Raw genomic sequence first — 1,153,433 nt, forward strand, 5'->3', positions numbered from 1 at the left:
GGTGCTGGGCCTTCTGGGACTACTTGTAGTATGTCAGTAAAGCTGTGGTCTCCTATGTAATTTCTGAAGGACAAGGTTTAAAAATTTCTTTCCTTCTAATGTATTGATTATTTCTATAGAAATCATAGTTATGAATGCTAGCAGATTTGAAAAATGTTGAAACATTGTATGCAAAACGATAGACAGGAAAAGTCAACATATTTGAGACTGAACTAGATAGAGGTTTGGTTTGGGGATTTCTCCTCTCCTACTTAATGCAGTATTTGTATCCTAGATCACTTTGATTTCTGCAACTTTAATGTGCTGCTCTAGTTGTAAGAGGTAGGTCTTACTCCATGGAAATTGTGCCCCTCCCTGGGTAAGATGATGTAATGTTAGTTATGACTCAGCCATGCAGAAAATTGTCTGCAGAAACAGGCAGTAGAAATCCTGTGATACCCTGTTAAACTTAACATTTTTAGTAGCAAACTAAAAGGGGGTTCAGGTTAGGTGTTTTCTGTGGCTTGCGGTTACATTAAAATGTCCACGTGCCTGGCAGACGACTTCAGGAGACTGGTTAATGGAATATCCATTCTTCCAAATGCATATACCAGATTGTCGGGTCTTTTTTCAACTGCTTATGCCTGTGGTGCTTCGGAGAACACTCATTAGCGGATGTCCAGTCATGCAACCACTTGTGAGGAAGATGTTACTATCAGCAACAGTCGACCCTGCAGGTGTGTCATCCCACATGTGACCAGGGATCACGTACCTGGAGGGAACAGAATGACATATGATATAAGGGAACTGTTAAATAGCTAAGTATGTGCTTGAAGATCTGATGTCAAACGAAAACTAAGATCAATGAATAGCATAAATTTCACTTGCTGTGTAGGATAACAAAATGACATGGGTGGTGATCGCTTCTAAAAGACTGGTTCTCCAAGGGTGTGTAAAAGTCGGCAATGGATAACTCTGAGTCTTGGCTTCCAGTACAGGCTGGCTTCCCTGGTTATTGTAACACACCCAGTTTCGTCTGTTTCGCTACCTCCTGTAAGGATAACTCTTAAACTTCCACTATGAAAATGGAAATGCTGAGCTACACATGGGAAGGAATTGACTTACTAGCTCTTGTGTTCTTGAGTGGTGGCTCATCTGTTTAAGCCAAGGAAATACGGATCCACATCTGGCATCCTAATTTCATGTTATTTATTTTTTAATTAATTACTTTAATAATCAGTGGGAAAGTCCTCAGGGGTGAAAGCTTTCATTTTGGAGTGATCTGAAATACCTTTGTGAAATACCTTTGTATATCTTTTTTTTTTTTTTTTTTTTTTAATTAAGTCATTTGGCTTAGAAACCCCCATTTTACAAGAAGTTAGTGTTTGTAATTGATTTTTTTTCTCTGGCAATGCAGAGAAAGATTGAGGTGAAACTAGTTTTTGTTGAGCATGCTAAATGCAAAAACTAAAACCCCATGGTCCAAGTTTGCTGCAGTAGCTAAAGTATCTGCGCAGGCACGCAGATGTGGTATCTTATTAAATCTTCTGAATCTCAAAATGGACTTGAATCTCTCATTGTGTTTAATGAGGGATACATACATTATTTGAATAAATTAGTACACATTATTACTTTTAGGCAGCTAATGTCTTACTAATGTTTAGTGTTGCCAGTTCAGTTTTTCTGATGGGTTAAGGAAAAATTACTGTCCAGAAAAAACAATGCCTTAGGCAGTGATTAGCAGTAATAAAACTACTTTTTTAGACTTTTTTTAAAAAGAAAACCTTTTTCTTAATTCAAGGGGTAGGATTTAAAAACACTTTCAAATGGCATGCACTACTTCTTCATTGCTAATTGCACTGAAGAATTAGATTTATGTTTAAGAATATACTCTTGTTTCTTTGTTGGAATGTCCTGTTCATGTACATTCTTACTTCCTTAAGAACCTGACTGACCATATTGCTTTATTTGTCATCCACTTAGTTTTAACAGAGGAAAGAGAACTGTGGTAACATGTTTGGTTGTTTTTTTACGACGAGGAGTCTGCATAATGCTACATGCAAACAGAGAACTAGGGTTGTTTTCAGAAGACCTTCTGTAATTTTTGTACAGGGTAGCCTAGTCTGTAACTTCCCAGAAGCAAAAAACAAGGCTTACCAAATCTCAATTGGTGCGAAGTATTAGGACCTGAAAGTGTTAACAAGCTTTCAAAGCTTTCATTCAGGAGCCTTATCAATTACAGTACAAAAGCAGCTCAGAAACTTTTGTATCTTTTATTAAGACTGTGAATCTGTTTGAGTTGTTGTTGTCTTCAGTTGCCTGCTAGGCTCTTAAGTAATATCAAATACCCTGGGGTATTACATCACAGCACAGTGTGGAAGTGGCTGGTGTCTTAACTTCACTGTAAAAAGGAGGAAACCAATTAAGAGAATGTTTGTGACTCTCCGAATGTAGCCAAAGCTGGCTCTTTTGCCGCTTCTCGCTCTCTTCCCTTATTTGTTGGAATCAAATTACTTGTGGATCAGAAGAAATAGCTCCTCTAATCCAGCAGACACAGAGTACGCTAAGCTGTGCCTGAGTTCTGTTCCCAGCTCTTCACTAGCTTATGGTATGAATAAGAGCAATTCATGCTGAAGTTTTTTCTTGCTTTATAACCATTAGGGTCAGTGGTAAAAAATTTAGCAACTATATGGGTCAGGTCAAATCAATTTTTTTCTTTAGACTGACCTTATAGTAGGAAAAACCAGCCTCTACATCCTTGCCAGTTCCTAAACCTTCCCTTATGTGAACCTCCTGTGGAGTACCTCTGCAGCTCTACAAACAGCTGAAATTGTCTTCTTGTTTGTACCCTCCAAGTACTGCTGTACAAAGGAGAGACACCCAAAACGTCTTGATCCAGCACCAGTTCTGTCGGATATACAGTGGAGTATATTCAGGTGCAGTATAACTGACTCTAATTCGGAGTTGGTCTGGTAGTGCTGCTAAACTGCAAACAATTGTGACACATTGTGCATGGTACAAGCTGCGTGCACTGTAACAATAAAGACAATTTCCAAATTCTCTGAGAATATAGGGTGTGTAGGAAAGGATATGCATTGCCATATTTAAACATCTTAAATGTGCTTGAGTATTGTAGAAAATTTCCAACCTGAGAAATTTCGTTTGGTACAGGAAATTAAGCTTTTTGTTAAATACTTTTCCTCATGCTAGCTAAGCATAAGCTTTGCATGCTTTTTCACTTTCTGTAGTAGAAGGGAGGGTCTGTCTAAAACACCAGTACAATGGTCTTTTATTTGTCATTTCCATAATAAAACTTGTTATTAATCTAACAGGTGTGGATTTTCTTCAAAATGCTTTTTGCAGTTAATGGGAAACAGAGCTGTAACTGAAGTGGTTCAAATTAATTCTGTAGTAATATGAATTTTTCAGCTGATGAGGATTCTGAAGTACAGAGAAGAATGTATGGAGAGGCCTTTGAAAAGCTAGCATCTGATGCTGCTTGCATGTTACAGGCTTGTAGAAGCTCTAACCTATTGGTACCTTTCACGGAGTCTGTGACATGAGCAAGTGTAAACTAGTCACTTAAACCAGGACTGGCTATTTCCACTGTAGCATGAATGTAATTCCAGATAGTTACGTTCTCTTCTCAAGTCTGACACATGCAGGAGGAGTCCTCTGCACATCCTCCAAAGTGTACTGTATGTGACAGTTTAGTAAGTGTCTTTGCTTGCAGTGCCCAAGCACTGTGTTTCACTGATTCGCTTTCCTTTCGGTTCTTCCTGGTAAGGAGCCGAAACCTTGGCTGTCCTTCAGAGTTCTAGAGTTACTGTTGCACAGAGGTGCTGCAGCACTGTTTCCCCACATTCTCCCTGCCAGGAAAGCTGCAGGTTAATGGAGCTGTTTGGAAAATAAGATTAATTGTTTTCTTTTTTCACCATGTTATTTCTTAACTTTATGCTCAAAAGCATAAAATGGTACTCCCTCTGTTCTTATACCACTTATTTTCTTTGCACTTGTTATGGATGCTTTACTTTTTAGTGCTGCAGTTCATGGGGGGCGGGGGGAGCATAATTCCATTCTGAGCGCATCTAAATGGCTTTTTAAGGAACATACCGCAGAATTAATGCCAATTGCCATCAGAGTCAAATTACTGTGGGACTATTTTCTAGCTGCCAGCAAACACCTAATAGGTTACTATGTTAACATCTATAAAACCTGCTTCTGCACTAATTCTTGGTGACAGGGTTAGGAAATTCAGTCCACTCTCCTATAGGAAGCCATATGCTTCTAGATGTATGAGGTTTGTTTTTTAAAAGTCAGCTGTTGTATGTTCATTGTGTCCTCTTGATGGTCAAAGAGCACAGCTAACCTGCAGAGTGGTGTTGACGAGCAGGTGAGTAGATGGTTTGTGAGCTTGAGTGACAAATTATACCATATAGCCGCCTGTGCTCTGAAGATATCTGATAGTAACACAAAAGTCAATATTCTGACTGTAAATTGTTACCTTTAGTTCTGTGACTCCTTCAGGCTTGCTTATATTTTTATTTTTGACAGCACTTTGTTTCTGTCTTTGAGATCTGTGTCCTGTACTTGATGTTTTTGGCAAAGAAGAGGAGGCATTTGTAGAAGCTTCTGTTTGCGGAATGTTGTTCACAGAAGGGAGGTGGTTAACTTGTTGAAATCTAGGAATTAGGTGCCCAAAATCTTTCTTTTGAAAAACGTAGTCATTATTTTAAGGTTTAATTGAATAACTTAGTTCAACTTGGTTCAGAACAGATCCTGTTAGATCATATTGCTCAAGGCCTTGTCAGTCAAAGTTTGAATATCTTCAAGGGTGGAGATTCCACCACCTCTCTGGACAACCTGTCATAATATTTGGTCATATTTATGGTTAAAAGAAAGAAAGAAAAAAAAAAGTCCTTATACGTAACTAGAACTTCTGACATTCCAACTTGTCTGTTGCCTCTCATCATTTCACTGTAGACCCCCAGGAAGTCTGGCTCCATCTTCTCTAGGCAGCTATGCACAGCAGTAAGATCTGCTGGTCTTCCCTTCTCCAGGCTGAAGAAACCCAGCAATCTCAACCTTGTCTTGTGCATCATGTCCTCCAGCCCCTTAATCATGCTGATGGCTTCCACTGGAGTCCCTTCAGTATATCTGTGTCTCTCCTATATGGTGAAGCCCAAACTTGGACATGAAACTCAAGACGTCATCTCAGGTTGTTAAAATTCATATTAAGAGATGGTAATTGGCAATGTGCTGGTGGTATTTGTGAAAATATGAGTACCTCTGGTTCACAGATGCTTCTCTGAATGAACTTCTGTTTATCACAGAGCAAAATGTAGCCAAGGTTTACTGAATTCCCAGGATGGTTATAATTTAAGCTTTTGATTAACTCTCGAAGTCTAGGTTTTTCGTTTAGGGCTTGGCTGGTATAGTTGCTCACATATATTCAAGGTAGGAAGCTGAGGCAATTTGCATCAGCCTCATGATTTCACTTTGTTAATCCTTTAATCACTTCCCTGGTTGTAGCTACACTCCTTCAGGGTTTTTTTTAGCTGTTAGGTTTTTAGTTTGCTTCTTTTTTTTTGGTTTTGTTTATGAACTTAATGCTGATATACAGTTTTTAGCAGCAAAGTAAAGTTAACTTGATTGATTTAGTCACCTATGATACTCTCCTCCTCCTTCCCTGCTGCTGAAGCAAGAACTTCATTGCATGTATTAGTAATTTTTGCTGTGTTTCACTGGTTGGTTACTTAGGAGACTGAGAGTAGAAACACTGCATTGTCAAGATACTGGTTTTTGCTGTGCCTGTGAAAGCAGTAAGTGGTAGAAGCATAAAATTTAGAATGTGAGGAGAAGTTAGTGCATTGTCTCTGTACATCTGTCTAAACAGATGCCATGCTATCTCTGGTTTTATCTGGAAACTTCTGTCTTGTTCCTGTGTACTTGACAGACAGACGTGTTTCTGAAACCGGTTCTCAAACACTTTACCTGTTCTTCACTGTAGGCAGACACAGCGGCTCCTGGCTCTCAACCTGACAATGGTTGTCCCTTCAGGCAGTAGTTGACTGCCATTTTGAAATAGTTTAAGAAAGCTGGCACTGTTAAAGTTGATTGAGGAGTACTAAGATTGTGATTACTTCTTAAATTTGTTTTTTTACTAAATACCAGCTCTTGTGTAGCTCCTTATTTTTCTTGAAATCTCACAGAAGATTGGCATTGCCTCTTCTAATGGCAGGTAATAAGTCATACTGCTGCTGAGACTAAGAGTAAGTTCTTAATTTTTTTTAATCAGATTTAATACAGATCAAAGGAGGCAGAGAGCAGTTGTGGGTTGAGTTTTTTTTCTGAATGTTACCCCTTGATTATGCAAGTAACAAAATAGTAAACAAGTAACAAAAAAGTTAACAAAAGGAATCTGACTTCTAATTGATAAGATTCTCCTAGTAAAGAGTAGGCTTACATTGCTAAAATGGTATTTTTGCTAATAAAATGCTTTTATTAGCATCGTATGCAATAATGAACACCTAATAGATGCATAGTCTGCTTCAGGAGGTTTCAGATCTGCTCAGAGGGCAAGCTGCTGAAGACAAATGGTTCCTACTTCTGTTTCCTATCAAGGAGAAAAAGTGTTACATCATGGTTGGACTCGATGATCCAGTGGGTCCTTTCCAACCTAGTGATTCTATGATTCTATGATGGGGGGCGGGGGCGTTAGTAGTATTTCTTCGTAGACCAAGGCTGTAGAGTCTTAAGAGAGCTCAAACGTTCTGATTCACAGTACAGCCACAAAAGCTATCACTTAGATCTACCTGTCTGTCAGAAATTTGCATCAAACTGAATTGGTTTAAATTTTGTACTATCTCAAGTTTCTAAGGTGTTCTGTTTCTTCAAAGAATAATGATCGATGCACTTGCACTATTCTATTTTGTTTTGAGTCCCCAATATTCAAGAAATAAATTAATGAGGTGGTGCAAAAAAAAAAAAAAAAAGCTTTGATCCTTAGCAGAGACTGTTTTGTGTGTTCATGTCCATTGTAAGGCCTCAACAAATCAAATACATTAGTCGCAATTATTTTTATTAAGTGTCTCATTGGCTGCTGCCTTTCCTGTGAGGTTTCTCAGAGTTAGTTATTAAACTGAAGAGGTATTGTCTGTGCTTCAGAATTTGTTTCCTTCAGTGTTGTGTGTGTTAACCATACTTGGGTAAAAACTTGTAGTGATTGGCATGAAGGACTTCAAAAGTATTTTGAATGTAATGATAGTTCCCGATGTGAAGCATATTTGCTTTACTTGCCATAAACACTAATTGGAAACCAAAGTGATAGAAGGAACACATTAGTAAAGGGCATGATCATCTAAGTTGCGGAGGGTAGATCTGCAAGGAGAGCTACATGTGTGAACTGTGTGTAAAAGTGTGAAACAAGATGCTGCTCATTGCCTCTGTTTCTGTCATTTTTTATTTTTTCCTTTCAGACTGGGTGCGTTGTCCGTAAGTACCGTATTTTCCCTCTAGGCACCTCATAGGTGTTTCAGCACACACACAACTTCTTACTGACTTAGTTCTAGATCACAGCGTACATGCCAGCATGAAGGTGATTTTTCAGGGTGTCCTACTTCTTCCATGTTTTCCTCCCCCTGCCCATATGTGGGACTGCTATTGTTCTCTTTTCTAAATAAATACATTTAGCCTGGTTTAGTAGTATTTTTTTCCATAAGCTAAAAGTTCTTGCTATTCTTTCTGTTATGCAGGATTCCCTTTTCTCCATTAGTGCTTTAGTTCTTTTTGCAGTTACGTTCTTGTTACTTGGGCCTCATTTCCTCCATTTTTTCCCTTTCTAGATCTTCAGCAGATTGACTACAGCAAAACTGCTGATCAAGTGTACCTTTTTCCTGCTCTTATCAGAATGGGTGTCACTGTGCATTTCACATCTCACACTGTTACATGACCTCCACAGTTGAGTTCTTCCCTGCCCCTTGAAGGTCTTCTGTCCCAAATTTAGAATTTCTGCCGTGCTGAGGCTCATTGTTCACACCTCATCTCCTCCAGCCAGCTTTCTCTTCTCACCTTTTTCAGACTTCTGCTGCTTTGTTTATGTAGGCAGCCAATTAGATGGGAAGAGATAATAACTGGGTCTGAGAACAGGCAGCATGCTTGTTTCCTTCCTCAGCAGATATTTACCAGAGACATCTCCAGGGTCACAGCAGGCACTGGCATCTGACACATTTTCTTGTAGTCCTGTCCTGGTAAGCAAATGAGTAGATAGAAATGTGTAGGTAACTTGAAAGAAGAGGCTTTGCTTCTGGCTGGAGTAGGAGGCTGACAGCAGAACAGTCCTTTAGATTTTCCCTCAAGAGGGCTGGAGGTCACCCATGAGGCAGCAGTTGCAGAACCCTGATCCCGAGCTCTGGGTCGATTGTAATCAGAAGCAGCATAAGGAGCCTGTCTCAAAACAGCCCGAGTTTGGGAAGGGGTTGTCTAAAAATATTGTACCTCTTAAAAATTCAAATATTGTCATTTTCCTTCAACAATTCAGATAGATGTCAATAAAGTTTCTACTGTCCCTGAGTGGTTTGGTTAAACCCTTTGTAGCGTGTGTGCGCCAGTCTGTTCAGCGTGGTTAGTTGCATGTGTTGTTTTATAGCCCAAGTAACTTTGCTAACTGTGATGCTGAGGCAGAAAACACGTGCATGGAAAATCACACGCTGGCTTTTTACAGGAATGATAGGTGTCTTGAAGTTGTCCAACACAGGTGGCCTTCTTCAATAGCTTTGTCATCAAAACAGAAGTCTGTAAAAACTGGCTAAACCAAAGTGTGGGGCAGTTCCTGTGCTGATTGGTCAGTGGGTTCCACATGATGAAGTACATGTGGCTCTTCCCACAAAGTGTGTACCTGGAAGTACTGATCTGACTCAATGTTTTGAATGTCTGTCTTAGTACACCTGATACTTTACATCTGTAAATCTTTAAAATGCTGTTTTGGCTGTGCAGATATGACAAGGCAGCGAGTCAACATTGTAACAGTACCAGGTTTGTGTCTCCTGCCACAAAGGAACTGGTGCTGCTGTGGGAGCAGTGCTCTCTGGGTTGCAGTTGATGTGTTTTGATGCACCAGGAAAGCCGAATCTTAAGATCTGATAGACTCTAATTTTATTGCTTGTTCTAACACAGTGCTTCAGCTGCATGTCTGTATTAATTATATTATCCATCACATCTTTCTTATTTTTTATTCCCTCCTCTTCTTCTCACCTTCGTCCTTTATAAAGTGAATAGCTACCTGACTAGTGTGAAAGTGCGATGAAGGGGTTCATTCCTGGTACTGACATGGTACTGAAATGCTTCAAATAATCTGAAGTTATTTGATAGTCTTCTAAAAGAAATGCTGACTTGAGTACCAGTGCTTTTATAAGCTGAAGGTTTTTTTTTAATGAAGCCTGGAAGCAGGTTAAAGACAAAAGTAACTCTTATGTGCAGGTAGTCAAGTATCTCCAGCTTCTTTTCCATAATGTATTGTAGATGTTAGGGTTAGGTTGATGTAAGAGGAGTTTGGACAAGAGTGTGTAATGTGGACAAGAAGCCCGTTAGAGGTTACTACACTCAGAGAAACCACATTTGGCTTAGGAAGTCCTGGAGCCTTGGTGGAGACTAATGAAGGCATAATATTTTCTTGCTTTCTTCATGTATTTTTCTATTGGCATCCGTATTTGAGCAGTGTTACAGGTAGATAAGTAGACAGCAGAGTCTTGTCAGCCAGTAAAATCCCTCCTGTGTTCTTGTAATGTCTTGGAGAAAGATAGTGGCATGCTGCTTACATCATGAAAATATTAGGCCATCGTCAGTTAGTGTGAGATGTCAGACAAGGTTTTCAGGCTGTGCTTAAGGGCAGACGTGATGTTTCTTTCATGTTTTCCATTAATTTAAAAAAGAGAGTTCTTATGTCATCTTCATCCCTATGCCATATGCTACAGATGGATGCCCAGTGAATTTTAGTTCAGCTAATACTCCTGTGTGTAATTTATCTTCAAAACTAAAAATAATGTCATAACTATGTCGAGTAGCTTTTGATACTGCATGAAAACAAAAGGCCTGCCTTGTTAGCTCTAAGCAGAACTGATACTGCTTAAATTAGCTAATTTTTATGTATTCTTTTGGATTCTGCCATTGTGAAGCTTGATTCTTTTGTGCAAGGGCAATATCTTTTGGTTTCTCCAATAATTCTGGAGTTTTTACTCTGTGCATCTTAATTCCTGGTAGTTAAAAAACAAGTACTTTGTTCTCAATACTTGAAACTGTATATTATCTGCTCGTTTACAACTATTTTTTTTCTAGAATATGGTGGTTTTAGTCTTCAGACTCATTTGTCCAGGGGAAATGTCTTAAATATGAAATTGAGCTATTAATGCAATGCTGAATGCATTTATGAAGTTCCCAGGCAGTAACATGTACTGAGACCGAGCATTTAATAAAGGGAAATATGCTCAGTACTATAAGCAACAAGGCAAAACTGAGGCATTGATTTTAATGATGAATTTGGGAATAATCTTGTGGCCCACACAAGTCATTTACCAAAGGTGCAAGCACATGCTTTTAAAAGGGTAGCTTTAGGCTTCAAGTGTCAGGAAAGGACTAGTCAAGTCTTCACGGGTTGGCTTCCTGTATTGAACTGAAGTTCTCACCACAGTGTGACAAACTGAAACATGTCTGCTTGCAGTAATAAGCAGAAGGATTTTTTTTTCTTTTTTAGAGGGTTGTGTGTTGCTTTTTTGTTACACAGAATTACTACTTGTTACACTTCCTCCACACTCCTGAGTATGATAACTCCTACCTTTCAGACTTTATCTTGCAGAACCACGGGAACAAATCCTTAGAGACCTTCCTCAAAATTGGCTCAAAAGGCATTGTGCTTTATCTTGCCACCTGTTGACACACTCCTGCTCAGGCAAAAATGTGTGAGAATGAGGAAAGTGAATCCCTTACCAGTTTAATATTTAAAATAGGCCAGGATTGAAGTTTGCCAGTACAATAATAAGGCTGTGTGCATATGCGGCCTCTGTTATATCTTTGGAGACATAGCCTTTTCTCTAGTGCATACTTGTTGGGGGTGGGGAAATGTACCCAATTTATAAGATTTCTTATCTGTGGTATGTGTGAGTATAGCTGACATCTCTTGAGTTGGAATGTGCTGTCTGTCCCAGTCCAGAGTGCCAGAAAGCTGTTATTTTGATCATAATCACAATTGCAGATGTGAAGTGTTGAAGCCTGATCATTTAATGGCCAGCATATTAGAGTTTATATTCAAATTTAGTACCTGTGTGGTGAGGGGTTTTTAAAAAGGGTAATATTTTCCGTTAAGTCTTTCTGGAAAGACTGTGTGTGACCTTGCTATGAAAAGTATTAGAAGCACTTGTACAAGCTGTTACAGGTCTTGGCTGAGAAGTGCTCTAAGATGTGCTGCTGCATCTGCCTAACAGACTGCAATGCTGTGGTTTGTTTCACAGCAGTTAGGTTCTTGCTGTCAAATTAAAACCTCTGACGATTCCAGTTGAGTAGTTGTGGGGTCTGGGGAGCAGGCAGGAGTGTTTTGGTTTTGTTTAAAAAGCTGTTTAAACCATGTTCTGATTGAGGCACTGTAATTAACTGCCATGGAGTTATAGTTAATGCATATTAGTATATAAAAAATGGATGGGAATTTGGCATGATAGGAGGTATGTTGTGAACATGTAGCTATAATACACCTGTGCCATATGGACCCTGGTTGTCTGGGTGTTGTGTGCATTGCAGTGGTGTGGATCCCCTAACAAACTTAGTAATTACAGATCAGCTTATTGGTCTTGTCTTGGACCCAGAGTTAGCACTGAAGTTAGCACTGCTATCACCCATAAGCAGATGTGTTAGCAGAAAACAAAGTGTTAGATTGTTCGTGCTTTTTGTTATGCCTAACATCTTATGTTAGCTTCTCTAACAGAACTGTGAAAGGTCAGCTGTTTTAATGGTCTCGTCTGTATGGCTTTCTGTAGCCACAGTATCTCCATGCAGACTGGCTTTCTCAGCCACCCTCTGGGATAAATCAGTGTACTCTGAATGTTCAGGCCAACTTTAAAGGAGTGTTTTGTGCTTACTTATGCCAGTAAAAGAAAATATGTCTTGAAATAGAGGCTGATATAAACGGGAGAAACTGAATATATAGTACTAGATAAATAACAGAGGAGAGATCTCCTTTCAGTTATTTCTCATGCGAGCTTTTAAATGTTAATCTGCTTTCAGGTTTTGATGTTGCTGTTTAAGAAGTATTTGGCATACATAAAATTCTTCCAAAGATATGTGGCCTACCAGTCCTACGTGTTTTTTGTGTAGAATAGAGCCTTTCATCCCAATATGAACAAGCTACCAGTGCCATCTCAGAGTCGGAGTTCTTTGCATAGGCTGTTCTCTATGAATAGCTTTCAAAGGCATTTTCTTAGTCTGTCATTCTTCTAAACTCAACATGGGTTTAAAACTTCTTGTAGCTACAAGGCTTACGCACTGTCCAAGCTGCTGTTGCCCTTCTAGTATCAGTTTGATTAGGAAGACTTTCTCAATCAGTAGTCATTCCTCTTCCCTGTCTGCTGGTGCAATTCACCCGTTGCAATTAGCTGTTTGCAAACAAATTTACCTCATTTGTGACCAAAGCAAAGTGCAAGTCTGAATGTTTGGTTGCTGCTGAGGGGGTGAGCAGAGCTGTGCTTTTTAACTGAACGTCCCTCTATGCAGACGATGAATAATTCCCGTTTCTAAAATCACTAGCAATGTTCTGCTCTGACCAATTTATGGAGGGTACAGAAAGAGAGCAACTCCCTATGGTGCCACAAGGGTAGGCACAGACTGACACAGCTGACTTAATTGGAAGCTTATTCTCAGTAGCTGGGAACCTTCATTTGTCATTGGAGTCAGAGTTTCATGACACTGATGAAAAATGTCATAGCTGTGAATCTTGAAGCTCTCTAATGGCGAGAACAGAGCATGTAAGTAGTTACAGAGAGCTGAAGAGCATCAGCCATTTACCTTACAGCCTTCTGCTTTGTTCCACCTGCACCGGGGTAGAGACGGCTCTGAACCCTTCTTGCGTAGTGATGTGCTGCCAGAGGGGCGCTTTAGGCACAAGGCAGCTCGGGAGCCCATTTGGCTGGCTCTGTAAAAATACTTAAGCTGCCGATATGCTTGTATTGTTCCTTTGTTGCTAAAGTATTGTCTCTCCCATCGTTCAGGTGGGAAGCAAAGACACACAGTATTTTTCAGTGTCTTCCTGTATGGATGTAAAATGAATCCATATGCCCACCCTTGCAGTTCCGGGAATATCTAATATTAAAAGTGATTGAATAAATATCTTCCATTATGCTGAAACTAATAAAGTCTGCTAACAGGATTTTATCTCATGAGTGCATGGGCTGTTTAATCTTGTCTGATTTTGGTTTCCATCATCTGGACTTGTTCATTACCCTGTCTGCTGAGACAGAAATGAGAGAGTGCTGCCATACTATGTAACTTCATTTTAAGGGTTACACAAAAGGTTGAGGCTACCAAGCTAAATATGCGTGATTTATATAAACAAATAAGCAGTACTTTAAACAAAATGAAAAAACAACCAAACTTGTTCACTCTTCCTGCTTTTTCTGTGGATTAGTTTTCTGTAGCTTTCTGTCAGTTGTCCTGTTAAGCAGAGCAGGTACCACAATGCGGTGGTTACAGCCTGCCGTGTTCAGGGTGTACCTGTCCCAGGAGTACTTCGTGTTACACAAAGACACTCAGCCTGCAGGGTGCTATCCAGAATAAAGTACTGTAAAGCAGCTGTCATTCTGTGGGTTGGAACTGAATTAGATCGTCCCTTTCTGTGGCGTTGTTGGAAATAGGAGCCAAAAGCAGTGAAGCAAAATGGAAATGTCAGTCATATAATTTATGGGGGGGAATTCACCCAAAAATTCTTACTAAAATCTCTTCTAGAAAATTGTTTGCTATATAGCCTTAGCGAAGTATATGTAACAGCTGGTGATTTAATTTTGAGTATTCAAAAGCATTTATCCACTTTTTCTGGTTTTTAAATAGGTGGCTTTTCTTTGAAAGTCTGATATTTTTAAGCACTTGATATCAAGAAGTTTGACAAGCTTGTACCTTAATTTGACTAAATGTGTTGGAGCTAGTGATCTTTTTTCGTTTGCCTTTTTTTCTTTTCATCATAATAAAACTCTTGCTAAATTACATGACTGCCTCAGCTGGGAGCTTGGTATGTTAATTTAATAAGCAGTTGGAATAATCTAGAAAAACCTGGTCTTAACTATCAGCCCACAGGGAGGATTTGGTGGAGTGACTTCAGAGCGCTAGCTTTGCTTTGGAAGATGTAGGGAGCACCTGTTAGGGCAGCACACAAAGTCAAATTGAGTGATCATTTTCAGTGATACTCAGGTGGCTGTCAGATTGTCACCTGTCTGGAAATGCAAGAATCCAGGTTCACCTTGCAGTTTCTTGCTGGCAATGGCAGTATGGCATTCCAGTTAATGGGAGGTAGGTTAATGAGGCTTATTTATTGCCTATGTAGGTAAGATATTTGGCAGCTGATAATTAAAATCCTTTTATTTATATTCTGTGGATGCAGATTTTCTTCCATTTGTATACCTTCTGCCCAGACTCTTTGGATTACCTTTTTATTTTTACTTTTTTTTTTGCCAGGGTGCTGTATAATGGCTTGTAGACAACCCTTCCTGTCATACAAGACTCGCCTGCTAAATTAGCACAGATGCCTTCTCCCCATCAAATCACAGCATGCAGCGTTCCTTTTTGTCCCTAGGATTTTGATCCAGAACATGTTCTCCTTAGCCAAATATGCTGTGAAGGTGAAGAAAGTAGGCAAGAAGTAAATCTGTCTTGACTTTGAAATAGATTGTAGTATAACTGGATTGTTGTTTCAGCATGCTGTAAAACAATGCGTGTTTAAAACACTGTGCTCTTTGTTTCTCCTTTAGTCTCTGTTGGAAAAGTTCTTGATCCCTAATGCTTCGCAAGCAGAAAGTAAAGTTTTCTATTTGAAAATGAAAGGAGACTACTACCGTTATTTGGCCGAAGTCGCTGCTGGAGATGACAAAAAAGGTATTGTATGTCAGCTTGTGATTAAATATTGTCACATATGTGTGGGTCATGAACAAACTCGAATAATTCTGATTTGGATGTAAATTTCTGTAGTAATAAGCTTCCTGTTTTCTGAAGAGAGATCATAGGTCACTGTCTTTCAGATTAGTTATGAAAGTTTCTGTGTGCCTCTGCAGTTTGAAGCAGGGAACGGATGTTTAGGTGTGAAGTCTTGAAATCAAATCCAATTTATGCTTGCATGCATCTGGTTATCACCAAGTACAGATTTGTGCATCTTCTGCCTGACTGAGAATTGATTTTTTTTACCTCGTTGGAGGGGGACAAGGTCTTGTAGATTTTTGAAGTCTTATTTGTGCTGTTTCTCCAGCCTCGCTACAGGATACAGAAAGTCTGCGTAGGTTCAGTGAGCAAAGAGATTAGAAACCACCTGGAGAAGAAAGAATTAATGAAACTAATCTTACTGTTGGAAAAGCTCTATAACCATGGTAGTTTAATGTCCAGGTGTTTTTTGTTTCTTGTATCTTCATGTAAGCAGCTTGTCATAATTGCAGGTAAGTTCCTTCACCTAAATTTAGTTAGAAAGGTTAATATAGGGCACTTACATGGCTTAACTGCTCTAGTTGAAGAGAGACTAACAACATGCTGACTCCACGCAGAGTCTGCTTCAGTTCAGAAGGACACAAGTTTAGGTACAACTTGTTGCAAATAGTCCTGGTAGTAGTGTGGCCTGGAAAGCAGTCTGGTAACTTCTGCTAGCCCTGAGCTGTTTCCTTGCAGCTCAGCTTAGTCTGTGCTCAGTCTGCAGAAATACAGGATGCTTGGGAGTGTGCAGGAAATCTGAATGCATGGACTTGGGACCCTTGGATTTTTGGAAAACTATTCAGGTGTGCAGCTGGTGCTTAGCACCACTGCCCTTTTGTAGGACTTCATGAGGTTCCTTGTGGTGCTGCTGAATGTGTGGCGCCCACATGGCCTTGTGCTACTCTCAAGACGGTAAGTTCTCCCAGTATGATATGGAAAGATGTCTGTGTGACTTCACAAAACTAGGTTGAGTTTGGTATAGACAGACTTGGGATAATTTCAAGGGGATAGATGCATCTGCTTTAGCTTTGTGGCTTCTGTGTTATATCCACATTACGTAGGACAGCCAGGTTTCCCTGAGATGATGGATGATAGATTTGCGTAAAGATACTGAAACTTAGTGTAACAGGGCTTGGTTTGACTTTGGATGCTTGCTGCTTGCAAACTGACACACTCATGGTGGCTGCAGAGTTGCATGTGTAACCAGCACTTCAGCTCTGTGCAGAGAGAATTACATTTTCCTTTTTGTAATCTGTATTCACACGCATAGAAGGTACAGTATTTTGAGTTCTAAAGTTTCTTTTTCTATTGAGGATTAAGTTGCAGGCTCTGAAATTAGATTGTGAAAAATCTTTATTTAAAGAGGTTTTGAAGTTTCTTTTGTTTAATCTTCTGGCTGGGCAGTTTTTAGCGGGTTTCCAGATGAAGAAAATCTTATAAAAGCCCATGTAGCTCATAGCTGCTGCAGCTCCCGAACTTAAGATTACACACACACACGCCCCACCAGGTGTTCCATCTCACAGGCTTTTCCTCTCTGCTGTCTGTGACCTTGGAGAAGAGTAGCTGATAATTATTGTTTAGGAAATAATGGCCGTTTAGTTGGACTGTATTCTTTCAACCTCTTGCAGTAAATACAGCAACAGTGTAGAGCTCCCAGCTCTAGGAATTGGATTTTTATCTTCCTAAACCAGATTGTTTTATTGACTGGAGTTTTCCTAACGGCAGTCTAGTGGACAGGAATGTCAAGCAGGTACCTCACCCTACTGTTTTAGCCTTGAACTTTGGAACTGCACAACACTTCCTAAAGAATTCAAGGCTAAAAGTCTTGCTGCTTCTTTTTTACTGCGTAGCTGGTTTAAAAATGAACAGAATACATCTAATTTTGCCCCAAGTTTCCCAAAACACCACTCAAAAGGTAATTGTATTTTCTCAAATAAGGAGAAAATACATGCTTTTCTTTTTGAAGTTGTTTATGGTAAAGAAAAGTTTTTAAAAGGTAAAATGCTTAGCTTCATTCCTTGAAGTTACGTGGTTTTCATTCTTGTTTTGCCTTCCATAAACTGTGCCATTTTCTAAGGCTTTTCCTTTATGAGAAGAGTAAAATACTGCTCAGTATTTCTGAATTTAACTTAAAGTAAACCCAGTTCTTCTCAGCTGTAATGTACTAACTTCTGGTCACTTTTAAAGGTATTAGGGCCGTTGTCCGATCTTTCTGCAGCACCGCATTATTGTAATGAGCATAGAGAGGACAAAGTGTTGAATAATTGTGCAGTGAGTGTCCTTCCTCTTCCATGTTGAAGAGAACAATATGATGCTTTAATTTTTGTGAATGCATAAAGGTAAACAAATGGTGATTGCATAAGACATCCCAAATATTGGTATTCAGTTATTCTCACACTTTGAGTACTTCTGACTTAAATACTGGTGTATTTCTGAGCACTTAGCCTAAAATCCCTTTTATTTTTAGATACACGTGACTGGCACTGTTGCAGTGATCGTGCTGGATACATTTCTGGTTTGATCTGGTTTGGAATCCTTCTGCATCTGAATTGAATAACTTCTTGCCCACCTTTTTCTCCGATGCTGTTAACAGTCTTGGAGAGTGCAGGAACAATGGTTCCTTTGTGCTTAATGTCCAGCACCTCTCCTGCCTCCTACAGTCGTCAGGGGCATAGTCCAGCTTGTGGGCTGCTTTAGGCCGTGATCTCTGACCTGTCCACTCATGAGTTCAAGTGTGTACAGTGAGAATGGAAACTGTTGAGCTCTACAGTCTTATTATACACATTATAGTTGTTTTTTTCCACCAAGCATTTATAACTGGTGCAGTTGAAACAATTAGGAGAATGGCAGAAGATTGATCTCCTAAAAAAAGTCTGATTGTTAATTTTTCTCCCTTACTTCAAAGTTAATAGGTATTAGAACATTTAATTTGGGTAAAAATGCTTTCCATATCTGCATTGGAAATGGAACTATGTTGGAAGATTTTAAAAATATGCGTGTAATTCAGACTGAGGTGTGCCACTCTATCTTTGCCAAGCAATTGGAATGGGAGTTCATAGGTGACTGTTACTGAAAAGATCATCAAAAGGTCATCAGTGTTTTCTGTGACTAAAATGTGGATCTGCAATGCTCTGCTTTGTTTAAAGACATTGAAATTGTGGTACTATGTCAAACCTGTGTGTAGTTAAAACTTTAATGTTGTACCTTTTCATGTAGGTGGTGGGTTTTGTATTCCTTAAATACTACAAAACTACCACAAACATGTAAATACAAGTAGTCACAGGGTGGCAGGGAAAGCCTCAAACCCAGGATGTGGTCAGTGACAACTTCCTTTTTTTGAATAATTGTAAAATGTAATTTAGTCAAACGTTCATAAAATAATGACTTGTTAGGTAGAGTGGTTTTTCACTGGCATTCACTCTTAACATACTTTGTTCATGCAAGTGTGAGCAGTTGCAATTGTATGTCTGAATGCAGTACGTGAATTACTTACATGCAGTTTTTGTGTGTGTGTTTTCTCCCAAAGGGATAGTGGAGCAATCACAGCAAGCATATCAAGAAGCTTTTGAAATCAGTAAAAAGGAGATGCAGCCAACACATCCTATCAGATTAGGTCTGGCTCTAAACTTCTCCGTGTTCTATTATGAGATTCTTAATTCCCCGGAGAAAGCATGTTCCCTTGCAAAAACGGTAAGTCTTGGAGGGTGAAAAATTCAATTTATATTACTCTCATAACCTTTTGTCGCATGGCCAATGGAGTTGTTTGTTTTTATATCACTAGGCTTTTGATGAAGCAATTGCTGAACTTGATACATTAAGTGAAGAGTCATACAAAGACAGCACGCTAATAATGCAGTTACTGAGAGACAACTTGACAGTGAGTATCATTACAGCTTGCATATTGTCTTTGTGGCACTCAGAGTTGTCTTCTCCATTCTTAGCTGTGGAGCTGTGTCTGTCTTTTTCTTACAGACGAGTTTACAGTACACTCTGTTTCTGAGATACATCTTTTCCTCTTGCTTAGTTTTTTTTGTCTGCATGTGAATTAATGTGACTTTCTGACATGAGAAGTTGACCAAATTTTTCAGGTCTTTTATTCAAGAAATTGAGCTTGAAGTGACGCAATTTGGACGGGGACTGGCAAAGCTATTACCTTTTGTTAAACAGCGTTTGAGAATGCAGCCGGGGCTGCCTCTTCAAAACTTATGTCAGATTTCATATAGCTTATTCTGCGTGATTGCATGTGCAAGGAATGGATCTTACATGAAAACTACAAACGAAATGATCAGGTCCATTTAAGGATCTGTTTGGAGATTTTTTGTTTGGCTTTAATTTTGGTAAATCTAAAATTGTAATCAGTGCTGTTTCCATGGCAGTCATGAAACAAGTGTCTTAATTCCTTTTTTTCCTTGGACTCTTAGCTGTCTGTGGCTTAAGTTATGGATCAAGATTGTGTTCCTATGTCAGAGTAATGAAAAATCTTTATCTTCCGGGGCGGGGGGGGGGGGGGTTAACCTACTTTGAACTTTAAAACTGGCAAAGATAAACATCTAAAGCAGTGAAACAGCAAATGTAAGTAAACAGGCAATGGTGTAATTAATGGCATAGTTCATTCCTCAGGCTTCATGGGGGGGAAGGGAGAGCTGCCAACCAGAACTGAAAAAAATAAGTACCACCTCTTGTCACCCTTGTTCATGTTCTGTGACTCTGATATCAGAGACATTTGGAAAATAGCTGGGCTTCTTCTAATATAGCTAGAAATAAAGCTGTACAGTTGCATAAAATTGGAGTTGCCATATTTTCTGCCTTTGTTTCTTAACACTTTATTCTTATTCCCCTGTCTTGGAACCTTTTCCACTAGAATGGCAACTTAACCATTGAAAAAACTACTTGTGATTGTTCCAACTGTTGCTTACAAAACAAATGGAAGAGATTTCTCAATGTCTGTATTGGAGACAGATCCAGGGTTGGCATTGCTCTCAATGTCTGTGTGTGCTGTCCCCTTGAGTGGGGTTGCTCAAGAGCTGTCCTCTGAATAAGTGGTATTGACATGGAGAATAGAAGCTGGCTTTAATTGCCTGCTTCCCGGTAAAAATAATGTAAAGCTTGTCACAGCAGTTGGAAAGCAAATTGTTTCATTCACGAGTGGAAGTTGGACTGAGCTACCGTAGTGTGTGAATTACAGTAGTAGGCCTGATAATTGATGTGAGCTTTTCATTATAAGGAAGAAAGCTGTAGACAGCTGCACGATTCCATATTCTTGAATGGATGTTATGTCTTGCCTTAAATGCTTAGCGTGACCTGCATGAGTGCATCAATTCTGTGGTTTTTCCTTAACTTCTTGAGGTAGAAAATACATTTTGATATTTGTGTGACTGATAGAGACTGCAGTGAATTTCATAAAATTAAAAGAGGTCTGTTTTGCTGGTTTTGCAGGTCTGTAAGAAAGGCTTTTGACAGTGATTCAACATGTTGACCAGTTACTCCAGTACAGGAGCAGTTTTCTCAGTTGTTGATTGTTTTTACATTGGGTCTTATATGGCTGAAGAAGAGTCTGCATTCATTCTCAGGCAAAGAAGTGTTCAGAGGGTGGTTGAGTATACTAAGTCAAAACCTATTTTGCTGGAATTGCTAGATAACTCCTTCTCTGCTTTAGTGTGAAATTGTTTTTTCTTTAAAAAACCAAACAAAAAAAGAGGGCATCTCTTCCCATTAAGGGTTTTCTTTCCCAGCAGCTTTGTTAAACTGCGTATTTGTAGCCCTCCTTTCATAGCAGTCAAGCTATTTTTTTTTTTAATGAATACAGGTACGCATATGTACATACCTGTAGATACCCCAGACGTAAGGGTTTAGGATAGAAGCCTCTGAAGTTCTAATAAAACTGTTCTTTATAACTCTTCCTCCTAAGAACAGCACTGAGGCGGGGAATAACATAGTATCCTGATAATTCAGTACAGAATATAAAGCCTGAAGGGTGTGCTCTTGTCTCCAGTAGATAAACTTGTTGCTTAGCGCTTTCAGCAAAGAACATGTAGTGCTGATATCCCATATTATGTTCAGAGCAAGAGCAAGGCTGCTAGCCTTGCGGAGGTTTCTCTGTTGTTTTGTACTCCTGGAAAGGATAAAATGTTTCTGATGATGGATGCTTTTATTTTTTTTAGCATCTTGTGGGGCCTTAATGTAAGTAGAAAGTAGGCTGTAGACAGAGAATTAGTTGTTCTTTGGTTTCACCACCTTAGGCTATAGAGCATGAAGGATTCAATTAATGCTGCTCTAACTCCATAAAGCAAGAGGTTACAAGTCATACTGGGCTGGTAATAGTTTGGAAGCAGCCAGTGTGGCAAAATACTTGGTTCACAAAATAATTTCTTTGCCCTGGGTGTTGCTCTGGAACTGATGCTTACTTTCTTTAGTTGGTACTTAATCTTGATACATGGCCTTTAAGTACGATTTTATGGTGCTGATAAACTAAGATTTTGTACATGCTGTGAGTTCAGTCTGATTTTCTTTGCTCAGCCCTCCAAGTTTGGAAGCTCTTGTGTTCCAGAAGTTGCTGAAGTAGGGCACATCTGACTGAGTAGAGCCAAGGGACAGAGTTCAGTGAAATGGTTTGGGTTTTAAAAAAAAAAACCAAACGAAACAACACAACATTAGATGCCTGTTCTAAAGAGAAGGTAGCATTAACTACAGTGTTGGACACGGAGAGAGAACTTTACTGAAGCTCTTCCTTCAGAAAGATGTGTAAAAGCCCACTTGAGGAGAAGGGACAAATCTGCAGGAAACAGAGTATTCTTAGTCTCTGATTCTCCTGTGTCTGTTCTGCAGGTCTGATTCTTTCCTGCTTGTAGCCTGGTAGATATGAGACTTTGGCTTTGATGGTTGATGAACTTCCTCTTTAAATGCAGTGTAGGGTTGGGTCACCCAAGACTAGATTTTGAGTTATGTCACGTGTGGAAGAAATAGCAATCTGAGGTTTTTCCGCCTTCTTAACAGAGAAATATACTAATGCTAACGGGTGCTTTTTCCCCTGGTGCTGTGTAGGATCTCTTGCAGAATTATTATTTAAGACATAGGCTTTCTGTCTAATAATTCCTTATTAAATATTAGTCATAAATGTTAATAGCTTACATATTCTACTCATTTTTCTTTCCCAAACAGTTGTGGACATCGGATACCCAAGGAGATGAAGCTGAAGCAGGAGAAGGAGGGGAGAATTAACCAGCCTTCCAACTTCCATCTGCCTCATTCTGAAATTTACACAGTAGACCATTTGTCATCCATGCTGTCCCACAAATAGTTTTTGTTTACGATTTGACAGGTTTATGTTACTTCTATTTGGATTTCTATATTTCCCATGTGGTTTTGTTTAATATTAGGGGAATAGAGCCAGTTAACATTTGGGGAACTTACCTGTTTTCATCTGAGGTGGCCAATATTGGGTTGTGAAATTTTTATACCAGTTTTACATGTTTGGCATAGTACTTTTGGTACATTGTGGCTTCCCACAAGGCCAGTGTTAAAACAGCTCCTATGTCAGGCAAAGATGACTGCTTGCATATTGGTCTGTCATGATGGAAAAAAAGGAATAATCAGTTGCAGCCACAGGTGTAGTTAGCGTGAATATTCAAGCTGGAGCACACATGGCTGTGAACAAATTGATGTCCCATAGATATTGCATGTCAAGTCAACATGTGAAATCTGTGGAACATACCAGTCAAGTGTACATCTTTGATTGCAGCTGAAGTGTTCCTTAAGGCAGTTTGATAACCCAATCAACTTTCTCTAGAGAAAGACAGAGAAACGGTTCACATTCCATTATTTGTAAAGTTACCTGCTGTTGCTTTCATTATTTTTGCTACACATTTTATTTGTATTTAAATGGTTTAAGCAACCTAAGAACAAATGTACAAGTAAAGATGCAGTAAAAAATGAATTGCTTGATATCCATAATGACACTGTGTATCGAGCACAGCAGTAAAACAAAAACCCATGTATTTAACTTTTTTAGGTTTTTTGCTTTTGTGATTTTTTTTTTTTGATACTTGCCTAACATGCATGTGCTGTAAAAATAGTTAACAGGGAAATAACTTGAGATGATGGCTAGCTTTGTTTAATGTCTTATGAAATTTTCATGAACAATCCAAGCATAACTGTTCAGAACATGTGTATTAAGTTGATGTAAGTGGAATAAAAGTTTTATGAATGGACTTTTCAACTACCTTTGGTGTAGATTTCATGTGATCTCTCTCTCCCCATGCCATTTAGAGTAAGGGTAGTATTACACACAAATTCAGTGTTCAAGTATTTTTGTTATGGAAAAATCTTTAATGCATGCTTAGGCTTTTAGTTCATTCCAGGGTAATTAACACCAAGTGCTTCATGTCTGATTTTAAGATTGCTTTAATTAATTTACAACTTTAAGATGCCTACATCTTTCTGACTGTCCTGCTGGTACTCTGAAGATACCTTAGCAAACTTGCAGTCCCTAGACTTGGGGCAAAAGACATGTGAATGTCTTTAAGAGGTAACCTTTGGAGTAGGTCTACTTATATGGAAACCCACAGCTTCTGCTGTTGGCTCTTTCAAGGAGCTGACCAGGACCCTCCCTGAAGTTCTGAGGGTTCAGACACTTCAGCTCAGTTTGTGGAAAGGCTACCCAGAGTCATGATGCTTTTTCTTTCCTTGTCGCCAGTGAGGTCTGTGCTGATGGGATTCATGGAATAACTATGGCATTTGTAGGTATTTAGTTTGAAACTGAAATAATGATGGCCAGGTTGGATGGGGCCTTGGGCAGCCTGACCTAGCGGGAGGTGTCCCTGCCCGTGGCAGGGGGGTTGGAACTGGATGATCTTTAGGGTCCCTTCCAACCCAAACCCTTCTGTGATTCTATGGGGAGACAGACTAATTTTCAAACAGTATCACATCTTTGTCAAGGCAGATTCTTGGAAAATAATTGAACTGTTTTAAAATATTTTTGTTGTGTTTGTGTAGTCCGATGTCAGAGAAGCTTGAGTGGCCTTTTGCTTGATTGAGCTGCACCTGTGAGCCCAGAGTAAGTGTTTTCTAGTTGTAGATACCTTTTTTTTTTTGGGTGGAAGGTTACCTTGGTGTCACCAAGTTAATCTGATACCTGGAAGAGTAAGATGAACCAAGTCACTGAACATGAACTCCATTGCCTTCCTCCTTTGGACATTGGACTTAAAACAAGTTAGAAGTCTGACTGTTTATAAGTTCAGTATAGGCTTTGTCTTGTATTTAAAACAAAAAACGAAAGATAAATCTGATGCGATGCTCCATTTTTAGAAGCAGCTGAGCTTTTTGTCCCAGAATTTAAGGATTGAAACTGGTATAAAATGTGGGTAGGTTAATCTTAAAATTTAAAAACAGTTAGGGATACTCTCATCATTCCTAGAGTTGAAAGATAATGATCTGTTATAATAGATAATAAGAACTACAGTCTGACTAAGAATAGGAAGAAAGGAAGAATATGTAGGGCAAAGTTAATGGGCTTTTTATGGGAAAACTTAATCTATCCCTCAATTACCACTGAAAAAAAGTAACAATGACTTCTTTAATATATGAAAGCACTTGTCAGAAGGAAAAAGCAGTAATCAAATACATTTGCAAAACAATGGGCTACATTCCAGTCTGGAAGTAGGCAAGTTGGCAGACCATGACTAAAACATTCCTTTGGGGGGGGAATATTGGATCCACTTTTAGAAAAGAAAGAACAGAGCTCACTCCATAGCCAATGTGAGTTCTGTCTTCTTAGGCAACATCTTCATTAAATCCTTTCTGCTTCCCTTACTGAAAGGATTTGACTTTCAATGCACACTGTAAACTGCTTTACTCTAAACATTAAAATTCTAAGCTGTATGAAATGGGATCTGAATATTATTTTTTTTTTAAAAAAAAAAAACAACAACCACCAAACAAACCTTTATCCAACTGTTAAAGTTTGAAGAGTGAATGGAGTTCTGTAAAGTTACTCCATATACCTGGAGAAATCAAGGTATTACTGAAAATTAAAAAGCACGTAATCAAATGAGGACTAGTGGAAATATTTTGTGCTTAAAGACACAAGAGTATCTGTACCTAGAAGGTCATTTGATTTTTTTTGTGCCATTTGTTTATTTTAAGAAAGCCTCTTATTTCAGTATTTAAGCTGTTTCTTTAAAATATCAGAAAAGGTTTGGCCCTGAGTCATCTTTTCCCCTGTTCCTCTGCTGGAGTGATCTACAATCCCAAAGATCGGCCTCCTCTTCTTACAAGCTTATTTTCACATATTTTCAGTCTTGGTTCTGACATTTGAAGACCCTCCTGACCCGTGGCAGTGTTGCTTCATGCAGTGCCTGTCCCATTCTGCTATATTTTCTCCTGCTTTGCTGAGCAGAGAAGGCTCAGGAGGGCCTCGAGTTCTGTGAGCTGGAAATCCTGGGAGTAGCGCCACACACTTGAGTTACAGCCTAACGCTGTCTGCAGGCAGTCGCATAGTGCTCGCCAACAACGGGCACAGGTTGAACAGGCAAAAAAGTGGAAGAGTTTGGGGGTGTTTGGACTGAACTGCCTGTTGCACTGAGGGCAGCCCAGCATCCACCTGCAGCCTTTTGTTCTGGAAAGAGAAGGGAAGACTTCCAGAATGGTAAAATGGGCATGTGGAGACTGTGAGGAGGCAAGTGCAAGGCGCTGCAGAAGCTGTCTCTGACAGCCCACTTAGTGCCTGTGTTTTATTTGCCTTGCCTTTTGCTTCGGGTCCTTCTGGAAGGCAGGTCCCTGCTTGTCCTACACCTGTTGGTGAGCACCGTGTGGCTGGCAGCGTGTGATGGGGTGTTCTTCCTTATTTCCAGTAACTCGCCTTGGCATGATCCTGGCAGGCTGATCTTTCCAGATTCTGAATGGAGGAGGGAAGCAAGGACAATGCTATGGATGAGAAAACGTATTAGAAGTCAAGATTTAGCCTCTATTCCCAACTCTTTTCATGGTAAGTAGCTTTGTTTTCTTCCAAGGTGCAGTTAAAAATTGTTGGCAGGTAGAGAATCCCAGCCTTCCTGAAAGCGGTTACTCAGTCCACTCTCAAAGAGCGGGAATTGCTTCCTACTGATATGGTGTACAGGCGCCTCAAAACTCCTGTGAGGAACCTGTTGGAAGAGAACTATTCCCAACAATCGCTGCAGCCTTTGAGCTGCAGTCAAGGCCCTGGCATTAATCTTGTCGCTGTAACTGAAAATAATTTTTTGCTTACCCCACACTTAAAAAACAGCATTACCCATTGTGATGAATAAGGCACAAGCGTGCTTTTCCACTCTTGAGATTACAAATTACACAGTAAAGGATGCTGGATTTGTTTACTCTTCTGTTTTAATGTAACAAAAATCATTCACTTTAAGGATTTTTCTCCTTTTTTTTCTATTCTCTTGTACTCTGGTCTAAACAAAATTAATTCATTTTAAACCTGCCAAGTGCTAATTGCCATAACAACTGCCTGCTGCTTAAAAAAATGCAGAAACATTCATGACAACTCCAATACAAATCCAGAAAATCAAGCTTGATTCTATGTTTGTTACATTGTGCCCCACTGTCCCTGTCCCCAAGCTCTGCTCCTGACAGAGTGACAGGGAAGTGCTCCAAAGGCTTCCTATCCTGTGTAATCCTGTTTCCAGCTGAAAGCAGAAAGGCTGAGGCTGCTCTCCTGGCTTGATCTTGGGGTGAGAGATGCTCCTCGGCTGGTCTGATTTTACTGGGGTCAGGACTTAGTGTTGTCATTACTCAGTTGAGTTGTGGGTCAAGTTATTTTCTCCCCTCTCCTCAGCAAAGCTGATGTGGAGCTTCTGTAGATGCAAAGTCCAGCAGCCCTTAAATGAGGGTGTGAAGCAGAATGAACTGTTTTAGAAGTGGAGATTTGCCTTGGAGATGAGAGGGGACACTAGGGGTATTGGTCATCTGGCTGGTGCAGGAAGGCTCTGGGATGGGGGGAGGTTGTAGCTGTACATCCCATCCCTCATCACCATTTAGATGAAAGATGCTGGTTTTCCAGTGGGCTGACAGTTTTCAGTAGTGAGATATGTATGGGGTAGAGCCAAGTCAATCATATTATGTACCAAATTGCTTTTCTAGAACTAGAGAGAAAATGGCAATTTCAGAGTCTCTTCCTATGCAAAATACAGCAACAATTATGGCTTGGAAGTAGAAGTTTCTAAGGGCTTCAGATGTTCACTCTGCAAGCCATGCAGTTTTGCTTGGCCACTTGAGAACCCACATTTTTGGAACACCCAAGGTTCCTGCAGTGAGCAGGGCAGTTTTAGACATGTTTGGAGAACTTTATGGTAGAGCTGTTCTGCAGAAAACTGGGTTTTTAAGTAAAGTTGTGGGTTTTTTTAATGCAGCTGCTTAGATGGATGCTTAGCCCTACCAGCAAAACCTCCAGACATCACCAGATTGAAGTGGCTGAAAGTAGCCTTGAAGGAAGCTGAAACATACTGGACCCAGAAATTCAGCTGGTGGGTGCAGATCTGGAATGCTGTGATTCCTTGCAGACCCATTACTTTATGAGATGCCTTACCGGGAGGAAGGGAAGAGGGCAAAAAGAAAAGTTTTCAAGGATGGAAATTCAAATATATAGTATCCTGGACTACATCTTTGGAGCTTGTCTTTAAAAGGGCTTGGAAAACAGTTGAAGATACTAAGTGCTTTTGACCGTAGGCCACCTTTCTTTTGGTTGTGTTTTTTTTTTCCTTAGGGTGGGTGTGGTTTCTGTTTTCTTTCTCGGTAGAGATGTGCTTCCCTGAAGCAACTTAGCAAATGCTTTCTGTTGACCAGCCATTTCTTGCCTGACAGGAAACATTGGTTTTGGTGGGAGGAATTACTCCCTCGCTGCCTCTGCCTGCTCCATCTTCTTTCTTCTCCTTGCCTTTAATTCCAGGCCATCATATAAGCTGTGCTGTAGTGCTTTAAAGCTGGAGCATTTCATCAGGGATCTACATATTTGTGGCGAGCTGTGTGGTATCTGCATCCTGGAAGCATTTATTTGCTGTGCCGCTGTTGCTGCCGTTCAGAGCGCAATCTAAACATCCTGCCTTCATGGACGGCCGTCCCAGGGAGGCTGGCAAGCGTGCAGGGACCCCAAGTGACTTGTAGGACAGACATAACAGCTTGTCAAGACGTGTGAATATGCAAAGAAAGCCAAGTCCCAAGCTGCTGAATTTTTTAGTATCCTTAAAGAGGAAAGAATTATTTAAATATAAATCCTTAACTTAGTAAAATATCCTTGTTCATAGATGAATGTCAAATTTAATTCCATTGAGTTATTTCTTTGCATAAAAATTTGATCATTTTATTCCTTTACTTTCCAACAGTAACACTTAGAAATGTTCTCGTCTGGACTGATGCGTTCTGCTGCCGTGTGGCCACGCACCGAGCCGAGAGGGAGACTGATCCCCAACCTTGTCCCACAAAGCCTGGTGCTTGTCCATTGCACTGAGCATTTTTAAGAGGCTCATTATAGTTTAACCTTCTGGGACAGGGGAGTTAAGCTGTTTTGCTGGTAATGCTAAGCCATTTAGCATCAGCATATTTAATTCCAACTCCTACTGCCAAAAGGAACTGGAGAACCCTTCTAGGTCAGTGAGGTTGTCGCTTCACTGCCAGCAAGTGTCATTTCAGGAACGAGAGAATTTTTCTGACCAAAGAGGATGTGCCGTTGCCTCTGTTGGTTGCTTAATGCATCCTGGGGTGACCAGAGGTGACAGGCTGTAGGCTTTGTAGAGAAAACACTAAACTTCAGTAAAACATCTGTCCATGTATTTTGAGACCTGACAGTGTTTCTGTACTCGGTTTCACAATTCTGTTCAAAGTAGAGAAAGGTTAACTCTTTAATGCTTATTGCTGAGATTTCACCCCGGCCAGATGATATCAGGCATTTCAGTGTGAATCCAGGCCATGTGCTCATCCTGCCATGTGTCCACGAGCAGTGGCCATGAAGGGGTCGCCAGCTCTTATACTACAGTGAGAAATTACCCAGTTACTGAAGCAAAATTCTTGCCTTTCCATAGCAGGGAACCAGCAGTGTAAGTCTATTGCCTGAAGCAGGTAACATACCAGGACAGACCAAGAGAGTTGGGGTTGTTCAGCCTGGAGAAGAGAAGCCTTCCAGGAGACCTCATAGCCACATTCCAGTAGCTGAAGGGGCTACAAGAAAGCTGGGGAGGAGCTGCTTACAAAGACTTGTAGTGATAGGACGAGGGGCAATGGGTATGAACTGGAGAGGGGCAGATTTAGACTAGACACAAGGAATTTCTTCACTATGAGAGTGGTGAGGCACTGGCACAGGTTGTCCAGGGAAGGTGTGGATGCCCCATCCTTGGAGGTGTTCAAGGCCAGGTTGGATGGGGCCTTGGGCAGCCTGATCTGGTGGAAGGTGTCCCTGCCCATGGCAGAGGGTTGGAACTGGATGGGCTTTAAGGTCCCTTCCAACCCAGACTATTCTATGATTAGCAATGAGTGTTTTCCTCCAAGATGAAGGTCGATTGTCAGTCTGCAATTCTGGCATAGCTTGGACTTCAGTCTGACCTGCCAAGGTGCAGGGATGGAGTTTGCTTCCTGCTGCCTATCAGTAGTATTGAAGAAATCTAACTTTTGCTTAGCAAATTTTGTGCACTATCCATCTTTCCACGGTCTATTTTGTCAGGCTTGAAATTTATGGTGTACCAAACCCCAGACAAAACAGAAGGTTGCACAGCTGGGGTTGTAGAAATAGCTCACTCTTAAACACTGGGGAAGATCAGTCTGTGGTGTTTTGTATGCTAGAAGATAAATTATTATTTTATAAAGAATGCAAACAGACCCTTTGAGGTAAGCAAAGAAAATGCTAATAATGAGACTAAAACGAAAGGAAGTCAGAAGAAGTGCTGAGAGAGATAGGGAAGTGAGGCAGCAAGAACCTAACCTCAAAGAACATGGAGATGACCCAACCCAACTTCCGAGCCGGCCCTCTGAGTGTTACAGTGGGGACGATGACGGCAGCACATTCGGTGGGACCCTGAACGTGGTGCAGGGCTGCGGACACTGCAGAAATGAGAGTTTTTAGGTGGAATGTGACATAGAAAAATGGTCTGGACTTTTGAAAAACTGGATCAGGTTCATTCAGTGTGACCTTCAGAGAGAAGCAGAGCTGCACTTGGATCTTGTTTTCTTTTTTCCCCTACTGTTTATAAATGAAGAATTTATCTGTTAAGTGTACATCCAGCTTAAGTTACTTACAAAAGTGTGATGGGATTTTTATCAAAACTTGGCTTTGGTTGTACTGCTGTCCCCAGTAGGAATTCAGGTCATAATTAAGGTCGTAGGGGAGCCTGAAAAATGACATCATCGTCAGAGTGAAGACACCAAACACTGCACAGATAAAGGCTTCAAAGGAAGTGCCTAATTCATTTTGATTTTTCTTAACTAAAAAAGCCTGCCAGCGCCTGAGGAGTCCTGGGGCGCCTCATCACAGACTCAGCCATCCCTCCTTTGCCATTACTGCTGGAGGTCACAAGGATTATCCTGAGGGGCTGGTCAGCAAAGGGAGTTTTTGCTTCAGTGACTGTTACAGTGACACAACACACACCGGAAATAATTCCTCCCTGCTCTTGCATCTGCCACATATACAGAGCCCAAGTGAATACACTTGCAGAGTAAAATCAAACAGACTTGACATTCCCAGTCACAGTGTGTGCAAGCCAAGGACAATCCCCACCTCCCATCATGCAGGAAGTCACCCACCTGCCTTCCTCCCACTGACTGAGTCCTGGCTGCGCAGCCGTGGCGCATCCCTGCCTTCCATAGCTCCTACTGTCGAGAGACAAACTGCCTGAGGAAGCCCTGGGGCTTCCCGGGGGTGCTGAGCAGATTGGGAGGGAGGCGTGGAATTAGGCTAGCAGAAAATGAAGGGATTGATGGATTTTCAAGGAGGGGAAGGAAATAACTCTGGTGTTTGGGCTACGGTGGAGAGTCTCTCTATGGTGGGATAAACAGAGTAATAATGGGGAAACAATCTCAAAAGAAGTTAAATATTTTGGTAGTACTTCATGTTCCAAACCCATGGACATGTAAAGGATGGATCCAAGATGCCTTCTGGTCAAAATGGACCTAATTAGGGATATCACCTGAAAGTCAGGTGAAAGGCTAAAATCGATGCCTAAGTGGACATTTGGTGATGGCAGAAAGTGTATGTGGGAGGGAGGAGGGTGGCTTTCAGTGGACACAGTCATGGGTGTGATGAGTTTGCAGCCTCAGCAGATTGTGCCTCATGCCCCTGAAGAACCCTGGAGATTCATGAGTCACCTTCGCCTTTATCCTACTAATACCTTGGGATTGATAACAAAGCGAAGTGAAAAAGAAATTGCTGAGCTGGTTTCAGCCAAGAAATTTTCCTAAGAAGAAACTTCAGTCAGACTAAAAAAAAATTAATTTTTCTGTCTCTGAATTTTGAGATTTTTCTTTTTCCCCTGTCAAACGGATGAAACAAGATGGCCAATTGCTGAATCATTCGCTTTGTTCTGGTAATACTGTATGCATGGTATTTTGTCACAAAATTAAGAGGAATAACCTTCTTCCCCAAAGAAGTGGGAGAACTCCATGTCTCTCCATGCCACACCTGATTTTCTAGCTGTGCTGCTTTCCTGTCTCTGTGGGCATCTGGACTAAGCTATAAGCGTGTTCAGCAACTGTTGCTGATCAATAGCAATGGGCTGCATCCCCATCTGTGATTTGTTTCTCTGAAACAATGAACAAATGAGCTTCAGAGTTGAAGCCATGAAGATCTCCCCGCAGGCTGATACATGAATGCCTCAGTCTTTTTGCAGATTAGTCAACACATTATGGTCATTTAAGCTTTGGAACATGAAAATTCCATCTGAGGCTGAGGTATGAATGACAAGTCAGCCAGTGAAATGGAGAGCCACTTCTCAGCCATCGGGAGAGCATGTGTTTATGGGCACCATCATCATCAGTGATGCAGTATTCCAAAATGATTCCCTCCAAATTCAGTTTGTTTGAACCTGGGAAGATGATGTGATGGACCTCCATCACCTGCCTGTCAGCTCCTCCTCCACTTGAGAAGGCAGTGGGAGTGACAAACCTCAAGGAGCCTCATGGATTCACTGCAGGTTTCCAGTGCTGAGTGGTGATGACCAAGTTCATCCATCAAAGGCAAACCAAACAGGCCAGCTCTTTCTCTGCTCCAGTCATGCCGTCTGTCATTGCTGCTCTCCAGGTTTTGAGGTACGATCATAGAAAATTACATTTTCTGGGAAGGATAATGAGGAAGCTTAAACTCTCCTGTGTCCCCAAAAGCTGCCCCTAAAGGTCACAGCTGAGACATTGGCAGAGAAATTCAAAGTATCTGCCTGTTTTGCTCCTGCTCCTACTCCCTGGCTAAAGAATGGATTTCAGTCTGCAGGGCTGCCAGGTTTGACTTAAACTCTTATAAGAGATGTTTTAATTGAGATGTTTAACTAAAATATTTATTATTCAAACAAAAAACTTCAAGATGTAATTTGAACCTTATAGAAAATCACAAATATATCAGAGGAAATGTAAACTGGATTTGGAGCACACTTCACACCACGTACTGAGCAAAAGCTACATCACTCTTTCCCTAATGAGGTTCCCAGGACAGATTGAAGAATCAACTAAACATCTTTCAAAACAAAATAGGATGTCCAAGAGGGATGAGCCAGATTACCTTTCTTGATTCAAGAAATGTCTCCTACACTCTGATGATACATTTTTCTTTTAGCTGTTGACCCTATAGAACAGACTGTAATACTGTATTTTCTGATAGTAGATCCTCTTTAATTATGTCTGTTCTTTCATGTAGCATGTGCTGAGGTTTCAGTTGTGTCATAGACTTTAACTCCTTGTGCTAAGACCATACACAGCTGAAGATAAAACTCAATTGTAAAAGAACAGATCGAGAAGCTATCAGATAACTCCAGTGCAATTTCAGTGGTGTGTAAAAAGTAAAATCCACCTTTCAAAAAATGAAAATGCTGCTCACGTTGTTGATGGAAAACCAAATATTTCTGTAGTTATTTAAAAGCTACTGCTGAGAGTATCTGACACCCACCTTCAGCTGCCTCTCTGATGAGGAGCCTGAGGATGGTGTGGAGAAGTCTGGCTGTTCTGTAGTTGAGGAAGGAGCACTAAGAGTTTGTTCATTCTCAGAATTACCAGAGGGGAGAGGGAGTTGTCTTCAGAGATGTTTGTGCAGTTGGTAATGGTGGCAAATGCTGAGCTGGGCTCTACAGAGCCATACGAAACACATGCCCTGCAGGGGAGCTTACGCTCTCAGCTGTTGTTCAGTACATCTGCAGGATTCCTCCAGAGGCTGGTGCAATGCTGGAGCTCACATCTCTGTCCGTGACAGCCTGGCAGCTCCATCTGCTTTGTAACCTCAGCTGAGAATTATCCAGTGACCAAGGTACGAAGGCCTTGGTGCCTGCAAGTGCTGTTGGCACTCAACACTGAAACTCCATTTTCTGTAGTAAATTATGAACTTGAGCTCTCTTAGCAGAGCAGCAACATGTATGTTTTCTGTCTAGAGATGCCTGTAATCTTCCTTTTCACCTAGCTTGTAGGACAGCATCATTGTCTCAGGACAGCAAGCATCTGATGTGCCAGGTCACGTGGTAGGAGAAAGATGTCAGGCTCCCCAAATCCAACAGCCCATCCAGCTTAATGGAGCATTTTTGAGCATGAAGACCCCTGGACAGTATTCCAAGCCATAGAAGAGGGCAAGGTGCTGGACTATAAAGCATCTAATGCTTGGACTTGGTGCTGTAGATGGAGGAGGCAGAGCAGGAGTGGCCCCTCCACCTGCTTTCCACCTGCTTCCAGGAGCAAGCTTCAACATACAGGGTGGTAGTAATCCCTGTGGCCCCCTCTAAAGCCAGCAGAAAATAAAGGGAGCATCGGCAAGGGTGACTAACCCTCTCTGTAACAAAGAGAGGGTGAACTGGATCTCTTGGAGATGCCCCCCTTTTCTGGGCAACCGAGCCCCAGTTTTTGACGGCTGAACTCAGAGGAGCCTCCGTGTTCTGGCTCATGCTCACTCTGTTTCCCGTGTGCAGCCCTGTCCTCTGCCTTTTCCCCCCACATCAGCGCCAGGCTATGTTTGTTTAAGAGTCCGTGTCCACGGGAGCAGGTGGTTCTAGCAGTGCTTCTGGACCCATGTGCATGAGCAGCTCCCTGAAAGGGCACTCTAAGTGGCTGGAGATGACAATTTGAGGAGCAGGGAGATTCCTAACTCCAGGGATTTTATAACTGGTTCCATCACTGCTGAGCAGCAGGGAAAGCAGAAGGCAGCTCTTGCAATACCTTCCAGGTTTCTTTTGCTTCTGTGTTTATGCGGCTGGGGCAGGAGGGCATCGGAGTGGGGCAGCCACCCCTCAGCAGGGCTGGTGCCTCTCCATGGGCCTCACCTGCGGTGACCCCCATGCCTGCAGGCACCCCAGGGCCTCAAAAGCTGTTTCTTGCTAAAGTCATAACCTCTGAATAAACAGAGGAGCTGTGCGGATAATAAACCATTGATGTTTCAAGCTGTCATATTCATGAAGGAGAACACTAAAGCACAGTGACATGCAAAGCTGTTGAGAGTAAGTACTTGAGCAGAAAAAGCATTCAGGAAACCTGAAAATGAGACCTGGGCAGGTTTGTCTTGTCATTAGTTCATCATGTCGATGGTGTCTGCACAGAGTGGTGCATATCAGGACACCGACCTCACCTTCGCGGCAAAGTGAGGGATAAGAGCTGTAGTCTTCACATGCAGCCGCTCATCAGAGCGGGTCTCTCTCCGGTTTTGGAGGCTTGTCCTTGCTGCTCTGCTGCACCTCGAACCCAGTGGGGAATTAACCATTTCTAAAATCAGCTGGGGTCTTGCTGCTGCCTTTCAGAGAAACCGGATTGGAAGCTCAGCAAGGCAGAAAGTATGTGTTGCAACTAAAAAGCATCATGGCAAAAGTTGTAGTTTACATTGGAGGGAAAGGTTTACAGTTCTGCCGTGCTTCTTTCCCAGGAGGTCTGGGCTATCCTAAGCATCTCTTTGGGTGCTTTTTCACAATCAGAAAACTGATGCAGCTGAAAACGAATCTTTATTTTTCAGCTGGATGGGGTCCCTGATGGCAAGTGCACAAAGATGCCAGTGTCAACGCCAAGAGAGTACAGGATCACAGCAGCTTAGGAAACTGCAGCCTGTGCATAGAGCTTGAGCCTGCAGACATACAAGAGCTGGATGCAATACCCAGCTTTTCCATCCCGTGGAGCAAAGGTGTGTTTTTTGCAAGCATACGTGATCTGAACTAGGCTGATTCCCCATGAGACGTTCCTGCATGAGAGGTTGTGCAGTGAGGAATCCTGCCTTCCACACGTTCTGCTCCCGTGTAAGAAAGAAATTGTCACTGAGCCTAAAAATGTTTACATTTTTTTTCTGTACCTGAAAAGAAACTGGGTTAGGCAGTAAAAAAGCACATTGCTTTGTCCTTTTTTCCCTCCTAAGGAGAGAGGAAGGTGAACTTTCTGTTTGTAGACAATACATGTAAAGCGTTCTCATCAGTGAGTTTCTAATGTGTGTTGTGTTGTTACTTGGTGGTGAATGATGTGCTGATGAGATCTCTTAACAGTTGCAGCAAGATTATGGGTTTAGTCGCACAGTGCTGTAACCATGACGAGCTGGGGATAGAATCCAGGGGACGTTTCTATCTGGGGAGACACTGGTAAATTGTATCAGACTAAGTTTAGACCCTAAATGCTGGGCACAGCATTTCCCAGTGGATTTTCCAGGGGGAAACTCTCCATCGCACATGGTCAAGATCCAGGATGACTGAATTCAATTTCGCAATTTCTAGCATTAGCTGTCTCCTAGTAGCTCAGTTGGAGGAGAGAGGACAGGGCAAGGGAGAGTGGGGAGTCAATTCCATTTCCATTGCCCCATGATGTTTTTTTCTGAGACCACTTCACCCACCGCAACCCCAGTGCAGAGCCAGACTTCAGCACCTTTTCCAGAAGAAACATGGGATCGTTCCTGCTTACCCTGATCACTCCACAAAGCTTGTGGTGTTGCCCGCAGCCACCTGCAAGTGTTGGCGCTTGTCAAGACAAACCATGGTACCTGGAGAGAAGAAAGTAGTATCTGGAGGTTTTTAATATTCCAAATTCTTGAAGTACATGTGCGGTAAGACACAAAAAAAAAAGTATAATTCATTTTGCATTTGATTCAGTCATTTGATTTCCTGAATCAAGAAGACTGGCGACAACTGCTGAGCCAGTGTAAGTACAGCAAAATACAATGGCCTCACTCACCTGAGACCAAAAGGCAGTCTGAGAAACAGCCTTTAGAAACATGGTGCTGGAGAGGAAGGTACAGTCTAGACATTGCTTTTCATTCTTTGAAAACACAATTGGGTCCAGAGGAGGGCTACAAGGATGATCAGAGGGCTGCAGCACCTCTCAAATGAGGACAGGCTGAGAGAGTTGGGCTTCTTTTAGCCTGGAGAAAAGAAGACTCCGAGGAGATCTTACAGCGACCTTCCAGTACCTGAAAGGGCTACAAGAAAGCTGGGGAGAGGCTGTTCACAAAGGCTTGTAGTGACAGGACGAGGGGGAATGGGTATAAACTGGAGAGGGGCAGATTTAGATTAGACATAAGGAAGAATTTCTTCACCATGAGAGCAGTGAGGCACTGGCACAGGTTGCCCAGGTAAGTTGTGGCTGCCCCATCCCTGGAGGTGTTCAAGGCCAGGTTGGATGGGGCCTTGGGCAGCCTGGTCTGGTGGAAGGTGTCCCTGCCCATGGCAGGGGGGTTGGAACTGGATGATCTTTAAAGTCCCTTCCAACCCAAACTGTTCTATGATGCTATGATAAAGCAACTTCATCATTTGATGTCCTGATTGCAGCTGCTTGGAAGATGCCATGCTAAGCCACTGCAGCTTTGTGCAAAAGTGCTTTAAGGATCCCAGTTGCAACCAGAATGAGGAGAAGCCACATCTCCTGGACAGCTGTTTGCTGTGAATGACCCGGCTCCTGCAGCCTCTCCTCTCTTCTCAACCACTGTGAGCCACCAGAGCCTCTCCAAGACACTGGTGAAGGGATGCTCAACATGCTGGGGCTGTGGCAGAGGCCTGGGGAGGCTGCTGGGATGTGTGAGCGCCACAGTAGTTGTTGTCCTGGGCTGAGGTGTGCTGCACTGGACACGCTTAGATTGGAAATTAAATCCAAAGTGCCTTGTGGGTGTTAGCAATAATTTACACTGCTAAAAAAGAGATCATGAGATCATGTGAAGTTGTCTTTTGAGCAGGCTTAAAACTACACTGCTTGGGATGTGATGAATACCACTCACAAAGATCCAGGCGACCACCCAGGAGTAAATACGATTAAGATCATTTATTGCTTTTGTATTCTAAGAAAGCTTTCAGGTTCATCAAGCGAGCAGCTTCCATTCCTTTTATCCTGAAATGGATACACCTACAAGAGCTCGCTGCATGTCGCTTTGACAAAATACATTTTCTGAGCCTTACCCACATGAAAAAAATCCAGATTATCATAAACATTTCTATTCACATGAAAAGCATTTTTATTTTGCAAGCATTTCTTTGTTATTTCTCACTTAGACTTGGCTGCTAAATCACAGCTGCTGAGAGGGGATCCAGCTTTGCTGCTCAGCCTTTCCACCTACTGCTGCTGAACCAGTGAGGTTTCCATTCCTGCATGGGGACCTCAGGTCTGCTGTTGGTGGCCCATGGACACTCACACACCCAAGACAACCCCTGGGTCATCCAAGCTCAGAGCTTCATCACCAGGAAGGTCAGGGAGTGCTGTGGCTCTGATGTCCCGCCATTGCTCTGCTCCGGTTTGCCCATGCATGTGGGGAGATCTTCCCTCCTGCTCCACCATAAGCACTGATGAACTGGGGGTGAGAGGTGGCCACTGAGGTCTCGGCAGAGAACCAGGAGGAAAGCAAGAGCAGGCAGCACCCAGCTCCTGCTGAAACATGAGCTGGCCTGGTGGCACACAGCCTCCTGCGTCTACTGGGCATCGACCATTGATGCACCCCAGCAGAAGGTGCATGAGAGGCTTTGTTCATGATGGCAGGCGATGCCAGAGTGAATGGGCCCTGGGGAAGAGGATATCTTGGTGCCAAGCACTATGCTGCTGGGACAGGGCCAACTGATGCCTGCAGAAATAGAGACCAGAAGTTCCTTTTCGAGGAGCTTGCTCAGGCTCTGGGAAGGAGGACCTCACACGGCTGCTGAGGCCTCACCTGCAGAGCAGAGCTGTGGTGAAATGGATGTGGCCACGGTGCACAGGTACGGCCGCTGCTGCGAGCCCAGCCTGGCCGTGTGGCTGCACCGAGGCTGGGGATTAGCAACCAGGACTTTTCTCATTCTGCCAGAGGCTTACTTGTTCGCAGCTACACCTCGGAGAAGACACTGTGGTCTCATGAGATGTTATATAGATCAGTTACTAATTCCTCCAGTGACTGGAATACCAGGCAGCCTCCAGAAGGCTCAGCTAAAGAAGCAAACCTGGCAGGGGTGAGGACAAGCTGCAGGGTGCAGGCAGTGATGGATGATAAGCTGAGAACAGGGCTTCCACCTGCCCAGAGCTTGTCAGCAGAAGGAAAAATTAACCCATTCAGTGTGTTTTAAGCAGAGCTGTGAGCCCACAGGGCACCAGGCAGCCAGCTTAATGCCAAGCTGCTCCCTGCACCGATGCAACACTCTCCTCCCTCGTGCCCAGTGAGCTTGGCTCTTGCTGCAGTCACCACCTAACCTCTTTGGTCTTTCAGATCCGAGCAAGGTAGGCAAGGCTGCAACCCGCCTGGGCAGAGGCAATGCCATCTTCTGCTCCTGGGGAAGAACAACTCCATAGTCTGGGGCTAGAGGGCTGAGTAGCACAGGGCTGCTCACAGCAGTCTTCTGCACTCCTCCGTTCCCTTTCTTAAATAATTTGTTTAGAACATGCTAGCTTTGTGGCTGCTGCTGCTCAACAGTTTGCATATTGCTGTGCACCCTGTGGCACCAGGCTGCCACCGGCGAGCATGGGCCATCAGCATGGTCGGCACTCGGAGCTGGCAGTGCCTATGTGTGAGAAGGCAGCCAGGCTGGGTGCATCAGGGACACGGGATGGTGAGGCATTGGCAGCCCACAGAAGATGAGCCAAAGGCTCCTGGACAGCTGTGCCTCACTGCCAGGGGCCACATCCACTCATACCTGGACCCCTGTGCTGTCCTCTTCCCTGCAGGGTCTGAGCGTGGTCTGGGTAAGAGGACGGGCCGCTTTTTTGCCAGAGGTCACACAGCCCTGTGACAGCCTGCCAAGGGCTCTCCTGGGTGTCCACGGCGTCAGAGACTGGCTAATAACTAAGTAATTGTACAAGGTAATTACAGGGTTACTTTTGCCCTCTAAAATAGAGTGCTACCTCATAATTACAAATAAAGAGAATGGCAATCCTAATTATTAGGGTTTAATTAGGCTGACAGAGGCACACACAGCACTGCAAGGACTGTTCTCGTGACCTGCTCTCACACCTCACGACACCACTCCCAGGGAAGCTCAGGGCAAAGTCTCCCGCTGAAAACAGAAGGTGAGAAGTTCATCGCCACATAAACATCTCCAACTGCTATGCAGATCTGAGGAACAAGAGGAACTTGCCCTTGAGCATCCTTCAGACCTGGAGGCCTGCTGCACTCCCACCCACAGGCTGCTGCTGACACTCGATCCTCAGCCACCTTAGCCGCTCGTGCACTGCAATTTTAACATAAGAACAATAAAATACACCGTGTTTCATCTGTTCACATTCTCATGGAAGATAATCATAGCCTGGTATTTCTTCATGCTTATAATAGCGCAGAAAGCATGCTGTGGTGTTCTTCCCATCTCTCTCTGAGCAGTCTCACCCTTGGTGTGCTGGGGAAGCCACGTTGGCCACCTCAGGCCACCTCCGCCAAGGTGGCTTCTGCTGGATATAGGAGGTCATAAAGGTATCATTGAGTAGCTCTAAGTCTTGCTTCTGCTACTGATGAAGTGACAAAATATCGTGTTAAAAACTCCAGCCCTGGAACCAAAAAAAGGGTGACCATTGGGCTCTTGGAGGCTGCTCAGTTTGGGCAGACAGTGGATTTGCCCACATTCCTTAGTGAGTCTCTGGAGAAGTGTGCATGGGTCCCATTCACCCACACAGCCAGCGCTTCCCAGCAGCAACGCCATCGATTTCAACCAGACAAAACACACCAGAGCTCTCTGCTGAATAAAACCGCGTCTCCAGCCCTTCATCAATCGCAAAGCAGATCCGATGCCTCTCAACAGATGGGGTCAGACCCGCAGAGGCAACGTGGATTTCCAGGAGCTGAGTCCCAGGGTTTTGCACTGCAGCCCAGCACCTCTGGGGTTTGCATTGCTGCATTGGAAACAACCAAGCAAACCTGGGGCTGCTGCAGTGCTGCCTTTGCCACTGTGCAGACCCAATTGCTGAAAACCAGGAAATGAGGAATTAAAGCAGTGAAGTGCTAATGTCTGAGAAACAGAGAGCACTGAGATAAGGTACATTCCAAAAGCAGGTCTGCAAGCCAGCTCCCTGTGGGGTGACTGTGCCTCACTGACCATGTCCCACTGCCCAGCTCTGCCCTCAGCCCTGCTTCCTCCCTGTGCCTTTCTGCCCCAGAGCACTCCCTGCCCAGACCCAGTGCTCTCACAGTTATTTCCTACTGAAAAACAGCTGGGAACAGATTTACCCCATCCACCTGAGACAGTGATTGAGGAGCACTGTGGCCTGAAGCACTCCAGCCCAATACTCAGGGAGCAGGGTTATGTTACCTGAGCCAGCTTTTCTCTTCCTCCTGGTTAATCAGTGCTAACTGATTGACTAGGGCTTAGCCCCGCTCAGACAAAGAGAGGCAACACCACTCAGTCTTGATAGAGCACATGTAACTTATTTGCTTTCAGAAAGCCGCTTAGCATTCTTTCAAAAGCAGCCAGTGATACTCCCCAGCACAACAAGAAATCATTGTTCAAGTGAGACAGAAGGCGGCCACCTGCCTACTCTGACACCTCTGCCCAGAGCAGGACTGACAGTGACAGTGCTCAAGTGCTGCATGGGTGTGATGGCCACGTGTCATCGAGAGCCTTGAACCTTCCCCAACCTCATGCTGCACCAAGACCTCTCAGTGTATTTAGCACGTACCACCCAAGACAGCATTATCCATCGTCCTTCCCTTGCAGAGCACGAGGGAGCACAGAAGTGATGTAGGGACCTAGTGTCTCTACCAGGGGCTAAAGGGGTGTTGGGGAGGATGGTAGATGCCCAGCTACCCCAGGGAATGCAGCAGGGAGGCAGCCAGAGGCACCCACCTGCTGCCGAGGAAGGAAGAAGTGGGTTTTGTCAGTGGCAGAAGGGGAAATCCAGGCAGAGGGCTGCTTCGTCAGTGCCTGAGCCTCGCAGGGGCCACGTCATCTTACTGAAAAAGGAGCTCATGTGCTGGGAAAGCTAAAAATTGACTGGGGGTTATTTAGTCACTGTTCGCACGCTGGTAACAGGATGAAGGATGTGAACACGGGGGCCCACATGCACCCACAGTGCGGTACCCACGGACAGGCTGTCTCTGCTCCCGCCTCGTTCCCAGCAGCGCAGTACAGGGGACGTGCAGCTGGCAGCCCTCAAAAGTCAGCTCCAATCCTGCCACCATGCTCCCCTCGCCTGCCACAGCAGCAGCAATGCTGGCCTCTCCTCTGCTGTGCACGCAGCCCAGCTCCGGCTCAGGGGCACAGCCACCGTGAGTGCCGCAGGCAGCTGGCAGGGAGAGGGGCCATGCCTGGGGGATGTCCTCCAGGACATACCTGGAGACCACACCTGGGGGATGAACCACTGAGCTGGTGGCTGAGACTTTTTAATTCAGTTATTCCCATCCAACTCGGAATGACATTGCACATCCCTCCAGGGCACAGCGTGGTTTAGAGGTGAGGCTGTCCTTAAACGCCATGTTTTTGCATATTTGAATTCAGAAAGAAGACCACTCCCTGCCCTGGGTGACAAGAAAGGGGATGGCAGGACCCCAAGAGTCTTCAGCCCCTCTGAGCAGAGGGGCAGTGCTGCCAGGAAAAGAAAGTGAATTAAAAGGTGTGGCAGCACCCTACCTTGCCCATGAGGGTTGCAGGACACAACCACATGGGGGCTAACAACAGGAGGCCAGCGGGTCTGGACAACCTTCCCAGTCCTGCTCTCTCTTACTTTCATTTTAAAACCTCTGAAGGGTACGAAGCAGCAGGGAGGAAGTCAGAGAAGTGGTAAAGGCTGTGATCAGAGCTCTGTTTGCCACTGATTCATTGCTCGTGGAACGGGGATGGCAATTAATGACAATTAATTAATTAGCTCCTAAAGTGGAGCACGAAGGAGAGTGCAAGGAAGAAGTAATCAGCTTTTTCACATAACAGAAGCCATTCCAGATGCTATGGTCACCTATGTGGTATGAGACACCACAGGACAAAAAAATTGGGAGAGAGAACTTTCTTAAACTCCGTTTTAAGTCACATACTCCAAATGTGAGCTTCCAGCCCATGCAGCAAAGGGGGGACGAGCTGCCCAGGTCTGCAGGAAGGATTCTGCAGCTGCCAGGAGAAAGGACCTCTTGGGATGTAGACTTGCAACCAGCAGCTTGAATTCAGCTTGTCAAATAAACATGGGTTAGATTAACGCTAAAGGAGTAGCTCTAGAGGTGAAATGAGAGAGATCTCCAAATCCACACAGCTTGAACTTTGGGAGGATCTGAGCCTATCCTCACATGTTCAGTCCTGAAATGTAGTGGAAGTGGAGACCAGCACATTCTGGACATGAATCAGATGTTTCCAGAAATATGTGATTTTCGAGATACTGGCTTCTGGTTCAAGCCCACCTGTAATTTATAGTTCTGCTTTTCAAATCAGAAGGCAGTGATTTTGGGCAGAGTATGGGACTGGAACAGCTTCAGGCTCAGCAACAGACCTTGCATGAACGTAAGCATGTTTCCAGTGACCTCATTTTTTGGAAGGGCTGCCGTCTCTCCTTGTCCTCAGTGTACGGTCCTCTTCTGAATATCCGTTGGCTCCTCTGTTTGCATCTCTGTTCTTGAGAGAGAATCCAAAGCACCAGTTAGGTCATAGACCACCTGCAAGAACGTACTGCTGCGGCAAAGCTCATGAAACTGCAAGGAGTGTGAATTATCTATGAAGCTCTTGAGTTAACCTTCTGTAAATGGTGTCATAGGGCTATAACTCTCCATTCAGCTTTCCAGGCAGCCTCCTGCAGACAGGCTCTTGTTCCCTTCTGGTTTGTTACTGGATTTTAGAGAAACATTTTGATTCTTGTTGTTGGCAGAGAAACTAATGGCTAGACAAGTGTACCTAGCGGGCTCTGTCACACAGTGCACTGAGTGCTCCAGCCTCAGCCCAGCAAAGAGACAATGCACCCCGTATAATGCACATAAAGATTCCCGCAGAAGTCAGCGCAAGGGGCCAGCACCATCAGGCCACTGGCAACCCATGAGGGAGGAGATATCAAGTGATGGTGATTGGATGGGGCCTTGAGCAGTCTGATCTAATGGGAGGTGTCCCTGCCCATGGCAGGGAGGTTGGGACTGGATGATCTTCAGGCCTCTTCTAACCCAAACCATTCTATGATTCTATGATTCTATGATTTTATGATTCTATGATTCTATGATTCTGTGAACGCTGCCATAGCTGGATATGGTTCTTCAGAGCAGTGGTGAGTCATGGTCCATGCGGTCGTACACCTCTGGTTTACAACACTGGTTTCCACTGCAAATATTTTAAGTTGCTCCAGTATGTGCCTCACCCTCCTTATTTACAGGAATTACTGAGGCATTTTGTGGAAAAAAAAAAAAAGCTCCCTATCGAAACAAGGAAACAATGACAAAGCAGGAGATATCAGTGGTAAAAAAAAATACAGCTTGCCTAGCAAACAGCTATTTTATTATCTCATCAACATGGCACAGGCAGGAGAAATTATAAATAGCGGCAGTGGTAATTCCTGGGAGTTGCATCTTGGCACCACTGCCTCTGGCCACCTCTTTCTGGCTCCTGCTCACAGTGACGTACAAGGGCAGGGATAGCAGCAACACGGAAAATCCCTGCCAGCTCTCTGACTCCACGCTCCGGCGGGACAGGCTCTGAGCCGAGGGTTCATGGGGGATGCAGGCGTAGCAACAACACTCAATCCCAGTTGAAACAGCAGCAGAGAACAAGGTTCTTTTGTTCAGAAACGCAGATTTTCTTGATGCAACTAGCTGAAAGCACATGGGGAAGAGCTGGGAGATGGAGAAGATAATTGTTTTTAACTGGTTGTTGTATAACGCAGTCTTGGCTATGATAATCCCTGTTCATAGCAGGGAGAAAGGCTTTGTGTCCTTACTACAATATTGGACTACAGAAAGATGGGAGGAGAGCCAGGAAAGCTTCTCTGGGCTGGCTCTCATAACAAAGCTGGGAATAGGGGGGTGTCTTTTATTCATTCCTATTGGGAAAGCTTCATTAAGACTGTAACCATGTTCATGATGAAGGAAACAGCCTGTGCACCATTCCTTCGCTTGCATGTCTTTTCAGAGAATTTGGAGACAGGGATTTATAGGAGCACTTCATTGCAAGACCCTCGCAAAACAGGATGGACACAGAATCCCAGACCCACTCAGTTATTCCAAAGTGGTTGCAGCAGTCTCATTGCTTTCTTTTGGGTTTCAGACCAACACAATTCACTGGCATCATGTGCAGCAGATCAGTCCCAATTGACAGTTCAGCTCATGGACAGTAACTCAGGAGCTTTGGTAATCTGAAACGTCTTATCTTGTTCAGGGTCACGCCAAGTTCAGCAGATGGATAGGAACTTGCTAACTTAATTTGATTGATTACTTCAAATTCTGTGCCTCTAGCCTAAGGTCTGAACTTGCCAAGATTCTCCTGGCTCCAAAATGAAGGCAAACTTCCCTGCCCACCACCTATGCGAAGGTCATCTGCACAGGGCATAACGAACTTATCTTGTTGACCAAGTAAAAAATGCTGAGCACATGTCCTCCAGGCCACTACAGCCATGGGCGTATGGAGCGGAGGGCTCCAACAGTGTCATAGAATCATAGAATCACTAGGTTGGAAGAGACCCACTGGGTCATCAAGTCCAACCATTCCTAACACTCCCTAAACCATGTCCCTCAGCACCTCGTCCACCCGTCCCTTAAACACCTCCAGGGAATGTGACTCAACCACCTCCCTGGGCAGCCTATTCCAGGGCCAATGACCCTTTACGTGAAAAATTTTTTCCTGATGTCAAGCCTAAACCTCCCCTGGCGGAGCTTGAGGCCATTCCCCCTTGTTCTGTCCTCTGTCACTTGGGAGAAGAGGCCAGCTCCCTCCTCTCCACAACCTCCTTTCAGGTAGTTGTAGAGAGCAATAAGGTCTCCCCTCAGCCTCCTCTTCTCCAGGCTAAACAACCCCAGCTATCCCAGCCACTCCTCATAAGACTTGTTCTCCAGCCCCCTCACCAGCTTCATCGCTCTTCTCTGGACACACTCCAGAGCCTCAACATCCTTCTTGTGGTGAGGGGCCCAGAACTGAACACAGTACTCAAGGTGCGGTCCCACCAGTGCCGAGTACAGAGAGAGAATAACCTCCCTGGACCTGCTGGTCACGCCATTTCTGATACAAGCCAAGATGCCATTGGCCTTCTTGGCCACCTGGGCACATTGCTGGCTCATGTTCAGTTGGCTGTCAACCAACACCCCCAGGTCCTTCTCCTCCGGGCAGCTTTCTAGCCAGACTTCTCCTAATCTGTAGTTGTTATGCCCCAAGTGCAGGACCTGGCATTTGGCCTTGTTAAACCTCATCCCATTGGTCTCAGCCCATTGGTCCAGCCTGTTCAGGTCCCTTTGCAGAGCCTCCCTACCCGCGATCAGATCCACGCTTCCATCCAGCTTAGTTTCATCTGCAAACTTGCTGAGGGTGCACTCAATGCCTTCATCCAGGTCATTAATAGAGACATTGAACAGAGCTGGACCCAGTACCGAGCCCTGAGGAATCCCACTTGTAACTGGCCTCCAGCTGCAGTTAACTCCATTGACCACCACTCTCTGGGCCCGGCCATCCAACCAGTTTTCAACCCAGGAGAATGTGCGCCCATCCAGGCCAGAGGCAGGCAGTTTCTGAAGCAGAATGCTGTGAGAAACTGTGTCAAAGGCTCTACTGAAGTCCAAGAAGACTACATCCACAGCCTTTCTCCCATCCAGTAGTCGAGTCACTTTGTCATAGAAGGCGATCAGGTTAGTTTGGCAAGACCCGCCTTTCATGAACCTGTGTTGACTGGGCCTGATCACTTGGTTCTCTTGCATGTGCTTCATGATAGCACTCAAGATCACCTGTTCCATGACTTTTCCCAGCACTGAGGTCAGACTGACAGGCCTGTAGTTCCCTGGATCCTCCCTGCAACCCTTCTTGTAGATGGGCACAACATTAGCCAGCCTCCAGTCCAGTGGAACTTCCCCAGTCAGCCAGGACTGCTGTAAGATGATGGAAAGGGGTTTGGAAAGCACATCCGCCAGCTCCTTTAATACTCTTGGGTGGATCCCATCCAGCCCCATAGACTTGTGGGTGTCTAGCTGGGCAAGCAAGTCTCTAACCACCTCTTCTTGGATCATGGGAGCCTCATTCTGCTCTTCTAACTCCTGGGTTTGTACACAGGGGGAACAACTTCCCTTACTATTAAAGATTGAAGCAAGGAAGGCATGAAGTACCTCAGCCTTGTCTTCATCCCTTGTCACTGTTGTTCCTTCTGAATCTAATAGGGACTGAATATTCTCCCTAGTCCTCCTTTTCTTGCTAATGTATTCGTAGAAATATTTTTTATTATCTTTCACAGACTTAGCCATTTTGATTTCTAGTTGGGCCTTGGCCCTCCTGATTTTTTCCCTGCACGATCTCACTTCCTCCCTGTAGTCTACCCAAGACACCCGTCCCTTCTTCCAAAGCTCATAGACATTCCTCTTCTTTTTGATATCTCTCAAGATCTCCCTACTCAACCAAGCTGTTTTTTTCCCCCACTGGCTCCCTTTCCGGAATATGGGGATGGTTTGCTCCTGAGCTGCTAGGATTTCATTTTTGAAGAGCACTCAGCCCTCGTGGGCTCCCTTGCCCTTAAGGACTGTCTCACACGGGACTTTGCTAACCAGCCTTCTGAACAGTCCAAAGTCTGCCCTCTGGAAGTTTAATGCAACTGTTTTGCTAATCCCCTTCTTTATCCCGCCTAGAACTGAAAACCCTATCATCTCATGATCGCTCTGTCCCAGGCATTCTCCAACCATCACATCCCCCACACGGCCTTCTCTGTTCACGAACAGCAGGTCCAGGAGGGCACCCTCCCTTGTTGGCTCACTCACCAGTTGTATGAGGAAGTTGTCTTCCACACACTCCAGGAACCTCCTAGACTGTTTCCTTTCTGCTGTATTGTACTTCCAGCAGATATCAGGAAGATTGAAGTCTCCCACAAAGAGTCCCACCCACTTGCAGCAGAGCCTGGCCATCACAGTGCTGACTGGCTGGCTGACATTCCAGAAAAGAAAGGGTAACTGGCCCCAAAATACTGGCACAGCGTATTCCTAACAGATGCCCTCACTGACACGTTAGTTGCAACACCTTCATCCTTGGTGCTGATGCATGGCACTCTCCATTTGGCAACGAGTGTGAGGAGGGAGCACGTGCTCCAGCTCCTTGATGGAACGTGGGATGTTCTGCAGCAAATCTAAGATCAAGCTCAGACTCCTCTGGTCCCATTTTGTCTTCAAAGCTGATTTCCTCAGGTTTTTTTTTTTTTATTTTCCTCAGCTTGAGAAAGAAATCACACAGGATCTCCACAACAACAACAGAAACTATCTGAAAAACAGACTGTGGCTCAAAACCACCGGCCTGGTAGCTGCTTGCAGGTGGAGAGCTGAAGCATGGGAAGCCACGTCAGGCTCTTGAGTGCTGGTGTTTCACATTCTGCAATGAGGTTCTCACCACAAACCTCTGTGCCAGTATGGTAGGTTGACTTTGGCTGGACAGCAGATGCCCACCAAGCCGCTCTATCACTCACCTCCTCAGCAGGTCAGGGGCAAGGGGGCAGAAAATAAGATGGAAAAAAACTTGTGTGTCAAGACAAAGGCAACTTAATAAAAGCAAAAGCAAAGACCTGTGTTGAAACAAAGGAAAACCAAAGATTTATTCTGTACGTCCCATCACCAGGCGATGTCTAGCTTCTTCCCAGGAGGCAAGGCTTCAGTATACATGGCAGTTTCTCCAGAAGACAAACATTTTAATAGCAAATGCCCCGCCTCCTCCTCCTTTCTCTTAGCTTTTATTGCTGAGCAGATTTCATATGGTATGGAATATTCCTCTGGTCAGGTTGGACCAGCTGTCCTGGCTGTGTAACCCCTCAAGATCTTGCCCATCCTCCAGTCTATGGGTGAGGGGGATGTTGGAGAGACAGCCTTGATGCTGTGGAGCACTGCTCAGCAGTAGCCGAACACTGGTGGGTTATCAACACCTTTCTAGGTACCAACACAAAGCACAGCGCCATGAGGGCTGCTGTGGGGAAAATCATCTCCATCCCAGCCAGACCAAATACAGCAGAGAGTGGGGCAGCCACTGAGGGGTTTCGAACAGCCTGAGCCAACAGCCCAGGGTCTGGCAGGAAGCTGAGTGAGAGACAATCCAATAATGAAATTGAAAAAAAGAAAAAGGTAACTTGGAGGATAGGAAATTCTTGGGTTGGGGCTTTTCTTCTGACCATTTTGCAAAGGGGAAAAGGGCAACGAAGAGAAGTGATCTGCATGTGCCTCTGGTGAGAGCAGGGCAAGGGGGGGAGGAGGAGGAAGGCTGCAGAGAAGTCCCCACTGGAGCAGGGCTGGCAGTGAACTGAATGGTGGTTTTCACCCACTGATGCTTTGCTCCCCACTGGCCCATCTCTTCTGGAGGCCCTTTGGCTGGCATCGCAGAGTTCCTGCAGGTTGCCTAGAGGTGCTCAGAGATGGCCCAAGATGGTGACCTGCCTGCAGCCTGTTGCCTTAGCAAGGAAGGACTCAGTATCTCTAGAAAATTTCCTTCCACAGTGTTTTCTTCCCCGTGTTACACCCAGGGGATGGCAGTGTGGAAGTGGGCACAGGGTGCACGGCTGTTCTGACTTGCTCTGTTTCGAGTAACATGAAACTCTTTCCTTCAGCGAAGGGAGTTGCACAACCGGTTGCCTATTCCTGACTTCTGCAGTTTCTCACCATACAACCCTTCTTTCTGATAAACCCAGCGATACATGCCAGGGCCTCTGTTCGCTCCCTGGCAGTGGGAATTAGTGGGTAAAACTTGGCTATGAAACCACCGGCTTCCATGGGGGCCCTGCAATAAGAACAAAGGTAGAAAGGGGATAGGCAGGAAAATTGAAGTGCTGAGATGGGTGACAGGTATAAATAATTGGACTTGGGGCACAGCATGGAGGTAAATCCCTTCCCAAGAAAACAAAATGCAGAAGAGGTGGCCTTTCATCAAGGTGCTCCAGCCCCAAATAGTCACTGTTTGGCTACAGTGGCACAAGGCTTCATCTGTCACAAAGAAGTGAAGGTGGGGCAAATGTGTACAATTTGACAGAAAATACGGAAAAGCAAAGCTAATTAGCAGCAGAGCTTCCTGTGGAGTAGTCTGTGCTGGGACACTTGTGCCTTACTGGGTTTGACCCTCCTGGAACAGAATACAAGATTGTTTTCACTCTGAAAATTGACAGGATTATTTAGAAAGTGAGAATGAAGCACTCCGGGAAGCCAGCCCTGTTTTTCAGCTCCACATTCCCATAGTCCAAGGGTAGCTGTGGAAGTAGAGCTGTTCTCTTTAGTTTCTGAGGAGACTCTTGTGACAATTTTCACCTGGATTTGGGGAGGTTTTGGATTATAATCTGGCAACATCCTGGCTGTGCCCTCGTGGAGAAACTGAGCTGTGTTAAATCTGAACTGCTCAGCCAAGTCTTATGTAGGTGGGGAGGGGAACTGTTTTTATGGAAAACAACTAAGCCAGCAATAACTTGGTTTTGAAGATCAGTAATCTCGGCGCAGTGGGTTTGTTATCCTCCTTTTCACTTCAGGAAGGCTGTGCTGCTGCCATGCAAAGCCACCTGCAGCACTAGGGAGCAGAGGGACTGCTGAACAAAACCCGGCATCAGCACCACGGGGAACTGCTGTCCAAATAGACACAGAGGAGTTAGAGCTCGCTCAGTCCTCCCTGTTCAGCTATCAGCTAGCATCAACACCCTCGGGCTTTGTACTTTGCTAACATGATATGGAAGGTGATTTTGGTCCACTGTGCCCACTGTTACTGCAGATCCTTTGGGATTCTGCCAACGCACCACGCTGACACCTGCTTATTCATGCCCACGCAGCATTCACCATAGGCAAAGAGCATGAAAACACCAGCAGCAGAGCTGGAAAGTGCAGTGGGATGAAACAGGCTTATTCTTATGGAGAAAAATACCTGGCACAAAAAAACTCTAGTAGAAACCAGTCTATATCCACGTGTAAACCAGATTCTTGTGACTATGAAATTGCCGCTGTTTCCCTTTGCATGTCTGCCTACTCAAATCAAAGTGCATATTCCCAAAGACTTTCACACTCAAGTCCTTGGAAGCACCCAAGCATCACTGCTTTCAGCACTGGGGCATCTGACCTGCGGAATACCACCACACCTTGCCAAGAGGCACAGCCCAGGCTGAGAGATGGGGACGATGGCAGCAGCAGGTTCCCACTAGGTGACGATCCGCACTGGGACAGCCATCCCTGTGCTGGACCTTCTCTCCAGTGCTGTGTATCCAGGTCCGGGTCACGTTTGGCAAAAGTGCTGTGTGCCTTTGTGCCACAGAGTTCATCGGTGTGGCTCAGTCTCTGGCACCCTGCAACAGCCAGAGCCTTTTGTCAATTCTCTGAGCTCTGGATTAATTTTTAGTCTGTATTTCACAAAGTCAAGAGACTTGTGTAATCCCAAGGCCTATCTGTCTGCTTTTTCCCAGTATACCCAGGTAACCTGGATCAAATTTAGCTGGTATGTTTCAAATATACTGGAGTTCCTATAAAGGTACTGACAATTGGTGGCTGAGCATGTCTCCTATCAGGGACCCTGTCCATGGAAAGGGAGGCTAAGCTCACCTGGTAGGAACCTGGTTTGATGGCAGGTGACATACATGCCACTCTGCACACACAGCAGCCACCCCTCAGCACGTGGGCACAGCTGAGGTAGCAATGCCACCATTTGCCTCTGGCCCAGCAGTGCCACCACTGGCAGCAAGATGCAGTGAGCTGGGCAGCTCACCAGAGATCAGGAGCCCAGTTTTATCTGTTCTACTGCTCAACAGCTTGCTTCCTTATGCTTTCAAAAAGCAGCAGCTTGCAGCGCATGAAAAGACAGTTCCTTTTCCTATGTTCATATGATATTTATTTGGATTGTTATTGCAATGACATTTTTACTAGCTCTTTCTATTTAATTTTCCTCTCTTTGGGTTTAACTGCACTTGTGCTGCTGCAGTTAAGAATCACTGGCCATTTAATGGTTCAACTTTCATTTGAAGCCACCACATTTGAGTATCGCTCATGCTTAGAACTTTGCCACATTCTCAGCGGCTGACAGGTAATGTCCTGTGCTTGTCCAGGGGCTCTGTCACTTGTACAGATGGAGCGAGTGCAGATGTAGGGTGGGGAAAGGCTGCGGAGGAGTGCAGCAGGGACCAGGTCAGATGAGTTTGCCCCAGAGCAGCTGCAGATGCTCCGCAGACCACGCAGGCCAAGCAAAGAGAGAATCACAGCTGTTTCTAAAGTCCTTGCTTTGAGCTAAGCCTGCTGTGCTGGGCTAGATGAAATCCCCCTCTCATCCAGTCCTGTTTTGCCTGTGTTATACGCAGCCCTGATGTCATGCTTTGCCCTCCCCTTCTCCTCCCAGCCCTCAGCACAGCGTGGAGCTGAGCCTGTGCTGCACATCACACCCATGGGCACCTAGTCCTGGCCAAGGCTAAATGAGGCTGACATCACTGACTTCTCTGTGTCAAGTCATAGAACCATAGAATGAATCATAAATGAATCATAGGATCATAAAATCATAAAATGGTTTGGTTTGGAAGGAACCTTAAAGATGACCCAGTTCTAACCCCCCTGTCATGGGCAGAGACACCTCCCACTGGATCAGGCTGCCCAAGGCCCTATCCAACCTGGCCTTGAACACCTCCAGCGATGGGGCATCTGCTACTTCTCTTGGCAACCTGTGTCAGTGCCTCACCACTATCATCATGAAGAATCTCTTCCAAATGTCTAGTCTAAATCTTCCCCCCCTCCAATTCAAAGGCATTCCCTCCTCATCCTATCACTCCATGTCTTCGTAAAAAAGTCCCCCCCAGCTTTCTTATTCGCTTCTTACAGGTACTGGAAGGTCGCTATATGGTCTCCTGGGAGCCTTCTCTTCTCCAGGCTGAACAACCCAAACCCTCTCAGTCTGTCTTAATAGCAGAGGTGCTCCAGCTCTCTGATCACCTTCTTAGCCCTCCTCCAGACCTGTTCCAACAGTTCCATGTCGTTCTTATGTTGAGAATTCCAGAACTGAACACAACACTTCAGGTAGGGTCTCACAAGAGCAGAGTAAAGGGGCAGAATCCCCTCCCTCGACCTGCTGGCCGCACTTCTTTTGATGCAGCCCAGGATACGGTTGGCCTTCTGGGCTCTGAGCGCACATTGCTGGCTCATGTTGAGCTTCACATCAATGAGCACTCCAAGTCCTTCTTGGACCAGCAAGGCTGGTCTCAATCACATCATTCCCCATCCCGTATTGAAACCACAGATTGCCCCGACCCAGGTGTAGGACCTTGCACTTGGCCTTATTGAACCTCATGAGATTCACACAGCCCCACTTTTCCAGCTTGTCCAGATCCCTCTGGATGACATCCCATCCTTCTGGTGTGATACCTGCACCACTTGGCTTGGTGTCATCTGCAGACTTACTGAGGATGTGCTCATTCTCACTGTCTGTAGCATCAATGAAGATACCAAACAGCACTGGTCCCAATATGGATCCCTAAGGGACACCACTTGTCACTTATCATCTGCATATGGCTCTCCATGTATATTCACTGAACACATAAGCTTGAGGGAGGAAGCCTTCACCAAGCATTCATCAAGATACTCTTGTGTGAGGTGGAGTGGGAACAAAACACCATCATGACTAAAATGGCCATAAACTAGGCAGGCACATGGAAGGTATGGATGGACACCAGACATACAGATGCTCAGAGCAGGGTGAACATTTCTAGAAAGCAGAAAAGCACCAATACATTCAGATTCCTCTAATCCACCAAGAACCAGCATCTGCCAGGGGCTCGAGTACTTTTGCTCTGGTCCTCAAGATTCAAGCAGTCTTAGTTCAACATACATGTGAAAATAACAGCCTGTTTGCTTCAGATCCCCAATGTGAAGGCAAGGCAGTGAATTATTGTCTTTCCTAGGAAGGACTGGAAATTTGTACAGGGTTAAATCATTAGATAATTTGTGCATTACCTGGCACTGTCACCTGCACTTCAGGGCTGCAGGTGCCTGGATCGGTTTGACTCCTGTACCAGGGCAAGCAGAGTCCTCCTCAGCTGGGAGGAGAATCTGTTGAGGGGCTAAGGATCATCCCCGTGGTCATCTCAGTGGGTAGGAGAGCTCCTGCTCCATTTCCAGCCCAGCTCTCCATATGGCCCCCTTGCACTGAACGAAGGGTCTGCTCACCCTCCTCCGGGTCATCGAAATCCTCTTCCCATCAGATCACTCCCCAGCCCCAGGGCCTGACAAAGCTCCTCTTGACAAATCTTCTCTCTCTTCAGTCCTTTTACCAACAGTCAGACCTTTTATCTCTCCTTCCCTTCCACTCTCCCCCTGTGAGGGGCAAAAGAGGGTGACCAAACTATTAGTGTTAATTATTTCTCCAGAATTGTGCTGCAAGGGACATAGTTTCACAGGAGGCCATAAGGCTCATTAACATTTTATCAGCACTGGAACAGTCTCCTTTTGTCCCGGGGCCACATACCCTGCTGCTTATCTTGTGTCAGCTCTGACTCTTCAAGCCGATTTAAGTCACTAAAACATCAAAAGTAGCTCATTGCAAAAAAAAATAAGAACAAACCAAAACACAAACAAACAAACAAAAAAAAACCCAAATAAACTGTAGAAAAAATAAAAACCAACCCACCCAACTCTACAACTGACCAGTCCTTAAGAAGGAAGTGGTCAGGACTGCATGGGCTGGAGAAAAGGAGAAAGCCAGGAGAACAAGGGAGGAAAGGAGCAGGAAAAGAGGAATGGTCCTTGTCTAAGTGGCAGCAAGTCACTGGGTGTGTTCAGCTGCCAGTGGAACCACAAACGGTCAGTCAGTGCCCTCTAAAGGATGTCCAGGCAGGGCCACGCTCCCAGTTTCTGAAAACACCAGGTTTGGCCATGTTGGGTCCCAACTGCAACCCAGAAAGCACTGAAAGCCACAAACACCACCTGAACTGAACAGTTATTATGATATATAATGATAGCAGTATCCTACTTTCCATGTCTTAAGGGTAAGAGCATTATTATAAGGGAGTTATTAATTGCCAGCCCTTTCAACTGAGAGAAAAACTCCATGGTGGCATCAGTGGGGAAGGGGGTCAGCTTTAGCCAGAAAGCCCATGTCATGCTCTGGGCAAGCTGTCTGGCTCCTTTCTCAAGAGAGGCCCACAGTTTGATAGTATTAATAAATTGAACTGTAATATCCTAAAATTAACTTAAAAGCAGTGTGCGACATGAAGCACTTGCTGATATAAACTCCTCATGGTGGATCCAAACAATCATGATGGTTTAACATCATAATAGCGGGCTTTATTTATGCATGTTCTGCCATCATGTGTCCAGACCAGGGTTTCATGGCACTTCATACAGCTGCTTTGGAGGTCTTGTTATCTATTCCTTCTTGCTCTCCACCTGCTCTTTCATCCTCAGTGTCACCAGCTTCCTTCAAACACAGAGCCTTTTGATCCTGTTTGCATCTTCTCTCTGGGCAGGTCTCTTCCTGTCCTCAGACCTCAAGCCTTGCGTGGGACTCCTCCAGAGGGTGTTTGCCCAGACCCTCCTGCAACTTACGCAGCAGTTTCAAGTTAACCTCCAAATGTGGGTGAGGCACAGAAATTGTCCTGGCAGTGGGAGAGAGGAGCCTGGAAAGTGGATCTGTGAGTCCTGAGGTGGGTGCAGCACTGTGGAGCCAACAAGCGTGGACAAAGGTAAGGAGTGAGAGTTGAACCAAGCCAGTTCAGATTCAATGGGAGTATGATCCTAATCTTGGGGATCCCATAAGGGCTTATCATCACCAGCCAACTCCTCATGCTGTGTGTGAGCTGTGTCTCCATGGCCCAGCACATGCATCCCTTGCCAGACATCCTTCCCATGCCACGTGGCTACCACAGACCCAAGCCCAGTGCAGCAGCACCAGACTGCGTGAGGCACTGTATGCACAGACTAGTCCAACACTGGCACTCTGCCTCTCCCTGGCTCAGTTTCATGCAGGTCTGTGAATCATATTCTGCTTCAGTTTCCTTTTGGTTTTCCTCTTTGTACTTCGTTTTCAAACAGTCCTTGCACTTCTCTTTGGCTCATCATGTGAACAGAGATAATTAGTTATGGGACGCCAAGGCCTACAGGGCTGTGCTACAGGGGCTCCAGGTTGACATTTCAGAGACAGCAGGGCTTCAGCACTGGGTTAGAAGATGCCAGTCTAGTGATTTAAACGTGGCAGGACTAAGATAAAATGGTTAAAGAGCTCAGACAGAGACTTCTGAGAAAAGTTTAGGGGAAAGCATCATCCACAGAGTAAGAAAGACAGAAATACGTCTCGTATACAGACAATCTCAAATCACTGTGAACAGCTAGAGGACTTTATATAGAGAAATTGGTCCAAGCAATTTTGTCCTTCTGTTTCTCATGGCAAACAAATGAACTGCAGCTGGTCCAGTGGAGGTTTCTGTCAGGCAACACACTCTTACGCTACTACCATCAGCCTTTTGCAAAGGGAATATACACACAAAATCCCCTCAACATAAAAGGATGGCACCCCATCAGGCACACAGTGTGCACATGGCAGAGCAACAGCAACTTGCCCTGGAACAGGGAGTGGCAGATGGCACATGCTGGCATAAGAACCACTGTCACATACACATGCTAATTTAGCAGTGCCCATCCAAAACAGACTACCTGTTCATGCCAGAGCTCCCTCCAGTCTAACCTGCTCATGGAGCCAGCACCACAAGACCAGTATGAACACTTTCTAAAGTACACCCTCCAAGAGAGACATGGCTTTGTCAAGGAAGGGGAAGAAGAAAGGGGAAATGGAAGGGGAAGGGAAGAATGTTCTGCACTTCCACTGGGCCTAAAATAAGAAGGAACAGGAAAAATGGGAACTTGAGTCAGACATTAGAAAAACAAATTCCAAGTTAAGGAGATCAAGGCTCCAGAATAGACTACCTCAGAGAGTACTGTATTGCCATCCTTGGAGAATTTCAGTGAAAAAGCCTGAAAAATCTTGGTCAGGATGATACACTGTTCTCACCCGGGGATTGAATGGACTAGGACACTAACCATGCTTCCTTCCTGTCTCTACACACACACACACTTCTACATCTTTAACAGTCTACAGTCTGTCATAATCTAGGTGTTTGCATGAAAACATGGCAATAACTGTTTCCCCAAGTATACAACACTGTGAGCATTTCAAGAACACTCAGAAACAGCAGCGTGATACTCAAATGTTTTTGCTCCAAATACTTTTTATTCTTAAAGAAGAAGAAATACTGTAGCTACTGATGAAAGGAGCAAACCTCAGACCTAAGCAATTCTGATTCTAGCCAGTAAAGGGCAGAAGAGAGGAAACAGTGATCTGGTTTTTTTCACACCTTAATTTGGTGGTTTCTAAGCTAGGAGGGTGGACTGTATCAGGCAGAGGAGGACAGGGAAAGAGCAGAGGATAGGGCTGAGGAGGTGGCTGTACTGGGGACAGGAATGGAGCAGCACAAAGCTCACTCTCAGGGAATGAACAAGGGCTGAAAGATGAGAACCAGCAGATCGGAGCAGCTGAACCATCCTGTGGGGCAGTTGGTGACAGCCAAGCATGGACTCTCCCTGCTCCTGCACTACACTGTTCTTCTCCTCCAAATAAAGCCTTCCCAGCGCAGCTTTGTGCTCCATCCCAGACCCTGAGCCAGAACCTCCTCTTTTGCCCATCCATCTTTCTAACCCTGACTGTACCACCCAAGGCTTAATACTTAACCAGTTCTTAGGGCAAGGAGGGGGAGACAAGAGTATATGCTTGCAGAGAGAGGAGGGCGAAAATGCTGCAATATTCCTGACCAACCTCAGCTCAGTATCTTTCCATTCCTCCAGGTGCACTTTGTGTCAGAGAAAACAATCCCACCACACAAACCTGTTGCTTTGTTTGCTTCAGGCACATCATAAAGTAATGAACTATTACCTTTCCCATAACATGACTGCCTGACAATCCTTTCCCTGTTTGTTGCCAAAATGACTTCTCCTCCACAAATTCAGTAAAGGAAACAGACGTACAGTTCTTTATATGAGTAAAGGATGCTTATCAAATAGCCTTCAAAATAAGAAAGCAAAACTGCTTTTGCCCACACTCAGGAAGATTCAAAATACAGAGCACTAAGGTCTTGATGTAGGGCTTTTCTTCCTTTGCTCTTTCTATTTTTTCTTAAAAAAATTACTCGGAATTTGTGATTGGCTCTGCTCAAAAGATTATCTAGCCTGAAAAGCCTATCTGGACAAAGCAGGCTACCAAAAGCAAACAGCTTTATCAGTGAGACACTCAGTTTAAAGAAACTGGCACTCCCCTTCAAAAGGTACATGATCTTCCTTATCTCTTTACACAGACCATCAAGGTTTTAGCTCTCTTAATGCACTTTCAGCACATGGTATTGCTCTGTAGCTAAACAGAACAGGAAAATGCTGAGATGTAAAAAAGATCATGCAGTTTCTGAACTTAGAAACACAGCATGTGTATTCTGAACAATAAAACTTTCTTTTTTAAATCTAGTATCAGCACTGTTAATTTAAAAAAACTTATCTGCAATATTGTCACTTTTCAGATACAATTTAAAAATGCTTCCTGGATTTGCATCATCTCCAACAGTTTAGTGCAATCCATCATGTATCAAAAAGTCATTAATGCCTAGGCAACAAAGAGGAAATTTATTGAAGTTTGAGCATATTTCAATAGCTTCCCTATTGCCATGATAGCTTAGAATAAAAAATATAATTGCATTCACAAATCATAATACCATCGGCACGAAAGCAAAACGTATCTGCTTAGTACTTTAAGTCACAAAAGGTGTTTATTTAACTTTGGTAGAACAGGCTTAGAAAACATGCATCCATGTAGCCTAAAACATTAATCAAGTCCTATGAGTGAAAAACACGGTGTAAACTTTGCTCTTTTTCCTATTAGGTAGTTCTACTAGGATTTAGCTGAAAGGAGGCAACGTGTCCACCAGGTAAGTCACCTTATCTGGATTGTGAAATACTTCAAAGACTTTCATTTAAAGAATTATAACCCCTCATTCAATTCATGTTTGGCTTAGATTCTCTGAAGCTGACGAAGGAAACAACTGAGTTACATCTTACAGCAAAACCTCAAGCCTGGCTGTTCAAAAAAAAAGCAGTTTCTGTTAACAGTACCAACTTCTAGGCCCAGCCATGTATATGTAACACCTGCAACGACAAGGCATATACTGGGTCAGGGCAATAAACCCAGCTGATGGGACGAATGTGCTACAGTAACTTTTACAAGCCACCATACAGAACTTGAGAGTACCAGATCTAAAATGGACCTTGGAGAGAGCCAAATGAGTATCGGGCAACACTCAACAAGTGCTCTCCTGCCAGGATCCCTTCCTGACCCTGAACCTCATTTGGGGCTCTGGACTGCTGGCAGAACCAAGCATGCAAGTATGTAAATTCTTTGTAAGATTAACCCTCAAGGACTAGCAGAATTTGCCAGCACCAGGATCTAAAGCTTAATGCAAATCTTGTATCTCAGCCACAAACCCAACTTTTCTTGTGGCTTAAAACACTGAGGTCACACCTTGAAAAATAAGTTTAATGTGTTTGTCATAGGAGGAGGAAGACAAATGAACGGGTTTGGGCACCATCAGCTAACTATACCTACCTGTGAAGGGTTTCTTTTATAAAGTATATCTGAATTTCCAGTTTAGCATTTTGTGACAGTATGAGGCTGTGGGGGCAGTAGACAGCAAAACTTTTACTGTTACATCCTTCCCTCAAGTCAAAGCAAAATAAGTTCAATCTATGGGAAAGACTCAAGAAGCATATTACTTTGCCAGAAGAAGACATACTAGGCATGTTTAGTTACAAAACTGCAGTGCTTTTGAACAATAATTTTAGCATTTCTTGATACCCATCTGCAACAGATTCATTTGACTCCCACCTGCTTTAACCAAACCAGCAGCAGTTTTGCTCAGGCTCCAGAGGAGATAAAGGCCTGTACCATAGCTGGGCCAAGAACTCCTCCAGGAAATCCACAAGCAGCAGACAGAGTCAACACCAATAAGCTATGGGAGTAAGGAGCCTTGTGCATACCTTTTCTGTGTGATCGTGAGCCAGCCACTTTTATCCTACAAATATAGAAGCCTAAGTGAGCCTTCTTTGAGTTTTCCATGCCAGGCAGTGTGGCTGCATGGCGATGAGCTCAGCGTTGGGATGCCTCTCAAAGGTGCTCCTCATAGTAATGAATAACATAGTAAATAACAGAGTGATTGCCAAACTATGTTAAGTTGCACTTTTATCTAAATACAGATTTTTCTAAAAAACTCATTTGCAACACCATCTAAGATTAAGAGTGCGCGTTTACCACCCCAACAGCATTTAGTGTTAAAAAACTGTACAGTCATACATTGTTAAGAGGTTAAAAGCAAGATCCCCAAAAAGTCTCTATTTGCTGAAACAACTTGCTATTTATCTTGATAATTGGGCCGGAGAGAAGAAATGCCCTACCATGCTCTGGGCTCCTTCTCACCATCATCAAGGAGTGCTTGACAGACTGACCTAACACACAAAAGAGCAAGAACATGCCTAAGCAAGAAGAAACACGTAAGAATATGCCCAGGTGCCAATGACAGAGAGGTGTGAAAGAAACATCTGTATGAAAAATGACAATCTGTGAAAAGGAGATGTGCTGAAGAACAGAATCAGGTAAGGAAGGGAGAGAGCACAAACAGAAACAGTACACAGTACATCCTAGGGAGGGCATTATGAACCAATATTTAAACTGTGATTTAAAAAATTTTTCCTACAAAAATCAGAGTTTAAATTTGAACAATCAATCCCCACTATAAGATGCTCTTGACTCAGGCTGTTTGCTTTACTCATCTGACAGAAGCAACCATTGTTATCAGGGCACAGGCAGAAGAGGACACGTCCATTTGACAGTGGCTTCAAATGCAAAAGTTAGTACCTCAGTTTAAAACATTGATGTGGGGAGGGGGTGAAACAAAGGTATCCTACTTCACCATGAAACACATGGGGAGATGCCAGTTCTGCCGTGGGTTTGGTGACCTCCAACAATAAGCACTAAAACTGCAGCAGCAGCTGAATGGAAGTGGAATCCTTCACACGTGACAGCAAAATTCCACAAGTGCTCCCTCCTACAGCTCTATTTAAACTGGAGATGGCAAATGCTGGTGAAAGAAAAAATGAAATTTAGACAATTATTTGTCTTTCTGTTCAAATAACATTAAAACACACACACATAAGAAAAACTACATGAAACAGCTGTTATCTCCATGACTCTACCATATCTAAGATCTGGTTCCTTGCCTTACATTTATAGTAATTTCTTTAGCAGGAATGAAGAACTTTGCATTTTATTCCATTCTTTCGTGAGAATGTAAAACATATTTAATTAGTTAGTAACAAAAAAACACAGACCTCTAAAAGATAGGAAAATATTATTCTTTTTTTTGTGAAAGGCCTCATTTTTTTTAGGACTGGAGGAGCTCGCTAAAAATAAGCCAGCCACGGGACTGTCTCTTCTCTCTGAAAAACTCTTTGTATAACACAAGTCACGATACTCAATTGACAGCCTTCTAATGGGACATTATTGCCTTCTATTACCGCCCCCCAAACTGCCCAGAATAACAGCAGATGCCCTACACACACATTAAAACTACACAAAGACGGTAAACTAATGCCTGATGCTATTCAATCTACAACCTGAACTATAATATTTTAACACAAAACACAACAACCAAACACATTAAGCTTGAGGAACAACCAGAACAGAACTCAAATGCTCTTTCCCTAAAACTAGCTTTGCCAGCCTATTGAGAATCTTCCTCCTGGAGATGCAACTTCAAGTGTTCCTCCAGTCTTTTGCTGCTTCTTGAGCAAAATTCTCAGTCCTGAAAAGGAGCAGTCTGGCCTGTACAGGTCGGGGGGCCGCTGAAGGCCCCTCCACTCGTGAGCCACCACTGATGCTCACAAAGCTTCTGAATAGTGGCATGACCCAACACCATGCCAACCTCAGTCAGATAAAACAACAAACTTCCAACAGAGCCTGGCAGCAGAAAGCTCTCACTGACATTGAGCAGTACGGCCATGGCCCCCAGGCCTGAACACAAACTCCTCAGCAGAGACACTGCACTGGGGAGCATGGTGGGCAACCGTGATACCAAAAACACTGGCAAATCAACTCTCTAAGATGTAATCTGGAGTTATAGAAAGTGAGTATGCTATCAGGCCTGGGCAACATGCAGGAGTGATCAATTTTGTGCCACAAGACAAAGGCTCATTACAGAATATATTTCCCACTTACATGCATAGTATAAATTTTCCCACAAATCTTATGCATATTCTGTTACTTTCCAAGGTCTAATTTTAATGTTATGAAACTTCACAACAGTCAAAGTTCTTGCTAATGTGGAGCTGGCTCCAGCTCTGCTTGACCTTGTCTTTAAGAACGATCAAAACTCCAAACAGAGATGATCACAGAAGAGACACGTGTTCAGCACAGAGCATACTGACCACAAGGCACTATCATCTTCGAGGAACAAACAATGTCTGGAAAACACTGTTTTAAAGAAAACACGCTATCAGAGGGACAGTCTAACTTTCAAAAACCACAACTGCTTAGACAAAACTTAACTGTTGAAAGAAGAAATAAATCATTAAGAATAATAAGAATCAAATATTGGCCAGCTTGCAGTAAGAAAGAATGTGATTGTAACAGGATTTCAGCTTGTTTACTAGTTGAAACAAGGACAGTCCCCCAGCAGGATTGAAGGACAGACCTGAACTCACTAAGAGGACACAATGAGGAAAGAGATAAGATAAAGAGCATCAGAAGATTCTGAAGACAGAAAGGAACTGTGATATACATTCAAGAGTGGATGATAATGAGTTCTATGTATGTTTAACCAATATTTCCAGAATACATAACCAGTGTTTCTCAGAATCTATATGAATATGTATACTTAACCAGTATAAAAGTCCTGCAACCAGCCTCAATGGTCACACACATTAGGTGAAATGATTCCCTGTGTGTCCAGCATCATATTATTTATTAAAGCAATACCTGCTTAATAATCAAATTGGTATTCATTATTGAGTTTGGTCTTTTCACGGCATCACTGTACTTTAGCTTAAATCAAAATATTCCACATATTGTATCAGAGTGATCTCTGTCAATTGTGTGCAACAAGAGCAGGTTACAGAACATATTTCCCCCTTTATGTGTATAAATTTTCCCAGAAATCTTATGCACATTCTCTTACTTTCTGAAGACTAATTTTATTGTTATTTTGAACTTCACAACAGTCAAAACTCTTGGTGGTTTGGAGCTTTGGGGTGAGCTCCACTTGACCTTGCATTTGAGATGGAGAAAGGCTGCAAACAGGTGATCACAGAGGAGACACCCGTTCAGCACAGACCACACTGAACATGAGGCATGATCATCTGGAGCGTGTCCAGAGAGGAGCAACGAAGCTGGTGACGGGACTGGAAAACAAGTCTTATGAGGAGCAGCTGAGGGAACTGGGATTGTTTAGCCCTGAGGAGGGGAGACCTTATCGCTCTCTACAACTACCTGAAAGGAGGTTGTAGAGAGGAGGGTGCTGGCCTCTTCTCCCAGGTGACAAGGGACTGGACAAAAGAGAATGGCCTCAAGCTGTGCCAGGGGAGGTTCAGACTGGATACCAGGAAAAAATTTTTCACAGAAAGGGTCATTGGGCACTGGAACAGCTGCTCAGGGAGGTGATTGAGTCACCACCCCCAGAGGTATTTAAAAGGCAGGTAGACGAGGTGCGCAGGAACATGGTTTAGCGGCAGACAGGAATGGTTGGACTCGATGATCCTATAGGTCTTTTCAAACCTGGTGATTCTATGGTCACCAAAGAATGCTTTGGTGGGAAAGCACCACCTGAAAGGAAACAAGCGATCAGGGGGACATTCCGTCTAACTTTTAACGACTACTTAGATGAAACTAAACTCTCCTTTGGGCTAAACCAACAGCGTTCCGCCGTCTACAACAGCGACCCCTTATCGCGCGCGGAGGCACGCGACTCCCCCGGCCCAGGAGCGCACGCGCACGTCAGCTTAACCGCCCGTCCGCCAGCCGTTAACCCGCTCAGCGCCCACGCGCTTCCCCCCGCCCTCCAGCCCACACGTGCCCTCGCGCAGAGGCGCACGCGCATTGGCGCCGACAGCCCCCCTGCCCCGGCACCGGTGACGGCGCGAGAGGAGCACGCGCCCTCCCTCCCCCGCCCTACGCGCATGCGCACCAGCCACAGCCTAGCCCTTACTCTACCCCTCTCGCCCAGTACGCATGCGCAATAGGCCCCGCCCGCCCTTACCCTACCTCCTCGCTGCCACTGCGCATGCTCAACAGCCACCACCCAGCCCTCTCCCCATCCCCTCCCGGCCACTGCGCATCCGCAACAGCCACCGCCCCTTACCCCTACCCCCTCGCTGCCACTGCGCATGCGCAACAGACCCCACCCATCGGTTCTCCCCTTCCTCCAGCCCGCGGCGCATGCGCAACAGCCACCGCCCCTCGCTTACCCCTACCCCTCCCGGCCGGGCGGCGGCGCTGAGCGCGGCACCCCCCGCCTCCCCCCCAGGTCTCGAGCGGCGGCGCGTGCGCGGTGCGCGCGGCCGGTGCGTGGCGCGCGGCGCGGTGGGGGCGGTGGGGGCGGGGCGGGTATATATAGAGCGCGGCCGGGGCGGCGGCCTCCCCCTTGTCCCCCGGCCGCCGTCGGAGCTGTGTGCGCAGTGCGTGTGCTCCGGACACCCGGACACGCCGGCCCGGCCCCGCCGCACCATTTATTACTAAAAAATATTAAAAAAAAGCAAAAAAAAAAATCCTAAAAAAAAAAGCCTTTTTAAAAAAAAAATAAAAAAAAATTTAATCCTCCCTTTCTTCCACCTTCCCGAGAACCTTCTGCAAACGGCCGGTTTGATATAAAATAACCCGGTGAAGCGAAGAACCCGGACCCGGCGCAGCCGAGTGGAGACCCCAAGACCCGCTGAGCAGCACTGAGGGATCGCGAGCGGCGAGACCGAGCGGCACCGAGGGAGCCCGAGCCCCGCCGAGCGCCGGTACCGAGCAGCCCCGCCGAGCCCCCTACGCGCCGGGCGACGGCCGCAGGATGAACCCCAGCGCGCCCAGCTACCCGATGGCGTCCCTGTACGTGGGGGACCTGCACCCCGACGTGACCGAGGCCATGCTCTACGAGAAGTTCAGCCCCGCCGGGCCCATCCTGTCCATCCGCGTCTGCCGGGACATGATCACCCGCCGCTCGCTCGGCTACGCCTACGTCAACTTCCAGCAGCCCGCGGACGGTGAGCGCCGCCATGTTCGCCTCGTGGCGGGGGGAGGGGAGCCCCGGGCGGCCCCGAACCGACAGCGGGGGCGGCCGGGCCGGGCGCGGCCGGGGCTGCGGCCCGAGAGAAACTTTGCGTGGAGTTGCGGCTGCGTTTGGGCTGAGTAGGGAAAAACAGCTGGTTCGTTCGGGTCCAGATCCCTCTGGGCCGTTCGGGTCTTGGGCCGTTGCGCTCAAGATCTTTTGGGGCCGTTCAGATAAAGATCCCGTTGAGTCAGAATCATAGAGTAGTTTGTGTTGGAGGAGACCTTAAAGATCATCTAGTTCCAACTTCCCTGCCATGGGCAGGGACACCTCCCACCAGATCAGGCTGCCCAAGGCCCCATCCAGCCTGGCCTTGACCATCTCCAAGGATGGGGCAGTCACGACTTCCCTGGGCAATCTCTGCCAGTGCCTCGTGTCGTTTGGATCTTGGGTCGTTCTGGCCAAGATCCCTTTGGACCGTTCGGATCTTGGGTCCTTCAGGTCCAGATCCCTTTGGGTCATTCGGGTCAAGATCCGTCTGGGCTGTTTGGATCTTGGGCCGTTCCGATCAAGATCCCTCTGGGCCGTTCGGGTCAAAACGCCTCTGGGTCTTTCGAGTCTTCGGGCCAGTAGCCCTTTGGGCCATTTAGATCCAGATCCCTCTGGGCCGTTCGGATCTTGGGCCATTCGGGTCAAGATCCAAATGGGACCGGTTCTATGTTTTTTGGAGTCCAGTTAAAACGATTTGGCCACGTAGAACGTACTTGATTCCAGGTACAGTTAAGTAAACAGCTTTCTATTGTAATGGTTTGATTTTTCGACCGCATGAAAGTGAGATATTTGAATTACAAACTTTTCAAGCAATTAGATTAACTGGCTTTCAAAATCAGCTTTAGAATGTAGCCATTATCAGATCAGACTTCGGTGTACCGATGGTATCTGTATGTAAGTAGTAAAAGTTACTGTCTCATCTTTTTAATGGGCAGATATTTTACCCGTTATCAGCTCTTGCTTCAGAGCGCTTTTAATTTTTTCAGCAGTTGTTTGGGAAGAGAAGATTTGAATGCTTGTTTTAACATATTCTGCCTTCATTCACTAAAAAACTTATGGTACAACTTACTCTTAAAGAAAAAGGGTTAGAGCAGTTCAGTTGAAGGTGATTCGGGTGCCTCTCCTCCTCAGTCATGACAGAATTCTGTGACGGCCACCCTTATCGTTTCATTAGTTGAGCAACCTGTTCAACACTAGCTTTTGTGACTTAGTTTGTAATTTGTCAAATGTGGGAACAAATACAGCTTGCTCACCTGAGCAGCGCTTCATTCAGTATGTGAGAACATGCCTCGTCTAGAAATGTGGCTTCTCCAGTTTGTGTTTCAGACTTTGGGAAGCAAACATTTTATTCTACACCTAGTCCAGTTCGGCTAAAAGTACTTCTTATCTGTATCGAACGTGGACCTGCACACATGTGGAAGTACTTGGTTAAAATATACTTTAATTTATTGTGTGATTGTAATTGTGCAGCAGTTTTAGAATTAGATGTTCTTGGCAAGTATCTAGAAAGCATTTGCTGGTGTTCTTTTCCATAGATCATTCTATACATTTTGAACCTTGAAGCAGGAGCTCTGAGGATGAGTGGTTATTCTTACAGCACTGCTGGTTTTATTTTAATTCCAAACAAGCCTTTCCTTGGTTTAGCCTAATTCTGAGCTGTGTCTCAGGCTGTGCTTATTAAACAGCTAGTAACAACTACCTCGGGTTTGGAAACATCTTTGAAGGTGCGTTTGACATTACCATCTGTCTGTAAATGAGGGATCTCAAAGCTCTTCTGGAAACTAATGAGACCTGATGACACATTTGTGAGGTATGCACGCGTTTCGTAGTTGTGACTTTTCCAAATTTGAGTCATAGTCAGGAGTAAAACCCAGTTTTGCAATCTTGCTTAATCACTAAACTAGAAATATTCTTGAGAAATCTGAAACTGTGCTTCTCCCTCCAGAGTTTTTGAATGGCTGTTTCCAGAGGTTTCTCATTCTATAACTATTGCTACATACATGTAGCAAAGTTTAGCATGAGGTGTACATTCCATGTGATTTTGAAATTGTTACTGGACTGTCCAGTTGCTCAGGACTAAAATGGGAACTGGTGACTCATTCAATAAAAGCTCCAGCAGAATCAGCACAAGTACGGCCTGGGTAGGTGTGTCCACTTGGTAACAAGTTAACTGCTGGATGAAATTGCCTCCTGCAAACTAGCACGCAGCCTTTTATGGCTGAAATGCAAGGAAAGTAAGCCAGTTTTTCTGGTTGTGAATTTTAATGAGCAGCTTGTGCCTGGTTGCAGATGCCTTCTAGTAGTGTTTTAAAATCTGTTGGGGAATGACAACAGTGTATTGGTTGTCAGTATAAGATTTGGGGTGAATCTTAAGATTTGGGGTGAATCTCAGAAACATTCAACACTTATGACATTTATGTGGAAAATATGACATAACTAATGTGTGCGTACTGTTCTTTAGCTATAAAGCCAGAGTATTGAAGTTCATGCTTCTAAACAAGAGATTGTGGTATTAATTTCTCATATTAACTTTTCACCCTGCAAAATTCATCTATTTTGCCCAATCTTAATTCAAACACTAATTCAGAAGAAAGTGTATTGTATGAATAAATAATGTTTTTATTGGAACAGGGAAATACAGTGAGGTGCAGAGACATATTTTATAATTTTGTAGTTACATCGACTTTATTGTCTAAACCTCTGAACCCTCCAATTTTCAGGATGTTTGCTATGAAACATTTCTGCAATTGGAGAAGAACATACAAGAAGAAAGAAAAGCAAAATCATGTTAATGATATTAATGATATTATTACTATTAATAATAATCATAATATGTCAAAAGTCAAAGTTCAGAAAACTCCTGATTTTGTGAAGATATTGTGTTAGTTTTCAATAAAATCCTTGGCAGAAATCTTTAAGTCTCTTGTGTTGCTACTCCACAGAACAGGTGAGGAGAACTGTTGAGAGTATCCATACTGTCCTTGTCATCTTGGAGAAACTACACATGTCTAAGATACGCACTATTAGTTCAGAGCAGTGGAGTTTATGAGGGCTAGCAGAGACCCACTTTGAGTCAGATATTTGGGAAACGTGTCCAGAACACCCGTTTTTGAAGAGTGTCAGGATTGTTCTAGAAGCAATTAGCGTGAATTAGAAAAGCCTCTCTTCTAGTAAAGGAAGCCCTGTTACTACTTCTGGAAATAATGAACTGTTTGTTGCTGGCACTTTTGCTGGTGCTGGCAGTAATAATTCTAATGACTTCCAGGGCAACACTTGAAGGGTTAGATTTTCTGTTGTGGCAAGTCTGAGACCCTCAGTTCCTTCTTTTTTTTTTTTTTCCTTTTTTTTTTAATAATGCAAAGCCCTCCAGTGCTGTTTGTTTCTCATTATCAGTATTGACGTTATTTTTTCTCTCCTGCTTAGTTTATGTTAAAAGTTTTTGAAAGCTCTGTCAACTTACTTAAAAGACTGGCAATACTTATTTTTTGTGACTTCAGCTTAATTCAGTTATTGGCTTGCTATTGTCATGTGAATGTGATAAGAGTATCAATAGATAATTTTTTACAAGAAAATTGCTGTTAGAAGTTAGCGAGACAAACATCTACAGATGTCTTTTAGAGAATATGATCTTCAAATTCACTTGTAATCTGAAAACGTGGCAAGAAGGGACACAAAAAATGGTATACTGGCTAAACAGAACCCAATCACAGGTTTTCTTTGGCCATGATAGTCAAGAACATAGCTAAAGATAAAAGCAGCTCTTAAAGAACAAAAACATAAAATATGTTTTTTTCACTAAGTAATTGGCCCTTGGCCCTCCAAAGAAAAGCAATTAACTGACATGAGACTGTTTTTAAACCAATTCGTCTTGTTAACAACAGTTACTCTCTTATACGCACATGGCAGTGAAATGAGTTAGTACCAATGAGTGACACATCAGCACCCATTTTTGGAGACTTTTTTTCAGTATTCTTCCAGATGTACAGGAACAACAACAGAAAGGAGCTAATGTAGGAGTTTGTAAAATATCTCAGCCATAATTGAGAGCTCCTGCACTTTCTTGCTTAAATACCTTGTTGACTTGAAACATCGCAGCCAGATCTTGATGCTTTGAAAGGACATATGAAAACTGATGTTACATTGGCTTACGTTACTTCATTTTGGTGTTTCGATGCTTGTTCCTCTGTTGAGCATGTATGTATATCATCAAAAGCTTTTATTGTGTATATATAATTTTAGATTTTCGGTATTAGTCCTAGTTTTAAATCTGTTTGAACTGTCCCTTGCCTGCAAGTCCATCACAGATCTCTTGTCACAAAAGAGCTATGTGGAACAGCTGCCTGAACTCAGGCTTCAGCTGTACCTAACAAGAAGATTTTGTCACTTTAGGGGTATTGGTGATTCAGAGCTTACATGTTAACATTTCCAAAAGGTTTCATTTAGGCACAAGCTGTACCCCAAAGGCATTTCCACTGGTATTACACACATCCACAGGTTGTGAGGGTGGCCAGCTGATTTTTACAAATGTTAAAACTTCTTCTCCTGTGGAATAGGTCGTAGTTGCCATCACTTGGTACGTTTTCTCCTGTCACCATACTGGCTTTTCATAGTGGGGCCCTGTCCTTCAGGCAACTGAGATTTCTACTGCTTGTTCAACTGACCTGTGCTCCTTCCTTTCTCTGAAGTGCAGCTTTTGCTGAGGAGTTTTGGCAATTTTTTGCTTGCCTAAAACAGAGTGGAGTTTATTTACACTTGAGGTTTGGGATTTGTGTCCTGGTGGTGGTGCTGGGCTAAAAGTAATTGAAATTTTTGAGGAATCGTACTTGAATTGCTGTTTGTGTGCTCATTAAGATAACTTTAGCATTTTCTATTAATTATTGTATTTTTCTAGCTGAACGAGCTTTGGATACCATGAACTTCGATGTCATCAAAGGAAAACCAGTGCGCATCATGTGGTCTCAGCGCGATCCATCTCTACGCAAAAGCGGTGTAGGAAACATCTTCATCAAAAACTTGGACAAATCAATTGATAACAAAGCTTTGTATGACACATTTTCTGCTTTTGGAAACATCCTGTCTTGTAAGGTTAGTGGGATATTGTTGTTGCCCTTAATGGTTTAATGCAACGCTGCCCCTGAATTTATGCTGGACATATTCCATGTGTGTTACAAGGTCTTTCTTTAATAGGTGGTATGTGATGAAAATGGATCCAAGGGTTATGGCTTTGTACACTTTGAGACACAAGAAGCTGCAGAAAGAGCTATTGAAAAAATGAATGGTATGCTGCTTAATGACCGCAAAGTGTAAGTACATAAAGACATAGCTGCGGCTCAACAGACTGAAATCTGTTTTACAGTGGAGAAATACTTAAAAATTCTAAACAGCTCTAATTTTAAAGAGGATTTAGAATTTTAGTTTTATTAATTCTATCTCCTGCCTATTCTAAAGGCGGAATAAGGTCAGAAAATGCTAATAATGGGCTGCAGGGGGAAGAAAACGTTGTATTGGTTGTCTTACAAGCCAATGCTATAATAAGGACTTGAACTTCTCTGGTTTTTTGATGTTACCAGAGACAAAATTCTATCCATTATGTGTTTTCAATAATGCCTTCTTTCTAAAAGGTGCTAAAAGGTGAGATGGGTAGATTACCCATTTTTTTTGGCTGAAACTTCAAGCTGTAGAGTTACTCAGTCCTGAATAGTGGTCATATTACACTAACAATTTTATATGGGCATCTGTTAAAGGGCATATCTAGGAAGTAGAAGTAGAAAGTAAAACTTAAAGAAGTATTTAAACACTACCACTGTTCTGTGCTGCAGGGAAAAAAGGGTATTTGGCTTCTTGGTTAGTGATACCTAGGCCCAAGGGGGAGGGTGGGCCAGGCGTGCCTCACAGCTTTGCCTAAAGGATCATCATGTTATTTGGTACAGAAGAACAGCTCTGTAAATACTTGAGAGGGTTTGGAAAAAGGATAGCAGAAATCAGCATCAGCTTACTGTCATGGATTATTTTGGCATGTAGAGATTGGTAGATCAAGCCACGTACAGGGAGAATATTCATTTTGAAGCTTATAGTTTTACTGCTTGTCCTGTGCTTGACTGGCACACTCTGGATGTTTTTACTGAGATTCCATCTTCACACAGCCTTTTAAATGAGTTTGAAAAGGTCAGCGTATAGTCATAAAAGCACATGTTTACATAAACTTTGGTAAAGTACATTATGGGAGTTAATTTTGCTTTGAATTTATATTTAGGCTAGGCTTTTAAAAGTGAATTAAAGTACTTCCCTCACTATCAAAATCTGCTGAACATACTGCACTAGGATTCTTACCATCCTTGGTTACTATAAGTGTTGTTAAAGTTCCAGAGAATGTTGAGTTACTATATGCTACTTTATTGGATTTGTCAGATTTGGATCTATAAAGTTGGATAGTCTAATAAAATTTGAGAGCAAAAGTCTACTACTCTCAGAAATCAATGTTAGCCTGTACTAGAGCAGTTCCTTAGGTCACAGTGCGTTGTGTTCAGCTTCTGTTCCTTCTCTGACAGCGTGTACTGACCTTAAGTATTCCCTGCCAATTCACAATGGTATTTGACTAAAGAGCAAGTTGAACTATTTATTTATCCATGCCTGTTTAAAAAAAAAAAAAAAAACAAGGGAAAAAACCCCAAGCAAAAGTCTTGCTTTGATATAGGCTGGAAAGGTGTGTAAGTGTGTGTGTGGGGGGGTGTTGGTTAAATATCCCTCGCTTACAAGCTGAATTGGAGAATGGTAATTGCTTTACAGCTGCCAAGTTTTCAGTATGGCAGAGGGATTATGCTGGTATTCAGAACTTCTATTTAGCCAGTTTACCTAGTTCTTTCCCATTGTCCAGCTCCTGTTGACAAAATCCCTTTAGAAGGGTGAATAGTCTAACCAGTGGCTCAAAAGCAATTTTATGATACTAATGCTGATAAGCACACTGACATAGCAAAAGACAGTGAATTTTTTTTTTCTGATGGAGTAAATATTTTATTTAAAGAATTTCATGCCTATAACGAACCATGAGACTGATTAAGAATAAAATACGCTGCCAGAGGATTACAAGTAAATTTTGAAACCTTGAAAGACATGCTTTAATCTGCACTATTCTGATCTCCTGCAACTAGATTTGTTGGAAGGTTTAAATCCCGCAAGGAACGTGAGGCAGAGCTCGGAGCCAGAGCAAAGGAATTCACTAATGTTTACATCAAGAATTTTGGAGAAGACATGGATGATGAGAGACTTAAGGAACTCTTTGGCAAGTTTGGTAATGTCTTAAACTTTAAGTTTATATATACACAAGTGAACTTCATCTTACTTCTGATATCTTATCTGTACAGTGCCTTTATAATAGAGGGAATCAGCTAGCTGCCTGACACTAAGAAAAAAAAGAGAGGCACTGAAATGTTTGGACTTAATTCCAATTTCAGATTCAAAGTGCAGCAATAAACCCGCAGAATTCTAAATACCCAGAATAGCATATATAATCCTGCCATCAGAATTGTTTCTAATAATCTGAAAATGTGCCTAAATAGTCTTTTGAATGGGCTTTGCAATTTTTTTAAGTTTCAAATAGAAGTATTTTCTGGTTTAGTAGAAACTGATGTTATGAATTCACTATGGGATACACGACAAATGAGTTTGCTATTGCTTTCATTGACCCGCAGACCTGCCTTTACTCAGGGTCTCTCTGCTTTCATTATTCAGTTGCATTGTGGTGATTGACCTAATAGGAAACTATAAGGAACTTTTCCATTGGGAATTTATTTGGTTCTGTCTTCATCCTCAGTAGTGCTTGAGGCACAATTATGGCAGGCACATGGTTATGATCTAGTAATGTGTGTGATTGTGTCACCATTGAAATATGTAATGACAAACTCCTTATTTCAGTGACAGATTCTTATCCTGGTTTATAGAGCATATCTATTTTCAGCTTGTTTTTTGTATTTTCTTCATGTGTTTGCTGTTCTCCAGTGGATACAGTGTAGAGCAAGATGGAACCTTGTATGTAGGATACTTTACAACAGCCCTAAGCAGAATTCACAGGAAATCTCTTTCCAGTATTGAAATATGTGGTTGAAACGGTAGTGAATTTAGCTGCTAATATCTGCCTTATTTGAGTCAGAGCTGCAGTTTTTCAAAGGTTTGGAACTGCTGAACTGAGTCGCCTTTCACTGGGGTAAATGGACAAGCACGTAGCAAACAGAATGGTCTCTTCAGCTTCATGTACCCGTTTCACAGGATGAAAGTGTTAATGCTTTCAAAATGTTGTAATTTTTTAATGCAAAAAATTATTCACTTTGAAGTGAAATTCCTACCCCTATTTGGCTTAAAATACAGTAGAAAAGAAATTTAGCATGGCAGATAAGCAATTTTATGTAATATGTGATGTTTACTAGATACTGTTATTGGTGAAAAAGGCTTTTGTAATGCAAGTAGAACAAACTGAATATTAAAATTTCTAAACAGGATCTTCAGAATATGCAGAGAATGCACTCTGTAAACAAAGCATAAGTATTTCATTCTCTTTTTAGGTCCTGCCCTGAGTGTGAAAGTTATGACCGATGAGAGTGGAAAATCCAAAGGCTTTGGCTTCGTTAGTTTTGAAAGACATGAAGATGCCCAAAAAGTAGGCTTTTGGACTTTTATTTTAGGAATTCAGTTACTGAGACACAAATACTGAGTGATGTGAAATCGTGTGACTTAGTAAGGGGTTTTAATTGGTAAAGGGCACTGCAAAACCAGGTGTGACTTAGCATAGTTTCTGTTGTATAGAATGCTTTCTGGTGAGCAAATACTAGTTGGTTTGAGGAGCCTATTAAGTTAAGATACTCTGAGACAGTTGGAACTAGTGTAGAAATGAGGAATCTTGAATAATTTAATAAGCTGTTGTAGTTGGTCTTAAAGATCTCCAGGGATTTGGACTCCTTCATGCTGGGCCACATACAGGCATAGTAAATTATTATATATCTGCAAAACCCAGATGAATCAGTGGATCCAGTTTGCTTGCACAAGACATTTGTGCAAGGTAGAAAGGGTTGTGTTTTTGAACTTCAGCGCTGCAGAGTCAGCAGGAGAGCTATTAGTTTTATGAAGCATGTTTGGCACAGCTGTAAGAAAATAGTCATAGAGCCCTATGATATGTTGCTTTTTACTTTAAGGAGTAACATTGGAGGAAGGGTGCTTTTAATTTGTGTGTATAACGTGCCCATACATGTCTATACACAGTGTGCTGTGTAATTTAATTCTGTGTCAGCTGGTTGCTTTGTGGCAGTTGACTGGTGGTAGGAACACAGATTCAGGAAAAAAACTGCACAGAACAAATCAGGGAAACAAATGAAGTTTGCTTTTCAAAAGGCATTTTAGTGATTTGTCGGTACTGCAAGTGTACAAACGAGATTAGAACAAATCCTGTCTGTCTTACATTGACATTGTTCAGTCTTGCATACATTCATCGATGAATTGTTTCTTGTGCAGTAGTCAGAATCATGTACATAACATAAAATTCTTATATCTCAGTTGATATGTTTTGAATGGGTTTGGTTATGAAGGGATGCAATAAACTGGTGACTTCTGGTTTTAAAATAATTGAACAAATCTGTGCCAGAGTTTTAACATCTTAACGGTTACTGTAAGTATCTGTAACTGAAAAGAGTATAAAGGGAAGGAAGTTCATATTTTCATATTTTTTAAGTATTTCCTTAATGAGGGGTTAAAATTTTTAAAGGCCATATATGCCAGCTGTAGCTTGACATACAGTTAAAATCTGGGAGATGCTACTGTTTCAGATGTTACTTCTAAAAACACTTGTCAGGTGCGTGAATTGGATATTTTCAGTTTAATTTGCTTTCTTTTCTCTACCTTTCAGCAACATAAGGCTGGAGAAATAGTTCTTTGTGTGACTTGTTTATTTTACATCTTTTTTCCAACTTCAGATCAGAATTTTTTTGCATCCTTTGTGACTTGTACTTGTACATCCTTTGTACAGAAGCACACTTGGCAATTTCCATTTTACTTTAAGGAGAAAAGTCTTAGGACATTTTGTTTCAGGTAGTGATATTTTAGATGGATTGGTTCTTTTTCTGGAATCCTTCTGTAACTTTTTATATTTGAATTATATATTTGTATGCTTGAAAAACACGAATACAAAACGCTGCTAACCTCTTGTGTATTAATGAAGGCTGTAGATGAGATGAATGGGAAAGAGCTCAATGGGAAACAAATCTATGTTGGACGGGCTCAGAAAAAGGTGGAAAGACAGACGGAGCTGAAGCGCAAGTTTGAGCAAATGAAGCAGGACAGGATCACCAGATACCAGGTTCAGTTTTACTTCAAGAGGACTTATTTTATTCTGTGACGTTTACATGGACCATTTGCTCTGAAAAATAACTTGATTTTCTCTTTAGGGTGTGAACCTTTATGTGAAAAATCTTGATGATGGGATTGATGATGAACGTCTTCGAAAAGAATTCTCCCCATTTGGTACAATCACTAGTGCAAAGGTAAAGTTTGTAGATTGTGCCCGTCCTTTGTCTGAAAACGAGTAGTGATCCTTCACTAAGAAGAGTGATTTATTTCACTTACAGATGTGACGAAGTCACTCATCACTGCGACTGTATACGTGGGCATCTGATTTTTTATTTTTGTACATCTCAGGCTAAACACAGAATGATCCTTTCTGGAAATAAACTGAGTACTGATGTTAATGTGAGAAAAATCACATTTTCAGTGCAATAATGTGCTCATTATTACTTCACTGAGATTTTCATCTGTATTCAGTAAACAATTGGCTCTTAATTAAGTAATTATATTCCCTTTTATAAATCAATTTGTAAAACATCTGTGCTCTCACTTCATGTAAGCTGAAAAAAGAAACTCGTCCGAGTTGACTGGGGACAGAAGCAATATTCTTTTGTTTTAAAACTAAATTTTATACTGACAGGTCATGATGGAAGGTGGCCGCAGCAAGGGATTTGGATTTGTGTGCTTTTCATCACCAGAAGAAGCCACCAAAGCTGTCACAGAAATGAATGGTAGAATTGTGGCTACTAAACCATTATATGTAGCTCTAGCGCAGCGTAAGGAAGAGCGCCAAGCTCATCTCACCAACCAGTATATGCAGAGAATGGCAAGTGTAAGAGCAGTACCTAATCCTGTTATCAACCCGTACCAGCCAGCACCTCCTTCAGGTTACTTCATGGCAGCTATCCCACAGGTACGTGTAGAGACGAGTAACTGAATGTTTTGTACTATGTGTAAAACCTGTTCAGATTTAACAGCAAAGATAACTATTAGTCCATAAATATAGCTAGCGTGCTCATAATTTCAGCATTCTAATTTGACAGCAGAAGGGTAGACTGTTCAGTGTGCCCTTCAAAGATAGTTACACAATGGTTTTGTATTTGACAGACTCAGAACCGTGCTGCATACTATCCTACTAATCAAATTGCTCAACTTGCTAGACCAAGTCCTCGTTGGACTGCTCAGGGTGCCAGACCTCATCGTAAGTCACTTCTTTACTCCTTCAGTAATAGTGGTAAACTCCATAGGCTTTGCCTTTGCACTTCAAAATACATTTTCACAGCATTATAGTATCTGTCTTCTCTTTGTCATGTTAGTGACATTGCTTCTGAACTCTTTTCACTCTTCAGTGTTTCAGCGTGTAATTTAATATATTTTCTCTAAACCCCAGCATTCCAAAACATGCCTGGTGCTATCCGCCCAGCAGCACCCAGACCACCATTTAGTACCATGAGACCCGCTTCTTCACAAGTCCCACGAGTCATGTCAACACAACGTGTTGGTGAGTCTCATTTATGCAAACTTTTAAGTATTAGACTTATTTTCTAATTTTGCTGATTCAGAATGATCTCTCAAAAGCATTCATAAGTTCAGTATCACATGTGGCAATGCTTCCTTCCTTTTCTGACTCTTACCACATGAGTAAGCTAGTATCATTGTGCCAATTGTAACAATAGGTTGTGTATAAAAATACTGAGATGGTGCAATTTTCTCTTATCATTTTGTAATAGAATACTCTGAGCCAGTATCACATATGCAGAATCTGCATATCACTGAGTGAACCAGAGTTAACTATATAGTGGAGTCTTAATTCTCTCAGAATGTATTGGGCAGTAGTGGTTTTTAGCTATCCACTACATGAAAGTATCTTTTTTTAGGGTGATTGTTAATGTAATGTGCTCAGGAAATCAGGTGTTCTTTGAGATTAGAACGAAATTACATTCATACTCAACCCGAGTTAATGTTTTCTCATAGCTCTTTGTTCAATAACATCAAAGAATAGCAATTCATTAGTGAAGTGGCTGTAAAGTAACATCCGGTAAACCGAGCTTTGAACCCTCAGATGTGACCAGTGATGTGACATTTGACAGTACTACTAAGATGACTCCCTTAACACCATACCTAAATTAGGTATTCAGTTTGGGCTGGTTTGCTGTTTTTAATTTACACAGTGTAGGCAAAGTTTAAAAAAAAGAATTATTCACATGTGGAGTTGTGTTATTTTTTCAGCTAATACATCAACACAGACAATGGGTCCACGTCCTGCAGCAGCAGCTACTGCAGCTACTCCTGCTGTACGCACAGTACCACAATACAAATACGCTGCAGGTGTTCGTAATCCTCAGCAGCATCTTAATACACAGCCGCAGGTTGCTATGCAGCAGGTATGGAACTGTAAGAACTGGTCTGCGCTTTTGCTGGTGTTTCTTGTAGAGGAAAGTGGTGGGGAGTGCTTGTGAGTGTTGTCGTTGTAATTCTAGCATTCAGGCTCTCCGTTATTGCAGCAGAGTTATAGCCTTAGGGTTTTAAGTAAATCAAATTCATCTGGGACAGGATGTAATGCTGTGTTACTTCGTATTTTCCAGTTGCTTGATACCTTAGCCTGAATTCTCCTTGTACTTGCTCCACAATGAGGGGTTGATACTAATCCCCAGCACCCGTCAGTTCTAGCCTGTGCTGTTTGATTAAACTGACTTGGTTGTAATTTCTTCCATGCTTCTGACAGTGTAGGCTTTGTTTATGCTGAGTTAGGGAACACGGGATATTTGAAGCTATACCTCATTATGAACTAGAATTTAATTCTGAAATGGTACTAAATTAATTTGCAGCCTGCTGTCCATGTGCAAGGCCAGGAACCCTTGACTGCTTCCATGTTGGCTTCTGCCCCTCCGCAAGAACAAAAGCAGATGTTAGGTATGTACAGGATACCTTTCTCTTTGCTTTATAGCAGGACAGTCAAAACACTCTTTTTGTCAACCTTAAAATACAGAATAGTGTTTTTAGCAGTAGAACAAGTTGTTTGTTTCTCTTCTGCCTTAAATCTAGGCTGTTTGTCAGATGAGATTTGTCACTGATTTAACTTTTCTCTCTCTAGGTGAACGTCTCTTCCCTCTCATTCAAAGCATGCACCCTACTCTGGCGGGTAAGATCACTGGTATGTTGTTGGAGATTGACAACTCTGAACTCCTCCACATGCTAGAGTCTCCTGAGTCTCTTCGTTCGAAGGTAGGCGGACTTTGCCGTACTCTGTTTTTATCAGTAGCTAAGTCTACACTGATTTAAGAGGTGGTTACGCTGGAGTAGCAGCAATGCAACAGCAGGGTGAGGAGTTAGAATATTGTCTTTCAGAGGGTGGCAGTGACATTAGCATTAACTGTAATGTTACCCTTTCTAACAGTGCAGGCATTATTCGTATCCATAATTTAATTTAAATTGTTGCTTTACCTTTAATGGACAGAAATTACTAGGCTTCCTTTTATTAATTTTTTCTTTCCCACTTAATAGGTTGATGAAGCTGTAGCCGTACTACAAGCCCACCAAGCTAAAGAGGCTGCTCAAAAGGCAGTTAATAACCCCACTGGGGTTCCAAGTGTTTAATAAGTAAGTTTTCTTAGCACTGTAATTATACAGGTTGACTGGGGCAATAGTTCTTAGTCTCTGCCCTTGGAAGCATCATGCTTCTAGGCTCTGTATTTGCAGGCACAGCAAGTAGCAGCGGTCATCACAGTTGTAAATAAAATGTTGTGCTCAAGCCTGTTGTCCAGTTCTGTAGCTTTTGGTAGCAAGTGCTACAGATGTTATCTTGCATATTTAGTGGGAATTAAAGCATTGTTTCTAACAAAATATTTAGCTGGAATTAGTTCTAGGGATGTGTGCAATAATGGGCAGTTCTGTTAAGCACTGCTATTCATCCTGTTGTCCTAGAGGAACTTGTGGAATTGAAGTAAACTTAAAATGATAACTTCAACTAGAAATGAAATAGCTTATTTACATTTTTATGTATTTGCCAAAATCTCAATAATACAGTAATTTAAAACCTAAACTGCATGTTGCCTTGACTTTCCATCTTGGTGAATTCAACTTAATGTCAACTGAAATATTGATTTTCTTTGTGGTGGCCTTCTCTGGGGTCAGTCTCTTAATTCTGCGTGGCAGGAAGAGGTAAAACGTGGGATCTTTTCAGTTTTGAAAGGGGAAGATGTTGTGAAGTTTTCGATGATAGAGCAACCTGTTCTCTATTCAGTCCAGTTAGGTTTTACCTTTCTATGAAGTTATTTTCCACGTTTATAGCTATCAGTTGAAGATGCCTGCATTAACATTTGATTACTTTAAGTTTTCTTTTTTCTTGGTCATTTCATTTCTGCAACTTCCGTTTTGGAGGCAGAATTTGAGTCATATTTTATCCATGCTTTCTTTATCCATATTTTGTTTTTTGCTAGTGACGCTTCCACAGTGGCGATAAATGAGTGCTGAATAACTTGTGTGTCCTAAACCAAGATCCCCAGACTTTCAGACCATTATTCCACATGCTCAATGATGTTTTAGTATTTGGAAATGGAAAATACTGCTAGTGTGGTTAATGTGCCTTTGTATTCTGGCCTTAAAAGCAGTCACATTAGTTACGGTAACGAGTTACTGTGGGTAGGCATTGGCCAAGGCCCTGCCATGCAGAGTTATAGTTAACTAGAATAAGTTTTGTCTATAAGTGCCACAGACTTTGGGTCCTGTGCTTCCCTGTCTCTAAAATGTGGGGGACAGCTGTGATACGCTGCTTGTAAACAGCTTTGGGGTGACTGGTGCTGTGGATGCCCAGAGCAGTTGCAGAAGGCCTGTCAGAAGACATAAAGGTGCTGCTTTATTTTTAAAACCTAATTAACAACACTGTTTTTTGTTTGCAGAAAGGTCCGGGACTACAATCTAGAACTTCGCTTCACCGAAGAAAAAAAAAATCTAAACATGGAAAAACTATTAAATATTGAGAAAAACATTGCAAAATATAAAACAAATAAAAAAAGGAAAGGAAACTTTGAAGCTTATGTACAGAGCAACGCCGGGGCTAGCAAAGCAAGTGCTAGTCCTAGATTACTTATTGATTTAAAATTTAAAAAAAAATAGTAAAATAAAAAATACAAATTAATGTTTTATAAACCCGGGGGAAAAGAATTTTCAGCACAGTACAAAAATTTAAAGCATTCCTTTCTTTAATTTTGTAATTCTTTACTGTGGAAAAGCTCAGAATATCACCACTGTTTTAGTTGACAGTGGGAATTGATAGCTGAGCAAAGAAACATAATTTGGATTATAAAATTCTTGGTTTAATAAAAATTCCTTAAACACTGATTTACTTGTGAGGGTTTCTTTTGTACAGTGCACACTTCTCATAGGGTTGTTGTTCCAAACACTGAGTTCTAATCCCACTCCACTACATGTTAGTAGTTTCTAGAGAAGATAAGCCTGTGGTTTAGCTGCTTGTTACAGTACGTGAAGGGCTACAGGAAAGCTGGTGAGGGACTGTTCACAAAGGCTTTTAGTGATAAGACAAGGGGCAATGGCTATAAACTGAAGAGGGGCAGAATGTGACATATGGAGGAATTTCTTCACCATCAGAGTGGTGAGGCACTGGCACAGGTTGCCCAGGGAAGCTGTGGCTGCCCCATTCTTGGGGTTGTTCAAGGCCAGGTTGTATGGGGCCTTGGGCAGCCTGACCTGGTGGGAGGTGTCCCTGCCCATGGCAGGGGGGTTGGAACTGGATGATTAAGATGCCTTCCAACCCTAACTATCCTTTGATTCTGTGTAAACTTACCTGTTAAATCAACAGAGCAGCTAGATCTGTATTTGAGCTTTAAATTCTGAAGTGTGATGTTTGAGCTCATGCCATTTAATTAGAAACAGGCCTCTACGTGCCCTACTTTGAGATGATCAGTGAGAAATGTTATGATAAAAGCCTGTGTTGGAATTGTGTAATGTACCAACACATGATCGCACTTGACCACCTGGTTGTGGTGTGTGCACTCATGGGCTTTGTGGAATGAACAATCTCTACATAGAATCATAGAATCGTTAAGATTGGAAAAGTCCTCCAAGATCCTAAGAGCTCAAGAGTCAGCCCAACATCACCAGGCCTACTAAACCATGTTGCAAAGTGCTACGTGTTTTTTTGAGCAGCTCTAGAAATGGACACTCCACCACTCCCCTGGGAAAGTCTCTATACTTGGGTCTCCAGCTGTATCTTTTAGGTGGCTCTTGAACCCTGAGATGGGGGTCAAGTGGTATGGATGTAGCTGAATGAGAAAGGATGGGCTGCAACAGGCAGCGCTGCAAAATTCCTGTGCTGTGAATGTATGAACACAGGGCACTCTGCAACAAAAAAAGGGGAGGTTTCAGGTGGTCATGGATTAAAAACTGAATGCAGAGTAACCAAAAGATCATGCTTTTTTACACAGCAAAAGCCCTTCTGTGCACGGGACTGCTTAATCCTCCGAGGTGGGTATTTCCCACCATGTGTGTTCCCTAATAAGGGAATGGCTACTCTTAGCTTTTGCTTTTTCTTCTGTTTGTAAGAGACCAATTGTTTTAATCTTAGCTTTGTTTGTGCTGAACAAACTCTTGTGAGAGGCACCTTTGAAAAATCTCAGCTAGCTCTTTGGTAACTAAATTATTGAATTATTGCTGAAAAAATAATACATTTAGAGTGCTTAAAATCAGCAGATTTGAAAACAAAGTGTTGTGAAATTGAATGCTGTTCCTTATTACTCAGTATTCACAACAAAGATCTTTTCAGGTGTAATGTGTCACAGAGCTCTGCATGCAGGGAGCTTATGCAAAACTTGGTGGGTTTTTAATCAAATTTGTGACTGGTGAAATAATTCTAGCAGTTTTATTGGCTCCAGGAATCCGCCTCTTCCTGCAGAAGGTGACCTTCCTGGTTCATCCTTGTATTTGGCTGTCATTTAAAGAATAGAATTTAAGAGGGGTGCCTCCTTAAAATAAATTGCTGCTGGATCTGAAACTGATCTGCTATACGTGACCACAAACAGTCCCCTCTTCACTCGGGGTGATCGGACCTTCAGGTCAGCCTGCGCGTTACGTGTTAAAAGGAGCCTCCAGACAAGTGACTGATGACAGCAAAAGGGAGAAAAGCCAACACTAGCCCACGAGCTGTTTAATTTACTACAGGGCCTTGACTGAGGTTGAGAGTTTTGCAGGATTAAAACTGTTAAAAGCGTAATCAACCTAAATGTTAAATGTGTAATCAAGAGAGAGAGAAACAAGCTTTTGATGCCGTACAAACTTTTGCTGTGTAAGAGTGGTCCATCTACGTGTGGGTTATATAGTTGTTGCCTTGCTTTTACCCCTTTCCTTTAGAGGGAGTACTTTCTTCCGCCTTGCAGAGTGCGAGAGGCATGACCCTCAGCCACTGCAATCCATTTGGCTTCAGCTGCTGTACTTAAAGGATTTGATTTCTATGGAATCACAGGAAGGGGTTAGTGAGTTCTTTCTGGAAAGCTCTCTGCAGTCTGTGTTGCCTGCGGGGAAATGCCAGTTGTTCTCTGGACCTGTGGTTTCAGTCTTAAAGCCTTTCAGTCTGTTCTCAGGAGTCCCACAAAAGACAATTGCAAGAGCGCCCTTACTTTTGCTCTTGCACAAAGACCTTCAGATTTTTTCTAAGTTAATTTGAGAAATAAGCCTAGCACAGAGAGGTGAAACTGTTCTGGCACAAATGAATCCTATTTAAAGTACCTCACTTTACTATAAAAGCTTTATGTTAATCTTGTACAGTTCTTGCGTTCAGTCCTGACCTGATGGAGGTAGACTGGGTTAGCCTTTCATTTGCGATCTTGCTGCAGTGTACGACTGCAATTAAGAATTCTTGAACTTGGATGTAAATCCTGCAAAGGAGGTGGTTTGGAGAAGCTTTGTGGGTGTGTGAGCACTGGCATCCGTACCAGCCTGAAATACCAGGCAGGAAACGTTTGTGATAGAAGGGAACAGTGAGGCAACGCTGTTGTGACGATCGTGACAGCTTAAGAAAACAAAACCCGGGGCTGGTTGGGTTTCTTTCTTCCCACTCTTGATTACACGGTAGTTCCCCACTGTGTACCACAGACACCTATTTAATCAGTGTCTTCTGTATTTCTTTTTATCTGAGAGATAGAGAACAATGTGTGAGTTAGTGCCTCTATCAATGTATCTTTAAAGTACTGCTGCAAAACAATGCACCGTACAGAAAAATCAATGTATTCAGTAGCAGAAGATCATTGTTCCCGTGGTTTAACAGGCAGCTGAAGTGGCAGTCACTTCCTGCTGCCACGCATCCAATCTAGCATGTGTCAGAGGCTTACACTGATCCTCTACCACCCTGCAGCCACCCAGAGCTAAGCTGATTGTGCTGGATCCTCTGGTATTTCATTCCTTCAGTCCTTCTCATCTTCCACTCTAACCACACCAAATGCCTCGGAGGTGAGCAGCAGCCAAAAGGCAGCTCCTGAAATGAATGGAGATTTGAATGGTACTGTATTCACGATCCACTTTCCCCGGCAGAACATGGTGTTGCAGGTAACTGGATCAAAGGTTTGGTAATCCGGATTGCAGGCATTCTCTTCACTGCTCTGCAGAAGTCTAGGAAAGAGGAGGCTGAGAGGAGACCTTATTGCTCTCTACAACTACCTGAAAGGAGATTGTAGTGAAGTGGGTGCAGGCTTCTTCTCCTAAATAACAGGTGATAGGTGAGAGGAGAGGCCTCAAGTTATACGAGGGGAGGTTTAGGTTGGATATCAGAAAAAATTTCTTTACCAAAAGAGGGGTCAAGCATTGGAACAGGCTGCCCAGGGAGTGGAGTCTTCTTCCCTGGAGGTGTTCAAAAAATGTGTAGACATGGCTCTTGAGGGTATGATTTAGTAGGCGTGGTGGTGTTGGGCTGACAGCTGGACTTGGTTTTAGAGGTCGTTTCCAACTTTAATGATTCTATGAAATTCAGATTCCACTGGGTCCTGGGCAAGGGCGGACAAGGTAGTGGAAATTGAGATGTTTCCGAGTCAGGCAATGTCATTACAGTTGCTGGTTTACACTACTTGGGTGTCTGCCTTTGAATGAATGATATCTTCAGTCCTTACACCTAAATGCATTTCCTTCTTGCGAGCATGCTTAATGGCTGCTATGGACAAGTCGATTTTGAAAGACTGCCACTCACCACTTTGGATTAGGATTCTTGGCAAAATGATTTTCTGAATTCTGCTTCTAATAGGCATATTTCTGCCTGGAATAACAGGGAAGAAAAAACAGCACAAAACAAAAGCCTCTCCCAAAACACCCAGGATGTGTGTTTATCTCTCAACAGGTCCAGGAGCTGTGCTCTGAACTGACATGCTGTGTCCAGAGGAGGGCTACCAAGGATGATCAGAGGGCTGGAGCACCTTCCATACCAGGACAGGCTGGGGTTGTTCAGTCTGGAGAAGAGAAGGCTCTGAAGAGACCTTATAGAGAACTTCCAGTGGCTGAAAGGGCTCCAAGAAAGCTGGGGAGGGATGGTTCACAAAGGCTTGTAGTGATAGGACGAGGAGCAATGGGTATAAACTGGAGAGGGGCATATTTAGACTAGACATAAGGAGAAATTTCTTCACTATGAGAGTGGTGAGGCACTGGCACAGGTTGCCCAGGGAAGTTGTGGCTGCCCCATCCCTGGAGGTGTTCAAGGCCAGGCTGGATGGGGCTTTGGGCAGCCTGGTCTGGTGGGAGGAGTCCCTGCCCATGGCAGGGGGGTTGGAACTGGATGAACTTTTAGGTCCCTACCAACCCAAACTATTCTATGATTCTATGCTAGAGAGCACCACAGTCTTGTCCTTGGGACCATAATTCACTAGGTGATCTTAGGACCTCCCTGTGCTCATTTGAAGATTTGAAACCTGAGGAATCCTGCTTCCACCAGCTGACAATTCGCATTTGGGATCCTGTGTCTTCTGAGGTGCGAGTTAGTGTCTCACTCACTGACTCCTGCCATTCACAGGTTTTTCCTTAGCTGACCAGACAGGAGAAGCACACAAAAAAACACCCAAGATATGATTCCTCATCAAGACAGGCAGAGTTTATGCCACACCAGCAGCCTAATTATTGTTGCTTAGGCAACTGTGAGTCCACCTCTGTGGAGGAAACCTTTTAGTCTCTCCTACCTTCTGCAGGATGTGGTCAATAATGATGGATAGTAGCTGTAACCAAACCAATCTGCAGCCAGCAGGGTTACAAACCATTAGGAAGTGGCGTTTGAAGTGAATACAAATTTGAAACAGATGTTTTCAGCTACACTAAGACCACAAGTTGTGCCGTGGTTGGAGCGCCCTTTGAAGGACTTGGGCAACAAAAAACAAAGAAAAGAATATTTTCAAGAAATTTCTCTTAGATGTCTCACTTGTATTTGGGTTGAATGTAATCATTAAGGAAAAAAGGAAATGGGCCTATTCTGTGGTAAGTAATAAGAGCAGTGTATCTATACCAAATAGTCTCCTACTTCCAACCTAACCTGCTAAAGATACATCCATCATCAAGCTATAGCTGTCCAGAGATACGTACTTTTTTATAGCTCTGAGCACTCTTTATTGTGTTCCATGTGATATCAGAGAAAACAAAAATGATGCCCTGGGCAGGCTAACCAGTGGTGTCGCATTGTAGTGAGTGGGACCTTGGGGTACACGTTGTCTAGGTTAAACTTGAAGTCAGCAGATGACATAAAACAGAGATTAGAACTCAAAAGCAGGCCCCAAACATATCGCATTGTCACATCTGTAAGTGGATGCTTGCTTAATCCCATCTCTTGCCACTGTTAAGGAAATTTGCTGTCAAAGGTAGCTCCGTTTCTCTCTGTTTTTCAGAGGGGAACCAGATTCAGACAGGTGAGGAGAGACCATCAACCTAGAATGACAGCAGAAGTAGAAAATTCCTGCTTATTGCCTGAAGCCATGTCCGTCTGCCTATAGCTCACGTTCTTCCATCAGGCTCAGCATGCATCCACTTTGCCTCCTACGTTCTAAGTGGAGATGTAGATTTGCAAAGTGGCTTGGAATGTGAATGAGGATGCACACAGGGGCCTTGCTCAGGAGGGGGAGGAAAGCTCTTCGGAGCGCCTCGAGGTGTGGGTGCCTCATCTTCCAGGTACAACAGGGTTCTTGTGATGCTGGGAGGTACAAAGTTGGCTCTGTAAGAGGGCGGCTGTGTGGGCACTCCATAAGTTGTCAGACTGGTTATATTTGGCTGCACAGATGAATGAAGAAAATCATCAAATATGAATTGCAATGTTATTTTACTTACTCTTCACCATTTTCTCAGAATACCCATTAATCCTGTTTCTTGAACAATATGTGCAAACCTAGTCCCACTGGCAGGGGTTTTGCCCAAGTCGGTTGGTGAGTCATTGCCTTCCTGAAATAGCATTCCTCCTCTGATGACAGGCCTTCCGGTGAGGACAGAGTGCTGTGCTTCCCCGATTTGCAGGGGAGGCGTTTCAGCTGCATTATTTCCCTGTTGATGAACTCATTTCATGTTTCCAGCAGTGCTTTTTATTTGAGGCTATGAGGACTTCTAGGGTGATTCCCAGGAGAAGGGCTGGCTCCCACAGTGCCTTTCCCTCAGGGGTACCTGAAATACACTAAAGGAAGCTGAGAAGTACAGCAGTGTATCGCACCTTTATCATCTGGTAATTAGCAACAAACAGAAGTCCCAGATCAGAGAGGACCTGCCATTTTAGCTATGTTTGACCTCCAGTGAGGCACTGTGTGAAAAAAAACTCTTTTTTTCTCATAAATCTGCTTTGCATCCCTTCCACCAGATGGTCCCCAGAGTTATAGAATGGTTTGAGTTGGAAGGGACCTTAAAGATCATCCAGTTCCAATCCCCTGCCATGGGCAGGGACACCTCCCACTGGATCAGGCTGCACAAAGCCCCACTCAGCCTGGCCGTGAACACCTCCAGGGATGGAGCATCCACAGCTTCCCTGGGCAATGGAGTGCCCAGACCATCATGGAATGGTTTGCGTTGGAAGGGGCCTTAAAGAGCAGCCAGTTCCAACTCCCCTGTGATGGGCAGGGACACGTCCCAATGCTCAGGCTGCCCTGGAGGAACCCAGCCTGGCTGCAGGGCTGTTCCCTCCCCAGTTCTTTGGGGGTCCCCTCACCTCTCACCTGCCCATCGGCTACAGGCTGCCCCACAGCTCCCTGACCGGGGACGCTCAAGTGCAGTTTCAAGGTGAGGTACTGAGGGAGGGAAGTGGGGAGGGAAGGAGAGAGGGAGGCAGGTGGGAGCAGGTGCATAGATGGGATGGAATAGGATGCGCCTGGTCTAACTCCTGTCCTCACACCTGGCCCTCCCGACATCCTTCAACTCCATCTCCCAGCGCTGCTGCTCGTGGGGCACCCCCGTTTGCAGGGTGACATCTGGCAGCGGCTGAGGCAAATCCCCAAAAGAAGCCAAGGGATGTGGCGGAAGGGCATGGTGAACTGGCTTAATGGGAAACACTGGCCAAGAGGCAGCAGCTGTGGGATCCCAGGTGCCTCTTGTCTTTGGCCGCTGGGAGAGAGATACAACAGCTTTGGGGGTCTTTAGTTCTGTGAGCAGCTCCACAGAGGTCCGTCTGGGCAAACTGCATGACCAGTTGCAGGATTTTTGGACAAGGCAGGGGTTAATTCAAGGTTGGACCCTTTGGCCCAAATTGCCCAAGCACATACCTCCGAGTGACCTTTTCCACACAATCAATTCCAAAACAGCTGGAACACAGGCACAGCACATTCCAAGGAACAGTGGCCGTCAGAGAATAATACACAGTCCCAGCTAATTTACATGGTTATTTCAGGGTGAATCTGCTTGTTTATGTGCCTGCTTTTGTTTTGTTTCTTGTCCGAGTTGCCTCTGTCCCCTTCCCCTCAACCCTTCCTCTGGCTTTCTTAGGAAGATAAATGACGTTATCTTTTCTGCGGAGGCAAAGCTGCCACCAGCTTTCTCTTTGCTAGCCTGTTCTTTCTGGCCTTTGAGAGTCCTTGGCTCCAAGTGAAACCTCTCCCAGCTCTTCTGTCAGCCTGGGTGCACGCAGTTATCCCTGCTGAGCAGCCCTAATTCACTTTGGCCACCCTATTTTAGGGCCATGTTTGATAAACACTTCTCGTGGTAGTGCTTAGGTAGATCCTCTTTCTTTTGGCAGCCTCTGTGCTGTGCTCTCCCTCGCATTGATGGGACCACTCTGGAGTAGTTTTTCAGCCAGGTAACCCCTGATGGAGATCGTTCCACCTCTTCCAACTGCACAAGCAGTTGTGAGCAGCACAGCTAAAAGGCAGCTGAGTCGGCAGCAGGACTGCCACGGGAAGCAGCGTTTTGTGCTCTTGTACCCCAGCTCTGCAGTTCCTTTTTCCTGCAAGAGTAATATTTTGCTTTGATTAATTGAGCAGTTTGGATAACATATCTGAACTAATAAACCAGCTTACATATTTGCTTGCTTTTTCTTTAAGGCTTACTCTTTCTTGCTCAAGAGGTTTTAACTTCAATTAATGCTCTCAGCAAAATCTCTCCCTTCTCTGCATCCTCTGTGACTGACAGTTTGCCTCTTGTTGGGCTTTACAGTTCATTAGCTGATTTTTATTTTTAATTCCTTCATTCCTCCTGTTGCTGGCTGCCATACTGGGTCTTGGAGCTCAGAACTACACTGCTGTCACTTAATTGTCTTCCCTATTTTTATGTGAGGTTGCTCGTCTATAATTATTATATACTTTTCTGCTTATTTTGCTTGAAATACTCAGTTAAGGTATAAAAATGCACACATACAAGAAATCTTAAACTCCAGAATACAGTAATTTCACCCTCCTGACCAGATCACATGCGGTGTCCACAAAGCCTCAGAGACGCAACAATTCTATGATCGATCCAGGATGTGAATTAGAAATGAGCTTTCTCCATGGACGAATTTCTGCATAATTATACTTGACAGTATTTCTTGGATGCTACTCAGGACAGTAGGTCTGCCTCTGGGCTTTGTTGGATGTGACATCGGACTAGTTGTGCCTCTCCTCTCCCTCAGGGTGGCAATCTCTAAACAACTGCTATTGCACCTCTACAAAGTCCTCTCATAACTTGTGATATGAAATCAGGACACAAAATTTTTGCTCCTGATGCTGTTCCTTACCTGCCCCTTTTCTCTTGTTATGCATTTTCCCATCACTTCACATTCTGAGAGTCCTTCAGTTGTTTGACACTCCCAAACTCCATTTCTCACTGTCTCCCAAAGCTGTTGTTCTCAAAAGGACTGTCTGAAAGGAGCAACTCTTTAGAAGTTGGTAGTGGGGAGCGCAGTCTAACAGAGCATGGGAGGTTTTGGATACGCTGTTGAATGAGGAGATGCAGATATACCAACTCTGAGCTACTTTTCCCTACCTCACAGTGTTTTGCCTCGAAATGGAATTCACAGCCTTAAGCTGAGTACCCGAGGCAAATGATATAGAGGGAGGCATGAACAGCCAAGAATGATATCCTAAAAGAGATCTTGCTTAGAAAGAGTTGTTTAGGCAGGTGTGGCAGAAGTGCCGAGGAGAGCAGTGCAGCTTTAGCTCTTCTCCTCCTGTGGAGATAGGTACTTCGCTCTGGATTGTCAGCAGGTGCCTCTCTTAGTCTGATGATTTACAGGGCTTTGTGTTGGCTGTGAGAGGGTTCAGAGATGGCTCTGCCTTCTCCCCCTTTTCCCCTTTTTTAGGAGCTAAAGTGCTCAATTATGGGAAATTCAGTTTTCATTCCCTCCTCTGTCTTGAGTATTTAGGTATTAAGTATTAGCAGCAGAAAGACAGCCTGAGGATCAGTCTCCCTTTGCTCAGGATGGAACACAGAATCATGTATTCATAGAATAGTTTGGGTTGGAAGGGATCTTAAAGATCGTCCAGTTCCAACCCTTGCCATGGGCAGGGACACCTCCCACTAGAGCAGGCTGCCTAGGGTCCCATCCAACCTGGCCTTGAACACCTCCAGGAATGGGGCATCCACAGCTTCCCTCGGCAACCTTACATGTCTGGCAGCATTCCTTGCTGTTTGCAGTTCCTGAACTAAGACTATGTGTAGCCGTTCTCTGCAAGTGACAGTGAACAGCTTCAGCAGGAGTGTCAGTGGCAGATAGAAGTGCATTTTAAGGATCTAATCTTTGACCCTAGATTTATACAAGGACAGCTAGGCAGTACTCTATAGTGTACTCACGTTCTCCTCTGACTTTAGTTCTGTGGGGACTGCACACTGATCTGCGGCTCCCCTAACCGAGCTCTGGGGATTTGCTTTGCTTGTGGAGAGGTAAGGATCTCTTGCAAGAATATGTGACAGGAGATTCTAGAGTGGGGCTAGAGATTACCTGGAAAGTGGTTTGTGCACTAAAAATGTTACTTGATTTCCTCACAGTTGAACAGTTGCTGAAGACTTAGGCTATCGTTGGTTTCCACCTCTGATGTTGTGGTGTTTGCGTTTGGATCTTCAATTTGGCAGATGCTTAGTGTGTCCCTCTCTAAAGAAATACCATAATAATGAACCTGTGTTCTGTTGTGTGACTGAAAGGAACAGATTATTTCCTGAAATTGTTGGAGTATTCACTGGTTTACTTCAAGGCAGGGAACAAGTAGAAAGTGTTCTCTGTAGGATTAAGAGTGAAATGCAACACTGATGGATTCTGGCCATGATGCCAGCCTCTACCAAGCCTGTTAGCAGCACCTGTGATTGGTATGAACAACTGTTGGGAAAACTGTTCTAAAAAATCAGTTAATCACAATAAAACACTTGGTAAAAAGGAATTAAGTACAGATTTATTTTTTTTTAAAAAAAACCTTCCTGTAGCCGGTCATGTACCAGAATAGTCTCATACATTTGATTGCTCAGACAGTTTCTGCATACGTCTGTTTTAGTTTTTACATGAAACACATTTAAGCATTTTTAACCTTAGAACGGTGGCTCCTAGGTTGTTGGGGTTGTTTTTTAATATTGAATCATGTAACTGAGAAGGAGATGCCCAGAGGCCTGTTCATTCTCTATGTAATCCATACATAATATCTTTATAGTTATAATTCTGCTCTATTTTTTCAGGTTAACAGTTTTGTTTCTGGCGCTCTGTCTGACTTTGGTATCTGCACACCTGTGATGGAGCATGGCCCTGGGTGAAATAGCTTGTCTAGATGGCATAGGCAGGACCTGACAACAAAAAAGCAGACCTATGGGATTAGACTAGGCAGGAGATGATTAATACTAGTCAACTACACTTTAAAACTGATGATATCTCCTGTTGAGGAGGAAAATATTTCTTGCAGAAACATGAAAAAAATCCAACACCAGCTATGATATGTGTCTTCGCTCCCCTTTTTGGAGAGATTAGCTCTTAGAGCTTTAAATAGTCATATTTTGGAAAGCTGCTCTGTCTCTTTTAGGTGGAAATCTTGGAGACAAAATAAGTACCTCTTCCACCAGGCTGGAACATAGAATCACAGAATCATAAGGTTGGAAAAGACCTTAGTGATCATCAACTCCAACCATTCCTGTCTACTACCAAGTCATGTCTTCAAGCACCTCGTCTACCTGCTTTTTAAACACTTCCAGGGATGATGATTCAAGCACCTCCCTGGGCAGCTGTTCCAGTGCTTGATAACCTTTTCTGTGAAGAATTTTTTCCTGATGTCCAATCTAAACTTCCCCTGATGCAGCTTGAGGCCATTCCCTCTTGTCCTATCATCTGTCACTTGGGAGAAGAAACCAACACCCACCTCTCTGCAACCTCCTTTTAGGTAGTTGTAGAGAGCAATAAGGTCTCCCCTCAGCCACAGACATTCTGTCTGGACTTCTATCACAGCTTTAAGCTTTCCTGCCACTTGCTTTTGAAGGTCTCTCTAGGATGGGGAACTGGAGGTGGAGCTGTGTCCAGCCTCTGTGCTGGGCTCTGGCCTTGGATGCAGGACAGACCCAAGCCACTGCTATGTGTCGTTGACGGGAGCTGCACACAGTGTCTGCAAAGCAGCTGCTTGGTCAGGCATGCAGAGAAGCCAAAAGATGAAAGTTCTCCCCTTGGACAGCTTGAGGAGCAGCTTGGCTCGGAAGTACCTGTCTGGTCAAGCAGGTCCAGTCAAGAAAAGGGCTTACCAGCCTTCCAGTACCTGAAAGGGGCTACAAGAAAGCTGGAGAGGGGCTATTTACAAAGGCTTGTAGTGATAGGACGAGGGGCAATGGCTATAAGCTGGAGAGGAGCAGATTTAGACTAGACGTAAGGAGGAATTTCTTCACTATGAGAGTGGTGAGACACTGGCACAGGTTGCCCAGGAAAGTTGTGGCTGCCCCATCCCTGGAGGTGTTCAAGGCCAGGTTGGATGGGGCCTTGGGCAGCCTGGTCTGGTGGGAGGTGTCCCTGCCCATGGCAGGGCAGTTGGGGCTGGATGATCTTTAAGGTCGCCTCCAACCCAAACTATTCTATGATTCTAAGAAAAAAACAGCAGTGCATGGGGCACCCTGGCTTGGGGCTCACGTGCGTGTCTTCCATGGAGCGGCTTTAGGCTGCAGAAGCAAACCCAAAGCCTCAGGAAAAACAAAATTGTCAGACCAGATTTTGGATAGGGGACCGATCTCTTACGGCAGCATTGGCCTGGCAGGGCAGCAGGAAGCTGGCCCCTGGCATCGCCAGCTGCAGTGTTGTTGTTGACTTGCATTTAAAGAATAGCCTAAGCTGTTTGGTTTGTGCAGACAAAGATTTGCTACTTTTGTTCTACTAGCATGAAATTTCATGCCGGTGGCTGATATTTTAGTGGACTTTCAACACTCTACACAAATACACACACAAATATGGGCATTTTTCTTCAATTCTTTGAGATGTGAAGATGTCCTATCAGTCCTATCATGTTACATCTTTGAGATGTGACGATGTCCTTCCTATCAGAAGTTTGTCTTTTCTGTAGCCCGAATCCTGAGGATACACTATTGCATCTCAAGAAGCTTCCAAAGCAGCCGGCACTGAAGTGAATTAGTTATTTTAATTAGTTACCATTTAAGTAAGCCAGAGTCCTGGTTTATGCAAACCGGTGATAACGGGCAACACAGCTTTGTGTAGGTGAGGCAAGTCCGGAAAGCAGAGGGAACAGAGAAGAGCTCCTTGTCGTCAAAGTGGCTCTGGCTTTCTGACTGGCAATTTTCATACAGCATCTCCTCAGTTTGCTTGCCTGTAGAGCAGAGATAATATTTTTCAGTCCCTTGGGGAAGATCACACATGTGATGGGCTTTGAAGTTAAAAAGCACTCCGTTACTGTGAGCTTTACATAAAACCAAAGCATGTAGTGTGATCTGACTCTTTTATGCTATCTCAAAGCGGTTCGCACATATCTAATAATCAAGAACTCAAACCCAGCAGTGTTTTGCCAAAGCAGAGAAAGCGGAGCTGTGAGAATATGCCTCAATCCTGGTTTTAGCCAACAAGCAGGAAAAAAGTATTGCTGATTCTTGCAGTAGTAAACATTTTTTTTTCTTCAAGCTTCAGCTGTTGGAGTCATGTGAAAGGCTTGGGCAGCTGAGGCCAGAGAGAAAATGTCATATTTCACAGGATTTGGTGGCACTAATTACTGAGTTGAAAAATCTAATTAGTAGCAATGTCTCAACATACTATAGGAGTCTCATTTTACTAGTCAGATGCCATATTGTTTTGATTTAGGTGAAGGAATGTTTCCAGGCAAGCTCACTGTGTTTTGCTCTGCTAAGTAATGTGCACATTGTGAAGGCAAACATAGCTTGTCCTGCTCTTGAGGGAATTTGCCCATAGCAGAGAATTTTTACACTTCCAAGTGACCAACTACTGCCCAAATCTATAGTGGAACTATCTTATGTTATCATGAGATAAAGCAATTGTGGTTCTTTAGTGCTTTCGGACCTGTTTGCTCTTACTAGACAGCTGGTATAGCTGGAAGAAGAATTGTGTTTCCTGAGAGAGTCTCTGGGCTGTTTGTTGTTTTTTTTCTTTGATAATATTAGATGATCTGATAAAAGATGCTACCTCTCATGAGCAAAACAATAAAAGCCTCTGAGGTCCCACAAGTCAAGGGCAGAGGTCACCAGCTCTTAAAAAGTCCTTCTACGGATATAGGTCAAATAAATACAGTATGGATATATTGGGAAAAGAAGACATCTGTAATCATATCCGTGAGGTGTGTAAGACCTAGCTGATATGATTAATATAGTGCTGCTTTTCTGACTCGGTGCAGGAATTCAGAAGTGTTAAGGCTCCGAAAAATGAGAAATTCATCAAAAGAGGTTGCTTTCTTGGGCTGTCTTCTGGTGGCTGCCAGGGAAAAGGCTTTCCCTCCACTATGGGCCCTGAGGGCCATCAGGGAGTTGTTGGATGGATATTCCTGTGCCCTTTGCAGGCCACCGTGTCTTGCTTTCAAAACAAGGGAGCATCAAAAGCTCCTTGCAAACAATGAATACTTCTTCACTGAGGTGGAGCTTTCTTTTGGATATTTTGCAACTGAGGCAGCTTTTTGGGAGTGCTGTGCCTGCTTTTCCTCCAAAGTTTTACCTTGCAATGACCAAGTTGGTGGCAGATGAGAGACGCTCTCAGCTGGAGCAGAACCTTCAGAATGCTAAGCTTGGCTATAGCAACCTGATCAGCTTTCATGCATAGGGCTTAAACCTTTGGCGATATGTCTACAGTTGTGACTGCCAAGTGCTTTACCTTCTACACTGAGCTGAGCAAATGTATACCTGAAATGCTGGGGCTAAGGCTGCAGCCCTGTCCACTCCATTGATTTACTGGCTCTATAACAGCAGTGTATCATATGTATCCTCTTATTTCTGAAGCCGTCAACTTTCTGTGGCCTTCACAAAATGTAAGGGTGCAGTTTCACACTAAACTTAACCCAACTTGTCCTTCTGGTGGCAATTTGTGTTCTGGCCATTCTCTGTTCTTCTGGATCAGTGAGCTGAGCCACACATCCCTGCTGCTTCACAGCTGCCAGAGCTGACACGGGGCCAGGTGTGGAACCCTTGATTGGTAAGTATAAAAGGGAGGCAGAAAAGACAGGCACTTGGATTGGTAGAAGTGTAATATGGAACTACTGGTAGATGTGTAATACAGAATTGGGCTCTGCATAAACCTTCTCCCTTCAAGAGTTTCTAAACAGACTTTTGAGAATTATAACAAGATAAGGGTTTAAAGAAAAATTAAATCTCAGGTGCAACATGTTACAGGTTACATGAACCAGGTCTGCAGGATCCCTAGAACGCATCTTGTTCTTTTCACATAAGCCAAGAAATAAAAAACCAAAAACAATAAAGCCATCTTAGCTACCTGAAGAGAGGGTGTGACAGGATGAGCTTAAAGAGGTTTATAGCCTCTGGCCTCAGATACTTTGTGCCAAGACTTACAAAACAGAAACACAAGATTAGTCTTTAAAATGTTACCTAGTGCTTTTCATTTTACTTGAGTATTCAAGGGTTCCTTTTAGAGTTACTAACCATGAGTGACGTGGCCAAGAACCTTACTGTAGCCTTACTTTGGGAGAACAGCAACACTGCATGTGTCTTGCACTGTTTGTGGCTTCGGTGATTTAACAACAGGCTAGTAAAGGCAGCTGTGCAGAAACCAAAGGATGAGTAAAGTAGCACTGACTGTTAAACCAACAGTCATGTTGTACTCATCTTGTTTTTAGACACTAGCCATGTTTTTCATCTTTCGGTTAAGTTTGGTTTCCTCTCTGCCCCCTTTTTTTTGTTTTTTCAGTTACTTTGAATTCAAATATTACCAATAGTGATGTCTTCATAGTTTTTTTCTGAAAGCTATAGTAGGTAAGTTTGGAATTTTTCAGCCAAACAGTTTGCTATATGAAAGAGTTGAAATGCTATCCTACCTCCTGAGTTCAAGGCTTCCTTTGCTGTCTTTCTTTCCTTGTTTTCTTAGCATATTGGTCTGTCTTGTAAAGCAGTGAGTTCCGATGACAGAGTGCTCTCTGTGAAGCCTGGGTGGCAATAGGAATAGTATTGCTATTGTTTTGTCCATGTACGAACTTGTTTCTCTCATGGAAAGAACTATTTGCTTTGTTTTTATATCCTGTGGCACATCTGATGGATCTTTTGCCTCTAAACAGTTCCCAGAAGAGTCTTTGTGAGAGCTCAATAGAAGGATTACACACATTCCTGGATTTTGCAACTGTAAATGCTTTTTGGTAGTGTCAGTGCTTTGGACTGATAAGTGTGTTGATGACTGCTGTGAAAATGTCACGTTCTCTTATTTTGCAGCTGTAGTGATGGGCAGAATCTGGCTTGTATTTGGGTTGTTGCAGCGTAGATGAGTTTGAAATCTATTTTAATATGTTCCATGATATACACAATCTTTCTTTGGCAGGGATGGGCAGTGGAGAGAGTAGGAGGATGGGCGACAAGAGAATAATCATCAGTTTTTAAGAGTATATATGCTACCTGCTATAACACTTTGTCATAAATGTAAAATCAGTCATGACTCCTGAAGGACTCTCAGGCGTGCTTACTCAGTTTTTCAAATGGTTGGAAGCTCTGCCTGTGCTACCTGGATGCAGACTGACTTCAACTAGACAGCTGATAAGTTCAGTTAGCATGGCATGGAGGCAAAAGAAATGAGCCCTACTTAGAAATAGGATATTTGTCTTCTACTTAGTCCTGGCCTACTGTAGCTCCATTTGCTTGGAGCCTGGGTAGCTCTTGCTTGTGTTCGACTACTGCAAGGTGCCATATGTGCCTTTATTTCACTTACCTCCTCTCCATCTGCTGTGGTTCTTATGAAGATAGCAGTGTGCTGGAGCCAGTGGGTGTGGTATGACTCCAACAGCATTTGCAGGGAGATGCTGTTGCTTTATTTTTCCAGGATGCTACTGGTGCTGCTGGAACAATCCTTGCAGAGAGGGGAGGTTTTGAAGAACCCAGTTTTGTGACTCGAGAGCTCTTCATTTACTCTGTGTGATTAAGGCTTGTAAGGGGAGTTCAGTAAGGTTGTAGAAAATAGTGTGAAGAACTGTTCCTAACAAATTCTAGAAATATACTTTGTAAATAAAAGGATACAGTTTATTTGCACATTCTTAAAGTCAGACCTACCGAGTGCTTAAGACAACGAATGAAAAGTGCCTTTCTGTTTAGAGGTTTCTTTTATGAGAAGCAGTCTCTTTTTAGTTCTGATCCAATGCCTGTTACACCCCCAAAGATAATTCCCAGTAATTACTGCTGAATCCTAATTAGACTGATAATAGGTCTGCTAAGGATAGTTAAATCCATCAGGAATGCCTGCAACTTGCCCTCAAACACTGCCAACTGACTTTCCAACAAAGTTCTGTCAGGGAATAAACCCTCAAAACGCATGTTTGCAATGTTTAAACGTGTCTTTTGGTATGCCCATATCGTGGATTATGTTGGAAATGGTGTTGTATATTCAGGTTTTTCTTTACTTTCGATGAAGAAGGGTGACTTGATAGCTACATGTGCAATACTCACTTGATTTACAGTTACATACATATGTGTGTGCTTTTTAATGCACGTGGTGACTGTAGTGCCAAGAGCAGTCAGTTATTTTGTAGAGTTCAAGGTAGGCAACAAACTATGCCTTCAATGTTAGTGCAGTATCGGTACATTCTAAAGACATAAAATTAACCCAAATTTCTGTTTCACAGTACAATGGATTTTCATACACGATGTTTAGGCTCCCTGCTTCGCAAAGACAGTAGTTCTGCAGCTTTTTTGTTGTTGTTGTTGTTTACAATTTAAACTTATAATTGTTGTGCTTACATGAATTACTGCTTCATAATACAAATAGCAGCAGTGCTTGATGTGTTCTTTCATTATGGTAAAGAACAAACTCCTGAGAGAGATCAAATAACTCTGAAAGACAGGAGTGCATCCACTGTCATTAGCTGTGCACAGTGCCTTTAATTGGTGTAACTGACAGCTAAGTAAGTATTCATTTTGGCTATTAAAGAATCTTACTCCACAAATTGGCTTTGTTGTGCGTGTTCCAGTATTTATTAGTGTACCGTGACTTGGGGGGGTGTTTCCTGGCAGAGTGACAAAATTTCTGTAACAGCATTGAAAGACATGAAGTTTGTCTCTAAAGCACCTCTGTGCTGTTCTTTCCTTCTCCATTGCTGAAGATGCGTAGGCAGCAATTAGAGTCCTACACATTGCTTAGGAGTGAAAACATAGTTGGGGTTTCAGCGTTACTGCTATGCAGTGTTAAAACCAGACATTACCCGAAACTTGCTCTCATTTGTGTTACATTGCAAGAGGGATGATTAATGAAAGATTCAAGAATCATTTCATCATTTAAATGATGAAATGATTCTTGAATCTTTCATTAATCATCATCATCATTTAAATGATGAAATGGCATGCTCTTTTTCTGTCAGTGCCATGGGCTGGCTTTGACTTGTCAAAAGTCAACTTTTTGACTTCTTACTTACTGAGCACAGATCTATCTGCAGGTAAAACCAGTGCAGCTTTCATGATAGAAACTTTCAGTTTTAATAGAATGAGAAGAGATGAAACCAGAGGTCAATGAGATTGCTTGACTAGTTTGGGCTTTTTCCTGAAAATTCTTCTGCTATTTTCACCTTCTCATCTATCTTTTACCGTGAGAGAGAATAGAGCTGCCCTCTCAGGCAGTCTGCTAGTGCTTGCTGCATTTCCTTGGCTTGTCTTAAAAACAGCAGTATTAAGCTCCTACCTAAAGATGTGTATGTGTCGCTGACTAAAATAGAAGATGCAAAAGACAAATCAAACTTGATTTCAGATCTTTTTGGTTCTTGTCCTGTGTTTTGCCTCTGAGTGAGGAGTGAAGGTGTGCAGAGAGCAGAAATCCTGGAGTGGGAACGCTGTGCAAGGCCCATGGCTTTACTGCAGCTGCCTGGCATTGTTCAATATGACTGATCCATATCTGCACTCAACTCCCACCTCTGTTCCTCTCTTGTGAGACCTCATCTGGAGTATCATGTCCAGTTCTGGAATCCTCAACATAAGAACGATATGGATCTGTTGGAATGGGTCCAGAGGAGGCCTACAAGGATGATCTGAGGGCTGGAGCACCTCCTGTACAAGGACAGGCTGAGAGAGTTGGGGTTGTTCAGCCTGGAGAAGAGAAGGCTCTTAGGAGACCTTATAGTGACCTTCCAGTGCCTGAAGGGGCTCCAAGAAAGCTGGGGAGGGACGGTTCACAAAGGCTTGTAGTGATAGGACAAGGGGCAATGAGTATAAGCTGGAGAGGGGCAGATTTAGACTAGACAAAAGGAAGAATTTCTTCAGCATGGCAGTGGCGAAGCAGTGGCACAGGTTGCCCAGGGAAGCTGTGTCTGCCCCATCCCTGGAGGTGTTCAAGGCCAGGCTGGATGGGGCCTTGGGCAGCTTCATCTAGTGGGAGGTGTCCCTACCCATGGCAGGGGGGTTGGAACTGGATGATCTTTGAGGTCTCTTCCAACTCAAACTGTTCTCTGATTCTCTGATTCTACTTGTACTCACTAACTGGATTATCGCTAATATTGATAAATACTCTTCCCTTTGTATTTGTATTAAACTTATGCTGGATTCTCTTGTCATGTTTTAGGACATGTCTGTAGTTGTGTTTCTCCACTTAACACTGTCCTCTTCTGCCTTATGACTGCACTGTTTCCTCCTTTTGTTTTTATGTAAGTAAATTTTTTTAGTTTCAACAATACTTTGCTGATAAGAGGATAAACACAGTGTTTATCATACTGAACAATGTGTGGAGTTTCTGGCATGGACAGTTCTGCCTTCTGGGGTAAAAGCATGCAATAAAGGGAGGATAAAAATCCCCAAATCCTGCAGGTTAAGACAATACTTAACTTTGTTTATTGTGGCATAGTCATATTAAAAGAACAATAATCAAACTTGGGAGATAAGTAAGTAGGGAATTTGTCCCCAAGACCACGAAATGAAATTGTGCCTATAGTTCAGTAGACTAAAATAAGAGAATTTAAAGCAATTTTTAAAAGAAGATCATGGAAACCACTGGTTTAAGTATTAAACAGTGATACTCAGTGTGACCATTCTAGATGGGACTGAGATTTTCTGTTCTCTAATACGTCCTTTCTTGTAGATCATCAAATTAATCTGCCTTCTAAAATGTTGCACAGTGTTCTTGGAGAACTCAAACAGCTTGGAAGTAGCTGAAAGTTTGGATCATCATTGTCAAGTGGTGAGATGGCAAGTAGGGTAGGGAGCTGCAAGGTGTCTCCCTTTCTGAATGGCAGAAGGGCAAAATGACCATTGTCTCCGACCCTGGGCTGCCACAGTGGACAAAGTGACCCAGCAGTACTTACTGCGGTGCGTGAGTCTTTGCACTCGCTTTCACCCCCAGCACTGCTGAGTCTTGGCAGCAAAATGGCCTTACAGTGACCTGCCTGCTCTTTGTTGAGAGTCAGTAACGAGTTACACGTCTTTATCTCATTCTGATGTTTGCAGCAGTTTGTTCCACATTTCACATACACTTCTATCACATGTGAAATGTGTCATATTGAAATGTGTGTGACAAAGGCATTTGTGAGTAAGTGTCTGCTCCTTCCCGTTCGAGGAAAGTAGTAAGGTACTCAGGTAAGCACAGGAGATCATTCCTGATGTAGGAGAGAGAGGGCCTTTTGTATCTCCAAGCAGCAAAGTAATGCTTATTTTAATTAAGAAGAATGACTAGACCTGTCTCCTGGATAAGAAGGATATTAGTTTGGGGATAAAGATTAAATCCATATGGATCCCAGCAGGACTTCAGACAGGGCATTGCCTAGAGAAGAGGTTCTGCTGTTCTTTAATACATGGAAACAGATGTGTAAGCATGCAGCTAGGTGAAATGTTGGGTGTCAGGAAAATCTGTGCAAACTCCGGTTAAATATGAAAGGTTGTTTTGGTTTGATTTTCCTCAAGACCATCTTTTTCCTACACATCGTTCTACAAACTTTTGTCAATGTGTTCGTAACTTTTAGATGACACGGAAAAAACCCACATTTTGTTTGCATTTGGTCTTACCTTGAAATAACTTAATTGAGCTAGATTTACTGGAAAATACGGTCTAACTCCAAAAAGTCACCAGTCTGAGCCAAGTTAGTTAACTGGAGTCACACATCTTAGCACGTTCTCCAGGGTTCCCAAATGGGGGTAATAGAGCAGCACTAATATCAGCCTTGCCACCTTACCCCTGCCGGCATCACAGGGCTTAGGAGACTCTCCTATGTACAGGCACTGTGGAGACTGCAGCAAGATAATGAGAATATATGAAAACTACGGGCTTCCAGGGAGTTTCCCATATATTCCACCAGGCCAGCAAAAGCGGATGCAAGAAATTAAAATTCAGTTTTTCATGCAGTATGGGCAGTTACAGCATTTTCCCTCTGCTATGAATCTCAACCTCTCCTTAATTAATAAAGATTCCAGAAGGACCACTGCTGCCCTCTGATCCAGGGCAGTCAGATGAAAGAGAAGTTCAGCGATGAGATTCTGCCACCTCATTCACTCAAACTAGTGCCTGTCCCCTTGAAACAAGTAAGCCTGACTTCTCACACACAGCAAGGCGCGGACTCCCTGAGTTTGAGCTCAGGAAAGTCTTTTAGGGAAATGTGAAGTCTTGATGTAAAACCAGTGGAGAATGCACGGTTTCTATGTGCTACCTTCCTGTTAGAAATGTGGGCTTTACTGTTAGCTTGACTGTGTCTGTCACCACCAGAGAGCCAAAGGATCTGGCTTCTGTACTTTAGTATTCCTCATTGCAATATAACCCCTTTATTATGTCTAGACATCAGAAAGTTTTCTGAGGTCACTTGCTGTGAGGCCTGTTTTAATAACCTAAATACTTTCAGGTTTCTTCTTCACATGGGTCTCCTCTCTGCAATGTTTTTGAACCTTGGGCACTGGCGCTGTGAGCAGTATTCCAGTAGCAGAGCTCTGGTGTATTACAGCCTCATAATTCTCACTGGAGATTTTCTTATTTATAGGTACAGGGATGCATTGTTTTCCTTTTGGCAAGGTTGTAGCTTTCACTAGTCATGTGCAGCTGTTTACCTGCCTCCTCTTTTCAGAGTTTCTACTTCCTGGGACAGTGAACGCCTCGTTCCTACAGACATTGAGACCTGTGACCTGTGCTCAGCTTAATATCAAAGTGACCCTTCTCTAATTCTGCAGTGTCTTCCCACTTGCTCTTCTGCATATGTTTGTTTGTCATCTGCAAGCTTTAACAGTAATTTTAGTAATTTATGCTTATTAAACAGTAATCCTAATTATTTATTTTACTGGATTAAATATGGAAATGGAGCGCAGCATCTTCAGAAGCAATATGGAAAGCAACAAAACAATGTTCTGCTTCTATCTAACAGGATACATTTCAGATCCAAACTCAGAGAGCCTTTTTGGATGTCTACCTTGCTGATGGCAGCAATATTAGACTCGATATCCAGACATCGGACACTGCAGAAGAATTTTAGAGGTAAAGGCCTTCTAGAATTGTGTTGAAATTTTCCATTTGTGAGCAGTGGGCAAAAATGAAGATAATTTCAGCCAGGAAAGGACAAAACTCTCTGTTTGGAGACATACAAGAATATCTGCATGTTTGGAGATTATTGTACCAGGGGCAAGGGGGGACATTGCTGATTTTGCAGATGAGCTTTTTTCATTCTTACAATTGTCCAAAATTTGTCTCTCCTTAACATTATACGCCCTCTGCTTCTAAGGCATTCATCTGTCAAGGTCAAGTTTCCTTCATATATAATAGAATTAGAAAATAGACACTGTTCCTTTTGAGGATGTGTTCTTAATTAACTCCCCCTTTGGTTTGGAATAGTGTGGGTGAAAGTGCTTGAACGCTGGAGTCAGAAATGACATTCTAGTCTTGGCATATGCCTTAGGTGGAGAACTGCTGTGAAAACTCTGTGAGCAACTGGTATGTCTTGTTTGTCTGCATGCTTCTCCCTTACTTTTTTTGTGTGCCTCGACACTTGCCATGAAGCTGTGGGGCTTCCTTTGCGGTGCTGGCACGGTTCTAGCGCTGTGGCTCGGGAATGTGGGTAACAGCTGGTGTAGTACATGCAGGAAACAACTGCTAGTTACATTTTTAAATCAGTAGCAACCAAATGTTGTTTACACAACTGGCTGGCTTGTGTTTGAAACTTTCAGCTGGAGTTCCCTTCTTAATCTGAGAGAGGAGCAGCACAGCAGCTCTGCATATTTTGTGTATTTGCACGTGCGTGCATGAGCACTGATATCAGTACACGATCGGGGATTATGTGATTGAGAGCTGCCCTGCAGAGAAGGACTTCGAGGTGCTGGTTGATGAGAAGCTCGACATGAGCCAGCAATGTGCGCTCACAGGCCAGAAAGTCAACTGTATCCTGGACTGCATCTAAGAAGCGTGGCCAGCAGGTCGAAGGAAAGGATTCTACTCCTCTGTTCCTCTCTTGTGAGACCTCATCTGGAGTATCATGTCCAGTCCTGGAATCCTCAACATAAGAATGATATAGATCTGTTGGAACTGGTCCAGAGGAGGCCTACAAGGATGATCTGAGGGCTGGAGCACCTCCTGTACAAGGACAGGCTGAGAGAGTTGGGGTTGTTCAGCCTGGAGAAGAGAAGGCTCTGAGGAGACCTTATAGTGACCTTCCAGCGCCTGAAGGGGCTACAAGAAAGTTGGGGAGGGACTGTTTACAAAGCCTTGTAGTGATAGGACAAGGGGCAATGAGTATAAGCTGGAGAGAGGCAGATTTAGACTAGACATAAGGAGTAATTCCTTCATGATGAGAGTGGTGAGGCACTGGCACAGGTTGCCCAGGGAAGTTGTGGCTGCCCCATCCCTGGAGGTGTTCAAGGCCAGGTTGGACGGGGCCTTGGGCAGCCCTCTAAAATCCTGGTGCTCAGGTAGCATAGACCAGCTTGTACTTTGATCCAAGAAATAAAATAAGTCAAAATCCTACTGAATCAGATATCTGTGTTTGACATTTCTGGGAAATGTCATCTGGTATGCTTAGTATTATGCTACTAAGGGATAAATAGTTGAAGCTCTTTGGCCAATTTCTTAAAGTAATTTATGGGCACTTCCTAGTACAGAGGCAGACAGAATGCTGCTAATAGTCACTGTTCTGCGTTGGTACTTCTGCATCTTTCCCATCATACCTGGTGTCTTAACTGAGCGTGAGACAAGTGATTTTAATCTCTGCTGCCCTCTCCAGTAGCAGCTCTGATATTAACAAGTATAAGGGAAATCCCAACCTACATTTAGCTTAATGTCTACTTTTTGCCATGCACAGAAACATGTCTGCTTTTAAATCCAGCTGATATAGCTGGAGAAAATCCTTCTGAACTGCAAAGATGAGTGAATTTATAATGCTGTCTCTGTGTCACAGAGCTGGAGGTGTTTGGGGATTGGCACCATTTGGAAGAAGACTGAAAAGTGGTACTTCCACCTTATGCTCAGACAAAGAAAGTCCACCTTCTCTGACCCAAGCATGACTCCTCTGTCAGGTCGCACAATCTGCCAGATGAGCTACGACAGGAGTGTTCTCAGGGGTGGAGAGTTCCTTATGGTTGTCACACCACGTTCCTGAGCAAACTCAGGAGATGACGGTCACTGCAGAATTTAGGAATGCTCTGATAGCACTGTGCTCTTCTAGGATACGGCTGCTTTAACTTATGCTTTGATTTTTCAGGACATAAACCTGAACGAGATAATTGCCCCAGCCTGATTCAGTGGTTTCTGTGCTTACCTCTGCCTGATTCCTGATTTTTCTGTCTCCACTATGCCACGTTGCAGCTGGTCCTGCAAATAATTTCTGTATTTACTGTTGGTTCTACTTCTGCCCTTTTTCAGAAAAAATGTCAAGGGGCCCCCGCAAGATCAAAACAATCCAAATCAAGCTAGATAGGATTTTTCCTCCTTATCCACTGTCAATAATGAAAGCTCAGCAGAGCTCAAGTCTGTTCTTTCCTTCACACAGAATTGTAGAACCCTGTAAATAAGACTGGCACTTGTAGTGAAGGGGCAGAACTTGTAGATAGTTCCTAGAAAAACAAGAGGACTCTATCAGCTTGGAAAATACACAAATCCTGTAAAGATGCATATTTGTGATGCTCCTGAGTAGTGTTGTTAGCTCAGAGCACACAGTGCTTGCTATACCACAGGATTTGAGGATTTAGTAGTAAAGATCTGGAATAATATGTAAGATGGCTTGTGTTAGAGGACACCTAAATGCATGGACAGTAGTCAACATTTTCTCTTTTATTGCAGTTTTATGTTCCTTTGAGATTTATGAAACTCCTCACAAATTCAAATGCTGCAATATGGGAATGGTTATATTTGCATTTAAATGGGCAGTTAAATGGGACGTAAGGGAAATTTTAAAACAATTAAGTGCCATTTAACAGGTATTGAACATTTCTTCCTTATTCGTGCTAATGACATCTAAATTTCTCACCTTTGTTTTTAAAGATTACATCAAGCAAGATGGAGCTGTCAAGAGAATAAAATACTTTAGCTTATTTTTCTTTCAAGATCATGATGCTGGAGGACTCTCTGCTAAGTTTTACAAAGCGCTTATCTTAGCCCTCCCTTGGAATGTTTTTGTTGGCAGCAGGGACTGAACCTGGACACTGAACAGAGCTTACCTGAGGCTGCTCAGGCTGATAGACCCATCCTGTCTGACAACTGCCTCCATGCCCTTGCCCCATGCAGCTTGAAATAGCAGTAGTGGGGACAAAGTATGGCAACAGATAGTGTCGTGCTTGGGTGAGACTTTCACACATGAATTTGGAGGCCATTCCAGTTTACCAAACATGTAACAACTTTACCACATGGGACCAGTTGGGTACATCTTAGAATCGTAGAATCATAGAATTGTTTGGGTTGCAAGGGGCCTTAAAGATCACCCAGTTCCAACCCCCCTGCCATGGGCAGGGACACCTCCCACTAGATCAGGCTGCCCAAGGCCCCATCCAGCTTGGCCTTGAACACCTTCCCTGGGAAACCTGTGCCAGTGCCTTGCCACCCTCATGATGAAGAAATTCCTCCTTGTATACAGTCTAAATCTGCCCCTCTCCAGTTTATACCCATTGCCCCTTGTCCTATCACTACAAACCTTTGTGAACAGTCCCTCCCCATCTTTCCTGTAGCCCCTTCACATACTGAAAGGTCACTATAAGATCTCAGAGCCTTCTCTTCTCCAGGCTGAACAACCCCAGTCTTCTGGGTAGACATTTAGTCAGGCAGCCATAACTACCTGAAACAATTCTGAATATGCAGATCATACACTGAGTTCAGCAATGGGACAGGAAGCTCTTTTGTTACATTTATAAACAATGCCTGTGACTTACTTTCCTTTATACCATGACAAGTTTCCTTAGCGGATAGAAACCTAAGTTTAACCACGATGGTTCTGAAGAATTTGTAAATCAGGGTTGTGAGTCTCTTTATGGTCATAAAATGCTAAGGGACATTTCTGTCCTCACCGGTCTGCTGATGCCCTCTTTCCCATGCGTGTGTGTGTGTGGATGAGGCACGATCCAGGCTGGGATGGGGACATACTCAGGATACATCAGGGAACTGAACATAATCTTTGCTGTTGACTGGAGTAAAGCTCAGCATTGCAGCCTCTGTGTGGCCTTGACAAGTCATTTAGCTTTTCAGTCTTTTCATTGCCATGAAGAAGTTATTGCTCTATTGAACCTTTTCAAGATGAAGGTCCAGTAGTAAACCCGGGCTTAATCAGTGGGGTAGGAACTTTACTGTTTGTCTTTCTTTTATCTATCATTCCCCTACGCTCTCTTTTCTGGCTGTGAAAGGTTTACCTGAGTACACAGAATCCATGGCAGTTCATATGCCTCAAACATATCCGGATATAACACATTTTATATACTCTTCTACTACAGATGAATAGAAAAGTTTTTCAATTAATTATGTTTTTCTGCATCTTTGATATTTGTCTGATTTAACCGCAGCTGGCAACTGAGCACCACAGATCCATTCGCTCAGTGAGCACAATGGGGGAGAGAAGCAGAAGAGAAAAAGTGAGAAAACTCATGGATTGAGATAAGAACAGTTTAACAATGGAAATAATAATTTAATAATAATAATAATAATAATAAATTGGAAAGAAAAGGAAAATCACAAAAAGTGATAAATAAAACTCAAGAAATACAAGTGATGCAAATGAAAAACTATTGCTCACCACCAAACGACTGATGCCCAGCCTGTCCTTGAGCAGTGGTCCTGCCCCATGCCACCCTTGGCTCCCCCAGTTTACATGCTGAGCACAAGGTCATTGGGATAGACTCCCCCTTTTGCCACTTGGGGTCAGCTGCCCTGGCTTTGCCCCCTTATGGTTTCTCGTGTACCCCAGCTTCCTTAGTGTCAGGGCAGTACGAGAAGCTGAAAAGGCCTTGACTTAGTGCAAGCACTGCTCAGCAAAAAACTAAAACATCAGTGTGTTATCAATATTATTCTCACCATAAATCCAAAACACAGCACTATACCAGCTGCTAGGAAGAAAATTCCAGCTGAAACCAGGGTACCTCACAAATATATCAAGTACAAATGTAACCCACAATTTACTGCCAAAAAATATTTAGATGCTCACGTGCTTAAAATCACACTTAAGTGTTATGCTGAATCGTGGTATTGGCTTAGAAATACACATTTCCAGGTTTGGACTTTTAGACATAACTTTTTAAAAGTGTGCAGGAGAGCAGTGACCTCTGAAGAGTGATGTGATTTTCTTGCTGTATGTTACAGTGCTTTTGTCTGGTGTTCTGCTCAAGAAAAGCATCAGTCCTGGAAGCTTGTATCCATGTGTCTTTTAAAAGCAGAAACATCCATACTGCTCAGCTGTGTCCTGAAAGAAGGATATTCTATAAGTGATAGCACTATATAAATTTAGACTTAGAGAAATGAGGAAGATGACTAACCTGTCTCTTTACTCCAGAATTTGTATTAAGTTATTTCCCTTCTCCAAAAGCATGTTGCTAACCACCACTAAGTGATGAAAGTAGCTGGGCTATTTCACTAGACTTCACCAAATGTCTCTGTGGTTTTTCTTTTCCCAGTGGTGAAAAAAGTGGCAGACTTTGAACTTCCTTATGTGAGTCTTCAGAGCATGAAAGACTTGCACTGTAAGCTTGGGATCAGAAAGTGGTGAGCAAGAAGCTTCAAAGGAACTACCAAGATGTGTGACAACTTCTATAAACAGAGAAAGAAATCCCTTGAGTAACTTACTTATGAAGTCTCTAAGCCTCAGCAGCTCAACTGTTTTTCTGTGATGCCAGTTTGTTACTGGAATCGACCAGTTTCTCTGTCCCTGCCTGTTTTCAGTTTTATCACTGTGGTATTCCTGCAGTGTCCTTTACTGCTATTTATTCTCTCTTTCTTTCAGAATCTGTAGAGAGGTACTTTGTGGCTCCCCGCCTCCTAATTTTTATACCTGCATAATGCAGTGACCACAAAAGGGAATTTACCTGCAAACAGTATAGAAGAAAACTTTGAGTTCTGAGTTGCAAGCTGCAAATCCAGGCAGAGACGGATTACTTTTCATCTAAAGTGCTCATCTCTACATATTAATACACAAAATACCCGAGGCCATAGTTTGAACATGTCTTTTGGTAAGTGGCCCATCTTAAGCAGCAGAGCGTTCTACCCCTTTCATTTGCTCAGATCTCAGGCACCCCCTTAGTTACGCTGGTAGAGCTGCGTGGGCAGACACGGTGAATTGGACCGACGAGCTAACCTGGCCTAAAAATAAGTTGCTGTTTGTTTTTTATTTGGTTTTGCTGGCCTATTTTTGGCCTGAGTCAGTCCCCAGGTCTTGTCTGCCCAGCAGCAAAGAGCTGTGCTCACTTGCGGGTAAGGATAAGCCCCAGGGACAAGGAGTCTGCTGCCAAAGTCTGGCTTGTCAAACAGTGCCCTGAGGGTGCAGTTGGGCAGTGGAGCTGAGCCGGTCTAATGGCTCGCTGCTGTGGTTGTGGCCTGGTCTACTTCTCCCTACGTTCAAAAATTTTAAAGAAAAAAAGGAATAGATTTCTGCAGGGTTAGTGGGTTGAACCGGCTGCACCAGCTGAATGTCAGATTCCGTTCCCAGAATGTGTCTGGGAGCAGAAGAGGAAGAACAGGCCATGCTTTTCGGTGGCAGTGAGCGAGTTTGCTTGGCTTGAAGGTACACAGAAGCCCGTTGTTTGCTTGTAACTGGTCTTGTTTAAATCTAGTAGGCTAGAGCTTGGCTTCTACAAACCTTTCTAGGTTTCCCTATATGTGCCCTTATAAACTAGAAAACCTAGCAGCCTAATGGAAGCGCCACATGGTTCTAAGCCATGACTCAGAGTAGATACTGCTCCATCTAGCACTCCTTCAAAGCACACTCGTAGGGAACAGCAGTCCTGGAGCTGTTTGCCGCAGGAGGCCTATTACCGGTGCAGTGTGAGCACTAGCACAGCTGTACCAGCCACAGAACCTGCACCACTCTGGGCTTACCATCACGCAGACTGATCCAAAGCTGCTCCTAAATAAAATGGCTCAAGCTAGAAGTTGCAGCGTGGCACTTGGATAACTGAATATTTAACTTGTTTTGCTGCTGTGCTGATCCGATCCTGCAGCAGTTGTTCCACAGTGGCTGGTACTGCTGCTAGCTAGCACAGGACCAGCTCTTGCAGCCCTGTGCTGCAGCGGCAGTGGGTGCTCCCAGTCTTACCAGGTGTTACGGAGGCAAACCCTGAACTGTTTGAGAAAAGGAGGAGGAAAGTTTCACTCCTAAATCATAACTGCTGTGTTTGGTGCCACCCAAATCAAAGTGGATCAACTTCACTTTAGTTTATTTCCCTTCCACTACAATGTATAAAGAATAAGTACACGCTTGAAGGGCACAACTCTTCACCTTTGGGTTTTCTTTTTTAATCTGGCAATTAATGGGATATTTCTGGGTTGTGCTCCCTTCATATTTAGCTGAAAAATCAAACCACTACATTTAGAAACATATCTTCATATTGAGTCATTTTTTCCCTTGGCATGGAAAAGGTATATGGATCCTTCTCTAGATACACTGCTGATGGATTGTAGAGCTTATGCAAGTAAAACTGAAAGGTCTTGGCAGGTAAAACTGAAATGTCTTTAGAATTTCAAAATTTAACTCTCCCACATTAATTTAATCTGTTATACAAATTCTTGAAACATTTGTAAATTGTTCTTATTTAACACCACTTTTTTGGGGCTTTTCTAATCCTGGTTTTAGCTATTGTTGATCATGTTTTTTTCCTTCAAACTCAAGTACTAGAGATTCTAACTCAGCTGTTTTGTGCGTGGGAAAAGCGTTGCACAAAAAGGACATATTTAGGCATCCATCCATTCTGTTTTCAAGTGTATGTATGTATTTGTATGTCCCTATACGTAGGCATTCTGACATGATATGAGAGCATTTGAATTCTGAACTATAGATGTGTCGAGCTGTACTAGCCTTGGAAACTGTTAATTCAGGAGGAAAGAACAGTGTAGAGTGAACTTGTCCTAAAATCAAAGGCCTTGTTTAAAAAAAAAAAAAAAAAGCTGTGTATGTGTGTTTCTGAGTGTTTCTGTGAAAGCAAATACATTTTTGCTGACCTTTTTGCTATTTTTAAAAATTCTTTTAAGGCAATCCAGGAAGTTAAGTGGAATTGGATTAAACCAACAGAAAGGCAGATGCAGGAACTTGAATTTCTATAAAAATTGTCAACAAAGCAAAGGTAAAATAGTATTTTAAAACAATACAAACAGATCAAAGCAGTGGGTCTTGAAGCAATGATACTAGAGGCTGCCACTTTAAAAATAAAGCATGATTTTGTGGAGTGGTTTGAGCTAGAGACCCAGGTCTCCTACCTCCTAGTCAGATACTGAGCCACTTAATAGAAAAGGAGGTTCCTATCTCTGCTAGTATTTTAAAATATCCCAACAGAATTACTTGGACCCTAAGGGTTGACAAGGAGTTTTTGACTGTGAATTCTACTCTTCTCTATTTGCTAAACTCAAGTGCAAAGGTTTGCCATCCACTTTAGGAAACTGGATGGAAATTCAGGCGCTGAGACTGCCGTTCTCAGTATTTCTTACTGGTTGGTTAGTTTTATCTCTTCCCAATATCATATCTGATAAGTATCCAAAAGATCCAGCTCATCATATCCAGTGGGGGAAAAAAATCAAGCTTCTAAGCTTGACTGTGAGTGTTATTCTCCAAAACAAGCACTGACATTGTGGTGAATCTGTGTCCTCCTAGGAGAAAGAGTATTACGAATCCAAAAGAGTTCCCTTGTAGCCCTTTTGCTATTTTTCCAGATCACTAGATTTCACTCGCCTTTACAGCAATTCACTTGAGTTCAGTCTTTTTGGTACAGTTCTTGGAACTGATATAAGAAACAAAATTCTATCGATATGTATGGCTTGATCCTTGCACTTGTGACTATTCAGTAGAAGGCTGCTCAGCTGACATCTATGTCGGCAATGATGAGATTAACTGCTACTAACCAACCCAAAGAGGTCAGCTTTAAAATCAACGGGTTAAGAAGTTGGCAAGTTACTGTTCTTGTAAGTATTTCACTAACTTTGTATCTGAATTTACTTTCTCTTCATGAGAAGTAAGGCTGTTGGGGAAGAGTAGGTCTTTATTAAATCCTGCCTATCTGCCCATATTCCTCTCCAAACCTATCCAGAAATGTATTCCTTTGGCAGCCTTTACAGCAGTAAACCATCTTAGCCTTTCTCTGCTATTTTTTCTCCCTTCCCTGGTATTCCATATCATACTTTACCTGCCCCTTTCCTTTCCTGTTGGAGATAGAGTTGGCAGAGAGTTTTGTGTGGGAGTAAAAGAACTGCTTTAGCCAGCTTTATGCTTGTAAAGACTCCCCCTTCTTACCTCCCACCTGCTCCCTCCCTCAAGAGAAGTGTTCTGGTACAGTGATCTGGTACAGATCTTCAGCTTTTTTGTTTATATACTATCTAAAATTAACCTGATTAACTAATTCTGATTTAACACAGAACACCTTAATGGTGCTTTTAGCTGTTTCTTCTGTTCATTTGTTGTTTGGGTTTGTTGGTTGTTTTTCAGGATGTTATAAAGGATGGTGAAGGCAACACTCTGGAGCTCAGACTTGAATACAACGATTCAGGCAGTTGGCAGTGGATAATTTTGTACACAAACAGGTCAGTTCTCCATCCTTTTAGGAAAGGATCAGAGTAAAATGTAATCTTACAGCCATAGGGGATCTTCAAAAGCGGTTAGTCCATCTCTACCAGAGTGCAGCAGCTGCGCTTTCAAGCAGGGTAGCCTAGGGATAGAGTTATCTGGGGAAAAGCATTTGAGTGTCTAGTATAAGAGGAAGAGGACTTTTTTTTTCCATTGAAGAGAAATGTCTGGAACTCGGCACAAACTCTGGAATGGAATGTGGAAAGGTGCCATTTATTTACTGGACTCAGTAAGTATCTAAAATCACTAATTGGTCAGACCAACAGAAGGTCAACAACTCCCATTTTCCACAATAAATCCTATTGTTCAAGTATAAATACATGCCATATTAACACAAGTTAATGGAGGATGTGATGTCATCGTGTGACATAATAAGTATTTTTTTACATATAAATCATTATTAAATTAGATTTTATAGAGTGTCATTACTTCCACTATTTCAGGGCAGCTCTTTAAAGAGAAAGGTATCACGGAATTCAAGTCATCAATCTGTGGTTATGCCTAGCAAATAATCTAGGCTCCGCAGCATCAATGACGGCACCAGTCTCAGTTTAGGTACGAAGTTTCTATAAAAGCTATCAAGCCTGCTATCCAAGTAAACTGCTTCTCTTGCTCCTGATACCCACCCCCTCCCCAGCAGCAGGCAGGATTTTTCAAGTACAATGTAAATGCTTAATTTCTCACACATGACTTCTGAATTCTGGAGTGATGATGCAGTTCACACAGCTATTTAGTAAGTGTTAATTTCCTGTCACGTTCAACTTTCATGAGCCATAAGGATTAAGATTTGTAGTTTCTTTGCTGTTGCAGAACAAAATAAAAAAACACCAAACAACTAGAATTGCATCCGTATTAATTCTCTTGTAAAATCTATTAGGGTCGTGCTTGATGTAGTGCCTTGTTAATTAGAAAACCTGTGTCCCACTTCCTCCAGAAGTATGAGGAAGAGTTAAATCATAGAATGGTTTGAGTTGGAAGGGACCCTAAAGATCATCTAGTTCCAATCCCCCTGCCATGGTCACCTCCCACTAGACCAGGCTGTTCAAGGCCCCATCCAACCTGGCCTTGAACACTTCCAAGAAATACCAGAAATGTGCTCTTGTGTGGAATAAACAAGGGTTTGATCCAAGAGTCCACTGTAGAAAATGGAAAGATTAGGTGCTCCGGAGCTTACTCAGAGATAGCTCCTCCTTCTATCACTGATCTTGTAGGATATTTTATCTCCAATTCAATCTCTCAGTGCTTGGCACCTTACCCAAGATGATTCCTTTTGGAGAGTAAGCAGTGAGATGCATCTCCGGGGTGCAATTTGGAGCTTACCTTGGGCTGCATCATTCCAAGGAGTAGTATATACCCATTGGACAGCATAAAGAACTAGGAACAACTCCACCCCTCTCTGAAGTGCCTCTGCTAGTTACCTAATATGTGGGATGAATGCATACTGCTTTGTTCATGTTAGCTGTGCAGAATGTGACCGTGAGCTGTTCTACAAAGAGTTGTGGCCATCTTGCACAACCAACGAGGCTTTGATTTTCAGCAGCGCTGAGTGCACATGAACTCCAGCTTGCTTCATTTGTTGAAGTGGTTTTGATGCTGATAGTGCCACAATTGATTAACCTTACTTAGCCTTTGGTGTAATTTGGCAGCCTTTAAGGTAGGAGCCACGGACAATGACAGAGAATAACTTGCCTCAAAAAAGCAGCCATAGAAATCCTTGTTCTCCACTCTGAGCAGTGTTGTGATGTTTAGTCATGCCGGGGCTGGGCTTTAAGCAACTGCAGGTAGTTTGGTGCACTGTAAGGGTGTTAAGCACAGAGTAAAATAAACTGAATCAGGGATGTAACAGTTCAGTAGTTAGAGAGCGTAATTTTCTAGTGGAGGAGGAATGGAAGAGTCAAGTACATCTTTTAATAGAAGAAATCAGAATGTTCTGTTGTTTACCCTCTTCAGGCCTTTTTGCTCAGTAGCTGCTTGAAGAAAATGACATCAGAACAGATGATGAAGACAGCCAAAGAAAGCCAAGAGATGGTGAGTGTGTGTGTATGTCGATATGTGAATTTGTACTTAAAAGCAACAAGCCTGACAGAGCCTACTGTATCATTCTTTCAAATGGGCTGAGAGAAGTCCCATTGAGGAAAAGGATCTTTCATACTCCAGCATTTCAGGACAGAATTAATTGGCTAAAAAGTACATCTTTGCTTAGTTTTACTGAAATATTATTCTGAATGTTAGAGATGGTTTATCATCATGGTTTTAATAATCTTGTTTGCATTCTCTCTCCTTGACTTTAATTTTGCAGCATATAATAAAGGATATCTGTGGCATAATATTTCAGTGTTCTGCTCTACCCTGTTGTATCCATTTCTGGCTTTTATTTTTTCACCACTTCACTTGCTTGCTCCATCTGCTGCAATGTTAGGCCTATTTGAGATCTGTGACATTCACACCGAGAAAATTTTTGTTTTTAAATAGAAGTGTTAATAAAATAAAAATCTGATTTGTAGCTATAATGCTTCTTTTGTGTAGGCCTTTAAGGATGAAAATAAGTCTTGAGACTTGTTATTTTTAAACATAATTTCCAGCATTAATAATGCCTTTGTTTAACTATGTGTTATCTAAAGACTTTGAATATCTGCTAACTGAAAACTTCTGAAGAGAAAAAGGAAAGGAATACATGTGATCTACTAGACCCGTGCTGATTACTGTGATCAGTGAGGCAATGAACAGTGTCCTATTTCATAGCTTTAAACTATAAGTAATGCAAAAGAAAAGACCGATTTTAATTTTGGAAAAGATTTAATCGCTTTCATTCTAAGTTTATTTGTACTGGAAGTACAGTAAACGTTTAATTTTGTAGATGAGCATTCATTACTTAAATATTCACCTGTTGATAGACCTCAGATAGCTTGGACTAAAACAGAATTATGAAAGAAGGGTAAATATGCCAGTTCATTTCCTACACTTTCTGTTGGTTTTAACTGAATGCTGATTTGCTCATCATCTTTTGTTACAGTACTTGGGGAAGCATTTAAGTTTATTCTAAGTTTAAATTTTTCAGTCTGTTTAGGAGAACAAGATGCCTGAATAGTAAGAAATCCAGCATCCAACAAAAGCAGGTTAGTGAGTGAGAAATTGTCTCCAAATTGTAAATACAGTGTGTCTTGCTTCCTAGTGGTGTTCAGCCCAGCCTGTTTTTCTGGTTAGGAAATCATAGAATGGTTTGTTTCGGAAAGGATCTTAAAAATCATCCAGTTCCACCACCCCTGCCACAGGAAGGGACACCTCCCACTGGATCAGGTTGCGCAAAGTCTCATCCAACCAGGCCTTGAACACATCCAGGGATGGGGCATCCACAGCTTCTCTGGGCAACTTGTTCCAGTGCTCCATCACCTTCAAACTAAAAAATTTCTTCCTAATATCTAATCTAAATCTCCCCTCTTTCATCTTAAAACCATTCCCTCTCGTCCTGTCGCTGCAATCCCTGATTAAAAAAAAAAAAACCTCTCCAACTTTCATGTAGCCCCTTTAAGTACTGGAAGATCACCCTGGAGTTTCCTCTTCTCCAGCAAGACTCCTAATAAATATAATGGGAACTTCTTTGGGTAGAAACAGGAGCTAAACTTGTATTTGGGGAAGAAGAAGAGAGCAAGACACATGTCCGAACAAAAATTTTATTTTAATTTGATGGGTTTAATGACAACTTGCTTCATTTTATTTGCTTATTGCACGTGTTTCTGAATGAGACATTGGAAGTTTACAGAAAGTTTACAGCTGCTGATGTAGCTTATAGACTTGGGATTGTTCATGCACTCATTTTTCCATGTAGTTTGGATTTGTACCCATTTGCAGAATCTGACATGTTACATATCTATACATATACGTTCCTATCATGCAAAAGATGTAATTCCAAGTTCACATAATAGAATCAGTATTCATAGCTAATAGTTCCTGAAGAGCTAACTGGCTAAAAGCTGTTGCTTTTCCCAGTCATTTGTTGAATATGAGATAATAAATAAATGGAAAGAGAATAACATAAAGCGAATTGAAATAAATACAATACAGTACATGATTGGCTACAGGGGAAATATTTCTAAAAGAGGAAACCGAAATTGAATCTGAATTCAGAAAAAAATAGTGCTCCCATATATTCAGAAAGAGGATAAAACCAATCACTAACTGCTCTTCACAAGCTAATCTATCAACTGATGTGGTGGCTGGGTTTTCTTGCCCCTTTCTTTGATGTGCTCTGTACTTGTCACTGCTGGAGACCAGACTGTCAGGTAGGTATGCCCTTCAGTATTCACAAATAACTTGCAAATTATAATAAGGGAGACAACATTTTCTGAACAGACTTGTATCTGTGATGGAGACTGAAGGATGCGGTTCGGTGGGTTCGCTGTGGTACGATTTTAACACGGATTAAATTGCGTGGCACTCTGCGCTTGATGCAGTTGTTCTGACTTGAACATACTGTAAAATACCCCCTCGACTGTTTGCCTTTGGAGCAGGAGGGACTGTGAATGCTCCCTCTGAATTTTTGTGAGGAAAGCAGTCTTGAACAGTGCAACATAAAACCACCGAGCTCATCAGCTGTGTCTTGCTGGTGCCGTGGCGGCTGCTGATATGAAACTGAACTAAGAAATTACAGTTGGTAATTAGAATGGAGTTGTTTATTAAAGCAAGTCAAGGCACGCTGTTGCACTGCCTCATTTTACACAGCAAGTTTAAACTGGTTTAGGTCCCCATGCACCAAGCTGGGCTATCGGACAGACAATTAATATAAAATCTTAAACCATGCTTAGCTCCCTTCTAAATGCTGTGACTGCAGAAGGCTCCAAGGACACCTTATAGTGACCTTCCAGTACCTGAAGGGGCTACAAGAAAGCTGGAGAAGGACGGTTCACAAAGGCTGGTAGTGACAGTTTGAGTTTGAACTCAAACTGTTCTATGATTCTATAATATCAAGTTCTTAAGGCTTCCCTTTCCTATTCCTCTATTTCTATTCGCAAGACATTTGAAAAATGTATTAAAAGTGTATCTTTGCACATTTGCATTTGAAAAAAGTGTAGCTTGAGTTAGATCTTTATAAATTTGCCATTAGTATCTCCAAGAGTCTTACAAGGCTTTGCTCTGATTTGGCAGACAGTTTAATTTTCTGCTGCCCAAAGACTCTGAAAACTTACACCAAATACTTTCTGCTAATTCATGAGAAGAGAAACTTATACTGATACTATTAGATTGGCATAACAGCCTGTACATTCTTGTTTGAATGGATAATCTATTGTGGCAGTAAGGTTTACTTCGAAAATCAAGAACAATCTTTTGAATTGAGATGGAAATTATTTAACTAGTATGCAATAAGTGGACTTTACCGATCGTGAGGCTGTGCTGTAAAATGTGCCTGCATCGAGGCAATTTTGCTGTAACGCCTTTTAGAAATCTTGAAAGGAGGTATGAAATAACTTCTACAGAGATAATCTAAGCAAAATTTGGTTCCAGTTTCCTAATGTCTTGTTGTTAGTTATTGCAGCATGGTTGCCATAGCTTTGGACACTTTTAATAAGGACACTTTTAATAAGGTTTTTCAGGACATTTATTTTATACATAGCTATCAAAATACCACGTTGCAAGAGGCAGAATTAAAATGTCTAGCTTAAATTTTCCTAGTACAAGAGAAAACTGGAGGTATGTGCAACGTAAGGGTATAGTTTGCCTGCTTACACCTTGGGTGCTTCGAGTTTGCCTGCGGGGTGCTGTGGTGTTAGAAAGTTTCAGACAGTACATGGTATCCTTTAGGAAAAGTAGAGTTAGAAGGTATAATTTATGCAGGTGTCATGATTAAAGTTAGGAATGTGTGATTAACAGTAGTCAATCTAATTCAGAAGGCCTGGTAGGCAGTTAAAGTACATGTCCTTGTGGCCACTATAATGCCAAATACCATCAGTCCCACTAGCACGTTTGGGACTGCAGTTCAGTTTGCACCACATTTAGTACATTGCAATAAAGCCTAAGAGCAGAAGCAACTGTTCTTTTATCCTGTTCCAGCAGAAAAAAAATATATCTGTTCTCTCTGAAATGCCAACATTTAGAGAATGACCACTGTGCCTCATCAGTATCATAGCTGATTTTCTAATTTACGTTTGCATCTGCCTACATTTATTGAAATGCATATATTCTTTTAACTGTTTATTTTTTTCACTGCAGGTGGTTTATTCAGATTTCATATCAAGAAAAAGATTTCTGGTTAGGCCAAATGAAGAGGACTGTGTATTTAAGAAAATAAGAGAAGAGGACCTGTGATAATTTTAGATGCTGTCTTTCAAAATGAATTGTCTGGGAACAATAAACCCATAGCTGAAACCTCAACTTATAAGGGGGGAAAAAAAAATCTTCAGTATAAGTCCTTGCCTTTGCAGTGTTCTCTACAGTATTTATATCTCCAGTGAACCAGTTCTAATGGATGCTGAGAATCTGGGGACTTCTTGCTTTTTTTTTTTTATCATCCAAGACTGCAATTGCTGGGGCAGAAAGGGGAGGGTAAATTAAAAAAAAAGGTGCCATGGATGTTAGAGGAGGAAAAAGCATTTAGATATCTGTTTATAACGTTTCTATGAGTATTGGTGTAATCAATGGGATGGCTGAGCAGGCTCTTGTCACCTTGACACGGTCTGGTAAAAAGCACATATTTCCTATGATCCTTCCCCTTAACAGGACTAGTCATCCTTTTCAAGCAGAATAGACTCTTGTGTTGTCCTTATTGACCTCTTGTGATGCCATCAGTGCTCACCGAGAAGCTGCCCCGCCTTGGAGAGGGAAGGTGTTAATGTGTTCTCTGCTGCAGCAGTGGGGAGGGCTCTTGGTTGCATGGATGTAATTCTGCTATCTGAGCTGGTTTATACTGGTGACACTGGGGTAAGCAAGTACCTGACATAGCTGGATGAAGGCAAAAATGCTATTAACTATATCACTAAATTATTTGCCACTGCAAGAAGAATAAAGTCTCTAACCACAATACTCCATAGCAGGCCTGAAGGATCTATTATTATTCTTTCTGCTGTCTCTGCTCTGAAAGGCAGGGAGATGTGAGGGCAAGAGAAAGGAAAATGTATAAAAGAAAAAAAAAAAAGCCCCACTTTAATATTTGGGGGGAAGTCAAACAACTTCAGCCCCTTGTCCTCGACTTTTGTTTTGCCCATTTCCTTGTACTCCCAGACCCTTGGCGCTGAAGTGACTCACGGTGCTGAAGAATGGCTGAGTTTCTAGTGCGCTGATTTTGTGGTGAGATGGGGTAGCAACCCACTGGTGTCAGAAATCAAGCTCCCTTGAGTGGCTGAGCTTTGACACCTTGGCAGCCTATCCTGTATTTAACACAAACAGCCAACCGTTAACACTTCAGGAGTTCTTATTTCTATAAATCGGAGGCCAAAGCATAGAATAATAGAACAGCTTGGGTTGGAAGAGACCTTAAAGATCACCCAGTTCCAACCCCCCAGGAACGGGCCGGGACACCTCCCACCAGATCAGGCTGCCCAAGGCTCCATCCAACCTGGCCTTGAACACCTCCAAGGACGGGGCAGCCACAGCTTCCCTGGGCAACCTGTGCCAGTGCCTCACCACTCTCATGGTGAAGAAAGTCCTCCTAATGTCTTAATATAAACCTTCCCCCTTCCAATTTAAATCCACATCCCCTCATCCTATCATTCCATGCCTTCATAATAAGCCCCTCCCCAACTTTCTTGTAGGTCCTTCAGGTACTGGAAGGTCACTATGGGATCTCCCCAGAGCCTTCTCCAGACTGAACAACTTCAATTCTCCCAGCCTGTCCTCATAGCAGAGGTGCTCCAGCCCTCTGATCATCCTCGTGGTCCTCCTCTGGACCTGTTCCAACTTAAAGCTGTTGCCCCTTCTCCTCCGGCTGCTGTTTTACAGGCCAGCGACCCCTTCGTACCTCCCTCTGTGCGCATTCCCGTGGGGAAGGGCTGCATCCCTGCCCTCATTCCCAACGCGGAGGGCCCCGCCCCCGCTGCCCACGGCCAGGGCTCTGTCCCGCCCCCGGCACTGCTCCCGCCCCCCCCCGCGGTGCAGCCTCCGCCCAGCAGGGGGCACGCGCGCCTCCCCTCCGCCCGAGCCCGGCCCCGCCGCGCGCTGCCCGCAGCCGAGCGCCAGGTACGCGGTTGGGGGGGGGGAAAGGGGCGCTGCCCGGGGCCGCGGGGCGGGGGCGTGAGGAACGGCGGCAGAGCCCGCCCCGAGGCCGGAGCGGCGGCAGCACGGGCCCGGCCGCTGGTGAGAGGGAGCGGCGGGCGCGAAGGCGGGGAGCGGGGGCGCGCGGCAGCGCGAAGGAGCGTGAGGCGGGAAGCGGGGTGGGAGGGGGCGATGTTGTGGGATACGCGGCAGCGCGAGGCGGGGGGGGGGCCTCGGGGGAGCGGGGCCGCGAGGGGGGGGCCTGGTGGGGCGCGGAGGCGGTGCTGGGGGCGGGGGGCGCGAGGGTGCGCGGCAGCGCGAGGCGGGGACGGGACGGCGAGGGGCGGGGGCGCGAGGGGGGGAGAAGGGGCGTGGAGGGGCGCGTGGCAGCGCGAGGAGGGGGGCGCGAGGCGAGGAAGGCGGAGAGGGGCGGGGCCGCTGCTGAGGGCGATGGGCCGGCCGGGGCGGGGGCGCAGCCGGTGCTGCCGGGGGATGCGAGGCGGCATCGCTCCCGCTCTGTGGAGGGACAGGGGGAGGTGGCGCCGAGTTCCCTCCCCGCAAGGGACACCCCCGGTGCCTTGGGATGCCCGCGGGGGGAGAAACTGCCGCAGCGTGTGCTGCTGGCAGACGGAGTTTATCTAACCCGCCTTTAGAACTTTGATGAAGTGGGAAATGGAGTAGCTGTGGGGTTTTCCTGGGCAGCGCTAAGTTTTGATGTGCTGCTGGAAAGGAGGCTGTTGTGGTGCGGAAAAAATAGGGGTAACCCCGAGCTGTAAGGAGGGAGGGGCAGTGAGCTCTGTTGAGCTGTAGTGGAAAGGAAATCCATCAAATCTGAGCGTAAAAGGTTATGAAGTTTCTTCTTGAGGGGCTGGGAGTGGGTGGTCTTTAAGGTCCTTTCCAACACAAACCATCCTATGATTCTACACTTCTTTCAAGAGTCTACAATTCTAAGATTCTGTGATGCTTTCAGTCTACAGTTCATGCAAGAATCTTTTCTATGATTCTTTCAAGATCCATCTTGAGACCAGTCTCAATAAATAATTAAGATCTTGGAATAACAATTAAAACTGGGACTAGTTCTGTTTAGTGTCTTTATCAGTCATATAGACAGTGAGATTCAGTGCACCCTCAGCAAGTCTGCAGATGACACCAAGGTGAGCGGTGCAGTTGTCACACCAGAAGGGCGAGATGTCATCCAGAGGGGCCTGGACAGGCTGGAGAAGTGGGGCTGTGTGAACCTCATGAGGTTCAACAAGGCCAAGTGCAAGGTCCTACACTTGGGTCGGGGCAATCCCCAATTTCGGTACGCAGTGAGAGATGATGTGATTGAGAGCAGCCCTGCAGAGAAGGACTTTGGGGTGCTCCTTGACGAGAAGCTCAGTATGAGAGGGCGGTCTACACTCGCAGCCCAGAAAGGCCAACTGTATCCTGGGCTGCATCAAAAGAATCGTGGCCAGGAGATCAGGAGGAGTGATTCTGCCCTTACAAGAGAGGAATCTCTTGAATTCCTCTCTTGTGAGACCCCCACCTGAGTATTGTGTTCAGTTCTGGAATCCTCAACATAAGAGGGATATGGAGCTGTTGGAACGGCTCCAGAGAAGGGCTACAGAGATGATCAGAGGGCTGGAGCACCTCCCATACGAGGGACAGGCTGAGAGAGTTGGGCTTGTTTCAGCCTGGAGAAGGCTCTGAGGAGATCTTATAGCAACTTTCCAGTAGGGGGCTACAAGAAAGCTGGGGAGGGACTGTTCACAAAGGCTTGTAGTGATAGGACGAGGGGGAATGGGTAGAAACTGGAGAGTTGCAGATTTAGGCTTGATATAAGGAAGAACTTCTTCACTGTGAGAGTGGTGAGGCACTGGCACAGGTTGCCCAGGGAAGGTGTGGATGCCCCATCCCTGGAGATGTTCAAGGCCAGGTTGGATGGGGCCTTGGGCAGCCTGATCTAGTGGGAGGTGTCCCTACCCATGGCAGGAGAGTTGGAACTGGACGATCTTTAAGATACCTTCCAACTCAAACTATTCTATGATTCTATGAAAACTTCACTGCTTCAGTTTGGTAGTGATGAAGATGTAGGAGGCATTGGCACTATGGAACAGGATTACGGTGTCACTGCGTGATCCTGAGAACTCAAGAATGAAATAAGTACAATAACAATTTAAAGAACAAGGGTTTGCAGTCACAGACTTGCAAGCACACAATTTACGGAAGAAATTATTTTCTGTTGAAAGCAACACAAAGCCAAAATATGTGTTAGGTAGTTAAAAGATACACAATTGTGGAAAAAACGAATGCCAACCAATGATGATTCAGAGAGAGAAGTTCCCGATATTCATAAACAAAACTCTAGAATACTTCGTGTAATGTTAATCATTCTCAGGTAAAATATAAAGTGGAAAAGATGCAGGAACACGTGCCTAGGACAGGTAGGAGAATTAAGAGTATGTTGAAGTAAGCATTGAGCTTTTTTAGTTTTGCAGAATAAAGGCCTTTCTATTGAGCCATTAAGGTAAACACTGTGAAGGGAATAAATTGAGCTAAAGAATGATGGATAATTTAACGTAGATCTTAAGATTAATGATATTTGAAAATTTCTAACCACCAGAGAGCACTGATGTTCAGGAGCAGCCTTCAAAAGGTCAAGGAAGAGCAGAAGCCGAAAACATTTTAGATGATATGTGACCGGTTTGTAGAAGCAATGCTTTTGCTTGCTGGATCAGGGGCCTAACTCAGTGTTATCTAGACCTGTGTTTATTCTGTCTGTAAAATAGATTATTAATGATAACCTGTTAAATATGCTTTTTAGAAAAAAATATTTTTAGTAGTGTTTGCGGTCTGAATAGTAGGATTTGCAACAATAGGAAAACAGCACCAGCTAATTGCTCTCTTTTTGTGTTGAAGAGAAGGTATTAGGGAGTAAGCAGAGATGAGTCAAAGGCTGAAGTGTAGTAAGAGCATCTGCTGACTTCTTCAGAGAAATGTTAGTTTGCCTTTGCAAGAGAGGACTATAAAAACAGTCGTGATCTGCACCAAGTGACAGGTTTCCTCTCAGCAGGTTTTGACATCCTTCGTTTAGAGTTGCCTCATCTGCAAGAGTGTGAGGGGTTCCAAGTGGTGCCTTACGCTGACTGTATTATCCCACCTCGTATTCTTGTGCAGTTAATTTCTGAATACATGCAGCATTGAAGTCCTCGTCTGCACCCCAGGACCTGAGATACCTGGTCATCCAAGGAGTGAATACTAGTGGCTCTTCTGCAGTTTTGGGTCTGCTGGAATTTTGAGAGCCGTTTCTCTTTTCTTTTCTTTAGAACAGTCTGTCACTTGGTTGCTTCTCACATGATTTCACTTGTGGGTGCTCCACTTCTAGATGGGTCAGTTAATAAGCACATAAGGGCATTGAGTTATACACATTAAGTGAAATACATGATCTGGGATGCATTTGACTTTTTGTACAGACTATTCACAGTGCATGGGTCTGTTCCACCAAATTTCAATCGTTAGTGTTTACTGAGATTCTGTCATCCCCTAAGTCAAAGCATAAATACAGAAATGTTCAGGTTTGTTGTGTTTTGCTTTACGATTTAAAGATAATACTTACTAAATATGGGGAGAAAAGTTTATCTTGTGCAGTACCTCACTGGAGCCATGTCTATATTTGGAGAACTCAGATTCTGTCTTTAGTTCGTGTATCTGCACCGGCATTTTTCCAAGTGGCGTTACTTTGTTTTACTCTATCAATAAAATTTCAATTGGCTAAGTGGAGCAGAGCTGCTTACACACCACTTTTGTCACTCAGAAAATTTCTCACATCCACATAATGCAGATACACCAGCTGAATTTTGTAACATAAACTTAAAGGAATAAATCTGCTTATGTTAACTGATGGGGTTATGTTCTCTAGAATGCCCGAGACCTCTTACAGCGTCAGATCAGCATAATGGATGAAGACAGAGAAAGGGCAGCAGCACACTTGAGAGAAGGCTTGTGGTGTATGGGTTTCCCATGGATGGTGTTGAATGCTTGTTTGTCTTTTTCACCTCAATGTTCTTTGTGTAGAGAAGAACAAAAGCTGTCCTTGCTGTACCTTAGTGTGTTAGGGATTGATTCTGCCTGATACATTTTTAGAGGTTTGCTATGTCTAATCCTTCTCAGCTTTTAGTGAAGTTTACTGAGTAGGATTGTAGGTGCAGGCAATGTGATTTATACAGACTGCTGGGATTTTCAGGAAGCATTAAAAAAACCCCACAAAGTTCCTTACTAGAGGCTTTTGAGGATACTGGGTGCTTATAGCATAAAGGAGATTTCTTACATGCAGAAATAGTTGAGTTGAAAAATTAAAAAAGGATAAATATAAAATGCCAGAAAAAAGGAAGAGGGTAGAAAAGTGGCACAGGAGCTTCAGAGTACATAAAGGTAACAAGATATCTTTGGTAGAATAATCCTAAACCATGTTTACATGGTGCTGAACTTATGACTGGTAGCCACCACTCAAGAAGTTCCCTGAAAAGCTCAGTTCCCAGAAAAAAGGCTGTTGGCAGCCAGAAAGTTAAGGAGGCGTGGTGACTTGCCTGCAGGAAGGCTACAGAGAAGAAGATGGCACGATATTGCTGCTCCAGCTTGATGCACCCACCTCTGGGTAGTGTTTGTAGTTCTGGCCTCTGCATCTGAAGGAAGACACGGCGGTTTAGAGGAGGGCTACCAAAAGGACCAAGGGGGTCGGCTTCCTTAGGAGGAAAGATTAGAATGCCAGGATCGCTCACGTTAGAGAGGAGATGACAGGGGCCATGATCAAGACTTATGAGATGAAGGCAGTGCATGAGGTGTGAGTTATTTGTCTGCTCTTGCAGGACTAGAATAGGTTGGATGCTAGGCTGTTGGGACGGTGCTTTCAGGTGGGTATAGGAAAGGACTTCAGTAGGGGTGATGGGAAGCTGTGGGGGCAGAGAGTGTGAGCAGGTTCAGGAATAAAACTCATGGATAAGCAGTCCATTGAGGGGCTGGTAAAAGGAGAAGTCAGGGAGGTCCCTGGTTTCACAGTAGAGACTGCTGGGGTGTGTTTGGGGAATGGGCTGCAGAAAGCAGCCAGGCTCATGTGCTTTCCCAAAGAAGGATCTCTGACTCCCGCTGTCGAAAGCAGAGTGCTGAGCAAGCTGGATCGATCAGATCCAGGACAGCAGTCACTGTGAACTTATAATTGACCTTTTCAGTGGAAGAATTGTACTTCTGCAGGGTTCAGTTCTAGATTCTGAACTGTTAGCATTTCCATGAACAGCCTAGAAAAGGCAGTGAGCAACCAAAGTGTTTGCCGATGGCATGGGTAGTAAAGATAAGGCCAGTTATGAAAAAGGTCCTGTAAAACTGAGTAACTGGATGATAGAGCATAATGGCACATCAATTCAGTGTAGGTGGAGTGATTCAGATAGCACAGAAAGTATCCTAACTTCCCATGTGAAATACTGGGCTCTCAGTAATGAGTGGTATTTTGTAGTTTAAGATGAATGGTTCCTTGAAAATGTAACCACAATGCTCAGCAGCAGTCAAAAAGATAAATTACTTAGTAAGTATCCTAAAGAACAAACCAAAGGGCCTTGTTATGCTACTGTGTTAATCTGTAGTTCACCTCAAACACCCTGTGTGGTATTGCTGTTCATTGCCTGGACACCAGCTTTCGTTTTCACTATGAAGTCTCTTAGCAGTTATTAAGTTGTCTAAAGGCAAAAGTTTTCCTGGTACACGTGAAGTCTTTTGTTTCTGGGCTGAGCAGGATCCATTCATGCAATTGGTAAACATCAGTTGAGCTACCTTACCCTCAGGTTCCCTAATTACAGTTTCAAATCTATTTCATGTTTTTCCAATCATCTTCCATTACATTTTTTGTCAATTCCAGCCTCTGCAGATCAGAAGCTTAAGAGTGATCTCCCTGATTCTCCTCAGACTTGCCAGTTGTCTTTGGAACCTGTAGACTGCTGATTTACGCCCTTCTGCTCTGTAAGACACATGGGTGGGCAGGCACTAATACTGCAGCTTTGCGTACAAGGAGAAATTTCTTGAGCCTAAGCATGGTGTGGTAACTATTCATGAAAAATAGCATATATATTTTTATATAAAAATTAGAAGTACAACCTTAATAGCTTTACGATTTCGCCTTACCATGTCACATAATGTGATCCATTATGATACAATTAAGTATTTAATTGGCAGGCTGATAGAGTTAGGCTTGCTTAGCCTAGAGAAGAGCAGGGTCTAGGAATATCTTGCAGCAGCTTTCCAGTATTTAAAGGGGGCCACACAGGAACAGCAGTTTGGATTTCACAGTTCTATTTTATCAGGTTTTATAAAATATTACTTTTAGGCTTTCCATCATTTTTTTCTCAGGAAAATAGAGAGCATGACAAAACCTAGACCAAGCGGTCTGAGTCCCTTTCCCGCCGGGTTTTTCAGCCCAGCTGGTGGCAGTGTTCCTCCAGGCACCGCTGTGGGACTATCCGCAGCCAGCAGAGCACTCCGTTTGCTCCATCACTGTTGCGTGCTTTTCCAGATGACAGCTTCAAGGTCTGCAGCACGTTTAAACACGAACATTTCATTAGGAGTGGAACGAATTTTCTCTGGTCTGTTGAAAAACAAACAAATAAACCAACGACAAAACAGTATGTAATGACCTTCAGTATTTTCTTGACCAACACACGTTAGCACCTTACATGCACCCAGCAGAAATGAGGAAGGAATTTGCATAAAGCTTTGTGAAGACGTTGGTGATTATGGCCGATGTAAGTGATTAAGTAACTTTCTACAAAAGCAGATGTGTTCAAACCAACCACAATGATCAGGAGAGGGCTGCATTTATTTAGTGATTCACCTGAACCGGTTGTGGAGAAGTAAGAAGAAACTTGTAAATTGCCTTTCTTCCTAAATGATTATTTTGCAGAAGATGAAAAATGAGCAAGGTTTAAAAATACTTAAATGCATATTCCATAGAAGTTAAGGGCACTGAAACCTGCAATGCAACTGAGTTACCAGTTAAGCCTAGTAAGGATAAAATGTTGTGAATCTCCTTGTCCATAAAAGTACTTTACAAGAATAGTCTCTTCCCTATTGTTCCCTTGCTTTGTGTAAATAAATACACAATACATGCACTGTATTATCTGTGGAAGAATTCTCCAACCCTTTGCTGGCATTTGAGAACTGTGTTTTTTATCTCGTAACATTGGCATACTGTACAATGATGAGCAAATCTCTGTTTCCGAATGCCATTGTCTGCTGATTCGTAAAAGATCAGAAGTAGTTCTGATTTTTTCATAAGTCACTTCGTAGCCTCTACATGCAGAGCACTGTCTGTGCAGTGCATGGTCCTGACATCAAGAGACTTTACCTGTGTCTCATCTCTGCAGAAGGGAGTGGGAATGACTGAGAACAAATGGCAGAATTGATGTTCTTGCGTTAGCACTAACTTGTGTGTCTGGCTAGAAACAGGAAAGAAGAGGTAGGTCTGATGTGACACCTTGAATCCAGGAACTGTTGAAAAAATAAATAAAGTTAGTAAGCAAGAATGCTGCACAATGCAGCTGTGTGTAAATCGGACATCGTGCTGTATGGAATCTGAGATGCTGCTTTAGCAGCAGATCCATATTAGTGGAGCAATAAAACTTTTCCAGTTGGACTACACAGATAAAGGTTTTTGATAGAAGATACAGAGCTCTCAGTGGATATATTATGTAGATAATGGGGTTCTTTCCTAAACAGAAATGGCAGCTGATCATATGATTTTCTACTAAATGTATCATTAATTCAGTTAAGTGACTTCTCGGTAACTTACATGTAATACAAGTATGCATGAAAACGTACAAGGAATTTCTCCCTCAGCCTACCTAGAAAGGGAAAGGGAATAATATTTTTGGCTTTACATTTCAGCATCTGCTCTGTGTTCACAGGATACACAAGCAAAGTAAAGTGGTTCTATTTTGTTTTTATAATTATTAAATTACACCTTCTAAAAAAATACTACCTTGTCTTTCCAAAGAGAGCTTGTGTTCACGTAGTGTTTCTAAGGGAGTGATCCTGTTTGACCAGGAAACTGCCTTCAGTGATCATGGACTTAAGAGTTTAAGCAAAGTAGTGGAATGTTTTTCATTCATTTAAAGGCAAGAGGAAGAGCTCTGCAAGCCGCTGTTGCTGAAGAACTCTCAAATGCGTTAACAGAAAGAGGAAGCTGTTTGCCAGGAGGGAGTTGGCAATGTAGATTTTACAAGTAACACAGGTGGTGTATTTTGCTGGCAGGCGGTGCAGGATGTTCCTTTTCCTTGCTTTTGTTTTAGTTTCCATTCCTTGCTGGCAGCGTTTTCTCTAGTGGCAGCCTGATTGATGCTTAGGTTCTAGATGACAAAGTGTGTATTATTTCTGGGAAGTCTCAGGTACTGAGCAATCTGATATTGCTCCATTGTCCTGGTGTATTGCTTTTAAAAAAGGGACATTTACTTCAGTTTTTCTGGATCTTCTTGGAAATAGTGTAGTTTTGCAGAACTGTTATATCCTATGTGGTAGTGATTGGGTGATTAATTATGACTTGCCATGTTCATTAGTATTTTTATAGAAGAGAGACCGGTCCCGTTGTTAAAGATAATGTTTCACGATCAAGCTGTTCTCTCCTTTTCCTGGAGCTATTTGGTAGCTATAGAACTTACTGAGAAGGAAGAGACAACAGCCTATATTTACTGTAAAATAAAAACTCTCCACGGTTAATTTGAGTTTAGGACTGGTTTAAGGAGGGACAGAATTTGCATCTGTCTCTAGGGTTTGAATTATTCATGATCACTGCTGACTTCTGAAGGTGTGGGCATATTATACAACAGATCAGCATGACCCTGACTTACTGTTGGCAGTACAGGGAGAGACAAATGACTTCCAGTACATGAAAATAAATTATTCTTACAGAATCACTTAATATCATAGAATCATAGAATAGTTAATATAAGCATTCATTTTGAAAACAGAACAGTTTGGTTAAATTTTCTTCCCCTGTACTATCACACATGTCATTGAAGAAATGGCTTACAGCATAATTTGTAAAATTACTAATAAAAAGACACTGTGCTCAGGCCATATATCCTTGTGGTTTAAATTTAAGGAAGATGTATTCCTATATTATGTCTTTCTAATGGGAATCCTTCTTGCTTGGGAGGACGTCTTTGAATTTACTTTTTTTTCACAAAACTAATTTTCTATCAAAGTACCAAGTTATTAACAGCAAAGCTTTTTTTTTGTCTTTTTAACAAAAGTATCATTTAAAAGATGAATTTTCAGTAGATAGCAATGCATTTTTAGAAACAGTCATTTACTGGTCCAAATTAGATTTATTTAACTCCAGCACTAGTAGTAATTTATAGAGATGTTCAGAACATTCATTTTGCAATACTTTTGTATCTGGTGACTGGTGCAGGTCCATTTGTCCTAGTTTGTGCCTGTGAAATTCATTCAGTGATTACTAGTAGGTGTACCAGCTTTTCGGCAGGCTCAGAGTTGTTCCCTGATTCACCTTTCAGAAGTGATTTAAAGAAAGTGGCTAATGCTTTGAAATTCTGTTTCTAAGCCCACTGCATTAAATATCCATTACAGCAATAAGCTTTTTGATACATATTATGGACAGAAATGTAATCACAGACTTTGTTCAAAAGCATTTTATTAGGTTGATCATTGTAATTCTCTTCTGAGTTTTTTTAGACAGGAAATTTTGAAATTGGGTTAAATTTAAGGCAAGACCTTATCATTTGAGGACTGGCATTTTAAAGCTGGTGTACAGTTCAGTTTTGTGTGTGGCTTATCTCCAGCATAGGTTAGGGAGCCATATGTGAAATAGAATTGTGTTTGTAGGAAAAAAACTTCTTAATCACAAAGATGAATCAAGCCAGATTGTCCAGATTTTTTGTGTGTGTGAATGCATTTGCCTAGCCCACAATCTTCAATCATCACAAAGAAGGATTTGTTGGAGTTCTTGTCTGTCTTACTGTGAAACATTAAAGTTTCACTTCATTCCTCTACACTTCAGTGATGAATTCTAAAATATTATAGTGATAATAAATTCTGAATCAGAATTACTTCCAGTTGCACTTTCTGATAATTATGAATCCTTGCACTTCCTTTCCTGAGAAGATAAGGCGGAGATGTTTTTTTCCTGGTTTTATTAGCTGATATTTCATCAGAGTTGTATGTGATGTGACAGGAAAATTCTGTAAGGCTTTTACCAGGCATACGTGTCTGCTGTGAAAATATAAATATTAGCTTCCACTTAGCAGAATATGCCATACTGTTTCTCAAACAGCATGTATCTCTTCCAGTATAATATTCTGCTGTTGATTTATGTTAGGTCTCATTTTATCAAACAGGTTTAAAGGCTCAAATATTATTTTACAAATAAACCAAAATCTTTTAATCAAGTACAATTAGGGTTTTGTGCTGTTGATATGCCATTACTATGGCTGATAATTGGAGATTTTTCAGTCATTTGTGATCTTGCTTTAGGGAAGATTTAGTGAGGAAAGTAAAGGTTACAGTCACGTTTTACAGAAACGGGACCCAAAATTTTTCTCAGCGAAGACTGGACTAGCAGAGCTGAAAAAGAATTCTCGTATTGTTTATGATTTGTGTGGGAAGTGGGCAAGAAAACTGAACTTGCTGTCAGCTGGTAATCCTAGCTTTGCAGCATGTAGGGGGTTTGTAACTTAGATGTTGGAAATAGGAGTAAGTATGTTTTCCTTTCTTATTGTGTAGGGTTATAAGAAAGCTGTTAGTGCCCTAAATGACACCAGCTGTGCATGAAATGTTTCACTGTACATCAGTGAACTGGCCTTTTGCTGTTGGAGATGGTAGTGGAAAAGGATGCTTGAGCCAGTGATAGACCATCGCGTACTTAAAAACATACTTGCAGCCTAGGGGAATGTACTCTGCTTAAAATCATTCCTTATACAGATACCAGGACACAGAAGTTATTCCTATCTCTTTCTCTTCTGCATCCAAGAAAGTAAAAAAGAGTTGTGCATTCCTGCGCTGGGACACTGGACAGTGTGGATACATGTAGCAGAATTTGTCCAGATAGGAAACAGCCTAGTGAAGTTTAAATATGATTTATTAACCTCAACAGCCCCAGATGCTACAGCTGTTAATCAGACCAGTGTGTAAACATTTTGAAATTACTTCTGTAGGTGCTTTGATCTTGAATTTGATCTAAAACATGGAGGAAGAGCTGTAAAATACAGACATCATAAACTCTCAAGAAAAGGAGAGGTTTTAAATCGAATTCTTTGGCTACTGGCCATGTTTCCATTCTCCCAGCTGAATGAGTGCACTGGTATGGAAGGATACCTTATATAGATGAGAACATTTAAATTTGCGTGTAGCAGTCGTAATAAGAGATTCAGACAGTTAATCAGAACTGGGCTACATCCTGGGCCCAAAATGCAAACTCTGGGCAAGTGAAATGTACTGTTTCAAGTGAAGTTTCAGTTCAGTTTCCATTCAAAACTTATCTAGTAAAACCACTTTTCCTTCCTGTCACTGAACTGTGTCATGCCTGTTTTGAGGTTCTTCTAAGGACTTTTACTGGTTTATATGATTTCTTTTTGGTTTTGCCTCTTCTCTGAGGCAGTGTAGAGCTTTGCTGTCCAATCCTCTAGGTATTTTCATTTCTCTTACCATTGCCTCATGCACTTTTTACCATCCTCATGCATACTTGCACTCTTTCTTTTCCTTATTGTTTTCAAGTAATCTTTTCTGTGTCCTCTGTGTCATCATACCCTCATTATTTGACTCATTCTTACAATACTGTTCTGCAAAACTGAAATCGCAGTTCATGAAATCATCCATTTCAAGAAATCCATGGTGCAACAACATCTGTCTTTCTCTTTTAGGTCCTCATACCAAAAAGGACTAAATCCTTTATTTAATATTAAGCCACTGAAACAACATTTGTGCTTCTCCACATTGGCCTCCTAGCCGAACCCACAGTAGCTCTGCATTTGATTTTACCATTGCCCTCCTCATACCTGTTTCCAGTTTTCACTTTCAGGTGGGTAATTCCGCATAATACACTCAATTTTCCATGGTCTGTATTGCGCTTCTTGTTTGTTCAGTAGTCTGTGCGTCTGTGGCACTGTAAAAATAATGTTCTGCAAAGGGTATTGAAAAAATATAGTTCTTGCAGAATGAAGGAATTAGTATTTATAGTCATCAAGCCTTTTCAGTGACTTTGTGCATCAAAGTTCAAATTCAGATGATGGAAATACCACTGGAGTAGCTTAGCCAGTAAGAATTGCAGTTAGCATCACTCTATCTGTTAACTGAATTGTTTATGGTTTCACAATTTATGAAAGGTGGTTCTTTTCCCTTACAGTTTCCCTTACAGTGTTTTGCCTTTTAATAGCAATACTACTACGTGTGATCTCTTACCAGGTGAAAGCTAATCGCCTGTCTTGCATTTGCAGCACTGATCCTACCAGTTTTCTGTAATAACAAAGCTTTGCTGCTATTTCCAGAGGTGCAAGGAAGGCTAAGAGGAGCTCTTTCCATATTACCAGAAGGGAGGGCAGCACACAAAGTTAGTATGTGTGACAGGAAGATTTCAGAATTGGTTTATAAGCTGGTTTGCATTTTTGTCTGGGAACCTGAGCAGTCTACTGAATATCTGCATTGTGCTTATTTGCCTGGTTTCACCATCATTTCTTTCCACGTTTACTTGCAGGTTTGTCCTCTGCTGCAGAGAGAATCAGAACAATGTCCTATGTTTTTGTAAACGACTCTTCCCAGACAAACGTGCCGCTGCTGCAAGCTTGCATCGATGGAGATTTTAACTATTCCAAACGACTGTTAGAGAGTGGTTTTGACCCAAATATTCGTGACAGCAGAGGCCGAACTGGCCTTCACCTTGCTGCAGCCAGAGGAAATGTAGACATCTGTCAACTCTTGCATAAATTTGGTGCTGACCTACTCGCCACTGATTACCAAGGTAACACAGCCCTTCACTTGTGTGGGCATGTGGACACCATCCAGTTCCTAGTTTCTAATGGACTTAAAATTGATATTTGGTAAGTCACATTTTTCCTTCTTTACTGCACATTGTTTACCTTATATTCTGTCGCCAGAGCCTTGTGCATAAATCTGCTATTGCTGAAATGCTATAATTGGTGCTATAATTCAACTCTTTTAAGATATCACTTAATAAAAACCAAAATAAGAAGGCGGGAGAACAATAAGAGGCCACTTCTACTAGTCTGTGCAGCAAGCAAAGCAAATTAAAATAGCAGCTGCTGGTGTGGGCTGCTGTATCTAATTCTGCCTTTCTGATGACATTGCTGTACTGGTTTGGCCAGACAGCCAGGTGTGGGTGGTTGGCACCAAAGAAAAAATCCCATTGACTACTTTAAAAGAATTTTCTGCACCAGAGTTCTATTGTTTTAATTGTTGCACTGTATAAGACAAAGAAAACACAGTATATGTGTGTGTTGGTTCATTCCCATACTCGTCTGGTAACAATGCTTCTTTTCAATGTTTTCCTCCTCTCTCAAAGTCTGTGACTCAGTGCTTCTTTTAAATATTGTATATTCTTTCCTTCTGGCTTCCAGCAGCTGTGAGATGCCAGTGCTCAGATGTAAGCTCTCAAGCTGCAAAATAACTGGCTGTTTCATTGCAGTAACTGAATTATTTCATTTGTGGAACTTCCTGCATATTCACAACAGCACTAACTTAAAAACCTTTGCATTTTTTAACCTGCCTTTTTCATCTGTCCCTCATTAATGTTTTCAACTCAGCAAAACTAGTTATTGGCAGGCCAGATTCTTTATGGGTTTTGGATTGGGGGTTATTTTCCTCATTTCAAACAGCTCTGGTGAAAATCCCTCATCTGAATGCAGCTCTGATCCTATTTGGTATTATTTTAATAGGAGCACAGAGGCCATCTGTATTTTATTTCATTTTTGCCTGGTGTCCTAATACCCTCATGGAAAAGGAACTATGAGGAACCAGATTGCGCAATTCCTTCTTAAAGTTAAGCATCATCTTGAACATTGCCATAAATCTACTGGGGTTTTTTTTGTGTTATAACACCCAGAGATTCCATTTAGGTTAGAATACTAGGAATTTTTATTTTATTTGAAGGAAAAAGAGTTGTGCAATTTCAAACCTAAATATATTGATTTTCTTCTATAGCTAATCCTTCTGTATCTGGTATAGATAGGAATTTCTTACTGTCTGATATGACAGAAAATTGTTCTGAGGACTGACTGAATTATAATAGTTTATGCTAGCTTGTTTTGTTACAAAATTTCTATATTAAAAGTTTCTTGTCTTCTCCTGTCCTTTTGTGACGTTATTTTAGCAATCACCAAGGTGCAACACCGCTCGTTCTTGCAAAACGAAGGGGTGTGAATAAAGATGTGATCAGACTGCTGGAATCTTTAGAGGAGCAAGAGGTGAAAGGATTTAACAGAGGAGCTCACTCAAAGCTGGAAACAATGCAGACTGCTGAAAGCGAAAGGTATTTACAAAACAAGATAATTACTAGGAGAAATAATGTTTATGGCTTTTAGATTTTTGTGATTGACTGGATTGTTTATTCCTCAAAACAGATAATGTAAAATTTGGCCTGGTATTATCAGACCAAATCAAAATAACTTTTTAAATTTTGAAAACAATCTCTTTAAACAAATCAAATGTAAGGAAAAAAAGAACTTTTTCTATTGAGATTTTCATTTTATGGTGGAAATTTTTAAAAAATAATTACTCTTTTTCCGTTACAGACTTCCAAAAATAAATATCCTACCAGTTATCACAAGCCAAAGGGAGAACAGGGTGAAGTGCAAAATGGCAATATCACAGGCTAACCTTTTGATAACATGAATTGTCTATCCAAAGAAGAGATAGCAGACTTTTCATCTATCTGAACACGAATAAAGGATTTTATACAGTGCCATATATGACATTTCTGTCACGAGTACCCCTGGAAAAGATGGGGAATAAAATAAGAATTTCATGGTGGCTAAAGAGGAGAACTGAAGATTTCAGGAAAATTGCTGACAATTTCAGGGAAAGTATTGTGTTAGAGGGAAGTTACAATGAATTCCCAAAGGTCTGGTTCTGGGACCGTGCTTATTTATAATTTGCTTAAATGATATGGGCATAGAAAGTAGTAGCACGTTAGTGGTATTAAGAGGCGAGATATAGGCAACCCAGAATGGGGTGGCATAGGCAAAAAACCTGGGATGACAAAGGGGAGGAAATTCTTAGGAATAAACTGTGATTCAGTAGCACAAAGTGCAACTTTATTCACCTGAAGCTTTATGTGGTAAAATGGAAGATCCTCAGTGGAAAAGGAGGAGAAAAGGAGAAAATACATGAGGAAAACTAGTATATATACAAGTAATATACGAGTGGAAAAGGAAGAGAATAGGAGAAAAGGCTTGATGTATTAGTTCCAGGGATTGATACTGCCCTGAAAAAGGCAGTGAAGTCCTACGACATGCAAAATGAGATATTTCCACCATATAAAGAAAATTATCAGTGCTGTTGTCAAAAGCAGCGGTATCTTCTGCTGTGTGGTACATTTTATAACGCTTTTTAGCCCCATTCAAAAAATTTCATTTATCCTTTAAGAAGCGTGGAGAAGGATTACTTCAGCGCTCAAGGGAACCGAGTGTCTCCTTGTGAAAGGAGGCAGCTAAAGCTTGTTTTAGCCTGGCAGAGCAAAGGCTGAGAAATATGTGTTTGCTGACAAGAAATACCAGTTTTGAACAACACTAAATAACTGCATAAGAAAAAAAAAAGTGATCACAGTACAGGAGCCAAAGGATGCAGATAAACCACAAATACATTTTGGATTGAAAATTGGGAGTAGGTTTTAGCAATGAGTTTCTAAGACTGTCACCTTGTAGGATGTAGAAGAGGCAGGAAGCCTTGCAGGTTTCAAAGGAGGCTGATCCTCTTGTGTAAATCATTGAATTGCTGGTAAACATGGCAGAACATAGGACTGAGAGTAATAACACAAGAGATCTTTCCAGGACTGTTTTGTTTTGCTTTTAATTTATATTGGAATAGGGTTGTCGGCGCTGTTTGGAATCCTTGCTCATAGACTGAATTTATTAAAATTTGTAATTTTTTATATTGTCTGGTGATGATCATGAACTGTGACTGCTGGAACATTATATCACAAAGGACAGGGAGCTTTGTCACATAGTTGTTGTTCAGTTTGTGTCAAAATGTACATGGCCTGTGCTGTAAATGAAGATTAAGCCCTGTAGATGAAGTTTTTATCTTAAGTTGAGTAAACAGGAAAGGTGAAACCAACAAAACTACAGAAATCATGCCAAGTAATCCCAGTGAGCAGACTGGAAGTTCTTTTTTAGACATCAGATGATCCTACTTATCAGGGAGACTCGTTTAAACCCGGAAAGAGACGATTTAATATTATTCTCAAAATTATGTGGTTAAAATTTATAAGGATTTGCCCATATTACCTTTCTGACTTAACTAAATTTTGTTGAAAGTTGCTTGTTCCACAGAAATGCATTTATGCTGGTTTTGTTTAAACGTAGGGTCCAACAACTCAGGCCCATTTAAATTCAGATTGTTTTATTTGACAGTGTTTCTTTAATGAACATAGCTTCCTTTCTGTTATTTGACCTTCATAAATGTTATATTGTTTGCTTTGGCAAGGAAGTCTGTGGCTCTCCTTGGGGAGAGGCACAGAGACACAAACAGTGCGCTACCCAGCTTGTTTGTGAACATGTTTAAAATGTCCGAAATACATTATTTTTAAAATAACAAATTACAGATGCCCACAGCAGCAAAAATAAAGTGAGCTTGTGTGCTGTTTGCTTTGTAAATAAATAATGTCTCTGTAGCAGCTGACTTTTCAGACCTCCACAGTTTCACTTCTCCCTCTTAGTATTATTTTCACATTTTAAAGACACTTAGATTAATGCCTTTTGTCGTCTCCCTGCCTGGCTCTCTTATATTATGTATGAACCTACAGAGAAATAATGATTGTTCTTTCTAAAAACAGTTTCCAACTTAAGTTTTCTGCTCCTTACTACATACAGTTGCTGCTGCTCTGGAAGCAGAGACCAAAACTAGATTCCCAAGGCAAATTTCTCTTCTCCTGCTTTGCCTTCCTCCCATTGAGGAGTGCCACTGTGCTGGCAGGAGACGGAGCTCGCTCTGTCCATCTCTCAGCACTGACAATCTGTCTACACAACCCAGCATGACTTGGGACTGTGCCCACAAGTGTGTCCAAATGTGAACTTCCACGTTGCGTGGGAAACAGAAGAGAACATCTGTCTGGGCAGTGTGGCACAAAGTCTTCTGGAGGATACGTTGCCATTTCCTAACCAGCTTTAAATTGTAATAAGAAAAAACATCTTTAATAACATTGATTTTAATTGGGTTGTAATATAAAATAGCAAAATGTTTTCTATGTACTCTACTTAATGAGCAAGCATGTGATCTTTTCACTTAAATTGCATTTCACTTTTATTTAACCTCTCTGTGGTTATGCATTAACTAGTTAGTTCTGTTCCACAGCAGTGGCTGTATTAAACCCTTTCTTTTGCTTGAGAAGCCATAATAAGTAGAGAAGATGACTAAATCCTGCAGCTATGGGCAAGCAAAAATAGCTTTGCAGCAAGGTAAATATTTAAAAAACAAAAAAAGACATGCTGTTTAATAGACAATTTCTGAAATTTAATGCACATGACGCTGCAATACTTGAGCAAGCTGTGGGAGTTTAGGCTAATTGTTCTTGAGTGGCTATACTTCCTAAGAAAAAATACCATGTGAACAGTGTGAAGTTTTTCCATCATGTAATCTTAGAAGCAGGATTCATAAATGACCTTTTTCTGATAGCAATCATTTGTCAATTTATTATTGTCACCAAGAACAATAGCATTTCTACAGTTAGCTTTGACTTGGAAATTAGTTTTCCCTGAAATGTTTTCTTTTATTATTGCTATAAGAGATATCTAGGACTATGGTAACCGAAAGCAATGAGAAGGGAGGAAAAAAATATTTTTTCTTTACTTACCTTCTGCAATTGACATCATCATGTACGTAGTTGGTTTCACCATTTCCTTCTGTGCTTGTCATAAGAACAGAAGAACCTGTGTGTGTAATTTCATTCGAGGAGCTATATGACTGTGCAGATGGCTAAAATTTTAAAGAAGTGAAATCAAATGATGAGAAAGTTTTCCTATTTGTGAGGTTTTTCATGCAGCAACAGAGAAAGTTTCCTATTAAAAACCAATAGTGAAACGAGCAAAATAGGGAGAATGATACAAAAAGCCATGCAGTATTTGAAACAATTTACCTTTTCTCTAAAGGTGATTCATTGTCAAGATGCCGGCCCCCTTATAATTTTATATGTTTCCCATTTAAAAGTTAGAGTTCTGGTCCCTAATTTATAGGCTGACAATCTCAGGGGCCTGATGGATCGGTAGTAAAGTGTTAAAACATTAAAGCAGTTGCCGAGCACCATATGGTAGCAAACATAGCAATGCCAGCTTGTCTTGACGATCAGGAAGTTTCTGAACTTCTTGTTACCCAGATTTGTTTTCTGTGATATTTTTATGCTGGAGAAGAGGCCTCTATAACAAAGATGTCAGGGAGAATAGTAAACATTACTGCAGAGTTCAGCCAGAGTCTAGATGATATTGGTTAAAGTTTCCATTTCATTCATCGGAGTTCATTTTTAAATCATAATTTGTTGTTTTATTTACAAGAGCTGTGCCCCTTGAGGTTTTAGCTTATCCTTAATTCAATTTTGCTAAGCCCTATTTAGTAGGAATTACAGGCACTGACTTTTGAAGCCTTCTAGATGGCAAGCGTGCAAACTCTGTGCAGTTGTATGGGTACAAATATCATTCTCTTTACACAGGTTGATAAAGCATCCTTTCAGCTAACTTATGTTTAGAGTTAGGAGTCTTTTCCTGACCTGCTTTGTCTGTCTTGATTTAGTGGAGGCAATGCTATAAATCTGCAGGTGGATTTAGTTTTTAATTTAGAATGTTTTGGTTGCTCTTAGTAGGATTACTGTCATACTTAAAGGTTCATTCTTTTGCTCTAATATATTTTTAACTTTAATCGTTTGTAGTGCGATGGAAAGCCATTCCCTACTTAATCCAAACCTACAGCAAGGTGAAGGAGTTCTTTCCAGTTTCCGCACAACATGGCAAGAGTTTGTGGAAGACCTGGGCTTCTGGAGGGTGCTGCTCCTCGTCATTGTTATTGCTCTTCTGTCGCTTGGAATAGCGTATTATGTTAGCGGGGTGCTGCCGTTTGTAGAAAACCAGCCTGAATTGGTGCACTGACGCAAATGCAAAGAAGGGCACCATGCTTTTCCCTGTTCTAATCTCGTTTTGAGCATCTTGGAATTAGTGTCTTGGTGCAGGCAGTGGCAGCTGTATATACTGTTTGCCTTTTGTACTTATTATTAACCCTTTTGAAAGAAGGAATAATTAATTTCAAGTAAAACACTAAATTCTAAAGCATTCCTAAGCTACCTCTGACTTGACCTGGAAGCAGGATATGAAGTCCTGACTGTTGATAAAATATTATGATTAGAAGAGGCCTATCATAATGAATATTAAATTCACAAGCATGAAAAATGTATCCCAGTACAGAACCAAATTTCTTTCCCCTATGAAGAGAGGTTGCAGTTTTTGTTTGTGCTTCAGTTGAAAGAAAATTATTCTTTTAAATGTTCTCTTCAAGAAATCTGAATAATATAATAATCATTCTGAGATATAGACAGTAACAAACTGAAACTTAGTAGTTCTTTTAGTGCCTCTCCATAGTTTCATAACTGCTTGTTTATAAAAGGAACGAGAAATAGTTCAAGTTTTATTATGTCTTTAACGTATAAATCACTCCTTTATTTATTAGGTTAATGTGGTGCTTATTCCCCAGATGAATTTGATGTTGTTAATACCTGCCTGTAGTAGATTTTGTAGAATGAAGCTGTTTGTTGTGCTTTGGAAGCAAAGCTGTTTCAGCCTTAGGCTGAAATTTTTGCCTTTTTATTTGAAATGTTACTAAGTAAACGTTTCTCTGTAGGGCTGGTTAGGAAGCGGTTTAAGTGTTCTGCTCCATAAATAACAGTTCTGTAAGGCCATTGTCTTTGTGAAGTATGTCATGAAGGATAACTTTTTCTTCCTCCCCCAAGGACCAGACTGTACCATAGAACTGTACCATTTTCATCTTTATATGAATTATTTTCTGGGCATGCAGAATAAAACTATTTAAATGTTAATATTTAGGAACATTGTATGAAATGAAATCTTGCTCCATTCTGTACTTTGCTGTAAAATCCTTTATTTGTAAATAACCTAGGGATATGAATCAGTTAAAATACTCTTTTATGAAGGTAGAAAAGCACTACGTAGTAAGTTGGAGGTTTTCAAGGAAAGCAGATTCTCTCTTCTCATGATTAGACGTCTGACTCCCTTTGTTGCCATTGCCTTGAAAATCCCAAACAAAATGAATTCTGCAGACCTAATGAACCAAATTTTTCTTTACTTAGCCACTCCTAAATTGTTGCTAAATAACATCAAACATTTATAACATTATAAATTACAGTAAGTAGTGATAGAAGGAAGTTTCATCTTTCTGTTCTGCCACGATGTATATTTTTTCTTTGTTTATGGGTTTGACTGAAGAGGGTGGTTGTCTTTTTTTGATGTGTGGCAGGGGCTTCACTGAGCTGGGGCCCATTCTGAACTGCATCTGAGTAATTGTTGTTCTCATTTCTTAAGTTAGAGGCTAGTGAAAGGATACTTTTCTAGCAGCTGTGATGGTGCATAAAGGGAAGCCTCTTAAAAAAAACAAAGCAAAACAAAAAAAACAGAGCATACTCCTCTCCTGAGTATTTCAGTTATTGTGTATCTGTTCATGAACAGAGAAACAGAAACTCATAGTATGCCTAAATTACATTTACTTCTCTAAATAAGTAAATTTCTGTTACTAGTACTCTGTATCTTGAATAATTATGTTGTCTTTCAGTATGTATTATCTGCATAATTTGTAATTGTATTCTCAGTATGGGCCACAAATAAATATATGTAGTAAATATGTTTTGTTTTATTATTACTTCAGGGCAGCAGTAGCGATGCTACTGCATTTTATTGAGGTTTCTTGTTTGTTGTGCATTGATAATAACTTCAGGGAAGTTGTGGATGCCCTCTCCTTGGAAGCATTCAAGGCCAGGTTGGATGGGGCCTTGAGCAGCCTGATCTGCTGGGAGGGGCATTGGAACTGGATGGTCTTCAAGGTCCCTCCCAACCTAAACCATTCTGTGATTCTGCAGTGAGCGTATCAGAAGTGAGGAGGTTCCTTTCCTGAGAAATGGAAACCATGCTGGTATAAATGTTCGTATAAATGAGATTTTTAGAACATCATTTCTTTAGATTTGCCTGTTTTATATTCAGTATTGTTACAATCGCATTTGCTATCTGTCTGTCTGTCTGTCTGTCTCTCCGATCAAGGATTTCAGGCCCCTCAAGATTTAAGGTTACCTATGAAAGGGTTGGAGACATAACCAAGACAACTAAGCTTGAGCCTGAAGCAGCATTTCCCGTGTTGTTGTGCAGGGGTAGGCATAAGCAGTTTAGGAACTGCGTATTGAAAAGGTTTGAAAAATTGTGTGTGCCTTCCAAATTAATACTTAATATCACTTTTTAAACCCAGAGAAACCTAAAGCACTGTTAAAAATTCACTGTGAAATGACTGCAACTCTTTGAAATAAGGACGTGATAAACAAACCCCTCTTTTAGTTATGTATGTATCTCTGTTATTGAAAAAGGACAGCTGCACCTTTCAATATATCTATAAACATTAACAACTTCCTTTTCAAAGGTTGATTTCTAAAGAACAAATTATCCTCCTGCACGCTAGATTTCAAGGAATACAATCTATCTTTCTACAGGAACAGTAAAATGACTTCAGCCTGCTTCCTTTTGAAGCTGTTGTTGTAGGGAGTTTTACTGTTCCAGGGTAATGACAAAGATCATTTTAGATTGTCTGTAGGTCATAAGATTTCTTTTACTTATTATTATAGTGCTGTCTAGATGCCTTGATCCAGGGGCTCCATTTTGCTTCAAATCCAGGACAGATTGTTGTCTCAAGCTGTTCTCAGACTAGTGAAATACAATGGAATAAGGAAGTGAGGGAGGAAGCAATCATGGAGGGATTAAGTGTGGGGGGTTTTCAGTGTCGTGAAACAACTTGGTGGACAAGAAGTGCAAGGTGAACTGGCAAGTAAGAAAGGTACACGTACACTACTGTGTAGTGGGCTGTCCTGTACTCACATTTGTTCCATGGCAAGATCACCCCTCTCTTACTTCATAGTAACTTGTTCATGTACCATTTTGTTTTTATCTTCAGGGGCTTCTGTTTTCACTCATATTGGTTTTTTGTTTATTAGAAGGGATGATTTGTTTTGTGACTGTCATGGGTAGGTGCTGTTTCTGGTTGCCGCACTACAAGTATTTCCTTACTGGATGTGATCTGGCACCATGAAAAGCTTCTGTGAGAGAAAGAACATGGTTTCACTCTGAAGTATTGAAACAGAAGATCTAGGCAGTTTCTGGGTCTGTAGCTGATCTGGAGTTTTATTTTTGCATGAGGCAACCAGTCTCTCTGGCTGCTTTTCATAGCTTAAATTCAAGTAAAAATAATCAACTCACCTGTGTATTGTAGATGGGCTAGTTAGCTACATAGCTCTTTTTCTAATAAAAATATTTTGGTCATAATGCATTAGAGAAATGCAAATTAAGGAATTTGTTCAGAAATTCAATAGCAACATTTTAAAGTAGTACTAGAAAGTACCAATTGCAAATGAAGACTCACCTGCAAACTCAAAAACAAAAAAAGGGTAATATTGTCTGTTGTCATACTCCGAATTTTCAGAAGTCTGGTATTTATTTAAACATTACCTGAAGTTGGCTTTTAACAGAACTGATTTCTTCCTCAGCTGGCACACAAGTTGACTTTTTTCTGAAGCCAGTTGTTTCTGAAATTGTTCCTGTCTCTAAAGCCAGATCTTTGTTAAATTGTCACTTCATTCATATTTGAATTGGTAATTAAAATAGGTCTTAAATTATGTGAGCATTAGGCCAGAATGCTTTTCCTTTACTCAGTGTTTTTTCCTTGCATTTCAACCTTAATCCTTCTAGACCAGTTACTTGGGATACACATCTTAAAATTTCCAAAGTGGTCCAAAATATTATGGAAGTTGTTATTGCCAGTTACTATACTTCTCACCCCTTGTTTTATGGCTTTCTAGAGGAATTCAGACATCATTTCAGTTCCATAACCTGCAGTTCTCTGTAAACTGCATAAGTACTAAAATAGTGTTGAATCACAAATCTCAAATTCCTATTAATAAATGAAATTAATTTCTGGTGACCGTGGAGATAATTCTGCACCTGCATTTGCAGGGTGGCACAAGGCATCTGCTATCTGAAACATATTTAAGTACTTCAGCTGAATTTTGCATAGCCCGGGCATCCTTTGTACTGCTCTTACAAATGCTTCCCTTTTAAAGTACACAGTATTAGGAAACAAATACAACTCATTGGTAGTTCTTTGCTCTTTATTGCCAGGAAGCAAAGTGTTCCCAGGGTCATGCTGCCAGAGAAATCTGAGATGAAAGCTAGAAGCTTCCAACTGACAGTATGCAAAGCAGAGCTAATGCTCTGATTTTGCAGCTGAAGCACACTGTGCAGAACCCTGAAAAATGTGTATCTGCTGTAGGTGTTTATAGTTTGTAATCAGTGTTGTAACTAAGCATTAAGCAACCAATATTTCCTAATTGTGTGATGAGACAAAACTATTGTTTTTCATTACTGCCGTGGGAATGGAAATTTACTGGAAATTGCCATAGCTAAAAATCAACAAATCGGAATTTCTACTGAAGTCAAAGTGTAAGCAAGTCACAACCATGACTTCAGGTGACACATTCTTTCCACTCATTTGTGATTTTAAAAACTACCTTGTGGATAAGGGAAAAAGAGGAGACATATGGAACAGAATTTGTTGTGTGACGTGTCTGGTTTGCAGAAGACAGGAGGGAAATGAGCAGAATGAGACAAGAGAGCAGCCAGGCAGGCAGAGCAGTGTGATACCTTCATGAATCACTGCTTAAAGGCCAGTCCCAATGCTTGGATGAAGTACAAGGAGTGACCAGTAATAGCGTGCTAGCAGGAGAAGGATTCCACTGGCTTGTGATTACACCATCTCACAGGGGTGGCCATGCAGCCCTGCAACCTGACCTGGCCCTTCTTGACTTTCAACGTCCAGAGTGCTGCTATTTCAGACAACTGCATGTTTGAATGTGTGCCTACATTAACAGCTGCTCATGTGGAAGCCAAACTGGTTCCTTCTGCACATAGGTTAGCAAAAGAAGTTTTTACCAAATGTGAACAGAAGCTCTTTGTAAAATATTTCTAGTGTATTAAATTATGTTTATCTGAATACTTGAAGGCAGGAGTCCAGATGAAGGATCGAGTATATGCAATAATACCTCACTTTCCTTTGCCAAAGAAAAAAGGAACACTAACATTCTCTTAATGCAAAGCAAGAAGAAATCATAGTAAATTTGTTTTCAGCTGTAGAATATGAATTACTTATTGAGCCAAATTCCTTCGTATGAGGAATTTTTCAAATAACATAATCTCTGGCAGGTAAGTTTTTTAGTAGAAAGGCTGACATAGCCTTGCAGTGGTGAGAAGGTAGTGATGTTGCAAGGTTGTGCTGGCTTAATGAAGTGTGCACATGGATATGAAACTAGTGCATAAATATAGTGGATTTTTTTTCTAGGATGTAAGAATTGAAATACCATATGCTCCTTCTCATTGCTGTTGTCTCATTGCAGGCTAAACATCTGCCTGGGTTTGTTTTGTTTCAGATATTTTGAGACAAAAAGTAAAGTACATAGACATCCACAGGCTTAAACTGGCAAGCACAGTTCCTGTAGTGGATATAAAGAATAACGTAGTACCCCCCTGAAAGTCACGACAGCCTGTACGCGGACAGCTGAATCCTGCCAGATGTGTTCATGACGGAACTGGTAGTTTTCCCATTTATGGTAGTGCTTTTAATCCTTGTGTTAGTCAATGAACGCCAGTGGTTAGCACAGGGCTTGAACTGAAGGCTATTTCCAAAATTGTCAGTTACAACAGAAGTCAAAGCTTTATTCTTTATTCCAAAGTTCAAGGAACTTTTTTTTTAATCTAATGTTTACTAGAACTACAGCCTGCAAATATGCGTAGATAATGAGTGTGTGTGTGTGTCCTTTCTCTGTGCACTTCTATGCCAAAGGGACATTTAGGAATAGCATCAAGGCCTTCAGTGAGATCAGTTTGAAATAAGCCTGATTTAAGGAATTTTGCTTTTGTCATTTGTCATTACATTGGTATTTATTATGCCACTAGCTCTGATTTTATTCATTGGACTGACTTAGTGACGTATTTTCTTGGTCTCAGTGATACAGTTGAGGATGTGTAGGTCACATTACGTACCTCGCAAAGGTGTGCTTCACCCACCAAGTGCCATTATTTTGATAGTAAGTGAATTCTTCAGTTTCAAATTGTTAGTTAATTCCTTTTGGTTTTTAGAGTTATGCTGTTTGCTTTGCAAAGTGAGCAACTTATTTGCTGGTATGGTACGGTTTGTTTAGTTAAGGACTTGGTTGTTTTGTCCACTTCTCATTTGAAATGCAGCAATGGTTAGTGGAGCCGTTGGCCTTGGCTTACTTTGATCCTCACGAAAGCCTCTGCAGATGGAGCAAACATTGTTGAGGATTAAAAGGCTTTCTGGCAATAAAGCTGGAGATTTGTCTGTTCCCTGCATTTTCAGGCTTTCCATGATCCTGGGAATTTCATATTGGACATTTAGAGGCTGCCAGAAAGACAATAGCTTTGTAGAAACTTTTAGCCTTTATATATGTTCTGAAAGGTGTACAGTTTTGAGAGCTCTTATCTTCCTCCAGGCAACAAGCTATACTTCAGTAGAGCAGTTATGAATACTTTATATGTGTTCTTAAGCCAAGAAAGCAATTTAACTGCAAGTCAGTTTTAAAATCTTAACTAATGCAAGGGTCCAAGGCCACGGACTTCATCCCCTGCTGGCAGCCAGGCACCTGCTACTTTATTCCCAATGTTTTTCCCTACCCCTGCCCTAGCACTGAATCGGGGAGCTGTGCCAGTTAGCCCTACCAGAAATACACTCTCACTCACTTCCCACTGCATTCTTCTAACTCTGCCCCTCCTGGTCGTTCCATCTCCTGCCCTCCACTCATGTCTCTGTCATGCTTCCCCTGGGCTTGAGATTTACCCCATTTCTTATGCACCAAGGATTCTGTTCATAAAACGTATTTCTTCCCCATAACTTCTTTTCTCTTTGTCATCTTCATCACTTACAGCACACTATCCCTCATCTTATTTGAGCTATCGTTCTTTACCAGTTATCTTTATTTGCCTAGCCTGGTCTGTGCTGAAAGCTCTTTATGGGATGGAAAATACTGCATTTTGAAGAGAGGGTTATCAGTTGGCTCCAATTCACCAGTTCACTGCTAGCAGTAGTAGTCATCTTTTTAATTTATACTTTCCTGTAATAAAGATATGAGGAGCTAACCTTGTTGTATGAACCTTGTTTTCAGTTTTACTTCCTTTTGCTAATGCTGTAGCTGATTCTTTTGGTACTTTCATTAAATCAAACTAAGTCATATATGGATTGCTTCAGCTTTCAATAGGAAATGTCCGAAATCTTACCAGTCAACAAGTCAAGCTTGGTTTGGGTCAGTGGATATGTGGATATTGTGAGGCTCTCTGGATAGTGGAACCGGATGGAGCCCAGTCTCTGCTCCATGGAACAGGGTACTGTAGCCTCTGGGCTCTTGTAGTCTACAGCAGCAGCACAGGTCAGAAGAACAATGTACAGAGCTGTCCCAGGTTTACCACTCTTCTTTTGGCTGTGGTTTCATAACAGGCTTTTGCTGGGCATGTAGAGGATGCTGAAGTAGCATGCACACCACTAGAAATACTACCTTTCCCTTGCAAGGCTTGGCATAGGGCAGACTTAGTCTGTTGAGGCTAACTCAGGTGTTAAAGAGATGACATCAATGTGGTTCCAAGTTACTGGCAAGTGTCAATGAGGTTAGAACCAGCTGCACATATGCTATGGTTTATGAGCATACTTCGGCTTTGTCAGCTGTGAGATGAGACAGATGAGACAACAAAGCACACCTGGTGCAATAGTGGGGAGGAGAGGAAGTGGAGTCAGTGTTGTGTAGTCTGTTATCTCTGCATAGCCAGTTAGCAAGCGGTTTGGAGGCCACAAACCGTATGTGAGAGCCACTGGTGCACAAGAGAGAGCACATTTGCTTTATAAAAAATATTTCATGCAAGTAACTTCCCCTGGTTTTAGGGTTTTTTTGTAGGCAAGCAAGAATTAGTATCTGAGGTCAGTGCACATGAACGAAGAATGCTGAAAGTAGTGGATTAAAAAGCATAAGGAGAAAGATTGAGAGAGATTAGCAGCTTCCTTAGAAACTGCAGGTGATTCACAGGAAAACTGGGCAGACACAGGTGCACTCCTGGCAAGAAGAACAGTTTTGGGAAAGTCTTTACATTCTAATTCTTCAGTTACAGATACCTAAGCATCATTTTACCAGACCTCTCAAAACGAGAAAAACACCCACTGTTTTGTAACAAGAAACGCAAGCAGAATTAGAGTTTTTCCTTTTGATTAAAACTGTGATAAGGTTTTTGTTGTGAATTTTCTTTGTAACATCATTTAAGACATTTCTGTGTGCTGGGACTCAGAAGGCTGTTTCTGAAATGATAATGCATTGCAGGAGTAGTACCTGGTTCTGACCTAACTACCTGCACAGTGAGTTTAGAATGCCAGGTTCTAGATGAAGTATCAGGATATGTCATTTCCCTGTTGAGTTTTTACATGTGGTATTGGATCAGCAGGTCTTTCAGCTGCTTGACTTTAACCAAAGCCAGGTTCAAATAGGGTCGTTCAGTTCTTCATTCTCTACTTTCTGGGTGGGTTTTTGTTGATACTTTGTCACTTGAACCTCAGTCTCTCCTTCTCTTTCAGTGCACGAAAAAGATTGTTGTAGGTACTTAAATTTTAATCTGCCAGCAATAGGTTGGGATTTATCCCATGACATAAATTGCATAAACGTAAATGAGCTGCAGTCAGAAGAGGATACATGGAGCAGGCAGTTTGCAGCTTGAACTGCTCTGTGCTTTAAGGCCTTTACAAGTTCTGTCTGATTATTTGAGGAGTTATGTCAGATTGGGCATCTCCCTTCTGTTTACCTATAAAAGGAAGTTAACTTTTTATGGAAGGAGACTCTTAATGGAATGGAAATGAATTCTTTATTCCCACTCCAGAGCCACATTCCAGATGGTCTGGTTACAGAACTGTCACATAATCGGAACTTCCTTTCATTATCTGACTTAAAAGGCATTTGAAATAGCAGGGTCGGTTCCATTTAATTTTCTTGGTGTTCTTAAAATATTTCATCTTTAAGAGGAGTAAATGAATATTTAAAGTCTTGATTTTCTTAAAATGGGTTACTTTTTTAAATGTTCCAGTACCTACAGATAGGTCCAACACTGAGGAGCAGACTTATGTAATGAAGAGCAGGAGCATAGAGATAGTCTTCCAGAAGCTGGAGAAACAGTACCACTGCTGGTTTCTTATGTTCTTGTGGGTGCCAGGATCTACGGGAAGGGAACAGTTCTGCCTTCTCTGAACTTTAAAGCTACATTGGGATTAATCTCCATAAGCTTCATTTGAAATCTCAGACACATTAGATTTTCTTTGTACTGGAAATCTCATGACAGAAGACTGTTCTGTCTGACTTTCAGTTTTGTTAAAAACACTGTGAGAACAATCTCCCTTTTTATTCTAGTGCTCCTGTTTCGGGCCAACTTTCTGGTGAGGTGTGACAAGGTGTGACAACTAAAACAGGAGTTGACTCACATTTTCTGAATGGCAGAAAGCATTTACTTTTTAGAATTAATGCTTACTTTATCTGTAACTTTCGTTCTTTTTGATTCCTCTAGTCACTTAAGAGTTTGCTGGAAATATGCATTCCATGGTGAGTCAGCATGGCCTGCTGGACTGAGCAGAAGACAGATTTGGGAGCTATAAATCCAAGCACTTACTTGCTGCCTGGCCTTAAAAAACTGACTTAACCTCTCCTTCCCCACCAGTAAAATCAGTTTAACTTGTCTGTGATGTTGTCATTAACATGCATAAGATGACTTTAAAAATAAATACTGGCACAGATATCCTGTAGTCTTTTTTACTCAAAACAATTTTATTAATTTTACCCAATATGTTCTAAGCATAATCTAATGATGAATACATACATTCCTTGATATGTCAATTATTAATCTCATAGTTGTTTCCTATTATTTCCAAAACACTCTTAGGCATGCATAAATTACAGACAAAAGCTCTGATCTTATATCATCACTCTCCAGCTGAGACTCCTCCACCAGTGTGAAGTCCTGTTGATTTCAGTGGCTGAGGGCAAGAGCAGTTGGTGGCCAGAGGTGATTTAGGTCCAGGATCATGGGCAAGTATGGAAGACCTGCCTGTTTTCACCTAGGCATTATGGAAATGGAAGAACACTAAAACACAGAAGCTGAGCCAGGTGTCTGCCATTTCCTAAGGTTTTTAAGGTACCCGTTCCCAGGGTCAGTGCCTCTGGCTGAGGTTCAGTGTAGGCAGAATATGAAAGACTGTCCAAGGCACTTCCCTTTCTTCTTTCTGGTGGATGTAGGAGTTCTCACATTTCCTTGTTGAGCCGTGAAAAGCCAGGCTCAATAATCAATGCCAATTTGATGATTAGGTAAGGTATCCTTTAATGCGACGTTGGCCATGCAGGGGATCGCTCCACCTAATGTGTGTGTGCCTTCTTGCACAATTCACAAAGGCTATATACAGTCAAAGCATACATATTCATCACTTTTCCTGGAATAGGTGTGTCTATAATAATCAGTTCCCAGAATTTATTTACAGAAGTTCCCTCCTTTTGGCGCACGCTCCCTGCCCTCTGGTCTTGCGCTGGGGGCTTCTGGAGGAAGGCTCGCAGTCTTTTCATGGTGAACTTTTCAACTCTCCTTCTTGCCCATGCTCTTAGACTCCTTGGGCACCTCTTCAAGGTTGCATCTGGTCCTAGCTGGTTCTTCTTTCTCTTATCATGGCACTAGTCCTTGTTATCTGGCTTAATTAGAAAAAGTCACATTCTTTCCCATTCTTTCTAACTGCACCCCTGTCAAAGGTCTTTATGTAAGTGTAAGTATCCAGGCACAGACTAGCTAAAAGTTATTATTCAAGTTAATCCTCTATTTTAGTTCTAAAATCACAAAAAATATACATAGTATTCAAATATATAATAGGTTAGTAACTTATAACAAATGGTCTCTTCCTTCAAGGGGATCACCTTTCATTCTGGAAACAAGTTTGGCAGCAAGAGGATGTTCGAGCTATAGAATCAGAGCTTTGGAAGGTCTTCAGTGACATTTCTCCATTCTTAGCACATCATTTAACAACAGCACTTGATGGCCGGGTTCTAAATCAATCACCCTGTCTCAGAAGTCAGGCCAGACGTTGCGTGTTTGTATGCAGGAAGCTAGAAGAGTACTTTCCAGCCATGTCTTGGACTGGCTGTGGAGATGCTTTGCTGACACTGCTCCAATCCCACAGTTATACTAACTTCCACAGGGTGAATATGAGTTTTTTAAAAGGGACTTCTTTCTTTTTCCTAGCATTTCCAAGTCTTGCCTGTTCTGCTCCTTGGGTTGCCACTCCAGGCATTCAGCCAGGATCACAACTTAAAAGTCATATTCAGCTTTTGTGCAGCCCTTGCCAGCACCTGGTCCTATGCAGCAGAGGTCAGAGCCAAACCCCTCACAGCAATGAGGAGGCATAAGTAGCTCGTTCTCTGAGCAGACAGGGGCTGGTGACCCAACATTTCTCCTGGTATCCAGAAGGAAGAGGTTCAGAAAAGAAAAGAACTAAAAGCAATAGAGAATCAACTAACAGCCGAGAGGGAGGAAGAGTAAGAGAAATTCATGGTCCTGGTGGCAGATAGTGCTTTATGAGGCTTTAGTTTGGCTGGAAAATTCCTCATTGCTTGCATCACCAGTGCGCACGGTGTTGGACTGTGGGAGTAAAATGTTAATGTTCCAGCTGCTGCATTGCAAAAAGCTGCTTAGAGATGTTGCCTTGATTTTGGTGGGGCTCTTGGTGTGACATGGCTAACATCCGAGATACGCATCCGTCATGGAAACAGGCTGAAGAGTGTTCTGAAGGCTACAAGAATATATCTTAGGCAGTCTTAGAGCTCCTGTGTAAGCTTCATCGTTTCTGCTTTCATTGTTCTTTTTTCTTTTGTGTTGTGCTTTCTAAAATGTCCTTTACTACAGATTTTATTGCACTGGGCTGGGCCAAGGTCAAGCGTGAGCAATCTGAACATCTCTCATTCGGTGTTAATGTCTTAGCCTATGTTGGCCACATTGACCACTAACAGATGTGTCACTTACATTGACTGTTAAATTTAAAAATAACAGTAATTCTAGATCTAAAAATATTTTTCTCCCTCTGTGGTGAAAGGTCCATCTTCCTTTAGAGCAACTGTATCCTTTGCATTCCCTTACTTGGCTGCTTGCTCATCTTTCATGTGGATAAACATAGAGTTTGAGGGAATTTCCCAGGTGGAAACTCCCTGTTCTTTGTGAGAACACTGCGTGGAGCGTTAACTATGTTCAACAGCCATTTCATTTTACTTTCAGTCCAGTACAGTTTTTATCAGCTTTGTTGCCTTTCTTGGGGGGGGGAAATGGTGAGAAAAGGAGTTGCTGACAATTTATTAGTTGTCCACTTTCCCCACTGTAAATCCAGAGTAACTTCACTGAAGCAATGCTATTGCTCCAGCTATTCTTCCTGGAATTGCCCATCTTTGATATCCTGAGGCTCAATGTACATAGAGGTATCTGGTAGACATTGGAAAGAGCAGGCAACTCTCCAACCATTCCGTTCAGGAAAGCATTTTTGGATATGTACGGCTCATCAGAGATGTTGTTATACCTTAGAGGTGCAACTAACTTAGAACAGGTAACTTATCGAGTGGATTTTGTCTTAGCAGTTCTGTGAATGTAAGTATCTGGTTATAATTTATGATAGACACCAAAAAAGGTGTCTATCATAAATTATAACTGATTGACAGTTACTCCGGGAATGGGGGAAGACGTGGGTGGACTGACTTACGTTGCTTAAATGCTGTCACTGGCAGACTACAAGCATCTTTAAAACCTCACAAAAAGTATAAATTCCTCTTCTAAAGACAAGACAAACTGTTTTCTATTCCCAAATACTGTTCAAGGAGTTGTTACAATTTGCAAACAAACAAATTTCTTTGCCATTACAAATCACCAGCTCAAGCAGATTTTAGTCCCCATGTCCCCTAGTCACCCTGCTGCACTGTCTGTGTTGAAGACATATCTGTTTTATTCTTTTGTTATTTTTTCAGGTTTTTTTTTAATGAACCAGCTCTAAGATGAGATGCTCGCCTGCTTCTGCGGGTCTTGATGATAGAGTTGATCCTTTGGTTGAACTTTACTGACAAGCAGGCTGAGGCTTCCAAAGCTCTTTTAAGTTTAGGTCCACTCAGCTTTCTGAAACACAAAAATAAGCTTAAGTTTTGGGAGGTTTACAGCTAAATGATCTTAACCTCTTCCTAAGCAATTTTAAGAAAAGTAGCTATTGTAAGTGCAAAGTGCAAATCTCTAGGGTGTTCTCTGTGTCCTTGCAGATGCAGGTACTAATGAGCTGGAATTCAGCAACGGTGCCTGTATTGGTAAAAAATACTTGTAAAACTAAGAGGTGGAAGATCATAGAATCATAGAATAATTTAGGTTGGAAGGGACCATGAAGGTCATCTAATTCAACCCTCTGCCATGGGCAGGGACACGTCCCATTAGCTCAGGCTGCCCAAGGCCCCATCTAACCTGGCCTTGAACACTTCCAAGGATGGGGCAGCCACAGCTTCCCTGGGCAACTTGTGCCAGTGCCTCACCACTCTCGTGATGAAGAAATTCCTCCTTATGTCTAGTATAAATCTGCCCCTCTCCAGTTTATACCCATTGCCCCCAGTCCTAACACTATAAGCCTTTGTTAACAGCACCTCCCCAGCTTTTTTGTAGTCCCTTCAGGTACTGGAAGGTCGCTCTCCTTGGAGCCTTCTCTTCTCCAGGTGGAACAATCCCAATTCTCTCAGCCTGTCCTCCTATGAGAGGTGCTGCAGCCCTCTTATCATCTTTGTGGCTCTCCTCTGGACCCGTTCCGTATTAGGTTCAGGAAAAATACAGGGCAAGTACAGAAAGAATGTAAACATGGGTGTGAATGGAATGGACTAAACCAGTGCAAGCCTAGCTGGTGAGTGCTGAGAAAGGACAACAAAAAAAAAGCAAGGAAAAAAAGAAAAAGGAATTTGAGCATGGAAAACCAGGGGCCAGTTTTAGCATACTAAAATTAAGCAAATATTAAGTAAACATATTTATTATTGATGGAATTACTCTGGATTTAAACATCTATTTCCCTGAAAGCTGTGTCTCGATTTAAGCACCATTTTCATGGTTCTCCATAGTCTTCTGTAATAGTTTTTGCCCTGAAGTAACCTCTTTCAATCAGTGTAACATGATTCACTTTTTTACAAAGGGTATCCATGTTCTTCATCCAGTGTTCCCTGATAAAGCCCACTGTTCCCCAACTGAGAGCAGGACCAGTTGGGGTTTGGCATGCCACGAACACCCTGTTCCTCCACAGCATGCAAACCCTGTTCCGAAATTCCTCAAGTATCAATCACCACAGTATCCTAGAGCTGAGACTGCAGATGGCAAGGCTTGATAATAGAAATGGCTGGATTATATCTTCAAGAAGTGCATCAGGAAATAAATTATTTCTGGAGAGACACCAGCTGATGTTACCGGACTTTGATCCATTGTCTGCAGGAGCAGCAAGACATCTTCTGTAGACAGCAGTGATCCTGACCAGACTTGCTACTTTGCATGCTAAACAGAAGGAAAAACACAGACCATTTGAGATGACCGTAGTATTCCTCATTCTCTGAGAAGCACGTGTGTACATCTTTATGCTGGAGGACAACTGTCATTTTCCACCCCAGAAATCTGTTTCCTGTCTATGGCATTAATTTGCAATCTACTTTGGGATTTCTTCTAAAGCATGCCATTTGCTCTTAATTATATTTTTATTTGGTTTTAATTTATATTTTTAAATATCACAAAAATATTTGCAGTACCATTAAATAATAACCATAATAAATTAAACAATAACCATACTATCCAGCCATCAGCATGTGTCTCGCTGTGAGAATGGTCCTCACAGAGGAAGAAGACAGTAAGCCATGGCTCTCTTGGGCCTCTCTGTCCCAATGTATATTGTAAACTCAATGACAAAAGCAACAAACGGTTTTCCACCCTAATACACACCCATCTGAACTTACAGCAAATCCAAATTTTACAAAGCTTTCGTTCTACAGAGGCTTTTATGAATAGATACTTTCCCATCATCTTTGAGTGCATTCCAGTAATGCCTTAAGCACTGTACCCAACATCTGTCCAGTGGGATTTGTTCCCTTACTGTTGCCATGTGTCCATGCTTTCCAACAAAAAAGTCTAGACTCTGCTTCCTGCTATTTTAGCTCAAACCTCCCTCCCTCAGATTAACACCCATCCTCTTCCAGATATCCAAAGCAACTTAGCAGGCTACTGAGTGGCTTCAGGAGTTCCAGTTGCTGTGTGGGAAGATACAGACTTTTTTTCTCAAAATAGCTCTTCTGTGAATTTGTGCGCTCTTTCCTTTTCCTGCCTCCTAAGACCTTGAATAGTTCCCTAATTTTGCTTGTTGGAAAGCTGTTGCTAATCTCTTTTCATTGCTTAAGCAGAAACAAAACAGAAACTTCAGTATATGTGACCATCTCAAAACCAGCACCTGCGATGAACCTGCAGTTCTGGGACAGCTCTTCTGACAGTGAGACCAAGTCCTGATGGGTAACGATAGCAGCGGAGGTGCATTAACTCCCCTGTGTTGGACCCATTCAGCAAGTAAACTTCTTCATGTGTATCTGCTATGACATGCAGGGCTTTCCACCACCCGGATGCCTACAGGTAGTCCCCTAACACAAAAACCTCTTCTTCAGAATTGGAAAATGTAACAAATATATTTCTGTCCAAATTTATTGTGTTCTTTTACACAAGGGCTGCAGCTCTCCAAGTGTCTTACAAACACCCCAAAATCTTCACTATGCCTCTGTAAGAAGGTGAGATATGGACTAGATAAGTAAGTGACAACAAAGTGGATGGAGGATTGGCTGAATTGCCTGACTCCAAAGGTTAGGATCAATAGTACAAAATCCATCTGGTGGCAGGTTACTCGTGGTTGTCTTTCTGAGACCAATACTGCAGCCAATGCTGTTCCATGCATTTATCAACTTGTGAAACGGACGATACCAAATTGCAGGGATATGGTTGATGTGCTAGAGAGCAGCACTGCTATTTAGAGGGACCCTGACAGTGGGAGGAATGAGCTGATGGGAGCCTTATGACAGTCATCAAAGGTAAATGCCAAGTCCAACATGTGGGATGGAATAACCTTTTGCAACAGTTCAGTATGGTCAACTGTCTAGAAAACAGTTTTTCAGAATTGGACCTGGGTGTTCTGGTGGACCTCAAGCTGAACCTGTGGCAGCAGTATGGCACTGTGGCAAAGGTTTTTGAGCTGCATTAGCAAGGGTATAGCCAGCAGGTCAAGAAAGGTCATTCTTCTCATTTATTCCACATTTGTGAAATCAGAGCTGGAGTATCTTGGCCATCTGGGGTTCCCCAGTTCAAGAAATTAATTGACAAAGTGGAGCAAGACCAGCGGAGGGTCACCAGCATGGTAGAGGACAGGAGCACATGATGTTTGAAGAGAGGCAATCAGAGGAGTCCAAAGGGAAATGGTTTTGCTCTCCACAGCTCAGTAATGGGAGTCAGACTCTTCAGTGTGGTGTGCGCTGGTAGGATGAAAGGCTATGGGCACCAACCACAGCAAGGGAAATTCATTCACATCATAGGAAGATAATTTTCACCTCAAAGGTGCTGCAGCACTAGTACAGGCTGCCCAGAGAAGCTGTTTCATTCCTATCCTAGCAGATGTTTGAAACTTGACTTGACAAGGTCCTGAGCCATCTGATCTCGACTGGAGTAATTTTGCATGGGATGAAAGACAATATGACTTTCCAAGCTGTGTTCCCAAGTTATGTTCCAACCTAAATGACCCCAATTCCAAGGGGAAGGGCTGCTGAGAGGAAGTTCAGCCCCATGAACAGCTATTGCTTTTGACGTGAAATCTACTGGTTGAGGGGCATGTGAAATGCTTTTCATGCCATTCCACAAAAACAACTGAGATTTTAGAATTTTCAAATTCTCTTAGTAGGTCAACACCAAGGCCTTTCTAGGTTTTGTCTGGTTTGGTTCATAAGAAAAGAGTAGCTATTTGTCTGGTAATCAAAGAGTAATTGAACCTGAGCCTGGAGTTCTTTTATCCAAAAAGAGTGCCCTGATCTTCAGGCCTGAAAGTGCTAGTTCCCCTCTGCTTTCCCTGGCACAGCATATACTTTATGAGGCAAAGTAGTTCCGAACAGTTAGAAATTTCCGATGAGGTCTCTATGGCCCCTGCAGTGCAGGACCACACAGCAACCTTAGAACAAGTAGTGGAGAAAAAGCTCGCTCACATTGCAACTGTTGTGTTTCTGAAATAGAAGGAAATTATGAAGACAGAGAAGTTGGCCGGTGTTTTGGGATTAACACCTCTGAAATGTGAAATATGTCCCCAGACAGATAATAATCATAAAAGGCAGAGCTTTGCTTTTGTGTCTCTGGCAGTAATGGTGTATTTGATCTGAGCAGGGACTTCCCGCAAGACTGAGACTTCAGGCTCACGTGGTCATGAGGCATCTTGTGACTGTGATGCTTTCATGTGTGGCAAGTGAGGCAGTGGTAACTAGTTTTGGAGCAGACTTTGTGAGCAAGATTAAAATGCTTTCAGTGATAAAGACTGTGGTGTCATCTTCCTTGCATCATTCGAACAGAGCAAAGAGATGTAAATCTGTCCCAAATATCATAAGAAAAATCTTTGTTGGCTGCTTTTTCACCACCTCTTTTGCCAGAGGAGGTTAGTTACAGCTGAGAAATGCTCACATCTGCATCATAGTGTCCTGGACCTAAGCCTGGGCCAACAGAGGGGAAAAACCTGACTGTCGTGATTCTTATTGCTTCTCCTTCAGCTGAATCCAGACTGCATGCAGATGAAAATCTGATATGTTATCATTCCATTTTAATCTTCCATTGCAGTCCTGAGCCCTTCAGGGTGGACGTTGCCTCTGCCTGGTGACCGGTGCCCTACCACAGCAGGTTCCTGGCCCCTGGGTGCTACTGTAACAAAGTAATATTTATCCCCAGCCATCCAGACGTGGGCACAGTCATACTGTGGATAATGATGACAGGAAAGTGAGAACTAGAAGTTACTTTCATGCTGTTGGGCATTTGGGAAAGCATGTGGAGCTGCAAAAGTGATGCTGCCACGCTGGTTTTTAGCTATCAGTTTGTCTTGAATAGTACAAAGGCTTTTTACACAGTTCCCAAATTGCTTGGTGAATACAGGGAAGGTTATGCTGAATGGATTTGATGGTCAAAAACTGACCATCCTGACTTGTGGCTGGCACTTGGGTGATGCTGAAGGAGGTTTAAAGTTGCCCTTTGCCCTCACAGGCACATTTGGGAGGAACCTAGGAGCACCTGGCTTCCCACAGCCACCCTGGAAATCCCAGGGAGTCTTTTTTTACACCATATTTGCTGCCTTGATTCTGGTTCTGCTCAAACATGGATCCTGGATCCTTGTTTTGACGCCTGCATCCCACTTCTCTCTCTGGTTCTTCAGGTCCTGCCCCAGCCATCCCAGTTGGCCTGTACCCCACACCGCATCCTCGCTGGGTGCAGAGGGGCAGGACCTCCCTGTTAGACTGCTAACAAAGCTTTTCTCAGAAAAAGCTTTACAACATCCAAAGCCAGGATGTAAATCCAGAGAAAAACATCACTTTCCTGAACAGGGCTACTGTGTTCGAATCAGGCAAGGAAGGTTTTTAAATAGCTCTAGCAAAGCCTGTTTACCAAGCCTGTGAACTCTCAGGCCATGAGAGGGAGCTTTAAAAATGCTCTTTACGTACAGGAAAGCCTTTTGTACTCAAGAATTCAACATGGCCATCCTGGCTGCACTGCCCGGCTCACCACGCTCCCACCCTCTGCCCCTCTGCTGCTTGCTGAAAGGGAAAGATGCCGGCAGCATGCGGCAACGCATCCGTCCGTTTTTGGAATGGTTCTTATCTCCTGTTTATCCTCTCAATGTACAGTGTGCCGGTGCAAAAGAAGCCTGCGCCACATCTGCCTGCCTCGGCTGGCAACAGAAAATGTACCACCCGGGGCATACAGAGGGGTGACCAAGTCAAAGGGTTTCATTTGCTTTACATCACCCCAAAGTTTTCTTTTCTTCTCTTGCTTTTAATGAATCTTTAGGTTTAGAAAGACATTGTGTGTGAGAGGCTATGCATGATTTCACAATGGGGGTGTTAGTTGTTAAGCTATTTGCCTTAATAAATAGTTTCATCTTGTGGTGATAAGACCAGTATTTCTGATGAGCCTGTGGCAACGGACCTAATAAGTCCGATAACCACAGGAAAATAACAAGAGTTTCTTACATCTTGGAGCCAGGGGACCAAGCTGCCACAGACCTTACGTTTAAACACTCAGCTGTGTTGCTGTGGTTGTTGCCATCGGGGCTGGTGTTATACACAATTATCCTCTCCTATAGCCTTGTTTCATGTCTCTGTAACCCTGGGATCTTCACTAGAGAAAAATAAAGGTGATACACTAGACTAGACTTAAGGAGGAATTTCCTCACCATGAGAGTGACGAGGCCCTGGCACAGGTTGCCCAGGGAAGCTGTGGTTGCCCCATCCCTGGAGGTGTTCAAGGCTGGGTTGGATGGGACCTTGGGCAGCCTGATCTGGTGGGAGATGTCCCTGCCCATGGCAGGAGGTTGGCACTGGGTGATCTTTAAGGTCCCTTCCAACCCAAACCATTCTATGATTCTATGATACTCTGAGGAGCAAGGCAGAGTTTAAGATATTTGAGTTTCTTATTTGTATTTCTAGATTATCCAGTGTTCAGCATTAGAGGAGATAGTCTTATTAAAGGTGTTTAACTTTCAAAGGTGCAAAATTTCTCACTTGCAGAACAACCCTGCTGTGTTCTTTTACTTTTTGTATCTGTAAGTAGATATTCCAATATAACAATTTTAGGGCTAGATGGACTGGTTCTTCTTCTCAAGCTTTTGGACAGAAATCTTCTTGAGCTTTTTAAAATATTCATGAGTGGATTATAACATTTTGATATGTGGTCTTGTTTTTGGAAGATGGGTTGGAACATTTTTATCTTTAAGTCTGTAATTTTCTTACTGTGCAAATATCCCTAGACGAGGAGGCAGATTTAATCTTTTAAAGAGATCTTCTCAGACTTATAACTGCCACAGGCTGTGTCCTATATAGGAACCCTTGGACAGTGTCTTGAAGTGTTTATCTGCAAACTTATCGCAACTGGAACATTTGATCAGTTCCAATACAGACAGCCTCTGCTCAGATGCTCCAGAATCCATGCAGTACAACTTGCTTCTCCTTTGTATGGAGCAATAAAGGCTAATAAGGATGAAGCTAACGCATCGGACTCCTTCAGCATACTATTGCTACTTTCTGACAAGTTGTTGGCTGAAATAAGGGACACTGCCGGCAGTTTCTGTTAATAAGAAAAAATTAACAACAAACATTTATATTTAATGTAATCCCTTTCATTTACAAAGCATGTGCTAAAGTCTGCTCCTCTTCAGGCAGATGAAATCAAATAGGCGTGACAGCATCTTGGAGCTGGGAACAAAGACATTATCTCTCAGCCAAAAGTCTGTGCTAGGGTGGGGGGATTTTCCTGCTATGAAGACTTCTGTTTGTCTGCACCTACTTGCTATCTTTTTTTTCTCTGCCGTGTCTGCATGTCTTTTACATTCGCATAAACCACCAGAGACAGCAAAGGAGCCATTCTGCCTTTGCTATGAGGAGCGATATTCATGTCTTAAGTGATTTTGTTCCAAAGGGAGCCAAAGCCTTTCTGTAACGATAGGAAGTGGCTATGTTCAGCCCTTGACGTTACTTGTCATTGTAGTAGCTCCGAACGTCTTAGGACACAGACAAAGAAAGGATTGTAAGTCTGAAACCAGCTATGCCTCAAAAACTCTACATAAATCTTTGGGTAATCAAGTTTCTCTTATAGGTCTGAGACAGAAGCTGCAGTTCTCATGGTACTGGTTAGGAACGATCACTTTAAGATCAGTTTACTTTGAATAAAATCATTTTAGTAGATTAAGATAATGGCATCTGTGGACCACAGAGAGTATTGGCAAGGGGAGAGGTGGTGTACTTGGGGGATACAGCGACAGGTAGGGAGCACCTGAGGATCGAGAAGGATTAGCTGGTGGAGCATGTCTGAAACAGTGCAGGATGATGTGAAGCAAATGTCTCTGCTGGTCTGATGATTTTTAGTAGCTAGTAACGGTGACTACTGTTTCCTAGGCTTATTTTTAGTAGCTAGTAGAGGTGACTACTGTTTCCTAGGCTTATTTTTAGTAGACCTTTCTCAAGAACAGACGGGTAGAGAGGGAGTAGTTGTTCTGTGAAAAATGTTCTTTCATGGGAAGCTGGCATATAGGTTTCCCTTGGAGCGGTCATCCTGCTGGTCAGTGGTCCTGGGCTCACTTCCTCAGCACATCACAGCTGGAGTCTTCCCTCCTCAAATTCTGCACCGGGGAAGGTAGTAATGAGAAATCCGTAATAGTCACTTGAATTTTACTTGTGATTTTAATATTTTTTTCTTGTCTTGTCTTGCCTGATAAACTTGTCCAGCCATCCCCAAGCCATCTTGAGTATCTTTTCTGACACATGAAAAGCACACTGCTGAATCTCTTCAGGTTGGTTTAGCTATGAGAGGGTGTGAGCGCAGTTATGTGTGGGCATGGTGTATGCATATGCTTATCAAAATCAGATAACACCAGAAAACTAATTACAACTTAACTGTCATTTCAATCTCTTCTGTGGAAGAGAAATTTTCATATGAATATTTCTTGCTTTAGAGGTGAAATCAGATCCTCATCCCGCACTTGCTGTGTTTGGAGTGTGTCCAAAGAACTCTTCTAAAAAGGCATTCCTACTGGAACATGTCACAGACTATTCTCGCTCCCAGCTCTGACCGGCTTCAGATGGGGAGCTGGAATGCAGACCTCCCAGTCACCCATATGGGAGTAGTGGCATTCGGGGGGCTCATGTTGCAACCTAGGGAAAATCAGATCTAAGGCAGGGGCAATACTGGATGAAAATGTCAGGGAGAAATAAGCAAATGTCCCCTGCTGTGTGTAGGGGACGCAGCAAATCCACAGCTCTACAAACCTGCATTTAACACTAGCCGGAGCTTAAATCAGTGCCATCATCAGCTGGGATTTACACATACATGCTTCTACTAAAAAGTTTTTATTGCTTTAAAAGGCAATATCCTGTGGTAGATTGGGCTGCCTAAAGAGCACAGTGAGAAGCAAGTCTAAAAGGAAGCATCTGAGCTGAGTAAGGTGAGAATTAGATCATGGAAAACTCTTCAGGCAGAGCATTAGATGCAGAGTCCTCTTCATTCATCTTTTGGTTACCACACCTCCCTTAGAATTCTGCCCTGCTCTAAGGAGAAAGAAGCATAAATCTATATATTCTGAGCTAGGGAGAATTTCATTTTATGTTGTTTCCCAGGTTTGTTTTAAACAAGCAGACGCACCCTCTCCCAGTAAATATTTCCTACTTCCTTTGGTGCCGTGTCAGATTAAACCTGGAATATCTTTTAGAGATCATCTGCAATCGGTTCTATTTTCACTGGGTAAATGTCATGAATATCAACACACTAAGTAGAACAGAGCGTGATAATAAAAATGTTGATCTCTGTGGCTGCTGAAAGAGTGATATTAAGTGAATCTTGCTGATATTCAATTTGCAAACTGAATTGCACCCATTTAGGGAGGAGAAAAAACAGCAACATTCATATTGATGAGAAATTCTGCCTTTAAAAACACTCCTTATTAATGATTCAAAACATACAGTTCCTGGGAGCTGTAAACAAGTTCAGTATTCTGTACATAATCCATAACCATTATCATATGTAGGGAACAAGAAGTTACAAACAGATGTTCCCTCTGCGTAACCTATTCATTTAATGCACATTTTACTTTCCAAGTTGTAGTTAGCAACTTTCTGTGGTGGGTGGATTGCATGGAAGGATGGAAAAGCAGGGATTAGTTTGCCTGCAAAGGAGCAACGTCTTCATGTTTGCTCTGGAGTCTTTTCCATCTTGCCTCGCAGTGGAAGAGTTATTCACCTTGGACTTGCTCTCGCTGCCCTGGAGGCCACTCAGCTTTATGTTTCCAGGCACCGTGAGGCACTACACGATGCCAAACTTGTTCTATTACCAGAGAGCTGCATCATTAAATGTGCTGTCTACACTGACCAGTAATGAAACTTGGCAACTCTTTATGTCCAGAGAAGGCAATTACCTTATCTGAGTTATAGGTGAGCTTTCAGGGAAAGTTATGCCAAAAGCTAAGGGTGGAGGAAGGGCTACTGCTTTAATTTCAAAGCTACTTCATGTTTTCTCAGGGCCTAGTTCCGACAGGTTTTGAGTATCTCCAAGTACGGAGATCCCACCACCTTTCTGAGCAACCTGTTCCACTGGTTAAATACTCCAGTGAAATTTTTTTCCATCTGTCCAGCCTGAATTTCTCTTGCAACTTGTAACCATGTCTACTATCCTTTTGCTCTGCATGTCCAAGAAGCATGTAGCTTAGTCTTTGCTCTGACTCCCCGTCAGGGAGATGTAGGCAGCAGTGAGACCCTTCTTCAGGCTTCTTTTCTCCAGGATTAAAAAAGTACAGTTTTCCCAGTCCCTCCTGCAATATGTGCTGCAGCATGGTGACCATCTTGGTGACCCTCTACTTGTCTCTCTCCAATTTGTCAATGTTTTTCTTTCACTAGGAGCCCCAAACTGGATATAATAGTCCAAATGCAGTCTCATGGGTACTAAACAGAGGGGATCCTTAGAAGGAAAAGTACTGTCATGAATTAAAAACCTGACCAGGCTGTGCTGAGCTCTTTGAGAAATCCATCACTGTAGTTAGCATATTGTTAACCCTATCTCTGAGCAAGCCAAGGGAAAGAAGACAGAGTCAGACTCTTCTCTGTGATATTTAGTGAAAGAATAAGAGACAATGGGCACAAACTTAAATACAGGAAATTCCATTCAAATGTAAGAAAAAAATGTCATACTGTGCAGGTGGTCCAACACTGGAACAGTTTGCCAAAGAGGCTGTGAAGCCTTCATTCTTGGAAATACTCAAAACCCAACTGAACATGGCCCTGAGCAACCTGCTGCAGCTGAGCCTCCTTTGAGCAGGGGTGGGTTGATGAGTGAGTCTCCAGAGGTGCCTTCCAACTTCAGCTACTCTGTGACTCCATAAACCGCTAAGTGAGATTAAAGAAGCTGTATGTTTAGGACAGGCTATAGGAGGAGGGAATTCCAGTTGCTCACATTTGGATTAATGCCTCATCCACATGAGATGCAGAGACATAACGAATGATTGTTTCCTAAAAAAAACTAGCCATAGAACCTACAAAAAGATACTATTCTGGATTTGGCATTGGGTGAACCTACTTCAGGAGGTGTTGATGGGAGAGCAGTTCCATGATAACCACAGGACAGTTAGGTCAGTGTTGCAGTGGGAAAGAAAAACCCAAGCATATTCAGCGCATGGATATTTGGTTGTAAGAGAGGTGTATCAAAAAGAGAGAAAAAGAAAAAAAAAAGAAAGAAAACCTTACAAAGAGCAGTCCAAAAATCAAGAAAGGAACAGACAGCCTAGATGCTGTTAAAAAAATACCATATTAAAATTTCAGGTAAAAGTTGTGCCTCAATTTGAAAAGAAAACAAAGTGGTGCTAAAAGGCCATTTCACGGCTCAATAGGAACACAGGTAATAAGTTAATGTTAAAAAATGGGAAGCTTGCCCAGATTAGAAGAGGAAAGCCTATAAAGTATGACAAGTCAACCATATACCAGAAATTAGAAAGGCTAAAAAAAAAAGTGAGAAGAGCCTTGATAGTAAAGAGTTTATACAGCAAAGGCAGGAAGCCAACTAGTGTGATGACAAATATGTAAAAGGGCACTCAGGGAAAACAAGGTAACAGCAGAAATGCTTGGTGAGTTTTACATACTAGTTTTCCCTCCTGAAGACATAAGAACCCAGCATATTCTTGATAGCAAATCATCAGGAGAGACAGACCAATCTGAATTGAATTTGCAGGGCATAGGACCAAGGAGATAAGCTGGAGGTCAATAAACCAGCAGGATCAGGCACCATTTACATGACAGTTCATGTGCGAAGCTGCAGAACTGCTGGCCAACGTGTGTAAACTGTCATTGCAAACAGCCTCTGATCTAGCAGAGGGCAGAGTGACCAGTACAGCTCTCAGTTAGAGGGGTCTTGGGGAACAACAGACCAGTGACTCTGACTTTCATCCTTCCTATGACAGCAGAGTTGTAAGACCACTGTACACACAGGGAAACCTGAAGCTGAAGGAAGCAGTCAACATGATTTCTAGAAGGGACATTGCTGTCTCACCAGTCTGCTGGAAGTCCATGAGAGTGGTAACAAGTACATAGATAAACTGGAGATAAGGTATTTGTATTTTCTGAAAGCTTTTTGTGGTTTCTCAACAAAGGGTATGAAGATACAAAGGTATTGTCATCTGGAGAAGAGGTCCTTTCATGATTTAGAAGCAGAAAAGAAAGGTTAGGTCTCAACAGAGACTTTTCGGGATGAAGAAAAAGCAGAAACAGAACACCTAGGGATCACTTTGGGTTCTGGTATTATTGAATATCTTTACCAGAGGCCTGGAGAAGGGTGTGTGTCATGGGATGCCTGGGTCTGCAGTCAATAGCAAGCTCATTTGTCTAATGAAATGCTGAGCTGTAGGTGAAGAACTCCAGGAGGACTTAACAAAACTGAGGAAGCAGGCAGAAATGTGCTGCACGAGCTTCACTGTACACAAAAGTAAGAGGCTGTCTTGGGTAGAAGAGTTTAAACCATGCTTACGCAGTGCTGAACTCCCAATTGGCAGCCGCCACTCCAGAAAAAGCTCTTGGAGTCACCATTGACAGTTCCCTGAAAAGCTCAGCTCAGCGTGCCGTGGCAGCCAGGAACATGGTGACTATCCTCAGGAAGGCTATTGAGAAGAAGACCAAGGCATCAGTTTGCTGCTCCAGCTGAATGCACTCGCACCTGGGGTAATGTGTATGGTTCTGGTCTTGGCATCTGAAGAAGGATGCAGCAGGTTAGAAAAGGACAACCAGCAGGAGCAAGGAGATCAGCTTCCTTAGGAAGAAAAACTGGAAAGCCAGGATTGCTCAGATTAGAGAGGAGATGGCAAGGGTGTGATCAAGACCTCTTTTGTGCTTTTGTGAACTTATCTTTTGAAAAATAGAGGTGGGTGTTAAATCTGGTCAGCTGGCAGTGAGAAAGTAACTGACTAAAAAGAAACGCAATTGTTTCCAGGAAGCCAACGTCTTTGTTGATGGTGTAGGTAGTCCCCCAGAGGAACATGTTGTCACAGGGACCAGAATTACTCTTGTGATCTCATCTCACCCTGTGCCCAGGAGGCTCTGCAGATGGCTAAGCAACCTCCTCTGTTCTGTGGCAAGTCAAGTTTTTGCTTTGTCACTCTTGAGCCAAGACCTGAACCAGTTCGTGGGTGTGGAGGAGAGCTGGAGCTTTTACTTGGGAAAAAGCAGAGGTCCTGGGATCAGCAACAGAGCTGAAGCATTTCCATTAGAGCCAGGCATTTGCTCCAGTCTTCTGGCCAACTTATTTTGAGTATCTTTTGCCACTTTGTGGTTTGCAGTTGTGTCCCAAAGGAAAAGAAATTGTATGCGTGCCCTTTATGCTCTTTATAGTGTATTAAAAAGGGGGAACCCTTTGTTTTTAGTTTCCTTTCAAACAGGATTTTATTGGTTGGCTTTGGATTTTTTTTTTGCCCTGTTTTGTTTTACTGGTTAATGTCATCGTTCATCTTTCCTGTTTTTGCTGTAGGATTTCTTAGATGGCTTACAGATGTGCACTGGAAATTCTCTCACTGGAATTAAAAGGCAGAATGTGGTATCTTGAACACAAATAATCTTCATTTGAAACTTGAGTGATGTTGCTCAGGAAAGCAGAAAGAGAAGAGATTTCACTACATCTTGCTGCTTTGGTTTCCCTTTTCCCTGGAATTTTAAAAAGCTGCCTCCCAATACTTGCACAAGACCCCAAATAGGGTTTTTTACAATAACATCACAGCTCAGCTGGCAACATTCCCCCAAACAAGTCTTTCCTCATCCCATACTTCTTCAGCCCTTTGCTAAATGCAGTGGAACTTTCTAATCAACAAAACATGTTTTTTTCTTTTGCATCCTCTTTTTCCCATTTAAAACAGCTCATTGCTCTGTTCAAGTATCTATTTATGCTCTTTACTGAAAAAAGCCAGGCTGATTTGTAGACACATTTGCCTAGTTCTCCCTACCAGCTGTTCTTCTCAAGACCCCCTTCAAGCCCGAGTTTCTCCACTCAAGCTTGTATTTGAGCTCCTAGATGTGACTCTGTCTCAGCTTTCCAGGTCTAAGCAGCATAGTTTCTGCCACACCTGCTCTACATACCGAGAAACTTTGGAGATACTGAACCTTTTAACTTTTTTTAATCTTCCTCTTTCACTCACTTTTTCCCCTTTTATAGGAAAGCAATGACTCTTGGGGTCAGCCCTATACCATCTGGCTCAGTAAAATAATATTCCCAACTATTTCTATGTGTGTAGCACGTAATATTTTCTTCATAATACAGGGTAAAAAACACTTGGCTGGAATGTGAACTATTCAGTGGACACGGTGGCAAACATTCCCATACCTGCTGTCCCACCGAGTGTTTAATCATGTTCTTGCGAGAAGCTGCATGACAATGCAGCAGAGAAAGGTGGGTGAGCATCAAGCTTATCAAGCATTTGGGGAAACTATATCACGTTATTTTCATTAGTTTCTGACCTTGGTGAGCTGGGATTGACTGAATGCTCTAAGGGAGTTCAAAATGAGAACGGCTGAATCACAGCAGACTCGCTGGAAAGATCGAAGGCAACGGCAAGCAGAAATCTGCGTGAGTCATCCTAAAGAAAGAAGCCAGAGAAAAGGGTGGGTGTGCTTTGTACTGAAGTACATAGTGCTTCTGAGAACATGAACTTCTCAGGAGCTTCTGCTTTCCTATGGTGCTCTAATTCCAAAGGGAATCTACTGGTTTCTATGAATTGCTCTGGATATGGATAGGCTCTGCTGGGAACACGAGGTACAGCCCTAGCTCTTACACCTAGTCTGTCCTCAGATCTGCCTCGTTTTCACTTGCTGCAGATCCATATACATGGGAAGGCATCACTCCAGAACAAAGGCCCAGGGCTGAGCAGGGACAAATCTGTACCCAGAGATATTATGGGACCATGGCTTCAGCTTCTTTCACTGCAATATCCCCAATATGCAGAGAAAAAGAGCTACTTTCCTTGGGCAGAGGCTGGAGCACAGCGCCTCTGGCAGTAGAGCTGTGCCTTGCCCTCGTGTTAGTGCTTTGCACAGCTGTCCTATCATGCTCTGTCTGACCAGTCATGCTCTGTCTGACCAGTCATGCTGTTCACCCTTCTACACCTCCCACACTTGCCACCGCATGCAGGAAAGAGGACTGTGAAGAACTAGTTGCCTTGACAGGGGGATGCATGGATTTTTTGGTATATTTTGTGCAGTTCAAGGGACTGGCAATGCCACAAAGGGTGTTGGTCTGAATCCTGTACATCAGCAGTGTCCCAGCATCCTCACGGTCTGACCGTAGCTGTATGTGTTTTGAAAAACTTGTGTCGTGTAGTTCATGGTAAACAGCTGCCTGGTAAATACAGCCACCGCCAAGCCTTTGCTTGAAATCCCAGAAGGCTGTCCCATCCTCTGCATATCCCATGGCTGTTTCTAGAAAAGTGTGTGGTACTCCCACCATCCTCAAACCCGCTGATCATGTCTGGTACAGAACGCTGTCCCTTCAACGTCCTGAGCTGCTGATGAGGCCACTCCCATAAGTCCTTCTGTCAGAATGCACTGAGTGAGACCAGAAAGTTTAAATCATCTGTCAGCTTGATACTTTGGCTCCTTTTGATCCCAGAAGGTAAGGGACAGCCCAAACAACTACCTGCCCTAGCAGTCTGCCACTACATGGGGACTGAGCAGCCGACTGCTTGCTCCCATTCTGCGTGGCACTGAGCACCAGGCAGTATGTTTGAGGGACCCCTTCACAGTGACCCTGAAAGCTTCCTCTGGCCAGGCTCCTTCAAAATTTTCCATTCATTATGTACAAGATGCCATGCTTCCACAGCATGGTCCAAGTGAGGATCTCAAAGGTTTTTACAGATGGAAACAAGCAGCATCTCAGGAGTGACCATCCAAACCAGGAAGCAGCCAAAGCCTCAGCTTGGAGATGAAGTAAGAGAGCTTTTTTCCTGGGGGTCCAAGGATGCCCCACTGTACCTACCATAAATGATGAGATATGCCCACCTACAGGAGGATGCAGAAAGAGCTGAAGGCAGTCAGCACACTGGCAGAATAGGCTCCCAGCCTGGCAGGGAGAAAACAAGAGCAAAAACTGGCCAAAGCCTCCCACAGGTTATACTCCCACAAAGGTGGCTGCAGACAAATCTCAGCACATGCAGATACTGTCCCTCCTCTGAAGGAGCAGCTAGCAGGAGCTCAGGGGGCAGAAACAGTCTGTCCCCATCCCACACCGCTGACTGCTCCCATAGCTCACCTCCCCTTGGCCTGGCTTTATTTTCTCTTTTGCTGCTCTTTCTGTTTGTCATAGGTAGAGTGCCAGAGCAACCATAAACCCTGTATTCTGTGTCCTCCTGTGGCTCCTCCGCATTCAGAGAAACTAAGTTAATCTATGTTTGCAAGAAGTATTCTAATTCCAAAATGTGAAACTATCATCTTGACGACTTCTTTCTGTGTCTAAACATGAAAATGTTATGAAAATGTTTTTTTCAGACTGGACCATGCTCTATTTCAAATCAAAGCCCCACAGTCAGACATTCCTGCACCCTACAACAGCGTTTTCTCAAGCCAGCTCTGACAAGGCTAAGTGGGCTGTAGCTGTCCAGGGGATGGGATGGAAAGGGCTTCTCCTTCTCATGCATTGTCCCCGTGTTTCTGAAAAGTGATGCACAGTGACAATCAGGGCTTTGGTGGTTCAGTACCTAAGAATCATAGAATAGTTTGGATTGGAAGGGACCTCAGAGATCATCCAGTTCCATCCCCACTGCCATGAGCAGGGACGTGTCCCACTAGATCAGGTTGCCCAAGGTCCCATCCAACCTGGCCTTGAACACCTACAGGGATGGACATCCACACCTTCCCTTGGCAACCTGTTCCAGTGTCTCACCATTCTCACAGTGAAGAAGTTCTTCCTTATATCAAGCCTAAATCTGCAACTCTCCAGTTTCTACCCATTCCCCCTCGTCCTATCAACAGAAGCCTTTATAAACAGTCCCTCCCCAGCTTTCTTGTAGCCCCTTCAGGCACTGGAAGGTTGCTATAAGATCTCCTCAGAGCCTTCTCTTCTCCAGGCTGAACAAGTGCGACTCTCTCAGCCTGTTCTAGTATGGGAGGTTCTCCAGCCCTCTGATCATCTTTGCGTCCCTCCTCTGGACCTGTTCCAATGGCTCCATATCCTTCTTACGTTGAGGATTCCAGAGCTGAACACAATACTCCAGATGAGGTCTCACAAGAGAGGAATAGAGGGGCAGAATCACCTTCCCCAACCTGCTGGCCACACTTCTTTTGATGCAGCCCAGGACATGGTAGGCCTTCTGGGCGGCAAGCGCACATTGCCGGCTCATGTCGAGCTTCTCATTGACCTGCACCCCCAAGTCCTTCTCTGCAGGGTTTGTCTCAATCACGTCATCTCCTATTGTGTACCGAAATCGAGGATTGCCCCGACCCTGGTGCAGGACCTTGCACTTGGCCTTGCTGAACCTCATGAGGTTCTCAGAGGCCCACTTCTCCAGCCTGTCCAGGTCCCTCTGGATGCATGTGTACAGCACTTCCAGGAAACTAGGGAGATGGGTAGTTGCCCTTTTTAACACTCTCTGATGTACAGTGAAAATATATATGATAAGATGTATGCACCAACGGCCTCCTTATAAACATTGGGTTTACCTGCATTTTGCCATCAATCTTCAATGGTAGAAAAATATCTCCTGGAAGCTTTCTTCATTTCTTCTATTTGTTCATAACAGTTTTTCTATATCTTGATGTAAAAATCTAGTGCCTGATGAGACATGAGAACTATTTGTCTGGCAGAAAGTTTCTCCTCATAATCTTATGGTATGAATACTTTTTGGGGTATTACGGCATGCATCATGCCAGACTAGTCCAGGCCATGTAACCAGGTGAACAAACAGAAGCATAATTACATATTCCTGCACCTTCTGTACATGTGAGGGTCCAATATTATGTAAAAGCACACAACTTTAATGCATAAATATGATAAATGCAAAACCAAAGGTTATTCTCTGTAGAGAGCAGTGACAAATGAAGTGATGTGTATGTATGTGTACATGTATACATAGTGCCTTCCTGTTCCCAAGTGTGGTGTTGCAAACTTGGAAAACTGAAAAGTAACAAGAAATTCTTAGATTTCCTTAAAAATTAAGAAACTTTTTTTAAGTCAATATATAGTAAATTCTCTGTCTTTCACTTTTTCAACCTTCAGGTTTTTGCTCTGGGATATATTATACTTTCAAACTTTAAAAAAAGCATTCTTGAAATTCCTATATAATCAAGACAGGGCTTGAAAAGACACCATTCGTCATGAGCCATACACTGAAGCTGTGAGAGCTGGCAGCAGTGACAGTATTACAATTAAGAATAACATTTTTTCCAGATAGGATAAACACCATTTGTCACTTCATAAGCCTTAGGATTGAAAATGGAACTACAACTATTACCTTTTCTCCTGCAGATGTAGATGGTGCTGCTTCATCTTCTGACATCGCAGATATTAGTAGACATCATTAAATGATATTAAAAGCCTCCTCTCTTTCTGTTCCATTCCCTTATTCCCCAATTTTGACATTGTTTTCCTGAGCATTGATGTAGAAGCCACCCAAGTGCTTTACTACTGATTGGCGCTATCACTCTAGATTGAAAATACGCTATATTAGAAAAGAAAGATCCTAAAAGGATGACAGAGAAGTGTGGGAATACTTGAAGTTCTTAGTATCTATACTGGAAAAATCTGGTATTTGTTATGGCAGTATGTTTCAGAACTGCAGGTCTGGGAGCTGTATGACAGAGGTAAACTTGCAGCTAAATTGGATGGCTGGGTATCTTTTTGTTATGATAGTAGTACCCTGTGTAGAAATGTCAATAAAGCTGTTAGCTATTCATTCCATATGTCAGTGAACAGGAGAGGGATGTGACCACATCCATGGGGGCAGCTGGCAGTGCTTGCTGCAGCACTGCAGAGCAGAAGGAACCTAGAAATGATCCCAGCTGGAATTTCCAGATATTCCCAATGCAATAATCTGGTGTACATCGCACAGCAAAGCTGTGGGAGTTCTGTATATTTTATGATTTTAAACATCTTTGACAACCCATCGGCCAAAAGAAGGCCACTAAATGAAGCATAGCTGCAGAGCACTGGATAGACCATGTTTTTTCTCAGCAAAGTTAAAAGGGGATTTCTAATGACCACAGACAAATAAGTAATGCCTCTTGCTGCTGAGATGGCATAACAAGGTGTCCCCTAAGGGACACAGAGGAAAACCAGCCAAACAATCAGCCAGCAGCACTCCCTGTAGTTCTCATGTCTCTCTGAAATCTCTCTCCTGCTGTCATGAGCTGGACCCTGAGCCTCAGGGGGAACTGCAGGCTCCCGGAGCCCATTTTACCTCCTCAGAGCTCTGCCTGCTGATGTGCTTTGCTCCTGTCTGGGCTTTGGGCACTGACAAGTCATAATCTTTCCAACTGTTTCTCTTTAATTTGTCCTGATTTTGATTTTCTTTTTCCCCCAGGCAGTGCCCTCCAAAGCGATGAGAGGCAGCCTGGGTGCAGGTGGCCAGGCCAAAAGCCTCTTCCTGTTGCAAAGCTAGAGAAAATGCACATTCCTTTACAGAGTCATCATGACAGATGCACAGATCCCTTCTGCACACTCCTGGAAAAAGGTGCTGCCCTTGTTTAAAGAGAGAGGCACTGCTGGGCTGCTTCCCCCTGCACTCCTGCAGGGACATTGTCCTTTCTAGACTCTAAGCTGGTGCCTGTGTTAGCCTGCACTTGATACTCCAGAAAACACTGCCTTTAGTTCCTGAGGAAACAACATCACAGAGCTACCACTAGAAACAAAGCAGCAACTTAGCGGGGGACAGAAATCATGTTCCACGTACAAGACAACAAGATGAAAATTTGCTAGAAACTGCTAAGTGAGATACCCCAAAAAACTAAAGTAAATGCTGAACCACCTCAGCTTAGCTTTGTGCATTACAATAGACTTTCCCCACAGCATCACACACACGTGATGTCTTCATCAAGGCACCGGCATACTGTGATGGGTGGCGAGACAAGTGCTGTGCCCAAGCTTCGCCCCACGGTTCAAGGCCTGATTCCCTGCTCCATGGGCAGCCCTAACGTCTCCCTCTGCTCCAATCTGAGAAACAGCATCCTGACGCAAGGACCACTGCTTTATCCCCCCTATACTATCCCAGTTCTGAGGAAAACGGACCAGCCAGAAAAACAGACCTTTCAGCCTCCTCTGTTCCCAAAATTATTTATAACCTTGAAACATTCTTTATAATCTTAAAACAGCTTGGGAACTTGGCATCTTTACTGTCTTTGATCCTATGACATTCCCTTTGGCTGCCTGCAGTTTCTAACCTAAGAAGGCTGGAAATTTCCTGACAGTGCCCCTCCCCATGCCTGCCTTGGGGCTGAACATCCCCACCGAGATGATTTGCAAAGTAAAGCCTTCCTGACCGGAGCTCGTTTTTCAGCCATTCTGCCTTGCCACACTACTTGGCCTCTCTGGGCTGTGGAAAGAGCACTCACATGCAGAAGTTTGTTTGTGATGTGCAAGCTCAGAAGCAGCAGAAAAAACATTGACCTGCATGTATCAAGTGTGCTACAAATGGATCAGCATGTGGGATCGAGAGGCATAGGTGCCTTTTGCATAAGAGAAGAAAAGAGCATTCCAAGTCTTTTGATGTGTCTTGGTGAGCAAGCAGAGACATCAACAAAGACAGAAAAAGATTTAGAAAAGCGTACTTGTAATAGCTGAACACAAAAGCATCCAAAAGTGACAATTTTGATGACTTTGGAGACGATTTGCTTTGTGTTGTGCCTGACTTACCTGTCACTTCACATAGTATGAAAACTTGAAAATAAGGCACAGTCAATATGTTCTGGAGAGGTAAATAGCTGCTTTGTTTCCCTGTGCTAGCATCCTGCCTCGGATGAACTTTCTCCATTCTCAAGATGGGGATGGTTTGGGTTGTATTATTCAGGGCACTTATGAGCAGGGAGAGAGACAGAGAGATGAGAACAATCCTCTCGTTTTACCTGAAACCTTTCTGCTTGCCCTCCTGCAGTGAAAAATCTCGACAGCCATTATTATCCACCTCTCACTGGCTTTGCTGTGACTGTGGTCCAGGAAGTCCTCAGCTGTTTAACCAACACAGTCGAGCAAAGCAGAAGCTGAAATGAAGGACTGTGACTAATTAAGATATTATCTTGTGAGCACACTCAGATGAAAGTCCCTGGGAAGAGAATACAAAAATCCTAAGTAGCTGTACAGTGGCTCTTTTCACCAGTCTTAAAGTACAGTGCCACATAATAACTCGCAGCTGTGCATATTTTGTCACCATCTAGCATCAGCTCGTGCATTATTTACATCCTTATTACTGGCAGTGGAGTTGGGCAGAGGTGACAGTAATATCTGTTACACCTGGCAGGAGACAAAGCATTTTGTATAGCTCACACTTGTTGCAGAGCATGGCCCCTTTGCTGGCAGAGAAAGGCCAGGAAGGAAGAGGTGGGAAAGAAATGGAGTTTGGAGAAACTGGAAGCCTTCAGAAATCAGAAAGGGGGAGCATGTTTTGGAGTGTAAGTAAGCGCTCAATGGATGGGAGAAAGAATCATAGAATCATTAATGTTGGAAAAGACCCCTAAGATCATCAACTCCAAATGTCAGCCCAATACCACCATGCCTACTAAGCCATGTCCTGAAGTGCCATGTCAAGAAGGAAGGAAGCAAGCAAGCAAGAAAGCAAGCTTAGATTGCCTCTACACAGTACTGCGATGAGTGGAAAGGCACAGGTGGCAAGTCTTGCGGGATTAACAACACATGAAGCAAATGCATGCTCGAAGTCCGCCTTAGTGCTGTCCTTTGATTGACACTTGATGACCTATGATTAAAGCAAGGGGTCAGGCAGGTTTCTTGGCCACCAGCCCAGGCAGGAAGCTCCGTCCTGCTCAGAGACCTCTAATAGGCACAAAGGGCCCACGCGTGCCCCTGAAAGAGGTGTTGAGCACACCACACCCTATGGTGCTTAGGCAGCCTCCTGCCATCAGGAGTTCCAGAACTGCTGTCACTCAGCCTGGTTGTGGACGTGGCTGGTGGCAGCTTTTGCATGGATGGTGGCCCATGGGGAAATGGATGAATGAATGCCACCAATTACACTCCTGCAGAGCACCACACAGCTGATGGCAGCTGAAAGTTTCCCCTCCTTCCCAGAGAGGTCAAGAACAAAACCATGAAGGTCTGCATTTTCTGTGCCTGAAACTCATTTTGGCTCCTGCAATGCTGTCCCGTGGGCAGTCTGGAAAAGATTATTTCAGCTGCCTTTAAACAGCCACTCCAAAGTCCTTGCTGGACAGCAGGGACACCCTTCCCACAGAGGCTGCCAGGCAGAATGGTTTGGGCTCTGCTGGCGCCTCATGGTTATCACCGAAAGGATATTCCAGGACTGCATCCAGCTGCAGGCAGAAACAGGCAGGAAGCAAACACACAACCTCCCACACACCATCTGCTCCAAAAACTGAAATCAAAACCCAAAGCAGCAGCCCTTCAGTCAGCAACACAGCTAAAACAAGTTCACTTGAAGCCAAATTCTCCATTTAAATTAGCAGACCTCCAAGTATTACTTCTCTGACACATTTGGTAGCACCATGCTGGATCACCACCCGCAAGAAGAAATAAACCTTTCTTCTGTCCTGAACGTTAAGTCAGAGGCCACTTTTCCATGAATCATGGATTAGTCTGTCCAATTGTGTCTGATCCATGTGGGTCATGAAACGGGAGTGCCACGTTGCAAAAGTCCTGTGTGCTGGCCTGGTCGGCAGTGCGAGGCTCACATCAGATCAAGTTCTTGTATACGTGGAAGGCTTAGACTGAAGTATGCTACCAGCTGCAGCTGCCTGAGGCAGCCAATACGCAAGGACAAGCAGAGCCTTTGTGGATGAAGGTCACAGAAAGAAAAAGGTCCAGGGCTGTGCCAAAGCACCCAGCCCATTTGGAGGACCTCTGATCAGTAGCCCCCAGGGAAGGCATAGCTGCCTGTGTAGGTAATTGCCAAGAGTTTTAGGGGGAAAACCCACAGCACAGCGTGACTCTTGATGTTGTCCAGATCAAAGCAACTTGGTGGTTTAGAAAATGTGTCATCAGAGGGAGGGGGGGAAAAAAATAATGGGAACCTCTTCCAAGACAGCCTAGCAGTAGCTAAGGGATGATATGTTTGGTATAGACATGCTGTGAGAGATTTGTATAACTCTGACTGGCCATCTGGCAAACTGCTTGTGGGTTTGAGGAAAGAGGGTACAGTGCAATCCGGACCAAAACTGAGCTCGTGTACAGAGGGTAGGTTTGTAGGTTACACCACATTGCAGCTAGCTCAGCTGGCTTCTCCCTTCCAGGGCATCTGGACAATTTTGCCCCTTCTGGTATCTTCTCTGGTGTCTTAATAGTGGTTTTGGAAAAATCTAAGGAGGCATAGCCTCAGCTTTCTGGGAGTTTCCCTTGCAAGGGAGACTTGCACAGAATGGCTGTTGCAAAGCTCTTTATATTCCAGCCCTTCCTCCCCAAGTTCTTCTGTACAGGGGTAAGATAAAGATGTACCTCAAACATTTGCTTCTTGGAGACAATCCCACACTTGAAACCTTCATCTGAGTCACCTGATTTGCCCTGGCTCCAACATGTAACTGATGTAAGCAGTAGGGCAACCCTGATGTGGGTGAATATGTTTGCTAGCACATTTTATCCATCCAATTGTCCTCAGATGCTTAGCGAGTCCCAGGAAGGCAGCACTGAAGCAAGGCAGCTCAGGCTTCATCTATAATTGCTTCCTGTGCAGCAAGCTGCAATCATATGAGAGCTACAGACATTAGGACTATTGCCCCACCAGAAACACAAACAGGAGGAGGGACCTTCCTGACATGATTTTAGTTCAAATAATCTCAGGATCCATGTGTGCTATGAGAATCAAAATTCATGGGCTATAAACCCTGAAGGCCTTGCTCAGTGTTTCTTCTGGAATTGAAAAGCATTTGTGGAAGCCAGTCAAAAGCATTACCCGGCAAAACGCTTTGAGACCAGGTGTCCTGCTGTCCCTCAGCAGGTGTGCAGCACCACTAAAGCCTGCCTTGCTTTACAAAGCACAGAAGAGAGAAGGATTCTCTGCCTTGAGGAATTTGGAGCCTAGAAGGTGTCACTATAAGGATGGGCAATCTTTTAGTCTTGTAGTGGATTAGTCTCCATTAATCTTCAGGTCTTTTGACACTTTGCCATTTTTTGAAACAAATAAGTATTTCCAGTGTTTCTGTGAATCCCTTTAGGAACCTGAGGTAACAGGTCACTCTTGAATGTCCACTGGTGAGACCTGACAGGTGCAATAGCAGGGCAGCTTCAAGGAGTTCATGCTCTGGAGTTCATAACCTGATGGCAGGCATTGATGGGGGCTACGTTGTTCAACCCTACCAGCACAATGGAGAGAGACCCGAGAAAGAACAGGCATATGATTTCTTGCATTAAAACAGATGATTAAGTGCTACATGGTGTAGCATTGTGTGTTTTCTGGCAGTGCCTGCTGAACCCAGTGAAGGCAGAGAGTCCTGTGGTGCTCAGCGCAGGCACTCAGCTCCCCCATCATTTCTTATAGAACATGGGTTCTGTAAGAGGTCACAAAGAAAGATATTTCTTCTGCTCAGTATTTATCATTAGGGCCGAGGCTTGTTCAAGGACTCCATGTCCTCCCCTCCCCAACAGGCTGAGGTCAAACGAGAACACGAATCTCAGTGATAAGGTTTTCAAAACATGCCAATTGAATGTCAGATATGATTAATAAGGAAGATAATAGCGATGTGATAGGTCATGGGGAGGGGACTGATAAAGCAGCTGTAAAAATGAATAATGCATTAAAGGAGGCAGCAGAGCCAAGCTGAAATGAAGAGGTTTACACTGCAGAGCAAAAGTCAGATCTGGGTGCTGGTGCAGGAAACTTTACTGTGAGCTCACCAGTCACTGTGAAAGGGCTTGGAATATCTGTAGGAAAGTCACCCTCTTACAACATCCAAATGGTCTGGGGATAACTTCAAGACACCTGGGATTTCATTGCATTGATGTGCTGCGTGGCATTCCCTGCTACACCAGTTTTCAGCCTGGACATCTACCTAGCTGAATTATCTCTGAGCGGTGGTGGGAGGTGTCCTTAAAGAGTTTAGTTCTTCAACACTGTCATGCAGCAGACCAGGGATACAGCAGGGAGAGGAAATCCGCACACAGTCACCATTTGCAGGATTACGAGGACAACTACATGGGCCACAGCCTCCCCAGTCTTATTAGCATCAGCTGCTGCTGTGTACATGCTCCAGGTCACCCAGGAACAGCCATACGGCTCCTGTCACTCGAATTACAGTTGTTTTCAACCCTACACATTTGCACAAGAAAAGGCTGGAGGCTGAGGTGGAGGAGGAAGGGAAAGGCTGCGCAAAGACTACTGCACTGCACTATCAAAGGGAATAGGTGAAGGGCAGGACGGGTTTTACAGCACCTTTTCAGCCATCCCAAAGCAACTTTCAGCAGAATTGAGAGGTGATGTAGTAGGGCTGAAAAGCAGATCACCTGTACCTCAGAAGAAAGCAAGGCAGAGAGACGAACTCTCGCTTTCCTGGCTCATGATGTCTTGCTTGCACTGCTTCTGAGACAGTGGCCCCATACGATGCTTCAAGCACACAGCAGGCCACCTCGCCCCAATCTCAGACTCATTTATTGCCTTGGGGTCCAGTTCATTGTTGGCAAAGAGTTGGAGAGAGCAGCCCCTGGCATCTCAGCCTGGCATACCCTTGGGCTCTTCGGGTACTGTGGCCATACATGGGTACTCCCTGCCTCAGGCACTTGCTTGGCATGCTCTGGCTCTCCCTTCCGAGCCTCACCGATGCCTTCCTCTTGCCCAGCACACCTGCATCCAGGACCTGTGGGTCTCCACTGAGCCACTGCCACCACTTTGGCTGAACTGAGGAAAAAGCAGTGGAAAACGCAAGTGCCTTGCACCCGTGAGAGGATGTTTCTATGTAAACTGTCAGTATACTGAGCTGTATTGACATACACCGCTGGCACAAACACTGGCAGCTCTGAACTACGCACGATGTAATTCCAGGCCAGCATAAGTTGATGTTGGGAGCTGGGGCCATGGCAAGGAAGCAGGTTTTTGGCCACCCACAGCAGATCTTTGGGTTAATCTTCTATGCCAACACAGATTCCATTTTAATTTAAAGCTCTGTCTTATCTTTCTGCCTTCCTGCTTTGTCCCAAACATGCCTTTACCTACTAGAGACTTACTGCCAGTGAATCAGATGTAAAAAATATTTTTCTTGCGCTGTCACAAAGTCCCATTCTGGGGCAACTGCATGTATGGAATTTTCCAGGTGGTTATGATAAGCAGCCCATGTGTAATGAAAAATAAACAATATGGCTTTTAGATGGTACTATAATTGCCCTGGATTATTTCCGCAACACCTGTACAGGCCCTTAATCAAAGCCTCTGACTGCCTCCAAGTGAAACAGGGGATTCAGTGCTATCAAGACAACCATATGCTGAGCTGAGCACTTAGAAAGCATCAGCAAACAATACTGGAGTTGTTGGGATATTTAAAAGTGTCTCAAGCAGCTGCAGCCAGCTAAAGTACATAAAAGGCAATAGCAATTAATTCACAGTGGTCCACACCAGCAAGATAACGCACACAAACTGGAGAAGCAGGAGCCTAAATGTCATGCTCCTGGCCTATTTCTGAAGCCCAAGTAACAGATTTCCAGTTACTTGTCAGACATAGTAGAAAAAAAATGTGTAATCGTTCACGGCAAGGGAGTCAGGTAACACTGCTATGAGGAGTCATTTTCTCTGATCCATACAAAAATGAAATAAAGTGCTCTGCTTCTGTGCAAGTATCGAAAAAGTCACCTGTTTCCCTTCTAGCATTTCTTTCATATACTTTAATTTTCAGGTTCACTTGAATTGTTTCTAATTGGTGCTAAATTACCTAAGTCCTTCTTGCCTGAAATTAATATTACAGATTCCTTGGTCCACTCCTGCCTGTTAAAGCCAACGGGGCTTTTGTTGATGGTTAGTAGGAGAATAGCCCTAGTGCGGACCCTGCTCATGAGATCCAGCATATAGACATTAGAAAGGTGGCCGAAGTGGCCAGGCTGGATTCTCACCATGCATCCACTTGTCAGAGCCCCCCTGAAATGTGCCTAGGGTTTTTGTGCATTCCTGACAAGCCTTTGAATGCTCTGATAGTTTCACACCCAAGCCTTAAATGTTAAGATAAGGAAAACAGGCTGTCCACATTGTTGCTTCCACAGCCAGGCCTGTCATCCTGCCTTTCCCTCTATCCCCTTCTGAAAATCTCAGTTGCTGGTTTCCTACAGTGGAGCCCTTCTTCACACCCTTCATAGTCTGCCCATACCAAGGACTCCATCCTCCCTTGTCTGCTCTGCCACACACCCAAGCCTCTCTGTCCCTTACATCTCCAACCACTCATACTGTCACCCTGCACACTCCTTCCCCAACAATCTTCTGCGCTTTCAGTCTTCCGCCTTCCCCATCACCTGGTGAGCATACAGCTGTGCTGCCAGCTCCACAGCCCACAGGAAATTCAGGAGAGGCAAGACGAGAGCAAGCCCTGCAACACCAAAGCCTACATCTCCCTCTCTTCGCATGTGATGTCATATGGGACTGAAGGGTACCAGAAAGGTGCAGGCATGGGGCACCATCCAGGCACAGTTCACGTCTCTTCTATACACTGCAAGGAGGAAAGATTTATGGAGCATTGTGGATAGTTTCCAGAAAGAGCTTCAGTGATCTTCTTCATCTGGCTTGGCACCTCAGGTAATCCTTAAAGGCTGGAGCTGAGGCAGTGTGCAGCAGCTTGAGGACTGCTCTGTGCGTGGGCATAAATTCAAAGGTCACAAGAAATGCAGAGGCTCTCACAGTCACGCACAAAGGCTGACTGTGCCAGCTGAGCTGGGAACAGCTTGCACAGAGCAGAGGCAAAGAGCCCGTGAGAAAAAAAAAATCAGCCCAAAGACTTGAGACAAATTTCTTACAAACCACACTTTTTCTGCAATGTTAACAAATTGTGCTCAAGAAATCCACCTCTTCTTTTAGAAAAATTCACCCTACTTGCTCCTTCTCTTGACAAATGTTTCCAAGCCCAAAGTGAGTGCAAACAGATGTGAGTATGTCAGAGGCCGTGAAAATCTGGAGAACCTTTACAGGAAATGGCAGCCCCAGATAAATACACCGAAGATTGACTTTGATTGACCAGGATTGGTGTCAAGGGAGATGACTTTCATGAAACATTCAGCCATTTCAGCGATTCCCCAGCTCACAGTATCCCTGATACCTTGCCACGGGCTGGCAGGTCCAATACTTCTCGCCTGTCTACCAATAAATCTCAGCTGCCACCCCCATGACGTAGCCCAGCACTTTAGCTTCAGCATTCTATAGTGCAATGACAACGTAATATCTAGGAGGAGCATGAAATTAAGTGTGGACTCAAACTAGGTCTCCCCAGGAGCGTTGCACAAGGTGCATTATTCATTTTCATATTTAATTCATTCCGAAATTCCATTTGTGGATCCCATGATGTGTGTTGACCCAGAGCAGCACTGAATCAAGGTTTCTCATCACAGGATGTGTGGGGACACACACCACAGGATGGAGAGAGCTCAAGGAGCCCTATTTTACTTCCTGAGTGTCTTGAACATAACTGTCGAGGCACACACCTGGATTCCCATGGATCAATGGCTTAGGCCTGTGAATTGGGGTTTAAGGTCTGCCTTGGTACTCTCTGGGCTCATCTATCAGATGGGCTGAGCACAAAACCGAAGTCTTCACGAGCTGAGCTTTGGAATTACAAGTATAATTTGGTGATGGATACTGGGGAAAATTAGATATATCCCAAACTTTGTCCCCCAAGGTTTTTAATTTTTCACCTTAATCTATCTCAAATCAAATCTACCTTACCTTAATCCTGCTCCATTTGCCATCAGTGATGGACATCACTCCCACCAAAGAGAGAAAGTCATGAACAGAAATGCGTGAGGCACTCCAAGGCTTTAGAGATGAGCAATGATAAGATGCAACGATAAAAAATGAGGAAACAACAATTTCTTCTTGGTAGCAGGGTTTGAACAGTGCAGTTACTAGGATGTAAATTCACATGTGAAATAGTCAGAGGAAAACCAATCTCACCTCTTTGCTCAATAAGTTAGTACTGCACACTTCATACACTGAATGAGGAAATGAAAAAGGAAAAAGCAGAATATATGATCAGGTAATCAGCAGTATGCAAAGGAGACTGAATTAAAGTAGCACACAACTCCCTAATCCTGGTCTTTCCTATTTTTGGCTGCTTGACTTCGCAGCATTAGTGTTCTTAAAGCACAGATTTCAGGTTATAAATTATTATTTATATCATAGGAATACCCTCATTTCCTCTCACCCCTAAAGACAAGATGCACCAGTACAGGCAGAGCATCTGATCCAGCCAGCTTATGATCTAAGGAGACTGGTATAGAAGGAAGAGGATGAAGGAGAAATAAAATGAGCTTAAATGCATATGGTTGTGTGTATGTATTTAGAATCATAGAATAGTTTGGATTGGAAGGGACCTTAAAGCCCACCCAGTTCCAATCCCCCTACCATGGGCAGGGACACATCCCACCAGGTCAGGTTGCCCAAGGCCCCATCCAACCTGGCCTTGAACACCTACAGGGATGGGGCATCCACACCTTTCCTGGGCAACGTGTGCCAGTGCCTCACCACTCTCATGGTGAAGAAATTCCTCCTCATGTGTAGTCTAAATCGGCCCCTCTCCAGTTTATACCCGTATATATGCACACACATACACTCTAAAAAGCATTTATATATACATACATATTACATATGTACTGATTTAAATGCTCAGCATTTTAAATACATATGTGTCTATGAGTACAGTATCTGTGGAATGATATAAATGTATATGTCTTGAGTACTTAGGAAGCAGTGCCTTTCCCTAGCTGCACTGTAACCTAGCTAACATACAGTAGCTGGTTTTCCTGCCAGCGGTGCAGCGTCAGTGACCTGAGAGACGTGTATCCAAGGCGAGACCTTCCAGATTTCTCCAGGGAGATGCTCCACACATAAAGTGAAGTGCAGTGATGACTGCAAAAGTGTATGTGAAAGGAATGGGCACATTTTCTGAAGGCTTCTAGGAACTTACTCTTCTAACTAGGTTTGGCTGAAAATGTTTTGAAGGATTTCAATGAGAAATTATTTGAAAATTTCTCCTGTTTACTTGTCTTTTGCAGGAATTGCCCATTCTCCTTGCTTAGTTTTTAATGAGGAAGAGTAAAACCTGATTTCTTAGTTTCCAAAATGATTGGTGTGTGCATTACAAGAAAATTAAGACTCAATGTATGCGTTTAACATCAGGAAACACTTTTTCACTGCGAGAGTGACTGAGCACTGGAGCAGTTTGCTTCCTTGGAGGTATTCAAAAGCTGCTAGACATGGTGCTAGGCAACTGTTTCTGGGTGGCCCTGCATGAGAGGGCTTGGACCAGATGATCTCCAGGGGTCCCTTCCCATCTCAACCATTCTGTGTTTCTGTGATTCTTTCTGCTTTGGCAAAATATCTAATTCTGATTATTTAGTTTTCTCAGTTACGTAATACCATTTACTCTCATCTGCAAATGCTTATTTTGCTTATTTGCTTAAGCAGTAGTCAGTATGTTTCTGTTCTTTTTGATTCATTAAACCTTGAATGTTTTCCAGTAGAAATACAGATTCATCTACCATGATACAAAACAGAATCACAGGAAGTTTAATTTTCTTACTCCTGGTGTACTGAATCTCCTGGTCCAGAGTTTGAGGAGCCCAGTAGGGCTTCAAACACCCTAGTCATGGAATGGTTATCGTTAATACCTATTTTCTTAGAAGGATTTTGAGCTCTATGAGGCATGTTTAAATAGTTACCAGTGACTAACATTTAGCATAAATGTGTATTGAGACGTGGCATTATTCCCATCCTCCTGGTTTTAATTGAGATGGTGTAAACAGCTGTGGGCTATTCTTGGGACACATGTATTTCCTTGTCAGCCTCGTATATGACAACCCTTGCTTCTAACCTCCAGTGTGGCTTCTTTCCAGAGTTTCATTGATTGATTTTTGAAGCTGAAAATTACCAATTTTAACCAACCTTACCAAAACCAACACAAGGGTTTTCAGGAGTGACAAACATCCCATGAAACCCACGCAAACACTCTTTTACTTTCTTTAAAGCCCATTTGTGCTGTGTACAGATGAACAAATCAAAGCGTCTGGTGACTAATCCCTCCCTTGAAGAAGACGACAGGTTTCATGTGAGCTGCTTGTACTTAGCAAACCTGCCTTTCTTCATACTCACCACTGTAAATAAAGGCTAATTTAACTGAAATCAGTGGTTATACCGGTGATAAACTGGGGTGTAGTAAGATCTGATTCAAACCCACAGGGGTGAATACACAGTTGCTGACACAAGCCAATGCCTCAGCTTTCAAGAACACCGGGGAAGCCTTGAAATTGTGTATTGCATCAGTACTGGCTGAAGACTGCTCTTTGAAATACCCCTTCTGATGCTGACCTGAAGGAGAAAGGAAAAAGTCACCTGTTTTCTTCATTCTGTTATTAGTTACCATTTCTCTACATGTTAATAGCACTAAAATTGCCCACCCTTCCCTCAGGACCTGCTGTGAAGGGATGAGTGAGAGAGGAATGACTTTTCATTGGAGGAAAATAATGGACAATCCAGGAGACAGCTCCTTCCAAACTGTGTGGGGAAAAGCAGGGAGCATATGGATTAGGAGAGGCAGTCACTCAAATGCCATGTGCTTCTGAGAGATCTCGTGAGTCCCTTTTTTTCATTCAACCCTATTTCACATCTGCATACAGTTGCTCCAGCCTTCACACAGACTCACATGAGCACAGTTGTCAATCAGTGTTCCAAATGCTCTAGCTCTCAGCCTGCAGTTGTCTGCTGTCACGCAGATTTTATATTAATCCCGGCTGCCTGGAACACATGGCTTAAAGTCTCATCTTGAACCCTTGCCTTAAGTCTGAAGTTAAATGTGGAGGGGTGTGTTTCCTATTTCTGATATAACCTACTTGAAACACACAAACTTGGCTCGGGAAATTTCTACTACTTTATAATCCTTGATAAAGGCACTTCCAAAATAAAAGCACCTGTGTGCGTTGCAGTGTTTGCTAGAGGCACAGTGGTAAATGGGTACTCTGTGTCCTTTCGTTTGGCATTAACATTGTAATGAATCATTGATAAAGCTAATAAAGTACCCAGTTTAATCTAATATTACAGCACAGGAGCTGCACCCAGTGCTTACAGCGCAGGAATATTCAAAAGTAATTAATTTTACACTACTAAAGCTACTTTCCAGGTTATGAAAGTTTGCCAAAGCAAGTAGTGAAAATGACCACTGTGGACTATGCAGAAGCTGAGTATTACACAGCTGGGCCAGACTCAGTGGCACTTTAACAAAAGAGGATATAATATACATCTGATGTATCCCAAGCAGCCCGTAAAAGAGCTATCAACACCTACGTATGAAACTGAGCTACAGAGGAGTGCATTTCAGACAGGCATCATTGCTTTCCAAATCTTCCATAGAGCATACTGGATGTCTACTTTATGAGCAGACTCCCTTCGTTTGCAAAGTAAGGATAGATAATATGAAAGTAATCATAGCCCTGAAGCCAGCCCCTTTGTTGGTATGTGCCATAATAGCTCTGAGATGAAGTCACACAGTCATGGGCCAGCTGAAGCTCTGATTCACTCACTCCCTGAGATGCCAAACTAAGCATTGTCTTTCAAATCAACCTATTTTTTACTTAAATCAGAATGTCAAACTCCATCTAACTATACATTTAAGTAGCATCCATAGACAGACAACTCTCAACAGGTATCATACCCTACTAAGGTGGAAAAATTTAGTCGCACTAATTTCTCTGATAGCAGGACCAAATTTAGCCCAAATTTATGCTGAGCTGTGGGTCATTACAGCCCAAGACAGCTCACAAAGGCACTTACTGCTTTTTCACTAGCAACAATGATGTGTTTTCTGCCTCTTCAGAAACTGTGGTGTGAACTGCAAGGTAAGAAGTTGTCAGGAAAGGAGAGGAGGAGACAAGACAGGCTAGAGCTGCATGACTGGCTTGAGCTTGTGAGGTCGCCAAGCCCAGTCTCCCACTACCTATAATTCCTTTCATAAGTGTTTCCAGCTTGGAGACTATCATCACATTACCCAACTGGCAGGCTCGCTTTCAGGGGTGATCAAGGAAACATCAGCTCAAGCCCCGAGCCAGCCTCTGAGGAAAACCATCCTTTCCTACCTAAATGCCCAGCATGTCACATCTCCAAAGGCAAATCAAACAGATGGACTTGAACAAGCAGGAAATTATTGGGCAAGAGACCTGAAGAGCAGAAAATGCTCCCCAAAGATGACAAGTCATCCCACAGCCTCAAATGAATAGGGACTTGCCTCCTGGTGGAGGCCTGTTAGGTCAGATGGCCAATATCCACTGCATGGAGCAACCAGAGCAGAGATGACTTTCTCCTCAGCGCCCTGCAAACTGCTTCACTTTGACTGCAGCTGTTCTGCAACAATTTGGTGATGTGAAAGGAGAGCAGTGAGTCCCCTGCCTGGGAGGAAAGCTTGCTTAATAGTTTCTTGCTTTCTCTCCTTGTCTATAATTTCTTTACCTCAAGATGAGAAGCTACAACAGCAGGTAGTGTTACTACTAAGCCTACTCACGTAGGGTTAGTTTGCCCTCTGCTATCATAACAAAAGAATGTATTTCACATTAAGTTGTGGTATGGCTACTCTTCTTCCTCAGGCTATCAGGACTAGGTCAAGTCAGACATGGTGGGACAGAGCTGGGCATCAGGTCCTAGCAAAGTCAACAGCCCCCCAAAACATGTACCAGGCTTCTGTGTCATGTTTAATAGCAAAATCAAGGCAGCAGGAGACCTCAGTGGAAAAAAACAGTCAAAAGGCAGATATAAAACATTAACAGCAATGGAACAACACTAGGAAACAAGAGTATTGTAGCCAACTGAAATAACACTGAGCATTGGAAAATTGGTATTAATCTAGGAGATACTCTGTCAGAGCTGAACAACAGGGCTTTGGCACAGTCCTGCCTGGTTTTGCCACCTCTTGGTTAGAGGTTTATAGTTGATCTTCTTTGCTGTATTTATTTTATGAACCTTGTCCAGCTAGGCCATGGGTAAGTTTTACCGAGGAAGTTCACTGCATTGATCAACAACGGGGTGAGTTTTGCCAAAAACAAAACGCCGCTAGCAGTATGTTGATTTTTTATAGTGATAGTTCATTCAGACTGTTATTTTGAGTGTTCTGCTGGGAAGCCTTTATCACCAGGACCAATTATTTAAACTGAGAAGATTCTTACAAGCACCCATCATGGCTTTTTAACAGAGAAAGTTTCTACACAGTCACCATTTTGTCTCTAAAGTTGCCATAAATTCCCATCAGTTACTTTCCTCATTTTGGAGATCTATAATGATAACAACAATAATAATAGATCATAAACAATTATGAGAGGTCCTAGCTAAGTCATTTCCATCCAGAAAGATAGGAACTGCTTTGACTGTTGTCTGTGCTGCTCACAATTCCCTTCATCAGTTGAATGTTGTTGAAGTCTCCTCTGTTCCTGTGCTCATTTTCTTACCATTTTGCCTCCCTTTCTTCAGCTTCTCTTTAGCTTCACATAGAGAAGATTAAAAGAGAAAAAAGAATAATGAAGAAAAAAGATCCAATTGCTTGAGACAATTTTTCTTCTTGATGAGAATGTCTGTCTCTTCAGAGAGACCAATTAACATACTCATCATCTCTCCGGACCTAATCTAAATATGAATAAAATATCAAACCCTTCCTAAAATTGTTCTTTGTTCTTCTTATGCACTGAAATTAACTTTTTGACATGATGCCAGGCAGAACTTCAATACAAAATACACAATTCTTCCCCCTTCACATTTGCATACCAAAATGCTGCCGCATGTGTCACTGGGCACTGCTACTGCAACAACAGACACTAAGTCCACCTCAAAAAGATCCCAGCGGTCATGTGTAACAACTCAGAGCTGTCCCCATGGTTCGGGGGGTTTTAGGTATCTAGGTTATGACGTATCATTTATGAACCTACAACAGACTGTTTCTTTGATCTAACCACACCTTTTTGTTGGTTCAAAGAAATGAGCTCCGTTGTAAGCACTGAACATCCCATAGAAAGATGAAGAAAATCTGGTATACAGGAACATTTGCAAGGTTCTTGCTCATTTCTGGCTAATTATGGTCATTTCCACATGTAATTACCTAAATTGCTCTTGCAATCAATGTAATTGTGCTAAGTTGTTTAAAAATCAGCCTCATTAGTTTTTTGCCTGGTAAAAATGCCCTGTTTTTCAAAACCTAAATTTTGATCTCATGATAGCTTGTCAACAGACCTTTAAAAGTAAATAGGTTTTCTTTTGTCTTCCTCCTCCCTTTTTTTTTTGTGTGCTAGTATGTTCCTTTACATTCATTACAGCTTAACTGTAGTCAGAAAATTGTCTAGAAACTCCTATAAAAGCTGTTATGTGTGTCTGCAAGTTATTGTACGATTCTCTTTCATTTTCAAAATGTAAATTCTCCAGTCTTTATGGTTGTGGAATTAAAAGAATATTTCAAAATGTGAATATTGTGTGTCTAGGTAATTCTACCCTGAGTCTGCAGTGAGCTGAAAAAATGAATAATCACACAGTACCTGAAAAGGGCTACAAGAAAGCTGGGGAGAGACTGTTTATAAAGGCTTACAGTGATAGGACAAGGAGCAATGGGTATAAACTGGAGAGGGGCAGGTTCAGACTAGACATTTCTTCACAATGAGAGTGGTGAGATGCTGAAACAGGTTGTCCAGGGAAATTGCAGCTGCTCCATCCCTGGAGGTGTTCAAGGCCAGGCTGGAAGGGGCGTTGGGCAGCCTGATCTGGCGGGAGGTGTCCCTGCCCATGGTAGATGATCTTCGAGATCCCTTTCAACCCAAACTATTCTATGATTCTATGAAAAAGCAGAGGTTTTTACTGACTCCTGCTAAGAGCACACAACCATGCTTTGGAAGAAGAAAGCAATATGCCAGAAGCATGCTCCCTCCCAGCAGTTTCGATTGCGTTCTTCCTAGGATATAATATACCACCTCTCCCTATCTGATCCCAGCACTTCTACCTGGCCATCCACCTTGGCTACTTTCATTTCCTTTCAAAAACGTTCCCACTCCCTACACAGTCATTTACAATGAGAAGCTATAATTGTAGCAGGGTGCCCTATGCATCCTTGACTGCAGCTAGCACTATTTCATAGGACTTGCTCATGCCATTAACAAGCATTTGGGTTGGCATCATAAGCATCTGCTACTCAGAACCAGTGAGAAGCAAGGCTTGTGCTCTGGGAAGTGAACAGCGCTGGAGTGAGATGGAAAATCAGTGCCACAGAACCACTGGAGATGAGGCTGGGGCTGGCCACTGCTCTGCTCCAGCAGCACATCAGAGACACATCGTCCCTTCAGCAGTGTGTTTAACCTCACTGGCACCTTCTGCAGTGGGAAAGCCAGCTCTGTGTCAGCCCAGTAGCCCTGGGTTACACCAGGAGGTGATAATTGTCAAACGGGTATTAGTAAGTACCATGCTGAGTGTGAACATACACTGATAGATCTCTGCAATCCTCTGAAGGATACTTTTACACATCGTGTTTTCCTTTGGAATAAAAGCTATTTGTTCATCAATAGTAGGTATTTGAGTCTTTCTTCTCTGTTTTAGTTTAGCCAAAATAAATGTATTGTAGCCCCAAGGACACGCCAGGATCAAGATTTCTTCTACAAGAAGGAAGTTGAGGCTCTGGAGCATGTCCAGAGAAGAGCAACGAAGCCAGTGAAGAGGCTGGAGAATAAGTCTTATAAGGAGCAGTTGAGGGAACTGGAGTTGTTTAGCCTTGAGAAGAGGAGGCTGAGGGGAGACCTTATTGCTCTCTACAACTACCTGAAAGGAGGTTGTAAAGAGGACGGAGCTGGGCTCTTCTCCCAAGTGACAGGGGACAGGACAAGGGGGAATGGCCTCAAGCTGCGTCAGGGGAGGTTCAGGTTGGACATCAGGAAAAAATTTTTCACAGAAAGGGTCATTGGGCACTGTAACAGCTGCCCAGGGAGGTGGTTGAGTTACCCTCCCTGGAGGTATTTAAAAGACAAGTAGACGAGTTGCGCAGGGACATGGTTTAGTGGCACATAGGAATGGTTGGACTCAATGATCCAAGAGGTCTTTTCCAACCTGGTGATTCTATGATTCTGTGAAATAAGACCTTGAATTTGTTGTGGGGCACTGACTGAGTAGCGTGAAAGGGCCTGTAGCATGAAACGGGTTCTCCTCAACCTCAGCACTCAGAGGTGAGCAGGGTGTCAGGAGTCTGAGCCCCAGACAGTCCCTCCGTGGGCTGCACACGGGGCCAAGCAGAGCCCCTTGACTCTCCAGCTTGTACGGGTGTGAGGGCAGGATCCGATCCATGTTATCTTCTGAAGAAAAGTGATGAGCCTAAGCACAGCTACAACTGATTTTTCTCTTATCTGAAGATCTGATATTTTCCATGCCTCCCTTTTGATTGCGAAGGAGGTTATGTTGGAGTCATCTGTAAAAGCTGCATTGTAAAATACTTCAGTCATGTTGTTTCAAGCAACCCAGTAAAAAAAATCCACTTCTTTAAATAAAGATACAAGTATTCTTGTGACATTTACATACAACTGCAATTTTCAAGGGAGCCAAACACTCATTACTACACAGGCTGTTCTTCAGAGGCCAAACTTGACCTTTAGTCAGAGAAAATTCCCATTTGGATAGGCTTATTCACACAGCCTACAGTTTTGTTTGAACTCTGCACTGACCGAGAAAATTTTAAACTAGACTGGAGAAGTAATTAGATTAAGAGTAGGACTATTAAAAAGTCCTGCATTGGCAGAGAAATGGCCCTGCCTGAGGAGCTAAGGATATTATCCTACATCTAATTTCTAGAGATCTAGATTTAAAGGAAAAGTCATTTTTAACAGTGTATTGCAACTGCAGGGAAGAAGGTGAGGGCAAAGAGTGGCCCCAAAGAAGTTAATTGAACTAGGACTTAAAAGGCCACTCAAATATCCAAATTTTTCATATGGTGGGTCACAGGTCAGCAAATAGATTGTCTTGAAAACTCCCTCTCTCCCCTGCTTTCAGGGTTGCAGAGATCATCTTTTGCCCAGTATACATTCACAGAATACCTCTGGGACAGCTATATTCACTATTTCTACAGAATACTGTTTTTCTCCTGTTTCTATTAGAAGCCAGCAGCTGTAAAAGATGAGGAGCCAGCAACATGTGATCAGACAAGACTGTGGGGACCACTGGGCAGCTCTTCATAGATCACAGCTGGAAAATTCTAGACAGATTTAAAAGAACCGGTCTCACTCTATGCACTGATACTGAGACACTATCTTTAGCTGTGCCAGGAAGGATATTTAGTAGACTATTATGTGGGTTGTTACCTTCTACCTTTTTTTTTTCTGAATGTTTCTATTAATAATCTAAAGGCAGGCACAAACAACAGGCAAATGAAAGTTCACAGCATGCAGTACTTCCAAAGCTACACTCAAGTCTTGGCCTTTCGGATAGGACCTTAGTAAGCACAATTATTCATTTGAAAAACAAGAATGGACAGGAAAAACCTACAAAACACCAAAGTAAAATAATCTCATTAAACTCAAAGGGACATAAGAGATGGCGAAGTGACCAAGCCGCAGAGAACTGGAGGTACACAGCAGGGCTGTTCTCCAGGAAACTCTGTCCAAGCCAGTTGGAATAGCTCCCCATATTTCCCAAAGGAAAGAAAATGCTATCAACACTCTCCTCCAAGTCTATTTGTGCATATGAAAGAAGGGAAGGAAAGGGTCTTCTTTCTATGCAGCTATATTGAAACTATCTTTCATCTACCTAGTTCTAGAGAATGGCAGTAGGATTACATCTATATCAAATTATCAGTTTTATTTATTGATCAAAAAATTGCCTATTGATACATTCTCATGTGAAGAGAACCTTGGATGAATAAACTTGGAAATGGAAAATGCCCAGAAGGTACATACAGTTACTTTTACTTCAGCAGCAGGAGCCCTAGTCAGTTTGAATGCCTAAAGATTTGCCTAACTCCAGCTAAAATATTATACATGCTTTTCTTGTTGCCCTGCTACTTCATTCCACACAGCAATTATTGTGAATATTTCTCTGACTGTTGGTGTAATATATTACTATAATTATTTATATAATTATATTATATAAATTATAATATTATAATTATAATTACTATAAGTATTTTATACTTATAGTAATATATACTATAATATATTACTATAAGTAATATAGTATATATTACTTATAGTAATATATACTATATATTACTATAAGTATTTTATTTTCTGCTAGTCTTAATTTCAGTTACAGGAAACAGAATATTTAGGTGTTATGGATTATCCTTATTGCAATTAAACTAGCTCAAGAAGTTTAATTGCTAAATTTGTTTAAGCTAAACTCTATTTGTGGCTTAGAACTTCTCTGCTTTCTACAAAACAGGGCATACTTTGGTGAAGTTCCATTTGCCCTTGATTTCCCCTTTTCTATAGATAATCTATTTTCTCTAAGCATTTTGCTTAAATTGATTTCTCAATGGAATGCAGCATTTTGTCATCTTCTTCAAAATTATGCAATACTACTGAGATGGCCAGAACTGGCAGTCTCACTGCTCTTGCTGTGCATGTATGTCTATGTCTAAAAGAGAGCACTAGATCTTGCAACAAAAATATATATTTGAATTACAGGTTTACTGGCATCATGTCTTCATACTGTGCTAAAATAATCTCCTGCAGTCTATATTCAGTGATTTTATTTATACATCCTGTATTTTGCTCAGCAGTAAGACAAAAAGAAAGCAGGCCTTCATGGGCATAGCATGTTAACACTCCTCTCTCTGAGCTCTCCGTAACTTGTCAGTATTGAGGGCGAGTCTTGGTTTTAGCGATATGTTTAGAATTATTCTTTTCTGACTTCTGTGTGGGGAACATGGCCTTGGACTCAGAAATACAATGAGGCTCAAGAGCAGATGTTCCAGAGCAGCATTGTCTCCTGTTTGTTTATCATTCACTTTCTCAAAGTCTCAGCTATAACCAAAGGGAATCACGGAAAACCGCTTACAGCAGTTTATTCACTGCTGAACAGCCCTAGCACTCCTCTCTGAGGCTGTTTTCAACACATGAGAGACAATGCCTGCAAGCTGTTGGGTCAGGGTACCCCTGTCAGCTGCATCCCACGCATGCAAACCCCTTCCTTATCTCCAAGCAGGAGGATCGAATGATCTTTTGGGGAACCCTACTTCCCTAAGTAAGCTTTATAGCTCAGCCTGGATCCTTCAGGAAAAAGGGACTCACAAAAGGTTAAAAATGACAGTTCAGTATGATGTGAAGACCTGTGATCTTGTACTTTCTCTTCTATTCATTCTAACCCTCCATTAGTCCTGACATGCTTTAATCCCTCGTGGGGAACTCTTAGTGCCTTTTACTTGTCTGTAGCATCCCTTACACATCTCTGGCACTGCATAAGCACTGAATCAAGGTTTATGTGCAATAAAGAGGAATAAAAGCTACCAAATGTCTAGCTCACATCTTTGCACAGAAAAAAACCCCCCAACATTTCAAAGAGCGCCCAGTGCTTCCCTCCAGTTGCCTGTTGTGATCTGGCTGACAGAATCTTCCAGCTGTGGGTAAATTGGTTTAAGGGTCTTAGAAATGGGATACAAGTTTATTTGCAAATTAAACTATGTAAGCTATCATCACTGACTAATTATAGCACTTTGCTTTTAAGTATGAGCATTTATTATATCAAATAATTCTGCAAGAATCACTATCTAGATTTTCAGTTGAGGAGGAAGGAAGAAAGAAACATTTGATATTTTTTTCTGACTAATCTGAGGGCAGAATTCATCTCACCTACCCTTAACTGTTGAAATGGTGAGCGTGAATCTAAGATCCTAATCTGTGCTTTCTCTACACTGGAAGAAGAAAGACAGACATAGCCAGAAGGGGATTCATACAGATTCTTCATAGACAACTAGTTGACATGAGGCTACAGGATGTCATGGGAAAACAGTATGCCTTGGATATATGATAAAATGTTTACATTAACCTATGACTTCAGTATCCAAATATAAACTTTAAGAATCTCCAGTCCTCAGAACAGTATAGTACATCCTCAATATCCTAACTCCAGGTGCTCAGGCTCCAAGTGTTATGTTTCACCGTGGTATGAAAAAAACCCACTATTTACAAACTCCGCCTTCATGCATTCCTATTTGTGAGCTGGAGATTTTTTCCATCTTTGTCAACAAAACTGAAATAAGCATCCATATCCCTCCCCCCCCCCCCCCCCCCCCCCCCCCCCCCGTGCCTTTGACAAGTACCTTAAACTCACTTTTGAGGTGGGGAGGTGTTTCACTGGTGTAAATTTCAACCTAGTAAAATGCTACCAGTGACACTGGATCCTAACTTCTAGTGGCACACAGAAAGAAATCACAAACTGGAAAGCTATCACATCAGAGCAGTGGGAAGCTGCAAGCAATGAAATGATTCAGTCCCAATAAATGTAAAATCCTACAAAAAGGAAAACAAAAAAAAATACAGAAAGGAAATAGAAAATAGCAGAGAATCCAAATATTTCATAAAAATAAGTTTAGTGTCATTTTGTCTTCTTCTAAGGCAGCGATGTTGTTTTTTAATGTAACCAAGCAATACGATTGTCACGAGGCAGGTGGGGAATCAGAAGCAGCAGTGCATCATGAGATCTTGGCTGTCAAGCTGTAATTCAGCACTATGAAAAGGATTTAAATTGATAGCATTGGAGTATCTGTCATTAAGACTAAAGTAATTACTCCATTGAGCCCTGTCTCTAGCGATGGGCAATATTAAAGGCTTCAGAGGAACAGCTTTACGATGAAGACTGAAGGCATGTGTGGAGGTGCAAATTCTTCCCTGGTCATTAGTTAGTAGATTGCATCATTTGCTTATTGTCTTCCTCAGCTCTGGAGTTACATTTTCTTATCATTCATAAACTCATCCAGACTTTTGTAAATGTCAGCTAAGGATCTGGGTGTAATAATGAATTCCAGCCATCAATAACATCAGATTCTATACTGCGGGGTCCAGATTTGAGACCTAAATAGGTAGGGAGCTGGCTTGACCTAAAGCTTGAAACACACACTCCTGGCACTGCAGAAAGACCTCCACATGAGCAGAGGTTTGTGTTGCCAGTTACTGTTCCAGGGAATAATTTCGTATCAAATCTCATAATTTTTGCTTTGTTCTACTTCAGCATTCCCTACTGAAGTAAAGAACAGAACAATCAAGCAGCAATGGCAAGACTAAGATCTCAAGATCTCAACCGACTCGGTTACTGTCAGCATTGATGCTGCAACAGCACGGAGAACTTAGCCTGGAAGGCTGGTAAGCCAGTTTCCTCCACTGCGCCCTGTGGTTGCACAGCCAATTTAATCCTAGCCCAGATACATCTATATACTGTGCTCTATAGGTAAACCCCACAACATCAGGGAGCCTGCTTACTGAGCACTACGACTGCCCTTTAGTTGCTTCAAATAGAGACCTGGACTATCTCAGTAGCTAAACTTTATTGCAACTTGAAACTAGCAAAAAAAATTGATCAAGTTTTGGTTTCAAGTGTCAGCTCTAACTTTTAGGGATAAATGTGGTGCAGAAACACCTTCCAGAAAGTGATAAGTAGCACTGCAGTCTCCAGAGAGGACTCAGTTCTGCAAGTCTTGTGGTAGACTGCATCTGCAGTGAGTACAAGATTAGGAATGGTATCTGAAGGAGAAAATGATCTCCCAAAAGGCAGGTGAAACCCTAACTCTTCCTGCTAATCATCCAGACTTTGTGACTAATTACCGTTGAGCGAGAGGAAATCTCTGTCCATGTATCTTGGCCAGAACTGAGTGCGGGAGGTGAAGCGGGGGAAGAGTGAGTGAAGTCTTAAGTGTCATGTGTTTAGCTGATCTAATGCAAAAATAGAAAGGAATCAAGGGGAAAGAAACCCTGTGAAGACAAGCCAAGGAATAAAAAAAAAGGAAGCAACACAAACATACACCGTACCTTCTGGAGAACTTGAGGCAGACAGTCCGCAGAGAAGCCAAATCCACTGATTCCTCCTTTGATTACTTCAGGACAGTAGGTAAATTCTAGCATGAAAGAAAGTAAGAGGCTAACTCAGGACATCTGGTTCTAGAAATTAACTACTGTGGCCTAAAATGCATATTAAATATATTTTAAATCAATTCAATTTTCTTTTTGAAAAGGACCAGCAAAGTGGGCACACCACCCAAGAGCTGTATCACCTCATTTGTAGCGAGGCAGAGATGAAGCTGGATAGAAGGCCAGCTCCTGGGGACCTTGCTGGTAAGCAGGGAGAAGATAACACATAACAGTATTTTCACCACTTTGCCATCAATGCAAGTGCACATACAGTTCCCTGTGTACAAACTGCACAATATGGGCTTTAGTCTTACGGTTTCGAGCGTGATAAAGAGACTGAACATGACAACACTGTGCAAGACGTGGTTCAGAGGATCATCCCAAAGCTGGTCCAGAAGGTCATTAGCATGAAAACTGTTATGGTTAAAGACCCACTGCCCATTCCCAATCATGCACAGCTGATCCTCTCCTAGACACCACAGTCCATAGCCAATCTGAGATATTCCCAGGAATGTTCCACCAACTATGTAGTTAAATGGCTAACGGATAGCAAAAACCCTAGGCCTTCTCAATGAACTCAGTGGAATTCACTTTTTGACTTTCATGGATCCAGAACCCATGTGTTCTTTCAATGAGTAAAGGTGGCTTGTTCATCCCTGTGCAGACAAGAAATTGGGCTGTCAAAGACTTCAAGAATGCAGAGGGGAGCTAGAAAATAGACAGAAGTACCTCAAATTCCAAAAAGGTTGGAAAAAGCAATTTAAAATTACCTTTTACCAATGAAGTAAGTTGTTTTTTAAATAAACTGAAAGAAGAAAGGACCCCCTACAATGCTCCTGTGGCCTTCTCACCCACCACAAGCCCTCTCAGTGTGCAGGGTGACTGCTACGGACCCAGGAGGAAGAAGCTTGTGGGATGTGCTCCCTTCTCTTTCCAGGCCTGGATCTTGCAGGAACTGCCCTTGAAGTCTCAACCCAAACAATTCATGGATCGTCTGCCAGTTCAGCTTCCTTCCTTACACATGTAGGAGAACAGATTCCCATCAGGGCTGGATCTGCAGCTGATGGTAATACTACTGCAGATGGCTCTGTTGCCACTTCTCTGCAATGATTTCCTTCAGGTCTCTACTGGAGCATGTGTCCTGAAGATACACATACCCTCAGGGTCAGCATTGCAACCTTGTGCATGGATGCTGGAGCTTGGCTCAACCCTTTGCATCTTGGGAGCACTACTTGGAACAGTCCTCCAAAGCAAACTGCCCAGGCATCTGGGAGAGTTGTCAGGAACCAAGGACTGGTCATAGACAATGCACATTTCTGTAAGCACCAGCTTAAACAGCAGGATGAAGAAGCTTGGTAGACAGAAGGCAATCTCTATCAAAGATTTGGGGCATTATATCAACAGTCTTCACTGATATTTGTCCTTCTCTGTAGCCTGGTCTGAGTGCTGACTAGTCTGAAAACCTTCGGATGCCTCAGATATTTCCCTTGTATGCAGAAGGGACATCTGAGACCAGCAGTCATCTTCCAGTCATGTTGCATGATGGCCAAACTAGGCACATTCTGATATGCTGCCTACCATGAATCAAAACTATTTAGAGCTCTCTGTCACAGATTTAACTATGTACCATTCCTGGGCAATCTCACAGCACTGTTGTCACTGCCTCTCTCTATGCAATGACTCTCCCAAAAGGGACCTGAACTCTTGGGAGCTGCTGTAAGGTTATTGGATGCTCCTGACCATGGGAAATTTCTGTTACTAAGTTGTGCCTGGAGTTAGCTACATGCAAGAAGGGAAGAGGTTCCTACCTCACTCCAGAGGTGGTCTGAGAGTCTTGCTCCTGGCTAACCTAAGGACAGAGAGACAGCAGACGAGACTTCTGGGCAAGAGGTAAAGGCCACAATTGCTGCTTCATCAGTGTCACGCTGAGAGCAATCACAGTAAACAGCAAACTGGCCAGAGATGTTGGCAGGGAGGCAGGCATGGTCACAAGCGCAATGCTCATGGCGAAACTGCCACCTTGGCAGTGGTGTCACTGCATAGAATCATAGAATCACTAGGTTGGAAAAGACCTCTTAGATCATCAAGTCCAACCATTCCTAGTATAGAGAAGAGTGGCTGTACACGGCATTCAGAATTCACTTGCAGGGGAGGACCAGACTGCTTCAGAGTGCCCTGCTCATGTCCTCTACCCTTGGGCAGTGGCTGGGGCTGCAGGATGTTTTATTAGAAGCAGGAATTGCCAGAAGACCTGGTAGAGCTGTGTTTGCAGCTCCCCACACAGAAAAAGCAATTCTCTCTCACCAATGGCCTAAATGCCCTGGGGAGGCCAGGAAGGATGACACAGTTGTGTAAAGCTCTCGCTGTGTCAGAGGTCCTCTGTCCTACTGCTGCTTGTCTGTTGGCTCTCACAGCCTTAGCCTTTGTATCAGAATCCAGATGCCTGCTAAGAAGGGTCTAAAGGCAATCACTCTTCATGGACTCACACCTTCGTCCTTTACCACCACCAACGTGACTGCATACGCCAACGCTCCTGCCAGAGCTCTGCTTGTGTGAGCTCCTATTGAAGTCAGGAATGGTCAAAGCCACATGGAGTCTCTCCATAAGGATGAGTTGCAGCCTCAGGGCACTGTCCTTGCCCAGGGATCCTACATTGGCCCCCTGGGGCCATCACCCCATGCCTCAGTGATGCCACAGCAGTGCCAGTCCCCAGCTCCCATGGTCCTGCCTTGACATGGGACCTACCAAGCCAGATCCACCTGTGGGCTCATGCCCCAGCCTGGCCTCAGCCTGGCCTCAGCAAGGTGCCCAGTGCCCAGGGCTGAGGCTGCCCCAGTGTGCCTTGACTGCCTGACTCAGGCTTGGGGTGGTGGGACGTTCAGGTCCTTGCTGACTGGTGCTGCCCTGATGCCACCAGGAACCCCTGACCTGTGCAGCTCTCTTACAAGTTGTTTTTATGGCCACTTGCAGTTCACTTGAGGCAAGTCAGCAGACATAGTGAACTGCTCCTGCAGAAAAAGGCTCTGCCTCTGCATACCCCACAGACATAGAGATAAAGGCTCCCTTTGGCCACTTGTCATCACGCACACGGCATATGTTTTTAAATGCCTGTGAGTGAATAATGATACTGAGGACATGTGGACAGACAAGGTCACAAGGCTTGCTGAGGCATCTTTGGAGGTCCCGTATCATCAGCAGCAGACTGGGGCCACAGAACACGCTGAACTGGGACCCCTATGGGCACCAAGCACCTCCCTCACCAGCCTCTCCCATCCAAGTCTATTCATGAGGAAACCTGTAGACATATTGCAGATGAGCCACCTCAGGAAGGATTATGCAGTAATGGACCAACTGGTGGACTAGGACTTTGGGGTGCTGTCAGTGTGAACACTGAAACACTCAAAGGAAAACTAAAGCCACTAAGATAGCAGCTCCTCAAGGAAGCGCTTTCTAGCTCTCCCAAAGATGGACCATACATGCTTCTTTAAGGACCCTCTGACTGATTTGAGACTAGCTTTAGAAAAAGTACAGGCTTTCCTGAGCAGGGCTATTTTCACCATGACTTTAGTCTTTTCACATCTAGTGATGTTGATGAAAAAGTTATTTAGAAAACCCTTAAGCACTTTTACCTTTATGCAATTCTACCCACCCAATCCACTGTTCTCACACTTAAAACAGCAAAAACACTCTTGCTCAAGATTTCCAGAAACAATTTCACCTTTGGGCACAGACTAAGCACATAACTTCTCAACCCAGCAAACCAGAAGTTTCAGGCTGTTCTCCAGTAACAGAGAAGGCAAGCCCAGGGGACTAGAATGGAAACAGGATTGTGCAACAGAAATGATGGCCTGCTGCTTTTCACAGTATAACTCTTACTTGATTTTCATTTCTTTTTCCTAACAAATTGAAGCCACGAAAGGATACCAAAAGTCACAGCAACTCACGTTTAAAAAGGGCTAGTGCCAAGAAAGACATAGGTATCGCTTGTGTACCTTGCAACGCCTCATGTTTAGACACCTGACTTCCAGAATAGTCTCCAGAACTTAAAAATCAAGTCCAGGAGAGGAGTTTTAGGTGTTCAAGAAATGTTAAGGTCATTAAAAAGTCTTTCGCAGACTTTTAGAGCCTTACAAGTTGAGTAACATCTGATATGTGTTTAGGAACAACTTTTTTGTTTCAGATTTCTCTAAATGCTTCTATTGCCTCTATTTGGGACTGGAAATAAACATATTTAATACTTTTAAACAGATTTTCTTTCTTGGGCTAGGCATGTTCTAGGGCCTGTAGTTCTAGATAGCCTAAATTTTCTACCTTTGCTTTTTCTCTATCGACTACTATAGCAACTGATTAGATCAGATGATGTAACTCTTAAGATATCTGAGATGTTTGAAACAGTGATGGAAGAATTAATATTTAATGATTTATGAAATGCAGATAACTTGGAAATTTCTCAGCCTGCACATAATTCACTGGTACCTTGCTGCTTTTTAATTTGTATCAGTGAGAAGCGGTTGCCTGTGCTCCTTTCATTTTATCTTCAGGTTAATGATGTCTTTTGAGAAAATACTAATCTGAATTTCTTCTACAGTATGCATTTTTTTAAACTACTGCATGCAACACAATTGATGACAATCAACCAGTGTATGACAAATGATGCTTCCACCAAGAATAAACAGAAACCTGACAGAATTCAACACCTATTCCTGTCCCATGCAAATTGTACCTTAGCTACACTAATACACAGTAAGATATTTATCAGTTGTATACTGATATTTATTAGTATCGTATATTTTTGCATGCCCAGTCTAAAGACATGTTTTGCTACCAACAAATACTGCGGGTATTTTAGCTCATCAAAGGCTTTTGTCCTTTCTTCTTCGGTTGCAAGTCAGAGTGCACCTCGGCATCGCATTTTCCCCAGTGGAAAAATTGATCTAAACAGTCTCTGCCTTCCCCATGCTACTCGCTCCTGCTGCCACATCAATCTTCTGCTATGCTTTTTGTGCACATGTAGCCATCTGGGGGGTAACACTGTAAGACAGACCAGTAAACTCAGGGATGCTAAAAATAAACTCACCAGGAAAAAAGAAAATTGGCAAGACAGTTGAGCTGGAAAATGTTGGAGAGTGGTGACTCCCCAAGCAAATGGTGTTCCTCAGCACAATATGAGAGACACAACAATGAACTGGAAACCAGATAATGGCTGAAGCAGCAGGAAACATAAAAATATCTACAAAAGAAAGAGTTTGGCTTTGCTAATTTTTTGTTCAAGATGGCAGTTGAATACACAGAAAAAGATTTCAGAGAGAGAGTCAGATGTAGGATCAGAGAAATGGAAACATTTACCCGTCATATTTGATACTCTTCCAACGTAAGTTTAAAGAAAAGACCATAGACACATGAAATTCTGGCCCAAGGCACTGGATTTCACAATACCCTTTCACATGAGATAGCAGTGTTTCACAAGTAACTGAAACTATGCTGAGGTCAGCAGTCCATCAAGCACAGATTATGAGAATATCCTAAATTAAGACACTGTTGGCCATGTCATACCCTTTCTCCATTACCTATCACTGAGAGAAAAAGCACTTTTTTTTCTCAGTCCTGTCTGCTCATTTATCATTATGTTGATATAATTTTTACCCTTCCACGTTTGACAATGTGTTGTGTGTGCTTAGAATATACCAGATGCTTTGCTTGGAGGGCAGTATTTTTGCATTCTGATATAATACTTTGTGCTTTTTTGCCAGCAGCTGAACTAAATAACCAGAATGTTTCAATCCTAGATATTCTCCAGAAAGTGTTTTGGAAAGACAGGCCTGTTTGTTTTCATAAATCTTGCATGCTTCACAAAATGCAGCACGCATGAGGTATTTCCTCTTTATCAAAGGGTTTGGGCAGTCCCTACTTTTCTTAAATACCTCATTGTCATCCTGCTCTATAACAATAAGTAAGCAAGCAAACCAACAAACATATCTTTCCTACAAATCAAAACAAACTACTGTCAGTTTTTGTGTACAGCTTGTGCCGAAAAGATTTTCTTTCCTTCCTGTGCTTTCTGTATGATGTTCATTGACTGCTGTGAATGCATCTGAGGAAAAGCACCTACTTGGCTGCAGGCTCTCTGCTGGCTGGAGGTCTGCTTTGTCCCTCATCAGCTTCAAGGAATCCGCTTGATCTCCACACAGAGCACTCAGTCTCCCAGTACAGAATTTTAGAACACCGTGCTCCGTCCCCCTCTTGTTCTCCAGCATCAGCCAAGAGACTTCAGAATATTTGGACTGATTTGCTGAATCCCTCTGGACGTTTAGAAAGTAACACATTACTGCACTGCTTTGCATTTTTGCTGCTGTTCTTTGTTCTCTTGGTGGCTGCTCATTTGAGTAAGTAAAATATTCCTGTTCCAGTCAAAAGTTGTTCAACTATCCTAGATCTTACACGCTATGCTATACCTTAATCTGTCTGTTCCCCTCTTCATTTTCTTTCTCTTATTCATCTCCACTCTTGACATTCTTTTTCTCCCCTCATTTCTTTGAACTTCAGCTCTTTAATTCCATTTCTCTGTACCAAATCTCATAAATAAGAAAGTGGCCAAGACCTTACCCTGCAAATAGTTATATGTAACATTTTTCTGCTTATCTTCTCCAACTGAGTCCAATGGCACTACTTGCCTGCCTTAAGTGACATGTAAATATTTGCAATACCAGAGCCTAAATAACTCACCTGCTGGCTTTCACAAGCAAGGAAGGAACTGTGGTGGTTTGTGCACAGCATACCAAAATTCCAGCATAATCTCATAGCTGTTACCATCATTTTCCATTTCCCCTCCCTTTTTGTTGTAATCGCCTATTCTGTCACTCCAGATTAAGTATCTCACCATGGAATGACTTGTATTTACTTTTAATTTGATGTGCTGGAAGCAGTCATAAAATCACAGAATCATAGAATCACAGAATCATAGAATCACAGAACAGTTTGGGTTGGAAGCGTCCTCAAAGATCATCCAGTTCCAACCCCCCTGCCATGGGCAGGGACACGTCCCACTGGATCAGGTTGACCAAGTCTCCATCCAACCTGGCCTTGAACACCTCCAGGGACGGGGCATCCACACCTTCCCAGAGTAACCTGTGCTAGTGCCTCACCACTCTCATAGTGAAGAAATTCGTCCTTAAATTAAATAATAGCCTATTCTGTCATTCCAGATTAAGTATCTCACCATGAAACAGGCTGCCCAGGGAGGTGGTGGAGTCACCATCGCTGAAAACGTTTAAAAGAGAGGTAGACAAGGTGCTCAGGGACATGGTTTAGTGACAGGTAGGAAGGGTTGGACTCAATGATCTAAGAGGTCTTTTCCAACCTGCTGATTCTATCATTCTATGAATAACTTGTATTCACTCTTAATTTGATGCGCTGGAAGCAGTCCAATTGATTTAAATGCACATAAATAAAGGTGAGTGTACCTACAACCCTTGAAGAGATCGTGCTCTGCAAATCCCATGGGAAAAGCATGGTACATTTTATCAATATTACAATATTTGCACGCTAGAGGCGGGTTGGGTCATTAGTAACTTATTCCAGAGTAAGCTTTTAGCTGAGTTTCACACCCGTCTTAAGGGCAGCACCACGAGTCATCCCTAAACAGAGGATGAACTCCAGTACCAGGGAACTCGGAGATGACAGGGGACAGCGCGAATGATTAACCGGACAGAAAGCAAGTCACAGCATTTTAAAGTAATGTAATATTAATAAATAACTCCGGAAACACGGCGGGGCGAGGGATTCGGGCCGGCCCAAGGCAGCGGTAACGGGGGCTTCAGCGAAGCGGGTTCTACCGCAAAGGGCGAGGAGAGGGCGTAAAGAAGGAAACGTCTGTATTTTGCAGCACGAAATCGGTGCTGCGCCGTCCCGGCGGCTGAATAGGCATCGAGCCGCCCTTCCGCAGCGCCGCGGCGGGTCCCGCTCCGCCTCGCGCTTTCACACCTCGATGGGAGCCCAGCGGCGAACGGCAGCCGCCCCGCAGGCGGAGCAGAGACCGGGGCGGGGAGGACAGAGCGTGGGGAGGGCAGAGACTGGCGGGCGGGCAGAGACGGGGCGGGGACAGCTTGGGGCGACACAGCCGGGGGGTCGCTCAGCGCCCGGGGTGGGGGTTCAGCCCTTGTGGGGGAGCGGAGTGGTTGAGGGGGGCGGTAGCACAGCCCAGGGAGGGTGGAGAGGCGGGGGGGGGGGAGGGGCAGCAGCTTGTGGGGACGCTCAGCGTCCTGGGGAGAGGCAGCGGGAGGTGGGGGGAGCTCAGCGCCCTGACGGGGTGAGCAGCAGAGGCGGAGGGGGCGGTGGCAGCGGGACAGGGGGAGCTCAGGGCTCTGGGTGGGCGGTGGCGGGGAGGGGGCGGCAGCGCCCTTGGGGAAACGGATGGGGGAGCGCTCCACGCATAGGGGGGCGACTGGGAGGGGCACCGCCCGGTAGGGGGCGGAGTGTTGGGTGGGGATGCAGCGGTGGCGGGGGGGGGGTGGGGGGGGAAAGCTTAGCGCTGAGCTTAGCGCCCTTGGGGTGGGGCAGAGCGGCTGAGGGGGCGGCAGCGCCCTACAGGGGGGCGGAGCGGCGGGGGGGCGGGGCAGAGCCCCAGAGGGGGCGGAGCGGCGGGGCAGCCCCGCCCCTGGGGAGCGCCCCACCCCTCCCTCCAGGGAACGCCCGCCCAACGTCCGCAGGCGGTGCGCGGGGGGCGTGGCCGCCGTGCGCGTGAGCTCAGCGCGCCGCTGCCAGCCCTCAGTCACACCGAGGCGTTTCCTCCGCGCGGGGCTGGGCCCGGGCGCCGCCGCCGCTCCTCCCTCCCCTCGGTCACTACGGCGGCTCCTCGCAGGTACCGATCGGGCTCCGGGGCGGGGGCCGCTCGCATTGCTGCGGGGTGAAGTCATCTATTGTCTCCGCGGGGCCCTTTTGAGGGGGGAGAGTTGTGCTCGTTCGCCCCGAGGGGTGCGGGGGGTGCTTTCCTTGCACGGGTGCTTCCTGCTGAGCTGGGAGTCTCCCACCTGGCAGCTGCTGCAGGGAAGGATTGTTTGTTACCCGTTTTCCTCGTCCTTCCCTGCCAGAGAGGTGGTGTCCGCCTGCCTCTCTCCGACAAGAAAAACCAGAGCCTCCCCAAAGTGGTGGGAGGCACTTCTTGCTGAGCAGAGAAACCCAAACGTGAAGCTTTTCTGCCCTTGTGGTCGCTTCTTGCCAACGCGCCCGTGTTTCCCTGCGCAGCGGCTCTTGTTTCTGTTCAAATGCTGTAGTTGGTCATAGAATCTAAGGAGAGTTTGGGTTGGAAGGGACCTTAAAGCCCATCTAGTGCCAACCCCCTTTGCCGTAGGCAGGGACACCTCCCCTGGGTCTGTGCTGCATCTCATTTGTCATCGAGGACGGCGTTATTTTGAAAAAGCGCTTTGGGAAATGGGTTTTTAGGGCTATAATTCTGCAGACAAAACTAACCACATAATCATTTTTAAAAATTCCGGCTTTTTCTGCAGAGGTTTGGAGATTATTTGTAATAATTCCCTTTTTTTGTCAGCCAAAGAACCTTATTCCGGTGTCTGATGAAATGTTTTTTTACCAAGTTAATTGGAAAAGGTTTGTGGTTTAATGTCCAGGTCAAACAACAGTAAATTCTGAATCGCCCATCTGACAGAACTCACTTGTATGATTAGAAAGGAGAGCTTTGTAATGTAATTAATCTGTTTCCGAAGTCTTACCATTATTTAAGTGTAAACATTTAACGCTTACTTAATGCTTTCAGAAAGCTGATATCAGGGATTGTTGTTTAGTTTTTTTTTTTAAGTTATGTGTGAACTAGGCGTGTTTGGTTCAGAAAATGAAAATGAAACTTTTGCTTTTGCATAATGGCAATAATGCTGCTCTTAAAAACGAGTTCAGTAAAAGGCTGACATGTACATAACTCTTCTATATACGTATTTCTTGAAGTATGCCAGGCTTTCAACTGTGTTTATACAATTTGGCTTTTGGAAAATGCTGATTTCTAGCTGTTGTGTTTATGTTGTCAGCTGTTCTTGAGCTTGAGGACATCAGATCATCGTTTCCTAAAAGAGGGAGTTGAAATGTGTATGTGTGGTTTTCTTTTCTTCCCTTCCCCTTAAATCTGCCAGACAAATGACACATTTTTTGCATAGAGCAATCATTGGATTTTGATTGATGATGCTAGCTGAGGCTCAGGGGAAAGGAAGATACTTGGACAGATATATTTGTTTACCTCCATACTGTGTACAAATCCTAGTCTTTCCATTAGTAAATGAATCATTAAAATTCCCTTGGCTGTGGGATTCGCAGTTAGCATTAATATATGCATTAGGAAAACTTGTTTCATGTCAATGTTATCATCCTGTGAAAGAACACAAACCCTTGAATTCTTTTGGTACTTGGGTAGAGCCTTTTGTGATGGAAAATGTGTACCCTTTCTTCTTCTGTTATTAATTAACAGCATTTAGCTACTACTCCTGGTGACAGCAACTTCAGTCTGAATCTGCTCAGAGTGTAGGTGATTTTCCTTAACCAGTCCAGTTTGGTTTTTTTCCTGTTTGCTTGGGCCTTTTTGATTCTCAGTCTTATTAAAGTATTCCTTACAAAGATTCCCTCTCCACATCCCTTCCCGGGCAAACAAAGTAGGGTGCCTAAATCTTCTCGCAGGACTTCTGAATCGTGGTTTGGAAGTGCTAAGAAACGTCTCTAAACTCTGAAGTATAACCGTACTGTTCTGCCCCACTGTCCTCTGATGGCCTTTGGCCAAGCTTTTGGTCTTTGTTATGGGGTCAGTTTTGTCTGGCCCATGGTCAGACATCCATAATTAGCTTTATGATTTGTTTTCTGAATTGTACATAAACACCACATACCAGTCTAGTAGAATGACTTTTAATACCTGACTAAACTGAGTTGATGGATACATGTCTTAGGCTCTACTCTCCTTAGCGTGATCTCTGGTTTGTAGCTGAGTTGTGAGTCAGTCCAATTCTTTCTTGAGTATTCACCCAAAAAGAGTGAACAGTGTTCATTTTAAAACTGGCTTATGTGTAAAGAAATTGTTTTCATTTTTTTCTGTTCTTGTGTTTGTCTTAGCTCTAAGTTTCCATTGTCCCTCGTGTGTGAACTGATGGAAGATGCGTAGCTGAATGAATCGGTGTACATTAGCAGCTTCAAGATACTGAGAATGGTGTTGGATCCTATATTGCTAAAAGCATCTGAATTGCATCTGGAGGTAGACTTCCACCAAGAAGGTAAAAAGTTACACTGAGTCTTAGAGAACTGATCAGTTTTAGTACTGTTGCAGTGTGCAAGGTTTTTTTTTCGTGTAGGAAGAATATGGAAGAGGCTGTATCAGTACCTAGGAAACAGTTGTGTGTTTTTTCTTAATGTTCATAGTTTTTCACAAGAGGAAACTTAGCTTTTTTTTTTTCCCCTTCCCAATTCTCTGAAGTGGAAGTTTTATCTGTGATTTAGTCTAAAGTTATTTCATTTCTAGTAGTTATCTTTTATATGTTCAGTGAAATAATCTTTAAGAAAAAAATGAATCGTTTTTGTTTTGTATGTAGATTAGTTTTCAGATATTGTGTGTTTTGCTTTAACTTAGAAAGAAATAGAAGTCCAAATAAACAATGGTGAGCTTGAACTAAAGAGTAGAATTTCAGTCGTTCCTCTTGAGTATTTATTTGAAGGTTACTTCAGAAGATTTCTTCAGGCACTCTATTTATTTTATTTCGTAGTGCCTTGCAAGAAGTTATTATGTAAGTAGGCATTTGGTCCATTGCTGATATTTATGGAGTAGCGGATTTCTTCCAGACTTCTGTAAACACTAGGTATCCCAGAGTTTTTGTAAGGTTATTTTTTATTTGATGAGAAGAGACTTTGCTCATCTCATCATAAGGCAATTTAGTCTTTCTTCAGTGATCTTTGTTTGTTTCATGTGCATTTCTGGGAGTTCTTGGTCACTGCAGAACTGTGTTTTGAGTTCTGGTCCTTCCCTGCCATGGGTTGCTTGTTTTTTCTTTTTTTCTGTTAGTGCAGGTACGGACTTGAGGAAACAAAACAAAGCAATGGAGATCTAAAGAGAACTGTAGATGTTGTGTGGGACTAGAGTATCACAGGCCTCTACTAGAAGTTTTCTTCCTGTTGTGAGCATGGCTTATACTAGCTTTAGAAGAGTGATGTTCTTCAAAGACAATAGAATTCAGAGAAGAAAGAAAAGCACCATAGCTGATTTGAGATGTCATTTGTGATACTACCCTTAGGCCTTTCCTCATTAAAGCAAGTGAGGAGCACCTGGACTGTCTGTTTTGCTTCCCTTCCATGGAAGTTCTGGCATACTTCTAAGAAAAAAAAATTAACCATGCCTTGAGATTTACCCATGGAACAAGAAGAAGTAGGAATATTTTCATTCTCGGCTACTTTTTTTTTTTGCGATGGAAATATTACTGTAGGCTTTCCCACTCTTAAACTGTGGATTGAAGTCAGTCACCTGCTGGATGGCTGTTAGTATCTTGTTGGACCGGTAGCCAGAACTCTGCAACTGTAGTTGCCGTTTACAGGATATATAGCTGTAGAAATTTTTTCTGAAGGACAAGTTTCCAACAGGTTCATTTCACATCTAGGTGTATTGCGCCAGTCTAGAAAAGTTGATGTGAGAGTGGATTTAACATAAAGGAACTTAGCAAAAGTCCTGATGAAATTATCTTAAATAAAAGTTGCATATACACAGGTGTTTCCTCAAGCATTAAAACTTCCTCTCTTTAGAGGCCAACATCCCTAATGATGCCTTCAGCAAGAGGTCTGAAGGGCATCTTGCAGAAATAAATGTTTGTACCAATTCAGTTTGGTGTAGTCACTTGTTTTTTGCTTCCTAAGTAGAGCACAACTCTATTAATGCAAGTATCCTGTTATTGTTCAGCACAAACTGTCATTGTGGGACTATGTCAGTTCTGTTCTGTTTCCATTTATAGTTGAGACGAATTACTGTTAAACATTTTTCCATAGGTCCTTTAGCTGTTCCCATAAGGCAGATTAGAGCTCTTGTTCTAAATTGGAGCCCCTGGCTGTCCACTTCAGTTGCTCCATTTAGTGAATGAAAAACTGCTTCAGGAAGAGGAGTAACTGGAGAAACTGTCTGCGCTCAGAATCGTATTGCTTTGTCCTTATTATGTTTCACTGATGCTGCTTATTCTCAAAAAAAGTGTCAGTTTTACATTTCTCAGTAAATGATCAAATTTTTCACGTAAAAGCAAACTCTGCCAGCTACATCAAGTTAACAGAGATCTAATTTTATGTGAAAATGTTTAATCTGTATGACAGTCCCAGATATACTGTTCACTGCACTGTGTAGGACTTCTGGTGAGACAAATTTACCTTGTGTTTGTTTTCAAGAAGTGGCTTGTGGGGAGTGTGAAGTGGTCCTGCACATCAGTGGATATACAGAACAGTGGAGGTTTAGGAGGGACTGAATGTTTTAGTTGAGGCATGAGGATTTTACAGTGCTGTCTAGCTAGTGTTTTGGATATGATGACATTGCAGCACTGGTGTTGCTGTGCCTTGTTTTTATTTTTAAATATTTATGTTAAATTGCATTGTTGACTGTCTGCTCTTAGACAAATAAGAGTCTTTCTCAGCACCATAATGATTGCATTCCAGAGGAAAAGACAGTTGGTGGTGCCATGCCTAAATGCGTCATTCATCCATTTCCTTTGCTGAAAGCACATGGTGCACGGGACAGTATATTTCAGTGAGACTGGGCAAGGGGAGGGTTATTTTGACAGATCTTCTGCAGTATCATCATTCAGAACTCAATCCTGTAAGAAATATTTACACGTTTTTCAGGAAACAAAAGAGTTTTATTCTGTCTGAATTAGATAGTTGATGAGTGCTTTGGGCTTCTTATGACCTGAAAATTGGGGTCCATATACTCAGCCCATATTCTTTGCTGAGGTTCTTCCTTGTTTCAAAATGTAATTGTACCTTGACAGTAGATATTTTACTAAGTATTAACTGAACATCATTATACACAGTATGAGTACTGTGTATAATGAATGAAGATACTGACAGAGGGGGGTTTGCAACATACTGTTTGGCTTTTCTCCTTCGTAACAGAATGCTTTATATAGGGAGCATCCAGTTGTCCCTCAAACATCTGATAGTGGAAGAACATTTGCATGGGAGTAAATAGTGGCTGTAGTGAGACCACCCAACAGCAAAGCTGAAGCCTGCTGAGAAACATTTCCTCCTGGTCAGCAGTTGGGAAGTGTCTTACTTTGGGTCTACCTTTTGTCTTTCCATAGTAAGCAGCCTAATATGTTGATCAGTGCAAAGACATGTGGCTGGAAGACAAAATGTGTTCAAGGCTAAAGACATTTTTAGAATGCGTAGTGGAAAAATAATTTTTATCAAAGATTCCTCCACTGTGTGTTCTGATGGAGTTGCTCTGATTTTGTGTTCCTTTACCTTAAGTAAAATATAAACAGGATAAAGCCTTTAAAATTAGAGGGGATTTTTTGCTGAGTTGAAGGCTTTGCTTCAGTTTCCTGAGAAGAGCAGTTAGCTTCTCGGTTTCATTTTACCTGTGAAGCTGTATCTGATACCTTTTGTTTGACTTTGCATTTTCAGAAAAAGGAGTCAAGCTTTCCTTTATATGACACTGCTAAAAATAGACTTTGGGAGACCAGGAGCCCTTTTGCTCAGAGTCAGAGATGAAGGTATCAAGCTTCTGGGTTCTTTTTAAGCAAAGGGATCTTTAGTGCTTATAGCCTGTGAAGCCAGGCTGTTGCTTCCTGAAGTGTAAGATTCTTCAGTCACTGCAAGTTTATCTGTGGGACAACATAGAGAAGAAACCTGCAAAGCTGTTTTGCCCATTGTTTATCTTAATTTCACGGTCTTAAGCCATCTCAATTTGGACAGAGCCATTTTTGTACCTGGTGACCAAAGGTATATTCTTCCTTAAGTTCCTACCTGACTAGTTACTCTTCTTTCTTCCCCTTCCTGTACCTGTTTGTTGTTGCCCCCCCTCCCCCCAGCATGTGGCAGTATGCTTTTGTTCAGACTTTGTCTGTGGTGGTGGTGTGTAGCTGCAGAAAAGTAGACTTTGCCTTCTGTGACCTGACACCAGGCAGAAATTCAGCCAGGGTAAGAATAGAAGAGAGCCCTGTAAGCTCAGCAGAGGAGTCCAGAGTCTTTCCATTATTAACAATTAAAGATGATTCCAGGATGAACTAGGTAATGGATTAACTAACTAATGAAAAGAGAACAAGGATAAACAAAGAAAGATCCTGCCTTGAAAGAATTCAGATTATTAGGATTACATGCTGCCTGCCTGTCTGGGAAAAGGAAGAGCAAGCTCCCCTGTTTTCAGTGTTAATTTAGTTAGTAGATAAGGTGTATTATGTGCCAAATAAACTTATCTTTTGCTGTTGAATTGAAGCTTTGCAAGGAGATGTTGTTTATTGGTGAATAGGTAAAGAGATGGAAGCATCTTATTTAGTCATGCGTAGCAGTGCTTCATCTTTTTCTCTAAAATAGTAAGCAGTGAAAACAGTTTTTTCTCACCTCCCACACCCTGCTCTAATCAAGGTAATATCCTGGCCGAATCTAGACCAAGAAGTGGGGCTTCAGTGAAATATGAAGATAGTGACATAGTTTTGTTTTCATTGTTGCTTTTGTGTATTTTGAGGTACGAAATATTGCAGTATTGGTTTTAGGGCTATATAATCACATACTTTTTCTTATCTCCAAGGTCATGCAATATTACCTATCTATTTCAAGGGTAACAATTTCTAAGTCACAGTTTCAACCTAAATTGTGTCCCATAAGCTGTGGCCATTTTTGCCTTGTATGCCTTTTAAAGCCATTGTATGGAAAGTGGAATTTGCACAATTAACGGAAAACTGCAGTAATGCTGCATTTGTGAGGCAGATTCTTTTAAACCTTCTGTACATGTGCTTTTGTACATCTCTGGTGGTTGAAAGTAAAAATAAAAAGAGTATGCATTTTGATATGCTTAGTGTTTCTCCTGAAATACATGAAAACACATCTAAGAATATGAAGAAGAATAGTTTTATTGTGCTAAAAGTCATTCAGTGAGAGAACAAAATAGAACTCTGAAAGGAGGGAGCTTCCAGTTGGCACTGCAGTGAAATATTCCACTTTATGGAAGCCCTGGTAGATGGATGCTTTTAACTGTAAAAAAGCAATGTAGGTACTGGAGCTTTCTGTAAAATGTGATCCTTCTGAATTTAGAGCTACTCACCTTTAAAGTTCAGCTCTCTGAAATGTATACTTTGTGCAGTTTTTCTGTGGTCTAGTAGCTGAGTGAGGGTAGGTTTGGAATATTTGGCAGTGATGATAAAGCCTGCTTTTAGTGATTAGATTCCCTTTAAAAAAAGGGAGGCTTTTAGATTTACCGTCATTATCACATGACTGTCAAGTCATCAAAGTAGTTGACTGCAGTGTATGGCTTTTAGTAACTATTGTCTAACTCAATATGTGCTTGTTGTAACTTCTGTAATGAGCCTCCTGCAAAACTAAATGAAGAATGGCTCAAGTTTAAATAGTGTGTAGAATGCAACAACTGTCTTTCTGTTGTAAAGATGTGAAGGCTGGCGGCCTTCAGGATGCTGTTCAACTTTGCTTCTCAGAAACCATGTTAATGAACACACTGGAAATACTAGAAACAGGGATGGCTTCTGCAGCAGTTACATAAATGCTAAGGAATGCCGGTATTAAGGTTGACAAAACAGCTGTAGTTTGATTATCTTTTGTGCCTACCTTCATTAAGTTACAGTCCTTGATGATGATACAGCTGTGGTTTTTTTGGTTTCTTTCTCTTCCCTGCAGAAGCATTCCTCAGAATACTATTGCAGAGTGTGCTGAGGTGTCTGTCTAGGTTCAGCAGCAGTAAAGCTCATCTCTAGGGCAATTGTTTCCTTTGAATAAGTTTGGAGATATAATGCAAATAAAGCAGAAAACAAAATATTTTCTTCTTGTCTCATGAGGCATCTGAATCCTGGCTATTGTGGTAGTTCTTGGTTTGGTGGAGGGGTTTGGGGGGATGTGTATACGTGGTGGATACTGCAGGTATCTTTAAACATACAATTTGAGACTTTATTGCTCTCTACAACTACCTGAAAGGAGGTTGTGGAGAGGAGGGAGCTGGCCTCTTCTCCTAAGTGACAGGGGACAGGACAAGGGGGAATGGCCTCAAACTCCGCCAGGGGAGGTTCAGGCTGGACATCAGGAAAAACAATTTCACGGAAGGGGTCATTGGGCACTGGAACAAGCTGCCCAGGGAGGTGGTTGAGTCACCTTCCCTGGAGGCGTTTGAGGGATGGGTGGATGAAGTGCTGAGGGGCATGGTTTAGGCATTGTTAGGAATGGTTGGACTCGATGATCCAGTGGGTCCTTTCCAACCTAGTGACTCAATGATTCTATGAATTTGGTGTATGACATAGTAGTCTGAAATAAATTAAGTTCTTGGGTATCTCATATCGTATGCCTAAAGTTGCTAAATAAATCTATCCTTAATAATATGCCCTGATATTTTTTTAATAGGGATAACAACCATGCTCCTTCAGTGGGATGGATATGTTATATGACTATTTCAGCAGTATTTGTCTAACATACTAGTTGTCTGCTGTGGCCTGTGAGGAACTAAGTTACTGCTTTCAGTGTAGCATTATATGCAGTATTTTGTTTTTTGGATGGGGGGTAGAATGTGAACCTGGCAAAAATTGTAAGGGAGGGGAAAGGGATAAAAGCCATGCAGTTAAGCTGTCATAATGTACTTCACCACTCATTTCCAAACTCCGGGGCTTAATTGTGTTTACTTGAAGTTATTTCTAATGTAGTTCGTGTGCTGTTTCCTAGCTGTTAAAAATAATAATTGCAGTCATATCAGCAGGTTTGGAAGCTACTCACTAAGCAGACTGCTGCTATTTGAGCTGGTGGCATCCAGTAATACTCTGTCATGCTTTATAGGGATCAACTCTAGACAGCATGATCCATGCACTTATGCAGAGGGTTTTATGGATGTCTGGACTGTGGAGGATGAGCGCTAGAGGAACGCATGCTTTGACAGTACAAGCTGCTTTTGCGGCTTTTGTCACCAGCAATCTACCTTTTACTTTCTGCATACTTAACAGTGTTTTATCCAAATCCTATTCATATTTAGTCAGTTATGATTTTTGTTAGGAAGATATCATAGCCAACCTAAATTCATATCCTTTTAAATACCTAATCTGATGTCTTTGTCTTCCTTTCCTGTCATTTGGAGATACTCCCTCTCTCTGTTCCCATTCAGCTACTCTTTGTAAGGTATTTTTCTTACCTTTGCCCTGTGCTTGTTAGCTAGTTTTCCTCTAGTGTTTGTGATCAGCCAGTCAGTTCTCCTGCCTTGCTGGGTTTTTAATGAGATATATTGTCTCCATTACTTGTGCTACAGTCCCCAGATTACTTCCCTGAACAACAACTGTTGGTCTTCTGCAATCCCAATTTTTTTCTTATGTTTTTCTCCATTCAGCCATCCTGTTACTTTTCAGGTGCGGATGTCAGTTGCCCTTTTGGCAGCCACCACTTCCACTGTTGTTAAAATTGCAGCGTGGTTTGGAGGTCATGGAGTCCAGCCCTTGCTCACAGCAAGGCTGTTCCTAGATCAGGTTGCTCAGGATTGTGTCTAAGCTAGTTTGGACTATATCCATTCTTGATTTCATCTACTGTTTCTCCCTGAACCCCCTTCTCTCAATGAGTATAATCTCGCCACCTCCATGTTTGGTGAGAGTGTCTTCTGCATTGGCGTTACTTAGTAGTGGGATCTTGGAGAGGATAAGTCACCTTCCTAGTTTTTTTTTTTTCTGGTACTTCGACATATTGTACACCTGGAAGTGTGAAAGGAAAATTGATTCGTTCCAGGCTGGGTTGAGTTCAGGAGAGATTTTAGCAAATAACGCAGTTTTCATCAAAGAGTGTATATCTTCTCTCATTCACAAAAACTTGAAAGCACAGATATATTCACACATTGCTAGAAGGCTGACAAAAATGTACATCCTAGATGCACAGGGCAGAATTCAAATTCCAGTTTGAGTGTGCTAGTGCTAAACCTTTCCAGAGGAAATACTGCAAATTCTGAATTCCTTTTCTAAGATAAATTTCTTCATTAAAGTGTTGGGATCTTTTGAGGTATGGAGATTTTATTTGTTATTGGCTTAAGTAGTTTGGTTGAAATCAGAGTGCTGAAGATCTTAGTATATGACTTCCAGTCCAGTTTGCTTAAAGATTCTAAGCTTTGGAAATAGGATGTTACAGTGAGAAGTGTCAAGCAGTCTTAATAATAGAGTTGCTAGCCTTTCTTTTTAATGAGAAATCATTGTCTTTTGAAATAAATGACTTAGCTGTAAAAATGAGATGAGTCACAATGCGTTTAACTTCTCATTACTTCAGTTTCTGTTTTCAATAGCATGGTTATATTTTTTTCAATTTGACTTAATCTGACTGCTTACATTCTCCTCCCCCATAACATCTGCTGTTTAACCATGAGGTGCTATATCCATCCCTGCTTTAAGCCTGCTGCTGCCTTTTGTAGGACTGCCATACTCTTTTACGTGCTGCTCGTATCTGGTCTATAGAGTGAGTTCTGGTAAATGTTTGCCTTTTAGGAGCAAGTCCCACAGAATAGTGTAGTAAGCTACTTTGGAAGCTTAGCTGCTATTGTAAGGACAACTCAGCAAATAGCCACAGTGGTTTAAAATGTTAAATCTGTTATCACCTCCTATTTCTAAATGCCCTCCCCTAGGAATTTACTAGCATGTAGCCATCAATATAATAAAATGAATGCCCCTGCTTCCATTCAGATCTTGACATGTACCTTAAATGTGTCTTACAGAAAGTTTAAACTGAACATCTGACCTCACTCTGAAGAGTGCAAGGTGGCCCTGTTCTGAATTTCTGCTGCAGGGTAGGTTAACCCACAACAGAGACAGCGTGGACAGCTACTGTAGTCCATCTAAGCCTTTTAAGCCTGTTCAGTAGGGACTTCATTTGTAGGACTCTCAAACTACATCGTGAAGCTCGCAGAGCATGATGCCCCTCTATACCCATGCCACTTGCTCTGGATGCTGGAAAAGATGCATTCCCTTTAGTATTCAGCGTTTTAAGATGCAGGGAAATAATGTTCTGTCTCTCTGTATTTCTGTAGAACTTGTCTCTGTTTCTCTCCACAGCGAGTTGCTTTGTGCGTTGCTAGAGGAAATTATATTAATATAAAAAAACTGTGCCAGAGTGCACATTAATGTAATTTGTTAAATGTCTCTTTCCTGTGGAAATACACATCTTAAAGTTATATATAGCTTAATTAGTCTTAAACAACTCCAGGTGTTACTGTAAATTAAGTGATACCTGATTTATAAAAAGCAAATTAAGTTTGAACTAAAGCTGAGGGCATGTTTAAAACAAAGGACATAGTATCTTATGGGATTCTGCAATATAGCTTAAAGCTTCTTTTTCCTTTTTTTAAAATTGTCGTGTCCCTAGGTAGTTTACCATTTAATTGTAGCGATGTCGAGGATTTTCTTCATATATTTACAACTTGAAGTGACATTGGTGTTTTCTTTGCACTGTGATCACTTATTTAATTTTGAGCTTACGGCCATGGAGCAGTGATTGCTAGTGCTGTGGAGTAATAAACTTTAGTTCCTTTCCTTTTGTGAAGTAGTAAGGAAAATATTAAAGTATATGTTCTAGCAAGTAACTTAAGGAAATGTTTGAAAGATCTCCTGTCCTTTTCAAGAAACTTAAATAGCTTTTCAATGAAATTATACACCTGCTTCCTCCAATGTATTTATGCAACTATTTTCTTTGGAACTGTAGGAGGAAATAAATGGTTTCAGATAAACAGTTAAGCTCCTGACTTCAAAGAACTTCCTTCAAAAGTGAAGTAAGTTCACTTTCCTTTCTCAAATGAATACAACCTAAACATACCTTAGCTTGTTGCATTTTTTTATTCATGTGTATAAATCTAAAGGGATTTTAGTCTTTGGTCTTTTATAGGAAAAGAATTATTGGTATAGGACACTCCAAATTAGTTTACATTAGGGACGTGGTTTAGTGGTGGACTTGGTAGTGTTAGGTTAAGGGTTGGACTTGATGTTCTTGAGGGTCTTTTCCAACCTAAGTAATTCTTTGTATTAGAATAAATACGATAAATCTTTTCTAACGCTATCTATTGCATGTCTTTATTATAGTGAGGTGAAAAGTTCTTGGACATGAGCTCCCTGGATGATAAGAGGCAACACAACTAACTTTCTGCAGTGATGCTGCAGGGCAGTGTCTTTTCTTCTTCAGTGACTCCTTAGCTGGAGTATCCCAAGAATGGATTAGATAGCATCTGTTGTCATGCTCTGCTTAGCTAGGACATTACTTAAGGAATATAATTAAAATATAATAGTTTTTACTGGCAGAGGCTGCTTCATTAGTATGCTTGCAGATATTTAATCTTGAAATAAGCTTATATGCGCATACAGATCAGATTCATAAGTATTGGACACCCATTTGTTTTCGTTGCTCTTATTGTAACTAGAGCATTGAATGCCTCTGAAATTCTTTCTTGTTTAAATTTCACTGGCAGTTCATTTCTTCTGCAAATCTAACCTGCAAGGACTCCTTTCTCCCATGCTCTAAGGATGCTGAGTGTGTGTACTCTTGCTGTGTTTGTGAGTGTATGCTTAGCATTTTCAAAACCTTGATTTTTTTTGTTTGCTCTGCTCTGTTGTCATAACTTTTTATTAAAGCGTGCTTTGATATTGTGCTCAGTACTACAGTGCTTTCAGCAATTTCCTGGAAATAATATCATTTCTAAGATTTCTATCAGTTCAACTCTACTTCACAGCACTTTTTTGTTAGGTTTGGAGAAACACTTTCCAAGTCTATGATTAGTGAAATATCTTATTCTTATTGACATGCCATACCTGGTGTGAATTATATACAAGTACCATGTTTTATATACCACATACTCTCCCTAGCTCAGTAATTGATCTGTCTTCGCCTTGCTTTTAATCAGGTTGTGTTATTAAATACTACAACATCAAAATCATTAAATTGCAGAGAAAAAAAGTCCTGTCATAGCTATATGAGAATGTGCTTTGTTTCATTAGAATAAAGTCACTGTAATTCCTTTTTTTTTAAGGAAGCTTTGCTTCACAAGCTTGCTTATTGGTTAGAATAGGTTAGCATGCTTACATCTTAATAAAGTACCAAATACTGGATGGAAAGCAGTGTATTTTGGGAAGGTGGTGGGTTTTTTTTGGAAGAAGATATTTGTTAGAAAGCTGAAATACTGAGGTGTATTTGTACGGATATAAAATTTTAACTTCAGGGTTATAAGTTTGGTTATATCAAACTTATCAACTCTATCGAACTTCTTCCAGATTTAAGGAAGCTTGCATTCCTCCCTAAAAATTGCACACTAATACACTTTTTAAAAGGCAGAACTTTGAATTACTGGAGCATCTGACACCCAAGGCGTTAGTTTAAAAATTTTCCGTCTCGCAAGTTATGGTTGCAAGCTAGTTTATAGCTAATGTATTTCCAAAACATTTAAAATAATGAGAAAAAAGTAAAATTTAGAGTAGACATAATTCTTTTCAATAATTGGGTTGCTATTATAGTATTAGATATTTGTCTTTGATTTTGATAAAAAGTGAGTGCTATTTTAGATGCTGTATATAATCAGAGGGGAACATGGAAATAGCAGTGCTGTAAATGAAAAGAAAGAGAATTTATCTCTGAGCCAAAGTGTGGTACCTGGTTTAACTATGCACACCACATCAGGTATCTAAAAATTTTTAGTAATATGCCGAGTTTTGGAATATTCCTGCTGTACACCTTGGTTTTTTGTAGCTGATACAGTGATTGACAAGAGGTTGTTTCCCCTCCCCCTTTAAACGAAAACCAAACCTACTCCTAGTCCCAGTCCGTTCCCCAGCCTGGGGAGGCACCTTTATTTCTGACCGCTGCAGGTGGCTAGGGACAACTTTGCAGCCTGGGATTAAATCACTGAAATAGATACCACTGTCAGCTGAAAGACACCCAGTGTGCTCCAAGGGGATTCTATCGCAAGTTTAATAATTCTTCACAAATGAGAAGAAAAACGTGCTGTCAGTTTGCTGTAAAATTTACTATTAAGACAAAAACTGTACCTGCTTAGGATGCAGTTTTGTTCGTTCCCTGCCTCCCTCCCTCCCCCCAATCAGTTTCCATTATGGGGAGGGAAAATACTTTGGTCCAAAGTTTAATTTGAAGTGATAAGTATGATATCTAGTTGGGGTTATAGCCTGGTTCTGTTGTTCTTCTCCATATGCAATTAGACAGCTCTCTCAATGTTCTGTGACATCCTGAGTCAATGCAATCTGTCTTTTGACTGCCATTTTAATTTTTGTGGAAAGACATTTTCTTGACTGATTGGCTTCTCTGTCTTTTTTTTTTCACATGGTAATTTTTTACTCCTCTTAAATACAAGATGAGACAGTCCAGAAGAAATGGTTCTTAAGGATGTCAGGGTTTTGGACTTGCATGGGAAGGTGATTTCAGAACTTGAGGTTAATTTTCGGTTGTGATCATTGTATCTTGTTTCTTAAAGTTCATTGAAGGAAGACTTATTGGAATGTAGTTGCAGTATGAATAGAGTATCTGTGAAACAGAGGCCCAGAGTTTTTCAACATAAAGCCTTTCATGTGGCAAAGCTGGAAGGAAAATGAAGGGTTCACTGTAATTTGGCACTGATGTTTATTTGTCAACCATCCTCTCTTCTCTTATCTTGGCTGCTGCTCCATCAAATTTTGGTTGACAGCTGGCTGAATATGAGCCAGCAGTGTGCCCAGGTGGCCCAGAAGGCCAATAGCATCTTGGCCTGTATCAGAAACAGCGTGGCCAGCAGGACCAGGGAAGTGACTATGCCCCAGTACTTTGCACTGGTGAGGCTGCACCTCGAACGCTGTGTTCAGTTTTGAGCCCCTCACTACAAGAAAGATGTCAAGGTCCTGAAGCGTGTCCAGAGAAGGACAACAAAGCTGGTGAAGGGACTGGAGAACAAATCTTATGAGGACCAGCTGACAGAACTGGGGTTGTGAAGCCTACAGAAAAGAATACCTTATCACTGTCTACAACTGCCTGAAAGGAGGTTGTAGGGAGGTGGGTGCTTGCCTCTTCTCCCAGGTGACAGGATGAGAAGGAATGGCCTCAAGTTGCACCATGGGAGGTTCGGATTAGACACCAGGAGGAATTTCTTCACCGAAAGGTTATCGGGGACTGGAACAGCTGCCCAGGGATCTGGTTGAGTCACCATCCCTGTGGGGGTATTTAAAAGGCCGGTAGATGAAGTACTTAGGAATGTGATTTAGTAGTGGACAGGTATGGTTGGACTTGATGATCTCAAAGGTCTTTTTCAGCCTAGCGATTCTATGGTTTTGTGATCAGTCAGTGCACTTGCATATCCCATTACTTAAATCCCATTTACTTAATAGCCAGCTGGAGATGTTATGCTTCCAAAAGACTAGAAGAGACCCGTGATATGCCATAATAAAGAAAAAGACCCGAATTTGTTCTCTTTTTCTGAACTATCCATATTTACTGTCTATTAACCCTGAGATTTTTTTTAATCGGTTTATTGAAGTTTCTGTCACTTTAAAAATGAATGAATATTATGTGAGACTAAAAAATTTCATGAAGTTTCTTCTCAAAGTTTACTACTTCATTCTGATTCATTTCCTGGTTTTCTGCTAATGCACTGGCAAAAGCAGAAACGAGGATTCTTCTACTGTTTGTAAATCTAGAAAATACCTACTTGATTGTGTTACAGGTGGCTGTATGTACCTGTAAATGGTGTAGAGATCTATACAGTATTTCCCTCTGTCAGTCTCTGGTTATGCACTTGCTTCCCCAGCTAATCCTACTGCTTCACATCTCTCCAGGTGGCAATTCTGTTCAGGTATGAGAAAGGTGAGGATGAGTTACAACTTCTGTTCTGATATCGTAGTGTGGGAACCTGCAAATATTCAGTAAGATTAGTAGCAAATGAAATACTGATTTTAAAGGAATATTTTTTTTGAGCTTTTTCATTAAGGTGCTAAGAACATTGCTTTCTTGGGGTTTCACAGCATTGAGAGACACTTGATATTTATGTGGGTGGCAATATAGGAAGTGGTAGAATATACTGACAGGGAGATAAACTTTTTAGATTTGAAAGCAGTCTGACATATTACGAGTTCATGTTTAGGGCATGGGTCCAGTAGGAGATTTTCACCCTTCGCCTGCACCACGGAGTCTTATGTGCTGTGGAAGTAGGGCCCTGTACTCGTGAAAGCCAGTACAACTTTCTTGTGTTCTGTGGGACTTTGAGAGTAGTCGGGAATGTCTGTGATAATTTAAGTCACTGTCTCTTCTCATGGTTACTGATATTGTGAAATGTATTAATATTGTAACATTTTAGTATATTCTTGTGAGATACATAATGTTTGAGTAAAATATAGATTGGCTTCTATACAATATATAGTAAAGGTACATCGAAAGGATATCTTACATAAAAGCTAAATCCTGTACCTTTCTAGCAGGTGCCTGGGAAAAGACAAGCATTTCCAACAGGGGATCTTTTCATGCTGTAATTCACAAATTTATGAATTAGGACACAGTTGGAAGTTTGCAGTTGCTTCTAGAAAACATAATCAAATGAAGTAATTGCTTAAATGTTTTTTTTTTTTTCCAATTAAATTGATGATTACAGTATTATAGTATTTAATCCTTTTTGAACTTCTATTTCAGAATTAGTTTCACAGTACAGCAGTCTTGGTCTCATATGTATTTATTTTTTGGTTAGGGAAGACTGCTTAACTTTGGGGAAGCAAAAGTAAGACCTTCAATCTTTTAGTTTCTTTTTATAATTTTCTGTGTGTAGATTAAGTATTATTAGGTGCTTAACTACAGAAAATTTAATGTAAAAGTATCAGCCTTTTTCTGTTACCGTTTATGAAGTTAGTACTGGAAACGTCAGTAAGTTCTACGGGATTGTTTTTGATCTTTTTTTTTATCAAGTATTTGCCTTTCCTTCTAGATATGCGGGTCCTTCAAGGATGAGAAAGGCGTACTTTCTCTTGAATGGCATTAAATACCTCCAGGCTACTATTACAGACCGTGCATTTTGCTGGGTGAATAAAAATTTAAGGGCTCTTCCTCCAGTGATATGGAGGATATTGTAATATAAAGTCAGCAGGGGATAAAAGAGAGAAACATAATCTTTTGGTACTGGCATAGTCTATGGATATTTGAGAGACTATGGGATATGTACAAGGGAGGAAAAATGATGCCGTTTCCGCTCCAAATGGTGGTGGGGTTTATAAATGTTTTTAAGGATAGCCATGGTGATGAGACTGGACTGGTGTGCTGCATAGAATACAGGCAGATGAGTGCAAGTTGTGAAGTTAATGTGGCATAATGCTTGGTAGCTCAGCTGGAGGAGGCTGACTGTTCATGCGGTCCCAGGCTAGCAGTGAGATAAGACACATTCTCCTCTGTCCGTCCTCGGGCTGCTCTGTGGATTGTCCGTGTGAGAGTTTGGCAAGTCACTCTGTCTGCCTCATCCTCCTATCTGTAAAATCTGTCCTTTCTCTTCATGCTTTGTTTTTAGAATTTACACTACGTACAGAAGGACGCACATATGCTAAGTGTATAATGTAGTGGAAATGGTCTTGGTAAGTATTCATTTTGACTGGGCCACTATCATTAAGTAAGCAACAAAGAATTCATCTTTTTAGGAGTGTATGGCTGCATATGTGTACAGTACTTGAAATGGACAGTATCTTCTGTAAACAGGATAATAGAAATTTCTATAAATAAGCTACTTCACATTATGAAAGCAGGCATTTGGGTTTTCTGTTATATTTCATTGAAAATGTAGTTGGTCTGAAACACTTACATTTTGTGGCTTAACTTGGATATTAAACCAACCCACCCCCCCAATATTGCTTCTGAGAAGGCAGAGGAAAGGTCTCTTATTGTTTAAAAACATAGTCCCTTGCAACTGCTCTGAGAAACTGCTCAGACACTGCTCTGAGTGTCTGTGTTTTTGAAGCAGAGGTGGTTGTGATGTGTTTTCTTTCCTTCGAGATGCCTTGCTTCATCTTTATTCTTCCCCGTGAAAACTTGCAAAGAACAGCAAACTTTTAGAAAAAGGTTTTGAGCATTTTCTTTAAAGACTCTTTGTTGTGGCAACTCAATTCCTGAATATTGCACATACAACCAGACTTTTTCAGCCATTTTAGCAATTGGCAAGATGCTTAAATTTTGTCTCTCAGCTGCCAGGCATCAAGTTAGTAATGAGACCCAAGTGAGATGGGGAAATGCTTCCTCTGCTCTTGGTTCTCTGCCAGGTCAAGAGGCTTAGGACAAAAAGATGCCTACTTCTCCAGTTCAGAGGAGGTTTAGGAAATGTGGTGGGTAGAGGCAACAGAGGAAGGAAAAGAGTAAAGCGTGTTCCTTGAGGAAGAGTAAGAAAAAAAGGTTGCATGCTAGAATAGAGGAATTAAGGGTAATGAAGGCTGAATCTACTGAAACATGTGCTTTTAAACTTTTTTAGCTCAAATCTCACTTCTTTTTATGATAGCTTTATCTATTTCCAATTGTTGTTCCTCTGCTGCCATACCTGTATATTTGTAGCTCTCAAACTTGAATATCTACAAAAGAAAATTATAAAAGGAAAGAAGGGACTGCTCACAGGTATTGTCCTTAACCTCTGCTAAATATTGGCCAGTACCTGGGCCAGACATCTGGGTTCGGTTCCTGCAGGGGGAGGATGGGGAGGTTAAATGACGCTTAGACCTGGATAGCCCTCTAAGCTACCACCCCATGTCTGCTGTTGCAGGAGCATGGATTTACATCACAGTTTCTTGTATTCGTCCACTGAGAGGTATTTCACAACCCCTAGTTTGAAAAGCACTGCAGCAGACCGTAGTCTCCTTGAGGGAAGGCATTCTTCTAGGTTTGTTTTCCTCTTTAGAAGCCCATGGGCTAATGTTAATCAAATCTGTTGTGAGTGTAGATGTTTCAAAGAGAAGCTAATTCTAGCAAATGCTTGCTAATTCTTCTCATTTGGTGCCTGCACGTTACTAAATTGTATGAAATTTGTGTAAGAGAACATTCTCATGCCCTAACAATAGAAAAATATGGTTGACATTTAAATAATTTTAGATAACTACATTATTTGGAGCATGCTGGCTTATGAAGTTAGGGTAGGAAACCCTAGAATGAATAGTCTCTGATAGCCTCATTTGTGGAGTGTTTGTGTGGTGTTGGGCAAGGCCCTTACAGAATAGTTTGGTGTTTGTTTTCCTCTGTGTCCATCTTTAGATGTTTGGATGCTGATCTGCAGGTACCTACTGCTGTCAATGGGAAACAACTTGGGTGGGAAACAACTGGCCCCACTTAATCTACACAACTGCCTACAGCACCCTGGCAGTTAGGTCTGTGTTGTGAAGAGGGGAAGTGATGTCCCCATGTCCCTGAAAGTGGTGGCAAGGATCAGCTGCTCTCATCCAGCCATCATGCCTGTTGAGGCATTTGCATTGCCTTACAGTGCATCAACTACACAATCAAGTGGATGGATCGAGGATGATGCATTTAGGTTTTATGGGCAGCTTGCATTCTAGTGTTCGTGATTTTTTGAGCAATGCTAAATATCCAGACAGTTCTTGGTGTAGCTTTGTGTGTTTCTGTTACCCATGGAGTGTTTGATAATGTTGTATGTCACAAGCAAATAACGTTATTTCTTAGGGCAAAGGCATTCTTGGGGACAGGGTAAGTGTAAGATGATGTCTCCTTTAACCATGTTAGCACTTGTGATGTGTGCCTTGCTAGGCAATTCCTGCCAGGTATGACATGGTTGTATTGGAGTTACATGGCAGAATTAAGTATACTCTGGGAAATACTTGATTCTACGTGAAAAAATGTCTAAATACAAAAACTTTATTGTCCTGGTTGCTAGAAAAAGACCTGGTAGCTCTGCTTTCTTGGTGTATCTTGATACTCTAGACAAATGTAAAAGGATTAGAAGAGGTGTCGTTATTAAGATGGAAAGTTAAAGTAGGATCCCTAGTTGTCCCAGATGCTGAAATACAGGTGGGATCCATGCTTGTGTATTAACTTCCTTCTTTGCTATCAAGCCAGTCTTAAGGAGGGCAGTATAAGATGTTATTGAAACAATTTTACAGCAGGCCAAGAGAGTACCTAAGGAAAAAAGGGCATCTTCTAAAAACCTGTGTTTTTTTTCCCTTACTGTCCTGAGAACAGTGTGTCACGTCTTCCTTCCCCTCCTCTCAGTAATTTCTATGGTACTGTGTTATTCGTGAGGTGAACAAACAGTATTGCATCAGTGTGCCTGTTGTAGAGACTTATGACTTCTCTGGTAGCTTATCTTTCACTTCGACCCATTTCATATTTCTTCCATCTTTCTTCTTTTCCTATTCCCCTTTCTGTCTCAACAGCACAGACCTCTTTAGGATTGCGTTTCCAGAGGTGACTCTGTGGCTGGACATTAAATAGAAAGAAGAATTTTACCCTGGCAGGGAAAGCTGTTCAGTTTTAACAAGTTGCTAGTTGTTTCTGGCACAAACTCCCTGCAGTTCCATTGAAAAGCCAAAAATATTGCTGAATCTGCTAGTGGGGAAGTGTCGGCTGGTATAAACTACTTCAGTTACATCAAAATTAAAATTTAAACCAAGTGGTATCTTCTTCAATGTAGCTGTTATCTTCCCAGTATAGAACAATGTCAGCCTGACCAGCAGTTATTTTAAAAAGGCTGCACTCAGCATACATTTCAATTTGAGTTAAGGCTTGGTAACGTAAGTAAATAATGGAAGTCAAGCTAGAATGATTCCTTTTCGGACATAGTGTTGTGACGTGAGAGTTGATTTGGCAGATTGTTGTCCTAGTTTATTTGCATTTATTATTCATATTTTTTACCTGCTTTGATGTTAAATATCCTTTCGAATATGCCTTGCCTTTTCTGCTTCCTCAAATTCCATTGCACAGTGCTCAGTTACACAACTGCAGTTTTCTTTTGCCGAGTGACAACAGTTCTACTCTTCTGAGGAGGATTCTTTAATAATACTGGCTAAAAGCTTTCAGCAGAGTACTTCTGTAGTTACACACAGCTCTTCTAAAAGAGTAAGAAATCATTTATGTTCCTCCAATGCAGTATTTGGTGGCTCTCAGTCAGTAGAATGATTTGGGTGCTGAGCAGTGGAATTGCAAAACAGAAAGGTCTGGAATAGGACAGAAAGGGAATTGTCATAAGTAACTTTATTGATAATGGCGATCTTAAGAGGTGGTTTTTTAAAATGCAGTGTTGAGTAATTGGTTAGAGAAGTGTTTATAAAATCTCCTTACTGAAAACACACTTAATATACCAGAAATGTAAAAAGTTTGCAATTTTTTGCAAAGTAAATAAAATTGTGGAAGTATCTATTGTTTTGTGTCACAGACTTGAAGCTTCAAAATAACTATAGGAATTTTTATGATTCAAGCAACTTATCTATATTAAAATGATCTGATTTAAATGTCATCTAGACTACTAGAACTTTTTTGACATTTCATATGCTTTATTTTTTGGGTAAAATTGTTAAATTTCAACATCACTAAAAAAGTTCGTCCTACAATGGAAACAGATGTGCAGCTGAGGTTTTTGCAGGGGACTTTCATTCCTCAATAACAGTGATTGGGCCTGTTTTATTCTGTGTTTTGGCACTGTTACAGCGTATGATTCATTTTTGTCTCATGCTAGCTGTAGCAAGGAAACCACACGCATATTGCAGTGTAACAAGGTTACAGAAGTACATTTCAAATAGAATACAAAACAGTCATCAAGGATATTTACTAATTCTGTGGAAGTTTTGTCCTGTGTTATAAAGCAGACTTGAGAAGAAAATAAATCTCTTGCACAGATGTTTCACCTTTGCTGTAGGCAGTTTGCCTGAAGAATGGAGCTGGTGATAATGCTCCATTCTTGAAACCTTTAATAGTCTTTAGGGTTTGTTTACCTTGGCTGTTTCCTCACCCCTCCACCCCCCCTGAGAAAACATACCACGTTTTTTGAATTTGTTTCAATAGCCAGAGGAAAGCTCTGGGGTTTGACCAGAGCCTGGGATTTATACCTGTGTGGTAATCCTTACAGCTGAGGGGAAGGAAGCTGTGACTGCTGGACCTTTCAAAGAGCAGCTGGCACAACGTCCAGTTATTTTGTATTGATCCAGTCTTGCAGGGAGATGGCAAACAAATACAGGTTTGTCCAGATCACAGTCCACTGAGCTGGAACGGCATCTCTTAGTAAACTACAGTTAACTCCAAGTAATGTTTGATAGTGTGACCGAGTTATCTGGAGGCAAACGTGGCCCTTTGTGAACATGGAACTCGAAGTTCTTTGGGGTTGGTTTTCCTTCAGATTTCAACATCACCTCTGGTTTGTCTGGTTTCTTTGTCACAGACTTTAACTCCCGGGAGCTGATTTTCATTCAAGGACCGAGTGTGTTGTCAGTGGCTGTGGAAGCTAAATGTTATCCTTGAACATTCATGTGCAGGCTGGTAAAATCTGTGTTTTATTTAAACCTGTTTCAGCTTCTGCTGTCCTCTCTGAAAGTTCTTGTGTTTTATGTGGCACTCGCTATATTTCAGGTGGAAGCTGACAGAAGTAAGGAGCTTTTTATCACAAATGTATATGGGTAACAGAGTGAGGTATGAAGACCAAAGTCCTTGTGCAGAGAGGTGACAGAGTGTCCTTTTGTATACAGGCTCCAGTTCGAGGGTGTGTGACGTGAGCTCTCGTTTATGAACATGCCTTTGTGTCTGTGTGTGGCTTATTGAGGGTGATTGTTACTTTTCTGAGTCAAAATTCAGAATTTTACTGGTATTGGACTACAGCAGAGGTGACCCGTGGTAGCTATAAAAAGCAGAGTGAATAGAGGAGGATTTTGAGTTAAATCTTGATCTTCATAGTATTGTTTGTTCCCCAGCTAGCCAGTGTGAGGTATTCTGCCACTATCGTGGACACCCTGTTTGGCAGTTTCAGGAATCCCTTAGCCGTAAGTGATCTGCAGAGTACACACACTGTTAGCTTTGGCTCCAGTTTCTGCTTTTAGAGTAATTGAAATGACTGTTTCTTACTTGAGGCATCTGTTTTGTTTTTGAAGATGGAGAAGACAAATGCACTGCTGTCTGCCCTTAACTGTGTCTGGGTCAGGCTGTGTGGCCTGAAGGGACAAGGTGTGCTAGCTGAGGGCTTGTTCTGCTTACCCGCAGGGGCATGTGGACAGGGCAGCAAGCAGCCTGTGCCTCTCCGCCTCACCTGCTCACTGCTCTGCTGGGTGCTTCAGCTGACTTCCAGCTCTTCTGGGCACTGGTTGATACAGAGAATTTACCTGAAGCCTGGAAAACGAGCCAATCACATGGAGAGATTGTGCCAGTACAGCCATAGTCTCAGACTATGAAAAATTGAATCTGTCCTAGCCCTGTCTGCATTTGTTTTCTGATTCGGGGATCCAGCCTCTGAGTTGCTTTGAGTTTCCCTCGTGCTATGGAACTGCTTCCAAAACATCTGTTGGCAGGCAAACTTTGATGTCAGCAAAGTTAGGGTGAGGTCTTGCATTGCGCACATTCACTTGCTTGAGTTGGTGTGGATAATGGCACACGGAATTGAAGGAGAGCTGGGTGGGGATCTTTGAATGGTGTTTGTAGCCTGCTACTCGGTATATGTGTTTTGTGGTTAGAAAATATACTTGACAAAATATGTATTGTCCCATTTTCTACAGACATTTCAGATTATTTTGTAAATATTTGTGCCTGATACTCTTGGCTTGCACGATATTGCTTTTAGCTCTTTAAACTGGGATTACAGTAGCAGTTCTTTGCTGGTGTTCCAAGTGAAGACATTTTTCAGAAGCAAAGTACATGTAGTGCTCAAGGAATTTTTTTTTCCAGTGTTAACACCAGGTTTAGATAAGCAAAAAGAAAAGAAATCAGTAATCACCTACAGCAGTTTGAAATTCATAATGGCTAACTTGCAAGTAGGAGAAAAGCAAGGACTTAAAGACGCTGTGAATTTATAATCTACTAGAGAAAATGGTATTTTATTTTTAAGATGAAAAGAGGAATGACTTTTGTTATTACTGATTAAACAAATGTCTTTGACTTGGAAATAAATATGAGAGGTTGTGTGTTACATTCAATTTAAGATACTTGTTTCATCTAAGACACATCTGGATGCATACAGCTTAGGAGAGCTATATTTAAGGCCATCAGAGCAGAACTGTGGGTGTCACTGTGACAGGATTCAAAGTCAAGCTGGAGGATTGCAGCCGATGTAAAAAATAAACAAGAAGGTTTTGTAGCATTTACAAATTACTTCCTCTGCTTCTTAAAGGAAAAACTCATCCTGACGTTTGAGGGCTGTATCTCAGGTTTAGGCTAACAGGTACTCTTGGCCTGAGGCGGCATCTTCTGTACTAATTCAGTCTCGCAAATGTACTGTTTCTGTGATCTGGGAGGTTTTTAAGTCTGACTCAGTGTTGTGTTTTTTAAAGAATTTTTACTAAAAAGGGTATAGTTGAAGGCATAAACCAGTGTTACTTTTAAAAAAACATGAAGTGTGGTTTTACCTCAGAACCTGAAATAACATGGTTTTGTTTGGAGACTCTGGTTAGAAAGTGTTTAGCTGTTCTAAATAGTGGAGAAAATAAGCACAGTAGCATTTCTAGGAATTGCATTATGCTTGCTTCATTTTTTTTTCTTTTGTGCCTGTAACTGTTTGAAATGGATGATGTGTCACAATCTGTCACATGAAGGGGCTTAAGTGGTGTTCCCATAATTGTGTAGCTGTTTAGGGGGGAAAAAAGTTAACATCCAGCAAAGTGTTCAAAGATGTGTTAGAAAGATGATGTGAGTTTGCACACGTAAATCTGAAAGGATGGAGGGGGGAGTGTTAGGAATAAGGACTTTGTCCTCCTCAAAAGCACGAGGGCAGGAGAGTTGCATTTCAGAAGTACTCTCTGCATTGCAAGGCCTGCCAGTGGAGATGTTCTTGCTAATTCAGAAGTCATGGAGTGAATGAAATAGTGCAAATACATCTTGACCCATGCTTATTTTTGTCCATTGGGGCAGTTGCTCACCGAGTGTGCCACCAATCACTGCAGCACTCCTCAGCTGGCAGAGGAAAAGTGCTGTAGGTCCCATGCATTTTTTTTCTGACTTTATATTCCGCTGTTAAATGTATGAAGTACAGCAGGGAACCTTTGAGTGTTTTTTTTCAAAATTTGATGCAAAGCATTCTGCCAATGCAGGATGTTGCAGCGTTGCCAAGGTTTCGTCAGCACCGCGTGACCAGGAGCGCTGCCTGATGCACAGGACTAAGGTCTCTGGCTAATGCACAGTGGTTTGCAGGGGGTCTGCCAAACTCCCTCATGTTGCTTCTTGCTTGGATGCCACTAAGGAGGCAATGAGGAATAAGAAAGTTTCACCAGAGTAAGTTTTTAAAAGCCACAAGTGGGTAGTTTTGCACTCTACTTTACTAGCCATGTGAAATAGTGGATTTTTTGCATACAGAAACTGCTTAGTCCCCAGTCTGTGTTACAGTTACACTGCATTGCTGTCAGTGAAGAATGGTTGGAAAAATGCACATCAACCTAGCTAAATCCTGCTGGTGTGCTGACAAAGCATATTTTTTGGCGTAGTATATGATGATGTTGTTGTAGGTGGAATAACTGTGCTGGCAAAGTAGCTCCTCTTGTTGGCATATACTGTATTTCCAGCAGAAGTCTAGCATCAGATGTACTTTTAATGACAAGCGTTCAGCTTTTTCTTGCTTTATGCTTTTTTTAACTAGTGTTTATTCTATTTATAATGCTAGTGGAGTCTGTCTGTAAAGGCTGCTAGATCATTCCTCTTCTCTTGCCCTGTCTGTGCTGAATGGGCTCTATCTTTTCAGCCTGGTCTTTTTTATTTATTTATTTTCAGTTGGACTAGAAGAATCCTTTCCACTAATTCTTTCTCCCAAAGGGTCAGTAAGATTGAACTTTTTACCTCATGTATTCATAAGCAAAGATATGTGTGTCCGGTGGCTGGTCCGTTTGTCTTTACCTTCCTTTTCTAATGTTCTGCTTTCATTCGCCGTTAGGTTCGGCTGTAAGATAAGTTTTGTGGTCCATTTCCTGACGCCAATGGTTTTTCTGGAGGCAGTGTTTCCTGTCTGGAAGCTAGAGGCAGTGTTCCTGGCAGGATGGAGTATTTTTGTTTCCCTGGCTAGACTTTTCCCTGTCTTTGTTTTTGTCTCTTTTTCTCTCAGTTTTTAGTTCTTTTTTTTTTTAATCTTGGTCTACATTTGAAATTGCACCAGTTTAACTAGAGCTGTTATGAACCAAAAAATGGACTTGGTGTTTTGAAATACATCCATGCATGATTTTTCAGTTAAGATACTGACAGAATAAATTCACAGGCCAGGCAACAGTAGAATCGGGCATTTTATACTTGGTTTTGCTTTAATCTTGCTTCTTGAGTGAAGGGGAGGGATTAGTTACACTGGTGTAATGTTGTACCTGACCCAAGGGCAGTTTCAGCAGTTACAGCATTAGTCATAACAGAGTTCAGAAAACCCTGTCATGGTTCTTGTCTCTATCCTGACTTGCTGCTGCTAGAGCAGACTGGCTTAGGTTATTCACTTAGTCACCCAAGTTTTTCAAAAGATCTCTATTGATTTGTATTTACCAAAACTCTTAGTTTCTCTATAAAGAGACTAGCATCAAACAAGCAGTGCACAGTAGCTATTTGGTTTCCTAGGGCTGAGATACTGTCAGTTTGTAGTGCCTTAGTAAGTTGTTTTGAGTTGTCACAGTAGCTTCCAGAAACTGTGACTGCTTTCTCATCCCATCTCCCGTATCATGGTTTAACACAGCTGGCAACTTCACACCATGCAGCCACTTGCTCACACCTGACCCCAGTGGGATGGGGAGAATGGGGAGGTAGAGCAAAACTCATGGGTTGAGATAAAGGCCATTTGATAGGACAGCAAATGAAGAGAGAATAATAGTAATGACGCTAATAATATATACAAAACAAGTAATGCACAATACAATCACTCACCACCCACAGAGACTGATACCCAACCCATTCCAGAGCAGTGATCCCCAAGCAGTGAACCCTGGTCCCCAGCCAGCTTCTCACTTACATATTGAGCACGACGTGTTACAGTATCAAATATCTCTTTAGCCAGCTTGGGTCGATTGCCTGGCTGTGCTCCCTTCCAGCTTCTTGTATACCTGCTCAGTAGGAGAGCATGGGAAGCTTAAAAAGTCCTTGATTTCTTAGCAACAACTAAACATATCCGTGTGTTATCAACATTGTTCTCATACTAACTCTAAAATACAGTGGCTGCAGGGATGAAAATTATCCCAGCTGAGCAGAAGCATTACCTAGCACATATTGCTTTGGTTGTTGCCATCAACATTATTCTCATACTAAATCTGAAACATGAGAGCTACTGGAAGGAAAATGAACTCTAACCCAGCTGAAACCAGGACGTCATTGTAAGGTACTGCAGCCTAACTCGATCTCACTGGAAGAATTCAAAACTCTTATTAACTTGCTCCCTTCCAGTTTACATTGTAAGCTTTATCCGGAGTATATCTGTATATCAATTTTGTTAAACCTGGTAAAGGAGCAACAGGGAATTAAAAAGTAATACAAGAATAATTTCTAGCATTTCTTATAGGCAAAGCTATATCAAGATGAGTTCCCCTCCCCTGCCCTGAAAATAGAGGGTAGATATGCCAGAGAAAAAGCTGCTGTCAGTCACCTGGTCAATAAGATCTTTCCTCAGTTCCAGACAGAAACCCCTGGCTCCTGCTGAATTTAAAAATCGGTAAGTGCAAGGAACTGAGATTTGCTACCTCTTATTTATCCCCCCCAGGCTGCTGTCTCTATGGTATGCTGTTCAAATTCTGTCCATATACTTTTTCTGGAACTCCCGCTTTTGGTTTTAGATCCCTCTACTACAATATTGGTACACCTTATATATTGGTACACTTGATTTGATTTGCTTTTATAGAAGGGCACATTTTAAGGCCTGCTTGAAAAAAAAAAAAAAAGCTTGTCAGTATTCAGTGTGTAGCCGTTACTGTGGGGGCAGAATTACAGACCTGAAATTACATCTGTGTGTTCTGGAAATTCGTGAGTCTTGGCTGGTTTCATGTTTGGGAAGTTTTTCTGTAGGAATGATCTCAGCATTCGGGAGTGTTGCAATGTTTTCCGCTTGCAGGATTGGTGACGCTACAGGAAACAAAGCTTTCTGATATAATTTCACTGGTGTATATATTTGCTCCAATTATTATGCAGTGTATACGTTACAATAAAAAGCAGCTGCAGTAAATTCTGAGGTATCATTCAGCAGTAGTTCTAAAGAGCAAAACCAAAGTAGAGAGTACTTTCTTTCAACTAAAATAAATACAGAGCTAAAAAACTGGGGAAATCGGTGTTGAGGTTATTTTGCTATCACTTTTGCCAGATAATTTAGTGTTTCATTTATGTTTTTGTTGAGACTGGATTGATGAAGTGTCTGGATCTGTTCATACAGAGTTGCATGCAGCATTCTGAGAAGACACAATTCAGAATTAAGTTCCTTAATTCTTTTTATATCTCCCTTACAGGAGATGAGAATTTTAAAAGCAGAATTTACAGTCTATTTTTAGGGATGGGAAAGATTTGGGGTTTATGGGACATTTTCATTTGTCTCAGGTCAAACAGTCAATCTTTTTGAATGATTTGTTCATAGAGGCTATCTTCTCAGCTAATGGTCAGAAAGAATGCTTAGTTTAAATGGAGTATTAATACAGTTAGATTAAAACTGTTTTAGGTGCGTAGGGAGCTTGTGCAGTTTTTAATCCCTTAGTGTTGCTTTCACTTTCTGGAACACTAGCTAGTTAGGTGTTTCAGGACATTGCTTCAATGTATCTATATAAGTAAATCTTCCCACAAAGAGGAAAGTATTTGACAAGCATTGCAGAAGAGAATACAAGGAGAATTGCTGTTACTTACACAAGAAAACAATTGTTCTAGCATGATGACTGTAATGATTGAAAGATTAAAATAGTTAGAAGTTCTGGTGATGTTTTGTTCTCCTTCCTTTTTTTTTTTTTTCCTCTCTTCAGCGTTTCCAAGGCTTTGGTTTGTGTTGACTGAGTTTGGTGTACATTTGCTTACAGCAGCCACAGTACATAGGATAAGCTTTTGACACAGCGAGCGAGTGCATGGTGGAACTAAGACTGCTCTGTTCAGTGAGATAAGGGGAAATTGATCCCGTTAGTCTCATTTGCAACAGATGTAGGCCTGAAGGTTCACAAATAGAAGGCATTTCTCTACTAAATTCTTAGCTTTGGTCAACGGTCGCACTGAATGTACCCAGATTTAATGCTGCTGGTTTGGAAAATTGATGTTTTTAGGATTTAAGGAAGGAATTTTTTAGCAAAAGTACAATGTGGGTCCTTCATAGTGCCAGCAGATCTCCATTTTGCTGTGGCGGACCTTGCCTATGAAAGTGCTGATCAAATCTTTTACTGAACATTTGATTCATAGAGGAAAACCTTGTTTCTCCTCTAAGCAGTTTTGTTTGGTTACAGTGTGTTCTTCTGGGGTTTGAAAGGATGATGACCAAAATAAGAAATCCAGCCACTCTTAGAGGAGGTGCTTTAAGGGCAGTCTCCTCTTTACAAGTATTGGCCGGTTTTGCTGCAGTTGGCAGTCAGTTGTCGAGAGGCTTTCAGAGCGAGTTGAGCAGCTTGCAAGACTTCCTTTTCTAATAGCAGCTGTCATGACCACATGATACAGGATGTATTGCATATACATTTCTAAGGAAGAAGTATAATTTTTTTTTTTATTAAGCTGCTGAAGATTTTTCTAGTTGTTGGGATTGGTTTGTCATGTGCTACATACCATTGTGAATTTTAAAACAGAACATTGTGTATCAGTTAACTTTTGGCAATTCTGCAGTGTGTATTCTGCAGGCTTCTGTGTATTTTAAATACTGTCAATCTTTTTATTTTAATGCCCAGTCAGTCTGACTGTCTGTCTCAGCCTTTGAGTCCAGGCGGGTTCATTGTCTGTTTACTTCATTGTTTTACAAACAATATTGTTTTGTTCTGTACGGGAAAATAGAATTTCCAGATAATTGACACAGGGCTTTAAGGAAAAATAAAGTGCAGTCAGAATAAACTGGGACATGGTAACAGTGCAGAATATTGATTTCCAAGAGATTAAAATATCTCTGCCTCACAAGTGCTTTTCTCTGAAATTCTTATATAATATCCACGAGTATCAGGGGGTTTATAACATAATTTAGAATACGGAGTAACAATCTGGACATAACATTGTTTAGAGAAACCGTACTGTTTTCCTTTAATATTTGTTGTTGAAAGATGCTTTACAAAGCATTCTTGTTCTTGCTTTAGTGAACATCCAAGCTGAAGTGGAGATTAACAGCTGAAAAGAAGGGCTGCATATGGTGAGGGAATTGTGCTAACCTTTTGTCTGCTTTTGGTAGCTAGTAATAGCCTTCTGTATAACTTTAACAAGGCATTACATACTGTCTCTAAACTGATCCTAATTATTAGAAGCCTGTCCTAAAGTAAACTTAGTCTGCGTTATAGAAACTTCCATATCATAGAATCGTAGAATGATTTGGCTTGGAAAGTACCTTAAAAGATCATCTGGTTCCAACCCCCTTTGCCATGGGCAGAGACACCTTCCACTAGATCAGGTCACTCAAAGCCTCATCTAGCCTGTCCTCTTGCTCATGGAAGATCCCTTGTTTCTCACTTGACACTGGTTCCATGGCCTCAGTGTGTCAAGCCAACTGTCCCAGAGGGTTTAATCCCTTTGGGGATATCCTTTAGGGATAAAAGCCCTACTCTGTTCTGCTTATCAATTCTGTGCTGATAACGGGCGTATCCCAGACCTTGTCAGCACCTTTCCCAGAGCCTGGTGCAAGCTCCAGTGTGAAATCACAGAGTGAGGGTTTGGAAAAACTTGTGTTTGATCAGTTGTGGATTTGGGAGTGCTGTTTATAAATAATGGCCTCTATGCAGGTATCAGTAGTCCATCGTAAACATAAAGAAGTGAGAACCTAATTAAGTAGATGATCAAGTAATTTTCACTCTGAAAAAGATTCCTTAATAATAGAAGCAACTCTGCTAACTTTGATAACAAATAGTCTTTATGCTTTAAGAGAAGTATTCACATATGTGGCTCTTCGAACAAAGCAGGACAGATAAGCAGATATCCTTCTCCAAAAGTCTCTGAAAGATAAAAGTTACTTTTTTCTTGGATAAATTTCATAAAATGTCAACTACCGTACTGGTGCCCTGTTTTCAAACGAGAAAAGCCATAACGAAGTAAAATTTACATGAGTGTATTTTTGAAGTAGTTTTACGCAACCCAGTCTGAGTTAAATCAATTATTTAAGTCACTTTGACTTTACATTTTTGCATCCTTGGCATACTATAACAAATCATTGTAAATGTTTGATAAAAAGTATCTTAGGTCTGGGTTTGTTTTAAAAGCTTGAGAAATCTTCTGATACATATTTAACTTTCTTTTATAGAATAACTTCTTTTGGTTTAATCCAAATAGTACAAACTCTTTAATTTCATATTTTATTAGAAATCAAAGTTAGAACACAACTCCCCCCCAAATTTAATTTCAATATCTACACAGTCTTCTAAACATTAAATGGAAAATGTCACTATTCTTAATCTTAGTTTTTGAGGAGAAATGGAATGAAGGAGTAGTCATAATTGCATTCTGTTAATCATAACTGAGCATTTCACATATGCTGCATTATGTTATTATTAAAGGATTTTATTTTTCAGCTTGGTGCATATAAAGGTTCTGCCAGAACCTTTGTGGTTTCAACATAATTTCCATTTGTTTACTTCCAAGTTGCAGAATGTTGGTTCTGCTTGTACTAAATAGTCTGTGATTAAACCAAATAACAGCTCCATCATGCTCTGGCACTGTGTGCATCGACGTGAGTGTGGTGGGGTTTTTTAATGGGACATAGTGCTACAGAAGCCCATAGCTGTTAAAATTAAGTCCTTTCAGGCTGTTCCTCACTCTGTTTTACTTTTAGTGATGCCAGATTTTTAGCTGAACCTGAGGCATGTGCAAAGCAAGGAGGAGTACATTCTTTTAGGAATCCTCAGACAAAAGCGTTGGGATATTTTTCCCCAATTTTAACTGTTGTGGAATGAATTGACATTTAAAGGCAAATGCCCATTGAGACAAGAAATTCGATTGTGGTTTAGAAATCCTCTGCATTGGTATTTAATTTGGTAGCTTAAGATTTTGTGTATTTCTATTTTACATCTTATTCCACTGTTTTACAATTCTTATACCATGGAGTTAAGAAAAAAGGAAAACATGGTTTTGATGCCTCTTTTGGCTGTGTAGAGATACCTCTATTAAAACATCATAGCTTAGAAATTCCAAGATACTGTGGGATACAGATGATTATTGGAAGAGAGGCAGAAATGTATTTTGGATCTCAAGGCACGTTGGTGATGGATAAACTTGGAGCTCTGGGCTCTTTTTGTTACATCTGTCTTTGAGCTGGAGCAGTACATCTCAGAAAGCAACTACAGAGCATAGATGTTGGGCATTACAGATGTCAAAGGAGGAAGCTGTTAATAATCAGTTTTAATCAAGAAATAACTAACACAAGGCCAGTGCTTGGTTAGATTGCCAGGAGGAGCAATCCTAGCAATGCCTAAAATGAAGAGGGCTCCTTTGCCACAGGAAGGGTCAAAATTTACCATATAAGAATATTTAAGGGGTTTGGTGAGGATGTATCTACATCTGTGTTTGTGTTTTTTCTCATTTTTACCACATGTTTAACCCTGCTTTCATTTTACAAATGAGTGTGAAGCTGCTTGTCCTGGTGGCATTCACCCCGCTATTTGTTGCTCCTGTACACCAGGTTGAACATGTAATGGAAGAGAAGGCAACATGTTGGGCTTGTGCATCTGTGTTTGGAGGACAGGTAGGAACACAGAGGAGTTGGTCTCCCGCAGCAGCTGGCTTACAGAAGTAGGGCTTTATTGCTCTCTTCTTGCTAAATTAGTAGGGTTATGCTCCCTAGTGCTTTTTCTAAAATTTTTGAAACTGGTAAGATGAGACAAGCAAAGGTTATCTTGGAGCACCATACTAGAAGGTATTTTTTACCCCAAACATCTCAAGTTGAAAACTTCTCCCTTTGCAAGATTATTCCGATTTCCTTTCTCTCCCACTCCACTATATGGTCAACAATACTATTTACTTAAAGCAGCATCATCAAAAAGAATGATAGAATGAAATTAACTGGATGTTAGTTAGGTTTCCCCAGCAAACAGGTTTTGGTGAATTACGTCTGTAAAGGTCATTTGTGCATTTGGAAATCTTCAGATGACGAGGTGTGTTTGTGCTGTGGCAGCTGGTGTTTTGTGGTAGTCTGTGGTGCAAGGAGAATGCAAAGCATGGCTGGAATTTGGATTTGTGGTAGACCTTTCGGTGTGGCGGGAAGCCAGAAAAATGGTTCTTCTGTAGTTAGAAAGTGCTTTTGAGGAAGTGCTGAGGACAGTGTGTGAACTTTGATTTTTAGAAGTTTTACTCCATGTGTGTTTTGTCTATGCCTTTGTTGCTTATATTAGCTTTGTCTGTATGTTGACGGAGTTTATACTGGTCACTGGGAGTAGTGCAGACCTTGCGGTGAATGTTGCCTCTTGAAATTAGATTGCTCATTACTATTACCATAATTGTGTGTCTCGAACCATTTCAAGTCCTGTAATTTCAGAGCTTCCTCTTTCACACAGTGATATTTCCTTCATGTGGGTTCGTTGTTACTGGAATAATACAGGCATTGTGTTCTTGGGCTGTACAGAATTAAGTATTTTTTCCTTCTTTTTGTCAGCAAAAAGTTGCAGATGCTGTCCAGTGCTCCAGATTGTGCTAATAAGACTTTTATGATTTCGTAAAGCTCTGGTCATTATTTGCATTCTAGCATTTGCGTTTTTTTCCTGAAATAAATCATCTGCTGAATCTTTTCACTTCATCGAAGTCATCTTTGAACGTCACTAAAGTGGCAATCCAAAATTACTATATAAGGAAGAGTATGGCTTTTAAAACCAGCTTTCTGCATGTAAATCTAGAGAGCATAATTGATTGTCTGAAATAACTGGCAACTTCTGTGTTCAAAAATCCTGACAAAGTTTAACCATTGTCTTTAGAAGAGCAATCTGCTATTTCTGAGAGACTGCTTATCAGATCCTATTATGCAAAGAGCCGTAGGACTTACTGGTCTTTCTTTAGAGCATGGGAGAATCTTTGTTTGTTTTAAAAAAAAAAAAAAGTACAACTGGTTCACCACCAGAGCTGCTATGTCTTGATTTTGTACAGCTGTTGGAACTGGCAAAAATGCTGTAATATGCATTCTTTCCTCTCCAGAGAAAGGGAGGAGGGGAAGGCCTCCTGTCATATGCTTGGCTGTATTACTCTGTTTACTTCCTAATTTTATATTTTCTTTTTTTATTAACAAAAGCTTCTTGCCTGAAGGGCTCTCCTGGTGTGGGTTGGTACTTTCTGTATCTGTGTGAACACACAAATGTTAGCGAGTATGTAGTTAGAAGGTTATTCTTGCATTTCTAGGCATATAAACTTAATATATCATCAACCATAGGCTATAGGATTTGTGTATCTGTATTTTATTTTACATATAATATACCAGCTGTGTATATCTAGGATATAACATCATGCCAAGATCTTAGAGAGAAGGATATTCCCTTCTATCGTTGTTGAGCAGGTTTTTTTTTAGTTTCACCTTTTTTCTTTCGGAAAGGGAATGTTTTAGTTCATTTAATGAGAAATAGCAGCTGTAAAACTATTAAATTTGTTTTGGGAACAGAAGCAGGTAAAGCATCCAAGATTCCTTTTTGATTGGATTTTAGGTTGAAAATGTTCCCTTAGGAGGGAGGGAAGAGTGTGTTCCGTTCTTGAAACATGCTTTATTTTAGACAGACACAGGGAATAAAATAGTAATTTATGGATAATGTTCCGCAGAGGTAAGATTTTCCTTGATTAGGAAAAGGAAAAGAAAAAAATAATCATAATTCAGCATTTAAAAAGACCGTAATCTAGTGACTTTTGAATTATTCCTTAAAAAAAACCTGGTGACCCAAAACATAGGATTTGGGGGGAACAAACCCAGGAGATATGAGGAGGGGAGGTGGTTAAGGTTTTTTTTAATTGTGCCTTTTTTCTTTAAAATTCTTACACTTGAGGAAGGTGGTAATCTTGTGGGGTGCTACTGTACTGAATGGTAGTATAACTTTAGTGTTGTCTCGGCTGCCTGCTAGTGCTAACATAATATCAAGCTACAGTCTCCTGAAGAGGGCCCAGCACCGTGCTTCCTGCATGCTTTGCGCTGGTGAGCTGAACAGCCCATGGGCTATTTCTGTGTTTCCTCTTTGGAGAGGGATTCCTGTTTCCTCTGCCGGTCCTCTGAAACTTCCTAGTCATGACCCAGTCATCTTGGTGATCCCCTCTGAGACACACGGCCTGCGGCTGTGTTCCAGCCGGTCTCCAGCTGGCGTACGATCTGCCTGGGCTCTGGCAAATAGACTTATTCAGCTCTGTCAGTGTTGGGGTTTTGCCTCCGTTCGTCTTCTCCATACCAAGATGTGTAAGTTAGAAATTATTGGTGACCCTCTGTGTTGCTTTGTTTCTGCCTTTTTGCCTTTTTTTAGTATCCAGTTTCTCTTTTATCATCTTATGATAAAATCGTGGAAACCTAGTGCACCCCTTTCTGGGCAAGCTGGGAAACGCTGAAGAAAGAAATGGTGCCAGCAGTAGTTGCATCCAGACATGCAACAATGATGTCTCTGCTGCTGCCTTACAAAAGCAATTTGCTGAGAGTTAGAAAAATTCCTCTTGTGCATTCAGACTTCTGAGAAGTGGGAATATTTGCATGTTTGGGGAAGTCAGTGGTTTTGGTTGGAGGTGGTCTACCACTTGTAGCAGTCCCCTCTGTTGGAGGAGAATAGGAAAACACCTTGCTTTCTCTGTCTTGTTGAAGCCAGTCAGTTAAGCAGAAGGAAGCCTTTGCTGTCATGTTGTACATAAGGAATAATTGAAGCTTGATATGTGATGGGAATCGGGTTTTTGGGCTGCTTTTTTAAAATAAAAATCAGTATGATGAAAAATTGAAGTGTCGTCACCTTAACTCTAGTCTTTGCTTGAATTGTAATGTGAAAGTTGAATGCCAAGGCAGTGTTTGCTGTCACTCACTCTGCAGCTCTGCTTCCTGAAATATTCAGGTGCCTTACATTATAAATATGCATCTGCATACTTCTCTGAGAACCCTCAGGCTTCGAGACTATCTTGGGTTGTTTAGCCGCGGCGACTCAATTTTGCTGGTAGTCTAAATGGATTCAAAAAACACACCCAAATATTTCATTTCTTTTAATTAAAATGTGACCTTATTGCATGTGTAGAAAATGTAAGGTAGAGAAAACAGGGAAGTTTACACTGCTGTAAGCCTGTTTTGGTGCTTTATAGGAGAACTTGTTACACATTCACTTGGTTGTGGCCTTGGGTTATGGTAATTTCTACACATGTGCACACGCACACCAGCTCCCTTAGGGAGCAGAGGAGTGAAGATGCCGTTCTCAGCACTGCTTGAGTGTACTGAAGATGTTCCTTAACTACAGAGAAATTTCAGGCTTTTTAAGACAAGAAGGATGTAAAGGGTAGAAAGAGCTGACAGTATGAAGTATTGGGTCAGATGGTGAAGATGGTAGTAATGTGAAGATGGTAGTAATATGAACAACAGGTCATTAGGGTGCTGTGATCTTTCAGAACCAAAAGTAATGGATATGATTCTAATCTTTTTTTTTATCTTTCCTCCTAAAATAGGGAATTCCTGTGAAGAATTTGCTAGAAGCGGATACGTCTAAAATTTCTGCGTGAAGACTCACAAACTGGATTACATGATACTATGCCATCCTCTGACTCTGTTTTGATTCTTAAAAATGATTAGGGTTGTATATGAAATTTAACCTATTTCTCATGAGTGACCTAGACATGAGTTTACATCGGCAAATGGGCTCTGATCGGGACCTCCAGTCTTCTGCTTCCTCTGTGAGTTTGCCATCAGTTAAAAAGGCACCAAAGAAAAGAAGAATTTCACTGGGCTCTCTTTTTCGGAGGAAAAAAGACACAAAGCGCAAGTCTAGGGATTTAAATGGCGGTGTTGATGGAATTGCAAGTATAGAAAGTATTCATTCAGAAATGTGTACAGACAAGAACTCTATTTTCTCCACATGTACCTCTTCTGATAACGGAACAACCTCTAGCAGCAAACCAAGTGGAGACTTCATGGAATGCCCCTTGTGCCTTTTGCGGCACTCCAAGGACAGGTTCCCTGAGATAATGACTTGTCACCACAGATCTTGTGTGGATTGCTTGCGTCAGTATCTCCGGATAGAAATCTCTGAGAGCAGAGTTAATATTAGCTGTCCAGAATGCTCAGAACGATTTAATCCTCATGATATTCGTTTGATATTAAATGATGACATCTTGATGGAAAAATACGAAGAGTTTATGCTTAGGCGATGGCTGGTTGCAGATCCTGATTGTAGGTGGTGTCCAGCTCCAGATTGTGGGTATGTATTTTTTCCCTTTATCTGCAAAACAGTGTCAGCATAAATTGATAATGTTCATAGCACTATGCTTTTTGAAAAGTTAATTGCTTTGATTTTAGATTTTATTATGTATTATGCTAATAGGTAGCAGGCAGAATTCTCTTAAAAAAAAAAAACAATAAAAACCAAAATCAAAACCAACCCAAACTACAGACGACCTTCCAAAATAAAACCCTTCCTCAAGTAGGAAATTTTTTTCTGCACAGAGGGAATTTCAGCAATGTCATGAAGCTTATTGGTAGGTGGTTGCTATGTGCCTACAGCAGGCAAAAAGACTTGGATATTACACTGCCTAGGCAACAGCGCAAAGCTCAAACTAAAGAGAATTGTAAATTCAGTGACTCTACACTTTTAACGTAGTCCATTTGTTAAAGCACAGTGGGTATTTTGGGTTTTTTAACTGTGAAAAACGACCAAAGGTTTTCTTTCAATAAAAAGACCTCTCCAGCTTTTCATCTTCTATCTTGTGGCTGGTTGAGATGCTACTTGTTGCCTGTCAACAGGATTCTGATGTGAGATAATAATTAGCTTGTTCCTGTTTATTATCTGAGGAACATAATGTTTTAACACTGCTTTAATACTTAAACGGTTCTGAAACCATTCTGAATTCTGACATGAGTAGGCTGAATGCTGCCGAGCAACTTGTCACACTTCTCTGCTGTCGGTGTCTCATAGTGCCATTCTTCAGCAAGCTGCTTCTTTTTAGACATGCTTTGAGCTATTATAATGTCTAAATGTTAAAGTCCTGACTGCAATCCGGATGTGCATTGCACACTAAAAACTTACAGAAGATGACGTCTCTGTTTCAAAGGCTCACAAAGGAGCAGTAATTAGAAGAAAAGGAAAAATGGTGACAGAGAGCAATTAAACTAAGACTGACTGTTAGGTAAACTATTCCAATATTAACATTCAGGTACAAATATTTAGAAGACTTTCAAATTTAAATTGCATGTTAAGAAACATATTTGAAATACAGTTTTGCTTTCATACTTTTAAATGAAACAGAATTTGCTAATGCAAGTCAGAAGCAGGGACTGGAAATGTGATGGTTTCTTACGTCTGAAGTGGGTGGCATTGCTGCAGTATAGTTTGAGTAAAGAAGGAAAAATGACTTGAGATGGGTTGGCTGCATGAACTTGTAACAAAGTCGTGTGGATAAAAAAACAGTACAGCTTGCTCTTCATATTTTGACATTGCAAAAGAAAACAACCACTAGAAGGCGATACTGGATAGGCGAAAGTGTGCTTTGCTCAATGTTTTTGTGTACTGGACGAAATTCTAACTGAAAGAAAGTAGAAGCATGTAAGAACTGCTAACCCATTTTCCATTAAACTGTGTTTCAGTGAGTCAGATACTTTTTTAGTTCTTCAGTAAGTAGACTAAGGCAAATTTAATGGACATTTTTCACCTTCCCTGTTTTTTGTACTTCAGTTTTCTCATCTGTTTTAGGAGAAACATCCTGTCCATCTTTAAATGGTCAGAAACTATAATGATAATTGCTGTGGATAATAGCATTATAAAAATAAAAAGTGTGTCTTCAGAGCAAAGTTTAAAGTTCTGTGCAGTCGTGTGGGACCACAGCAATGTGTTGGTTAGTATATCACAAATATTTAAATCATTGCTCCAGAACTGCCTACTGCATATTTCTTACTCTGAGGGTAGAATCCTGTGGAAAACACACTGTGTTGCCAGACAGCTAAATTGTGCCAAAGCTTTTGCGCAAGGGGAACAAACTAGGACTATGTGGGTGACCTTAACAGTACCTTTGACAACACAACTTTTTCCTGATGCGTTTCATGTGATAGGGAAATGGTTCACAGTGATAGATGGATTTTGTTTTCAATGCAGAAATAGTACAGCTTCACTGAATTCTCATTACTAATTTAAAATCAGATTAAATTGATAAACAGTGGGTTTTTTCCTACTTCCTGGGTCCCTGTGTTATTTAACAGAAGACTGTTTAACTTTGTGTTATAAACCATGAAGAATAATTAAGAAGTAAATACCTCTTTTTCAACTGTCTTTCACTCTTTTGGGGGAAAACTGGTCTGTTTCACCTGCTTTCTTGGGCTAAAACCAGAAATTTTATCTAGAGATGGCAAAACTTGGAACCAAAGAGGTCTTGAAACAAAGTTAACTACAATGCAAGTGTATTGCTATTTATCCTGTCCCAGTGAAGAACCTCTCGGAATCTTCCCAACAGGAGAACCTCTGCAGTAGCAGTGCGCTGGATGAGCTGCCCGTGAGCTGCGTGGTCTCTAGCGCTAAAGCAGTCTAATGGTTCATACTGTTAGCACCGTGGTCTTTATGATCCTGGGCTACTTCATCCTCAGCTTTTGTTGCAACTCCAAATGTATCCTGACTGTTGTTGTTACTTGGAATACTGTAAAAGCCTTTGGACCAGCTGCAGCCTTCGTGCAGTGACTTGGTAGGGTACACCAAATAGGCAAATAGGTGATCTTTCCCTAGGAGGAAAGAGAACGGATAAGGAAACCTCTTGGGCTTTCTTCCAGACTAATTTTTTCAGATTGTTTCTTCCTATGAGTTTTCTAATGTCATCTTAACAAGCCTCAGTGAATCAGTATTCCAAATGTGTTCTGTCTTTTCTTCTGCCTGAATTGTTTAATGGTTTTGCTCTGAGATTGCTTTGCTGACATTATTGGAAGAGAGTAGCTATTCCTACATTTTCTTATCTTTGTCAAGCAAAAAGCAGATTGGGCAGAAGAGTACAAGTCCTTCATTCGTCTCTTCTTCCCACTGTACACCCTTTCTTAAATGAATTGCTATTTCCCTCTGGTTTGGTTGTTTGTGGTTTTGGGGGGTGTTGCATGTTATTACCTTGAATTTGGTTGTTTATCCTTTCTGTCAGCCTAACAAGAACTTTTTGCATTCCTATCACCTGCAAAATTAATGCAAAATGTGGAAATTAAATCTGAAATCTTGTACAGTTTGATCTGGGCTCTGGTCTAAGAAGTTACTTTCTGAAGGTATCCCAATACATCAGTCCCGAATAGCGGGTACCTTCAGGGATGTGCCCTCTTCTTTATCAGCAATGGGAGGCAGGATATTAATTGATACTGTGGCCAACACGTTAGATTGTTTGATTTCACTTTAGTGAATCTTGGATGTATCCCTGTATGTTGAAAAAGCTTTTGAATCAGAGTCTCTGTGTGTACATAAAAAGCGATTATCTCTTCAATTTCAGTAAGTGGGAAAATGGTACTGATTAACTTGGCAACAGTCTGGAATAGTCTAGCAATTACTGAAACAAATGTTTACTTGAAAAACAGACAAGCATATATCTCCTTATTTGTAACTGCATCATGTGTACATTAAAGGTTGAAAACCTGTATTTGTTTGGAGAACTTCTTACGGGGAACCTCAAACATGCTCTTTTAAAACACTAATGAAAGATGTAAGATTTGCATTAACTTTATAGAGCTTCAGATCTAGGTCTTCTCAAAATAACCAAATTTTAAGATAAATATGAGAGTGGGAATAATTTTTCTGAAGTGTTATTAGTGAAATGATATTTTGAGTTAATGCAACTGTTATAAATAGGGCAGGGGTAAAAATAAACAATTTAGTCTTCTAAAATAAAATTGCCTTCTTTGAACAGCCACAAATTTAAGCCCCACTGCGTTTCTAAATCTGAAGTCTATTCAGGGGGACTGTTCCTGTAAATAAGACTGTACATCTGTTTTAAGTATTCATACCAGTGGAGCTGTTGCTATTTTCTATTTAAAAGAAAGCTATTGCATAAAATCATTGAAAAATTTACAGTGGGTAGGAAATAAGGCACATGTGCGTGTATATATTATGAACTATAATACACATAGTCTGTATTTTTATTGTGTGACTTTTAAACCTGGTGGCAGAATTGATCTGTGGCAACAACTTTTTCATTGTATAGAATTGTTCATGTAGTGTCTGATTACAATAGTGTAACAGAGTTTTGCAAGTCTCGCCCTTCTTGGAGCTTTTTGCTCTAGAGTATTGCCAGAGTAAAGACATTTATGGTTTGAAATGTATTTTTTAAGCTGTCAAACAAAACGAAATTGTCGTAGTAATTGAGAAACCGAAATCCTTATTTATAAATACTTGCTTTGCTCTTTTGACATTTTAAAATACAAAGAGTAAAACAAACATCTACTTAAAGTAGAGTGATGTTAATGATAAAAGGCAACTAGTAAAATCCTAACGTGTCATGCAATACCAAGTCAGATGCCTTGACAGTAATAGATTACAGGTCACTTCAGCCTTAAATACAGTACATTTTAGTACAGCATGAAGTAGTTAAGGTGGAATAGAGCACATTGTAATATTTCTGTACAGACTTAATCTAATGCAGTAGTGATAGAGTTGTAGAAGAAGATGGTGAGGAAAATGTGTTGACCACCTGGTGTCAGCTCCTGATGTCTGTTGCCTCTGTACCTGCTTCAGCTGCTCTTGCAGACATCTCTGCTTACGTGGGTAAGCTTATCCAGATGGGACTGGTTTTATTAATAAAATTCTCTTCCCTTCTTGTCATTCAAGATACGCTGTGATCGCTTTTGGATGTGCCAGCTGTCCCAAACTTACTTGTGGACGAGAAGGCTGTGGAACCGAGTTTTGCTACCACTGCAAGCAGATTTGGCATCCAAACCAGACGTGTGATGCTGCTCGCCAGGAAAGAGCTCAAAGCCTGCGCTTGAGAACAATTCGTTCTTCGTCTATTAGTTACAGCCAGGAATCTGGAGCAGCAGGTATTTACGATCAGGAGTCTATGTTCATAAAGTATATTTCTAGTACATTTGTATAGTTAACTTTAAAAAGGAAATAACTGAATAGCAGCATGGTGGGTGCTAGCTGCTTTGTCTTTCAGAAACACAATACAATTTTAAGTTTTAATTCAAATTTTAAATGCTGCAGTTTGAAGTACTCTGACTATAGCACCTGACTTAAATCTTAACAGGCTTGTCAGCATTTTAAATTCTTTCTTTGTAGCTGAAAAATGTGAGGTCGAAGGAACTTGCTGCAAAGCACTCTCTATGTTTGGCAGGCTGACTTCATCAGTTGTATCTCTTATGGACTGGGAACACTTATTTCCTCCACTGTAGATGAAATTTCACAGGGCTGATAATAATAAAAGCTGTTAAAAATAAAACTCAAACCCACTGGTTTCTGCTTTCAAGAGAGACCATTAGTCTGATGCCAGTTCTGATGTTTGGCATCTGTTGGTACTAATTTCTGTTTTTCAATAAAGTGCTCATTTGTCTTGACTACCAGAAAGCAAGGAGTTCCATCTTCTTAAAGTTAAACTTGTTTGTAACCCTAACAAAGCAAAACTATTCAGTGGTACTTTGTAGAACAGGAGCCCAGTTTTCTCTTGATAAGAACTAGCTCTGAATGTCACCACACTGATGTATTTGGCAGCTTTTGTGTTTGCCTGACTAAATTAGGTAGATATTTGGGGAAAAGTCTCTCTTGTACCTTAAATGTAGTTATAGACCTGTCATTCTCCAATCCAGCACTAGACTTGGGAGTCTCTGATCTGTTGTTTGTGCTGGCTCATTTTCACAAGGCACTCCATCTTGTCTTAAAACTGGCATCTTGCTCTAGTTTCAAATAAATTTAGAAATAAAGTTTAAATTAGTACACCAGCTCCTTTCTTGCCCTTTCAGTCCCTTCCAGCATGAGCAGCAGAAGCTCTGCCATACCCATGCTGCAAGAACTTCCTCAGTTTATTTACTGCCGGGTAGGTTTTGCATCCGTTCCCATGTGGGATGAGCTAGTGCCTCCTTTCAGCTGCTCAGTGTCCTTCTGCACTGGAGTTGGTAGAATTATTGTTTCTGCTGGTTCTGCACTAGAAGCTGCAGCTTATTTCTGCTGCTGTGAGTAAATAACTTGTCCCAAAGTGCAAATGATGACTAGTAATGTGAAGGAATGAAGATCACAGCTGTGGTTGTGTTAGTAAACAAGCATTTCACTGTTGCTCAGTGACCCCTTGGTTGTTAATGATAGCCCTAGTCACTTACCTGCTTTTTTCAATTTTTGACTTGGGGAAGAAGTCAAAATTTCTTTTTATTACGGTACTTTTTTTCTAGGGTGTAGGGTTGTAAAAAGAACTCCAGAGGAGGTTGGTGATACCAGAGAAATTCACTTAATGTGGAAGTCATGAAGAAACAACAAAGTGGAGGTGGAATATTCAAGTAAAAGATTCATGACAGCATGAAATGTAAAAGAAGACTGTATTTCAAGAGACTGTATTATCAGTCCTGTATCAATGTACATATTTAATGTCAGACTAATATATATTGCATTAAGCTTAGAAAATCCTTGAACAGAGTGTATGCATTAACTATTCAGTTACTTGAATGCGATCTACTATGTCTCGTTTTCATTAGGTTTTCTTGCTTCAAAGTACAAATACAAATAGCTATCAAGTCATTGCCAAATCAAGGTTTGTAGAGCAAACTTATAATAAAGTTCTTCCATTGTTTTCAGATAATGGTTCAGTCGTTTTTCCAAAACATATGTCTATATTTTGATTAAATCTGGTTGTCTAAAGAACTGATATGATCTTAATATTCATTTTTAAACAGCTGATGACATAAAGCCATGCCCACGCTGTGCTGCTTATATAATAAAAATGAATGATGGAAGCTGCAATCATATGACTTGTGCTGTCTGCGGCTGTGAATTCTGCTGGCTATGTATGAAAGAGATCTCAGATTTACATTATTTAAGGTACATTTAAGAAAAAAAAAAATCTATTTTTTTTCCTAACGTGTATAGAAGTAGATTCCTGGGTACTGCAAGTCTGGCTTTCTTCCTGTTGGAGTAGAGGATCACAATTGAAGTGTCCATATCTGAGCATTGAGTTAATTTACAATGCATGTATTTAAATTAGCACTTTTTAATAATTTTTTTTTAAATATTTTTCTAAGTTTCATGCGTGCAATGCTACTTAGTACAAAAAATGAAGTGTTTTAAATGAACATACCCACAGTTTTTACAGAGGTCTTAAAACTGCTGCATTGTCATCATAGTAAGCAGTACGAAAACTCTGATTATATGTTACCTGTGAACCACAAATTGGCATGTTATAGTATGCAATATGCTTCTCTTTATGTTGCAAAATAATGCTGTAGAGGCAAAAAAAAAATCTGAAGAAATTGTAACTGATTATATGGTATGCATAACATCTGTAACTTGAACCTATGAATGCTAATTTTGTAACTAGAGAAGAATTCAGTACTGTGTAGTTATGTTTTTATTTAAAATTTATTTACAGTTATTTTCTTTCTATCAGCCCATCAGGTTGCACGTTTTGGGGAAAGAAACCATGGAGCCGTAAGAAGAAAATACTGTGGCAACTAGGGACACTTGTTGGAGCTCCTGTAGGAATTGCCTTAATAGCTGGCATTGCTATTCCTGCTATGATTATTGGGATTCCCGTGTATGTGGGACGCAAGGTAAACGTGCTACAACTCTGAACTTGCTTCAAGTTTACCTTCTGCATTGTATAACTTGGGTAATACTGTGTTCAATTGGCAGTCTTCACCAGCCTTTCAAAAAGAAAACAAAGAAACCCAAACAACCCCCCAAAAAACAATCAAACCAAACCCTGAGTTGTTTAAGATACTTGTTTCAGTTGTATAGGAAGGAGAAGCAGTGTGTTTAAGAACGTAGATCCTCTTAAAATAGGCAGAGCAAAATGCCAAACAACTTCCAGTTTCTGCATTTTGCCATGGAATTTCTTGCATACTTTTTCAAAATTCCTTTTTTTTAATCTCTGGTTTCCCTTAGAATTGAACAGTATTTAGACTACACAAATGGCAAAAAGGAAATAATTCGTATTTTCCTTAGAAGCAGATAGTTACCAGTATTTTAGTATAAAATTCTGCTAGTATAGGTTTGTGCCTGCACACATTTAAGCATTTATACTCAGCAGCTTGTTAATCGCCTTGTGGAGCAGTATTCGGTGCAGGTAGCTAGACAGCATCTGTCTTCATTTTACTGTCTGTGGAAATAGACTAGAGATGATCATGTTAGTCAGAAGGCAGTTGATTTATTTCCTCTCAAAAATATAATAGCTTTTCATAGAAAGTAAAGGACAACTTGCAAGGAAAACAAAAGATAATTACACTCCTATTTATAGTTTAGAATAAAGTAGCAAGTTGTCCAAGTCTTTTGGAAACAGACTTTTTAAAGTGGTGGCTTCTTTCAGCAGATGCTAAGTGTTCAGTTACCTCTACTGGGTGGCATAAGCAGAAGATTTGTGTTTCTTTATCAGCATAGATTCTCACAGTGACTGGCACAGACACATAATTCTACACTTATTGGGTTGCAAGGGCAAGTTTCTCTCTCACAGGAGCACTTGCTGCTAGACAAAAACTCCAGGCATACAGCTTTTCCACTGTATTCTCTTTCATCTTTTTCTTTCAAGCAAGGACTGCTTTCTGCTACAGTTGAATTTTGCCTCTTCTATTCTGTTTTGTCTTAGTCTTTTGTGCAGTCATTGGAACCTTAAAAATTGTAAGAAGGAGAAAGCAGCAGTTACCTGTTTCAGATTGCTGTTTCATGTTCTGCTTTTCCTGTTGTATTTTGGTATAAGTCTCCACCACTGAGCTCTACAAGTATCAATGGTAAAATATCGGGTTACTCTGTGAGGACAGCCTCATGAGGATTTCCATTGTACAAAATCGATTTTTCTAACATTAATGTAAATTTTTTTCCTATGCTAAACATCTTCATCTGACATAAAGAATCATTTAGCTTTGCAATATCCTATTATGCATTTCATTTTTAAGTCTGCTTTCATTCTTATCTCTAAACAAATCTAGCACTTAGTTTCTTGACAAACTGGGAAGAAAACACACTGGTTGAGACCTGTGATTCTCGTCTTCTCTTCTGAATTTCCGTCCAGTTGTTCATACGGCCTTTTTTTGTCCAGTTTGAATATAGCAGCAAAGCTGACACACATGACTGCTGAGTTAAATGAAAGGGTGATCCTGTGCATGTAACTGCCAGTTATCTCTTTCTCAACAATATGCTGTTTTCATTTGGTGTGCTGTGAATCACGTATCCTTCCCCACCGTACTGGTAATTTAGGCAATTGGTCTCTTCCCAAGGGTAGTCTTGAATTCATTGCCTTTGTGCTGCATCTTAGTCATTTCAGGCCATTTTTTTTTTTCAGTTTCTCAGGACTAGTATGAGTTCTGGCATTCTCGCAACCTTGATAGATTGTATTGGCCTGAAACTCAACGCACACATTCTTCTTTCATCTTCCAGGTTAATAAAAACATTGAATACTCTTGGGTCCAGGGCCTATCTCTTGGAAAAAGTATAGGGTAAAGAGATTCAATTTGGGGAGTGAATAAACCTAATGATAACTCAGAGGTTTTCTGTTAGTTTTACATGAAGCTAATTGTAGGTTTCTCTAGTCTGGTTTTCAGTCTGGACCATCATAACTTGTTTGAGAGTCATACAATAAGAAGTCAAAATTTGTTCAAGTTGGTGTGTGACATCTGTTTCTCCCCATCCGCAAGGCTGGTTATCTTGTCACAGAGGAATATTAAAGTGACATGATTTCTACTTGAAAAAAAAAAATCAAAGTGGCCTTTATTTCCTGCATTTGCTTTGATATCTAAAAGTTCCCATTTTTCAGGAAATTCAAGTTCAGTTCGCTGGTCTTCAATTCCCCATCTTCTCGTGTTAAAAATGTTGCACATCTTTCCGTTTTTCCTATTTTTTTTTTCTGTCACCTATGAATTATACTTTCAAAAATTCTTATTAGTGGCTCTGAAATTGGGCCTGCTGAGGTATTTTTCAGATCAGCTCATGTTAAGTATGCTCTAACCTGCTGTTTTCATACAAGTCTTACTACTTTGTCACCAGTCACCTGGCTCCCAGTTGATCTTCAGTGACAACTGAAGGGAAGAAAATTGAAGAGGCCTCCAGTTTCATCTGCTGGCTGCCTTACCTTTTTGTTAAATAGCAAATTGATCCATTTTAGTCTTCCTCTTACTAGCACTGTACTTGTAATTTCTTATTGACTTTGATGTCCCTTGCTTTTTGTCTCCTCTGTTTTAACTTTTATGATTTTGTCCTGACGCTCTCATGCTGTTCCTTTATCCCCGCTCATAGTAATCTGACCTACTTTCTATTTTCTTAATGCTGCTGCTGCTTCGGTAAAGGAAGCTTCATTGTTCTTTTACAACATTCTGTCTGTTTTCTGCATTGGAAGAGTTTGTGCCTTTGCTTTGATAGTTTCCTTAAGGGAGTGCTAGTTCTCTCTTTTTATAGATACAAGTCTTGTAACCTACCAGTTTTCTGTGTTTATTGAAATCCCTCTTCTTCTGGCCCAGTATTTTGGTTTGGGTGTTCATTATTCTTTACTGGGTACTCTGAGGTCTCTTTCTTCATAATCATTCCTACCAGTGCAGCCTTCTATCTTGTTTTCAGTCAGCTTCTTCCTTGTAACCACTCCTTTGCATTTCTTTTTGTTCCTTTCCATTTAAGGAATCCAGTGGCCTTTATAGATTCCTTTGTTTTTCGTATGTCTTTTGTTTCGGTAGGTAAAATTGCTCATTACAGTAGAACACAGTGCCTGAGATGATCCTGCTAATTGCTCAGAGCCCCATGAAACCTGATCTTCCTGGGTTTGTAATTCTTACACACTGATGCTGTGAGAGTGTTCATATTCAATTTTTCCTTTAAATACATATGTTCTACCTTGAAGTGCTCCTTCACTCTATGTTGTTCTGTGTATGAAGTACCTCAGATCAATTAAATGCATTCTCTTTATACGAAGTGCAGTGTCTTTGCTGCCCTTTCCTTGCCTGTCTTGCCTGGACAAATACTTTAAATTTATTCCAAAATGAGAACTATCCTACCAGTTCTGTAATTGAAATTATAGTTTAGAAAGCACAGTGTTTAATAAAACTTCAAGCACTTTGTCATTCTTTCTGCAGTAGTGTATCGATACAAAAATACTGTGATTATCCTCTTAGCACTCCTTTTTGTTGCTCTTTAGATGCAGTGAGGATTAATTTAGTCTTATGACAGCCACTGAGATAACGACCTATTGTTCCTTTGTAATTACATCTCAGCCAAGAATGATGACAGATGAAGTGCATATCCCTGAAAAGCCGTGTTCCTAGAGAGAGTAAATGAAACACAAAGTGGGAAATCTCTGTAAAACGATTATCTTTGAAGGCCTTTCAGGTTCATGTGGAATAGCACGTAAGTTTGAGGCAGACACATTTCAGAGTTATTGCGGTCTTGAACCATCAGTAAGGGTTGTGCTTAGCAGATTCCTCGGCAGAGTAGCACAGCTAAGGCTCGGGTTTGCTGAAATATTTTCTGTCTCAACAGCTTGTCATGAGAGGGTGCCAAAGTGATGAAGTTCTCACTATCTTCCCTCCCAGGCTATGTTTGGTGAAGGCTGCCTATCTACCGGATTTTTATTGATCTGTTATGTCAACATTTCCATAGACTTAATGATCTGTGGAAGTTTCACTCTGTATTGTTCAGGAGAAGGATGGCTGAGAATAAGAAGTGTCAGTTTGATCAGATGTGGTAACTTTGATCTTGAAAATGGTCTACTTTTTCCAACCATGCAAGCTGGAGTAATAATTAAATATATAAACAAAAAAAGCTGTTCAATTATTTAGCTTTTCTAACTTGAAACTGAAGGTAAATGCATAGCTGTTGGATGGAAGGACTTCTAACTTTTAAGAATCTGCCTAAAATTAAGAAATGTGTAAATTTTCTTTTATTTGAGTTAAGGAATATATAGTGACATAGAATGCAGTCTCCCTGGAAGAGAGCAGGGTACAGATGCCCACCTATTATTTGTCAGTCATTGCATCCTTGCAGCAATGTATTATTGATCATGCTAATACTCTAAAAACCCTTTCTTATTCTCTCAGATTCACAATCGATATGAAGGCAAAGACATTTCAAAGCACAAGCGAAACTTGGCTATAGCAGGTGGTGTAACCTTATCTGTAATTGTTTCTCCAGTCGTAGCTGCAGTAACTGTAGGTAAGCAAATATTTCTATTTTGTATTTTGGTAACACCTTGCAACCACAACTTGGTAAGCACTCATGAATAAAACATCTGAGAAGTCCTGTAGTTCCCTTTAACAGGTGAAGGAACCAAGACAATGAGCAGTCTGATGTTATGCAATACGTAAGGAAATGCTGCATTAAAATGAAGAATTAGAAACGAATTTTTACCTTGCAAATCAAAATTTCCACAGTGACATACTTGGCTTCTAAAACTGAAGTATTTGAAGCTCTTTTAATGACTGAACAAGGAAAAACTTGTCACAGAGTCTATTCGTATTCAAATAACTTGATATCAGACTTCTCTGAACATAGGAGGAAACTACAGTCCATTACACTTAACGTGGTGGTAGTTGACAAATAATTTGTTATGCTCTGGGAATCAGTTTGAATTCTATCACTTTCTTTCTCATGGGGGTTGTTGAGGATAGCATTTGAAGAAAATCTGGCTGTACCTGACAAAATACTTGTCATTTTAGCATGTAATTTCAAATCACTGTAAACAAACCCTGTTTTTTTTTGAAAGAAGCCCACTTGCCCAGCTCTGCCGTGCTGCTCTGTGGCTGCAGCACAGGCGTCTCTGCAGCTGCCTAGGGAGCTGCCGTGGATAACTGATTCATGTTAAGACCCACTATGTAGTTTTAAGCTGGGTTAGTCCCCTGATCCGATTCACCACACAGTCATGTATGCAGTGTTCCCCCTTGTGCCAGAAGTAATGCTCAGAGAGGAATGAGTGGCCTCAGGAAGACAGGGCTGCTTTTAGCAAGTGATGGTTTCAATTGGCCAAGAAGCTGTGGCTTTAAACTACTTGTTAGGAATGATGAACCAAACCACCTCTGATGTCCATCTGCTTTGCATAGTTCTTATGTGGCTGTGGGGCTTGATCCCTGCTAAACAGGTAGCGGGAGACAGTCTCAAAGATGTATTTATAGGTCTGCTTCATCTCATTCTTTCAAGATGTATGTTATTCCTAACCAAAGATAAAACTTGGCTTTTTAGGGAAAGCAGTTGGAGTTTATTTTCTGGAGCTTTTGCTCTTGCCTTGTTGCTGTTGACACATGGCCTCCAGTCTCAGGGCGTTGTATGGCTTCTAAAATAATGACCTTGGGAATATGGATGTCTTCCTTGAATGCTGAGGAGTTTCTAGGGAAAGGGACCTCCTATAACTGAAACCCTTTTTTTAGGTTAGAGACAGAGGAGCCTTTGTATAGGCCTCTGTCCTAGCTTTTTTAGAACATACAGCCTGCCATTTTTCAGTCTACCATTTTTCTTTATCTCCCATGTACTCCCATCAGCAAAGCCATAGAATGGTTTAATTCATATGCCAAAGGTGTAACTTTGACAGACCACTAGAAGTTGTGGGGTGGATGTGTGTGTATATCTGTGTGTGCTTTAGCCCACAGTTCCTTTCACTGGTTTCCCTTAACTTCTGCCATCCCACTCCACAGAATTGTTTACTTCTAAGGAAAAAATCATATAATTAAAATTTTTAAATTGAATTGGGGTGATACAGTAAATACAGGAGAGCCCATAATAATGTTAAGTCCCATTAAATTGAAAGAGTCCTGTCTGACTTCAGTGGATATAAAATCAAGCCTCTTATTAAATTAGTAGCTGTACTAACAGTTTTAGTTGAATAACATTTGAAATATGGTATTTCTATATCTGCTATTTCTGCTTCTCAGGTGGAACATTATTACAGTCCCCAATGGAGCTTATATGAACCTTTAAAAGTATTTTCAGATGTTATGGACAAACTAGAAGTATTAATTCATCAAACCTTAGGCTTCTGTGCATACCAATGCTAATAGAGAACAGTCTGCCTGCTGAAAGTAATTTCCTGTTTCACCTCAGTGATTTACCAATATTTCTTAATTTTGCTCCCTCCTGATATTTTTCAAGTGTGAAACATTAATTGTGGAAAATGAAATCGCTTTTATGAAAGGCTCCAAAATTTAAGTCACATATAATGAAAGATTGTACTTTCCTCTGTAGGTATTGGTGTTCCTATTATGCTGGCTTACGTCTATGGAGTTGTTCCAATTTCCCTCTGCCGAAGTGGAGGTTGTGGTGTGTCAGCAGGCAATGGAAAAGGTGTCAGGATAGAATTTGATGATGAAAACGATATAAATGTTGGCGGAACAAATGCAGCTGTAGGTAAGACAATTGTTTCATTTTCTGTACATTTAGGTTTTGACTTACATTTATAGTTTCCAGAGTGCTTACTTGCAAGGGAGGTGCAGTTAGGCCTTAGGCCTCCTTCTGCTCGTTGCTGAAACACCAGGTCTCAGATGAGGATAGCTTCTCTGTGTACGTGTTCTGCTGTGTTGTAACATGGACATGAAAGCCTTTTTTGCCCATCTTAATCAAAGCCAGACTCGAGTAAAGTCTTCTTCATAGTGAGAAGTTTTAAGATAAAATTAGCGCTTTTTTTTCAGAGCACTGGTTTGTGGAAGCTTGCAGGCTTTTGTATTTTTCTTTATAGAAGGGGGATCTAAATGCTGATGTAATGCTATTTTTATTTTAATTGTGTGGCAGTATCTTTTGTGATAGGATCTTTCTGTTTTCCTTGACACTCTGTATTACCTGTCCTAACAATGGTTAAATTTTTGATATCTTAAATATTTCATGTCAGGCATAACCATTAGAGCAACTTCAAGAAAGGCATCTCGTCTCTTTGGGGTGTTGGTTTTGTTTGGTTTTTTGGTTTTTTTTGACAAAGTTGTCTATTTATTGCAGTATGTTCTATAAATTCTTTTTGTTGGCATAATTTCAAGAACTGTTTCCATGGTCAATTCTAGAAACTAAGTTCTGCTTCCATGACTGACGAGCCTTCCTTGTTTCTATCTAGATACCACTTCAGTAGCAGAGGCACGTCATAACCCTAGCATAGGCGAAGGGAGTGTTGGAGGACTGACTGGCAGCTTGAGTGCAAGCGGCAGCCACATGGACAGAATAGGAGCCATTCGAGACAACCTAAGTGAAACCGCGAGTACCATGGCCCTGGCTGGGGCCAGTATAACAGGGAGTCTCTCGGGAAGTGCAATGGTTAACTGCTTTAACAGGTAAGAGCTGTGCTTCCTGCGGTACAGAATCCTGCTCTGCCTATAAGTAGAGGAAGTGATATTACTAGATTATTTATTTTTTGAAATTAAAAAGAACTGCCTCTGGGTGGTAGAGGCATTTGATCTCTGACAAACTTGCTGATTTCCAAGAGATCCTGCCAGACCACAATCCTTAAAGAAGAGTTTGAATGCTTTTTTCAGAGTCACTGGGGCCTGAGATCTTGTTCTCCTGCTTCCCGGGAGAGCAGCCTCCACCCAGGCGTCAGAGGGAGGCACCTCATGTCCAGCACAGTCATGTTCTTCAGTGCATCTCACCCCAAAGTCAGAGCTGCTGATGTGTTCAGCAATCTACAAGTACTAAGCTGTGCCTTTGGAACACCTGGCTGGAGCGTGGAATCAGAATGGGCTTGGGCAGGAGGGGAGGCAGCTGGGCACCTGACCTTGCTGAGGTGGCAACTTCTTTTACGTGCTCAGTGCTTCCTGTGAATTGGGGCCTTACTGTCTCTTGCTTGTCCTGAAGAGAAAGGGCATGTCTAGAAAGGATCATTAACATCTAGGGTTCAGTGGAATTTGCTTTTTAAATCGGGTGCTCATTTTCTTGAGTAATTTTCAAGTCCAGGCTACATTAAATAAGGAGGGCAGAATAGCATCAAGAGTTTCCTTATGTGTTTTAAGCTGCTGAGGTATACCTAGTCTCTTTAAAGTAAGAGCTGAGAGTGGAAAGCAGAACAAAAAAACACTTCCAATTCACTGTCAGAACATAAACGTCATAAGGCATTGGGAAAAAAGCTTTTAATTTGCTTTCTGGTTTATGCACTCAGCTCAACTTAAGATTGCTCAAGTTTCTATTGTTCCTGCTGCGGTTGATAACAATACAGTATAAATCAGAGTACAAAACACAGTTCTCTGCCTGTTTTTTGATTAGCAATAAGCAGCTGGAGAAACAGGGGAACTACAATATCTTGAACTTAAGTACCCTTCTGATTGTTTTTACCATTTTTAGAGTACACTATGCTATCTGCAAAAGAGTTGCAGCTAAGCCTGGAAGTCATTCTTCTAAATCTCAGGGAGGGAAGAAGGCAAAACCTCTGGTTAACGTGCAAGACTTTGCTTTGTTGGGAAATTAATCTGGTTTTGATTTGGAGTGGTTTTATTTGTGAGGCTATTTTAATCAGAAAATAGTAATTTTTCACAGTGGGAAGAGAGAACCTGTTTCAGTAGGGTAAATATACACGTGTATATTTATAATGTACTGGAGTAACTAATAAACTCTGCTTACTACTGAGTTATGGAGAAATTCTACAAGGTGACACTAATTTTCAACTAGTGTGCTTTAACAGCAGCAAACACAACTCTTTGTTTCTCTCCAAGGCTGGAAGTACAAGCAGATGTGCAGAAAGAACGATACAGTCTGAGTGGAGAATCTGGCACAGTTAGCTTGGGAACAGTTAGTGATAATGCCAGTACCAAAGCAATGGCAGGATCCATTCTGAACTCCTACATCCCTTTGGACAGGTAAGAGAAATGTGGTACAATCAGATGAATAAGCTTTTCTTCTTAAAGGATATTCTGAGCTGCCTCAGCTGTTCTGCTTTGAAAATGCGAGTTTTGTTACAAATTGAACTGCATGTGACTGCTTCTGTTTGCCAAGGTTATTTCCAAAGAGGAGCAGCATCGCTCTAGCTCAGTAAAGCATTTCATCTTTTAGACTTTGCGGTTTTCTTTAGGCTGTTTATTTGGTTAAACACTTCATTTCTCTTAAACAAATTCAATTTCCCTAACTTTCTTTTGCTGTGCATCTTTAAAAGCAGTAAGAGTTTGTTTTCCTCTGTTAGCTGGCTTGTTTCAGATGACCACTAGACTAATGGATTCTTTTTTGTTCTAGGGAAGGCAACAGTATGGAAGTGCAAGTGGATATTGAATCAAAGCCAGCCAAATTCAGACACAACAGTGGAAGCAGTAGTGTCGATGACGGCAGTGCTGCGGGTCGTAGTAATGCCGGTTGCTCCTCCGCCTGTGTGCCAGAAAGTAAATCCAGTGCCACCAAGTGGTCCAAAGAAACAACAGCAGGAAAAAAATGTAAAGGTAAGCTGAGAAAGAAGAGTAGCATGAAGATAAATGAGACAAGAGAGGACATGGATGCTCAGCTGTTGGAACAACAAAGCACAAACTCCAGTGAATTTGACTCTCCCTCTCTTAGCGATAGTATTCCCTCTGTAGCAGATTCCCACTCCAGTCATTTTTCTGAGTTTAGTTGCTCAGATATGGAAAGTATGAAAACTTCCTGTAGCCACGGTTCCAACGACTATCATACTCGCTTTACCACAGTCAGTGTTCTCCCAGAGGTGGAAAATGATCGCTTGGAAAACTCTCCACAGCCGAGTGGAATGGCTGCGCCTGTTCCAACAGCCCCAAGCACTGATGTTCCACAGCTGAGTTACATTGCTGAGGAAAGCATTAATAGTGGATCTCCGACAGATGTAGATTTAGATGTTGGTGAAACACTGAAAGAAACAAACAACAACCATTCACAACATGCTGCAGAATTAAGCACTGCTATTCAGACTGAAATTTAAGCCTGTAAGTGCTGCAAAAATATATTTACCACTAAAGAACCCTGTCTGAAAGCTGGTTGAATTACATGTGACTTACATAAGTTTCGGGTGACCAGCAGAAGCAAGGTTTTGATACAACTCTGTTTTCTATATACTTGTCTGATAAGGCAAAATACTTCATATGGATCTTAGACCTGCGTGAAGGGACATGAAGGCTTTAACCAAGTGCATTACAGCAGTACAAAATACGTCCATGTTTTGTATTTTTGCCACAACTTTGCTTGAAACCATATACTTGGTGTATTTAGATAAAAATTGCTAAATTCTTAATATGTTAAATGCTGAAATGAATACGTCCTGCACTGTTCACTTGGAAAATATAGGGTTTGGGATAAATGGGTGTTAGCTGAGCATTAGTGACTTAAAACCATTCTTGTGTGAACTCTGTTTAAGGAAAGCAGAAGTTTTGCAGAGACCTATACAAACATATTTCAACCATGACTATTCGTAATGATAATTTTGTTTCATAACTGGGAGCACTGTATTTAGAATGCATGTAGAATGAACCTCATCTCTTCAGATGGATGTAGCCTGTGTCAGAACCGTTTGTGTGTGTGTACACTTTGAGCAAGGTTACGGCATTTTACATCATTTTGAAACAGAAGACATTGGTACTTAATGTAGAATGGAATGGAGACGTCACCTGTGAAGAACAGTGGGGTTACTTATTTATTCATGCAACAAACCATGCAGCAGATAAGGCTACTATATAGTGTATAAAAAGTGTAAAATAACAATCCAGTGATTTATAAGCATTGTAGAAAAATCAAATGCAGTCACCTTTCATTAGGGGGGGAAATGATGCCCCATCAATTCTTGGTGCCTTTGGAAAAGACTGGGTTTGAAGTGCCTGGTCGTTTGAGGATTTTACTGTAATGCTTTCCAGAATATCCTCTTTGGCCACCTTGGATCACTAAAGAAAATTCCGGTGAATAGAATGACTGTGGTAGATAAATGTTTAATAATAATGAAATATTAGCCTACCAAAGACTCACTCAGGCTTTAGTGGATGTGACGTCTCTTTGCAAGACATACATATCTTCAGTCCCAGAATCAAAGTGCAAAGATGGGTTCCAAATATGCTGGCTTTCTTCTTTTACTTTTGCATATGGAAGATGCACAGCTCAACACAAGCTGAAGTTGGCCAAAGCGCCTGCACTGTTAACATTTTTTTTGCTATGTAATTCACTAAAATGGGGAAAAAAATTGTGACTATCGGAATAACAGTTAACAATGTTCTGTCTTGTGTTTCATGTATTGCCATTATGGTGCTACTGGAAGTTTGGTTGGATAAAAAGAAAATGCCATGAGCTGCAGCCCTTCCATGACTTATCCTCACCAGTTTCAGTCATATGCTTATAACACTAGTGCCAGTTATGTTATTTGATAACGCTTGTTACAGTATTTGTATATTTGCAATTCAGTTTTGCTCAATAATATGCGTGTAAACTGCATATCTGAAATAAATGTCTAAGTACTGACTTCTAGTGGTTCTTTGTTTGTGTGCTGGTGGAGGAACCTCCTGTCTATGAGGCGCCGATGCTGTCACCACCTCCTGCCTTTAAACATTTCTGGTGTGCTTTGGAAGTTGAATGCTCTGATACTTGGACACACAAGATCTAAAGTGAGTTGCATTTTGTACAAGACTGCAGCCTGATTTCTTTTCATCTTACAGAAGAGCAAGCTGAGCTGTTTCTGCGGCAGGCAGGACGGTAAACGGTTTTCTGAGCGCATGTGGCTCTGACATAAGCGTATTGCTCTAAATGAAACTGTACTGTCTTGGCACAGGTGGACAGGCTACGGTCAGACTGAGCTAAACTCGGACTTTCTCCATCTCAAGTGATGCTTTTCTCCATTGGCACAGTCTGTACAAAGTTCATTCTGAAACGCTGCAGATTGGCCAGAGTTCCTGGGTAACAGCAGGTGGTTTTTGCTTGACTGAACAGCCACTTTGTCAGGCTCATTTTCTCACCTGCATCGTGACAGGCTCGGGAAGTAGGAAACTAAAACTCATTGAGATGTGTTACCAAAGTTCTAGCTGGCTCCACTTCATCCCAAACCCATATGTAAGCTATATTTATATCAGAGTGAATAACAAGAGGATAACTGTTAGGGTATAACAATTATACAATTGTTGCTATAATTATAGCATTATTTAATCATTTCCAATGGCAGATGCTCAAAGAGGCAGTAAGAAATGGGATGAGTGAAATCCTGTGTACCTGAGAAATGCTGGCAAGGCATATGGGTGGGTTTTGCCATGTTATCAGACACTCTAAATTGAATTGGAAGTAAATGCAAATGTATTTCACAGGGAGGTTGGTGTTGACGGTTTGTTTCTGTACTTTGTTCCTGATTGAACCCACTCCCCTAGTCTGAACACTTAATAAATATGTTGTTACTGATAAATGTATTGATTTCAGATCAGCATTAACAGAACAAAGCATTTGCTGTCATTGTAGGATGCTGGTTTGTGAATTTTGATATAATATTTCAGGCCTGCGTAGAAACGTCTTAGTCGTGAACTCAAGTGTTAACTGAGCCTTTAGGTAGAGGCTGGAGATTGAAGTGAAGCAAAATGTGACTGGTGAGCCAGTTGTGTTTCTGTTACTACAGACAATCTCATTGGCGGGTGTCCTTCAAGGCTGCCTGTTCCTAAACATCTGAGCAAGTTACGTTTCCGTGTGGTCTTATTTGTCCATCACCTTGACCCAGGCATTACTTACTCCCTGCTGTACAGCAGAGGTTAACCTCCCCCTTTGCATTTGGTTTGAGTTCAGTTTTGAATCCAGTGCCTCGTGCAATAGCAATAAATTATTGCTGATGTCTCAGGCTTTGAGAATGTGCTTTGGCTTTATCCGGTGCGCCTAGGAAATGACTAAAGCATGTCAGTTGGTAGCGATGCAATCTAATATAACGGGTAGCTGGAGAACCTCTTTCTGCGAGTTTAACCCTAACTTCATTTCTCAGTTTGGCTGTGCAGGAAACAGGAATTACAGTTTATTCTTGTAAGTAAACTTGTATCAAAAGATAGATGATTTCAGAGTGACTGAAAATAACACTGATAATTTTATATCCAACAGTAAGAGGTAACATTGGAGTAAAAGAAAGTTTTTCTGTTCACTTTTGGATAAGTTCTTAGCAGAAAACTCTTGCTGATTCATTTTGTAACTTTTTTGTTTGTCCAGAAGTAATATTTCACCTGTGAGGCAGTGTAAACAGCATGTAAGGCAGCCCTGAGTCTGTAAAATAGAAGACACACCACTTCCATGAATCCATGCGTATAGAAGGTGCTTCTCTTGCAGATCTACCACAGTAAGAATTCAATAACGCACAGTTTTCCTTTCACTGAAATGAACCACAGAACAGATCAAGTTTCCATCTGGTGTCCCGACATGGTGATTCTTTTTCAGAAACTTTCTTCATGCTTCCTGCCCAATTTGACATTTACATGAGATTGTGAATCTCAAGAGGAAATTAATTATATCGTCTGCTGTATCAGAGAATACCTGAGATGGTTACAACTTTAGGTAGAAACTGCCACAAAAGCTTTCCTCGCACTGTTTGCACAGGCTTTTTTTTATAGTGTGTCTGGTCTTGTACGCTGCCTCCTTGCACTGAATCACTGCCTAAAGCTTTTGCACAGAGCAGAAGATCACTTTCTACTGGCACGTCAACGTTTCTTTTACAGATTTGTCTCTCCCACGGTAACTTCAGTATGGAAATAGACATTAATTTTTAAATAGTTGCCTAGTTTGTAATGCCATTGCTCTCGGGGGCAAGAATGCTTTGTAAGGATGAACAGTGTTAGAAGATATTAACTGCCTTGGTGCCAGGACAAATGCAGAGCTGGAGCTTCAGCAGCACTGGGGGAGCCCGAAGGCAGTGGAACATCACAGCTGAGCAGCCCCGTCCTGCCCCTCTTCACTGTGTCCTGAGTGGCAAAGTGTCAGAGAGAGGGCACCGAGTTACAGACAAACAGACCTGGGAGCGATGCTCTTTGTAACGACCCTGGCCTCCTCGCCAGCTCTAAACCGGTGGGTTTGACCACACGCTCCATGGGAGCTGCAGCACAGGAGGAGGAGACAGTGCCTGAGAGCACAGCAGGGTAAGAGCATCTCAGCAGCCTGTGGGCTGCTACCTGGAATATGACTGAATAGCTGCACTGGGCTTCCCTTGACGTTTGGGTCTCGATCAGGCACTGGAGGGTACCGGTATCCATCTGGCACAAAATCCAGCCTCCTCAGTAACTGGAAGCTCAACCACAAAGGTGAGCCTGCTGTCACACCTTGCTGATGTCCAGGTAAGTGGGTATCCTTGAGACGTGACACCCTCGGCAGCTGCCTGCGTACCAGGTACCAGCAGAAATCATCTTGGTGGGCAAAGCCTTCACGCTGACACAACACAGCTCTCCTTTCACCAGATCTTGGTGAGCTGCCTTGCCAAAAGGACATTGCTGCTTACCATCACAACACTGAGGCCCTTGAAGTGTTTTTACGCACCAGACCAGTGCTGTAGCTGTTCATGTGGCTCAAACCACCCTTTCTTCACAGGCTCTCTGCGCTCGGGATGTTTCTCAACACACCATTCTGTGTGCTGGGCACTTTATCCCCCTGTAATCCCTCTGACTTACTTGCAGAAAGACTCTCATGTTGCTGAATTTATTTACAAGGGTGGCATTTAGCAAGCAGCAAGTGAGAAATAGCACAGGGCTGCAAGGAAATGACACCGTGCCCTGCACTGCCAGAGCAGGACGCTGCATCTCACACACCTGTGTCACACCCCGGTGGGGAGGTGAACGGTGCCACAGGGGCAGAGACCAAATAAAGGAGGAGTTACTTAAGGATAAGTGACATTTAGAACTCCTTGAGCTGGGGTTTGGTAGCCTGCGCTGAGCCGCCTGTCCTTTGTCCCTGGGGTGGCTGCAGCTCCTGAGCAGTGAGCGGAGGAGTCACACTGACTCAGGTCATAAATCTTGATTAGCGGCAGGGGAGGCTCGTTCGCTGCTCTTCCACAGTCTCTATTTGTTTATCATAATGAACAAGTCTAAATACTTCAGTTTGCCCAATTGCAGAAGGCCTGGCAGCCAGGAGGACCAGTCCTGCCTTTGTGCTGCTGGATTACAGAAAGCAGAGCAGGTTCTGATGAGTGGAAAGAGCTTCCAGGTGAAGAGTGAGGGCACGGGTGGTGTTTGGGTTTGCCACCTCCTGCTGCCTGTCCCACCGCACAGGAGGAGACAAGTAAGTGGTGGTGGGGGGTCAGCAGTAAAAGCTTTTGGGGCAGAGAAACAACCATGCTGTGCTGACCCCTGCTTCTCACAGCATTTGGATGCCAGTGACTGTCCAAAAATTCTTTGAAGGGTGCAAAATAACAAGAGTGCAGCCCTCTGCTCCCCAGCGCACTCTATTCCCGAGCCACCAGCCTTTTTTTCCCCTGGTTACAGAAACAAACTCGCTTTATCTCCACTTGTGGTCAAAAACAGGAGTCTATTCGTGAGCAAGTCAGTCGCTGCACACCTGGTTTTACTCTGCCTTTTGCTGTTGGGGTTGGGCAGCTCAGTGCCCCTCTGGGACCACATTTCACTCTCCTCTCCCATCACCTGAATAACTGATGTTCTCCTGACGCAGGTGTTTGCATTGGTGTTGGGTTTGGGTTGTTTGTGGGTTTGGGTTTCTTTGTTGTGGGGTGGTTGGTTTTATTTTTATGTGGATGTTAATGCCGAGAGGTGAGTGAGAAGCCCAAGGGAGCAATGCTGAGCCGTGCCTCGGGTCTCCCCATCACAAAGCCAGGTGCACCACTGAGATTCTCTTGCTCTCTTGTAAGGAGAAATTGCTGCATTCTTCAAAGGCTGTAAGTAACACTACCAAGAAAACAAAGCAGATTTTATCACACACACTGCCTTTATCCACTCTGTTGTTTCAGGTCTCTTGCGTTTCCACTGACGTCCCACAGAAAGCCACCGCTGCTGTGGTGAGGTAGACAGCCACGCTTTTATTTTTGCCTGGCAAAGCAGCTCAATTGCAACCAAGCAGGAGAGAGGATACTTATGGAGGGCAGAGGGAGACAAGTCTTAAAAGGAGCAACTAAGGGAAATGGGGTTGTTTAGCCTGGAGAAGAGGGGAAACCTTATTGCTCTCTGCAACTGCCTGAAAGGAGGACAGGACGAGAGGGAATGGCCTCAAGCTGCGCCAGGGGAAGTTTAGATTGGACATAAGGAAAAATTTCTTCACAGAGAGGGTTATTGGGCACTGGAACAGCTGCCCAGGGAGAGGGTTGAGTTACCACCTCTCAAGGTGTTTAAAAGGCAGGTCGATGAGGTGTGTGGGGACATCATGGAGTGGACAGGTATGGCTGGAGCTGATCATCTTTAAGGTATTTTCCAGCCTAATTATTCCATGAAAAGAACGTGATAAATAAATGCTGAGGGCAGAGAAGAGATGATCAGATTTAAATGACAGGAGTGTTTCAAAAGTGGGAGAGAAAAAAAGCCCAGGAGTGGCAGGGACCGCAAAGCAGCAATTCGAGTACTTCAGCTTCTCCTGCTGATCATGCGAGGTGTGGGCACCAAGAGGGTCGGGGAATGCAGAACTGATTCCGCAGTCTGTTCCATAGTGAGCGAGGCAGTGGCTGCTCATGCCAAGTGCCAGAGCTGAAAGGCAGTGGGATGCTGTGGCTGCCTCCAGCGTGCACAGCAGCCCAGGCCACGGTGCCTGGACAAGAACTTTTGGACAGGTCACCCTGTGTTTGCTGTTACACTGCTACTCTGTACTGTTGCAGACATTTCTCTCGCTGGCCTGGAAGAGGTTCTCCAGATTAAGCCGAGAGGGACACATTTAGGCAGCCCTTACCTGCCACCCAAGTCATCCTAGGAAATCAACAGCTAAAAGTATTCCCTTCCACACCCCTGAATGGGCTTTCAGTGGGCTCATGCCCCACAAAAGCATTAGGTTTGGTGGCGTTGGCTTGAGCTGCTCAGGCCAGATCAGCAGCATCGTCCCTAGCAAGTTGTTTGGTTTGATTTTTAAGTTGTGTGCCTTTGGGAATTGCTCTGCCTGTGAGCCAGCGTCCTTCCGACAGTCTGAACTGAGCAGCTGATCTCATAGCCAACCTCGGTGAAATCTGAACGAGGCAGGAATGTCACTAAAACAACAGCAAGTGCCGCCATCGGGGTGGCAGGGTTACCGATGGATGGTTCACTTGTCAGCTGCTTCTATTTCTTTTCTCCGCTTCATGGATTTTCCTTACAGCTGAGAGTTGCTGAATTTTTGTTAAGAAATATATATTTGACTTCATCTTTCAGCTACTAAAACAATGAATGTTCAGTTTCTTTTTTCTTCCCTTGGACTTAAAAAAAAAAACCAACATCAGTATTTCTTTAACTTTGGAAGCAGAGGACAAAAGTTCCCAGTTGAGCCAGGCGTAAGGACTGTCAGACAGACAGGATCTGCGGCTGACCTGAGGCTTAAAGAACAGATGTGGTGAAGTTTTAGTGCCAATAACTTCAGGGGCCGCTGCACACTTACTGCATCGACTACTGTTCAATGGCTTCTGCTTCCGCAGCTCACCCAGGAGTGAGGCACAGTGTGAGGTGCTGGAGGAAATTTGTCTGTGTCCCAGCGCAGGGCTGGCACCCACAAGCTGCTGGGAGCATCTGCCCAGCCCAGTGGCAGTTTCAGGTCTGCAGGACTTCAAGAGAAGCATCTTCTCCCTTCAGGATTATGGCCTGGAATGCTTAAAAAAAATGTAGCACCTGGTATGCAACAACAGCTGCGAAGGTACAGGAACATGGTTTGAGACCAGGGCCAAGTGCACCGCAGGGGCTGCGTGCCAAGGAGCATCGGGGTAGGGTTGGGGGGGCTGCGTATGCATCCAGTTACTCAACCAGCCAAACCGAAGGTCTGCCTTAAACTGAAAGGAGCAGGCTCAAGCGCAGGGAAACCAGAAACCCATTTGTTGCGGAGTAGAGCTGAGTTCATGCTTTCTAGCTAAAGCTGCCCTCTTCCTGCCAACTGAACAGTCACCCCCGCAGGCCGCTCTTTGCTTTAGAGCATGAGTGACTTCACAGCAAAGTGCTGATTTTTCAGATCTAGGGATGTTTGTTACTCAGACTCCTGCCAGCTGCATCTGACACACACGTACGCACGAAGCTCCGGCAGCAGCTGGTGATGGCTCCCGCATGCCAGCCAGGTAACTGGCTCACTCGCACACACTGTTGCAGTTCTTCATTCAGAACTTCTTACCAAAAGGTATTTTTAGCTTTCTGAGCTGCTGCTCACTGTAATTTTTAACTCAAACAGAGTTAACCTCTTCCATCCAACATTCAAGGTGGAAGGTACCATCAGAAAAGGCATCTTCCTGGACTACATTTATGCTTCTAGTTTAACTGCTACGATTGATTAAAACTGTCATAAAATTAGCTGTGATGCTCTAACTTACCCATGAAAAGCCATGTGGCTACTTCCTCGTGGATAAATGACTTGTCAAGAACACTCCTTTTGAAACACTGTCTTTTAAAGTTCTTCTGTGTTTTTAATAGTGTCTGATTGGCTCCTAAATTTACTAAATTATGTATTTATTATGATTTACTGCTGCAAAAATTCTGATTTTTATCTTCATTGTCAAAATGACAAATAAGACTGAGACGTACAACCTTTAGCAGTCAAGACTGCTTCTTAGAAGATACCTTCGGAACTTTCAATACTTGGGAGTTTGGGCAGCACGAAGAAAGATTTAACTTCATCAGAGCTCTTGTGATGTGGCTTTTGACATTGGCTATTACTCATCCACAGCTCAAGCCACTATGACTATTTTAAAATTACACAAGCTGTTATTTATGCTTTCTTTTAGCAAAAGTACTTTTTCTTTGTATTATTAATACAATCCTCCAACTTGTTACTTACTGTTATTAAAAACACTCCAAATGAAAATCGATCAAGTTTTCTCTACCCTGCCAGCAAGCTGCACACACACAATGAATCTCCTCTGAACATCTAAACCGCATTGGGAAAAATGAAAGGATTGAAAACACAAACACAGAAATCAGTGAATACGACTGCCTCGCCACCGTGACTGCAGAATGCAAGCGGCACTTTGTTGAGTAAGTACAGTGGGTGACGCACAGATCGGGTGCACGGCAGATCTCCCATCAACACAGGACTTCATAAGAAGAGGGCATTTAAAACTGAAAACCAGGAATTCAACACTTCATTCTTGGCATACTACTTTGAGACAAAAACTTAAAATCCACATGTCAGAATTACAAGCCTTAGAGCGCAGAACCCACAAAAAAAGAATTTGTAACTGTACTTGTCAAGAAAAAAACTTTTATTTTTAGTTAATGCACACCTGAGAAAGATGTTCATTAGAACAACATTCTTAACGATATTTCTGCAGTGCTAGTGAGTTTGACACACATTTATATCACGTGCAAAGAAGGCATTGGGGTATTTGAAAAATTTAAAAGCTTCATATTGAAAAATGGAGCCTTTACAGAATCAAATATAAAACATAATTACTGCCTGAGATTAAAAAAAAAAAACTTACTGGTCCACAAAATGGTTTTACTTTTAACTTTATGGATATGTCTGTAAACAGAAATAGCTGGTGTCTTAAATGATCGGATTACAAAACTCAGAGTTAAATATTTTTATTGCCAAGTGCAGCTGCTTGCTCTCCTGTTTAACCACTGTCACTTCAAAAGCTGCACAAACCAGTTCTTCCACCCACACAGAGAAAAATAATTCCCTATGCACTAAAAATTACTCACTTGTAATCGATTAAAAAAAATTACCCATTTATTTAACAATTATTTTGTTTCAATGTGTTCCATGCCAAGCTAACACTCTATTCATTCCCATTTGCTGCTAAGCTGTGTTGCACCAAAAATATTTAAATCTGTTCTGTATCGAGCAGGGACAGTGAAGAAACAGATGCCCTGGAGCAGTTTATCCGAAAAGTGTCAATACTTTCTGTAAACCCATTTTAGCAAAACTACTGCCAACTGACCTGTCTAACTTGAAGACACTTCTTTATCACAAAAACATATAACTGGTAAAACATATCAAGGGATGAATAAAAGTGTATCCACTCTCATACCAAAATATTTCACATTATATATATATAATGTAAAATATATGCTTTACCTATAATTAACAGTCTAAAAAATCCAAATAACATGAACTCAAAGACATGAATTAAATTCTAAAGATTAAAAATGTATACAGCTACAAGAGAAAAACAGCAGCAAGTTTTAAATGTGCATATGCTGTCAAAAGAAAACAGAATTCAAACAGTTCGGGTAAAGACCCACTTCAACCCATGCAGGTCTGCAGAGTTTGTACATCCATCTTATAAACATGAACCGTATGCATGCAACCAATAAATTTTAACTTCTTAAAGTTCATAAACCTTTCTAAGGCTCTTCAGATCTCCCGAAGAGTACTGATGATTCCGTTTTTCTGCAAGCAAGTCAAACAGTTGCTGAACATGTTCTTTCTCATTTTTGCTAAGAAGAGCCAGTACCACCTGAAAAAGATAGTTTTATCATTAGCATAGGATGATAGAAAATCATGGTATTTGACAGAGATAAAAGGATATCATGCCCCTATTACATAAGATATGAACATTTCTTTTAGGTTTCTGTTCAACTTAAGTACACATTTGATCTAGGTTCTTACCTTAAATCTTTCTGCTTTGCTCAAGTAGAAAAGGTGCTGATACACAAGGCCAGGATCTTTTCCAACTACATAATACTCCAACGACTGGATAAAAATCAAAAAGATTTCTCCTTCAAGTTTGTTACTTAGCAGCACTGGCAATTGTTTTGGATCAATCATTGTTAAAAGATCTGCACAAGCGGCTTTATCCTTATTGGCATTCACTGCATTTATAATCTGACCAAAGTCGTAAGCGTTATCTGGTTCAGAAAAACGCAGTTTCTCCAAGGTCTTCGGTGGCACACTCCCCTGAACTGCTTCCTTAGAAGTAACATGGTCAGCTGCAATATCTTCTGATGTAGAAAACTGCCTCTCTTCCCGTTCATCAGATTCAGTCACCTTCACAAAGGAAATGGCAACAAATCATTTTAATGGGGATAACCTGGAGCTTCATAAGCTGTATGCACAAATCCCCCATTAATGTCACTAAACTCAAGTTAGCACTTTACTCTTTATAAAAGAAAGGCACCTACGTTCCCTTATGTCCTGCCTCCCCCCAGAATAGCACCTCCCTAATTCATCTTCAAAGGTTTGTAGTCAAAAGTGTATTTTACATTTCCAATCACTGCTTGGCACTCCACTGTAGAAAGACAAATGAAGACCACTGGGAGAAAGCTAATGAGGTCTATATACATAAATTAAATGCAAAACTGAAGAAGAAAAGCAGAACTGAAGTTTAGTCACCAGATACCCATGTTTCATTTCACTGCTCTGCTTTCCGAATAGTACAGGTATGTGGCAGCTGTATTAGGTTGCTGTTTGCAGTCTCTCTGTAGAAGGAGGAAGCTCAGCACGCTCCAGCTGCCTGAATACCCACTTTCCCAGAGTTTGCATCCTGTACTGAGTTTCTAGCAACCAAATAATGAAAATTAACCATTAATTTTAGCTAAAATCCACTTCAAGCTATCAAGAGCTGTGGAATTAGTATAAACTGACTAAACTCTAACCAAACGTGGTCTCTTCAACAGATGCCAAGGTTTTTGGAAAGGCTGAAGATGCTGTACTGCAGTACAGTGTTGTGCTGTGAACTACCTTAGTCATTTCCAGAAAATACTGCATTGGGCTTACAGATATTTTGTTCTATTTTTTTCAACAGCCCTTAGTATCAAGAGAGAAATCTTGACCATCTTTTATATAATTACAGCTTTGTTAAAATGGAATAATAATGATAAATCCCACTTTCTAATCAGATTTTCCTTACTTTTCTTGGCAGTCTCTTTTCACAGAGCTACCCTGTACTACAGCAGATAAGACAGGGAAGGCTCACTAAGGGGAAGCTGTAATTAAGATAGCAAACATAAATGCTTCCTACCCCACCCCTGGAAAAACTACCATTGCCAGCAACAGCAGTCAGCTGGTCTCTGAACAATGCAGTCAGTTCCCAGCCTCCTCTTTAACACCTTCCAGGTCCCTTTGTTTGTCACAACTCAGAGCTTAACAAATACTATACCCGGCTTAGCTGGTTACATAAAATCGCATGAACTCGTGACTATACGAAGTGTTTCAAAAAACCAAGTTGTTTCCACATTAACAACTGCAGTTCCCGTTATGCCACCATTCTGAAATTACATTACCAGATTTTAGCATCACTGCACGGACTGGTAACAATATATTTTAACTACACATTTTAGAATGAAAAGGGAATAAAAAAGCCACATTCTACAAGGGCCAGCAAAGCTACAAATCCAAACCCATGACTGAAAAAATCCTTTCATTGCCTAATTCCACCCAGAACTCTGCAAGGTTAACATTTTGATCCAGGACATAATATTACGTTACGTGTTTCTTTTATAAGACCCTACAGATACCTTACCCATATTTTTGCTCTTTAAGGCAGGATTTCACTCTTCAGACCAGTAATGTCACTCCTAGCACAAGGACAGCCAGCACGCTTGATGACAACAAACCTTTGCCAGCACAGCCCGGACCTTCCCAAGTCTCACAAGCTTGAAAAGCAAAACTGCTATTTGACAGCTGTATGCCATAAAACAGGCATTCCAAAGTCTAAGCAGATTTTGTTTAGAAGGCGCATATCATCCTCATCTGTAGTGCCATCTGAATGTACTTTTTTCCCATTTCTGTTGTGGTTCTATACACACACTTCAAAGCAGTCCAAGTTTTATGACAGAACGTAGTGGACACTGAACACATCACATGCAAGAATCCTTCAACATGCCCTCAAAATAACATGAAAAATTATCATCCCACCCACAAAACAATGTAGAGCAAGAAGTGCTAAACAAAAGCTTTAGTAGTCTCTCTTCAAATATGGTTTCTGTACTGCCTGCTTTTAAAAATGAACAGCTGTACCTCCTGTATGGTTATTTTCTTCCTTTGCTTTTGTTGACTGCCAGCTACAGCACTGCTGTCAAGGTTAAGCAGCTGTGTTACCTCCTCCAGTTCCTTTCTCGCTTCAAGAACATCTGGATCTATTAGAAGTACTCTGTTGAAATCATCGATACTGGCTTGGTAATTCTGTAAGTAGATGGGAAAACAATTTTTTTCATAGCACATCGCTAGAAAAAATAAATTTGAATTATCAGACTGGTCTTCACAATTAAGAAAAAATGCTAGGATCTTGACATTAAGTAGACAAAAATAATCTAAATACAGACAGTGTAATTTCATTAGAGGGGAAAAAAGGAAACTGAAGATGAGCTTAAGTTAGTATTTCACAACTGAATATTTCATATTAAATGTGTAATGTGAAATCATTGATTTTGAGAAATACATTCCCTGTATCACAGAACAAGTTATTGAAGATTGCTGCTTTTAAGCATAATTGCTTGCCATGTAACACTTCCTCAGGATTAATGTAATGTGAGTCGATCAACAGTTTGCATTCTTACTTTGCCAATAAAAGAGGGATAAATTAGGCTTAGATTAAAAATACACCTAATCTTTCTGGGCTTCAATCCAACAGACCATCTCGTACAGTTTGATATATGAAATTTTTGGTAATACTTAGGAAAATTGGGATTACGTTACGAACTCTGGGACACACAGGATTGGAGGGACCAACACAGTGATACAGTGGCTTTACGGCACAGTTACTCAATAACGAGTCTTATCTGTTGTTTAATGTTTTCATTTCAAATTTTGACATTAGGAATTATGATTATTTTTTTTTTTAGGCTAAATTTTCTTGAAAGATGGAGTTAATAGCGTCAATTCTGTGGCAGACTGGAATACCACAGAGAAAAATCAAGACACCTTGAGGCTTGAGTATCAAAAATAAGGATGAAATGTATCAGTAAAAACTAGGAGACCATGCAGACAACAGAAGAATCACATAACTTCTTTGTGTGAGGGACCTAATATTTCTTCTGTTCCCAAGCAGTATCATAAGGTTACTCTAAGTCATTCATATCATCATGAAAGAAATCCTCATGGACCAGATGAGGTACTTCAGCATCTCAACTGTAATAAAAGCGTTAGTGTACAAGTCACTAATTTTATTTCCTACATGGAATATTTTGTTCAAGACTGATGACCAGGTGCAGAGACATTGCAATAAATCTATAAGTGAACTGAAATCTGCTTTATCATGAAAGAAGAACAAGAGAACTAGAATCATTTAGCCATATCAAATGCAGAAAGAGGGTAGATTGCTTTCATCAGAAAACAGCTACTAATTAAGCTGAATCATTCAAATTACTGATGCGAGGATTCACAACTACAAAGAAATGAGAGTCTGCAACTGACTTCTGAAAATGATCACAAGGGGCAGCAAACAATGAGCCCTTCTGGATTTAAAACTGCAGCTGCCAGACTTCTCAACAACAATGACACAAGATGGTTGTACCCAAAGCAAGAGACTGGACTATCCGCTCTAGGAGATGCGGTCTGGGGTCCTGTGTCCCATGCTGTAGGTGCAATTCATTGCACAAGCATCATTTTTTCCTGATCTTTCCTAACTATAGGCCAGTTCATCTATTAAAAAAACCCTCATTTACTACATTAAATTCCACTGCAGCTTTTATGGTTAAATATCTTGATATTTATACACAAGTAACACTTCCCAGCTTAATTAGGTCTTTGCCAAACTACATGCTTTTAGCTCTTAAACTTTTTACTTATAGTCATTTATCAACCACAAATCACTTCTGTTGCTTTCTCTGGTTTTACAAATTGCTCACAACCCTGGAATTAGCAATAGTGAAGGCAATAAATCCAACCACAACAAAACATTTTGGGAGTCCGCAGCTCAGACTGTTCTGAAGGAACTGATAAACAGTGTGTTCCAGCTTATGTCTTCAATAACACAAATATAGCATTTTTTTTCTAGGATATTAAAAAAAGCAGAAGTTATTTCTCCAATTTCTGAGATTCTTCACTAGTGTTTAATCCCCCTTTTTTGACTGGTAGAATCACTATACCCCTCTGCTCACATTTATACTGATTTTTAATCAACTTCAAAATTAGGTTACAGATTGTTAATACCAGGTAGCTTGGTACAGTTACAGAGAAGATTTTATACAAAATTAAGACTTTTCACCTTCTTTGAAAACTAATCAATGCAAACTTTCAATGTTTCATAGTGTCTCTAACAGAGGATCAAATTTATCAAAAACATCCCATGGTTCCTACAATTTGCATTTGGAATTACAGCATCAGGCGAGAAGAAGCTTGTAGACCACTAAGCACAAACAGGTTGTCTTCAGGTGATCTGTAAGCTGAGAGACAGTTGGGTCATTTTTGTTAAGGCATCAAATATAACAGAGGTCTGAAGTAAGCATTCATTTGATGGACATTGCTGGAGCTTGATGGACACTTGGGAGTGATCACCTCCACTTATAAAGAGCAACATGGAAGAAAGCACTTAAAACGCTTGTTTAAAGACACTTGTAAGATTTAATACACAGACAATGACAGCTGCCACCATGAGCCAACAGAAGTGAGAAGCTGACAAATCAATACGAGGTAAGAGCTGAAAGGGTAAGGGGTTGCTCTGAAAGAAATACAAAGGTTGGAGGCTAATTAACATCACTGAAAAAGGGGAGAGGGTAGACAAATGGAACCACATGGTTCACATAATGAAACACAATATTTGCAGTCACATTCACAATGGGTATGGGCAACATAATTCTGCATTGATGAAGATCAGGTAAAAGGATACTAAAAAAACTACATGTAAGATGAGCAGAGTACAGACACCACCACAGTGGAGATGGAAAGGATAAGGCTGAGTCCCCACGTTGCCCACAGAGTAAGAAAGCAGATTACTGACAAAGTTTTGTAACGTGTTTGGAGAAGGGAGAGAGAACAAAGATGATTAAAATGCTGGTTTAATTTGACAAGCACTTAAATATGAGCAGATGCCAAAAGATATAGCTTGATATTTTAGTTTGGACAAAGACAGACTTGGAGAGAACCCATTTGTCATCATCAGAGATACAGTAATAGACTGGGATATCCAGAAGAATATTAGAGCGTTATTACAGAGTTGAAACTTGTTTAGCCAATCTCCAGTTAGACCTCAGTTATTTCAATATTCTTGTATTTTTTCTCTCAAATTACTACAAGTCAATATGCAAGGGTTTCTGTTGCAAAAATATTTATATTTTATGTTTGCCTATTCCTCTACAAAGTAATATATCAGCATGCTTCGTATTCACACATCGACTGCAACTACTTGATTGCTTTTGAAGAGGATAAGCAAGTTTAGAAGTGCTTAAGAGTACCTGCCATGTTCTTTTTCCTCACCTGTAATCCTTTGTACGCTAGTGCTCTTCTATAAAAAGCTTTAATATTAGAATCTTCTATTTGAAGAACATGATCACAATCCTGCTTAGCCTCTTCATATTTATACAGTTTCAAGTAACAGAGAGCTCTAACACAGAAAAACAGAATACACTGCAATATAAGTAAATTCTACAGTGCTATACTGCCAACAGTATCTGACACAAAAGTGTCAACTACAATACTCTACACAATGCAGTCTCAATGTGTTATTTTTTAAAGTACATAAAACCCCGTACGTATTAATAACACCACTGGACGGATTTAGAGAGGGCCAGTTCCTCCAACAGAAGTCAAAATTCAAGTACAACTAATGCTTGAAGTCAGTCAGATATGTAAGTATTTTAAAAGCAAAGCCTATGTTAGTATAATACAATAGTACTGTAGTGGATATAGTATGGATTTTATACAGCCATACTTGTTAAAGAAGTGCCCTAGATTAAATAAGCAATACTGCTATCTGCACCTAATTATTACTTGCAAGTCTCCAAGTGCCGGCCTAATCAAATCCTTCTTAGTTTGTGAAAGCTGATAAGATTACAGCATAAAGAATTATGCTGCAGATTTGGGTCAACCATTAAAATAATGCTGTTGTATGACCGTGATCCTGCCTTTACTTTCTAAAAACGTACACTTTCTCTGAAAATTTACTCTTTGTATTTGAGTCACTGCTTCTGCAAGTTAGTTTTAAATTAAAATCATATCAGTCTTCTCAAAATGTTCTAAAATGCTTTGCTAGTTATAACTTCATTATTGCTTACTCTATTTATATAAAAATTTTAAGATGTAGATCAGTGACATTGATATTTGCTTCCCTTGGAAAATTATGCAGTTTAAAAAAAAAAAAATCTGTTATTAGAAACACTCATTAAGTGGGCAAAAAATATTTTTTACAACAGTGACTGAAGGGATGCAAAATCTTTATTTGCAGTGTGAAAATATAACTATTGTTAGCCTACGAAGTGGAGTTAGATTTTGGATCTTTACCTGTTAGTGTAGATCGCACATTCCTTCGTATTTAACTTCATGCATTCGCTGTATTTTTTTACAGCTTCTTCATATTTACCCTTTTTTACAAAATCATTCCCTTCATTTTTTAATGTCTTGAACTTCTCCTCGGCTTCCTCACCTACATCACAAAAGGATCACAGAGTTACATAAGACCATCGGTTCACTAGAGGTGGCTGAGCAATCTACCCAGACTAAAAATAAATGCCTGGCAACTGAAGTATCTTTATCCGTCTGCACGTTGCTGTTTCTGTCCCAGCTCTCCCCACCGCTCTAAGAAAGGCACAAACTACCACACCCACAGTTGGCACAACACATACCTGCGCACGAACCAGGATAATCATGGGAATGTAACAGGCAGGTCTGCACCTTGACCTCCTTCTGTCTACTGCTTCTGTGTGGTAGGAAAGGGACTACCTATTTCCACCAAGATATGAATTTTATTTACAACGGCGGGGAGTGAATCAGCAGGATTAAAGGCCTGCCAGATCTCCACCATCGCACCAAGGCCGTCATAATTCGATCTAATACTCCTCCTGCAAGTAACTATCTCTCACAATTACTATGTTAAACTAACAATGACAAACATCACATCCGTATGGGTTAGGGAAACATCAGTGATATTCTGTTAATAACTATTTATAAAAGATGCTTTGAGGAACCTGAAAACACCTAACTATACTGTTAATATTGTGTTCTTCCATAATTGTCTTTCTGTCTAAACGCCACATCATTTGTTGCATGTGCTTCTGGGTTAGACCACCATTTTTAGCTGTGTTTGCAGTGGAAAACCAATCCTGACAGCAGTTTCATGTCTCTGTTCTGAGCAAGCAATAATTGGTAGCGTAGCTCCAAGTAGATCATAATGGAAAAATCTACTTTGCTAAAGAGTCTCACCCCCTTCCCAAGCTTCAAGATTTAAACACTGTACATAAACAGGTAATTTCGACAAACTCAGCGAGTTCTTTTACAAAAGATGGTAGTCTCCTATGCCAGAAAATCACATGAGGACTTGGGGGAAAAATTTAGCAACTATGTGAAACCATAAGTGACATACTCAAGAAACACAACTGAATTATAATTCAAGTTGTAAGACACAAAAAACAATGGACAGTTGTTGCAAAAAGGTGTCAGCCAACAGCAAGGTTTAACTACTAAACATTACTGCTGGAGCGCTTCTGGCACCAGCTATTACTGTCAGGTCTCACTGATTTAGTACAGGTCCAAGAAGACAACCACAACCTCATCAGCCTTCGGTGAAGAAAATTGTTACACAGTCTTCATGTAGTATTCCTAAAAACAAGGCCTAAACAAAGCTCTCTCTATTTGAAATAGACCAAGATGTGTTTTGCATCCAAATGCGACATAGCACACTTCATGAAGACAGTGACAGCCAGTTTCATTCACTGCTAAACGTGATCACTGATGTCCTCAGGAGCTGCTCATCTACTTTCCACTACAATAATCTTCAAACTTTCTCTATTAACAAAGTTACACAAGGTTACAGAGATGCAGATCTACTACCTAAAAGGTTTAAATAGGTGGGTTATATATTGAAATAAAAATCCAATAAGTTGTACCCTTTAATTACAGAAAAAGCCTGAAGAACAATCAGTACAACGATAAGCTCTTTCAAGCTAAGCATTTATGTTTAATAGCTACAATTATGCAAGACGTCAGTTTTCTGCTTCATTTGAAAAAAAAACAAAAGCCAGAACCAAGTGCTGCCCAATCCTTAAGAGTGATGAATCAGTGATGTTATGCACTGAAAACAGCTGGAATGAAAAGAGTTGTCACTGGGCATTTTAAAAAGTAAAACTTGTATCAATTTAATTGAGATACATCAACATGCCTCATGTTTCTGTAGCATTACTGAAGTTTATTACACACTACTATTCAAATTGTATAGAAACCACAATATTATAAGTTTCTAAAACTGTGTCTTAATCTTGAGAAAAACATCCAATTCTCATAAATGCAGGTATTTGTAAGTTGTCTGTTGTTTTACATCAGGTACAAATAAATTCCATGCTACCTGAAAGATCATTTTGAAGTCATAAAGTCTGCGGTGCCCAACAGTGTGGGTTATTTGAGGATATGCATTATTGCAGTAATGCGTTATGCACAGATAACCCTAGCACTGCTATATATTTGGCCAGCAAGCCAGTTACACATTGCAGCCCCCCCCGTGTTAATCAAGGCGAGATTATATTCAGCACTACTTTTCTTTATATAGAAATAAATTCAAAGGGAAGCCAATTAAAAGTCAAGTAAAAAAATCATACAGCTAAGGTCTTTGCGAAAAGAATGTATAATGTCAATGAAAACTGAATCAGAAAGGTTCCTTCACCCTATTTACTGCAGGAGAAAACTGGAAACTGCAACCAATGGAAAAAGAATCAGGAGGAAGAAAGTGTCCTAAACGAGTTAAGCACACAGTGCTTATGTGTAAACAAGGCCAGAACTAACACCTTTGAAGACTGACTACTAAATGGCTGCTGTCAAAGTTCGACTCCATCACAAGACAAGAAAAAAAACAAATAAAAAGAAATCAGAAGTGTTCTCTCGCCCGTGTCACTCAGTACTGGGTACTGACAAGTCTGCCCTTGCTGTTCAAAGAGCTCAGTAATGCTTTATTGAACAATTAAAGGACAGCTATACATTACGCAGCTGATTATGTTCCTGAGGTTGTGTGTTTGTTTGGGTGGTGTTTTGAGGGGAGAAACTGTGTTAGAACCGTAGTAAGATGTCAGGAAAACCACTGATACCTGTGATGGGACTCAATATCCCATTGATGATTATTGCTGCTGTATTTTCTTTTATTTTATATAACTTCAGAAATTACCTGCTGCAAACAACATCACTTGGCTTAAAAATATTTATCATAGTTGTGGCTCCAGAAAGCACGTTAAACCAAATAATGTAAATGACCATCATTAATCCGGCTTTTCACAAAGGTCTCTGATCAATATTGTCTACAGCAATTTTTTTGATATTACTAAATCATATTCCATTTCTCAAATAATATTATTTTCTTTTCTGTATGCATGTTTGCATCAGCTATACGTACGATTCATCTGTAGCTGTTCTTCTCTGTTGATATCTGTACTTCTTGGCCTATTCTCTGAAGTAAAGTTTCCTCCATCCCACCTGTGTAGCTGAGCAGCAACCGGGACAACTGGAATTGGTGGCAGCTTCTCTCTCCAACTGGGACCATCCTGATCTATTAAAGTCTTCGTTATTCTGAAAGAAAAAAGTCCCACCAACATGACTTTTCAGATATTTAACTCACACTTTAATAACTTACATCCAAACTAAATAATGTAATGTTCCAATTTTTTAAAAAAAACAATTATCTGTAAAAGTAATTAAAAAAAAAAATATTGTCACAGCATTCAATGGTATCGCACGCATTTAAGATTCAGACTTTTTCCACTTTAGATGTATTTACGCCGGCATTTAGAGGACAAGAAGCTGACTTAGCACGATCTGTAAACACTTAAGTAAATGACTGATTTCGCAACTGAGCTCCAAATGATGCCTACCATGTGTAACAGAGAAATAGGGAAAAAATGGATGTTATTTATTTTGTTGGCTTTTCTCAGCTGTTTTGTAACAAGTGTAGATTACAATATCCTCAGACAAAGTGTGGTACCTAAAACTGCAATGACAAATGAAATCTTTTCCACAATTCCCTAAATAACCAGTGCAGGTCACAAAGCAGGTATTGAGTTGCATTTTACAGAGCAGTCAGAAATTCCACAATAAATCTTTATTTTTTACCCACTTAAAAACGCAACGAAAATATATAAAAATTGTTTAGCCTTTTTAAATGAACACATAGCTATATATAGGTCAATTATTACCATCCATGAGATGTGCAATCCAAAAAACCATTCAAATGGGAGTTTTCCATTGCTGTGATACATTTTGGAGAAAGAACTACATAGAGAAAATGAGTAAAGCCATACAAGATCTCATTGCCCCATTACAATTTTTGTAATTTTTTTTTAAAAAACTCAAACATTGCACAGTTACGAGAATAACAGTGAAATAAATGTCTTCTAACCTCAAAATAAGCTTAACAGTCAAGTTCAACTGGCGATAAGTTGGATACCTGCTTTAACAAAGGAGATTCTCAATGAAGTAGCAAAGCAAGTCACTTTGGTACTGTAGCCAGTAAACCTGAAATTGGTATACTAGGTGCATTTCCATCTAACTCAAGTGTAAAAAACATAAGATATGAATACACATAAAAAAAATTAAGAACCTTTAATATGACATGAAGAATGAGACAAACTGAGGATTAATTACCCAACCAAGTTTTCTTGCTTAGTTTTGTTCTTTTAAAATATTTGAATAATAGCTATACAACAACAAAAAAAGCCTCAGTACAATACTATGTCAAAAGTCCCAGAGGACTCAGAACCAAATTCTTTTCCCATTAGCGTCCAATAGGAAAACCAACAGGAGCAGCAGCACCTGTTGTAACCTTCTTTACTGTAAAACAGAAACTACTACAATACTTTAAAGACCAATACAGACTAAAAAGGCTCTATGCAGAGCTATGTAATGGGTGGCTTTATGTATTATATAATGCTGCATGAAACACACCATTTCTTATGTTTTTTAACTGCAAGTAAATTTCTTATACACAGAATATCACACTTTGCAATATTATGCAGTTGCTTTATTTGTTCTCTAAGTGAACAAGAATAATGTTTTTCTGTGCAGTAGCTGCATATGCCCTTCCAAAAGCTCTCCTCTACCTGCATCATTCCTAAGCAGGATTTTATAGGACATAATAACAAAGCAGCTTCTTCAAGTTCTGTTTTGCTTTAATTTTACTAAAACTTTATATTTTTAACAATAGTCTGAATTCAATTCTTAAGAAAAATGTGAAACACCATCATAAATTGAACAACCCTAAAATGTACTCAGGTTATTTTATTAGAGAACAAAACTGTACGGTTCATATTAAAAAGCCAATTCATTAGGTTTATGTATTGCCCATAAAAAGTAACAGAATAAGCCTACAGTAACCCACAGCCCCATTGACTTCCTGTTTATTTTTCTCCATTTATCATAAAGGACTTTAAATTTGGAGAAAAAAATGGATCTAATTTATCGAAATCAACAGAAAGAATCCTGCAGGATTTTGTGATCAATTGACTTCTTGTAATGTAATAATCTAAGCAGAGCCTTTTGCAAAAATGTGCCTTTTGCAAAAATATGCACACAGATTTTGCATATCTGTGTGCCATGGTTTATTTAAAAAGCACAGGTAACTCATTCCCCACTTCCCCCCTAACTTGACCCAGCAATACTGCAGTCTGGGGTTCATCACAAATTGATTTCTACCATATCATACCCATAGCGGACTTTGTAATAAAAGCTCCCAAGCTACCTAATGCAATTTGTTAACGAATATTAAAAGAGCCGAGACATCTGCAATGCAACTTCAACTCAGTAAATGGGAAAGCATAAACATATTGCTCCACCTTAGAGGTTCTGCATTTCTAAAAGTGAAAAGCAAATACTAAAACACTCACTCAAGAGGAAATTAAAATACACAAAGTAAGAAATTCATTGATGTTCACAAGCTAGGGAAATGCCACTGATTAAAAGCATGCTTGAAATGTATTTTCCTGTGACTTGGCACACACCATTAAAAGAAACAACATTCCTTCCAATTCATCTTCAAATCACCTCAGGATAACGAATAAAAACCACAATTCAACATCATCTAATCAAGATAATAAACTCTCAAGTAACTGTTTATACATATTTTCAGTTGACTTTTCATAAAAATATATACTTACACTCCTAATTACTTCCTTTTGATTGCAAAATAATCAGATAAAAGCTTTATATTAAAAATTCTACTTATTTTTTATATAAGAATGACTACAAATATCAGATTGAACACTCATTCAATTTTAAGAGTTTTGGAAAGCCTGCTTAGATAGGCACGTACAGAAAGACAAGCCTGAACATGATTTATCAAACCACCTCTCAGACACAAGTAGGATAATGAGTTTTTCCAGTCAGCTTCCTACAGCATCATCATCCAGTTTCCAGCAGGAACTTAAAAACAAAGAAATCCTCCAACAGCAAGTGGTTAAAAGCCCAAATTTCTAATATATTAAAAAAATTCAACTATATTTTGAGGTCATCGTTTAATTTAAAAGGCAGTAGAAGAACTACCATTTTTCATTCGAATTATTTTTTTAAAAGGTCTGTTACTGTGGAAGTCAAAATGAATACTTAGGTAAACAATTTCAGTTTAATTCATAAATGATAAAATATTAAAAAATAAATTCTAGTAAAGGCTCCATTATGTAGGAGGTCTATGTTTTAGAAACTAAGAATTTGCAAGCAAAAATTAATTACCAGCAGAAGAGAAGAAGGAAGAAGCAGCTGAAATAAGGTGATGGGTTGCCAGGGAGGAAAGAGTAATGAGCAGTGAAGCTAAAAACATAAGGAAGGCCTAGAGAGGAGAAAAGGAAGAGTGTTAAGGGAAAAAAGGAAATAAGCTTATTACTAAGCAAGTTACAAGTCAAGGAGAAATAGGAAAAGAGTATCTGCAGGTAAAATAAGCCAAAAAGATTAATAAGTAGTATAATAACCACATAGATAGCAGAGCAAGTAGTTATCTCACCAGTCCAAGTGCTCTATTACCCACATAAATACAGAAGATCAATAACAATTTGTTGTGTTATGAAAAATAAGACTTCAAAGAGAAGGAGATAAAGTGTGATGATCTCCTTTGGTGACCTCTGGTCAAATAAGCAGAATTTAGAGATACTATGGATTTTTTAATGAAGCAATAATGGATGCTCAGGGTTATGCCTTAAAAAGGAAAAAAAGGTACTGGTTTCCAATGTTTGTTAAAAGTCACATGCATGTGGGTTCCTGCTCAATGATTAGTGGCTGTTCTGCTTTCATAAATACATTTTTGCCCATCAAAAAACGAAAGAAAAAGGAAAGGCATATCCTATCCTTCACAGAATTAAGTACTTACTATATGTTAATGAGAACACAATTACAATAGTGTCCATACAGCTGATTTTACACTACTAAAACATAATTATAGAAATTGAGACATCTCCCTTGACAGCAAGAATTAATGCTGGAAGTATTAATATTAGGGTTAAAAATAATATTTTATTACAGTTTATAAACCTCTAAGATTTGTAGCCAACCCCTGTATAAAGCTACTAAGGTGTTTACACAACTGCAGCATACTGAAGGATTCACACTTAACACAAATCCCCAACTGCCACAGGAAGACTGCTAATACGAAAAAGAAACAGAAACGTCAGAGAAAAAGTATGGACCTTAAAGTATTACTTTACATGGTATCAAATACAAGTTGAAGCACCAATAAAAAAAGCCTTTAAAATATTTCATTTTTAAAACAGACCTACTGCTGGCAGAGGAAAAATTGTCAAGCAATGGGAAAATAACTAAATGAAACAATCAGTCCTCTAGCTGTAACAAGCCTGCCTCTGAGGGACACAAAACAGAGGGGGTGCATAAAAGAGACAATATTGAATTCTACTTTTCTATTTGGACAGATATCACAAAATTTGTAAGTGGAATTACCTATTAACACTATCATTTGCTGCTTGGATGCTGCTGTCTATTTGTAGAATGGTTTTATAATCAACATATGCCTGTCGATACCGCTCCATTGACTCATTTGCCATTGCTCGTCGTAGAAGAGGCTTAAGAGAAAATGGCTGAAGCTCCAGAGCTCTGCAGAAAACAAAGGAAAAAGGCAGGATTGAAACAGAGTAACTGAAATAATATTAATAAAACTATTTTATGATATAGAGAACTATGCTCTCTATAAAGAACAACTTTGTGATTCCAGAAGGGCCTTACAGTAAAATAACCAAGGAAAATGGGTTTATATTAATACCCTAAATGGCATGCAGTTATGCAGTTGTTAGTGCTTTTACTACAACTTACCTCACTTAAATCCCCACTTTCCATCTGGAAAACTTCTTTCATGACCAAGAAGACATTAATGCAATGCCAACTGTTTAAGAGCAAAAGCTATTTTTCTTAAGTCATGCCTAGACACACAGCGATTTCAAGTACATTGTGCTTTTGCCTACGTTGATTTTCAGTTCTTCTTTCTTACATGGAAGTACGCACATACATTTAGTAAGACATGAATATGCACCCATGTTTTTCAGATTTCAGGTTTTTGCCTGTGTTTTGTGTCTACTCTTCTGATTGCATGCCTAGTCACCACCAATTTCAAACCCCCAACACTGTGCAATAAGAACTCTTTCCAAAAAAACATGTGCTTTTCCAGCAATATGAAGAGCAAACCACAAAGTATTGAAGATCACCTTTTATATATCACTGATTCTTGCTAAAGAGAAAAAGATAAACTTCGAAATACTGAAATTATGATGAGGCTATCTAATTAGATTTCACGGAATCATAAAGTAATTCAGGCTGAGAGGTCCCTAATCCAACCTTCTCCTACCAGTAGGGTCAGCTCTGAGATCAGACAAGTATGCCTAGGGTCTAATTCAGTCAGGCCTTGAAAACCTCCAAGGGAACCTCTGCACATCTCTGTTACAATGACCTCCACCGTTCATGGGGAAAAGGTTTCTCCCAATAAACAGTCCGAATCTTGCATGGTTCTTTTGTCTTTTCCCCTCCACAATGCACTGCCAGAAGAGCCAGGATCCATCCTCTGGGTAATCTCCTCACAGGTACCAGCAGGCTGCGGTCAGGAGCCCTGGAAGCCATTCTTCTGAAGCTAAACAAACTCCACTCCCTCAGTCTCTGCTCTCCAGGCAAGTGCTTCAGCCTTCACAGCTACCTCAGTGACACTTCACAGAGCTCGCTCCAACTGATCACTATCTTTCTGGTACTGAGGAAGCTTAAAACCAACAGTTATCACAGATGTTGTCTAAGAAGTGCTGAGTACAAGGGGATAATCACTTCCCTCAACTTATTGGCTGTGCTCCCTTTTCTAAGCCCAGGAGGCTGTTTGGCCTTCTTTGCTTTGACTTGGCTTTGCACTATTACTCCTCCTAAGGCCAGAGGAACAATGATTTCTAGAATATACATTTCCAATTACCCTATCATAAATATTTCCAATATTCCATTTCTTTTCATGTTGCTAAAAGCATTTGAAAAATACAGCAATGCACAAACCTCTGCAAGAACACTTGACATTCTGTAACTTAGAAAAATATTTAAGCAATTTCAGGTTTCTCACACCAAGAATGAAGAAAAGCAACAACCCTAAATAAACTCAGGGGAAGACAACATTGCTTGAAGAAGAGCATAAGTGGGAACTGAAAACTACATTTCCAGAGTAGGGTGCAAAGATAATACAGGCAGGGACCAAACCACACCACAGTACTAAATAATGTATCATTACTGCACAGGAGCCCTTTTTACTCTGTAACAAGAATCAAAGGCACTTCAAATCAGAGTCTTGAGACAGAGAGAGATCCAGACATTTTTGATACACTTCTAAGCCCTAAATTGCTAAATCTAAATGAAAGATAAACGTTCAATACGGTTTTTGTATCACAAATTTTGTATTGCAAATGTAAGCACTACACCATCTTTTCCTTTGAAATCAAGTAACCTATTTGTAGATGATCCTTCATGCTGTGTTGCCTAAAGAAGGTTTAATCACAGAATAAGAGGGGTTGGAAAGGACCTCTGGAGACCATGAAGTCCAACTCCCGTGCTAAGGAGCAGGCTGCACGTGCTCCCGTGCTGGAGCAGGCTGCACAAGAACATGTTCAGGTGGGTTTTGAATATCTCCAAAGCAGGAGACTCCACAGCCCCTCTGGGCAGCCTGTTCCCCACATCACCCTCACAGCAAAGAAGTTTTTCCTGGTGTTTAGATGGAACTTCCTGTGTTCCAGTTTGTGCCCACTGCTTCTCATCCTGTCACCAGGCACCATTGAAAAGAGTCTGGCCCATCCTCCTGACACCCACCCTTCAGATATTTATAAGCAATAATACGCAGCATTGCCTAATTCATATGTGCTGGCAGTTTTGCAGCTCTGCTTCTCAGTCTCTAAATTTTCATTTCTACTTCCGTCATGTTTGCTAAGCACCATGGGTCCTTGTGCATCCAGAAAATATGCATGACATTAAAGACGCTATCATTAAGTAGTAAGAAAATAAAGCTTCCGGTCGGTGAAAATACAAAACCCAAATGCTTTGTATTATTGATTTCAGTTGAAGTCTTACACACTTCAGACCTCCTGAACAGAAAAATGTGATGGCTGTTAAGCATGTCATCTTGTTTTATCAGCAAGCTGCCTCTGGTCCTGCATCTGTTTTAATGAAATATTGCTAACAAGTCAATTTTTTTTTAGATTACATTTTCAGAAAACTTTTCTGTTGGTTAAAACACAGGCAGTAATCCAAATATTTATTTAATAGAAAGTTACATGCATATTTTATTTTTAGTTTTGGGGTTTTTAAACAGCTAGGTTGTGCTGTAAAAAACCCAACTGATTAGTTAATACAATTTCTAACTGTCTTGAGATTTTTAAATACTAAGCTTCGGTCTTACTAACCACATCTCTGAAAATATTAAAAAAATATGTAGAAATACAGTAATAATTTAACAGAAGGCAAATGAAGACATCAGATCCTCTCTAACCCGTGTATCCTTAAAAGCCACAATAAGCAGAAGGGATTTTAGCTCAACTCCTGAACAGCTGTAATCACTGTTTATAACTCTGCCAAGTATATGTTTAAATAAAACAAACAAAACCAACAAAACCAAACACAGAGAACACACACACTATACACATGTTTGAAAGCAATTTCCAACACTGTGACAAGAATCTGGCTTAACAAAGCTTTTACATATAAATTACTATAAAGCATTCCTGAAGTGAGGCTGCTATTATATTAAAAAATTTAACCCTGCTATGCACTTCTATGTACACAAGAAGCCTAAGAACTGCCCTTACACAGCAAGACAGTAAGTTAAGTTATTCCTTTCCTAGGTTCTATGTGATTGTTTACATAACAGATAAAAGGTATCTGCCATTTAGGCAGGGAATCAGACTTTATTGAAGATTGTTCTAAGACAAACTGCAATAACAATGTAACAGTTAAAACGTTTAATCATCATCAGGAATGTCGCTGCTCTACATGGGAGGCTGCAATTTACCTGTTACAATCCTGAATGCAGTCACTGCAGCTGCCTTCTTTGAGGTAACACGCCGCTCTGTTTGAGTACAAGATACTTAAATCAGCTGGACTTTGTTCTCCTAAAAGAAGTTAATAAAAATTAAACACCATTCCTGAAACAACATTCAAGAATTAAAGACCTGCATACTGTATGTTGCACTGCAGTGATGCAGCTTGCTGACAGTGCAAAGCTGTAAGGAGCTTTCCTTTACCATCTCACCTATGTAATTATTCAAACACATAAATAAAAGCAAACAGCTCTGCCCCAAGGAAGTCAAAAGATTATTTTGCTCATGTTCCTATATTTTGTACCACATGAATTATTCTCTACAGACAACGACAAAGAATTTACTGCACAGTAACTCCCGCCAAAAATCCAGAGGAAGGCGAGGCAAATTAATTTCTAGTTCCTTTAAATAATCTAAATGATAATCCTAGATTTAAGTATAAAGCGAGAGGTATCGCACTCACCCAGACTGATGACATATTCAATTGCTTCTGAGTATTTGAGCACAGCTTCTCCAAACTGTCCACTCTTAAATAACTCATTTCCTTCACTTTTTAGTTTTGCTGCAATGGGAGGAAGTGAACTGCCACTGTCAGCCGACTGAGACCCTGCTCCATGCGACTCGGAGATCTTCTCAGCTTCAGGGCTTTCACTTTTTTGCTCACTGTGTAAATAGCCATTAACTTCACCTTCATGGTCTGACAACTTCTTTTGTGGTTTCTTTTCTGATGTGCCTTTTTTTAACCTGCTCTCAGTGGATTCCTTCTGCTTCTGTGTCTCTCTGTCCTCTGCCTTACTGCCACCTCCCTTGCTGTGAAACTTTCTCTGTGCGTTCCCCATCACAGCCTTCTTGGTACCCGCCTCTCCTCTGACTGGAACAATTTCTAGGAGGAGGTTAATGAGCTGAGTTAGAGCTTGCATCATCAGAAGAAACTATCGTCCTGGCAAAGAGGGGTGTACAGCCAAAGAACGCATTACCAAATCTTTCAGGCATCTTAATGTTAGCAAGATTTATTTGCCTCAGAAAACACTTCCAAGAACACAGAAAAACGCCTATTTACAAGTAATTTGCAATTATGACTAAGAATGTATTACTATGAAATCTCATTTCTCCTTGCTGGGTACACTGTAACCCCCTGTTCTGCAGTGTCAGAATGGTACAGAATTCACCTTGTAATTAACTCTTCAAATACTGGCTGTTACAATACTGATACACTGATTTTCCATAGACAAATCAAAACACTTGCATGTCAAAATTAGAACAGACTGCTAACAAACCAGTAACATTCTACACCTCAAATATAACATAGACTGGGAGGAATAAAAGCTTATAAATCATTCTCAAAAAGGCTTCATTTAAACATGCCAAACAGCCTTTTATAGAGACTTCTGATCATTGAACTTTCACTATTATTTATTACTAATTTAATTAGGAAAACTCATATAATAATGGCCTCAAATATATATTCCTTAGTCACCTGAATTCTTAACAGATTATCACCACAGAATTCAAATACAGATTTCTTCAGAGTCTGAATCTTGACACTACCAAAAACACAGAGCCAACTGTGGTTTTGGTCCTATTAAGCTGCTGGGTTCTAGGCCCCCTCTTAACACGATGGGCTCATCTGTCCAACAGAAGTGTTCCATGCATTCATATGCTGAAGTGATAGTTCCAATTGACTCAAACTCAACTTCTAAGTTGATTGAATAGGGGTGAAATCTAGGTTGTTCCAAATTACAGAAAGGCTTTTTACTACATAAAATGTTATTGAGATGGAACTTAACAGGCAATTTTTTAAAACAACTAGATTCTCTAGTGCCTAACAGACAGGTCCAAGTGCATCCTTCCTTGCTGTGGTCTTTGTTTTAAAATACTATGTTTAAAAATAATTTTATACTCCACACCAGGAACAATAATATGGTAAATGTATTCTACCCATACAGACATTTTCGGAAAATTTCAAATAAATTTATTTATATTTGAGACTTCTATCCATCCATCCATCTATCACATTTTGCAGTGCCAAATATGCCATAAAGATTTAAAGTCTGTTTGGTAGAGAGGATGAGGATGAAAGACTCGCTAGGCAGATGAATGAAGACGGAAGTACTACATTAACAATTTCCTTGGACACAGTCTAAAACCACTTCTATGTTACATCCACCAAAACACAGAACAGTCTGTATGTATACTTTCTAGTAAAAAAAAAGAAAATAGGAAAAAAACAATTTTAAATGTCACAGTGAAGAGGATATAGGACAAGCTTTTAGGAAAAAAACTACATCAAAACACTACTGAAGAGCAGCAGCAACTGCTAGAGACAAAGAAAAGGCAAGAAAGTCAGATAATGTGTGATATAGATGTCAAATGTCATTTCCTCAACTACAGGAGAATATTTTTTGAAGATGAAGTGCACAGAACCAATCCTGGATCAAACAGGAAACATTTATAGCACTTGGAGAACCTATGAAAATAAGAATACTTATAATTAACTTGATTAGCTGTCAAGTTGTGTTAACTGCCTAAATATTTCTGGACTGAGTAAACACCATGCACAAAATTGTACATATATAATTTCTCAAATCTAAGACCAGACATATTATAAATTCCAAAGAAAAGATAAAGAAAGGTACTGAAAAGCATGGATAAGATTCTGAAGAAATGACAACATATACAAATTAGAAAGATTTTTAATTCATGTTAGTACTAAAATAATGACCTTAAAATAGAAAGAGAGTCATAAAACAAAAGCTACTGAATACAACAAAAGAAACAGTTTATTTTTTTTAGTTGATGACAACATCCTTCATTTAAAATTACATATTTATCTTCCAGAAGCATGGCTCAAAAATAGTGGTAGCTGAATGAAAAACAACATATCTAAGTTCAGTTCACAATAAATTTGCCTATTAATGAAGCCAAGAAACATTTTCAACTCTTTTACCCACTCTCAACTAGGTATATATGAAGGCAATCAGAATGGCCCAAGTCTCCACAGATTAATTTTTTCCAATTTTAAATGATTTTTCCTTTTGTGCCATACACAATTAGCAAGTATCTGTTTTGTATTACATGTCCTTGGTTTAGCTTATTGGGATTGGCCAATTGTGCTCATGCAAGACTTCATCAACAAGGCTTCTAACCATAAGGAGAACAGACACAGTCAATTATTCAAGGTTACAACGGCAAAGAAACTTTCTTTTACTGTAAAATTCAGGTCACAGAGATTACCAAAAATTAAAATAAATTTGGATAGGCATAAAGGCCAACTGAGCGAGGACACAGAGCAGTCAGTAAGCATTAACCAACAGATAACATCTCAATTATCTCAGAGCCCCAATAGTAGAGGAGAACAGAAAGCAATACCAGGAATACCAAAAAAATAACAGTAAGCACAAGTGATCGCTTGAGTAGGAAAGCGCTCTAATTGTCTCCTACCCAATATGCTCCTACCCACAACAAATCAGAAACTTCAAAGAGCATTTAAGCATGCCAAACAGCCTTTTCAAAGAGCAAATATAAGACCTTACACACTGTCCACTGTGAAAAATCATGAAACACACACATTGACGAATCATCTGTAACATCAAATAAAAGTCTGATGTTCCACAGGGAACAAGTAAAGAAAAAGTAGAAATATAAAGACTGCGAATCCAGTTTTATTTCATAGAAACATAGGATGGTTTGGGTCAGAAGGGACCTTAAAGCCCATCCAGTTCTAACCCCCCTGCCGTGGGCAAGGCCACCTTCCTCTGGATCAGGCTGCTCAAAGTCTCATCCAGCCTGGCCCTGAACACGTCCAGGGATGGGGCACCCATGACGTCTCTGTGGGTGGCAATCTGTGCCAATGCCAGTGCCTCACCACCCTCACAGTAGAAAATTTCTTCCTAATATCTAATCTAAATTTCCTCTTTTTCATCTTGAAACCACTATTCCTTGTCCTATCCCTGCACTCCCTGACAAAGAGTCCCTCCCTCAAGATGTTCAAGAGCAAAGAAACCATGATACATGGTCAAGACCAGCTGAGAACAAAATACACAGTTCATCAAGGATGCAGAGAGAGTTTTTTTATCTATTTTGCCCCTAACAACATTCCCCCAAAAAAGATGATCTAGTGAAAGGAGACAAAGTCACAAGGTAGTGGACTGATATAATGAGATGCTCCTCAGTCTAACAACAGTTCCAAATCACAGTACTGTCATGTTCAATGACAAAGACCTTAATTTGGTGCTATCAAGTGGAACATAGACTAGGAAAAAAACATTTTACTGTAACCAACTGCTGTGGCATCAAGTAAATTTAATATCACAGAGACAGTGAAAACAGAAGTCAGGTCAGAGATTTAACACAATAGAAAAAGGAGTGCTCTGGTGCTTCAATGCCAAGTGTCAGTGTATCAAACCAGCAGCAATCTCAAGCTGCACGAAACAGCAGGCCACATGCAAAAGCAAAAAGAGTACATATGTATTTTATATATATCCTGAATTGGGAATAAGGTCTTGTCCAGAAGAAGAATGTTCTCTTCACATCTAAACTGTAATAAATAAACAATGCACAAAGGAAACCCTGTCTAGGCAGCTTTTTCCACAGTCAACTTGCAAAACATAGCTTTGTCTGTGCTCGAAGCACATTTTTTTTACAGAAGTATCTTTAGAAAAAATGGGTTGAGAAATAATTTTATGGCTACTTTAGACTGCATTTGTTTAAATGCACTCTCCTTTTTATGAATAAATATTTACTATATTTCAGAACTGTCTACTACAATTTTTTTTTACATTATTATAATGGATCAAGTAAATACCACACGATTCAGCCATTTTTCATGAAATGAAATGGGCTATTTAAAATACATTTGTTTTATTTATCTTTAAACCATATTTTTCAGTTGAGATTATAACTTCTACAAACACATCAAAGTATCAGGCACTTTGTCAAGCGCATACATGATTTTTTCTTTTTTTTGTGCCTTAATACTAGTTCTTTCTGTGTCTAGGAATTCAGCAATTTTCTGTTTCTACTATACAAAAAGAATTTCTTTTTACTGGACCGACTGCGACTACATGACTAGATGTATAGAGCAGATGTTTGAAATGCTTAGTCTACTTATTGCTGTTAGATTCACAGGATGTGTTAGATTTATCCAAGAAGCGAACTGACTTTGTATTCATTTCCAGTTGTACTTTAAAACGGAGAGTAATCTTTGAAAATGCTTGCACCTAAACCTCATAAACACTTACGTATATCACATGAACACGTGACACTGACATCAGCTGATAATCTTCCCTATGTTCAAAAGCCTAACCTTTCATCAACAGAATAGGAGTCTTCCTCTGGAGCTAGAAGGCACTTAGTCATCTGAATGCTCCCAACGAAGAGCAACGCCAGATTACCTAATAATTACAGCTAGGGACATGATCCATTCCTTTCTCCCACAGTTTTAGCTGAGGAGACTTAGTGGATACCTACTGATCATGAAAAATGCACTTTCCTTAAATTTGTGTGCAAATAACGTGTTATTAAATCTAACACTTACAGTCCAATAGTCACAATTAAGCTGGAAAACTCACAGACAGATTTAACTTCAAGATAAAGAACACCACGGGTCACAGAAATCACAAAAGCCACAGCCGTCACACCAAGTTACCTTAAAGAGCCAAGAAAAAGGAGAAAGGGTGGAAATCAACCTGAGGGTGTTATTCTGTTGCAGGCTGGAGCCCAGACAGGCAGCTTGAATTTAAAAGCAATCTGCCAGTGTCCCTGTTTCTTCACCTCCTCCTGCCAAGTCATGTACTCTGATTATGCCAGTAGCTTCATCTCAGCAGTCTTACATTTAGTAACACAGTGATCCAAGAACAGAAGCTACACTTCATCTGCTTGTAAACTACATGCAGTAAAAGAATTATACAAAGTTTACCTCTCATATATACTTTCAGAGTACACAGATGATCTCTGACATTAAAAAAAGAAAGGATTGATAGTTTTCCAAACAAACAACAACAAAAAAATCACATTATATGTCACTGCAAAATTTTTACACCTGTTGATCCAAGCAAGGGAGACAAAATGAAGAAGAAAAATATGATGGTGAGAAGGCGAGAAAGCTGTGGAACAGAAGAGCTAAGGAACACAAAATGTTCTCTAATACTGGAAGAAATTCGTGACTGGGTCCACACCAAAGGAGAGGTATCAAATTACACAGGACACAGGGAAGTAAGTGATTTATCACAATATTTTCCATCTGTCTCTATTATACCCTTTCCAGAAATAATTCCAAAGATGTGTAATAAAACTGGATTTTAGATTTCACGCTCAGATCTACTTTAAGTAGTGAATGTGAACAGGCAAAATTCTGTGCAAACAAATATAGACAAATTGCGTGAATAAATATTGGAATATCAAAGGCAATGATTTTTTCTCAGCTTAAAATTAAATAGGGAGTAACAAAACATTACTTGTAACTCCACCGCTTCTTTTACGTTCTTGTGTATCTTCCTCTCTTTCTTCATCACCTTCTGAATCCCCTATTTCTTGAATAAGTATTCTTTTTCCTTTGCCTTGAGTCTCAGATACAGGCTTTAAACCTTTCAGTTTCCTTTCAATCTCTAGTAGATTTCTCTGCAATAAAGAAAAATGAGGAATACCAGAAGATATCATAGATACATAAATCGTAATTTATATACAGAAAATACACTCTGTTAAATAAACCACAGAAAATCCTGGGGAACTATTGAAATAAATGTTAACAATATAAAAACAGAGACAATAAATGTGAATTGTCCAAGAGTCAGTATCAAAGCCAAGATTAGCACTTAATGTCTCTTAGAAATTAAGAAGATAGCACACAAATAAGTACTTTTTCTTGAATGAACAGCTGAAGCAAAAACCCAAAATTATTTAAAAAGAAAAAAGTAGACTGCACCATTGTGATATCCTGCATAGTCTACTCAGAAGAGACGTGGAAAACAAGCTCTTTCCAGAACCTCCAAAAAAGCCTAAAATCTGTTTATTAAAATGGATACCTGATGGAGGAGTGTAACTGACAGAACTAGAACCAAAAGAGAAAATGTCTTAGCTGTTGAATAATGAAAAAGTTTGCTCATCTTCTAAGGCCTGCAAATTAGATCATCAAGCAGCCTTTCATTTTCTAAACATTTTTGATAACTCAGAAAAACCAAACCAACCTCCAACTGCACTTTACACTTCTAGAGCAGAGTAAGACACACCCAACACTATGACCTATTTTGAATTTAATTCTATGCTGTACAAGGAAGTGCCATTTCAGTACTCGCTTCCTCAAGAAAAAGATAAAACAAGGACAGGAACAAGTGAAGATTCACATGGACAAAGTACACTGAAGAATTCCTGATACTGACAAGCAATTTATCTTTATTTAGTGATTCTGCACATAAACATTCACTCTGCATGTGTTCCATACATTCATATTTATCTCAAAGCTTTTGAGGATCGTCCAAGCAAAGAGCAACTCAAAAAATGCCCTGCCAAGCACTCTGTCATCTCTGATATCTCAGCCAAGGCATAATAGCTGGCACAGATTAAGACTAAGTACAGACGTCTGCTTTCAGCTACAGCTTCAGCTTTGCTCATCAAAGCTACAAATGTATATGGCTCTCCAGAAGAGTGTACTCAAAATTAGTATCTTATGTCTGGTATTACAAGAAGTCTCAGCGCAGCTTGTTTGATAAGCTTTTCACAGAGACTGTTGTGGAGTTTGCCAACACAGACTCACCAGCCAAGCTATTTAGTGGTTCAGTTTTGGAGACAGAAAAAACCCAAAAGCTCTTTTAGAACTTTAGTCTAGCAAGACAAGTGTTTAAAAAGAAAGAAAGGGGGAAAGAAAAAGAAGGCAGCAAATTTCTTGGTTGAGGTGAATCTTGAGAATTATTCTGGACAGGAATCTAGTTCCAAGAACACCCTTAAAGGGATGAAAGCTCCGAGTGGTGAATTTGATATAACAGGCTTGGACCCTTCTCACTGGTGCAAGCAATAGCAGTTATTAAATAACTTCACAGAAAGAAGTAACAATCAGCAAGCTGCTAGTACCTCAAAATGTGCCAACAATAAGAGCTGAACAGAATTCAGGTGACGAGACAATTGCATAGCATCAAGAGGTCACACATAAAAAAAAAAATGGAAGCACAGCAGTATGATGGAATCCTAATTAACAGGCAAAGAGCAATTAAGTATCCCAACAACCTGGTACTTAAAATTTTCAGGGCACACGGAATCCAAATGCAAGAACTGGTTCTAACCCACAAAACACCCCTAAGAAGATACCAGTGAAATGATACAAACCAATCCTCTCCTAAACAGCAGAAGTAATAGCAGCACAAGGACCACATCCTGTGAGTTTCCAAATAAAGCATCTGGCTTTCTTAGATCCAAAATTGGCTAAGGAAGGTGCAGATTCATCAGAAGATATGAAAAGGTGTTTTATTCTAGCTTGGAGGTAAGAAATGAGGATTTACAACAGCACGTTGAAATTGATGACAGAACCCAGGTCCTCTCCTTTTGGGCTGACTGTACAACAGCAACAATAAAAGTTCAGCTTCTCTCTTGAATTTTTCTTGTGACTTGCATGTCAAACTTAAATACGTCTATCCTACTGGATCTTCTTGAGAGAAATTTCCAAATTACTTTGATTAGCTAAGACACTAAGACTATAAGTATGCTCAGCAGTAAGATTTAGACACCTAAACTACATTAACAGAGAAAGACTTAATTACCTACAAGTTCTCTCAGTTAAGTAGTGAACAGAAGACCTGGTCACATTCAGGAATCTAATTTCCACCACCAGGCACCTATGTGGTCTTGGAAAGCTGATTGTTGGCACAGTAGACTGTAGGTGTCCTGAAAACTCTATTCAAGCCAAATAATACAAACTGTACTCACTTTATGCCACAGCTGCATACTACCTCGTTCTAGTTATATTCAACTCATTTATCTTTACCTTAGCTATAGCGTTTTCTGGTTCAATGTGTAGTATTTCGCTCAGATCCTCTATAGCTGCCTGGTAATTCTGCAGCTGATTGTGCACACTGGCACGGCGCATCAGAGCTACAAAGAAACAAAGTGTCTTAACTATGTATTTAAACCATAAAGCAGATAAAAATATACTACTTTTCCTACACATACTAAGCGTAAAACAGTGTTTAAAATTCTGCATTTACCACATAATGATTCTATGTTAATAACTGCTCTCTTGCTCATTTTTAATGATGCCATTTCGCACGACACCTTTTGAGACAGCGATGATGAACTGTGAAGCATCTTTTAATATTTTTCCCATTTTTCCCTTTCTCCCACACATGTATAGAGAGTTACATTCAGGCCCTGGCCTTCAGAAAGGATTAAATCACTAGCTTTCATTGTTTTCATGTGTTTTTTCAGGCAATTAATACTTCAGTGTGGGTATTACAGAAACAATACACTGCATGAACGCAAAAGAGCTTATAGTCACCATGTCAAAAACAAGAGATGGTCTCATGCTGCCATGTAAAAACACCTGTTACAAATCAGCAGTACAAACTGCAGAAAACTTCCCTGATCCCCAAAATACTGTTAAAATTACTTTAGGAAGCTACTGTTTCCTTATCTGTACTTCGACCTGATCTACAGCTCAGTTAAGTCAACTGACAACATGAATGGGTATGTACCATTTTATTTGCTAGAAATAAAATAAGATGTAGAAGGGCAATGGGTATAAACTGGAGAGGGGCAGATTTAGGCTAGTCATTAGGAAGAATTTCTTCACTTTGAGAGCGGTGAGGCACAGGCACAGGTTGCCCAGGGAAGCTGTGGCTGCCCCATCCCTGGAGATGTTCGAGGCCAGGTTGGATGGGGCCCTGGGCAACCTCATCTAGTGGGAGATGTCCCTGCCCATGGTAAGAGGGGGTGGAACTAGATGATCTTCAAGATCCCTTCCAATCTAAACTATTCTATGATTCGATGTTCTACTTTACCTTTTATGTTGCCGGGTTCCATATCCAGTACCTTCTCACAATCCTGCAAAGCACTATCCCAGTCCTTAAGCTTGATTTCAGCTTGAGCTTTGTTATTATATGCAGCTGCAGTGGGTATTACAGATATACTCCTGAAAAAGGGAATATGGACCATGGTAGGCTTGTAGTTAGAAAATCCAAATGTAGGAAAACTTCGCTGTCAGAAGGTGAAAACAATATTAGAACAATATTAATACTGACATTCTAACCATATTGGTGGTTAGAAACTCCCTCCTGTGAGACCAGAGGCAACCATTCACCAACCACATTTACCATCTTCAGAGGTCTGTCGCTTGTCAGGGCTTAGATCTGAGATGTTGCAGGGAAGATGTCATAGCTCATGTGCCACAAACTATTACCTCTTCGTGCTACCCATATAGACTCAAATGGAGGTGCCAAATGAAACCTTTTGAGAGTATCAAACACAACTACAGAGTTCTGGAGGTTATGATGAAGGGGTCTGCAGAGGTGGGACACAACATATGGGCTTCTCTTTGGTCCTGCTTGTAAAAGGGAGATTCACGCAGCAGTGAGTGGATTGTCCAGGTCACGGTCTAGCTGTGTGACTGGTACTGCAGGCAGAGCTTCAGCTTCTATAACAGGATCATCTCTGAGGAATAAAGATAACCAGGATGCATATGACAAAACAGTATATGAGAATCTTTGCCAACACTCTTGCTAACCTAGCAAGAAGGACTCAATTCGGTGGGAAGAATGAGCAGTAGGGAAGTGCCAGCGGAAAAGCATACTAGAAGTAACTCATGCTCCTTCTGAAAACAGTGTGGCTGGAGAACAATCTCAAGTCTTTGTGCACAAATGCACAAAGCTTGGGAAAGAAAAAAGGATAAAAAAAACCACGTGCAGCCATGATCTCACTGGGATAACAGAGATATGGTGGTATTATCTGTGTGGCTGGAGTGCTGTGATGGAGGCACGCAGACTATTTAGGAAAAAATAAGAAGGTGAGGAGGAGATGCATTCCAGCCTAAGCAGTGATTAAATGTGTGAATGTCTGTCTTGGAACAGGCAAGAGACTGACACACCAGTCAAGAGAGCTGGTGGGTAAGAATCATACTGACATGATGACATCATGGTAAGCACCCCTTCAGACTGTCTGATGAAGAAGACCAAGCACAGGAAGTCTTCTTCAGTCAATTAAAGGAAGCCTCACAATTACAGGCTTTGGTTCCCATGGGGGACCTAAACCATCCTGGTATCTGCTGGAAGGGTAAAATGACAAGGCACAAATAAAATCTGAGATATTTATGGATCATATTGAAGTAAACTTCTAGACACAATCAACAAGCTGATGAGGGGGAATGCTCTGCTGGAACTGTTACTGAGAATCAAGAACTGGTTGTGAATGCAAAAACTGACAACAGCCTTAGCTGAAGTTACCATGAGATTGTATGTAGAGTTTAGGATTCTGGGAGAAAAAAGCAATACGAACACTAGAATTATAGCTCTGGACTTCAGATGGCAAGATTTTGGCCTGCTCAGGAATCTGCTTGGCAAGATTACAGGGAGAACGCCCCAAAGGCCAAAGAGTGCTTAAAGAACTGGTTTTTCTTCACGGACAGCTGTCTCAAAGCGTAAGAAGGATTCTATCCAATGTGCAGAAAGTCAAGCAAGCATAGAACACGAGATGAACAGAGAACTCTTTGACAGATGGCAGTGGTGATGGGCTACCCAAGAGGAGTACAGAGACACTGGCCAAGTGCAAGTGATGGAATTAAGAATAAGAAAGCAAAAGTTCAGCTGAAGCTGAAACTAGAAAAGGGATACGAGGAACAACAAAAAAAAGTTTTCATTTGTGTTTTTTTTTGTTGGTGGTGGTGGCTTCGGGGTTTGGAGTTTTATTAAAGGTCTAATAGCAGGACAACAAAGATTAAGGAAGCTGTAAGCTCACCAGTCAATGCAGCAGATGACCCAATGACAAAGGACACAGAAAAGTCTGAGGTACTCAGTGGCTTCATTGCCTCAGTCTTTATTGGTAAGGTTTGCCTTCAGGCTTCCCAGGTCCCTGAGTCTAAAGACAGATTCTGTACGAGTGAAGCAGCACCCATAATAGAGGAAGGTGAAGTTAACACTTAAGAAAACAGGATATACACAAGTTCCAGATGAGGTGTTCAGGAAGCCAGCCAATGTTACTAGAAGACTGTTCCATATCATCCTTGAAAATTCATGGTGAATGGGAGAGATTCCTGGGGACCGGCAAAGGCAAACGTCACATATATCTTCAAGAACGACAAAGTGGAAGACCTGGGAATCTACAGGCTGGTCAGTCTAACTTAAGTTCCCAGGAAGATTATGGAGCAAGTCTTCCTGAATTCCTGTCCAATCACATGAAGGATAAGAAGGTGGGTGGCAACAGGTAGCACAGATTCACCAAAGCAAGCCATGCCCAGACTAGCCTGATAGATTTCTTTGCTTAGTGGCTCAGTGAAGCTAGGAAGGAAGAACAGAGGACGTTACTTATCTTGCCTGCAGCAAGATCTCCTCATTGACATGATCTCCTATAGTACTCTTATAGCCAAATACGTAAAATATGGACTAAAGATGGAGGCAAAAGGGCAGACAGGAAACTAACTGGACTGCTGAGCCCAAGAATTGAGCCATTACAAGTGCAACCAGTAACCAGTTACTAGTGGACTCTCTTTCAGATCAATACTTTTTAAAATCTTTACTGATGAGTATAAGATGAAATAGAAAACACCTCCAGAAAGTTTGTCAATGATACAAAGCTGGCGGGGAACACTCAATAATCCACTGGACAGCAGATCTGCAGTCAAAGGGACCATAATGGGCCAGAGGAATGGGCTGGCAGACTTCTCAGGAAGTTCAAAAAACAGAAGCGCAAAATCCTGCTCCCAAAACAGCAACAGTATGGGCTGCATGGCAACTAGCTAGAAAGCAGTTTCACAGGAAAGCACCTGAGGGCTCTGGCAGAAAACAAATTGAACAGGAGTTAACTGGCTCTCAAGGCAAAGGCGGCATACTGCATGTTCAGCCCTATCAACAGGACCATAGCCAGGAGGCTGACAGAAGCAATTATTCCTATCTCTTCAGCACCTGTAAGACTACAGGTTAGAGTATTTGCATGGGGCAGTCCTGTGCACAAAAGGCACCAACAGACTGGAGCAAGTCAAGTACATCACCAGGATAGTTAAGCGGCTGAAACACATGGAATACTTACGAGCAGAGTCTGAGATAACTAGGTTTGTTCAGCCAAAAGCAAAGGCTCAGGGGAGGTCTTGTAGTTGTTTTCAACTACTTAATGGGAATGTATGGAGAAGACAGAGCCAAATCCTTCTCAGAAGTGCACACAAATAGGAAAAAAAGCAGCAGACATAAGCTACAAAAAGGGAACTTCTGATACGTTTTAGGAAAAAAAAAATTACTGCAAGGATAGTTAAACACTACAACAGACTGCCCAGAGAGGCTATGAAATCTCCATCCTTGGAGGTATTGCAAACTTAACTGAACAAAGCACTGAGTAACCTGATCTAGGTTGGCCCTACTTTGAGAGGCAGTTTGCACAATGCATAAAACATCATTCAGAGGTCACTTCCAACCTAAATTATTCTACGATTCTGCAATATAGCTGAAATGAGTCAGCTGAGTGATTTCATTTACAGTTATGTACAAAAATAGGCATGATCTATTTATTTTAAAATCATATCAGCACAACAGAATTATGTCAAAGCATGCCATCTGCAGAAGTTTTTAATCTCTTTAGAAATTAGAGGTTTGTTTCTTACAAAACAGAAAGCACCCTTTAAGTTCAACTTAGAACAGCAGGCCTCATTACAAGACAAACAGAATGAGTAACTATACCCTGATTATTTTTGAATAGAACTCTAATCTTTTTCCATTTTAGCCATATACAAATAACCTCTTCAGACAACTACCAATTCACTCCAAAATATGTTTTATTTAAATATTGCTAAATGTAAGACAATAGAAACCTTCAGATAGTATTAGGAAAGTGCCCAGTTAGAACAGTACGCAGTGCCAGTATCGTATATTTCAGAAGGTATACAATGCCCCATGGGGTTGAATGTTGAAAACCTCTCCATTAGGAAGGACTCTGCCCATCTTTACCACTTAATAGCTTATTTATGTCCTCAAAGCAGAGATTTTTACTTATTTTTATATTGAAGATTTGTATTTTATTTACTGTATATGAAATACAGCTATGGATGTTTTTTATATTCATACTGACATATTTTTATATTGAAGATTTGTATTTTATTTACTGTATATGAAATACAGCTATGGATGTTTTTTATATTCATACTGACATATTGAAAAAAACAAGGAAGACGTTAAGGCCGCAAGTCAAGAATAAAAAAAGTACAGATCAAAAGCCTCACTTGAAATAGCCCATGCTCTATGAATACGAAAACCTTTGTGCACATATATACATCAACAATCTCCAGGTAAATTTTCATAAACTGTTCTACAGTGACAGCATGAATGGTGCTTCCTAGACATAAATCTGCTCAATATTTACTGCTGCTGCACACAATTTATTCCTCTTCATTATATTCTCCATACTTGTCTGCACTGACTACAGATGCATTAACTTTCTCAGAAATTTTTTCCAAGGATATCCCACTATAATATCATAGTCCATGAATTATCTTAATGCTCCATCTCACAGTAGTGCCATAGCATTACCCTCAGTTTACACCAGTAATTCATACCCCGAATTCCCGCATGTTCTCAAATTTTAAGTGACAACTTTGACACTTGTAGAATTTGTATTTTTAAGTCATCATTTCAAACAACAGAGTTGAACACAAAATTGAGTTTCCCGTAGCATCAGTTTAAAATGTGAGCAGTGAGCTCTTTTGCAAGTCAGACCTCTAGTGTTTCAAGATGGGTAATATCCAAAGAAGAAACTACACTGGTCTTGTAAAAATCCTGGTTTGTATAAATGGCATCATCTTTGAACACTGCGAAAAAGTGACGGAAAAAAACATCCTAGTTCTCCCAAAGCAGCACTCAGATACCTTAGCTGAAACACTACCCTCCTCTTCCTGTCGTGCTCAATTCCACTCACCTTGAGCTTTCTACTTTTGAGACAAGTACAGCAGAGGTCCTGTAGCAACAATCACTATTTATATAAATAAAGCCAAAGTCTCAATGTAGTCTCCTGAGCCCTAAATAAGGCAAACAACCTTTAAAAACCTTTTTTTTAAAAAGAAAAAATCCTGTGTTTATATACGTGTTTTTTTCAGGACTGCTATTATTTACAATGTTATGATGAAGCTGCACACAATTTTTCGTTCTCCTAAAAAGTGGTTATTAAATCAAATTTACTTACTAACAGTTGAGACAATCCTAATGGTATGATTGATTAGAATTAATTTAGTTCCTCAAGACAGCGCTTATCCTTTTATTTTTGTTAAACTTGCCCTTGAATCTCAATGGTTTTGAAAAATCTGAAGAAGCTTGTGATGCCTGCAGACTGCATCCTATCACTCTTTATCCACTTCTCTGCCTGACAAATAAAAATTACTATCAGGATACAACAGTGCTTTAAGAATTCTTCTTGGCCTTTTGAAAATAACTTAACTGTCACTAGCTGCTTCAGTAAGAAGCTGCTTTAATTACATGGCTTTAAACATAATATCCACAAGTAACAGACATTAGAGAACACAATAGTATTTACTCACCGAGCATAATATGTCACTGCTTCCACATAATCGCCAGTCGCAAAGGCTTCGTTGCCCTTTTCTTTTTCACGAGTGGCAATAAAAATCTTGTCTTTCTTTGTCATGCCTAGAAAAAAATATTTATATATAACTAAGAACTTGCATAGACGTAATCAAAACAAGTTGTGAGCTAAAATGTCATAATCTGTGTATCATTTTGTAAAAGAATTCCTGTACTAATAGACAAATTTGTATTTTATTTTCTATAATAAGAAACTAAATTCTTCTGATAGACATGCAATTCAGAATGCAAGCTTAAAGCTGTTGGCTGACCTCTACCATTGGTTAATAAAAGCAGAAGTATGCTTCACTTCTTTACCTAGCGCTCTCAATCTAAACACAAAATATTTTACCTGATTATTAACACGAAGACTAGATTTTTCTCAACTATGGCTTCAAGCTAAGTTAAACTAACAACCTGTAGTGTCTCTAGCGACTGAAAAATAGAGACACTTCTAACTCTATAATATGCTTCTTCAGTCTGTATTCATGCTCTACAACACAATATTACAATTAAAGAAAAAAATCTGTATTTAAGACATTACCAGTTGTGTCTATTTTCTTCTCGATTACAGGTAGACTTGGCCTATTAAATCTTGCTTTTGAGTTATTTTCTTCACAGCCTTCATCAATTTTATAACACTCTTTTTCCACATCAAACCTTAAATTAATAAAAATAACAAATTCAATAACGCTGCATAGCAAGACTCCTTTACTACAGGAAAGGCATATTATATTTCCATTATAAACCAAAAGAAAAGAGAGATAAAGGATGTGTTCAATTATCCATGACTATTTAGGAAAAAGAAGTTTAAGTCTTCTGTCTTTTCCTTGTGTTCATTTTTGTGTGCGTATGCTGCTTCTGTTTACACATTACCTGTCCTCTTCCTCCTCCCTTCTTGTTAAAACCAAACAAGCCAAGCCAAGAAAAATTCCTGCCTCACCTCCTCCCCCACCCCCGCAAAAAAATGACAGGTAAAATTTAAGAAACAGTATCATCAAACGTCTGTCAAACACCTCTATTAACCTTTGCCAAAGTAGCTAAGAAACAGCTTCAAAGCTATTAATACGACAAACGTGAGAGATTTCAAAATAGTCTCAGATACTTCCAAGGCTGCTCTGATGCAGCTTATGAAAACAGTGTTTAGGAGTTTATATCAAATAAATATCATTGCCACAGCCCTATCAAACAAAAGAATGATAACCAATTCCTACCCTACCTAGAAATACTACACACTGCTTTTCTGTGTAGGACTTAATGAAAAATAGCCTTCACTTTCCACAATAATGCTGACAATATGAATAAATTCTATGTGAAATAGAGACACATTTTTGAAAATTTATCCAACTCAAAACCTTTTCAGGTAAGACTAATTGTTCTCCACTGTGATTCTGATCTTTTGCTAGCTTACTTTTACCTTGTTATTATAAGTGAACCACATTTCAAAGTAAGTGTTCTGAATATAAGAACTGAAAACATTTTTTTCAGAAATTGCCTAAATAGTTATTTGACGGTTTTGAAATTATGCTCAAGATGTTTTGAAAACACAATATGCTTCAAAACAGAAAATTTCCTTTCAACAACTTCTATTTCGGTATACTCGCATAATCCAAAAAAAATACATTATACAGAAAAATTCACAACCTGTAGTATTGTCAGCACGATAAAGCACTTAGATTGAGTACATAACAAAATCCCCCAATAATTACTTTAAAGGATACAATGAAAAGAATGATAAAAGAAAGAAATGCTGCAGAAGTTATTGTGATATTCTATTTAGTTTGTCCACAACTGAGCAGGGAGACCCCAGTTTCTGAAACATACATGCATGAAAATAAATGATATGAACAACTATTTGTAAGAGCCAGCACCTTATGCATACAAGGTTTTTATAGGGGCTTTGGGGTAGAATGAGACATTGAGAGTTTCATTACCCAAACCCCACAATCTCTTGCTTTAGCTCTTCATCTGCTACACTGGAAATCTGTGCCTCCTCACTCTTGATTCCACAGCATCATAATCCAGATTTCAAAGTGTTGCTCAATGCAGGAATAAGGATTCACCAGTTTTGTTCTAAATTTAGCATTGTAGCTTTAGATACACAGATCAAATTTATAAATCCACATTAAATAACCCTGGAAGTGCTTTTAAAAAAACTGATAAGTTAAGCTAATTTTAATTCCTTGCTTTTACATACCTCCACAGATTTTTACATCTTGGACATTGAAAGGAAAACAAAATCTGAAACAAAATCACTTTCTATTTACAATTTTGTTTTTCTGTATTTCTCACAGCTAGACGAAAAGTAGTCTAGCTTGTTCTCAGTTGTTAGCACCACAATGTATCATTTGCATTTTACCAGAATATTATGAAAGTCCTGTGTCTCACCAAAGTGTTGGAAATGCTGATCTTAACACTACGTTTCTGAAAAATACTTTAGAAAACAATCCCTGTGTTCCATTATTAAACGGATAAATAAAATCTAATAAAAAATTAAATACAAAAGATTTAACATACTTGTCCCATTCACTGTAATCCCTCGGTATGTTTTTCTTGTTTGTTTCTTTGTTTTGTAACTTTTTGTTCTGAAAGAGAAACGGGCAATTTTTTTAAGTGGAAATTCACAGCATTTTTTTGTTTGTTTCTGCAATGCATGTTCCTAGTAATTAACACTATTCATGACTAATCTCAGCATAGTTCTGAAAACTTAATTTGTCATGCTTTAAAGAAAATCTTTGTGTATTTCACACATTGTAATCCAAGGAGCTCTTAAATCTCACATTTTCTCTCCACTGTTTCAGATCCTGATTATTCTCCTTAATTAGTATCTTGTGCTGCCATCTCCCAAACCATCCTTTCAACACAGCAAGGTAGAACTCAGTCTTGTGAAAACCTAGCCTCATGATGAGGTGTCTGACATCAAGATTGAATCAGTAACCTCATTTTAGGCCTGCCATTCCTGAGAACGCACTGTGTAGATTTTGGTAGTCCTTGGAACCCTCACAATGAACTTACAAATGTTTAACTTCAAAATAGGACTTATTTTGGCTATTTCACACACTCCAGCCAGGCTAATTCCCAAGATTGGGAATTCTAGCACTCATTCCAGCTTTTAGAAAAGCTCCATTATTGAGGTTTGCATTACCTAAAATTAACCTTAGGACCTTCCTGCAACAATCAGTTCCTACTGCAGATTTGACTAACTTGTATCACAACCCACCTCTAACGCAACCTACTTCCCTAGCTGTCACCTTTGGCATCTACCTCTGTCATGAGGCTATATTCCTGGTATGTCCCTCCCTGCTTGTTTACTTCAACAATACTTAATAGCAAGGTGTGGTTCAAACAGGTATTCCACAGTAGAACAGCCAGTTCAAAATATTCCCGTCTACTCTGTCCTGGCTGTTCAGTCCTCCTCTTACCTTGCAATCCATCACTCACTGAGTTAGACCAAAGGAATCGTTTGCAGAGTTGCAGAGTTACAATTATCCATGTTCAAACAAACAATCTGACAGGGATTACATTGCAGTCCTTAAATATCTGTACTAATTCAACTGAGCATAGGATAAACTGAACCAAAGAACCTGCACCAAAGAACCAAGCAGCAACCTCTTACTCCAGCTTTACCAGTGGTGAGATTGTAATAAGGAAATACTTCTGCATTTGAATGTAAATGCCTCAACTTACATAACACAAATGTGAACCTTCCTTTAAACACTTCTGACTATAATGCTAAGCTATGTGAACTTTTATAGTATGTAACTACAGGATTACTCTTAATATTTCCAGTCTTTCAAGAAGCAAGGCAAAATGACAAATACATTTAGTGATCATCACATCTTTGGAGCAGTTAACTCCTAAATATAGTTTCCTAAACATGAGTTATTATGTATGCACTCTGGTGTACATTACAAAATTACTAATTTAATAAACATAAAATCTTTTTTTCAAGCCAGAATTCCTTAACTTAAATAAGCACAAAAATAGAGAAACACTCAGAAGGTATTTATACTAATGCAATTTTAATTTAGGGAGAGAACTACAGCATGTCCTTCTACGGAATAAGGCAGAAGTTGGGGCTCTAAGAAATAAGGCCCCAAGTTGGGGCTCCAGGCGAGTCAGGAATTTCTCAATTAGAAACATTTCAGAGCAACTCATCCCAGAGGTTTTGATGAAAAAATCTCTGCCTTTGTCATTTTTCTTGCCAGAGCTCAGAACACACAGATCCCACAGGGTTTAAAGCCTAGCGAAAAATTTATGGATCAAAGATCAAATTATGGACTGGCTTCAGTTCAAGTGACACAGAATTTGGCCTCGGTTCTCCACCGGGCTCTATGTGATGGCCTAAAACACTACTATTCTATGTCAGCTAACTAATATTCTTTTTCAGTTCAGAATATCCAAAATAATATGAAAGCTATACAGATACCATCACAGTGGATTTTTATAACACAAAACTTGGACTGTGTGCTGCATGGCCTGGACTGTAGCATGAGGACATATCTGAGGACAGAAATCTTTCTGGAGTAGTATCTCCAGAATATCTCCAGGAAACTGTTTGATATTGACAGACTTCAGTCTGCTTAAGCCCCATCAACAGAGTCTTCTACAAGTGAGTATCTTTAAGCAGATCCTTTAGTTCTGTCTTGGAAAAAGTGAGGCCACAAAAATAAGACCTAAGCAATGCGGAATAGTTAAGAACAGAAAAATTTAAGCTCTCTCTCCAGCCCCCTTTTACTTTACGGTATAAATGTAACCTCCTGGACAGTACGATAGAAAAACAAGTGTAAGACAGAAACTTCCATATTGTGTTAAAGAGGAAATATTGCATCAAGTCCACTCTTTTTCTATTAATTTTTGGAAAACCTTCCCCATGACTTCATCTCAATAAAAAGAAAACACCATGTGGAGTTATAAGCTATTAGTAGTGAATTGTAGTATCTACATTTAGTATCAGCAAGAAAATCTGGCTAGAGACTCACAGTACTTCCATTTACCAAATTGCACCCATTAGTGCAATCCACTGCCTTAGGGTCAATAACAATTTCCAGAATTGGGTTCACTGAAGATACGGAACTTTTTATGCATCAGATGAACACTCTCCAACCAAATAACAGCATAAAGTTATGGAAGGGTTTGTTGTTTTGCTGCTATCAGAGAGTAGAAATTTAATAGTAGAAATGTTAATACCAGATTATAAAATTATGTGATGCCAACGTAAAAAATCATTACAGTCCTACTGATTACCAAAGCATGTTTAAAAATGTTAAAGATTACACATAGCTTCATGAGCAAGAAATAAAAGAAATAAATCTGATTAGGTATGTTAATCAAACTTTTTTAAAAAATTCCTATTACAGGTATAAATTTAAAGTATACTGAAGAAACAGTTTCCTTTTCTTCAGTAGTGATCTATAAGTGATAACTGCACTGCTACATTAGAAAATGGAATACTCAATTTCAGGCCTCCCTTCTCTCTTCCAGAACAGGCTACAATTATTCCAGAGGCTATTTGCTTGGACAAAAGAACAGAAATCATACACCACAGGTAAGACATAAAGCTGTATCTAGTTTTCCTGGGTAATAATCTAAAGCTTGTATGGAGAATAAAAGTCATAAAAATTTGACCTGAAGACTGTTTACATGGTTTAAAGTAAAAGAAACAAAAATGAATAAACATTTTGGTTTTGAATGAAGAATACACTCTCTTTAGTAAAACTGCATATCCTACATTTCAAGCTACTTTCCACCATTTTACACTTATATTGTAATCTGAATTCACCCAGTCCACAGATAGTATTTACCATTTTCTAGTTTAGGAAACACTTATACGGGACATAAATCAAGAGTAAAGCTATAGCATCACTCTTCATCTCAGCAAAATAGGATAGTGAAAAGAAACACATACTGCAAACTGAGAGAGGACACATTAATTAAAAAAAAAAAACAACACAACCAGGAAAACACACCATAGTCTCAACACTGACCACTTAGGAAGCAGTACACTGGAATTCCCAACCTCTTTGTATACCACATAACAGAGAGAGTGCCTAATTTTTCCAAATGTCTCAGTCTGATGTCTGAGTACCAGCTGAATGTAAAAACTAGTTTCTGATGACACAGGAACACAGCTCAGGCATTTACTAATACAGAATTATTCCAATGAAATTTATCAAATTAACAAGAAATATCACATGATCTGTAAAGATCTTTTCATAACATTTCTCACTTCCAAACTTCTAAGAAGAAAAATCCCTCAGTAAGTTACAAGTGTCCCAGAATGCTAAAGAAAATAAGGGAATCAGCCATCCATAATAATATTGACAATTAAAAAGAATCCCACCCCTCATCTACTTTTCTGCCAACCCCTTCAAGAGCACTGTGTGTACTACTGGTAAGAAAAATTAGTCACAGGCAAAACAGATTTCAGGCAGATAAAGAAATGTGGGGGGAAAAACAACCATGAGGAAATTAATAACTAGGAAAAATGTCACTGTTTATTCTGTAGTTCTGAAGATTTCTTAAGTACGCTTTAGAGCTAAATTAGGAAGCATGCTTTATAGCTAGAATACCAACTCAAGGTATAAAACAAGGGGAAGCAAAGGCTACCTTCACACCAGTGCCACCCAATATAGAAGTGGCTACAGAGTGAAATGGTGCAGAGTTCAACATCCACACTGTATGTGTTTCAGGGTATTTATTTTCAATTAAACCTTGTCTGGTCTCACGTAACAAAAGCCTACTGGCAGCTGGAGAAAATCTGGCATAATTTCATCCAAAAGGAACCTAGTTCACATGCTTAAACACCACTTGGAAATGTGAATCAGAGAACAGAAAAGGGTGTTTAGGAGATTTGTTCTCAAAGCAAATTCTTAATCACAAGAAAAACATTATTACGAGACACATACTACTACTAAGGAGGTATTTTTGTTCAAGCATTGGTCTCTTGCAGGGGAACTGAAAGGTTTTCATTTTCTGGTTAAACAAGATAAATCTAGCAAGAAGGGCTCAATGACTAGAAGTTTGTACATATAAAACTTCATTATTTTAGAAAGATGCATAATTAACATCTGTTAAAAAAATGGAGATACCTGATTAGCAGGAAGACAGCTGCTTGAACAACGAATAGGAGGCAAGTTATCCTGTCTTTCACACAGCGTGTCTGTTCTCGGGAACTGTGGTTTCTTATCACCTTCGTTCATTTCTGTCAGCCAACTCTGAAAATAAATATCTGTACCTTAAGGCAGTAGAACAAATATATTTCATAGTCTACAATGACCTTAACAACTTTCCTTACAATGCACTGCTCTTAATGGGAAAAAGCAATTAAGACAAAACACAATTGTGGGTTTTTTGAATAAAAGTAATCTACAGAAATGATTCTGTACAGTTAAAATAGGCATGAAAGATTCAGTGACGTTAATTCAAGAAATAATAATAAAAAAATAATCATTTAATCATTTCCTCATTTAATCAAATAATTACATTCTACTTAGGCAGAACAGGACGACTGATACATCAAAGTGATTACATTGCTGACCATTATAAATTAGAGTTATACCGCACCATCAGTTCACCGTTAATTGCTTCCCATTCTTCAGCTGTGAAATCAGAAGCTGTGGCTGCAGGCTTATCTTTTCTCAGAGCTTTGCTCATTGGATCTAAATGCTCAATACGCTTTTCACAACACAACGTAAGTTCAGGGTAACATCCCTCCTCACCAGACCTTTAAAATGCAAAGATATAGAAGTTATAAAAAAAGAGCTACACTGCACTGCGTCCTCCATATTTCTCCCTATATGTATTCTCTGCGTAGTCACCACAGCAACTGCAGAGGACTATCTTCTTGTTGCAACTGAATTCTACAATCACCTAGTAACATTTTGATCAGAAAACTCCAGCAAAGTAACCTTCAACTACTTACCAATGCGCACATACAGTTCAAAAATCAAACCACTCATAAAGAAATGCTCTCATAATTTTCAGCAAAAGTTGAACAGGTTACAGCATCCGAAATCACCACAAAGAGTCAGGCAGGATGGCTTCAAGACAGAACCAAAATCCAGCTGCAGCATTTGAGAAAAACCTGGCATTGAGTTACTCAAACCTTTTGGATGGTTAAAACAGGACTTGGATTTCTAGCATTAACAAACAGACACATTATAAAGTCACAAAGAGATTCAAGACAAAAAGAGTATTTTGGTATGAGTTCTGTAGAATTTTACAGAACAGGAATATAATTAGTAATGAAGGTTAAGAAAATATCACGTTTACCTTAATACCCTGAGAATCTTTTCCAGGTGTTTAACATCTCTGCACTTTTCAATGAACTTGTAGTCCAGATGACTGATGGGTATTTGATATGTTTTAGTGGTTCCTTGGCCCAGCAAATATGGTACTGACTCATCATCCATAACTGAATATTAAAAGGAAGAAATTTAGAGATTCTGTAGGTACTTACTTATATTTTGAAGCAACACAAATTTAAGGAATAACCCCTCTTATGCTCCAAAGTACTACTCCATTATGTAAGCAGACCTATTGCCACAAAAGACAAATTTCAAATTTGAAGACCAGATCACACAAATGGTTCTTGACAGAGACTGACTGACAGCTGCATAGCTATATATTCTTTGGGAAAAAGAATATGCACAACTCCACTGCTTCTGCAAGGCAGAAAAGTGAGAAAGACTGCCTAAAGGAAAATTGCCAATTTTTACCTACTACATTCTCTATTTTATTTTAAACACAATATGGCATTACCTATTTTAAGCAAGTCTGGTGGTGATGAGGAGAAGATGGTGCAGGAACCTCTAATTTTTTCAGGAGAAAGATATTAACTAACTAAATTTATCTGGTGGAATGGTAACCTTTGCTTCTCTATAGACAAACCAATTGTTTGTCAGCCTCTGATTATATTACTGTTCTCACAGAAATATTTTCCAGTAAGCCTGTAACTAATGAAGCAAGGTGTTCAAACTGGACACTTCTTGTCTCCCTGTACCTTTGATCTGCTTATCTGCATCTTCTTCTATTTTCATTTCAGGCTCTGTGGTACAAAACTTCTTCCACCCCCACCCCCCGCCATGTTATATACTGCTTAAAGTGATTAGATATTTGTAATAAGTGTGATAAAGGCAGCTACCTAGTATGTGATCATAGATTCGTGTAATGGGTTGAACTTCATCCCGTTTCAACCCAGCTGCCATGGGCAGGGACACCTTCCACTGCATCAGGTTGTTCAAAGCCTTATCAAACCACAGTAAAAAACTTATTCCTAATATCTTATCTAAACGCCTCCTCTTTCATCTTAAAACCATTACTATTTGTTCTGTCACTGCACTCCTTGATAAAAAGCCCTCCACCAGCTTTCCTGTAACCCCCTTTAAGTAATGGAAGACTGCTATAAGGTCTCTCAGGAGCCTTCCCTTCTCTAGCATGAAGAACCACAACTTTCTCAGCCTGTCCACGCATGGGATGCTTTTCAGCCCTCTGGTCATCTTTGTGGCCCTCCTCTGGACTCGCTCTAACAAATCCATGTCCTTCCCACGCTGAGGGCTCCAGAACTGAATGCAGTACTTCAGGTGAGGTCTCATGAGAGCAGAGTAGAGGAGCAGAATCGCCTCCTGCTGGTCACGCTTCTTTTGACGCTGCCCAGGATACAGTTGGCTTTCTGGACTGTGAGTGGACACTGCCAGCTCACGTTGAGGTAACAGCTATGTACGGATACAAACCAAACTAAAATGTGTTCTAACATCTAACATAATTAATTAATTAAACACATTAATTTGTAGTTGCACAAAAACGTTTACGATTCAGTCTCACTTAATCACTGGTCATAAATCAGCACTGCACAGAGAATCACAGAATCATAGAATCACCAGGTTGGAAAGGACCCAATGGATCATCGAGTCCAACCATTCCTAACACTCCCTAAACCATGTCCCTAAGTACTTCATCCACCCGTTCCTTAAATGCCTCCAGGGAAGGCGACTCGACCACCTTCCCGGGCAGCCTGTTCCAGTACCCAATGACTCTTTCTGTCAGACGGGATTCTGCCCCAAGAATTTACAGTTTCAGGACAGGAAAAGAAATAACATGCACGAAGTTATGGATGATCACAGGAAACAACTAGACAGGAATAAAGAGCAAACGACACTCCTTCGCAAAACCGAAGTAAAAAGCAAGAGGCCCTGCTCACAAGACTGCAGTAAAGAGCAAGAGACGCTCCTCGCAAAAGTGAAACTTTCCAGCACTTCATAGAATCACAGAATGGCTTGGCTGGAGAAGATCTTTGAGATCATGAAGTCCAACCACACCTGCCCACCACTAAACATAGCCCTGAACACCTCATCTTTAAATGAGTCTTTAAAGACTCATTATCTTTAACCGCCCCCCCAGGCACGGCGACTCCATCACCTCCTGGGCAGCTGTTCCAGTCCCTGAGGAACCCCTTCGGCGATGGATTTGTTCCTGGTGCGCAGCCCGAGCCCGCGCTCCCGCTCCAGGCAGAAGCAGAGGCAGCAGCACCGCCCCCGCCCCCCGTTCTCCTCGCCCCGCCCCAGCCCTGCGCGTCCCCGGCAACTGTCGCCGGGCACGGGATGGCGGCGGCGCTGAAAGCGGCGGCGCTGAAAACGCCGGCGAATCACCGCGTTCAGACGCGTTTGGGGAATGAGAGAAAGCAAGCACCCCTCAGTCAGGCCTGGGCAACGCGAGGGAGAGCTGTCCGCCGATCGTCTGCGACCAGAGAAAGGCGGGGGACAGTATGGGGAGGGGCACGCAGGGATAGGACAGGGGGAGTGGCTTTCAATGGGAGAGGGGAGGGCACGGGTTGCCCAGAGAAGTTGTGGCTGCCCCATCCCAGGAGAAGTCCGAGGCCATGTTGGATGAGGCTTTGAGCAGCCTGATCCAATGGAAGGCATCCCTGCCTATGGCAGGGGGTGAAACTGGATCGGCTTTGAGGCCCCTTCAGACTCAAACCACTCTACGATTCTATGATTCAATATTTCCCACTTACATGCATCTGTATACGTTTTCGCAGAAATCTTATGCATGTTCTATTACTTTCCAAGGACTGATTTTATTGTTATTTTGAACTTCACAACGTAAAAACTCTGATTTGGAGCTTTGGGGACAGTTCTGCTTGACCTTAGCTTTAATGAAAACTCCAAACAGAGGTGATCACGAGACACCTGTTCAGAACAGAGCATACTGAACATAAGGCATTATCATCTTCAAGAAACAATGTCTGGAAAACACTGTTTTTAAGCAAGCATGCTGTCAGAGAGATATTCTGTCTAATTTCAAAAACCACAACTGCTTAGATTAAACTTAATTGTTCTTTCCCAAAACGTTCCACTTTGAAATATTCCATATATTGTATCAGAGTGATCTCCATCGATTGTGTGCAACGAGACAAGAACAAGTTACAGAATGTATTTCCCACTGTGTATGTATACATTTTCCCAGAAATCCTATGCAAATTCTATTACTTTCCAAGGACTCACTTTATTGTTATTTTGAACTTCACAACAGTCAAAACTCCTGGTGGTTTGTAGCTTTGGGGCGAGCTCTGCTTGACATTGCATTTGAGATGGAGAAAGGCTGCAAACAGGTGATCACAGAAGAGACACCTGTTCAGCACAGACCACACTGAACACGAGGCATGATCATCTCCAAAGAATGGACAGTGCCTGGGAAAGCACTGCCTGAAAGAAAACAGGTACATCCTTGATCAGAGGTACATCCTAACTTTCAAAAAATATAATTATTTAGATGAAACTTAACTCTATATTAGCTTAAATCAAAAACGTTCCACTTTTTGTAATAGTAACTACTTTCCATATGGGCGGGGCCACGCAGGCCCACCTGCTGCTATCTCGTGATTATGGCTATCTCACACAGAACTTACACAACAGCCATGTGCGGCCACTGAAAAACACATGCAGGAGTCCAAAGAACATTTAACAAAGTTAAAACGCAAATAAAGTTTAGATGGGAGTAACACTCAAAAAGAATACAACATCACTGAACTTAACTGCTCCATCCTCTGACTGGATAACTGCAGCTTTAGAAACCCTTTGTAGAAGACAGCATAGACAAACTTTAGTACAACAGAAAACTTTAATATTTCAATAATCTTAAAACACAAATATGAACATGCATTTGTACACAATGGATTCACAGAGCAAAGATATCAGAAAGATTAAACTGCAGCATAAAGTCACTGTATCTTCAGCACAAGTCACCGGGCGTCAAAAACCACCACTGGAATAGTGCAGTTAACGAAAAAAACATGTTGTGGTTGAAAAAAAGATCAAGGAGAAGAAAGGATGGGAGAGAACAAAAGAGAGACTGCCCAAATCTAAAGTCACAACTAACTGCATAGAAGCATGTGAAAAGTTGTCTTTAACTTCCCTTTTGTTAAAGGCTGACTAATATAATCCATTTACAGTGCATCACCCAGCAGACCATCACAGCTGATTATATTTTGCCTAGACAATTGAAAAAAGAGAGAAAGTGCCAGGAAAGAAAACAAGATCCCCAACCATACTGCAGAGACTTCCCTACAGCACTTTGCTCTATTGTATTCAGTTTTGGCCTCGAAGGATTCTTACATAATTACTCATATCTTCCATTCTGTTTACCTTACAGACCTTGTCTCCATACACAGCTTCCCAAATGCATTCAACTGCATGAGTAAAAGGATACATCTTTTTGTTCTCTTCTTGTACATTATTCTGTAGCCACATTCTCTGCATCTGATAGGATCTCTCGCCTTTATTTCATTTTCCGTATGACACTCTGATGTGATGGAGGAAGATAAAAGGAGTGGGTAAGCAAAACCAACATTGTTAATGCACAGATCACTTTCAAAAGTCGTAATAGTCAAATTCCTGTTTGTGGCAAACAAACAAACAGGAAAACTGTAGCAAATTCGTATCAAGAGCTGAATGATACCAAGATACTGTGAAAAAAAAAACACAAACCAGCAAACCTCACTTATAATAAGATCAAAGAGGATCTTGCTAAAAGTCATCAAATTGTTACTGCACAGAACACATTCCACTTTTGGTACTACTAGACTGTCTACTAACGACAACTTCAATTCAGCCCTCCAAAGCCCCAAGTTTATTTTCTTTAAATATAAAATATTTCAGAGATTCCTGAAGTGAGGACTCAAAATCACCAATTTTTAAGTTGTTGACTTGTCTATATGTAAGAGAAGATTTGACTACTGTACTTCAGCAAAAGCTGAGTGAGCATACAGCATTTTCAAAAAACCTCTCCGAGATGCACTGAATAGAAGGTCCACCATCAGCACCACAAGCAGACACTTTCAGAAGTTGTCCTCTGGAGACGGAGGACCTCACCACAGCCAAACAAGCTCTAGTCAATTACTTCCATATCACTATCCTTATGTACCACGTATACACAGTACTGTAAGTATGTTAACCGTTAAACATTAGAATCCACATTGCAACTATTTGTATTTATGTATTCTTCAGTAAAATAATTATGCATTTTTCATTATTAAAACATAATAATAATTAAACATAATAATTAAAACATCTCCAGTAACAAGTAAAAAAACCTAATCACTCATGTCTTTTCTTTACCTCCACAAATGTAAATCATTGGCTGCTGCTTTGGAGGCTGAACATCCTTCTGTGAATCCATGTTCTAAACAGAAAAAGAAAACATGCACACGATTTCTAAAAAATTATTATTCTGAGGCATACAGAATCATTTCAATATCTTAATTTAAAGTTAACAGAAGATGAAACATTTCCTTAAAAGTAAATACAAACAAATTCCATCTGTGTTTGACACACAGGATACTGGATAATTCTGGGTGGAAGAGACTTCATGAAGTCATCTAGTTCAACTTCTCAAAAGCAGAGTGACATCAGGTTTCTCAAAGCTTTACCAATCTGGTATAGAAAACCTTCAAAGATGGAGATGGCACAATATTTTCTCTTAAACAGGATTTTAAACATTAAAGCTCAATGAATAATATTTTCTTTCCTCCCTCCTGCCAATGATAAGAATTTAATTGCTGGCAACATAAATAATTACTTATAAAGTACTGTTGTTGCACGAGTGATATCATAAACAACATAAGCCTTGTTATATTTTTCCTCTCTGATATAACACTAGCTAATCTAATCTACCTTCTCCTATATCTAAAGGATTAAAAATGCTGGGAACAGACTATGGGTAGAAGAATAATAGGAATTTGATGCCCCCTCCCTGGAGGTGTCTAAGGCCAGGTTGGATGGGGCCTTGGGAAGCCTGATCTAGTGCGATGTCCCTTCCCATGGCAGGGGGGTTGGAACTAGATGATCTTTAAGGTCCCTTCCAACCTTAACTATACTATGATACTATGAATTTAAAAAAAAAAAAAAAACAACCAAAAGAAAACTAACAAAAAACCCTCAACATACCCAACCAAACAAAAACCAGTCAGGGGCCAGAGAGAATAAGTTGCACCCTGAAAATCCTAACACAGATAGGTATGATTCCCAAACTCCTCAAGAGTTTGATGACTGCTACTCTTCAAACACATCTTAAAGCCCATTAATGGTTTTGACTGTTCAGACTTATTTGGAGACAAGTATTCCTTCACAGTATCAGACTAAACAGTTACATATACTCCAGAAATGTTCTACCAAGCTTTAAGTAATCCTATTCTAACATGTAAATATGGTTGCAACCATAAATTATAAGGTGGTTGCAAGCAGTTTTTTCCACCAATGCAAGTCTTGGACTAGAACATGAATATCTCCTTGCAGTTTTTTCGAGGTTGCTGTTTTCTGTGTTGCTTTTCTGCCAGACATAGAAGACAACAATTCTTAACCCTTATGCCAATGAATAGCCTTCATGATGCTTCTTTATGAGTGTGATTCTCAAGATACTTTTGGTTAATATGACAGTAAGAACTATTTCCCATCATAACAGTTTGTTTCACTATAAATTCAACTAGGAAAACTAGGGTCTTGAAAACTGAAAGATAAGTTTAACAAAAACAGTCATCCTTTAAGAGAGTCTGATCAACACTTAACAAAACACCTTGTTGAAATCCTCATTATGCCACTCCCTTTGAGATACTGGAGATAATTCATTAAGGCCTAGGGCTTTCAAGTATAGTTTTGCTCTACTAAACCACAAGGCCACCTTAATCCACGCATTACGGATTCACAGTATGGTTGGGTTTGAAAGGGACCTCTGGAGACCATGTAGTCCAACTCCCCTGCTAAAGCAGGTTCACCTGGAGCAGGAACATACCCAGGCAGGTTCTGAATACCTCCCAGAGAAGGAGATTCCAGAACCCCTGGTCAGCTTTTTCCAATGCTCCTTCACCCTCTCTCACTCTCTGCCTTTTTGTGTCAGTTTATTATAGTAAGGTGTAAGCAGACATTCATAAGCACTTGAAAAGAGCTGCATCTTCTAAAACAGAGAGCTGAACCAAGGAGGATCACAATGACAGCTCAATACAGGAGATGATGATGCTCAGATAGCAAGGCAGCACTGCTGCTAGAGCCAGCGCTGGCCTACAGTTGTGTATTTCGCAGGAAGTGATACTATAAATGCTAGCAAATAAGTTCTCTAAGACTTATTTTTCAATTTTAGAAAGCAAGCAACCTTTATTCAGGCCTGGGCAACATGAGGGAGTGATCTCCATCCATCACATGCAATGAGACAAAAGCTAGTTGCAGAATGTATTTCCCACTTACATGCACAAGCTTGCCCAGAAATTTTAGGCACATTATATTACTTTCCAAGGTCTAACTTTAATGTTATTATGAACTTCACAACTAACTGTCAAACCCCTTGCTAATTTAGAGCTGACTCCAGCTCTGCTTGATGTTGCATTTGATATGGAGAAAGGCTGCAAACAGAGGTGATTACAGAAGAGACATCTGTTCAGCACAGACCGTACTGAACACGAGACATTATCATCTCCAAAGAATGGACAGTGCCTGGAAAAACATTGCTGGAAAAAAACCACACAATCAGAGGGACATTCTGTCTAACTTTCAAAAGCCACAACTACTTAGATGAAGCTTAAAACTACTTTAGCTTAAATCAAAAATATTCCACTTTCTGTAATAGTAACTACTTCTCATACCAGGAGGCGCCACGGTTTCGCTGGTTTTTGCACGCCCCCCAGCTGTGACCACTGCCAGCCTGGCAGACACAGAGGCAGCTATGGGCGCTGGGCTGCAGCCGTAAGCTACGGCGGAGACATGGAGAATCCACCATGACACCGGTGCCAAGAGGAGGCCACTCATGCCTACAAAATCCCTCTGCCGTGCCCCTCTGTACTACTGCTGCGTCGTGAAAATATGTGTTTCTGCAAACAAATTAAAATAACTTCTGGAATAATGGGTGTTGTCAATAGAATTTGTGTCTGGGCAAATTAAAAACTCTTGTCACCATTAACCAAGTGGCTCTTAGTGTGTCATTCTAAAAATATATCATATGAAGGAATTGAAAAAAAAAAAAAGCCAAGCAAAAAGCCAAACACTGGAATTAGAACTTAAATCACAGTACTTGTACATTTTAAGGTGTATTACAAATGTCTTTAAGCCTAGAATATAACTTCTTCTGATTACAAGTTCCTCAATAACACATTGTACACATAACACATCATCTAGATGTTTTCCTCAGTTATTTCTAAACACAAAGATATTCAAAGAATTTTGCTTAATAAGCAATGCTCTAGATTAATCTGTATTTCAAAGAAATAGAGTGCCATGTGTCATTAGTTACAAAGGAAATAGGTGAATAGCCGGAAGTATAAGGGCATGGGTGTTTTCAGAACACTTAACACACAAAAAATATGACTTTAGAAACAACTTGGTAAGTGACTTATGTAGAAGTGGAAACGTATATAATTTTGTAAGCCAAGGAAACGCTGTGATTTCTATTGCAGTTGTTCTCTAGACTCCTCTATTATCATACGCTCTTGAGGTATATAGCAACAGTCTGGAAAATGATCGATGGTCTATGAAATCATGTAAAAAAATCTTTAAAAGGCTTCCCCGCAGCCCCGGGGCCGCCCCACTTCGCCCCTCTTAGACGGGAGGGAACCCCACGAGGCCTCTCCCAGCGGCATGACCCCCGCGTCCAGCGGGAAGAGCCCGAAAGCCCCAAGGCGTCCCGACACCCACCTGCGCAAGGCACGCCGCCGTCCTCGCGGAACTGGATGATGACGTAACACCGGGAGCGACTGATGGGTAACCGCGGCGGCGGCTGATGACGCACCCAGTCGCGCTTGTCACGTGCCGGGCGGGGGAGGGGAGAGAGTCAATGCTCCCCCTGACTGGGTGCTGAGGCGGAGAAAGTAATAAATGCTTCTTTTGGGCAAAAAGCACCGCTCTTCCGGTGCCGTTCGCTCTCTGGATGAGTTCGCACGCGGATGGGTTTGCTAAGGCAGCTGAAACCGGCGCGAAGGCGTTCGGTGCCGTTCGGCCGAGCCCCTGAGCTGTTCTACCCCGAGGCTCTTACCGGTTTCAGAAGAGTTTTGCCCGAGATCCGCAGATGCACCCCCATTTTGGTAGCTTGTGGGCGGTGCTGTATGTGCTGGCCTTAATCCGGATTTACAGCTGCCACGCTGCAGGTTTAGATGCGAGGTGGAATTCGGAGCCGGGGCGGGAGCCGGCGGGCCTGGCGCTGCCGGGCGGCGGCGGCACCGAGGGGTTCGGAAGGGACTTGTCGCTTCCCAGCCCCGCCCCCACTCCCCCCGCGGCATCGGATGCTCAGTAACGTTTTGCACCATCGCCCCTCTCTGCATTACTCCTGGAAAAGCGTTTAACAAATACCGTGTTTCGTGAACACGGCGTGACTTCATCCTTCAGAACGTCCCCCTAAGGAAAGGTCTTTCTAAATACGGAATAAAAATTGTTTCTTAAAACACCCAAATGCATCGATACGGATGATTACCAGTTGTAATTAATTGATGTTCCTCTCATAACAAATCCCCTTCAGATGTGACCCACAGAGGAACTGAAATAAGCTCGAGGAATAAATCGTTGTGGGTTTCCTAATTTTATGTTTAAGTTAAACCTAATGACAATGCAATAACGATTTTAGACAGCTCATCTGCTTTCTCCATACCGCTGCGTGTGAATAAAGCTAAACACAACTTTTTGAGTGCCAGAATAAAGCTCATGCCAGAAAAACGGTATGGGTAAAGCAGAGCGATTCCTCTCGGTTCTGAGCGTCCCGGGCTGTTCCCACCCGTGCCCTGTCGCCGCCGCGGGTTGGGGGAAGCCTGAACCCCGGTAAATGTACGCGAAGTAATTACAAATAAAAACTAACTGGTGTTCTTTCTCCAGGCTCGATTCATGTTCTAAAATGCGTTTGCCCAACTATTTTCAAATCATTGCCCAAATTATTTTCAAAGGACTTACCAATAACGCCCTGAAAATGTTAAAGTTAATTCTGTGAAAATAAAACCTCCACTATTAAGAAAGAAATCCTGTAATTGCTTATTTTCGCCCTTTAACTGTTCTCTTGGTAAAATAAGATGTTTTACCGTATCTTAAAAGCTTCAGCCGTTTTTGACAAAGTCCCCCTCCTTAGAGAGGAGCGCTTTAACAGTGAAACCCCGGTAAGCGTTTTAACAGAGAAACACTATCCCTGGAGATGCTCCTTGGACTTAAGAGTAGCAGGAAGGGTCGGGACTGAGTGGAAGACCTCGGAAAGTGAAACAGCTCCTAGACAATTATTTGGGAAGTGCGTGGAGGGGCTTGTGGGGCGGTGAAGGGTACAGTCTAGATGGGAAGGAGGTGCTGTCGAAGCCGAGTGCAGTCTGATTGTGTTGCAAACCGTCTTACCTCATTTTGTTTGTTAGAAGCAGTGTTCTCAGGTTTTGGTATTGGTTTTGTTTGGTTTTAATTTTGTTTGGGTAGTGGTTTTTAATTTTGTTTTGGGTTTGTAAAGCTTTTTGTTAAATCATGCTTTTGGTGTGATGCTTCTGGATATTGAATTAAATGCTCCAACTAAAAATTGTTACATTTCTTGGGTATTTTTGATCCAAGTCACATAAGATTTGAGTGACAGAGACAGAACTTGCAGTTGCTGTGTCCTGCTTTAAGGAGCTAACCAGCTGCTAATTTCACAAAAAGGTAATTTGTTTTATAAATTAGCAAATACAACTATTTGAAAAATAATTTCTTCTGATTCATGTGACATCATAGAATCACAGAACAGTTTGTGTCAGAAGGAACCTTAAAGATCATCCCGTTTCAACCTGGCTGCCATGGGCAGTGACACCTTCCACTGGATCAGGGTGCTCAAAGCCTCATCCAGCCTGGCAACCTACGTCTCTAGGGATGGGGCATCTGTGACTTCTCGGCAATCTGTTCCAGTGCCCCATCACCTTCACAGTAAAAAATGTCTTCCTAATATCTAATCTAAATGTCCCCTCTTTAATCTTAAAACCATTACCCTTTGTTCTATCACTGCACTCCTTGATAAAAAGCCCCTCCTCAGCTTTCCTGTAGGCACTCTTTTAAGTACTGAAGGCTGCTATAAGGTCTCCCTAGAACCTTCTCTTCTCTAGGCTGATCAACCCCAACTCTCTCAGCCTGTCCTTGCATGGAAGGTTCTCCAGCCCTCTGATCATCTTCGTGGCCTTTCTGTGGACTCGCTCTAACAAATCCATGTCCTTCCCCATGTTGAGGAGTCCCAAACTGAATGCAAACAGGTCACATAACAGAAAACACTTTTGGAAAAGGTGTATTACATTTCTAATGATTTCTCCTTCTAAAAAGGAAGGAGGAGATATCCCAAGAGACTGTTTTTATCTGTAACTGTTACCTGGCAGTCACATAAAACAATATTCTTTGTCTAAAACTGTCACAGCTTCCCCAGGTTCTGGGTAGGTTACTTTTAGATATGAGTTTCCCCTGTGTGAGGCAGGAGGAGGAGCAGTGGCCAAAGGGAAAAGGCTGCAAACTTCCTAGACCTCACATATAGGAATTACACCACTTAATTATTTTTACTTTTTTTTTCTTTTTTTGAAAAGCCTGCATTTTGCTTCTTTAAATGCAAGTGTTGCCTTTAGAATCACACACGATGGTTTTATATCTCCTGTTCAGATCTGACGTTGTTCTTGTAGAGGGAGAAAACTGGAAGCGTAAAAGCTTTGGGGAACCGGCACCTGGCAGGGTTAAATGTACAGATTAGCAGCCTCAAGTTGCACTAGGAGATGTTCAGATTGGACATCAGGCTGATGGTCGGTCACAGCCAGCCAAGAGCTTGCACAGGTGGTGAGCCCCATCTGCACTGCAGCAAGAGGGTGCTAATCAATTCGTGTTAATTACACTTTACCTGGGAACAGAACAATCACTCAGTGTTTGCCATCCCCTTTATATCATGTGATTGGGTCCCCATCCCTGGAGGTATTTAAAGGCAGGTGGACGAAGCACCTGGGGACACAGGTTAGCAGTGGACAGCTATGGTTGGACTCTATCTCTAAGGTCTTTTCCAACCAAGCGATTCTACGTTTCACTGAAGGAGGACAAAGAGGCCGCTTCGCGGGCATCTCCCAATGCCCAATGGCTGATGGTTGGTCACAGCCAGCCAAGGTCTTGCACAGGTGGTGAGCTCTACCTGCACCACAGCACAAGGGTGCTAATCCATTAGAGTTAATTACACTTTACCCGGGAACAGAATGATCATATATGTTATATATAACCTTCATATCATGTGGTCAAGTCCCCATCCCTGGAGGTATTTCAAGACAGGTGGACGAAGCACTTGGGGATACGGTTTAGTAGTGGACAGGTGCAGTTGGACTATCATCGCCAAGGTCTTTTCCAACCAAGCCACTCTGTTTCACCGAAGAAGGACAAAGAGGCGGCAGCATGGGCATTTCCCACCCGTCCCGCAGCTGAGCCAAGGGCTTGCACAGGTGGTGAGCCCTACCTGCACCACAGTACAAGGGTGCTAATCAATTTCAATTAATTACGCTTTACCCAGGAACAGAACAATCCCGCAACATTTACCATCCCCTTTATATCATGTGGTCGAGTCCCCATCCGTAGAGGTACTCAAAGGCAAGTGGATGAAGCACTTGGGGACACGGTTTAGTAGTGGACAGGTACAGTTGGGCTCTGATCGCCAAAGTCTTTTCCAACCAAATGATTCCACGTTTCACTGAAGGAGGACAAAGAGGTGGCATTGTGGGCATCTCCCATTCACCCGATGGCTGATGGTTGGTCACAGCCAGCCAAGGGCTTGCACAGGTGGTGAGCCCTACCTGCACCGCAGCACAAGGGTGCTAATCAATTTGAGATGCTAATCAATTTGAGTTAATTACACTTTACCTGGGAACAGAACAATCATGTATGTCATATACAATCTTTCTATTATGTGGTTGAGTCCCCATCCCTGGAAGTACTTAAAGGCGGGTGAGCAAAGCACTTCAGGACATGGTTTAGAGTGGACAGGTACAGTTGGACTCATGTTTTTATAAGGTCTTTTCCAACTGAGTCTACATTTCACTGAAGGAGGACAAAGAGGTGGCATCGTGGACATCTGCCACCCATCCAACGTCTGATGGTCGGTTACCACCAGCCAAGGGCTTGCACAGGTGGTGAACCTGATCTGCACCCACAGCATGAGGGTGCTGATCAATTTGAGGTGCTAATCAATTTGAGTTAATTACACTTTACCTGGGAACAGAACAATCATATATATTATATTTAACCTTTCTGTCATGTGGTCGAGTCCCCATCTGTGATGGTACTTAAAGGCGGGTGGACGAAGAGCTCGGGGACACGGTTTAGCAGCGAAAAGGTACGGTTGGACTCTATCTCCAAGGTCTTTTCCAACCAAGTGGTCCTATGTTTCACCGAAGGAGGACACCGAAGGCAGCGGGGGCAGCTCCTGCGGCCGATGGAGTGGGGAGGGCCCCGAGCAGCCTCCGCGCTGCTCTAATTAACCCCGATGGTTCCCCCGGCGCTGCCGCGGGCGCCTCCCCCCGCGTGGGGATAAAACGGGCGGAGGGCGGCGGTCCCCGGCCATCCCCGCCTCTCCCGTGCGGCCCCGGGCGGCGGTTGGCGAGGGCGGGCGGTTCGAACGAGGCTGAAGCCAAGCGCCTCCTCGCTAAGGGCAACCGGCGGCCCCGCCGCGGGGGAAGCCGCGCTCTGACCGCGTCCTCGAGACCCCCCGTTTGCCTCGCGCCTCTCTCTTCCCGCCCTCCCTCACCTCAGGTTATCGATAGGGGCAAACAGGACTGTGAGTGCAGTACCTCTGCCTTGGAAGACCTCGAGTTGCTCCACAGGTGAGGGTAAGTGCCCTGTGTCTTACAGCCAAGCCTCCAAACTGCTATAGCTCCCTGCCCAGCCTCATCCTGCCCTGACCCCAGAAATTAAAGTATTTCTACTAAAGTTTTTATGTATTGTAGGCTCACCTGGAAAAAGCGTCTGAATGTGTAAAATAAACAGAACTTAAAAGTAGGGAGTTTTTACCTTTGTCAGTCTGAGCATGAAGAGAAGACCGATGAAGCCGGTGAAGGAGCTGAAGAACAAGGCTTATGAGGAGCATCTGAGGGGACTGGGGTTGTTGAGCCTTGAGGAGGCTGAGGGGAGACCTTATTGCTGTCTACAACTACCTGAAAGGAGGTTGTAGGGAGGTGTGTGCTGGCCCCTTCTCCCAAGTGACAGGTGATAGGACAAGTGGGAATGGCCTCAAGCTGTGCCAGGGGAGGTTCAGACTGGACATCAGGAAAAAACTTTTCACAGAACGCGTCCTTGGGCACTGGCAGAGGCTGCCCATGGAGGCAGTGGAGTCACCATCCCTGGAGGTATTTAAAAGGTAGATAGATGAGTTGCTCAGGGACATGGTTTAGTGGCAGATAGGAATGGTTGGACTCAGTGATCCCAGAGGTCTTTTCTAACTTGGCGATTCTATGAAGGTACTCCTTTCCGTATTAAAACCTGGAAAATTCTTAGTTCAACGTGATATATAAACTGGAAGATGTTCTTTAAAGTTATCCCCTTTAGAATACAGCTTTACAGATTTGAAGGGCTATTAAATCCCACAGAAATCCTCATGGATTGTTGCCAATGGGAAAGGCTATAAGTGTACAGCTGCTTGTAGGAACGACCATTTTCCTTTCAAAATGCAGCTGGACAGATAAAAGTGTGGATCAGTGTTACAGGAAGGTTTGCCAGGGGAGCTATAGGTTGGATATTAGGAGAAAGCCCTTCACCCAGGGGGAGATGGAGTGCTAGAATAGACTCCCCAGGGAAGCAGTCGTGGCAACCAAGCCTGACAATATTAAATAAGCATTTGGATGACATGCTCAGACACATGGTGTAAATTTTGGGGCTGCCCTATGCAGGGAAAAGAGCTGGACTCAATGATCCTTGTAGGTCCTTTCCAACTCGGGACATTCCATGATTCTGTGATTCCATGATTCCATCCTCAGTGCGGACCTCTCTGGAGGTGTCAATGAATCCTCTGGTTTTAGATATGGATGCTCAAAGAGCAGAGTCTTCTGGTAAAGTTGGTTTATTGCAAATAGGATATCTGTTGAAATAACAGAGGAAAAAGTTATTGTGTCACTAGAACTTTGTCTTTATCTGTTTTGTTAACAATGGTGAAGGGTGATAAATGAGGACAGAAGACACCTTTTTTGAGGTATAAATGTTCACTGTGTGAATAGCTTCAAAATGCTCAGGGAATTTCCACTAAAGGAGGGTGTGGCAGGTGGGACTGACAGTGGCTCCCAGGGTTTTGACATCTCTGTGATAGTTTACTTTGTCATGTTTGGTTATGAGTAAATGCCCATTTTATTGTGGATGGATTTATCTTTGGATGTGGATTTCCAGTGCTCAGAAACCCCTCCCCACAACCATCTTCACACTGGCATCCTTGCACACAGTAAAGATTTGTTACCCACTCAAACCTGCATCCATGCCCAGAACTGTCCCCGAGTGTGCTCTCTCGGGCTGTACAGATGATTTTCCATCCAGTGTTGTGCAAAACTCCAAGACTTGCATATTGGTATTGGGCACAGGTGTGACATCATTCTAGAATGTGTTGAAGTTACAGGCACCATTGCCTTCTAGTAACTGACACGTTTTCCTCTTTAGGACACTTTGTAAGGCTAAGCTTATCGGAAATTATTCTTGTCTAAATGTTTGAATTCTGTTCTTAATTTAGTTTGGGTCTCTGAATACGAAATGTTTTGTTCCATATGCTTGCTAGGAGGCTTGCAATTGACTTGTAGTTCTTAAATTGATCTACATTAATTACTGATATGGGAAACATAGAGAACACAAGAATACACACTCAGCGGATATGCATTTTATTAATTTCTCTGTAAGTGACTTGCTGTATGACCAGCCTTTTATTCACTGGATGTCTTTTTCAGATGTATAAACCAAGGATAATTGTACTTTCAGAAATTACTTCAAGACCCCCAATTGACAAGAGCTTGATGACATGCATCAAATGTAGTAAATGAAACCTTTCTCCTGATAAAAAAGGGAGTAATTACAAACATCAGATATTCATAGAAGGTTTTATTTGGCATCTCTTATAAGTAGCATCTCGTTCTATTATGAGCCCGTTGAGCAGGGATTTGCTGTAACTGTTTCAGTTGGTCTCAAAATCAATCTCGTAAGCTCGCAGGCTCCTCCTGCTGGTCACTGGCGTACTTGCAGCATATTTTTGGCTTCTACTTGTTATCATTATTCCTTTAACTCTGCTATTCTGATCTCCGCTACAGCTGCAAAAAATTTGTTTTTCTGTGATTTTTGCTTTATGTTGCCTGAAGCACAAGTTTCCTTAAATTATTTTGTACTGTAATATTTTAAATTTCCTCTCGGTTGTTCATAAGATTAGATAATTTCTCCCATGGAATGTCAGAGAAAGAAACTTCAATCATGAGTTTTCCTTTTGTTGTTTCTTCATCATATCTGAGCATTAAGTTTCTGAACCTGTGCACTTCTGTTAAATGTATAGTTAGTTTGACTCTGTTTAAGGAAAATAGTATTTTTACAGGTTAGTGCAGGTATGTGATTTTTGTGTGCGTGTGTGAATAATTGAGATTTTTAATAGGTATCTCAATACCATTCAAAAGTTAAATCTCTGCCTATCAGCGTTTTTGGTAGGAATATTTCCTGGCAGTGTTTGCTAATTAAATTACAGTTCACCAAAATTCAGCCTAGAACATGAAGCCTTTGTTCTTTTTGTAGATTATGCAAAGATAACACCCTATTGTCAATATAGGTCCCTTGAAGTTCTTCCTCCTTTTACAAAAAGAAGAGCTATGCTAATGTGGTCCTCGGCTCATAACATGAATAATCAACTGAAAAGCAGCAATGCATTACTACATAGACTTTTTGTACTCTTTTTGTGTCTTTTGGAAGATATTTTCTTGTTCATGACACAGTATTTTCAGCCTATTGCCTAAAATGTTGAAAAGCGATGCAGATTAAACACTAGACACTGCTTGCAGTTGGTCCTGCACTGTCAATGAATTATCCCTAGTTTGTGTAATAAAGCTATGCCCTAGTATTTGCTACTTGTGATGCCTTACATTTCACCTAACAAAACCAGAAGAAATGAGGAAAAAGCAATGAGGGAAAACAAACGTGGCAATAAGGTACTTGTAGTTGTAAATGGGAGAGGGAACGGGAGCTGGTGAGACTTCAGGATTTGTCTTCTTGGAATTATTTTCAGATACCTTTCTTTCCTGGAAGATTTCTCAGTTATGTGAATGTATTTTTTGTTTGTTTTAAATTTGATTTCATACTGATACTAGCATGATTCTATAGGCCTTTACGCCAAGTTCTCATGGTCTGCTCTTTAATATCCTGTTCCTTTTGAACTTCTCTATGTTGCCGTTTCCTCACAGTAGAAAACAAAACAATGCGCTTTCTTATATTGCATTGATCTCAAAGTGCCTTCAGTATGGATCAAAAAATGCTAATGAAATGACCCAAGAGCATCAAAGAGTGGTTTTCCCCACATGAACAGTTTTGTTTTGCACTGTTTGTATTTGGTGGTTTAGTCTTATGCCTTATGGCATACTATGCATTGCAATCACTCATTCTAACCATCTATTTGATTGTAATTTATCTTTGTGTTCATGTATAAGGACTGTTTCTACTAAGGCTAATGACAACACTTTCATCATGGCTGCTAGCTTGCTAGATTTACACAAGGCTTTCTCACTAATCAGAGAGTGCTTTGGTGACTACTTTTATTGTTTGTTTCAGAAATAACACTGGTATCTTCATTTAAGAAGTTAAAGTGTCAAGCACAAGATGTCGGACAGTCATTCAGTGATGTTCAATATTCTTAAAAGAGATAGATTAACATCTCCCAGCAGCAATTTGAAATACTCCAGTTCTAAAGATAAATGTTGCACTCCAGTATTTCTGGACAGCAGATGCAATGCTTCAGTAAAAGATCCTGATGTAGAGGACAAGGAAGCACTGAATGTAACAAGTTTATCATTGGTACAAGAGCATTCTGAGCACATTCGTCCAAATGCCATCTTTCCTGTGTCATCATCTATTGAACGTAAAATGAGTTCTATCTCCTTATCAGAAAGAAGAGAAGCAAATAGAAGCGCGGATTATTTTGAAACTCCTAAAGTGAGTCGAAAAGGCTCCTTCCTACGCAGGAGGCTCCTTTTATCTAAGACTGTTTCAGCTGTTACAACTACAGGATGCTCTGAAATACAAGCTGGTTGCTCAGGAAGCAGCGAGAAAAAATTTTTCTCTTGTGTTTTGACCTCCAAAGAAAAACTTGCACAAAGTGCTTTAGATTCTCCAAAAGATAAACGTTACAAACCTCTGACAACTAGCACCTCAAAAACTGAGGACTCTAATCCTGATTGCCCAAAACGAAGACTTTCCTTTTCACAACAAAGAACTTCCACGCTAGATGAGTCCAAATGTAAGGACACCTTATTGCTAGAACCAGAATGTTTATCTCCAATTCAGTGTAAGGATGTTATTGTTAGTAACGCTGATGAATTAAATGAAAGTGCCCTTATGACTGTTAGTGATGGGTCACTTAGGACTCCTACCTACAGTCTATTACCTGAGGCTGATAAGGGTGAGTTCCTGACTTCTATCAACAGGCTTGTAGAGAACTTAAGCTTTGAAATATGCGATGCAAACTATTCCTCTGTTAAGCTGGCAAGTTACCCAGATCATTCAGCGCCTGAGGACAGTGGATATAATTCACTTTATTTGGACAAATCGGGAGACTCATTGTCTGATCATGAGGGATCTTTCCAAGAGTTCTTCCAAAAATGTAAAGAAAAGTCCAACATACTGGATAGTAAAAGAAAGACAAGAAAACTTGAACGAGTTAGAAAGTTATCCACGCTTCGGGAACAGGGCTCACAGTCGGAGCCAGAAGATCACCGTGACAACTCTTCTACTTCAGAATGTCTGTTAACAGAAGACACACACTATGCCAGTGAAGACCATGCATTTTTAGAACGGTCTAGTAGAGACCTAGGTGTAAGTCATAGAGATCTATCGAGAACTCCAGCTCTCAAAATAGCCCATGAAACTTGCTTGCGAAAACGAAGATCAGACCAGAATCAAATATCGGGGATTATTGATGAAACAGAAATATCTGCATTAGAATATGTTCTTGCTGGACTTATTGGCAAGAAAATGGGCCTTGAAAAATTAGATATTTTAACAGAATTAAAATACAGAAATTTAAAACATGTTCTTGCTATAGTTTTAGATGCTTTGACAGTGGAAAGTCTGTGCAGGTAAGTGCTACTACTGTGTTGCGTATTGTGAAAATGTGTGTTTCTGCAAACAAAATAACTTCTGGAATAGTGGGTGTTGTCAATAGATTTTGTCTGGGCAAATTAAAAAGTCACCATTAACCAAGTGGTTCTTACTTTGTAGTTCTGAAAATATATTGTATGAAGGAATTAAAAAAAGCAAACAAAAGCAAAACATGGGAATTGGAATTTAAAATTAAATCACAGTACTTGTAAATTTTAAGGTGTATTACAAATTTCTTTAAGCCTAGAATATAATTTCTTCTGATTACGAGTTCCCCAATAATGCACAGTACTCATAACACATAATCTAGATGTTTTCCTCAGTTATTTCTAAGCAGAAAGAATTTTGCTTCATGAGTAATGTTCTAGATTAATCTGTAACCGATAGAATTTGTAACTTATTTCAAAGAAATAGTGCCATGTGTGCCATTAGTTACAAAGGAAATAGAATAGGTAGCAATAGAAGGGCATGGATGTTTTCAGAACACCTAACGCACAAAAATGTGAATTTAGAAACAACTTGGCTTTTGTGGAAGGGGAAACTTATGTAATTTTGTAAGCCAAAGAAAGGCTGTAATTTATATTGCAGTTTTTCTCTAGACTCTTCTATTATTACATACTCTTGAAGTATATAGCAGTAGTCTGGAAAATGATTGATAGTCTATGAAGTCATGCAGAAATCTTTAAAAGGTAGTCCTACCCTGACTTCCCTACCACTTGTTAAAAATGTGAAAATGGATAATTTTTCTCATTCATTTACCCAGTGTTTGGAAAGTAAGCAAAAACTGGCGTGAAATCATTGTACAAGATAAAAGTGCAGATAAGAGAAGAAAGTTATATATAAAACACCTGAAAGAAACAGCTGGGGTAAGGTTCATCTCGAAGGTAATAGTCTTTTCAAGTGTGGAAAAAAGACAGGTAAGAGGAAACGTCTTGTAAAGCTACGGAAAGGTAATTGATAGAGACAGTTCCAACATGAGTATGTGAAGAATTTTAACAGAAGATTGTAGTTTCTTTTATTGCTGTGTTCAGTCATGTGATACTTTTTTTTTTTTTCCCCTTCCCCTCTCCTTTTTTGGAATCCTGTAGGATCTCTTCCTCAACTGATTCTGGCTTTGGGTTTTAAATACTGTTCATGCCTTTCCACTGTGCTGGTCCTCACTTTCAATTTCACACTAGTCTGCAGTGCAGTAGGACCCACTCTAGATTAATTCCTGATTATTTTCAGGATTGCTTGTGGCTAAGCTTCTTCGTGTTGGACTTGTGAACATCAGAAGGACATCTAGAAGTTTTTTAAGGGGTCTCTAGAAAAGTAGACATATTAATAGCTGTATAATTTTTTTAGGTTATTCCATGTGTGTATGCATACACACTTCATTGTAACCTTGTTTTAATTGTAATGAAACTTATGTTTGCTATTGAGATGTGTCCTAATTTAGAAACACGAGGACTGGTAGAGAGTGATAAAAGACGGCTGGCTTTTTACCCTGCTTATGGGACTTTAATGGTTCCTGTCTCTTGTTCCCTTACTAAATATAAACATTAAATGATAAATACTTGTTCTATACACAATTTCATTTTCTAATGTGTTGTTGCAGAGGGAAAATAAAAAAAAAAAAGCAAAAAGCCAGCTCCAAGTGCCAAATGAAGTAAAACCCTGATTTGCTTTCTTTTGTGTGTTCCCCCCTCTCCCCTTTCTTTGTAATCATAAACTTTAACAGGAAAATTTTTTGAACACTGAAGATGCTGCTACAAGACTTAATGTTCTCAGATCTGCTCTAAGGCCTGTTCAAGCTCAAGCCAGAACTCCTGTAGTACAAACAACACCTTTATACACGGAACTTGCACTCAGGAGATGCAGTTCTGCTCCCCATTCAACTAGTAGACAGGAAGAATACATAAAAGTGGGTAACTAAGAACCTCTTCCTGTTTGTTTTTTAGTAAACTTTCATTTACAAGAACTAAGCAGCTCTTCTCTCCCTCCTCTTACTACAGGTTGCTAAAACTCTCTTCACTGATGAAGCTCTAAAACCCTGTCCAAGATGTCGGTATCCTGCTAAATATCAATTGGTAAAGAAATGGGGACTATGTAGCAGAGAGGCATGTGCGTTTGAATTCTGTATTTCATGTCTGCGTGCTTTCCATGGGTCAAAAGAATGTAACACTTCATCTGCAAAACGGAAGAACAAAAAAGATGCTCCTCCAGGAAGTGGCCAAAGCAAAAGAAATTTGAAAAGACTCTAAATTTCTAAGGCATTGAAGTCCATACATTTAATTCCTTCTCCCCTTCTCCTAAGTTCCTAATCTTATTCTTATTTTTCCTAAATATGCATTTTGAATGTCTCATTCAATGTGTTCTTGCTGACTTATTAAGATAACTTTGCATGTATATATCCTAATCAATTCAGTATATTTTTGTTTCAGAAAAAAAGTGAATATTTTAAAATATTTTGTCTTTTTTTTACCAGTTGTATAGTATCTAGGCACATACTAACTTGTTACATTTTTAAATAAAGTATCTTAAATGTAGTCTTCAATATCTAGCTTACAGTACCTCATAGATGTTTAAAAATGTGATTCTTGTCTTAATGGCGAATTAAAGAAAATTATTTTTTTTAAAAAATCTTTTAAATGGTATTTATTGTTCCCTTCAAATTACAGCACACACTCCCAGATAGTGACTTGTCTTCATACTTCTGCTTGAGTTACAGGATTATCTACTGATATTTTTTTACAACTCTTTTACAACTTTATACATTTTTTTCTACTGTTTTGAAATGTTTAAAACTTTTTTTTTCCCTTCTAAATCTGCCTCACAAAAATATTATCTTGAATCAAATGTCTCTTCAGTTAGGTCTGTTATGAATGTAACTATGCTCTGGTGTTTGGGTGAAGCGAGTTCTTTGCTGTAGTCTGCTTCTACACCAGAGGTGGGGGGGAGGAAGTAAGAAAGCCAGACTTCTCATCTATGGGTGATGCTCCTCTGACAGTGATTTTTCTGTTTTAATAACATTAGCTTTATGTCTTGACATAAGGGAGAAGTAACATAGTGATATACTTAGTGTGTGGGTGAAGGATAGCACATCTCATAGAATACAAGGTAAGTTATTGTTATCTAATAGCCTCTAACAGTTTGGGTGAAAGGAATAAAAATTCTTTCATGATATTTAATTGCATTATTAAAGGAAATTAAGTTTTTGGGTTAGAGTGGAAGTAGCTTTTTTGAGTAGCTTTTTTTTTTTTTCCTGTATATTCTATTTCTCAATTGGTCCCCATCAGATACCACAAAACTATTGGTCTGGACTTTAATGAAATAGCAAAGGAGAACATGGGTTCCTACTTTGGGGGCGAAAAAACTCTTACAAAATGCAAACCACAATAATCCCCACCCCAAAAAACCCAAACAAAAAACCTAAACAAAACCCATCAATCAAAAAAAAAAAAAAACCAACAAACTAAAACTCCCAAACCTGCAAACCAACACCTCCAACAACAACAGCAAAACAAACAGTCCATGAGTGTTGGGTAGACTAGGGAATCATGTCAGGCATCTCTTCTACTAGGCTGAATTAATTCTCAGACACCCAAGGTCAAGTACTAACCCTTCTAGTACAGAGAAGGATGCAGAACTGGTCCTTGGGTAAAAATGGCAATGATTAAGGGTTTCATAAAATAACCTGGCTGTAATTATTCTCCAGCTCAAGAATTTTCATTACAATTGACATCAGGCTCTTGGAAAGGGAGGAGGGTGAGAGTCTTTCACTTTGGAAGATGGGGATAAAGAGATTATTATTATGTGTGAGATATTATTTGGTTATTGGCTGCTGAAAACTTTAATTTTGCAATCTTTATTTCTCTTTAGACAGGCATGAACTGTAGTGGGAAGAGTAATATTGCCTACAAAGGATGCTCAGGGAATGCATTTAGATTTCTGAAAGCGAAGGTTTGAGACAAAGCTGTGTGTTTAAATTCTAGAGAAGAATTTTTAGAAGTAACCTTTTACTGCTGACAGATGTTGCTGCAGGAATTGTACTTCATAAATCTCTTTTTGGAGCAGCAACCATAAACCTCAAATGGCCCTTGGGAGGGAAATTGAAATTATTTGTCTCTGATCATTCTTTCCTTGGTGACAAGTATGGAAGAGCTTAGGCAAAAAAAGTTTTATAGATCTTTTGAATTGCTTATAGGATAGAGAATATTAGTGTATTCTATAACTAGCTAGCTAAAAATGATGAAAATCTTATTCATTAAACTAAGGGAGCTCATCAACATTTGTCAGATTATTTTCCTATTCCATATATTGGTTATTTATTAGTACCCATTAAGCTATTTAGGTTAATTTCAACATAGGAAGTTCCTTTTCTTTCTATTTTCACAGGCACGTGAAGAAATACAGGAGAGTTACATTAGAAAGGGACTCCTGGAATCTAGTGCAAATCTTACATTGACTCATCGAGCTCTGTCTTAAAGGTCATGAGACGGTATTGTACCCAGTTTTATGCTGGAGACCTATTCTGAATTGCTCTACTATTCAGTTAATCGGTTGCCTTTTTTTTCAGCTCTGCTATTAAAATAGCTAATCTATACATCTGTTCCTCCTCTTGGACTTTCCCCCCAAAAGATTCTGTAGTGGAAATAATCCCCTCACTCTTTATTTCATTGACAAAAAATCCTCTGAACTAAGTCTCATCTTTAGATACAACCTCTATTTCATGGATTGTCTTAAGAACTCTTCACTGTTTCCACTGGAATCTATTCTTTGAATTTGTGCAACCACTATTCCAGGTAAAACCAAATCAAGACCTTGATTTGTATTAGGACTTTCTTTTCTATACCAGAAATGCTTTGGCCAATACATACTAAGCTCAGCATATCTTTTACATGCTTTCTGCACGCTCACAGTTTAGTCACCAGGTGCAGTGCCTCCCATGTTGTTCTCTGACAAATTTTGAAAATATCCCAATGCTGATTTAACGTTTGTTGTGATTACATTATATTTTTTCGTAAGTGCAATTTTTTTTCACCAGTGAATCTTATAGGATTTTCTTGATACAAAACATATAGCAGGTTCTGTTATTGCCATATACCCCTATGAAATCTGACTGCTTCTTGTGAGTGATGTGTTTATTTTCAGTTAAACAAAAACCAAAAGTTTCTTCTACTTTCTGACTTCCTGCGCTCTGCTTAGTTGAAGTTCTCATTACAAAAAGACTTAACGCATTTTTGCCCTCTGTGCAGTATTAGAACCTGTCTAGACTTGTAGGAAGCCTAAATGCTAGTAAGGCCTTATTGAGCTGGGTGCCAATCTCCGACTTGGAGACTGGAGATCACGTGCTAAGAGCCCCTCCAGTTTTTCCTTTGTTCTAAAACTCATTCTGAAAGCAGTTTTGTGAGGGTTGCTGTGTGTTAATTCTGTAGGCTCTTTCAGTCTCTGGTAAATGGGATATGGAAACTTCCTGTATTTCTTTTTTTTTGGCTGTTTCTTTTCTGTCCTTGATCATGGTGAAAAACCTGTTTCTGTAAGCAGTTTAAACTTAGTCATTGTGCCATGATGAGAACCAGCTGAAGTGGTAGGAGGATAGTAGGATTAGGATTATTAGGATATTATAATATTAGGATAGTAGGATAGGTAGGATTTTCTTCTAGCAAAAGGAGGACAGCTAGCTTGGAAGCAAGGATACCCTAGAAAAACAGTAATGCTTGCTGGAAGCTATCATTTGGAGCTGCAAGATTATTGCAGAATTTGTTAGCAGTTGTGCAGTGCTCTTCCACTTTAGCAAAAATGTTAGTTAACATCCTAAAGTGCTGCTGTTGCCTGAATGGAGGACTCCTATCTTATGCTTACTGAGTGGGCACTAAACTTTTCCAAGTACTGAATTATGCGTAATAGGTTACTTCAGGCCTGAAGAACTCGTTTCCTAGAAATGCCTTGTTCTGTCAGGACACAGTAGCTCCATACTTAGCCTTTATGTAGACCACTGGGATACAAAATTAAGTTTTCCTCTGTCATGAACTCATCACGTTTTCATCATGCACACTTCATCAGATTAGATGCTACACAAATTGTGGCCACAGCAACATCTTTAGCCTTTTAAACAGAAATCTTGATTTTGTTGAGAAAATTCTCTGATCCTTGGAAAAACTTTGTACTAAAGAAGCACCCACACAAAATATTGGAATTTCAGTTTCCATTTTCCTTTTTCCTTTCCCTATTGTGTACTCTGTGGTGTACAAAAGCTATTCTTGGCATGCACTTAGGATCCAGTCTTGATGTTGGAAGTGTTTCTGCCAAGAAATTGTTCCGAGATTCTGTATCCCAAATGGGCACAGTAAGACGAAGCACAATTTTTTGTGAAGGACAAGATATGGGTTCTGGTTTCTGCTCCAAACAGAAATGCTCACTGGTGCACCACTGAAGTTCCTGTTCTGGACTTTTTCCTTGGTTTAACTAAATGTCAGAGTAGTCCAGGGAGAACGTCATAGAACACAGAATGGATAAGAAGAAAACAAACTAATTCTTGAAATGCTTTGCTCAAGTAACTAGCTTAAATGTGAAACTCTCTTAAGGTTTTAACTCTTTTCCTAACTGAAATAGTCCTCAATTTCAAATGCATATGTTCTGTTGATAAAAATATTTTAATCACAAGGGGGCACCAAAGATTTTTCTTAGAGAACAGAACTTTAGTTTTCTTGTTTTAAACCCTACACACTAACTTAATGTTACAAATGCAAAATGTTTTGAATAGCTTAAAGCAAGCGTGGCCATAATTCGTGCCCCCAGGAGCTGCATACCAAAATCTTCAAGAGAAGAGTGGCATCCTGGGAAGCAATTCAGATGGTATTAATTCTCCAGGGCCTCCTTTATAGGGTGAAGCTGTGCTGGGCACGCAGCCAGGTTCTACAAGCAAGATCACAGAATCATAGATTGGCCTAAACAGTGCCTGCTGGCTCAGTTCTTCTCTCAGCTGTGGACTTCGATTATCCAGCAGTCTCCATGCGTGCCTGGTGTTGGCTACAAAACGTAGCACTCTCATGTTGCGGTTGAAGTATTTGAGAAATGATAGTTTCAGAACTGCGTGTTCTGGAGTTTATTTCCTGACTACAGAAAGCTACAGTATTTTGATAATAAAATTCAATATAGTTTTACAAAGTATGGATAATCTACAAGTGCATCTTCAATCTGTCATGACTTTAAATGATCACAAGAAAAATATTGTTGTGTGCGTTTCATTCATACGCGATTGATGTTTTGATGGCTTTGGTTAAAAAGAACGAGAAAACTTTTTTTTTTTTTTTTAAACTTGGTAGTGGGAAGGAGATGAGTATTCCCACATAAGATAATTTAAACAGGATCACAATGGCCATATAGTTTTAGTCTCTTAAATTAAGACTGGGTAAGAATTTGGGAACTTAATCTATTCTTTAACTAGGTACCTCTGCAGTACAGGAGAGCGATAGGTAGGAAAGCAGAACACCCACAAAATAAGAAGGCTGTGATTCTGCATGCTTTTCTGAAGCATTATTGACATTTTAGGGAGCACCTTGTAGTTATGGATTCTTATACTGTTATTAACACTTGTATTGACACTGCTGTGTTCTGGAAGCTGCTGGATCAGTCTTCTGGTCTGCTTCGTTTTACAGCTACACAAGCAGCCACAGCAGTATAACACACAAAGGTGGGAACTGATGATCAGTAGGATGTGCTATCTCAAAGAGCACTGTTGCTATCCACAGGCTTAATGCATCAGTAATATCCTACACAGATAATTTAGCTTTTAGCTGGGAAATCCTAGATTTGGGGACTGTTGTTGACATCTGTTTGATTGTAACTGAGACTGGAAACATATGCATGCATTTAGTGTTTCTTGCTGGGTGTATGCCACCTACTGCCAGGAGATGATCTGGTTAAAACATGTTTGGCATTATTGACATATTTTATTCCTATCTGCTGAAGCTGCTTCTTTGTACACCTCTTGCATTGACCCCTTGGTTGGCTAGAACACCTGTTAAGCAAGATCAAGACCAGGCTTAAACCCAGCCACAAGTAACTCCAGAAAGAAAAATGTTGTGAAATTTTCTTGCACAACTAGAAGTAAGAAGTGGTGGTAAACTTGCAAAGCTTAAATTAGCACAGCCAAAATGTATTACAAAAAACATGACTTCAGTTTATCTACATGAAAAATAGACAATAGACAGTGACAATGCAAACTTTTGTACACAGTGCCAAAATTTCTGGTACATCCCCCTGATAGTGAAATCTGTGAGAAATAACTGTCATAATTTCTTCTCATCTGTATCTTGTGTTTAAGTTGAAAGCTATGCGTTGTTAACTGTAGTAGGGCTGCTAGCAATAAACTCTCTGTGCTTTGCTGTAAACTTATGCACCATGCCATTTTTTCTGTCTTGCTTGTGGTTTGATAACTGTGAGCCTAGTAGTTGTTTTCTGATTTTCATATTGTCTTCATGACTTTATTTCTAATCCTCTTCAAATTGCCACAAACTTGCTGAATAGTTTTTTCAATTAGTGTCTCTCTTAAGACACTAATACAAATTTTTTAAGGGATCAGAAGACTGCAGGTAGAATGTAGGTAGCTGGCATGTATGAGGTGGCAAGAATACAAATGTGTATCCCAGATTGCTAAGTGGTCCTTCCAAATTCTGTTTCACTTTCCAGGTGTGCCTCTGCATTCCCTTTATCTTTTCCAAGATTCATACTAAGCGACGGGAAATCAAACTTTAAAACCTTTGAGCTTGATAAAAAACCTTGTCCTGGTTGAATGGAAACCTTGGGCCACTGGTGACATGGGCAAGTCAAGGAACATTCTTCAGTGACTGTCCAAATAGAGACTTTTGTAGACTTGAAGGTCTTTGGACCTGCATTCCCTCAGACAGCCTTCTCCACTAGTAAAAGGTTACTAATGTTGGTAGACCAAAGCTATGTTGCATATCTTCTTTTAATATTTAGCCCTTACTGTTTTATTTTTAAGCACTTCCTTTTTTTCTCTTCACCTAGAATGTTTCAGGAATTTTTTTTTTCCTTTTGGTATTCTTTCAAGTGTTCCTATTCCCAATAACTGTTTCTTTGGGCATCTGCATTAACTTTTTTCCTGACGGACACAGAATTGCAATAAACTGTGCTGTGAATTAGAACTATCAGATTCAATAGACAGAGGCTGCACCACCACAACAGGCAGCTTCTGCCATTTTGCCAACAGAATAACTTAAGGCATTTAAGAGCCAGCTATCGGATGACCAGTTTGTACTTTCCTCTCAGGATTTGACTCCCATTTTGGCAGTTCTGCAGTCAATATTTGATTAGGTTTCCTAGCACCTGTTTTCAGTTTGAGATTGCTGCTTTAAGATGTAAAAGCCAAAATGTATTTGGCAAGTATCCAAAAAAGAAGAGTAGTTACATTTAACTAAAGTTGGATTTCTGTAAAAATGTTTAAGTATTTTAGATATTGCATGATTAAACGCTCACCTATATCAGAGATGGGGAGTTTCTATTGAATATTGATGGGAATTAGATCACAGCTGCCCTTGGAGATCACTCTAGATGCCTATCTGCATTTTTAAAATAGTGCTTGCTACTTTTTGAATGAGTAATTAATTACGGGGATGTTCATGACTTCACTGTGACCACTGCCAGGAATCAAACAGTTTAGCACCTGAAATCACAAGCGTGCATTTGTATTTAATAAAGAAACCAAGTTTATGTATTTACCTGAGCAATTCACAAGGAAGAGACTTGTTTACCCAGCAAGGTGGCAGAGCATGCACGCTTTTTTCTTTGTGTATGACGTCTCAGCAGTTTTGGTCTGATTTGCCTGGGTGATACTTTGAAACACTTTCCCTGGTAGATGTGTGGAAGCATAAATTTCTAAGTGTATAGGAAAAGGGCAATGAGATTAAAGTCTCAACTGAAAGTTCTCCTCGCCAAATAGCTCTTCAGTAATGAGCAGAGGGAAGAGATGCCAGGAGGGATGGAAGGAACCAATTTATGTTTTCCTCCCATTTGCCTTCCTGTGCCAGCTTTCTTCTAGATTACCATTTTCTCAAAATGTTAGTAATTTGAAACCTGCCTCTAGACTTTTTACTTTCTCTTGTCTAGAATTTTACTGGCAACACCTTTCTTAGAACTTATTCTCCATCCTGTCAAAGCATTCATCTTTTCTACAAGATCAGATGCTTTTTGGGCTCGATCATGGCTTTGGCTGTATTTATGAAACATTCTGTAGGTCTGCAGTTCTGTTAAGGTAAAAAAAAAATCATGAAATGAAAATAAGAGAAGAGCATGGAAAGAGAAAAATGCAGAAAAGGAGGAAAATGAACTTGATCTGCACATGTCAGCTTCATCAGCTGATGAACATTAAACTGGTAATATGAAATCAGACTGAAACACACACACAAAATGTCTTACCTAAATGTGTGTTGCTGACTAAGATAATGAGAAAGTGATAATGACTACTAGTAGATTCTCTGTGAGAGAGTATAGTGTGTATTTCCTGATGGGCTTAATCCAAAATGCAGTCTTTGAAGCACACAACAAAGAAAACAAAGACTTAAGACTTTGTACCAAAATATACCAGATGAGAGAAGGAAAGAAAAAGGACTTTTTTTTTTTTTCTTAATTGACACATTTCCAAACTTTAGTTTTAGTTTTATAAGCTGACTTGTGGCTTACATTTTAAAAAAGACGCATTTGTCATGTTTCTGTTGCTGTTTTTTCTTCAAAAAATTCAAGCAGCTAGGGAAGTCCAGGAGAACATTATACATCAAAGACTGTGTCTAAACCTACATGAGAAAGAAAAAAGGGGCAGGAGAAAAGAGTGGAATGGATGTTAGCTTAAACATTTGAAATATTGATTAGTCTGGTTATGAGACAATGCAATTTCATATACAATGCAATTCTACCTGCAAGAAAGGTTTCGCTATACATTTTATGGGCTATCTTGTTATGCCTATTTCTTTTACATATACTTTAGGTGTACCTCTGAAATATTTCATAATCACAATAGAACATGCCCTGATACATGGCATGCAGACTACTAAAGGGTAGTTAATAATTCATTGGAATAGTGGTCATGTTATTTAAATTGTCCATAACTCATTTAAGTCTGAATCTTCATATTTTGTTCTTTGCTTTGTTCGACGTGCTTCTTGTACATATCAAACTTTTGGCTGAAATTATTATCTGGGCTAGGATATTATTCAATTTATCACTTAGGTCTTTGAAAATACTGTTCTTCTTTAAGTGAAAAAATCCCCACAGAACAATCCACCCTAAAAGGCTAACCAGACAGCTAACAACATTCCACTAAGATCAGAAGAGGCATTATTCAGGCATTTAGTAATTAGAGTAGTAATTGTGGTGTTTGGGCAGGCACCCTCAGGAGTGGGAATGCACATCTGGAGTAGACAGTGCAAAATACCACGTATTTCTAGGAGATGAAGCCATTTTCTCTGTCTCTGATATTGAATTTGCTGCTTGATCATTTTTGACAGTCATCAGTTTCTGGACTTTAAGCCAGAGTCTTTGAGCACATGCATTTGTTCTGTTTTTACTTGATTATGGATTCCACCAAAGTCATGTATGCATTAAAATAAAACTCTCTTTCACAGCTCAAGAGCATGACTGGAGATACCATACTGATCTGTGAAAGGGGGCATAAATGGTAGAGTTTGCTGAGAATGGGAAGGTGTTGGTGCATTTTGGGCACTTCCTGAGCACAGCTGATGGATTAGACTTCTCAAAGGAGCCCTTCATGTAGCCATACGTGATACCTTGTACAACTGATCCCACTAGGATTTATGCTAAGCTACTGAAATCAATGCTGTTCTGAGAATACATAGCAGTAGAAACTTTAAGGAAACTTTCATGCCAAAAAACTTGAAGGTGCCTGCCTGAGCACTTTAGGCAGTTCTAAAGTCTCATACGCACTAGATAGAATGTTTACAGATCCCTGTTGTGGAACACATGGAGTCTGCTGAAAACCTTATACAGAAGCCTAAATTCCTTCTTTGTACACAGCTTTAGCTGACCATACCAGAAATGTGAATTTCTCTTATATCCTGGGACACCCCTTTGAGCCAAGGAGTCAAAAACTAACATTAGAATAATAGAATAATAGAATGGTTAGGGCTGGAAGGGAACTCCAGGTACTGGAAAGCCGATACAATGTCTCCCAGGAGCCTTCTCTTGTCCAGGCTGAACAAGCCCAACTCTCTCAGCCTGTCTTCGTATGGGAGGTGCTGCAGCCCTCTGATCATCTTTATAGCCTCCTCTGGACCCATTCCAACAGTTCCATATCCTTCTTATGTTGAGGATTCCAGAACTGGACACAGTACTCCAGATGATTTGCTCCATGATGTAAAAGCATTGGTCATTAGTCATCTGTTTTGAGATTATTTATTTTTTTAAGGCAAAATCTGACGTGGCTGGAGGGTTTTGGTAACATAGGAGAAGGTAGAATATCATTGTGGACCAAGAACTGCCTAGGCCACTTGAGAAAAGAGCTTTTAATTTCATTTCTTGCTGCAAATATCCTCAAATTCCTAGTTCACAGGCCTTTCTTTTGGTATACATAGATAGCAGTGTGCCTGATATCTGAATCTGCTTCAGGGAGACTGAGTTTGGATTGCATCAGCAGTAGAAGTGTTTCCTTACTGCTCAGCTCATCCCATGCATTGTTTGCGGTGCCATAGCAACCCTGCTTGCTGTCAGCCAGGCAACAGAGCCAGCCTGCCCTGCTGCAGATCGGCGTCCCCAGCCAGGCTCAGGAACTCTGCAGCTTCTATTTCTGATCTGCAGTCAAGGATTTCACCTTTGCAAATGAGGTCTTAAGCATGCAGGTGTGGGTGCCGGCCGTTATGTACATAAATCCAGGATGCGGTTGAAGAGGCTTACCACCGGTACGTAGCGCTTTCTAGGCAGAGTGATGGACTGACTCTGTGTCAGGTTGTCACATGAGGGTGTTTGACCCCAGGGTGATTGTCTCAGGTACAGAGATGGTGATACAAAAGAGGGAGATTTTGAACTGAATTTAAACTTGCCCAGCAAAATTCGCCAATCTGAAGAGAAAATTTTCCTCGAATGGCGTTGTAAAAGATAGAGTATTTTCCCAGAAAGGGTGAGATCTGGTTATCTGGGAACACCCACAATGACATTTTTTGGAATATTATCATATGATTTCTAATATTTGCTGTTCAAGGTTTCAAGAGTCTCATACAAATCTTTATTTTCATTAAAAACAGCAAGCTTCTCGTAATAATTTTTGCGGAGGAAAGCTGACAAGAAGTTAACTGATAGCTATGAGAAATAATCTAGTTAAATAATGCTTTAATTATATTTGAATCATTCTGGTAAAACTCAACCTTTTTATATATGGGTCAACATTACTGCATGTTCTTAGGGTTTATTTTGTTTCCTCAGGCTGAGTTATTTTATTTCAGAATATCCAGGAAGGTTGTCATGCCTCACTACTTTTTGTTTCTGTTCAGTAATCATAGTTGAACAAACTTGATTGGATTGTATTGCTTGGATAATGTATGATATTTCTTTTTTGTGTTTCAGAGCCTCCATGTATAACAGAAGAAGTGCTTGTAAGTATGCTTTATAAGGCCTGATCATTCATTTTGTGATGCAACTGTAGAGAAAAACAAAGAAAAAAACAGGTTTTGGAAACTGTTGTCTGGTTTCTCATTTCTTTGCTCTGTGTAAGTATGGAGTACTGAGTAATTCGTACAATTTTGTCTGACAAAAAAATACTTAGTTCAAAAATAATTGTTCAGCCTGGAGAAGAGAAGGCTCTGGGGAGACTTTATGACAGCCTTCCAGTACTTACAGGAGGCCCATAAGAGAGATGGGGACAGACTTTCTAGCAGGGCCAGGAGAAGGGGCAATTGCTTTAGAATAAAAGAGGATAGATTTAGACTAGATTCAAGGAAGGATTTTTTTTTAATTTTTTTTTTTTATATGATGAGGGTAGTGAAATGCTGCAACAGCTTGCCCAGAGAGGTGGTAGGTGTCCCATCCCTTGAAACATTCAGAGTCAGGTTGGACAGGTCTCTGAGCAACCTGATCTAGCTGAAGATGTCCCTGCTTACTGCAGGGGGGTTGGACTAGATGACCTTTAAGGGTCCGTTCCAAGCCCAAACTATTCTATGATTCTATGACTCCATATGTAACTATGTACATGAGGACATCTCTCAACTGCATATTTACATTGCATTAAACCTTGATTCTGCAGACTCGTTAATATGCCTAGGCTTGTCTGACTCCAGGTGAACTTCACATAAGGACATGAAGCTATTGGAATTCTATACAGGATCAGGGGTTTATACTAACTTTGACCTTTGATATTTCAAAATGTCAGTTATTACATATTTTTTCAAGAGCATTTTAGTGGGTGCTGCAATGTGAAATGCAAACTTTTCAAGATGGTGCCACTTTTACCCACGTTCAGCTTCTCCTCTGATGTCTAATAATATTTATGTGTTTCTGTACTTTTTCATGATGGCAGTAATACAGGAAACTATGAAACACTGAAGACAGAAAATCATTCTGTTTGTTTCCATAAAATATGTAAGAAATGGTTGCATACCCTTCAAAAAATCATTTAAAAAAGCCTTTCAATGTTTAAAGAGTGACAGAAATCAGGCGCAGTAGATTCCTATTAGTACAAAAATTACATGAACGCAAAACTGCAGTTTTGGACCAATATTTAGCACACCTGGACCTCCAGTTGCAATTGTAAGGCAGCTTTTTCTAGTCATAATTTGGACTATGGAACAGGAAGGATGGCATAGGAAGGAATGAAACAAAATGCTTCTTGACACAAAAATCTAAGCTATAGTGTCGTATATGCAACTCTATAGCCTAAAATGTGCAAATAAGAAAGTGCAACTATGCTTTCAAATGAAAATAAAACTGACTACAAAAAAAACTTCCAAAAACCAGAAGAAAGTATATTGTGTACAGATGCAGTAAGATCAGTAAGTAGTACAGCTTGTATTAATAAGATCATAAAAATTTTATTGATTAATCAGCCACTGTGTTTACATTTCGTGCTGTTATATGGGACTACAGAGAATAATAGCCTTGCCAAATTAAAAACATGTTACCTGCATATTCTTAAAGAGCTTATACATCAGCCAGTAATAAATGGTTTTGAATAAGTCCTTTGAAACAATAAAACATTTAAGGAGGTGTTATTATATCTAGCTGTCTTCAGATTAATCCTTATCGGTGTCAAATCTAATTGTACATTACCCAAACCAAACATGAAGCAGACTGTCACTTGCTTCTAATGACTTTTTTTGTTAATTGTGTTAACACTTGCTGAATTGAGTTTTCTGGATCTGACTGATTGCCTAATGACATTATCAAAAGGAATTTCTGTTGACTTTAAATGCTTTGGGTTAGACAATTTGGTAAATTCTCCTATTTAACCATTGCCCTAACATCTCTGGGTCCATGGTTGTTCAGCCGGGAGAAGAGAAGGCTTCAGGTAGACCTTAGAATGGCCTTCCAGTACTTAAAGGGAGCCCATAGGAAAGATGGACACAGACTTTTTAGCAAGGCCTGTTGTGACAGGACAAGGAGTAATGGTTTTAACCTAAAGGAGGCTAGATTTAGACTGGATATAAGGAAGAATTTTTTTACCATGAGAATGGTGAAACACTGGAACAGGTTGCTCAGGGAGGCAGTGGAGGCCCCATTCAAAGTCAGGTTGGATGGGGCTCTGAGCAACCTGATCCAGGTAAAGATGTCCCTACTTCTGCAGGGGGGTTGGACTAGATGACCCATAAATGTCCCTTCCTAGCCAAAGCAGTCTATGGTTCTATGGTACTGCAATTGCGTTGGCCTGTGAGCCAAATAAATCACGACCTCTGTAATGCAGAAAACCTTGCTTTCAGTCTTGTCAGCTTTTTCCAGGAATGAGCATGAGCTAACTTGTCTGTCCTTTATCAGTCATAGCAGCAACCACAAGTGCTAAGGAATGAATGTTGGCAGACTAACGCTGGACAAACACCACCAGGTCTTGCTCTGACTTGTCAGGCATAGAGGGGCCTTCCTGAGTTCTTGTTAAAGTAGATTAGCTCAAGGTTTCTTCCTTACCTAAGTAAAAGCTGCCTCTAGTGAGGTTAGACATTGTTTGGATCAAGGTGCTGCCTGTCTATATGTGATGCCACATACATTGTGCATAACCTCTAACACTATTCCTCACCAGCACATTTCAGTGCTATGAACGTAAAAGAGACAAAAGATTTGTGTCAGAAGGCCTTCGCTGATATCAGCAAATGCATTTAATTTAGGTGCATTCTCCTTACGTAGCGAGGCAGAAATAATAGAATATTCAAGAAACTGAAGCTATTAAAAACTGTCCAGAAGTCTTCATTGTGCTGAAAACAGATTCCTGAAGACCAATGGAATAATGTTCTACTTTTACCTTCTGCTGAATTGCAAGGGGAGTGGTGGTACTTAGTGCAGTAGAAGTAACATTGGAATCTGTACTTACTGATGTGTCAATATAAAGAGATTAATTCCTATTCTACAATTTTTGAGTCTTTTTAACAGGATTTAGAATGCAGGGGTCAGAAAGGGTACAAAAACACCTGCAGGTGCGGCTGTTGCTTCTGATGAAGTCAACGGAAAGCCTCCCAGTTTTGTCACATTCCAAGTATGGCGTATACTGCTTACTTGGTGAGCCAAATCATAGATCAGTGAACTCCCTTTTATTCCCCAAACATCCCCCAGAACATCCCCAAGCAGCAATGTGGGAGCAGAAGCAGGCTCTGTTGAACTTTTATACTCCCTCCTTCCCAGATGGAGATAGAAAGGTGTAATGTGGGGAATTTCTAGACTGTTAGCTTATGCACATTTTTTCAAAAGTAAACATGATGATCTCCAACATTTAAAAGCTGTTGGGTTTATTAAGGCTTTATCTGTAAATTTCTTGGCGAAGGATTTACCTTCATGTGTGTTTTCTTGAATTGCCAAGGACATTGGGGATGTGCAATGGCTGGAATCTAACACTGTATTTTCAAAAGTGGGAAACAACATTTTGCTAAAGTTTACATGTCATAGCTCATGGAAAAAACATTGTTTGAGGTAACAGTGCATTTGAACCCTGTTAGCACAGATTACTACAAGCCTTGTTTTGTGGTTTTGTGTCTCTGCAGGAAGAATGCTTAGCCACAGATGACATGTTTGTGGACTACTTTAATGAATTTTTGGGTCTTCCAGTAAGTATTTCTTCCAGAAATTTCTTGCAAAATACAAGAAGCACCTTACTAAGATTAGTAGTAAGGCAATAGAGGGTTGGGTTTGTTGTTTTTTCATTTTGACACTGGGAAATGAAATAGCTTTTACAATGTGTCTGTATTTTAATGGCAGCAACTCTCACTGTTCAATGTTATTATTTATCAGGAAAAATAACACAATATCTGGACTTCTGGAGACAGATTTTTCTCTTGCAAATTTATGCATTTAAATCACAGTGAACCAAAATAATATGAATAGGAAATGAAAAAGAGATACAAATACTTATTTTAAAAGCATAAGGAGTTCACTCTTATTCCAGTATTATGACATGCTGACAAATCAAATGTTTGTCTTTCACATTCTTCTGGCCATACACTTGGTGATTTATAACACTTCACCTTAGGAACCAACTCTGTTTCTCTTCATGGCTGCGAAGATCTCAAAGTTGGTTCTCCCTTCCTCTTCCCCTCTCACCTGCAGCTAGAAGGGTGTAGTCTTATCATACATTCTCTGTCCTGACGCAGTTGCAGTTAAACCACCATACTCAGTGCCCTATATTTAACCAGTTGTGCTATATTTTGCTGCTTTTCCCCATCAGCTATGCAGCTTCCCAACACTCTCATGGGATTGACGTGTACTGTCCTGCTTCCTCGACACAGCATTCTCACCCAACTTCATCTTCGTAGTCCAGGCCCTAATTGACTCCATTTTCTCTATCCACACAGCTCACACCTATACTCTCCTACAAGGTGCACAGACCTCTCCACAGTATCACTCATGGCTGATTTACCCCAGAGCCACCTCACAGCCTGTCCCGTCCTAAAGCACTGCAGCCCAGCAGGAGGTTTTATGGGAACATATACCCATTTCTGCACGTGCTTGTTAGGAGTCAGCACTAGCATTAGGAAGGGGCAGAATATTTCTTGATGCTCCTTAGACATAAGACTATGGTGCGGCTGCTATTGAAATAAATTCAGTTATGATTCAGGCTTACTGAGCTGAACTAAACAGAGATGTGCTCTAAACCACATCTCAGATTTGTGTAAAAGTACACATAATGGGAGTTGCAGAAACAGGGATGGTAGAATGCACTCCCCATGCCATTTTTTAATCTTAAAATAGAATCTTGAGGTATTAATATCAGTGTGGGTTTTGTGCACAACAGTGATACTGACTTCTCTCAGAACCTCAACATTATGTGCTTTTACCACACTGCAAGATTCCTAAGAATAATTTTTACAAAGATAGGGAGACTCAGATGGAAGAAAATGTGTGGTAAGAGGGTTGGTTTTTTTTTCCTCCAGTCTCCACACAACACACCCATCACCCCACCCCTTGCATCTGCTTTAGGATATCTGCCTAAATCCAAGCATAACTACGTAGCTTTTAAACCCAGGCCTCCTTCCATGTGCTGCTTATTTGGAAACTATGCTTCAAGTTTTCCCCAAATCACAGAGGATGGAGCGGGTAAGAAGTTAGCCTGCTTAGTCTCTGGGTCTCCTTGGACATGCATGGATTCCAGGATGTCTGTTACAGGCCAAAATTCTCCACAGCCTCAGAGGGCTCCTCGGCCTGCAGTCCTGGTGCAGCTCAGCAGCTCTGAATCACAGCAATTGTCCAGGCACTCCGGACTGCTCTGGAAACCCACAGAAAAGAGTTCACAGACACTCTTGAGTAAACACTGTTTAATGCTAGTAATCTTGGTAATTTCTAAAATCACACTAGCTCTCTCTTATATATTTATATACATATGTTTGTGAAAACAGATACTCTGCTAGCTATTTTTATCTGTAATGTTCTTATAATTGGTTTTATTTTCTCTTTGATCTTTTCCTGAGGATTTACCCTCTTCAGGATTAAGTTCCATTCATGCCTTGAGTTCTGTGGTTTGAATACCTTATATTCCCAATTTCCCACTCTTTCTCAGAAGGCTTCTACTAAAACACCACATTGAAATTTCCATTGCTTTATTCTTGTTGTGCTTATATGTTGTTGCCTGGGAACAGTATTACCCAGGTGTGCTAGTAGTTAGGCAACAAGTTAAACTGAAAATATTGTGTGACTTGATACAAGAAATCAGGGGTAGCATATGCTTATTTTAAGAGACTGCCTCTGCGTTGATTTGTAGTGCAGCACGAGTGCATGGAAAATGGTGTCACTGGGGACTTGTTATAGCAGCAGCAGATATTTTTTTTGCTTTGATTTACAGTATATCCTTCAAGTATCCTGTTTTTATAATAATATTCAGTACAGTCTGACATCAATATCTAGGTACATCAAAGATCTACATGCTGTAATGAAAGACAGTTTGTAAGGAAAATATTTCTGAAAGATAAAATAATACAGAAACCCCCCCCGAGGGCACTTGTTGCCAGTAGTAAAGTGATTTCACGGTAGCAGAAACCAATTACATGACATACACATGAGTTACACCTTCCTTAGTAACTAATCTAAAATGAAAGATTTAAGAGAAACCTTGGCCTAAATACATTTCCATTTCTTGCCGGTCAGGCATTGCTAGAATTTGAATCTTCGATCCATGTATTTAAAACATCCAAGAATATTTTTAGCCAAGAATGAAAACTTAGAAATCAGAAATCACCATCCAGCTTAGTGTTGGAAGCCTCACTAGGAAAGTGTCAATTTGTTCCTCCTGTGCTCTATAAGCTGCCTGTTACTTGTTCCCATCCAGGTCCATCCTGGGGCCTTACCCTTCATTCTCAAGTTACCAGTGATCTTGATGAAGGCATACTTATTTTTCTGACTTCAAAGTGTTGCACTAGAGATGAAAGAGCTAACTAAATGCACCTCAGTTGAAGCATGTTCAGGAGATGGCACTCTTGGTGGCAGGTCCTTGACTGTGGGTTTCCCTTCCAGCAGAAAGATATCAAGTCACCACAGTTTTATCAACTTCAGAATTGAAGACTGATAATTTTGGAAATTGTTTTCAGTATAAAAACTCTCCACTCATTTAAAAAAAAAAAAAAAAAAAGAAAATGAAGTAATTGCTTCATCCTTTTTGTCACATAAACCACGTTTTCCTTTCCTTACTTAGGAATGTAGAGGTGTATTTATAGTGCCACATAGAAATAAAAGGCAAAAATTGCTTGATATTCTTTTCATGCCAATAGAACTATTTTGGTGAATCATCTTGGAAGACAGATATGGTCAAGTATGCAGCCAACAGCTTTAACTTAAAAGTGACTCTGCTAAGTAGTTTGGGATCCAAGAATTGACGTAGGTGATGATTCTGAAAACAATTAAAGCACAGGTAACAAAATTTGGGCCAACTGGTCTTTCTGAAAACAGAATGGTCCTGAAAACTTAGTGTTTTTAAGAGTAAAAGCAGGTCTGATCAATGAGTAGCAGTTGGCCGAAAAGGAAGAACACAAAGAGCAATCCATTCTACTGCACAATTCAGGCCCTTCTCTGTTTTAAAGATGGTTGTGAGTAATTTAGTGCATCAAGGCATCAATCCAAGGCATCAATCTGTGTCCCTTAGTTTCTTCTTGTCTTCTGCAGGTGTGTGGAAGGAGGCAGCAGGTGCCAATACAACCTCCCTTAAAGAGAGAGCCTTTTACATCAGTAAGGCCCTACATACACGTTATGTTGAGTTTTACCCAACTGAAACTTGTTTACTATCTTTGACATTCAAGCAAGCAAAAAAAGCTTTTCTAATTTTCTTATTATTAATAGCAGGTTTACTCAGAATGTTATTCTCTCCTCTCTTAATTAGACTGTGGTGTGTGATTATGACTTGTGTCTTGCCAACAGAAGGGAAATCCTGGACTCGTTAATGTCAATGGGAAATTTGCCATTGACCATGTGCAGTGTGAATTTTCTAGGCACTTCTAGAGCTGCTCAGATTTTCTTCTGATCTGGACTTTCACTGACATTTATTTATGATACACACATACTCATCTTAAGGAAGTTTTGGCAAAGCTCCTGGATGAGGTCTCTTATTCATTCCCACCCCTTCAGGGCCTTAACCTAAGAGGCGGCCAAGCAGTAGTCGTTCTGTTTCTCTTGGGATCAAACTACGTTACTTGGGGTGGGATGTGGTGAGCATATTTACACATTTGTTAAGTGTATCTGAAGTTAAGAATATCTGAAAAACGTTAAGGCAGAGAACAGTAAGATTTATATGTCTGATATCCTGGCAACATGGTGATGGATGCTGTTTTGGTTTCTGTTTTGGGAGGAGTGAGAGAAATTTGCCTTCCTTTCAGTAAGCTTATAACTACTTTCCAGGATTATGTATTCTATTTATTCTTCAGCTGAATCCATATTCAATATGCAGTTGACAGCTAAGAAATCTCTTTGCTGTAAAAAATGTACATACAATTGTTTATTTAAGAGTGTGGCTGTACCACAGTGTTGTTTGCTTGGAGATGTTTTCTGAAGATGAGATGACTACGCTGAGTTCCATTGCTCATACTGGGTTCAAGGGGGGAATTGCTTCTGAGTGAAAGTTTGCAAATTCTGCAGATTTCTTATTTGTTGGTGTTCTCAGCATCTTGTTGATCCCCCAAACTGCTAAATTGATAATGTATGAATCACAAGCTTCAAGGCTCCTGCCAAATCTGATTTGTTTTTTCTTAACATCTTGAGGTATAATTTGGCTCTGGAGTTTTCTCCTGTCTTCAAAGGATCAAAAATTGGCTTAAAGTGAAGAGAGAACGTTGGGAAGAATGCACTGATACTCTTAGTCTTTCATTAGTGTATTTTACTTGTCTATAAAGAGCCAAAGGAGTTGCCAAATGTGGGGTAGGAAACACATTTCTTAGTATATTAAATCGACATGGATAATCTTTCCCCCTTCCTTTATAATGTAGGCTATCACCAACTCCTTAACATAGGCATCTTCACTGAAGGGATTCCTTGTTATTGAGGTGACCTAGAATATTAGTGGTGCCATAAACCTCTCTCATTATTGTCCTGTGAAACATTGTAGGATTTTACGGCACTTGGTTTGTGTGGGAAAGGTTTTAAGCTCTCTACAGGGTATTAAGCAGGGGTTTTTTTTTTGAGGCTTGTAATGTGTGGGAATGGTTAGACTGTGTGTTTTGCTCCAAAGTTTTTCACATACTGAGAAGGAAATGGATTGACTGATCTGGGAAAATGTTTCCTACAAGAAAACAGGTTCATATTTTGTGTTCCCTTTTGATTTTTGTCATAACATTATCACATTTGTTTTTGTGGCAGGGATGGGTTAAGATGGTCAGGACTTACCTCTTCTTTTATTAAGCTTATAAAAACATCTGATTTATCATTCTAGTTTTCTGAATTAAGCAAGTGACATACACTTCCCCAGAAAGGCTTAAACTGGTTTAAAATGCTTTTATAAAAAAATTTGATGAGAAGCTTTATCTGGTAAAATATGTGATTTGTACAGAATCATAGATCACTCACACTGGAAGGGGCTTTGAGCAGCTCCAAAGCGGGGTCAATGCTTGAGTGTTGACTCCAGGTTGCTTCGCACATTCTTTAGTTGGTCTTGAAAATCTCCAACAACTGGTTCTATTGGCATTCTGGACAGTCTGTTCCAATGCTAACTGACCCACAATTACATATTTTTTTAATATACAGTTGAAAACTCTACTGTTTCAGTGTATGTCCATGGTCCCTTGTCCTCCACCAGGCACCTCTATGAAAAGCCTGGCTCTATTTTCTTAGTAACCTCATTGCAAGTACTCTAAGACTGCTGTTAGGTGCTCCCAGGGCCGTCTCTTCTTCAGGGTAAACAAGCCTACATCTTGGCCTAAAACACAGAAGTCTGGACCAGAATCACGTTTTTCAGTCAAGTATGTTATGTGTGAGGTCTTAATCTTCTTATCCCATGCGTGTATGTTCTTTTGTTCCATTAATTTATTTGTCTTATAAATGTTTTGTAGTTAGACTCCCAGAACAGCAATATGCTTTACATTTTAAAAATTGTCACTAGCATCTGTTTCACTACATTAAAGTTGCCTTCTACTTTCTGTTCAATTAATTTGAATGTATACTGAAAAACATAGATCTAGAATAAGTTACAAAGGATTAAGGAGATGTGTGTGATAAACTAACCTTGTTTTTGCTTAGTTTTCAAGCTGAATAACATGGAATCAAAGTAATCTGGTCACATCTAGTCACATAATACTATATTATGGAATTCATATTTTCCTTGCTTTTTTTTTTCAAAAGCGAGAGCATTTCAAATCCTGAGAGATTGAAGCACCTTGTTTCTTAGTGTACTTTCTTCTGTTTCTTTTTTTAAAAACAAGAAAAAATAAATAAGGGAGAATACATTTGAAAATTATTAAGGTTGCACAGTTAGTCACTTAAAAGCCCCAAATTAGGTTTGAAAGTATATCAAATGTATACATATCAAACTGGGAGATCGTCTGGATGAAGTATAGGAAAATCTACTACACATAAAAGCCTCTTTAAAATGCTGTTCAGTACATCTGTAGAAAAAGCACTAAAACCTGCAGAGTACCCTGGAGAAAATCAATGGCAAAAGAGGCACAAGGTGTCAGAGAACAAAAACCAAGCATGATTTCAACTGGTGACTAAACAGACTAATGCAGTTCAATGCATAGCTCTGAACAGTGATAGTCTGATGTCATAGGCACTAATCATAAACTTAAAGCTCTCACATGCTACGTGCTTTGCCAGGCTGAGTCTCCACAGTGAGACATTATGGGATAAGTAGCGAATGTTGTAACCACATGTTGCAGCCACAAGGTGGGGGTTCAAACAGAGGCAACAAAATACCTGACACCAACATGGTTACTTTGGACTTCTACAGGTGTGAAGAAGAATAAAATTGGTCTGTAATTTATTTCTATATTATATGTAGCATGTATTCAGCATATGCAGTGTGTAGATTACTTACATCTATGTGTGTATATATGTGATATATGAAAACATTCAAGGAAATGAAAAATACAGTGCTTGAAAAATAAAATAATCTTATTAAGTGCAGGCAAATGACAACTGTACAAATATCAGGTGAGATCCTGTCTGGAGTGTAATCAAAAAGAGTTTTGTTATTGGGTCTGGATATGGCCAGGATTTTATTCATTGCTTAAATATAACATATCTTCTTGTCCTCCAGCTCATTGTGGAGATGCTCATATGCTCTGATTGTATATAAACTTATATTAATTCATAACTGCCTTGGATATTTCCCCCTTATTTCTGTAAAATTCATCCCTATTTTAGCACTTCATTTTAAATAAGAGAATTTGAAAGACAGAAGTGTGTTGCTCTTTTAGCCAGAGAAATGCCTATTACTCAAAAGATGAAACATGGCTCTGTTTTAATGTGTACATATGCAGTGGATTTTCTTGTGTTGACAAAAGTTACAATTACATGGCTGGAGTTAAGTTTGGTCTACCTCATGTATTATTCAATATCTGACTGAACTAGTGGTGTATAATAAAACTTATTACAGGCTGTAGGTTTAGATAGGTGTTTGACCAACAAGTAATAATATGATGAAAAGACTTTCCTACATATAGAAATCTCCAGATTCATGCTTCTTAAATAAATCTGACATTTAAAATGTCAGATTTATTGCTAATCTTTTCATGCCTTGATTGTCTGTGGTAATGAATGGGAGAGTAACGCTGGTCCTATAGATAAGTAGTCCCCTGCAGACCAGTAACTAAAGTCACTGTGAATTATATGTTCTAGAAATCTGTGTACTGCATCTATTATTTGCATATGGAAAGGAATGATCTGTGATCTAGAATGAGATAAATTCCTGATAATTAAGCATGGCTGAGACAAAAAATAGGAATGCATCAGAAAGCTATACAGTGAAGATACTAAGGAGCAAGAATGCAGAAAAAATACTGTTCTGAGTCCTGAATGTAAACCACAGAAGACAAGAGTAAGAAGCCTCATAATAGCAGCTTGCATTCTGTAGGATACTTCTATATTATAACAAGTAACTTTCTTAAATTAAAGGGCTCCCTTATTGTAATTTAATAAACTTTCCAAACTTCTTTTGTAGACTTTTGTCCAGCCAGTTAAGTTTAACTCTGACTTCGGGGTTTTCGAAATTGTTAATGATGCCCCACAGCGCCTGGAAAGCCAACTGAAAAAAATTCTACATGATCAGAAACCTCCAAACCCCATTTATGATGTTCTAAGGAAAGCAAAGAATGATGGGCAGCTCTCCAAAATGTGCAGTGCTTCTCCTGCCTTCAATATTGATCCAAATTACAACACTATGGTAAGCATCTTATAGCCCCTGAGTTTATATTTAGATCTTACTGTAGAGATACTGGCAGTAGTTATTGTTGTGTTTGGCTTAGTAGCTTGGGAAAAATGTTAATTTATGTTAGGAAAACATAATGATGGGCCAAATTATGCCCTGAAATGCACATGTGTCTACCAGACAAGTGAATGGAATTACACATGTACATCCTGTAGCACAGAATTTTGAAGATTCTGTAGGGAAGGATTTAGTTGTGTGGTCTGAATACTTTATAATATTAAAAGAAAAAATATTATGACAACATTTACTTTACTAGTGATCCCTGGAATGTGCAAATTGACTGAAACTAATGCATCTCAGTCTTTCCTTATTAATTAATTTCCTTGTGTGGCTATGAGCTCATCTGTGGTCTGGCAACACATAAGTCTCTCTTCCATTAATTCCCAAGGGATTTACATGGTTAGCTTCAATTGAAATGGCCAGAGAAAATAATCTTTGGCAACTAGAAAGCTAAATTAATGGAAAGATAGGGTGGATTTCAGAAAAAAAATTTTGTTTCAGGCCTGCTCAGATGCTATCAATTTTGGTATTCTTACCTGTTTATTTTCAGGGCATTCTTCAGCACCAAATTAGGCAGATTAAAATTGGGAATTGAACCACCATATGCACCTGAGAGACTACAGACTGTATAATTAGTTGTGAGAGTTTACCTTTAAACAACAGCTTTGAAAGAGAAAAGTATATTTCACTGGGATACTTGGTTTATTCTTTTCTCACTGGCTTTGCATTGGTGTGACTGATGTGACTTCATTTCATTCAAGGCCAGTCTAAGATCTTGCTACATTTTTATAGGCGGCTGCTCTAAATTGTGTCATAGCTGGAAAGCTGAGAGAAAAACAGGGAGTTGTAACAGACTGCTGCTTTGCTCAGTACATGCTTAATGATTTTCAGAAAAGAAAACAGTGTTGAGAGAGGTCAAAAGGCAATGATATTTAACAAAATTATAGTAATGTGAGACCTTGATTAGCTGCATCTAAGTGTACAAATGCTACAACCAGGACAAGGTTCGGAGGCATTCCTATCATGTTAAAAGATTATTTTCACAAATACTTTGCTTGAGAGAAGAAAAACAGATGAGCTATTCTCTGTTTCTTATTTCATAGTAGTATCATAGTATAGTTAGGGTTGGAAGGGGCCTTAAAGATCATCTAGTTCCAACTCCCTTGCCATGTGCAGGGACATCACACTAGATCAGGCTGCCCAAGGCCCCATCTAACCTGGCCGTGAACACCTCCTGGGATGGGGCGGCCACAACTGCCCTGGTGTTCTAGTGTCTCACCACTCTCATGGTGAAGAAATTCTTTCTAATGTCCAGTCTAAATCCGCCCCTCTCCAGTTTATACCCATTCCCCCTGGTTCTATCCCCACAAGCCTTTACAAATAGCCCCTCTCCAGCTTTCCTGTAGGCCTCCCTTCAGGTACTGGAAGGTCACTATAAGATCTCCCTTCCTCTCCCCTCCACTCCCCTACTCTCCCCCATCTCCCCTCCCCTCTCCCCACCTCCTCTCCTCTCCTCTCCTCTCCTCTCCTCTCCTCTCCTCTCCTCTCCTCTCCTCTCCTCTCCTCTCCTCTCCTCTCCTCTCCTCTCCTCTCCTCTCCTCTCCTCTCCTCTCCTCTCCTCTCCTCTCCTCTCCTCTCCTCTCCTCTCCTCTCCTCTCCTCTCCTCTCCTCCCCGCCCCTCTCCTCCCCTCCCCTCCCCTCCCCTCCCCTCCCCTCCCCTCCCCTCCCCTCCCCTCCCCCTTTCATTTGCTTTCTGAGGCAACTCACATCATTGTGGTTGTGGATGGCTTTTCTTGACAAATTACAAGCTATCACCTTGTCTTCAATATTGCATCCTTCATGTAGTTTGGAGCAACAGGGCTCTTGTATCATTTAAGAATACATTATTTTCTCTGGGCCATTTTCCATAGATGGGAAGCATTATGTCCTTTCGAGGAACAATATGCCTTGGTACACTTACTTCCTTGTTTTGGGAGAAAGGATAATGTTTCTTCTTTTTTTTGACTCCTGCTTTACTGGACAGGCACCATAGATGTCTCATCCCGTTCAATGTGGCATCTCTAGGTGGCTTGCAAAACACCATGCCAAAAATTGTTATTGCAACTACACAAGGTGAAAGACATCAGCTTCATTTATTGTACCACACTATGACTGAACCAGATGAAATCATCCCAGAACAACTGCATTGAGTTGCTCAGTTCAAATCAAATAGAATTTGATATTTCGGGCATTGGGCAATGCTGCCTCCTTTGCTTTGACAGCTTTCTTCACACTGACTGAAGAGATTGAAAGTTGCTCTGAATGTTACATTGCTACAGAAAGTCACCTTGAGTGACTATTACTGGCACATTACTAATGAAAATGAGCTATGATAAAAGAATCCTAGTAGGTCTTTCAGGCTATGGCCTGAATTTAAACACAGCTTGATTAAGAAATGCATCCTGTGATATTTTTCTTTGTATTTTACTTCCCTCTCAGACGGTTACAACCTCACAGAGAAGCAAAACTTCTCTGCATATGTGCATCCACACTTGCAATCCATTGATATGGAGGTATTTTCTTATCAATAGTCAAGACCAACTTGGTATAAAATATATTAAGAAAAAAATTGTCAGATATGGGTAGAATTGATCACAACTATGGAAAGAAACTGGCTGGCATCCCACATGCTTTATTTCAGAGAAACCCCAGTTCAGCAAAGCACTTAAGTATGTGTTTAACTTTAATCAAGAGAAGTTAAACACATGCTTAAACTTAAACACGTGCTAAAAGCTTTGCTGGATTGGGTCCCAGCAAAGCCTAAGGCTGACTGTGTAAGGAAGCTAACCAAGGTAACAAACACCATCAGATTAAACGTAGCATCTTTCTCTGGGGAAGGGGAAAGAGCAGAGGTTCTTTTGTTCTGATAGTATATATAATTTTGCATACCAGCCATGTACAGATGTGGGAGTGTTACGAATCACTCAGATAAAAAAATGGGTTGGGAGTCAGCAAATACATAAATACTAAATGTGAAAAGAAAGAGATGATCTTCTGTGTTTCAAAAAAACTGTCATTTACCAAAAGGAGGCATATACTATGTGGTTGGGAGCAATTTGTCTCCATCTCCACAAATTACATTATATGAGCCACAGCCAACATAAGCTTTCCATATTTTGAAATATTTTCTTCTCACTAAATGAAACCACTCACTTTCTGAGTAATTCAAATTTTTTTTATTCCCCTACGCATATATATGAGGCAGATATAACCCTTGTCCCTAATGGAATATTAGCTCATGGAAAGAAAATTTAAAATTTAAAGTGTAATCTACATGAACTGATAATTTGATAGAGCAAATAGCATCCATCCTTGCCCACACTTCACCTGTTTTTGTGGTCAAGTGGAGTTACTGCATTCTTCCAAATCATCAGTCACACATTCACTAGAAGGAAAAAAGCAGCTCAGATAAATAAAACAGGTCATCCCCTAAGAGTGGAAAATGTATGCTCTGTTAAAAAATGTGCTATGTGTCATTTCTAAGGGCAACAGCTATGGCTCTCTGTGGCCAACAGTCAGAGAGTTTGCTCTCTGTGTAAGACCCTAGGCATAGTTTTTTATTTAGCTGGCTCTGTTTAGCTCACTGCTCAACACCTCCCTTTCACCCCTAAACCTGTCTCTGGAGGCACCTCCCTATCTGCTTTGATGAGACACTAAGACTTGGAATGCCTGAGCAGAAATGTATTAGGGGCCTGATTCATAACGCACTTAGGTTTCCACTGCAAGGGTTACTGTGTGCAACGCAGCTGTGCAATGCTCCAGCATAAAAGCAGAAAGCTTATAACTGATTAGCTTTTTATTGCTGTGGGTTTGTTTTTAATACTCACAACTCTCCCATTTTGGGAGAATAATTTTAATTTAAGGATTCCTCATTCTTCAAATTCTTTAGGAAAAATGCAGTAGCGGTTATTCATAAAATGAGATAAAGTCAGAAAAACCAGCAGTTTCCTATTGCAGGAAAATTGTAAGCATCTAATATGCATTTGGAATTGTACAGTAAATACACGATTCAAACACACATTTTTTTCTGAAGAAAAACCACTCACGTTTTGTTAAAAAAATTGTACTCTCATAGATGAGATCAGATTTAGAGTTTTTTAGCTGTTAACAGGAAAATAAATAATTTCAATTGTCCTTGCACAATTAAGGCTCAACTGGATAACAAAGGTGGTGATCACGGTATATTTGTGTTCCTGAGACAATACTTCTGTAGGTGGGGATGGAGAGGTTAAGTTACATGGCAAACAATACAAGAAATGAAGAATAATGCAAATCTTTGGTGTGTCTTTTTTCATAGTGTCTTGACCGAGAGCAAGCAATTCAGTGGATTAAGAAAGAAAGGCTTCCAGCATTTCTAGAAAGCGACTGTTACTTTGAGTACAGGTAGTGCAATCTTGTATGCTGTCTCTCAGTTTTAAATATGCACATTTTTCTTTTCTGAATAATTAATCCACCAGTACCCTTGATATGTTTTCTCACACCTCTCATTCTATTTAATTTTAGTATTTAAGTAATTTAGATGAAGTAAAATCAGTGACTTTTTTCCTTCATCAATCTATAATTTTCCTGAATTACATAGTGTATGACACCATTACAGAGAGAGAGACAGAGTGAGGTTTACTGTTTTCTGAATCAATCTTCCACTGAGATATCATGTAGCAATATATGTCTTTCCAATCAACATGAATGTCATTTAAGGGGGAGATATGAATCCATGAAATCTATTTGGAAAAAAAAAACAGCCACTCCTTTTTATTTCAATTATGAGCTTTGTATCTTTGGGCCCATTGTCAGACCTCCTTTTGCACAGCTCTCTGTGGCATGCCGTGCCATAGTTGGATGAATGTTACACAGTTACACACTTGCTGCATTTTTCCAGATGTCCTTTTAGCAGATGTTCAGGGGGTTTACTGTTCTTTTTGGAAGAATCTGCCTCTGTGTTCCTTGAGATTGTGTCTAGATGCTGATAATTGCAGTGTGTTTTAGGGATCCTAAAAGGAGAGGCAGCCTGGCAATATTGTTCACAAAATTCATGTTTCCTGATTGTAATGACAGACTAGTTACTGGAGTAGAGAATTCTATATGAACATTTTCAAAATACTTTTTACTTCCAATATCCAGAAGGCTGTACTTAAGGGGAAAACTGCAAAGAATAAGCAAGTAGTGAAAGAGAGTGTTCCATTTCACCTTTAGCAGCAGCCTGCTTTACAGGTATCTGGGCTTTGTGAAACACTAAAAATTTGATCTTATGCTATAAAAAGTATTTCACTGATCAAGCAGATTTATCTAAGAAAATTACATAAAACTAACTAAGCATGTGCCTAATTCCCATTGCTATCATTGTTTTCAGTTGCTTTCTTGAATCAGGATCAAGGGAAGTTGAAATGCTAAAAGGGAAACCCGTGTTTAAAGATGAAGACATCACAACATTAGAATGAAATCCTATTTGCCCTCAAATGGGCATTCAGCTCATGGTCATAGGCTCAGGCATAGGCTGTTTCATCCCTTCACATGCACCTTGGTTGGTTTTATACTGCTTTCTAACTTAATAAGTTCTGTCACAGTTCTTGAGCACAGAATACCCTTATTATTGCCACGTGGTTCTAAGATTGCCATTTTCTGAGCATCATGATGTTCACACTAACATAAGGCAGCTCTGAAATGCTATTCAGTACTATGAAGTCCTCATAGAGCAGCCAGCTGAACATGGTAGTGCCAGCTGCCTTGCTAGTATCCGAAAGTTCAATTAATATGATCGCTGCTGTGGAATTGCTGCTGGAAGATTGTATCGGGACTAGGAAATGCAGTGTCAGGTAGTGATACAGGGCTTCTGCAATCTGGGAGAACGGTTCCATTTTAGCAATCAAAATGTTCAAGGATTTTGTGGCAGGGTTGGGACTGCATAGATACACATAAGAACATCCTGACAGAAATCAACTTTACTGGTAAAGCTTGAAAGTGCAAAGTAAGCCACCAGCTCTAAAGCTGGTTTATATATGTGACAGTAGGTGAGGGGTGAAATAATAAAACAGATCATGAAGTTCCTTATAGCAATCTGTGGTCATGGTTTTTATTGCCTATTCTAGGGGAAAACAAATTTTTTTCCTGACTAAAAGCTAAAATTAACTATTTACTTTTCTCAATATTTAATTTCAGGCTAGCTAAATTGATATCACAGGTAGAATGGAGTAAGACTGGCATAAATTTCATTATAGACAGTGACTACTACCCCTGGATAAAGAAAAGAGAACCAAGTTCTCCCCTATCTGAGGAGGATGACACTTCATCGACTATGAAGAAGTTCTACATATCGCTTGGCCAGGTAAACTAAAAACATGTAATGTGTGTAACATCAATGACGTTTGAATGAATTGGGTTAAATTATTGTAACTGAGGTCACAATCTAATTGGACAACTGGTTCTCTGAAGACCCTTTCTTTTCAAAGCTCTTTGTACTATAGAAGAAGGTTGATGGGTTGTAATACTGCTTAAACCAAACAGGAAACTATCGTTATAGAAATCTATACAAATTGACTGCATAAAATGACTACAGATTGTAAGCCGTCTGTTTTCAGAAACATTGCAATAAATAAAGAAATTTGGATTATTCTATCACATTTCTTTTCATAGGCTACAGTTTCTCAGATAAAGGATTGGTTTACATTAGCAAAACAAAGTGAATCCATTAAAACTACAGATGCATTTATACGTCCTGTAGCTTCCAGTCAAATTCAAGATATTCAGTGTTTGCTGGGGCAGCATGAAGGAGATGATTCATTAAGCGAAAAGGATGGACTTCTGGGTGAGTAACAGCTCAGCCATAGTGTTTATAACAGAAACTAGTGTTTATAGTCTAGGTGGAAAGAAAAGGCATTTCAAGGAACTGCTGCTAACTCCGCATATTACCTTCTGAGTACTGCATGATATCTTAAGCTTCAGATGTGGATTTCTTTCTTTCCATAGGCACAACATTAAATTAAAAGTTGAGCTGGTAGCTAAGTAATTTTGTGATAGTTGAAGACCTTAGAGATCATCATCCCCAACTGTACTTGTCTACTATTAAATTTGGTCCCCAAGCACCTCATCTACCTGTCTTTTAAACACCTCCAGGGAGGGTAACTCAACCACCTCCCTGGGCAGCTGTTACAGTGCCCAATAACCCTTTCTCTGAAGATTTTTCCTAATGTCCAATCTGAACTTCCCCTGACACAGCTTGACACCATTCCCTCTTGTCCTATCACTTGGGAGAAGAGACCAACACCCACCTCTTTGCAACCTCCTTTTAGGTGTTTGTAGAGAGCAATAAGGTCTCCCCTCAGCCTCCTCTTCTCCAGGCTAAACAACCCCAGTTCCCTCAGCTGCTCCTCATAAGACTTGTTCTCCAACCCCTTCATCAGTTTTGTTGCTCTTCTCTGGACATGCTCCAGGACCTTGATGTCTTTCTTGTAGTGAGGGGCCCAAAACTGAACACAGTATTCAAGGTGCGGCCTAACCAGTGCCGAGTACAGGGGGAATCACTCCCCTGGACCTGCTGGCCATGCTGTTTCTGACACAAGCCAAGATGCTGTTGGCCTTCTTGGCCACCTGAGCACACTGCTGGCTCATGTTGAGTCAGCAGCAGACCAACACCCCCAGGTTTTTCTCTGCCAGGCAGCTTTCTAGCCACCCTTCCCCAAGCCTGTAGCGCTGCACAAGGTTATTGCATCCCAAGGGCAGGACTCTACATTTGACTTTGTTGAACCTCATCACATTGGCCTCAGCCCATCACTCCAGGAATACCCCAGAAGGACTCGATTTGCTAAAACCTGGTAGAACTAGAAAAGATATTTGAGTGAGTTAAAGCCGTAAATTTCCTTCTCAGCAGACCGGGATCACAAGGCATACTTAATAGCATGGGGATGATGACGAGTCAAGGAAAACGAATTAAGCAGAGATTTTGTAGACCCAAAAAACAGGGCTGGTCACTGTTCTGAACTTGTTAGTTAAGAAATATCTGTCAATGAAAAGGAGCTATTTCTGGGTGGCAGACTGGACTGCAGGATTGTTAAATGTTTCCAGAGCCCCTGACATAATAATTTGTTTTGTCATCCTTCTATGTATGTCAAGATTTTACCCAGCTGACAGAGGTCTGTTTGATGTTTCAGTCTTTTACAATAACCAGTGTAAGAATTATAACTTACTAGCTTCCTCATGCCTAAACAAAAATCAGTCCTGCTACATACTGTGACTTTGATCAAACTATGACCAAAAGCTCAGGAAGAAACCAGGCCTTGCAGGACAACAAGGTAGTTTAACAAGTGCTGAGGATCTGGGATGCTCAGCTGAGTAAACAAGACAATGAGCTCCTGAGGGAGTTGTTCCTGAACTCTACTGCTCAGCTGGAATTCAACAGTGAATGACTTTCTGAGTCAGGGGTCTGAGTTGCTAGCCAGAAAGCAAGTGTAAGCACCTCTGCTATTTCCTGCTCTGTAGTATGACATGGTCAGATTGTTCTGCAGCAGGACAATATAAATGAGGTGCTGAGGGGCATGGTTTAAGGAGTGTTAGGAATAGTTGGACTCAATGATCCAGTGGGTCCTTTCCAACCTAGTGATTCTGTGATTCTATAAATATGTTGCCTTTTTTAACTTGGAAATGTTGATATGCAAGAGAACAGTTCTGAGTCAAAAGAGTGTTCAATGATCTTTTCTGATTTAATGCAGGACTAGGCTCCCATTCTAAGGAATGCGACCAACGAGGTTTCTTCTCCCCTTCAAGGACAACATCAGCAAAAGCTGACATTATTAGGGAGAGATCCAGGGAGGCTGAGGAGGATTCTTGTGTGGCCATTGCTGAACCTCCTCCCCACACTCAGTTAAGAGTTTATCTAGACCCAAAATGGGAGAGTGCAGCAAAAGAAGAAAAAGAACAGGAAAGCACAACTTTTCAGACACAGGAAGAATTCACAGCAGCTTATACTCAATTTGTAATGAAGGAACCCATCCCAGAACCGACCCACCAGCCACCTGCTGACATGGAGAGCAATGTGGATTTCCACAAACAGCCTGAGGTGTTTATACATGAATTAGCAAATAATGAATTTGCCTGTGGTACTGCAGAGTCACTCTTTTCCCAAAGTTCTTCTCCATTTACTGTCTTACAGCCCAAGGGAGATGTAGGAGAACGAGATACTGAAGAAGTAAGCTTAAGATCGAGTTCTGAAAGTGATGGGGCAGAGAGTAGGGCTGCCTGGTGTATCAGTCACAGGACTTACGACACTGGCAACAGACATGAATTTGAAAGATTCAAGAAGTTCATTAAAGGAACGCTTGGGGAAAGGTACTGGTGGTTCTGGATGGATATTGAAAGACTAAAGGCTCTTAAGGACACTACAAGACAACAAAGGTACTTCCCATTATTTAATAGTTATTCCCATTTTTTAAATACTTGTAATCCAGCTAGATCAATGCAGATTGTGAGATTTCAGACTAAATCATAATGATTGAATAGAACAGACACAATTAAGGTAATTGTGAGCATCCTGACAAGATGCTGAAGTTGATAAAACTCTTTTTGCAGAGTCATGTTTGCAAAGCTTACATGAAGTAAAAATCACCATAGCATTAAGACTTTGTTAGAAAGCAATTTGGCAAACCAATGGCAACAGAAATTAAAGAAAAGAATAGAAGAATTTAAATTCATAAGCAGGGCATTCAGTATGACAAAGTGCTTTAGTGAGAGGCTGTGCTGGATTCAGATTGTTTATTCTAAGGCAATCGAATTGTCTGTTCTAAGGTGCTGTACATTTTATCTTATACACAACCTGTCTCTAATTTGCAGAAAAATTGTTTTGGCTTCTGCCACTTGCAGAGGCAAAATGTTGCATGGAAGCAGTTTATGCAGTAGAACGAACTGTACTTGGTTCATATAGCATCTGATACGTGCTTATATGACTATTTTTATTGACCCAAGGCAACTCAGTAAGATGAAAAAACTCTATCTGCTGAGCAGTGGAGACTATTTCCTCAGTTCAGAAGTGTTACTCAGACTTGGGCTACTGCATGGAGATCGGTGGAATACAGACCATTTAAGACGGATTCAGCCTGAAGTAGTGAAACCTCTGCTTCTTTACTGGTATGAAAAAAAAGAACATGAACTAAGATTCTATTGTTTAGCATATTTCCCTTTTCTTTGATGGGCCTATGAGGCTTATTTCATCTCACTTATCCCATTGCAATTATGGGAAGCAATGTCATTGTAAGTACTAGCAGATGTGGCCTCTGAATTTTTAGTTGAGTCTAAACTACAGTGCAATCTGCTGAGAAGCCAGGTAGATCTACCCTTATTATTTTACTGCCAGAGCATCTGAACTACTTTGTGTATAGCTACCTTGGATACCATTCAACCAAACTTTAGGCTGCAGGGTAGAGAAACTCCTCCAGGCATAGGAGATTAATTCTGTCCTAGCCTACTCCCCATACTGCCCTTCTCAAATTTCTGAGGATGCTCTGTTTATGCACCTATGTGGCATCTGACCGTGATACTTCAACGTTTGTCATACAAAATGCCTTTTACTTATTGACAACCTAAGTGAGGATACAAACTCTAACCTGTTTCCAAAACATAAAGTAAATTTTGGAATGTCTTCTCCCCAGAGATGGGGGGTATTAACAAATTTCAGGACTAAACATAAAATAAATACCTACAACTGTGAACTTTGCTGTAGAACCTCGTGAGAGTTATGGCCTACATCCTGTGACCTACAGTCTTTCCCTGTTCTTTGCTGTAGGATGGATGGGGCATATTCTACTGCAAACGCATACAAAGGCACCTATGTAAAGGTGCAGAATTTGCAACCTGAATTTATTTACGTACAGCTTAGTTTTAGATTTGGAAGAGCACAATGTCTGAACATATCTTCAATACTAACTGATTTTTATTTCTAGGTGCATATAGCCCTGTATCTTGCTATAGCAAACACTACCACGGGGGGGAAGAAGCCAACTAGCTCAGTATTTCATATTTTGGGAAAATTTTTCTTATTACCTTTTTTTTCCCCTAGGGGTCCGAGATTTTGTGTCACTCATTCAACAGCAATAGAAAGTGCCAGTGCAAAACTGAAGCACTGGCACACATGCCAAGAGAGACCAAGGATGGACATTGATCCCTTTCCACAAATGGTATCATTGCTACCATTAACACCTAAGTCTTGCACACCTGGGATACCACCTTCTCTTCCTCAGGTAGGTAGGATCACAATGTTGAAAAATAAAGCCTTGTCGCATCAAAAATAATAATAAATCTCCTTGAATTCAATGGGACAAGAATATGGTGCTTGGTTGGTTGGAAGTCAAGATTTAGCAAGATTATCTCTTGCAGAAGGTTGTGTATAAAAATGCAGAAAAATATTGCTATACTTAATGCAACAGATTGCTATAAATTGAGTCAGATTATCTTCTTAGTTACATCCTGGCTATTTCGTAAGACTTTTGGATAGGTACTTTAGCTTGAAATTCTCAGAACTGCAAGACTGAGAATCTAGCAGGGCAGATTCTGTCCTTCAACCAGCCTCATCTTAATCCAGAGTAATTCTTACAACTTCACCGCAGTCATTCTGAATCTACCCCTCATACGTTACATGCTCATTTTCTATCACCACAGCTGTATAATCCAGCTACACATGATTTTGCTTTCTACTAAGGGCCGTGGGCCACACAACACAGATCTGACCTTTTCACAGCATGTAGCTTGCACATGGACAGTTCAGTTTTGACGCTATTTTTCTTTAAAAGCTTGAATTTGAGAGGTGACTGCAATAAAAGCTGCAGGTTTTCAACAACACAGTGGTAAGCCTCAGGACAGAAGGTGCTTGGAGAATGTGAATCGAGACTGTGGTTCAGGTGTTGAGAACTGGATGGGCTATGCCATAGATCTGTTCACACATACCTCTGTTACTTTGATTTGGATAGTTTTAGACTACAATTATATTTTTTAAAAAGCTAATTAATTGAGATAATGGAGGAAAAACACTGGGACAGATTTCCTGTTCTGAAGAAGCTGGATTCAGGAGCTAGACTCCTGCTGATCACAGGCAAAACGAGAGCCAAAAGCAGCTGCCTCTTACAGAGACCAGTTCTGGCTTCACAAGGTGTGCTAATGACTCAGGACTAGCTGTGGGTCAGGCAGACAGGATCCTAGCTCTACGGGTTTTTCAACCCCTATTGCTCAGTACTTGAAAAGAGCTATGACCTGACACCCATGAACCTCACAGAATCAGCTGATGGACCGTTCTTTGCTGCTGTTTTATTTTTTTCTCTAAGAAAGCTGGATCTCTCAATATTTCAGCTCTGCTGTGCTTGCAAGAGCTTAGAAAGAGCAGCAACTCTGGGTGAATTTCTGAGGACACTTTGAAAGCAACTCATATCTCCAAAAAGTCATAGCATGTTTTTGTTCAAAATGAATTAGTGATGGTGTAGCTGAATGCCCCATTTCTCTCTTGGTCTGGGTGATTGTATCTGCCTTACAGACCTGGCTTATAGAAAGGTAGTCAATGTCATCTTAGTAAAGATTCACAGAACATGTTCACATGTTCTTCACCTGACAACCTCTGTAATTCTATACATAGTGCACGTATCATATTTCTGCCTGTTAAAAATGCAATTTGTAAGTTATAGTGGTTATTAAGGTGTGCGGAAAAATCTTGTGAGATATTTGGAAAAGGGTTTTGCTTTGAAGTTTTACATATTGTGCTTGACAAGGCAAAATAGTTCTGAAAGTCCTTGAATGTATTTGAGCAGTTAATGGCAACATGTTAAGAAAACACAAAAGTGGGAACATAATTGGAATTGCCTAATTTTTACGTCTCTTAGAAAAGTAGAACAAGTTCACCAACAACTTTATTAAAACTATCTACACCAAATTTTTCCTTGAAGAGTTCATTAAGATTACCACCTTCCCTGCCATCATGCCAGAGGCGCCAGAGGGATGACACTTCCAGTGGTAAAAAGTGGTAAGTACGAAAGTCCCTTGTACACCTTTTTTCACATCAATATATCTCAAATATTTATGAAAGGCTTTTAGATCCTACTGTTTTCATGAATACTTTTCTTTAACATAATAATGTGCTTAGTGAAGCACAGTTATGGTACAGATTGTGTGCATGCAGAATTCCTTCCTGGCTGATTAGTTTCTCAATTATTTGTGCCACAACACAAGAGGTTTTATTTCTCCAAATACAGGTGTTTTACTCCCTCTTGTATAATCGCTGATATTCTCTACATACAATTCTATTATTTTAAACTGTCATAAGCACTTGCCCTTGAAGATATACTGTGTCAGTTATTTCCACAGGGCCATATGAAAAATTATTCCTCTACATTTTTTACACTTATTATAAATTTCAACACTATGTACTTTTCCCTCTGCTATTCCGTATGTCATTCTACCTCTCATAAGCCCCATCTTAGCTGTTTATTTTATAAGCAGCCCTAGTTTTTTCTTAAATAGGTACTAAAAATTTTGTTTGTTTATGGATTCAGGCCAAAGTCAGTGAGAGAAGACACAATTCATTGCTCAGCTTTGGATGACACCAAAGACTCAAAATACCAGGTTCATAGAAAGTACACCTATGCTGAGCTGCTCCAGGTAAATAGTGCTTGAAGATTTTAGTTGTCCTGAATCCTGGGTTATAACATTTTATTCTGTAGTATTGAAGGGGAAATAGTCAATGATGGGGAGAAATGGGTTTGTTTCTATGCCATATGCAGGGGTATAATTAGAATGTTAGCATTTTCTGCGTGGTATTTGTCACCTATTTGATAGCAAATCATGGCACACACGAAGGTTTATTTTCACTAGAAAACGTGGATCTTCTCCAAGGTGACAATGTGTTCAGTAGGTTATTATGGAAAACTCACTGGATAAACACTCCAATGGAATCGTTGCCTAGGGAAGTATAGCAGACTTTCAGTGAAAACTGAATCTGCCCTAGAAAGTAATTAAAATACTAAAATTCAGAAGAGGAAAATGCTTCACTTGTACAAGACCTCATTATTGCTTCTGTATTTCTTTGCTGAATTATTGCCTGCTAAGCAGGACCTCAATCCAACAAACTTCAGGAGAGATAGGCTGCACAGAAGAGTATTTTCTCAATGACAGTTAAAAAGCTGACAAATCAAACACATGAGATGACAAGATCTGGCAATTTAAAATATATCTGAAAGTTTACCCATTTGTGGAATCATCTTGTTTCTTGGAGCTATTGATACCTATGGCCTCACAACTTAACACCCCTCCCCCGTTATGAAATCTAGACCTGTTTACATATGCACAGAGTTTGCTGATCAATGAAGCATGATTGTTTTTCACATCAAAAGTATACATTGCTTATTGCTTCACTACAATCATTTTACTTCTTTGTTAATTTTGGCAGACGAAAAGGATAATCTTTGCAGTCAGGCAGTATTTGCAGTTAGAAAGTTACATTAAGGGATTGTTAACAACATGAACTACTCATCTTTTATACACCTTCATTATGCAGAGTTTCCCTCTAGCTGAGGGATGAAAAAACTATCCATTTACACTTACAGGGCTAGAATGGAACCTGCAGTCAGGACCCCACCATTTGCCATCACAAATATAATGCAGAGGGGAATGCATAGATCCATAGTTTAACTTCATACTGGGGAGTAGGTTCTTCCTGCTCTGCTTCAGAAGTCTGGCTTCCTCCTGCCCTTCTCCATCCCTGTTACTGTTTGGAAAGAAGCTGGTTGTCAGCCACCACACTCAGCTGCTCTCACCTCTGCTATTAGAGATGACAAGTCAGACAAGTTTCTCTTTTATGACCACCAGAAGCTAATTTAATAGTTTTTACTCTCCAATGGTTTCTGTGCGAGAATTGTGAAAATGGATGTATTCTTCCTCAAATGCTCCAGGATCTAGCCACAGTAAAGGGCATGGATGTCCTCTCTCCTAAAACACTCACCATTTCAATGGTGATGTAAGAGGTGTAACCCTAGGAGATGTAACTTTTGTTTCATGATAGGTAATCATTTTGAGGCTTGACCAAATAACCACCTGCTCACTTCCATTGGTTCAAAACACAGTAGTCTGAGCTGAGAGTATGGTTTAGTATCAATGGAATTCCCAGGATTCAGAGTGAAAGAGTTAATCGCAGAATTAAGGCCAGGTTTATTTTCCTGTTTCAAATATTGAGGAACCACCTAAGAGACACTATGATCATTTTGCTAATTTGCATGCCTTCAGTCCTCAGACTTATTTCATTGGATGTGAATAATTAGTGGGAAAATGGTATAGAGAGCTATGATCAGTTGCATATGTAGTAGAAAATGGAGTCTAGTTTCTTGGGATGAAGACACTGATTGAACACACTGCATGGCCCTTCATTGTACTGACATTGAAAATAATGAAAGCCTGTTATTCCTTGCTGTATAAATGTATTTTATTTGTCCAGGGGAAAAGTGCTGCTGGCAATGTTGTCTTAGGGGGAACAAGAATGGAAAGCTTGCTGCAATCTCTTTATTTGGAGAACAGAGCAGGCTACTACTTCACACACTTCTGTGAGAAGTCAGGGAACAAGGTATGAGCATTTTCCTATGCTGTGATAATTTAGTCCACAGCTGGCTGAATGCCAAGTTATAGAGGGCAGCCAGACCGAAAAAAAAATGGAGAAAGAAAGATTGATGACTGGATGAATTATTACTTGTGAGACTCCAGTCCCTCAACAGCAATAAACTGTTCATGTGTATATTCAAACTAATGACAGGTCTTAACCAAGCTGTCAGATCCTAACTGTCTCAAACCTATTGGAAATCTGATTGTACCATCAGAGGTAACAAAAAGACTAATCATTTTTAAAAACTAGTCTTTAACTTGGAAGAAAAAAATGAGATCTTAACCCACAAAAACATTTTTAAAAAAGACGGAAAGTACACTATGCTATTACTCATGATAATCTGCCTTTTTCTTATTTGTTGGGTTGGTGATGTCTAAAACCTCCGATATTTAAAACAATTCTTCTACTTCCACAAAGCTTCTTGGATTTTTGAGGCACATGAGACTATTTCTTCTCAGCCGTCAGCAGATCCATCACTCATTGCTGGCTGTAAATTGAGGACTGGTTGGAACAAGTTATGAATCTGTGTGTTTAGTGACTTTGTAGAAAAACAGAGTCTTTAGGGGAGTTTTGAATGCAACCAAGTTGGATATCTGTTTCACTGCTGGCATGGGTCAGAATCCAGCAGCAGTAGCTAGAAATGCCTTTGGTAAACAGAAGGCAAGAGCCAATGTTTCCAAAGCTGAATACCTTCAGCTAAAATTGTTAAATGTGTATAGATAGAAATCTAAATAAAAGTATCCAATTTTTCCACGGGAGATAGGCACCCATCCACATGTCCTCTAGCCTATGCAGGTGCCAGACTCCTTTGAAAATTATTTCTTCAAGGTTTTGTCCACAACTGTGAAGCCAATTTCACTCATATCCCAGGTCTGTCAGGCTACAGTTTGTGGAGCAAAGCTCTCCGCCTCTATCTTTTTGAAACACTTTCTTTATTGTCCAGTGATGGGGGTTTCAGGGCATTTTTAAGATCCATACCCAATAAGCACATGAATAGAAGACTTAGGGAAAGATCTAGATTCATTCTGAAAGATCTTCTGATGTTTGTTTGAATTTATGAAATGAGGCCAAGACTCCGTGCCTCAGAAATACATGTAATAAAAAAGTAATGACATTCCCAGTAATATATGTCACGTACACAATATTTAATTTGTTTGGTTATTGCTGCAAAATGCTATTTCACCATGACACAAATTCTGCATGTCCATTATCAGCGTTTTTTCTTTAGTGCTGGGTTTATGCCACTGAAATGTGGTTACTTTTCAAATGTTAACTACAATGTTAACAATTTTAATGGTCAATTATGCATAAGGGATACAATAAAAGATATAGTATCACAGTGAGGATGCCATTAAATACGTTGTCCTTAAAATGAGCTTGATTTATGATGACCCCAAGGAGCTAAATAATTGCTTGCACTGGAAAGTCAACCTTTTATAAAGCGGTGATATTTGAGTAGCAATAACTTACAATATTTTTCATCTCTAGTTGTGGAAGAACAGTGTGTACTTTTGGTTTGACCTCCAGGCTTATCATCAACTTTTCTACCAAGAAACTCTTCATCCTTTTAAAATACGCAAGCAAGCTGAAGTAAGTTGTAAACAATGTGTTTTCCCTTCAGAAATATATTTGTTCTTTCCCTTTACAAACACATTTGTTTAATGTAAAAACTGAAAAGAAGATAGAAAGTAGTAAATTTTCCAAATCTTGACAACTAACACCAAAGTAAATCTGGGTTGTGGACAATAAAAGAAGCTGTTTGGATTATTTCCACGGAATTTCTTGATTTAAATGTTAAACATGCATAGTTTGATTTCTAGGTTCTGCTGCCTGTTCCCAGTTTTATCTATTACACTCAGTTTACCTCATCTCCCCTTTGCTACTCTGTGTTTTATTTGGAATCTATCTGCTTAGCGTTAACATCAGAGATAATATTTTTTGCTAAATTATCTAATTGTGCTATATTTTTCCTTCCATCTCCTGTGTGGGTTAGAATTGGAGGTCTCACAATCCAGACCCCAGATAGTAACCTTAGTGATGAGACAGATCTTTCAGTTGTCAGTCTTGTTTTACTTTTTGTGATTCTCAGGGCATTATTAGGCTCTTTTTGCAGTCTTCACACCCCTCCATTTGATCTTTAGACCCTCATTTACTGTCATGCATAGCTGATATTTCCTATAAACAGGCATTCTTAATTGAGCATACTCTTTCAGTCAGGATATACACTGAAAGTGAACTGGGTCACCACACAGGTGCTGATAGCTGTCACTGGCAGCAGAATAGTTCGATACTGCCAGGGAAGGAGGCTGCAGTAGTGTGAAATCATTAGAAAGACTCCAAGCAGCTTTTTAGATCACTTTGTGAAACTTCAATCTGTTTTTCCTCTCTAAACCTCGTGTAGGAGTATATCCTATCCGCATATTTCAATATATGCTGTAATAGAGCACAGCTACTTCACACGTCGTTGGAACAATTATCTGTGGAGAGTAGTAGAGAATAATCTCTCCATATGGCTTAAGTTACTGAGCATCTGGACTTCCTTCAGGTTGTCTTCTTTTCCTACATGGAGGTTCTACTGAATGACAGAATTTTTCATACTTGTCTAGAATTCTCACTTGAATCAGTGCTAATTGTACAGATACTCGTAAGAAGAGGCCGAGGCACAGATTCCTCCCTCTCTTTTGTCACCTGAACTGCTAACCTGAACTGCTACCCTAGTTAGTTGTTTTGTCCTGGTGTATCTGCTTGCAGGGTGAGGCTGAGGGAAACTGATTGTACATCTAAGACCCATCAACTCCTGTATCTGCCTGTCGCTAGAGACCCTGCTCACAACAGGCATACAAGTTAAAAATATCTAGACTGTCTTCATTTTCCTATATGTTTTGTTGCAGGCCATATCTTAGGTTATGGTTTATAATGGTTTTCAATATGGTTTCATTTCACACGAGCTTACACTCCTTCTGCAGTGGTTGTGTGGCTGAAAATTTAGGCTCAAGTCTTTTCTACTTTTCTTATCTTGTTTCCAGTGCTGGCCTGGTGGTGACAGCAGAACATCGTACAATCAGTGGTACCAGGCAGTTGCAGAGAGCTACACACACATAACCATTAAAGTAAATACATTAAAACGAAATATGTGAAACTGTTCCATTAGCATAACTAACAGTTGAAATGTAACATAACAAATCAACACATGTGCTGCAACATTTGGTATCATTCTCAAGCTTGCCTTTTAAGGCTGTACAAAAATTATTCTTGTTTTCATTGGAACACAGTAAAGAGTCAAGCTGCATCCAATCTACAAGGTCTGCTTATAGAAGAGATGCCTTCCCAAATTCTGTGCTCACCTTTGGCACAATAAGATAGTAATTCCAAATACTCCTGAGGGAATGTGGATCAGATTCGCACAACACATCATCATAGATATTTTACTATTTATTACAGAAAGAGACATGCAGAGTATTTTGTATGTGTTCTGCCTGCTTCCTGTCAGAAACAAGAGCAAACCTGGATTGCAGTGTATCTGCTACTCATTGTTTCATTTGTTAGGCATTTTTATCTCAGCTTTATGATAGAGTGAGGAAATGCATTCCAAGGTGCATATTCATTCATCCAGAGAAAGAAGCTACAGTGAGAATGAAATCTGATGGATAAGAAAAATGATGAGTACCAGTAATCATCCGGGAACATATATGGTTATTCACTATAAACACACACGCAGAGGAATGTAAAATATGTCAGGAAAGAAAATCAATGAAGAAACATGTAGTGTAGTTTTCAATCAAAAAGTAGTTATTCAGAGTTAGAAAATTTAATACAGTTATGGGAAGTACAATACTGTGGACTTGCAGGGTCAGACACAACAACTATGCTCATGGAAAGTGATGAGGTGAGTTAAGGTAGTTTAGCCTTTCCACTTAAGATCAGCCAGTGTATTGTATTTTTCCATCATATGATTCTGTCAAGCAGCTGCATAAACCCCTCGTTTAGATCAGAGCAGTATCCATGCCTTCAGGCAGCAATACAAACCACTTGGACTTCAACCTCTTTAGTGTTTCAAGCTTCACTCTAGTCTTTCTGAGATTGCTTCCCAAGGTCTTTTTATCTGGAGATGAATTCACACCAGAACCCAAGACCTGCACAATCCCTGATTTGTAAAGTCATGAATGAGGCCAAAATCTTAATCTGAATTTCCTAAGTATTTTGTATCTTGAGATTTGTGCCATTATATGTAATTTCAAGATGCAAACTGACCAAACTTCCAGATAGGGTTTTGGGTTCAATCCACCACTTATTAAATATATTTATAGGAAGATAGCTGGCAGGCTGGAAAATTATTTCTGTTTTACAAAAGGAACAAAACATTGAATAAATGAAGTGTGATGGGCACTGGATGTTACATGCTTAAGATTTCTGCATGCATTTTATATCCTTTAAGTTAATTTAATGTAATCTTTTGCTGTTGATTCTTTAGGAGACTGGCCAATACAACACTATTTCATTTGGGTTCAGAAAACTACAAGAATTCTATGAAAAAAAGCCTGCAAATATTCTTTTATAAAGGACACAATGTATTTCTCCCTATATCTTGCTAACTTCGTTGCCCAGTGTTGAAAGCTGTGAATAGAGACGCATTTTTTGGGATGTCTAGAACTCTTTGCAGTTAGCTTTCCTGCAGTCCTTGCATACAAATCAATGCAGATCTACAGATGTGCCTGAACCCTCAGCAGGGAACACAATGGAAGCTCCTCATTTCTCCCCTATCTGCAAGTGTACACATTCACTTCATCACTTTGTGATGCCAAATCCCACAGCAGTGGATTCTTACAAGAATTTAAGCAAAAAGATGGCATCGGGCTAAATCGTCAGTCACAGTAAATCTACATTCTTCAAAAGTGAAGAGACCATCCTGATTACAGCACTGTCTGGTCCTTTGAGTCTGGAAAAGTGCACTCCTAGACTTAGTCTAACCATCTGTAGATTTCTCCTTCTTATATATTACCAGCCCTAACTATTTTTTCTGGAAAAAAAATCTCTTTACTGTGTTCTAGTTTTGCCTGTGAACTTATACAGGATTGGGGGCAGTTCTTACAGGTAGAGCAGCCTGCAAGCACAGCCCCTAATATATTACAGCAGTGTTTATGTGAGGAGATTCTCAATAGTTTTTGGCCAAATCTTCCTTAGTCCGGGCAATTTCTGACTCTGTAGGCTGGTATTTTTTATTGACTCTAGGGAAAATTAGCAAATATACGCAGCTTAAGCTGTTTCATACAAAATCACTGGGGAAAGGATAGTTCTGCCCAAGAAAGATGTGGAGTGTTTGTTCTGATTTTATTCTTGAAACTATGCTAAAAATGATCAGCCAGTGAAGGAACAAGGTTAAATGTGTGTTAAAATATTGAGGACCTATTTTGGACCCTTCTCACCAATTTACAGATCCCTTGTGTGTTGTTTTATGAGTCATAACAGGTGGAGCAAAGTAGCCCTAATGACAAAGAAAATAGTTAACCCCTTTTTAAAAAGTCTGTTTTTAAAGATAACAAATCTTTGTCATTGGACTGGTCCCTTCTAATTTGGCTATTTTATATATTAAATGTTTTGGACCAGACTAGAACATGATGTAACTGAAACTTTACTAGTGTTAAGGTTCATCGAAATAGCTTCTAACTTGTGAAATCACTATGAATCTAATTAATGCTTTCTCTGTTAAATTTAAATTTATTTGTAGATTTGCTGAGAAAGAACTAATTTAGGATAAATGTTGTATTGTTCTTCAGCAAGGATTCTTCCTGTTGTTGTCCTTATTCTTTGACCTTACCCCTAGGCCTGGGGGTATTTATTGCACTGATAACGCAGGCCACAATAGCCACAAACCATCTTTACTTTCAGTGATTAGATCTGTGAAGAAAGGGAGTGGAATCCTGCACGGACAGCAAATACTGTTCTACATACAGCAAGTTCTAATTGGAGGGTGGATCTCAGCCATTGTGGCCTTGTATTCCTCAGTGACCTGATATCAAGAGAGTCTATAGGACCTGTTTCAAATTGTTAATGTCCAAAATAATGGGGATGTAGTCTAGTACTATTGTTGTTCAAAAGAACGAGTCTAATAAATCAGAATTTTATTTAAAACAAACAGAAACAATTATTTAATGTTTTCCCATTATGCTTGAAGTCTAAACACAACGGTGCTTTATTGCTGCTTGAACAGAGAGCAAATGTGTTATTTGCTTTTCTGTGCTGCTTTGTACATCTGCTAGTTGCAGATGGATTTTAGCAACATAAGGAAAATGAAAATTATCAGGAACCTGCACTCTTCATTGTCAAAACTGTGCAATAATAAATAGCGAAGTTGGGCTTCTAAGTGACATCCTAGAGAGAAAGTCAGATTTATGCTACTAATCTGATCCCCTGGCCATATGTTTAAAAATTAGTTAGACTTTCACAATTTGAAGAAGAGAAAGCAATTATAAGCACATGAAATTTATTGTGGCAGCATTTTTTTTTTACTTGAGTTCCTAGCTGCAGTCAGAATCATGATGTATTAGAAAGAGATTAAGGTATATCTTCTTCCAAGATATTCCTGGAAGAAAGTGTTTTTCCCTGAGTTTTCGATATTCTTTTTCATAGCAATTTATGGAACATTTGAAAAACAAGAATTTGACTTGGGGGACTATTTGGAAAAAAACCCCTTTTCAATGAATAAAAAAATTACTTGATACTTCAGCAATGAGCTGCTAGTGAGAAGGAAACATTCTCCAGGTTCAGCTTTCTTCTGTTCACACATGTTAAATGGCAAACTCTATGCTTCATAAAAAAATCTCTTAATTTATCATTAATTTTAAATTTACAAATTCCCTTCTATTCAGAAGAAGATTCCTTCACGAATTGGTCCAGCACATATTCTGCAAAACAACAATGTGACCTCATGAAGGGGGCAGTTGCTGTAATGATTGTAGTTATTTTAATCTATCTAAGGATCAGTCCAATATATCCAAGCAAAAATTATATTAATCATTATTTTGTGATCTAACCGTTTTAACAAGTAGAAGTAAAAATGGCAGGGAGGTCAGTTATGGCAATAACTGAATTTTGGACAAAATAGTAATATTGGTTTAAAAAGGCAAATGTAATTAGATATATATTCAGAATATGCAACAGGGCAATGGAGGACAAATACCCATTTATACTTTCCTTCGATGGATTGTGACTGCCAGAATGGATGATGTTTTATTCTTCTGTTTTACTCTAGTTCCTTTTTGCAACTTACATTGCCCCATCTGCCAGTATGGACATTGGACTTCATCAGAGTAAAAAAACCATGATTTATCAGAATATTGACCCAGCTTTCGAGGATCTTTTTGACTCAGCAGAAGAACATATCCTCACTGTTCTGCTAGAAGCATGGATGAAGATGATGGAATTAGACAAATACACTTACGGAAAGGTAACTGATCTAGAATGACATGGTGAAAAATCGTTATCTTGGGGAAGAAAAACACAGAAGACTTCATATACAACACTGTTACTTTTATAGTCAGGAAGAGAAAAGGATTATGGGGTGTTTTGCTTGCCCTCTACTGTCTGTGCTGATGCATGTAATACCCTGAACTTGTTGTGGAAAGCAGACTTCACATCTGAAAGGAAGTTGCAGGCTTTATAGACCCCTTGATCTGTAAATTAGGGAGGAATGCATCTTGCTATGGCAAAATTTCTCTTTGCACTCAGGAAGTGTCATGTTCCTGCAATCTTGCTATTGATCAAAAGTAATTTTCTTATGATGGATCGCAAACAAGACTTCTATGTTTTCAGTGATGAGTACAAGACAAGCTGTGTTTCTAGAATGTCAGTACAGTGATGCTAGGTCCATATTAATTGTATCATGTATTTCCTGGTGTTTAGAATTAAAGTGCAGCTACTGCATAGCATAAGAGAAATGTGGTTTGGTGATTCAGCTGTATTTGCCCCAAACATTTTTTAGATAGCTTCTCTGCTGTGTTAGGGCTAATTGCCCCGCAGGCTTCCTGAAACAGGTGGCTCCCTGGTGTACTCAATTCTAATCGCAGAAAGCCTCTGAAGGCTTGAATTGAGCAGGCTCTTGCAGCTCAGAGGAGATGGCTGCAACCCTGACTCTGCTTTTGACAAATACTTACAAGAAACAGTGAAGGCAGTGGTGGATGCTGTAGCTCTCTGCTCTTTCTAAACTCAGTTATCAGCTGTAGGTCACGCTTCTAACTTTAACATCTTTAACATCTCTCTCCTGGATACGGAAAGACAAACTTACAATGGAGAATCAGGAATTGGAGGGCAGGAAGTTAATTGTTCCTGTTTTTCTTCACTGTGACCTTAGATGAAGCACCTGCTTTTTTAGAGGAAACATCATCACTTACTGCTGATAATTCTGTCAGCTTGTAATGAGAACATGCTTGCATTGCCTCCTGCTAAACCTTTTGAAATCCTTATGTGGATGTTTTGTACTGCAGTGTGTTTTTTACTATATCATACATGCACGTATGAACAACTAGGAGAAAAGATACGTAGAATCAAAGTTGAGAACGGTCTTCTAAGCCTATTAAGCTGTGGCCTGTATTTAAGAACATTTAAGAACAGAGTATAAGAACAGGAAAAAAACCATAGAGCAGTATTGCCAGGTTCAGAACTTTGCAGCTGAGAAGATTCATGAATAGAGGTCTTATCCATGTTTTTGTGTCTAATAATCTTTGATGAGTTTTGTCGTCCCCTATGGGTTTACATAAATATGTCTTGAATCATTTTATATCTTCAGTCTCGCTCTAGCAGCAGGTTCCATGGTTTAATCATGCAATGAGAAAAAAATGCTTATCTTTGTTTAGTTTGCAAAGCCCTCCCTCATAATTTCGTATGGTGCCCCAGTTTAGTATGTCACAAGGAATGCTGAACAATTGTTATTCTCAATGCTGTTATGCTTTTACAGGTTTCTGTTACATCTCACTTCCGTTGTGTCTCTCTGAAACTCAAGAATCCTAGATTATCTGACCTTTCCTCTTACAGAAGGCGTTCCATACCTTTGTTACACTTATTACTCCCATCCATATCTGTTATTTTATATTCTTTTGATGAGAGGCAGGCAGTATTCTAGATCTGGATGCACTAATGATTGTTCCATGGCAAAATCATGTTTTCTACTTTGCTTTTTGTTTATTTCCTAATTGTTCCTATGATTCTAATTGCCTTTTGATTCCTGGTGAACTTTGAGTGGATGTGCAGACTGTAAGCTAACAGCCATCTGCAATGATTCCAAGATCTCTTTACAGAGTAATAACAGCTAATGGAAAGCCCTAATTTGGAGCTCACTGGAATGACTTAATGTTTATTGTCATTGAATTCAGCTGCCCTTTTATCATCCAGATGCTAAAGTGTCCTAAAATCCTGCATCTCTTCACCGTCAATTTAATTTTTTGCTCTGTGGAATATGTTGCAAACTTTGTTGTCTCCTCACTCACCTCATTTTCCAGATAATTTCAGAATGTTTAAAAAAACATCCTTAGCGCAGGTCCCTGTGAGACTCCAACAGGAACTCCACCCCACTATGAAAAGTTATTTATTTCTTTATTTCTGATTTTCTACCTTTCAATTAATTCACAAGGGGACGTTCCCTCTCATCCTTTGATAAATTTATTTCCTAGAGAAACTCTGTAAGTTTGAACATTGAGAAAACTTACTAAAATGAAATATACTAATACAAACACATCTGCAAAATATCCTCTTCGCTTTTCAGCATATTTTCTAAGCTTTCAGATAAATTATTTTTTCTAAGATATTTCAGCTAAAATTATTTGTGACCTGCAGAACATTGTGTAATTGAATGGTGCTTTCATTAATATGAAATTTTATTTACCTTCCACCAGACTACTTTACATTTTTTTGTATATTTATATATTTGTGTATTTTGTATATGTATATTTTCTATGTGTATTATCAGTACTAGTTGTCTAGTATCTATTGTCAGTCCTCACTAAGTCAAGTCACTGACTGAGCCATGTATTATCATACATCACTTTTGTATAAAAAGGAGTCTCTGGATACAGTGTTTTAACTGCTTCTAGCAATGGAAGTATTCCTCCAAAGTAAGAATTGAAAATATAAACTTTTGCTTTAATTTGAGTTAATGCGTGTGTCGGTTTATGCCTCCGTGAAGTGAGAGAGAATCTATTGCCCTTTCAGTTTAGATGATGCTTTGCTTTGCAAGTATAGTTATGTGCAGACTTCTCACTTCCCTAATAACACAAACATCTTAATCAGAGCATGAAAAAACAGAAGTAAATCCTTGCATTTTTGAAGAGTTATAGTACACGGTCGTAAACTGCCCTGTTCTAGGAGGCACTACAGTCTCTTTGTACTAGGCGCAGACTGATGCTTAGGCACACTCCTTCCCAGCACAAAGACAAGGTCTGCTTTGTATTTTGTTCAGTCCCTGGCTCAACTCTTCCCCTTTGTTCCAGCATACAGCAGGATATATTTGGCCCATAATGAAACAAGATATTTTATCAAGGATTAGGTGAGTCCAAAATTGTTTATTTGGGACATGGTCAGTATGTATCTACATTTTTATCTTTAAACAAAACATGAAAACAGGAGAGTTCCTTTTTATCGTTGACTCTCACCCTGCCTCTATCTGCTTTCTGTTTAAACCGCATGAAAAATGTTCTGAATTATTTTCCTACTTACTTTTAAACTGCATCTTCTTTTGAAGGAAAGAATATCCAAAGGCACTTTCTAACAGGGGAGTAGAGTTACACTGAGCCTGAAGGCATTCAGATAACATGGTGATTAGTACGGTATTCACATTTAGACAAAAGCGTAATGAATATTAATCTAAAATCTCTGTTCTCTCTCTTGCACATCAACTCTTGTATAATAAGACCACAGCTTTCTAATCTTTGTAACCGGTGTGCTAATCAGTATAATGCATTGGCTCAATTTTGCTAAGTATCCTAAAACCTGCATTTGAATGGTTTAGGCAGCCGAGAGGGTCACCAAACTATTCCTTACACGGTTACTGGTTGTTTGCACATAACATGGAGAACTGCTTTAGTTGTATACACAAGGCTTCTACTTAAGAAACATCAATACTTCATGAATTCTAATAATGCAAAATTTATTATTTAAAGGTATTACCTAGTGTAAAACTGAAGAAGTGAACAAGACTGAAAGTCTGAAAGCTTTGACCTTCATTGTTCAGCTATTACAGCATATTTCTTGTCTTAGATTTCTGTTTCTGGGAATCTGAGGCACTCATCTTTTTTTGACATTTCCCACTGATGGTCACAGTTTTAAGACTTGTTTTTTGGCTTCTCTGTGACACTTTGAAATAAAATTTGCTGGTATTGGAAATCAGGTAAGTCTGGCACGATATACACAATATAATACATACACAATAGATTATGTACACAATAAAATTTAGCAATTTTTTTAAATACAAAGTTTTTCTTTTAAAGATATAGTTAGATTATTTAGTGGCGTTCTGTAGAAATCTACATGTGTTCCTATGTAGATCTGAAAATTTTGTTCTACCAGAGCTTTTAATTGAATTGTTTGTCACAAGGATGTGACTTCTAGTGTCTTCTAAACATCAGTCTCATTACTGGCAAATGTACTCTTTTTTATCTGCTGTTACTGGCAAGGTGCCCGTCCAGTTTTCCATCTTTCTATAATGTGTACTGTAGGGATGACATAAGATATTATTTTTATTAGGTGGAGTTGGTGGAAGAAACTCGACAGCTGGACTCCGTGTACTTTAGAAAGCTCCAGGCTTTGCATCGAGAGAGTGGTTCCAAGATGGATGAGGTAAGACAAGTACCTACTAACAAAAACAAACTTTTCTATCAGAGAGGGTTAACGCTTTGAGTATCAGCAATGAAAGACTGACCACATGCCAGTTTGGAGAAGAAAGTAGTCCAATTCCTACTATTCCTTTTGGGGAATGATTGACGCCCATGTATTAATTACAAACACAGGTCTTCTGTCAGCTACTCCAACATCAGACCACTGTGATTGTGGTCAATGAGACTGCGTCCACTAAAGTCTGTGGAATGTATACTGGGCCCTTAACCTTGGCTAAATATCTCAATTTCAAGTAAATTACAAGGTATATATTGGTTTGTTTGATTGTGGAAGCTGCACAAACTAGTATGTTTTAAGCAAACATAAAACTAAAACTAAAACTGATTAAGAGCTGGAGCCTAAATTTATTTCCTCAGCAATCAGAAAGCTGCTCTACAGAGACAAGAGTTATCTAGTGCAAGGATTCTTAGACACATGGGGATGAAAGAAGCAGTTATGCAAGTGAAATAATTTCTTCCCTCAGAGTACTGCTGCTGACACTGGTCTGCCATCGCGTCCTGATGCTCTCAAAGAAGATCAGAAACTGCATCAACTTCCCAAAGAACTGGCAGGTCCTAATCTATCTGACCTGATCCATGACAAAGAGAAGTTAGAACAGTTCTGGGCTTTTCTTAATGAGCATTCTGCTGGGTACGTTTTATTTTACCCGTTTTTAAATTCAGAAGGAATCTGCTGGGGATCTTGGTTCTCTAAATGTTCACAGATCTTAGTCTTTTTAAAAAATGTGTTTATGTATTTCTAAAATACACATGCATGTTGTTCAGACAACTGAATTGTCTTAATATTTTGAGGGTAAAAAATTCTTATGTCATAATATGTCTATATTGCATTTCTGCTTTCAGTTTATCCTTGGATTAGTAGCAGACCTGAGTACAGCAATTAGCCTATGAGCAAAAATTTCTCTTTTTTAGTACAGATTCAACTGAGTGCATTTAAAAAATTAAAGCTAGATGTTATAAAAACGTACAAACAGAAGACAGCCATGTTATTCCCAGTGTGAAAGCAACCACAGTTTTGTGTTTGCACTGATCTGAACAGAGTTACATACCAGCTCATAGCAGATACAGTTTATGCAGTTTTTGAAAGTGAGTCCATTTGCTTAAAAATGACAATCTAAACAGAAGTTATAGCAGAAGTAAATGTGAGTTTGTCACCTTTTTTCCTTTCTTTTTCCCAAGCCTCACATTAATCTCTATCCTGTTTTAGGGAAAGGCAAATGTACTTTTTAAGCAATTGCGAGCAAGTCCATAAAACGTCATTTCCTTTCTTTAATCTGGGTTCCCAGGAGCTGATGTTATGTACATTGCTGTCATTTCAGATTGGATATTGGTCAGTTTTTTCAAAAGTATTCAAAAATGGGCATCTAGTACAGGATTCCTCTGGCCAAGACTCAATGTCATTACTTCTTATCATCATATGTTCTCTTTGTAGTCAGAGAGAGAAATACGCACTTCTGGACATAATTCTTCTAATTCTGAAGGTAATATCTAAAACCAGCTTGAATGCATCATTCCTAAAGGTGACTGTTTCTCCTCACTAACTACAAAAAGACTGTAGATAATGAATTCAGACAGATTCTTATGCTGTGGGTACCTAAGTGGGTCAAGTGACTTGGAGTTAGTTGTATATACCAATGATCTCCAAACTTTTTTGATCATGCATCCACCAGTAAAAAGTTTTTGAGCATGCATCCTCAATATATGTATATTTACTTTTTAAAATAAATTATACACATACACTACTGAAATTCTAATATTTTCTTCCTGCACACCTCTGGGAGTGCACGCACCCCACTTTGGAGACCACCAGTCTAGAGTTCCTCTCTAACTGGGGAAATGGTAGGAACTGCCAGGGAACAGGTCATTGGCTAGAATGGGGTCCTGGAGAGGTACGCTGAATCATCTCTGGGACTTTCTGCCTTTCTATCAATCACAGACAAGTCCCACCTTACCTGAGAGAGCCAGGCAGAAGAATGTTTAATTTATGGAGAAATTTTCTTTTGTAAAAATTAATAACGAAGAAAAACATTTGAAAGTCTCACAACCTAGTGTTTTAGAGCTGGTTCCAGACCTAGCAACTCTGAAGTCCAGCTGGCATGCTACAGTAAATCTGCTTAATGGCACTACAAGCCGAAGGGATCCTAGAACTAATGCGGTCTGGAAAATTTCAGCAAAAAACAACAGACGTGTCATTTGTCGCTTCATCAAAATTTATGGTCCTGTTATTGCCCAATTGTAAGTGATCCAAGTTCCAGCAAGGACAGGCTGCCTAATACCTGGGCTGTAAGAAACTAAACAAAGTTCCATTAATTCATATTTTGTTAAATATGCATGATATGTTCACATAATTGCAGGAGATTTTCTGTTACTCTGAGTTAGTGGGTTACCACTTGTTAGACTTGCCAGATTAACTGACTACGCACATGTTCGTGATCCATTGAAAGGAAAAAGTAGAGTACGGTAGGATAAGCTGCCACTGCAAACGGTTTAACCTAACACACTTTAAGATTATATATTTTGCTTTTTAAATAAGATGGATATATTTGATCGGTTGTTGTGGGTAGATGCCAAGGAGTAACTCCATAAACCACAGTAACTTGGAATACTTGCATTGGGGTGAACTTATTGACATTGTGATGAACTAGCAAATGAAAGAATTTCGGTCTTAATAGAACTTAGGTCTGTAAGAGTCTCAAAAGACATTTGAAAGGGAGACATCTGTTCTTAAATCTGTTGGATGCTTTTGAAAGTTTTACTCATAGATTAATGAAAAAGCCAGGTTAACCAAATGGAAAAGTGAAACAGATTTTTCTGAATTTAATGTTTTGTATTTCCTGCTGCAAACACAGTGAATATCCTCATTAGAATGCTCACAAAACTTCAGCTAACAAGATACTATCCAAATATAGTAGTCATACAAATTAAACTGAAATTGTAGGTATGTCACTTAATCTGTCCTCTGGTTTAAGGAACAAAACCAATATATTTTCCATTAAAACATACTTAAATTGATAGTGTACACTCAAATGAATATGAACAATATATGTAAATCAAGAATTGCATATGGAAATTATTTGTCACTTTTTATAAATAATGAAATAAGTAGTAGAATCAGTAATTTATGAAAAGGCAGCCCACAAAAATCCCTGGAAGCAAAATTTGCCATAAATTGATTTTGTCTGCTTGACTCCAGACTGACTTAAGCTCTAGCACTGCACACGACCTAAGAAGTGGGTGATTTTGGGGCTGATATTCCCAGCTGTCATCCCTGCTCCTTTCTCAGATGATGTGATGAGGAGGCAGGACAGGGGTTGTTGATTCATCTCTTGGTGGCTCACAGCCTCAGTACTGCTTCAAATTCTCATCTGTTTCATTTTTCATTCTTTTTGTGAGCTCTGCACTATGGCTCTGGTTCACAGTCCCTGCTGAATTTAGCAGCAGCACATTGAGGAGGTTATGCCTTTCGGGGTACCCCAGAAGGGACCCTAAATGAGATCCCTAAGACATGTCTTTGATCTGTCTGTTCAACAAGTGCCATGGTCTCACCAGATGGTACTAGCAAAGAAAAAAATGACATAAAATTTCAGTCCAATTTGACCTGGTATTTAGGACTTGAACACTTTGGTGGCTTGTGGTTAAGCTAATAACTCCCTAGAACGTTGACGAAATTAACTCAATATTGAAATAACATTCTGTTTAAATTTGTTTGTAGCATGGATCTCATGTGCTGGCTAGATATTGAACAGTTCAGAAAGATGGATAAAGAAAAAAGGGAGGAAAAATATAAGGATATTAAAAATAAGTACTTAAACAAAAAATACTTCTTTGGACCCAACAGCCCAGCTACCAGAGAACAACAAGAACAGGTACCAGTTACAAAACTGTTCATAAAGAACAATCACACTGATTGTGAATGAGATTAAAGTCCACAAGCGGCTTTGCTCCAGTTTTTCCCAAGGTATCTCCTTGAATCTTACCGATATTTATGTCCAGAAAGCTGGTTCTGTTCTGGTTGTGGGGGGCCCTTCTTTCCTAGTCAGGCTCTTCCTCCCCCCGTCCTTACAGGACATCTCTCTTAAACCTTGTTCTGAGGCCACAGCCAGAGCATACACCACACAGCTCAGAAAAAGTGTAAAAATGGCTTTCAGGCAGTGACTTCTTCCAGCTTTCTATTTTAGTATGCCAGTAAAGCCACAGACAGCAAGTCTGAGCTGAGGTACTCCAATATATCTTGATACTTAGGAAATTTACTTGGCCAATCTAGGGTATTATTTGCCAGCGTCTGTATTCTATTATAGGTAGGGACGAATGTAATCTGTTCCCTTTTATGAAAAGTACATGTGAGCCTTGGGTAAGCACGCATTAAATGCTTTGCTTACAGTTAAGCTCATGCTTTGCTAAATTAAGGATGTAGAGAGATAAAGGACTTTTGGTATACACAGAAGTTTATGTCATGTGTTATTGTATTTGGATTACTTAGCTAACGCATTCAGGTGGAGGATGGGGACAAATCCTTCATGATCAACTTTCGGCAGTGGTTCTGCTAGAAATTCAGCAATGTGTCCAGAAGAGATTAGAAAAACAATGGCTGCCATTGTTCCTGGCAGATGAACACCGTGGGGCGGAAGGACAAGCAAAGGTAATTTTTTAACAACAGTAACACATCCAGGCATTGTTTTTCGTTTGGCTCGTGATTTACCATTGGGATAAAATGGTTCAGAGGAAAAGCAGCCCACAACTCATATTCAGTGTACATCAAAAGAGATGCTGTAGCGTGTACAGGTTGAAGCATTTAGCTTGATAATTGTGAAGGCAGTTCCTCTGAAGGCTTAGTCTGGCTGACAGTATTATTGTTAGATCCTAAGCCTGAAGGAGATGGTGTTAGCTCTGCTGCCAGCCAAGCTACCTGGGGAGTAAACTAATCTTTGCTGTAGTGCTGCATGCTCTGTGTGCCTTTTTGCACTAGCCATACACTTGCACATAGAAGAATTGCTGCTTTGTGTAAAGCATTTGCCCAAGGGGACAAGAACATCAGCAAACAAATGGGCTTCCCACTCTACTCTCTCTTTCTTTTTCTCTCTCTGTGTCTTACATTTTCCCATCTGCAGTTTCTGGAGCTGCAGTGCCTGTAGAAATGACTCCAGGACTTGTGAAATTCTGCTGAGTGTGAAGGTTAACTGCTACAAGCCTTATTTCAAATTGGTTACTTCAGAAAGTTGCCAGAAAACTGGAAATAAGGAGCCTTTCACTCCTGCTGGCTCATTAGAAACACTGGAGAACGGGCAGAGCTAACATCTGCCTTTTATGAGAGTGCTTCTGTGGTTGGGATCTGTGTAGGGAGATCATCCTGCTGGTGACAGATGCAAAAGGACTGTTTTTTTCCGCAGTTCCACAAAAGCTCTGAAGCACTAATTTCATAGTGGAAGGAAACTTGACAATTCCACCAAGCAGACACATAGGCAGGCTGCATTGATTGATAAAACTTGGTTTCAACGGTTTCTTTAACACCAAGAAGGTTGTCAGAAGTGCATACGAACTGGATCCTTTTCATTGATCCATAGCACTAAGCAATCTGAAAACTGTATGTTGTAATAAGGCAAATTGTAATTTTAATAATGATTATATTAAAGCAAAATTTCCTAACCTTCTGCCCTTTTTTTAGCTGAACTCTGTCTCCCTTACAAGCACTGGCACAAGACCATGTGATAAGGCTAAGTTGGCTCATACATCTTCTTGCACCTGCTGCACTGCGCTGGTAGGGAGAGTAGCTCATGCAGTTTGGAAAATGCTGTATTCAACTCTAATAAACAATTTACAGGAAATACATACTTCTAATGAGCATTTAGTCTTTTCCTAACTCCATTCATGTTTGACTGCTCTTTTCTCATTCTTACTGCAAATTCAGAGGATGAAAAGGTCCTTTGAAGAATGTTTTTTAGAAGAAATGAAACCAGATGACATTCTCCACTTGGCTTCATATTTCACAGTGACCAAACACTGTGGGCATGCTATGTAGTCCTTATTCAGAAAATCTGCCCTTGATTTGAGGTGTATTTTTGCTACAAAGAAGCTGGAGGATCAAGTCTATTTCTGATACAGCTGTCCAAAAGAACTAAAAACATCTTACAAAAAAAATTATAGCCCGAAACCTATTCTAAACATAAGTGGTCCCTTAGAACATTATAGGTTAGGTAAAACAGCATAAAATCAATGTTTAACTCCTGTTGCTTCTTGTCTTCTCTAACTCCATAGTCTTAATGAATAAATGCTCATTTATAGATGGCACCCAGTGTGGGCCCACCACAAGTTTCAGATACAAGATCCAAACGAAGATATATCAACTAATCTGTCACTGTGATACTAGTCATTAGAGGGCTGAACATCAAACATGAAGAGTTTAAAAGTACAATTATAATATTCTTTTCAACCATAGATAAAGGACTTAACTGAAGACCTTCCACACCAAAACCAGAAGTCAACTAGGAGATGGAAGGCAAGTGAAGTTCACTGTGTCTCTTCGGTCTGCAGTTTCACTGTCTTTTCTGTTTGGAGCTCGCACATCCTTCACAATTTCCCTGCTGACAGTGTGAGGCCCAAATGTAGTGCTCTCAAAAGCCAGCATGATTGTATTGGCTACAGTGCACTGATTACTCACATTGCTGGTGGATTTAGCTCCCTGCTGGATGTTCACGGTAAATTTCTCTCCCTTCCTGACTGGAGAAAGTCATACTTGAAAAAAACATGTCTCTTGTCTTGGGCTTTGGGGTACTCTTAACCCTCCTCAAACTGGTATTGTACCTTTAATTCACATCTATCTGTATTTTGCATGCAGTGGACTTATCGGGACAAGCTGTTCATTCCAGCATCTGGTAGTTTATTTATTATTGTGAGTGCATTACGTGCAGACACAAAAGAGAATGTGAAGTATGCAGTGGAGTGGGCAGGTTTAATCATATCTCACAGTATCTGTTTAATTTAGAATTGTATTTTAATCTTGCAGCACTGAGATAATATCAATTTTAAACATCTTAAACCTTTGTAATAATACATTTCATCAGATGTTTGCCAGTTTTTTCCTCTTGAAGAGCAGTGAACTCACTGTGATTTCCAACGTGCAAGTTGTGTACATTTATTCAGATGAACTTTTACTGTCTGTTGAAATCAAACTGGAGACCTGGTCACCAATTATCCATGCAAACCATTAGCTCAAAAGGGATCCAAAGTGCATGTGGGTTCTGTTAACTGAGTTTTCCCTTTGTCCATTTGTCAGGAAGATGGTTATTTTCCATGTTCTGCTTCAAGGCTGTTGACCCATGAAATAAGTAATGTTTGTATTTTAGTATAGGGGTGGGAACAATGTTTTGTTCTTCCCATCATGAATATAGCCCAGAAATATTTTTTCCAAAAAAGTTGCCTAAGTTCTGGTCACAGAGGCTAGAACACGTTTGGAGAACTGGAGGAGGGATGAGAAGATGCCACCTCACTAAGTTGAGCTGCCTTTATTTTAACTAAAGGACCCTTTGGACAATCGCCACCCACCCTCCCACAAGGGTAGGCTCTCATCCCTGCCAGGATCTGAGGAAGGACACTAAGCATAACCCCTGTTTTTAAGAGAAGCTGCAGACAGACTCTTAGCTCAGAATCAGGTTACATTTCCAGGACTGCCTGTAGCAAGTAAAAATGTTCCTGTCCCATGCTGGCCATCGAACAGCACTCCACTCCTCCAGGACTTCAAGAGTTTTATACCACTGTTAGAAGATAGTTTTCATTCATCTATCTGATAACAAAGAGGGGGTTGTTTGGCTAGCTTCTCAGTGACAGCACAAGAACTGTTTGTTCAGGAAGGCAGGCCAACCTGAACTTCATTTCAAACAAACTGCCCCTGCACAAAGCCATCTTTCTTTCTCCACCCTTTCCTGGCTGCCTACTGCTTTGTGCTTTGCAGCATAAGGATTTCTACAATGTCTCGCTGACTTTAAATTCTATTTCACTATTAGTAGCTTTATTCCACAGAGAGCAAACGCCTCGCTTCTGTTGGTGATCATGGCAACACATTTCAAAGCTCATTTTGTTAGTGAGATCCTTGTCAGAAACATTTTACAACTTGAAGCTATGTGGTTTGTCTGTTCCTTTCTCTTTGTTGTTTGTTTGCACAAAACTCAAACTGTTCTCTAGAAAAGTAGCCTGTTGCCATAATCAATAACAATAGCTGTTTCCATACTTTACAGTATGTAGTCATATGGTCTAAATCATTGTCAGTCATTTCCTCTCCCATCACGTCTTCCAAAAAATGTTGCCCAAACCAAACTGAAAAAAAAAGAAAGAAAAAAGAAGGAAAGAAAGAAGTGAAACCTTGCCACATTCTATCGTATCCATGTCATAAAGTCATGAACTACTGAAAGTTAGGGGCAGTGCAAAGATAAAAATCAGACAGTTTATGCTAACTAATGCCTTTTTTAGTGCTTTTTGAAATGAAGTTTATTTGATGCATTTATTTCTTCTTTTGACAGCATGTGGACAGTAAGTGGGTTCCTTCATCTAGTGAAATAATTGCTTTCCGCAAGGCACTGTTGAATCCAGTGACAGCAAATCAGTTTCAACGCTTTGTGTCACTGAAAGGAGACCTACTGGAGAACGGCGTGCTCTTTTGGCGAGAAGTGCAGAAGTATAAGGTACGGTGGTAAAATGGAGCAAGGCGAATATCATTCAATTTGTAAGCAAATGCATCAATTACCGTATATTAGGAGAATTTTAACAAGCAGATGCACGCCCCTTTAGGAAACTGCTGCTGTATGGGGTGAAACACAATGGGAAACCTCTGAAGTGAGCCTTCAAATCACACTGCAGCCTCCTAGTAGCACCCCAGTCTGAATGCAGGGGCACCACAGATCTTTCACTTGCTTTTTATTCCTTTTGCTTGTGTGATATTGCTGATGCAATAGTGCTACTGGAATGCAGAGCCTCTCTGGGCTCCTGAAAACAGACTGCATGTTTGCAGCAGGCAGGGAGCAAGAGATTAGCTAACATGCTCAAAAATTAGGAGATAAACACAGTTGATGCTGCAGTAGCACTGGGAGATCCTGCTGCAGGCACATGTGTATTTTTAATGTTTAGTTTTATGCATTTGAATTTGAGGATTGCTTTAGAAGTTGAAGCTCCTCTGTTTCAGAGGGGCAATCTCCTCTCCTCACAGAATCTCTGATCCCCAAGCAAGGAATCATCGGCTGAAATGCTCTCTGGGGATGCTTCTGTCTCTCTCTTGGTTGCAGAGTGACTAGCTTAGACTAGAAACTTGACACAAAGGCACCTGAAGTTCCATGTCATAAATACTTCTCAAAATATTTGATGTTTTTTCAGATTTGTGATTCTTTGTTGCTGTATTGTGGAGGACATGGAGACTTTCTACAAATTAATGTGGAGTGTAGTTTAGACTGTTTTCTTTGTGGATCTGCTGTCTGGAGAAAGCCTTCATTGTTTTATGTCCCACCCCCTCTCTTTCATTTATGTTAATTTTATTTGTCTTCTTATCAAGAAAAAGTACAATCCGACCATATTTCTACATGCACGTAATTTGTCATGGTTGGCAGTTGATGCTCTTTATAGAAGCAAAGGGCTGGAGTAATAGGAGTGTTGTGGGTCAGGCTGAACTGAAGGAATATTGCCAAAGACGTGGGCAGCACTTTGCACAGCACATACTTGTATTGTCTGAGCCCTATGATGCCATCAGCTTAGACAGAACTCCCTTTAGGAGTCAATGACTGTATCGCTCCTCGTACCCCACTGGGCTGGCGGCACATCTTGGGACAATCAAAAACCAAAATATTTTTTTTTAAGCATGAAGAAATATAACTCTGTGGATCGTTTCCATCTGTTTCCCTATGCTCATGTCTCACCCCTTTTTGTATCATATGGCCTGTTTGTCTTCCCTCTTACTATAGCTCTCTGCCTTTTCTTCTATGTTAGATGAGCAAAGGAAGCCATAATATATTCTTAGGATATATTGAACATGGCTTTGCATTGCCTTATTTTCTTCATTGTAGCTGTTATCATACTTTCTTTTCCTTCATAAAACTAAAAAGTATTCAGAATAAAACAAGCCAGCTCTTTCACATACCACATTTCTGGTTAAAAGCCCTGTTTTTAATTTCTTTGCAAAGTAAATATCCAGTCTCCTATACCAGAACTAAATGCACATTCTTCATTTAGAGAGCGCTCTTCCTGAAAATTCTCTGGGGTTCTCGTTGTGTCTTTAGTAGAAATATGTGATAATCTCCTAGAGTTGTAGAAATTTCTTGATGTTTATGGATAGATGGAAAGTTTGTGTTTCAAAGCATTTGAAGGGAGTTCTTTGAATTATTTTTCCTTCCTGTCAAAGTCTGATGGTAGCATTGTCACTGTGTGAAAACACTGTAATAACAGGTTTTACAAGAGCAACAGTATCACATTTAAAAAAGCAGAAAACCCCCAGTACTTCTTTGAAATTTCACCCTTTTAAGTTTAAGGTTGTTCTGTATTTTGTTCTGGTCAGTTATTTAAAACACTGAGGTTTGGGGAAACTTGGGGAACCACTCATTAAGAGAATCTTAATGAACGGGGAAGCTAGAAGATTTAATAAAGGGAAGATTGTACTGACAGCTGAAATTGTCCCCTCCTGTGCCAAAACTCCTTTTTATAATACCTTGTACCCTCTAAATAATTCCCCTTTTCGTGGTGTACTTAGAGCACGTCTTTTAGTTACCTTAACTATGCTAATTATAGCGGACTCATTGTGAAAATCCGTGTGTTTCACAACTGTGGGCATGTTTCTTTTTTCAGAAATGCCTCCTATTTGCCAGCAATGTACTTAGACTGAATGCAGGATAAAAATTATTGTGTTCTATTGGAACGTGCAGGCAGCCGTTATCACCTAAAAGCAATGACTGCTATATGTCTGCATTTGCAAACCAGAAGTCCCACTCATGTCTTAACTATGTACTTGAGCATGCATATTTGCTACAAGAATTTTGTCCTACACACTGAAGAAATCTATTATGTAATTATTTTTGTATGGCTAGTACTCTTTGATCACTGGGCCCCTGTAAGGGGTCTTGCATCTCTCTCTCCACTGACTGAAAATGCTATTTTTTGTCTTTCAGGACTTGTGCCATTCCCATTGTAATAATGCCACAGTCCAGAAAAAGATCACTGCTATTATCGACTGCTTTATTAATTCTGCTGTACCCCCAGCTTTGCAAATTGACATCCCACCTGAACAAGCAAAGAAGATTCTGGAGCACAGGAAAGAACTTGGTCCTTACATTTTCAGAGAAGCACAGGTAAGAAGCTGCAAGAATCTCTATAATAAATCTGGCTGGAGTCTGTGTGCCTGATTTAAAGACGTGTTTTTTTGCTTATGTGACAATGTATGTGACTCTATACATAAGCTTGAGCGTGAAGGAGAACACTACAGTCACGTATCTATAAAGACTGTATGGTGGAGATGACAGAGAGGCTTCAGATATGTACTGCTCAATAAACTGGACAACCTCTGACAGCTAGCTGATTCTGCAAACGTGTTAGCCAGGGCTGTCCTAGGAATTCTGGCAGTAGAAAAGAATTCCATCTATGTCTTTAATTGCTTGTTCTTTACCACTTGGTTAATGTCAGAGAAGTAATTCGTAGTTAGAAAGTCTGTAGATTTTGCAGTTATTAAAAAAAATGCAGATCCAAGTAAAGCACAAAGACAGCTTAACTTACTGGATGCCTTTCCCTTCTTCATTACAGAAAGTCTGTATTAAATAGCTGTAGACAACTTGTTTTCTGATCTTTGTACTAATCAGACAGAACAGCAATTTGCGACCCTTTACTATAGATTTACGATTTTCTTATTCCTCCATATTGTCTTCTCTGACTTATCTTCTAAACCCAAGAAAGCTAGCTCCTCTTCTTTTTCTATAAAGTTGCCACCAACACCTCTAAACAGCCACTGTGAGTCCATAAAGTGTTTGGATCACAGAAGACAAATGGTTTGTCAGAGAAAAGGGTTCATTGAGGTCCTAAGAGAATTAAAGTCTCATTTTAGCCTGTATATAACTCAGTGAACTCCAGAAATGTGGCACAAATCCAAGAGAAGAACTTGGCCAAAAAGCTGTGACTGGAACACGACAGTGACTCGCATGTCACTTTCAAGTCCATTGAGCCAGAAGCAGGGAGGTGCTGAGCACACTCGGCTCCTTTGAAGCCAAGTTTCTCAAAGAGAATTAAACATCTAAATAAACAGAAAAATGTGAGCCTTAGTACTTGCAGCAACAGAATTCGCTGAGCCCCTCTATTTGCTTTTCTAAAATTGTTTTTCTTATTCTAGTTCAAAAAAGACCTTGTGAGAGATTATATCATTTAAAAATTATCCAAGATTTGCTCATAGATCTGTAATGTGGTTTAAGAGCCTTTCCAGAGGCAAAAAAGTATTTCCTTTCTCTTAAGGAGAGAAGAAACCCCTCTCCCTAATGAACTGAATATTTGAAATACTTGAGCAGAACAGGGCTGCAAAAGAAATTCTTCTGGTGTATATTTTATCAGGAATACTTGTAAAAAATGATGAATGTTTTCACTAATGCAAACAATTGTTTAGGGAAATATAAAAAAAAAGAAAGTGCATTTTAACTGTGTTTTAGGAAGATTTCTCACCAGTTATAAACACATTGATGAAAAGCATGTGCCGAGCAAATCTGGACTGAAATGTCAGGACACAGTACGTGGGAGGAACAAGGCTGTGTATTCAAAAGAAACAGTTATTTCATTCCCGTGGTAAACTACATTTTATTTTACAGTAAACTGTTTTCTTAATATGGTCAAGATTGAATTTCTTTTCTTTCTGCATAGATGACTATTTTTGCTCTTCTGTTTAAATTTTGGCCAAAATTTTGTAAATTTCGAAGCAATTTGACTAGTGATGAAATTCTGCTTGCCTTGGAGAGAAAAAAGATGCGACAGAAGATAAGCAAAATGGCAGAGGTAAGGCTCACGAATTTACAGGTGATGGCTGATGAACTGCATAAAAACTCTTTCATGAGCAAACACATATTAATTCAAATCTCCCTCTTTTAGCCTGACCCAAACCTACTGAAATCTTTTTGTTAGAATTCAAGCTTTACATGTGATCGAGTCCTAGGGTGATTAGTTCTCAATCTTGTCAATGCATATGTGTATGTTTAACTTGAAGCAGATGAGTCAATGGAATACTTCTTTCATTAAGCAGAGGAGAAAAAATACTTCAGCCATCTTTATGCTGAGAGAAGAGTGAAAAAGAGGGATAAATTTAAAAAAAAAAATCTGTGTATGATCCCTGTGTACAATGGGTAGCTGCAGACCTGTTTGCACTTTCAGTAAGTACTGTCCTGTTTTAGAATTTATAGTCCTGGATCACTATTGATGGCAAAACTAAACCAAACCAAACCAGATTTTATATCTGTTTTACAGCAGGAGCATTTGAGAAGTCTGCACATTATTTAAAAATATATTTATATGTTAATTGCTTTGTATAGTCTTTGTCTTTTCCTGAATAGTTCTCAGCATTACAGTGAAATTGTCAGACTGTTCATGAGTTTCCAGACAGTTTCAGTGCATTAACAGATCCGTGAGCTCTATAGCAGAATGCTTGCTTGTAAAGTTGTTTTCCTTGGAGTTTTATTATAAAACTTAATGGATTTTTTTCATATTAATTATAGGCTTTGAAAAAGTTTATTTTTTATTAAATGTAATTGTTTGGCCAGCTTTGAGGAGACAACATTCTTTAAAGGGCAGGGAAATTACTGGACTTGCAAAGTATCACAAGTAGCACTAAAGACCTTTACATATTTTAAATGCCATCTACATACTGTGGTGAGACATTACTGATGATGAGAACCTCATGAATACCTGGACAGATAAAGACATATATATATGCCCATAAGAACACATACACATTATTATCCTCTTTTAGACCCATGAAAATGAGGACCAGTGAAGCGTTACTCAATGACCAATGTCAAGTGAAGTCTAAAACCTAAGAACTTGTGTTCCTTTCTCCAAAGCATGTTGCCTCCATACAGATATGTCTGGCAAGGCCATTGGCAATACTTACAGTGCAAGAATGCAATATTTCAAAGTAATGCACTTTTTTTCACAGACTTATTTTTTCCATCTGTTTGTTGCCTGTCTATAAGATTTCTGATTAAGATCAAGGAAGTAAAGAGCAAATCTTGGCCAGGAGGGCAAAACCCTAGCTTTTATGGAGAACAAATGGGAAAGGTGAATTACCCTTCTACACTTGGAAATAGGATAAGAAATTTTAGAAAGTGACAGGCAGAGAATGCAGCTCAGTAAAAAGTTTGCAGACCATTCTTCTCACAAAAAATTACCAATAAACCAGTTACCTTTTAAAATCTCTTGAAATAATAGGTGAAACAGAGAAGTTTTTGAACCCTTTCCCCTCTCTATTATAGTTTAAAGAATTTGCTGTTCCCTGTTCTCTTGCCTGAGATTCCTGTCCCCACAGTGACAACATAACTATTCAAATGATTCAGTGTCCCTGAAGGATACTGATAAGGTCCATCCAACATAAGCAATAGCATGTTCACTTGGCAACTTGCAGAAGGTGATGATTTCTTGGCATTTAAAATAATGTCTATCCTCCTCTGCCCCACCAGGCTCATGCTGAAGGAGATAAAAGCTCTGGCAATAGTTAGAAACAATACTTCTTTTCTTATATATATTCCACCCCAAATCAGTTGCTGGTTTTGGTTTATGTCAAATGGAACAATCAGTTCCTGTGGGAGGAATTTTATTTTCTCCCTTCTCACAAATTTGTCCCTGGGGTGCTCAGTCTACCTGGGCTTCCTTGACTTGCTGAATTGACTGGATATCAGTTAGACTTTTATGTAGTACAATAGAAAAAATGGGTAGACAAGGAGGCTTCCACTGGACAACAGTGTGTGACTTGGTATTATTTGACTCTTCTGCTATTTTTTTGTGTGTGCCTATTTGTTATTTATGGGGCATATCCTATTGAAATCTTTCTGGCAATAGTCTTGGTGCAGGTGAGGAATGCCTGGCAGTGAGGGATGCCATGCAAGCACTGTACAGTGCAGAGAACAGCTTTAACCTTAGTGTCCGGAAGGCAGGGATGGGCAGGTACAGAGTGAAGTAAGGTCAAACATTTGGCATAGTGTGACTGCTTCAGTACTGAGCTGAAATTGCTATTGCCTTGGGAGAGTACTGTCTGCTTTTCAGTTTTCAGATATTTGCCCTTAGCGTGGCACTGCTGTTTGGGTTTGTCTTTGGCCCATCTGTGGCTCCTTCGTTAACTGCAAGGTGCACATGCCACCTACTTTAAAAAAATATCATTAGTCACTTTTTGCAGACTGCCTTGGTGCCAGTACTTGTAACGTGTTGTATATGCAATTCTGTTTTACCGCCAAAACAGATTCTGGATTTCTTGCTTTCAAGTGTACAAAATTAACTTACACTGTAAATCTGCACTTCCTCTTTTGTGCCCTTAGCAGATAAAGGAAAAACCACAAGCACTAATTTTCCTTTTCCATGTTTCTCTCATCTCTCTTTAAGCTTCTTAGCAGTAAGCTTATTTGTTTGTAAGTGGTGTAATGTCATGGGATATGACATTGACATAATGTTACCCAATCTATTATGAGAAAGCATTATTAAAGACCTCATTTGATTCATCATTCTCATTGAGAAAGCTAGCAAAGATAAACTGTATTATATTAGTGTACATGTTATTATACATATACATATTAGTGTATATATTAGTGTATATACATATACATATTAGTGTATATACATATTAGTGTATGTGCTCTGGCATCCCTGTTCCATCAACTGAGAGTGCCACAGAAGTTAGTAAGCCTTCTGAGAGAAGATAAACACCAAACTGGCTGGGCAGTCCTACACCCAACAGTCACCCTTCTAGGTGATGCGTCCATAGGACAGTGGGGAATATGAAGACAAATAAAGCACCTTGGGAGCAAGGAAGTAGGATATCCTGACTGTCTTCCTATCTTCCAGGGGCCTTCTGAGTGACTTTGGGAAATCATTTGACTTCTCTTTTTTTCCCACAATTTCTCATTTGCAATGTGGGAGGTTTATATTACTTGCCTATTGGGAATGCTGTGGGGTTAATGATGTGAGGTTAAATATGAACATTGATTAATGTTCAAAAGAGTTTTGGGATCATAAGACAGAATGTGCATAGGTGCAGACAGAGAAAAACACTAGAACAACATGAAAATGACAAATAGTTAATCACCAGAGCAGTTAACCAAGGGTTACAATGTCTTGTCCTTCAGTGTAAAAGTTTTAAATGATATTGCCTGTTTTCCTAATGTGTACTGCCGTTCATTCACAGCTACTGGACCAAGCTGGAATTAATCATGAGAAATCCTATGTTCTATATTTATACCCAAGTACCACAAATTAGAGGACCACAATGGCCTCTCTGTCTTTAAAACAAGTTCTGCTGCAGACCTGCCCTCTCACTTAGCTATATTTTGGAGTAGATATTGAATCTGAAAGTAAGATAGTTGGCAGGAGTGTAAGGGGCAGAAAACTTCAATTAGGACAAAGAAATGCTTTAAGAAAGGACTATCTTCTAGTATTTTTTATTATGCCCAGCACAATGAATTATGAAACTGAACATTAAAAAACTCTACTGCATATGATACTGGCACATTTCTAATAACAATTTTTGCTTCTTTGGGCTTTGCTTTTTGCTTAGCTCAGTATCTGCTGTTTACATCTAATTATACATCCTTCCTGTCGGCAGAGTAAAGAAATGGGGACAAACCTCACCAGCCTGTCAAGCAGTGCTTTGGTAGATGAGACTGGTGTGAAGAGAGGGTCAGCACCATTTTCAGATGGATGGCAGGTGAGTAACAAACACGTTGCTACATGTATCATCATTCAAGAGACATAAATAGATCTTAAGAAAGCAATATCTTCCGATATTTCTTTATTATACACAATGTGATGACTTATGAAACTGGACATTAAAAAAATTACTGCATATGACACTATCTCATTTCCAATGTCAAATTTCTTTTCCTCAGGCTTTGCTTTTTACTTTAGCTCAGTAACTATTGTTTACATCTAATTATGCGTTCTTACTATTGGCAGGGTAAAAAAACAGGGACAAAACTCACCAGTCTGTCAGGCAGTGCTTTGGTAGATGAGAGTGGTGCGGAGAGAGGATCAGCATCATTTTCAGAAGGATATAGGCGTCAGGTGAATAACGAACACGTTGCTATCATCATTCAAGAGACAAAATTAGACCTTGGAAAAATGGGAAAGTGGAGTCTGATTTTGAATACTATTGTCATATGGTCCTTAAATAACTTCTAATTATTCTACAACTACTTTCAATTTTAAGATTTAGGTTCTGAGTAGTATTAATACCTCATGACATATAAAGCCATTTAGATGCCTAGATTTAAAATGAATCTTTATTTAAAGATAAATTGAAGAAAAGGAAGTGCCGCTCTAGAATAAGCTTTTAATTACTTGTGAAATTCATATCCTGAAAGAATTTAGGTTAGACTGTAGTCTTGTTCTGTTCATATGAAAAAAAATGAAACAGAACTCATATAGAAAATCTAGGTATTTCAATAAAAAATCTGACAGAAAATAGCTCTTGAGTACTTCTTTCAGAAAAACTCTCATGATGCATCAAACCTGTAGTGAAGAGACAACAGTCATTTTATTGGAGAAACAGGAAGAATTGATATGCCACCCTAGGCATATCAAGACATTGTTCATAGCTGAGTTGACACTGCCATAACATAAAGGGGAACCTGTGCAACCACACAATCACAGTTACGCCATGTGATCCACGAGTAAATCACACTCAGGCCACTGCTTACATTAACCACACAGTCTTATCTCTTAAATGGACCTTTTAAACTTTCCTCACACTTATTTAAAAAAAAGTGAGTTGGGTGAGCCAGTATATCCATATCATAAGCCTACACCCTCAAGAGGCAGGTAACTGCAGAAGGTGCAATGAGCTTTTATAGAGCAGTTTCTGCTCCAAGCCCCTTTCTGCTATAGGAAGATGCCAGAAATTGTTCCTTCTGAGTCATGAAATGACAAATTGGCCCAATTTTTTTCAGGCTGTAAGAAAAAAAGGCCAAATAAAGGTATAGTTCTCACACTGATTTGGGAGAGTTACCTAAAATTTACATGGAACTTAAGCTGTGTTTGTTTCAATGTAAAGAGCAACATTTGTTCCTCAGAAAAGGAAAGGATGACATCTCCAGCTCATCTGCTGCCAGTGGTAGTAGCATTCTGCTGAAGAAGTTGGGCAGAAAGAAATCTGATGCTGATAAGACTCAATAATTTCACAAGGGACACACTAGAAAGATGTGGCAGGGAGATAAAATCAAGTCCTTAATAGCACAAAAGGCTGAAATTTTGGAAGGAGAAAGATCTGCTGTATTTAGGTTTTGAATAGGAAAGGAGAGAGAATAGGACTTGGAGCACGGATGGAGAATAAATGAATGTAAACATATCTGTCAAACTTGCTTAAATTGCATTTCATGCAATTCATTTAATCATGGTGTTTTGAGATTGCTTATTTGCAATTACAACATTGTTTCCCCATTATTCCAGTATTGTCATGACAATATTTCTTTTCTTAATAATTGTGATTATTCAATAACAGAGGTACAAATATAAGCAAGTTATTTGGCTCACTGTTGAAATGGACAAGGAACTACCAGTGACACGGTCAGGAGGCTGATTGTTTTTAACGGTTCTTGCAGGCTTCCTGGTCCTATTCCAAATACATAGAAGCCTTGGAGCAGGAGAAAATACTTCTTAAAATGCAAGAAGATCTGGAGAAAAGCTCATCATCATTCCTCACAGGTTGTTAACCAAGCACTGTAGTTTAGGAGGACAAGGTTATAGCTTAAGTTAAATTGCCTCAGCATTTGAACTTTGTTTGCTCTCCTTTGGAGCTGCATACATAAACTGCTGCCTCTGCTATGCTGTCCACAGAAATGCTGCTCTTTGCACTATACTTGTGGCTGTTAAGTTTGGATGAAAAGAAAAGTGAAAGTTGCAGGGTATCAGCACTATCTTTACTGCAGAGCTTCTACTGCAGAGAGGAATATTGTCGTTTCTTCATTCTGCCCAGTGGCATGGCAATCCTATTTGGTTCATATACATATTTCACCTCCCTGGTTACGTGTAACAGGAGATATGAAACCTCTTCTCACCAGTCCATCAGCACGCTTTAAGGGGACATAAGAGGCATTGCTTCATCCATGTGTCAGCTGGGTATACCCTCTTAGGTCTTCTCTAAGGATGTTATGACCTGTTTGTTCATTAAATAATTCCATTTAACAGTAGGGCTAGCAATAGCACTACGTGATATTAAAATCATTCAGTTTCCTCTAATTTTCATTTTCTTTCTATACATAGGTTCTTCATCTACATCCTTCCTGAAGCCTGGAAACTCCAAAAAATGCACCAAGTCTCCAAAGAGTAGTGTGATTTTGGAGAAACGCTCAAATCGTCTCAAGAAACAGAAGGTGAGTACCAGACTGCCAACAAGTGTGCTTTGAAATTTGGATTCTTAAAAGCCAGTTTTCTTGCTGCCAGTGCTGATACTTGTTGGTAGCAAGTTATAGTTATCCTGTTTTAAATCATGTTTAACTGAATTTGTACAGTCTTGATGTGAAAGCAAGATTATTTTTCACTCCAACCATGGTTAATGGACCTAATGGTGACCAGATGCAATGATTTTTCAAAATGGTAGTCTCTGAAATGCAGTTATCTAAGCTTTCCAGTTAAAATAGTTTAAATAGGTGCATGAGATGATCAGAGGAAGCTCAGACTCTATGGAGTTACTGGCAAGGGCCTGACAGATCTAGCAACTAGTGATTGAGCGAGCAACTGGGTGGAAGACTGGCTGCTCGTGAGGGCCAACCCAACCACATCTTGTTTCTCTCTTTTTGATGCATTTATTGAAGAACTGTTCCGACTATTTCAACTGGCTGCAACACAGCAATGACATTCTGTTATCTTTTTCAGGCATATTAAAATCTCTCTCAGGAAGGGAATGCAGAAACATATAATGGAGGTGGGCAGGAGACACAAAAGTAACATACAAGCAAGGTTTGTCCTTCTGTTTCCAGAGCAAAGATGACAACTTGGAATATTATTAAGAACCATTAGACAATTGTCAAGGGTGGAAAATAAACATCTTCTACTGTATTCCATATCAATAACATTGTGATACTGACTCTTCTATTACTCACTTGTTTCACAGCACACCTTGAGGCTCAAATCAGAGTGAGATTCCACTGAAGTATGCATGGCACAATCAACTAGGTGGTCTTGATCCTAAAGATAATCAAACCAAATTCTTCAGTGCCTGATCTAATGAATAACTAAAACACTGCATTGAACTGACAGCCCTGAAACAGTGTGTCTTAGCACGCTATGCTCTCACTACTGCAATTTCTGTTCATTATGGATAACTCATGAGGTGTCTGAGCAATCAAAAATCAAACCCTGTTGTAGTTTGCTCCCAATCCAGTCTGATGCCTGGTCCAAGGTACACCTTCCGCCTCTTTTCTTAGCTTTTATCCACAAGAAAGGCTTAAAATCCACCAGGACACACACACGATTGAGAACTTAATGATTTCAAGAGTTTCAAAAGTAACTGAGGCAGAGTTGATGTGGGCACTAGGGCCAAAGCATTAATTGGGGAGTTAAAAGGGAACAAGGGCAGAACTAACTGCTAAGCAGGGCACAGGATGATGACAGACCTCTCCGCAATTTTCAGACCACTTTAAACACCAGTCCCCAGCCACAGAGTTATTGGCTTCATTCTTCTTTACATGTGTGTAACGCATGTAAGAGAAAAGCAGATCAGCAAGCTCCAGCTTGCTGAGTTCCTGAGGACTAGCTCTGAGTTAGCGGTGGGATTGTTTTTCACTACCACTCCTAACCTGGAGACAAGGACAATGAACCATGCAGCCCTGTCTCAGTTGTTAGAAGTAAAGGTTACTTACTTGGAGATCTTAGATCATACTGCTAAGGACCATTCATGAGCCCTTTCCTCCCGAGTGTAGAGTGGCAGCTAAGAACAACTCATGACACAATGCCCAAGAATTGTATGTGAGTTGCTTCAGACAGGCTGGTGGGGAAGAAAGACATTCAGTTTTATGGATATAGCTGCGCTGCTCACATAGCTGCCCTGCTCACATATCCTCACAGAAGGAATAAGGGAAATTATTGGTTCCATTCTCACTTTCCTCACACTTCAGAGACAGAGTTTGCTTCATGATTACCTTCATTCCTTCTGCATTTGGTTTGTTTGCTTGTGTGACACTATCCAAGAAAGACGACTTGAGTAGAAACCACAAGAGAATAAAAGGTAAAATTCTTGTCCTGGTTTTCCATAGTTTCCCATATTTCACGCAGTTAACGTTTAATGCTCAGTACATCTGAGGAGGATGGAATGCAGCATCTTGTAGTGAGCAGAGCACATGTGGTACTATATGGCCTACCACTCATTAATGTAAAAGGCAAAGAAGAATCACGAAATGCCATAAATACAGTGATACATGTCCATCTTAAAAAAACACGTGAAAGGCCATATTCTACTGCTGTGGTCAGTACAGTGTACAAAACCAAAAGCAAGAACGCGGCAGTCAGGTTCTGTTTTGTTGTATTCTGGCCTTCACAGCATTTTGAGACAGTTAAATAACATGTAGACAATGCTCATACTAGTAGTTTTGACTTGAATCATACTTGGATTACTTTTAAAATGAAAAATATTATTCATATATATGTCACAGATGATAAAGCTCCTTGGGAATATGTTCCAGCCTTGCCAAATTGTTAATGAAGATTTACCAGCCCTCCATGCAAAAACTACTGTCCAAGACAGTTACTATGATTAATGCCATACATGTCTATCAAACTTAAAAATAAGCAAAAAAAGTACTTCATGTACTTCAATGAGTGAATGGAATTTTAGTGGACAGACTGCCTAGTCTATCCACTCATGCTGTACAAACTGATGATAGCCTCCAACCAAGTTTGCAGTTCTGCCTCCGTGTCAACTGAAACACATATGCATACACACGCACATGCACTATCACTCATAGGCCATATCTGTAGTAGGCAACTGAGGAGGATCACATGTATTAGTAATGCTAGAAATACATGTCATATTGTTATGCCTATTTTATGTGTTAATTTGAAAGACATTTTCCTGCAGGAAAGATGGAGAGGTCCTCTTTGTCAGGGAGTGCAGGGATAGGACAAGGGGTAAAGTTTTTAAGCTGAAAGAGGGCAGATTTAGAATAGATACTATGAAGAAATTATTTACTGTGACAGTGGTGAGGCTCTGGAACAGGTTGCCCAGAGAAGCTGTGGATACCCTGTCCCTGGAGGTGTTCAAGGCCAGGTTGGATGAGGCTTTGAGAAACTCGATCCAGTAGAAAGTGTTCCTGTCCATGGCAGGGGGTTTGGAACTGAATGACCTTTAAGGTCCCTTCCAACCCGAACCATTCTATGATTCTGTGAAATGTTGAGCAGTTGGACAGGGAATATATTAAAAGACAGGAATGCTTTCATTTCTGGGTTACTGAATATAATCTGATGCGATGGCAGATACCCCATAACCGCTATTTTGTGACAAATCTGAAATGGAACAGTGGTTTTAGACTTGTCCCAAGGGACCAAGCAATGACTATTGCAGTTCCAGATGACAGCCTGAGAAATGAACAGGTACAGAGACTGACCAAATGTTATTGTGCTGAACAATGACTATATCACTTCAGAAATCTTGCATTGCTCTTGCCTTTTCATCTTGGTCTTGAGATCTATTATCTCTTAGGTTGCTGATCTACTGCCTCTGTGAGCTCAGCAGTTTTTAAGGGCTAGAAAAGTTTTACTCAACAACCCTAGCACCTCTCTCCTTAGATAACTAAAACTTTATTCCTTGTTTATTTTAATTACATATATATTGGGACTTTCAGAACTCTACAGCAGATCAACAGTTCTCTGTAGCGTTTGCTGCTACAGACAATAAAAACAATTCTGTTTTCAGAAACCTGCAAACTTAGAAACTCTTCTGGACGGATTTATGCTTTAGTGGCATTCAAAATACACAATCTAATCATATTCATTCAGACTTACTTTCATTGTTTACTTCCAAGTAATGCAACATATTGGAACTATTTTGGATTTTTTTAAATCCATCATTTAGATTCGTAAATATTTAAACTTAGATGCTATTACTGTGTATTTCACTTTTCTGTCATCAGACCTGGCATGTTTATTAAAACATTTTATAATCTTTGATGGTGCAGTCCTGAAGTTTCTCCTTCAAATACTTTTGATGTCAACACAAGCTGTGACTATGCACCTCAGGAAGGAGCATTATAAATTTTGTTTTGATTTCTTTCCTACTACTGCATGACACAAAGTATTGGACTATGAGATGAATTGCTGAAAATACGTAGTGCTGGATTATGTTTTCAAGGTCCACGCTTACAATAGTTACAAGGGGTCGTGGTGGTCACGAGGCCATTTAAATGCAAATGTTTTCTCATTTGTGTCTGTATAAAGCTGCTCTGTCATTGCCTCTGTGCTCCTCATGATCTCTTCTTAGTGGCTGTTTCTTGAAGTACTGTTAATGAAGAGTGGTCTTAGACTCTGGGCTGTGGATTCATTTGTCAGTTTCAAAGTGTGGAAATCTAGTCTTAACCACCAGGCATTGAGACCAGCAATGAAGAGAGGTGCTTTGCAGACACAGCAGTGGATCAGATGCAGCAGACCCAGTTTCTGTTATTGGTTCTGGTTTTATACAGTACCAGGTGGCCAAGGCCAAACGCGTTTGCGCCACATCTTCTACATCTTTTATACAAGAAGAATCACTGTGACTCACTTTGCAAAAAAGGGAAACTTTATTCATGAAGTCTATAGATAAAACTATCAATGAACTGGGTATTTTCCTAAATGTGAGACTTTCAGTTCCCCGGTTTTAAGAACACTGAAAAATGGCAGGTGTCCCTTCACCGCTCCTTCTGTGCCTTTACCCCTATACTGTATTACACACTTGGGGATATTTTCTATCCTCTACCTCTTGTAGGCTTGTGAAATGGCCAGTCTCAATCCCACCCAACACTATTGCTCTTGTCAAAACTATTGACTTTAGCATGTGTGTGTGTAAAAAGATCGAAAAGAGACCAGATATTTCAAAGTTCAGTCCCCAACTTGGAAAAGAAAATCCTTATGTTATTTATGTTTCTAATGTTAAATACTGGGCCAAACTGATCACTGTGTAGCTGTGCGTGGCCAATGGAGCTGCAGTAACCCAGCTTGAATTTGACTTCTTTAAACATTACATTCAACTGATGATTTTCATTACTGTCTTTTACAGAAATGGTTTTATTCAGTTACTGTGATTCATGTTTGAATACAGCTATATAGGGTTAACTGGTATTGTTTTGTAAGCTTATGGAACATTGCTGGGTTTAATGCACTCAGTAGTTGCTGTAAGAATGTTAGAGAAAGACAAGTTTGAACAAAAATTTTAGATCTGGATCTGTACTCACAGTTCAAACCTACCTCTAATGGCCTGATTTGGAGCATTCCCAGGATTTCAGAGTTATAATTGACATCTGTGTTTCTAACTCCTTCATGCATGATTGTTCGAATGTGCACTTTTGGAACAGGTCCATGTCTAATAGGCTAAATTGTAGTTCCCAAATCAGAAGCCACATGGTATTGCTATATAGGCTTTTTTTTAATTTCTCCTCTTATTACGTAGCCTTCAAATAGGATTCTGTCAGTCCAGCACATTGGATTAATACAAACCACCAAAGTCTACCTACCTGCTAATGAACTCACACATTTTGATTTCTAGCAGTGATTTAGTAAAGCATTTACACAATGGCCACGATGGATACTTCTTTGCCAAGTAATAATTTATCAGAGTGCTGGAGCAGATCAGAATTATGCAGGACCCACTAAAGCAAGGGCTGCCAAGGTATAGTTGAGATTCTCTTAATTTTAATACTCATTGAGCTGACCTAATTTATATGTCAAGCACAGGCTGCATTAACTTGGATTTTACTCTATTTCTCCATTAATTAACATATTTCACTTTCATGGTAACATATGTGGAAGCGTTGACAACAGTACTGCTTATTCCACATGTTAATTATGTATTTGTTCAGAGTATGCTGGTGAAATGTGTGCATGTCTCATGTTAAGTTTTCATTTCATGTCAAAGGAAAAGTGGAAACATAGTAAGAGGACTGTGCTTTTAATTTTAGATAATTTTTTCTTCTAAAACAATCTTGTACATGACTCCACTGTACCATATGCCTTTGAAAATCTTTTGTTGGCAAGTAGTTGAAAAAGAAAGTAATTCTCGCTTCTCAGAAAAGGATTTTTGAACAAAGCAAAGCAATTGTGTTGTTAATGAGAAAGTTAAATGAAACAAATGACAAAGCAAGCAAGAAAAAGGCACAGCATCACACTCAAGGAATGCACAGGCACTCAGTAGCTTATGCAATATTCCCCATCCGTCAAAGTCAGCAAATACAAAGATTTCATTGGGAATATTCATCTGTAATAGGCTGTGGTGCTTATGTCTGGGCAAAGGTAATGAACAAGCTTTTAGGATTCTTAGTAGTTTCCACCAGTGGGCAACTAAATGAGTTTCATGCCAGAAGCAAGACCCAGCTGCTCAGTATTGGTTTTGTGAAGCCCAGCCCCTGATTGGTTTGAATACCACTCATTCCAGAAAAAGGTATTTTGGGAATCAAATCTGTTGTGTCTCTAGGGCAACTTACACCTTTACAGTTTTGTATGTGTATATGTGTGTGCATGCAGGTATACCTGTTTATACAATCTATATTTCATGGGTTTGTGCGTGCCTGTGTGCATATCCATATACATACACACTATACACATATATGCATAAAATTATCTTGTTTGGTAAACATTACTGTCATAATCACATAGGGCTTAAGTCTGGTGTATATCATCTTCTTACTAATACACTATTCCAACCATTTTCTCCCGTGTATTTTTTTCCCCAAAATGAAGGTCTTTATGTTTTGTTGCAGTGTTTGGGTTTGTATTCACTTGCGCTTGAGAAGACAGAGCCACTACACTTGCTTTGTTGACGAATATGACTCTTCACAGAGGTCTGCACTGCTGCTGCAAAGAGAAAATAAATGCAATTTTGGGGAGGTTTTTTTTCCTCTAGAAAGCATATGCAAGAAAAAAAATTAACTTTCCCTCTGTTTTTTCTCCCAAACGAGAAAGTAATTAACAGCATGTGTTGGGCCATTCACTAAAGGCTACAATAAATGATTTATTATTTTCAAACTAATGAACTGAATGCTTGATCTAAAAAAGGAAAGTATGTACCACCATCTTAATCTTCCAGTTTATGACTTTACAGTTCAAAGATCATCTTAACTCGTGGCTGCCTGATCCTGAAATTTGCTGTATGTATTGAAACTTATTCTCTTAATTCACGTCTTCTGGCAGTAGCAGGCCTTTGGAAAGCTGTCCAGAGGATGATAACAGTGATCTTTTATTTATTTTTTTGAGTGAAATACCAGGAAAGCATGGCATTGTCACTGCAGCTCCACATAAAAGTATATTAAAACAACCCAAAGCAAAACAAAATCAAAACACAGAAATACATAGGCTTAGTTGTGCTTGCCAAGGTAATGTAGTGCTAATCACAGATTTGTATTCCGAGACAACAATTAAGGATTAGAAAGAAACTGTCCAGAGAGCTTTTGGAATCCTTCTTGTCATCAGAGGGGTTCTAAAAACAGATAAGACATGCACATCTGCCAGGAACGGCTACGTGTTTTGAGACCCATATTGAGGCAGGGGAGTGAGCAGATGAACTCAAGGGACTTATTTTCTCCGAATCCATATTCAGGTTTCTCTGAATGCAAAAGCTTAGCCTCTGCTAAGGAATCTTATGATAGTCAAGGGCCATGACACCTCATTTGCTCTGCACCCGAAACTCCCACTGAAGCCAATTATTAAATCTAATTTAACAAAGACCACAGCTTCTCTGGCTGTGCAATTGTTGGTAACCATCAACAAACTGATTCATCTACAATTGGGCCAAATGTTACAAAATCTGTTTCTGAGTTCTTGTTTGTACCCCCATCATAAGATTACACCAAAATTAAAGCATGCAGTACTTGAACTAACTTCAAAGGCTGAGCTTGCACTTCTAGCTAGTTCAGCCTTTTTATTGGTTCATGTTTTCCATTTGGCTTCAACATCCTGTTCCTTACTGATGCCCTTCTAGAATTTCATTTACAAATACTACATCCCTGGTTAGCAAGTCGTACTAATTAATACTGTGGTGGAGGCTATGGATTATCGTAATCTCATGCCTCCTGCTTGGAAAAACACTGCAATTTTCCCAGACGTTTACATGTAACGACATATTGAACATGGCCAAATTTGTCTTAGGAAAATGTATCCTGAACTCATTTAATCAAAATATATTTAACTAAGGTTGCTTACGCTGTTATCTATATCCAGTTTCGTTAATCATGAAGCTCAATGCAGTAGAAACCTGAGAGCCACAATTTCCTAATTAGATTATTTCAAGCAAAAGAGTGAAGTTTAAAACGGGCTGGTTTAAGTATACATATTTTTAAAAAGTTTATACCAGTAACAAGTTTGTTAAAAAAGCACGAACAGATGATTTGACTACTTTCTGGAAGCCTCACACTTTTGACTGTGCTTTGCCTTTCAAACCTGGGACCACAACTCGACATCAATATTAGTTCCACTGGGGATATTGTACTCACAGACTCCCTGACTGCTGTGACTTCAAGTGTTGCCAAAGTTATGATTGCAAAGAAATTCTATTATATTTGCAGTACCACAAATATCAAATAAAAGCTCTGGAGCCTTTACACAACATAGCAATCCTAAGTTGATAGGTTGTTCCTATACCAAAATAAACAAAAGTAAAGGCATTTTTTTTAGGAAGAGAGGATCTCTTTTATTAGACCAGGTGATGTAATTGGAAACAACAGACAAGCTTTCAGGCTCACAATGTGTTCACCAGGTCATAAGGAGGTCAAGAAACACATAATCATTGGGTTACTTGTTGTTTTAGTTTTGGTTCTGTGTTCATGAATTCTCTTTTCATAAATGGACACCACTTTGTTGACATGACTGCAATACGATGATACAAGTCACTACATATCTTAAAGAGAACCCCCTTCCTTCTAGACTGTCACTTCAGACCCAGAAAAGAGAATTTGCCAACATCTTGTAATACTCACCATGTCACCACCTCAACATGAATTGAAACAAACTAAAATGAGAGGTTTAGAAACCTACAAGAAAAGGTTTAAAATCTTGCCATAGGAAACAATTGCAAAAGTGGCACTTTACACATGACCTAGACCTGCCTTTTTTTTTTTTGTCAAAACAAGCTCCGTATTGTACTGAGTAAATAAAGGGCATAGATGTCTCCAGGTTAAATCCCGTAGCTACATTTTTAGGTGTCACTCCCCCAGGATGCAGCCCCTGAGCAAAGCTCTTTTCCTCTCTGCTCAGCTCACTCCTTGGAGAGATGCACTCTGAGCCGAGAGCTGCCCAGAGCAAGTCTGTTACACCTAACCAAGGAAAGGGCCAAATAGAGTGCCTTGTAGAGGGCGAGCCAAATCTTCTGTTTGAAAGAGGCTTTCCCACTCTGGAGCTGAACCCAGCCTAGGAATGCTTGTGGTCTACATCTGATGAACTGTTGTTTGCGGAGATGGAACTGTAGAGACTGAATTACATGTAACAATTCCATGTTGAGTGGTTAAACTGGAGATTGGTGTATTGGTCTGTAAAGTTGGTTTAACTCCATAGGTTCCTGTCTAGAAAAATAAGGATGAGGAACGAGAAAAACTTCACCAGAGGAAGGCACCTCTCAGCAAATAAGGAGAAGGGAAGGAATAGTATGAAAACCTTGTCTCTGATGACTTTATTTCCACTGCAGACAGGCCACATAACATTTGAAAACACAAAAGAATCCTGGCATCATTTTAATGGATTTGAGCAAGGAACAGGTCTGGAAGGAGGCATTTTGGTGGATATGTTCTTTTTTTCTAAGAAAACAGATGATAATATAGAACATTCCTGGTAATGAACAATGACTCAGACAAGTCTAAGTTAAAATTTTAGGTAAAAATGACAGATATATTGTGTATTACTTGGTTAAAAATCCAGTTTATCTAAACAAAGTTGCTGAAATAAGCAGTGTGTCTAGTTCAAATAGGCCCTCTGCACCTGGAGGACTTCAGAGTGAGAACAATTAATACAGAACCACGCTCCAGTTCAGGGAAAAAAAGATTACCACATTAATGTTAACGTCTGAGCTATGGAACTTGATGTGGTTTCCAGTTCTTTGGCCTGAATGCAAACATCAGCCATGTCTTGACCGCATGTTGGGAGCTTGGGAAATAGCTGATACTCTGTTTTTAACAATATAGCTCATAATGGTACCAAACAAAGGATCATTTGCATAAGTATATCATTATTTGGTATGTATAAAAATACAGAAATCCACCTCTTTACAAGTGGAACAAAACTTAAGAAATTGCTTTTTTTTTTGAGATTTTTCTATTTCAGAAGCATGCACAAAATCAACAAAGGCTTGTGAAATCCCCATCTGCTTTATTTGCTCTGATTTGAACTTCAGCTTTTTCTTTTTTCTCCTTTGTTTATAATGCCCTTTTGGAAGTACAAAAATATTTTTCTTCCTCCTACTAATTTTGACTTTTTCCATTTAGGAATCATTGATTCACCCACATTTTTTGTACAGCTGACACTCCAATTTTGTTCAACAACTTCTTGTGCCACAAAATCTTTGTTTGTTCCACAGCACCGTTGACTGATGTCAACAAAGCCCTGGTAAGAGAGTATTTGATGAGTTAACTTCTGGCACAGAAATGAGAGGAGGAGCACAAATGCATGCATTTTCATATGTGGCACATGGCATTGTTAACTTTTTTTTTCTTTTGTGATAGAGAGGTAGATGTTACAATAAACTGTTCAGTTTATTGAGCAGCTGGCTCAGGGGATTGCTGATGTGATCTTTTTCCAGTAGACTTTTGGTTCTAATTTGATCCAGATTATGATTATCTAAAGATTTTTTTTGTGGCATATGCAAAATCACTGGATTGTCACAGTCCTGTTCCTAGTCGGCTTCAGTCCACACCACAGCAGGTACGGTCCTAAGTATCACAGCTGGCAGCCTTAGTGGAAAAGACAAGGATTCACTGCACAAATTTTCTCTGAGTAAAGTCAGAGGTAAATTTTATTTTAAATTTCAATGGAGCATAACCAAGAAATGATTTAGTATTAATGCCTTCCTTCTCAAAAGACGATTCCTTTCAAGAACACCATGAAGAAGTGTCAGTTATTGTTGGCACTATAGTATTTAGAGAGGAAAAGAAGACTGCAAACTCTAGTTTGGTAACTGTGACATCTTTTGTGCAAATGGTCCTAATATTCATGTTCAAAAGACAACTGGACCAGGTGCCACAAACCCCATGGACTGGGTTGACTAGAAAGGAAATGACTGCTATTGTCTGTGTGCTGTATGCCTCAGTGTCTCTGAAGGTTTATTTGCTTTAATGTACATGGGTGCGTGGTGTCAACTTGGGTCCAGAACCACATGCAGTCTTGTAATCCATTCAGAAACCGAAATGATGGGAAACAACAATCTGCACTGACTTAACAGTTACCTCTGCCCTCCTTCCACAGCTCCTCCTCCAATTTTCCTTAACCTTTTTTTATCCCTTATTTGCACAGTCCAGAACTGCCCTTTATATGGAACAATAAGGAGTTGGCTGTATATTCCACAGTAATGATGTAAAAGAATAATAATAATTAGCACTTCATTTAGCATCTTAACTATAACACAAAGATTCCTAGCCAGCAGTATCTCAGGCACATGGGGAAACTGGTCACATAGAAAAGAATTTAACAACCTAGCCAGCCATGAAGTAAGCTATTGAAAACAGCAATGAAGATTTTGTTATTTGCAGATCATCCACCAAAATATTCTGTCCTACCAAGACTCGTATTTACAGGAAAATTCCTCATATATAATTTATAATGATAGTAGCCAGGAAACCTGCTATACTTTTATTCCAATCAATTCCATGTTCTGTTTTTCTTACATTGTGTAATACAAGGGCAAGTTGTGTGGAGCTTTTAAGGCCCCTTAGAAAACTCACCCTGACATTTCTTTCCCAATCTTACCGAATGACTGCATGAGCTCACCTCAGCACCAGCGTGGACCTTGTGGGCCTGGGTGTTTCTTTAGACCCTCATAATCAGGTTACAGATATATCTTGTCATTCTTTTGGCATGACATTATTAACATTTGGCTCTTTGTGTTAATCCACACAGAAAAACTCCTGGTCAGACATTCTCCATTTTGGTCCCGACTATTGTAACAAACTTATCAGTTTGCGGAACACTGTCTAAATTACACCTCTTCAGACTGATGCTACAAAGATCATTCTCCAAGCTTGTAGCCACTGCTGAATGATTTCTCTGCAATTTTCTAATGATGCTCTCCTCTTCTTTAATCCCATCAAAAGAAAAGCAACTTCTCTTCATTTTTAAGGGCCCATCTCTTCCGTCATTTGATGTCAAGTCCTGCTGCCTTTGGCAAGGGAGCATAAGGCTCGAATGAATACCTCGCTGCACAGGAGGGGCTTCAGTTTTTTCAAGGCAGGAATCTATAGCATTTAGTGTAAATCCCACAGAGATCCCCCAGGAATAAAACCAATGACAATACCATATGCAGGTGGCTATTAGCTGGAAACATATGTGCCTCATTTCCAAGAAAGGTATAAAAACTAGCCCAGGAACACCTAGAAAGGATTACAGATTGCTGTATTTGTTTCTAGGCTCGGCCAATCGTTCTTAGCAAACTCTGTAACGATTATTATTTCAGGTATTCTGGTGTTCAGGCTGTTTGGGTTTGACAGCTGCCCTGCAGGTCTGGAAAACTGACTGATGCATGTGGGAAGGGAGCTGGGAGTGGGTTTGTTGGGGAATTGGTGGGGCAGTGAGCACACAGCGGTGCAAGAGCTCTGGTCTGGTGTGAGGGCCACAAATGCTGCAAGGGCCGCAGCTACTGTGAGGGCTGCGGCTCCTGCAAGGGCTGTATAAAAATATTTTTCTTTGTCCTACTAATTTTAACTTTTTCCATTTAGGAATCATTGATTTGTCCTCATTTTTTTGTACAGCTGCCACTCCACAGTTTTGTTAAATAACTTCCTGTGCCACACAATTTTAGACTAGACGTAAGGGAGAATTTCTTCGCCACGTGAGTGGTGAGGCACTGGCACAGGTTGCTCAGGGAAGTTGTGGCTGCCCCACCCCCGGAGAAGTTCAAGGCCAGGCTGGATGGGGCTTTGGGCAACCTGATCTAGTGGGATGTGCCCATGGCAGGGGGCTGGAACTGGATGATCTTTAAGGTCCCTTCCAACCCACACTATTCTATGATATCTTTGTTTGTTGCACAGCACCACTGACTGATGTCAGCAAAGCCCTGCTGCAAAGGCTGCGGCTGCTGCAAAGGCTGCGGCCGCTGCTCCGCTGGGTGCAGCCCGAGTTACAGGCGGGCATTGAACCCGAGCTCCTGCGAGTGCCCCTGAAGCCCAACCCCGGCTGCACCCACACCGCTTGCCCTTCCCGCTCGCCCTTCACTCACACACCGCCTCGCCCGCACCCCACCCCGCTCGCGCGCACGGCGGTGTTTGTCCCTCGCCGCCCGCCGTAGCTGCCCGCGCGCAGGCGCGTGGCGGCGCCGCAGAGCAGCAGGGCGCAAGGACAGAGAGGGGCCGCGCCGAGGTGAGGCCGCGCCACATCCCCCATCTTCGCTCTGATCCCCCCGCTCCCCTCGCCCCGCCGCTCGCAGCCCCCGCTCCCTTCCCTTCCCTTCCTCCCTCTCCCTCCTCCCTCCGTTCCGCCGCGGGCCGGGCTCGCCTGTGACCTCTGCGCGTCCCTGAGGGCGGCGGGCCCTGCGCGGCGCTTCCCCCTCGGGGGGCGCGGGGCCTCGGGTAGCCCCGGGCTTCGGGGGCACCTAGGGGGGCGCTTCGTAGCGCCCGGGGGGCTTGGTAACATCTCGCCAAATGGGAAAAAAAATCCCGTGGTCATAGGATGGTTTGAGTTGGAAGGGACCTTAAGGGATCATCCAGTTCCACCCCCCTGCCGTGGGCAGGGACACCTCCCACCAGGCTGCTTAGAGCTCCATCCAACCTGGCCTTGAACACCTCCCTAGATGGGGCAGCCACAACTTCCCTGGGCAACCTGTGCCAGTGCCTCACTACTCTCATCGTGAAGAATTTGTTCCTAATGTCTACTCTAAATCTTCCCCTCTCCTGTTTGTACCATTTGCCCCTAGTCCTGTCATTGCATGTCCTTGTAAAAAGGCCCTTTTCAATTTACGCCCCCTTCAGGTACTGGGAAGTCGCTCTTAGGTCTCCCTGCATCTTCCTCTTCCCCAGGCTGAACAACGCCAGCTCTCTCAGCCTGTCAGTGCAATAGCGCTTGTAGTTACTTTAGGCAGACCGACCACAAACTAGATCAAGATGTGTGTGCTTAGAAATGGACAAAATGTGATCAGTGTCCTGAATTGATCACATTGATGTTCTGATGTGAACATTGGGACAGCAGGCCTGGAATGATGGATCCTGCAGGTAGGGTAGGAAGTAGCATCAACAGCAAAGGCCATTATGTCAGTACTTGTAATAGTATGAAAACTAACTGAGATTCATGTCATAAACCGGTTGTCCTTGAATGTTCTCCCTTAAATGCTCCCGTTGAGAAGTCAAATAGAGCGTTATTGCTTATGTTGTGGTTGTGATTGCAAAAAACACAAAGCACTATCTTTGTAGAGTAGAGTTACAGAAAATTGTTGAAGTAGAGCTTCTTGTCTCATAATTTTTATTTTTTCTTTCTTTCTTCTTAGGAAATCTAATCACCATGTCGTCTGCACTGTTGCCTAAGCCGCAAATGCGGCGCCTGTTGGCCAGGCGGATGAAATTTCACCTGTTTGGGGCATTTTTCGTATCTCTGGGATGTGCGGCATTATACAAGGTGAGTTCTGCAGTAATTCAATCATAAACTGGACTCATTAGAGTGTTCTGGGAATTGATAATATTTTTCTGTTGAGATTTGGTTGAGTTGTTCATCAGAAAGCTTTAGTAATGTATTTTTATAAGCAAGTTTCTAGAACATAAATAAATCTTCCTAATCTTCATTTGTAGAAGTTATACAAATAACCTGATTCTTTAAGCCATGTGATCAAGATCATGAAATTCATATGAACTTAATCTTGAGTCTCCTGGTCCTAGACTACTCAGTCTTTTGCACAATTCATGGACGTTAGATACGTCTCTTTCTTTCTGTCAGGGTATCTGAGGCTTTGGAGAGTTGACCAGGTGTTACTTTATTTCTAGACTGATTTCAGAAAACTTGCTTACGAGCAATTTGGGAAAACCCATCCTTCACACCGAAGATACCAGTGTGGGGAGGGCTGGTTCAGTCCTTTTATCCTTTCTTTTGAAGTAGCAAGTGGAAATGGGGCATTACATCTCTAGAAGAGTGCACTTACAGATTGCTGCTTGTTTTTCATGGTCCTTGAGAGCCTTCTGACAAAGCTAAGAGTGGTAGTTGTTCTTGAGTGCCTTACTAATTCTCGGATCCCACCTGCGAAGAAAGCAAGACAGTTTGGATTACTGTGGAAGAACTGGATCTTGGTTTTCCCATTGAACTCAGTCATGTACTGTTTGAGTTCTCGGGAAGCTATTGATAAAAGTGACTAGAAATTACGTTAGTTTCAGGTTGTTTATCACAAAAGTATCACAGCTGACTTAAACTTCTCAGAGATAAACATCTGTTGGAAACAATAAGCTTGTACAGTTATAGCTCAATATCTGTTAACAGGTAGGCAAGCTTCTTTGTGGTCAGACTTAGCATATAATTCTTTTAAATAGCCTGTGGTTTTATACCTTATGTGGCACCCCCACATGATCACACAAGTAAGGCAGCAGACCATATTTAGGACGAGTAACATGGATGTAAGTAGTGATCTGCTTTGTTACATATTAAATACCATTGGACACACCTGCCTTGGACTTCCCTTCACATTTTGGGGAGCTTCCTGAGCATGTCCGTGTGTTTCATGTGAATGAATATCCAGGGAGTCAAGATCATGTCTTCTTATGTCGGTGAGCTGTAAGATTGGCTTGGCAGTCTTATAAATTTACCAGGCTTCTGGAATTGACCTGCAGTGTAGCTCAAACGTAATACATTATTTTAGGATGCCATTTCATCTGCAGTTACAGTTCGGCAGCAGGTAATGACATGCTTTACATATCAAACTATTACCAGGGAGGACATTGGACACTTGAGTGTCCATATAGGTGAGTGTTTCTGGATCTTAAAAGTGTCATGTCCTATCTTGTAATGGACTTTGTTTTTAATGTTTCACTTAAGACATCTGCTTTCCTGATCAATGGTCAGGTAGCCTGAACTGTGGATTTGGACAAGAACAAAGTGATATTTTGCTGATTTCAGCGAAAGGCACTTTGCAAACTTTAATTTTCAATGCGTTACTTTCCAGTTTTTAGTTGCTGAGCCCAGAAAACGAGCTTATGCAGAGTTCTATAAAAACTATGATCCCATGAAGGACTTCGAAGCCATGAGGGCAGCTGGTGTGTTTGAGTCTGCACCACCCAAATGATGGTTACGCATTTACAGGTAATAAACTATTTGGTAAGTAGATTGTTTCAGCGAAACATTGTGATTCTGTTCAGAGGTTATTCTATTTTGATCAAATAGAAAGGTGCTCCCAAAGGAAAAGGATACATATGGCACTGGAGAGAACTGTGGGTAATAAAAACATGAAGAAATACCACAACTGGGGAGCGGGAAGTAAGGGCAGAGTAGGAAGCTTATGAATACCTTTTGGGTAACGTGTTTAGTTAACTTGTATGAGATAGGAGACTAGCAAAGAGTGATGCCAGGCCTTTCCCTCCTCACACAGCCACGTTCAGAACAGTTCTGTTTTCGCTTAGGAGACAAAAGTTTTGTATAAGGCTCCAAGACTTGACTGATATCAGTGTTATATTGATGTTGTCACATTTTGAACTGCTTTGCATAGGGCTGTCTGTAACTTCTACTTATGTACGTGTAGTGGTGCATGAGAAAACAGGGAGGCTGTTTCTTTCTCATAGCATGCATCTTAATGTAGGAAAGAGACAGCTTCCACACATCCTTTTGTATTTTAAAGTTGGTGAGAGGGGGAAGATAACTATGTTTCCCCTCATGACTACTTAAGCAATATAGTTAGTTATATGAATCGCAGTGGCACTCAGCTCCACGTACTAATATTCAGATGATTGCCATACTGCATTAAGCTTGAATAGAACTTTGTTCACGATGCTGTTTTCCAAGCACTTAACACTGCCTTTTGTTTGAAGACTACCAAACTTTGTTCTTTCTAACTTCTTGTCATGACACCAGGGTAAAAGAAGTCTTTATTTCAGCGTTGTTGTAGTTATTAATAAGCACACTCACTAAACTGCACAGGCTCACAATGTGACAACTCAATAAAGAATTCCTCCCCCTTCTTGATCCAGATTTCTTACGTTCAGTTCTCTGCTTCTCTTAACATGACTTCAAACTAATCCGGAATGATAGCTTTTTTATTCTTTTGGAATGTTTTCATATTGTGATCATTATGTGATAATCTGCGGCTCTAATTATCCTGGCCAGCTGGATTTTCTCAGCCTGTTTGCTTAAAGCAGCAAGATGGAATAAAACATTTGTACTTAACACTATTAATACTAAATTCTGTTGGGAGACAATCTACAACTATCTGGTTTCTGCGTAATACAATTGCATTAAAAAAAGCAGAGCCCCAGCTCTTTAAACAAATGTCAAAATTTAAAAAAAAAATAGATGGCGATCACTTTGGTTTTTATTTTTTTGTGAGGGGGGAAACTTCTTAATTTTAGCTATAACTGCCACAAATGTAAGTAATGAAATAATAAATTTACGTGGTTTTAATCTTGGTGATTTTGCCTCTGGTTCAGGCCTACGGCTGATATATGGGTACTTTTAGACAGTAGAATTGCATTCTTTAGTCAGGTGGCCTTCATCAGAGTATTCTGAAAGGCCATCTGGTGGTAAAACCATTTGAAGCAAACACTGTCAACAGGGATGCATATTGAATGCTTAATTGGAATCATGAGCAAGATTTTTTTCAGTGCAAATAGAGCTCCCCTCTCAGCTCATGTTCCCATTGGCAGCTTAAAAAAATGTTGCACATTGTGTGCACCTGTTAAATGTTTCCTAAATATTTCTTCCATTCCTTAACTACACCAGCTCAAAAGAAAAAGTGAAAGACAAATCCTAATATGTGATTTCATTTGAATTACTCATGCTTCTTATTCCTTCACCTCTTTATATAAGAACTGATACATTTCACTCCTTCATAGTAGAAAAAGGCTGTGGGTTTTGTGCTTGCACATTAAGTATAGAAGAAAGGTAAAACAATTCCAGTGTTTCAGATATTGTGAAAAGACTGAAAAGGACGAGTACACAGAACAGATGGAAGGCATTTTCATTTGCCTCAGTAGCTTAAATCTCAGCAGCGGAAGTTGGATGGAGGTTGAATTTGATGCCTTTTTGGTACAGTTACTTAAAGGGTTCAGTGGTCATGCATGCTCTACATCTCCCATTTTACTGGAATATATTCTGTATGTGGCAGTAAATACAGCGGTTTAACCTCATGTAATACTTCCTTTGGAATCAGTAGTTAGCCCCCAAATTGAGGAAAGGGTAGAGTAGGCAGGGAGGAGAATTCATGAGTTAAGGTGTTAGCTTGGAACTCTCTACTAGGTTTTTTACTGCTGGTCATGTAGGCCACTTGGTACTGAGGTGTGTATTTACACTGTTTTGTCTACTTGGCATGGACTTTGTGTGGTGATACTGATGATGGAAACCAATTGCAAGTTCAAATTCCCGGGGTATCCTAACTCTACAGTATGCTCAGTGATAGAATAAAGGGGCAAGCTAAGAGTTCAGTGCTAACCACTTGCATGATTTGTCATGGAGCACAGCTGGCCTTGGGTTGTGTTCAATAAAATGTTGAGGAGAAACAATTTGAATTTGGTTTTCTTCCTTTCTTGGTAGGTTGCCTATACCACTTGCTTCCTCTCTGGCTCCTATCTGAAAGCTGCATTCCTTTCTCTTTCAGGCCCTTAGCAAGATTGATTCAGTTATTAGTGCAGTGTGTACAGTGAATCTGATGTGCTGTGCAGTACTGTTTCAGCTCTTGATTTGTTCCATGTTTCACTTCTGCTTGCCACATGAAGGGTGTGTGAATTTTAAACCATCAGGAAATAACAGGGGGAATTCCTGTAGACTAAACCACTGCATAAACATTTTGCTCTATTGCTTTGCATTGGTACATGCTAATATATTTACTCATCGAGCATGATGTTTGTCCAACATAACTTTTTTTTAATCTTGCAGATCCCCTTCAGTCCAAGGAGACTTGATGACCGAACCTTATTTGTTCACTGAATTGTAAGGCGATATGCACTTCAGTGCACGGCACGCTTTGATGTAACTCAATAAATAAAATACCTGCGTCAGTTGCGCCTAGTTGTCTTCATTAATGACAAGATGCTTAAATGCTCAGATGCTGGGAAGAGTAGGAGTGTGCAAGAGGATAGTTGTTACAGGAAAAGAAAGGCTGGATTTCTGGGAGGGTTTGTGTTACCTCTGGCTTCACAAGGTGAACTGACCTTGACATGAAAGGATTTGGAGAGGAATTCTTGGAAGTATACTGGCCAACCTGCCTCCTTTTCTGCTGCCAGCACTGTATTGTCTTCCTTACAGCAGCAAATGGTTTACATCAAGACTTACGAACTGTTCTGATGCCCACTTTTACATAGGAGTCTTGGTTTCAGCTGGGATAAAACATGTTACTCTAATGGGAAAATCACTCGGACCTGCAGGTATGTTCACATGTATTTGATGTACAAGAGGAAAGGGGGTAAAAGCAGGCAAAGTCAGAAATACTTACTTGAGAATACTGCTCTAGACACGTGTAATCTCCTTAGTATCTGGAAGTAGTCAGATGAGCAGTTTTGATCTCTACTGTGTTCTGTGTAGTCAAGACCTGATGCTCTGTCTTCTGCCATGGTATCCATCACTTGGGACATGCTTTGTGCATTGCCTATTGCTGAGGTTGAAGATGGTCCTAGGGTTGTAGCTCTTGATTGCTGAGTGTGGGTTCTAGGGGAGGAGTCAAAGCTGATGGTGTGAAAGGAGGGAAGGCTTTGCGTGAAGAAGCATGACAAATTGAGCCATCTTGTATTTGAAGGTCTTCAGTTCAAATCCTGTTTAGAGTAACTTATTATTTTAACTGGATCATTAGCTACTTAATATTTAATAGGTACCTGTGAGCAACGTATAAACTAATTGAAAGCACGCAAGTTGATGTACTTGATCCAGACTAGTTACAGAACAATGTGGGGTTTTCTTTAAACTTTCCATACAGGAAGTGCTTCCTTTGAGCAAAGACAGAATTTGACGTTAGTGGTGAATGGGAAACCAGAGCTTAACGATAGCAAATGATACCCATTTATCTTCCCAATGTACAGTATAAACACTATGCCAGGAAGTACTTGCCAGTAGCATTTTCTGGGGCATGGCTGAGGGTTTAAATAGCCAGGGTCTGTAGTCACATTGACAGCCTCAGAGGCCAAGAAACTTGCTACTGCCAGGCTAATAGACCTGACTTCCCTTGCAGCTCTAGCCCCTGTATTCTTCCCAGTTAATTTACTTCTAAATTCCAAGTTTCTTCTAAACTGTTTGAGCCAAGGGCAGCTACTGTTGCAGTCTCTGTTCCTTCAGGTACCAGCGTGTGCTGATTTAAAGAAATGAGTTTTGTGACTGAAGATAAGACAGCTTCTTGACCATGTAGCAGAGGTCAGAGATGGCTCCGGCTAGATGTATTCAACAATGAAGAAAAGTGACTTCTAACTTTTATGTCTGCATTGAGAGTTTGTAATTGTTGTTTTCTGTATAATATTCTGGTTTCATGATGGATGCAAAGCAAGTGCTTCTTTTTTTTTTTTTTGCCTTTGCCAGCAAGGGTTCAGCTGAGCCCTTCTTACAGTTCGGAATAGGACTTAGCATACAAGACAGACCTGTGAGAGTTCGACTCTGATCAGCTGCCTGTTCTGGGGTCTAACGTGCTGCTTCCAGGAGATGCAGAGCTGAAAAGCATGCTTGTCTGCTGTGACACCATCCCAGCTGTTTGTAAAGGCTTTTGCTATATTTAGGTATGAAATAATACATAAAAAGAAATTGTTTGCCCTACATTACTTTGGGAAGGGTCTTGCCATGTATAAGCCTGACCATGCCTTCAAATTTTTTGGCTGACTTTACGCCTGAGTGTTTGAGGAATGATTGATTGTTCTGGAAGTAAACTAAAAAGGTGATAGATTAGAAGGTGTGAGCGCTCCAGGCCTAGAGAGCATTATGAGAGTAGGCATGTGTTAAGAGTACACATTGGAGTGCTTTAGCAGCTAAGTACAGGCAGCTGCTCTTTGGACAACTTTGTTTTCATAGTTCACGCAGCTCGTATGGAGGAGAGGCTGATTTATATGCTGTCTCCGCACATTCCCATACATGTGGTCAGAAGGGGGAGAAAGAACCTGCCTAATGCCGTAAAGATGCTAGCTTGATTCACTGAAGAAGAGTGTAATTTCAACAAGTGTTTACTCCAGGAGAATATAATTCAGGAAAAACACAAATGTATCTTAAACACTGACTGCAATCTACAACCTTTTAGAAATTAAACTGTGGCCATCCCTCATTTCTTACAGGTGAGTTTCCATCCTCTCAGCTGGTTTGCATACTACATAAATAATGAACAGATTAGTCTGACTGAAATGGTGACTACAGTGCTGTTTTGATTCAGTTGGTCACAAAAGCATAAAACTTTTCAGCACATGTGTTTTTGGCAGGCTAATGATCAGTTTTTACTTCCAAAGTGTTGTCACGATCTATTGCATTTTCTGGTACATGAGAAAGTCCAGTGACCAAGCGGAATCTAATGGGGTCTACACGAAGCTTCTATGTCTGTCCTGTCACTGTTCTACACAGTGACCTGTTTATTCCCGTGTAACTGAATGACCAAATAGCTCACAAAACCAAGTATTATAGGAATAGCTTTATTATCTTAAAACAATCTCATTATATTACAATTTTTCCACCAATATGCAAAATTAGAAGTATTAAACTATTTCCATAAAATATTCAGGAATGAAACACATGTTTGTATCTACATATACATTTTTTAAATAGTGTTATTTAAACAAGAACTAAGTTATTAAATCACTGTATGAAATGTTGATAATGGATGGGCTTATTTCACATTCAGGAAAGGACAATGCAGATCTCAGGCTTCTGTATTTTCAGTACACAAGAGAAACGGCTTTTAGAAAATCCTTCTAACGCAACAGAACTCATGAGAAAAACATTGCAGTTACTACATTCTTATTTACTGTGCAGTTGGTCATATCAGGTATGCATAGAAGTTATTGACTATAAAGCATATGGATCTACTCCAAACAATGATCAGATTTTGTTCCAGTTCTTGTTTCCAACGCTGACCATGTTCAGGAATCCCCAGACAAAATTCATGTCCGTAAGTACAGAGGAAGAGGAGAAAAGTAACACGCGTAGCTGAAAACCAAGTAAGCTTTTGTTTTTTTTAAATAAAGCTACCATAGCCAGATTTGGTTTATAAGGTAATCAGAATGTGCCCAGAGACAGTGCCTTCTTGTCTACTACAAACAGAAATGTCTGAAAAATAAGACACTTGCAAAGCTCGTCTGTCTTGATGTGTTTAACATCTTATTCATAAGCGTAGTGTGATGGCAGCATTGACAGCTGTAATCAGAGCCTGTGGGTCCCCAAAATCTCACTTTGCTTAAGCACAAACATTTGAAAGGTCATGTTCCTAAATATCCCTGGTTTTATCTGTTCAAAGATGATCTATAAGCTTAAAATGAACTAGGGTTTAAGTGAACACGTACTATGTAGTGGAGGCAGATCAGAAGTAAGCAAGACCCACCAAGGCTTTTCTTCGCACCTGCACATCTACGTTCCATTGAGCTCATGGATTTTTGGTAGATTTTAAGGAAACTTAAGCTCCATTTCTTGAATCTTTGAACTGCATGTTACTGGCTTCCAGCGAACAACCAGACAACGCACAATGTCATATATACATTGAAAGTCCTTCTGAAGATTTGATGGTGGATAAAATAAAGTCCCTGTTTACAGACAGTTTTAAAAATAAGTTCACGTTGTAGTTCATGTTTTGTTCTCCAAACCACACAAAGGCACTAGTTTACATTAAGGACTAATGTCCTGCAAGACTTCAGTCAAATAAAGGAAGCTATTTTAAGGTTAAAGTGGTGCTAAAACCCAGCTGTCACTAGTAACTTAAACCAGCCACACCGAGTTTTTCAGATTTAGTGGGGGAAAATGTTTTGCCTCAGGACGTGCATGTTGGGGGAGTGTGTGTGTGTGGGGAAACGCTCAGCCTTGAGCAAGTTTTTACAGCTGAGTTATAAACTTGGTTTATAACAGACACTGGCAGACCCTAAAATATGATATAGTAGGTATTGATACACATTTTGTGTGTGTGGCAAAAATGTCTGTATGCACGTAATTTTTCTTTATTCTCCAATTTTTGGTTATTGAAAAGAAAAAGGATTTTGGCTGAGCCGTCATCCAAAGCTGTTCCTTTTTGCTTTATTTGTTTGCTAGAACATGTTCCTTCCAGCACCAGTATTTTGGCTAGGGAGCAAGAATGTTGTCAAGATTAGAAAAGCTATTGGGCTTAACTTTGTTATCATCTCCTACCTCCTCAAAAATTATATGCATCTCTACTTGATGTAGGTTACTGCAGAGAAAACATTACTTTCGAAATGGTAAAGTTTGACTATACTCACCACAAATAATTATTAATGAAACCCTTTCCTCAAGGCTTTATTTTTCACCATGGTGAATTTGCTAATGAATACTTGGGCAAAATTTGGATCAACTACATACTGATATGTTTTCAGTATAGTTGGAAGGTGTTCAGTAGCCACAGGTTGCGGTGCTGGCACTGTTGTGGTGCTGGGCGGGAGGTGATAAGAGGTCTTTGTGATGTACTCCACAAGGCGGTTGTACTGTTGTTCTGATAGTCTCTCTCTAGCTCCATCTGCCTGAAATCAGAAAACACAAAGTAATTACTGAACTTAGTAGTAAGGACAATAATTTCTATGTTACTTTCTGTAGTTAAAAATCTTCCTCTCTGGGATCTTACAACAGTTCAAAGGATGTTTTAATCAACTGTGTTCTCCCGTAGTTCAGTGCTTGATGGATTAGTCCTCTCCTTTGCAGTTTTGCACACTTCTGAGAAGCTCTTACTCTACCATGGAAAATTTAAGCAGTATCTTTTGAGAATTTCAGGGATAGACTCTACACACCTTGCTCCAGAGTAGATCTTTATAATAGATCAGCTCTTTGTAGACAAGACAAGCACCTTTTAGAAAAATGCCAGTAGCTCCTGGCAGTGCTTCTCAGACAGCAATTCTCTCATGAAGTACAACTAAAGACAGCCCATAGCTATATCTGGGCAGTTAAGTTCAAGTCTTTAACTTACTTGACTTAAAACAAAGACTAGAAGCTACCTTCCATGTGAATGTTCTACGATGGGATATATCCACCTGCTTGTGGTCACCAAAAAAGCCATTCTAGGTCAGAGGACTCACACAATTACATTGTTTTCAACAAAAGGTTTTTACTAAAGATGGTTTGGGCACATCATTTCTTTCTCATGGGAGAAGAAATTAAGTTGTCTTAGTAAGCTGCCTTTTCCATCACCATGAGTTGGAAGGACTCCTCTGAAGAAATCCCTTTTTGCACACTGAAATGCATAGATGTTCAAGGCTCTGGCAAGAGGGATGCAAGTAACCTGCTTTCATTGGAAAAAACACAGTAAAACAAATACTGTCAATGGAAAGGCATCTACCACATGGTTCCAACCAGCTAAGGAATTAAATGGAAAGCCATGAGCAAACCTGGCTTTGGAAAATCAATCTGCTGTGCCGCTTTTCTGAAGAAGAAATTGAAGAGATGACTATGACCAGCTGGAGAAGGGAAAATACATGAGCCGGCATCAAGCTAATTGCAGTAAAGTATATTTCAGAAATACCACTATGGATGCTACAGTGCTATCCCTAGCAGAATCATTCAGAATAGAAGCTATTTCCAAAACAAAGCAATGAACAAAAAAAAGCAGAAGTTATCCTAGGGTTTTGATGCTTCCTTGTTTACACCTGGGAGAACTGCTGACCAGTTTCACTTTGGTAGGGTTTCAAATGTCTCTGTCTTTTGGATGTCACACTAAGATTCACAGAAAAAAGATCAGAAAGATTGCCGTCTTCTGACTGTCATTCAGGGAGTTTCACACACGCCTCACTAGATGTGCTGGTATTTTCAAACAGTGCCACTGGATTCAATTTAACATCTAGGATGTTAAATAACTTGTCACATCTCTGGGCCACAAGGCTCATTTCAAACAAACTCACTTATTTGAAGAATGAATTATTATGATTGATAGACAGTGACAGATGTCACATCCAAATCAAAACGGTCCCTTCAGGTTTTTTTTACTGTGCCTTTGGAAATGGATTTGCTGCTCAGCAAGTAGAATTCCTCCTGTTTTCAATCATTACCACAAAAATGCTAAAGAAAGCAGGCTCATGAACGAACTCAGAAGCTCAAGGTTGGAGCCTATGCCTAGAAACAGTGGAAATGATGAAAAGGGCAGAGGAGAGTGTGGTTCCCTTGAATGACCTTAAAAGGAAGGCAAAATCAGAAAACAGACTGCTGCAGCAGACACACGGCTAATGGTGGAGAAGGGTGTCTGAACCACATCTTCAGCCTGGTGGCACAGAACAAGTATTTCAGCAGTCAGTCCGCTTCACCAGTTGAAAGGAGAGAAACACACTGAAGAAGCACCTATATAAACTCTATTTTAAATTATGTGGCAAATCTTGCAGTAGGTGGCTCCACATTTTTTCCTGATTTCTGCTTCTAGGGTGGTAAGCCGGGGGAAGCCGGGTTACAGATCTCCCTCCCCAATGACCAAAAGACCCACGCCCTCAAAGGAGATGGAAATGGTGTTGGCATCCCACTCACCAACTCTCATGAACCCATTCTTCATTCAGCCTTAGGCTACATCCTACAGATAGAGCGTAATTATTCAGGAGGAAATGTTAACCGCACTTGGATGGTCTTCCAAAGTAACTAGGACCCTGCTTGGTTCCAGATGACTTCATCTGCAACTGTCTGCTTCTCCAGCCAGTTTCAGTTTAGCTTATATTGTCAGGACAACAACAGAAACTTGGAATTGCTGTTATTCTACATTGTTTTTCCTAAGTGGGACTCTACGTTGTCACGAAGTGCTTCAGCTCACTGCTTTGAACAGCTGTAACGTTAATAGCCCGATCATTCAATGAATCAAAACTTAAGTCAAGGATTGCTTAACACACCTGCTAGAGGATCTGAAAGATGTCCTGACCTTTCATGCTAGAAGGCCACACTTTTGGGCTAAGAACTCCAGATTTTTTTCTGAATTGCCTCTCATTGTGGCTTATAAAGAATAAGCCTACAGCAATTCTACCTCCCTGCGCAGTAGCTACGGCATCTTTGTTGCACAGACTGGATGTGAATGTTGTGCTGACCTTTGTGCACATGGACTGAGGAAGGAGGTCTGGTTCCTTAGGGTTTTTTTCACTGCCTTGAAAAATCCAGAGACTGGTTTTGATCTGCAGAGATGATAACACATAGCACTATCACGAAAAGCCTTTTGCAGATCACCGCAAAGAAATTCTGGAATATCTGAAATTCTGAGGCCTTTCATTTTTTCGCTGCTTTCTTGATTCTACAAGCTACACTAAGGGCAGCTGGAAGAGCAGGTCTTTTGAGTTTGATGTCTGTCTGGAAGCAAGCAGTGTCTCAGTTACTTTGGAAGATAATCCAGGTACAACTAATGCTTCCCTTTCAATAACAAAGTTCTCAGTGCCAGAAGAATCCATCCAGGCTATTCCTAGCCAGATGGATTAAGTTGTGTACTGTGGAGGCGAACAAGTCATCAGGCAAACCTATTGCTGAAGGAGTCAAACTATACTCTATAACATCTCTGGTGGTTACAGCTGTAGAATAACTCATGTTTCCTAATAGTTCCAAGAGGCTGAGGAGAAGGAAGGGGAGAAACTGTTTTGGGCTGAGCTGAAACAAAATTTTTGGCAATTATTTTTGTGAGCAATAAGAAAAATGGGTGGATTTTTATAATGTTGAAGTGAAATGTTTAAATTTGTTGTATTATTTCTAGGATCTTTGACTAAATTAATCAGAAAAACAGACAAAATTTACATTTGGTAACATCACCTCTATTTTGCTAAACTGATCATAATATTTTGGTTGACCTGACTGAGCATTTTCCAGCTAAAAATTCCGACATTTACTAATGTCATCATGTACTGAAGCGTTTGCACTTCAGCTGAGGACATCTTCGGTGCAAAAGATGGTCTGCCATTAATATTTGGGAGTTGGGTCTCTTTGGGTGTAGACCTGCAGCTTTGAGGCTGCTCCCAGCTTGCTGCTCCTAAGGTTCCTATTCCTAATGACATTCAAAGAGTTTTTATAGAAGCTCTTCTGGGGAGCAGAAGGGGAGGCCCTGGCTCCCTCTGCCACCAGTGCTGCACACAGCACCCGAAGCACCACAGAACTGGCATGCTCAGCTGCACAAAGGAATTACCAAGTATGAAGTTTGCCAATCCGCTAAGGCAAAACACTAGAATAAACAGTAATTATAAAATAACATTACATAACTCTAGGTAACTGCTAAAACTTTATGAAGCTTTTGGAATCTTTTATTGTTTAGCTTTCTTAGAATAAACAAATTTAAACCTCATGATTCTTCTCTGCCCTACTTTCAGCTGTTCCTCCTTACAGCACATTTCTTTACATTTTCACACAAGTTTCAGCGTCAGCTTTTACGCTCTGAAGGAACACTTATGCCAGCTCTGTTTTGTACAGCATCACTCAGCTTTTGCTGTCTTGCCTTCACTAACTTTGCTCCACCTGGGGCACAGGAACTCTTCACCACTTTTATCACACCATTTCATTGCATTTTGAAGAGCCTGTGTCGGTGCAAGAGGTTGGGTGCTGTGGCTGGGAGGCTCGAGGCTCACAGCTCCCGGCGTTGCTATGTCACTGGAGCAGGACTCCCGTATTTCTTCCCTGAACTTCAGAAAAACACACATATTTGGTCCAGTAGCTCCAAAGCAGGTAACATTTACTGTGTGTACGAGCACGAGTATGTGGGAACGCTGGACTCTGTGCATGCCACAGAGAGTCGTGCTATACATGTACAAGAGCCACTTGCCCAGAAGTCCTACACATTCCCAGCTGCAGCAGCTGTGGGGACTAGAACTGGGCGCTCTGTCCCTTGCCTTCCCTTCTCCCAGACAGGCAGCCCCTCTGCCTCATCACTCTCTTGCAGCAACCTTTGAGCAAGCAGTCTTTCCCCCAGAGCAGCAGTCTACTCCTCATCCCTTGGACAACCAGATACAAAGAGAAGAGCCATCACACTACAGCCTAGCAGAAACCAATCTGGGCTGGTGCTAAAGTTAGGGTTATGATGGGTTGAGTGCATCAAATGCTCTAGAGAGAATGAATTATCTTCCTCTTCCCTCCAGGACAGTAGCTCTGGACTGAGCAGGATAGTCTGGATTCAGTCTGATGTGTGCCTCCAGAAACCACACAGCATTCAGGGATAAAAAAGCTGAGCTTTGCCCACTTGCATCAAAATTTAAGTAATGCCTCATGTAGTTTGTGGTGAGAGAAGGCAAATTCAGTCAACTCAGTGAGACTGAGGTTAGTGGAAAGACAATAAATGTAAATAGAGAATTCAGCACTAAAAAAAGCTTTTACAAAAAACTCCAAGCACTGTCATGACACAGATGAAGTCCTTGGTGTGCTGGAATCCATGGCAAAACTCTTCCGTGACTTTAGTGGAGTCAGGATTTTATTGAAGTTGTTGAAGACCCCCCTGCTTTTTGGCACACCTCACACTTCATGGGGTTTTACACATATTCTTTTCTTACATTTGAAACGGAGAAATTTTTGGTACAGCAGTCTACGAACTACCTGACACACTTTTATATAAAAACAACAGCTGGGTCATGAGTGTTTGTTTTTGAAACAATCTCTCATATGATTCCACTTGAGAATTTAATACAATAAACATTGTTTCCCGAAAGTGTAAAAATATAACATTCTTCTACCATTAAAAGAAGATAATTCATCCAAAACCTCAGCATTCAAATAGCTTAGAGATCTTCCAATATGAAGATGAAGGATTTATGCTCTTACTGGCAGACACTTGGCGCATCCAATCTCAGCAAAAGCATGGATCCATTTAAAAAATAGCATTTGCAGAAGAAGGAAGATCTAAGGAAGTAAACACAGCTCACAGCCAAGTAAGACCATTGCATTGGAAGTGGCAAGATAAGAAACGTGCTGAAAGGAGCATGCATCAGCATCACTGAACTGTTAAAATGGAATTCATAGAAGAATAAAAGGAACTATTCTCACTGTGACTTTGTAGGTACAGGCAGCAATGCTGACTTGCCAAATATGCAGTCATAAGAACCTCTTCAGAAAAGAGCTGCTGCTTATCAAGAACCCAGATGTCCTCTACTTTTTCCCTCAGAAAATCACTGTCACAGATACAAAATGTCAAGATCAGTAAGAGGACAGAAGGGAGGAGGCACATCCCTTTCACCCAAAGGGCAGCACAGTCAAATAAGAGTGAGTGAAAACAGCAGGTCTCCAGGTTTGGCACTTAGACCTCCGGCCTCCTGACTCAAAGGTGAGTGTGCCCATTGCCAAAAGCATCATCATCAGCGTAACTTACAACTTTGAATGAAAATTGTACTCAAGTCTTTACCTCCAAATCAGAAGGCACCCTCTGTTGTTTTAGCTGCACCTTCAGGAGGTCTTTTTGTTGGTCATCTTCCAGACAATCAATTTCAGTCACGGGGAATGCCTGCTGCTGCGTGTCTTCACTGATGCTGACCACAAAGAGCACCTCTGAGGTGAGCAGCAAGCAGCCTTCATGCTGCTGCCCTGATCCACTCACAATCATGACGTCTAAGGCCATATGGACCTCCGGCCTTCCTAGAGATTGCAGCATTTTCCTGTGTTATCAAGGGGGCGAGGGAGGAGAGAGGAAAACAATGTAGAAGAAAAAAAGGAGACATAGTCAGTGTTAGTACTGGATTCTCCAGGACTTCTTTTGATCACTAATGTTTTTACTTAAGCCTGTAGCTATCACTTACAAATATACAATAAGCCAGGGAGTATATTCCAAATCTCCATTACTGAACAATATAAGATTTAAGATTTGGAGAATAAATGAGAAACTGTTACTTATCAAAACTCCTTAATCACTCACTGCAAAATTGGCCTAATAACTGTGCTCGGTCAGCCTACTTCCCACTCTAACAGAAAAATTACCCTGAGAGGTGGCTTACAAATTCAGTACAGAAAATAAAGCTATCTTCACTAACAGCTGTTTCTGGAGATGTGCAGTATTTTTCTTGGGCTTGGTGCAACGATAAATAAGTAAGAACTCACTGAATGCCATTAAATAAAGATCAGCTCTGTAGTTCCGAAGCTGGAAGCAGATCAGCAGCCCATCATTTGCAGATTGGGTTTCTATGCACTACCTTTGTGTTTAATGTTCCTAAACAAACTGCCATAACTCAGCCTTTCCTAGGGAAGCAGCCTGTTAACTTGACCACAGGCCAGAACCTATTAATAAACAATGTGGATGTAAAAATGAGCAAGTGTCTAAATAATTTTACCAGACATATTTGACGTGGCTGTTTGGAGCCTGCTCAACATGTTGATCATTTGGACGAGAGCGCTGCTTGGGAAGCTGAGAAAGTCCAGCTCCATGCAAAATACCTGCGGTAAGAGAATTTAAGTTTTTTACTGGTTGTTTTCTAAAAAACAGCTACATGTTGCAGTGATGTCATCTATTTAGAGCAGTTCATAAAACAGCGCAGATCCAAGATGATGTCACATCTTTGGAAGCTGTAGTCAAGATAATTCATTAACTACAATTACAATTACAATGCAAGAGTCCTGCACTTAACCCTGGTGATCTTGCATTAGCAAGAAACAAAAAACCTCCCACTGCATGTTCTAAAAATCAGCCATACACTTGCAACCAAGAGAAACACAATGCTCCTGAGAGCCATCACTTCAGAGCAGGATTGGACACATCACTTAGGATTTATGTAGAAAAAATCAAGACCATCGTTAACTTTCTTGCTTAATTTTTAAATACTTCCATATATGTGTCATGTTCGGTACAAATTAGAAGGCAAGTTTGCCTAGATACTGTATTTAAATGTTCAGTTACTTAAGCCAGCTGTTAAAAGACAGATTCGTATGCATTTATGAGCTCTCCTGGGGCATCTGGTTTCTTGTGAATTCTTCTAAGTGCCAGCACAGAATGGAGACTATAAGAAGCATTTAAACAGGTTTCTACATGGTCTATCCAAAGCTGAAGATGATGCAGTATGTATGCTTTCAGATGGCTTGTAAACTTTTAAAGATGAGGTATGGTCACTAGAAAGAACGAGTGGGTTGCAAAAAAATTCACAAATTAAGTAGTTTTAAAAGTTTTTACAAGACAGACAGGAAGGAGGTTAAGGAGCAAGCACTAGTGTTACACGGATCAGTGCAAAATTACTCTTTAAATAAACAAAGACATTTTCTTTTGTCTAATTAAGCATTCCACTGAAGCAAAAGGCATTTTTGCATAAGAGTGTCAATAACTTAGATTCCTTTTTACACAATGGATAATAATTTAAACAAAACATCAGTGCTGAAAAAAGCCCTTTAATTTTTAGCACACATGTTGATGGTAATACTTAAAAGCAGCATCCCAGTTGTAACAGTTGGCTTACCGAGGTTCTCAGCATTATGTGAGTGAAAATGTTATTTACAGATGGAGAAAGAGAGAACATGTGTTTATTTCTGTGTGGTCCCCCACCCCTCAGTCCTCCCCAAGAGGCACGGTCCCACTTCCAATCCAGTTGTGGGTAAGAGTTACTTGAACTTTTGTGTGTTTTCCTCTCACGCACTGTCAGCTATTATTGATATAGTTTTTATGTTTTTTCCTGGCTAACTCTTTTTGTCACATGCTCATGGAAAACATGATGTCTTGTATATCATATCTGCAACAAAAAGTGTCCCTCTACTGTTACAAGTTGCTTGATAAAGACTGCAGTGGAATTAAATCTGTCAGGAACAGTGCTGTGGGCACCATAACCAACACACAGCCAGCAACAGACAAATGATTCTGATTTTACCAATATGGGTTTTACACCTATGGGATGCATAAGTCAGGAAAGCAGTTATTATTTATACAAACGAGATAAAGTTAATTGAAAGAACTGTAAGATTTGTTTCATCATTTCTTTAAGTAGATTGCTTCAAGGGATGAGTTCTCAGTGTAATGGAAAGCATGGGAACAATACCCTAAACTTTAGCCCTAGGAGAACTACTTGTATTCTAATCAACACACCCCTAACATAAATATTGCTAGTGATTGAAGGCTTTAATCTTCAAGGTTTGCCTGGCGTAATTAGTGAAGCAAAATTATTGACACATTGCCCTTGTATCAACAGGTCTCCCTGCTCTTCTTCCCTGATGCCCCCCCTCCCCTGCGCCAGCCCCCCTGTAAATATCCACAAGACCAACAGCTCTGATTTATCAATACTGGAAATGAAGAAATCAGTGCATTTGGGTATTTTATTTTTATCTTTTACAGTTTTTGGATGCCTGGAAGCCTTTACATCAATCTGTAAAGATTCTCTCCACTGGCACTAAGTACTCAGTCTAGCTGGAAACCCCACCTTTGGTCGTTAAAAGGCTACCCTGTACCACAAAATGGGACTGTCTTCTCACAACTCTCCAGTTTAAAAGGAATGGTCCTACTACATGACTCACATCTTTCTCCCAGAACACAACTCCCTTTGTATAGAGATAGCACAACTCTTTCCTTGCCATAACAAAGCAAACTCAAAATAACGCTCTAATTGGACATAGTGTTGCTGTAATACTTTTATGTCAAAAACTCTTTTGTAAGCACATATGTTTCTGTAACTAGTTTTACTGTATTCCAAGAATTACTTCATACTTTCTGCATTCTGTGTGTCTGTGGCTGTACAACGCTGATCGGTAACACAAGAGAGAAGCACAACACGATAATTTTTACGAAAACGAGCACAACATTTATAACGATTCAGCGCTGGCATCTCTGAATCTTTCTCTAAGTCACAGACTCTAAGACATGGCTGGTTGTATCTGGAGAGCATTTTAAAATTTAAATGGAGATGTTGGAAATGGAGCAACTCACCGTAACCTGTCTGGGAGACGAGCTCGGCTGCCCCTCCAATGGGCTTTGTGAAGACGCCCATGATTCCTTTCCCCACACCCGAGATGACCCCTCTGGCTTTATGCCCGGCTGAAGCTTGGGCCTCAGATACTCGCTGAAAATTCTGCATCGGCTGATCCACAATCCCAGCGATTGCACCTGAAAAAGCAGAAGTCCCCAGTAATTAGTGAAGATTAATAGCCCAGAATAAGAGGAAATCTTACTACTGGACCTGAATGTCGCTTGGATTACAGACTGCACCCTAGTCTTCTTACACAGCTACTTAGCACGCAACTGATCAGCTAAATAATATCTCAGCTGTAGTTTCAGTTAAATCTCAACTTCCTTTTCTTAATGTATTTTACTTCTTTAAACATTCAGATCACTAATTCAACACTAATTCAACTACTTTCACTAAATGCTTTTGCTGAGCTAGTTTGATTTAGTTCATTCTGTGTGGCAATTCTGAAAATGCTGGGCTCAGAATAAAACCCACCTATTTCAGAAGACTTGAGCTGTTATGGAAATGAGATTTTCATGTAAGCCTGAGATTGACTTCATGAGAATAAAAACTGCCTGTATTCAATAGATCATTTTTATACCCTCTTCCACTGCCAGAAATGTTCATAAGCTAATGCAACTTATGATATATTACTAAGATTAGCAGAATTAGACTTTGAAACTTTTTGTTACTTTTTTGTGAAAACGATCATATTTTACTTTAATGTGCATGGGTCAAACTTTTACAAGCGACACAGTGACCTTCCCAGCTTTTAGTATCAACAGAGAACTCCAAGTTAAATCTTCCTAAATGTAAACAGGTATGTGAGGTGGTACATTTCTTTGATCTTGAGTTTACTCTAGCCACTTAACCACAGACATGTCTCTAGTTATTGTAATTTTGATAGATAAGCTATTTGGAAATCACTAAGAGTACAAGCATTGGACAAAGTGACATCAGTTTGAAAATGGTCTGCCTGATCTAAAGTTCTTTGCTCAGTGAAAAGCAAGTATGAAGGCTCCTCGGCTAGCTCTCGGTTTGCACCTTCAGCTGCAACTATCAGATAAAACAATTATTTAAGGAGTAGGATCAAGTGTCACCTTAGTAACCAGGCATTTTTACTGCAATTCGGATATCTTTGAAGATCATGCTTTCTCTGTGGAAGGAAATCCAGGCATAATTCCACAGATTCAGACAATCACAGCTGAGGTATTTGGCCCCACGTGCTTACTAGCGTGACATGCCCTAGTCAGCTAGCTGCTAACCAGTTTTTCAGATGGTTTTAGTTACCGTTACTGGATAAACAGAGAGAAGTTGCTGACTTTGAACAAGAACTAATATACTTGTACACTGGTATTCCGTCCAAAGAAAAGATGAGGATGAGATGCAGCACACATTTCCCCAGATCCTTGTCCCTGGGATACTATCTATCAGCAATTCAAGGAACTTGCAACCCCCATAAATGCCCTCCTCTCCTCTTAGAGAGATCGCTTCCGACTTCTATATGTGTACACTTTACTGAAAAATGTACAGTGTTTACCCAGAAAATGCTGGTCTATTTTTAATGCAATACACAGTTTTTATTGAGCTCAGTCACTGAAGCTGCGCACACAGCTGAACGTTCACCCTTTGTAAGACAAAGGTCATGAAGCTTTCCTAATGCCATGCCATGGAAATGATACAATTTTCAATAGAATTCTCTTTCATTAGTACTTACCAGCTGCTCCTGCTGCTGGACTAAAATAATATCCCAACACCGCATTACACAATTGGGATTATTCATCCAGTCTTTTCTTTTGTACAATTGTGATGCATTTGAAGGCAGAACACAATACTTGGTGTTCTGCTAAGTTACAGTATTATGTTACCCTGTGACCTTCTTCACCCTATCTATTGAGGTCATCCACAACAACTACACTTTCAGAACAGAAGTTATTGCCTTATTAAATGTAATCCACCTAAGTCCTAGCACTAGTAAATTATTTACTGCAATGCACTTGAGCAATGTTATAAGGTAATAATAAATAAGAGCCTATTCCAAAGGACCTGTGGAATGCTTCAGGCACTTCTCAGCTGGAATTGGGCCCAGAGGACAAGGAAACAGAATGGAAACTGCTGCGACTGTGTTATATAAGATTATTTATATAGTACCTCAAATAATATATAGCTTAATTAGCCGGTTGTTTAGTACTTCCACACTTTCTGTTATTCTGCCGTTTCATGCATGCTCTGAACTGGTCTGTGAAGCCATTGCCCTTTTGTACCTCAAATCCTTTTGCAAGTCCTGTGTTTCTACCTGCAAAAATTATAACCAATGATCTTCCTTCTCTGCTCAACTTTTCTAATCCCTTATCTCAAATTGCAGCTTACTGATATAACTCATTCAAGTGCTGCTGTCATGCCCACAAATCACATAACCAACTAAAACCTTACTCCCCTTATTAAGGAGTGGCTGGTCCTACCACCCCTTCATGGGGAAGCCAGATCTCTGCAGCTCGCTTCCTGTGTGCATCATGAGTGGGCAAAGGGTAAAAAACCAAAAAGTCAAAGGCTGAATAACCTCAAAACCCAACAGCAGTGAGATAACGGTGACACACCTGTGAGATTCACTGCATCTCCTCACATCAGAAACTGTGCCAAGCAGATGTCCCTTGGTATCCATGTGGCTTCTTTTTTTCTGACATAAAGTCAGTGCCAGGAGCATCATGCTGGATGGACTTACCACAGAATTCCTCCTCAGGCTTCAGCAGAGTATCAGAAAAGCAGAGCACAACGAACATGTAGTGGTCCCTCCTTTCTCACTCTCATTCTCACAGTCTAGAGACAGCTGTGGGGTCCTACAGCTACCCTAGCCCCTTCTTTGTAATGTCCCTTGCCCACTATTTTTTCTTTTTAAACAAAACCATTCTCCATTTTCCTTTCCTTACGCTAAGCATTCAATTTTATATGCATGTCCACATATGTACACACAGAGTATGTATGTATAAAGAAAACCTCAATAAAATTAAACACCAAAGCAACAAAACAAAAACATATTCTTCTATTACTGGACCAAAGAGGTTCCAGCAACACCATAACATCATAACATAAACATCAGCTCTGGTGCACTCTGGTTAATACATGTTGCTCAGTAACCATAAAAAAGATACTTTGATAACTACAAAATTCAGACACTTCAGAGCATATCACTGTATTACTTCAAGAAGAATTTGATTACGGGCAGCAACTGGTTTGTGCGCAGACTGACAATGTTTGGTGAACATAGGACAGCTTATGGAACTTAGCAAAGCTTTAGTTGCTTGTGACAAACTCTTTCAGACCAAGAAATAATTGAAAAAAAATCCCCCACCAGGAAGAACTGTCCATGCTTTGCCACGAGGCTGGAAGCCAGCCAAGCTGAAACCATTTTGCTGCCTTTTCCTTTCTCTGCTGTCTTTCAGGATTGCCACAAGTGTTTCACGCTGTAAATATGGCCGAAGTGTAGTCTCATCACAGCAAACATCACATAAAAATACAGCTAGAAGAAAAGAGCACCTCTTGGTGTGCATTAATATATTTGCAGAATTAGTGTGGAATAGCACACACTGCTGATAGATGTAGAGTGGCCCTGATTCATGATTGTTGCACAGCAAGAACAAAACCCATCACCCTTAATAACAAAAGCTTGAGCTTCTGAAATACAGATTTTATGTTCTCTAGCAGCACAGTCAAACTAACTGTTAGCATTACTATCAATTCACTTTTCCCAAAAGCAGGAAGGAGTAACTGAAATGCTGAGCACTTTTGCCATTGTGAAAAAAGGCTTTTCTAATAGTTCTCAGCTTTTTAGATGTTCATAAATGCTCAACTTCCCAACCTAATATGATATTTTTCAGTAGGACCAGCAGTAAAAAAACCAAAGTGTATAGTTTCAGTATTCTTTTTTTCTATGGCTATAAATTGTTATTTTAAGTTTGACCTTGTAATGCAAAATGCAAAAGATAGTTCCTTGGTGGGGAATGCTGATCATCTGAATATTCTAAATACAATTGCACTGCATGTTTTTCTAATCATATAAAAGAAGAAAGACACCTATCATAAACGTTCGCTTCTTTTCATGCACAAATGTTACTACAATGACCCAGAAGTCTCCCCCAAACTAGAAAAGAAGATGACAGCTGGCCAAAGATAACAATCCAATCAAACAACACCCTGACAGTGCTTGAGTCATTTAAAATGAGAGGACAAAGCACTTAAGAATGTACCACAGGGAACAACTTGCACTGAGGAGGAGGCAAGAGTACATGATTTTGGCCCTGATTCAGCAAAGCACTTAAGCACGTGCTTAAGTGCTTTGCTGAATCAGGGCCACCATGAGCCAGATTTTCAGAAAAATCAGAAATGTAACTCCTCTTTCTCCACAGATATCGCCATGTATTGGTGAACCGAGGGCTCTTACATGCCTGTGCCTGGGCACGAAATCTGCATTTGCAGTTCTTTAAGCTACTCGCATGAGTCAGATGGCTTTCACAAACATGAGAGTACTGTCACTGTCCCAGAAATCTTTTTCATGCTTCTCAATTTTACAATTAGAAAATCACAGAAATTACAGCTTCAGAGGGTCTCGTTCTCTGCATTCCCGTGCTCATCTGAACTTATCTTTGTGAAGTAACATAACATAGCAGCTCTGCTTTGTTATGTATGAAGAACCTGAAAGTGTTTTTACAGTAAAGATGTTCAAGTTTACTCTGAAGTTTACTCTGAGGTGCTGCCTCCCTTCAACTACAACCGTTTTTTTGGGAGGAAGCCATGATATTCTTTAATCTAATGATTTAAACTAAATGATCAGGACAGAAACAGCTTTCTGATGGGCTTGAGAAAATGTAGATTCAAGTCTATTATTAATTTAGGTCTTGGCACAATTAACATTAATGCTGCTGTATATATAGAAAAAATGTGCTTTTTCAAAATTAGACTCAAATAAAAAAAAATCATGCCTGATACAAATTCACCAGACTATTTCTGATTCCTCCCTTAGTGAGAGGTCCAATACTTGTTGAGTCCAGCTACACAGTAACCATAGTTATTTATCTGGGTGCTTTGTTGCCTCTGCCACTGAGAACGGATGTATTTAGCAGGGAGGAAACTCTAAATAATAACAGCAGGAGTAAGAACAAGATCCTAGCTTGCGGAGGAGCGTTGTTTAAATGTTAATATAAAGTTCTTAGTTTCTAACATGAAGTTTGATTTCTTAGGAAATCAGGGACACTGAAACTCTATCTCTTCTTTTTTTTTTAGTTTTGTTTTTAATTTGGGCATACTCCCGTGAACAACTGAAGCCTTGTGCACAGGGAAGTACAGGCACTGCATATTTGCGCAGGCATGTTACAATTTCCCAGCTTTCCTGAACAGCAGAAACTTTACCTTGCTACAGCCAAAGCTACCAAGTTTTGCTCTTTAGTTCAGGCTGTACAGCCATGCTTTGAAGGGCTCTGCTGTGTCGGTGAAGGGCATAGCCACCACATTATCCTGCTGTCTTATTAATAACTGAGACAAGGTCACCAAACCATTTCACCAGCACACATACACCAGGCTGAGACAGTGCTTCAAAAAGTATAATCTTTCATCCAGCTACTCAACCTGACTGCCCTTAGCCCAATAAAACAAGAAGAAAAAAAAAAACTTCTCTGAACTGCCTTTGATTTGCAACACCAGTAACAGCTTACTATTGGGATAGTAGCTACTAATATATGAAATTTCTCCTTTATGCACATTTCTCCCAGGACACTTGCTCGCTGGTTTACAGGCATTATCAAATGACAGTGCTTCACATCATCTAATGTTATTGCTTAAAATAATTTCCAGTAACTTAACCCACACTTGTAACATTTTTACCACTTCCTCTTTGGGGCTTTCAGGGTTGCGGTTGCAAATTTAGAAGTTGTGTACACTATTGAAGATTAGGAAAGAGGACAAATCCTTTCAAGCTTCAGCTCTTCTAACCTTTTGCACTGGACTGCTTTTGGTCACTTTGATCTCTAAGGGATTCATACTCTTTAATATGTACTGAGGAACTCTGCCAAACAATACAGTTCTGCATTCCTTTGCTGTGTGACAAGTAGAAACAACCAAGAAAATCCTGCCCCTTACTGCAAAACTTCTTGCAGAGATTTTTTTTTTTTCTCAGTACAGGTTAGTTTTCAAATTTTTAGGTATTATTTTGAAATGGCCAGAGTAATCTTCACTTCTAACCAAATCACTTGGTTCCTCGAGGAATAGAATTACACTGAATCAGGACGATCTGGGTCTCTTTCTTAAAGCAGAATTCCTCATCAAAGCTTTCTTAACATCTGCACTAAGTTCAAGTGGTTTTCAAACAAAACCAAGAATCACCGATATCTACAGTGCAGCAAAACCAAGCAGGTTTGGAAGGCATTCCTATAACTCACTGGAAAGTAAACATCAGCATGATGACATCTTTGTGCTGACTTAGTTACAAGTCTCCCTGGGCAGGTTTTTCTTTTGCAGAATTATACATACATCATGTACCAATGAAAATATTATTTCTCAAAGTGCAAACTCGTTCTAGATCTGCAATTATTTTATCAGAAAAAATCCACATACAAAAGTCACTAAACCTTGATGAAAAGAAATAGCACCTCATATACATACAGTAAAGCTATTTCACAAGAAAACACCAAAACAAACAGATTTTCCAGTTACGACTCACACGTAGAAAATGCTGGTGAGCAGATCAGAAAACAGTATTATCACTCAACTTGATATTTAATAGTACATTACCTAGAAGGCTAATGCCTAAACGAGAGAGCCCCTGTCTCAGTCCTTCTCCCAGGCTCTCTGGAAGCTGCCTTCTCCATTCTTCTTGTCTGTTGTAATGCTCCTCATCCAGTGACAGTCTATCCATATTCCGAGCAAGACTTGTAGCCAGATTGGTAATTGACGTCAGCGTACCTAAATACACAGAGATATACATTTGGGTCTGGATCAAAATGCTTTAATTTAAAACACGGAGATGTTCTCTGCCTCACTAAATAAAGAGCTTATGAGCAGAATAGCAAGTCAATCGAAAAGTCACCCATGTGTAGCATGCTTTACTATTTGTTAAGCATCACCACACCGCATCTATGGTCCATGTCACGCCTTTTACATTAGTCTGCACCAGGTTTGCCCAGCCAGTGGAAAAAACAACTCATCCAAACATCATTACCCAGTTCCCAAACTTCTGAAAGGCAAACCCAAATGGAGGAGGAGGTGATGGAAAGGTAAACAAATATTTACAGAAGAAGCCCAGGAAGAAGTGTCCTGAGAGAGCCCCGAGCAGCAGCGAGCGGCTGCGGCAGCCGTCGTCTCTCCCCGGCGCTGAAGCCACGCGATGGCACTGTTTATACAGACTTCGCAACACAAAAGCTGCTCCTGTTCTCAGCCCAGCCCTGCTGTCAAAACCTATCCACGTACTTACACAGTTATGACAACTGTATCTACCTTTTTTTTTTTTTTGAAAAAAGAAATAATAAATATGATGAGGCGACACAGTGTAGAATTTCTGATGCTTAGCAGAAGTACAGAACACTTTTAATATTTCTGCAGTTATCACATGAAATACTGGCTGAGCCAATCTCCATTTCCCACTGGGAGGTTTAAAATACTGAAGTTTCTGAAACATTCTTACACACTGCAGTTAAGTGGTGATCTGTTTAAAACATAAGATGTTATATATGAGCTTTGCTACCCTCCCAGCATTTTGCTGCAGCCTAGCAGGCCAAACAAAGCTGCAAGCAATATTGTTCAAAACTTTTAACACATCCTTTAGCAATGCATAACAACAAAGCAGTAGTTGGAGCAATGAAGTGAAAGATCTACCTTTGGAAATGTGTTTTACAAATGATGTTGTTCCTCTGGAAACTCCACTGACAAACGCTCCTGGGCCTCTAGTCAGCCCTTCGTAGGGGAGCCTAAAGAAATCAGCTATGCCATTCCCTATGCTTCTCACCAGACTAGCTGGGCTTCCGAGAATTTCCAACGATCCGACAACCCAGCCTGTATGGAGAAACAAGACACGTTACGGCTGCAAAAACTGCAGAAGCAGCAGTTGCGAAAAGGTTATTCCTTAATTCTCTTTTTCACACTAGAATTCATCACATTATGAACTTCCTTTGAGCAAAACACGGGAAATAACTCATCCACTATGAATTCAGAAATGGCAATCTTTCATACTTCGTAAATCAAAGAAATCCTTTTGGCAAACTCACAAATAGCTTTAGAATGACTTCCTTTCAGGAGCTTCCCGTATTTCTGCTAAAAGTGTGCAAGGGAGGCAGATGCTAGAGCCTCACAGCTATGGAGGAATGGGACTGCAGCTTCAGATTGCTGGTTGGTTTTAGATGCTATAAGGCAGCTCTATGACTTCACATCTTTATGTGATAGGATTGTGACAGGGAATTTACACTGATACAATGTACTGCTTTACCAGAGTGTGGAGGTCAATTGCTTGATGGAGTGTTAGGAAGGGGATGCAGATTTTTGACAAGTGCTTAAGAAGTTATTTTAAATCCAGTCCAACCTTTCTAAGCTGATCATTTTCTGTCAGAGCGCAGCGAAAGCCAGACAAATGTCTTTTTCTCAGTACAGTTGTGTAAACAGCAATGACATCTACATGCTGATTAGGTTACTCATAGGGGAGTATTCCTTATGCATATCCCAGGAGAGGCATCTGCAGATCTGGTTTCCTATATAAACGCAGGGCTGCCAGCAGCTTGCTGGATGGCCAAGTGCGCAGCAATCTGTTGCTGGAAAGCTGTTTGCAGGTCTTGTCTTTCTCAGGCTGGTTGGCAGCAGATTTATTAGGGAAATAGTGCTGCATAACTTTTTTTTCAGCAGACTAGAGAGAGCGATTCAGAAATGGCAATAAACAGTAAATGGGAACTGCCTGGTCTTTGAGCCCCAGTACCACGAATTTCAACTGGCACTGACAGAGCCACACAAGGTGCACAGGGACAGGAGATTGAAAGATAGACAAACTGCCCTCCTACTCTTCCACTGAGGGCCCTTGAGCTACACTGCCCTCCTTATTTCCATCTCATCCCTGCAAACTCCTGCTATCCAGATGCTTTTCTTGTTTTCTAGTAACCCCTCCCAGTCACTCCTGTGGAAGGCTGAATCATGAAAGTGAACAGAAGAGAAAATGTTACTCATATGAAATGAATTAATCTCATACTATCATTGTAAGCTCCTGGAAAATCTATTATTCTTGAATCTGTCCCACATTTCAGCCCTGGCAGGTTGAGAACTCCAGCTCATGTAGTATAAAAAGAGGGAACCACAGTGGACATAAGGGAGAGGGTGGGATTGACTATGAAAACAAATACCAAGTGCTACTGGCAGTGTGACAAGCAAAGCAGCAGCGAGCGCTGTGGCCCCATGGTGCCTGCCCTGGAGAGGAGCATGCCCCTCACAGTCCTTCCCTGCAGGGACCAGGGGAAGCCAACGCTCCAGGCTGGGCCTGTGACTGCCTCGCTGTAGTATTTTTGACAAATTATCCTTGCCACTGTGTGAAGTGATGAAAAGCTGGAAGGGTGGAGAGGCATGCATAGATGGAAGAGATGTTCTTTCTGCTTTTTTTGATCAATAATGTTGCAATAATTCTTTACAAACAGCCTTATTTTTTTTTTCCCCTAAATGTCCTTGCATTCCTTGCCCTGTGGTGGTGATCTGATGGCATAAGGTGATGGAAAGGGGCTACACAACACTATGGATTAATGCCTTAATGCACTGCAGACACCTCCAGGCTGGTACACGAGAGGATCCAACTTCACTCACCTTATTGGTCAGCCAGCCAGCGTGTTCATGAATGAAAATCAGATTAAAACCAGGAATGAAACCAGTTAACACACAGCTGAGTAGTAGCCTGGTATTCCAGGGATGGACTGTTGTAGTATGGCGCTGTCCTATAGGCTGTCAGTTTTAGGAAGCTCTGGAAGAAGCATACTCACCCTTGGAGAGCACATGGGAGGAAACTGCAACCTGCAGCAAGGGTGACCCTCCTTGGCCAATGCTCAGAACAAACTAACGTCTCCTTGCAGCCAGCATGGACCACCCAACCCAAGGAGGAAGGCATGACAGTAAATTGCGAATAGGAAAATGATGCCTCAGGAATAATCCCTCAATTCACAAGCTCTCTGTTGCATTTTACTTCCCAGACTTATAGTACCATGTCAGGTAACCGTTTCCCAAAGTATCCAAAGTAATTATATGCACTAATATGAAATAACTATGACTACATTAGCAGAGAGCAGCCACTGTATTTTCTTTATAGGCAACTACAGGGTTAGATCTGGCTGATACCAGTAATGCTTTTCAATAGAATTTTATTAACTTTTAAATAGAAGCCAACTTAATTAGAAAAGGATGGGAGATCTCCATTGCAGGTTTTACTAATTTGATACAAGCAATGCTAATCAGCTGATCTGAGCAGAGCTCTCCAGGCACAGTCATTGCTTATGAGACATGGATTCCGGCCACTACTTTGCAACATCTGAGGCAGCCTGATACACTCCTTTTAGTAGGCTTTAGGGCAAATCCTGCCTCCTCCCACAGGGCAGTAATGGTCTTGCACACAGCTAAGAGCAAAATGAAAATATATCCTGCTTGGAGCATAAGGCGTAACAGTATGGGAATGCTGTTTGTGCAGATGCTACAATGATTTATGCATGGGGAAGTGATGAGTAGAAGGGGGGTCAAATAACCCCTTGTTTTGCAGATTAATGTGGTTAAAAGGCACATAAGAGACCCAGAAGTGAAACTCACCTCACAGTGAGGAAAGGACTCAGGGTCTGCAGACCTTACAAAAGTTTTTGCTTTATTCTTCCCCCCTTTTTAAGTTTGTGCCACAAACTTTTCAAAATAATGCATCTTCTTCACTCAAGCAAACATTAATCAACGTGATTCACCATTTTAATCATGGTAACCCCTTTAAAAAAATAACTTTTAGTTTTAGTGCTTTGAGTGGGATTTAAGTAGTAAGCAAATATATGCTTCTATATTTTCCTGACGAGAAGTTCCACTGAAGCAAATCTTATTTCTTAATATTTAAACTTACTTGATTTCACCTACATCATGAGCACAGAGCAAGGGGTAGCCTGTGTGCTGCTGTACACTGTTAAGGGTAGCGTGGGAAGAAAGATGCAGACCAGGCTCAGGAATCCCTCACTAGCATATGTGCCTCACCTGGGATGTTGTGGATAAAAAGCCACCGTAACCCCAATTTCCTGCTGCAGTCTATTACAATTGGTATCACCACTCCTAGCCAGTTGTGGGGAGAAACATTCACACTGTGAACCATATTTGACCACAGTTACACTCTAAATTAGCAAGAAAATAGATGTCCTCTTTTGTATTCTGGGATTTGACTGTAAAACAAATCCAAACAAGTAGTAAAAAGAAAACTCTGCAAACTTTGTAAGTAAAGTAATGCAAGAAAACAATAAATTGGTGCACAAAGTTCTGGTGTATAGTTGCTATGATGAGCTATGCAAGTCAGGTACGTGCACAGTGAAAGACCAGATCAACAGTTCTCTATTTATAAATGCCTGAAATGCACGTGTACAACACAGACATCAGGTTGCAGCTATGCTTGTGGCACAAATGGATGCATCAGGATTTCAGAAAATCTGATCATTTTATTGCAGGAAAATAAATCTCATGTTTCAGTGTGGAGTACTTTACTTGTGTGTGATCCTGGAGGAGCTTCCTACTGTCTCGGGTACAAATTCCATTTCACAATAAGACACAGCACAGACGAAATTTCATTATTTCTAAATTAATATTTATGGGAAACAGAATGTACCTGCTAATCTAATAGACTAATTGCTCACTATTGATCCTTTATGGGAAAAAGTCAGTCACAAAATACTTCATAGTTCTTGGATCAAAGGACAACAAACATCTGTGTGCCAGTTTAGCATGAAGGCTGTATGAAGAAAGACAGATTCCTAATCATAAACTGCAGCCAAAAGGAGTTTTAACAACAAAACAGCATTCAGGGCTATAATTTACTTCTGAATGCAGAGCAATATGCTGAATAATTTGATTAAATGTAGTTTTGGGGAGGTTATGTGAAGAATGTGGCTAGATCCTGACTAGTGTTATAATATAAAATGACAAAACCTAAGCCAGCTAGAATACATTTTTATGCTGTGTTCAGGGTTTCGTAAAGCCTTCAGGTGGCTGGCTAACGTTTAGCACAACTTTACAAATCTTCACTGGTGTCTGTTCAGCCATTGTATTTCCTTTCTGTCACATGGCAGGACATGAAAAGTGTCTGAAAATATCATTATCAAACTGTGTTTGAGGAAAACAATAATCGTATGGCTAACATCTAGGTTATTCAGCTCGAGAGACAATCGCAAAATCCAGGTACCTAATAAAAATGTTACATGTTACAGAGAAGTACTGACCTGCTCTGAAAAGTGCTCCAGCAGCATAATGCATGGCCAAGGCATGGACAAGTTGTCTGGCAGTGGTGAAGATGGGTCCTCGCTCAAACACAGAGAAGGAGAGAGGGGTGTGGTCTGAGGCTATATACAGTTTCAATGATGCATGAATACTGACAAGGAGATTAATAGGTTGTATTGTTAATTTTCTCAACTTCACTGGCTTGACTAAAGCTCTTGCATGCTCTCTCACTTGTTCAGGCAGTTCAAGGGTACTATCTGAAATATTAGTGAATTGACAAGCGGTTTTGTTTTCTGGAAGGTACGTATCAAATAAAGTCTTAATGTAGTAAACAAAGGTGTCTTCCACATACAGCCGAGCTGGTTTGAGCTCAAAGCTGAGGTCATTCACATGAAACATGAAATTCTCTTCTTCAGAAAAAGCAATGCAGAGTTTTATAAAGCAGTTTTCCTTATAGCTTTCCAAATCTTTGTTACAAACGATGAAGTTGTTCACTCTGGTCCACTGCACAGTCTCATTTTTCTCTCCTTGGCACAGCAGGACTGCAAAATGGAAATTGGATTTGCTGTACAACTGATTGTCCAGTTGCAAGTCTTCACAATAGACTTGGAGACTATGAAATTGTGGGAGGCTTTCCATGGCATCCCGCTGGAACTCCTGCGACAGCGGTCTCAGGTAGCTGTTGGCTGGGGCCATGTGGAGGAAAACGTTGTCTGCTGTGAGACGCAGAAGTTCAGATGACACTTTGTGGTTTGTAATATCATCAAACGCAGCAAGGCTTAACTGACTGATGAACATTTTCAGTGACAGTGTCTGCTCTTGACTTCTAGACAGGAGGGAAAAGAAGTTTTGTTCCTTCACATATTTGGAGTTCACCTGGCATCCTACTTTCTCAAAAAGCTATCAGGAGAGTCGCTCTCCATAATACACAGGAAAGTCACTGTGCAAGTGCCATTAATGTTAATGGGATCTGGCAGCCTTAAACACCACTGTGGGTACCACCCAGGAGGTCTTCTAAGAAATGGGATATTACACACCTATACCGGGTTTCTCTTTCTGTCAGTCAACAGGGTAGTTTGGACAGGAACGTCTCTATATACACAGTAATTTCTCACTGGATTTGCAACAGATATTGAAGTATACAACAAGTACAATTTCATGATGTTTTCTGGGAGCCACTACTGAAGGTTACTATCGTGGATAATTAATTTCACATTACATCCAGTGAGTGCCCTACAACGAAGCCACCACAGCGTTTTTATATTGATGGCATTGAAAGCTTCCCCCCCTCCAGTGTTAACTGCCCATTGCCAAATTTAACTAGCAAGTGGGCTATTATGTACTGCTGATGACCAGTTTCTTGGGGATTAATACTTCATTACAGTGCAAGTAAAAACAATACAACAAATTCCACTCTAATTGTAACAGCATTGCTGGAGGCCAGGCATTCTGCATCTTGGAAATAGGTATTAATTGTAATTGCACTAGAATGGAGCTGAGGACCAGGTTGTGGTGTGTGTGGAAGTCTAAAGAAGAGCATTTCAATCAAGTACAGCGAATTACTGACTATAAGACTATTTCTACAGTCCCTGCATATCAAAACTGCTACCAATTTTAGTGAGAGTTTGTACAATTATGGATTATATGACCCAGCTAAATAAATTTTAAACTGATGAACACACTCAAAATTAATTATGATGGAAAATGTATTTTTTAATAATTTAATAATAATTTATAATAATTATTAATAATTTAATAATTCAGGACTTCTTTTTGCATCAGACATCAAACGTTTACCCAAAAGTGACATGACTTTTGATTTTAGATTGTCCTTCTTCAACTGTGATATACAAAGTATAAAATCTGGTCTAAACATATGCCACAGAGTATACAGCAGTATTAAACAAGATGAACAAATAAGCTGAAGTTCGTAAGCCAGTTAACGCTTAGAAAGCCGATTGACCCCTCAGTACTGTTAGGCAATGCTTTTTATCATCTTTTATGTGCTTTATGTACCTGTTGAGGTTGATCTCAATGGGTCCTGCTCTTCCTTCTGAGGCCAAGGTTATGACTATTGTTCCACACCGATGGGCAATATCCACATAAACATAGCCAAGACCAGTTAAGAACACAATCTAGTGGAGAGTTAGAAATATATGAAATGCCACCGAAATTTCTAGTTTTAACATCATAACTTGCATTAATGCCTTCTAGTTGAGATCTTTCACTTGAATCATGATACAGTGCAGGAAAAACAGAAACAGATTTCAATACTTTTCTAACAGCTCTGATACTTAAAAATACTTGTTGTACAGCAAGATGAAATCTGCATCTAATCTTTTACTTGTATAACTGAATTCATTTAAATAAGAAGCTTCTCCGTAAATAAGCAAAATAAATAAGAAATTTTAATTTGTGATTTTGGATTAAGGAGAAAGGCATATTTCTAGAGCTCAGTAAAATCCTACCTTCTCCTCCGGAAAAAGGTCCTAAATTAATGTTATGTTGCTATGCCCTAGCTCAGAGCTGGTTAGATGCATGGCTGTTAGGATGATGCAAAACACATGAAGGTTAAAAAAAATAAGTCACATTTCGGATTCATGAATAGTTGCTTAACAACTGAGCACATTTTCAAGTCATCTAAACTGGTTTAGTGAGAACACCTTCACAAGCAAGGTGGTGCCATATCTTACAGATGTACAAACTTTTATTCCAAACAAGTCGTCCTTAGGAATAAATATCTTATTTAAATAAATGGCATATTACAGCTTAATTCTGTAATATTTCCATCAAGCTTTGTGTTTTTCAAGAATATAAAAGATTAAGTCTTTATATGTTTGGAAAGCCCACAGCAGTACTTGTTAGAGCAACCGAGCTTCTGTTTTCTTCTAGGGCTACTATCAACACAACTGTTTACTAGACTGTAAAGACAGAAGCTATAATTTCAAGGAATGCAAACTCAAAGAATACCACATAGATAATGGGGTAGCACAGGTAAAACAAACAGTTGTTTGCCTTGAAGAATCTTTACAAGGAAAAGCACTTGGAAGTTCAGTAGGATCAGCACTTAAAGTGATTCTCATTGCACTATTTCTAATAACCTCTTAGAGATAAATAGATTTTGTTCATCAAATTATGTTTTATTCTTCTCAGAATTACACGTAAAGGAATTTCTAAGTTTGATATGTCCGTTTGAAATTTTTGCTTATCTGAAAAAGATTCACAGTCGTGCAAGATGGAATTGGAGAAAAAAGGACATCTACTGAATTTTCAATAAACCTCCATTATTCTAAAACACCCTAATCATTCTTAAAGAGCAATCATTTTAATCCCAATTTCAGAGTATTCTGATCATAAAGGCAATTATCAAAATTGTAGCTAGGTAAAAAAATTTTTTCTAACAGAATAAGAAGTACTTATCTGTGGCCAAGTAGAAAGAGTACAAATTAAGATCTTCTAAATTCCAGTTATTTCACAATCTGAACGAGTTGTATGTGAAGCTATTAGCATACTCCTTATTTCCTTATACTTATAGATGTCTATGATAAACACTGACTAAGAAACCCTGGGGAAATTTTCTACATGTAAATCCTAAAACTTCAATAACAGAAGGCTACACTTCTTATTCGAAGAGCTCTTCAAGTAGTCGATCCCCAAATGTTGTCTTAGCATCTAATTCCTTCTAGGAGCCAGATACTTATAAAGAACCTTGGTCTGGCATAACATTAATGACTGAAATTTGAAACCTTGCATTGCTTGACTGGCTTGCTGAATGAAACCGAACTACTTGCTATATAACATAACACTCAATAATCAAGAGCATTTTGTGATTGGTCCCCAGGGAAAACATCTGAAACCAATATTTCTTTCAAAGAGTCAAGCAGTTTATGTTGATTCCATGTAAACTAATGACTTCAAAGATGGAAAATATTCCCATCAAAAAGAATTACTCCACTCAAGGAAGTTTTCATTTACCCCAAAACAGGAGGAAAAAACAACAGAAGGAAAGGAAAGTGGGGGGTTTGTTTTGTTTTAGAAAGATATTCATAGCTTCTGTGAAGACACAGAGGGAGAATGACAGTGACGATTCTTGCAAGATGTAAAGATAAAAATCCTGTGTTAATTAAGTTATCAAACAGAAGGATTTTCCTGGATCCTGTGGGATTTCCAGGGCCAGATATTTTCAGGACTGATTTTTCCAGGGAATATGAGGTTGATTAAAAAAATCAGAGCTAGAAAGCCTGGATTTTTGATCTCACTATTTTTAAAAACAGCCAACGATGAAGGCAATCCATGTTCCTTTCTACAGGAAAGGACTTAAGAGGGAGTGCTCCCAAGACTTAAATAAAACTCCCCAAACCAACCTAACAGATATGCTTATTCCAGAGGAACAAGATACTGTGAACTAGGAAATAGTTTATAATGCTTTACTTGTGTTCCTTGATTGTTGATGTCCACAAAATCACTCCATTCATTTTCTAATCCATCGGATGATATCACTTTCAGAAGAATGCTGGGCAAAAAATCTTTTGTTTTACAATCTGGATAGCTGGAGACTTGATGGTAAAGTTCGTGATGAACTGAACATTCAGCTGGAATCTTTCTACAATAAACTTCAAACTTTGGTGTATCTGAAATTTTATTAAAAAAACAAGATTAGGTCTTTCTAAAACCCGTGTTAAATCAAAACTCACCTATGCTTACACAAACAAGGAATTTTGTCTGAAATATTACTAATAAACAAAACATTACATTTCTACAGGTTGGAATATGTGTTCGGGTTTTTTTCCTTTTCTTTTTTGTCATTAAGGTTTACATAAATAATGTTCCACTGATCATTACAATAATATATCGTAATTAGTATTTTGATAGTATGTTTTGTATTACATTTGTGCATCTGAGAAAATTTAAATGCTCCACAGGAATTGAACTAATGTTGACAAAACTCCACTGCCTACTAGTTTCCTACAGCAAGTTACCTTGACAGCTAGAACCCAAACTTGACAGCTGGAACCCAAGAGCTGTGTTCATTCATACTCTTGACCTCATGATTAGCTCCAAGAGCTTCCAGGCTGCAGTATCTTCCAGAGTCTCTCATTTTGAGACAGATTTTTATGAGGGCATCAAGTTCTTGTTATAACTAAAACACATACTGAATTGAATTCTGCATTGGCGATCTAGTATAACAATTTATGCTAGACAGGACACTGTTTCTAATTACTACTTACCTTTGAAATTCTCTTTTACAAGCAATGGAACGGAGCACCTGTTGTGTATAATTATACGAGGACTAGGATCTTCTGTAAGTGTTAGGTACGTCACACCAAGATGCTCTTGATAAGTCAGAGCTATAGCTCTAAAGAGAAGCAGATATATTTTTATAAATTTGGACAAATACAGTTCTCCACTGATAATTACATTTAAACAGAGGAACTCTTGGAAATAGCATGAAAAACAACATCACAGAAGAAATCACTTCATAGAGACTACTCATGAGTTAAATCGAGCATGTATGTTTGCAAGATGAGAGCCCAAGCCAGCAGAGATTTATATTAAATTAAAACCATGAGATTGTAGGCCCAAATTTTCAACATAAATCTTTAAAATTTTCCAGAAGAATTTGCACACATACTTCTCTGATATACATGAAAGATATTTTTAACAAATACATAAATCTGTAACTGACTGCTCTGCTGGAATGATCCACAATGCCATCGCCCTTTCAAATGTTAACATTAAGGATCATCGCTACATAAATTTTCAAAACGAAATTAATTGTGCTCTACTCATTAGCTGTATAAAATGTCTTCACACATAAACACAAATTCTTTTCTGCATGTGCAAATTTATTAGCTATTCCTAAAAATCTTCAGCTCATGGCGATTTTAAAAATCCAAGCAGTCTGAAAATTTCATTAGGAACATCAGAGCCTCTCTGCCTGTCTCAGAATTATAAGGAATCCTTTCCTGTTCTTCCTGTTTTTCAATTTTTTCAGTCTGAAGTCTGTGTGAGAAACTTTAGTATCCACGATACCTTTTAGACTCTGCAGAGGAACCGTATGAGGGTTTGAATGATACCAAGCACTTCAGGCAAGAGAAAGATCATACGTTTAGTAATATATACTGATGCAGCTTCTCCAATTTCAGCAGACTGTTTATTGTTTATACCAGTATAAGCATGAATAGCTTCAGATATCAAGTCTGGGAAGTGAAGTTAGGCATCTGACAAGTCATTGGACTGCTATTTTTGACTAGCTGCCTGCATATGTTCCTAAGGGGAATGCACATTGGATCTTTCAAACTTTAAAACTTGGAAATCTTTTCTTGTTGCAGCCTCAAAATAGCTTAATCTCTTTTCTGCTTTTCCTGTTTATGCTTATTATTCTTACTAAAATATATTTTTACCTTTTATAAACAAAACCTAGATTTTTGTATTTTATTATTTCACACTGTTCTCAAACTCCTGTTATCCACGAGTTAAAAAAGACAATGATCTCAAATATAAAGTTTTCATACTCTTTTTTTTTTTGTATGCATGTAAAAAAAAAAGCAGCCCACACATTATAAAAAATGTACAACTTGTACATGGCCATAACATTAAACCATTTATAATAAAAGCATCAAAACCATCAAAAGATAACAAATTTTAAATTAAAGTAAGACTTGCCTTTACATATGGGGGGCATGTGTTACTCTGACTTTTGCATTAATCTCTTAGGGTTCCTTACTAGCTGAGGTTTTATAGCAACAAGCGAAGTTCATTATTTATGAGTGTTCAGTGTACAGTACCTGGTACAAAATCCGCTTTCACTACGAACGCCTGTGGGCACTGCCACACTCTGTCTAGGAAACTCCTGTTTAATGACAGCTGGTAGGCTCCACAGCTCACAACTGCCAGCACAGCTGCCTGGACTGAAACTCAGCTGCAAGCGTTTTTCAGTAAGAGGTGTCCCTGAAGTGAAGGGACTGGTGTCTGACATCAGGTCCCAGCAGGGCACAGCACTCAGCGTCTTGCTGGATGGTGCCCCGGCTGGACTGACGCTGAACACTGTACTGTCTGGTGCATGGAAGTCCTGGAATGAAGAAAGATGGTAGTAGTATGACACTCTAAGAGGGAGTTTATTCATGTTGATCTTGCACAGAACAGTCTCAAGTAGCCAACTGACCACAACTAACTAAAAATTGCACTAGGACCACTGCATTAAAAGCTATTTGGCCAAATTCTGTCTTCAGGTATGTATGCTGTTAACAAGCACAGTTATGTACAGTCCATGCTCAGTTCCACAATATAACTCTACCAAAACCAAAAGTTACATCACTAACATAACTGTGAGAAGAAAATCCATTTATAGATATAAAACTAAGAATGGATTTTAGCCACAACATCATTCCAATTCCCTATCCCACAAGACTGCCTCAAAATTCACAATGCACAAATATAGATACTGACGTAAAGAAAATGAATACAGAAGTAAAACAATACATAAACAGGGAACTTTAAAAACTTGTTTATCTGCCAACTCCTCTAGCAAGTTTGACTGCAAATTCTTTCCACATATTTTACTATAACTGTAATCTTCAATAAATATGTATAAATGGTTTATTAAAATATATGGACCGTGCATACATTTTGGTTCCTGTATGCTAGTCCTTAACAATACTGTTCAATTATTAGAAAACTGATATTCACAATTTAATGCAGTTCACTGAAATACACAAACTTCAGGCAAGTCTCTAGCTCTGCAGCTTTGTTCAGACAACTGGAATCTTCCCAAAAGGATAACAAAAAGTTTTCAGCCTGCCAGGCCAATATACCTGTTTTACACGCAAACTCAGTAAAAATTCTGAGAACAATTTCAACAGCTACTATGGATTACATTGCCTATTTTACAGAAATGGCCATTAGTGCCTGAACAGATGGAGAACAGGCAGAACTAATTCTGCAACATTCAAGAATCTCCTGCTTTGCACAGATCTCTGATCACAATTACTGGACTTGAGTTTACCCAGGATTCTGTATTTTAAACTAAAATGATATCAAATGCTTAAACACTATTATGTCTAAAGATTGCTGCTCAAGCTCTGCCATATGCAGTTGAGACCATAGAACTTAAACATGCATGTACCGCCCACGACAAACAAACCCAGCATCCATAGCACTTTACCTCTTCTCCTGAGTGGGGTTTGGAAATGGAAAGCTGTGGTCTATAATAGATTTGATATGATGTATCATTGATTATTGTTGTTTTATCTTCTATCTGTAGAATTTGTATACCTTGTCGAACCATAGAAGAAATGCAGAACTGACACAACTGTAAGATAATAAAAATGATGATGAGGTCTCAAACAAAACCACAAAGGTATTGATATACAGTTACAGAATTGCCATTTTCTTTTTAACTGTGGAAATCCTGTCTGTATTAATGCTCTTTGTAACTGGAGCTACATCACATACTTTTGAAGTTGTATCTCTCAATGTTTTCCAAAGAAGAGTGAGAATTCATTAATTATTTTTCCAGGAGATACTGTATTCTCTTGATGAGTTAGGCAGAATAATTTTAAGAATCTAATTCTTCAAATAATACTTCATACATTCTTTATATTCCCATGTTTTACATGTATTAATGTAACTAGAGAGGAGCTTTTACACTGTGTACATTGTTTTCATTTGCTATATGACTTTGTTTTTAAATTATAAAGATATAAATTGTAAAAATTTTCTGCCAACCTTTTGATGACCTGGGAAGGCACCAAGTTTTACTTCTGCTTCAACAAAACCTTCTTCATCCAATGTTACTACTTCCCCGTTATCGGCATCCTTCCATTTTGGGGAGGTTACATTATGAGCCAGTTTAATTGCCACTGATTTGTGTACGGTATTAGTGTTTGCCCAGTATATTCCAACCTGAAAAGCTTCCTGCAAGGGAAAAATAACCGATTTTCTCTTGTTGACAATTTAATACACTTCTACTAGTGTTATATGTAGTTTCCAGTATGAAGTCAATCCCATTTCCTTGTCTTCTCCCTCTATTTTTTTCTGTGCAGTACAAGGACAGGTGAAAACACAATGCAGATATGGGACTGATCCTCACCGTGGAATCAAGATCAGAGTCTACACTGAGACATGATAATAATCTGATCTTTTGTTTATAACAAACATATGGGGGGGGAAGATGGCAAAATAAACAGGAAATATCGGATTATCCAGTCGCAATTCACAAGTTGCTGTGTCAAATTATTTTAATCCTTTCAAAAATAAAGAATATTGGGGTTGTATTAAAAAAAGTATGTGAATAGTCACGCTAATGTATTTGAGAAGATCTATTATACAAAGCTCTGAATCCAGGAAGATGTGCATCCTAAAGAATCTTAAAGAATCTTCCTCATATGTAGTTCACCCTATCTCATTATCAAAACTTTCTTGGCTACATACAAGCTATGAAACACCTCGACGTAAAGCACTCTCAAAACAAACATCCATTTCAGGCTGTCAGCTTCCCTACTGTGGTCAACACTTCCCAAGCAACAAGTCAGCACAGCAGGGGCCGAAGCCTATATTTGACCTTTGTAGCAGTTTACTTGGACTTCTACATTATGCTCACATTGTGGATTCATTGGCTGGACTGGGAGGAAGGAGAAAAGGCTGCTGAATCAGTTGGCAAGCAGATCTTCTTCCTACAGTGTCTCGGAGACAATTTTCAACTAAGCATCTTTAAAACATGCTCTTCAAACATTGCTATCTAGTACGTCACGCTGCTCACTCAGTGGCTCAGTGAATGTGGCAAATTTCTGCTGTTATTTCTGTTCCTCATCATATGAGTGACTGGAAAGTGGGAATCATCTGGAGAAATAACCATTCTTCAGAACTGGAATGTTTAGCAGAACTGTGCCTGTTAATGTGAATGGTAAAATTACCTTGAAGTTGGGAGGTATAATTACTTTCCCAGTAGGTACTTGAAGAACAATCTTCTCTCCTTCAAACAGCCAGAGATCCCACTTGGACTGATTGATAAGCAAAGCCCAGGGCAGGAGTTCTATCAGCAGAGTTTTAACACATGGTTTCCACACTGATAGCTTTACCCGCATTGGGCTATCCCACTGGGACAGTTGTTCACTGCTGTTCAAAAACAAATAAACAAAACCTTAAACTCAAAGGAGTAAGTAATTCAAGATTACAAATGATAAGCTGTCACTTTCAAAAATTCTCAAGGCTTTTCTAATTTTGAAATAGAAAAACAATCTCTTCTTACCACTCTGGAACATACTGAGAGACTGTCAGACAGATCTAGCTACATGTAGCCGATAAAGACATATTTCTAACTGCACAAGCTCAATCTAAATTTGGCCAATTAAATAAATGCCTTAATAGAACTATCACTATCCCTCAGAGCTAAATCTGTGACTTTTGTAGTCATAAAGTCACATTTTCTTTTTTTTCAACTCCTCCTACAACATCTCCCAATTTCTGTAATCAAACAAACAGCTACTGAATAAACAACAGACCCTAGAGCTGCAGTAAAGAAGGTGCATTCACAAAAAAGCACAGCTCAATTTTTTTTTAATCCTTGCTGATGCAATCTTCTTAGTGTAAGCAAGGAGAGCCCCAAGAATGAGCTCAATTTTTTCCCACCTGCAACAGATTCTGTGGCTTACATACATGATTCATGTAATTACTGAAAACATATTCAACATTGATCACATATAGTCTTCTTGAACATGATTTCAGTTTCTTTGAAAAGGCAATGCAACAACCATGAAGAAGGTTAAGCAAAAAATCACCTGTCTGATTCCTTCCTATTATACGGCCACGCAGGCTGAGGAGGATTAGCAGTGCCATAAAACTCGGACAGAATTTGGTTGACATTGACGTCTGGATGGGATTTAGTCGCTATCTGTTTAATTAGCGTAGTTGAGATAGGGACTGCACACTCTGATGGATCATCTTCCTCCCTGTCATTGGAAACACATTCAGTCACTTATGCAACAAGATCAAGCATTAGTAGCACTAACATCATCTTTAATGAAGCTTTCTGAGCATACTGTACAGTAGGAACAGTCTCAAGGTAATCATGGTTGAATAAAGTTATGTCTAAGAAGTTCCTGAGCATTAACAAGATTTTTATGCAAGAATTTTCTATGACTCTGTAATGACATTTGTGTCTGAGACTCTAGAAATCCTTCAGTACTCTCAAAAACATTTCAAGGTCCTTTAGGAATTTATTTTTCAAAACACAAAAACATGGATTGTGAAAGCAAACAAATGTCAATGTGCTTAGGATAGTTATACCAGATTTAATATTTCCTATCATATCATTTCAGGCCACGTATGCTTGTCCTGTTGTACCTCCTCTGCACATGCAAGTGTAAATTATTCCTTCTTTTCTACACAAATGAACCATTTTCAAGGAAAGCAAGTATTTTACCTGGCTTGAAATGTCAGGTGGTGTGTAAGATCAGGTTCTATATTTTGCAATGCTTTCTCCTGTCCTTTCCCTGGAATCACTTGTGTTTCATTCAATCCCAGACTCCTTTTCTCTAAATGTATGATAATTGGGTCTGGAAGATGGCTCCTTACAATGAAAAGAGGGCTGAAAACAATCTATAAAAACAAAAGAATATACCATTTTAAGGCTAATTTTATTCCAGCATTACAACTGTTAACACAAGCTATTAATAAATCTCTAAAGTGGGCCTTTCTGCCTTAATTTATTATATGACATGTAAGACTTGAAAATGTAGATTTCAGAGACATTAACTGTACTCACTAATCGTTGTTGCACATGAGAGTTGGGTTCTAAAGTCAAAATTGTGCACCACACAAATGTAATTGAACTCTTTGAAGATGGTACCTGTATGCAGAGAGATCAACAGCATTAGACTAAAATTATTTCAGGACGATAATGTTCATCATTTCATCATATCTAATAGAAGTCTAAACACAAATGCCTAGTTCTCTCAGGTATTTTTTAAGCTATATCCTGTATACATATTTCTAGACATACCTGAATGACAGTGCTGTGTTCTGTATGTTTAGAACTTAGACATACATCTCGAGACCAGTCTTCATCTCCTGTAGCTTTCACACTCAGCTCAGTGAGCTCATTGTTCTCTAGGATGTATGAAGGCAGTTTCTGCTTGGCTGCAAGGCAGTTGATGTGTTCTTTAACAACGGCTTCTCCATCCTGACTAATATAATGCTGAACCACTTTCAGTTCAATACTTTCGGAAAGGTAACTACAGACTGTCTGTCTTCCGCAGATTAGGATCTAAAATACACAAAAATATGCAGCTTATATATAAATAATAGTGAAAAAAGAAAGGTCAAAATTGAATTATAGAGTGAAAACCTGTACAAGAATAATCCCCCTATTTTAGGTTTTCCGAATCACTGCTGAAGGCAGTGAATGGTAAAACGTTATTTTTATTGGCCAAATGTGTGTGTAATTTCATAGAAACTTAGGCATTAAAACTCCTGAAATATTGCTAAGGCAGTATCTGGACTTCAAAGAAATATGTAACATATCTACTTCCTTTCCCACTGAACTAAGCAGTACTGCCCACGGCTGACATAGCTCTGGTTTGGATTTTAAGAATACTGTAACGGTCTCTGAATGCTGAGCGCTTTCTGAGCAGACACTGTCATGCACTTCAGAAGAAAGGTTTTTACTGACAACTCACATTCGCATCACAATTCAGAGATCCAGACCTTTCAATATGTTTGCTGTTTTAAAGCTTATAAATCCAGTAAATGGCTGTACCACATTTCTGTGCACCTACCTAAAAAGTGACCAAAATACACTCAGAGCTGTTGCTGCCCATCATATATGAATTATTTATCATAGAACATATTTATCTAAGCTCTACCGAGGAACAGCATTCCACGCGTATCACTGATACAACCATCTTCATTTGCTTTTCATTAATGAGGGTGCACACCATAGCTACAACTTACCAAGCAGTTCTTGGCTGATCAGCACTATTTCTGTTGAGCAACAGAAGGTGCTCTGCCACATGTTATGTCAACCGCATGCTCTGCCAACACAGGCAGAATGACTGCAGTGTTATTACACATCTTGTTACAAAGATAGTATGTGAAAAGTTACTTCACAGCAGCCCATTTTCAAATGTCAATTTGGTTATTACTCATTTCTCTTTTGACAATACAAAGGCCTGAATTACAATCCAGTATAGGATACGAACAGTTTCTTAAAAAAATACAAATTCTGCTTCTCAAGAGCTTAAAACATGCAAACAATTGTGTAACGTAGCACTGTCACAACTTATAAACCGTGTAAAGGGATGTTTACTGGAACATGTAAAATATGTGGTGCTAATTGAGCCTTTAAATGCTCAGATCAATACCAAAGTGAAGAAAAGAGTAAAAGATAAGAGTAAAAACTCCCTAAAATGCCCCTAGAAGACTGTTACACTTATTTTTTTCCAGATCCCAATAGAAGAAAAAACAATAAGGTGATTAATTCACAAATTGATAACAGTGAAATTATTCATGTTATTTCTTTCAAACTGGATCAAATACTTACTTGCTTTTGCACTCCACTGAGCTGTTGAACCTTGATAATAAGTGATGCTGTCCTGCCCTTGTACTGAATGGTACGAATAAAGGTCCCTGTATTGTCCACACTGAATGGTTCAGACCACCGCCAGTTTCCCCAGCCTTCAATACAGATGTGTAGCAGCTGGAAAGAAAGCAATTACTACTTCAATACATAACTGGGAAAAAAACCCCCAGCCTTGCAGTAGGATAAGAATTCCCATGGCAGAGAAATATTCTTGGTTTTAAAACCCAGTAACGCTAAGCACACCAGTTCTCTGAATGATCTACTCATTCTGCGATTCTGTGATTTCAGATACAAACAGAAGAATCATCAATAACATAAGATGTCTCTGCATCATACATTTCCATAAATTACCTGCTCTAATCATGTATTTAGGATGGTAAAAATCCAGTTAAAAGAAAAGAAAACGTTACGTAGACTAGAGAGCACAAAACAGGAAATAAGGGATATTCTTTACTGCCCTTGAAATTGTTCTAGAAATCCACCCTCTTTATTACTAGCAAGGTGATATGGAACAAGGTCCAGGTCAAACTTTTTTGCCTTCAGAATAAACCAGAAAATTACAAATACCCTTCCCTTCAAAATCAAAAAGAATGAGAATCTATTTCTAGGCATAATTGTATAGCTCGCACGTATGTTTTTTAAATGTACAACTTTGCATATTGCTGAGAGATGGGAAACATTTTATTTCTTACACAAATGTGGTGGCAAGTTCAAGCTTGACTGCATGAGAAGAAATTTAACTGCGTAATTATACTCCCTCTGTGATTTATCCCGGAAAAGGAGTGGCTTTTTTCCAGTTTAACTTAAATCACTTCCAGAGCAATATAGTCTTTCATCATCTGAAGAGCCTTTCATCCATTTACCCACCATACACACTTACCTCTATCCCATGGAGATTCTTTATGCCAGAGTAGTGAAAATTGGTACTGTTCCATGTAGGTCAATGAAGTTACATAAATTTACGCCAGCTGAAGATCTGGCTATTTAGCTCTGTATAGATCTTTTGTGGCTGTGCAAACTTAAGAATGTGAGTTATATATAAAGGATCAAAGCAGTAAGCATTCTGGGTAAAATTTATTCTTTGCAGAGGGCCTAAGCATCACTTAAGTCCTCCAAAACAGTTATATAAAGGCCTTGTGGGAATTCTCTCGAGGGTTGAATTTCACTCTTTTTTTGACATCTGTTATTAATTAATTTAAGTAATTGAGAACAGGATTGGGTCCAAAGTCCGATTATTTACATGAACAAAAATTGAAATTTCTAATTATGATGTTCTCCATGATTTGTTTCCAAAAAGATATACCGCTGGCCATAGATCTGGCCAGTCAGACTTAGTGAATGGCTGGATGTTGGGTTTTTTTTCATTGTTTTAAGAAACAACTGCAGCAACAACTTTCAAAGATATTATAGCTCAGTAGCCTGTTTGCAATTTGTGGTATCCTCAGCACAAGTTACACACAGAACAATAACATCCATTCAGTGTGTGGCTTTTGAATTTGCAAGAGTGATGATTGTCACATTCAGATTCAAATTAGTTTTTTGCTGGAAGCACAAAGGCTAATATGTGCCATAGGCATGCATCTGGATGTGCACATGCGTGGGCAGTTTTATATTCAAGAATAAGCGGAGGGAAGCTGTGCACTAGGACATTCAAACTCATAAACAAACACATCGCTTTGATTCTTAAGTATTAGTTATAGAAAAGGAAAAACAAAACAAAACAAAAAAACCCCAACTGCAGTGGCTGGAATCAGTTCAGTTTCTTACAGAGGCAACTGGGAATAAATCTCATCACATATGAAAACCAAGAGAAACAAGGAAATTGTTTACTTTGGAGAGACTGGTAGCTGGAAAAGACAGCCAAATAATGAGAAAAGGTACGAAGCGGTCAGTTTCAGCTAAAAGGCACACAAAATACAGTGTGCTCCAAAGACAGATGTCATATAAACGCCATAATTGATGATCAGCAATTGTATGCAGCTCCAAAGTTAGGATGTCTCCCACCCTGTATAAACAGCTTTGCTCACAAGTTGAGTGTTCCCAAGGAACAAGCTGTCAGCTTTCCCTGAGCAGGCATTCGCTCCCAAATGCTGCCTTACTAATTTTCTTTGTAGCATGATTAGTCTGCATTTAACCTCACAGTTCAGAAAGAAAAACAAAAAAAGAGCCATCATCATATACTGGCAATTTCTTCCTCTATAAACATAGTATACTGGTAAATGCTACATACAAAGGAAGAGCATTTGTAACTTATTTTAAAGATACCTAATATATGTGTATTAATGACATAACAACGTAAGAATTCGGTACTGTGTAAGTTTACTTTTGAGCCAAGGAACTGCATTCCATGAAAACGCAAGAGATCTCTGGGTGAATCAGTTATTTAGATGTGAGATTTCTGGAAAACATGGCTAGAAGTAATTAGCAAATGACACGAAGTGATATAGAGATATATGGCAGGAAGCAAAAATTGAAGTAATTTTAGAAAATTAAGTAATCAGGTGTTAACATTCTTTTAGCAGGAGACGTCATAATAGACAGTTTAGGTACTCAACAAGGCAGAGCTCAGTGTTCGAAAACTAATCTAATACTACTGATTCACGGTAATTGCCACATAATTCCCTTTCATTTATCAAGTTTTAAGTAAATTCTAAGTATATATTAGATACTGCTAGTAAAAAGTTCAACAAGTTGAGCTAAATATGGTATATGTATTAGGAGAAGTCATTGCAAAAGGGAACAAAAAATATTCAGGGGACTTCAAAGGCATTCTAACAAATACAATCCAGTGATAAGTGGCAATTTATAGCTTAGACAGAATTTAAAACAGACTGTCTACTGTATATGTGAAGATAGGCACTCATTTGTGTAACCATTTGATTTCTGCATTTTCTGTTAGGGAAACATATCAACAGATAACATAGAGTTTTTTGTTTTGATTAGACTTTGCTGGGGTTCGGATTTATGATTCAGAGTCATTATGGATTTCTACTTTGAGCGGGAAAGAAACTGCCTTCAGGGAGGCTAAGATGATGCGACTCCTCCTGGAGTGAAAAGCTAGAAAAGTGGTATTCTTTATCATGTCTCTTCACAGAATGTTTCTATGCGCTCCTCAAAATTTACTTAAGTTTTCAGCTTGATGTGTGAGTGAAGGATATGATCTGAGTAAAAAGAGCTAAGTGTCACATGACAAGGCATGAAGACTAAAAATGGAGCCTGTCCAGAAAAGGCAGCATTTTCCAGCTGTATAAGTAATTTAAAGCTTGTGCCCTCAAAATGCTTAGTGATACAAATTTGATTTCTGCTTTGTTTGTAGATTCACCAAAGTTAAATTGGTTTCACTGCAGTTAGATTATATCCATCCTCTAAAAGAAACTAGAAAATGCTTTTTGGGACAAATAAGGGTTATCGCTCAGAACTCTGAGAGTGGAAGGAATCAAGTAAGGACCTGGTTAATGGATCTGGTTAAACAGTTGGTTGTATTAAAAGACAAGAGATAGTAAAATAAAAGATGTGATGACACAGGAGCACAGAGGAAATGGAGACCTGGAGATGGGAGCTGAATTCTAAGACTTGAAGAGAAAGCAATTTTTAATTGAAAAATTAAAGGAGAAGGATGATCGGTGTTTTTTTGATTGCATTTTCAGGATATGAGGTGGCCCTGGACTAGGATTAGGACTTACAACAATACAACCAATTAGGATCTGGGAAGACAGTAAATGAAATGTTCATTCTGCACATTGTCAGCTGCCACCAAGACAATCTGAATTTCAGTTTGGCTTCATTTTCTCATTGGACCTGGAAGGTGTGACCAGTTTTACATCATTGTCCCTTGCAAGACAGAAAGCTGGTAGGGAGTATGGGAGAAACCATTTCCATCACCCCCATGCTAGCTGGTAGAAAAAAGGTCACATTTGACAGATATATTCTGACTCTCAGGGGTTCCCGGAGCTGTTGTGAGCCTCAGCACAACCTGCAAAGCAGACCTGAACCTCACAGGTACAGACTAGCTCTACATACTGTGGAAAAGAAGAGTCGTTTCCTTAAGGAACAGTAACCAAATTATGACGGTTCTTGTGACTCATGGATAATACCAATCCTTATTGGTCTCTGATATTATCTGGGCAGTCAATTACATTGTATATAATATAACCATTGATTTTGAACGCAGGACCCCAAAGGAAAGCAATAATACATTACTCACTATTTAAAAAGTGTAAAATAACATAACACACATTTCCCCCCCCAATGTTGTTATGCAAACGACCTGAGCAGGGATTATGTGAAGTCCAAAAGGTCGTGCAGAGAATCTGTAACATCCCTAAACAATAAAACAGGAAAATGTCCCACTAATAACTGATACATAAGTCACAATTTCTAAGTTTGAACCCACAGAGTACTGCCTGTAATCTTTAACTTCATATAACCCAATACTTGAAAGAATAGCAACTTGGAAATAAAAAACAATGAATTATCATCCTGCTGGAGACGCAACATAAATTAAAATTTGGCTTCAGTCTTTTTATGCAGGAGAACAAGGAGGAGTGCTTAAAGCTACTTCTAAGTCTACAACTATGTTTATGAAATTGTAGCAGAAGTTGCGCTCTGCAGGCACACTATTTAAAATAAGAGAAGTAAAACTCTAAATAGGTTCCAGTGAAGGTATTGCTAATATACTAACCACTACTAGCATCTATTCAAGAATTTGTAAGTGTATGTCCAGAAGAACAGAAAAACAAATTATATTTTACCTCAAATTCCCTATTAGTAGCAATACAGCGGCACATAGCTGTTCCAGACATTTTTAGCTACTTTGATAAGAAATAAATATTTTGTTTATAACTTGGCTACATTCTCATTAAAGTCATTGCCTGAATCAACACAGGAACTGACTTTTATCCACTACACCTACTGCTTCAAGTTAAGGACAGCAAAAAGTGAAAGTGGGCTGTTATTATAACCCTGGGACAAGAATGTGAAGAAAGGTTTGGGCGCTGCTACTTTAAATGCAGATTTCCCCTACGCAACACGGTTTTGCAAGGAAAGCATAATAATTAATTTAGATCCATTATTCTTTGCTTCTTTAGAGGATTAGCTGAAATTTGAGCACAAGGAAAATAATTTGTAATAACTATAATTTATAGAAGATTTTTTTCTGTTTATTTGCAAGCAAATAATCTCTGCAGAATACATCCAGGGGACACTCACACGAATAGCTGGTTTTCCCATTTGCTGTGTCCCTAGCGGGACCCTCCGACAGCCTACCGTTTTGCAAGGCAGAATTCCTTAACTCTGAGTAAATTGCTAGGAAGATCTGATCTCTCCTAACTTAAGAGTTTCACTCTATGTATCATATGCTCCACTTCTAAAAAACACAGCTGTCTTGGAGACAAACATGACTTTAGACATATCTGGGGCCCATCCCACAAAGCAACTTGAAGATCAAGATAAGGAGTGCAGACTGGATCCAATAATAATGTAGGAGCCAGTGCTGTCTGTAGAGCACAGGAGTGATGTAGCTTCTCTTCCCCTTTAATGATATCTAACAGACCTGTAACTTTCATTAAAATCTGCAAAAAGAACTTACAAGGTCTGGCAATTTTTGCTAGAATTGCTTAAAGCCTCACATTTCATCAGGTTTGGACTTACCCCAATGTTGAAACAGATTATATAGTTGGGGGTGTCTTATCCCCAAGGAAGGTCAAAATCTGAAGAAATCTGAGGAAAATATGGGGGATGGAGCAGAGTAGAAGAACAAGGATCAGACCTCAGACTTATTACTGAAATATTAGCCAAACTAGCGAGACTTGCAGGAATCAGAGTGCAAGTTAAAAGGGAAAGGTTAGGTTCCCTGAAATGTAGACTATCTGGGCTGGGAAAAAATGAAGGAAGGAAGGAAGGAGCTTTAAGTTAAGCCAAGCAGTTGGAGAGACACCATCAACAGCTGATAAATCCAAATCCTTAATGTGCTATAGCTGTTCTTGTAACATGAAAAAGCTCAACAATTTTTAATTATAGCCTATAGTGGCTTCATTAATACTACAATTAATTTTAAATGTAAATAAAGCATTATATAACTATCTGCTACTACAAAATTAATTTATTATATATATATTTAATTGTGTTAAATAATCCAAATGTGTAATTACTGCATCTCTTATTATGCTTAATTAGCAAAAGAAAAATGGAGAATTTTATCGATGTGAATGTAAAAGAAATACAATCCTTTTAAAACTATTTATTTTCATTTAACTGAACTGCCTTGCCATACTAAAAAAACATTTTGCAGAGGTTAAATAAAGTATTTCGTGGCAACCGCTGCTTCGTAGTGCCTGTGTAACAAGAAACATGAGCCAGCCAAAGTTGTGCAAGTTGGTTTTCTTTCCCAGTAAGAGAATGTGGTATCTAAGACCTTGTCCTAACTCATTTTATCCCCAAGAGTAAGTCAAGTAAGTCAAGTATGAACTAATGCCTGGAGGGAAGTCCCTGACTCCAGAAGTATGGATTATTTCACATTTATCTTACAATCTGCTCTCAGAGTTCGTAAAATTCACTAACTTGGCAAGTCGGGAATTATCATGAGAAATGAAATAATTTCATAACTATGAAGTCATCTAGCATTCCATGAATATGACACTTGGAAGGTTTGTCCCTGCTTGGGCATTATTCTGACCTTTCGGTAACAAGCTGTTAGATATTTTGCATGGAAACAATTAGAGAAGTGCCATACCATAAGAGGGACAACCTGATGTTTTAATTGAGTCGTCATTTACATTTCAAGGATTTGTATTAATAACCGAAAAAATTTGCACAACAACATTTTTAATACTATTTAAACAAACCTATATTGTATGATCTAAAACAAGAAAGGATTGTGCCATTTAGACTGTTCAGATAAACTGCCTTTCTGAAGCATGCTAAATTTACAGTGATTCATATTTAACATTAATCAAATAAAGAAAGCTTATAGACGGATGCCAAGATTCTCTAACCTTAGTAAAGAAAATTTACTTCTATCTCAACGTATATGGAAAGCCTTTCCCTTCCTATATTTTCAGTGAAATTATTGCAGTGCTACTTTTCTAAATTTCCCAGCAAGAAATGGCTATTGAAAAATGTTAAAAGAGCACGAATAGTTTCAATATTATTCCAAGGACTGGGACAAGGGAGGTATAGCCCTCCTTCTAGAAGAGAGCCTGCTGGCCAGCAATGTGGTTGAGTCAGGAGGAGTGAGCCGTTAGCTTCACCATCTCCTGGGACATAGGAATCCAACATGACACTCCTGACTGTTTATCAGCCCAATTCCTCAGAAACTGAACAGAACAGAACAGAATGGGGAAACCCTTTGACATCACCAACTTTCAGTTGAAGAATGAATATCTGAAAAACGAATCTGAACTTCCTACAGTCACCTCACCCACTCCCTAATGTGTGATTTGGGTTTCTGCTGCACTTTTCCACCTTTCCTCCTGCACTTCTATTTTTTTTTTTAATAAGAAACTTACATAGCAGCCATGAAAGTGGAATGCTTTGCACAGCTCAAATCTGTGACTGAAAGGACAAGCTAAAGATTGATGTTTCAATATTGAAGTTTGCCAGGTGTTGGATGGCCAGTGCCATATGTTGTGCTGGTGGTCTTTAGCAGCTCGGCTGCAACTGACTGAAAGTATCGGTAACAAGCTGCAATTTTAATCCATCCAGTTTTAACTCTGCTTGAGACAATCCTCATTTTCAAAACTCCAGTTTGCACCGTTATCAGAAAAACACTATTACTAGAAATACTCCATAATTAGACTACATCATTAGCAAAACTATCTAGGGCTATGTTTAAAAGGAGGATTCTCTTAACTGAACAATCTTATACAAGTAACCAGAAAATGGATAAGAAAAATCATGATAAGGAAAGACTTACTTAGTTCTAATCTTTTTTAGAATTGCTTTAAGCATTTCCTTTATTTCCCATCTTTTCATGAAAAGGTTGAAATGATTTTTTGGGTGGTTGCTACAAAAGCAAGTGATAGTTGCTTACGAAATGTGGTCACATTAAGCTAGCTTTCTACAAGCCCGGATGCTCTTTCTCCCTCAAGTAACCAGAGGGAGTTACTCAAGTGCCAGTACTGCTAGGATGAGTGCAGATCCTGCCTTGCAATCTCACACTTGCCCGACTGCACAGAGCACAGTCACCCATTCAGCTTGCTCGCCCATAGGCTGGGTCATCACAGGCGCTTTGCTTGTATGAGAAAACATATGTACCTTTGAAAATGTGACAAGGGATGTAAAGTACTCCGGTGACTTGAAGTCTCCAAAGGTCCCCCTTCTGTGCACTAGTGTACACTGTTTATAACAACTTCTCTGTCACTGGGGTGAGACGGTCCTTTATTAGCCTGCCTTCCTCTTAAATTACGCCTTGACTTAGTGTCAACTGGAACTGTTTACTCTGGCTGAATTTGCTCTGCACAGATTACTGCATTCATGTAAAATGCAGTAGTTTCACATATCCACCAACTGACACATGAACAAAAAACACAGTAAATTTGCCATCTCTGCTTCCCACTGAAACTTGAAGCTTGTCAGCAGTGAAAGTGGGCACAGCTTCTGTTTGGAATTACCATTCAAATTTCACCTTCTTTCTCACAGGCTAGGGATGGTATTTTCCAGGGCTCTAGAGGAGTTAGGAACCCCCATCCACTACGCTCTCCTAGGATCTGTAAAAACTTTATTAACTCTTCAGTGCAGGACTGCTGCTCAGCAAGTGGGGTGGCACAGGTCTCTCTTCCACTCAGGAGATGGGTATACATTAAAAAAAAGAGAAGAAATGGCTTTGCTGTCTCAAAAACTTTTTTTTTAGTTTTAAATTCTTGCTCTATTTTTAATCAAGATGAAAAGTCCATTTTCACCACCACTCAAGAAATCCAACAACGTGATTTCTTTGAAATATTTCCTGTTGATAATTTTTAAATATTTTATTTCAGTTTCAGTGTTTATTCTTTAAAAAAACCACCCAAGAAACAGAAACTGCATTATTTAAACTATAGAAGTGGGGTGTTTCTGACAATTTCAAATCTTTTCTAATGCAAGCACATGCTGAGTTGAGAGATTTGTCCAGTTTGACCCTGTTCTGCAAACAATTTCAGCAAACAGATGCTTCTGGTAAAAACAATTCATTAAAAAAATTCCCCAAACCTCTAATGTACATCACAGAAAACAGATACTGATCACTTAGTTATAAAAACCTGGCAAGCGATCTTCTTTTGCTTTTTTTCAGAAGCTTCAGTTTCCACAACCACCGAGTTTTACAGAAAGTGGTTGTGCACATCCAGTTCTGCCCTCGAGTAACTTCTAAACACTTCTGTCTTTCTTCACTCTTTGTTTACCTTTTCCTCTCTGATGCAGCCCTAGCATGTGGCTCCTGAAAGAACTGGAGCATCAGAGGCAGTTGAGACCATAGAGAAAACTGAATAAATTTATGAATAAATGCATAAATCCACCAGCCAGCTCTAGCTATTGCTGCATTCGAAGGGGTGTTTCTGACATACCTGTGAGGACTTGTGAGAGCGCCAGCTGTACTGGTGACTGTGGAGACTAGCCAGCAAAATATTTTCATCGGTATCCACCTGGCCAAACCGCAGTGTCTCTTGTGTGTCATTACAGATCACAAAATGGCTGAAGACCAACTCCTCTGCCTCTGGGCATTGGTTCTGAAAGGAAAGGGATATGAAAGCCAATAAGTATCAGATTAATTGTAAGACATTTGGCAGCTGTCTGCCCAGTGGCAACTGCTACAACACAGAAATGCTTCAAGATATCTTGCCATTAGCTTTGGTCTCATACCCTGCTCTCTGTAGAAACTTGACAAAATACATCTTAAGACTTAACATATTTTACTTGATGTTTCTGTAACACAAATCTTAAAGATTTAAAACTACAAGAAAAACTAGATAGAATTTCTAACTTCCATAAAAGAACTTCAACAAAATCAAATTCATTTGGAAATGACATGTTGCATAGGGCAGGTGGGACACTACAGGCTGATCAGAGAGGCATGAAGAGGTTTCTCCATGCTTGACAACTGATCTCTCAGGCCAATAAGCTGCACTTCCTCTTCCCCAGCTGCTGCTTCAGTCTGCAGCAGCAGAACTCTTCTTTCTCCTGATAAAACAACACTTAAAAAAATAACTAAAGAAAAAGTAGGAGACATGAGGAATTTTCACAGCTCCACGAAGCCAGTTTGAAAATGCATCATGCAATTTGACAGTCTAATATGAAAAATCAAAAAACTATCTCAGCTTTAAAAAGTATTTTAGATTTTAGAATATTACATCTCCTGCCTGCAGCATCCTTCCATCCTTCTCTTTCTGCTTTTCATCTGGCTGCTTGTCACTCTGTTGACACAATGAGATTATATGATAGTCATAAAAACTACCAGAGCTACAGGTCTTCAGCCCCTGAAGACATGAACTATAATTCCCTATATGGGAGAGGTCAAAGTATGACAATTTGATTCGGAGATCACCTCTCATATATTTCTGTCCTAGTCACTACTGGCCTGGCACCTTCCACTTACAAGAAACTATCTAGCAACCATAACAATTACTCCAAGAAAGAACATTTGGATACTCTTCACACAGTTTAGTGGGTGTAACACAAAGAACTCATCTTCTTGTGCTTTTTGTTACCTCTTCTTGACCCATGTCTCCTAGCACACACTTTTGACAATGCTTTATCGTTGGTTGGTTCCCTTCCCTCCACAATATAGCCCAGCTGCTCTTTTCTCATCCTTTTTCCCCATGACATTTTCTCTAACTTAAGGGACCTCCACGGTCTTTGAGAGCTGGTTCTGTTTCCCCTCCTCGCTCTCTCGGTGGACCTTTTAAAAACACATAATGAAGCTAGCACCTCCTCTGTCTATGATCATATAGGTCTCAAGTTCTTTGATAACAATGTGCCTGGAAGCCTGCAGAAATTCAGAGATCAAACAAGACAGAGAAAAGTATTTCCTCATAGATCCCTATGGATCCTTAGTTATCCATGAAAAACAGTTTGCAGCACATTGCTGAGTGATACATGTGGAACAGATTTTCTGAAAAGTGAAGTGTGCAAAGCATGTCCAATTTAGCATCCTTGAATGCATGTTCACTACTGTTATTAACTTCAGAAGAACCTAAGGTGCAGGTTGCAATTCCTTTTGTGACTGAATGCCAGAATGGTTGCCTGGGAGTGTTTGTGCAAAAAATTATTCGCTCTATGAGCATTTAAGCATGAGAATATTTAGATTAAGACTTCTCTCCAAATCTCATTAATTTTTCTGCAAAAGATCAGGTAACTTCTGTGGAACAGGAGTCGGGTGAGCATAACCAAAACCTCACATTTTCAAAGCAGTATAACTCATTACAGAACAATATGTATGTATTTCATTCAGTAGCAGATCTGGATATGCTGAAGGCTGATGCTTGCAGTGCCTCTTCAGAGTGCAGAGCTTAGTTTGGCATTTTCTAGTGGTGGATGTATGACTTTTTACTGTCAAGCTGCCATATCCACACATCTACCACAAATATATACATATAGTCCTGTTGCAGCTTTACAAAATGTTCTTTTTAAAAGGAAGGATTTACTATCCATAGAGCTCAGCATGTTGTTACAGTCAAACCTAGATATAACCCCAGGGGACTTTAAGAAAATTCTTTTCTCCAATACATTTTCTTGCTGATTATGCACAGACTGGAAGAATATCACCAGAAGATGATGAACTTTGTTCTTTTTACCTATTACTGTCAAACTAAGTCGACACAGACTGTAGCTTCTTGCATTTTCTGAAGGAAAAAGGGAATCTAGCAAGCTTCAATCATCTGTCTTGAGTTTTTGGCATGTGTAGAACTCCTAAATTCTACTGGGGAAATATTATCCCATCAGGGATTGTTAATAGACTTGTGCACATTTTGGTGCTGATGAATGACTGCCATCAGTCATTAGTCTTAAATGCTAGACTTGCTATTAGAATACACTGCTTTTAACAACAATGCTTCTCAGAATTAAGCAGAAGAAGTATTTAAGTTGTGTTTTAAAACAGTTCCAAAGTTTTAACTACAGAAGCACCAAAATTTGCATGATCAGGAGCTGCTCGATGCTGCCAGGCTTAAGAGAGAGCTACTGATTATTCAAGTCTTGATAATAACAACTGACTAAAGGATCATCAAGTAAGCTTGGGGATGCTTTAGCTCCATGTGGCAACTATGCACTGTACAGGGAAGATTCTATGCAACTCTTATTCTCCTTGTGGTAAATGTAGATTTCTTCTAGACAGGGTACTGCTCATGCTTCTCAGTCCCTGGGGAGCTGCAGCACCCATTTCAGGGAACTGAATTCCAAATTTACTGCAAAATTCTGAAAGCAGAAGCTTCTAGGGTATGCAGAAAGGGACCAAAAACCCCCAGAAACAATCAACAAAAGGATAGAGTGAGAAAATCTTGATTGAAAAAAGAGTGGTAGAGAAACCAGACATAATAAAAACAAACAGAAGTGGGCTATTTGTGTGGCAGTGATGCTGAAGAGCTGAATGATGACTGCAGGAGCTGAAAACATCTAAGTGTGGATTAGGAAAAAAATGCCCCCTCTGAATGAAATCAGCAAATCAAAAGAATGAGCAAAAGATCAACAGCGTGAATCAGATACAGATTAGGGTCAGTTCCTGGGGGACAATTTCCTGCCCCTCTTTAGATCATTTTTCAGCTGTTCTTTTCTCTCAGAGAGGCCTGGAAAGTGTTTCTTCTTTATTGGGCTTTCAAATATTTTGTGAATTCTATTCAGAGAGGTGAAAAACATCTCACATAATACTAGTCACTAGGCTTAGTGTCTCAGGACTTTCTGCTCATGTCTCAGCTCACACGTATTTCAAAGCATTTCTGGATTTGGGGAAAAAAAAGACACATAAAAGCCTAGGCCTCTTTATATGTACAAAGTTATTTTCTTTGTGCTTCACAAGCTACCAAAGAACTGCGCAAGCTTTCTCTCTCACACGCACATACACACATGTGCGCACACACACTCTCTCTCTGTCTAGTACTTAATAATGTTTTATGGACAGGAAGTCTTTAGCAATTTTCTTATCTCCCTCTAAGTTCCTCTAAGAGTAAAGAACACTTTCCTTCTGATTGTCTAAGCGTCACTCTTATCCTGACATTGTCAGCCGAAAAGTTAAATTGCATCTACATGCAAATTTTCTGTAACCTTTTCCTTTGTTCTTTGTCCTTATGGTAGAAGGATGGGGAAACTACTGTGATCAGAGATGTCATTCTGACTGATTCCAGATCATTAAGAAAACTTATGCAACTGCCAACAGAAAGGTTAAGCACCACACAGACCTCGAGGAAAAGAAGTTCTAATGGTTTAAAACAGGAGCTTTTATAACTTCGGAGGGGTTTTGGAAAACATTTGCAGTTCAAGACCACAAAGGAATAGCTTTTTTTTTCCCTAGGAATACTCAGTTAGTACCATACCAAGGGATCTGTTTTCTCAGCTGACCCTATGTCTCTGAGTATATATATATTGCATAGTACTAATGATCTAAAACAATTCGTAGAGGCTTAAATGCCAAAATGAAGGTGAAAACCCCCAAACATTCCCCCCTGTACATTCACGGGAGACATGCATATTCTATATCTCACTTGATACTCTGTGCGTTATTATTAAATAATAAAACTAAATTAATAACAATCTTGAAGTTTTCTGCCCAGTTATTTGATTATTAAAACCATTACTTCAGCTTTGCATTTAGTTGTGCATTAGCCTGTTAATGCTTGTATTTAAACAGGGATTTTAGATTATACAGTAAAATACATCAAAAGGGGAAACTGCTTTTAAAAAGTGTTAATCCTCCCAGATTTTCAGCATGTGACTTACAAGTATACAGCAAGTTGTATGCCTGGTGTTTTTTAGGCTTAAACTACTTTCAAAATGTTCATCGCTACTTATACAACAACAACAAAAAAATCAGTCCATATCTAGGAAACAAAGACACTGACAGAGGTTTCTGTTAATCCTGAACTCTTGACCTAAAGGTGCAGGGCCAAATTGTTTCATGCTTCATCTGTCTGTCCATTGCCTAAAACATCACTTGTTTCAGATATTAATCCAGTAAAAAATATGTGGAGAATTCAAACAACCTTTCCTGCTTATTAGATTCATGCTTCTAGTTGGCAGCATATATATTGTATTTTGTGTGAACAGGAAACACCAAACAAAGCTTATCACTGAGAAATTCATTCCTCCCCCATGCACTGCGTGCCACCTTCCCAATCTGGAGGTAAAACCACACACAAAACATCTTGGTAACAATTAATTTAATAAGCCATTTTGAACCCACTTGTGTATTAACTGTTCCCTAATTTCAAAGCGGTGCAAGTTTTTAATCTCGAATACTCAGGGCTAGATACCCACCACATCAGAACATGGTGGCAAGTACCCTTGACATGAGAGGAAACGAGAAAATTACAGCAACAATTACAGAAGTATATCCTCCTGTGGCTTATGTTAACATTGCCAAGTCCGTGTATAAATCAGTACCAACTATTCATAGAATGTACCTGTCAGCAATATACTATGCGACATATGGCTCTACTTACTCAAATATACAATTCCATTTTTTTCAACTGAGAATATTCCTTCAAGGCACAGAGTGGTCAGTCAGTCAGTCACTGTGATGTGGTTTAAAACATTTAAATATTTATGCACTATATTTTATTTATATGTATAGCTATGTCTGAAAGATCTTTTTTTTCTTCCACCCTAAGAGGAAACTGACCTTTCTGAAGGCCATTTTGCAGTAGTTGCCACACATGTCTTAGATGAGGGACTAGTACTAAGTCAGAAATATTTTGGGTTTAAACAGCCTACCAAGGACTCTCTTATACTTACTATGTTTGTTTTTTATTAAAAGCATTGTTCAAAATATGACAAAAACCAGAAATTGGAGCTACAAAGATTTTTGTTCACATTGATATTTGAGCCAGCTGTAAAGATTTAAATCACACTAGATCTTGTTTTATGAATGTCCTTTTGCAACAAGAAAACCATGGAATGCCCTTAAAAAAGATTTTTTTTATATAAAACAGATGTTTTATCCTTTTTGGGGGGCTTTGTTATTGTAGTGCCATGATAGGTAATTAATTCCCAGGCTCCACATAGGTCTTCAGGCAGATGAAGAGAATGATTTGATTTCAAGGCTATAGTGGAGTAAGGGAATTACAGGCCTTTGAGGGGTCATTGCAGAAGCAAGGTTCCTTATACTGGGACTAGCTTCAGCCGTTAATGTTGCCTGCACAGAATGTAACGTGAAACTAGTGTTGAACTTCAATAAGGATAGAAGTAGTAGCTGGAAATAATATACCATACCACTCAGACTGAACTGTGCTTACACGTCATGCATCACTCACGTTTTCGTAAATGAAAAGAATAGTATGCATTTTAAGACCAAGATTCTGATTATTCTGATATAAATCCATGCAGTTTCACTGAAACTCAACCAGTTCTGGCTACATTGACCTTTACACATAGCATTCTTTTTCTCCTAATTGTCATTGTTATTAGAGAATGAATGTTTGTTAGTAAAAACCACTTCTAGCATAAACTAAAGCTTTTACATCTTGGACTATTTTTAATGAATGCAATTGGTACTTTAATTTCCTATTAAATTAATCACAATAACTACATTTTTTCTCACTACTGTATTTGCATACCTGCTGCCAAGCCTGAATTGCTGTATTCAGAGAGTGAAGTGCATATTGACCAAAGTTGATGAAAATGGGGTCCACCATTATCGTGTAGTCCAAGAGGCTTCCTACTGCACTGCTGGAAATAGCAATCTGCCCCCAGATTTTGAACGGTTTTACAACACTCTGCATAGTCACATTTCGACACTCCAAAAGTTTACAGTCAGCTTGAGTTGAAAACTGGATCTCCTGGAACATCGACTCATCGCTCCACCGACGAAGATATAAATGAGGCTCGTCAAAGGAAATTATCATGTATTCGAGTTCAGATGGCATGTTTTTATCAGATAAAAATGGCTGAAGAAACTTTGGTGGTGCTGAAAAGTAAGAGAACAAACAAGACTAGGACATCACAACTGTCACATTCTGAATGTTTTTGCAAGTTCTGTTTTTACTATCTGTACATATGATGAAAACAAATAAAATTCATCAGAAACTCAACATTTCTGAAATCTGAAATTAATCCTGTTCACACTGTTTATTAGATGTAAAATAGAACTGCAATTAATAGCAGCTGCAAACATAAAATATCTGCAAATCAAAATCTTTCATGGTAAATACACCAGTCAACCAAACTGCTTTATCTACATGCTGCACAATACTTTGGATTGACACTTATTTGTAGCAGAGACCATATTTCTATGAGAATTTTTGCTCAAGTAGATTTATATGATATTCCACACATAGCACATTATGAATACAATAACAATTAGCAATATAACATTTACTGACATGACTGTGCATACCAAAAGGCTCCACAATGAAAGTTGCCTTTGCTGTGATTACAGAGTATTCAAGACCACAAACCCAACATCCTAGCTCATAATACCAGAAACTAAACAAATCAGTATCCCAAGACTAAAGCATGAGAAATATATAATAAAAAAAGATTTTATCGTGTTCACTTAAGTCTTAGTCCTGCAAAGAGCCAAGCACTGCGGCTGTAGACACTGCAAGGCACATACATCACGTGCGTACTCACATTAAGTATGCGAGTATTTCCATTGAAGTTGTTATTTATGTTGCTGGAACTACTCACATGCTTAAAATTAGCATGTGCTCAAGTGGTCTACAGATTTGGAACAAAAACATTCATCATTTTCCAGGATCAAGCCCTATTATTCTACAAAAGCATAATAGATACAATAAGTTTTGTGCTCTCTTAGTGTTTAACAAAGCACAATGAAGCCCCAAAACTTAAGGCCTTTAGGTGCTATAACAAAAGCAGCATCAGCGTAAACTTTGTCACTGTTGAAAAATGAAACAGCTGGGTTTGATTTTAATCTGATTTTTGCTTTTTCCAGTGTGTGTAATTTCAAAGATCGAGCATCTGGAATTGAGCGTAATAGCGAGGAAGATTATGTACTGATAGAGGTAGCCAATAGACAAGGAATTACTTGCTAGTCACTGTGTGTCAGTGTTGGTACGATTTGATAATGTATATATTATAATGCTTGCAGCAACACAAAAACTACTGATGCAGAAAGCTGGCCCTGTCAAAATTATCGAAGATATTTGCTCATCTTTCGTGGAAAGCATTCCTGGCATTTGAAAATCAGACAATAATCTCAAGATCTCTTGGAATGTACTTGCCATTAATGCAACAACAGAGAGCACTGAACAAAACCAGATGTATCTCCAAAAGTGATCATAATTGAAATAACAGTTAAATCTGCAGTTCTCAGAGCTCTTCCAAGGAATTCTTACTAAGGGAGTTGCAAAATCTTGAAATATTTTAATAGTACTGTTAATTCGGTGGAAAATTCAAAAGCTCAAATTCATTCACTAAGATGGCTCAGAACTGAAGTGGCACCTGCTGTCACTAATCAGACTACGAAAACCAGATAGCTTCTACAGTTACCCATTCCGGAAGGAGGAAGGGGACTGATCAGCCAGCCCCACCGCCTACCGTACGCGCTTTCTCAATGCACAGAAGTCATCAGTTTTACCCTGAAGTCTGTACCACCGGTGGCTGTTGGTGATCATTTATTTCAAGAATTCCTGTTTGAATGAAATGGGGACTACAGACAGCAAAACAGTGAGTAAGCATCATGCTTGAACTACACTTAGTCTACATAAAAGACTACATACCTGTGCCTAATTGATCAAGATGATGGCAGAGGTGGACTTCCAAATAAGTAAATTGTATCAACACACTCAGTGATGGCACAAACCAAGGAGTAAAACAGGAGTCCACTCTGGTACAGGCTGCCAATGCTGTAGGGGTTACTAGCTGATCACACGCACTTTGCGAGCCAGATTCACTTTCTGAGCTGTGGAAGGTAGATAGCAAAGCAGTAGTTAGGCACTTCGAGTAATAGTTGACCATGTGCAATGCTGGTTTTCTGAAAGAGCCAATATCATCATTTTCTTCAAACTGCTAGTGTCAGTGTAAGTGCTTTTTCCCAAGCAGAACATAGCAGACAAGACTGCAATCCAACAATGCTGTTATCACACAGCACTTTCAATTTACAAACTGAAACACGTGAATCACAGACAGTAAGTATATTTACAGGAAATAAAAAGAAAATATACCAGGCATCTTTAATTGTTGAGATAGCTAACCAGAGTACATTACCATTATTAAAGCTTCACATTAATCTGGTGAAGAGAATGATTTTTTTGTTTGTTTTATTTTGAGGAAACCAACTTACAACCATCAAACTACTTCTACCCACAAACTCTGTACTTGTAAGCTTTTTTTTTCCCCCCTTCTAATTCTACAATCATCATTTAAAAAGAATCTGAGTGCTATAAACTCAGACTGGAGCCTTTCATTAGCACTCATTACAACATATTAACTACACATTTAAAATGCCGCTCCACTGATTTTTTTTTTCATAGCCGTGCTCCTGATGCCATGAATTTCCAAGCATTATCTTTCAGTCTCTTGAGAGAAACTAACACTACATCACAATTCTATAGGTTGCTAAGACACCACTGAAGTACAAATAAACTTTCTAATACAAGCCAAATATATCCTCAGTGTTCTTTATTCTCACTCCCTTTGCAGTTTGGCACCAAAGAGTTTTAGTTTAAAAGCAGACTTGATTCAAGAAAGCTAAATCCATGTCCTCCATCCAATACTGCTTTTATTTTTAAAATAAAATTTAACGTAGTGTTAACTAAGTTCAACTTACTATCCTTAAATGAATAAATTCCCATTGACAGTTTAAAGATAAAACACGTTATATTCAAACTCGACTTTAAGTTTGAACACTGGCTTTCAAAGCAACATGTGTTTAATTGCAAAATTATGCACGAATATAGCAGGTACTCAAAATGCATAGAATTCCATGGATGGGTAAATCTAGCAGTATTATTTGCTGTTACAATAACTAGCTAGTATGGTATTTATTTATGGTGCTTAAATCCAACTTCAGACTTGTGGACATACACCAAAATACTTGTGTAGCAGTAAAACACAATTAAAATGAGCTAATTATCAAAGAACAAGATAGGATATCAAGAATGGATTAGGTTCGTGAAGGATGTAAGAGAGATCACTTAATCCTGCTTTCCTGAGCTGCTTTACCTCTTCAAATTGTCTGCTTACATTTAAAAATGGTGTTGTAGGCCTTTTGAGAACTGGCATGCCTGGAAATAAAATTCTTCTATGTGTTCACATGACAAAACATCTATAAGAGTAGAGTCAGAGAAATGGGATGCATTTCTTTGCTCTGCCATGGATATTCCCTAGGTTGTTGGAAAAAAGCATGGAAGCAAATCCAAGTACAACCAAAATTCATATGCTGATTTAAACTACTAAATACTTCTGAATCTGAGAAACTGGTTAGTGCTCTCAGAATTTTAAGACTATCTCTCCATATTTTAAGAATTTTTGGTCATTGCACTTTGGTTGGAAACAGAAGTTCGGGACATATGGAATGAAAACACAAAAAGGGTAGGGGGTGCACAGAAATGGCAACCAACTTATGAGGAACTCTAAAAAAAAATAATTACACCTTGATTTTCTGAATTAGGACTTAGTTCACACAAACAGCTATAACACTAACTGCACTAAAAGGTAAGATTATTTATTTCTGAAATTTGAGGTTTAGTCTGAAATTATAAGTTTATTTTCATCAGAAACCTCTTCCTTGGGTCACCTATGAGTGACTTGGCATTTTTATTTTCTTAGATATGTTTTCTTTTGAGATGGATATTTTCATAAAAATAAAACCCAAACCCCTTCAAATTCCTGTTTAGTCAAATTTTATATAAATGCTTTTTATTTATTGAGCATTTTACTATAACAGGACCTTTGTCATTTCTCACTCATAAACACAACAATCACAGGACAACATGACATGCTTGACGCAGGAGGAAATGTGGCAGAAGCTTCATAGCAGGGAAACAATTTAAAGCATTTTGCCATACTTTGCCCTGACTTTTCTGCCCCACAAGCAGCACAGCAAGCAGAGGTAGTATTCTGGAGCTTAAAATGTAGGAACAAAAAGATGCAAAATTGCGTTTTGCTTCCTCCTGGAGAAAACCCCACCACTGATATGATTCCCTAACAAACTTCAGAGTCCAACCACATAGTTAAAAAAATAACCAGAGGGAAACAGTAAATGAGGGTGGGACAATGTTACTCCCTGGGACAGAACTGGCCTTGCACCCCCTCCCCTCTTAGGTAGTGGAGGAGTGAGACAAGCATGACAATGTGGGCTAAACCATGTTTTAGAAAGGAAAGTCACTCTACAGAGAGAATATAATCTAAAAAGAAATACAATGACGATTCTTTCATCACTGTTTTCCTGTCTAACAAGGCTTTGTTCAAATGTTATTGTTTTATCTGTGAAGAGGTCCATCCAAATTTTACTCAGCCAGAAATCATACCCAGAATTACAGCCCCCATGTTATGAAAATAACAATACAGTAACAGTGTAAATCAGTTAAAGTACAAAACATACTAAAAGCAGCATCCAAATTACTACCATACTGCCTTAAAAAAAGAACACAATAAGGGATCATAATATTGAATGAACATTTTGTAAAGGGGGACTGTAGTCCTTACAATCACTACCATGATTTTAATTAAATCTCATTTAAACTTTTTGGCTAGATAGACTTCTGTCGCACACTTAACGGTACTTTCTTCTTTTACCTTGCACAGAGGACAGAAATCAAAGACATAGTCCTTCATGATGTGTTGTGCACAAATAGAAAATAAAACAGTATTAGCTGAAACCCCAGGAAATTTTCTGCTGTCTTGGTGAACAACAGTAGAACCATTAACATCACAAAGGTAGATCTGACTGTGAAATCAAAATCTGTGCATCAAATAAGTACAATATCAGAAAATCCCACATTCTCTTGGTTGCTACAAAAAACACAGTGTGGACTGTCCACAACTTTTCAGCTGTGTAGAAAAGGAACAACTAGCTTCTACTGCTTTGCACTTGGCACAAAGCAGTGAGGGATGGGTGTAGCAAAGCCAGAGGAAATTCTAAATAAAACTGACCTGAATTTAACACCAGATTTTATTTTAATCCTGTGAAATATCAGAGTTTTTTAAAATTAAAATACCTACATTTGAAGTCATCATATATTAGAAAGTATGACATTTTAACATCATGCAAAGCAGTTCAAGTTAAATACGTGGCAACTGGGAACAATGACTTAACAGTGACCTGCATTAATCTTATTATTTTAAGAGTAGAATATTTAAACCAAAACTGCCATTTGTGATGAGACCTCAACATGGGAAAATATCCACCGGGAAGAGGAAAGAGACCACTTAACTGATTTAACTTATGACTTAAACGCTGGTCTGAACCCTAATTGTTAAGAGGTCAAAATCCAGTACATCATCTATTCTGAATAAATCTAAAACAATTAGTAAGAAACATGATCATGATTCCTCACATTAATTTTTAAAAGGTAGCAACTCAAGGCTTATTTAAAGGCTGTTGAACTTGTTCCATGATTTGTATCTTAGGGCATTTTCAATTACTATTTCACGTTAGAATGCCAGTAATTATTAAAATACTGTTTACATTACACAGGAGATGCACAAACATCTTGTAACATAACCTGTTTAAACAAAGAGTAAGAAACCCTCCCACCCTCAGCAGGGAGGGACCTTAATGTCTCACCAACCAAACACAGCTTTAAATAAAAGTAACTTTCATTATAATCTGATAGTCCAGCAACGTGCAAATGCAACCTTTAAAAAGAATCTATTCTATGATAACTTCCTTTTAATCCCCTATTTAAAGGTCTTCCATAAAACAGTTATTTATGCCATATATGATTCCTTCCATAGATACTACACAGTAAACCCCGAAGGGAATATAAATTACTTAATTTTGACTTCAGATTTGGTCATTCATTGACTAAACAATCAAAAATGTTCATTCAAACCTTATTCATTCATTGAATAATGAATGGTCTACAAAACTCTTAAAAATAAACATCATATATATATATATACACACATATACTATGTCCTTAACCAGATAGCTCCTTGATTTTTATACTTCCTGATCAATCTCAGAAAGAGCTTGCATACCACAGGATTTGGATCATGACATCTCTGCATATTCTCATATTCATTATTCGTTGATATACTTCAGCCTGCCAGCTACTGCTCAACATATCAGCTGGATCCACATCTTCTCGCAAATCTTGTTGTTTTCCCGTCACACGAGCCACATAAATTTCATACTTTATAACTGATGTTAAGAGTCAGTAATAAAGTACCTAAGCAGAAGGGATCAGCTATCTGGTAATAATAATTAGCATATCATAGAGGTTACCACAAAAAAAAAACCCTGCAGAATATGAAGACAAAATAATATCATTGAGCAGCAGCTGCGTGCATATGGCAGCTGTTAGAGACTGACCTAAAACACAAGAAATTAAGTTTAAACTAAGCATTCTTATACTTTACAATTAATAGTGAATTAAACTTGCTAATCAATCATACAGTTACAGCATGTCAATGCTGCAATGTTGAATTATTATGAGTCTCCAGAAAAAAATGAGATTCAACTTTTATACAGTCTTTACATCTTGCTCTCATTTGCAGATACCCTCTGTGTTGAAGTTCCCTGGTCCAACACTCGGCACTGGTTTTAAGCACTGCTCTTTGTGGTTCTTCTCACAAGTCTAAGATCTCATGTTAAACACTTGCTTTAGGAATGAGACTAACATTGAAATTTAGTATGACATAGGTCAGTCTCTCTCAAAACCAAAAATGTTCGGGAATTTTTTTTCCAAGTAGAATCCAGAATACATTTTAGCATGCTCAGTCCCAGGAAAATACCCATACTGGTAGTGGTATGTCCATTTGATGAAGACAGACACACAGTTTCAGCAAAGTAACTGCCACCATGGGCTTCTTATGCTACCAGGCGTCTAGAAAGGTTGACCTCTGCAGGTCCACAGTATCTGTCATCACCTCCTAAGCAAGGTTTCCCTTTAACAGAACATAATCATTTAGGGCTTAACTGTTACTTTAAAACTATTATGTAGCTGTAACTACACATATTTTGGTGCTTGTGAACTGTCTCAAAACCTCCCAGTCAGTGACATGAGACTGACATGATTTGCTCTGTCTCCAAGAAAGAGACAGTGTGCCTCAAACACCATAGGTCAAACCTCATCACTGAGGAACAACCTCTCTTTCTCTACCTTTAAGTTTCTCTGAGAAGGATCGTTCCAGGCTGGTCAGGACTACTTCTTCCACACTAGTCCTTCCTGCAGTCACCCTTAAGAGAGCCATCAATACAGCCTTCTTTGAAGCTAGTGAATTTCTATCTGAAACTGTGGCTGAGGCAGGGAACATAATCTTTTCTCTTCTCTGATTGAAATCAGGTTTTCCTAATGTATCCCTTAGGTTTCTGGCTTCTGGTTGGAGTTCAGCCTGATGTACATGAATCTTTAACTTTCCAGCCTACTGTTGGTTCATGCAGATGTAAACTAGGCCTCTTAAAATGATAATAAATTCCTCAGGATGAGAGTATCAGGACTAGTGACTCCGCAGCCTCCATGCACATTCTAAGGAGCTAGCAGTTCATAACACCTTCCCTTGACTTCCCTCTTTCTCCTTGTTTATTGATCTCCAAACTTTTCAGTAGTGTGGCACGTGCTTTTTTCTGCCTTCTTTCCTTTCCTGCTACGCCTTTTCAGTGACCTGCTAATGCTTCAGTTTAATTCCTGTTTTTTCAGTTGTAGTTGCTGCTTTAGCTGTATGTGTACACACACAATCTGAAGGATACAGTGCTTCTAATATCACTGCTGTGGACAGAACAATTGTCTTTCTTGGACTCTTATGGTACCTCAAAAGCCATTAGGATATTTCTACTCCATTACAACTTGGCACCCTGATACCACTGAGCATGGTCACTATTAGGGAGCAGGCCTGCAGCCTCCCAGCTGGAAACTCATGAGTTTAGACCCTCTAGGCAAGTGGATTCATGTTGTGCTGTAAAATGTTTCTGATGTTAATCACAGTCTAAACTGGTTTTATATTTTTTCTTAATTATTTAACCCTAGACTAAATAATTACTACTCATTAGCTTATCAGAGCTCCCTGAACAAAACATTGCATATATTGATTAAACCTATTTCAGCAGAAAACAACAAGCATAATAACAGCGCCAAATGCCCTGATGAAAAAAAAATCTACTAAATTTCACTACTTCATTTTCAGTTCCCACTGAGTTCACATTTCTGTGGTGTTAAGCTGACCAGGAAGGCAATTTTGCCAAGGTCCCACATTCAGAGGAATTAACCTTGTCTAAAACACTTAACTTCTCAATGATGAAAATGCATTCTTTCACAATTAACATCAAGAAATCATTTTCTGACCTGATACTGTTAATGGAAACCAGATGTTAAATTTTATTCATTGATTTTGTTAGCTATGTTCATATTTCCTGATTTCTCTCAATTCTGTAGCTTCACGTAACATGTATATGGATGCTACACACTCATTCAAGCATGAGCTTATACACAGGCAGCAACAATCAGCAAACACCAATGATCCAATAAGGTCATTCTGGGTTTTCCACTTAAACTACAAAATGTTAAGAAGGTCTTGAAAGAAATTCCACTGCTGTTTGTGGAGAGAACTTGCACTCATTTCTTCTTACTCTACATAGTAAACAAAATTGAATGAATGCAAGAAGACTAAATATCTGTCATTGTACATTGTTCCCAGCTGTAAACATAATGAAAAATGGATCCCCAGAGTCTGAAAACACTGATTAAATTTTTTTTTTACTGTTAGCATAGTAAGCAAGCCGTGTGAATAATAACTGAATCCTCTTGAAGTAGTAAAGTTTTGCTTAATAAATTTAAGAGACTCAAGAGGCATTGACTTGCACTGAGGACTGAATAAAGGTGATGCATGGGGAGGGGTGCATGGAATAAGAATGTCTACTACTACACTATACAATGGATTGTGCTTCAGCTTTCTTTTGTTAATTAGATAATTTTACCGCCTTGTGCAGCTAAGACGTTTCAGGATATGGCTTGTTTGTCTTCACTTTTCAGTAATCCTTGTGGTCAGAAAATGGATGAATATGATGCTGTGAGGTTGCCTATAAATCTAAGAGAGAGCTCTTTTTATGCAGGCTGCATGACCGTGGGTGAATGTGAACTACAGTGTGAAGCTCATTTCAGACCAGCTACTCTTACCATGTATGAAAACAGTATCTTATTTCCTAAGTCTCTTGAAAAAGATCTCTCAAGAACGTAGCATTAGATTTCTGTTTTCCCCTCCTCCTTTCAAATTACCTTTGGTCATCCGCCACATTCTGATTGCTGTTTAGGACAATCCGCCACAGATCGGAGGCTATGAGCTCTTTCTGATCATTCACAAGGTTGACACTGGGCAGCTGTAGTTCACAGACTTTGCTTTCTGATAGACTGAATTCTCGGAATGCAACAAATGATTTCTGAAGCTCATCCCAGTACTCCAAACTGCAAGGAATCTGTGATAAAAGAGAGAAGGCATAATTACTTTATGCTTGATTCCAAATATAATGGGATTTGCTGCACATGCTGAAAGTATTAAACTACCTAAAATGAATAAAAGTAAGCTGTCATATAGAAAACCAGACTTGTAACTGTTACTCAGATTCTGTGCTGTTTTGACTTAAATTAAAATGCTGCAGTATAACACTTCCAACTTTCTTTTACTACACAAAGAAATCATGGCATCATAGAATGTTCGGGTTGAAGAGATCATGAAGGTCATCTAGTCCAATTCCTCTGCGGTGAGCAGGGACATCTTCAACTAGATCAGGTTGCCCAGAGGCCCATCCAACCTGACCTTGAATGTTTCCAGGGATGGGTCATCTACTACCTCATGGGTAAACTGCTCCAGTGTTTCACCACCCATGGTGTAAAAGAGTTCTTCCTAATACCTAGTCTAAACTTCTTCTCTTTTAGTTTAAAATCATTACCCCTTGTGCTACTGCTATAGGCTCTGTTAAAAAGTTTCCCCACATCTTTCTTATAAGCCCCCTTTAAGTATTGAAAGGCCGCAATAAGGTCTCCTTAGAGTCTTCTCCAAGATGAACAAACACACCTATTTCAACCCCTTTTCACAGGGGAAATAGATACTTATTCCATGCTACCCAAGAATAACAAGACAATAAGACAATTCCACTAATCATTATTTGTACTATGCGGCCAAAACATTGATCAGATATCATCACATCATGGTATCAAGGATGTTCTAATAATCATTAATTTTTTTTTTTTTGCTTGAACCAGCTCTATTAATTTTATTACATAACAATATATCAATTCATTAATCACCCATTTATTGCCATATTAAAATGATCAAAGATGCAGAGTAAAAATGATGATAGGCAACACAATGCTTTGTGGTGGGCCAACATACAAACAAAAATCCTGGGACAAATCATGAAGTACTTGTAATCACATGATCTTTTCTTTCATAGAATATTCTATTTAGACAACTGTGTGATTTTGAAAACCCGAACCCAATAAATCAATAAATACATAGTAGCTTCAGTTTAATCACATCCATAATTATAAGTCTGTAAATAACCCACTTAGATTATTTCTTGATGCATCACTGTAATGGAGAGAATAGTAGTAGAGACATTTCTAAAGAAAGTAAAAACCAAATTTTAACAAAATCATAGATAGGAGCGTGTCTTAGGTCTTTTTTTGTGTGTGTGTTTGCAACAGCATGAATGAGAATACAAATTTATAGAAACAAATACAAAATCAGTAAGATATGAAGATTTTAGAACTAAGATACAGAAATCCACAGTTATGACACTTTTACATGCTCATGAAATACTGAAAATCAAGCCGGCATAAAACAACCAGTAAAAAATGCACGTATACATACGTACATGCTCTTAGTAGTACCTTTTTTTATCCCTGTGTCTGTGTATAGGCATACATACATAAAGAACTAGGAAAAAAATAAGAATGTTGTAGTGATGCTAGGAAATCTAGGAATGGCTAGATAAAGCCCCATAAGTATTATTTCCTGTTACTCAGAAAGGAGTATAGTGCACATGGAGGTGACAGCAGGCTGATTAATTAACAGCAGTGAAGGTTAAGAAGGGAAATTCAGGGAGCTCAGTGGTTCAAGCAGTAGAGGGCAAGGGAACATAAATAATCACCAAAGAATTCTGGAAGAATTAACACGTGGAACCACAGAACCTCAAACAAGGACTTTTACTACATCTGTCAAGTCTCAATGATACCTGAAGACTGCAAAAAACAACTACAGTCACTAAAACATTTTTAGGCCAGGATGGGGGGGAAGTATCTGATAACTGTCAGCAAAACTCTGATGCCAATAATGTATATAACATAGAATGGCACAGCAATATCACTAAGGAGTGCTGATTTAATTTCAAAGACTAGACTCTAAGAAAAAGGGATCTATTTAACATCGAATAGCACATATCTTATATGTAAAGATAGAAACACATTTGTTTATAAACTGCATACTCAGCTGGAAATGGTGAAGATAGATAAATGTCTGTTGGGAAATTATGAGGCAGTATGATGACACCTGGAGAAAGCAAATGTGACCCTCAGAGTCATCAGGTGAGATATTTCAAAAAGAGAGGGAAAAATATTAATTGACTTGCATATGACACCAGCGGAGCCTCTTGTAGCATAAGGCATGTTTTTCTAATTATTCTTGTTAAATTTGTATTAATTCACACGGATCTGTGCAGAGCTGAGCATGAAGGAAAACAAAAGGAACATGATTGCTTAACACAGACACCTCAGAAGAGAAACAGTTAACAGAAAAAAGGTCTGTAGAAACTATGGGTCAAAACCGAGATGCTCTATGAATAAACCTAAACAGAAAAAGAAAGGGAGGTTCAAGGATAGTCTTGGTGCCCATGACAGCTGCTTTTAAAAGCTTGATTTGTTAATAAGATGGAGACAGTAATCAGCATGGCACCGATGGGAGGAGGCTGGACTCAACGACCCAGATAACATCTTTCTTGGTTCTGTGTTGCTAATTCTACAATGGTGCTGTGCACAACAGCAGTGGTGTGAAACACTGCATTATTGCACTTGTACCCATATCTCAAAGTCACAATACATTTATTCTTTTTGCTCTCAGTGTCACTATAGAGTTTTAGATTTTTTCAAAACTTCTCATAGTTGAATTATTTCAACCTTTAATGCCTGCGGACAAACACTCAAAACAGCAATACCTACCTTTCAATTACCAATATACACAAGGAATTGCCTATGTTAACTATGAACATCTGTAGATGGTGGTGCTTAGAGACATGGTAGATTTAGTGGTAGACTTGGTAGTGCCAGGCTAATGGTTGGACTTGATGATCTTAAGGGTCTTTTCCAACCTAAATGATTCCTATGAATAAATGAACAGCAACTTCCATCATCTGCTATCTTAGATACTACACTGTGGAGTCATTCATACTTACCTACTCTTTTTTAAACCCCCAGTCTCCTGGTAACAAAACATTTTATTTTATTTAAAGTATTGCAGTACTTAGCATATTTCCTGTAGCATAAGGTCTTAGAATTCTATACTTACAAAAGGATCTATATAATTTCTGATAAAAGGCTGCAGCCTTTCGCAGTGGCACAGGTACTTCTACACACAGCAGTATTTACTTTTGCATATTTTTAAATCTCAGTCCTTAAAATACTTTGAGATATCTCAGGAGTCTGATTTGATACATGTCTTGTGGAATAATAAGTCTTGTGCTTCCTATTACCTATCAACACCTAAGTTACCTTTTCTCATCAATGCTGTTGAATAACACGTTTGCAATGAAAGTCTTGTAAATTTATCCTACTATTTAGAATAATTATTTCTTTTAGGTTACATCTCCCAATAGTACTTTTTTTTTTTTTTTAATATGCAAGTCTCTGTAATGAGAATCTCACAAAACTGGATGGGAATGGCAAGCAGTGGGCATTTTAAATGAGACTAAGCAAGGTGATGAATTTTATTCCCACTAAGATTAATGAGCTGGAAGAACAAGCTAAAGAGCACAAAAAAGGAATTTCATACGTGGCACTACAGTATGAAAAATACAGAACTATCTGTAAGGCTAGAGGAAAGTAGTATAGAAAGATTGAAAATAAAGACTGAAAATGAAAGCGGAAGAGAACTTGAAAAAAAACCCAAACAGATTTCATACCTTTTTTTTTTTTTCAATTAGGTACTTTCAAATTTTTTTCAATTTAGAAACTTTGAGGAAAACGTTGGCAAAGTAAAATGATCAAAACAATTATTATGCCATAAAGAAGTAATAACTCTTCTTCAAGCTCTAGTATAACCTAACATAGCGTATTTTCCTTTTAGGATCTTCATGGTAACCTCTTAAATGAATTATGAAGAATTTGGAAAAGCACAGGAATGACCTCTGGACTCAGGACTATGAGTAGCCACAAAGAACATATCACCTAACAACTAAAGCAGGCTGAAAAGTATACTGGCAAGCATGTTGAAAAGATTATTCCTATTTATATGTCTCATGATTTTTTTTGCTGTGTTGTAATATGTCAAGTACTCTACCGAAGCAGCGTGTTTCAAGACTTCATCTGCACATTAGAAGGAAAAAGCCAATGATGCACTTTGTGTGATCACATATACAAAACACAGGTCATGTTTTGGGACTGTTAAAACTGTAAGCTTTTGAGTTTGAAGCTTGCAAAAGATTTAGTTGACTTAGAATCTTTGATTGCTACATATCTAGCTTTATTTGTTCTAAGGGGTTTATTACTAATGCCTGATCTGGATAAGTTTAAGGAAAGATAGTAGCTTTGGGCAATATTAGCTGCCAAAAATAATAGTTGAGAAAGCCTGGAAATGGGCTATAATACCAGAACTGAGTCATAGGCAGTGGGAATAAGCGAATTAGCTGCAACAAAAAATTCCCCATATGTAAAATTAAATATAGTGCTTTTACCTTAAAATATTTGAATAAAACCTAAGCTATAATTCAGTAATTGTTACCTCTTGGAAAATGTGACAGATAGTGCTGCCTCTATAAAACTAAACACTAACAAAGCATATCTAACCACAAACTTCTTTGCTAAACAACAAGTATGCTTCATCAGCAGACACTTCTCCAAGGCTTTTTGTCTTCTTTCCTAGCTCTCCAAGCAAGTTTTAATTGCAATGATTTTATTCTCCTGTAAAATGCAAATAGAACCATTACCGCACAGCCCTTGTCACTGACATGTGCATAAAACCATTATTTAACCATGGGGTCAGATTTAACCAAGAATCTCCAAGTTGTGTTTTGCAATAAAGCTATGGACTATGGCACAAAAACTTCTTTAGAAACATGATTAACACCAGTCAAATGCTTTTTTTTTTCAGCAGCATTAATGACAGAGATTACAAGCAGCACTGAACATCTACATGAAAACAGCCTAAACTCTAAGCACTTATAATAAAAACTGTTAATAAGATAAATATATTTAAAATAAAGCAGAGAATTTGAAGGTACCTCTTTTTTCTCTACTTCTGTGGAATACAGACATGGGGGACTTGAAAATTGTGTGGCACTGAATGTGATGAAGAATGGAAATGATGTATTAACAAATTCTGGTAGGAAGGAAAGCAGTTGCCCGCGAGTGACAGTTTCAGTCCAGCACCCTTAGAGTACAGGGCACAAAGAAATAACGCAGCTGAAACAGTTGTCTGGGGGCATAAATCTTTTGAATTAGGAGAGTGTGGATTCCTGTTCTCTGCGATCTCTCATTTTGCTCTATTTGAAGAAAAAAATCTTCATATATATTACACTAACACAGACATCACAAGAATCACCTCTGTGAACATATATCAGTTCTTTACAAATGGAGCCTGTCTCAATTTCAGCTGAGCTAAACCCAGTATCATATACATTTTCCCCCAAATGAAAACCCCAAACAGAAAGAAACTCGAAAAAACCCTTAAAAAGCTGTGTCCTTCAAATAATTTCCTGCATGCTGTTAAACTATCGGCAAGGCAGTATTAGAAAACAACATGAAGTATTCCCACCACCACCATGTGATAGAGCACGTTTTTTCTTGTTCATCATATATTGTGTCACACATTATCTGTTCTGGAATCACTTAATCCCTATTTGGAAAATAGTGGTCCAGACATGATACAGAATCCGTTAACTCTATATTAGACAATATTTTCATCCATGTGTTATTGTACACCCTATTAACCACATGGATACTCCTTATCCCCACTTAAAGTTTTGGTATAATAATAGCACACAATGAGAGAGAAAAACCTGTTGATCCATCTGTGTTTTAGAGAGGCTTTCTTGATCACAACTTGCTACCAGATTTTCCTGTGACCTGATGTTAACCTCCCCGCTTCAGACTACTTTGTTAATATGGACTTGAAAAGTCACTTATCACTGGGTACCGTTTCTCTATCTAAGCTCTTCAGCCGCGCAGAGGGCCAACACCAGTGCACTTCCAGAAGCCATCACGTTACCCTACATGATCATAGCTATTATTCGCTACACATATTGGCATAATGTCAAAAGGTGTCAGATGCAGGTATCATTGCCATTTAGGAAGAAACAATTAAAATACCTCAATTTCTTAGCTAATCCCATCTTTTTCACACATATCTATTTTGTCTCTTGGAAAAAGCTACAGTCATCTGCCTATTCATTTAAGGCTGCTGAAGTATTATTACTTAAATATTGGTGCAGATAATTTTTAAACTCAATGTAAAACCAGATATTTAACTATATACATACAGACTTCTTAGGCTGCACAATACATCTTGTCCAGCTGAGAAAAAAAAAGATAACAGAAGAAACTGCTTAATGTTGTTTTCAGTGATGCTTCCTTTTGATTCATGTTTTTGCTAGAAAATAAGCTTTTATGGAATAAATGTTCATTTCTTGAATCTCAGCCCCTCAGATGGTGGGCGCTTCCTCTTGGAAATTAAGTTATTCTTGTTCCAGAAACAACTACTGTACAAGAAAATGCACACAAAAGACAGGAAGCGTGTGTGTGTTTTATCTTCTCCGAGCGGGGCCACCTAAGCGAAGGAGAGGCAGAACACAACACAAACTAGCACTTTGTGTCAGACGCCAACCCATGCTGAGATTTTAACTCCAGCTTCCTGAGCATGAATAAACTGATTGCTCTGTAATAATGCTATTCTGTTATTAGGATATTTTACTGGTTTAGGGCCAACTGTCTTAAAAATACAATTCTCCCATTAGGTGGACAGAAGTCACAGTAGTAGGAAATAAAAAGCTTTATCCAGATTTTTATTAGGGAAAAATTCTTGGCAATAGCTGCCAAGAGCACTACTTTTAAATCTGATTTTGAAATATTATTTATACAAAAGAGGCAAAACCCCCAATACCCTGCAGAAAAATATATAATGTAGAAAATTTGCTCAAAAGAAAATTACTATTAAATGGAACAAAAACTTCTGATGTGACAAATATAATCGAAGCTGACCAGTGGAACAACATATTGGACAACTGTAGGATACTTCAACATCTACGTTCCTGATTATGTTCTCATGTGATTGACATTGTGAAACTGCTAGAAACCTAACTGCCTGTTGGATAACATTTTTCTAGCCTTCCTCATGGCTAAGATTGTATCATATCAGTGTGGAAAACAGCCTCTCCTGGCACAGCTACAGACCACCAATTTTCCCTTTTCATGAAGATCCAAATTAAAACAAAAAAAGATGTAGTGGTTTACAGTGAGGTACGAATTCAGCTTGCTATTAGTGGTACTAGGATTAGCAGTAGTATTAGTATTGAAAACATTCTAACTGTACAAAGTATTTGATTTGTTCAATCTCCTTAGTATTTTTATTCTGATTTTCTGTACTTTGAAATAATTTTGACATGTTACATACCTATATATTTTGGGCAGCAAATGTTATTCCACCATGGCACACTCAATTTTCAACACTCAGGAATAATTAAATACCACAACTGGAGAAGTTTTAAAAAATTATCCCATATAACCTCTTCACATAATTTGTTTTATGCCTCTTTGAACTTATTTTAACAAATTTTGTCCTAAAGCTAGAACATTTAAATTATAAATACTTGCTTTAAAATTAAATATGCAATATCTGCTTTGTTTATTTTTTCCCCCATTCAGTCTTTGGCTGAAAAATGAAAATAATTAGTATTTTGTTTACTGAGTAATAACACATTCCTCGGCTCTTTCAACGTCATTTAACAAATTAATTTATGGTCCTATCAGCATATTTATTTCATTTTATTTAAATTTACATCTGTACTGTGGTTTATAAAATAAATATTGAAAAGAGTTATAATAAAGACATGTGAAAGAAAAAGCGTGCCTTCTGAGAGAAAATGTCTTTTAAACGTATGTAATTGTCTTTTAGCTGACTTTGGAAAAAAAGCTTCTATACATCTTCAACTAATAGAAGCTATAAAAAACCCTTTGTAATATTGGAACCAGTTGAGAAACCACAAGTATTCAAATGCAGGAAATCATGATTTTATAACATTTTAATGTGATCTACTCTTGGGAAACAAAGTTAACCAAGCCCTATTTCTGTACAGGAAATATTCCACTGTACAGTTGTAATACATTGTGGTGAGGGGTACAGCTGCAAATTTTTCACCTGTAATGCCCCACTGGTATTGTGGGTTACTGAATTGCATCAAGATTGCCTTCCTGTCCGGAAAGCCCTCTAAGTACAAACAAGACTCTAAGCCCAGGTTTTATTTTCCCTTGGTATCAGAATATGGTAATTTAAGAGCCCTGAGAAATGCTTTTTAACCTTTTAGAAGAAATATGTAGCATTCTTTTATTAGAAGCATGTTCTTTGCCTTTTTAAAACAACATGTGACCAACTTATCTTATCAATTTATCAGGCTAGCAGGTTCAGAGCGAATGCAGGTGTGTATAGTAATGTAATCTGTCACAGATACCACCTTTTATTATTATGGAAAAATTATTCTAAACACACTAACAGCTTTTGTTAAGAAAGCTTGGAACAGCTCTATGCTATAACTGAGAAGATTTCTGCAAGACTTTTTAAACAAGAAAGTGTATGTACTTTTAAGTGTCAAACTAATTTTTTCCTATTAACTGTCATTCATCTTGAGACTGAGTTTATGTGAAGATCACTTGCTTTCCTAAAAGCCAAAGCAACAGTATTCCATTTAATTTATTAGGGTCTTAATTTATTGTTGCAAGTATTGAGAAATTTAAATAGATAGAAGATACTCCTTAGTCTCTGTTTCTGATAAAGGAACAACTTCCCACATTTTATCTAAGGCTTTTAATTTTCTAAGCTTCAGTATTTATTAATAATATCAGCACTATGCTGTTGAAATGTAGTCACCTCTGGGACTCAGGGTAGTAGTCTATTAATACATGAAGTACTGCATAATTTTTGGTACTGGGACTACTTTGACCACATATTCTGATCACAGTAACACACACCCAACTTGTACAAGAAGTGCCACAAGATCAGCACAGAGCAGGAAGGGCTTTGGTTTGCAAAGTTTCATAAATCAGAATTACAAAATCTGAAAAGTACAGAACAAAAAGCAAGTGTAAATCTGTCATTAAGATAATCTGATGGTTTCGTCAGTCCTCTGGCACCCGGTAGAATTTTCACTGGCTTAGTAACCCCATAGGGTAAATTTCAGTGTGATGCACAGGCAAATTATGCACAACTTCCATTAACATTCCCAACAAGTTACGCTTAACTCCCTGCAGACTGCACAGAAACTGTAGGCCAGACGATCCAGTCTCATCTCAATACAGTGAACACTAAGATCATACAGCAGTATAATTAAGATTATACACACAAAATACAGTAACAAAATAGTAAAGTCTGAGATAATCCAACTCTCAGGCAAGGAAGTACAAAGAATAAAGTTTAAAGCTGGAATTCCTAAAGAGAACGGGCTCTGTTTCAACATCTGCTTAAGACTCACTGTGTAACATGCAACTTCTTTAGCCCCTGCTTCCTTCCTTGCAGGAAAATTAAGAAAATACTTATTAGTAGAGTCTTAACTTTTGAAAATGTGCAAAACTCTGCCCAGCATCACAGAAATTGCTGACATCCAGATCTTCTGACGTGTAAGCGGCTCAGGCTATAAGCAAGCCTTCAGCCCTCCAAAACAGACCAGTTGTTTACATGATATTTTTTTTTTTTTGTACACAGGTATGGATGTAAACACTGCTTCTACTGACAGAAAAGCAATTTCCTACATTAGAATAAAGGGCATTTGTTACAGTTCTAATTATTGAGCAGATATATGCTCAATAATTATGCTGTATTGGTTCATTTCAAACTTGTTGCAACTCTACACACAGTAGAGAGATCATAAAACCACTATTTAGTCTATGTATAGTTGTATAACTAGTCCAGGCATTTTGAATGACAGAAAAAGATAGAATGAACAAGAAATCTAAGTTTTACAAAGCAGAATCCCAGACACAGCACCAAATTTGTCTTCTGAGCAATTCACAAGAGCTAGCTAAATTATTTCGCCATCCATCTGAAAAGTCTGATTACTTGAAGACAGTACTGAACTGCATGGTAGTAGATTAAAAATTTTGCAAACTGACAGGTTTATCGATAAGCAGAGTTGAACTGTATAGCTTATTATCTAATAACACTATGAAATTAAATCACTAACCTGTCGCACACAAATCATCTGGATTTCCAAAATAGTTGTTGCTTTGGGAATGTAAGAAATAAATCAAACATGAATAAAATTTGTGGTTTCACAAAAAGCTCTTTTCCCAGACTCTTAAATGCCCAGCAGAACACTGTAGCCTCAACAGGGAATGAAATGTAAAAAGGAAGCAGAGCCAGCCAAAAATGAGGTATTCTCTGTTAAAAGGCAAAATGAATGTCTTTGACATTGATCATAATTCTTTTCCTGTTGACTGCCATGTCAAATCTTTCCTGGAATAATAACTTACAGTAGGTCTAATGTCAGTCATTCTTAAGCTCATGCTTCCTTAAGCCACTGTATAAACAGCCACAAGGTGTTAGAAAATGACTGTTTATTGGCTGACAACGTTGAAAAGATCAGATTTCAGACTGCAGAATTTGAAAATGCTTTATTTAAACAGCATAAGCATGTAAGGCCATGCAGCAGACAATTTTTTGAATCCTCACCTTTTGATGTTGAAAGTATTTTATTTGGAAATGTTGTCCTAAAAGAGATTTCAATGTCTCGGCAAATGCTCTGAGTGAATTTCACCTAGGTGGTTTTATTTACCTAGTCTTTCCATATTAAATCTCAGTTAAGCCCTTGCAACCTCAGAATTACACTCACTGCCCTAATTTTCTCCAGCAGACCTTGAGATCGGGTTAATTTAATCATCACTTTTCTGAACTAGGAATAAGTGCTCTGTTTATTAGGATACTGTTCAAAGAAAAAAGGCCAAAAAAGGAGACCTCAGCACGCATTCACCTTTTCATCATCTGTTATAATGCTGACTACACTTGCATGCAAAAGGAATCCTGGCAGGTACACAAGGGAAACATCCTCAAATACAAAAACCTGTCAGGGTTATAGTTCAGTAGATATTTTATTTTAACCTCATATGGAGAATGAACAAATGCCATAGATTATCTTCCTTTTCTCTTATAAGCTTTAACAGCTTGTATCTCTCACTGGATAACAATCCAGAAGAAAGAATCTTAAGTCTATGTTGGTGATGCAGCTTATATAAATCACAGAGCTCAGAATCTGGAGCATTACACATTATACGATGACTTTTATTAGACAAACCTGGTTTTCTCCACCTTTAAATCCATGGCCACTTGTGTAAACACTCTTGTAACAATACATAGCTTTCTGTTTGAGATATGGGGCAGTGCCAGCGATATCTCTTCTTGGAAAGATAACTCCACAATGGAATGGCAAATGTTGAGCATCTCTGTAAAAAAATCACTAACTAAAATAGGCCTCCAGCTGTACAGGAAATCATGTGTATGTCCTGCTTGCCTGCTTACACAGAAAAGCAGAATACTTACTTGACAGCATACAAATTTCTTTCCCATCTTGGTGAGACCCTCCCAAACCTTGCTCTCCCCCCTGCCAATTCAAACCTGTCCATCTTGTTCTTGGTAAAGATAAATGATATAAAAATGTGGCCCAGCTGAAATCAGAAAAGTCAAACAACATAGGGTAATCACAAGGAAAGACAAATGTAAATCTGGGATTCTTAAGACTGCAGGAAGACATGGTAAGACTTTGGGAAACTGGAAGCATAGTGCAAGCACATTTTTAAGCCCCACAGCACAGATATCCAGCAGCACTTTCTTTGAGCTTAAATGCCTAAATGTAGCTATCTCCATATCACAACTGTAAAATTTGAAAGTCACTATTGAATTACTACTGGATTTCTTTTTCCTGCAACTTTCTCCTCCAAATTGTAAAAACATCACAGAATTGAAGAACGGACAGTGGTGTTATCTGCATAACCATAAACTACTGTCTGGAACTAGAAATCGCTCTTATTCCTTTCTTCCTAATGCCATATTTCCAAAGCAACCTGAACAATCAGGATGAAGGAATAGCCACAAATTATCTTTCAGATGTCCTTGCAATCCGCTCAAGCCAATGTTCTCATTGTCTAGGAGATGAGGAGAGATTATGAAGCCCTTCTTCTGCAGTTTATATTGTCTAGCACAGTTCTGTTCCTGAGTTGCTCATGTATCTTCTACAACTCTCATACGCCTGCAGCAGACATTTCAATGTCCCTTATAAAACATATTCTGCTTGAAGGCTATTACCATGCCTCAAAGTCCTCAGTGGAAGACATTTTATGGATAGATTCACAAGTCTGAGAATAATTACCACCAATAGATTTCAGCTTTAACTGCTACCTAACAAGAACATTATAGAGCAAATAAAAGCCCTGTTGCCCTATACCGATGAGGTGGTTGCCTTGTAGAACATAGTTTGCTGTTAGACTGGGAAACTGAGGCATACCTTAAATCTTTACATGTGAATATTTATTGAGACAATTCTATAATATAAACATCTGCACAATTTTTACTATAGAAATCATCTGCACAAGAGTGTCCTAAATATTACATTAACTGTCTTGGAGCAAGATCAGTAGGTTTTGTGCACTTATTTTCTTTAAGTACATAATAAAACAGGCTCCTAAAAGTTGCTCATCTACATAACTTCAACTACAAGACTTTCTATCACCCATAATCTACTTGAATGATTTATAAGCTTCACCTGTTGTAACTGAGAAAGTCTGAGACCATCCTTTTTGATGTAACAATATCAATCAATATTTTAAATTAATGGCATTGGTACTTCATCTTGCTTATTACCTTTTGAATTAATTTTCTGAAGTTTTTCAAAGTTTAGACTTTCCTCTCATCCTGAGGTGTGAAGACGACTCACACATCAACATTGGTCTAGCCTTTGCCCTTGCTAATTTGGGCAGTAGCGGATTACCCTGGTTTACATGACATTAGATGGAGTCAGCACTGGGATTAACTTCACTGTTATGAAGTGTGTGCTATTTTAAGTGAAGTTGTCAGTGGAATAGGCTTTTTCTTCTCCATGTATTTTTAAAATATTCTTAGCAGTACTCAAGATCAAAAGGGTATGCCTTTATCAACATTTGAGTTGCTGCCTGAAGGTCTTCTATAGATCCCCTTTATACAATGGGTACATTAGTGGTGGCTTAGAGCAGTATTTATCACATTACTTGCACAAGACACAACCTGTTTACTTTTTCTTCATACCAGATTATGAAATTCAACCTACAGAGACTTTCACTAAGATATTTAGCTGTATTTAGAGATTTCTCATCACCAACCAAAAAATCTTACAACTTGGAAAGGAGGCAGCCATTAAAAGAAATGAAGCAGAAGTTGACAAAAATACCTACCCATGATTAAAACAATATGCCAAAAGAAGTTTAACAAAGATAGAAAGTTAGATGAAATGTCCCAGTAAGTTACTCGAAAAGAAAGAATGTGCAACTGGCAAACTTTGAATTCAAGACAAACTACAGAAATGTACCTTTACCTGGATTTATGTGAATTAAAGGATTAAGGGACACGGGTAGTGCAGCTGGTGACATTATAGGTCCTCCTAGCATTTGAACGTATACACAATCCCAAGAAAGTTTTAAAAATATATTCTTAGTATACTTTGATATCATTATTGTCTTTAAATTTAGATCGTTCTTTCAAAAAAGCTGAAGCCTTTGGCTTGCAGATGTTCCTCTAATGTTTCATGTCAAGAAGTGAATAAAAGTGTTCCTTTGTCTTTATCATCTTTATATTTCTGAATTTCCCATACGCATTAAATACGCTGTATATTAAGAAAAAGGCATATATCCACACGGGGAAAAACTGCAGTTGATTAAAGGCCTCCTCATTAATTTAAATCAGAATGTAAAGATGAGTATTTGGTAAATGTAGTTTACCTAAAGAATTTGAAAACTGACTCTGTATCACTTATACCACCCACACATCTATGTTAGATTAATACAAAAATGCATACTGCCCATATTTAAAATGGCTGTGTATTTACATTGTGTGGAGCTGCTTGTGTAGGTGCATGGCCATTTCTAGAAAATGTGATAAATCACCGCCTTGAGGCCAGACAACAGTTACTGCCATGATTAACGGCTCACTATCAAAAAGTGGATTCTCTTGTAGGCATTTCTGCACTCCATGTGCCAAAGAGCACATAGATTGAACACATTGAATAGATTTCCTCTACTTTGTCTGATATCTTTCATCTCTTCCCTTCTAACTGAAAGCCCAAGGTATTAGTATACGACTTACTAAGAATTAATTAGTCATAAAATTGACAAACCATAAGAAGAGAGCATGCCACAGTAAGAAGCATCATAAGGGAAGCTGTATCGGGACAACCGACATCAAACTACTGATGGAAACAGATCTCTGTGGTCAATGTGTAAGATGAAATGCAAATCTGAAGAATTACCTGGAGACCAGTAGAATTTACAGAACCTGAGGAGTGGTAGCTAAGTGCTTATTGGTTTCAATTGTACTTCTGAAGCAATTGAAAGATAAATGAAAGAGGATTACGAGTATCTTCTATTCTCCAGACCGTAGCATGTAAGCAAAAAGCAGCAGAACGTGTTCTACTACAAGTTCAGCTGCATATGCCCACTTGAAGAAGAATCAATAATCCCCCTATACAGGGCTACATTATTACACAACTACATACCTTATGCTCATGATGTCTGTTATCTATACTGGGAACTTTATGTAACTATACCAAAACCTTGGTGTGCTGTGCTCTGAAAATACCACCCTGAATGAAGGCAAGTCACTGGCTTTCATAGCAATCTAATAGGGTCATCACGACAGCATACAATAACATGATTTTGATCTTTGATTCAAACCTCCTGTCAAGTGGAGCTATTTTTTTTTTTTCCCATTTCACTTGAATTTTCTTATAACTGAAAGGAGCTGACATTTGGCTGTCTAGTGGACAAAGAAATTGGCAGGACACTTACATGATCTCATTAACAGTATGTGCATGGTAATAACATTAAACTTTATCTGAGGAAGATTATCCTACTTATCCATAGCTCAAAGCATATTGGTGCATAATTCAATTCGTAAAAAAATTTTTAATGTTACAGCAATAATGAAATAGAATTCAACATTCCTGAACTAACAGGAAGAATTGGGAGATATTTATTTCCCTTGACTCACAACACCATTCTGATTAACAAGCAGATTGAAATTAAAAAAAAAAAATGACAGATCCAATTTGTAAAGCAAAAAGTAAACTGAGATTATAAAAAATAAAATTGAGCTAAATTCAAAATAGGTATGCAAGGAGTAAGTGAATTTATAAAGATGGATTACATTGGACAGGAGAGAATGTAACAAACTGATTGTGTATTTTAGAAAGCAAAAATTCTCAGAGTAAAGGATCAGTGTAATCGTGCTGTATGGTGGTTTTGGGGGGCACAGAGTCACACAGCTGCAGCACTCAGCCGTCCTTTGAAGGACAGTTCCATCATCTCACACAGTCAAACTGGATCGCCCACTTCAACCCTCTCAAAGCAAAACAAGAGAAAATAGATCCTTTCTCTCTACCCTGTGGCTCTTACTAGAAGCAGCACAGCCATCTGCCATCAGACATTGGAGAGGATGGTCAGATCAGTTTGGAGGTTTGAGTTCAATGATTCGAGTGAATCTTAGCAATTTCAGATCAGGTCTTTCGTCACATGTTTCCATTTCAAATAAAATGAAGTCTTTGAGTAAAGGCTAATAGATTAAATAATAGCAAACCAGAATAAAAAACTCTGCATGCTTGCAAAGCAGAACTGATAAATTTGGCTATAGCCCATTATGTCATGGAAAAACTTCAGAGGTAAGCGATTAAAATGTTTGCATAAGTAGTTTTAAAACTAAAGACGTGCTCAAGCTGTGGAATTTACCTCCCATTGACTTTAAAGGGCTTCTGACATTTGTTTTGAGTTCATTTTTAATAGGCTGAAGTTTGAAAACATTCACTTTATAGCATTGATGTTTCCATTTGTTAATAAAAGTAGAAAACTCTCATTACCCACCTGAAGTACATCTCCAAGGTCAGCTGTGCTAATATCTGGGTCTTCAGTGGTATTAAAAGGAACAGGGTTAATTCTCACAAGTGTGAGCACTCTGGGTTCTGGGTATCTCCACAACATCATTCCTGGACTATCTTCAGTTTCATTGTAAAATACAACTTCATAGGCACCAGGCAGTTTCTGTGCTTCTGTTAAATGAAAGAAAGTCATAATCTGTTATATAATTTCTAGAAAGAAACATGCTGGTTTATTAGACCAAAGTAATTAAAAATAAACCCCTCAGGATCAAAAGGAGAGAAAATAAAAATTTCTCTCACTTTTAAAAGATTATAGCTTAATGGAAAGAAATAAAGTAATTTTTTTTTTGTTCTAGTAGATGTCTTTTTAAGTGCTTTTCCAAAAAAAGCAACGTTATTCACTGTAAGATACAAGTAATTTTTAATAGGTTACTACTGCATTTAATTCATAATGGAAAAAAAGAAAAGAGCAATAACATTCTTCTTACCTGCATCTTGTATATACTGGAACAGGCCTGTTCTCAAATCATCCGAGGTATGCTCAGTTTTTGTGGCCTGATTCCTTTCCATAGAAAAACAAGTGGGGTTTGTATGCTCAGGTAAAAATGTCTCTGCACTGCCCCTTTTAGTAAGATACTGCCACAGAAGCTCCTGGAGAAGAACTAAACAGTTCAAATGCTCTTGACCCCAGAAAACCTTTTTTTTTAAAAAAACAAACAAACAAAACAAAACAAAAGACAAAACAATTACATACAAATATTTACTTATTTTTGAAGCATGACAACTCCCCAAAACAACAGGAACTTTACACGGCTTCCAGCCTGCTCTACTTATACCTTAACTGCTTGCAAGTATCCTTAATGTGAAAATAAAGAATAGGAACAACAAGAAATCTCTACAAAAATATTTGACAAATTTGTTCTTTTTACCATTCAAAGCAAAGCATTAATTCTTACCACTTAAAATTGATACTGAGGCTGCCTGGAAAAGCATAGAACTTACAAGTCGAACGCAAGACCTTGTAGCTGAGTGCAGTATGTAACATTAGGACTCGTCTCAGGTTTTGCAGTTTAAGATATGACAAAAAAGAACTTAAAACCTCAAAGTTTAAACGGGTCAAAGAGCATGTTGGTCCAAAAGCAGAATTCTCGAATGCATTAAAAACTCAGTAAGTGGCGCAGCAAAGAAGATGACTAGAAAGACATGACAGATTATTTCAAACACAAATATCAAGAATACACAGCATATGAATAGGATGTGCTGGAAGTTCTCAGAGTGAGGTTTAGAAGTTTAAAGTTTTCTGAAGTTTAAAACAGAAATTTAGAAAAATAGCTAAAAAAAACTGGCAAAGTCCAGAAGATTCACACACTTGATATCAAAATAAAAAACAAGTAGACATTCCTCTCCTTCAGCTTTGATAAGCAGTGATGCTTTTCTCAAATCAGACTGCTGTTCGAGAGGATCATGTTAATGGGGACAAGTCCTTTAGTCTTCATGTGCAGAAGTGGGCCCAGAAACAAAAGGGAGGGCAAAGAAGCAATTAATAAAGAAATAAGACCTAGAACCAGTACGGGATGAAATCAAAATCATCAGACAGTAACTTAAAAGTCCATGGTAAGCATAGGAGTAAAGTAAACAAGTCAGGTGTGCATTCAAAGAGTAGAACCTCCCTGGTGCAACTTGAGGCCATTTAATAAACTGAGATCCTCTTGAAACACAGGTACAGCGGTCCTGAGCTACTCTTGGGCTACCCAGGTCACCTCCCTAATTCAAGTGCATCTCTACTGTAGTCGGTTGAGCATGTCTGGGCTTAGAGTCCCACACTTGGTGTAGCACCACCTCAGAGGAGCTCAGTGTCACCTAAGCTGATCCCAGAGGCTTCCCCCCGACTTTTATTAATTTTACTTTTAAGTAGCTGGAACTCTAGAGCAAGGAACTCCTACGATAGTGTTCACAGGTGAGGCACCAATTTCACATAACCTCTCTAAGCTCTGCTGCAATACAAATTAACAGCGGTAGAAGATAAAGTCATGTGTAGAGCAGGTAAAATCACTAGCACTAAGTAAATTAACAGAATTACTAAAGCTTTTGTCAGCATTTTCAAATCTAGTCTGCCAGACCAAATACTTAATTATTTTCTGGAAAAGGTAATTATGCCAGTGTATATTTTAATAATACATGGCTTTCTCAGATCTATAGATATTTTTCTGGTTCTTGTCAAAACCCCCAAATTTTGGATAATCCCCTCCCAACTTCTTAAAAATATGTAGAGGTAGTCAGTCAAGTACCTGTGAATAACAAATAAAAAGCAACAGAGAAACAAACTGATTTTATTTATTGATTTAGATGTAATTCTTTAAAAAATTCAGATTATTCAATTAGCCCTATCCCACTCCTGTGGTTTTAAGAACTTCTAATGCTGATTCTGGGAAAAGACCTAATGACACGACTAAATGTCAAAATTTCCTTTTTGTGTTTTACAGGCTTGATTTATATATTTATTTTAAAACATTTGGTGTGTATAGATACCACAATAAAAATAATTAAAACAAGACATATCTTAAAGCCCACTTGTTTAAGCCCCACAGAATCTATTTCTCATTTCAAGAACTCCCATGCTTCTTGGACTAGTTTCAAGCCGTGGGCACTTCCAAAAAGCAAAGGATAGCATGGAAAGCTGAGTATTAATTGCTACAAACAACAGTTTATAATTACTCCCCTGAGAAACTGGTGTAAGTATAAAAAGAAAGGATATATATTTCTTAAAGCTACCCCTAGGCACGACAGACAAACACACATACATCAGAACAGGGTCCTAGATATTAAGTGCTAGTAATTTGAACCAGTAGTTTTGAGGGAACACACACATACAGCTACAACACAGCTGAAACGGTATTTTAAAAACCCCAACCAAACAAAACACTGCACACAATTTTTCAATCAACAGTTTCACATGAAAGAACAGATACTTATTTTAAAAGGTAAAATAAAAACCACCCAAAACAAACAAGCAAAAAGACCCCAACCCAATAAACTGCTGTACGTTGCAAAGCTTTACAGTCTTTCATGCAAATTATTTATCAAATCTCAATCCTCCAAAGCCAGTCCAGCTCAACAGCAGAACCATAAGTGACTTATACAGACCTGCAAGAGTCCTCCTCTCAAATCGATGTGTATTTTTGGAATAGACTGCTCTGGGCCAGGATCGCCACTGTGCTTACACCACTTGGCTTCCACATTAACAGAGCAGCAAAAAGGGCCCATCAGAGATCTGGCTCTTTCTTTGAGACTGGTTTTAAGTAGCAAATCTTTTATGTCAAGGACAAAACATGATCCATGGATTCCTAAAAAGAAAGAGAGACAATTAATCCCGCTAGTAGTTATTGTCCCAACATCTCTGTGCTTATTTCCTGAATTCACTTTACCATGAGCCTGGGAATCTCTGCCTGCAAGCAATTACTCACACAAGCAATCCCTCTGACGCTTCCATGGCAATACTTGTATGATAATTGATAACTGCTTTTCTCTTCAAGCAAGCGGATCACAGTTGGGCCACGAGACTTGTTAATTTTTTTTTTCTTAGCGTGCTCTTCTGACACTATTGAACATACTTTATACCACGCTGCAGTTATGAAGCAAATAGGTGTTGTGCACATTCCTTCCGAAGAACTATTTGCCAAAACATTATGGCTTTTTACATGTGTGAGTATTTTAAGTTCTATTCAAAAGTATATTAAGAACAAGAACAGCTCCTTCACTTGATTATATTTTAAACTGATAGGAAATGGCTATTTTGAATGATTCTCTCTGCTCTTGTTTGGGTTAGTTATTATAAAGCATTGTATTGCTAGACTTTGGAGCGCTTAGCAGAAGAATAAGGGTAATGTTTAATTCCAAAGAATTCAAAACAATTACTGTAACTCTAAATATATAACATGTGTATACCTAAAAAACCAGTTCAATCTAAACTTTTCACATCATAACCATTTGCACTTTACATAGCTTCATAAAAGAAAAGTGATAAAGGCAGGTTAGATTTATGACAGAACTTACATACTCTCATTAAAGACACAAAGACCTTTAGGAAAGAAACGCTATCTAGAAATGTCACGTCTCTTGTGAATTTAACTTACTGCAAATCACTGTTTAATAAAACAAACCATACTTAATATCTCTGTATTTCTCTTGTATATTTAGATGAAAACTACATCTGAGGATGCGTTAACTTTTTTCTCTTCTGGTGCTTGTACTTGGACTCAATACCAAATACTGAATGTCACCATATTTCATAATGCCCACGACTTACTTTTCTAATGAAATGGGATATTTATCAAAGACAAAAGATTAAAAAACACCTAAAGTTTACTTACAGGTGCTTCAAGGTACAGTTGCTCTTATATTTTCATACATTTGCTGGTAGAAAAACACCACAAAAATACAACTCGCTGTTTTGAATACATGCACTAAAACGTCTCCTACAAATCTCTTTTAGAATCCAGAAAGAAGTCTGTCTGCATCCAGGGATTTATGCTTTCATAATACCAAGAAATATTTTATACAATGGAAGGAAATACATTAATTTTCTTTCTTTCTTCTTTTTTTTTTTAATCAAGCATCCACTAGGAATGTAGTCAGTACAGTTCCCATAGCAATATTGGCACTGAACTGTATTTAAACCAAGCAGGAACCACAAACAAGAAGAATATCTCCCTTGAGCAGTTTGGAGTTAGTAAGAATGATCAAGGGCTCAAGTGAACCTTTATCCCATGCCAATCAACAGGTTTTTTGCCACCAACTGGGAAAGCAGTTTTAGCTCTGGGTTATTTAGGTTGGCTTTTGATCCTCTAGGTCTGGTCCCACGTGTAACAGGTTTACACGAAAGAAACGGTTCAGCCTTTTTTTGACACTGAACTTCAGTGATAATGAAAAAAAACTAACATCAACACACCCTTGACACCTCTCTTTCTGGTACTGGTACAGACTTGATTCTGTAAACCTTGGAATGAAGCAGCTTCACACAGAGTCTTAAATCAAGAAAAAGAGATGTTTTTACAGGAGGGGCTCACCCTCATCCCACTATGCTCAGTCTAATTATTTTAAGAGTCACTACAATATTAGGAAATTTGATTATTTTTGGAATTTTGAATTTAAAGAGGAGAAATTGTTGGTAACTACTGCACAATTCTGCAATATACAGAAATGTCCTGTTGTTTTATCGGAAAATGTGCCAAGTTGCAGAAACAACAAAAGGGAAAAATGAATGCCAGAATACAAGTGGTTTTATTTATGTTTTCTTTCACTGGGGTTACACTTGGAAGGTTTATGCTTTGCAGTCTTTTTCTGTTGTCATCTCAGCTCCACAAAGTACAAAGAAAACACATTCTTCAAAGGCTCAGAAAGAGAACTCAGCACGTATTACTGCTAGTTCAATATCAGCAGTGCCTTTCTCAAACACATAAGAACAGTGAGAAATGAACACACAAATAAGAACAAGGAAGTGTTGGTAAATTTTAGATAATAAATTATTACAAGACACATCCATGGATTGTGTCCTACAAACACTAGGAAAAACTCAGAGACTCAATGAGATATTTTTCTTTTCCTGCTGCGACCCATATTGCTCTTGTATAGGCAAGAATCATCCCTTCATCCTTCCTAGTAGTTTAATCTACATGCCCCTTTGGGGATGAAGTGTGACTCTTAGTATAAAAACCAATGCACTTTTAATTAAAAAAAAAAAAATACAGAGAGGATTCAGACAAACTTGCACACAGTGATGTCCTGAGGAAGCTTACACAAAACAAATGAAGATCAACAAGCATGCACAAACCCTAAAAAGCAACACTAAATAGATCTCTGGGCCTGAGAGAAGTTTCAGTTAGTCCAATTGCTACGGAAATCCTAAAAATATGATGTTAGAAAAGAAATAATCTCACATCCTAAGGAAAGGGAGTAAGGAAACATCAGTATGAACTAGAATGGAGCTTATTTTAAGATTGCTAAATGCCATGCTAACATTCAAAGCATATGCTCAGTTAGTGAAGTTGCTTTCCTATAATAAAGCAATCATCTGAGAAAGGTAAAGATGCAAAATAATTGTCTGTTTTTTTTTTCCCCTCACACCGTTTTCAGAAAGTCCTTTGCTCTTACAAATTTCTATTGTAGAATTCTAACTTCAGTTTAAACAGATTAAATCAAAGTCTCCATTTGAAGTGAACTTGAGATGGCACCACACAGAAGTAATATATCTTCATAAACGATTGTTGTGATATGTAGAAGTTAACTTGTTCTGTTTGGATTATTGCTCATGAACACCAACACACTTTTCAGTACGTGCAATAATTTACTTCTAGGAACAAATAGTTTCATGACTTTTAAAATACTCCTCCAAGAGACTAATAAATATGAAGCACTTGCTTTGGACAGCGTTTAAAACATGCTGCCAGCCCTCCATTGTCAGACTCCACCCAGAGCCACAACAGCACTGCAACATGCTGCCACGCCAACTGAGCAAAATACACAACTTACACCAGGCTTCTGCAGGTCATTGGAATGGTTCCCTTCATGATGACATATGCTCAAAAGGAATATCCAAGTATTTTTATACAATTAGAAATAACACAGGAGGTTTTTTAAAAAAGCTAGCACTTGCTTGGTAATTTCAAGAAATTAACCCACTTAAGAGTTAAAGATGGAGATCATTACAACAAAATAGCAAAGAAAAATTAATAAAAGACAACATTTGCTTTGATGTTCTAGCATCTTTCTTTTCTTAGGCCAGTAGAGATTTGATTTATGGTAACATTTACAAAGACATCTCATAGAATCTGAGTGCCCTAATACAGCTAATAAATACAGCTATATTAGGGTTTATATATAACTATAGTATAGTTATATTAGTGTTTATCAGTAATAGGAGGCTCCATTTTTGTTAAACTGCCCTGTATGCACAAAGACATTTGTATGTATAGAAAAATATAGCTAGCCCATTTTAACAGCTGCAACAAATACATTAAAACAAACCCTGCCTTACAGTAACAATCAGTTTGGGCAAAACTGGTATTAAAAATATTTTCCTGGTTCATAGAAAAGGGAGACAAGTTTTTGACATGAACTATGGACTTTCTGTTTTCAAAAGCATTTTAAAATACCAATATCTGAATCAATTCTAAGTGAAGCAGAAATGTAGTAGGTGGTTTTCTTTTTCCTTCTATCCCTATGTGCATTTGCTCTTCCTTAGATAGCTGCAAATCCTGTTTGGCTCACTGCACTGTCACCTAATACAACACAGAGCATGATTTTAATTGGCAAAATTCTATATGGGTAAAATGTTTTAAGAAAATGGAAACATGTGTATTATTATACATATAGCAAATGACACTGGATATAGTAGAGCTACCTTTTGAAAAGCCTCTTGGAAGCTAGCAGCTTTGCTACAAACCATAGTGCTAGGAAGAAAAAGAGTTTTTCTGATTTCAGAGAAGCTCAGAAACAGGACTGTGTCCCAGAGCCTGCGATGGTGGTTCAGACTAGGCAAGGCACACATGAGCAACACGGTCTGCGCTGGCTGCAGTAGCTTGCAGACTGCATTCCCACCCAGAGGATCACAGTGCACTCTGAAGGAAGAAGTCCAGGCTCTCCCACGGCGCCTCCATGCCTGGGCAGCAGAGATACTATCTGGTTGCTGAAGGTTAACTAAAGAGTGGTTTTCCTTCCTACCTTCTGCATTAATGTCCCACTTCACTAAGGTGATAATCTGTGCTATTTGCTTCTGAGCATTCACACTCTTCATATTTGCAGGTTCATTAGCTAGTTTAAAATTGCCAGAGATACTAAGACAGCTTTGAATACGTAAATATATTATTATATCTACTGACAGAACTATCTACATGTTTTTTTCTCTTAAGAAAACTTCAGATATCTCATGTACTGAGTAGTGATACTACAGTTGTAGTGCTCTGTTGACAGGTGTCTTCTACTAACAGCTTCTGAGAAGAAAGGGTATCAAAGCTATGAAAATAATTACAGGGGAAACATTGTAGTTAATTTAAGTGTCAGCCAATTTATTCAAGTCTGGAAACAGCAGTAGCAAACAAATGGTGAGATGTAGTAAAGGACAATTTTCCAGGAGAGATTTAGTTAACAATTCACTGACCACACTGGATTACTCATTAGTGTCAAGCTAAATCTTATGATAGTTCATTCTCCCCAAGAGAACAATATTCACACATTACCAATTAACTATTCTTTAGTGAAAGAGAATTTTTCAGCATTACATGGGGACACATGTGGGCTCTGTAAAAACATGAGATGTGTAACACACGGTAAACAGAAAGTAATGATCTTAAACAGGCCAAACCCTTGAATTCGTCACTAATAAATGTCCCCATGCATTCAGCAGTCCTGGCTGCTGGAAGCCTGTTTTCTTCAAATACTTCAAACACTAAAATGCAGGAACATTTATTATTTTAATCCATTACAGGCAGTGCTTGATTTAACTTTATTGGTTGTGGTGGTATAGTAGTTATAGTGGGGGTAAAGCTATGTTCTTTTACACATCATTTCAAAAGGGCTTAATTATATTTTATAGCTCAGGCCAGAAATCCTGCTTGTTTTGTGTCTAACAAGGTTCAAATGGAGTTCAGGTCAGTGATGAATCAGAAGAGAAGTCAAAGATGGTTATCTATTTGAAGTGAGCTCATCTCCTTTAAAGAATAACTGGGCAGGTACATCATGTACATTACACTACTGCATACTAAATGCTGAAAAATCGCAGTTCGCTTGTTGATTTGCTAATTTTGGATTTTGTGATGCCTGATCAGAGGGGACATATTAAAGTTAAGATATAAAGGGATTTTCAGTTTTGGTCAAGGGTGTCATTGGTATACAATAATTTAGAATATATTTTTAAAGCTCTATATTGCTTTATCTTATTCTAATTAAGTGGATAAAAATGCATAATGGAAAACAACAAAAATAGCATTCCCTGAGTCCAGCTGTCAAAACTAAGTACTATACTGACATGAGTAATACATTGTTCTTGAACCATAAGAATTTTATTTTCAAATACCATAAGTCTTCAGAAAAGTGACTAAACCACCTTATGTGATCTTTATAGATAGGCATAAAGAGTTTCTTCAATTTAAAAAAAAATTAGTCTATTTTCATATCTTAATTTTAGGAGGTTGGTTGAAAGCTTTGGTTTCTTTTCAAGAGATGAGATAGCTGGTACCTACAATTGTCACTGATTCATGAAATTGTAGATAGTAGTACGAAAAGATCAGATATTGAATGATTGCACAGCAAATTAAGCATTACAAAAGAGTGGATGCCACTCAAATGTATCCCTATACAGCTGCCACAAGGTTGAATTATAATTATACTTATGATTATAATTGTAGCTTTGGTGTTTGCTCCTCTGCTCTGTGCTTGGTTCACTGGATTTCGACTGCTTTAATAAACTAAATGGTACATGAACTACAGAGTACTTTTTCTTTAAAAATAAACCACCCTGAAAATCGTGCCTGGCAGCACCTGAGCTGTTTGAGCCTCTATAACCCAGTGAATTACGCCTGTGGAAGTGCAAGGCTTGACAGATATACCAAATCCACACAAACTGAAGAGGCATTGCTGCACTCATGGGATGTGGTTCCCCAAGATCAAGGCTATCCCAGGTCAGGGCTACTGTGTTCCAGTCTTCTCTCTTTGATCACTCCTACCTCTTACTTCTCTGAATTCTCTTTTGTGCCAGCATGGTCATTAAAGTGTACCTGTCCAGTGAGCCAGACGAAGATGATGATCTTGATGGAAACTTTTCTTTCCTCTTGGGATAGTTTCAGACAGACCAGAGCCCTGACTCAACTGAATGAACAGCTACCTGGGTAAAAGAGTCGGCACAAGGAAGAGTGCGGAAATGTGTGGCCACAGTAACCCATACTTCTTATGGAATCGTACATTTTGTTTGGGCGGCAGGCCGATGATCTCATCCCATTAAAAAAAAGTCTCACCCCATTCTTGTCTTAGAAAAAAGTACATCAACAATTTAAACAACTTAACAAACTATTCCTTAAAATTGGGCAATAATGCCCAGTCTCTGCATTCTGTACCTCACACTGCAAAATGTAGATTGAATTGGGAGGAAATGCATAGAAAAGGTAAATTGTACCAAAAAAAAAAAAACATTCAGCTTTCACTGTTATCTGTATTTCCTCATGAATGTAAATATTCTACAAAACTATCATGAAAATGCTGCATCACCTACTCCTGCCACATACAGCACTGGGATCCACATAACAAAAGAAATTTTAGTCTCAATAAAATCAGTAATTACTTTCACATTAAAAGCTGAAGAGATTACAAAAGAACCATATTTGTTCTGAATCAAATTTCATTTGGATTCTGCTTTTCAAAGTCAAGTCAACCATAAATGCAGCTTTACAAAATTAGTGCACACAGTCCTGAATCGACACCCTACAACTAACCTTCTTTTGGTCTTTTTTCTCCCATCCACCCCACCCTGATTTAATGGGTGAGTTCATCAGTAGCAACTCTGAACCCTGTTAAAAAGTACCAGTAGGGCCTCTGACCAGGATTAATAGTGGTACTCAGTCCTGGGATTAGGTGGTGTCTTGTTTCATGGATTTGAGGCCATCTGTTCTTCCTTCCTACATTTTACTCCTGCAGAACTATAAACGCACCTCCACCTCAGGGACTATAGAAAGGAATTAGAATTCTTCTGCTTTTCATTATCACAAGATTCAGTAACTCATTTCATTGTCAGGATAATCCCCTTTTACTCTTTCTTTTGCGCTTGCAGGGTATGCCAAACTGACAAATAAAATCCCAGATGTTAGAGACCTGATGAGGTCTCCCACCTTTCCTTGAGTGTTGGGTTTAAGCTACTTGGGACACGGTGTCAAATCTGACAGGACCCTGATGCCCACACCCTATATTCATTAAGGTTTGTTAGTGATTTGTATAGCTGTCTACAAGCTGCACTTCCACTTCAATCCTCAATGGCCATTTAAATATTTAGTTTGTCCTGTGGCTTTTACTGACAAAGAATTAATTTCCTATTGTTCAAGTGTTGGAAAGAGTTTATATTTCTTTCTAAAAGTAACAAAAGTCTTCTGGGTGTTGTAAATGGTTTGTTACTGCTGCATATTACTTTAGGTAGTCATATCTAATTTAATGTTTTATTTCCCCATAGACTAACTTGCATATCTGCAGCATCCAAAGGCTACGACAACGCCTTAGCAGAGTTTTCTCGAGAGAGTCGGTTAACTCCAAAATGAAGCTTGGTCTTTGCTCTACGCCAATTAATAGCTGCATTTAATTTTTATATTTCAGTAACGTATCTTAAGTATGTAATTTCTTTCAGGTTTAGTAAAAACACTTGCAATTATCATACGCTCAACTAGTGTTTATTTTTCCCCTTATTTATATGCTAAAGTAATCATCTCTGCATACAGGACGAAGGGCTGGGGAATTCTGTCCATGATCTTTGGAATATTTTATGTCCATAACACTCTCAGTTCAGACACTGAACAGCAAGACTTCCCTCCTGTGTCCAGCCAGAGCAAAATAAGACTCCACCGAGAGGCTACAGGCTTCTTGCTGTCTTTCACTCTGGGGAGAGTACAGTCCTCAACTCGTCTCATTTATCTGCTCTTTTGGCAGGTAGGTGGTGCTAATTTCAACACCAAACCTAAATTAACTGAAAGTCATATGTTTAGAATTGCATTCTATTTCCTAGTATTTATTAGCAAAAGTTATTTCAACTTTAATGGCATGTGGTCGTTCTGGAGTGAGCTACCGACTTCAAGCATGATATCAAACAGCCTCAAATCTGACCGCATAAACGCCACCCCACTTCAGACGACAAAAATCACTCAACCAAGGTTTTGTCAACAGTATAAACAAGCTGCCAAAAATGAGCTAAATGTTTGTTATTTGTTTGTATGAAATGTGTACAAGTTTTAGCTTGCAACTCTAAGCCACAAAATATAAAATGATGGCAAATAATTATTTTATTTAACATCAGTATGACTTAAACTCCTGCCCTCAACAGTGTCAGAAAAATTACAATGGTAGTCTCTTCTAAAGTAAAATTAATAATATTTTTTTTAAAAAGAGATTTTGTTTTGTTTTGTTGTTTTCCAATACACTGTGTCACATTCTACAACAGTATTACTTTACTAAAATCAAAATACTTGATTTCACCGTAACTACAGAAAAGAACATAAGTATTCTAACAGAAATAGTAACCATGTTGTTATAAGTAACTGTTGCATTAAAACATGAAAAACGTCCAAAAAATGAAGTCCCTTGACACACTAAAGGTTAGGGGTTGTGTAACAGTGCAGCAGGATATGTAGAAATGGAGGTGTTTTAATTTGATCCAACTGCAATGTGAGTGTTCAACACTTCCAATTTTTTTGTTAGAAGTGAAATAATTCAACTAATTAGCCCCTCTACTTTTCAAGGGCTACATAATTTTACTTGCATAAGAAATTAGGAAGAAAAATTAAAACAGAAGGGCTTTAACTTCCATAATTAAACTAGGAAAGTCTAGAAGGAAAGCTGATAATTAAAAGAAAGTTACATGGCAAGCTTCTTTCTTAATTTCAGCTAGAAAAAATCAAAGCATTACACGAGGTCACGCACTTTTGATTTCCCTCTATAAGGGAAGAAAAATGCCGACAATACATTCTTGCGAGGTTTTTCTGTTAAATAATTCCTAGCAAATAGGATTCTTTACAAATCAACTTCATCTCCTACATTAAAACTCATCTGGAAAAGGGGTCATTTACACTGTTTATAAAACACTGCCACGTAAAATGTGTAAAAAAACATATTTCACTAAAAATAGCTTGTGTAAGTAAGGGATTAGAGTAGTTTCTACTGCTATAATTGTTCCTTTGTAGTTTTTTCCATGATGCTTTTGAACAGTGTTTTTAACTATGTTTATTAAAGTCAGCACATCAAAAAGGATCAAAGAGAAAGCTAGTGAGAACCAAAGAAACCCCAAGCGTATTGTGTTGTCTCACTGGGGAGTTATGCAGATTCAAGTAAACAAGTGCAAATTGTTGAGGTTTTAATGAAAATTTTCTACAATTATTGTATCTGAAGTCATTCTATATAATAACATCTGTACAGCAGATGGCCATACTGTACAAAAGGCAAGCAATGCTCCTTTTTCTTCCTCTGTTTTAACAGTACATCTGAGATGACTACTCTTGTCATTGTACTTAGTTTGGTTCAGCAAATAATTCGTAAAATGCAGCTGCTGCAGATGGTCACAATAATTATTTGACTGTAAAATCAAAGACAGAGTGAAGTATTTGTGTATTAGTTTCATTCTATAAACCTCCCCCCCGACATTAACCCTGTTTAGCTCAAAAGTCATATCTATAAAACCTTTTGTATAAAGAAAAGCAGTCAGGAGTAACTGACATATTTAAATACTCCTTGCTCCCAAGACACAGCTACCACACTTTTTAAAATTGAGTTAGAGTGCATAATTTCTTTGCCATAATAAAACAAATCTAGTTAGTAACTGTGGTATTCTTCTAAAGTACTTTTAACACAAGATTATAAAACCAGTTCCACCCCACCGAGTAATTTATCTTCTTCCCCAAAATTATAATTTGCATTTTGGTGTCCATTAGCATGTTAATTTCCAATTGATAATTTGAAATAAATAACTAAACAATTTATTAAAGGAATTTTCAACACTTTCCATCAGTTTTGTGGAAGTGTATCTTTTGCATTTCTTGAAACTTAAAACCCAATTTATTGCACCATTACAATAAGATGCAAAACCTCATGCACATTTTTTTTTTTATTTTTAAAAAGCAGAGACAAGGCAACTTCAATTGGAAAAAATGTGAAGAGTCTGTTGATGTCTATTTATCATGAAAATTCTTCATATAGAATAACTTCCATTTTCATTAGATTCAGCATCAGTATTGCTTTACTTAACAATGCTTGTCAGACTATAAACATACTGAAGATTCATGTGTAGCTTGTGAAATGAAAAATAAAGATTGGCTTCTTCAGAGTGCCAGAAGAATTATTAATAACTTCATAGCAGAATGTTTTTTGAGGCTTAATGTGCAAGGCGAGGTATGTCCTCCTTCTGGGAGGATGAAAAACTCCAGGGTACAAGATATACACTGCTGAGTTGCCAAACTGCTTTATGGTACAGTGACAGAATGGGCTCGGCTTTGATACTGATATATCGAAGCCTGCTGCGGACAAAATACTGTACCATGGGATGGATAATGTATAAATGATAGAGAGGAAGTGATGAAAGCAGAGAGGATTATTACAGAGAAAGAAAACTAAAACTATTTAAAGGAAATCAGAAAGGCCTTTTGCTCCGTTGCAGTGCTTCCTATGCTACGGTTGTGATCTGACTGGAAAAAGCGTGGGAACACAGGCACTGTTCCTGCCTGTACTGCTATTTATTTATGGATAAATCAAGACTTTAAGGCACCAGCACTTTCACAGGCTTTCATGTCCTATGAATCTTGAGTTTTTCATTTTTAACTTTTAAAACACTGAAATTTGCTGGTCTGAGGAGAAATATTTCTGATGAAAGTGAAATAAATCACCACCTAGCTTGGCCTACAGCCTGCTCCTCTCAGCTATGGACCATTTTACCTCACAAACTGCTCTGCCAACTACCTACATCTGGCTCATCTCCACATCATGTAAATGTACCATCTTATTAATTTTATTAGAAGACTAATAAAACAATTTACAAAGACATTCAAAATGTCTTGATTTTAAATATGTCTCCGGTGTCCTGTTAATTGTACCCAAGGTGTAAAGTTTCCTCACGGCTCTGCATTAATGAGGCTGGAGCGCCTGTTTTCCCTGGGTGACTTCTACGTGTGCCCAGGAAGCATGTAAAAATGTAAAACTTCATAAGCCTGGAGGAGAATAATGGTATGACCCAATATTTACATAGCAGCATATGCCAGGGCTCTGAACAATTATTTTTATATATTTTTAAGCAGAAATACAGGGTACTAACAAGAAAATGTAGTTATAGAGTGAAAACTGACAAAATTTTGCCTTTTGAGGTATGTGTTGAATTATCAGAATAATAGAGGTTCTTGCAACCACTATTGCAGCCAGAATTCCATCAGTAATTTGTAATTACAGGCTAGGGGATATTAACTACAAAATTATGTACTCTTGGGTGCTGCCTCACTGAAAGGAAAAACCAGGTAATGAAGTCTATCAGGGATTTGCTATTTTCTGCTGTGGATTTATTATGTTAGCTGTAGGAGTTACTCTCAAGGTCCCATGCTTTAAAATGGTTACTAGACCACCACTTCAACAAATCAGTAGCACTTCCACTTCAAAAATTCTTACCTGCAGTTTTACGTCCACTTTTAATATTCAGGCTCCCACTGAGACTTGATAAAGAGAGAATCAAACAAGGTTTACTAGGATGCGGGATGGTTTCCATTGAAACAACGATTTGAACAGTGTGAATGGAAATTTTCTGGAAGCAGGAAAGGACTTGCCACAAGTTTTCCTGTACTGAAGTCTTTTGCACTGCATGTAGTGAATCCTTTGTACTGAGGTACTTGGTTATCGAAGTGACATCCTCATCTGAAACAGTGTCAGCTGATGGGGCAGGCTCCTTCTTGGGCTCATCACCAGTTGTAGTTATGATTTTCTTCAAAAACTGGTTTATTTGATCAAGTCTGACAAAACTGAGGTTTGCTTTCAAAGGTTTTGATATGTCCACATTTATGTCAGCTGTAGGAGAGAATTGGAGAAAGCAATATGAGAAGCTATAGTGCCATTCAAGCAATGTAAAAACATTAGGCAGTTAGCTGAGATAACGTTATTTCTTCCATGTTTCATTAAAAGAACTGAATCAATAGTAAAACACAATTAAACAATATTGTTTAGGAATAAATCCGAATGAAAACATCATTAAAAGTACTATAAGCAATCTTCACTGTATGCAGTTTTAAATGAAAGAACATTTCACGATGTCATCTTACTTCCTTGTTTCTTCCCAGAGATCACCACAGCTATCTGAGAGACACACGCTTTATTCGAGTGCGTAGGAGGGTAATACATTAGTCCTTTAGTGTAAGAATAAAAATATACTTCGCATTCTCTTGAGTTTTACATCCAGTAGAACTATTTGACTAAACTCCAAAGCCAACAGCGAACATTTTCAACACATTTAAATGAGTGAATAACATGTATTCACTCATTTGTTGTTTCCTACACAGCTAGCAGGCAGTATTCGTCAATGCATTTTCAAGATTAAAAGTGAAATAAAAAGCAATTATAAAAAACGGAGGTATGTTTATATTTCTTTGCTTTCCAGGGAGACTGGAATAACCTAATATCTTTTAAATGGTCTTTGTCTCCTTAGTAAAGGGTCTTGGTACTTCCGAGACTGCTCAAAGTCTCACAGAACTTCTAGAAATCACAATATGAACAACACTGACAACAGAGATACTTTTACTTGCTTAGATGCTGCAATTACCAAGACTATTCACAGATGGGAAGCAGGATTTTCTGACAGTTGAAACTTATTTCTGTGCTGCTATCTGCCTTTTTATCAGTCCATTACAATTCATTATAGAAATCCAGTTTTAAGTTAGTTTTAAAAATTTTTGATTTTAAATCCAGCTTTCACCCAGTAATGAAGACAGCTATCCTGGGCAGGGGGAAAAGTTTGCTTTTCACTTTGCTGTTTGATTCCCACTGTCCCACCCCCAAGGACCAAAAATAATTAAAATTCTGTGCATGTATCTAAACTAGATTAAATGTTCAGAGAAGACAGCACTACTTAGTATCAGGTTTCATTACAAACATATATGGGAAACACTGTTTGTTCAAGGTTTTACACAGATTAATGAGTATTTCACCAAAATTAGGACCTAGTTTAATGTTGTGCAAGATTATGGTCTATTCTTAATGCTGATGCAAACTGATGAGCTCAATTCTCCCACTCTTTAGCTAAATTACAAGTTTTACCACAATGGTTATGTGCTGCAGCAGAGCTTTGGAGCTGCTCTTAAGGATAGATTGTTTATACTGACTTCAGAGAGTCCCAGGCACATGGCAAAGCACTTTTCTGATCCTCAAAAATATCTGGAGGTTCTAAATCTCAGTTAGATGTTTTACTATCCAAATAGATAAGTCTCTGAATTTTTAACTAGCACTTTTTCTACAAAGATTCAAGAAACTTGTTAATGGCCGTGTAAGATTTGTTACTACAGAATTAAAAAAACCAAAACAATCTTGGAAGAAAGTATGTAGTACTCCACAAGCCGCAGCTAACTGAAATTTAAGACCTACTTTAATTTTAACTTAGCATTTTCAGAAAACCATTAATTAAACTTGTTGATCTTGTGTTAAAGCCTTCCACACTGAACTAGAAACTGTGGCAAAACACTAGCTAACACACGGGCCCAGTAGAAAGGCAAGTATCAAAGCTAGGAAGCTGGACATTAGAAAACAGCAAGATTTTTAGGCATCCAAATCCACATGTGAACAACTTGGAAGATTTTTCAAAATGCTTAAGTACTAATACTTCTAATTAAAACCAAGAGAAGAAAAATGTCATAACGTTTTTGAAAATCTCTCCACCCCCCTGGACACTGATAAATACCCCAAGATTTGCCTGTCTTTCTTTCATCGGTCCTCTCCTTCCTTTCAAGGGAGAAAGAAGACTTACAAAGAAACTAGAGACCCATGTGACATTACAATATTAATTTACTTATGATACTCAAAAGAAGTATTATTCTAATGAAATGGTTTTCTTAAAAAAAATATAAACCAACAAAAATCTAAAGAAACACATCAGCAGTGTTTTTAAAATGACTCAAGTTTGAAATCTGACTCACAGTTTGGATTTCTGAACCATTTACGCACTTTTAAAACAAGCCCCTTATCAAGTTATTTTTTTTTCCATTTATGATGGAGTAGTAAAGGAGTAAAATAGAATAGATGTTCTTGGCTTTGCCACATAATAAAATTTATAAATTAGTAAAGGGAGGAAAGGACCCCTATTGCTTGGTGTGACAGATTTCACATCAAACTGCTTTGTGAAAGGTGCATTTTGTTGTCAACACTTTCCTATGGTAGGAGAGCCCAGAAGAGGAAAAAAATAACCAAAAACCCTACAACCCCCAAATTGCTCAGACGTGTGTTGATAGAACAGGTGTCAAGCTAAAACCAGAGCGTAAACTGTTTGAGAAAGATTTAAAAGCAGATGAATATGAGAGCAATGGTTCTCCCTTGGGCTCCCCTGGGACAGGGAAAAGAAGACAGTGTTCTGGTGAAGCTCAGTAGTGGAACATGCATGGCACCTGTGGTCCTTGGCCTGCGTGTCAGCACTGCTGTTATTCACTAGTTTTCACAAGCACTGTGCTCATTCAAGAGAGCAATAAAAAAAAATGGACACGAGGGCACCAGAGAAATGCATATGACTTCCTATCTTCTGTTTGGAAATTGCACGTGCCACACATAAAAATGCTGCCATGATTGACAACATGACAAAGGTTTGTATTGAGTTATTATTAAGCAGTGAATCTGCCTCGACAGAAAGTGGCAGCCAGAAGCATAATTGCCGAAAATGAAACTCTGGAACTTTCACTGCAACTATTTTAACTATCTCATAATGACATAGGTTATTTTTGCAACTGGGGAAAGATTATGTAAGGAGATTCTTTGGCACTTTAAGTAAAACATTCAAAAAATAAAAACACAGTTGAGTAATCAACATGTTTTTAGTCTTTGCCCTGTTTTATACTTTATACTTAGCACTGTAAAAGAAACTTCTAAGAAAAACATGCTTAAGTGATGCATAGAAACAATGAAAACATGAAATATGGAGAGCTATTTATAGCAGCTGATGAAGATGGTTGTTCAGCAGCTTCTCCAGTCACTCAAATTGGGCTAAATACAGATCTTACAATGTAAAGGAAGAAAATTTCTAGGCTGCAAAATCCAAGGCTAACAGTCTTTTTAGATGATTTTAACACTTTGGGAAGCACTCTACCTAACACACTGCAAATTCTGTACCAGTAGGAAAACACAGGTTACTATAATTCAAACGATCCTTTGTCCAAAATCACATCAGAATTGGGATAGGGCAAAAAGTAGCTCAAAGCTACCTTTAACTCTTCAATTACATCAGTCTCTCCTTTGCCTGTGAGTGACTAGCTACCACAACTGAAACCCAATGCTTTCATTAGATTTAAGACATAAAAGCAGTAACTTTCTTTGCCAGGTTTTATGTATTTCCAGCCAATAAATACTAAAGAAATTACTGTGCAAACGAGATTGCATTCAAGTCAGTTATGTCTATTTATGTTTAAATTGGACTGACTTAGATCAAAGTAATATTTTTTTTTTACGGTGTAGCATTTGAGCATAAAATTTGAATTGTTCTTTCTCTCTCTGTTTCTTCTCTACATCTCTTTAGATTACCCAGTAATTCTATGTCTGTCAATTATTAGTTTCTAATTACCCTTCACAACTTTTTGAACAGCTACTAGGAAACAGAATGATGAAATAACTATTGAGTTAAAAGGAGATTAGATAAATATAAATAAATTACACTTATTATATGATCCCACCACACCAGGAGATGACTTAACAGCGAAAGGAAAAGAATCACGTTGCAATAATGAAATAAGAGAGGGAATTCAGGTCCCAGAGGCGATTCTACGGAGTTTATGTTAATGTACACCTTGTGGGGGACCAAAAATCAACTGGAATAGTTTCCTGAAAACTGTTTCCAGCTATTTTCTCATTTAAGAAGTTCCAACTTCACTTGACCCATTAGTCATCATATTACTTACATTTATTATGTATTTTGAAATCTATTACAAAAAAACCAATGGATTCAATATGGCCTGTTTGAACAAAATCATAACATCCATAAAAGAAAACCTATAAGCAGCACTCTGAAATTTCTGTCCGAAACAATTTTTTTCTTTGTCATTTTATTACTTGGAGCTTCAGATAAAAAATGTCAGGGTTATGAGTATTTTACCCTTGTTCTCCATAACATTCAGATTTGTACTGTAAAGACATCATTTTATTCTGCAAACTTGGGATAATGATATTACTCAAAAGGACTTTTTATTTGGTGGGCTAAGGATGAATAAGCAACACAAAAATAACACAGCTCCTAGCAAGCTGTTTTAGGTCAATCCCAGCTCTTGATGAAATCAGCAGGCTTATTCTAATAAATGCCGTAACTTAATGTACACCAGGTTACTATTTCTATGACTAATAAACTACCACAGGATACTCTAGCTATGAAAAATCAGAAAGTAAACTCTATGAAAATTATTTGTAAGCTTTTCATAGACCACGAGAAATGCTGAACTGAAAATAAGGCATGTTTGCAAAGAATTTATTCACTTTTCAAACCCCTCATTCTGCAGTGATCTTTTATTTCTCATAGCTAGTATAGAAAAGGCCCAGCCTTTCTCCCTCGGGTTGGACACGGGTCCTCACTCTCCTATACCCCAAGAAGGCTGCAAAACTTTTTATATATAGTACTGCAACAGAAGAACTGCTGTTTTGCCCTAAACTCTTAGGAGGATTGAAGTTTCCTAGTCCTAAACAGCACAGGAGTAGACAACATGCACGAAACATTTTACCAGCAGTACTATTCTCTCTCTGGGAGCCACCCATCCTCATGCAGAGGAAATCTGAGGAAGGTAAAGGTAATCTTGAACCCTGATTCTGATTTGGAGTCAGGGTGGCCCTTCAGTAACAGAGAAATGGCCGAATTGCAAAAATTTAATTTATAAAAATAGGAAAGAGAGAGACATGTAAAGAAATGACTGACTGTACTGTTCTCAATTGTCCGTGGTCAGGCATCAAAAGAGAGACAAATTAAAAGAAACTGAAAAGCAAGAAGAATCCAAATGAATTGTTTTTATCCTCTAATTCATCATTCCCAATTTGGATCAAGGGAAAACAAAGGAGAAACTTGAGACAAGGCTTCAGAGGCCATCTGCAGTCCATCTTGTATTCTGCTTCTGTGAGACAGATGCCAATTAGTCTGGAAGAGGCTGGTAGTCACTAAGTATTTCTACCTACTGCCATCTGTGTGCTACAGCCTCTCAGAAGCAGCTCTCCCTGGCTGATACGGCAAACTACAGCCTTCGAGGAGCTTAATCACTTGAGCCACGTGGGATGTTCCCCCAGCTATAACAACTCCAACTTCCACAACCTAGTATGTAATACGTGAAGGTGACACTAAGACATTAACAGCTCTAGCTACCCAATGCCCGTGTCTGAGATCTCGAACAAGGCTCAGAGTGATGTAATTCTATTATTTTTCTTAAACTGTCACAATGGTACCAAAATAAATTGTTGTAGGTCGAGAAGACCAAAGATACCATTAATAAAGGATGGAGGATCACTGCTACTCATAGGATACTGACTGAAAGGAATGAACTGTGCAACTACGAAATACATTATGTAAGTGGCAAGGCCAAAAACTGTAAAGTGGGCATTTGGAGGCACTACCACGAAAGGAAAATCCTACCCAAGGGAAACATTAACTCTCTCAACAGAGAGTCAGGGAAGTTGAAGCATAACACAGTGAGATGAAATGAATTGTTCCAGGTCATCGAGCAGGTTTGTGGAAAAGAAAAGAAACCATAAGTACTAACTCTCTATTATCTGCTTTGGCTGCTGAATAATACATCTATATTAAGAAATACATGAAGAAAGGAGAACTAAAAAAATAGAGGATTTCAGAAAATGGAGCAAATGTTAGAAATAAGCTCTAAAAAGAATGTCAGTACACTGAAAAAGACACCAAGAAAATATTTTCAAACTTATCCTTGTGGCTTCAACGTGCAGGCTTTACTTTCCATACTTAAAGAAACTAAATTTCATTTAACGTAAGTGTTGCAGACATTGCTTTTAGAAAGGTACTTTTAAAATTGTACACATTATGCAGTGATATTACAGACAATAGATGTGTCAAAACCAAAGCAATACCTACAGGCTGATACACCTGTTTGGAATATTTCTCCCTGCCCTCTTAATCAAATAAATATCATTTCATGACTACAGTGTCAATGCTTTAAAAACTTGTTTGTAAAAGAGCAAAGGGGAAAAAAAACTACTAGAAAGCTCAAAAGTTTTGCAAATGACCCAGAGTTAATTAGAAAAGTCTGCACCCTGGCTAGTTCCCCTTCTCACGTGTCAGCTCTCATTAAATCAAAAAATTCTCATTTCAAAGTTAACAAACACCATGGTTAACAAAACTGTTAAACTGGGATCAAGTGGGCACATTCCTAGGTTTATATATGATGTCATGCTAAGCAGCCCACAGCTGAACTTGCAAGTAGTATGAATGATTTTTCAATATATTAAGTATCTGATCTAATGCTAATTTTCTCTCTATGGGCTAACTGTGCTGGGAACAGGTGGCCCTGCTTTCAATTACGGAGGGCTAACATGCCAGTGTGAGGCCTGGATTAGTTCACCTTCTCACAGGGAATTTGCCTCGGTTGGGAATGGATTTATTATGGCTTCACACATGGAATGGAGCTCATGTCAGCTGAGGGCAGTGATACATCATATGATTCGAATTAACCTGCTGTGGACTGTTCCGCAGGGCTGATACTGTGTATTAAAATGACGACATTTTTAAAACAGCTTGAAAGAAACCAGGATTGCTGAAGTGCAGTGGTTCCAATTTGTTCCAACTAATCTATCACCTGCTGCAGATATTATTCTAGTGGGTTTCTGGTAGCTGCTATTTTCCAGGTTTCTCCAAACCACTGACCTTGCTAATGGGTACAAAGGTTGCCTTTGCATACAGGAAAAAGCTGGAAAGAGTGCCAGGCTGCAGTTTTGTTTGTTGATTTTTATGCATAACACTAGATCCACCACTGTGCCCTCCTGGAGTCCGAACTGTGCCAGGGAGGGACCAGCAGGAAAAAGCAATCCCTCCCCAGGTCCCCTGGTCCTCCCTTTACCTTTCAGTGGGACAGGGCCATTTCTGAGTTTGGCTGATAGTTTCTGCTGTAGAAATTGCTTTGAAAAAGCAGAAGTGGCAAAGACTGCAGTTGTTTCACACCTAGCCCAAGGTCTTCCCAAGAAACTGCTGAGGGAAGAGGACTTGGCATAAGCCACTGGGTATCTTGTGTGTGTATTTTAACGTGATTTGTATAAAGCTGTACTTAATAAACATGTTCTGTATCATTCACATGCAGAAAGAATACAACAAAAAGACAGCTTCTATAGCTTAAGAAAGCATAGTTGATTTGAAAAAAACCACAAAACCCAAAGAAGGGACTAGAAGATAAAGATAAGAAATTTTAAAAAAATAATAAAACAAGATGGTCATATTTGTTCTCACCTAATGAATAATATCTAATGCAGAAGTGACAAATAGTTCACTTACATGCATTAGACAACAATTAGATGTACAATCCAGCAAAAGACTGAATATAAAAGAGGGTCATGCAAACTGATGGAGATGGAATTTAAAAAATTTTAAATAATTAGTTACTGTAGAAAGAGAAAAACCAGTCTTTTAATACATTGTGGGGTTAAAGTTGAGGTCTGTTCCCACAAGCCTGATGATGAATACTTATTTCTCCTTGGATCCTATTACCTTAAATCTGGAAGAAATATCATTTTTTCCTTAGTTGCCAAAATGTACAAAATAATCAACTCATGTGGCAAGAAGTGCATTAATGTATCCTGTTATTCTCGTTTAATTAGTGGTTTCCAAGTTTAGCTACTTGCTGTAGTTTTTTGATCTCCAAGCTAATATGGACTGACAACCTGGTTTCCTGTGTGGTGAAACCATACGATTTTTCTATGGAACACTATCTACTTATCTACTTCAGCTGACAAACTGCTTACACAAGAAGTACCAGTTTTATCTAACACAGTGAACCACTTGCAGATTTCTTCTTTTAACTGCTTGCTTAGTAGTTTGCATCTTAAAGCAGAGGCATGCTTGTTGTATTTGAAATCTAACCTCAATACAACAATGTATTTTGTTAAAAAAAAAAAAAAAAAGAGATTAAAATTAAACTGCTGAACTTTGAACACTATAAAATCTCTACAGAGAAAACTGTAGAGTTTAACCCAACTACTACATCCAGATTTTTGTCTTCTCAAAGGTGCAGATCAGCCTTACCCAACAGGCAGTAATTACTACTGCATCCAATGCATTTGAATACCTTACTTACGGCAGTCACAAAATGTATATGCATAAATGTATATACATATGAAACCACACAGTATGTCAGTTAGTAGGAGCGTTATTTGCTAAATGATCACCAAAAACAAGTAGTTCTTTGAGGCCTGCATTATAAGCATATTCCAGCAGTGCATTTATTTATTAAATTTATTAATGTGATGTCCCCCATGACAAGTATCGTTTGGTGACCTTAGAAGAGCTCTTGGGAATTTTGCTGAGGTTCTTGTCCTCAATAAATAACTGCCAGCTTAGTTAGCATTTGGGTGGTGTAGACACTTTCTCCAGGCCTGCTGATAGCCAAAGCTACCTCACCTGGAAGAAGTTGTGGTTAGAGGACTTTCCCCCCCAGGAGCGTTAGTAACTTATTTTCCAGTAGCCTGCTGAGAAGCTGTCAAGCTTTCCATAATTCTTTGCATGTGCTGTTCTGACGCAATCACATGCGGAAAGCGCCTTCCATTAACTCATCCAACGAAACCTCCAGCTCCCAAAGAAGGCTTCTTGGTAAAGGTTAGTTTATTTGAAGAGGAGTCCCATTATGGCAACAGCTAAGGTTCTAAAAAATCTGCACAGGGAATGCAGAGCTCTTTTCTTATACTGCACCAACAAAACCTCTAATAAAATTCAGAGTAACTACTGTTAAGTCATGCGTAATGATAGTTCCAATTAGCAGCAGCAAAAGTCGATTAAAAAAATGCTTTTGGCTAAGAAGAGATCTTGAAGGAAATCTCTGAATTTTTATATGTTTTGTGAGACTGAACAGATTGAAGTTTATGATGTATTAATTTATGGTTTTCAGTTCCCCATTTAGCCAAATAGGATGGAAGGGGGAGATTTAACACTGACACAGGATCTGACTAAGTTGTTGAGAATGGGGTAGACAGACTACTTGTGAATATATACTTCGCAGGCTGGTACCAACTTCCATGTTTGCTATTTAGCCTGTTCTACTGACAAGAGAGCATCATGGAAACTTCTTCAGGTGTGGAATAATTAAATACAAAGGCTGCACCACGAAAACTACAGTGAGAACCTTGAAAAAAAGAGGAAATGCACAGATGAAGAGTCTGGGAATATTGGAATCTGCCGATGTGGGGAGAGAGGATGCAGAAAAATTGGGGTGGATGAGTGAGAGGGAAAGGATAAAGAAAGACCAAGCTGGCAGCATGACCCAAAGATTGAAGCCTCGAGAAAGAAAACATTTTCCTTTTGGCTTTCCAATGAAACTAAAAAATCCTGTCTCTTGATAAACTGCTTTCTCCAGCTATCTATAAAGGTCACTGATAGTAGGTGTCTCTTTCAGTCTTGTGCTGTCATGATTAGTAATGAAAATCTACTATTACTATCAATTAAGTCTTTACCTTCAAATGCGAGTAGAACATGCAGTATGTCTGAAGGCGTGCAGTCCTGTTAACAAAGCCAAATAGTGGATCAATATATAAAAAGCACCGTATTGTGATGTAGTTTTAAAATCTTCTCTTAAAATAACGCTTTTAAGGCAGCACGGAAATCAAAATGGGGCAATGAGGAGGGTGTTCAGCATACTTTATTCTTTCCTTGGGACTGCCTGCCTGCCTGCATGCAAAGAATGATTTTCAGTTAATTAACTGCAGTACTTAGAGTCAGTGGATAAGTATGTACGGTCTCATTCTGTGGTTGTTTGATTTGATATACTGATATGCAGAAGTGATATAACCTTAATTATATTCTAGATAGCAAATATAGTTGTAGATTAGTTAATTCACAAAATAGAGAATGGATGACATACTTCAATTTGTAGGTGTTTCTGACACCCTACGAGTGAAACTTCAAGTCACATTATTTTAAGTAAATACTGAAGAAATGTTCTTACTACAGACTTACATTCTTTGTTAGTTTGAAAGAACACAAATATCACTATTTTTTATATTTTACAGTATCAATACCTTAGATGATAGGAATTTGCAACTCCAGGTGTCCAGATTGCAAAGAACTCAAGACTTGGCAGCTTTTAAAAATCCCCAGAAACATTTTAAAAGTCATCTTTTATAAACATAACTGTAATAAAAATTTCAACAGCTAGAGCAGTAGATTTCATTTCATTGGAACTTTGCCAACTTCAGCTGTTCTTGAGAGTAAAATTTCTAAATTTACCTTGGGAAGAAATAAATGATTAGACCTAACCTATAACATGGTCCAGGACTGACCATTCCGCACTTTGATTTCGATTCAGGGTAATTGCCGAGGAAAATTTCACATTTATTAGCAAAGAAATACCAAATCTTTTCTGATGATCTAATGTGTGTGTCTATGTGTATGTATCTGCAAATAGATTACATTGGAAAATAGAGATTGAAAGTGCAATCCTTACCTGGTCCATTAAGGAACGTCTTTAATCTGCACAGTGATAAGAGGAGGTGGAAATACCACTTTTTGCATCTCCCTCTCCTGCTGACTGTCTGCAACCAAACTTTGCAATAATCCAGAGCTTCTGGTAGAGTCTTCCCAGGATCTACAGGTGTTAATGATCATAGTCATATAATGATATTCCAGGAATATATACATAACAAAAAGCTACATGCCAAAATTGATAAAAGTTTGAATGTTACATAGTAAATAATGTTCTCACTACTACTGTTATACATAGCATTTGTGCCTACAACAGATGCATGTGTACAACATGCATGCACACACAGGCAAAAGGGCAAAGCTGCAATTACACAAAATGTAGATAACCTGCAAAAGACACCAAGTAAAATACATGTTACCACAAGATGACTTTAAAAAATAGCACACAATTTTAGCTTCAATTATGATGAGACTTAAGCAGTCCTTACAAGAGAGATCTATGCTCAAAACCTACTTCGTTCTAGATTGTATTTTCATTGCATGGTAGAGAAAATAATAACGAAAAAAGAACTGATAAAAAGCCAAGAGACCAGACTACTACCAGATCTTAGGATTACAGCATAACAACAATGTGGTAACATCATTCTCTTTGGAGTTTCACTCAATCTAACTGGTAGCTATTCTTGCACACCACTTCGAATTGTATTCCATTGATCAGTCTATATAATTATTTTCCTCTAGTGCTATTCTTGTATTCTTTTCTGATATCACAGATAGCATAAAACAGTACTGATAAAAAGGCTTTAAATCTTTAGCAACTTACAACCTTTATTATAATAGTCCCTCATTCTGCCACTACAGGGCCTTACATTCTAAATAATCAATTATTCTTTATTACCAAGACTCCGATTGTGAATTATTGAATGCCTGCCTTACCTTAAATATTTAAGGAGAATTTTCCGCTGGGAGAGATGGTACTCTCTCCCATCTTCAGTCAATTAAAAACTGCTATATTGCTTTTATTTGAGTTTTACTGATGGATTCCTTTTCAAGAACAGTATTTACATATCCACTGAGTATAGTCAACATATGGTATTGTGGTATCACAGTCATATGTGGACTGGTATATAAAGCTAGCTTTGGAATTTGTATTTCTTGACCTTATCATGTGATTCATATAAAACTTGGCAGATATGAACCATTATGTGATTTCAAAGAACCTACTGAAACCAATTGATCATGACTTTAGATCTATGTGGAAAAGATCAAAAGTTAGCACATTCTTCTGTTTTTATTTGATCAATTTTCAGGCAATGACTCTACATCAGTATTTGTACTGCATGGCATATACATTACAGCCTATACATTTATAAAGTCAGCTCTCAACAGTTATTTAAAGAGCTGTCACTGCATACAAGAGATTTGTATATTTTCCATGTGAATTTCACTATTTTTATGGTTCTTAGCCCTTTCCTTTAATTATAGTAACCAGAATGGTGTGGCACACTCCCTTTTCTATACTGTCTGCTTTAGGGAATATCTTGTTTCCCATGTCTGAGCTTTGCCTACTATACAAGAAATAATAGCAAAAAAAAAATCTTCACCACCAAAGTAAATATCTTTTCTAAAACATAGTTTTGTAGTTGTTCTTAACAAGGATGTTATTTCTGACTTGGATCTATACCATAATATCTTGTTTTATGCTGATAGCTCATCATAAATAAGTACTATGCAAAAGTTTTTCAGAATATGTCATGTAAAGCATTGTAAAACTTACTCAACATTGTGCAATGAACATCATTGAATCAATTAAATTGATCTCAAAGTTATTATTCCTTCAGAAGTACTATTATAATCATGTACCAATGTGGAGTGAAATGTTGCAACATGCCATTATTTTGTCTCATTTCTGAAATATATCATCACATACTGTATAAAGCAACCTAGATCACCCATGGGCTTTTCAGAAAATCCAGTAAATTTAGTAAAACATATATTCTGGAGAATATATTTACAGGTATTCCTATTATCCTAAAATGTGGGCACGTTATAAAATACCTAATAGCAATTACAAAGTTGTAGCAGTTTAAAGATGACAATATCTCTGATGAAAAGAACTTACATAGCAGAAAATACTTAAATGACATAATACATTAACTATACAAACAGTGCCCTCAGGGCACTGAGAATTGCAGCACATAAGCACAGAATCAAAAAGAAAAAAGGAACCATGAGGCTCTCAGAAGATTATTTTGCTCTGTTGTGTCTCCGAGGAGTACAGCACTGTTACTTCTTCATTACCTGGGGCACTGCAGGACTGGGTTACATCAATACTGAGAAGGACTCCAGACTTACAGATTAGGAACACAACACAGATACTTCAATGCAAAAAATGAGTCTGAGTCCAGCAAAATATCTTGCTTTTAACCCAGCACTGGCCTTAGTGATTTCAAGCATTCTTTTCCTCCAATTCAAGTGAAATTGTTATTCTGAAACTGGAATAATGAAAATATTCTGAAACTGGAAGCAGGATAGTCGTACTGGCAGTTTTGCATCAGAGATAGTAATTCCAAAGGGCCATGCAAAGTGTTTCCAAGCCCATGGCATATGGTTAATTTGGAATCTACATCTACGTATGCTAGATATGGAGCAACAGGTCAGTTTTTACATAATAATAAGAAAGGTAAAATCCAGAGGTCTTAAAACTGACTATGCTGGCATATATCTCAAAAACTTGAAGGAAGTTTTCGATAGGAGCTATACAAGGTGTCTGGGTGGGACAAATTCTTTTATATCAAAAGTCAAAAGACTGAAATATGTGCATCTTGATTAGAACACCTTCTAAGGTAGAAAACAGTATATGCATTTTCAAAGGATCAAGGAAAAGGAAAGGAAAAAAAAAAACCCCACAAACCAGTATCAATCAATCACCAGAGAAGCAACTGAATGAAAAAGAGAAAATTTAGATTGAAAAGTGAGGTATTCCTGACGGGGAAAGCTGTTAGAGAAAGGATTCTTCTTCCTCAAGGAAATGATGGAAACATTCAGAATGTTTAAAAATACATTTGACAGAACACTACAAAATATACAATAGGGAACAATTATGCATCAGCAGGGAACCAGTCTGAATAATGTATTATAATAGGTCATTTCCATTTCCATTTTCTACGATTCTCCCAAAAATCAACACTTAAATTTGCAGTTATTTGTATAAAGAAAATGCTGGAGAAAACCCAAGGGATGCATACATAAGTAAGAGGAGAGGCTAGAATTACTCCACAGCAAGCCAAGAGAGAGAAAAGAAAGGCTTGAGAAGGAAAGAGTGGTGAAGACGGCCAGAAATTCTATCCTTAACACCATGCGAAAAATTTGTCTGTCACAGCAAAAGAAAACTGGAAAATGGTGAGACCACTATCATAGACTGACAATCAAGACTGTATTGTAAAATCTGTAAAACTGAGAAGTTGTGAGGCCTTCAGAAATACCTCACTCCCTCACTTTTTTTTAGAGAAAAATAATCTCTGACTATTTTTTAATCCAACCAAACACCCAAAGCCACTTTTTGGTCTTGGTAAGGTCCAAACCTCAGCTCTAAACTTCACAGTTCATGAATTACCTTCCTAAACTTAATTTGAATTTGCAAGCTTCTGATTTCACCTGCTATCCCCTCATTCTCATGTTAATGGCAGAGAACAACCTCCAGACTCCAAAGAGAAAGGGGAATGAAGGGAAAGGAAAGACACGGAGGGCAGGGCAGCTCAGCGGGAGGAGGCTGAGGAGGCTTTAGTGGGGGGCTCAGCGATCCACAGCACCCCAGCAGCCACCAGCCAGGGGACAGGGCTACCGAGCATCTGCGTGGGACCGCAACTTGGCCTGTGCAGCTGGAGCTCTACCCAAACCAAATGAGCTCTGAAACATGCTTGTATTTCAATGGATGAATCATATTTTGGTCTGCAGTCAATTGTAAAAGCCAGGAGGATGCTGCAATCATCTCTGCATTTCAAACTCTGAAGTGGAACGTTTGGTTCTGTTTTAAAAATGGTTTCCACTGGAATTTAAAGAACACAAGTGGGAAAACATTTCTACCAGCGCACTCACAAGTGCTGTGTCAGGAAGTTAAAAGATGAGAACTTGCAGTAACCCAAGGAATGTAGCCTGTCTTTATGGGTGGGGGCTGGATATCCTCCCCCCGGCATGGATGCAGATGTACTGGACAATAAATATACTCAGAGGGGAACAGGTGATGCTCCGTCAGAACTCCCTTAATGCTATGCTATGGCAGAGCCTTAAATCCTTTCTCTGCCTCGTAGCGAGCACAGGCTGACGGAGAGGCAGTGAATCAGACTTCCTGCCAGAGCCAGCCCGTGCTGCTCTCCATACAGCCTGGGCTTTCCATTAGATCAGAGGTTACATGTGGCCTTAGCTACTGCATCTGCTCTTCATGGACCCCCCGCCATCAAAGGCGTGGGTGCAAAAATGCAATAAAATAAAATAAAAATCAAGATTAATTCTGGATGGCCTCACAATGCCTGCTTTTTGCAAATGCTTCGTTGGTGGAAGCTGAAGAAACTCCATGAATAACAGATACTTCTTGAGAAATTCTCTCCCTTAAAACAACCAAAGACCATAACCTCCTCTTTGAAAGTAAACAAACAAACAAATAGAAAAAAGATTTTTCAAGAATGCCCAGAGCACAATGCTCAGGAAATGAGGCAATTTTGTATCTGGATTACATTACGTGAAACAAAGCAAATAAAGATTTAAAAAAATATTTATAAAAGGGGCTTATGAGATTACATTAAAAACAATTGCACCCACTTTTATTTAAGTGGAAATGGCCAATGCTCAGTTTGCAAAAACTAACGGTTAGCAGATGCCTTTTTGTTGAATGTAGGATGAGCACTGAATAAAAAAAGTCTGGTTTATGCTATCTTTCAGGATATTTATGCAAAATCTTACAAGTGAACTCAAGGAACAACTAGTCTTTTTAATGGTGCTTATTAAGCAGTTAATATTTATTCCATTAATATATTTAATTATACTTGGAATTTTCTATACCTGGCAGTAGCAGAATTGCAATGAGGCTGTGCAATTACAAAAATAATTTAAAACACAAAAGAAGCAGTTTAGCACAACCATAATAAAATTGAGCTAACATTTTAATAACCTAATAAGTCTCCTCCTCCTACAAACTGACTTGGAGAGAAGGACTAAGGAAATTGAAAGCACAACCATCAGGTCTTTAGCTCCAAGGCAGGCAAAGGCATACAATGACAGCGTCCTGACGGAAATGTGCTGCTACTAGCTGCTAATTAATATACTAATAATACTTAATTTTTTAAAAACTTTTTTTCCTCCTACTTTATTCTTAAGTTTTTATTTCTTTCATGTTTCAGAAAGTAAGCAAAAAATAACACGGCTACTGGCAGAGTAGCTAATTTTTTTGGGCGAAGTTTAGGGTTATGGCCCCTGTACAATACTCTCTTACAAACAGTGATAGCTTAAAGTGCAAAATCCTGAATTTTAAGCTCTATTAACTTGAAATCTTTCAAAAATAAGAACAAAACACTTTTCCCAAATAAAATGCACGTGGCTTCATAGCAGTATTAAAGATTTAATTTCTACACATGTTCAAAGCAGTACACCATCATAAGGCACTAAGCTTCATTTTGTCACCAGCCTTATTAAATATTACTCTCTTTAAAATTTACGCTAGTGTAGTTTTACAGGATAACTTCCCTACTTTATTCAAAGCATCATAAAAAAGGCTCTCATCAAATTATCGGTTAGAAGCAGTCTGAATTCTAGAGTATTCTTTGTTGACTTGCAGCTGAACAATGTATTTCTTAGAAACACAGTAATGGGAAGTGAGGGATGGAAAACATAACTCAGTCCTAAGTATTACCAGCTTTTCTTTACCCTAAAGTTTTTTTTTGAACTAACATCCATAAAAAATTAAGATATTCCTAATTTCACAATAGAATCCCTGCAGGATTTGAGAGTTGTTTCAGAATTGTAGATTTTTTCTTTTAAAAGCTATAAGAAATAGCACAGTATTTCATAAGATCTGAATCTGCTGCTGTTGAACTTGCAGTAGTCAAGTCTTCAGAATAACACAACAGAAATGATTCAAAACATTTTTTCTCCAAATGCTTTAATAAGTTCCTAGAATTTTCTTACACACCGTATATGGGGTGTGTGTATACATATACACACAAAGAACGATGATTTGAAATGGGAGAGTTTTTATTAGCATAGTTTGGATCTACTCTACATATTTCATATATAGCTTAGCTATGCAAGCTTAACCATCTTAGTATAAGCAATGAGAAACCGTCCCCAGAGGAGTATCAATAAAACTTTATAACAAACATGATCTACTTTTCTTTTTGCCCAGACAAATCTCAGTTTTTTAGGATGTGATGAAAATTTCTTGTGTTATGGGCCTCACCTTCTGAGCTACTGCTGTGCTGTTGCCTATCTTCTCCATGCGATGTAATGCACGTTTTCATTAGTCTTGCCTGCCTAAGGGGGAATATGCTCCATCTTAGCATCTAGTTAAAATCTATCTTATGTTTAGCTTGTGTCCCCTTCCCCATTCTGCCATAGCTAATGGAGAAATAGTTGCATTCATACATAGACACAAGCAGAGCAGTCTTCTAGAAAGTCTAACTGAACATATCCGTTAGCAACATTCACTGTAAATTAAATGGAATTTATGCCTTCTTCTCACCCTCCAGTCCTTGATATACAGAGAAATGCAGGAATACAGTGCATACCCTATGCCTACAGAGGCAGAGAAGCTAACATTAGTTTCAACTAAATTTTATATTGTTCTTCATTTGGATGATACATCTCTTTCAGCAAAAAGGCTCAACATCAAGAATTGGCATGATCGATGAAACTGATTGCTGCAGTGCAGAAAATGCAAAGCAAAGCAAAGTTGCTGATGCTGTAATTAGATGATATGCAATATACAGTGTGTGTATACACACACATATAACAGTTCATGGCTATTTTCCCTCAAATACATGTGCTAGAAATGAAATATAGAAATTTCCATAACTAACGTGTTACTGCAGTGGTATAACAACATTAATCCTGCATGATGCAATTACAAGCACAGCAGGTCTTCCTGAACAAGAGGCAATAAAAAGTTTATACTGACTGTTGTGCTGTGTGAATTACTGTGTGACTTGAAGTGTGGATTAGTTTTATTAACTTATTAATACATTTAGGATGGTGTTTTTAGGCACTAGAACTTTGGCATCCCGTTCTCAAACTGTTTTGAAAACAGCTCGAAGTCTTTGGAAGTGAGCACAGGATTCTGTGTGATACACGATTTAAGGTACTTACTACTGCCCACAAAGGCAGCAGCATAGGACCAGAACTTCTGCCTTCACATAATGTCTGACTTGTACCTCCATGCTCTTCTGCCTTCGTCTGACACCGATACAAAAAGCCAAACAAAAATGTAAGACCCACACAGGACCAGTCTTTGGTCCAGAAGAAATCTTTGGGTCTCACTAAACAACTGCTGGCGAAGGTGGACCTGTCAGGTTTTATGTTCATACTATCTTTATTAACAAAACGTCTTGCCACAGTTCTCTGCTCTCTAATCTACTTTCAATTTGTAGGCAGAAATTACTCCCATAGATACGAAGATGGTGAGAAACCTCTGAAGTTAATTGTAGGAGCAGAATGGAGAGAACTTTCCCCAGTTCACATGTAATGTGGTGGCAGCTTCTACAAGGACACACTTGACTGCCTCAGACATGAGAAATGAAGAAGTCCTATCGCACATTTCCATTACACTAAGTTAATGAAGTTGTGATCTTTAACTTCAAACTATGCCAACTTTCCCTCAACTTTGTTTTGTTAACTGATTTCTTGATTCTTTTGATATTAATTATTATGATGACCACCTTTCACATAGTAATGACCAAGTATACATGGAATCTGGAGTACCTCAAATTCAGCACAGCTGTTTTCTTCAAGACAGGACAGCAACAGCAGAGGAAGATGAAAATGAAAGAATGATAGAAGAAAACATGGCAGAGAACAAATCTTCTCCCTATTATAAATATATTCTTTCTAGCTGTCTAATCTTCCTCACTGTTTAATCCCTCTTAAAAGTTCCACTATAATTCAAATTTCTGAAAAAAATTAAGATCTATCAAACCTCAAATTTTTAGGTTTTTTTTTCATAAGCACAATATTTTAATGCCAATTTTCAAAACATAACATCTCATTTAGGAAAGTTCAGTACAGCTACACGAAAATCATACACTACTTTTCACAGCCAGTGTGCTCTATGAACTCTGGTGACAAAAAAAAACCCTAACAATATTTTTTACCTACAGTTCTCAATCAGTGAACAGTTTAAAACCCCACACTTTTCAACCTGAACGTTTAGCACATTTCTGCATACTAATTTAAACTTCTTCTGGCTAATATTCTGTAATGAAATATCTCATTAGATTCTTATATCCAGTAGTGGCTGTCAGACAAATGAATTACAATAATTTGATTTCCCTCCTCAGCAGTGCAAACAAAAAAGAAAAATAATTTTTCAGAATATATTCTTCTGAACAGTTATTCTGATATTTCATATTATAAACTTTGGATATAAAAAAAAAAGAAAACAAAAGCCATTCATTAAAAGAAGGAAATTCTTGTAAAACCGTATTACTTGGCTGAACGAAAACTTAAAATACATGACATCATTAGATGTCATGTGGAAGATGCCTATAATTTTCTTACAGTTTATCATCAAAACACCAGGTGCTTCTACAATGTTTACCTTTAAATTTTATCAGTAGGTTAGCATAGGAAAATATTGCGATACTCAGTCATTAAAAAATGCTTTTTATGAAATCAACTTGGCTTACAACTCTTACTTTCTTACAAAATATTGAGAAGTAGAGAGTAATGCAACAATCCTATAGCAATCCAGTCTGGCAAAGAGAAAAAACTATCGAGAAACAAGAAGAACTGGCTGCTAAAAGGTTAGATCATAATTAATTTCAAACTTTGTATACACTTAACTTGATTCAGCTGTGGGGTATAATCCTAAAAAGATGCATATTTATAATTTGATTTTTAAAGATGTCCTAGAAGTCTCTCTCAGCTGTTTTCCACCATTCCAGTAACTGTGAGAAGTGCAATTATTTTGGCAGTTATAACCAGGAATGAACGTTAATGCTCTTACCTGTACACTTGTAGTCAGGGGCTACTCCTTTAAGACCAGCATCGAACACTGATATCTCTACCTTTTGCTTTCTGTGGTGGCAGCTCAGCAGCACAGAGGGCTGTGATACAACAAGGTAGAGAAACGGCTGTAGCTCTATGTCTCCGGTTCCCCTGCGACCAGGCTGCCGAACAATAGTTATACCGAGGGCTTGTCGAGCAGATGATCTTGTGGAAGCATGAAGACTTTCTAGTGACAAAAGACCTGTTTTTCTTCCAGTAGACGGAGGAACATTACTGTTAAGAAGATCATCTGCTGTGACGGAAGAAATACATGGCTGGCTGGGCTTCTTAGTATCCTGGCTGCCACCTGAGCCCGCTTCTGGAAGGTTCAAGGAGCTTTTGCTTATTTTCTCACCGTCTTTCTGCTCTTGTACTGATTTTGATTTAGGTAAGGCAATGCACGAGTAAGTCATCAAGGAGATTCGACTTGCTGTAACAAAAATATCAAAGGGAATGAAATTGAGATTCTTCACGATGGAAGACTGGTGGGAAGGACGGGCAATACGATACTGGCTGGTACCACTGTGCTGCTCAATCTGAACGATTCTGATCTTAACACTGTCACTGCCAATTCCACTGTCCTGTGCCCCGCTGTAACGGGAAGAAGTCTCAACTGTTCCTCCATCACAAACATCCATTTTTTTCTGCTCTTGCTTGGAAACCTGCAAAGGAAAATATATGAACTTATTATATCCATATCCCAACTATTTCCATTTCAGTGGCAGCAAACAATCACTACATAAACATGATGTAAAAAAAAAGAGAATTAAAAAAAATATCTGCCAAGTTAACTTTAACACAGTAATCACTCATGAAAACACAGCAGGTGTCTGTTCCAATGAAATGATGACTCACAACAGACGACGTGCCAGAAGAACATGTGAAGGAAAAAAAAGTAGTAAGGATTTCTAGCCTTAAATTCAAACTGTTTCTTTAAACGCTAAAGAATCTACAAGAAATGTATGGCTTAATATAAAAACATATCTCTGTGAAATAATATACTGTAAATAAAAAGCCTAGTCAGAATTGTTTTCCAGTTTTGAGCACTGATGCTCAAAAAGTCCTCTTTGGCACTAAATTTTACCATGATTAGATGCAACAGAACGCAATATTAATCTACTGCAAAATCACAAAAAGACTAAATGGAAATTATAAGTTGAAATGTATAAATATTAGGTTGTAGAAACATTTTTTTTTCTTAAGAGCCATTGAAATGACAGCTGCCTTACATAAAACATCGAAGTTTTTTAAGGAAATGTCAGTATGAGTTCTTAGCTTATCAAGGCTACACACAGTCTTGACTGCGACATTCACAGGTCTTCACACGAGAAATCACTGCATATAAAAATATTTCAAAACAAAACCACACACTACTGATAAATAGTGAAAAGAACCTTTCTTCTATCTCAGGAAATGCAAGAGAAACAAAAAGTTGCAAGGCTGTGTCCAGAGACCACATAATACCAGGTCAAGACACAGAGATATGCAAGACAAGGAGGTGCTTCAGGAAGAAAACACTTCCAATATCGCTCATGAAACAAGCAGAAATACGACAAAGAGCTTCAGGATAAGGTGGGGAGCATTTGCTAAAATATTTGGGAAAAGAAAAAACCCTGCAGAAATTAAATATGATAAATATAATGCAGAGCCAACTCCTCTGATTCATACAGAGTTTAGAGCCATGCATTCACCCCGCATCCAAAGCATAACTAACACTGCCATCTATGCTGCTCAGAAGTATTGTTTCTGCTCTGCTTCACACAAGAACTAACATAAGAAATGCCTGAGTCTCAGTCAGATTCATGACCCATCCAGCCCAGCACACTGTTTGTGACAGCACTAGGAGGAGACTCTCCCTAGAGACCATGGGCCCTGGCCACCTGCTGCAGTCTTTCTCTCCTACTCCCCAAACATCCATAGCTGTTGCATTTGGGATGCTAGTGGAACACACCTGTGTAGTTGTTTAGTGGCCATTTATGGGCTTCTTGTCCATCAGTTTGTCCAGTTCCTTTTAAGACATGCTGAGAGTATCTGGCCTCCACAACTTTCTGGGGAAGCACTATTTTTTTTTTCTTTGGTTTAAACCAATCTCCTACTGGTGTCATTGCATTTCCCCAATCTTTTGTAGCACATGATTTGCCATTTAGGTCCACATTCAGCTTTATCACCGCTGCTATGACTTTGTAAACCTTGATGATAGCTCTCTTCAGCCTTCTCCTCTCCAGACAGGAAAAATCTCCAAGGTCTTTAGTCTCTCCTCACAAAGCAGCTCCTCCAGCACCTTTAATCTTTTTATCTTCCCTTCTCCACCTTTTGTAACTCCACTACACACTTCTTGAGGATACAATATTCAAGAAGTGCGATCATCATCGTTCTATACAGCAGTAAAGTGATGCCTTCTATCTTGTTCTTAGTTTCCATCCTGATGAGGTCCAATATTGTGTTGGATTTTTTTGGCTGCCACCACACACTGATTCAATGATTTCATTTCTTTGTTTAAGGACCTACTTTAATAGTTTATTTTTCTTCTCTACCCTAGTGAATCTTTGAAAAGGTAAATAAAAACTAGGGCAAACCATACCTTAACTTCCTCTTGAAAAATACAATCCCGAATTAAAAGTACTTCCCAAATTTATCAGCAACTTAACTACAGGAATGAAGGGCAGTGAATTACTGCATTTTTTCAGACTTTGGTTTTTATGCAGTAATATTAATTGATTCTACACATACTACAAAAATTGCGTGGTGAGAAGTTAAACAAAGGCATTTTTTTTAAAAGGTTCCTTTATGTTGTGTTTCAGGAAACAAAGGGAGCAACCCCCTCTTCTTTTCTTTAAAGGAATGAACATGCTAGACAGAAGTATTACAGAGGAAATCCTAAAACAGAACCATTAACTAGCTGAGATTTTCTTTGAAAGGGTTTTTGCCAGCTCTGGTTACAATCTTTTCAGATTCACTCATGTACATATTTTTCAAATAACCAATAAAATTCCTTGTGGCTGATTTCTATGGCAGACTCGTATCACTGACTTGTAAATGTGATACCACTTTTAATGCCGCGTTTGTAAAAATAACTAGAGACCATTTTAATTAATTACCGCATTGTGAGCCAAGAAATCTTGATTCCTCTTGATGTCCCAGCGAAGTTAGGCTATTCACACCTCAGCCTTTCTGTCAGGTAAACTATTAAGTGCTTTGCTCATATCCTGACTGATGGCACTTTTAGAAATGGTATAGGTGGTTTTATCACTCACATATTGAGGGCAGGCAGAAGACAGAAGGGATGGAGCTGTGAAACAATCTTGCCATATCATTTCATGGAAATGTTGCCTGAAATGAAGTAGAAGGCATCTGCTGGCAAACTCAGCAAATTTTAATTGCTCCACAGCCATCAGCTCAGTCTGATGAAAAATCTTTTTAGAATGCATTGGTCTATAGTGAATGATGCTCTTACAGGTACTACATAAAATTCTCTCATTCTTCTTTATGGAGCAGAAATTTCTAATAGCTACCTGACATTTAGGTTATGCTTGACTTGGCTAGAGAGATTGAAGATACACTGTCATCCACTAAATGATAAACTTCCAGGAAGAAAAGCATTGCACATATATGACTATGTAGAAGGACAAAGCACAGTACTTCTGGTTTCTGCACAGATCCTCTCTTATCACACCTAAGGAAATTTGACTTGAAGCTTAGTTCTTTTCTTCCTTATATTATTAAGAACTTAATAATACGCTGGTCTATGTAAGGCACTTCAAGGAAGGTAAGAAAGCAGCTCTGCATCCATCCCCATTCAGACTATAGTTTCTCTGTGAAGACTACTACATGGGTGCTAATTGGTCCCAACTGTTGAGTTTCCTATTATGCAGACATTTGACTACAGAAACTTTACTGAGATCTCAAATCAATTCAGGCAGGTCACCAAACAGCCATCAGATGGCAACTTCTGCTCAGTACTAAGCAGCATGGAATATGAACCAGTGCCCAAAAGGTGAAAGACACCATATCCTATTACAGCTTTCCATGCCACCCAGTTCCATAATGAAACTGACTTACGTATGCTCTTACCACATATATTATAAAGGTTGGAATGAGTGAGCAATGATTTGCAAGACAGCTTTATATAACACAACTGGATACAAAATAAAGGTGCAGAAGAACCACTGGAATGCCTTACATCTATTTCAACTCAGTAAGCATCAAGCTTTCCAATCAAGTTTCACAGTTAAGCCAAAAATACACCAAGTAATAAACTCGGAAACCATTTAGGTATTCCTCTAACAGGATGAGGATATGAGAGGGAACAACTCTCAGTATAACAACTCTAAAAAGTTCTTTGCTTTATTATAGAATAAATGGGCCAATACTTTAAAGATGTCAAGAACAGCAATATCAGCTTGCTGTTAGCAAATGAAATGGTAACGTCTATCATTGGGTTGTATTATATCAGTTCTCTTACTCTTTACATAACCCATTTAAAATGAACAATAAAAGTTTTCTTTAATTAGCTACTGGTGTGCATTAACATGATCATGATTAAACCATAAAAACCAACTGTACATTAGACTGGTCCCCTATCCCATGTGTTTTAAATTATTTTAGTTGAAAATGTACTTTGAGTCCCTTTTAAAAGATCGACCTTGTGCTTTCAGAGAATTAAATGCATATTACTGTAGTGGAGAAGATAATGTTTCAGACCTCCAGGCATATATTAAACACACTGGCAGCACATTAGACAAAATGCTTTACTTATTAGATACTTCCTATTCTAAACAGTGTCATCAAAGGCTAAAAACAAAATCCATAGAAAAGCTGCACAATGCTTCCACACAGAACCTGTGCCAAAATCCCTGTACTTTCCAACTAATGAGGAAAGGATGTGTACTCTTAACATATGAATGTAAGATTTTCCAAGCATTCACTTTAGGAAACAGGACTATTGATTCCACATGGCTTATGTTAAATGAATCTGTATTGGTAAAATAACCTTTAAGATATTTGGCATGATAACTGTAATTAAACAGTATTCAAAGAAATAAAACAAAAGGGAATTTGGTTCCACAATGGCTAATTAAAATAAAATGAAAAAACACAGCATGTCATCTATCAAGATAAATTGTTATTGTTTAAGAACTATTTAAATACTGTTAAAATATACTTTTAGATAAAATCTGAAAGGACTGGAAAAATATTTGTGGCTTAAAAATGGATAGTTTGGCAAAGAAAAAAGTATAGGACGCAGAAATTTTATGCTGAGATAATAGCTTTAAAGCTTTGAGCACAACCAGATGCTACTTAAATCAGAGGAATTCTACAGTTTCACTGTCAGAACGAGTTGCAATATGGAAAGGTTTTCAATAGCTAGAAAAAAACATGTCAAGATGATAGTTTACTTCTTAGATCACTTCAGTGCATTTTCTCGTTGTTTCACAGTTACATATCCTATCAATACAAGACACCATAGAAAAGGTGTTGAAAGCTAGAGTAGTAGCTAGGGAACTGTGGCTAATTCTTCCTTTTCATGTGTTGAGATGGGTAACTTTACTAGCTTAACTCCTTGAGTTCAGTAGGGCATATGACACATATCTATTTAGTGAAAGGGCATGGAAATAGCATGTCCTGTAGAACACACACAGAAAAGTAGATCAGAAAATCAAGGGTAAATAAATATATGTGCTTCTCAAAATTGGCAACCGGTCCCATCTGAGGTCACTGCAGTTTTAAACCAGGTAGCTCTTATTTTCCATTCCTGAAGAAAGTATTTAGATGGTAGAGACATGCCTTCAAAGTTTTCATTCCATAAAGAGAGGTGATAAAACTATCAAGGTAAACACACAATAATTAACACATTTAAAAAATGTTGGTTTACAATTAAAAACAATTAAAAACATTTTAAAATGTTGTTTTACAACAATTGGCAGCATTTTTTATTATATTTTCACTTTCTTAATCTCTCAAGAGTTTTCAACAATAACAAATACAAGCATGTGAAAATGTCACTATAAATATTTCTATCAGCTTTATTTTCTTTTACTGATACTTTACAGGATAATTCTTTAATTAATACAGTACCTGTAAGCAACTTCATCTTTGGAAGTGCAACTGCTGTTTACCAAAAGCATCTACATCTGCATAATTTTTCCAGCTTGTCATATTAATTATGCAAAATTCCCAGCCTTCTGCACAACCATTCCTTAACTCTGATCAAAACTCTTTAGCCAATCATGAGATCATTCTTCACATTACATAAATTATGGAAAGAGGTAAAAGTGTGAAACCACAGAACCAAAGTGCCAATCACATCTGCTCCATCACTGTAGCACGTGACCTTGTTTTATTTCTTTTGCTAAAAAGTCGCACTATTACCATGGAAATAAAAATTTTGCCTGCTCCACAAACTGAGCTACAGAAATGGAATATGTTCCCTTTTTTTTTTTGGGGGGGGGAGGATTAAACTGGAATTACAAAGAAAACATTTCATGCTATCCTCCTGGCTTTGTTCTAAGTGCTTCACCTATTCCATTAAGTGTTTCTAACAGTTTAGAAATTTATTACATGTACCATTGTTATCTAAAGAACCTTTTTTTTTTGTTAACCGAAGTTTACTACATTGTTCTACTAAACACTTCAACTAAACCAAATTTTTGTTTGTTTTGCATACGAGTTATATGATTGACTTTAATTCTGATCATTGTCAATATTATTTTGTAAATTGACATACTAATCTCACATGGACAGTATAACAAAAGACACTTATATTAGACTAGTATTAGCATATTAGACTGCTAAATTATGTCTTCCAGTCTAATAAAATTTCTCGTCTAAGTTTTCAATTAAAACAAGTCCTACAATTTTATCTAGATGGATTTGCCTCTATTTGTATCAACCCAACTGAAGAAAGACTTCTGCATAACATGAATCCAAAGCTGTACTCCGAAAAGGGAACTATTTAATCAACCCAAAACGAGACAACAAAAATATGAGAAATTTTTGTAATAGTTTATTTCATATAAAAGTCAAATGTATTTTTTTTCCCACTAAGGAATCTTCTTTTAACCAGAATTCACTGCAAAAAAAAGTACACTAATTTGAAATGTAATTATGTATATGAGCTCCCAGACTTACAGAAATACTCCTGACAGGGATTCACATGTAGCTTTCACAATACTGAAGGAATTACGTTCCAGTTGTAACATGGATCTATGTGAATGCTAAATCCTTTCTAACGCCAACAGAATTTTTTTTTAACCTTAATACAAACTATGTTTATTTGGCTATCCTACAAAAGGCAGTAAGAAACTTTTGCATTCAGTGGTTTTTTTTAAAGAAACACTTTCAATTTTAAAAGACCTGGCTAAAATCTGGCAGAGTACTTTGTTCAACAGTAAATTTCATTAATATATTTACTAAAATACAGCTTTGTTGTGTTCGTTTTCAAATTTAATTTCAGAATTTTAAGTTAATATCGTTGCTTTTATATGAAAAAGCCTGGATTAAAATAAACAAACATATTTACTTCAGAAAAGGAGAGGGTTTGTTTATTTTTACACCTTTTTCTTTTTTCTTAAAGCCAAGAAACAGTGTATATCCACGGGAGTCTGATCGCATACTTCACTTGGACACTTTTAAAAAGCAGTTGAAATTTCAGCTTGATTTTGCATGACATCACATTTCCATGCAGAAGGATACACTGAACTAAATGGTGGTTCAGTGTTGATATAATCTTGCAGAAAGCACCTTGGTCTCATCAAGCCAGCTGAACCTTTCAGGAGGCTGAATTTGTCATTCTCTGGTGTGCCTAAGTACATTGAGGAGGAAAAAAACCAACCCACAGCAAAAAGCATTCAAGGAATTAAAACTTTAAGTCTTAAGGCTGTGATTTCATATCAGAAAACTTGCTCTCAAACACTAGAGACAGACTAATTACCTAATTCAGCATCCAGTATGGCCATGTAAACAAGTTTGCCACTGGAACTGGTATGTCACAGCTTGCGGCAGGATTATTTTTAGTGGTGCTGCCACTGACCTGTCCTGGGAAATCACAGAGCTACTGGGTGGCACCTATCACAACACTGGGCTTAGGCACAAAATATCCCTGGGTCCTACACATTGATGTTTTCTCCACCAGGTGTTCAATCATGGATCAAAAATTTTCTCATGTGATGAGTATGTTTAAAGTAAGAATTCACTGAACATTTTTTAGATGCAAGAGTTTAAATAATTTAATAATAGTATGAAAATATCAGATGGTTCACTGTTATGACATCTGGCGATGAGAAACTTAACAGATATTTACTCCCATTGCAGTAAACTGGAATATTCTCCCATTGACTAATATTCAGTGTTCTGTAAAATAAATCAAAAGATGCAGAGGCAAATGCCAAACATCCTGGCAGTGATTCAAAGCAGGATTCAACAGAGCCCCAGAATGCAAATTTAGGCATCATTTTCAAGAATAGGATGAATGAATGTATGAACCATGAAAAGAGCCATTATTGTAAGACAGTAGTGTAACTTGGTACTTGACTTTCATAATACAGAATCTACCTGCAGCCTCTTAACTGAATAAGCATAGTTAAATGAACTACCCTTCAAATCAAACGCTACAGTCTCTTCCTTAATATATACTAGAGCCTTTATCTGTTTTGAACATCTTAAAGGCAATTAAATAACTAAATCCACAGCAGATTAGAAGACGTCATGTACAAATGTTGCCCAACTAAACAAATTTCTTTCTACATTATTTCCAGTAATGTAAGTCAGACTGAGTCAGACTATATGCCACAAGAAGAAAAATCCACAGTACAGGAATCTCCAGTGAGAAACGTCCAACTGCTAGCACACAATTGCTCACTGAAAAGTGTGCTGGGATGTCAAATGCCTCAGGTCTTAAAGCTTCCAGATGTCTGGAAAATTATCTTTTCAGCCTTGCTGCCTTTTTTTTTTTTTTTTTTTTTAGGTTGTTACATCTCACCTGTTTCAATCCAGAGAATCAAGTATCTACCCTAAGGTTTGACCAAATCCTGTTTCAATTTGTCCAGTGTATCTTATAAAGAGACTACATGAGGAAGCAAAGCACATGAAGTAGCATGTGAAATAAAGACTAGGAAATTAAGAATTCCAGAAGAGGAAAGGTCTGGGGGGGTGGGGCAGATCACAGGCCATCACAGAATATCCCTATTTTTAGCAAGTTGTTTGCCACAGCCTCGGTGTGCAATTACACACCAGACTGAATTTGTGTCTCCTCATTTGTCCTTCTATGATTGTGTAAAACAATACTTGAAGCATCCAAAAAATAAACCCAGAAAAAGCAAAAAAATCCAACAACAACCCCAAAAAATGAGAAAAAACATACTTGGTTTTTGGACTGCTCCCTTCCCTGCTCATTGCACTACTGCAAAGCAGAGAAGGAAAACAACAGACTGTGGCAGCCCAGTTTGGATTAGCTTAATGAGCCTCTAAATTGCATCCTAAATTGCACCCTCTGAACTCATTTAAAAATAATTAAAAACAAGACTTGTGGTATTGGAGCAGGAAGGACAGGTCAGTAACAGGACCTCTGAGAGCCCATCACAGGAGCAGATGACACATGGAGATGCATCTTCAGGCTTTTCTGACTGATCAAGTCTGGCAGCCTTCCAGTCACCTTAGTCTCTCAGTGCTAAGAGGCTGGTTCAAAGTACCCAGCACCTGGAACATGCTGAGATTTGATTTTATACCTTACTGGAAAATCAACGGAGAATTACTATCAAACAAATCCAGCAGCAGCCTGCCATTTTCAAAGCTTCTAACTGCAGCACTAAGATTTCATCTAACTGAAGTTGAAGACAATTAGAGGGCATAGATACAAAGATCAGTTTTCTTCTTAATGAAAATCACCTTTGGCCTTTATATGCTTCTACATGGGATTATTATGGCGTGTTATATTAAAGATGCAAAGAGAATGCGGATATTACTGAATATTATTTATATATACTTATTTTTAAAAAAATAAAAACAGTGCTTTTACAATTTTGGACCATGAAGTTCCTGCTGTTTCACTAACAATTGCTGGGGGTTTTCCTGCTTTTTTTCCTACTTGTTGAATGTCATTAAGATACTTTCTTAACTATTATTCTAAGTATAATTTTCTAAATTATGTGACTGCCGCAATGTCAATGCAGAAAATATTCACTAGAAATGCACACAGAACAAGTAGAATATGTCTGTGGTCCATACTTTCAAAATATTTCTGAGGTGTTGCCTTAAAGCTAGTGTTCCAAACAGCTTCTAATTCAGTTATACAGGCTGTGCAAGGTATTCCTTTCTGCACACCATTTAAAAACACACCAGTTTTCATTCTTCCTACGAAAAAAAACCCAACTTTGAAAAGCAAGCTCAGGATAGCCCATCTTCCAGAATCTCCAAACAGCCCAAATCAGACACGAACATACTGCCTTATATATTTAACAAATGGTAAATCGTGACATTTACAAATGTAATTTGAAGTATTCATCCTTTAGTGTACTGTTAAAGAATATTTTATCAAAACTAATCTTTGAGAGGGTATCTTAGCATTTTCTGTTTGTCTCTATGGCCTTTTTAAGATAACAAACCTGCAGCACATGCAGTGGTATGACAGAGCTATAGACTACTTTTAATCATATCTTTAATCGACATTAAAATAAAACATAGGGTGAAGCCTAAAATTAATGAATGGAACACACTCTCCCCCTCTCCCCAAACATAAGATGCAAATGTTCTGCCTGAATTATTAAATAAATACTAACAAGCTTTAACTGTTTGGAGTGATGATCATTGTTATGTACACATACATATAATCATATATACAGGTACACAGTACAAAAATCTGTTGTCTGTTTGTTTTTTGAAAATTAGTTTTCAGTTTTATAACACCTACTGAAAAAATTCCCACTCTGTCAGAATGCAGCACGTAAGAATCTAGGTGAACTTGCTACTGAACTCGGGTTCAGCTTGCTGAGAAACACATGAAGCCTTGTCCAAAACAGCCAGAATGCACAACTTAGCCAAGCTAACTTTCTGACTTTCATTATTTTGGTAGCTGGACCATACTGATCCTGGGCATAAATCCATTTGCTACGGTGGGCTTCATCATGGACAAAGACCAAATAAGGCACTCAACACAGACTAGCCTACTGAGACATTATTTTGGACAAACTGCAAGGATTTAATAGACACAATGGGTAAAACCTCCAGCTGTTCGATATGTAATAGACATTTATCTGGGGAAAATGCCTTACTGCCAGATAGAATGAATTTTACAAAAACCAGAGAGATTTTCAAGAGCATGAAGATCAATTAGGTGCCCATCTCCCACTGAAAAAATAAGAGATTGGCAGATTTATTTGTGATTCTGAATCTCTCCTACCCTCTACTATCCCTGTTTAGGATGGAAAAGAATCAGCAAAAGCAGCTAGTCTGTGTCAACAACATTTTGTAGACTTGATCACATATTCTAGTGGGAAAGCAAAAAAGACATACAAATGAATGCAAGAACACAGGTGAACAAACACAAACACATAGACCTAATTATCCCTGTAGCTATGTGAAAAAAACATGCCCGACTTCCTGAAATACTGTCTTATGTCACTGCTCTTCAGAGAATATTTCATGAAATCTGTAGGCAGGAGCTGTACTCAGTAAAACTAACGAAGTTTTATGGATTCTCTTTTTTAACCAAATTTACAATAATTTTAAATAGTTGTCACTGTTCATTTCTGAGAATACTCTACTGAGTCACTATTACTCCTGTGCTTTGATGGAGAAAGTTAAAATTAGTGGAAATCTTTACTTAGGAGGAGTCAAGAATGAAGCTTTCAGTCTTGATTCATGCAGTGAGTCACAGGCAATTTGGAGGGATGGTACAGACTCAGAGAAGTGAAAAGACTTGGAAATACTGCCTAGAAAACATGCACTGAGGAAAAAAGTTGCTAATATGCAAAATTATTAATCAAAACCATTAATTATCATATCACCGAAGCTGCATATTATGTATAAATAACCAAGAGCTTTACAATGTCTTCTCTCTTGATAGGTACTGGCGGTCAGTTCTTTGCAGAAGTAAGTGCGAGTAATTGAAATGGCTGCAACCTGAATTGATTCTGGGTAATGTTATTAATTGTCATGTGGCATGACTCATATCACCTGTCTTATCATAATCATAATCTATGATTTCAGTGTTTGATATAGCAACAAGTAACTCAATCAGACTGAAGACTAGCTGTAAAAATGGAAGTATTTGTCCTGCTTTTGAATCTACTTTATAACCATCAGAAAACTCCACAACCTAAGCCGTATAACTACTACCTCGGCTACCTAATGAGGACATCAACAGTATCAGATTTTATCATGCTTATTGAAGACACAGAACCTACGCATGTACTTTGTGAGCCTGCATTTAGGGTGACAATGCTACTAAACGCAGTTCACTGTAATATTTACTATATTGGCTTTTACAGTAGACGGCAGAATATATCAACACATTTAGAAACAATGAAATACAGCTAAGCTTTTTATATGTCATTCCAGTCTGAACATTGCGTTTCCAGGAAGAAACGCTACTACATTCTCTGCCCCATTCAATGAAAGTCCGCTGCAACATTCATAATGTTCAAGACAAGTGAAAAAATTAATATTACTGAGACAAGTCAACCTCCCTGCAAGCAGTGTATAGAAAAAAATTAGTAGTTGGGATTCAGAGGGGGCTCAGAAGCTCACATAATCCCAGAATGAATGTTGCTGATCAGGGTGTAGGATTTAATACAGAGAATTATTGTCTACTTTGGGAAACTCTCAACTGAAGTGTAAAGTTCAAAACTATACTCTTTCACTCAAAATATCTAGTTCAAATTCAGCTACCTCAAATTTTCATGGAGTGACTGTGGATGCAACTGTGTGCAATATTGCAGGGGATGAATGAAACTCATCCAAGCAATTTAAAGTATGTGAAAGAAACTGATTAGCTTTGAAGTGTAAAACTAAATTGTGCATTTCTACTAATTCCAGGTTAACGCACAACTGAAAGCATGTGTCATGAGAGTTTTTCACTGTGTGAAACCTCCGTGCATGCATAAACAACCAAGAACATGCATATGTCCTTTTGACTAACCTCCACGAATTTACCTATGGATTCTTTCTCTTAAGGCTTCCTATTTTACTGTACAAGAATTGTACCTAGGTTTCTACTGCAATTAATATGTTTCCTCATAGGAAGTTATCAAAAAGTACTGCACAGCCCTTTAAAAAGATACCTCCCTGCTGTTTTTGGCAACAAAATCAAATGATGAGACAAAGCCTCCTAACAACGGAAACGCAGTATGGCGATGACTCAAGTTACTGGCAAGGACTTTGTTTTGATAGTATCCTTGAACTAACCAAAATCACTTTATTTTCAGGAAAACATCCGACAAGTGGCTATGTGGGAATCCGAGTACTGGTAAAACTACCACAAAAAGGACTGCAAGGTATTATTCAGATATTCTATCTAAGGATTTTTATTGGCAATCCTCAAGACCAAGTTACACCTTTAGATGCCTTCTCCTGACACGAATCAAGCTACAAAGTTAACTCTGGTTATTAAAACTGCCAGAAAAGCCCAATGGTAAAAAACAGTCCAGAAGCAAAATTAATGTCATTTATATGTCATTTAGCCCTTCCACAAATCTTAAGTAATGCATTAAAAGTAAACTAGCACAGAAACCAATGTAATGTCCAGGCACAGTTAAAACAAAACAATACACACAGTCTGTTTGTCCAAAATAATACAATAGCCTTTTGGTCTTTATTTAACCTACTAACACATCGACACGTAAAAGAAAGAAGGCAACTTGCCTCAGAGGATTTGTGAAGCAGGAATCTTAAAGCAAAAAACTTATATCTAAGTTTAACAAAGATGAGGAAACACTTTATGCTTTACCCAGAAAGTCCTGACTAAATTCTTCTCAACTGAGATGAAAAAGCCATTTCAGATCCATCACAGTCAGAAAAATCTCTTCATGCAGCAGGATCATAATTTACTAGATTTCCAAGATCAGTTTCTCTTTGGCCTGTGACTTTCATTCAGGTGTGAATACTTCTGTATGAGGGTACAGCTTCAGCAGTCGCTAGAATATTGTCCCATTTATCTATAAAATAAGATTCTACTGTATTGCATGCAATTAGACTTCAGGAAACAAGATTAATTTTAACTACTGCACAATATATCAACTAATAGGCAACCACAAAGGAAAAAAATGAGGGCAATATTTTTCTACCTCAGGGAAAGATATCATTTGTTACACATAAAAATATTTTTATTTAATGTTATGTAGAATAATTCTTGTCATAAAAAGAACTCTCATGCAGCTTAAATCTAGTAAGTCTACTTGTTGCAGAGAATAAAATTAATCTGTATAGAACAATCTAGACTAAGAAAATTGAAGTTATACATTGCTTAAATTTTGCCCATCAATTCTGTGCACACGTATGTCTCAAAACAATGCTCACTTTTTAGCACATCTTTATGTTATTATGTATTTGGAAACATAGACATCAAATTAACTCATAGAGCAGTGCTTTCACATTTAAAGGTTTCAGATCTTTAACGTGAACAGAATAGGAAATGTATGTCACCTTACAACTAAACATGCACCATCTTACGAAGGTGCTGCAGAACAGATTTTCAGATTTAGATGAGACTGATGCCATTTTTTACTAAGGTCTATGCATATAGAATTCTGGTAACAGATAAGATTCTTTTTTTTATATACTTAAAACATTATAAAAATTATTAAACTATAATATGGTTGTAAAGGTATACAATCGTGGCTAAGCCTCAAGCAAATTCATTTGAGAGGAAACAGTAAATGCCATTTAACTCTGTCCCAATAAATTAACCTCGGACCCCTTGAATATCTTTGCAATTCATTTTATTTTATACACATAGGAAGGCTATTCTCTTTCATGTTTCATCTCACTACCAATAAAAAGAATATTTATCTCTAGTTGAACCACCCAATCCATAGAGGCATACAGAAGTGGCCAAACAGTGTCTGTGGCCAGCTACTAAATAACAGCTTTCCCTTCACTGGTAACTTCTGTTTTGGACTCCTCCAACAACCCTTTTTCCCAATTTTCACAAATAGATAAAAACAATTAACTGAGACTGACTATTCTTCTTTTGTAATGTATAGCGTTGACAGAATCATAGAATAGCTTGGTTTGGAAGGGACCTTAAAGATCATCTAGTTCCCACCCCCCTGCCATGGGCAGGGACCATCCACTGGATCTGGCTTGCTGTGAACGGCCCATCCAACCTGGCCTTGACCCTAGCAACAGGAGATGCTAGTCCCACTCCACCCTAAGTATGATTTGGGTTACTACTATATTGAAAAGTGCAACATTCTCTGTGGGGCTGCTTCTTAAACCAAAGTCATCATTTTTGCTTCCTTGATAAAATTAGTTCTAAAAAGTTTGTGAGAAGCTATGCCTCTCTCTCTCATTAGCACTGTAGTAAACCCTGATTAATTTGCTAATGCATTTGGCTTAGAACACAAAATATTACTGTTATTTGAGGAAGACTGACATACAAAGTCATCATATTGGCTTTATTTATTTCTAAAAATAGGTTAAAATGCAGCAAAACCACTATCTCTTATGAAGGAATGACAAAAAAAGGTGAGGATCCTTCTCACCAAGAAAACAAGGAAGTTCAAAATAAAAATCGCTCATGCTGTCTATAACTACAATTAACTCTTTACTAGATTCAACTATAATGTCTGCTTTTATTCCTCAGCTTTTACTTTAGGAAAAGCCATATTATTTTGCTTTAAAATGAAGAGAATTACAGAACCCATTTGTTTATAATTACTGTCAAGAATCAAGTTTTCTGCACTACCAAACAGGTGATGTTCCATACAAGGAAGAAACTTTAATCAGTGCTGTCTGAAGGTAATGTGGCCACAGCATCCAGCTCTACTGTATACAAGCATTAGACGACTCAAAGGAGATTAGTCAAGATCAAAGAATGCAGAACCTTCAGTCATATGTCGTCTGACCTAACATTCAAACTTTCTTCTCCTCATCAGACAATCAAGCATATCATCACTACGACACATTCAGTGTCCATAGTATGAGGAACTCCAAGCATGTGTTCTCTCACACTTCTGTTTAGGGTGAGTTTAAGCCACCATGTTGTCTTTATTCATTTGGTCCTACCTAAATTTCAACAACCAACTATATTTATGTATTTATGGCACAACTATAATAATTCTTACATAGTTTTCCAATTTTTCTAATCCTTTTTTTTTTTATTTGCAAAATGAATGAATATGATTTTCTCGCACACATTCTATAAAGCACAGTTTGAAGTTTTAGAACTATTCAATGACAATTTTTTTATTATCCCTTTAATGAATACTTCAGATTTGTACAATCATTAAAAGAGGAAGCTACATTTACTGATTATTCGTGCAGAAATGCATTCTGCTCATCCCAACTAATGAGACTGTTGCTAACAATTTTATTAAAAACTAAATATATTAACCAGCTGCAATAAATTTGAGGTTCTCCCATTATGTAGTGCTAACCCACCAGAAGGCTCTCAGAGCCCAGGATAATCAAAGATAAGGTATAACATAATGTGTGAACTGCTATTCCCTGAAACAAAACCTCAAAGCTTTAAAACATGGGGCAAAACTGAGCACATATAAAAGATATGATCAGTAATTTTGCAAACTACAAAAAAGGCAGAATTATCTGAGAAGTATTGTATTGGTTCACATTTGAATACCTACATTTTCTTGATATTACTGTTACCATGCACGAAGTTCACTCTACTTTTAGTCATCGCAACAAATTTTTCAATGCATAAGAAAAAAAAAAAGTTCTTTAAACCCCCAGGAAGCTATTTTCACACTTACCTTTTTTGTGTGCCAAGACTCTTATCCCAAATGGGATATCAAGATACACCTAAATTAGTCTAATGCGTATAAAATACGGAAACCAAGACTGTTTTAGCTCTCTAACACTGATTACCTTAGACTTGAAAAATCAAAAGACAGATAAACAGCTTCTTCAAAAGAAACTTGTAAATGAGGATTGCCAACTTCGCAAAGTTTCAACATACTAAAAATACTTCCAATTGCACGAGCTTTCCATAAGGATACGCATAAGGATACATAAGTTAACACATCTGTGCATACATCTGCCCTCTGTCACTTCACACTTTGGCTGTCTGGCTTCTTAAGTAGTATTATCTGGAACTTGTTTTACCAGTTCTCTGATTGTTATTATTTTTAAACAAAACACAAATGGAAACAAAGTTATGCCTGTTTTCAACAAAAAATATTGTACTATTCAATTTTTTTTTAATTCTCCACAGAAGTACCCATTGATAAACTTGACTAAGTTAAATTACATTGCTTGCTCTATTAAAGTACCATAAACAAGGAAGAATGCTATAAACTCCATTAGCTATCATTCCTTCAAATTTTATGTGTGATACAATTGTATAGCACTTTGTACATACCTCCTGCTGATCGTGTTCTTTATCTTACAATGAAGTTTGTAGCAACAAACAGAAGGCTGATGAGATCGCCATATAACCAGAAATAAAGTACAAGAGAACATAAGAAATGGTCCTACTGGGTCAGGTCAAAGGTCCTTCTAGACCCCTGCTCTCTGGCAGCATCCATAAGTGGATGTTCAGGGTAAAAGTATAAATAAAGCAAGTATAGAGAAATACTTCTTCAGAATACCCTTCCAGACTTCCTGAGCCTGCATACTACAGTGTATTAGAACTTATCAAAAATGCTTCTATAAGCCTAATTCTGCAGTGATAAAGAATGACTTACATCTTCTGCAGCTATTACTGCAATGTCTCTAATGTGACAATCTGTTACACAGTTTGATTCCACCAGGCTAGAAAGGAATCAGCTGCTACAGATGCATTATTGATGCCTTTGCCCTTTGGCGACCTCTCAGTTAACAATCAGTTTGCTATAATTAGTGCATTGCCTATTACTCACCGAAGCATTTGCTGATTTTGTTTGGGACATAGGAGCCGTACTGCCTCCAGCCTTCTGTATTGTTAAGATGATTACAAGTAACATTCTGCTCCCTATGAAATAACCAATCTTTACGTTTGTTAAGACTCCACAAAGTAATTTTTGTGGTAAAAGAACAAAATGTCAAAGTTGAAACAACTTTTGCTTCTCCCCTCCTCTCGCCCCCCCCCTCCCCTCATATTAATATCCTTTATTCAGGAAGCAGTGGGTTGTCTCTGCAATTTATCAGAATGTGGGGGTTTGCCTTATGGAACATGTCACATCTGGTGGTGGGGTTGACTCAAAGTGACTGGCCAAGAGCCAAGTCTAGAAGCAAAACATCACCTGGCAGGCTGACAAACACTGTTGAGGCCAGTGCTTGGGTAGCCTAGACAGAGTGCTCAAAAGTCAGTTACCTAAAAGCAGGTATTACAAAAGCACAAAACATTAGTTAGCAGGGTTGTGTCTTGAATTTTTGAAAGAAAACAAAAGATCTGCCCACACAAAGTTTCCCCCCTGCCTTTTTGCTCAACACTTCCCCAGGTAAATGACAGCTTGTGTGCATTGGCTATTGGCTCTAACTGCAAATTATGCTCGAAATATACACCAGTTGTGTATAAAAATTCCAACCAGACACTTCAGTCCCAGGTCATCCTTTGTGTGACCATTTTAACAGTACATCCGCGTCTGTCCTTCACCAGCTCAATTATTAAATGCAGCTTCTACTCAACTTTAACAACATTTTCTTCACGTGTTTGCAGGGAAAAAAGTAATTTTTGAAGCATTAAACTTGTGCAGTATCTATTGTATTTTAATGGGAACACTGAGGTACGATAACAGCAAATACACTGAAGAATTCTGGAAGCTTTGGTCATTGCTCAGACAGAAATAACAGAATGCCAAAGAGTGGCAGTGGAGGTCCGACTGGGACCCAAAACAGGAACAATTCTTTTGGTTTCTGCTTCCACTGTAAGCAAATATTTCCATCTTTGCAACAACTGATTATGGAGCGCTTCTTTCAACACCGCAATTAAAAGGCTGCGAATAAGAAAAGAATGATGGAAGGAAAAGATGATGAATTTAGCTACAAATTATTTCAAGAAATAGCTTATGCTGTTTTTTCTATTAGTATGTAAGCTACCTATCTGAATTTCATATTGTATGGGATAGGTACAGATATGTAGCCTATGTAACACATTTGGGCCAAGAGAAGTACAGGCTGAGAGAGTTGGGCTTGTTCAGCCTGGAGAACAGAAGGCTCTGAAGAGACCTTATAGTGACCTACGGATGCCTGAAGGGGCTACAAGAAAGCTGGGGAGGGACTGTTCACAAAGGCCTGTAGTGATAGGACGAGGGGGAACGGGTATAAACTGGAGAGGGGCAGGTTTAGGCTTGACATAAGGAAAAACTTCTTGACAATGAGTGTGGTGAGGCACTGGCACAGGCTGCTCAGGGAAGCTGTGGATGCCCCGTCACTGGAGGTGTTCAAGGTCAGGTTGGATGGAGCCTCAGGCAGCCGGATCTAGTGGGATGTGTCCCTGCCCATGGCAGGGGGGTTGAAACTGGATGATCTTTAAGGTCCCTTCCAAACCTAACTATTCTATGATTCTATAAAATAAATAAAACAGACTATGTAAACTGACAAATAGGGATGGAGAGGACAGAGAGAAACACACATGCAGGAGACAGAAAATGGGTGAAGGCTTCAGATTATATCCTTTGGAAAAAACTTCAGATGTTTAACTTGCCTTGAATTTTAAAAGCAAACATCTTGTGTTCAGTACCGTAACTGACTGCTCTCCTAAAGCCACAATCCTCACAGAAAATTTGCATTTGCAAGTATCTTTTAAACTCCACAGGGAAGACATAAAATAACTGCATTTTGCATCCATAGTTATCTCCATTGTAGATAGTTACTAGACAGGAACATTCTTTTGGGTAAATATAAACAAAATTTATTTAGAAAAAAATACTTCTCCAAAAGTCTAGCCTTGTGCCAAAGTTTATTGAGGAGCACTTTGTACAAAGAAATAGCCAGTAATGACCTCAATGGCCATATTTGATTGAGGAGTGTAAGATTTACAGACTTGCAGTAAGATATGTTTTCCACGCATACCTATGTGGACAGCAGCAGACCAAGAGGAGTGTGGGTTTGTATTTAATTTCTTTTTCAAAGAGGAGTTCTTGTATTTTTCACTTCTAGATGCTGGCATGACAAATAGAAGTTCTCTTGCCAAAAATCTCCAGGTGGTAAGTGATGGACACCAGGAAATGGATTTGCCAGACTAAGAAAAAAAACTCGTTGAGAACTCACCTGTTCTATCACTGGTCAGAAGTAAAACCAGTTATTGAAAAGGCTTTTACCAGAATATTAAAAATTCTTTTAATAATGAGGAAATATGGTCATTTTATTAACATTGCACCTATAATCTTAGGTGCATCACTGAACAAAATCAGGACAGTAACTGCACCAAACTCTTATATTTGTATTTCTGTTCCTAGCACTTCTGTTTCTGTTCTCCATGTGCAGGTATTATATCTTCTTCTTGCAAGAAGTTGGCATACATTAATTCTAAATAAGTGAATAATTATGAAAAGGCAGCAACATTCTTTGCCCCTCAGGTAATTTATCAAACACCACATATGCATCCATATTTTAAACCTGTCAAGCAGATCAAAGCAATACTCTTTGCAATAATAGACTATACTTCATGAAGAAGTCAGTACAATAGGTCTACTGTACATCAAAGATGAATTTATAATAGAATATAAAGCTAGGGCTTATAATAAGTAAAAACACAGCACTAGAGACCTGGCATGAGACTCTTTACAGAATAATAAAAACACTTAAAAGAAAAAAAAAGTTCTTCCCATAAATCATTTCTTCTTTATTATTTTTGTCTACACTGTTCTTTACAACATTGCCTTATAAACCACCAAATATAGTCCATTTGGAAATCACACCTTTAAAGTTTAAATGTGACGACTGTCTATATTTACGTAACCAAAGCATAAAACAGAGAAACCACAATGTATCTTGGTTTTGAGGCAGAAGACAATGATTTAATCCTTGTATTTACCAAGAACTTCCAGAGGAATCAAGCATCCTAACTCAGATTATATTAATGTTTATAGTTCCTCAACAATCTTGAGGATTTGATCTAGTCAAATATTTGAAGGAGTGAAGATTTTTTGCATCTTAAATGCTGGTGTTTTATTCAAAAATTTTTCCCATTCTTCTCCTTCAATACAGATTAAAAACATTTTTCCAGTGATAATCAAAGCCAGTATAATTCCAACATAGTTCTTCTTTATTCTTCCAGCATTAAAACATAATTAGTTCAAATATGGTTTCCAGATAAAAGTTAAAAGAGGTAACACAGACCGCCACCTGTTCTCTGGTACTTAGGCATTAACAGCAATTACTGAATTTTTTTCCGTCATAGGTTGTAATTTTTAAAAATGACAATGAGGTGCATTCTCTTAACTGGAAAAGAACTACTTATTGGAAAAGAATTTGAATGGCTATAGTGGATTCTCTATTACTGAATAATTTTATTATTTTCAGAAAAATTATTTATGGAACAATCGTTAAAAAATCACTCTAATTAAAAAATCTCTCAGCTAAAGATGAATTAATTGAAGGAAAACTTACAGTCTAATTCCAATTACAGTAATTGTCACTGACACCTTAATCAAAGACTCTATTAAAAAAAAAAACCCTAACTACAGGAAAGCTAGCATACCTGACAGCTTTGATTCCAGTATTAGACAACTTTCCAAAGGACATTCTCTTTATTTTCCCATATAACTTCTAATGCCATCTCTTTCAGCCTGAACACTAACTATCTCATTCAGGCTAATCATATGGCTTATTTGCCTGAAATTGCACCCTGATCTATTATCCAATTAATATTTTAGGTTTCATTTTGGCAACTTACCCATTTTCCTTAAAGTTTGTTAGATCATCTCAGTCATAAATCAGTAAAAATTCCAGTTGTTAGTTGTGCCTTAAACAGTGACTAAAATCAAACAAATCCGGTATCAATAACAAATCCTTCAAAGCCCATTTGATGCCTCCAACAAAAGCCATGTGCACTGATGATTAGATAATCCCTAAATGAAGTCAGACTCGACTCATTGTGATAGATGAAATAGTATCTTTCAATGTACCCATGCTTGGAAAAAACTAAGAGCAAGTGGATTGGCTTCAGTTATTGAATGAATTATCGATTATTTATTGAATAGGTAGGTGCCTGTTGTGATCTAATATCATCCTAACCTGCAATGCTAAACTGTTGGAAGGAAAAAGTTAAGAACAGCTCTTGGTACTTGGAAGATTACAGTAGGCTAAATTAAATAGAACACTAACAATCCTTATTAATCTGCTTATATAGCCATAATAAAATATTCCAGAAATTCAGCAGTCAAAACTTTAACTCTCCTAATTTCACCACTAGAGCAACTACAACTTACAGCTACGTTTTCATCTTATGTTCAAGGTACAAGTACAGAATTATATTTTTAATTGCAATGTTCCAATAAAAACTAACAAGCATCAGTATTAAGTCTTCTAGCCTTACTATTATAACTATATTTTTTTACATCAGTAGAATCAGAGATTAAGCCATCTAGTTGAATTCATGTTGAGAAGAAAAAATATCTCCTGAGAATACAAAGTCTTACTAACTGAATTATCGTAGTTTACTGGATTAAGGTACGTCTGTGGGTTTTGAGACCCATATACAGATCGTTCCCAATTATGAACATATTTAAAGGAAAACTCAGATGTACTATAAAAGATCTTATAAATCTGATTACTGAGAGAAGCTGGCAGCAAAAAGCCTGCTTTTATCTAAATACTTAGGAACAGAGATGGAGTTTTATTTCCTGCACTATTAAATATTGTTTGTAACCTTTCAATGCACTTCTAAAACTTTTCAGAGGTCTTTGCAAACAACATATGATAAGCTCACAAGTATCAAAATCAAAATGTTGTTCTCTAGCTTTGTCAGATGATCAGAGGGCTGGAGCACCTCCCATATGAAGACAGGCTGAGAGAGTTCGGCTTGTTTAGCCTAAAGAGAAGGCTATGGGGAGACCTTATAGCAGCCTTCCAGTACTTAAAGGGGGCTACAGCACAGCTGGGGAGGGGCTCTTTATCAGGGAGTGCAGTGATAGGATAAGGGGTAACGGTTTTAAACTGAAAGAGGGGATATTTAGATTAGATATTAGGAAGATATTTTTACTGTGAGGGTGGTGAGGCACTGGCACAGGTTGCCCAAAGAAGCAGTGGACACCTCATCCCTGGAGGTGTTCAAGACCAGGTAGGATGAGATTCTGAGCAACCTGATGCAGTGGAAGGTGTCCCTGCCCTTGGCAGGGGAGTTGTAACCAGATGATCTTTAGGGTCTATGATTCTATGACAACGCAGTGGTAAGAAAGAGCTGGGAGAGCTCTTCTCTCTTAAGCCTAAATAGCAAAATTATAAATTCAGCTCTCAAGACGGTCTTGAAGAATCAATTGCCTCATTTGATGGTACATAATAATGATTTTTATACATTGTGAAAACAGAGATGAAATTAAAAAGGAATCCAGAAGATCCTCTCTAGCAGATATCAAGTAGCATCCATGTCTTTGAAAGCAGGAAAAAATGATAGTCACTTACGCTAGGAAAGCTTTGCTGACTTTTTTTTTTTTTTCTGAAAAAATTATTTCAGGATATGACCTCTGCTCTATTTTCAGAGAGTCTTTAAAAAAACAAGGGCTACATTTTTTAGCTTTGTGAAGTCATTAGTAGGAACATAAAGTTTTTAGGCACAGAAAAACTTGTAATTTTCTGTTTGCATGCTTTTTAAGTGGAGAAAATTTGTTGATCCTGCTTTGCACTAAAGGTGCACCCTGATCATCTCAGTCATAAATCTGCAGGTCGCAGATTTATGCATTGGAAATATAGCAATGTACATTACTAGAATACCTACTTGGAATGATAATACTGCTAATTTCTCTTCCCATTTACTCCAAGAACCAGTGCACTTTATAAAGAGTAAGATAAACCTCAGATAATCTACACTATTAGCTTCTAGTCATGTTTTCAAACACTGTGAGAATATAGAAATATCTATTATTAAAGACAGGCACACTCTAAATTGCAGATATATTCTGACTCTCACAAAAGATTGTGAAGTACTTAGAACATGTACAAAGCATGTTCGATATGCTGCCTAGCACATATCACCAAGGATTAAAACAGCTAAGTAATACCCAGAGTGAGATCCAGACAGAAACTGTTGGAAGTATTCTGTGCTGAAAACTTACCCACTGTAATACGGATGATTTGTACCCATTTCCTAAGCCAACAAGAATACATGGAAAAGGCAATCATTGTGTTCTTCCCCTTCTCTTTAGAGAAGGAACATAACTGCTCACAGCCAGACATGTAATGACATTTCCAGAAATTATTTATTCCTATAAATAATGAATTGCACAAGTGCTTTTTTTTTTTCCTTGGACTGAATGCTAAGTGATTTATTGTCTTTCCAACCCTTGAACCTAAATTTTCTTTCTTAAATAATTTTATTCTTAATTTTATTTGAAACCCAGATTTAGACCTTCGTGCTGCCACAGGAGGCTGGGGGAGGAAAAGCACAAATACAAATTTCCGCTTTGTTTAAAACTTTAAAAAAACCCTCCACAATTGCTTCCCTGTCTCCAAAATTTATTAACACATCAAAACAGGCAGCTGCAAACTCTTGGTATTTCCACTCTTAATTACTTGTTTTAAACCCCATCCATACGTTTATCATAATCAACTATGGTTTATTATTATAATTTATAATCTGAAATTTTAGACTTAAAATTCACATATGTACATACCATAATCCTGGGTTAAAGGCAGGGATCAAAAAAAATCCATTCACTACAGTCATGGTATTTAAAAAAAATAAATTATTTGTATCCCATTAGATTACTGCTAGATTTTTACTACTAGCATATTTAGACAAAAATTAATTAGAAAGTTTTAAGATTCTTCAGTTTGACTAAGAAATAGAAATAACTTTGGTTTTAAATGCTATCTCCACTACTAAATGAACCCACACACTTGGAGAGCCCTACATTTCTCTATAAAACATTAATTACATTGACTGAACAGCAGGGATGAATGTGCATTCATGTAAAATCAACAGAAGAAAACAGTTCTATTTTCAGTGTGTGAAACACATGTGTAATATCCATGGTACCTAATGCAAAACTTCAAAAGAAGAAATGTTTTCCTTTCAGTGACTGGTGTCAAGCAGGTCATATCCCTTTATGGTACTAAACATCTGTTGGGCGTGAATTAATTTCAGTAGCATTGGTTTTCTTAATGAGCGATGTGCCAAAATTGTGATAGGATGTGGACAGCCACCTGCTTTCAATCTGTTGAAATCCAGACCTTTGGAAAAATTTCCATCTCCTTCCCCAATATATCCTCACACATTAAAAAAGACAAATGAAATAATATACTAGCACAAGAATTCAACTTATTACAATACAAGAAGCGCATATTCAGGTATGTCACAGTTCTGGCACTGTGTTTTTCTTCAAATATGATTAACTCGCTTGCATAAAAGATACTTCATTTTTTCACTCTAAAAATAAAGAACAAAATTAAAAAAAAAAAAAAAAAAGAGCCACATATGGCTGTTCAACTCAGCCATTAGAAGAATGCTTTCTTTCCAACAAAACAGGTTAAATACTTAAGAAAATGCTCTCTAGGTATGACCCCCAGTCAGGTAAAACAGAGAGAGGAGGTGCTAAGAAACTCAACAGTTTTCCAAAGTTTGTTCACAGCTGAGGCCTCAGGGACCAATGGATAAATGTATCAGCAGTAGGCTCTCTTCTCACAAGTAATTATATTATATACTTGTGAGAAGTGATTACAAGATAACTGTAATTGTGAGAAGCACTATTACAAGATAATTCTATTACAAGATAATATTACAAGATAATTCAATAGCTATTAATAATTTTTCACTGTCTATTCAGGGTAAAATAACTACATAAAGCATAGTATGTAAACCCTTTTTTTTAAGTTGCAGCTATATTTTCAGCTGACTGAGCTTAGCTGAAATTTTAAAATATTGGGGCTGAATATTTTAAATTGACTGATTTGGACACTGGCTTAAGAGCAAGACATGAAAAATCAGAACCTGATCAGACAACAAGCTCACTACAGATAAATGTGTGTCTGATTTCAAACCTGCTCCCAGTTTTGACACGTTTTCTCATCAGACTCGGAATTCTGTATACAGACAGTACGTTGTAAGATTGTGCCTTTAGGTAACTGAGAGAAAAGTCTGTTCTGCAAATAAGATTCCCACTATGGAGAAGCAACAGACTAATGAGAACAAGAGCTCAATTCAGTGTGTGTCTTGTCAGCTGAGTTTCTGTGGGATAAAGGTGGACCTCACCTAGATAAATAAACAATCAATTAGTCTAGACGAATGATCTAAGAATAAGAGTACAAGGCCAATTAAATGATTCATGGTCATCAGTGTACTCTCGCATGCTGGGACTGATCACATTCAATACATTCATAAATAGAAAAAGTAATCAAGAGCAGGGAGAAAAATTTTTCTAAGTGTGTTAACTTATTCAGGAACCAATTGTGAAAAATTGAAGATCCTATAATGCTGAATGACACAGCAATAAAATGGCACATTAAATGCAGTATACGTAAACGTAAAGTGAAGCAAGCAGGGAAAAAAACCCCATGAATGAATGTATAAACACGGCCTCCAATTCGACTATTGTCACCTAAATCCAAGTTCTGAAATAATTACACGCAATCCTATGAAAGGGTCAGGTTGAAGAAAAACGAAAAAGGGAAAAATATCAGTAGCAGACATATAACCTCTATTTTCTTCTGAAGAATTACAGGGAAGGGAGGTAGAACAACATGTGTGACTGTCTGTATCCTGAATACTGGGAGCAATTCTAGTCTGGTGGTCCAATTCAGGTCTGGACCATGCCTCACTTATTCTTTGAAATACTGGACACTGTAAAACTGCAAAAAAGCAAGAACAGGTTAACTAAAATAGCTAAGGGAATGGAATAGTTTTTAGGGAAAAATCCTAGTTGAAAAAAAAAGAAGGATTTTTCAACATGGAAGAAAAAAGTCACTGAAAACACAGTATGATCCAAGCACTTATGATATAATAGCCCAGAGATGGTGACTAAGAATTTTTTTCCCCCCCCAAGAACTTCATGGAAGATAAGTACAAAGACATTAAGATTATTAAGTCAAATTTTATTTAGCAATGGGTCTGAAATCTTTGTATTAATTCCTCTCTATATTCCATGCAATAAGCTCAAAATTATAAATATGTCACAGAAGGTATTTTGAAAATTTAGGGTATTTACATAAACAAAAAGACTAAGTTAGGAACTTATAATGGTGCTTTTGAGAATTAATGAAACAAACAACCCACCCGCTGAGAATATGCTACAAAAAGAATAAGTATGCTATCCCTTCCAAAAGGTGAAATAAGGAAAAACCCAACAGATTTGGACCAAGAACATATCTGCCAGTGAAATTAAGAAGCATCAAAGAAAAATCTTCGTATCTCTTCTTTACTATTGTCTTTTACTTTAAGAAAAGTTAAGAACATAAGCCTGCAGAAGTCATGATACTCTGAAGAATTTTTCTTCCTGTGTGAGAAACAGGACAAGTCTTCAGATCATTTCAGAAGACACAGAGCCATATTTATCTTTGCTTTTAATACTTGATTTCTAAAACAGCAACTCCGCACAATGAAAAAAATGGGCAACTGCATACAAATACCATGAGTGAGTCAGGTCAAGACTACTGGAAGTTAAGACACTTATGTGTGTATTTCTGGAACAAAGTAGACTGTAGGAGACCAAAAGAATCAGTGGAGTCATGAGATTGGAAGAAGGAAAGAATGTTATATTAGCTGTATGACTTAAGGGTGGGTTTCTTTCTGTGGGATACTGGGCAGAATACTTACGTAGATCAAAGAGCCTCCCCTTCTCTGGCTTGCTTAATGATGTGGTTCATCCCTGCCCCCTTAAAATATGTTTTTTATTTTGTTAAAAAGTGTAAGTATTTAACTTGCTTGAAAACACTGTTTTCAAAAATAGCCATGTGTTATTCTTTATACATGGTTGTTTTTAAATTAGACTTAATACGCTGATTACTTGGTATTAATGAATAATCCAAATGCTCAAGGCAGACTTAATACACTGAAGTTCTTCTTTATCTAATAAAGAGACTTACCTGCCTAATGATTTTTAGGCTTCAGGAAAAGCAATTCACTAAAGTGGCTTATTTTTTGAAATACAGGGCAGATAAATAGATAAATAGAATTTACTGAACTTAGAATCACATAAATTAAAAATTGATATGAGGCTGTTATGATCAGTTACAGATTATAACATTAGAACCAGTTCTACCATAAAGCAGGTAGCAGGTAGTCTTCTTCTGATATGAAAAATCAGTGAAATGACCCAAGCTCAACATTTTTTTGTTATGTACCTTGGCAGTATTCTACAACAAATAAAGAGTTTTCGTAACATCCAAACTTACATAATTAAAAATTAAAGGAAACATTATTCAAGTCCTTCTACATCCCTATAATTCTTTATACAGCTCTAGACAATTCTACTTCAGCCTTGATCTTTGCGCTTCTCAAATATTTGTGGCTTCACAGCTCTAAAATATTCATCTTGCAGCCAAAGTGTGTGCGTTTGACTCTTATGATCCACCCCCCTTCCCGCTCCATAAATCATACCCAGAATGCCCAAATATTTTGTTGTCTTTCTCTGTAATACTGGTTAGCTTCAAAGGGCTGCTTGCTGGAGAGCTGTCATCAGCCCACATAGTTGGCACCCTTGAGTGCTTACCTTGCTGGGGAAAGAATCAGCAAGGAGGCCTACAGAAAGAGTGCTAGAGAGAAGCAGAAAGAGACAAGCTTTATATACCCATAGTTTTAACTTGGACATTTACTGCAAGCAGTAGAAACTATCGGCTCTGAAAAACTGCAAAGCATTGCCACGTATAAAAAAAGATGAACACAGCTAAGTGGCAAAGCTAAGATGAACAAAGCAAAGTTCCTAACTGACATGCTTTTCTCTTCTTCAGAAGCCACAGAGCAGGTGTCTATCAGATTACCTGATTATCTTCCATGATAAAATCACTGGATCTGTGGACAAGGGTAGAGCAGTAGATGTTGTTTACCCCAGCTTTGTCAAGGCTTTTAACACTTCCACAACATTCTTGTATCCAAGTTTGGACATACACTGCAGGGTAGTGCTGCCATTCAGAGGAACATAAATAAAACAGAGGAATGGTTTCACAGAAACCTCATGAAGATGAAAGATAGGAACAAAGCCTTGGACCTTACGTGGAAAAATACTAAACCAATTACAGGCCGGAGGCCAGGTGCTACAGAGCAGCTTTGCAGAAAAAGAACCCAAGCACCCTGGTGGACAACAAACTGAACATGTGATAGCAGCATGTACCTGTAGCGTTGAAGGCTAAGCACTCACTGGGCAGCACTAACAACAGCATAGGCAGCACATCAGAGGTGAGATTATTTCCTTTTACTACATAATTGTGAATCCACATCTAGAGTACTGTGTCTAGCTTTGAGCTCAAAAACAGAAGAAAAAGACTAAACAACTTGAGTAGGCAGAGGATCATCAAGAGGATTAACAGGTTAAAGAACAGTATTTATAAAGAGAAGGTGAGAGCCAGGTTTGTTGAGGTGGAAGAAGAGAAAGCTAAGGACGGCGGTGGTATATCAAACTATTTCTAGCTATCTAATGCAGGGTTATGAAGAAGATGAAGTCAGACTGTTCTTGCAGATGTGTAGTGAAATGTTGAGAGGCCATGGTTAAAAGTTGTATCAAGCAAAATTCCGAATGGATATAAAGACAAACATTTGCCAGATCGAGCATAGTTAAGCACAGGATAATCACCCAGAGGGACAGTGCAACCTCCCTCCTTGGAGATAATGGTTTGACTAAATTACAGGATGAAAAACCTAATCTAGCTTTTGTTCTATTGAACAAAAGAATGGTCGCTAGAGGCCTCTACCAATCTAAATTACATTTTGACTTTTGCAATGAAATAATTAGCATACTCCATTAATGAAGTATGAATAGCCACGTGCAGGCTCCAGAATTTATTCACTGAGAAGAAAACAGCAGCATACAATGCGTATTATGTTTCTCTCCCCTGACTAAAGGAGAAACATAACGACAATAATGAATGTGCATATATTAGAGGGTGAAGTGGCTTCATGAGTGAAGCACATGAGACTACAGAACACTAAAGAAAGAACTGGACAAAAAGTAACCAGCTATGGGATTTTACATTTTCAGTATAGTGAATCAAAACATAGTTCTACAACTTAATAAAGAGAAGACAAACACCACCTATACCAGAAATATTCCCATTACTCATTACAATAATGCAAGGGAGATATCAATGAAGAACAAATAGGTATCTTGGGAGGCACTCAACAAAAATCTTTCTGAAATTATGTAGTAAATTGCTTTTAGTTTGTACAGCCCACATCAGTCACGCAGCACTTCTGCACAGAGCCAATTCGAAATTAAAATTCTTGGCACTCATTCTAATCTTCTGATTCTATCCATTCCACTGACAATGGGAAACCAGTGCTCCACAAATTATTTATTGATGATATTCTCATTTAAAATGTTCATCTCCAAAAGAGGCCCTGTGTCTTCAAAGTATCCAAGGAAAAGAAAGATACACTCTATTTCTTTTCTACATCACTCATATTTCATATGGTAATGAAACAACACCCTTTATTTCCTTCCATCCTTAGGAAAGGGATAAAGGAGCGGATGATGATGTGATGCCTGAATTAGCAGGATGCAAACAACTTCTAGGGCTTTGACAGGGTAAAGAGAGAGGAATATAAGTAGTCTGGCTGCTCTAGAGCATTCCCTGCTCCCACCCAGACTCACATGCATGCTGAGAAACTCAGTAAAGCAGGGAGTAAAGTTTCTTCAGCTTTCCCATTAGATAGATTATTGGAAAGGAAAGGAAGAGCTGGTTGTGTCTTGTTCTTTAACTCCCTCCATTACCCATTTGTATTTGTGAAGATTTCTCAATGAATTCAACAAAGATTCCAGTGGAATTAGTTCTTTGTCACATATTAACTTTCACTGTCTTTAAAAGAAGCTGTCAGCCTGACTATATTCCTGGTTCTGAAGATAAAAAAATAAATATTTTATCTTATGGTAAAGATTTCTGTTTCTTTTTTCCTAACTTTTTTTTTTGTATCAGACCAGAAGTTTAATAATTTAAACTTATAAGTCTGTCACAGGTCTGTCACTGACCTTTAATGCAAACTGAGCAATCAACTTCCTGAAATAAAGAATGACACATTCAAGAGATAGTTGCCAAACACTGTAAAATTTGAGGAAAAGGAGAGATTAACTATTCAGAAGGTGAAGGACCCTTCACATGATGTACCCATCATCATTCTTACTGAAAACGTATGAGAATATTCTGGCTTTAGTGAAGCACACAGAGTAGTAATGCAAACTCATAAGAAGATGCCAAAGCTTCAATAAAAGTTAAATTACACCAAATAACCTCAAAAACCTACTTTTTGAGGATTTCCTTCATTGTTTATATAAGATAATTCTTTTTGTACATAAGATATTCATAATCACCTAACGTAGTAATACTCCTGTTAAAACTACACAAGCAATTGTTAGAACAATATTAAATTGCATTTTAAAGCTCATCATATAAAAAATAATAATATATGCATTTCATTCATCTATATTTTTTCTAGACGGTGCAAACACCCAATCAGAGCTATGGTACTCTGAAAAAAAAATGCACAATCCAGGCAAAAATGTACCTCAGTGCTGCTACTGGAAGGTTCCACACCAAACATATTGGCTTGTATCAGCTGCTGAAGAAGTTGTACTTGAGCGACACTGAGGAAGAAATCCAGGTTTGTTGTTACATTCACCTCCAAAGAATGACCACACACCAGAATTTCCTGTGGAGAAATGAGGGAAAAATACTAGATGACAGCTCCTGGGGAAACAATTTGCATCTTCTATATAACCATATTGTGGGTCTCTGCTGTAGTCAATCCTTCAACATTGTATAAAGTTGTAACTAGGTCTTTTTAGGAGAAAGTGGGGTCTTGGACTTCTACACAAGGATGCAGCTTTTTCTTTGCTGTGCTCTCAACAGCATAACTATTAATACAAAATTTGCAAGAAAAGGATCTCGTGTGTGACATCATTTCTATCTCTTGGTCGTGTCCAACAGCGGCCTGTCAGATTTTGGTTTTTACTTCCTCATCATGACTACAACTCTCTTTCCTTCCAAGAAAAACATGTACTTTTTTTTTAAAAAACAAAACAAACAAAAAAAACCAACATAAACTCTGCTTGATTTATGATGAAATCATGTGTTGGAACTCACTGATAACGAACCTAATCAATTTCTCTTTGTCTGTAAACCATCATTAGTACCCTGGCAAGCTGGCTGGCTAGTTCATAGTTTTACTGCTTTTATTTAGCACCAAAAACCCCTTTACCACTGTTGACAAGCGATAGAGAGATGAAAAACGTAGAAGAGTTGTTTAATATGTAGAATTATTGCCCCTTCTCACAAGAAGGTTGCACAATGTTCAAGCTTTTCACAATATAATCAAAACCTCTGCTTTCCTCAGTGAATGTCACCAAAGGAATAGATAACAAGAAGATTGTATACAGAGAAAACACTAAAATGCTTGACCATAAGTATCAGTAAAGCTCAGAGACTTTTTATTATTATTCTTCAATAATTTCTATGCACCTTAGCCACCCTCTAAACTTTCCACTTTTTTCTATTAAATGATTTTCTATCTGCCCTTGTAAAGATACTTTACGCAACATACAGAGCTGTCAATTTTTTCTTTCTATACATGTTAGCTATTATTTTCCAACAACATACACCTATTGCATGTTGCAATATGCACCTAATACCCTCTATGCTCCTGTATGAGCTGTGCTCTTCCCAGGAGGCAGCTGTTATGAGAAATACACCTTTGAGCTGACAAAAACTGCCTGATATTTCCCCTACATAAAATGTTATAAGTTCTTGAGCTACAAATGAATACCAAAAAGGGGGCCAATATCTTTTGTGTGTAACATTCTTCACAGATTGATCATTAACAACCTAACCACAGAACAGTAAAAGGGCCCGTTAAATCTGGAATACCTTGAAGTACCCACAATAATGGTTGAGGAGCAGATGCTTTGTGGAAATTTGTGGGTTTGAAAATCTTGACTAAAAGAACTCAGCTCAACTTCCTTCTTTATATAGATAGAGATTGCATTTTCAGGCTTCTTTATGATAGTGAATACACTGTTAAGAGATGCTCTTCTTAACACTTATCCATCAAAATTCTTTTAAAAATATTGCTGGAAATCATTATAAAGGATCTCCATTTTCTGAATTGCAAATAGTCTCATCTGCCTTTGGACAGGCTGCCTTTTACGTCGAACGCTATACACAAATTCTTCATCCAGCGGAGAAGGAACGTTTCAGGTAGAGAATAGGATACTTTTGGAGATCTCTTTATTTGAAAACACTTGGACACTTAAAATGGTGGAACAGTAAAATATTAGGATTATCCACATGTCAAAAGTCATGCTAATTCTATTCACATTTTGTACTAACCTCTGGGTGTAAATTCTCTGTAGCATCAATTTTGGTAAAAATAATTGCCGGAGCTGCAGTTATTCGAACTGTGAAATCTGTTAAAATTGGAGTTAAAATTGCTCTCCTCTCCTGATGCCGCCTTATGCTAAGGAAAGAAAAAAAAAAAAAGAGAGGGGGAAAAAAAAAAGATTAAATCACATTGTAAATTGTCAAGGGGCAAAACCTCAAATTATTATTTACATCCAGAATGTAGCACAAAACTGCTTCAAATACCAGTTTGGCATTTGACCACTACGTCATTAAGCATTAAATATCATGCTAATTCCAATCCTAAAGGCAGAATTCTACCTTCATGTCACAGAAAATGTATGTCTAAATGTTTGGCTCTTCAAGCCATCCCCACATAGACAATTCTGACATTTGACATTGCTTCTTCTATAATTTAATGAACTATAAAAAAATCATTTGGACAAAAGACACAAAATTTATGATCAGTATTTCTCAAAGTTGTCAGATGCCTGCGTAATGTTTGAATTCATGCATGAAAACTCTGTCTTGAGAAACTTCTTCAAACAACATAACTGACACAAAAATCAAAGACATGAAAAATAAACTAGCAAATCTTATGAAACTCTAGGGCTTGCACCTTAGATTTATAATAACTAATGCCCAAGATGTCTCAAAATCCCTGAAAATGGAAGGATGTCAGTCTTCCTCCACTACTTCTGTCACTGGTTGCTTGTAGTTGGTACCTCTTCATCTAAATATCAGCGTTTGCTTGCCAAGAATATTTGTGCCATTAAACTTCATAATTACCTTCATTTTTCAGCTGGTTGTTCATTTTTTTTCCCTTTAACCAAACTAAGCCTAGAGGTGCAACCCTGTTACAGCTGGATCCCTAATAGCTTATGACAACGCATTCCAAATGGCCAGAATGTTCTGGTTCAGGTCAAATAAACTACTGCCACAAAATGCCATCTGAGAGCCTCTGATCAGGGAAAAAACCATAATCAGATCTTGATGGCGCTCAGCCCCTAAAAGAGAATACACTTCAAATTCCAGGGAGAACCCTTCCATCAAGATGTCTTTTGATAACTGTTTTTAGCTATCATCATTTATAGAAATGTTAAACACCTGCACTTCACCAAGGAGAACTCTAAAAATCATGAAAAAAATTATTGGACCAAGGTATAAAATATAAGAATATTACAAAATTTAAGAACATTACAAAATATAAGACCACAAACTGTGAAACAACACAAGTTGAAACTATACACTATATTATGCAACTATCTATCACAATACAGAAGAAAAGACTGAACTACCCTGCCATATAAAAGAGGAGAACGGGTCTATGGAAGACTGTCCAGATATACCTGCATGTTAGTCACCTTTAATCTTGCCATTTCCACGACTAAGTCAAGGCAGTTTGGACATCAGCATACACTGCACAAGTGAGCCAGACACATGAACTATGCAATTAAGAGAGCAAGTCATTACCATCAGCCAGAGCTATCCATGTTAATGTCATTAAACACCATGGCTATATGCCTGTCTAAGGAGAAATCTTAGGACTGGATGTGGAATACGTAATTAAATCTCTTGATTAAGAACACGTACTGATATACAAAGTTTAATGAAGGTAATAGTTCTGAAATGTATTCTGTTGAAAAGCACTCAATCTCAAGCGCTGATGTTTTATATGCCAAGAGATAGGCGAGAAAGAAATTAAGTAGATACCATAACTAGACCGTAACTCAGTCAAGTTTGAAAAGATTCAAAAAACAAGGAATACATTTCACTGCTTAGACTATTTTAATTTTAATTCTTCAAATTCTATTAACAATGTGCTTAAGCGTCCTCAAAACACATAGAAAAGCATGGCAATCTATGAGAAAATACAAGATGTCAGACACAGGTGGTCCTTACAGCTTTTACATTTATGACAACAGCATACAGAAGGTAACAGTGGGCACCACAGAGCACAGGGCTAGTATTTACTGAACACAACTCTAATAAACTTCTGCTTCAAATGACCTTTAGCAAACACCACTAGCAGGCTGCGTGCTACTGTAAGTAGTACACAGTACGCTTAAGAGCATGCAAGTGTGAAAAAACTACTATCTTACATTAAATGCTTTAACAATTTGGTCAGCTGTAGTTCTGCTGGTCTGTAACGACTATTTTTAAAGCAAGGTTAGTCTAATTAGATCCCCAAAGCAGAAAGCAGAGCTGCTAGCGTTTAGTGTGTATCTTCAACTGAGAAACTGGTCTTAGATTTTGCCAATTCTACAAATGCTTCTCTCTCTGCCATCACCTTAATTTTAAATTTAAAACAGATGGCTTTCTACTCAATTCCCATTTCTCTTTTACAATAGGATGAGAAAGAAATGCCTTTCTTTTTAAGAAAATGAAAACGCGAAGTAGTAGAACAATTCTATGAAAGAACACATAGCTATGCATTAGGAAACTTCCTCTTAAAGAGGCATAAAACTGCTAGTAAGTATGATTTCAATATTTGGAACAGACCTATAAAAGCAAGTTATTAGTTGAACCCAAATCCACAACCGGCTCTCTTCAATCATTGTTCAAATTGTTTTTTCAGCTCATGCATATTCCCATTTCTTAATTATCAAATGTCATTCTAGTAGATAGTCAATATGCTGCATCTTAAAGGACTACTTCTTGTAATAGAGATTGAAGACTGAGTTTTAACTTTTATTTTAAAATCCTTAAGTGGCATTCCTGTCCTGCTCTACTTGCTACTTTCAGCATTTCTAGCTGGTGAACTTGAAACTCAGCCAAATCAAGTATTAGCAAAATAATTCTAAGTACAAACAGAAGGCAAACAGAGCACAGTAAATAATGAAGGAAGAGGATATGAGAAAGAGCACAAAAGGAACAAAGAAACAAATTCTACTTTGAATTATTAAGTCTTCCACACTGCACCTAAGTGCACCGATAACTTAACACAGGTGTACACCACATGAGCTTATGAAAAAACTTGATTGTGAAGAGCGTAATGATGGCTCTATGTCTGCAGCACATTCATTCCATGGTTCATTTATGCATCTGTTATATATTTGTCTTGGAAAAAAAAAAGGAAAATCTAGTGCTTTTAGAGATGTTAAAGCAGTTGATCGTCTACACTTAAAAGTACAGCACATTTGAAAGTCCATATGCTACCGCAAAGCAAGAAGGAAACAAAGTATTTGTGATAAGGCCTGGAGCTGCCTTTTATTCAGTACTGAATTTGTGGTGTATCTGCACAATAACACGAACTCTGGTTATAGACCACAGATACACACTGCAAAAGCACAGGACAAAAATGGTCTCTGTTGTCAAAGGCTTACAGTTTAAGTATAAGAAAAAACACACCCGCAGATGGGGAAGTAAATGGAACAACTAACAGCACCACAGGTGATGTGGCAGGCTGAAAGCTGTCTTAAAATAGGAATGAAATCTTTTCATAGAACCATAGAATCACTAGGTTGGGAAAGGACCTACTGGATCATCAAGTCAAACCATTCCATAGAATCCCTAAACCATGCCCCTCAGCACCTCATCCACCCATCCTCTATACACCTCCAAGGAAGGTGACTCAACCACCTCCCTGGGCATCTTATTCCAGCGCCCAATGACCCTTTCCATGAAAATTTTTTTCCTGATGTCCAGCCCGAACCTCCCCTGGCAGAGCTTGAGGCCATTCCCCCTTGTCCTGTCCCGTGTCACTTGGGAGAAGAGGCCAGCTCCCTCCTCTCCACAACCTCCTTTCAGGTAGTTGTACAGAGCAATAAGGTCTCCGGAGCCTCAGCCTCCTCTTCTCCAGGCTAAACAACCCCAGCTATCCCAGCCGCTCCTCATAAGACTTGTTCTCCAGCCCCCTCACCAGCTTCCTTCGTTGCTCTTCTCTGGACACACTCCAGAGCCTCAACATCCTTCTTGTGGTGAGGGGCCCAGAACTGAACACAGTATTCAAGGTGCGGTCTCACCAGTGCTGAATACAGAGGGAGAATAACATCCCTGGACCTGCCGGTCACGCCGTTTCTGATACAAGCCAAGATGCCATTGGCCTTCTTGGCCACCTGGGCACACTGCTGGCTCATGTTCAGTCGGCTGTCAACCAACACCCCCAGGTCCTTCTCCTCTAGGCAGCTCTCCAGCCATTCTTCCCCCAGTCTGTAGCACTGCACAGGGTTGTTGTGCCCCATGTGCAGGATCCGGCAATTGGCCTTGTTAAACCTCATGCCATTGGTCTCAGCCCAGCGGTCCAGCATGTTCAGATCCCTTTGCAGAGTCTCCCTACCCTCCAGCAGATCCACACTTCCACCCAGCTTACTGTCATCCGCAAACTTTCTAAAGGTGCACTCAATGCCTTCATCCAGGTCATTGATAAAGACATTGAACAGAGCTGGATCCAGTACCGAGCCCTGAGGAACCCCACTTGTAACTGGCCTCCAGCTGGAGTTAACTCCATTTACCACCACTCTCTGGGCCCGGCCATCCAACCAGTTTTCCACCCAGGAGAGTGTGCACCCATCCAGGCCAGAGGCTGACAGTTTCTGAAGCAGAATGCTGTGAGAAACTGTGTCAAAGGCTTTACTGAAGTCCAAGAAGACTACATCCACAGCCTTTCCCTCATCCAGTAGTCGAGTCACTTTGTCATAGAAGGCGATCAGGTTAGTTTGGCAGGACCTGCCTTTCATGAACCCGTGTTGACTGGGCGTGATCACTTGGTTCTCTTGCATGTGCTTCATGATGGCACTCAAGATCACCTGTTCCATGACTTTCCCTGGCACTGAGGTCAGACTGACAGGCCTGTAGTTCCCTGGATCCTCCCTGCAATCCTTCTTGTATATGGGCACAATATTAGCCAGCTTCCAGTCTAGTGGAACTTCCCCAGTCAGCCAGGACCGCTGGAAGATGATGGAAAGAGGTTTGGAAAGGACACCCGCCAGCTCCTTCAATACTCTTGGGTGGATCCCATCCGGCCCCATAGACTTGTGGGTGTCTAGCTGGGCAAGCAAGTCTCTAACCGCCTCCTCTTGGATCATGGGAGCCTCATTCTGCTCCTCTAATTCCAGCATTTGTACACAGAGGGAACAACTCTCCTTCTTATTAAAGACTGAGGCAAAGAAGGCATTAAGTACTTGAACCTTGTCCTCATCCCCTGTCAGTGTTGTTCCTTCTGCATCCAATAGGGACTGAATATTCTCCCTAGTCCTCCTTTTCTTGTTAATGTATTCGTAGAAAGATTTTTTATTATCTTTCACAGACTTAGCCAGTTTGATTTCCAGTTGGGCCTTAGCCCTCCTGATTATTTTCCTGCATGATCTCACTCCCTCCCTGTAGTCCACCCAAGACGCCTTTCCCTTCTTCCAAAGCTCACAGACATTCCTCTCTTTGATCTCCCTACTCAACCAAGCTGTTTTTTTCCCCCGACGGCTCCCTTTTCAGAACATGGGGATGGTTTGCTCCTGAGCTGCTAGGATTTCATTTTTGAAGAGCACTCAGCCCTCGTGGGCTCCCTTGCCTTTGAGGACTGTCTCCCATGAGACTTTGCTAACCAGCCTTCTGAACAGTCCAAAGTCTGCCCTCTGGAAGTTTAATGTGACTGTTTTGCTAATCCCCTCCTTCATCTCACCTAGACCTAAAAACGCTATCATCTCATGATGGCTTTGTCCCAGGCATCCTCCAACCATCACATCCCCCACAAGGCCTTCTCTGTTCACAAACAGCAGGTCTAGGAGGGCACCTAGTCCCTTGTCTGCTCTCTCTCCAGTTGTGTGAGGAAGTTGTCTTCCACGCACTCCAGGAACCTCCTAGACTGCTTCATTTCTGCTGTATTGTACTTCCAGCAGATATCCAGAAGACTGAAATCTCCCATGAGGACAAGAGGTAGCCATCTAGGGACTATCCCCAACTGTTTATAGAAGAGGTCATCAGCTGCTTCTTCTTGGCTGGGTGGTCTATAACAGACTCCCATCACAATATCTGCCTTCATTTGGGCTCCTCTGATTTTAACCCACAGGCACTCAGTCCCTCCCTCACCGTAATTGAGCTCAAGGGTATCAAAGCACTCTCTAACATAGAGGGCTACACCACCTCCTCTCCTACCCTTCCTGTCCTGCCTGAAGAGTTTATACCCCCACCCCCATAGCTGCACTCCAGTTATAGGAGTCATCCCACCGTGTTTCCGTGATGGCAATGACATCGTAGTCTCCTTGCCCTACAACAGCTTCCAACTCCTCCTTACAGTTTCATCCTTACTGTCCCCAGGTGTAATCGCCCCCACTTGCTCCATGGTGATATATTGGTGGTCCTCCCCAGCACACCGTCTCTCAGTCACTGGAGTCCCACTTCCAGGCTCACTCCCGGCCAGCCTGGTCTTGTCCCCCTCCCCCTGGAGGAAGGATTTGGAAGAAGACATTGCAATAACTTCGTGAATGTTCACAGGAAATGCCTTCATAGCATATAGGTTAGCCTAGGAATGAGCAAGAAAGTGCTTCTTTGAAAACGAAATGCCGCAGCCCCGTAGCTGGTATGACGAGATCTGATGAGCACTGAGCGTAGATGTGTCAAAGCAAATGAAAAAAGACACATAAGAGGACAGGGATAGATATAAAAGTCTAGGAGTACCTGAAAGCAAATACATATCTACTGACTAATATGACAAAAAATGTTGCGGGAAGAAAAGAGGAAAAAAATGTTAAGAACGGAATTTTGTAATCAAAGCAACAACATTTCATTACATCAAATCATCAGTATTTGATTACAGCCACTCAGAAGCACGCTGAATTTACATGAGGAGTACGTGCTGCCAAAGAGATGATGTTGCACTAATCAAGGAGGTATGATGACATGAGACAGGATAAACTCTGAAAATGCACAAGGAGGACTACAATTTGGCTTCCTCATGTGGAAAAAAAATAATCGAAATAAACCAATATCCTGGCCTGTACAAGCCAAACATAACCTGGATGTGAAACTTGGCAATGTTTGCCTTATTCTTCATTATATTTTTTTCTTAATAATACCTTACTGCATCTAGAGTTTGAGCCATTATATACTTAAAAATTGCATAGTTCAGGGAGAAACACATTCAACACATGTATGACAAAAAGAGCTCATTTATGCCATCTAAGTTTATTATCTACAGATAAATGAATCCTCACAAAGAATTCTATGACTTGAAAAAATCAAAAACCCCCAAATGGCACAGGCTACATAAACCAAATAGTGTTCTTTAGCAGTGTGAAGCCCACAAAACCAAAGATGTCATGGGGGGGGACTTCAGCCACCCTGACATCTGCTGGAAAAGTAGCATGGCAAGCTGTAGGCAATCCAAGAGACTCCTAGAGTCCATTGAAGATAACTTTTTAACCCAGGTAATAGACACCCTTACCCAAGAGGATGCTATACTGGACCTGATGGTCACCAATACAAGTGAGCTCATCAGTGACATCAAGACTGGAGGTAGCTTGGGCAGCAGTGATCACCCACTGGTGGGGTTCAAGGTTCTAAGGGATATGGGAGGAGTATAGTCAGGACCCTAAATTTTAGGAAAGCAAACTTCCACCTCTTCAAGGAGTTAGTCAGTAGGACCCCCTGGGAAACGATCTTCAAAGACAAGGAAGCAAAAAAGAGCTGGCAAATATTTAAGGATGCTTCCCACAGAGCGCAAGAATGCCCAGTCTCCAGATGTAGGAAATCAGGCAGGGAAGGGAAGACACCAGCGTGGCTGAGTTGAGACCTGCTGGTCAAACTGAAGAGCAAGAGGGAATTGCACAGGCAGTGCAAGCAGGGACAGGGAACCTGGGAAGAGTATAGGGACGCTGCCGGTTGTGTAGCGATGGGGTCAGGAAGGCCAAAGCGCAGCCAGAGCTGAACTTGGCAAGGGATTCAAAGAATAACAAGAAGGGTTTCTACAGGTACGTCAACCAGAAAAGGAATGTTAAAAAAAGCATACCCTGCTCCCCGCCAATGAAAATGGTGACTTTGTATCAACCAATGAGAAGGCTCAGGTATTCAATATTTTTGCCTCAGTCTTCACTGGAAACTGCTCTCCTCACTCCTCCTGGATCAATGGACATCAAGATGGGGGTTAAGACCAGGGGGGTAAAGGCCCTCCTACTGTAGAGGAAGATCAGGTTCATGACCAACTGAGGAACCTGAACATATAAAGTCTATGGGACCTGATGAGATATATCCCAGAGTCCTGAAGGAATTGGCCGATGTGGTAACTAAGCCACTCTCCATGACATTTGAACAGTCATGGCAGTAAGGAGAAGTCCCTGGTGACTGGAAGAAGGGCAACCTTGTCTCTATTGAAAAGGTAGAAAAGATCACCCTGGGAATAACTGACCTGTCAGCCTCAGCTCTGTGCTTGGGAAGATCATGGAACAGATCCTCCTAGAGACATGCTAAAGCACACAGAGGATGGGGAACTGATTAGTGGCAGCCAGCTCAGCTTCACCAAGGGCAACTCCTGCCTGACCAGCCAATGAAATATTTTCATTGATGATGTAAACAGGGAGATCGAGTGCACCCTCAACAAGTTTGCAGATGACACAAAGCTGAGTGGTGCAGTTGTCACACCAGAAGGACGCAATGTCATCCAGAGGGACCTGGACAGGCTGGAGAAGTGGGCCAGTGAGAACCTCATGAGGTTCTACAAGGCCAAATGCAAGGTCCTACACCCGGGTTGGGGCAATCCACAGTTTCAATGCAGGATGGGAATGATATAATTGAGTGCAGCCTGGCAGAAAAGGACTTGGGAGTGCTGGTTGAAGAGAAGCTCGACATGAGCCGACAATGTGTGCTTGCAGCCCAGAAGGCCAACCGTATCCTGGGCTGCATTAGAAGAAGTGCTGTGAGCAGGCTGAGGGAGGTATTCTGCCCCTATTCCTTTCTTGTGAGATCCCACCTGGAGTATTGTGTCCAAACCTGCAGTCCCCAACGTAAGGAAGATATGTAACTGCAGGAACGGGTCCAGAGGAGGGCCACAAAGATCATCAGAGGGCTGAAGCACCTCACATATGAGGACAGGCTGAGAAAGCTGGAGAGAAGGCTCCAGGGAGACCTTCTATCTGCCTTCCAGTACCTTCCTGTAGGGGGCCTACAGGAAGGCTGGGGAGGGGCTTTTTACAAGGGCATGAAGTGATAGGATAAGGGGGGAATGGCTTTAAATTGGAGGGGGGAAGATTTAGACTAGACTTTAGGAAGAAATTATTTATGAAGGGGGTGGCGAGGCACTGTCACAGGTTGCCCAGGGAAGTTGTGGCTGCTTCATCCCTGGAGGTGTTCAAGGCCAGGCTGGATGGGGTCTCAAACAGTCTAGTGGGAGGTGTCCCTGCCCATGGCAGGGTGTTGGAACTGGATGATCTTTAAGGTCCCTTCCAACCCAAACCATTCTATGATTCTATGCTAACTTAGTACTCAGGAAAGATTTTTCTCTTGCACATTTCCCATCTAATTCTATAAACCCATTAATCCCCAATTCACAAACGTATTAGGATATCTAACTGCAAATGACATCATCATGCCTCAGACCTCTATCTCTCAAAGGCGAGAACGGGTTGCATCCCTCCAGATCTCTGAATTGCTGCAAAGACACATTGTGAGACGATGAATGAAATAGCATAGCAACATTTTGAGGACTATCTAATAACCAAAATTAGACTATGAACAAAAGTACACCATCTAGCTGTACAGAATGACTACTGTCATACAATTACGTCTCAGTAAAGCTTATTTTCATCTTACTAAGAATGCTATGCAATATTTCTTTCCTGTGGATTAATAAGTAAAACAGCATACCCCATCTTATTGAGTAACACTTTGTAAGGTGTGACTACAGGCATTACTTCGGGTACTATAAACATGGCAACTGAAATGCAGGATTGCATACAAATGTATTGCATTTTATTCCAAAATATTCACTAGGAATATCCCTACTTCCCTACACACGGACCTACTGATCACTTTTTTTCTGATCTTCCTTGTTAGAACCTGTCAAGATGCAATTCGACTTTCCAAAAAAGCACAAAAAATGTGCAGGAAACCTTTCTGAGGATCCTTGCAGAGCAAGAGTGGTATTTTGTTCAGTTTTGCACCACAGATCATTGGCTCCCTGACGTACTCAATGAGAGTTGCAGAGAGCTGTTCCAGATGGTGGCATGCCAAGGACAAAACTGTAATGCAGTATATTGCCACACTCAATTCATTACCACACAGAGAAGTAATGCTTTTAAGCTCAATTAATTTTTTTTTTTAAACAGAGTTTACTCAGGCTGCAGGAAGCAGAATTTGCTGCTGGGAGCTGTAGAAGGATTGCACGGGGATGGGGGCGAAGCCTCAAGAGAGGATATATTTCTTTATATCCTTCAGGGCTGTTGTTTTTTCCATTGAGAGGAGGGAGAGGGAGTAGGAGATCTGCAAGCTGAAAAAGCAGTTTTTAATCAAGAAAACTTCTTTTGGTTAAGTACTCCCAGTTCCCCACATGCTGTTTGGTAAAGGGAATAAATGTGGACAGGTTTCATTTGTACGTAACCTTATTAGAACTGTCTGACTGTTTCCGGTATTCTTTTTATATATTACACCATTAGGGAGCTCTTTGTAATATCTACAGTGAAGAACAAACATTTCATAATGGGAAGAATTATGATCCCTGATCCTCAGTACAGCACAGCATTTTGACATTTTCTTCTGAGAGTGGGCATGCTCCCTACCAGAGAGCACCAGTTCCCCCATTCTTCTAGGGGTGACCTGGAGAGGCACTGGAGGCACCACAGCAGCACTTCATGATAGCCCCATTGAAGAGTTTTACACTAAACACCCTGAAATATTCAACAGTCTCAAAGCTTGCTTTCCAAACTACAATTTAGAAGTTTTTTAAAAAAATCAAACCTATGAGATATTAAACTCCAGAATACTGAACTCTAGAAAAGTAGTGGGAAAATTAGAAGGATTTGCTTTCTGTGTAAAGATTGTTAAAGCACGTAAATGATAAATTATGTCAAAAACTTTCAAATATTTGTATGATATCCATAGTTCTCATATTTAGTGATTTGGTTTTCATGCAATTCTTAAAACAAGATCAAATTTCAATCCAATTCAACGAATTAGAATCTATTTCTGAATTTTTACTTCTATTGAATTCCTTTAAAAAAATACAGTAATACTTTTAGAAATGGGAATGGGAAATGTTTGGTATCTATGCTGATGTGTTCTGTAAAGTGACAGTATTAAATACTTGCACATAGGTTGGATTCTATACTGCACCACAGAGTACGTAAGAATTAAAAATGAGGGAAATGGATCTCAAAAAAGAATCTTAAAACCCAGTGAACCTAATAATCCAGAACACTGGGCTGTAAACACTAAGTAAAAACAAATAGAAGCATATTAAAACCAAACAAAGTAATGAACCCTAAAATAACTCAGTAAAAATAATTCATTATGTCCCAGGTTAAACACGTCTAAGAAACGTAAAGAAATAAAAAAGAAAACGGTATCACAAACAGGTCAAAGAATAAGCTTCTGTGGTTGTTGCAGGAAATCTTAAGATAAACTTCACCCTGAAAACACTAAGCATGATTTTAACATATTTCTCCTGGAATATGTCTGTTTGCCCACACCTCCATTTGTTTATTTTCATTTAAAAGTCCTTTATAACTAATTCATGCAAAACTAATCTGATTTTTATGAAAAGCAAGCATAGTTTTATGGTTCCTAAGATGAAATCGCTATCTGAACTGAAGGATTAGTTCCTAAAAGTGATATAGAAAAATGGGCAGAATCATAAGGAAAGACAAAAATATGTTAAAATCCACTAAATGACTTCTGCAAGCTTGCTCCTAGTCACCAGACCTTATTGTTGTCAGTTTGAAAAGAGAACTCTGACTGATACAGTCTATAAAAATTTAGTTTTAAATGACCTGTATGGATTTTTAAGAATATTAAAACTAAAATTTAGAATTTTCACAAATTACCCATTTAAAAACTGCTTTAATATTGAAAAACTTTATAGTACTATGCAAGTGTATGCATGCTTTAGCTTTCAGCCTTCTTTAACTGGATAGCGGGGCTTTCTATGTGCGTATCATACAATACAGAATAAGGGAGACTGAGTTGAAATATCTCATTTTCAAAATTCATCTGGTTTTAGTTACACAAGTGCAAAACCCAGTTCAGAACCAATAGGAAATGTTCTACTTTATCTTCCTCAAACTTAGAAATGTCTAAGCTGCTTTTACTCAAGCTTTGTAAAAACACAAACAAAAGAAGGTGTTTTTTTAAAAAGAAAAAAACAAAAAGCGAAAAAGAAAAACCAAAACCTCTCGTTGCTTGCAGAATGAGAAGCTGAAGTCTGAGTCTGAGCCCTGGAGTTATTTTTATGGACATACAGTAAGCCACTCAGAAAAAAGCTTATAACGGAACCAAAGGCACACACCAACCAGAGAGTAACTTTAGTGTAACAGTAACAGTCATAAGCATTTCAAATGTATAATCCAAAACTCCACAGAAATATGGTCGCAACGCAAAGCAAAAACAATACAGAATTATTTGATTCAGATATACTGTGAATGATATCTGCAGAGTTTGTGCTACACAATTCTAGAAACGAGCAAGTGAAAACTTCCTACCTACTGGCCATGTTCCATTCAAGTGCTGGATTTTGAGAATTTCTTTCATTTTCTGTCAAAACTCCTCCTTTTCCATTGTCCTTCTCTGGTTTCAACTGATTCCAATGAGCAGTACCAATGTTTATAGACTGAAGATCTATTTGATATTGTCTGTCTTCAACCTCTGACCCAGGGTCTCGAAGTATTCCTAGATTCAATGCTCTCCTGTAATGCCAAAGGAGAAAAAAAAGCAAAAAAAAAAAAAAATCAGACCAATCAGATATTAAGATACAAATTTAAGAAAATTAAGGTACCAATTTTGCCATTCATGACTACATCTAAGCATTACTTTAAACCCAGATCTTCAGAAGTATCCAGCTGCCTCTTTCCTAGAGAAATGAATGGGAAATATGCAAATAAATATACAGCTTTATGTGCACTGCTTATTTGATATTATAATAAAAATGCACAATCTAACTTACCGCTGTTTTTCAAAACAAGTCAGTAACAGGAGCAAGCAGATCTTAATTTTTTTTTGTTTTGAAACTATGAACGCATCAAATTGCAGTCTATATTTACTGATTTCATACATCTGGGCTGAAGCTTAAGCTTTTTATTTGCATGTGTCATCCAATCTATTATTGTTTCTTCTAAACTGTAGTCTTATGCCAGCATCATTATTTAGCATATAACTGCTGTCTCCACAGAGAACTTAATGATTGTACAATTTGCTTAATCATTGATGCTAACAATCTAAAAATAAAGATGATTAAAGCAGCACATCTCAACCTGTGATGCACACACTGCATTCATTCAGTAAGTATAAGTAATGCAACCTATAGGCACGTAGCCTATTTCAAAGTGCAGTCCCAACGCTGCCTAAATCCAAGCGCAGCTGAAACTGCTAATACCACTGCCATTGTCACCAGAACATGCTAGCAATTAAGAAAATTAAGTAATTAATCATAGCACCAACAGAGTCTTGTGAATGGCAGGAAAGCAGTTTTCATCGAGTTGTTCCTGGTGAGGCAGTGTGAGGGCACTGTTCAGTAGCCTTATAACTTTCTTAAAAGTTTAGCAGAAATACACTGAAAATCTATTATGTCAGTAGTGGTATTTCAAAATTAAATGTGGCTTCTTAAAACTCAAGAATGTGTTTGTCAACTTTCCACACAGAGAGATCTAACCACAACAACTGTGTCTTTTGCTATTCTTTCTAGACATTATTTCCCCATTATTAATGCATCTCTGCTCTTTTGTTGTTGGATTTTGTGTTGGTTTTTTTTTTTTTTTTAAAAAAAAGCAATACCATTGTATGACCCAGTGTCTATTTAGTTACTTTGTCTAATGCAAGTAGATGTTGGAACATGTGAAACAGATCACCCAATTATGTATTTTATGAAATCTTCTCAATTATATAAAATACAGAATATGATAGTAATTTCACGTGCATAATGAATTCTTCTCTACTTCACAGTAATGAGTATTTTTCACTTGTTCTTTTCTGAGCATCTTGAAAACTTGCACTAAGCTGTGCCGAGCACAATATTACTTAGGTTCCTTCAGCACAACCATGACCTCGTGTACTAAACTCCTAGAGCAAAACGTGTCTGTATGCAGCAATCTGGAACCTCCCATTGTGATAAATGGCTTTAAATATAGTCTCCAAGGAAATCACTCTGTGGTACACATTTTTAGGTGCAGCAAAATGCACAGAGGTACTATCCAGGCACAAGGAAGTAGAGGATTGTATTGATGGTGTAAGACCATTTTCTCTTTGATCCAATTAGTTTTGTAAAATCTCAAGTACTGGATGACGTTTGTACTGCTTTGGGATGCTTTCATGCTGATATTAATCTTCCATTTTCTTTCTGTTCCTACTATTAACAATCTCCCATACGTAATACAAAACTTTTCCTCTGATCCTTTAGATACACCTTTGAAATGCAAGAAAAACGTTGTGTTCCTACAGATTGCAGATTTCAAGAAATATATTTTACACATACATGTAGAATAAAAGGATTAGTTACTAATGCCTTGATGGTTCGACTAAGCTGATTATTGCTTTCAGAAAGGACATTCTGCCAGTTTTATACAACAATTAAAATATAGCCTTCTCCCAAATAAAATATATATACATACAGGCATTCACATAAGCACTCATTTCTGGTTTGCCTGATCAACTATTTTCCCAATTATAGACTCCAATTTATTAGTTGTATCCTTCCTAAAAAGACAAGAGTAAGTTAAACCGCAGCAGAATTGGCCTAATCTTAAGCATACATACTATGTATCAACTCCGCAGCCTTTTGGATTCTACAGCTTTCAGAATCATAGCAGCAAATAAAATCAGGGAAATGGACTAAGCCAAATTCATGACTTCTCTACCCCTAGCTTAAACATCGTTTTACCCGCTGAAAAGTACTGCAGGGGTTATGATATTAATTGCTGCCCCCTTCTGAAAACAACTTCACTGTCCCATCAGAACCTTTGGCAGGTGGTACAGAATACAACAGTTGGTCAATAATACAGTAAGACCATAAGAAACCCAAGACAACCATAAGCATATAACAGAAAACACAGCCTTAATGTTTTTCTTTTTAAAATTAATTTAGTCTGGGTCGGGCTTTTTGTATGTTTACAAAGGAACAGCTCATGTTGAAGCAGTTACTACATGCTGCTGAATAGGCATAATTCTGAGACCCACTTTGAGGAAGTTAAATCTATTCACTCATAGCTCATCTGAGACCTACAAAAAGCTAAACAAGCCAGGAAAATGGCTTCTTTATGTATTATGCAACGATTACTAAATATTAATAGACTTTACACACAATACCTAATTTTTGTTAGCTGTCACTTGATCTCTGTGTGCACTGACTTCCCCTTCCAGGTACAAAGTCTACAAACCCATCTATCCAAACTTCAATTATTAAAGGCTTTGTCTGGTGGTAAAAGATTTATCCTCTTCTAATTTATAAAGGAAATGAACAGCTAGCTTGGATCAACATATACCCTCCGCTATGCAGGGGTAAAATCAACGTCACTTTGTGGACCCGGATAAGATGCTCTGAAAGAGGACCACTTCCTTTTCTGCTTAAGCTGGAGTCTCAGCCCAAATCTAGTCTGAAAGTCTATCACCTATGAATGAGATGTGACTGAACTAGTGTAGAAATCACAGCAATATTTATCATTGACCTAATGCCCTTCAAATGCCTTTTTTCCACAGCTGATTTCAATAAAGTTTCCTTAACAAGGCTACCAAATGTGTTATACCAAAACAAAAGAAATTGAAACAACTCTTTCTTAAGGAAGTAATGGACCACAGCTCCACATTTGGAGAGGGATCCTATAGATGTTAAAAACGTCACAGAACAAAAATGTGGTAAACCTACAACATCTATGATAACAGCAGTGGCCTTTGAAAATACTGAGCTTCCATCAGTAAAACCCAAGACAGGAATCAACTTTCCAAAGAAAGAGAACTATTATTTATTTATTTAATTATTTCTCTTAATTATTGCAAGTCGATCTCTCTACTGGCAAACAAAGCAAGAAGCTAACACCTGAGCCACTGGGAGAGAAACTGAACTTCCCAGCGTGACAGAACATATGTAGACACCATTTTAGAATGGGAATAAAAGAAATCCTGTAACATGACAGTTCGTGATGGAAGACTTGGATTTGCCTAAGTATGAAGAGATTAAAAATATATATTTGTGAAGAAAGCCTAAAGAAGAATGAGAAGAAGAAAAAAAAGAGGGCACAGAAGCGGGCAAGAGGGAGAAGGACGAGATCCAGGCAGTAATGTTGAAATGAAAGAAAACCAGAAAATTCTATTACTGCAAGGAGAGAGAGGAGGCATCTTTAGGCAAGAGGCAAAGGTCCTGACAAATCTCTAAAATGTTGTACAGGATCCTGAGTACACCTTTTGCCATACTAAGTGAGCTTCGTATCTTCCCTAAAGAGTAATGTAAGCTTTGCTGCCCACCCTGCCACCTGTCCATAGGGAATTGGTTTAACAACTACAGCGTTTGAGACTGCTGGGATGCTGGAAAGAGTTTATTTTACTTTGGGTCAGTATAGCAGCGTCTCAAATGCCATCAGCAGTGAACTCAAATTCTCACTGTTTCTGCCTCTCTTCCTCAGGAACTATGCCACATATGACTGGCTTTGTTGGCAGCTACTCCTTCGCCCCTCTCCAGCTCAACCTCAAAAGAACTCAGCTACTACCCCATTTCCATGCTTGCTGGCAGCATACTCTGGATTGGATACCAGCAATTTTTTATTACATACAAATACTCTAATAAACCAAGTACAGTAAGGCTCCTTTGTTTAATGGTTTACTGATTAGCAAGTGATACTATTTTGTTCATATGCCTTCACTCATGTCACTTTTCATTTTAACACTACATTTAATTTTTACAGCAACTTGTTTAAAAATAAAAACTACATTCCCCTTGATTAGCTCTGGTGTTGTGTTCTTTACAGCCAAATACATCAGCATTAGCTACAGAAGACACCATAGGTGGGCGTCCAGAAAGACAAAGTGGTTAAGGTACCTGGGCTCATCTTCAGCTATGGAAGACTCCTATATAAAGAAAACATCAGTGCTAGCTCTGTGAGAAAAATAAGAATGACTGATTACTTCTAAATATTCACATAGTGGACAAATATATTACTTTACTAACGCAAAGGAAGAAGTTATTAATTGAACTTTTACTGAATATGTTTTGTAGTCATCACCAGCCATAGTTCTAACTCTATAATGACTTACAGTGTTTGTAGCTTTTGTGAATATATCCACTTAGAGGTAGATTACATAAATCAACTTAGAGGTAGATTACTTGTGCAATTACTATATTTAAAAATTAAAGGCATGCGGTGCCTGAAACACAAAAACTTCATTTTGAGTTTTCTAAACTGCTTCAAACAATTGATACAGTGAAGCAAAAGTACAACAGAATTTTTTTCTACATTTTAAACAAATCCTGGATAAACGTCTGACTTGCACCTCTTGGACACTGGTTCCTTTTTCATTCTACATACCTACAGATGAATATCATGGTGGACAGAAGAACTGGCATAAGTACAGGACAACAGACCAAGTAGTTAAGAAGATCTTTAGCTAACACAAAGATAAGTACATTGGAGGAATCATGGAACTTGATACTTTTAAGTCATCCAGAAAAAAAAAAAGACTTGACTACAGATTACTGTGTGCTAAGACATCATCAAAACATAAATGTCAAAGTGCCTGGTGGAAAAAAAAAAAGACAATTGGATGTATAGAACAAATTTTCTACACTCACAATCATTCCAAAAAGTTCATATAAAAGAGTACCAAGATTTAGTGGAGTGTCACTACATGTCTTATAGTCTCCTCAGTGTCAGTGTGGTATACATAAGGATATGTTAGACACATGTTTAGAAAATTCAGCCCTGAAAAAGACTTTAACCTACTGCTATTTCAAGACACTGAGCTTCTAGACACTTCAAGCACAGCACAGAATCTACTGCTATGAAGATCTTATTTCTCAGCAAACAGAGAACATTAAGAGAAAGTATTCAAGATCTTTGGCAAAGCCATCATGCTTCTCTACCTACAACTGTTTCTTTTAAATATTGCCACACATGGTATTAAACAGTCACAATTTAAACAAATGTATATGAGAGAGACAGAAACAGACTTATCCTCTTTGTCTGCTTCTAGAATTTCCCTGTTGTGCGGCAACAGCTCTTCTATGGAAAAAAAACAATAGTAATAATCAAACTACCTAACTTTTTACATGAAATATTACCGAAATATGCTATTTTCCTCTTACTAATACTTTCCATCACATGTATTTCTTGCCAAGCTGAAGTAGAAAGGTCTTCCCTCACAATTACTTTGTAAGCTTTAGCTTAAAAACAGACAAAATGGACAAGAAGATCTCAGTTCTTAAACAAACTGCTCAAAGATTAAAATTGCTATCACTTTTCTTTTGGCTAACTGCTTTGTTTCCTTTACTTGAACTGCAATTACTGAGTCAACAGATACTTACCTTCGTTGAAAACCATTTTAGAAAGACCTGATTTTAATTGATCTATCATAACGTAAGAGAAAAGAGATTTGGTTTTGAATATGTAGAAGAAATCTGGAAAACTGAATCCAATGGTTTGTGCCTATTTTGCATGTATGGCTGATACTCTCTCCTTATGAATAGAAGCTGCTGCCTCAGTTAGAGCTTGAGGTGACAAATCCAACTGGAAGCATGAACATGTAGAGCTAAGTCTGCCAGGTCTTCACACGTTGCGCACGAGAAAGTTTGGGACTACGGAGACTGCTCTGGCAGGCCTCCTAAAGGCTTGCATGACATGCTTCCCTCTCTGCAAGGATAGAACACGCCAAAGGAAAAATGAGAAAGGCAGATTTCATTCCTATACTCTCTAAACTCACTTATTATGTAACTCCAAGCAACAAAATGAAACTCTTAAACAGTTCACTCATGTACATTATGTGCATAATGCCAAGATATGTTGTAAACATAATTGACTGCATAGAAAATATTTTGAGATCATCTGATATACAGGGCTATAAGAATGCAAATATATAAAAACGTATAAAAATTAACTACTGCATTTTTTTATCATGACACTATTTAGGTATACTATTTATGTAACTACTTAAATGTATTTGTTTTGAAACCAAGTGGGTACATATTCACAGGAAAAAACAACAACATCCCCTCATGCCCATTAACTACAGTACTGGTGCCAGGTGGGTGCTACTATAATCCTATTTGATATCCATTTAAGAAGGTCAGATTTTAGTGATCTGGACCATACCAAGGTCAGGATTGGTAGCAATGCATCGATTATACAAAAGCTACTAAACACATGAAAGGAATCACAGTAGATTAGTAGATCCCACATCAAACATTTTGGCCCTGTCCATCCTTCCTCCAGTCCTACAGGCAGGAAATGCTCTACATAACCTGTGAGGTGACCAGACATTTAAAAGTAGTGACTTGTTCCAAAGGCTACAGTACAGTGATTGCCTGCAAAGGACATGCAGAACATCGGCAGTGCCACTGTCTTCTAGAGTTGTATCTGGAACACAGTATGAGTGATCCTATGACGACAAGGTATGCTATGGTACATTATAAAGTACTTTCAGTCTCTCTCTAAGAAAAGAAGTGCAAAAAGAAACCAAGTTGAAGCTTGCAGCTGTGCATTTAGACGTCATCTGTTTAATTACTTTTGTAATTTTATTGTTTAAATTCCTCAGCAAAAAGTAACAGCATAAGCAAGTCTGAACTCTTTAAGATCAGTTTTTCATTTTTATACTGTTTAATGTTTAGACAGTTTGAGGAATCTCATTATAGTTTTGAAGCATTCACCAAAATTCAGGGAGCACAGTGTAAATACACAGTTGACGGACTGTATAAATGATAAGTAAGCACAACTCCAAAGGGAGATCTGTATGATATTTTTGGATTCCAAATTTTTCTAGAAAAAAACCAAAGTAGAATAGAGTTTCTCTAAATAAAGTCACTAAGGAGAGAGCTTAAAGAGTTTAACTGGGTGGAGTAGAAGTCTGGGGTGGGGGCTAGCAAAAAAGCTAAAATACAACAAAACCCGAAGACTTTAATGCCTTTGTTTCATGGCAGAAACAATTTTATTTCAAAACTTAATACTGTTTGGCAGTAAAAGGATCTTTAATTTTGATTTTCAAATATTTCATGCATACTTGGTTTACCACATAGCTAAGCTAAATAATCTTACGATTTTGTCATTCCTTTCATCCTGCACTTTACTTTGTTTTCACCTAGTTTGGTTCACCTAGTTTAGTGGTACAATACCTCAGTCTTTTCAAATGTTCTGTAAATTAACCTGGAAATACCGAGGTTGAGTTTCACTGAACACAGTCCTCATATTTGATGCATGGAATGTCTTTAGATGCTGCATTACAACTTGGTACAATGGTACAAGCTAGAGGTCATACTGTCCCCAATGTGTTTGATAAGCTGACATAGGACAGGATTTCTTTTCCTTGTTAGAAACCAGAGCCATCTATACAAATCTGATCATTCCACACGTATCGCTCCCTGTAAAAGATGAAGAATGACACTTTTCATACGAATTATGAGCTGTATGGGAATACCTGAATCTTCTTCTGAGAGTGCGCGTTTTCAGGCTATAATGATATGATTAAGGTATGCTATTTTTTATTTAAGATTCTCTTATATGACTTGAACTTACCTACAGTATGCCTTTGGATCTCTTTAGAAAATCTGAAATTCAGCAGAAATGCAAGTATTCACTTTAAGTAGTTCTAGACACAAAACTATCAGAGGATAGTAAATTATTTAGGTTCAACCAAACCTGCCTCAGCTCAGAGGTTACGAAACTTAGCCTGTTAGCCACTGTTAGTCTGTTGAAACCAGACTGGTTCTTGCTTCTCCTTCCACTCTGAAACCTAATTAAAAAATATTGTATGACCCTAATATTTTGATTTACCTGGATTTACTAGCATCAAAACTAAGATTGAAGTTGCCTCAGCAATGTACCAAGACAGGCTACATGGAAAAATGGCCCTTTAATCCTCAACACAGGGACAAGCTCAGACTGCTGAAATGATCCTTTTGCAGATGATCACAGAAAATTACAAGATGTGGAGGCAACTTTAGGAAAGGAAGTAAAGATCACCTAAACATAGCAAAACCCAAGTGATTAATTTGATTACCAAACAGAGAAGCTTTTCATTAGCCTACCTGGGGAATCCAGAACTGCCTGAATGTTCAATTTTTTTCATGACAAAAAAGTATTTTTACAGACATTCATTCTCTTCCCACCTTCCTCTTAATTTAGGCTGTAAATTAACTGGTTTCTCCAGTTATTGATGCTTTTGTGAACATCAGTTTTCTTTGATAGCTGCAACAGTCTCTTGTTCAGATGTGATGCATATCTGAATAATGATTGCATCTACTGTATTGCACAGTATTTTCAGGCAAGGAATTGTGTGTACTTCCACTCTTTCCAGCCCTTCCTCTTTTTAAAAGATATTATGCCTCTCTACATCTAATTTTCCTGAAAGTACTTCTTATGTTTGCATCCAAAAATCTGAACTTTTCCCTTTGTGAGTTAAATTCAATATTACTTCTTTTCTTCACCTATGTACTATATGATGAATAAGTCCTGAGTTCAGAGAGGTCAACGTAAAATCATCAGTGCCCACAAAACATCACAGTCTACCACTTTTAGTTTGCCGAGAGACTCACAGTTTTGAGTTCACATGACTGTGGGCAGAAACTCTTGCTACACAGACAAAAGCTAATAAACAGGCAAGACTTCAGTTATATAGAAAATTATTCTTCCACTTCCACGTTTAGATCTTTATAGAGAAAATTTAGTATCATCCGCATGCTGATAAGCACTTCCAGTTTTCTTAGTGTAAAGGCAGGCATGGTCATTTTAATTCTTAATGGAATGAAGAGCTGAAAGGCAATTGTTCAAACCGGCGTTTCTCCTGTGTTATTTTTAAAAAAATATTAGACCTTGAACAATCAAAGCAATGTTATCAAAACACAGGACAAAACACAATTTATCTGGTAAGTTTTCTCCTTTGCTTAGAGAATTCTTCTTGCACTCAAGATCCCTTGTAATTGGATTATTCCTCATTGGATCTTTATGGGCTTCTTGTCAACTGCTTGAGAACCAGATAAAGCATAGTCCAAAACTTTCCAGCTTTCCAAAGATCTGTTATCTCGGAAAAAGCTTTTGAACATCCACGTCTTCCATTATGAAAGTAAAATATCCTCTTGAACAAAGCAATTCTCCACTTGCATTTTTCAGTTTGTTCTGGCTCTGTGTGAGGACTGAAGCACTGCAGTATACTTAGATTGTGGAGATTATGATATACCTTCTGACGGCATTTCAGCAGTTCTTCTAAGGTAAAGCGTTTAGGTATGTTGTTATTCTCCTCTTTACTACATCATTTCTGTTCTTTCTCAAAGCATGAGTAACATAATCACACCTAAAAGCCAAGCATATTCTCCTTAACTTACAATCTTTAGAGAACGTTTTCAAGAACTAACAACTTTGACAAAGGCTGCAAACTTCCACAGAGAAATCTAGAAAGGTTTCTTAAAAGGAACAAGAGACCAAGGCTATTGAGAAGTATTTTGGACAACACAGAAAGGACTAAATTTCTTCAAATTTCTTTAATTTATCTAGTGAAACATCCAAAAGATGTAGCAAAACTTCAAGAGAGATTTGTTTGAAAGGTGAGTTTTTACAAATAAAATTGATTTATAGATTCTCATCTTAAAATCTTTAATAAAGCTATGACTATAAGCCACATCTTGAGTCCCATTCTTACAGTCAATTTTAAACCCACTAATTCCTCCATGTTTTTAAACCTATTACTGCTACTTAATTTACAAATAGTTCTTTCAGATTGAAGTGACTGTAGAGTTTTGTTTCTTCTACAATGAAAAATTAGTAGCTTTTTTAAAAGCATACTACTGCTGCATCTTATATCAATTGTGATATCAATATATTGAACATTTGAAAGTAAGCTTTTACATGTGCACAGAAATACAACTTGAAAAGGTTTATTTATATAAAATCTTTTTTAACATATTTTTTAAATGCTTTGAAAGGTGAAAAACAACAAATTAAACCTATTAGGAAACCGATCTCAAAACTCACCATTAGGAAAAAAGTACAAAATACATAAAAATCTTAGAGAATCAGAGAAAACAGGCAGAGGACATGACAAAACCAAAAGAAGTTCAAATTTAAGAGGATTCTCATTATAAACTTGCTGAGGTAGCTTTTGGCAGCAGGAGACAACATATTCTTCAAAATCTACATCCTACCACAGGAAACCACAGAATATACCAGTGCTTTTGTAAACATTCAATATAAAGCCTTCACCCTAAACTGGTTAAAGCCTACTATTCAGTATGTACACAAAAGTTTGTTAGAGACATTTGTTTAACAGAGGTTTTAGGTAAGCTCCACTTCCAGGGTAACATCAAGCAAGAGTCATTCTCTACTCAAAATATCCCCATGTATTCTCAACACTGACCATGAAAACTACAGATTCTAATTTCAGGTAGTTCAACCTATTCTAGGAGGCATCCAAAACAGAAATGATAGTGGCTATGAAGAAAACTCAAAGTTCTATCTTCTTCCTGGACCTAAGAGAAAAATTCATGGCCTTCCAGTACCTGAAGGAGGCGTACAAGAAAGCTGAGGAGGGACGTTTTACAAGAGCATATACTGATAGGAAAAGGGGGAAGGGCTTTAAATTGGAAGGGGAAGATTTAGACTAGACATTAAGAATAAAGTCTTCATGATGAGGGTTGTGAGGCACTGGAACAGGTTGCCCAGAGAAATTGTGGATGCCCCCTCCCCGGAAGTGTTCAAGGCCCGGTTGGATGGGGCTTTGAGCACCTGGTGGGATGTGTTCCTGCCCATGGCAGGGGCGTTGTAACTGGATGGGCTTTAAGGTCCCTTCCAACCCAAACCACAGTATCACTCTGTGATCCTATGATGACTCTACACAGATACAAATACATACACAAATACCCAGGTCGCTACACTTGCCCATTTGGAAAACAGCAAGTTCTATTCGTCTGAGTCCAGTTCAGTAAAAATAGCTGCTTAATTTTTTTGAGCCGCATTGCGTGAAGAACACAATATATAGATTTTTGAATTAGTCTTAGAAAGCAACTCCTACAACACTTGCAGTTGCATAATATATCAGACAGGTTTTTTACTACGCCAAGAACATGGAAAATCAAGCACTGCAAGGTGTCCAAAGAACAAACTATGTCAAAAGAGAGTCTGAACCAACACATACCAGAAAATGCACTCCTCAGAATTTTTCTCAAATATATATACACACACATATATGTACACCCACCCCTAAACCAGGAACCAGAAAAATTTGAGATTTGCTTTGTACCTGGATTTGCTAATCTGCAAGTTTCTTCCTGTTCCTTGAAAACTTTCACATACAAAGATTAGTTAATATTATTCAATAGTTAAATAACTGGTTATCAGGAAATGCTCAAAGATGTTCTGCTCCTATCCTGCAACTACAGGATATACCTATGTATAGATATTCCTGCATTCTATTTGTATCACCTCTACAGCTGTTTGTTGTTTATTCCTGGAGAACACACACTGTCATGCCAGGAAAACAGAGAATCTGTGATTTATGCCAATCACTGACACTGAACTCAATGGAGATCACTTGTACTATCTCTGCATTTTATTACTCTCGACACGTACTTGTGTTAGCCATTAACATACCAGTGTTAGCCACTGCCTTCTCACAGAAAAAAAAACCCACCAACCTTAACAATCAAAAGCATCAGAGAGCATGAAAAATGTTCTGAGAGACTGAAGAATGCTACATTTATCTTTGCGTCCTACAACTAATAAGCCCAACAAGAATATTAAACAGTTCTGAAGAAAAAAAACCAAGACAGATTTGTATCTTTAAGGACAAAAAAAAAAAAAAAGAAAGAATAGCTTCTGAAATGCAACAAAACCACTGTATATATCTTTTATATCTGTTTTTTAGTGCAGCATAATCAGGTTTAATAGCAATAATGGGAGATAAAGTACGGTGCACATTAAAAGTTTAAGTGTTAGAAACATTAAGCATGACTTCTGACTGTACTTAAGGCGGTTGAGCACTAAGCTACGTTGGAAAGTCTGCAAGGGAGAGGCATCATACTGACATATAATGTAAGTTGTTTGGGATAACAGTAACAAGGATTTAATTTTGCCATGGGAGCTTTGACTTGTACCCCATAGAGAAACATACTCAAATAACATGCAATCATTTTGTATATTTCTGATAATCCTTTCTGTTAAATAATTGAAAACCAAAGTAGGAAAACTCAAAAACATTAAATGGAAAAGAAAGACACTGTCAAACGCGTTTGCAAAAAATCAAATCTTCTATCCAAAAAGTAGTTTAAGAACTGTGGTATGAATTTGTCATAGATAAAACCCTGTGAGGGACATCAGAGAACCCACAAATATTTATGGAATGAACCACAATCTGTATACAGAAGTTAACAAATGTCTCATTACAAATGGGATATGGTTTTCCCAGTAACAGAAGCACACAACTTGCATTATATTTAACTTGAGATCTGCTATAATTAAAAATGCTACAAAGAAAAAAAGTCTGCTTTATATATTACTGGAAAATACTTTTCAACAAACAAAGCATTCATTGAAACCAAATCTGATGAAAATTATATTTACTCATAAACACTTAAGAAAAAAACTGTACAGAATGAAAAATTTTTAAAAGCTTTCCTGAATTACTTCAGAATACATTATTTGTCACAGTCAAGAGTTCTGAATGTTAATTTCCATCATGCAAGACAAAAAAGTAACCTTGATATGTGGATTCAATCATGTATTTCAAGAATCAGCAAAAGAAATCCAGGGATGAAAATATAAGGAGTTTGTGTAAAGTAACTGAACCTTACGTAAGTAACTTGTACAGGGAGACTGCTCCAGCTCTTAAAATGCCACTAATTCCTAAGGACCAATTAACTCTTTTCTCCCATATTAACAGAAAACCAAACACCTCTCCCTGTTCCCCCCGGTATTTTACAATAACAGGCAAAATATAAAGCTACTTGGTTAGAAAGAAAGATTAAAGGCAGGTAACTTGAAAGAAGAAATGAAATGTAAAAACTCCAATAAAATTGCTTTATAACATAAAACATAACTCTAGCTTTCAGATTTCCTTTTATTTTCCAGTTTTACAGTTTATCTGCAAAATTTTTCATTGCATTCAAGTTGCTCAGTATGTAAACTGTGAAAAATATCCACAGACTTTTAAACAGCATTTAACATCTTTTTTCTTTGTCTCTATCCCTTCTTTTAACTTTTTAAACTGTTACAGTATGTTTAATACTGAATCTAAAATTTTATTAAAACTCTCAGATTTTATGCTGCGTTTCAAACACCTGAAGCATGATTAAGCTGATCTATGCGCTCGCAGACCAGAAGGCCAACCATATCCTGGGCTGCATCAAAAGAAGCGAGGCAAGAGGTCAGGGGGAGTGATTCTACCCCTCTATTCCTCTCTTGTGAGACCTCATCTGGAATACTGTGTCCAGTTCTGGAATCCTCAATGTAAGGAGATAGAGCTGTTGGAATGGGTCCAGAGGGGATCTACAAAGATGACTGGAGGGCTGAAGCACCTTCCCTATGACAACAGGCTGAGAGACTTGGGGTTGTTCAGCCGCCTGGCAAAGAGAAGGCTCAGAGGAGATCTCATAGCGACCTTCTAGTACCTGCAGGAAAGCTGGAGAGGGGCTATTTGTAAAGTCTTGTGGGGACAGACCAGGGGGAGTGGGTACAAACTGGAGAGGGGAAGATTTAAACTGGACATCAGGAAGAATTTCTTCCCTATGAGAGTGGTGAGGCACTGGCACAGGTTGCCCAGGGAGGTGGTGGATGCCCCATCCCTGGAGTTGTTCAAGGCCAGGTTGGATGGGGCCTTGGGCAGCCTGGTCTAGTGGGAGGTGTCCCTGCCCATGGCAGGGGGGTTGGAACTGGATGATCTTTAAGGTCCCTTCCAACTCAAACTATTCTATAATTCTGTGATTCTACGATCCAAGCCCAGGCTGCTGCAACGCCACCTTTTTGCTAGTGCTAATACTTATATGCCTGTCCAATAAATATGTAGGCTCAGGGCAACGATTTGACCTAAAAAAACCCCTGCCTGATGCCCCTAAAAGTTTTTGAGCTCCTTCAGCTTCCTCGATCAGGTCACTATGCATAAGTAAAACCAGCAAAACCATGGAGCTGCAAAGAAAAGCAGGTCTTAGAACAGCTCAAGTTTAAGTTTGCAACCTTGGTGAGCACATAACTCATTGTCCAAAGGTGACTGTGGTTAAAGTAACATTAAAAATCAACATCACATCCACCCCACTCTGTGTTGAGCACACAGTGATTAAAATGATTAATTTAAGTGAAAAATAAAGTTGTAGAAATGCTTTTCTTATTATGAAATTTATTTTGACTATCACATTATAAGGAAATGTATTTAAAATATATGTATTTAGGCAAATGAGTTATATATTACTGCAGATTCCAGTAAAACTCTCAATTATATACATTTCAAGTAAAAATATGATTGATGGCTAAAGCTGAACATTTTAAAAGTTGCATTCCAAATATAAATTTAGCTTTGAATAGCTTTTGGTATTAGATAATTAACAAGCTACATTTCTGAAACTAAATGGGCGGTTCCAGCTGTTATTTTACAATTAGTTTCCACTGAGGGTTTTAAATTAATAACTGCTGCAATAGCCTCAAACATGCCAATGTTAATTAGGAGTGGTGTTTCCATGTAATGCTATCCATATACATGAACATTTCACTGGGCGAAAGGTCTAAGTAGACTTTTTTCTCTACTAAAGATAGAAGAAGAGAGACATGTAAAGCACGAAAAGATTTTACTTCCAAGCCGTATTCCAGAGAGAGGTATATGGTTCTTCTGCAGAAGATCCTTACACTAAAAAAAGCATGGGTTCAAGTACAATAGCAAAAGATAATAATTAGAACTTGCTATTTATTATGAATATTTTGATTTAAAACCCAAATCAACAATTAATAAAGCTAGAGATTAATAAATTAAAAAAATGCACATCCAAATGAAATGTATAGAGAATCTTGTTCTCACACACAGGGACTCCTCCCTGTATCTTGAGGAATAAACACAACCTGGTCTGAAATAAATAAAAATTAGAAAATAAATTAGAAGAATAAGTTAAAATAGGCATTGTTACAATTTTTTTACCTTAACACAAGAAGAAAAGAACTGAAAAAGGTGGTAGCATAACTCTTTCACAACTTCTATGCAAAGAAAGAATTGCTTCTTCTTGAAACACAATGATTTTTTTCCACCTTAAAGTTTTTTTCCTATATAACATTATCTCTGCAGTTTTAAAGATTTTGAAATTAAATAAGAACTGCAATAGAGTTTTTATTACACACTAAGTTTTACCTTTTCTAATCCTCTACGGGACATATTCACAAAAACTATGTATGCATACATTTTTTCACTGATTATCTTTGTTGGGTTTTATTCAAAGAAAAATGAAGAAACTCAGGTCAATGTCAGAGAATTCCTTGTTTGCCCACCAAGTAAGTTTCAATGAGCTATTAAAAAAAAAAAATAACGCAAATGGGAATTTATTAGAACTTTTATAAAATTTTCAACTCTTAAAACGAAACTTATTAGATGAGCATTCTGGGAAACATTTAGTTACCTGAATACTAAACTTCTATGCAAAAAAAGGATTTTTCGTTTTAATTGTTAATTGTTCTGAAAATGAAAACATTTTTGCTCATACTGCAGTTACAGAAAATCCATGCTTTTTGTAGCAAGAATTTCAAGGTACAGTTTTATGAATATATGTCTAACAGCAATTTAATACTAAACAAAAAAATATTTCTGAAGAGAAGATGCTTATAGATGTGGCTGCTGTTGAAAAGTTTTGAAAAGCATTTGATTTTCCAAACCACATTCAAAAGAAAAAACAGATTTCCACACAGACTGCTGGCTATATATGTGCCTCTTGCATAAACTCCTTCCATCATTCTTTCCTTCCCCTCACTCCAGCCCTATCAGCACAGACACACAAAACTGTTTATTAATTCTTTTTTTTTTAAATGGAAGGATTTTTGTTAACCAATTATGGGCACTACATTAGTACAAGCATGTTCTACAGAAAGCTCCTTGAAATAAAAATAAACAGCAGATATTTTAAAGGAACAACATTGATTTGTTATGTGTAAATGTTTGAGAGGTTTGAGAGTTAAAAAACAGTGGAAAACAGCAAACTAGAAAAATGAAACCTACAGCAGATTAGCTACATTTATAATCAAAAGACTTGTATAGATAAAAAGTTTTAAGAAAAAATACAAAATAATTTACAGCTACTTTTTCAGGATTAAACACTTTACATGTAATTTTTTGGCGGGTGGTGTTTAAAGAATTCCCATTCACAAATTGAAAACAGTCTAAGAACAGCTTTATGCTTTGATCTATGAAAGATCTACAGATGAAAATGACCATGGAACATTCAGATCTGGACTATTAAGTTTTGATATATGACACCAATGAAATCCTTGGATCTCAAAACTGATGAATCCAGAGCATGGACAACAATTAGTCAATATTAGCCAAGTTGAGAAAAGCTTCTGGTTCTGTATCTTAAACTTCCAGAACTTGATAGTTGAGTAATATTTATTCCGGCTTTATAAGGACAATGAACTCCATACAGCCTGCATTCTCTGTGCTCTTTAACAGCCATTTATTTTTGTCTTAAAGATACTTTACCTCAAAATATTTTTACTCTACCAGTTTATGGATACTCCCTAAAATCCTGTTGATTAACGTTTCATGTCAGACTCTGCTAAAAACAACCACACCGGGGATGATTTGCAATTATCTATATAAGAAAGGTGGCAATTTGCACAGTATTAGGTATAATAATGCCCTTATCCCAATACAGAATTAGAACTAAATGTCACCTCCATTTCAACTCTGTGCTGCTTCATACTGAAGCAGAGCCATGCAGCTACTTCCTCTTTATTTTTCAGTCAGATGAAACAGAATTGCTGGGTCTTGTGATGAAGCTTTCTCAGCCATTTTCCTATTGATACCATCCGGTTCTGCTGGTAGCTTAGCACAACAAGTGGTATTCATTGTTCTAAACCCCCAACACACTACTTTTTTAATTCAGTAATTTTTATGACATCTTTCCACTTAATAAGAGTGTTAAAGGATTCCAGCTATGTACAGCTTAATTGCGCTAAGCACTGTTTGTATATACAGGAAAACACTGTCGTCATCTAAAAAGGTAACAAAATTATCTCACAGAATGCAAGATAATTGGGCAGGAACCTAGTTAAGATGACTACACAGATTTGATTAGTTCCGCTTCTTTAAAGCATTATAATTTATTCATGCTGATATTCTACATTAACCCCTTCCATTAAGAGAGAAGGAAACAGAGATATTACAAAGGGAAAACACATGAAGATGCATTAAGAAGGAAATGTGGATTTTCAGGCTATCCCAGGAGATGCTACTATGTCTGCTCCAGCTTTCTCCATACACGGAAAAGGATCTTCTGGCCTGGTGCCCGTAGAATTGCTTTAAATCTGTCAAAAGTCTGTTCTTTTGACAAGTGATCAAGCAGGTCTAAACAATCTGCTAGGTTTGTTGGCTGCAGAAAGACTTGAACAACTTGATCTAAATTGCTTTGAGTAGGAGGCTGGACTAGAAGAACTACAGAAGTCCCTTCCAACTAAAATTATTCTATGACTCTATGCTTTCCTTGGATTTTTGTCACAGAATCAGACACAACTGCTTTTAGTACTTTCCACATAAACACATATATTTTAAGTTTTTAGAGAAGTGCTCATTGCTAATAAGAAATCTTAACCAATGTTCTCCAAAGCTAAGAAACCACTGCTATACAAACACCACTAAAGTCTCTGTGTAGCTGTCATACAGTTTAGTTTGTAACTTCATTACACTGACACTGTAGCAGAAGCGTACCTTTGATATTACGGACAAAAGAATCCATAGATGAGAGAATTTTATTAAGCTCTTGAGGAAAAAAACTTCAGTTGGAGTTTTTGTCTTACTAGAAACCAGTGAACCAAACAAGACTGAGCCCAGGCCTGAGAAACACAATTTTTTTTTTGCCTACAGAGAGACACTTGTCTTTTCCTGTAGTTACAGTATTTATAAAATTTCCCTCCAATGTGATTTCTCTGACATCAACTAACTGGCTTACTTTCACTCCATCAGAGCATTAACATTATTTCTATACTTGCCGCAAAATGCTAGACCTTTCTCTGTTTTGTCAGATGTATTCAACCATTCATCTGACCATTTCAAAAGCTCTAACATATGCAACATTATCACAGAAGCCAAGAAATGACCACATCATCTTGTTTTTCTGCAGCTTTCTGAGTTGTCTTCAAGCACCCCCAATCCCAAGCTTAATATGATCAGGTAGTTAAAATCCAGAAAAATGTGGTCTCTCTTTCACGGCTTAGCAGAAACTTAACTACTTTGACTGTCTGACTCCTCCACAGTTTTAATTAACTGCTCTTCCCTCTCTTTAGTAAGGTTAGGCAGCTACCTCACTTGCATCCTTAACCAAAAAACTCCTTTACTTTGCTCCCTGTCCCAAAGCTTTCTGTTATCTGCAAGAGTTCTGCTCTACAGAACTGAAAGTTTCTTGATGGGAACATACAATTCTCAAATTTCTTGAATCCACACACACTTTACCTGGTGTTTAAGAACTGGAAATTCATGAGATATCATTAAAACAAACTGACCAACTCTTAGGACTTAGTAAAAGGAAAAAAAAACCCCAAAAACAAAAAGGAGAAGTTGTCTCTTACAGGAACCAGCTGAAAACGTGTCACTGTGCTTCCTTCAGGAGACCTGTATTTTTACTGTTATGGTACATGCATCTTTGCTTACTATCTGTATGAATAGTATAAACTCAACCAGGTCATTTTCTGCTGGAGGAAATAGTTATTTTTAGACTAATTTTTATATGGTATAAAAACCCCTGAAGTTACTATGAAGTTACTATTTCTTTCCACCTTCCAATAATCACTTGAAAAAATACTTGTGCACAAACTTCAGCGGAATGTAATTTTTCCAACATTCCATTTTCAACTTAGATCTCTCTCAAAGTTAAGCAAGTAAGCTCTTTTTCCTAAGACACAGATGGAGTCACTTCCGCTTACAGGCCAGAAGTGGCCTGGTTTATTGAGTATGACATGCAGCCATACCAGATCTACCTTTCATGCATTGGCATTCTATTAATGATATATGTCCACATTCAGTTTTTCACGTGTGAATTTATGGGACAAATCCAAAAGATATTTGGAAATTCTATTCAGCCTTCAGATATGAAAACATTTCTCAGCCTTTCCTAAATGAACTGGTTCTAAATGAGAAGCAAAGATTCTTCTTCCACAAGAAACACTACAAAAGTGACATTAATTGCATGCGGTTGTAGTTTAGACCTAAACAGAAGACTGTTTAAAACAAAGTGACACCACAAATTAAGTTTGTATCCTCACTCCAGAAACACTGCAAGGACAGTGGTTCAGACAATGACTTATTTTCTTTTATTCTATTAAAAGCAGCAGCAGCAGCAACTTAAAGGAGAAGAGAGGCTGGAAAAAGACAGAAGATGACATGTTGGGATTATCAGAATGCTGCAGCAGCTAATTCTTCAGTAATCAACAGGCTGCTGTAATTTTTTTTTAGTGTCTTGAGCCAAAATACACGAGCTACACATTGCGTGTGTTTGCTCATTTTATTACTTCATTTTCAAGTATTCTGTATTAGATCCAGAACATATTTTTAGTATCAGTACCATCTACCGTGGGCAGGTTAAAAGGGGCAAATACTCTGTAAGTTAGGAAATCTCACATTTGGAGAGACAAACACTAACATCAGGTCTGTGTCAAAAACAGCCCACTGTTTTTTGTTTTTCCCTGAATACAGACTGTATGTCCTGCCCTAACAATAAAAAAAATCCCTTTGTGTTATCTTAACTGGCAAACGGTAAAATCAACTCCAATTCACCCCTCTGGTCTAACAGCAGTATCTGCCTTGTAAGTAAATGAATGGCTATCTTCAACCATGCCTCAGTAACTAACAGTACGTTCTCAATGATCAAGGAATACATAATTAGAAAACACATCTACTTTGACTCCAAACTCAAATCTTATGATTTTTTAATTAAAAACACTTTTTAATTAAAAAATATTAATTTATATTGCTCAAAAGTGTTGAAGCTTGCTTAAACAGATCAAAACAGTAACCCTCTTCCCAAAACCAAAAGACCACCCACTGCCAACTTCAATATTGTCTCATAAAACTCTGCGAAGTAACTTGACACTCTGCTCCAATGTATTTTAAAAACACTAAAGCTAGGATAATTGGATGACTAAAGGAACAAAGATAAGACTGAGTCACTTGACAGCTGCTGAGAAATTAGAAGAACGGTCACTGATGCAGTTAGAGGAAATTACTGAAAATGGCAGATATTTCTCAGAAAGACACAGGACGCATGACGATGTGGGACTTGTCACAAAGCAGCCAGTAACAGATGAGAGTTGTCTATGGCATGGTGCTTATTTCTACTTTACCCATCTGGTGTCTTGATTTCTAAAGGAGCACTGGAGCATACCGTGTGAAATCCAAATACACACTGCATAAACCTAGTCTGGAACATTTATGTATATAAGAGCCAGAGATCCATAACATAAAACGTAATCAGAACCATTAAGCAATTGATGGACTGAAAAGCATGGAATTTCTGCATTTCTAATAACGTCGCAGATGCAAAGTTATCAGACTCAAACCCATGAATTGGCACAGCATCATTGATTTTAGATGTAAATTACATCCCTCCTGTTGTTCACTCACTGATTTGTAATGATATCTCTCAAAGCAGATTTGTTTGATATCTCTCAAAGCAGATATCAGAGTCTCCTCAAAAAGAGAGGGCAGAAGCTGGAAGAGCCTGTACAAATGTCAGGAAGATCTCTTATTTGTGGGCACATTGAGAGAGGATCAGGCTCTGTCATCCAAGGCCATTGCTGGTGCCAGGCTGTAAGGTTTCTTCCATGAAAGCTCCACAATAGATACAATGTCATTAAAAACAAAAATAAAACAAGCAAACTCAATAACTACACATACAAGCAAAAAAGCCTAATTTAAATATTTCCACGTGGAAATATGAAGAAAAAGACTCTTACAGCTTTTAAGTGATCAGAAGAGAAACTGGAAATATTTCATGGTCTCCTAAATATCCCAGTCTTGACAAAAAGTAAAACTTGCTGTCATTTTCTAGGCAATAAATATTTTACTGCTGGGAAAAGATTTTGATGTTCATAATTTCTATTGAAAAGCACTATGGAGTAGTTAAAAATATTGCCACATCTGAACAACAGACAAATGGGAAGTATAAGACACTTGTTCATCTGTATTTCTGTGACTTTTCTCACTTGGTATTATCCGAAACCATTCTTTCATGTCTGGCAAAAGTGCCAGCTCTACTAAGGATCATGTATTACTTTTATCATGTTGATTACATATGTTCGCCAGTTTTGCTGCCTATATATGATTAGTGTGGTTTGCACATACTTAGTGACACAATCCAGAGCATGACATTTTCACAAAAAATGTGTTTACTGGGAAAGAGCTCCTTAGAAGTTAGCATTCCTTTCAGCTTTGATCTACATGACATCAAGAATTCTACAGTTTGCATATATGTTTACCATTTGTATCATTAAGATCCATCTCCTTCATGCTATATGGCTACTGAGCGCTTCAGTAGTCACAAAAAAAAATTCCTTTTCTCTTAGGTGAACTTAGTAGTAGCTGAATAAAAGAAAACCTCTTAAAACGTTCTCATCTGTGAGCTCAAGTTTAGTAATGACTTGACATTTAAATTCTGTTATTCATCAGCACTTCACAGAAGAACTTGATTTGTCTAAACAGATCTGAAAGCCCACAAGTGAAGAAAATCAGAAAAACCTGGTTTTGAATATCAAAAGATCGTATGTGAAAAGTATTTTTACAGGCTGCACGTACTCGTTTTATTGATCAATTAACTTCTCCCAAAATGAGGTTTTCTGAGACCATACATGGAAACCCAACCCCCTCCGCCAGCACTTACTGATAAATGTCTTTTCTGAGCACAGCCCTACTAAGAGGGTTGTCAGCCTGAGGAGCCATAGAGACAGATCCAACCTTGAGAACCAATGTGTCTTCTTTAATTGCTGGATTAGCTGTAGGTAGGAGAAGAGAAAATGTGTGTTTGATTAAAAAAGTCACATGCACATAACAGAAACACTTGAAAATCATTTCTCAAATAAAATCTAAATAAGAACGTCAGCTAAGGATTCAGTTCAACTCAGGAGCAACAACTAATGCAAAAATAAGCCATAAAATAGCCACAAAATAGCACTGTTGTGCTACATAAAAGACAAAACCATTGTCATTCAGTTTCCCCACAGAGTTCTATCACAACACTAAATCCTGATCTGTGACTTCTTATTTTCTCTGATGCTTTTTTGTTTCAATTTTATTTTTGTCCAAAATTATGTTGATCTCCACAGATGACTTTGTGCTCTGTTTCTCCAATAATTACCTGCTAAAATATCAGCATGTTAATCACCCTGAATCATGCACTCTTCTTAACATGGGCCTAATTCCCTTAGATGTAAAACACTGCAGGATATTACAGTGCAACCATCCTAGTAGCATTTGGTATGGGTTGTAACACACGTGAAAAGCTCGAACACAAGGACTGTAACAAGAGAATCTGAAATCTGACGCACATACAAAGAACAAGATGCAGTACTGGACAATAAATTCCACATCAATAACAAAATTACTCCAAGAAGAAAAATCTCTGCTTTCCTCTTCATCTCCATCATATTGCAATTTCAGCCACATGTAGAAATTCTTAGTTTTAAAAGCAATGGTCATATTAGATGGAAAACTAAAGTTCTGCCCAGAAAAAAAACAGCAGCACATTTCTTGTAGTGAATAAACTCTGTTAAGTTTCCTTACAGGAAAAGGCTGAATCTACTGCATCTCCTCAGCAAATGCAGCCATACACAAAGCATTTAGATAAGATTCTGCTCAGAAGACTTTATAGTAACTACAAAGCTCCCGAGAACATGTAAGTACAGTCTGCACATTTTTTTTTACTTGATATAGAAGTTTAGCTTTAGAAGATTTAGCAGTGATGTAAGCACAGTGGGTGAGGTACATGGTTTATAGAGCCCTTAACTTTATTTTCCTCAGGAAACTCTTCTCAGCATACACTGATGCTGGCAGCAACGGTTTTATATTTTTTATATTTTTTATATTTTTTATAGTTTACTAGGTACCAATGTCACTTATTATTCCCAACTGACAATTTTTTTTTTTCAGTCATCCAGTTAGCCATTTTTAATTCATTTAACATTTTCACAGATGTCATACTGGGATATATTTAAATTAAAATACCATAAGACACAATGTCAAACTCCTTACAAAGATTACAAGCAAATCAAATCTTTGCAAACATTTTATCAACTTAGAATTATAGCCATAATGAAGAACGGAAATCAGATGTGTTTAACAACGCTAATTTTCTATTAAACAGTATTTATTATCGCGTAACATATATGCAATATATATTAACTGAATCCTGCAATAGATTTTTTCCTCAGGGTTCTCTGAAGGAGAGTAATAAAACTACCTATCTTAACTTTATTTGAACATCACACCTGTCATTTTCTAGACAAACCCTCAGCTGTCTAAAGCCTGCCCTTCCAAGGTGTGTTAAAAATTAGCCTCAGAAGACTAAGATCCCTGAGTGCAAGTTTCTCAGTCTGACTGATTTGAAACCATTTAGTAGTAAGCAAAGAGGATGTTACAGACCATATGTTATGACAGACTTCAAAGTAGGGAGCCACGCTCATGTGAAAAGAATATATCGCTTCTACAAATGCAGGACATACGTTTATTCAGTATGCCGCCTTTTATTTTTTCACTATTAACAAATCTATCATGTCTTTTTTCATGATTCCAGGTATTTTGCGCCTAGTACAAGTTAAAAAAAGTTCCTATTGTCCTCAAAGCATCCAGATGTGGATTTTCCCCATCTTTTCCACTTATTTTTTAATTTACAATTTTTATTCAAATTGTTCTCCTATGCTATATTTCTTCCTCCTATTTGTTACACATTGCTTTTATATATTTAGTAATCCTTCATCACTAAGTAAGTGAGGGCTGCTGAGCAGAGCATGAAATACCACCTGATGTACTAAGAAATAAAACTTTGAGGGAAAGCAGTATTGCGTATTGGCTAGGATGGAATGCTAGCCTCAAGTCCACCACAAAAATAACGTTCATCTGGTGCTGCTGCAAAAGCAATGAAACTAAAACGTTATAAAATTGTGTGGGTGTATTGATGCTTGTGTATACGTAAATTCCTCAGGAGAAAAATCATGATTTGGATTATTTCATAGAGTTTGCATACCACAGTTCATGGTGAAAGTTTAGTTTTGCACTGCATGAATAAAGAACAGATTTGCTTTCTTTTAACTCCGTGTATAAAGTCACAATTTCTATTTTTTGGGGGGAGTGTTGTTTTAGTAGCTGTCAGTAGGTACAGGGTATGAACAGAACACAACTGACTAGAAGAGAAACTGAGGTCATTGCTTTTCTGCTTTTACTGCAGTGACTGCAACTTGAAACACAACATTTATTGGATTAAAAATCTTCAAAAAATTATGAATGAGGTCTTACAGGGACATATCTCCACAATATGTAACATTTCTCTGACCTAGCACACCAGTAAGTTTAGTGATATTCAACTCTTACTCCTTATTATTGTTTCTAATTGCTATTGTTCTTGAAGACAATGAGAAGAAGAGAGAAGTGATTTATTTCACATTCAGAAGCAGACAAGAGTCTGAGAAATCTGGGGTGAAAGAAGAAATGAGAGGAGAATCATGATGAATTTCATTGTGACGACATTTCAGAATTTTCCAGTGGAAGAGGTTAGCTGGCTTTCTTATTATATTAATAAAGCTAATCTTCAGCATTATTCTTTAAAAGTATACACAGTTTTTCTTCCTACATCCATTCTTAATCATGGCAAATCTGTTCTTTGCAAGCATTTTCAAGCAAGGGATAGCAACAAGACAAAGTTTTTTATAATTTCTTTTTAATTAAGTATACAGCTACAGAGCTACAAAAACATACTTTATAAAAAAAAGATTTCCTTGACAGCATGCCCTAGACCTCCTTTCCAACCAGAATCGTAATTCTTTTTTTGCCAACACAGCCAGTCTAATTTTATCTTCCTGTGTTTTTAGCAATCCCAGTTGGAAAATTGTAGAGGATGCTGGCAAAAAAATGATCTATGTAAATTCTCACTGTCTGCACTTCTTGCAATTCGGCTATGAGAAAAATTTGAAGACTATACTCTTAGGATTATATTGTGTGCTATTGTGTACAATGGTAAAAAAAAACTCTCATGCCCATAGGACTTATGTAAATACATCATGACACCAGTAAATCATTTTTTCCTTTATTTTTTTTAAACTCTAAAAGAATTGTTGGTAATGGGAGTGATCACATTCCCACTAGCTGTTACAAAATGCACTTCTGACATCAGCATCTCCTTATTTATATACAAGACTGAAATAGGGATGTAAATCTATTTAATGTATGAAGGTACAATAATTTCTTAGAGGAAAAAAGTATTATCCATAGATCAAATGGCTACTTACTCTTCAGTTTACACTATCCACACCTCTGTAAACACCTCAAAGCTTCTTACATAAGGGAGTCTAAATAGCTTCAACTAAGATTTACTAAAATAAACTATATACTAGAATATCTTCACTAGATATTCTGCTTCACTATTGCATGGTTTTCTAGGTGCTAATTTCCACAAGAGCTAAGGCTCCCTCCTTAACGCTCCACTGCTGGAACAGGTGTCTATGCAAGACTGAAATGGTATTATGGTAGTGAGAGCTGACACCGCTGCAAAAATGGGTTCTTTTCCACAATTCTCGACTATTTTTTTTAATAATCACATTTTAAATGCAAACTCTATAAGTCCTGGGAAAGCAACGATGAGTTAAATATCTAAAAAACTTTCCAGCAAATCTGCAGAGAAGAGCACAAATATTAGATGTTTTCTAACTCTGACCCTTAAAACCAAAGGCCCTAGCAATGGTCAGCAGTTTAATTAAGTTAGATCATTTGTCCACAATACTGAACAGCAAAAAATCTTTAACATAAAATACGGTACCTTCTGCTGTATGACGATCTTCCTCATTTTTGGGAAAGAAGACTCTTATTACACCAGTGTTGATATAAATCAGAGGCAAGTTGCGGGAAGTTAGAGCATGAGTCCTCATAGGTTGACCTGGTGATTTTCTTTTTTCCTTTTGACTCCTCAGCAACCTGGCTTGAAAAATGCTTGCAATTGCATTAAGCAAAGGAAAACAGAGGACCACATCAAAGGCCTGAGCAGAAAGAAGGATCTCATGAAGAAAGTGAGGAGAACCATCAGTGTGACCTTCTGATAGTGTATAGAATGTTCTTCTCTCATTCCTCGATATGAGTTTGTGCCGGACATTTTTCGTTACAGCTTTGGTATAAGTAAGAGAAAGAAATCCATGTTGTTGGTGTGAGCCATCTAAAAGTTTTGCAGTTGTCTGTTTCGAAGAAAAAATATAATAAATGAACTGCTGCAAAAATGCACACATGTAAGATCCATCAATTAGCATATTCTCTGTTAGTTAGGATGTTTAAGATTCTATATTATCTAATAGCTTTCCACTGCCTCCAAATGGTAGAAAAAAAAATCTTTTTTTTTTTTGAATAATGGACAATTTGTCCAGACGTCACCATATTATGTCAGCAAAAACTATGAATTGCTGAACACTTCTTTTCTGATTATTTATGTTGTATGAAGTTCAAATCCAATCAGCCAAAGTCCTCCATACATTAAAGAGTCTGACCAAAATTTTCTAACCAAAATTTTTCCCACAGATATAGGCTTTGATTTCTCCTTCACTTTAGACATTTTAGAAGTACATCTTACTGTCTTGCACATCTGTATGTGCAAACACCATAGATACTAAAATAATGCTTGGGTGCTGAGATAGCTTCACTCTCTAAACACGGGTGTATAAGCCACCTACAGTCAACTAAATACTCTAAGAATGTAACTTGTTTTGCCCTTGTCTGCTCTGAATATTTAAAAAGAATAGCTATACCACATGCTAAAGCAGATCACTTGAATAAAGATACACTGCAGTGTACTTAAAGTGCAGATTCCTTCACTTAGGGCAGATTTCCTAGCTAAAGATGGCAATTAGATACTTAAGTCCGAGATGCACAGTATAGTTTCCATATTACCTTTGAAAGTCTTTCAGTCATGCATTGTTAGTGAGTGAAAAAAACTAAAAATAACTAGGAAAAGTATTATTTTAATAGCGTAATATATATTATAATAGAATTCTATGATTGTTTAAATATTAGCTCTTATCATGTAAGCACAAATGAAAGCAACTACATTTTGCAAGTAGTTGCTTCTTCCAACATCTTAAATTTGATTAAAAGCAATTTAACATAGTTTAAACCCTGTAAACAGAACATCTCTTTCCTAAATAAACAGAACATATAGCTTAAATACTAAAAAATTTGAAGCTTTTATGATTAAGAGAATTAAAACAAATTAGTAAGTTAATTTCCAATAAGAACTGAAAAAAACAGAAGAGAGAGTATTGCATATCAATATTCATGAAGAAAATAAAACAAACCACACAGGACTTCCACTAACATAAAAAGATTCTACACAGCTGTGCATTTGTGAAGATAAAGAGCCCAATATCATAACATACTAAGTCATTCAAGGATAAAAGGCAAGAAGAAAGTGTTAAATATCTCACACTCAGATATTCTTAATCAGCAACAAATATTCAAAGGATTCAAAAGAAACACTCAAACATGAACTCGTTGCATTATCACAAGAAGTAATTTTAAAAGGCTGCATAAAGGTATATTATAGCAACAAAAATTACTCAAATCCCTAAGCAGGTATCAGAGTTGCATGAACAAAATGCAGCGTTCAGTACTGGCTTTTACATAATCCAAACATTCCTGTATGTGTTCACTTCTCATATAGATGAATTCCACTGACTACAGTGGATTGCTGTTATGTACCAGGTTGTTGAACAGTCAACCATCATTCTCATATCTACTAAAAAAGACTGACAAATGTCACTAAAGTAAATAAAGGGAAATAATACAACTAGTATAATCAACCTAAGCAATAAATACATTAAATAAATAATAAAAAAAAATCAGATGACAAAAAACTAAGCCCATATGAGATTTTCCTTTTTTGTTTTACTCCAATTGGCATTTATTAGTGGAAGTTCTGTAGTAAAAACTTTAAAAAAAAGATTCTTACAGAAGGAAAGAAGCCAGAGAAATTACTGAAAGGGTCCTGCTTGCTGACGGGTCGAACCAGCAAGGTACGTCTGTTCAGCTTGTCAGTACAGGAAAGGAACACACCTCCATACTGCCCCAGAGACCAAGAATCTTCCCCAAGGCTTGAGGTAATGAACGAGACATGGAAGAGGGGAAGACAAAAAGCGAAAAAAAGAAGAAAAATAGCTATAAGCAAAAAAAATTACATTAAACTTGCACATTTACAGAACTGCAAGATAAACACTATGCCATATCTTTTCCTAAAAAGCTGAGATTCAATTGGATCAAGCAAAAATCTGGTAAAAAAGGAAAGAAACTGTAAAATTCTGTGAGGACAACCTATAGCAAGAGGTAAAGATACATGAGAATAATCTTGCAGACAGGACTTACCCTGGACTTTCAGCAGAGAGCTTTAATAAAATGAGGAGGAGAATGATTATAAGAACCAAGAAACAGTAAGGAGAAGCTGTAGTCACGGATGTTACAAAATTACAGTATTATTTCGAAAAAATGAGCCATCAAGTATTACAATGTACTTTGTACTACAGTTCTTGTAATCATTCTCTTTAACATCTATAAGAATAAAGAAAAATATGTTGCTTAAGAAGAGCTATTCAGGTAAGCACCTTAGTTTACAAAAGAAATCTCACCAAAAGCTTTTCTCTGCATTGTAGAAATATTCCTTCAAAATGTCCTGACTGCCAGTCTCCCCCTGGCCTGGAAGACAGAACGTTCACCTTATCTATTCTCTGCTTGTGGTTTCAGTGCACAGAGATTTAAAGACAGAAAAAGGTACTCTGAAGAGACTATGAAATATAAATGAGAATATTAATAATTTTGTCAAGTCGAATGATTGTTTTGGGTTTTGTGTCTTCGGCGGGGGTTGTTTGTTTGTTTATTTGTTTTAAAGCCTCAATGTAACTTCAGCAAACATGAACACCCAGAAGCTGAAGACTTTACTAAGGGAGCATTAGGCTCCTGGGAGCGAAGTACCTTCTTCTCAGGCTTTCCAAAGAATCTGTGGACAGAGCAGCTTCTTAAGACAATCCAGCTGTGGGGATTTCAAAGCATTTTAAAGCATCATGACAAATTTCGATGATCAAATATTACAATATGTACAAACAATAACTGCATTTGTCACTTAGGCAAAAGAACAAGAATCAGAATTTTTACGTAGACAGCTGCTCAGAAAAAAGGCTCGGAAATTTTGGTGAATCACTAAAATTGACAGTAAATGTCCTTCCGATGACACATAGGGAACAAAGTGTCTAATAAGTCAAAATTATTTTAGTCAGTTTCGGTGCCTAAAAAATGTTGTGAAGGTTTGAACTATTGTTTACCTCTCATGGAGTAACACAACACCTCTATTTTTTCTTCTGCCTCCCATAATGGAATCTCTTGATCTGTACTCAGCTGATCAAAGACTCCATAGGCCCTCTCTGATTTTGTCAAGACCAGTGTGTTCATGGCCAATATGAGCTAGAAGGTGTCAATCTCTCCACAGAATTGTGCATCTGGGTGCCCAATGAACACATTCACATTGGTGCAACAAACTATTCAATTAACAAGAGTTGCTAAAGCTGCAACTTTTGATAGGCCTAACTTTTGATAGGCCTAACGTATGATAGGCCTAACTATCCTGTCTAAATACAATGATATCAATGATATCTATAATATCAATACAATCATATCTATAATATCAATGCAATCATATCTATAATATCAATGCAATCATATCTATAATATCAATGATACACTGATTGACATTAATTACTGAAATTTCACTTCAGTGTGTCTGCATTAAGACTAGGCTGTGTCCCACAGACACAGATAATCAGCTAAGTTCCCTGCATTGTGGTGTTGCTAAGCCACAGCAAAAGAAATACTTCCATTTTTTGGGAACTTCTTAATATTTAAGAGTATGGTACCACGAATCATTAAATACTGGCACTCAATAACACTTTATGAAGCACTATTTAAGCATTTTCCCATGCAAAGGTTCAGGTAAAATGCATGTTTTTTTAATAATGGACCAACAGAGCAGTAAGTGTGAAAAAATGCTCTTCTGATTTGACACAATTTCTGTTTCTTTGGAATAAGATATAATTCTGAGGAAATGTAGTTCTAACTTTTGTTGCTTTAAAGCTTAAGATAATTTCACTGAAATTGAACAATTACCTTAAATTTAAGTTAAGAATGAAGGAAAAAAAAAAAAACCAAACAAACAAACAACTGCCTTCTTTCAGCCTGAAATTAAAGCAGAATAATTCCCAGGAATTACCTGTTCCTGTAATGGTCAATATTGAAGCTTTCTATTTTACATTTGATTTTGGTATAAACATCCTGCATATCAACTGAGGCACTGAGATCTTCTAATTCACTGACAACACAAACTTCTGCAACAGTCAAACAAAATACAAATTATTAGTTATTAATCTGAAACTTGCAAGTTTTTAAGCAAGAAATATAACCGAGACACATTCTGTAAATAGGATGATGCTACTTCTAGTCAGAATTTTTCATAAAGCACTTCTTGATTCGAGTGTCGCACAAACAAGAATGAGAACTAAATCTTAGAATCCAAACCTTTCTAGACAGACATATATATGAGGGTTTTAATTCAGGTGTTGCTAAGAAGTGTAAAACAACATTTTCCAAGATATTTACTCTAACAATACCTCTCTCGTGTAATTGTGGGGTTTTATTAAACCAAAGGTTCAAGTAAATTTCTTTGAAAATTAGCTTTAGTCATTGGTCACCTTATTTTATCACATTCCTATGAGTAACAATGTTAATTGCTATGCAGCAGTGTTTCCTAACAAAAAAAATATTTGAAGTCCTGTAGTACATTTATAGAATCAGAGTTTCTTTCAAACGATTACTGGCTGGATGGTAATCCAACTTTAATCTCAAAGGAAACAAGAGAAGTAGTGTATCACACATTTCTCTTCTAAACACAGAAGCTGAAACTTTTACACTGAACTCTATATTAGACCTCTTATGACTTTAAGAATTATACTGTGATGATTATTAGCAATACTACATGTCTATACATGGACATATACAAAACATACTCCTAAAGCATATAAAAAAGATACATGATTGCTTCTAAAGCAATAAATGCAGCAACCTATAAGTACAATAACCAACTTATTTCCAATTAAATACAATCATCTAACCACATGGAGGGGAAAGTTCATGCCCAAAAGCAACCCTGACTTGTGATTACATGAACTAAGCTAACTACAACTTGTTACTCTAGTTTAAAATACAGCTCCGACCCATTATTTCTGCATTTCAGTGTTTAGTATTGTCAACGAGTGCTCTAAATAGCCAACACTGTGCTGTAAAATAATATAACATTTTAAATTTCATACATTAGAGGAAACAATGCTGAATACCTGTGCCATTATTTCTGGGATCAGGAGCAAATAATTTTATGGTAATTTTTGGCAACATCCACTGCATCCATAGGCTGACACGTCCACTTGAAACTCCAATATTACTTGTTGTTTGTTCCAGTGTAATGGAGTCTGAGAATGGAGAATCATCACCACCCTGAAGAGAATCACCCTATGAAACAGATATAATAGCTGAGGAAAAAAAGTACTGCTTTTCACTGCTCCTCTGTTTTGTTTGTCTAGACTGATGTAGATGTCTAAACTACATAAATACAAACTCACTAATAGTATATTTGAATTAAGCCATTTTTTAACATCAGGGAAAAAAAGTAAAATATATTTCCCTCTTCTTAGGCAGAGATAATAGACTTTGGCAAAGATTACATGGTAAAACTGTAAGGTTCTATGACTTAATTCCATTTGGCATAGTGAGCTTTCCTCATTAACTCTACGCTAATAAAACAGTATCATCAATTAAAAAAAAACAGGCTGATAAATATATTCTGAGATGCAATGGTAAAGGGGATAAAGCAGGCTTGTGCCTATCTGAAAGGCAAAGAAACAACTGTAGGAGGTGTCAAATGAAAAACCACCTACTATGGTCATAACGCTTTTAATATTACACACACACTGGTTGTGTTAGGGTTGGTTTACTTTTTCTGGTCTTCTATGTGCTTCCCTGTAACTGCTTGTGAAACTGATTTCACAAAACAATACCTTTTTGTAAGAATTATAAACATTTTAGTTGCTACTTTTTACATATGGCTGTTGTTTAAAAAAGATGACTGTCATTTGCAATGTTCTTAAGTATATGATATGGTGACAAAAGAGCCTGTAGAAGCCCCTGCACCATGAATAATCTCTGTTCATTCCCTAAAACATTAGAGGCTTAACAAAAAAGGCACAAAGGTTAACGTTTCTAGGACAAGAACACAACAAGTGAAAGCTATACTGAAAATCCTGTTATGAGGGCTTATTAGAGCCCTGCAGGCACATTCTGATAAGTCTTGATGGCACAACTAAAATGTCCCAGCCATACGACATCATTCTGCTCCTTTGCTGAAAATTATTGCCAAATAGGAAAGATGCAAATATTTAATTACTCATCAGCTCCTAGTGTTTACAGTCTAATAAACTGAATGCAATGGACACATAAATCACTAATGTCAACCAGAAGCCACTAAAATAAGCACCAGCATCTTGACTTGCAGCTCCAGCTGTTGCAATCTTTTTCATTATTCAGACACAAAAGGAAAGGAATATGGTATTGTCACTTTGATCCAGTAAGACCAAGCTGTTTCTAAGATTTACAGGCCAATAAACACCCAAAGCCTTGATTTTCAAATAATCTTTTGGGGATTAGGAATTCTAAATTACAATGAACAACATGTTTGGGAATTTTGAGATTTATCTAATGACTAATCAAGATGATTTATATGGAAGATACCATGGAATCTTAAATATGAAAAGTTAAACATGGTAATTAATTGCATTGCATATTCTGTATTAATTGTCCTATGACAGGTTTTCTCTGCATTATCCATAAGCTATAAAATGCTTTATCACTTATTCATGGTGAGAGAGATAATATACATGAATGAATTAACAAACACTGAGCTGGACATGCCAGAGACATTTAGAAACAAACTGAACAAAACCTATGCCTTGGTTTGAATGAAGTCCTTGCTTTGCAAAACAAGCAGTACTTAGAGGCCTGTCAGTTAAATTCGTGGTCCTTATGGAGTCTACAAAAGCAGAGGAACTGCAATTAGCCCAGAAACTAAGACAAGAGAAATATTGCTCTTCCTATGTGATACAGACATGTACAGACTGGTATGAAGGAGCTGGACAAGGACCAGAAGGGTATGAGCACATTTAACTAAAAGAAAGAAAGAACACTTGCCTGTGTATGCATATATTTATGTGCATGCGTGGTGGAAGGAGCAAGGAGCTGTAATAATGGAAGCTGAGGAAATGAATTTGGGAAAGAAGATTCTGGATATACTTACAGAAGACAAGTTACAGAAAGAAGGGATTAATGAGTGCATTGGTGAGAGAGCTGGTAACAGAGCACAGAAGAGAACAAGCAGGCAACCAGAGCTGAAGGAGAAGGATGTTAATCTGGTTCCCTTCAAGCAGATCTCCCAGAGGAAAACTTCCCTATATCATTTTATGAACTCATTTTTATAACACCTTCTCTCTTTTAGAATCCTTTCTTTCCTGAAAAGTTCTTGTCACCAGGTTGTCAGTCTGTTTAAATCAGTAACAAATGGCATATAAACAAAATGGGAGAAAGAACCTATTCAAGGCCATTTTTTTTTTGGTTTTTAAACTTCAGCCACATACTATTCCTTCTCTCTCTCTTCCTGCTTCCCTCACTGTCCTTTCTCTTTCGAGCATTTCTTCTCCATCGTGTTCTCATTGAGCAAACTTCCTTACACAAAACCACCTGAGATCCTCTCTCCAAACCCTGGACTTAACATGGCCTTCTTGCTTTTGTATTTTGTTTACTCTCCTTCTTCCATTTTTCTCTTACATTATTGGCAAATTTAGATTACTCAGTGTAGCAGGGCCTGTCTCCTGCTGTGTATCTAATGATACTCAACGTGCATCACAGTAAAATATCTGACTAGAGAAAGCTGTGTTAGTTCATTTCACTAAGATGCTTCCAACTCCAAAGCAAGTGTGGCACAGTGGACACATGGCACTCAGCAAGATGAAAAATAAAGGGGTGGTAGAACCTGCTAAATAACATATTAAGAGCAGAGGTTAACTCCTATCTGCCAAACTGACTCATATGTCCTTATGTTTCCCCTGCAAAATCCTTATTGCACAGCATCAGTTCTGAGCCTTTTAATTTCTGCCAATAAATACCTTTTTTCTTCTCGTTTCTCTTGCATAACTCATCCAAATGACTTTCTGAAACTGCCTTCCAATAATTTCTGACACCTTCATCATCAGCCTTTGAATCATAGAATTGTAGAATGGCTTGAGTTGGAAGGGACCTTAAAGATCATACAGTTCCACCACCCCTGCCATGGGCAGGGACATCTCCCACTAGATCAGGCTGCCCAAGGCCCCATCCAACCTGGCCTTGAACACCTCCAGGGATGGGGCATCCACACCTTCCGTGGGCAACCTGTGCCAGTGCCTCACCACTCTCATTGTGAAGAATTTCCTCCTTATGTCTAACGCAAATCTTCCCCTCTCCAGTTTATTGCCATTCCCCCTCATCCTATCACTCCACACCATTGTCAGAAGTCCCTCCCAGCTTTCTTGTAGGCCCTTCAGTTACTGGAAGGCTGCTATCAGGTCTCCTTAGAGCTTTCTCTTCTTCAGGCTGAACAAGCCCAACTCTCTCAGCCTGTCCTCATACAGGACACGCTCCAGCTCTTTGATCATCCTTGTAACCCTACTCCGGACCCGTTCCAACAGTTCCATATCCTCCTTCTGTTCAGGATTCCAGAACTGGACACAATACTCCAGGTGTGGTCTCACAAGAACGGAATAGAGGGGCAGAATCACCTCCCTCGACGTGCTGGCCCCACTTCTTTAGATGCAGCTCAGTATACGATTGAATGATACCCCTTAAAAGACAATGCTTCTGTGTGGGAGTTCCATTGAGTCTGAGACGACTGCTCTCATCAATCCTCACATGCTCTAGAGACACTAGAGTCAATGGTACTTTGGAACAGGGGATTCACTTCAGCAGGGCAACCCTGAAGGAAGGAGCCAGCCAAGGACAACTTTCCTTAGCTAAGGTCTCCAGATGGATTTCACAGGGCATCAAGAAATGGAAGGCAAATAAAGGTTAAGGGAAGATAGAAACAATACTTATTAGAACCCGATGATATGTTTATTTACAGTTCAAGTCAAAGCTCAAGCCAATGTTGATCTTCTGCATATCTGTCTGCTGCTCTCTATTATTTTCATTCTATAAAAAGCACTTTTTTAAGAGCTGGAGCATTAAGTTATTTTTGTACTGTAGGCACAGCTAATTTACCAAACTGACTTACAAACCGTGTTGGAGGGGGTGGGAATGAGAGACTGTCTCCTCCTCGTCCTCCATACACACCCTCATTCTCCCACTGGAAATGTTCCAAAATGCTTTTTGTATGAAAATCAATTCTGTTCTAAAATTCTGGCGGTCTCTACAATTTTTGATTGTTAAAAAAAAAAGAAAAAAACAGTGAATTAAACTTAAATGAGCACAGTTAACAGTAAATACATACTACCACCATAGCAAGGTTTGAATTTTATGATTGCGTTCTTTTATTTTCATAATTTAATGTGCTCAGATGTTTCATGCCTTTTGTTACCTTTTTTCTTTCCACAGAAAGCTGCTTTTGTTTAGTGGTTTGACTATATAGATAACTTTGTTCTGTAGAAAACAGAGGCAATCATTTTCCCACACTTTTCTTTAAGCTAATTTCTCTTAAAATATTAAATGATGTAATACCGTGCCTCTCTGAGAATGAGGCAGTTGATAATTTTGGAACAACATTACTTATAACGTTATTTGTGAGATGCTTGAAGTACTGCATTTATTATCTAGCATAACTCCAGATATATATAAAAAGCAGATCGAACCAGGAATGTACAATCAAATTTAAAAGCAGGAAACCCTAAATTTTAGGGAACATGGGCCCTATGAACTTCCAAGCCTATTATATCTGCAGTTTAAAGGGAAATAGAGTTACAGGTCCAGGCACAGATGTATCATTAGAAACTGTTCCTTCCTTTCTAAACACATAATGAAGCTGTATACTTGATATGCTGTATACCAAAAAGCCCACAGGTGAGGAAAAGACACTAAGGTGCTCACAGTTTCCATTACTATTCCTGGAAATCAGCTTTTGCTGGCATCATTCCAAAGTTGGTTGTGCTTATGCTTGTCTGATTTGCAGATGTTTCTCACACTTGAATTTCTGTAGTATGTAAGGTAGCTTTATTAAATCCTATTCAAATTGTGCAGCACACAACTGCAAGGCTATCGAACGAAACTACATTGAGTCAATGCATAAGTAAGGTCTACAGAAATAGAGGATGTCAATGTTTAATAATGTTATCGGTAATTATGTGTAATAAAGGAATTGCAAACCTCTGGACACAGCCAGAAGCAGAGTAAACCGGGAGTCAGACACGTGTACCTGCAATTGCCAGGGGTTTGTAACTTGTTCAACACAACTGTGCTTAGCCTAGCACTGCAGTTCAAGACTCGGGTCACTATGTTCCCACCCAATGTTCCATGTCACTTGTGCGTACTACCACTTGGACCAGCTAGCCTGACAGTATAGCTAAAACTGTGGTAATCTGAGGCTTTCAGTGATAACCTCTTCTGTTTGCAGCTACATAAGCTGCAGAGCTTATCAACAGACATCCTCAGCCACTCAGCACCACATCCTTATCAGAGGTTACTGGCTCTGCCCTTTCCCTACATCAACAGTTCAATGTAAACACACAACCTAATTTTTTTCTGCCATTCAAACAAACGTAACAGTTGAATTGATCCATTCTCTTTCTCAGTGCAAGAAGCACTGCAGATGATCCTCTGGAGGCAAATATTGTTATATGGCTATCCTTTGAGAGATGAAAAATGAATAGACTGCATTTCTTCTCAGTCTTCTGTTAACGGCACTGTAACAGAACCGTTGGGCAGAGGTACAGGGACTGAAAAACTGATGGTCTGTAGCAGATGATGTCTTTTTTTTTTAATTAAGCTCAAATTCTTAGAAATATTTTGCAGTGGAAAGCTAAGAAACTGAAGTGAGAAGAAAGCCTGAGCTCTTGTTTCTCATGCCGTTTCAATTTTCAGTTTGGATTTTCAGCACCCAGCGTGGTATTGTTAAATATGTTTATGCATTAATTTTCTGCTCTGTTTCCAGATCTACAGAAAAATCAAGCCAGAGTCAGAAACCCTGAACTATTTTCCCACAACTTCTCATGCCAAGTCCTAAAATATACAATTTAATTCTTTCACCAATTGTTGCAAATTGACCAATATACTGAGTTTATTTTCTTAGCAGAATTTATCTTTGTTCATCAGGAAGAACCAAACATATGAGAGGCCTTCATCCTTGGCCTGCCTAAAGCTCAGGGATGATCACAGTTTGGCCACACTACTGCTATGCCTTATCAAAATAACTTCTGCATTCTTGCTCAATCACTGAGTTTCCCCAAGGACTAAACACTTCTACCACTGTTTGTACTTAAGTAAACAGTAACAAGTGGCCTGTTGTAGTCTGTACTACCTTTGCTTTTGCAGTTCCAATGGAGGGTTGGTAAAAGTGATTAACTGTTTCCAGACCTCTAGTACTTCAGCCTCTCACTTATGTTTCTCCGGCTTACCACCACCAAGACTAAAATTGAGGAAGCTAGGTAGCTTTATCCGCATAGGACTGTGGTGCTCACTACCAGCTTGTCAGCACAAAGAGAATTACACACAGCTTCAAATATAAATCATCCACAGATCACATAAACAAATTACTTCTTTTGCTGTTTAATATAAACAGTTGTGAGAGCTTGCTTTCTTCTGATTCATTTATAGCAATTCCACTTCAGCTTTAAAAATAATCATTTGTCTCCCACAGAACAAAATAACACCTTCACAGTAAAATCTCTAAACTTAAAAATTTGTACCTATTGCAGCAAAATATTTGTGTTCAGACTTCAAGACTTCATCATTTAAAGATACAGGAACAAGATACAGACTCTGATAAAATGCAAACTTCTAAGTCAAACCTGTAGGAATATGTATTATTGTTTAATTATTCTATATGCTTCATTGCTGCTTACCAGCAATAATGACTATAAAATACACAGTTGCAAGATGAAATTGTGGTTGATGCACTAGATTTTTATACTACCTCCTCCACTTCCTTCCTTAAAAACTTCACTGCTACAGTAGTCTGAAAACAAGTAATAATTCTACAAATACAGGATGGTATTTTCCAAATCAAACAATCAAACAACCTAGATTTGCTCCCAGTGACTTTTTTTTTTTTTGCAAGTAACGTTAGGCCAATATTAAGTATCTTCAAATTTCTGCAGACTGAAATATGCATCTGCAAGTAATCAATACTACCACATTTTAGAGAACGTAAAGATGTTAAGTACCCCATATTTAAAGAGACTCAAACAACAGTATTTTTCTATTTCTCCAAGTATTTGCAAGTTGTTTTCAGACATGTTGGTATCAAGACAGCAATCAAGCAAGGTTTTGGTGGTGTTAGGTCTCCTGGCCAGTGAGTGCCTGCGCTGTAACTGCCTCATCTGCTTTTATTGCTCCCTTGATGGAACTCGGACTCTGTGGGAAGGGAAAGGAGTGGTCCTGTTCCAACCAGCAGCAAAACCACAGACAAGGATAAATCAGACCCGGGAAAATAGTGGAATGCTACTCCAGTCTTCTCAGCTGCCTCGCCAAATCTGCCTCCACCTTCCCTTTTCCCCCTGCCATTCACTGAAAGCATGCCTTTTTCAGTCATCCTCCATTTCCATGCAGTATCATTTATTCTCATCTGGTCAACTTTCCTGACATCCCATTTGCTACAATCACCATTTCTGTTAGGTATTAAAGATAACTTTTGCCTTCGTGTCTTCAAACACCATGAATCCCTACCATGCCTGAGATTTTCTATACCAGTCTCTGAAGAGTACTTGGAGAATAACACAGCGCATGAACCTGACAAGCATTAGGTTGCTCTGACATCCCCTACCCCGCTTCTATGCTTTAGAAATTAAAAGTACTTCTTCAGAAGGTACCTGGAAAAATATTCAGCCCTCAACTGTACTTTGGTATGAGACAATGCAATTGGGTTTAAAAATGTTTGTTTATATTTCACTAGTTAGAATCTCATGAACAAACAGGGTGTCCAGATAAAAAGTCTTATGTCTAAGACAGATGTTACAAGAGTCCACATTTGGATGGTGGAGGACTACATCTTCACCCAGAACCAAAACTTGGCCTCATTCAAAAAAGTATGGTATAGCAGACTGATGTCTGCAGCCCATTTGTCAATTTGGCAGGTAGAACCTCACTGCTGTACTTCACAGGAGACAAAACAATAAAAATAAATGTAGACATTTCTTGTCTACAAGGCTTGTCAATCTGCTTTGAGGGCAGAGGAACAGCTGTATAACTCTATGTAAAGGGTGCCACTCAAATGCACCCCTGCATCTGTAATGGGATTCTGTGCATATTTAAACATACTAAGGTTATTTTTCTTCAAATGAGACCAGATTCTTTTCTTATCTTCAAGTCTCAGCCTCTTCAAATAAAGGATAAGCACAATTTAATGATCATACTATCTACAGCTAGGTATGGTCATTGTGATTAATTTAGCAAAAGAGGAAAACTAAATGATTAAATACTCTGAAAGGACAAACAGCTTTCACTGATGAAAAAGAATTACTTAGGTAATTTTTCAATACATGTATTTTTAAATTATCTTTACCTCAAAGAATAGGACAGAAAACATGTCATTACATTGAAAATCTCACTTGTGCTTTGATACTAGGAAATATGTTAAATAAGTTCAGAGACAGCCACCAGCTGCAGAAGAAAATGTGTTACAGAGATACTGCAAACCATCATGTAACAAATTATTTAATTTCTATTTTCTAAAACAGTCTGTTAGAAATGTGAAAAGAAAATATGCTTCCTTTTATTATTTCTCACTGGTTGGCCAAGTGTGATTCTCCTACCCCTTTCCCTTTCCCACCTCTGGCAGTACTACACAACTCTCGGACATTGGGACTGCGCATAGCCTCAGGAACAATTTTCTTAGTTGCTTTACACATCTGCAAAAGTTCATTCTACGGCTTCAGAACACTTAGATTTACTTTTATTGGTGGCCACCAAAAGATCAAAAAGAAAAAAAAAATCAGGTGGAGAGACAAATACTTTGATTTCAAATGGTGGTAGAGTGCTTAAACTCATTTTGTCTACCACTTAATAAAAAGTTGTTTGGAGAATGTTACTTTGTTTACATTACTTCTAGGTGATTAACCTTAACTTGGCTGTGCTACTAGGTGATTCACCTCACTGCAACTGGTAGCTTGACATAAAGTAAGACCCAAGAGAGAAGGAATAATTGTTTTTTTGAGGTTTGTTTTATTTTAAACCTCAGTTTTTAAATACCAGAAAGAACTAGGTTAAGACAACCTCTGATGCTAGATCCCATAAACAACCAAGTCATTTAGATGAATCCTCCACTGGCTACCCATTCTTTTTCACCTTACAGTACCACTAAATTTTTCCAAGAAATCACAAACCAATATTAAGGGTGATCTTCAAGTATAAACAGTATAATTAAAAGTATAATTCACAAAAATGGTAGTACTCACAAACAACTGCAGCATTTTCATAGCTACTATTCTTATAGCAATCTAAACTCTGGCTTGGCTTCCCATGACAAAGAGTCTTTTTTCAACTGCAGTAACTCAGACTCTCAGTCTTTTTTCAACTGCAGTAATTCAAAACCTTTGTCCTACTCTTTTTTTACTATTAAAAACTCCGTACACCCTACATACTGTTTTGATTTTAATCACCTCGATACACCTAATATTCCCAACACAGTTAATCAGAAATGGAATATGATTTTTTTTCAGATGCTTGGCCAAAAATATTACTCTCCTAATTGAGCAATTCCATGAATCATTTCCTGACAATATAAAAATTACCCTTCTAATTCTCACTTTCAGTTTATGTCAAAGAGCTTCCTACAATCTCAAATATCTGGCCATGTATATGTTCTCCCACCTCACTGTCTCCATTAAATAAATTACACCTGCCTCAGTATGCTTTTCGATCTGCACACTCATCTACCCCCTGTGCTGGCTTTCTTCTGCCCTGCCTTCCTACCCCAGCCACCAGCAGAACAACTTGGGCCGACAGCTCTGAATGGAGATAATAGAGAGAACCTCTATGAGGTATTCCCCCGTCCTTCAGTCATATGAACTTCATGTAAACATTTTCTCCTGTTTGTATCTTTCCTTCCTCTTCCACATCTTCAATAATATCCTCAGAATGGTCAATATTTACATGTCTTTATCCTGTCTAAGCACAGAGATAAATTCCTTTCAAAGTATTTTTCAAATCTCAGTTGTAAAGTGTTAGTTCAACTCCAAGTCCCCTATTGTGAAAAAAAAACCCCAATACTAACACTGTGTTTTAATGGATCTTTCTGTACTAACAAGACTGAAATCATGGTCTTAGCTTCAGAATGAAAAAGACTGAACACTAATTCTAACATTGTCCTAATTCACCCAACTTCATTTAGATCAGAAGAAAAAATATTGAGCTAGTGCATAACATTTATTCAGAATAGGGAAAAACCTAAATAAATTATGAACAACATTTTGCAAAGGGGTAGGATATGATGCCAAACTTGGACCCATTTTACCAAAATAATCTTGGTAACACATGGACTAAAACAATTACAGACTCAGTTTCAAGTAATGCTCCAAGTACAGCATGTGCTCCAAATACCACTGTCTATATATAAAGGGTCAAACCCAAATCATTATTTATAAAGCTAGTGGTTTCTGATTTTAATGAGAAAGGGATTTGATGTGGGTAGGTGAAAAAATACCGTTTTTGTGACCATATTGTTTCCTTACTACTATTGTTTACCTTCAATTCTGTATCCATGACAAAATTTTTCAAAACTGAGATCACACACACAGAAATACACCAAAACCAAGGCTATTCAAATAATCTAGAAACATTTCAGTGAAATAACTTAAGAACTGAAACTGCAGCGCAAACACCTTCTAATGACAGATACCTCTGTGGGTGTGTGTTTAATGCAAATAAAAAGTAAGCACTAGTGTTCACCATTTAATTTTCTCCAAATCTGGAAATTAATATAAACCATACAGAGGGTTAAAGCAATCTTAACCAAATGTTGTTGCATATGTAATTGCAGTCAGTGTTCAAACTGCTGTGTACTTGCCTGCGTTCCAGAACTGTGCTATGAGGTGTCCCCAAAATCGCTGTTTATCCTGAGAATGAATCTTAGTCTCTCAGAACAGTCTCCTGCATCCTAACAGCCTTATGTAAAAACGAAGCATCGCATATATACGATATATCACTGGTATACCTTCAATTCATCCATTTTTGTCTCTCTCCTGGAGCACTCAAGGCCAACTCATTATTCTAATTAGTAAGTCTGACATGACACTAAGAAAATACTAGGCCTATTCAGTTGCACAGTCTCCTGTGATCAGTCACATAGTCTTAAGCACGCACAGAGATTAAATTGGGTACCATCAGAGCGCTCCAGGCAGCTGTGCAGTGCTGTAAGCTAAGGAGACAGAAATACGTAAAATCGACTGGCCAATCTTTCATGTATTTATAGCTACATACTCAAATCCTCAAGTGTCTGAGTTATGAAAGTACTCTTGTGTCATGGGACAGCTGGGAGAGGGGAAGGAACTGAGTTCCAGTAGTAGTTCACAGACAGAGAAGAACAATGGTGGATGGACCAGGGGTGAAAAGTACAGCTGGGTGACCCGCTATGCCATCCTTGGGAGCCTTCACTGCCTCGTACCTCTCCTGGTTGCTAATATAGCCTACACACAGTAACTCTCCACTGACCCAGGCATCCCACTGACTAGCTTCAGCATGACAGGCTGATTGCTGAAGCTACTTGGAATAACTTACAAACAGCAAAGCTATCACTGGTACGTCACAAAATAGCAGTTACTCTTCCAGTAATTCTGGACTTGAAAAAATGCATATGCTTCTTGACCTGAAAACACGAACCTTAATTTTCTGACAAGAGTTAATGTTCATTAACTTCAAAGAGAAACAATCCAGACAAATAATAAACAAAGAAGCACGCCAGCATTCTTTTTCCTCTTGTTCCACAGAGCAGTAATGAAGGATTCTTCATTGGCTTATCGGGGCAAAGCTACTTTCCATATGGATATTACTGCTTTTCCTATTCGTGCCGATTCCTACTCAATGTGCACCACACCTTCTAAGTCAGAACTCACATGATACTTTTTTCTCAAGAAAACCTACCTCTGTGGTGGTCCCGATGTCAGCAGATGGGCTGTATGTGCTGGTGTCTGGTAGAGCAGTACCAATACTACTTTTAACTGGAGAGCTAGGTGGAGCAGGTCCTGTCATGGTTTCAGAATAGACAGAAGATTGATACAGAATTCCTTTCCTTTGTATTTTATTCCAAACTTTACTTGTGCTCTCAGCCAGTTCATACAGAAGCTGCACCTGAAAGAAAAAAAAAAAACCCAACATTTTTTAAGATGCTTTCCTTAATGAGGTGAAGGAAAATCAAAGTCCTCCATTGAGACTTAGAATGTAGTAGAACTGAACTTCTCACCTTATAATAATGTCTTATAATGTTCTGATAAGCAAGTACATTGCAATTAAAATAATTAACACCAGTTACAGTATAGTGATTTTGATAAAAATAATCTGTGCTTTGTCTAAACATATGGTACACAGCTAATGAAAATATCCTGAATAATGTGGTCTTGTGAAACATTTACTAATATAAATTTTAACAATTAAACAAAGGTAATTTATGGTAAATTTCATTTGTATCTATACAGCCTCTACAAAAAAAAGCAAACATGTAAGTTTTATGAAATATTAACAATGCAAAAAATATCCATTATAATCATATTAAATAATGATCCCTCGCAGCATATTAAGCTGTTCTGGTTTAGGAAGAGTATCTGCCATTGAACTCACTAGTCTCCAGGAATGTGTCATTCCAATATTCAGAAACACACTGTTTAACTTGCACATGTTTGACTCAGTTCTAAGATATTTACACAAGTTTTTGTAAATAAGCATTAATCACAGAATCTGTATGACAACATATTGCAATATGCTATAAAGAACAAGCTCACAGAAAACTGCAAACAATATATAAGCAGATCCACAGCTGGATACCATACCCGCTTGCCATTATAAAAAATGGAAATTCTCATATTTATAAGAACTTTAAGCCTCAGGACACATCTACTCTATGAAGCTGGCTTCTTTTGTGGGCAGAACAGATGCAGAAAAACACTGTTGTCAATCTACATTTGATATAAAACAGTACTTGATTTTGTGCGTGAGAGTGTGTGATGAAGTCTCAAAGTACATGCTACAGTCTTTTCTTAAGAGGTGAAGTGCTGGAATTTTATAAAGACCTTCTTAATTCATCTTCGATTTTCTTTTGAAGTTTCAAGGCTTACACTGAGCACGTCACATACTCTTTTGACAGATTTTTTTCCTTAAAGGAGATGAACTTCTCAGTACTTTTTTTTTCTTCATACACAGAGCAATCTACAAACAATAACTGGCGGTGGCAAAAAGTTCTTTTAGATATGCTTTAATGTGTTTTGTGTCTGCAGCACTCTGATATGCACTGGTTGTCTTTAAATTACTAATTACAAATTTCTAAGTTGTCCTGAGTCTTTTTCAGGTAACACAGTAAGAACGACTAATAATGCCCACCTGATTGATTGAGCAATATAACATTAAATGGTGTCGACACTTTGCTGGCAAAAGTCTCCAGAAAAATTAACAGGATTCAGGCATATATCCAAGTCATACACGCTTGCAACCTCTCTTCCCTCAAAACAGTTTTTGGCTAAGGAACCGAAGGATAACTCAAGCTATACTTGGCTTAATGAAGCAGGGCTTTCAGAAATTTAATTATGTTACCATTCATAAAGGCAAAAAAACTATGCAAAAGAAGAAATGATGCAACTTCCGTGTTTACATACATGCCCACGCACAAGGTAAAGAGGTTTGTCATCAGCTAATCCAATGCTGAAGAGTTTAAATCTTACAACAGTCATAATTATTAAAGTTAATAATTACTTAGGTTATCAGGGAGATTTGTTTTTTTAAAATTGCTCAGGCTAGAATCTTTGCAGTCACTCTACAACAGTGTCTATTTCAGACAGCAGTAGCCATCTCTCTGAACATCACCAGCAATCAGCCAGCTACGTAGTATGACCCCAAAACTCTACCCTACTCTGAAACCAGAGACAAACCAACAAGTTCACCATGCAAAAAAGACACATGTTGATTAGAGCAAGGCGACTTTCATGGATATATGTTAAAAAGTATAAAATAGCAAAAAGGCTCACACTAAAACCCCACTAAAAAAAAAAAAGAAGGCAAGTGTCTACATGTAAACAAAATTTAAAAGCTTTATATAGAGAACTGAAGTCCTACCTTTGATTATTTTAATACACTTGATTTTATTTCATTGGTTGCTACTCACTAAAAACGGAAGATTTCTGCTTCTCTTGTTGGTTTCACTTTTTCAAGGGAGTAGCCTTAACGTTTTGAAAATCCATTTCTGATTATATTAGAAGAGCTAACGGAAGTGTAGGGCCTCTCTCCCTCCTTCATAAATATTTTTGAGCATAACAGTTAATATATAATAATTATTTTTAGCACACTCTATTCAAGACAACAAAAATGGTATGGCAAAAATAGGCTTAATGCTGCCAGTACTTGTTAAGAAAAGTTCCCCTCAACTCATTGCTTCCACTCCCTCCCCAGTAAAACCACACATAACTCAATAAGATCCCACTGACTATATGGCAATATCTATAAAGTTCAATATGTTACAGTATTTTATACGTAAAAAATAACACATTACTGCAAAATTGAAATCTACAAGAAAAGGCAAGATTCTGACAATTTTGCACACTGGGAGCATCTATTGACTTTAAAGGGATACAAGCAATGGAACATGGATTTGTATTAACTCATAATAGTCATATACTAAAATACTTCACCTTTGCTACCACTCAACAAATTCACCAAGTATCACCTACTTCAAGGCTGTCATTTTTTTATCATAGACAAAATAGAGCCTGTCATTCTCAAGAATCCAATTTCATAGCTGCTTTACTGTGAATTTATAGCTATCAAATGTTGTTTATGTAACTGTATTTTCCATCTTCTCTTCTTGAACATCTGTTTAAAGAATACTAATGGTTTTATTTCTCCTTTTGCATAAGTAAAGGAGAAAGAACAAATGAGGCAGATATAAGAGACAAGGGACAGCTCAGGAACCTTCACTAAACTCAAATAATTTCTCTGCGCTCTTTTGGTCATTATAATACTTTATAATAATTATATACATTATAATATAATTAATGATGAGTAATATATATGGAGATTTAAAAAATAATCAGAGTTGATTGAACAACTCACTGGAACGTCACTGAGTATGCACCGCTCAAATGTAGCAAACTATTTTGCCACATGAACAGCTCAAAATATTTAACAATTCTCTGAATAGCTGCAATATCAAGATGAATTTTGTACAGTTCTATGAAAATTAATGCAGAACAAGGCACGTTTCCATATGCTATGAAATTACTGCATATGAATTCATTAAATGTTATCGAAACATCACAAAGTCGCAAATTAAAGCTTTCAGAAATCTTTAAATATAAAAAGTAAAATTGTCAGCAAAATCATAATACTGTCCTTTCCTATTTACACATTTATAACACAGTGACAACTCTTCATGTGTACAAAGATACCTTTCACGCAGCTCTACAAGTCCGTGTATGCCTTGTTGAGGCTGCTGTAGTTTAAATTTCAATTTGTCACATCCAGTGCACAATCTCACTATCAAATCTCTTCCTAGTGAATGTGAGCCCATCCAGTACAGAAGACAAAGGCATATAGCAAATGAGCCAGAAATAACTTGGATGGAAGGCAGTGAATGAGGCAGGAGACCACACATTGAGGGTAAAATAAATATGCAGTTTAAAACACTTGTTTCATTCATAAAACATGGAATGAGGCAAGAGGAAAATTGCATGCAACCGAGAAATGTATTGTAATGAATACACAAAAGGGATAAAGCTAAAATTATACCGGCCACCTTAGCTTTACTATTTGCAGACTTAGGCCACAGGTCTTTACATCTTTATAAGAATGATGCACTATCAGATCAAAATGGTAATTCTTTGTTTTCTTTCCCTGTCTTTCTATTAAATGACACAAAACCAGTCCATTTTGTTCACGACGTCCTTCAAAAAATCATACATATGCCTAAATTTTTGGAGCAGGCCACATACGAACGCAGAGCCCTACTTGACCCTCAAAAGATTTGCAGTTCCCAAGAACAAGAGTGTTCTCTCCAGCACCCCTGGAAACGCTGCAACTGTGGGGAAAGCATTATTCAAGTTGCAGTAAAGATTACTCAAAATTTTGTGTAGAAAACCTTCTTTATTTGTACGTACAGCAAACTTGATCCAGGTCAGTAAAATACAGAGGGCACTTGCTACAAATCCAGTGTCTTTGTCTTTTAAGAAAGATAAATCAGGTGCTATCTTTAATTTGCACAGTCATCTGTTTTTTTTCCTTTATTAGAGGATAAGATTGTTTGCTTAAAAAAAAAATTGTTTGAAGAAACAATTCTATGAAAATATGGTAAAAAATTACATTATACAACTGCAACATACGAATCCACAGTGACAGCAGAACAGTGCTGTAGCATTTAATGGTACATCTGCAATTCATTTCACTACATCAGCCAAAAGATGCATTTTTACTGTAGCTATTACATTTTGAGAACAGTTTAAATTACAAAACTTGAGAGAGCTTCAAAGCAAATCTTAATCTGAGCACCTTGATCTTGATAGCCCTGTTAAAAAAAAATTAGATAGAGGAGACCCCCTTCAACAAAACACAGAACAATTGTACTTAAATCGAGTTATTTTTAATTTCCTTTCATAAATCAATTAAATATACCAACCTGGGGGTTGGAGCATTTTATTTCAAGGGACTCAAGGTCAACATGGAGGCAGACAACAAATGAGTGTCTCGATTCCGGCCCCGATGCAAGCAGTTTCTGTGAAGTAACAGCTAAAGTAGAAGTACAGCCCATTGGTTCCACTAAATTAAGTGTCATCTGTTGTCCAAGAAGGGTATAGATACTGAAATGATGGAGACTAATAGTCCATGGAAAAGCATCACCTATTGATTAGAAAGAAGGGAAAACAGTTTAACAATAGTTAAAAAACAGTTAAATAATTGCATAATAAAAGCTAAGCTATTAGTCTCTCAAAAACCAGTAAGGATCTTATCCTACACCGTCTTCGGAGTCAGCAAGTGCAATCAACAATTAAATTCCAAACTCTCACAAATAAAATTCAACCACCAAATCCATTTTGTACCTCAAAATCTAAACAATAGCATTAATTTTTTTTTACAATCTTTTAAAAATCTGATATCCATTGGGAATGTTAACTATATGCAAATGTCTACATCACACAGGTTTCCAAGGACTGTTCTTGCTTTAAATGATTTTCCTCAAACAGAGGGGTATCCTAGAATCATAAAATCACTAGGTTGGAAAGGACCCACTTGGTTATCGAGTCCAACCATTCCTAACAATCCCTAAACCATGTCCCTCAGCACCTCATCTGCCCATCCCTCAAACTTCTCCAGGGATGGTGACTCAACGACCTCCCTGGGCAGCCTGTTCCAGTGCCCAATGACCATTTCTGTGAAAAATTTTTTCCTGATGTCCAGCCTGAACCTCCCCTGGTGCAGCTTGAGGCCATTCCCTCTTGTCCTATTCCCCTGTCACTCGGGAGAAGAGGCCAGCTTTCTCCACTCCACAACCTCCTTTCAGGTAGTTGTAGAGAGCAATAAGTCTGTGCTGAAAGAGTCTTCGTCTTTGTACAAAGCACATTCATTTTCAAGAAGAGAAGGAGAAAAGTCCTCCTTACTGTATAAAAACTCAGAAGATTATTTGGTATAAGGTTTTATTTTTCAAGATTTAGGCCTGAAGTCATGGGTAAGAAGAGTCCAAATTAATCTCATACCTCAGAAGTACAGGAGCCAGCCTTGAGAATTAGAACACAAGGTGGCAGACAAATACAAACATGCACTGGGATGGGTCCTTGGAGCCTCACAGGGCAATAATGAATTAAAATCAATGTATTTAAACACTACATGAAGCGTATGTTCATAGGCTATGGTATGGCCTACGGTCACCACTCTTCTGCCGAGAAACTACAACACTAAGAAATAACACAAATTAGGTGTTAACTGTGAATAATTTAAAAGAAATATTAGAAAAGCTTTGAAATTAAAATAAAGACGGATCCTAACATGTTTTTAACAGATTATTTTAGTCAGAATTCTATTGTTTCTTCCACAGGTGGCACCAGCAATAAATTTATGTGGTCAGGAGTATACAACAGGAGAGTCCGTGTGACTCATTCTAGAAAAGAACTGAAAACTTCAGGAGTTTATTTTGAAGCTATTGCATACTGAAGAATTTGGCTTAGCCAAAGTAACTTGAAAAAGTTTTGGAAGCGCTTCAGACTACAGATTTTAAAGTAGTTACCAATCTCTGTCTTTTTCCAAGTTCAGTCAGGCAAGAAATACAAAATAGTAATTGTAATAGATGAAAAAAATTCAAATGCAAAGTCAATGGTAATGACATGTTTCTAATTACTATTCATAAGTTTTGTTTTTCTCTGTAATGACCACAGTAAATTAACATTTCCATATTTCATGGATTACAAAGAAAGAATCTCCAAAGAAAACACTGAATGTTAACTCTACTGTGCTGCATACATCATCTACCTTTAAAGGAAAATATTGATCAAATTTTGTCAATGTACAGAAAGCACACTATGCTGAACAAACACTGTAGGAAAGATATGGCAAATTTACATCTATAAAAATCCCCTTAAGGTCATCAATTATCTCTTCTTCAGCTCCATACACATTATGTGACTGTTCTAACATTATACTGGAACTGCTCACCTAATAAATCCTTGTTTTGTTGTTGCACCTACATTTTCTTTATTCGTTATTAAAAAACTGTCCCTGCATTCATCTGCAGAGTGGTTTCATGAAAGTATTTCAATAAATAATTCGTAGTGTCTATATGTCAAAAGAAATATTGTTTATAAGACTTATTTCAGAAAAGGGAGGGAGGGACGGAGGAAGGGAGGAAGGAAGAGAGGAAGGAAGAGAGGAAGGAAGGGAGGGAGGAAGGGAGGGAGGAAGGAAGGGAGGGAGGGAGGGAGGGAAGGAAGGAGGGAAGGAGGGAAGGAAGGAAGGAGGGAAGGAAGGAGGGAAGGAAGGGAGGGAGGGAGGGAAGGAAGGAGGGAAGGAAGGAGGGAAGGAAGGAGGGAAGGAAGGAAGGAGGGAAGGAAGGAAGGAAGGAGGGAAGGAGGGAAGGAGGGAAGGAGGGAAGGAAGGAAGGAAGGAAGGAAGGAAGGAAGGAAGGAAGGAAGGAAGGAAGGAAGGAAGGAAGGAAGGAAGGAAGGAAGGAAGGAAGGAAGGAAGGAAGGAAGGAAGGAAGGAAGGAAGGAAGATAGTATCTTTACACAGGCAAATCCATTTCTATTCATAAGTATTGCACTTAAAATATTCTTTTTAAGTATTCCTACAAACTACAACTACCTCTGAAAAGAACTGTATCAGAAGGCAGAAAATGAATGAAAAGACCAGATTGGGGGATATTGTATGAGCTGTTTTTACAGTATGTTGACACATTGAGGTCAGTAAGTCTCTGTGAGTAGGCTACAATATCCCCAGATGACAGTATGACTACGTTCCTTTTCCTCCTTTTAGTTTTTCATGTAATGAGAAAAATACATGAGCGAGCACACCACTTTCTTAAAAGTAACAATGCATTCTTGTAAACAAGCCTTTCACTTATATTATCTTCATAAAAGAAGGAATGATTCAACAAATAGTTTCCATGAAAAGCAAGGCTGAACAGATATAATTTCAGAGAGATAAGTAACTTGTCTTAGGAATGACAGTATGTCCCTCAAGTCTTGTTTGAAGACCGAATGCAAAGTAAGAGACTCTTTCAAAGTCCGTAAAAATTATTTACCCCTATATGAAGAGAAACAAAGAAGGTAAAACTGCTGAAGACTTTTTAATAGTCTGTTTAAGTGGGAGTTTTGGCATGGGAGAAGGCAACAGCTCCATTAGAGAACAAAAAAAAAAAATATCAAGATTGTGAGAACTTCTGTTTGGCATTATTCCCAGAGCACAAAGCCACTCACAAATAAATTCCTTACCATATCCCAACCAGGGGGATTCTTTTCTCTCACTAGGATCTTTCCTTCAAATCTGGGTTTGACAAAATTCAAATGACTTCTTACTTTCATAAATGGTTTAAATTACATCATCACTTTAAAACAAACAAAAGACTTCGGTTAAATTTATTTATCTTTTATCTGTCACTATGATTAGCAAATTAGATCATGCCTACTGAAAGTTACTAGGAAAAATATATACCTTTCCCTTTCCCTTTTTTTCTTTTTCTTTCCTTTTCAGTTAGCAGCATGTCTAATACAACTCATAGTACTAAAACGTACAATCTTATTTTTGTCACTGTAAAATACAGGATGGAAGAGAAGGGTACAATGTAAACGGCAGAACGAGGCGAGACAGAAAACACTTATAAATTCAAATAAATTTCAGATGGCATGAGCAGAAGCTCATTGAATGTGCTTTTGACTTAACTCTTCATAGCACACCCTTTATGACTGTTTATGTTTCAGCAATAAGTATGTAGAAAACAGAATAATCTTCCCAGAAAATGCTGTTTGCAACAGCAATGGAACAATTGCTGCTTCTCCCTCTCTTCATCTAAGAATGACTGCACAAACCAGCAACAATTCTTTTCAATAACCTAGTTCAAAATACAATAATGAACTAACTGTACATTAACGTACTGGTTTTGGCTGAGATAGACTTCATTTTCTTCATAGTAGCTGGTAAGCGGCTATGTTTTGGATTTGTCATGAAATCTGTTGATAACATGGGAATGTTTAAGTTATTACTGAACAGTGCTTACACAGTATTAAGGTGTTCTTTGCTTTTCACACTCTGCCCCACTGGCGAGCATGCTGGGGGTGCATAAGAAGTTGGGAAGTGACACAGCTGGGACAGCTGACCCCAGCTCACGAAAGGGATATCCCATACCATATGACATTGTGCTCAGCAATAGAAGCTCAGGGAAGGACATTCAGAGTTATAGCATTTGCCTTCCCAAGTAACTGTTATATGTGATGGAGCCCAACTTTCTCAGAAAAGGATGAACACGTGCCTTTGATGGGAAGTAGCAAATTCATTCCTTACTTTGTTTCACTTGCACGTGCACCACCAAGTTCTAGTAAACATTCCCAACCTGCCTGTCTGCTTTTGCTCATCAATTGGTTTACCTATTAAATTGTCCTTACCTCAACCCATGAGTTTTCTCACTTTTATTTTCTGATTCTCTCCCCATCCCGCCAAGGGGAAGCGAGCAGGTGTCTGTGTACGGCTCAGCTGCCTACTGGGGTTAAACCACAACTACCATCTCCATCCAATTTTTAACTTGGTTCTGAGGCTAGTTCTCATGGGTGCCATTAAAATAAACCCAAACCCCAAGATGACTAGGTATGCTTGTCTGACGTATTTCCAATACATAATTTCTCATATGAATATCTGTAGAACAAGGATTTTACATCAGTATTCCTTCAGAATACAGCTGCAAATCCTTTTACTTCAATAATTTCTAAAAGCCCTGTTTTTTTTTTTTTTAAACATGTATTGAACACAGCAGCTTGATTTCACTTGCTAGGTCCTTTACAGCTTATCTCCTCCTTTCATTTCTCAATCAGTTGTGGAATTTTTAAAGCTGATGTTTTACTCACATTGTTCTACAACTCAAACCTCTAAAAAATATTTGCTTTTCAAGTAAGAACTATTGTACTTTTATTCATCCTTAGGCTATGCACAAGAGCATCCCCCTGTAAAAACTCATACAAACTTCCTGCAATTTTTACTTCAGATCCCTACAAAACCCTTGCCACAATCCCTGTAGACACAAAACAACACACAATCATTGCCTGTTACGATTACCAACAAAGTGACACTTTTCTTTTGATAGTCTGCTATAATATGAATTCTTTTTCTCACATTGAAACATAGAATATCTCAAGTTGGATGGGAACCTTAAGGATTATTGAGACTAATTCCCTGTTCCTTACAGGACTACCTAAAACTAAATCACACGAGTAAGAGCATCATCGGACACTCGAACTCTGACAGGGTTGATGCATGACCACTCCATGTGGAGTCTCGTCTGGTGACTGACCTCTCAGCGAAAAGCCCTTTACCAATGTCCAGTCTGAATGTTAAATCACAGCCTTCTCTCTCTTTCTCTGCTGGTTTTCCCTCCTCCCACCATTCTGTCCTGGAATTCACAACTCACTGCCCCCTCCTGTTGTGTCAAACCAACTGTTTGTGGCTACACAGTATTTCAAATGACAAACCCAATGAAGGTAAAAATTGCCCCTCTGAATTCTTTTGTGACTTCAACAAACATACAAAACATATTACACAACTAGCTCTTTGATGATGAGTTTCATTTTGATCTCCATGGGGCAAACCTTGTAATCAATATTTCTATTCCTCAATAACACATAACATGCTGCTAAAAAAGTAGCACAATATCAGAAGTTAAATTAAGATAATTTTCCTAACTGTAAAAAATGGAAATTAAAGAGTAAGCTTTTTCACAGTTGTCAGCCTACCTTCTTCCAGGATGGGTTTCAGTACAACAAATGGGATTTCCTGCAACGGTTCCATGTGTTTGTGTCCAGCACTCATAATCTTTACCTGGGGCAAGCAGACAACAAGTGTGCCAGGCATACTGGCCTGCCCATGGTACCAGCTTCGCACAGTCCCAGGAATGTCACCTGATACAATAGTACTTGGGGAAGGCAGGCTATCATTCGGAAGGAATACACAACAAGATTGGACTTCAAGCTGAAAAAACAAAGATGAGAAAAATTTTCAGGAACCGATTAGCATTTCCCCCCACCAACGTGGAGTATTCACCTTTGTACAAAATCCCAGGTTACTCCTACATCACAGCTGCTTGAAAATAATCATAGCTTTTAGTTGAATTAAGAAGAAAGATGATACAAAATGTGTGAAAATTATATATATTCTTGTAAATTAAGATTATGTGAGGGAAGGGAAGAAGAAATGTGATTTTGGTCTGTAAATCCAATCATAAAGGTGTTGGTATATAAACCGAATATACTTCTATCTACATTTCAACACCTTTAACAAGAAGCATAATTGAGTCAGAAAATGTTCTCACAAAACTGAGAAAGACCTCCTTTTGCAATCCATTAGCTTTTGCTAGCAATAGCCTCTAGAACTAATCAATATTTTATATGCTGCTACTTTCTATAAAGACTTCTATAAAGGCCTATTTCAGGGAAAATTCTGTCTTTACTATGTAGTCAAGAGTAATGAGCATGTATCAAAAGGTTAAACATCAGATAAGCTAGAAAAAAATAAAATCTTTAGTGAAAAACTGGCTTTAAAACAAATGGATAGGTGTATACGTGCACAAGAAGAAAGAAAAATGAAGTTTACAAAGTTTATTCAGCTTTTGTCAGCTTGCAGATCAGAAATAGCGCACAGTTTCACACAAAATGGTATTTTTGTTCTTCCTTTTCAAGCAATGCTCTTACCCTGAAACACTTCTGGCCATTCTGCCACCTCCGTATGAGTTTCCAGGAAGGCTGAGTGAGCCCACACCAAGAACTGAACTCATCATGACTTGTTAACTCAGAGTCAGTGTTAAGCTGCAGTCTGTTAGCCTTCCTCGGCTCTTGCAAGTAATATTCTGCACCTGGATATCACATAGCCCTAACAGCCTGCACACTTGAACGCTTTGTTAAGCAAGTACAAGCTATGATTCAGTTCATTTCTTCACATTGTTTGGAAAACTCTAGTGTACAAAATGTTGGACACAAATTGTTATTTGTAGATGGGATAAAAGTACGTTTGTTTGCTGTAAACTTACATAATAGAGTCTTTCAATTTGACATGTTTAAAGACATCATATTTTAAAACTGATCAAGATATCACAGTTGAAAACTGATAAGATTTGTAGCCCATACCCTCTCCTGAAGGCTAATAGTGCTTCAAGACAGCAACAGTGATTTGCAATAGAGCTAGAATTCACCAGCACCATAAGTACTTTGCCAGCCTAGTGAGGAGAACACAGATATTCATCTTTATTTCAGCCTTTCTGTGCCCTTTTGCTTAGACAAACTGACAAGAATTCACTGCAGAAAAATGTAAGTAGAATTTTGCAAAAATAAATACATTGTTACATGAAGTCTGTGTTTGTTTCTAGTTTTAGAACTGTTTGAGTTGTAAAATGAAGTTAATTACATCTTTGATAAGTAGTTTATTGATCCAAAGTTCAGAGTGTACTTTATTTATACTGGATGAAAAGCAATGGTGTATTGTTACAGATGTAACAGATTTGGATTTTTTTTTCTAACTGGTAAATTAGTCACTGTGTCAATTTGCAGAGATTTTCACAGTGACACATTAGACCATTTTCTGGTCTATTAGTAATAGGTTGCAGGTCAAGCCATTGTGGGATAATGATAAATAGATGACAAAACAGCTTGTGATCAGTATAACTTTCGTTTTATCAGTGCATTTGCTGAGTAAACAGTTTATAACAAATCATCCGTTCTTCAGATATGTATCTCCATGATGATTAATATCAAATGGTGCCTGGATATACAAACCATGTGGTGGTAATAATCCAAAAATTCCACCGACCTGGAGATACACTGCACTTCATCACATTACTAGCAGCAGAATCTACAGGAGATGTTTCACGAAGTACTGCTGAGAAGAGATCTCAATACTCATTAGTGTTTTTTACACTTAATTTACAGTTTAGTATTGCTTTGTGTCGAAGACAAGTTCTTCAGATCACTTTATTTTACTTTGCTTTATCAAGAATATTGAAGTGCAATCACAACAGTTTCACTCCTGTAAATGCCTGACAGAAATTTCTGTTTGTATAAGCAACCACTTTGCCATTCATTTTCAAAAAAATGAATGGGAGTTGGACCATGAATTTTGGTGGGGTTGACATAGTAGCATCAGACCTTCCATACGTAATATCACAGATTTGCTTAAAGATACGGGTTGCTTACTTGCACTTCATTTAAAATTTTATATGAATAAATGAATTTTGCAAAACATTACTGCAGTATTTCAAACACTGAACAAAGGGCAAAATTCCACATTTTAGGGCAAATCATGCAATCAGTATAACTACATAAGAAATTACCAACTTGGATGCACAAGGGCCCAGTAAGTGCAAAATTCAATTGCAACTGTTGAACTCTCAGAGGCAGATTCTGTTTACACACCACTATCAACTTCAACATAACTTGTGTATGTTTATCTGACTGTCTGGAGATCTGCCTAAAACAAGTCCCAGAGAAGGAATGGAAGAGTGCACCTAAAATGACAGAATTACACGTTGGACAAAAATGAGAATGTGTGCTTACAGATTGCTTTGCCAATCAGAAAGTGCTTTAAAATGTATGTAATCCAAATTCTTAAAATTAAACTACATCAATAGCGTATATTAAAGCTATCATATAAATCTTTTTACACTTTTTAAATAACTGTTAAAATGTGTGTCTAAAATTCTGAATTTAATGTAAAACGTGACTGATTTATGTAACTGAATATAAATCTGCAGCAGTAAATCTTGCATTAATGTAAGGATCTGACAATCCAAGGGAAAGAAAATGAAGTAATCTGCCAGTAAGAAGTCCTCAAGCTGGGGGTCAGATCCTGTTCATGGAAACCATCTGGTTGGGACCCTCCAAGCCACACCAAACACAAATGATCTTTTAAAAAAATATCCTATTCATTAATGCTTCGCAGCTGCACTGAGGGTTACTTCATTTTTCCATGGCAACATCCTTTCTGTTTCAGGGATCTTATTTCAGTTTTGGTAGCAACGTGTTCTTTTGCCAATACTGAACACATTCACGTGTTAAAAAGAAGGAATTATTACAAATTCTTGAAACAGAATCACCCCTTATTTTCATTTCTATTATGTCAAGGCCTATACATGCTAACTAACATACACTAATGGTAAACCAATGAAGTAAGCAGTATTTCCCCTTCTACTTTTTTAAAAGGTACACCAAGCATATTGCTTTAAGCTTTTACTAATAAATAAACCTAAAAAAGTGCAATGACGTTAAGACTCTGTTGTATAAAAAGGAAAGTATTAAGCTACTGGAATAAATGAAGTATTTTTAATTCATATTTTATAAAGAGGGATTGTTGCTCAATAGAGGGAGCAGTGAAATATGCAGAAGAATGAGGTCTTGCTAACTGAGGTGGGTGGGAGCGAAACAAAGCAAGCAACGTGCCATAGTTATCCTGCACAAGTGCAACAAAGCAGGACAGGTTGTACAACAGCCTTCACAGCTTTTCGTGATAGTGATACTATAAGGAGACCCCCTTCTCTAACCCACATTTTATAGCTATATAAACCAATTAGAGGCACTGAACATGACCCACAAGGTGACACTCACAAAAAGGTGCCTCCCGGGAAGTGGGCTCTCTCCACATTAATCACCATCCAGCATATGCTCGTGGCAGAAAGGCTTATGTTTTTTTCTGGGAGTTTCAGGTAAAGAATATAATCTCATACTGACTTTCAAAACCGCTAAGAACCTCCATTAGACATTTCACGTACGGTTTGTGGTGTGGTCATGATTATAAGACCATACCTCAGCCTCTGCCATCCAAATCAGCTCTACTGAATTAGATCATCTGCAGTTGAGCCAGACATGCACTGCCTGTTAGAATTTAAAGTCAGACCAGAAATTCATGTTTTGAAGTTAGACAAAAGGTAAAAATTATATAAATGGAAAGCAGAGCATGGAAGTAATAGAACTATGAGAGCAGGCTACCTGTGCCTACAAATGAGTATACTGAAGATCAAGTGCATTTTCCCTGGCCACTTAAAACGCAATGTCTTAGCCTACATGCTATTCCTATTCTTTTCTAAAAAAGCTTGTTTTAAAAAAGTATTCATTTATTTACGGGAATTTTTCATTTTTTTGTCAGTTTGCAACCAACTTAAGAAATCATCCTACCTTGTAAATACTGATAGCTGTAACTGCTAAATTACAAGTCACAGAATTTCTGCCTGACCCATGAATAAAGGCCACTATTAAAAGAACAGGAACTAGTCAATCTTATCCTTATGCTGCCGTTCTTCCAATCAATGTTTCACTTTGACTAAACTTTTGTACAAGCTATATGCTTTAAAGAAAATATTATTTTCAATAATTTTAGGAAACAGACTCTTTTTTTCAAATAATTTCAGGGATACTTAAAAGCATGTGGAATATCTGGCTAGTGGTGAACTTGGCAGTGTCAAGTCTACGGTTGGACTCGATGATCTTAAAGGTCTTTTCCAACCTAAATGAGTCTGTGATTCTGTAATAATAACAGTTTTATTTAGTTGGCATTCACTGCAACATTACTCATTAATTAGTTTGCTTTTAATACAAATCCTTCATTGTTCTCATTGGAATTCAGCAACAACAATCAATTAAAAATAATTGTGTTTATACTGCACCACAATTTTAGCAACTATTAGTATGAAGAACATGTAAAAAGTGAGTATTACCCTCACGCACAGTGTTAAGTGCCAAAAAGACTTCAAGGCCGTACATAAAATCCTACAACAACTAAATAATAAAACCAACTTTTTTCTATTTAAGTTTGAAAGACTTTTCACTTAAATACTAATAGCTTGCAACTACTTCAGTGCACAAAATCTTCATGCAATATTCTATCATGAGCAAGCCAGGACTAGGGCTAAGCAAGTACCAGCTTTGAATCCAAAATAAACTTTCCAGCTACTTTGGTTCCAAGCACATTTACTTACTCAAACTTCAACTAAAAGAATAATCCTTTGATGATTTTAAGTTATGAAGCTCTGTTTTATCCGATGACAACTACAGACTTTTCTGTTCTACAATCATGTTACTAGAAGAATAAGGAACATGAAAATAGCTTTAGAAAAGAGTCTAAGTGTTCCAGCATCTAACCAGACAAAATATTCTAGAAATTTGCCTTTTTCATACCAAAGGATAATACAATACAGAAAATCTGTATGGATTTAACATATAAATATATTACTGTTTTTAAAAAAATGTGTATTATGTTTAATAAAATTAATACATGATACCATACTTGAACTGAAAGACGGAGTCATAACCCTCATAATCTTATCTGCCATACATTTTCTTGTACAAATTTCAGCTTTCCCATTTTAGGCTGATATTAAAGGGAAAAGGGTACATATATGCATTTGTGTCTCGAAAAATTATATTTAAATGAAACAGACACAGGAACTGCTAGCAATAATAATTAGAACAGAAATCATATCTATAAACCCTTCAATTTCAGTAAGAACTACTACATATTTGTTTGGAAGCACATTCTTGGACTTTCTCTGTGGTGTTTCCTTGGAGTCTGTTGAAACTCTTCACTAGTCACACGCAACGTCCTTCTGGTAAGATATTGGCAAGCACTTCACCAAGTATGTTCAAAGCATAAGGATGAAACACATCAGAAGTATGTAAACTGTTGCATAAATTCATAGGGCCATTTAATTTCAACACAGACAAAACTTAAAAATATAATTTCCTATGCATAAGGATGAAAATGGAAAACATAAGCACCTTATCAAAAAAAGCTGTAAAGAGTAAATAAATCTACAATCTCTAACACCATAAAGAATATCTAATACAAAAAAATCCTCTGCCAGTATTAGCTCCAACCCCTGAGTGTATTACGTCAGAGCAGTGATATATTCGCAAATTATTCTGAGAATACACATCTACCACTGCCATCAGCTTTCATCTCCACAAGAAAAAAATTAGCTTGAACACAAACTTTTTTTTTTTCCTTTTCCATTTGCTAACAGGCAATCTTCATTTTTAGCTGGTCAGCATATTAACCACTCTTTGAAACAAATTCGCTTGGCTGTTTGCTCACATAACAAAACATACCATGAAAAATGTAAAAGCAGAATATGTTAGTCCTGATTCAAATTTCCCCATTTATAAAGGACTCAGCTACTCATCATCTTCATTATTATCTTATTCTTTTTATTATGACTCAAACTGTAATCCTCATTCATACAGGCAGTCTTAACGTGCTACGTAACACCCAGATACACAACAAAAATACACTGCGTCATTCAAACAGCTTACATTCTCTCTCAACGCCCCTTATCTGGCCATTTTCATCTCCAGTGGTGAAAACATTAAGAAAGAAAGGAAAATTATCGAAATATTAGTGTAAATGATGAAAGAGCTGGCTGAAAACTAAATAGAGTTAACACAAAGCATGTCCTCGAGTTCAGTACATTCTCCAATCAAGTCACAAGTCTGCTGTTTCTCGCTGAGGCAACAGTTCAACTTTCAAACATTACTTGAACCCAAGGTATTTTCTGCATCAAAGAGGAGTATAACAGACACAGGTTCAAATAAATATATTTCTTGGTAGGAAGAAAGAAAAGGCAATCAATGATTAATTTCTGTTAGAAATTATGTGTTTTGGTTTTTTTTTTACTTTATTTTATTTTAACACACAAACATTATCTGCTACTACGTGCTAGTGTACTGTAAAATACCAATCTCATACAATGTACTGTTCAAAAGGCACAGAGTATAATAATTCTAAATTAGGGTAATTTCTAAGCAGGCACCTGATATATACCGGGAAGAACAGAGTCCCAATTCTAGCACTTCAAAGCCACCTAGCATTTGATCACACAATCTTAACACTGGATTTAGAACACGGCCTCTTTCGGCATATAGCATCCATATACATTGCTACATGAAAACTCAGCCATCAAAATCTAAAGCAGCCTAGGATTAAATGGTTTTATTCAATTGGTCTGCTACTTCCCCTTATTGAAAAGGTAGACAAGTAAGCAGCTAAGTCATCACTGTTTATCATCATATTCATAGAATCATAGATTAGTTGGTTTGGAAGGGACCTTAAAACCCATCCAGTTCCAACCCCCTTGCCAGGGGCAGGGACACCTCCCTGGCCCCATCCAACCTGGCCTCGAACACCTCCAGGGATGGGACAGCCACAACTTCCCTGGGCAACCTGTGCCAGTGCCTCACCACTGTCTCAGTGAAGAAATTCTTCCTTACGTCTATAGTCTAAATCTGCCCCCTCCAGTTTATAGCCATTGCCCCTAGTCCTATCACTACAGGCCTTTGTAAGAAGTCCCTCCCTACCTTTCATGTAAGGCCCCCTTGTATCACGCACCCCAAGAAGATATTTATCATACACGCTTTCCTCAAATATTTTTAGAAAGGAAGGTGTTCTGCAAATCTAACTATGGATAAAAAGGTGTATAGCTATGTTTATAATACAGAAAAGTGACAAGCACTTTTATCTTCGTATAATTTTTTCACGCATCTTCCCGCTACACATAAAGAAGTATTTCAAAGACTAATATTCTAAAACCAAACCATTCTTTGCTTAATTTAACAAAATTCTGTATTTTATTTTTCAGTCTCTAAGACTTTTAAACTACTGAAATAAGACTATAAAACTCGGAGCTCCTTTAAAACCCCTCTAATAAAAAGCACTAGGATGCATAAAAAGTATCATAAAGTCTGGAAAGACAGTTTTTTTTCCATTTCCTTTTCATCTTACCTGAAGTGTAAGGCGCTTAACTGCATTCCACACTATTCCAATAAATTCCTTCATTCTTTCTTCGGGACTTCTGCAGCTTTCAGATGAGTTCAGCATGGTTTTCACAGGAAGTGACAAAGGACGAGATTCTAATGCAAACAACAAAACACAGTTACACAAAGAATAAATAACTAATATATTTACTGGTAGTAAAGAAAAAGATTACTTACTTTAAATTCTAAAAGAGATATTTTCTTGCTATGTATCTCACTATGTATGTAATAATGGTGTGTCTATTATTAGTTTTAAACTTGGCAATACCACTGTATCTGTTAAACCTGGTGAGAAATTTAATGAAATGAAATGCTTACACATTTTTTTAGTGCAAATTGCTAAGAAAATATTATGAAGAATGCCTCACCTAAGCAAATTATGACAGTTTTCAAAGTGTGATAACCTATTCGGTGGCAGAACAGCAATCCCAGAGGTTTCCACGTACATTGCTGCCAGTGTAACCTACAAAAGGTTTTAGTTTTCTAAATTTGCTATAAGAAATGAAAACAACGCGTATTAAATTACAGCCTTTGATTTTTTTCTTTTAAAAATTCACTTAAAAACTTGAGTGTGCTTCCAAAAAAGGTCCATTTTCTTACTTTGTCAAGCTTAAAGGTAGTCATGTTATGAAATATTTCAGGAAAATTCCATGTTTTCTACTAAAAAGAGAAACGCCCTTAAATTGTTAGCTATTCAATAACATGAATATGAAAAGATTATAGATAACAGAAGCATCTCATAGAACATGAGCATAGTAGAACTTCAAAAGAGGACTAGTGAGGAGACAAAGTAGTAACTACAAATTCATTAGAGACTGTATGAGCGGTACATAGTTCTTCCTGTCATCTCTAACAAAATATATGCCTCCTAATGTTTTGAGATACCAAATTATTGTCAGCTTCTTTAACATTTCCAGTTTTGGCCTACATATGTTGTTGAGCTGACAAAACTGCAGGAATAAATTATGAAGTCTTCATGACTTCATTTTAAACTAAATTGAAATCAGCACAAGTGTGACATTTTACGTATCCCAATTATACAGCTAGGAAAAATGTGGCATACAAAGGGTGGAAAAGTTTTTAAAATGAAATTACGCTATCAACTGAGCAAAAGTATATGCTCCTTGATATACACCACAGGGTCTTCATTCAGTTTTGATCATGCAATGAAACGTATAAGGAATTAAAAATGAAACATCTGAGAGGTGAATTTCTGCCAAGAGCATGCAATGTTAATGCCACTTGAGGAATTGATTTGTGACATTTTTCCCATCAAAGCTAGAAACAACAGAGATTTTTAATATTCTAGACAAAGATCCTTGAACAAACAGTATTTTTAATGATCTGAAAAGAGAAGTTTTAACTTTACTACAGTGATGGGGAATCAAAAGAATCAAAAAGAGAGATGGTCAAAAGAGTGAAAGAGAATTTCTTTGGCTGTGGTATAATTAGCTCTCTCAGATATCCCTAGCTCCAGTTATGGATCTATTAGAAGGCTAAAGGATGAAACTTGTATCACGAGAAAGTAAAATGCATGACATTTCAGGGTTGTTCATTGTCAGCTGCGCTGGAGAGACAAACAAGTAAATCATTCACATGGAAAAGCAGTGCGGAGTAGCTATTTCAGAGTATTTTCTCATATGGACACTTCAATGCCATGTAGTGAGTACTCCATCCACATTATGAATGGGTTAAAGTAAAAGAAAGACATTCAGCGAGGAATAGCTGTTCTGCTTTAACTTCTTACCCTACCTCAGCTCACATCATCTTCTCTGTGTAGTCAGGCCCTTACATTTAAAGCTAAGAATTAGTAGCAGATTGAGTATCACAAAATATTAAAATAACAGTTATTGAAACATAGAATTCCAGTACACAAGTGTGGGTAAGGGTGAGAATGGTATACAAAGTCACTGACACTCTGGAAATTTCACACCCTACATCACTGACCAAGTGCATTCCTTGTGAGTGGGATCTGGAGCTAGATTTTATTCCAGTCTTCCATGTTTTGTTTGCTGCGAAACACACGCTCTGCTAATTCTTTCTCAGTTAGAGGAACCAACTTTGTAAAGCCAGAAACAACTACTTGAGAATTAAAAATAAAATTAGCTGGCCAAAGCACCACTTGTTTCTCTCTATGTATGTGCAACTCAAATCTGAAAAGCTGATTTCAATTCCAGGACTATCCATGATAGACAATACCCCATGCTCAATCTAAAGACCAAAAAAAAAAAGAAAGCTTCAAAACCCAACAAAAGGAGAAGGAACCATTCAACCAGAAATCAAGAAAAACAGAGAAGTAATAAGAGGCATTTCAGAGTGGAAAGAAGAAACAAGCACAGAGGTAACTCCTGAAATGTGAAGAAGAAACAAGTCCTACGTTAATTTTTCTCCTGTACTGGTAAATTCCAGAGTTTTTCTGAAGGGATGCTGGACAGAACAACGTCTTAATTCCCCATCAGGCAAGGCCATCAGTAGATGACAGTTGCTTGTATTGCTCTAGTGTGGCTATCATGTGTGTTTACCTAAGTCCTCTGCAGTAGCCAAGTAGACTGGACCAGGTCCATCTCTCTCAGTAAGAAGGTTAATCTCCTAAAGTAATTATGGTACTCGGCTATTACTGAACTCTGAAGCCTAGGAACACTTCCTGGCACTATAATCAATCTTGTGTTGAAGTCAGGAACCAGTCAGCAATAGTTAGATAGAAAATAGGATTTGTATGAAACACAAACTGATGAGAAAAAATGGGGGTGAGGTGCTGCTTCAGGTTGTACAAGTTGAATTCTTGAGAAAATCAGTGTACAGGAACATAAAACATTCCTACTTTTATCTTCTTGTCCCATGCTGAATTTGTATTTTTCTAAAAACATGCACCAAATATTTCAATCAACTATCAATAACTCAGAGGCTGCCACACTCACCAGTTTCAGAACACACAGTGGTAATGAACAGACTTTTCAAAAAGGATTGATCATATAAATCAGGATTGAGCTACCAGAAGCAGCAGTTTTCATAATTCATTCCACAGTTTATGGTTAGAGTATAGAGGGAGTTCCAAGTCACAATCCTGCAAAATTCATCATAAATGTACTCTCTTTATAGATAACACTAAGCATTTTAGATAGAGGCATCTTTCTTAAGTAGACATATGTCTCCTTCTTCGTGGTTTCTTTTTTTTTTTGTTTACTGAAAACTGGTTGCTTTCAAAGTCTTCTGTAAAAAGACTTACAAGTTTTAAAAATAAAAGGACCTTTGGGGAAAACGGTGCCATATTGTGTTGTTAATCTTCACTAACCTAAGGAATAAGAAAGGGAAAATAAAACTATTGAAGTACAAAGATTTGGGGCAAATGAACATATCCTCTGAGCTCCCACTACTGGATTGAGGACTACTGATGGTCTATACTCACCACAGGCCTCATGCTTGCAGTTCCTCCAACCTCCTTACAGCTAGCAATTGAACTAAAGGCAGGTAAAAATCAATACCAATAGCATATTCATAAGGTGTATGTGGCCAACCACTCAGTTCTGGGATTCAGTGGGACTTTTTTTCCAGTGCCTGGCTACTGTATGTTCTTCTGCAAGTGGCAAATATGTCACTACTTTTTATTGCCTAACATTGTCAGAGAGATAAATTCATTCCCATTCACTGTCCCTTTTCCTCTTCTTTTGTAGGGAACTTGCTAAACAATGTGATATCCACTGTCTCTTCACCATTCCATCATATGACCATACTCAAAAATGCATCTGTCATACGACCTGAACAAGCTGGGCAACCTTTCCTTACCACATCGTATCACCTGTCATACAGCTTCTCAAACATCAGAACTGAGTTAAGATGAGAAAAACGCTATTGTAAACTAATCATAGTTACTAAGAGGCTATGACAGCAAAACACATGAACAACAGTAGTATTTAAAGGAAGAAAGAAATCAAGAAAATATACTGTTATTACATGGCTCTTTCTGGAAAGGTTTTTCTTCTGCTAGAATTAGAAGTAGTCTCCATAGTGTCAAAGAACTCACTGTAATTTCTTAACTTCTATTCACATTTTCATGCCTTAGATATAGCTTTTTTATCAGAAATAAAACCAAAAATATCAAGTGTTTGCCATAAATGCAAGCCCTTAAAGAACTGATCAAGGGGTCTAAGGGATTAAAGCCAGATTAAAATGCAGTGGAGGAGAAAATTCAGACTTCAAACAACTTTGAAAAAATCTAAATAGCCTACAGATTTTTTTTCTTTCTGGAAGATTAATTGGTTTCTTCATATGTAAAACAAAATCTGAACTCTCTCTCCCTGCAAAAAAAACTCCTCCACCACCTACTTAAAACTCACTTGGTCTCTTCTGTAAACCAGCAGGTTTTGGTTTCTACGTACATTTTGCAAAAGTAAAAATCCACAGAAACTTGTTAAGTAAAAGCTTGTTTGTCCTTAGGTTCATGTTTCTATTTTCCTCATAAGTCTACATATTTTTGTATTTGCAACAGAACAGAACTAAACACATATTTACCTAGAGAGATATATGAAGGCATTAAAAATTATTCACATTTTTCTGCATATACATATGATGGCCGAGGAACAAATTCTGTTCTCATTAAAATGGATTTCCATATAATAATTTTGCTCTATGATTTAATATTAAAATATTACACATATACAAGAAATTGCAAAACCACACAGGAATATCTTGATAAAAATACTTACTATTTAAACATACTGTTTTTTCTCACAATTCAATTTAAAAATAAAGAGTTAATCTAAGTAGCAGACTCATCAAAACCATTAGGTGAAGGTCAAAGCTGTATTTACCAGTATTTTTGGTTTTTAAGGTTATATTATGATGATCTGTATTTAGAAACAGTTACATTATTAATCAGGATGCTTAAGAACAAAAGCAGTACTTAACTAAAATAACATCCTTTCAAGGATTTTTAACTAAAATAACATCCTTTCAAGGATTTTTAACTAAAATAACATCCTTTTAAGCTTATAAAAGTACGCAATATGTATGCCTACATCACTGAACAGTCTTCATCTTAACTCCTTTACTGGGCTTTGACATTTTTGCATTCTACTTTAACAACGGTACACATAAAACACTATTTTTTCTCAATTACAATGACAACTAAGACACACAGTGACTGACAAGTAGCCAGAGCAAGTCCTTTATAGCCAGGAAAACAAGCAGAGAGGTGCGACTAAACCAGAACGGTCATTCAATAAGTTAGCAGCAGAGAAACTGTTAACATATAGAGACTTTTGACTTTTTACCTAATATGCCTTTTTCTAGAGTAAAAATATGTCAGCAAGCAATAACAAATGTGATACTAACGTTGTTGTGCAAACAAAAAGTAGCTTTCTGTGTGAAAGTGGGGGTTGGCTAAGGAATGGCTATGGTCAGCATTTTCTCCCACCAAATTTTTAACGACTGCCGCACTATTTTTGGCAAAAAATAAATAGTTATGTGAACAAAAATAAAAAAAGACTGACACTTCTGTACAAATCAATAACAGTCTTTCACAGGCAAAAGCGAGCTAATATATCAGTAATTACAAAATGTTTTATATGCGTGTTCATATCTAACTCCATGCTTGAATTTAACTTAATATTGCTTACCATTTCAAATAAATTTTATACTATGAAGTAAGAATTTCAGTCTTTGGACTTGCAAGAATTTTTCTGGTAAATGCAGGAAGAGTTTTGCCTAATTTTCTGCCTTTGAAAACTCACAATAAGTAATTTTCAATACAGGTATGTGACTGTCCAGCCATTTAAAAGTTACTATAAATCATCGGTGCCTGGAGACTTTACTTTTAAAAAATCCTTCCAAGAACTAATCACCATTTACAAAAGCATTAAAATCCTAGTACCTTCAGGCACCCTAGGTAAATGTGTCAGATCTAAATTCCTATATTTTACTTAGCATCTATTTAATTTCATTAATCTTTCCAAGTAAATCACCAGTCATACATTTCATAGCAGGCATGAATAAACGATAATCATTCAGTTCATTGAGCAGAAATAGTGACCTACTAATACAAATACTTCAGAGAACTCATTGATTTCTCACCAGTCAGACTTCTCTCACATTTGCCAGTTTTTGCATTCCAACAGCTCATTTTAGCAGGAATCTTGTTCAGCATTCTAGCTGTACTTTAGATTAAAAAAAAAAAAATCTGTAACCACAACCAGTTCTGCTAAGAACAGGTCGTGTTCTGCCACACTGTATTCAACAGAAAGCTTTGTAAGATGAAACCTCAAATAAAAGCACTAATACAGAATCAGTTGGTCCAAATAAAATAGAGGTATGTCTACATTCAAAGCTTCCTCTTGTCTCCACTTTTATGGAGAAGTACCCAATAGTGGTTCAGAAATATCTCTTGTATATACTTGGAAGGAATTTTAAGAATTACTTGATCAAAGATTTCAGAATGGGATTACTAACACTACCCCATAACAGCCAAGAAGTTCTAATTATAGTATTATCTAACAACTGACTTATAAGTGTGTCATTATGCCTCCATCATAATATCAAATGTTAGGAAGTGATTGAAAGGAAAGGTCTTTCCTTGCCTGGACAACGCAGAGAGAAAACTTATGCAATCCTATACCCTATGCATATGCGTGCTTGCCCTCCAATTCCTTTTGCATTTGCTCATGAATATAAATGAAATTTGACAAAATAAATATCTCAAAGATAGTAGGTTTCTACAAGTTCTGGGAAAATAAGTAAGCAGGTTAAAAAAAGGGTAAAAATCGGCAACAAGAGCTCTGTCTCTACTAGAAATCAGACAACTTATGCAGGACAGAGAATAGGAAGGCCATTTGGCACAGCACTTTGAAATTTCTTGTAACGATACCATCCTCCACCTTCTTGAAATACAAACAAATAGTAGACTAGGTGTAACTTAGAACTTAAAACTTTAAAACTCTTCAATTATTTCTCTGTAAGAACAATAGTGCTACAGAACAAAATAGCAATGTTTCAGAAAACCAAGAGATTTTTCAAACTAAAATGATTTTATGTCCTATATTTCTCTCCATATGTACGTATCCTTACACACCACATGAACACTTCCTGCAGAATCAAACAATGCTGGATTCTCTTCTCATTTTTGGGAACGGGGGGATTACAATTGGGACGGATATGTCATGATAATATTGTAATTTTAGTGGAATTAAATGACCAGTGCACTCCCTGATCTGTGGACCTGATCAACCTGGTCTATGGAAAAAAGCTGTCTGAAACACACCATTTTTTAATTCTCTTTTGCAAATGACCATACAATCTGTCCACTAGACAATAAAATGGAAAAAAATCTGGTCACAGGCACTAGACTTAGTGAAGAAAACCATTTGCCTGCTGGCATATGCTCTGATGTCCTCTCATAACATCGCTGAAATGCAGCCACTCCCTCTATCGTGACTAAATACCTGTCTGTTGCATAACAGGCATGAGCAAAATATTGCGTGGCAAGTGTACTTTCAGTTATGGGAGAGAGCATTTAGTTTTCAGGTCCTTTTCTAAGACGCTATGGGGCCTACTCCAACTGAAATGTTCATGACTTCTTAGATCATACATCAAATTCCACTTACCTACCCATCCTGTGGCTATACAAAATGTCAACTTTCAGGATTCTGAGTGAGAAAAAAATATTAATAGCCTTTTCAGCCTCTGTAAGGTAGCTTCTTTCATTAAAAGCATTCCTCATACTGAAGAGCATGTGAGATGTTACTTTCCTGCTGTTACCGAAAAATTAGATGCCATAGTATCTGGATTATATCCCATAAAACAGTATCAGATTTGTGTCTGGGATATCGTGGCTATATCCAAGCACGGCTAAATACCGAACGTCAGGGTAGATGTTGGTGAAATTAAATTTCCGTGTAAAGGCTACAAAAACTCCTCACTAGGTGGCAGTAAAAAAAACCAAACACCCCCAATTTAGTCTTTAAGCATGGAAAATGTTACACTTTTTAAACAACATGAAAAACATTATAATCATTTCATAACTTAATATGAATTAAATATACAAGTTACTTTAGTCATGAATGAGCACCTATCTTGAATGTGTGAAAACACACTTAGGTTTTAATTATTATTCTGTACTGTAGCCCATACTATCTTCCTGTACGGGTATGCCACATATACACGCACACACACATATAGCAATCATTCTGCTGCTGTCCAGACATAAGAGCTATACTTCTCTGCTTGGCTATGGCTCTGCAAATCACTTTTCAAAGAACCATGGAGAACTGCTGAATTGCTATGAATGGGAGGAATGGGCAGATGGAGGAATTGAGCTAAACACTTCTTTAGAATTCTTTAACACTTTGCTTGTTCATAGCCACTTTGTATAAAATTTAAGCCATGTATTCTATTATCTCACTTTGGTTTTGAAGCCTCTGTGGTTAAGAAGATTTATAAATAACTACAATTCGAGACTTAAGAACAGAAAACTTTTTCCACAGCTACCATATAAATACTAGTTTTTCTCTTTTCCCATGCTTCATTTTTGGCAAGGTGTCAGCAGCCATTAACTAATAAAGTGAACTCAAGATCAGTGTTTTAAATCATTTTACAGCTGTGATTACAAACTGCTTTCATTCAATACACAGGGTTGTTTTCTAGCAGTTCTCAAGGCAGCGACTGCCGGGATCATGCTGGACTTGAACAGGGTAAATAAGAATCACCACCTGAACGGCATGATTTTAAGATACAATCTCCTTCCATCTGAAAGACCATGCATATACGCTTGCTATCAATGGAGGCATCTGTAGCTAGAGCCCTGATGATTAAGAAAGACAAGACTTAGAAGGACTGTTGCCCATTTTACCTAGAACGCTTTTCTAGCACAGGTAGCATTATAGGTCCTAGACCTATAATCACTGCAGTATTCCTGGTTTTAAAAGGTAAGACGGATAATGAAATAAAACACAGACAGGAAGTAGGTGAAAGTAAAAGAAAGGAAATGAACCAAAAAATTGTCGGAGTGAGGGACCCAGAAAAATGAAAAAGGAGAAGAATCACAGGCACTCTGTTTTCAGTTAACTAGTTACTCATTCACTATATTCCAGCACATTATATACCTGTAAAGAAACTAATTGGGAAAGAATGGATCCACTGAAACTTAGAGAATGAGGTCTCACTTTTCACACTTGCATTCATGCAACCTTTTCTAACCACTGTAACAGCAGAGACTTTTTTAATGATATGAGGTATGTGTTAGTTTTTACTGTCGCATGAATTTGCACTGCAAAGGTAATTCTGTCAAACAGGGCACATGATGAATTCTGCAGGAAAAGCTAACACCACATGAAGTTTTAGGAGACTGTACAGAGAACAAGCCTGCATGGCACTGCATTGTGACATGACTCTCTTCCCTTTAGTTAAGCGAAACTCGTGTGATCTAGTGAGGCAGACAGGTAGCATTCTTTTAAATAATTTCACTAGTATACAAGGCTTTTGCTTTTGGCATTCATTTTACATTTTTATTAGCCATTTTTGCACATAAATCTCAAATACTAATAGTATATTACACTTGATATTTTACCTCCAGAGTATAACAAACAGGTAGATAATGTAAAACACAGGCAAGCCTCCAAACCAGCAGTGTCAAGACCTCGCTTAAAAAAAAATTGGTTTTTGTCAACGAATTTTTAACAGTTGAGGATTAATGAAACTAAATCTAGTAATCTCTTCTTCAAAATACTGCTTCTGATTCAAAAAAAGCTTATGTTATCTCTTTAGAGAATTAGCTTTCGTTTATTAGTAACAAACTCTATGCCACAGAATTGTTTTATAGAGAAGTCAGATATCTGCTTAATCACAAAACCCAAGCATTTAAGCTAAACCTATTTCATAAATTGTATGGGTAAAGTAAATGGTAGCTAACAGAAATGAAACCTAAAAATGAATCTCTCATTTTTCAGCAATGTGTGTTGTAGTAAGTAATGCAAAACACATTTTGATATTGACTTGAAATTAAAAAGAGGAAGAAGTTGAGATGCACAGAAATTCTTCTTTTGCTCTTAGGACACTACAATTTATCATTTTGTTTTATTGTTTCTGCACTCACACAAAACCCAAACCAAAAGCAAAACTGACATTCATGACATCTCTAGAGTGTAAACAATAGCATTTTCTTTTAGTGGGTTATTCTGGTGTGATCATTACTGCAGAAAAGATAGCACTCAAGGTAAAGGATAACAAAGGCTGAAGATCAAAACTGACTGCCAAGCTCAGCAGGTACCAGACACCTAATCAAACCTACTGCCACAAACTACATGCGTAGTTTTACAAATTGGTAATTATCAGAAACTAATCTAGCATTTGTTCATGCAAACAGCAGGTTTTGAATGTCATATACTCAAACCTATAAAAGTTTGTCTCATGAACCACAACTTTGTGCTTTGCTGACATGCACAGGTAGAATTAACCTCAAGATGAAAAAAATCATGTCATTTATGATACTGATAGAGCAGAACAGATAATAAATAAAATTAAAAGGATACACTAAGTACCGTCATTTTATTATAGGGAAAAGTAAAGGAAATTAATAAATGAATGGTAAAAAAAAAGGATAAATGGTAAAAATAAAGGCTATTCATAAAGTAAATAGAAAGAAGTCTTTGAAATTAATCTATAATATTTTTTACTAGCAATGATAACATGGCAGTCCATGTCATAATCACAAAACAGATTTTCTGGTTTTAGTCCTTACTAATCTCAAAATAACAGTTAACCCTACCACTAATGGACAGGACTGTAATCTGAGTTTCAGCAGTTAACATCTTGAAATAATTAATGATTATCTGGAAATAAACATCAATGCAAAGGAAAAGAGAATTTGTTCAGTGTCTTTCAGAAGAATTACAAAAAAGTCTCAGCTGGATAGTCACTTTTTTTGGATCATCTCCTACTTTACTACTTGCAGACAGCACTAGATGAATAAATAGCCCAGACAATCCCAGAAAGCCATATCATCTCCATTAGTGATACCAAAGCTTAACTTTAGCACTGTTAAAGGGCCAGAAAACATTCCTCAGCTTAATAATTTCTTTAACTCCAGAAAGAGAAGTGCCAACAAATGCATTTTCTATGGGAGACTGATGTTTAAAAGAGTGAATTTTAACTGTTTATACACAAATCTTGACTTGCTTAAACACTGTATGTATGAAATATGAACAGACGGAAATCAAAGAGACACTCATAGTGTATGAAGTTTGATAAAATTATGGAGTAAATTATTAAATATACTGGAAACAGTGAATATTCTGTTGAAAGCACATATCCTTTATCTCATTTTAGATGATGTGTTACATGAAAATATCAGACCCCAAAGACAGTATCTAAAACAAAATGAGAGGAAAATTAAACCTCTATTTTAAAATTGCAAGTTTGATTATTTTTAATTTAAAAAGTTGTAACTTTCTGAGAGAAAAACCATTTGGTTCCTTTAAACCAGAAAGTTCTTCTACAGTATTTGCACAGCTGATGCCGTTCAATTGTGGACACTATAGCAAGGGAGGCTGCAAAGGCAGAATGACTACTTTCAATTAAGTGATCATACCTGTAACTGTTTTTGTTTTGACAGGACTGCTGGCATACTCAGAGGCTTGATTTGACTGCTGCCTTGCCAAAGGTGCACTTCCAACTGATACTTCATCCTCTTTTTTTCGAGTTACGGACACTCCAAGTGGAAGAGTTCCTACAGACTGCTAGAAAAAGAAGTGCCTTGTGAACCACTCAGAACCAAACCATATTAATAATGAATTATGACATCGTCATAGGAAGCATGTCTTGCAACTACTTATTTTGAAATGTATAAAAGGCAACTTAAAACACCGATTGAACTGCGTGTATTTTTTAAAAATATATGAAACACTACATTCAAACTTGCACTTGTAATTCTTTATTTTAGTCCTTCTGGTTGGAAGAAAAGCTCTACAATAATGCAGATAATGAAACAGACTTTTTGAACTTCAAATATCATGCTTATTAGTCAATCAAAATGCACATGAATAAACCTGGATGACCATCAAAGCAAAATAATTATCTAAATGTTTAACAGAAACTGGAAAATCTTAGCCAGACATGAAGATCTTAAAGTTTTGCAAAGGAATTCATCAACTTTCACTAAACTTTGAAAGAAAAGATGCATTATTATTTATATATTATTATAACATTCCTCACATTTTAAACATAAAATTTAATTTATATTTTAAATATAAAATTAATCCTGACCACTGCTGATATTGAATTGTTTTGTCTTTCAAGCATATCAATAAATGACAAACTGCTCAAAATATGACACTATTAAACAAAACTGAAGGCACTGAAATCTAGTTTGAAAGACTTTATCCTCGTTTTAAAGATCAGAAAAGAGTGAGGTATATTAATCCACACAGGTTCTGGAACAGGAGGGCCACAAGTGAGTACAGCCTCTTGACTTCGTTGTTACCTTTTTCACTAACATGAGCTAGAAGACAAAATCATTAAAAAAACCCTGGATCCTCAATTTTGTTTTACAGTTGGCTGTTATCATTTTGCTACAGCATTAGCTACTATGTAAATTGTAGATGCATCCCAGTCAACAAAAGCAGATGATGTCTACTGTTGATTTTGCAGAGGGTTATCATTTAAAGATGAAAAAAGTTTTTCTCTAAAGATCAGACATTAGGATTACATGCATCTTAATCTATTTTTGTATAATTTAATTTTGTTGGTATTGGAGCAAAAATGTGATCCATATAGTTGGGTAATGAGAAACCTCACACGTTGCATTAGGAATCTCTGTGGGAAACAAATTCGTGTGAGGCGGGCAATGTGCTTGTAAATTTTCTCCAATAGAAAACAGATCACTGAATCAAATAGTGTGCAACACGTGCACACATACAAAACCCCAAAACAAACAGAAAAAAATCATTTAATTGAAGAACGACTTCCAAACGCCTTCAACATTTTCCACTATAAAAGTAAATTGAAATAAGAGAGACAATTAACTATTTAATCCCACTCCAGTGAAAACAATCAAGTTGCATATACAGTGGTATGCAAAGTTAATAGGAAAATATTAATGTCAATGACAAACAGATCTCTCATCTCTTTTCCCCCTTCTGAAAGTAGTCATCAACTTTGTCTCTAAAGGCATTCTGGAATACCGTAACATGTTGCTTTAGTGTCCTCTAGCCATAACAACAACAAAAAAAACCTATCAGCTTTGAAAAGACAATTTTACACCACAGAAATACTTCCCACATGCATACATAGATTCTGAAGTTTTGTAAAGTTCCATCTGACACATTATGCGACCTACTTTCAAAATTTTGCAGTTTATCTGATACAACCTTCCATAAGACAAAGCCATCTGCAGCTTTCCCATGACAGCAACTGCTGAGCAATGTCTTGGCAATTCTGAACACGACATTGCAAGAACTTTGACTTGCCAAAGCAAAGCAAGAGTTTATGAAGAATGAATACAAACAATACAAGAAAGCACAACTGACAAAAGCATGGAAATACTGTTTGAAGAAGCGGTATCTTTTTCTGAACCACTGAAGAAAAGGATCAGCAAAATACAATAATAATAAGTTACACTACTAGTCATATAGTGAAAAACATCAAGGCTATCACAGCCAGACAAAGCTGGAAGAAATTATGAGTGCTTGAGTGCTGATCTGGACAATGAAACAGCTGTTTCATCTTTGCTCACTGAAATCATGCCTGATGTTGCTGTTGATGACGCCCAGCACAATCTTGTCAGGTTTTTGGCAAAAGATTTCTAGTTAAAAAAATGCAGAAGATGAAAGATCAACGTTGAACTAGATGGAAAAGGATCATCAAGATTTGGGTTTTAGCCACAAAATGATGAGGAAATTGTGGCTTGGGAAATAGCAGATGACAAGAGCCCCACAGCTGCACGAGAAGATGAATTTGATGGGAAAAGAGATATTGCAGGCAAGTGTTATCATAAGCATTTCATCACAAGAATCCAAAAAGCTATCTATAAACTACTATGTAGTAAAGTTTAACACACCTATTTGGGATGTAAGCTTTATGGTTACTGATTTGTAGTGCTTTATAAAGAAGATAAAGAACATGTAATAACATTAAGGAACTACAGCAACATTTATACAAAGTTGTGTTGACAAAGTCAAAATCAGATTCAGTTCTAGAATACTGATTGTGGTTTTATAAATGCAATAATGTTTAGTGACTATTATACACTGAATTAATAATTCATGATAATCAGAGTAAGAAAATTTAATATTTTTCCAGTATAATTATTACAAACAACATTGTAAGCGGTAGATAAAACACTACATGAATGCTATCCTTTTCCAAATTTAAATTTTATTGACACAAATAATTTAACACATTACAGACCACGTTAAGTATGGGTACAAAACAAACATACATATATGTTATCTATGCATGCAAATAGAGTGATACATATAGACACATATGTACATATAGTGATACATATATCTTCATCTTAATTCACACTGCACAGTCAACATGACTTTGGAAATTATATCTAAGATGACAGAAAGGCACAGAACAATAATAACTAGAAACCAACCTGCCAAAAATACGAAGCCCCAAGTACTTCCTGATTCATGTGGAGATATGCCAACTGACTGAAGCCAAAATATCCTGTAAAGAGGGCTAGTGGAAATTTGCCCCAGGTAGAATAAATTAGCATTTTATTTTACTTGATATTTTTGGCAATTAAATATTTTATTTCTAAATTATAACTTCCTATGAGTGTGAGGCCGAGGATGCAGATCAATCTGGGCACATTAGAAACACTTGTAAAGAAAGTTTGATCAACTGAGCAGACGAGTAACTTTCATTTGAGGGATACCTACATGTGTACATGTGCAGTAGCTTGAAACCAGCAAGCAGGAAGAAAAATTAGTGAAATTGTTGGAATGGGTACAGATGGCAGTTCTACTCAAGACATGGTGTTTTGTGAACATCTGAGATCATTGTCATGCAATCACTATCTCCCTCAAAGAGGAATATTTACCCAAGCTGCAAGACTGTCCAAGAATGTGCCAGAATGAGCTGCGACAGCAAGGATGATCTACCTTACCCAGCTTGCAAGAAATTCTAATAGTATAAAATCACAATAGCTGCTTGACTATAGAGTTGCGTTTCACTGTTTTGATTCCGAGATTAAAAATGTAAGCACACACCTAAATTGCTTGAGAGGACTCAAACAAAACCAGGCATTAGGCTTAGTTCCCAATTAAATTATTTAATCAAATTAAACTAATGAAAAATAATTTATTTCCAAATTAAAAGGATTAGGCATGCCTAATTCTTGGGGCCAACAAAAGCACCTTCTTTCCTGGCAAATAAACTTGCTAATTCAAATTAATTCTGTGACTGTTTCGGGTAGGAATTTCAGGTACACTCAGAAAAGTGCTCTGCTGGGATAAAAGACCAATCGCTGATTAGCTGTACTCTTTCCAGGTTTGAGAGGTGAACTGATGTCAGACAAAACCCCCCAAACTTTCACCAGCTGATGAAAACTTTCTATCAGCAGTTTCAACGGACCTCTGAAAGTAGAAGATACAAGGTTCCCTTGTAACCTTAGTTCCTTAAGTAAGCAGTAATTTTATTACTATATCCTTAACTGGGTTCCCTGGGATAAGAAGTGACAGATCCTGATAGGGATAAACACAGTGCTTTTGGCCGGCAAGCAAGATCAGAAATCAAAACCTGTCAAATAATTCGAGAAATCTTTGTAAACCAAGATGATAATCAAGTCTACCACAGAAACATGCCTGTTATATCCAAGACTTCTCTGCTTTTTATCGAGGTAGAAGAGAAAAACTAGAACTTAAGGGAAACACAGCTCTACCTGCAACATCCAACTTTACTACTACATGGAAAAATCTTAAACTTGGATACCGAAACTTCCCCTTACACTGGGTCATTCATTATCGGAAGTGTTCAGCTCTTAAAGACAAAAATCTGCAATAATCCAAAAGTCATCCTAAGACAGACCAAATTAAAGGAACTACTTGTTCTACATGAGTCTGACGACCAAGTCATGATAATAAAATTATTTCTTCTTAGGCAAATATTCAAGAGAGTGCAGGCCTCTGAATGAAGAATTGCCCAAAGCGTACCATCAAGCGTTGCTAATATCCTCAGCTCATAAACTTTCCATAAAGATGAAAGGATTTTATAGCACAGTAACATTCAAGGTAATGGTAGAGAATAAAAAAAAAAAAAAATGCGAAGAGAAAATAGTTGAAGGAATGAAATAAAAATGGATTAAATGGAATTGATAACAACCATTTCTGTAACTTACCTATCTGGCTGATGAAAAAGTTTTGGTTTTGAACTGAGATACACAACCTCCTATGGTGTGGGTGTTCATAAAAAAGGGGATAAATTCAGATTCTGGAATCATCTGGGTGTATTAGATTCCAGTGACTTAAAACATGATGAATCTGGAAGAAGTGCGATGTCTTTTCCTTAGTTGTTCCTGTATATGACTAAGGATTTTCACCCTGCACTGCCGGGTTTATTTCTACGCCACTACCGAAACACTCGTTAAATTAGGTAGTAACAAACATCTGTACAGAACAGGCAAAGAAAATGACAGAAATATGAATCCATGTCTATGCCTAGGTGCACACAGTTTAGTCTTCACCAAAATTGGTCCTTTTACCTCATAAAAATGAGTCAAATAATGAAAGTATTGGCAAGCTATGAAGGATCTACAATACTGCACATTTGAGGAAAAGAGATCACATGCAATCTTTCCTAAAATCACTGCAAAAAGTATCACATAGCTGACTGTCTCATATCAAAGTATAGCTAAGGCTTTTTTGCCAAGGAAAACAAGCTCTTTAAATATTTATCTGTGCAAAGCTAAGTATGGGCTTTTATAAAGAGAGTAAATACATGAAAAACACTACTGGTTTACAAATTAGAGCAAGCCACATTTGGAAAAAAAATTTCAAAAAATAGTCAAAATAAAATATTAAATTACTGGAAACCAGGCCTCTAAATGTAATTTTGTTTTGCTTTTTAACAAGGAGGCAATGTTAACAAGCAGTAAACAGCATACATGCAAGAAGCCACTCCCCCAAATTCTGTCCAAATTAACCTTTCATAAAGCATTAAAGAGCATATCTTTTCAACTGGGTTTTCAGACAAAAGAAACAAAAGCTTCAAGAATATATTATAGATATGCTCAGTTAAAGACCTCTTAAAATGCAGCAAGTAAGCAACTAGTGCACATTCTAAACTAAGAAGTACATATAGCTCAATTAACAAAAACAATCCATATAGACTACAGTATTTTAAAAATTGAATTTGCTGCTCCAACCTCATGGATTATTACCAGTTACTGAAAAAAATGGTGGCAAAAAAAAACTTATTTCATAGAAGTCTAAGAAATTTAGGGAACCAAAAATGATATTATTTTTAACACCTATATAATGTAAAATATCACGGACTCAGAGAATGGTCTTGGTTGGAAGGGACCTCAAAGGTCATCATATTCCAACACCTCTGCCATGGACAGGGACACCTTCCACCAGATGAAACTGCTCAAAGCCCCATCCAACCTGGCCTTAAACTCTTTTCTACACTCAAATACCATTTCTATAGCGATGACTCAGGCCTGCAACTCTGTGCTCTGGGCTTTGCTCTCCCTGCTCAAGTTCATATATCGGGGTAGCTCTCTGACATCTCTTGAGTATCTCACCACCCACTCAGCACAACACGGCTTAACCTCTTTTCCTCAGCTCAGTGTTTCCTTGAGCTCAGCAACACCAGGATGCTGCTCCTTTGCCAGAGTCCAAATGCTGTCTTCACTTCCAGCCTCCTCCTGTGTCTTCATATCTTGGCCACCTCAAGGGCTTGTGTAACCTTGCAAAGCCTTTCCTCCCACCTGTGTTTTCATCAGAACCGCCTCCATTTGCTGCAACATTGGTTTTTCGCCCCAGCAAACTCAGGTGGGTCAGCTTGCATCCAACTGGATGCTGCTTCAGGCACTGTCTTCCCCATCATATGCGATTTTGATGTGAAACATATGAATGGAATGCAACATATCTGCCTCACTGATTTTCCTTTCAGCAGTCATGTGGACAGTATAAAAAGCAGAATAATTACATTTTTATCAGATTTCTTCTTAATGCATTACTACTTAAAATATAGAGCTGAAAAGCAAGCATTTACATTCAAAAATTTTACCCATGTTTCCAACATAATATTATTTAGAAATATTGACATCTTTAAACCTTTTTCAGCATTTCTACTTCATAGGATAACACATCAAACGTCAAAACAAAAAAATTTACCATGTAATCACTTTCTCCAGAACGTTTTTTACCTATTCTTTGGGTTTTGAACTAAAGGAGAGTAAAATCAAAAAGTATACTTTTAAATTTATTCTTTGCATATTAAGTACTAAAAAGTTGAGAATCAATCCTCTAACCACTAGAACTATCACAGAACTGGTTAATAACAGGGTAGCATTACAAATAAACTCTTTTTAAACATATACATTAAGTAACAAGTTCTGGTTGTTGTGGTTTTTCTTTTAAACTAACAACTTGGTGTAAATATCTTACGAGGCACAAAGTACAGAACGTACTGAATTAAAATATGTCTGAGTAGTCTCTAGCTTAAAAATAAAAAATTGAGGATTTTGAAAATAAGTTTTGAACTTTAAGTTACAGTGCTTTGATTTTTAATGTTTAGCCCTTGGTCTGCACCAAGGCTCACGTTATTTCAGCTCGGTATCGCTGAAAAATAAACTAATATAACGTAACAAAAATTTATTCCAACAATTGCTGTCACTTTAATACATACTGTCTTGGATCTTCTAGTTTTTTTTGGTTTTTAACCCCTTAGCTGGCAAGGGTTTCTGGAGCTCACTGTACACATACTACAGTGCTCCAAAAAGGAAGGGTGATCTACCAATAGTGTCTTTTTTTCTAGACAAAGCAGCATGTAATACTTGCTGCAGTAATTATCCAGAAAGATCATCAGCTGATGATGAGGTGATAACACTCATGATAATAAACACCTTTTCCTTACCTCTTCCTGTCCCAGTTACCAATCTCTTTTCTTTTTTTTTTTTTCATTTCCTGACACTAAATGTATTTTCTTCTGTTTGTACATCATTCAGAACTCTTTAGACATGAAATCAACATAAAACATTTTTGAAAAATGTGTTAAACACCATAAACATTATGCAATCTTAAATAACTTCCTGTGTTTAATTGTGTGTAGAAAAGGAAAGGAGCAGGAGGGCAAAAGAGCTAAAAAAGAGCTGAAATATTTCATTATCTATGAGATTACACACTGATATCAAGTCAGGAAATTTATGAACTTCTTTTTCCACTGGAAAAGGCTGGAGTATGGACTGCCTTCTTCACCTCAGCTTTTACTAGCAAGACCAGCCGTGGTCTCCTCCCGAGAGCAGGGGGAAAGGATGGAGCTAGGAAGATGTACTGTCAGTGGACAAGAATCAGGTATGGGAATGCTTAGCAAAATAGACATATATAAATAAAGAAGGTTAAGAAGGAAGACTCGGAGAACTATATGTCAGTCAGCTTCACCTCAGTCCTTCGGAAGGTGATGGAAAGACTAATAATGGAAACCACTTCCAGGCATATGAAGGACAAGAAGGTGACTAGGAATAATTAGCACAGTTTCACCAAGGGGAAGTAATACTTGACCAATTTGATAACATTTTATGATGAAATGACTTGTTTGGTAGGTGAAGGGAGAACAGTCAATATTGTATACCTGGACTTGAGTAAGGCTTTTGACACTGCCTTCCAAGAGATCTGCACAGAGAATCTCATGAAGTACAGACTGGATGAGTAGACAGGGAAGTGGATGGAACATTGTCTGAATGGCCAGGCCCAGAAGGCGGTGACCGGTGGCACAAAGTCTAGTTGAACTTGAGTAAGTGGCAACGTACCCCAGGGGTCAACGGGTCCAATCCTGTTCAGTACGTTCATTAATGGGAGGACTGGCTGATATGTCAAAGGGTTGTGCTGCCATCCAGACAGACCATAACCAGCTGGAGAAACAGATGACAGGAACATTCCAAAGTTCACCTTTGAGAAGTGCAAAGTCCTGCACTTGTAGAAGAACAATTTCATGCATTGGTATATGGTGGGGACTTCCCAGATGGAAAGCAGCTGTGCAGAAAATGTCAAGGTGGACACCAGGTTGAACACGAGTCAGCCCAGTGGCCTTGCAGCAAAGAAGGTGAATGGTATCCTGGGCTGCACTAGACAAAGTATTGTCAACAAATAAAGTGATGTGATCCTTTCCCCACCCCTACTCAGTGCCGTGTTTAGTTCTGGACTCCCCAGTACAGGAGAGACATACTGGAGAGTCCAGCAAAGGGCCACAAGGATGATTACGAAACTGCAACATCTTCCATACAAGGAAAGGCTGAGGCTGTTCCTGGGATTGGTCAGCCTGGGGAAGAGAATGTTTCCAAGCTCTTCTCAGTGATGCCCAATGACAGGATCAGAAACAATGGGCACACACTGAAACACAGAAGGTTCTCTTTGAACTTGAAGAAATATGTTTTCACTTGTGAAAGTGACTGAGCACTCGAACAGTCTCTTTATTGAGTAAGACTACTACAACTTACTGAATTGACCAGCACGATTTTGTAGACTTCACACATAAGAAAACTAAAACGTTTGCCTCAAGTTCAGTTCAGAGAAAGACATCAATTCTATTCCTGAATAATAGAAACATAAGCAGTATCGGCTTTGCTATATCACCTTTTAAAGAAAAAGCTACACATCACACCATACAGTATAAAAAACAGCAGAAATTCTTACTATGACCTGATTCATTAGTTTTCTCTATTATTACTGGGAACATTTACAAATTATAAAGTTGCAGCAAACATAATAAAATGAGGACATCAAAAGCATGCAACAACAGCTCTGTGCTCGTCTATATTTTGTATACTTAGAGTTGTTATTTAATTTCTGCCAAACTAAATTTTATAATAAGGACGACTACTCATTATTAAAATCCAGTTAAGATCCTCAGAATGGAATCGTATCGACCTACGTCAAGTATCACCAACTGGATAAGAGGTGATAATGGACATGATTAGTCTGACCAATTATGACAAATTTAAGCTTTGAATATTCGACCGGTCTGCCAAACAACAATTAAATGTACGTTTAAAACCAGATAAAACCTGTCTTCTTTCCAGGTCAAGAGTATGGAGTATGAGAATTTAGGTCAAGAATACAAAGACAACAGTGCCAACAGGCTGGATCCCATCCCCCTCCATCCTCCCTCCCTGGATTCAGTTGGGGTAAGCACTTTGTGTAGGCACATCAAATATACATCTGAACATCAAGCAACTAATATCAAACTAATTGTTAGCATCTCTCTCTGTACTCTAACCCTATCTATGTGTTATCTTTATCTGCATCTGACTGTTATTGCTCCCCATACATCATTGCTTGTCGTGCAACTGTACAAGCTCGGGTACAGTATTATAAATAGGGTTGTTCAAAGCATTTTCATAAACATTACGTTCTCTGCAGCTATTAACAAACCTTACTAAGTCATGAGCTGTTAGTCTTCATAAAACTGACTTGTTTGTACAAGTCTCTGCACTTTATTATAACGGTTTAGAGGGATTAAAAGGGGAGTCTCTACTCCAACCAGCCAGGCTAAATTTATTGCCTTTGTGACGTAGTTGAATTTAAAGTCATTTGCAACGTGACACGCTGGGTGATTATCAATTACCCTTGCATGCTTGTTATGTTTCCTGTTGCATATGTAGCAAACCGGGTGATTATCAATTACCCTTGTGTCCTTGCTACAGTTCTGACAGGCTGGGCATCGTACCCTTGTGTCACTCAGTTTGGAAGACTCTGCCTAGCAGGCTGAGTGATACTTTCCACTCTTGCAATACTGTTAGGCAAACAGTCAAACAGATCAAGAAACTCTCTTCTTGAAGCCTCTTGTATATATTTTCAGATTTACCCACTCATGACATTAACCACATTGTCCCCCTTGACACATGACACATCTTAGCAGCTAAAATTAGTTGCAAAATACGGATCCTGAACAGTGAACACCAAAAACATTCTCTCTATTCTTTTAATTAAACATTATAAATGAAAACATTGTGGAACAACAATTCTTATTGCAAACTAACATTTTAAATAATTCAAAATAAGATTAACAGTATGTGCAGCAGACTAAAAAGAGCAGGGTGACAGAAAACAAATATGTGCAACAAGAACACACTACTGGCATACATGGAAGAGAAAATTTCCCCTCTCCCCACCGCTTATCTCCCACAATTACGTACCTGCTGAATGTGTCTACTAGCTCGTCTCTGAGGCTGATAGATAAGCCAAGCATACAGGACTGGATCAACATTAATTGCTAAACCTTGTATGCTGGACAAGAGTACTGCACCTGTACATCGTAAAAAAGAAAAGAAAATGTGAACTATCTGCTAAAAAATCTCCATATAAATACTCCGTTTTCTTGCGTACAAAACATCTTTTATGCAGACTTTTGATGGGATTGGACTTAACACATACATTTATTTTAAACTGCAATCAAAAGTAATAATTAAAACATAAACCCAAATAACTTCTCAAAAGTGAGAAAACTGCCAAGCATTGCCAGTGTTATGGACAAAAATGTAGGGAATTGCGTTTTGATTTTGCTTATTACATTTTTTTTGCCAAGAAAAAAGCTTGTTCTCAAAAAGTTGTGTAACTGAATACACACAACACCTTTCCTCAGATTGTCCGCCAAAAATAACATGAAAGAAGTCAATGAGACCCTTGGCAGAAAGAAAAGAATATAATGCATGACTTTCCCTCAGCTTCAATAAAGAAAAACTTGGTCTAGGACAGCGGGATCTTTTAATAAAGACGTGTAGTTTGTGTTCCGTCCAAAGCTGCTCAGGACAAACATTTTTCATGTAAATGCGGTCATGAATATTCTTCAGCAGACTAGTTAGGCAAAATGAGGGAAATTTTTGAACTTTGCTAAATTTGTCAGTCTTGGTACTGTGAGGTCCTAGGATTTTATCCTGTTTTACAATATATGTTATTTTCTTTACATGTCACTTTTGAAGTTCTAGAATTACAAGATAGGGTTACTATATCTTCGTTTCTTAAAAGTAAACTTATAGTTTTCTTATGCTTGTGAAGAAAAGCTTACCTGGGAAACATTAATGCTCAAAATATGAGAAGAGCTATTCTTAGGATTCAGAAATCAGCATATACTTCAAGCCAAGCACCCTACACCCCAATTTATGAAGCACTACTTCTATTAAACCTGCATAAAAAAATCTAATGATGCATTAATTTAGTGAAGTTTTTGTTTTAATAGTGCTGACAAAGTATCTATTGCAGCAGAACTTAATTAGAGAGCTGTAAAATTCAAGAGCAAATTGATTAATGCAATACTGATTGATTATATGGAAAAGTGTAGGAAGTAGTAATAGGCAGTTATCTTTTCACATAAGTTTTGCAATTTTACACAAGTAAATAAATGCTATAATGAAATAAACTCAAAACACAAATACTGCTTACCAGCAGTTCCTAGGACCAAGTTCTAGAGAATTACAGCTGTTCTATAATTCAAAGAATCATAGGTCCCAAAGCCATATATTGAATGATATTTACTCTGTAGTGCACAATATAATTATGCAGCAATCTGAATTTAATAATAAATTCAAATACATTCAGAAATCTTGACATTCAACGTACTTTACAAAACCCAACAAAAACGTACACCTCCAAACATGTAACACATCACCAAAACTATAAACAAACAAACAAAGAGACAAGCCGTGAGTTTACTGTACATAACATTTTTAAACCAGCTGAATTCCAAATGGCATTAGACCCACCAACCTAGGGCAACGCAAGCAAAGCCTGGTGAGTAAAATGGGGAAATGGCAGTCAAGACATACACAAAGATAAATCATCCGCCTAGCACAGGCTTGGAGCTGGAACACACACTGCGAGGAACTCCTATAGACAGACTAGTCTATATGATCTGATGGTTTTAAATGTCAGTAATAAACCTTAGAAATAAATCTGCAACTTAAGGGAAAGCCGATGTTGAACATAAAGTAAAGCAGCAACGTGCAAGAATAGGAGCAGTGAATGTGCCTTGTGGTAGGATCTACAGGAGACCAGAAAAAGAAAAAAGTAGTTAACAGAGGATTGATAAAGTATACGCCACAATCATTAGCTTTTATAAGATACTTAGATGCCAAACTAAAAGAATCCTGCATCTTTAAGAGATACCGCCTGTTGTCAGCAATACTTAATGAAAGGTTTAATGTATATGTGATATGACAAGTGGGAGTCAGAGACCTCCCAAAGAGTGAGGAATAAAATCAGCCTACAGGCAAAGTCAACAAAGAATCCCACATTTGTAACAGCCTCCTGAAGAAAGAAAGAAAAAAAAAAAAAAAAAAGCAGTACTGTAACACATGATGCTAGTTACCGGATTTTGTTTCTTGTTTACTGCAAAAAAAGTAGCTAAAACTGAGAAGTTCAATGCACTTAGGTCATGCTTCGAACTAAAACTATCTTTTCACTTCAATGAAGTCATACTAGCACAATCCCATAAAACTCTAAAGCTAAGTATAACAGAGAGCAAAACAGTTCATTATTCCAGTTGTTTTTTAGTTCCAGTTGTCATTAATAGCTCAATTTGTAAGAAAAATAAAAAAACAAAGAACAAAAATACAGCAGAAGTAGTCATATAAGCAATTCCATTATTTGCATTTCAATGTGACTGTCAGGTAACTTTGGTCTTCTACCGAACCACTCGAGCCACACCAACTTACTGAATTTTACTGCCACATTTGCTAATAAGTCAGTATATTCAAAGAGCAGTCTAATGACCTATGTAAAGTCCTTTTCTGTATAACAGCTGTCTTCAGAATAAGTCTGCAGTCAAAGTTCCTTAGATTTGCCTCCTCCTGCTTCCCAAAAAAAAAAAACCTCTTAAACCTGCGTTTTCATGCCAAGAAATAAGAACCCCCCAAGTTTTCAAAGAAGATTTCACTGACGTGAGGACCAAGCTGCAAGTTGGCAGCAGGCTCCTTACAAGTCTAAGAAAAAAAATTAATTGCTACTTTGTCTCTGTCAAAATGCAATGCTTGAGTTTCCTGGATTTCATTAAGGCTGTGGTGAACTTTTTCTCCCCTTCTCTTTTCTCCTTTTAATTAAATTTACATTTCAAAAAAAGCAGACCTTAGTCCCATTCCACACTAGGCTTCCCTTCCAGATCCCAGTTCTTGCCAGAGTTATCTATTACATTGAGCTAGTAAATGATTTGAAAAAAAAGAATCAAACTCAACACTCTATAATCTTTGAACATTTGAGAGTTTCCTCAAAGTCATACTGTCATTTGCCAGGCACAGTCTGGGCAAATAATTTCTTTCCTCTTCAGCTGTCGTCTCTCTCCTGTGCTTGAGTTGGCTGTGCCACCACCTCCTGCCACCCTGAGCGCTCAGAAAAGGCTTCTGGAGGAGCAGGGAGGACAGAGGTTGCCAGCCTGGGGATTCAGCCCTACTCTCACCTTCCAAAGCGAAATTCAAGCATAAGTGGCACAAGAAGGGAATAGGGTGCACTTCTTGTGACACGGAAGATGACACTCCTTATGAGGAGCGGCTGAGAGAGCTGGGGTTGTTTAGCCTTGAGAAGAGGAGGCTGAGGGGAGACCTTATTACTCTCTACAACTACCTGAAAGGAGGTTGTGGAGAGGAGGGAGCTGGCCTCTTCTCCCAAGTGACAGGGGACAGGACTAGAGGGAATGGCCTGAAGCTCCGTCAGGGGAGGTTCAGGTTGGATATCAGAAAAAAATTCTTCACAGTAAGAGTCATTGGGTACTGGAACAGGCTGCCCAGGGAGGTGGTCGAGTCGCCTTCCCTGGAGGTGTTTAAGGAACGGGTGGATGAAGTACTTAGGGACATGGTTTAGGGAGTGTTAGGAACGGTTGGACTCGATGATCCAATGGGTCCTTTCCAACCTTGTGATTCTGTGATTCTGTGACACGTAGGGGCAGCAGCAGCAGGGAAGAGAGGCCAGAGGTAAAGGCAGGATATGTGAACAAAAGCAGAGTCAAGCAGCAGAGTGATGGTGCTGAGGGATGCTGAGTGGCAATCAAAGAACGGGAAAGGCCTTCAAATACCACAGAGACAGAAGAAAAGGATGAAGGCAGCAGGATGGTGAATGAGAACTTTGGGGAGGAGAAGGCACGTGGCAACACTTCACAAAATTGTCTGTCTGGAGATGTAGGAACCTTGTAAAAGAGTACACCGCATTGCTGAGTCACTGCCCACGTTTTGCTGAAAAAAAAATTCCTAGGAAGAGTAGACTACAGTAGTTAAGTCAAGTTCAGTCATTGAAACCCAACATTTACTACAACAACATAGTATAATGCACTAGACATTGAGAAGCAACCTTGCCATTAATGTGCAGAAAAATGTACTTTGTCTTTTCATCAATAAAGGATCACCCTGGCAGAATTCTTTCTATATTCTGCTCTGTGTGTATGCAGTATCCAAACACATCTATAGTGCTTGTGAAAAATAACAATAACACGTTTGTTCATCAAGAATGGAAACTTGAATACAGGAGGAACTATGTAAAGGCTAAACCATAAAATATGAAGGTAGATAAATACTGTCTCTGCAGACTTAGCAGGAACTGACAACCCCAAGGAAAAGGTCTATCACCCCACCTGCAAATTAGCATCACAGACGATAGTGAAAAAGGCCTGCTGGAATGATTCGGAGCCTGAGTAAGGACCCCCCAGGGAGGCATGGAACAATAGCAGGAGACTGCGGATTAACTTGATAACGATCTAAAAGATACCTCGTGCAAGAAACTGAGTTCAAAGTACAGAAGTGAAGATAAGGAAAACGAAAAGGAGATCGCCACATGGACAATATCGACCTGCAGAATAATATAAAAGGAACTGAGAACTCGGACTTGGTTGTGAGCCGTTGGCGGAGCGGAGACTCCCCGGCTGCACCCAGCGCTGTTTGCTTGCTATCGCTTGCTGTAATTAATAAAATTGTGAATCGATCCTCAAAGGCTGAATCAATTATTCGCCTCAAACTTATAACAAATTTGGTGCCGTGACTCGGATCAGGCAGCCCCGGTGGAAGGCTCCACCCGGGGAGGCGCCCTTGCCGTCTCTTTTTGGCAAGCCCCGCGTGAGAAATCTTCCCTGAAGCCCTGACCGACGAACCTAAAATCCGATAGCAAGCAAAGAATTGCCGGCAACCCCCTTAATCTTTGTGCACAAAGCCCCGGGCGAAGACATCGGATGGTGTAAGTATTCTCCGAAGGACCTTGTGTCCGTAGGAGGTGTCCTACTTCGGGGAAGTAGGATCCGCTCGGTTGGGGGTTGGGATCCTGGAGTGTGCTGAGTGAGACGTCCCTCTAGGACGAGGCAAGTGCGGACCCCATAGTAGTGCGGTTCCCATATCCGGCGACGGACTGGGCCACGAATTGGGGGAAGTGTGTGTGTGTGTGTGAAGGCACTCCAGAAGATGGGTTAGAGGAAAAGCAAGCCCTCTGAACCCATGGGGGGGGGAACCCCTGTTAAGCTTCCCCACATTCCAGAGGACAGTCCATTAAGAGTAATGATTAAGTATTGGAACGCTTTCCTCTCTAGGGGGGGGAAAGGCAAAACCAAGATGGTTCATTACTGCATGGAGGTCTGAGGAGGAAAGCAAATAAGAGGAGATTAGTCATTTTGGCCGATATCCGGGTCTTTCGAAGATTGGATATGCCAGGCCTTGAACATTTATGTTAATTCTAAAGAATCCTTTAATTTGGAAGAAAGCGAGTATGCGGCCCTTTGGATAGTCGGGGAAACAAGGACAAAGTTATTTATTACTGTGGTAAGAGGGGCCACTTGAAGCGAGAATGTCGGCACAGGATGGCTGATGAGAGATAGTTCAAAGAAGATTGCGGGGGTCAGGGGCTCTACCTGCTGGACACAAAAAAAAAAAAAAAAAAAAAAAAAAAAAAAAAAAAAAAAAAAAATCAAACATTTTAGCCCCTGGTAAAGCTAAAAAAAAAATAGGTCCCCAGCAGCAAGAATATGAGTTCCTTGTGGACTCAGGGGCGGAAAGATCAACCGTCCAAACCCTTCCCCGAGGGTGCAAAACTTCATCTGAAACAATACAGGTGTTGGGGCCAAAGGGGAACCCTTTGGAGTACCTGTAATTAAGGATGTACTCTTGGAAAGCAATTCTAAATTAGGGATGGGGTCCTTTTTGTTGGTCCCAGAAGCAGATTATAATCTATTGGGGAGGGATTTAATGATTGAGTTAGGAATAGGAATAGAGATCAATAAGGAAGGATTACAGAGTAGTACATACTTTTGGTAAGCTCGGGAAGAGTAGAAAGAATGAATGGTGAAATTAAGAAACAACTGACTAAATTAATGCTAGAAACCAAGATGTCATGGATTAAGTGTTTGCCTTTAGCTTTGTTAAACATTCGCACCCAACCCCCAACCGATGTGGGAATCTCCCTGTTTGAAATGCTTTTTGGGATGCCTTATGATATGGAAGTCCCTACGGACCATCCATGCTTAAAGGATTCCCAGATTAAGCATTACATAATACAAATAAGGAACTGAAGGCAGGAACTAAGGAAAAAAAAAAAAAAAAAAAAAAAAAAAAAAAAAAAAAAAAAAAGGGTGTTGGCCCAGAGACCTCCCTTAGATATAGCGATTCACAAAATTAAGCCAGGGGATAAGGTGCTTATTAAGTCATGGAAAGAAAATTCTTTAACATTACGTTGGGAAGGCCCCTTTGTTGTCCTGCTTACCACAGGGATTGCAATGGAAGTTAGCACACGTCCCCGTCCAAATTTGGAAAGGCTGGGGCATTGACCTGTTTTCCTGGCTTCCCGGAAGTCCATGGGAAAACAAATCTTATTTTATTTGTTATGTGAATTAGCCACATTGTTGGGTTTTGGTTTTTTTTTTTTTTTGTTTGTTTGTTTGTGTGGTTGGTTTTTTTTTGCCATGTGCTATTCCATGTTTTATACAATTGATTCAAAACGTTATAACTCTGAATACCAAACCACGCAGTCAAGAATAAGGATTATATAGTTAATGCAATCCCAAGACAAGTTTAGTGAACTATTAAACAATTTAATAGAAAATAAGAACCTGAGAACAATTAACTGTATAACAATTCGACAAAATCCCAAGCGACGCAATCAAAACAGAAATACACCACCCGTGAGTTCAGAACAGTCTTTTGGTGGTTGTCGGGATGATGGACAACATGACTAGGGACCAGAAGAGGTGGACAAATATGGCTCCGTCTCTCTCTCCCGTAGCGTGCTGCATGATCTTAAGGCACCCGATGCTCACCTGACGATGACCTTCAATCCTTCTGTTCATCGTGGTCTTTTCTCACAGGGGTGATAACGATAGGAAAAGTCCAACAAGAAACTATGCGCCGCATGGTGACTAACCTTGTCCTTTTTTTTGTTGTTGTTTTTGTTTTTCCTTTTTTTTATAAAGCTGTCTCCAGTGGCTGAACTGAACCTTCAGGCCATGCTGATGGCCTTAGCGGTCTTGGTCTCGGTCCTGGTCTCAGTATTGGCCTCGGACAAGTGGAAGGGGGAGGCGGTCTTCTTCTTCTTCTAAGCCAGCCCCTAGTCACACACTCAAATATCGTGAGGGCAGCCACTAACACGAGCACCTGCATGATATACCCCACCAGCATGGCAACACAAAGGGGTTCATCCCAGATTCCGGTCATTTTTTTTCCTGGTGGGATGGGTGCTGGTGGCTCGGCCGAAGCTAAGTGCGCAATAAGACCCTTTTCACCCCTCCTCACCTCCTAGAACGCATGCGCAAGCCCTGGACGCATGCGCTTTAAAGTTAAAGAGGCAGGGGTATATTTTTTTTTAATTCTATTTTTTTTTTTTTTTTTTTTTGCTGCTTATGTTTACTCTGACCCTCAAAACCCTACTGCCCAGACCTACTGATAATATGACAAATTGACCATTGACAGGTTAAAATGGACCAAAGAGGATGAAAAGAGATACCAAGAATTAAAAGATTTATAGATACCAAGGACCATACTGCGTATGGAGTGTTAACTCAGGGTTGGGCAGGAATTAAAAAAAAAAAAAAAAAAAAAAAAACAAAACAGTAGGATATTTTTCAAAATTTTTGGATCCCGTGAGCCGGGGTTGGCCTACATGTTTACAAGCCATTGTGGCTGTGGCTTTATTAGTAGAAGAAGCAAGGTAAACTACATTTGGAATTTCCCTGGTAGTGTATACACCACACAACGTCAGAGGAGTTTTACAACAGAAAGCCGATAAATGGCTCATTGATAGTAGGCTGTTGAAATATGAGGCCATTCACAGGATTTAGAATTAAAAACGACAAATGCTCAAAATCCAGCTCAATTTTTGTTCGGGGAACCTTTGGGGGAACCACTACATGATTGTGTAGAAATGATACAATTACAAACTAAAATTAGACCTGATTTAGAAGAAGAAGAATTGGAAATTGGAGAGAAACTTTTTGTTGATGGTTCTTCTAGGGTCATAGAAGGGAAACGTAAATCAGGATATGTGATAGTAGATGGAAAAACGGGGAAGGTAATTGAGTCAGGACCACTTAGTGCGACTTGGTAGGCCCAAGCATGTGAATTATATGCACTACTAAGAGCATTAAAGAGGTTACACAATCAAGTAGGAACTACTTTTACAGATTCAAAATACGCTTATGGCGTCATCCATACGTTTGGAAAAATCTGGGAGGAGAGAGGACTTATTAATTCACAGGGAAATGGACTGGTACACGAAGAACTCATTAGACAAATTTTACAAGCTATCAGAGAACCTCAGGCTATCACAGTTACCCATGTTAAAGGACATCAGCATGGGCTATAGTTTAAAACGAGAGGGAACAACTTAGCTGATGAGGAGGCAAAAAGGGCCTCCCTGTTATCAATGTCAATAAAGGAGAATTTAGTTTTTGAGAATAACAACAATGAATATTGTAGAACCAAAATATATAGTCAGAAAGACATAGAAGAATATAAGAACTCAGGAGTTGAGTGGAAACAACATAAATGGTTACTGCCGGACAGCAGAGAAATGCTACCTAAAATTTATGCTCGAAGAATAATACATGAATTACACAAAAAAAAAAAAAAAACAAACAAAAAAAAAAATTGGGGAACAAAAGCTTTGAGCGAGCAATTTTTAAAATTCTATGGATGTGTTGGCATTTTTGAAATAGCGAAACAAGAAACTCAGGGATGTCTTGTATGCCAAAAAGTAAATAAGAATTATATTAAGAAGACTCCCTTTGGTGGTAGGCCCCTAGCCTATCAACCTTTTGAAAAGGTACAGGTAGACTTTACTGAATTACCAAAGGTAGAACGGTATAGATATCTTTTAGTGATCGTAGATCAATTCACACACTGGGTTGAAGCCTTCTGTACTGCACGAGCTACAGCTCAAACAGTGGCTAAACATCTTTTGGAAAACATTATCCCTCGTTTTGGTATGATTCAGGTAATCGATTCAGATCAAGGATCGCATTTTACATCGAAGGTTCTCGAAGAGATCATAGTGGCCTTAGGTATAAAATGGGAATATCACACCCCATGGCATCCCCAAAGTTCTGGTAGAGTTGAACGAGTGAATAGAGAAACAAAAATGGCATGGATAAAATGTCTTCTATTAGCCCTATTAAATGTTACGACAATGCCACATTCGGAGAGTGGTTTAGCACCTTTTGAAATGTTATATGGGATGCCATATTCCCATGGTATGCCCATTGATCACCCACAGGTAAATGATATGTCTATTCAATCTTATATAATACTTTGCCTATTAACACAAAATGTCCCTTTTGGGATTTGCAATACATGAAATACAACTGGGAGATTATGTAATGGTAAAAGGCTAGAAAGAAACCTCCCTCACTCCTCGATGGGAGGGACCGTTTCTTGTGCTTTGGCTACAGATACTGCAATACGAACTGCTGAGAAGTGTTGGACCCATACGTCACGAGTGAAAGGACCTATTCAACCAGACTTGGATAAAAATGAATGGACAGTGGTCGCCCTGCCCGAAAGCCTGAAACTCCGGATTCAACGCCGAACTGATGCAAGAGGAAGCCCAATCACAGGAACAGTGGTATCGCAGTCAAAAGATTAATTGTGGGAAACTAGAGTGTGTTTGTTATCTACTTACTTGCTTTCTATGTATTATTGCAAGGAAAAGTGAGTCTGTCATTGTAGATGTGGTTATACTCCCTGTGGGGTATGTCTGGAGTGCCAAAAATACTGAATAGAACCTCCATATCACAGGACTTCTAGGAACTATAGAAAAAGATTCCCAAGAGTGGTGGGAATTATTTTTTAACGGAGTCCAAGGAAAATTAAGAGTGCACCCTAATATAGTTGCCCTTGAGTGCAGAAAGCAAATTAAAGTCCCTTGTTCTGCACCAGCAGTAAAGAAAAGGAATTGGGATGTCTTTAAGAAAAGACATGAGTTCCAGCAGTCCTGCCCTCGACTCCCTGAAGAATATCCCTGCTGCCAAGAAGATGGCTCCCCTCGCTGCCGGAGGCAACCCGGTAGGCGTAGGAAGAGGCAGAGGGATACGAAAGTGGGAATGGATAATAATCATGCTAAATCTAATAACCGATGGGACTGCTGACTCATGCTCAAAGTGTTACCAAAATGTTAAATATGGATGCCAAATCATCCAAGCATTGGCAATTCATCCACACATTAACGCTGGTTGTTACGAGGAGAGACGACTAGAAAGTTGTTACATCCAAGGGCAAAAATATTGGGTAGCAGAAAACCGTGGGAGTAGAACAGGACGAGTTATTAAAGGATACAGTACCTGCCCGAAAGGAGAAATATATGTATATGTTTTACCCAGGGAGGAATGTGGGGCTATACCGATGGAGGGGGAGTTCAGGACAGATATAAGGAAGAATTAGTTCGGGATGCTAGCCAGCATTTACAGAAATTGAATGATCGGATACAGAACTCGAAGGATCGGGCAAAGGTTGGCCCCTCCCTTTATGAAAAATTAAAACCTAGACTTAGTGAGTGGGATCTCCCCACTCTAGGTAAAAACTTATATGTAGACTTGATGCAGAGAATAGTTATGGAACTGAATATATTGTCCTGTTGGATATGCGGAGGATCCCAAATGACAGAACAATGGCCTTGGAGAGGGGAAGGGACAGACCCCCAACAACTTTTAATCTGGAATTACACCCCTAATATTATTATTATTAGGATTAACATTTGGTCTGTGCGTATTCAATAAGGTACTTGAGATAGTGAAGGGAAGGTTAGAAGCTGCACACTTAATGTTAATCAGGGCCAAGTACGAGACCCTCCCCGAAGACCCTGAAGTAGGAGAAACTTTAATACTGGCTCACCAAGAAGTAAAGCGATTTGATGAACAAAATGATGAAAAGAAAAAGGGGGGAATGTGAAAAATAACAATAACACGTTTGTTCATCAAGAATGGAAACTTGAATACAGGAGGAACTATGTAAAGGCTAAACCATAAAATATGAAGGTAGATAAATACTGTCTCTGCAGACTTAGCAGGAACTGACAACCCCAAGGAAAAGGTCTATCACCCCACCTGCAAATTAGCATCACAGACGATAGTGAAAAAGGCCTGCTGGAATGATTCGGAGCCTGAGTAAGGACCCCCCAGGGAGGCATGGAACAATAGCAGGAGACTGCGGATTAACTTGATAACGATCTAAAAGATACCTCGTGCAAGAAACTGAGTTCAAAGTACAGAAGTGAAGATAAGGAAAACGAAAAGGAGATCGCCACATGGACAATATCGACCTGCAGAATAATATAAAAGGAACTGAGAACTCGGACTTGGTTGTGAGCCGTTGGCGGAGCGGAGACTCCCCGGCTGCACCCAGCGCTGTTTGCTTGCTATCGCTTGCTGTAATTAATAAAATTGTGAATCGATCCTCAAAGGCTGAATCAATTATTCGCCTCAAACTTATAACAGTGCTGTTTCCAGTAAACTTTCAATAAAACATTTTAGATGTTCCCCTATAAAATGAACTGAAAAGCCTTTACAGGAAACTAAAGTTTATGTTATACTTAATATACAGTTTCTATTGGGGAGGGTAAACAGATATGAACAAAGGGAATTATCTACAATAAAAACTAATTCTGACAAGTTTTGTTTATTTTTAGTAACTAAGTAACTAAAGAAAACACTGCACCATCTTGCTATATAAACTGCACCACAAATTATTTTAGCATTGATCTTATGACTTTTAGATGTCTTAGGACATGTGAACGATAAGCAGGTGCCAATACAGGTTGAGTTAGAATAATGAAGTCGGTATCCAATTATTATAAAGGATAACAGAAAGAAGAAATATCTTTTTTACTTATTACCTGTCTGGTTTGAAGGGCATTTCCACTAAGGCGTACTATAAAAATACAGACCCGCATTGCATATTACACTCAAACGAAGAGTTGTTTTTCGTAAAATTATAAAGGTAATTAGTTCTTTCTGCTAGTTGACTCAGAACAGATGCATTGTAAATCACTAAATGTAGCTAACTCTGTTTAATTATAGCCTGGAAGTCAACTAAGGGAAAAACCATGCTCTTTACTACTCTGCTTACTGCCAAAATGGCTCACTTACCCACATTCCTAACAGGCTTTACCAATAAGCTTGGCATGGCACCACAGCCATTTCCAGTCACTTCCCAAGCTGAAGAAAGAGCTGCAGTAGCAGTTACAGACAGCAGTTACACAGCATAAAAATTAAATGTGCAACTTTTTTGTCCACTTTGGAATACCAATGACAAGCCAACATGATTGTCTTGCAAAATAGTCAGCTTATCTAAGAGATGGATTCCTGTATTTCATTCTGAATTGCCAAGTCAGACAGGGAAAGAGATATTTCTATGTACACTAAGGTTTATGGCTGTAAAAAATAGTTTTTACATTATAACAGCTACAATAAGTTAATAATTTTTTCTAACTATTGAAATATATGTCTGCATGTCTCCCTATTCATGGCTGACGTGAATGATTACAGATGGCCTTTTATGTAAACATCATCCCAATTTTATCTCAGAGCAAAAAACTCCAAGTCTACTGTACTTCCATACAGTTCCACCAAGTACTTAAAAATAACTCCAAAATCATTTTTTTTAGTTGCATAGGCCAATATTGGAACATTTCATTAAGACAGAAGTAGCACGGTAACATTTTCCCATGAACTAAGGCACTTTGGTCTGTAATACCAAACAGTTCTTCACGCAGAAGTTATTCTTTGCTCAAGCATACGGACACCAAAACAATTTAACACTATTCCTTAAAAAAAAAAAAAAAAGAAAGAAAAAAAGAAAAAAGCTTTTGATCTTAGGAAACATTCAGTAAGAATTTACTTCTACTGCTATCAGAACCTTGTAACCCTCCTACTGAGGTTTATAGCAGAAAAGAATTAAGTGCTGAAACAAAAGATGTCAGCATCATAATTTTTATTTCAAAGATAGAGAAAGTGAGGCAGACAAGTAAAGTTATTAAATCACACAGCAGGACAGCAGGACCCAGGGATATAATTCAGATGTTCAAGTAACTAGTAGCAGAAATAAATGCAGGAGGTTGACTTGTCTTACACGTAACTCTAAACCACATGGGCCTAATTTCAGTTGTACATTCTGATAAGCCATCATTAGGATTAAAGAAAAGAAACATCTTATCTCCGTCAACGTACATGCCCAAATACTCACAAATGCCGATTTACGGAATTATAGTCAATGACATATGGTAATGAGGTACTCCTTAATACAATGGTTAACAATGAGCGGTATGTCAGGCATCATTTTTCTAAACTGTAAGGAGCCACATTTCTGCCAATCAACCTGAAGCAAGGTACATCCAGTCAAGGCATAGAGAACAACCCTCAGTTATTTCATATCACCTCTGTCCTCTGATGTTAAGAATGAAATTGAGTCCACTTATTATTTTGTCTTTCTTACTGAGGAAAAATGTTATGACATGCCAAGATGCAAGTTTTCACAAAAATGGTACAATATTCATATTTAACTCGTTTGCTGTATCTTTTCAAAAAAAAGAAAAGTATCTTGAAAGGCTGCTTTTCCAAAATCTATTTGAGCAAAACTGATTTCTTCTAGAGAATATGGTGATGTGGGTTCAAGGCAACTATTTATAGGCAGGAAATGTGCAGATAGCTGTAGTATACAGAAACAGTTTTACCAGGATGATGACTGAATTGTCTCTACGGAAACACAACAGCAATCTTTCTACGCTGAGTCTCCTCTTTAACATCCAGGTTTTTAATGTGAGAATGTCTCATTCAAGTATCACTTCCTCATGTTCACGTTTAGATTCTGTTTATATATATATTTAGACATCATACTTACTATTCTGTAAATATAAGGAGAATGAGGAGCTCTACATCCAGCTGACAGAAAGTAGTATACAGATAAAGCAAGGATATATTATAACTTCAAAACCATATTGTCAGTGAGTGAATATAACACTATGAACATTTTAGAAAATGAAGTGTTTAGAACACTTGGCTTGTTTTATTCATCAAAGAAAATGGAGTGAAGGACAGCGTTCAAGTTGCCCAGAGACCTACATTTCCACTTGGAAAATGCAGGGTGACTCCAAGCAGAGGCTATTTTTGGCAACAGCGCTATGCAAGTGGGTGTTCAGAAACCCAGCAGTACTTACAATTAATCACTTCGGTTTACAAAGTTACCTACTAAAGTCTGGTCCCTTTGTCTTTTTTCCCCACCTAAAAGTCCCACTGGAAATCTAATATTTCATGTGTTCTGGTTTGAAATTACTTTGACGAGACTTAGCTTAAGTTAGAAAATTGATTCTACTTTAGCTCAAACAGGAACATGATGTTAAAAATCTGATCTATCTTACTCCAAGTCCTTAGTTTATCCCAAGTTAGTCCTTACCCCAAGTTTATTATGCAACTTCATGGATAAGATCTGCTCTGCTAGCATTGCAATACTTTCACATACAGAAGTGTTAGCTCTCAGGCTGCCAACTGTTCTGCCCCTGCATCTGATACCACCACAATTACAGGTATGACAAAGATTAATTAGACTCTAACTAATGCCGGAAACTACATTAACTTTCTCATAGCTGACCAGGTTTTCAAAATGTTAAAGAAGGCTTGAGAATTTTAGCTTATAGAGCTTGTTAAGCTCCACAACAAAAGAATTCAAATACATGTTGTAACGTCAAGGCTGTTCCTTTTCATTTTCCACGTGGAACTTGCAGTTACTTACTCTCACGGATCAAAAGGAGACTGTACATTCCATTAAAACAAAAAAGGATTGTGGCAATTTTCCTAATTTTTTGTTTGCTCTACTTGGCTGAGACCTCCTCAATCCTATTGTAAAGTCTGTGGTAGCTATTTGTCAAATTACAAAGACTTTTAGTCTCACCTATAAAATGTTGTAATTCCACAGAATGGATTTCTGATAAACTACTGAACAGAGATATCTCCTTATGCAGAGTAGAAAAAAAAAGTTTATATGGATATTTTTTGTTTAACAAGAATTTTGCTAATTCCTACATTTAACAGGCTGAGACTAGAAATGAGAGAAGTAGGGCAGAAAACCCCTTCTTTCATTTAACTTCAGGAGTCTAGTACTACTTCTGGGTTATATTCTATTCTGCAACAAGAATGTGAATGAAGTCAATTAAAAAATAAGAAATGCTACACATCAAACCTAGTGTTCTCCTAAGGAACCAACAAGCATAAGCACAAAGTAGATTTAGTTACGTACGCTACTGGAATTCCCTACACAAATTCCATACAGTGTTTTATGAAAGGCTTTTAAACAAACTATGCTACCTATACAGAATAAGAGAGGAAGTTGAATAAATAATTTGAGATTGGATAAATTATTGAGGAGAAAAGAAACAGTCATTGGAAAACACAGTAATTTTCACTATGGAAGAATGTAGAGCCCTGCAGGGACCTACACTGCTCAAAACATTCTGGGAGATTCACATGGGACCAACCGTGCTGAGCTATCCAGAGTAACCAAGAAGACAGCTGACTGAAGAACTCCTAAAGTATTTCACCTGATTCAATACACATAAACATACTTTTCCTACTGGTATCACTGCCTCATATCTTAACTTCAAAGTAAAATGATAACTGAGCTGACTGCTTTGATACAGGACAGGCTGAGAGAGTTGGAGTTTTTCAGCCTGGAGAAGAGAAAGCTCGGAGGAAACCTTATAGTGACCTTCCAATACCTGAAAGGGGCTACAAGAAAGCTGGGGAGGGACTGTTCACAAAGGCCTGTAGTAATAGGACGAGGTGGAACGGGTATAAACTGGAGAGGAGCAGATTTAGACTAGACATCAGGAGGAATTTCTTCATGATATGAGTGGTGATGCACTGGCACAGGTTGCCAAAGGAAGTTGTGGATGCCCCATCCCTGGAGGTGTTCAAGGCCAGGTTGGATGGGGCCTTGGGCAGCCTGATCTAGTGGGATGTCCCTGCCCATGACAGGGGGGTTGGAACTAGATGATCTTTAAGGTCCCTTCCAACCCAAACTATTCTATGATTCTATGCAGAAAACAAGATTTCTGTTGATTCTAGAAAAGCATTAGCTTAATGTTCAGTAGGAAGGAAGAAATAGGCAATAAAACAAAAAAATATAATGTATGCCACTACATAAATCCAGTGTGTACACAGATATTGAGAACACTACACGCAGCTCTGGTCAGTCAAAAGTCAATGCTTTAAGCATTCAAACGTGGAAACTTCTGTGTGACAATACTATTCATTCAGTATTTATGCTCCCTGATTCACTTTATGCTCCATGCCAAAAGCATTATACATTCTCCAAATCCCAGAGCAGACACTACAGAAATAAAAATGTATCTTGAATTTCGCTTACTGGTTAAGTAATTTTCTTCTCTTCATTTTTAAATGATTGACTGCTTACTGCACTTAACTCTAAAGTAAATGGGATTTGAACAACACCAGGTCCAAACCACCTGGATGAGGACCTCAGAGCCTTAGACAAACCGCAATAGCAGAACCTCTTTTGCAAATGCTATATTATTCGTAGCTTTTTATGATTGTATTGATCTTAGTAAGCATTTATACAGATAAGTACCACCTGTAGCTGCACTTCACATACTGTTTACACAGACATTAATTGATGAAGATACCAGAGTCTCCAGATACACAACAAATGAGTTCTGATTACCATGGACAATCCTGCAGCACACTTTGATTAAAAATAGTCCTCCAAATTCCACACAAAGTTCTGCACAGAGAACTTCAGCTGAAGCCAAGGGGTCATGGAGAGGCAAGCCACCAAGAAAACATGTCAATGCGCAAAGACATCTTGCAAGTGAATGAGGGAAATAATGTTTTGACAGAGTGATTCCTGAGTAAAATCTTGTGTTTGCTTACAGAGGAGCTTTGTCCAAAACGTATTTCACAGAATCATAGAATAACCTGAGTTGGAAGGGACCCACAAGTATCTTATAGCCCAGCTCCTGTCCTTGCATAGGACAACCCCAAAATTTACACCATATGTCTGAGTGCACTGCCCAAATGCTTCTTGAATCTTGTCAGGCTTGGTGCCATGACTGCTTCCCGGGGGGGAGTCTGTTCCAGTGTTTCCCCACCCTCTGGGTGAAAAGCCTTTTCCTAATATCCAACCTAAACCTTCCCTGGCACATCTACGTGTCATTGCCTTGGGTCCCATCACTGGTCACCAGAGAGAAGAGACTAGCTCCTCCTCCTTCCCTTGTGAGAAAGCAGTGAAGTGTGATGAGATTCCCCCCTCAGTCTGCTCTTCTCCAGGCTGAAGAGACCAAGTGACTTTAGCCACTCCTCACACAACTTCCTCTCTAAACCCATCACCAAATTTGTGGTCTCCTCTGGACACTCTCCAGTAGCTTAATACCCTTTTGAAACTGCAGCACCCCGAACTGCACACAATACTTAAGGTGAGGCCACACCAGTGTGGAGTAGAGCGGGAGAATTGCCTCCTTCAACTGGCCAGCAATGCTGTTCTTGATGCATCCCAGGATATGGTTGGCCCTCTTGGCTGCCAGGGTGCACTGTTGGCTCATGTTCAACTTGCCATTGGCCAGAACTTTGATTCCTTTCTGCAGGGCTGCTCTCCATCCTCTTGCTCCCCAGTCTGTATGTATATCCAGAGTTGCCGTGTCCCAGGTGCAAAACTTGACACTTGTCCTTGCTAAACTTCACGTGCCTGGCGATTGCCCAGCTCTTCGATTTGTCTAGAATGAACTTTTATTCCTCACAGACCAACCGGACTGCAAGAACAGTGAGAATCAAACGACTCTACACCAGCCAGAAAACAGACTGAAACTGAAACTCAAGCATCCTGATGGACAAATGACTGATCTTCAAGATCTAAAAGACAGCCTGAACGCTCCAGCTGAAAGTCCACATAAAAACAGGTTGAGTTGGATAAGCAATCTTTCATGGGATCTTTCTTGCTGTCAATGAGGATGTTTACAATAAAGGATAGACAGGGTTGAAAAACTATACGGTCTAGTATTAGATGGTTTACTGCAAGGCTGATCAGGGTGCAAATTTCCAGGGTTCTAGGCAACTAGAGCAAGAAAACAATGAAGAAACTGAGAGCAGAAGTCTCAAAGTTATCTTAAATCGTCTGAGTTTGAAAGGACTACTCATACAGAACCATTTCTAGACTTGTGAGAACCTGTACAGCCAGAAATACGGCAGGAGGACATCAGAAAAGCAGCACAAAATTATCTTTGTCTTTAAAGGTCAAACTTCAACTTAGTAACAGAGAGCTATACTGGATAATTCTCACCCCAGAAAAACAGCCAGGAAGGTAATATCAGAATTATCAATATTTCATTCAGCTTAAAAAAAGCACAAAAAACCCTGAGGTCTGCTGCAAGGTTCTGAAATCATGAGAAATCGATCTCAGCTGCAATACTTAATTTCAACCATGTCCTAGCAGGGAAAAGAGGACCACATATCACCTTTCTTAATGTAGATAATACTATCAGTCACGATTCAAACATATTACCCTTCATTAAACTATCAGAATACCTAATCTACTGTCTCAACTTTTCTACTATGAAAAACAGCAAGTGAAGCTTTAATATATTCATTTTAAAGACTATAATTTCTATGATATTTAGGCAGCTAACAGTGCATCACAATATACATAAGCACTCTCATATCAGGACTGCACCCTCCCTTTCTTTATGACTGGATGAGTAGAGCGCTACCACACTTTCTTCCATTGAAACACAGCATTATAGGAAGACTGTGAACTGATGATACAGTTAAAATGAGCAATGCCTCAATATATCACCTTATAAGTGATTTTCAACACAATCGCCAGTTTGTTACTTTTATAGTACAGATTTTAAATGAAAACCAACAACTGCTCTGCAAAATGTCAAGGAGTTTCTTAATACCTTTCAGCTTCTGTATTTATATACACCTCACTATTGTCAGAGAAAATGTTGTTTCACAATTTCTTGCAGCAGCATTCCTCTGGGAACTGCAAGGAGATTCTTCCCCTATGGCAACAAGGCACCAAGGGAGCTATGTTCATTCATTCTTCAGCAGCTGATCGCTTGTAGTGTTGTCACTATGGATACCAACTGGTCTTACAATTTAAGTTATAAAACTGAAATCTTTTCAGCAGTAGATGCCTCATGTGACTTCTCTTAACAGTAATTTGAATAATATATAGCTGTGGTTTCTATTTCATTTTTTCTTAAACCTTACAGCTCCTCAGAGGAAACACAAAACACACAGTATTTCATGTAATTTCTTAGGTACTCAAAAGAATACACTCACAGACACAGAGGTTGAGGTATAAGACAATAATTTAGGAAGGGAAACAAGCTTTACGATAGAAATGCAACAGAAGGTCATGTTTTTCTATAGCAGAAATCTAAGTAGAGAAAGAATGGAAAATTAGCTATCTTAGAAAACCCTAATTAATTCTCATACTCCTTTAGATTGCTTAAGACTATTTCATACTCTAAACCAGTAATTCAACCAGAAAAGCAAGAGATTCTAGAAAGAAGATTTTAAATTAACTACATTGCATAAAGCATGACTTGTTCAAGACCCACAGTGTAGTACTAACTAAAAAATTCCCACACAATATAAATACCGAGAATGGCCCGATTGCTGCATATTGTGAAACTGCCTAATATTATGATTGAACTTACACACCAGCATATACATGGCGCATAATGCAATCCCAGTTCCCTGCCTGCACTTTAGTCTCTTACTTCTCTAACTTTCAATTGCGATTCTACTATACTCAAGAGAACAAAAAGCTTTCCCTTGTATAATCTTCTAAATAAACATGAAACACAGAAATAATTACTCTATTAATCATGTATTCAGGCATCTCTATATGAAATGTAAAACTGTACCTTTACTGGTATCAATTTTATCCCCTTCTGGAGTAGTATATACTGGTTACAAAGAGGAATTGATAAGATGTCCTCTAATTATTCAATAACTTCCAACACTAGCATTTATGCTACTAGAAATATACAGTAATTCAGACTGTGTTGATAATGATTATAATATGATTGTTACAGATAAAAGAAAAAAAATTAGATGGGCAAAGGAAAACCAGTTCTTTCACAGAGATGAAGCAATTCATTTTGATAATGCCAGAAAAGACAGCATCCAACAGATAGCACCAACACAACTAATACTGGAGGAGACAATTCATCATCCTGCCTTTACTACTGAGGGCAATTATGAATATTTTTGAAGTATTTTTAAAATGGAAATAATCTTCTAGTTCACAAAAATAAAGGTTCCAAGATAAATGGAGGTGTTCAAGGCCAGGTTGGATGGGGCCTTGGGCAGCATGGTCTAGTGGGAGGTGTCCCTGCCCATGGCAGGTGGGTTGGAACTGGATTATCTTTAAGGTCCTTTCCAACCCAAACTATTCTATAATAAATTTAAAACCCCTGAATTACTGAAATAACTTCTCAATAATATAGTAAATCTTACCATGACCACCAACAGACAAATAATAAAAACATGACTTCACAGGTTATATAGAGACCATAAAATCAAAGGATTAAGTCAAAGATAATATTTAAATCTTTATGGCATAGTATAGTGTCAATTTCATGAACTTCTATAAAGAAATCAATGAAAGACAGCATTCAAAATATCTTTAAAGATATCTAGGTTGCCAAACTAGTTTATTACAAAAGTTGCTTTATTCTTCTGAAATACAAAGCTGTGAGCCTCCAATGCAGTAAGCAGAAAAAGAAACTGTTAGCTTTTTCACACCAGAAGTTAATGCACAATGCTGCAAACAAAGCCAACATCTGCACAGTTCATTTCTACCTGCAGTGAACAGGGAGACAGTTATTTAATAAGTTTCGTAGTTATTTTGAAATTACTGCATCATTTGGTTCATGTAGAAGTACAGGCATGTTTATAACCTTCAAATGTACAATTAAGGTCAGCTGTTAAGACAAATGATTCCAAAGACTCAGAAGAGCTCGACTTGATGCATACAAAAATCTGAAACACCTAATAAAGTAAACTCAGTTTTCTTTTAGACTGAAATATGGATTTTTGAATGGCGGCAAGACTTGTGAACAATATCTCCTCACTCATGGGGATCTAGTGAAGAACTTATTAGGGACAGACTTGCTAACTCTCATAATTAATATTTCTGAATTATAGGAATAGATTAATTGTGATTTATACATCTATATTAAAGCATTAGCATTACTGCATAAACAAATACTTTCAGATCCATTTTTAACCTCTTCCATCACTACTAAACTTCTTTAAAAAACTGAAATAAGGTAAAAATTAATTGCTTACATACATTTGGTAATTCTAAAATGTTGTTTAGTTCAGTCAGTGTTTTGATTCACTTCCCAGCTACACCAAGAGCAGGAATTTTACTTTCACTTTTGGGCTTAAGTGAATGGTTCTCTTCACTAAAAATATCAACAACACTGTCTAGTTAGCTATTATTTAGAAAAATGTATTTATTTATTTATTATTATTCTTTAAAAGCACATAAACTTCTCCAAAACAGGCACTGGAAAAATCACAGACAAGGTAAATTAGAAACCGCACCTCAAGTAGAAGTGCCGAAAGCTGCTGTCATACATTCAGGCCACAGTGGGAGTTTTTAAATATGTTGCCTTGAAAAACTGATTTTTAAGTGAAACCATCTTTCATGTTTTTACAGTGTCTTCTGAGAGACATGCTACAAATAAACAGAAACATGTAACCTTTAGTATTATTTTGGCAGCAAGCTAAACACTGCAGCTTTATGGTTTTATGAACTTCATTTAAGATTCTCAGAAAAAAAATGTTTAGTAAACCATATAAAAACATCTGCACAAGCGTTTTAGGAACAGAGTTTATGTACAATGGAAACATTCCTGTAGATGGCAAACAATATATCATGATGTCTTCAGAACACTGATTGTCTGAGTAGATCTTGTGGGGATGTGCTCCAAAAGAGAGCTATGTGCTCTTGTGTCATACTTTATTGATCAGCAAAAAACAAACCTGCTGTAAACTAATTAGATGAAGTCTCGCTGCACTTGGTACTGCACACATCGGACTATTAAAATTACAAAGAAGAAGAAATCCAGTCAGGTAAAACCAATAAGAAAATAATCAAAGCGAGTTCTAAGCCACCAAACATGAGGTTCGTTCACTTGTAATCATGCTTTAGATACTTGATGAAATTTTAAATATTCCGTCTGACAGCACATACTGTGGACCCTGTATGGTCCCTTCTGTGTAACCACCACAATATGTAAACTCTGTACCTGTAAGAGGAAAGAAGCTAAAGGATTTTACCTCATTTTCATTTTCTTGATATTAAGGGAAATAATTCTGACCAGCTTCTTCCACAACTCATTAACCTCACAGTCCGTTATTATAACACTACGCGTTGAAAACAGATTTCTGGAATAAAATGCAGCTGTTTTATAAAGTCTTGTGCCTGTTTACAGCTTTATATTTTGTGATACAAAGTGGATACTTGGCCTTTGGGTTGGGCTTTTTGGGGGGGGGTGTTAACTGGTTAGAACATTTTAAAACTCTTTCAAAAGTGACTGCTGTGTAGGCATTTCAAAGAAAGCAGCTGTCGGTCTAAGAAAACTCCATCTTGGACCATGGACTGAGTAATTTAAAAATTCCATTAAGTCACAGGTTTAAGAGGAAACCAGTTGATGTCTACTGATAACAAAAGAAGCAGTACCATAATACATGCTGTGTTTCAGTTGCTTCCCACTCCTTACCACGTCGTTAATTTTACATGGAGAAAGTTTTATCTGCTTTGTTACTGTTGCTGCATAGCTGGTTTCTCCTTTTATGTAAGTTTATACCAAGTCCAAAGGTTATTAAAATCATATAAGTTTTACATAAATATTAATCTATGCTCAGCTATCTCGAGAGTGACAAGTTGGAGGCTAAACAGTGTCCAGTTGAAGAACAAGATAGTTCAAAATAACTCTGCTTACTTAGCATTTTTCAGTCCAAGGCAAAAGCAGATGAATCATTAATATGACTGCCTTGGAAATTTTCAATTTCATGTTCTTATTTTATAGATAGATGTGATGAAAAGCATCTTCGTCTTTACTTAATATCCAGAGAATTTGCCAGAAAATCATTCCATGTTGTAAATAACTAGGAGCATACAAGTTGGTTTTGCACAGTAACTAACTTGAGTATCTCCTATATTAAGGAAAATAATGTCTATTCACATCAATCCAGTTGTGTTTGCAGTGCATCTCGGAGAAAGAAACAAGGAAGCTCACAACAGCAATCCACTATAGTTATGGACATATTAGAAGAACATCATTTAATAAAATCTGATCTAAATTCTTGGACCCTCAGCCAGAAATGTCCTGTGTGTACTGCTATAAAAATAGCAAGGTACAATGATTAAGCAGTCAACTTGTTGTGCTGCTTGTACTGCCTTCTGGTTATGAGAACAATATTGTCTGCATCTGCCAAATCTCAGATCTGACAGGACCTCAAGACATTTCATTTAACGCAACTGTCCCTAGTACCTTACATATTCATTGTAACTCACATTATATGCTGAATTCTCCCTTAATGCTTTTCACACAACGACAAAACTCTGAACACCTTCCTGCACAGCAGCAAACCGTTATCACAAACTGCATTATGATTACAACAATCAATGTTTTAACAACTCACAGCATGTTTATAAATCTACAAGAAATATTATTTAACAGCCTAAAGGATTTGTATTTTTGAATATATATGACCATCTAGTTCTCCTCATTTGTCAATACATTCAGCTACACAAGAGCAGGATAACAAATTTCAGTGGATGATTAATGTATGTTTTTGATTGAAGTGGGCTAAAACTGAATTTTATTAACAATACCAGCCAGTAAGTATTTGAATATTTGAAATAATTCCGATAGTGATTAAAAAGAAATACTATGAGACCTCTAATACAACCCCAGTGGTGTAGCAAGAATAAAAGAAAGCATGAAAGTAGTATTTTAGTATAAATGAAACTCAGTTCTAAGAAAAACAATAAATAAATGTGTCTATCTCAAAAGATGCTGGAGTTCAAAATTTAGGTTAAATGTGAATAGAAAGGTTAACCTTACTAAAAATTTGACTTTTACACCTCTGTCCTAGAAAACGTATTCATAGGCTGAAATCAGATCAGATATTCTTCAATTATAACATATGATGATGTATAAAAGTTGTAAGTCTCCTGCCTCAGAAATGTGCTATACAATACAGCGTCTAAAACCAATCTGTCTTAAACATCTATTTTGTGTCAGACCGCAACATAATGAATGCTAATGGCACATGGCAAAAAAAGAGTTCTCGGACATCAAAGATGAGCATTTTTAATACCAAAGAATCTACCGTATACCTCTTCAGTATACATGACTTTTTTACATAAGTGAAATTAGGTTAATTAATGAATATATCATCTGTGGTTCTATAGCTATGCTCATATTTTTATAGATGAGGTTTTGGACATCATGTATTAGATGTGCAGCATATTTTAAACTGTGAAATATTATTATAAGGAGAACACCATGGGGCTAATTCATACAGTATTCACAGTTAAATAACCATTTACTGGTAAATATTCACAAATTAATTCAGTTTTGTGTTATTCTACAGGAAAACATCTATTTTCTTCCCAATATCAGAAAACCACTTAGCATTAACTCTTCTAACATATTCTATGGAGTTTTAATGCAAGAGATATCCCTGTTAGTGTAATACCTAGAAATGTTAAGATGTACAATTTTCTTATTTTTTAATCTACATCTGAAGAGATAAAATTCTATTTAAAACACTCCTCAAAAATTATACACCTTTTTTATTCCCAGTCTCACAAGATATGCAGACTGACTCTTGCAGCCCCAAGGACTTCTGTTGCAAGAGACCACCGTGTTCAGGAAACGGTGAGAATCCTCCACAGACGCCATTTGAAAAACAACTATACACATCTTCCAGCAGAATTAGTCCATCCTCTCAGACAGTCTGGCTGTGCCCCTGACTCAAAAGCCTTACTCAAAACCCCTGCCTAACAAACGTGGAAGACACTGCTTGTGAAGTGCCTACGACAGATAACATCAAAAGCAGCATTACCTCCAGGGAGCCGGTTGAGGTGAAACTACCAAAGTAACTTTGACAGTATACTCAAGGATTCTATCACAACCAATATCCCACTGGGAAAAAGAAAGTAATCTCTTCTAGCCACAAACTGCATGGTACTCCAGCTTTGGAGTAGCATAAGTCAAATAACAAAGCTCAAATGTAGTATAACTAAGCGATACATGAAAATTCACTTTCCCATCACTACTGCAACATTCCGAAGCAACCTACAGTTCTGAACATCCTTTAAGTGTTTATCGTCAGTACAAAATGTTAGTAAAAATTCTGTAAGCTGAAAAATCAGTCTTTTGCGAAGAAACCTCTCCTCATCACTCTTGCATTACAAAGTGCGCATAGAGTGTAAAAAATAAATTAGATTAAAAGTATTTACAGAAGCTTTAATATCCCTTTACTGAGATATTAGTCACAGGCAACGCCATTTTCAAATTGTCCAATGGAAGCATCGAGTTGCCACACTGATGTTCATGTTCTTGTTGATTACCAGGAAATTCTGGATTCTAAATGTCAGCCCATGAATCCCATCTTAAGCGCCTGAAGTAGGAATACATAAGCCAGGCTTCCATGTTAGAGAGAAGAGATGCAGGCAGTGAACCACACCAAAAAGCAGGAAATGCATCTTCTATAATTTTCTTTCCAGTACACTTACTGCACCAAGAAGGTAAAAAAGTATTATCAGAAGCTAAGTTTTGAAAAAAAAAAGCAGCTTCCTCTACGGTCATCAACCATTCATTCAGCATAAACTAATAGTACAGCACCCTAAAGAGACCCAGCAGTGCCCTCTGGTGATCCAGGTCAAATTCAGCTGTGTTACATGGGCAGAAAAATGGACCAGTGCCTCTATAGAAGCTATAAAGGACAAGCATTCCGTCACCACTGTCGGGGAATTACAAAGAAGCACATTTAATTTGCACATATTCGTGCTGTTCTGTGAAATTTCTGCTACAAAATTTACTTTGTTGGAATTAATAAAAGATATACCTGCATTTGACCCAAAAAGGCATCAATATCCATTGTGTTCAACATATTTGTTGCACGTTTTCAGTCCTTTGCTAACACTGAAGATGGCAGTGGTAGGTAGCAGTTTTAGAGGACGGAACAATAAAAGAGGTGTTTGCTTGCTTGGGTGATTTTTCCTTTTAAAAAAGTACTTAAGTGATTCCCACAAGAACATGGTAGGCTAATATGATTTAGATCAACTAAGCGGCATTATCTTTTGATCCTCTGATAAGTTTGGGAGAAACAGTGGAAAATGATAACATGGGAAATTCCAGCACAGTTGCAGTCTCAGTGGAAATCCAGCTTTCAAAAGCCAACCAAAGTATTTAACTGTATGGCAAGATCTACCATGCTAGATTCCCAAAAGAAAAGCTTAAAAATATATTTTTTAGGTATAATTAAGTTCTTAATATATTGATGTCACTACTCACATTTTATATCTTATCAGCGAAAGTAACTGTTGTCAGAGATGAGTTCTAATCATTCTTCTGTCTATTTTGTTATCTGACAGCTTCTTTCCAGCTGTGTCATCTTTGCCTTGGTTTCAGCTGGGACAGAGTTAGTTTTTTTCCTAGTAGCTGGTATAGTGCTGTGGTTTAGATTTAGGGTGAGAATAGTGTTGATAACACACGGGTGCTTTATTTACTGCGGAGTTAGTGCTTACACAACATCAAGGACTTTTCAGCTTCTCATACTGCCTTGCCAGCTAGGAGGCTGGAAGTGCACAAGAAGATGGGAGGTAGCACAGCCAGGACAGCTGATCTAAACCAACCAAAGGAATATTCCATACTATACGACATTGTGCTCAGCGTATAAACTAGCAGGAAAGTGGGCAGAGGGCCACTGCTCAGGAACTGGCTGGGCATCAGTCAGCAGGTGATGAACAATTGTATCACTTGTTTTGTATACTCTTTTGTAATTATTTTCCCTTCCTTTTCTGTCCTATTAAACTGCCTTTATCACAACCCTTTTTTCCAATTCTCTCCCCCATCACACCAGCGAAAGTAAGCAAACAGAGCTGTGTGATGTTCAGCTGCCTTCCGAGTTAAACCACAACAATCTTCTTTTTCAATTCTCGTGTTATGTTATTCCCAACACACCAAATATGTTCACCCTCATCAGCTCCTCTCCTTATTTCTTTAAATGCCCTTCACTTTTACCCATCAGACTACTCCATGCTCTTAGGGTATGTTGTCCTCTACCTACACGTTTGGTTTTGTTTCTTAACTATGTTGAGTTTTCTGAATCTGTACAAAGAGTTTAATTTTGAATGTACGATTTACTTTTACAGTAATAATTTGCTGTAATCTGATTTGAAATTCTATTTTGGTAACTGAAGTTGCATGACAATCATTATATATAGATCTCATACAGCAAATTACTATGAAGTTCTGACTAAGTCTGTTTTATTTCTAGTTGAAATGTAAACAAAAACATTCCAGGAAGATTTGCTGCCTTGCATACATTTCAATGCTCTAAGTCAAACCTGAAAATAGCCTTTCAAATATAGTCTTCAGTTTTAACTGGATTAACAGATTTAGCTGGAACATAAACTAAAAAGAACACAAATCCAGAAACAAGGAAAGTGAGCAAAACTTGAAGACAGTGTTTTTGTTCTTCTTTCAATAAAAGTTATGGTAATAGGACAAGAAGCTTCTGCATATTTTGGATTGTCACTTCACAGAGATTCACTGGAATAGTGTTGCAGAAGAATTAGTTAACTCAGACCATGTGGATCTCAAGTTTATTCTCTTAAGCAAAAGAAGGCACAAGATAAGGAGCACGTCACTCAGCCCCACTTCAACAGCTGTTCCTCCACTCCACTCTCTGTCTCATAATTTTTCTGTATAGTCATTTTACTGCTGTCTCCTGTGCAACTGCCTTTTGCATCTGTGCCTAAAATGGCACAGAAGAGCAGCAGATTCATCATCACTGAGTGTGACATTAATTTCTATCTGGCTACACAGTGTGTTCAGAAGTTAACATTTTAATTCCTTTCTTAAAATACTATTACCCCTACTAATTGATGTATCTTAATTATCAATAAGTAACTAGGGACATGAATAATATGTTGCTGAGCTACTGTTTCTTTTTTCATAGTTGAAAAAAATGCTTTCATTCCTTTTCTGTTCATCACAGTATAATCCAGCACACACTGTCAGGCACTTAGTCTGCTGATCTGCACCATTTTGCAACATTGCCTGTTTGGAAGGCAAATCACTGAAAATTATAATATAGAATGAACAGTTTCGTTAACAGATAATCAAGCAGAGCTTGCTATCCTTACAATAAGGAGACACTTCTAATTTCTTTTTTCACTTTGTCTTTATGTTATTTTGTGTCAGTTTAATTCCAATATTGCAAATGAAAGCCTCAATCTTAAAATAAATCTAAAAGTAAATCATTTGATGAAAACATAACTCAGTAGTATTTACAAAGGTTTACTGTAGATATGGTACTCTAGATATCCCCCACTCCTCCTCCTCCTCTCGACAATGAGCAAATGATACTGCCTATTTTCCAAAACAAATTCACACTTCAGAGGGAGGGTAATGCCTTTTCATTTGAAAAATTAATTTTAACAAATTACACACAAGACGAACATAAAAAAGAATTCCATGCAGCTGAAGAGAATGAGCGATTCCCTGGGTATCAAAGAGGGGAAAAAATATTGCTGTGTGTAGCAAATATTGTTTGGCACCATCTTAATGGTCTCAAAACGCATAAGAAACCAAAACTGGTACTTTCAGCAAGAAAGTCATTATTGACTACATTTAATAGATTACAAATCATTATCACTCAGAGAAAAACAAATTTAATGTTGCAAATGTTAACATATATATCAGTGTATTTAAAACAAACTGGAGTTAAGCAAGCATATAGTGTAAGCATAACACTAACTCTGTACTTGTAAACATCCTTTCCACACAGAGCCCTTTGGGACATGCAAAGAATTTATTGAATGAGCTACTTGGAATAAATAAAGAACACTCAACTTGGCCTGTAAGAACACTAAGCTTGGCCTGTAACACTTTAAATGATTAAAAGAAGTTTTAACCGTTTCCTCAGTTGCCTGGAAATGGCCATTTAAAAAAAACGCTGCTGTGCCAATAGTAAATCTTTATTAATGCTTTTTTTTTTTTTGAGTTTTCCTGCATAGGGCTTGCTAAAAATAATCTTTCAGTCCAACCAGTTCAAGACTGAAGATAAAGTATGACACAGAGAACCACAAAAAAGATATTATTTTAAAAAAAAATTATTCACAGAAACCAGTTAATTCTGGCAGTAAAATTAGCTTAAATAATAGTTACATAATCTAAATGACAAAGTACATTTCTTCCAGCTTATTACCATACTTAGCTTCATCAAAAATCACCTGTTACTCAGTTACATGGATCAGCTACACAGCTTGGTTCTGAAGTTGTTAGAGATGACCAAGTTTTATTTTAAAAATTTGAAACGGATTTTAAAAGTTGGCGGCTACTTATGTAAAATTCATTTACAAAGACAGTTTAAGTACTTGAATCTCTAGTTAGCAGTAAGATGACTTGCTAGAAAACTTGTGAGCTACAGGTGTATTTGCAAGACTATCAGTCATAATTACCTTAAAAACACACTTCTTTTCAAGTTATCTGTTTGAGAGAATCAGCACCTTCTTTGCCATGCATTGTTTCGTTTTAATACCAAGCATATAAAAGCAAGTTGAAATGCAAGAGCTCAGAGATGACAAGGAAAATACTTTAAAAACTGTGTTATATACAAAATGCCTTCCCTATATCTATTGTACGTTCTGATTATATCCATATGGGGGCAGTAATGTTAAAGAAAATAAAACACCCTAAAGCAGTCACCTTAATTAATTTGTTCACAGACAATTTCACAACATAAGGTTCTCAATACAATATTAAAAAAGAAATATGTAGGCTACTGCTCCTCAGAGCTCTGTGTAAAGAGCTACCATGGAGTAATTGCTCTTTTCATCATCCAGAGCCCAGATCTATTTCTCAGAGTGTTTAATGTCCCTGTGAATGATCTACAATTATTTTTGCATTGTACTTACTAAATCTAAAGCGATACCTACAACGCCACACTGTCCTAAGACAGGCAGCAGACAGGGAGGAACTCCCTGTGTCTTGAAGAACCAAGGTGCTGAAACAGCTGTTATGGGTTGTCAGCAGAGTAACACTTCCAGGACTGAGAAAATGTTATCTCAACGTAAATTATTCTATCAGGACAAATGCCTTCCTCCTCCACAGAGTATCTGGAATCTCAGTGGGATAACCTCTGCCTGAATATTCAGAGCAGCAGCCTCTCCCTTGAATTGAAGCTGGCCTGAATCAACACCCTTGGCAGACTCACAAATTAATGTTCTTTCAACTTTCATCCTGTACCCCTCAGGCACACTTTCCTAAACTAGCTGCAAAAGATTCTTCCACAACCTTTCCACAAAACTAGATAATTAAATCACCACAGATAATTCAATGCTTCCTGAATGCATTGGTAGTCTACAGAGAAGTCATTGTTAGGTGAAAGGCTGTAGGAACACAGCAACCAGCTCTACAACTTACTAGAAGAGACGGACCAGGAGTATGAGCCATGGAAGCATAGCTGTTTTCAATGAATCACAGAAAATCCCCCCAACAAAAATCAAAAGCAAGACAGTATGCCAAACGATGATTGTTATGCTGACCCCTTCACCAAAACTTATCATTACAGTCCCCCAAACAGCCTTCTGACTTTGCTAGCACAACAGTTTTCAACTTTTTGCGGTAAAAGAGTGTGCCCATGTGAAAACAGGCCCTCTGAAATGCAGTCTTCGTACCACTCGGGAATCTGAAAACCTACCAGTTTAACACAAATTGTAATGTATTGTAATGTCATAAACCAACCATCATATATGTTCAAGACTCAATGACAAATACGACAACAAACTTATGTGGCAAAAAGAAAAAAAAAATTCAGAAGTGGGGTTAATCATATCAGCAGAACTCCATATCACTGCTACAGCTGTGCTACTTGGAGATGGAAATCATATATGTTTATCTTCTAAAATGATAAAATGCTTAATTGGCTCTAAATATCATCAACCTAGGTGGTAAAAGATCTTGAGTATACTTAACAGGAATCATAAGATTGCCTTAAAAATCAAAATATCATAAAACCTACATCATTTAATGTGCAAAGGGAATGGCATTTGCATTGAATTTTGAAAAACTGAGTGGAAGCTTCCTTGCCTGAAGCTGTGTACACATATATTTCAGGAAGTAAACAGCCATCCTCATTACCCTTCAATGAAGGTAAACCTATTTCTCCCTCACTCTGCATTTCTCTAGGTCAACTCTCTTGCCTCTTCATCATGCTATACCCACCCATCCTCTCCTGTAGCTCATCCAGATACTAATCACAAGCATCTCCCATTCCTTCAGTTATTCACAGACTTTTCTTCTGTTTATTCTCACAAAATCATAGAGCAGAGAGAAATAGGCAAGTAACAAGAAATAAGACTACTTCAAACTGTAAAAAAAGAAGAAAAATAACTTAGTTCCCTGGACAAGAATATAGAAGTAGAAGGTTTTGAAAAGATTAGAAAAATTGAAAAAGATTTGAAAAATTGTAGTGAGGTCTGCAAAAAGACATGCAGTACCACAACATATCAGATGTAATTCAGTCCTCACAGAAATATTTTTTTTTGCTAAGGAATTATCATAAGGAAAATGAGCAGAAGACTTATTAATATCTTACTGTACTGCACAAATAACTATGATTAACAATACTATCTAATGATTGTGATGCGTAACTGTTTTGAGAGTTAGAAAGAATGATAACAGGTAACAGGATGGTAGAAGACTTAAAACATAATTATAAATACATGGGAGGCACCTGGTCACTTTGCATATGCAACAGTCTGATGTTCCTTCTGAAGTAACTAGTCAAATGCAAAGCATGACTTGCAGTTTTCAAAGCATCAGTGATGAGTTCTGCTACTTTGGAGGCAAGCAGGGACTGCATTAGGACTAAACAGCACCCTTTCTTAGAAGAGAATGGCAGCGTTGAAGTAGATTTCCGGTGCAAGGAAAGCCTTATTATCTGTGCCTGATCGTTAGCTCACGGAACAGACACTTTCCGATATAAAGGGCAGAAAAGGGTCAGAGCCACAGAGCATGTCTAGTGATTATGTTGATAGCTATCATGCCGGCTGACAGCTGGGGGAATTGTGGGGTGCATTACACATGAAGTTGACTTTATGCCTGCAAAGATATCAGCTTTCTTCATAATTTGGAACTAACACGGAGTTTCCTCTTAAGGCAGATGGATTTTTTCTGGCTATTCGAGAAGGATCTTGGTTGTTAATGCTAAGAACCTGTACAAAGAGAGAGAATGCTAACAACTGCCTTAATTGCACTTCTGACCAGAATACCCACAGAGATACTGACTAGCAGAGCTACTGTATCAGATAAAATTCTTTCCTCAGACATTTGTTTGTGCTATGCAAACAGGATTTCTCAGATAAAACATTCTGGATTTGGTACCAGCAATTCTAATTTTGCTTATGAAATACATCCTGAAAACTTAAGGTTTTGAAAAGCAAATCTGATACACCCCTGGCACACAAGTTCATATCGAAAAAAAGAAATCTTACTATACATTAATCCTTGTGTATTCATGGGGTTCCTCATAAGGACTCAGAGGTGCTAACTTGTCCACACTAAATCAAGAAGATATTGTGTTATCCTTAAGTAACAGAGCAATGGGGCAACAGGCTTCAGGCACAATTCTTAGAGTTTCTGTTAGTAACTGTTGCCTGACAGAAAACAAGAAAGAGGAAAAGAGGACAGAAAAGAAGAAAAGAAAAACAAAAGAAAAATAGAAAAAAGGAAAAGAAAGAAAAAAGGAAAAGAAAAAAGAAAAAAAATACTTTGGCATACGAACTTTTTAGTCATTGAATCTAGTTCCCTTACCACAAGTAAACAAAATGCATTATCCAGTTTTACCTCCTTGTTGAAAAACTTGCTGTTATCTAAAAGACAGGATATAATAAAATTTACTACCCAAGTTGAGCTGAATGCAGAGTGATTTTTTTGCCTCTGATCCTTGTCAGACACTCCAATTTATTTCAGACATGTAAGGTTTTCAAACTATTAGGTACCTTTAATTTCGTTAGTTGCCCAATCAGGTCACATATGCATTTTAGCCAATCTCTGACTGCTCTGACACTGACAGCAGGATCCAGCCAGCCTCTGTGCTCCTAACCACAGCATTTGCAATATTCAAAGAGAACTCAGAGCATCGCCCTTTCACTGACAGCTAATTATATCAGCTAAGCCCAAAACCAAAACTATAGGATTTGACACTGACCCATCTATCCTCTTAAAATTAAACGTCTGATATAAAGTTAAGGATTGAGAGAAAAGAGCATTTGTATATACGTACACATATATACACATACATCCTTATACACGTGCATACGTGTATAAAGGTACTCGTTCAAACTTTGTCTCCCATACTTCGTCATCATCCCCCTTTAAATCATTCTACTATGCACCTCTCTTTTGATTACGTAGTTAAACAATTAGATACATCCTACAAGATATGAAAATATTTCACCTGCACCAAACTACCAGTTCAGATTGCATTACCTCTTATCTGTAGCAAAGAGCCTTTACAGGATGATGGAGCCATGAAATCCATTATCCATGTGAGATAATTATGTACCATATCATTTACTTATTTAGGCTTGATTGCCTTGGGTTTTTTTTCCCCCTTCAACCAGATGGCTATCAGTTTAAGTCTCAAGCAGTTGTAAGACACTGTTCGAGCCTCCTCAGATACCACGTACGGACAAGAAGCTTTCCTGCCTTACGAACAGGAACATAAGCATACACACACTATACACACATACACAAATGCTTCTTACTATCATTATTTGGTTTCTTTTACAGATCTCAGATTCAGTATTAAAAAACAAAGCTTTACTCACGATGTTCCAATCGTAAGCTATGGTTACATTACCAGGTCTATCAGTACTTGGCAGAAAACACAGGTAACTGTTGGGCTTTAGTTTGGATATCAGAGGAAACTCAAAAACATTCCTCCTCTCTTTGCTGACTTCTCCTGAGTTCACTAGCAGCAAGGCTGAGCGGGTGACCTAACAGGCCTTTTCCTAACAGGCCTGTGCTGACAGGCTCACAAAAGAGAAGTTTTTGTGGATGAATTTCAACGGAAATGGGAAAACGCAATGCACAACAACAACAACAAGAATAAAGAAATTAAGGAAAACCAAAGGCACTAGGGAGATTGGCCAGTTTTTGCCACTTAAAAGAAAACTGACTCTTTTTTTGCCATTTAAGCATCTTGTCAGCAATAGATGAAACAAATGTTTTAGTATTATATATTTTTCATACTACAAAATAGAAATTTTATGTAATGTTACCATTAAAATAAAATTCACTAGTTGCAATCTCATGAAACATTTGTCGTCTGAAAAACGTGTATGGATTTACACATATATAAAGTCAATAATTCTTGAGTTTTCTATCATCACAATTAACTTCCAGAGTAGCAAACTTAACCAAGGATCTACTAATAATTCAGCAAAATAATAGATGGCAAGTGTGAAATCACCTTGCAGGTTGTAACAGTGCTTTCCAGTAATACCATTATAATTAAGAATCTGTCATCATTGCTACTACTTAAGACAAAGCAGTGCAAGGCTTTACACTTTCAGTCATAAAAATCAAAGCTACTTTCCAGGAAATAAGTTGTGTTCCTAGTTCCATTCCAGTAAAAGTTGTGGTCAGGAAAAGTAGCCTGTTGCATTCATGTAATCAGGTTTTTCTTATAAATCTAACAAACAGATGCATATACATAATTATGCTAGTATTGTCATTTCCCAGTATTGCTGAAAAATCGAATGGAGCCTGCCCTGCAGTCTGCAATTCTAGTATGCACAGACATTTCATGAGTGGATTCACAACCAGATAAACATGCCCTTTTTCCCCCCCAAAAATTAGTATTTCAACTCTATAGGACATTTCTCCTTATCACAGTAAGTCTACTACTAGAGAACGTCCCTTATTTTTAGTTCATTCTCTTCACTGTCTTCTTTACCATCTCTACTTACAATTCTCTCTATCACAGTCCTCTAAGAGCACAAGCAGTTAGAACAAATAAATGCACAAACTAACAAACTAAAAATCTCTTGAGACTTGTCAAGGCAATAATGCTTAGTACTGTGCTGACAAGGGTGGGATTACTTCATATTTTTGGCAAAGCATGGCCAAGTTCTCACTCTATCCCAATAAAACCAAACTCACTCTTGTTACACTAATTCAAAGCACTGCCTTAACTCTGCTAATGTTATCACTGCAGCTACTGGTTACACCCCTCAGAGCAGCAGAAAGTTTATTACTTTCTCCTTAGCAGACTTCACAGAAGAGGAAACAAATAAATAAGCAGCAGAGAGAGAAAAGCTTGATAAGAAAGGTGTTAACAAAGGGCGTCGCTGTCAAAGAGCTGTGCCACAGATAAATCTATAAATCAGCTGCATAATCCAATGAGACTACAGTGACAGCTCTAAAGCCCTAATGTCTGGACTTTATCAGGCAAAGACAGATCTAGGTATTTGACATTTTAATGAAGTAGAATTATTGCTGATTTGGGTGATCAAACCAAGAAGCCAGAAAGAGTGGACCAACCAGCAGCTAGCTGATCTTTTCAGCATCAGCCACTTAATAGTAAGAGAGATAAAGGCTTCACAGAATCCAACACTTTCTGCTTATTTAATACTTGGAGTATGGGATTGTAGTAGAAAAGTGCTCTCTATTTTAAAAGTCACTTAGGCTCTTTCTAATAAACACAAGGAAAAAAAAGAACCTATAAATTTGTACATCAGGTCTACATTTTAACTTCAATTCTATCAAACATGAAGGGTATGAGAAGTGTCCCTGAAATCTGACAACCTAAAAAAAAAAAAAAGAAACCTTGTAGTTCAGTTTCCTCTATCTTTGCCTTCTGCAGTGTATTTAAAAAAAAGGCCAAGGAAACAAACAAAATAAGTTTTATGGAATCTCAGCTTTGAGACACAAAGAAAAGCAGCTGAGCAATTTTTTTTAATCTTCATTTGAAGATTACCTATTTATACCAGAATGGTAATTTTCCTCCTATGATATCACAGCTACGGTTTATGAGATTAAACATCGAAAGTCTTCTAGAAATTCATGCTCTCTCAAACAAAACATTGAAGCAGATCTGTGTAAATAACCTAAATACAATAAACATTTTTAAAATATCAGTCACAACACAAAATATTTTATCACAACTTCACTAACTTCCCAAGCCTGAGGATTCAGATGATTAATTTCATATGTTTGCTTCCTATATTTGAGAAGCAATATAACCTCACATCTTCTGCAAGTTTCTTATTAGCCCCTGACTTCACTTTTTAAGATCTTGCAATGCACTTTTTTTTTTTAAAAAGGTCTGTGTGATACTCATGAGGTAAAAATACAGTGATCACTGGGCTTAAAGGAGCAGAAGAAGACAGCACATTAAGAAGAGGTAAAGGAAAAATACTGGAAACATTCTTCTTATGAGGTTCCTTGCATTTCATGCAGATTAATCTGGCTTTTGTTGGGCTAGCTTTTCAACCCCTATTATAACAAGAAGACTTCCTATGTTTTCTTCTGGCCCCAAATCTTACTAGGTTCATAACCCTTTCAGCAAACAAACATAAGTTTTACTAGTATTGGCATAAAACAACCCTGTTGAAAAGCTACAAAGGATTAAAGAGAGGCTCTTGCTATGAACAGCTGAAGAACCATCTTTAGCTTCTCAGGAAATAACTCATTTCTGAGCCTTGGGAGCACAGACGTAGGGACTGTCTGGCTTTTCCTCAAGTGCCAGTGCACAGGATAAGGTGTGAGGCTCCAAGATTTCTAAAAGCTCCCTAAGACATCGCTGAGGGCCAAATACACGCATGCTTATGCCAATGGACATTGTGAACTGAAGAACTCTAAGACTGACAGAGGGAGTGGAGGTACTGTAACACTACTTAAGAAAAAAATTTTCAATATTTCCAAAGGGAACAGATCTATATAAAGTTTTTTCACAACTAATGCAACAGCATTTAAATCGCTTTTCATTTCTTCTTAAATCCTGGGCAGTCATTTTAGCTGAAGGTTTATATGCCAGTCAAAACCAGTGCTACTTATTTCATTCTTGAGAAGCGGGAGTAGATATTGTCTGCTTGTGTCTTTTTTCATGTGGTGTCTTACATTCTACGATTCTGTTTCAAAATAACAACCGTTTATAAACTGAAATACCACTAATCCTTTGGTAAAAGTCTTAAGGTACGCAATTCATCTTGTTCTTACGTTTTGTAATCATCCAAGAAAAAAATACACCTTTCTAAAAGGAATACAAAGCACAATGTCTAAAATTTTCATCTGTAATCACTATTTTTTGCTTTTCCTGAAGCAGTGCATGGAGTAATTCCTCAAAAAGAATTGCGCTTAGTAAAAAGATTCTAATTAAGCAGCAGACCTTGCAAATGAAGAGCTTCAACAGAAACTTGTTGCACTATCACACTGGAAGATTAAAAAAAAAAGGTTCAGTTCCCTACATTTTATAATCATGAAGCAAAAGTGAACACTTGATTAAGCAAAAGTGAACACTTGATTAAAAACTAATTCCCATGCTTCTATGACAAAGAATCTTTTTTTTATTAAAAGACAGGCTTAAGCACATAAATATATAAAAAATGAAATAAACTAAGATCTGAAAAAATGAAAGAACATTCTACCTGATTTTTGTCTTACAATTCTAAGACCTGATTTTAAAATATTTGGAAATGCCATTACATACTGTTTAGTTTCTGAGACTACAATGCTCTCTTGTAACATTCACCCAAAGTTGCTCATTAAGCCCACTTACTTTTTTAGGTGGAGAAAAACCCAAAAACTAGCCCAGTTCGGCTTAAGGAGCACTTTTTGTACTTTAAAAATTAATACTGATTATATTCCTTCAAAGACTAACACGACCTTTGAGGGCTCCTCCAGCTACTCCTCTCAAACTACTGCCATCACCTCATCTTATTTGGCTTTCAGCCAGCTTGCTCTCATCCAAACTCATACCTTCATCAGGCACTGACAGAGGCAGGATCCAAAGAGGACACATGCAGCTGGGTGCCATCACAGCAATGCAATACTGATCCACAGAATGATAGACAACAAACTCAACAGGTTGTTAAAAATCAAATATTTCAGGCCTGCATCTTAAACCAAAGTTTTAACTTTTGCTATCCAACAAGAGAATACAACTAACGTAAACTTTTGAAGTAATCTGAATGACCAGAAATTAATGATCCAAGACACCTTATTGCATCTTATTGAGACCACACCTGAAAGCCTACAAGATTGCAGCCAGCTGCAATCTTAGTCTTCACTAAATATTTTTCTGGTATTTAATATATCAAATGTAATGTCCAAGACAACTATTTGCACTAAGTTGCATATTAATATTTTGAAGTTTTTGCATAGAATCATAGAACAGTTTGGGTTGGAAGGGACCTTAAAGATCATCTAGTTCCAACCCCTCTGCCATTTTCTTCATATAAGTTTGATTTCTAAAATTAAAGAGCAAGTACTGTAGAACTCTGCAGCTCAAAAATGGAGGAAAAGGCTCTGAGGAAGACTAGCAATGGCTCTGTATTTGGAAACTTATCAGCTACACTTTGATTATTATAGAAATCCTATTTGTACCATGTACTAAGTGAGAGACAGAAGTAAGTCAAGACCCATACACCCATCTAATTAATTCTACTGAAAAGCAGCTGGCAGAACTTCCCTGAATTAGCCTTCAAACACATACCTGTACGCGAACATATATTCTGAAAAAGGTTTTAAGCATTTCCAGCAATAGTCAATACATCTACCACCCATCACAGATTGTTCTAATCATGACCTTCATTAAAATACACAGCTCTGAGTTGAAATTGTTCTAGAATAACTGTTTAGGATTTTTAGATTCTGAAAAGCTTCAAAAACCTGTTGCTTACCAGTATTCATACATATAAAGCTATTTATTAACTGCCTCATTAATAATATTAATAAAGTAAGACACTTCACTATTTAAAATGGGCAAATCACACAAGCCCACATGTATTATACCAACACTGCAATGTGATATTTATTGTGCTACTGTTCATTTTAACGTTTGGCTCACAGAAGCAAGCATCTCACATTTCACTTTCCCTCATGACCACTTTTACTGGCATTGATTGTATCCTATATGCATATGAAATTCCATATGCATATTCCATAATTTATCTAGAACTAGTATCAGCACTACAAAGGTTATCCTGTCTCTCTTTAAACTTCTCCTCTTCTTCACTCCCTACACCCAAAAACCCGACACCTGTATTCTTCCAGTGCTACAAACTTGTTTTCAACAAATTCAGTGAAAGATTGAGCTACACTGATGCTCCCTCCACTCTTTCATTTATCTTAGTTGCAAATGTATAGATAAACACATGCCAGTAAAGAGGCAAATTTAAGTTTGTCCAGGTATTCTCCTTGCCCCAGTCTAATAACACAGCTAAGACTACCTATTTTTAAAATAACCTAGTAAGCACTTCTCTTAATGTTTAGCTTATCATACCCCCACCATTCAGCGGTCATTTCTTTTTCCCTGAATCCGAATCAGTATTTTTTTCCCAAACCAAGCTGTATCCTTTCTCTGTATTATCAGTACTTGTCATTCCATTTCATGAAATCTTATTCTAGTGCAACTACCTGTTAGTACTTCAGGAAGAAATATAAAAATCTTCTTTTTGTGGAAAACAAGACACTTCACACTCCAAAACAGGGATTATCTGTTTCAAATGACAATTATCCATCCATTCTTGCTATCATGCACTTAATAGTGTCACAGGGACAGCTTAAAGCCCTTCAGGTTAGCCTTACCAATGGAGCAGCATTTGAACACTGAGTAGGAGAAGAAGATTGACCAAGTCATTAAGGAAGATGAATCTGACCAAAATCTTCATATTGACAGTTACGGGTGGGCTTTACTGTAACTCAAATAAATACACATGCCTCACCAGACATCATCTGGGCACTCAACTAACAAGCATCACTCTTACACAGAACAAAAACCAGCTCATCCATACATGTTTGCATTCCCTTTACACCAAATTCAAGATCAGGTCATGCCTGAACAACATAACTAATTAGCACCATAATAGTAAAAAAATTTCACTGCTTGGTTCCTTAGGAACTATGAAAGAAATTACTGAATATATTTTCCCCAGAAAAGCAATAACAAATTCTAGGAATTTAAATTAGTTTAGTCGAATGTTTCCCAAAGTACTACTTTTGAAAATTAAGTAAAGGTAAGGCACAAGCAACCTTCCTCTTAAAGAAAATCTCATTATAGTATATTACTGCACAACTAAAAAGAACATAATTTATAAGAAAGTTTTGAAATATGAACAATTTTTAAAACAACATTGAAATGAAGTGGATGACCCTCAACTTTGCTCTTTTCACCAACACCAAAAAAAAAAAAAGTTTGGAGCTTAGTTTTTAATTACTTTCTTACATTCTTACCACCACTAAACTTCAAAGCCCATTTTCCAGCCAAGCAGTCCAACTGTTAGCTTAAAAAAAAAAAAACCATCCCAGTGCTTTTATCTCTTAGCTACTGTCTGCAAGGATCTCCTCCAAAACCCCCAAGTAAGGACTTTATGCATGCTCAAATCTTACATCCCATCCTGCATTCATTATTTCACTCCATTAACATTCCATGCAGAGAGCCCTTTGCTAGTTTTATGAGGCGAAACCACAGAATGTCAGGTTAACAAAGCCCTGCCGAGAACATTCCCCTCAGTAAAACTGTTCATCGGGAGTCTGTTTACACAGATTTGCAATGAATTATCAGCATTAAGGAGCTACAGGAAAATTAGAAAGGTTGGTAATAAAAATAAACAACTTATCTCTATGCCTACAATGTTGACTTCTTTCTTCATCACTGTTATTATCCTATCATAAAATTGTTTGTCAAAAGAAATTAAAAACAATTAATATACTCCCTACTAATTTAGCTCAGGTTTTATGTTTTCTTTTTCTTTTTTACTCATTTTGTTACAGTGTGGTAAAACTGAAAGGCTTTAAGGCTTGTAGGACATATGGAACTGTTCTGACTTAAGTTTATTGTTATATTTGTACCTGCAATCTATTTGATGATATGGATGACCCGAGTCTATATTTTAATACTCCATATTCATAAAATGATAATTAAAAAGAAGAGGCTGTGTCTGTAATTCTAGGCTCTGTCTCACCAATATTTAACGTAACGAAAAAAAGAAAGTAGTAGTTGTGGAACTTGCTGATGAATAACATTGAATAGATATTTAAGCTATTAATGCACATATCAAAACTAGTGTATACCTATGCATATATCTACAGTAATACATAGGCATAAGATTCACACCTACACATTTTATGTCATCAATACTCCCTCCATACCAACCGCATCCTCTGACCCGCCATGTCTGTATCTTGCTGCTCTACAAGCACCTCAGGTGCTCACACGGCTTTAACTGAAGTCCTCTTTATTAAACGGTTTCTTCCTATTTTCCACAGAAACTAGAATTCTTCACCTCTTTGAACAGGGCCATAAGAATACTTTTATTGAATATAACTGACTGAATTAAAAAAACCTATAGATTTGTATTTACAAAATAAATGTCACTCCTCTGGTAGGAATGAAATTAACTGATTAATTAGCCAGTGCTTTACCTGGCCTGCAAAAAGGGAGACATTAGATACTACCTTTGTTTTACTTTTAAGAAGGAGGAAAAGAAAAATCAGAAAACTAGAAATTAAATAAAAGCTACAATGGAAAAGAATGCTCAAGAAATAAAACAATGTGCTTTGGTGAAGTTTTGCATAATGATGTTTTTGCATAATGTTAGCTTTTAAAATTTTCTCTAGCTACTGAAATACAAAGGTTATAGAAATATAAGACGTTACTGAGACACGATGGAGGGATTCGGAAGCCAAATAACATTTAATGTAACAGAAAGTATAACTTCTCAGTAAACCTTCTTATACTTCTAAGCCACTGTCATTAAAATAACACTACTGCTATAGAAGCACGTACATAATGTTGGTTTGGGTTGGTGCAGGATCTACACTTTATCTAACAAACTGAAAAATTAATAGAATGGGAAACCGTCATGAAATGACAGTTCCCACAGGAATGTGAGCCAGCAGTGGGCATCCTGGTTTGTATCAGAAACCGTGAGAACAGCAGGACCAAGGAAGTGATTGTCTCCCTGTACTCAGCACCAGTGAAGCCACACTTTGAATCCTGCGTTCAGGTTTGGGCCCCTCACTACAAGAAGGAGATTGAGGTGCTGGAGCGTGTTCAGAGAAGGGCAACGAAGCTGGTGAAGGGGCTGGAGAACAAGGCTGGAGAGGTGGCTGAGAGCACTGGAGTTGTTTAGTCTGGAGAAAAGGAGGCTGAGGGGAGACCTTATCATTCTTTACAACTACCAAAAGGAGATTGAGGCAGGTGTTGGTCTCTTCTTCCAAGTAACAAGCAACAGGATGAGAGGAAATGGCCTCTAGTTGCACCAGGGGAGTTTTAAACTAAATATTTCTAAATATTACTTCACCAAAAGGAAGCATGTTAAGCACTGGAACGGGCAGCCCAGGGGAGTGGTTGAGTCACCATCCCTGGAAGTATTTAAAAGATGTGTAGATGTGGTGGTTTGGGACACAGTTTAAAAGTGGACTTGATAGTGTTAGGTTTACGGTTGGACTCTATGAAAGGTCTTTTCCAACCTAAACGATTCCGTGACTTTGTAATTCAGGGGAATTTCACAGCACTGTCTACTTTTAACCAAGGAAATATTTACACAGTTCATATACATCACTTCACTGTGGTTTTAAGGACAAATCCTGCTAATTTCAGTAATTCCCAAAGGAGAGATTTTCTACATTTTCTAAGGCCCATTTAAGCTTGGGAACAGAACTATTCTAATATTGAATTACCTGGTTTCAGTTAAGGCAGTTCAATAAGAATTATTTGCATGAGTGCTTCTGATTTGATTCTCGCTGCAAATCCTAAAAGTCGCATTGATCACAGAGTCCCCCATTCAAAAATCTCATTTACATGTGATACTAAGAAAACTCTGTAATAACTAAACCTCTAGTCAGTAGCAACACATTGCTAAAATACTATTATTTATTTTTTGCCCCAAAAGAGAAAAAAATTGTAAGGTTAAGGTCATAAGTAAGGAGGGCCATTTTCGCAGGGACACAGCTTATACAGTGGGAACTTAGAATAAGGACCACCTACAACAGGCAGCCAACTGCATTAAAAAAATCACTACCAAATACTTCCAAGCTTTGCAACATAAGTTTTTTGACTTCTAGTGAAAGGCCACCTCTTTCAGGCAACAGTCTGTTGTTGGTCCTGTAGGTGGTCCAAGACCTGGGTGGTCTGGTGATATTAGCATGGACAGTTTATTTCAGTTTTTACTATATTTAACTATCTCACATTTTATTCTTCTCGAGAAGGAATTCAAACTTCACTAGAACAAGAAACAGTCTCTTCTTTAAATCTTGCTTCATGAAGATTAACATGAGTCTCATGAGAAAATTGTATCACAAAACCAAAACAAACAAACAAAAATGTTTTACATCATTCTAAAATGAGATGAAGGACCCTAAGGATCCAAAAATCCTGGACACACAATATAGCCGCACAGTAGTTTGAAATCTTTAATGCTGAGGCTACTATAAATGTCCTCATACTACAGTTCAAGCATATCCACCTGGCAGAACTCTTGTGAGCATTATTTCTTTCTCACTAGTGTGGGATGTAAAAAGGAAGAGAGGGAATCAGTTCATGTGAGGTTTCTACTTCCAGTTGGCTACAATGCTTCTGGCACCTGGCTGAGCTCTGCTTTGATTTCCACTGTATGAACTTCACAGCCAAGCTGTTGTGCTGTGGAATTGTTTGAAACACAACCACACAATGAAGCGTTTCTTTTAAAACTGATTCCTAAGACATACTAGCATCCACACAAAAAAAGCAGCAACAACACAACTGCACTAATTACAGAACCCTAGCATTTATCCGAGTAACAGAGAATGATGACGTAGTGTCCAGATGCAGCTCACCCTACTGAAGTTTTTCAGAACCTCTTGGGAAGTACTGTCCAAGCAGTTTTATCCTTTATGTTTTACGTATCAGGTTTATCCTTTATTTTTCCCATCATACTGATGTTTCATTTTCCCTCTCCATGCTCTTATTCATTACACATATCAGACAGGAAAAATTAAAAATAAGTACATTGTCTTCATCATCAAAATACATAAAACTTTGCAGTAGACAGCTTGGCTGTTCCACGCAGTGCTATAAACATTCATTAAAGAGTCCAAGATTAAAATTCAAAGAATATTCTTGTAATATTAATTTTGCAGACTTAAGGCAGACACTGAAAAACACTAAGTGGTACCAGAAAGTGGAAATAAAGAACAGTAAGCGACCAAAACAAAACAAAACTAACCAAGAGTTTTGATCATTTCAGAAAACCCAATTTGAAGATACGAGTGGAGGAGAAGCATTTCTACATTTCTCTACAAACAAAAATGTGTTCTGATTTTTCAAATGTACTCTCCCTTTTTTCTAAAGAGAGAGAATTATATAGAAAATATTCCTCTCACAATGCAGAAAATGTATTATTGATGACAGAAAGATTCAACAAATACACTGACAAATTAATTAACTACTATTCTTATCTCCCAAGCTGCCCTCATAAAGATTAAATAATAATGTTGCTAAAGAGAGATGATGTTTTTCTCCTGTTTCAAATTAAGAGTCAACGTAACAACACAGATTATAAAAATCTACTTCATGATTTTGGTTTATTCTTAGCTAATTATTAATGCATTAGATGTTATAATGTGCCTCAAATCGACATTATCATTACATCCCCTAGGAAAAGGAATTATTATTATTGGCAAATAGATGTATCTTACGGGAAATAGTGGATTGTGGGTTAAAAATAACCATTATGCAATTCCCATTGAGTGCAGTCCTGCTCCTTTTGGAGATTAGAAAAGCTTAAGGTAATAAATATAAAATTTTTTGCAACATACTTGCTTCACCAGAACTTTTTAATATTTTAAATATTATTTTAATATCTTTAATATATTTAAAATACACTTACTTAAACTAGTTCCTCCGTATCAGCATTAATGCTGGTAAATTATGCAGTTCACAGAAGTTACCACAACGTCAGCTGGGACAATGGGCACACCCGAAGACAGATACTGACTTGGGAGACTTTGTCTTTTCTTCACCCAACACTGTACGGTTTCTGGTGTTTGAAGGGGGAAAAAATAACGCTAGAAAAAGGTCTGCATTTGTTTCACTGAAATGCATCTTAATCCGCTGAGCAGCCAAAAGCAATCTCTACTCTGAAAACTGAAGAACCACTGGACAGACAAAAATCCTTCCTTGACCCAAGGAGGAGCTCCAAATACTTCGTGTGAAATCTCACTATGGGATAGAAGCAGCATTTGAAACATGAAAAAGTACTTTTAAATATATCTACATCTTAAGCAATAAAAACACATTTAAAAACCTTCAGCCTTCAGTTGCAGAATTCTGCTATATTAGTGATTTTCATATGGAAAATGTATGAGCAGCATATGTAAAACTGCTCAAATCATTCTGCTGTTAAACAAACAAGCACATGCCTAGAGGGGACAGAATAAAGTAACTGGTCTCCTTATGATGAATAGCATTAACTTGCTTTGGCTTGCCAAGTCAGTAAGCGGTGTGAATTTAATGGCAATTAGCCGAGATCAAAGTTGAAGTTCCATGAAGAAAGTAGGTAGAACTGACAATATCAAAGAAGTGAAGTATATCATGGGTGACTGAAAAAAATTACTTAGATTTATTTAGAATGTTTGGAGCTGTTAATAGAAAAGGACAGATCCCTACACAATGTTTATTTTCCAAACAGTATTACTGATTAAGCAGATTTCTAAGAGACTGCTTTCACGGGTAAATTGGCAAAAAAACTGATAGTGAAGTAAACTGTTGTGTAATAGCTCCCATTGTGGACACACTGCTCAGAATGATATTTTCTCAAGAAATTCAACCCGGAGCCAAAGTCAAGCATTCTCCTTCCTACCTGGCAAACAATTTATCAGCCATTCAAAGCAACAGAAAAAGTTTGCAGGCATCAGAAGAAGGCAAAACAAGGAGAGAGTTGGTGTGGTTTATATGCAGTAGGTTTTAGGGACTACTAGTAATAGTAAAAAAAATCCTCTCATTAAATGTACATGTCTTAATCAAAACAGATATTTAAATATTATGAATTTAAATCATACACAATTCATCTGGTAAAAAAAAGCTTTGGTGTTTTAAGTGCTTAAGATGACATTCACTTCCATGTAATATCAGGAGTGTAATTCCTATCTCAAATACCAGTTACTTAAAAAAACCTACAGCATACTCACTAATACTTCATACATGAACGACTATCACTAAAAAATTTCAGGCTTCATGTAATACTTTCTGAGCAAGAGTCTAAACGTACTCTTAAGAACGCTTCCCAGAGCACTCATATGGATGGCAACATACATTTTTTACAGATGAACTGATACACAGAGAAGTTAAATAATTTGCCAGAACAAATAAGTTAATAGAAGAAAAAGGGACTAACACAACATAACTTTTCTACTGTAATCACTAGTCCTTTCTTTTAAAATAGGTAAAATGATAAACAACAAAACCAAGTAGCAATGCTGTTTGAATTAAACAGGTTAAATCTACATAGAAAGAAACGATCCAACATAATAAACAGTAATGTATTTTAGACCTCGACTTTCAGGGTAAGGACCCGGCAGTTCTTGGGCAATTAGTCAGTGAGGTCTACAAGAGATTTGCTTGAGCAAGGACTAAGTTTCTCAGAAGAACGAAGATAAGTGGTGTTACACTCTGCCCTAACCAGACCCATATTCACACTTTCCATTACTTATTTACATTCATCTTATGACTCTTTTATAGATCCATTAGAATAAGTGTGCTTTTACTTTTACTAATATTTGTTTAATTAAGTTAGTTAATTACAGCTTAACTGAAATATCGTACAAAAGACCTCACGCAGCTTTCAAAGTGTAGGCTGAATCTTAATCCTTTTTTTTTTTTTTTCTTTTAACTAGCAGTAAGGATGAAGTCAATAAATTGTCAATTAATAGCATACTTGCTTTGATGGCTCCTCAGTAATTTACTTTCATACCACTTCATAAATTTCTTAGCAAAACTTCTGGGATTGCTGATACAGTACCTCTGCCATGGGAAAACTTGGTTTAAATCTGCTCTGCTGCCAATAAACCAATAAGTCTAACTGGCTGATAATCCTCCCACACTACACTGTTTAGGTATATGCACTCAACCAGCAAAAGTTTAATTTGTTCCGCTAATGGCACAGAAAACTACTCAAACTTATTCACCATATAAATTTGAACTTCAGACTACTACTTTTTGTTATTCCTTAGGCAGAATATTCAGTCTTATTGAATGCTTTGTAATTCAGACTATTTCATCTTTTCTTTGATCTAAAGCATAACAATAATAATGGATGCTATCCGTAACTAAATATTAAACAAGACTTCACTGAAGAAACATATTAATAAGCCTTAGAAAAGTCTGAATATTATTTGCATTGGCACACTGATATGCCAGACATTCTAGCATTCTAAGTGTAACATTATTCTAAAACTACTTCACTAAAACCAGTGATGCTCACCATCTTTTACACATTTCAAGCTGCCATACTTAACTTTTGTCCAGGATTTCTAGTGGGATAACACATACCTTTACTGGGCACAGCCTATTTGCTTGGAAGATAATTTAATTTATAAAAGCACACTAAAAATTTAGTAAAGAAGCCATATGAAGATCAACATCAATTTGCTACTTAATTTTCTATTCCACCATACATAAGAACAGTTTGTCTGCATTTCCGTAAAAGACGTCAATTGCCCTGCACTGATACAGACAGAAACTAGGTAGGATCTGTCAAAAAACAAGTGTTTGGCTGGCGTTCTTCCTGGGGCATGGAGAAACAACTGGAGACTTTCCAAAGGGACTGAGTTATGGATAAAGAAATTAAAGAGACTGTCGTCCTGTTCCACTTGTAATCTTCTGGGAAACGAGAGCACCCATAGCTACCAAGATTTATATTTTCCCTTAGATGTAGCTCTGATGTATTTATAGGGGTAGGTCAAACAACATACCATGGATTGCAATATCATTTTTCTAAGCTTTCCTTGCAAATCTCAATATTACTCAGAACATCCTATTCACAATTCTAAAGAGAAGAGATATCTTGTTCTCTCCTTACACTTATACATATTCATGTACATACACAGGTACAGCTAAACATGAAAACATTTAGGAAAATTACTACAGCTGTCTGGTAAGTAATTAGGTATTCCCCTTTTTTCCAATTCTAATTAGGAAATCATCTCTGGCAACTCCAAATTCTTACTTTGGCATTCCAGTTTAAGAAATGAATGGTATGAAGAAGGCTTGATGTGTCTTTTAAGAAAACAAATAAAATTATTTGGAAAAAGAAAAGGAGTAGGACTGTAAGCTGAGCTACTATCACGGTTTAATTAGTTAAAAGAATTGTTTTTATTTGTTACATTGATTCTGCTTCTCTGAAGCAGTAGCAGTAGGAAGGCTTCTATGTTCTAATGCTGTTGAGAGTCATGGCCCTGTGAGGTGCGATCCCCAAAACTACTATCCACCAAGGCCAGGTCAAAGGCTTGGGAACACACCAAGAACAGTCCTACATGCTGGCTGCTCTCCTATGAGCCAGTAACTTTCCCTAGAAAGAGCATTAGGAAAAAAGAACATACATAGATATCCGTATTAGACCAAAGTGGCAGAACTTTGCTTGCCTCACATCAGAATGCATCGCAGGAACTTAGATGTTGTTTTATTCCTCAAAGCCAGGACCAAAACGCCGTTGTAACTGATCCTGAGTTATAGTGGCTCCCAATCTAACAGCATTCACATGCAAGTGTTTCAGTATGGGACCTCACAGAAAATGAATGAAAAACATCTTGTAACTTTAGCATTACCTCATGCTAATTTTGTACAAGTATACTTTAATTACTTATTTTATGCTCTTAAAACCAAATGTTCTGGAGTCACTTGTTTGGGTATATTCACACCTCGATATACAGAAACTATTTATTTGAGCCTGCTGAGTTTCTGCCATTTGAGAAGAACTGACAAACTGTGGCAGCTAAAGCCAAATTGAGCCAAGCCACAGTAAAAAGTACAAGGGTTAGTGCATCCTTCTTGCAAACAGCCCTCCATCATACACTTGAAGCAGCCCATTAGAGTACCTCAGTGAAGAAGAGCTATGCAAATGATCCCAAATACTCTATTTTAACTGTTTAAGACAAACACTCCTCTTCCTGGCCCTATCTCCAATGCCCCTAGTACTACCGCTTCGCACAAATATTAGTGAAGACCTTATCCAACATACTGCTACCTTTAAGGTGGATTATTCTTGACTCTCAATTTTCCCATTAACAGGAAGGAAGTGACAATCTCTGAGTTTGTACCTTAATTTACTGCTATTGTATAGAAAACACCCCCTCCTTCCATAATGACTTTGAGATAGTGAAGCTTCACTGCTAGCTGTGAAGACAAGGAACCTGGCAATGTAGTCATCTGCAAGAGATTGTTGAAAGCTGCAACAACCTGACAGACATCCTTCCAATACGTGGCTTTTATCAGCGATTGCACTCCCACACCCTTAGTGAGCACACAGGTAGCATCTTCTTTTAAACTGCTACTCAAACACATTTTATTTTGATATTTTACAAGTCTACAGGATTATTACTCCCGTGTTACCAGCACAATGAAAGTTAGAGAAAAAACTATGTTTATAACAAAAAAGATAAGGTCTTAAAATAAAGTTGGAATAATCTGTGCATTAAAAGCGTGCAAAAATCAGATAAATATTCTGATTTTTAGGTCCTAAATGTTCAAATGTCTCTTGAAAGTCTCAAATAGAGGATGCAATGACTAAAATACTAACCTTGGTTATCAATTAAATGATTACATCTCCTTTAGACTAGAAGTGTAGACAACAGCTAGCAGTTGACATCTCACTTCAACATTTTACAGCTGCTCTAAAGCCAAGACTTTAGACATTTGAATGCATGCATGCATCTTATTTTCCCAGGATTTCAAAGTCCATGTCCAGGCTGCTGCTCAGCCATTATAAATGAGTAATTCAAGTAGGGCATGACTGCTTCTTGTATTAACTTGATAAAGATGTTTCACTCGAAGTGCATCAACAGTTGTGTTAAGTCATCCATTTCACAGGCTTATACTTATTCTGTGTTATATTACCAGTGAAGAAATAAAAAGTATTATTGGCTTCAAATTACTAAAGTCTGTGCACTAAATATAATAAGTATTATGAAAGTTATTACTATATTTTTATTAAACCAGTTTTCAAAATGCCAAAATATAATCAAATATACCTTAATTATTTTCTCGTTTTTATTTAAAAACAATTTTATCAACTGATTGCAATCTGCAGTTAAGTCTTATTTCATTAGTTTAGACATGCAACTGCTTAAAGGATGATGTGTACATTTTAGAATACACACATCTGCTTTCCAAAAAAAATCCTACTTGGCAATAATTTTCATGTCTGAAAAAATACTAATCCAGGACTTCGCCTAAAATACTTTTCAAATACTACAAAGTCATATTGAACATTTTTCATTTTCTTGTATGAATTTTCAGGTCACAACCTAGAGAGATTTGCTTGATACCGAATTCCTCTCTTTCTTATAACAAGAGAAACATTATAAGAGCGCTCAAAATTAGAGGAAGAAGAAAATTCATGCTCTCCTTTCAGTAATTTATTTCCTTTGAACAGATAAACAAATGTGAACATAGCTACACTAAGTAGAAAAAACAATGTGTATATATAATGTATTCAAAACCCAGTGAGGAAAAGATATAAAGATATTTAAAAAATGATGAATTATATCTGACTGACTGCCCTCTATACCATAGAAAAATACAGAACAGAAAAGAAAAATACTATGCACTCCATAACTTTGCTCAGTAACATTGAGCCAAACACTATTTATCACTTCACTAGATTTAATCATATTTTCCCTTATTTTCCCAATGAAAATTGTTTCTATTTACATAATTTCCATTATTTTCTCCATTTTGGGTGGACAGTTCTAATATTATACTTTGTATTGTATTTAAGCAATGTTTCTGTCTCGTTTAGTTTGTTTTATTCCGGAAATAAAACAAGCATAGGCACACACCTTTGAGGGCAAGGGGAGGAGAGAAGAGGCAGTCAGCCTCTCGTTTATTCAGATTATTATTCCAATATCTAACATTAATTATCAGATTATTCTCTATTTTCATTTATGTTTAGTATCACATTATTAGTATATGGTCTTTTTCCCCCCTCTGGCGTGATGGTTAATTACCAACACTGACATTCAAAAAGACGTGGCTGAAACTCCAATGGGTCTGACTCTCTCCATGTCCACCTTCCTACATGCAGTGGGCTATTTTTCCATGATTTCTGGACATGAAGCTGCATAGCCAAAGCTACTTCTCCAGCTTGGCACCACTCCCAGGCAAATGGCTCAAGAAGCTGTACAGTGACAGACGACAAACTTAGACTAAAAGTGGAAGAGTTGGCAGATGCAGGCAGACTCTTGCTGTGCCAATTGTACAAGCTCACATATTCATTTGGGAGTCCCCAACCCTTCAGATCTCATTGCTGAGGAACCCATTCCTCCGTACATAAACATGCAACGTTCTCATCACATTCAGATAGTACAGCCCCAAAATGAGTTGGTACTCTGCTTACAGACACAAAGAAGAGATTTTCTAAATCTATTGGGGAAAATAACAGGTTGGGGTTTTTTTTTCAGATTCACCTATTCCATCTTGAAAATAAATTTGGAATTAGGAAAACACTTATGAAAATCAGATTGTGCATTAATTTGCTGTGCTCTAAGTGGTGTTCAGTACCAATAATTAGCAGTAGAAGAGTGTTTGAATGGGCAGTCAGAGCTCAAGTCAGCAAATTACTTATCTCTCCAGCAAATGTTTCTGTTTTAACTGAACTGCCTGAAAGATTAGTGCAACACGCAGAATTCTCTATTTCAGACTACTTCAGAAAAACAAACTTTTTCCTTTTCAAAATGCCTTTTCCTCTACTGAAGAGTTTAAACCAGATTAAATTTCAGAATTAATTGAACTATATACCCACTATAATCCTATCATTGCATTTCTCAAACAGATTTAGTACTCCACGTGATACTCAGTATGTCAAGACATCTCAAATACATGGTATTTATGTTTGAAGTTGCTGTACTTAGAAATCTGTTCTACAGAGATAATATGAAATGCTTACATCATATAAGTAGACTAACTTTAACTATTAAATAGAACTGAAACGTTATACAGTGCACCATTTTCCTCATATCATTTCAGAGTATTCCTGCCACCTTAGGTTACAAATACATGCACAAGTATCTTGCACACAGTAGTTCTATCTCAGTGGACAGGTAAAAAGAAAACGAGATCAGCTCATACATCACAGAAGTAATTAAATAGTCTAAAGGTTAATGGTTCCTGCAATACTAATTTTTATACTGTTTGCAGATTTTTGATAAAAATAAAGATAAATTTTCAGAAGCTTCACGGTATATGAAGGAAATGAAACAAATTTATATTTTTCCAAAGCAGGATATCTTAAAGATAATCTGTCTAAATCATTTTCAGTTTGGTCCACTATAGGAAGATGTCTTAGCATAGCGCTCATCACTGGGAATATCTACTGCAGAGCTGGACCTTGAAAATTATTGAGAAAAATAATTTTAGATTTAGAAACAAATATATCTTTACACCATAATTTCCACATTAAAAGTAATGTTGATATGTCATTTAATGCTGTTTTAATGAAATGTTCTATATTTCCGTTCACTAACCTGTTATTTAATCACTTGTTAGTAAAATTTAGAAACCAAAATTGACCTGGTCAAAATGCATTTATATTTTACCACCAAGAGTCTACTGATTTTCAACGATATGTATTTCACACTTTATTACAAAAAAGAGCCATGTTATATGAATTACTTAGATCACCAAAGCAGTAGTGGGAGGAATATAATTCAATTATAAAACCTGGAAACAGTTTAAAAACCATCTGAAAGTAAACAGTTACAGTCCCTTATGCCCATGTCTGGGAAGCATCCCAATGGAAGTTAAAGATTCCATGGCATTTTTTCAAAAGGAGTAGGAGCTATCCCAATACTTTGGCCAACATATATTTTCTCAATTAAAAACAGATATCCATGTCCAAAGGTATGTGTCAGCAATTGCTGAGAGCATATGCCTGTCGTGCTTCCAAAACTATCTGCACCATCAGCAAGTATCTAGTCACCTTGCTAAACAACACTTTCTCAGATGCCACAAGTGGAAAAGGTGAATATATTTTCCTAAATACATGAAGCACAGAAACATTGTCCTATACTGTTACAGAAATAGAAGTTATCATTTGAATAGCATATTTTGATTGGTTTTTTTAAACACCAGAATCGTTAAATATGACTTCGGTGGCTGTATGAAACACTTTGATACTGCTAGATTGTAAAGTGAACAGAAATCCAACTGAACACATGCATACACACAAAATAAAGGTAGCAGAAATAATCTCTTATCTGCTACTGCTTAACTATTACGCATTTAATGAGTTAAAAGGTTAAAAAAACTCAATTTTTTTAATAATATGGGGGTTTTGAGTTACTTTCACAGAATTTTCTAGGTTACACTGCTTAAAGAGAAGGTAAGGAGATTTTGATCATGCACTTACACAGTTAAAGCCTGCATATCCCACATTACCTACCACTCAAGAGCTCAAACCTTCATTGCCAATAATGACGTACAAACTCCTATTCCTAGGACTACAAGATGACCTACATGACCTATAGGCAGAACACTGTTACTCCGAGTCAAAAGAAAAGAGAAAGGCAAATAAGTTTATAAAGAAAAGGTTATAAACCCAGGCGACAATCAGGCTTTCCAACTTCCTCATTCAACACATTTCCTGGTACAATGTCTCAGGCTCCTGCTACTTGGAGTTCAGTCTCTATCTTCACTGTCCAAGTTTTGTTGTTATTTTGCTATATTACCAAACTCTTAAGCGTAACTACTAAGAAAAAGAAAATCAGAAAAAGGCAAATGCACATCTTTAGCTAACAATATCACTCCATTGATTTTCACAGTGCAGATGAACAGTACATCTCGAAGTCAGGCAGGCTGGAAAGAAAAATAGACATATTTTTGATGAACTACCCAGACTGACTTCCTAGCAACTGGTAGGACAAGAGTGTAGGGTTTTTTGGCTTTTTTAAATCAATTTTTCAAATACTCTTTTACAAAACTCAGAACCCTATTTGGTCACAAATTTTAGAATTCTAGGGTACATGTATTGCTGAAAGATTTATGGCATATTGAGAGAAACTGAATGCAATGTAAGCAGAGAGATCAAAACACTGCTTCCCCCAAGAGGATTTGCAGAATCACTTGACAGAAAGCTGGACAAGCTGCCTTGTTCCTGCATTGCACAATTACCTTTCTATAACCAGAACTTGCTGCCAGAGTTATGCAACCCACTGGAAATCATCTTAATCAATGCAGTATAGTATGTCCCTCCCTGATGCTACTCCCATGAACTTCACAGTCATAACTGGAGCCAGTAGTGTAACAGATAACACTTGAGGACACATTTACTTCCTCTTAGTACTAAGTGACAGATTCTTGTAATACAGTGGATACAGAGGTGGTTCAGGTCTGGAAAAGTATCGGATCCTTAACCTGGCGGTAGGGCACAATTTATTGAGTTGTGAGGGTAATGCAGGAGGATTGAGTACACACAAACTGGTAAATGCACAAATGAAATGTATTCAAAAAGAGGCTTTCACTTGCTTAGATAGGTATTAACCAAGTTGCATTTACCACTTATCAACTTGCTCTTCCCCACACCACTCTCCTGTCCTGAGCTGCTCAGCTGTACCAGCACCTGCTGCCGCCCTTGAGCTTGTGATAAAATTAAAAAGAAGTCAGACATCTTGTTTACTACAATCAACAAATTTCAAAATTTTAAGAGAGAGAAAGGGAGGAAGAAATTGCATTACGACAAAACGCTTCTGCCCAAAAGTTGTGTCACTTGGAAAGCTGCTAAATTTAGCCTCAGTTTGAGCAGTTGATCTGCTGTTTTTAATCCAATTTTCAAAACTGCAGGACATTATTGAAAAAGTCTTACAAAAATATATACTTATGTGAATTTAAACTCATCTTACTCGAACAGAAGACTACATGAATATTGCGTTTTTGGTCAGTTATACTAACAAGCATTCATATTTTTCCAAGGCAAAATATGAGTATAAGCCAGATTTTAAAAGCAATTAAGAGGACATAAAAGTTATGCGCTGCAAGAGCACATTTCTCAAAAGACCAGAGTCCTGGCAACTATCATAATCCTTTTGAAATTGCTCATATTGAGATTAAAGATCACTTTGTTCCTCTCTTCCCACAACTAGTTGGTATGGTAAAAAGATCAGTCCCCTAGTTTTATATGTAACATCTTTAACATTTGCTCTCCTTTCTGTGCATGTGGTTAAATGTAACATTTTGAAATCCCAAAGTTCTGAGAAAAACATAAATCCTTGTCCACAGCTGCTGTTTGACTCTGGAAACACATGCATTTTCTTTTCAAGCATCTACCATCAAAAAATCCCAAAGGACTTGAACTGGAGAACACCTGCATCTCTTCATTTAGTTCCAATAACAGAGTCTAAAATTCAAAATTACAAAAATAGATGCTATGTTCAGCTGCAGTTACATTCTGCCCCTAATTCCCGTGAACAAAAATGCTAAGAGCATGAAATCATTCAGGCAAGCTCTGTCATCGAGAGGATAAGATTTTTTGCACCAGAAGCCCAGTGGGAACTTGATAGAAAACTGGTAACAATTACAGATAAAGTACATAGTGAAATCCTCAGGGACAGAAAAGGAAATGTAATAAGATAGATGGGTATAATTTTTACACATTTATGCCCAAACCACAAATGTGAATTGTCTTTAATTACTCTAATGTATAAAGCATTTTTACTCCTTCATTTTGCCAAATCTTTCCAAAATACTTGAAATTTGTTTATGAATACTCTTTTAAAAGGTTGTTTATTATTTTTATTAGCACAAGCACTCCCTTAAATTAAAGCTGAGAACTTAAAGATACCATTGTTCCAAATTTTCAAACCAGACTTTGCAGTATCCCCAGTCTAAGCAGTCAAAACTAAATAAAAAAATATGCCAATAACAGGCTCTATCTGCAAGAAAGACAGAGTTTGGGGCATATATAGGTGTGTATGTATAAAAACAAACATGTAGGAAATCTCTCATCTCCTTTCAAATAAGTTCTAGCAAATAAAAATCAGTTGGTTTATGATAGGGAAAAAATAATGTTCCTGCTGATACAACATTTATGGCACCTTTCTCATGTTTGAAGATATTTCTTCAGTCTTAAAAATATTTTTACCTTATAAATTCTTTTTTCCCTTTTCTGGAGAGGTGGGGCAGGGCGGAGCGATCTCACCTAAACTTACAAAATCCTAACACCTCTGGAAGTTTAAGAAAAACATCACTTCAATAAAAATTACCAACTTCTACAAGTTTTACTTTTACAATGCTTGCTCTTCAGCCTCCATTCAGGTTTCACAAACTAGTGAAGTCCTCTCACTCTGACTTTGCTCCACTGGGTATATCAATTTACCATATGCAAGCCTGATATTAATACAGGTACTTTTGTTTACTCCTTCATTTCACTGCTGCATTACTGAATATTTAAGCTGATCTCAAAGAAATCTTTATTAATTGTTTTTACTTTAGTTCCTCTTGATTTATATGTAATAAAGCTCTCCATATGCCAGCTGTGCACGCACTCCCAATTATTCAATATTGCAAACCAAACAGAGCTTAATCAGCTCACCTCATCTATTCAACAGCTGCTCATAATTAAATACTAACACCAGCATTCATTTGGAAATCTCCCCATTTCTCTCAAAGGCCAGGTGAAACAAACAAGCTCTGCAGCTTGCTCCAAGGGTTTGTAAAGCCAGGGTTAGTTCAGAGAAGCAGTAAGAAGACCTTCCCAAGCCCAGAGGTAATGGAATAATCTCCTCTCTTGCAGTTATTTTATATGCTGCAGTTTAGATGAAGACTACAGAGCATATCCACTGATCTTTATAACTACGCACAGAGATAATTGGGGTAGCTTTTTATAGAACAAAAGTATCCAAAATTGAAAGCATGACCATACAGACTTGTATTTAAGGACTAAATAAAATCATATTTATGTGCCACAGGTGAATTAGTTTTCCATAGTGGTAATGACACTTCATGCACCGAAGAATAAAACACTCCTGCTAAGTAATCATCAGTCAGGATACGCAATTATTATATGCAATGCTTACTTTGCCTGTATATTCTATACATCACACACTTAAACGCTGCCCTTCTCAGAATTACATTTTACAGAGGTTTGGGGTTTTTTTTTTGGTTTTTTTTTTTTTTTGCTGGTTATACTCCACCTATATGGTCCTACTAGAACCCTACTTTTTTTTCCTTTTTCTCTCAGCAGCAACAAGTGAAACAGCAAGAAATAAAATGCTTTATCACTCAAATTGTCAATACACCCTCCATCTTTGCACAGCCGCCTACAGACAAGCAGTGAAAGGAAGCTGCACAACCATCCTCATCACCATGGATCATATAATTCCAGTAGTGCAAGAACAGTACACAACTGATGACTCAACAGGAAGAAACGTCACCTATCTGTTCTCCAGGTAAATAAGCCATGATTTATTCAAGAACCTCATGCCATTTGCACAACTTCCTCCTTGGCATTTTATATCAAAACAACTACTTAGATTTTAGAACAAACTCTTCTCCATTCAACTTCGCAGATGCATAATAAATTAATGAATTACTCTTACTAATTTTTACATAAACAAAAAAATTTAAAAAATCACTTGCATAGGTGTTGTATTGTATTCCAAGATCCTCCAGAGTATCCAGAAATGCACCTTCAATCCATTCTCTTTGTTTTACACACACACAAAAATATCATTCTGCTTAAGTACTTGCAGCTTTGTACAACTCCAACGCGCTCCCCTGCCTCGCTGCACAGTGCGACCAGCAGCTCCACTGCCACTGAATCCTGGGCTAGGGTTAGAATTGTACTGAGTTTATTCGAGTGCTGGGTGACAACTTATCCAATCACATCAAACTAACTGCTGTCTCCCTTAACCCATTTGAGAAATCATGTGTGCATTTTGAGAGCAACAGCTCTACAGCTATGTGTATATGTACTTTGTAGAGTTAGTGGACTCAACCAACCCTGGCCTTATCTCCAGCAATCTGATAACACTGAACAAATCTAGATTATTTTTCTCACCTCTCCTGGACACTTTTTTTTATTCTCTCTACAAGCACACCGCACTGCTCTCTTCACTCTTTTCTGTAGTTCAAATTCCTGTTCCAAAACATCATATCTAACATTATTAGGATCAACCGCTCAAACAGCACAACTTCCATACTGCAGAATCCTCTCGAACAGTACAGCTTTAAATAACTCTTTTACTCCCCTGAGGCTTAAGTTGAATTTGCTGTCAAATTATCCAGTATAGCCTTCTTAATTCCCAGAAGTGACTGTAACTGACAGCAACAGCATTTTTGTGCTCTCAAAGCATTTCATGTCTTCTCTCCATGTACTGTTCACAGCCGTAATGAGAACACCCACACCTCACCTAATGACTCAGTTCCTTCAGCAAGTATTCAAAAGTGAAGGCTTGAATTATCTCCCTCATTCTTAGTATAGAATGTGCAATTATTTAATGTTTCCTAGTTAAACCTATACAAAAACCCAAACAAACACAACAACAGGAACTCATTTGCAGTATACTATTCTTCATGTTCTCTGGGACCAAAACTTTCACACATCAGCTTTTCCTTCTCATTTGTCATTAGTCACAGGTGCCACCCTGCAGACACAGAAAAGCAGAGCTTCTTCAGAGTCTGAGCATGCAGGTTAGCATCTACCACTGAGAACATAAAACCAGTACAATCTTCCTGAGACACTGACGGGCAGGTAAAGTATCCAGTAAGCTTTCAGTTCTAAAATCTTAGCCTTTTATATGTATCTCCATTCATGTACAAAACAGGCACCACAGACACCTGTCTTACAAACCGTTTTTCTGCCTCTCCAAGTCCTTGCATATGACTCTGGCCAGTATTTCATTTGTCAGTGCCTTAATTCTCATAGGCATCTCCTGTCATAACCTGTCAAGTACTCTCTACTATCCAATTGCATTATTCATGATGCTGATGAGACAAAACATTTGTGGTCACCAGGACCTGTAATGAGCAACAATTTTTTAGTATGGGTAAGTATGCCCAATTCCTTTACAACATAATGAATATTCGAAGACAAAAATGAGAAAACAACCCTGGAAATACGCTCAAAAAAAATGGATCAGAGATTGTTGAATCATAAATTGCTTTTCAGCAATATATTAAGTTCATGGCTTTAAAACAATTGTTAAAAAAAACATTTCCAACATACTCTCCAAGAAACATACAAGTACAGTTACTGATGAAGTAACTTCACAATTGCTAAACAGTGCTTACAAATATTTGCTTTGCATAAGAATCATATATTGCTTACATATGCACATAAAAATTAAAGATGGTAATAAATTCACTGTTACCTTTCATAGAATCATTAGGTTGGAAAAGACCTTTGAGATCAATTCCAACCGTACCTGCCCACTACTAAATCATGTCCCCAGGCACCTCATCTACCCAACTTTTGAACACCTCCAGGGATGGTGACTCAACCGCCTCCCTGGGCAGCTGTTCCAGTGCTTTATACCCCTTTCTGTGAAGAATTTTTTCCTAATGTCCAATCTAAACTTCCCCTGATGCAGCTTAAGGCCATTCCCTCTTGTCCTATCACCTGTCACTTGGGAGAAGAGACCAACACCCACCTCTCTGCAACCTCCTTTTAGGTAGTTGTAGAGAGCAATAAGGTTTCCACTCAGCCTCCTCTTCTCCAGGCTAAAATCAGACTAATTACATTCAACAACCATTACACAAGAAAGAAATTGAAGAAAAAAGAAAGCACTTTTCAGTTTACTTTTGTGTTTCAGAATACTGAGGTCAGCTAATTCCTTTAATTTCCTTAAGCTAGATGCTCTTAGGGTTTTTTTTTTTCCCCTCGTATTTGATTCCACTCAGTGTGGCAGCAGGATAACTCTTAAGACAGAAAAGCATCATTTTTTTACAATGCAGCCTACTGACAGCAAAACATAGATCCCTGTGTATTTCACAAACTATCTTACGGTTATTTTAAAGTAGATACATATCAAAATTGTCAGCGTATCTTAAAACAGACCAATACTTTGTTTAAAGCCCACAGAAACCATAAGCATGTCAGGTAAGAGTATTTATGCCCACAAAGTCAACAACATCCTTAAATTTATCCAAGTAACTCTCCAAAAATAATAATAACCCGTTTTGCATTTAAATCCACCATAACATGAAGTCTAATGACATCAAATGTGTTCTCTGCAGCATTTTAAAGATCACCTTATTATGAACAAATTTTGTGATTAAAAAAATCACCATTTCATTATAAATTATGCTGGACATTTATATGAATGATTGTGAATTCAGTAACTCAACTTCTGTATAACAAGCTCAACCTGACTGATACAGGGGAAGAAAGAACAAAATATTTTCAACATGGATCCTACCCCCAAAAAAGTTGACAAATGGTTCTTTCTAAATAACTTAAAATGGCAACCAAAGTCAATGAACCATTCCTTATTGAAGAAGACATACATAAAATTTCTGCTTTTAGTTTTTGAATCTCACAGTGAGCTGAAGTGAAGTTCTAATGTGTGCAGTATGTGAAAAAGACACTTTGGCATTTGGCACTTTTTATATCAAACCCTTCTTTTGAAAATTACATTGGATAGGAAAAATGTAATGTGATATCAGCTTAACAAGAGTTTTGCACTTACCAGAATTATGGCAGTAGTCCATATACTGTGGAATTTGGACTGTAAAGGCCACCAAATCTGGAGCTAAAAGAGATTCTGGCTTTCTGCTCTCATTGAGCCATTTGCTGCTGTGTAAGTCCCTGGTGTCAGAAGGGCCTTGAATTAAAGGAATCAGCTTTTCCTTTCCACCATCACCTAAGATAAAATTCAGACTCCTTACAGCTTTTACTATAACAAGATAAATATTCTACATACACAAATAATCACTATTCCAAAGAGAACAGCTATTAACATTGTAAGTACAGAATTAGAAGAGGAAATAAAAAGAGCACTCTCATATAAACTATTAAACAACTTCCTTATATTATCTTATAAATGTCTTTACATCCAGAAGGATTTCAAATAAAGTGATCAATTATCTTTAAAATATTAATGTTTATACCAACTTTATAAAAAATTATTTTTAAATCATGATAAACTCAGTTTAGACTTAAATAAACTACATTTGTAATGTTCTTGACCTTAGCTGCTTTTAAATATAAGTAGATCATAGACATTGATTGGAAAGGTCCCTGCAAGTTCTTGAAGAAAAATTCATTTATAGAAATTGAAAAACTATTTATCACAGAGCCCTCAAAACCTTCACAAGCAAAATACATACTTATAGCATTAATGGTAAACGAGATATTAAAAAATAAACACATCAAAATTATGCTACCAATAAAGAAAAATGCAAATATTCCGTGCAATATGAAAATGCTGAGTTATTCCAGTTTCTTCAGCACTTTTAGATGAATATTTGTCTCAGCAGAAAAAAAAAACCACCTTTGTTTTCTTATTCAGTGTAAAAATTGACTATATCAGGGCCAGAATGGATCATCTTGGCATACTTAATAATAAAAAATAACAAAACAGAAAACAAAAAACCCTCTCTGATTCATATGAACAATGAGTAAATTCTTGTTTCAGTAACTCTCCTTGTAAAAAGCAAGTCCAGTTCTCTTATACAGGCAATAAAGTTTTACATGCTCCAGCTGCACATACCTGGGGCTTTGGCACAAATTTTTATTGATCCCACGGTCCCAGAGGCACATTTGACCAATGATGTGCTGCAGTACTTCAATTCAACGTTCTGGATGGAGCCCTCAAGAGTTGGCAGGGGATTCTTAGATTTCACACCTAATAAAAGAAAACTGCAAATGTACTAGCCTGTTGAATTTAAATATTTTTATATTCCTTCACCAAGGCATTTAAACTTAATTATACTTTAATTATCTACCTTAGATGTTCTTACAGCTTTTCTGTTGTGATTCACAGTTTTTAAATGGAAATGAGAGAATGCTCTATATGGGCATTTTAATACTAACAGTTATGTATTAAGCATATAGAGATACTGTGAGGAAAACACACAAGGCCACTCAGAAATTGCAATAATAAGCATGTATATATACACATACAGTTTTGGTTTTACTTTACAAGTGGCACCTCAACTACTCTTTTATGCTTTTATTCTGATCCTTTTATTTCAAGATCTTAAAATGACTGTTTTCAGCTTACATTCAGACAACATTTTATTCAGTAGCAATGTTAAGCATTAAAGGCACAAAAGGCCAACGGCACACTCGCCATTTTTCAACAGAAAGTGGAGTTCAAACCTTGCCTTGGATCACAAGTGGAAATAAGTTTTGGTAGTCTTTGCTCAGCCCTCATTTTTGCATCCCAGAAATCTACTGCACTGATTGAAGAAATAGGTGCTATTGATTACCCCTTCTGAAGAGCTGTCTAGAACCACATTGGCAGCAGCAGGGGCTCTTACAAGTCAGGGCTGAGATATGTACAGGATGGGGCATGATGTGATTGAGAGCTGCCTTGCAGAGAAGGGCTTGGGGGTGCTGGTTGATGAGAAGCTCAACATGAGCCGGCAATACGTGCTAGCAGCAGAGAAGGCCAACCATATCCTGGGCTGCATCAAAAGAAGCGTGGCCAGCAGGGCGAGGGAGGCGATTCTGCCCCTCTATTCCTCTCCTGTGAGACCTCATCTAGTGTTTTGTGCCCAGTTCTGGAATCATCAGCATAAGAAGGATATGGAGCTGTTGGAATGGGTCCAGAAGAGGCTACAAAGATGATCAGAGGGCTGGAGCACTTCCCACACAAGGTCAGGCTGAGAGAGTTGGGCTTGTTCAGCCTGGAGAAGAGAAGGGTCCAAGGTGACCTTATAGCGACCTTCCGATACCTGAAGGGGCTACAAGAAAGCTGGGGAGGGACTGTTCACAAAGGCTTGTAGTAACAGGATGAGGCGGGATAGGTAAAAACTGGAGAGGGGCAGATTTAGGCTTGACATTAGGAAGAATTTCTTCATGATAAGAGTGGTGAGACACTGGCACAGGTTGCCCAGGGAAGCTGTGGATGTCCCATCCCTGGAGGTGTTCAAGGCCAGGCTGGATGGGGCTTTGGGCAGCCTGGTCTAGTGGGAGGTGTCCCTGCCCATGGCAAGCAGGTTGGAACCAAATGATCTTTAAGGTCCCTTCCAACCCAAACTATTGTACGATTCTGTGATATGTTGGCAGAGCTGGAGGGCAGCCACCAAAACAGCCCCCAAGCATGGGTGGAGGAAGCCCACCCTCCTCTTCTGTACAGCACTGCCCACAAAAAAAAAAAAAAAAAAAAAAAAAAACCAAAACACCAAAAAAAACCCCATAAATTTACTTGCAAATTAGAAAGAAATAGTTTCAACACCTGTAAGAAGTATGAAAGGAAAAACTAACAGAAGTTACCATTTTTTATGGGTTTTTTTTCCCCTCATACAAAAGTGACTTGGAATTTGTCAGTTAAAATTGGCAAGCAGCTTGTTAATTATGCAAACATTAGTATAATTATGAAATCGTTTCCTCACAGATGTAACAGAATTTGTTCCAAAATCCATAATTGTGCAAGGAAAGTATTATGGAATATCAAGTTAAAAAAATTTAAAAGTATTTTGATACGTATTTAAAGATAGTTACACACATTAAAGAAATATAATATATTCTCTACAAAATGAACTCATCAGTTTTCTGCACAATCTGTGAAAGACTTAACCCAAAGAACAGCCCTTAATGTATTTTAACTAGTAAGGAAAAATTCTTTAAAAAACGATAGGAGACAAGATTTAGGATTAAACCTGGTAATTACACTTAGTTCACTGTCTATTCCAGTTTCTAAACATTTAAGAGTATTTGGTAGTGCATATAAAATCATGCGGTAAAGCAAATTTCTTAACATGTATTTATTAAATATTTGTTCTGGTAAGATATTAAAATAATTTTAAAACAAAAAGTACTTTCCAAGGTAGGAAGAGAGAAGCAGCATGCAAATGGACACATAGCATTCTGTGAACCAGACTGCCACGCGAAAGAAGGCTTCACATTCTATGCAATACTTCTTTACCAAAATTTAACCTCTCCACTGCGTTTGAGGTATGCCTAGCTTTTTCCTGACTTGCAATTCAGGAAGGCTTCAAGCTCAAAGAATGCTCACTGTGACACATTTGTGTGCCTGCCACTACAACACCCCATCAGTTCTCAGTCCAACAGGTCAGCTTCTCAGTCTGAAATATCAGCTACCACGTTTTAGTCTCCTGAATACCTTCTCATTCCCAGTCTTGCCCAGGGTAAGCTTCTATTAAAGCTGAAAATCCACTTTGATCTAAGGTGTGGAATCACACACAATGCATGGATTTGAAAAAAAACACATCAGGTATCTGTAGGCATTTACCAGTCTTGGCTGTGCTTCCTCACACGTCCTATAAACTTGTGCAAATAGAGGCCATTGTGTTGGAAAAGAAAAAAGAAAAAAAAAAGAAAAAAGAAAAGAAAGGAGGGGAAAGTATGTTTTTCCCCTGTCTTCTGCCCATTTCAAAACAAAGATCATAAAAACTTTGTAACAGTCGAGATTACAGTCAAAGCAACACAAATTTGAGTTCATAATTTGATTCCCATCTTTCAATTCTCCTCAAAACTGGTAGGTTCCTGCTGTTTCCACCTTTCAGCAACTCCTTTGTGCCCCAAAATATAAGGTGTGATGACTGATAATCTTTCACAGTGAAGTGAGAGAAATGTAAGTAATTTTAAGACTAAGTATTTTCCACCACAGAGTCCACTTCTAGATGTATTACCCTGGATAACCTCTCTGCATTCAGACCAAAATTTTCCATGTAACTTGAATTTTTGTTTAGTATCATATTTGAAAAGAAGAACAAAGTCTCACATGACCATCCTTCCCTGTTTGTTTCTGTTCACTTCTCTTCTCTCACAAAATTACTCTGGACTTCTTGAATTCCAACAAGATATGTCAGCATTATCACAGACATTTATTTCCTACTATCTTCACAAAAATGTCCTGTTACTTGACAAGTCAGCACATGCGTGACAGTCAAAGCACAGTGCAAAATATTCAGTTCACAGTTTTTCAGCCAGTCAGCAGTTCAAGATCATGATAGGAATCCAGGAAAGGTGAATGCTTAGCCTTGAAGAAACTCACAAACCCTGAATACATATCATATAATTAATTATATTTTAATGCAAATGAAGTAACTGATGAAGTAATAAGCTATTTTTTTATGCAATACTTCTCAGAGGGATAGGATGAACACTTCCTTAGTTGTTTTCAAATACGTGAAAAAACAATATATAAGTATTAGGAAAACAGGGCACAATCATGCTCCTCCTTTTCTATGTTGCTATGACATCAAATGACAACATCATTCTGCTCTCAGCTTTAACACATGAAAACCACAGCGGATCACATTAATAAAGGAGTACTTGCAAGAAGTAATTCTGCTCAGGCACCACAATTCTAGACTAAGAGTTCTCAGAAAACCTATTTATTAAATATTACAATCCTACACAGAGCCTACAATAAGGAATATGGAACTTAGTATGTCTAACTGGACTTTCATTATGAAGACAAAAGTCACCTGAAAATATGATTCTCCTTCCCAGTTACAAGTCTTTTATTCAAAGAGCAAAAATTTCATAGGCTTTTGGTGAACTATTTATAATGAATAGGTTAAATACGGGGAAACAGCACATCTTTTTCAGTCTCTGAAAATTATTGGAAATCATGAACCATCCCTCATAAACTTGTCCAATTGGCAACCTGCTCTGCAGAGAAGAAAGAAGCCTTGTTTCCTAAGGACGCCTCTGATTATCTATAGTTTCCATCCTTGTAACTGTAGTTCTTCCCAAATTTTCTCTTTTATTGTCTCTTTCATCATTATACTGGTGAAAGATTCCTGCTGAGGGGAACAAAGGATCCAATATGTCAAGCAGACCCTACTCATTGGGAAGTCTGCACCCTTGCAGGAGCCCGGGTTAGGGATATCGCTAGGAAACTCCCTAGTCTGGTATGTCGCTCGACACGCTACTGCTCTTCCATGTGGGAGGAGACGAAGCCTGGGACAGCTAGTGAGGCAATCTGGGCCCCAGGTGGTATTTTCCCCTCTCCTTCCAGTTGTGGGCAGTGATATTGGAAGGAACAGATAGACCCAGTCTATTAATACATGGCTCCGTGGCTGATGTCACTGTAATAACTTTGGGATTTTTAACAGTGGGATGGCCTGCACAGCCCCAGGTTTATAGGTAGCAGATGGGAGCCACCTTTCTCAAAGGGGAAGGAGGGAGCTTGCAGGGCTCATTGATGGAGCTTTGAACTAGATGTGAAGAGGAAAGGGGATAATATGAGGCTTGCCTGATAGCATGCCAGGCTGGATGGGGCCTTGTGCAGCCTGATCTAGTGGTATGTGTCCCTGTCCATCATAGGGGTTTGGAATTAGATGATCTTTAAGGTTCCTTCCACCCTAAACCATTCTGTGATTCTACAACGAGCTGCGGGAGGACACACTATGGTTAGAGGGACGGGGTGCTGGTATGGGTCCTCCTCCTGTTGCCCCAGGGCGTGCTGGGGATGCTGCAGCACAGTTGAAGTCCTGTGGAGATGAGCAGGAGGTTCCTGAGGTAGTAGGAGCCAGCAAGGAAACTTCTGTGCAACAGTTTAGGGAAATAAGGGGTGTTCCACTAAGAAGGCAATGCAGCCAACAGGCCAGCTGAAGTGCCGCCATACAAATGCACGAAGCTTGGGCAACACGCAGGAGGACCTGAAAACTACCACGCTGCTAGAAAGCTATGATTTGGTTGCCACCACTGAAACCTGGTGGGAAGAATCCCATGTCTAGAGTATGACTATCAATGGCTACAGGCTGTTCAGAAGGGACAGACTGGAAAGGAGGGCTGAAGGCATTGCCCTCTGTATCAGAAAATGGACAGTGTGAAGAGCTGTCTTGAAGAGTAGCCATGAACACGTTGAAAACTTGTGGGTCAGAATAAAAAAACTGAGGCAACAAAAGGAACCTTGTGGCTGGTGTATACTACAGGCCACCCGATCAAGGAGAGCCAACCAATGAAGCCTTCATTCTCCAGCTACAGGAGGCTTCATGCTTGCAAGCTCTCATCCTGCTGGGAGACTTCAACCACCCTGACATCTGCTGGAAAAGTAGCATGGCAAGCTGTAGGCAACCCAGGAGACTCCCAGAGTGCATTGAAGATAACTTCTTAACTCAGCTAACAGACACCCCTACATGACGGGATGCAATATTGGACCTGATGGTCACCAATACAAATGAGCTCATCAGTGACGTGAAGATCGGAGGGAGCCTAGGTGGCAGTGATCACGCACTGGTGGAGTTCAAGGCCCTGAGGAATATGGGAGAGGCGAGGAATACAGTCAGGACCCTAAATTACAAGAAAGCAAACTTCCAGCTCTTCAAGGAGTTAGTCAGTAGGACGCCCTGGGAAACAGTCCTCAGAGAGGTGGGAGCAAAAAAGAGCTGGCAAATACTTAACAATGCTTTCCATAGAGTGCAAGAGCGCTCAGTCCCCAGAGATGTAGGAAACCAGGCAGTAAAGGGAAGAGACCAGCATGGCTGAGTTGAGACCTACTGGTCAAATTGAAGAGCAAGAGGAAACGGCACAGGCAGTGCAAGCAGGGACAGAGAAGAATATAGGGACGCTGCCTGGTTGTGTAGGGATGGGGTGAAGAAGGCCAAGGCACAGCTGGAGCAGAACTTGGCAAAGGAAGCCAAGACTAACAAGAAGAGCTTCTACAGGTATGTCAGCCCGAAAAGGAAGGTTAAAGAAAGTGTATCCCTACTGATGGATGAAAATGGTGACCTCGTATCAACAGACGAGGAGAAGGCTCAGGTACTCAACAAATTTTTTTGCCTCAGTCTAAACTGGCAATCACTCTCCTCACCCCTCCTGCATCAATGGACAACAAGATGAGGACCAGGAAGCTATAGCCTCTCCTACTGTAGGGGAAGATCAGGTTCATGACCACCTGAGGAATCTGAACATATGTAAGTCCATGGGGCCTGATAAGATGCATCCCAGAGTCAATGAGGGAACTGGCTGATGTGGTGGCCAAGCCACTCTCTATGACATTTGAAAAGTAGTGGCAGTCAGGAGAAGTCCTTGTTATCTGGACGAAGGGTAACATTCTGCCCATTTTTAAAATGAGAAGAAAAGATGACCCTGGGAATGACCAACCTGTCAGCCTCAGCTCTGTGACTGGGAAGATCATGGAACAGATTCTCCTAAAAGCTATGCTAAAGCACACGGACTATGGGGAGGTGATTAATGGCAGCCAGCTTGGTTTCACACCAAAGACAAGTCCTGCCTGATCAACCTAGTGGCTTTCTGTAATGGGGTAACCACAACAGTGGGCACAGGAAAAGCAATAGATGTCATCTATCTGGACTTCTGTAAAGCCTATGGCATGGTGCCCCACAACATCCTTCTCTCAAATTGGAGAGATATGATTTGACAGAGGGACTGTTCTGTGTATAACGGATCAGTTGGATGGTCGCATTCAGAGAGTAGTGGTCAATGGCTCGATGTTCAGATGGGGATGCATGACAACTGATGTCCCTCAGGGGTCCGTCCTAGGACCAGTGCTGTTCAACATCTTTATCAATGATGCAGACAGTGAGATCACGTGCACCCTTAGCAACTCTGCAGATGACACCAAGCTGAGTAGTGCAGAAGTGGGCCTGTGTGAACCTCATGAGGCCAAGTGCAAGATCCTACACCTGGGCTGGGCAATCCATGGTTTCAATACAGGGCGGGGGATGATGTGATTGAGAGCAGCTCTGTGGAGGAGGACTTGGGAGTGCTGACTGACAAGAAGCTTGACATGAGTCAGCACCATGCACTCGCAGCCCAGTAGGCCAACTGTATCCTGGGCTGCATCAAAAGAAGCCTGGTCAGCAGGCTGAGGGAGGTAATTCTGCCCCTCTGCTCTCCTGAGACAGCACGTGGAGTACTGTATCCAGTTCTGGAATTTCCAACTTAAGAAGCATATGGAACTGTTGGAACCGGTCCAGAGGAGGGACACAAAGATGATCAGAGGGCTGGGGCACCTCCCATACGAGGACAGGCTGAGAGAGTTGGGGTTGCTCAGCCTGGAGAAGAGAAGGCTTCAAGGAGACCTTATAGCAGCCTTTCAGTACCTGAAGGAGGCGCACAAAAAAGCTGGGGAGGAACTTCTTACAATGGCATGTAGTGATAGGATGAGGGGGAATGGCTTTAAATTGGAGGGGGGGGGGAGACTTAGATTAGATATTAGGAAGAAATTCTTAACGATGAGGTCAGTAAGACACTGGAACAGTTTGCTCAGGGAAGTTGTGGATGCCTCCTCCCTGGAAGCGTTCAAAAGCCAGGTTGGATGGGCCTTGAAGAGCCTAGTCTGGTGGGAAGTGTCCCTGTCCATGGTACAGGGGTTGGAACTGAATGATCTTCAAGGTCTTGTCCAATGCAAATCATTCTACGATATCAAAAGCTCAAGAGTTTTACAGAGTTAAACTATTCTTTAAATATATATTTAAGCAAACGGATGATCGAGCAAGTGAAGACTGTGGCTTCCTTCCCTCCCCCGCCTCAATATTTATACACTTTTTAGAAGTAGTATCTTCTCAAGGGATTGATTGAGCAGCAAGACGCTAAAAATCCTACATAAGAAATGTTCCTTTCCTGCCAGCAGAAACTCTAATTTAGAATGGAGAGAAATGCTCCACAAGATTTTGACTAAGACATTTACCAAAAATGTAAAGAGGAACCAGGGAAACCAAATCTATCATTGCCAACAGCAACATTATCCAAATTTAATGTCCTATAAATGAAGCACAAGAAAGAGTTATTTCCACAGTGCAAAACAAACTATAATTATTGCGGTACTCACTCTTCTGGCATCACGCTTTCAAAAGCAGCACTGTGATTTCGTTGACTTTGTTCACCAGTGTAATCAAAATTGGAGAACATAGCAACCATGTTTGTTTTTCAGTACACCCCACATTTTCTTTATTTATTTAGTATTTTCACCAGGAACACAGTAACCAAAGACTTGATGGAGAAAGAGAGATACATATACCTGTCTACACCAAACACACCTATAACGTACAGCTGCTTCCAGATAAAACTGACCATTTTCTAGTTGTGCCATTTGTCTGAAAACATCTTGCCCATTGTAGAACTATTTGCAATAAGAATCAAGTGTTTCCTGTATGTAACTGTGTTTATGCTTGATGATCAAACAATCTGTTTTAGCTGAATCAGAAGACTATTACACAGAAAATATAACACATCACTGAAGACCTAAAAAGCTGTTCTTTCCATATGGCAGAAACCAAAAATAGGTAGAAAGGTTTTCTAATGTAAAATCTATGATGCCTTCCTAACTTACACATTATGCATGCTAACTCACTTTAATTTTAACTCCAAGTCTAAAAAGCCATTCTGTTTCAGAAAGACACATCGAAGTATTACATGGTCAAAGAAGCTTATCTCACAATTCAAAGCAGCCATTCACATCCTCCCCCAGCTCTTTTTGTCATAGCTTTGGTCCCCTCCATGTACATAATCCAACTACACAGCTTGCGCCCAAATCTCTGCATTCAGTGACACTCCATGTGCAAGCAGGAGGGAATCAAGTACCTAAAAGCAGGTCACAACTGTGACTTTATAGATCAGACTAGGATTTCCACTCACAAGCCTATTAAACACTGAGCAATCAATTAATTTAAGACCCGATTAAGAAAAGGTACCTAATGAATAACTTTACCAATGGTCTATACATCTTTAACCAATCCATTCCTAATACAGTAAATTTGCAATGATTAACAGAAAACCAAGAGACAAAATCTGAAGTGATCAATAGAAAGGCCAGGAAACCAGGAAAAGAAGTACGTTACTGATTCTGGGGATGAGAGTCAGGACTCTGTGCTGCCAAATCCCTGAAATACAGTGAGCATGTCTTTAGAGAGATCATAAAAGAGAGAACTGCAAAATATGAAATAGGAAATTAATAAGGCATGACTAAGTTCCAGGAGCAGCTCTGCACGAATTCTTCCCATACTTTGGTTACAGCCCCAGAAGGAAAAATTTCAATACTTAAAGCAATAAGTACCAATAAACATAGTTTGGCAACATAATACAGTAAAAGACTGTCACATATATGTCAAAATTATTTCAAACTCAGTAAAAAGATCAATTAATGAATCAAAGCAAGAGGCTATTAACCAAATTAAGTAACATTTAGGCCTAAGTGGTATAGAAATCAAGAAAAAAAGTCTAATTATTTTCACAGAAACTAATATTTATGTTTTACATGACTAACACAGTAAAGCTAGTAAACTAATCAAAGAATAAGAGAAACCTAATTTGTTTCATGACAGATACTCATTTGTCTTCAGTCCCTGCTCAAGCAGTGTCCTCAGTGAGAACTTCTGGAAGTCAGTACTGAACTTAGAAGGATGGCACACTTCCGAGGAACTCCAAGCTAAAACTAAACCTAACTCCTTCCTCCTTACAGTATGAACATTTCCATTATGCCACAAGGACCAGCTCTAGCTTGCACCAACGCTGCTTCTCATGTTCAAAGAGCTGGGGGAGCATAAGCTTCCGTGTTTCATTCCAGAAAAACAGCAGCAGCATAGGAACTTCAACATCTTTCAGTCACTGTGCTTCCTCACACACAACACCTGAGAAGAAAATATTGGAGTTTTGGGGTTTTTTGTTTTTTTTTTTACTCCTTTTTCTTTTTTTTCAAACTGAAAGCCAGAAAAACAGAGAGGTTTTCTAAAATCTAGAAGCCAGGTTATAAATATTGTCTCAGTTCTTTTCTGTAGTAAAACTAAATCTTTGTGATGAAGTTCCACAAACATCTTAACCATGTTTGCAATTCCGCATTTTTGATCTGTTGCTATAGTCCCCATACCACCTTTTGCAGCCCTAGTGGAGACACTCACCAGCTACTATTTTCTTTCTTCTTCAAAGCAGTAAATTCAGGCAGCTAATTTTAAGGCTGTGTCAAGGAATGCGTCTATATTATTTTATATATTTTTATAACTCAACTTTACTATTGCGTTTACTATGGCACTACTATTGCCTTTCTGATCATCAAAATTATTTCTTTTCCTGTACGTGTGTCAACCAGTTTTCAATCTACACACTACTATTCTGAGAAATTCTTGTTTCATTCTCACCCTCTGCCAAGACTCAACAGGGCAATAACAATGGGATTATGGTAGAACTGTCTTGCCACTCTTTATGGTGAGCTGGCCCGAGTTTCTTGTGCCACAGTTGCACACGTAAAAAAACATGTCCTAAAAAGTAGCTCTGCTTTCATTTTCTCTTCAACCACGGTACTCGAAGGAAAAGTAAACGCATAGAAGGGTGAAAGCAGTTGCTGACAGGCTGAAATTCCCTCTAGCAAAGGTCAAGCTACTTTCTTCTTGGGGAACAATGATGAAGTATTTATCAATGTAAGTATCTACTATTCTCTCCATCAAAACCAACTTCAAAAACAACATGTATGCAGACACCACATTAATTAACCTCCTCATGTACTTTCGGTATTTCCACACAGATTTCAGGGCCAAGCACACACAGTCATACACTGGTCTTCACCTTGGAGATCAATATTATCATCTCTAACTAACTCACTTTAATATTATAATCTCTAAGTAGCTCACTTTAAGCCTTAAACTGCCTGTAAACTAATTAAGTCCTCTTCACTTCTCAAAAGCAAAACAAAACCTATGACTATCATTTAGTAATTGAGATTTCAATATTGCAAAAATATTCCAGCTTGCTAAACAACAACAGCATTTCACCAACAGGGAGAGTCACACATCTAGTAAGTTCCTATTGCTACATTCTCCTTTCAAGACTCCTTAAAACAGCTTTCATACAGGTCTCCATCTGCCTTAACCCAAAAACTTCTTGATTTTCCCAAAATCCTGCTTCAAATGGATAGTTAAATGAGTAACCTGTGATTCATAGACTGAAAACCAATAATGAAGAAATCACAGAACACGTGGAACGCTGTTTAAAGCATTCTAGGTCAGAAGTACCTTTTAGTATAGGTCAGAAGCACCTTTTAGTAACTTTTTATTGATAATCTGTTTTAAATGATTGTCCAGTCAGGTAAACGAAATCTTTCATTTTGATTGCTCATAGAAGAACTAAACAATTACTACTGAAAAAAAACCCACTTATGAAAATACAGAGCTGGGAAACGTTTCATAAGTCTCTTTACCCACTGTACTAAGGCCACCCAGTAAACATTCATGTAAGGCCACTCAGTAAACATTATAACCACAGCCTATCTACAGGACAAGAACCATCCTGACACTTTCTCAGTGTATGGTACAGAAACACAATCCATGCATAGTCTGACCGCTGCTCCTTTTCATCTAAATAGCCAATACAGAGAGAAGGAATACCACCTTCCATTTTTAAACATACGTGGCATTGCAAGTAGACCTAACTTTGCTGTGAAAAGTGCAGTTTTGGGCAACATATTGTTAACCTCATTACTGCTAACATTCAGGCTATGTAGGCATTGCAAATTAATTACAACCCTACCTATTTGATGTTATTATTTCAGATTTGGGAATAAGACACTGGTCAGGAAATAAGTTGCTTTAGTAGCACTGTTCCTACTGTTGTAAACAGACTTCAAGGAAAACAAAATCACTGATTTTCCTTTCTGCACAATCCAACAGCTGCATTTCAGATACTGCTGTATCATTTAAAACAAGTGGTAGAAGACCAAGCTAATGCAATAAAATAACTTTTGTCTTCAAGAAAACAGAAAAATTACCAGAATCAGAATTTTTAACTTGCAAAAAGCATAATGAGTAAACAAACGCTAAAAAAATGACATGGATGTGAATGTTTGCGGGATGCAGATAAGTAAGAACTTGAGAAACCTGCACCATGAAGTATTTGAAGCAAGATCCTGAAAAAGAGACAAATGGACAAAGGAAAGAACTTACAGTTTTCACCTCAAGTAACACATCCTTTGTCTGGAAGCATTCACTCTCAATCAGTTGCTTCCCTCTTAGTGGTATAAGCCTTCTAGCCCTTTCAAATAGGGTAGTTTTGCTTTATTTGTGGATAAGTTCAGCAGTTCATGCAAAATGTCAACACAAAGTATATTAAAACACTTCTTCTCATTCATATATGCTATAACTATCACAAAAAACCTGAACTGTGTTTCTATGAAGTCTACTTCAAGTTCAATTCCACACCAGTTCAAGTGCCTTATTTTCAAATACACTAAGCATAACTTGCAATATCTTTTAGGCTCTGGAATAAAGCCTGCATTCTACAGCTCTTTTTTTAGTCAAAAGGTGAGCAGCAACTAGAGAAAAAGGACCTCTACAGCTTTCTAGGACAGCAAAATGTACGATGAAAGAACAAAATCTTTAAAGGAACTCCTCTCAGATCTCATCCGCTTCTGTTCCATCTGTGAAGCTCATTTCTTTAAGACATTTATTTAAATAAGCTACCTGGCAACTATGAAACTAATAAAGCCTGGTTTCCTCTAAGCTTGTATTTCTTTACCCTTAAAAAAAAGCCTCATTCACCAGAGCAAATGCAAACCTACGAGTGTTATGTAACGTACCTACCACACATGAGAAAATAAATGCTGGGTCTCACCTACACATGCTTGTGAGCTTCCCTGTAACAGACAGGATACCTGGGCACCTGCTTGCTGTCGAGCAGAATATCTAATGACTGAAATATCTCAGAGGCTCAATTTAAGATAATTGCATATGAGACAGAACTGACCAATAAAAAGGTCAGCATAGAGGATGGACACTGTAATTCTCAGCGTGGTAAAGAAACCGTAACGGCTTATAAAAAAAAAATCCAAGGGCAGATGTGTTCAGTACCCATATCATCAAAAAAAATAAAGAACTAACATCTAAGGTGTAATCGTTAACAGTTTGATTTCCTGAGTTGTTGGGGATGGTGGGGGAAGCAAAAGAGAACATGAACGTCTTTCATTTGGGAAGTAAAGAAAGCAAGCAGTCCCGCGGTTGAAAGATGTTCAGAGTTTGCTGCTAAGGACGCTGACTGTAAAGGAGTAGGATGTGGCAGGAAGACAGTAATTCAGACACAGTGGGTAAGCAAAACATGATAGAGCTTACGTGGAAACAGATAGTATACCTGTCTTATCTTGAACAGGTTCCCTGTGATTTTCCTTCCCAAATAGTACATGCTCCTTAAAGAACAGAAAGCTCTGAGGCTAACCCTTCATGTGTAGGGTTCCATGCACATAAAGAAATACCAATTTCTTTAAAGATAAGCTTTGTTTCTAACTGCAGCACCATTCTTAGTCATAGTTTCCTGCACCACACTGCATTTCTTTATGATATTACTGTGATCCTCCATGCAATATAAATATATCTTACTTAGGATATGAACTTAAAAACACAATGCTCTAAGTTAAAAAATAATGCTTATATTTTCTTTTAAATATCCAATGCAACTGCAGAGGACTTAAAAAGAAACAGTACACTTTAGCGTCTGGAATGGCAGTTTCTTACACCAGGAGGATATTAACCTTTAATCCTTGAAATCATTAAAGAAATGTTTGTAGAAATATTTTTAGCCTCTTTATCTGGTCAAAGTACTGGAAGTTAAGTCGTGTCTGTACAAACCAATCATTTCACCAGCAGTTTTATATTTCTTTAAAGCCTCATATAAAAAGCACCTGCTTAAAGTGAGTAATGGAGTTTTATATTCATTGCACTTAGGAACAGCGTATGTAACCTATTCCGTTTTCCTCCCTTGTGGAATATATTTCAGCTTATATTGCACAGCACATTACCGATGTGTATAAAGACTCTCTGATCAGCAATTTGGACTGCAGACAGCAACCTGTATGAGTACACTTTTTTCCCCTCCTTAAATACAGTATCCACTTGATTCACCAACACAAATTAAAACCATTCTTTAAAGATGACGATCTCACCTTAACAGCAACTGCATGAAACTCCTACATGAAAACAGCATAACAATGTCAGGCTACAGTCTACAGCACATACCCTGCACAACCAACAGGCAATACATATGCTGTCAGCATTATGAAAAAAAAAAGAGGAAAATACATAGTCATTGCTGGACAAAGAACAGAAAATCTCCATGAGTGAGATGAATTTCTGAGAGATTAAAAATCATAATATCTACTAAGATGCAAAAAAGAAAATCCAAATGCAAGGGAAGTCTTATTAAGTCACTTATTAAGCATGTATTAAGGACGCGATTTTGTCTTGGAATTCCCATTTTGTCAAAAAAAAAAAAGCATGGAAAAGGGTACTTCCATACTACAGCTCACTAAAGCACATGCTTGTGACATACATCTTTATAGCTGAGAAATTAAGCGTGCTTTTTAACTTAACCACAGTATAAAATTTTCCTGCAGAATTATTAAATACTCTATTTTGATATGAGAATAAGCTTGTAATAGCCTAACAATAGTGTTCTTCAGTTAAGACAACATTCATACCAGACCCAAGCAGGCAACAGAAGCATGACCACATAACAGAAAGCACAGGCTATTTTTAAGTAAGCTCCTGTTTTTCATTTAAAAACAACAGGACAGTTTAATAATTTTTGTAAACACTTTTGCAGTGAACTTAGCCAGAATCAAACAACCTCATTCGTTAATTGTAATATATATTACTGTATTACACACAGAAAGGGCGTTGATTTCAACGTATTTCAAAAAGTGTGCTTCACAGACTGATTTATCCTCTACACACAGAATTGTATCTACACAAAACCAGATGCTACCTTATGGCAGACAGTTACTCTTTGCATCTTCTTTCATCCACATATCTCTATATTGATAAGCTTTAAATAACATGAAAAATAAATTTGCCAGAACAACTTAAACTAAGCATAGAATTACTCGTCAATATTATTGCACATAAGTACCTACTCACTGAACTAAACAGGAAAGAAGGGCTATATTACATTAGCTTGATTAGTACCTCATGGAACACTGCAGAAGAAATTTTGAGGTCAAGGCAAGTTTACAGAGCCCACGAAAAGGAAAAGGAAAGATATTCTACAGTCATACATACAAAGATCTAATCTCTGTGACTGGATAAGTATGTTTTCTAGCTTACTGTAATCAGGCTAGTACTACAGAAAGCTTGTTTCTTACAAATTTTATCTCCAATATACTTAGCACAGTAAATCCTGATAAATTTACACAATATTAAAATATCTGAGAAAGAAGAGGACTTCAAAGTTTAAATGAAACCATGATAAATCTTCACAGTATCTTAGAATGATATCCAAATGAGTATTTGAAAAGAGAGAAACACTCAACTTCTTAATACAGAGGAGCATTACTATAAACTGACTTTTCACAGCATTGTTTCTTTTGCTAATTAGACATCCTTACCATAATTTGAAATATGTACTGGATGACCATATAGGTACTGAAGCTCAGCTTAGTTTATAAAAAGGAGCCCTGTATGAATGCCAGTTGTATGCTTTTCAACAGAATGATCTAAACTTCTTCAGTAATCTGTTTTTCTCTTTCATCTTATCTCTAGTTTCGGTGTAGATTTATAATGCTCATTGTTTCCAATTTTAACAAATCACCTAATGGCAGAAAGGAAAATATGTTAACCTTGGAATTATTTGCAGTTGTAGAAATCCCTTTTGTCTGGCTCATGCAAGGCCTGCAATCTGTTTTAAACACAGATTGTCTGTCTTTTGTCTGACAGCCACCAAGCTGCACAAATTACTTTCTGCCTGTTCACCTGTTTGCAGCTGTGTCTGTAAGCTAAGGATTCTGTAGTTTGACTTGAGCAACCACTCCAGGATTGATGACATGTGCTGCTGATAAACTGAGCAATTTGAAGAAATTACTGGCTAAACTTATTGAAAGACATCTGTGCATGAGCTGAGAACTAGAAGCCTTCAATTGTGTGTTTGCAACCTGCAGTGGCGGCAAGCTGTTTGAAGTGAGATCCTACTAGAAGAGAGCTGGCCCAGACACAAAATAACTAAGCCATCTTTGCAACATATTTCCTCACACACCAATAGAACTCTGCTCTTTTGGTCTTAAATATACTTCCTAAATAGAGGATATAACAACAATTAAGACTTCCTATGCTCATCTAGCAGAAGTAACTTCTTTTGAATCATTTCCATTTTTCACTCAGATTTGGCATTCTGTATTGTTTCCCGGCCTCCTCTGCTCTGTAGACCAGTTCTCAGCAGTTAATGGTAGGGAAAGCATCTCACCGGCACGCTTACTCTTTTATATTAGCCAAGAGGATGTCTCTGCAGTGTTTACAAGGTAGAGCTCAACTCTTCCTTCCACTTGCAGTACCTCATTACCTGTTTATCTAACGAATATTAACTCCTAAAATGTCTGCTGTAAAACTTGTAACAAAGAAATTTAACTTATGAACCTTGTGAATCCAGATTAATGTTTGAGCTTCTGGGGGGTATCCTCAAATGTTAATTTTAAGCTCAGGAAGCCCATAACTGCTATCTCAGGGTAAGTGTTAGCGTGCATATGTGTATATATATGAAATTCTTTAAGTTTGAAAACACCAGACTGGTGAGCTGCGTGTAAAGGGTAGTCGTTTCTAAGCTGTACACGACATTTAGCAAAATAAATTCCTAAGTCCTTTGGGACACATTCTATAGCGATACACTTCGTTATTCCCATTTTGTTTGTTCTTACATATTTAGCATAAAAGTGTTTCAAGTATATATTGTGACAGAGCAAGCCAAGGCAGTATTCTACCCATCTCTAAATGTTTTAGTAGCCAGGAACAAAAAAATGAATTAAAAACAGCACTAAAATTGTTTGATACAGTAATGAGGAAAAAAACAAGTGAAGTGAAGAGAAAGTTTTCTAAGCCTAAAAATGTAACTAAGTGCTTAAGGAACTTACAAAGCCTGTAATTGGAAGCACAGAAACTGTCCACTTCCACATCTGCACATTAACTCCCTCCCCCCAACCTCCTTTTAGGCACTTAAAAAAATGATTAAGTATGCAGTAAACCATCAAAACAAAACCGTTCATTTCACCTTGTTGTCTTTGCAACTACTTCATACTAAAAGTCGAGGTACTGACTAAAATGATCAAAAATTCAAGTCATATCTGTGCTATTTGTTGGTTTTAGCAAATAAGAAATTAAAATGGAAGCACAATTTTAAGTATTTTAAGGCAAATGATACCTTTAAAGGTATCTTGACAAACAAGACCTACTATAAATGATAACAATTTCCAAATTACTTATCATATTTGATGAAAAACTATCATGGTGCTTAAATATGTTTGAAAATAGGGAAGCAAAGCTTTCAAGTTAAGTAGCTATATAAACTCGGCTTTCACATTTTAGAACCCATAAATTGGATTCAACACAGAGCTGCAGTGACCTCCTGGAAAAAAGGATATATAGTATAGTGTATATGCATAAAATAAATCAAGTCCTGATTATGTGCAGCTAATAACTAGACAACACTAATAATAAAACCTGTAAGATACTGTACTACAGCAGATATATAAGTAAATACAGTACATTTTTATCTTAACTCTCTATGCATATTCTGAGTTGGAGCATTTTTAATGTCAGCTATTATTTTAAAAGGGCTAAGTCGTGAGAACATTCTTACGTACCACTTCATAACTCTGACACCAAGTATGTATAAAAAGATTAGCCTTTATTTGGTATAAAATCAGTTGGCAGTTTTACATCTGTGCAATGCAACATAAATACCCCAGCTGGCATCTCAAGCTCACACACATATGGACTTCAAAACAGAAACTTCCTTATTTGCAGCCCTGCCAGTGTAATTTTGTATACTCTGCATACTACAGCTATTTGTCAGGCCTCTGCAGGTGTGCACTGCACATAAACACACAGCTGTAGTCTAGCAAGCCAAGTGTTCCATCAAACACATAAAGGGAGACCTCAGCAGCTGGATTAGTCATCCCTGCAACAGGTCCAGGGAGAACAATATGGGTTAGTATTTTTGGAAAAGCATGGATGGTAAATTTATGATTATGCTGGCCTTACCAAATAACTGCTGGATTGTGTCATTTTTATGCAATGTCTACTTATTAAAGTTTTTGTTAGAATGGCTGGAACAGACTGAATATTTTTTAGTTTTTAATATAAACAATAAGGTAGTTTATGTATAAAATAGTTTATTAAGTGCAAAATGTTAAAAGGTTTTCATGCTCGTGGTTGGTTTTTGACAGATGTTACAATTATTTGCATTGGCTTTAACAGACAAATCACTGGAATCAATTATAGTTAGTATATCATAAAGTTTCTTACTAGTTGTATATTACACTTTGCAATATTTACTATAACTACACAGCATTTTTCTATCTCTGTTTTTGCTCTAAGTGCTCAGATCACAGGTGATTTCCTAAAAAAACTTGATAAAAAGAACTGCAGAATAAAACACTTAACTGTAGTTAACTTGCTTGTTTTTTCTCCAAGCCCGATTTCAATGTTTAAACCCCACCCCCCACAGAAATCCCTCTCACTCAGAACAGTTTGGAAGACACCAGCATTCACAGAATTTCATGGTGACCATGCAGAGTTTAAAAATATATTAATTAATCTGAAAAAGCAGAAACCCTAGTTTTATGCAAGTTTCCTTTAAGAAACTCCATATGTCAAAGCAAAAATTAAAAAAGTCAATAAGAAAATGAACAGAACTTGAAAAGAGAATTTGAATCCTATTTATCCAGCATGTTCAGTGTACAGTATGTATTTCAGCATTTTAAAATTGCCCCCAAAAAAATGAGGAAACATGAACACTATCAGGACAAAACCTAAATGTACTTCATTCATTAAACTTGGAGTTCAAATAATATCCAGGTGCATGTGCTTGCCTCTTTAGTGCTTATTTATAATCACAAAAATTTACCAGGTCTTACCCATAGCTCTCTTCTCTGAAGATGATTTACACATTCATAATAAATCTTTTGGATTTCATGTGCTGGGAGGAAGATATCAATCCAACACATCAGCAGGGTGGACACTGACCAGTATTGAGAACATCATTATCACATTTTCCCTTGCACTGAGTAGTACTTGGCAGCACCAGGGAATGCTGTGCACAGGAATCCATTCCCAACTGTTCCTTCTTCATTAATTTAATTACAAGATTTCAAGGAAGAAGAGAAAGGGCTTTATAAAGGTCACTTTCTTAAACATGACCTAATGACATTTCAAGACCATGTATCTGTCATCCAGCAGGACTATCACTATGGGTGGCTCAGTAAAATAAATAAAGGTTATGTTAGACTTATGGTAATATAAGATCTAATTACCAAAATTGCTGATAGGTCACTAACAATCACAGTGATTTTTTCTTGTGGTATAAAGGTAGCTGACAGGTTGTAGCAAACGCTGAAAAGCCATACGTGGCACTAGAAACAGAGATGAACAATACTAAGCCATATTCAGACTCTAAAACATCTAAACAAAACCATAAAGAAATGCCTAAAACCAAAAAATGTTACTTAGAATACAAGAAAAATGGAAATGCCAAAGTTAATTATTCCTTTTATGCAAACAACTATTTTTCTGAATCAAAACACAGAACTTATAATTTCAGGGATACGTATTTTGCACCCATCTTGCATCTACAGTCTACAGAAGAAAACATGCATAAAGCTTTAACCATGAAATTGCTCTTTTCTGGTAAACTGAAGACACAAGTTCCTATCAAAGATACAAAAAAACATGGAACAAGGCAAAGGAGACCAATGGTTTGAGGGCAAAGTTATAAAGATTTAACAGTATATTATACCATTGACAAACAAATTGTATTCAAAAGAAAAAAACTAATTGTTTTATTAAAATGATCTACCATTATACAAGAGCTCTTCAGACATCAGTAGGCCCTACTTCAGAAAAAAACTAAAACATCTTTCTTGAAAAACATCAAAAGGTGATCACTATATTATAGAGCAAAATAATGTGAAAGGCATGGTGCTCAAGTGTTCATTAATGGGGATGGCGGGTGGAAAGTCATAGTAACAGAATAGAAGAAAAAGAGAGCCCTGAACACTCCTGTAATAGCAGCACTCCACAAAAGGGAAAGACCAACAGAACATCAGTCTACTTTTATGAGGAGACTAAAAACGGAACTTGGCTTGGCCTTGTTGTAGGTATGGATCTAAATCTGGCCTGAGCGCTCTGAGACAACCTCTTCTAATTAAAAACTAAAAATCCAAGAACATCACTATGTGAGGTTCTCTTAGCCCATTTCCACATCCTGAGGAACAGCATTCCAGTACAATTAAATCAAGCCATAGACCTTCTCCATCTAGAGAGCTCAGGTAAATGAAGTTCTTTCAACAAAAGATCTGTCCAAGAATAAAAACAAACTTACTTTAGCACATTTACGGGGGGGCTACAGTTCTTATTCTAATGATGAAGTACATATTTGTACAGCTACATGGCAGGGATGAGTGCTTTTTCTTTTTGCCTACACAAGTCAGAGTATTCAGAATTTCTTCACCGTGGAGTCATCTATGCTTTTGTTTTCTTTTAATTTAAAACTCAGTTCAAAAATTTGTCTGCCTTAGTTCGCTGGGAATTCAGGCACAGTTATATTACATATATTTTAATCAGATCCTGCCGGAACTGTATCAAACCCTTCTGGAATAAATGAAATATGAAATATAGGAGAAAAAGGATACTGCTGAAGTTCTACACTTTCTCCTGCAGATAGAAAGTCTTTTTTTTCATCAAGTTAAAAATGTTAAAGCATATAAGGCCTCCAGCTCAGGAACTACTCAAGAACACTGATGAACAAGTCCACTGCTGAATAAGTGCAGTTCATATCAAACCTTTCACTTATTCATTGATGCTATTCCTGCACAACATTAAGCCAGCAGACACTCATAATCGAGTGAAGTATACACATCTTACCTACCACAGAATAACTACAAGCTATTACTGAAACAATAAAAAAAATGAAGAAAACAGTTAGCAGTTAAATGAATCCATTGATACAACATTTAACAGGAGAGAATCCATACAAAATTACTGGAAGGGTGCAATGGTTTCCTAAAGTAAAGCAAAGTTTGAGTCTCAGCAGTGACATTCAACTTTGAGAACACACTGTCGCTAATATATTTGATGTTCCGTAAGAAACAAAAGAAATATTGTCCCTGTTCAAAGACTATCAACTGAAGAAAAGCCAAAACAGAGATGGGATATCCAGAAATACATTGCATTTGCACAAAACTGCATAAAAGCAAAAGTACTAAAAAGGCATTTGTAGTACAGAGAAATGGAGGAAAAACCTGCAAAACATCCTGTAATTTTGGTCCTTATTCTAGTTAAATTTTATCCTGGCAAACATAACTAAAAAGCCATCCAATGTCTTAAAACATTTGAGAAATGTATATTGACTGCGCTTCCACAACAGTTTAAAAACCTGATAAAACCTGAATTGATAAAGAACTTGGTACGTTGAGAACTACACTGTTGCCCAAACAGCTGAAGCAACATTATCAAACTGCAACAAATTCCAGACCCCTTTGGGCATCACACAGACCATGCGTACTTCTCTCTCCATTCCTACCCCCAATTTTCTCCCATTTTTTCTTAAAATACAAGCTATTTTATAGGGTGACTGTAATATGATACTATGATCATTGCTGATTGCAGTTAGAAACAGACCCTTCTAATCCAGCTGCTCTCCACTTCAACAAATGCCATTTAAAAGCTACTTCATAAAAACATTATTGCTTCATACTTAAAAGACATTAAGTCAAGATTTTGGAAATTCCATTCACTTGATTATATCAGCAAGTGCACTGTATGTTAGATTTACCATTAAAGCAAAAGCAAAATCCATGAGAACCGTTTTCCAGACTTTAGTTAATGCTCTTATGACACATTTGGCCAATGAAAACGGATGAAAAACAGTAGTGCTTTGAAGCAATAGCCAGTAAATGCCACTGTGGTTTACCATGAGTGGGATGCACAACATATTAGACCACAGTTAATGAAATTAAACCATTTCTTATGTTTTTTTAAATGTGTCCTGTATTACTTGCTTGGAAATTACATGACTGCTTCATCTTTGAGATTTTACTTTTTTCTGTAATAAATTGTCTCTCTGGCATGTACTGGTAATTAAAGCAGTAAGCAGCTACCACTGGTTTGTATTTTATAACATTATTTGAGGTAAAATAGCTCAATAAACAAACTGCGTGTTCTTTTTTTGTTTCTACATAAAAATGAAAATCTAACTTAACATTCCCTATTCAAAGATCTACGGAAAAGATTACCATGAGGAAAACAGAATGAAGTATTTGCACACTACCTATTTGTAGAGGATACACATTGGTAAGTAGTTTCCTTCCATAATACGCCCACGAAATGTGCACTTAATGTAATGCTTTCTTTACACAAGTTAACAGAAAAAACGCTCCTGGCAGATATTTTGGTACAATAGATTTTCAACGCTTTAACTCCAGTCTTCACACACTGTTTCTTCAACAAAGAAATGAAGTGGCTTTTTACTAAAATTAAACACTATTTGTCCTCTTCTCGAAGAGCCAAACAGATAATTAATCTTCGAAACCCATTTAGTTCTCTAGCAATTTTAAGTATGTACGTACTAATTATAAATCTATGGCTAAAGCTTAGCTACATTAAATCCTTCAAGACAACTACTTGTCTCCATTATGTAACAATACAATGTATATTTTCCTATTAATATCAATAAATCTATGAAACCTATTTTCTCTCACAGTTTAAGACAGAGCTCACAGGTGAAATGAAATTTCTTTCTAGCAGCCCAGCCAGCTGTTGTCTCAAGATCAAAACTCCATTTTCTGAAGTTCTTCAAGCTTTCCAAACAAAATTCCTCACACAGAGAGTATTTTAACAAGTTAATTTATGACTAAGTAATGTTAACTAATAAACTTCACCAATTACAATAATCAGTTAACAGTAAACTGAGGGACAGACAATAGTTCAGGTCATTTTTGCATGGTTTCATGGTAAGAAGCTACTACCATTCTTCCGCAGGGAATATCAAGCCACAGTCTTGTTAGTTAAAGAATGAGAGATTTATATGCGAGAGGTTAGTCATGAAATAATATCAAAACCAATCTGTAACAGAAGACGCAAATGGCAAAAGCCATTCCACTACCTCCAAATCAGAAGAGCTACTGTCCTCTGTTTGCCACTCAGAAACATTTCACTAAATATTTGGGAGAACAGCGATACAAAAATTAGAACTCTTCTTCGATGCACTTAGCAGAAAACTGTCCTTATTAGCAGGAGTTCTGAATAACATGGTCTTTAACACAAGTTACACTGCACACAAGTGGCAGTGAAGCTCAGATCACATACCCTCATTTCCATAATCATTTTCACATGTCTAGGATGCAATACAGTACCATCTTAAAAATAAAAAGCATACATTCTTTTGAGAATTAATTCAACATTTAGCACGTCACACTCTGAGAAGATCTCCTCCTTCTATAATGCAGAAAAATTGGAACATAATAAATAACTATGTTTAATATTTCATTTACCTTAATTTTGTCCTGTAGGCACAAACATACAATACAGTTGTGAAAAGACGCCCTGCACGTCTAGAACACTATTTGGATAATGTAAGCAAGGAGTCATTCTTTGAAAATAAACACATACAAAACCTAAAAAGAAAAAAAAAACACACCAAAACAAAACAACACAGAACTTTCTTTAGCACACATTTACACATACCTCACATTAACTATTCCTGCTGACAGACTTTGATCTCAGTAGTCTCTAGTCACTTCCCAGTAAGAAACAAACACACATCACAGAACCTTTCTCCACAAACAAAAATTTAAGCCTACACTAAACGTACATACATATCTTGAATCTACATACGCCAGCATAAGTCAGAGCAAAGAGGTCTGTGCAAGAACGCTAATTAGGAATTGCTGTGAATAGTGCTTCTCTTTACATTGACTTTTGCAGAAGATCAAATTCTTCCCTACATTTGTATATGTCTCATCCAAACTCAAGTTAATTTGCCCGCTTAATTAGCTCTGAGGGCAATTTCTTATGCAACAAAAGTAAAATTACCACATCTAAACAGCAGTACTGTTGCTCATTATAATTATTATTTCCGGAGGCAAGCTCATGGTGGTTCTCACTATGGCAAATTGAGCTCAACCATTAAACACTTCACTATGTTTAATGAACAAAAATCAAGAACTTGATTGGTTTGAACTTCTGAATAAAATAGGTAAGTGGTGAGAAGTCACTGAAGAACTAGTAATAGGCAAGTAGAGCTAGGTGCCATTCTCCCTGAAGATCACATTACAAGCTATGTTAACTTTAACTGGCATCTTCTCTCAGGACTTTTCATTATGCTACTACAACAAATTCAGAAGGTTAGCATATGGGAATGGAAATTAATTCTGCAGTGCTAAGAAACCCCTACTCAGTAAATGAATAATCAACCACGGCAATGAAACTCTTCAAATTGTATCCATGCTTTAAAAAATTTCTATATAAGTGAGAGAGTAAGGGAGAATTCGTCTTTAAGTCCAAATATATGACAGAATAAATAAAATGTTCTAATGTTAAGCTTCTCCATTTCCATCAAAACACATTAGCTGCTTCTTGTAGTGGTTACACAACGTATGATAATGTAGTTCCCAAAACTTCAGATAGTGTCAATAAACATAGGACAGAATTTTTTTAAAACACACCAACCAGAATGCATAATTACTAATCAGACATATGTTTCAAATTAATTTCCAGAAGGAACAGTGAGCTAATAAGCTTTTCAGAGACTACACAGAAGCAACACGTAGACCAGCTCCATGAAATGGCAACCCATGTTAAACACACTAAGTTTCAACAGGCTTCATCCTATCACATGTAACTGTACTCCTGCCAATACATTCAGAGATATCTTGACAAGGCAAAGTATTTAACTGCAACAGGAGACAATACACAAAAGACAGGCCATACAAAAAACAAAGTATTTACAACACAAAAACTAATGAAACGGAAGATATCTGGAAGTTTATTTACCTCATAACAGTGGCACAAAAAATGTAAAGACTTCTTACACTAGTGGCAAAGCTAAAAGGAACCTAATTACCCTAATAATTAAGATTGAAATTACCCTAATTATTAAGACTGAAATAATTAACCTAACTGCCCTAATAATTAAGATTGAAATGCTTTTGAAAGAAAAAAAATGCCATACTGATATGGACAAGCATAAATGCAATGTGTAAAATAAAAGACCACCAATCTCATTTCTTGTAAGAGGAATGCATTGGGGTTTTTTCCTCTAAGTATGTCATCACTGCAGAATAAGGCCAAAAATATCCAGATGTTTTAAAAAGAAAGATTAAGAATAATCTTGCTGCTGATCAAATTTTGTTTTTCCAGAAGACTGTTAATGTTATAAATGGAAGCTGCTGGCAGTTTTAGAAACACACTCATTTAAAACTACTCCAACCATTTCCTTAAAGGTAATGCATTTGTTATCTTTTTTTAAAAGGGAAGACAGCATTTTAACAATTCATTAAGCTGCTTTTCAGCCACACCTAAGCTGACAATTCTCAGTTACATTCCCCAAATCTTTCTGCTACAATTGTATAAACTGAGTAATTTGAAGGAGTGGGGAGAAAAGTAATGAGAAGTATCTTAGAAGAGTGCCACCTAAAGAAATCTCATCTGTACATCTGAGTAGCTACTTTGCTAATATAAAAAAATACCACACCTACACAAACACATGACATACTCAAGGGAAACATCAAGAAGCCAAGATGAAACCAAATGAAAACATTCATTCATGCTGCAACTGCACACGGCAATCACAAAACAGGTAGACCATTTATGTATTTAAGCAACTGAAGGAAAGGCCAATGTTCCTTAGGAAATCAAAAATCCCAAAGGAAATGAAAGTGGAAATGAAATGAAAGGAAAAAGGTATTTGGCTTGACACTCTAAGAATTGCCTACAGCAGTGAATTACAGAGAGCTCCCTGAAGTCCAGCTGAGCTCCAACAGCAGCAGCATTACATCAAGTACTGGGTCATCAGCGCAACAGTTGGCTGATGAAGAAATAACACACATTAGTAAGAAACTGCACAAAATACAGCCATACAGCCTGATGTACAGGTATCAAAAAGGAAAACACTGAAAACAATAATTTAATTAGAAGGAAATAAGTGCCAGAGAGAATTCAAGGAGATTGCACCTCCCCTAATTGCACAGACCACAGAGCAAACCCAAACTAACCCTTATAACCACCTCTAAAGAAAACAAGTCACCAACGGAATAAATTCATATTTGTCCAATAACACCACACAAAAAGGACTTTTCTTGTTAATCAAGAATCATCTACAGGCCAGGTGTGGTAACTCTTACAAAAATCTTCATAATCAGTTCTATACCATAGATAATATTAATACTTAGAAGAGTTTTGGATGTAAATGGTAGTTTTCTTTGCACAGCAGATCCAGGCAGTTGTTTAGAGGCTTGCTTCAGGACTGCAGGATCCCTTTGCAAACACAATCTTCATACGCACCTTCCTATAATCAAAAATTTCTATTCTCTTGACTGCCACTTTACATTTCTCCTTTTATATCTCCAAAACAGATAAGATGGCAAGCTTTCAATGTTGACCTTTCCCTCCCTCCTTTAATGCCAGGAAAAAAAAAAAAAAAAAAAAAAAAAAAATCGGTTGAATTTTGTTATGGCGGTTAATCTACAGAAACTCCACTATACAAGACTGGCTAAGTAGTGACAATATTTAAACTGACAACCAAATAGTAGTATTATATAAAAGAAACTAAAACTTTGCTTTACAGAAAGTTATTTGCCACTTCAAAACTGAGTACAGATATCTGCTTTGTAAATTTTCAGTACAGGGACTTTAAGCAATTTCAGCTGCTTCTTTTCTCAAGAGTAATGCACAAAGTATTTTTGGCAAAATGCTACAACTACGTTACAATACAGCAGAAAGTAGGATTTCATCAACTTTAACATCCTTTTGATTAAGGCAGTATGGACTTCCACATTAACAGACAAGTCATAAATAACCCTATGCAACTTACATAAGTCCAGTATAAACAGTAAGTGATATTAATAAATATTTTAAACACAAAGAACGTAAACAATCTGCACCTCCAAACTCTGCATTTTTCAGAAAGTGAAAGGAAAGAAGCTGATGCATAAAAATAAGAGCCTGACATTGCTGCAAAGCATGATACCAAGACCAGCCATTCATTCAGCTTCCAGATGCTCTCCCTTGCGGCAATGCAATCGTCACCCTCTGCCTTGAGTTGCCTCTGGTGCTCATGTGGGCACATTATAAATGACCACGTTGAATGAAAAATAACCCTAGAAGGAGCAATTTCCAGCTGGATCTACAAGCTGAACTAACTGCTCGCATATCTGCCTGATAGTTAGAAGGTGTGGGCAAGCTGCTGTCAGGAGTGGAGGATCACTCCTATACACAGTAGTATGATCCTATACCAGCTAAAAAAAAAAAAGGAAATCACATGCTTTGTAAGACAGTACAGAGAAGGTTTTAAAACCCTCTTATCCTACAAAAATTCATGCAATCAAAATCTGGCACCAAAACACTTAAACAGTGCATTCAAGCATAAAAAGGCGCCGGAAGTTTTAAGAAAGACCATCTATGCCTTTGTAAGAACCAGATCCAAGTTTTACGTGTTTATTCCTTCAACTCTTAAAGCCTGCCATTATAGCTATGATTAGACTATTACACTTGAAAACTATTTTTTTTATAGCTTTTAAAAAAAATGGCTTAAACACAGCATAATCATGGGGATGAGGAAGGACAAGCAAAATCCTGAATCCATTACAAGTGAGTTATGATAATTACAAAGAAAGAACACAAAACACTGCTTTGTTTCTGGGTACTGTACTTAAGATCCTTCCTCGCAAAAGTGAATATTATTTGCTTTGAGCCTAGCAACCTCAAGCATCACCATCCTGTTGTGCTAGATTAGTGATTCTGAAAAGCAGCAATGAATGGCACCACTGTATCAATAAATTTAATTGTTAAAACCCACTATGAATTTGCCATGATAGTTAAAAATTATATCCATAAAATAAGATACTATCCGTGTACTACTAAAGTATGCTTTCAATTTAAAGCACTCAGAGCCTAACTAAGGATCTGGGATTATGGAAATGAGGAGAGAAATGTGTGGACAGGACTGACAAACTGGACTTGCAGTTTCCATCTTGCATCCCTGCAAATAAATTAACTATAAAAATAGTACCAATTAGCATTCATAAATTTCGGATTTGATTTTTTCCATAAAATGACAAAATTTAATAATGTGTATTTTTTTTTCCACAGAGTCTCTGTAAGTAATCAAGATCACATACGCTCAGAAGCTCAGATGCTTTGTATTCTCAATGCTAGCAACAAGAGAGAAAAGCATGGATTATCAAACAGTAAATGAAGCTGAAGAGAAGACAGAGGTTTAAGGCAACTTAAGACCAGCCCCTGCAGAGCAAAGGAAAGCAAAAGACAAGGCAGTAAAGATAAAGAAACTGTATAGAACGAAGTCCCTCTACACTGAGAAAGAACAAAAAGACAGAACTCAGAGGCTCACTAAAAGAGCTCTAGGTAAAATTGTATAAACAGCATTTGAATATCCCTCATTTTCTCAGAACAAGATCAAACGTATAACCGTGCTGGTAACAGAGAGCATGTGCGCAAAAGAGACAGTGAGAGATCACTTCTTCCTACAACATGATCCAGCAGGACTATCTTCAATGTCAAGAAGCTGAGACAGTCACCTGTCCCAAAGCTTAGTCACACAAGACTACAGCGAGTAAAATACTTACCACCTGCTGAAAATAACAGTTTCCTATTAAAAGCCACTACATTGTCAAAAGTCATTACTAACTTTCTCAGAATTTCATGGGGCATTATGAAGGAAATATTAAGAAAAAAATAAGGAAGAGAAGGTCTTTGTGCTGGATAATTTGACTTTCCATTAATAATTATTACTATAAAACATATTTGCTGTATGCCATTTTAGACTAACATAGGAATTTTCAGTGTAGTTAGGACAAAAACGTTTCCTTCACATAACCATTTCACACTCAAAACATCATTAAAGAGCAAAGAGTTAAACAAAGGTCCACCTAGACTAACATCCACCTGGAACCAAAACTGGATTCCTAAGGAACAGCACCAGGATAGGCAAAGTCAGAATGACATTTCCTAGATAACCCCCCGACTATTAAGAATATAAAACTCCTGAAGTGGAAAGGTTGTGTTTAAGTACCCTTGCCATCATTTTGGGCTTTGTTTCTCATATTTATCTAGAGGTTGTTTTGTTTGTCTAACATAAACCAACAACTACAGTGTTGTCTTGTAACAGGGTGTTTTACAGTGTGACTGCTTCCTGTGCAGAAAAGACTCCTTTTGCTTGGCATCCCTTGGAACCTGGTACTACTGGGTTTGTCTGATGACACCTAACTCATACTGGAAAAATCAGTTACTCCTTAAGTCATAACATGAACTCTTGGTAGGCTGATCTAGATGTAACCATTCTCATTATTGGAAATTTACTATTCATTTGAAAGCACACAGGTAATTTTTCTCAGAGGACAAAGATGCATTCTTTACTTATTTCAATTGAAGGCATCTTCTCCAATTCTCATGAGCTTTACAAATCTCCTGTGCCCTCTTCTAGTATCCAATTTTCTTTTTAAGCTACAAAAACCAGACACAAGCATTATCTTCTGCTTAAGAAAATCTTCTGCCTTATAAACATCACATATACAATGTATGTTTACATATTCATATTTTTACTCATTCCGCTACCACACACAAAACTGTCACTAGCTCCTATTGACACAGCATGACACAGGAAGTCCCTGTTGAGTTGTGAGTTGCTATGATTCTTGCACGTGTTCAGCATCCTTGCTTTTGAAGAGTGAGATCCTCTTTGTATAAATTTGGTCCACATTTCTCACTCAAATGCATAGAACTCTGGATTATATTTCAGTGGATCCCAATAACCATATAATTCAAATCCTACTGTGCAAGTACCCCATTATTAACGTATGACATTCTTCCTAAATCATATTTTGCAATGCATAACACTAGCCTTTCCTTCCAACAGCTTTGTGAAAATGAATATTTCACCTTTGAAATGATGAAAAGTACTGGAATAATGAAATAGGAAAGTATAATTACTTTGGTCGTAAATGAAATATTTGTAACATTATACAAAAGTCAGTAAACTTAACAGATGCACAGGCAGTCTTTGTTCATGCTAATGTCGTTTACCTGAATCATCATAGAAAACGCATAAGGAGTAAGAAGACTATTTAATGAAAAAACATAGAAATGTTTCCATATGTTTTATGAAGCATTCTTTACCCTTTCAAATGAGCACATTCAGATTTAGTCACTGGCTTTGTTTCAGAGAAACCCCATCTGTACACTACATCGCTTACAGGCACATCTCAGTCATGCAATAGCTATGTCACAGCTCATATATCAAATAAAAATCACATTCAAGGCCACACAACCTTATACACCCAGTCTTCCATTCTATTTAAAGTAATCCTAAGAGAGCTCTTATTGCACCTCACTGCTGATGTCACATGACTTCTGTTGGGAAACAGAGTCCTACAACTGAAATATCAAACAGTTCTTAACACAGATGAGAATGATCTAAAGGACAATACTATCGCACTCCTATATTCTGGAAGTCTTTTTCTTTTAACAAAGAAACAGGTGTGGAACTGAAAGTATAAAAATAGTAGCACTGCACAACATTATGTTATGCTCTGAAAAGCAGGATAAAACACAGGCAGCTCACAGTAGGCTTAAGGAATTCATCTGACACATTCAGACTCCAAGGCTAATAAAGTTGATTGTGCACATCAAGGACAGAAAGTGAAGAAGCTGTTATTTTACCTTCCCAACATCAAAGGTTTCAGTGCCAGAACAATCTCATTTCAAATCCAACAGTAAGGACAACTGATAAGTCAAAAAGCTCACATCCACATTACATGGCAGTCCATAAACTCCTTAACTTTTGTAGCGAGGAAATGGCATGAACAGCCAGGTGAGGAAATCTTTGAAATCATACAAACCATCTGCTCCACAGACACCTTGGGCAAGCAGAATGCTGCTGAAACAGTCCTCTATTTACTCCCCCCCTCCCCAACCCCTTATTATTGGGAAGTTTCCTTTGCTAAAGAAACATTGTGAAAATAAAAAAAATACTTGAGGCAGTCAGCTAAATATAAATGCCACCCCATAAAAACCTGCTTCCTTCAATTAAAAAGAGAGTCATTAAAAAGAGAGTCATTCTTGCCAATTTCTACAATCACAATACATCTCTGAATTACTGGGAATACATAGGAATACATTGAAGGATGATTATTCAATAGTTGTTACTTGATAACATCCTAGGAAGGTAAAGAACATTTCCAGTAACACATGAAATAGCTAACTCATTCTAAAATAGAACATGTTTGTTGCTTTGGGCTTGGTTATTTTATTCTAAAGATTACACTAAGGAATGACATGGCAATCATCAGGAAATCGTATTACACTTATGTAACTTCAGTCAGTTTTATAGGGTTTATCATTTAATAACTCATGTTTAAAACAATTAATAAAGCAAAGGAAAGATGAGCCAACTCCCATAACATGCCACAGCTAGCAAGCTTTATAAACTTTTCTTATTATTTGGTCTTGTAACCCTGGCTTCTCGCAATACTGATGAAACATTTCATTTTTCAATCACCCCTGACTACAGATAAAACTATAAAGTTAATACGCAACAGAATGAACAGAAGCCTCACATAAAGAAAACATATACAAAAGAAGATGCAAATTAAACATATACCAAGAGCAAAACATACAACTTCAGCTAGCACCAAAAGCAAACAAGGGTCAACTGCATTGGACACAGCCTGATAAGAACAGTTCAGAAATCAGCTGGCTCCAGCTAAAGATACGGGGAAACATCACTTCAAACAGAAAATTTGTGAAGCATCAAGTAGCACAGAATAAAAACAAAAAGAAGGAAGTCTTGTGATCATCCAGTTTTAATACTTTTAAAATACAGACCACAGGATTCCCCTCCTGTACTTAAACCACAGCATGAATCTATCAAATCGTTCAGTAAGTTATCGTAGTCATGAACTAATGTCAACATAAAAAAAAGCATCTTTAAACTGGAATTTGTTTTGGCTACTAGAAATTGTTACACCTCAAGTAGCTAGACACAAGTTACATTTTGAACACACAATGCAGTTGCCTCAAACACCAGTAGACTCCTCTTACAAAGCAACTCCTCCATGCTTGTGAATAACTTCTGTTACAAATTTCACCTCCCACTCCAAAGTTCACATGACCCTTAAGAAGATCAGTGACTTTACAAATGCCAAAATAATTACTTGAACAGCACTCAGAAGTCAAGTTGTTCTTTAAGGCTCTGGGAGGACAAGCCAATCTACAGCACTAATGTGCCATAGGACAACCATGGAGCCATTTCTTAGCACTACGCTCTTTTCATTTATACACTTAAAACTCAGCAAAAACAAAGACCAAAAAATAGAAAAAAAAAAAAACAAACAGAATGATAAAACAGTTTGAGTTGGAAGGGACTTTAAAGACCATCTAGTTCCAACTCCCCCGTGCCATGGGCAGGGACATCTCCTACTAGATTAGGCTGCTCAAGGCCCCATCCAACTCGGCCTTAAACACCTCCAGGGATGGGGCAGCCACAACTTCCCTAGGCAACCTGGCAACTTGTGCTAGTGTCTCACAATCCTCATCCTGAACAATTTCTGCCTATTGTTTAATTTAAACCTTCCCCCTTCCAATTTAAAGCCATTCTCCCTCATCCTATCACCATATCTTGTAACATGTCCCTCCCCAGCTTTCTCCTAGGCCCCTTCCAGCTTCTCTATAAGGTCACCTCTGAGCCTTCTCTTCTCCAGGCTGAACAGGCCCAACCCTCTCAGTCTGTCCTCACAGCAAAAGTGCTCCAGCCCTCTGATCATCTTTGTATCCCTCCTCTGGACACATTCCAACAGCTCCACATCCTTATGTTGAAGACTCCAGAACTGGGTACAGTAGAGCCTATGTGCTGTTGCACAGGAGAGGAACAGAGGGGCAGAATCACTTTCCCTGACCTGCTGGCCAAGCTTCTTCCAATGCAGTCCAGGATACAGTTGGCCTTCTGGGCTGTGAGCCGGCTCATGTCAAGCTTCTCATCGACCAGCAGCCCCAAGTCCTTCTCTGCAGGGTTTTGGTTAACAAAATTTGAACTATAGTTCATGGCCCTACTTTCTCTACTGTATCTGTTCATTACTTTTCACTACCATTTTAGGCAGCAATTTCAAGACATACTGCAAGACAGAAACAGAGGAAAAAGAGCCTTGGAGAACAGTTGCTTAAAAGACTATTCCTCAAATTTCAGAAAGGTTAATGAATGAATTGTAATCCTGACTCTTCTGATACAACATCTTAAACCACCATATGAAGAAATCTCACATGATCACTACTTCATTATGGTTTCAAAGAGCATCCCCCTCTACTTGAGAGGAGCCAGTATTCTTTCCTACATAGAAGTCAACAGCCACCTCAAATTCATCTTTTACCTTTCCTTCCACCACCATAATCAAATTCAAGGTTCCAAGAGGAACCGCAGCCCACCAACAGCTATAGTCCTGCTCACTGACGCATAGAATATTCATGTATTAGAGCTCTCCTTCTTCAATGTTCTCCATATTTTATGCTGCCAGACCGTAACACCAGTCTGGGCTGGGGCCAGCTCTGTGCTGGCCGGCAGCCCTCGGCAGTCTGGTAGTGGGGTCCAAAAACAACCTCCCTTTTACCTGCCCTGGGGCACTGTGACTATGCTGCAATACAATGGGAGACAGAAACGTGACAGAAAGCTCCTCAGGAGCTGCCCTAGAAAAATTATTCACAACTCCCTGCAGGCACTGGGTATTGGCATTGGATCCCCTTTGCCACTTCTTCCTCACGCAGAAGAAACCTAGAAACTCAAATCTCCTCTTTGCACAATCAGGTCTTTTCAATATCCTCACACCTTTCTTGTCCCTGAAAACTTCACAAAAAACTGCAAACTGACTTCTGCGGTATTTCTGCAATCTATCATATCCTAGTTATACATTCATAAATTAAGTGTGGATGGGGATTCCAAATAGGTAATACTCAGAGACACATACCGAGGCTGGCATATTAAAGCTTCAAGTTTCCCCACTGTTTGTAGTAGAAACTTCTAAAGTACTATAAACACATAGGAAAGAAACGTGTTAAGAGTACATTCAATAATACTGAAATCTAAATTACAATCTTCTCAATTCAGGTCAGCTTCAGAATGCAACAGGGAGGGGAAATACACAAATTAAGTTACCTTGACAACCATTCCTTTATTTGTATGTGTGCTTCAAGTTATTTTGTTATAAAACCTGCAGCTTCTGTTTCTGCAACTCAATTCTCTCATCAAGTGCTACTGTAAGAAATGCAGCATCTCGCTCAACGCTTGAGAGACGAATATTAGAATAAAAATACTTTCCACTGAATGCTCTGAACAGTATTTCTTTATTTCATCTCAGAACCACGCGTGGACTTCTTGGTGCTTATTGCAATGCCCTAAAAACTGATCACCAGCTCGTTTCTGCTGACCATTTCTCTCTCCAGTTTTAAGTTAAACCAACTCTTTATTGACACCACTAGAAACTTCCATAAAGCTTTATATCAAAACTCAGCAGTCTGCCTACAGGAAAAATGAAGAGGGACTCTCTCTCAGGGACTGTAGTGATGGTTCGGGGGGTAAAGGTTTTAAGCTGAAAGAAAGAAGATTCAGATTAGATATTAGGAAGAAATTTTTTACTATGAAGGTGGTGAGGCACTGGCACAGGTTGCCCAAGGAAGTCGTGGATGCATCAACCTTGGAGGTGTTCAAGGCCAGGTTGGATGAGGCTTTGAGCCACCTGATCCAGTGGGAGGTGTCCCTCCTCATGGCAGGGGGGGTTGGAACTGGATGATATTTAAGGTCCCTTCCAACCCAAACCATTCTATGATTCAGAGAAATCATTCAGATGAAGGTACCAAAGGAATTGGGAGGGTATGACATGGGACAACTGAAATCATGACAACAGTTTAGTCCAGTATACTCCCTTTTTCAGCTATTCTTTTTCCTGTACTTAGGGAATATTCTATACATGTAAAGAGAGTTTCTCAAGCCTTTATGCAAATTCACAGAAGGCAATTTTTATGAATTAAATTAGTAGTCTGTCTTACTGCCGAATGTGGCAGAGGTACTATCTTGGTAACAAGCACAAATCTGCCGGCAAGCTGTGTTTCATTGATAACATATGGGATACTGCAACATACGATTAGACAGCAGCATAAAAGTGATCCCACTGGGAAAGTAGCCTGGACATGAAGTACACATCAAAGCAAGTTTTATAAAAAGCTTTTTTGAAAGACAGAAGATCAAGTGCTTAGCACTCCGGTGATCACAACCACCTCATCTCTGCCCAGTGGATGGAATACAGAGTTAACTGATGAAACCAGGAGCTACGAGAGCTAGAGCAAAATGCAATCATATGAGCTTTCAACAGAATCGCAAATGCCGCTATATCAATGCCTCAAAGATTTGCTTTCAAGCTTACAGTTGGCCTAGAAAGAGCAGACAAATATCCATGGACTCCTAATGTCTCTGAAGTGATCTGGTTTGTTGGCACAAACAGTGTATGTTTAGATGCAATTTCTTAAGACCACACCCAGAACAGTGCAATTCTTCCTTCTGGACTGTTAGTTATCTTCGTTATAACACAATTTCACAGCATTTACAAAGCTACTGAACACAACAAATGATGTTGTTTAGAAACTAAGTGGAAATCTAAAAGAATCCACATAATTAAGTATAATAGATACCTAATAAGTGGTTTACATTGTATACCAAACAATTCTAGCATACAATTCTTGCGAGCCAGACATTTACTGCCAAGAACATACCAAGCAGACAACTGGTTACAACAGCAAATATTCACTGTCAAGCAGTCATACAAAAATTGCATTGAAATCCTGGGAAGCATGAAAGACAGTACAACTGGTTAAAAGAAAAGGAAAAAGAAAAATCATCCTCTCTGTTCCCAATACCTTGTAATAGATCATAAAGAAATCTTCTTACTTCAGTGGACTTGGACTGAAGGGAAGATGAGACTCTGTCCGTTTTCGGCAGGCAGAGCTGCCATTCATCGCCATTCCACCAGGTAAAAATGGCCTCACCTCTGACAGCAAATCACAACAGACTCGTGATGTTCAAAGCATCTCTAAAAAATACCTATTTTATTCCTAAATGTAATCATACTTTGCAAGTGTGAAAGTGCACAACTTCCTCTTTTATCAAGCAAAAAACTATTCCAGGCTCTTATTTGACTCCTCTTTTTGCTGATACTTGCTGCAGACAGATGATTGATTCTTCACAGTGGTAACAAATCTGAAGGCACACAGAAAAAAAAAAATGAAATTCCAATGACGTGTTGGCATATCTGTTAAAGGGGGGCAGCGGAATTTAACATAGTCCTTTGACAGCCAAAATACCAGAAAACATAATATCATGAAGTTGAATGGGCCCAGCTATCAAGCGGTGGGGTACAAACACATTTAGAGGATTGTCACCTAAACTGAAAGCAAAAGGCACCAGATAGCTTCTGAGTAAAACTCACTGAACCTACATTAACAAGCTGATACAGAGATGCCAGAGAAAGGATACTTTCAGGAAAGATCTTCTTTGAGAAGACACCAAAAAGACAAAGAAACCCATTCTAGTAAACGTATGAAAACGGAAATTTCAATGACTTCTGACTTCTTAAAACAGTAAGTTGGGATAGCTCTTTAAGTCAGCAGAAAAACTCTTCTTGATCAGCTTGCAGTAAAACATACGCCTACTTTATTAATATTTTTATTTGTTATTTCTTCAGAAACTTTTCTCCAGTAACTCCAATTACTAAAATATTTAGTTTAAGAGGACTTGGCTACATCACAGATCTGAGATTGCATATAGGAGAATGAAAAAGGCTAAATAATACAAGAATAAGTAGCTGGCATAACAAAATTGCTGTATCCAGGTATGGTATGTCATGCAAGCCAAGTAAAAATGAAATCCAACATAAGGAGAAAACTCTACACCTGCACAGAGGTGCAAGGATATATCACTAGCTTCTGTAACACTGGAATTCTTGCGTCTTTCTGTCAATCTTTTAGTATCCACCTCTCTCAGAAAAACAAAAAGAGCCACATACAATATACTACCACCATGACTACAATTCATGTGAAAGACAACTCAATGCAGTTTAACTAGATTAGACTCCTTAGAGCAATAAAGTTTTCTTCCAACAGCAGCCTGATAAAAAAGCATGTCAATGTCTCAAACTGAAATATCTGAAAATTTACTGGAAAATTTACTGAAAAAATAAGATGTCCAACTAAAAATAAGTCAAATATCCCAAGATCCAACATAAACACAGTAAAAGGGGGAAAAAAAAATCATGAATGAGATGCAGCAACAAAGCCAGGGTATAAAGACATTAGAAATCAGCATAAGAAGGTGTAATAGCTGGATTTATTTATTACATGGCCCTTAAAAAAAGGGTGAAAAAGGAAAACACAAGTTTGGTTTGATCTATATCCATACCAGCCTTATGATGTAATAGTAACAGAAATAAATTAAGCTCAAACTGGGGTCTATGCTTATTTAGATGATCTCCAACTAAAACAAAAGTGTTTCTGGAAATAGCTCTGATTACCTCCTCTGAATTAACAGCAGCCATGGTTCCAGCCATGGTTGGAGGATGTTAAGCAGATGTGGGAGCTTAGTTTGCATAAGACAAAGCTCAGAAACTTCAGAAGCTGTGGTTACACATGGAAATCTAATATCAACTTAGAAACCAAGCTTCTGACTAACACAGCACACAGCACGATGTGTTTTTTTATTCATGACAAAAAAAAAATTGCACAACAATACCGCAAAGTAAGGAATACTTTCCTACAGTAGTACAACACTTCAAAGCAAGATCAAAGCAGTTGCATCTATTGTGCTGTACTTAATTTTCCTACTACGCTTCACACAAACTGAAGGGGCATTCACTGGGTACCAGTAACACTGCAACAGAACACTGCCCTTTCCTCAATATATTCCTCAGTAATTCCCCTCTAAAAGCAAAACCAAAACTGTAATATGTTCATTTCAAAGTTTCCTCACTTACTATAGTTTCCTGAGAATCTAACCTTTCACTAACTTCATCTCCCTTATTGTCACTATCTTTTTATATTACCAGTGATTTCTAACACTGGTAGAACTTTTCTCCAAAGGAACTGCCCTCCTTTAGAGGCATGATACTAACCTAAACAACTCATGGTCAAAGCACTGCTCTAATTCTAGGTTAGTATTTTCCAGTAAAAATACCCTTTGTCCTTACCATTACCTTATTACAAGCACCTTGCACTAATTTTAGTCTATAACTATGAAGCGGACTAAACACATAAGAAAAGCATTATTCTTTACTGTAAGGGTCACAATAATTACTCATCATATACTCTGAATATTAACAGTCGAACAACTTTCCCACAAGATATATTCCTGGAGAAGAATATTTTTTGCTTGAAAGTCCATGCAATTGCAAACTGGGATTTGAATCTATAATTTCTAGTTTTAAAATAATCACAACATACATTGCTTTCTTAAAAGCCTAATTTAATATAATAACAAATTATGTGGTGTATCAGACTAGTAACTGCTACCACAGTACATAGTACTTTATCTTTCTACAGCAAGAATATCATTGGTATTTATCATCTTACCTTGCCACAAGAAGTAAAACTTCCCCACAAGTGGAAAGTAATTTTCCACATCATTCACTAGAGATCATTATACAAAAATAATTTCAGAGCATACTTGTATTTTGTATACTATAAGTATTGCAGGCACTGTTACAAGTTTTAAACAGCAGTTCAATACTTGGAATCTGTCATAACTTGAACTTAGCGCATTTTTATTTGATCAAGACTATACAGAGCATCTCAGTTCTCAAGATCAGCCTTCAATATTACATTCGTAAACAGAAAACATGCTTCTACTATGCTTAATACTTGATAAAAGTGCTTATTCTTAAATCTACTTCTGATAATGCCTTTTTTCCTAAAGACTACTACAGCAAACATATTTCCACTACAACAGCTTCCTCAAAGAAACTTCTTCAATTCTATACTTGTATTTTTTCATCCTGCTCAGATTCCCTAATAACATATTCTACTCAAAATGTGATATGCAGCTGACAAAAGTGGGGAAGATTTTTCAACCATGTCCATAGAGAAGTTTTAATACAATTTTTTTCTCCATTTGGAAATATAAAAGAAGACATGGATGTATTATAGAAAGATGAATAGCACAAAAGGGGGTTCTTTTACTAAACTGCAACTGGATGCTAAAATTTAATAGCTGACATTTTAATTCACATACAGAACATTCACCTGCACAGTATGGAATGATTTGAAAGGGGAAGACGGTCTGTATGAAACTATTATACCTCGGCTTACAGTCTAAATTAAGGACCTGCTATTACTTACTTACTGGGGAGTAGGGGTGGTATTTGTTTATTTTATGTTCACTCCAACAGTGGCATTTTGAAACAGCACTACAGAACATGACAGCACACATTTAAGATTTTATAAAACAGCTAGTGAAGCCCAAGAAATGAAACTTGTAAACAAAACTCTGCAACAGGCAGTTTTACCAGCCCAAAACAGTTTTGTTCACAATTTATGATGAAAGGAGGTCCCGTGAAGCCTCAAACAGGAATGATTATACACAGACATAAATTATGGATCATTGTGTTCTATCACCTGCATGAATTTTCATTTCCCTTGCAGAATATCTCTCTATATAAACTGATCTAATATCCTATAAAACTGCACTTTAATCCAAACGGGAAAAGAACAGATACTGACTTCGACAACTGTCAGATTACCAGAGAGTGATGGTCTGAGCTGGAATTATTTCCTGTCATAGACTAGTATACTCATTAACCACGCAGTTTAACTGACAGCATGAAGGCTAAGGTTTTATCTAGTTGGCATGAGAATTATAACAGGAAACAGATACCGAAGGCGCCATCACTGAGTTTTAGCACTAGCTAGGACTCCTCAGCTATGATTTCGCTTTAATGTTCAAGAAAGTGGAAAAACAGCAGTACATTTGACATACTAGCAGCCTTCCAGTGTACATGAGAAGGTTGTGATGAAGACACAGCTAGTGCATGGTAGAAAGATGAAAGACAATGGTCATACACTGAAATAAATAAGGTTCTGCCTGGAGAGGAGAAAAAGCTTTCTCACCATGAGAATAGTCTGCACAGTAGTGTACAGTCTGCACAGTGAAATAGGACATTCTTACCCTCAGAGATTTTTCGGCCTCACTGGATAAAGTCCTAAGCAACTTGACCAACTTGGACTGTAGCAGAAGATCAGACTGAAGACTTACTTCAATCCTTTCCAACTTGAATTTTCTGACGTACCTATTATTTTTTGCAAGAAGCAAAGAAATAGTTTTCTTTTGCTCTCCTTAAAAGCACTGTTCAGTACATGGTAGCATGACTGCGGTCAACACTCCTGTTGCAGGGCCCTTGCACACATCTTTTTCTTAAAATACAGGCACCAAAAAAACACCATGGCCTTCTAATTCATGCTTTATTCTTCTGTTAGCAACCACTGGCAGCTTCCTGGTTGACTTTAAAATTGAGAGCTTTTCTGGGCCCTCTCCAAATAAAGAATCCTTCCTTCTTTTATCTCTGAAGCTTTCTTTTGTGTCTGCTCCAAGCTCTTCTCAAATTGCCCAGTCCCTACTATGCAGCAAATTCCTCAACTTATACTCTTCCCAGTCTTATCTTAATGCTGAATTCCTGTAGCTTAGTTTCAACATGCTCTAATGCTCTTTGAAAAGAAGCCACCAACTCAGCCTTCCTGTAGAGTTTTTCACCTGACGCAGTACGTGGCAGCTAGAACAAGGCAGAAAGTCAGCCTACTTCCCTGCTGTCCAAATACACCTTTATTAATAGAACAAGAAACAGCATAAAGGTAACAGCTGAACAAACAAAACAGGTGCTCTCAGTCATAGCTTCCATTGCTATTTGTGCAAATAAACTACAGACCCTGAAGGAAGGGCACTATTTATAGCTCTAAGCATACAAGTCTTGGTTTTGGTAGCCCACCAACATACCCAACAAAAGCTCACTGTTATAATTTCAACATACACACGGAACTGAACTCTCCTGCAATTCTGAAACACAATTCAGCTTAAGAAGCTTATATACATTCATGAGTACCTATAGATTTCATGTATACGTGTTTTCCTTTCACATTTTCTCCTTGATTATGCTGTTGATGCTACATATAAATTCACTTTCACCACAACAGACATTTTTAAAGTCTCAAGTGGATTTTTAAGTACTTTAAATTCTTTAGCATGATATTACAGATCAGATCTAAGCTTATATGAATGCCTTAAATATGCATACCACCATTCTTTCATCAGAATGCTTCATCTTCCAATTTCAAAGCTTATTAGTGTGTATTAATTAGACTATGGGGGAAAAAAGGCAAAGATGATTACTGGTTTACATGCATACTTCACGTTAGTTCCTCACTTCAGGCCACTACATAATCATGGCTTCAGGCAGACAGTTTATTAAGAAGACAATCAACATGTTAAACACTACTACTTATCTACTGAAGTGACAGAATATCCCATCTATCACATATTCTGTGTAAGTCAGTTCATGACTCCAGAAAATCACTGAAAATCTCTTCAATAAGAGGAAATAAAAGATTATACACAACTATATTAAGCTCTAATCATTAAGATAATGAACAAATGGTGCTTATGTTCCTTATTCACACTCCCCAGCTGAAATTAGAGTTCAACCAGACTTTCACAGAAATATACAATGTGTAAGAAAATGTCATTTACGCATTGCATTCAGAAGTCTACATGAGGACACGTGCAGGTACTATCACCCGTGCAAGACAGTAAATTGTTGTGTAGGTTTCATAAGGCTGTGTCCTGCCACTCCCAAGCAATTACTTTAGGGAATACTTTGTTTAAAACCAAACTAAGTCATACACCTCAAAATGAATGTCAATACTGGTCACATTATGTGGAACAAATGGAGATTAAATGCCAGTATGGTGAAAGGAAGTGATTAGAGCTCAACTACATATATTACCAATAAACTTCGAAATGTTGGTCTTTTGTTGGATTTGGTGGCAAGGGAGCAGGTACAGGGGAAAAAAAGTAGTTTTAAAAACATAGGTATTAGAAAGGCCACTTACTAATTTCAGTCTTTTTCCTAAGTGGTTAAAAGAACTATGCAGCAGCTCCACAGCCCTTTTTTATATGTACACCTGGGAAGAATACTGAATCCTGTTACTTTCCTCACTGTTACCCTGATGTGGTTTAGACCAGATGTTTAAATGTTACAGTATGTACATTTTCTTCTCTTCTTCCAAGGCAAAGGCAAAATAAGAGGAATATTTGACTTCACTCCACAAGAGACCTATTTAATAGTTTGGCGGTTATGTAAGTAAAGGTAGCTTGGCTAAGTCAATGTTGACGACATACAGAACGACATGATCCTAATGAGTTGGAAAATATTGGCTCTCATGAGATTCAACCAGATGCTACTGCATTGAGAAAGCTACTGTATTATTGAATTTCATTTTTATGAGGTAAAATTTATTATTCAACCATTAAGGTATCCCACATGAAATCTTGCATAAAATAGTTTTACAGTTACTTTCTGGAAAGTAGATTTTATTTTAACTTTAAGACATCATTTACATGGGGGATTCAAATGCCTATTTGATCACCTTCAATAGAGAAATGTAAGGTCTGCAAGCAATTTTCCAAAAAATACCAGATTAATGGAACCGAACTGTCAACAAAATAATGAACTACCTGAATAGGACAAGGAAAAAGTGGTAGCAAGTTCCAGTTTTCCAGAGTAAACTAAAGCCATGTGTGACTGTGTATATGTTTTCTTGGCAGGCTGAAATGGTTAGTAACCAAATGCTTTAGGTACCAACTAACAAATAATGAAAAAATAAACAGTAAAATTACTTCATAGGATTAGTTATGATCAAAAGTTGAAAGGTCTTAACTGCCACTAAAAATTTGGTATCTTGTACACTTACTTTTGTAAAAAGAATGTTTAATAATAATTATAAAAATTTTATTGACATCAATACATCTACTTGCTGAAACACAGAAAACAAGATGCATTTCAGAGCCATGTTTGCTTCCACATTTACAGTGGCTAAGATACATATTCGGGATGTTTCATGAGCATGAGCAAGCGTAAGAACTAACATATTAGCTGACACACCACACTGTTGTGCTTGTATACCAAAAGGACTACAAAATAAAACCAAAACACAAGTCTCCAAAGAGTTCAGTGGGCTGAAGATAGCTTTTGTTCTTTTCTTCCATTTTACATGTAATGCATTACCAAAAAATTCACAACACCTTTTTCTTTACCCATGAAGAGTGAATTGTTATTGGTAGCTGTTTTATTTATCCACTTCCTATTTAGTGTTTTGTCACTTTGTATTCCATTCTACTATTTTAAACTTTCTATTCTTCCTGTTCTTGCACAACTCTATTTCAGGCAGTATGAATCTTTCTTGTACTTTTTAATGGAAAAGTCTACTCAATTCGTAAGTTTCATTGGTTGTATTTATCTCAATTTTTTTATTGTCTTGGTTTATTTGAACTAAAAATACCAGTTGACATGTGGAAAGAATCTCTGCCAAGTAGGCATTTAAAACTACAAATTAGACTGTTATGGCATCACTGCAATGAAGCGAATTAGGTGCTTTCAAAAATCTCTTTAAGCCATTACCTCCATCTTTAAATTCCAAGTGAGTTACAATTAAAAATCTACTCTTAGCAGAATTAAACAATCTCAAGCTGAGGAAGGCATAATATTTGAACATATTTACAATAAATATCTAGAGTAAAATACTCTTTTTAACTCTCCTCCTCAAGTTCTGAACTCAATCAGCTATTCACAGTACCATACATCATCTTATTCATCATTTTAATATAGCCGACCTTACTAATATGCATGACAAATACAAATTTCTAGTACCTGCATTTCATTCTGAAATAGTCAGAAAACAAACATACAGAACATGCTTTTGAGACTTCAAGACATTCTTTCAGATAGCTTGCCTTGGGACAGTTAATCAAAGAAGAAACAGACTATCTATCTGACGAAGACAGCAAGTCTAATGAACTACGAAATATTGGAGGAATGAGTTTTTCTCCTAGTAGAAAAACATTTCTGGAGAGCAGAAGGAGGAAGGTAGGTAGGGGGCAAAAGAGCATTAGTCTTCAAGCCATCTTCCCTTCCCGGTATTCCATGAACCTATTCCCAACAAAAATTTGTACAGGAAAAATCTGGAGGGTTTTTTCTGAATCCGTACAGCACCTTCAGCCTAAATTAGTTTTGAAAGAAGTTTCGGAGCAGAACATTTCTGCTCCAAATGAAACCACAGGACAGAACCCCAGATATAAATTCTGTTCCTTCATTTATGGAAACACACAAGTGCAGAGCTCACTTTTTAAACTAGATCCATAGAAAGTCTTCCAGCAGTCACCCAGCAGGCAGGTTCCCAAAGACACCTCCATACCTTGCAAGACTCTCCAGAGCATGTCAAAGGGCCCATAGTCACGTGTTCTCTGATGTCCCCTCTCCATCCTGCAACTTGTGTACCTGTATTTTGTAATAAGTTTTGGCTTTCTTAACTTTTACTGCTTTTCTACTCTTTTTTTTTTTTTACTCTTTTTTACCTGTTTCTCCTTGCTTTGTCTTCCACTGCATCTCTTCCCTTTTTACTAGCTGATCCTGTTTCTCCCTTTTCTTACTTTTCCTTCCTTTTTTACCTTAATTCATCTGTTCTTTCCCTACATCATAAGTTTGTCCACACTGTAAGCACGTTTCACTGATACAGTTTAAAAACTGGAAGAGATGGTTTTGTTGGAAAAAACAAACTAGGGACCATAATTCCTGCTAAAAAGTGGATCTAGGCTGACAGGATACAAAGGCTTGTGGTATTGCTTTGAGTTCAAGTAATACTGAATCAATATGGTATGGAGGCACATCATTCACTCACAAAAACTGTCTGGCAAAAAGCCTCAATGAAGATGTTAAGGAGCTCAACAACTGCTTCAGCCCAATAACTCTCTCTTCAATCACCACACAGAAAGTGGAAATAGACACAGGCAGCTGAGAAAGATAGGCTATATAAAAAAAGGGCAAACACATTTCAGACTACCTACATGCAAGTAGCAAACTACAGAAGAAAAACTGGAAGTCCCAGTATATTTTCAAAATTGGCAGAAGATATGTGGAAGAGTAACGTATAATGAGAACACTTCTGTAGAAGACCATAGTTTGTTCACAAAGGACAAAGAAAAGCATGGTTGTGTACTGAGTATCAAGGACGTGTAGAATCCTGTGATGAAAACTGTAGGCAGGCAGATTTTCTGGATATCACTGAACTTAAAAATACGAAGGCAAACTGCATAAGCCCTTGCTTTTGATTGAGAATCATGTCATGTTTGGGCAGGGCTTTTTTAATTATTCAAAAGAATAAAAATCTAGGTAGAGACATAATTATTTCCCCTACTGTACTTGTAATTAGTTAGAAGGATTGCTTTTAGAGGTTAGAAAATGTAAAGGTAGAAGATAATATGGGCAACAGTACTTACAAAACAGTTTGTAATTCTTGTAAAAGCAGAATCAAAGCAATTAATTTCAAGAAAGATTCCATGGGAAATAGGATAAAGTAAAGGTACGGAGATCCTTAATTGTGCTTTTCTGCAAGACCACCACAGTTTTGTAGAAATAAAAATAAGAAAAAGCTATAAAAGAAAATTAAGAATATGTGTTTATATTTGCATTATTTGTACAAAACTGATCAAGGAAACAATTAAACCACAACAACACAAGGAAGGAAAGCTGTTTTCTTCAAGTAGTTTTGCACTACTTTCGTAAAAGCTAAAAACAAGCTGTGATCAGATGGAAAACACAAACAGTACTGACAAAAAGGGTGTTATTTCCATGAGATATTAGTTTATACAGTAAAACCTCATCTGTTCACCCACAAAGATCATCAGGGAGACAGTGGCAGGAGGGTGGGGGGCCCTGCAGGGCTGCTCCCAGGCCCATGACGTGAGCCATCAACCCACCAAAAGCCACTCTGCACAACTCCAGAGGATCACAGGGGCATAAAATGGCAGGCAGACACCCAAATCAAGAAATCCCAAGGAAAAATCATAAGCTGTTGTTTCATCTTAGAGAAATTAAACTGAATCTCAGTAAAAGAATATCAGTCATTAATACATGTGCCTTGTTTACTGAAAAATTCCTTATTGACTACATTATCTTCATAATTAACTTCACTGGAGGAAAAAAAAAAGCAACAAAAAGGGGAAGGGTGGACAAAAAAAGATGGAATTCCATATGCAATTACAGTCAGCTGGTATTTTTTCAGAAGCTTACACGTGCACATGTTAGAGTTAAATTACATGGAAGCTGACACTATGTACAAGGATGATTTTCAACAAGGCATGACATGAAATTTTACACAAAGATGTTCCAACAAAACATAGTAAACTTACAGAATCAACCAAACCAAGAACCATGGGAAAAGGGGACACAGCAACCATTTCATAGCCTTGAACTCAAAGCTGCCTTCATCTAGTTTATGTGAAGCACAACTATGAAAGTATAAGATTTACCAGGTCAAGTGTTAAGCTACAAACAAGAGAAGATCAACTGTACTCTGTTATTTATTTTAAGTACTTAAAAATGTGTGCTCCAGATATCTATTCTACAGATATATTGTTAACACTGCTGTATCACAGTTCATTGAACTGTAGGACTGAATCATGTTAAATGACGGAACAGGTTGGGTTTGAAGACCGCAAATCCTAAGATCATCTGAAGTATCAAATGACTGCATCGCCAGTTTTCTCCAAGACGTGGACTGTAAACCTGCTACCTTCAGAAGCACCAGTACTTGAAAATAAAATCTCAATCTCATGCTTAGGTGACCCACACAGAATCAAGAAATGAAGAGAATCAGTGACTTTAGGGAAAGAAGGAAAAACCAAGCACTTGAAACAGTTATTCTAAGAGTTACACACCTGAAAATACAACAGTTCTTTTGCATGATCAGATCAACACAGATGTAACTCTAAAAAAACAGGACTAAAAAAATAGACTACCAATGGTAGTCTAATCCACCATTCTGCTTTAAGTCATGATTTTACTACATGTGAATCATTCTAACACCTTCTTTGACATTAGTAATGATAAAGTTTCCAAAAGATCAATTGTTCTTGTTATGTTTTTATTCACAAGAGACGAACAATAACAGATCTAAACAACCATGGGTCAAAATTTTTCTAGCCTGCATAGAAATACAAAAAAAAAAGTTATTTTCTTCTGAATGACCTTTACGCACTTGAAGACTGCCGTCTCCTCTGTTAGCTGGTCAAAATCCTTAATTTACTACCAAAATCCACAGGCATTATGCGAAAGTATAACAGGTTATTATGACTAATTTCATTATTTATATCATTATCACTGAGAATTGCATCTTCAGCAGCTTCACAATAGCTACATAACATTTATTTATGAAACTGGATGAGAAAAATCTGCAGTCTTTAAAAAAATTTCAACATATGCCATTGATTAATAAAGCCCTTAATGAAGCAGTATTTTGTATTTCTTCCAACAGCTTCACCTCAGGATGATCTTAAGTTACAACACTGCACCATAAAAGGTAGTGAGGGTGGATGTTTCAGATGAGGAAAGCATGGAAAAATTATCCTGTGTGGGAAAATTAAATGCATCCAGGAACTGGTGCCAAGGAGTGAAGCTTGGTGGCTTAGCTTACATTCTGGATTTTAAGCATAAGCTATAAATACCCACATACACACAAAACACATTCTGTCTGTTAATTACTATAAGTTAAAGCCTGGACTTCAAGTTGTACGCATATTCACTAGCACTGCACTGCACCATCGTAAATACTTAACCAAAAGCATCACATATTTACCTGAAGTTTGGAAAACCTCATTCAGTAAAGCTTCATTTACCACCACCGGACTGACATTTCCAGCAGGATGACACCAGCTCTGATAAATACTTTGAAGCAGGAGGGTTTGAGCTCTAGTTGCTTGAACTGTCAAATTAGGAAGCTCAAATATGCATTCTGTTAGTGGGACTTGAGCTCTCTTCGACCTGTGTAAAATATTGGGGAGGGAGGGAAGGGAAAGGAAAATCAATACTTTGGAACATAAAAATAAATTAAAAACTTTATCGTGGACAACCAAACTATAAGCAGTTAGATTACAAGGTTAGAGCAGTCTCTCAAGTTTGAAGTACTTAATAAAAGAAATTCCAAGTGCTTCCACCAAAATAAGAGCTACTTAAAATCTTGCATTTATTAAAAACACGGAAGAAAGCTGTTAAAAAAACTGACTTTTCAGAAAAATTCTTATTTACAAGTTTACAGTGAATCACTAAATGATATGTTCAGTGATCCAAAAATACCACACAGACAATGTGTACAAGAAATAATATACAAAGAGGTCCACATTCCATATTTAGCTGACAGATCAACAGGCAATTCCAATATTTTTCAATGCCTTTTACCTTTTAACTGGGGAGGTGGGGGCAGGCAAAAGACATTCTGTTTGGAAATAAATTTGTCTGTGACAATTTAGTCCACCATCAAGAAGAAAGGTCTACCACAACTATACTGAAGTCAGTACATTATTTTTTCTTCCTCACATATACACTATCACTTGAAAGCAAGCAACGGATAGATCCACTACTTTCAACAAAAACTAAACAAGCTCTTTAATATTCTCATTTGGCAGCCTTTTCATGCAGCAGATTTACAACATTTTTACTCTTGAGCTAATGATCTCCTTTTTAATCACTGAAATGCTATTGTGCTATTTAGCTTTTTTTTTTCCTCAGTGTCCACAGAAATTAATTCAGGGCTTCAGAAACAGGCACTTCCTGATGCTCAAATTCTAAAATGTGTAGCAGCATGAAATAACACAAAATTCTGGCAATAAGAAGTGGACTTCATTGTACATTCTCCACCTGACTGGGAGAGCAGCCCTTCACCAGGAGAACTGGAAAGATAAAAAGCACATCATCCCTTCTCAGACCCATGATCATTATCAATATCATCCAGATGAAGATGCAAAAGAGCAAAATATTCAGCTGCTAACACTTTTGGCCTACAAGATGCAGATAAAGCCCATGTGACATAAAAAAAAGACTGTTTAGGAGCAGTTTAGTGTTCTGAACATAAGAAGACACATAGGACAGCTACAAGGATGATCAGAGGACTGGAGAACCTCCCATACAAAAACAGGCTGAAAAAGCTGGGATTAGATGAACTACTCTCTGCATGTCGTTATTTCTGCCTACTACCTATAAAGGGAGATGATAATTATCTCAGCTGCACACGTCTACAACACAGAACAAAGTTTCATGGGTAAAGCTCATCTATAAAAGACAATTCCATTACTCCTCACTAAAAACAAAAACAAAGGAATAAAAGAAAAACTGGTTCCTATGAAAGATGTTACTCGTGAAAGATACTCAGAAAATGGATGCAAATACAGACAGAAGACAAAGCACAAACAAAACCAGATGTTGTAGCCTTCTGTAATAGTGATCAGTATTCTCAGACCAAAGTTCTTAAACCTCAAACCCTGGAACAAGGATTACTTGTCTCAAAAATGTTGAAAAGGAGGATGAAGCCAGCAACAAGATGGTCTCTGCATTGCAAGTCATTTGAAGCTAATGACAAGTGTGCTGCCAGTTTCAGGGAAAAGGTTCATTAGCAGAAAAAACAGGAATGAAAAACATTTCATGATTCCATGGGAGATTTCAGCCTTTTGTCTGAGTAGACAGTAGTAGACATTTTCTCAGAATATTGAAAAATAAAGCAGTCTACTGTTTGAATGAAACTACCACTCTTCAAAGTTTGGAACTACAATATAGCGACCTTCCAGTACCTGAAGGGGACCTACAGGAAAGCTGCAGAAAAGACTATTCACTAAGGCTTGTGGGTATAGGACAAGGGGGAACAGGTACAAACTGGAGAGGGGCAGATCTAGACTAGACATTAGGAAGAATTTCTTCAGCATGAGAGTGGTGCGACACTGGAACAGGTTGCCCAGGGAAGTTGTGGATGCCCCATCCCTGGAGGTGTCCAAGGCCAGGTTGGATGGAGCCTTGGGCAGCCTGATCTAGTGGGATGTTCCTGCCCATGGCAGGGGGGTTGGAACTAGATAGTCTTTAAGGTCCCTTCCAACCCTAACTAATCTATGATTCTATGATTTTGGATCAGTACAGTTTGTGTTTCTCGGAAAATTATAGCTCACCAGAGGTTTTCTCCAAAGAGATCTCGTATTACCTTTGTTTGTTTGTTTAGCAGTCACTCACACCAAACAGTGAGTTAAAACAAGAATAATTACATTTCCTGCCTTTTCTGCTGACATCCATGTAATAATGGTCTTCCTAGCTTACATGAGTAGATCACATGCCAGCCTTGCTGCCCAAGATATCTGCTCTATCAACTGCAGCAGAGTAGGTCATCAAAGGGGTAAGAAATCTCTGTACAGAACTCACAAAGCTCTTCCTGTTTCAGTTTTAAGTTCAAACGCACTACACCATTCCTGAAAATGTTCTTCTCCCATAAAGTACAAACACCACACGTGGCCGTCTGAGAAAGGAATGCATCCAAACACATCTGAAATCTATTCGTGCAAGAAAGTCATTCAACAAAACATTTTTGCTATTTCAAAAAGTAAGCTAGATACAAAGTTAAAACTATTTTAAGGAGATCGAAAACAAAAGCTGAAAATATTACTACTATTAAGTCCAGCAAATAGGGAAAGATGCTGCCTGGTTAAAAGATCCACAATGACACTGACTCAGAGAGGCAGTTAAAAGGAACTAACAGCCTGACAAACTCTACCATACAACATATGAGAGGACATGTATAGATAATTCTCTCGTGGACACAATTAGAGCACATCTCCCATCCAGCTCCTCAGATACGCAAGTATTTCCCCATGTAAATGTACACATATCCATATCTTTTAGCACTAGAACAGCAGCTCTGGGTTCCCTGAAAAGCACAGGTGGATACTGCAACACTGTGGCCTTTTTAATGTTAGTCCCACATTAGAATTTGAACTTGCTTTCCTAGAATTTCCTAGAGTGGTAAGTCCAAGCTCTGTAATTCGTGAATTCAAGCAGAAAAGGTGTGCCTGAGCAAAGGAGTACACAAGATTATTCCCTACTCCGGAAAATCCATCACTTTTTGGTTTTGTAAAACAAAACGCTACACAAACAACAAATCGAAAAATAATTCTAAAGCTGAAGATGAAACAGCCAGCACAAGTCACGTACTTTTATGTAGAACTGAAGTTGGAAAGACAGGTATGCACATTAGCAAAGCTTCGGCAGGCATTAAATAGAAAAGATATGTAACGTATGGTGACATCAATCAGTTTTACCTAGTATTCCTTTTTTCCAAGCCATGTAATGTGATCTTTTATTTATCTGACTGCTGAAGTGCACTTAAACCTTCTTCCTTTCTGTCCTTTTCCTTTCTGTTCTTCTTCCTTTTGTTATCCTTTCAGATAATGTATATTTTCTATTTTTTTTCCTCTTTTTCTGGATATTATTTTTGCAGGATTCAAACTAAATATTGCAGAAAAAAAACACCTTTGTATTAACAAATTCATGTACTCTGTGGCAGAGCCTGTGAAGAGCTGTGACAGTCACAGCATAGGATGGTAGAAAAGATTTTGCTTTAGAAGTTTGACTACTCATTTAATACATATTATAGCTACTGTACTGAACTAAGCTAAATTTAAAGCTTAAAAGTTCCACATAAAATAGTCCCTTACTGGTAATAACAGTTTACATTTATTTTTTAACAATATGCAAATTCTATGCTTACTGTACTCAAACAATCCCATAGGAATAAAGTCTACAAGTCCTTTTCAGACAACTTTGGAGGAATGGGAAGTTGAAGAAAATAAATCCTTTTTTATAGAAAAAGGAAAAATTAAGGGGGGGCACTAGTGTTGTACCATATGTGCAGCAAATGTTGCTTAAGGAAATTTTAACTAGACCTGGCTAGTGATGAAAGTACATTTATAACTCAGGATTTATTATAATAGTTTCAAAACACAAATAATGCATTTAAAAGAACTTAAAATACAAGCTTGCTACCAAACTGCACCTGTTAATACAGAAAATCTATCACTAATAAGGAACTGAGCTATATTTAACCAAGTTTTATGACCCAAGAGATGCATTCTAGCAACAAGTGAAAATACAAATAACTTTTTCAGTAACCAAGCCAGATCTGTGTTTCTATTTTGTATCATTAAATTTGTATTAAGCAACAGAATATGACTTCATATCAAAACTCATCACCATATTAAAACAGTTATGGCACATAGTTGCAGTCTAAAACCACTGTTTAAACTGCACTTTAAAACTATAACAACAACAGAAATAATTATTTCTCAAATCTTTACACTCATGAGTTAAGATGCAGTTCTGAACATATGTTCATTTAACTGAACAGGTTAAAAACCTACCAATTCAAACATTCTTCTCTTGGGGAAAATAAATCCTAATGTAACTAGCAGGATAGGCTAGTCATTAAAGCTGAAATTGGACAAGTTCCAGAATAAATTTAAGGAAATATGAACAAGCAAGTCTTGCTGTGTAGTGGCATGGAGTGAAAATGAATCTGTCCTAATTAAATGATTTTTAAATGCACTCTGATTGTACCCAGTTTGCTGACAAACTGTAATACAGACTTGCTGAAATATTTGGATAAATCTGGCAAACCATTAAAGAAAATGGTTTTCTTTACTGTTTTTGTATGAAAACATGAATTGGTCTTTATTACACACCATGCATAGGCACCAATATAACCAATCCATGTAAGTTCACAGGCTTGCTATGAAATATTTTCAGTTTGTAGACTTTAGGAATAGCAAGTCATTCTTTTAAAATCAACACCTCAGAGTGATTGAAAGAATATAACGGTGAACAGCTGGCTCCAGAGGTTTATACAGAGTCCCCAACTGCAAAGCTGGAACCTGCAAAATGTTTCCAAAAATTTAATTTTTGTTATTACTCATATCCTGTACAGTAAAATACGATTAGTTCACTTTTTCCAAAGAAACAAAACCAGTAACCTGCTACTAGAACCCAGCAAGCGTGCCTTAGAAGAACGAGAACGTAATTCAAATGCTTAAATAATTTCAGTCAGTGTTCGCACACCTCTCATCTTAAGGAAACGGAAAATGTGTGCTGGTTTTACATCTGACAAACAAAGACTTCATCTGCATCCCTACAACAAGTCATATTTCCACTTAATCTGATCTTTCATATGAAGTTAAGACAATGACAACTTCGATTCTTTTTTTTTTTTAACATTTAAACAATTCTTCTTGGGTAAGGGAACCCTTATCTAGCTACTTTATGACAAATACCAAAACAATGAAGGCAATGCACAGGGAGAAGAAAAAAGTGAAAGGAAGTTAATCACGATAGTCTTAGAAATTTTTGTTTCCTTTCTTTAAATTTAAGACTTAAGTCACTACCACTCTCAACAGAAACCAGTCATATCATATGTCTACGTACACTAACAATTTTCAGTCTTCAGATAGCAAAATACAGTTACTTGTGCTAGAGGACCAAGGTAGTTATTATCAAAAAATAATAATTAAACCTGCTTTAGAACACTTCATTCCAAAAGAATGTCCAACACTTCTGTCTTAAAAACCTCTTCTCCTTTCCTTAAGGTTTCACTAAAGGTTGCCTAACGTCATCTCTTAGGTGATTTTTCAGCAGCTGCAGCTGCCTTTGCCTTTTATTTGTAGGAAACACTGCTAATCATACTATTTGTTACAAGGGAGAAAACACGGAACTTAAGAGATTCAACTTTTTTCTTCTTTTAAATGAATAACCTTTTCTTTCTGAAAATTTGAGATATAAGATGAGAAAGTAACACCACAACCATTCAAAAATAACTTCTGTATAGTTTGGGGGTTTTTTAACATTACTTCTGGGCTTGATATTGGCAGTGATTAAAAAGGCTTCCAAAGTGTTAATCCATAGCTGAACTTCAGAAAAACAATGCAAGCAAATTGCAAGTGAAGCTGAAACAGTAATCACTACTTTTTTTCCCTTTCAAAAAACCTCTCCTCTCTTTTTCTAGTCACTCATTAATACTTGTCTCTAGAAAGAATCATTGGAAGTGATACCAGTAGCACTCCAGCATTGCTGAAGGGATTGCAGTATGAGCTCTGTCTTCTTCATGTCCTTTACATGGTTAGCTTTACACACATCAACCAACTGGATCTTGTGCGTGAAGTTGTGTATTGGAAGAACTGCATCTTTATAACGCGACAAAAGGGGGTGGAGGAGAGAAACACAGGATAAGAAACTCTCCTCATGAAGTGCAATTAATGCCAATTTAGGACTTTTTTTTTCTCACTTAAACATCTATTATATTTCCTTCTGTGAGAGGGTCTCTACCTTATTTCATTAATCTACGGATCTTATTGTCATTCATTGCGGATACTGAGGACAAGGGAAAGGATATGGCATTTAGCTGCATTATGTCCAGCAAGATCTAAATAACAGGACCATGAGAATAATTAATATTCATTACAATGACCAAAGATCAAAACATTAAAAAATACAAAACAAACAAAAACAGTCCAGAAATAAGCAAGGGCGTTCTGTAGTGAACCACTAGCTTGATGAAGGTACTACAGAGAGAATCATACCAGAGGCAGAGCACTTTTACATCCACTATCTGAGTTGTCTTGTATCATTTCAGAAGAACTGGCTCTTACTCGGAAAAACAGCAATGCCAAAATAAATGCAATAATTATAATTTACCTCCTGGTAAATAATAGTTTCCCTGATGGAGGAGAAATCAGCTGGAACTTGGAGATGCTGTAGCCAAACAGCTGCAGATGACCAAGATAACGGAAACCACAAAGTAAAAGATGCTAATGTCTGTAAACTTCCAAACAAATCTGTACTTATTAAAACAAAGCAAAAGTTACATTTTTTTATAGCTTTTGTAAATCTAGTATCACTGCTTTGGATACCACAGCGTAATCCAAACTTGGTAGCCACAGAGGTGGAAAGGGGCTTGGGGAACTGTCTGCCCACAAAGCAGCCTGTTTTGCTGTCCCAAGAAGCAACCTCTCCATTCTCACTCACCCTCACCTTTTCCTCTCCTCCCTCCCTCTTCAGACTCCCAGAAGCAGCAGCAACAGCCATTAAATCAATCCTTTAAATCTGCCACACAAAGCCATTTGGTTGCCATTAGCAGGTAAAACAGGGAGCCGGGACAGCTCAGAAACACGCTGGTGCTCAGTTAAGAAAACCGCATGGACAAATGCAGTCATCTGCTGAACACGATGCCATAAAGCAGGAATAGGTCACTAAGGCTGATGCCATTTGGCAAGGAGATCCACACTGCACTTACTGTTATCAGGGAACCAAAAGCCATGACTGCGGCAGTCCTAAGAACACCAACTACTTGCATCATCCTTTCACCCTGTCAGAAGTAACACCAGCAGACCATCCCTTCAACTGAGGGAAATTCACAAGTCAATTCAGCAGCCAGTACAGTCATCTACAAGATATACTTGTAGAACACAGGATATCATTCTGTAGGACAGATTTCTCTTGAATTACTAGGAGCACGAATAAGGATTTTCTTAACATATATTTCTATCCAATATGACCTTTTAAAATTAGACTAATTAATTTAAAGTTACTTTCAAATTAGCTTTCTTACTCCTAGCAGAACTGCAACATTTGGCATCTTAAATAAAAACTGTCATGCACCCCAAATGCCAATTCTAGTATCCTCTAAGATAGAACTTACAGTACCAAAAGGAAGTTGCTGGAAGGGGGGAAAGAGTGTTTTGTTCATTCCTTTAATGGAAAAGCATTTAATATAGCAAAGGATGGATCAAAGGCACCATCAACAGCATTGACACATAATGGACAAGGTGTGCTTAATAATTCACATGTATATATTAAGTAACAGCAGAAGAAGTATAAGGGCTGTTAAAATTATATTGTGGCCTCGTTAATTAGCAACCCCAGAAGAATTTTAAAGGATACCAGGAGCTATTTAACACAAAATATTACATCTCATTAAATGAATAATATTTTTTGTTTCAAAGACTATGATTACTGTTAAATCTCAATTTACCATCTTAAGCATTGACTCCAGCACTGACTTACACCATTCTTTCCTCAAAAATAATAGAAGCTTTGAAGCAGATTCTGTGGATACAGTTTGTGTTTAGTTTTCGTCTATTCACTGTGAGAGTCTGACTACATCTATTACATTACTTTAAAAACTCCACAAGGCTTACTAAGTCTTGAAGACTACAAAAACTATCATACACATACAGAAGGCAGTGTCAGTAAAACGTCAGAAAAACATTTTCTTGCTGTATGCTGCCAAATTCAAGATGTATGCAAAATTAAAGTTACAGTATAACAAATACATATACTTCCAGAGCAAGAGACTAAGTCAGTGACAGCATTATAACAATTTGATTTCCATTTTCCCTTCCTCTGAAATTTAAAATACAAAAATTGGATATGCAATTCTGTTATTCTGCGTGCATATGCACATTTCTTGACTATCAAGACAATATTGTAAAACATTTACCAAATATATTTCCTTTTCTTCAACTGCTCGTTTTGGAATCAGTCATTAAGCTCAAAGGAAACACTAGTTAAATGTCACAGAAAAATAATTAAAAATCTACCTTAAAATCCTACAGGCTTTTATTTCAAAGAACATACACTTTATAACAGATAAAAATTCTGATTAATTGAAAAACCAACCAACAATTCTTAATGTCTTAACCAAAACAATCCTTTCCATTTCTTGCATCAGTATCAGAAGCACCTGCAACACGTATAAGTGGTTTCCAAATCTTTTCTGATAACAGTAGACTATGAGAATAAAATCTCTTTGAGTCTCATCCCACATGAGCCTGACTTCAGTTATTCTCTTGCTCTTTTTTGTTCAAATTGCCCTCTAGCATTCTCATCCAAAACACATCATACTAAAAGTCTAGTTCACAAACTCAGAGCTGATGTTCTTTAGAAGATTAAAACCTAATGAAAAAATCAGTCAATGTTTACCAAATATACAGCTTCAATAAAGGTCCAAACATTAGCACGTGTTCAATACCTGTTCCTCAGTACGTATAGCTTACAGATCATTGTTTTTAAAAAAGCGTTGCCAACTAACTATTTAAAAAAATAATACAAAACTATAAACAATAGGATGAAGGTGCCCAAGGAAGAATGGTGAGGATGTGTTTTTACACAAACAATACACAGTCTACCTAGAACCAAAGACAGATCCTGATTTATGAGAAGATCTATTCCCACAGAAAACAAAAAGCATATCTGGGTCCTACAGGGAACAAGCATGAAGAGAATACAGCAAACAAATTAAACTGGACACAGGACAGTCAGCTTCTCCTACCTAGAGGTGAGCACAGCTGTAGAAGACTGCTAAGACATTATGGATAGCAGAACACACATAAGCCTTTATATTTGGTTTACTCATTGCTCCAAGTAAAGATAAATGCAGCTCTTTTTTTTTAATAGAATGGATTTAGTCACCATTTATCATGGTTATCAAATGCAATTAGGTGTCATACTAAGTGTTTTATTTAAAAGCACAGATTCCAGCACAGAAACTGTATCACACTGTGATTCACAGATACACTTAAAGGAGGGAGAAAAGCCACCAAATTGCAGACAAAGTTGTGGAGAAATAAAGGACAAACAGTGTGTAAAAAAATTGTCACCAGAGGACTTGTCTGGCCAGAGTTAACATGGGAAAAACTGAGAATATCCCTGAAAAAGTTAACCAGGTTATGTCCTAAAGATGGTGGTAACACTAAATAAGAGAAAGACGATTTCAAACATCCAATACAAAATGGATACATAATAAGGAGTCAAATTTTCTTTAGTATTTATGCTGTATAACAGCTTTGTAAGTTTTTCATACCTTTCACTAGTCTCAAGCAAAGAAAAATGCACAGTGTATCCTGAAAATCCTACACATTTTCAACTAAAGACCATTTACTTGTTCCTAGTACAAATGCCAGCAAATACTGATGGCAACAGTTACTACAGGCAGGATTAAGCATTCACCATGTGCAATCACTTTGCCCAGACAGATATTAGTTAATAGGCTTAATTTACTTTCACTGAAGAGCCTTGGCAATTAATTAGTCTAAATAACTACACTGGAAACATTACAGATGACCACCCTTTACTGTCAACTCTGCTGAATTTCCTCTTCATAGACAATACTAAAAAAATACAACTGCTTCCAATTTACCTTGATTAAAAGTGCACTTTTAACAGATTTGGTGAATGCTGCCTGCCACATCTGCTCAGAAGCAGTAACATTAGATCTGGATTTGATTTAAAAAGAAAATTAAACTAGCGGTTTCCAACTGAAGTTAATTTGTAGTCATACTAATCAAGCTGCAAGTCATGTACTGAGAATGCAAACCCCCTCGTGGACAGAGTAATTCTTCGTAACAGACAACAGCTCATTCCAGTAGAGCGCAGTTGGAAAGTGCTCCAAAATGTTCATGTTCAAACTTCATACAGTATTATCACCACAGATTAGAAAACATTTCACATAAGTTCCTTTAGCATCGTCATCCTTGTACACAAGGCCTACTTGGGCTTCCAGAACGGAAGATGTTAAATTGTACTATCAATGAAAAAAATCACTCTTGTTAGAACTGTTAAGTCACCCTGTACTACTGTTCCAAATTTGACACGATATATTGTCATACCTACTCTTCAAACAAACAAAACTATGCACAGTAAACCAAACTTTTGGAAGTGTTAAATTCATTGCTTAAAGCCACCATAAAAAAAAATCTGACACAGTATTATGTCCTTTGATTTATCTGCTAAGCAATGGCAGGTAAGTACACAGCATACTCCCTAGACTGACCGTTCACACATATGAGGCAGTTCTACACAACCACCTCTGCAGAACCCAAGAGAGTGACCGTTTCTGTCTGGTTTTGCTCTGTCCACATTGCTGGCAAATCTCAACAGTTCATCAGGTTTTAACACATGCTAGGTCTAATTCACCATGCCAATGATGTCCCATACAGTGATGGTATCTGTTCAGGCATGGAAGCTTAGATCTTCACTGTTTCAAAGGATACCCTGAATTTTCATCTGGCAGTCATACCTAATTACTGACATTAATAGTCATAACTGAATGCTACAAAATGAGTTTCATGTGTTTTCAACCTGTTTCTGCTTCTAACCCAGGAACTCAGCATGCCCCTCAACTGCCCGTGTGAAACACAAACTATGTTCAATCTAAACTGACATTACTCTCAATTTACTATGACTAGCCAATGAAACACGCTGCCAAAATCAAGACCCAAGTGTCAATTTCTTGGAAAACTGCCTAGATTTATAGTCTAATGTTCACAGTCTGTGGGTATCCTGGCTCTATGTTTCCCGACAGCAGGGTCTGCTTGTCTCTTACTAACACAACTGCACCAAACTGCATGATGGCTACATCTCGTGACTCTCAAGCTCACAAATGTCCTGTGATTTCTGGTTCCAAGCAACATTATTCCACTGGACGTGTCCTGCAAATTTCAATCAAACAAAAAAAAAAAAGACAGATCATTCACCTGATCGCTTGTTGAACAGTTTTAATCCTTCCTTCAGTGAGCAGCAAATCTTAAAATCTCCCACTACTGCCACAGTAGTGCCTTGCTGGTAAAGGCTATGTCAGCAGGAGCTAAATTCCTTACTGTACAAAACCCCAGATCTTCATCTGCTACACTACCTATGGACCAACATGAATTGCGCTCTCATCAACTCACTGTGATGCCAGTAAAAGCACACAGGATTTTCAAGATGACCCGCAAAGCGGACATGAGCAGATGTACATCCTGACTCATACTGGAGCTTATAACAACCTTACTAGATTGTGTACAGAGTCTAAGAATGATTTCTGTCAATAAGAATACAGTTTATGGCATCCCACTACATAGCTATGATTAAGAGAGATGTTTGCCTTGTAAGGGATACACATGGAATAAAACAGAAGTAAAGCCGTATAAAACCATACACATCTTCACAGTAAAAAAAAGGTTTGAGGAGAAAACTAAACAGTAACAACACCAGGTCTTTAGAATCCTCAGGTTTTGTAATATTCACATAAGATCTACGAACTTGAAAAGTTTAATTACATTATGAGTACAAAGAAACAAGCATTTGGCAACTACACGGTGACAAACTCAAAAGAAAAGCTAGGAAGTCAGGCAAGAAACAAAATGCCGGTGGCTCTGGTTGCTGGCAAAGTATATTTCTCAATATCACTGTATAATAGTTAGCCAAAACGAGGTTATAACCTAACCTGCCAATTTAATGTAAATGTAACAGATTCTAGAGACATAGTAAATATTTACCTTTACAGTTAGGCTGTGTTGAAATATTAAGAACAGCTATAATCTATGAATGGTCATGGGAGTTCAAAAACAATGCCTACAGAAAAAGTGCACACTATTCCATGTGACAATATATGTACCTAGATTTCTGTAGTGATCATTGAATCAAAAAATCACTAGGTTGGAAAACACTTTTGAGATCATCAAGCCCAACTGTACCTGTCCCCTACTAAATAGTATTCCTAAGCATTTCTTCTATCCGCCTTTTAAATACCTCCAGGGATGCCTGATAACCCTTTCAGTGAAGAAGTTCTTCCTATAGTCCAATCTGAACCTCCCCTGGCACAGCTTGAGGCCATTCCCTCCCATTCTATCACTTACCACTTCAGCAAAGAGACCAACACCCACCTCACTACAACCTCCTTTCAGCTAGTCGTAGAAAGTGAAAAGGTCTCCCCTCAGCCTCCTCTTCCCCAGGCTAAACAACCCCACTTCCCTCAGCAGCTCCTCATAAGACTTGTTCTCTAAGCCACCTTCTGCAGCCCCTTCACCAGCTTTATTGCTCTTCTCTGGACACGCTCCAGGACCTCAATGTCTGTCTTGTAGTGAGGGGCCCAAAACTGTACACAGTACTTGAGGTCTGGCTTCACCAGTGCTGAGTACAGGCCATTGGCTTTCTTGGCCACCTGGGCACACTGCTGGTTCATGTTCAGCTGGCTGTCAACCAACAACCCCAGGTCCTTCTCTGCCAGGCACCTTTCCAGCCACTCCTCCCCATGCCTGTAGCACTGCCAGGATTGCGCCCCAAGTACAGGACTCTCCACTTGGCCTTGTTAAACCTCATCCCACTGGCCTCAGCCCATCGATCCAGACTGTTCAGATCCCTCTGGAGAGCCTCCCTACCCTCAAGCAGATAGACACTTTCTCCTAGCTTAATGTCATCAGTGAATTTACTAAGGGTACCCTCCAATCCCTTCATCTAGGTCATTAATAAGGACATTGAACAGGACTGGACCCAGCACCGAGCCCTGAGGAACACCATTTGTGACTGGCCTCCAGCTGGAGTTAACTGCAAGATCTACTTCCAAGTTTTTATTTCAGAGTTTTGTTCTGACAGAGTAACAACTCAAGAAGAATCAATTAACTGCTCTGCACTCTCTAGTAATTGAAGTGCAGGCCATGAAATCCTAGATACTAATTCACCTGGTTCATAATAGGTTCATTCATATACTCAAGCATTAGTCAAGTCTGTGCTGGTGCTTCCTTACAGACAGCAAATCAGCAGCTACTGCTCTGGTCTCAAAACAGAAAGAGGAGATTCATTATCAAGGAAAAGGACACCTTGAGAACAGACCACTGGACCAAGAAGCCAAATAGAAAGGATGCAGGGCTGGATCACATCATCCCCACTTATGACTTCATTCCACCAGTTTTGAGAGTCCCAAACGCAATTACAGGTGGAGACAGTGAGAAGCTTCCCATAGACCCAATCAAGGAAAATGAGAATGTAAAACACTCGTCACAGGAAGGGAATTGAGAGAAGACACATCAAGAAAAGAAGAGCAATACAGTAACATGACTGGGCTCAAAACAGAAATTACACACTTCACTATCAATTCAGACATGAGAAAAATAAAGGAAGGATATTCATAATCTTCAATGTTACTTTAATATTCTTCAGAAGTACAATAAAGTGATATAGTATAAAAGACAGATGTTTATAACACTGAAGTATCTTACACGGCATGCCCTCATCTGTTAACACAGATACTGTAGACAAAAGAAGAAAAACAAAATCCACTAATTCCTCGTAAGATTTCTGTTTAGCAATAAAGATTCTTGTCATTCATTCTAGGCTCTTAACCATGTTCTGCTACTTCTCAATTGGGTTTTGACATCCTCCCGAATGCTTTGAAAGCTGCTTTACAATATGGCATGCAACGCTACATGAAGTAGTTGTAAAATATTGACATGAACATTGTATTTTGCATCTTGTTATGCTTGACAAAAACAAAAGACCAGATGTTTCTACTTTAACATAAAAACAGAAGAGCTATACGATTTAAAAGATGTTGAAGAGTTAGTTAACTAATGAGCTTGAGTGCATGTCTTTTACAAGAAGAAAGTGTATTAACTGAAATTAAAATCGACATCAATCTAGCACGTAAATGAAACTGCACTTCTGTAAAGTGTGTGGTTATTTACTGGAATTGACTGTGCTGATGTTGCTGAAATTTTACCTGTTAAACCATGATAACAGTATTTATCAACTGGGTTTAAAAAAATAAACATTACTACAGTCTTTAATACACTGAATGAATTTTGAGATTATTATATTGAAACTAGAAAAGAAAGCTATTCTGCTGATTTATTGCAGAAATAAAGTTGAGATTTTCACTGCTAACTCAAAACATACTACCTGGGGAATTCCATAACAGTTCATAAAATGTCTTTGTTTTCAAAAGGTATGGTCTGGGGTATATATTTTCTACGAAGAAATAGAAGAACACATGTAGCATCAGATGTGTGTGCTTTAAGAAACTCTGGAATGTGAAATCTAAAAATCCAAATAAAGCCGGTGGTATAATTTGGGGGGGGACGATTGAACTAAAGTTTAATGACATTACCAGGTTATCCTACCAGACTAATTCTCACTCACTGCATGACTTCAATGAAGCCCTCAGTCCTCATGCTGATTTCGATTTAGCTCAAGTGCTATTTGATGCGTTTCATCTGGAGTTTTATTCACTTCAAACTACACTTCATTTAACCAGGCTGCTGCTGTACTCATTTGTTTTTCCTACTTTATTACCTGCAAATTGGTGCTGCTTAGTTTTGATAACTTACTGGAATAAGTTAATTTTATATAATTATTTCACACTGTTAATAAATAAGCTTTAGAAAGATATCGTACCACAGATAAGAATGAGAATGCTACTAACATTATTTTCAAATACCAGACCACAACAAGCACTGGTCTTAAAAGGTCTACTAACAAACGTCGATAGATTATTTGCTATTTCAAGGCAGGACCATTCCCCTGTTCCCACTCCCCAAAACTACTGCTCGTTTTTATTTTTCCATATTATTAGTCTATCAGAATGTTTTCCAGATGGGCACGCATCGTAATAGAAGGTATTTTTAAAACAGAGGTAGAAAAAGCGAGCAACACAAAGCGTGAGAGAGAAGAAAACGCACAAGAGAGAATGCAAGCAAGAGATTGTGCACACATGATCGTGATGGCAAGCATGCAATGGTGCATGTAGAAAAACACGAGAAACCAAGAATAAGCAAGTAAGAGATCAGGCGCAGCAAGAACAAGCTCATGAAAAATGTCCAAGTGCGCTCATGGGAAAGCGCTAGCACTCCAAATACCATGAACTTATCAGATGACAGGTTTCTTCAACTATTTTTCATCTCTAAAATACTTTTTACTTTGCACAACTCATCATAGGTTTTTAGAATGTATTAAAGTTTACTGTTGAACACCAGTTTATTTCTACAGTTCACTAACAATGATCACTAACTAGAGCTAAGTGTTAAACGTCAGGTCATGTCATGAAAGGCCGTCAATCCTGCCAGAGTACTGAAGTGCTCCACTTAGTGCCGATCATGAGTTATCCTGGTAACACACACATTTTTTTGTAATATGCAGCAACAGAACAACAACTCATTTGAAGTGGTTATCACCTTTGTAAACTATTGATGGAAAAGGAGAAAGTCAATTAGGCTGCTACCACCTGGTGGTGTGCTGATTATGCTAAAAATCTCATATTTAAAATAGTACCACAGCTTGTGAGATAAAATTAGTACATTCTTTGTGTAGCACTGAACAATCATACACATACTTTTTTTTAGAATCAATTTAACTTTCACAAACAAATGACTGCTATAAATCAGCTATACGACACATTGTCTGAAGCCAAAATTTAACACCATATTTACTGTCATTTTTTGCAGGATTCTTGGTATGGATTTAGTCACATCGTAGTATTATGGACAGCTACCACTCAAAATGAGGGATAGAGAAAACTGACATTCTATCCAAAGTGTCGCTAAAACACGTTTTCTTGAAAACAGTTTTTACAAACACCATTTATTAATAAAAGTATTAAACACTGACACTTATGACCACAAGACTTAACCTGTCAAGCCACATTTAAATACTGAATTTCCATGGTATTAAAGTTAGAAAAAAATTTTATATAGTTCATTTTACAAAGCACAGAATTATTTTCAGAACACAAGTGTCTGCACTTAAAATGTGAACTACTTTAAAGCTTAATATCAGGTCACAATGTTAAAACACTTCCAACTGTAATGAGTAACATAGATAAGTCTAGTGGAGACTTTCTGGTGCTGAAGTGTTTCAGTAGTTCCCCTCCCATCTCATTTTTTGGTTTTTATTTTTACCGAGTTCAAAACAAAGAGCTGATCCACTCGGTTAAACATATCAAGCCTGCCATCACTATGTAACTTCAGCTTTCATACCCACTCAAGAAAGAATGGAAATTGGTTCACATTTGTACAGAGTCCTAAAGAAGGTTCAAATTGTACAGAGTCCTAAAGAAGGTAATTTACTACAGGTCTTGGGTAGCCCGTTCTCTCAGCAAATAAGGGTCTAAAACATTTAGTAACAGCTGTCCTTACAAAGGAATTTAATAACAGACTTACTAGGAGAGTATGATAGAAGAGAGAGAAGTTCAGGGATATATATGGAACTTAGCACTTTTAAGCCATTCATTAGAAATACAAAAGCAGTCAAGGACATTGCTTAAATACATTGAACATGCTTAATGCTCACCAATATTTTTGAAACTTGATCAGCTTGCCATAAATAGCAGTACTGAACGAGGGGATAACTGGAACAGGGAAGCAGTACAATCCTTTACTGTCCAAAGAAGTCAGTGCTGCTTGAAAACCAAAGATCTGAAACAAAATAAGTTTGTCGAAGTGCATATTAACCCGCAATTAGATCACCTTCGAGTTACTTAAATAACAAACACATTTTTAAGTATGATCAACAAATATAAAACAAATTGTGTGTTGTTTTTTGATAATTCCTTTTCCCTCAAACCAGAAAACTAGAAAAAACTACCTGAAATAACATCTCAATAGGACTACATATAAAAATATCTTCTTCACTCAAAAAGCATTAACTACACTGCTGATTTTAAAATCTGAATTACAATTTATCTACTAAAATACATTATTCTACATCTTTTAAATCAGATTGCACATTGCCTTTCATACAAAATAAGTAAAAGCACTTTAGGTAATTATAGTAACACTGGCCTAAAAGTGCTATTTAAGGAATTTAGAAGCTTCCCTTCAAAGGTTTTTGTCTTCATAAGAGCATCTAAACAGTGGTTCATCACAACTATTCTTTATTTTTCCCTGTTCAACACGGAAAACAAATGATTGTAGAGTTGACTTTTCAACATGCTGTATCACCATTACTAGAAGAACAGAAAAATTCAGTCTATATTAAAGCTAGCAAATGAACTCTATAAAAATCAAAATACTTTCTTTTAGACTCTGTAGACTTTAGTAGAAATCCACATTTTGCAAACACTGATCAAACAGTTGCTAAAAACTTTGAATATAAGAAGTCCACTCAAACTGAAAAACACACAGATGACTTGCAATGGGATCAGGATGGCAATATTACATGTCACAGAAGGTAAACTTCTCACCTAGAAAACTGAAAGCTTGCCATGCAATTCTCTGTCAGAGTTTGTTTCTTGCAGATAGAGATTTAAACACGGAAATTCTTACTATCAGCTTGCCATGCAATTCTCTGTCAGAGTTTGTTTCTTGCAGATAGAGATTTAAACACGGAAATTCTTACTATCAGCATAGAAGTGAATAGATAACTAAAAAAATTAGCAAAATTAACACTACTAGTAGTAAATATTTACATTTTAGCAGCACCGAAAAGGTTTCAGACTGAGCATATCCTAAAAGGCTGGAAGGTCTGTTTTAAACCCTGCTTGAGATTGCATTTTTTAATTCTACTAAAGTCTCAGCCAATAGCAACTGAATAAATTCAAAGCAATTTTGCAGTACCTTATTAAACTTCCCCCGACCTCATAATAACAACACCCCTCACATAATGGATCTTTAATTGTGAACATTCAGAGGTTTCTCCCTCTTATAATAACAAAAAAAGAAACTTTTTGGCAGCAATTTTGATTGCATGCCTTCATTATCATGGTTTTTCTCTGTCAATACTACTAGAAGTGATGAGTTGTCCCCAGAACATCCCATTGAGTTTGTAAGTGTAATTCACTGTAACTCACATATCTTCATTTCTAAGAGTTTATTTACCCAAGTACTATATTATTTAAGAGTTAGTTTATATGAGCATTATCCAAGAAGAGAGGAAAGGTTTCTTTACAAATTGTTTTAATTCAACCTTGCCACAAAGACCCTTAGGGCTTCAGTCTGCCTAACTTCCTCATGCAAAGTTCTTGGTTCCTGTTAAATGTTTGGCTCAGGTCAGAAGAAGCTATCTCAAGCAACGACACCCTGTGAAACTTGTTTACTTTCTGCCCTTTTAGGTAAACTGAAAAGCTTCTCCCAAGCAACCTGCTAACAATTAGGATTACATATACTTGTTTCAACGGATCTGAAGCCTTCTTTTACCTTCAGATAGCAGTGTGAGTAACAGTAATGAAGCAGGTTGTCAGACGGCTGGCCAAGGCTGCTGACCACGTGCACCAGTTGTTCAGCATACATCGGCACCGAATGCTCCAGGTTAACCTTATCCACCAAAATTCGGATGGAAGGTAAAGGCCGTAAGGGCTGGAAACTTGCAGCATTTAACAGTCCACTTAAGTTCTAGGGGAAGAGAAAAAACCTGCAGTTTATCAGTAATACAGATATACAATGTACCACATTTACATGTTCTTACCTTCCCACATAAAGCCATATATACACATAATCAAGTGTCTGCAAGACACCATGGCCTTATGGTCATTGTAACAAGACTCCTCAAATATTTTCAAATTTCTTCAAAGGTTAGAACTTATGTACAAACTTTTTATCCAAAATTGTCCTGGGTGGAGGTGTCTAGGTGCTGGCAGTGGGAGCTGCAAGGGCAGCCTCTATGAGGGGAGATCAGGGGCTGTCCCACACTAGATACAGCTGGTGCCAGCCAGTGCTCCAACAGCCCCATTGCTGGGCACAGCTAAGCCTTATCAGCCAAGCTGGTGGCACCTCTGCGGAAACACATTCAAGAAACAGCAAAAATGCCACATGGGCTAAGAAGACTGAGGGGAGAAAAACGAGAAACAGCAAATATGAACAAAAAGGACAAAGAACAAGTGGAGGGAGGCTGTTAACATTTATGAAGTCTCAACTGAGCCTATGTATTCAAAGACATGAGATTTGCCCAAGTCTAGGAAGACCTGCATGGCAAAACAACAGCAGGTACTCTTTTGATCAAAAGGCTTCCATCAGAACTTCCAAGCCATTAGGCTTCCAAGTTAGAGCTACTACTTTTTAATCCACTTGATGATTTATAATCTTTTTTTTCTTCCAAATTCTTCTATCCTACCAGTATGCAGTATCTTCAGTTTACAAGCTCATCTAGTCACTGTACAAACCACTCATCTCAGGAAAGGTTCATGGGCACCAAACTCAATTGGAACTCAGTAATATATTCAGTATACGCAAGAAAATGTGTATGAAATAGCATAAGCTAATATAAAGAAAAGAATAAATATCCATGCATACATACCTTCTCACCCTTGATTATAGGCATCAGCTGGTCCAGTAAATTGAATTCTGCCACAGGGATTATAATGGTACACTTTAGAACAGTGAACGTTGTAAGTCGAGTGGGAATGTATTCCTCCAATAACGATACTTCTTCTGAGCTTGGCATAGTTCTATTTCCATCCATAACATCTACAGTAAACCAAGGTTACACATGTATTGACTAAAATACATAAATATATAAAATCTCCTGCAGTTGCTGTTTTAGACATGGTTAGTGACTAGCAGAAAAATAAAAAGTATTTTCCGACCTTCCCTTCATAATTAATAATTTTATTCCACAATGGCTCTATTTAAGAGTAAATCCAATCGTAACTGGATTTTCTCTACTTTGAGATCTGTATAGCTCTTTCTCAGAAATTCACCTTTAAATTCACCATAACTTGTTTCCATGCTTTTTCATCCCATATAACTATTACTTCAAACTAATATATAGAAACCAACAGGAATACTCTCTAAGGCTCCAAAATTAAGCTAGATTTGTCAATGAAACAAGCCCTCCTTACCCAACCAAGAGACTGGTGACTGAAACAAATGACTTCAAGTGTATAAAATTCTCAGAGGCAGATCAAACACTGACTGCAATATTGCAATTCAATTTATCCTTATTTTAAATTCTACTCTTTAGACTCATAAAACTCCTTGAGAGATCTGGAGTTTAACTATTTGGAAGTCACAGCTTAAGAGCACTGCATTCAGTGCACTCGGTCTGGTTTAATTCTGTTTATTTGCATAAATGCAAACGAAACAAACCTGGCTTAGTTCTGCTGTATGGTTCATATTCATGTTCCAGAGCACAAACTATCATTTTCATTATCCGGTGTACCGCACTGCTATCCAATCGAAGATTGAGTGGGCCCACAATAAGGCTTTTTGTAGACATCTCCTGAACATTTCCAACATCTTCACTCTTTACTGAAGAAAAGTCTTGCTGATTTCCAGAAACTACAAGATTTATAAATAACAATTTACACCAAATAACTGGACACTACAGAATTTTTAATCAATTACTTTTGCTTCAAATCCTGTTATCACAAACTTAAAATACACAAAAATATAAGTCAAATTGAACACACAAATATACCATGACTAATTTATCATGTTTATTCCCGTTTCATGTAGGACAAACGGGGAGAGAGTCTGCCTTTCCTCCTAGCATAACACAACTTGGAAGCTTTTCCATTAACTTTGTATCTCTGAAGCTTTGGACTCTCTGAAGGTGTCCAAACCACCTCCAGAATTCTGTGGCGATGTAACCCCAGGTGCCAGTGACAGCCATGGTGTTCAAGACTTTCTACAGTTTATCACAAAGATATCCATCCCAATTAATCAAGGAAAAAGGGTGCTGCAAAAAAAACTACAGCTTTGAGTCCCTGAAATGCCAGGTGCTGGCAGACAGGCTAGAACAGTGATGAGAACCGCACTCACTGTCATAAACCAAACTGACCTTTTCTTCCATTCACTAATGAGGTAAAGATCACACAGCAAGAATGAAAACTTCTTTCATAATTATGCCTCAGACCACTTTTATTATAGAAGAATCACCAGAGATAAAACACTGGTTTAGTCTGAATCACAGAATCACAAGGTTGGAAAGGACCCATTGGATCATCGAGTCCAACCATTCCTAACACTCCCTAAACCATGTCCCTAAGCACTTCATCCACCCGTTCCTTAAACACCTCCAGGGAAGGTGACTCGACCACCTCCCTGGGCAGCCTGTTCCAGTACCCAATGACTCTTACTGTGAAGAATTTTTTTTTGATATCCAACCTGAACCTCCCCTGACGGAGCTTCAGGCCATTCCCTCTTGTCCTGTCCTCTGTCACTTGGGAGAAGAGGCCAGCTCCCTCCTCTCCACAACCTCCTTTCAGGTAGTTGTAGAGAGTAATAAGGTCTCCCCTCAGCCTCCTCTTCTCCAGGCTAAACAACCCCAGCTCTCTCAGCCGCTCCTCGTATGACTTGTTCTCCAGCCCCCTCACCAGCTTTGTTGCTCTTCTCTGGACACATTCCAGAGCCTCAACATCCTTCTTGTGGGGAGGGGTCCAGAACTGAACACAGTGTTCAAGGTGCGGTCTCACCAGTGCTGAGTACAGAGGGAGAATAACCTCCCTGGACCTGCTGGTGACCCCATTTCTGATACAAGCCAAGATGCCGTTGGCCTTCTTGGCCACCTGGGCACACTGCTGGCTCATGTTCAGTCGGCTGTCAACCAGCACCCCCAGGTCCTTTTCTTCCGTGCAGCTCTCCAGCCATTCTTCCCCCAGTCTGTAGCGCTGCATAGGGTTGTTGTGCCCCAAGTGCAGGACTCGGCATTTGGCCTTGTTAAACCTCATCCCATTGGTCTCGGCCCAGCGGTCCAGCCTGTTCAGATCTCTTTGCAGAGCCTCCCTACCCTCCATCAGATCCACACTTCCTCCCAGCTTAGTGTCATCTGCAAACTTGCTGAGGGTGCACTCAATGCCTTCATCCAGGTCATTGATAAAGACATTGAACAGAGCTGGACCCAGTACCGAGCCCTGAGGAACTCCACTTGTGACTGGCCTCCAGCTGGAGTTAACTCCATATACCACCACTCTCTGGGCCCGGCCATCCAAAAGACCCAACACCGTCTGCATCCAAAAGACCCAACACCTTTGTGCTCAGAACAGTCACTAACAATTTAAGTATAGCTACCATTTTTCTGATACAAACGCAGCATTATGTGGTAGACCGAAATCACACATTCTCTGCATACAAGCTACAACAGCTATCAAACAGTACAACTACATTTCTGTTAACAATTCATGGAAATTCTTCAGTTAAATTATGCAAATTTCAGAAGCTTAAGTTTTGCTCTTACTTGGGGGTTTGTAAGAAAACCTCACCCTGTTAACACAAGTAGTTTGCAGATTTTCACTCTTTTTCTAATACATCACTATTTTGATAGTGTCTTCATTGCTTTGACACAAGCACTGAACATTAAACGTCTTGCTAAGCATTACACAAATGAACAGTCCTGACAAATAAGCTTCAATAACAAATGGATTCTGAGACCACTTAACCTATAAAAATGAAAAAGTTCTGAGATAAAATTGTAGGAAGACAGTTTAATTCATTCAGTGAATCTGAACAGCACGTAGTCCTTAGACAGCACAGTAATCCATAATACACCTGGTCAAAGCTGTGACAAATAGGAAACACAGGAAATGCACAGCCACTGCTATTCATTTTACCTTGATGTCCACAAATTCAACCCCTCTACAACGGAAGATCTGCCCATCTGATACATTCTCCTTGTGCTCATGATCAAATCATGCCACAGAAGCTAAAGTCTGCATCAGTAGTAGACTGCTTCCATGATGTATCTTCTAATAGAGAATATTTTCTAAGTGAAGTCCAAGCTCTTATCCAATGTGGATCTTGTATACCTACTCAATGCAAAACAGATCTCATCCTTTCCTCTTGTCACCCACCTGTCCAGAAGCAAACTGATCTATTCGCTTGCATAAATCTAGTAACTTCCCGTCTTTCTGCTACAGTAAGAAACCAAACATACCTGTCAAGAACTACACACTGAAATCATAGGAAAATCTGACAATTCTAAAATCTTGTTATACCTTGTTCTTCACTGACAATCTGTCTGTACTAACATAAACAGCAAGACAAGCTCAGATCACGAGGCTGGGCAGCGGAGGCTGCAGTTGCTGCAGACCTACCCACTTGTCAAAGAGAAGTACTGTCAGTTTAAATAGCTGAGGTTTTGTAGTTAGGCAGCCCGGCATGGTGTGCTTCAAGACTTCAGGACAAATCTTACTTAGAATCCAACTGGAAGAAAGCACATTGTATTTCTGGTTGCCTGAGAGGAACCTGGTAGTCTTCTCCTCCTTCAGGCAAATGCTCCCTTTTTTCTTCCTCCTTTACTGTATTCATTCCAAACAGTCTTTTTAACAAGGGAAGAGAGCCTTGGGGAAAAGGAAGGACGGACAGTGGTTTCCTCTCTTCTGTTTAAATCATACTCTATAAAATGTTCTTGCTTCTAAGGATTGGTGAGGCAAAGGTCCCTGAACAAACCAAGGCTGGACAGAATCTGACAGAGCAGGCCTTTACAGCCCTAGGTACTCAGTAGAAGAATTAACTTTGTCCCTACAGGGCCAACAGCAGCTGACACTGAGAGCACTTAAAGCCTCTGCTGCCCTTGGTATTTTGCTTACCATTTCTGAGGGGGTAAAAAAGGGAAAAACAAACAAAAAAAAAAGGACAGAAAGATAGTGCCTTATAAAATCTACCCAAAGTTTCAGATGAAACTGAAGTTACAATCTTTTTAATACACCCTGAGAAAGACCTTTAAAAGCCAGCATGCGTCCTGCTGTCAGGGTACGTTTTATTTATTAAGTTGTTAACATGCACTTTTGTCCTTCCAATTCTACACAGTATCCAATTCAGATGAACACTATTAAGCAGTGTAAAAAAAACAATATGCTTACAGAAACAAAACTTCATCTGTATTCATATATTGTATGTATATGAACAATATACTGAAGTGACAGCATTTATACAAACAACTTCCTGGAACACTTCCATTTAATTCTAAGTGCAAAGAGAATGTGATAGAAAACCCACTGGTTTTACAGGAGTAAGTGATCACAGGCTGCTTTTGAAACAAAGGTAAATGACTTCAGACCACTGAGCATTCAGCTCCCTGTAAACCATGTCTAATTGCAACTGACAAAAAAAAAAATCTTAAAATGAGAGCACCGGCAACAAAATAGAAAGGTACACAGTATAAACAAAACAACCTCAGAAGTACACCCCACTAGGTCTGTAGGTCATGTGAATCAGTGACCAGGGAATTGATAGGCTACACATTTCAGGGAAATTACCATTTCATATTGAACTACAAAACAACAAAAGTAGAAAAACAAAGTTGGAAGGGAAGAACAGGGAGAATTTCAACATAAGACTACTGTGCACGACTATCTGTCTTGTTTTCATTCGAAATACTAGAAGTGATTAAAGTACTTTATAAGTGACATGAAACTCCTGAAGTTAATGTTATCCATGCGGCACTTATCCATGAGAGTTTAATCAGTAAACGTACACTTCAGGAAAGGTTACAGGGGCAAAGAAGGTGTCAAACAAAATTGCCTTGACAGATAAAAATCTTACGATCACAGTAACTGCCTCCTATAACTTAAGTTAGGTTAGACTTTTAGGGGAAGGTTTGGTGCATCGATTGTAATTAAAAATGCAGTTAATGTCAAAACAAGAAATAGTAAAACCTAAACTTGCATATAAATACTTTCATATAACACCACATATTAAAAATGTAGCATTATTTATATTTTTCCAAGGTCTTTAAATATTACGATGTTAATTTCAAATGAAACAATTTACACCTCTTTGTTTAAACTATTTAATAACTGCATACTGGACCCACAATACAGAAGAATTAGGCAGAAAATAATTAGCTGAAAACATCACGTGTGATTTTCTGAGAAATTTATCATTAAGTTCTTAATTCCAGACCTAGAACAACCATTTAAACCATTAATATATAAAATAATACACTCTTCACTCTTTTGTAGTTAAGGTAGCTGAAATCAGAAGAGTGAGCAAGACCTGATAGGAAGCCAAGCTACATCTTGGAGGTGCTTTCCTCGTGACTGATACAGGAAATAAAAGTCAAGGCCCTGAGAAAACAAACTGAAAAAAAAAATAGAAGAGCAGCTGAGGACGGGAAAAAGTAGTCAGAAAATACCAGTGGCCTTGAAAGGGAAAAAAGGTTTCCAAAAACAGCAATTTTTGAAAAGAGTTAATTAAAGTTAGCAAAAATTATTAAAGCCCTTGTGCATTAAGAACAAGACAAAATACTCAAAAAATTCCATTTTTCCTGACAATCAAATAATTTGTGCATATTCAAATTTCGATATCAAAATTCAAAAGAAGATATGACTAGGTCTTCAACTTGTCTACACAGAAGTTATGCACATAATTAAACAGTTATTTCTCTATTAAAATCAGAAGTGGACTGCAGTAGAACCTTGACTAAAATTACATTTTCTCAGCCCCACATCACATTCAAGGTAGAGAGAAGAAAGTCCCAGGGCCAGGAAAGAACTGTTGCATTTCTTAGTGTATCCCTCTACTTTCAAAGGCAATAGCATCAATGATTTCTTTTTATAAGGTTTGCATGTTCCATCCTCTAACCAAAATGGAAGTTTTTCTTTTATACTCCTCTATACTTAATGTCCAACAAGTCCAGAAAACAAAAACATTAGGAGTTAAGACCTCTCTTACATAGACACAAAAACAGACAAAAAAATACGAGTTGGTCTAGACAGCAATTATGGATAAATGCTTGGTCACAAATTAGCAAGAAATCCCGAGTGATGTCCACAGAAATACTGTTCATGACAATAAATACACAGACGGTAAAGAAAGCATTATTTAGGCAATAAACCTGCAGAAAAGCAGCTGTGACATTCTCAGAAAGGTGGGGAAACCACATCACAACTCAATGTAAGAATATCTGTATAAATACACATACATATCACATGCTGACACATTAACTCCTTTGTCCTGACTTCAGTGACACTCACAAAAGCAGATACACTTATGGCACTAAATCCAGTGCATTGTCTCAGAATTAGAAAAGAATAGACAGGAATCTCTGAAATTATTCAGAATTCGCCAGTATCTATGTGTGCATGGTTCAGGCTAGTATTTGCTCACAGAACTGTTCAGATATGTTTACTTTAATATTAATTCTCCACACTACCTCTCATCGTTGCACTTTTCTTTATAGGAGAAAATGAAAGCCCTTTTCATTTCCTGCACCACGTAGATGATGAACCTCATTCTTCAACCAGGGTTTCTCACAAGACACTCCACCCCACCCCCCAAGTCAATCAAGACAACTTAAAAAAAAGAAAAAGACATCACATTTAATGAACACCACTGCTAAAAAAATTTTGAGTTTAGCAACTGACTATAGAAACAGATAATTGTGATGGCTTACACAGAAAAAAAAGAACCAACAACAATCAACAACTAACTAAACCAGGTAACCTTAAACACATCAATGAGGATGAAACCATTTTAATGATGAACCCAATGGTAAATCTAAGGTAAATTAGAGGACAGCTGGTCAAGGACCAGCAGTGCACAAAAAGTCTTTGTTTCTATTATTTAACAAGGTAAATAAAGAAAAAAGGTACCTTTGCCACTGGTGCTTTCCATTGTGTACAAGTAATCCATGTAGAAAGCCCCAAACCTCTGCATTCCAGCTATCTCTGTGTACGTCTCCTACCAACAAAGTAAACAAAGAAAACATTGTATAAGGAAAGAATCTTGAGATTACCAACTGATAGGCCGGTATGAGAGATATATTCATGTTTGGATTTGTGCATCAACACACGGAAAGGCTTATCAAAACAAAGGACAGAGGTTATCCCAAAGAATTCACCTTTCCAACAGGTAATGTAACTTCTATTTGAGGCCACACAACGGCACATCCATAATTCCAGTGGACATGCTGACCAATTCATGAATAGCATCTAGTTAATTAGTACCTTTAATGGAGTAAATATTCTTCACTTGACCTCTTGCATCCAACAGATCTGCCTAACTAAACACACTGAAAACCGAAGCTCATTTATTCTGGCTTTTTTATTTAAGGAGTATTGTTTATCTTTTTTATCTTTACACAGTAGGAAACTTCAGATTTTATGCCATCATTAGGATTTACACATCGTGTAATCCATTCTTACACAGCAAGTTTGCTCCCCCTCTTGCCAAAAAAGAGGCAAATCAAAAATCATTGAAGACAGGCCAATGAAAAAAGTAAAGCTGTAAACTCAAATACACTAAGGGAAACATTTGAATATATATAGATTCTTGTGATTTCACTAATTCTTCCCATTTTTAATGGGATTCTTCAGGATCACACTTCATCAGTGATACTAAAAAGGTGAAAAAATAAAAAAATTAAAAGAAATTATACCTATTCAAAACTGTAAATGGCTTACCTATATAATCACACAGAGCATAAACCTCCACCTATGAACACACCTGAAAGGGACCTCGGTCACCACATCCAGTCTTTAATGACTGCACACAATCAGGGTATAAAGTTTTACTACATCATTTACAGACACTGTTGGTGACCAAAAATTTGTGTCTATCAAATGCAGAATCAGCAAGACTTCCACTAATCAGACAAATATAGGACCACAGACAATAAAATTAACATTGTCTCAGATCTCGTTTCCAAGAGAGCACTTGTTATTTTGAAAGCCATAAACTACTTATTGGTTGGGTTTAAATAAGTATCTGCTGTTAAAGCTTGACCTTTTGCTAGCATTCTCCCGTATCTTTTTCTTGTCAGGTGTTCTGTAGTTGGTGCTTTTGGAAACTATGGCATTAATTCAGCTTTTGTGGCAGGAAGAAAGTTTGAGGTTTCGACATATTTGCATTTAAAAAAAAGTAACAAAACCAGGTTAACTCTTGTTTTGGCCATCTGAAAAGTAAGATTCAGTTAAACAAGACAAAGTAAAGAAAATCAGTCCTCAGTTCACAGATCTAAATAACCATTGGAAAGCTGTTAAAGAGCATCAGAAATTTTCTTCTGAGAAAAACTTAATTCTCTGACCTTATGATGAGCTGCATCCAATATAAATTCCGCACGAATACTATTATTTTCTGGACTTCTGTAATCAAATAGTGAATTCGTAAGGTACGTCATCCCTTTTGCACTCAAATTTTCTCCGCAATTAAAGAAGTAGGCTTCCTTCATGAGGTAGGGAGAATAATAATAAGGTAAGGGAGAAAAAAATACAGTCAAGTTAACAGAGTAGTTGCAGTTTTTTCAAAACATCCTAATAACACAGTAGAACCTCTTCAAGAGCATATTTCATTATGAATGAAGATAAGACAATTAAAATAACCTCAAGATGAACTTATTCAAGTAACACTGAAGTTCTAGACCACTTCCTCCCTACTTCCAAGTTAATAAAACTGTGCTGAGCTTGTGAATAGTACATAACCTACAAAACAAAACACACCAGTTTCATTTTAACTGAAAATAACCTTACCTCACTGTTACTCTTGCGTTCTCCCACATCCTCCTAACTATATACCATCTTGTCACTACATGCTCCATTTCTCTGATTGACCAAAGCCTGGCAGATGGTGGTCATCCTCACAATAAGCAGTTACATGTATGACCTACTTGCTACCTTATCACTCTTTTATCCATCCATGCATCTCCATATCCCAACTTCCATCCTTCTGAAACCAACACAACTTTTCCTTCTAGAGTTACTCTTCCAAAAACGTTATTTATACCAGACTATTTTTTTTTTTAACCATCTATTCTGAATCACATACAACATAAGCAGAACCTTCATGAACTGCTGAGTCCTCACTACAGCAGTACAGAAGGATAACAGGTGAGGAAGTAGCAACATCACCGCCACTCTCACAAAAGCAGATACTTTCTTAAAATCATGCCCTAGAGGGTGGCAGAAAAAAAAGGAAAAGAGCAAAAGTCGAAATGACCCTTAATCAATCAACCTACCTGAAACTTACTCTCCCCCCTCTACTCCAATCCAAAATCACTTCTCTCATGATTTTTACACCTCCCAGTCTCAGAGCTGCTACAGACAAGTCTGCCGTCCACAGGCACATCCCCAGTCATATCTCCCTTATATCTAACAAAGCCAGTAGAGCATCTTTTACAGTTGGCTAATGCTTGCCTCTTCAGCCTGTCTTTCTGACAATGCCTGTCTATCCATTCTCCCACCACACCTTTATAACCCAAATGATGTCATCTTCTACAGTTGCATAAAGATATCTAGTTCTTCTTTGTTTTCAGTGCTGTGTGCATTGGTATAGAAATGTTTGAGACAGACGCCAAGCTATGCTACTTTTAGAGGGGAAGTACAAGAACCTGTTCCACCACATCTGTCATAGTACATTATATGATAATTTTCCAAATAAGCACACTTGACATTAATACAGTCATTTCACATCATCTTCAACCTTCTTAATTTTTCTCCTCAAAGTACTTTAAGACTTCGAAGTTTAAATTTAAACTGAGATAACAATTGTTGCACTCCAATAATTTAGAGCACTATTCTATCAAAAACAAAAACATTCATTACTGTATTTAAATTCCATACACCATTTTATTAAATATTTTAAGAGTATTTCATATGATTTTCTCTTATTAAGCAATGCAAGCTTTACTTCTATTTAAAATATTGAAATGAATAGTGTTTTATTCCTTCACTTGATACTGCTCTCATCAACCTTACTGAGAAAAGAGTACTCATTCAGTATTTGAGACACACTTCTATTATAATTAGCGTACAGTGTTTTCTTCCCTTCCAATCTTCTTTTGATTTAAGTAGTTTCAAAAGGTTTTCAACTGTGTTTTAACTTGTTATACAAGATGAAAGTATGCAGACATACATAATGAGTGGGGGTAGTGAGGTAGTTTAAAAAAAAAAAAGGCCTTATGCTTTGCAGCTTCTCAATCCTAGATATCTGTCTTTCAAACTGCAAGGAATAGACAGAGCTCTATATTCCACAGACATTCAAAAAAACTCAAATCACAATTGGAAACAATAGCATTTCTAAGTTCTTGCAATCAAATATTTAGGTAAATACACTGGCCTTCATCCACCTGGACTTCTACAAAGCCTTTGACACGGTCCTCCAAAATATCCATCCCTCTCAGTTGGAAGGATATGGATTTCACCAGTGGACTGTTCAGTGGATGAGGAACTGGTGACAACTGGTGTCCCTCAGGAGTCTGTTTTGGGACCAGTACCATTCAATATCTTCATTAATGACAGACAGTGAGATTGAGTGCACCTTTAGCAAGTCTGAATATGGCATCAAGCTGAATATTGTGGCTGACATGCCTGAAGGGATGGGAAGTCATCCAGAGTGACCTGAACAAGTTTGAAAAGTGGGCCATGTGAATTTCATGGGGTTCAACAGGGCTAAGTGCAAGGTCCTGCCCATGGGTCAAGCCAACAGAAGCAAGAGGTTGCCCCTGTAGGATGGGGAAGAAAGGATTAAAAGCAGCCTTGCTGAGGACTTGGGTGCTTTGGTGTTTAAAAAGCTGGACTTGAGCTGGCACTGTGTGCTCACATCCCAAAAGGTCAACCGTATCCTGGGCTGCATCAAAAGACATGTGGACAGCATGTCAAGGAAAGCGATTCCATCTCTCTGCTTTGGTGAGATCCCAACTGGAGTACCCCAGCCAGCTATGCAGTTCAGCCTGGAGAAGAGAAGGCTCCAGGGAGACCTCACAGCAACCTTTCAGTAGTTAAGGGGGAGTTAAGAAAGATGGGGACAAACTTCTCAGCAGGGCCTGTCACCACAGGACAAGGGGTAATGGTTTTAAACTAAAAGAAGACGGGTTCAGACTAGATACAAGGAATAAATTTCTTATGAGGATGGTGCAACACTGGAATAGGATGCCCAGAGATGTGGTAGATGCCTCATCCTTGGAAACATTCATGATTAGGTTGGATAGGTCTATGAGCAACTTAATCTAGTTAAAAATGTCCAGGCTTACTGCAGGGGAGCTGGACTAGATGACCTTTAGAGGTCCCCCCAAACCTGAACTACTCTATGATGATTCTAAAGCATATCAGAATTGCTTCTTCAGGTAGTCAGCTGATACTCCAATATACTCACATCATCACTCCTATTCATGTTCTCTTCAAAGTCTTTAATTCCCATAATTCCTTTAAGGCACATAGCTTGGCAACCAACAAAACCTATTTGGCAATCAAAGAAAAGTTCACCTTTCATAAGGACCTAAAAAGGAAAAAAAGTGATATTTTAATAATTTTACTGCTTGAGAAATACAAAAGAGAAAAGTGAACTATGTTTAGGTTTCTATATTTCAAGCTTTACTGAAGAGGAAGTTAATCAAACAGAGCACTTAGAAGGAAGGAATTACTTCAGATTCTGATCACTACAGCACTAGAAATGTAGAGAATTTCCTTCAATGTGATTATTACAATAAACATGTCCAATACAGGAGAATATGAACATCAGTAATGAAATAATTCCAAAATCCTATTTTCTAAGTTGTTTATAACAAAGCAAGAAAACTGTCAATGGAAAATTACCTCAACCGTGGTTCCTTCTTGTTCCCAACATATAACTTCTTTGGATTTTACTTTCTGAGGGCTGTAATAACTACTTTCGGCTTGCATTTCAGTGAGCTATGAAACAACAGGATAAACAGCTTAAACAAGTCAGTATTAGTACTAAGCAGCAGTAATGTCATTAATATACAGAACCAATGAACTCAAATTAAATCATGGGCTAAAATTTATTAACAAGCAGGAAACAGGTGCAGCTTAACAGCTGTAACACATTATCCATACTGGAACTTCTCATTTTCAACTTCTGGTTGAAACACACTGTAATAGAAAGTTCTAAATCCACTATAGTATTTTTACTTTGCTTATCTAAAGAGAAACTATGTGAAAAGATCAAACAGATTCACAGTTGCATTAGTATCAAATTACTTTATAAATTGCTGTAAAAAATCCATACATGCATTATTTATTCTTCCCAGCAAATAATTAAACAGTACAATAATAATAAGGAAATATTTTGATTACAACTACACAATTTCATTTCTTGCAATGGCAGCTGAAAGCAACATGCATTTATATTTCTTGCATGATCCCATACAAAAGATGGAAGCAATACAACACATACACTGAGGTTAAAAAGTATATAACTGGTAGCTAAGAAAAAGGAAAAGAGGGGCACAAAATAATGGTGTTATGTTTTGCATTTAAAAAAACCCTAAGTTTAAGTTGAACAGCTCAAAGACTTGAAGTTGTGACTTTTTTATATAAAAATATCCACAAGCTCTCATTATTTTCAAGAATGGATACACATGGATGTTGTTTCAAATCAATATTTTGTAATCTAAATGTCCAAGAAAATTGGATAAAAAGACTGCTGATCACCACTCAGCTGTGTGCAATTATTGTAGAGGAAAAGCAATTAATTGATTAAAAGAACTCAGACATTACAAGAATCATTTTCACCATTATTAGAAAATGCTACATTTAATTTGGCATGATTTTCAGCTGGAATGATATCAACTGTTCAGAATGCTAATGCAGAAACTTGACCTTATTTTTTAACCAAAATATGAACCACAAATTAATTCCATACATTCTTTGCACGCAAGCAGAACAATGAATTCTGTTTTCCTACTAACTGTCATCATATTAGATCACACATCACTTAACATTTCAAATTTGCAGAATATAAGATGTTGTATTTAAAGCAGTTTTTATCGCTTTCTGAAACAAAATGTGTAAGCTCGCCAATGAAGCATTAGGAAAGCATAATCCAGCAAATCTTGTTCAAAAAACAAGTTCATATCATTTTTAATTAGTTTTCTCAACTAGGGAAAGAAAATGACTACTGACCAAGTGCAAAAACAAAGAAGATATCAAGCCATGATAAATGAGAAATGTAAGGTTCAGTTGTTTGTTCCAGTTTTTTAAGTGGCTACCCAGGGATTTAATCAAAAAAGGAAGAAAATATTTTCCATGATTTATTTTAGCCTGGGTTTTTTTTTTTGGGGGGGGTTTATTTTCTTTTTAAATGAAGGCCCAAGCAGATTCACACAAAAGAACATAACTGAATTTCTGCTGATGCTCTATGTCTTCATATTTTGCAACCAAATTTACCAAGAGACTGAAAGCTTACAACATGAATCTCCCCACAGAATGCTTGCAGCTTTCCCCAAGTCATTCATCTCACCCTTTGCTGCTAAGCAGCTAAATGCTCTACACTAAGTCACCAAACAAAAACAGCTAAAAGGAAGTGGCCACAAAGCCATTCAAAACACTGTCCTGTGCACAGACAAACAGGCAGAGGAGAGACAGGGAGCTGCTGATGGTATTGAGGGTATAATCAGGCACAAACTTATTACGTGAGGGCTAGGAAAGAACTGTAGTTTATCTGAAAGGCTCAAAGTCATAAAAGTCAACCTTTATTACTCTGCTGTTCATATGAATACAATTATTTCCTATTTCAAAGTAGTTCTGGCCTTGATTTAATATACGCTTAACTGTAAAACCAAGAGCCACTGCCTATTATAGTTATGCAAGTAGAATTTCTTGCACAGACTGGCACATGTAAAAAGTAATTTGCTAATTCAGAAGCTTAATTTTTTATTTGTCAGTACATGCCAAGATCTTATTCAGACTCTCCATATTCCTTTCTGCAAGCTTACAAAAGGAATAGAGAAAAGCCCAGCAGCTATTTCCAAATTTGTTTACAGAAAACACTCAAATCTTTTTCTACATACATAGTTTATAGCTCAGACTAAGTGTGTATTTTATCCTTTGTTTCTTTAATTCAGTTCAAATCCATAGAAAATAAATTGAACATTATCAATTTAAATTCATATTTGCATTTATTAGTTAAAAAAGAAAACATTCCTCCAACACATGAGCTATATGAAACTAATGCTTTTTTTATTAAGTATATCTATATAAACATTAGATGAACACCACAAGAACATTCATAGAAAGCCTTATAAGTTTTCTTTTCAAAAATATTCAACTATGTAAATGAAGTAGTTTCGCTTTATGATGAAAAAATTCCAACTCAAACTCTACCTCAAATAGCAAACCCACCTCACATCACAAATAGGGGCAAACTTTTTAGCAGGGCCTGCTGTGACAGGACGAGGGGTAATGGTTTTAAGCTAATAGAGGGAAGGTAAGATACAAGGAAGAAATTTATTATGAGGATGGTGCAATGCTGGAATAAGTTGCACATAGAGGTGTTAAGTGCCCATCTCTGGAAACGTTCAAGGTCAGATTGAAGGGGGTTGCAAATAACCTGCTGTGGTTTCATGAAAATGTCCCTGCTCACTGCAGGGGGGCTGGACTAGACGACCCTCAAAACTCACTTCCAACCCAACTGATTCTATGATTCAAGAGGAACTCTCAACATCCACATTTAGTTTTTCATTGATGTAATACTGCCCATCTCGAATCAAGGAGTAAACAACCACTCCAACAACCTTTACAGACTTTCTCAGGAAACCAAATGAATGCTGTACAACACAAAAGAATAGTTACCTTAAAAGTCACTGTAGCCTTTGTACAGTAAAACCCAACCGAAACAATAGGATCCTTGACGGACTGAGATTTCTGCTGGTGTAGCATCGTTCCATCATCAGTTCCGCTAGAATCGTTCTCTTCATCATAACTCACAATAGCAGGAACAAAAGACCAGGCCCAAGAAACCCAACCTTGCTGCTGGTCATCATCTTGATGTAAATAAGTATCTTGATTAATATACTGTGCTGGATATTGCATCACTGAGCTTGATTCGTCTTCTGTGCCTTGTAAAACAAAAATTAAGTCAAATTCCAAATCAACCATGCTTGAAAATTTATTTACTATAGTCAAAAGTATAGTATGGGAAATATATCTAGGACAATATTCCACATAGTTGACTGATATTTGGTTTGTAACAAAGAAATCTTAAATTTCTGAATATAATTGTCTAGATACTTCATTGATTTATGATCTTTGCAATAGTTTTATTATTGAACATTTGCAATGATATCAGAATTTGTCATCTAAATTGTACGCTTTTAAGACTTCTTCCAGCTTTTCAGGTATTCAAAGATACATGTTTATCTACACTGAAAAAAGCTGGAATGCCACCTGTGTGTTAAAAAGCCAAATGTTGGTCTTCTATGAAAAAAAAAAAGGAGAGCATACAGAACAAACCAAAGATTTCCCCAAAGAAACAAGTCTAAGATTCATGATCCAAATGGGCAACACTGTGCATGTAGAAACAGCACAATTAGCTTAGCCTATCTGGCTTCACCACCACTCTCATGAGACTCCTGAGAGGCATTAACTGCTTCAGAGTTATCACAGGTAATACGAGATGCAGGACCTTTCCCACAGCGGAACAATACTGAATGTGTTTAACTGAAAAATCACGATAAGCATTTTTCATTTCTATTGAATTTTAAACTCACAGGGCTCATTCTTAAAAGTTCTAGAGAGTTCAGTCTTAATCTAATTAGCCTTTAGTCTTTCAGTCTAATTATATACACACTTGCACAACGGGAGAAAGCATAAGAAAAAACACTCGTGAGAGTTCTCTGAACATGTTTGGAGGCAAGGACACCTCTGCCCCATGAACAAAGCAAGCTTCCTTCCTGCTCTTTTTTTAGAAGAGTGCCAGAAATCAGATTTCAATCCAAATGTAAATCCTGAAATAAAAGAAATACAGAAGAGGTGCACATAAAGTCTTAGAATGGCCAAGAGACAGAACTGTCAGATGTAGAAGGAAAAACAACTAAGACAGAGCACGACTCAAGTAGTTTAGACTGCTTTTGGAAAGCACAGAAGACCTAGTGGAAGATCTGCCAAAAGAGAATAATGGAGGTGTAGGACCTGGGTCATGCATAACATCTGCTCTATGTAGCTGTGAAATTCAGCCACCATTTAGCATACCTCTTTGTTGCAGCATGCGTACACAGAGGCAATGGTAAAGGATGCCACATAATACTTCGGTTATGTACTTAATATTTTGGAAGCCACTAAAATAAGACAGAACAGCAGCTAGACTAAAATGGTGATATTTATACAGTGTGAGAAGATAGAAAAGGAGGAAGATACACCTACACATCTTCCATTACTAAATTAAAACCACTACAAACATCATGTAATCAACAGTCATACTTTAGAACAAGTGCAAATCAACCTAGTAAGCAACCCACAACATCCTCTAAACATTTCAAACTACAAATTTCATGTAAATTCCTTACTAACAAGTAAGGCACGAAGAGGCGTATGTACTTTGGAAACCCAAAGCCTCTTTGTTTTCAACTAAAGTAACCACTGCGTCAACTGCAAACTCACAGGATAGTGAAATATATTTATAAACCCCCTATATTTTGCATGCATGCATTCGTTAAAGGACAAAATACTCCTACTCATCAAGTTCCTAAATCCACTCTTGCTAGCTACCCAGAGCTGAGATCACACTGGAACAAACTTTATTCATAGTGCAGGGCAGCGACTCCAGTTAAGAAATATATTTTATGTATCTAACAAGATTGCAGCTTTCTGCATCTCACTGTTTCCTTGTTCAATTCAAGTTTCATCTTCAGAAAATCACTATCCTTTCTTTTAAATTCTTTGAGATGCTTACCTCTGAAAGTCTGGAAACTGGTATCTCTCAACATAAGTCTGGAACTAACCCAGCAAATGTTACTTTCTGTTTATTTATTTTTCTCCCTATATTAGTTTTCATCCAGATAAGGCTGATCTAGCTTAGCTTGTGGCTACATAAATACAAAGGCTGCCACTAGGGGAAGAGGGAGGGAATGTATATCATCCCTGCTGGCAAGAGTATAAATTTTCACCTGGTTAAATCAACCACAAAACTGCATAAATGAAATGGTAATTACTTCAAGAACATAGCTGTAGATGTTCATTCCTGTATCACTAAGTAATTTAGATATTAAAACACATTTCCTCACCCACGTTTTACCCCATATAACATGAAGAAGCTACTGCAAACTCACAGCTAAGACATTATCATTACTTATAAATACAAAACTTAAGTAACAAATAATACTTAAACAGAACATTCCAAGGAACAAAAGTTATCTGGATGATAACAGTAGTTTTGGTGCTGACCTTGAGAATGCAGTGGCCCTTAAATATGTCCTTGCAGCATGAACTCAAATGTAGTGACACATACTTTCAGAGTAATAAGTATTTTCTGCATGACAACATTCACATATATTTATTAGATAAGGAATGCATAGAAATTAACATACATAAAAAAGCAAGTTAAATGTCTGTAAAACTTCCCTCACAATATGTTTGTATTATTCAGTGGTTGTGTCTCCCAACTGAATTACATTTACACAAAGATGTTCATTTTCAATCTATAGTGAAGATAGACATTAAACTGACTGCCACAACATAACTGAATATTTACAATGCTAGTAGCTTAAATATTTTATGTTTAACTAGTTTCACTTCACAATACATGTTTTAAATAGCAGCTCAAGGTCTATCACACATGCATTACATTGGCACAGCAATATCGATGAAGGAGATTGGACCTAACTGGAAGTGATACCAACACCACCAGAAACTAAAATCTTACATAGCTAACTGTAGTCTGAAAGGTATTCCACATCTCCTGTTAAAAGTGAACTTAGTCCCAACACTTCCTACTTGAAAATCTGATCTCACCACAGTTGTAGCATGAATTTACTATTGCAATCGCATATTCAAGTGACAGTATTTTAACACATTTAAAAAGCATCACATATTTTGTGCAAGACAACCCACTACAGTGATTCAGGTAGCCAGAAATCAGTATTGCAAAATAGTAACACAGTACTTAATTCTGCATTGACATCATTATCTTTCTTAAACTCAAACCTCTGGATCCTACTAGATCAAAACACACTCCCAGCTTAACATAAATCAAGGCAAGAAAAAAGCCCTTTTTACTGCTGAGTTGTACAGTCCACTGGATATGGAAAGTGACTATAACAAAAAAGCCTCAGGCTCAAATCCAGAGAACCCACTTTTTCATCTTTTGTACCTCCATGCATTAAACAAATTTCCTCAAGCTTCTACTTTTAGTCTACTTGTTTTGCCTTACTGCAAATTGAAACTACCCTAGTGAAGAACTGATGGATAAGGACGGAGAGAAAGAACCACTTTCCAAATTTGTTAAGAAAATTCCAAATAAAGAACGATGCCGCTAGAATTTGGAAGTACTGAAATAACACCAATAATTATTTTAAAGTGCCCTCATGATACTACTTGGGGTTCCTAATTAATTATTTTTAAATTCCAATTATTTAAACAATATCTCAACCTCAAAATTAGAGGCAGATATACAAGTTAAAGGGTGAGCTACAAAACAAGCAGCAGTGACTTTAAAAACACCAGAATCAGGACAAGACATAGGAGATCTACTTTCTACTTTAATGGTAAAGGAGACTAAATGTGATATCACAACAAAAGTGCATGTGCCTCTGGGCTCAGATACAAATCACAAGACAACTAATCTCAAAATGCAGATACCCAACAGGGAAAGGTTTTAGTAGTCTGACAATGCCAATCCAAAAAGTAGTTTTGTTCCATATCCTGCAGATAAGTTCAAGCAGATCAACTAAAATACACACTTAGTTCACTGGAAGCATCAAAAAAGTTGCTTGCATGCTGCCGTCTACATTACGCAACTTATAAAACCAGCAGCATTTAAGCTTCTATGGAATAAGCAAAATGCATGACTCGTACCTTTCAAAGATTTAATCAGATTTTCAGGGGTCTCTGCTTAGGGATATCAATATTTTTCAAGAAAAAAGAAAATGGCAAAACAACATAAAATGTATGTTTTAAAGGTGTTCAGAAAAACAGTTCCATATAAGAAGGTTATAATTCCTAGAACAATAAAAATATTTAATATAAACAGATTAAATCTCCCCAGGTTAGGAACTTTACAATTTGCCAAGATTTCATCTTTACCCATTTTTTCAATTTGCTACTCATTTCAATTGCTGCTCATTTAACTGATGTGAAGAGATGCAAGCAACTCTAGGTGCCTAAACATGTATACCGAAGTAATGAAAACTGACTGTCAGCATACAAATTGCTCAATAACCATCCCTGGTGTATGGCATCTCAGCAACCAGTTACAGTGCACTACTACAGATGCCTTCAAAGCTACTCGCAGTCTCGCTGGTTGTTAGACTGCTGCAATACAGTGACCCCACAAGCCTCGGCCCCACTGATGCCCGACTCTGCTGCATCTTTACAGTTTGCTGAAATATGAATTGCAAATATACCTACTGTTCCTTGGGAGGATACCAAGGTCAGTAGACGTGGAAGGAAAAAAAACAACCACAACTGTGGGGTTTGCCACACAGGTGATTTAGCCCACAGAACACATGAAAGCATGAAAAATTGAAACAGCATAACGTACCCTGGTATGAACATCATATATATATATATATATAATCTCCATCTCCTGAACCCTCAAGAGAAGACAGACAAAAAGTGTAGGGACAATGAAAAAACACAGAAGAGTGTAATTTGGCCCACGCAACCTTGTATACTGACATCTCTTCAGTCCAACTAGGGAATATTTTCTCAATTGTTTAGGAATAATTCTCTTCTACCCAAACTCTTCAATACAGAGCACAGTTGTTTTTTTCTCAGTGAAATTTAGATAATGAAATCTATTTCAGTTCTCCATCTTTTATCCTAGTGGAACATTGTAAAATCAACTCCAACACCAACTAGTGTTCACCTAGAACTTCTTGCTGTTATAAATAATTTGCACATGATTTTCTCAATCACCTCATATTCAACCCAAGGCTGGCAATACATCAACTTGATTGTCTTGACCTGCTTTTTGTTCCATTGGTATCTCAAAAAAATCCCCACACTACTGTTCTCACCACACAGGTTTCAAGAAGGAGCACTTCAGCCTATTAACAATTTGAGCTGTATAGGTTCTATGCGATATTTTATTCTCTTTAGAATGGTAAAAGTCTTAACTACTCACATTCACACAGGCCTTCTTTATTCTCATTTAGCTTTTTGAGAGTAAAGATTATGACAGGATCAGTGTGCTTTACAAGTTTTAGAAAATTTCACAATATTCCTCTGGGATAAAAAGTTACTGGTTTTACTGTCATTTTACACCTGGGAAATATGTTTCATATGCTGGAATCTCATCTGCCACGGATTTCATTTCATGAAAGAGAAAAGAAAAAACCTTCATAATACAAAGTCTCAAGACAAACATACCAGGAATCATTAAAACCACTCAGCACCTCCATACCTCATACTGCTCATGATTTCCAGCTTCTCACACCCATCCCAAGCCACTTGCTCAGCATCTAACATCATTGTGTAGACCCACTCCAGATGTCTACTCGCCTGGCCTGCACCCTGCCCTCAGCCATGCAACCTTTTATTTCTAGATCATCTTTTGCTTTTCTTTGTGTAACAAAGTGCTAGACTTCCTCCGTTTGAGCATTTTCTGTTCTTCAGACATATCAAATCAGTTCTAGTATCTCTGACTGAGATGATCAGACTCAGTAACTACATTCAATTAAATTCTAGATCTTACTTGCATCCTGGCTTATCTTCCTTCATGCCTAGATCTGTCATTTCTAGCTGCATTAGCTAATTTTTATCCACTACAAACTAAACGCTTTTCTCGAGTCCCAGCGCCCCACAACTACAACTACTGGTTCTGCAACAGACTCTTGTCCAAACCCTTCTCACTTTTGTATTCCTCTGCACTGAAATTCATCCATTTCCTCCTTCACGCTACCAGTACAGACATCCATGACTGCAATTCAAGCAGCCCTCAACCCCCAACAAGCAAAAGCCTTGTCCAGAAGCATGGTAGAGTATGCACGCAGTATTAAGTGAGTTTACACACCAAACTAAAGCAAATTTCTATTTCTAAATAGCAATTTTAACTCTGTATTTTGAATGCTTTCAAGCTTCACAGAATTTGAGCAGATCTTACTCAGGCAGCAAAATATATATTCTTGACATAGGCTATTCTGCTGACAAATGTCAAGGTCTTTGTCTTACATTTGGGTATACAAGAACAAACTGCTGCTGGAATATTCTTAGACACGGAAATGTGATGGATTTTACCATGGGAACAATGACATAAAAACAAGCTCTATCCAAAGGGCTAAGAATTATTGATAACTGAACCAAGTAAATTCTTTATACTGAAAGGTTGGGGACTATTTACGAATAAAATACCAAGTTCAACTCTTTAATCAATCTCCAGAACCAATTCAAAGAGTTATAAAAAAATAATCTATAGATGAGGTCCGTACGTTATTAATCTATAGAGAATTTAGGCACAATTCCAGTGGAATTAAGTCTTGGATTTCATGAAGCATTACTGTTGGGAAAAAATGTGGTTAATGCATAATATAGCTAGAATACATTTCAGTAGATAGTATGTATGTATCATACTTGATTACACATTTTTTTTCTGAAAATAGTAGCATATTCAAACAAATCTGTGGTTGGAAATTTGGATGACAAATGCAGCAGGAAGTGCTACGAAAGTGTCATTTTTATTCTTCAGAGAGATATAGTAAGAACTCAGAAGGGAAAACCTCACAAATTGATGGTATGATTAAACTGCTTAATGTCAACTTCGTACTCCTGCCTAACTGCAGTGATTGAAAGAGAAAAAATCACTAGGTACTTAGAAGTAGTATTTATGCATAAACACATGTGCATACATGCCTACATATATACTAAATCTACCCAGGAAACAAACAAATGGTACGAAGGAAACCAGTCAATAATTATTCTAGCCTGTGTGTGGTAAAATATTCTGCAGTGAAGATGGAAACAGACTTCTAGAATTGTTCCTACAGCTCTGGCTTGGCCACCCAACAACTGCCATCTGTTTTGTGTTCTGAAGGAGATAGCTCTGTCAAATAGATATGATCCCAATTAACTACAATGACAGTATTTAAGCACAGCATAATTGAACAAAAATTTCCTCCTTGGTATATCTTGTTATTGCAACCTTCTAATTTCTGACTCTTCTGGACAACTCGTGTAGATCAGTATGAAGTTACATGATATTTCTTTCTTATATGGCTAATTTATGAGAAATTAGAAAGTCGCACTTAGAGTTGTTCAAAAAAAGAATACAAATGAGGTTTAATGACAACAACCGCAATTCAGCCTTCCTGAGGACATACATTACAAATCAGGATGGCAAGAAAGGCATTGCCAAAGTCTTTATTCGTATTTGGATGCAAGAATATAAAATTCCATTCAGAATATAGAAAAGACCAAGTACTTGTAGGCAGATGCCTTCTGTTTTAACCTTAATTTTAGCTTGAATGACATTTCTTTCACTATCTCACCCTAACCAAAAGATGCCAAAACCTGTATACCTCTCCTATCCAGCTTCCATCCCCTTCCACAGTCACAGCTGTTCATTCCAGTCTTCTCATGCTGAGACCCAGCTAATATGTCTTCAACCCTTAGATCTTTTCATCTGAAATTCACTGCCTACTAGTCCCAACTGTTCCAGTTTGATTTATTTGACTTGTCTATTTTTTCAATGCCTTTCCTACATTCAAATAGTCCCATTCACCTTAGTAGCTCCAGAACCCAGCTAAAAAGTTGAAGCAAATATAAATACATCATAATTCTCTATGGTGCAAAACCTTGTGCAAGTGTGGGTAAACTTTGATGGGAACAAAAGGAAGATATTCACAGGACAATGACAACTCTATGAAAGCAAGGGTAATGAAACTCTTCACAGGAAAGTTTTTCACTGTTTCTCCTATACACAGCATAATTAAAACTTTGCTTAGATACAAGGAGTTCTTAAAATGCACCCTAAAGGTTTTTATAAAAATTATACGCTTTTTAAGCCTCAGGAGAATCTAAATATATTCGGAATACTAATTAAGTACTTCTATTCATATGTCTCATTTAACAAACTTGCTGCATGGCCAGGCCCAGAGACTTGTGAATGGAATTAAATCCAGTTGGTGGCCAGTCACAAGCCATGTTCCCCAGGGCTCAGTGTAGGGGCCAGTCCTGTCTAACAACTTTATCAATGATCTCGATGAGGGGGTTGAGTGCTCCCTCAGTAATTTTACAGATGGCACCAAGTTGTGCAGCATTGTCTATCTGTTTGAGGGCAGGAAGGCTCTCCAGGGGGACCTGGACAGGCTGGATTGATGGGCCGATGTCAATTATATGAAACTCAACAAGGCAAAGTGCTGGGTGCTGCATTTCAGTCACAACTACCACATGCAGTGCTAGAGACGTGGAGACAAATGGCTGGAAACCTACCTGGTGGACAAAGACCTGGGGGTGTTGGTTGATAGCTGGCTGAGCAAGAGCCAGCAGTGTGCCCACATAGCCAAGAAGGCCAACAGCACCCTGGCTTGTATCAGAAATAGTGTTGTCAGCAGGTGTAGGGAAGGGATCATCTCCCTGTACTCTACTCTGGTGAGGCTCCTTGAATACTGTGTTCAGTTTTGGACCCCTCACTACCGGAGGGACAGAGCTGCTGAGGCCTGCCCAGAAAAGGGCAACAAAGCTAGGCAAGGGTCTGAAGCACAAGTCTTACAAGCAACAGCTGAGGCAACTGGGCTCATCCAGCCTGGAGACAAAAAAAGGTGATCTTACCACTCTCTACAAGTACCTGAAAGGACCTTGTACCAAGGCAAGTGTTAGTCTCTTTTCCTATGCAGCAAGTGATAGAATGAGAGGAAGTGGCCTTAAGTTATGCCGGGGAGGTTTAGATTGGATACTAGGAAAAATTTCTTCACTGAAAGGATTGTTAAGCATTGGAACAGGCTGCCCATGGAAGAGGTTGAGTCACCACCCCTGAAGGTACTTAAGAGGTGGTGCTGAGGTACGTGATTTAGTGGTGAACTTGGCAGCGTTCAGTTTACAGTTGGACTTGACCATGAAGGTCATATCCATCCAATATGGTTGTGTGATTCTAAAAATGTGTTAAAGCACTTGCATATTTAACCGAGCACAATGAACTGCTCTAACACACTGCAGACTCCTGAGACACTTTGCAGTGACTATCCTGAGCCATTTATATCTGTGAAAAGCAAATACGTTAACGTTTTTAACAGCTCTTTTAAAAAAAAACTAAAAATTGTGTTTACCTGTGATATTTCCATCTTTAGGATGGCATATCAAATCTTCACCTTCGCCGTCTTTGAAGTTGCCTATTTCTCCATAATAAAGAGCAATCCCAAGCTGCATTATACGTATAAACATAGGAAGCTGCTGATCAGAGATTGAAAGTTTCAAACTCTCAACTAATGTGTGGATCTATAAAATGAAAGAACAAAGGCAAATAATAAAGATTCACCATCATTAAAGCCAACTTTTAAACAATGCAACCTCATTAATTTTGTGCATTCTAATTTCTGAAATCAAAAGGTGCACAAGGCAAGGGGTTGCAAACTGTGACTGTCACAGTGCAACTCATTGAACTCTTATTTTCATTACAGAATTTCATAAAATTCTCTGCAAGGAGAATGAAGGTCCTTCATTTTGATTCTTTCCCACTCCCAGCATTGTTGCAAGTGGACAAGTAACAGTGGAGGCAAAAGGATTCATTCCAAAGGGCAGAAAATAAGCTCCCTGGAAATGTCAGTGCTGCTGCAAACAGTGACGGGCAGGACCGAACAACCCCAATGCAAATCAGCTCGTCTGTCTCATCCCTTAATTTTAACAAGAAAAGCAACAAAAAAAGCTTTAAAATGTCGTTTTTCAACTGTTTTACTGCCTCCACCCATATACTACTTTTATTTTAAGACTGAAAAGATGAACTTACTGCTCTAAAAAGTGTGACACTTCTAAACTATGTTCTTGAGGGCTATTTTGCAGTGCATATACTTGAACGCTTTTTTATTAAAACTTAGGAAAAGCCTGGTATAAAGTCTGTATCATAATTTAAAACTGTTCTCAAGTCCTTAAATGAGTGCCACTGGTATTTGTTGAGAGAGGCAGGGAGGTAAGACAAACCTTACATATATGACTACTTAGAACAGGAAAAAAAAGGTAGTTTAGTCTCTCCATCATTTCAGCATTTTGCTTCTGCACTGCAAAACGTAAACATGTCACCTAGTGTCAGATCTTCACAAGTAATATTGCACCCTACTCACTAGGAACTGAGTTTGGCTTGCTAATCCACTTCACACTGCTTTCTACATGTGTTAATACACTGAAGTTTATTTATGAGAGTTGGGGCTACATTTAGAACAACAACGGAAGTAAAAAATCCTTTCCGCCTAACTGCAGGCACATTAAAGCATAAAGCATTTTTCTTTAACAGAATATTTGTAGGCATTTCTTTCTTATTATTGTTTTCTTTTTAAAAATTTCAGGAAAACCAGAATTTAGAAAGCATTACTTCCCAACTTACATGCAATTACTGTGTGTAGAATAATTGCATCATATGAACAAAACACCATAAAAAACTCCCTTTAGCAAAAAAGAACAGTATTTTAGCATTATATTTTTCATTTAATTTCCAAATATCTATTAAGAACCTCAGAAGTTCCCAAGTGAGCAGAAAAAAAGATTTTTTGATACGTACTTTAATAATAGATGGCATTTTGGAGTTGAGGTTATCATAAGTAAAATGCAGACGAGTCCTGAAAGAACATTTGTACAGCAGAGGTTCCTGGTAAAATTCAATTTTACCACTAGCATTTCTCTTATCAAGACACACTGTGCAGTCAGAAAAGTTGATCATCTTTCTCAGTACCAGATCTGTGGCTTTTAAAAGAAGTATATAAGTTAAAACACATATATTGCATAAGAAAAGTAAGTATGGACACATGTTCTTAACTGGAATAAAACAAGGCAGTTGTCTGACCATTATTTAAATTAACTTCAAAGTATTTGCTTAGGTGACTAAAGAAAATAATTTAAATTGTCACAGACTTTCAGCTGAATACTTACAAAGTGGGGATGACTTAGTTACACCCAATTCAATTTTCATCCCTTCACTGTATCTTACACATCTTTATGAAACAAGTACTGCTTCATAAGCAAGCATAAAACCAGGAAATATTACTTTCATTATTCTCCCAGAAACAATCCTGCATATTTTACCCAAAGTTATCTTTTGAGTTTTCTATAGTAAACAAAAGTTATTCTAGTGAGCTTGAAAAGGAAACATTTTGAACTTTTGTTGTATTCATTTGTAATAATCTTAGCCAGAAGAAAGAAATGGGAGCAGCAGTCAGGAAACCATTATCTAAATTCCCCATTCTACTAGACATCACCTATGTGATCTTAAAAGGAAGGACAAGGAAAAAAACCAGTAAAAAATGAAAACAGACAAAAAGGATCTTTCCTCTGACATAAAGCACCATTTTTCTCAGATCAGTAAATTTCTACATGAACTTAATAGCACCTTATTGTGATACTTAAAAAAACAAAGAAAATAACTGCTCACCAGAGATGTCCATGAATGCTCGATCCCAAAACTCATCCACTGTATAGCATTCTGCAGAAGTAATATTGACTGAGAGAACAATATCATCCTCCACGTATTTTAATATGAGATTGTTGATCACAATGTTGACATTGTTTACAACGCGCCTAATCAAGCTCTGAACATAACCTAGGAAATAAAAAATTCTTAGGAGTTGCAGGAAAGACATGATGCAAAATTCATCTATTACTGCAGCCATTTTTTCCACCTAAAAAAAAAGTAAATACTAGGAATGCAGAGTAAGAGAAAGTTTTGGCAGCAAGAACCAACTTCCAAACTAATTAAGGTAATAGAAGACTGCATTATTATAGATAAAGAATTTTAATGACCGATTTTACTTGAACCATGTTTGGAAATAGTTTTGGGAAAACAAACAGTTGCTAGGTTACTTTTCAAGTATGCACACATTACACCTATGTGCCCCCTCACCGAGTTTTTTGAGTTAAATAAACATTCATGAGCCTAGTACTTTTTTTCATTCAAAAAACTAATATATGCACATCATACTCATTAAGACCCCTGTGAGGCATAACAAAATCAATTTCTGTCAACAACCCAAATAGTAAACACCTGCACTGAAGCCTGTCAGGAAGAAGTCCATTTAAATTTTTCCAGACATATCATTAGAAAAGTGATCTTGTCTCTGAATTCCCAGTAGGTGGCTAACAGTCATATTTTACTAATGTGGTAAAGAAATTAACTACTACCCGTATTCATGTTTTATGTACAGGTAAGGTAACTATGGAGCCAACTTATTTACAGAAGCCTTAAAATTCCTGTTTTAAAATTTATAGCATTACTCATTCTCTCTAAAAAGACATTTAACACATGCTATAGAGATCTAGTTTAGTAACTACGCTGAACCAAAAAATTGATGACACCAGTTTAAATCCACAGGCTTCAAGAATAGTTCTCTGAGACTTGGAATAACTAAGACTCAATATTAATTTACATAAAATGAACATCAAAACATAGTGAGATCAGTAGGACCTGACTCTGGTGCTATTTCCATTCCATTCTACTTTTTCTAACTATCTGCTGTTTTCACACTCAAATACTACTTGTCACCTTAAAGTATATGGGATGTTTTACCATTACATAAGTAGTACCCTCAAGTTCCACAATTACAAAATTACAGTTAATGAGAAGTTCTTCCTTTCTTAGCATTCAGAGCCTCCAACCACCTCTTCCATTAAACACAAAACATGCTTTCAGCTACTGTTAGCAGGATATTTTAATTCTGATCAAGTATATTACTATGTTTCAAAAGTATGCCAATATTAAAATCTTAATTGTTAAAAAAATAACATTTCATACCATAACTCAGCTTGATTCACTTTTTACTCTTCTTGAGCATGTGTCACTCTTCGAGCAAAGCTAGCTCCAGCAGAACAGAAATAGCATTTTAACATCTCCTGCCACTCTAATAGGATTGTAATTGTGTCAAAGCTAAGTCTGGAACATGTTTTAGACCACTGTCTACAGAAACAGGAAATCCAGAAATGCAGTAAAAGTCAAAATTTTGACAGCTTACTACTGTCAGATTTCTAAAATAATCTGAATTTACCTTTGTAGCAAATCAATCTAAAAACACTAACAAAAAGAAAGGTGGAATAATTTGTTTTCAAAAATTTTCTCACTGACTTCATAAAATGGTAACACATTTACTTTATGCAAACTCAGAAAACCAGATGCATTATTTCAGTAGAGGCATAAGAGACCCATATTCACCACTGGTGTAAACTGACCTGTATATAAACAGAAGCCAGAACAAAGCACTGAGTGGCCTAAGTCCAGCACAGAAATATTTACAGACTATATAACAAGCAACTATAAAATCATAACCAGCAATCTAATTATGAATTTAAAGCAAATTACAAATGTCACTGAAGAAAATGAAACTGCCTCTATACTGGTCCAAAGCTTTTTTTCCAATATTTTGCTTTCAACGGTCTTTCAAAGTCCATCTAATCTACATTTTCCTGCCACAAAAAAAACCATCACGAACGAAGCATATTAACAGCAAACAAAAAAAACCAAGTGCCACTGACAGTTTCCAGCAGTATGCAGGAACAGTGCAACAAAACATTGACCTGTATCTTTTTGCCTGAATGCACAAAACCAGGAGCGGAACTGTAACTTCCAATTAAAACATGAGTCTCAGGTTTCATAAAACCTTTGTTTCACACTTCTGCAAAGACATTTCCAAACTAGTGGTGCTGTATATATTGGTAAAAGTACCATACAAGTACCAGCATTCTTAAGTTCAGCTAAAAATATACTAAAATCAGAGTCTCAGAAGTAAAGACCTGTCTTTTAAGGATATTAATTTAAATATTAATTCTTACTACTCAAAACAAAGTAATTAAAACATCAGCAAGTTCACAAGTAATACAGTAGGATTTTTTCCTTAAAAAATGGTTTGTTTTAAATACAACTTCGAGGAAACAGGTGAAGGTTGCTTCTAATTCCCATAACTTTTAAATATAACACTACAACTCCATTTGTCACTAGAATTCATGTATTTTATGACAAAGTGACTAAAAATACCAGGAAATCTGTAGAGAAGTTCTCTCCTGAAATGTCACACAATCTACATTTATGCTTTTTCCAAATTCTCCTTCACCTTGCAGGGTGCATTGTGCAGCAAGAGCTACAAATGCAGTTTCGGATCCAATCCTTCAAAATACTGCAGCACTACAGCCCACAGTTTATTGATTCAATAGAATTGATATCATCAGACTGGTCAGATCTAAACATCTTAAAGTTTAGCAGTGCTGTGTGGTTAAAGCTACATTTTTAGCTAAGCTTTGCCAAACTCCATCTCTGAGGACACAGCAGAGCTAAAGGACGAATACATCTCTCAAGAGGTTTCAACAGGACTATGATACCTATATCTTCCAAAGACTAAAACAAATTTGAGCAGATGACTCGACATCTTCGCAAAATGCAGGATATGCAAAGTAAAGCCATGTTCTATAGCACAGAGAATAAAACCCTCCTGTACGGAGGCCTCTACTTCTAATGGGGACTGTTTACTGTGTAGGACCTCTACATTCAACAGTGCTACTTACATATCAAAAAAAATTGAAAGCAACTGTATTTAGAGAACTTTGCCACATGGCAAGTAACTCACAGTCCACTCAATATGTTAAAATTTCGCCAACACTCCTTAAATCACTGGACTTCACTACCAACATTCTCTAAGTAGCTGAAGGAGGAATGCACTTACAGTAAAGGGGGTGATAGTGCCCTACAGTTTCAGAGAAGCACGAAGTATATCTATAGAATCAACTAGTAATAGCAGAAGGCATCGGATTCGAAAATTAACTACAGTCCTGCAGATATTATATGTGCTATTTGTATGTACTAATCATTAAGAATCACAGTATAGTCACTTAAGACACCATGCAAACCAATTTTTGATGTGCATGTTGCATCTGGATCTGTGGAAATGCCTCTTTCGGAATGTATTAACTTGAGATGTCAACATCACAAGTAAACCTCCAGCCTTTCACTCAGACTACATATTTCCAGCAGGTCCACAGATAATATTGATGGAGACAAACCTAAATCCTAGAGATTTAGGAGATGGATCCTAGAGATGGAGAGAAACCAAAATCCTAAAACTGTCATTGAAGGCAATTCAATCACCCAATTGTTCAGCAAGCCTTTTGCTTGCTGTTATTCACAGGTGAGACCCAAAGAACCAACCACCAAGGAAACTCTGGAGCTGAAGCGCTGTCCATGGTAGGAAACACTGGATGGCAGGAGTCCTACAGTTCCAAGTCAGACTTTATTGGATCTCAGAGCTTTGAGAGAGCCTCCAGATCTGGCCCCTCAAGTACCCATTCCAAAGCAAGATGACACTTTACACATGATCTTCCACACACTAAATTCCAATGTTCACTTTTGATTCCAGGCAAGTAAAAACCTTCTGCTAACAAAGACTGAAGAGAGCCTAACAAGTCTCCCTAACAAGCCTAACCTCTCCCAAGTTATATGCGCCAAGAAGGCAAATTGCAATTCATTCCAGTACCCCCCAATCCCAATTTTCTGCACAAAACACCACCTTATACTCAAAATTTGTCTGCAAACTGAGAGGTGACAGTAATCAGGTATGTAGTTCCTTAGGTATTTTTACAACATAAGTACCTCCAAGATGAACTGAGCATAATTCCATGTCAAGGGGGGAGAAGGGAAAAAACATGGTGAACATCTCTACCAGCAGATACAGGACTCAAGAAGAAATTTGCAGAGTTATTACTCTCATAAAGAGAAAACCTTACCCTTAAAACTATTATAAGAACCTGAAAACTGTCTGAAAACATACAAAGAATATAACCTAATGTGTACCATCAAGCAGTTATTGAGCACTAGAAAACAGTGATTAGAAGCAGGAGAACCAGAGCACAGGATGAAAACTAACACGCTACCCATACAGTACTAGTATTTGTGACAGTAATCTATCTTGCACTATAATGAGTTCTGTAAGCTTAAGGATTCAACAAAATAGAGGGAAAATACACAAGGATTAACTATACTTTATTGCAACTTAACAGTCTAACTTTGATACTGTGCCCACCTGAATGAAATTTAGGTATATTCTACTACTCCAATACAATCCAGCTTGTGAAATAATGGATTACCTGGAGGTAAGTCAGGGTCAGGAGAGGCAGACTGTTGAACCCGTCGTGGTTTTACGGCTGTTTTCATGCTTTCTGTGGCACTGCGGTTTGTTGAACTGGAACCACAACTTTCGTGGTCTTCCTGCTAGAGGAAAAGAAGCAACTGAGTCAACCAAACAAAAAAAAAATATATGTGGTAAACTAAACTTCTGTTCCTGTTTTTCTATCAGATCAATTCTGTACATGCATCTAGCTACAGAAATTAACAAATCAGTCTGCAATTAATACTTCCACTAACTTTTATTTTTAAAAAAAGCTTCTGTGATTTAATTATTAATTTCCATTGAACACATTTCATCTAACTAAACACATTCCTTCAAGCAGAGCCCTGCAGACCAGCAAAATAAATATGAGAAACTACTGGATTTTATGAGCTCATCTTCCTACTCATGAAACCACCTCAGATGTTTCCAAGATGTCAGAGCCATGTCCTTCCTAATACAGTTAACTGAAGCCGATTCACAAAGGAAAATATTTTTTCAGACTTCTAAAATAGTAAAATACAGCCACAGAAAAGATAAATGAACTGAAGACACCTGGTTGTCTTGAGCTTCTATGCAGCTTATTCACCTTAAATTCAGATCAGGAAATATGGCTCATAACTGCAGAACATGATATCTCTTCAACAAATATAGGATTGTGCAGAAAAAGAGCGAAATGCTCTCTAGGTCATGGTACAACAAGATCACACAATGTTCACAGAAAAGGGTTTGGGAAACAAATGTAAATTACTGCAGTACAAAGCTATAGTATTCTTAAGTCCTCTAACCACCAAAAAGCAAACAGCTTGAACTCTGCTGGGGTTTTGTACAGGATAGATCATACGCTTGCCTGTATGAAATTTTTAATAATCTCAGGGAGATAAAATGGAATCTTCACATTACTTGCTTCTTGCTGTTTTTTGCATGACAAATTAAGTAAATTAAATCCCCCGTAATGATACATTTTAAATAGAAGTCTACAGCTCCAAAAGAAATTTAAGAGAGTTTCTTTCATTGCACTCCACATTTAGAAAAAAACAGAGGGAAATCTTAAGATAAAGTGGAATTACCATTTCACCAAGAAAATATGATGATGAGCAGTACAACCTTATTCTGGGAAAAAAAAAAGACTAGAAGGCTGAACTTACTTGAAGAAATTGCAGAAGACAGACTCATTCGTACATTAGAAGGGTAGAAGATAGCTTCTATAAAAAGGACGAGTTACCATAAAGGATTTGAGATTTTTCAGTCATTAATGTGGTATTGAAAACAATGTTTGTTGTTTTTTAATTTATGGTTCTTTGGCTATTTCAGTCATACGAGACTTTCCCATTTCCATGCACAAAGAAATGAAACTGGTGTCCAGCATCAACTCTGTTTGGAGGGCAACTGTTTGCTTTCTTATCTCTGAAAACCTTCTGATGCTTTTCATCAAGGAATGCAAGCAGCTGAAGACTGTCTCAGAACTTCCAACTATGGTGCAATTCCATTAGAAAGCCACAAGTCTACTCACAGCATACTTGAGCAATAATGACAGCCTAAAGCTCTTGCTTTATCTTTAAACCTGGGGTGACAAGAAGTCTCTTCATCAGCACATATATTTTATAATCGGAAAAGTTCACTTGTTCACATCTACAGCTTACTGAGTAAAATTAGGTCATAGACTTCTAAGCTAAAAATTTTTGAAATAACTTCTACCCATACCCTCTTTCTTGGAAACTAATTCATATGTAGCACGAAAATATTTTTTCGGATGAGTCACTGCACTGCTATTTGTTTTAAACTCGCAAAAACCCCAAGATGTCAGAGTGACCAAACAGCTCAATTAGCACATTTCCTTCTTTCCTGAGCTCACTTACGGATTGTACAGAATGCTGTGGTATGAGTACTTAATTATTTGATATGATCGGATCACATTGTGCTTGCCTTCTAAATATTTATGTTGGCTAAAAGAAAAAGAAAGGGGCGTTGAGGGGACAAGGATTCTATTTTTCAAGTGTTAACTGTATCAAACCTGACCACATTCAAGTCTAACTTCGCTCTCTGTGTACTGACAGGATGGTGTTTCATAAATCTTCTCATAACTTCATACAAATTCTGTCATGTTTTAATCATAACACTTAAGCATGGTTTAAGCTTTTACACTTTCAGAGTTAAGAATACACACTAACAAACTGGCTTTTGGGTGATTTTGTTTGTTTTAAAGAAAGTGGGAAGAGAACCCTTAGATGGTATTAGTTTTGAAAGAAAGTCTCAAATCTTAAATTAGAAATTAATTCAATACAATAAGCCTTTTCTATTTCCCTGAGCTACAAATGTGTTACAATGAAAAAATGGTTGCAACCCTTTAGAGGAAGCTGGACCTAAAAGTAATCAAAACACAAATATACATATTCCAAGATGGTGCGAAAATGCAACACAAGAATTTATCCTTGAGATACACCTACGTGACTTAATCCACATGAAGTAACAGAGTATACCCAAGTGAAAAATAATTCAACCTGACCAAACATTTGAAAAAAGGGGGCTTTTAATCCGGGATAACATCCATTCATTTCCTTATATTACACAGTTATTGAGGTTTTAGAGCTGCATGGGTTTTTTTGTTTTTTTTTTTTGAGCGTGAACACACACCATCTTTCACAACAGCTACAGATGCTTCATAAAGCAAATGTTGTATTCTTTAATTACTGGAAAGTGATAACAGTGGACATTACCTTACAGGAACTACATTCCCATGTAGATATATATCCAAAAGTTTACTGTATGTGCACACTTCTGCTCAATGTTAACTTTAAAAGCACACTATTATTTCTCAAACATGTGGCTGTCTCATAAGTCCAGAAGTAAAACATGTTCATTAAAGAGATGGGAAAAAGTTCCAAGCAAAGTGCCAAAACCAGCATAATTATAAAACTATTTTAACACTGGAACCAACTAGAGTCACACACTGTGTCTAGATCACAGTGATGTCATCAGAAACACCCGGCCAAAAGGCACTAAAACTACTGCGCTCCCATAAATCCACCTCACACCAGATGACAAACATTTTTAAGTTAAAGTCAAAATTACACTGAGGTTGGAAAGAGAGTTACATTCTAAAAGTGCTAATAACTATAGCTATAGTATGATATTTGATAAACGCCCATTGATTTTAGTATCAGTGAGAACAATTCCGAACAGACACAACAGCAGAAAACCAAAAAATACTTGACTCACCTAAAGAGATTATTTTTAAAGAAAATAATGTTCACTTACAAAAATACCTTTTCCCACTAGATTGTATCATAACTGAAGTCTAGAAAGCTTGAAAAAAATTAATGAGGTCCCGCTTATGGGAGCTGTTATACAAACATACTTCGTAGCAGGACAAATAGAAGTTCGCATGATCAGGTTCCTTTTCGCCTTTTGGCAAATGTGTCAGACCAGGTACTCGGCTGAAATGTTTTTATATAGCACCATGAATACATCTAATACTATGCAAGTCATAAATAAAATGATAAAGACACCTAGGCTAGTAAATTTACCTCTAAGTTCCTCAGTCAATTTTCTACTGCAACATAAAACAGCTTTTGCGAGGTCTAAAGCAAATCACAGTTGACAACTCCTGAACACATACTAGATAGTTTTTTAGATTTTTCCCAGTAAGTGGGGTTCATGATCTTCATTGATCATTCCATTTTCCAAATTTGAATACGTAGTTCTTTTTCCTTTGTAAAAATAAGGCATTTTCTCTTTTTAAAATACATAAATGCTGTTTCTCAGCATTTATGATGTTTATCCACATAAAGTTTCTCTTGTGGATCCCTCAGCTATTTATGTAAATATTGTCCCTCTGCTTTCACCAGATCAAGTTCAAGATAAAGAAAACTGATTTCTAACGTGTCAAACCAACCATGATGAATTAAAACTTTAAAATCCTACTGCACAAGCTTGCAGAGTTCCTCATAACCATTTTCCTTCTTCCTCTACATAATTTTTTTTGAAGGTGCGAGCTAGTAGTGCAATGCACACTAACTTTAAAATTATATACATCTATATATTTTACAATTATGACTGCATCATATACTGAAGATTGCGCCAAGTCAGCCTGGGCTATTATTGTGTGGAATACTTAAGGAGTTCTATATTAGAAATGGAAATTTTAGATAGCATATACATATACACTTGTACCTTCAAATATCTACTCAAGACAGTCCATTTTCTTTCACAGTTACAAAATTCAAACCGGGAAATCACATACTTCAGAGTAAGCACTCAGAGGTTAAGCTCTGTCTTTCTCTAAGGCAGATGAGAACATCGAAGGTCTTTATTCTTCTACTTAATTTTTTTCACTACTATTTCACATAGAAACCTGTAAAAAATCAACTCTTTAAATTACGTATCAGACTACGGAGGAAAAATGCAATAGGCAGAGGTGAAGTAGCAAAGCACTATGATGAGTGGGGGAATAAACAAGGGTAAGCTGTTTAAGAATAACGGATAAACTGGAGCAATTAAGAAAATTTAACAAGGTGTAAGCCTGTATTTGCATGTTGTTGGACTCCATCTCAGCCGATGTTACAGTCAGAGAAATGAGTAGTAGCAGCAACCAGGAAGACACACTAAGACACCTGTAATACATCAGGAGGTTACGTCCATTTCTGTCTGTTATCAGAAGACATGTTACATTAATTCTATATATCAGCATAGCACATTACGCTCTGAAATAGAGGTCTGACTTGAAAATCCATGTGAAAGCTGTGGACAGGCTAACACACACGAACAGAAAGTGAAGAACCTTGTAGAAAGTCTGTTGAACTGATACTACAGAACATGTGCTGTCTGAATATTGATTTCTGGGCAATATCATCTCCCTCTGGTGTTGCTACCGTTTTGATTAGTTGATGATACAAGGTATTTGAAAGGAACATTCCTCTGTTTACACAAAACGGAGCTGTAAAGAGTCTGAAAGCCTATGGTGATAAGGCCATAGAGCCAAAGATAAATAAAACAGGCTATTCTCTCTAAGTGCTCCTCAGAAATGCATCTCAATTTCTCAACACCCAAAGCAGACTGAGAAATAAAACGACACTCCAAGTCTTTTTGAGGGAAGTGGGTTGTACAAACATCTCCTTTATGTTTTGGAAAGATAGCTATATTATAAACTGTTAACTGATCACCTAGTAAAGTTGGATATATTTATTGTGTTTTAAAAAAATTACGAGGCCACCTACCATGATCTAAGTGCTTTTTAATAGAAATAAACACCTAAAAATGACTTTTCTGCTATTTCTTCTAGATAAGCTTTTTAAAGATTTTGTTCTTCCTCATGTTAACGGAGGTTTGCTCAGTGCTTTGGTTTGCAGAGATACAAGTGAGGGGCATCTTAATACTCTAACATTATACTGTGTTTGTTTAATACTTAGTCCTGATCCATGACTACAGCTCTCACAGCTACAAAAACGAAAACAAACGGTAAGAAGTATGACAGTAGCAACTGGCAGCTATACTCAAGATATGGCATTACTATAGAAGGAATGATAGAAGGGATGAAAAAGAAAAAAGCAACTCCTACACGTTTGTTCCACAAAACTCACAGTGCACAGAACTCTAACTCGGTAATTTACACAGCAGAGTGGCCTGAAGGGAAGGAAGTTGGGAGGAAAAACATAGCAGGAAAACTTGTGCTAGGTGAGCTCCTTGAGCACAACTGATGATACAGGACATCCTTAACATAGGATGGATATGGGCTAAAAAGGGTCCTTCTGCCCCACACATTATCTGTGCCTGCAAAAAAAAGAAAGAGTGGCTGAAACAGTTTACCCTGAAGTACTAGGAGGAAAGAGTAACATAAAATACACTCTGGAGAACAAAGTGCAAACGTAAGCAAAGAGACAAGAAGCAACTTACAACATTTTTATTCTCTTTTCCAACTTGAGTTAACGAACAACCAAATTGAGAACAATAGAGTGTTAAGAAAACTGATATCTACTAAAAAAACCCACCAACTTTCTCTTGAAAAATGACTCTGAACAAAACAGAATACGTATTCCAATTTGAAACCATTTATCACCATACAGGGTAACTCCAGAACAGTTTGACTGTTTGCTGTCACGCAGCCTAACACACAATGCAGGGGCTGTGACAAGACCCCCTCACACACATAAGGATCCAGCCACTGGAGTGGGCAGTCCCACAACACATTTTTCTTACACCACTACATTTCTGCTGTTTACAGTAACTGTATTTAAGAAAGTTTACATTTTTTGGTTGCTACCTTGGAAGACACTGTACCAAAGATTGAACATACTCTCATCCTTGTTACGGGTCCCTTTAGATATTAAGAACAGCTGAGCACTATTTCTCTAGTATTGATCAAGTATTTGGTCCTGAACACTGCAGGAAGATTGAAACACCATTGTGAAACACTCACATCACTGATTCATTAACAACATCTGGGAGCCATTAGCAAAAACTTGGCCCATTCAGGTCACTCTTGCTATTGTAATCCGTTCCACCTGCTGGACAGCTAGCACTAGTCCCCAACTCTATTTCAACTGTCCCAGGAGTCTTCAAAAAGTTGCCTTCCTTTGTGGTGGCAGATTATTAAGGGTACTTGTTTCCACTACTGCACTGGTGGGTAGTAGTTGCAGGTCCATTCTGCACCTTTTTTAGGTGATACTTTCCCCTGACACATTTCCTATTGCAGTTTATTAGAAAGCCAGATTCCATGTGCAAGAACTCCCTGCACCAAACACCTGCCAAGGATGTAGTAATAATTTTTATTACAACATAACCTTGCCACCCACTTCCTTCAGAGTAAGGTATAATACTGTCCAGACCAAGTTTTCTCTTAATCCCAAGCACTATTGAGCAGCATACCTACAGCAGAGCCCCAGCCAGTTGAGTAATCCCCAACTCTCACATTTCTTACATCAAGACAAACCTCTGACACATGACAGATGATGGCCTGAGGCACCAATCTTTGCCAGGAGAACCTGCTATCCAAGCAAGCCCTTTTCATTGCCGAGCATCATTTCAGTAGTGTTTGGCTTCTGGCAGCTACTGAGGGTGCGAAAAGAAGAAAGGAGGTAGTGAAATGGCAGTGGATTACACAAGCTGGAAGGAGTGCACCAATTACAGTCTCTCCAGCTGTCACCAATTCTTAGAAATCTATAAGTTATTTACCTTATAGTGACTAATTCTCCACCAAAATTGTTTGAAACTAGTTAATAGGTTAAAAATTTAATGGAGTAGTCTAAAGGAGGAGGAATAGACTGGATGACAGATAAAATCACGTACATCTATCTGGCTTCCTTAAGATATCAAGCATGAAACCCAACACAACTGAAAAGTGTTGGGGTCATAGATTTTAGCCTAGCAGTTCTTTCTTTTAGTTACTGTTTGAGATTAGGCCAAGTCAAATTTGAGCTTGTGGCCATTCTCCACAGAATACACACCAGGGGAATTCTTCCCCATCTGGGAAGGGGATATTTCAGGATATTTTTGTTAGTGCAGGGAGGCCTAGGTAGGAATGAGATTTCTCAGCAATAAGCACAGCAATACCAAAAGTCCCTTTCATTTTCAATGCATTCTGCAAACTGAAAGCATGGAAACTTTCATTTTTAAAGAAGTAATATCTCAGCATACAATACAATCTACAGCAGGAGACTAGAGCATTGACATGACAGTAGTAAAATATACTTTTTAAGAACTAAACATGATCTTCACAAAAAGATTACTGTTTTTTTTAGTGCTATGTTAAGACAAAACTCCTAACTTATTGCCAGAAGTTACGCACTATACTTTTTGTGCATTCTACACACATAGATGTAATAATTGTATTATTAATACTATGTATGAATTATATTCATTTAGCTTTAACAAATTAGTTTATTGGATGACTATAATCATATTTCAAATTTTAGAGATTTCTGTAAGACTGACCAAAACAGTATTTGTCCTACACTTTAGATAGAATTTGATCATCTGAAAAGTTAGAAAACTAAACAGAAGCCAAGTCAGTGGAGGGCATTTATTATTAGAGTGGTCTCAAGCAAAACTTCCATAAGAAACCAAGATTATAGTTTTATCAAAATACTTATATTTAAACTTTCAATTGCACATCAATAGCCTTACCATATTTGTAACAACTCACTTGAGGCTTTGTATTTTATTCTTTTTCTTTCTTTTCTATTTAACTTCAGATGCTAGTGCAGTGAAGCTTTTCACCAAGTTTTACTCATAAAATAGATTCAAACTAAATAACATCAGTTAAAACTAAAAGACTAAATCAGAAAGCTGGCTGAATGGCTGCAAAAACTTCCTCATTGATCAGTGTAAAAAAGTACATAGATGCAATTCATTCACAATATACATTGAGTTTAACTTATAATCAGTTATTTCTTTTGCAATAGTCAGTCCGTGATATGTACCTCATTTCAAGGATTTTATTATTTATAATGCACTACTCTTTAAATAAGAAAGCCTCTGAAACACCACATTAAACCTAAACAATAATTTATCTTTTAAAGTAGTCAGCAATCTATCACACAAGACCACTGAAATGCTATATATCAAGATGGGTGTAGCTGCCAACAGTACATTGTAACTGTTGTGAAGTTTTACAAAAGGCTTCCGTAATAATAATATAAAACATATCTTTATCACATTAATTAGTTTTAAAATATAATGTGCCTCCTCTCGTGCAGTGGGGACTTTTTATCAGGATCCAACATTTATTATATTGAGTGACCACCATGTCCATGACGTTTTCCTTCTTAAAGTTTCACATTCAAAGTCCTTCAAATGAATATTCTTTCGTTGCTACAAGCTAGTCAGAAGTGTTTGGGTTTCTTTTTTAACTGTAAAGTAAGAGCAAAACTCCTTCTCCAACATCTGTGCCAATCACTTTGAATGGAAAATATTTTTTTCTTTTATGCCTGATCTAATTTGCAATGAAAGAATGAGTACAGGTTTAAAATGAGGGAGGAAAGTGAGTGTCAGCCAGAAATGAAGCTGAGTGCCCCAAGGAAGAAGACATACCAATATTCTGAAAGGAGCTGAGGGAATGGGGACAGGACTGTTACTGTTCAGTGCTCAACTGCACACTCCTGCCACATGCAAAAGTAAGAGGTTAAAAATTGGACAACAGGACAGAGAAATAAGATTCAGAAGACCTTGGGGAAAAAAATATGCATGTGGGAAAGTTAAAAGCCTGGTAACATCCTCTAACCTCATAGAATGCTAAGCAGGAAAGCTCAGGGAAGACTTAGTGTGGAAGACGAAAATAACGCATCTTGTTTCAAATTATAACATGGAACATTTTCAGTAACAAAGTTACTGAATAACATCAACCAAAAAATATCTTCAAGCTAAACTCACAAAAATGTTCACTTAAGTCTGTAATTCATCAGAGGTTCATGTTCTAACCTGTCGCAGTGAGACAAGGCTCAACTATCACTTCACTCGGGACGAGTGGCCATATGTTCAAACAGAGAAGTATTCTTACTCTTGGTCAGAAAATGTCAGTGTGCAAGAGTGAACAGTGAGTTAAGAACGCTCTGTCTATGAAGTGGCTTTAAGCTAAAAACATCACAGTGCTTGAGCACCCATCTTATTTACCAGACCTGGCTCCCTGCAATTTCTACCTCTTCCCAAAGATTAAATCAGTGCCCAAAGGAACCCATTTTGTCAGTAGAACACGTGAAAGAAAAATGTACTTTCTACAAGTACATTAACAGGAAAAGGAGGACGAGGGAGAATATCCAGTCTCTATTGGATGCAGAAGGAATAACAGTGACAGGGGATAAGGACAAGGCTGAGGTACTTAATGCCTTCTTCGCCTCAGTCTTTAATAGCAAAGAAAGTTGTTCCTTCTGTTTACAAATCCAAGATTTAGAGGGGCAGATTAAGGCTCCCATGATCCAAGAGAAGGCAGTTAGAGACTTGCTTGCCCAGTTAGACGCCCACAAGTCTATGGGGCCGGATGGGATCCACCCAAGAGTATTGAAGGAGCTGGCGGATGTCCTTTCCAAACCCCTATCCATCATCTTCCAGAGGTCCTGGCTGACTGGGGAAGTTCCACTAGACTGGAGGCTGGCTGATGTTGTGCCCATATACAAGAAGGATTGCAGGGAGGATCCGGGGAACTACAGGCCTGTCAGTCTCACCTCAGTGCCAGGGAAAGTCATGGAACAGGTGATCTTGAGTGCTATCATGAAGCACATGCAAGAGAACCGGGTGATCAGGCCCAGTCAACATGGGTTTACAAAAGGCAGATCTTGCCAAACTAACCTGATCACCTTCTATGACAAAATCACTCCACTACTGGATGGGGGAAAGGCTGTGGTTGTAGTCTTCTTGGACTTCAGTAAAGCCTTTGACACAGTTTCTCACAGCATTCTGCTTCAGAAACTGTCAGCCTCTGGCCTGGACAGGCGCACACTCTCCTGGGTTGAAAACTGATTGGATGGCCGGGCCCAGAAAGTAGTTGCCAATGGAGTTAACTCCAGCTGGAGGCCAGTCACAAGTGGAGTTCCTCAGGGCTCAGTACTGGGTCCAGCTCTGTTCAATGTCTTTATCAATGACCTGGATGAAGGCATTGAGTGCACCCTCAGCAAGTTTGCAGATGACACTAAGCTGGGTGGAAGTGTGGATCTGCTGGAGGGTAGGGAGGCTCTGCAAAGGGATCTGAACAGGCTGGACTGCTGGGCCGAGACCAATGGGATGAGGTTTAACAAGGCCAAATGCCGGGTCCTGCACTTGGGGCACAACAACCCCATGCAGCGCTACAGACTGGGGGAAGAATGGCTGGAGAGATGCACGGAAGAAAAGGACCTGGGGGTGCTGGTTGACAGCCGACTGAACATGAGCCAGCAGTGTGCCCAGGTGGCCAAGAAGGCCAACGGCATCTTGGCTTGTATCAGAAATGGGGTCACCAGCAGGTCCAGGGAGGTGATTCTCCCTCTGTACTCAGCACTGGTGAGACCGCACCTTGAATACTGTGTTCAGTTCTGGACCCCTCACCACAAGAAGGATGTTGAGGCTCTGGAGCGTGTCCAGAGAAGAGCAACAAAGCTGGTGAGGGGGCTGGAGAACAAGTCTTACGAGGAGCGGCTGAGAGAGCTGGGGTTGTTTAGCCTGGAGAAGAGGAGGCTGAGGGGAGACCTTATTACTCTCTACAACTACCTGAAAGGAGGTTGTGGAGAGGAGGGAGCTGGCCTCTTCTCCCAAGTGACAGGGGACAGGACTAGAGGGAATGGCCTGAAGCTCCGTCAGGGGAGGTTCAGGTTGGATATCAAAAAAAAATTCTTCACAGTAAGAGTCATTGGGCACTGGAACAGGCTGCCCAGGGAGGTGGTCGAGTCGCCTTCCCTGGAGGTGTTTAAGGAACGGGTGGATGAAGTGCTTAGGGACATGGTTTAGGGAGTGTTAGGAATGGTTGGACTCGATGATCCAATGGGTCCCTTCCAACCTTGTGATTCTGTGACAGAGAACCTAAACAGCCTTTCAGAAAAATGAACTGTGGAATTGCTTTGAACATCGGCAGCTGTTTGTTAACTCAGAAGGGAACTATTGTGAAGGTGATTGTCATTACTTTCCTTGATTTGTTAATTAAGGCATTACAGGCACAGTTTTGTGGGGCTTTGTGTGGGACCTCCTAAGAAAACAGATTTTTTAACTATGTTTATTTAACATGAAGTATTGATATATACATACCGTTAAACTGCTCTAGGAGCTGCTCTTTCTCAAAATTTACTGTTGGGTGAACACAAGTTCGTGATTCATCGCATAATCAGATTAAGTATTTGTTTTATACCTGATAAGAAAACAAATGCATCTAGATTTCATTTAGACAACTGCTGGTACATCCTTATTTCCACATTACCTGTCAAGAAGCCAGGATAAAAAGAACCACACAACTCCACTTCATACTGAACAACTACTGAAGTCTACAATAAGGAGACCTTATTACTCTCTACAACTACCTGAAAGGAGGTTGTGGAGAGGAGGGAGCTGGCCTCTTCTCCCAAGTGACAGAGGACAGGACAAGAGGGAATGGCCTGAAGCTCCGTTAGGGGAGGTTCAGGTTGGATATCAGAAAAAAATTCTTCACAGTAAGAGTCATTGGGTACTGGAACAGGCTGCCCAGGGAGGTGGTCGAGTCACCTTCCCTGGAGGTGTTTAAGGAACGGGTGGATGAAGTGCTTAGGCACATGGTTTAGGGAGTGTTAGGAATGGTTGGACTCGATGATCCAATGGGTCCTTTCCAACCTTGTGATTCTGTGATTCTGTGAGTGCTTAAATAGTCTTTTGTGTCTAAAGTGAATCTCAAAATCAGTTTCTAAGCTGTAACACAAGCTTGAAATAGATAATACACTACATAAAGTTACCATAAGACATGACTGCGGCAATACATCATACCATTGTGAGTCTCTTGAGAATCACACAATAAGTAAATATCCATCCATATAAGCCAAGTGTCAATATCAAGTTTATCTACAATTTTATGAATCTTTCAAAATATACACAAGCAGCTTACTAAAATGTCATTTCCAACTAAAAATTAACATGTTACACATACAATCACAAAAAATACTAGGATGCTTCCACTCTGCTCTTCTTTTGTGCCTGGATTACTATCACATTATGTGTATGCTTGCCTATCATACACCCTCTGCTCCTGTGTGCTAATGTTCTTCATCAGTCTTTAATTACTTCAAGAAAAATTTCCTTATGAAGCCATTTTGACAATAGCCTGTTTAGTACATAAAACTAGATGTGGATATAGTTACAGTTAAGCTTAAATGTATTTACGCGTGTGTGTATGTATACATATACTTATACACTGTTGCTTGAAGTGTCAGCTATCTAATATTAATATCTATTAAAACATTATTTTACAGCCACTTCCTCAAACAACAGGTTTCCATACACAACGGATAGACAGAACTCATGCTACTCAGTTTTTTCCCTAGATTCCATCTGCGAAAAATTTATGAGAGAAGAAACACAGCCTGAATTCACCACAACATTTTCCATGACTAATCTGTGCTCCCGTACTCGACTGTGCGAAACACTGAAGATGTTTTCTGTGAGAAGCGTCAGGTGAGTGATATTCATCTGTGGGATTCACAACGTTACGTTTTACTAGAAAAATACCCATGTATTTAAATCAAAAAAACTTTGCCTGTGGTCAATGTTGTAGGTCCAAGAGAAAGTTGTATTCTAGTACTTTTTGTAACCAACTCCCATAACTACTCATAATTGTCCCTGTAAAATAGATCTTTCCTGGTTTGGTCACAAAATCTGATGATGTGAGACAATAGTTTGAAACAGCAAAAGAATCTTACCACATTTCTCTTTCTACATGGTAAAGACCAACCAGGATTTGTTCTAGAACAAAAACACTGCATTGTAATTGGGTGCTAAAGATATATCAGCAGACTGAGATGCTAGCTTTTTACTTTCAGAGAGCTTTACCTCCCATTGGCATGTTTAAATCAGATGCACAGCACTGATTTTCAAGGATTTGCATGAAGACATTTATGGGCAAGTGACTACTTGGATTATTTACACATCCCTAAAAGCAAAAAGCACTTCAAGACTGTAAAGAATCACACATAGAAGAGGCTGGAAATTACAAGTTTCAGGGTACTGCACCTTCTTAGTAATTACTTATCAAATCTGACCTACAGCTGCAGAAAGCAACAAGATACATAAGCACCTTGCAGTAGCTTTGGGTTCTGTACCGAAGGGCAAATGACTAAAGGCAACAGGAACATTTCCGGTACACAGAACACCTGCATGTTCTAAGCTTTTTCAGGATTAAACCCCAGAAAATTAGCAGGACTATGACCACAAGAGCTGCTTATCCAGGCTAAAAGCTGGACATGGACCACCCAGTGCTGAAGAAACAAATATGCAGAAGTACATGGTGCACATCACATACTTGAAGAGCACCAACATACTCAGCACTTCTGTTCTGGTGCCCAGACCCTTTTTTGTTTCCTTCACTACTCCTATGCAAGTGCTATGCTTTATATGCTTAATACACTCCATTATACTTTATTCCACACATACATACCTATTCACGCAACCAAGAGATGAAATAACTCATTTTGCCAAATATCTCATAAAGTATATGCCAGCCGCAGACCCTAGTCCAGTCTTCTTTCCTGTTTACTACTGTTAAAATGCTCAAATTACAGTGCCCCAATTTCTGTAACAAGTCCTGAACACGAAATCCTCATCTTCCTAATGTCAGGAGTAAAAAAGGGATAAAGTACTCTATTTCTGCCTTACTCAGAAGTGTTTCATGTTGTTCCACTGCTGCAAGTACTATTAGTGCAGAGCATGAATTCAGGAGAGCACCAGCCCTGTGACAGTATATGCATCAGGGAGAACCATCAAATCAGCAAAGCTGAAGTTTTCTCTTGCATTTCCGAGTGTGCAGAATCAAGGCCAGAGATACTCAATTTCCTACAGCTGCTAGCCATGCAAACATCCTGATCAAGTGTAAAACATCCTTTACATGTCTAGTCAAGAAAAAAATTTCCAGCAAAAAAATAATTTCTTGGGTGGCATATGTTAGCGCCAGGAAGAAACTTGATTTATGGTAGCCCTAAAGACCAGGGAAAACTAGTTCAATCTATAGACATCATCTTCTAAGAAAATCAGGTTAGATGATGATATAGCTCCTGCTGAATCTCAAAATCCTACTCAGCCAGGATGATAAGAAGCTTCTTCAATAACTACTTACTCCAATACTGACTCCTGAATAATGCTAAAAAGAACAGACTAGTAGATGATCAGAAATGGAGAAAGGATAGAATGACAAAGATGACAGAAGACAAGGGAAACGAGAAAGCAGAGTGGTAGAAACAAAAACCAAAATGTTCCTGAAAACCAGCATCTTTAATACACAAGAAATACAACCTTCACCAAAAAAATGCAAGCCTCAGCATGGCCAGTCACTTTGCATAATCCAAGGGGAAAAAAAACAAGTAGCAGACACTGCTATTGTTCTCTTTCATAGACCCATCTTTCTCTACACAAAACTCAAATGTGTGATTGTCTCTCTACAAGACTTCTTAAGGGACTAAAATTTACTAAATGGCTTATTATATGCAAGATATGTCAGTTTACCAAAAGAGTTTGGAAGAAGTTACAAAGATGGCTCTCTGAACAACAGCCAAACCAACTAGCATGAGAAAATTCCCATCTCACAGAAATACTTCAATAAACTACAACATCCTCATTTCAACTACACACAGAGTGGTAAATCTTAGTTCTAGCATTATTAAATGGAAAATGAATCTTACTCACATTTGACAGTAAATATTAATTTGGCATTTGGATGTATGAGTATGTCCAATAATTAATTCTGATCATATAGAGACAATTACATACACAGATATTGCTAGATGCATATTAAACATTGCAAGACCTATAAAGGTTATTGGAAACAGGCTTTTCCCCATATTAATGCACAGTTGTTCAGATGATTATCTGAATATCCCATGACACTGTTCAGAAACTAGGGCCAGTATACACTGCAGATATATCCAGTTCTTGATGCAAAACAGGGACATATACTATAACATAGGTAGAATAAAGATACCGTGTTCATGCATTTCAGTTCAGCAATGAAAGGCTTGTCTGTTAACCCTACACATCTGACAAGGCTGGGGTTTTTCCTTCCGTGCCTCTGGAGGAAGGAGCTGTGTTTCTCAGGTGGAAGGAGCCTCAGTTTGAGTTACTTCGTCACAGCATTACCTTACAAGCACAGTTTGAGACATTCTCTAGCTTAAGGCAGGGAGGTAGAAGGCAGTGAGAAGTGGGGGAAGTCTCAATTCATTAAACCTTCGCTGAAAACCATGCAGGTGAATTATTTTAGGTATATTACAAAGTACCACCATGACTGTATAATAATAGCAGCTTGTTATGAGAAAAGATTTTATTGAATAGGAGTACAGCAAAAACAGCTGTAGGAAGAAACCATGCCCTCCAGAGGATCACGAAACTACCTGCTATTCACATGGTATTTCGTGCAGATGCCACTGCTAAGTAAGAAATTAAAATAGCTCAATGTTTTCAAATTAATCTTTTGTTTACAAAACTATTTGCTTCAGAATTGCATTAATTAAAAGCAGTATGTATCACAGCATTGAAATACCCTGGGTAAAGCTAGTGGACTACATGAGAGTTCTGACAACTGGAAGACCTACTGAGCCACACAAAAAGTGAGGGAAGGGCTGTGGATGGCAATGAATGAGATGGTCAGCCTTAGGAGTTAGGTGCTTTGTAGACTTCTCAGCAAGTTTACTCTGAAATATAATCAATCCTCTCTAAAAGAGTTAGTTGCTTAGCATTTAACTGTAAAAATCATCTATAGATGAAGCCTTCTGAAACTGCACCATGACACAGCAGAACTTGCTCAGCACTAGGAGCTGCATTTGTGAAGCCTTGGGCTGCAAGCTGCAACCTTTGGTTTAGACACAATGAACCTACCCTGAACTTCTACTGAGTTACACACAAGAAAGCATCACAGCCAGTTCAAGCCAGAAGACAAAGGACCCACAACCAGCTGCAGACCTTAAAGGTAAGAAAAGAGACAGCCTGCATAGAGACAAGGAAAGAACCCAGTGAAGAATGACAAGACACCAGCCCCTAAAACACCATTGGACCAAACATCACATGGACAGAGCGCAAAGAGTGCACAAGGGGTGGGAACTTGGACTGTAAGGGTATAATTGCCCAGAGATTTCATTGTTTGAGGTCCCTCTCCGGACAAACCTAGGTCAAGCTGTAACCCGATACTGTACTATCAATAAATTAGCCTGAAGTATTTACTGTCAGACACCGTGCCTCAAGAAACCTAGAGTCAAGCCAACAGAAGAAACTCTGAGAAAGAGAGCAAGTGAGTGAGTCAAAAAGGACACCCATCACTCCACTGGAGCCACTCCCTCACATACAGATCTTGGCCCTAAGCCATTTAAGTGTCAGGTGGAGTGAAAATGACTCAATATGCTCTGGCGAGATTCCTCCTATAACATGCATAACCTACATAGTCACTGCTTGGCCCAAGAGAATTAGCTATCCACACAGAAAATATCAACAAGTAGCTCGTTTCAATGTAAGAAAGATGAAGCTCCATGCATGCACTAGAGACTAGTTCTGAACCTCAATAAATTAGGGAATTTTTAGGGAATTTTTAGGGAATTTTTCCAACTTATATGTTGCTAGAACCTGCCAATACACCGCAGCAGGAGAACTGATTTACTGAGCAGTTATGTAACAACACACAGGACTGCAGTCCCATTTGCAAAAAACCTCCACAAATCCACAATCCCAGCGTGAACCCTATTTCTACCAAATCACAAGGTACATTTCTGCTAATGAATTTATTCTCCAAGTCTCAGACAATAGGGAAAAAAGATAATAGTGCAGAAAAGTGTTTGCATTTTATATAGTAATTGTAATTTAAACTTATATTTAAATGCATATTACCCATAACTGCTCTCCAATATGTTAAATGAAGGATATAGCTACATTCCAATGAAAGAGGTGATTTTAATTAGGAGGATGTAAAAGCAATGACAATTAAGAAAATTGATCATAAGAGGCATGACATTCCAGTGATTAATTGACTTCAGTCTTAAATATTTAAGAGTCTGGTGAAAATAAGTGGTTTTCTAGAACCATGAATTATACATGAGAAGCTTTGGACAAAATATCAAATATTTAAAAAGTTCATGGAATAACTTCTTAGAAATGAAAGTCCCCAAAAAAACAAATAGAAAAAACGGACAAGGGTCACATTCCCAAGGGGGTAAACAAAAGGCCATTTCTCCTAAAATAAATGGCTTTTCATTAAAAATTGTCAAGTGAGGCTTTATAAACAGAAGTGATGAAGACTACTACTATTCCCATTTTACAGTCAGAAAAAAAAACCTGTATCAGAAAATTCTATGCACACTGCCTCTGAGCAAACCAAATGAAAACACTTTGAAACTCTCCAAAGAAATTGTGCAAGTGTTCAATTTTTCATATTATGAGATTTATCCTAATAGGCTATTAAAGTAACTGAGCTATTCTAACGGAATCCAAATCTGATTTTTTCCATTGTATAAATTTAAAGTAAATAAGACAGTATTATATGACTAGTTTTGCAGATAGGCACGTGTTAATCTTTAAGACTCATTAATCTTTAAGAAACAAATGTTTCCAAATACTGTAAATACTGATGAAAGCTACCTTTGTCTGTTAATTAGTTGCTATTCCCATTTACAGCCTAGTTTAGATCAGGATTCTGAATAAAACAAATATTTACAGAAACTGGTACAGGACTGCAGACAACCTTCTAAGGCCTGGCTTTCTAATGAGGAATGTGCCTATACACTACTCATCTTCAAAATACATGCACCCTTTCCATAACTCAGGTCTTGCATTCCTTTAAAGCAAAATAAGTTATGCAATAATACCAACAAATCTATATTAATATTCAAAATGAAGCAGCAATTAAAGCTCTATGGATTTGTTAAGTGAGAGATGTGGTTGGAGCAAGGAAAACAATGTCAGAAATATAAAGAATAAGCTTAGGTGTCAGAAAACAGTTCAGGTGAAAAACAGCATCTTACAGAGTAACAAGTAGCACAGAAAGTCATGATCCAAAGTACACAATGAGTAGAAACCACCTACAAGTACCACAAAACAGAGAAGCAGTTAATTAGACAACTCAATACTGAGTGGCCCCAAAATGTGAAGGTCCTGCTTTGACAAGCAGGAAAATCCTGCTGCGTTCTTGCAAACTTGGTATCTTGCTTCACTTTTTTTTTCCAAGACAAAAGAGAAAACAGGCTAAAAGAAACACTGCACTTTCACTAGAAAGAAAACATTTTGCAGAAATTTTTTTCATCAAAAATGCCAAAAGTGAAAAGACTAAGCAGTTATAGCATGCTGTTTTTTCAACTTAAATTGGGTTATAAACTGACAAACATGAGTCACTGCTTTTCCAGTACCCATATGCAGTTTTTGGTTTTACTTTCTGCGGACACAACAACTAGTGTATGGATAATCAACTGGAGTGTTATAAGCCACATTTATAAGTGGAATACTCTTGAATACAAAGAAAAGATAAGAGTACCTTGACCTTTAGATAACACTCCTGATGAGGGACACTTAACTGAGGAAGATTGAGCATCAACAGCTAGAGGACTTCACATGAAAAGAACTGTTGTATACACATAAGTAAATAAAAGATGTCCACTGCTAACTCCATGCCACCCAATTGCTTTCAACTTTTTTATGGATACAACCATAGTTCATTTTTGTACAAGTCAAGTAAAGTAGAACACCCCCAAAAGAGCAGGAAATGAAATTTTATTCACTGCACAACATAAATCAACAGAAATGTAATGTCTGTTGATGACAATGAAACCACTAGCATCTGCACTCGGGACTCTGATCTATTCTGTCCACCAGATGCTCTCTCCTTGTGGAAGGCTGGTAAAAAGTATTGGAGAGTTCATTGTGGCTTAAGCAGGTTTTTCTCATGCTGTTAAGTATTTTTCTTAAGTTTTACTGCAAAGCCTTAATATTCTTCATGATTGTAAGCAAATATCTAGGATGAACAATCTTCAGCCCACAGACCATACGCAGTGTGGCAGGACAATTCATCTAGCTTCTTCCATTTGGCCTCCTCTCCTAAGGGTCTCAGCTGCACACCAGATGACTGCACTGGAGCAGGCAGACTGCTCCCCACGACCATTTTATCTAGGAGGCTTGTAGCCTCTCCCCCATCGCATAATGAGCCTGTATTTAAATGCACACTGGGAAAAGGGTTGAAGAGCTTCCAGGATAGATGGCTACTTCACACTGCCAGAACAACACATTTACTCCACAACCTCACCACTGTCCACATCTGAGGACCATATGGGCAAGAGGAGAGTCAGGAACAGGCTGAATGAATTGTATGAAGTCAGCAGCACACTCTTGTCAGCCCTCTTTCTCAGGTCTTCATTAGGCTCTGCTGGGGCAAAAATGCAGGGCACAAAGCTTAAACACCTGGAATCCAGTAGAAATGCATTAAGACAGACTGCCAGAAGGCAGCAGAACTGCATACATGTACACAGTCCAGATGATATTCACCTACAGACAGCATCCCAGAAGCCATGAAACATGACATTCTTCTGCCACTGGGAATAAAAAAAAAAAGCAAGGTAAGAGCAGTCCACCCACCCAAAGGGCTGGAACACAATTGTTCCCCACAGCAGACTGAGGAGCAGCATTGATTGCATTGATCAGGAGACCACTCAGCTCACAGAACTGCATGGAAGACCACTGTGATTCTTTAAGAAGTAGTCCTTATTAACAACACAATTCTAAAATATCAGGACTAAGGAGCTTTGGGCCTCATTGTAAGTAACTACTCATCAGTCCCATGGCAGGAGCTGTTAGCTCATTTCAGGGAACCCTACACTAACCTGAGATGTTGAATAATGTTGACAGGCTAACAAGGAAATACAAAAGGGGAGTTGGGGGAAAGAGGTGCTTTGCTATCAAATTAGACCAAAAAACATTTTCAACTTTAACCAAAAATATTTGCAAATGAAATCATTCCAATCAATAAAACCCTTTATATGACAACATCCTCCAGAAGAATGATTCATTCTTCAAAAAAAAAAAAACCCTGTTAAAACAGCTTTGTGTTTACTTACCCTCCAATGGGGTGGCAATGCATAAGGACTTGTATTGAAAATGAAGAACAATACCTTACAGCATTCTGAGCCCTTCAGACCTTTGCTTTTTGACAAAGACCTGCTAAACACCACTTGGTCCAAAGCTGATAGGTGCCTTGGGTAAAGGAAACCAAGTGAGGGCCCTCAGTAAGCCAAGGTGATGGGCTCAGGATACAGTTTCTTTACGAAGTTAGCAGAACCACTAGCAAACATGCCGAAGAAGATGAAAAGAGGAAGGGAAAAAAACACATCTTTGTATATCTCAATAAAGGGATCAAGTTTATTTCTTTGCCCTCTGGGGAAAGTGGAACAAATAGGTACAGTTAAAGTTCATGCTTATAAATCTGCTGGTGTAAAACTAAGAAAATGACTGGATGGTACAGGATATTGCCAGCAGCACAGTACAATCTCCCTGGGATTCTACAGCCTGTAGAAAGGCAAGATTTTTTTTCCCCCCCTTAGAAAAGAAAAAGCATATTTAAAACAGAATATTTCTCTATTCTTTTAGAAAAAGTGCAGAGTTTATTATCGCCCATAGGTGTTCACAATAAAACACAACCTAGTTGTTCAAAGTTATTTAGAAGGAAACACTCCTGAAGTGCAGGTACTGTAAGATAAGTCACAGTAATAAATGAATATAGGGAATTTTTCTGCTTAAGTTCAATAACTATCTAATAAATTATAATTGAATCACACCCTTCCACAGAAAATAGCACTCTTTCCAAAAGGAACAAGCTATAACTTTGGAGTACTCTTTGTACTTGAAAGAATTAAGAGTACTTTGTCTTTGGGAATTTTAAGATGCTTTTACCTAAGGTGGATAAATTACAGGTGTTTTCCACTGCAAAATCTGTAATCATGCCCATTCTGAAATTGTAGGTTTTGCTGTAATGAGGAGCTAAAACACATTCCAACAAATTTAACTATGCTTTAATCTATCAGCAAACGAGGAAAACCTACTTCCCTCCAAGGGAATATTTCTAAACACATTACCTCACCTCATTCCCCATTAAACCATACCAAATCAAACTCTTCACCCAACTACATGAAACAAAGCTGGATTGTAGGGTCCTGATTTGATGTCAGCTGCATTGAGACAAATCTGGAATTACTCCAAAGTAAATCCATTGAGGTACTCCAAACCTACGCCAGGGAAAGCTGAATCAGAATCCAACCCTGGACTACTAGGAATTATGCCAAAGACGATACATAAATCCTTTCACCCTATACCTTGGAACAAAGACACTGACTACTAGCATTGTATTTCCTTGCTGTAAGTAGGTCAGAAAAAAAGCCAAGTAAAATCAGTAAAGGCTCAAGGATTAGTCTTAATCTTTCAACATTATACACCTGTGTCTACAGAGCAGAACAGGTTCTGTGCACTTCATGAAGAGAAATACACCACTCACATGCTAAAATTCACACTTGCCAAAGTAATCCTACTTTCTGGAGTATATATCAATGAGGTTGTGGTATCTGAGATTCAGCTCAGATCTACTTGCCCATCTGCAGAATTAAAATGCATACTTTAGGGTTTTTTTTGTTTCTACTTTCAGTAATTAAGTGTATCAAAAAGACTCATATTGGGAGGTTTCCCCCTATAAACTTGATAAAAACACAATTCTGCTCTGAGATGTGATTCCGTGGCAACAGCAGTGCAGCAGTTACTGTTTGCCTCTGTTCCTGGGCAAATGGGTTCCTTTCCAAACTTCAGAAATACATACCACAACATGACCACCAATTACCAATTCATCAAATTAACCACAGCAGAAAAAGAAATCTATCTTTCCTAGCTGATGCATCATCACAACAGTGGAGACTGTTGTGCTGTGACAACCTTGTTCTGAAAGGAGCTGGTGCAGGTTTGAACCGAGCTGCATAACAGTAAATAAGACTTGGCATTAAATCTGAAAATCAGTTACTTTAGTGACAGACAAGCCAGATTCTGCCTCCGAATGCCTGAACACCATAGTCCACACCATAAGGAAGGGAAGGGACTGTGGCAGGGAGGAATGGGTCTCTGCTGGGTAGCTAACATGGATCAATTTGCATAGTTAGTTACCCATCCAGGACTATTCTGCAGTGCAGGTCCTCAAACAGAGGAACTTTTCTATCATCCTCAACCATTTCCATAGATGGTCTCCCAATACAAGAAGTTACAGACACAGCATTTGTATTACGTTTGTATGCGCTGGCACTGAAGTTACTTAAGCATTTTCAAAATCATTATATATCAACAAGTTTCTGGCAAGACTGAACTTACCTGTATGTGACAGGCAGTATCACAGAGAGATTAATAAGCTCGATTAATAAGCTCAGAAGCATATGCCACAGTATTCTAAACAGCCACTCCAAAGCAACTCCTAAGTTGTGCAGTTACTAGCTTATGTTTATTCAAAATGTAATAGTTAAACTCCGCTGTACTTCCATGCATAATCTGCCAAAGCAGTTGTTTTACTTAGGATGTTAAAAGTCCCAGGAGTGCAAGATACTAAAAGCATGAGATATGGAGCCAAAGATTTATCTTAAAGAGGACCTATATCAGGAGTGAATTAGCAGAAGACCCGAACAACCAACAGCCCTGTCACCTTTTGAAGGCACCACTAAGTTGAAAGGTGTTTTCTCCAACATGAGCACCCAAAGTTGGTTTTATTAAACTCAGGTAAACACACACGCTCCCTTTGTGCTTATGCATATCCCAGAGATAGTAAATTGTTTAAATTTAACAGACATAATATCATCTGAAATGTATAAGCATATGCAAGTCCCTAGCATTATTGGGAAGTATTAATAACCTTTTCTACCTACTAAGCTGTTTAAAAGCAGTTCTAGCGCATTCATATTCAGATCTACGACAACTTTGAGACCCACAAGATATTCTGAAGTTCTAATACACAAGTTACAATGGTTGTCACTGCATTAGCTCTAATATTTAAGCTATCATCCACTTCCTTACAAAAGTGTTAGCTCACTACATACTCCCTTCACCTTCCTAGCAGCACAGCCACTTAAATAAAACTAAATAATAGTTTTGTTCTATATCAGCTAGTACACATTTCAACAATACACTTCCTAAACAGTGCTTTGCCATGAGTTCAACTTGACATTCAGTCTCCAAGTTCATTTTGCAGCCTAGAAATCCCTTGCTTATCTTCTTCCTCTTTGCTCTCCACGCAGCAAATTCAGCAGATTTGATCTAAAAACACCAACAGACATAACATTGACAATCCTAGTGTAACCTCTCCAGAATGTATCTCTACTATGCAGTGCAAATGCACAGCCTGGGGTCTGGTTTTCTAGTGATGGCAGAAAACTTGAAGAAGATGGTCCACAAAAGAACTCTGGAAGAATAAACTGTTTTGCTTTGTTTGAATGAAGATAGGAAAAAAGTTAAACATACATTGACTATCATTCAGCTGTGTGTACGTGACAGTGCCTACCCACAAAACATCCAGAAAATAGCTCTTCAATATTATCAGTCTTTAATAAAATGATGCATAACAGTGAAATTATGAATTTGTAAAGCAATTCTTTACCGTTGTACTAAGTGTTATTTATATTTCCTGTCTCAACTGTTCCACTTCCTCAAGCAATAATGAAACTGTCAGATGGGAATCTGTCTTTAAAATGCATAGATACATACACATATGGGTACACAAATACACAGAGAATCAGCTTTCTCCACCAATACAGCACAACTAAGTACATACACTGCTTCCTCACTTAAGTAACATCATGATCCCTCAAGCAAGGTAACCTAAGGCAATAACACGGGTAATAAAGAACTGGTTTTACATGAGTAAAAGCAGCAACATCAACCTCCTCTGAGCGAAAAGCTCTTCCCCTCCAAATGGGCAACACTACTGAACTGTCAGCATTTAAATGACTTCATAGGCAAACTGGGAATAACAAAAGCAGGATATGTATGGATGTTAAATGTCAAGGAAATGTCTAAGAGGCAGCTCAGTGAAGGGCAATTGTACTGCAGGACAGAACTCTGAGATGAGCACAGAAACATGATTACCCCTGCAGAAAAGCAAAACACCTGCTTTTGGTTAAAATAAATAATACAGATTTTTTTTAACACTGGCATTGGGCATAGGTTTATAAGTTTTCATGTGCATGACTAAAGAGAATCGTGCATACTTAGGGGTCAAGCAGTTTTATGGCTGTTGGCATACATAATTTGATTTCTAATTTTTTTTTAAAAAAAACAACTTGCCAGTGGCAAGTTACAGTCAAACACTAGAATCAATTTTAGAGAACGTTATGGAAGCAAAAGAGAGACAGAGAGAAATGAGTTTAAATGACTGTTACTTGAGCTCAATTGCTCATTGATGAGAAGCTCCACAAGAGCCAGCAATACGCGCTCGCAGCCCAGAAGGCAAACCATATCCTGGGCTGCATCAAAAGAAGTGTGGCTAGCAGGTCAAGGGAGGCAATTCTGCCCCTCTACTCCACTCTTGTGAGACCCCACCTGGAGTACTGTGTCCAGTTCTGGAATCCTCAACATAAGGATACAGCACTGTTGGAACAGAAGAGGGCTACAAATATGAACAGACAGCCTCCCATGAGAAGGTTGTGGTTGTTCAGCCTGGAGAAGAGAAAGCTCCAAGGAGACCTTATAGCGACCCTCCAGTACCTGAAGGGAGCCTAATAAATCTATTACCCAACATGTTTCATGACCGTCCCCGGGACTGAGGTCAGACGAAGTCATCTTGGGTGCCATCACACAGGACACGCAAGACAACCAGGTGATCAGGCCCAGTAAGCACAGGTTTAAGAAAGAGAGGTCCTGCCAAACTAACCTGATCGCCTTCTATGCCAAGACGATCTGCTTAATGGACAAAGGAAAGGCTGTGGATATAGTGTACTTAGAATTAAGTAGAGTCTTTGACACCATTTCTCATAGTATCCTGCTTAAGAAACCAGTTACCACTGGCCTGCACAGGCACACCCCTCTGCTGGACCGCCAGGCCCAAACAGTGGTAGTAAATGGAGTTAAATTCAGATGGACACCCGTTACAAGTGGTGTTCCCCAGGGCCCAGTGCTGGGTCCGGTTCTGTTCAATATTTCATCAATTATCTGGATGAAGGGATTGAAGGTACCCTTAGTAAGTGCGTGGATGACACCAAGCTGGGAGGAAGTGTTGATCTGCTTGAGGGTAGGGAGGCTCTCCAGAGGGATCTGAACAGTCTGGATCAACGGACTGAGGCCAACAGGATGAGGTTTAACAAGGTCAAGTGCAGAGTCCTGCACCTGGGTCTCAACAACCCTGAGCAGCGCTATAGGCTTGGGGAAGAGTGGCTGGAAAGCTGCCTGGCAGAGAAGAACCTGGGGGTGTTGGTTGACAGCCAGTTGAACATGAGCCAGCAGTGTGCCCAGGTGGTCAAGAAAGCCCATGGCATCTTCGCTTATACCAAACAGCATGGCCAGCAGGACTAGGGAAGTGATTCTGCCCTTGTACTCAGCACTGATGAGGCCACACCTCAAATACTGTGTTCCGTTTTGGGCCCCTCACTACAAGAATGATATTGAGGTTCTGGAGCATGTCCAGAGAAGGCCAAGAAAGCCACAGTATTAAATATGGTTGCTGGCATCTTCAAACAATTTCAAAGGCAATTTCTACTCTTGTAAACAATTACTGCAACTTAAAATGCCAGGTACCTTGCTTTCAAAGGCTTTTCATATTGAAGCGCTTGGCAGGAAAAAAAAAGCAGGTAAATGACATGGTCACTCTCACTTGCCCAGCTATAACACATAAATATAAATCCAGCTTTAAGCAAAGCTGTTCATTATCTCTTCACCCATTCACTTGAAACCACTGGAAGCAATGCCAAGTGTCTGAACCAAAGCCTGCAAAGCCTTTCCTAGCAGCTGTTGTACCCTGCCTTTACTCTGTTTTCTCTATCGAAAAAATAAGTTCACTAAATGTTTTTACAAGAGATTTGTGAGCCATGGTATTTCTCTTCTAGAGAGATAATATTCTTGAAAGAGAATCTCCTGCCTAAAGCTTTTCTTTCTCACATTAAGCAACTTGTAGAAAAGACAAACTCTTCAGACTGAAGTTCATGACACAAAATAGCATAAAATCCCACCAACAGCTCTGTCAAACATTCTTAAACCTGTGAAAAATATTAAAACTCTAAAGTCTATGCAGCAATTTGTTTTAATTAGAGTAATAGAAAAAACTGTTCTTGTTACTTACAGTTATGTGTACCTACAGAATGTTGGACAAAATCCCCTTTATTACACTCGGCTATTAAAACACAAATAAAAGTAACACGAATTGGCACAATTTCATGATTATTAACCTGAGATTACAAGTCAGCACCAGCTGATGACAGTTTGCTTCCTGTAGGGCAGCTCTCCATCTCAACTTCACCTGAAATTTCATGTGAAAACATGAAAAATGAATATCATGTTTACTGAGGTAAAGATACTGCTATGATAATGAGTAAATAAAAATATTTGAAAAATCGTCCTTGAGCTTCCGCGCAAGCAAAAGAAGTGCAAAAAGGCAGGGCACTAAAGACTGCTAGACCTCTGACTCCAACTCCTAACAAGTTTTTGTTGTCACTGAACAGCATACACACACACTCAAATAGAAAGAAACAGCATTGTATATCCATACAACCACATATAACTGAATTTATTACAACCCAGGTAAGAAGGGGGAAACAAAGCATTGCTTTGGACCTGGCTAGCCTGGTCCTAGGAGTGCTTTGGAGATACCTTTATCACTTACACAAACACTATAATTATATCCTCAAACACAAGCCTTCTTTCTTCACTCCAAGTCCTTCATAACCTTTCTGCACATCCTATCATGTCCATTTCCTACTCAAAATCAATTTCTGCTTTCAGCATTCTATGACTGACTGTCCGATAACAATGTGTGCCTGTTATTCTGATGGTCATGCTTGTGGACTATTATCCACTAGTTCAACAAAGTTATATTTCTTGAAAACATTCCTTGTAACTTGTAATGGTCTGTGTGCTGTTCCAAACAACTACTTGGTTTCCTTGTGTCCCTATAAGTGCTTGTAACCAACAGCCATCTCCGATTCCATAATTAGTTATCCTTCAGGTAGAGAGGATCTTGATATAAAACCTCCTATTGCTGATGCACTGTGTCCTGATTAAAGGCAAGGACTTAGAAATGAAGCAGTAATACAGATAATACATTTCTCCAGTCTCTTCATTTGCGTCAGTTCCAAGACTAAAAGCCACAGAATTGAAGGTTGAAACTAAAGATCAGTCCTGTGGTTAGTTATGTCAGGAAGGTGAAGGAAACATACAGACTTGTCCTTCTGAATTTGAACAGACTGAATTTAAAGCCTCTGGTTTGGGCACAGAGCGGGGTGGGGGGGGGAGAGAAATGAACAAAAAATTTCAAACATCTTTAGAAAAATAAAATGAAGTTTGATTAGAAAAGTTCAAGTCCAACAGGACAAAACAGGAGAAAAACAGCAGCAACAGAAGTTGAACAGCGGGATTTCAATTCTAGATACAAATCTTAAGATTCTATATATAAAGGTAATTAATGAGAAGGATATAATACTCGAACTTTAACCACTCTCTGAAACAATACACTCATGAGCAGTCCCATGAGAGTCAATTACCACAACTTAACAAATACAAGTCAAACATTTAAGTGTTTAAGAACATATTTCACATTGTACTTGCCACGGTATTTGATGAATTTGATTACATTATAAACAGTAATACTCAAAACTTAGTGCTGCAGATTACATTCCAGAGCAACAAAAATAACAAGCATAGTTGCATTAAGCTGACAGACATCAAAAAGCAATGCTAAATGCCTCACACCCCATTTCCACTTCAGTTACTGGTGTTAACCAAATCCATGACTAAAAGAGCACATACAAAGCATGTTCAACAGTACACTACTTCAATCACTGTGAAGACCAGTTCTCTATGCTCCCAAGTTTCACTTTCTTATGAAGTAGTCACCTTTATTTAACATTCAGGTTTTAGAAGTGGGAGTATCCCCTTTAGAGAAGGAAAGGAAGGAAGAGGAGCACAGAAGAGGGGAAAAGCAATGACCAAAATGCTCCATTTTCAAAACTCACTCAAACTACCACTAATTACACAATGTGGATTTTGTTTATCACTGGTGAACTTACCACCTACACAACATTTCTGCTTAGAAGAGAACATTGACCTAAAACTAGAAGTTAAGCCACTTAGTACTGTCTATTCCAAACGTTTATCTTAGCTGAGGAGATGCTGCAATAACAAACAGAAAAACAACCAAACTCAAACTGGAACAGAACTAACAATGACACTGCATCAGAGTAGAGCACAGATTCACAGAAGCATTCCCAAGGGGCTGACACACTTCAAAAGCATACAAAATGAGACTTTTTTTGCACAAAAATCTTCAGGGTCCATCAGAAAATAGCTTCAATGCCACGCATTTTAATCTGTATACATCTTCAAAATAAACATGCTTTGAAATAGCTCCTTTCCAAAGAATACACACCACACTAAGTCAAGGTCAGAAACATTATGGCTTTGCTCATGTGAAACTATGCATTTGCTCACAGGTTCCACCTGTGGAAGGAAATGCAGGACCAAGCCAATAAATTTTTGAGAACTAAACTTTCTTGCTAATTATGCTCTTTGCTAGTATGAAGTTCTTGGCAGAACAGTTCCAGTTGGATCTAAGTTCACCGAGTTCTTTACTACCATTTTCCACAGAAATATTTTATTTCGTACAGGTATTTTTTTGTTCACTGACTACAAAGATACCTATGACAATTGGCTTCAGCCAAGTATACTGTCACACTGGAAATTAGAACACAAGAATTTGTCAAAACATTCACTTTTATAAAGCACTTTAAAAGAGTAATTTAAGAAATAAAATTCAAGCTGTTAGCTTCTTATATTCTCTGAAAACAGCATAGAAGTGTTTTCATTTACATTTTTGTTAGTTAAAGATAATCCTTATATGGCACAGACCCAGATTTTACCCTCCTGAGTGTACACATACCACTGAATAATTTGTTCAAATGTCAGTTGCAATTTTCAAAAATCCTTTCTTGCCTATGAATCTTAAACTCCTGTAACAAATACTTGTTTTGAGAGTGCTTTGCATTCATGACACTTGACCTTCTGCTGTACACACAAAATTTAAGTTTCAAATGCCATGCAAGCAGGAAATCTGATCATTCCACCAGTAGCCATCTGCACGGTCCTATATCATGTATTAGTTCTAGGCTGCACAAAGCCATGGGCTCCAAACCTTTTTCTGCAACTTCCATAATTAGTGGTAATTTGCTGCTTCTAAAACACTCCTTATGGAACATCTGGCCCCAAAAATTTTACCTTAACACTGAAAAAGTACTTAACATAAGGCTGTTGGTGTGCATCTAAGTGTGCAACTACAGAAAGCATGCATAGGCTTTGCAAGTGGCATCCCTCAGACCAGAGATCTCTACTCCAGCAACAAAACCCATTCAACTCAAACTGTAAAAAGTATTACAAGAAATATCAAACATGATGAAAAAAATGTTTTCCAATGTTCCTGCTGCCTCACATCCCATTGACATGAAATTGTTAACAGCTCATCAAGAAGTCTATCAAACACCTGAGAGCTTTGCACAAATTGTAATTCTCCTTTGCAAGATCCTTAATACAACTTGAGGACTCCATGTTGAAATTAAAATGTGAACAAGGCATGAAAAAAGAAAAAACAAAACAATAAACCACACACCTCCCTTGAGTTAAAGCAGTGCACTGACTAAAGAAATTGAGCCACTGCATATTTCAGCTTTATGGCATCAGAAGGAGATCTGTCCTGACCCTGTGAAATGGTGTAATTGACTAATTATTGCAAGCAACAGAACAAAAAGCTCTTTGAGGTCCTTACACATACTTGAGTGTACTTGGAAGACTTCTTAAGTACTATAACTTGTAAAGGAGAAAAAGAATTACACTCCAGGGTCTTTAAAGCACTTCAATAATAACAACACATCTTTTGAAAGGTGCCCAACACCCAGCTGTGCTGCACACAGCCATCTCCAGCAACTAGCACTGCTTCTTGGAGGGCAGAAGCTAGAAGCATGCAGGGTGCTGTACTGCTCTTGAAGTCCATCTCATGTCTAGTCACAGAAAAATACTCGTAGAGCACTATTAATGTGCTTTTACATCTGCAAGAACACAGCTATAGCTAATAAAGAATTGAAAATATGCATAAAGAAAGATACTAGCCATTATGAGAAAAACAAAACCCCCACAAAAAGCCTCTCAGAAAACAGAGACCACAACCAAGTGCCTGATCCTTCAGATGAATTTAAAGATATTGATCTATAGAAGCTCTTATTCTCAGCCTCTTAATGTAGAAAAGCATTCATCACGTTTCTTACCTGAGCTCCATCCTTTAGTTTCAAGATGCATTCCATTGTATTGATAGTGATGACAACTGGTTCTGACCCCAATTTTGTCCATGGCACATGAATCCGAAGTTCATGAATGTGCCCACTTAAAAAAGTAAATGGTAGCTTCAGCTCCTAACAACAATAGAAGAAGTGGTGAATTAACTACTGAATTCAAGACATTTGTAACAAAATAGTACAGTGCCAACACTAAATGCAAGTCAAAACTTATTCTTTCTTCATAAATCAGCAGCATGCCTTGGGACTTGGCAACCAGTTTTATAATGTCTTGTACACTTACATTATAATTAGTCTGTTCAAAGGAGGCATTTGGATGTCCTTGATAATAAAAGTCAGTCTAAAACCACCTCTCTCCCATGAAGGTAATGCAAAATGTGTCACTATTCAAGGGACAAGTAGAAATTAACGAGCTGAAAGTAAATACTTAAACCTGGTACGCAACCTGCATTATTCTGAAGAACATAAATTCAGAATTAAACACTGACAAAACCATTGCAAGGCAATTTCTTCCTAAATATTTTAGTTCTTGGAGTTGTCAGAGCTCCATGCTCTTAAGATTGGTCCATTTTTGCACCATTCAGATCAGACTTCTAAGTAAATACCAAGTTATTAAATTCTTGATTGACAAAACCAGGCTTATCCTCACCAAGGCCTAACATGGATACCACACTGCTTGAAAACTGGTAGAAGTTGGTCCAGAACTCTACACCAATGCTTGGCACACCACCCAGTCAACATACAGATCCCATCTTTATAGGGCAGCCCCAGTGAGCCGGCTGCTGCATGCAGCCAGTCAGCAGGAAACAAGGTGGCAAGATTTATCTAAATTCATAAGATAAGTGTTGTAATTTCCCCAGTAGCTTCAGGAGTTCATCTGGGAAGCATGAACTTAATGCTTACCAGACAAAACAGTCAGGCTAGAGACTAGAAATCAAGATTTAAAATAATTAAAATAAGTGTTGACAGTAAAGAAACAATATTTAATATTACATCAGAATTTTAAGTCAGCATTTTCAGTACTAAGTACTCTAATGACAAGGCTTCAATGATGATGTACCTTCTTGCCTTCCTGACCTCCTATCCTCACACCTTTGGATATAAAGGTTTAAAGTTTTAATGTGGGGAAAAAAACAATGGATGCCTTCAATTAGAGGTGCTTATAGCCTGATGTTTGTATCTTCATGCTGGGAACAGTCAGATTGAGAAAGAAGTAAATCTAAGTCTCCTAGATGCTGGATGACAGTTTTGGCCATTAGAATAGAATATTTTCAGCTAGAAGAGACCTACAACGATCATCTAGTCCAACTGCCTGACCATTTCACAGCTAACCACAAGTTTAAGCATATTAAGGGCCTTGTCCAAATGCCTCAAACACTGACATGCTTGGGGCATCAACCACCTCTCTAGGAATCCCTTTCCAGTGTTTGACCACCCTCTCAGTAAACAAATGCCTTATGTCAACTCCGAACCTCCCCTGGCGCAGCTTTGAACCATGCTCACAAGTCCTATCCCTGGATACTCAGAACAAGAGACCAGCACCTCCTTCTCTGCTTCTCCTCCTCGGGAAGCAGTAGAAAGCCATTAGGTCATCCCTCAACCTCTTCCCAACTAGACAAGCCCAAAGTCCTTAGCTGCTCCTCATAGGACATTCCTTCCAAGCTTTTCACCAGCTGTTGCCTTCCTCTGGACACATTCAAGTCCTTTAAAACCGTTAACAAGTTGTGGGGCCCAGGACTGCACACAGTGCTCAAGGTGAGGCCACACCAACGCTGAACACAGCTGGATAATCACCTCCTCTTACCAGCTGGTTATCCTGTGTTCATACCTCAGGATGTGGTTTGCTGCCTTGGCTGCCAGAACACACTGCCAACTCATTCTAAGCCTGCTGTGAACCAGCACCCCCAGGTCCTTAACTGTTGTGTTTCTTACTAGACTCGGGGACAAACCTACATTCAGAACTTTAGAATTTCCTTGGCAGGAAGCACCATTGCACCTCAGCTCCGTTTAGGTACTCACTTACTTCAACTCCGTATTGCTAGGAATGAGAAGTTAAATTCAGAAGGTCCGTAATACTCTGAGGTCAAGGAAACAAGTTCCAGACAAACATCTAGAGGTGGGTCTAGAAAGCCTGCTTTCCTGTACTGCCTGACCTTAGACCTATCGCTGCTTTACAGAAGTTTTTCTACACAAATAAAATTTGACGATAAGCAGATTTTACATTTAGTACTTGACATATTTTATAAAGTATACCTATAGAATGTTTCTGTGAAGTTGTTAATGTCATTATTTGCCTGAAATCTTCAAACTGTAATCAAATATTAGTGCCACATTTTGAAAGCCCACTAAAAAAATTATTTTTAAAATTAGTAACCATGTCTTAAGTTCAGAGTTGAAATAATCACTAATGCAACTGTGACAGGTTAGCATACCAAGACAGCCCCTAACCAACCAGCCAAAAGAAAAGTCAGTTACTCTTTTATACAAATACCTAACATGGCAACAACAGCTGCTAAGAGTAGCAATTTTAAGGAACAGTCTCCATTCCACAGCTGATACCTCCTCGGCCTTTGTCATGATAACAACGAAAAGGTTCACCTGGCACTCAAGAGCTAAGAGTAGATTAAGTATATTCACTGATGACAAACTTCAGGGAAGACAAGTACACAATATTATAGCTCTAATTTTGTGGGGTTTTGTTTGGTTTTTTTTGTTTGTTTGTTTTTTTACCAAGTACAGCTTTCAGTTCATAAATTAGTTTTGGGGGTTTAAAGAGCTTTCGCTAAGGACATTTAAAAAAAATACATCCCTGTGATGTCAGGGAAACTCTAGACTCCAACCTCAGCCATGCTTATATTAAGTCACATTTAATTTCAAGTCCCCACTCCGAAAGATGACTGTTACAAACTTTCTTACAGAAACAGTTTCAAGAAATTTGTTAATTGATTTTTACAACATGTTTTTCCTTCGTCTCATTCACCAATATACTGAAGGATTTTAGCCAAAAGCCTCTCTCAAAAATTCAGCCTTAGGCTTACAATCAACAGAAATAACATTTTAACCCAGACAGTTTCAGTTAAGCCACTGAAAAACATGTCCTGTGCAGTTTACCTACAGATGGTGCTACAGTGATCCAGCTATAAATGAAAAAGACCCTCATGTTCCACATCTTTAGGGTAGAGGTGGGAAGGTGTGCAGAAGTAAGTGATACAAAAATACGCACTCTAAAAATACATTACAACTTAAGAGACAACATTTTCATTAATCAAAACAGCAAACTATCACTATTAGTGGCTCAACTACTGGATGAGGGAAAGGCTGTGGATGTAGTCTTCTTGGACTTCAGTAAAGCCTTTGACACAGTTTCTCACAGCATTCTGCTTAGAAAACTGTCAGCCTCTGGCCTGGACAGGTGCACACTCTCCTGGATTCAAAACTGGTTGGATGGCTGGGCCCAGAGAGTGGTGGTCAGTGGAGTTAACTCCAGCTGGAAGCCAGTTACAAGTGGGGTTCCTCAGGGCTCAGTACTGGGTCCAGCTCTGTTCAATGTCTTTATCAATGACCTGGATGAAGGCACTGAGTGCACCCTTAGCAAGTTTGCAGATGACACTAAGCTGGGTGGAGCCGTGGATCTGATGGAGGGTTGGGAGGCTCTGCAAAGAGATCTGAACAGGCTGGACCAATGGGCTGAGACCAATGGCATGAGGTTTAACAAGGCCAAATGCCGGGTCCCGCACTTGGGGCACAACAACCCTATGCAGCGCTACAGACTAGGAGAAGTCTGGCTAGAAAGCTGCCTAGAGGAGAAGGACCTGGAGGTGTTGGTTGACAGCCAACTGAACATGAGCCAGCAGTGTGCCCAGGTGGCCAAGAAGGCCAATGGCATCTTGGCTTGTATCAGAAAGGGTGTGACCAGCAGGTCCAGGGAGGTTATTCTCCCTCTGTACTCGGCACTGGTGAGACTGCACCTTGAGGACTGTGTTCAGTTCTGGGCCCCTCACCACAAGAAGGAAGTTGAGGCTCTGGAGCGTGTCCAGAGAATAGCAACAAAGCTGGTGAGGGGGCTGGAGAAAAAGTCTTATGAGGAGTGGCTGAAGGAACTGGGGTTGTTTAGCCTGGAGAAGAGGAGGCTGAGGAGAGACCTTATTGCTCTCTATAACTACCTGAAAGGAGGTTGTGGAGAGAAGAGAGTTGGCCTCTTCTCCCAAGTGACAGGGGACAGGACAAGAGGGAATGGCCTGAAGCTCCACCAGGGGAGGTTCAGGCTGGACATCAGGAAAATTTTTTCACTGAAAGGGTCATTGGGCACTGGAATAGGCTGCATAGGGAGGCAGTTGAGTCACCTTCCCTGGAGGTGTTTAAGGGACAGGTGGATGAGCTGCTGAGGGGCGTCGTTTAGGGAGTGTTAGGAATGGTTGGACTTGATGACCCAGTGGGTCCCTTCCAACCTAGTAATTCTATGATTCTATTAGCAGTAATAGAAAGAAATCCCCTTTCTAGACTCGCCGATAAGTAAATTTTGTCACTCGCCAACAGCACAATGTCTGTTTAAATCCTAACTTGTGTTGACAAGTCTAAGTTATGAGTTTACTTCAAAAGGTATTCTAGAAGGCATCTTTCACTGGAAAGATGTTTGCTGGAAGTATTTAACACATTCACATTTTTGTCTAGTTAACTGTAAGATATGGAAATAAACTGAACTGAAGTAGGAATTCATTCAAAATGTGGTGATATAACCCAATCCGCAGCATATTTAGAAAACAGTTCTTTTTTTCAAAGTAATTTAGATACAAATGTTGTCTGGTATTATCCTAGTTGCACAAGCAAGTTTCCTTAAGGCAATGCAGAGAAATCTTTGTTGTGCTATTTCAGCAGACAACACAAACCAAATGTGTACCAAATTTAGTAACTTGCTCATAATACAACATAAAGACCATTTTTATTCCTCCTCCTTTCCTGCGCAATCTTTCTCCTTTCAGTAGGAACGACGTGAAATTCTTAATTTCTTCAGTACTTATGACTGATTAGACTTCACATTTCATGTCATATAAATATTTCAAAAAATTATGATATGGCTGAAAACAAATCCCTAGGCTTGACACAGATTGCAAACCAACATCATGCAAGACTGCAGACTAGATGATCATAATTCCCCTTGCAGTAAAACCTCCTCTTGCTCTAAAATACACAACTCTCCCAAATTTTAAAGCGATAGGCAAGTACCGTTTCTTCCACATTAGTATCAATTCAAATACAGTCTTGAATGTGAAGGAAAGGTATTTCACAAGGAACCCATTGGCAGTTAACACTGACAGTAAGGATATTTTCATGCTTTCATGTCCTTAAAATTATTTTAAGTGCATTAGCATTTTTCATATTTTTTTCTCAATTCCTTCTGATAGGAAAAGTCCACACTACAATAAGGCTCAGTAATCTTCATATCAAGTTCTTCTTCCTCTTACAACCAAAGACCACTTCACCTTTCTCTTCTGAGTTTGTAAAACAGCTAAGATAATAAGCTACAGAAGTATACACAAGAAGCAAAAAGAGCTCACCATGTATCCTGTAATTGGTACCACTGCGTCAACAGAAATATTACACGCAAGCTAGTTACCAAGATCATAGGTAGTTCTGTTATCTCTAGTACCACACTGACTTCCAATATCAGCTGCCAAAAGTGCTTAAAAGTCTTTTCCATTAAACAGTATTTATATATCAATTTTAAAGTTTAATTACGAAGTACTTTCTTGAAGTATTTTTTATACAATGTGCCCATTATTATGCACAGAGGGAAATTTCCTTGGAATGCTTAGTCTTCTAGTACTGGAATCATCCAGGATAGAAAAAAACTAATGTCAAAATTTTTAGATTTAATCTTCAACTGAGTAACTGCCTACTCAAAGACAGACAATTGCATACAAAAGCTACTTTGTACTTACAAGCTTGAACCTGAGTACAAGTTCATTCTCAGGTCTCACTACAGAACTGATACCGTAACAAAGATGGGGGAATAAGAGGCAGAGGTACAGCAGGGGAAGGACAAACTAAGCTACTGCAGTAACATTCAACTTAGTTTAAGGACAGCATATAACATACAAATGTGCAAGAACATGTAAAGTATTCTCAGATACTGTAACATTCTCTTTGAGTTTGATAAATCTCCTTCGTCAACAACTACATTACATCCGATTTCAAAAGGCACTGGTTCCAACTTGGACCCAAAAATAAAGTAACTTCTGGAAGACAGCAGTTTACACTCTGGTCTCACCCGTTCTTTGAGATTCTGCCTGGTGACACATAAAAATGCAACATTACATGGGAATGTTAACATCAGCTGAAGGACAAGGAGCAAGTGGAGAGAGCATAGACTTGTTCTAAAATCTGTTATAAGGTGCCTTGATCAGGTAGTTTGGCACCTATGCTAGTGTTCCCAAATAATCATGTATAGTTCCACACAAGCTGGAATTCTTTGAAAATGTTTAAGGCTCCAGACAAAGATACCCAGGGTATGTGCATTGTATCCAAAGCCTGAAGCATTAAGTTAAGGGAGCATTCATGTCAGATTAAGAGCAGGAGAGCAGACTGGGGTTAACAGCCCAGGACAGAAAGGATGATCTAACAGCACAGGTCAGCTAAGGTGACTGAATTTACATATTATGAATCCATCCAGGCAGAGAACCCGAATAAAATATATACTGCTAACTTTCAGAGACTTCAGTTTTTTCAAGGGAGCTCCCTGCCAGCTGCAAAGGTTTGAGGGTGTTGAATTACCACATACTCTACACAAGAGTTTTGCTGAACAGCCATAAAGCTGCATCCCTTCTCCAAAATAAGAGAAAGGCACCCTAAATATTGCCTGTATTAGTGGTGCAGGCAAGGTCCAAATAATAATAATAGCCACCTTAAGATCACTACATTTCACAAACAGAGAAATTCAGCATTCACTGCATACTCAGACCTTAACTCAAACCAGTGAGTCTTGAGCACAGGTGTATACAGCAACATTTGTCTCTACAAGAGCCACAACAGCAACAAACTTCACTGGGTATTTAGGCACCCAGCTGACAAACAGTCAGGGAAAAATGAAGCCAAGGATCACATACTAGTAAACAGCAAGTATTTGAAAGAAAACACCACATATGATGCAAACAAACTCCTAACAGCACCAGGTAATACAGCAAGTTTGATATAACCATCCCAAGGCATCAACTGTTATTAGGAGAAACTTTCTCCCTAACAGTATAGCAATGAACAGTTTCCCTATAAAAGAATGTTTTCACAACCAAGACAAGATTTCAAGACTAAACTAGAGAAAAGAGAAAACTACAAACTGATCAGACAATGCTGGCAACAGCCCTGCTCAGAACAGGAGGATGGACTAGATGACCTCCAGAAGTCCTTTCCGATCAACCCTTCTTTTATTCCATACTTTCTAAAAGGCTTTGAACACTCACATGAAGAATACGTCCTACCAACTACAGTCTAGTATCCACATCAGCTGTACAGATAAGCTGTACCACAAAAACGAGGAACTAAAAGGCAGTTGCCTTAAGAGAAAATACAGAGGAAGACAAATCATGCTCTTTCCAGAAGCACAGAAAATAGGACAGGACCTCTTGAAAGACTGTCTCCTCTTCCAAAATAGGATCAGAAAGACTTAATTAACCATCAGTGTTTACCTCAGGTTTTAAAAAGTTTCCCCGACAGAGACCATACAGTCTCCTCAGCCTACTCCATTGCCTCATAATCCAACTAGAACATAAGCAAATTTTCCTTAATGTCCAATCTATGTGTCCCTTTCTTGTCTTGCCCATATACCTCTTGCTCTATCTTGTCTTACTTTATTCAGCCACATTGTCTAAATATCCCAAAACTTATTCTGCATTTCTCTCAGCTCCTTCAGTTGGATTACATCAGGATGCAGGACTCTGACCAAAACTCCCTACACCATGCACAACAGAGAATAGCTTTATCTGTCTCACACATTCAACTCCTTAATTTGTCAACACAGATAAGCATAGAAGGAAACAGTCCCTCTACTAAGACTTAAACAGTTCATACTAACAGCAGGTTCCAAAGGAAACAGTCCCTCTGCTAAGATTAAACCAGTTCATATTAGCAGCAGGTTCCAAATTCTATCTTAAGGGTTTTACTTGGTCAAACCTCTCATGTTCAGGCTAAGTTTCACAAAGCCTCCGATCTAATCGATACAAACCTGATCAATTCTGTCCCTTGCCTACTTTTAAGTTTAGATACAGCTGGAATGTTGAAAAATGGAGGCATAAAACAATAAATACAAATCTGTGTTTTGTATGTGTTATTATAAAGAGATCCTAATTTACTCTGCAACATTTTTAAATAGTTACTGTAGGCAATTAGTAGATATAACTGGAAAAGCAATTTAGTGTTTGCACGGTACAACAATGGTTACTGAAAGAAGAAACACGTCCACAAAAAAAGCCTTTCTTTCCACACTCCATAACTTACCGAATATGCAAAGAATTATCATTCATTACTAAACAAATCGCATGGAATTAATGCAACAGTAACTAAGTCAGCTTCTTTTAAATCAAAGACAGAGCCTGTAACCACTGCAAACATAACATACCTGTTCAAGTACATCCAACTTTAATTCAAGCTTACTAAGCACAACATCTCCTCCCCAGAGTGACAACTGCAGATCTGAAGGCTTCAAGTTCTTTATGTAGCGATTCACATAACTCATCAAAATAGGAGTTACATAGGACTCCAGCATCCTGCAAGGTTCCCGCGTGACAGGTCCAGCACTAGGAAAAATGACAGAACAATGAGCTATTTATGCATCTATTAGGCTTCCCTTCTAACCCAAACTCTTCTATGATTCTACGTCTATGTGTAGAAATACATATGCTTACACATAAAGCTGAAAGGCATTCTAAGATGAAAGCATACATATCTGCATCTACAGATTTCCAGCTAATATACAGAAACAGGAACTGGTTCGCTCACTATCCAAAGAAAAGTCAACCCAAACAAATGACAAAAACAGAGGAGATCAAGCAGCCTTTCACGCTTTCAGGCAGAACTGAACCGACAGGAGCGCTGTCACAGGTAAGTGATACAAGCCCACACGAACCCCACCTGAGAGAGATGCACCTCCCTGATCTGATACCTTCGCTCCGAGCAAACAAACACCCTCCAGGGCCCGAGCCCAAGCTACCTTACCCTTGCCACCCCGCCTTGATGGGACCCCCCTCCGCAGCCTCTCCTGAGCGCCCCGAGAAGCCGCAACACCCCTCGCACCTCCCTCCCCGGACCCCGATACCTGCCACCCCCCACTGGGCACTTCCGGGTTCTCCGGCGCGTGTGTGCGCTCCTCCCGCGTCCGCCGCCTCGGGAAGCATCGAGCGGCAGCACCAAGGCGAGGGCGGAAGTCACTTTTGAAGCCGGCGGAGATCACGTGCTCTGCCAGGAGTTGACGGGCGGGGCTCGCTGCGGGCGGGGCGGGCGCTAGGGGAGGGGCGGGACCTCGGGGGGGGGTCCACATGGGCGGTACCATCAGGGTTCTCGGGGCGGGGGGGTGCCCGCAGCGCCGGGACTGCGGGAGGGGTGAGCGTTGGAACTGCGCAGACTGGAGAGGGGGAGACAGCATCGCAGCTTCCTCACAATGGGAGGAGGAGGAGTCGCTGAGCTCGTCTGGAATCCTCAACATAAGAAGCACATGAAGATGTTGGAACGGGTCCAGAGGAAGGCTACGAGGATGATCAGAGAGCTGGAGCACCTCCCATAACAGGACAGGCTGAGAGAGTTGGGGTTGTTCAGCCTGGAGAAGAGAAGGCTCTGAGGAGATCTTAGAGCGACCTTCCAGTACCTGAAGGGGCTACAAGAAAGCAGGGGAGGGGCTGTTAACAAAGGTTTCCAGTGATAGAACTGGGGGCAATGGGTATAAACTGGAGAGGGGCAGATTTAGACTAGACATAAGAAGGAATTTCGTCACTATGAGAGTGGTGAGACGATTTCTTGGTCACACTGTGACAATCTGTGATGCCCTTTGCTTGGCTTGTCCTGCAGCTGGAACCAGGAGCTTTTCTACAGGAGCTGAAGTCTGTTCTTAATGTAGATGTCCTTAGATTTGATGTGCATATTGTATAGCTGATATTAATGAGTATCAGACATGTTGAACAGCTAGAAGAACAGCAAAACCAAGAAAATGTGTGTCAGCTTCAAAAAACCACCCTTGGAACCTCGTTGGCAGCCACAGATCCAGGTGAATAAAACCTTTATTATTTCAGCATTGATGTCCTGGCCTTCTTGGACTTTCTAGATGAGTAAACATCTAACACTGAAATCAGTCTTTATAAATTGAAGTCATAGTGTGAAAGAGACAAAGGACTAAACCGAGAACATGTAAAGCGTATAGTATAATTGGGATACAGAGATCTTCCGTGTGAAGGAGGCTTCTTATCATTTTCAGAACTTTTGGTAATTTTTTTAGCTCTTCATCCTATCATACGATTGTTCACTGTGAGAGTGGTGAGATACTGGCATGGGTTGCAGAGGGAAGCTGTGAATGTCCCATCCCTGGAGGTGTTCATGGATGAGGCCTTGGGCAGCCTGGTCTAGTGGGATATCCCTTCCCATGGCAGGGGGGTTGGAACTGGGTGACCTTTAAGATCCCTTCCAACCCAAACTATTCTATGATTCTTCTCTCTGGTGACCAACAATAGGACCCGAGGGAATGGCAGGAAGATGTGCTAGGGGAGGTTTAGGTTGGATATTAGGAAAACGTTCTTCACTCTGTTTTGGGGTCACTCCTAGCAGTGAACAAATGCCCAGTGCCAACATTTGGAGGAGCGCGAGTTAATGGACTCCTCACAGGTTGTCATGCAGATGATCTGGAAAAGAGTGTGGGCCCACTTTTTTTCATGGTGAAGTGAAGTAGGGAGTGCCCATGGGCATGGCTTTGATGTAGGTAATGAATAACCTTTTACAGAGGCCTCTTGATTTGAATTTTAAAGAAAAGCCTGGGATATGCCTGTTGAGTTACATATTCCTCCTGGAAATCTGAAATCCTCTGTGTTTTGTCTGCACGGTATAGTTATGTGGCTGAAAACAGAAAGAAGGCAGTACATGGCACATGGGGTATTTTTGTGTCAAGCAGGGCGCAAACAGTGAGACCTTGGGCGGAAGCCTACCTCTTGTAGCAGCGTGTATGTTGAAACCTGACTTAGCTAATCAAAGCCTGAAGGCTTCTGCTCCTGATCGGTTACCGTCTACTCTGCCTCTGGTGTACACAAGCTGAATTAATCACTAATCTCCCCTGGTTTTAAATACATCATTGCCTCACTTGCTATGCCATCTTCACTCATGAATCATTGCCCATAAGACAGTATTCACCTCACAGAGTCAAAGCATCTTGGACTGTTTCTTGTAATGGAGGTCACCACCCCCACAGCTCATACTCGAGCATAGCGTTTGACCATTCTTCAGCAGCTGTGGTACGATAACCTGTGGCTAAGGGGTGGTGGAAGACAGGTGAGGGACAGAGACATTTTAACAGTATCAGTGGTCTTTAATTAAAGATGTGCTTCTGATCTGTAATCTCTCTAGTGCTAAGGTTCTTGAAGAGTTCTCTACACAACTGCTACATGTTTCTGTGCCTGTGCTGGAGCTGTGGGAGTGGTGAATTTTACTGGTAAAACCTTTTGGGAGTCTGCACTGCAAGCCAGCTCAGTGAAATAATCTGTGTTAATGGAAACAACCTCATTTGTACATGGTTTCCCTATAGAGTTGCATTGACACAACAGAGGATGTGCCAACAGATAAGTGTAATGTCGAAACACTCCCTAAGCACGCATCAAAAGTCCTCATTTCAACAGAAAAACATTCCTCTGTTTCTATGTCCATTGCGTGATTACTTTTGAATGACATGTAGAATCAACTCTGGAATGTTTTCTGAAAGTTTGGAATTGAGGAACAATGCCCTGTTTTGGTGCAAATCAGTAAACTAGAAGAAGAGTAAGGGAGATGTATAGTGCTCCTGGCAGCTGCTTAGCAGACCCAGCAGCTCAGAACAGCTCTGTAATTTTCCTGGCAGTTATTAGCATTTCATTATAACTACCTCCATCTCAGTTCCAGTTCAAGTATGTTGACGCCCTGAATTATTTATTTCCTACAAAAAGGAAAAAAAACCAACCCAAAAAGACAGGAGGAAGGGGTCATGCAGGAACCAGTCTTTGACAGGAAGGAAATGGATGGCGTGAAATCTAAGTATCTGGAGAGGATTATAAGAGGTCCTTGACATCCAAAGGGATGAGAGCCGAGTACATGAGGAACCTGCAGGTGGCAGGCAGTTGGTATGTAGTGATGAACTTGGGCATAATAAAGCAACAAGGGCATGTCTGCTAGAAACATCAGCTGCCTGAGCTAATCTGATTCATTTCATATTTCAGCAACTCAGTGAAACATGCAGGATAGATATAACCAAAAAGTGCAGATCTAGTGGTTACGCAAATCTTGTTCATTCATACAGCTTGAGTAATTCCAAGTCCCTTAAAAGCTAACAAAAATATATATCGTTCAGCCCAGAGACTGGGAAAGGGTAAAAAAGATCATATAACATTTGGCTAGAAGTGAAGAGGACAGGACTTTGGGGAAGTCCGCAGGAAATGCATCTACTACGGAGGACTATATATTGATAAAAGAAACCATAGGTGTGTTTCTGGCTTTAGTGGTGTTGCTTCTATGGGTGATCTGCATTTTCTGGTACAGAAGTGGGATCAATGGAGGGCAAAAAATAGAGTTCATAAGAATGAGGAAAGATGAGGAAAGGCAGAAGAAAATCAAGTGACTATCCCACTAGTAGGGGCTGCTGTCAAGGGCAAAAACAAGGAAATTGGACATTTAAATAGATTTTAAAATGGTTGACCAAGACTGTTTGCAGCAAGTGAGAGAATCTGATGTTACTAGCAAGGATGGTTGTGAAACAACCTGTGAAACATTCCTTTTTTTCACTGGAAAAAGGTTTCTAATGCTCTAAACCTCTCCTTCACTATGTCCCTTAGCTAACATTGCATATTTTAACCAGGTTAACTTACTGGGCAAACTGCTCTCTATATTTGTCCTGCTCTGATACTTCCAAGTACAGCATCATGGAAGCAGGCAGTTGGTTCCAGAAGCCCTTGGTCTATCCACGTGGAAAAAGACTTTGCTGTTTTGTGATTGTTTATAGCCTACTGAGGGGATCTATAAACAAGATGAGAATGATAGCATGAAGGAGCTGATGACCCTAAATAAGCAATACTAACAAGAGATATTTTAGAAACACCTGTGAAGCAAATAAAAAATTACGTGGGCTTCTTCCTTCTCTCTTGTAGGTGCTCTAACTTGAACTGGTTAATTTGTAATGCTTCTTGGTGATTCCTTTTTCCTACTCTATACTATCTATAAATATATTTAAAATGTACATAAAAATATATACACTATGTAATACATGTGAAATATGTTATAAACAGTACTACTGAGTTTCACCCTCTGTTTTACTGGGAATTTCCTCAGCTCAGGACTAAACTAACTAAAATTATGCATCTTCTAATATTTTTCAGACCTTTGAGAGATAAATCAACAAAATGCATGTAGCATGGGGAATAAACAAGAGGAACTGGCAGAAGTTGCTACACCCTTGCTCCAGGGACCCTTTGTACACCTCAATCTAGTGCTTGGCTGCTGAGCAACCTGGTCTAGTGGGAGGTGTCTCTGCCCATGGCAGGAGGTTGAAACTGGATGATCTTTAAGATCCCTTCCAAGCCAAAACCTCTGCCCATGGCAGGAGGTTGAAACTGGATGATCTTTAAGATCCCTTCCAAGCCCTAATTCTATAAAAGCAAGCAATATAATTCCATCTTTTTTTGCTATTAAAATTACATGTCTTATTAGTGATGTCACTTATCTAGTTATCGTATTGTATACAGCCATCAAAAAGAGGGAAACTAAAAATTGCCTTATCATTTTTATGACTATGGGCTTATTTTCAAGTTCACCAAAATGCACACAGATTTGAAATTTGGAAAAAACACAACCAAATAAAAATAAATTTTAAAAACCCCCACCCATATGCTTCCATTGTAATGTGAATGTTAGATATAGTCTAGACTTAAAGGTGTGAATAAATGTCTACTGTAAGCTTGTTTTGTTCTTCTGTTCCCTAAATTGCCCCTGAAAATCTCACTGGAAGAACTTTCAACTGCAGGCTTGAGGTAGTAGTAATTTTTTTTCAAGAGTTAAGGAAAATGAACTGAATTGTGAAAGCTTAAACATGAAGAATCCAAGTTCAAAAAGAAAAGAAAAAAATAGAATTTTTATCTATGATTATCAGCAAGAGTCTATTGAAACGGTTAAGTCTACACTAAGTAAAACTGAAAAATATTAATTTAGTGAATGAAAGTCACAATATTCTGGAAGCAAGTAGCTTTTGATATACAATCCCAGCTCATTGCTGCCTCACCTGGCTCTTTAGGAAATTGCTTTTCCCAATGCTTCCTAAATCTTATTTCCTAAAAAATGGTAAATATATATCCCTGTAGCAGCTTGGGGATAGAAAGCTCAGAGTACCAGGGAGCGAGTCACAAATGTTTATGCCGATTTGAGTTTATGCAGATTCAGGTGCTAACCCAGGTCAAGGGTTTCAGCAGCTTCTCCCAGTCTTTCCTCTGTCAGTCAGTGTTCACTCTAAGTCAATAAATGCCCAACAAACCCCCTTCAGAAGGGTGTGCGATGATCTTGACCACAGTGAGCACGGTGGATTTGGAAAGGGTCTTGCCCAGACAGCAACAGTGCACTCAAATGTGAGGGTTTAACTAAAGTAACTGGGATTTTAAAATGTAGGCAGCATACATAAATTCTTTTTGTGTCTATTCAGATAGCTTTGGGAATTATTAGACCTGCGATATAAAGGCTAAATTGCATCTCCAGAATACATGCAGTACTTGAACTTTTATTTGTACAGCAGAATGAATGAAAGGCAATAGAGGAAACCTGAATGGAACAGAGTGGAAATGTGCAAGCAATGGAGTTTGGGTCTTCTAGGTGTATAATTTACAGGTAGATCATGAGAGGCATGTGTACCTCTCTAAACTACGAAAACTAAAAGTTTTTTCAAGTTTTTGCCGAATTGGTAGCAAAGGAGACCAACTGCCTGTCGTGCAGGAGTGAAATATTAGGGGATATAAAGATATTTGACCTGTTCTGATATGTTTAAAGGTATTACATATCCTTTGGGTATAAAGAGATCTTTAACTTCTACACCTAATTATGGGACACATCAAAAAAAGCCAGCCAAGAAGATACTATTTCTGGTTCCATTACATGAAATGTATGTTTGACAATTTTAGACTGTATTTGTAAAGAAACATGTAATTTATTATTGCCTCCAGGCATGAGGAGATTTATGCACTGAAAGTTTCACACAGGTTTTTGCTTGACTATTGCTGTACTGTTCATGCAAAACATATGTACTTCTAATGACAACTTCTAGCCTGCATTCTTTTAAAATATCCCTGCTTTTCAAGAGTTAAATGATCACTGCTTTCTGATATTTATGTATTTGTATTTACACAAAAATAGATATATGGTTTAATATGTATTTGTATTTATAAATAATTTTCAATAAATATAAAATTCATAAATGCACTAAATAGATTTTAAATAAATATTTATAAATAACACACTGCTATTGCATTTTTTCCTCATTTTAAAAATGTTGTAAGTTATCAGAAGATAAAAGGTAACTGACAAGTTTTTCGTGTGTCATCAACTGGTTCTTTTGAGAATGAAAATAGAAATGGCAAATTTCAGAAGTAGTTTTGCATGAATTATGCTCAAGTCCAGTTGCCTTTCTTAGTTATTGCAAAATGAGGTTCTTAGTGACACTGTAACAATCTGTGATTCCCTTTGCTTGGCTTGTCCTGCAGCTGGAACCAGGAGCTTTTCTACAGGAGCTGAAGTCTGTTCTTAATGTAGCGTAATGAAATGTCCTTAGATTTGATGTGCCTATTGTAGAGCTGGTATTAATGAATATCAGACATGTTGAACAGCTAGAAGAACAGCAAAACCAAGAAAATGTGTGTCAGTTTCAAAAGGCCACTCTTGGAACCTCATTGGCAGCCACAGATCCAGGTGAATAAAACCTTTATTATTTCAGCACTGATGTCCTGGCCTTCTTGAACTTTATAGATGAGTAAACATCTAACACTGAAATCAGTCTTTATAAATTGAAGTCATAGTGTGAAAGAGGCAAAGGACTAAACCGAGAACATGTAAAGCGTATAGTATAATTGGGATACAGAGATCTTCCGTGTGAAGGAGGCTTCTTATCATTTCCAGAACTTTTGGTAATTTTTTAGCTCTTCATCCTATCATAGGATTGTTCATTGTGAGAGTGGTGAGATACTGGCATGGGTTGCAGAGGGAAGCTGTGGATGTCCCATCCCTGGAGGTGCTCATGGCTATGTTGGATGGGGCCTTGGGCAGCCTGGTCTAGTGGGATGTTCCTGCCCATGGCAGGGGGTTGGAATTAGATCACCTTAAATGTCCCTTCCAACCCAAACTGTTCTTTGATTCTATGAATTACAGACCTCATGAAGGCTTATGTTTTTTCCTCTCAAAAAAATTAGACACATTAGTATTAAATTATTTTCTGACATTTTGACATGAAATTAAGTAGCTCTTCAACATCTCTTCAAAAGTCAATGGCTGTAAAAGCTCTGCAAGGGTCTCACTCCAACTGCTCAGGATTTCCTCTGCTTTTGAAAAACAAGATGTAGAATCTGGGAAAAGTGTCTGCACACACCAGGAGGTTTGGAGGAAGTGGCAGCAATGGGCAATGGGTGACCATCCCTTGACACTAGAAGGGAGACTGCACCAGTGTTCAAAGTGGGAAGCCTAATGATTCACTTGAATTTTAAACTGAGGAGGAGACAGAGCAGGTGAATACAACCCCAAGGATAAAGAAAAGACCTGTAAAAGGTGATTAGGAGGTGATTATCTGTTCATCAGGTTGCAGTTTTGGGACATTTTTGGTTTGGTTAGAAGTTTTGAGATACTGTGGATTTGTTTGTGCTTTCAAGCAAGTTCTTCTTTTAGGCAGCCACTATCAATTACTTGCTTTCCTGGTTTTTTTCTTTCTTTTCATTCATGTCAATTTCTGTCCACATTTTGAATTTAACATTGCTGACAACATTATTCTAGATATGAAATGAAAGTTGGAGAAAGTGGAAACTTTTCCTTTCAATCTTAAGTTCACTAAGTAGATAGTATTGCATATCTCGTATTATATTCCAAGGACTTACTCTTTTTCAGTCCCTACTTTTATGTAACCCACTCATTAGTCATTGGTATTAATTTGCAGTGTGCGGTACCCAACGTGCACTGATGTCATTCACGAGAACTTCTTGTTATACTTCTTGTTATGCTTTTTATATTATCTATCCACAATATAGTGAACAGTTCTTTATGTACAGATAAATATCATTCATTATTCCAGAGATGAATATTTACACCAGCCAAGTCACCCTTTTTCTGAGTTTTAGTTCAAATCATTATTCTTGCTGCCATTTCAATTTCATGGTGTGCACTAATTTTTTTATCCATATAATCAAAAACCTGGAAGGATGGGAAGAGTGTTGACTTATCCCAGATTGTTAATGGTAGCTGGAATTTGAGAGACTGTTTCATAAAGTTTCATAAAGTACCCAAGTGTTTCTAGTGTTTATATGATTTAAGTGAGTCATTATTATAATGTTGTGTGAGATATTGCAAAGAATGGGTTTTTTTTGTTATGGCTCTCAATCTTTTCTGAATCTTTTTCCATATCGGAAATTCTTAAGGTCTATGTGAGAAATAAACAAAATATGACTAATCCGGCCTAGTAGCAATTTACATTTGTGACACAGACTACAAAAATAAACCTTGCTGACATAAGGACACTGGGTTTCTGACTTCTTGTTCAAGCTTTACATAGATATCTAATGCCTAAGAACAAGTATCTGTGAGTCTATTAGATGGAAAAAACTCTCAAAAATGAATTCTTTGTTTCCATTTCAAACCACATGAATCAGCTGGTTTACAGGAATGTCTCTCACCCTTACATCCAGACATTTTGTCCTCACTTTTTTTTTTTTTTAATTGTGTTTTCAAACACAATTAATTCCATTAGTTCCGGTCACAAATTACCTGGAAAAAATAAGCCAATTTAAGCCATTTTCTCCTCATACCTCTGCTCTCTCTCATGTTTCACAGTTTCTTCTTCAACAAGAAACAAATGTGTGTGAAAAGGGAGGACTAGTTGTTGTTCATAGGAGACCATATTTTCTTCTTTCAGACATACAAATTTGAAACGAAGAAAGGATGAACACTTGTTTTAGGGCAGTTGGACAAAATATTTTTCAAGGTAACCTAAACCGTACTAATGGAAATGTTCTGAAGGCAGGGCAGCTGCTATTAGTTAGTGAAGGTAAAGTTCATGTTCTCATCTTCTCATGTCTGAGGCACCACAGCATCCTTTTCTAAAGCACTTGACAATTGCAAATCTACACAATTTCTCTTCTCTACAAAGTACCAACCTCCTCTTTGCATCCCTCCACTAAGTCGTCTGAATTTATCACTATTGATACAAAGAATTTTGTTTGCAATGTTTTGCATTTCTTTCAAGCACATCACCTTTGCTCTTCCTCCTTTGCTCTTGCACCAGATCCATACTCACTTCTGTTCTAGCAGTGATGCAACTCACCATCCCTTCACCAAGATTTTGACTTTGTGTACATTATCACCTTAGCAGTCTTTCATACATGGAGACAACATATTTTAAACATCTAAAAAGACCCTCACTATACTTTGTCATCTCCTTTCTTAACACTCACTGTCACCAGAATGTCTATCAAAATGACAACAGCTAGGAGCAAGGGAATTGATACCCTTCCTGTCAGGTGTATCACTGTCATGTCATGTCCCTGGGCTCCCCACCCATCAGTCATATCTCCATGTTATCTGTTACCTTAGGATGTAATTACGTGCAACATTTTTTCCTGTGGCAAAGCCAATGTACAAAACACATGCCAGCTGTTACATCTGGGGAAAGCAGAAAGCCAGATGACACTTTTATGTTGTATATTTTTCAGGCAGGGACCATCTTTTAGCTCTGGATTTGTACAGTGCCTTGTAAAAATATTATTTTGATTCCTGACTCCAGCTTTTAGCTCTGCTGCAATGCAAATAATTTTGGTAGCAAAATCCTTTCAATGAGATCCAACCCATTGGACTGGAGTCATGCAAATCCAGTTTGCATTACTTGGATGGCCCTTAAAACCACTTGAGTTAAAAGCAGTGGGCATTGGCTTATGAAGAACTACATGGCTTCTAATCTCTTCCAGCTCAGAGACTTCCCAGCAGTAGACTATGTGAACTGGCAAGGTGACTAAAAGCCTTCCTGTTCAGTGCAGTTCTCAGAATTGTACGCTAGATAAAGAAAGGGATATAGTGGCCACAGAGAAATAGAGCCAAAAGAAATGCAGTGTGTAAATATGACTGGAAAAGTAGGTGAACCCAAGTTTGAGTAGAGCAGGAGTTTAAACAAAAACTTCCTAGAAACTTCAGGGAGCTGGGAACACCTCCAGTAGGTCTGTCTTTGTCCAGATGCAAGAAGAAATTAAGCACTTCTTTCCATACACTAGGAGAGAATGGACAGCAGGGTTGTAGCAGACATGGAGACCCTCATCATCTAGCTCTCCAGGAGAATGCTACCTTTTGTGCCCTTTCATAGGTGGTTAGCACTAAAACCACTAAAACATTGCCATCTCCAACTGAGTAGAAGCTAGAGCCATATCACAGTAGTTCTTTGCTCCTGAATCAGTGGCCAATCCACTCTTAAGAAGACAAAAATACAGAATAAATATTGTTATTATTCTACATATCCTGGTAGTATTGTTTCAATCTGTCAGCCATACAGTCTGTGAGACAGTGCACTGGTTAACATTGTAAAAGCTCCTTTCAGAACCTGGAAGGTTAGGACACATATTATTTTAATGAAAGCATAGATTGTGGAGGCTACAACAAAATCCACAGGAAGATCCTAAATCCTCCAACACTTTGGACTTTTCAACAGCCTGGATTTGGATTGACCCTAATAATGTGTATACTTAGCGCTTAGAATCACATGTGTAAGTCCATAGAAAATACAATTTACCAGCTGTGCAAGTATTTTTCTAATGACTCAGACTCTCTGCTTTTTTGTTATTGTATAAAAATGTGATGCTTTTAAACTGAGCAGCATAAATTACATTGTTTCTTCTCTGCTGTAATATAATATGACCTTTTTCCCTTGTTATACATATTAAAAGTTTGGTATAGAGAGTTCTGCGTATCCGGTGAGGTTCCTGGAGTTTGGTTGTTTGCTATGTTTAGAGTGGCTTTCAGGCAATTCTGCCATCATTTACTTCCTAATCATCAAAGGTAAAATCTCTGCATTTGGACATCTTTCTCTGGTTGAGGGGATAACTTCAATTCTTAAGTATTTCATTGCTATGGCAAAAACAGTGTCACTGTAACAACACATAATTTTGTGGACAAATAATAAATTACCTGCTGTGGCAATTTACTTATGTCTCCTATGAGATGAAACCTGGTCAAAAAAAGCCCTGTATCTGAGGGAATTCCTCTACAGGGAAGAATGTGGATGAATGAAAACTTTCTTTCCAGGTATGGAAATTGCAATTTCTTTTTCTCATCATTAAGAGCCTTGCTGAGATAAGTAGGATCGGCACATGACTGAGCCTCACATGCAGCAGTTCTGGGCAGAACTAAGTCAAATGTAATGCGTTACAAAATCATCAAACATTAATTTTTTTGAAGGTTTGCACAAAGATTTCAGCATCCCATCAATCATTGAAAGGTATGTGCAAAGCATAGCAAATACCTCAATTAAAAGCAAAGCAAAAGGTTCATCTGCATGACATGTTCTTTAAAGAGACAAAATTAGGATGACAGTACAGTAAAACAGAATATGGTGCTGCTTTCTGTGTAAGACACATATGACCTGTGATGTACTGAATGTCCTGATAGTTATTAAACAACCTCCCCTTCACTGAGACTTCGGTGCAAGTGAATCAGTTCACAGCAAGGCTAAAGAACTTTATTTTATGCTCACTGAATTTTATGACTGAAGCATCCCGAGGAGGTTTGACTGATTTAACAGGTATCTAATACACGGAACACAATCTGTGTTAGGGCTGTTGACTTCCAAGCTGATACAATGTGTAATTCAAGAGACAATTTACTCTAAACTTTTGTTTATAATGTACCACATATTGTGCTATAACAGCCCAGTAGGACTTACACTGTAATTTAAGGTTTCCTAAAGTTCAGCTCCCTGTTATGTACATCTGTCCCTCTTTCAGGATATTAGAATAAGCTATCAATTATTTTTCTTTACAAAATAATTGCAACAGTTTCAAATGAAACATGAAAAAGTGAATGTAGTTTCTTATAGTAGCAAAATAAATTATGTAGGTTTTGTTTTTCAAGGAAGTATTACAAAAAGATTAATAACTAATAAACATAGTTTTGAAAATAGGAATGAAGTTAATTTACCCTCTATTTGTTTATTGCTAAAGATTTTCCATTATTGTAGAGAATTATATTTGTAAAATGTCATTTGCTTAGACACAGCAATGCAAAAGCATTTATATTCTTTTAATTGCTTGCACTTCTGTTTAACTTAAGTACCATGCACATGCTTGGAAACCTGACTTTCACTAGCAGCAAAGTATGAACGTAATTAGTAATGGGGCCTTCAATCATTCCCCCTCTCATGTTCCACTGTTTTCCCGTATTTCGGCACAGTTATGTGCCCTTTAAGCTATTTTTATCAAGTGTGACAACTTTGAACTTGTTCCAAGACCATATTGCCTTAGATGTGACCTTCTGGTGTGGAAGCTAAATGTTCTCTGAAAATCTTGCATATAACATGTACTTCTCTATATTTACTCTTAATGCAATATCTTCAAAGAATACCAAAAAAGTCAGTGAAACATGAACTTTTTCTATAACAGCCTTAGAGCCTGATCCTTTATACATGACTTCAGTAGGATTTACACATGTGTAAGGGCTGTGGACCATGTGTGCAAATATGGACACATGTTGTATCATATTAAGGTTCAATAATGGGACTGGCCAGGAAACAAGGATTCTATTTCATTCAAAAGTCTGAGGCTTTGGCATTTGGTTTCATTCTGATGCAGGGTGAAATCAAGCCTTTTTGGAGTGTTTTGAAAGAAAGACAGTCCAAGAAGGAGACAGACGGACAGACTCACCACTGGGACTAAATAGTTACCTGCCATAGTGAATCCCTGTTTCAGATACTGCTTCAAATCTTGACAGCTATGATTTAAGCCTGGATGTGCCCTGGGCAAGATGAATTTCCTCACTACCGCATTATTTGGTGTCTATAAGCAAGTGAAGCTCTTCCTCCTTATTTTGACTGAAATTCCATTCTGGTGTTGAAGTGAGCAACACGAGCCCCACTCAGCAAAACAGGCAGCACTGTTTGCTAAGATTTTCAATGGTGGAGCATCATCTAACCATGAGATAAATTGTATGCCAGGGGACACCCATGTGGTGTATTATCTCACAAGGCAGGTGACGGGCCGTGGTGCTGTACTCTGCTGCCTTGCAGGTCTTTCTGAACCTATGCCCAGCGATATTCCCTGAGCAACCACAATCTACTCAGCAGGCACTCATGAAGCAGAGTTTGGGGACCAATGATATAAGCAAAAGAACTGGGTGTGACCGTTTTATACCTCTGCTTTTTATAACGTGCCACAGGAATTCTTGTCACTGGAATTGTTTGTGTGTTACATCTGCAAAATATTTGTCTGAGATATATGTCTTTAAAGTGTCAGGTCTTCTCTGGTTTACAAGGAACTGGGTATTCAAGGGAGCAATTATTCTGTTTGATGAATGCTGATTGATTAGAAAATAAATGTGTGAATGTGAATGAACCCCATCAGCTCTGCTTTATTGCCTCTCAAATTAAAGTTCATAGAATCATAGAATAGTTTGGGTTGGAAGGGACCTTAAAGATCATTTAGTTCCAACCCCCCTGCCATGGGCAGGGACACCTTCCACTAGATCAGGCTGCCCAAGGCCCCATCCAGCCTGGCCTTGAACACCTCCAGGGGTGGCGCAGCCACAACTTCCCTGGGCAACCTGTGCCAGTGCCTCACCACTCTCATCATGAAGAAGTTCTTCCTTATGTCAAGCCTAAATCTGCCCCTCTCCAGTTTATACCCATTCCTCCTCATCCTATCACTACAGGCGTTTGTGAACAGTCCCTCTCCAGCTTTCTTGTAGACCCCTTCAGGTACTGGAAGGTTGCTATACGGTCTCCTCAGAGCCTTCTCTTCTCCAAGCTGAACAACCCCAACTCACTCAGCCTGTTAACTTTATTTGATTTGTTCCTTCAAGACAATACAGTGCTGATAAAATGATCTTTGACATACGCATTTGGGCCATATCTGTATCACTGCAACAGCAATATCAGCAATTTTTTTAGCATACTTTGAGAATTTAGTGTCCTAAAAATATCGTCATGAAATTGTGCTGACATAAAATTTCTGCGGTGGTGTTGTAGGTAATGGCAATAAAGCAATTATTACAGAAGTCACATTACCATGTGAATTGCACTATAAAAATTAACTTTTCCAGGTTAGATATAATCTCTAGCAAACGTTAGCTGATAATTTGATTTACTGTTTGAATATTTATTTCATGCAACAAAAACCCAAAAGAAGCCTCATCAACCTTCAGTGAAATTCTTGTAGACAAATGGAATATAGCTTTGCCTGTGGGTTGAAAAGGACTTGGAAGTATTAGTTGATGCCTGTTTCGTTCAGCTGTTTTACTGTCTGCAAGCACTGAACAGTGATAATGATAGGAAACAGTTAAAACCAGTAAAAACTTTCTAGAAGAGGAAATAGCAACAGACTGATGCTGCTTATTTTAAGCTTTAGTAATTAGAAAATTGATGAACAATCAAAATTTTCACTGAGATTGTTTCCAATACAATTGTCTAAGTTTAATCTCTATGTTTGAAAAAACTCACAGACTATATTTAAAGTAAAAGATGTTTGCTTCTTTCATCATTTGTTGTTAGCATGACCCAAGACAAGTTTCTGGTACATTTTGCCTAAGGGCCAAAGTAATAATTTCAGTCTGAATGTAAAATACCATCCAGCAATCTGTCCTAGATCTTGACATAAGAATTGGCCAAGTAGACTTTTCTTCTGTTCTTTTTTTATTAAAACAGTATTTCAAAGGGTAATATTAAAAAAAAAAAATAAAGGCAGGGAATTGGAGCTGCCCTTTTCAAAGATCAGATGATGGTAAGTTTTAACATTTATGTGGTAGCACCAAAGAGGCATGACCTAATCAAGCAGAGGCAGCTTAACAGATGATTTGAAGTGTAAATGCTGAAGTTCTGCTTTGGCATGTCTGGCAAGTATTATAAGTGTGGATTATTCCCACTTTGTAGATGTGGAAGCAAATCAGGAAGATCATAACTAGATTTAGACCAGGACTCAGTGTTACAGACAAGCTTAGAATTCAGGAGTTGCTATTGAATTTATCTCATTAACTCAAACTGCAAGGCATGCTGGCTGGTGACACACCAGAGGCCACTCAGCCCTAACAAGCATAGCTCCCTGTGCAGCATTTTTCAGCTCTGTGAACTGATCTGCTGTGTTACTGCTGTTGTGGATACTTGCTCACGTGGTTACCCTGCAACAGGCCACCGTCAAACTGAAGAACAACTCTTTTCACAGAAACTTATTGACTGAGCTGTTTCACCTAGGATGCATTTTTAGCATTGCATTTCCTCACTATCTGTGCATTGAGATAAAGTGAACCAGTAAGACTAAATGCAACAACGCCCAGCTGATCACGTATCAGATCTCCCCAAAATCCAGAGACCAGTAGCTCTGGTTGCTTTGTGTTCCAGAGCTCAGCTGGGAATGGCCGTGTGAGGGAGTGTGAGCCACCTGTCCTTGAGGGGAAGAAAACGGGGACACTAACGGACACTCATATCAGTAGGATAATAGAAATACAGTTTTAACATATAAACCGATGAATGACCTTCACAGTCTGTAAAACCTCTGTTTGAAAGACAGAAGGTGTCGGTCTTTGTGTGCTATGGGCCCAACAAGGGTGGTATGAGCAGCCGTGGTCCCACTGCCGGATAAAAGTAGAAGAAGCAGAATGATTTAAAAACTCTTTCTTCTAAAAAGCTGGGGGAGCTAAATTTGTCTTTATTTTGGTCTTGGTATGGAGAGGCAAATGCCAACCAGAAGAGGGAGCACATGTCAACTGGAAGTCTATTCCCAGAGCTCTACTGACTCAACTGGTTGTTCTGCTGACAAACACAGCCATGTTGGCAAAATAAATAAAGAAGATAAATCTGGGTTTGCCTTCCGGAAATGGTCAAAGCTGATCAGAAAGGACCTGATACTTACATATGCCATTGAACTGCCCTGGCAGAAGTACTTCTGTGTTTAAAAGTGGCTGGGTTTGAGACAGAAATGTGTATCGTTGTGCTTTCATATACATCACTAAGCTCATGAGAGCAATAGCAGGTTCCTTGCCATGCCTTTCCTTTTTACAGGGATTACTTACATCCATAATATGAGTAATTTCTTCCTATAAAGAGCCCATGACAGTTAATTACTTTTTCTTTTGTTCTCTCTGCCCTCTTTTGCCCTTTTTTTATGACCTTTTTACGGTAGGTTTTGCTTTTCCTTATTTCTCCTGCTGTTCTGTTCTCCAGCTGTCCTTCTACCCTCACCTCCTCAGGCACCAGCGCACAAAGATAATGGGAAACTGCGAAGGCCCGGCTGGCCGTGACACCCTGCTCCTCCTGGGTGGCTCACCCTGCCCACAGAGCAAACACCGAGTGATTCCAGCCACAGCTGGCTGCAGCTGGGTCTGTTGGCAGGAGCGCTTGGCTCTGCGAGAGGTGAGGTTTCGCTGCCACACAGCTCTCTTCCTGATGCCTTTTCCTGCTCCCCCTGACACTGGACCACAGCTCCCAGTAGTCCCTTTGGCATAGACATCCCTATGCCTGTAGGGTGCCTCGGAGAGGTTACATGAGGGTAACTGGGAAGCACTAGTTGCTCCAGGAGGGAGTTATTATAGTCCCTTCAGTGTAGCACTCATTTGGGGAGTTTTCTTTTCCTCCTTTTTTTTTTTTTACCTTCTTTCTTTCCACCCTGCCCGTATTTTATGTAGTTTCCTCTTATTTTCTTCCTCTTGGCTTATTATGTGCTTTCCCTGTCCCCACTGACCCTTGGTTTTTGTTCTTCTCTGTCACATTCTTTACCCTCCACACCCTATTTTCTGCTGTTCTTTTTATTCTTATTTCCTTTAGCTGTCTCCACCATTTTCCGTCTTTTGCTTTCCTCTTATTTGCTCTTGCTGCTGCCTCTCTACCCCTAATCCCATCTCCAAAGTGATATCTCACATCTTCATCCTACCAGAAAATAGTCCTGCTTACAAACACATCTATTTCTCTTTCTCCTGCTGGTCATGTCACTTAATACATCTCCCCTTCCTTTAAGAGAATAGGCCCTGATTGAGGTTGCATAATTTTATTTTAAATGGCTAGAATGAAACAAAGGTTTGAGGAATATTAACTCAACAACTTATTTTCTCATTAATATTTAATATATTTGCTTCTCCTTAAATAGTCATTGAATTATGTTATAGTATATTTCAGTTTTAACATCAATCAATTAACATATAAACAATAATTTTAGAGTAATTCAAATTAAATCACAAAGCTTATTTTCATTTGCAATTTTCCTGATCATATGTGTAAGTTACATGTCTGCACATAGAAAGTAAGAAGCTAGGTATAATTATTCATTATTTGCTTTTAAAAAATCTGTCCTATAATGAGACAAATAATTGTTTCAAATAATTATTGCAAAGAAAAATTTTGCAAATTGTTATTTTTAGTTCGTTATTGAACCAAAAGCAGAAAGCTTTTTCCTTTTGTGACAGTTTTATTTACATTCTAGAACAGGACCATTAGGCTTTACATAGTATAAAGTAATAATATTATTCTTTTCCTTTTTTTTTTTTTTTCTTTTTGAGCCACTGAGCCCTTGATCTTTTTAAACAGCACTAGGTCAAGTCAGCTATCTAAGGAATAGTTTGCTAGAGAAAACAAAAAAGCAATGGTGTCTGACAGTCTTCAAACGCACTTTGTACCTTGTTGTTTTAGTGTCAGCTATTGACAGATCTAGTTGGGGAAATTTCTGGTCCTATCAGCAACAACAATTCAATCTTCTGTAGCACTTTTCACATCAGAGCACATTACAAATAACATTATCATCCCTCTGTTGATAGCACAGGGGGTTGCTGGAGGGATAACTTACAGGTTGCAGGTAGAGGAAAGATGTAATGGGAAGAAATAAAATTCCAGCAGAAAACAAATGCAAAATTGTGGCTTTCAGTGGCGTTTCCCACCCCAAAAAATGTTACATGAGAAACTTTTCAAACCTTGCTGAAATTCCCCATGCTTTGATCTGGCTCTAGATATAGTCGTAAAAACAGTGAAATTGGGGTAACTTTTACTGACACTGTTTTGGATTAGTCAGACCTTTTCTTTCTTTTTTTTTCTTTTTTCTTTTTCTTTTCTAAAATACAAGTTCAGTCTCTAAGGAAACATTCTCTCTCTACCACACAAGTGGTAAATAAAATCTACAAATAAATTCTACTATTTACCCAAACATATAGGATACAAAAAAATGTATTCATTAGTGTGAGATATAAAAATGTAGACTCACACTTCTGAAATCTATGGCCGTTCCTTTCACACTTGTGCCAAAGGCAAACAAACATAATTCTCCCTGGCAGCTGGACGACATTCCAAACAGCCACCACATTAATTCGCTCACCTCCATCAGCCTCTGCCTGCAACCTGCACAGCTTGCTGCCAGGAAGCCTGGCAATAAATTCCAACTCTAAATACTAAACAAGGTAGAAAATACCATGCAATCCACTATTCCACAGAACAAAATGGGCTTACAGACAATCAGGGATACTGAGGAAGGGGCTTTTCCACTGCCTTTTGGAGTTTCTCCTGTTGCACTTGTGGAAGTCGGGAGTCATTCATAGAAAACATAGATTAGCACCGGCAGTTGAGGTCTGAGTTTGTTACTCAAAATTTGAGCTAGTGACATCTATAGCTGATTGTTTGATTAAAGTAAGATATATATGTTAACAAACTGCAAACCTTTGACACCATCTGATGTGTTTATAAGAGATTTAGTCTAGAATTTCTGTGTGTTCACCACTTCTGGAGAAGGGTGTTGTGGACACCATGCTGCAGCTCTGAAATGTCTGTTAGTGCAAGGCTTCATATTTTCTCTCCAATGAATTATATCTGAAAATAGAGGCGAGTATCAAATAAGAACTCTATCTAAGTTTATTAATTGTGTTTGTTTATTTGAGATATACATATATAAAAAATTATTAATATATTTGGGGATTTCATATATATATGTAGATGTACATATGTATCTATGTATATATTCTTGTACACAGAACTTTCCATTTTTCTCTCAGTCTTTAAATTGTTTTTATTTTAATTTCAAAATTAAAACCAAGAAAGGTAGTTCTGGTCTTGGAAGAAACAGAGTGCACTTCTCTTACCTAATAGCAGCTCTAAACAAAATGGCCTGGGTCTCAGAAGAGAGATAATTACTCATCGAGTTAAAGTATGGTGCATAATACAGGCATCACAAATCCAGAGGTTTTCCTGTATGGGCTATTTTGTAGCTTTTTTCCTTTCACGTTTTTTAGGAAAGTTGTGTATTCTGAAATAAAACAAACGCAGTATGTTAATTCTGTTTTCTCTGCAATGATTTTCAGGAGTTCAGCCTGGAGGAACACTCGACAATCTGAAAGTTTTCAGACTTCTCAGGTTCTTACAAGTATGAAGATCTGGGCAGGAGAACTCAAGGGAACAGCTGTCAAAAAAGGTTGTGACTGGTTTAGCTTATGGTTGTTCTCAGAACACGAATAAGTTGGCCATTCTTTACATTCAGACCCCAGCCAAAAGTAAGTGGAGCAAATGGGGTAGTAAAGGAATAAAATAATACTCAGAAGTTTAACAGGCAGCTTGACTCTCAGAGAAGTTTTACTTTGTGTTGCGAGTGAAGTTGCTGACAATAATTTCATGTGAACTGCTTCCACCCTTGTTAGTTTTACTAATTTTGGACTAGTTAACTGCCTTTAGGGATGTCAATAAAGTTCCCTCTGATTAGTCTTCTCTCTTGACTTTATCTTTTTAGAGTTTTGCAAAGCTAATAAAGATACAGAAGTTCACACAGAAGAATTTATTTGGATTTCACCCAAACCTTTGATAAAATTGTGTCATGAGCTTCTGTATCAGCAAAAGTCGCTCATTTTTTTTAACAATAGAATAAGTAGTTATTTAAAACATGTTTTACACCTTGGAGAAGTGTTACAGTAAGGAAAGCCTTGTACCCTGGAGATCTAGAATTTTTTCAGATTTGCTTTGAGTGAACACTCACTCCACATTACACCACTAACTTATTTCAATGCTTTTTATTTTGTGAGGGTATGAACTCTACTTTTCTTGTTCTTTGTGAAGCTGCACTAGGATCTCCACCTGTATGCTGTGTACTGTATTGAGTGGTTGTATTTTCTGTAGAAAGAAAGAGCTACAATGAGCTTTCTAATATAAATTTAATTCAACTCCTGTTTATTCCTCCTTCCAAATTCTAATTGCATTATATTTCTGCCACTGGACCCTTGCCTGGGATGTTTTTCTTGTGCCGTAGGGTACAAAATGTGCAAATGTCTCACTTCTTTTTTTGACAGCATAGTTGAAAACTTTTCCTGCATGAGTTTGATTTAGTTAACTCTTCATAAGGACTGATGATTTCCAGCTACAAGCTTTTCTTCTTTATGATTTTCTTAATCCTGGAATGATTTAAACTGTTATACTGTGGACTTCCTACAGTATCAGCACAGGGTAAGGAGCTACAGGGTCAACAGGTCTTGTTGTAATGGCTAACTAGACAAGGACTAAGTGCTGCAGTCCTTTCACATTTAAAACTCCTGTTGACCTCAACAAACCATAAGGAGATAGTCTGGTTTTAACTGTCTTCATCTCAAAAAGCGATTCGCTCGTTAAAGAAGACTGGAGACAAAATTTCTTCACTTTAGGAATGGCTAGGAGAAGTATGCCTTAATTTGCAATTGCAAGTCTTTCAGTGTTTCTATTTCCTTCATACCAGCTGCTGGGCTTTAAGGGACTTTACTTTTAGGATATTTTAAAGTTATTTTATTTTTTAAGAAATGGTACTATTTTCCCTCTAACTTCTTAGTGGAGATTTACAACCTAAACTCCAGAATAAGAGCTGGTTTTGGTCTGGGGGGATGGTGGTGCTCAGTCTTGAAATGTCCCAAGATTTTATCTGGAGTTTCAATATTTGCTTCTTCCTTTATAACTGCCATTCTTGGACAGGAGTGAACCCATGACCGTTTTAAGCTTCTTTTACCTTAAGTGTGTTTCTACCCCTCACAACTGTAACATCCGAAAATACAAACACAAATTTGACAAAAGGTTAAAAGTTTAAAAATTCCACCTTATTTTTTCTGGAACTTAAGATTTTTAAGCCAGTCTGATTATTTTTGAAGACTGTAGGATGCCAGTTTTAGGATTAGCAGAACTATGTGTTTCAACAGGAGTTTGAAACCAAGGGACTTAAGTGGGCCTTATAGAAAAGCTGACAGGGAAAACAAACTAACAAAACCATCACAAACAAACAAACAAAAAAATAAACCCAAACAGACTTTTTTGTTAGTGTGTTTGTAATTCAGCTATTTTTTAACACTGACAAAATTAAGAACTTTGTTTTTCTTTTTTTGATGACTTCCATGCCATATTTGCTGACTTTACAGGTCAAAAATCTGTTTTTTTCTAGCTGCCAACCTCTATCTCCCACCTGAGACTTGAAAATAAAAAATATTCATTCTGCCTCACAGGTCATTGTTGGTAATAAAGATTCTGCAATGGGAAATTAGCTGACAATTTTGTTGATGATGTGCAAAACAGAGTAAAAGCCAACTCACCCTCCCAGAGCTCCATGGCTCTGCAGCACTAACAATAGTAAAAACAGGCTTTTGGTCAGAAAAGTAAGCAGCTCTAATTCCAGGGTATGCAAGGAACAGCTCTGTTGAATGGCTGTGTGCCTTAATGTAGCAATTTTGCTGACCGTAACTTTGCATTAAGCCACCAGCGCCCAGCGCTGGGTCAGGGCTGCGCTCCAGCTGTGAGCAGCTGGCTCTGCCGGCTGGCAGAGGTGCACCCCTGGCCCCCAGCACCACAGCGCTGGGCTCTTCTCTGCCGGAGGGAAAGTAAAAGAGAGCTACCAGGCTTGGGGGGGAAGGTACTTCAAATGGAAATGCCAGTGGAGACAAGGTGTACTCTGCTCAGTTGGAATTAGGCAGTGGAGCAAACAAGACTCAACTCTCCTAGGCGCTGCGTGACAGCTGCGATTATCTCCGTCATGAATGAGAGCTGATATTTTTCTTTCTTCCTGTCCCTAATAAAGAAATTACTTTAAAAGTGATTTCTTCCTCGGCCCAGAACTATTTTTCTTAAACGGTCTTCACTTAGAAGTTCATCTGTATCAAAGAATCTTCAGAGATTTTAGAACAGTTGTAGCTCTGTCTCTTATTCTTCTCCACAGGACAGGGAGAATAAGGCATGAACCAGGCCTACGAGTCTAGGTTTGTTCACAGTCTGTTCCTTGGGAAGAGCAACTACATGCATGAGCAGCTTGCAACCCCTTATAAGGCAAAAATTTTGCCTGAGGTGAGGATTAGTTTAGTGAAAATGCATAAATAACATGGGTTTGTCTACAATGATACTTTCAGGTGTCTGACTCAGTATTACTACCAAGAATAATTAACTCAGCAATGGAGAAAGAGTACACGTACACAAGTGAGATATTCATGAGATCAATTTCATTTATCATGAACTGTCTCATTTGCCTCCTGCTCTTTATGCCCTCTAGGCCTCTGAGACTAATTTGAAGGAGCCTGAAATATTTTAAGAACTCAATAACCAAAAATTCAAATAGCCAGATAAAGGTTTTCTCTCCTTTTCAGAGGTGCAACAAGCACAAATTTTGGATAAAGTGGTATTTAGTCCTGCATCTGGGATAGATTCAGTGTGGGGAACAGTGAGGGAGAGGAGAGCTCTAGAGATAGCAGAATGCAGAATTAAGGCACTATGAAACACTGAGCAGCTATTTTGGCGTCTTTGTAGAGGCTTCTTAAATTACAAAATATTCTCTACTGGGTTGTCTGATTCAACTCTTGCAGAATCAGTAACTTGCTTTTTGAAGACAGTGAAAATGTATTCAGAATAAAATAATATTTAACATTCAGATGCAGGGTTCTTCAGGATGGTGCTGTTACCCTCAGCATTTCAGAGCCAGTTTCATTGGCATACCCAGTAAAAAATCATGGGTGTCTGTCAATGAAAGAAAAAAACTTCATCCAGTTTGTTTCTTCCCAAAAAGCAGACAACCGTATCATTACTTTTGGGCATTTGCCAGATCCTTTTGGATGATTGGATAGAGACGCCTTGGAGTTGTGAGCAGTTGTATTTCTGGTGTGAAACTACAGTAGCTCTGTTGTATTTTTTTTCTGCTGTGAATCTTGCTTGAGGAATGCCTGCTCTGTGGATTTTATCTTCTCCTTCCTGGTAGGATTACTGAATATGGTTCTATTCTGTGCTGACTTGCAATGTAATGAAGCCATAGGAAATGACATTACTGGCCACAGGAGAGTCACTGCAGAGATTAGCACATGTATTGCCCGCAAACATCTGCTGAACAAAGTAGGCTGAACCAGGAGGAGGCATCCTCATTGCACCAGGCAAGGAGAGAAAGTGATGTAGTGGAGCACTTATAATCAAATAGGATGGAAAAGAGGAATCCCTCTCTGCTTTCAACAAAGGAAAAGAATAACTTTGCTTCACCTCTGAAATATTAATGGAAGGGAATGAAAAGACTAGCTCTAGTGGGTGTACATCTCTACAGCCCTGAGTCAGGCAAAATTCCTTCGATGTCAAATGACAAAACTGAGAATTTTGCTCTATTAAGGCTACAGAATTTGGCCAATTAAAAAGGACCAGATTATCCTTCAGATTTCAATCAGTTTTTCCAAGCCAAATTCTTTTTCTTGTTTTCATTCATGTAAATCCACAGAGGAAGTAAGATGAAGTCATTAGTCCCCAGGTTACACCACTGTAAAATTATGTTTTTCTAAATTCCATGACTCAGCTTTTAGGGACTTATTTTGTTATCATTTTAGCAAACATTCTGAATCCCAGGAAAGTTCATCACCTGGCAAACTTTTTTTTTTTTTTTTCTGTAGGAATTTAATACTGAAAAGAAATAAAAAACCACTTAGGAGATTTTACTTGGGACTACAAATACTGTGGAGGCACAAGTTTTGCCAAGTGGTTAGCTGGAGGCCAAATTCTGCAAATCCTAAAATCGCACGAGTACTTCTTTCTCCTTGAAAAAGACTCAGAATCTGAAGGACAGCTCATGTGAATGAGGATCTGCAGGATTTGGCCTTTTCTGGCAAGGCTGAAATCATGGCTGTGCTGTATGTGGTTAACCTGTGTTTTGTTTAAAGGGATCACGTCAGGAAAGTGGAAACAGATTTTTCTTAACTAAGTGCTTACAGTGGAATTTAAAAATGCTGCCCTTGTCAGAGGTTAAACTGTTCCCTGCCTCGCTCTTATAAGCATTTGAAACTATGTACATTAAATACTCTAAATAGGAAATACAAGGAATGAGGGTACAATCTAAGCACAAGAAAATGTAAAACAAAAGGGCAGTTTGGTTGTCCTTATTAAAATGTATTAAAAGTCCATCCAGCTGCTTGTGTTTAACCAACACAAAGTATGGTTTCACACCAAAAGAGCAGTTATTCTGTGAATTAAAACATTTTGAAAGCCTTATTAACAATGGTGAGCAATTACATACACAAGCAAAGTCAGTGGCCCTATGCACATGATTAAGTGCTTACTAATGCAGATAATGCTGCAAAACTAGAGTCAAAGGTATATAGAATAACTGGACAGGGTTCTGGTTAGAAATTGATCCAAGAAGACCCCAAAGACCTGAACCACTCCAATAAAATAAATGGGAGTTTATACACATAGAAGTTAGGTTCAAGAAACTGAGCCCATAATTTCCATAGGACCCCTCTTCATGTTGTTGGAGGATAAAAAAATCTTGCAGCTTAGACCTATCTCTATTGCTTACTTTCTCAAAGGTCTTAACTTGTTTTCTGCATGGAGAGAGTTGGAACTTTTTCCTGTGAGGGTGTAGATGGAAATGGTTATATACACATCACTGAACCTATTGTCTCTCCTGCCCACCCTCTCTCAATGTCAATATACTCTACATAACATGATGAGTAATGCAGCAGTGTAATTAGCCACAGAGATCTAACTGTGTGTTAATAAAAAGCCTAAGGAAAACAAAAATATGCCTTGCAGAAGGAGTGTCTGTCCAAATATTTGTTTCCAGCCTCCCACGTTTTACATAAAAATATAGCATATCTCTTTCTTAACAATACCTATAAATAAATGAACACTGGAAGTCAGTAGATCTTTACTCTTAAAAAAATTACTCACTGGCTTTTCTTCTGCTTATTTTATTGTTTATCCATTCCTTTACCTTGCCCTACAATTTCCTTTAGTTTCTACCCATTGTTCTAGATTTCTTGTACAAATTTTGTGGTATTTCCATTTTCCTACTAATTCTCCCCTTTTCTCTACTACCCCCCTGGCTTCCATTTTTCACTAATTTTTCAGTTTGCATGTCACTTCATTTAATTTAACTAGCAAGTTCATATTCCATATTCTGCTTTCCCTTTGTGCTACTTTTTGTAGTCTTTCTTCTGACTGTCCTTGCTTTATTTTATTCACCTCCACATCCTTCTTCTCCCTAGGTCTTTACTCCCCTTTTCTAGCTCATGGTCCCTTCACTGTACCCACTATGTTTCTATTCCACCTGTACTTGTTTATATCCCACCTGTACTGTATGGAAATATCTCAGGCAAGTCCAGGAGGAAGGCTTCTCTTACCATGTTTCCCTGCAATGTGTGTGACAAGATTTAACTGCTTGAGGAATGGTAGAGAATTTCTTTTTACACAGCAAAATCTGTGAAACTTTTAAGAGACAGGAATCTTTTTTGGTAAGTAAACGGGACAGTTTGAACATCAGCCACTAACAGTGATGCATGGGTACAGCTAGAAAAGGCCACTTTTCTGAGGGGGCTTGTCAAGGCAATGAAGAAAAATTGTGTCCAAATTGAAAAAAAAAAAAAGACAAAATCAAAAGAGTGGCAGCTGATTTTTTTTTTTTTTTCTGGCTTTGCAACACATTTTATACCAAAAGAGCAATAACCCCCAAAGAGAAAGCCCTCACCAAAGAAAAATCTAACTTACCAAAAGCAATTTTAAAAATTGGTTCTTTGTTCTTCGTGTTTCTTCAGTGTCTTCACACTATTTCTTCCCTTTTAACTTTATCTTTTTCTCTTTTAAGATGTTTCCTCTTACAATGTGCAACAGTTGGTTTCCTCTGCTTTTCTCCTCTGTTTTTTGCTTGCTGTCCCTCCCTGTCTCTCTGGATCCCTCCTATCACTCTTTCTCTTTCCTGAGTTTCTCAGTCTGAGTCTTTGTGTGCTCCCTTTGTATTCATCTTTCAATTGGCCTGGCCCAGTATCGTGGCTTGGTCTTATGAAAAAGTTCATTTGACTTTCAGAGGACAGTATTTACAGCATGTGTTTGTCTCAGTTGGTTTTAGGCTATTGTTCTTGCCCTCCAGCATGTCAGAGAAGAAACTAAAAACTAAGATAAGACCACTTTCATGACAGAAGAGAGGTTCCCCAAAGCAGTGCAAGGAAGCACAGCTGTAACGATCAATTCTTATGTGTCTAATGACTGATGGGTAAATAGTACAACGCTACCAACCCTTCTCAGGGCTGTCTGAGTGGCACAGAGAGACTCACACATTCCTCAAAGAGTCTGATTTTATCAGGACTTGGGGAAAAATATTTTACAACTTTTTTCCAGGTAAACTCCCCTCCTCTTGCCCACCCAGTTTAGGACAATATGGAGATATGACTTCCAGCCTTAATGCTGGAACAATTTTTTGCAGTCTACCTAATGTACTAAAAGTCAGCAGAGCACTTGGCATTGCAGCTGTATCTCCACTCTGAATCTCTTGGGAAGGGAAAGTAAGCACTCACAGAGATCGTGGTTCAATCTGGCTGTGCCTTTAGTTTATGTGACCAGCAAGTCAGAGCCTCAGCCTGTAGCACACACCAGCTACTCAGTAAAGACACTGGGGAAGAGTTTCTAAGTGTACTTTGCCTACAGCCCTACAGAATTCTGACTCTTGGCTTCTACAATGTTCCTCTTGCCAATATCCTCTCAGCTCCCGTGAGACTTCCCATTGTTTATCACTGATGCACTTAAAAGCAAGATCTTGACTCAAATTTATCAAACCTGTTTGTTGCCCTGTGCTTTCTACGTTCAATGCCTCCACCACAGATCAAAACCATGTGATACAATCCACAAATACTGCTTTCAGCCCTCAAGCTGTTCTCAGACTCTAAACTCAACCTAGTACCAACTCAGCCTGCTCCTCAGCTTCATTAGGAAATTTTTACAAGAAGAAGAAGAAGAAGGAGGAGAAGAAGGAGAAAAAGAAGAAGGAGAAGGAGAAGGAGAAGGAGAAGGAGAAGGAGAAGGAGAAGGAGACGGAGAAGGAGAAGGAGAAAGGAGAAAGGAGAAAGGAGAAGGAGAAGGAGAAGGAGAAGGAGAAGGAGAAGGAGAAGGAGAAGGAGGAGGAAGAGGAGGAGGAGAAGAAGAAGAAGAAGGAGGAGGAGGAGGAGGAGGAGGAGGAGGAGAAGAAGAAGAAGAAGAAGAAGAAGAAGAAGAAGAAGAAGAAGAAGAAGAAGAAGAAGAACTGTTCAGCTCTTAAGACTGTGTTTTGACGTCCTAGTGGGTGGGTGTTTGGTACGCCCCAGGGTTTTGATTCTTCAGATCAAAACTGGGGATCTGGTTAAAACACAAGACAGCTCTCTTCTGGACAGGAGGACTAAATTTCTTTCTGATGGAAATGGAGGTACAATGAAGCTGATGAGGAAAGTGATATGTAATGAGAGTCCAATTTAATATAGGGTTCCTATGCTGAAATGTTGCTTGCCTGATTTCAGGAACCTCAAAATGTTTCCAGGGCCACCAGTTTAGAGGTAACTCATCATACCAGCCAGGGAAGATGTCAATGCCCATCAGCAAGCATTATTGAAAGACTTGCACCTTACTGGTGCCTCAGAAACCTCAGAGGTTTTTTCTGTCTTACAAGTAAAGCAGGAGGCGGAAGTAGGATGGACTTGGACAGCAACTCTGAGACTCAGTGCTTGTCTTACAACCAGCTATGTCCAGTCTTCGGGCTAAACCAGCAATTAAATGGTTGTATCATTTCAGAATGAAATACCAGCCATCTTCTAAGCATCTAGTAATTATTTTTATAAAATGATGTCACATTCTTTTTACAGTCACCTAATTTCTCTTTATGGTAAGCGGTTTCCAGGCTGGTTTACCTGTATGCCTGTCATGCCACAGAACAGACTTTCATCCAGTGGTCTTTGTTGAGGGCTTGATGCTGCTTTGGTTTAAACCTGCATAGCAGTGACTTCCTCCTGTATTATGTGTGTGAAAAAGCAGGTACACACAATGTCCTTAAAGTCGGAACTCACAGAAAGCCCCCTGACATTGTTTAGTCTCATGTGTTAAATAACAACCAAGAGCTTAGGACATGTCTACTCTGCCAATGAAGAAACTTCTGCCTGAGCTGGTGTGGATTGATAAGCAGTAGAAATGTGCCTGAACGAACAAGTTCTGCCTTACGCCATCCTGCTGCCAGACCCTGTCTAGCTCATTTGCATAGCAGTGATCTGTGCCATGCCAGCTTGCTGACGTGGCTCACTACAAGCTCAGTGATCCCTGTTGGGCTCAATGTGGAAACAATGCTAACAAGTATCTGACTCCCAGGGAGTGGTGGTGGGCAGGAGGAGGAGATGCAGAAGAGGGAAGGAAGGCTGACTGCTGTCTGCCATTTCCCATAACATTCTCATTTTATTTACTCATCATTTTATTTACTCATCATTTTATTTACATATATTTTATAACTTATGTTTATTCTTTTCCATGCTATTTTCTTTCCTTTCTCTTATTATATTATGGAAGTATCTATTGACATTTCTTCCAAGACTCTTGAAAACGTGGGAAACCCTTGGACCTACTGGAGAAAGAAGCTATACTAAGAAAACAACTGCAACATGATGCTGCCATCACATCTGTCATGGAGCATATCTCACACCTTTAAATGTTAAGAACATAACTAATGGGAAAATATATAATATGATGCTACTGAAACCAGATTGCACTGAAAACAGATATATCCTATAGTTTTGTGTCAAGGTTGCCCTTACTAACAGGGTAAAAACATGCACTGGGAAGTATATCTGGTGGTGAAAGTTGTGTTCTTGTTAAAGGGCAGAAAGTAATAAACAACTTTTAACAAAAGCTCCTAACACAGCGAAATTAGACTACTTCTACATACACAAAATTAATTTTTAGTGAGACCTGCATGCATTCTGCAGCATGAAAACAGAATGTAAAGAGAAAATACTACTCTGACAGATAGAAAATCCAGCTATATGCCATTTTTAACCAATGATAAAAGAAAAGCAAGCCTTTGCCCAGTTCATGTGCAAAGCGGATCATTTTCCTTTTTTTATTATTTTTATACAGCTGGTTTCAGGGCAGAGATTTGGAAAATATCTGAAAACAAGCTGTAAGAAAAAGATTTACAAGTGCTTGTGTCTAGCTTTCTGATAGGGTAGCCAGACATCAGGGAAAATCTTTGCTTGTCTCTCAAAAATATTGTAACTATCAAGATAAATCAGGTATCGAAGATATTGTATGTAAGGGCAGCTGGATGACTGAAAATAGAAACTCTTGAGAATAAAGCAGAGCCATTTTGGAAGAGAAGTCTGTATCTGCAGAGCCGGAGGCGAAACGAACTGGCCAAACCATATCAAGGGTATCCAGGAACCTGGTGAGCAGATGTGAGACATGGGGAAATGTAGTCCAAGCAGCAAAAGAGAATATGAAAAGCTACAGCATCCCTAGCAGCCCTTGGAGCATAGTAGGAGTGAAGCTTTTGAGAAAACACACCACAAGAAGTCACGATTTTGAGGCAGAAGTTACTTACACAGTAAGGACTCAAGCATCTCTTGCAAATGCAAATGCAAACCTAAAACACTGTCACAGCTGAGTGTAAACTTAGCCCATATTACTTTGTTTTCCTGCTTCGTATTGTGAATTGAGACTATTTCCTAAGTGAGAGGCAGCAACTTAGCCCAAGAGCGTGTCAACTTGGGTGGCTGCAGTCACCTGAACAGCATGAGACTGTGTCTCTGCAAAAAAAAGCAAAGAAAATGTTCAGTCAGTCATTTCGGAGTAAAGAAATACATGTACCAAGAGCCTGAATAGCATCCTGAGGCCACACACAATTTTCTCTGCATATTTCTGCATCCGTAACTCCAACCTTCCTGTCACCGCTGGTGGTGAGAGGACGAGGAAGAATGGTGTGTATGCAAAGATGAGAACCTGCTACCACCAAAAACGCAATTGCCTTCTAACCAGGAGAGCTTGTTGTAACCTGGGGTCTCCAAAGGAAAAAACTCGGGGCATTGAAGAAGTAAATTCTTGTTGATGTAACACAGCAGTGGGCAAGCGTGTGTTTCTCTGAGACGTTATTACAACACTGGGACTTTGGCATTGCTGTGAGGGATAGTGAAATCTGCCTCAATGGAGATATGATCAGCAGTACATTGAGAAACCACAGTCACTGGAAGGACTGAGTGTGAGACAGCCTTTTGGCACTGTCAAAAGATAAACACTCATTAAACTCCTACAGGGTATATCCAAGACCCTATGATGCAGCACAGTGTGGAGCAACACCTCTCCAAGCCCTGAGCAAAATATCTTGGATCCCACAACAGAGTTAAGAAAAGAGAAAGAGAGATATGAGCGTGCTAATATATGTAAGATGCTAATGACTTTAAGACTTCAAGGGTATGTAAGAGGATGCTAAACACATAAATTGGCCAAGGTATTTGCACTTAATTTTGATCTCTCAAATACATACAGTAAATGGGACATCAGTATAAATACATCAGTATAAATACATTCCCTATGGGGACATTGTCAGAGGGTAATTTGCTGTATAAAGCCAGTCCATCCTTACCCTCTACTGTTGTCTGATGTCAATAGTATCTATGAGCTGAAGGCCCTCCTATGCTGCCACAGGAAACACAATGCTGGTATCAGCAGCGATACCTACATTAGCTTTAATCCATGTAGTCCATGCAACAACAGTGACTATGCACAGGAACAAGGTTTAGCACAAGCTTCACTAACCTCCTGAGGGGTCAATGGCTGGTTTACCTAGGTGCCTGTCCAAGTCACAAATTACAGATGACATTATCTGAAGTGGTGTGAGGATGCTTACTCATACTCCAAAGTGAATTTGAGGAGACACTTGGTCAGAGAAGACAGCATGCAAGGCTGAAGGAATACTGCCAGACTATTGAATTGTCTTGACTCTCTCTCTGCCCTTGCTTGAGAACTGAATGATCCCAGACATTCACTGTCATGTGGATTTGGAGAATTTGCCTCCAGGCATCCCATTGCCTCCCCATGTTCTCCTTACAATCTCCTGGGACTGGTGGTGCCTAGAAAACGGATGCCATAGGACATCCATACTCCTGGCTCAGCTCCACGGCACTGTGGAAAGGTGGGGAACAAGGTCTGCTGTCACTGTGTAGTGGGTGGAGCCACTGATTTCTCTCTTCTCTTCCATTCTCCAGTTGATTTGCTGTTGAGTGGAGCACCTGAAGGTGAACCCTTTTGCTTCGCTAAGCATAATAAAGTTGTTGCACACAACCACATGCAAAAACACACATGAGAAACTCAGGCAGTGGGGAGAATTCTTTCCTGCCCCCATATGCAGCTATGTTTGGTCTGGATATAATTTAGTTCTAAATAAGGAAGTTAAAAATCTCTTCTGAGAGACTTTTTTGTACTTCTAAATTGCTCATAGCATTTAAAAATTTGACTTAACCTCTGAATGCTAAGGACCAGTAACCTGCTGAATGTAACCTCTCAATGGGCACTGTGGCCAAAGGGATCCTAAGAGCACTTACGAATACTGAGGAACATGATGCGGCTGCTACACTTAGCATTGGTAGGATTCTTGATGGACTACAGTCCATTCCTGATGTTTACAATCCATAGAGGATGCTTACAGATTACACAGACTATAGAGAAGAGCCATGGGACTGATTCAAGAATCCAAACCCATGTTTTGTAGCAATACACATCTGTTATTTTAAGAAAGAAGAGGCTAAGAGATGAGATGATCACAGACCATAAGTATCTGTGGCAGGAATATGACTTTGAAAAATGAGAGTTAGTCTAGCAGACAAAGGCATAATAAGGTTTAATTGCTGAAAGCTGAATCACAAATTCAAAATAAAAATAAGACAAAAATGTGAGGGCAAGAATAGTTGTTCCTTGAAACAATTCACTAAGTGTTGCTGTGGGCTCTCCATCACTGGAAATATTTTAATTGAGATTGGCTGCTTCTCTAAACTTTGTGCTCCAGTTCAAACAGGAATTAATTCAGAGAAGTCCCATGGCTTGTATTATAAAAGAGGCCAAGCCAGATGATCGCAGTGGTCCCTTTTGACTTCAAAATTTATGACCTCTGATATAATCAGACCCTAGCACAATACAGCCATAGGCAAAACCACTTCCTATTCACCACAGATTATTCTGAGAAATGTTAACATCTTCTCATTATTTCATCAGGATAAATCAGGCATTACAGTTTATGGCCGTATTAAGCTGGTAAAACATAACTGTAGTTTCATGTCTCTTTAACTCATTACCTTAAAAAACCTCAAAACATTTACCCAACTCATCCTAACTACTCAGCATAAAAAGCATTTAAATGTTGAGAACAATGAGTTCAGGCTCCAATACCACTGACTTGTCCTTCAGTAAGAACACGCAAAATGTATCCTAATAAATGAGCAACCCTAAAGTAAACCCTGCATCACTATCACCTGGATGTAACTATACCGAATGTCCCCTTGATCTTTGCACAGAACTCTCATTGCGTACACAGCGAGAGCAGTAAATGGCTCTAAGGAGGTAGATACTGTTTCACAAAAAGGCTTAAGACAAACACAGACAGCAGAGAAGTGCTGATTTAGTAACAGAATATTTTATGGCAAAGAAGGTCACAATTTGTCAGCATTAAAGGTTTTATTTTGGTTAGTTGACAAGTGCGAATAAATGCTATACAGAACAGGTAGTCAAGGGCCAGCAATATTTTTCTTTTGAAAATGTTATCTCCACTTAGATCTTCTTCAGTAGAATATCATCAGTCAATCATAAAGCTGACTGTTCCAGCCAAATATTTTTACGATTACACAACCCTGTGTGAATACTGGGTTCACGCAGTGGAGGCATAATCTTGCAAACCCTGAAGAAGATAGAGTTTTCTAATCAAAAAAGAGCCCATTTCCCTTCTGTAGATTAGGAAATGAATCTTTTCAGAATGTGGCTTTTAAAACAAGCTACATTCCTATTCCAGATAGATTGGCTTAACTAAATTTACAGAGTCAGACTTTTCATTATTAGGCAGAAAGACAAACAGCTTATCTCCAGCATGTTTTTTCGAGCGCAGTCAAGGCAGTATCTTGCGACCAGATTCACAGAACACATCTTTGTAACTAATGTACAATTTTTTAGAAATGGGATAGCTAAGAACAAGCAATGGACTTAACGGTGACTGCAAGCAGAAAATAAAAGGAAGTTTGTTGGAATACCACAGTCAATTGTGTCATATTAGCCACTGATTCACACCACCTAAATTTACCTGAATTGTCCAGATCAAAATGTTTGCTGCTTATTTGTTTAAAGTTCATGAGGAACTAAAATCCCTTTCAAAATTATAATTCTGTTTTTCTCAATCATAACAAAAGAAATTTCAAAAGAGCTATGGAGTCTCATTAGTCACCTTTTATTCAGAGCTAGATTATATTTTAAATGATGGTAAATAGACGTCAAACAATATTGCTACAAAACACTTGCATGCATATTGTCAGCAATACATGTGATTAAAAAGCAATTGGATTGACTTAATCAGCCAACAAGCAGCAACTTGTGGATGAAGTTTAAGTATGCTACTGAACAACTAGAAGGGCTCAAGATGTATAATATCTTCTTTGGGTTTGCTGTTTTTTTATTCGTCCTGACTGTATGTCTACAGTCATGTCCTCCAAACCTTATCCCTCTTCTGGCTGCCTTTGACAGTTCTCCACTGGCCTGTCCTTTAGACATCTCCCTTCCAGTCCTGTAATTTTCTCTTCTGTGTTATGTCTTTTTCATTAGGTTGGATTACTTTTTCCTCTCACTTGATATTTGCCTAATTTATATTATTTGAATTCAGCATAAAACCACTGAAAGCAAGGTCAAGATTTTTTCCCATTCTTCATAGCACACAAATGTCATTATTTGAGTTGTACTTTTCATTCCTAAAATGGCACTTATACAAAGAAAATGTACAGTAAATATCTTACTAGTAGACATCATGTAATAATTTGAGCACAAGATTAGATTAATGATTTTGATATGGGCATTGCCTTTTGGTAGATGATTTGTCTTTGTGATATAGCTTTTTATTGCCAAAGATGCATGGACTGATGCGTGTACACCAACAACAAACAATCACCCTGTTGTGCATTATCAGGAGGAAAAAAATCTACTGGCTCAGAAAAGACATGAAAGGCTATTTATTTCAATCCAAAGGAAGAATTAGCACAGCAACCTAAATGAAAAGAAAACCCCTGAAAGGAGCATTGTATCTTCAAGAAGATGAAAGTGGGGTGTCAGCAATATCTTATGATTTATAATAGCTTTGCAGTTGCAGGCTGTGATGTGTCAATGTGATGTGTTTTCCTCATAAGAGGAATAAGTGCTCCAAGTTGATCCTTAAATAAATGTATAAAGTGCTGAAAAGCACGAGCAGAGAGTATGCCTTTAGAAGTGTAAATATAGATATGAAATGACTGCTCTTGAGTGCAAGAGGCTGGGTGATAGAACAATGAGAATGAAATATAATGTTCCTTAAAGAGTTTACTGTTTAGTGAGGAGAAAATGAATATACTGTCTTCAGTGCTACACTCCCTCTTTCTTCCTTTTATCATCATGCCAAAATTGTTTGCTTTTGAAAAATAATGAAGTTTCTTTAAAATAACAACTCTCCTTATATGTTGCTGCATTTCTTCAAAGTACTTAGCAAACATTGCTAAATCTTCCTAACAACATGGCTCTAAAATATTGCTATGAGATAGGGAAATCGAACCCTGGAGATGAAATTACTCAGCTGGAGTCCTGTATTTAAAGCTTCCAAGTGACACTGTTGCACAAATAATGATTATATTAATAAACAGTGCTGTTAAATAGCTGATAGTGGAATCAAAGGTGGAACACAGGATTTCCTGCTTCTTCTTTTAATGTTGAAGACCACACAGCCTGCATGTAGAAATCCATTTAATAGCATTTTTCTTCAGTATGTTCTTACTTTGCTGTATGAGCCTCTTTCCAATCAGTAATCGATTTCTGAGCTATCAGTTTAAAAAGTTACACATTACACCTCACCAGCACATTTTATCAAATGAGATCTATGATCCATTTTAAGCACCTTATGTGCTTGGAGTTTGTTGGGAATCCAGTGTGACCTGGAGAGATCCAAATGCTGTTGAATGTTCCCTGACTCCAGCAAATGAACATGATGGTCTCCACAGCTTTCTAACTAAGAAAATATCTCTGTATCAGAAAAACTGGTTCCACAATCGACAAGTTAAAGAATTAAGACTGCTAATTCATTTAGATTATGTCTCTTACTAACACCAACATTCCTTTTATAATCAAACTGAAGTAAACTTAAGGGACAATGTGAGTCCATTTTGCTGTAACCGCTCATGCTTTGCTTTAAGGAAAGCTTTTAACCTATGAGCAACTTGCAGGAAAAACACATTTACAACACTCTCACTCTCACCCAAATACCTAAAGTTCGGGCTTGCCCTGGTATGTCAGTAAGAAGCAAAACCAGGCAGTTCGTGAGAATAACTCAGGATACGGAAAGTACTATCGAACACCAACAGAATACAATAGAATGCATAGAGCTATGTGTTCCATAGTGTGGGATAGTATTGTTTTCTCAAAATATGTTCTTCGCCTGGGTCATCCTCATACAGATAATCTCTTCTACAATTGCATCTGAAAGATCTCAGAAAGCTTTTTCCAAGAAAACTGATTATTTGTGGAAATGTTTGATAACACTTTTACATGTGACTGTTCTGCACCTTTGATGACTTAACAAAAAATTTGAGCACTGCTGGGCATGTAGTTTATAGATAGCTTTGTCTTTCTGCTAACTCACTGAAATACCAAATCCAGCATTCTGGATTTGGAACACTCCCATGAGGACTTTGTGACCATAAACCAATAAACGGATTACATTCATTCACATGTTTTTTTCCCATCTGTGACAGATAATGTGGTGTGCCACAACTAAGGTAAAATGGGATAATCAAAATGCAGTTCCTTTCATGCCCTACAATTCGTCAAGAAGCAACAGAATAGATGCCAGGACTTTCAAAGTCTTGAATCAACTGCAGAGACTGAACCCCAGAGGTTTAAATAAGGACACTGACATTTTTTAATATCTGGATGGGGACATCATTGTCAGAGACCAGGAATACTCACAGCCCAGCTGCAAATGGGTAAAAATTGCACTGAAAGCAATCAGCTTGGGAGTATGAGGCAAGAGCTCCAACAGTTTTCTTTTCTCCTCCCCAAGCCAGCAATAAAAATCCCACAGAAGAGAAAAAGTTCCTTTTAGTTTGCATTTCAGATGTTAAAAAATAGGTATCTCATTATTATACAGCCCCTGATGTATTAAGTCTCAAATAACACAAGAATTCTTATATAACCCGGTAATCAGTGGACCCAGTTGTTTATAATAAGCCAACAGTAAATGCAGGAGGAATTTATAATCACATTTTCATGGGGAGTAAGCCAAAACCCCTTCTGCAACTCAAACAAACTGCTTCACTTATTCCTTCTGGACAGGTTTGAAATGCAAAGAGATATGACAACATGTCAGATAAATTTCTCTTGTGGTATTTTCCCCATAGAGGTGACGCAAACAAAGGTCAGAACATTAGCTTCTTATGTCCAGTGTGTAGCCGATAGTTACTACACAGGTGGATGGTTGCAATAGTCTGAGGACAAAATCTCTACAGAAAAAATTACCAAAAAATTACTTTACTGGCTACATCTTCTATTCTTCTTGTCAATTCTCCACTTTGTTTTTTACCTCCTCTCAAAATGCTCTTTTGTTTCTCAGCATATCTCTCCAGTAGACTTTGTTTTTTTCTTTCTTTCCTGCCTCTTTTAGACTCCTTCAACAATGGAAATTAAGTGGGGATGACTGAATTGATCCAAACACAATAGAAATAGAGTTCCAGTGCCTGGAATTTAAAGACAGATTTTCCCTGACTGATGTCTGCTAGTCCTAGCTGTTTTGAGATGATATTTTAAAATTATGTCTCAGGTGATTCTTCTTCAAATTAAATGGTTCCTTTCTCGGTAGGAAAAGAGACAATACCTTCCTCATTTCTTTGCTGTTGGCCATCAGCTGCTTTTTCTTCACTGCTTCCCTCCTTCCCTTCTCCACCCACTCCCATCTCTAGTCTAAAGTTTCTTTTAGATGAGAAGTCAGCTAGAAACATGCTTGAGCACCCCAAAAGGCAATTCATGCCTCTTTAAGTGTTTCTGGATTGGTTTGTCTACAGTAGGATTTATAACTTGGTAGCATTGCGAAACCACATCTTCTCTCTTCTCGCTTTCAGCCGGGGTCATTTTTATACGCAAGCCGCCTGGGGCAGGCAGGGAGGGGAGAGCAGCCCTACCTGGAGCCAAGCCAGGCATTTTCTCAGGGGAGCAGGAGCAGAGGGGATGCCCCTCAGGCATGAGCTGACTGGCATAGTGAGGTAGAGGAGCACAGGGCACCATGGCAGGAGAAGCTTCTTGTCAAGGGGCACCATGCTAGCTAAGGAAATGTGAAGGACTGAGCGGTGACCCAGATACTTGCAGCTTGGTGCACATTTTGGGAGGTCCTCTGTTCGGTGTGGTCTCCTGATACCTTCCTGATCTACTTGTGAACCATCAGACTTTGCAATCCTGTCCTCTATTGCCTCTGCTCCTCACCATTTTTTTTCCATTAAACTTTCTCCTCTGGGAAGGTCTTGACACTTTAGTTGGCCCGTTAATGCTGCAGTCAGCCTTGAGTGGGGACTAACAAAAGCTTCCTTGCTCTCCCATTCATTTCTGCTAAGAAGGAAGAGAAAAAGAGTTGATATCCTGAGGAGGAGGGACATTCAAACAGCAACCAGACCAAGGCACACCTATAATTTCAGCCTGCAAATGTGAATTGCAATAGAGAAAATTAATATGCTGCCTTTCCCAAGTCCTGTGGACACAGACCAGTCTAGGAACACACTGGAGAATGTTCTCTTCACCTGGAAACATTTCATGGATTCCTACTGACACTGATTCATCTCCCGGTCCAAACTGTACTTTGGTTCAACACCTATGTTTCTGCCATTACTTTAAAAGCCAAGATCTCAGCTTGAAGTGGTGCAAAACTGCCAGTTTTTTTTCCTTGGATTTAGGGCAAAGCAACCCTTTCTGCACTTGGGCAGAGGCGCTTGTCTTTGGTGATGAAGCTAAGATATTTGTGCTTGAAACATTCTTGGTAATACAACTTCAAGATGCTTGGCACAGCTGAACTCCCGTGAAAGAATCTGATGCAAGAAAACAGATGAAAGCTGCTATGTGATTGAAGGGAATTGCAGAGATTGGATTGAGGACAGGATTTGGCCTCTACCACTGAACATTCATGAGGCCAAACATGATATGGAAACTGTTTCAGTAAAATACACTCCACAGAGTCCACATGCCAGGGAGCCTGAACAGCTTCATTTATCACTGTTCCACTGCTGGTGCTTGTCTTTACACAGCATAGTAACTTTTTCCATTAAATCTCGTGTCTGACTAGCAGTCCCTATTGATTTCTAAGGATGCAGAAAGATGTTTATAACTGAATTGTGTATGATTCCTTTTTCAAAAGAGCATGTAGCTACATGCTTAAAATCCTTCTCACCAAGAACTTAAGAGTTTGGATGTTCCTCTGAAGCCAATGAGAGTAAATGGAAAATTAATTATCACAGATAGGTGGAGTGAAGAGGAATACTAAACATTAAAAATACTGACTTTAGTACACAATATTACCTGTGGTGGTACCCTAGCTTCACAAATAAGGAGAGAACTATGGAAAATGTAAGATTCTTTGACATCACTGAACAAAATTAGTCAAGGATGTAGCTGTTTTTTCACTCTCCATCTCCATCTGATTCATTTATCTTAGCGTTCCCACAATGTTTCTTTGAAGTAGCACAGATGCCACTGGCTAGAAGAGCTTTCCACCATTTTTTTCCCACAAATTTGTAGAAAGTTATTCAAAAAAAAGGTTTCACACATATATGCATATTTTCATATGGAAATCTTTAACACATGGAATGAAGAGAACTCTTTGGTCTTATATCCAATATGTATCCTAGTTACATGCTTTTAAAGAGATGATACAGATTTGTGCTACTAAACAAAGAGCACATTAATATTGCAAGCAGTTATTTTCCATCCAGCTCAGCTTTCTTTGGAACGTAACTGTCAATTTTTCCTTTTTCAGACCCTGAAGGAAGTATCCGCATTTATTCAAAATAACTAATCCAAACTCTTGGACTCCTCAGAGCAAAATAAGCCAGAAGGTGGAGTTGCAATTGTAATTATGATCTCTTTAGTGCCTGAGGACAATGTCTTTAGTTAACTAGATGCATTCCACTGCTACTAATGCAGTCTATTCATGTTTAAAAATGTTTATTTTGTCCTATCTAGCCATAGCTTTCAATGTTATTGACAAATACATGCAACGCATGTATCCAATAAACGTATGAAGAGACTCACTGCAAAACATCCCTTTCTTATTGGACCAACATCATGTTCAAAGAATCCGTTTCATAAACTATTAGCTATTCTCTTATTTAATGTAAATGTGATCAACGTTAAGCTTTTCACACCCTAGTAATAGTTTTCAGTTGTTTTACGATAGTGTATATGGAATTAATCTGATCAATTTTCCACACGAATATATATAAATTATAGAGATCAGAGAAAAACTAAACCTTTGTGCACTTAAAGCTATAAAGTTTGTCCTGGGAGGAAAGTATGGAAACACTGTAAAGCTACAATTCTATAAGAACATTTTTCTTCCGTTGGCTCTCCACTTCTGCAGTGGGTTCTGGTGAGAGACTGCTTTTAGTTTCTCTGCAGCTAAAACTATTCTAATGTTTTTTGCTACAATTAAATATTACTCAAGCTTTAAGACTGAGAGCTGAGAAATACAGTGCAGTGTAACCATGCCTGCTCTTAGTCTCCACCTTTTTAGTTTGAAATGCTTAGAGAACTTTTTCCACATGGGAAAAAAAATCTCTTTTTGCTGTTATACACTGCACCTTCCTATCAAAATGTGATTAGAAGAGCTAAAGAGTGACTGGCTCAATATCATAAAAATTAGCACTTGTTTGAAACGTGAGCACATTGTCTTGTTGCAGGCTTTCAGAAATGATACAGAAATGTCAAGATTTTTTGCTGTTTTTTACTTATTTGCCTTTGACAAAAGTTCACGGCACAGATCTGAGATAACTAGTGTGAGATAACTACTTGCCTATAGTAAAGGAACTGAGATTGTAAATTATTTAGACAACCACTGTAATTCTGTTACATTATGAGTTACTCAGCTGTTTCAAAGGCTCGAAAGTTCTGTGTATGCATGTGTTTCCATGCATGTGCACGTGTGGGTTTTATGTGTGTGGAATTTTCATGGCAGTAGATTTTTTAAATCTACAGTCACACAACTCTGTGAAGCTAAAGCAGGTGTCTGTCCTTTCTGCTAAATGAAAAGAGTAATTTACTCCCTTCAGGAGTCAGAGAATGGAGACAACTGAAGGTGCCACCCAAATCGTGCCAGAACTCGATCTGAAGTAGGCTGAGCTAGACCAGAATCCGCTGTGGCATGTGGAGGTTAGGAAGCCGTCTGGTTAGATGGAGTGCGCGTGTGTGCATGTGTCACTGTCCACAAGAAACAGCAGCCAGAGAAGCAGTCCTTTGAGGGGCCCAACCCAGAGCGGGACGGCTCTACAAGGAACGCACTGCACTGCAGAAGCAAGCTTGGAAATTTTGAGTAAGAGAACTGCCTGTTGTTTGTTTCTACTACATTCAGAAAAAAAAGATTCTGAGTACATGCTTTGCAAATAAACCAAAGACATTCCTGACTCCTATCATCAATTTCTCCTCCTCATGGAAAAAAATCCAGCATGTTTCCACTCTGCGAATAGGGGCAAAAATATAAGAACACAGGGTTAAGTCAAGTGCTGTCCTCACTTATACTGGTACAACCCCACTCAAATCAGTGCAGAAAAATGGGTTCCTCAGTAGAGAAGTCAAAGAGATACTTTCTCTTGTATTTTAATTTAAAATCCAGAAAGCTAAATATAAATGAATCGGCAGTGCTTAGTCCTTTGGCTGGAGAGAAGGATGCACTTCCAACAAAGTAAGTAGAACTTGCTTTCTCTGAAAAGTTTTAATTTATGGACCAGCATTTTCTAGTCTTGAATGTATGGAGTTAGCTTGCTCAAATTCCTTCTTCTTCAGCCTTTCCAAATACAAAACATTTCTCGTTATTGCAATACTACCTGCCTCAGGAGGGAGTGCGAGACCTGACTTTTCAGACTCAAATGCTATGTGATCCTTTGGATAACAGGTAGTACGCACTCCGTTTCTCTGTGCTCAAAAGTGTTTTTCCGTAAGTGCTAATCTTTGGAAAGTATAATTATAGTTGTTTCTATTAAAAATACATTACAATATCTATTTTATATTATAAATAATACAACTAGGGGGAGCAAAAGCCAGTTTTCCTATAGGCCAAGCTTGAGATATGCAATGTCCATGAAGAGTAAAATCTAGAAAAAGCGCTCTGGCAACTGCTGACCACACCCATCCTTTAAGATTGGAGTTATCTTATAATATAGCCTCCACATCAATGCCATATTACAGTTAAACAGAAGCAGAAGCGTTAATATTTTCTACCTTCTGTTTAAAAGTCACCTTTGAAAAATCACTTTTATTCCAACAGCAAGATTGTATTTGAAGGCTTCTAACTTTTGTTACTAGGACACTAATAAAAATGTACTCGTGGGAGTTGTGTGCAGCCACTGACATAATTGTGCAACACACGGGCAGCAATGTACCAAGTGCATTCATGCGAGCAGCCCTGTGCATTCTGATCACATCTTGCAGGAAGACAGAGAGGACAGCATAGAGGAGTGATTTAGGGCTGAGTTGAATACTTTGTCTGTGAAGACTTTCACTAACGTAACCTTCTCTTGTACAAGGGAAGTTCTAGTTCAAGAGTTCCTGACCACCACAATAACACAGGAAAAATAGTTAATCTAGTGATAACTAGAACATGCGTTGCAAGATAGTCATTGTCAGTCTTACCACATTCTTTTTGAAGGACCCACCTCGCAACCAGATTTCTCGCTCAGAGTATCTCGCAGGAACCAAGAAGTATGGCAGCAGCCAAGAAAGCACAGTAGTCCAAAGAATGACCAGGAGGGAACCTGTCAGATGCTGCCTCTCCAAAGCTGCAGAAACTGAAAAGACACAACAGTTGTCACCATTTGCAGGAGTGAAAAAGAAATTACAGCTCTAAGAAGTACAAAATCTCACAAGACATTTGGTATGTAGCCCAAAATGAGGGGGGAACAGTTACCCCAAATTTTAAAAAATCAAGGTTCGAATGGAAGTTGACTTTAAAATCTGTAGATACAACTGGACTCAAGGAGTGACTGTCCTTCTGGTCTCATGACTTCCCTATTCCTAGCTGCGTGGTAGCCTGGCTTTAAGAAACAGGAAAGGAGGAGTTTTTTTGTTTGAAAGCAGGCAATGAAAGTGAAAGGCAGGAGGACAAGCCAGGAGATGCACAGTAGGTCTGTGAATCGGGCAATAATGGTTTCTATATTCCTGTTTCTGGAGGAGGTGATCTAGACATGAAGTGTAGAGAAACCGAGGAAAGAGATCAAAGTCAAAATCTGAAACAGCCCTTTGAAAATCTGTAGGGGAGCATAAGGAGGAGTTTCCAAATAATTTGTTAAAAGAGTTTTTACAGAGCTGGGGGAACCACAAGGAAACAGAGAGAAGACAGAAATGAGAGGACAGGATTGCAGGAAGAGGCTTCAGTTGCTGGGGAGATGAGAGAGAAAGCATGAAATTGGGAAGGGCAGCCCAAAAGGAGTAGGACTCAAGCTAAAGAGATTAGGGTGGAAGAAGTCTGAAAATATTCCCAGATAGAGACCACACTTACTCACAGGAGTTCATACAATTGATGAAGTGTAAATCCAGTTACATTCCTGCCTCAACACCTCCCAGCCAGCCAAGGATTTCTCCCCCCAGCTGGGCTGATAACCGCTTCCTAGCTATGGATGGCCACTGCCTGCTGGGTGCCCCAGTCCCTCTGCCTCCCATTCCAGCTGCTCCCGGTCCCACTCACTCCCAAGCACCGGCTCTGGTGCTTACCCAGCCCTGCATTAAGCCAGAGTAGAAATAACCTAACAAAGCAAATAGTTTTCCACCAGCTTAGTGTACTATTAAGCAATACTTTAAATAGCAAAGAAAATACATGGGATGACATATGGAGACACTTTCCCACAGAAGCATTAAAGGGAGTTTAGAATAGTGCTTAGTTTCAAGACCTATCAGTATCTTTGATGTCTGTAACCCCACCTTTACTACTGCTTGCAGTCTCAGAATACCAGATGGAGAGAAGGATGGGTATGCAGAGCCCAGTGTTTACTTCAAGCAACGAATGAAAAAGGCTACAATATTTAAAAAATAGGAGATCCATGCAGAAGCATGTTATTTCTGCATACACTAAAAGCTACACAAATAGAAACGTGACGTTATCATCACACCGTGAAACACCCTAGATATTTAACTGAAACTGCAAATACATTTACCAGATGTATCTGGTCATAGCCAGATTGCAGCCATAACACAACAGGTCATACACATGGACACAGGAGATGGGAAGATAGCCCTCTGCCGAGGCAGGTGTGGAAGGATTATGGCAATGAGGAGCCAAGTAATATTAATATTGTGCCACAAAAGACAGCAGCAAAAGGCACCATCCTATTGCCACAAGGCTGCCTTGCAGTCCTTTCAATAGCTTAGTTGTGCAGTCGATGTTAGGCTTTACACAGCATATTGATGTAAAAAAAACCAAAATCCTCAGAAAACAACAACCTTCTAAAATCTTAGAAAATGCTTCATCTAGACAGCAAAAAAAAAAGATGTTTGGTCATACACACATAAATTCAGATCTGAGGTGTAGAGCTATATATTATAAATACGAAATTATTATAGATTTCATGGGGGTATAATAGAATGTTAACAGTGCAAACTATAGATGGCATTAACAGATAATGCAGTTATTCCCAAAAAGGAATATAGTGATGAAAGTAAATGTGTGGCATCTGCTACACACTGCAATAGGACATATACATACAGAGAATAGTCAAGGCACACAGGGACTCCATTTGCAGGAAGTGTTTGGTGAAAGAGGAAGGAATAGAAGTCGAGTGTTTCGCTGTCTTGGCTCCATTTCTGTGTTTGCTCACAGAGCGATCGCTGACTTTAGCTGAGTCCAACTTACTGTTCAGCCTCGCCTCAGCGCTTACTGTCAGCACTCGCATTTTCAACCCTTTGCGATACTGACGATTCATCGCAAGCACAGTAGGATACACACTTGAGCTCAAAAGGCCATAGTACATGTGTATCTAGCAGAAGGAGCTGTTTATTTGGACAATTAGGTGACACTTGTCAGTCAGCTTTCTGCCAAGCATTTGGGAAGGGCAGGTTGCCAGGGTGCACACACCGAGGGCACTGCTGTCATACTTGTGCCCAGGATGGGAGGGCATGGCCATAACTTGGTTCCATTGACCGAATTTGTTCAGGTTCACAGCATTTTTGTGGAGGAGGGAGACATGTGGAAGCTTTGGCCTCTCCAGGTCGCACAGCCCATGCACCTGTGGGAGCCCTGCCTCCCTCTGTGCAGAAAACACGAGATGTCTGAGCAACAGACAGGCCGGTCCATGAAATCTGCGTGTTAGGAGAGACAGCAGACAGGGTGAAACTGAGCAAGTGTTGACTGCAGAGCCAGGGAGGAAAGCAGAGCTCCCTTTCAGCAGAAAACTCTTTGGAAGGGCTGGCCAGGGATTCTGGGCAACGACAATGCGTGCTGCTGACGGTCCTTTCTCGGGCTTGAGAAAGCAGAGTCTGTTTATTCTGTGTAAATAAACAGGAGTGCACCAGAGAATTATCATCAATCTCATATCCAAAGGAAACACCCAAAAAGGCCTTAAATGCTGGCTCACCTCTCAGACCAGACTATGACAATACAGCTGGTCCAGTTTCTAACATCCTGAAACACTTGAAGGAATGCTGGTACTAACTGGCAGAGCCGGACACTGTTCCACCCTGCTGGCATGGGGAAGGAGCTGCCCTTTTTACAGCAGTCTGGCTTAGCCCAAAGACCCTATTTGTGGAGTTAAAGCCCAGGGAAGGGAGTGTGGGGGATCAGAGTGTCTGTGGCAGGGAGTCTGGGGTATGCCTGGCTGAGCTCCTTGTCTCTCATACAGGAATTGTGTCATCTACCTTGGATAGCTTTAGTATAACTAATAGTTGAACACAGCTGGAGCTGTACTACTGGGTGAAAGGGGAAAACGAGTTTGCCATACATTAAATCTCTTTAGAAAAGCTTTACCTGGGAGGGAGAGAGGCTGGATCTCAGGTCTCATGCTGCAGATGCCTCACACAAGCTGTCCTTAACTTCTCCAGGGGACAGGTTTTGTCCTTTGATTAAGGCGAGCAGGATTTCACTAACTATAACCTTGTCTTACTGTGAAACAAAGCAAGTTAATTAAGTTCACATCTCTCCTGGCCTGGATGGAGGTTTAAGTTACTAAATGCAAAGTGATAGCTGATAGCAGCTGAGGGCAGGAAAGGCAAAAGTCACACCTTAGATCCAAACCTCAGATGAAAAGTGCATGGTCAAAATACAGTCACCCATGCTTATCCACTCTCGTTGGCACGCCGAACTTCTTTGGAAGAATTATGTGGGATCTTTGTCATGAATGACAATGGCTGATTTCACATCATATCCCCAAACATTCCACTAAAGATCCTGAGGAATTTCTTAAGTACCCACATATGTTGAACTCTTACTTATCTTAATGAAAAAAAGATAGTCACTTAACAGAAAGATATCCAGAGACGAGTTCACGCTACAGATTATACAATATGTACCCTTCCCCCCAAAAAAAAGGCAATATTAATTTATACAAGCATGATTTTTCCATCTGAAAATACTAAATGTAGTTGGGTTTTGTCATTTGAAGGAAACTCTAGCCCCACTGAAGCAAATGACAAAACTCCCATTGACTTCAAATGGATCAGGATTTAAACCTTTGCCTTTAAGAACATGCCGACTGATTTTTAGATTTGCTTCAAGAAAAAAACAACACAAAAGAAAAATGTGCTTGTATTTAAAAGTTTTGATGCCAAGTTATGTCCCAGAGTGCATTACTTCAGCCTTGATATAAATCTATCAAAATAGGTTTAAAAAATGTAAAGATGAACACACCCTTAAAGAACAGCCCCGCTCTCTTCTGCTCAGGTCCATACAAAAGAGTTGCGCATGGACAATGTGGATAAAGGAGAAGAGATCAAAGAACAAGCCAAAAACCATCTAACTTTATGGATATAGTTTGCAGTTTAGAAATAGGCAACATACTGTAGTCTTACGCATTTAATAATATGAATATTTATATCGTCAGCTTTGATTTTATTGAGATGCACAATATTCAGGAAATAAAATTAATCTATTTAAAGTACTTTACATCAAATTAAATTAATTAATTACAGATACTTAATCTGAATTTAAAAGATACTTTTTCCGTTTCATTTAATGTCTTGCATAGTACAAGAAAACTGACAGACTCAATGTCAGTCTATCACTGGATGCTGTCTTTGACAATTTTTAGGAGCATTTGTTTAAGAAAAAAATATAAAGCCAGGGTGAGTATAGAAGTATCAAGTCAACAACTTATAAAATGCAGTAAATGTGGAGTTCACTAAAAGATTTTACTCGTTCTAAAAGTTCATTTAAGATTTTCTAAGTCTGTTCCATAGCTGACAATATTGTCTTCTGGAGCTCAATGAACTGACATTGTGATTTGGTGTTAGCAAACCACAGACAGATCACATAGAATTTTCTAGTTAAATAAAATATTTACATCTTTCCCATTGCAAACTTGATTTTTTGCTAGTAATGTTATGTTAATCAAGAAAAAAATTCTTCTGCAGTTTCACATTTAAGTAAAGAAACAGCTGGTGTGTTTTTCTACTTTCTCTGAAAATCAACGAAGCTCCTAAACTCAAAATAGTATCTATTATGTTTAACAAGTTAGGTAGTTTTCCCAGTTGCATTAGCATAGCTCACCGATCATTGCAATGATAGTAGGACACAATGACGGTACAATTTTGCTCTATTAGTTACAGTGATACCAAAGCAAAAAAGAAAAGAGGACTTGGTGCTGCAGAATGTTGTAGAAACAGTTTCTCTATTTCTGATAATGATTAAATCTTGGTGCGCTTTGAAATCCCTAATGTGTAATGCAAACCAGGATTTGGGGTGTTAGGAATGCAACCCCACCCTTCTTCCAAAATGCTCTGTAAATTATCATCTGCAGACCCCAAGTCCTTGCGTGGCGAGGGGAAGGAAGGAGAGGGAGGCAGGGAGCAGGAAAGGGAGAGTGGGGGAGAGAAAGAGAGGAGAGAGATTAGAAGCGCTTTTCACCTCTTGGTCCCGTCAGTGTGCTCAACGCAGAGAATCGTGCTTCAAATCCAGTGCTATCGTTAGGCCTGATTCAAAGGAAGTCAAATAGTCTACTGAGAAAACAGTGGAAAAAGTAAAGGTCCTGAAGAAGTAAGTGCTGCATGTTGAAACATATGCATGTCACACCCCATTTGTCTTTCATATTGAAGAATAAAGCAGCCTGTCCCGCAGCAGTTATTATACACCATATTCTTTATTTTAAAAATGCAAGAAATTTGGCACAAAGTACAAAAAATCAACTGATGAAAAGCATTTATGTCATGGTTTAAATTAAGACCTTTGTAATGCAAGAATTACATCAGCAGTGGGCTTAGCTTAATGAAAATAAGACAGTGTTTTTAAAGACCATGAACGAACAAATCCTCTCTGCTTTCTGAAAGAGAGAAAAGACAGATCTAGATAAATAGATAATTTGAGATGAAATTGGAGCAAATCACACTTTGCTATCTTTAGGAATTACTGAACTTTTTACTCCACGGACAGTTCTGGGTCAGTGAAGTCAAACAAGAAGTTATTTTATATCCATATGTGGATTTTAAACATTTTCAAGGATTATTAGGTATTACAAAGTCTCTTCAATATTCTTATTGCTTGAACTTCTGTTTAAGATTAATTGAAATTTTACGTTTTCCTCTGTTTTAATGTGGTTTTGATTTTAGGTCCAAATAATAAGAACTGATAGTTCCAATGTCCTGCTTTATCATTTTTTTTAAAATGTTTATTATCATATTGTTCTGATATGACAATGGTTAAAGATTTAATAAAAAATAATTTTTAATGAAAAGGAATTAATAAGAGCCACTCGTGGCTACTAGTGATTATTTGATTAACATTAAAATATATGGGTGGAGGTAGCAAAAAGGAAGCGGAGTCTCTTCTCTTTGCTATGTATTGTTTGATATAAACATTTTTCATCTATTCCTTGTGCATATTTTTATCTTTATGGGTCTGCTGAATGTTTTATGTGAATATAAGCGGTAATTTTCTGACGAGAAAGGAACATGGTAAAACAAGATAAAATAGTGGTTTGTAGTGGAGATGAGCATATAGTTCAAAATCTAGACACAAAACTTTTTACTGTAGCATGGTGAGTAGAATTATATACAATTTTAATATTTCTTTACAGCATTATGTGACAGAAAACTACAAAGTGGTCAGATTTAATCTGTGTTTTGCTATTATTGATAACAAATGCAACTGTTTTAGTCACAAAACGACATATATATGGGGGATAATCTATATATATCAAAATATCGATGTCTTATTTACTCTATATTAAAAAAATAGACAACTAACAAAAGTTTATTTTAATTATAAGTTTTCCACTGTGAAAAAATTACAGTATTTTGCATTACTCTGCTTCTTTTCATCTATGAATTATGAATTAACTAACCATATGCTGCAAATTTAAATTTTCTGAAATATTTGGGGACAAAATAAGTGAGATGGGTTTGCACAGCACAGAATGAACACGAATATTTATGCTTTATAAATATATTGCTTCTGAACAATATGAGCAAGCTGCCACTAGTATTAGAGATGATGATGTATATTAACATATTGTCAGTCAATCTGCTTTAAAAATTCTATTAATTAATTATGGAAAATAAATTATTTCTGATCTGGGTAAAACTAGCTATCCAAATCCTGAACAATCCTTCATCTAAACAATATTTCTTGATGTGTTCATTAGGTTTTCCAGGCAGATATTCAGTTCCATGATAAAACAAGCCTTATACTCTGTGTCTACACATACTTCCAGTAATGAAAGGATGAGCAGCAGAGGTTTTCTCAAAATAAAATATAAAGTCAGTGTTTTGGATAATAATTATTATCTTTCACTTTCAGAGGACTTCTGACATCAGTTTCCGTTTCACTTTGAATAAGTGCAGAAGACAATCGACTTTCATTTTCCACTGCCTTTGGGCTGTGGGAATGAAAGGGTGGAGGGATTTGAAAGACAGGGCCTGATTCTGTACCCAGAGCAGATCAGCAACCATGGCTGGTGTCTGTTACGTCTGCTTGAAAGCAGCAACTGCAGGACTGAACCTGATGCTAAAGGTGATCCAGCATGCAAGAAGGAAGGGAGATAAGAGAGCTCAATTTGCTGCTCCTTTTATTTGCACACACAAGTTTCTTATCAATCAAATACAACCCTTCCTCTTGAAATTGGTGTCTTTCAAGGAGGACTCAGAAAGCTGTTAAGAATCTGCCCAGTCTTTGAAAAATAGCAGAAAATACAAAATGTTTACCAAGAAATTCCTCCCTCTTGCTAAGTATTGTTTTCAAGGAATTTAGGTAGGAGCTAAACAAAACAAAACAACAATTTCAAGCTGTCTAAATTGAAAAATAAGAAATGGCTCTTCTTCCAAGAATACTTGGCTCCCTTGATTTCTGTCATGTCAGGTTTCTTGTGCTTCCACCATGTCTAACATCCACAATGCCCGGGAAATAAAGGGGGTCAGTACCTCCCTTCCTAGCAAGAAAAGGGATAAAATGTACTTGTCGTCCTTCATATGAGATTCAAGAGAAATCTGCGCAACAAACCAAAAGACTGTGATATTTAAACTACTCTGCCTTTTACAGATCACCATGACCAAAAGCTGATACAAAGATCAGCGTTCTCTGTGTGCTGCAGGGGCACGAGCAGCTGGGTGGGGAGCAGAGGAGGTTGGTCCCAGCCCACAGTTTCTACCCTTATAGTGCCAAGCAGTGTTTGCAGGCTGTCCTGTTGCTATGACACTATTCTTCTTGAAAATGCGATAAATAAGCAGAACAGCCTTTCTTACTGGGGTAACTGTTACTTCTGTTTTGCCAGAGGATTTGGCAGATGCTGCTAATGAAAAGATAACATTTCTTTTCACCCTGGCACTGGTAGGTGGGTCATGTAGGAATCTGCTCTCCTGCCCTGGTTAAGGTTCTGAGCTTTCAAAACACTTTTCTGGGTGGAAAGGGCACGAACATGAAAAGCATTTGTGCCAATAGACTTTTTCTTGTAGGTAAGGTTCCAACAGCTGAGATTGCCAGGCAGGATCAAGAGCGAGATGTTTTATACTGTTGTTCATGAAACAGATATTCTTCCTGATGCACTAAGTCAAAACAGCAGGTCTTAAAATGTTGTCAATGAAGCGTGATTTCTGGAGAGCTGGCTACTCACCTGGTACTAAATTTCTTCCTTCTGCTGACTGCTAAATTGCATTAGACACAGACAAAAACCCATTAAAGTCTTTCCTTACATTAATTTTCTTAATATTAATTTTCCATGTCGGCGAGGGTTCTCATTACCGCAAATATGCTATGCAACTGTGGGCTGCATGGCTAGATCTGCATCACAACTGCTATGTATTAAGGTATGAGCCACATCATGAAAATATTAGAGAATGTCTGTGTTAAAAAATGACTATCTCCTGTTTAAAGCAGATTTATATTAATAGGGATTCTCAGCCTAAAGTGTTTTGAGAAAACAAGCCATCCCCAAGAAGCCTGATGCGGAGCTGATGTTCGCAGGGCCTGATTTTTGCAAATGTGTATGCTCATAAATAGTTTCATTCGTGACAGAAGCCATACAGAGTTTAAGGGCTCGTTCTGTCAGACGACACGCATACGTGCTTGCAAAATGGCCGCACAGGCAGTCCTACGAGTCTTAAAGACTGCACTTTGGTGCAAGACAGGGGAAGAATCTTGCCAGCAAAGGTTATTTGAAAGGTGTTGCAGCTTTAGACTCCAAATTTTTTAAGATTATTTGCAGTTAATCCACTGCTGTTACAAGCTATAACAAGAACTCTGCCCATGCTGTAAAAAAAAACAAACCACCAATAAGAACTATCTTTACTGTAGACCATGACAGCCACCCAGGCGTCTAGCTTCTCCAGTTCATGGTCAAGTTACAATAAACAATAATTAGCAAATTAAAAATAAAAATAAAAAAATCATTAGCAAATTCAATAGTCTTCTTCCTTCCTTGAAAGGAGAAAATTGGTGAAAAATGCATTTTTCTAATGCTAAACTAAATTTCATTACATCAAAAGGTTATAGCTAGATGTATGATTTATTTTTTTTTAATGGAAAAAGAAAAGTTAAAGTTTACCCTCCTCAGCATTTAGAGCTGAGCTTCATACACAGACACGTATTTATACATGGATTTTTGCCCTTCCAGCTCCAGTGATTTCAATCTTTTCATTTGTAATTGTCCTGACACATTCCTGCTTCCATTTATTTTAATCCTCTCAGATTGTGACTCTTATTTGGAAACTGGAGCACTAGGACTAATTCAGAAGTACTTTCTGAAAGAAATATTCTTTTACACAGCATTTTGTAACACTACCATTGTAACTTATTACAAATTGATGATGTTAGACCACTGTAACAGAGACTACCATTCCCTGCTCTGCCCTTCTGAAATGTTTGCTTTATACTAAAAAAAAACCCCAAAAATAATTAAGCTTCACGATCAGCCTCATTGCATAAATAAGTGTAGTTTCCTTGGGTTGCTAACAAGAATACTGAGATACAGATGGGTTAAAAGAGTTGTTAAAAGCCACACAGTAGCTGCATTTTTATTATAAGGGTTAGCTCAAAGGGTAGCTTCACTGATTTAAAATATGAACAAAGGAAAGAGTATCCATATGAAAAACAAATGAAAAAAATTCACCCTCTGCGGACAAATTTCTGCTGTAAAAGATATGCACAGTGATCAAAGCAAAGTTTAAAGAATGAGCGTCTGGAAAAAAAAAAACTTTAAAAGATGTTTTAGTTATAATAATGCAGTTATCCAAATGTCAGTGAATTTGATCAAAGCTGATCTACAGAGCTCAGGTTTAGCATTAGGTGAGTCATTTTCTTTTATTAGTGATGCTTTTTCATTCAAATGGGTAAAAAGGTGAGAGTTTGGGTATGTTGAAGGTTTCATTGGCTTACAGTAGGGACAGACAAATGAGGCCCACCTAGTTTTACAATCTGGCCCACAGCTACTTTGGTTTTAATAAAACGCAGCATATTGAAAGGGCATGCCTCAACATGACTTGACCCATCCAAACTGGATCAAGATGGAGAGCTCCATACTGAAACCAGTCTGCTCCTAGGATGGAGCCTATTGTCCCCAGGGAGCAAGAAGGGTCCCTCCCTTGCCACGGGGAAGGGAGAAACCAGACAGCTTTGCTCCTCTCAGCGATGCACCCACCCTCTCCTGGCCAAAGGCTCTGGCTTCTTTGGGTGGAAATGTATTTTCCGGCTATGGTGCAGCAGAGTGTCCTGTGAGTTCATTCAACAGTCTTGGCCAACATTTGTATTACCGCAGTCTGTGTAAATTACGGTGAGCGCAGCGTGGAAGCTGGAAAGGTCTTAAGTCCTTGAGGGAAGCTTACAAAATCCACTAGATTTTGGGAGGGCAAGGACCTTCTCCTTTCCCCATCTGCGCTCCAGCCTACAGGTGTATGAGAACAGTTCCTGAGACTCTCCAAGGAGAAAAAAATCTGGTTTTTCCTCTCATGGCTCCTCACCAGCTTCTAGCATTGCCCAAGAAGCATATCAGGGCACTTCTGCTGCTGCACAGTGCAGTGTGCTTGGGGGTTCGTTGGGATGCTTAGACAGAAAATTGCATGAAGGCAGGACAGGGGGTTCTTGAGCATCATCAGGAGGCTGTGTGCTAGAACGAGGCCCTGATCCTCCATTGATCCCGATGCTATTAGAAAAAAACAGTATTAATAGCGGTGTTGAAGTTGAGAGCTTGGGGAGCTGCTACTTTTCACAGCTTGTGACTGAAACTGTGTAAGTGCACTTTACAGCGCGTTCTCTCATCTGCAATTTCCTGTTGCTGAAATCTGAAGAATTTCAGTCAAACCAGCTTGCTGCCTGCAAGTGGCTGTGGGGCAAAGGCCAGCGAGCAGGGAAGCTCCTGCACCATTCCCTCCTTTGCATTGGGGTTTGCTGTGGGGCTTTTAGGGAAATTAACCTGTTGTGCCCCGGAGCCTGGGGAGACAAACCACGAACTGCAGGGCAAGGTAGCATCAGCCTGCAGTTTGGCTGCGCTTTGGTGGCAAATGTTCACATGCACTCTCTTACCCAGTAGTATCTTGTAGCAAAAGCCGGGTATCTCATCCCTTGTGTTAGAGGGGCAGTGAATTTGCGCTTATGGCAGGATTAAAGAATACATGAGAGCAGTTTCTTGGCAGTGGGTGAGATGCTGAACTGTCACACCCCACGTTTTCTCTGCAATAACTTGTTCATCTGCCCGTATCCTCACTTCCCAATGGAAACTGTTGAAGTAAAATTAAAAAATGCTGCCTCTGTCAGGCTAGACTTGGGCGATGGCAGCAAGGTCCTCACCTATAGCTCTCACTCCTGCACTGTAATCTCATCTTATTTGTGAGTTATTGGGTTATTTTAGGGAACCGAGCCTGTTGTGCCCCCAGCAAACGACAGGACCACAGGACTGCATCACAGTCTAATTTTTCATTAAAAACTTTGTGTATCTAGAGACTGATTTTTGGTTTAACTAGACAAACGAAACTCAGAAACATGTGAGTTGCCCACACCTGAACTGCTGAAAAACTGTTAGGCAGTTTTTCATGTTTTTCGTGGGAGTTTAAAGATATGAATCATTACAAAGATACGGTTGTAGCTTGGCAAGGACAAGACATGTGATGGTATGAGCTGCCACATGCCTCTTAATGCAGCATTAAATTCAAGACCCACTTTTCCGTGAAAGAAAATTAGAGGATAATGGGCACATGACAAAAGAAGATGTGAAGGATCTGACCCATTCACACAGATTCATTCTGTCATCTGTGTAACTGAAATGACCTTGAAGGCTTCCTCGGTTTGATAGCCTTTCTCTGTTGCAGTCTGCACTCATGCATCTCCAAGACAGGATCGCGCTGCTTTTTGCAGCATGGAGTGGGAAAAGGAGGCCATAACATGGAAATGAGAGGCAGTCATGGGGTGCTTGTGTGGTTAAATGATTCATCCCAGCAGAACCAGCTCCTGGACTAAATCAGGACTGGGTTTACATTGTCCCCAGCCAGGCGGCCTTGAAAGGGCTCTGGAGGCCGGGGCACCCTGCAGGCAGGTGCCAAGCATTTGCATCGCCCTTGCAGGCAGCCTGAGCATGCCTGGGGCTGGAGGTGCCCAGAAATCCCATCTGCCATCACAGCTGGGCCTCGGGGCCTTCTAGAAGGGCCCCTGAGAGTTTGGCCACGCGCCACCCTCCTTGCCAGCCCAGCGTGCAGGCAGACGCGGCAGCGCGCAGCTGGCATGGCACAGGGAGCCGCATGGTTGCACTGGAAGTATTAATTAAGTATGATTTAGGGCCATCCCCAGGACTGGCTTCAAGGGCACTTGAGCAGGCAGCCTGCTCCCATAGGTGCTGAGCTGCTCCCTCACAGGAGCTTTGGTGTTTTTCCCGCTGACGCAGAGTCCTCAGCACAGCTGGTCAGCTTATCATGGTGGGGTCCACGGGACTCCGGGAGGAAAGGGAGCCTCCACGACCCAGGAGCATTCGCTGTGCTTGCTCACTGTGAGCCCCAGATTAACGTAATCCAGCTGTCTGCCTATGTTTATCAAGCCAAAGAATTCACAAGCTTTAAATAAAAGGACTATGATCTAGCAAGAAAAGCACCTAAAGTGCATCACTGGTGCCCAAGCTATCGAGCCTGGAGCAGCAGCGCTTGTTTCACGCAGAGATTCAAATGCGAGCTCTCCCTGTTTGCTCAGCATGGCACGTGGAGTGCAGGCTGCTTTGAACGTGGGCAAACTTGCATTAACATGATGGGAAGGAGCAGCTACATTCTAGCGCACCAGTGATCCGTGCGAAATGGGTCACCGGGAGATTTAGAAACTGTACCTTTCAATCCCAGCCAAGGAGATACATCAAGGCAGGCTGACGTGAAGCCGGACTGACACACCTTGAGGCATCTTCAGTGCACTGAGTGGTAGTGACGCCAAAGGATGTCAGCTGGCAATATCAGAGACAATGCCTCATAAATAATCTTGGGGGGGGGGGAGGAAGGAAAAAAGGTTTTACTTCCTCTTACGCTTGAAAAAAAGAAAAGCAATCAATCAATCAATCAGTCTCCTTCCCCTAGACAAATGAACAGGTCTCCAAATGCCCTTGTGTGTAGAAGATCCTTGACAAGCATGCAGCGAGGGAGCCGCAGGTCAAAGCCCTGCCAGAGGAGTGGGAGCCTCCAAGCGCTGCCTCCAGCCACCGCCGCCCTCGCCAGCAGGTTTCCTGCGATCTGCACAGGGAGGGTGAAGTTTGCTCGGTGCAAAGCAGAAGTCTGGGGAATTTCTGCAGAGACAGAAAGCCAAAAGAGCAGGGTTTGTAATCTCCCAGTTGCAGCCCTCAGCCCTGTGTGGTGATGGAGCCACTCTCTGGATCCTATGAGAATTTCAGGGAAGCAAAATTCCTGCTGCTCCCCTTTTCCTACCCAGAGGAGGCTGGTGGCAGATGGACCCTGAAGATCTGGAGATTTATTTTGCCATAACTACACCATTATAAATAGACAGAATAAAAAAAACCTAACAAAAGCTTCTGTAACTAAGGAAGAAGAGAGATGCTGTGAAGAGGGAAAGATAGACTGGAAACGCTGAACAATATTAATATGAAAACAACTTGTGCCTAAATCCTTGTGTAATGTAGCTTGGTAAACAAAGTCACTCTTCCACATATGAAGGACTATCTGCACTCACAATATTGGGAGCATGGAGCAATTAGAACCTCTGAGCCACCAGTACAGCTTAGCTGACTAACTGCAAACTCAGTGTGAAATGGTGGGACCAGTATATTGGTTTTTTGCTCACCTGAAACCATTGGCTCCTCTCGAGCTCCACGAGGGCTGTGGATTTTAGGGGCTGCAGCACTGCTGCCAATACCACTCCCACCCTGAGCAGCCAAGGCTGCCACTGGGCACCTGTGTCGACAATCCAGGTCCTCTTGGGACCATGCTGCTGGCTCTCTGCCAGATCTGGCATGCTTAAAATGGTCTGCCTGGGGTACCTAGATTGATGCATTCCGAGTGCCATGTGGATGTGGCATCAAGTAATTGAAACAGCAAGGAAGGACCATCAGTGCATGAGAAGTACCAAGCAGGGGAAATGAGGTCTGGGTCATTTAGAAGAGGGAGCTCATATGGATTGGCAGCTACAGGACAAATTAAGGCAACAAGTGGAAACTGAGAGGGTTCAAAAAGGGAGAACCAAAAGCTCTGAGTGAGGGAACTTGCTTAGGAAGAGAGAGGTTGAAACACAGGGTGAGACATGGGAGAGCAGAAAAGAAACAGGAGGAAGAAAGTAGGGGAAGAGATAGAGGGCAGAGTAGGTAGGAGTCAGGTTGTTGTCAACCAGGAAGCTGATTGAGAAACAGCTCCTGAAGCAGACACCTAGAACAGAGCAGTGAGAGGAAAGGAAGAGAGAAAAAGGAAAGGGGGGGGGTGGAAGTTCAATAAATATTGGATTTTCACATTTTTTACTCAAATGGCCTGGATTTATCCAAATAGTGGGACCCTCAGCACCAGCCCTTAGCCCCAGGCAGACATCCCCCAGCCCTGGGTTGCTCCTGGGCTGAGTCCCATTTAGATTCGGGCTGTGCCTGCTCCTGAGGTCGTACCGATACAAAGTCAGGCTTTGCCAGTAATGCTGCAGTGGCTTCAGGCGTGCTGGTCTGGAATAGCATGGTATGCTGTTGCTACAGATGACCTCGTAGAAAAATGTTATGCACACATAGATGGGCTGAGACACTCTGCCATCAGCTGTGGATGGCATCCATTTCAGCAACTGATATACAAAAAGCTCAGTGTGCAGGTGAAACCCAGACGAGTACGATTTTTCAATCTGATTTGCCTCCAGAAAATGAAGATTACAGTCACAGTGTATGTCATTGTCTGCTGCTTTTTCTGCTTGGTACGCACCACAGCTAGTCCTTCTCCCTGCTATCCTGCTGCAGCTGCTGCCTGTTACACAGCAAAAGGTGCAGAGTCAACAGCAGCAGAGCAGGCAGTGTGGGCAAAAAGGAGGGCAGCAGGAGAGAATGGAACATGGGGAAGTGGCAGGCAGGTAGTTTGGGAAGCTCCAGGAAACTGTGTAAGCGTTGTGTGCTGGGACTGAGCTCCGGAGGAAAGGAGGATGCTTCACAAAGACACAAATGGCAGTCACGGGGATATTAATGTATTTAGTGTTTGCACTGTGAAAGCCAAGATGGCACTTTATGGCTATAAAAACTATAACCCTGCCCCAGAGAGAGTTTTACAGAACTTGTTACTGTTCCAAACAAGTCCAATATGAACGAATTGTATGTGTATTGTAACATGTTCTTTATAGCTCTCTTTGAAATTACCGAGGGAGGGATGATCTTTTAAAAAGCAAATGAAGCATGTCAGTGCTGTAGGCAAGTGTATTGATAATAAGGAAAAATACTAAATCACCCTCTGACATTTTAAGATGATAGCTACCGGTTTAAATTTAAAAACCATTCCAGCGACTGGCTGTTAGAGGTACTTGTTCCTGTCCCTCTTCTGCAACTTGGGCTTTGTTCAGGCCACTGAACTTTTGAAATCCTCAGAAGATAAATTTACAGTCTGCGTCTGCTCAAGGAGAAGATTATTAAACAACCAACTCCAAACAATTAAATAAAACCTTAGATATATGCAATTGTTTTAATTTAGTCCTTTGATATCATTCATCTGATTAAGTTCTTTCCAAACAAACTGCACGTAGAACTTGGCCTAGGAGAAGTGGAGTAAGCCCATATGCATCCTGACAAGGGTGTTTACTCGAATGGAGTTATCCCAGCCTCGCTGTGCCTGAGAACAAGAAGCTGGGGACGTGAAAGGTCCTGGGGACAGGAACTGAGAGAACAATAAGGATAGAGAAACTTAGAAGAAATAACCTACTGGGAGAATGGGAATGCACTGGGAATAGAGAAATCAGTCGGAGGGGAAGAAATTTGATATTGAGAAGATGCCCCCAGAGACTGAGTGAGACGTGCCCATGGAGAAAAGGCTGGAGAGGAGCAGTGTGCTGGGGAGGCAGGACAGGGTCTGCCAACACGGGCGAGGATGAGAGTCCCAGAGCTGCAGCACCCCAACAAAGGAAAGGGTGCAAGTCACAAGGGGGTGAAAAGAGCAAATGGTCATTTAATAAACTTTGACTAGAGAGGCTGTTCTTCAGCCAGCAGACCAATACTTGTGGCTGCAGAAACTCTGCATTCCCTCCGCATCTTGCTGGACGGGAGCAGATGGAGATATAGGCCTTGAGCACCAAATAAATTTTGGCTGAGCTTAGACTGCCATGTCTGTCACATGAGTGGAAACTCACCTGGCTGCCTCGGCCTGGGGCAGAGCAGGGCTTGCTCGGGGTCCCTGGCCCTGGGATGGACACAGTAGCCCTCTGCGGAGGCAGCAGACAGCAACAACAAGCAGGCGCAGGAAGCAATGCAGCTCTTTCTGCACCGATGGCCGGACCACAGCCCCGGCGCTGCTAGTTTTGACTCACTACTCATTAACAGGGTTCAGGCAGTGATTCCCTGCTGCAGGACCACTGAGGGTCAGGGACAGGGACACCGCAGTCGCTCAAGCCCTGTCAGCATCTGCTCCCTGTAGGCCTGGTGGGACCATGGACAGACCACCTGGAAGCCCTGGCACCCTCTGATAGGTGGGGCATGGGAATGAAGCCCTTCCCACTGAGCTGGGTGCACAGGGATTACTCTCCCCCAGAGCAGGGCTTTCTGAGCTGTGGAGAGATTTCTGTCTGCATTTCTGACCTGGGCCTTAGTTTGAGAGAAGAGCACAGCAGGATGTGTGTTCCCAGCCAGGAAAAGAACAACTTTTGGGACCTACACAAGTTACAATAGAGAGGGTGTCAAGAGTGACATGAGCAGTGGGGTAGCAGAAGAGCCGTTGTACATCCAAACAATGTCTCAGTGCTGGCACCAGGCCTTCCCGGGGGGGACCAGGAGGACTAGTAAGGTGCTTGCAAGAGTGACAAGGTAGGGGACACCAAGTATCCATGCCGCTACCCTGCTACCTGCATACTGGGTGAAGGCTCTGAGCGTGCAGCCCGTGGGATGGGCATTCTGAGCTGACGGGGCTGGGTGCAGATACAGGGGCTGCAAGTGAAGGACCTGAAACACAGAGCTCCCATGGCAGGACAAGGGTCTCCTGGGACGGCATAACAGCCCCTCTTCTGGCACCCCTCCGTCCTCCCGCTCGGGGGTGCCATGTGCTGGGCAGCGGGTACCTCCCGCGGGCGCGGATGGAGTGGGGGACCCAGGAGGAGCTCCCTGAGGGGCCTGCGAATGAGCCCCAGGGCGAGGGGCTGGATTTGTGCCTTGCTGTTTGCTCCCAGAGCTGTCGGGAAAGAATCGTCTTCTGCAGGATAAAGTCCCTGTCTACACGGGTGAACTGCCCGTGTCCAAAGTCTACTGCAATCTCCGCGAGAAGGATGACTTTTACAATACACGGGCTGATAGCAAATAAGTTACTAATAAGCCGCTTTGGCATAAGAACGGCTCTATGCATTATTTCCTAAGATCTGTTTATTTGAAAGCATTTTTTCCTCTTCTTTAAAAAAAATATTTTGTTCGGGGAAAAAATAAAATACAGAAGTTAGTATTTAGACATTCGTACTATTAGGTAATAGAGCTATAAACTCTCAAATACGGCACTTTCATTTTACTTAACAATAGATAACACAACAGCGACAGTGAAACAGGCCAAACAAAAGCGATCACCAAAATTGTTGTGACAGTACAATTACCCGGCTAGGAAATTTATTCAATATGCTTTACCATTGTATCGACACAGCAGGGAAAAAAAGCCCAAACGTTCAGAGAATAATACAAGAAGGCGGGAGGTATTTGGAAAAAAAAAGGGAAGATTTATTTTGAAATACACTTTTAAGAGATATTTTCCCTCCCCGATTTGTTATCGATGTGCATCTGACCCGACGATACGAAACAAATGAAGAAAAACCACATTCTGTACAGAGCTCTAAAATGAGCCGCGAGTATCTACAAGAGCTTTACGCCTGGGTGCGGGTTGGAGAGGGGCCCGATCCTGCAGTCCGCACTCTCTACATGAGTTTCGCAGGAAAGCTTGGCCCCGAGTCTGCGTGTGTGTGTGCTTGTGGGTGCCCGTGAGCTCCTACAACACAGTTCTTGAGTAAAATGGGCAAGTGGGAGCTGCCGGAGCGGCGCGGGTCTCTGGCTGCTCTAGAAGTCTTGCCGCGGGGTGTGAGTTAGACTGTGCCGCCGTAGATCACAGTTTCGCCTGAACACTTTGCCGCACTGCTCACAGTTGTAGGGCTTGATGTCTGTATGGGTAAGAAGGTGAGTTTTCAGGTTACTTCTTTGATTAAAGGTTCTTCCACATGTGGGGCATTTGTGTGGAGATTCCTGTTCAGATTTGAAGCAAGCAAAGGATTAATCCTTCACAAACTACCTGGTTGCACGTATTTACTGTAAGCGCTTCTTCCTATCGCAACGCACGACTTGAAATATCGGGGTTGGACGCGAACGAGGGCAGCCCCGGGCAGACGGGAGACTGCCCCCCTCGCCCCGTCCTGCCCCCAACGGGTTGTTTCGGTGCTCGATCGGTGGCGTTTCGGTGCCCGGTCCCGGCGGGCGGGCAGGCAGCTCCGCTCCGCGCCGCCGGGCTCCCCCGCTGCCGCCCGGGCTGGGCTGCAGCCCTCAACGAAAAACGCCTCCAAACGGCGGCGTGGACAAAACCAACCCCGGGGATCGCTCCCCGCCGCCGTCCGCGTCCCTTTAGGTCCCTGTCCCGCCACCGCTGCCCTCCGCCGGGGAGGCGCAGAGCCGCCAGAGCCCCCGGAGCCGCGTCCCCCCGGCAGCCGCCGCCCCGCGCCCTGGAGGAGGCCGGGGAGCGCCTCACCTGCATGTGGAGGGTTTTGTGGACCGCCAGGGTCCTGGACTGGCAGAAGCCCTTCCCGCACTCCTGGCACTTGAAGGGTTTCTCTTTGGAATGGATGTACCTGGAAGGAAACCCGAGGGGGTGAGCGGCGCTGCCGGGAGCGCGGGGACCGCGAACCCCGCTCCCACCTCCCCGCTCCTGCTGTTCGCCACTCAACTCCTCCGGCGGTGCGAAGCGGTTGCAATAATTCGTATCGAGGCGCGATTGCCCTCTCCGAGGCCAATGGGGCTCCGCTCTCCCCGCGGGCAGTGCGGCTTCTCCGCGGGGACAGGAGGCGCCCGCCCGCACCCCCGCGTTCAGCGTCCCCGGGGGCTTCGCCCCAGCCCGTCCCACGCTCCCGCCCGCCCCGGTCAGGGCTCTCGTCCGCCTCGCCCCCCGCCGCGGCGGCCGCTCACCGGTGGTCCCGCAGGTGGTCCTGCCTCCGGAACGCCTTGTGGCAGATGTCGCAGGTGTAGGGCCGCTCGTCCGTGTGGGTGCGCTCGTGGATGAGCAGGTTGTAGGACTTGGTGAAGTGCCTCCCGCAGAACTTGCAGATGAACTCCTTTTTCGTCTTGGAGGGCAGGCGGCCGCGAGAAGGCTTCCTGTCCGGGGACAGCTTGCTGATGCCCGACAGCGGCGAGGCCAGTCCGGGGCTCAGCTTGGCGAGCTCCCTCGCCTTCGGGGGATCCTCCTGCGTGGCGGCCACGGCCAAGTTGGCAAAGTCAAAGCGGGGCCTGTCCTTGTGCAAGGCCGGGAGGACGTGGGCGATGGCCCCTTGCTTGGGGTGGAAGAGGTGCGTGGCGAAGGGGAGCGCGGGGAAAGAGAAGCGGGAGTCCACCAAGCCCTGGGCGGCCGCCATCTCCGTGATGGTGGAGCGGGTGATTTCGTGCACGTTGGGGTAGCCCAGCGTCCAGTGGTTCATGTGCATGGTTTGCACGGCGCTGAGTCCATACAGACCTTGCAGCTGGTCCACAGCCGCGGGGAAGGTGTTCACAGCCTGGAGGAAGGAGTAGTTGGTGAGTTGGAGGGACGGGTGCAGCGGGATGGGGGCCGGCAGCGCCTTGCTTCCCATCTTCCCGGGGCCGCAGTCGGTGCCTCTGACGGGCTTCCGAGACGGGGAGAAAATCCTAGGAAGAAAGAGGGAGAAAGGAGGGAAAAAAGAGTTTTACTGACAGCAGCGTGATCCGCCTCGGCCGAGCCGGGAGGGCCGGGCACGGTCCCGGTGCGCTGCCCCGGCGCGATCGCTGCCGCCGGAGACGCGAAAGCGGCAAAAAAATCCCCACCCCAAAACCCCCAAACAACAAAAACCACAACAATTTAAAAACATCACTCTCAGGAAAACCCAACTCAAATTCAATTAAAAAGGAGAAAACCCCAGCGCCCAGATGACACGAGCCGCCACAGATTCAAATTAATGTTATCGTGGAAAAAAAAGAAATCACACCCGAACGGGTCCGGGGCCGCCGGCACCGCGGGGACCCCCGGGTGTTCCCCGACCCCCCGCGGGCGCCGGGACCCCGACCCCGACCCCTCGCGGCCGCCGGGAAGGAGCGGGGGCTCGCCCAGAGCCGGGGGTGCAGATCCCAGCTCGGCTGCTTATTTTTCTTCCTTCAACAACAACTCATTTATCAAGATAACCGAGAGAGAGGAAAGGCTCCTGCCTCGCACGCACACCTCCCACCCAGCCCCCCGCGCCGCAGGTCCTCAATAAATCCACTTTGCGCAGAGATCCCTTCCAGATGGCCGGGGCGGCCCGCCCGGGCGATCCCAGGGGCGGCGGGGAAAGCGGCCGGCCCGGAGGCCTCCCCGGCCCGCCGAGGGCTGCCGGCTCCCTCCATCCCCGCCGGGACGGAGCCCCGCACGGCTGTCGGAGGGGTTCGCCCAGCCCGCTCCGCCGAAGCCGCAGGGATCCGGGGGGACCCCTCGGTTCATCCCCGCGGCGCGGAGGGCGAGCCCCTGCCCTCTCCTTTTTTTGTTGTTTTGGGTGAGGGGTCGCTGCCAGCAGCCGAGCGGCCGCCGCGACCCGGGAAAGCGGCATCTCTTTCCCAGCGGAGCAAAAGGGAGCGCCGGGATCTCCCGGGGCCTGTAAACAAGAGGGAAGGCCGAGGGTGTCCCAGCGCTCCTGGGATTCGGGTCGCGGGACTGGCAACGCGTAGTTTCCAACTTAAACAAGACAATCTCCCTCCCCCAACATCTCCCAAACAACAACAAAAATAAAGGACCCTCCTTTGCTCCCTTCCAAATAATAATAAAGGTGCCAATAAAGGTCCCTGCCCCTGCGGGCCGCTCCGCCGGCACCGTCCGGCCTCCAGGTGGAAAGAGGCTTTCCCATGTTTTTCCTTAAAATGCCTTTCCTCCCCTTTTGTCGCACCACACACTAAATTGGCCCTCCGGGAAAAGAATACGGTAACGAGGTCGGGTGTGAACCGCAGCGCTACCCAGCCCTGTTTTCGTTTTCCTTGAATCCTGGCTCTCCGGGGCTTCCTCTGCTGCTGCTGCCCGTTTTTTCCCGTTCGTGATTGTATCGAGCCCACGAGCCACATGGACAGTGCTATCAATACGGGCTATTATATATGGCGACCTTTTATCCTTCTTATTTTTTGGAGAGGGAGGTGGTTATATATAGACACTTATTTTTAAAGATGTCGTAGTGTGAGTTCCTATTCGCTTTCCGCCAGAAACCGACACGGAGGCAATAAAATCGCTTTTCGCCGACTGCTGCCGCGGCTCTTGCCTCCATCCCTTCTCGCCGCGGCTGGATTTCGGAGCCACCGGCTACGGGCAACGACCGAGGTGGGCACAGGATTTCTGCAGGGCAGAGTTTCGCCTTTTACAGCCGCGTTTTGCAGCTGTGTGTGGGGGTGTCACCGCAGGTCGCTCGTTTTCGTGTCTAAGAACCAAGCCCGAAAAACTATTCCGAACACGAAATCCGCATTTCCACGCAGAAACTTTTTAAACCACGCTGTTGCCCGAACCACGGCATCTCTATTACTATTTGTACTCGCGGATAACTTTATCAAAATCTAGCAAAAAAGACGAGAAAGTGCCTTCGTGCGTGATTTTAAAGGCTACTTCTAATAAGGCGCAGAGAGAAAGTCAACCAAACCCGGATGTTACTTAAACCTTGGCGCTTCTTTTTCCCGTTCCGTTCAGAGCGCTTAATTAAACGAAGCCCGGTGTCTCGACCCTCCCCGGCCGCCCGCCCGCGCCCCGGGGGCGCCGCCGCTCCCACCAGCCTCCCCGCCGCCAGGTGCGTTCCCCCGGACTGCTCCGGTGGGTCAGCCCCGAGGGATTTCACGCTCCGGGAGGCTCCCGCACCACCGCAAACCGAGGGGCTGCGAGCATAAAGCGAAGCCGCCGGCCCCGCGCTGGGCGGCAGCGGGGGAGCCACTCACCTACGGCAGCCGGCCGCTCCTCCCGGGGCGAAGCGCCGTCACGGACACATTAGATCCACAGCTCGGCGGGGCCGGCGCCCGGCATGTCGCGGAGCTCTGGCTGCGGCGGTGCCGGGGCCGCGGCAGAGACCGCCGCCACCCGCCTTCGACCCCGGCGAGGCTCGGCGCGAGTCTGAGCCGCCCCCCGCCCGCTCCATCACATTTCAGCGGCGAGTGGCGTGGGGCACCCGTCCCCGCCCCGCACAGCCCCGCGCTCGGGGCCGCGCCGCTCCGCCCCGACGGGACGGGACCGCCCCCGGCCCGGACCGCCCCGCCGGCCCCACTGTTTACTTGTGTTTGGGTAGCAACTGGCTTTTAAAGGGCCAGGACGCCCCCCTCGCGCCCCCCCCCTTCCCTTGTCACCTAAGGTGACTTTTCTCTCCGAGGGCGCCCCCCGCCCCGCGGCCGCCGCCGCGGGCATTTGCGCACTCCCCGCGCCGCGTCGCCCGCCCGCCGTGTCCCAGACGGGGCGACACACGCTTAAACACCCGAAACACCCCCTTACCGCCCCCCCCAAACCCAGAGCGGGGGGCGTTTGTGGGCGCACCGCGTCTCCGAGGGGACCTGTAGGTGCAGGGAAGGCTCAGGTCCTGATGGATCCGGGGTCGCCTGGTCGCGTCGCCCTATGGACCGACACCTCAGCAGTTGGGCTCTGCCCTTTAACTGGTATTTAGGCGCTGAGAGGCAGATTGAGAGGAGAAGCGACGGCGAGGTGTCCCCTGCGCGGTGACTAAGCACACAGTCCCTACCTGACACAGACAGTTTCGAGAACAGTTTCGATTTATTGCCGAGGACTTTGCTGCTAAATACGGCCTCTGTGACCCTCTTCGAATTTCCCGATTAAAGCACTGTATTCATTTTCGTCGTTAGCTGTAATACGGTTGGTTGCGTACAGCGAATTTTTATCTGTAACGTTATCTTGTTCTGTGCACAACTTAAATCACACGTATGAGGAATTTATTGTCTGATCTGTGTTGGAGATTGGAGGTGGGCTCTGGGAAGTACAAAAAAGATGTTACAAGAAATGGCATTTAAAAACAGCTTTGAAAAATTTTCAGGGGCGAGTCTGTGGCAGTTAATTCGAGCCTGCGGAAGAGGAGAGGACACAGTGACGGCTGCGTCTGGATTTTCTTCTCCTTTTAGTATACAATAGGAAAAAAATCATCAAAGAGAGGGAACAGGAATCGGCAGAGGAAGGTTCGGAGGTGCCCCTCGGCAGGGCAGCGCAGCCCAGGCTGTCGCTCGTTGCCGCCCGCGGCTGCCGCCGGCCTCTCGGGCTGTTTTTCGTTTCTTTTCCTAAAGTCCCGCATCGAAAATGCCCTATTTTACATCCCCGTCGCCCTAAATAAATAGCAATTCTTCTCCTGAGCAATGAGGAAGCCGAGGTTCAGGATTGCGGGTACAGAAGCGGTTCCCCGGGCCGGTGCCGCCGGGGGGCTCGGGCTCGGCGCGGGGACGGACCTGCACGCCCGCCCGATTCGGCTTGCTCGAACGAGGCCGGTCATTTCAAAAACCAGGTAGAAAGAGAGCTTTATAGTCGCATTTTCCACGCCGCACCGCTGCCTTGGGGATGCCAAAGAGGACCCTTCCTGCGGACACAAGCAGCGGAGGGAGCGGCTTCGGGAGAAACATCATTTCTTGGCCTTTACAGCAAGGAAGAAAACTCGCTCTTAACCGGGGAGAAAAGGCGTAATAATAGCAAAGAAAACCAACCCGCAATGAAAACCAAAGTAACAAAAAAGAACCCCAAAAGAACAACCGCCTCCCGACCACGCACCGAAAAAGCCCCGCAGCGGAGGGCAGAGGGACACACGGGGCGGGGCGGTCTCGCCGCTCGTGGCCGCAGCGGCGGCCCCGCACCCCCGAGCGGCAGGTGCGCGGCGGGAGCGGGGCCCGGGGTCGCTCGGCCGTCTGGGGGCTCCGCGGCAGCGGACACGTGTCAGGCAAGGGGAACACCGTCGGGGCCGCCGCGTCGCTTTCCGCGTCTTCTCCTCCCCCCCTCCACGGCCACCCCTCGGGCAGCCCCCTCTGTGCCCCGGTGGGCGCGGGGCTCGGCCGGGCGCTGCAGTGACCGGAGCCCGCGTGGTGCTGCAGCGCCCCCTGGGGGCCGTGGCCGCGCCCTGCCCGCTCCGCCGCGGCCCCGTTGGGGCGGGCGAGGAGGCAGCGGCGCTCCGAGGGCGCATCGCGCGCCGCCGAGTCCCGCTGCGGTCCCCGCAGCCTCCCCCGGTCTCTGTCTCCCCCCACCAATCAGACCCCGAGCGCTGGACTCCGTCCAGGGGAGCAAAGCGTTGGGCAGTGTTTGTTCTCGCTGCGAGGAACAGATTAAAGCAGCGCAGCTCGGAGCAAACCTTGACCACCCGCCCCGCCTGCGCGCAGAAAAGCCCCGGGGGCGGCGGGCGGCGCCGTCCCTCCGTGGGGCGACGCGCTGCGCGCAAGGAGCGGCTGGACCTCAGCGAGCCCCGCTGCCAGCGCCCGAGGCCGCCGGGGCACTCTGTCCGCTTAAAATCAGTTGGGGGAACGGAGATCCGCCCAGGGCTTAAGGCATTTGAATTATTTTTTAAAAGGCAAAACATTGACCGCCACTTGATCCGGCACCCGATTCCGCTGTTTCTCGGTGACTAAATCATCACCTTCGTCTCAGATGTATTAGGGTGGGATGTTTGGGGTTTTTTTGTTTTGTTTTTAATATACCGGTGAGGAAATGCCAAGGTGTGACCAACAGGCGCTAGGCAGGCTCCGGGGATCGCCACCCAGGCGCCTCCCTCTCTCCTCCACAGGCTCGGATCCCCCTAAAACGCCGCCGCGATTAATTTCTACGGGAGAAGAAAACAGTTAAACTTCCAGCACCTCTTGTTGCTTTCTTGCTGCAGATGTCCTGTCCCGTACCCGGTACAGTCCAAAGTCAGCGGCGTTCTCATGCTCATCCCAGCCTGCTGGTTTCGGGGAAAAGAGGGAGAAATAAATGGGGTTTATTTTCGATAAACGGAATTTTCTAGCGTAAAGTATTCCGTTCCCTGCTATCAGCAATGAGATGTTTTTGTGGTGCCTGAAATGAGCGTTTGTCAAGACATAAAGAAATACAACGTGCCATACATTATTACAGTTCGTTTTGAGCAACCATTTGGCCAAAGTATTTCCTGCCGTCAGCGCTGAAACCCTGAGCAGGGCTGCTGCCTACAGCCACGGCTGGAAGCACAGGCACTCATCGCACACGAGGTGGGCCCCATCCTCATGGCTTTGTACCTCACCTCCTCCTGCTCCCGAGCTGCGCCTGGGGGCTGCAGAGACTCCCAGGCTGGCAGGCTTTGCTTAGTTTCTGGTGGTGGTATTTTACCTCTCTTGGTAGATATGCCAAGTTCCAGCCCACAAGGTGGAGGTCAGCGGGGCTTCAGGGCTGCCGGCTTCATGCGCTTCACTCCTGGGGAAAGGAGGATTTCTTCACTCCTGGGGAAAGGAGATTTCAGGCACCGATGAAGTTATGCAGCTGCCTCAGGCTGGAAGGATTGTGAAGTTTGCAATCTCTGAGCCAACTGTTAGGAGTGAAATCTAAGAGAAATATTGTATAAAAGCAATAAATTGGTTTAAGAAACGCAGTTGTACATTTGGTCACATGCCTCGTAACTCACCTAGGACATGAGAACTCCAAGGCAGCAGCGAATGGGGCTCATACATCTTGTCCTGTGGCATATACTAAATAACTCTGTTTCCTTTTAAGAACTTTTTACATCCCGGTGAATGAATTGATTTTCACAAATAAAGTTAATACTATAGAGTGAAAGTCAGCAAACAATAGAAAAGCTCAGTTTTTTTTCCAGTTGTAAACATGCAGAATCCATATGGTCATTAGATACATCTGTGGGTTAAGCACTGATTTGTTTATGCAAGCCTGATGCTTACGATAGTCTTAAACTAGGACTATTCTGCTGAATATATGTATACTGTAATCCCCTTTTACCTACCCTCCGCATCTGTGTTTCCTGTTTTCAGCATGCATTCTTGATGTGTAAACTGTGGCGAGGGACATGTTATAAACCAGGATACTACAGAGCATTTCAGATACTTTCAGAGCATTACAAGCACTGTGCAAGCATATGCAAATCATCACTTACAGATGTGCACAATGTCTGTATTAATCTCTGCGTGTTTTTTCAGTTGTTTGTGGCATCTAATTCAAAGAAGAGGACAATAATGGATATTACGAAAAAGTACCACTTGTTCCCAGGCAGGCATCCCTAGGATGTCCAGATACTGGTGAAACACTGTACTTCTTAATAAAATCAGAGTCTTTTAAAGTTAAGATATCAAAGATTCCATAAATACAAGGAAATGGGAAAATTTACTGCGGTAAGGCATTTGAAAACTCTTAAAGACACTACTAAGGCTGAATACCACCCTTTAACTCTACTGGGTATGATCCAAAAAGGCACTTAAGCACATGCTTAAGTTCATCACTAACTAAGGCACTGTGTAAGCAGGTGCTTCAGTTTCTTTATACACCAAAGTCACCTGCTGAGTGTGCATTTTACCACTGGTTCAAAAGATCTCCTTGATCAGGGTCTTTTTTTTCAGATTGCCTTGTAAAAATAAACAAATGAATAAAAACTTATAAAAATTCCAAGAGCAGTTACCATTCTAGACAAGATTTTGTGTTGTGCCTGCCTTTGTGTCCTTTTCCATGAGTTAAGTTGTTGGCACTCACTCGTCTCTTATGACCACCTTGTTTCTACCTTAAATGCTAGTGTTCCACTCAGCTTCTCCTTCTGCCACCTCATAGCACCGTGTGCACCATCCTGTTGGGTGAAAGGACATTTGCTCCAACACGAAACTCGTGGATGTGATGCTGATACACGTTGGAGACTTTTCAGGGCAGAACAGTTTGAATCTAGCTTGGGGCATGAGAAAAAAGAGCCCTTCTTCTCTGTGAACTCTCCACAGCCACTGTGGAGAAAGATCAGGACAAGATCATTCCGCAGTACAGAAAGGCTGCACAGTAAATGCAGTGGCTGCAAACAGGGACAGATCAGTTTGAGAATGTATCTGAGCTGGGCAAGGACCAGTCAGAAGACTAACTGGTAAAGAAAACAATTATTATTATACCTTGCCTTCCCTTGCCTCACCTTGCCTTGCCTTCCGCTGCTCCTCCTTCCCTTCCCTTTACCCCTTCCCTTCCCACTGAGCTTTTCAGATGACAGCATGCACACCCAACGTGTTTTGACAGACAGTCTCTGGACATTGAGTACTGCGAGCCAGCAGCAGACAGAAAGCATGTAAGATCAGGACAACTCTGAGCTGACACCCAGCAGTGGATTTCCACCGTCTTTGCTCATGAGCCCTTGTTTTCTGTTCCCATAGTGGTGAAGGCCCCCGCTCAGTGGACTGGCATTCTGCTTGTTCTCCTTAGTTCCCTTTCATAGGCTCCTCAGAAGTATTTGTGGGACCTACACAGACTGGTAAACAGTGGGATCAAAACTAGCAAATTGATTTTTTCCGGTTTCATCCATACTGGATGGTATAGTCCATCTCATAAAGAGTATGAATGATTATTACAGATCTGCCTCGTTTACAGTAACTGTTTCATTTATTTGACCTGCTTACCCATGAAAATGGTTAGTTAGTTATGCTGTTCTTTCAAATGTCCCTTTGGGAACAGTTCCCAAGAAAAAAGTCCTGTTCATTTCAACACCAGAACTCCTTTTGCCACCTGAGAAGACCTAAAAGCTGAAGATGCTACCCTGCAGCAGAAACAGAGTTGCCTCGAGGCCTCTTTTTCAGCTTTTCAAATCAGTGGAGAGCGAAAAGAGATACTGTCAAACACATAGAAACTTTTGAGCGTATTTCCCTTTTCCACTTAATTTGTCCTGACAACTACTGGTTGTTCAAATGCAACCAGGAGCCTTTGAATTTCACTGTTGTTGTGAGTCTGCCTGCCTCTGAACTGCTGGATGGAGCCTACCTGGATAGGTGCAGCGCTCTTGCTGTTTTGGGAGGCTGGGTGTGTGTGGAGAGGAGAAGCAGAGACCCTGGGACAAGGCATGGTTTGGAACGACAGCCTTCCCAGCTGTGATGGAAGCAAGGACCAATGGTGACTGCAAGACTAGGTGCTTTCAAGGAGCCTAGGGCAGTGCCTATGGAGACTTGTAAGGAAGCCTCCATCATTAACAGAATGCTGAGGACAGAGAAATCAAAGCTTATTATAAAACTATAAAATATTTTCTGAATCCAAGAAGGGCCACACAAGAAGATGAAGCCATCTGAAAGGGTTTGTGAACAAAATGTATCTTGTGCTTGAACAACTTGTGAAACCTGAAAATAGAGAAGTCTTCATGTCTTTGGCCAGAGGGCTTTGACCAGAGTGGTGTGGTAAGAATTTCTGTTAGGAAGAAGTGTCAAGTAAATATAATACAGCATGTTTATTGCAGTGGGAGCTGGTATGAGAGTCAGTCAGTGGCCACAGCAGCATTGCTGACACTCCTGAAATCTAAAAAGGAGACCACCGATAAAGGTCATTAGCTAGGGTTAAGCAGGGTTAACCCTGACCTTTCTCCAGTCTCCAAGCAGACAGCTCTTGAGCAAATACAAAACCACAGTTATTAAAGAACTCCTAAACAAATACAATAACAAAATAGAATGAAGTGGAGTCAAAACTGCAGATCTGTTTGATTCAAAGCATAATATTTATAAATGACAGATAACTCATGGCAGCAGAGCTGGTTTTACGGACCATGTCTGTACCTAGATAGTGAAGATACAATTGAAAGCATTCTGTCTTTTGAACCACAGGGAGACATTAATTTAAATTTTTCAGAAAGAGTATTTTCATTCCTAGAGCTTGGTAAGTCCTGTGTGTTTGGTAAAGAAGAGTATTTGAAATATTCAACTTTCTGTTAGTTACAGGTGGAGCCTGAAATGCTAAAAGGCTGTTCAAAGCATCACTTAAGTCTGATCTAGTTCAGTATTAGTCTAATATTATCTCTCCCCCCTCAATGGTTTCAGGAAGATGCATAAAACCAGACCAGAGCCAATGTTTACTTTTACAGCTAATGGTTCCTCAAATCTACAAAAACTTCTAAGGAGTAGATAAAAGCAGCTGCAAAAGTGATCTAGAAATAAACATCCAGAAGAAAACATAACTGCAATCAAAGTTCCAGCTGTTCTCATCTTAATTCTTATCAGTATTCTTTTTAATCAAGCACATTTTGAAATCAAAGACTTATTTCAGCAGCTTTTGTCCATACATATACACATATATAAGTGTAAGTCCCTTGAAATATTACAGAAGTTCTGTTTCACATCAAAATAGTATACATTGTCACTGAAATTATTAATTTTCTTTTCCTCATCCCCCATGTTCTCTCTGGGCCCCTCTTTTGCATCTGGCATGTGTACTGATACTCAAGATGACAAATACTGATAACTGCAAAGCTGCAATGCTGCATACTTCCATAAGGCAAAGCTTAGCCAAAGTTAGTCATTGATTTATGTCCCATATTCTGTTCAACAGCACAAGGGTGGTTTTTTTTTTCTAATTCCATACCTTTAATCTTTACCACCTTCAACCTAGTGTGTGTCAAATTTCCATCTTATTGTTGCAGCTGTGGTTTCTTAAAACTAAAGTATGCTTCTTGAAGGTAGTAACACATTCTTAAGTTTATTCCCAGATTTAAATGCTCAGTTGTTTAAAACTGCTTGAACTCATTAAAATGTGATGGGTTTCTTTTTGCCATATTAAATGGTTGACACGGAGGTTTTAAAAAAGAAATGAGGGATGTTGAGATGACTATTTTTACTCAGCCCAATCTGTATAAAGTGTGGTAACTTAGGTAGAGATCACAAAGCCCACGGTTCTCTTTAGTGAAGAGGTTATTTACAAAATACACAAAGCAGAAAAATCTCTCGCACACATAAAAAGCGTTTCGCAGGTGTACAGATGAAAGGAAACAAACTCTGAGCTGTCTAGGCACCATATTACTTAGGATGACTTCACAACTCACAGTACGAGACAGCCCACAAAGCAGATCGATTTCAGAAGAATCTACAAGCTTACAAAAAAAGAGATGCAAAAGTGAAGTATTTTTATCATGACCTTCACTGTTTAAAGATAATACTCAGCTTCCCTGGGCTCTCCCATGAAAAATGGACCAGAGGTAAGCTACTCTAAGTATTCCTCTCTGGACTTGCAAGTGAGTGCTCCACATTACCCTCCAAACCCCTTCGACCACTGTCTGCAAAGGATTACTCTTCCTGTAGGTGAGCTGGTGAAAAGGACCGTACCTTTGCTGCAGCCACTTAGGTTCCAAGTCTGGTGCAGTAACTCAAATCTGCTTTTATCGTCTTTAAAAGCTAAGAGGTTAGTGTTTTCCACCAGAGCAGCTGAAACATGTCCCATTCCGGGAAAAGGCCAAGAAAATAGCTGAGAGCAGTAACAACTTAAACTGCTGCAAAAAATCTGCCAGAGGACATCTGTCAAAGCCCAAAGAGTTCCAGTTATGTATGATTTCATTTGATCCCAGAGGCTAAATAATGTACAGGAAAGATTTAATAATGTTATGCAGATTATGTGTGGAAATGTAAAAGGAACCGAATGCAATGCCAGTTTGAAATATCTTCATGTGCTCATAGCACTATTAATGCTGCACAGTCAGAAAACACAGCTTGAACAATAGACTATGATAATAAAATTAAAAATTGGAATTGCTAGAATATTTACTCAGGTGAGACTATTTGATTAAAAAAAGATGACTTAATATTTTTCCTCTGCCAGGAAATTATCAGTGGAGAGAGCCCCATTCCTGTTTCCACCACATCAGTTCCATTTCCATGTGAAACATTGATAGTGAAAACATGGTAACCAAGGATTGCTGCTCACAACATTTCCAAATGCCAGTGTGAAGGAGACCTCAGCTACTAGAAGAAGAGCAAAACCGAATGGCCCTCAGCCACATCTGCTTGCAAGTTTGAGTTACAGCATCTGACTGAACTAGAATTGCTAAACTACGGGTATGGACCCTGTTGCCAAGTCACTTCCAGAAACGGTAATTTCTGTCAGAGGGGTCAAGAGACAGCTGGAAGGGTGATGTGAATGGCCACCACAGAATCTGCCAAATGATATCTGTCAACTCTTCTGGTAGCGTAATGCTCCAGTGCCATGTGACAGGATTTAAATACTGGCAAAGGGGGGATTATTAAACAAGATTCTTAGCCAGGATGGCTGTGGGCTTCATCATTAAAAAAACAACATCAAAGCAGAAGCAAATGGATCCTATCTGGTAATAACCAAAAACTCCTGTGCAGACTCTCACAAAGGAAGCAAGTGTAATGTTTCCTAGATTTCTAAAGGCTGGCACTTATGGTGGTCTTTCTTTGGCTGGTGCTTTTATCGCCCTTGGGATAGCAGTTATAGTCTTAGCAGCTGAAAACTTATGCTCACCAGTTTTTCTTTCAGTGGAAGGATCTAAGCCTTTTCCTTCCAAGGTTGGGTCTTTATTTGCAGGGAGTTCCAGCAGGTTTCTTAGGCTTCTCATTTCCTTTTGCTATTTCTGCTCTCATCTGTTTTGCAAATGGCCACCATAACGTTAAGCTTATCTAATGGCCAGGCCTCTTGCTGGAAGAATGCCAGCAGCATTCTGAAAATCAGTCATCTGAAAGCATTCAGAGGAGACGGCCATCACCTTCTCCCTGAACCTCAAACATAAAACTTCTCTGATAAGCACATACTCCAATGCCATGAAATGCAAGAGGTTACACTTAAATTCAGATACCACTTAGACCAGCTTTCCTGGGTGACGCTCAAACTGAATTAATTCTGCTGAATTAATTTCACTCTACAGTTATTTTTTTTCAGTGTTTGGAAAAACATACTAGTACATACACACAGTAAAGAGTGAGTGTCCCCATGATGACTTAACTGTGAACACAGATTCCATTCCACAATTGGTTCTCCTTGTTTTGTTAATTGGGATCATTTTCTCCCTCACTGTCAGGGTATAGTCCAGGTCCACCTACTCCTGGCTTTTGACACCAGGCACGGCTATGACAGTTCCTATCAGTGAGACTTAGGGGCTTTGTCACAAGTCCTGCTCAGAAATGTAGCAAGGGCAGAACAATCATCTTTTCCTTGGTAAGGGGAATACTGCAAAAATGCAAGATTTGTTGCAGTTCTTTATGTTCAGACATACACAAAGGACAAAAAAATTCATTAATTTGCTATCAACCTCAGTGAGTTCCGGATTTTATTCAAGCAAGGGAATTCAGTAGAAGTGCTACATCTCCCATTTAGAAACTTGAGAAGAAGCCTAAAAAGCTTCCTAAGATCTGCATTAGACAGAGGACACAACATGTAGCAATAAAGATTGATGTAAAAGCTAACAAGCTTACCTTTGCAAAAAGAATACCAGGAGCTTGTCGCTATAACTTTTATTTAGTTAAAACCTGAGAAGAAAGAGCTGAGAGCAGCTCCTATACATCCTGTAGAAGAACCAACTCTGTAGGAATGGAGTCTGTGTGGAAAAATCATCCTTCATTTGGACTCCCGTTTCCCCAGAGAGAAGTAGTTGAGCCTAGCAGTTGAGAAAGATCTGCTGGCTGCTGCTGCTATGTCTCTCCGAAAGGCTGGTTCAATCAGTGCCAAGAGAGACAGACCTCCTGAGAGCCTGCTGGGAAACCAGTGTTTCCCAGCTTCCACAGATCCTGCTGCTTCATGCTGTGGTATCGGCTACTGACCACAGCGTGAAGGCTGCTGAGTCAACGGCTGACCATCAGTCAAACACTTCCCACTCTGATATACCAGGGGACAATGAAAGCAGAGGCAGGAATGCATGACAAAACTAGAGAAAGTATCATAGTCCACTAGGTAAACACCTTTATGCAAAAGAAAAAAAAAGTCTTACACTTAATACTGTTCTATTAGACTATGCTTAGCTTATTTATTTTGGGTAAGTAAGAACACATTTAGGTGGAAGCTGTATTTAAGTGACTTTTTATTAAAAAAATTAAGCTTGAAACAATAGATACATAGGTATAAAGCGGCACAGCTCTAGGGGTGACCACTAGTGACTTACACCAGTTGCAGGTCTGCCTTGGCACAGGCATTTGTTGATTAAACAAACTGTCTTAAGGCTGAGGAATCCAAATAACAGCAATAAGGTTCCCTCCAGCTTCTAACTTGCATGATAAGGTCCTGTGCTAGCCTGACTGTCAAACAAACAAAAACAAACAAACAAAAATAGAATTTCTGGAATTCATTTCATTTCTGAAGGGTGTTATTTAAAAATCAGACTGCAAGAGATTATTACCCCAAGCACACCACTTAGAACAGGCTTCCTAGAAGCAAAGCAAGCTTGAGGAAAACCTCTCAAACAATCCCCCTTACTGTAAGACACCTGTTCTCCTTAAAACAGTTCTTTTTTTTTTTTTAAGTGGAAGTCACCCCAGCTGAATTAAATTTGTTTCCCTTGGGCCTGCATTTTCTTTAGCCAACACAACAGCTGCACCATGTGGAGATGAGCCACAAGAAGTGTAACAACACATGTTTGTGATTGCTGTATCAGCTTTGGCAGATTTAAGTGCAGAGGTCTTTAGCTGCCTTCTATTAGGGAGCCAGCTTTACAATATATACAACATCTTGCAAAGTAGTAGCAATAATATATATAGTTTTATGCATTTCTTGTACATGCTGGTACAGTAAAACCAGAAAGGAACTGACTATTACTTAGAGCTATAAATATTTCGTTAAGCACAAACACTTTCTTTTGCATGCAAAAGTAGGAACAGAACAGAAAGATGGGTTAACTACAATAAAATCCCTTGAGACCCCTGTGCTAGCTGTTATCCAGACCTGCAGAGACACTCAGCCATTCAGAATGTGCAGTAACCCTGTTATTTCAAAGCTGCAGTAAATGTAATCTCTCCAAGAAATTGCTGAATTCCTGGAAAATAATGCATAATCTTGGTTCAGCATGCTTTCCTCCCATCTCATTTCAAGAACAGGTGCCAAAAACTGGTCTTGTGGATCCTAATTCAATACATTTCAGAACAGTTTAAAAGTTTGCTTTTGAGGCATTTGAGAGCTGTCCAGTATCTCACACCCATCAAAAAGAGGTACTTGTTTTTGAAAGAGCGTTTTGAAAGGTCAAATGCCAATTAAATGCCAGTAATAAAACACAGAATTGAGCATTTGTGTTTCTAATGTCTTGCTCCTATTACTTTATGTATAACTGTATATATTTGTGGGTGTTCTAACACAGTTGTGTGACTTTAATTTTCCTACGCATTTTCTCACTTAAAATCATGATACCATTGCATACTGTATGATATGCAGAGCATATTATACATTAATATTGTAATGCATTACACATGAATATTATACAGCATTGCATAAGTGTCCCTGTGACTCTGAACAGCAAATTTTCCCACTGTCTAAAATTTCAGATCCTTAGTATCTATTCCACGACAATGGAACCACTTCTACAGTGTTTATCGTTTCTGACTGCATCGTTTGTAACCAAATGAACCTATGACATATTATTAAGAGGTTATGTCAAATAAATGGTAGTGTCTAATGTGATCAGCCTCCAATTTTGACCTTTCCTCCATCCTCCTGGGAGATGAATTAGGCCATGGATGGAAACACTAGTCAACGAAAAAACCTGCTTTTATATTCACGCTCCCATGAGCAAATTAGACAGGACTCTCCTTTGAGAACTGATCCCCAAAGTAGTATATTTGAAAGAAAGACTGTTGATGTTAACAGATTTTGGATCAGGTCCTAGAAACATTCTGCCTAGTTCGAACTGCTTAGAGCTGGGAATTACTAATCTTACTGAAGGAGAAATGCAGTATACATCAAAATATGTAGTTTGGCTTTTTTTTTCCCCCGTTTCAGTTTTTCGTTGTTTTACCTGATATTCAAATTGGGACATTCATTTTAAAATTAGCTTTGAGGAATTTAAACTGCATAATTTTACTCTAGTAAGCGCAGCTTAATACCACCAGTGTAACAAATTAGATCATGGAACTATAGAAGAGCTCAAGGATGAAGCAATAAAAGTTGTGTACTGGCCAGTTCAAGGTTACACAAAAACATTAAGCTTTCTCTTGTTTAGAAGACATTGAAATGTGATATATGAACACAAAAGAAGTAATGTCTTTAAATCTTAAAACGATTAGCAGTTTTGCTCTGTAGGGATCTATGGGAGGAGATGGACTCCACCCTGAGGAAGATAAAAGATCTCCGTTTTCTCAGCTGGAAGGAGTGATTCATTTTAGGTGGAAGTGGTATGCATGTGAGATTCCTCATGTGGTAAATTAACTGTTTCCATTAAGAAAGCTCCTAGCATAAGGAATTAACTGTTTTCCTCTCTTCTGCAGAGAAAAGTATACCAAAAGTATATTTTCTTTTTGCTAAACCCAGCCAGGGTAAAAATGGGCAGTGTTGATGGCTGTTGATAAACTCTTCTTTTTGCAGTTAAAGAAATCAATTAATCTTCTGCTGGTTTTCTACTTACAACTAAGAAAACTTATTTTCAGTGGAGGAATAGTGGAAAAAGTTTAGGTCTCAAATTTAATGGGGTTCATTAGCTATCTAGATAGTAACTTGTTTTATATTTTGCTGTGTTTTTACAGCCTGACCTATGCACTCTCAGTCACTTCAAAGTTTTGTTTTCAGCAGAAAGTTCCCTTGCTCAGTAGTGACAGTAGTTTAAGCACTCATCCTAGGCAGTGGTGAGGAGGCCATAAAACTCTCCCCTATTGAACAACAGTGAACCTGATTAAGGTAGGCTTAAATCAGTGCATTGTACAAAGCCAGTTTGGTGAAATTTTATTATTTGCTGCTTTACTGTTTCTTTAGTACACCGGCTTCCGTGGGGAAGGCTTCCTGCTGCTTTTAAAAGCAGAGTGGAAATATAAGTGCAAATCTTAATCTTTTTCTTGTTTTGAATATATTTCTACTTTCCATGGGGATCTTATCTTCTAACCAGGCCCGTTACTTCACAGTCAGTCATGAAATGGCTGTTATGCCACTGGAACTTCTTTTGTGAGGTTTTAAGACTAGAATGGTATTTAGGTATTTATCTTTTTTTTTAAGTGTGACTGTACGTGTACGAGTAGCTTATTTGGACTTCAGTTATGATCTTCTGGCATGTTTTGATTGAGAAAGCTCAGAAAAAAATATGAAACTGAAATTTTGTGGTTTATGGATTTTAAATGATTTAGAATGAGTGATGTTTCCACATAAAATACTTGCTTTGTATCTATGAAGCAAGCAGGACATGCTCTTCAGAAATAATTAGGAAGGATTTTATATAAAAAAGCCTATTACTGTAGGCATTGCATGGCATTGCTTTTGTAATCATGATGTACTTTCCAGTTATGTTGGGTTCTCCTTATTTGTCATTTGTTGTTCTATATTTGTGCTTCCAACCTTGTTATATTTCTCTTCTGTGAAAGGCCCACAAGAGCAAGGAAGCTTCCCTTCTTTAGAGCTGTAAGAATGGGTCTTGTTAGCCGCTTGAAACAACTGTCCTCCCAAAATGCAAAATACCCTGTTCTTCCCTAAACATTTCTGTTGCATCTTCCTCAAACCCTCAGCTCAGGAGCTAAGGGAAGATGCAGCCTTCACAGTGGTGGACGCCTTGGGCATAAAGCTGGACATATTCAGGCAGCTGAAGTTTGTTTTGTGTAGTACTTGCTTCATCTAGTAATGATGACTCAATCATTCTTTTGTTATTGATACTAGTTTCCGTTCCTAAGGCAGGCATCAAGCTTTGCTAGTTAAATGTTATTTATTTATTCTCCAGGGTGTAAGCACACCTCTTCACAGGCGAGAGAACAGATGGTTGCCCCCAGAAAGAGGGGGACTATCTTTGTGTAGAAGAGAATCTGGAGTAACCCCGTGTATTACCACAACAAGAGTAATTGTTTTACAAACCAAAATGAGATATAGTTTTCTTTAAAGTTGATGGAATCTGTAGATCCCACGAGCACAATCAATGCAGCTGTAGTACAGACTGGAATATCCTCTGTGGTTAACTGCAAATAGCAACTCTGTATCCATGGTTTATTTTTACCACAGTGTGCTATAATAGGAAAAATAGCAAATGGTAAATCTATATATAGCCTGTTACTAAGACTGTGAGCTAGATGGCTAGTCAACAGAAAAATCCTATCCTAATTAGCAAATGTCTTTAGGTCTAGTAATAATATTTTGGATATCAAAATGATGTATGTTAGGTAGTGAGAGGAATTGCAGCAGTGCAGCTAATATTTTACTATTGCTGGTTTTTACTGATCTTTTTAATGTCAAGTAGGAATTTTGTGAATCATGTTGATTTTAATAGAGTGGAATATGGGTGGTATATCCATACCTGCATTTCCTGACTATTTATTTTCTGCATCTTTCTTTTGCTGGACTAGCAAAAAGTCAATTTCCTTTTATGTGGACATTGATTAACCATTAAGCTGTGAATAACTCGGGAAAAGAAATAAAAACCATTATTTTTTTAATTCCTAAGCTTGATTAATAGTTTTCTTTAAAAAAAATAATCAAAATTTTAGTCCAAACTTGAGAATATGCTGTTCTCTTATATCTTATTTGTAACTTTTTTTTATGACTGACAGGGTTAGGAAAGTATATAACAAATTCTTAGATAAGCCTTCAAGGTTACTTCACATTAGACATGATAGGTAGGAAAAAATACAAGCAGAAGTCAGTTTTTCTTATCTGCTGTATAAACAAGCTGGTATTTCATTCAAGGCCTTTTCCTTAACTTTCAGCATACCAGATTGCTATCAGGCAGTCACAGGGAGAGACATGCAAACATGTTGTTGTTGACTATTTGTCTACCGAATTTATGAAGCGGTTTCTAAGGAAATCAGTCTCCTGCATTCATTCTCTTTGTGCTTGCCTGCCACTCCTTGCCTTTCTCCCTTTATTTATTGATTAGCTGGCCAATATTAATCATGTTTTAATGAAAAGCTGGAGGTCTGTAATGTAAGTTCCCATTTTTACCAAACTCAGAGGTGATAAGTAAAGGAGGCAATGCCCTGTTTGTGGGCTTGCTTACATGGAAAAGTAAGGGAAACTGTCCTTAACTGCGGGGTTTGGGACATGCTGCAGACCGACCTGCAGCCTTCTCCTGCGAGCTAAGCACCAGGTGCTTATGCAGACACAGGATACTCGTTAACTCCATGGGATAATGTCGGGGTGGAATGATACAAGGGACACTGGGAGAGAGAGCACCAAGGATGCTGTGGAAGAGCTGGGGGACTACTGCAGTAAAAGGTTAGAAGCCACACAGGGAAAGGACGTAGGCTGTGAAAAGCACCACAGACAGGCTGAAGGACTAGGAGTACCTTGTTTGGAAAGCATAAGGCATTCATGACAGATACCTCTAGAGAATATATACTATTAATTCTGCTGTTTTCTAGTAGTGCTATGTATTAGTAACAATGCATGTTGTTTAAATGAGCCTGACCGAATACCTTCTGAAGTAAATGATTTTATTTGCTACCAAAGGAACCAGATAAGGTCCCCACTATAACATACATAATTTATTTGCATGATCTTTATGAATGACTTTGAAGTATATATTTGGAATTTAAATCTTACCATTAGTAATACCTGTTAGAAACTCAGACATGAGCTTCTCAAGAAATCTTTATCCTTCTAAGGTTTATGGTGAATTATATGCAACATCTTGGAATTTTTGGTTCATATATTTAGGGGTTTGGGGACTGTCGTAGTTTGTGGCTACACGGCTCCTAATACTTGTCCATGCCATCATGATTCTTGATTCCATTGCAGTATAAGTAGTTATAATATAAATTATCTGTTTATAAAATTACATTATAATATAAACTAATTATAGTACTCAAAAACTAATATGGTCTTCATCCATCCTTTGGTCTAAGGAATTGTATTTGATGTTGGTGCCAGTTCTGCAGAGAGGAGAGAGTCCTAATGCATGGTAAATTGGTAAAGTGGATTAAATACTTCAGAAGAAAAAGGGTAATTCAGTTAGTTTTCTCCTGTATTTTTAAGATTGGGCTACATGAATCTTTTTCTTACTCACCCGCCTTCCTAGCAGTGTTATATAGTTCCACTGTTGGAAGAAACCAGGTAACTACCCGTATAGATTGTCTACAAGTGCCTCATCTCCATGTTGTCTAGACACCCGCAATCTCATAGTATATTCTTGCCTCCAGAACGTCTAGACTTCCCTTGACTGGAAATCCTGAATGAGGTAGTAGAACAGAGGGAGTCTGTTTTCCCTTTCAAAGTTCCTTCTTTGCTGGCAGCTACGTACAGTATTGTAATGAATATCCAATCAGTGTTACATTTCACAACATAGATCCCAAATTCATGTTGCAGGGGAAAGGTGAGATGACATTATTTATTCCAATGTCATCAACTAAAAATGCTATTTGAAGTTACAAGAGATGAATAAAGTGAACTTGAAAAATACTATGGTATATATGTTTTCTTCTTATTGATATTTCATTTCATCATAAATGTACTTTGAAAGCATTCTGGCAGTGGAATTAGGCACAATTGAAACTTCTTTGAGAAAGGTATGGAATTAGCCCACCTTCTTTGGCACTAATTGCCTCACTATGTTAAATCCAGGTAACTTAGCTTTTTCTGTTTCAGGCATCTTGGGTTTTTTTTTCCACATTTTTCTTTCTTCAGTGGCAGAGATGGAGAGCGCTCCTCTCCCCTTTTTCCTTGATTATTGAGTGTTAAGGGTATTTTCTGGGAGTGGGGACTGTGGTATTAAATTGTACTGAAAGAAGAAAGCTCACAACTAAATCTACTGTTCTTGGACAAATTTTGTTTAGGCTTGTTTTAGTCAATTGTTAATAAAAAGGGAGGGAAGAGTGGCAGATTAGGTTGTTTAGCCTAACTCTTTCCAGAGAAAGATATATAAGTGTGAATGGGGAGAGGCAGCACTTCTTGGCTCCCTTTCTTTGTCTTGCTGTTACAACTATATGAAAAATACCTGTATTTTTTCTTGCTTTTCCTTGCTCAAATGTATAGCTTATGTTAGCTTTGGCTTGAGAAGAGGGGCTGGAAAAAAAAAAATGTCGCCTCTGAAATAGCCTGAATAAAATATTGCCTTAAAGATCTGTGTTAAAGGATGTGGAGACAGTCTGTGCATTCCAAGATTTTCACAGCCAAATAGGGATGTCAGGCTACCTTTCATTATGTGAAATGTAAATAATAATTGGTCAGTTGGTACAGCTGAATACCCTGCAAAACAAAGTTGGAGACTAACCACATGGCCTCTTCTACCTGCCTGACCTCACTTGTCCTAGAACCAGGAGATGGGAAGTCTCACAGGGTTCCTCCCCACCGCTGTCTAACGTACTCATACTACGTTACATCTGAGGCATCTACTGGCTCTTTCTCCTGTGTGTTTTTTTTTTTTTTTTTTGGTGTCTCCTATGAACAGTTGTCTATGATATGGACACATCTAGCAGTACTATTGGTGAGCCACTCTGGCTTGTGGGCTCGTACTCGAAGAGCTCTGTGTTAGTCTGTTATGCAAAAGAAGATGTTCTATTGCCTTTTTTCCATGACTCAGAAAAACAAAGAAATCCAAAAGGTCATGTGGTAGTGTGTGATTTGTTTTATGGGTTCATTTAAGATTGCCATTGTGCATTTAGCCCAACCACAGTGAGTCAACTGGATCAGATAGACTAAAGCAAAGTAGAGGACTTGCACAACAGTAGGACTTCAGTCATTCAGAATTCTCTTGCTAATGCACATCAAAGAGATGAAATTTGGCACTGAGTGAAGATTTTTCTTTTTCGGAAGGAGTGCTGTTATACATCTAAAATCAGCTTAAAATGGAACTTGGGCATTTCAGTATTTTTATAGGTCCTGTCCAACTGTTTTACCACCTTGAACTTCTATTAGTTAGCCAAAAAAACCTGCTTTCAGGAAAGGATACAGAAATGGGCTTGAACGTTTAAACTTTTCTGGCATTGACTTGGCTGGACCTACTTGGATGCTTTGTCAGTGTCTTAACTTACTACACAAATAGCAGAAAGTCAGAAACTCTAAGGTGGAGAAACTGTGGGCAACTGTCATATGGTTCTGGGTGGCTGAAAATCTTGTTTGAATAATCGTGCGAATGCTTCCTCTCGTTTTGCAGGATTACTTGTATGCTTTGGCATCACAAAGCCAAGTGCCAAGCGCCAGCGTTTTTCACCTGAAAGCTGCACTGTGACAGCTGAGCCAACTGCGGGGAGCAGCTCAGCAGCCCTGCCACTGTCGAAAACAAGAAAAGAAACCTCTTAAAACCAACTCGGAGTTGCCCAAAGAAATTGTGGCAGCCCCATCCCTCGAGGTGTTCAAGGCCAGGTTGGATGGGGCCTTGGGCAGTCTGGCCTGGTGGGAGGTGTGCCTGCCCATGGCAGGGGGGGTTGGAACTGGATCATCTTTAAGGTCCCTTGCAACCCAAACCAGTCTGAGTCTGTGACTGGCTGTGTGCTTCCCTAGGCCGCGCCCCGAGCCTGCCCTCCACGAGGGAACCCATCGCCTCAGGGAGGAGGCGGCAGCTGCGCGGTCCCGGCTCTGCCCCGCGGCAGCGACTCCCGCCCTTCGCCCCGGGTCCGTTGGCCCCGCGAAGGCGCGCAGGGCGGGTCCGCCGGCGGGACTGCGACTCCCGACGTGCTCCGCGGCGGGACTACAGCTCCCGGCGTGCCCCGCGCCCGCCTCCATGTTCTTACCCTTCTCGCCTTGGGCAGGGTTGCTCTGAGTGACTCCCGCGCCGCCCAATCGGCGCTGGCGGCGGCCGCAGCCCCCGAAAGGCGCGGCGCGGCCGGGAGCGGCGGCAGAGGGAGGGTGTGAGCCCCGTGCTGAGGGGCCGGCGAGTTCGCGCAGGAGCGTGCGAGGTGCTGAGCGGCTCCCGGGCCGCTGCCACCCACCCAGGGGCTCGGCCGGGACTCCCCCGCCCTGCGGACGGCGGGCATGGAGCAGGCGGCGCCCAGGAGGTACCGGCGCGCTGCGAGGCCTGGGGGCGCCGGGCCCGGGCCGGGGAGGGGAGTGGCGGCCGGGGTGGGGGGGGCGTGTGCCCATGCCCGTGTGTGTGTGCCCGCGCGTACGTGCCGGTGCGCCCGTGTGTGTGCGCCCTCCCTGCCTCTGCGTGTGATCTGGCTCAGTGTCCAGGTGGAGGCTAACCCTTAGGGCCTGGTTAAGTTACGGGAGAAAGGGGTTCCTGTGAAATCCGGGGAACCTCGTGGCCCAGAAGGGTCCTTCATAGGTCAGATCTTTGGAAGAAACTGACTTGAAGGAGTTTCTCTTTCCACATTAGAAAGTGCCCTTGTGTTGAGAGATGCTTGTGGGGGTGGGGGTTGCATAGTTGCAATTGCAAATCAGGGAGTGGGAAGAGGCAAAAATCATAGAATCATTAGGTTGGAAAAGACCTCTTGGATCGAGTCCAACCGTTCCTGTCTGCTGCTAAACCATGTCCCTGAGCACCTGGTCTACTCGTCCTTTAAATACCTCGAGGGATGGTGACTCCATCCCTTCCCTGGGCAGCTGTTCCAGTGCCTGATGACCCTTTCTGTGAAAAAGTTTTTCCTAATGTCCAGTCTGAACCTCCCCTGGTGCAGCTTGAGGCCATTCCCCCTTGTCCTATCACGTGTCACTTGGGAGAAGAGGCCAGTACTCCCCTCCCTACAACCTCCTTTCAGGTAGCTGTAGAGAGCAGTAAGGTCTCCCCTCAGCCTCCATTTCTTAAGGCTAAACAACTATTCCCACAGTATTTTCTGAAATATATTGTCTGTCTGGTCCTGTTAATTACTACATGTTTTTTTTTTTCTCTCCAGCATTTATCATCTGACTTATTTTTGTGTGCGTTCGTAATGATTTGAAACCACGAGCTTTTGCTTTAAATGGGACACTGACATCTTGGTGCACAAAATAATTTTGCTTTAATTGTATTGGTATATTTAAATTGGAAGTCCTTTCTTGAAGGTAGTTATATACTATGTAAAATGTAGTTGTATGGTGTACAGAATGTACTTACAGAGTTTACACTTAGCTTGCTGTCTTAGAGTTCCAAGTATTTTACTCTTGAGTCTTGTTAATTTAATGGAAAATCTAAGGACTATGCAATATAAATTGGTGGTAGAAGGTAATAAATCAGTTTTTACATTCTGCTGCAAAACATTTAAAATTCTTTAAACCAGCTTCCTGTGGTACAGCGGGTCTTGAGAAAAGTACAGTCTTGAACATATACTGGTTTTTTTTTTTCCCCCCTTCTGTGATAATACATCTCGTAGCAGAGTCTGCTACTTGAAAACTTTGACCGAGAATTGGTTCTTATTTGTTAGGCTGAGTCTTTTTAGCAGGCAATGGAAGGGGAAGGGACAGGCCTACACTCTAGTTTAAGGCTGACAGTGCTGCATGTCTCCAATAAAGGAAGTAGGATAGGCGGTAGTAGCAAGGGTTTAGGAAAACAAATGAGAATGTCTGAGGAGTAATCAATGTTACCACCACCAGTGCAAAGCTTGGAATCTGGTGATATCAAAGGGTTGAAAATAAAACTTGAAGTTAGCATAGTCTACAGTATTTTCTTTGGGAGATCTGAGATTTGCTCTAACTTGTATCAAGCTGGACGCATGTGGCCTAATTAAAAGTGAAGAGCTCTTTTAATCATTAGATTCATTCAGGAAGAACTAGCCAGATAATTAGATAACTTCTAAACTCTGCCATATTTTAATGCATTTTTTATACATTCCATGGTTTTTGATGCTTAATTCTGGAAATTTGAAAGTGAAGAGAACTTAATGCATTTGTTTCTTTATTGGAAGGAAAGATTTCAACTCTGTTTTTCATAAGATATTGCTCAAGTTTTCATAAGATTTGAATTAAATTTTTAATAAATGCACATGTATGTCCACTTTATCCATTGTATTTTCAGTTTTCTGATTGTTTGGCGTTCCCAGCTATTCTGCTAGTTCACCCCCTTTTTCTGCAAGTCCAGAAGGAGTACAGACATTTTTTCTGGCCTGAATTTTTTTAGACTGCCTTGGATGTAGTGTCTGGGGATGGATGCACCGTGTTTCCTAGGCAAAATAGGTGATAGCACTAGACTTTACTTTGGTGCCGCTGTCCACAGGAGCAGTTACTGTGCTGTGTCTGTAGTGCAAGACATTAGTGTAGACGTTGCAAGGCTTTCATCTGAATACTTCAGAGCTGCATGGATATATCCTAGAATCTCAGTATTCTTTCACAGATGTAGGGTGATTTGCTTCCATCCTTCCCCGTAAAGGAACACACAACACTGTAAGTCTGTAAAACAGCCCATCAGAAAGTAGCAGTGATGATGCCCAGGTGGCAGGCCAGGACACTGTGGTGTTTAAATGGGGATGCTGTCCAAGCCACCAGATTTTCTTGTTTGGCCTGTGTACTGCAACAGCAACAAAAGACTTCTAAGGAGGAATCCTTTCCAGAATTATTTTATTTACCATTAGAAATAATTTATAGTGGGTTTTCTGATATTATACTGAGCCATTTGTGCAGTAGTTGACACAAAGCATTTTGCACCTGAATTTCTAGCTGTATTTCAGATGTGCCTTACACTTCTTTCCCTCACTGAAAAGGACTTTCAGTCTTGAAATAGTCAGTAACAAAATTTGCCTCCGAGTCTTGTAATTTTCCCCTCATTACTATTGCATTCTTCTGTATATGTTGGCATACTGGGGCATGAGGGAAGAGATCGCATACAAGTAAAAACCCAGAGATGCAATTCTCTCAAATACATAGCTTTTAATCTAGCCCATCTGCCCACTGCTGCCAAGTAAAAGGCCTCTTCATAAGCGTGGAGTGTTTTAATTATGGTTTTCTGTTTCTTTCTTTAAACTCAGTTTAATTTTCACAGAAATATAAATTTTATGGGAAGGGAAAACCTATTTTTAAAATGGGAACTGTCTTCGAAAAATGTGGGGTTTTAATTTTTGAGTCAGTGGGTGTGTAAGGTCACATGGATGACAACTGTCAAGTTCCTCCTGGAAGTAATGGGACAGAACTGTAAGTTTGCTTGGGTTTCATTGGTAGAAAAAGGAACGTAAGTATACAGAACAGTAATGTAAACTGTCTTAAACTTGCTACTAGTTGTGTGAATGGTGTGAAGCACTGTAAATGTCTCCAGGCTTACACGTGCCACCTCTATTTCTGATGACTGCAGTGATTTATCTTACTAGCTTCTCTTTTAATATAATTGATCACAGCCGTTGTTTGTAAGTACTTCAATGTTCTTGTTTTTCTGCAAAATAAGCCACATATATTTGTGTTTCATGGAGCAGCTGTCCAATTTCCAATAACTTATGACAGTAATTGATGGAGTTCTATTCTTTAGTCCTGCTCTATTTTTCCTTTATTAGCTCTGTTGTTTTTTTTTAATGCTTGCCTCTGCAGCACATCATTAATTTATTTTGTAAAATCTGTATGTAATGAGCATAGGCCGCTAAACTCATACTTTGTTTTTTCCCCAATATGAAAAAAACCAGTCTCGTGCTTTTTCAGGTTCCAGTTCAGATTTTTCTGATCTTTATGCTAGGGTTGGTAATCTTGGGTGTTTCTCGTTGTTTCTAGATTTTTCCATATTTAATTGTGTGGAGTTTTGCTGACTAACTCAATGATATGCAAGACTCTGCTGGTGCTAAGTACAAATGTTTTCTCTCATCAACTGGATTTATAAAAGTCAAGTTCTTTGCTAGGATATGTTTTTCTTGTTTAAGATACTCGGTGTTATGCAAAAAGTCAAACCTGCTTGCAACAAGGAAATCCTGATATTTCTTGTCCCAGAATTGTAATTTAATTACTCCTCCTGCTTTCGGGAACAGCTCTTCTGGAAAACTGCTGAAACAGACCATAGTTGCTGCCTGATGATTTTTTAGAGCACGTGTGTGTGTGTGTGTGTGTGTGTAAAAGATATTTTTTCTAGTCTTTTCTTCCTTTATGGAACTTAGTGTTTTTTACAGTCAGTTGCAACTGTCATCTTCCCCCTCCATGCTTCTCATGTATTTTTCGTAAATGCTTTCTTTATTATATGCCTGTCATAGTATATCGCATGCTGTTCTGTAGGTAAAAGAGCTGGGAATTGTACTAAACTTCTAGAAATACAGTCTGAATCATTAAAGTCTTTGCATGGTTCGAAGAGCTGTCGCGTTAATACTGTCATTTGAACACCGGACCCAGCATCTGTGCTCCTACAATAGATTTGTGAAGGAGCATTAAGTATTTTGAGCAGCATATTAGGTAATGAAATTCCAGAGACTGTTACATCTTTCTTCCTTTGAACAGGTTTAGTATTTAGCTGCTTTAAATATTATTTGGTCTCATAACATGTTTGTCAGAGTTATATTATGTGGAAATTGTTTTAAAGCTACAGAATTCCTGTTTCTGTGGTCTCCAGGTTGCCTTATAAATATCCCAGGTAATCTGTTATTTGGCAGTGACACTGATTTTGATCAGTTTATGGCTGTTCGTAATTGTTTCCCTAACTCTTCTGAAGCACTCCCGATGCCTTGATGTTAATGGTGCTGCTGGATCACTTTTGGTATAGGTTGTTCTTCTTTTTTATTCACATTTTAGCAGGCGTTGTTCTTCTGATGAGCAGGTGGATGTGTTCTCTTCTTAGACAACTTTGGTTGAGGTTACTGTGTTTTTTTTTCTTTTTTTCTGCAGTTATGGAAAGTTCAGTCCCTCCACTGCTGTGGTATGTCTTCTGTTAGGCTGCTCTTCAATCAAGTGAGCGACTCAGCTTGTGGACCTGCATTTTAATTTTTGAGGCTCTGCTGTAATCATAAGCATGCTGGGCATGCTTTTTTGTTGGCGGCAAGCAGAGGATTATTGCAGTAACTTAGCCTCTAAGGCTGCAGATAACTTGATCAGAGGAGAAAAAAGAATTTGAAACAGAAGAGGGAAAATGGATTATTTATTTACTACCTACCTGCAAAATATTTTTTCCCTCTTCTTTTTGTTTGTCTTAACTTACACTTGTGCAGTAATGAAATATGTGCTTCCCTGCAAGATTTGAATTCCATCTTTCTGCTTTGTAGTCTCTAGCAAGCAGACAGAGGATGAAAAAGAAAGCAGAGTTACATGTTCCCATGTTTGATTTGTAGGCCACTTTTCCAGACTTTATTTAGCTACTCTCATTTGAGTTTTCAGCTGCTTTTCTTCATGTTCATCAGTTGTGCCTTTCCTTTGCTGTGGGTATTTTTATTTTCCCTTAAACACACATACTTTCTAGCTTCCTGCCTGTTCGGTCTAGCAGTGGTGCATGATCTTTACAGCAGTTCATGCACCTTCCCTTACTGATTTTGGATGCTTTCTATGTTCATGCATTTGATATATCTGTGAAGTAGTTATTTGATATATCATTGTGTACACCCTCTTCCCCCTGTTTTCCTTGTTTAACACCAATTCATGTGACCTGTGTGCTTATACAATTACTTAAAATTTTTGTCTTTGCTTCAGTGGTTGGCAATCACAAGTCTCTTCTGACTCGGAACTTCCTACATCAGTCATTTCACTTTATTTTGTATTAGTTCTGTATATCACAGAATTGCATCTCTTGATATGAAGCAGTTTCTTTTGAACACCATTCTTCCAGTGTTAGATTTTGACAATCTCTTCTGTGCCCTCCGATTTTGTGTAGTTTCCAGGAAAATGTGACAGGGTAATGTATTTTCCGTAGTTCTCTGTCATCTACTGTGCTTCAAAGTTTGTTTTTTTTTTTCCTTTCTCCCTTATCTGCATATAGAATACATAGTATGTACTTAACATTAGAGCGCCAGCTATTCTTCAGCTTGTCTTCTGCTTGAATAGTACCCTTGGTTATCATATGGAACTAACTTGTTATTTCAGTCTTGCAGCAAAATTCCCTATAACTTTTAGAGTGAAGGATTTACATGTAGCAGCCACCTGCCCTCACTGCTGTGTGTGGGTGGTTACATTTTCCTGTGCTATGTTCAGTGTCAGCTCCATCACAAGCTTGCAGCCAGGTTGTGTTCTGAGATGTCCCAGGAGTCTGGGGAGCTGGTTGGCTGGGAGTGCTGGTGACTGGGGGAAGGCTAAGACTGCTTGTAAAGGACAAAGGATAGTGGTAAGAGTGGGTTGAAGATGCTGGGAGTTATACTGAGTGATTTGAGACGGAGAGAGAGAACTGAAGGACAAAATATGGCAGCAATATGTAACTAGAGATTTTGTTGCACCTGTCCCTGTGTGTGTTCACAAAGATGCAAAAGGAACTGCCCCAACAACTCATGGAGTACTCAGGAGTGTGGTATGCTACTAAATGCTTCCATATCATATTGACTCTGGGTTCTGCTTTTAACTTCATGTAATTCACTGGCTTATGAGTGGTATAGTTTAGAAAGTGGATTCTTAATGTGGGTGAATGATGGGTTTATGCTTTCTTAGATAACAATGTGATGTACTCTAGGCAGTTAGGAGGGATGTGCTTGCGCGTTGGCTGCTTTTTGAGGCAAGGTGAGCTTTGCTGTATTCTTTGGCTGATTTTGGTTTAGCAAAGGAAATGGTTTGCATGGTGAATTAGTCCCATGCTGCTTTGAATTGAACAAACGGTGGGAAAGGAATAATGACAAAAACTGTCATAACTTTCTCCATCTTGTATGATGGTTGATTAAAATTTTACTACTGCGCTTTAATCAGACATTTTATTTTCAATTGAATGCATTTTATCTTATTTTTTTCTCTTTGCTCATGTGTATGACAGTTTGCTTGTTTAAGGGGGAAAGACACAGAACTCAAACAAATAACTTCTGTCTTTCTTTTAGCAAACTGAAAAAGCTAAGTGAAGATAGTTTAACTAAGCAGCCTGAAGAAGTCTTTGATGTTCTGGAGAAACTTGGTGAAGGGTAAGTGCAGCTATTTATGAGGGGATAGGATCAGAGAGAAATGGTATATAAAGCATGTGTTGGAATATAGAGTTACAGAGAGAATGTAAATGTCCTAAGGAATGCTTCTCCAGACAAGCTTTAATAATAAAACAAATGCATGTGTTGGTAGACTTCCATGCTTCTCCAAATATGTTTGTGCATTTTTGATGCCCATTGTTCATTAAGCCAGCAAAATGCTTATGCCTGTACTGCAGTTAGGTACGCTACATCTACATCTTGACAAAGATTCATTCTTGAGAGGCATGGCTTTCTTGAGGTTCCGATAGAACTGAACATTTTGCAGCCTGGAAAAGCCTTCAAATCTGTGCTTGAACATATTGTTTCTGCGTAATGGAAATAAGCAGTTTATCTTGTTTTCTTTTTTTTTTTTTTAAAAAAAAAATCCCTTTTATTTTTAGGTCTTATGGTAGCGTGTTTAAAGCAATACACAAGGAGTCTGGACAAGTTGTAGCAATTAAACAGGTCCCCGTGGAGTCAGATCTCCAAGAAATAATTAAAGAAATCTCTATAATGCAACAGTGTGATAGGTACGTATGACAATTTTGCTCCTTTTCTAAGATTCTTAAGTGAAAATGTATTTGGACTTCAAAATATAGCTGAAATATAGGCAGCTGCAAACTTTTTTTATGTGGAAAATTAAAGTAGTCTGTTAGACAGTTTACTTAAAGGAACCACTTTGTGGACCTCCTTCTCTCCTTAGCATGAATCGAAGTGAGTACAAATAGTGTACCTAACAGAAACTGTTGAAAAAGTAAGTACCTTTCTCTGCTTAGAATTCTCAATGCTTGCTTCGCTTTCTGCTGGCAAGCCCGAAGGCTGATATTTCCTGTAAATGTCTTAGGCTTTGTGGATTCTAAGTTGCCTGTTTCAGATGATCAACAAAGATCTTAACTTCTGAAATAGTATTCCGTTGTCTGCATCTTTCCTGCAGGAACGTGCCTTTTATAAAGTGAGCAATCTTCTGATAGTTCTGAAGGACTATTACCTTACACTAGTTCACAAATGAAATATTTTGTGATTGCTGGTGTTGTAGGAATGGAAGCCTTAACATCAAGTGTCTGCAAGGATGCAGAAGTTACTTTGCATTCATCTCGTCTATGGATTTATTTTTTATTTGTATATTTTTGGAGGATAATATTTTAAGGCTTTGGCTGTAACTTTTAAGTCAGATTTGCTAGAATGAGTATTCATGTATGATCAGTGGTACAAGAGCCTATTATTTGCAATTTGAATTGCAAACATGGAAGCTTTGCACTCTATTTAGGAGAAACTTTATTGAAAATATTGATTGCTTTAGCCATTAACATGATGAATTGTATTATAGCAAATGGGTTATAATTTCTCCTTTCTGTTTGTGCTTCTGTGTTGTCAGTAATGAATTTTGTTCTTTAAATAAAAAATTTGTTCATGTTTGGCAATGAGCAGTACTCATCCTAGATTTAAAGATAATCCTTTTAATGCAGTCTGAATTAATTCAGGTTTGGTTTTGAATGTTTTGCTCTGATGTTACATGGAGCTTGATGGTACTGCTCCACAGCATCTTGTCTATGGAGTCATGAAGCAGGAGAGAAGGTTCAAACATTTATTCTTAAATATAGAGATAGAGACCTCAGAGTATATCGTACCTAGCACAAGAGAATGCAGCTCTTCTTCAGATTTCTTTAGAACCTCTGTCTGCAAGCCCTGATCTGAGTATTTGTGACCTATGAGCACGCTGGACCTCATAATCCGTTCCTGTCTGCATTGAGTGCCTTGAATGCTAGAAGCTTGTTAAATGTGTATGCAGGGGAATGGGAGGAAAAGGAAGGAATTGTGTTGTGTCCCACATTGCATAAAGATGAGTGGCAGAGATATTTTAGGTGATACTAAAAGAATTTGGAACTCTTGAGGTTTTTTTTGCTGTTCCTCTTAATACCTTTTGTCCTTGTGAGACTACTTTTGTTTTTCCGGCCAGCCAGAGTTTTGAAACGGGTACATATTAAAGAAGAAGCAGTACTTGTTTGTCTGCTTAGTTATGGAACTCAATTTGATCCCCAGAGTAGGCCCTCAGTTCTTTTTGTGCACTGGAAGATGAGTTGAAAAGAGTTAAGAAAATATTTTACCATCCCTGCTTCAATTCTTTCCCCTTGGGTAAGGGAATATAGTGAATAAGTTTGAAAACAGCACCTTGGGAATTCTCAGAAGGCGTTCTTCTGTAAGGCCAGTGGGAGGATTACAGCCCTTACGGCTCAAGCCTGTACAGTGACTGTGAGCTACCTGGAAGCAGTGGTGTTACATTGTAGTGTGTGTATGTCTGCTAGTGCTAGATTAGGATTGAAATCGGTACCTAAACCAAATCTCTGTGGAATATGCTGACAAAGAAAAGGTGTGATGGTACTCGAGAATCTTCTAGAATTTTCACCTTTCTTTCTGTATTTTGCTGCTTGTGCCACTTTTACTCATGTCCTAGGTGGGCCTACTTGCCATCTTATTCCTATGTCCCCTGTCCTTGTCTTGCCCTGCTTTTCTCTGTCCTCGTTCTTTGTTTCCTGCTTTTCACTGAACAACACATTGCATATCATACCCACTTGGACATGTACTATTGTAGAACTTTTAAGAATAGAAGTTCAGAATTTTAGAACACGAACTCTTTTTCTCACTGAACATGATTGTTTTCTGGTTGAAAAGATTTGGGCTGCAGCACTGTACCATGTGCTTGTGTGTTTGTTGTGTTTGTTGTGTTCCTTGGTGTAAATACAGTGCTGTGCAGTACTGATGGGAAGGATGATACACATTTTAGTTCTTTAACATATGTGGAATCATCACATGTGAGAAAATAAATACAGAAATACAGATAAATACAAAAAAGCACTGAGCTGTTGCAGCATCTCAAGTAAAAGATGATTAAATCTTAACGCTTTACCCTTTCTTTCTTCTCCATGACTGTTTCTGGAACTAGCTGCAGCGTATGTGCTGAAGCTCTTCTGAGGTGGAAAATGTGGATTCTGAGATGAGCAGTTGATGTGGAAAAAGCTTGCCCATGTAGTTAACTGACAAAGCTTTAAGCAAATGTCAGTGATCTTTTCAGATTGCACAGCACTTGATGTTTTGAAAAGATTATCTTGTCCTGATTTTAATAATACATCATTTTATTAGAAACACTAGCACAGTATAAATCTGGCAAGAGATTGTAATGACAATCAGTGGGCTTTCTTCAGAAGTAATAGTGAGCTTCCTCACTTAAGGAATTTATAAGGGGCAAAATCAGTGTGTTGTACTTGTTTGGTAGATATTTAGACTAGTTAGTAGGGAATTGACCTGCATTGCCTTGTATAAAGGCAAGTTCCTATAGTACTAACAGTTTGTCTTTAAAGAAATAGTTTGACCATAGTTTTGAACTATCTTTTTATAAGGATAGCACCATGTTGCAGAAGGTAGGTATAGGTCCTCTCTTTTTCTTACATCAATTTCTAACAAAAAATGTTGCTACCAGACATGCTGATCCTAAAATACAGTTCTTTGCTTTGAAACAAAAGTGTTTGATTCCACCCTGCAGTGTAGGTGTTCTGATGAGAACCCACCGTCTGGGATTCTTACTTCCAGAATCTGTGGGAGATGGATGGCAATCTAACTGTAACCTCCGTTGCTGAAGTTCCTGCAAAATACTCTCCAGCCTTCTGTTCCCATAAATACACTAGCTAATCACTTTTCTGAAGGAAGAATCCTTGTTACGTTTGCCATATCTGCTTCTGCCTTTCTTTTGCAAGTGCTTCAGAGGAAGCATTTTGTCAAGTGACAAACCGATGAGTAGCAAAGCAGTATGTTCTGTCGATGGCAGTGTACTGTCTCTTCACACACGCTTCAATAGGAAAATGTATTTGCAAATCAAGAAGTCTTGTTTAAACCAACCCTAGATTCTGTTTAATATGGAAGTCTAGATCTGCACTTGAAATAAGTTCATGCTTGCAAAACCAGGAAAACAACGGATGAGTTTTTTGTTGATGGGCCTTTTCAAAAAGGGAAGCACTCAATAACTTTTTGAGGAGATTTAAAAAATAAGAGGCCTTAGAGCAGGGAAAACCAAGATGCTTAGAAAGGCTATGTCTGTATTTGAAGATCATTGAAAGTTTGTGAGAGATAAATATGTAGAGTAGTGTCTTTATAATTTTATTAAGCAATCAGACTAATTCTCCCCAATCATTCTAACAAAGCATTGGTGAAGTTAATTACGGTTTTAAAATGCATTTGATTACATTTGCTCTTTAGCTGTGTTAGTGTGTGCCAAACTAATTTTTAACAACACTTGTGATAATGATTTTTTTCCCCCTGAATTCATCTATTTGTCTGTCTTCTTTCCCCATCTAGTCCCTATGTTGTCAAGTACTATGGCAGCTATTTTAAGAACACAGATCTATGGATTGTTATGGAATATTGTGGAGCTGGCTCTGTTTCGGACATAATTAGACTTCGTAACAAAACGGTGAGTGTTTTTTTTCCAAAAATGTATAACTCTTATTAAAATTTATCTGTGAATTAAGACAGAAGACAGAATAAAAGTCACGAGTTATGAGACGAGATCTTGGGTGATTCCAAGGGGCGTATCTGTGCCTTGTTTCCCCAGGTAACAACCTTGTGCTGTTGCTCTGACTGTGTTTGTCCATTCCTCTGTGGTATGATCATCAGCAGAAGCAAATATATTTTGAAATGTGAAGATCTTTGTAATTTTCTTGAAAATTACTGTTTTGTACAAGGTCACACAAAGATCTGTGCTGCCTCTTCCCCCTACCTTCTATCACTCCAATGTCACAGTCTGTTAGCGGGCCACTTAATACATGCATGGTTTGGAAAGAGGCATAGAATTTTCTTGCTCCCGCTCAGTAATTAGGAAGCAGGAGAGGTAGTGGGCATTACTCAAGGAAGGAGTGATTAAGGAATGTGAGAGGTAACCAAAGCAGGGGTTTTGTATGGAAGAGTCTTAGTGGACTCGTAACACCAGTAATGTAGAGGAGGATGCAAACGTGTAGGAAACAGGTGTTGTTAATTCTTCTGAAATAGTTTCTCTTACAAAATGTTTTGTTGTAGATGTCAAATAATCTTTAGTTCCTTTGAGCCCATTGTCTTCATTAGTGGGCTGTAATATACGGTATTCATTATACCAGCGAGTACTATGAGATGACCTTCTAGTTGTTAGCTCTTCACATTTTGTAAACACACTCTGAAACATTCCTTGCACCATACTTGGGAGTGGAAGGAGAGAGAAGGAGATAAAGATGGTGTTTAGGCCTAGAAAGTAAGATATGAAGGAAAATTAAAATAATTTTATTAGGAAGTGGGAGTGGTATCAAGACTAGAGGGAGCCTTTCTGGGAAATGTGGCTTGCATCAGGGCTGCTGTAATGTTAAACTGATGACTGGGTAAGAGCAAAAAGCAATGGGGAGATTGCCCGAGTTCCTGCAGCCTTTCGAACCTGTGTCCATACCATTTTATATTATGCAAGGATTAGGAGAAGAGTCAGTAGCTCCAATAAGAAATCCCAGAATCAGAATAGTTTGGGTTGGAGGTGACATTTACTGGTCATGTAGTCCAACCTCCCTACAATAAGCAGGGACATCTTCAACCACATCGGGTTTCTCAGACCCCTCTCCAACCTGACCTTGAATGTTTGTAGGGATGGGAAATCTGCCACCTCTCTGGGCAACCTGTTGCAGTGTTTTGCCACCCTCGTCATAAAAAATGTCTTCTTTATATCTAGTCTGAATCTACCTTCTTTTAGCTTAGTTTGAAACCGTTACCACTTGTCGTATTGCTACAAGCTTTATTAAAAAGTGTGTCCCTATCTTTGTTATAAGCTGCCTTTAAGTACTGAAAGGCTGCAATAAGGTCTCCCCAAGACTTTTCTTTAGGCTGAACAGCCTCAACCCTCTTGGCCTTTCATCACAGGAGAGGTGTTCCAGCCCCTTGATCATCTTCCTGGTCCTCCTCTGGACCTGATGCAACAGGTCCGTGTCTTTACTGAGCTAAGGAACGCAGTACTCCAGGTGGGGTGTCACCAGAGTTGTGCAGAGGAGAAGAATCACTTCCCTCAGCCTGCTGGCTGTGCTTTTTTTGATGCAGCCAGAGATATGGTTGGCTTTCTGGGCTGCAAGTGCACATTGCCAGCTCGTGTCCAGCTTTTCATCCCAAGTCCTTTTTGACAAGGCTGCTCTGAGTCCCTTCATCCCCTAGCCTGTATTGGTACTGGGGCATGCCCTGATGCAGGTACAGGAATTTGCACTTGGCCTTGTTGAACATGGGTGCACTTCTTAAGGTTGTCCATGTCCCTCTGAACGACATCCCATCACTCAGGTGTGTCAACTGTACCACCCAGCTTGGTGTCATCTTCAGACTTCCTGAGGATGCACTTGATCCCTCTGTGTCATCGGTGAATATATTAAACAGTACTGGTCCCAAAATGGACCCCGAGGGACACCACTTATCACTGATCTCTATTGAGACATTGAGCCATTGATCAATACCCTCTGGATGTGACCATCCAATCAATTTGTCATCCACCAAACAGTCCATCCATTGTATCCATCTCTCTCATCTAGAGAGAAGGATGTTGTGGGGAACCATATCAAAGGTCTTACAAAAGTGGTGCAAGCTCATCCAGAATCTAATAAAAAAAAGTCAAGCCCCATTTAAAATGGAATTAAGAAGAATAAGGAGCAAACTTGTGTGTGCATAGATAGAAATGGTAGAGTTTATTTAGAAAAAACAGTGTACATGTGTGTATTTATATTAAATAAATCAGGCAGTTTCTTGTATATCTATCTTAGGATATGTGAGAATATTGGAGATTTGAGGGAAGATGATGTTTGCATCTCAGAGGAAATGCCTACCAGTGGTTGGAGGAACTAACTCTTCAGGTGCTGTTTGCAGTTAAAGTTGATATGATTAAATACCATAAATTCTGTTCTAAGAGCTAGAATAATCAGTAAACAAATAGATACATGTAATGAGGGTAGTGTTAACATGCCTTTTGTAAAGGCAGTCATGCAATGCGTGGCTGCTAGATTCCTGTAAAGGAATTGTTGGGCACACAAATAGTGCTGGTTAGTGTGAGATTGGTGTAGATATGCTGTGTACTGAAAGGTTTATGGACAGACTTCTGCACCAGAGGGTATTCAAGAAATTCACCTGTAGCAGAATAAATGGGGAGTTCTGCCATAGATGGACGATTGGTTTAAAGATTAAAGAAAATAGTTTTGAGTACTCACTTTGTGTGAGTAAGTTATTATTTGGGAATCCTATACAGGTCTGTGCTGCCCTGTTTGGGAAAGAGGGAAGAAATACTGGTGAGAGGGATTCTCTGATTTTACTACTGGGAACACAAAGACTTGATAGGCTTTGTAGTACTGAGTGTCTGACTGAGAAAGTAAGCATCAGTAAATGTGAGGAGATACATTTACCTTGGTGGAGAAGGCAAAGTCTTTAAGCTGAAGCGCTCATGAATCTGTACCTATAATGTTTAGAAAAAAATTGAACTAGTATAGGAGTTGACAAAGACTGCAATAGTACCAAGAGTGTAACACAACGATGGAACTTAGAGAAAGGTGACAAGGATGATCAGAAGTAAAGACTAATCCTCTATAATGAGATACTAAATGGATTAGCATACTTCTTTGTTGAGAAGAGGTTACTGGATGGAGACGTGGTGGAAGGTTTTGAAAACCATGAGTAGCACAAAGAAAGTAAGATGTAGTTATGTACTGTTTTTTACAAAACAAAGGGTCACTTGTGTTAGTAGATCCAAAGCAAAATTTTTTTCTTTACGTATGACGATGAGATCCACTGTATAGTTATAGAAGGTTTTACAGACCTAAGAGTTTATTTTCAAAAGACAGTTGAATAAAACCAGGAAAAGATTACTGTGGCTGAACATAACTGTTTAATGGCTGGACAGGTAATCCATGTGCTTCAGATCTCTGTGAAGGTGAAGCAGGCAATGCAAACTACCGATGTTTACTTTATGTGTGCTTACATTCTTCCCAAGATACCTGCTGTAGGCCACTGATGAATGCTGGCTACCATGCTAGATAGAACTTTTATTCTGGCTTAGGATAGGGGTTATTCTGATGCATATAACAGTAAAAGCAAAGCAAACTCCTCCATTTCTCACTTGTTGTGCCCTATGTCTTGAAAGTTTTGGAAGATTTAGGCAGAAGCTTTGGACTTGTTCGAATTCTCTTTTGTGGAACAAAGCTCATGGAAAGCTTGTGACTATGTTATTGGAATGAGCTGCCTAAAGTACTACAGTGTTCTGTTGGTGACCTTACGCTTTTTTTTTAGTGGAAACAGGAGGTGATTTCACTGCATTTTTCACAAGATGAAAGAGAAATGGCTTCGCTTGGAAGTGAGAAGGGAGTTGATTCTTTTTTTGTCAGAATGTTTATTGAACATGCCCAGACACCCAAGGTTATGTGTTCTGTAATTTCACTTAGTTGTCAGATACTATGGCCGGGCCAAGGAAAAGGTTATTTCCTGCTTCTCTGTATGTTAGGAAGAGAAACTGAGGAAGAGAAAGTTTAAGTAAGCACCCTTACTTTAATGCAGTGGTTGTTAGGATCATCATATTAAAATAAGTCATAGGAAAAGGTGGATGTCCCCTCATATTTGGAGAGGAAACATTACTATGCATTGGCCCTTGTTACTTATCTCTAAATGTAAGAATTTATTGATTTTCTGTATCTGTTTCCTCTTCTTCTTCAAAAGTTTTGTTGTTTGTCTAGAAGTGAACAGCACTGGACTGTGCTGTAATGGACCAAAAATGAGGGAAGCAGAATTCAAAGTTAAGGAAACTTCTAGTGAGCTGTTGGCTTGAGACATTGTCAGCTTGACAAGAGCAGGCTCTTACCCAAGAGGACCAAGCCACTACTTGGAAGTTACGTTGACCCCTGGAATTCTGCCTTCGAGTTTTTTGGCGTGTCAGGCAGATCAGCAGCACTAGAGCAAACTTATAATGCATGTTAGCTCATCTGAGGTGTGGTGTTCATCAGTGCAAGGCAAAAAAACTCTGTATCTAGTTTTGTCTGCTTCTCTTGGAGACTCATTTGGGAGGTGTGTGTATCTTTTACAGTCTAACTGTGGGTTGCTGCCAAAAAGGGCACTTCCACTGTTACCCTCCGACCTGGCTGATGTGTTCCTGCCTTTTCTGTGCCTCAGATGCAGTGATTGTGTAGGTGCAAGATGATCTTGAACAAGCCTGGTGATCTGGGGGAACTATTTCCTCTCTAGTATGTCTTCCACACCCTCTTGTGAGCTAACTCGGGACTTTTTGTGGCAGCATGGTGACTTGATCTGACACAAGACTAACATTACGAATGAGCGGTGGGGAAAGGGAAGGATAAGAAGGGATGGGGCTAACTTTTTTCAGTGGCAGTTTGTGATAGAGATAATGACAATGTGAAGCAATACTTTAAGTCTGACTGGCTGCTATAGCATATTGGGGACTATTGACACACCAGCTGCCTCCCTACTGGTAATTTAGAGTGCACTTGCTCATCCACTGATTATGATTAACTGAGTAATTATAATCCTCTCTCTTTTGAGACCAAATTCAGTTGGCTGTAGAATACCACATGGTGGTTATGTGGTAGGTTTATGAGACAAAACCCTTATTTGGGACAGTATTTTAAGTGACAAGTGTAGCAGTGAACTACTGCACAGATGGTGTGCTGTTGGGTCCAGAGGTCCTGCATCTTTTATCTGAACTGTGACTTCCTTTATATACCAAATTATTTATCAGTTACATATACATCGCCTCCTGCGTACTTATTGATTATTTTCTGCCATGTTTTCTTAATTACTTTTTGCATATGTTTAAGCTCCTCTAATTCAAGGGCAGTGTATCTGTATCTCTAGGTGCTGTGTCTGAAAGCCTTCTTGATTTTGCTTTCTCTGTGTGCTACCATGGGGGCCCAGAGCAGGCCTTTGTTACCCCTTTTATGAGGCACTTTGCTCATAAGAATGTTATTCTGCAGTTGTAAGCAGTCATGTGTCTTAGTGATTTAACAGTTAAAATAGTTTTAATCTGTGGACCTTTGCTGCATGTGTGATTTGCAGCTGTGAATTGGTTATCTAAGGTCTAATAATTCTTATATTTACAGTTTAAGTAACATCTGTCACAGTATAACTTCCTCAGTTGAGTCCACATGGATTAATCAGTAGCCACAGTCCATACACAAAGACCAAAATTCCTTTTGTACTGGCTAACTTCTTTAACTGATCTTGATGGCCAAAAGTTATGGTCATGGACAAATCCATCCTGGATATGCTGCTGGCCATGTTCAATTGGTAAGCCTTCTGGGAGATGAATGTAGTCAATGGGCTGTCTGCTGTGTTAAAGTTTGGAGACTGACCAAGGCTCTTCAAGTACTTTTCTATACAGCCAGACTGAGGAATAAAAGGAAAGAAGTTGATCCCAAATGTCTTGGTTGCCTTATTGTGTGTTTAGCCATACGAACCAAGGAAGTCTGTAATGGCTTCTGCAATGCAGCATTGAGATTATTCAGTGTTTTTCTAAAAAATAATTGTTATTGTGGCAATGAATGATTGACTGTTACATGAATGCTGGGAGGCATTGTCTAGGTTTTAGGAATTATCTTTTTCTTAGTTCTTGAGAGTAGCATCGTAGATTCCTTCAAAAATGGTTAGTGATTACTGAATCTCAAAATGGTAGCCCTTTCTTGCAATCTTGCAGTAAAACTATATCCATCAGCTTGGAAATTAGCTCGTAGGAGAAAATGAGTTTTCATTTTGGGGAGAAGAAGGATTTATTCTTTATGAGCCAGAAGTAAGGTGCATGTTGTGTGTTGGTTAATTGTCATGAAAGAAGAGCATGTTAGAGCTACTTTGTTATTCATCCACTTCCGAAATAACTATGTATCTATTACATGGAAATAAGCTTCCAGAAAGCATTCAGTAGTTGGGAGGTTTCAGAACTAAGATTGGCTGTGCAGTATCCTCTGGTACGTGTGCAGTGTGAAACACGAATTGTCCTCTTCCCCTTTTCTGCAGGACTTGGTGTGGGTGGGTCACACTCAGTTACGAATCGCTGTATATGCTGTTAAAATAGTATCTAATCTGAGGTCTGGTGTTTATTTGCAAGGTATTAAGAGTTGCTCTGAAGGCAAAATTATCTTTCCCTGGACTTTACCTGACTTGCTTCTTTCCACTAAAATAAATACTGTTATTAACTAGTCAGATATTGGTATGACCATTTGCAGGTCAGTTGTAAGGAGAATTAGCTTCCTGGATTATTTTGTTAGTTTCCTGCCTACATTACCCAAGGTAGGTGCATAAAACGTTGAAGGTCATTTTGTAGGCAGTCTTGAAACTGGTGTTAGTCGTGTAATGTTAAAAAGCTTAGCATCATATAATTCACTGACTTTCTGCTTTAAAAGAATGACCGTGTAAACACAGCGTATAAAGAAATTTATACTAATATTTTCCAATCAGAGGTAGCTGTTTACATGAATGTTTAATCAGAGCAGTCCTTTATTGGTACCCCATATACACCTCACAATGCAAAACACTCACAAAGTCTTATTCCTGTTATACTAAGGGATGAAGTATAGTAAGTAAGCACTAAGTACTAACCTTACTGCCTCCCCACAGCGCTCTTTCCCATCAGAGAACCCCATCGTTTGCCTTAGAGAGCCAGAAATATCAGCTGAATTGTTAACATCTTTCCAGTTTGAGTCAATCTCTCTGTATATAAAATTCTAATCCAGGCAATAAAGTTTGTCTGAATCTAAGGAATTAATTCAAGTTTTGTTACAGTCAGAACAACATGTCCTTCTTCTTTATGTATTTTATTTTACATAAAAAGAATATGTTTAAAGTTGTATCTTAGAGGTGGTGAGACAGGAGGTGAACATTGTGCCACTGGTTTGAAATAAATGATAATTTCAATTTGGAGGGGACCTCTGGGAGTTATCTGGTTGAATCTTCTGTTCCGAGGAAGGTGAACTTTGAGGTTCAGTTAGGTTGATCAGGACCTTGTTCAGCTGAGTTTTGAAAATCTGAAAAGAGGGAGATTTAGCAGTCTCACTCTGCAGCCCTCTGAATTTCTTGTTGTATCTAACTGAGCTTCCTTTGTGGCAACTCGTGACTGTTGTCCCTTCTCCTTTTTTTCTGCCACTGTGAGAAGTGTCTCCCTCTGTGAGGTTGTTTTTTTTTTTTTTTTTTTTTTTTTTACTCCCCCTTTGGATTGTTGAAAATCACATTGAAATATCCGTCTTTTTCAGACAAGACAAACCTTGCTTTTTCAGCTCCGTACATGGTTTTCTGTCTCTCACTGCTGCACTCTCTCCAGTTTTTCAGCTTTCATTTTATAGCAGCTTGAACTGGGCGCAGCATTCCAGATTTGGCTTTACAGGTGCTAAATAAAGTGGAATATTCATTTGACCTGTCTTGCTCACTGTTTTCTTAATGAAGACCGACATATGGTGAGCCGTCCCTGCTGTGAGAGTGTATTGTGGACTCACGCTCAGTTTGTCTGCTGGAGCCACCCCAGAATTGTTCCTACAGCAATGCTAGCTGCCCTGTTGATCCTCAGCCTGTAATATTCATGGTGTGGCGTTCTTCGGTCCTTGGTATGGGACTTCACCTTTGTTGAACTTCAGGCTTGGCATCATCCTAATTCCTCCAGCTTAAGTCCCTCTGAGTGGCAGTCTGGCATTTTAGTGTGTTGATGGGTTCCCCCATGTTTCCTGTCTGCCACAAACGTGATGGGGGTGTGTTGTATGTAGCTCACTGTCCAGGTTGTTGATGATGGTGTTGGAATATTCACCCTACTGTCAGCCTCTAAGGAAAACCACTTGTAGCTGGCTGTTGGTTATTTCTTGAACCATCATTCAGCCCAGCAGTCTTGTCAGTTGTTCTTCCACATCCCCATGGTTCCTCAGATTGACAGTATCTAATAGTTTCTTTTTAGCCAACAACCTTTGTAAAGTCAAACTAAATCACGTTCTTAGCTCTCTCTTCATCCTCACAGGAAAGTGGCCAGGTTAATTTGCCATGACTTCCTTCTGTTAAACTTGTGCTGTATGTTTCCAATAACCTTTTTACCCTTTGTGTGTCTAGAAATTAGCTTCTGTGAGTATTTCCTTCATAATGCCCTAGGGACTGAGGATAAGCTGGCCAGCCTGTCATTTGTCAAATCATTTTTCTTGCACTTTTTGAGGTCCCTCATAAGAGACATCCCCTGATTGTTATAACTTTTTAAAGCTGATAAGTAGCTTTAAGTCAGCAGTAGGCAGCTCCTAGGCACCTTTGGATGCATCTCATCCGCTCCCTACGTGGGCTTGTATTTGTCCTATTTGTTAGAGTAAATCCTAACTCCCTCCACTTCTGCTACTAGGAGAGACAACTGAGAGCCAGAGAAACCATACTGAGGAGTGATGCAAAGAAGATGCTTGGGAGGTTCTATCATTTGTCGATAGATTGACCACCAAATGTAGCAAGAGGCCAACACTTTTCTTGTGTTCTGTTCTTTCTTTTTTTTTTTCTTCCTACATATAGACCAATACAAGCTGTTCCTGCTGTTCTGTGTATTGCTGTCAAGTTTTAAATCCAAAATAGCCTTGGCCCTCCTAATTCTGCTTCTTAGTTTCCAGGCAAAGCTGCTTTATTTTACTTTAGTAATCTGTTCATGTCTCTTTTTTTTTTTTTTTTATTTTTTGTTTTGCACTTTAGCACAGTCAAGTTCCTAGTTCATTCAGGATGGCCTCCTGCTATTCTTGCTCCTTATCTTACTTGTCAGCAAGGACTGTTTTCATACTTCGGGAAGGTTGCCCTTGATGTTCAACCAGCTCTTCAAGGTTCTATTGCCCTCTAGGGCAGCATTCTCTGGGATCCCACCTACTAGTTCCTTGAATCAGCTAAGGTTTGCTGCCTGGAAATCTGGTTCTGCTACTTGCTTTTGTTACTTCCCTCCGTAACTTAAACTCCAGCATCTCATGGTTGCTGCCAAGGCTGTCTCTGCCATGTTGCCTTCCCAGCAGGTATTGAGGTGGTTGACACACCCTACAGCACCACGCTCCCCAGCTCTTGATCAGTGGTCTATGATCAGAGGCTTCTTTTAATGCTGAGGATGACTTAATCTACTTCACCTTTTTGATTGCGTGGTTTGTAGCAGATGCCACGATGGCATCCAGCTTTTGGGCTTCACTTCTGATTTTGACCTATAAACTCTCAACAAGTTTAAGTGTTCCATAGTAGAGATGTGTATGTGTTTGGAGCCCAAACCTGCTCATTCTTCCTACTGATGGCTTGTGAGGAGCCTGCATTCATCTCTTGCAGCACGTTGGTTGTGTGAGCTGTCCCGCTGTGTCTCTAATTCTAGTGACATCATAGCTCTGCAGCTGTATATGGGCTTGCAGTTCTTTCTGTTTGCATCACAGGCTGTTTGCTTTTGTGCACAGACTTTCAAATGTACCTGCCTGCCCTGCTTTCTCTCAAAGAAAGTCAGAAAACCTCCCCTGGAACCCTGTCTGATATGTGCTTCCCCATTCTCTGTTCCCCTTCTTATAGAATCATAGAGTCATAGAATAGTTAGGGTTGGAAGGGACCTTAAAGATCATCTAGTTCCAACCCCCCTGCCATGGGCAGGCACATCACACTAAATCAGGCTGCCCAAGGTCCCATCCAACTTGGCCTTGAACACCTCCAGGGATGGGGCAGCCACAACCTCCCTGGGTAACCTGTCCAGTGTCTCACCACTCTCATAGTGAAGAAATTCTTCCTAATGTCCAGTCTAAATCTGCCTCTCTCCAGTTTACACCCATTCCCCCTGGTCCTATCCCCACAAGCCTTTATGAATAGCCCCTCTCCAGCTTTCCTGTAGGGCCCCCTCAGGTCAGGTGCTGGAAGGTCTCTATAAGATCTTCTCTGAGCCTTCTCCAGGCTGAACAAGCCCAACTCTCTCAGCCTGTCCTCATAGGGAGGGTGCTCCAGCCCTCCAGTCATCTTTGTAGCCCTTTTTGCCTGAAGGCTTTGGTTTCTCTTCCCTAGAGAACCTAGTTTAAAGCTCTTCTTACTAGGTTAGCAAGCCAATTGGCAAAACCACTCTTAATCTCCTTTGTCAGGTAGTTCCTGTTTCTCCCCAGTAGTCCTCATTCCTCTGAGGATGCTGTGTTCATAAAAACATTAATGCCTTGCTGCTGTTATCAGGTCTGCTGGAGGGTGGTGAGCTGAAGATGCATCTGCTTCTGCTGAGCTTTTGAGGCTTTCCCCTTGCCTGGCAGGATCAAGACCACTACCACACTGACCCTTGTTTACTTAATTCAGATTACAAGGTCTCCCTTGGTGATGCTGTCAGGGCCAACATGGACGAGGTGAACAGGTGTGTGGTTTGAACCAAGCCATCTCTTTGCAAATATATTTTATATGATGATAAAGTTGTTTTTAAATCATGACAACCCAAATAAATGCTTCCTGTTTGAAAGGCGAGTGGTTGTATTTTGTTTAAATGACCTGTGGGTAGGACTTTGCTTTGTCAGAAAAAGACTTTGAAGAACCAAACTAAATTGGTGCTGATCATAACTGCGTAGACATGACAGATGCATGTCACGCTACTGAGTCATATTTAAAATGTGTTTTCTTATGTTACCTGTACTTAGTACAGTGCTTAAGAGACTCTGTACTCTTCTGCATTACTTCCAAGGCTGTGCTCAACATCTGGATAGCCAGTTAAATACTTCATAGACGTCTTATAGCAAGCTGAAACGTGATAGTGAAGAATATGGCTAACGAGTCTGACTTCTATATTCAAATCAGTTCTTGATCTCCCTATGAGTGCTTATTAGTGTTAGCTAATACTGAGCCAGTGACCATGGGACATCCCCGAGATTTGCTGAAATAGTTTTCCATACAAGCCACTAGATATGTTTTAGATAATTTTATGTCGCTATGCCTGGCTATGGTAATTTTCAAACTACAGATAGAAGACTGATTTCTTAGCTTTTTTATATCAGATACAGTGCTAATTTAGGGAGAGGTGAAGATGGAGTCTGCGTATTATGTTCAAGAAACTACAAAAGCTATGTGGCTGGAATTATGTAGCCAAAACCACAAATCTGAAAAAAACACCAACACTAATCATCAGCTGTGCAGTGAATGGTCATTGCTTTATTTATCTCGGAATTTTTTCAGTGTAATTTTACATGCAGCATGACTTGGGCTCAGTAAGAAGAATGACATTTGCCACCTCACTTTCTTCATGTGATCCTACGCCTAAGTTGTTATACTTGAGTAAAACAATGTCATATGGCAATAAGTTCTTACTCTGTCCATTAGTGTAATGCTGAGGTGTCTTCTTGTTATAATATAGAAGGAAGAAAGGAATCTCCAATAGTTTGAGACAATTACTGAAAGTCTTAGACTAAACCTTGTCATCATAAGTAAAGTAGACATCATGATTTGGGTCCTCACTCAAGATACAGGTGGTGACTCTGTTTGAAGAGCACTGGCTTTCCCATAGAGCATGCAGATCTGCTTGAAAAAAAGAAGTCTGAAAGATAGTTGGTCTGAAAGTGAAGCTCAAGGAAATTGATTTCAGAAGAGTGTAGTCTCATTGAAGTTTTTAGCAGACAGTGGGAACCAGACTCTGTGGCTGACTTCAGACTAGAGCTGCAACTGTTTACAAATCTTTTCCTTGTTAAAGCTTTCTGCCTCAATTCATAAGTCATAGTTTAAATATTAGAAGCAGAAAGAGTGTAACTGTCATTTCTTGTTGCCTGCTCATTTGTTCATCTGTCCTGCATCTCAGCCTTCTTATTAGTCCAGACTTGTCTTCCCATAAATGAAGACTAGGATATAGTGACGTTTGAGCTCCATAGGTTCTGGTAGAAGAAGGATTCTAACGTGATGCCTTTATTGCCATGAGAGTGGACTTAGCCAGTGTACTTGACCTAATCAAACTGTTTAGATGCAGTTATCTGATACTTCCTGGAAGCATCAGCCTTAATGTGTATGTTTTACGTTAGTGTAAAAAGAGCAGCTGGGATTGGACTTAGGCAATTAAAACAATTCATCTGACCTAGACCCCTTCAGAGGGGCCCTCAGGAAGGAGAGTGATCGTCTATGAGCAGAGAACCTGTAGACGAGTTGTCCCAACAGCTGCATGGATTAGATACTGTGTGATAGGCTGTGTAAACGGACCTTTAAGTCTCTTTTGTGCATGGCATTTATAGCCAGTTAGATGTAAATATATGAACTAGGTGGTCTTCTGATAGATGTGGAACACCTGACTTTACTGCGATCTACTTTGCTCCAAATTTCAGTTTTGGCTTCATGGTTAATGTTTTCATACAAAGCTGGAGAGTTGTTCACCCTTATCATTCACATTTATTTTAATACATAATTTGCATGTGGTTTATGATGATGAAGGGCTTGAAGCTACTTCGTGGCTGACTCATATTTAGAGGGTAATGCCAACCTATCAAGGGGACATAGCATACAAAATTAGAACCAGCCAAACATACCAAGCACATACATGTTCCACAGGATTTTAAATGAGGATCTTGACACAACTGGAAATCAGAAATGGAAGTAGAAAGATGACTTAAAATATACTAAGATGCAAGGTATAGAGCATGCTCTGCTGATGGAAGAATGGTGCTGTACGTTTAAAAGGTCAGAATAAAATAAATCAACTGTTTTAATGCAAAATGTAATACTCATGTGGCTTGATCAGAAACAGTATGATAAAAGAACCATACATCCCTACCAGGATAGCAACACTGGTTGTAACATAGTATTAAAATATTTAATAATTTTGTTTCTTTTAATTGTACTGTATGTTAGTTATCAATGGCATTGTACGTCAACATCAAACTACTGTTTGAACTACAGAGTGCTGGATATTAGCAGATGGCAAGTTGTGTGTTTTGACAAGGTGTACTCTGACCTGATTCAGTACTTAGCTGTTTCCTTTGTAAACTGTAAGTCACTTGCGGGGACACAGGCCCGGCACTACCTATGTCGTGACTTTAAACCATCCTTATGAGGAGAGCCTGTGATTTAGGGAGGAGACGTAATTAGGAAGTATTTGGATATGAGTTTTAAGAGTTATTTGTGGTTTTTAAGGTTTTGTCAATAGAAGAATAATTGGAGGAACTTTGGATTTCTTGTTGTATGCTTTGGTCCCTTGTTTCTTCCAGCAATTGGTAGGCACAAAAAAGTATATCTGCCTCATTTGTTTTCTCAAATTGCATCAGGCTTATGTTAGTTTATTTGCCAACTAGTCTCTATATGATGCAAAGAGGAACTCTACATTATTTCATGTTTTGAATGTATAAAGTAATTTTGGTAATCTATTTCAGGATTATACAAGTTTAGAATGAGGGAATGTGTTGTAAAATCCAAATGGGGTTAACTGCTGTGCTCATTGAAGGGGGGAAGAATAGAATAGACTATTACAGTTGGAAGGGACCTACAACAGTCATCTAGTCCAACTGCCTGACCACTTCAGGGCTGACCGAAAGTTAAAGCATTTTGTTAAGGACATTGTCCAAATGCCTCTTAAACACTGACAGGCTTGGGGCATCGACCAGCTCACTAGCAGGCCCTTTCTAGTGTTTGACCACCCTCTTGGAAAAGAAATGCTTCTTGCTGTCAAGTCTGAACATCCTCTTGTACAGCAGAAATAGGAATTTTGGACTGCCCAGTCTACACTACCTCTTTATTCATAGTAGGTGTATTGTCAGTATTATTCTGTTGTTGTTGTTGTTTTAACTTTAAAACTGAACTTTGTCTGATCTGTTTAAAGAAAAAAAGTCAAGCAAAACAGTTCTTAGTGTTTCCTTTTTTGATGCTTTTTCAGAGTTCATTAAATATTTTGCGATTTTTTTTTCCCCTTCAAATTTTCAGTTTTCTTTCTCGATTTGTATTCAATTACTTGACTAATTTGAGTAACTTTCGGTTCATTATGATGGAAAAATAAACAGCAAACATGATATGAAAGATAGTTGGGTATAACGGTGCGAAATGTATTGCTGACTTGAGGAACTCTGAAGTTCTGATGAACCTCATCTCTTCTAGTTTAATTTTCAGAAGGCCATGCTGTTATTAAAGAACATAAAGAAAATGATAAATATTCAGCAGGACTGTAGAAGATAATATTATGCACTGGTAAACGTTATGTAAAGCAATATGTTTTCTAAAGACCAGAAGATGTTAGCAGGCTGCAATTACTTTGAAAGTTGCAGGCTGATGTATTGCAGTATTGTCACACAGTGGTATTTGTGCTTTCTAAAATGTAACTTGTCTTACAAAATGCAGTCAGGGACAGCTATGCTAAGGTTTTTGTTAGTAGAATTGGAGGACTCTGTAGTGCAATAGTAACATGGTATATTGTACCATAGCTCTTGTGGATTATCTACACATCATATTAAGAACTAACGAGAAACCTTTGTATAGACAGCAGACTAACATTGTTGGTAGACATTTAGAAAAATCTAGGATTAGTGGCTGAAATTGAAGAGCTGTATATTCAATCTGTATTTTCCTGTGAGGATGTCATCTAGCAATTGTCAGGTGATGCAGGTTATTTAAAAAGAACCATCAGGTTCAGTGACTGTTCATTATTTGCATCAGCTGGCAACAAGAAAAGAACAACAGTGTAAGGAAGAGTCCATAGCGTCTGATTGGCATCCATTCTCAATCATTTCTGTAATTGTCTATAGTTAAAGGAAAAAGTGATAAGTTATTGGCACTTTGTAGCGTAATAGTGCCCTGAAGTTTTAGTTATCTTTTTTCAGGGCTGAGTATGGTTTTGGAAGGTTCGTTGGGGCATTTCTTTATGGGTGTAGATCTACAGCTTTGTGTCAGTATGAAGCACAGACTGAGAAATACTTATTTAAAAAGATTAGCATTTATTTATATTCCATATAAGATGAAGGCACCAGCCTTAAACGGAGTAGCTTACTTGGCAGACTTGAGTACAATTCTGTGAACTAATTGGAAACTGTTTGGGTGTTCTTATTTCTGCATACTATGTTGTCTCTCTACAGATAATAAGTAGACACATAATAAGTTGTAAGCTACCCCTGATGAATATATTTTTCACAAGCTGTAAGATAAATATTTATTTGGCTATTTTCTGTATGCCTTTATACGTTGCTTTTTGATTTGTGTTTTATTCTTGCAAAGAAGCTCTTAATTCATCCTCTCTAATTTACAAATTACTGGCAGTGAGAAGGTAGTAGTAGTGCATTTAGGAACCGCTGCTGGACAAAAGCTTAGTACTACTAATTGTAGACATACATTTATATGTAGGATTTAAGAGATAAAACACGAGATTCCTTTCATCCGCTTCCAGATCTAATACTCTGCTGGTTTGGTGGGCTGTGTAAAGGGCATGGATGTTTGAGGAGTAACTCTACCCTTCTCTAGTAGAGAAAGGACTATATCTTTTTGCAGGGAAGTAATCTGGTATGTGCCGTCTCATCCAGTGGTGATCACCATTACCTTTGTTTTGACAAAGGTAGTGCATAACTTGGCAATTAATGTGTATGATCTTAGCTGTGAATGCCTTTTATATTGTAGAAACTGTGCAACAGTGTCTATGAATGATGCCAGCGTCTAAAGCATAGTAACGTTTTGTTGACAGGCAGGAGAATATTGCATATTCTTCTGATCTGCGTCAGTCAGCCCCTTCACTGGTCTTGTAGCTCTCTTGCTCTAATTGGACTCCAGATGTGTAAGAATCAAGATGCATGGACCAACTTAATATATCAGGTTTTCAATGGTAAATGCTGCTGGGTATATTCCTGTGCTAAAGTACATTGTCTGTATTAGTTATAATAATCATGATCATGTTGGAAATAGTTTAAATAGATAGACTGCGTGCATACCCAAAAATAGTTTTATGTTTTCTTGCAGCTAACAGAAGATGAAATTGCAACTATTCTGAAATCTACTCTTAAAGGACTTGAATACTTGCACTTTATGAGAAAAATACATAGAGATATAAAGGCTGGAAACATCCTTCTTAACACTGAGGGACATGCAAAATTAGCTGATTTTGGTGTGGCTGGCCAGCTAACAGTAAGTACCTGTGGAAAGACCATTTGAAAATGCTGTGATTCTGCTAATGATGTTCTTTTGCTTCTTTGTATTTTTGTTTTGCCTTGAATTTTGTGTCTGAGGAGTGAGTAGTGCTTGTGTGAGAGCTAACATCCTTTGTTGTGATGAGTATTTAATGTATTACAAGGCTATTTAATTTTTAGTTGCTTATTTTTATAACCCTGTGCTCTTCAAGTGCCTGATGATCCCACTTTAAACTTTCATTTGAGGTTTATAGTCATTGTCACTTGTTTGGCCTCTGTAGGCTAATGGGCTGAATCTGTTTGGTCTTAATTGGAAATCATGACCATTTGACCTTTTGGTGACTAATTTAACTTTTAAATACAGAATTAACATCAAAAGAATCTGAAAATAAGTGTATTTGTTTTAATTGCATAAATAATGTAATTACAGGATACAATGGCAAAACGTAATACTGTTATAGGAACTCCATTTTGGATGGCTCCTGAAGTAATACAAGAGATTGGCTATAACTGCGTGGCAGACATCTGGTCCCTTGGTATCACGTCGATAGAAATGGCTGAAGGAAAGCCTCCATATGCTGATATTCATCCAATGAGGGTGAGTCTGTGTGGTAGTTTTCTTGTTTGTAATATTACAAAAAATAAATAAAGCAAACCAAAAAACAACCCCCCCCAAAATTCAAAAAACTAATCTTAGACTCATAAAACTGTATGTATGTGGACAAAGATCTTAAGACTAAGGATTTTTACTTGCTGCCTTCCTTCCTATATTCTGCAATTTGCCTGTATTTTAATGTCTGTGAGGTTTCAGAGTGCTTCTGTCTCCACTTGATAGTAAACTAAAACAGTAAGTGCTTCATTGATTTGAAGGCAACATATGGATTGTATTCCATGCTGTACCTGCACGTGGGGAGTTCTATAACCAAGAGGCCTCTCTTCTTTGAAAGGGAGTTTTGAAGTGAAGATGACCTAGTAAAGGATTCAGAATTGTCTTATGTGAGCACTGCTAGTATTAGTAACTTCTGACAGTTTTTTTTTATTGCTGACACTTAAAGTCTGTTACTGAATTTGTTTACTTTTGCAAAATAAAATGTAAGTAGAATTAGTTGCTTTATGAGAATTAGCAGTTATAAAGGAATTACTTGGAGAAGTCCATGGGGAACAATAACTGTTGCCACCGTTAGTCATGCTTCTATTTTTTTGAAATGAACTATAGAATAGCTACACTGATTGCACTGAGCATCAATAAATACTCTCTTCTTGAATTGTTTATGTCTAAAGCCCATTTGGTATTAATAAGGCACTTCATGTTGCTAAAAGCAATTTTTTTGGTCTTTGTGATTTGCTGCAGAAATAGCATGTATACTAGACGATTTTATTGAGTTCAGGTACTTAATATACAGCAGCCACCAGTGTAGAAAGAGGTGGTGTTGTTCGTATGTGATTACTCTAAGGTGGTGCATATATGAGTTCAAGTATAGTTGATGCCCTTGAGCTCTTGATTTTTGTTTGTGTGTGCTTTTCTTGAACAGAGGTGTTTCCTGAAGTTTTGTGGCAGTGTACAGGTCGATTATAGCTTGTGAGTGTTTTGCAGTTAGAAATATTACATAATTCTGAAAGCAAAGCTTAGTAATTTTTCTGCGCTACATTTTTTTTCCTGCATAATTAACTATTTCAAAATGACCATTGAAACTGATGATACTCAGATGAAAGCTGAGGACAGAACAGGTATCTCTGAAACTTTTTTTTAATGCAAATTTAAGATGAAATAACACTTAAAAATCTTTTGCAGAGCTGTTGCTTACAAATGAAATTCATTTGATCATGCTGGGATTTTTGGTTTTACTTTTAACGAAAATGTCTTAATTACATCTGAGTTCATTTTAGCATCATGATATGTAGTTCCACTACCTGTTGAAATGTGAGGAATAAATTATCAGAGAATGTTTTTATACACATGACAATAGGTGCTTATAAATCAAAGGTTGCTGAGTTCGAAATCTTGTATATCTATTTAATTCGTGTAATCAAATGAATGCTGTCAAAGGCCAGAGTAATTTAACACAACATTTCTAGATTACATAGAACATGTGTTCTTGTTAATAAATTATGTTATGGTTTTTAAGGGCATGTATGCAGTGAGTACTCTTTTGTATATTTGATACCTACAGTTTTTCTTAATTTTTATTAGTGAGTTGTTACAGTGGTTAACAAGAAATACTCAGATTTAAGTTGCAATAGTTTTCCCAGTGTCATATGATATAGCTTCACAGGACTCTTGGACATATGTATATGCTTTCCTACTTTATTTTAGTTATGACACAGAATTGATACAGGCAAGCATGAAAGGTTGGGCAAATTTTTGTTGCTCTTTCTAGATGTTGCTGGAGTTCTGTGGTATTTATGTAAGGCACAATTTTGTTACTTGGGAATGCATGTTGAAATTACCATGTGCGCTGTTTTGCTGTAGGCTAGTTGGCACTGCCACAAAGGTAAAGCACTGCCAGTAGGCCATTTCCTTGTCAACTGCATCTACAGCTTAATAGAAATATAACATGACTTCTTTAAACAAGTGTTTTGGCAGAGAGGAAATAGCAGATTCCATGCAAACAAGCATAGCTTCCTCTGCTTAACCACACTCCAGCTATTCCAAAGAATTGTACTAGTTTCAGCTGGGAAAGAATGAGAAATAGGGGTTGCAAAATGGAATTTCATGTGGCGGGAAAAACAGGATTTTTTTTTCCTCTGTAAGTATTACTGGTTTAGGTATATTTGACTGTAGAAGTGTCATCAATTCTGCTTCACTTGTTTGTGCTGCAAACCTGAGTTCAACAGAACCTGCAGTTGTCATACTTTATTTGAGACTCAAAAGTCAAGACCATTTGCCAGCCCAGTAAGTGCAGTGCTTTGTAAAAGTTACTGAATGCCTCACGTATTTAATGTCAGAGTCCTTTTGTGCTTTTGCTAATGATGAAAAGTGAAACTTTTCTCCTAGCTTTCATCGAAGGAGCAGTGTTTTCAAGTAGTTTTAAAGGACTAAAAAAACCAGATGTCCACACATCTGTATGTGTGGACAATACACATGAAAATGTGGTGATAGAAATAGCAAAGAATTTGCTGCTATGTCAAAAATTTCTCAAACCTAGGCAACTTGACTCGTCCAGCAGAGCTAAAAGAATGTTGATTGCATTAGTCCATGTAGCAGCCAAAATTAACATGGCTAACAGTGTTTGCAGCCTTTGCTCTGCTGGGATGAGCAGTTTTGAATTTATAGTGGTGCTAAGTAAAAGGAGCTTCAGTCTGGTTCTAGAGCGAGACTTGGTCTCCTACTCAGAAGCTGCAGTGTTTTAACAGCTGTGTTCCCATGTTCCTCAATGGCAGCAATGGCAGCAACGGCAGCAACACGTATGCTGTCCTGTAGTGATAAAGTATTTATGTCTTACCACTGTCTGAATCTAATTCAAACCATTAACTGCTTTGTTCAGTCTCTCCTCTTCATGCTATATCTGTCTTAATTATTTCTATTTCTGGATACCTCTTTTTTTTTTTTTTTTTTTTTTTTTTTGTCTACAATGGAAGCATAAATATTGGCACTGTTTTGCTCTAGTAGTTGTGGTACTGCTGTTTGGTAAAACTTGGTAGCAGGTCTGAAATATCTCCCATGTCTGCTAATCAAGCTATGATGCCAAATTTGTCATGTAAAAGACTTGTTTCTGGGGGAAGATTCTCTAAGCTGCGAAGTTCTTACTTGATTATAATCTATCTACTGCTGATATTTGCCTTCATTTAACAAGTAGATTAACATCACTTTGCCATAAAGCTAAACCTTAAGAATGGCTGGGTTTTGAGGTCTTTTCTCTAGGACTGCTGTTAGCAGAATTTTTCCTTATATCCAAGCAATGATGTGTCACTAATTGCTGTGATATTAATGATCAGTTTAAGGCAATTCAAGCGTGGGCTGCTGGTTATAGAGACAGCATATCATTAGCCAGGAGTTCCTGATCTTTCTGTTAAGCAAACACTAGCATTTTTGTCATCTCACATGGAATTAGATAAAGGAAATGATGTTCTGAGAAGTGAATCTGACAGAAACCTGTTAGAACTGTTAGAAATGTGTTAGTAGATGGACAAGGGAAGTGGCTTGAGTGGAGTTACTGTCTTCGGCCACAGCCAAGCACTGAGCCTCGTAGACCAGCTGTAATACTGCAACTTGCATCTTATAAAATTTGCTCTTCTTTGCAAGGTCAATACTTACTGACAGGTTGGTTTGCTTCAGATAAATGCTGGTAGCTCTCTTTGAGAAAAAAAAAAAAAAAAAACCAACAAACCAAAAAGGTGGCCTAAACCCTCTTTTCTTTCTTCATTACTAGGCAGCTACAGTAATTCATGTTGCTTGTGGTATGGAAGAAGCTGGTGGTAGATGTGTCTTTCAACACATCACAGTACTGGCCTTTGTCTCTTTATGGTGAGGTTTGTTGGAAATGGACATGTGGGCATCACATGTTCTGCGGTGAATTTGAGAAAGCCAAATTGAACTGCTTCCATTTGCCTTAAGTCCAATCATGATATTTATTTTTCCATGGCACTTACCCAGATTATCCATGCCTCCTGCTTAGCCTGTGTCATTTCCACCGTGGACTAATCTGTTTGCAATAACCTTTTATTCCTAATGTATCTTATAACAATCTACCATTTCCCAGTTTTTTATTCTCAGCATAATTGTATTAAAACTGGAGACTGAAGTGAGAATTGTTGCTAAGTAAAGCTGTAAGAACAAAGGAAGGTGTCACGTTGAGCATCACTGTCTGATTGAGACCAGTTTTTCAATCATTGAGAAAATGGTTTCCTCTGTGCCTTTTGTGCTAGAAGTTGAGGAGTGGGGGGAAAAGTTAAAAAAACCCACTTGTGGTGATGTCAGATGTCTTTCTGTATAATCTTGCATTTCTTCTCTCCAACAGATGGATTTCTTATCAGCCTTTATTATTTTCTTTGAGAGTTCACGTATCTTATCTCAGCATTACTATTCTTAATTCTGAGTAGGTTTGTAGAAGCGTATTATATGGTATTCTTATTTTAGTGCTTGTGCTTATCTTTATAAAAGAGTTTGAGTTAACTTCTGAAAGTCCTTTTCATTTTAAGAACATTCTGAGACACTTTTTGTTAATTTGTAACTTGATCTTGCCTGCTGTTTCTAGCTAGATTGAGCTAATATTTAAAGAGATTTAAAATATGGGGTTTGTGATTGTACATTACTATTTATTATTTTACTGCCTCTTCAAAATCTTGTGGAAGAATGACTGTGAGCTGTGTAGGACTCACTGGGTGTGATTGCTCAGGGAGGCCATAATTCTTCAATATTTCTGCTGTTCGTTCTGTGTTATAATTCCCTTAAAATTAAATATCCTATGTGCTTTCAAGCAACTTAATGTATTAAGATTATTTTAAAATAGTTAAATCTTAAGTCTAGAAAAAAGCATGTGAGACCCTAACACATTCCAGTTCTTTGAATGGCAGGAATGCATATAGTTAACAAAAAAAGTGACTTCCTCTTCCTCTGGATCTTCTATTGTGTTGTGCCTTGTCTGTCTTAAAAAATCAATTTCTCAGAACAGGGTTTTAGTGTTTGTTCCAAATTTGTAAATAATAAATGATAATATAGTATATACTGTATGTGTACAGAGGAGACCTAAGACAGTGATGTGATATGGTTGAAACAGTAGTCTACAATTGGAGAAGCATGTGTCTTGCTGCAGGCTTCCAGAGAGCCGTTGGAAGAGTTTTGGATGTCTCTAACCTATAAGTGGATTTTTTGTGTTTGCTCTTAACTGATCTAAATGCAGGTGATGTCTGCAATGGGGTGGTATTCCTACCTGTTTCCATGAATTTTCATCACCTGTTTCTGTGGGAATGAACCTAAATAGGTGGCTGCGTGGTGAGCTGGATCAGAAAATTGTTCCATCTGAAAACTAACTCAGTAAGAGGAAGTAGCTTTCACTGGTGCTATTAACATGGTGCTTGGACTTGGTAGGGAGAAAAATACATGGCTGGAACTGGTAGGAGAATTGGCTCTTCCCTTTTAGGGGGTTAGCGAGGCTGGTGCTGATGTTGACTAAACATAATTGCAAAACCAGGATTTTGGATTATTTTACTTGTTAAATGAAACATAGATTTTCAAATTTATTTTTTTAACCTTGAAGAATGATCAGTGTGTGAACAGACCTTTCACTTGGACTGCTTCTGGTGCGGTAAGTTGTTGTCAATGTACCGGCCAGTTCTTAATACCCTGTTCATGACTTGCCTCCTTTCAATGAGGCCTCTGGCATTGAAAGATGATAAATCATGGCAAATTAAAATAAATGATTATATACATTTGAACTTGTTCATCCAGGTGTATTCCATTTTCTCTGAGCAAATACTTGCTGTGCATACCTAAATGAGATATTTGCATATATTTTGCTAGGACCGTTATATCTCAATATGAGATCTACTGATTGCCAGGAGAGTTGCCCTTTCTGTGAGTTAAGATGCTATTTAGTGCTTGCTCTGGTAATGAGAGTGGACTTGCTGACAGAATAAGCAATCGTTCTTTGCTAGGTACATAAAAGCAAGTACTCTATGAGTTGTTATACATAACTTGAAGAAATACGCCTATAAATTTCCTGGAACGCAATTAAGGCTACTGTTAATTATTATAGCAATGCCATTTTTACTAGGTGAAAAGATGCAGTTTTTAGGTACTTGGTAGTTGTGTCAGTTTGATGTTAATTTTCATTGTGATTGAGTTATTTTTAGCAGTGAACTGAAACTAAATGAAGCAGACTGGTCCTGCAGGAAAATCCTTGTCAGACTTGCACTTTATGGAACATGGGCAAACTGCTGATAGAGCTGCAGAGATCCTCCTCTCTAGAGTTTTTTTTAAATTTCAAGATATATATGCATCTCCAAACTTGAAGTTATATTTTATGATTTTAGTCAAAATGTGCTCAGTGTTCACTTCTGTGTGTAGGGTGATCTAGGGAGGGTTCAGGTACTTCCCTCCTTAGGCTCCTATTCCTTGTGCAAGTGCTAGTCATAGATATAGACATAGTATGCTTTGTATGTTGCTTCTTTTATAGTATTTATTGCCTGCAGGATTCATAGAGGGAGCATATTTCAAAAGGATTTTATTTACTTATTTGCTTGTTACCAGGCCTTCCAGGGACTCGCTGTAGAGGAGGCAGCTGGGAATATTCCGATCAGTGAGAAGGTCAATTCAGGCAAGTTCCCCTGAGGGGTATAGTATAGTTTCTTGTGATACAGAAATATAACCTATTCCCATTTTTCAGTATGCCTAGCATAGAATTTTAATGCAATTTCCTATACACAAAGCATAGCTTATCTAAAGAAGATAGAGCAAAAGCAGTATGGGAGTTGTCCTCAGGCACTGAAGACGAGTTTAGAGGTGTTCAGTTGCAAAGCATATGAAATAAAGCTTGAGGTGTTTTACTTATTCTCTAAATTGCAATTGATAATTCGTTGCTAGAATTTACCAGATTCAATTACACGTGTCAAGCCTCCTACAGAGTGATGTGCTAGCCATGGCTGCATGCAGTTTCCAAGACTTGACAGCTTGTTATGCAAAGGGACAGTATGCTTAACATCAACCCATTTCATGTGGAAAGGAGAGTTTTGTAATACCATTGTGAAAGCGAGATAGGAAAAAAGACTCTTCTGTCCTCTGGCAGAACTTACAGATGATAAAAATTTTCTCCCTCATACGCCAGGGAACTTTTTGAAGAGGTTTTGCCACATTGCTTTATCAAGAGCCTGTACTCCCTTCTTCCCACAGAAAAGACTGACAGATCTCTTTGGTTTATGGGACTCTTGAGAATACAAACCACATAAAAGAACGGATACATAGAGTAGTTCAGTTCTCTTTTGCCAGAGATTTGCCAAGGGGTGCGGAAGTGATAATCTCATTTCTTTTAATCCAGATACTACCTTGTCAGTATCTCGCTCTTTATAGAGAGGAAGAAAGAGGGAGAGCAGGGTGTAAGGAGCAGAAGGAAGTAAAAGATGGAGGTAGCAGCAAATAGGGTTGGGCTGAGTTTGACTTTAGAGTACAGAAGGTGATACTGAGTTAAGACAGGAAGCTATGTGAAGTTTGGTAGAAGAGCTCACTAGTGAGAAGTAGTCGGTGCTCTATCAAGGTTCACATTCATTCGTATTTGCGTGTCTTAGCACAGAATAACATGACATTTGCATTGGTATATATACTATCATACATATACTATGAAATCATTAGATTGTTTGAGGTGTGTATGATGATTAATTTGGAGGACAACAAGGCCGTGTTCCTGTCCACCTTAAAGCTTTTGAAAAATCTATGGTCTGATGTATGTAATAGATATTTTCTTGTGTTTCGCTAACTTGTTTTTCCCTTCCGTGGAGAAATGGCTTGGGAGTTCATATAGTAAAATTGTTGAAATACAAGTAAGGTACACTTAAAAGTATTTTGATTATAGAATCTAGTGGATGTGTTTCATTGCAGGTTTAGAGGATGCATTGTCACTCCTTCATATCACTAGAATTTTTTGGTGTAGAATAAATAAAATGTTTATTATTGTTAAAAGTATAAATTCTTGAATATTTTTAATGATGTCAGGTTTGTTGGTTGCATACATACACATAAAGGAAATGTTAATCTGTAATGTGTAATAAAGTAGCAGAGGCAGAGAATATTTGAAATTTGGGTTGGAACTGGAGTTTAATTTGAATTAAATGGAAGACATTGATTTCATGCTTCTAAATGAGGATTTGATTAAAATTAAATTAGTTCATCCTTTTAGACTTACCCCTCAATAGGAAAATTTGAAACATACTTCAGTTGATGGTTGGTTTTCTCTGACTTGGATTAATCACTTTCAAAGTAAGCAGAGGATCAGTACAGTAATGTCATAATTACACACAAGTGAATTAACTTGAACCTTTAACTAAAATAACTGTAAGGGAAGTTTTGATCTTGGTTAGTTTCATGTAATGCTGTGTACCTTTTCTGTACGATTCAGATTCTTAGAAGTGCTAATCTGAAAAAAGGATCATACCGTGATACTGCTCATTTATTTCCAAGGTACTTGAATAGGGAAATGCTTATCTGGGAATATTATTTTTCAAAGATGTTGGAACAATAAACAGAGGCTGAATGAAACCATGAAATTAATGGAAGGGTTCTTGGTGACTTGAGTGAGCACTGCATGAAGGCTTCCATCTGTAAACATTTTTAAAGATTATGTGATAGAATTTTTGATGTGGGTAAAGCCAAGGATGTATGTATACAAAGGACCTAGCACAGCACAGGTTAACATTATTCTCTGCTGAGCTGGCTGCTTTCTCCCTGGAGAAATGTTAAAAACAAACAAGCAAACAAACCACCACCAAAAGGCTTATGCAGAAGTTTTAAATCACAGTAGATCTGCTCATTTGTGATGTTAGCATGAGTGTAAACATAGATCCAAATGCAAAGCTAATCTCTTTTGTAACTTGAAGATCTCAAGAAAATTTTATTTGTGATAGGCAGTTGCTGGTAAGTCATTGGGATGCATTAAAAATAGAATAATGATTTTAATATTACCAGGCTTTTTTATTTATCAACTTTACAGGCGTTCTTATTTGAAAAAGCCTTTCCATCATTTGTACACATCATTGTATGCTGAATTTCTTCAATTTCTTCTTAAATTGCACTATGGACTTGGGAAATTATTGAGCAAGGTGTTTACGCACAGACTTAGAAGAACTCTTTTTAGTAAAAGCTCTACAGTACCCTGTAGGGTGTTGTAAAATACACCACGGATTTAAAAACTTTCAAGTGAAAAGCTATATATATTTACTACAGATGCTTCTATTTCTTTTTATTTCTATCATCTTTCATGTTCTAGCATTAAAACAAAATATACGAGGTTAATTTTTATTCAGAGGTCTGGCAGCTTGCTTTATTGAAGGGGAGGGAATTTGTGTATTGCCTTTAATTGAAGCAGGTCTATTTGAATTTTTGTGTGTGACTGGTGTCTTGTTAAGCTAAAAAGGAACTCGGTAAATAATTTTAAGAGGTTCTCAGAAGCTTGAATCAGCGCTTATTTGAGTGAAATACGTGTTTGTTTTTACTTAAACTTTGACATGTTTTCTGCCAGTATAGCTATTAATAGTAGTCTTGGAGGAAGTGCTTTGAAAAGACTCAACTACTGTATCACAAATTCTAAGCACGTTATTACACTTTTTGAAAGCAGAAGTGTATTTACTTTTGGGTTTTTGTTAAAGGAGTATTTCTTTGATTTTTTTTATCATGTGGAGAAAGCCACAATCAAATTAGGAGGAGAATATAAAGCTTCAATTGCTACTTACCATAAGATTTTTTAAAATGCTTGAAGTCTATACTGGTTGTTTACTTTGTAAAAAGTCCAAAAAGTGCTTAGATTGGAAGGAAGGTAAAATTTGGAATGGAGAAAGCTCATTAAGACTGCATGTACCTTGTTTCTGTCTTGGTATTACATTGCCTTAAAAATGTGCACTAGGTAATTTGTAAAGAAGATGATGCATATTTAATGGAAGAAATTTATTTCAAAGGAAGGGTTACCAATCAGTCTAAATTTGTTTCAGTTAAAACTTGATGGTCTAAAGACAACTTATAGTCCTTTTCTTGTTTTAAAGTATTGTCAAATTTGTAGTAGTATCAGTTAAAAAGTTTATGGAAACTTTGTTTTAAGGTGGTTTAAAATAGAACTAAATCTTTAATTTGTATTTGATGGCACCTGTTTTACATTTTCTTTCCCAGGCAATTCCAGTGGTATCAAAAATTGCCTGTAGACCACCCTGGTTTTAGAAAAGAATGAAACCAGCCTTGCTTTTTGATTTCAGCCTTTTATTTTACTGACTACATACCTAAACACAGCTGTAACACACAGTCAGTAGTTTGTGAACTAATTTGAATGATTTGAGTGTGCAGTTTGTGATTTTTGTCTTAGAATTTTCTGCATTAATGCAAGTTTGTGTGGTTACATTACTTTGAAAATGAGAGTCTCCATGGGAAGTGCTTTTGACATCTGATGGCAGAAAAAGCTGTGTTGAAGGCTGTATTGTCTTGTCTACCTGCAGAAAAATGGAGTAATAGTTTATAGTTTTTGTTAGTGTGGTCTGTTTTTAGAGCTGTATGGATCCAAAATGTTATTCCAGGTGTAAGTTCTCTTTTTTGGTATTCCCATGGGAAGAAATAATGCCAACACAAATGTTACCTCCAGATTTCTAATTTTTTTCTGTGCTATTTTACCTTATCTGAGAATTCACATCGGTTGTGAAGGTTATTTGTATGACATTCCAGATACCTCGAATCTTAATGCATGATGAGTTTCTAGTTTGTGTTTCAGAAAAGCAAACATGGACGTAATTCTTGGGGATACTGCTTATCAATTCCTGCCTAACTGAAAAACTCTGCTTTACCAAGAGAAGCCTCCTCTGTGAAGTATATTCCTAAACTTCATGATGTACTGTTGATGGTGATAAAAAACAAGTTGGTGTTCTCATGGAGCAAATCTGAGTGAACAAGAGACCTTCTCATTTATGGTGGGAGTTGCAGAAACACTGGAAGGTCTGGGAAGTTTGGGAGTGTTACGTTTTCCATTCTCCCTCAGAAATGTCAAATAGCTTTGTAATATAAAGCAGTGATCTGTTCTCAGAAAAGTCTGTTTTAGTGGGGAGGGCCTCTAATGGAATTCAAGAAAAACTATGATCGCCTGTATGGTACTTCCTAGTGCCCTGGTGCTGGGAACACCCTGCTTGGCAACAGGGATAGCAGCTCAGTGTTCTCTCTGCTGCTCCTTTTTTCATGATAGGAACGTTTACATAGGTAAATGTAATACAGGTAGCATTAGCAAGCGCAAGATTTATGGGCAAACTGACATGAATGTGTTCAAATAGAGTAATCTCTTTCAACTGGGATGTTCCTTAAGAAATGTAATCATCATCAACTCTGACCTCAGGACAGAGGGCATGTCCACATTTGAGCAAGTGCATACAGACACAAGTGAGCTTTGCCCATACTGCCCTCCTTTTACTTTTCTCCACGAGTTTGTCCAGAGAAACTGTATGTGCACTTTAAATACTTTTTGTCAGATGAGGGAGGAATGTTACTTCACCTTGCTTTTCGTTTGTTTCTCTGAATAATGTAAGTAATTTGTGCGAGTGATCTCTTCGTATTCAGAAGTAGTAAGCATTTGATTTTTGTGGTGAAAATGAGCATATGTAAGTTCCAAACTTTTGAAACAAATTACAAGAGGATCTTTAATGAAGGCAACATTGTTAAATGGTCAGATTAATTGAATTACATGGAGAAATCCATACAAGGTTCCTTAAAAGCTGATCATTTTTGCTTTTGTATGAACGGTAATATAGAAATGGTGACTCTGGAGCAGCTGGACGTGATGCCGCTTTCTTGGTGTGAAAATATGTGGGATAGGAAGTAGGCTAGACTGGAAATACTACAGTAGGCTCATGGTGCGAGAGAAGGGTCTTACTGCCGTTGCTCTGGGTGAACAGTAGGACAGGCTAAAGGCCAAAGGGCGTCTCTCTGTCTGGGTGTTGAAAACGTGATGGGTGCTTGGATAGTAGTGGTCTCAGAGGCATGGTCATACCCTCAGTGGCAACCTCTGTGATCCAGGGTTCTTCTGAAAATTTTGACAAAATGGCTGTAACATAATACAAAAATTCTCAGAATTTGAACTGTATAAAGAAAAATGTAAAATACTTCCTGAAGTAAATTAGAAAAATCCTTGAGAAAATAATCACGGACTTTAAACATCTTTGCTACCTTTTCCTCCCAACTTAACCGAACTTTAAAATTTAATCAACTCAGCTCGCTGCCATGAAAGGGAACACCCCCTAAGGTGTGTCAGGATTTTTGTAGCTAGTGTTTTGTGATTTCTTGTGCTTGTCTTACCTGACAAACTTGTCTGGTGAGCTGATCCAAATTTCTGTTTTGAAAGGTTCTCTTTTCCTTTTCTTTGAGATCAGATTTTTTTTTTTACCAAAGTAAAGAGTGCAGTTCATTTAATGCTGTCAGAGAAGCACTAGAGGAGTTGGAAGCATGTGATGGGACGAATAATCTCCCTTTTCTGTGGTAAGAACCATTACATCAGCTGTGCTGACATAGCTGGTTTTTGAATAGCATTGTAAATTCTTTCATTGATGTGATATTATTGGTCGAAGGGGATAACTCCCCTGACTTCCTAGAGGAATAAATTTACCTTGGTATATGTGAACACAAAGGTCTGCAGATGGAGGATTTGTTGAGAAGCTGCTCCCAAGAAGCCAGGCCTGCATTTCTGTCTTGAAATGGTTTGGAGGTACAGACTATTATTTTTAAAGGTTCGCAGAGATCCCAAATGACCCTATGTATAGAGTGGTTTTGATGTACCTGAGCTCTCGATAGTTACTGACTTCCAAATGAATGGAAAAAAATATATTTTTTTATTTATACCAGTAAGATTTGGGTGGAAAAAACTAAAAATTTTGGGAAGAACTGCTCTGATTTCTCTTTTGAGGCACATTAATAGTTGTGATCAAAAGCCTCTGATGTTCCTTACCCCATCAAAGAAACTGCGAGAAGATTATGTTTTTGTAGTCCAAGTTTAATCTCACTCTTTAGTTCTGAATGACACAGAACATTTAAATTAACACTTTTTTCACTGTTCACAGAAGCTGTTCTCATTAAACCTGCTTTTACACATTTCTTTGTAGACTTTGATTTATGCAAGTATGGGTCAAAGCAGGCTGTTGACTTTTCACATTAGATTTGTCATACATTGTATACGCATGTTCTTTAAACATGATGCAGTTACAAGCATCCTTTTTGCATCAAAACTGTATCAGTTTCTGATTCATCTGCCTATTGAAAGTGTTCTGTTGGTAGAGTAGGTGATCCTTGTGATATTTTTTGCATCTGTGGCTGAAAGGTGGTTTAAAGACCACTGTTTGAACTGTACTTAGGCATGCTTTAGTTTCAGCAAATGGTGTCATGCAAATCAATATCCTCATGTTTGGAAAAAAAGGAAATCGGTATTTTGTGCCCTGGGGGTTGTTAACACTAACATTGAGTTACTTACAGATAAGCAGGAAAGAAAGTTTTAAAGAAAAGGAAACAAAAATGAAGGGAGGCAGTGTTTTCATTATCACCTTTTCCTTTTAAATATTTTAACATAACTGCAGAGCAAGGGTAAAACTATGTTCACAAATAGTAGTGTTTGAACTGTGATGTTAACTTCAGATTTTATATATATATTAAAAAGGTCATTAAGAGTCTTTTTTTTTCTGACTTCATATCCTGATCAGATCTTACAGGTACAGATTTTGGTACAGCCCATTCTGGCTTACATGTCCTCCAGATATTGTTTCATGCACTGAGTGTATTCTTTTCCCACTGTTGCCGAATAGACTAGTTGGGATGTCACCTTGATTGTTTAGCCATGTTCAGAAAATAAAGATGTGGTTGGCTCGGCATTCTTTCAGAGCTCAAGGAAACTTTTCTTTCTATAAAATTAGCCTTTACTGTTAACAGAAGAAAAAGGTCTATAGTGAATGTCATAATTATGCTTCTAACACAGTTAACTCCTAACAGTTACCAGAAGACACACCGTGACTGGGTAGAGACTGACAGCCCTGGCAATTACACAGTAACTTTTTTCTTCTGCCTTCTATAACATTACTTGGTTCCAAAGGCTCTTTCAGTGCGTGCTACTAAAATAAGCAATTTCACAGTCCAGAAGTTCAGTGATTGACAAGTCTCCACCTTTTTTTGGTTTCCTTTAACAATTATGGTTTTATAAATAGCCTTGCAGAGTGACTTTCAAGGCAGTATTCAACTGGAATACTAGGGACCAAGACACCAAATCTGGAGCCAGAGACAACCACTGAAAATATCTTTTTTACTGTTTAAATTGGAGAATTGTTATGTATGTTCGTCTGCTGTAGTAGACTCACAAGGTGAGGTGACTTCTGTGTTACTCCCTTCGCTAGCTGCTTTTTTGCTTTTGTGTTCTGAATCAAAAATACTTATAATACATACTTATAATGGTTGTTATGACCAAGATAGCCCTTAAACAGTTTTATTATTTATTTATTTATATTTATTTATTTGCGCTTCAGTAGTTATTTGTAAACATTCAGGGAATGTTAGTATTAAGTTTGTAAGAATTCTGTTAAGCTTTTGACATTGAAACTGTAGGTTTTAGTTGCTGTTGAGACTTCTGAATTTATTAACAAATAAAGATTATAATCTGCAAGATAAATTTGTGCTGTGGAGTGAAATGTTATGTTTCTAATGCCCTTGCATTTCGGCTGGTGATGGTTTAAATTATGACACCCAATACTGTGCCTTAGGGCTTGCGATTCTGTAACTTTTTTCAGATGCGTCAACTAAGCGTTGCCTAATTTGTTATGAAATTGAAAGGAAAGTTGTTCAATAATTCTGACTAAGTTGTGCTCCTAACATCTGTTTCCAGTAAAATATGGGTAATATGATAAGAATTTGAAAGAATTGTGTGATTACTGGTTTCAGGTAACCATTCCAGTGATAGTCAACCGAAGATGGCTTTTCCTTCCTGGTGAGAGTCATTTGCATATATGATGTGTTAAGTCCAAATGGCAGGGTGGTGGGTGGCTTGTAAAAGTAAGATGTCTTGTTTTCAGATCCTGTTCTCTATGGAAAGTCTAGCAAATTTATGACATAAGATATATGTCTTCAATTCTTCAGTTTATCATTAGGTGTATTTATAATTTAATTAAGGAAATTGATTGGGCTAAAATCAAGGTGACTACTTGTTATAGACCATTAAAATAAGTATACTTAGCTTTTTTATTTTTCATTGGTATTTTTGATACCTAGAACATTGTTTTCAAAAAAAGATTTATTGTCCTTTGGCAGGCATGGGGTGTGTTCTGGGAACGGAGGATGTTAAATGGGCCTGTTTTGAGCCAGAGTAATGGCTGGCTGGTCCCGCACCATAGGTTGAGGCCAAACTTTGATGCTTGGTCTGAGTTGCTAAGGTCAGGCAAGACCCACTCAGAATGGTTGTCTTTTCTCTTATTTCTGCATGAATTTTCCTCTCTTCCACCTCCAGTCTTATTCCTGGGGCATTGGCACAGGGAAGCTTTCCAGCTGTCAGGAGAGAAAAGGGAAGTAAAAGCAGAGCATTGAAGCATGGCAAGCCCTCCTTTTTGAGAGGTGGCAGTTTTGTTTCCCACAGCTTCTCTTCCTCTACGTCTGTGAAAATTGTGTGAGAGGATTTGTTTGAATTACATTTTTGGTCTTCATATATGTGAAGTTTGCATTTTAGAGAAAGAGGATGGACTGCACCTGACTACAGTTTGGTATTTTTTATGACTCGTTTAGCTGCACTGTGTTTGAGAACCCAGCCGTGGTCATTCCTCCACTAAGGGAACCTCTGCTTTGTTTTTTCCATAGTATTTGTTTTATCTGTGTTTTGTTGTCCCTGTGTGCCAGCGTCCTAGGGAAAGGAACAGTGACTATGAGGTCAAGGGGTGGATGCATGTGAGTAGATAATCAAATGTCACTGATAAATTCCGAGAACTCACCCTTCCTTAACTGCTCTACCTTGTGCTCATGTACTTCAGAGTAATGCTTCATTGTTGACACAGACAGCCTTGATGGGGAGATACATGCAAATCTTATTCAGAGGCAGAACAATGAATTTAAAAACCTGCTCCGGAAGATAAACAGGTGGTGAGGAGCCTCAGGATTTTCAGACAAAAATGAGCACTGTATTCATCATAATTTTTTTCCTGTGGTTAGAAGTTACTTCCAAATGTGGAAACCCGCCTCTGCTGAGTGAAGGCATTACAGCCCAACAGTCAGTAACAGACACACTCACACTCCTCCTTTTTAGTTTCCCGTGTGTAAAGGAAGGATGGAGGAATCTTGCATTTACCTTTGTTTTTGTATGTCAACTGAGTTAGGGTTGTTTGTGGAGTTTGAAACCACTTATAATAAAGGACCACTTAAGTAAAACTTTTATTAATTTTCTTCAAGTGAATGCTCTTTATCCTGATTAGATAGCTTGTTTAATCACCTTTATGACACTCCAAGCTGTTTTTATGTTCCCTTTAACTTATGAAGGGTTATTGCCTTCTTCAGTAGGCATATCCATTGATGAACAAAGAAAAGAATTCACTGGATACTGGGCATGTTGAGGGCCTTGGCTATGCAGTGCCTGGGTCTATGCCACAGGAAAGGCCCTTTGGGGCATACTGTTCTGGTTTTGAGTCATTACTTCAGAACATAACCCCGTGTAGCTCCTTGTAAAGAGCCAAGAGAAACTGCGGGAGAAATAATCAAGATACCGCCCTCTGTGCTTTCTGGTCTTGCTGTCTATTCTAGATAAAACTATTTTGCTTTATCAGTTGCCCTAAGTGCTTTCAGGCTGAGTGCTGTGTCTTCCAGCAGAGCACCCAGCCATTCTCTACATGAAGTTTGAGCCGGTCCTCTTCAGCAACTTCCCACCTCTTGCTCTTGGGTGCAGTTTGCAGCCTGGTATTAGGGTATATGTATAGGGTTGCAGAGGGGAAGACGTTGGCTCTAAATGCAGTGATAGAGAAAAGACAACTTGAGGACTAATAGAGACGTAGTGTTCATAGGTATAGTCATGACACTCTTAATACAAAGTATTACATAGCCCTGTTTTATATTAGGATGTTGCTTTTGTCTGGATGAGTGGACCATATGTCTGGATTTTGCATCCACATTGTTCGTTGCTAATGCTGACGATATCTCTGAGACTCGGGTTGCCTGGACCCTGGTATAGATCGCTTCAGTCTTCATTCTGTCAAGATGATGATTCTGTCATCTACCTCTCAATATTCACATCAGGAACTTCTGACATAAGAGCTCCTCTGCGGCCTGGGGACATTATATGTATGTATGACCAAGAGGAGCAGTCTCTTAAGAGGAATCGCTTTCTCCCAAATAAATGTCAAGTCTCCTGAGGAACGCTGGCAGGGGAAGGATTTAAGAAATCAAGGGAAGCGCAAGTCACTATGGAGTTGTTTCTTCATTATTCTCAATTTTTATCTTTTCACCCGAGGTATATACAGTATTCATAATATTTCTCAGGAACATCTTCAGACGGTTTTAAGAAAAAAATGGCTCTGGGACAAGGTTTCAAGACTTATCTGTTGAGATGGGGGGCTTCCAAAAGAGGTCTTTTTGCCTTACAGTTAATGACTCTTGCTATTTCATGTTAAGTCTTTTCTTTAGGATTTTTGTCACTTGTGTTACTTCTCGATTTCTTGGCTTCCATGAGGTACTGCTATTGAGTTCTAGGAGATCTGTTCAGCTAAGAATCGTGCTGGAGCATACTTGAGATATTCAAAAGTTGTCTGGACATGGTCCTGGGCGCGTGCCTCTGTGTGTCCCTGCTTGAGCAGGGGGATTGGACAAGATGACCTCCAAAAGTCTCTTCCAATCTCGGTCATTCTGTAATACTGTGGTATCTTTTAGAAATTCTTTCAAATCTGTAGTAATTTTCTTCCACCTTCACCTTTTAATAGAGTTTTCCTTTTTGTTGACCTTGGATCTGCAGAGGAACAGAACAGTTTGATTAATTTTGTGACTCTGTGCAGACTTTTATTTAGTTAAGGTTGTTATTTTCTTATGTTGGGAAGATAAGCATCTGATACTTTTTTCAAAATTGCATGCATCCCTTGGCTATCATTATAGATGTCAGGCATGCTTTATTTTTCTGTTTGTTTATGAATATCTCTTGCCTCTATTGTCTCTGTCATAGGGGGCTCTTTAGATACTGTTATCTCAAGCTGTGGACCATCATGTTGGATAGAGGAATTTCTGTGAAGCTGCTTGAGTGGAATGAATGCATACAATTAGAGCAAGTGAGAGAGGTGAGATCTTCAGCCTTTTCAAAGCGTGACTTTCTCAGATCTGCAAAGCTTTTACTTAATAGTTCCATACATGTACTGTAGATTACTGTGCCATTCAGAGACTGTTCAAGCAAGATGAGTCTTGATAAGATGGTTTTTGAGACACCTTTCATGTGAACTATATAGTTTACTCAGTGAATTGTATTGCTAGAAGAGCTAGGAGTATGAATGCTGACATATCTGTTGAAGGAGAGAGGAAAAGCCATTTACATGTAACTATATATGGCTGCTGTGTCTTGAAGAACCTTTGTATTCAAAATTCCTTCCCTTCTTCTGCCTTGAGGTTTTTTTTTTTTTTTTTTTTTTTTTTTTTTAATAAGCTAGAGACAAGCTGCTAGGAATTAAGGATAAGATATGGCCCATTTATGATATGAGCATTTCTAGTCACTGCTTTAAGGAGGTTGTGGAGAGGAGGGAGCTGGCCTCTTCTCCCTAGTGACAGGGGACAGGACAAGAGGGAATGGCCTGAAGCTCCGTCAGGGGAGGTTCAGGTTGGATATCAGAAAAAAATTCTTCACAGTAAGAGTCATTGGGCACTGGAACAGGCTGCCCAGGGAGGTGGTCGAGTCGCCTTCCCTGGAGGTGTTTAAGGAACGGGTGGATGAAGTGCTTAGGGACATGGTTTAGGGAGTGTTAGGAATGGTTGGACTCGATGATCCAATGAGTCCTTTCCAACCTTGTGATTCTGTGATTCTGTGATTCAGCCATCGCTATATTGCTTGCATACTTGAGTGACTGCAACAGCCACATTGTTGAGCTGTAATTTTTCCAGTAATGTAGGCTGTAAATTTTTGTTCCCTGAGCCTTTTGTGAAAAGATATCATTTCTGTCTGTATCTATAGGAACAAGGCTTTGCTTTCAATTGTTTTTGTTTTCTCAGTGTCAGTCATTGTAGGGAAGCTAGGATGCACATCTTTAAGTGGGACAAAATGCAGTAGGTTAAGCCAGACCCTATCAAAAATTTAGCAAATGTGATTAATAAGTAAATGTTTGGTCAGGGCAGTACAACACAAACTACAGATTAGAACCAAAACCTATAAAATTTTGTCAGTATTGCAATAAAATATTGCAGGTTAAATACTTAGGGAATATTGAAACATGCTTGCTATGTTGTTTTTTTTTTTTTTTTGTTCTCCCTTCAGGTTTGTTTAAAATGTGGTTTAAGCAAATAAATTTAGGTGCAAGGCAAATTCACACTGTTGTGGATCTTTTATTTCAGTGTCTGTATTGTCTTTCTGGCTTCCAAACGTTTAGGCTGTGAGTTTTTTCTTAATTACATTAAGTATTTCTTTTCCTGTGTCCTTGATTGTGTAGAGTGATATCATATACATGCAACTAAGCACTTTATCTGTATGACTTCTGTGTATTTTCTGTAGGCTGTGCAATATTTTGAAGATCATGACCAAGTATGGAGGACATCTAATTAGTGTTAGAGGCCATTAGCATCTAATGGCATCTAATTAGCATGTGCTGCGCTTTTTTTCTGTTTCATGTATTGGGTTGAGTTTGTTAAAAGCTGAGCACATCGTTGTGAGGAAATAGAGATGGGTACTAGATCTGGAGATGATAGAAATAACTATCTTGCATAATTCAATGCATTAGGGAATAAACAAGCTGCCTACTACTTTATAATCTGTATTATATTTTACTTCAGCAGTAAATTCTGCTGTTTGAAAAGTGGAAATCCTCTGGAGAGAAGGATGCCAAATACAGTCATGGTTAGAAACAATACCATTGACAGTCAGTTACGCTAAGTCTAAATGGATGTTTTGTTTAGTAGCATAGATTTTATTTATCATCTTATAGCTAGTGTTTTTGTCAGAAAAGATTCAGCCTTTGATCACGACTAAGACATTAACAAAGATGTATTGTTTATTTGCTTCTTGGAGATAAGCCTGAGGATTTTCCTTCCCCTCTGTAACTAGTTTCTCTGCTTTATCAGTAAAGCTTATTTTGTATGGCTAATTACATGGCAGTTCAGGTTGATTTAAGAATACAAATGTTATTGCAGAAATAGAAGAGATTTAGACCATTATTATTTTTACTGTTCACTTAATCTCCAGCTCTATGTTCTTCTTTTTTTGCTGTGGTAAGTTCAAATAAGCAGGCTTGAAAAGGTTAGTTAGCCACTGGGGATAGTAAAAATGAAGTGGAAGCTACATAGTTTGTACTTCTTAGAATGTTAAAAATGTGGGTGTTTTAAATTGGTTGGAGAAAGAGAAAACAACAAAAACTGGCGAGTCTGTTTGTATCTTGTTACCTTAGGGTGTGAACAAGATGGCTTTTAAATTAGTACATTTCAATGTGAGAAATCTAGAAGATGTGCAGGGAAAAAAAAAAGGTGGTTCTTAGCTTCAGTTCTCTGTTTGATGGGAGTCAAAAAGTAATTCAGGTTATTGTGTTCTGTAGCCACTGTGTGACCTACCCAGCGGCAATCAGCCCCTCCCTCTTCTTTTTTAAAGCTAATTTGCCCGTGTTTAGCTTACTCAGTGTCATCTGGACTCAGTAAAAAGCAAGTGACCTGCATTGAATTAGTGTAATTGTAATACAAACAGAACATCTCATAGTTTTGGTCTTATACAGGAAAAGAGAAAGTTGGAGAGATTTTTCAGTTTGATAAATAAAACTGAAGATAAGGGGAGCCAACTTTGGCTCACAGTTCATTTTACCTTTCCATGTCTTTTAAAAAATAATGACTGGCTTTTGAATTTTCTATGTATGTTTTTCTCTTTGGAACATTTCCCTTTTGGTAGAAACTTCCTTAGGATATATGTCATGCCAGTTATTAAATCATGACCAGTCATTACCAATTCCAGTTTCATGAGACACAGTGCTGTTTCAGAAACATAATTTCTTTTAGATCGACCTAGACTGTCCAGAATTGGTAAATTGTTTTACCCCTGCCATTCAGTAGGATTACTTTTGAATGCCATTATGTAGTTTGTTTTTTTTCCTTTCTGTTTGAGAGGAATGGTTACACCTACCAAGGTAACGGAGTGCCATGAAGAACTGATGTATCAGTTCCAGTGGTATACTTGTATTTTAACTCGGATCTTGTAGTTATATTATTTGGTTTAGTTTAAAAGGGGTTTCATTTTGTAAAATGTAAGACTCTTATATCGTTTTTTAAGTAATACCATGCCTTGATTATACTTCTCTTTTCATCTGGTCATTCAAATGTCCAGATTGTTCTTTGTGATGCCTTTCACAGGTTTTGTCTGCATCATGGCCTGTGAAGTAGGAAGGGAGATAGATTTGCTCTAGCAACTACATTTCCTTGCAGGAAAGGAAGTAGACAACTTTGCGCTAAACTAGCAATGAAACTCAGGGGCTGCAGTGTAAATAATATTTTTGTGGCGCTGTTAGGGGGAATAATGTAGATACTAGCTAGGTGATGATGATAACACTGTTCTTGTAGCTGGAAAAGCTGGGCCATTTAGTCTTGTATTCTCTTGGTACCCTGGGTTTCAGTGGGACAGAAGCAGGACATGTTTTCCTTTGCTTGGAAGTAGACAGAGCTTTAAGATGTAAGAAATTAATACTCAGTTACTCTTTCATGGACTAGAAAATTTTCCATAATAAACATTTCCATTATTTCAGTGAGATGTAGGAATTCAGTACTTGGAATGTTGCAATCTGTCAATTTAATTTTAGTTCTTGTGTTGAACACTGTAGGTGAATGGGTGTTTTTCCCTTGTGCTGGTGGTTGGCTTTTGCTGTCACCTGTTTATCTATTGCCATTGTAAATGGTGAAGTAGGCAGCAGCAAATGTTGCAAGCATTGTTACTTTGTGTTTCGCTTTCCTTCTGTTAAACGTGGTCATTCTGTTTCTGTACCTACACCGATGAACTATCATAATCCTCTTTTTTTTAATTACTGCAGTCGCCTTTGGGCATCTCATTGAGCTGTCAGCAACTGTAGGCTTTTAAATTCACAGCATGCAGATTATTTTTCTAGCAAGATTGTGTTCCAACTATGACGTGACTAATTTCCCTCCTTTTGTGCTACCTGTAACATTTTTAGGTGTTGACTCCTAACTATAAGTCTTTACACAATCACTGAAAATCAGAGGCAGAGGAGATGTTGTAGGGAGAGAGTGTGGCCTGTGAAGGATGCAAATGGAGTTTTGAGGAAAGATTTTCATTGCTTTTCATTTAATATTTGTTTAATGCGCCCTTCCAATGAATTTTCAGGTTAGACCTTGGGAAAACACTTCTGGTCCTGTGTGGTTTATGTGAATGTGGCGCAAATGGGGACGTGGTGGGGGTGGAAAAGATCTTTGAAATGCATGCCCAAATTTTCACTGTACAATTTAAAACTGTGTTTGTCTATAATTTTTGGTAGAATACAGTGACAAATTCTGGGAACTTCTCAGGTAGTTTGTTGGAAACTTTCCTACTCTGTAACCTGAATATTCTTTGAAATTTGAACTCGTTGGCTCTTCTTCTGTTCTTTGTAGACTTGGAGAAAAAAAAATATTTTCTCCCCCTTTGAAGCGTCACTTAACATGTTGGAGACTGTTACCATATTGTGCACTGTAGTCACCTCCTCTTTAGACTAAGCAATCCTAATTAATTCAATCTTGTCTTGCAGAGTATGTTTTTCAGATATTTAAGCATTATAGTTGTTCATTTTTAACCCAGCTTCAGGTGATTCACGTCTCTGAAAGTGCATTGCCTAAAACTGAAGGCTGTGCTGCTACTGGAGGTCTAGCATACCCTGAATAAAAAAGAGCTACTGCATATTTCTTGGACGCCTTCTGTCATTACTGCTGTGTGTGGTTATGGCAGAAGTTTCACATTTACTGTCCGGTGAGTTTGCTACAGCTTTTTCTCACAAATATAAGTTACTCACTCCTTCACTCTTTTATTAGTAAATATAATTGGAAATGCAGTTTTTCCACTTTGTGTCTTGGTGAATGTTAATATATTTCTGGATGTAATCACTGCCTGGTTTTCTCAAACTGCAGAAAATACTGTGGGAAGAAGAGAAAAACTTTTATTATTAAAGTAAGCCATATTCTTGGGGTGTAAGTAGATTTTTTAGTCTGGGTAACTGAATCGGAACCTTGTAGGCATTATATCTATGGAGTTTCAGGATAGTATTGCATCAGAATTAAAAGAAACTATGGAGAGAGAGGATTAAATTAATCAAAAGAGTATTGCCTGGATTCAGTCATGTAATGTGCGCTTTCAGAACTATTTCCTTGTTTTGCAACTGATAAGAAACCAGTTGTTCAAGTTCAGTGCTGGAAAAAAGAAAAAGTTGTTCCAGTTCAAGACCTTTCTCTTATGTTCTAGATCTCTTGGATTCTGTGAAAGTGGGATTTAAGTGGTATCAGGATGCTTCTGTATGAGAGAGGTGCCAACATTCATGAAGACACCTTTTCTCTCTTTTGATTCCTGGACACCTGTGTAGCTGGGAAATATGCTTTAGTCAGTGAGTTGCCTGGCACTTGCTCAAGATCTGCCAGAATGTATGATCTGGTGTGAGTGGCTCTTAAATGTTGGTGAAGGTCCTTGAGGTTTATAGTAGAACATGTAGTTAGCTAGAGGTCTGCAGTGGTGCTGGCCCCATGTCTCTGTTATGGTGATATCCTTACAAAGAGCAGGTGTTGCCCATCACTACCAAAATTAAATGTCTTCGTATACAACTATATTTGAAAATACCTTCTTTTCCAAGTCTGCATTAAGTAAAATTCGGTTTATAAGGTTAAACCACTACATCAGATACTACTTTCAGTCTTGATAATAGAATCATAGGGTGGTTTGGGTTGGAAGGGACCTTACAGATCATCCAGTTCCAACCCCCGTGTCATAGGCAGAAGCACCTTCCACTAGGTCAGGTTGCTCAAAGTCTCATCCAGCCTGGCCTTGAACACCTCCAGGGACGGGGAATCCACAGCTTCCCTGGTCAACCTGTTCCTGTGCCTCACCACCCTCACAGTAAAAAAATTCGTCCTAATATCTAATCTAAATCGTCCCTATTTCAGCTTAAAACCATTTCCCCTCATCCTATCGGTGCACTCCCTGGTCTGGTAAAGAACCCCCTCCCCAGGTTCCTTATATGCCCCCTTTAAGTACAGGAAGGCTGCTATAACGTCTCCCTGGAACCTTCTCTTCTCTAGGCTAAACAAGCCCAACTCTCTCATCCTGCCCTCATATGGGAGGTGCTCCAGTGCTCCGATCGTCTTTTTCTGCCTCCTACCCCAAAGAAATAACTGAAAAAAATTCCAACCGAGTCAAAGAACAGTTAAAAAACCTTTGTGAAATTGCAGATATTTCTGTGCTTTATTTTTCATTTCTACAGATTTTTCGAAAGCTATTTGTTGCCCTTCTTTAAAGGCTTGCTATTGAAGCTGGAGGGAAGAATTTTGAGAATCAGTTTGCTGACTCTTCTGTTGTAACTTCGCTGATGTCAGTGAGTTTGTGCAGGTGAAACGAGAATTGAATGTTACATCTCTAAACAAAAAGGAAATGGGAGGACAATGTTTGGTTGAATAGCAGCATCCAAGACTATTTTGTGCTGCAGAATTGGGTTCAGGAAATGGAAATAGCCGTACTGAATTGGATTGAAAAACTCAAATTATTCCATTTTAAAACAGAAGATGAAAAGTTGGGACAAGGTAATAGCTGAAAAACCTACAGGCAAAAGTCACGAAGAGTTCCTCAAATCACAGGGAGCTATTTAAATATGTTAGAAGAAAGCTTGGAGAAATATTGATAGGTCTGTTGGACTTGCGTGGAGAGGAAGAAGAAATAAGCAAGCAAAAGAAGGTAGATAAACAAAGATAAACAAGGTTGTTCCTTTACATACAACTCATTTGTTGATTTGCTTCCACATCTCTTTGGTACAAGTGATGATTCACAGGAGGTCAAGAAACTTTCAAAAATTAAAACAAAAATGGTGACTAAATTGGTGAGTTAACTGGCAGTAGGACAGTGTGCTGAGATGATATTTCTGGGGAAAAGATTGGTGGCAATAAATATTTTTATTACTCATCTGAAAATTTGATAATGAACAGACATATGTAGATAATGTGTTCCTTTTAGATGAGTTAGCAGAGTGAACTTGCTCTTTGTCTTGCTGGTTGGATAACAGCCAGTGTAATAAATGCTACCTTTAAAATGTACTAGTGCAGAATTGTCTCAGAGTATGCTACAACTTAAATGGGATTGGATTTAATAGTCAGTAGTATAATTGAGCTTGTTTAAAACCAGTAAGGAACCTTAAACTGAATGAACTTGTAGTCTTAGAATGCTGACTTCTTCAGGCTGTTGTCTCACAACAAATTATTTGTCGTCTTCTTTTAGAATTTAAAGCAGTTTTTTTAAAAGAGCTATAGGAATTGGAAGGGGTCCATAAGGATCATCAAGTCAAGCTTCCACCTTGAGTAGAAGGAGTAAGTTGAGTGGTGAACCTAAAGGCACGGCTCTGTTGTGTGATGGTGCTAACTAGGCAAGGGTTGATTCTTTTAAGTAGACTTACAATTGCACTTACGATTGCAAAATGTTTGAGATTGGTATCTTTACATTCTTGACCGATTGTAATGCTGTCAAAATGTTATGATCTTACTAGCAATAATAAATATATAGGTCAATATAAATGGTTTATCTTCCAGTAACCCATCTTTGCTGTTAATCATGTGATTATCCTTTCCATTATGTATCTTTTCTCAGCGTTTATTACTTTATTACTTTACATCTTAAGTGCATCATACTTTGCTTTGAACAGCAAAGGTCATCATTCCAGAGAGAAGCTTGTGACGGTGAATGGTTATTAAACCACTGGGAACAGGTTTTTTTGTTTGTTTTGTTTTTTTTATTTAGTGTTTTTTATTTAGTGTATTTAGTATTTTTTTTAATTTAATGGGCTTTTTTATTATTTTTTTCCTCCTGTTCTGGTGTTGTTTTTTTTTTTTAAATGCTTCCAGTGTTAATATGTGGTATGTCTGTCACTTTATCCTAAGATAATTTGTGTGTCATTTTTACTGACTGTAGTGTTGTGTATGTGTTTTAATCAGTGGCCGTTAGTAAGGACTATTGAGCTGAGCACAATAGAATTGCACATTAAATGTCACGTATATTTCCCTTAATTAAGATTAAAAATTCTGTATCGATTATTGTTTGTCCAGAAGTTATCTGGACTAAATCTCCATTTATCCCTTCTTGCTATTAGGCCGGTGTTGATAATTCTAGCTGCAGTTCTTTGAGACCTTGTGAAGCAGGTGTGGGTGTAACAGCATGGCATTATCGCTCTGTTGGTGGGATGAACAATCACTCCTGTCAGTGAAGAAAATGCTTTTTTGATTGGACAATGATAGGAATCTTTATGGTTTTGCTTAGTGTTGGAAATACAATTTTATTCCTAGGAGTAGGTGTTTTTTAATAGTGGCTACTATCAATTTTTCAAATTTTATGAAAGAGGAAACTGTTTCCTTTCTGGTTTGATGATCCAGCTTTCAAAGTAATGTAATTGTATGTTTATTGGGGTGGTTTTCTTTGTTTGGTTTGATTTGCTGCTGTTTTTGGGGGGTTGGGGATTTTTTTTGTTTGTTTTTGGGGTTTGTTTTTTTTCCAGATGGCATTTCCAAAAACCACTTTTCTTTTGATAATTTGTTGAAGTCATATGAAAAATAAGTATGTGAATGCTTTTCACCCTTAGTTGGTAGCGGCTTCTTCATTCTTTTAGCTTAAACCAAAAATGTGTTTTAGCTGAGATACGGGAGAAGCAGTTGTCCATTTGGCTGGATCAGTCTGGAATATTTGTTCAATGAACATACGTTCAGTAAACACTTTTTATCACACAGAGTTTCAAAAAAGTATTAGTGGTAAATTAAGAGGATGAAATTTATTTTAAGACTATTGCATTTCTATTTCTTGAAGTCAGGGTAGATTGTTCAGCTTTTCCTGTGCAGAATTGGAGTGAATGCTCTGTTTTGTGTGTTCCTTCAAGCTTCTTCTCTGTTAGAATATGCAAGGTATGAGACAGGCAGTGAAAATGAAGAAACTAGCATTGCATGGCCATTGGATACAGTTTTGATTTGAGTGGTTCCTTCTTGATCTCTTTAGTTCATGTTGCTCTAGTCACCGAGATTGGTAGAGAGCAGCACGTACCCTCCCGGAGATGAAAGATGTAATTGGTTAAGTAATTGGTGCATGACTGAGAAGCCACGTTTTTCTTTCCAAAAAGAAAAGAGTAAAAATTGGTACTAGCTGCTTCAATAGAAGTTACATTTCTTTCAGAAATGAAATGGAACTTGGGGGACATTGATCAGGTATCTGATGGATGTCTGATGGAACCAGACCCATTTGTTACGCTGCACAAAACGTGTGAGCGCATTAGAAAATCTTTATGTACATCTGTTTACAGCCTGGAAGAGGAAGCTGGTCATTTTTAGGATGCCTTAAACTTATAGTTCTGATTTTTTAAATTTTTTTTTTTAAAAGAACAACCTATGGAGTCACAACCTGGCTGTGGATGTCTTGTATCCTGACCTTCTTTATGAAAAAGTTTCTCTCTGTAGTTTCAAGCAATGGAGCTTAACAGCATGAAAATTATAAAATTGCCACAATAAAAAAGTCTTTGCTGCCTCTTTCAGTAGCATTCACGATATGTGGCCAATACTAACAGTAAAAGTTATATTTTTTGCTTCCTGCTATTGATTACAAGTAATTTGTTTAAACAAAGCAATAGAGATAAGTCATTTGAGGATTTTATAGCTCAAAGACGTAGTACCTCTACCAAACTACTCTTGATCATTTAATGTGTTCATGGGTGGTGTGAAATACAGCTGCGTAATCCTGACTGACAGGAAGAATGAGCTGCAAGGATTTTCTGATTAGGAAATTCCAAGTGTGATATATGAGGGTTTCATTTTTCTTTTGGAGTTTCCTAATTCATCATCATCGCCGTAATGACATTTTCATGCCAATGAAATTGTCCATAAAAGAACCTTCATGAAAAAAATGTTTTCAGCCTGGATTTCATTTAAAATGGTAGGCCCTTTAATAAAATGAAAGTCTTCTGCTGACTTACGCTGTTCTGCTCTCATGACCTGGTCCTCAGTCTGGTATTCAGCTAAACTCTACTTTCTGGTTATTGGGCAGGTAAGTGCTTCCAGGCAACAGTTATGGTAGAAACTGTGTTACATTGTCTAGTGCTCAATTCAGAAGTGGCCACTGAGAGCTGCCCTGGAGGATGCATCTTCCCCCTGCCTTTTTGTCATGTATACACTGGGATCTTCCTTGGATTCTGGTTTCACTGCAGGGTGTAGGACTTGCCTCAGAGGAGGGTATGTAAGATGATTCCAAGTAGAGTTGGGCTTGAGATTCAGAGGTGAAAGGGCCAGTCCAAGACAAGTTTGGAATGGACTCTTACAAGCAGGTGAAAACCACCAGTTTTGCTACTGTGGTGCTGCAGGCCTGTGAGAGAGGTGTTTCTTTTTTGTTTGTTTGTTTGTTTTTTTCTAAGGGTGTTTGAATGGTTAAAACTGAAGACCGAATCACACAATATAACAGCTTGCCTGTGTATTTGATGTGTTACTTGACTAAGACTTGCCAGTCTGTTTCAGATATGTAGGGAAATATGGAAGGTGGCGTTGAAGGTGGGAGAGAAGAATTGGCCCCAGCTCTTTCATAGTATGGCAGAGCCTGACCCCACTGAACAATTTCCTCCCTGTGTTTCCTGCAATTGTTACTGCCACTTCAGCCCCTGTAAGGAGGCCATGGTTGCTTCTGGACAATGCTAGCTGGTGCTGCTTTGGGTTGGGTTTTTTTTTTGAAGCAAGAGCTACCTAATGCTGGCTGTATGAACATTGCCTACTGTGAACGCTCAACTAATACCAGTAGCTGTGGTAAGCTTATAGATAAAATGATAAATGGAGTGGAAGCAAAAACCAGGGACTAGAAAAACAAGATGAAAGAAGCATGAAAAAAAAAGAAGTTTCTTAGGTTTCCTGCTTCCCTTGGCACCCATGGAACAGAACGACTGAGACAGCTTAGTTTTGTTTTAAAATAGGATAGCGCTCTTTTAGGGTAGAATTGACGTGTTTGACAAGAAATGGAAGCAAAAATGAGGAATAAATTCCTGTCAGATAAGGGTTTTGTTTTTATTCCTGGAGATTTGGGACTAGCTTTACAATTCTCCAGTGATTGCTTTGCAAGCTTCTTGGAAGGTAACAAGTAGTTGGAAGCTAAATCATTGACTGTTTTGAAAGAGAGGGAGCTTAACTTCTGTGCAGAGAAATGTGCATGCCAAAATGAGGAAGCAGAGGAGGAAGACAGCATTTGAAAACCAGCATTTCAGACTGGTTAATGAAAAGAGGTGCTGAGCTGAAAGGAAGAGGTACATGCTAGCAAGTGCATGGCATTATTGAACAAGTTGGATTAAACATTTGGAATAAGTAGTTTCTATATGTTTTCTTGTATTACAGAAATGCATCTGAAACTGTTTTTTTCAGCTAACACAGCTCACATCACATACCAAGATTTACAAAAGCCTACAGTTTAAGCGTTAAATAAATATATATTTCTGAAGTAGGTATTTTCAACAAACTTACAAAGCATAAATGCAGATTTAGGGCTCTCACTACCTCTTGAATATCTCCTTTTGTAACTTTTATTGCCTGCCATAAAAGAATGATTCATGAATTCCCTCTTTCTTCTCATTGTCCTTTGTGAATTATAAAGAAGTAGCTTCTTTGCTGTGGTTCTTAACTGCTGTGTAGTTGATGAAAATAATTGGCAAAGGCAAATATTTTTCCCAGAACACTGGAGCTGAGTAGGACTCTGAAACTAAGCTTTGCTTACCTGCGGAGAGACAGGTCCATGTTATCAAACAGGAGGTACATGTTTTGACACCACATCAACAGAAGTTACTGGTCTTCTGTTACAGCCTGTGTTTTCAATAGCTACTGCAGAGCTAGCTGTTACGAGTAGCTAAAGATAAGATTAAAAGTCATCAGTTCAAAGTTCAGAAGAGATCATTACTTTCAAGGACAGAAACAGCTGAGTTTGTTAGCCACTGCTTTATACCAGAAGCACTTCACTTGTACTGACAATGAATCTTGTATCGCAAGTGAAGTAGGTAAGGCCAATTACAGGGTAATAAAGTGCCATGTTTACTATCTGAGTTCATATACTAGTTTGGCACAGCTGCCCACTGAAAATATAAAGCTATTGTAGCAGAAATATTTATTAAACAAAATGCTCAAATCTCTTCTTGTAATTTTGTATTAGGCAAATTATTAAATGAGTTTTGTTAATGTTTAAGTATTTGAATTAAAGCAAACTATTCAATACTGAAATAATTTGTCATTAAAATTATAACAAGCTGCTTTTACGTGATTTCTGCTTTTCTTCAGTTTATGTGAAGAATTTTAGAACAAGCGTTTGAACAAGTTAAACCAACTTTCAAGGCTGGTCAGACTTCTTTAAGGAGTTATGAACAAAGTCTCAGGAAGGTCCCTCTCCTTTCTTCTCACGTTTCAAACACAGGCTGAAGTCTCTAGTGCCTCTACTGTGTTGAGATTGTACATAATCTCTCATTTCAGTTTTTTCCCCTTTTCTGAGTGCATGTTTTTGCCTATGCTTGTAGAAAATCGAAAACCTAATATGCACTTTCACTTTGGAAACTGTGGTTGAATTAAGCCTGGTTCTAGGACAAAGTAACAGTTTATTATTTCTGTCAGCAGACGTAATTCTGAATAGTGTGTTGCTGTTGTGTAAATCTTAAGCAATGATACTGCATTCACTTGACAGAATCCATACTGAAGTTCAAAATTTCCAGTTATTTTATGGCAGTTTCTCGGAATTGTACTGCTCTTTTTTGCCCTACAGGTATAAATCTATAACTAGAGGAAAACCTGGAAAAATCATTAAGAAAATGACACAATATATATAATCTTAAGTGGGACAAGTTTTTTTTAATATAGTAGGAATCTTTTCCTAAGTGAAAAATCTGTCTGCGGATGGTTATTGACAGTGTGAAATTTCTTTTATATAAGTAAAATGCTACTTCTTCAATTTCAAGTAAATTCTCATTGCTAGTAGACAAGTTACTTTTGATTACTTTATTTTTGTCATCTTTTAGTGGTCCTAGGTCTGTTAGCTTACAATTTTAAAACTTATTAGGAAAAGCAAGTTTTAAACCTACAAGAATTATGAATGCAAAAGGAAATAGTAATCCTAACAAATTTCCTAAGCAATTTTTCTATGAAACTAAATGCAGTTAAGAGAGGAGGAGGTGAACTTGGCTTTTCACAGCAACATTATGTGTCTGTTTAAACAAGCAGTGCCAGTATTTCTACTAAGAATTTCTGAAAGAACAAAATCGTCTCTCAAGACTGATAAACAGCAAAAGATAAAATAATGAGTCACGTGCTCACTGGGGTGCAGTTTAATAGAGAAAATTTAATGGAAAGTAGCTACATCAGTAGCAGATGGATTTCCTCAATCTCAATTGGAGTGAAAATCCTAACTTAAAATTTTGATTTGAGACTCTTTGTCTGATAAGAAAGGTGGATAAAGCAATTTATTTACTTGGCTTTAGTGCTGTGGTGATGTGTTTTGTTTAAACTTGCTATTGTTGTTTGATTTTTATCTAGGCTATTTTTATGATCCCTACAAATCCCCCTCCGACCTTCCGGAAGCCAGAGCTCTGGTCTGATGAATTCACAGATTTTGTGAAGAAATGCTTAGTGAAAAATCCTGAACAAAGAGCTACAGCAACACAGCTGCTACAGGTCAGTATTTAACTTACTGAGTAAATGCAAGTTGTGGTTGTTTGTTTTGGGGTTTTTTTTTATTTTAACCTTTTGTCTCAAACTAGAACTGTTGTGAAAAATTCTAAAGGCATATCTTATTTTAACTCTTAGTGTGCCTTATTTCTTTTCCATTTCATGGTCTTTTCTCTGTCAGCTCTTGTATCTCTACACATATTTTATTTCTCATTTGCTGCTTCTAAATGTAATTACTATTTATATAGTTTAGGACTGGTTCTTACTATTAAAATTGGATCCTTGCTTTGTGGTTAGAGGCCTTTGACAGATCTCAGGCTTTAGGCAAGTGTTAAGTAAAGGCATTGAGCCCAGGTTACCCCTCAGTGTAGACCACCCGTGGAGCATATTTAATCTGCCCTTCTGATCATGTCAAATTAAGCAGATGGCTTGCTATGTGTCTGATGCCGATGGACAGCGTAAGGAGTTTGTTGTTGGGCTCAGTTATACCATGTCGGCACTTAAATTCAAGCCAAAGTGAGCAGTGTGGACATACGAAGCCAGGGCAGCGTTTGCTCTGGTTTTGTTTGTTTGCTACCTGAGCTGCTAGTAACTGCAGGAACTTAATAGTTGCATCTTTTTAGTACTGAGGTAGAAATAAAACTGAGAGATTTCAAGGAACTACAAAAAAAATCAAACAGGAGGGACTGATCTATCAAGAAAGATATGTCTATGTGAAATGGACGTAATTTTACAGGGGTCATACATTGTAGTGCATGGGCAGATGGAAAACACAAAGAAAGTTTTCTCCTCTGGCCTCATGTTTGTGTTATCCACTGCTGTCAGGGCTGTTATAATAAGCCTTAGAGTAGCTAAGGGAAAACAAAGAACAAAAGTAGTGAAAGAGAGGGGAGTGAGGGGAAGACTTCTGGAAAAATTATAACAAGTTCCATGATGGTTGAAATGGAATTGAAAATTTCCTATAAATAAGCTTGCTGTTGTAACGAGAGAGAAGTGAAAAATTTTTCTAGATCCTTTGCTTCTTTTACTTAAGTGATTATTAATTAATAAAGATTTTGGAAGCATGATTTAGTTTCTTTTACACTTTTCACTGCTATCAGTAAATATACTTAATTTTCTTTGTTCATCTGTCTACATAAGAATCTGTTCTTCTGAAATTTTATCTGTAAGACAATCATACTAGATTTACTCTGTCTTCACCTAGCAATAGCCTCTTCTAAATTTTAAATGCCAGTGAACTCCACTACAAGGACAACATAAAAATTTTGCAAGTAGCATCCAGTAACAGATCATCACATTCATAAGTAGTGTTATGAATATTTTATTTTCCATGCTGTGAGAACACCAAAATGTAGACTGCAAGGAGAGTGAAAATGGAAAGTTACAGACTTTCGTATGGTGTATGAATCAATATCTGAGATCTTAACCATCTGAATTTGGTATGGTTAGCTGAAGACTGGCAGCTGGATAGAAGGGACTTGCATTAATATGTGCAAGCTGTGTGTTTGTGTAGCTTTAGTGTTACCTCTTTCTTACTGGCCAGAAAAACCCAATACTCTGTCCAGCACAAGTAAGTGTTGCTTTTTCCCGTAGCTGGCATTTGGAGCATGTGTGGTGGAGCTAGAAGTGCTGGTGGGTGGTGCGAGTGGGAACGGAAGTACTGCTTGTGGGGAAAGATCATGGAGAAAGTAGGAGAGTAACTGAATTGATATGTCAAGGGAGTTAATAATGAGCTCGTTCCACATTTCAGCAACTTAGATCAAGAAGTGTTTTATGACATATAAAGTACAAGTTTGTTCAAGTAGGCAGCCATACCTGCTCTGCTTACAGCCGCTGATTTATGCTGTCGATTTGTTAAGATTAATTAAATTCTGTAACTGAATATCTGAAAAGGTTTGTTTTTTCTATGTCAGGTGATCACTACTGTATTTATTTACTACTTACTGCAGATTCCTTTGGACAGTTACATCCTTAACTATAGAACAGTTGTTATGCGATTATATTTCCCAGGGCTTGCTATTGCTAGAAATAGTTAAAGTAAAATCTCAGTTATGAAGCAGCTAAAAGATATCATATGTAGTGTTACTGTAGATTTTAATTTTTGTGTAATATAAAATACTATTTATCACTGACATCTGTGATGTTGAATAATACTTGTAATTACATCCGGAGTGTATATAACGATGTTATATAATTTAATGACTTTTTTCCCTAGCATACATTTATTAAGAATGCCAAGCCAGTTTCAATTTTAAGGGACCTGATCACTGAGGCTATGGAAATAAAGGCAAAGCGACACGAGGAACAGCAGAGAGAACTAGAAGAGGAGGAAGAAAATTCGGTGTGTACCTTTTTGTCCTATACCTATCCATAATTTATAAAAAAGTTGCTGGTTTTCTCCTATTTCTGTACTTGTACTCAAATACTTTTTCTTTACTAGGTTTCTACCTGTTTTTTGGCCTGTGAGGGCTGAATATTGCACTCTTATTTATGATGAGTAATGCTATTGTGATCACACTGTATGAGCCAGCTTTCACCACCATTACATGAGATGTCCTAGTGAAGTTTTTCTAGAAGGTGGGAAAAGAAACCCTGCAAGACAAACCAAACCAAAACTGTTAAGCTTCCACTTTTGCAAATGGGCTTCTAGACAAGTGGTTTAGTTGTCAGCCATTTTGTTTATGTAGAGTCTTATACACAGAATAGTCACTTATGAAGCAGATTAAGTACTGATTTTGATATGGTTTGAATCAAGTTTGCACCTATAATGTGAAAAAAGTGACAGTATTTCATTCTTCACATGATACTGTCAGCATATGTTTGAGAAGAGAAGCAGGTACTGTGATAAATGGGATGCATTTAGAATTGTTTGACAACATTAGGAATAAGTCCTGGCATTATTACTCCCCCTACATGATTTATTTTAGGGCAGTCTGGTGCAATGCACCAGTATTTCATACTTCAAAGAAGTGTATTGCCACACAAACAGTGAGAACCAAGGTCATTCAGGAATAACGCACAAAGAAGATGGAGACCGGCATGTTAGTAGAAATCTTACAGCTTTTAGCAAACGGGAAAGAGCAGTGCAATAATGCAGCCTGCCCTGTCCTAAATTGTAGAGTCCTCATTACATGTTACAGAGTGTAAGGTGATGATCTATATATGGGAATACTTTTCAAGCAGGATCAGTGGAGTGTTTTGTATCCCAGCAGACAGTATGGTCTTGTGTTTGCTGAATGTTTTTATGTTCTAGGAGTATTGATAGCTTGTGTTTATAAAGGTGGTTTACTCTGGATTGTATTTGTTTAGTCAGTAATAAAACGGGCAGAGAAGGCTGGGATTATTGTTTTCCACTTAAGGAAATGTTGCCTATGTGGACATGTATGACTTGACATGCAGAGTTGATGTTTGTGCCTTGAAATATTGAATCATTGATCTTGAGAGAGATTGATTTGTTACCAACATAAAACTCTAATGTCTTTAATAGTGTGCTCTTCTCGTACTATTGCCTTCAGAACTGTAGTCCTCAAATACTTCCATTGTTGATATGTTTTGCCTTAACTCAGAAGTATTTATGACATCTAATTACTTAGTCTGAGGTTGACATGGGGAATCAGATTGCCAGGCAGGGGTGACGCAGTCTGTGCCAACTCAGTAAGTGGTGTACACCTTCTCTCTCCCACTGCTGGGTGGAAGGGCATAACACAAGTTTGGTCCACCTCAACTGAAGAAGCATTAGCAACTCCTCATGTTTCTCAAATAGGTACCATAGTCAGAATGTAACACTGCACTCCTCCCTCCATTATTCAGTGTTTAGTATAAGGGAACCTCAAATCCAGGGTTGGGGCAGGAATTTTTTATTTGTGTTTCCATTGCAGTAGGTGGGACTTTGGCCATGTACTTTTGTGGTGCATTCAGGGAACAGGTTATGATTTAAAAAGATAGTGAGACTGCTTGTCACAAAGTGTAAAAGATAGGTGCCTCAAATCTGAAAATAACAGAAGTATCTTTGGTTAGCAGCGCTGAGTGAGCACAATCATAGAATGGTTGAGGTTGGAAGGCTCCCCAGGAGGTCATCTGGTCTAACTGCTCTACTCAAGCAGAGTCACACGGAGCTAGTTGCCTAGGACCATGTCCAGACAGATTTTGAATAACTCCAAGGAGGGAAATTCCACAACCTCCCTGGGCAGCTTGTGCCAATGCTCAGTCACCCTTACAGTAAAAAAGTGTTTCCTGATGTTCAGAAGGAACCTCCTGTGTTTCAGTGTGTGTCCATTACCTTTGGTCCTTTCACTGGGCACCACCCAAAAAAGCCTGGCTCCGTCTTCTTTGCACCTTTTGTTTAGATATCTGAACACATTGATAAAGTTCCCCGTAAACTTTCTCTTCAACAGGCTGAACAGCCCCAGCTCTCTCAGCCTTTCATAGAATCATAGAATCACTAGGTTGGAAGAGACCTCTTAGATCATTGCATCCAACCATTCCTATCTGCCACTAAACCATGTCCTTTAGTACCTCATCTACCTGTCTTTTAAACACCTCCAGGGATGGTGACTCCACCCCTTCCCTGGGCAGCCTGTTCCAGTGCCTGATGACCCTTTCTGGCAAAAATTTTTTCCTGATGTCCAGTCTGAACCTCCCCTGGTGCAGCTTGAGGCCATTCCCGCTTGTCCTATCATCTGTCACTTGTGAGAAGAGGTCAGCACCCTCCTCTTTACAACCTCCTTTCAGGTACTTGTAGAGAGCCATGAGGTCTCTCCTCAGCCTCTCCTTTTCAACGCTCAACAAGCTCAGTTCCCTCAGCCATTCCTCGTAAGACTTGTTCTCCAACCCCTTCATCAGCTTTGTTGCTCTTCCCTGGATGTTGAGCTCTAGAGCCTCAACATCCTTCCTCCTCATAGGAGAGATGCTCCAGTCCCTTAATCATCTTTATAGCCCTTTGCTGGACTCTCTCCAGTATGCCCATGTCTCTCCTGTACTGGAGAGCCTAGAAGTAGACCTAGTGCTTCAGGTGTGGCCTCACCAGCCCTGAGTAGCGGGGAAGGATCACCTCTTGATCCGCTGGCAATACTCCTGCTGATGCTGCCTGGGACACCATAGCCGCCTTTACTGCAGGTTGCATTGCTCTTAAAAATAAGTGCAGTTGTAGTCTATGGAAATGCTAAGTCTGTCATTTTTCACTTATACAAATGGAATTTTAGGGACTGAAATCTTATCACCAGTGTATGAGCATCAAGAAACCCAGAACGGAAGTCAGCCTCCACTTGAGAGAAATTGCCTTTATATTTAAGATAGAAGGTCAGAGTGGATGACAGAGAAGCACAGGCAGAGGAGATACAAGATCAGTCAGTGTGGAAAGCTTGGTATTAGCATTCCTTGCTCACTTTTTCAGGATCGTGATGTACAGGAATTCTGAAGGACAAAGACAATCTTGTAGGGGACTGAAGGCAGCCCTGATGGTAGGAGACCTAAGAGAAGAATAAAGCGATCTGAAAATTTAGCAGGCGAGTAGTGGAAAAGGCCAGTTTGAGGCAGAGCTGGCAGCTTAGTACAGAATGAAGGTGGTAGAATACGAGGAGGCCATGAATGGGGGCTGGTGAATGAGACTAGTCAGGTCAAAAAAGGAAGGTAGTAAAAAAAATAAAAAGTAGAGTATGATTTCGGCATAATGAAAGACAGAAGGGGAGAAGTTGGAAAATGAACCTTCTTAGTTTTATTGCCTCGAGTGGAGCAGTCACTAAATGAGACTTTAGGATGACAAATAGGCAAGAATAATGAGAGTCTGGATGGAAACTTCAGTGATAAGGACATTTTGCAAAGAAGAGTATGTTTGTCAGGGCAAGCACTTTGTACTGCTCTACTCATAAAAGGCCTCAGAATTATGTGGAAAAAAGTGAACATGCACGATGTGCTATGTAGTAACCTTGGAGATTATTATTGAAGTTCTTTTTAGGTATAATTATGTCATCCTTAGTAATTTCATGTCGTGTACTCCTTTCTAGTTTTCTGTAGTGATGCTCACTTAGAGGCTATAATTAATTAATTAAAATTCATCAATAACACCAAATCATATTTGCAGGGAATGTTAAGAGAGATGGATCCTGAATATTGAGTGCATCACATATTGCATTTGGACATAATTACATAAGCCCTTGTGGTTGTATTTTTGAGCTAAGTAGTTTACTTCCTCAGCCAGATAAGCTGACTGCCTCTATGGGTCTATTTTAATGCAAAGCAAACTTCGTAAAGCATGGACCTGAAGTGACAAAAAGCTGAACACAAAGCACAAAAAACATTAATGCAAACTACCCTTTTAATATTCCAGAGCATAAGACAAGAGTAAGAGTTCAGGCATGTTGCTGAGGGGTGGTAATTACTTGTGCTACACACGCTAACTGCTTAATGAGTGGTTCTAACTTTTTTTTGAGGGGAAAGCACAGAAAGGTTAATCCTTACAACCTTATGTCTGTTTTGTTTGCTGTAAGTGAGGTCCAGTAGTAGACAAGGCTACACAAATAGCCTGTAGTCAAATCCGTTGTGGGCTATGGTAAGTCAGACTGTCTTATATACGCTACAGACCTGTGTGTGCGTTTGAAGTTACAGTAATTTGAAGGATGTGTTTGTAATACTGTGATTGAGAGTTGAACTGTAGTCTTCCAGCAAAGTCCAGCTTTGCTCATGGCAGAGAACATGGATGTTTTTTAAAAAATATTTTATATCGTTCTTGTGATCACCAGTAATGTGAGGAAATCGATCTCTTTGAGCTTGGGGGAAGTTCCAAATGTAGATAAAGATCACATGCAAAGATAAGATGATATGGGACTTGGAAGTGGAACAAAGAAAAGGGGAAGTACTAGCTGGTGCTGCTGGCAAAGCGGGAAGTGGCTCTTGTCAGTGTGATAATTTCAGATTTTTTGTCCTGATCATGGGTAGATAAATCTCATTACTCCTGGAGATTATTCTGGAGGTGTTGCACCATTTTTACGTTTTAGTTCTATCAGTTTTATTGAATGAAGACTAAAAGCCACCATGTGATTACTTCTGCAACAATATCTTGTAATGGACAAGAGGATGTTGAGGCATTTTTTCTGTAAGATTTATATTGAATAGTTAAACTTTGTAAGAAATTTGTTGTTAGAAAATGATTTACTAAAACCAGATTTTTGTTCCTACTTTTAAAAAATATTTTTGCTTGTTTTTTTATGTTGTTGAGATGTTTTTTAATTTTTTAAAATCATAAAACCATATGAAAACATCATATCTGTGATGAGGTTTGTAATTAGGATGAAATTTTTACTTTTGTTTAGACTGTTACTGTGGTATTTGGTAGTAAGCATGAATTATGCTATCAGTAAATATATGCCCTTAATAATTTTATATTGCTTGGTAAGGCTTGAGTGAAAAAAATTTAGGAATACCTAGTTTTAATAGAAGAAGTGAGGATACAAGTGAGTGAAATGAACAGTACTGATGGTGAGGTGAGGAGGAGGGATTTCCTTGTTGCCAAATACAGTTTGTCAAAACTCCATGTTTGGTAGTGACCTACGAATAGCTTTCCTGTTGTCCCAGTGCAGCACTAACTGAAACTATTCTATGAACTAATCTTGTTCTGAACTGCTTTTAATAATTGTTAAGTTGTAACACAGACTTCCCATGTCTTGCAACTGAGTTTCAATGCTATACCTCATTGTAAGAAATTCCAGAATCATTTGAGAGATGACACCAGCATCTTCTCCAGCTGCAGTCACTAAGGATTCTGATCACTTAGAAGCTGATCTTCTAACTGGAAAAGCAGCCAAACTAGGAAACAGCAGGACAAACTGTTATAATGATTTTTTTTAATTGGAGAAATTTTCTGTATCAGGTTTTATGACTTTATGTTATTCCTATATTGCAAGCTAGAAGACAACTGAGCAACATTTAAGTGTGATAGAGGCTTGAATTACTACAGACTGTTGTTTTTCAAGTAGGCAGAGATTGATCAGTGGACCCACAAGTTTATTAAAGGAAACCAGGATAAAAACCAAGAAGAATAAAGTGAAAGCATTGAATATTTGTGTTTGTCTTTTTTAAAGAATCCTAAACAAATGACAACCCTGCCTAAGCCTCCGACTTCAATTTGAAATAATACTTAATTTCAAAATAAGATGAAAGAATGTTGTTTGTTTAATTTGGAACTTGCTTGGGGAACTGCCAGGAGAACAATACACCATTTATTTTTTACCCTTCTAACTGTTTATTCTTTCTCTTTTGAAAAGGAAAAACAGATAATGAGAGTGCCATTTTGGTACACTCTAGTGGGTGAAGTCAGCAGTCCAGCATTCAAGTATAAAGATAAGGAACTTGCACATTCCTCCCTCTTATGTACCAGTTTCCACAGAACACCAAAGAAATATGGGGCTGTTTGTGTGTAGTTTGCATGACTGCGTGAACTTCCAGTTCAAAAGGTGATACAGGTTGTAATAAGCCGACATGCAGTGGTGGCAGCAGCTCTAGAAGGTGAGAATAACACTCAGCTGTGTTACCTTGTGTAGTAGCGGTGACAGCAAGTCGTGTGTATATTTCTACATATTTTAATGTTTTCAGAATGTATATGGAATTGGAGCCACTGTTCAACTGGAAAGTAATAGCCACCTAGCACATACATTTTGGAAAATAATACATCGAAAGTAGTTTTTTTCCCACTGATATCACTGAAGTCCTAACTGTAAAAGCGTGAAGGCAGACTGAAGCCTGGAGAGATGCATATTTAATAATAGCTAAAACCAAGACCAAATATTGATGTTAGTGTTAAGTTACTTGAGTCTATCAATGTTAAGTCTTTCATGGACAGTGAATTGAGCCCATATATTACTTAAAAAGGAATGGTTTCAGTGAACCTTTTGAGGGCTTGAACTTATTCGTCTAACCCCCCCCAAATTTTCTATGTTAAAGCATGGGCCAGTTGTGCTTATTACTCACTGATACGTGTTTTGGGACTCCTCAAGAAGAGCGGTGTAAGATCCTTTATGATGTTGTTTTGTTAGGAAACCAGATTTAACTGTAACAGTTAACATTTGAATAGATTTTTATAGTTGTCATTCCCTCATAAAGCCATGTTTTGTACTGGCATGGACACTCAGGTTATAAGTGACTTACGTAACAGAAAGTAGAATCGAGAAGAGTAGCTGGAGAATTAATCAGGTGCAAAGGTTTCACAGTTGTATACTTCGTTTTCAGGATTGATTCAGGTTCCTTCAAGTTAAGAAGAGTCACATCCCTAAAATTGATTCTTAAGTTTCATTTTTATGATTTCTTGTGAATATTACATAGTATGGTAAGTTGCCAGTTGTAATGTAAATAATTTTTGCTGTTCAAAGCTTCGTATTATACAGCTGTAAGTAAATGACCAGGTTGAATATGATCTTCATGTCTGTATCCTTCCAGAGATATTTAATATCATGATAAACAGTGAGCTCTGAATTGATTTTATGCCTGTTAGGAGAGCTGCTTGCATGATGAGAATGCCTTTTGACAAACTGACATGTTTTGATAGGTGCTGAGGTAATTGTACAGATTTTTTTAATTAAGCAAAAAATTGCAAGTGGTGTATTCTACAGAAGGTTAATCCCAATATCAGAGTTTAAATGTTAGTTTAGGCATTACTAAACATAGCCAATCTCTTCTCTTGTGCATTTTTTGCACTGTGATGTGAATCGGATGCTGAAACTGGGCAGTTGTATTATGGGAATGTAAAGTAACTCGTTGCCTGGCAGCTTGCAGGAAACATGTCTAAATATTTATTTCTGTGGGTCTTTAAAGGAATGAGCTTACAAGCAGCTCTTCCTGTATGTTTTCTTTAACATTTTAATGTCTCTATTATGAGAGGAATGCTTAATTATTTTAGAGTATTCAAACAAGGAATTACTACTTCAGTACTCTATTTTTTTTTCCTTAGGCATTCAGTGGTTGACAGCTATCAACAACTTGGCCAACCATCAGTAATCGATTTTTCCTATGTATAGGCTTATTTATTCGTTCGTACAAAAGTTACTTTGGTTAATTGTACCTGAATTATGAGAAGCTGATGTCTGTCTTTTGAGACCATAAGAAATAATTGCTATAATTATTCCACTATATTTCTACACTATTTTTAGAGTAATTTTAAAGGGACTAGTGAATCATTTGGGATATTCTGTGTTTTATATCTGGTACGCTAGGCTGTATTTTTCTGAACTTTCTCTTATAGTTACTTTCATGCATCTTTCATGTGTTTGTATGTAGATATATCTGTGTATCTCACTCTATGTATGTAACTTTGCATGAAAAAGTCTTAGAACTTTGTATTTTCATAGTATTTTTCCTTTAAGCCAGAGGATACTTGACATATGCTCTAATTAAATTTGATTGCAGTCCTTTAGGAGTCCTGAAGTTAGAAATATGTAAAGATGACTTTGTCAAGTGAGATATAGCTCACCAAGGGGCATAAATAGCTTTTTTAAGAGCATATTGTTAAAATCCCCAGCGATTTAGAGCCAGTAACTGATTACTGGAAGAGTAAACATAGGGAGGTAATTGTGAGCAGCGTTATTGTTGCTAGGTATATCAGTTAGAAGGAGGTGGAAAACGAGCTTAGCTGCTGTTTCATGACATATGCCTTTTGAATTTAGTGGGATTTGGGTGTGTGCTGAAAGCTGTGTCTTCCAGTGTTTTGGTGATGGGTCTCACCTTAAATAAGTACTTGGTGTGGGATGTGCTCAGGTTATTTTTGGGCTTTGTACGAGTTAGGAATTTTCACAAAATCCTTGTTCTTGACCAAACTATATTATGTGTTTATGTAGCTACTACAGTGCTTTTACAAAAAGATAGCTGTGACTACAGCCGCGTTTTTCAAAGGTGATGATGAGGTGTTAATAGTAAATGAAATTATTTTACAGGATACTAAATTTTGCCAGCATGTAAATCTTCCTTTAATGTCCTGCAGCTCAGTTAGCTGTCTTTGGTGCCCTCTAGCGTTCTTTTCACCGACACAAACCATAGTTAAAAGATTTTAAAGGCAAGCTGCCATATTTGCTTCTCTTGTTTAGGTTTTTTTCTTTATCGGTCTTCATCCCTTTTTCTCCTATGAATGTTAAATATGTACAGAAAAATCTGTGAATCTTTATCACCTCTGGTCATTTGCTTCTATTATAATGTAGCTCAGGTAATGTAGATTGATGAAATCTTTTCAGAGAATACTTATTGTGTGATGAGATCTTTAATGTTACAAGCATATTGTGAAGTCTGGTGTATTGTTTCTGCTGAATTAATTTTGAATTTGCTGTCCTGATGACCAAGTGTCTCTGAATGCTTTTTTATGCTTCAAGGGTCAGTTTTGTTAATCTTCTCACTTATTACTACTACAAAGTAGAACAGCAGACAGTTTAATTCCTCAGTTAGTTGGTTTTATTCCTTGATTTTGGATTTGTTTTCATAAACAATATGAGAACATGACACTTCAGCTTCAATTCCTCATTTTTTTTTTCTGGTTAAAATTGAGATTGTGTTTGTTTTCATTTAATCAGTGAGTTTACCTTTTCTAGCAGCAGATCAGAAGTTCTACATCAATATTTGTGAACTGTAAAGCATTAGTCAGAGTTTGTACTCAGAAATCACTTTAATCTCTCCTGTAAATGTGCACTTACATAACTTGGATCCACTGGCTGTTGTTATAAAGTTACTTTTTCAGATGCAGTATAGTCTACTGCTGTATTAGCTAAGTCTCATATTTGTGAGAAATACTGGAACGATAGTTCTGAAAACAGTCTGGCGTAACTGACAAAATGAATTATTTTGGGGCATGCACAGGCCCCCCAAAAGTTTTGTATTGTTCTCTCTCAGTACATCATTCCAAATCCAGGGAAAACACTGTTGACCAAAATTATCACGTACTTCCCTTTTTGGGACAACTGTTCTGTTAGTACCAAAGTGGGTTTCTGTGATCCTTAATCTTCTGGCTACTAGGAGACAACAGTTCTTTTTGCCTAGAGACAATAGTAAGATAAAGGCTTTTGACACTCTTAGACTGGAAAATCATTTGGAACAAAATCAGATGATTTATTTGACTGAAGAAATAAAAAATCAATATTTTCAGTGAAGTAGGAAGTATGAAGATGGTCATTTAGGTCTCCATTTCATACTTATTACGTTATTTGCCATCACTTTTTTTCACTAACTTAAAAAATAAAACATTTTCCTGAAGCTTAAAAGTTTTTTTCGTATCTGATTTTGATTTTAAGATTAGGGCGATATACACTGCAAGTGGATATTAATATTAGTCAAGCAAACCTGCAAATCCAGTGTAACTGTGCCTGGAACTTTGAGATTTTGCCTGCCTGTGTGTTAGAGACTCCACATTTGTAGTGTGTAATAGGAGGAATAGCAGCATGTTGTGAGTCAGTTTGCACTGTATTACCATACTGAAAGAAGCACTTGGAAATAATAATTGTTCTGGCAGTTTTAAAATGCAGTGCGAAATTACACTTTTGGACTTTCCTTTCTGAGTACTGTTATTAGAAAGCGAAAAATATATCTTGTAAAAACTGCCAGGGTTAGTAAGATTCTTGTAGAGGAAGTGAAGAAAATTAAAGTTGCCACCAGGAGGAGTAGTACCAAAGTATTGTGGCACAGTCCTCTGTGCTGTAACTGTAGGCTATCTGTATCTTTGGGAATTTCATAACTTTTTAAAGGGTAAGGTACTGAATATGGTGTTTTAGAAGAAAAAAACCCAGGAAGAACATATATGAAGACCTTCAGTATTTTTACAAATTATTATCTGGAAAAGAATAATTCATTTCACATTTGAGTTTTTAATCACATATTTAGATCTGTATTCTGGTTTCAATATATTATGCTGATAGCCAGACTCCCTACATCAAAATAAGATATATTTTTGTGTGTCTTAGTTGAGACACGGTAGAATAATTTTCCGGATCTGGTGTATCAGTATTGCTGTTGACTACCATTCTCTCTGCTTACACCAGCCATGAGAGAAACAGGCACTCAGGCAGCATAGCTGGCTCATACACTTATATCTAGACTAGAGGCAAATTGTCTGCTGTGTCAGAGAATAGCAGGAAAGGAAAGGAATGAGTTCAGTAAGAAGTAGAAAGTGCCAGACCTTGCTGTATTTGGGTGGGTGGTTTTTTATTGTGATTTGGTTTGGGTTTTTTGTTTGGTGTTTTGCTTTGATTGTTTATTTCTAGTTTTTTTCCCCCTTGGGTGATAGATTTCACTCACAGAAAATGAGTGTAGCCCATCACTTTATTCCTGAAATGCCATGATGTTGTGCATACAATCTAAATCAATCTTTAGAAAGGAATGGGATATTACATTAGTGTTTTCAAGTATTAGTATTCCATATGAATTTTATAATTCATTAACTGGTTTGTCACTAGTTCTGTTTCACATTCCTGTCCCTTTATTGTCACTGAATCAAAATGCTATTATATTTCTCCATTATAGTAACTCCCCACCCACTCAGTGGTTCAGTATGTTCTCTACAGATTTCTTTCTACCAAACAGTCGTACCAACCAGTTATTTTGCTCGCTCTTATGACAGACAGCTGAATACTGGAAGTAAACCATTTTGATTTTCTGTTTCTGAGGTGGACTTCCAAAACTATTTTGGGTTTTTTTTTTTAATACCAGAAGTCTAGCAGTACAGCTAGATCATGTGAAGATATAAAACTAATGAATAAGCTTCTAAATTAATAGAATCATTTGGTTGGAAAAGACCTTTGAGGTCACAGAGTCCGACAGTACCTGTCCACTACCAAACCATTATTAATATACTGCTTCTGAACTTTGTGATTTGTTTTGTTTTGGGTTTTTTTTTTTTTTAATGATCTGCTGCATTCAACAAATGTTTCTTTGTAGGATGAAGATGAGCTGGACTCTCACACCATGGTGAAGACCAGTTCAGAGAGCGCTGGTACCATGAGGGCCACAAGCACAATGAGTGAAGGGGCTCAAACAATGATTGAACACAACAGCACTATGCTAGAATCGGACTTGGGGACCATGGTAATAAATAGTGATGATGATGAAGAGGAAGATGGGACCATGAAAAGTATGTTGTTAATTTACTTTTCTTTTAATAATGTAAAATGTGTCCTCATACTGCATGAGACCATTGTATCATCATTGCCTTTTAAGCATCAAGTTCTGCGATTAAAATGGTTATAGAGGAGTATTTGTGTCTCTTAAGTGCTTGACTCGGAGCAGAAGCCTGGTTTTGGTGCTTTGCTGGGTCTCTGGGGGACTCTAAAAGGTGATTTTTTTTTTCTCTGTGATTTTTCCCTTGTGCTGCTAGTCTCTTGCATTTTACTTCCTGTATCATATGCATGTGGACATCACTTGGAAGTGATGTGATTATGTGAGAAGCTGCTGCTTCAGCGTCAGTGATCCTGGGAACTCCTTGTGACTCTCCATAGGTTCAGCAAACAGTGCACATCTTACTGCTAAATTGTTATGTAATTCATGATAAATTAACAGATTTTTATTTTATAACTGAGTGTTATTGTTTGAACATACGTTAGAGTGTGATTCAATAATGCTTGATTTAAGCCAATGATCAAAAGATCATTGCAACCTAAGTAAAAAGTCCAAATTGACTTCAGCAGCATGTGAGGGAGTGCATAACAAAGTGGAAAAATATTGCAAATGTTTTGAAGCATAAAATTATGCTTATTTCATTGTAATTTATAAATATGCATTTGTTAACTATTTAACTTTTGTGCCTACATATTGATGGGCTCAGAATAAAGTCTACTGAATTTAATAAAATTATTTACTTGAATGTGCAGCATCAGTAAATGAATCTAACTCAAGTTGTAGGGGCCTGATTTCATGAGGCACAATGTAATATTTAACTCCAGGCAATCGTTGAGGGGTGGGGAAGGTAAGAAATACAGCTGATGTCACAAGAGTGGAAATTGGTGCCAAATAAATAACTTTGTTGAATGTTTTATAGGCAATGTAAAGTTTCATTTGTTTACACTTATAAACCTGATATAATTAGTGCAAGATTAGTTGGAAGTGCAAGGCAGAAGTAGGTGTTCTTTGCAGTTTAATGTACAAAAGGGAGGTTTTGTTGATTTGTGGTTGTTGCTGCTGGGGTTTTTTTGTGGTTTGTTTTGTTGGAGTGTTTTTTCTAGCATTCTCAGCAAAGAGATGGGAAACCTTTAGATGGATGCCTGTGGATTAGTGTTTAGTTCAAGTAGGATGATTCCCCTCATGAAAACACTCAGTACGTGCTTTAATTTGTTTTCGTGCAGAAAGGGTATATTTTCCTATTAAACTGTGAAGCTAATGGAGGGTGAGTACCAGCAATCTCAAACTCATCAATTTCAGCAGGTTAAGGAAAAGAAGAGTGATGCAAAAAAGAAAGAAAGGAAAATATTAAAAGCAAATTTGGGGTAAAAGATAATTAAGTAGTTCTTAGGGTGCAAGCATTATGAAGTAGGGTTTTGTGTGACCTTTCAGATCACTTCAGCCTTAATAATTATCCATGTAGTTTTTATATCCGCTGAGAGGAAATACCTGTTATTATTCCAGACAGATCAATAAAGTGTCATTAGGTGGGCACTGCAATCTCTTTCCTATGTCCTATTTATCTGCTGTGTTGTGGGAGACTGTTTTTAAAAATCATAGAATCACAGAACAGTTTGAGTTGGAAGGGACTTTAAAGATCATCTTCTTCCACTCCCCTGCCATGGACAGGGACACCTCTCACTAGATCAGGCTGCCCGAGGGCCCTTCCAACCTGGTTTTGAACACCTCCAGGGATGGGGTATCTGCAACTTCCCTGGATGTACCGTTATTTTAATTTTAAATTGATTGCAGTAGCTCTCTGTAGTTTGAAAGGCAATTACCATTCTACACCTTGGCATTTAGTGAGTGTAATTCATAAACACATTTTTCTTTCTTGTCAAATGAGGGTATATAATTTTGGGGACAGGAGATTTTGTCTCCTCCCCATAGGTGATTGTCTTGAGATGTGTGACTCCAGCGAAGGAAGGCCAGTGAACTGGAGGTAGCCTGGTGGCAAGTGATGGATTCATCATTCAGCTGGCAAGCGGCAGGTTTGGTTCTGGCACTTAGTCTCTGAAATTTCTTGTATTTTGCATTAGACACCCACTGATTAAAAACTAGAGTTTGAGTTGTACTTCCACATCTCAGCTGGAGCTCGTCCTCCTCTGGTTCTGAGGTTCAGGTGCTATTGGCTGAAATAGGACCAACAGCATGTGTCCGAAATAAAATGTCACCAGGAAGAGACATAAAATTCCTTCTTCTCCCTGAGAAACAGACATAGATTTTGTATTACGTTGTGCTTGACAAAGACACAAGATTTTCACAATGGTTTGCTTTTTCCCGTATACCTGTATAGGCAAGGTGGGCACCTTCTAGAAGTTTGTGTGATTTGATTGTAATAAATCAGAACAGGTAGCTTAAAAGTACTCTTTGATACTTCTGAATAATAGAAAATTTCAAGGAAGAAGCTTGGAGAAATAAACTTAGTTCAACTTGGGAGGAGGGATTTCATTCCCTTCCTGGAGACACAAAATATTTATGACAAACTTTTTTTTTTTAATTTGTTCTCGTGTTTAGCTTCACATTTTGTTTCCTTCAGCCTTTTGTTTCCCTGCTGAAGAACAAAATAAGAAACAATAATAAGTTTTTATTTATAAGTGCTTGTGCTCAGAGGCCTCAGGGAGCCATGACAGAACATAACTAAAACCATATTTTTTTTCATAACTAGGGAATTGTGCCCAGATAAAATTGGGATTTGGAACAAAAAGAGCCTGTCATCCTACCCCAGTATGCAATATATAGCCTAGCAATAAGCAACATTTATGCCTTCTTGCTTAGTATGGCTGTGCTTGCTCTGAGCAGAGACTATGCGGTACGTACCTAAAAGGAGGGAAAAAAAGACAGAATACAGAAAGATGGGAGGATAGAGCTTAACTCTAGGGGGTTTTAACGTGGGGTGGAAGAAAGAGTGGGATTGATGGAAGGTAGTACAACTTTGCCTCTCTTCTGCTCCTGTGATTGTACTTACTTTCATGTAGACCTTTTTTCATGTATCAGTTCAGAGACTGGTATTAAGACCAGCTTCCCCACATTCCCTTTGTGGCTATTTGATGAGGCTTAGTGTTCAGGCTTTCTCGTTCACTAAGAGTACTTCTGATTGTTCTCCTTTCCATAAACACCTTCAGCTTCCCCCCCTGCCACCTCCTTGTTAAATTTGAGTTTGCCATCTGCTTTGGGCTGGCAGCAAGTTGCTGCCTCTTGCCATTAGGACTTCTGGGTTTCTCACTGTTGTTTCAGACTTCAGTGAAGCTTCTAGATGGTTCATGGTTGGTAATGAATATTAAAAGAAGAGGAGAATAGACAAATGAATTGGCATTTGACAAAATGTAGAAAAGGGGTCAGGTTTTTGTTTTATTAATTTTTGTCCTTTGCGACATGAAATGTTTTAGATTTAGTCAGTATAATTCTTAAACGTCCTTCCTTCTTTTCAAACAGAAGAATCTTTGGACCAGCGGGTTTCCTTCTCTTCCCTCCTCCTCACAGGCAACTGTCTTGAGACCTGTAATACTGGTGAAGGAAAGCAAAAGCTTTCCGGTTTCTACGGGAATTCAGCAAGGAAGCTTAATTTTGGGCTGGTTTCAGTGGCGCTGTAACACAGGCATTGATGCTTCATGGATGGAGTTTTGTTCAAGCATGTTTACTGTGCCCATGTTAAGACTGTTTGAATGATGCCATATGCAACAGTACTAGTACTTTACTCCTGTATTTGTAGAAAGAGTTGATAGGTGTTTCCAAGCCTATTCCAGTCCTCAAGCCCTGTCCTGTGAATGGTAATAGTAATTAATTTTATCCAGCATGCTTTTGGGAAGTAATTTTCTTACGTAACTATTAGGGAACAACCCCATCAGCTGTATTCCTGTCAAAGTTATTGTTGAGTAGAACCTATGTTTCCAGTGTCCATGGTAGTCTCTACATTCTACAGCTTGCCAGCAACTTCTCAGACTGGTGTTTTTATTGTGGCTTTCTTCCCAAAGCCATGTTGAACTCCTGCAGTGGACGAGCATAGGGATGGTAAGATTGACATTCTTATCAAAACTGTGGCAGACATTTTTAAACATGATTGTCTCTTGTTGAAAAGCAAAATAAAATGACAACAACTGGAAAACCCAAATCCTCCTAAAATGGAACAGTCTATTGCAGTACAGGTTTTCAGTGAAGTGAAGGAGTGATACTGTTTATGCTGCAGATTTTTGGTAGCATATATCATAGAATCATAGAATAGTTTGGGTTGGAAGGGACCTTAAAGATCATCCGGTTCCAGCCCCCCTGCCATGGACAGGGACACCTCCCACTGGACCAGGCTGGCCAAGGCCCTATCCAGCCTGACTTTGAACACCTCCAGGGATGAGGCAGCCAGAGCTTCCCTGGGAAATCTGTTCCAGTGCCTCACCACCCTCATCGTGAAGAAATTCTTCCTTATGTCTAGTCTAAATCTGCCCTTCTCCAGTTTATCCCCATTGCCCCTAATCCTATCACTACAAGCCACTACAAGCCTTTGTAAATAGATTTGTCTGTCTGTCTGTCTATCTATCTTGTGTAAAAAGTAATCTACCAGATAGCTGAGGGAATTAATTCTCCTTACAGGAATATTCATGCATTGCACTTTTAAATCTCTTGATTCATGAAAGACAGTTGACATGATATTGTTTTTCTGTTGTTTGTTGAAGTTAGAAGAAGTGCTTCCAGACCAAAATTATCAGACCAAAAATTTCAGACCAAAATTATTACCAAAAGAGCTTGAGTGTTTTGTGAAGTCAGTACAAAAGAGATAGGAGCCTTTGAACTACTAGGTATCAACCTGTCCCATTTTCCAAGAAACAAAAACTAGTTTGTTAGCTTAGCTAGAGATTTAAAATATCTCCTTTTTTTAATTAGCTAGTTGAGAAAATGAAAAAAAAATCCTTAAAAATAAATCTTTAAATAAATTCTTGGGGTTTTTTTGTTGTTTACATTGGGGAAAAAAACCAACCTTGAAACACCTCTGGTCACATAATTTGTGAGAATGATATTTCTGATTGTGTGTGAGAGTTTTTGTATTTGCAGTGAAAGTAAGCAGCTGTTTTGTTTTTTAGATGAGTTAACTAACTGTTAACTAAGTCTATACTGAATTGGAATAAGAAGTGAGTTCTAAATTCCTATTTACCAAAACAAATAGAACAGTCCTCAAAGTGTTAAATAAATGTGCTTTGCTCATTTTGGAATAATTTCAGTCCTGTTGACACACTTTTGTTAAAATGTATTTGATAACAAGTTGGGTTTGTTTTATGTTAAGTATGCAGTCTCCTATTATATATATAAGGAAGATATTTATAAATAACTCTAAAATTTAAGACCAGTCCTTGCAAAATACATAATAGGAGGGAGACTCTCTTACCTATAACGGGCCAGCATTTTGGTACTTAGTTTCTAACAGAGACACTGGTAATCTTCTTGTTTATAAGTATGTCTCAAGAATGAAACCTAAGTAGAACCATCTCAGCAGAAGAAAAAAATTGGTTGTGAAAGGCCAGCAATGTGGTGTCCTGTCTTTTTTTTGTACAAATAGTTTCAGGGGTTTTCGGCAGCGATCAGTAAGTACTAAAAAGTTTGTATAAAGAAAATGCATTGTATTTCTGTTTTTAATTCCACCTCCTTCGTGCTACTACCTTATCTTGCATCTGTTTTCTACATTTATGCTTTGCTAAAGTTTAGTTTGTTCCATTTTTGCACTTTAGTGCTTATTTCTGTGGTTATTTGGCATTTCTGCTGTTTACTCCTCATCCCTTCCTTGGCCCCAGACTCGAGAGATCCAGAAACCTCGTTCAAGTGATCTCGAGTTCAGTGGGGGCGGACTTGGGAGATTTTGGAAAAGAGGTATCTGCTATGCAGTCTGTTAAATTCGACCTGGACTTTAGTTCACTGACTGGTTTTATATGGTTGTAGTTGTCTTTAACTGTATGATGCTGAGTAGAGACAACTATGATCTGGGACTAAAAAAGGATATTAGAAAAGAACATGGAAACAACTGAGAAAAACAAGCTAAAAAATGTGGGAGGGAGGAGGTGTGTATGGAAACGTGTCAGACGGAATAGGGGAATCATTGTGGAGCTGAAGGGAAGAAACTGGAGTCAAGTGAAGTAAAGCTTAGAGCGTAAGCAAGACAGTAAACTACTACATTCAAAAAGCCAGAAGAAATCTTACTAGAACAGAATGATGTAGAAAAAGCATAAAGAAAAGAACAAGTCAATATGCTATGAAAGGTGGCAGTAGAAGCATACACTTTAATGAGCAAAATAGGCCACTATTAACGAGGCAGAAAAATTAGAATGAATTAAAAAATCTTAGACAGAGGGAATGGGTTACCGTGGGAAGGATGATGAAATAAGAGGTGAGAGAGAAGGAGAACAAAAAATATAAATCAGTAAAAAGAAAGGTAAAGCCAGGTGCAGAGATTAGCGAGTAGCATGCTAGCAACCATGTTAAACATGAGTTCAGAAGGGATTTCCAGTGATTTTCCTGTTCATTTGATAAGACAAGTAATTCAAATTTAAATTCCTAAATATTTCATTATGCTTATAATTAAAAAGTATAGTTCTACCTGTGGGGTTTTTTTGCGTTTAGCTTCTTTTGTATTTCTTATTGTTTCATATTTCACTGAGTTCCATATTTCTTTATGTAGAATGTGTTACACAACAAGTACACATTTCATGGCTCAGCGCTATGCACAACGTGTTCTCTGAGGTGACAGTTAATGTAGAACTACTAAAGCATTTCTTATGTTTTATTTATTGTTCTGTTTAGTAGTAAATTTGCTTTGAAATCAAATGAAAACAAATTTCAGTCATTTAGGGTTGTAAATATTTTGGAGTTTATATTTAGTTTCATGAAAAAGGGTAATAGAATGGGAGTTCATGCTGATCTCAATCTGCTTTATAAAGCTTTTGCAGCTGCGTAGATGATGACAAAAATCCTCCAGGGTTTTCACACCATGGAGATAGGGTGCTTTGCAGCCGTCTGTGGAGCGTGATCCCATAATGTGCTGAGAATCCTCACTGGCAATGGATTTATTTAAGCAGTGTATAGACACAATTTGTGCGGTTGTTTTTTGCAAGTTCTTTTTCTAAATAACTTTTAAATTGTACTTTTGGTGAAACTTATGGAACTCTGTTGCTTTCCTACGAGTGACTGTGGACCAGGCCTTGAAGTTAGGGGCATTCAGCACCCGAAGGGGTGCTTAGCACCTTCTGTTATTCAGTCTCTATAACAACAAATAGATATCACATGAAGTAACTTCTAATATTATTTGTCCGTGCAACTCTGAAACGTCTTGAACATTTCTCCACATTGTATCGTGCTAAGAAAATATCATTCTTTGGCTATGAGCTTTTATGCCAAAGGTCCTCAGGGGACAAGTTGTAGCCTTGCACCACGTACAGTTGACTGTATTAGTTTCTGTAAAATCCAAGGAAATTAATAAACAGAGTTTATTTTATAGTGCAGAAAATCTTTAATCTTTAAATAGTTTCAACATTTTTTTTCCTTTTTCTTTCAACTAAGGAAATGCTACTTCACCGCAAGTTCAAAGACCTTCTTTCATGGACTATTTTGATAAACAAGATTCCAAGAATAAAAGCCCTGAAAGCTGTAATGAGAACATGCATGAACCATACCACATATCCAAAAAAGTTTTCCCTGATAACTGGAAAGTCCCTCAAGATGGAGACTTTGATTTTGTAAGTACATTTTTACTGTTTACTTTCTCGCATGCTGTTTATTATATATGTGCTAAAAATAGTTCTGTCTCTATAACAGTGTTAATACAAGTAAAATAAGTCAACTTTCAGGAATACCGTCCACTTTTCTAATCTTATTGCCTCACCCTGGCTGTTTAAATAAGAACGCTTGCTCAACAGAAGACCATTTTAATGAGGAGTGGTATGTGACATCATGAATGTACTTCATTGTAACCACTTTTTTAAAGTTTTGCTGGTTCTTTATAATTTACGTGTTATAACAGCTTTAAAATTTGACCCAGTTCTATTAAAAAAACACCTCAACATTGCTACAGGCATGGAATATTGTTATAATTTTTCCTGAGTATCTCATTTAAATGATGAGCATTTTAAACTGGATTTGAGCCATTTCTTCGATATCCTTGGAGGTGGTTAAGATACTGTTTTGCGCAAGCCAGCTTGTTTGTACTATTCCAGTAGTGCACATGTCGCTATAGAGTTATTCTAGCTAACATCCTCCAAAATAAGTGTAGTTTATTTCTTTTTGACTGTGTTGCAGATTATAACAGGGGCAAAGAGACAGTCTTCTGTAGATACAGGTTGCTCTTAAAGTGAAATAAATAATTACTGTTTAGAGAGTTGTAGATAATAATACCTAGATTTCACCTATGTTAATTTTTTAACATGTTTGAGTGAAAGTATTTAGTTTTTATCTGTTGTAGATTATACTTGATCTTAACTGCCATGCAGTAGCTAAATGTGATCACATGGCACCTTTTGAAAGTACACTTGGGATTTGGAGAAAAATGTTGTATTTAATTTTAGGTGACAGCTGTAGGTGTGGGATTTTTTCCCCAGTTTTCACTTACTGCATTTCTACATAAAGCTGACTCTTAACTGGCTTTATTCCAGTAGCTTAAATTTAAATAACACAGTACAAGCTGTTGCTGCTGGGGAGTTTTGACTAAATTGGATTTTGGTTTGTGTGGGGATTTTTAGGCTTTATTTTGTTTTACCATAAAATGCAATATTCATCATCTTGATTCACTAACAAAATAATTTTTTGCACTATTTATTGGAAAGTAACTTACTGTTATTTAAGTGAGGCAAATACAGTGACAATAAAATAGACCTTAGAACAATTTAAAATTAATTCTGCCCTTTCCATTACTTGTTCAGAAATGCAAGCAAAAAATATTCTTCTTGTATATGGTAAGATCCTGGTCTGTGAGTGCTTATTCATGAAAAATATTTACACATAGACAATCCTCTGGAACTTGTTGATGTTGCTTGTACCTATGAAATTGCCTTTGGAAAACAGGAATTTGTCCTAGAACCAAACCTTAGGAAGCTAATGGCTCTCTGTTGCAGGCAAACTTCACTGGTGGTCTTAGGCTGCCAAGTTAAAGACTTCAGAATCCTAGAATCATGCAAAGTTTGGGGTTGGAAGTGACCTTATAGGTCATCTGGTCCAGCTTCCCTGCCCATGGGCAGAGACCTCTTTCACTAGTTTCTCAAAGCTCTGTCTAGTCTGACCTTGAACACTTCCAGTGATGGAGCATCTACAACTTATCTGGGCAAACCATTTGTATCTTGTGGAAGTTGTGACGTGCAGTTTGTCCTTGACTTCCTAAAAAGGCAATGCTTCAAAGCTTTTTGCTACAAAATGGTTCTGATTGAAGACCAAATAGAATTTGAAAAATAAAAGAGAATAGTTATTTGCATGGGCAGTGTATGCAGCTAGGGGTGTGTGTGTAATTTTGTTTTAAGTGTGATGAAAGCCAAGTACTTGCATAGATAAGCCAGCCTAGGGAAGAGTTGGAGAACATCCTTCAATAATGGATACACTACTTCAGAGTAGCCCACTCGAGAGTAGCATCTGATACCAGGTGATGTCACACAGGACACTGTTTTTTGACAGCCTACTGATTTGAACCATAGGCAATTATTTATTTAGATATTCAAGAATCACTTCCATTTATAGTTTAGACAGTGAGTGGCGGTATTGGTAAGTGGCCTGCAAGAGACTTTCTGAAAGGAGAAATCAGTGGGCAGCATGCATAATATATTGTCTGCTTTTTGTGAGATCAACAGGAAAGTTTTCAGTTGCTGATGTAAAGTCTTTAAATAATTCATGAAAGGGATAAATAATGGAAGCTTTTTGGACTGAATAATTCCATTCTATTTTGTTTGGAATTAGCCTTAATAGGTTATAGAAATGGATCATAACAGTAAATGCTGATAGTCGTAATTTTATTTAAAGCAGGGATCGACACATTAGAAATAAAATATAAATTAACAAAATTGAACTTAACACTAATATACTCTTATAGAACTCCAAATTTGTATAAATCAGAGGTGAGAGGCTTGGTAAGTCGGAGGTCACCAAACTCCATTGCTGAATGATGCCTTTGTTCATCCTTACACATACACCCTTCTGTGCCGTACACAGCAGCCAGCGCTTTACTTGTGGGCCAGGGCAGATCAGCAGTGCCATACCAAGAACAGAGAGTAAAGCGTATCAGATGGAAAGACTTAGAAGTTTATTAGTATGTGTCTGTTTCAGCATAAACTAGAGAAGCAGAACTGCCTTTGAGGTGGAAGGAAGAAAAAAACAACTCTTATAAATTCCTGCAACTAATTAGTTTGCTTATTTCTATGTATAAGATGAGACCTGCAGACTTGGGAGTGAATTCTTGTGGCCAAATGGTACATTAGCTTTACGTCGCAGTGATATTTTATCCTACTCTTCCCTCATACATTTTACTGCTTGATAAAACAATATATAATTATTTTATTTAAATGTACAAATAGGTGTAATGCACATACAGCAGTTAGTCTTGCACACTTGCTGCTATTTTAGACAATGTAAAAAACTATGCAGGAAACCGCATAAGGTGAATAAATGAATGTATAAAACAATGCAAAATGAATTTAGCACTGGGTCTGGTTTGAAAGTTTTTGTTTGGGCATAGTTTTCTGCCCCACTGTAGATGTTTAAAAAAAACTCTTGCCAATGAAAACAGAAGATTTTTTCCAAGAAAATAAGATTCTTTGGTCATCAGTCTGAGCTTTAAAAAAAGTAATTTTAGCAGGTTTTTTTCTTCTGTAACTACATATTAATGCTTTGTTTTTCACATCTGTTCTGAAATTCAAAAGCTGATCTTATTTCTTTTTCACTAATGCCATATGGGAATTTGAGATCCATCTCTGATTGTTGGTCCTGTGGCCTTCAGTTCCGTGAGCAATCTGTGCTGCCTATTGATGTAACGTTCCATGAATTGATGAGACAAAATTACCACTGCAGACCTTCAAGCTTTAGATTGTATTGAATCAAGTATATTGCAAGTAACTTCTAACTAGACTTAATTCTGGTGCTGTATAGTCAACTTGAATGTTAACATTATTCCAAATTTACCCTATTGTGTGTTCTTCCAGACTAAGGTGCTAGTTTTCAGCCGTAAGAAGTGTTTGGGGCTTTTATGCTACGTTTCTTCTTGTTTGTTTTTTTTGGGTTTTTTTTTTGTTTTTTTTTTTTTAAAAAAAAAAAGCCAAAAAACATCCCCAAGCATTTTTGAACACTGTCTTTTCTGTGACTAGGAATTTGTGTTTTGTTCTTTGTTTTCAGTTCTTTGTTTTGTAATTTTGTTGTCTCATGATCAGTTCTGGAAACAGAAAGTATAGGTCTTTGAAATCAGTGAACCTTATGGAAATGTATTTCTGGAGAAGCACTTGGAAGTCATTTGGTTTGGTTTTTTTCTACTTCAGCCTTTGGAAAGGAAATGTTGAAGCTCTGATTGGGTATAAATCTTACAAGAAACAAACTAGTGTCTGCTCAAACTTCAGGTTTTATATTGAACTTTTAATATATTTTTCACACTGAAGGATTATTGTGGATTTTTGTTTTCAATGAACGGTATCACTGTGGGCAGTACTTTTACACACTTCCATTATTATTAAGGGACGTGCAGCAGATGGCAATATTAAAACAATATTTTTAACCCTAATTCTGTCAGTTTTACTTGGTGAAGTTTATTCACGGCAAACTTTGATGCCAGGAAATGAAATCAACGAGATTCAACTCATTGTGAGGAAAAGCATTGTGTTTTTGAATAAGTAAAGATGCAGTAGAGCTATGTAGCTGTGTATGGGTAGGATATTCATAAAATGTTAATGATGCATGGTATAAGCACCTTTTCACAATTGGGCTTAACTGTTTAATGGGCCAACTTTCATCTTAGCTCGCAAGTCAGGAGTTGGATCAGAGTGCCTCATTAGAGCAAGTGTTGTATTTGCTTCGACCATCTAAGTGACAGGTCCTTTTAAGAAGAGTTGTTTTTTATAGATATTATGCATTCATATGACCGTGTTGCTATTATAATAGCTTTGTTCTTTCCAGAGGGAATGTTTTCCATGAGAGATGTGCATGCTGGATAGAGCTGTGTGTTAAATGAGAAGTGTAACTGCAAGGTGCTGTTGAAGCAGCTTGCTCAAATTTCTTTGTGTCTTTCACAGTTGAAGATTTTGTGATATTTTGTGTAGCTTTTATCACATTTTTGTGGGCATTATAGAACATAGTTTTCACCAAAAAAGGTTAACATAAGCAGGAAGTGATTGAAATTTTCATCATGTCAGCAAAACCAAATAAATCTCAGTTTGCTCAATTAATATGCTATGCATATGTCTTGATAAATAACCTGCTGCATACATTTGTATTGTACTGTGACATTTTACATCTCGTTAAGATACAAAATTGCTCTGTAAATCCTTCTACCCCTTAGTAATGTGTATCAGTGTAGAACACTATGTTAACAGAGGTTTTACATGAACTAGAGTGAAGCGATATCTAATTGATGATAACCTGTAAATAAACATTACTCAGGATGACTTGCTAAACTAAATTTACACTCATTAAATATATTGTTTCCTTTTAAATGAGTCATTTGCTTTTTGTTATGAGATAATAAAATATAAAAAGGCAAATTATTTATTATAGCCCTAGTAGGGTAATGATTTCTGTCTTTAGTAGAATTATTTCCAAACAGGAATGGTATCCAGATTGCTAAATATTAAACAGTGAACATGTAGATCATGTTTTGCAGTAACTGCAGTATCATGTTTAAGTAGATGCATTTTGGGTGACTTAAAGATTCTGGAATAGGAACAAAAATTTTAAAAGCCATCTGTTACCCTAGGCAGAATATTTCTCTGGGTTTCAGTCAGAAGAAATACACTAGAATATAATTGTGAAATAATAGTACTGTGGATACTGAGCACTCTAGTTACCATTTAGAAATGTGTAATGTGACAATTGATTCTGTAAAAAAGTAAATACCATAAAATGACTGAAGACCATATAGAATTTAATTAAAGCTTCAGTAATAACATTAAGCTGAGGTAGCTTTATTGGAAATACTTTTTTGTCCAAAACCTGCTGGGTTTACTCTGATTTTATTTAAGCAGCAGATGAGTGAGTTTAGTACAGTCTTCTTTTGAATTAATGAGAATGACTGTATTTCATCTATTTTCAATCATTTCAGAATCTCCTCCAAGTAATTTGAAAATTTTAAAAGAGGAATTAACATATATTCATTTTGCTTTGTTTTTAATTAGTTGCCTGAATGTCATGAAGCATTTCCAGATGCTGACAGAACAGCATTTTCTTAACTCAGCCAGTGCGAAACTTGGGTTTCTGGGTTTGCATGGGCCGTAAGCATATGAGATAAACAGAATTATTATTGGTGCCGACAGTCTGCATGCAGAATTTAATTCATTTTGGTTCAGACACAGCTAACAAAGGCCAGACTGTAAAATGAATATAATGACTATAATATGTTTTATCTAGCTCATTTGTGAGGACAGTGTGATGCTCAGCAGTGGGGTTTTTTTCTTATAATAGGCAGCTGTTAGAGAATCTTCTTGGGTGTTGAATCTTTTAAAAAAATTAAAGGTGGTGATGTAATTCAGCAGGAGAGAGATTTGTATTAGCAGTCCACAGTGAATAGTTTGTAGGTCATGGTTGTGATTTGTTAGACTTATCATGCAGGTGTTCAGGTAGGCAGTAGGGGAGGTTGTGCCAATTTGATATGTAAACTAGAACGTATTGTTTGTTTGGGTTTGGGTTTTTTTAATTCCATTAGGCAAAGAGAATGAACTGACCTATTACACTTTTATTTTTAAATTCAGCAAGTCAAATACTGACTGATTTAACTAAATCCTGTTTGTGTATTCTGACCACAAAAAGACAATTATTTTTTCTTGCAGAGTGGGGGAATACACTACCTGAGCAGAATGTTTGTTCAACTGCTATTGAATATAGGGTCCTTTCTCTTTGAATATGCCCCTTCCCCTCTTATTATACAAGTAAAAAGCAGAAAATCAAACGTAGTTATTTCGTATTATATATGAATAAATTGTTTAGGCTGTAAACATAATCAATCCTTTCTGTTTATCTTAAATTTTAGGATTATTTTAAAGGTGCTACTCTGATCATTGGGTCATTGATGCCAAAATGCCAGTGCTGTACTTTTGCAGTTTTGTAAACTGAATTGTGCCATCTGATGAAGATCATATGAATTTTGTATCCTAAAAGAACACAGAAAACACCCTTCTAGTCCAAAAAGCTTTCTGCATTCTTGCATATAAAAAACAGCATTAAAGATTTTTACTTATTATTGACACGTACTCTGAAGCTAAGACAAAAATTCAGGCTTCAATTGCAGCAATTTATTTGAAGTCAGAGAGAAAGAGGAATGTCTAATAGGATAATGATGTAGGGCAGCAGATTGCCGCGGAGGTGAGTGTTGAAGATATGGTTAGATAAATATGTCAGGAATAGTTTGGGTGGAGTCGATCTTGCTTGGAGCAGAGGATTGTTGTATGTGACCTTCTCCTGTAAATGTTTCCAATGGCCTTATTTCCATTGGCTTTTTAAGCCGACAGTTGATGTGTGTAATCATAAAAGATGTTGAGAACACATGGGTCTTACAAGCTCAAGCTTTTAAAATAGTGACATACTTAATTTGGTTATTAGGAGTGTCCGTATTTTGGAGGATCTTGGGTAACCTTGACAATTTTCATAATTAGCAGTCAGATATTACTTCCAATCGCGAGTCTGCCTCTGGAAAGTTTCAGCCAAGATTTGCTCTATAAAACCTAAGCATGTTTTCTCTCCCCAAACTGTAAAGCATCCCTGCTGTCTTATTGTATTGTGTCAAGTAGTTTCAGTGCACGTTGTGTTTTTTAATTACAGAATAGTTTCTGTTGAGAAGACACTTTAAAACTTATTTTCCACTGACTCTTAAATTCTTAGTATAGAGTTAAGTATGAAACTACTTCGCTCCAAAGAGTTTAAATGCCTGCATCATCTACCCCACTTTTTTTTTCCCCCCTCATTAGCTCAAATGGAGGGACTTTAGGGAGGGAAGTGTGGCTCTAGTGTGTATAGGCTGTTAAATTATGCACAAATTACAAACCTGCTGTATAAGGGGAACAAAAGAAAGAAATGAGCGAAGCTGATGAGCTGGGGCAGCACTGCTGGTTTAAAGTAACGTCTTGTTACCTTAGTAACCAGTTGTCTGTACTAATGTACCTCTTTGAGATTATTGTGTAATAGCTAAGTAATGTGTATAGCCTAGGAAGAGCTTTGAAATACTTGGAAAAAATGGTTTTGGCTGGACAAGTTTTAGACTGTTCTCTTTGGTCCATTAAACCAATTCAGTTTCAGTTCTCTCTATCCTGTTCTTTTTTTACACAAAGTGTGTGTGGGGGTGATATTAGTCCAAATAGTTTCCATGTTGCATCAATCACTGGTAACGTCAAGAGAACGTACCACACCTTTGTGTGTAATGTCTGATCCCCAAACTGAGGGCTAACACCAAGGGGTACGTGTTCTACCTCAGCATTTCAGCAGAATTCTTTGAAATCTTCTCTGACAGTGTCATGCAAAATAACCACCCAGAAACAAAATCTATTCTCCTGCTCTATGCTGTGATGATTAATGATAATGAAAAGAAGTAAAAATCAAAATTTGTCTCAGGAGAGTGGGTGACTGGAATTTTGAAGGGCTATTTTAGGTTAATTTTTGTAACTCCTTTAGTTTTGAAGAGGATTTCGTCTTGTGGTTTAGTAAAGAACATGAGAATTTTTTTTCAGTTTAGCTTTTTTTTAATCTTTGGGGGAAAAAAAATCCTGGACTCAAATACAGTTTTGGAGAAAAAAAACTTTTGGATTAGTTCAGTGTCCGTGTGGCTAACTCTCAATAATCAAAAGCTTGTATTAGATTTCTGTGCCTCATATTTTGATCAGCAGCCAGTAAGTAACATGTGTAAACTATATGTTAAGCATAGATGTTAACAACATTTCATAAAGAAAATACTGGGAATTAAATGGCTGACATTTAATACCATTGAGCTTTATGAAGAACGGAAAAAGTTCTGTGCTCTTGTTGTTTGCAAATAACTTGTGGAATCTGAAGAAAGAAACTTCTGCATTAAGACATTGACTTCAGATAAAAGGCTTATAATACTTGGAGTTCTTTGTTATTTGGAACTAGTATCTTCAGCTATCCGATTAGATTGGGCTTAGTGTGTATTTATCAAAGCAAAGGATTGTGCAGAACATTTTGGTTTACATGTAAATTTTGTTTTCTTTTCTTAAACTTGTGTAATTCAGAGATAAAAGGGAACTCCTATGAAACTTGAAAGCAGAATCTGTATTTCTACAAGAATATACTTATTATTCTCATTTACTTGTATTTTAGCAGTGTGTGAAGTGTATGCATTAAAATGATCTAAATGTCATTCTTTTACATTAGATCTCTGCCTATAGATGTTTATAGCCTTATTGGGAATTGTAGCATTGCTATGCACTCATCATTTTATTGCTCGTGAAAAAGGTAAAGTGTTTTATAGAGATGTGTGCTATGTAAAGCTGTAAGCTAACTGTTTGGAGACCTGATTTTTTTCATTCATTGTTGTTGTTTTTTGCATGTGGGTAAGTGTGTGCTGTGTAGACAGCACTAGTACCTAAAAAGGTAAAAAAAAAAACCTGTGTAAAATCACCAAAGGCAGGGGCAGGAACTGAACAAAGCCACAAAACTAATTTACAAGTGTTTTGTACCTATTTTATAGTGTTACTTGAATAACAATTTAAAAATAAAGCTATGCAAGCCCAATATATAGAGCTGCAGTTACTGACAAACTCTCTAGAGGGTTTATCTCATACTTGCTAAAGTCAGTGGCAAAGATTCTACTAATGGCAATGTTAAGCTTGGCTGATCAGATTGTTAAAGAACCGACTTTCATTTATGTGCCTAAATGTGAAACTGCGTTTAGGGTAGGGTTAGAAATTTCCCAGCTTAGAGTGTTTCTCTCAGTATTCTCTAGTTCAGGGCAAGTATGCCTAGTTTCTGGGAAAGAGATACCTGAAGAATTAACCCTTATTTAGCATCTATTTGAGGATCTGGTTATTGCTTATATTTACATTTGCGTTGACAACAGCAGTTGTAAAGATAGAAGAATACTAGTGTGATGATTTAATTTCTTTACCTAAATAAGATAAACCAGGACAAAATTGTAGGAAAGCTCTATAGGTACAAGAGCATAGCTGTAGCTGTTTCAAAAAACTTCTTGATGCTTTGAGGAGAACCCTGACTGCATTTCCTTGACCATTTTTGGTCTGCCATAGTAAGAACTAAAACAAGTTAGCTTAAACCGTTTTGAAGAGTTTATTTTACTTTGCATTGCAGCAGACTAGACTCATGGGCAACAATGTTAGGTCTTCAGCTGAGAAGCAGGAACTTTGCAAACTGTGCAGCCTTGACTGCCTGATATTGTGTATGAGCATGTTGTAGTGCTTGGAGGTGTGAGTTAGGCAGAACTTCCTAAAAATGTTTGCATTTTTTTTTCCCCTCATGGTGTCACTACAGCACACTATATATTTAATTGGTTTTTTTTTAATATTTTAATATTCTTCTTTCAAATAAGAATGGAAGAAAAATTTTTTCGAAGGCACTTACAGACCAGACTTCCCCATGACCCCACAAAGCTCTGTTAGTGAAAATGAGCTGTCCCAAAATGATTCTCCTCCTGTTTTGTTTTCCTCTTTGAAGGGTTTTTTTTTGGCATAGGGAATTACTTAAAGAACTGTATGAATGGAAGAGGAGGGTTTCTAACTGGGAGCTCCTTAAACACCGGTCCACTGGAACCTATGCCTACTTTTTAAAGGTAGTTCTTTATGTGCCTCTAGTGCAAATGTTTGGGTTGGTTTTTTTTTTTCCTGCAGTCAGTTGGATTTTCGCTTTCACAGAATGATTTTCTTTTTTTTTTTTGCTGAAATGAATTGTTCCATTAAGGTTGCCATTAATTTTGGTCACATGTTCTAAACACCATCCACACACAAGATAAATGCATGCTCTACAAAGATGGATAATCACCTAAAGATAAGGACTGTCCTGATAATGTTTATAAAGATAGCAATGTGCTATTTCCATGGTGCTTGTCTGTGTGCGTAGAGGCTGGAATGGGCTTTTTATTTTGCTTTTGCAAAGTTAGAAATTTCATCACTATGTCTGCCTCTCTAAAGAGTTTCCATTAATTAATAGAATGCTGCTGTGAGTCAAGATGGAGACTGATGTAAGTAAGCCTAAATTCAGACAGGTTCAATTAAAGTAACAAAGGCATTAAATTAAAAAAAAATACAACTGCCACTTGCGCTTTGGGATTATGTCTGTGACTAATGATTCACTGGGATGTGAGCATCAGTGTGCAGCCCACCATCAGTGCCGCCTCAGAGAAACAGAGGAGGAATCAGTAGGAGTGTGTTGATCGTAATGCAGCTTGGTGTGTGCATGCTCGGCTGTTTCATTTGTTAACAATGAAATGGTTTACTTCCTTGCCACAAGTTTCAGAGAGACCTGCTTTGCAGGGATTGTTTTTTCCCTACATCAAGTTCTCTGACAACTGCTAGCATGTTTTGCGTGGTACTGTAGCATAGGTACTTTTGAAGGAATGATGTTATGGCCAAGTAGTGCCCCTTTCATATACGCTCAGCCGTTACAGGATTTAACTGCCAAATCGTGCAGTTCCCTGTTATTTAAAAAAACAGAACCAAAAAACCTAAAACCAAAAAAAACCCAGCTCCCCCTAAATATAAGCCCCAGTTTTCAGAGTAAAAGGTATTTGTGGAGGAGAAGAGATGGAAAAGAGCTGATGCCTCTGAAGAGAATTTCTGAAAATTTGAGGGAAGGAGCAGTAGGTGGAGAGAGGCCAGATCCAGTGTTACTTAAGCGTTCCTATGGCCTGTGAAACTCAAGAGCCTTATTTTATCCTCTCTGCTGGCACAGCCCATTGATCATTTCAGAGGTGGGCTAATTCAAAACTATAGGGGTGACACTGGAAACAGTGGTTAGTTTGAAACTACCTGACCTGTTTTCCATGTTTTAAAGAGCTGTTACTATAGTGACAGCAGCTCACCAAGGATCCAGTGCTGCGAAGTTTCAGAGGATGGGCAGTCATGTGCACATGGAGGGAGTTTATCACTTACAACACCAAGCTGTTTTCCCTGCACCCACCTTTTTAACAGATACCTATGCTACCCTAGAATTAGCACAGATACTTGAGAAAACATATTATGTAAATCCTAATGAAGCAGTTTACTGATCTAGCCTAATTTCAACTAAGTTCTTCCTTTGTTCATCTTCTGCTCCTTATTGCAGCTTCCCAAAATGTAACTCCTCTACAGAATGATAGTTGCCATATCCTATGGTGCTCAAATTGTCTTGTCACCAAAACCCATGATTGTGTTGTTCTGCAGTTCTGTATTACATGTTACTGAAGTCAACAAACATAAGCTGTTTGACCATGGGTTAGGGAGAAATGAATTCCAGAGCTGAGATGCCTTCATTGAAAAATAGCCTGACAGCTTTAATCAGTGAATTACTGTCTGAAATGCCTCTGCTGCTGGCAGTTGCCATTGTAACATATGGGGAGAGAGGATCTTGCAGATGGCCAATTCAAGAAACTATTTAACAACTTTAATTTGAAAATCAGTTCAGTGAACTTTGCCTGGCGTCTGGAGTTACTGTGCTTATTGTGCAAACTGTCACTTAGTAAGTGGACAACAATGTAGTATGCTAACAGAAATGATTGGCTAATAGAGGTGTAATCCGATTTTCAGTTTAGTGCAGTTTTTTTAGTACAGAGTGAGAAGAATGACACTAATGTGATCCATGTCTGAAAGGAAAGTATGTTCTTGCCAAGCACAAATTTCAAGAGGAGCTGTACTCATAGCTGTACCTGGTAAGGCTCATTTCAGAGTCTTCTATAGCTAAAAGTTCATCTCCATCTTTGACATAAGGATAAGTTTTCCTGGTCCGTGTCAACTCTTTATCTTTTCCTGATACAGCACTCCTGTTGTGCAGCCATAGCTCAGTAGCTGAGAAGCACCATTGCAGATGCTCGCTTTGTTGGACAGAGCGCCAGGTCTGGTTCCCCCTCAATGATCTAAAGCACAAATACCATCTGTCCTACAGTTAAGATCACTTCAGTGAGTTTCTACAGAACTGCTCACACTTGCCAGAGACATAGAATCAGTCTAGCTGCTTTTTCATTTCTTTTTGCAGAACTGTCCTCAAATTGCCCCATATCACACATACAGAAGTACTGCATCCAAATTCCTGCTCATTAAAGTCGGCAGCTTTCCCTAGGGCTTCTCAGGAGAAGTACTTGTCTGCAGTACAAGGGCTTCAGGGTGGCCCAAATGCATTTCTTGGCTTTTTGCTGGAGTGACTAGCTGTCCTCAGAATTGTGACCAAGTCAGAGCTGGCACAGAGCTGTCTTGTTGTTTTGCAACAGCTAGATGATTGGCAAGTGGGTATACTGGTGAATGTTTTAGACTTGCAGCTGGTGAAGTTCAGCAGGCAGCCTCCTACTATCCTTTGGGCAGATACAGCCCAAAGGACAGTTGCAGTTGAAGAAGTTGATACATCCCACCCTGTGCTCCACTGTGACAGTGAAGTATTAGGAACAACATAAGTCTTTGTATGTCAAGACCACCAAGAATGCACCAAGATGAGAATTTGTGTGAACAAACAAGAGGGTATGATGCTCTGCAGAAAAGATGATGCATTTTGGAACTGATATATCTAATATCAGACTTAGTGGTTATCTATTTCATGAGATCCCAGATAATATTGGGCAACAGAGACCGGAGAATTCTGAGTGATTATGCTTATGGAAGATACTCAAGCCAGTTTTCTGGGACCTGAGATACTTCAGTGGGTTCTTTTTCCTGGTAATGAGGAAATGTTTGTGATTAAGTGAATAAATGTTTTTGGTTTTGGCCTGGTTTGTCTGCAGGATCCCATTTGGATACCTCTTTAATCCCTTAGTCACAGTCATTTTACTAGTCTCTTTCTTGCAACTTATCTTTACTAATGGTCCTCAGAAGGTTGTGGTAGTCAGGAAGTTATATATGTTTTCCCTAGCTTTGTGAAGGCAGCCTTTATTCTAGAATCTCTTTCACCTCTTAGTGGTAACAATTGGTTTGGGGATTTTAGATTTACTGTCACAGGACTCGTATTGCCCCCCTCCTTAAGTCTTAGGCCACATTGTTGAAAGTCTCCTGATCCTACACTATTCCCCTGAGTACACCCTTATCAAAAAGTGTTAGGAAGTTCACCACAGCCGAGTGGAACAGTTTCTGTGGATGGTGGCCAGTTTGGTACTCATCCTCTATATTTTGAAAGAGGTACGTCTTCCCCTTGATCTGGATAATTTTTTGAAAACCGAAATAGCAGTTGTTCTTTAGGCAGTCTTTAGGAGTGTACCTCTAACCTGGAAATTTTTCATGGTATTCTTATTAGGCTCTTGGGGAATTTCACATGGGAGCTTTCTGGCTGATTGTTATACTACAGAGTGCTAAGCACAGAGTGTGATCAGTGTAAAAGCCCAAACTCTCAAATACTATGTGAATTGAAGTTTTACTTAACTTATTAAAACAATAAAAGTGACAAATGATTAGTAGTAGATTTACATAACAACCACTCTTTTAAGTTTTGGGGTTGTTAACTTCATACACTGTTGAAAGAAAATGAAAGTAATGAAACCACCGTGAGGCTGCAGGAGTTCTGGTAACATTGAGAACTGTAATACTTGTTCTTTTTTACTGCCAGGTTTATGGTTTTGATTTCCTATCTGGGCATTTAGAAGAACTGGGGGTTTTGTCAATAGTAAGACATTCTGGGACAAAGATGAAGGGAAAAACTTCATCAGCAATCAAAATTAGAGGAAAGCTTGGACTGTGGTTATTCTCCATGGCAATACAATCTAATTGTAACAGTATTAGAGAAGCAGAGTTGTGGAGGTAAATAGTTGGTGTAATATATTGAGCTGTACTTTTATATGCTAATATGACTGTAAAAGATGTTAATAGTCTTTTACTTCAGCAGTTATTGGTGTTTCAGTCAAAACTGAAATTCTTTGGATAGCCACGCAGGATGAAAAAAAAAGGAAGAATAGAAAGAAGATGGCTCTTGGAATGCCGCTTTGTTTCATTTTAATAGGTGTAAAAACCCACTTGTTGGGCAACTACACAAGTAAAACAGTTTTTGACTCAAAGTTTTACCCTTTGCTATGTAAGACTTACGACAGGATCTACAACTCTTGTTTTATATGCTTTTTCTAGTGTTTTTAATTCCTTCCCATTGCTTGTATGCAGACTTCCCTTATTCTGTCTCTTTCTTCCACCTTTCCCTTTGCTATAAATCTTGAGAACAACACTTTGTGATAAGTTAATGAATGAATAAATAAATCAAATAGTTTGTGTTAATCTTAGACGTGACGTATCACAAGTTGCACAGGAAGTGCCCTTTGTCAGCTGTACGTCACCAGTAGGTTCTCTGTCAGCTGTCATTTATCGCCTCTTCTGGTATAAACTCTGAAGATGTGTAAACTTTATTTTTGATTCAGTGAGATTTTTCTAGCCCGTAATTTTTACTTATCAACTACCTAATCTTTCTTATCTCTGTAAGATACCTGCCTATCTCTGGCTTTACCCCTCTGAGAATTGGTACTGACCCTCTTTGACCTTCTCATTCCTCCTCTTTGCAAACAGCAGGTTTCTACCTCTAATTCGGTGTGGCTTCAATTTTGCTTACCTGTGTTATGTAAGTTTTAGTTTACAACTTGTGTTTGTAATACCACTTCTTTAGTCAGCAGTCTATCTTCAGTTATGTGAAAAAACCTGCAGGGGCTCAATAGTTGTTCGTATCTACCACTACGCTGTGGGTAATCAGGGTTACCTTGAAGACACCATGTATTCGAGGAAAATTTGCTTCTGCTATTAAAGTTCTGGGCTGGCAGATTTTTTTCCCAGGGCATGTTGTACCTAAAACCACTACTGCTTAAGGATCATCAATTTCTGACCTTAGCTCTTTGGGGTTTTCCTAAACAGCCTGGAAATACTGACTCTTCACGTTGCTGGGAAAGAATTGTGCAGTTGTTTCCTCCTTCAAATCAAAAGTCAAAAAATATTATAAATAGGTAATTTTCTCACAAAGGGTAAAAAGGTGACTTAAATAAACTGGTTTTTGTGCCCTTTCAAAATTTTTATGTCAGAGAAACTTGAGTTTCAGTTTCCCTTTATACTTAAATGAGCACCTAACTTAAAGAAAACATTAAGTCACAAAACTACACAAGTCCCATCCATTACAAGTCAAAATGATCAGAACAATGACTTATTCTTTCAGTGGTTTCTAAGCTGCTTATACTTGGGATGTGTTGACATAGTAATTCGAGTATGAGTACATGTAGAGGTCATCTTAAAATAAATTAGCAACTAAAGAATGACTCCAGTGTTTTATTTTCTTGTGTACTACTGTATTATTTTTATTTAGTGAGGTATTTCTTGTCCAAGCTACTATTGACATGATGAAAAATGAGAGATTAAAATTACTTACTAAATTATCTTTTCTGCATCTCGACTTAAACAATTGTTCCAAAAATATGTTACCGAGTGCTTTTGCCAGACTAGCTTAACACATCCGAATTGAAGGTACTTCCATCACTTTCCTTGGGGGCCTGTGTCAACAGCTTTATAGATCTGACAGCTAAACAATATTCTTTTAATCTTCAGTTTAAAATTTTATTATGTTATGCCTAGTTATAGCTCTTTGAACAGTCTTCAAAAATTCTTACTCCTCCAAGGAGAAATAACTTACCCAAGCTATATAGGTTATTAAATCTTCCCTTACGTGTCTATCTCGGGGACAGTATCGCACAATAAAACTAAATATGCATGAGTGTGTAAGTGCCACCCTGGAAATAGTTATAAGATATTTGGAGTTTATTTCTACTCTGAAGGTCCCTGGAGCGTAACCAGATTGTCAGTAGTTGCCATGAATAGGATTGGTTCCCCTGTGTGTCAATTCTGTGCTGGCATCATGAGCATCCACAGATGGGAATAGCTGGTTCTCCAGGAATAGGACATCTGTCATCAGGCCACTAATTTTAAGTTGTGACAAGCCATCCTTGGTTCTGGAACCGCAGCACAGGAACAAAAATACAGTAATAGCCTTGCAGCCCCTTGACAGCAGCCGGGGAATATTAGTTGGTCGATGTGCCATCTTCTCAAAGGAGCTACTTCCTCTCCTTATGCATTGAACAAACTCCACACAGGCTCAGAGAAAAAGTTTTTTTGCTCAATGTGTCTGCTTTTGGCCACTAAAGACAAAATACGGTCAAGGTCAAACACAAACAACCCCCCCCACCATGTTTCATGTATGAACTGTTTTAAGATACCATGTAAATAAATTGTTGGTTTCACAGAAGGAAGAGGCTAGTCACTGGCAGGCAGCAAGGAATTTATTGTCATGGATGCTGCCAGGGTTATTAAAATAGTTATCTAGTGTAGAAAGCATGGATGGAGCCATTATCTTCAGTCTCAGTATTTCATTCATGTAATCCATTGGTTTGTAGGAATGTTTTTTTAGGGTAAATGATTTTCTGCTTGGACTATATTGTGATGTCTACAGCTAGTATTAAGAGATTCAAAGAAGAAAGTATTTTACACTGTACATATATTAAGATAGATTCATTAAGTTCATTACTAGAAATACGAATACCAACTTAAGGAAACAGTCTTTGGAACTTCTAGTATTGTGTCTTGATTCCAAAACAAAATTATAAAGCCGAAGATTATGTGTTGATTTTTAGGATGATGTTTCACCATAGATTTGCCTTCATGCAATGTTTTTGACTAGTTTATTGTACTGTAATTCTAGCTATAGAAATGATTAACTATGTGCTTTGAACAGTTCAGAGACTAAATAATGTCATTTTTTTGGATCAGATTTAATTGAACAAGAAGATTATCTTAATTTGCCCGTGTCATACTTGTGAAATGGTTTGGGTTGTTTCTCTGCTTAAGGAAATACTCTTCAGGAAAAAACTATTACTGTTTTAGATTTGCAGATAAACTGCTTTTTAACTCTTTGTGCCCATTCATTTAAAAGTTCATGAGAATTTGGCTATATTAAAGTATTTTGCCCTGCATCACCTCTACGCTTTTCCTCCAGATTGCCTTTTAAACTGCTGTTGCTGACTTTATTCCTCTGTGCTAATTTAACATACCTATTTTGCTCCAGGTTATATTTATGTCACTGCTCTTGTTTGACAGACAGGATTATTTTCATTTCAAACTAGCATAGCTATTCCAGATCTGAAGGGAATGATACACTGTTTGAACATATGACAAATAATTTTCATGGTATATTGGTGGATGCAGTATTTGTGTGTTTGGTGTAGCCTATACTGTCAGAACAGGATTTTCTGGTATAGCTAAAGTAAGGTATTTGCACTGGCAGATACCTTTTGGTTGAGAGATGACAGTGAGAAAGATTCAGATCTGAGTATTTATTCAAAAACTTACCCAATTGTAGCCTTGTATTATGGAAAAATGAACAAATGCTGTTATCTGGAGAGTGGTTGCAGAGAAACAGTGAGTGATTCCACAATGAATTCATAGTAGAGCTGCAGTAAGATGCAAGAGTCCTGCCATCAGGTCTCATGTGAAGTAGTAAACTCTGCTCGCTCCCATATATCTCATCTTCACTTTCAAATGATCCAGTGCTTTGTGACAAGTTGATCTCATTTAGGTTGTGTCCCCTTCTGGGCAGTTTTGAACATGCCAGGCTATGGAGTCTTGGTTTGGATGCTGTGGCAGTTCAGTTACATAAGAAGTGATGCATATCATTATTTAATCAACATCTATTATATATATATGATTTATGTTGTAAAATCTCTTTTATTTTTTTCAATATATTTATTGAATTCCATCTTTTAAGTATTAGAAGTTTCACATTCTTTTCTACTTTATATGATCGTTATCAACCTTATTTTGCCAGCCAAGTAAATTAAGTGATAAGTGTGTGTCAGCATTCATATTGTAGAATTGTTTGTCTGGAAAAGACCTTTGAGAACCGTACTAAACCATATCCCTAAGCACTTCATCTACCCATCTTTTAAATATCTCCAGGGAGGGTGACTCAACCACCCTGCTGGGCAGGTTATTCCAATGCCTTGTAGCCCTTTCAGTGAAGTGGTGTTTCCCGATATCTAATCTGAACCTTTGCCTGACACAACTTGAGGCCATTTCGTCTTGTCCTATCACTAGAGAAGACCAGCACCCACCTCGCTACAACCTCCTTTCAAGTGGTCGTAGACAGTGATAGTGATAGACTATAACATTAAATATATTTGCTTATCTATCTAGGATACTTTCATATGTATTTGTATAACCTAATGATGGGTGAAGGATTTTTTCTCAACAAGCATGTGCCCAATCAGACCTACTATAAATGCAAAACACTCTAACTTTGTCATCTGCATTCAAAATGCTGACTGTGTCAGTGGTCCTAGTGATCTGTTCTCATGCTGAAACATTGTCAAAATATCTGATATCTGGAGGATTCTGTTTTAGAAGTATACAGTGGCCAGCAATACAGAATTGAGCCAAATATTCTGACGGTACATCTTTGAAAACTGTCTGATGATGAATTACTCAGTAGTTTGGTAGACCCCTCCTGAGCATGCTCAGATTTTAATTCCTGTCTTTCCTTAGTACTGTTATTGATATTGTTTACTTCAAATGCACTGTACATTGATGATTCTGGGATGTTGAGGTGGGAAGGTCTAGAGCTGTAATGATGACCTAAGTCACAAATGCTAAGTCACAAGGAAATAACAAGAAATTTTTTGAGGAGAATGTGTACTGAAATGAATTTGAAATGTAAAAAAAAAAAAAAAGATATTGTAAAATGAGGTGTGAGCTTATTAAGTTACAAAAATTACTTGAACATATGACAAATAATTTTCATGGTATATTGGTGGATGCAGTATTTGTGTTTGGTGTAGCCTACACTGTCAGAACAGGAGTTCTGTGTAGGTATTACATTCTGTAAATTTTAAATCTCAAATGCTTTATTAAATATGTTGTGCCTAGTTTTTTAGCATTAATTGGTCTCAAATGGGAGTGAAATAACTATCAAATACATGAAGACCATTCACTAACATATTTGAGCATTCTTGTAAAATAAAATTTGTTAAGGAAACTCTTAAATAAAATGAAGAATGAGTTGAAGCATGTACTCTATTTCAGGCAGGTAAGTAGCCATATTCCATCAGTAGGATTATTAATGTAATTTTTCAGGTTTCTCATGTCAGAGCCCTTGGTTGCCTCTTTTGCAGCATGCAGTCATTGTTGTTCATAGTTGACATACTCATACAAAATCACAAGTTTCTGAAAAAAGTTACTTCAATTTCAACAGGCTCCTGCTTGTCAAATCTAGATTTAGTGTAGTTTAACACATAACACATTAAAAATATCAGTAGTGTGAACTTGGTGTTTACCTATAGACCTGTTTATGGCACTATTGAAATCGAAGAGGGATTTGCATTAATAATGAGGAACACCATAAAGAGCATGTACAGATGTTTCCTAATGCAGTAGGTCTGTTGCTCTAAAGGCATGTGATCACATTTGGAAAATTGCTATTGCATGTCTTGGCAGTTCATTAAAAACTGAAAACTTAAAGTTAACCAGTATTTTGATAGACTTAAGTTCAAGGTCACCTTTTGTTTAAATGATGTTTTGTTTTCTGTAATTAGACCATGCCAGGTGTATTAAGTATGTAATTAAAAACACAAGGTTTGGCTAATTCAGGGTAAATGAGAATGAAATACAAGGTTATTATTCGTCTCTAGTGAGACTCCAGATGAACAGTGCACATGGAACTATTTATAAAACGTTTTGCATGGTCAAAAATTGCTTTAGGTTGCTGTCCATGGCTTTTAAATTAAACTCTCAGATTTTTACAGAAGTACCTGTAACAGAGATATATGTTCCCATGCCTAGTTTGGGATTTGAATGGAAATAAATATATATATATGATGTGCAATTCTATGGCATAGATTTAAAAAAGAAAATGAAAAATAGAGAAAAGGTGGTAAGAGAGTCTGTAAGGCATCCTTCAAAATGTAATTAGGGCACACTTCCACTGACAGCCATGGTACTGAGCAACTGATTCAAAGCATCAGAAATAATACCTGAAAGGGAACTGTCTACTTTTATGGTAGGGGGTTGAATTTCTTGGTCTGTGAATGCTGTGTTGCACAGTGGTGGCAAATGTCCACCACTGTACCGCCCAGTAATGAAATCTTAACGGAGGCAGAATTCAGCTATCAGTGATGATGTTTGTTGCTCCTGCATCTGTGACCCACATAAACTCCTCCTTAGGGCCCTGTGGTCCCCACAGTGTAGGTCTGGAGCCGGATGTAAACTATGGATCTGACCAGTCCAGGATAGAACCCATGGAATGTGGTTTAACCAAGGATTCCTTCTTGGTCTTCTGTCTCCCAAGGTTAGCATCCTTATTTCTGTACCCTGTGAATTTTGAGAAAAGTTAAGTGGAAGACCAATTTAGCAAAATGTGTTGCTTATGTGTTGCTTAGGTTTCGTGTATGCAATTAAAATCACTTGGATTTGTCTTCAAAAATTAAAATAGTTGTAAGCTACAGGGGTACATAAAGTTTAAGCAAGTACTTAAAAAAGTGGTATGTGAAAGGCTCTTGGGGGTTTGTGTGGAGTTTGGGGGTTTGAGGTTTTTTTGTGGGGGGAGGTGTCACGGTGGTATTTTGGTTTGAGTTTTTTTGGTTGGTTGAGTTGGGGGCTTGGGGTTTTGTGTGTGGTTGTTGTGTTTTTTGTTGTTTTTTTTTTTTTAAAAAAGGAAATGAAGTCTACGTTCTAAAATCAGTGCCTTTGGAATACTATAAATTGGCCTCACTGAGTTCAGGTGAAACAAGGAATTGCCCATACTTTTCATGGTCTTTGGTATTTTGACTACTTCTATGCAGCTGATATTGGAAAAACTAGGTTGTTTACAGTTGCACATTTTCTTTAGAACTATGGTGTACTTGGAAGTGCTTTTCAGTGAGAGGTCTGTTCTTTAAAGTTTCTGTCAGCATCCTCACTCTGTTTAAAAGTGACCAGGAACTGAAGAGAGGTTCCTCAGGACTATCAAGAGTAGCCAGCTATGGGGAAATACAGTCACCAGAAACAAGTTGCTGAGCTTCATGCTTATGCCATGTTCCTGAGGGAGAGATTTCAGAATGCTCACACAGAACAGCTGGACAATTCCTTTTGCCATTTGTATTTCTGTAGAAATAGGACCAGAATTTCAGCAGGTACAGAAACTGTGGCAAGTAGGTCAGCATGAGGGGATAACTCTTAATCTTCTGTTCATATTACCGTGTTGCTTTTAGAATTTAGTCTTGTTAAATTCACAGGGGAGGAGGATGGAATACCATGGTGTTGCTGGGGTGGTTTACTTATAGTTATGGTAATGTGATAACATCTGAAATTACTTTTCTGTCAGATTACTGCTTGTTTTTCTAAAGATGCCCTTATTTCTTTTCATTATTTTGCCTTCCCCATGTTTACGGCTACATAACTAATCTCGTTTCCTATTGTCTTTGCTTTTTTTCCTTAATAAACTTATTTCACAGTAGAAAATAAGATTATTTTTGCAGTTTGTCCTGAGAACCTTGGATCCACAGAAGTATTCGTTTCTTGAAACCTGCTGCCAATTGCACCGGGTTGTTATTACATGATAATCCTACTCTTCATTTGGAAAACAAAGCAACTGGTCTAACCTGTACGTTGTAAAACCTATCTCAAAAAGCAAGCAAAGGTAATCAGATGTACCTGGGCTATCACAGTCTGCAGCCTGTGCAAGAGCTGTCGCAATTGATGGCAACCTGCTTTGGATGCCAGCACTTCTCTGCAGCCCAGAGGCCATATAGCACTGGGCAGTGAAGCTGACACCCACCCTGTATGTCTCTCTCTTGAAGCTGATATATATATCCACTTCTGTGTTGGGATCCAACAAGGCACTGGAAGAAAGAGGGGATCCATGAGTACACCAGCAGCTTGTTGTGCTGAGTTCTGCAGCTGTGCAGCTCCTGCAGCACTCAGTGTCTGTCTGGGAATATGCTTTGTAAAAGCGAGTGGTGGTGCCAGAGCTGCGGAGATGCCCTTGTCTGCTACCTGATGATGATTTATAGAATGTTAAATTAAATTAAAATGTGTGCCTGATGTATGAACCTACTGACTCGGAAGCCTGGTGATCCTGACAGCTGGTTTAGCAGGACTGACTACATTAAAAACATTAAAAAAAACCCTCAAAGAAAACAAAAACAAAGAACCCCCACAAAAACAAGTAGTTATTGATTTGGAATGCAATGTCCCTGAAAGTATATAAACACGTAGAATAGATTGCAGTTTTAAAAAGATCTGGTTTGCCTCTTAATGTCAGCAATACAAGTTCCTTAAACTGAACAAAGGTGAAAGATCAAAATAAGACACATTCCATTCCTGAAGTTAAATGAAAGCATGTTTCTGCTTGATATGATAGGAAATAGCTTAAAGAATGTTTTATCAGAATGTTTTATCCTTCTTTTTTAAAAAAAAGAAAAAGGTATTTTAAAGCTGTCAAGGACTCTATATGCAGGTGGTTACCAATTGTGTGTCAGGTATTTAAATGGAAGCTGGTTGGCTTATCCATATAGGGTTTATTAGTAGTAGTTTCATTTTTTCATTGATTGTAGTGCAAAGTTCATGCTTTATTTTGTCTTGTACATAGTAAATACATGGTACTTGATCACAAGTGACCTCTTGTGAAATTTAATTAGAATTGCTGTTTGATGCATTCATAAGCATGGAATACATAGTTGTATGTATGAGTAATGCCTTGCATACTTAAAACACTCTTTAAGGGAGCTTCTCTGCTTGCTGTGGTGGTTGCTGTGGAATCTTTGCTACATTTGTACATTAAAAAAGCATGGTTTGTTTTATGGGGAAAAAATACAGAGTAAAAATGCTGCTTTTTATTACTTCTGGTAATAGCAGCAATGTCTACTTTTAAAGCAGGCAAGAGAGTTTTACTGTAAATACAGCAGGACTTTGTATTGATTTAGGAAGAAATACACGAGACTTCTCAGAAGGTTGGTAAATGTTTTAACACTCTCTTTTGTAAATGTCAGGCTCTTGCTGACACCGATGTTTTAGGAAGTTTATATGTAGATGGACAATTGTAGGAATCATTAATGGAGAGTTTCCCGTTTCTGTTGCTTGCCAAAATTTCCTATTTTTCCTTCCTGATTTTTCCTTCTGGGATGGATAAACTAGGTGACTTCACATTTTGAGTATAGAAGGGCTTCTAGTTTTTGTCTGTGGGAGTTTTTATGTTAAGAAGTGATATTTTACTTTCATGGTATACATATTTAAAGTTTAGACTGAACCATGTTCAGTCAGGGCTTTGCTGTTGACCGTAGCCATCTCGAGACTTCTTCCAGTTTTGACAGTCACCTGAAATTAGTTGAATCCTTTAAATTAGGTGAACACAATTTGACTACACTTCAGATTTGCTTCATGACAAGCCATCTGTCTTCTGGGATAGGTGCTGCGATATCTCATCACGTGGTCCTGGAGCATGTGCTGCCTTGGATGGCGGTGAGTTAAAACCTTCCTTTCCTCACTGCCCTTCATTTGCCAGTTTTGGCTGGGAATAATCTGAACCTGTCGTTTTAGTAATAGTGTTACATTTTAGTATTAGGGTTAGGTGCTGCATAGCGTAAAGTGAAACTGAATGAGGAAATGTCGTCCTTATCAGTAAAAGATCTCTTTACTTCAGGAATAAGATAAGTTTTTCTTGCAGTCTTGTAGGATCTCAGTATTTCTGAAAGTTTTAGTAAGCTGTATGGTAGCTTGTTTTGCAATACTTGCAGAAGTTTTTGCCCTGTATTTTATACTCAGTAGGTCCACAGATGCCTTTTAATTCATAGGATAGAGGACTTCCTAATAGCCACTTTCTGGTGGAATGGTTCCTAATGAGACTGTGAGTAGTTGTGTTGGTTTTAATGATAATCAAAATCTACAGTAAGAAGTGAAAAGGCAATTTCCTCATTGAAATATTTTAATTAAAACATTTTTGTTGCAGGGTTACTATTGTCTTTGCATTTTCACCAGAGCTATCACAAAAATTATGGGCCCTGCTATTCATATACTGCTTTTAAATTTGTTATATTTTTGATAAAGTGATGCCTTTGCACAACGGAAGATGTGATGCCAAGTCACTGAAGGCTTTTCTGAGACAGTAGCTTTTGAATGCTTCCAAATTCTGCCTGAGTAGGTGATGGAATGCAGGTCAGGACCTCAGCGGTAACACTGAAGCAACATAAAGGGTTTACTGCTGGTAACACCTTCAACTTTTTCTCCAAAGACAGTCTTTCTTCCTCTTCAAAGGTGTGAAGATGTTTTAGATGTATATTTGATGAGTTAGATTGTGTTTTAAAATCCATTGTATAACTGCAGTGTTTCAGTAGATCCCCACCTACATCCACTATTGGGTCATAATTCACATTCTTTTTGTAATGTGAATAGATGAGATTTAGATAGAGAATAAAAGAACCTATGTTGTTAGATTCTTGTTCTATTGCTTTTATTACCTTTTCATTTTTCTTATGGTATTTTTAGTTTATACTAGGAAGAGTTATAAAAGCCAAAAAAATTATTGGCTTGCTGATAATGTCTGGTGTCACACCACAGCACTCCACTTTGTCAAGGAAGGAAAAAGTTTACAGTCGACTTTTCTAGGTCTGTTATTCCAAAAATCACAAGAAATATTTGGTACAAAAGCTTTGCTTGCTGTTATTAAATTTTCACTTGCAGCTTGTTGGATTTTTGGGAGGGCAGTCTTGTTATTCCACTGCAAAGTATAACATGAAACTTAAAATGTGCTGAGGATGCACCATCTCTGTACTTCTTCTCAAGTGCTATGAATGCGAGAAAGAGGAAGGCTTCTGTTGGTTTACCCTCAGCCCTGCAGAATCCCCCACTGTTGGATTTAATTTTTTTGTGTACCGCTCTGCTTGCACACTGAATTTGAGGGAAGTACTAATCCTGTTGGCAGAGCTTCAGGGGAAATATTTTATACAATTAATTCTTCAGTAGTTGTAGTGTTTAAAATCAATTTTGTTCACTTTGTCATGAAAGCATGGCCATCTTTCATAGATTTTTATGATCTCCTTCCCGATCTATAATTATCCAGAATGGGATACTCAGTTTTACAGTGTGTTTTTTGTTAACATTTAATTGTATTGGTGTTTCCAATTTTTAATTACCTTGTACAAAGAACCCTTTTTGCAATCTAGCTGTATATTATTGGTCTGTTTCCTGAGGAAACTAGAGTTAGGTGATTGTGCTGTTTGTCCTGATATATTTGAATCATGTTGTCCATGTGTGGCAAAGGTGGAAGTTTCAAAGGAATTACATTTGCTACAAGTTTCAACGCTGCTGCTACTACTAATCTGCCTGTGAGAAGAGGGATCCAGATCAATATATATGCTGACGTATGGGTTGTGGGCTGAGGTTGAGTCTGTTGTCTTTGGCCTGTGGTGGGTTAACCTTGGCCCCTGTAGCTTGGAACCATGGATAGATGTGTGCATATTACTCCGGATTTAATCAGGAGACAGGGATTGTAGAAGAGGGTGCCTGCTGGTTTCTGTTACTCTCCTTATAGCAGTCATAGCAGTCAGATAGCCAGAGAGCTGAGTCAATTTGGCTTGCTCAAAAAACTTCTGACACCCCCTTTTCCTCCTCTCCCTCCCAGCTCTGCCTATGGTCACAGAATCGGTAGATCTCATGTACGGAAGCAGTCAGGAGCCCAGGATTTTCAAACAGCAGGACTGACCCTTTTCGCTACCTCCTGTCATCAGATCAGATTAAGTGTAGAATGAAGCTGCTTTCTTAATCTATATCCTTTTTTAGACTGCTCTCAAGTTCTGCTGCTATTTTATTAGTGACACATCAAGGCTGTTCTTTCTGTTAAGATTCTTGTCTTTGATTTAGTTGCATCTCACCTGAACTAACTTTTTTTATGCAAGAATTCCCTTTGTGTAATGGTTTCCATATGTCTCCTGAATCAAATCTAAATTTACTATCTTTAGTTTGATCTCTGTTTTAATCCCGTCTGCTTTCTTTGTCCTTCTTTGAAACAAGAGAGAAGTGAAAAGAAAGTGGGTTTTTTTTGACCAAGCTCTCAATACAAGTCAATGGGTAACATCCAAAAAGGAGTTTTGCTAAAGAGAGGTTTGATTTTGGCTTTGTAAATTCTTCAGACAAAGGGCTGTAAATATATTATTTCTTCTACTGTACACAAAATTTTGATTTTGACTGGTCTGCGTTATGATTCTAGCTTTGATACAGAAATATCTGTGCATCATTTATTTTTATTTTAGGAGAAATAAATGCGTTAAAGGTGTTTTGCTCGTAGGTATGAATGTCAAATTATCCAGCCTCTATGACTTCTATGTCAAACAAAATTCAGGCTCCAGGATGTTTTCCCTGAAAGGTCATTGGAAAGGTGAGGAGCAGAGATGAAATGATACCATTTCATGTTTACATTTACACAGTGCAGTAGTGGGCTGACCTACAGGAAAATAGATCTCTACATTTGAATTCCTGCATAACTTCCTAAGTCAATTGTTAGTTCCTTCTGCTGGAGGGAATTTTAGAAAACCATGTAGAACTGGCAGCAATTTAGTTATTATTGTATTCCAGTTTTGAGGGCTTTTAACTATTCATATCGTGCAACACTGCAGCAGTATTGTTAAAAGGAAGAGATTTTTGAAAAAAAATGGAAAGGGTTTTTGTCATAATCTCCTCTGAATTTTTATTTAATGTGTTTAAATTTTCTTAGAGGTTTCAACTAATCTGCATCTAATCTCTGTCGGAGACCATTGGTGGTGTGCCATATCACTACCTTTTTTATTTCCCCACCTTAACTGCCCTTTTCTATTTCTCCTCCTTTTTATAATTCTGTCCATGAGTTTGTTTGTGCCTAAAATGTTCCTTAGGGCTAGTGCTGACACAACTTGTTCTATTCTTATCTGTTTCTATGGCGTTTAATCCTTTATTGCTCAGTATTTTCTTACACAATTTTCTGTGGTTGTTATGGCAACAATAAATAGCAAACTTGTCAATTTTCAAGCAATGTTGCTTTCAAAATTTTGCATGATATTAAATACCTGAGCAAGAGATGAAATATTTTCAACATAGTTAAGCTAATTAATAAATTACTGTGTAGTTTTGCAATGTTGCCGCTTTAAGGCAAGGTGTTATGCACTGTGGTGAATAAATAGAATACATTTGTGAAAGTTGGAGAAATTGTTAGATTACTGAAACTACTTTTCTGCTATAGTTATTTGAATGACCATGATCTGGTAAACATGACTGGCATTGTAGCAGCAGCATCAACCGGGTTAGTGGGCATTAAGCTTATAATTATGAGGATTCCCTGTGTAATACAGACCCTCAGATGCTATAAGTACAAGATCCCAGATTGGAAGATGTTTGGAGATACTAAAGTCAAAAACATCAGGAAGAGATACTTTTCTAAGATTGAATTTAAAGCAAGAGGAGATACTGATGGAGGAAAAGAGTTTTATTTGAGATTTGAAATGGGTTAGAACTGCAAGAAGCAAATAGTTCTGTGAATGTATAAAGTCAGAATCACTAATGAAAATGGAAGCAATCAAAATTGCTTATTTTAAAAAATGAATTGATGGACCAGATCCACAAGGGTTTTCGTATACAACATGATTATGTTACTACTTTAAAATACTGGTTCATGCGTTTGGAATTTTTAAATATTTTAAAGTAATTACTAACATTCATTGTGTCTTTTAACGGAGCCTTTGGTAAATTTGACTTCCACTGTAACAGAATTTTCTCTAATACGTTTGATTTTACAGGACTGTGAAGTCTTGTGACATATACCATATTTGTAATTCCAACTGTGTACACATATGTGTGTATGTGAGGTAAAGTAGGAATATTATGTAGTGAAAACTTTACCTTTTTGATGCTGCCAAAAAAACCAGCAATACATTGCCTCCTTCATGTCAATAGCATTCTTAAGTTGTTAGTGTAACTCTCCTTATGATAGGATGTTGAGACATCCAGTCGTGATTTACACTATGATTTCAGGCCATAAGAATGCAAGGTCTCTCTCCAGGTGTGTCAGCAGCAGTACAAGTCTCGAAGGGAGTAAGCAGAAAAGTAGGTATAATTTTCTCCCCATCTAAACTTGAGCAGGCAACTTGTTTCTTTTGGGAGAAGAAAATTGGCTTGTCGGTCCACTGTTCAATGTGTGGTAGTTCAACAAGGCAGTTTGTATTCAAAACCATAACAGCTTTTCTGAAGATGGTGGCTTAAAGCCAAAATCCACTTCTCTGTCATCAGTAGAGTCTACCCAGAAAATTATTTTCATTTCCAAATGAAACTACATCTCTGTTCTGTGTGTAAAGAGGAGAGGAGATCAGTGTTGGGGACGGTTTCAGTTATTACATTCCTGCTCTTAGGATTTGTTGCTGTACGTTAATACCAGATTTAAAAACTACTTGATATGATGCTGTTTTCTGCTTGTGACAGGATGCATTATGAAGATATTCACAGGAGGCTTTTTGCAACCTTCTGCCACGAGGTGAATTTCATTAGCATTAAGTCGAGAATGTATGCTTTATTTTTTAGTGTAGTGTTTCCTCAACAGTAAGTCCTTTCTGTCTGTATTTTTTCTTCAACAGTAATTCTTAATGTCCCCATCCAGACATGTGCAATAATGAGATCGAGAACTAATCCCCATGCATTTTAAGTTCATATTTAGTAGAGAGTGTCCAGGACAGATATGGGGTCTTTTTGACACTAAGCATATGTTTCCCTGCATTTGTTTGTGTTTGTGCACATCCATCAGATCTGCTGGTGATGAGGAAGTTGTTTGCACCCTCTCTGTTCTGACAAACTGTGAACAATGACTGTTAGGGCTTGAGCAGTCCTATTAATTCGTACTTGGTCTCTCTTCAGTGTCGTGTCTTAGAATGCAGGTTACTGCTTAAACTGAGGAATAGATGTTCTCTAAGCAAAAACCCAGTGATGTGTTTTGAATAAATTGCAAGAGCATTTAATAGCCTCTACATTTATATTATTTCTTTACTTTGGAAAAGCACTACTCAGAAGATTGCCTTAACAATTGAACTGCATTTACCAGGCACTGTAAATTGAAGTAAATGTTTCTTTGGCTTTTAATTATTTCTGAAATTGCAGTTGTGTAGCACACAGTCCTATTTAAAGGTGAGCCTGTGAGCTGTATAGCATTAACTGCATTGAGCACAGATTTTGTTTGACTACTGACACCTTGCATTTGAGGAATGCATATGTCTATCTCACGTTTTCTTTATCCTTTTTGTATGGTCTAGGAATGTGCTGGATGGATTGTTTGGCATGAGTTGGAGTGTGATGGAAGCTCTTATTATTTCCTGCCCTGGTAGTTAGGGTTGGAAATAATATAGATGAGGCCCTTGGTTCTACTTCAGTTTCCAAATCACTAATACTAAATCAATTTAAAAACCTAGATTAAATTCCCAGCAGTGTTTTTTCTAGAGAAGGATTTAGATTTGAAGTCACAGACACTTGAACATTACAGATGTTCATAATGTATCAACAATGAAAACGCTACATGTGCTGCACTTAAACAATCTGTAATGTTCGAGTGCAGCACATGTAGCGTTTTCATTGTTGATACATTATGCAATGAATAAAATTTTATGATTTTCCTTTTCTTAATGGATTTTAAGTCTAGAAAACTGAAATATAGTTGAAGCCGAGATAGTCACTCAAGATGAATTGTAAAACCACCAGGGAGGCCAGAAAGATTCTACTGAGATATGGGTCACATCATAAGGGTTTGCAGAGCTCATTCCCTGGTTTTGGGCTATATATTTGACATAATTTACTCCAGAGATGCAGAGGTGGAATAGTGAGCACTATGAACTGGGACTGGAATTAATGAACACTGTTGGCACAAAAGCTTGCACAGTACCTGTTTCCATTGAGTAATAAATAACAGCTATATCTGCAGTTCTAATCTGAAAAACCTAATTTAACAAACTAATGTTGTTCTGTACTCTGTGACAAAACAAATAGATCGAATGTTGTAGACCTTCGTAGGAGATAATACTGTGAAGGTAGGAAAGAACTATGCTAATTTTTGGCTTGATCGCATCAATGTTTGAGTCATAGACAAAATATTTGATAGTAAAATATTTCATTGGCAAATGATTTTGGCAGTTCTGGACTCAGTAAGTGAATATGCCACTGAATCATTGAATCTTATTCAATTAACAAATACAGTCTCTAAACTAATAGAGAGTGAGCATCACACTTTTCATGGAGTGGATTGTGTTTTAGCAAATAGAATTGGATTATATTTAAGTGTCCTGTTCAGTACTGAGATAACCTAGATTTCTTGTTCATTAAGATGAGTGGTCTATTCTTTTAATTTAGTATTGCTTTTAGTTGTTTGTTGGTACATGGGCTTCTTGTTTAATGTGTTTTGACATGAATGATTATCAGTAATTATCTTGTTCTGTATTTGCCTACTTTGGGGATATTTCTTAATTTGTTACTTGTAATGAGAGTAGTCTATGACGTGTCTGTAAAGGAAAAGACCTACTGTTTAAAAGCTGCTAGCTAGGAAGTGCTGTTTTATAGATTATCCATTTCTGTATTCATTCACTTAATTTAGGTCAAATTTAGTTTGGATTAGAAGCAAGACAGTAGCTGTCTACTAAATCTAGACCATTATAAGGTAGATTTCATTGGGTTGATTTGTTAGTCTTTAAGTTGTTTTTCACAAATGTAGGGCTAGTGCATTTTGTCAAAAGAAAAATTAAATCCACTTTAATGAACTTGCAGAAACTCTGTGGTATCTGATTGGTATGATTTGTAGATAAGACTTCGATAGTAGGCAGCATTAAGAAGAGTTCATAAACTATTCCTTAAGGTGTAAAGAGATTTTCAAAAATCCACTCAGTTCTTGAGCATGATAAAGCTTCCTAAATGTTTTAAATCAGTTTTCCTAATACCTAAGCGGTTATAAGCAAATGAAATATCCAGCCCCTGTGGCTGGAGAACTGCTGGAGGTGATGCAGGAGTGGAACAGTACTCTTCTGTTTTCCAGGGACTCTGTGGGCTGTTACTATTGAAACCCAAATCTTTCGGCAAGCTGAATTCTTTCAGTGCTTAGGAAAACTGTGAACCACTTTAGACTAAACAGGTAGTCAAGCAGTTCTGTGGGGGAAAAAGATTTTCAAAAAAATATTGAGGAAGGAATGAAGAAAATGTGAGGAACTATGGACTGAGACATGTTGTGCAGAAAATAAAACTTGGTGCTGCCTAGCAAGATGCCAGTAGCCTCAGGCTGGGGGATTGTGTCTTCTCTCCTAGATCACTGTAGGTCGCTGTGTGCACTACCCACGTGCTCTGTGTTGGTGCTTACCCGCAGGCAGGCTGTCATCCTTGCCCTTATCCCACTTCTAAGGCAGTAACCTGTGTGCCTTTCCCAAGGCAGGGATCTTTTCTTCTCCCTGCTGTGACTAACAGCTCAGTTAAATCTTTCTGCATAGTCCTGGCTTATTTCAGTTGCTGCATTCAGATTCTGCTCTTTCTGATGTTTTGCAGGCCTCTGTCAACTGTTGTCTCAGTTTTACTGTCATTTTGCTCTCTTTGCTTTATTTTCATCCTTTCCCCAGGGATTAAGAAACCTGTCATTTGTTGCCTATGAATTGCTGTAAATTTCTGGTCTGCAGGATTTTTTCTGTCAATTTTGTACCAAAAGGGGCTGAAAGCCGTCTGCTGTTGTACGTGACTACCAGAATGCTTTCTGCATGAAATAAAACCCAGCGAACAGTATGTCTATCATTTTTCTTTTTATTAAAGATGATGTGTTCTCTTCCTAAATCCTCTCTAAATTGGCTCTTTTAAACTGAACTTTCTTCTTATAAAGCCTATAACTAAGTCAAGGTTGCCCAGCAAATAAGGTATACATCTGCGTGTGCTTTTTGCATTGGGAGGTGCTGCTGTCTTCCAACAGACTTTTCCTGTAAGGAGAATTTAGTTTTGCCATAGCCGTTTTTGTTTTAGTTTTGAGTATCAACATTTTGTATGTCTTAAGAAACTCGAGAGTCACTTGCATTGCCTCTCACAAGGACACTGAGGTTTAAGGTTTAAAATTCTTCTATCCTCTTCTGTTGCTCTTGAAGTTAAACACTTTTCTGGGTCTAGTTTTAACTTCAAGGTTATCTCTGTGTGCTTATGTATCTTGTTGTGTCGTAACTCATTATTCAATGAGTTTCCACTTTTCTTCCTATTTTTAAAATAAGCTTAAATTGAACTATTGAAGAAAAATAGTTTTAAATGATATAATTATGTTTTTCATGAGCGTGTAGGTTTTAATACAGTTTTCTTTTTAACCTCAGGAACTCTTATTTCATGTTACTTGTATCTTTAACTTTACTTTTTAATATGGATTTACATTTACAATAAACTTTAGCAGAATTAGGAACATTGGAGTGTTTTCAATTTTATTTTAAGGATGTTTAGGAGTCTTAACTGAATGGTTCTGAACCCAGATGTCTCAGTACTTAATACAGTTTGCATTTACCTATAGATTGATAGAACTGTAAAAAGATGTAAACCAGTTATTTTATAAACATTTTAAAAGTGATCAGCTGGCAAGGAGGCAGTGCCTTAACTTGAGAAAACTTTGAATATGAAAGTAACATTTGAGTTTATATAGCTGAATGATAACTGCAGTTTACTGAAATGTGATGCGGTGAATTCAAGGGCGCTATAAATGTGCGTGCTGATAGCTGAGCTCGTTGTTAAGGACAACTGAAAGCACTTGCCCTGGAGACCTACAGATTAACAGAGATGAAATGCTGACTTTTTTTTGTTTGGTTGGTTTTTCTTCCCATGTTTTTTTTCTTTTTCTCCAAAGGTAGAAAGGTCTAGGGGAAGAAATCATATATATTTCTAGATCAGGTGTGGCAGTTGTTTTGCTGTCAGCATTGTGTGGGTATATTTTCAATCAAGTTTAAATGGCATGGTGAATATCCAGGTGGAGTGTTTTTCCTGAACTTTAGGTTATGGGAGCTCCCAACAGAGTAAATAAATATTTGTAGTATTCTTCAGGGCTAACTGTACTATTAAGCTTGAGATGCCTGATGTAGAAAGTCACAGTATATAAAAAACCACCGACATCTTCTCTGAGGCTTTTTGCACTGTGATATTTTTGCCTGTACTACTCTAAAAGTAATTTTTTAAAATGTCTGTGATGAGTGATGAAATTCTGAAGAGAAGTCAATAGCAAATTAAAGTGTCGTGCTTCAGTAGAATCAATTGTAAGCCTGTAATGTAACAGTACACTCTGTAAATGACACAGGGAAGAGGGAATGGTAGGATTTTTTCCTTCTGTACACTTCCAAAATTAAATTTATTTATTAAACTTTATCTGTCTTATACCAGAGGTTTCATTTCAAAAGTTCTTATTAATGGATGTTTACTAGCTGCCAGGTTTTTGAGATACATTGCTTGCAGTTTATTCCCCCGTGTTTTTTCTATGTTGTTGTTTTAGTGAAAATTATATACCTCACAACTACATGAACATCAGCTGCTATAGTAGGTAAAACCAATGTAAATGATATTTGAACTGCTCAGGATATGATAAAGCTTTAATTCACATTACATGACTGGTTTTGTTAGGATCTGGGTAAAATTACAATAGGCAAGTGTTAGTGTTATTGCTAATTTTACGCTGTATTTCACGATGATCTGTGTTTTTCCTTGTATTCCAGTTCCTCTACTCAGGATTGCTCATTAAAGTTTTTGGCTACTGGATTTTTTCCCCCCTGAACTTTTTAGCCTTTTTGGCTGCAGAAATGTTCAGGTTCTAGCTGCCTCCTTATGACTCGGAAATAAAAAGAGAAATAAAAATACACCTCCCTCCTCCTAAAAACATCTTATTTTAAGAATCTCATTTTAAAGAGTGATTTAATGAAGGTGAAGGACCCAGCTCATAACTTTTGATTGTTAAGATTGGCAGCACCTAATGTGCTCAAAGGAGAACCCTGGACAGTGTTCAACAAAGGTGCGCAAAAAAGTGTGCACTAATGCTGTAGCAAACTCTTTTTTTTTCCCCTTGGTGGTTTGCTATTGAAATATAACTTTGTATTAATCTAAGAAAAGATTTCTAGAGCTGAAAAATGTTGATGACAGTGACCAAGATTTAGCTTTGTGTTGTTAAAATGATGCACAGTTTCAATGTCTATGCAGAGAGAATTCTACTAATAAAGGTAGGAATTAGTCATGAGACATTTCTGTGCAATTTTATCCCTTAAAAAGACACTTAAAATTTACATGAAGTCAGCATTTAATTTTCTCTTAGGGTTATGTGCTTATTTTGCCCCTTAACATGTTTAAGGTAACTGCAGTCTTGTGGAATGAGCTTTGGCTTTTGAAAGTTAGATTATTGGTCCTTCTCTCTCTGAAACTGCAAAAAATAATGATCGTAAGTGAGGTCCTTTTACTACTTTTATAACTCCTTGTTTTGTGCTTTGCAACAAGGAGACTTGCTCTTCAGACATCCTGAAATAAATGCTCTCACTCCATCCCCCGTCTTAAGTTTGTTTTCTTGTGACTGCTTTGCCCACTGCAGTGACAGCAGCGGTGAGGATGGCAGCAAGTGAGAGCTCTGACGCGTGGGTGTCTGAGACAGCTCATTGCTTGACACTGCTTATATGTGGTCAGCATGATTTGCTGTATAAGCAAACATGGAGCAGTTCTTCCCCTTCTGCTGCACGGGAGCAGCTGAACTGGTGACAGTAACAGAGGATTTCCTTGCCACACAAGCCTGAGACAACTACTGCATAACTGAGATTCACAGGTTTTGAGTGTGAATTCGTAGATAAGAGAAACTGGTATGAAGGGCCCACCTTGTACTTTTTTTGATCCTGACTCACGTCTAACTTTTTATACTATTAAATAAGAGTTCGAAGTCATCGGCGGATCTCATTCCATTAGAGCACAGAAAAAACTGCTCAGTAGAGGGGAAGGGAACAGCTGGAAAGAAAAGTTTTCTCTTACCTGAGGCCACTAACAACATAGAACAATCCGAGGCATGCACTAGTTAAATCTTAGAAAGTGCTATAGGCAACCCACTCTTACAATTGCCATAGAAAATTATTGTTGTTAGCCATTCTGTTGATAGTTCATATTGTAGGAATTACTAGCAGATGGGAAAATAGATGACTCAGAGTACGGTATTAACAATCCATATTTTTTTAATCAAAGGCCTTTAATAAGGCATGTTGCATCTGTAAGATTCATTTAAGCAGTTGCTAGGAAGAATTTGTTTTTTCAAGTAAACACAACAAACTTGATACAGATTATTTTTTTATGGAATATCTATTTTCTTAACAATTTAAACCCTGAAAATACATTTACTTGGTTTTGCTGCACCAGCGTAATGGCAGTATTCCATAATTTAGTTTGATAGACTGGAGGTTTGCAATGGTAACTCATGCATTATGGAATTACTAATGAAATCTAATTTTATCATATTGAAAACATCACAGGCCTAGAGCTTTTATTTACCTCTGTTAGCTGTCAAGGGTGGATTAAGATTATAGTGTGCTACATCCACCAAAAGTTTGGCTTTCACCCACTGAAAAGTTTGGATGACTATGGGTATGTGCTGGCCAAGTGCGGTTAATGAGTTCCAGACTCCTTTTCCAAACCCTTTCGCCTAAATTCATGGACCACAAGCCCCACTGAGTATCTCAGATGCATGTCCTTCCTCCTGACTCCTGTGCTGGACACAGGTGGAAGACAGTAGTCAGGATTTGCACTGTGCCCTTTTACTTGATGACTTCTGAGAGTTCTTTTTTTGTTGTGCTTTATGTCCTTCCCTCTCAGCCAGTTGCTGCAGGACTTAACTCTGTAGATAAGAAGGTGTATTGAAGTACAGAAGTATTATTGACTACAAGTAATTATTCTTTGGTTTACTGAAAATACTGACCCGAATGAAGCCAGTCCATCTGGGATGCAAGAAGTTAGACTGAAAGACCAAAAAAGTGAAAATTGTTGCACTTCCCTTGCTGAAGTTTCGTTCTAGGAGATGACTGCATCAGTAAGTGAAGAAAGAATTGCTTGTGTGTCTCTGTTCAAAAATATGTGAAAAAGCAATCAACCAGAAACCAGTATTGACCGGAGCAAGAATGTTTTCTGCGTAGGAAATACTATTCCCATGAAATGCTCAGCTGCCCTGTGTTCGACCAAACTTGAATGATAACAGTGGATTATTTTTATTTCGGCTGCAAAACTTAATCACTGCTGCTTAAAGCCCCAGGCTGATTAGCAGTGGTTCTTGCCACCTTCACCCAAGGGGACTGCACCTTTCTCTCTCTCTTGTGCTTGTAGCTCTGACCTCTGCTCCGATCACAACTGGGTCACTTTGTGCCTGGAGCTGCCCCAACTCTCAGATTTTTACTGTGTCCCAGCTTAATGAGTGTGGTCACATAAAGAAAAGTTTGCTAACGATTCTTAATTGTTTCTGCTGCTTTTTAACTTCTATGTGTAGCTTTTTTTTGAGAAGTCTCTAACCCTATTATGAGTGACTTGAAAAATGAGCAAGGAGGAGGTCCCATTTGCTAAAAGTTTGAGATGCACCAGGTTCCCATACTTACCAATCTCCTGAGCATATGGCTGAGTTGCCTTTTCTGAAAATTGTAACTGCAAATTATAGTTCAATTAAAAGATCAGTTATGCTTCAAGTCTGTGCTAGTTGTCCCAGCTCTGGTTGGTGCTGCTGAAAGGATCCTCTGCCACTGGAAGCTTGGGTTGGTGGAGCTTCTTTCTGTTTGGGTGCCTTTCTTCCACCAGGATTTGCCTCTGCATCACAGAGAGAAGGCAGAGACAGGAGCTGCTGGCACTCAGCTTGCAGCTCTGGGAGCCCTGCAAGCTCTTCGTAGGCAAAGTTGATTTCCTTGGCTGTAGCAAAGCAGAGTGGAGGATTTCAGGGGGGGCTTCTTTGAGTGGGACTGTGTCTTCAGAATCCGTCAGCTTGTAAAAGAAATTGTTCGATGTTATCTGGCTCTGGAGATGGTTTTGCTTTATTTTTTTTCCTTGCTTCCCTTATATATTAACTGTCTTTCATGATTAGGTGAACAAATACACCTTTTATGAGGAAAGTTTTTTTCTGTACATGCCTAATTTTTGTACTGGAAAACTAAGTATGCGTACCCACTCCAAAGGAGAGAGTGAGTTTGTGTATGTCTGTAAAATAAATGCTTTCTGATACTTTCTGAATATTATGTATTATTGCATGTACTTGGTAGATTCATGGCATTATAAGCTGGAGATTGGACTGTCGCTTTTCCAAACCCATGTGATTACCTGATGATGTGCAGGGTCCCAGTAAAGGCAAGCACTTTTACCAGAAACTCCATTTACTGAAGACCTTTGTCTTAGAGGTGGCCCATCTTGACACTAATTGCTGTCTGTTGTGTGATTGTGGGTATTAGATTTCCAAAAAGAGATAATTGATTCCAATATTTGGAGTGGCAGAAATTGAACTATCTATCATGGTCATACAAATACTATCCTGATTTCTGAATTGCTACAGTTAGCAGCTTTTAAAAGGCTATCCAAATATAATTTAAAACCTTTTTGAATTCCAGTAGCTTGCACAGCAGAACGCTCTCCTCTCCCCATTGACACTGGTAGCCCTAGTAGTTACAAGGACAAACTATGTGGGAAATTATTTATGGCAGTTTAAGTTGCAGGCTAGTTGGAAGTGAAAGTATATGAGTGCTGAGCTCTATCGTTTTAAGAACTTGAATCAAAGTATGTATCATGCAGGGAAATAAACTACATAGGAATAATTAAATATCTTGCTTGCGTTATTTCTGCACATCTCATTTGATATACTTGCTGTTGCATTCAGTGTTTAGACTTTTGCAGACTTTTGGGGTTTGTGAGGTAATATCTATAGCACAGGCAGAAGTAAAAAAACCCTATTTTTAAATTTACCAAGGAGACATACATGTACATGGAGACACACTCTTGTCCCGGATTCATCTGTGGTTTTTGCATCTGATGTCAGATAGATGAAACCTTCATAACTCTGTTTCAGTTCTTAATATCCCTGTTCTCTGTCATTTACTTCCCTTGAATGTCCCGAGCATCAGCCGTTCATACAGATGAGTACTGCAGCTCCCTGGGTCCCCTGGGTAATTTGGCTGAGATCATTCTGAAAGATTCGTATTCTCTGGATTTAAAAATTCATTCTCTTTATATTTTAATTTCCATCCCAGCTGTCTGTGATCTTTAAAGAATATTTAATTCTGTTTGCTGGCTCTGTTTCTTGATTGAAATTTAAAAAGTCACCCATCAGATTCTTCTCTGACAATTTATATAAAAATGTTTTTCAGTGCAGAATAATTATGTGATTGCATCAGTTGGAGTTCATTCTGTGCAGTTTAAACCTGATGTCTACAGTGATGGCTGAGAGGGAATAAAAGGCTGCCCAGGCTGGCCCTGAGCAGGTAGAAGACTTCCTCAGTGGCAGTTCTCACAAAACACTAACACAGTGCCTTCCTTAGTCTGTTTGCTGGTCTGTGGAGCCCCAAATATGTTTCTCTTGTCGCACATGCTAAAAAATGTGGGTTTATTGCTTCTCTCATCTGTGCTGTGTTGAGATCAGTTTAGACAGGGGAATCGGCACTGTCATCTCATTGTACTGCAGATCTCTGAAAAGTGTCTGTCACGTGCCAGTTACCTTACCAGTGGGCTAAAAATTAAAGAGAATGGTGAGAGTTTTTAATCTTTTCTTTCTCTTAAAATGGAAAGTTGTTTTTCTGCCCAAGTATTTGTGACTGAAAAATTATGATTCCTTTCCCCTGTGCTCTTTTTGCATGTATCAGATGGGAGAAATACAGTAAACTAGATTTAATTCCTTGGGAGGCAACTCTTTCCCTTCTAAGAAAATCTTATGGTTAATATGACATTGCATACAAGTGTGCATCTCTTTCCATATGCTCTTCTCTGAATTTCTGATCTGTATTCCCTCTTTATTATGACTTTAAGTTCTTTTTTTACTATGTACAATGTATATTAGCAGAAGTCATAACGCCGGGGTTTGGACTGCAATATGTGTTGCTAATTTATATGCCTCAGATGCTGATAAAAATAAAGATCAAAAGTAGTTTCATTCATCAGGGAAAATGGATCAGACTGTGTTGATGGAAGACTGCCCTAGATTCATGAACAAAGTACTGACTCATTAGCGGGTTGATTCAGAAAATGTTTTCTTCTTCATCCCATCCCTCTCCTCCCGAGTTAGGTGGTGTACTTGTTTGCAGTGTCAGAATATTTGCAAACAAAATATAGATTATCCCTTTCCTACGATGAAGTTATTTATGTGATATGAAATTTGTTGATTTGGGTTTTTTTACACTCAGTAAGAGTAATTGGCACATAGACAATTTTGACAAAAGAGAAATGCAGAGAGGCACTCAACTTCATCAGGGAAAAAAAAATACATAAACCAACCAAAGGAAGATATTTTACATGTACATCCTTCCCTGCAGTAGCAAGTGTGTGGCCAACATTCCCCAGTACCTGACAAGACTCCAGCCTTTTATTTGCAGCAGCCAGCAAGCCAGTGAAGCGATTTTACTTGTTATATGACCCATCACTTGTAATGAATGAAATGTAATGAACTGTTCAACATTGTGAGAAAATATTTTTAGAAAGAAGAGAGCTTGGTCAAAGGTAACCCTCACCATGAGTTCAGCAAATTATTTCATGTATTATTTAAACACTCTTAGCAATTTGCTTTGACTAATCCTGGCAGCAAGCTGTTGGGGAAGGCAAGCGCCTTGTCATTCTTATCAGAAAGTACCTCTAAATATCTGTCAGACTGTTACTTGCAGTAGCTATTTTCAGGCTTCTATAAGAGGCTGAAGTTCAGTAAGAAGTATTTGATCAAGCAATATAATTTATATACATATATAATTGTGTATACTGTTGCATGCTTTTTTCAGCCTAATGAGTTAAACCCCAGCCCTATATTTATTTGCAGTCTGTTTGCAAGGTTTACAAAGTGATTGTTGTTTTGTTGGGTTTTTTTTAATTAAATGTACTACGTGTGTTTGTGTTTTCATATGCTATTAAATTACTTACTGTGGAGGATACTAAGGTCTTTCATTGTATAAACAGTTATATATGTGTATACATACAAAGTGTGTAAAAACACTGTGACTGTAAATTAAAGGATTGTCAAAGGTGTTGGTTTTCATTTTTCTTGTTAACAGTTTTTAATCTTTTTTTGTGGTTTTGTTTTGTTGGCTGTTTTACAGTTAAAGAATCTGAGTTTAGAAGAGTTACAGATGCGATTAAAGGCTTTGGACCCTATGATGGAACGAGAAATTGAGGAGCTTCGTCAGAGGTACACTGCGAAGAGGCAGCCTATCCTAGATGCCATGGATGCAAAGAAACGAAGGCAGCAAAATTTCTGAGTTCACTTTACTGTCAGAGATAATCTTATGAGTCAATGTGGACAGTGGTAACTTTGTAAGTCTGAAGGGATTTAATGATGAGAGTTTTCAAAAACCCAATCATTTGAATTTTCCTTCACAAGCAATGACAATTGGAGCGGTGAAAGAACATACATATGGTGTTCTGCAGAAGCAGAAAAACACATTACCACTTGTTTATATTTTCAGAGGTTTAATGTAATAGAAATTTAATCTGTTACTTCCCACTCTTTTTCAGGTGTATAGTGGTAACTTGGTGTTGTACATTAGGAGTTGTGTTTTAGAGCACCTGGAATGATTTCTTGATTGTGCAACACTACAGAGCCTTATGTTGCAATATATTTTCCTCCCACTTAGTAGCATATTTATTATGTAATCTTTGGTTATCCTATTTATTTTATGCCTGTTTTCTTTTTTATTAGGAAGTATTAGGATAATATTGTGGAGAGCAGAGCCAGATTAGATTACATTGGGTTTGTAGTATAATGAAAAGAAACTCACCACTGTATTATCTTTTAAAACTCCAGTTTCAGCAAGCGCCCCCTTTCAGGTCAGCACTTGAACATGTATCCAGGCCATTCATATCATCAGAATTTAAGCATAAAATAAGCAATAGGCGCGTGTTTTTCTGCTCTCCTGAATCGGGGACTGTGGCTGTAGTTGAGCAATACAGCTGTTACGCTACAGAGCATTCTTTTAGAGAGTATTCCTATCATTTTTACGCACACTGAATGATCTCTCATGAAACAAGAAAACAAGTGCCTCATCAGTTTTGATTTTTTCATTATTCAGGAGAATCAATGCTTGCAGTTGCTTCTTCAATGTAAGTTTCCAATTGCTATTGCAATTCTGACCAGTATAAACCTCAGTCTTGCACCATCGTTTTATAATGAAGTAACAGATACAGTTTCTGGATATTTTTCATGGTTCCTTCAATTTTTCATTGTTTTGAAGGGAGAGGGGAGTTCAGTCATTTGGGTTTGGCTTGCTTCGCTTTCACGTTATAGATACTAAGGGATAGTTATTTAAAAGCCAAAGAAAATAAACAGAATACTTATATAGAATAAGTACTGAAAAGAAGCAACATTTTGCAGTCCCCTTAGGGTGTTTGTCCTGCAATCACTTTTACTGTTCAAAATTCCTGTAGTCTTCTGTGGTAGACTTTGGAGAATCAGAAATGCGGGACCAAGGCTTAAATTGTGGAATATCTAGTGTGAAGAATTTACAACATTGCAAGAAGTATTTCAGACTTAGCAGGAAGTGTGATCCACTTTCTGAACAATCTGCTGTGTTCTCTTATTCATATCTCTACTATTGTTGCCTTTAGTGTAAATATCTTTACTGTGATAGTCATACTTCTTTATAAATAATGCAGCTGGAAAGATCTTCACAATTCAACCTTCACCTGTTAAACTTTGAATGGTGACTACTGTATGGGCATCTTCTGTTAAATGTTTTCTGGAAATTAGTAATCATCTCATACCTCTTAACATTTACCGTCATCCTACGTGGACCATTTAGATGAAAGAGTTTAGCTTTTGGAAACAGTGCATTATATCAACACTTATGCAAAAGGAAAACAACAGTTTTCACCAGATCCGCATACAACAGCCATGCTGGGACCGTGCTTGGGTTTGAGCTGCGTACGGCCTTTGTTGTCATTGTCATTCTGTGTGTGTTTGCGTGCACGCCACGCTCTAACATGTAAACCCCTGAGTCTAATAAATTTGAACTGTGGTTGTTAGAACATCCTTACCCCCAACTCTCTTCATATTTTTTAAAGTAATGACTATCCCTTATGAAAAAGCAAGAACACAGAAGATCCATAAAAATTACTTTAGGCAAGATAAAATGCACCTGGTAGTCTTATGCCTCCCATTCATACAATGAAATGATGTAAAGTAAAAAATGGTATAATTGTATCTCCATGTGATTAGGTTATAATCATAATGCAGCAAAAAATAACAACGTCAGCCTCCCCCTATACGTATGGTTCTTATTTATTAAAAATTAATTTCTAATTCTTGAACTTTCTGTGCTCAGAAATTCAAAGGTGTGTGTGCGTACATGCATTTGTGTAGGTATACACACATATATATGCATATCTATATATAGAATGAAAAATATAAAACAGATTTAAATCATCAGGAGAGGAACCTAGCTTGCCTTTTCTTGGTGTGCCTTTTAAGCAAAGTGTCATTGTCCAGACACTCCTGCTTGCATCATTAGCAGCTTTCGTTTCTGTTACTGTTAAACTTTTCCCACCAAACATAATACTTTGATTTTGAAGTATTTGGCTTTACTGTGTAATAGACAATGTAATAAAATGATCACGATTTTTATATTTTCTGTTTTCTGAAGACTTCAGTAATGCAGTGCACTAAATAGGAATTGCCTATCCCGAGGGACTCCAGTAAAAGGCTGTTTTAGACTAGAGCTGTTGCAGTCTGACATCTGAAAGGTACCAGAAGATAAAGGACATCCTTTCTTCACACCTGATCTGTCTGCTTAGGGACAACTCCAGTTTTGTACACATGCATGCATACAGGTATGGGTTATACATGCAGCAGAAAAATCTGAAAGCCATGGAGTAAAACAAAAGTGTATACTTTAAGTGGGTGAAGAATAGTTTCTGAGATACTGTAAACTGGGTAGATAAGAGGACTTTTGTGACCAAAGAATACTTTTCATCAATTAATATGAAATCAGTAATGTTGACTTTCTGCTATGGTGCACACTGCAGTCGGTGTAAGAGCTGTCTTTGGCTTCAGAAGCCAGCAGATCAGGCTCTAAATTATGTGCAAGTGTAACATACTGAAATTGGTTTTATTTTGCAAGATGGATACAAGTTAATTTTTCTTTCTTCTGTTTATATAAATTAATCAAATCATCCATGTTGATGACCACATCTCTACTGGAGGATGACCATCTCTGTAAAGGAAGGCCAATAGTACAAATAAGACATTTTAAAAGCCAGCCTTGCGGGAAATCTGATAGAACTACTGACAAGTTAACTTTCAGTAAGAGTTCAACCAAGCAATTTCTTGTTAGCTTCCGACTTTGTATGTTTAGGTTTAGTAAGTAAAAAAAAATGTTGAAAAATCATTACTTAGTACTAAATATTTGTAATAAAAGCTAATTTTTCATGTATAGTTGTTGTCTTGTTCTTCATTCTAACTGAAACTAAATTACATTAATGTTAAGCATTACTGCTCATTTCCATAGTCATCTCTCATGTTTTTATTTCATTTTTATAATACTGTGAGCCCAGTTGTGAGTGCAGAAGACCACATCACTCAAAGTGAGCTCTGGAAAGGATTTTTCCAGATCAAGACATTGCTGCAAGCTCTAGAAGTCTGAAGATCTCAGTGGAAGATTATCAGGCCAGTCTAAGGACAGAAATTCCCAATACTTTTTGTAAATCCCCCTCTCTGCAATCTTAAGGTTGCTAAAGGCCTAATCCTGAGAAAGCTGAGCACCACCCCCAATACACTAGAAGTCTTCATAGCTATCCTTTGGAGGTACAAATGGACATTAGCAGGTTTAGGTGCTCCTTTGATTTTTTTCGTATAGTGAGAGCAACAATAGATAAATGTATTCACTTTTTCTAGTTAAGCTTAATGTCTCAAATTTCATAGAATCATAGAATAGTTAGGGAAAGTAATAGTTAGGGAAACTCCTGTTTTCCCTTCATTTGAAAATATAGGATGTTCAGATTCTGAGGAAATATATTTCTCTTTCAGAATATTTGTTAGTCCCAGGCAGATTAGATACTAGGTACTTTTTCATTACTTGTTTCACAAATTCCTCAGGATAAATTGTGCTTAGTTTCACTGGGCCTTAGAGAGTCTCCTACGTTAGAGAAGAGCCATGTTTGCCACACAAACAGGAAGGAAGAATCCTACGAGAAAGCTGGGGAGGGACTGTTCACAAAGGCTTATAGTGATAGGATGAGGAGCAATGGGTATATACTGGAGAGGGGCAGATTTAGACTAGACTCAAGGAGGAATTTCTTCACCACGAGAGTGGTGAGGCACTGGCACAGGTTGCCCAGGGAAGCTGTGGCTGCCCCATTCCTGGAGGTGTTCAAGACCAGGTTGGATGGGGCCTTGGGCAGCCTGACCTGGTGGGACGTGTCCCTGCCCATGGCAGGAGGGTTGGAACTTCATGGTCTTTAAGGTCCCCTCCAACCCAAACCATTGTACAGTTCTATGATTAAAAAAACTTTCTCTTTTCTTATTTTAGAAAAGAAAAAGCATAATTTGCCACCTGGCCAGGTCACTCACAAGGCTGTAAGGGGAAAAAAGTGTTGGTTTATGAAAGCAAATCAGGTAGTCATCTGTGTAACTTGCTGTTCAGCATCACTGTTTCATATCTAATTTTCATCCATTCATGTTTGTTGTCTTTTATGTTTGTGCTTTATTTATTCATTTGCCACTTTTAAAGATAGAAATTGAATTTTTGGAAGTTTTATAGATGGAAACATACCATGACAGTGCCCAGTAAGTAAACATTAAAAAAATGCCAATCCAAGTTACTGAATGGAAGGTGTTTTCTCCTTTCCTCCCCCACTCCTTTCTGGGGTTACGGAGCATTTTGACTCAGATGATGTTTGTCTCTGCATGGAGAGACTTTCCACACTCTAACTCTGGGCAGACATGGATGGAGATGGTTTTATCAAGAGCTCTGAATGAGCTGTACACCTACTCAGGATGTTGTGTAAGTATTTTGCCCTGCTAGGAACCGTTGTACCCCTTCTGTTCTGGAAGTGATGGAGGGAACGGGAAATTTTCATGTGCTGTAGACAAGAGTCCCTGCCAGGTGCTGGTGCTTGTTCAGTGCAAACCAGCTTTTCTAAAGGCCACAGAGAAGTCAGATGGGGTGAACTGAGTAGTAAGCAGGGAGCTGCTTAGAGCCATCCAACACGAAGGCATTGGAAGGACTTAAAACAAATGTGATTCATGGCTCAAATGCTGGTTTTCTTTCTGTCACAGCGGGGGGAAATATTAAGGGTATTTACTCACACACTGCAAAACCCTGTGGCCTTCAAGGTTTTGTTTTCTTTAGGTGTCAGAGCTTCAGAAATGAAGTTTATAAATGTGCATGGCCACATGCTCACCTATCTAGATGTATTACTCTCTGTCAAATTAATTAAACTGCATGAAGATCTGGACTCTTCTCCCTGCATGTATTTCTTCTGAGGACAGATGTCTTCTGTTACAGCATCTCTTCCTAGCCAACTCTGAGAGAGGAATGTCCTCCTACTCTTGTTTCCTCCCTCAGGGACAGCATTTGGAGCTGACCAGTGCAACTGTTGTTTTGCTGTACACAGGTGGGTGCAGGCACACACGAAAACACTCCCCTCTACCTTGTTTGTCCTGTCACTGCCTTGGTGTTGCCAAAAGGACCAATGCATGGGAAGATGGCTCTGGACTTCAGATGTTTGTAACACTGCTTTTAACCCTCTTCAGATGTTTCTGCTGTTTTGCACTTCTCCTGGGCTTCCAAAGCCTTCATCACTGCTGTTAAGGAAAAGCTCACAGCCACTACATCAAAGCAGGAGACCAAAAGCTATTGATTTGATTTATCTGACACTAAGCCTTTAGTGTGGTGCATCAATTGATATTTCATTTTTATTACAGTACAATGGGGTATGCAGACTTAACAGCAACAGGTGTCCTTTTGATCTCTCATCACACATGAAAGCAGGTGTAATAGTCCTGAGATTATGGAGGTCAGAGATTATTTGAAGAAGGATTAAGTAGAGTTACCATTTTTCTTAGCAACCTTATCCAAAAGCATGAGATTCTTTTTTAAAAGGTAAGCCTTGTTTCAGTCCGTAGATAAGTTGTATCTATTTGTCAGGTACCAATTTTCCCTGCTGAAACTGGAAGAAGACGAATTTTTCAAAGTGTTTTGTATTAAAACATGCAGAAACAAATTAAACTCTACCTATAAATGCAATTAATACAATAGCTTTTTTTCTGAGTCTCCTAAAATGAAGGAAAAGTTTTGTTGTTTTTTTTTTCCTGTTAGTTGATTTTTACAGAATAAAGTTCTTGAGAAAATAATTAAGTGACTATATTAATATTCAACTTGGCACTGATTTATATACACATATAAATGTATTTACTGATTTACCTCTGAAAAGTGAATGGAAGTCTCTAGTGAGGTAAGTACTAGTTCAGTATTTCAATAACTAGCCCTGAAATATTGCTCTTACTCATTCCAAGAGTCTCTGCCATCCTATAAGAAACTAGAAAACCAAAAGTACTTTGAGAACCCATTACAGATATGTCCTAGAAAATGCTGATGGACTAAATGCCTGTTGTATTTTTCAGCAACCTGACCTGCTAAGGAACCACATCCACCACTGATTGCTCAGCTTTTACAGAAATACATTAACTTGTGGGCTGTTTATATTCAACAATGTGATGTGGCTGGAATTGCTGGCATTAGTCTTGCATTAGATTTGATAAACCTGTTTCTCCTAGTTAGTGTAATTATAGCCTTTGTTGGCACCCAGCTGTTTAAACATTTCCTAAATATAAATAAGGAATTGAGGATTTCTAGGATCATAGGACCAGCAATACAGTAGCTCTGCATCCCCACAATTAATGCAAATCTATTCCAAGAGTGGGTACCAGTTTGAAGCCTTTTAAATGTGGTTCACATTGATTTAATCAGCTCATCAGCTGACACAATTTTTGTACATCTGATCGCACGTGTCTTCAGTGACTGCCTTCACAAAAAGCACGACAGTTAGGTCCTATCTCACAGCAGAAGTAGGAGGAAGTCTTGCTAGCAATGTTTGACTAATAGTTTATTTTGTAGACTGGTGCTGAACTGAAGCGTTTAGCTCAGCTCTTCGCTCCAGAACAAGGAATGACGAGCATTCAGTCATATTTAGGAAGAGATTACTGTTGCATTTCTGAGCCATCTTCCAGCTTCTGCCCTGATCGGTGGAAATGAGGCTGTTCAGGGCTGAATGGACACTGTGCTGCAGACCCGAACGGCTGCTGTATCCCCTCCTCACAGAAAGGAACAGAAGCTACGTGGCCTTACTTTCCTAAAATAGCATGAGGCTGCCCACCTCATGTCTAAAGCTCCTTGTTGCTGACCCAGGTGAGGGGAGGGTGTGCCTACCACCCCTGGCTGTCCTTGAAAATTTGGGGAGCTGACCTGGGTTGTTCGATCCAGATCTCTAAATGAAACCGTGCGAGACGCGGCTGTCCTATGCACTTCTTAAGCAAAGAACCGGGACACTTTTCCACCTGCAGCTTTGCTTCCTATTCAGGTTTCTTCTTTTCTGGACTGTGTAAGGATAAATGTTTCATTTAAAAAGCCCAGAACCCAAGAGCGTTAATCTTCAATTCACCATGACTTTTTTTCTCACCTTCTCTAGAAGGTGGAGAAACACATCTTGCTTTTTCTTAATTGTGCTTTCTCAAGGAAGAAAACTGTCAGATATTCCAGATATCTTGTTTCAGGAAACATTGCCTGTCAAAGCCTTTTTCTTCTGTATTCGTGGTATGTCTAGACTGATCTCTCTCTGAATCTAAAGGGATTCTTAAGAGAATCAAATGCCTCTAGAAACACCTGCTGCCTCCGGATTCCAGCATGGCTCCCATCTCCCAACACATTAAATGGTTTCAGTGCTTTGAGGCTTCTGCCAAGTGAGAGGAAGCACATTTATATTTTTTCTGTGCTGGTGGATAGGCCAGTGCTGTGCAACAACTCGCACGAAGAGGTGCCCTTTGTACCCTCCAGCACTGCCCTGGTAGCACTGGTGAGAGCTCCGGAACAGTTCCAGTTTATTGTGCTTTGGGAACAGGAGAGCCAGGACTGAAACAGAACTTTCACTAACAGAAGTATAAGGAAGGTTTGGTGCATTTTTGCCATCAAGAGCATAAACAAAATTGCCCTATATTTATAAAGCATTTCCAGTACCACGGCTGAGGAATGCCATGCAAAACCCACCTGTCGAACCTGGCTCACCAGCCAGGCTTAATGTGAAAGGAACAGAGAAGGAGACGCATTCTGACTTTGTCAGTTTGAGATGTCCCTGTTGTAGGGGCCTGCCTTGCCCCTCCACTGCCTGCACAAGAGGGAAGGAGACACAAAAGTGGGAACCGGATGGCGGTCACCCACTCTTCCTGCAGGTGTTTGCAAGCAGCACCAGCTTCTTTCCACATTTCAGTTGTCTTCTTTAAAGTATGTTCCCACAGGGAAAACAGAGAGCCATTTCGCCAGAGGAAAATACAGAGAGGGTTTTTCCTTTGGGTTTTCAGGGTAGGGATTAAGATGTTTCAGGTTGCCCAGGGAAGCTGTGGCTGCCCCATCCTTGGAGGTGTTCAAGGCCAGGTTGTATGGGGCCTTGGGCAGCCTGATCTGGTGTCCCTGCCCGTGGAACTGAATGATCTTTAAGGTCCCTTCCAACCCAAACTGTCCTATGATTCTATTAAACTACGTTTAAAAAGGATCATACTAACCGCAACATTCAGAAGCTGTGCCTTGGTATGGAAAGAAGAAAGAAAGAAACAACATATAGAATGGATTTTTCCCAAAAGAAAAACACATTTTTGATGTGTTTTCTTTTGCCATACTTGGAAAACCTAACATATGGAGGTGCTAGCCCATGATCTGGAGTGCCTAGGAACTGGTACAGCAGAAATAAATCAGAATTTATTTGGTATTTAAATGGCTGGTCATTAAAAGGTCTGTGCTACGGTGTCACTATTCAGAACATTTCCTAGAATGGGACAGAACATGAATTTAAAAAATAGTGTAGTAATTTAAAAGGACAATTTCTATTGAAAGTTGGTGGGGTTGACATTCCTAGGTAGGAACTCCAGACACTCATTCTGCTATGTTGCAACCCCCCCATATCACCCATTCATCACATGCCATGGGGCTGCAGGAACAGCCACATCAGGATACAGCCAACAGATCACAGGGTGAAACAAGTACAGGTAAGATGGGCAGAACAGTGGCTGCTGGTAACAAAACTGTGATATTTCAGTACCGCTCATCCTCTATATGTGATTAAAGGTTTTCTTTGAAGGTCAACAGTGTAATCAGTGGAATAGTCTGCTCAGAACTACACAGACTGGTGTACCACACAGATTACCTGTATGCGTGGTGACCGCAAGCAGATGTTGGACCGCGCATCTGAGAGTGGGCAGCTCTCTTAGGGTGCTTTAGATACATAGAAGACCTTGGCAGATTTATAGCAGACTTTGTCCAATCCCCAAAAAACTTAGCCCTGTTAATTTCTGAATAGAGTTCAGTGAGAGGCCAAACCCCAATGGTACCCTGAAAGAAAAAAAATGTTTCTTCTACATTCCTGTGAAGCTGAAGTGTTGGATTTGTTCCACTGCCTCCTATAACCAGATGCATGCATTTATCTAAGTGAGGATTTAGGTGATTTAGGGTTGTGTGTAAAGGGCAAAGTGATGTCAGGCAAACAAATTTCTGCAGTGTCCAGTGGGAGGTCAGTTTGAGTCTCAACACCTGTGAGACGCTTCTCCATTCTCTGTACTAGCAGAGCCAGACCTTTGCCAGCAGTGTCACGCTGTCTTGGGAAACACTTTCTAGACTGCTTGGAGGTTGCCTCTTCCAGGTGAGAGCTCATATTTTTGTACAGTAGAGCTGAAGAGATCCACAATCCTTAATGAGGGTGATGTTTCTTAGCAACTTACACTATTTCTCTGAAGGCACAGACATTACAGCTATTTGAATCAACAAAGCAGACGACTGTGGCTTTGAATAATGTATTGCCTGGTGCTGCATTGATAACCCATTAAATTATTCTCGGGTGAGAAGCATCATCTTATTTTTTTTCGTTTTTTTCTCTTTTTTTTTTTAAAGGATAAAGTCAGAATCTGTAAAAGATGCTCAGAAACTAGATGGGAATATTCTTCTAAGGTAACTTGAAAATGTTACTGCAGATCAAACTAATTCCTGTTGCAACTTAATGGGAAGTCAGGTGCGTCAATTGGAAAAAGATATAAAAAGAATAACATAGAACCATAGAACAGTTTGGGTTGGAAGGGGCCTTAAAGATCATCCAGTTCCAACCTCCACGCCATGAGTAAAGAACAGCAAGAATAGCAAGAATAGCTCTGTCACAATGCCTCACTGAGGCATAGGAGTGGAGGCTGTGGGTTAAATGTTGTTTGAAAGTACCATCAAAGGTGGAGTAAAGTCAGGAATATTGTGAGAGGAAATGGGTAACCAGGACCGAAAGAGCGGTTACTCCAGGGGCTCTCTCCTGCTTATATGTGCACAGCTGGGGCCTCTAAGGATGGGGGTTGTTTTGGAAGTGATGAAAGGTCATGTCAAGTTGATTTAGCATCTACAAATGCTATTGGTATGTTGCTTAGTCCCTAATCTGTGAGGTAGAGAAAAAGAAGCTTGCACTATTTCCTCAACTCAAAAATGTGGGTTCCCCACCACCACCGCCAATTAAGAGCATTTCTAAAACTAGAAATCTAGCCTCATGTATGCATTTTAAAGAAATGTATCTTCACAATGAGATCCAGGCTTCTCTTTGATTACAATACCCAGAATATCCTGAAATTTAGAGGAATTCTTAATCCCTAGTGAAATACGCTTTTTGGATGCATTTTAATTTCCATTTTGTGGCACAATGCTGAGTTCTTGAGTGTGTTATACACTACTGGGACAAGAAACGCAGTACAAAGAGCACCAGATACAGTAGTTCCCTGCAGACTCATAAAGTTCTGTACAGAGAGATACAAATATTGGAGGTATTAAAGTTGGAAAATTAAATGCAAAGTTCTTTGTTTTCAAGTTTGCAATGTGAAGTAGCTCATGCTATATATAATACGTGAGGAAAAAACAGTCCTTCCAAAATGGATAAAGTACTCTGCAGGGAAAGAGAGAATAAGCATCTGATGAAAGTAAGGGAATAATAAACCAGGCAATAATACAAAATCTGAACATACATAAAAAGCTTAATCACAATCTATATATAGATTTTACATCTCAGGAAAACAATGTAATATATTGCTTCTCAATGACATCTCTGACTCTTATAATAGCCAAGATTTGGACTAGAAATCAAGATTCTCTAACAGTTTATTCCTGGCAATAAAGCAAGTTGCCTGATTTGAAATATTACCATAATCCTCACTTGAGCACTTCAAAGCTCTCAGCCGAAAGAGAGCCTGAGCAGCATTTTCATCAGTGCCAGGAAGGTGACTGCCACAAGGCAGGAGGAGCACATGCCGAGTGTGGTGTTCTTCATTAAGGGGCACATCCATAGTAAGCAGATTTCTGACCACAACAGTTTTCAAGTTTCAGACACTGGACAAAGCAGCCAATTAGTCCACTCATCCTTCATTTCTGATCACTGTTTTACAGCAGTGAAGATGCCCTGCTTGTACAAAACAGTGATCGAAGAAGTCTCGCAAAAGTAGTGATGACTAAACCTCAGCTACCCCACTGCTTCCTTCTTATTGAGGCTTTGGAGAGATTCACTTTTTCCTTCAAAGTGTAAACATTTATTTAATAAATAAACAATTTTTATTTAATGAGAGATGAGGATTCTCAGCACCTGCTGGGCTGAGCCCTAGAAAGGTAACTGCATAATGTGGCAGGAAGGGTGTGCTCATTCTTCCTTACCTGGATTTTTTGGGGAAGCTAAGACAACAATACTTAAATCAGAACAACTGTTACCCTTCTCACTGAAAAATTCTGCTAGTCTTAAGCAAATATTAAACCTGATGTGCAAAGAGGTACAAACTGTAGAATGGCAGCTCAAACAGATTAAATCTAACCAGAAGTAATGCAGAAAAAAAAAGGCTACATCCCCTAGGATGGTAAGGGGAACACGACCTGCAAAAAAACCCCCAAAATACTAAAAGGAAACTTGGCAGGTATAATCCTGTGAAAATAAGCATGTAAGGGCATATGGTTGAGGTCTATAAATACACCATGCATGCAAACACTAAGAGGAAATTGAAATATTGAAGCTGAAGAACAGTGGTGGCGTGAGAAAAATATTATATAAAGCAGCCATTAATAAATTTATTCTAAAAGTTGCACAAGCCTTGGAGAGAAGAACAGTTCTGGAACGCTCTTCCAGAGGAAGGGGGAGCAAAAATCTGACTACTTTTAACATGGAGTTAGTTAAGTTTATGAAGGGAATTCCTGTGTAAAGTCATTGTCATGATAATAAGAACATATTAAATTTCAGTACTTTATTTATCTCGTGTCTTTGATCCAAAGCACTTTTAAAAAAACCAATAATGAAAATTCCTTTCAACCAGTACAATAAAAGTCATAATTCCTTGGGGTATTTCATTTTCTTTAGTAAAATGCAATTTGGACACATTCCATTCAATATTTGCAGAAATGACAGAGCATCAGCCCTATGAATAATAATAAATCTAGAACATAAGATCAGCTCTAAGTTATTGAAATGATGTGTTGCAAAGTTTGGATCCAACCTTTGTAATCCTAAACTAGCAACAGCTGAGGGAATCTGTGACTCTTTGGCACGTTTACAGGTCTCTTCACATACTGCCCTGTAAGTCATTGGTTTTCAACTCTGTGAATCTACTGCTTGTGAAACTGGGATAAAACCACTCCCTGCAGCTGGGTTCTCCGAAGGCCTCCAGCCAACAGACATAGTAAGAACTTACAGTTTTCTTGGCATCAGTGGGAGAGTTTGCCACCCTGCAGTATGTAACCCAATGGGATTGCATGTACTGTGCAAGCCCATCTCTTCCTTCCCTCATTTCTATCATAGTATTTCAATCCAACAGGCAATCAAGTGCTGCGGCGTGTTTGGGGTGGGTGGGTTTTTTAGTTGTATGACAGTTTACACACATGCAATATGAATCAGGGACAAGACTATTGTACTTATTCCTGTGACACAGCAGAGAACTTGAACCAGCCCCGCAGAAGTGAAAACCTCAGCAAAATATCTCAAGTTTGGACACCTAATTCAGATTATGCAGGTCTACCTTCAGGGTCATGTATACGGCTCTTCAGTTTTCAGGGGCAACAAACAATGCCTTGCTTATTGACTTTATAACTTGTGCAGGCTACGCTGAAATCACCAAGTTTTATTTTGTAAGGTTAAAAAGGACCCTTTTCCCTCACACTTCACAGCCTGAATCAACTACTGATGTGAGAGAAGAGTGTTCAAAGTAAGTGGTGGTGTGTAAGGTATTTCACCCTGTATATTCCGTGATAGATCACTGGCCACACAGGAATCTGATCCTGGGTGCTCTACTTCCTAGTTTTAGGTGGAGCTGATACAGCAACAACATCAACAGATCCAGATCAGATTGCAATCTCTAATCATCTAAAAAAAAAGAGAATTACCTGTTTGTACCATATTTACTTTATTCTGCCAGTTGGATGGCTCCTTGTTGTGGTATGCAAACACAGGTTTCCAAACACACAATTTCAGCTTCAGTAATTTCTCTTTTAAGTAGTTGGAATTTATGTTCTGCATGTCTTTAGTCTTCACAAGTAAAACAAATAAACCAAAAAATTAAAAATAATTGATTGGTGCTTTATATGTAACAAATGCGATGGAGAAGCAGCAGGATCTGAAAAGCAATGTTGTTCAGCCCACTGAGTGCCAGCAATTTGTTTTACAGGACAGATCCATAGAAGTAAAAAAAAGAGGGGAGCAGTGGATCCTGCCTGTTGGCTACCAAATGTTTGATCTTTGTACAATTGCGTAAGGGAAGGGACTGAGCACTCAAAAAATGTTTATGCAGATTCATGATTACTCTTGAAAACGCAGATGATCTGTTCTTTCGCATCTTTTTTTTTTTTTTTTAAAAAGGAACAAAAATAGCACAGGCCAACCCTTGAAAGGATTGGAATTGACTACATCACAGAAGCAGGTAGGAGGATCTGCCCACAGCGAGTGCAGTATTAAGCTCTCTCTTTCTTTATCTGTTGCTTTCTTAGGCCTTTATACTCTTCCTGAGCTGTAAGCTGTTAGCTCATTTCTGAGGGAAAATGTGACTTACAGGGGTTATTTTTTTCCTTAGAGTTTCCTTGGCACAAAGCTTAATGGAATTGTCTGCCATCAACACCTGCTTTCAAGCTTTCTGATAAAATTAGATTTTATATCTCAGCATCACATATGGCATCTTTATAATTAGTCTTTTTGCAGTATATGAATGTCAGTTCCTAAAATGCTGCCTGTACTGTTCATGTGGGAATATTTCACTTCATTAAGCAAATCCAAGTTTTTCATTGGAGCTTCTAATTGCTGAAAACCCACGTTTTTGCGTGTCTAATTTCAGAACCATTTTGATGGACTGAAATACAGCACGTCTTCAGCTTCCCTGGAACCAAGCTGTGTGCAGATCACTTCTGGAAATGGGGACCTGAGATGTCTTCATGGACCTCCAAACCTAGAGTTACTTGTGGAGATGCAGTCTTTGAATACATCTGAAGCCATCTGAAAATGAGGGATGGGCTTCTTCAGAGGGCTCGGTATTGACCTAATCTTGGAAGCAGAGGTAAGTCTACGCTTAGGAGCTTCATAAAAATATTACCAGACATAACATTTCAGAACAAGAACACCCAGTTTTTAACACACGTGCTCAAGAGTTAGCAAACTTCCATTCAAATATGAAGCTCAGAGCTGTTTTCAGACATGTGACCATCAGAATTACTGGTCAGGAAGATGGAGAAGAGTGTTCCTGTGTCAGTGATTCACAGGTGATTGTTTTGAACTGTTGTCAAATGCATGGGAAGCCCTACGTTAGTACAAATACCGGTAGAGGTGACAGGTGATTTTTTCATTACTTGTGTCACAACTGAGAATTTTTATTCCGCTTGGGTACGTTCATTTCTCTGCGAAGATGAGGAAATGCACAAAGTAACAGATCATCACTATACCACCAGCACTAATGTCATAGAAGTGGTAACATCTGTATGGAAAAGTCAGCATTTAGTACCTATGCAACAGGATGAAAATGTGCAAACTGTCAACTTGTAATAGAAATTACTTTAGTTTCTCAAGTGCAAAGTTAGTGCAGTGTCAGCAACACTATTCTCCAGAAAAAAAAGAAGACAAATAGGAAAACATTTATAAACATAGCTCTTCATAGGTCTCATGCAAACTGCTGTCAAACTTGTACACTAATGCAGTGAATCATTCAGGCTCAGCTCACTGGGGGTACTCCTGCTCATATTGGTAAGACTGGCCATAAGGGATTTAACCTTATAAGCATAGTAGTCCCTTAAGTTGACTGACGGAACTTCTTTCATGCCATCACCAAAATCACAGCTTCTCATGGCACTCTCTAACTGCTTCTGACGCCTATAAAAGTGGGAGAATTTATTGAAGATCAGTGTAATGGGAAGCACTACCACCAGGATACCGGCTAGGATGCATGCAGATGCCGTCAACTTGCCAGCAGTGCTCCCTGGCACGACATCCCCATAGCCAACTGTGGTCATGCTAACGGTAGCCCACCACCAACAAGCAGGGATGGTGGCCAGCCCCTCATTCTCTTCTTTCTCAATGGTGTAAGCCACTACTGAGAAAATGGAGATGCCAACAGAGAGATAAAGTAAGAGAAGCCCCACCTCTCTGTAGCTATACTTCAGGGTGGCGCCAAGAGACCTGAGACCTGTGGAGTGTCTAGCGAGCTTTAAGATGCGAAAGATCCTCATGAGCCTCAGGACTTGTGCAACCCTGCCTAAATTTGCTAAAGTCGGACTACTTTCCACCACCAAGTTGACGATTAAGGTAATATAAAATGGAAGGATAGACATTAGGTCAATTAAATTCAGGGCATGCTTGAAAAATTTTAAAAAGTCAGGAGCTACTGCAAATCTCGCCACCAGTTCAAAAGTGAACCATGCAATACCAAAATGTTCCACGATCTCAAAGCGAGGGTCTTCCTCAGGGTTCCCGTTGCTGTCAATGATCTGGAAGTCTGGGAGGCTGTTCAGGCACATGGTCACAATGGAGCCCAGCACCACCACAATTGAAAGGACACTGAAGATTCGGCTTAAGACCGAGTACCCAGGATTATCCAAAGCGAGCCAGAGCTGCCTCCTGATGTTTCCAAAGGGTTGCTTGTCAAATTTAGAGGCATCATTGTAGAATGCTAAAATCTCATCGAAAGAAGATGTGGTACTTTCCTGGTCACTTTGTTCCTCCCATTTCTCTTGGTCTGGCTCCATTTTCCTCCCATGGTAGCTGTAACTGCAGCAGGAGTCTATAAAGAATTCATTGATTCCCCAGTATTCAATCTCCTGGCTGAAAGAAAACACGCAGAGTTCACCCATCACATGGAGCTTGCCAGTGTTATAAAAATGTAGCACGTAAGGGAAGAGCTCGGGGTTCCTGTCAAAATAAAATTCATTCTTGGTGTCATCATAGTCGTCACAGAGCTCCAGTATCGACTCCTTTGAGTGGCAGCTCAGGAGTTTGCCCAGCCTGGTCTCAGGGAACCTTAATAATGTGTTGGATCTCATCTTTTTCTTAAAGCCTCCAACGTTGATGCTGATCTCATTGTCTTCAAAATTCGCCTCAGATAAAGCCTTCAGGCTCTGCCCTGTCATAGTGAGTTCCTTTCAAAGGTGTATAGGGAATGAAAACCTAGGATGTAATTGCACAGAAGATCAGCAGAGTGAGCAAACCTACAGCCATGTTCACCTACTGACTCTTGTATTCCTTCCTTCCTCTTTCTTTCTTTTCTTTCTTTCTTTCTTTCTTTCTTTCTTTCTTTCTTTCTTTCTTTCTTTCTTTCTTTCTCTCTTTCTCTCTTTCTCTCTTTCTCTCTTTCTCTTTCTCTCTCTTTCTCTTTCTCTTTCCTTCTCTCCTTCTCTCTTTCTCTCCTTCTCTCTCTCTTTCCCTCCCTTTTCCTTTCCTTCCTTCCTTCCTTCCTTCCTTCCTTCCTTCCTTCCTTCCTTCCTTCCTTCCTTCCTTCCTTCCTTCCTTCCTTCCTTCCTTCCTTTCCTCCTCCTTTCCTTTCCTTTCCTTTCCTTTCCTTTCCTTTCCTTTCCTTTCCTTTCCTTTCCTTTCCTTTCCTTTCCTTTCCTTTCCTTTCCTTTCCTTTCCTTTCCTTTCCTTTCCTTTCCTTTCCTTTCCTTTCCTTTCCTTTCCTTTCCTTTCCTTTCCTTTCCTTTCCTTTCCTTTCCTTTCCTTTCCTTTTCCCTTTCCTTTCCTTTTCCCTTTCCTTTCTTCTTTTTCGCCCCTTCCCCTTTTTTCGCCCCTTCTCCCCCTTTCCCCCTCTCCTCCCCGTCTCCCCGTTCCGTTCCCCGCGGCGGCTCCTTTGTTCCCGGGGCTGCCGTCCCCTCCCGCCCCTTCCCCCGGGCTGCGGCCGCTCCCGAGCCCCCCCCCCCGAGCCCCCCCGGCCCTCGGTCCCCGTGCGGACCCTTCCCTCTCGCCCCCCTCCCCCGCCCCTCGCGCGCCCTACCTGCTCTCAGCGGCCGCGGCGCCGCAGCCCCCGGCCCCCGCCCGCCATCGCTGCGGCTGCGGTGCCGGCCGCGCGGTGCTGAACGGACAGCTCAGCGGCGCGAGCCGCCGGCACGCGCGCTCGCCATGGCGACGACCCCCGCGCGCCCCCGCCGCTCCCACCTTCCCCGCGACCCCGCGGGGCCGCGCGCGGAGCCGGGCGGAGGGTGGGGGGGGCGGAGGGAGGGGCGGCTCGGGGGGCGGCGGAGCCTCCGCTCGCTCCGTCCCGCTCCGTCCCCCGCGCTCGGCAGCGGCTGCTGCCCGGCTCGGCTTCCCTCACCGGCGGGAGCCCGGGCAGCGCCCCGGGAAGGGGCTCGGGGAGGGGCTGCGCCCCCCGTCCCCCGCGCCCCCGGCAGAAACGGGTCCCGCTGTGTCCCCGCACACGCGGCACAAGCGGGTCTCGGTGGCCCCCGCACACCCCCCGGCACAAGCAGGTCCCGCTAATCCCCCCGCACCCACAGAACAAGCGGGTCCCATTGTTCCCCCACCCACGGCACAAGGAGGTCCCCTTGTGGCCCCCCCGCACCCCGGCACACGCGGGTCCCGCGCAGCGCTGCGGGCTGTGGTGCCCCCCGAGCCCCGGGAATCTCCGACCTCCCCCCTGAACCCTGCCCCGGGATGTCGGCAGGAATGATCCTGAAGGGTCGAGCCGAGGGGCTGCTCTTGGCGGGACAGAGGTTTAGCGCTGGCGTGTGGACTAATTTCTAATTACACGGTGACCCGTGGCAGCGTCTCTGCCCGCGTTGGAGGAAGAAATCTCCCTTCTCCTGTAGGGACCGGCATGGAGCGGGTCCCGGCAGCAGCGGCGAGCGGTGGCCGTCCCCGCGCGCAGCCCCCGGCTGTGCCGCTGACCCACCCCGCGCACAGCTCGAACCCCCTGCTCCGTTCCGGGCTAACGCGCACTGCCTCCTGCCAGCTGCCCCGTGACCACCTCTCACTCATGATCCCACACATCCAGAGTCCAGCTCTTGGGAATGGATGGCTGTCAACGCTTTGCAGGATTAGGGGATGCAGGGGGCGATGCCTCCTCACTGGATGCTCCTGGCAGACCCCTGAGCGCTCCAGCTCCATACATCACCCTTGTCTTGTTCCTCAAACCCCTGGGTGGAGAGGGGCTATACATCCCAATTCCAGCAGCACAAGAGCCCTATTTGCAGGGCACTTCCCAGTATTAAGGAACAGACCTGGAAGAGCCCATACGACTGAGTGCAGACATGGATTGGGGTGAGTGAGCCCTGGTGCCTGCTAGTGGCCGGCTGTCCCGACCCTGCTCAGCTTTCCTGCCCTGGGTGCCATGATCACCCCCCTACGTCCCCCTGATGCTGGTGCTGTGTGTGCCCGGAGCCCCAGCACCTCCTGGGATGCTCCCATGGCGGTGTGCGGGGGCCCATAGCACCCTCAGCCTGCCAGGGACCATGTTTCTGCCCCTGCTCGTCTTTTCTTGGCTGGAACTTGCTTTTTTGGACGGCAGCTTTTGCTTTGCTCTCCTGATGCTGAGCAGGCAGCTGCCTCCCTTTTCTCCCATGCTTCCGCAGTGCATCCCTCCCTTTGCCGCAGATGCCCTGGGTGGGGGGCTCTAGGTCCCCCAATGCTTCACTGCACATCCAGTGGCCTATACAGGACACTGAATCTATACTGAATTAGGCTGGCGAGGAAAAGTGCTGCTGCTGCTTGGTTCAGTACCACCAGCTCTTCCCTTCCTGGAAAGAGGCACACAGGAGACAGTGACTGCACACAGCAGGGAGGAGGCTTCGAAAATTCAGTGGCGACCTGCATGTTTCCCTGTAATGACAGCCTTTTGTCTCGAGATATGCAGCTCTCCTGCTTCCCAGCGGCAGTGCAGTTGTGTTAGTTTGTGATAAGCCTCCTCCCCTCCAGGCTCCACTGGTGAACCGCTCACTGGGGACCTCTAATTATGCTGGCTTTTAGTGCCTAAGGCAAAGGATGGCAGGACACAGGACTGGGAACCACCACACTGGGATTTCTGTGTTGTTCCCCCCTCCCTCAGAGCTAGAATAAATCACAAAACTTCTCTGCTGTAAATTCTCACTCACTGTTAGGAGAACAAAAATAACTCATATTCCTTAGTGACATTGCAAAGAATAGTGAGCTGCTGCTGGCAGTGCATTCAAGGGTTATCTATGTGTTTTCACCAGCTCTGTTCCATCCTAGGTATCTAGTGGGGGCTTAAACATATTGAAACATCTCCAGCAAATTTGTACAAATAATTGTTTTTCATTACTTTTCTTTTTTATTCTTAAATTAGGTATTTTTTTCCTAATGCTGCTTCAGAAGAAATTAAGTGGAGCTATGCTTAGAGGGTTTTTGTTCTCTCCTTTTAAGCCACTTGGCTAAGAAAAAGGATTATGGGCAGCCTCATACTCATTTTGGGAAATCTATTTAACCATCTCCGTTCTTGTCTTTACCCTGGAAAAATTGCTGGTTGCTTTTCTAACCTACATTTTCTCATTAAATGGCACAGTGAAGTTCAGACAGAGTTACTGTAGATAAACAGCAAAGTAATGTTACTGTGTAAGGATACAACTCCCCCTGGTCTAATACAACTGCTGCTCTAATTAGGGCTAATTGGCTTAGCCAGACCGTTTTGCTAATAAGGCTAAAATGCTTCCACCACCCTAGATACTATTCCAAAATTCATCTGAATGTTTCTGTAAAGCACACGCACTGCTCCACAGAGATACAAGCAGGAGGTCTGTTGCTGACCTGGTGCTTTTGCCTTTCCCAATGGTACGTAAAGGACAGATTGCTGTGGATGCACTATCACTGGTGGAATCCAAGGCAAAAGATACTCTTTGATATGTCAAAAGGAAACAGAGATGTCATAATTGCACAAAGTGAGCTTGTGGTGTGTCAGATAAAGGCAGATTTTGGGATGCATTAGTAATAAATCAAATAAATGCAAATGAACACTTTGTCCACTGGACACTTCTTGGACTGGAGAGAATGCAAGAAGAGTGCTTAGGTGGGGCTGGGATGGAAATGTAAGGAAGCGTCAAAGAATTGCCCATTGAAGTGGAGAGATAAATGAGTGACTCATATCACCCTAGGGCAATATTACAAAAGCTCAACTAACTCTGGGTTTGCTGGTTATAGTTGTTGACACCGAGACTGTGTGAAAGAGAGTGGGCTTGTTTTATTGATGCACGTGGTACCATGTTATTTAAAGAATTTAAGAAGGTGCCATTACTGTGCAAATACATGGGATGAGTACAGCTGCCCACCAGGGCTCCTCTGGGTCTAGAGACATACTAACTGTGGTGTGGTTGACTACAGACCATGCTTTGGGCTTGTGGTGACCTGAACTGTGACTTAATGTGGAAATTACCGCCATGCTAGTGACCAACCAGGTGTAGGAAGCTACTGCCTAAAAAAACACATGCTTGGGCAACATATCCTATCTGGTCCCTGTTGGGTGTCCCATCGCTACAGCAGCTGTGCTACCCTGCAGTGAGTTTAATGCTGATGAGGACGTGCGGCACTCTGTTCCACAGATATGTACACTGATATCGTAAATGCACTGTCAACTTTGGAAGAAGTGAAACTCCTATATCTACTACTATTTCTACAATGTTAATAAAATATTGACTAGAGTCTAAAAGAAAGCATGGGACCTAAGTCAGTGGTTTTATCAGCACTTCGCTGAGTGATGGATAGATTCCCTTTGGACTTCAGAACACAAGCATTTATTAGGCTGAAGATGGAACTTCAGTCTGAACTTAACACTCACTGGAAGATCCCCCCCTGTCCTTGGAGCCAGATTCAAATGTACATTCTTCTTGACCGTTCCTTTTGCTCCAGATGGATTGGAGAATCCTGAAGTCTTAATGTGTTAGTTTAAGATCAATAGATATGGTCTGTTTTATTTTGCAAAGCCTCACAGGCTGCTTGGAGCGAAACTGAGATAGATTCTTTTGTCATGGCATTCCTACTGCCACAGCTATTCACTGTGGCCAAATGGTGAATATGTTTAAAAGAAATCAAAATAGTTTTGTGCATAATGTTCATTTAGATACTGTTGCAGAATACTGCCAGGTCTAAAAGAATGAATAAGTTGGAAACGGAGTTATACAAATTCATAAAGGCTACATCCCTCTATGTATATTTGTCCAAATGATCTGAGTACGACCTGAATTTAACGACCTGCTGACTGAGAGAGAATATTGCAAAGAAGGGACCCCTTCTAAACATACTTTGTTCTTAGCCCCAAACATTAGCAAGGTAGCTGTTCTCATGATATTTGGTTGCTGGCAGTCTATGGCCAACTTTCCTAACCAGAAGTTTAAAGCAAGCTGAGATTAGTCCCACTGGATAATCTTTCACCTGTTCTCAAACCTCCCATAACAACAGGCAGAAAAGAACTACCATTTCTTTAGGAATCTGCTCATTCTGTAAGTGCCATGAATGGCATGCCTGCTTTTCCTAGGAGACAAAGGCTTTGCACAAGCCCTTGTGGCATTTGCAGTGAAAACATGAGGAGGGGGGAGAGTCAAACACTCTATTAAGCTAGAAGTTTACAAGGCAGTGATATTGATGTCTGAAAACAGACCTCCACTGTGGATCTACAGCAGGCCACAGAAAGACCATCTGGCAGCTAAAGAAACTGAACCATGTACTGAACATGAACTGAACATTTCATTTTGGCTGCCAATGCCTCAATAGAGTGACAAATACTGATCTTTTGTGGTGCACTGATTGCATGAGCAATGAAATTTTACTGTGGTGACTGCAGTACTATGCCTTTTGTTTTGAGTTGACCTGCTTAGTCACAATCGTGTCTGTTCCACCTGATTCTTGATGATGAGGGACACATGATAATATGCACTTTCACAAGCCCTGTAGGGAGAATTGTCTTCCTTAAGTAAATCATATCCCAGAATCATGGAGTGCAAGGCAAAAAAAGGATCATTAGATAATTGTGACTGCTGTCCACTACTGAAAACTTGATGTCTGAGATGAAATAAATGAACCAAACCTACAGACTACACTGATAGTATGTTAGAGGAGCCTGCAGTCAGTATGTTTATGCTAGCACGTTACTTAGGAATGGGATTGTGCTTTTGAAATTATCCTCTTCATCAGTTCCACTACCTTGATTTTGTTTACATTGAGTCTGAGAACTATATTCCCTTTGGATGAAAACAACTCAAAAGCTGAGCTGCAGGAGTAAGCATTGCCAGTAGCAATTAGCAAAAGGAAAGAGGGAGTTTCAGAAATGCAGTTTTGGTTGTAAGATGATGGCCTAATACAGTTCAGTTGTGACTTTCCTAGTGGCACTGGTGCAGTCAGCAGTGGGCGTGACCTCTTTGATTTTTGCCTGCGTGGAGATGGGGAGAAGGAGGACATTGCTTGGGTCAAGGTTAAAGCTATTAGTTTTAAATTGTGACTAAAAAACCCCTTGTTCTCTGCTGTCAGTCGGCTGACTTGGAGCATTTGAAGTCTGTTTCACTTGGATTTGGAACCTACCCATGTGTTTCTTCCCTTGCACTTCTCACGCTTCTGTGTATCTAGAAAACAAAGCCTTGGGAAATCCAGCTACAGCATAGCTCCTCTGGGCAGATCCCCAGATCTGATATATTCTTAGCTGATTTGCTCTCACTGAGAACATGCCTCATGCTTAGATGGTGCAGTATGTTTTGTCTCCATTTTTCTTCTGTGCACTTTTAAAGAAGTTGGGGAAAATGCTTCTTGCTCCACACAAGTGAGAAAAATCTCACCCAAAGCTAATCCAGGCTTGAGATAGTTTCTTGTTTCCATAGATATAAATATCTGTGACACAGGAATTTCCATCTTAAATAAAGAAATCAAGTTCAACACAAGCAGGAAGATTACTCCTTAGTTGGAAATATTTTACTCAAAAAGCATGAATAGGAGAAATGCCCTCCCAACTTAATGTCTATTTCAGTCTGGGAGGAAAACTGGTTTTGATTATGAAAGCAGCATGCAGAAGGTCAGGATAAACCTCTCAAACTAGCTGACCCAAACTCACAGACTGTCTTGACTTCTGGAGTAGCAAAGGGCCATGCAATAGTTTACACAGGTGAGTGAGATCCAGGTGAGGGTTGTTCAGTGTTGTGATGATGGGCCAGCTCCAGAATTATCACCATTCCCTGCCATGTGGATAGGTATCATCTCCTTCTTTCTTGGCAAATCCCAACTTCTTGGGGGGAGTTTGGAGTTAGGAGACCCTTAGCTAATCCCATGTTTCAAATAAACAGTAACAACATTGAAATTGTGTTGGTAGCAGCCTTTTCTACTGCCAAACACAATTTCTCAATCCATTGCCTCCCATTCCCAATTCTTTGGCTCCATTTCTGATGAGTGTCCAATTCTTATCCGTATATCACACCATACAGCACACAGCCTGCCACGAGACTTGTGCCACTGCCCTTCACATGTTCCCTGTCAGCACACATCTCATCAGCACACTCTCTGCTCTGCCAGGTCTGCCTCAAGTGCAACCTAAAAGTTTTCTGCAGAAGGGTCCAGCAAGGCAGCCTACCTCTGCCTTTTCTTCCTCATCACTAGGGATTTTGGCAAGGATGGACCAATCATTTCATGTCCAGCATCCACACAGCATGAGGCTAGTCCACAGTGGGCCTGGTAGACCCTGTGATCTTTTCTTGACCTTTAAAGAATTAGGGAAGCAGAAGAGAACGTTACACTTCATCTATCCAAATGTATTTATTTTACAACAGAAAACCTTGAAGCCTGGCTGGATCAATGCATTGAATCAAAAAAATAAGCAAAGGAAATAGAAGGCAGGCATACCGGCAAGGCTCCCGGCACCTCCCAAAGCTGTTTCTGCAGGACAGAGAGCAGAAGATGCACTGTCTGCTTTCCATGCCTGAGCTGCCACTGCCACCCCTCACTGGCTGCCCAAACAGCTCAATGCTGCAGTATCTGGTGTCTGCAGCTGTAGTCTAGCTTGAGAGAAAGCTCTACTCGATCTTTGGCTGAGGTTGTAGAGGCTTGAGTGGAGTGATTTTGAGGAGCTAACATAAGTATTAAGACCCAACTCTGATCACAGAAGACCACCAGGAGCTCCGGCACTTTCTGCTTCCCCTTGTTGATGCAACTCAGTACAGATTCCAAGGCTACTGGTTCCTTCCTCCTAAACAGAGGTCTCAGCTTCTTAAGTACAAAATAACAGTGTTGTCTCATTTTTCTCACAGTTCTTCCATCTCCACTTTATTTGCACCAGTTTCTCCACCAAGAGAAGAGCAAAGTTTACCTATGAAGTCAGTCTGAACATGGAAAAGCTTAGATGACTAAAGGAATAGCACCATGGGCCTGAAAAGGAATGGTTCCAAACTGGCAGCACAGTTACATCCTCGCTGCCCAGCATTGCCAAAAAGAAGTGAGTGAGAAGTACGTCACACCTAGACAGTTTCCTGAAGCTTCCCAAAACAAGTACTGTGAGTGCTTTCTCTCAGTTTGTGTGGACCATTCGCCATTGTCTCATAAAACACCCCGTGCAGAGTTTGCCAGCTGAGAATTTAAGATAAATCTGTCTCTCCTTGAGATGCTTGTAGCAAATACCCTGGAATGGCACTATCTGGGACATACAAGATGACTACATGCAGCCAACAAAATATGTTTCTGCAATGGGATTGCCTCCAGCAACTTCTGCTTGTTTTGTTGTTGTTGTTTTGGAACAAACTAAAGCTCAAAGAGAAAGATTTTGTGCCATGCAAATCCTTACTGTGATTGCTATAGAGTCTTTAATAACAGTTACGCTCAGTGGAAAACAGACAATCAACTTCAACTATTTGTTTTTTAATAACTGCTCACACAGTAAAAGGAATTAACCAAACTTTTTCATAGGCCGCATAATGCTTATGTCCTGTTTCTTGAATGGGAGAGCAGCCTCCTCCCCTTCAAAAAATACTGAACTGTTTTCAGCAGTGATCCATCTGTCAGTCATCCGCTGTAACTTTGCAATGGTAGTGCCCCTTCTGAAATGTATCTCAAAGCCAGTTTTGGCTGTAATTTATCCTAAAGGTTAGACTTGCTTATCTAAGGGTCTGATGGAGATCATGCACATTCTTGTGTACCTCCAAATATATTCTGGTTGTAGAGATCTCTCACTAGTGGATGAAGGATCAAGAAACTATTTCCTTTGGATTTGATTCAGTTAGATATTTTTGGACTATATTTAAAACAGGAACAAGCCAATTCAAAAAAAAAAAGATCATTGAATAAGATTCTAATTATTTTTTCCCACTGCTATCGTGGAACAAAAGGCTTTAAAGTTTCTGAAACATGTTGGGACATCTGTCCTCAGTTTCTATACACAATTCAGAAAGTCCAAAACATCATGGGAAACCTTATTCTGAAGGGATGCCAGTCCATATCCCTATTCTGAAGAGTTTCATATGGTTCAGATCACTTTATAAATAAAGCCTCTGAACTGTTTTATCCTTAGCTAATATGATTTTAAATTTAAAAATTTTTAACCTCAATTCAACAAAGCACTTAACGGTATGCTTAATTATAACCACTTCTGGTTTTCAGACTCATGCTTTTCCTTGCTCTCCTGGAGTTTGTTATTCCATAATAAAGAATAAGAGGAAATAATGAAGTAATTTTTTTCAAGAGTGTGTACTGTAGAATTATGAGAATGCAGCTGTAGTTTAAACTTCAGCACTCATCTCGCTGACTGATTCGTTTGGTATAAATTCAAGTGAGGGGCAGCATATTGGGAGCACAGGAAAACCTGAATTCAGTTTTATTTGTTTTTCTTTTCCAACCACTGCTTTTTGGAGCGATTCTGAGCTTCACTGCAGTTGGAATATTACACTAACCAGCTGCTGAACAAAGACTTCACTGAATCTAGGTCAGGTCTAATTTGTGAAGCTCACAGAGTTAGTCACTATGGCAGCTTTCTGAAAGGTACAGATGGAGAATCCATGAGCTGTGGGAACAGAATTACGGGGCTTCTTCTCACCATCAGTTTTAATGCAATTTGTTTTATTTCCTTTTCCAGGAGTTCCTTTTTCTCAGAGTTTCTAGTAAAAGAGAGATTAAATGTGACAGCCACATCTGTTTTAGGAAATTCCTGTGGAGTTATCAGATCGGTAGCTGACTCAAGTGATGTTAAAAGTGAATGTTTCTGGTCTGAGCAGGTGGTCCAGAAACATTATGAAAAATCTGTAGCCTTTTATAGTTACTTTCACCTCAGGATCTCATATTGCTCTATAAATACCAATTGATCAAACCTTGCAACATCCCTGTGAGTTGATCGCTTTGTAATTGAAGGGAGGGGGTTTTATGGCTCACAAGTTTGCCACTGGCTGCGAAATCCTATTTGTGACTCACACAATCTGCCAAAAGTAGAGCAGTTGTATTGCTGCTGTGTCTGGAAATAAGAGCTGTTTGTGATGCAGTGGCACTTGTGCCACTGACGTAAGGGTTCTTCTTCCTTCTGACCTGCTCCACTGTCCCTTCTTCTCCTGTTCTCATTTCCAGGTGCCCACTGCAAAATGCGCTCACTAGCTGTGGTTTCTTTTGGACATTCTACCTTGTGCAGTTTTTTCTGGTGAAAGCTTGACATAGATGCAAGCTTTTCATATTGTTTCTCTGCAGTTCCTAGGAAAAAATGTGTGCTAAAAATATACCCCAGCCTGCCTTCTCCCAGGTGTAGCAGTTGGGAAGACAGCAGTGCAACTCTGCTCAGTATTGTTGGGGTCAAGTTGAAGGGTTAACTTAGAATCACAGAGACCACCTCAACAGACAGAGAATGTCTGACTGAGCAGCGTCCTGCAGGCAGCAGCTGAAGCTGCCCAGTAAAGCAGTCCCATCTGCCCTACAGATGGGCTGGAGCATCAGGTTCACCAAGGGCATGTTTGCTTCAGTGTATATTAGTTTTGTATTTAACGAGAAACCATGAACAAGCTTATTTCAGAGCTGAGTCATAACATGGTAAATATTATTTGTGTGAGTGCATCTACATTTATGTGTGTAGGCGCTGCTTATATGGTGACCACCAACACTTATTAGCCTTTGGGACAGGAGTTTGGTACAAAATTAATCCTTCATCGATTTATTTGCTTGTTTATTTCTGTAGCTGTAGAGGCTATTTATGTTGAGGGCACACTGACTTACACTGAATATGCTTAAAATTCAGCCATATCTCTATTTGTAACTGGGTGGGACTTAGATGTTCAGGCCTTCCAAGGGTCATATCACTTCCTTCTGAAAAACATGGAATGGAGGGCATGGAGGGAGATCAGTATTTCCAGATGAAAATGCACCCAGTTGCTTGGATAAAGACAATGAGGTTTTGTTGCCTGTGTGATAACACTCAGGTTATAAATATCAAATTTTGATAATGTTGACCCTCAGTCCATGATGCTGGCTAGTAAATCCTAGTTTGTTTCAAGAATTCTGTGAAACATGATTGCTATCCAAGGCTGAAAGGAGAGTCCTCACCAATGTTAGTCTGGAACTTGTACTGCATATTATACCTATTATTATAATGAGGCTATCTCTATGCCCAGGCAATATTTACAGCATAAATAAATCCTTAAATGCAAAGATATTTGTGGTTTTTATGCTATTAACCACAGGAGAACTCGAAATCAGATTTTCAAGTGACTATAATTTTTATACTTGGTTTGTAGGGGACTTTACCTTCCCATCTTCATAGCACTCAGCACATCTGGATCTCTACCCTGATTGTGGCCTCTGGATATTCCCATAGTTTCAACATTAAACAAATGTAATTATTCATAAAACGTGGAAATGTTATTTCTTCTCTTGATTTGTGGTTTAAAAGATTCCCATGGATATGTGTTGTTCCTAATATGCAGCTGCCACTAGATTAATACAATGGCCAGTGTGTGTAGATAGTGTTACTGAATTTAAAAAGTCGAGGATTCTTTCCAATGGCTGAACCGAAGTGATTGAGTTCAGCTTTTGGTCCATATGCATTTCAGCTATATCACAACATGCTATAGATCTCTTAGCAGAGAGCATTGAATGATCAGTTGGAATTGAAAACCACCTGGGAGAAACTGGGAATTTTACTGGGGGAAAGGAAGCAATCAGGAAGTTAATCATTGTAGAAATTCGTTCTGTTCCCCAAAGTGGGCAGCAAGGAGAATAGTTTCTTGGAGACTAAAACATGTAATAGCAGGCAAACCTTTGTACATTCAGAGCATCCAGTTCTCAGTACAGCAAACAGTAACTTAGAAACATATGTGGTGAGCAATAACACTCATAAATCTTAAGAGATTATGTGTTCCTAACGTGAGACTTCAGACTGGTCTATTTTGTTAAGTGCCAAACTTCAGCGTGATTCAATCAAGTTTTGCTTAATCTGAATTTATTTACTCTTGGTGATGATGATTCATTGAACGTGTCTTTAGTCCAGTCTGTTGAACTAATTTATCAGGCATTTTTGATAGATTGGTGATTTGTCTTCTCTGAACATTTCATGGTTTATTTATTTATATCATCTGGGTTGCGTAGAACAAGAACTGCAGTTCTGCTAAGAATTAAACATTCCTCAATGATGCCTTTAGTAACAGGAAACACTCTAGATAGGTATTCTTGTTGCAATGTAGCCAAACAACTAAGCCAGGAAAACAACTTCTCTTTTCTACAGATCCAATTCCCCTAACTAAATTCCTGAGTTAACCTGAGTGGATTTATATCCAAGAGACATAACCTGGCAAAGACGGAGGGATAACAGTGATGAGGACACGGGTCTTTCCTGGAGGCTGGCCCAAGAGTATAGGTCATCTCAAGATGTGAGGGTTTTGCTTCCATAGCCCAATCAACATCAAGTACTGTGCAGAGAGGCATTCTCACACTGACTGTGCTCTGGCTTTTATGGATAATGATAATATGAGACAGGCCAGGATGGACTTTAGCATAAATTGGCAAATTATATACATCTCCAGAACTGTACTTGAGTTGTTCTTCTCTCCTGAGATCCACGTCCCTGTGATGACACTGCTGTGGCTAGTTTTTAATGCTAATTTCAGAACAGCTGCAAGCAGCTGGTATTTCTACCTTCAAGGCAGGTGCATTGCATTGGCTTTCTCTTTCCCAAGGGAATATTCCTTTATCTGCAAATGTATTAAAGGATAAACAGGTGGAAGAATTGAACTGTTTCCCAGAGTGGAAGGTTCTGTCTTTCCAACACACAGATGCAGAGTAAGAATCCTCTCTCTTCCAAAGGGGTGAAGTTTGCTACATCTGGGCTCCATAGTACAAGAGATATGAATGTAACTAAACCCCGTCCAGTGAAGGGCTACTGAGCTGTTTAAGGGAAAGGAACATCTGACATATGAGTAGAGGCAGCGACAACTGTGGCTGTTCAGCCTGGAGAGGAGAAAGCTCCAGAGGATCTCAGTAATGTGTATGAAATACCTGGTCTGGTAAAGGAGTGCAAAGACGATGGAGCCAGACTCTTCCCAGTGATTGCTGCCAACGGCACGAGAGGCAATGGGCATGAACTGAAACACAGGAAATGTAAGAAAAAAACTTCTTGAATTCAAGGGTGGTCAAACACTGGCACAAGCTGTCTGGACAGGTTGTGGAGTCTTTATCTTTGGAGATATTAAAACCCTGATTGAACATGATTCTGGGTGATATGACCCTGCTTTGGGCAGGGGATTCACTAGCGGCTCCCCAGAAGTGCCCGTCAGCCTCAGCCATTCCATCAGATGAAATTACTGATAGAAAAATCTCAAGTACTTGTTAATGCAGATTTTCCTGATGATAGTGGTGAGCAGATCACTTCAGTGTATCAACTAGATGTTAACTCTCTTGACTTTTAGGCACATGATGTTCTTTTGGTGAGCAGCCAAACAGTGGATATAAATTAGAGATCAAGAACCACTGACGGAGTGACAGTACTAGAACATATGTGCACAGGCATGTAGCATGAATATCAGCTGAGTGTGTAAGAAGTAGTGATGTGGTTCAAATACCTATTAGATGTGCTTTATTTGCTACCATTCAAGGACTGGTGTTCCTACCATACTACTGAGCTTGATCAGTAGCATCAGAATCTACTCCCTTTCCTTATTGTTGCTCTTTCATGGGCTACATCAGCCCCGAACTTGGCTCAAAGCCTTCCTTCAGAGTTATCTCATTTACGGATTTTTGCCTAGTCATTAGAAAGAAAGAAACTGTAAAAATCTGATGTTACATGGATTTATGCCAGAAGTCACAGGAGTTGTAAGCAGCAATGACAGGCAAAAACATGTCCTTTTTTTTCTTCTGATATTCCTTTTTTCTTCTGATACTTTCTTCTGTCTTCTGAGTATACTGATTTGCTTTGTAAGTTATCTAGTACTAAATAGAAAAGCAATTGGTTTGTATCTGAGGAGAGTGAGATGCTTCTGAGATATCCCAAACACATTTGGCATGTTTAAACACATCCTTTCAGCTTGTCTTCTTTCACACGGCTTCTGAGTGATGTTAATAACAATATCATTTATTTTGGGTGATTGATTCTTTGATTCTTGCTTCTGCATCCCAAATGCAATACTTCCAGTCTTGGCTTCTTCTCTTCTGCAGGGGAATGTGTTAGACTTCTTCAGTTAGTCTAAATATTTAGAGCTGGAAAACCAAGACCCAATTGTATACAGGTCTAAAGTTATTAAAGTACCAGAGGTACTTCAGTTCTAATAGTTTTATTAGTGCCTCTATTTTGACTTTGACTGAGGTAAGAGATTTACATTGCCAAGAAGACAAAATGAATTGGGCCTTTCTGTACAGACATATGTATTAGATCAGTTGTGAATTTTTAACATGGGAAAAAAAAGCATATTTAAATGATAAAGAGTATTTATATAACACTACTGTTACTTGCTGGTGTTAATGATCTGAAAATAATTCTACAGGAGTCAGACTAAGTAGAACTATATAAAACCTGTGGAAGATCAGAATGGAGATCTATGCTTTCTGTCTTATTTTAGGTTCAGAAATCAGCACAGGGACTGTGTACACTTTCAGGAAGAAGATACTCAGATTTCCTGTCCACTTAGAGATCCACAGTGGGCCATTTGTCCCTTAAATCTATGGATACTAGTGTAGCCAACTGACCCACTTTTAATAATATGGCTTTAATTTTTTACACCTGGAGAACAGCCAGTATGCTGTTATACCTATAAAATTAACCAAAACCAAGGGAAAGTAGCTGGAGTGACAGGAGGAGATGGACATTTGTTCGAAGGGTATCTTTTTCAAGAAAAGAAGATGTACCACTCTTTTCCTGTGGAAAGTACGAGTCATGTCTGAAGATATGCAATATGTTATCTGACGATAACAGTGTGTCAGTATCAGCAGCTCTGCCAATGTCTTTGTGCTCACTCACTGAACTGTGCTGAGGATACAGAAGTTCCAGTTCTGCTGTTTACCCAGCTGTGGATCAGCTGGTTCCATATGAGGAATTTGTCTTTCCAGTTTGCTTTTGCAAAAACCTAGGAAATTACTTGAAACAGTAAAAAAATAAACCCTTAAGAAAAGACCATAACAACTGCCAAGCCAGGCTGAGGAATGCCAGAACTAACATTGTCATAATTCAGGTCCATTTTGTGCATTATCTTCCAATTTCTAATTGCATGACCACAGACTGGTGGGTTTTTTTGCTTTCTTTCCCCCACTGCAGAGGATGGACCTGCTGTGGGATGAATCATGGTTACTTCATTGCAGAAACTGTAGAATCTGGAGGGTGATTGCAGAGGATTTCAAGATAGGAAAGGATTGTACTGCGGTTTGGGAAACTGAGTGTTGCCCTGGTATTGAATTTTGTTGCTATTATGGATTCTGTTGCTATTCTCCTGAACATCATTCCTATGTAATGCTGGACTACTCACTTAGCTCAAAACTTTTCACAGACGGTAACTGATTTTCTGGAAACCTTGACAACTGGAATCTATATGGGATATGCTGAATACTCACTGCTGTGGGAACTGTGCTTTGAAGATATGTTTTAGATCCTGAAAAAAAACCCTGTTCTTAAGCATCTCAAATGAGAAACCAGCCTATGGTTTCTTTTGGCAATTTTGACTTGATGACTGCAAGTAAAGATGGAAGGTAGTACTTCCTTGTCTTCTTCAGGAGCCCTGTAAAGATAAATTGTCAGTGTTTGTAGAACACCAGGATCCTGCAGAGGAGAAGACCATAAAATGTGTTTTTTGGAAATAAGTAGATGTGTTTCAGCACTGTGTCAGATGATGGAGCATACCTAGAATAACAGATTAAGATTTTTCAAATATTGATGCCACTGTTGTTGTGTAGTGAATTAGCAGAGAACCATAGCAGAGACTTTGGAATTTGACTTAATCCACTCCCCCGTCTGAAAGCAGAATCACCTAGGCCTAATATATTCCTATTGGACACTTGTCTAAACTTCAGTGACAGAATTTTCACAATCTTCTTGCATGATTTTCCATCACTTTACTTTCCTTACCGTTAAAAAGTCTTTCCCAGTAGCTGTCTGAAATCTGCTCTTTGCTGCAGTGCTTGCCCAGTCCTCAGGGGAGAGAGAGAAATGTTCATTGATGGGACTGCCTCATAGTTCACACGTAAAGGGCACAGTACCCAAATGATCCCTTTATTTCCGAAGACATTTAAAAGTTGCCTCAGACCAGCGGTCTGCAACAGCACAAGCTGGGGGTTGCCTGCCTGGAGAGCAGCTGGGAGCATGTTGGCACCAGGTTGTGGGAGGTTATCCTTCACCTCTTCTCAGCACTGGTGAGACATGTCTGGAGTGCAGAGACCAGTACTGGACTCCCCAGCACAAGAGAGATATGGATATAATGGAACCATTCCATTGAAGGGCTGTTAAGATATCTAAGGGACTCAAGCATCTGACATACAAGAATAGGCTGTGAGTGGGGAGTCTCATCAATGTGTATAAACACCTGAGGGAGGCGGGTGTGAAAAAGATGGAGCCAGACAGTCCTCCATGGTGCCCACTGACAGAGCTTGAGGCAATGGGCATAAACTGAAACACAGGAAATTCTGCTGAAAACATAAGAATAAACTTCTCCGATGCGAGAGTGTTCAAACACTGGCACGGGCTGTCCAGAGATGTTGTGGGCTCTCAATCCCCGGAGAAGTTCAAAACTCCACAGGATGCAATGTGACCCTGTTTTGCGCAGGGGACTGACTAGACAATCTCTGGGGTGCCTGCCAGCCTCAGCTATGATGTGAATCAGTGCCTCTAGGAGCTATATGTAGAAAGCATGAGCCTGGCATTTACTTTCTGCATTTTGAAGATATTATGTAATTATTCCTTGCACTAAAACTGGAGATGGCTGTTTCACTCATGGGGTCTCTATATAATAAGGCAAATCAAGGTAGAAATACTTAGCGCTTGAGCAATTTTCATGCATCTGTATGATGAGAGTTCTCCCTTGCTCATGAGGATATGGAGCTTGGGTGCCTTCCCAGCTCTTTGCTGTAAGGTGTAATTTTTTTTTTTTAAAAAATTGATTTCCATCCTTTTGTAGTTTTTTTTTAAAAAAAATTGCCTATTGCTTAAATAAAGAAAAACAGCTCTTTGCCAAATCTAATGCTTCCCTCACCAGCGACATATTAAAATGCTCCTCACTTTCACTTTTGTTCTTATCTTCTCCAGACAGCTGGGAAGCCAATTCCCAGTGTCTTATGCTTGAAAACATGATTTTCAATAGACTTTTCTTCTCCTTCCCTTCAACCCACAGCACAAGATCTCATTTTACAGTACACTATAGCTGCTCATCTCTATCTAAATGAAGAGTAATTTTCCAGTATATTCTGGACATTATCATGGTGCACCAAGAGTTTTAACATCTTAAAACAATAATCCTGTAAGATATTAGTGCTAGATTAACCTAACCTGTAACCAAAACTAGACCTCAAAATTCTTTTGTGCTTTACTCTTCATTCTCAGATTGCCCAAATTCCTGAGCCATCTGTATGTCTGCCAACCAAGTTCCTCTTAATTATCAGCTTCTGGTACTGCCTCCAGAGCCATCCAAAGCTGTACTGAGCTGAGCAGTCAGCTTTGAAGTTCGCAATCCACTCTGCCACCCTGCCATTTTCTTCTGCTGAATGTTTCTCAGATTCCCCGCATCTTCTCACTTCTCCCAGAGGAGAGACTGAGTGGATGCCTTCCTCTTGCTCAGTAACGCTGCTGCAGGAGCATTCACTCCTGACCACTGAAGTGTTTCCTCTCAGGGAAGTAAGTCAGACCTGTGACTTCCCTTGTTATGAGAACGTCATTTTCATTCTTCATCTTGTAACCCAATAAAGCCCTGATGGGTGTAAAAGAATGAATGGGAGGGTTGCTAACTACTCCTCCTTCTGCTAGGCTGTGTGGTCAGGGGACTCTTTGTGGAGCTGGGAGTGGTGGGCTCAACTTCAGCCTAGCAAAAGGAGTAGACAATTCAGGTTTCTCTTGTCCCCAAGGAACAGTGCGGACCCTGAGCTGTGAAGCGTCAAGATCCCTGATTGGAACTGACTTTTTGCTAGGTGGTACGTGCTGGCAGCATGCTCACTTTAGTTCCTTGGCCTCTTTCTTATCCTTGCATTTTCATTAGCTGTCTCCTGGGGTTGTGTTGTTTTTGTTTTGTTTTTTTCCTTCTCACACAACTGTATTGTGAGGGCAGTTTAGGGGAGAGAAGCTCACCTCTTCTTAGGATTAGATAAGATGCATTAGCAGACAAACCCTTTATCTGAACTGCAGTTACCCTGGCTGCCATTGCCCTCTATATCCATTCAGTCCATCTTCTCAAAGAAAAAAACTCTGTTTCCTGGAGCCCGTTGTCTCACGTGTTTTTATGCCATCTAGTTTTAAGAGATTTAGAGACAGAAATGTCAGAACCCTCCACAGGTAGCTGTTTCGCAGGGCAATATGGCTCACCTTGTCAATGAGTCAGCCTATATTTCTTTTAGCTTGTTTCTGACCCTTGTTCCTCCCAGCTCTATAAATCAGTCTTCCTCTTTTGTGGTGTTTACACTGTCCAAATAGATAGAGGTCCCCAGGGGGGTGTCTCACCTCCAGCAGATTGTCTCGACAGTAATGCCTGAGCGCACACTGCTCTCTTTGCTCAGCTGTCATGCAGCCAAACTCATCTCATTGACTTAATTCCTCATAAATCAATAGATGCAGATACTTACCCTCTTGCTTCCTTTGGGATGAATCTGCTCCACCAGCTCACAGACAGTTTGTTGGTCTCTGCTGTTATTAGGACCTTCTGTCTCCCTTCTTTAAGCACATTTCTTCACTTCATGTCTGCATTTGAAGTTGAGCTTCCTCCTGCAGTGCGTTGCCTTGTACTCATCCACTTGGCTGTCGTTTTGTTATCTCCAGCATGTCCAGGTTTCTTTATGTTTTGTGTCTGTCTCCACTGGTTTACACAACACCTCTCTAATTCATAGGAGTCGTTACATCAAATATAAATTGAATGAATGTGGTGTTTACAGCTTCCTTCCAGATCGTTAATAGACATTAAATAAAACCAGACTTAGAGCAGATTTCTAGCCCTCCTTTCCTCTCCTCCCCACACCCAATCCATGCCCCAGATATTCTCCCACTGGCTCTTTATGTTCTTGTTTATCTTTTCTTCCTCTTTGTTTATGGACTTACAGCCTGTGTTCAATCTCTGTGACAGTGCTCATTTCCCAGCCAATTTGCATTCATTTTTCAAGTCATGTTTTGTATCCGAGGCTTTTCTTGGGACTGACTGTAGGCTGCATCTTCATTCTCTTGATCTGCTGGTTTAGTAAATCAATAAAAAAGGAGTGATCATGTTTTGAGTGGGGTTTTTTTGCAAGATTTAGTCTTTATTGACCCTCTGAGGAGACTTTCATGCTGCTGCTAAGCAAATGCACCATCATTGGTGATGGTAGGATGTGCTCCCTTTTGCATGGGCAATGAAATTCCTCTGTGCTCTTCACTGCTCGTTGAAATCATTAATCCCATTGTATATACTAATACAGTCCTTTAACAATGTAAAATATGGGTCATGATGGCCAGCTGGTTATTCTTCCATGCTGTCTCTCATCTACCTCATACCAGCAAATACTTTATCCATCTGCTTAGGAAGGCTTCAAATTTGTAGCAAGAGGAAAGAGACTGCCATTGACAACTTCTGAGAAACAAATTGTGACTGATCTAGGAGAAGAGGGTGGAAGCAGAAGAGATAGTTAAAATATCTTCTCCATCAGAGCCAACATCCCTCCCACATTGCAGTAGGACCTGTAACATGACTGCAGCAACCTGCTTTCTGAAGGCAGGATCAGGTACAGGAGCTCTTGCACCCCATCACTTATTGCAGGCACGACACAAAATGCTGCTGCTGTATCTCAGTCATACAGGTTGGTGCAGAGAAGGCACCAAAGGGAGTCACAGATCTTGGAGGAAAGATAGGCATGAGGACTAGTATCAATGAAACATGATGAGGTTATGAAAAGAAACACTGTGTGAGGTTTCTGTTCCACTGTTAGGCATTTCTGTTCATTTCTCTGAAGCCCATCAGTGCTGTGATATGCAAATAAAAAAAATCTTTTCTTTGCACAATATATATATTTCACTGTCTTGGCAATCTTTTCTTGTCCCTTATATTCGGGGCAGAGTTCAAGCCTTTTGGAACAAAGAAAAAAGAAAACAGTCCCGATCAACCTGAACAGTGGTAGTCTCAGCCCATTAGTGGGCTACCTGCTGCAAATGTTTGCTGATAGGCTTTGGGACAGAGGATTTGCAAAGAAGGCTTTCAAGGTCAGCAGGTTACATAGGTGTTTTTGGATCCTGATGAGGAAAAACTGATTGGTAGTACAGAAAAAAGCATGAACTTCCAGACCAGGGGAAACTATGGAGGGATTCAGAAATGACAATGTGAGCAGAGGTATGGGCCAATGTCCATTGAGGGTGGATGGCATGATCTAGCATTAAGCTGGGTAGTAAGCAGGGCCAGTGACCATAGTCCAGGCAGGCTGATACCTGGAATCTTTTGGTGCAGGGGGACCATGATCAATGACGAGGTGGAGGGTGCAAGACCCAAGGAAGAGTCCTGTGCCTACAACTGGGTCAGTAAATTAAATATGTGCAAGCTGAATCTCTGATGCTGAAGCTAACTGGCACAGGAAGGGCCTTAACTTCACTTAACTTCCAAAAAAGGATGGCTGCATGCAAACCCTAGCTTGAGCTACATCTCAAATCCTGCCTTCCAACTGTTTAGGAGTGTTTGTTGGCGCAGCCTCAAGGCATGACAAGGGTTGCTCTTAGAATCTTACAGTTACTGTGATTGAGTTCAGTGCCTAGGAACAGTCTCTGGGTGTTTTTCAATTTACGTACACAGATGATGCTTTATACACAGCAAGAGGCAAGACAGAGTGTAGGCCAGAGTTTGGAGCAAAGGCCTCACTCACAGACATACACGTACTCAGCCCGGGCTTATGGCCACTTTGATACTCTGCTCCCAGGCCACTTCCACCCAATTAAGTTCAGTTTGATATTTGGTAGCAATGACACACTGTCATCTGAACCCTCACTCTCTAGGTTGCTGGCACCTTATAACTTGTTGTCCAAACCCAATTGCTGGCACCTAGATCATAGAATCATAGAAAGGTTTGAGTTGGAAGGGACCTTAAAGGTCATCTAATTCTGCGCCCCCTGCCATGGGCAGGGACACCCCACTAGACCAGGTTGCTCAAGGCCTCATCCAACCTTGAACACTTCCAGGGACAGGGCATCCACAATATCCCTGGGCAACTTGTGTCAGTGCCTCACCAGTCACATTGTGAAGAATTTCTTCATAATGTCTAGTCTAAATCTTCCGCTCTCCAATTTATAGCCATTCACCTTAGTCCTATCACTACATGCTTTTTACAAAAGTCCCTCTCCAGCTTTCTTGTAGGCCCCCTTCTGGTGCTGGAAGATCACTATACGTTCTCCTCAGAGCCTTCTCTTCTCCAGGCTGAACAACCCCCACTCTCTCAGCCTGTCCTCGTGTGGGAGGTGCTCCAGCCCTCTGATCATCTTTGTAGCCCTCCTCTGGACTTGTTCCAACAGCTCCATATCCTTCTTATGTTGAGGATTCCAGAACTGGACTCAATACTCCAGATGAGGTCTCACAAGAGAGAAATAGAGGGGCAGAATCAGCTCTCTCGATCTGCTGGCCATGCTTCTTTGATGCAGTCCAGGATACGGTTGGCCTTCTGGGCTGTGAGCATGCATTGCCGGCTCATGTTGAGCTTCTCATCAGTCAGCACCCCCAAATACTTCTCCACAGGGCTGCTCTCAAATCACATCGTCCCTATCATGTATTGAAACCACAGATTGCCTCAACCCAGGTGTAGGACCTTGCACTTGGCCTTGTTGAACCTCATGAGATTCACACAGGCCCACTTCTCCCGCTTGTCCAGGTCCCTCTGGATAACATCCTCTCCTTCCAGTGTGGCAACTGCACCACTCAGCTTGGTATCATCTGCAAACTTGCTGTGGGTGCATTCAATCTCGCTGTCTATATCTTTGATGAAGATATTAAACAGCACTGGTCTTAGTACAGACCCCTGAGGGACACCACTTGTCACAGATCCCCATCTGGACATCGAGGCACTGACCACTGCTCTCTGAATATGACCTTACAAGCAATTTCTTATCCACCGGACACTCCACCCATCGAATCCATATCTCTTCAATTTAGAGAGAAGGATGTTGTGGGGGACAGTGTCAAAGGCTTTATAAAAGTCCAGATAGATCATATCTGTTGGTTTTCCCATGTCCACTGCTGTGGTTACCCCATCACAGAAAGCCACTAGGTTGGTCAGACAGGACTTGCCCCTGGTGAAGCCATGCTGGCTGCCACTAATCCCCTCCATGTCCTCCATGTGCTTTAGCATAGCTTCTAGGAGGATCTGTTCCATGATCTTCCCAGGCACAGAGGTGAAGCTGACATGACAGGTCGGTAGTTCCCAGGGTCATCTTTTCTACCGTTTTTAAAAATGGGCATGATGTTGCCCTTCTTCCAGACACCAGGGACTTCTGACTGCCATGAGTTTTCAAATATAATTTCCTGATACAGAGGGCAACACTTCCAACTGTCCTTCCCAGCATGTCCCTTCTGAACAGCCATCGATAGCTGCACTTCAGACACGGGATTTGTCCTACCAAGTCTCAGTGATGGCAACCAGATCATAGCTTTCTAGAAACACGGTAGCTTCCAGCTCCTCTTGTTTGTTGCCCAATCTGTGTGTGTTTGTATAAAGGCACTTCAGCTGGGCTGTTGGCTGGATCACTTTCTTAGTGGAATACCACTTATTTCCTTTAGGGTGTTCTGTGGAAGTTTCCCTCCTGGAATGTACTACCTTAGGAGCCTCCCACTCATTTCCATGGGACTTCAACTGTGCTGCAGCATCCCCAGCACACCTTAGGGCAGTGTGAGGAGGTCATACCAGCACCCTGTCCCTCTAACCATAGTGTGTTCCCCCGCTGCTTGTCATAGGCAAGGCTGATATTATACCCCCCCATCCTTCACATCTAATTTGAAGTCCTATCAATAAGCCCTGCAAGCTCCTGAGCAAAGACCCTCCTCCTCCTTTGAGAAAAGTGGCTCCCATCTGATACCTGTAAAGCTGGTGCCGTGTAGGCCATCCTATTGTCAAAAAACCCTCATGTTATTACGGTGACGCCAGCCACAGAGCCATGTATTAATAGACTGGACCTGTCTGATCCTTACAATGTCACCGCCTGTAACTGGAGGAAGGGAGGAAAATATCACCTAGATGTGCATACACACTCATGCATGCAGAAATTATTTCCCTCACCCTGAAAAATAGAAATGGAGGTTAATGAGAAGACAAGACAGACTATGCCGGTCAGCTGCAGGGCGTGACCCAGAAAACATGCTAAGCTGCCACATGTACACATGCAACCAGCCGCTTTTATTTCCTTACCTCTCTCTTTTCTCATGCTTGCACCTCCAAAACAATCTTGATCCATCAGTGGTTCTTCTAATAATCTCCTGATAAGTCCCATACCTTCCCCTGAGCCTGGAAGGTACTCTGGAGAGCCTTTCCATTGACTAGTCTTGCAAGGTGTCACCCCTGGACATGGGTCTGATTGTGTCATGGTGATAACCCTCACAGGGTGTGGGTCAGGGACTCTGTTTCTCCAATAACAAATACTAACAGGCATAAAGTAGCATCAGAATTCCCTGATAAAGGTTGTGGTTTAGAAATAAATACAGAAAAAATAGAAAATGTGAAGGACTGCATGGAAGTGAAAACTTAGAAAAAAAGTTAAAACCTGGTTATGGATGGACTGATCTGTACTGATCAAGACAGAAGGATGGCTTCCAAGGGAGATATTACAGGTCTTGTGTTGGACTGTCCCCCAAAGCTCAATGTCTAGCAGTCATGTCAGCAAGACAAGTTGTGATGTAGAAGTAAGTTCTGCACCTTTTCCACAGAGACAAACTGATTGTGTGCTTCCGGATGAAACCAGAAGTGCCTATCTAAACTCCAGCACAGTATGTTTTACTTAACCCACAACCAACAATGTGTTTTCATTATGTCTGGATTGTTGGGACCAGGATATAATTTTAAAAGTTGCCTGGAGAGAAGCAGACAAGCATTGACACTCTCTCCTTCTGTCAGTGCTCTATGGCAAGGCAGGCAGGGAGGCAGTGAACAGTTCTTATGCCTCTTCCTCTGCAGCCATGTGAGGACTACAGGCAGTGGACTGGTCGCCTTGTGAAGCACTTTTTGGGAATGTTGGGCAAGGACGCCAGTGGGATGCACATGCACAGAGATGAATGAAAAGAGCATTTCCTTACCTTTCCTTGCACCGTTGAATGCATGCATGGATTGGGTTTTTTTTCACTAGAATAGGAGAGCAGAAAGATCATGGACCTCTTGTTGCTTTGTTGACAGGTGTCACTGTAATGCTGGAGATACTGATTATTATGAATTAAATCTGGATCTCAACATTAGCAGAATTCTCATTGTAAAGCCACATGCTTTCTGTAAGGATACTTCAAATGATAAGAGCTACAGTCTGCATATACTGCTTTTGGGAATGAACATTACTGGTGGTTTTGTCAGCCTTATGTAAAAAGCATGTAGCCAAGACAGATGTAGCTGTAGATCCATTGACTGAGGAATGAGGAGATTACAAATTTTTTGTCTTTGTCGTAGATAGCACAAATGTTGTACAGAGATCCTGGTTCTTGGATTACATGGTAATAGCAGTGCAGAAAAATCAGATTTCCATTACTTTTAGGGAGCAGATTTTCAGCTTTATTCTTCACCTAAGCATGTAGCAGGAATAAGCATATTAGGGTAAGAGGATGGGTGGAGTGCTCTGTCTTCCAATGAATCCTTTAGGAGCTAAAAGTATTAAATGGTATTAAGCTTCTCTAACTCAGTTTGAAGCCAGACTACAACAGAAAATTAGAAGTCACTAACTAGTCCCTGCTGTCCCTGCTCCTCAGTTTTACTAAGTAGTCTCAGCTGCTATGGAGGATCTGGACTTTTCTGTTCACAAGTGAAGAATGTTCTCAAGGAAGTTACTTACAAAGGCAAAATTGCACCAAGCCATGTGGCCAAAGTGATCTGTTTCAATGGGTAAAGACATCCATGGATTGAATGACATCTGCAAATGTTATTAAAACATTACTTTTCAGCCAACATGGTGATTCTAATGAGAGGGTCCCCAGTGCAGAGACACAACATTAGTGAGCTGCCAGCACAATTCCCAACCCCACACACTGTGCTGAAACCACATCTGCAGTAATGACACTAGACTTAGATGGCTTGGTGCAAAAAATTATGGCTAACTCCGGTCTCCAGAGACAGGAAAAGGGAAGGATTTAGAGTGACTTTACACCTGTGAAAAAATATGCTGCTATTACAATGCCCAGCACCAGCCAGCTTTTGCTCCAGGGAGACCCGGAGTGCTTTAGAAAGCTTTTTGCAACAGCTATGGTCACTATAAACACAAATGGAGAAAGCAGCTATTAATAGATTTTTTATAGGCTTTCTGTTGGTTTCTTCTGTCTAGCTGCCTTTGGAAGGGTTAAGAATGCAGTGAATGCCACATGATAAGCTTTGCAGTCTCTAGCACTCCTGAAACCTGAAAGAAATCTGCTGGTAATTCTTTCAAACTAATGATTCCCTGCAGGTTGATTGGTGCTTATGTGCTGAGGACTGAGAGGCTACAGTGACAGGAGTTATGAAAACAAATTGCCTCTGTGTTAAGGAATGCCAAGTCGCCTGCTCAGTCTAACCCACTTCTACATTTTTTATTTTAAGGTCTGTTTGCAAACTCTGAGCTTGGGCTCTGATGATTAAATAGACCCCTGCTAGGATTTACTAGGCTAAATCCCTGAACCACAGTAGGGCATTGATAGCAGGATACTGTCTCTCCTAGTTAAATTATGGGCGACTTCAATGTGTCGCCTTTTAATGCAAATCAAATTGGCTATTAGGTTCTCGGAAACTTCATTCTCTTGAAAAAATAGAAAAAAACAATGATATTTTCAATAGATGGGAATTGTGTTTAGTTCCTGTCTGTGACTGATCAGCTGCTTCTCAAAGGTATTAGACTTAGGTTGGAGATGGAAAATCACCTGGTTTCCAGAAAAGCCAGCAAGGAGACTTTGTTCTCCAAATTCTCCAAAGTACTTGAGTACATAGGTCCAGTTTATGTGCATCTGTAGGAGCCAGACCACAAAATGTGGCTCCCAAACACCACAGCTCAGGAAACTGTATAATTCTGGAGACATCCGAGGTCCCTGGGGAAAGGTCTAAGGAAGGCAAATGCCTCCTGGAGCTTAGCATTAGGTTCCTAAAAGCAGAAGAGATGCCCAGCCCTGTTGAGCAGCATCTTCACTGAGCATTAACTGCCTGACTGGACAAGCAGCAGAGGCAGACACAGTCAGGTTGGAGGCTTCTGGCTTTGAGCTTCTGGCTTTCTTGCACACAAGGCAAGGCAACACCTATAGCTATTCAGTAGGATAAGCTGAACCAGGATGTCCTAGCCTTAAATCCTGAAGTGTAGACATTTTGCTTAGGTTGCAGCCCAGAATAGTGTCTTCAAGTGAAGGTGGTGAGATGTAGAGTGTTCCTTGTGTTGAGTTGCCTCTTGGCTGCTGCGGGCAGTGAGCCATAGGCACAGAGCATGCCACCAAACAGTGCTGCCCCTCAGTGCTGGAGCCTCCTGCAGGCTCCTCACCAGTTCTTCAGGGAGAGCTCTGGGACAGGGCCAGGCTCTCAGCTGAGATGCCTGCTACAGGGTGAGCACTGTGAGATTGTCACCTCCTGGGGCAATCTGGTTCGTTGCAGCCAGAAATCTGAGCTGACTCCTGATTTAGAAATGATCTTACACAGCTATGTGAATAAGAGCAAGCTCTGAAAGAAGAAAGGGGGGATGCTTTGATAGGAGAATGTTGTACATGCGTTGTAGAGAGAGTTAAGCTCAGCATTGCACCCGGATTAATCACAGGAGAAGAAAACAGCTCCAGGGAACAGATTCCTCTGCCCCCATGAAGCCTAACGGCCAGCAGTGCACTGGGCACAAGGTACTTTGCAGGAGCGCCTTTGCGAGAGACCAAGTCCTGCCTAAAGGAAGACATTTGGCTGGGAAGCCTAATTCAAACCATATGCTCATGTGGCCACTTACCTTGGCTAATCAGAATGTGCTTTGGTGTTAGTAATCACGATGTACCTGGTAATTCCAGAAGGGAGAGTGGGAGCGGGTGAATCTGCAGGAGACCTCACACTAGAAGCTCAGGCAGGCTAGGAAAGGAGCAAAGTGAGTTGCACAGGAACTCCAGTTGTTCACAAAGCCAGCCTGGAGCTAGGAGTTCTGTGAGCCAAGGACTGGGAAGAGGAGTAGACTTGGGACTGCCCAGCACCAGCAGGTATGAAGGCTCTACCATTTCTGTACACATGCAGAGAGAGAGACCCAAAAACTATAAAGCAAGTGTATAAAGAATCAGGTCTTTGACCATAGCTTGTCTTCTTCACCACCTATATGACCATGAGGAAAATGTGTGATTTTAACCTTCATGGGTCAGTGTTGGCCATCCCAGCTTGCCTGAGAGCTATCAGAGAGCTGGCAAGCTGGGCAGAAAAGCACAGATCTGGATTTTCCTCTAATTCTCACTGCAGAGCTGAGAGGAAAAGATTCTCACAGACCTTCAGTCCCTGCTGTGATGGCAGTGATTGTAGCAGGGCTTTCTCAGCAAGTTTCCAATGTACATTGTGTCAAACCTGTGTAAAAAAGCCCTCTGCAGCAGACCTGCCTGACAACGGCAATGGGATGCCACTGCAGGGTGAAGGTATGTTTAGTGGGCTTGGTTCAAGCATTCAAGTACCTGTGCCATCCACAGGTTCAAAGGCAGAAGAAATCCAAGGGCTGTCCATTGATTATGTAAAACTTATACCTGAGAGTGGACATCTGCACAACCTGTTTACATGGTAGGTGATTTGGGCCTCAAACACAGGGTTAGGTCCAGACTTGGCAGGTGATATAGACATACTACCTAGAATTCCAGCTTCCTGTTGAAACAGAGATTCGTTTTGTAGTCTTATTTGTGATGGCACATCAGTAAAAAACCAATTACCATTATTATTTCCAGCATTATGGTTTTCATCACTACCAGCCCAAGTATTAAGCTATAAAACAGTAGCACGAGCCCTGATTTTTTTCCATCATGTGCGGACATTGAAATCATTCTGCAAAGAGGACACAAGCTTCTCTGGGAACCTGTGCATTTTATATGAGTCTGTGATCATTTTGAACTCAAAGGCTATTTTTGTGAAGTAGGGGAGAGAGAGGCAGTTAGAGCGGAGAGCCTGGATGGTTTCAGAGGCATGCTGAGCTTTACCAAGGGAGGTGAACTTTTCCCCTCTCTGGAGCTTGAGTCTTTCAGTGCAATTGCTGCTGCAATTTTCTGATGAAGCCAGCTTTGGGGAAATATCTGTTATCATCCACCGAGGGAATAGTGATGCACAAGATACCTACAAACAAAGCCATGTTCTTATCCTGAATAATTTAAACTGGGAGAGAGTAAAGCCAGGTCAGTTGACCCAGACTGGCCAAAGGGATATTGCATTACGTATGATGTCATGTTTGGGATGTAAACTGGAAAGAGGTGGCTTGGGGGAAGCTGTGATTGCTGCTTAGCGACAGGCTGGGTGTCGATCAGCAGGTGGTGAGCAATTGTACTGTGCATCACTTGATTTGTTTATTCTTTTATTGTTGTTATTATTATTATCTTCTCTTCCTTTGCTGTCCAATTAAACAGCTCTTGTCTCAACCCACATTTTTGAGGTTTTTTTTTCATTCTCCTTCCCATCCCACAGAGGAGGAGGGGTGTAAGTGAGCAGCTGCATGGTGCTTAGTTGCTGGCTGGGCTCAAAACACAACAGTAGGAAGCAAAGTCTAGAACACAGCACTACTGTTCAATCTGTTGACACGAAACCTGCTTTTTCAGAATCAGTGAGACCTTCACAAATCTCATAGTAGGCAGCTGCTGCTTAAAATAATGTAACACAGACCAACAAGCCAATTGAAGACAAGAACGGTAGATTGCCTACACTTTCCTGGTTTACTTTAAAAATTATGAATTGATTTCACCCCTCTCTGAGAAATATTCCTACCTAATGCAATACTCTGTTCTGCTATATCTAGCTGTAAGATTCCAAGTCAAATAAGCTAGTAAGTGCATACACATTTATGTTTCTCTTGGTAATCATGACCTTTCCATAGTATTCTGCAGGCAAATGCTTTAGCTGTCAGTGATATAGTACAGATGCAAGTTTCTCTGTCAAATAAAGCTGTGCACTAGACATGCAATCTCATTGCTGTTCAAATAAAATCAACATAGAAATATTTTCATTTCTACAGTAACTTAAATTAGCAGAAAAATTGCAACTGACTATGATCCGCAGGCAACTAAATGGTATGCATTCGGAACCCGCTTCTCTAACAAATTGACTACTGCAATCAATATGGTCTGCATCATCTACACGAACAGAGTGCTTTCTTCCCATCCATACAATAAGGCACATAATCACCTCTGCAGGCAAAGAAAACCTTCAGCAAATGTACAAACAAAGAAGTGTAACAACAGAGGCTTACAGCAAATATCTGAACTATTTCTATCAGTGGTGTTTTTGATGATATTTGTCACGTCGTTTTAGATTTCATTAAGTGATACGTATTGCTGACCAATCAAAATTTGCAGTTATTCATTCCAAGAACATTTATCTTCCTGTTACACTTGTTAGGAGATGAGGCAAAGTTTTTAAAAGTGCAGTTCATAGATGCAGGGAATTTTTAAGCCCAGAAAGGACTGCCAGCTGAGCCTGACCTCCTATCTCTCTCCAGCTTTTCAATTACTTCCCATTGCTTCTGAGTCCAACAACGCGTTGGTGGCTTGTTTTTTTTTTTTTTTTAGTTTTGTTTTGCTTTTTTCCTAAATTTTAGCTTCCGGAAAGGCATTCAGACTTGAACAGGAGACATTATGAGAAAATTAAGGAAAATCCATCCCTTTCAATTTTTGTTCCCAGGGGCTACTTGTTCTCACTGCTAAGGATCTGTGCTTTATTTCCAATGTGAATTAATTTGACCTAATTCACCCTCCATGTTTCTCATCATGCTTTTCTCTACAAAAATAAAATATTGCTTCAAATTGAGTATTTTCTTCCATTAATGTGCTTGTAAATTAGTTCTTTGTCTTCTCTTTTAAAATCAGGTTAGTCTTTTTAAGTATCCCAACATCAGGCATTTTCTCTGGCCCTCTAATGTGTCTCTTTGCATCTCCTTCAGTTTCCCTGAAGCCTTCTGAGAAGCTTGAGAAAGAAAATGCTGATGATACAGAGTGCTGTGGTTTTGGTACTGTGGTCTGCTTGGTGGCAGACTTCAGTCGCTTTTGCTCAGCATCAGTTCCTCTACACTATTGCACTGGCAATTTCTGGTAAGATATTTGTTTACTGGGACCTAGACTGAGTCACTCGTCCCAGGCTCGAATCCCTCCTCTCTGCAAAGATTTGGTCTCTGTGCCTTGTTCAGCAGTACCTAATGTTGAATTAACCTCTATTAAGGGATATTTAGATAGAATAAGCACACAGTCTCAGCCTTACACAACTGTCTGGCCTGCACAATTATTTACATTTCTGTTACCAAATATCTTATTAGCAATGATTTTATGCTTCCAGATCACCGGTGAAGATCTCAAACAGCGCCAGGTTCAGCACCCAGCCTGACAGAAGCTTAACTAAGCAAATCTGATTTGATAATGACTGTTACTCTGATATGTTGGTTCCTCATCAGATTAGTATTCATTTTATTGGTATTTTCTAACACTGTCATGAGAAAAATGTGTAACACTAGATCTAGTACCTTGCCAAGGTGGAATTTTATTTATACAGATTGCATTTACCAGCCAAAGATGTGATGAAAAATAAAGAGGGGTTGTTGGAAAATAATTGCTCCTTACTTACGTATAGTGGTGAACTTGCTGAATCAACCTTGATCAGATCTAGGAATCTAGTGTTACATCCCTTCATTCTGTCGAGAGAATAACTGCTCGGTGCGTATCACCTCAGTGGCGTGGTCCGAGACATGAGCTCATGATCACCAGCAGTTCCCAGAGCCTGCTGAAGGCTCAGCTTCTCCCTCCACAGTCTGTCTGAGAGCAGCTGCACACATCATCATGCTCCTGCTGCTCATCTCCACTTCAGCAGGCTGAAGTGTGCTATTGTGCCATTGGGGAGGAGGCTTTTATTTACATGAATTTCAGTTTAAAAAGAGGAAGGAAAATGGGGTTTTAGGCCAGCCTAATGTTGTCCTCTGAGTGCCGTCCTCTGAGTGCCTTTTTAACCCCAGGATGGTGTTGTCTCATCTGTGTTTGCCTTTTGTGAAAGTCTACTGTGATTTTCCTCTGTAAAATGCCCTCTCCAACCCCAGGAACCAGGGAGACTTATATGGGCTATGGTAGCCCCACATGTGTCCATTTGATAACCTCCTCTATCCTTCCACAATGATTCTCTGTACCTGGAAAAATGCATCTGTGTACATAAGCGAGCTTCAGGTTAACTTTGGAGTGCTGGAACAGCTCTGATAGTGCTACTGGAGCTGGTATTTGCTGTGCAGCACTTTTAGCTGGAAATTATAACTGAGCTTTTAGTGGTTAAAAAAAAAATGTATGTCAGTTGCAAACCATGTGAAGACCCTTGTCTGCTCTTTGCAGCTTCTCCAGATCTGATGATTTTGCCTTGATGGCAGGGCTCCGCTCTTTTCCTTTGTAACCGAAGCAGCTTATTGCTAGTTTGTGGGTTTCTGAATAAGTGTCACCCTTTATTGCTCATGTCCAGCAACGATATTAAAAATAAACCAGCCAGTTGTCATAGATCAGGAACGTGCATGTGAATTAGAAACAGACAGTAAGCAATATCTGTGAAAATTCAAATAATCAAAAGCTTAGAGTGTTGTAGTTTAGTTCAGTTAGGTCACAGGTGAAACTTCTTAAAAATAGACTCAATAAATGGGCTTATATGAACACTGAGTGTATTTTTAGTGAAAATTTTTAACTCAGATTTAACCGTTTTCCTGTAGAATCTGCAGCTGAGTTATTGCGGGAAAGGCAGGAGAGGAAATTGAGCAGAAATGAGCTATAAAAAGAAATGAAACTAACTCAATTATTGCAAGTAAGTCCTGAGCTTGAACATAAAATGGGTGCCATTAAAATATGGATATTTTACACCATGGTCTTTTATCTTTCTCTTAGCAAAGTCTGGGGAATTCAAAATATTCCACCTCTATGGAAAGTTCAAAAGTACTCATGCTTATGGTGAATATTCAGCATTGAATGCAGTTTTCTGTAGAGGCTGAGATACCCTCATGATGACAGTACAGGTTATTTATATACTTATAAAACAACGCGGTACCTCTTCTGAGAGCTCAACTTTATGCAGAAGGAATCTCGTGCTCAGAGCTTTTATTCAACTGGGAAATGTGATGTGAGGATCTTACCTGGTGTCAATGCATCTTAATGATTTGTCTGTTCAAATGAGTTGCGCACCCATGAAGCGAAGGTTTGTTTTCTTTACCCATTTGACCACCAGCTTGCCAAAGGAAGTTATCTACTAATTTAATAAATGCCTATAATAAGGGGCAGTTTGTGACTGGACTGTGATTCTGTGAGTAAATTTTTGCTTTCTCTTCTGTGCTACTGGCAAAGTTACTCTTTGCCATGGAAAAACTCAACATATGAGATAGTGCTGTCAACACTGATTTTAACACAATTGTCATAGTATTTTTGGGGTTTGATTTTTTAAATTTTTTTTTTGTCCCTTAGAACTGCAGAGAACTTAATTGAGTGAGAATCTTAGGTTTTATTTGAAAAAGGAAGGAGAGCAGAAAAAAACCTCACAACATGACACGCATACATCCTAATGTCTCAGAAGACAAACCAAAAAAAATCCCAAAACCCACTGCAAACCAGTGAAGTGATTGATTGATCTGCTAAAAATCTCCTACTTAAACTAATTTCATGACTTCTATTTTGTAGGCATATCTTGAGTGTTTGACAGATTTGGGCAATTCAGATGCTGTGGCAAGAAACTGCAACTGGTAAAGCAACAGGGCAACCTGGGTTAGTGAGCTACATTGTCATGGACAATGACACCTCAGGTAAAAGAGTAGTTTGGCTGTGTTTGTACACTGTTTTTAAGCTAGTAATTGTGTTTATGGACATTTGGGGAGCAGCTCCACACCATCTGGAAGCAGGCCAGTGTGCAGCTGAACCAAACCCAGGCCAACCTGGCTCCTTGCACTGGCCCTTGTGCGTGTGTGGTGTGCTGCAGGCTCATGTAAGATCTTGGGGCTTGAAAAGAGTGGGAAAATGCTGATGAAGGGACAGGCTGTGGTTGCATAGTCTCTTGGAGCTTTCCTTGCTTTTTGAAGGCTTGCCTGACTCTGACTCATAGAAGATGAGCTTGGGTACAGGGCACCAGTCCCCTCCACCAGCATTGGCCCATGTGTGGCATGTCTGACCTGAGGGAAACTGGAGTTGCTTGATGCATAACTATTAGATATACTGGTCTCCCTGTGGCAGCAGGTGATGGTCCTTCTTGTCTCTCAGGCGCATTGCTGTACTGCTGGTGGCCATCTCCATGGCCCCTGGACCACACAGTCGTGCTGGGACTGGAGAGGATGCTTGCAAAGGGGAAAGTGAGAATGCTGGATGAATGTACTCCCTTTTCCACTCAGGAGGCACAGAAACACCAGCTGTGGAATCTCTCTGCAGAAATGAAGTGTGGAAAGGAAAAGGGATGGCTTCAAACAGGCCTCAGCCAGTTTGGTTAAGGGAGTGAACTTATGGTCAGTAATAATATAAAAAAGACAGTAGAAAAATTACAGCTGTGAGCCTGGAATACAACACAAACAAAAAATAAACCTTAAAAGCCCCCAGAGAGAACTGCAGAGGTGCCTCCACCCTTTTAGGTTGTCAGCAAACATTTCAATAGCAAAGCGAGTGGAAGGCATCAAAATGGACTCAAAATTCTGCATTCCCCCAGACTCATAATGTATGCACCTCGTAAGTCAAGAAACACAGGCACAACCTCAACAAGCAGACAACATTTTTTAAACTCTTTATATAGCATCTTTGTTTTTTAATGAATAGGAGAAAAGAGCCTATTGGACTAGTGTATTACTAGAGTTCATTAATTTGTCTCCTCAAATGTCAAGGTGAATCATAAACTCATACTCAGTTGGTTTCCAAGTCGAAGAATAGATTTAAATTTTTCCTTTCACAAAAAAACACTTATGGGGCCAAAATTTGACAGTTGCTGCTGGCAAGTCTCTTCCAATGAAAATAGGTGTCCTTCACATACTGAAACCCCGTGCAGAGCCAGAGCCTGTAAGCAGAGTGTCTCGCGCCTCTAAGTTTTTCTGAACAGGAGCCAAGATCACGAAATCTGTAACGTAAAGACTATGTTCTGAATTACAGCACAGTGAATAATTGGCAGTGATTGACTTGTCTAGTGAACATTACTGGCCTTCCAAGTAGACTTGCCCCAACATTCCTAAATAGGTTCAATGTGAGCTGCTCATGCACAGATGTCTGTTCATTGCTATGGCTTTGCTAGCTCGGTTGGAAGCAATTAATGAAGTTAGTGTTTGATGCTCCAAATTCAAGCTGCGGAAGTCTCAGGAGATCTTTTCCTCTCTCAGAGCCAATTGTTTGTGTTGTTTCAGAGCACCAGTTAAAGGAAGCCTTCAAGCATGTGCTGATTGATGGATGGGGCTGAAAGCAGGCTCCCAGGGTATATGTGCGCAAAGTCGTGTTCTTCGTTTTTTTCTGTAGCATTTGCTGACGCTGCCCATCCTCGCTCACAAGTACACTCATCAGCCAAACTCAGTGCTTCAGGCAACTTCCTTACCAAATCTGCCAAAAATCTCATCTTTCAGTTCTGAAAAAAGGATGTTTATAGTCCTCATTACTGTTGAATAATGAGAAAAATGTATAAAACATGTCAGTATTGTATTTAAATCTTTGTTTTTGACAAGTGTAGCTCATTTGAGACCCTAAATGCTCCGAAGGCCAAGGATATATTCCTGACCACCTGCTCAAACAAGCTTCTGATCAAGACCTGCGTGTCTTCTATTACATCTCCATTGTTTTGTATCAGCAGTCTCAGAATCCCCATCAAGAGGAGCTGTGCCAGCCACCCTTTCTCATATCCTCTTTGGCATGAACACTGTTGCATGTGACCCACCAACAGGCAATCTTACAGAAACAACTGACCAGTGGTCACCATGGCATCCAAGCGACTTGGAGATCCATGGGCTGCCGAGTCCATCATCCTTCAGATCTATGTAGACATAGATTATTAGATTAAATACCAAAATCACAGGGAAGACAGATGAGGCTTTGAGCCCACAGTCTGCTGAGAATGCAGCAAAACACTTAAGTAAAGCAGCAGTCCAACAAAGCACTTAGCATGCACTTAACTTTAAGCCTGTAAGCAATTTGGTTTTTGAGTACTCATAAGTATACAGAATCAAAAGAAGAAAAGCTGTTCTGTATTACACTGGTAAGTAGATTCACAAGCCTGCAGTATAATCTCCTGAAGATAGTCACATATTTTCCTTCCTTATTGTGTGAAACGAGATCTTACAAAGCCTTAAAAATGTTCTGTGGGTAATTATTACGCTTATCAGTAGTTACTGAGAAGGAAAATAAAATTATGATAGAATCTTTATTCCTCAAAATCCATGAGGTAAACAGCCATTATTCTCCAGTGCTGTTACCAACACCACCTTGTAATACTGCATACCATGAGTGTGTTAATGTATAATACTGAAACTCCAGCACTGTGCAGTGTGCAATCCATCCTTGTATATTTAAGCTGTATGAGTCACAGTGCATTTAGAGATCTCCTTCCATGTAAGTGTGATCTATTTACAAGCATGTGTAGGTTTCCAGAGTTTCACAACAGCTAGCAGAAGAGCAGAATTTATCCAAACCTTCTCATTTTGTTCTGGCCTATTTGCTAGTCATGTCAGTATAGCTATTTTTTTGGAAAGTATAGTGTCTCACTCACTTCACATTCAAAGTAAAATGTTGATCCTGCTCTATTTGAGGTGCTTCATTTGCAAGAAGATTTCTCCTGACAAGCGTTTTACAGTCAACACTGGGTGTTTTAATGCAAAATAAATGTGAACTTCATCCTCCTGTTTCTTCTAGAATCTGGTATCTCCACATCCTGTGCATGTTTCAGAAGTCAAGGACATTCAAGCAAATAAAAGCTGCTGGATTGTGCCTAAAACAAAGCTGGTACAGAGTATAACTTTTATGAGCCTCGTAAGATTAATTTAGGCTCAAAAATCTTTATTATCCTCATTCCTTTGTTGAAAGCAATAACCGAAACCACAAACTACCCGAAGAACCACCCAAGCAGCAAGCTGGTCACTGGCAGATCTTTTATATTAGACCAACGGGGCTAAACTCCATTTGTGCCTGATGTTCTTATTGACTAGCTCCAGGCAGCTGCCTGCTTGCTGCCTTATTTAGGTCCTGTGAATCACTCCCTGGGGCTCCCCCGCTTCCATAAGGAGATAGGTTAGATAGAAATTTAGGCTACAGTTTTTTCTACACCTACTCAAACACAAGGCCAATTTTATTGCAGTTTTATGTGAGTGTGGGGCTAGATCCACACACCTGCTGTCTCCCTCTTCACTGACTTGGTTGCACTTACTCTTTCTTGCAGATTCTCCATCTGTATGTCATACCAGTGATGTTCTCTTGGATAACAGCAGCAGGTGAAGGCCTCCCTCTTCTCCTTTTACTCCTGAATTGTATCAGAGTGTGTGAAGCAATGGGATGAATTGATAATATGGAAATTCCAAGGATGTATTGAAATAAAAAGGATTCTGTTGCTTTGTGAAACATTCTGAGATGCATTGTTGGAGCATGCTATATACAAACTGAGTGCTATTATCATTATCAATTACTGGCAATTCAGCACAGAAAATAAATCTAACATAATAAATATAACATAATACATAGCACTGTGCAGAAAACTGGAGCTCTCACTTTTGAAGGCTTTGCAGATCACATTTACATTCATATGAGGTTCTCCTAGAATATAGGTGCCCCATAGATTGAGACTGGCATTAAGTAAAGAATATCAAAGTAAAGAACTGCAGTGGAGCATCACCAGTCATCTCTACATGCAGTAGTGGACCATCTGTATAGTATGACTTAGATATGATCACTGAATATTCTCACCAGGAACCTGACTGGACACACTGGGCTCTGCCTAGACCCTGTTTCTGGAGGTGTAAGAGGATACAGCAATCATTGACAGGCAGCTCTTGCCCAAGTAACGGAAGGGGAAACACAGCTTGGGAGTGTACCTGGACCAAGATGCACACAAGCACTCACAAGTCCAGGAGTTTAAACACAACACAATTTTGGGGAATGGCTGCTCTTGTACAAAGATATATTTTGCTTTTTGGAAAGAATCACCTGTACTGCATGACAGTTATTTACAATTCAGGGTCAAGTGACCCTGAGCCTCAGGTTCTTCCTGCAAACCTCATTTCTGGCTGATGCATTTTGGTGCTTTGTAAGGAGGACAAAACTGTTTCATAGTTTGTTTTCCTGATAGTTTTCAGAGAGGCCCTAAAAGTTTCTGAAATTGAGGATATTTCTCAGACAGGACTAAGTTTACCTCTACGCAGAACTTTACAGCTGCTGACAGTACTATCTCCTCAGGGTTGTGAAAGAGCGCTTTGCTTAGATGGGAAGAAGGGAAATTCCCACTCCTTTTTGTGAGCACATGTGACCCTGGGGACTGAAATTTAACCACAGGAATTAGGAAAGGATTTTCTGAGACTGCCTCGTTCCGCTTAGTCTTGTCACTGGGACAACTTCACAGCTACGGCTAAAGTATTGAGGTGACTCTAGCAAGACCGTCCCATTGAAGTTATGCTGGATAGAGGAAACAGGGGCAGGACTATGGTGTCCTGGCTCGCACTTGTCTAATGCACTCAGTCTTGGGATATGCAAACGCACATCTGCTTCTTCTAGAGAGATGTACCTGGGCCAAACCTCCTCAGGCCCCAGCTAGGTGCAAAAATTGTTACATCTGAATCTTGAGCAAAACTTGTTAACTTACCTTAAATCTTTTAATTTGCCACAGCACATTTAGAATAGATCTTACCCAGGTAGATACATGCAGAAACATTTCTACTCCTAAGGAGAGTTTAACATTGGAGAAATTTATTTAGGGAGATGTTTCTGCTGGTCAAGTCTGTATATGGATGTGTTCAATGATAAGTTTGAGACACGATGCAGAGGTCAGCCTCTGAGATTTTCTGTGTGACATGAGATCCAGCTACATGATTTTCAAGTATCCTTCCATCCCTAGACTCTACAGCTGTGTCTGCCTTGCCTCAGAGAGAAAAGAAGTCTTAAACATGTGGAAAAAGTTGACATGAAAACACTGTGGATCAAATGGATTGTGGCCTGAGAGATATAGAATCTTTTATATTTCTGTCTGTCTTGATATTTTATGTATTTTCCTTCTGTGTTACATACTTCTCTTTTCCCTCTCCTGTGCTTTTATTGCACACCAAAAAGCGTTTTTCTTTCATTACCTTGATTTTGACAATTTTTGTATATACGTGAAAATTTTGCAGTACTTTGGTAGGGTTTGCATCATTCTTGCAAAAAGGTAGATGTAGTCCATATCTATATTCCATTCAGATATATGAGCACATAGTTCATGCAAGTAAGATCGAAATACAGTTTGTAACAAGACTGCATGTATGCCAGGGAAGGGGATGGTCTCCTTTAGCTGGCCTCTTTAGTTTGGACTAGATTCCTTATTTTAGTACTGGGAGTAATTTTAACATGTGAGTTTTGCTGTGTCATTAGAGGTGGTCCAAAACAAGAGAGTCTGATCTTAGAAAAAAAATTGTAAAATACTCGATTGGGCCAAACTTGCCTGAAAACCTTCCTGTCTTTCCTACTGACATTCAGGAGCTGCAGCAGTCCCACCTTCCTGCCTTGCCCCGTAAACAGAAAAGCTGGGGCTTGTCTCAGTCCTCCTTGGCTTTGCAGATTGGAATCAGGCAGCTTCACCTGAGGCTTTGCTGGATGCCAGCATCCCTGCCCTGATTCAGGGAGCCAAGACCTGGTCAGAGCCAGAACTTGCAAGCTTCTCACTTTTCAGATTCATTGGGTCTCCGGACTCAAGGTGTGCTGCCTGGTATCCCTCCCCTAGCCCTGAAGACTGGGACTGGCTACCAGAGGCCCTGACACTGGGGCTACCTTGCCTATGAGAAGAAGTCCCAGTTGCCAAGAGCCTACGGCAGACCCAGCTGGCTGCGCTGGCCCTGTGTCACAGGCACAGAGGGAGGGGCTCTGGTTTTGCATATCCTGCCTAGAATGCAGGCAGAGTTATACTTATTTAATTTGATGAAGTCTTGAATGAATAAGGGATCTTTCAAACAAAAAACATTGCAAGAGTGGAAACAAAATATTTTCCCATGAAGTATATTTTTTTTTTTTTAGGAAAATTCCTTGCCGTTATTCCTATGACTTTAGCCTCTAGAGCTAGCAAGATGCTTCTTTTCAAAGAATGTGCATAATGTCTAAGAGATGAAGCTATGAGCTCTCCTCAGTGGTGTTTCCTATTAGCCACCACAGCAGTTTGTATTACCTTTCTCACCTCCCACAGATTTCTGAAAGATAGACTAATCCTCTCATGATGGAACCTGAGTGTTTCAGACCAGATGCCCTTAAAAGCAAGGAGTTGCTCAAAGGATCTTTTCTGATCCTGAAAGGTTTGTAATAGAAACCTTTTGTAATTGTCTTAATCTTCAAAGAAGCAATATGAAAATTCATGATGAGGACGACAAGCCACAAAAGTTGATATTTTAAAAAATAGATTATTTGCCAGGGCTGCCAGCTGCTGGCCAGATACTGAATTAGCTGCCTTCCTCAAAGAGAGATGTCTCCCATCTGCTGAATAAATGCTCCTTTTGTGCACATTTTCACAGCTGAGGTTTGAAGCAAGAACGTTGTGGTCTGCAGACAGCAGCTCCAAAAAGACAGCCAAAAAGTTTCTTGCTCTGTACTAGACAGGCAGGAAGCTAAAGCCTTGCTCAGCTGGAAGCATTCTTTGCCTATCTCACAACATCCCTTCCAATCATATAAAAATCTTTGAAGGAGAACATCTCCCTGCAATCCTTCACAAAGCAAATCCACTCAGGCAAGGCATATTTCTGGGAAGGAGCCAGCTTTGCTTGGTGGTCCCGGCTTTTGGCATCATCTGTGACTCAGTAGGGAAGAGAGAATAAATAAAATACTGTTAAGAGGTACAACAATGTTACCAAATGGGATTGTGCCTTTCCCAATTAGAGTTGTTTTTCCTATCTCCATATGTTGCATATTACAGAGCCCTTTTGTTGGTAAACATATCCATGGCTCCCTGCAGGGGTGCCAGGGCCACTCACTAGCAACTTGGAGACTGAAATTGTGCATTAAGTCCGATATGCCATGCAAAGATGGTCTTGTTTCCATGTTACTCTAGCACAGAGAGGCTCTGAGAAGCTGGAAGCTTCTGGCAGTTGGCACAACAATTCTTCCACAGGCACCTCTCCCTAAAAAAAGAAAGGAAGGTTGAGATTAGGCTTAACAATTTTTGTTTCTTTGTATGGTGGATAGACAGTAATAATAAATCAGCTAAAACATTTCCATTGCTTCTTTCTGTCTGGGAATCTCTGAGACAAGAAGGTAAGAACTGCAGCAACGTCATATTTTCGAGTCAGGCAATGTCATTGCTGTTTGTAGTTGAGATATGAAGAAGCAAAGTGATTTTTCTCAGCACTTAGACACAGGAGCTGGTAACAGGGGCTTAACAGCTCACCGTGCATCAGTCTAGCTATGTCTGTGTTTTTCTGCTTTCAGCCCACAGCAGACTCAACTTAGTTGTCTCTCTCTGTGGATCAAGTTGTTATCTAGCCTTTAGTGGCAGACTTACAGGTTATAAACATGCATACAGACAGTTACCGTGGCATAGCCATTGTGTGATTATCTGATGTATGATGGTAACTCACCTTTGTGCCTAAGCTTTGAAATTACTTGGCACATAGATGGCAGAACAGGTAATAAAATTCCCAGCTCCTGGTCCTTGGAACAGTGCTTTGAACACTGGCCTGTCAGTTCATTTAATGCTGCAGCACATCAGGCACAACTTTGAGCATGAACCACAGGAGACTAAATTTTCTAGTGTAGGTACTGTACGGACTTTGAAACAAGATCTGTTTCTGACTCCAGCTGTTATTTTGTTAGCCTTTACTGGCTGGCTGAGTAAAAGCTGATGGGCACCGGAAAATTTCTTTGTCATCTATTTCTCCATTAATTGCTCCGAATATGTGTGATTCAAGAGTGATGTAAATCATCATTGCCATCTCACTCTATTTATCTGTTTCTTCAGCAGGCTCTCATGGTAACCAGCAACTACTGTATTTAAAGAATGCACTGTACCACACCTACTCAGTACAGAACTTTGCTATGGAAGGGTGAGAGAAAGAGAGAAAGAAAGAGAAAGGCAGGAAGAGAAAAAGACAGAAAGAGTGAGGAAGAGATGGAGGTAAAAAACCCTAAAGCCCAGAAGATGGAACCTGATGTCCTTTATCAGAAGAAGAGAAAGATTAGATTTATTTCTGGAGTGACTATGAATACCAGAGCAACTAACTGCAGTTTAGGAGGTCTTTTGATATAGTCTACCCAGTCCCAGTTATTTTCATTCTGTGTTGCCAGCTGGCCTTTGCAGAAATCTATTCAGGGTTCAATTCTAAACAGTAATGTTTGGGAAAAGTACAATCTAAAACAGACAGATCTGTATATGTTTAGGTTTTGCTTTCTTTCCACTTTTAAATATTAAAAATTGACTCCAGCTGTGGGGTAAAGTAACGCCCAACCTATAAAGACACTGACAAATAAATCACAATGCAATTCACTGTGCATTTTCTGAGGTCTAAACACCAGCTTTTGAAAGGAATTTTCCATGATTACATCTTGGGAAGATATCTTCACTACCAACAACTCGTTTGACTTTTATACTTCTTAAAAGTCATTGCATTCCAGCAGGGTCAGAGCCTGCCATTACTTCTCTGGCACACATCTCAGGAGTTAACTGAACTGTCTGATTGTACTTAGGACATATGCAAAGCTTTACTATCCCTATCTAGTATGTTGTCAACCAGAATAGCTACCTTTCGGGTTTATAATCCCCTTTTCGCAACTGTAAATCACTGATCTACTGTTCAGCCCCCTCAGTTGATCAGTTCTGCTTGAATCCACTTCTTTGCTGTGTCAAGTTTAGGCAGCCTTGCCTGAAGTCAAAGTTTTATTACTGTTTGTCTCAAAACCACCAAATAGCAGGTTTCCCACTTCATCAGGATGCAGGCCAGAGAAGTCAGGTTTAGCTCCTGAATTCTGACCCAGCTCACCCTGGCTCATTTTGTGGCCTGCAGCAATCACTCCTGCCCATCCCACATTTCTTTCTTAGAAATGGATAAATATTTAGTGTTTGAGAAAGGAAGAAGATGGAAATTCCACCCTAAAGGCAATATGCTTCTTTTTTTTCAGGGAGCAGCTATTAATCGACAGAGTCCCCTTAATCTGCGCAGCCTGGGTAATAATCTAGAAGTAGCTCTGATGTTGATATCATATTTTTAAAACTATAAATTAACTTACAATTGAAAAAAAGCTGGCTTCTAACCAAACTCCCTTGAACTATCTTATTTCAATTATTTAAAAAGCATTAAAAAAGAAAGTTTCTGTCCATTGCTCTATTCTTTCCAAAAGTTGCAATGTAAACTTTTTGTGGGGAAAAATAATTAAAGCAAAAATTCCTGACCAGTTCTGCTCTGCATGGCATTTCACTGGCATTCACTTCAGATCGGAAAGTTGGTTCCCCCTTCAGAGCCAGCCTGTGAAAGACTGTCCCCACCAGGGAAAGGATTTAAGAGCTTCCTGCTGTTCCCTGCCTCCAGCTACACTACCGCTGCATCTGTGGCACTGTCTCAGTTTTGTGTACTTTTGTTCTGAACTAGATCGGTGAAAAATAGGAAGAAAAGGCTCTGCTAAAGTATGTTTTTGTTTCTACAAGATCAGTTCTTTGATCCAGCCAAAGGTTTGCATTTTTCTTATGAGAAGACTTGGAAGAAAAATGCTGGTGAATGTGCTTGGAGCATCCTGCACATCTACCCGGTCACCAGAGGAATCCTGGAGTACAACTTCACTTTTAAAAGACATCACTGAGCCTACAAACAAGTTGTTCTTGTTCCAACACCTTTGTCCTCCTTGTTCAAATACCCACAAGTAGTTTCATTCATGGGCAGTGTCAGGCCATTCTTCAGAGCACCACTCTCCCAAAGTTCAGCTGAATCTTTTTGTTGTGGTCAGTGGCCTTCTTGCTCTCAGGAGGAGTGCATTCAAGAACTCTTCTTCACCTGGAAATCCATAAAGCAGAAACAAGAACATGGTCCTAAGCTAAATAAAAACTACAACATAAGAATGAGGTAGCTGTAAAAATGACTTAGAAGGCCTCAGGCTCTTACCAACAGTAAGATTTGTAAAAAAAATCCAGCCAAACCAAAAAGGTTTCAGTGAATGCAGCTGATGTAGAAGGTGAAGAAAATCTACCAAAAAGGCTGGAAAATAAGAAGTTTTATACAGATGCACAATATATTTAATAGTAACAAGGGAGCAAAACCTTAGGACAAAGCAGGGGGAATATATGACATTTATTGTGGTGAGATAGATGCTTCACACAGAAGCATCTAATAAGACTTGGAGAGTCAAAGAACTATCAAAAGCAATCTCTAACCAGAAGCAATTAACTCTGAATTGTGGCAAAATCACAGAGTTAAGATAGATAGAAATACCTGCCTTTAAAAGGGATGAAGGGTAGAGAAAGGGTCTGTAAATGTATAACTCGGGCAGCTTTGCCATGATTTAGAGTTATTCAAATAAATACCTTCTTTTTTTGGGGAGCACCTAGATGAAAAAAATAGGACAAGAAACAAGAACATGAAATTGTCAAGAACAGATCACATCAAAGTAATCTACTTTCCCTCTTTGAAAATAAATGGACACTATGGAAAAGGAGGAAGAAGATGTGATCTAACCCAATTTTAATAAGACTTTTGACTTGAAAAATGTAATTAAAAAGGTACTTAGAAATTAGTTCTCAAGAATTTGCTGACAAACACAAGAAGTTGCATGCATGAGATTTCATAGAAATCTGTCCTAGACTTGGTCCCATTCCATATTTTCATGAATGACTTGAATGATGGAAGTGCAAATGTGCTTGTGAAATTCACACATGACACCATGCTGGCAGGCTCTCTGGGGGCCAGAGGAAGAATCTAAAATGATCTTGATAAATTTAAGAAATGGTCTGAAAGCAATTAGGTGAAATTCAATAAAGGCAAGTACAAAGTCCTAGACTCAGGAAGGGAAAAATCTATCATACAAAGACAAAATAAATGCAGGAATGTCTGTTTCTAAAAATAGGGCAATTTTTGAAGAAGTGAGGACTTAAAATTACAGTCTAATGTTCATGAATCCTGAGAGCAATGGAAGTGTCAGGTAAAGAATGGGCACTCCTCTAAGACTTTAGCCTTAATTTTTCACCTACGTGAAAGATCCCGGTTGTTCTCACATTTCCATTTCCTAAAAGACAGGGAAGGGGGGAATAGGCTGGCTTTGTTCTCCCTCAGTGCTGGCACTCTTCCTCACTGCGCTACTGCTGTAAGTTAAGGTGTATTTGGAAACTCCAGGAAGACAGAATGAGGAAAAATACATGCCTTGTGTTTTCTTCATAAATATCAGTACATCAGTATTAAGAGCTTCTATTTTCTTGGCTGACCATATCCTGCCTGGCCACATGGAGTTAAATTAAACCAGGCTGTTAGTGAGAAACCAGCAGGAAATGAAACAATGTAAAGCCAGAAGTATAAATGTCTAAGTTGCCATCAAGGAAAATACCAAAAGTCCCAGAGAAAGTGATGGTAATCAATTGATGACGAAATAGCCTGTCCTGTGGCTCTGAGTGTGCAAAGTTTGATACCAGAGGGAGATTCTTTTTCCTGGTGGGGAGTCACAATGGCCATCACAAGAAATCTTTGTCGAAAGACAGCTCTGTGACAGGTCATTCTGCTTCAGTCCCTGCGTGGGGTCAAAGGGGAACAACAGGCCAGGAGGATGCTGATGTGGAAGGCAATGCGGACAGGGGCATCTGGAAAGGGCTGCGGCAGGACAGGCAGCCACTTGGAGAGAGAAAGGGACTGTTTGCCCTCTGCCTAGGCAGTGACGAGGCAGCGGCAGGTGCTCTCCCTCTCCTCTGCTCCTCTGCAGCCCTGCAAGGGTTAAGAGATAAACCTTCATTTTAATAGTGTGAATGATCTCGACTCCTTCAGGCTTGTTTACAGTGACATATGCTTACTTACACAGACCAAGGCTAAGCTGGCCTTTAGAGTGGTTGTCACTAGTGGGGCTCCACTGGTCAGTGTGGTGGGTTGTTTCACCAGAAGGTGACAAGGAAGGCTTTGGTGCAGAACATGCTGCCTGCACCTTCCCTCACTCCCTGTGGAGTGGGTGACCTCTGCCTCCCCCTCTTTGTGAAATGGAGCTCTGCATCTGCTGCAGATTTTAAAAAGAGTTTTGTATAAAGGACGTAGGCATTTCAGATACCTTGGGAGTTAAGGGGTGTAGGAAAGAGCCATGTATACCCTACACAAGCCAGATGAAGACTATGTAGAGAGAAAGGAAGAAACTGTGCAGCGCTGGAAAAACCGAGCAAGTGACAAATGTTCTCCCTCTTAGTAATGCGTAAGCAATAAAAGAAAATAAATACAAATTCACTGTTTTAACTCAGAGTCAGCTCTCGCTGTCTTCAGCATGTGGGCTGTTTCTGGGCACTGCAGCCTCCAGCATCATGCAGTTTTAATGATGTCTCTGCAGGCACACAGGCAAATTTTGAGGAGACCAGTGGTTTTATCCAGGAGGACACATGGGTTGCTACTGTCTCCTTTGTAATCTTTCAGATAGAAGTGGCAATTTTGCAAACAAGCTAAAGATCTTAATATTTCTGTGCCACTTACAGCTTCTCGGCAAGTAACACTCGCTCTTCCAAAGATGGCAATCGATTAAAATGAAAGCTTCCATCAAAAGCCAAACAGTCTCAGTATCAAATCCAACCACTCTGCAACAAATGGCACTTTCTTTCTCCTTGTGATTATGTTGTAAGTGCAAAATAGAGACAACATTTTACCTTTTAGTGATTTCTCTGTGTTTAATTAAATTATCAGTACTGTAAAGGATATCATTTCTCACCCAGAGAGAACTAGGTTCATGACATGACTGACCAATGTAAATGGATTGTGGCTGTGCAGTGACAAGTGACAGTGTTAAAACAGTATTTGCTGTCTGAAGACAGACATTATTTGCAGAGGAAACTCATTCCTATGTAGAGGTGTTTAAACATAATTCAAACACTTAGGATTTTGCGGATGGGTGATTTTCACTCTGCGTGTATTTACCTTCTCTCCTGCTGATACCAGCTGAAGAAGATCATTGCTGTCAGCTCTGATGTATTGAAATGCCTTTGGGGAGGGAAACATCATCTGTGGCTCCTGTCTTTGTTGCCAGCTTTCCATGGCCCTGTGCTCTGGCATGGCAGGTAATGGGGACACCAGGCCAATCTACAGCTGGGCTTTCCTCGCTGCCAGTGAATGTTGCAGGTGTAGAGGTAAGGTCACTGAGCAAGGAACACAACGCTACAGCAATGCTTGTAGCCTGGCAAAGAGACATTGTGGATTCATGAGACATTTGGCGGGAATACATTTTACTTGCAGTTGTGGGTAGGACAGCACTGCAAAACAAACACCAACCTTTCTTCTCGTAGCATCCTTTTATATGTCCATGTTTTCTGGGTTTCCTCCATAAACACAAATATTGCCCCTTCTAGCTGTAAAATGTGAGAAATCCAAGAGCAGGAGCCAGGTGAAGCCTATCAAATGCTATGGGATTTAGGTTTCCAAAATACTTCAGTTGAGATTGTGGTTGTATTTGAGGGCTGTGCTGCCCCTGGAGATATGGCACTGCAGGCTGTTGTGCCTTTGCTTGCCAAACTAAAAGAAAAGGAAGGATAAATTATTCTCTTATATGCTGAGTATGTGTTCAGCAATCCACCTAGCTTGGAAGGAGTTTATGGAAAGACTTAGTTCTAACAATGTTTATTACTACATCACTGTGACATTGTTCTGACTGAAAATACTGACTCCTATCAATTAGCTGGGAAAGAGAAAAATGTTCCTAAACCAGGCACTTAACTATAGATCCTCTGTCTTTTGAGGAGCAAGACATTACAACAGCTTCTGCTTTTATTTACTCAGGTGTATATTAGTTGCAGTGAATGGAGTTTTATGTAAGAAAAAATGTCATGAGTGAGACCAAACAGATCAGTTAATCCCTTGGTCTCCCTGCTGACAGGGTGAGGTCAGTGCTTGCTTTAGCCCTTTGCCTCATGCCAACTGCAAAGTATTATTGTTATTATTATTAAAATATTTTTTTCTCCTGTAAAGTGTATCCATGTGGCAATATGCTGAGTACATCAAAGTTATTTTTGGTATTCCTTTCTCTCTTTACTTTTCTGTCTCTGCTTCTCTGTCCCTCACTACACTGTCCTGAGAGCACTAGTTGTCATCTGTAAGGGTTGACTTGTATGTGAGGCTGAGACTTTGTGATTTTAGAGTTTCTGCTTTTGCCTGTAAGTAACTCTGGTTGGCCAGAGAGCCAGGGGAATGTCAGTGTTTGTTGCTCTGTACCTTATAAATTGTACAGTAACTCAGATTATTATTATTGTGAGACTGTGTAGATGCCTACAGTACAGAGGTGGACATTGCAGCTGAGATCCCTGCTCTTCCTTGCCCTGCTCAGCCATGGAGATGCGTCGTGTAACGTCCCACTCCTCAGCATGGACAAACACCCTATTCAGGACCCAGCTGTGTTGATGGAAAAGATGCTGCTCGCAGGTGTCCACATTCTCTATTCCTGCAGCTTGCTCATGGGGATACAGGTGGAAGTGTTTTGTGGTCTAATCCCAATTGTTGGCTCAGGTCAACAATTTAAATCACCCAGGATGATTTGGATTTTCCTGCTTGGGTGGGCAGGGATGCTTACGTTCTCTGTGGTGCTAACAGAGGGAAGGATAGCAATTGCAGCTGCACCCAAAGAGGCACGCTGCAATTGTGAATCTGAACAAGCACACTGGCTTGATGGAATA

At 39.3% G+C, this 1,153,433-nt stretch overlaps 14 protein-coding genes and 1 long non-coding RNA gene across 39 annotated transcripts in view; 9 read left to right on the forward strand and 6 right to left on the reverse strand.

Annotated features, from left to right (window-relative positions):
• The window catches only part of YWHAZ (tyrosine 3-monooxygenase/tryptophan 5-monooxygenase activation protein zeta), a 25,561-nt gene extending 2,174 nt beyond the window's left edge, over window positions 1–23,387 (forward strand). For both annotated transcript variants that reach the window (XM_054058725.1, XM_054058726.1), the window contains exons 3-6: window positions 14,976–15,099; window positions 18,707–18,870; window positions 18,962–19,057; window positions 22,339–23,387. In XM_054058725.1, the coding sequence (XP_053914700.1) occupies window positions 14,976–15,099; window positions 18,707–18,870; window positions 18,962–19,057; window positions 22,339–22,398 (444 nt within the window). In that variant the 3' untranslated portion in view covers window positions 22,399–23,387. The remainder of the gene's footprint in view (window positions 1–14,975; window positions 15,100–18,706; window positions 18,871–18,961; window positions 19,058–22,338) is intronic.
• Window positions 23,388–64,705: 41,318 nt separating this feature from the next.
• On the forward strand, window positions 64,706–80,874 carry PABPC1 (poly(A) binding protein cytoplasmic 1). 2 transcript variants are annotated; one of them, XM_054058767.1, is made up of 15 exons: window positions 64,707–65,155; window positions 70,103–70,296; window positions 70,399–70,514; window positions 72,360–72,499; window positions 73,767–73,861; window positions 75,413–75,550; window positions 75,639–75,734; window positions 76,175–76,447; window positions 76,642–76,735; window positions 76,925–77,035; window positions 77,764–77,918; window positions 78,363–78,447; window positions 78,629–78,759; window positions 79,039–79,134; window positions 80,433–80,874. In XM_054058767.1, the coding sequence occupies exons 1-14, from the start codon at window positions 64,963–64,965 to the stop codon at window positions 79,129–79,131; spliced, it is 1,914 nt and encodes a 637-aa protein (XP_053914742.1). In that variant the 5' UTR covers window positions 64,707–64,962; the 3' UTR covers window positions 79,132–79,134; window positions 80,433–80,874. The 2 variants fall into 2 exon arrangements, with proteins under 2 accessions (XP_053914743.1, XP_053914742.1); XM_054058768.1 differs by lacking the exon at window positions 75,413–75,550 and having other exon boundaries at window positions 64,706–65,155.
• Window positions 80,875–94,972: 14,098 nt separating this feature from the next.
• On the forward strand, window positions 94,973–119,469 carry SNX31 (sorting nexin 31). The gene is given in 15 exon segments (XM_054057118.1): window positions 94,973–95,144; window positions 96,275–96,339; window positions 102,882–102,974; window positions 104,901–105,018; window positions 105,983–106,066; window positions 108,589–108,679; window positions 110,549–110,624; window positions 111,158–111,224; window positions 111,227–111,249; window positions 111,892–112,013; window positions 112,015–112,081; window positions 112,602–112,700; window positions 114,690–114,775; window positions 115,798–115,855; window positions 118,944–119,469. Coding segments are annotated over 15 exon segments (1,317 nt in total). The 3' UTR covers window positions 119,040–119,469.
• A 1,328-nt stretch (window positions 119,470–120,797) lies between these two features.
• Window positions 120,798–142,019, forward strand: ANKRD46 (ankyrin repeat domain 46). Of its 2 annotated transcripts, none has more exons than XM_054059773.1 (5): window positions 120,798–120,905; window positions 132,818–132,975; window positions 133,648–133,990; window positions 135,280–135,438; window positions 140,044–142,019. In XM_054059773.1, exons 3-5 carry the CDS (start codon window positions 133,680–133,682, stop codon window positions 140,258–140,260), a joined length of 687 nt encoding a protein of 228 aa, XP_053915748.1. In that variant the 5' UTR covers window positions 120,798–120,905; window positions 132,818–132,975; window positions 133,648–133,679; the 3' UTR covers window positions 140,261–142,019. The 2 variants fall into 2 exon arrangements, with proteins under 2 accessions (XP_053915748.1, XP_053915749.1); XM_054059774.1 differs by lacking the exon at window positions 120,798–120,905 and adding an exon at window positions 120,910–121,022.
• A 63,869-nt stretch (window positions 142,020–205,888) lies between these two features.
• On the forward strand, window positions 205,889–263,253 carry RNF19A (ring finger protein 19A, RBR E3 ubiquitin protein ligase). 4 transcript variants are annotated; one of them, XM_054059602.1, is made up of 11 exons: window positions 205,889–206,078; window positions 208,322–208,479; window positions 243,248–243,996; window positions 248,572–248,780; window positions 250,620–250,764; window positions 251,330–251,492; window positions 255,954–256,068; window positions 258,088–258,249; window positions 258,944–259,157; window positions 260,529–260,672; window positions 261,043–263,253. In XM_054059602.1, exons 3-11 carry the CDS (start codon window positions 243,380–243,382, stop codon window positions 261,731–261,733), a joined length of 2,460 nt encoding a protein of 819 aa, XP_053915577.1. In that variant the 5' UTR covers window positions 205,889–206,078; window positions 208,322–208,479; window positions 243,248–243,379; the 3' UTR covers window positions 261,734–263,253. The 4 variants fall into 4 exon arrangements, with proteins under 4 accessions (XP_053915577.1, XP_053915579.1, XP_053915578.1 ...); XM_054059604.1 differs by lacking the exon at window positions 208,322–208,479; XM_054059603.1 differs by lacking the exons at window positions 205,889–206,078; window positions 208,322–208,479 and adding an exon at window positions 217,170–217,187.
• A 7,823-nt stretch (window positions 263,254–271,076) lies between these two features.
• Window positions 271,077–316,714, reverse strand: SPAG1 (sperm associated antigen 1). 2 transcript variants are annotated; one of them, XM_054059992.1, is made up of 19 exons: window positions 316,613–316,714; window positions 314,468–314,609; window positions 313,760–313,919; window positions 313,285–313,410; window positions 308,711–308,778; window positions 306,738–306,853; window positions 306,154–306,259; window positions 300,431–300,561; window positions 299,419–299,525; window positions 296,903–297,065; window positions 290,911–291,330; window positions 290,420–290,519; window positions 286,846–286,998; window positions 282,308–282,480; window positions 279,217–279,358; window positions 278,194–278,320; window positions 274,798–274,962; window positions 272,449–272,826; window positions 271,077–272,296 (listed from the first exon to the last, which is right to left on the reverse strand). In XM_054059992.1, exons 2-19 carry the CDS (start codon window positions 314,605–314,607, stop codon window positions 272,165–272,167), a joined length of 2,907 nt encoding a protein of 968 aa, XP_053915967.1. In that variant the 5' UTR covers window positions 314,608–314,609; window positions 316,613–316,714; the 3' UTR covers window positions 271,077–272,164. The 2 variants fall into 2 exon arrangements, with proteins under 2 accessions (XP_053915967.1, XP_053915968.1); XM_054059993.1 differs by lacking the exons at window positions 296,903–297,065; window positions 299,419–299,525; window positions 316,613–316,714 and having other exon boundaries at window positions 271,078–272,296; window positions 314,468–316,065.
• A 448-nt stretch (window positions 316,715–317,162) lies between these two features.
• On the reverse strand, window positions 317,163–323,825 carry POLR2K (RNA polymerase II, I and III subunit K). 2 transcript variants are annotated; one of them, XM_054060699.1, is made up of 4 exons: window positions 320,119–323,281; window positions 319,813–319,876; window positions 318,905–318,997; window positions 317,163–318,460 (listed from the first exon to the last, which is right to left on the reverse strand). In XM_054060699.1, exons 1-4 carry the CDS (start codon window positions 320,191–320,193, stop codon window positions 318,438–318,440), a joined length of 255 nt encoding a protein of 84 aa, XP_053916674.1. In that variant the 5' UTR covers window positions 320,194–323,281; the 3' UTR covers window positions 317,163–318,437. The 2 variants fall into 2 exon arrangements, with proteins under 2 accessions (XP_053916674.1, XP_009556297.1); XM_009558002.2 differs by lacking the exon at window positions 320,119–323,281 and adding an exon at window positions 323,371–323,825 and having other exon boundaries at window positions 317,203–318,460.
• Window positions 323,826–332,490: 8,665 nt separating this feature from the next.
• FBXO43 (F-box protein 43) lies at window positions 332,491–336,230 on the forward strand. Its single transcript, XM_009558003.2, has 4 exons — window positions 332,491–333,965; window positions 334,751–334,853; window positions 335,708–335,890; window positions 335,982–336,230. Exons 1-4 carry the CDS (start codon window positions 332,491–332,493, stop codon window positions 336,228–336,230), a joined length of 2,010 nt encoding a protein of 669 aa, XP_009556298.2.
• Window positions 336,231–346,733: 10,503 nt separating this feature from the next.
• On the forward strand, window positions 346,734–419,689 carry RGS22 (regulator of G protein signaling 22). 10 transcript variants are annotated; one of them, XR_008448775.1, is made up of 28 exons: window positions 346,734–346,898; window positions 347,560–347,588; window positions 351,171–351,233; window positions 359,255–359,476; window positions 363,858–363,943; window positions 365,717–365,882; window positions 366,191–366,362; window positions 368,263–368,944; window positions 369,512–369,673; window positions 370,602–370,782; window positions 372,409–372,548; window positions 373,078–373,183; window positions 375,012–375,137; window positions 376,662–376,763; window positions 382,423–382,617; window positions 386,904–386,996; window positions 387,517–387,683; window positions 390,765–390,918; window positions 391,533–391,691; window positions 393,486–393,545; window positions 395,563–395,724; window positions 398,188–398,367; window positions 399,914–400,045; window positions 403,851–403,952; window positions 405,844–405,946; window positions 406,505–406,614; window positions 407,117–412,094; window positions 413,182–419,689. XR_008448775.1 is itself a non-coding variant. In XM_054059979.1 (27 exons), exons 1-27 carry the CDS (start codon window positions 346,874–346,876, stop codon window positions 407,123–407,125), a joined length of 3,888 nt encoding a protein of 1,295 aa, XP_053915954.1. In that variant the 5' UTR covers window positions 346,734–346,873; the 3' UTR covers window positions 407,126–419,689. The 10 variants fall into 10 exon arrangements, 7 of the variants coding, with proteins under 7 accessions (XP_053915954.1, XP_053915956.1, XP_053915953.1 ...); XM_054059979.1 differs by having other exon boundaries at window positions 407,117–419,689; XM_054059981.1 differs by lacking the exons at window positions 407,117–412,094; window positions 413,182–419,689 and having other exon boundaries at window positions 368,263–368,609; window positions 368,703–368,944; window positions 372,472–372,548; window positions 406,505–407,106.
• Window positions 419,690–419,828: 139 nt separating this feature from the next.
• LOC104056726 (cytochrome c oxidase subunit 6C) lies at window positions 419,829–425,787 on the forward strand. Of its 2 annotated transcripts, none has more exons than XM_054059987.1 (4): window positions 419,829–419,971; window positions 421,092–421,219; window positions 422,748–422,899; window positions 425,666–425,787. In XM_054059987.1, exons 2-3 carry the CDS (start codon window positions 421,106–421,108, stop codon window positions 422,865–422,867), a joined length of 234 nt encoding a protein of 77 aa, XP_053915962.1. In that variant the 5' UTR covers window positions 419,829–419,971; window positions 421,092–421,105; the 3' UTR covers window positions 422,868–422,899; window positions 425,666–425,787. The 2 variants fall into 2 exon arrangements, with proteins under 2 accessions (XP_053915962.1, XP_053915960.1); XM_054059985.1 differs by having other exon boundaries at window positions 419,834–419,971; window positions 422,748–422,884.
• A 131-nt stretch (window positions 425,788–425,918) lies between these two features.
• On the reverse strand, window positions 425,919–879,139 carry VPS13B (vacuolar protein sorting 13 homolog B). Of its 5 annotated transcripts, none has more exons than XM_054059974.1 (62): window positions 879,047–879,139; window positions 878,351–878,528; window positions 869,716–869,859; window positions 838,575–838,695; window positions 833,887–834,054; window positions 833,020–833,201; window positions 831,578–831,746; window positions 821,955–822,220; window positions 818,958–819,053; window positions 818,518–818,640; window positions 815,456–815,593; window positions 814,023–814,110; window positions 807,577–807,768; window positions 806,786–806,955; window positions 805,690–805,884; window positions 803,846–803,970; window positions 786,528–786,712; window positions 737,963–738,097; window positions 736,940–737,113; window positions 675,256–675,365; window positions 664,477–664,624; window positions 652,870–652,997; window positions 644,850–645,084; window positions 639,044–639,264; window positions 634,315–634,521; window positions 622,287–622,458; window positions 621,167–621,281; window positions 618,866–619,007; window positions 616,694–617,102; window positions 612,551–612,662; window positions 589,806–590,009; window positions 577,177–577,303; window positions 575,357–575,500; window positions 543,359–544,061; window positions 534,170–534,310; window positions 522,963–523,355; window positions 510,720–510,919; window positions 508,064–508,271; window positions 507,562–507,746; window positions 491,272–491,468; window positions 483,613–483,794; window positions 481,489–481,838; window positions 475,294–475,455; window positions 465,719–465,874; window positions 464,180–464,443; window positions 463,943–464,026; window positions 463,601–463,776; window positions 462,957–463,127; window positions 462,093–462,294; window positions 460,906–461,094; window positions 460,343–460,489; window positions 458,967–459,250; window positions 457,407–457,534; window positions 456,610–456,809; window positions 454,195–454,313; window positions 452,181–453,004; window positions 447,589–447,765; window positions 446,509–446,679; window positions 439,710–439,886; window positions 437,143–437,245; window positions 436,224–436,473; window positions 425,919–430,425 (listed from the first exon to the last, which is right to left on the reverse strand). In XM_054059974.1, the coding sequence occupies exons 2-62, from the start codon at window positions 878,495–878,497 to the stop codon at window positions 430,180–430,182; spliced, it is 12,081 nt and encodes a 4,026-aa protein (XP_053915949.1). In that variant the 5' UTR covers window positions 878,498–878,528; window positions 879,047–879,139; the 3' UTR covers window positions 425,919–430,179. The 5 variants fall into 5 exon arrangements, 4 of the variants coding, with proteins under 4 accessions (XP_053915949.1, XP_053915952.1, XP_053915950.1 ...); XM_054059977.1 differs by having other exon boundaries at window positions 821,955–822,214; window positions 838,575–838,698; XM_054059975.1 differs by having other exon boundaries at window positions 664,477–664,621; window positions 838,575–838,698.
• Window positions 879,140–921,773: 42,634 nt separating this feature from the next.
• Window positions 921,774–927,208, reverse strand: LOC128851398 (uncharacterized). The gene is made up of 3 exons (XR_008448760.1): window positions 927,138–927,208; window positions 925,044–925,178; window positions 921,774–921,876 (listed from the first exon to the last, which is right to left on the reverse strand). It is a non-coding gene; the product is annotated as an uncharacterized LOC128851398 (long non-coding RNA).
• A 12,817-nt stretch (window positions 927,209–940,025) lies between these two features.
• Window positions 940,026–944,785, reverse strand: OSR2 (odd-skipped related transciption factor 2). Of its 2 annotated transcripts, none has more exons than XM_054060696.1 (4): window positions 944,473–944,785; window positions 941,494–942,204; window positions 941,060–941,159; window positions 940,026–940,481 (listed from the first exon to the last, which is right to left on the reverse strand). In XM_054060696.1, the coding sequence occupies exons 2-4, from the start codon at window positions 942,147–942,149 to the stop codon at window positions 940,407–940,409; spliced, it is 831 nt and encodes a 276-aa protein (XP_053916671.1). In that variant the 5' UTR covers window positions 942,150–942,204; window positions 944,473–944,785; the 3' UTR covers window positions 940,026–940,406. The 2 variants fall into 2 exon arrangements, with proteins under 2 accessions (XP_053916671.1, XP_053916670.1); XM_054060695.1 differs by having other exon boundaries at window positions 940,026–940,563.
• Window positions 944,786–964,275: 19,490 nt separating this feature from the next.
• On the forward strand, window positions 964,276–1,091,254 carry STK3 (serine/threonine kinase 3). 2 transcript variants are annotated; one of them, XM_054058566.1, is made up of 12 exons: window positions 964,276–964,506; window positions 971,326–971,406; window positions 971,847–971,975; window positions 975,793–975,907; window positions 992,356–992,520; window positions 992,953–993,120; window positions 1,025,104–1,025,241; window positions 1,027,451–1,027,576; window positions 1,039,132–1,039,324; window positions 1,046,884–1,047,059; window positions 1,071,073–1,071,125; window positions 1,087,928–1,088,037. In XM_054058566.1, exons 1-12 carry the CDS (start codon window positions 964,484–964,486, stop codon window positions 1,087,929–1,087,931), a joined length of 1,371 nt encoding a protein of 456 aa, XP_053914541.1. In that variant the 5' UTR covers window positions 964,276–964,483; the 3' UTR covers window positions 1,087,932–1,088,037. The 2 variants fall into 2 exon arrangements, with proteins under 2 accessions (XP_053914541.1, XP_053914540.1); XM_054058565.1 differs by lacking the exon at window positions 1,071,073–1,071,125 and having other exon boundaries at window positions 964,278–964,506; window positions 1,087,928–1,091,254.
• Window positions 1,091,255–1,098,840: 7,586 nt separating this feature from the next.
• Window positions 1,098,841–1,105,711, reverse strand: KCNS2 (potassium voltage-gated channel modifier subfamily S member 2). The gene is made up of 2 exons (XM_054058567.1): window positions 1,105,540–1,105,711; window positions 1,098,841–1,104,719 (listed from the first exon to the last, which is right to left on the reverse strand). Exon 2 carries the CDS (start codon window positions 1,104,680–1,104,682, stop codon window positions 1,103,249–1,103,251), a length of 1,434 nt encoding a protein of 477 aa, XP_053914542.1. The 5' UTR covers window positions 1,104,683–1,104,719; window positions 1,105,540–1,105,711; the 3' UTR covers window positions 1,098,841–1,103,248.
• Window positions 1,105,712–1,153,433: the final 47,722 nt, after the last annotated feature.

The sequence above is a fragment of the Cuculus canorus genome, chromosome 2 (genome assembly GCF_017976375.1).
Source record: "Cuculus canorus isolate bCucCan1 chromosome 2, bCucCan1.pri, whole genome shotgun sequence".
Classification (NCBI taxonomy): Eukaryota; Metazoa; Chordata; class Aves; order Cuculiformes; family Cuculidae; genus Cuculus; species Cuculus canorus.

What these genes read in the sequence shown, in the direction of transcription:
- PABPC1 (XM_054058767.1), top strand. Translation starts at nt 64,963, where the DNA reads ATGAACCCCAGCGCGCCCAGCTACCCGATGGCGTCCCTGTACGTGGGG. An exon ending in GACATGAAGATGCCCAAAAA is followed by an intron (nt 73,862 to 75,412) that starts GTAGGCTTTTGG and finishes GTATTAATGAAG; the next exon opens with GCTGTAGATGAGATGAATGG. An exon ending in AGAACAAAAGCAGATGTTAG is followed by an intron (nt 78,448 to 78,628) that starts GTATGTACAGGA and finishes TTCTCTCTCTAG; the next exon opens with GTGAACGTCTCTTCCCTCTC.
- ANKRD46 (XM_054059773.1), top strand. Translation starts at nt 133,680, where the DNA reads ATGTCCTATGTTTTTGTAAACGACTCTTCCCAGACAAACGTGCCGCTG. An exon ending in GGACTTAAAATTGATATTTG is followed by an intron (nt 133,991 to 135,279) that starts GTAAGTCACATT and finishes ACGTTATTTTAG; the next exon opens with CAATCACCAAGGTGCAACAC. An exon ending in CAGACTGCTGAAAGCGAAAG is followed by an intron (nt 135,439 to 140,043) that starts GTATTTACAAAA and finishes AATCGTTTGTAG; the next exon opens with TGCGATGGAAAGCCATTCCC.
- RNF19A (XM_054059602.1), top strand. Translation starts at nt 243,380, where the DNA reads ATGAAATTTAACCTATTTCTCATGAGTGACCTAGACATGAGTTTACAT. An exon ending in TGTCCAGCTCCAGATTGTGG is followed by an intron (nt 243,997 to 248,571) that starts GTATGTATTTTT and finishes TTGTCATTCAAG; the next exon opens with ATACGCTGTGATCGCTTTTG. An exon ending in CCAGGAATCTGGAGCAGCAG is followed by an intron (nt 248,781 to 250,619) that starts GTATTTACGATC and finishes ATTTTTAAACAG; the next exon opens with CTGATGACATAAAGCCATGC.
- SPAG1 (XM_054059992.1), bottom strand. Translation starts at nt 314,607, where the DNA reads ATGGATGATGAGTCAGTACCATATTTGCTGGGCCAAGGAACCACTAAA. An exon ending in CAATTAACGGTGAACTGATG is followed by an intron (nt 313,411 to 313,759) that starts GTGCGGTATAAC and finishes ATTTATTTTCAG; the next exon opens with AGTTGGCTGACAGAAATGAA. An exon ending in AGAAAATAACCATACAGGAG is followed by an intron (nt 272,827 to 274,797) that starts GTACAGCTGTTC and finishes TCCTTTGTGAAG; the next exon opens with GTGACTGAATCTGATGAACG.
- POLR2K (XM_054060699.1), bottom strand. Translation starts at nt 320,193, where the DNA reads ATGTTTAAAATCCTGTTTAAGAGAAAATATTGTGCCATCTCCATCTTT. An exon ending in TTCTATACCAGATTGGTAAA is followed by an intron (nt 319,877 to 320,118) that starts GCTTTGAGAAAC and finishes TTTTCTGTTTAG; the next exon opens with AACATGGATTCACAGAAGGA. An exon ending in CAAGAAGAGAACAAAAAGAT is followed by an intron (nt 318,461 to 318,904) that starts GTATCCTTTTAC and finishes GCACTATTCCAG; the next exon opens with TGGTGGTTTTTGACGCCCGG.
- FBXO43 (XM_009558003.2), top strand. Translation starts at nt 332,491, where the DNA reads ATGTCGGACAGTCATTCAGTGATGTTCAATATTCTTAAAAGAGATAGA. An exon ending in ACAGTGGAAAGTCTGTGCAG is followed by an intron (nt 333,966 to 334,750) that starts GTAAGTGCTACT and finishes TCATTTACCCAG; the next exon opens with TGTTTGGAAAGTAAGCAAAA. An exon ending in GACAGGAAGAATACATAAAA is followed by an intron (nt 335,891 to 335,981) that starts GTGGGTAACTAA and finishes CTCTTACTACAG; the next exon opens with GTTGCTAAAACTCTCTTCAC.
- RGS22 (XM_054059978.1), top strand. Translation starts at nt 346,874, where the DNA reads ATGCGGTTGAAGAGGCTTACCACCG. An exon ending in ATGAATTTTTGGGTCTTCCA is followed by an intron (nt 351,234 to 359,254) that starts GTAAGTATTTCT and finishes CTTCTTTTGTAG; the next exon opens with ACTTTTGTCCAGCCAGTTAA. An exon ending in ATCCAAATTACAACACTATG is followed by an intron (nt 359,477 to 363,857) that starts GTAAGCATCTTA and finishes CTTTTTTCATAG; the next exon opens with TGTCTTGACCGAGAGCAAGC.
- LOC104056726 (XM_054059987.1), top strand. Translation starts at nt 421,106, where the DNA reads ATGTCGTCTGCACTGTTGCCTAAGCCGCAAATGCGGCGCCTGTTGGCC. An exon ending in GATGTGCGGCATTATACAAG is followed by an intron (nt 421,220 to 422,747) that starts GTGAGTTCTGCA and finishes GTTACTTTCCAG; the next exon opens with TTTTTAGTTGCTGAGCCCAG.
- VPS13B (XM_054059974.1), bottom strand. Translation starts at nt 878,497, where the DNA reads ATGCTGGAGTCCTATGTAACTCCTATTTTGATGAGTTATGTGAATCGC. An exon ending in TGACCCTGACTTACCTCCAG is followed by an intron (nt 834,055 to 838,574) that starts GTAATCCATTAT and finishes TTTATTTCCTAG; the next exon opens with GTTATGTTCAGAGCTTGATT. An exon ending in TAAAATGCTCCAACCCCCAG is followed by an intron (nt 634,522 to 639,043) that starts GTTGGTATATTT and finishes TTTTTCTTTCAG; the next exon opens with GTGCAGCTTCTGTATGAACT.
- OSR2 (XM_054060695.1), bottom strand. Translation starts at nt 942,149, where the DNA reads ATGGGAAGCAAGGCGCTGCCGGCCCCCATCCCGCTGCACCCGTCCCTC. An exon ending in GACCACCTGCGGGACCACCG is followed by an intron (nt 941,160 to 941,493) that starts GTGAGCGGCCGC and finishes GTTTCCTTCCAG; the next exon opens with GTACATCCATTCCAAAGAGA. An exon ending in ACAAAACCCTCCACATGCAG is followed by an intron (nt 940,564 to 941,059) that starts GTGAGGCGCTCC and finishes AAATCTGAACAG; the next exon opens with GAATCTCCACACAAATGCCC.
- STK3 (XM_054058565.1), top strand. Translation starts at nt 964,484, where the DNA reads ATGGAGCAGGCGGCGCCCAGGAG. An exon ending in GAGCAGGCGGCGCCCAGGAG is followed by an intron (nt 964,507 to 971,325) that starts GTACCGGCGCGC and finishes TCTTTCTTTTAG; the next exon opens with CAAACTGAAAAAGCTAAGTG. An exon ending in GTGTGGCTGGCCAGCTAACA is followed by an intron (nt 992,521 to 992,952) that starts GTAAGTACCTGT and finishes ATGTAATTACAG; the next exon opens with GATACAATGGCAAAACGTAA.
- KCNS2 (XM_054058567.1), bottom strand. Translation starts at nt 1,104,682, where the DNA reads ATGACAGGGCAGAGCCTGAAGGCTTTATCTGAGGCGAATTTTGAAGAC.